The following is a 1,153,433-nucleotide window of genomic DNA, read 5'->3' as shown; positions in this document are numbered from 1 at the left end:
AGCTGCTAGGAGTAAAAGGGGAGGTTGATGGAGCTTAGGACTGCCCTCAGTCACTGGCGCAAAACCTGTGAGACCCACTTAGTAGAAGGTGGTTGGATCCAATTATGGGGTGATATGGCACCTGGAGTGAGAACAAGAACCGGATGTGGAAGTGGGTCCTGTCACCATCACTCCCAGGGACTCATGTGGGGGATTTGCATTTCCTATCCTTGCTACTTTAGGCTCTGCTGAACTGAAGTCCTGGTTCCCAGGGAATACAGCAAGGGTTCCCCTAAAATCACAGCCTTTGCCTGGTCACATTGGGCTCCTCTGTGCTCGTGGACCAGCCGCCAGAGAAAGGAGTTAAAATACTGGCAGGGGTAATGATGAGTTATCACAATGACTATCCCATGGAGGTAGAGTTGCTACACAGCTGGGGCAGGAAAGAGCAAGTCTAGAATTCAGGGGATACCCTGGGGCCTCTCTTGGTGCTTGCAATCCTGGAGATAGCCATGAACAAGCAGTGACAGGTATGGTACCAGGACGTGGTACCTGGAACTCAGACCCTTTAGGAATGGAATGGCAAGAGCCTGAATGAATAGAAGAACTGCCCAGGGGGATTCTAGAAGGGGTGGCAGAGGATTGTATTAGCTTTCTAGGGCTGCCGTAACAAATTACCATAGACCACGTGGCTTAAACAACAGATACAGTGTCTACAGTTCTGGAAGCTAGAAGTCCAAGATCAAGGTATTGGCAGGGTTGGTTTCTTCTAAAGGCTTGTCGATGGCCATCTTGTGTCTGTGTTTTCACATGGTCTTTCCTCTGTGCCCGTATGTGTCCAAAAGGACTATTCTTATAAAGATATTAGTCATATTGGATTAGGGACCAACCACCGTAATTGAGCTCATTTTATTTTGATCATTTCTTTCATGGCCCTGTCTCCAAATAGTCACATTCCGAGCTACTGGGGGTTAGGACTTCAACATACGCATTTTTTGGGGGATACACTATAGCCTATAACAAGGAGGTTGAATATATATATATGTGTATATATGTATATATGTATGTATATATGTATATATGTATGTGTATATATACACATATGTGTGTGTATATATGTGTATATATGTATAGATGTGTATATATGTATAGATGTGTATATATGTGTATATATGTATATATGTGTATATATGTATATATGTGTATATGTGTATATATGTGTATATGTGTATATATGTATATATGTGTATATATGTATATATGTGTATATATGTATATATGTGTATATATGTATATATGTGTATATATGTGTATATGTATATGTGTGTATATGTATATATGTGTATGTATATATGTGTATATATGTGTATATATGTATATATGTGTATATATGTATATATGTGTATATGTGTATATGTGTATATACGTGTATATGTGTATATATGTGTATATACGTGTATATGTGTATATATGTGTATATGTATATATGTGTATATATGTATATATGTGTGTATATGTGTATATATGTATATATGTGTATATGTGTATATATGTATATATGTGTATATATGTATATATGTGTATATACGTGTATATGTGTATATATGTGTATATGTATATATGTGTATATATGTGTATATGTATATATGTATATATTGTATATATGTGTATATATGTATATATGTGTATATGTGTATATATGTGTATATGTGTATATATGTGTATATGAGTATATATGTGTATATGTGTGTGTATGTGTGTATGTGTGTATATGTATGTATATGTGTGTATATGTATGTATATGTGTGTATATGTATGTATATGTGTGTATATGTATATATGTGTGTATATGTATATATGTGTATATGTATGTATATATGTGTATATGTATGTATATATGTGTATATGTATATATGTGTATATGTATATATGTGTATATGTATATATGTGTATATGTATATATGTGTATATGTATATATGTGTGTATATGTATATATGTGTATATATGTATATATGTGTGTATATATGTATTTATGTGTATATGTATATATGTATATATGTGTATATATATGTATTTATGTGTATATATGTGTGTATATATGTGTTTATATATGTGTTTATATGTGTGTATATATGTGTGTATATATGTGTATATATTTGTGTGTATGTATATATGTATATATATGTGTGTATGTATATATGTATTTGAGATGGAGTCCTACTCTGTCTCCCAGGCTGGAGTCCAGTGGCACAATCTGGGCTCACTGCAACCTCTGCCTCCTGAGTTCAAGCAATCCTCCTGCCTCAGCCTCCCGAGTAGCTGGGATTACAGGCGTCTGCCACCACGCCTGGCTAATTTTTGTATTTTAGTAGAGATGGGGTTTCACTATGTTGGCCAGGGTGGTTTTGAACTCTTGACCTCAGGTGATCCACCCACCTCGGCCTCCCACAGTGCTGGGATTACAGGTGTGAGCCACTGCGCTGGGCCAATGATGAATATTAATGATAACCTCAGTACCAACTGTCCCAGCAAGAACTGTTCTAAATTTGTTTGAATTATCATGGACTCCAGCCTGGGTGCCTCGCCTTTCTTTGCATAAAGAACCACACTGGGCCAGGTGTAGCAGCTCACACATGTAATCCTAACACTTGGGGAGGCTGAGGTAGCAGGATTACTTGAGCCTGGGAGTTCAAGACCAGCCTGGGCAACATAGTGAGACCCCGATAACAAAAAATAGTAAAAAAATATTGCTAGGCTCAGTGGCAGGTGCAGGCTGAGGTGGGAGGATTCCCACTGTTCTAAATTTCTTTGCTTATTTATGTATACAAGAAACTGTAACCTGTTATCACATTGAAAATCCAGTGACAGAAGAGAGTGAGCTGAATTTGGAGCATGGTTGGAGCTGAGTGGCACAAGGGCTGGGCTGTGGCAGCTGCTCCCAGTGCAGTGCCGGTCTTCCACTGGTGCTCATTGTTCGTATGCACGTAGATGGCTTCCAGCGGCAAGCACCTGTGACTTCCCTTCCCAGGGTCTTCTGGGGCTTGCTCAGCTGGTGCTCAGGGCAGGCAGGAAGTGCTGCAGAGTTGAGTGAGGCCCCTAGGAGCAGCCCTCAGCCAGCAAAGGATGAGAGTTAGCGAACAGATCATTAGCTTCCTCATCCTCAGCAAGGATGAAAGGGGGGCTCCACAGTGTCTTCCAGAGGTCACCAGAGGGATTGGGCCTAGGAGCCCAGAGTGTGTCCTACTTATTAATATTCCCTATGTGGGCTTTCTCTCCTTCCTGTCGACTTCCCCACTCCCCATCTGGGGTTTCTTGGGATCATTTCTTAAGTAAACAACTTGCATTTAAATCCTTGTGCCAAGATCTGCTTCTAGACAAGAAGAGGAATGGGCTGGGTACAGTGGCTCATGCCTGTAATCCCAGCACTTTGGGAGGCTGAGGTGGGAGGATTGCCTGAAGCCTGGAGTTCAAGACCAGCCTGGGAAACAAAGACCCCATCTCTACAAAAAATAAAAAAAAATCAGCTAGATGCTGTGGCATGTGCCTGTAACCCTAGCTTCTCAGGAGGCTGAGGCAGGAGGATTGCTAAGGCCAGGAGTTTGAGACCAGCCTGGGCAACATAGCGAGACCCTGTCTCTCCAGAAAAAGAAAAAAAAGACCCAACGAAATGAAACTGTATTTGAGTGCCTACTATTGGCAAAGATTTGTGCCAGGGTGTTCACATCCTCACTTCTTTAAATCCTGTGAGGATGACTTTGTCATTCCCATTTTACCACATCAGGAAACTAAGGCTAAACAGACTTGCTGTGGACCCAGCGTCCTGCCAGCAATTGATGGAGCCTGGATTTGTTTTGGATGATGGGCAATCCCTAGTTCCCTAAGGACAGGCTACTGATGTCCTGGACTATCAGTGCAAGTTTCAGGCTTAGCAGTTATGTGGACAAGTGGCTTCTCCTCTCTGGGCCTCAGTTTCCCTGTCTGTGAAATGCAAAGATAGAGCCATAACATGTCAGAAAGCCCTTCTGACTCTTGCAGTCAGGAGGAGAATCCATAGGTGATAGCACTCCTGGGCCCTGTCATCCCCTGCCACACAGCCAGGTCTCCCTGAATTCTTCCAGATAAAGTCTTGGAGGCCATCAGAGGGTTGGCCTCTCAGCTGATCTCCTGCTCAGGTTTATTGACAGATGTTTAAGGGTTAGATGGATTATCTCCCTGCAATAAGACAGAAAACATAATTTTCCAAATGTCAGTTGACTCTCTAGGAAAAGCACATATTTTGGCTGCTCTGAAATGTCATGGAGGGAAGTCAAAATTATTGGAATTCATTGATGAAACTGTAATCTTTCCCCATGTACTTTCCACAAACGCTGTATAACTCTTTCTAGGAGGCAGTTTCTATAGATTTAATGAAAAGAATGAGGCAGATAAGATGGAGGATGGCAGCAGATTAATGGTTGCTTGAAAGATTATGTGCAGATGGCAGTGGATGATGGATGGCAGGAAGTTGGCACAGATAGACCAAAGCTTTCTAGGCACCAGGCGCTACACTAGATACAAAACACATATGACTTGAAGGAATCATCTCTGTTTCTGAGATGAAGGGTTTTAGATTCAGAGAGGCTAAGCCATCAGAACAAGGTCACACAGCAAGGTGGTGACAGAGTCAGGAGTTAGACCCTGGTCCAGTCATGAGGAGCAAAGGCTTTGGAGCAACAGGACGTGGATTTGAATTTGCTGCCCACTGATGTGTCATTGTGGGATCCTTGGCATGTCCCTTGGCCTCTTTGAGTTTCTTCGTCTTAAATGTGGGATAACACCATTCTTGGTAGCCTGGGGTGTACAGCTGTTGATGCACCTTCAGGCATCAGTGCTGAGGATCTCACTGTGACATTATGCTGGCTACTAGAGAGCCTCTCCCCATTAGGGTCTGTCCACTCCTAACCTTCTCACCCCACTCCCCTGCCCTGTAGGAAGGTAATTTCTGGCTGGTGTTTCCCTGTGGGTTATTGACACCCGGAAGCTAACGCTCCACCTTATCCTTGCCTGTTAGTCTCCTGTGTCTTTGGCATTTGCCACTACAGAAGTATATGCAGGTAGCTCCCACCAGATTCTGGTTTTTCTTTGTCATTTTCCCAATTTTTTCCATCTTTTGGGCATCTTGCTTTTTTTCTGGAGTGGTCAGTGATGTCTGCTTGTCTCAGCACTTGAGGCTCCCGGATCTTCACTCCCACACAAGTTATCCAGCCTCACCACTCACATGGGACCTCCACTCTCTCTCTATTGAGGTTACTGCCTAGACCACACCCCATCCTCGCTCTGGCTTGGGGACCTGAGCTCTAGTTGAAGAGTGTTTGAAGGTTGCTGACAACCATCGCTTCATCTATCTGCCATGGTGCCTGAGATCACACCATTAGAAAGTCACTTGTTTGGTTAAAGGTAAGGTGTATTCTCTTAAAATGCAGCACTAGGTGGAAACGAAGTTCTGTGAGCCCTCCATACCCTAGCAAGAGATGCTGCTAAGTAACAGGCTATAGGGTGGGTAAGATGCTGGGTCATTCTGATATTCTCCTTAGTGAGTGAGGAACTCTCACCTGTTCTCATAGCCTCAATCCTGAAATTTTCCCATTGTTGCGGGCTGGGCTGATGCTGCCTTTAATGTCAGCCATCAAGACACTCTGAAGTAGACAAACTTGATTTTCCCCCACCTATCTGAGGTGAGATGAGGAGGAATTTTAGAATTTTATCAGAAGCTTCAAGCTGTGGACTTAGGCTGAGGGGGAAATCCAGAAAAACCCAATGAGAGTCTGTCAAAGGCCAGAAGGAACTAGTTTTTCTGAATGCTGATTCCTTAACCAACCTCTCATCTCTGATTGGTCTGGATGATATGACCAGATCGGGGGCTCTTTTGGATGCAAATATGGGGGCTTAGTGTCAGGAGCCATATGCATAGAGGATGCAGCTAAAGGGAAAAATAAAACCAAACCCAGCCCCAATCTCAGAAGACTCTAAGCCTCTCCCCACCCCACCCCCATTCTTTTGTAATAATGATAGCTAAAATTGTTGGGAACTTATCATATGCCAGGCAATGTTCTAAGTGATTTATGTATATTAACTTAATGGATCTGCAAAATAACAACGAAATAACTCTTATTTTCTGTCCATTCTGCAGATGAGAAAACTGAGGCACAGACAGAGCAGGTGTGTAATTTTCTCTCGAGGTCTGTTAGATTGCAGAGCCAGAGTTTGAACCTAGGTGTCCCTGCTCCACGGGCCGTGCACTTAACCATTGTATATTACTGCCTCTTACATGAGATAGATTTGCTTCCATGCTGACCCACAGGGACCTCCATGCTAAGCACTGATGTCCTGGTTTTCAGCTAGGGAAACATTTTCTCTGCAGCCTCTGGCTCCACCCTGCATACTGCCCTCACACAGGTGTCTGCCTACTGCAGTCTTTGGAGAATTACCTCTGGCTCTTGCGGGGCAATGCCACACACAGGAAGGCAGGGCCCTGGTGTTGGACAGATCTGGATGAATTTCCTAACTTTCAACAGCTTCATTTCTTTGGGAAAATTACCTCTGCTTCTCAAGCTCTCAGTTTCCTCAACTGTAAAATGATCACACACTTTTATAATGAGAAACTGAGAGTAGTGACGTGAAGGAAGGATACAAAGAGCTGTGACACATTACACCGAGGGTAATAATGTTGATATCTGGTATTAGGGTAGGGTAGATCAGGGATAGTGTTCCTGGAGAAGTGATGTATCAACCGAGATATAAATTTAAAAAAGTAGTGCTTCATCGTGAAAAACTCGAAGACTACAAAAATTCACACAGTAAAAAGTCAATGTTGACTGTGTGCAGTGGCTCATGCCTATGAGGCAAGAGGATGGCTTGAGGTCAGGAGTTTGAGACTAGCCTGGGCAACATAGCGAGACCCCGTCTCTACCAAAAAAAAAAAAATCGCTGGGCATGGTAGCTTGTACCTTTAGTTCTAGCTACTTGGAAGGCTGAGGTGGGAGGATTGCTTGAGCCCACAAGGCATTTGAGGTTGCAGTGAGCTGTGATTGTACCACTGCACTCCAACCTGGGTGACAGAGTGAGACCCTGTCTCTAAAAATAAATAAAGTTTTTAATTTTTTTTTTTTTTTTTTTTTTAAGACAGAGTCTCACTCTTGCCCAGGCTGGAGTGCAGATGTATGATCTTGGCTCACTGCAACCTCCGCCTCCTAGGTTCAAGTGATTCTCATGCCTTAGCCTCCCGAGTAGCTGGAATCGCAGGCATGCGCCACTATATCTGGCTAATTTTTGTATTTTTAGTAGAGATGAGGTTTCACCATGTTGGCCAGGCTGGTCTCAAACTCCTGACCTCAAGTAATCTGCCTGTCTTGGCCTCCCAAAGTGCTGGTATTACAGGTGTAAGCCACTGTGCCCAGCCGCTTTTTAAAAAAATATGAGTGTAGAAAGTCTACAGAAAAAAAACCATCAATGTCAGCAGCATAGTTTTTGAATGTCCTTAGATCCCTCAGAAACCAGATGAAGCAATTAGAGAACAAAACCAAAGGTACATAAAGAACATTTATAACAAAGTTAGCTACTAAGGTATCTTCACAAATCCCAAAACACGGTGGGGGGAAAAAAAAAAATCACTGACAGCCACGTGATCTGCACGGTATTAGCATCTGTGTGAGCAGAAGCAGCAGAAGAAATGGAGTCTTCGATAAACCTGAGTGCAGGGAAATCAAAAATTAGCCAATATTTATTGCAGATGGCAGACAAATTAGAGAATCCAGCCAATCCTGGGAGAGATTTTGCTCAAACCTATAGAGGGACCATGCAAGGGAAGCCCTAGTGGGCTCTTAAAACTGACGGCCCAAGATCCCCTTCTAGGCAAGGCTCCCACATGCATGAGAAACTGCTGACTGTGGAATCAAAACTGAGCCAGAAAAGGATGGTAGAGACAAAGATAAAGTCCAGATAAGAGTGGGAAGACAGGCTGGGTGTGGTGGCTCACGCCTGTAGTCCCAGCACTTTGGGAGGCCGAGTGGGGTGGATCACGAAGTCAGGAGTTTGAGACCAGCCTGGCCAACATGGTGAAACCCCATCTCTACTAAAAACACAAAAATTAGCCAGGCGTGGTGGCGGGCGCCTGTAATCCCCACTACCCGGGAGGCTGAGTCAGGAGAATCGTTTGAACCTGGGAGGTGGAGGTTGCAGTGAGCCGAGATCGTGGCACTACACTCCAACCTGGGCGACAGAGCGAGACTGTCTCAAAAGAGGGAGGAGAAAACAGGGCCAGGAAATCTCTGAGAGCAAGCCACATATTTTTGACCAGACAAAAACAACAGAAGAAGGAGTCCTGTGAAGTCTGTGTTTCTAACTTCTGAACAATGCCTCCTAGAAGTTCAGGAAAATTAGTTTTACATGAAAATAAGCCACAGGAAAGAATCAAGACCAAAGTCAATCCAAAGTTTTTGTAAGAGAGCAAAAGAATAAGGAGCAGAATAGCATTTCTGCAGACAAAGAGGCCGCAAAACAACAAAAGTATAACCTTCTGTTTCAAATGTATGAAATACATTATAATACAATGTTTGAAAGAAAGCCATAAATCAGAATGAGAAAAACTCAGAATCCAAGTGGCAGAACTCAAGAAAGAATCACATATTAAAAAAAATAAAGACTAAACTGGAAGGAACTGAAGAGAACGTCAACATTGTAAATGTCTTAATTGAAATAGAAGTGAAAAGGAAAAAAATTAAAAATGAAAGACAAATGAAAATAGAAAAAATTCAAGACAGAGAGGCAAATATTAAAGATAAGCAAAGAAAATCCAACATGTAGACATTAGGAGTCCCTGAAGAAGAAAACCAAAGCAAAAGAACAGAATAAATACCAAAACTATAAAATAAAACTTTCCTGAAATAAAATATGATTTAAAAACTCCATATTGAAAGACCATACTCTAGTCCCGAGATATGGAAATAAAACACCTCCAAGATGTATCCCAGTAAAATTACTGATCCATAAGAAAAAAAGTCCTGTAGGCATTTGGCCCAAAGAACCAGTGATTTTAAAGGGTAACAAAATGAGATTGTCATGACAGTTTTACAAAGTGATGCTTCATTACATAAGACAAAGGAGTAACATTAAATATACTGAAGAAAAAATGTGTAAGCCAAGGATTTTACGCCCATCAGCACTGACATTCAAGTGTAAAAGGGAACAGACTATTACCTGTATGCAAGAACTCAAGAAATACAGTTCTTTTGAGTCTTTAAAGAGAAATCCATTGGCAAATGAACTTCAGATGACCCAAACAACTAGAAAGATAACATAAGGACTAGTGGTAAGCATTAAACATATATTGAGATGGAATTTCGCTCTTGTTGCCCAGGCTGGAGTGCAATGGCGTGATCTTGGTTCACTGCAACCTCCGCCTACTGGGTTCAAGCGATTCTCCTGCCTCAGCCTCCTAAGTAGCCGGGATTTCAGGCATGTGCCACCATGCCTGGCTAATTTTTTATTTTTAGTAGAGACGGGGTTTCTCCATGTTGGTCAGGCTGGTCTTGAACTCCCGACCTCAGGTGGTCTGCCCGCCTTGGCCTCCCAGAGTGCTGGGAGTACAGGCGTGAGCCACTGCACCCTGCCAATTTTTTTTTTCTTAAAGGGACGGAGAATAGTCTGTAGTTGCTAAATGCTCTGACCATGTAAATATATAAAAATGGGAGGAGAATAAGAAGATCAAATGCAAAAACAATTTCTTTTTGACTTTCAGAAATCATATTGGTGGAGGTTGTATTAATGTTGTTATTCCGAAATTGTTATGTATGTAATGTGGGATGAAGCAAATGAATAATTATGAGATATGAAAATTCTATCATCTCTTGTGTCTTGAGAACTGTTATTCTTCGTGTAGAAGAAAGAAGATATGGATGCAATATAGAAGTGATTATACAGCAAGTCCATAGTCTTGAATTTAAATGGGAAGTGTCAGGCAGTATTCATATTATGGACATCTGTTCGTATCATTTTACTTAGATTTAACTCATTCTTTCTACTCACTGAAGAAAATTATGTAATTTTACACAATTGACTCAAGAAAAAAATATATTCTCCCCATTTTTACTATTTACAAATCATGTGGCATTGTATTTCTGAGTATAGGAGGGAATATTTTTGAATGAGAAAGTCTTAGAAATAAAATGCAGTGTCAAGGACTAAGTTTTTCAATAGATATTAGATAATTGCATTCCAAAAGGGTTGCATCAATTTCAACTTCCACTGTGAATGGACAAGAGGACCATGTTTCCACACCCTCACCAACCTGTTTTCAGTCCTGTAGGAAAAATATGGCTTTGGTATATATATTTTTAATTGCTAAAGAGATTGAGAATCTTTAAACAAACTGATAGGCTATTTCTTCTTTTGTGAGTTGCCTACTTGAAATTTGATCGTTTAAAGTTGAGTGCTTTTCTTCTCATTGTTTATTAGGCATTTTCAACATATTATAGCTATTTATCCTTTTCTGGTTGTAAATATATTGCCTTTATCTGGCATGTCTTTCAACATGGAGTAGGTTTAAGGATTTTTTTTTTTTTTTGACAGGGTTGCTGGAGTGCAGTGGTACAATCTTGGCTCGCTGCATACTCTGACTTTGGGATCAAGCAATCCTCCTACCTCAGCCTCCCGAGTAGCTGGGACTACAGGCGCGTGCAACCATGCCTGGTGAATTTTTGTATTTTTGGTGGAGATGGGGTTTTGCCATGTTGCCCAGGCTGGTAGAGGGTTTAAGTTTTTATGTAGCCAGATGTGTCAATTACTGTCCCCCTCTTAATAGCTTCTGGGTTTTCTGTGACATTTAAAAAAATATTTAAAGAAAGAAAAAGGCAAAAAAGGCCTTCTTTATCTCATGTCTTAATAATTCTACATTTCTTTGTAGTGATTTTACAGCTATATTTTTAAGCCACTGAAATTTTATTTTTATGTGCGGAGTGAGATAGTAATCTATAAATACGTATGTTTATATCAATCATCTCTTTCCAAAAAATCGCTGATTTTTTCAATACACTTTATTAAATAGTCTGTTTATTCCTGATTGATGTGAAAAGCCATTTTCTACTCACTGAATTTTCATATGTAACAGGTGTTTTTTGTACTTCCTTCTCTTACGCTGATTTATGTTTGTTTATTTGCTGGTACCATACTCTTTTGTTTTCCTTAAAGATGAGGGGCAAGAAATATTTGGGAATCCTTATATATATATTTCTTTCCCGTCACATATGTTAGTGGGCTGAGAGGCATCTGATAGCACTCAGCAAAGCAGACCTAGCAAGCAGCTGCCCTGTCAATTCCAGGTCCCCATCCGGCTGCTCCTTCTGACTTCCTGCTTGGCCTCCAGGGTTCCCTTGGTCTCCGTGTCTTAGTTATTTCTCTATCGGCTGTGAAATAGCCTGAAGGGTGTTGCTGTATCCTAACCCCATCCTTACTAAATCTTTTAAATTATTTTAGATTAATATACATTTCAGTATCTGAAACTTGCTCTCAAGTTCCCTTCTGTATTTTTTTTACATAGCATCTTCACTATTCTTGCACATTTGTTTTCCAAGTGACCTTAATGATCAATTTGTTCAGTTAAAATAACAACCATTGGAATTCCGACTGACATAACATCATACTCATGAATTAATTTGGGGAAGAGTAAAGAAATACACAGTGTGTGTCTTCACATCCAATAATATAATCTCTCATTTTAGGTCTTTTGAAAATGCCTTTTAGAACATTTTCATAGAAAGCACTTGTATTTGTCTTGTGAAACATATTTTTAGATGCGTTATAATTGCTGTGGATATTCTGAATGTGCTTCTGCTTTCCACTATATTTTTCCCCACATATTTTACAACTAGTTTTTGCATATATAAAATTAAGCAATCCTATTTAAAAATATTTACCCCCAGAAGGCAGGAGGGAGAGTCCATTCCTGTGGAGAGCTTGGGAGATGGGGCAGTTGAGGTGAGGGAGCAACTGCGTTGAAAAGGTCACAAGTGATTTTCTGCTGCTCTCTGGCATCTGAAGCCTGTCTCTGTGACAAGGCGAGCCTCGTTGCAAGATTCATTGTTACCTTGCTTGAGCCTTGGGTACCAGGAAGTCAGCATGTCGGCTCATGCAGTGACCTTCCAGAATCTCCAGGCACCTGTGAGATTTGCTTTAAAATGCCATAGCTCCCTTTCCAAAGCCCCCTCCCATTGGCTCAGAGATGGGTTATCTGGGGGATTGCTGGAGGCTCAGAACGATCAGCGTCTATACGCATCACACACATGCAACATTTAATGTGTACTATATAGTCTCTTTTGATAAAACTTCTAAATAGACTTTGTGGCAGGAGAGCTTAGATTGCTCCCATACCATTAGATATTTTCAGGGGTTCTTAGAGAATTTACTGATTATCTATACCATGTTGTTAATTCCCTGTGGAAGTTGGTGCAAAATTGCACTGACATGGGTGGGATAAGACTGTGGGTAAAAGAAGCCATGGGGTCAGGGTTTTTCAAGTGTATATGTGTTCTGCCTCTGGCTTTGGGGTAGACTCAGCACCCAGGGGGATTGAAGCCACATACAGAGCCTTCAAAATTAATATGAGAGACTGTCTAACAAGTTGTACAATTTGGTTTACTGATGAGTGACACATGGTTGTTTGTCGACTAAAAATATCTTGAAGACCTTTGAGCAAACCAAGGGAGACCTCTTTCATGTCACGTCTTGCAAGCAGCTGTGCCCTGCCTTGGGTACACATAATTGCTGAAACTGATTCAGCAGGGCTGGAAGTGTTGATGCTGTCGTATTAATTTGTTCCATAAATCAACACATGCACTTGACAACCTTTAAAAATCTTTATCATCATGCATTTATTCTTTGTATTGTGAGGGAGGCTTATTGGCCTTTGATCCAAAGCAACTTGTATTCATTAAACAAATATTTGGGGGTCAACAGGTACCGAAGATGTAGGGCCCAGGACCCGTCCTCAAGGAGCTCACGGTCTAATGGGGAAATAGACATATCAGCAAAAAAAGAAAAAGCAATTTCATGTGATCAGGGCATAGAGTTAGGCATTGATGTAGTGTTGCCACAAGGATAGATTCATTTATTCAAAAAAGACTAAAGCTGGGTACAGTGGCTCATGCCTGTAATCCCAGCATTTTGGGAGTTGAGATGGCAGGACTGCTTGAGCCTAGGAGTTCGAGACCATCCTCGTTAACATGGTGAGACCCTGTCTCTACGAAAAATAATCACACGCCAGGGCCCTGTTGGGGGGTGGGGGACAAAGGGAGGGAGAGCATTAGGACAAATACCTAATGCATGCGGGGCTTAAAACCTAGATGATGGGTTGATAGGTGCAGCAAACCACCATGGCACATATATAGCTATGCAACAAATCTGCACGTTCTGCACATGTATCCCAGAACTTTTTTTTTTTTTTTTTAAAAAAAAAAAAGCCATATGTGATGGCACATGCCCGTGATCTCAGCTACTTGGGAGGCTGAGGTGGGAGGATCACTTGAGCCCAGAAGGTCAAGGGTGCAGTGAGCCATGATCATGCCACTGCACTCCAGCCTGAAAGACAGAGTGAGACTCTGTCTCAGAAAGAAAAAATAAAAGACTAAGACCTCCTAAGATAGAGGTGTGACCTCTGCACATACAGATAAACAGGGCATGGTGACTGCTTCAGTGAACACAGTATAGGAGCCAGAAACAGACACAGAAACAGATTATAAATAGGTACAAATAGTGGTGGCAATCTGAGGGGGTATGGTGGGGCAGGCCAGAGCAGGGAGGGGTCATTTCAGGGGAGGGGTCAGGAAGGACTTTACCTATGAGGTCTTGAAAGATGGGCCAGTGTTTATATCCCAGATAAGTGGAGAAGAGTATTCAAAGTGGTAGGAATAGTGTGTGCAAAGGCCCTGGGGTAGGACAGGGAGACAGATTGTTCAGGACCAGGAAGCAGCATGGCATGGACTGAGCGTGGTGGGACGAGGCTGTGGTGAGAGGGAAGGCCAGAGAATCAGGTGGAGGTCATATAATGGATGGTTGTGAATGACCAGCCAAGAAGCCTGCTGTTATCCCAAAACCTCATTCACAGTCAAGTCGTGGTTTTTCTTTTCCTCTGCTTTCTCCCTTTAGAAATGCCAGCTGTGATTGTCTGCACACTATAAAACACAATGCAAAGACCCAAGCTTGAGAATGCTACACATATGAAATAATAAGACTTGAATTAAGCTTGATTGCCTGTTTTTGCATTTTTTGGCTTATGTGTCTGTTCACTTGTTTGTCATATTTTAGTGTAAGCAACATCTATTGAGCATGTAATGGTTAACAGAGCAGCAGTGACCAGTGGGAATGGAACAGAATTATGTCACTTACCCAAAAGAGACTCCTTGCTGCTCCTGGAACTTGGAGGTTTCCAAGAGGAAGACTAGTTACCTGCACCAGAAGACCTTTCTGTTAAATCTACCACTCTGGAAAAGAGGTGAGGATATAAAGTACCTCAAAGGTTCTTTCCAGAATTTGTTAACCTGAACTCTTACCCCACCAAAGGAGAGGGAGAGGCAATCAGGCCGAGGTTCACATTTGATCACAATTCAATGTCCCTACAGCCTCTCAGTACAGCCTCTCAAAGAGATGGGTTGCCAGCCCCATCTTATGTTTGGGTAAATTAAGCTATGTGCTCTAAAGTGTGGCCCATGGTCCATGGCCAGCAGTGTTAGCATCACATGGGAGCTTGTTGAAAATGCAGAATACCAGGCCCCACTTTAGTCCTAGGCAGTCAGAATCTGCACACTAACAAGACGCCCCACCCCTCCAGCCCCCCTGTGATTCTGTGCTTAATAAAGTCAGAGAAGCATTGGCTCCTGAAAGATCCAGGTCAATCTGACTTCAAAGTTTCTCTTCTTTCCATGACCCAATGTTAGCTCTACTTTTGGCTACTGTGTCTATTCCTAAATATGTGGAGCAATTTTGGCCAGGAATAATGTTTAAGTCCTCAGAGAGTGCATATTTCTACTTACAGTGTGAGTTCTGGGTTTTGTATGCTCATTATGCTTTGAGATTGATCAGCATGGAAATATAGCACATGAGAGTCCCAAATTTGTAAGGCTCTGAGAAAGCCTTCATGGAAAATGGAGTAGAAAATTCTTCATTCTAACAGGTTTTCAGGTGCTCTCTTATTAAAGAAAATTCTGATATTAAAACAGAAGCACCTCTATTTTACCAAGGCAATTTATTGGGCAATGTTTGCTAGCATTGCAAAGTATTTTCTACTTCAACTACTGGATGTGTTTATTCATTCATTAGTTCATTCATTTCACAAACATTTGTGCTGTGTCCTGAAGGAGTAAGACAGGGTCACCATCCTCAAGGATCTGGAAGAGGAGACAAATAAAAAATAATTACAACCCAAATTAACATGCGACCAATTACAACACTTCTGTGTCATGAACTTTATGCTGATCCCACTTCCAAGCATTTATTTCAGTACATGGATTATGTATCATGTGACTGTCACAACTTTTTGTTTGAAGGTGTTGTCACCTTAGTTATATTCTAGTTATCAACAAAGTGCTAGGGGATAGGGGCATAGTGCAGAGGAAGAGGTAGTTCTGTTGGGGGAAGGGGGTGACGGAGGAGATGATGTTCATTCATTCATTCATTCATCTGACAGATATTCATTGAGTCACTTGTGAAGCTCAGTTGTAGGAAGATGAGGACATTGGGAAATAGGAATGAATAAGACATCTTGGTTCCTGCTCTTGGTCTCCCAGGAAAGATGTTGTTAAACATAGTCACACAACAAATCAACTAATTTCAATTGTGCTACATGTTTGGAGAAGTGCAAGGTTCTGTGAGAGTATGTGATGGGAGAGGTGACCCAGCCGGAAGCATTAAGAAATGCTCCCTGGGGGCTCTGACTCATGAGCTGAAACTTGAAGGAAGAATACCGAAGGGAGGTATCTTCCAGGTAGCAGGAACAGCCAGTGCAAAGGCACGGGGGCACAAAGAAACTTAGTGCTTTCCTCCAAATGAAAACTCAATGTAGTTGGAAGAACAGGGGCCATTCTAGATGTTAGATGTTATCCTTGCTCAGCATTTGTTTAAATAATAAGGTTTTTCTTGACCTTATGAATGGGAGAGTCAAGACAAAATAGAATGATGCCTGGCCCAAGAGACCACTTGCCAATTATTTAATCACGGGGTTGGCCTCAGTTTCCCCATCAGCCCAGTGGAGATTCCTGTCCCTGCTGTTTATTTCCAAGACTTTATGGATGGAAAAGTGCTTAGAAACATAATAGAAATGCTACCATATCATATGGTTCCCCCAACCCCCTTACCTCAGGGGAACATCTGTGGGTGAAGTGAGGTAAAGTGAATATGCTTGCTTTTGGCTTCCATGTTGAGAGACGGTGGTTAATTAAAAAGACTCAAGTTTTTCTTCTTAGGCACACAATAGCTTTTGGGGAAATGGCTGACTGTCCACAGCTGCATGTAAATTGCCCAACCGGAAGCAGCAGACAAAAAACTGATTATGACAGAGAGGCACCAGGATTTTAGTGCTGAGCTGCCAGATGCTGTTAGCAAGTGGGAACAAAAGTGACATTGGCGAGTTGCCTGTAGAGAGGTCTCTTCCCACCTCATTGAAACCCATGGGCAGCACAATAGGGATGAGCTTGGATCGGGTGAGGTTCAGGGCTGGGAACGGGCTGTTCCAACCGCAGATCCAGACGATCTCCAGCATTGTGGAGCCATTGGGACAGCATTATTCTCAGAGCAGGGTTAGGTGGGAGCCAAAGGCAGGCAGTGTGTGAATCAAGGTTGAACTTGGAACATTAGCAGTTGAGGTGTGTGATGGGTTGAATTATGTCCCCCTAAAAAGATATGCTGAAGTTCTAACCCTCATACTTCAGATAGTGACCTTATTTGGAGTTAGGATCTTTACAGAGTAATCAAGTTAAAATGAGGTCATTGGGGTGGGCCCTAATCCAATATGACTGGTGTTCTTATAAAAGGAGTAATTTGAACACAGAGACAGACGTGTGCAAAGGTCATGTGAGTGATGCATCTACAAGCCAGGGACTACCAAATATTGCTGGCAAATGCTAGATTCTTCTTAGAGTTGTTAGGAAAAGCATGGCCCTGCCAGCACCTTGATTTTGGACTCCCAGCCTCCAGAATGGTGAGACCGTACATTTCTGTTGTCTGAAGCCACTTTGTTACAGCAGCCCTGGGCAATGAGTATAACCTCTCCAATAATACAAAACATCATGTTTTTGATACAGATGGGGTGAGGCGATTATCCTCCCAGTGCCCTTGCCAATCATTCACATATTTACTGTATGCTGATTACTCCAGTCTGCATGTGTGCCCACTCTGTCTGAGTCCTGCAAAAAGGAAATAGCCCAGAGGTGAGTAAAAGCAGATGCTTTGTAGTGTAACCTATACTACTTCCCCTAAGTTGGCTTCGGAATTTAAAAGTTACCTTCTTTATACCAGACCTTGCTCTTGTTAATTGGACCTGCAAGTGGCAAGTGACTGAACCTGCACTTCAGTTACACGAGTAAAGCAGACCCAGACTAGATCTCAGCTCTGCTCCTCAAAGCTGTGCAGTCCAGGGCACGCAACTTCCCCAAGTCTCAGAGTTCATATCTGTAAAATGAGGACTATAACACCTCCCTCCTGGGTTGTTGTGGAGATTGAGAATATTCATGTGAAGTAATTAGCACTGTTCAACTACAAGAAGTGCTAAAAATCTATGATCGGTGTTGATGATGGTGATGATCCTATCCAGCAGCTGTTTCCTTCGGATCCAGGCATTTCATAGCTTGAAGATCCTAAGTTGTGACACAGACTTTAACTCCCAGAACTGAAACTCTAGGGGGTGGAGAGTGGGCAAAGCTTGCCCTTAGCACACTCCCATTTTCCTCTTGCCTTGACCAAGAGACTGGTTGGCATTCGCTGACTCTAAGCTTTTCCTAATCTCTGTGAAAAAAAACCCAGAAAAAACAAAAACAAAAAAACCCACAAAAAACAACTTGGGACCCAAATTTACTTTATTAAAGGGGAAGTTAAGCTTGGGGACTGAGTCACCAATATTGTCTTCCTTTTGTTCTTAAACCCATAGTTATAATTTCACAATCCCATATCAGACTCATTTCCTCTACTCCCTCTTTTTATGTGTTTATCTTATATAAAATGTAGATTTACTAAGCAAGAGACAATGAGAAATTGACTTTTTCTTTTCCTCTACTCCTTTTCACATGTAAAATGTAGATTTATGGGTGGGGTGGGACGGGACGGGCGAGGGCTTAGCAGAGCCTCACAAAAATGTAACCATCTGCCTCACTGCCTATCCTCCCTCCCTTTGTTCCCCCTCCTGCCTGTCTTCCCCCTTTAAAAACTGAAGTTCCCAAAACCCCCTTTAGAAAAGAGATCACAGATGCTCCTGCGATTTGTGTTTGTTTTTCCAGGGTGTGTCCTTGGATAAATAAACTGTGAATCGATTGAGACCTGCTGCGGTCGCTTTTTGGTTTACACCTCTACACTCTGGACCCTGCTAGGGATCTCTTTCTCATAATTCCTATCTCCCTTGTCCCATCCGAACTCACAGTCTTTCATTATGGTTAATCTAAAAGGGGTGCCTAAGCTAGGAAAGCAATCTGATTTAAAAAACATATTCAAAGATAAGAATAAATGGTAGCTCATAATATTTTCTGGGGTTTTATCATTTTTTAAAAATTCTTAACTTTGAGGAAGCTCTATATGATGGGGTGAATGTGGGAAATATTTCTGTGATCTGGATTTGGGGGACAGTGCCCCTTCCTACTAAGTGGGCCCCAGAAAATAAACGCTAATATGTCAGCAATGTAATACTTTATTTTTGGAAGGTTGCCACTAGGGCCTCTCCCATGCCGAGCCACTGGCTTGGCATAGTTTTCCATCTTCTTTGCAGGGTAGGAGGACTGCTTGAATTAACCACATCAGCTTGGCTCGCTAACTCAATATTCCCAGAACTTGACTTACTTATTACCACTCCTGGGATGTTGTTCCATCTGCTTTTTCTTTCTTTTACCGTTACAGTTCTAACGTTAAGTCAACCCCAAACAGGACCTATGACTGGAAAATGTGGGAAACATTAGTTTAGTTATTGTCTCAAACCAGCAATAAAAGAGAATTCCTCCCAGGGTGAACTCTGGATTTGGTCCTGATCTTCCCAGACTCTCTGACTTTTCATCTGCGGTTCCCTCCACCTGGAATGTCCTTTCATGACCACCTCCTCCTCGTCAACTTCTACTTATCTTTTAGGGTCCTGCTCCCCCGAATCGTCCTCTCAGAAGCCCTCTGTGACACTCCGTGTCCCTACTGTGTCACCTTGTAGTGTTCACGTATCTGTCTCTCCCTGCAGATCATGAGATTCTTGGGAAAGGGGACCGAGCTAATCCAAAGGCTCTGGCACACAGTTGGAATTATTAATCACTGATGCACAAGTGGATAAATGGGTGGAAAGAGGCAGGAAGAGGTGGATGAATAATAGGTAAATTATTAAAGCATCTCTACCCTGCTTCAGTTGGGGCTGGAATTTACCTACAGGTTTGTGTTACCTTTTAATGTTCAACACCCGTGGGTACTGGGCTGTTCATAGTCAGCACGAATTACATAGATAGATAAATACATTAGATCAAGCTTGTCTTATCCGCAGGCCATATGTGGCCTAAGACAGCTTTGAATGTGGCCCAACAAAATTCATAAACTTTCTTAAAACATCGTGAGGTTTGTGATTATTTCTTTTTTAGCTCATCAGCTATCATTAGTGTTAGTGTATTCGATGTATGGCCCAAGACAATTCTTCTTCCTCCAATGTGGCCCAGGAAAGCCAAACGATTGGACACCCCTGCATTAGATAGACAGATAGAGAGGGAGGCAATGCAATTAAACAACTTCTACTACGGTATGAACAACTAATAGTCCACAACCTTCCCTGACCTGATGTATTCCATTAATTGAATTGATAAATTCCAAAGGAGATGGAATTGGGGGACAGGCCTCTGTGGGAACTATTTTTGAGGGCTACTTTGGTGGACAGTGTCCCTTGGTCCTGCCTCTGTCTGGAGTTCAGAGCTCGCTGCCCTGCACGTGTCCCTGCTCTGGGTCTGGATGGCTCACACCTCTGTGGTCCCCTCTCTCCTCCCTACCCTGTCCTCTTAGTTGGATATGACTCTTTTTCTGATTCAACCAGGATGAGTCTCTACAGGACCTCCTGGTTGGCAGGGGCTTGGACATGGCTGCAGCAGAGGATCGGAGAGCCCAGTGAACCATCCCCAGCTCACACAGGGCTGGAGAAAGGACATGGGCTCCTCCTAGTCAGATGCCCGGTCCTGGCCACTGGCTGGATGTTTGGAATGTGTTGCTCTGTTGCCACTTAGGGTGCGCAGCTTTCAAACTGAGTCTTCTGTGCAGTCTTCTTTATTTTATGTGTTTTCTTTTTTGGTCTCACTCTGTTGCCCAGGCTGGAGTGCTGTGGCGTGATCTCAGCTCACTGCAGCCTCAATCTCCCAGGTTCAAGCAATCCTCCTACCTCAGCATCTTGAGTTGCTGGGACTATAGGTGTGTGCTACCAGACCTGGTTAATTTTTTATTTTTTGTAGAAACAGGATCTCACTATGTTGCCCAGGCTGGTCTCACACTCCCGAGCTCAAGTAATCTTCCTGTCCTGGCCTCCCAAAGTGCTGGGATTACAGTTTTGAGCCACCGCACTCAGCCTTTGTGTTCTTACTTTCTTTATCCATTCAAGATGAGTTATGATTGAGGATGAAGAGTAAGGTGAATTTGCTCTATTGTCTGAGAAGAGAGCTGACCAGCAACAGGTTTTTGTAAAATCCACAGTTCTTAAAGGAGAGAGCTCTATGATTCAGAAGTCCTGAAGATCAATGCTATACAAAACATTCATCTGCCATTGTCTAAAGGAAAGGTGGAGGTGGTGGTGGCCTTTCTTTAGGGCTCATTACATTTGGAGACAGCCCCCACCTTTTATGTATAAAGAACCTCCACGGAAAACTGCAGGCTAGATTACTCTGACTCCCAGACTTGGAGGGATTTTCATTCACATTAGAGAAACAGGGACAAACTTCTAGGCATAAAAATACTTGGAAACTTGACAACCTTTGGTCAGGCCATCACTTCCCTTCTCCAGGACTCAGTTTTCTTATCTGTAGAATTGTTATACCGTTATACTTATCATGGAGCTATAAGGAGCCAATGAGTTCATAAAAATTGTAAAATGTTAAATGCTAAGGTTTGATGGTCATTACTATGAACATAGCACAAACTATTTATGTCAGAACACAGGAAATCTGCAAAGTGACCTGGGGAATTAATGGGGCCATTGACATTTATCCCCTGACATCTATCTCTCCACAGTTGTCTGTCTCGGAGTCTTTGGGATGACATCATAAGGAGGGGGGCAGGTAGTAGAACTGAAATTAGCTCCTATTGATGGTTTTAGCACTTCTGGCAGGGAGCATTCATGTGGGTTGTTCAGGGGTGTTGTTAGAATATGAAGCCCCTAAGTCTTGTGAGGAGGGCGTTCCTGGTGTTCAAGGCCTTACAGGATCTTCTCGGCAGTCCCCACCCTCCACTTCCCACCTTTATAGTGGCTTCTTTCTCTTCTCTAGAGTCACCCATCTGCTGCATTGAGGTTAAGTCTTCTTTCTTCCAGTAACCCGTCTACCTGGGTCCTGTCTCCACATCCTGGATCATACTTTGTTTCAGAGAGTAACAAGTTTTCCAAGTGTGAGGTTTTATAACAGTCAGAGGACCCAGAAAGTCCTGAATCCTGATCCCTAACAATCTTCTCTTCTATGATGTCTAGGGGAGAATTCTTTGCCCAGGACAATAAAAAATAAAGAGCAAAGCAGTATGTTGTTAATGGGAGATTCACCTCTAAAAACTAAAGCAGGCTGGGCGTGGTGGCTCCGCTTACAGCTTGTGATCCCAGCACTTTGGGAGGCCAAGGCAGGCAGATCACCTGAGGTTAGGAGTTAAAGACCAGCCTGGCCAGCATGGTGAAACTCCATCTCTACAAAAATACAAAAATTAGCTGGGCATGATGGTGGTTGCCTATAATCCCAGTTACTCAGGAGGCTGAGACGGGAGAATCGCTTGAACCTGGAAGGTGGAGATTGCAGTGAGCCGAGATGGCACCATTGCACTCCAGCCTGGGGCAACAGAGCGAGACTCCATCTCAAAAAAAAAAAAAAAAAACCCAAAAAACAAAACTAAAGCAGGTTTCCAGCGCACCAGACTAGACACTGTGAAGGACTCTGGATAATTTAAGTTGACCCCAGGGACCCCAGATTAGTCTGCTCCATCCGTGTGACTTAAGAGGAGACCCAGGTCTCAGCAGGGCCACCTTGTTGAAAAAAAGACTGCACCCAGGATCCCTGGAAGAGAAGGTGTGAGAGCCTCAGGACAGGAGAGAGGGCCCCATTCCTGGAGGGGGCTGTGCCAGGCTGCCTACCCCAGCTCTCTGTCTGGGGTGCACCTGAGTCTGCTACCTTGATGGAGAAGGCAGAATGAGGAAAAGAGACAGAAAGCCATGCCCTGCTCCAAGTCTTCCACTCTGGCCTCATGGATGAAAAGACAGGAGAGACCATATTCATATGGGTGTGATGCCACTTCCAGCCCAGCCAAACACTCTCCCTGCCCTCTGACAATTGTTTAGTTACAAAAGTGAGTTTTAAATTAAGAGTAAGAAGAGATCTAAGAAATCACTCATTTAAAAAAATGGATAAATATAATAAACATGATACAAATTCAGGAAAACAAGATAATTTTATTATTTTCTTGACACATCTCTCGTATTTTTCTCCTAGAGTCTTTGGTTTTATACTGTCATTGCCTCTTCATATGACAACAAATTTATAATGATTTTCCATAGAGAGAAGGATAATTCAGTTCTTCCTCTAGCATGATTGATTGAAATATATTTATGACGGATTTTTTAGAATGGTTTCTTTTAGCTTTGCTACTCTTTATTGGTTATATGCACATTTTTAGGAATGTTTTCAAATTTAGAAAAGCATCTGTCAAATTTCTCTCACATAGAATCTCTTGCAGTTTCAGGGCATTTTAAATTGCTTATGCAGTGCTAATCTTTTAAAAAATTTTTAAAAGATAAGATATAATTCACATACCATAAAATTCACCCTTTTAAAGTGTATAATTTACAAACTTGTGCAGCCATTACCACTATCTATTTCCAGAATGTTTTCATCACCCCAAAAAGAAACGCTGTATGCATTAGCAGTCACTTCCTGTTCCCCTGGCCCCAGTCCCTAGTAACTACAATTCCCTTTTGCATCTCTGTGGATTTGCCTATTCTGGACATTTTGTATAAATGGAATCATACAATGTGTGGTCTTTTGTGTCTGGTTTCTTTCACTTAGTGCAATGATTTCAAGGTTCATCCTTGTACAATTTCACTCATTCATATAAATGAAGAAATCAGTACTTCATTCATTTATGTGGCTAAGTGTGATTCCATTGCATTAATATACCATATTTTGTTGACCTATTCATAAGTTAATGGGCATTTGGGTTGTTACATATTTTGGCTATTATGCATAATGCTGCTATGAATATTTGTGTATCCCTTTTTTTTGTGTGTGGACATATGTTTTCATCTCCGCTGGGTATGTATGTAGGAGTGAAATTGCCGGACCATATGGTGGTAACTCAGTGTTTAACTTTTTGACCGTGAGCCTTTCTTAAACATGATGGGCAAGGATCCCTCTTTTCCTTGAAGGCAAGTTAAGGTTGGGGTTGGAGGTGTGGTGGGCTGGGGGAGGGAATGTTGCATACACAATAGAGGACTTCCAAAGCCCACTTCTTCCTTCTTTGATTGCCTAGATCAATGGAGGCCTGGCATTAGGGGCACATTAGGAAAAATAAACAGATTTATGGGTTGCATTTTAAAAGGTAGAAAATGAAAGTAATTCGATTTAGTCCCATGAGAAAAAATGCTTGCGATCATTTTAGTTACTTAGTATAGTGTAGTGCTGTCTGGATTGGCATCTCAGCTCCACTGCTAAGTAGCTGTGGGCCTTGCCTACATTACCTAACCGCTCTGTGTTTTGGTATCGTCTTCCAAATGGGAAATACTAACACTGGCACTTTCCCTGTGAAGCTGTTGTGAGGCCCAAACATGATAATGCATGTAACACACTCAACAGGGTCTCTGGCAAACACTTGGCCTGTGATAAACACTAGCAATTTAATTGGCCTTCTGTAGGAATGGAAACATGTCAATGAGGATATCTCCATAGTCTTTGGCCACTAAAGGGTTAATTTCTAGGTCATGTTTCAGAAGTAGCAGGCAAGACATGGCACACAAATGTATGAGCCTAACTCAATTTGCAGCCTAGACATCACAGAGCCTAGCCAGAGCTGGTAGACAGCAAGTGTGGCTTGGCATAAACCTCAATAAATATTTGAAGGTTCCTGGTCAATTTGTCCCTGAAATGCAGTGTGCAGGCTGTGAGGAGATTTTGTAAGGAAATGCTGGCTGCAGTTGTGAAATCCTCCCATGTATTTAGAAGCCTGGTTTTAGCTTCCTCTGAGGTCTTCTGTCTTCAGAAGTTTCCTCGTAAATTAAGATTTACCAAAGTAGATTGCATTCAGAGAAAAGAAATTGGGTTATCTATCATCTGTACCCAATTTCTTTTGCCGAAAATCCTACCAATTTTTACCTGAGACAAAAATAACATTTTTTTCCTTTCTAGAAAGTAGAATGTATGAGTCATTTGGAGGGCAGAGAAAGAGTAGCAAAGTCCCAGAAATTTGCTCTATCATCTGTCTGTCTGTCTGTCTGTCTGTCTATCTGTCTATCTATCTATCTATCTATCTATCTATCTATCTATCTATCATTTTTATCTTCTTATTCAATATATGGCCTCTTCTGTTTTCTATTCATTCATCCAACTAACATCTCCTCTACCCACTCTCCAATGTTTACCAACACCTATTGTATGCCAGGCATTGTTCAGGGAGATGGAATAAGATAAAGAGGAAATACTCAGGAGAACGAGAAATTGCAACATAATATCTAAGAAATACAAAACAGAACTCTGAAAAATGTGTGTGTGTGTGTTTTTTTTTTTTTTTCGAGATGGAGTTTCACTCTTCTTGCCCAGGCTGGAATGCAATGGTGTGATCTGAGCTCACTGCAACATCCATCTCCTGGGTTCAAGTGATTCTCCTGCCTCAGCCTCCTGGGTAGCTGGGATTACAGGCACCTGCCACTACACCCAGCTAATTTTTGTGTTTTTAGTAGAGTCAGGGTTTTACCATGTTGGTCGGCTGGTCTTGAACTCCTGACCTCAGGTGATCTGCCCACCTTGGCCTCCCAAAGTTATGGGATTACAAGCATGAGCCTGCCTGCCTTGTCTGAACTCTGAAAAATGTTGTAGAAAAATCTAGAGATGAGGTGATGTTTGGGTTTCAAGGATGAATAGAAGTTTAACAGTAGAAAATATGGAGAAGGTGACACCAGGTGGGGAAACTTGGTTTTTGGAGATACAGAGGCATCCTCCGGGAGGCTGGGCAGAGGGTGTGAGGTGGGGATTCCTGGAAGATGAGGTTGGCTCAGCAATGTCTTGAATTCTATGCTAAGACATTTGGATTTTACCCTATAATCTTGTTAAACTAGGGAAGTCATTTAAGCAGGTAAGTGATTACATTTCCAAAAGAGATGATAGGGCTGGTGAAGGGAAGAGATGGAGATTAAAAGTTTCTTTTAATCATTAAGCCTCTAATCAATAAGCAATCCACTGTGTTCCATGAGCCTTTAGTCAGATAATCTAGGCCATGACCCAGGATTGACGTCATGTAAAACACACAGGAGTATACCTTATTTGTTTATGCTGCCTGGTGAATTTTATTATATTTCCTTCCTATTGCACTCAAGGACCCTGGGCTGTTGATTTTTTTTTCTCTAGGGCCTCTTGCCCCATCATACACTCATTCAAACACTTGAAACACGTGTCATAGATACAGCCATTAGAATGTGACTTGATTTAATGTGGCTTCAAATACAAAAACAGGTAATACCATGTTTTATTTGCATTCTATGGTAAAAATGTAACTCTGTTCCTTGTGACTGCTAGGTCTAAGAGGTGAATGCTACTTATTTAGCAGTTACTCTGGTGAAAGGCCACAGGTCCCTGGCTGCGGAAATGATGAACAGAATACATTTTTGGTAGTGTATTGGGGTCCTTCTTCAAGGGGACCCAGGCTTCCCTTCATTCAAGGGGTTCTGGGTCTATAAACTGGCTCAAGTCTGGGAGCTGATTGAGGGACTATGATTCTCTGTTTTTATAATTCAAGTTAGACTTGTTCACTTAACCTGGAAGTTTCTGCTTCTATAGAACAAGGATTTAGCGGACTTCCTATTTCACATCTAGGAGCACTTCTAGAGTTATTCGGGTTGTTGCTTTGCCTCTGCTATTCGTTATGGTAATTACGCCCACCTGGCATAATTTTTTTTCCGCTTTTGTGTGTTGCCACTTGGCCTCTGCCACATCAGATGCCAATTACAGATCCTCCTCAACTGGAGTTATCTGGATGTAACCCCACTGTAAGATGAAGATCATACTGAATGCATATCACTTTTGTTCCATTGTAAAGTCCAAAAATCCTAAGCTGAACCATTGTAAGTTGGGGGCCATCTCTATTCCTATTGCATTTAAGTTTTCTAATTGATTGGCTGTGGTTCCCACCGAAAGGTCTGGCTTAGAGAGAGGAGGGGTCATGGAGCTCTTCAAGAATGCTGGGCTCCCCTTACAAGTTGATTTAACAAAGTGTTGGGGAAAGGTATGTCTTCTGGATCCTCCCAGTGTGGGTGAGTGTGTTTTAAGTAGGCCATCCCCCGTTAGAGGGGTCACTGTATGGAGAGGGATTTGGTCCTGTGAGGGAGCCCCAGGCAGGGGCATAAATCTATCTCTAAGGATGAAGCACGTGGGTCTCCATCAGTGGACGTGGCCCTCTCCCTGTCAATCCGGGGAGATAAGCACACAAGAGATGTGGACCTGGAAGCATTCATGAGCTTATTCATAGCTAGATCCAATATCTTCCAAGAGTAGCCATCATCTTTTGTTCAGATTCCACACATAACTTTCCGGTCACAAATTGGATTTCCTTGGTCCCTCGGTAGTCAGACCGAGGCTCTCGGGGGCAGGCATGAGTGTTCTGGTGGTGGGGAGAATCTGTTTCCTAGTGGAGTCAGTGTTGTAGGAGTTGGGCCCGTATGAAGGCCCTAATGGGATATGGTCACCTCGCACAGCTGCAGGTTCTTTCCCTGAACCCAGTAGCTGGTGGACCTCTCTGTACCTCTCATCCATCAGGCACCAGGTTATTGTCAATGGCCATCAGTTTAGTTGACTGCCTGAGCTGATATTTCTGTTCCCAAGGTAAGAGACGGCATTTACCCTTCAGATAAGAGCGTCATTAGGAGCCTTTAGTAAATCAGAACCAAACTTATATGTTTGATCCTGGTAAAGAGATAAAATGGGCTTGTTTATGCTCGCTTTTCCCAAATATCATAAATATAATCGTTGACTTGATTTAGGGCTTTTTTTTTTTAAAAAAAAAAAATAGCTGAAATCCACAATTGAGTTAATTTCATAAACTGAGAGTTGAAAACCTTCAAACTGACAATGCAGGTGCCTTCTACCGATTGGCAGTCCCTGATGGATGCGGGCCAGTGGGGGTCCCTAGGCTGCATCACCCAGGGTAGGGACTCTGTTTTTTATAATTCTGAATACCCCCACTTTCAGCCCAGAGCCTAGGTTCTTGGGCACAGTCAGTGCTCAGTCAGTGAAGGTGACTCCAGTGACTCACTTTCCCAACACTCCAGGTCACCTGCACACTGAGCCATTTGGTAGCCTCGGTTGCCAAGGTTTTCACCTGGGCACATGTCCCTCAAGAAGGGCACAGCTGCAGGAGCACCCTGGAAGGAGGAAGTCCACTGCTTGGGTGAGCATCCAACACAGTCGCTCGAGATGCTTCAAATGCTCAGAGCCACTCAGGACTGGGAAGAGATAGATGTGCATAATTTGCCATGGGGAAGCAAAAATCTTCCCAAGGGCGCCTATTGATTTCTTCCTCTATTCTGGAAGATTTGTGTGGCCTTCCAAGAATTCAATGTCATCAATAGGCCTGGCAGAAACTTAGCTTTTCCCTGAATTTTGGAAGGTTATGTCTGCCATCCACACCACACAACGCCACATTTAGGTCTCTGCAGCCCCCTAAACCTAGTTCCTTCATGTTAGTATGGCAAATTAACAGTGATGTTAGCTGATTTTGTTGAACACTTAATATGAGAGGAGTATTATTCTAATCACTGTATGTGCCCTATGAGACAGAAGGTGTTATTGTTCCCATTTTACAGATAAGGAAACGGACACCCAGAGAGATTAAGCAACTTGCCCAAATAATAATTGACACAGAGCACTTCCTGAGTATCAGATACTTTCCATTTTCCATGTACTGGATTCTTCACATTATTTAGTCTTTCATAATATAGGCACTATTTATGATTTTATTTATGAGGAAACTCAGGTGTAAACAGGTTAAGTAACTTGTTCAAGGTCACAGTGATGACATATGGCAGGTTTGGACAGTCCCTTGGGGTTGGCTATCTCAAAATCATTCTCTCCTGCTTCTCAGGATGTATTTTGCTAGGATAACTTGATTATTTGCAGGCTTAGATATGTTCCTGAGTTTTTCTCCTTCAAAGCCTAGATGAATTGCCTAAAATGATTCTTATGCTATGTTCATAATTTATTTCCATTTCTGAAGCCTGTCTGCAGAAACTTAAAATATGTCAGACTGAGCACTAAATGAGATTTCTACAACATTTTTGGAATGTAATCTGGAATATCTATTAAAACAAATAACATACTTGTCTTTGTTGTTCAGCAGTCTCTCTTTGGGACATTCTCCTACAGAAACACAAGCACTAGGAAGATTAGTTATATGATTAAGGAAGTTCTTGCAGCATTGTTTATAATGACAAAAAGTGGGGAGAGTCTGACAGCTTATCACCAATGTGTGTGTGTGTGTGTGTTGCAGACAAACAGATTGACAAATTGCAGTTGGAATATTGTGCAGCTATGACCTATATTTTCTGACCTGGAATATAAGTAGGTGACAGGAGCAAGTATCAGAAACACATGGATAAGAAACTCTCATTAAAAACAAACAGGCTGGGCATGGTGGCTCCTGCCTGTAATCCCAGCACTTTGGGAGGCAGAGGCAGGTGGATCACCTGAGGTCAGGAGTTTGAGACTAGCCTGGCCAACATGGTGAAACCCTGTCTCTACTAAAAATACAAAAAATTAGCCGAGTGTGGTGGCGGGTACATGTAATCCCAGCTACTCAGGAGGCTGAGGCAGGAGAATCGCTTGAACCCGGGAGGCGGAGTTGCAGGGAGCCAAGATGGTGTCACTGCACTCCAGCCTGGGCGATGGAGTGAGTCTCTGTCTCAGAAAACAAAACAAAAGAAAAAACAAACATGTACCATACCTGTGGATATGATTTATGACGCTCTGAGTCTTAGGAGCAAGTAGAGGAGTGTGGAAAGACACACACCAGGCTGTTAACCTTCATTATCTGGGAGGTGAGGGTAATACAAGGGGAAGAATGAGACTGGGGGACACTGTTAATTTTCTGTGTTGCTTTAAAGGTAGTGGTGAAACACATTTAAAACACATTTAAAAGGTAGTGGTGAAACACATTTACAAAACTAAAAAATGAAGTATAATTTACATAGTAAATGCTCAGTTCAGGATGAACATGCACAGTCATACCTTATCTGTATGGTTTGATCAGTCTTGACAAATGCTTACCCCCATGTAGTCCACGCCCCTATCAATATACAGGACGTGTCCATCATCTTGGAAAGCTGATTTGTGCCCCTGCCGGGCAATCCCTGCCACCTGCTCTCCCACAAAGAACCACTATTCTCACTTCTTTCACCATAGGTTAGCTTTTCCTGTTCTAGAAATTCCTAAAGATGGAACCATACGGTGTGTACTCTTCTGTGTGTAGCTTCTTCTGCCCAATACAATGTTTTTGATATTCATCCACATTGCTGATTTATCAGTAGTTTGTTCCTTTTTATTGCTGAGTAGTATTCTTTTGTATGACTATATCACAACTTGTTTTTCCATTCTTCTGTTAATGGACATTTGGTTTGTTTCCGGTTTTTGACTTATGTGGCTACTGGCCACAAGTGGATGGAGTACTTAGGGAAAATTTGCCGTGTTTACGATAGTGAGTTTTTCGGTCCATGAACATGAGATATTTCTCTATTTATGTCTTTAACTTCTTTCACTGAAGTTTCATTTACAGTTCTTGCACATATTTTGTTAAATTTATCCCTATTTCATGTTTTTTGGTATTATAATTTCTACTTTTTTTGTGGCTGGTGTGTGGGAATACAATGTATCATCGTGTATTGAGCCTTGCAGCTCTGCTAGGTTTTAGCTTTTTACTTTTCAGTTCTATTTTTTTGTAGCATCTTTAGGATTGTCTACATATGTTTATGTTACCTGAAAATAAAATAATTTGCTTCTATTTTCCCCCCAACCTGCGTACCTTTTATTTCTTTTTTCTGCTTGGATGCACTAGTTAGAGCATCCAGCAAAGTGCTGAAGTGGTGAGAGTAGGCATCCTGGCTGTGTTTTTGAGCTCAGGGAGAAAATATTCAGTCGCTCACCATTAAATATGACAATAACTGTAAGTTTTCTATTGATAACCTGTATTCAGTTGAAAAAAGTTCATTTCTGTTCTAAGTTTGCTGGAATTCTTTATCATAAATAAGTATTGGATTTTGTCAAACACTTTTTGTGTATCTATTGAGACATGTATAAGCTGTTTCTCTTTAATCTGTTAATATTCTGAATTATATTGACTGATATTTATAATCCTGGAATAAACTATTTGTCATGATATATTACCTTAAAAATTATATGTAAATTTTAAAGTATTCAATTTCCTAATATTTTATTAAATATTTTTGTGTCTGTGTCATGAGGGATATGGGTTGGGGTTTTCTTTTCTTCTAAAGCCTTTGGTATGATTTTGATATCATAGTAGCACTGGCCCCATAAAATGTGTTTGAAAGTGTTTTCTATTTTCCAAAAGAGTTTATGAATAATTGGCATTATTTTTTTCTTATGTGTTTTGCCCAATTCAACAGTGAAGCTATCTGGACCAAGAGGGCTTTTTTTTTTTATGTGTGTGTGGGGCAAAGTTTTTGATAATAAATTTAATTTTTAATTTAGATATATGGCTGTTTATATTTTCTATTTCTTCTTTTATAAGTTTTGGGAATTTGTATTTTTTCAAGAAATTTGTCAATTTCATTAAGTCATTAAATTTAGTAGTATACATTTGTTTAGAATACTTCTTGTCCTTTTAATGCTTGTCATGTATGTAGTAATGTCTTCTCTTTAATTCCTGGTATTGTTAAATTTATGTTGTTGCATGGTATACATTTTCTCATCCTTTTATTGTCATTTTTTCTTTATATTTAAAGTGAATCTTTCGTAAACATCATATAAGTGGATTTTACTTAAAAAATATCCAATCTGACAGTCTCTGCGTTTCCATTTAACGTAATTATTTGTATGATTGGGCTTAAACCCACCATCTTTCTATTTGTTTTCCATTTGTCACCTTTGTTGTTTGTTCACTTTTCTCACCCTTTCCTGTATGTATACTTTTTTGCTAGTATTATGTCACTTACAAAATAATCACTTGTTGAATGATTTAAGAACCTTCTAGTAGTATACTTCTGTAAAACTCTCTGATTCTTTATTCTACTTTTTAAGATGCATTTTGCTTTTACGTATGTTATATTCCCTGCAATAGAGGGTTAGTTTTTTTAAGCAGTAAATTGTCTTTTAGAGAAATTAAGAGATATGAAAAAGGTCTTTTATATTTAGCCACGTCATGATCATAATTCTTTCATGCAGATCTGAGAGTTCATCTGTGTCAGTTTCCTTCTGGTTAAATAACTTCCTAAAGAAATTGTTTTTCTTTCTAGAGCCAGGGCAATGTGGAGCTCACCTGTGGCTCCTTCTAGGTAATATCCATTGGACTGTCAATGAAAGTCCTGGGATTGTATTGGAAAGGGGGATTTTTATTATGTGTTTATTTTTAATTGACAAGTAAAAATTGTGTATATTGATGGTGTACTACATGACATCTTGATATATGTATGTATGTATACATGAGGAATGGTTAAATCAATCTCCTTAACATATGTGTTACCTCACATATTGATCAGTTATTGTGTTGAGAACACTTAAAATTTACTCTCAGTAATTTTCAAATATGAAATATATTGTTATTCTAGTCACCAAAATGTAAGGGCATCAAGCTCTCTTGAACTTATTTTTCCTGTCTAACTAAAATTTTGTGTCCTTTGATAACCATCTCCCTAATTTCCCCATCCCACAGTCCCTGGTAACCACTATTTTACTCTGTTTCTTTGAGGTTGACATTTTTGCACTCCACATATAAGTGAAATTGTGTGGTATTTGTCTTTCCATGACTGGCTTATTTTATTTAACATAATGTCCTCCAGGTTCATGCATGTTGTCACAAATGACAGGATTTACTTCTTTTTAATGGCTGTGTACTATTCCATTGTGTATATATACCACAATTTCTTCATTCATCCATTGATGGACACTTAGGTTGATTCTATACCTTGGTTATTGTGAACAGTGTTGCAATGAACGTGGTAGTGCAGATATCCCTTAAACATACTAATTTCATATGCTTTAGATATATACCCAGAAGACAGATTGCTGGGTCATACGGTAGTGCTGTTTTTAATTTTTTGAGAAAACTCAGTAGTGTTCTCCATAATGGCTGTACCATTCTACATTTCCACCAACAATGTACAGTGGTTCCTTTTTCCCAATCTCCTGCCAGTGCTTATTGTCTTTTGTCTTTTTGATAATAGCTATTTTAATAGGCATAAAGTGATATCTCAATGGAGTGCCAGTTTACATGGGAAAAGGGCTCTTGGAGCTTGAACCATCTTCATGCTACCCACATTTCTGGGTCCTAGGATGCTGGTGGGCGCCACTTCTGTAGGGGGCTGGCACCCTTAGCTTGGTGAAGAAAGAATTTCTTTGACCAGGAATCTCCCTGATGACTGATTATTTTGCCTCCTTCTCAACCACAGCTCTGAGGCTTCTGGGAAATTATTTTTAGGAAGCAAAAACTAGGCAGATGGGAGCCACCAGTTTGATCATTGGGAATGGCTTCCTCAAGTTCTTAGTTTAGAATATTGGGCAGTCACACACTAGAAATAGCTCTTGGAGATTTCCCATGCTGGGTCTCTGATTTTTAAAAATGGTACATGCAGTCCTTAAATTTGGGCTTGTAAGTTCAGCTGAACTCTTTCCAACACAATAGACTGCTTCTTGGCAGGGTTAAAAAAAAATAGGCCTCTATCAAAACAGAGGTTCTTTGTGGAAAACCTAGGGTGCAGTGATGAGAAACAATCGCGGCAGAATGACTTTATGCTGCAGAAATAGAAAAGAAGAACCACAATTAGACTGTGTTACCACCCACCCTGCAGCAGGCAACAGTGAATTTTGCCAGATGAGAAATCTCAAATGGGGTTTTGGGGATGTCCAAACTGTAGTGTCTCAACATGACATTTTGTTTGCTTGGAGAGATGGCTGTGGTGGTTTGGTAAGTTTTCAAGATAAAGCAACGCGTAGATGATCACATTCTCAAGTCATGACTAAGAAGATTCAGGCTGTCTAAATAAAGGGAATCAGTCCTATTAAGTGGCCTCCAAATGTAATTAAGTTGCCAAGTCAGTAATTTCCTATATGTGGACACCTCATGCATGACTAACACCTTTGTTCTCCAATCAAAACACGCTAAGAAAAGAAGAAAACAAACACAAAATGAAAGGGATATTTCAAAATGCACCCCTAAGAATTTAGCCTTGAACTCTGCATGCTTTATTACAAACTTGTACCTAAGTCAGATATTGCTGAGGAAGTCACCCATTTCATTTTACAAGGTTGGCCAAATGCTAATCTTGCAAAGGCAGCAGGCTGTGCCCACTCATGAACTGAGATGGGAGAGTCTAAGTAAAATGCCTGAAGAAGCAACTTGAGATGTAGAGGAACAAGGATTTGACCTTGGGCTGTCTGGCTTCGGGCCTGCACTGTTCTAGGCCCTGCCACTGGTAACAAGGTCTCTTGCCATAGGAACAGTTGGTGGATATTGATTTTCTTGCAGTCATGGAGCAGCAGCCAGAGCTGGGGAGTGGTGTGTGCCATGTTCCCTGCGCTGTTCAGCCCAAGGCAACCGGGAGGTGAAGCATGGGCGAAAGAAGCTATCCTGTGGCTGTAGCTCTGAGATAATGATAAACAGAGGTGAGAGGCAGCCCCAAGTCCAGTGGGCTCCAAGAGGCTAGAATAGGCTCTTCCCAGTGCCAGCCTCCCCCAGAAGACAGCCAAGCTGGTGGGTTTGATTTCGGCAGGAGGTGAAACTAAGGGCCAGGCTGTTTACTGAGCTAGTCTCATGAAAGGAGTTGGATATTGGCAGAAATTTCAAATTCTGACTGCAGGACTGAACTATTTATGTTGAAAACATTTGAATGACTTTCTTCCCCCCTCTTCTTCCACGATGTAAGATGGGCAGACTTCCAGGCTTGCCTCCGCACCCAGCCAGACTCCAAAAGCTGCCTGGTGTTCTCTCTGCCTAAACTGCAACGAGCCTGACTGAATAAATGCCCCGGCAGAACTCCCTGAGCGCTCAAGTTTAATATGCACTTGACCTCTTTGTCTTTCAGAAATGAAATTTATTGAGTTTGGATTCCAGCGCCCCTGGCCCCCACTAACATCTAATTAACCAGACCACACTTTGACATCAAAAGTGCAGGAGAAAATGAGGAGATGTATTATGATGTTCTCTCTGCAGGAGCCCCAGGGGAGGGGCTGGGGAGCTGAGCCAGGGGTGTTTTGAAGTATCTGAGTTGGTGGTCTGTGGTTCTGCCAGAATGCAAGATAAGCAGGTCCTCTGCCTTTGCTGCTTTCCTTTTATTCCCAACAAAGAGCGATTATCTTTCCTTTTGTTGTCACTTACTCTTCTTGGCCTGAATTTCCCAGGCTCTGAATCTGAGTTCTTCTGATGCACCAAGAGACAAGGGGGCAGCCAAATGTGGCACCGCCACCCACCCCAATATTCTCCTACGACCTTGCTACTTTGCCTAGATCCCAACCATGAAAACCACTCCTTTTTCATCAGGTACTGTGTCTGGAGAGCGCCATGAAAATACATCATCAGAGACAGGGTAATACATTAATAATCCATGAGAAGTGGAATCATGGCCCATTGAAATAGAGTTTGAGAACTACTTATTTAATCTAATTTCCTGATTTTAGGAGGAAGCTGCAAAGATAGAAGGATAGAGGAGATGAAGGCAAATTTTGACATTTGTCTAAAGCAACTAAGAATGACTACAGAAGCCTTCTTTTCTATTCTCCGACTCTTGGGTGGATGCTGATCACGGTTTAGCCTTGAGAAATGGGTTTTTTTTACTGGAATGGGGCAGAATGGGGCTTCTGGGACATGTTGGAAACTTCAGCTGCAGGAGATCATGGGGACAGTGCTGGGCAGGCCTGGGCAAGTCTTGGCTATGAAGCCTGAGCAAGCACTGCAGGACTAACTTAGGTAAAGGAGTGACAAGTTGACCAAATGCAGTGGCCAGAGGTTTGCGAGCACCTTGCATTTAATTTTAAGTTGTAGTGCTTCCCAAGAAGGCTCCATCTGGCAGGTAGAATAAAGCAGGAATGGGGTTTGGTATATGAACGTGAGGCCAGGATTGTTTTGGAGATTTAAATGGGATAATACCCACATGTCACTTAACCCAGTGGCTAGCATACTGTATGTGCTCAATAAAGGGTTTTGATTATCCTTGTTGTTATTATCAGATAATGTGGATGGGGCAAAAGGAGACATTTCAGAACCTGGGTCAGAGGAACAGAGAGAGGGAAGAATGGAGATGAAGGCAAAGCAAAGGGCAGCAAGGACTCAGAGAAGGCAGAGATGACCGTGGCAGAGTGCACCAAAGCATGCACTTATGGAGTCTCAAGGCCTGTCTGTCCTGGGAAGAAAGGGAAGAGGCATAGGGATGTGTGGCCTGTTGTTTGCCTCCAGCAAGCTCCATGTGGCCAGGGACCATTTCTGACTTGTTGATGGTTCTAGTGAGGGCATAGAGCACACTGTGGGACACACAGCAAGAGCTGGTATCCTGCACATATCCTCTAACACTCATCATTTTAAGGCCACTTGACCTGCTTTCCAATTGCTAGTTTCTACCTTTCTTTGCTTGACAAATTTCTCAGGTTGCTGAAGTCTATTAAATACTTTGACCCCCTGAGTGGAGGACCAGAAGTAGGAGAATTACACCACTGGGAAAGCAGTCTTCTACCATTGACTGAGTTTGTCAATACCCCAGCTCTGGAGGCATAAGTCTAAAGCCCTGGCTATACACTGCCTCTCAGACCACAGGCAGACTTGACATCACACTCCTTGTTGGCTGCCTTCTCTTCCTTGACTTTTCTTCTCCTCTCCAGGTGTTTTCTTTACCTCACAGATAAACTATTGGCACTTGAATTCTTACCTGAGGATCTCCTTCTGGGGGAACCCAAACTAAGTCCATGCTCCATAGCTGGTAGTTGAATGAATGAATGAATAAACGCATGAGGTGGGCCTACTCAATGTTTGCAGCTTTGCCCTTCTCACTTGTCACTTCATTCCAGAAGTTTCTGGTGCACAGGGTGGCAAATATGGCATCCACAGACTCAGACACCCCAATTTTGTCCCCAGACCTTGCTCTTTTTTGTGTGTTATTTCTTTTTTCCAGCATGATCAAAAGGAAAAGATTTTTTCTGCTGTAAAGCCCCCATTCTTGGGCATTCTGCTTAGCGATCCATACTTGCGTCAAGGAGGACCCTCCCTTCCCTCTTGTTTTTTCAGAGCCTGCTTCTCTTTATCACTCATTCTTAATGTTTCTTTAATAGAATCAGCCAAGAAACATACCAGACTGTTGTAGCTTTATCACCAAGAAAGGCTGAAAAGATGGGATAACAGAATCTGTTATTCAAAACAAAAAGAGCCACGTGCAGAGAGATGACCAAAGTGGACAGATAGAATCTGGGTGTCCAGGGAATCCAAGCTGCTGCTGAGGCCTCCCTCAGAGAAATTTGTTAAACAATCTCCAAGTCTTGTACAATTAGATGACAACATTTATTTGCAAATAGGAAGGGTGATGGTGACAGCCCTGTAATTTATGTCTTCAATAAGTGGCTCATGCCCAGCTTCAGAATGGATCCATTGCCGTTCAATCTTGCCCCCGGTTTTCACATTTTTGCATTTATACTGGGGACGTAAGTGACAAAACAGAGCATGTGACAGGCCAAGTTGTTGTTGGCTTCATTCTCAGATTGCCGATAGTGCTGCTTTTTGATAAGATAATTACTTCATTTTGTGCATGTTTCTTCTCTAATAGCAAATTGTGCAATATTGGGACTGTTTCTGGAGCATTTCTCCTCATGCATTTGCAGAGGGAAGGAGTAGGTAGTTATTGCTTTGTTACTTGAGGTTGGAAATTTCTCAGTTTGGCAGGGAAGATTCTAAAATCTCTTCACTGACAGAAACCTCTAAGTTCCTCTTATTCATTTCATATTCAAATGGTCAAATTATTTCCCTAGCATTGTCATCTAACATCACTTTTCTATTGGAGGTAACATACAATTTATTGTCCAAATGAGAATCTTTTTGAGGATGAGGGAACATTATTAATAATTACCCCAGGATGTGTAAACTCGCAAATTGGGACCTATAAGGATGCTACCTTCTGTGCTTGTAAACTCTTAGGGATGGGGAACTTCTTTAACCTGACAAAGTATATATGTCAAAAACCTATAATATCTCATGCTTAATGGGTAAAAACACATTTTTCTTAAAATTAAGAAGGTCATCTATTCTTAACTTTTCAATATGATATTGAAGGTCTTAGCCATGGTCTCATTCACAGTGACAAAATATGAAACAGGAGGTATAAGGATTGGAAAGAAGAAGCAAAATTGCCATTTTCATGGACAATTATGTTTACCCATATAGAAAACCTGAGAGATTCTAAAGATAATAATTAGCATTAATAATAGAGTTCATTGTTTGTTGGATATCAATATACAAAATAAGCTATATTCTGTACACAAGATATTGAAACACTACAATAGCAGCAAAAATCTAACGTGCTTACAGATAAATGTAATAAAAGCTGTGTATGACTTTTATGAAAGAAAATTATAACACTTGAAGAAAATCTAAATAGATATACCATGTTCAAGGATATGTTGATTCAATATCGAAAAGATGTTGCTCCTTACTAAGTTAGTTTATAAGCTCAATACAATTCCAATAAAAATTTTAACAAAGTATGTGTGGAACTTTATAGACTTATTCTAAATTGGATCTGGAATAACCAAGGGCTAAGAATATCGAGGGCACTTTTGAAGTAGTATAAGGTGGGGATTCACTCTGTCAGGCACCAAGACTTGTTATAGAGCTTCAATTGGCAAAAATTAAAAGTATAAAAATACCTAGTACTAAAGAAGATCTGGGTCCACAGTATCTCTGGCACATTGCCTTATTGGAGAAATGATCAATAATTTTACTAATGAATATTTATTTTCAACCTGTTACCAAAAGATATCATTGAAAGTGAAGCACCAATAAGACTGGGAGGAGAAACTTGGAATCACATTGCCAACAATGGATCCAGGCCAGAATATAGAAAAATCAGCCACAAACCAACTAGAAGAAGACAAACATCGTAGAAAAGTAGGCAAAAGATATGAACAGGAAAGAACACAAATGGCTAAGAAACAAATACTGCTCAAACTCGTGAGTAATCAGGAAAAATGAAAATAAAAACTATAGGAAGATTGTATTTCATGCTCACGAGACTAGCAAAAGAAAAAAAAAAGCAACAGTATCAAATATAATTGAGAATTTGGTACTACAGAGCTATCCTACATTGCTGTTGTAAGGGTACATTAATAAAAACCAATTGGGAGAAACATTTTCAAATTTCCAGAAAAATTGAACATGCATAAACATCTTTAGATATAAACCCTAGAGCAACTGTTACGTGAATTCAAAGACATGTCCACGAAGGTTCATGACCACAGTTTGTAATGGCCTCAAATTGAAACAACCTATATGCCCATCAATAGCAGAATGAATAAATTAGCTGAGTAATAGTCATAATGGAATACTCTAGAGCAGGGGTTGCCAAACCTTTTCCGTAAATATAATTATAAAGATTTTAGGCTTTGCAGGCCATACAATCTGCTGCAGCCACTCAACTCCACCATTGTAGCAGGGAAACAGCCATAGACTAAATACTTAAATGAATGTGTGTGGATGTATTCCAATAATTTTATTTACAAAAACAGGTGGCCAGTTGGATTTGGCCCAGGGGCCAACTTCCACTCTACAGAAATGAGAATGAATCCACTAGAGTGACTTATATCAACATTGACGAATCCCACCAGTAGGAAGTTGAGTGAAAAAATAAGTTGCAGATGAAATTATATGTATGATATTTGTTATGGACTGAATGTTTTCATTTTTCTCAAGTTTATATGTTGAAATATCACTCTGCCATGTGATGGTATGAGGAGGTGGGGCCTTTGGGAGGTAATCAGGAATAGATGAGATCGTGAGGGTAGAGTGCTTATGAATAGGCTTAGTGCCCTTCTAAGGGTCATGAGAGAGCATGCTTTTCTGCTGTTTTCCTACCATGTGAGGATACACATAGAAATCAGTAGTATGCAACCCAGAACAGGGACCTCACCAGAACCTGACCATGCTGGCATTCCGATTTTGGATTTCCAGGCTCCAGGACTGTGAGAAATAAATTTCTGTTATAAGCCGCCCAGTCTATGACAATACCATTTACATAAAGTTTTTAAAACATGCAAAAAATTACCAAATATTGCTTGAGGCATAAATGTATAAATAAAGTAAAATATAAAGAAATGTATTAGGATGATACACACTCAATTCAGGGATAGGAGTTACATCTTGGAGGTGAAGGCAAGGTTGAAAATACAACTGGGGAGGGGGACCTGGGGACTTCAACTATATTTCTAAAATGTTCTTCCTCCTTTCCTCCCTTTCTCTCTCTCCCTTACTTCCTTCTTTCTCCTTCCTCCTCCTTTCTCCTCCTTCCTCCTCCTTCCTCCTCCTTCCTCCTCCTTCCTCCTCCTTCCTCCTCCTTCCTCCTCCTTCCTCCTCCTTCCTCCTCCTCCTCTCTCCTTCCTTCCTTCCTTCCTTCCTTCCCCTTCCTTTCTCTCTGCCTTGCCTTGCCTGAGGCAGGGCTGTCACTCAGGCTGGAAAGCAGTGGCGTGATCATAGCTCACCGCAGCCTTGAACTCCCGGGCTCAAGCAATCTTCCTGTCTCAGCTTCCTGAGTAGCTGGGACTGCAGGTATACACCACTATGCCTGGCCAGGTTTGATTTCTTAAGCAGTAGAGTAGGTAGGTGTGAGTGATTGTTGTAGTATTTCCTTATGTTTTTTGTGTATCTTAAATATTGCATAATGTATTTAAAAATACACAAAATAAAAGAGACTCCTGTAGAGGAGATGGTTTCCATGTCATTTTATGGAATGAAATGTCCAAACTCCATGTGTCCATTAAATCCTTTCCCTGTCCAGACTCATGAAACCCAGCTCAGGGTTCTTAGGCAAGACAGTCTCGTCATCATATGATCCTTCTTTTTTTGTCTCCTTTGCTCTGAGAAGATCAGGAGGTAAGAAGCAGATGGAACTTTCTGTGAATGTTTTCTGTTATAACTTCCTGGGACCACATTCTCCCATTTGTTCACATGGGTGTCAGCTGGGTGTAGCAGTTTGGGAAGCCAGGATAGATTCCAGGATGACTGAAATGGTATGGACTCCAGCCTCTCTCAGGTGAAGGAGCTGCACCCCTAGAGGCTGTCCCCTGACTCAGCCACTCTCAGCACCACCATCGAGCAGACAGTGCGATGACTGGACATCCAAGTCCTTGCACTTCAGGCAAGTGGTTTGTCCTAAGGCCATGTTGTCATCTGAAAATCAGGAGTCATAGTTTCTGCTTCATGTTGCTCTTTGTGAACATGAAGACCTCGCCCATAAAGAACCCAGCAACCTTTCCCAACCCCAAATGTCTGAAGAGAGGAGGGTACAGCTTACATTTCCTTCAAAAATACACACTCCAATAACAAAGCACAGAGAAGATTAGTTCTTTTTTCCCTTTTAGATTACTGTAATATGCCACTGAATTACATTTAATATTCACCCTCTTTGGATTCCTTTGCTATTGATTCCAGAAATTGGTACTTGAAAAAGGCCATTGAAGGAAAGGGGGCATGGCAGGAAGCACAAAATTTAATCATATTTCTTTCAGAGCTTTCTGCATCGGAGAGGGTTTGCTCATTTCTGCTGCCATCACAGTTCTTTCCTTTATTTCCTCCATGGTAAATGAGATCTTTTCTTCTCTCTTCTAAATGTTTACACTTTTGTCAGAAGTCACTGCCCTCATGATTGGTCTGTATATCTAGACTTACAGAATCGCAGTGTCAGAGGAACCTTTAGAGGCCACCTCATGTTGGAAGAATCTTTCCTATAGCTGTTCTGAGAGCTGAGCCTTGGTCTCTGATTGCTTCTGGGGATGAGGACCTCACTACTTGTAGAAAAAGCAGGATTTTGAATTTATTTTTACAGACCCAGGGAGCCAGGAGTCCAACTCCATTACTGATTGCCTGGGCAACCTTGGCCAAAATTTGCCACTTTTCCGTGCCTCAGTTTTCTCATTTGCAAAATGGGCCTTTCGCATAATTGCATCTTCCTCATAGGATTGTTATTAGGGTTAAATGAAAATTTGGGCAAGTACTGAGTACAGTGCCTTATGCATAATGTGGGTCAATACAACTTAGCTATTGTGATGATCGTGAGTGAGTTATTTGTCCACAAACAAGTGGCAGAGCTGTACTGGAACCCAGGCCTCCAGATTTCTGGCTTATGGACACCACTTAGCCCCACCCCAGTGATAAGGATAGTTGTTTGCCCAGGAAGAATGAACATTGAAATAGCTGGTTATGGTTCCATAACGAAATGCTGGTAATTAAAAGCTACAGCACTCAGCTACAGCCCCCCACGATTACTGGGATTCTTTTAAGTATTCTTTTGCAGAGATGGATGGGATTGTCACGCTTCCACTTCACATATGGAATCTGATTACAGGTGTGCTCAAGAGCCTGAACTGTCTCCAGCAGTGGAGTGCAGGCTTTGATGAGGGTACAAATTAGGGGTGCAATTTCTTGGGGAGCTTAAAAATAACACACTTAGCCCATTGACAGGGCCTTAGGATACTATTCATTCTTAATTGCTGCTGCAAGGAGTAATGTCCGGCTTATGTTATACACACACACACACACACACACACATGCACACAAAAATGCACGCACACACACATCTCATCAAAATTTTTCTCTTTTTCTTGCTCAGTTTAAAAATAAAAACCATAATTATTTTGCTTATGGAAATGCTAGGGAAATTTGTTTATTATAACGGCTCAGTGCTGTATTTCTTTTGTCTGAAGGTAACCCCAGCTCCCAGAACATGGAAAACACCTGATTAAGTGTCCTTTGAATTGAGAAACCAAAGTGCTAAGTTAGGTACTAGGTCTCCCTCTGAGATCAGATGGGACTAGGAGCTTTCTCTGGGGAGGAACTTGCTTTTTTTTCTCTTATTTAAAATTAATTTTTTTCTTTATAGTAGTAAATGTGTTCATTGTAAAAAATATAGAAAATTCCTGAAAAGCATGGGTTAGAAACTGAAAATTGTCCTAAGTCTCACAACCAGAGATAACTCCTGTTCACAGTATAGGCTGCAAGAAATCTAGTTATCTTTATAAAAGAGGTCAAGGCAGGATAATAATACAGGTAATGCCATAAGGAAGCATGCATAGCAGCAGAAAACAAAACTTTTCCTATCCATTTTATGTATTTTGATCTCATTTAATTCTTACAACAACGCTGCTTATATTAGCTTCATTCTACAGATGAGGGGACTTGAACGCTGAAAGTTTAAATAACTTGCCAAAGTCACAATGGTAAGTGGCAGTATGCGCTCTTAATTACCATGTCAAATTGAATATGGAACTTTGAAGCCATCCTTTCAAAATGTCGTGCCCTATGTGTTCATAAAACAAACATTTATGAACAAGGTGTTAACAGGCTGTTGGGTTTTCTAATTGGCTGAACCCAACAGGCTGTTGAGTTCTGTAATTGACTGTGTGAATGGCATGCACATGGCTTATACTTTGTGAACTTCTTTCTATTCCATTGACTGTCTGCACCAACAATGTACTTAAATGATCTTGTTACTGAAATGCCAGGGTTTGGTCTAGGTTCTGTTGCTCACTGCACAGAAAGCCAATCACTGAGACAAGTATTGCCAGGAAAGAATGCTTTTTATTTGGGTGATGCCAACCAGGAGGATGGGAGATAAGTCTCAAATCTGTCTCCCCAACTGACTAAAATTAGGGGTTTATATAGCAGTGAAGAAATGTAACTACATGAAGGAAAACAGGAATTAGGTTAGGGTCAGGAAACAATCATATTGAATGAGGGGTCTGGTCCCTCTTTGTCCATATGTGGTGATCTGGTAAGTTTCAATTCCTTGATACTATCTGGGATGCCTGAAGATCAGTTTCCTGAGAAAGGAACTCAGATAAGACAAATGCAAGTTTGAAGCTTTAAGATCAGGAGGGTCAATTTCTATGTTTATCCAAAAATTATAAACCTTTATTCTATGAGTAAGTTGGGCTGGTCTTAATCCCCTGGTTTTGGATATGTAGGTATTTGATATTTTTTATTATCAAATCCCTGCAAGGTCTATATTTGCAGTTAAGGCTTTGTCTGCATTTGATCATTTCCCTAGGAAAGATTCACAGATGTGTTGTAGTCAAGTCTGAGTTTTTGGTGGTGTTAAGCCACCACCAGTGTGGGCATCTAACAGCCAGGCAGGTGAGTGTTCTGGAGATGTAGTGAAGTCATAGTCAAATGTACCCAAAGGTTGAAGTCTCCAGCCAGAGTGCTGGGGCTCAGACTCCCTAGGTGTTGCCCTTAGTTCTTCTGTGGGAAGGACCTTTTTCTCACATTGAGGCCTTTTGCACTCCCTGGGCAGACCTCACACAATGGACAACAGATGACTTCACTGTCATCTGCTATCTGCAATCCAGGCCTGTGCATCCTGGGTCATGGAGAACTTTGAGGCAGTTTGAGCACTGACTTTGTCATTTCACTAGGAGATGACTGGAAATAAATTCATCTGGACCTACACTTCCCAACATTTTTTGGCTTGAAGATTTTCCTTCATAGTAAGAAACTGTCTCAAAAAAAATACCCTTTTTGAATTTTCAAATGTCTTTAAAAAAAGTTTTCATGTGATAAAGGCTAAAAATGTGACTTTTAGGCAAGAAATGGTATTACATGATGTATTATTAGAACCTGAGTTTTTAAAACCATTTAAAATAAAATTATAAATCATATTCATAATATAGAAAAGGCAAATTTTGACCTTTTGTCAGTTAAGAAATGACCAGTGACACTTCATGAAGTATGAAAAAGCATGATTTGCTGGCAAATAGATTAAAAATTGACATTTGCCATCATGTTTGGGTTTGGGATCAAATATATACTTCATGTGACCCAAAATTTGACCATATATTACAGCTTCAGAAATAGGTACACGTTGTTTTTATGCCCTGACATTTGAGATGCCTAAAATTTTGCTTACAATTAAAACTGTTCTTTTAAGTAAATTTAGCATTTTGTTTCTAAATGACAGGAGAGAGGGTTTCAGGCTACTTTTGCAAGCCTGTCTTCACTAATAACATCCCACAGGCTGCAGCTGGTCTTTATTTTTAATAAATACAATGTCAATTGGACAGATAGTTACTCTATTTTCTCTTTAGAAAATGACTTTTGAAGTTGTGGAGACAGCTTGATGAGTTCCTTTAGCATTTTGTTCAGATGGATGCAATTTCTAATCCTGGTGGAGATGGTCTGGGGGTGAATTGGCATCACTTTTGTGTTCCTCATGTATTCCCACATCCTATGGGGAAAAACCTGATGTTTCAGACCCAGTGCCAGCTGACCTCTGCTGAACCCTTCACAGATGCCCTTGGCCAGCCCTGGAAGGCTCTCGAAACATTCCACTTTAAACGGAAAACATTTCCATTGATAATTGTGTTTATTGTTTTTTAAAGAATAAAATCGAAGCAGACAGTTTTATCACCATAATGACTGAAAACCCTCAGATGTGTTTGTGAGCCCTGGGGCATGGGGTTTTGAACCCCCAATTGAAAGCTGGTCATCTGGCTGGGTGCGGTGGCTCACGCTTGTAATCCCAGCAGTTTGGGAGGTCGAGGTGAGCCGATCATGAGGTCAAGAGATCAAGACCATCCTGGCCAACACGGTGAAACCCCATCTCTACTAAAAATACAAAAATTATCTGGGCATGGGTGGCGCACACCTGCAGTCCCAGCTACTTGGGAGGCTGAGGCAGGAGAATCACTTAAACTTGGGAGGCGGAGGTTGCAGTGGGCCGAGATTACACCACTGCACTTCAGCCTGGTGACAGAGCAAGACTCTGTCTCAAAAAAAAAAAAAAAAAAAAAAAAAAAGAAAGTCACCAGGGCAAATGCTCCCTCCAGCCCTTTGCTGGGCACTTGCTGCGTCACTTTGGACTCAGTGCTTCACACAGGATGCCATGGTTGGAGGCCAGATTTCTTTCATGGCACCCATTTAGAGCATTTTCTGAAGGGAAGGCATCAGGAATTCGGGGTTGGGCTTGGGGCCTGGGTGTTAGGAACCCCTGTTGATTCCTTTAGCACAGCTTCTCCTCTCTCTCTCTGGGCCTCAGTTTCCTCACCTGCAAAACAAAAGCACTGAATTATATGATGCTGAATCATAGGCTAGGATTTAGATTCTTTCTTAAGCACAAAATCCCTTTTCTTCCTATCCCATGACAGATCAATTTTAGGCACCAATCTGTTCCCTTGGAAAAAATTATTTGAAGGAAGCTCTCTCATGGGAGCCACAAACCTTGCTTGGAGAAGGGTTGAGAGAGGCCAGAGCACCATCCTTACTCTCATTCTCCCTTATGAATAGTGAGCTACTCTTGGGTTGTGACTTTAGTGGCACCGAGAGCTCCAGAAAATTCCCTTTACCTTGTTTTGAAACTGTTTTTTTTAATGGGTATTCCTTTTATTCCATAGGGAGGAGAGAGTGCTGTGAACTGAATTGTGTTCACAGCAATTCAGTTCATATGTTGAAGCCCTCATCGCCAGTGTGATGGTATTTGGAGACAGGGCCTTTGGAGGTAATTAGGTTTAGATGAGGCCATGAAGGTGGGGTCTTCATGGTAGGATTATTGCCGTTCTAAGAAGAGGCACAAGAGAGTTTGCTTGGTCTTTTTCCCCACATGAGGATACAGTGAGAAGGTGGTCTATACTGCAGGAAGAGGGCCCCCACTAGAAAGCAGACATACTGGCACCCTGGTCTTGGACTTCGAGCCTCCAGAACTGTGGGAAAATAAATTTCTGTTGTTTAAGCCATCCCATCTGTACTACTTGGTTATGACGGCCCAAGCAGATGAAGACAGAGAGACAGAGAGAGAACTATGAATTTTTTTTAGCAAGGATAAGTTGATGGAGGAGGCAAAAATCAAAATAGAACTCAGCTTTTGAGACCTGCTTCCTTAGGAACCGGAGCTGGGCCAGCCCTCTGGGGTGAAGGATTCCTTAGTCCTGGAATCTTCCAGACTCAGGAAAACTGGCAGCCTTCTCCATTGGTTTCTTACCTGCAGCTCCAGTTCTAGCTTCCAAATGGTGTGGCACCTAAATCCTGGAGCCCTGGGCCAGAGCCTGATGATTTGTAGGAAGTCCTGGAATTCTCTAATAGAATTCCTAGGAGCCAGAGTGAGGTCCTCTGCCTGAGTTCTCAGCTGAGGAAATTGAGATCTAGAGAAGAGAACGCATCCAGGGCTGCACAGAGACTTAGAGGCAGAGCCTGGGATGGAGCCCAAGTCACCTGGGTCCCAGTTTAGGCCTTTTGCACAGCCTGGGTGATGGTCACTGGGGAGGAGGTCTCCCCCAATCTGTTCACCTCCTTCATCCATCACTTCATCATGAAGTGTTTTGGTCTTTGTGTCATATCAAGGTAAGTAATTATATTCCCTTGGGGTGGGAGCTGCCAAGATTGAGACGTAGATGTCGGAGGGTCTTTTAGCCCAACTTCCCCGATTTTGAAAAATCTGGGATCCTGGATGATCTAGCACCTTCTGCTACAAAAGAAGGAGAGATGAATTTTGCCTGGCAGAGAAGTGGTCCAGGGAGGCTCCCGGAGGAGACGGTGCTTGAGCCGGAATCAAAGGATGAGCCTGCGTCAGTGCATTGTCATCAGGGGGCACAGAGGACAGCGGGGACAGGTATGGGGGCAGCCTGGTGGAAATGGGCACTGGGAGTGGGGTAGGTGGGGCAGCAGGTACAGGAGGGTGGCTGTGCCAGGGTGGGGACGGGCACTGCATCCCATAAGAAAGACGACACTTTCCTTCCAGGCAACCAGCAACTACAGAAGAGTGGCTTAGAAAGATGAGTTCCCTCTGTGTCTGCCCCAAAAGAATGTCCCTGCTGGCATTTGGAAAGCAATGGGTTAATAGCTTGAGGGCTGCCTCCCCACCCTCACAAACTTCTTCACGACAGGTTGGGCCATAATTCTCTCTAATAAAATAATATGAAGCTCAATTATGCTCCTGTTCCAATGTTCCTGGACTTCATTAAGCACAGAGGGATTAAAAACTTGTATAAATTAATCAATGTACCATAATCCTAAAAATTAGAAGATGAGTCCTTGAGGAAGTAATGTAATATGGGCTTTTTAATTAGCAGGGCCCTGGAGATTCATTGCTCTCCCCTGCAAGTCTCCTGTTTTTGAATTGTTTTATCCTTTGAAGAGGAAGGCCCCGCAGACGGCAGGCCTGTCATAAGGAAGTGGTAAAAGCTGCACTAATTCCCCAGGCTAATACCCTCCTCGGAGCCAGAGTAGAGTGACACAGCCAGCCTCCCTCTTCTCCCCCAGCAAGAGATAACTTTGCAAAGGAAACTTAAAGAGAAGGATCCAGAGGGGAAATAAGCTACTTTTATTCTTCTTACTAGGTACGTGGTATTAAGAGCATAGATTTTGGAGTCAGGTAGATCTGGGTTTGAATTTTGGTGTGGCTGCTCACTGGCTCTGTGAAGGCAGGCAGGTCATCTAGCCTCTTACAGTCTCTATTTCCTCATCTGTTCTAGGTCTTTGTGAGAATTGCCTCCTGGTATCAAATGAGAATGCCCTACAGACCCAGAAGGCTTCCCGAGCAATCTCCTCTTTCCCCCTTTCCAATATGGGACGAATGGCCTGCCAAGGACAAGTCTACTTGGGCTCACTGCCACATTCCTGCCTGCCTGGGCTTGGCAGTCTATTCCTTTCTTGACCCTTCCCTCTTCTTAGCTTATCCCCTGACTCCCAACAGCCTTGAGCTGTGCCCAGTCTTTCCATTCCAAAGAAATTGACATAGGATTTTTCTTCTTAGTCTCTTTGCAAGCTGGGATTCCTGGCTGGCGATGACCCACCCAGGCCTCACTTGGCCATGCTGGCGTGGCTCACCTGTGTTATAGCTTGTACCCATGTTTGGCAGTTCCTGAGCTCTTGCACTGCACCCAAGAAGAATAAGGATACACTGGACATTCAAGGATGAGGAGGGTGGAGAAGAATTTTATTGAGCGATGAAAACAGCTTTCAGCAGAAGGGGGACGCAGGGTTGGTCCCCCTACCCAAAGGTGGGAAATTTCCTCATGTGGCTGGGTCCAGGGCCTTTTATGGACTCAGAATGGGGAGTGCGTGCTGATCGGTTTGTGAGTATGCAAAAAAGGTTAAAGCGAAGACACCACTCAAAGGCGGGCATAGCAGTGTAGAAGACACAATTAGGAAAGAGTAGGTCTGTGTAAAACAGGTGAAGGATGGGGACCAATCTGAGGAAAACGTGCCAAACAGGAAGACAAGTCCTCAATCCAGTCTAAGGATTTAACTTGTAGCTTGGCTTTCAGGCTTTAAACTATCTTCGGCTTGGAGGTGGGGCTTCACTCGGGACCCACCCCTATCTGCCTAGGCATTTGGCTGCCTCCTGCTGCGCTGCCGCTCTCAAAACCAAATATAGCGTTTCTCAACCCCACTCCCCCTTCTAGCTACAACCTGTTGCCTCTCACTGCCTTTGCATCTTGCACTGGCCTCACCTACTCACCCTCAGTCCACTAGAAGTTCGCTGTTATCCTTAAGGTGACATGAGCATTTTCCTTATTAAGATCTCCAGTGTTTATCTCACTTGACCTCCTGGCACCAGTGGACTCAGATGAGCCTTCCCTCCTGGTCAGAAGCCCCTCTGGTTTCCTTCTGGCTCTTTGGACACTCCTCAGACTCATTATTATTTTTCGCTTTTAAAAAATTTATTATTATTGTTATTATTTTAGACAGAGTCTAGCTCTGTTGCTCAGGCTGGAGAGCAATGGCGCGATCTTGGCTCACCGCAACCTCCACCTCCACCTCCTGGGTTCAAGTGATTCTCCTGCCTCAGCCTCCTGAGTAGCTGGGATTACAGGCATGCGCCACCATGCCTGGCTAATTTTGTATTTTAGTAGAGACGGGGTTTCTCCATGTTGGTCAGGCTGGTCTTCAAGTCCCGACCTCAGGTGATTCACCCACCTCGGCCTCCCAAAGTGCTGGGATTACAAGCGTGAGACACCGTGCCCGGCTTTTTTCACCTTTTTATCCCACCAGTGTTGGTGTTTCTCTGGTTCATTCTCCACACTGCTCACAGGGGACGCTCATCTGCTCCATATGAGCTCCACCACCTAGGTTCCTGGCTCCCGGCTCCCACAGTCCTTTCTGGTTCAATGTTTTGCTCTGCTCTAGACTCCAAAATCAAAAGCCTCATTGACCAGTCTGCTTTGATGGCTTTCTAGCCATCAGGCTCAGGATGTCCATGAGAAAGCCCAACTTCTTCCCCATCCAAGGGTGTTTCTTCTTCTTCTTTTTTTTTTTGAGATGGAATCTTACTCTGTCACCAAGCTGGAGTGCAGTGGCATGATCTTGGCTCACTGCAACATCTGCCTCCCAGGTTCAAGCAATTCTCTAGCCTCAGCCTTCTGAGTAGCTGGGACTTCAGGAGCATACCACCACGTCCACAAGGGCAAGGGCTGGGTGTCTTGGTCCCACTATATGCCACAGGCCTAGCACAGATGCATAGTGTGGCAGACCCTTGGCAAACATTTAATGTATGGGTGGATGGCTCCATTTACTTCCTTTCCATGAGGGTTTGCTGGCTTGGTTAATGAAGGAGAGCGTACTTGCTTGGAGTCCATTTTGCCCAATGGTTTCTCCCAGGATTGAGGTGACACTGACCCTGATCCAGGTAGTAACCCCTCAGGACCTCTGTTTGGGAAAGACGCCGCATTCCACTGCTTGTTCTGTAGTATCTGATTTAACAAAGGGCCTCTAGACCAGAAATCAAAAAGGCCTGTGGGGCCCGCCCCTCCCAGCACAGGAGGAAAAGGAGACTGTGGTCTGCACTGGGGAATTATGAAATCCAAGCTGTGCTGTCTGATGTTAAGCCCCAGGTTGGGGGACGGACAGGTTTATTTGGTGATCAAGGGTGCAGCCAGTTCCGTTTTGCATCCACCTTGGCCCCACTCCTCTGTCTGATCAGTCCCTCCTGGAGACTGCTTTCCAAGAAGTAATCAGCAGCACAGTCACTCACACCTGCAGGAGGCAGCTCCACTCCCGTTCCTTTGCTGCAGTCTATTTTTACACTGGCTTGTTTACCCCATGTGTTTTGGAAAACACAGACACATACACATACAACAGTAGTGCTGCCAAAATTCACACCTCCTCTCCCTCATAGGATTTTCCTTTGAAGGTTGGTGCTCTTGGAGAGCCAGCGGCTGCCTCTGTATTGGGCTGAAGGCTGAGTGAGGAGCCAGGGCACGGTGCTCTTTGCTGATATGTTTCTTCAACATTAGGTATCAAGACAGTGAAATACGGGGACCCATCTTGCTCTGGCATCTCACTGCTGGTAGACTTCCTTCTTCAGTTCCTCTGTCTCCTGGGGGAGTCTTGTTCATAGGTGCCTGAACTAGAGAGGCAGACCTCACCTCAAAGACTTGGGGCTCCTTAAACCCATTGTTGCTTCCCTTCACCAAACTCTGGTAGCAGCATGGCCTGAGGCCTGTCGCCGCTTTTGGTCAGGCATAGAAGATGGAATGGGGCGCTGGATCAGGAGCCAGGAATAGTCAAATCTTATCTCTGCAAATGAACTGTGCGTGCCCTTGTTTCCCTAACAGCTCTTATTGCCATGAGGATCTTTCTTCCACTGAGACGTGTTTGATCTCTCCTTAACTTTCTAGGTGGCCCTAGTTCTGCCTTGGGGGCCTTCAAGGACAATGGATCAGGGACCCTTCCCATTTTTTCCCCAAACCAGAATTGGCTCTGTGAATTGTGAAAGCAAGTTCCTGGAATGTATAGGGCTGGAACTCAGGGAACAGCCTAGAAACATGCAGCAGTGGGGGGAATTCAAAAAAAGTATTAAAGTACTGACTTCATACAGACACCACTGTATATGTTTGCATACCTACACACACATGCACACACACACAGTATTAGAAATGTCTCCCAGTTTGCAAGTCCTCTGCACCTCGGGAGAGCCAAGCCATTATTGCCAAGCCCTGGTGTTCGGCACACAAATAACCACGTGACCATAAAACAGCCTGCAGAGCCCAGTACTGGGTTTGCAACAGTCTGCAGAGATGGCCTGATGGCCCAGCCTTCAACACTTAAAAAAAAAAAAAAAAAGTAAAAGTGGAAATTCACTTATAAAGCCCTAATGCCCAAGAGCCAGAAGAGCCAGAATGGCTTACTGTTTTACTTTGAAAATCTGAAATGATTTCCAACTATTTTTAAGGTAATGGAAACCAGTTTTGAAACAAAATCTCCTGTGGACACGCTCAATGTGTAAAATGCAGAAAAATGAAGGGAATGGGTCCAAGGCTGAGATGAGGGTTGTCAGCTCTGCCTTCCTTCAGCTTGTCTGGCAGGGTTAGGGGGGTACTTTAGGGAATCTCTGGAGCACAGTTGGAAAACCATTGACCTAAGAGAATGAAGCCAGCCCACTTTCCCTAGGGGTCCACCCCAAGGTCCTGAATCCTGAGCCATGTGACTTCGGTATCACAGAAGCCGATGAAGAAGTAACATTTAGCTCTGTTTCTGATGAAAGGGGAGACCTGGACCCAAATCCCTGAGTGGACCACAGATGCTGAGGGAGCACTGGCCTGCTGATGCTCACCCAGACAGAAACACGGAGAGCCCCGCCCAGCCTCTGCTCAAGGGTGGGGTTCTGACACCAGAGCCATTTCAGGACCCAGTGCCCTACCTCCCCTCCCTTTGTTCCCAGGGCAGGCACTGACCTGCTTCCTTGACAGGGAGAAGCCATCATCTCCTGTAGTCATTGCCTGAATCCCAAATTGTCTTAGAAACTTTGCAGCCAGATTTATGAGGACTTCTGGAATTTTGGTATTTGCCTTATTTTCTGATGCTGATCAAATAGAACCATTGTGTATCTTCCACTTGTGCCCGAGCCTTTTATAGGTAGACAATGTCTTTCTGGAGCCCTTGAGTTAGACACAGAAGAAAGAGGTTTGTGATGGGGCATAATGTTAGGAGAAAGGTTGGCCTCAGATGTTTGCATCAGTGTGAGAGATCTATTGTGGATGTCTCAATAAAGTTTATCCAAGGAAACCCTCCACTCATTGCAATATTTCGTAGTCCTGGCCCTGTTTTGGCCCTGCCCATCACCAGGGCAATCCAGAGCGTTTGCAGGATGGAAACTGTTTGTCACCATGACAGACCCACAGTTTTCTGATCCAGGCCTCCTCCTATTTCCTTATGGTAGAAAGTTGACATTTCAGGGACCCCTCGAAAGCCTCTAGGCTTTACCCAAAATCTTAGGGAAGTTTTTTTTTTTTTGTGGGGGATGGAATTTCTCCATATCCAGATTCAACAAACCAGAAATATACTCCAATTATGTAGACCCTACATGCCAACTTAGGGAACATGCCAACTAACAGAGCATAGGAGTGCGGTCAGGCCTTGCTTCTTAATACAACAGGAAGTGCATTTTCACAGAGAGGTGAGGCCTTTCCTTTTGGGAGAGGAAGGATGGAGAAGAGTTCATTAGAACGACTTTACTCCAGATTCCTAGTAATTATTCATTCAGAAAGCTCTGAGCAGCTTACCCTGCCCAGTAAAAGGCAACCTTCACAGATATCTGGGGATATCAAGCAGTGGGGACTTTTAGTTTATGAGTGGGCACTATGTGACCCAAGGTGCCAAGAACCAACAGAAGAAAACCAGGCCACCAGCTGGGAACACCAGCATGGTGTGAAGGCCACAAGGACGCGCTCTCTCCTCCCATGGCTCTTGCTGAACCCTGAACCTTGTTGAGGATGTGGGTTGCTATGGTGATGGGAGGGGAACTAGCCTGGGTGAAACTTACAGTACAGACAGAGACTTTTGACATCATGCAACCATTGTTCCAATTTCCTCCTTAGAGCCAGGCTTCAGGCCTTTACCCACACCATGTAGACCTCTGCCTTTACCGGTGCCCCTCCTCTTGGGAGGCAGGCACTGGGGGAGCCTTGGACATCTCCTAGATGCTGAAGAGTCATGTCAGCAGTGATGAGGATACTCATTCCCACTGGAATACTGATCAGGAGGTGAAAGATGCAGGAGTCATCTCCCTTCTTATCCACAAGCTCATATGCTTTTTTAAATTATAGGCATTCATTATTTGAATGTATCTATACATTTTCCTTCCTCCCTCTCTCCTTCCCCCCCCTCCTTCCTTCTCTCCCTTCCTCCCTCTCCTCCTCCTCCTCCTCTTCTTCTCCTTCTTCCTCTTCCTCCCCTTCTTTCCTTCCTTCCTTCCTCCCTTCCTTCTTTCTTTCTTTCCCTCTCTCTCTTTCTTTCTTTTTCTCTTTCTTTCTTCCTTCTTTCCCCACCTCTCTCTTTCCCTCCCTTCCTTCCTACTTCTCTTTCCCCTCCAAAAAATATTTGTTGAGGACCTACTAAGGGTAAGGCTTTATCTCAAGTCCCCAGGATGCAGTGATGAGTAAGTTTTGGACTCTGTTTGGAAGGAGTCTACGGTCTAGACTGGAGGACTCTAATCCCATGATGATAACCCACTTTGAATTCTGCAGAGGAATTCACATGCCACATGTGGCATGTGAGTGGAGAGGAAGGGACAGATAACTGGCCCTGGGGGAGTTAGGAGGGCCTCTGGGAGGAGCTGACCCTGAAGCTGCACCTTAAAGGAAGAGATTTCCAAGTAGAGATGTGGGGTAGGGGAGAGGATGCCTGGCAGAGGGCTTAGCATGTGCACAGAGGACAGACTGGATGAGTCCTGTCTGCTTTTCTGCCGTAGTCACCAGGGCTGACTGTGATGACAGACTTGGAGCCTCCCTGCCAGCCTCCTTTTCCTCCTCTGAGGATTTCCCTGTAATGGAGCCTCTGTAACCTGCCCTCTGCAGCGGGTCCCTTGCCTTTCAGGCCTGATGAATTGTCCATCTCCCTCATCTCATGTATAGGGCTTGTCTTCAGGGTCTAGAGTGAAAGTGGGTCCTGGAGCTTGTAAGGGCACGATGCCAGTGAGATAAACTTTCTCAAACAAAGATCCGTGGCTGGAATACAGCATTCCCAAGCAAGTAGAATGTTAAAAAGAACTTGGAGGAGGTGGAAAACTTCCAGATTTTTCTCTAACTTATTTTACCTCTGCAGGAGCTGATATCATCTTAGGGTGGGTGGGATCTTCCTTCCCGGCTAATCTTTTAAATTTTTTATTATTATTATTTTTTGAGACAGAGTCTCACTCTGCTGCCCAGGCTGGAGAGCAGTGGCATGATCTTGGCTCACTGCAACCTCTGCCTCCCAGGTTCAAGCGATTCTCCTGTCTCAGCTTCCTGAGTAGCTGGGATTACAGGTGTGCGCCACCACGCGTGGGTAATTTTTGTATTTTCGGTGGAGATGAGGTTTCACCATGTTGGCCAGGCTGGTCTCAAACTCCTGACCTCAAGCAATCCGCCTGCTTTGGCCTCCCAAAATGCTGAGATTACAGGCTTAGAGGCTCCCTAAGACAGCCGGTCTCAGGCCTTGGAGTCGTGAGCCCAGGAGCTGAGATTTAGATGAGGTTAAGGCTAAGGCTGAGGCTAACAGGCAAGGCAGGCCTGTTTGACTTTACATGTGAGTTGCATCCAGAATTCAGGATTCTTGAGGTTTGTTGCAGGCACCAAAGAGTCTGGCTGTGGCCTGCTTGGAACGTCAGAAGATGTGATAAGAACTGGCAGAATCAAGGGCAAGGTTGTCTCCCTTGATAAGATTTCCGACAATTTCCCTCCCCTCCTCTCAGCCTTCTCTCCAGAAGAGGGCAGTCACAGGGTTGGGTTGGGAGGCAGACGGACTTTGTGGGAAGGGACTGGGGAAGTTTTAAAGTTGGTGCTCCTAATGTTTCTGAAAATGTCTTTCCTGGGGTGAGGTTTGAATCAGGACCTGACTCCCGAGGTGTGGGCCATGCCACTTAGTGCAATTGCCCTTTTCTGAATCTGCAACTTCCCTGGATGTGGAGCCCTGGCAGGGGTGGGGCTGAATAGGGCCTGGGGCCTGGCTACTATCCCTCTGACTGCCCATATGATAGGACGCCCCGTCTAGGCTGATGCTTGCACCAAACTTCCTTCCCATTGTTGCCTCCTGCTTCCGCCCCATGAGCTCTCACACCCTCTGCTGTAGGAACCTGCCCTTCTGGGGTGCCCTGTGCCATCCTGTGTACAAGCTCCTCCTTCTACTAAGGGTGTCCTTCCCTCTTGTGGTCTGCTATGTGATTTCAGGGACCCACATGCTCCAGCTCGGATGTTGTTTCCATGAGAAAGCTTTCCCCTCTCCTTGGCTCCCCTTCATCAACCCTTTTGATAGAGACAGGAGACAGGAAAATACTAAGAAGAAGAGGTGGTTCCCAGGCAAGGACCCCACCCTCAAGCCTGGAAATCTATGGCCCTAAGTGAGAACAGGCATTCCTGTTACTGTGCTCAAAAAGTTGCCTTTTGGCTGGCCATGCCTCCCATCCTGTACCATATAAACCCCAAACCCCAGACTCCAGAAGGAGATGAGCAAACAAATGGCAGAATGGCATAGCAGAGAAAGAGAGAAGAATACGAGAGTCTGAACACCGAGAGGAGTTTGGCTGGGAATGATCAGAGAGGAGATTGGCCACCGGATGGCCAAACTCCAGGGGAAGATCATCTTCCTACTCCATCCCCCTTCCAGCTCCCCATTCATCCACTGAGAGCTACCTCCACCACTCAATAAAACCCCGGCATTCATCCTTCAAGTCCATGTGTGACCTGATTCCTCCTGGATGCCAGACAAGGACCCAGGGACCAAGGGGGCACTGAGTGGGTTAACACTTAAGCCATCTGTGGAGAGCAAAGCTAAAAGAGTGCACTGTGATATGCCCAATTGGGCTTCAGGAGTCGCAGACACCCACCCCTAGACACTACTGTGGGGCCGGAGCCCAAAGCCCTCATCCCAGCTCCCGCACCTGCTGGTCTGCACGCTCCCCATCTTGTAAGGGGTTTGAGCTCGCAGTGGCTGAACAGAGAGCCACACCCTTGTTGCACATCCTGCGAGGGGGGAGCCAGGGAACTCTCCCATTTCACAATCACGAAGGGTTCTTATCTGTTCAACTGCTGGACCTTGGGCTCCAGGAAGGCAGCGCTAACGTCCCCTCATCCAGCCTGTGCAGACATGATGACCCAGTGAGTGGCTGGGCAGAGAATCACCAGCTGGGCTGCAGGCCAGGCTGTAGCCTGTTCTTACTGTGCATGTTTTGGGATGAACCCTATTATGTCCAGAGACCTAGTAGGCCCTGTAATGTGTAATTCCAGAAACACTTCCTTCATTAAACATTAATGCTAGCACCCAGCCCAAGGGCAGGCATAGAGACCCACAAAGGGAGGCAGGAGACCCTCGAGGTTAACATCTTAGACTTTGGGGTCAAGACAGGTCTGGCTTTGAATCCCTGCTCTTAAAGGCCATGAGCTTTGGGGCAGGTCACTGTACCTTCCTGAGCCTGTTTCATTATCAGTAAAATGAGGACAATAATATCTGTTTTACTGGGAAGCTGTGAGGCTTGAATCAGATACTGTAAAGTGCTTAGCACAGCACCTGGTACACAATGGAAGCTCACTAAATGGTAGCTATTATTATTAATAATAAATATAGGCTGAGGGAACACAGAGATGAATGAATGTGCATGATTAATGCTTACTCCTCCCATCCTGGCCCAAATAAAATATACAAAGGGTTTAGGGAACTCCATTAGCCAACCTAACTTTCTTTCATAACAAGAAATCTCACAGCCATGACCAGGGCTCCTATGTGACCCGGGCATGCGGATGGATTAATAACACCCCAGTCTGCTTCTGGGCTCCAGAAACAAGCAACACTCCTCACTGTGCCCACAAACTCCTTCTGTGCTGGCTGTGTGTGCCCCATGGAAAAGGGAGGTGCACCTGTGTTAGTGATATGTGGAGAGGCATATTCCTCGCGGTTGCCTGGATGACTTTGTCTCAACACCTGCAAACAGCCTTCTTTTTTCCTCCTCTCCAAATCAAAGTGAGCCTTTAATTTCCTTGTGGGGAGGACAGGAGAGAGCTGAGCAATTAGACATCAGCTGGCCCCTCTTGGAGGCTGGAGCTGTTTTTAGCTTTGCCTCTCAGGCAGGCAAATCTGGCCCTGGAGTCTGGGCCCAGCCCAGTAAAATTAATCTAGCAGAAGATCATCAAGGTGCAGTGGCATGGTGAGAGGGGAGGACGCGCTCCCTCTGCATGGTTGAGTCAAGGTCCTATCTTACATTCTCTCTCATTCTGCTATAAATGACAGGGTTTTCCCCACAAACATGCATTGCCTTTGTCCAAACACTCTTTGTCAAATGACCCAGTGTAATCAAAACCAGTAAACTCCCTTTCCATATAGTTGTAGTAGAAAATAAAAACTTTTCTAATCTGAAACTGCATGCCTTTGTGAGAATTAAGAAAATGTGGACAATGCAGGGTTTCGGAGCAGTGCAGGAATCCCGAAACTTCCAGGATGAGAGAAAAGGTTTCTTAAGTGGTGTGTGCAAGTTGGGGCTGCTCCTGGGTGGCCTGGGATGGGCAGGAGATGGGGTGGTTTGGGTGCAGCGGATAAGTGTTGCTTTTTAAGCAAGAGGGTCTGTTTCTGGAGGCGATTGGGCTCCAGGCTGATACAATCTGTTGGCAAAAATAACTCTGGATTTGGATCTAACGAAGACTATAAAAGAGAAGCTCAGAGACTTGTTTTCCAGCCTTGTGGGAGTCGGGGTGTTTTAAATGAAGGGCAGATGTAGCCTGAGGCCAAAATCTGCCTCCCCCAGTCCTGCTGTAACCTTATTAAAGAATAAAAATAAAGGCAGGACTTTTATGGTAAGAAAGAAAAGGCATGACAAGGCTGCTTTCCCCAGCCAAGAGAGGGGTTCTCGGGACACACAGGGAGGTGCTGGGATCATGTCTGTCTGCAAGAGCCGTCAGGGAGGGGAGGAGGGTGGTGGGGCCCTGGGCAGGTACGGGGAACCTGATCTGACTATCAAGGCTGGGGTTGGATCGAGGCAGGAGTGGGGCTCCCAGCTAGTGTGGCATCATTGGTCAGGTCAGCCCCCTAAATCTGCCTTTGCCAGGCCAGTTCTCCCTCTTACAACGCTTGCTGGCCACACACAAAGCACATGGTGCTTTGTGACTGCGCGTGAAAAGGGACAAAAGTGGGAGCTTCAGCTTTCTAAGGAGTCACAGCATCTGGCACTTGGGAGGGGCTCAGATCATTAATGCTGGTGACCCCAAGAAAGAGTCCATGCTCTTTGCAGTGGAGTTCCTTGCCTAGAGGCATTCTAGTAAGTGGGAGCTTACTACACTCCTGATTTGGGGCAGTAGAAGTACCTACAACTGAGTTGGAACCTCACCTACACTTGTGACCAGCTCACCTCTTCTCTTGGCACCTTGAGTCCTCATTTGGGTAATGCCCTCCTTCCCCCTGCCCCATTTGAAGAGCTGTGAGGGGAGACAACACAAGCCAAGGGCCTGCACCTTAGCCTGAAATGCAGACATCAAAATGCCCCCTCAGCTGAAGGCGAGGGGCACAGCAAACCCAGGGGTATGGATGCAAATGAGGAAGGACTTGATTCCTATTTCTGGAAGGACCCAGCTCCTTGGACAGCAAGTGTGGTAAGAGCTTGACCAGGCATTAGGACCAGGCTTGGAGATAGGGGTCAGTGATGGGCTCTTGTACTACTTAGGAGCTGGAGTCTGGTCAGGGAAACTGAGGCAGGGCCCCAGGTGTAAAAATGGCATCACAAGTGGGCTGGCGCAGGGAAGGCTGCTGCTTGGTGGACCCAGAGTCAGCTTAGGGCTGCTGAGGTGGGCTCTGACCACAGAAGGGTGGGGCCAAGTTGGGGATATGGGAACCAGGAGGGAGGGGCTAGAAACATCTTCATTCAGGTACAGGGAGTGGATGATTGGGGAAGCGTTTCATCCTCTCTGGATTTAATTCTTCAAACATTCTCCTTCTCCCTCCCACGCTGGTCCTGTGGCTACAGTCTTTCTGGCTACAATCTGTTTCCCAGAAGGCAGCAGAGTGGTCTGTGTAAATCACCGATCTGACCCTACCACTCTCTCTCCCTCCAATTCCTCCCATGGCTCCCAAATACTTCTAGGAGAGAGTCCAGACTCCTTAATGCATTAAGCAAAGCCTTCTGGAATCTCTAATGTGCTTTCTCTTTTCTCACCTCCTCCATCCTCGGGTCTAGCTTGGAGTTCCCTGAGGGGATCACTCACTGCTCTGCGTATCTACCTATTGTCATAGCCACTGTCAACACCCCACCTGATTCTCATAGTTTATCCCAGGCACCTACATCTTTGATAGACAATTCCTGTATCTCAAATGGTTTCAGGCCTCAAAGAACCAGCACCTCTCTGCCTGAGGACTTTCTCTGGTCTCAGGAGGATGCTGTGCCCAGGTGGAGGTGGGAGATGCCTCAGGAGCCACCCTTAACCAACGAGGAAGAGAAATTGGAGACAAATATCTGGCTTCTGACAGCCTCAACAGGAGAATTCTGATGTATGTTCTGTACAGTTTTTCAGAGAGCCCCAATGGGGATTGTGTCCAGGACGCAATCCACGACCACCTATAGTGACCCACTCATTCATGCATTCATTCCTTTCCTCTCTTCCTCGTCTTGTTTCCCCAGTCCCTTGTCAGCTTCCTGGAATCGCTTCCCAAATATTCACTCACACCCAACTTCCTATCTCAGAGTCCCAAACCAGGGCACATATGCTCTTCCTTCTGCCTGGAATGCCAGCTTCTCCCAGTGTGCAAATTACTAGCTCAATCATTCCTGGGTAGTTGCCCTTCTCTGTGCTCCTAAGGCCAGCTGGCTCTGTCTTCTGTCCAACTTGCTTGTTGGCATAACCTGTCGACTTGTCTGTGTGGCCCATGAGGGCATGGGGTCCTCTTCACCCCAGGGACCTTGCATTCATGTCTTATATAGCTCTTGGCTGGCAAAATGCCTGGTGCACAGTAGTGATTTAACAGATACGTGTTCAGGATCCGACATGATGAGCCTTGCAAGTGTTAGCTCTCTGGGGTTGGAAACAGTAGCAAATAACATTTTCTATGTTTCACGGATGCTTCCTCTTTCAGCCAAAATATTTAAAAGTTTTTTTTTTTCATACCTTGCATTTGTGCAGTGTGAGGTCTTCTCAAGGTACTTTTATGTGAGGCTCGGTCTCACCTAAACTCTGCAGTGAGCAGACAGCATTGCCCTATTTTACAGATAAGGCCATTGAGGCATAGAGGCTAGTTGGCCAGTCTAAGATAATAACCCAGAGGTGGAGATTGAAGTCCAGAGAGGTTAGGTAAATGGCCCAGAGGCACACAGTCTTACCTAGTAATCTATGCTCAATGTGCAAAGAAGCCAATACAGTGGTACCAGCTTTTGAGAAAACAAAAGCTTTATTGTAAGTTGACTGGCAAGGAGACAGGAGGAAAAGCTCAAATTTGTCTCCTCAAGCTGGAGACTGTGGCAGGTTTTACAGGCACAGGGCAATGAGGTGTAATCTGATTGGATTTGCAATGAGGTGATGCCAGGAGGCATGGTCTGACTGGATCCCGCCATGGGGTGGCACCAGGGCTGGATCTGATTGGATCCCAGATCCTGCCATGTGACGTCCGCTTCTTAATTTAGTCCCCGCTCCTTGGTCTGAGCACTTAGGTTCCACCTGTGGCTGCACACTTGGTTCTTCTGGGCATGCTCAGAAGTTGAAGGTTACGTGACCTTCAACTCGAGGGGTCCATGGCAACTGAAAAACAACTCACAACCTTGTTACATAAAAGTTGAGGTGGATTGGTCTGGCATGATTATGGCAGCACAGAGCCAGCAGGAAAGAGCTCACCAGACCCCAGGCCCATGTGTCTCCAGAATCCACCTTCTTTTCCCCTTACCAACTACCCAGAGGGAGAGCCCACTGTTGCCGGGGAGTCTGAGTGCAGGCTTATCCCTCCAGTCCTCATTCCATTGCCACAAAGACCCTCTGAGCTGGGGCATGCAGCTCTGCCTTCCAGATAAGGACACTGAAGCTCTGAGGGGCTGCAGGGACAGAGCCAAGCTTTGCCTCCAGGTCAGTCTGGCTGGAGTCCAGTGCTCTTTCTCTACAACCAGCCCATTCCTTTTCTCTAAACTTTCCCATATTTTATGCCCTAAGGCAGACAGCACAGGGAGAGGAGTATTTCAGGGATATATCTGGTGAAGATTTAAAGGCAGGTGCTGATCATAAACCTCGAGCATTTGCGTTGGTGGGGCTGAGGGCTCCAAGCAGAGATGCAGAGGCTGGGCTGGATTAGCTGTGAGAGGCAGCTATTTGCTCCTGGCTGGGGCCATGTGAATATTTATGCCTCAAATTTACAAGGGTTTTGTTAGCAGGGTGAGAAGCAGGAAAGCAGGAAGGGAGGAGGAGTAGGAAGACGAGATGGTAGAGGAGGGTGACCAGGAGAAAGTGTTTCCCTTGAGGCTAGGTGTAAGGATCTCTCCCTTTTCTGGCCAGCCTGCACCAGACCAGCCCCTAGGATTCTTCTAGAAACAACTCCAAATATCTTCTTTCTCCTTTGGAGAGGTGGGGGTGCAGGTGGAGAAGGCTGGACATTGGCCCAGGTTGAGAAAGGCTTTTCCTCATTTTCAGCTCAATTGGCCTCAGCTGCCTCCATCCGCCATGTCCCACATCCCAGCAGCCACCAGGTCCTCAGTTCGAATTTGCAATAGAATCTGTTCCCTTCACTTCTTTTCACGTCACTCCTTAGTCCTGGCCCCCATCAACCCTTGCCCGGGCAACAGTAGGAGTCTCCTTGCTGTGTTCCTGTGTCCCCTCCTGTCCCAAACTGTCCATTCCCCACCACACTGGCCCAGGAGAGACCCCTTTGCAAGTGCAAAGCTGACCACATCCTCCAGCTGAAACCATTTCGTAGCTTCCTATAATGAATGCACACTTATCTACAGGTAACATTTTCAAATATTTAAAAATAGTTCTCCTTGAGTGGTGGGGGATGGCTCTAGCATACTGCAATGTTGCACTGCGCACGGCCTGGCACTATTGTAAGAATTTTATCTTTGCCCATGGTCTTCCCCTGCCCAGCATGCCTGCTCCTTTTGTCTAAATCTTCCCTATTTCCTGGTCCCACTTACAGTCTCACTTGCTCCAGGCTGCCTCCTCACCCTGACCCCTGTTGCTGTAGTTATTGGAAATACTCCTGTCAAGACCGATTTTTCTTCTCTTCTGAGCAGGACGTCAGGTTATCCCTTGGGGAGGGTGGTTCTTTTCAAAGGCCAAGCCACCATTTGTGAATTCCAGGTATTATTAACACTTGTCAGTAATCAGGCCATTCTAGTAACTATTGGTCGAGCACCAACAATGTAGGCAGTGTTGGTAAAGCTGCGGTGTTTTGGGGGAAACAGAAGTGCCAGCTGCACATTTGGTGTGTGGGTCCTTTGGGGAACCAGGGAGCTGGTTTTGGGGTTCACGGGCATCAGGAGATGGAAGCCACAAGTCAGCAGTGCCAGCCCTTGGTCGCGATGAGCATCTCTGTCTGGACCTGTTTCCCCTTCCAGTTGTGCTTTCCTCTCTACCACTCTGGGTGGAGCCATTTATCCTGATTAGCAGATAATGTGCCCATTAATGGGAAATCAAAAAGGATGACTCAAGGGGAATTTTCAAGGTCAGGACGTGGCCTTTCTATTGAGAGTTCAGCTCTGTAGAGAAGGAAAGGGAGAACCTACGGCCAGTTTTGTGCCTAGTCCCCAAGGGGGTAGGGTGTGCCCCCAGATCCTGCTTGAAACCTGTCAACCCCGCTCTAAAACTTCACCTCCTCCTGCTTCTCACCATGAGAAGACTGAGCCTGGTATTAAAGAACTCTTAACATTAAAACAAAACGGAATTTTTCCCAACCGATTGGCAAAATCAAAAAGATCAATAATACCCAGTGCTGTCAAGGGTGTTGAAAAATGGCATTTTTGTATGCTATCAATGGGAGAATAAATTGGCCCTATCTTTTTGGATAGTACTTTGCCGTTTCCCAGAAACAATTTTTACATATGAGGAATCTGTAAAATGCATTCAAATGCTAATGCGAGTGCATTAAAGATATAGATAGGAATAGATTTTTTTGTACCAGCAAAAAATTGGAAATAATCTAAACATTCATCCATAGGACATTGGTTGAATCAAGAACAATATACTTAAAAATGCCACACAGTTTTTCATTTTAAAAAGTATGATTCATCTGTAGGTGGTGTTTTGGAGGATGGTGTGTGGTGTATTGCTGTGTGGGGATAAAGTAAGTTGCAGGGCCTTCCTGATATCCCCGGAGCAGGGTCCACGTATCCTGTCCACACCAATATTCTCTGCACTTGGTACAGAAGCTGCCTGACCCCAGGAGGTGCTCTATAATTGTGACTTCTATTACTATTGTCAGCAGATCATAAATTAATGGTGTTTTTTGTTTTTGTTTTTGAGATGGAGTTTCACTCTGTCACCCAGGCTGGAGTGCAGTGGTGTGATCTTGGCTCACTGCAACCTCTGCCTCCTGGGTTCAAGCAGTTCTCCTGCCTCAGCCTCCCGAGTAGCTGGGATTACAGGCCCACGCCACCACAGCCAGCTAATTTTTTTATTTTTTTTTAAGTAGAAATGGGGTTTCACCATGTTGGCCAGGCTGATCTTGCACTCCTGATCTCAAGGGATCCACCTGCCTTGGCCTTCCAAAGTGCTGGGATTATAGGCATGAGTCACCATGCCCAGCCAATGTGTGTGTGTATTTATATACACACACACGTACACATATATATACATATATATACACACATATGTGTATATATGTATATATATGTGTACGTGTGTGTGTATATATATGTGTGTGTATTTATATATATTTATATATATATTTACATATATTTATATGTATTTATATATATTTATATATAATATAAAATATAAAATATATAATATATATTATATATAATAATTATATATAATATATAATATATATTATATTATATATAATATATATATATTATATATAATATATATTATATTATATATAATATATATTATATTATATATAATATATATATATTATATATAATATATAATAATATATAAATATATAAAATATAAAATATATAAAATATATATATATAAAGATAGGATCTTCCCCTGTTGCCCAGGCTGGAGTGCAATAGTGTGATCACAACTCATTACAGCCTCCACTTCCTGGGATCAAGTAATCCTCCTAACTCAGCCTCCTGAGTAGCTGGAACCACAGGTGCATGCCACTATGCCAAGCTAAAGTTTTTATTTTTTGTAGAGACCTGTTGCCCAGGCTGGAGTACAATAGTGTGATCACAATTCATTGCAGCCTCCACTTCCTGGGATCAAGTAATCCTCACTACCCAGCCTCCTGAGTAGCTGGAACCACAGGTGCATGCCACGATGCCCAACTAAAGTTTTTATTTTTTGTAGAGACAGGGTCTCAGTGTTGCCCAGGCTGGTGTTGAACTCCTGAATCCAAGTGATCCTCCCACCTTGGCCTTCCAAAGTGCTGGGATTACAGGCATGAACTACCACTCCTGGCAATAAATAAATGTTTGGTGAATGAATCCTACTTTGTAAAATTCTATGTGGAAACAGAAAAAATTTGGAAGAAGCCCATGAAAACGTTAATAGAGTTTACCATTGTTTGGAGGAGAATTGGCAGGGAGGGGATGGGAAGTTCACTTATATTTTGTTCATTTCTGTATTGTTTGAATTTGGTATGAATTTGTGCTATTTTTGTATTTGTAATAAAAATCAAACAGAAGTGGGAAAAGAAAACCTTACACTGTTGTTCCTCTGTATCCACGCTAGGATATCCACTGTGAATGTCCCAACACACATACTTGGGCTTTTGCAGGCCTGGAGACCAGTCCTGCCTCTATCACTTCCTCCCTCATGAACAGTGGTGACAAGAGCTCTTCTCCAGGGATGGTAGGGGGAATCGTATGCAGCAAGCGCTCAGCACTGCTCCCAGCACATAGAGATCACGCATCGCTTTTAAGTGCCATCCACCTTCCTGTGGGGTCTCATTTACTAACTCTTCCACTCACCTTTTTTTTTTTTTTTTTTTTTTTTTTTTGCCCCAAGGCCTTTGCTTGAATTCAGCAGAAAATCATTCATTTCTGAAACGTGGCCCGGGAAGAAACCCTCAGGAAGATCCAGCCCAACTCTGTCATTTTGTGGAAATCAGAGCTCAGAGGGGTTAAGTGACTCGCTCGAAGTCACACAGCATCCAAGTGCTTGAGATGATGATATCTGCACTGAGCCCCAAAGCCATGTGCTTTCATTGCATTGCCCTGTTTGGCAGCTTAATGAATTAATGTTTTGTCTCCCCAAGAGGTCTCCTAGAGGTCTTCCCATGAGGAAGAGTCTTTAGTGGGAGCTTTCCTTAATCTGTCAGAGGCCACCAGATGTAGGATCCACTCCATCTGACTCTGGGAAAGGAAAGGAAGGGGCCAATCTCAAGAAGTGTGTTCATATTTATCTGGGTTCAGGAACCCGTCACAGTCTCCCTCCCTGGCCATCCCTCTCCAGTTGTACACACACTGAGGCTGACTTCCCCATGAAAAAGTCTTCCTCGATCATTAAAATCCTCAGAGTCAGCCAGATCTGGATGGAAAATGCTGCTCTATTTAGTTGTGTGTCTCAAGTTACTCAACTGCAAAATGGAGAGAGTGATACCTACTTGTCAGGTGCATTTTGAGAATTAGGTAAGATAACAGTTACACTACTGGGTGCCATGGGCTTGCTGGTAGGATGATAGACAAATTTGAATCTGTTTGACCTGGAGGCCACCTGCTGAATACAATGGAGCTCTATGGCTTGGGGATAGGACAAGAAAGCAATGTTTCTCACTGTATAGAAGCGGGTGATAGGTGTTGAAAGTCATCGTCCTTGGAGCCTTAGAGTCCTGAGTATGAGTCCCAGATCCATTGTGTACCATTGACAAGACCTTGGGCAAGTCCCTTGAATTCAGGGCCTGTCTTTCCTCATCTGTAAAACTGGGCAAATAGTAACATCTATCTAGTAATGAGTGTTAAACAAAATAATGGATATAAGGCACTTAGCCCAATGCCTGGTATACGATAAATGCCAATTAAATGTTAGCTTCTTTTAATATTTGATCATTGTTACTGCTTTTACTATTATGGTGTGGTGGTCATTTGTGCTATTCACCAACTATTTCTTGTTTGCTTCTGGGCAAATGGAAGGATTGCATCTCTCTGCCCTATTGAAGTTAGTTTTGGCCTCTGACTTGCTTGGGGTCAATGAAACGTAAGGAGGATGTGTGTCCCTCTGCCTAGAGACTCTAGGGCCTAGCATGTGATTTGTTACCTTCCTTTCTCCTGCCACAGTGACTGTGATGGGAGAATTCCAGCTCTGAGCATACTGCACAAGTGATAGATAAATCCTTCGGTTGGGGTGAGCCACTGAGATCAGGGGTCAGCTGTTACAGCAGCACCACTTGGCCTATCCTGACAGATACATGTGGGTGACCCTGACATGGCAAGACAATGGGTGATAAATGGCCATCTTGTTTGTAATGTGAAGAAGGAGAAGAGCAGAAACAGAGGAGCTTATACAGTTCTTTATCTAGGAAGTTTTTGTCGAATGGCGTGATTGAAACTTGCAGGCACCCTCCTCCCCCAGAATGGAAGAGTTGGGATGTGGGTGGGTGGTTGCACAGATCGGAGACCAGACTGCAGCTGTGCATTTCCTCTTTGGAATCGGCTGGTCCTATGCCTGAACGTCCCCCCATCTATTTCTCTGCAAAGAGTAGGCTGTCTGTGCTTCTTGCTGTGTGAACTTCCAAGTGACTTCCAATGATCTCTGCCCAGGAGGATTTGAAAACTGCCCTTCCTGGAGGCAGCCCTGGTGAAAATTCCCCTCTGCTTGCTCTCAGCCAAATCCACTAGCAGCCTCCCTGTGCAGGGCCACCTGGGTGAAATCATAGAGAAGGGACCGTGCACTGAATAACCACCCCCTCAGTAATCTCTGGATCCCTTTACTAGAGAGAAAGAAGACTGGAAACCCAGGCACCGTTGAACGAGCTAATGTTTTGACTCACACTCACTTATATTAAGGTATAAGTGACAGATGTAAAGTTATTCAACCCTGCACTGAAAAACCCACTGCTTTGGTGGAGATGAACAGCAAGAAGAAAATGCCTAAAAGCCGAGAGAGAGAACTGAAAGGGGTAAAAGGGACACTGAAGAAGAACATTGGTGTAGGGAGGGGTAGGATGGGCACTAAGTCAAACTTCCTTTGGGAGGTGATGTGGGTGCTTTGAAGTCAGACTGCCTGGATTCAAAACCTGCTGCTGCCATTTGGCAGCTGTGTGATCTTCAGGGTAAAAGTTGGATCGTTCTGAGGCCAAGAGAGTGCAGTTGGCTCTGTTCATGAGATATTCAAATACCTGTGCAGGACCAGAAGTGGGGCTGTCTCCCCCCATCCGAATGCCTTCTCCTGTGGCCCCTAAAACTCATTAGCATCAATACCAGGAGTTATGTTTTCTTTGTTTTCCTGCAGGGGTATCATCGAGTAGAGCCCAGTTAAACATTTACTGAGTTCTTCCTATGCAAGGGCTCTGTACCAGGTATTGTACCTAGGGAAGAAAAGGGTGCCATTGGTGGAACTCTTCAGAGACTGCAGGGAGAGCTCTGGGTTAGAAAACACAGGGCATGCAGTCTGGGAAGGTCATTTCCCCTCCTTGGGATTCAGATCCATATATAATAGGGAGAAACCAATATCATCTCCTTCATCGCATACTGGGGGACTAACCAAAAGGGCAGGGGTGAAAGGGCGTGTAAAGGCCATCTGCAAACAATGAAGCTTTAATTATGATTGAACCATTGGTGTCCACTGAAGGTCATCTTTGATAGTGTTCCCTGTCCCCGTCAAAGCTCACTGGGGTTTCCACAGGATGACTTGATGGGAGACGTTTGACCAAACTTGGCTTGTCTTGGGGGACTGGGCAGCTCTCCAGCACAATTCCTTGGAAGAGAGGGGCCTGTTGCTATTGTCCATCAATGGATTCTCCACCTAGAGCCAGCCCTCTACATTCCCATTCTGCGGAACTGTATCCTGCCTGAAGAATTGCTAACCATCTGGCCCACACAGCCACATGCCAGAGGATTATCTTCAGTGTGCGAACAGCAGAGATTCAGAGGCTGGGAGGAAGCATTTTAATCTCGAAGAGGGAGGCGGTGCAAATGGTTAGATACCAGAAGACCTCAGTGCGTCCCTTGAGAATCTGGAAAGTATTCTTATTTTAAAAATATCACTGACTTTTGCGATTTCTGAGCCCAGATGCCCCTGTTGAGCTTCCTGATTATTTCTTCCTTGAGGGTTTTTTTTTTTTTTTATCATTATGGTCTTAACTTCAAAGATGACCTGATTAGCTGCCAACCACAAGCTTCCTGGCAGAGTGGGGAGCTTTCCCCCTTCTAGCCTGGAGCTTTCAAGGTGGCTGGGGCAGGGCATTCTATGTGCCATACATCCATGTGCATATATACACACATACCTACATGTGACTTTCCTCTCTGGGAAGATGGGAAGGCCTCAAGCTTGGCTTAAGAGTGCAAACCGGCCAGGCGTGCTGGCTCACGGCTGTAATCCCAGCACTTTGGGAGGCTGAGCGGGGTGGATTACCTGAGGTCAGGAGTTCGAGACCAGTTTGGCCAACATGGTAAAACTCTGTCTCTACTAAAAATAAAAAATTATCTGGGTGTGGTGGCACACGCCTATAATCCCAGCTACTTGGGAGGCTGAGGCAGGAGAATTGCTTGAACCCAGGAGATGGAGATTGTAATGAGCTGAAATGGTGCTACTGCACTCCAGCCTGGGCAACAGAGTCAGACTCTATCTCAAGAAAAAAAAAAAAAAAGAGTGCAAACCACATGAGCCAGTTACTTTCATGCAAAGGTATTAATGAGGGTCTACCTAGAGCAAGCATGGTGCTTGTTAATGGGGGGAACAAAGTCATTGCTAGTAGATGATGACCAAAGAGTGATGGGGAAAGAGGTAAATACATGGTTGATGACATAAGAATGCCAAAGAAATGTCCCCAAGCCTGCTTGGTGTGTGGCTGGAGGAGAGGCATTGGAGCAGATCCTTAAAACGGGTTGGAGGCTGTAGGTGTGGAAAGGGCACACGGACATTTCAGCAGGGGGTGCAGAGTGGATGAAGAGAGGCCTGATCTTGGTGAGAAGTTCTGGTGTGTACCGAAGAGGCCAGTGGTAAAGGAGTTTGTGTGTGAGGCTGGGGAAGGGGTAGAGGCCGGACTGGGAGGGCCTGAAGCACCAAGGAGGAAGCTGATGCTGTCAAGCCTGCATTTTGGAAAGACCTACTGTTTGAACACCTCTTGTGAGGGGAAGCTCAGTACCTCTGGGACAGCCCGTTCTACCTTCATCTGTGAGCAAGCCAGTGCCTATTCTTGGCCTTGGAGATGCCTGCAGGATAAACCTATGCCATACTTGGCCCTTCCATCCCTGTTTTAGACTTAACAGAATTCTGAGCATTTGTTTTTTTTAGATCAGCACTATAATTTCTTTTTACAGTGATCATTGTAATAGGCATGTGCACAGAACTTCTGGAACTTTCTATCAATGACCTAGGTTGGCCTACTATAGGCAAACATCATCCAAATTCATCTTCACAGTTTGCCTAGGGGCAAAGAGCTTGGGGTTTGGTGTTCGACAGTCCTGATTTTGAATCCTATCTCAGCTATTTTGTAGCTTCCTGGCACTGAACAAGTGACTTTCTTAGAGTCCAGCTTCCTCAGCCTGCCACAGGGGGTTACTGTGAAAGCCAATAACACAAATAACACATACAAATCACTCTGCTCTGGTTAAGGGGTCTCTCTCTTCCCAGGCAGTTGAGAGGGAGTTTTGGAAGATTCTTGGGCAGTGCTGTCATTGAGAAGATTCCAGAGCCCCTGACCTCTTTTCAATCCTCTTACTCCCCTCAAACCTGTTTATGTGTTTTCTGATGAAAACAGGCTGCTTGCGAAAGTCTTGCTCCTGTTTCTGTCAGCGTATTCATTTAAGGCCTGCACTTTTGGTTCAGTTTCTGGTGGTTCAGGATTTTGAGCTATGCATTTTGTGGGTTTGGTATGCATGCGAAATATGTATTTTGAAGGCTGCTTTGGTCTGTTTTTAGACAATTCAAATATTTGGATAGTGCATTCCTGTCTTGCCTCTCTTGCCTGTGTTTGGGGGGCCCTGGGATTTGCTCTCCCTGAGCTGTTGACTCTGGTTGTCTCAGCCCTGAATGCCTCCCAGGGTCAGCCTTGCTGGCCACAGGCCTGATTGGGAATCTAGAGCCACCCAATGTTAGAGAAAGGAGACTCCTTAAGGATCACCCAGTTCACACCCCTCCTGTCATAGATGGAGAGATGATGGCCCAGGGACCGGGGTGGGGGTGGGGCTTGTCTAAAGTCACAGGGCAAATGGGAAGCAGAGTGGGTGACACTCCCCTCTGCTGGCACCATGCAGGGCACTGGGGGTACAGGTATTGTTCCTCCCACTGCACTCACCCTCAGGCCTGCACATCTTTCTGTAGGTCCACAACCCCATCACTTATTAATACCCAGGCTGCCTGACCCGCAAATACCCAGAAACTCAAAGTCAGTCCAACAGACCATTGTTTTCTGAACTCCAGTCCTTCTGCCTGGGTTCTGGCTGAGGGGAGCGTTGTGCTGTGGTAATGCTCAGGAACCCTGCAAGGAAGGTGGTGAATTCCAGCTGCTCCCTCTCTCCTCTTGGCAGAACATGCATGTCTGGGACAGAGGAGGGAGCAAGAGAAGGATAAAGGGGCCCGTGGGCCAAAGCTTTTACTGGTGTCTAGGGTGATCCCCAAACAAGTTTCTTGTGGGGTGTGCTTTTTAAAAAACTTTTAAAAATTTTTATGTTTTAGAGACATGGTCTCACTCTGTTGCCCAAGCTGGAGTGATCATAGTTCACTGAAACCTCAAACTCCTGGGCTCAAGCAATCCTCCTGCTTATCCCAGCTTCCTGAGTAACTGGGACTACAGGTGCACACCACCACACCCAAATAATTTTTAAATATTTTTTACTGATGGAGTCTTGCTATGTTGCCCAGGCTGGCCTCAAACTCCTGGCCTCAAGCGATCCTCCTGCCTAGACTTCCCAAAGTATTGGGATTACAGGCATGAGCCACCATGCTGGACCCTGTGGGGTGTTCTAATTGGTGGGTTTGGGGCAAGCAAGCATGATTTCCGTGGGGTCATCCCTGTGCCATGCCATCTGCAAAGTTCACGCAGGGTGCGGGGGTCAGTGTGGCGAGGCAAGGAGGTTGTGTTTAGCTATCTTATAGGGAGGTGGTCACCAGGAGGTGGATGTATAGGGCAGGTATCTGGATCCACCCCTTTGAGGAACTGGGAGGAGGCAGAGAACTGGAAACTGTGTCCTGGGTGAATGAACCCTGCTTCTGGTCTGAGAAAGTTAAGCCTTTATGATACTACAGCAACATAAAATAAGAATTCATCCCAACTCTGGTGGCTTTGCTTCTCCCAGCCTTGGCTGCCTGGGCCACCTACTAACCAACAGGGCACACATGGAGGGTCCCCTTGCCCTTGCTCTGGAGCTTCCTGTGGGGTCCAGCTAGCCTCTGCTTGCGGTCCCACCCTTGCTGGGCCCCTTCCCTTCCCTGCCCTGTCCTTCTCTCACCGCTCCCTCCCAAGAGCGTTTCCTCACTGCCTCAGTGCATCCAAATCCTGCCCTGCGCTCTGCTTCCAGGGAATCCGCCCTAGGTCACTTTCCCTTCTGCCCTTTTTCCTTTTTCTTCCTCATTTTCTTTCTTGCCAGAAAATCAGGTGAATCAGGAGAGTTTAAATCAGGGGAGTGGCCAGCAGCACTAGATGCAGAAGGCAGAAACAATATCAAAACGAAAGCGTGTTTATTGGCTTTGGCCTTTAGAAAGTTTATTGGTAACTCCTAATAGTCTAATTGAATATCAAGGAACAGTTAAACTTCACCTTTCTCCTTTATTGCTGGGCATGTAAATCTTAAGGAAACAATCTTTAATGGTGGGAAAATGCCGGGCAAGTCAATTCCTTTGTCTTAGCCTTAGTTTTTCCACCTGCAAATTAAGGCTTTTGAGCTAGACGATCTATCCAAAATTCTGTGATTATACAAATGTATTCTTGCATAACCTTATGCAAGTGAGAACATTCCTGTTTACCAAGCTTTCAGTTTGTGGCCTAGCACAGTGCTGAGCAGGGTGGGGTGAAGTATCCATTTCACCTCTCACAGCCACCTTGTGAGACAGGAAGTGTGTTACTTGTAATTGCTGCTTCACTCATGTGTCAGTATGCCAAGGCCTCCCAGGTTTATGTCTCCAGCCTGGATCTTGTCCCTTGAACCAGCTGGAATTGGTCTGTTTCTTCCAACCATAAAATCCCTGACCATGAGAGCATTAAATAACCACAGTGGGGTTAAAACCAGCATGGGAACTCTAGTAGACATTGTAGAATATGCTTCAAGATTATCCCCAACAAGGGATGAGGGAACTGGGGTGTTTATCCACCAAGTCTTGTCCATTATTGGTAGAGAGCTGCTTCTGGGAGGTACCAACTCCCTGGCACTTCTGGTCTGCCCATGTGAGCTGAGCATGGTCCAGTGACCAGAAAAGGCCCTCAGGCAGAGTTGCACATGCTGTAGTGGAAGCTGTAGGGTCTGCATGCTCAGGAGTGGTAAGGACTGAGGGAATATGGGCATGGGTGTGATGCTGGCAATGGCTAGAAGGTCTGAGGGCTGAACCCTTTGACATGGGCAAATTAGAAGGGACAGTTTTGCTTGTGGTGCAGGTGGTTCAGATGGTGCAGAAGCATATTAGCAGCTGCATAGCAGGTTGTTAGAATGGGAAAGAGAAGGATCAGAACTGGAGTGAGAATGACTCCACAGTGACGAGAAGACAGGAGCAGGGAGAGGAGGGGAGCGTGGGGTCAAGAGAGAGTGTCCTCAGTTTAAGATGGGGGACTCAGGAGCAGGCACAATTGGGGGTGAGGGAGTTTTGGAGGAGGAAGGACAGGAAGCCATGAAGCCTCAAAGACAGAGGAGAAGTCTATGGAGCATGGGGTGGGATGGGGGCAAGTATGGTGCAAACATATGTGGAGTGGCTGGTTTATGGTCAAGACAGGGAAGAAGGGAAAGGTGGGACCAGTCGATGGTAGACATTTTTAGGGGCATACAGTTGACATCAAGATGAAGGAGTGAAGAAACAGGGTAGGAGGGCCATTGCCATCATGGCCCCATTTCTGTGGTCACTGGTGAATCGTGAAAACCCAGACCCAGAAGACCCACACGGTACCAAAACTTGGGTTGGGGTGGCAAATTTCTTTGCAAATTCTGGGACAAATAAAAACGTCCCCTTTCTAGCTAATTGCATGTTTATGGATCTAATTACCAAATTACAATGATGAAAGAGAGAATTCTTCAGACTTCAGGAAGTAACTTAGAGTGATAAATATCTACTCCTTTTCTCTCCTTACGTCTTAACTAAAAAAAAAAAAAATAGCAAGACAAGTTGCTTGTATCACGTAATGTTCTTCATTTGCTGCTCCGCTATGGTTTTCAAAAATGGCATGCTGAACAAGTGTATTAATTCGAGTTTGAAGTCCTTTTGTACTAAAATATTGAGTACAGGAACATATAAAATTACACATTTTTGTTGTCTGTGACATAAGTTATATACCCAGACTGTCCAACATGACAGGAGACAATTTCATTTTCCTGACAAGAAATAAAGATGCCTAAACAGCCTGATAGTTAACATTATGAGTTGCAGTTAGACATTGGAACACTAAATTTGGAGCATGATAATAACTTTTCCAAGTGCCCAACTTATCTCCCATGCCTGCCAGCACGTGTACTTCTACATAGTTTATGGTTTTAATATGATTCTGCAGGTTTGTCCAAATCGTATTACAATGAATTCCCTTTCAAAGAAGATCCAGCTGAGTAATGAAGAACAATGTTTGCATTAAACTTAATGATGGATTTCTTGGGCTGAAATGAAACACTTGGATCTCTTGCATTTTGTTAGGTAGGGATAGAGAAGCTAATCAATTTGGTCATGTACAACAGTTTATGACCTTTCGAACTCTGTACTTAACCACTGGAAGAAATGGAAATTTTCTATACTTTATTTTGGAAGAATAGAGTACCAATGACATGAAAGATTTTATTCCAGAGATAGGAAGAGCATTCCATACACAATCACACACATGACCGTCTCCTCTGTAATTGATGAAGTTATTCATTGCACACATGCACCTGGGTTCCCAAAGAGCTCTTGGAGATTCTGCACAGTTTATTTAGGATGTGAAATCCCAGGATGATAACTGGGGGCCAGGAGGTGGGAAAACCCAGATGTGAAGTGGCATTGGTCAGGTGGAAACGATCTAGCAGCCAAGAGAATGGGCTTCCTGTCCCGGCCCTGACATAATGCCTGCGTGGACTTAGGCAGTTTCCTCCTTTGGAAAAATGGGAAATCAGAGGGTTAGAAAGTGCATATCCCCAAGGTTCCTCCCGAATCAGATATGCTAGGATTCTACAACGCTAGATCTGATTTCTGCTGCTTCTTGGATTCTTCAGAAAGTGGGAGGGGGGCTTTTAATGAAAAATCCAATCACACACTTTAGCGAGGCTCACAGATGAGGCAAGGGGAGTCAAGGGGCAGAAGAAAATAGGAGCCCTTCTAGGTTTTTTATTGTACTTGGGAGTTTCAGTTGGAAAGGGGCCTTTTCTTTTAAAAGCAAATTATTTGTAATGGGAAAAACTTATAGTTTGGTTTTTAGGCAGATCTGATCATTGGCTAAATATGCAGGGTGGGGAGTGGGTGTAGGGTATTGGGAGGAGTGCCTTCTATACTTTAAAGAGCGTTTATTACTTTCTTAAATTGCACAGTGGTAGCATTGTTGTGATATGAAGCAAGCAGTTGTCAAGAAATTATTAAAAATTAGCAATGGGCTAAAAAATCCAAGGTGACAGATTGGTGCCCAGGGTGCTGGGGGAAAGAATAATTCACAGCCTCCAAGTGAAATCTCAGGTTGTTTGTTTCATTTCTAGAAGCATAATACAACATTTGCAGCAAGTGTTGGGTAAATTAACCTCTTGTTAATTTTGGAAGCTGCTGTCAGCCCCTTCGCTTCCCTTTCTCAGCTTCAGTGATGAGGCCGACTGGGTACAGGGGCATCCAGCACTGTCTCAGGGTGTCAGCCTTCTCCTGGGTCCCTACAGGGGCCCTGCTACATTGCCCTCTGGCATGGAAGCCCCATGAGAGCAGGGAGTGTGTCTGTTTTGCATTTCTGGTTGCCTGGCACACAGTAGGTGTTCAAGAAATATTTTTGAATGTGTGACTTGCTTCCAAATTGGCTTTTGTTTGTGGCTTTATCCAGCTCCTGGGAGCTATATCAGCATTAAGAGCAAGACAAGCTCTAGGAGATGAGGGGGTGAGGGATTGGGAGGTTTGTTACCCCTGATTCCCCTGCAACAGACTGCCCCTAAGACGCAGAAGAGAATGGAGCCAGTGCAGGCCATCTTTAGAGTTCCGCGTCTCCCATTTCTTCCTTAGCTTCCCTCAGTCCTGGAGGTCTGCCAGCTGGGTAGCTGGAGAAAGCCGACAGGATTGGCAGAAATGCACGTTTTATGTATGTCCCACATATGGAGTGGCAAGAACCACTCTCCCTTGGGGATTCCAGAATCTGTTCTGGAATTGGACTTCATCAAGGCCAACCTGGGGGCACCTGCGAGGGAAAGAAGCCACCATGGCCTGGCCTGGCCACAGCTTCCCAGAGGAAGCTCTGTTGTTTGGATGAGAAGTAATGTGTGTTTCTAGTCATACATTCTCATATGGACATTATTCGGCTTTTACTAATTGGCTTTACAATTTTCCCAGTAGTTAATATTCATCTGTCAAAAATGGAAGCATAAATAAATAACTTCGGTTCACGCGCACCTCTTATTAGGCCATACATCATGTTAGAAAGTTCGCATTCTTTAACCAGGAAGATGAAATTAGAAACATCTTGAAAAAGCCTTCTTGTTATCAATCATGTCATCTTGAACATGTTTCGAAGCTTGCTGCTGGCATCAAGAATAGATGTTTTATTCAAAAGAATGTATTTAAAGAAAATGACAGCACTTTTCGATTTCAGCTTTTTAAAAACAGGAAATCTTTCAAATCCTCCTGACTGTGAGCATTCCAGCGCCTTGGAAGATGTGTGGAGTGGCTCTAGCCTAGCTGCATAAGGGTGGAGAATTTCCCGAGCCTTTGCAACAGGTGTGGGACAGGAGCCGATCATGATTCAGCAGAAAGTCTTGGTTCTTGTGTGTCTTGAAAAGGTTACTTGCCCTCTCTGGATTTCAGTCTGCTTATTTGTAAAATGGAGAGGTTGTGCAAGATTAACGTCAGAGCTCAGGCTGCTATAACAAAAATACAGAATTGGGTAGTTTAGACAATAAATATTTATTTCCTGTAGTTCTGGAGGCTGGGAAGTTCAAGATCAAGGTGCCAACAGATCTGGTGTCTGGTCAGGGTCTGCCTCCTAGTCTGCAGATGGCTGCTTTCTCCTTGTGTCCTCCTATGGAGGAGAGCAGAGAGAAAGATCCCATGTCACCTTCTCTACCCTCATGACCTCATCTAACTGATTGCTTCCCAAAGACTCCGTCTCCAAATACTCTCATATTGAGGGTTAGGATTTCAACATATGAATTTGGGGGAGACACAAACTTTCAGTCCATAACAATTAATGTCCTCTCAGGATAGAGGAGGGTAGCACTGGGTTCTCAGAGCACCAGGAGAAGGAGGCAGTAGACAACTTCGTTCATCATTCAAGTAGATTCTGCACAATTTTCCCTGATATATGTTTGCTTAAAATAGAAAAGTTGACTGTAAGTTACCCACATTGAATCCACTGACCTTTGTAAAACCTGCCTTGCTCCCAGCATCTTTTCCTGCCCCGGCTCATGTGTATTCCTCCCAGGATGGGGAAGGCAGGATGAGACATTCTCCATTGTTCCTCCAGCTCAGACCTCTGACTTTAGGGGGCTTGCAAAGGTGCAGGTGGCTCCAGGTATCCAGCCATCCCCTTCCAAGAGGGGCAGGATTTATCCCCAACCCCAGCCACACTTCTGTAGTTGCCTCCACTAAGTTCCACAGCACAGTGTGTGTGGTAAGGTAATCCCTGATCCAGGAGAACAACCCCTGGTCCCAGCTCTACCCCACTATCCTTTACAACCTTGGGCAAGTCATTTCCCCTTGTGTGGGCCTCACTCTCCTCATCCATGAAAAGAGAAAGTTGGACAGATCAATCTCCAAGAACTCAGATTTAGGAATCACCCTGGGAGTTTAAAAGACTGTGAGGGCCGGCCGGGCGCGGTGGTTCACGCCTGTAATCCCAGCACTTCAGGAGGCTGAGGCGGGTGGATCATGAGGTCAGAAGATCGAGACCATCCTGGCTAACACGGTGAAATCTCGTCTCTACTAAAAATACAAAAAAATTAGCCGGGCATGGTGGCGGGCGCCTGTAGTCCCAGCTACTCGGGAGGCTGAGGCAGGAGAATGGCATCAACCCCAGAGGCAGGGCTCGCAGTGAGCAGAGATCTCGCCACTGCACTCCAGCCAGGGCGACAGAGCGAAACTCTGTCTCAAAAACAAACAAACAAGATTGTGAGGGCCTGGATGTGTTTCTACAAAGCAAATAGAACTCGATCTATTTCCCTAAAACCCAGATCTCATGGGAGCAGTGCTTTCCTTATCGCAGACAGTTTAGAATCTGTGCATCTGTCAAATGAATCCAGAAAACGGAGATGCAGTCCTTCAGGTCCAGGCCTCTGGCCACCACCCAAGGCCATTCCAGGGGCAAGAACATTCAAAACTTTTTCACCCTCCCATGGTCCTGAAGAATAAATACCAGAGTCCACAAATGCCACTCAATTGGCATTCAATGATCCTAGAGTATTGGACATAGAACAAACATCAAATACCTCCCCAGAGGGAGGAATTCACTGGCTGGTGGTCATCACAGGTGTTGCCAGCGGTGGGACTAACACCCAGGGATCCCAGCTCCCTCTCCAGGGTGCTCTCTACAACCTGAAATTTGCTTTTTGTTGAAGAACGTTAACACAATTCCCTGAAATGCACAACTTAATTTTGAATTCTTTCTCTTCTTGATGCATAAATATAAAGTCATAGTTTGTAAAAATACATAAACACCGAAACTACACTTCAAGCCATATGCTGCTAACCACACCCATCTGCCACCCCAAATTTCCAACATGACTGACTGTCAAAAACTCATCATGGGCAGCTTGCCAAACACTTCACAGCCAAACCTTGTTGACAATTAATAATGTTAAGGGTGTCTATGACATCCCATATTAGTCAAATGGATTGATTTATGACAAACCTGTCTCCTCCACCCTACCCTATTTAAAAACGGAAGGCATGGGATTGAGTTACTAAGAGTTGCAGCCAGGATAGAGATGATTAGGACAAATTCTTGCTCCTAAGAGCCCAGTCTGGCAGGACAGAGATGCCTTGCAAGCAAGATTTGATAATATCAGACAGACTAAGAAAATTCACAAAGTGCTCCTGGGCCTCAGCAGAGCACGAAGCACTGCTGGCAGGCAGATTGTGAGGAGGGGGGAGAGGCATCCGAACCAGCCACGGAAAAGAGGAAAGATTTAGGCCCAAGTAGGTGTATGACTTGAGGCCCAAAGGCGAGAATTCACAGTGGACATTCGAGGAACAGTGGGTGCAAGTGGACCTAAGATTGGAAATGGCTGATGGAAGTCCAACTTTAAGGGTCTTAAATGCCAGGGCAATGACTTTAGCCCTCACTGAAGAAGCAACCAAGGTACTATCATAATGGCAATTGACAAAGAGGGAAAAATATAGACTTTGGAGAAAGACAGTCTGAGGTTCAAATCTTGGGTATTCTGCTTTTCAGCTGGTGACTTTTGGCAAGTCACTTAACCTATTATCTCTATAATGGGGGCACAAATCTGTGTTTTACAGGATAGCTCCTCTAAGGTATGTATCACTTTTTTTCACTAGTGAGAGCTAATATGTATTGTTGTGTATATATCGTGCATTGTGCTAAACTTTACATGACTTACATCATTGACTCTTCAAAATGACTTTCTGTGGTAGATGCTACTATTATTGCATTTCACAGATAAGGACACTAGGACTGGGAACAGGGATCCCTGATTCATACTGCCCATGGTCATAGAGCTTTCCACCTATGCAAGGATGTCAGGGAGTTGCCCACAGCCAAATGCCATCACTCAGCACCCGTGCCATCTTAGGAAGAGCCAAGCATGGGCTAAGTGAGCATTTCACATGAAATAACTCCAAAATCTTTGCAGCTGCCCCAGGAGAGTGGCATATTGCCTCTCCCATTATATGGATGGGGAAGGTAAAGTCCAGGGAGGATGAGTACCTGTTCTTACCAGACAGCTTGGACCTGGGAGGCTACGGTCTGGTTCATTGACTTGCACTGCATTGCTTGCCCAGAGATTACAGTTTAATTGCTTAGGGTGGAGTCTGGCACTGGTATTTTTAAAGCTGCCTGGGTGATTCTGATGTGCAGCTGGGACTGAGAACCACCGGCCTGGTGGCAAAGCTCAGCTCTTGACCAAGACTTTAAAAAGGAAAAAATCCAAGCACTTCTCTACTCATGGGGTCCATGGATTCCCAAACCTAGATCTTTGTTCAGGAAACAGACTGGCTTCAAACAAAATAAAGTCTGAATCACACTGCTATACTAGTATTGTTTTGTTTGTTTGTTTTAAATAAAGGCAGAAGGAGAGATTTTTTTCAGTAATTTAGATATCCTGGTACATTAACAGGAGTGCCCAGGGCAAGAGAAGCTTTTACCCATCTGTCAAGTTTGTGTCATCACCTGCCTGCACAACAAATTTTATTTTCTAAAGATATTTAAAAGAATATGAAGTGTGGGGCTTCTGAAAACTAGAAAGTATAGGCTAGTATGAGAGAACAAAACAAGTTTTCAGCTTCATTTCTCCCCTTCGAGAAAAGAACTACTATCTGAGGGCTCTTGGATAAAACAGAAAAGAAGCTTTGATTTTTGAATCTTCAGAATTAAGGAGATCAGTCCTGAGGATGATTTGGGATGTATAGGTTCACCTGGCTCCTTTCTTCTGTTTTTTGGGGTAGTTGCTTTTCCAAGTTAATCAAGGAGTCTGTCTCCATGCGTTGCTGCCCCAGCCCTCTGTAGGACCTGCACATTGTGCAAGTTGATAAACTTCTTTCCTTCCCTAAGCCTGCTCTCCTGGCTTCTCTGTCCCCATGAACTCAGGACATGTTTGGGCACCATGTGAATAGACCTTTCTGTGCTTTTCAGAGGAGGTTGTGTTGTCACCTTATTGACACTTCCAGGAGGGGAGGCCATAAGGCTGCCTCCAGGATCAGGTGTGAGATGCTGAGATTCCTTCAAGTCATGAATTTCAAGAAACCGGTGAATTGTTTGGGTGCGTGGCATGAGTCAAGGCTCAAAGTGGATCCAGCTTTTGCCAACGAGGTCTGTCCATGCTGTTGGATAGTGTTCTGTGGTCTGTTCAGAGGTCAGGTTTGATGTCACCAAAGAGGCTTTGCCTGGGAAGGGGTAACTTCCAGCCTCCCCCTTGAAGGAGGGGTGCCTGCCTCAGTGTGAAGACGATAAAAAAACCTGATGGTAACAATATTAACTCTAATGATGATGATAATAATAACTGCAACTAGTTGTAAGTCTAGCACTGTGCTAAACACTTTGCAACTATTGTTTATTTTAACTCTCACCACAATCCTCTGAGGCAGGTTTAGTTTTATCCCCATTTAACAGATGAAAAAACTGAGGCTTAGCTTAGGCTATTCAAGTAGATGGTCTCAGTAAGTCACAGAGCCATTTGCAGCCTGAGTCTTTTCATTTCTAAGGCCTGCGACCTTTTGTCCCTCAGGACTACAGATGTAGAAAGTTGTTTTGTAAATTTAGTTGACAGCTGCCTCTTGAGAACTTCCTGAGATTGGCTCAGATTTTGTTCTGGAGAGAGAGGAGAGACACACTGCCTCTTCTGCATGACACCTCTTCGGAGGGAAGCGGATCATTCCCCTCCGCTCTCGTGTTCTCTCCTCTGTCAGTTAGATAACATTGCTTCCTTCAAAAATTTCCTGCTGGGCCCTTCACAATCTTATGCTGCAGTCCATCTGATCAATATTGCTCTTAAAACCTTACTAGTTCCAAATATAAAACTAAACACACAATCCCACTAGTGGCATTTTTTTAAAAGCAAGAAACTGCAAGGCATGAAATGTTTGAACTACATGGAATCTTAAAGACAATTTTATCCAAACTCCCCATTTTATACATGAGACAACTGAGGCCCGTAGAGGGGAGCAAACTGTCCAAGGTTGGGGAGCAAGTTAGTTGTAGATCAGCACCCCTACATATCAGCCTCAGTTTACTCATCTCTAAAGTGAGGCACATAGGGCTGCTGGGTGGATGAAATGCAGTTGTCCCATGACATCCTTAGCTCAGTACTCGTTACACAGAGGCGACTACATCCTGGGGAGAGAGAATGCAGGCAGGACCATCAGAGGGATGGGGAAGGATTCAAGAGAGAAAAGCAATGGGACCTGGGCTGTGGGAGGGAGAACCGCCAGGGCTGAATGACTCCCAAGTTTCTTCGTTTCAACTCCCATGAAATGAGTCTCAAAGGATGAATAGGAGTTTATCCAATGGGCAGGGTGGGGAGAGGCTCTGTGCCTGGACAGAGTGGCCTGTGGGCACCTGTAGAGCCGGATGTGTTGATACATGCTACGCACATCATCTCTTGGACTTTGGTTTCCCCAGTGGAGCACAGACAATCATGAAACAGGCATCTTAGAAGCAATAACAGCTACAAAAACACCAGGGAGAGAAAATGAAAATCAATGCTTGAAATAGTGTTCGAAAGACATTTCAATACCTTTGTTTGCTGACGTCTCATGAGCTCCATCCAGAGCCTCTGAGTTAATGAAGTTTAAGCAGCTGTCCTCTTCCTTGACATGGTTTGTCTCTGATGTCACCTAAGCTGTGGTCCTGATTGCTGTCCAGAGAGCAGTCCCCTAGCTCTCCTTCGGAGCTGCCTCTGTTATGGCTGTTATCATCTGATGCTGGATTGGAACTGGAGTTGGTGGGAGCAGTAAGACCTATTATCAGAGGCCCCAGAGGGTTTCCAACTATTCATTCGTTCCTCCTTCCAAATTACATTTTAATCAAAATTTACAAACATGTTAATTTCTGGCCAAACTGCAGCAGTATACAGAAATGCCATTTATTTTGGAGTGCTAAACCAAAGCCTCTTTTCTTTGTCCTGTTTTGTTCTTGTTTTTAAACTTTCACTTGTCCCAATTCCAGAGCTGATCCCAGGTGTTGAGATTCCAGGCCTAGGAGCTCCCTTCTGAAAAGGGTGTGTGTGTGGGACTCTGCACAGACTCTCCGCTCCCCAGTAGCAGAGCTGAGTTGGTAACTTGGAACCAGTCATGGCTGAAGCTTGCACACTGGCAAATCTGACTTTCTGCCCATGTCCCCAACAGGGATGCTGTAGATATGCAGGTCTGAGTGTCCCAGTCCTGCCTAGTCATCTCTCCATCACACCCTTCCCCACTGTACAGCAAACTATTGGCACATTGGAAACCATGGGAGTACTTCACCCAGAAATCTGGCCTCACACACTCCCTGGGACCAGAGAGTTTGACACCATGGGATCTCAAGGTGCCACGAGTGGTCTGTTTTCTCCATGTTGCCTTGAACTTGCCCAGGTGAAGAATTAATTCCCAGGTAGGATAGGCTGCACAGCATCAAATGTAAAGCCTGCCCTACACCTTAAATAAACTCTGCATGTGCAGTGTCATATCACTTCATCTTTCCTACATCCTTGGTGGCCCAGAAAGGTTCAGACATGTGCTCGCAGTCACACAGCCAATGAGGGATGGATCAGGATCAAGAAACAGGACAGTTGCCCGCAGAGGCAGTGGGTGAGCTTAACCTTGGTGTGACTACTGTTCTTGGGGAGTGGCTGTGGCATGTCTACACCATGTTAGTTACTGAAGAATTAGGACTCATTTTCTGAAATACTTGTGAGCTGCAGAAAGAGTGAGGGGGTCACCCTGCAAAGGCTGGGGCTGTCTTGAAAAGGGATGCAGGCAGCTAGTTGGGGAGGGGGGCTACCAGAGGAAAGAATCTCCAATGGGGAGGAGCCCCAACATCAGGCCCTGGAAGGAAACTCTCAAATGACTTGAGTTCACTAGCCTGGAGGACGGAGAGTAGAGAAATATCTGAACTGGTTTAAAGAATCCATGGAAAAGGAATTAGCTAGTTATGCATGTCCCAAGTATGGAGCCATTACATAGCAGCAAATTCTGTTTTGATATAAGGAAGGACCTTCAAGTGTTTGTGATACCCAAATGTGGAACTACCCGACTCAACTGGTAGTGAGTTTCCTGTCACTGGAGCATCCTATCAAAACTGAAACCACCTGCCTTACTTAATGAAAATTTGAGTACTCACTAAGTGCACTGGGGTTGGGAGCAATGACAGCCTTTTAAGTGTAACATAAAACTGAGCCAAGGTTTTAATTAATCCCAGGACTTTGGGAGGCTGAGGAGGACGGATCACTTGAGGTCAGGAGTTTGAGATCAGCCTGGCCAACGTGGTGAAACCCTTTCTCTACTAAAAATACAAATTAGCCAAATACAAATTAGCCAGGTCGTGGTGGCACATACTCATAATCCCAGCTACTAGGGAGGCTGAGGGGGGAGGGTCGCTTGAACCGGGGAGGCGGAGGTTGCAGTGAATGAGATAGCGTCACTGCACTCCAGCCTGGGCAAGAGAGCAAAACTCTGTCTCAAAAAAAAAAAAAAGGAAAATGCAGGATGCAAAAGTATGCATACATCATGACCCTAATTATGCACATACATTTATTTATTCCCTATTTGTCTCATAAGAAGTGTTGAAGACAACATGGATGAACACACCTGCATACGCGACCCATATGCCTAAACAAGTCTTTGAAAATGTGAATGGTTATTCCTGGGTTGTAGGATTGTGGGTATTTTCAGTTTTTTACTTTATTTTTTTTTTCCAGTATTTTACAAGTTTTAAAAAAAAGTCTCTATAACAAGGTGGGAGCCCCCAGAAGATCCGAAAGCAGTTGTTGGAATGCCTTAGGGACTCAGTGATGATTAGTTCCCTCTCCGCCTGCTTTCTCCCCATCTGCTTACCCCTACCAAATGAGCAGATCATGCAGGTCATTCTAGACAATGGGAAGTCAGTGCTCTCAGAGGGTCTCATGCCCTCTAGGGGTCCTGGGGCCAAGAAGCCGCTAGGGGTGCAGACCACCTGACCACTGATCACTCTCTTTTGACGCAAACAAACAAGCACCTTCCCCAGGTTGAGCCAGGATCTCACCAGGTGTGAACCTAAGGAAGTGCTTGTCTGTCACTCTGGAAACTGGCTCAGGAAATCCCAGGTCTCTGAGAATGACTTCCAAACTCAAAACGCCTTGTTAAACACAGTTGCTCTGAATTCATCAGCTCAAGCCAAGCCTTGTCATAATCTCCAGAATCACAATGACTGAAACAGGGGGTGCTGATACCTCCGGTGTGCACATCAGGTTTACTTATACTTTTATAAAGAGGTTATTTGCAAAAGTGCAGTTAATCCCATCATGCTTTATAATTTAAATGTCACTACAAATGATGGCTGACATGCAACTGATTAACAGCAGCCTTTAGTGCCAAATTAATCAGCATCTAATCCAGAGGATGTATTAAGATGGAATAAGATTTTAAAAAAACATTCCTCCTTCCCAGCCCTCTCTGCTGTTATTTCAATAGAATGCCCAACTTTCCTACGCAGTTTGGGAGTTTGACTAAAAGGTATGTTTGAGTACTTTTCTTACATAGAAAGGACGCACAAATGATAAATTGTCAAAACAGAAGTGTGATTATCCCCTTTGGGGGAACTGAATTCCCTCCTCTTCCTTTGATGTGGCTGGGACGACCTGTCAATCATTCTGCCCAAAGATGCCTGATGGGGGAGATGGGTGAAGCCACATCCATCTATCTCCCAACATTCTAGAAAGATAAGCCATGTGTTGACAGTCCCAGGAGTTCCGGTCCTTCTGAAGGTATAATACATTTTTGATTTTACCTTTGATTCTGTGAGTGACCCTGTGTCCTTGCAATAAACTCTTTTTTTTTAAAGAGTTAGCCAGTGCTTGTTTTTATTGTTTGACAAAAAAAGAGTCTTGATATAAATGTGTTGAGGGAAAATGATTCTAAAGTATTGAAAAGTTCTTTAAACAAACAAAAATTAAAGAGTTAAAAGAGCTCTCCTCCCCAGGATTTCTACTAAAAATAAACAATATTTTCAAGGAAAACATGCTGAAAGAGTGGAGGATTTTCTCATGAGTCAGCTGCCATCTAGGTGTAAGTGAATTTTTCTGCCTTCCTTATCAAAGAGTCTTAATGATATTCTTCGGTACTTCCTGATTCTTAAACAAGGCCCTGGGACTGGAGAACAGGCATCAGCCCTAAGTGTACATTTTAATTTCCTTCCTGAAGTTTTATCTTTGTTTTCCAGCATCTTTTGCCGTTCCTTACTCTGGGACCTTGGGATGTTACCTATTCCTGCAGGTGAGATCTCCTTCCTTACAGCCCAGGAGCGTAGGAGCCAGGGTGAAGTTCCGAGGGTGACTCTTACCTTCTAGTCTGGGAGAGACAAGATGAGACTGCTGACCTCCGTGGGCCTGATTGCCAGGCAACCCTCCGGCAAGGTCACCTTTCCTACCACCTCTGGCTATTCATATCTAAAAACCTTGTTCTCTTCTTTTAAATGTATTTCCAAAGGTTATAGTACATGAAACAGATGACTTAGCTCTCTGAGAGCTCAATTTTGACTTTGTAAAATTGAAAGCAATGGCTCCTATGTGGGAAAAAAAATGTCTCTTGAAACAAAATGAATAATTACATCATGCATTCAGTGATTATTACCAACATGTGTCAAAAGTGGAACTCACATGTCTTTACCATAATCCCCCATATTCAGTCTCCCACCTGCCGGAAGCTCAGTATTCTCAAAGAGGCAGCTTTCCCACTGGAAAGATGTGACTTCTGGGTCTTGAAGGCACAAATCTGTACCCAGAGGTGCTATATATCCAGGATGGTGGTTTTCAAACTTTATGTTTTTCTTTTTCTTTCTTTCTTTTTTTTTTTAAAGCAGCAGAACCTTAAATGATATATTATGCAAACACAGACCCTATTTACAGCTGGGGCAGACTAAACAATGATTTCCAACAAGTGAAGTTTAGCTGACCTAGATATTTGCATATCTTTAAATAATATTCCGATTCTTTATTACTTTCACTGTGGAAGGTGAAATGTTGATGTTGTGCTTCTCTGCCTTGATCGATCTCTCTCTTTTTTTGTTTTTTTTGAGATGGAATCTTGCTCTGTCACCAGGCCTGAGTGCAGTGGTGCGATCTTGGCTCACTGCAACCTCCGACTTCCTGGTTCAAGCGATTCTCCTGCTTCAGCCTCTTGAGTAGCTGAGATAACAGGCATGCGCCACCAGGCCTGGATGATTTTTGTATTTTTAGTAGAGACGGGGTTTCACCATGTTGGCCAGGATGGTCTCGATCTGTTGACCTCGTGATCCACCTGCCTCGGCCTCCCAAAGTGCTGGGATTACAGGCTGGAGCCACCGCACCCGCCCTGATCTCTTGATTTCATAGGTCAAGGTACAGTGGTTACCTGTGACTCAGATAAGCCCTCTATTCAAAGCCTACCTGCTGGGATCACAACAGACCATGACCCAGTCATCCTCATCTTCCTCTTTTTGACATAACCAAGTTTCACAGAAGTTCCTGGTGAAGTAATAATGATGCCCAAGTTGGATCGAGTGCTTGCTGGGTGCCAGACACAGCTGCATTTGCCATCTTATGCGGTGCTTACAACAGTCCTAGAAAGGAGGAATTATTTTACTATGGACATTTTACTGATAAGCAAACTGAAGTTCAGAGAGGTTGACTAACTCACACAAGATCACACAGCAAGTAAGGGGCACCCTGCGATCTGTACCCTGGTGGAGAACTTTAGAGCCACACTGGTAAGCACCACCACCTGGAGCTCCACAAACCCTAACTGGGTGCAGCAATAGCAAGTCCTCTTTCCCCTTTCCGCTTCCTTCCCTCGCGGTTCATCTCTGTTCTTCCCTTCTCTCCTTCTCCCTTGCTTGGAGATAGTCTGATCAATTTCTTCATCTTACTAGGAGCCCCAGGGGCTGCTAACACCCACTGTCTCTTTTGCTTAAATGGAAACATCACCAGGGCCAGGTCCTGGCATGCACTCTGGGAAAGATAAGGTGGAAAGTTTACACACCAGAGCTTCCAAGGAATGTGCAGAGAAAGCGATTTGTGATGTGTGATTTGAAACACCAAACTCCTTCTGGGCTCAGAGCTATGTCCTACCTCTGGGAGCTGCTGGATCTGTCTCCGCCCTCATGGCTGGGTCATGTGTGCCTATTTTAGGAGGAACTCTCCTTTTAAGGGGAATCCAGCTGGCGGATGTTCCTCTCCAGCTTCCTGCAGTCCCAGACACTGGGCTTCTGCCAATGTCAGCCTGAGGTGGAAGCCATGCTGGCAGATAGTTTGCCCAGGTCCTGATGCTTCCAAAATCCTGTTGGTCCACCAAATTCCTTCTTCCCATTGTGCCCCAAGGTTGCTTCCGCCCACTGCATCCCAATGTTTCCCCTCTTCCACTGTACCCCTTGGCTGCTATCATAGGCCTCCCATCTCCATCTAAATGTAGCCTGGTCAGATGGAAAAGGGGAGGCCCTGACAGCAGGAAACCTGCTCCCACATCCCTTCCTTTACCTCCAGTTCCGACACAGCACAGGGCAGGGCTGGTCCCAAGCTTAGGTTCAGCAGCAGGCTCAGGGGTGGCGCACTGGAGCTCTAGCAAGACCAGGTCTGGAGATGAGCCTGGGGGCAGCGAGCATACTGGTAGCGTCTGTAGCTTAGGCAGGGAGGTCACATGACAGGAACCAGGCAGCCCTGTGGACCTGGGCAGGCAGGAGAAGAGAACATGAATTTTTAGAATATAGGATGTGGGAGGCAGTCAGAGGTTTCCAACCAGCACTTCGTTTCATTTGTCATGACAGAATGGACCCTAGAATCTTTAATGTCCCTAGAATGACCCTAGAATGTCTCCTGATTCCAGTGGCTTTTACCTCTTAACCCTTTCCTTGCTCACTCAAAGTGAATTTCCCCATCCCTCTTCTCAGATGACATGTGGCTTATTCCAGCCATCCCAGTACGGTCCATCCTTTCTCCATAGTGAAGACTTAGGCATATTTCCTGTGCACTCCCTTTCTCCAGCTCAACTCACCATGGGTCATCAAGCTCTTTAATGGCGGGGGCTGGATCCCAGGCTTTTGGGAGCTGCACCCAGCAGTCTGGAGATCCTGGTGGGTATGGGTACCTGAGGAGAGTCAGCAGCATCACCAGATGGCAGAGAGCCTAGTGCCAGTGGCCAGAGGGCAGGAACAGAGTCAATGACTTGAGCCGCACAGTGGAAGCAGATATCGGAGGGATGCACATGGAAAGCCTCACTGTTGGTCAGAACTCTCCGGCAGCAAGTGGCAGAAACCCACCTTCATCTGGGTTAAGAGATAGAGGGGATTTGTTGGAAAGCACTGGGGTAGCCACAGATGGGAAGAAAGAGTTGCTTTCCATATATCCCTCATTGCTCCTGGGCCCCCTTCTCTCATCCCCTAGAAGCACTTGTCTGGAAGGGCCCTGGAAGTGATGCCTCCTAACACACCATGCACTGGGCATCTCACTCACTTCATCTTGTCCCAGCCCTGGCAGAAAGCCCCAGCCACACACCCCTAGTCCTCCAGCTCCAGCTGGAAACATCTCAGGGAAGGACCCTGTTGGCTTGAGTCACATGCACAGCTTGCGTCTCAGTTTGCCTCAGACTTAAGTGGCTGGTGGAAGTGAGAGATCTCTAAAGATTCACCCAATCCCATTGTTCTAAGGTAATAAATCCTATAATTGCTGTATCCTCAGAACCCAGCACGGGGCACTGCACACGGTAGATCTGCTTAACCATGTACCAAAATCATCCGCCTCTTCCCCAACATCCATTACTATTGTAACCCACCAAGAACTGAATTCCATGGTACTTCTCAGGATCCTTGAGGTCTGGACCAAGCCCTGGATTGAGAAAGACGTGTTTATGATGCAGACCAGTTGGGGAGATTTTTCTTGAAGGAGCAGCAGCTTGGGAACAGCTGACCTGGTGAGAGCATTCCTCTTCATCTTGGCTCTGTCTGCTGTAGTTGGGGGTGAGTAGGGGTTTCAGCAGTAGAGGAATGGGAGCCCAGAGAGATGGTGATGAATGAGAAGGAGACAAACAGCTCTAGCCTGTGTGCTCCTGTCTTGTTGAGGCTGAGGGCCTGCAGGGACATTCTGAGTGAAGAACGTGCCAGGCCCACCTGTGGACTCCAGTCGCTGGTGATGAAGGTAGCCAGATGTGGGTGTTGGTTAAAGGTGAGGGCTTGGGGGAGGTGGAAGAACAACCCACCGTCATCTCAGCCCCATTTCCCCTTTAGGAGGCTGAGAAGGGCTAATAAGAAATTTTGCCATCAGAGAGAGCAATGAGGCTTCCTACAATAGAGTCACAGTGTGAGCACCTGAGGTTGAATGTCCTTGGACCAGCTGAGCCTCAGCCTTACCCTCTGTAAGATGGACATGATAGCATAATCTACCTGATAAGGGTATCCCTGAATAGTAAGTGCACAAACATTAAGCTTAATTTCAGTCATTCTGTCATTTTTGATTGAGGCATTGCTTTGTGAAAAGTTCTATTGTAAATTCACGATTTCAAAACTGAGTGTGTGGAGCTCTGGACTCTTGGAGTGACTGCCAAGGCCAAGGTTGGGGGTGTAAAATGAGGAGGGCATCAGCGTGAGTCTGAGCTCTGTCTTCTGATTTCAGCCAGGCCAGCTCCACTCACACAGGTTTTCTGGGTTGGGGCTCCCTGTCAGATTTCATGTGCTGCTCTAAAGCCTATCCACAACTGACAGCAAAGTAGAAGGAACATGGGCTCTGCATCAGCCTGTTCAGGTTCTTCCCCAGCAGCTCCACTGTATATGGTTGTGTGGAGGATCAGGATGCTGATGTCCCAGGATCTGAGATGAGTGCTCCTCTAAGTGAGCCCAGTGACACCCATAGAAACTGTGGGAGGTGGGGTGGGCGCCTCCTGCCATCTGGATGCAGTAGCTAGAGCTCAGCTAGGGTGGGTAACTTATTTAGGGTCCCATGGGTAGTAAGTGTGGGGAATTGAGATTCAAGTCTGGAAAATTCTCAGTCCCCGGGACATATGCTACTGAGCAGCCTCTCACCTGACCTCAAGCCTGGTGTGGCTTTTTCTTTAGTTGACAAAGAGGCACTGAATCTCTTTGTTAATTTGGGGAAGGCACTGCATCTCTTTGTTAATTTCCCTGCTCTGGCTCTTCTCTATCCTGCCTTCCACTCCATTCCTCCTCCCTCAACTTCACTCCCATTTTCATCCGTTCTCTGCTCAGTTTTCTTTCTGCTTCATCCATGACCTCCTGGAGGCTCCTGGCTTATTATCTTGGAATGACCGAGGACAAAGAGGTCTGCTTCATAAAATTCAAGGGTCCCTGTTAGCACTGAACTTGACATTTGCACCCTATCTGTATCTGATGGGTTCTCTTCCCTCTGTGCCCTACTGTTCCACAGCTAAGCAAACCTCCCCAGGTCCAAAATTCATCTCTGTGTCCCATTTAGTGAATAAGACAATGCTTCTTTGGTGACCCATCCACACCAGGGTGGGTCCTGGTATTAATAATAAAAGATGTCCCAGGTTCCACTGAATCCATTAATGTTTCTAACTTAGCTGACTCATTGTGTAGAATATGCATGACTAATCCATCAAAAAAGAATTCTCACATTGCAAATTTTTGTATGTTTATAAGAAAGTTAGATTTTCTTGTGCTTTTCTCCCCACAGCACCTGTCATTCTGGATAAGGATAGCATGTTCATAAAAGGGAAATGAGTGGAGAAGGAGGGAAGGAGATGTGAGCAAAGCATTTAAAGTGTTGCCAGAATATAAGCAACAGTGCTTCATGTCGTGAAAAACTGAGAAAAGGAGTCTTTATGTATAGGAAGAACTCAGCAGCTGACCTCAAGAAGAAAGGAAAACATCCTCTCTTCACTTTTCTCCGGGATGCCTGTGCCCAGGGTCTTGAGTTTCCGACTGGGGCATAATGGATTTTTGGTGGCCTGTGACTTTATTATGGGTCTTTTCCCAAAGTGTTTTGAAATGGTATGAAAGAGTGTATTCAGTTAGAAACCTTGAGTTCTACTCCCAGGCTACTTACAGGTTGTTTTGCAACCTTGAACAAGTCAAGTAAACCTGACTTCAACTCTATGCAATGGATTATGCAACGGTTGAAGTTCTAAGCTTGGAAGTTTCCAATGAGAACAAATAGGGGTGGTGAGAGCTGCCCTGCCCCTTTCAGGGACATTAAGAGGGTCACCAGGCAGGTGAATGTGACAGTGCCCTAAAGTTATGAAGAAATCTGTGCAAAACTGTATGTTGTTATAGTTCTTCTTGGGGCTGATGCACCGTGACCCCTTCAACAGTTGATGAATCATGGGATAATTGTTGATGAGTCATGGGATAGGTGCTGCTTCAAGGGATGTGGATGTAGGTTGGACAGAGGCCGACCCCAACTCTCTACTCATTTGCACTGTGCATGGCAAATTTGTTCTGGGAGTTTCTGCTTTGCTCCTGTCTTAAGCCATCAGACCACGTGTTCAGTAGTCCAGCCCTGGCCACAGCCTCTCTGCCTGGCTGGGCCCAGGCTACTTCTAAACTCTCTGTTTTTTTTTAATTTTTTTTAATTTTTTTTTTATTTCAGATTTTATCCAACATGGATGTCTTGATCCAAGAGAAAAAAAGGGATCCCTTCAAAGTCCTTTCCCCAGTTTCCTGCTTAGTCCCACTCCTAGAGCCCTAGGGGGTTCTGTAGCTCCTCTATATTTCCAGGGAACTGAGCTGAAGCCAATACGAGATTTTAAAAGATACCCTATCCTTAAGCAAAGTGAGTGATGGTGCTCAGCATCCATGCCAACGGTCAAATTTTGGCTGTTTTATTCACATATCTATGTAATTTGTAGTTTTTTGGGGGGTGGGGTGGAGGTGGCTGGACCAACAACATACAAACAGCTAATCTAAATGAGACATTCCTGGAAAATGAGGCACATAAAGCTTTCTCTTTTCATATCCAAAATGGAATAAACAATTCCACCAGCGACCACAGGAATGCTGCTGGGGCACGAGGGCTTCAGCCTTCCTGATGGTCAGGCACTGACTTTAAGCTTAGACTCTAGAATTTGTTAATGAGAGGCCCTCCTGGACAGGAAGGAAGGAGGCTTGCTTAGGGTCTGATCTGTATAGCACACTGGTGGAAGCTGTTTACATGCAGCTACACAAGAGGCCTCTTCCTGAGTACCAGGCCACCCTCAGTAAGGCACTGAGTGAGCACCAGGCATCGCCGGGAATGAGGTCTCTGCCCCAGTCCTGGCCAAATGGAATAAGCAAACAGACTGAGGGTGTGTCAGTGGCTTTCCTGAGTTCCCGCACCTGGTAAATGATGGAGTTTAGACTTGAAAATTCTGCCTCCTGTCTCCAGGTCCAGGGATCTCTCTGGGACGTCAGATAAGTCAGTTAATCTCTGCCACTCCTTCCTACCTGGATGTTCAATGAAAAGCCTGTTGGGCTTTCTGAGGACTAGAAGGGGGACACTGCCGAGAATTCAGTGAGGCCAGCCCACACCCCCGCCCCTTCTAGGAGATTACCTTTAGATCCTCCAGCCCCAGTCTGCAGCCTCCTGGGCTGATGCTTGCTTTCTCTATTTACAGACTCTAATCATTTCCCATGCAATTGAACAACTTAATAAGCTGCGAAAATTTGATAAGACAATTTAATTGTCGGCTTTTACATATCTGCTCAATATAGTTGGGTTTCTAGGGAAGGTGAGTGGGGAATGTGAGCAGAGGCACTTAATTAAAGAACTAAAACAATGGGGCTAGATTAGAGAGAACTCTGGCAGACACCAACCCTGGACCTACGTCTCTTCTCTCCCCCTTTCACACGGGCCCTTTCTTTGAAATTTTATAAGCTCCATCCTCTGGGTAGTAGCAAAATAGAGATGCAGGCCCAGGCACTTGATGTGCAGTGTGGGGAGCTGACTTTGCATGGGGCGGCTCCCAACTGTTATCGGGGAGCTTTTTCTCGGGCCCAAAGTGGTTGGGTTTTAAGGGGAAGACCTAATTCTGCGTGTATGGTCGTAGCTCAAAGGGATAGTTCAAAATGGCCTCCTCATTGATGGGGAAGGATGGGGGCTGATTATAAAAAATTATAATCATTTATTTGGTCTTTTCCTCTATCTTTTTGGGGAATTTTATGGCCATTTGGGCAATGCTGCATCATGGAGTATTGATGCCAATTTTAAATCACACATCCTCATTTTATCTAATTGAATTCTCATGCTAACTCTGAAAGGAATAGGAATCATTATTTCTATTTCACAGGTGCAGATCCTGAGACTCAGAGAGGTTAAGAAACTCGCCCAACGCCACACAGCTAGATAAACACCTCAGGATTTAAATAGATTGCAGGGGACACCAACAAGGCTCTGCTCAGATCCCCTCAGATCCCTCTGGCCCATCTGTGCATGCAGTAACATCTGCTTCACCTTTGACTGCTTGAACCTGTGGATCCACTTCACCTGAGAGCACAGAGAGCTGAAAGGGCCTGGAATCCTGTTGCCTCCTGGGCAGCCTGCAGCCAATGAGTAACTGGTGCTGGAGAACAGAAGGCTGCTCCCTTGCTGGAGGTAGGACAAACACTGAGGTGTAATCTATGCTCCAGGGTCCCCCAGGGGATCAGGCTGAGGTTGGGACATTGCCTAAAATCCCACCCTTGCTTGGTTTCTTCCCTTTCCCTGTTTTTCCTTCTTCTCTCACTCTCTCATTTCTTTTCCTTCTTCCTTAAATAAATCTCCTGCACACAAATTCTCATCTCAAGGTGTGCCTCTGGGCAGCCTGATGTGAGATACAGATGTGTGTTTGACCTCAGCCTGCCCTTTCTGGAGTTCTGCAGCCTCGCCCCTTGTTTTGTGGGGTTATCAGATCTGCCTAGCTAGACACAGGGTACGGAATATATCCAGCTTGGAATTTCTGGGTGCTCGCGAGTTCTCAGTAGAACGCTGTTGGAATGAATTATTTAGTCTCTTTAGGCTGCAGTTTCATCACCTGTAAGACAGAAATAGTAATTGTATTGCTCTTAAAGGACTTTTACTTTGTGGAAAGCAAATGAGTCTGCATATGTAGAACACAGCAGCGAGCACATAGTAAGTGGTCGATAAATCTTCATGATTATGATTATCAGTATTCAAGTATTTGCCATCTCGTCAGACCTTGGCTTGTAGTTGGGAGTCAGAAATGAGGTCACTGTGCTGTGAGTTCTTGTTGGGCAGGAATCTGCCATGTGTTCCATGCACTTTAAGCACTTATTAAAACATTTCGGAGAGAAACATTTTCACAAAGGCTGCTCATTACTGTAGCCAGCATTTGCCTACGAATGTCAGGAAAACCATTTTATGATGTTGCTGTAATGTGCCGTGTTCACTGTCGCATTCTCTCTTTTGGTCTCCCTTTCACTGGTGAGACACGTTTGCCAAGCATTTCACAAATGCAGTGGGGGGAAAAGGGAAGAGAGGAAGAGATGGGAAAAGGATAGTGAAGGGAGGAGCAGGAGCAGGCAGCTCGGCGGCATTCCCCAGGCACCGCATTAAGGGCCTGATTAACTTAAAATATTTCCCAGCTTCTGAGGCACTTGATTAAAGTCAATTGGGGGGAAAGAAGATAAGCTCTTACAAGGGCTAATTTGAGGCTTAGAAAACTTGAATATGTCTAAATCTCAAATTGTCGGGTGTGTAGCGCTGGTGATTGTCGGGTCTGTGGGGAGAGCGTTTTAACATGCTGGCGGTGCATCCGCGGTACCGCCTGCCCCAGCTCCCTGGTCCCCACCCTTCCTCCAGGCAACTGCCTTGCGTCCCCTCCCATCTTCCCTTTTCTTCCGCTTGTGAGGGCTTAGACGATTTTGCCTTTTGAAGGCACGGAAATAGATGGCTTTACATTCAGAACACAGCCTCTGCCTCCTTCTTCCTCCCTCAGATGCCTGGAAAAATCAAAATCGGGGTTTAGCAATGCAGTCCCGTGGCACTCTCTTGATGTGTTAATGGGTCGTGCTTGCTGCACTGCCGTCCCAGCCGCCAGGGACACTGTGATATGGGCAGAGTTCCCCCTTCCCCATCAGTGCAGGTGGCAAGGAGCCAGGCAGGGAGCAATTGGTTTTCCTGTCATGAACCACACTGGGCTAACTTTTGATCTTTGACAGGGAATTTCCTGCAAAGATGCAGAGAGAGCAGGGCTGTAGTCCAGGCCGATCTGCTCAGCACAGTGAGGAATCAGGTCTGGGAGGCGTGTTTTGTTGCCACTGGATGCTGTATTAGTTTTCTACTGCTGCGTAACTAATCACCACAAATTTAATGGCTTAAAGCAACACCCATTTATTAGTATACAGTTTTGTAGGTCAGAAGTCCAGCATGGTATGGCTGAATTCTCTGCTCAGGGTATCATAGGACTGATATTAAGGTACTGGCTGGATTGAGTCCTCTACTGGGAGCTCTGGGGAGACATCTATTTCCAAGCTCACTCAAAGTATTGACAGAATTGGTTCCTTATGGGTGAAGGACTGGAGTCTGTTTCCTTGCTGGAGGTCAATCAGGAGCCTCTGTGAGCAACGTAAGGCCGCTCACATTCCTTTTCCTGGGGTCCCCCGCATCTTCAAACCAACAAAGACATAGCAAGTCCCCTTGTGCCTCAAATCTTTCTGATTCCTCTTCTGTCACCAGCTGGAGAAAATTCTGTTTTTAAATGGCTCATCTGATTGGGTCAGGCCCACCTAGATAACCGCTGCTTTTTAAGGTCTGTTGATTTGGGATTTTACAGCTACAAAATCCCTTTACCGCAGTACCTCGATTAGCATTGGAGTAACTAGGGGACCAGAGTGTTGGGAGTGGGGGGAGATTCTGCCCATCATGCGTGGCCTAAGACTGTGCCCTGGTTATGGCCAGAGGACCCCAGATAGCCTTGAACCATCTCTGCCATCTCTGTGAAGTCCCTTAGGGAGGGAGAGGGCACCCAGGGAACCATGGCAAATGGGAACAAAGCTATCAGCTTCTTATTCTCAGCAGGGTCTTAGTGGTAATGCAGGAAAGACCTCTGGGAACCCAGAGAAGTGACATAGTTTGAGCTCATGGGCTAAGGAAACTCTCCCTCTCCCAAGCTGCTTAGTAGCCATTATTCCTTCTTTCTGTCTTCCCCAGCTTCCTAAGACCAAGCAGGAGCTGTCAACAGCACCCACAGAGAAAAATTGCAGCCACTTATACTGAAAGACATTAGCATTTTATATTTACTTAATTTATTTACTAAAACAAGTAATTGGTGACTTCTAATTCCAGGTGGCACCTGGCAAGCAATTCTTAATACCTTCCAAGGCCCTTCAGATATAATTTTTTTTTTTTTTGAGATGGAGTCTTGCTCCGTTACCCAAGCTGGAGTGCAGTGGCAAGATCTTGGCTCACTGAAACCTCCGCCTCCTGGGTTCAAGCGATTCTCCTGCCTCAGCCTCCCAAGTAGCTGGGACTACAGGCAAGTGCCACCACGTCCGGCTAATTTTTGTATTTTAGTAGAGACAGGGTCTCACCATATTGGCCAGGCTGGTCTTGAACTCCTGCCCTCATCATCTGCCTACTTTGGCCTCCCAAAGTGCTGGGATTACAGGTGTGGGCCACCGTTCCTGGCCCAGATATACTTTTAAAGTAACAGAAAGGAGCAGAACAGGATATCATTGCCGGAAAACAAGACTGGTAGCTCATGATCCAGGTATCTAGGGCAGTTTCTACACGAAGCAGAATGGAGATTGCTGTTAAATGCCAAAGCATGTTTTGCCACTCCAGTCTGAATGAATGTATTAGCCAAAAGGGAAGAAGACAGGTCGAGGGGTTCTCCCTCTCTCCGGGCTTCTTGGGCCAGAGGGCTAGTGTCCTGTCTAACCTAAGAACTGAACATCCATCCCAATAGACAGTGGTCCTGCCTTTGAGGCCCTCAGAGCACATTTTATATCTTCCCTCTCCTAGCCACCATCCCAGGACATCCTCTGGCTGCTGTCTGGAGCCCGATGAAAGGACCATTCTGGCCAGAGTGGTTCATGAGCTCAGTGCAGTGGGCAGCAGAGGCACCAGTCAAGCCCTGGAGCAGTGGATTTTGGGAACTGTAGTTTCCAATGAGCGCCTTTGTTTCAAGGAAGCAGGCAGTCAAGGCATAAGATCTCCTTCCCAGCTCTTCCATTTCAGCATAGGTAGTGCGCTTGGTGTGGAATTAATTATCATATGAACACACCAGCCAACATGTATGAGATTCTTGCTGTTTATTTGAGACCTCTTTCTATTCTGGATTCAGAATTAGAACATTTTGATTAGCACCACACTCTAACCAACTGAGCTAACCGGTCGCTGTGTGAATTAGAACATATTGAAAAACGGAGCTCTTACCTTCAGGAAATTGAAATACAACATGAGACTAGTAATTACAATGGTTTAGCACAGGAGTAAGACTCAACCGACAGATGAATAGAATAGAATAGAATAGAATAGAATAGAATAGAATAGAATAGATAGTTCTGTGTGAACTAGAAGTTGGTATAGATTAAAACACCTTCAGAATGAGAACAATAAGGGCATATAGTTCAACAAATTATATCGTGAAAATTGATTATTTGGAAGAAAAATCAATCTAGATAGATCCTCACCTTTTAAAAAAATCCCCAAAATATTAAAAAATTTAACCCTCCCTCATTCAATATACTCTATACAATTAAAAGGCAAACAGCAAACTAGGTGAACATCATACGCATTTGGCAGAAAAAGGGTTAAAACCTTTGCTATACAAAAGGGCCTTCCACTCCAGGAGAAAAACTAGTAAAAGATGTCAACTACAGGTGAAGTCAAAAGGAACTATCTTTACAAGATAGCTTTACATTTTTCTTTTAGAAGAAAAATACAAAGGCGTTCGTTGTAATAACACTTACAAGAACCAAACATTACCCCAAATCCTTGACATGTATAATAATTAAAGAGTGGTTAAATAAATTATCAAAAATTTGTGTGGTGTAATATTGGGTAACTATTATAATTTTGCTTTAGAAAATACTTACTATCACAGGATCAAATATGAAATTTCGGCCAGGTGTGGTGGCTCAACCTGTAATCCCAACACTTTGGGAGACCAAGGTGGTTGGGTCAACTGAGGTCAGGAGTTTGAGACCAGCCTGGCCAACATGGGGAAACCCCATCTCTACTAAAAATACAAAAATTAGCTGTATGTGGTGGTGGGTGCCTGTAATCCCAGCTACTTGGGAGGCTGAGGCAGGAGAATTGCTTGAACCCGGGAGGCAGAGGTTGCAGTGAGCTGAGATTGTGCCACTGCACTACAGCCTGGGCGACAAGAGTCGCCCAAAAAAAAAAAAAAAAAAAAAAAAAAAAAGAAATTTCATTTTTAAACAGTGTGAAATGAAATATGCTACATAATAACCCATACAAGTGCCTGCATGTACAAGAATAAAAAAGACTCCTTGAACCAGTTAACCAATTGTTCTCTCTGCATGATATAATTATATAGGATTCTTAGTTGCTTCTGTATTTTCTTTTTTCTTTTGTGTTTCTGTTTTCCAAATTTCCACAAGTTTTTACAAGCAAGTTATATGAGTTATTTTAATAAACCAATAGCTGTTGAATTAATGTATAAAAAGCAAAAATCCACTATGGGAACAAGTAAAAATAGGTGGTGTATATTATTAGTAGAATATTATAATATTGTTAAAAACACAATATCTCTTTAATTTATTTATTAACACATTTTAGTTAAAACATGAAGAGGATTTCACTTTTGAAATTTGGCAAAAGGATTAGGAAATAACCTGGGAAAAAACAAGTGTGTAAAATTAGGATAATTCAGTAAAAAATAATAATAAAGGAAGGGTGGTGGTTGGAGATGTTAAAATATATCATGAAGATACAATAATCAAAACGTTTGGTTTCAGGTAACAAATGAACAGAATGGAGCCCCTAAATATACTAAATATCCAAGGGAAATTTAGGACAGTTAGTTGACCCTTGAACAACAGGGATTTGAACTGCAGGAATTAACTTACTTGTGAGTTTTCTTCCGCCTCTGCCACCCCTGAGGGAACAAGACCAACCCCTCCCCTTCCTCCCTCTCAACCTCCTCAACTGAATACAATGAGGATGAAGATCTTTATGATGATCCACTTCCACTTAATGAATAGTAAATATATTTTCTTTTCCTTATGATTTTCTTAACATTTTCTTTTCTCTAGCTTACTTTATCGTAAGATACTGTACATAATGCATATGACATACAAAATATATGTTAATTGACTATGTTATCAGTAAGGCTTCCAGTCAACAGTAATAGTAGCTAAATTTTGGGGGAGTTGAAAGTTACATGTGGATTTTTGACAGCGTGGGAGGTTGGTATTCCCAACCGCCAAGTTGTTTAAGGGCCACCAAAGCATGTTAAAAGAAGCACGTCAACTCAAATCTTGGGGAGGGAAAAATAGATTTATTTCATTTTATTTATTTATTTTGAGACAGAGTGTCTCTCTGTCACCCAGGCTGGAGTGCAGTGGCGCGATCTCAGCTCACTGCAATCTCCACCTCCTGGGTTCAGGGTTCAAGTGATTCTCCTGCCTCAGCCTCCGGAGTAACTGGGATGACAGGTGCCCACCTCCACACCCGGCTAATTTTTGTATTTTTAGTAAAGACGGGGTTTCACCATGTGAAAAGGCCGAGGCCAGGCTGGTCTCGAACTCCTGACCTCAAGTGATCTGCCTGCCTCAGCCTCCCAAAGTGCTGGGATTATAGGCGTGAGCCACTATGCCCGGCCAGGATGAATTATTTAATACATGAGACAACTGACCAGCAGTTTTGAGTAAAGACAAATTATGAGGCTAGGTCTCTCTTTTTTTCTTTCACTAAACTGACTTCTAAATGGATCACAGTGTGGTGCCCTCCCTGGTTTAGAGAGCGGCAGTGGCTGCTCCTTGCAGTTAGAATGGTGCCATACATGTCCCCGGAAGTCCCTGCCCACCTCTGTGGGGTGATCCCGCCTCTCATGACTGAGGAACTCCTCTGAGGCTGCCCCAGTATCTCTGTGCCCGGGACTCACCAAGCTCCTTCCTGCTCAGCAACTTGGCACCTGGTGTTCTCCTGCCTGGCACACTCGTCCCACGCTGCCTCTTTCTCATCTTGCTTATGTGTCCCCTCCTGAGAGACCACCCTGGGCACCCCCATCCTGCTTTATTTTCACATAATGACATTCATAATCCTGCTTTACTTCAAGTTTATTTTATTTAAATTTATTTTCACATTCACATAATCCTGCTTTATATTCTCCATAGCTCTTGTCATCTTTGAAAATCATTTATTTCTTTTCTCCATTTACCTTTTGTGATGGGCTCATGATGTCCACACTGGGATTAGAGTTTTTGGAGGGCCACTGTCTTGTTCACACAGTAATCCCAGTGCCTACAAACAGTGCCTGGAACAGAGAGGGCACTGAATGAAAAGGAATCTCAATGAATGACCTCGAACCTGAAAATGAAACAAGAGATCAATACCTTTCTAAACATCCCAGAAAAATGCAAAGCTGTGAAGGAAGGGGATGGGAATTCTAACTAGACATGAATTCATGCATTAAATAAGAACTGGGGAGGGACTACATGTTTCAGGCACTGGTAGAGATGCTGGGCTGCAATGGTGAATAAGACAGACAGGGTCCTGTCCTCAGGGAGCTTATATTCTGGAGGGGAAATGACAGAGGGAAGCAAACCATAAGTACCTGTACACTGTGGTAAGTGTAAGAAGACAGACATGGAATGGAGACAGAGGATAACCAAGGCAGGCCTCCTTTAAATGGGGGATACCACGAGCCTCTCTGAGAAGGTGACTCTGAAACCATGGCTGGAAGAATGGAAGTGCCGTCTTCTGCCCGCTATCTGTCGACAAGAGGAAAAAACATTCTAGATGGAAGTTAAACAAGGTACCAAGAACTGACACGAGCAGGAGCTCAGGCATGCGAGGTGCCCAGTGAGTGAAGGGGAGGCATGAGCTGGAGAGACAGGCAGCTTCTGGACCAGGAAGGGCCTTTAAGGTCATGGTAAATTTGCAGAATTTATTCTAAGAATGATGGAAAACAGCAGGAAGGTTTTACGCAAGGGAGCAACATGATCTGGCTTTCGTTTTTAAAAGATTACAGTTGTGGTAAGGGTGAAAATGAAAGGATCTGTTAGAAGGTTATTTTATACATTAAAAAAATCCATGGCCAAAAATATGATAAAGAAATAAATTAATAATAAACCGGGGGGTGGGGGTGGGGACAAAAGTGTGTACCATTTAACCAAAGGCTGCTTTCCTGAATGTATAAGAGGGTTATACAAAGTGATGTGGGAGAAAAAGTAGAAAAAATGGGCCGAGGCTATAAACAAGCATTTAATAAGGGAGCTTCTACTTCATCTCCCTCTCTCTCCTTCTCTCTCTCTCTCTCTCACACATACACACACAGACACACACACCTTCCTCTAAACAAAACAAAACAACACTGCACAATGCCAATCAACATATGAAAAGAAGTTCACTGGTAGTCATAATACAAGAGATACAAATCAAAATAGTAATAAAATTCCATTTTTCACTTTTCGGGTTGACAAATATTAAAAAGTTTTCTATTGTACTGGATTGACAAGAGTTTGGGAAAAAGAGACACTCCCATACACATTTAATGGGAGAAATGTATGTGTGTGTGTTGGAGGGACTGCTAGTGTAATGTCTGTCTGGACGACAGCTTAGCCACATCTTTCAAGACTTGAAATGCACATGGTGTTTGACCCAGTAACTTCCAGTCTTAAGAACATATGCTATGGTGATTCTCCACGCTTTGAAATGAATGTATGAGGTGCACATAGCATTTCTGTTGGAACGGAAAAAATCCCAACAAGACCACAAATGACCATCAACAGGAGTGTGGTTAAAAACTTTCTGGTTTATCCATTAATGGAACACTTTTTCCTCATTAAAGAAGAATGAAGTGAATCTATATCACTGCTGTGTAACCCTGTCTGAGGTATACTGTTACATGAGGAAAATAAAATTGCAAAGTGTAGAACAATGGAAAAGACACACATACACAAGCACATGCTATTTTATGCAGAAAGCATTTTCTGGAAGGATCTATAAGAAACTGTTATATTAACAGAGGCTGCCTTTGGGGAAAGGAGTGGGGGTTTGGGAGGCTGGAATAAAGACTGTGACTTTTCATTTTATATTCTCTGTAGTGTTTGAATTTTAAAATATACTTTATTAAGCAAACAAAATATGTTAAAAATGAGAAACAACTTAGTGATCATTATTCCAGGCACAACGAACAATAATAACTCCTAATAATGAATAATAAAGATTATTAATAACCCCTTTGCATTTGCAGGACTATGTACCATTTACTAACCTAATGTCTTCAGACATTACCTCATTTAATTCTCAGCAGGGCAGTCGCAATTATCCCCCCGTTACTGATCAGATATCAAGAACCATGTTGGGGGAACTCAGAGTCTACGTCTGATTCTCTGATTCTCTTCCCAGGCCTTTTCTCTACTCTAATCTGATGATAGAGACAAGGGGGCTAACTGTGAAGGCAACTGCCCTTCCCAGCACGTGCCAATAGAGGCAAAAGTTATGGGTTGCTCATCTATCCCCCCCGACCCTACCGTCTGCAGTGTGACCTTGAGCAAGTCGCTTGCACTCTGTGGATGATCTCAAATGCCTCTTCCAGCTCTAAATATCTTTGATTTATGCTGAATGTCTTGCGGAGGTAATTGAATTTTCAGGGTGGTGTGTCATAACTCATTCCTAAAAGTTTGAAACAGAAGTTCATGGACAACATCTAAAGAATTGGGGTCTTGAGCAACTCTGTAAATCACCTGTTCCACAAAGCACATTAGTCGTACCCTTGAGATGACTGTTGGGGAAGAGATGTGGGTGGTAGCCCCACCTTGCTCTGCTTCCAGCTCAGGCTGTACATCCTCCTGCAGGAGGTCTCTCGCTTTCCCCCTTCCAAAGGCCACGGGGCCCTCCTCTGGATCGGAACACTCACCCTGACACTGCTCTTCCACCATTTCATTATGTAGTTGACCCTTGAACAACAATGGGGTTGGGAGGTTAGAGATGCTGACCCCCTGTGCAGTCAAAAATCTGTGTGTAACTTTTGACTTCCCCAAAACTTAGCTACTAATAGCCTACTGTGGACCAGAAGGCTTATCAATAGCACAGTTTATTAACCTGTATTTTGTATGTCATGTATATTATATACTGTATTCTTAGAATAAAGTAAGCTAGAGAAAAGAAAATGTTCTTAAGAAAATCATAAGGAAGAGAAAATATATTTACTATCATTAAGAGAAAGTAGATCATCCTAAAGGTTTTCATCCTTGTCGCCTTCATGTTGAGCAGGCTGAGGAAGAGAAGGAAGAGAAGGGGTTGGTCTTGCTCTCTCAGGGGTGGCAGAAGTGAAGGAGGAAGAGAAGGGGTTGGTCTTGCTCTCTCAGGGGTGGCAGAAGTGAAGGAGGTAGAGGAGGAGGAAGGGGAGGCGGGAGAAATGGGCACACTCTGTGTAACTTTTACTGAAGAAAATCTTCCTTGTCAGTGGACCTGTGCAATTCAAACCCATGTTGTTCAAGGGTCGACTGTTCAGTTGGTATTATTCCCTCTTCTCAGGGCAGCATTCCCCTTGTGTATCCTTTGAGCCCAGTGCAGAATCTGGAACACCATATATACGTGGCAGATGTCTGTGAAACAGGTAAAGGAATAGCTAGCCTTGGCTAATTGTCTTGCCCCACTGTTTAAGACTTTGTTTCTTCGAGTGTTAGATTTTGGAGTTGAAGACGTCTAGAATCTTAGAAGCAAAGGACTATGTACTCAGGGAAATTCTAAGGATAAAGTCTTAGAAATCAAGTGGAGGCAGTGTGTGTGTTAAATGTATGAGTGACAGACAGATGCCCTGGATTTGAATCCTGTTTGAATCTCGCTTCTTCCTGGTTAGTACGGCAGACGCTGTGAGGACTCCACTCAGGACCCTCTGGCTGTTCAGTGTGTCCTCTCCACTGCCAGAATCTGCATCTGCATGCTCAAGGGGTTCCCCACCCCAGGACTTTGCAAAGCTGCTTTGCCATATAAGGTGGAATGGAAGGTCCCTGGAATCAATACCTTCCCTCTTCATCCTCCCAGCATCCCCCAACCAACCATCCTTCGAATTAATATTGTGGAATTTCATGAAATTTCCACTTCTATTGGTGAAAGATGAGTGGCAATTTCATGTGGTTGAATCTCATGTAAACACTGTGGCTCCTTTGTCCTGTAGGTGGGCTTATTTGATGGTGGATGGTCTGCCCACTTCCCAGAGTTGTCCCATTGGATTGATCCAGTCGCCACTGTGTAGCCAGTTTACCAGCCACCTTCTATGGCCTGCAATTCCTTCCCTGTGTCACTTCTCCACTTCCCTGCTGATATTTCCTAGGATCATCTCCCAAGCCAACTATATGCACATTGATTTTTGTCTTAGAATTTGCTTTTGGGGGAACCCCAACCTAAGCCATTCACTTTCCCATTTGGAGAATGGCCTCACTGTCAAGATCAAATGAGGAAATGCATATAAAGCTCTGAGCACACAGTGAGTACAAATCAGTATCAACTGCGACTGTTATCAAATACAACACATTCCTTTTAGAGACGTGATAACTGAAGCCCAGAGAGGGGAGAGGGCCTTCTCAGTGCTACTCGTGGGTTAGCTTGGGCTTCTCATTTCTGGCCAAGCACAGGAAGGTGGTGCCAAAACGCAGAGCACTGGCGGGCTTCTTCCTCATTCTCCTAGAACAGCTGCATGTTAGGTTGTGATGGGGTCACTAGCTGCCACTCCCTCTGTATACACATGCAGCAGTGCACCCGAGTGTTTACACGTGCTTGTGCACAAATATTGACATCCAGTGGGGGTATTGGCACATAGGATGGTGGGGCTTCTTTGAGCAGTGACCAGAGAGAGCACTGGGCAGGGAGTCAGGAGTAAGGGTCCTGGTGCCATATTTGCTGCCAAGACTCTACCCAGCTGGGCTGCCATCATCCAAATGGCAGGATTCTTGGGTGGAAGCCTTGTCAAAATGTCAGCTCAAAACAGACGGAGGGATGAGACAGATGAACATTTTGGATCGACCTCTGATCCATGAGAAATCTGAATGCAAGGTTGTAATGGAAAGCTGTTTTGTTGCTGACCACTCTGGGGCTTTGGATGTAAGTGTGAGGCCTTTCTGAGGATCTATTCTCTCTCTGCTCTGCCACCCAGCCCTGGCGTAGGTGGGCCAGGTGGGGAAGGGGACGTGGTGACAGAGGCGACCTCCAATGCAACTCCTTTTAAAGGGGTCTGGCTTGCTCTATTGGACAGCATCCTGGGCAAATACAGGGTGATTCTGGTCCTGTCTGTGCCATGAACTTGGTGGCAGATTCCCTACCTGAAGCCAGTTTTTTCCTGTTTGGGTGAAAATTCTAATGTGCCCCTGACACCATTCTGCAACCATCTTGCAGGAAGGATGCCTCAAGCTGATAGGAACCAAATTTAACCTGTCAGCCCCTCTCCTACCTCCTCCTTATTGCTGGGTGGGGGCCAGAGCCAGGATCCAAATTCTGGGGGGTATGACAAACTTGGGTCTTTTCTGGGCCAGTGCTGTTGTCTACGCAGCAACATTTCCCAAGTTTGTTCTAGAAAACACATTTTTGTGGGCTGTTATTAGGTATTCATTATTAAAAGTGTTCCGTGGTGATTAGGTTAGCATGCCAGTTACAAAAGAGATATTAACTCACTTTTAGGTCAATTAAATTAAAACCAATGTCAATCTACTAAACATTTATTGTGTTAAGCCCTGTGCTAGGCATGTGACTGCAGAAAGGAGTGATTGATGTGCCCTGGAATGGAAAGAGCTTAGCAACTAGATGGGGAGACAAACTGATAATCCCATCATTACCATAACACCATAAATATACAAGGGCAAGAGCAAATGTGTATATGGGTTATGGGGCTAATGTGGAGGAAGGAGTAACTCTGGATGAGGGCGGGAGAAAAGGTCTCATAAGTGTCAATTTTTTAAGGCTGGATATGTTTCCCTGGTGGCAAGATGACTCACAGGACTTTCCTTGTGAGTATGTCAAGCACTATGTATAAGGCACAAAGGCTTGAAGCAGCATGGGGTGTTTGGAAAACTACATGACATTTGGCAGGTTTAAATGGATAGTTCCTGAGAGCAGGGGTGTATCTCCTGATAAGGCTGTGTAGCCTCATCCTTCTCCTATATTATTATGAAAAATAGAGATTGGAGTGTGTGGCTCCGTTGACCTTTTGGAATCACTGTAATCAAATGTAGACAGCTGCCCAGATTGTCTGAGTCACCAAGGAGGAGATGCTACACAAACGTGGCAGCCAGGAGATAGCCAGGCTGATAGAGGTGACAGGCAGAGGAGATGCTGACAGTGATGGGAACCCTTCACTTTGGGGCTGTAATGATGGTTGGATTCACAAAGTGTGTCCTCTGCAGCAGTGCCTTGGAAACTTGAGTGTACATGCTTTTCACACGGAGGAGGAGTACGATGGGGCGGTGCGGGGTGGGTGTTGGTGGGCCGGATCTTATTGAAACCCGAGGGTCTCCCTTTCTAACAAGCTCTCAAGTGTTGCTGATACTGCTGTTTCTGGGACTGTGCTTTCAGTACTGAAGCTCTAGAGTAGGGGTTGGCAAACCAAGGCCCTTGACCCACCACTTGTTTTTGTAAATAAAGTTTTATTGAAACACAGTCCATTAATTTATATATTATCTACAGCTGGTTTCACCCTACAGTGGCAGATACCATATGCCATTGTAGCTGTGACAGATACCATATGGCTTGTAGAGCCCAAAATATTTACTATCTGGCCCTTTGCAGAAAAAGTTTGCTGACTTCTGCTCTAGATTCTTGAACATGGCTGTATTTTAGAATCACTGGGGAAGCTTTTAAAAATCCCAATGCACAGAATGCATTCAGACCACTTAAATCCTAATATCTGGAGGTGGGCTCCAGGCATCAGTACTTTTTTGGATCCCCAGGTGATTCTAATATGCAGCCAACACTAAGATGCATTGTTGGAGAGGCTGCCATGGTTCTGATTCATATTATGACTGCAATTCAGGAACAGGTCACTAAGAGGCAGTGGTGCTAGTTAGCAAACCCACAAGTGGCAAAACAGCGTTCCTTAGGCATGGATATCTGGGTAAGTCGACTCTAGCTATCAAGGTCTCCCAGCATTATGAGAACTTGCATTAAAACCATGTAATCACTCATGGGTGATCAGCTAATGTAAACCACTTATCCTATTGAGCTAAGGCAAGCCTGTGAATCTGTGGGCCTCAGAACTTTGTACAAAACTACCTGCTTTAGATCTTTTATAAGTAATTCTTTAATAGAAATTGCTTTTTACCTGGGCCTTATCTTTTCTAATCTTGGCTGGTGTCATCTGAATTTGGCCACTGGGCTCTTTGTCAGGTCTTCCATTTTATATGTGGTATACACTGTGGCTTAAATGAAACTAATCATAAGCATAACCAGCATCTGTGTGGCTCTCAACAGCTTATAAAGGACTTCACATCTACTGTACCATTTGGATCCTTGCAAAGTCTTGTGTGTCAAGTTTAGTCCCATTTTATAGGTAAGGAAACAAGTTCATAGAGTGGAAGTGAGCTTTTCTAGAACTAGTGAGTGGTAGAGGTGGGACTCCTACCCATATCTTTTGTCTATGACACCAGTGATGGCAATGGTTAATGTCCTGTCAATTTCAGAAACAGCGCCTTTTGGCCGACATTACAAAGCTGTCTCTCATTGCCCCTCGTTCCTCTCTCACTGCAGTCTGGTCTCCCCTGCCTCATTTCCTGGTCTCTCTTCCAACTCCTTTCAAATGAATAAAAGATTCTATAGCTTCTTTATAAATACTCTGCAGGTTTCAATCCAGCCTTTCTACAGATTCAAACAAAGTCCCCAAGGGGCTTGATTCCCTCTTCTTTTTCCTTTCTGTTCAATACGTTTGAACCATTTTAAACCTAACACATCAGAACTGTTTCTAAAGGCAGGTACCCAGTAATTGACTCACAGATGTGAGTTTGAGCCTTGCTACTTGTGATGCTATCACTTGAGACCACTACAGGTCACGGGGAAGACAAATAACCTCCAACTGGAATTCAATTTCATTTCCTCTGCCCAAGTGAAACTTTTTCACCTGTCAGCCTCACGCTCGTTGGGAACAAAGAACCAGCCTCCTTGAATCTGACCTGGGTGGGCTGTAGTGTTTGGGAGGTACTGAGAGATGGATGTTGGACCACTCCAGTCTGGCCCTTTGCCCTGGGACATGCTCGTTGATTAGATGCCGGCAATCCAATTGGTTTTCTGTCTTAAAGCCCTTACCTTTCACTTTAGGGAATGAAGTGTCTAAACCACAAAGGCGAAAGGGGGGAGAAGTCCAAATACTTGTAGTTGAATTTGTGTTTCATCCTCTACCTCCTGCTATCAGGGAATCAATTTCTGATGTGCTCCTCTGAACAGGGAGAATGCTAAACAAAGCAAACCATGATTAAATGTCCAATGGGAAACATCAATTTTTGAATGGACAATAAATATAAGTGAAGAATATTCAATGTTTATCAACTTTTGCAGATTTACTGCACCCAAATGGTCTGACCAGACAGAGAGGATGTAGGTTCTGACAACTTATCATGGATTATCTGGGACAGAGCTAATTTTATGTCATTTTAGTGTTTTTAATGAAGGTGGTTCATTACGTGTACAATGAACCTTGATTGTATCTTTATATCTGTTTTAGTCTTTAGAGATTAATGTTCCCTAAATCATAAAGAAACAAACTCTTTGTTAGATGTGGGTGGAGGAAATATGGGTAATTACAGAGCTCTAATGGGATGTGCTGAAGCTAAGATCAGTTACTGGTCACATTAGTCAGGGGACTAACAAATCACAGGCACCAAACTTGAACTGGTTTAAGCCAAAAATAAGATTTACTGGAAAGCGTCTAGAATTAAAGGACAAGAGAAATCAGGCCACAAAAAGCCAGGAACCAGGGCAAGTCCATGGAACCCAGGAACGGGAAATAGATCTTCAGACACCCCAAGGACTGTCCCTCCACTTCCCGTCTCTGTCTTTAGCCTCATTCTCTCCTTGTGAATTCCCTCTATAATTGCAAGGTCATCTGCAGCTTCAAAACTCACATCTCCACAGCTTCACCAATGGGAGGAAAAGGGAATCATCTCTCCAGTATCAGTTAAATGTCTCTGGAGAAACAACTCTGATTGGTTGGACTTGAGTCACATGTCCAAGCACTGGACCTATCACTATGGCTAGAGAGAAGGCATTTGACAGGGAGATAACAGTTCCTGTTTTCAGTGCAAGGCAGGGTTGCAGGGAGAGAAGCAGCTTTTAAAGAGTTGTGGACACAGGATTGGTCTTGGGGACAGTCTTTGAGAGGCAGCCACTCCAATTTGTGTCTGTACATTTATGACTTAGAAGAAAATACAGAAAACTATAGGGATCATTTATTAAAGACTTATGTATGTGACATGTCTTTAAATAGATTGTTCTACTGATTTCAAGCCACTGATATAGGCGCAGTATGGATATCCTCATTTTACTTATGAGAAACACAGGTCCAGAGAGGTTAAATAATGTACCCCGAGTGACACTACTGATAAGAGGAAGAGCTGGAGTTGGAACATTTGCTGGGTTTGACCCTCAAGCCACTGGCTATGCTCTTGTCCCCATAGCACAGAGCACACTGCAATCTTTTCCAAACACAAGTTTGCTCATGGCCTTTGCTTGCTTAGACCATCAGTGGTCTCCTCACTTTGCTTACAAGTTTAAGTTCAAATTCCTTGTCCTGGCCGACAGACCCCTATCATCATCTCTTCCTGGCTAGTCCCTCTCTCCCAGCAAGAGTTCTCATTCCGTGCCACACTCCCACTCCCAGTGCTTTGTCTGAACCATTGTTAATGGCCCCATCACATTCTGTAGTGGGTATTTACATAGCTGTCTGCTCTGCTGGGCAGCAAGGTTGGAAACATTGCCCTGTCCTTAATTGTGTCCCTGTCTGGTCCTTTGTTTTCCTTGAGAAGACCAACAGTCCATGAATAGACAGTCCTGGAATCCCCATGCTGGTCCATCCTCTCACCCACCATATGCACAACTCATCTTCTAGCACCTCCCTGTCTTAGCCCATTTATGTTGCTGTAACAAAATACCTGAGACTGGGTCATTTATAAAGAACAGAAATTTATTTCTCACAGTTTTGGGAAAGTTCGAGATCAAGGGGCTGGCAAATTTGGTGTCTGGTAAGGGCTGCTCTCTGCTTTTAAGATAGTGCCTTATTGGCCGGAAGCGGTGGCTCACGCCTGTAATCCCAGCATTTTAGGAGGCCGAGGCAGGTGGATCACCTGGGGTCAGGAGTTCAAGACCAGCCTGGCTGACATGGAGAAACCTTGTCTCTACTAAAAATACAAAAATTAGCAGGACGTGGTGGTGGGCAACTGTAATCCCAGCTACTCAGGAGGCTGAGGCAGGAGAATTGCTTGAATCCGGGAGGCGGAGGTTGCAGTGAACGGAGATCACGCCATTGCACTCCAGCCTGGGTGACAAGAGCGAAACTCCATCTCAAAAATAAAAAACAAAAGATGGTGCCTTATTGTTGCATCCTTTGGAGGGGACGAACACTGTGTTCTCACACGGCAGAATGGATGGAAGGGGCAAATTTACCCCCTCAAGCCCTTTTATAAGGGCAATCCATCCACAAGGGCAGAGCCCTCATGGCCTAATCACCTCCTAAAGCCCCGCCTCTTAATACTATTGTATTGGAGATTAAGTTTCCGCATGAATTTTTGAGGGGACACAAACAACCAAACAATAGCATTCCATCCCTGCCCTCTCCACCCACCAAATTCATGTCCTTCTCACATACAAAATATATTCATGCTATCCCAATATCCTCAAAAGTCTTAACTCATTCCAGCATCAACTCAAAAATCTAAAGCCTCAATTCTTATCTAAATATAATTTAAATTAGATATGGGTGAGATTCAAGGTATAATTCATCCTGAGACAAATGTTCCCTCCAGCTGTGATTCTGTGAAATCAAACAAATTATGTACTTCCAAAATACAGTGGTAGGACAGGCATAAAATGGACATTCCCATTCCAAAAGAAGGAAACAGAAAGCAGAAAGGGGTAAGTGCTCCCATCTAAGCCCAAAACCCAACAGGCCAAACAATATTAAATCTTGAGAATTATCTTTTTTGACTCCATGTACCACTTTCTAGACACACTGGTGCAGTGGTTGGGCTCTCAAGATTCTGTGGGACCCCAACCTCCATGGCTTTGCTGAGTGTGGTCCCCTCATGAGTTGGAGTTGAGTGACTGCAGCTCTCCTAGGCTAGTACTACATACTGGTGGCTCTATGGTTCTGGGGTCTCAGGGATGGCTCCACCTCCACGGCTCCACTAGGCATTGCCCAGGTGGGGACTTTCTGCTGTGGCAGTTCTCTGTCTGGGCCCTGAGGCTCTCTGAGGCATCCTTTCTAACCTAGGTGGAGGTAGCCATCCTTCCCACAGCTCATGTACTCTGTGAGCCTGCAGATTATTCACCACCTGGATGCTGCCGACGTTTACCACTTGTGCTTCCCACAGCAGTGGCCTGAAGCAGACCTGTGCCCACTGGAGCCATGGATGGGGGGGCTCAGGGGAGCACTGTGCCTAAAAGTGGGGAGCAGCAACTTGAAGTGGCCCTGAGCAGTGAGCCCTGAGGTCCCATGGGTGCTCTGGGTCCTTCCTTTGAAACTGTTCTGCCCTCAAGGCCCTCCTGTGATGGCGTGGCACCTTCGTGGTCATTCTTCCACTGTCCTGATGAGTAGCATCTGGCTTCCTTCTAGCCACACTGATCTCCTTATCAAGTGTTCCCTTGGCCATACCCATGGTGTTTTCTCCCAGACACGTTTTTGAATTTTTAATAATCTGGCCAGGCTAAGAATTTTCCAAATCCTTAAGCTCTACTTCCCTTTTAATTATAAATTTCATTTTAAATTCATTCTCTCTCCTCACATTTTGCCATAAGCCATCAAGAGAATGCATGCAGCACCCTCAACACTTTGCTTAGATATTTCTTCTTCCAGGTATCCTGGTTCCTTGCTCTTAAATTGTGTTTCTATAAAGCCCTAGGACATGGACACAATTCTGCCAAGTGCTTTGCCACTTTGTGACAAGGATAGCCTTTCCTCCAGTTTCCAATAAGATATTCCTCATGTTCATCTCAGACCTCATCAGAATCACTTTTACTGCCTGTATTTCTACCAACATTCTGATCACAACCACTTAAGTAATCTCCAGGAAGATTTAGGCTCTGCCTACGCTCTCCTCTTTTTCTGAGCCCTCATCAGAATAGTTTTTAATGCTCTGTTCATGGCATTGTGGGCTTTTTCTAGTCTGTGTCTCTGAACTTTTGAATCCTCTCCCCATTATTCAGTTTGAAAGCCACTTCCATGTTTTTCGGGTGTTTGTTATGACAACACTCCACCTCTCAGTACCAATTTCTGTTTTTGTCCATTTGTACTGTTATAACAAAATTCCTGAGACTGGGTCATTTATGAAGAACATAAATTTATTTCTCATGGTTCTGGAGGCTGGGAAGTACAGAGCCAAGGCGCCAGCAGGTTTGGTATCTGGTGAGGGCCTGGTCTCTGCTTCCAAGATGACTGCATCCCCTGAAGTGTTCTCCCATGGGTGCCCTGGGCCCCTTTATTGGGAGAAAAGGGTACATGGAGGGGATGGAAACTCTCTCCTCACATGGACAGAGTTTTCTCACCCTGCTTTTCCCTGTTTTGCTTAGTTCAGCCCTTCCCTCCTCCCTTCCTTCCCCCTTCCCTCCTCCCTTCCTTCCCTCTTCCCTCCTCCCTTCCTTCCCCCTTCCCTCCCTTCCCCTTCTCCCTTCTTCTCCCCTCCTTCCCTTCCTTTCCTTTCCTTCCACCTTCCCTTCCTTCCCCCTTCCCCCTTCCTTTCTTTCTCTGTTCTCCCCTTTCCCCTCCCCTCCCCTTCCTTCTTCCCTTCCTCATTAACTCCCCTTATCAGCTGGGTGTTGGAAGTTTGTTCTTGTTTTAAGAGAATCTCTACTGATCTTGCAGGAGGAAGAGGGTTCTCATTCAGAGGGCCAGGGGAGCCTGCCTATGACAGACTGTCCCATGTTTAAATAACCAGGCAGGGAAGTCCAAAGGTATCCCTAAGGTGTCCTGGCAAAATTCTAGAAAATGAAATGTTTTCTGAGTGGCTTCTTGTGAATGCACTGTCCCTCATTAATCTCTCATGGGTCTGGGACTCATTTGCTCCCCAAAGTGAGGTTGTTGGCCAGGCTGCTCAGAGGGCCTGGGCCCTGGGTGTGCCTGATGGAAATTAGTTATTCTGATCTTCACTGGATGAGATGAGATGCACCCGTGAGCCCATTCAAGGGGCAGGCTGGGGAGGGCCTGGCTGGGGACCCTGGAGAAGAGAGGGCATCTGTGGCAGACAGAGATGGGGAAGGTGGGTCTGAGGGATGGGTCAGAGCAGCACGTCTGGAAGCAGACACAATGAGCAAGCTGGTAAGAACTACCCAAGGTGGCCCATCCCCTGGTCCCAGAGAGAGTACTGGGCTGGGAGTCAGCAGGCCCGAGCTCTCTTTTCAGCTTTGCATTGACTCAATGTGAGTTTTCAGGCAAGCTCTGTGTAGCTAATTTAATGCTTGAGGACCATCTGGACCTAAATACAATTCCGGTCTGTAATAGTTCATTTTATATGTTTACATGATTGTGTTACAAGGTACCCAGATTTTTTTTTTTCATTATTCTGGGTGTATATATGAGGGTGTTTCTGGATATTGACATTTCAATCAGTAGACTGAGTAAGGTGGATTGCCTGCCCCAAAGTGGATGGGGCATATCCAACTCAATGAAGGCCCAAAGAGAAAAAAAAAGGCAGAGTAAGGGAGAAGAATTTGCTCTCTCTGCCTGACTTTATTCAAGCTGGGACATCAGCCTTCTTCTGTCTAAGGACTCAAACCCAAACTGGAGCTCTCCCATTGACTCTCCTGAGTCTCCAGCTTGCCAACTGCAGATTTGAGGCTTCTCTGCTTCCATAATCACACGAGCCAATTCCTTATAATAAATATCTTCCTGTATATTTTGTGTGTATATGTGTGTCTGTGTGTGTATGTGGTATTGGTTCTGTTTCTCTGGAAAACTCTGACTGATACATGGTTCCTTTGGAACACTGGGAATTGTATAGTTTATTCATGATGTCCCACCACTGACTTCCTTAAAGAAAATGCCCAATGCCTCTTAGAGACCTGCACAAAGATGCTCAATAAATATTTCTGGAATGGATGAATACACAAAGCCGACATTAGAAAACCTTAGAACATTTCTTCTTAATGAGTATGGTATACTGTCAAAAGGGCATGGACTTTGGACTCATACAGGTCTGAGTTCATATCATGACTCCACCATTCGCTGAGGAGCCATAGTTTGTAAAATGCAGTTGGCATTACCTTCTTTCCGTGGTTTTTGTGAGGACTAAGCAACATAACGCCTGAATTTCCCACAAGATAGTAGGTGTGCAGGAATTAGTGGAAGAGGCTTTGAAGAGCCAGGAGGGTCATGCGCTTGACTTTTGGATGGATTCTTGAGCCATCTCAGGCAGACTGGACTCTAAAGAACTGTAGTAATGGCCTCCTCTTCTGCTCATAGACATTGAAATGCTTGCTACAGTGATATTTGTCTTGTTTTAGGTTTGTGGAACTTGCAACAGAGAGGCAGTTTATCGCTTTTCTACTTGTGATTCATTGGTGTGTCACACAAAGTATGTGTGTGGGTGTCTGTGAAAAAGAAAGAATCCTCCTATGGGGTTAATGAACTCAGAAAAACATGTATTTCACAGTATTCCATCCAATTGAGTTTTTCAGTGAAAAAGCATGAATCTTAACCATTGTATTGGGTAAGGCCTTGATGGAGTCATTTAACTACTCTAGATTTTAGTTCACCTTTTTGCAAGATGTAAAGGACACATTCTCCTTGCAGTGGACACAGAGATGCACCACCTAGATCACCCTTCAAAGATGAGATGACCCAGCTGTAGGAATGCTGTCAGCGACTGTCTCCAGCCATCAGCTCTTTTATTTTTTTATTTTTTTGAGACAGAGTTTCGCTCTTGTTGCCCAGGCTGGAGTACAGTGGCGCAATCTGGGCTTACTTTAACATCTGCCTCCCGGGTTCAAGTGATTCTCCTGCCTCAGCCTCCCAAGTAGCTGGGATTACAGGTGCCCACCACCATGCCCAGCTAATTTTTTGTATTTAGTAGAGACAAGATTTCACCATGTTGGTCAGGCTGGTCTTGAACTCCTGACCTCAGGTTATCTGCCTGTCTTGGCCTCCCAAAGTGCTGGGATTATAGGCATGAACCACCAAGCCCGGTCCCAGCCATCAGCTCTTTTAGAGAATCCCTCAGGGCAGAGCTCTCCTTCTTGGAGGCTTGGGCCTCTGACAACTGCTGGAGGCAGGGCGAAAAGGCTCAGCCATTTAGTCCCAATGTGGCAGGGACTCCAACAGGCAGAGGGCTTCCTGGAATGCAGGGTATGATGGTCTGAATGTCTATGTCCCCCCAAAATTCATAGGTTGAAATCCTGACCCCTAAAGTGATGGTATTAGGAGGTGGGGCCTTGAAGAGGTGATTAAGTCATGAGGGTGGAGCCCTCATGAATGGGATTAGTGTCCTCATGAAAGAGGCCTGAGGGAGCTTGTTTGCCTCTTATCAGGCATGTGAGGTTATAGAAGACGGTCTTCACCAGACGTCAAATCGCTGAGGTGTTGATATTGGACTCCCAGGCTCCCGAGCTGTGAGACAAACATTTGTGTTGTTTATAAGCCAATCGGTCAATGGTGTTTTTTTTATAGCAGCCCAAGTGGACTGAGATACAGGGAAAGGATTTAACACAGGGAAAGGAAGCAGGTGCTGATACAGCTTCTGCAGGGAACCGGCATTCTATGAAGGAATAGGATGGAGATGTCTTCCACTCCAAATGCTGCAGGAAGCTTCCTGTGAGTTCTCTCTTCCTCTCCAGCTGCACTGCCTTCTTCCAGGCTGTTCCACCTCCTGCCTCTCACCCTCCCAGCCCACACCTCACACTGAGGCCAGGCTACCTCTCACCTCCCCATTCCTCTCACCCACTGGGCAACATTTAAACTTTATACCTAGCCTGAGGCCCTTCATGCCCCACGCTAGCCTCCCATGGTGGCCTTTTCCCCATGCCGCTTCTCGGATGTCCAGCCGCCCTGCCATTGCTCGTGTCCTTCGCTGTGTCTAGAACATCTTTCCTCATTTTGTCTCCCTGGCTGAATCCTATGTAATCAATGAGGCAGAACCCAACTGTTTCCTTGACACACCTGGGCATGAATTATAGCTCACTTCTCCATCCGTGCTTTTGCGGGCTCTCAACACACCTTTATCCTCCCAACACTATGCATTGTGATGTTGTTTAATCGTCCAGCTCCTCTGTCAGAAAGTGGTTCCCTGCAGGCAGTGACTGACTGTCAGACTCATTCCGATTCTCCAGGGTAGCACAGGGCCTGGCTCACGATGGAAACCTTGTGTAGGTTTCTGGAAAATAATCAAATGGCCTTGAACTCTACTTTCTTATGTCCACATGTTCCTTCTTTTCACCCAGGCCTTAAACACCTAGAGAGTAGGGGTGATTGATTACAGGTTCTTTTTACAATCTTCATTGCTTTCTGACTCCCCCGCAGCCACTCGTGCCAGCTTGGTCATGTTATTGCGTGTGATAAGTGGCTTTTGGATGAGAGAATGGGTGACATTCACTCTTTGAGCTCCAGAGCTCACCTCAGTGTCTTCTATCTCACATGGACACATTGTCAGAGAATATTTTTATCATCCTGTCATGCTTAGAAAGCCGGGTCCTTGATCCAGGTCATTTCTAAGTCAAAAGTGATACTGTCTCCAGATCCCTGTGCTCAGAGAAAATCCCTGGCAGAGCCTCCTGCTTTGGGAGACACGGCGTGTCCTTTTGTAGCACATCTCGCACACCTGTAGGGTGATGAAAGGTAATTTAACACCTGTCCAGGCCTCCCTTGTGGCTCTGCAAGTGGGTTAATGAGATGTTGGGTACAGTGTTAAGGGGAGAGTTGGAGCCCACCAGTGTTACAGAGAATGAGAACCTCAGGCAACGGGCTCTGCCCCCTACTCAGTTCCTATTCACAGGGGCAGCCCCTGCTGGTCTGCATTCCAAAGCCAGGCTTCCCTGGTAATAACACACCTTCTCTGTGGTTCTCTATGGGCTCCATTGTGTAGGGAAGTCCTCTAGGCCATGGTGCTGGACAGCCGTTTATTGAATCTGCCCACTGTGAGCACTAGAATTCAAGATGCAATTGTCACTGTTATCTCCCAGATCAACAGTACCCAAGATTCTGTAAAGCTTGCAAAACCATTCACTGAGAAAGATAACTTGAAATATGATATAAAACATATTGGATTGACCAAACAATTACTTTAATGGTTACTATCCTTTCAAGCAAAAAAATATACAGCCAGGGTATGATGTTAAGCTCCCATCTCTTCCCTTTTGGGAACTGGGAAAACCCGCTGAGCCAGAGTGGCTAGAGCTTACCAGTATTTCAGTAGGGGATATGGAGGCCTAGAAATACAACACAGTGAGGTAGCATATTATTCTTCATTAATGAATGCAAATCCAATGGGAGGAAGAGGAAGAGAGTAGGAAAGGAGAGAGAGCAACTTATGTGGTCTGGTGGTTATGCCTGCCATTCTCGATGAGCACATTTCCAGGAACAGGTGAGAGATGCTGATGATGCTGTTCTGCCATTGGTCTTGTGACCTGTGAGCCTCTTACAGGTTGAGCCCCTGGCTGTGATCCTGGTGCTCACAGAGGTGTGCTTCTTACCCACAGCCTCCTTTATTATATTCAGCCCATGACTGGTTCCATTACATGTAGTTACATCTTTTATTGAGCAGGGCTGTATAAACCAAGTGAAGAAAACTGTGATTTATGGATAATTTAAGGGATCCTTGGGAGGCAATTTGAACAGTTTTTTTTTTTTTTTTGCCTTATGTGTTGAACTTCAGACCCCAATCTCTGGGTCAGATGTAGCTCCACTGAAATGATTACAGGGATGATGAGGACAACATAAACAATAATGCTAGCCGTCATTCATTGGCTATCCACTCATCTTAGCCACCAGGACAGCTGCATCCCATGAACTATCTTCATTTCATCTTCGTAACAATTTTGCATATGAGACATCATGATGTTTTTGATGCCATCTTTTATATTGAGGTATCCATTTCCATTTCATAGAATATACTTTGCTGACCTTTTTCACATGTGCACACTCATGTAACCACCACCCTGATCGAGATACAGAACATTGCCATCTCATCAAAGAGTTTTCCACGCCGCTTCCTACTCAACACTGTCCCCAGCCCATGGGTCATTATTCTGACTTCTAAGACCATAGCCTATGGCCTCATGTTCTAGGACTTCATACAGTGGAATAATGCAATAGACACTTTTTAGTGTCCAGCTTCTTTAGCTCAACATAGTGTTTTTGTTGTGTTTATCAATAGCTCATCTTTTTATTGCTGTGAAATACTCCACTGTATAAGCATACTGCAATGCATGTATATTCAGGCATCAAATATTATTATTTCCATTTTATAAATGAAAAAATGGAGGCCTGGAGGGACAAGGTAAGTTATATAATGTCACACCAGTGGCACGTGGTACAGCATGGATTTGAACTGAGGTTCATCATACTCCAAAGGCTCTTGGGTCACGTTAGCTCCAGCTTTAGTCCTAGAAGAGAAGGCTGCACGGAGCAGATGAACATATACAGATTAAATACAAGTTTATTGACTATAGGATGCAATAAATATACCCATATCACTAGCCCATTACACGGCCTCTTCCCAGACAGTTTTCTGCAGATAGATTAAGCTTTGAAAATTCAGGCACTTCCCAGGATAGAAGGCTAGGCCATTGCTAAAGCTGGAGTCTCCATTCCTTTACTCAGAGTCCTGATTCTTGAATTTACAGAAGAGGTAGTACTTTGATGTTTGAATCGTGCCTTTGATCAAAAGCTTGCTGGCTCCCTTGTGTCTCTTAGAACAAGACAGTAGTTCTATTGTGCTGGCGTGTGTTGTAACATTTTGGACAGCAGAAATGACATTTACATGAAACAGCCATCCTTGGAATGCATGAGATAAGACAATTTCAACAGCTCATCGAAGAAGAGTCCCCAGCGTTGACTTTAAATCAAACAGAAGTAATAGCGTGTCATCCTGGCTTCCCCTTCTCTACCTGATGTTAATTAAAATCCTGATAACAGAACTCAGTCAACATCCATATGAGGAAGACCAAAGCACAGCTGAAAAATGTTCAGATGAAAGTACAGTTAATCAGAATTAAAACAAAAACACCCCCTACACAGTCTTCATTCTCGTTTGGCTTCTATTGGATGAGACGATTAATATGTGAAGGTAATTTCTAAGGACCCCCCTGTTGTACTTCCTGTACCGTTTGAAATAATTGAACAATTACTTTGTGCAATGTTATCAGAGTTTATTAAATTGTTCCCATCAGCTCTGTCCAATTACCAAATTCACTTGATTTGCATATTGCAAAGCAGAGTGGTGAAAAGGGTTCCCAGAGTAGAACCTCTTTATTTTTGAGCAGAGAGAAGTTGTGAAGTTCATTTGGTTCAAATCATGTTCTCTTATGGATTAGGCAGCTGGGTTCAGAGGTGGGAAATGACCTGCCCAAGATTCATAGAAAGACACAGACAGGGAATGGCTGTGCCCCCATTCCCCTAATCCCCATCTGCCTGCAAGGCTCCAAATGGGCAAACCCCATGTTTTCTCCAATGAGGCCAGTGTCTGCCTCCATGTTTCCGAAAGTCCCAATTAGTTCCAATTTAGACATGATGTTGAGCATACACTTAAAATGCAAATCTATTCTAAGAGGACAGGAAATAATAAAGGCAGATTATTCCAGTTCAATTTAGTAGCTCAAGGAACTTGAATATGTTGAAGTGACAGGCTCGATAGTCCTAAATGAAACATTATTCTTTCTTTGGGTGCAAAAAACTAGCTTTAAACACTTTCTACCTCCATTCTTGTCTCAGAATCCTCCTCTTCCATCTAATTTGGACAATTGCTTTTATTTTTTGACTTTTATTCTGGAAATTTGCCAACCTACTCACGAGCTAGAGAATCATATAATGCACCCCTCATATGACCACCATATAGTTTAACAGTTACCAAGATGTGGCTGGTCATATTGTCTATTCCCTCATACTTCCCCATTCACTGGATCATTTTAAAGCCAATCACAGGCATTAAAATATTTTTGTCCATCATTTCTTCAGTATGAACCTTATTTGTTTTAAGGTCACTGTAATTTATATAAAATGAATAGTGATATATGAAACTTCAGTAATGACTATTTTGCAGCTATTAAAATAATATTTCTAACATGGGAAAATAGTCCTCATAATTTAAGAAAACTTAAATACCAACAGAATGTAAAGTATGTTCTCATGCTGTAACACACACGTAGAATCTAAAAGGATGTGTATCAGATTGCAGGGTTTAAAATTCTTTTTGCTTTTTCTTTTCTTCCCTGTTTCTTTTTCAGTGAACACGCATTATTTGTGTAATAAACAGAAACAAAAATCTGGTTGTTTAAAGCCATCCATGAAGACCATGTGAGAGGGTGGAAAAGGGAGGCTGAATTCTACTAATTGGATTGGAGGAAGATGTAGCAAGGAAGAAGAAATGGGCCCTTGGCATGTGGCAGGGAGGGGACCTACTTAATCAAACTCAATGATAACAGGAGTAACGGTGATTAAACTTCTTTGATTCAACAAATGTTTAAGCAATCACTCTGGGCCAGGCATTAATGCTGCTTGTGGGATTGCAGTGATGAGACTAGAAACATTTTATAAACTTGCTCCTCTAAGTGTGGGGCATGGACCAGCAACATCAGCATCACCTGGGAGTGTGTATGGAATGCAGATTCTCAGGACCCCAGCCCAGGCTTCCTGAGTCAGAATCTGTTTGTAATGAGCTCCCTGGGGGATTTGAATGCTCCGTCAAGTCTGAGAGGCACGGGGCTGGACTGTGGCATCTGTGACTGCCGGGCGTGTGTCCCACTTGTTCCTGCTTCCTTACCTCGCTCAGGGCCTTTCCCAGGAGGGCATGCTGGGAATGTTCACGGTGTAAGCTGGCAGTAGAGGTGGGATCCTGGTGCACCTTGTTTGACCAAATGAATGGACGATTGTCTGCACATACTGCTTCTGTCCTGCTTGCAGCCTTTACCGACTGACCACTGCCAAGAACAGGTCTTCAGTCACCTTGGCCAAGCATGCAAGGCCGAGGGCAGATAAGGCCTGTGAGACATTGGTCTTTTCATTCTTGAGCATCCATCCACTTTCTCAACTCTCTGCCTTTTCCCCTGCCATAAGTACTCTAAAAAGGCAGATCTATACCTTCTCTGTACTTTAAAGCCCAGGTGCAGTGCCATTTCTTTCAGGGAGGCTTCCAGGGACACACCAGCCAGCGGAATCTCTTCTGCCTCTGCGCTGTGAAAAACCTTCAATCCCCGAAGCCTCCATTTCTTCATTTGTAAAATGGAGATAATAATTCCTTCTTCATGGGACTGCCTTGAGGGTAAAAATCACAAATGTATATAAATCACTTAGGGTGATGTCTGCCTAATACATTCCATGAACTGTTCCATGCTTAGCAATATTGGAAAAACGTTGAACTTCTATGAGGCGAGTACTAAATTCTCCTTATTTTATAGATGAGGAGACAGGGACACACACAGTTTCAGTGACTTGCCCAAGGTCACCACAGCAAGTGAAGGGAAACCAGATGTGAGCTCAGGCAGTCTAACTCAGATGTATACCCTCCTTATATTTGATTGTGGTAAGAACACTGAATATTAGATCTACTTTTTTTTTTTTTTTTTTGACAGAGTTTTGCTCTTGTTGCCCAGGCTGGAGTGCAATGGCTCAATCACGGCTCACTGCAACCTCTACCGGGTTCAAGCCATTCTTCAGCCTCAGCCTCCCAAGTAGCGGGGATTACAGGCACCCGCCACCATGCCCAGCTAATTTTGTATTTTTAGTAGAGACGGGGTTTCTCCCTGTTGGTCAGGCTGGTCTCAAACTCCCGACCTCAGGTGATCTGTCCGCCTTGGCCTCCCAAAGTGCTGGGATTACAGGCATGAGCCACCATGCCCAGTCAGATCTACCCTCTTAACAAATTTTTAAATGCACAATACACTATTGTTCACTGTAGGCACAAAGTTGTATAGCAGATCTCTAGAACTTTTTCATCTCACATAACTGAATCTTGTTGCCTATTGAATAGAAACTCCCCATTCTCCCTGACCCGAGGTCCCTTAGCCTGTGGTTACTCTCTGGTTCCATGAATTTGACTATTTTCAGTTGATCATATAAGTGGTATCATGTAGGATTTGTCCTTCTGTGTCTGGCTTATTTTACTTTGCATAATGTCCTTCAGGTTTATCCATGTTGTCACATATGGCAGGATTTCCCTCTTTTAAAAGGCTGAAAAATATTCCATTGTACATTTATAGAAATTGAAACTCTTGTGCACTGTTGGGAATGTAAAATGGTGTAGGCAGTATGGAGATTCCCCCCCCAAATTAAAACAGTATGGAGATTCCCCCCCAAATTAAAACAGTATGGAGATTCTCCCCCAAATTAAAAAGAAAACTACCATGTGATCCAGCCATCTTCCTTCCGGCTATGTTCCAAAAGAATTGAAATCAAGATCTCAAAGCGATATCTGCACTCCCAGAGTCATTGCAGCATTACTCAATAGCCAAGATGTGGAAACAGTCTAAGTGTCCACTGGCGGATGAATGAATGAAGTGCACACTCTTAGATGCTTGCAATGGGGTACTAAAGGTGGTATTTTGTCCCGCATCCCCATCCCCCAGTGCTAAGCTCAATTACAGCATTGCATAAATCAGTGCATGTTGATTATACATTTTCCCTGACAATATGCTCACCTTTAGGTGCCATGATTCCAGCTGGAATATAGCCACCCTCTCCATCCCCACTGGTTGGCTAAGGTGTCTTGGAACAAAGACACATGCAGGCTTTCTTAGAAGGAATTGCAGCCTTCCTCATGGCCTCCTTTAGTAGCAGACAGATGGCCTAGACAGCCTCCCATCTGCTCACAGCATTAGCAGTTCTTCCTGGTCATCTCACGTGGTTAGCTGATGGAATTAAGGAAAGAGCCCTGGATTTGGAGTTAGGAGACCGAAATCAGAGCTCCTGCTCTTGGATTTACATGTTGCATGCATGTTATTTAATCTCTCTGAGCCTCAGTTATCTTATTTATAAAAATGGGGACCATAGACCATACTATCAACCTCACAGCATTGTTCTGATAGCCAATGAAGCATGACCAGAAAGATCTTTCAGACTACTGATGTTTAAAAGCATAACCCACTAGAAGTGATGAATTTGAGTGCAGAAAGCAAATGCAGTTATTGAGTGTAACATTCTGTATTTTTTCTTTTACTTGAAATTAGATCCCAAAGATCCCAAAGATCTTAGTTCAAATGGCTAGTCTCCACGATTACTTTGAATAACTACATATTATATCCTTGGGTGGATGTATCTCAATTACCTGGACCTCTTATACTAGAAAATGATACACAGAACATCATTAAGCACTCTTGTTCTTTTTGACTTGTAACTTAGAATAAATTCCTAGGTTTATTATTGGTGGGAGGGGGGAGATTATGTGCACCATTCTGATTTTTTACTTGCATTTTCATATTATTTTCTTATAACATCAGGCAATTTTCACATAACATCAGGCAATTTTCACCACAAGTTCATCAGCATTGGGTTTTGACTTTTTTTTTTTTTTTTTTTTTTTTTTTTAACAAAAATACCAACTCTTGTGTTTGACAAATCACAGCTTGGGCATCACCCAGTCAGCTGAGTCTCTTTCACATACTCACAGTATTGCCATTATTATCTCAAATGACAAATAATTTATTTTTACATTTATTTCCCAGCACTCCCACCTAGCTGTGAGGTGCATGAAGACAGAGTCTATGGCGTCTTGCACAGCTGGAGGAGAGTAGGCTGACAATAATTCATTATCTGTTGAAATCATCTCTATTTTCTTGCTTAACACTAACAGTCACCTTATACATTTTTAAAATACAACTTAAATTTAGTTTTGCCCAGAGACGGTGGATGTTGGGTTAGAACCCAGGCTCTAGTGGACTCTGATGAGTTCTAGGGAAGAGTCTGTGAGTTTTATCAAAGCACAGCTGCACTGCTGCTGTGAGAAAACGCTGGCGAAGCCTCTCAGTCTCATATTTTGTAGAGGAAATTTGGGTGCACAATCCAGTAAACTGATTATAGATAAGATATTTTTCATCAAAGGCATGCTGACGTAGGCTGGGAGGTGTTGGCAACACACATATCACCTGATTTAGTCAGACGAAGTCCCCTGTCTGAAGAGACAATGGTTGAAAATTCAACCTGGATATTATTGCAGTGAGGGAGGCTATTTTCAAAAGAAGTTTTTTAGAAACTTATTTTAAGCTAAAAAGCAGACTGAGATAAGGGCTCGGTTGGTGAGGAGGCTGTGTGTAAAGCATGCATCTGCTGTGGTTTCAGGAGGGGCGATGGAGACGCTCCTGAAGCCGACGGGCAGGCGGAGGCTGGTGGGAGGATGAGTGATGTCAGTCAGGGCTGTGTTGGAGGATGCTTGGAAAGCACAAAGAAGTGCTTGACAAGTTACAGGGAAAGAAAAAAATACAGCTAGAGAAGACTGGCTGCCAGGCACCAGGAAGAAAGTGGGAGAAGAGAAAGGGACAGGGAAGGAAGGTGCTTGTGAGACATCTCCTATTTGGTCAGGAGTGGGGTACATCACCTCTGGGCTCACACCAAGGGTGGTGCAGAGGGGAAGAGGCAGCCTGTTGGAGGGTCCAGGGCAGTGCCTCTTGGTTCCAACCACCTGCCTCTGGACCCATTTCCTGACCACTCCCTGCCCTAGCCCTCCTCACCTTCACCTGTCCTGCAGCCCACAGCCCTAAACTGTTCATGTACCATCCAGACTTTTGCAAAAATCTCTTAAATGATTACCTTACTGCTTTGTCTCTTTCCAACACTCCATCTTCCAGCTGCTGCCCAGAGTGGGCTACCTTTCAAAGCAATCAATATGATCTCATCATTCCTCCACTGAAAAAGCTTCAATCCTCATCACCTCTGGGAAGTTTCTCTGGGGTGGCATTCAAGGCTGTTCACAAGCTGCTTCATGGGGACCTTTCTTTTCCTCATCTCCAACCACATTACCCCACCCTGTGCTTCTTTCCTTTCTGGCTTCTTTGGTGATTTTTTTTCCTCAGATCTATATGCTTCTGTATAAGTGATTCTATCTTCCTGGAATTTCCTTCACCCCCTTGTCCCCTTAAAAAATTCCCCCTTATCCATCAAAGCCCAGTTCAAGTACCCCCTACTTTATGGACATTTCCTTGTTCATATTTTATTTTCTTTTTTGATTCTAAAAAATTTATTATTTATTACTATCTTTCTTAGTGATGTGCTCTTGCTATGTTTGCTAGGCTGGCCTCAAACTTCTGCCCTCAAGTGATCCTCTCATCTCAGCCTCCCAAAGTGTTGGGATTACGTGTATGAGCCAACACACCTGGCTCCTGTTTCCATTTTAACAAGAGAAGTGGTTGTGTTAAAGGAATGAAGATCTAACCACACCCTGGGGCACAAGGTGAAGAGAAGTTTGTTGAAGGTGTAGGAAAGGAAGGAAACTGACATAGAGTACCTACAGTGTGCTGGGAATTAACAGACCTAATCACCTTTGGACATTTCAAGGAGTCTAAGAAGTAGAGAAAACTGAGCCCAGGGTGGTACAGTGGCTTGCCTGAGGTCTCCCAGCTAGTATGAGGCAGATCTGGGACTAGAACCCACGTCTTCTGGACTCCAGTGCCCATAGTATTAGGCAGTGTCCTCAGCAGCCCTGAAATTAGGGCATGGAGACACAGCTCATTCTTCCAGTGAGGATGGCCCTGTTTGTTGTCTGTAGCTGGAAATGAGGAATCCGAGGCCCAAAATTGTCCTGAATCACCCTTCAGTATTGCAAGACACCGTTAGTGTAGTTAAGAGACAGAGATAATTTAACAAAACTTTTTTACCTCTAGGGTTGGAAGATGACACATTTCTTGGTCAAATTCCAGGTGGCCAGAAGCTTCTGACATTTGAACCACCTGGTCACTGAGTACTCTGGGTAAAGATGGGCTCACGCACCTGCAGCTCAGGAATGAGATGGCTTGCCCCCTCTGTGGAGGCCTTCACACTATATTCCTCCTCTCCCCTTTTATCCTGGATGGCTCTCGCCTCTTTTTCAAGCATCAGTTTACACATCACTTTCTTGGGGATAACCTCCCTGAATTTAGATCCCCCTCATGCACTCTATTGTCTCCTCCATGGCACTTGTATCACTCAATTGGAGTTGCATTTGGAAGCAAACTAGAAGTGTTGTTTGCTTAATTGCTGCCTTCCCTGTTGCACTGTGAGGGTCATGAGGAGAGGAACTGTGCTATTGTTGCCATAATTTTTTGGCTCACTGCTATATCTTCAGCCCCTTCTTTGTGCCTGGCACATGACAGTCAACAAATCTTTGTGGACTGCAGTGAAGAGCACATATTAGATGCTCAATGCCTTCTTGTTGAATAAAAGAAGGACAGAGTGGGTGGTTCTGCTGAATCTCTGCCACTGGGGGGCAGAATCAAGAGAAGGCTCCTGAAAAACCCATTCCCAGGATGCTGAAGTCAAGGAGGGGCTCTTTTCTCTTGAGGAAGTCCTAAGATTTAAAAGGAGCAAACAGAGGAGGGGCACAGAAAAGGGGCTGTGAGGAAAAGAAACCTAGACCTAGGCTCTGGCCCCAACTCTAACATTCACTTTGACTTTTCATCCTTAGTCTCCTCATCTGGAAAATGGGCATTTGGGCAAAATGACCCTTAAGGTTCTTTCTAAGAACTGTAGCTGATGATCAAGTTGGCGGGATATGGTAAACATTGGCCTAAACTGAGGACCAGGGCTGGAGGTCTAGTTCTAAGTCTTCCAACTCATTCCCTGTGTGACTTTAGGTAAATTACTTGCTCTTTCTAAACTCCATTTGCCCATCTTATAGTGGGGTGTTTAGGTGAGACAACCTCCAAGGTACTATATATATATATATATATATATATATATATATACACACACACACACACACACACACATATAGTTATATATATAGTTATATATATATACACCAGAGGCCCCAGGAATCCTGACCTAACCCACTTGGTTTCTTCTGGTCTACATACAGCCAGGTAAGATCATCAGTTATTTCCTCTCTTCAAGTAAAATTCTTCAAATTTAGAATATAGGTGGATAGCTTAGTGTGGAAACATACACACCCCAGTGACAATTAGAAGGCCTATGTTTCTGTCTTGATTCTACCACAATTTGCTGTGTGACCTTGGGTTGGGTATTTTACCTCTCTGAGCCTTACAAGTTACATTTCCAGTGAAGAGGAAGTAGATAATCCAGAGAGGCCCTTTCAGCGAAACCATTATTTGACTTTACTTAAATGGCATGTAGAAATTCCACTACACAACCGAACATAAATAAGCCTTGCTAAGGCAGCCTTGGGAGAAGAGAGCCTCTTACCTGATTGTGCCAACTCTGGGCTCCTGGGTCTGAACCTCACAGGTTATTTGGGGTCTACCCAAACATGGCTTGGTCAGAGCATCTGGAGGGAGATCTTTTCTTCAGATTTAGTGAAGGCTTTGACATGATATGTTGGGGGTGCCACAATTTACACAGGTATGAGAACTGAATACCAACTTGTGTATGAAGAACTCAGTTGATTCTTCATACAATCTAATCTGGGATCCTTGCTCCTTCTCACCAAGGACTCAAGAGACCTCTAAATGTGTGCCTGGGATAGTGGGAGAAGTGATCATCCAGACAGCATTCCTCTTTTTTCAAGTTCTGCAGATTTTCTTCTTTATGTTCAATATAATACCTATCACGCTTATATCATTCATTCTACTAATATTAATTAAGGACTTACTGTGTGTGCCAAGCACTGTTTTAGGCATGAGTCTGTAGCAGAGAACAAAACAGACAGAGATCCCCGCCTTTTGGAGCTTACCTGCCTGTGAGAGGAGGCAGAAAATAAGCCGATAGGTAGATCTATCACGTGGTAGGTAGGGATAAGTGTCGGGGAGGACAATACATAAAGGAAGGGGAGCAGAAGGCCGGCAGGTGCTCTATCTGTGGGGTGGCCAGGAAGGTGAGGTGAGGTGAATGAAGGGAGAGAGTGAGCCAGGCAGGTATCTGGGAAAAAGATTTGTCTGTCTCTGCTTTTTTTTTTTTTTTTTTTTACTTTTGAGACAGGGTCTCATTCTGTCACCCAGGCTGGAGTGCAGTGATGCAGTCATAGCTCACTGCAGCCTCGACCTCCTGGGCTCAACTGATCCTCCCGCCTCAGTGTCCTGAGTAGCTGGAACCTTAGGCCTAAGACACCATGCCTGGCCTGCTTCTGCTTTTAAGTGGCCTCTACATTTAAAATGTACAGGAAGCCATTACATCTTTTTTGTTGCTCTAATATCCACCTCCCTAATATCCAAATGCAATGTAGTAACTTTCTGTATCTTTCTCCAATCTCATCCTCTAGTTTCTGTTTTCTTTGGAGACTAGTCCGTCTCTCTTTGCCTAGAGGGAATGGCCGTGTCTTGTGTATAGTCTGTGCTGAAGCAGATTCCCCCTTGGGCAGAAACATGGTCGCCGTGGGATCCTCCGTGCAACACCATTTTACTTCCCCTGGAAACAATGTTGCAGAACTTGATGGCTGATACCTTCATGCCCAATGTTGTGAGCATTTCAAAATGATCTTTCAGAATTGAATCATTAATGTTCATTAGATGTTGGGGGGAGATTCAATGCCTGACAAAATGGCCAGTGTGGAATTACTGAAGCAGGAGACTTTGGAATATAAATGAGGGCTTTTCTAGTCTGAACACCTGGTTGCTGAGAGAGGGGCACCCCAAATCATGGCGGGAATGCTCATCAGGAGAGACAGCAATCGCAAGTGCCAGATATTTGGCTCTTGTGTTTGTCAGTGATTCATGAAGTGATTATCAACATTCGAAACCACTTCATGAATCAACCAGGAGCTGGAAAAAATATTTAACCATAATGAGCTCATTTCCATAGAAATAGGACCAGACCCACTGGTAGGTCAAAGAGTTGCTGTGTCTTAGACTTCACACCCACTTCTCCTGCCACTTCCTTACATCTGACAGGCTCATTTTAGGCCTCATTATCTTTCATCCTCTCGGCCTCATCATTGCTTTGCTCTCTAACCAAAAGCTGTCACATCCAGGAATTTGGAAAATGATGAAATCAGATTCTTTGTTCAGCTTGGAGGTGGGCATCTCTCTTGGGGTCGGCTGTGGGCTGAACTGAGTCCCCGCCAAATTTATATGTTGAAGACATAACCTTCAGTAGCTCAGAATGTGACTTTATATGGCGATAGGATCTGTACAGAGATAACTAAGGTAAAATGAGGTCAAATGGGTGAGTCTTAATCCAATATGACTGTTGTCCTCATAAGAAGAAAAAATTTGGAAACTGACATGTATAGAGGGACAACAGGGTGAAGAAATAGAAAAGATGACCACCTACAAGCCACAGAGAGAGGTCTCAGAAGAAACCAACCCTGCTGATAGCTTGTTCTCATACTTCTAGCCTCTGAGACTAAGAAGATAAATTTCTCTCAGTCTGTGGTGCTTTGTTATGGTTGCCCCAGCAGACTAATACAGGGTCATCGAATGCCCATTTCTCTTGGGAAGCATTCATACACCCAAACTATACTGACGAGGTTGCATGGTCAAGGCATCTTCTCTGGAGGCCACCTAATTCCTTTCCTTACAGACGTATCAGCTTCCCCTCACAGTGCTGGAATTTGCTGTCCTTTGACTGCTGACACTTGTCATTTGAACACCTGAGGCTGTTGAGGGCCTCCATACCAACAGACTGGTTTCCCCACTGTCTTAGTTTGGGTCTCCCTAAATGCAGATCCTAAGATAAATACTGGGTATGGAAGGTTTACTTTGGAAGTGATCCCAAGAAATTCTATAGGGGAGTGGGAAGATGAGACAGGGAAGACAGCAAAGCTAATAGATGAGGTGTGAATGAATGACTTACTGGTGCAGGCAACTGGGCTCATTCTCCCTGGGAGCCCTCTGGGAGTGTATGGGACACACCTAGGATTATTCTACTGAGCGTCATGGAAACCAGGATATATATTCACAAACTCCCACCTCACATCGGTTGAGGGTCTCATTTGAGGCACCAAACTTTCCTGTACTTTAGCTTGTCTTTTTAAGTGGGCCAAGCCCACTCCTGCAGCCAGCAAAAGCCCTCAGGCAGAGAGATGGAAAAAGATGTTGGCATGCATTGGAATACTGGCAAATGACCCCCAGAGTGGGCTGAGGGGTTCTGGGGTAGCACCAATAGTGGCAGCCACATAAAGCCCCTTCCTCCCCGCACCTCTCCTTCTATGGGCTCCAGCATGTTCTGCACTGAGCCCACCCAAATGCAAAGCACTTTCCCTCTCTCTCTGTCTCTCTCTGGCTGAGTTTTCAACTCCTTTCCAAGAGGCATTTGCTCTGTTAACACTCAGCATCTGGTTCAGATGTGGCACTTCAATAGAGCCACTTCTGTTCCTCTGGACTCCCCCTCACCTAAATGAAAGGCAGAGTCTCACAGAAACCAGAATGAAAGGATTCCTCTGGCAGGTCTCTTTTCTGTTTTCAGATCTCTGCATCCTGTTGCTTTAGAGAATCCTGAGTTAGCTAGGCAGCACAGCAGCAGGGTGAAGAAGTATTTCTGGAGCAATAGCTGTCATTGCTCAATAGCCATGTTTGAAAGTGGAGCCCTTCTGGGTTCTATTTTACTGGCCCCTTTAAAAGGGATTGTGATATAATTTCAGGAGGATTGTGCTCTCTGAATACTTCAATAAGTGGTTCAATATGGCCTACAAAATTCTAGACTTGGAGGCTGGGTGAATGACATTTGTATCAAGTATGAAGTTTATTCCACTTTCCTCTCTGAGAAGAAAACATGTCAGAAATGATGGCCAAGTTTCTAACGTCGAGACCAAGCCTCCAGGGGCATTGTTTGGTAACCCCTGGAGGTGGGGGAAGACAGGCTTGTGGTTGAGAGTTTTCAGAGCTTGGGTCAAATGCCCGAAAAACCAAATAAAACAAATGTTGATCACAGGAGAGTTGAGCAGCCTCAACAAATGAAGTTGCCGTTAGCCTGTTAATTTGGGGTTCCCCCAAATCAGAGGTGGAGATGAGGATCTGGGTGCAGATAGTTTATTTGGGAGATGATCTTAGAAAGTACAATGAAGGACTGGCCAGGTGCAGTGGCTCACGTCTGTAATACCAGCACTTTGGGAGGCTGAGGCGGGCGGATCACCTAAGGTCAGGAGTTCGAGACTAGCCTGACCAACACGGAGAAACCCCATCTCTACTAAAAATACAAAATTAGCCAGGTGTGGTGGTGCATGCTTGTAATCCCAGCTACTCGGGAGGCTGAGGCAGGAGAATCGCTTGAACCTGGGAGGTGGAGGTTGCGGTGAGCTGAGATCCCGCTATTGCACTCCAGCCTGGGCAACAAGAGCGAAACTCTGTCTCAAAAATAAATAAATTAATAAATAAATAAAGTACAATGAAGGAGCAGAGAAAGCAAGACAGGAAAGGAAAGAAAACAAAAACAAAAAAGGTACATTAATGAGCTAATTATTGATGAGGTTGTTGGGTCTCAGTCCTACTTGTGACCTTATGAAGAACGATGTAGAACACACTCAGAATTGTCCCACAGAAGATGGGGAGGCAAGAGTTTCTCTATTCATCCCCATCCCTTAGTGGTTGAGATGTATTCATGGGCACATTGACTGTCCTGTACTTACCACTTCCTATAAGGTAGTTGAGTGGCCTTCTATGGGTTTCACTTGAAGAAAGACACTGGCGTCATCCAGGGAACTGTCTCTCACAGGTGTGCTGAAATCAGGGAGGCCGAGGGGATGGGGTGTGGTGCATCACAAGTCTCTGCCACAGACCTTTAGTTTGAAGAATGAAGCTTCTTTCATGGTTCCCATCCATTTCATTCCAATTTGAGCATCTTCTATACACCAGGGACTGTACTAAGAGTTGGACATAGAGTGGTGAGCTCTCATACTCTTGTCTCTTGGGAAGCTTATAGCTAGAGGGGAAGGCAAATAAATTATATAATCACAAAATTCTTAGAATTTCCAGCTCTCTCTTGGGGGAGGGGAATCAGGCCAGCTGAGATCTGACCACAGGGCCCTTCATTCTCCCCATACACACTTGCAAAATAGATCTAGAGATGGTCCTTCTGGAAGGGGCTCTGTTGTCCCATCTTGCTGAGGGAAGAATGGCACACGTGTGGACAAGAGGCTGGTTTTTCCACTCTCGTGAGATTATTTGCTCATTGGCAATCAGTTCCTCTACTCTAGCCCCATACAGAATGGACCGGCTGCTGATCAAGGAAGGGAGTTAGCTGTGAAGGAGGACTTCCTGACAGGTTGGGCTGTGCATCCTCACATATGCTCCCCAGGACATCCTGAGGGTAGGACAAGTGAAGAAGGGGGAACAGAGGTTGACACGATGAGCTGAACTTGGATGACTGGACAGGTGTTGTGTGCCGTCCACACAGCTGGGAAAGTCAGTAGAGGGGCTGGCTCTGAGGCAAGGAGGGGGAGCCCAGCTTTGACCTGTTGAGAATGAGGTGAGGGAGAGGCCAGGCTGATGGGTCCAGGTACGACTGCCCATCTTCCTTGTGCTCCATCTGGGCCCTGCCTGAGTTTCCTTTCTTGGTATCTTGGAATCATCTCTTCCAGATCCTGGCAGCTCTCTCCTCTGGATCTGGCATCATCTCTGACTTCCTGACTTGCCCTGATAATTCTTTCTGGTTCCCAGTGAGAACAGGTTGATGCAGTGGAAGGGGCATCCGACCTGGAGTCAGACAAAGCTTGGCTGTATCACTCAAGAGCACTTTTGGGGCCAGAGCATTCACTGGCCTCCAGTTTCCTCTGCTTTCCAGGTCTCTGCTCAAAAGTCAACTCCATGGAGAGGGCCTCTCTGACACCTTAACTAAAATAGACCTCATCCCACTACTCTCATGCTTACCTTGCTTTATTTTTCTCTGAGCCTGTTATTACCTTCTGACATTTAAATGTGTGTGTTTACTTGTTTATTGTGTGTATATGGCCCACCAGGGAGTAAGCCAACAGATACCTTGTTATTTTGTTGATTTGCTATACCGCTAGGTGCACAAAGCAGTTCTTGGCACATAGTAGGCTCTCAATAAATATCTGGTGAATGAATGAATGAAATAAATCAATTTCTCAAGATTGTAGATGTGAAGAGGCCCAGAGTGTACCCCAGGATATGGAAGGATTATTCCACTCCAAGGCTTAAGACCCATCCCATCAGAAATAATAACATGGAACCCCTTCCAGCTTTTATTTGAAACAGAAAAGGCCTGCATAAAACACACACCAAACATTCATTTGATCAGCTGGACTTACTACACCAGCATGTCTAGGTAATATTTCGCTGGATTTCACCCTGCATTTGAAAGCAAAACAATTCGCATTTGAAAATCTCATTACCAGCATCTTCCCTCCAAATCCATTAATGGCGTGAGTGTTTCTGGCAACTGAGATCACCTCGGATTATAGTATGAAATTCAGCTCTGGGGAAAACTGTATGTTTCAAGATGTTCATACCATTCAATTGTCAAATATTCACATGGTTATGATTCTCAAAGAAATCACACGATGTAGGGAAATTGGTAACAAAATAAAAGCTCTGGGATGTATTGAGACTTCGCGGCCAAAGGATTCCTCTCTGACATACCTAATCCCAAAGATGGGAAATTAAAAACCATGCCAGAATATCAATGCCTCACACAGGGCATGGCTTGCTTTTCTTGAGTATAATTCCAGGTCTCATCCTGCATAACAATCACAGATTTCTTCACTGGGCCTTCAAGTCTCCTTGTGACTACACTTTGTCCCATCTCACAAAAAAGGAGCTCCTCTTTTCCCGTCACTCTCCACACTAGCTAAAATAGGCCACTAGCTAATCTGAATCTACATGGTCATCTTTGCTTTGGTGTACTTGGATGAAGTCACAGACTGTTAGAGTTGAAGAGGCCCTGGAGATCATCCAGGGTAGTGTTTAGTGAGTTCCTTTTCTAGCTGAAATTAGTTTATAAGATAGACAGTGAAAAAAATAGATGGTGAAACCCTGTCTCTACCAAAAAATTTAAAAAATTAGACAGGCATGGTGGTGCATGCCTATAGTCCTAGCTACCTGCGGGGCTGAGGTAGGAGAATTGCTTGAGCCTGAGAGGTGGAGGTTGCAGTGAGCTAAGATCGCAGCACTGTACTCCCGCCTGGATGACAGAGCAAGACCCTGTCTAAAAAAAAAAAAAGAGAGTTGGGGTTCTGTAATGAAATGAGTTTGGGGACTACAGCATATTCTACCCTTCTCTTGGAGCTTTCTGGTTCACACAGCTGTGTTCATATCTGAGATATCCCATGGTCAAGAGGCTTGTGTATGTTTCTTTAACCTAGCATGGTCCAAAATTAACTGATCATGCACCCTTTATTTTGAACATATAAACTATTCAAATTCTATGGAAAACAAGTGTACAAGTTGGAATTCCATCATTTAAACAGACAGGAAAATGAAGGGAAAAAAAGCTACTCAAAGTTCATGGTCACTAGGCTGGTCAATGGCAGAGTCAGGAAGGATGGAACACCAGAGACCATGACACCCAGCCCAAGGATCATCTACTGCTTTCCCTCAATTAACTGCAATCTCATCCCACTCCATCCCACCCCACCACACCCCATCCCATTTAATTCCATCCCATCTAATTTCACCCAATTCCATTGCACCCCATAACACCCCATTCCATCCCCTCCCATCCCATCTTATCTCATCTCATCTCAATCCACTCCACCCCACTCACTCCATCCACTCCATCCCATCGCATCCCATCCCATCCCATCTCATCTCACTTCATCTTATCCCATCCCATACCATCCCACCCCATACCACTCTACCCCATCCCATCCCATTCCACCTCATCCCATCTTATCCCATCCCATCCCATCCCATTTCATTTTATCCCATCCCATCCCATTCCATCTCACCCCATCCCATCTCTTCCTATTCCATCTCATCTCATCCCACCCCATCCTATTCCATTCCATTTCATCCCACCCTACACACCCCATCCTATCCCATTCCATATCATCTCATGCCATCCCATAAATATTTCTTAAGCCTTTGCTATGGCCAGGTGCTATTCTGGGTGCTGGGGACACTGGTGAACAGACAGACTAAGACTGGATAATACAGAATACAACTTTGCCTTCACAGAGCTAGGAGTTTAGTTTATGCTTCTTACCATTTTCCACCCTTCTTTTCTCTATTCTCTCCCGCTCCCCCTTTCTTCCTTTTCTCCTTCACTCTGAACAAGATAAATGGTCCTCAAACTCTACTTACATTGCATCACTCCTTGGGTGAGGACTCTAATTGATTTCATTTTGTCTCCTACAACAGGTTTATTCTGTGGGACTGTGAGCTCTGATAGCAGGGCTGGGGCTGGCCTAATTCACTCTGTGTGTAGAATACCTGGCTCATAGCAGGTGCTCAGCTGATAATTGTCTCTTGGCTGGATGCTTGCCAATCTTGCAAGACATCCTCTTAAACTATTTTTTTTTTTTTTTTTGAGACGGAGTTTCGCTGTTGTTGCCCAAGCTGGAGTGCAATGGTGCTGTCTGGTCTCACTGCAACCTCTGCCTCCCAGATTCAAGCAATTCTCCTGCCTCAGCCTCCCGAGTAGCTGGGATTACAGGCATGTGCCACCACGCCTGGCTAATTTTGTACTTTTAGTAGAGACGGGGTTTCTCCACGTTGGTCAGGCTGGTCTCGAACTCCCGACCTCAGGTGATCCCGCCACCTTGGCCTCCCAAAGTGCTGGGATTACATGCGTGAGCCACTGCACCTGGCCGACCTTAAACTCTTAGGCTCCTTCTCAGCTCAGTCTGAAACCTTCCCTCCAAGCCTGGCAGTAGCCCTAATGGGCTCTCCACATAATCCCACATGCCTTTCCTTGTGATTTTTCTTGAACTGATTTCCCAGCAAGGGAAAGTGAGCCCTGTTCATTCAGTCCCTGCCCTGTTGATTCAAATCTCATATCCAGCTCAGACCTCATTGGAAAATTCACTGAAATCTTTTCTCCCCACTTCCTTCCCTTTCCCTTTCCAACTCACCTGGCCCGGCTCCACCCCACCTTGCCCTCCTTTTCTTTCCTTTCCTTCCTCCCTCTCTCCCTCCCTCCTCTAGTCCTCCTCCTCTCTCCTTCCCTCCATCCCTTCCTTTCTTGTATCCTGACTCCCAACTCTGTGAAGACAAAGCTGTATTCTGTATTGTCCTGTCTGTTCACCAGTGTGTCCCCAGCACCCAGAATCGAGCATTTATGCCAGGTCCGATGGATACAAATATGAATCATGAGTAACCTCTATCTTTGGGGATCTCATGGTCCACTGGGGAAGACAGACAAGTAAATAGTTGTAATGCAGTGTAATTTTCCACAACAGATGCCTGCACAAGCTGCCAGAGGCCTACAAATTGAGAGTCAGCTCACACGGGTTGAGAAAGGCTTCGAGAAGAAGGGGATAGGCAAGCTGGCACTTGAAGTTCAATAGGAAGTAAGACAGGAGAAAGCTTACTGGGATTGGTGGAGAGGAAGGGTGGAGAGGAAGTTTGAAGTAAGAGTTTCAAATCAGGGATATCACATCTTCTCAATTCCCCAGCGATTGGAGACCTTCTCATTTCTAAATGTTATTTGAAGTCAGAACTAAGATCAGGACCCAACTCTGTAATTTACTTTTTTAAGAAAAATTACTTAGCTTCATGAAGCTAAGTAACACTTACAAAACCAGAGTATTCTCTTTTTTTGACTTTATTTTTAGGTTCAGGGGTACCTGTGCATGTTTGTTATAGAGGTTAATTATGTGTCGTGGGGGTTTGGTGTGCAGATTATTTCATCACCCAGGCAATAAGCATAGTACCTGATAGGCGCTCTTTGATCCTTGCCCTCCTTCCAGTCTCCAACCTCAAGTAGGTGCTGGTGTCTGTTGTTTCTGTCCTCGTGTCCATGTGTACTCAATGTTTAGCTCCCACTTATAAAGTGAGAACATGAAGAATTTGGTTTTCTGTTCCTGCGTTAGCTCACTTAGGATTATGGCCTCCAGTTCCATCCATGTTGCTGCAAGGGACATAATCTCAATCTTTTTTACGGCTGTGTAGTATTCCATGGTGTATACATACCACATTTTCTTTATACAGTCTACTGTTGATTGGCATTTAGGTTGATTCCATGACTTTGATATTGTGAACAGTGCTGCAATAAACGTACACATGCATGTATCTTTATAATAGAATGATTTATATTGCTTTGGGTATATACCCAATAATAGGATTGCTGGGTGGAATGGTACTTCTGTTTTAAGTTATTTGAGAAATAGCCACACTGTTTTCCATAATGGTCAAATGAATTACGTTCCCATCAGCAGTGTTTAAGCATTCCCTTTTCTCTACAATCTCGCCAGCATCTGTTATTTTTTGACTTTTTAATAATAGCCATTCTGACTGGTGTGAGATAGTATCTCATTGTGGTTTTGATTTGCATTTCTCTAATGAATAGTGATGCTGAACATTTTTTCAATTGTTTGTTGGCCACATGTATGTCTTCTTTTGAAAAGTGTCTGTTCATGTCCTTTGGCCACTTTTTAAATGGGGTTTGTTTTTGAAATCAGAGTTTTCTTAGCATAGGGCCTGGTACTTAGCAGGTGCTCATTAAATGTATGTTGAACAAATGAATGAATATCTACCTAACAGTGTTTATTATTGCAAGTATATAAAGTAATGATGTTGCTTGTCATATGGTAATTCCCTGTGGTTTTAGTTGTTGTTGTTTTTGCCCTAAGAGAGGTACAGAGAGAACAGGGTGTTGGCTAAGACTTGAGAAAGTCTGTGGCTCATATCTTCCTCTCAAGAAGGTTCCCTAACTTCCATTAGCAACTCTTTCTTGGCCCAAAACTTCAGACTTGACCTTTCTATTTAAATCCTGATAATAAGATAAATGGAGCCTATTTTTCTCCTCCTCTACCCCCCAATTTTTCTGAGTAAAATGTCCATGCAGTGGCAGAAGAATTGGCAATGATCCCTTTTAAAGTTGCCAGGTGATTGTATTTTACTAAATCTGACTTTTTCTTCTGTCACTCTCCTGACCTTTTGCCCTGCATTAAAATGAAATCCTTCTGTGTCACTGTGCTGTCAGTGTCTGGCTACGGCTCCCTTTGCTATCATTTTCTACTCTAATGAGTTGCTCCAATGAGCTTCGCTGACCTTGCTGCCACCTAAGTGGAACCATATTTTAGGCATTCCCTTTGCCTCAGCAGAAACTGGGAGGGCACAGGTGACAAAGAACAACTGGCATTTGTCAAGTCGATAACTGTGCCAGTCACCCTGTTTATTGCCTCACCTTCAGTATTGCATTTAATCCTTACAGTGGCCGTGGTTGTTTTAGAAATTCAGAGTTCAGGCTTTACTCCAGGCTAATCAAATGAGAATCTCAAGGGTGGAGCCTGGACATTGGTATTTTTAAAATGTACTCCAGGCCATTCTACTAGGCAGGCCAAGTTTTAAATCATTGCTTTATACCAGGCTGCCTCTCAAAAAGCATGTTTCAGAGAATTTTAGGTGCTATCCATGTAAATACCAGTTTGAAAATGAAAAGGTACTTGGAATAAGGCCATTGGTTATGGTCATAATTTAGACAAGAACAAATAGGCCTTCTAGGGAATACTCTAGTCAATCAAAAATACAATTTAAGCCTTTTTCCCAAACATAAAGGAAGAGGAAATACAAACAGCTACAATACCTAGGGGACATTTCATAGAGTAACACAGGAAAAAAGTCTAGCATGAATAGCCTTCCTACATAACAAGGGGCAGTTTTTTACATAGCACACTTCCTAAGAGTTGTGTGCAGTGATGCCAGAAGTCAGCCTGGCCTGTTTAAATCCCCTACTGCAGAGGATCATAGAGAATTCAATCCAGACAGATATTGTGTGCATTTTGCAAATCCAACACCAAAATGTTTAATAAATGTTATTTATTGAGATTAATGGAAAGAGCTTCTAACAGAAAGTAACTAGTCTGCTATGCACTCCTCTGAGACATGGAATAGTCAGAGACATGGACATTTTGATAATTATTTCAGAATCATTTCCTTATGGTACATGTGCCTGATGGTTTCCCTAATTCTTTGGTGCGGAGAGATTTGAATTAATACCAGAAATGTACAATAGTAATCTGGCTATTTGTTGTTTGATGTGCAGTTGTTTATATAAATCATATAATAAATTGTTTTAATGCTTTCCATATTGTGGATTCATTCATTTCCTGTCATTATGTTATTAGTTCAAGCAACCTTTCCAGGTTTGTATATAAGAATAGTAAACCTAGCCGATAATGTACGCAAGTTCTCTAACCCTCAATGGGAAAACTAAGCAAGCACGCCATTTTACAGAATATAGGAGAAACATCTTTGGATTCTTTGGGAGAGAGCACTTAAAATAAGTGCAACCTCATCTTGTACCTTTTAGGGTAGAAAAATCAGTATGTTAAAGTCCATTATTAAATCACAGTAGAATTAACTGGCCGGACACACAAATGGATTCTCCCCAAATGTACAAAACATCTTTTGTTTCTCCTTGGAATCATTTAAACAATATACTATTGTTAAACAACATTATGGAGTGGCAAAGGCATGGAAAATTGAACTAGGTTTCTAGACTTTAAGTCACAGCTCTGCCACTTACCAGCTGTGTGACCTTGGGTAACTCACTTAACTTCTCTGAGCCCTATGTTTCTCTTCCTTGAAATGGAGACAAAACGGAGACAACAAAAATACCTACATAAGAAAATTGCCATGAGGGTTAAATCAGTTAATCAGTTAAATCAGTTAATATTTGTAAAACATGTGGAACAATAAATGTGTGTGTCCCACATGTTTTACAAATATTAACTGATTTAACCCTCATAGCAATCTATGTGTTTCTTATATAAAAGCAAATTAACTCCCACTAGTATTTCTCAGATTTCAATGTGCATATGAATGACATGGAGATTTTGTAGAAGTGCAGACTCTGTTTCTGTAGGTCTGGGGAGGGGTCTGAGATTCGGAATTGCTAACAAGCTCCAGGGCAGCGCTCATGCTGCTGACTCATGGCCACACTTCGGGTGGTGAGAGGTCTACATCCTTCAGGAGGATGGGAGTGGGAAGGATTCAGGTGTGACTCATCTGCTCTATTTAACTTGCCCCAGCTTTACATCAGGTGTAGGCGTTTGAAGTAAACTCTTGGGACCAACCTCTTGCATTTGCTAAGAGAAAACCCAGGCCTGAACACTCGCTTTATTCTGTCCTTAAGCAGGATGACTCTTATTTGTTACTTGGGCACCCAACCACTTCTAATCACGTGTGGTATTCAATCCAACGGCTGCACTCTGAGTAAGAAATGAGTGTAGACTAAGACTTCATACCCTTCCAAATACAGCATCTTAGAGACCAGTCAGCATCTCACCCTGCCAATATGGGCCTCCTCATGGTAAGTATCTAGGGAGTTACTATACAAAAATGATTTGTTTCATGTCTGAATTCAGCACCCTCAGCAGCTGATCTCTTTATTATCCTGTTTTGGTAATTTCCAGACCCAAGGAAGAGGGTGGGGGAAAGATGAGACCACTCCTCTCAACACCAAGAAAAATGGTTTACTCTACATTTAAGCTATCTGGCGTTCTGCTTATTTATTTTTGAATGCATGATCTACAATTAGGTTAAATTTGTCATCCCCACCGAGTAACTTGATGAAAGCTTCTTTAATATCTCTTGGTATATCATGTACATTTAAAGCATCTGAAAATGGTTTCAGGAAAACTAGAGCCCAATGTGTACAAAAGCCCCACTTGTTGGGATAAACACCAAAAAGGCTAAGGGGGAATTGAGAATGATCTATACTGTGATCACGTTCATTGTTTCATATCACATCTGGCAGCTCAGCATTCAGGTGCTGATATGGTTTGGCTGTATCCCCACCCCAAATCTCATCTTGAATTGTAATCCCCATAATCCCCACGTGTCAAGGGAAAGACCAGGTGGAGGTAATTGAATCATGGGGGCAGTTCCCTCATTCTGTTTTCATGATAGTGAGTGAATTCTCACGAGAGCTGTTGTTTGGTAGTTCCTCCTGCATTCATTCTTGCTCCTGTTGCCTCGGAAGAAGGCACTTGCCTCCCCTTTGCCTTCTGCCATGGTTGTAAGTTTCCTGAGGTCTCCCCAGCCATGTGGAACTGTGAGTCAATGAAACCTCTTTTCTTTATAAATTACCCAGTCTCGGGAAGTTCTTTATAGCAGTGTGAGAATGAACTGATACAGGTGCTTATTCTTGACTACCTGGGCCTCACGTAGGTGACAGTGCCATTTGGTAAGTGATAAAGACCAGATTACAGCTTTATGGTTTGACCAACCAACTGTATATACTTAAGGGCACCATTGTAAACTTACTAGAAAATTAGCATATTTCTCCATGTAAGTATGCTTCAACAGGAGGGGCAGGAGGAATTACTTACAGCAATCGTAGATAACACTGGAGAATGAATCATTTCAAAAAACAAATTTTCTTTCTTTTTTTTTTTTAAGATAGTCTCACTCAGTTGCCCCGGCTGAAGTGCAGTGGCACAATCATAGCTCACTGCAGCCATAAACTCCTGGGCTCAAGTAATCCTCCTACCTCAGCCTCTCAAGTAACTAGGACTATAGGCACATACCACCATTCCCAGATAATTTCATTTAATTTTTAGTTTCGTAGAGAAGATGTCTCGCTATTTTGCCCAGGCTGATCTGAAACTCCTGGCCTCAAGTGATCCTCCTAAGGCCTCCCAAAGTGCTAGGATTATAGGCATGAGCCACTGCAACCAGCCACAAATTTTTAAAGAATACAAATATTTCAACATGGTTTGGTGCCCTCCATTGATGCCTGCGTGCTATTAATCACTGCTTATCTGCCTCCCGATATTTTCTCAGGCTTTTGTACATGTTTTATTTTCCCCATTTCTCCTTTTGAAATGTTAGATCCTTGTTTTTTAATTGACATATAAATAATATGCAGTGAAATGCACAGATCTTAAGAGTCAAATTTAATGAGTTTTCACAAATGCATACAGCTACGTAACCCACATCCCTGTCAAGACACAAAACGCTTCCTTCATCCCTAAAATATTCCTCCTGCCTCATCTAATCCATTCTGTCCCCCATCCCCCTTGCCCTCAGGAAAATACTGCTCTAATTTCTTTCAATAGAAATTAATTTTGCCTGTTCTAGAACTCTACATAAATTGAATTGTACGGGATGTATTCTTTTGTATCTGGCTTTTTTCAACACAATGTCTTTGAGGTTCATTCCTGTTGTTGCATGTATAAATGTTTTATTCCTCTTTACTGAGCATTCCTTTATATGTTTATAACTCAGTTGTTTGTTGACTTGTTGAAGGACATTTGGGTTATTTCCAGTTTTTGGCTATTATGAATAAGGCTGCTATGAATATTCTTTCACAATTCATATTGTGCCCATATCTTTTCATTTCTCTTGGTTAAACACATAGGAGTGGAATTCCTGGGTCATAGCGTGGGTGAACGTTTAACTTTAGGGGAAACTGCTGGACAGATTTCCAAAGGGGCTACAGAGTTTTACACTCCTGACATTAACGTAGGAGAATTCCTATTGTTCCACATCCTTACCAACCGTTGGTGGTGTTAGTCTGTCAAATGTCAACCACTTCAGTGTGTCTAGATAGGATTATAATCTCATTTTTGTTTTAGTTTGCATTTCCCTGATAGTAGGGCTATTGAGTCCCTTTTTCACGTTCTTATTGGCCATTCATATACCTTCTTTTGTGAACTGCCTGTTCAAGTCTTTTTACTCATTTTAAAATTTGAGTTTTTCTGGATAGCCACATGTAGAAGAATGAAACTGGATTTCTATCTCTCACCATATACAAAAATCAACTCAAGATGGATTAAAGACTTAAATCTGAGACCTGAAACTGTAAAAATTGTAGAAGCAAACCTAGGAAAAACTGCTTGATGTTGGCTTAGGCAAAGAACTTATGACTAAGACCCTAAAGGCAGATGCAACAAAAACAGAAATAAATCAATGGGACCTAACTGAACTACGAAGCTTCTGCATGGCAGAAGAAATAATCAGAATAAACAGCCCACAGAATGGGAGAAAATATTGGCAAACTATTCATCTGATATAGGACTAACATCCAGAATCTACAAGAGACTTAAATCAGCAAGAAAAAACACCCCAACAAATAATCCCATCAAAAAGTGGGCAAATAACATGAATAGACACTTCTCAAAAGAAGATAGACAAATGGCCAAAAAACATATTTAAAGAAATGCTCTTATCACTAATTATCAGGGAAATGCATATAAAACCATAATGAGATGTCACCTTACCCCAGCCAGAATGGCCATTATTAAAAAGTCAAACAATAGATATCAGCATGGATGTGGTGAAAAGGGAATACTTTACACACTGCTGGTGGGAATGTAAATTAGTACAACCTCTATGAAAAACAGTATGGAGATTTCTCAGGTAACCCAAAGTAGACCTACCGTTCGATATGGCAATCCTACTACTGAGTATCTACCCAAAGGTAAAGAAGTCATATATACCTGCAGGTACATATTTATTGCAGCACGATTCACAACTGCAAAGATATGAAATCAACCTAAGTGCTCATCAACCGATGAGTGGATAGAGAAAATGTGGTATGTATACACCATGGACTACTACTCAGCCATAAAAAAGAAGGAAATAACATTGTTTACAGCAACTTGGATGGAAGTAGAGGTCTTTATTCTAAATGAATTAACTCAGGAATGAAAAACCAAATACCTTGTGTTGTGACTTATAAGTGGGAGCTAAGACATGGGTATGCAAAGGCATACAGAGTGGTAAAATGGACGTTGCAGACTCAGAAGAGGGGAGGACAAGAGGGGGTGAGGGATAAAAACTATCTATTGCATACAATGCACAGTACTTGGGATGACAGGTGCACTAAAATCTCAGGCTTCATCACTGTGCATTTCATCGATGTAACCAAAAACCACTTATATCCCAAAAGCTATTAAAACTTTTTTAAAAATCAGATTTCCCTAAAAAAATGAATTTTTAAAAATGATTGAGGTTTGAGGAATTCTTCACATATTTAGGTTTAAGGGCTTGTCAGATAAATATTTTGTGAATAGTTTCACATAGTTTGTCTTATCTATTCTGTTTCTTAATGTATTTTCATAAAGATTTTTAATTTTGATAAAAATCTAATTTATCAAAATTTCCTCTTATGATTAACATTTTCTCATTCCTGTCTAAAAATATATCTACCTCAAGTTTGCAAAGGTATTCTTCTGTGGTTTCTTCTGGCAGTTTTATTGTTTTAAGCTTTTATGCTAATAGGTATGATCCATGTTGAATTAATTTTTGAGACGTGTGGTAGTTTTTCCTTTTATAAATCGATATGAGTTCCAGTGCCATTTATTGCTAAAACAATTCTTTCCCCCATTGAATTGCTTAGTTTCCTTGGCCAGAAATCAATGGTTATAGAAGTATGGATCTCTCTGGACTGTATTCTCCTCTACAGATCTATGTATCTTTCATTACCAATACTACAGCTTCTTGATTACCATAGCTTTACGTAAGTTTTGAAATCTGGCAGTGAAAGTCCTTATCAATTTCACTCTTTAAGATTGCTTAGATTTTCTAGCTTCTCTGCATTTCTTTTTCCACTTTAAAATGACATCAGTTTCTACAAATAGAAGGTAAGATTTTGCAAAACTGTGGTTTAACTCAAATCCAGTGAAATACACAGATCTTAAGTGTATAGGTCAACCTGTTTGACAGGCATACATACTCATGTAAACAACACTCCTATCAAGGCATTTCACTAACCCAGAAGCTTCCTTGTGTGTCTTTCTAGTCATCCCTCCACCTCCACAAAAATATCAGTGATAGAAAAAATATCAGTGATAGAAATCAGAACAGTAGTTTAGTTTCCTGTTCTAGAAATTCCTGTAAAGGGCACCAAGAAGTGTGTACTCTTGTGGGAATGGCTTTTGCTTAGCATCATGTTTTTGTCTTGTCAGTGGTTTGTTCATTTTCATTGCTGAGTATTATTCCATTGTATGAATATTCCATAGTTTGTTTTTCCTTTCATCTCTGATGGGCACCTGGGCTGCTGCCAGTTTTTGGTTGTTGTGAATAAAGCTTCTATGGATATGTAATGCTTTTTTTGTGGATATTTGCTTTCATTTTTTGTAGGCGAATACCTTGGTGTGGAATTGCTGGTTGTGGACTAAATATATGTTAAACTTTTAAAGAAACTACCAGAACTTTTTCCTGAGTGGTTATGATATTTTACAATTACTAGCAAGGCACAAGAGTTTTGAGTGTTTCACATCTTCACAAATTTTGGGGGTTCATTTTAGCCATCCTATGGGTGTGTCATTGTAGTTTTAGTTTGCTATTCCTTGGTGACTAAAGTTGTTGAGCAAAGTTTTAAACATGTATGCTTTCTTTTGTAAATGTCTTTTCAAATCTTTTGCCTGTTCTTTATTAGCTTTATTGTATTTGTTTTTATTATTTGATTGCAGAAGATTATGTATGTATGTATATATGTATTATGTATCTATTACATATATATCGTGTAGAGGTATATATTAATATGGTTTGGCTCTGTGTCCCCACCCAAATCTCATATTGAATTGTAATCCCCACATGTCAGGGGGAGGCACCTGGTAGGAGGTGATTGGATCATGGGGGCGGATTTCCCCTATGCAGTTCTTGTGATAGTGAGGGATGTCTCTGAACATCTGATGGTTTAAAAGTGTGGCAGTCCCCCCCTCACTGTCTCTTGCTCACCACCTTGTTTAGAAGGTACTTGCTTCTCCTTTGCCTTCTGCCATGATTGTAAATTTCCCGAGGTCTCCCCAGCCATGTGGAACTGTGAGTCAATTAAACCTCTTCTTTATAAATTTCCCAGTCTCAGGTATTCTTTGCAGTGGTATGAAAATGGACTAATACACATATATACTTAGAAAATATCTGTCTTTTCCATATAATGTATATATGCATATATATGTAGAACATTACCTAACTTCTACATATCTTTTGTCAGGGGTGTGTTATGAATAGTTTTCCTTATCTATGGCTTACCTATTTTCTTAACAGTGTCTTTTGATAAGCATAAGCCATTAAAAAATTGATAAATTCAACTAATTTTTTATGGTTATGTCTTTCTGTATCATAAGCAACATTATTTAGGGCAGATTCACAAAAAATATTCAAAAAAAATTCTCCTAAAATATTTTAGTTTTTTTTCCCTAAAAGTTTTATAGTTTTAGCTTTTATAGTTAGGTCTATGTATTCTACAACACTGATACATTCACTTACTAGTGCTGCAGTTTGTTTTAGATTTATTAGAATTTGCTCTGTAGACTATGATGTTGTTGGCAAATAAAGGCAGTATCACTACTTTAAATTCATTCTCTGTGCACTTCATTTCTTTTTCTTTTCTTATTGAACTGCCTAGAGCCTCCAGTTCAATTCTAAATAGAAGTGGCAATAGAAGAGTAGACATCCCAGCCCTTTTCCCAGTCTAAGTAGGAAAGCATTAAGTAGAATATTAGTTGTACCTTTTTCATAGATAATATTTAGTAAGTGTAAGGAAGTTAACTCTCTTCCTAGTTTGTGCATTTCCCCCCCAAACCATGAATAGATGTTGAGTTTGTCAAATGCGTTTTCTCTACCTGTTGAGATTATCATAGTTCCCTTCCTCCTTCTATTAATGTGTCATATATCATTAATTAATATTTGAGTGTTGAACTAAACTGCATTCCTGGGATAAATCTACAAATAGAGTTTATAAAACTGAGGTTTAACTTAAATACAGCAAAATGCATAGATCTTCCTATCAAGACATTTTTAATTTAATTATTGATGTAGTTGGATTTATGACTTTGTTCTTTTTTCTTTTTCTGCCTCTTTTTGGATTAATTGAACATTTTCCAGCAATCTATTCATTGTATCTCCTCTATTGACGTAGCAGATAAATCTCTAGACTAAGTTTTACACGATACATCCTTAACTTACAACAATGTACCTTTAAGTAATATTATACCACTTCACATTTAATATAAGAAGCATATAGGCCGGGTGCAGTGGCTCATGCCTGTAATCCTAGCACTTTGGGAGGCTGAGGCGGGCAGATCATGAAGTCAGGAGTTCAAGACCAGCCTGGCCAACTTGGTGAAACCCCATTTCTACTAAAAATACAAAAATTAGCAGGGTGTGGTGGTGTGCACCTGTAGTCCCAGCTACTCGGGAGGCTGAGGTGGGAGAATCGCTTGAACCTGGGAGGCAGAGGTTGCAGTGAGCCAAGATCACGCCATTGCACTCCAGCCTGGGTGACAGAGCAAGACCCTGTCTTAAAAAAAAAAAAAAGGCATATAGCAGTATAGTGCTATTTTATTCTATGCCTTTGTGCTGTTATATTCTTGCATTTTACTTCTACAGATGTTATAATCCCAAAATATATTGTCACTATTTTGCTTTAAATATTTAATCATCTTTAAAAAAATGAAGAAATGACAGAAAAAGTCTTTTATGTTTACCCATCTGTTTTCTGTGTGTGGTATGCATCATCCCTTTGATACAAGATAGAAATTCAGATTTACACATTTTCCTATTCCCTGAAGAACTTCCTTCAACATTTTTTATAATGTTGGCTTTTTAGCTATAAATTTTTTTCAGGTTTGTCTAAGAATTTCTAAATTTGCCATCATTTTGAAGGGTATTTTTTTCTGGATACAGAATTTTAGAATAACAATCTTATTTTAGCCTTTTAGAGGTGTTCTAATATTTTTTGGATTGCATTATTTCTGGTGAAAAGTCAGTGGTGATTTTTTTTTTCACTTTTTTTTTTTTCTGTAGATGTCTTTTCTCTGACTGTATTTAAGATTTTAAACTTTGGTTTCTCAGAATTTTGTTATAAGTCTCAGTGTAGTTTTCTTTATTATTTTTGAGGTGTATAGAACTTCTTGAATCTGCAAGTTGATATTTGTTGGCAAATTTGGAAAATTTTCAGTCATCAGTGAATATTCTTTTTCTACCACAATCTTTGTCCCTTCATTTTGAGACTCTAATTTCATGTGTATTACGCTACTTGATACTGTGTCATAGTTGAGATTGTTCATTTTATTTAGCCTTTTTATCCCTCTGTGTTCCTATCCAGATGCTTTTTTTTGTATCTACAAAGCTACTGATTTCTTTTGTAAGGTCTAATCTGCAACTTAGCTCATTCAGTGGATTTTTAAGTGTCAGATAGTCTATTTTTCAGTTTTAGAAACTTCATTTGGCTCTTTTTAAATTAATAGATTTATTTTTAAAGCATTTTAAAATTAACAGAATTGCACAAAAAATGCAGAGTTCCCATATACCCTGTCTCATCTCTCTCTCATACAGTTTTCTCTACTGTATAGTTCGATGAGTTTTGACACATGCCTAATGTCATGTGTCCGTATTACAGTATCATATAGAATAGTTTCACTGGACCTAAAATCCACAGCCCCCTCATATTCATCCCTTCTTTTTTCCACTCCCTCAAACCCCTGGTAACCAGTGATATTTTTACTCTGTCTCTAGTTTTGCCTTTTCCAGAACATCATGTCATTGAAAACATACAGTATTTAGCCTTTTCAGACTGGCTTCTTTTCACTTAGAAATATACACTTAAGATTTCTTCATGTCTTTTTGTGGGTTAATAGCTGATTTCTTCTTAATTGCTAAGTAATATTCCATTGTGGGAATGTAGCATAGTTTGTTTATATATTGAAATATATCTTGGCTAAGTCCAATATTTGTCAATTATGAATAAAGCTTCTATAAACATGTGCAGGTTTTTGTGTGGGCATATGTTTTCATTTCATTTGAGAAAGTACTTAGGAGCATGATTGCTGGATGGTATGATAAGCCTATGTTCAGCTATGTAAGAAACCGTCCAACTATCTTCCAAAGTGACTGTACCATTTTGCATTCCCACCAGCAATGAATGAGAGTTCCTGCTGCTTCACATCCTGATCAATATTTGGTATTGCCATTGTTTTGAATTTTAGCCATTCTAATAAGTGTAGTTATTTTTATAGTCTTCATTTCTCAATTGAGAATTTCTATTTGTTCCCTCTTTATATTCTTATTTTCTTTAAGTCTTTGAAATACCAGCTGTTTTAAGTTCTTGTCTCTTAATTCTATCCTCTCTGACCCTTCTGAGTCTGTATCTATTGACTGATTTTTTTCAATAAATACAGATATGCATCTCATTTTATCTACTTTGCTTGTTGATATAGTTTGGATATTCGTCCCCACTCAAATCTCATGTTGAATTATAATCCCCAGTGCTGGAGGTGGGACCTGGTGGGAGGTGTTTGGATCATGACGGCAGATCCTTTATAAATGGCTTGGGCCATATCCTTGGTGGTAAGTGAGCTGTTGTTCTGAATTCACACAAGATTTGTTTGTTTAAAAGTGTGTAGCTTCTCCTCCCTCTTACCTTCTGTTGCTTCTGCTCTGGCCATGTGATGTGCCTGCTCTGTCTTTGCCTTGCACCATGATCTTAAGCTTCCTGAGGCCTCCCTAGAAGCCGAGCAGATGCCAGCACTGTGCTTCCTGTAAAGCTGGCAGAACTGTGAGCTCATTAAACCTCTTTTCCTTATAAATTACCCAGTGTCAGGTATTTCTTTACAGCAATGCAAGAATGGACTAACACACATGTCTAGTAAGGCTTTTGTTTTTGTTAAATTGTGTGCTGAACTTTGTGGATGCTCAGTTCTTACTTGTTGAGATTTTGATGTCTTCTTCGTTCCACAGTTTGGTTCTGTTTTGTTCCAGCAGAAAGTAACATTTACTTGTGGATCTCTTAATTCATTCAAGGATTTTTAAAATAGCTCTGTGTGGGTGGTTCTAGGACTAGCTTAGCTCTATGTCTAAGGCATGGCCCTTTTACTGTCTCTACCAGATGCCTGGGGTGTTGAACTATCCTTTGATTCTCACTAGCTGGAGCCTCTCAGCCTATGTGAGCACAGGCAATTCAGATCACAGTTCCTCAGTAGTTTCTTTCCCCTACTAGCTGTCCTTTGTCTCCTGGAGTCTTGCCTTGTGCATTCAGAGCTTAGAATTCAACAAAATATTCAAGAGAACTCCTATGTACATTTCTGGAGTTTCTCCCCTTAGACACCTTCTTTCTAGTACCATGCCCTACAAATTGCGGCCACCTCAACCTCTTTCAAGTCCAGTTTTTGTTGCCTCTTCCCATGGAGGTATCAGGCCATAATGAATCACCCAGGCAGAAAGTCAGAACCAACATGGGCCTCATCTCATAGCAGACTTGCACTGACTGTTCCCTACAACTGAAATCAGTTATCTCATGTATTTTGTCCAGTATTCTAGTTATTTAATATAGGAAGAAAACTCTGATATCAGTTATCCCTTCATGGCCAAAAGTAAACATCCCACTCATTCTTTGTGTCACATTTAACTTTCATTTCATGAATTTCGTGTTTCACAGCATCAATCTTATTTGGTATCTGAGGCTCTTGCCTTTTCCCCCTCTTTCTAGGAGACAAGTCTGATAATATCTTGGTATTTAGTAATGCTTCAGTTTAACAATACTAACTAGCATTTGTTAATTAGCATTAACTAGCACTACCCAGGGCTATTGCTGGCATCTTTATCCCAATGGAATAAAAATTACCATTATTCAACTATTCCAGACGAGGAAGGGAAGGTTCAGTTTGGAGAAGTAATTTGCTTAACACCTCTCAGCTGGTAGGTGATGGTTTTCTGACTCTAAAACCTCTGTACTTGTAGATTTTACCATAGTTTCTACTGTCCCTGTAAATTTTCAAACCAACTTCCCAGAGCCTCGGGCCTCAAAGAGTAAGAGAGAGAAATTGAGTGTATACTCTTATCCCAGCCCACCCTATATGCTGTTTGCACTAGAGCAAATATGCTTTTTAATGTTTAACTTATTAGAGTTCCATGCAAAATATATTAAAAGCCTTTCTGCAGCAAACAAAACAAATTTGTGGGACACTATTGTGCCACATGAGGCATTAATTTGCCCTTTTAAAATATTGGTTTTCTCCAAGAGGAGCAAGAAACTGCTAAGGAAGAGAAAAGTCTCTGTAGTTTCCTTTCCCTATTGTGTGATGCTGCAGAAAGCATATGGGTTCTTCAGTTAGGATCCCGGCTCTACCATAAAGCTATAAAGTTGTCTTTAGTTTACTCACACTTTCATGGACTCAGCTATACAGTCTGCACAATTAGGAAAAAAATCCTCTCTACAACATCTTGTTTTCAATAAACATATGTAAAAACCATTTAAAAAGGTCCTCAATGATCCCTGCCTTCCGCTGTTGGTACCCTTGTGCGACCCCCTCTTCCTAAGCCTGGACTGGACCTAGGGACTTGCCTCTAATGAGGATAATACAGCAATGGTGATGAGGTGTCACTTCCAGGATTAGGCTATGAAAAACTGTGGCTTCTATCTTGAGTGCCCTCTCTTGCTCTCTCCCTCACTTGCTCTGAAGGAAGCCAGCTGCTCTGTCAGGAGCTGCCCTCTGAAGAGGCTCATATGGCAAGGAAAGGATGTCTCCAGCCAACAGCCAGCAAGGACTGGAGGCCTGCCAATAGCCATGTTTGTGAACTTGGAAGCAGATCTTCCCCCAGTTGAGCCTTGCAATGCATTCAGCTCCTGCCAATATACCTTGATTGCAGCCTTGTGAGAGTCCTCGAGCCAGAGCACCCAGCTAGGCCATGCTTGGTTTCCTGACCTCAGAAGCTGAAAAATAAATGTTATCAAGCTGTTAAATTTTGGAATAATTTGTTATTTGCAAAGACAATGCGTACAAATAGTGTCTGGCACAGAGCTGATGCTCTGTTAATAATAATCTCTCCCTTCTCCCTGCTTTCCTCCTATTCCATCCCCAGGGAATGGTGACTTGCAGCACCCTGACTCTGCTCCTCTGCAGAGATGGTGCTCACTTTGGACTCTGACCCAACAGAAGAAGAATTCTCTGTTGCAAGTTCTCCAAGTTCTCCTTTCCTTTTTGGTAAGGATTGCATTTGGGTGTGGTGAGAAGTACAACTTATATCCTAATTGCTATCAGAGCCGAGAGTCATAACACATAATTAGATGTGCATACAGTTGGAGATACGGAAATTGCAGTTCCTCTCATAGGACACCTTTTATAAAAGCTCTAGATGTACTAGACACTTAAAGCAGGTACAACATGGCTCCACCACATGAAGATGATCTTACATCGTTTCCTGTGCAGGCACATTTGGAATGTGTGTGCTTTGTGAGGTTTCTTTCTTCCTTCCTTTTCCTTCTTTTTTACATTCTCTGGCTGACTAAAGTTAAGTCCCTTCCCATAGGATCATGTTGAACTTTTATCTCTTCTATAGGTTCTCAGCTTTCAGCTCCCGCATCCCTTTTTCCAAGTTAGGAATCGACAGCTTGAAAACTGAGAAGCCTGAAGTCTCCAGGGTATTGTTCATTTGATGAAATGTCCATCCCTCGGTGATGCAGATGCTTGTGGAATTTCTGGGGTTTGCCTGCTGCGATGAATTTCATTTGATCTCCCTGAGAATTGAAGAAAATCAAAGTCTTAGATCTAAAGGGAGATTACTGAGGACTGGTCCCCTACTTTGTTTTGAAACCTTGAAATTCCGGAAAAGGCCTCTCTTTCTCTCTCTCTTTTTTTTTTTTTTTGAATCTCAGATTTGGGGGGAAAATCTCTGTTAGGTATTTGTCAGCGCTTGGTATCTGTTTCAGAGTGGGCGAGGAGCAATTTGATTCTTTAAAAAATATTCTTGTCCAGGCGTTGTGGCTCACACTTGTAATCCCAGCACTTTGAGAGTCCAAGGGGGATGGATCACTGGAGGCTGGGAGTTTGAGACCAGCCTGACCAACATGGAAAAACCCTGTCTCTACTAAAAAGACAATATTAGCCGGGTGTGGTGGTGCATGCCTGGAATCCCAGCTACTTGGGAGGCTGAGGCAGGAAAATCGTTAGAACCCGGGAGGCAGAGGTTGCGGTGAGCCAAGATTATGCCATTGCACTCCAGCCTGGGCAATGAGAGTGAAACTCTGTCTTAAAATATCTATATCTATATCTATCTATCTATGTATATCTATATATTAATATATAATATATAAATATATATAATATATGTAATATATATTCGTTATATAACATGATCAAGGTTCAAGAATATATTACATTCTGGAAGGGAATTGCTTGAAGGTTATGGTCCATCCACCCATTCATTCCCCTAAGGCAGCACTCAGAAACCTGCAGAGGTCAGCCAGCTTTAGATGTGTAAGAAGCTTGGGGAAAGGCCACAGGGAGGGAACAGATTTTTGATATATTATATTATGTATATTTGTATGTATATATCACAGTGTATATATACTGACACATATTTGTATATATTTAAAAATTGAGTCTGCAAGCCACCCTTAGCCCAGTGACTTCTTTCTAGCACCTCACTCCAAACATCATTAGATCTAAAAGCTATACATCTGGGGAGTGACATTTACCCCTGTTGAATTAAGTTTAGCCTAAAGCTGCCTCCTTACATATTTTAAGTCAGGCCTAAAGATTTCTCCATACATAGGGAACTGTAACGTAAATCGATATGGAAACAGGCTGTAACCTACTCTTGGTACCTAGAGTACAAAACTCTTGAGTTTCGGCCAGTCAAAGGTGGCCAACTGTTCAAATCCTGTTCAGATAAAGCAAATGCCGGCTGTAACAAATCCAGCTGCTTGTTGACTGCACTTCCGTTTTCTGCAGTCACTTTCCTTTTTCTGTCAATCAGTCTTCTTTGACCATGCAGCGACACCAGTGTCTCTGAACCTATTCCTGTTTGGGGACCAGCTAGTTTGAATGCGTTTCCTAGGTGCGGGGTTTGATGTCATCTGACTGTATCACCATCCACCTTATGGGTGCAAGATCAATGCCTGTATTGTTTATCAATGTGTCCTGTATGCTTAGAACAGTACCTGGCTCACAGTAGGCCCTCAGTAGATATTTGTTAAATGTTGTATAAATTTTGCTGAACATGTTGAATAAATAAGGATGAGCCCTGTGAGAATTTTCAGAGACTTTGATCTAAAATGTTGCTGAATGTCACATTGCCTGTATATCATGGTATTCTCTCATGGTATTTTCAAGAAGAACTCTTGGGAGAATGAACTTTATTTTAGAATGAAGAATAATTGCGCCTCTCCTGGAAAAAGAAATCACTTAAATTATGTGGACATAGATTTCCTCTTCGGGCTGGCTACTAGGAAACTCAAAATATGTGTTTGATCAGCCTCTTTGAATTACATGAGACTCAGTGGGATCCTTTGTTTTCCCTTAGAAGCATACTTTTCTCATAGACTCCTGAGGTTTGGCGATCGTGCTGTATTGTAAGTGTTCTTGAAAGCAAGTTCCAGGGAGTGAATAAATGAAGACAATGCCATAGAAAGGGAGTAGGAATTAAAGAAGTGAATGGCAAGAGAATGAGGGTGGGGTGAAGAAAACAGAAGGAATTCACTGGAAAGGGAGGAAGACAATAGGACATGAGGGGTATGAGATTGAGCTGGGATCTCCTCCAGGTCTTAGGACATCTCAGGAGGTGGTCTTTGAGGGCCCATTAGGCTTTGATAATGCAGTGGGCATGTGGCTAGCCCCTCTGGGTCAACTTGTGGCTTGGAACTCTCTGAAGATGGAGAAGGAGGCAAAACCATGAGGATATTCTCTGGAGCCACGTTTACATCTCCACTTTGGCACTATGAGCTGCCACTTGCTTTTGTTGAGCCTCAGTTTTTTATCTGTAAAGCGGGGCTAATAATAGTGCCTTCTGCTAAGGTTCTCTTGGAGGCTCAATGAGCTAATGAATAAGAGGTAATGATAACATTTCCAGTGCTCAAATGGTAGTTATTGTTATTATTACATTGAGCTTTCTAGATTTCTGTCTCATCTTCTGTCATCTCATGGCTAGGCTAGAGTAGCATAGAAAAGAAGGAGAAAGTCTCAATTTCTCCACATTTACCATTAGGCCTTTCTTGAAAGTTTCCTTTAAAAAAAAAAATTGACCCCGATTTACTATGCCAAAACCTTGGAAGTTTTCTTCAAACCCAAACATAACTGGACCTCTTTCAGTCATCCCTGCATTTGCCCAGTACCTCCTGTCTGTAGGCAAATCTTATGAACTTGGCATTAGTAAAAATCACAAATATAATCCCAAATTTTTAATAAGGGATGGAAGTTTTAAAAAAATAATGGAAGACTTCTTCTCAGGGTGACCAGGGGAATACACTGAATTGCATGCTACAGAGCAAAACTATAAAAATCCATGTTAAACACCTGATTTTCCAAAGTTTCTCTTCATGCCACTGTCAAATCACTGCAGTCCTATTTCACTCTCTTTCCATCAAATATCTTCTTCTTTCCCTCTCAGGCTATCTTCTTTCAGCTTCCTCCCCTCTCTTGGGCTCTTCCAATTTCTGTAGACCTTTATTTAGAGAAGGGATCATCAAGCTTTTTCTGAAAATGGCCAGGTAGCAAATACTTTAGGCTTTTGGGGCTCTATGTTCTCTGTCACAGCTATTCAACTCTGCTCTTGTAACAAGAAAGCAGCTGTAGACAATAAGCAAATGAATGGGTGTGGCTGTGTTCTAATAAAACTATTTACAAAAACAAGAAATGGACAGGGTTTGGCCTTTGGGTTGTAATTTGTTGACTCCTGATTTGAAGCAACTTATGAATCTATCTTCACGTGATGAAACTTCAGTTGATAGTTTTTCTATCACCCTGCTCAGCAAAACTGAAGATTCTGTTGTGGATGTACCTATCTTGAGAGGCCCAGGAAAATAAGTGGGGTGTTTTAGATAACCATTAATATTTTCTCCATCCAATGTTGATGATACAGGTCAGAACAATTCTTTGCTTATGCTGCCTGTAAGACACTTGTGTCAGGTAGGACAAAGCCCAGGTACAACACAGCTCTGGGGCTTAGTGTGACAGGTTTCCCCAGGTGATGTGTGTGTGTGTGTGTGTGTGCACACGCACGTGTGTGTGTCATGTCTGGGACCAAAGTTCTCTTGGCCAATAATGGAAAAAGCTAAGCCTCTATTTTTTTTGGCTTCTTTCACTTTCTCATTTGATTCTGGGAAGATCCTCACATCAAATTGTATAATGGAAAAAGTACTGGACTAGAGCCAGGGGATCTGATTGCTATTTTGGTTGTCTTACTACTCTTGTGTTTGACCTTGCAAGTTTGTTCATTCCCGGGTTTAGGTCTGTCAAGTATTAAACTAGAATCTTTGGTCACCACATTTTTAGTGCTTGATACTTATTTAAATGAAATCTTACCTGGAGCTCAGAAATGTATGGGACGAAGTCGGGCTGGAGAATGACAGCTCTGTCCTGACACTCAATCTTACTCCTCCCCAAGGGGGACCCTAAAATATCTCTGCTGGAATTCGTGGGCTCTAGGCAGCATAGGGGAAAGATTGCTAAACAACGATTCTTTGGTTTCCTGTCCCATCTTTAGCCACCCACCTGGTATTCTAGAAACTCCCCAAATTTTTTATGTTCCTTCAAAATGGCAGAGACTTTGCATAAATTTGTTCTCATATACTCACTCATGCCCTTTCCTGATTGGTGTTCCACTCTTTTCAATCTTCATTCTTACCTCCAAGACTCCTACTTATCCTGTGCAACCCTATTCAAAGTATCCACTTCTGGGTTTATCTAGCTGATTGGTTTCTTATAGAAAACTTTGCAATAAACCATTGTTTCCAGAAGAATCTCAAGTCACAGCTTTCAGTTATCTTTGTTTCAATGAGCCATTCTTACATCTTAGATTTTAGGAGGATCCAAATTCCAACATTGTTCTGGCAGGGCTGTCTCTGGAGGAACCATATTTAGCTCATTTCCAGTGCCTGAAATATGTCTTGCACCTGTTGAACAGCTGAGCTTGCCCTTTGAGGAGGTGGCTACAATATTACTGAGCTCATTTTCCTAGGTTTCTTTTTCCCTGTTGTTACAGTTTCTGCCCCCCAACCCAGCCCCCCAACATCACCAGGTAAGAATGTTCTGGGGAAGAAAATAGAATTCAGTCTGTCAGTGGAAGGGAGTTTGGGGACAGAACAATTTGGATGTGGAAAGGTTTTCTGTGAGAAATCAGTGGGAGAATGTTATACAGTCAGACTTCTGAGTGTTGTATGTGAATATCTCAAATCCTTGCCACATATGAACTTCTTTTTTTAGGATTCTGTGTTAACAGGCTCTTCTTCAGTCTGGATGACTGACAGATTTAGCAGTCCCAACTGTAGCCAAATCCCACTGTTCCATTGTCCACCTGGATCCTTCTTGGCCTCAGAGGGAGATGGGCAGATGTTCCACAGAGCTGGGATGGAGCTTTGACTGAGCCAAACCTGACATAAATGGAGAAAGGGATTCAAAGACAAAAAAAGAAAATGATTTAGAGAGGAAACCAAAAGAAATTACAATTAGCTGCAGGTTGCTGAATCTCGATTAACCTCCCACTGTGCTGTTGTTCTGTAGCCAACTTAGATGATCCAAAGACAATGTTTAAAAGCCATTTTAACTAAATTAGCAACCACGTAAAACCTTCATTCAGAATATATGTTTATCTGCACTTTCTGCCCCCCCCAAACACTTTCTGTCAAGGAATGGCATGAAAAATTGAGGTCAAAAAGGATTGATGAAGAGCAAAGATGTCTCTAGCAAGACATCAAGCATTTGATGTGAGCTCTGTGTGAATGAATGATTTTTAATTGTTCCTTCTAGCTAGGGTGACTGTCCTGGTTTATAGCCGTGGTCATGGCATGATGCTTAGTCATATCATCCTTTAGTCTTAAAAGTGTCCAAATCTGGACAATAAAAGATATGATCACTCTACATCCATGCTGAGAGAATTCTAATTTCCCAGAAGATGCAGGAGATGATATTATAGACAAATCCCTTCCACATATGATGGTTCAATACTTAGTCTTTGAGACCTTGAATGATGGAACATTTCCTCAACGACAGAGATATTTATCACAATTTATATGTCTTGCTACATTAGAGTTTTAAATTTTCTTACCACCGTGTTAGGCATATTGTAGATCATTAAGAATTTCTCATTTTGAAGAATTACACCCGAGTTAATATATTTGCTATTTGGCACTTTTTGCCATGTTGGGGAATGGTTTCCTTGTATGTCTCTAATCCCGGTTCTGCCCTTCCCTTACACATCAGAGAGGCTGAAGTAAGTTTCTCAAGTTGGGCAAGGAGTTTGGCTACTGACTGTTAAGATCCCTCCCATACTCAGAGGCTGTGCTTGTATTAAAATCCACAGTTAACTTCAATATATATAATAGAGTATTGTAGTCATGTCAGTTACACCTTCCGTCTGTCAGGCTGTGCGGTTTGACCCTTGGCTCTGACCATTTGATAGTTACGTGGTCATAATCGAGTTATTTAAACTTTCTGAGCTTATTTTCCCATCTGTGAAAGACGAGCTACTAGTTTCTGAATCCTCCCCTAAAATGTTCAGGTGAGGCTCATGTCAGCGATGTCTGGAAGAGATGTGCCTCTCCATGCAAAAGACAATTTTGTCATCTGACTGTTGTATTGGAGAGCAATAATCAGGTAATTTCTGACAGCTCAACCATAGATCAGAATGAGATGAGGTGAGCATCTGACATTTGGGCCCCATTCTGGCGGTCATCTCCCCTCTCTTGGTAAAGAGTATCCTGATTTCCTTTTGAGGAATTACTTTTCTTCTCTTGTGAGCTTCGTTTTCTTCTATAAAATGAGTACATTTGTAGCACCTAAGATCACGTAGGATTGATAAAAACTGAATGTATAAAACTCTCAGGACAATGCCCGGCTCCTTGTTGGCTGTGCCTAAGACCAATGTGGCGAGTAGTCAAGGTGGGTGTGTTCCTAGAACCTTGTCTTGCCCAGTTTATGGCTCACACTTGGCCAGTTGGACTTTTTCTATCCTAGAACTTTAAATTGTACCACTATCTATTTTTACTAGAAAGGCAAAACTCTTTCTGCTCCCGAGTCATGGAACTAGGACAATCAAGCCAGGTCCCCTTTGACCTGTGAAGTTCAAATTAATTAATTCACTCATTGAGCAAGTGTTTATTGATGTCTTTCTGTCAGAAAATGTGTGCTAAGTCTTTCACATATTTTTCTCATTTAATCCTCAGTACATATCAGGTATTGGGTCTCACTGCTTGCTTTGCAAATGAAGAAATGGGACTTACGGAATTTAACCAACTTGCCCCAGGTTATATAGCCAGCATGTGGGTAGGCTGAGATTTGAACTTGGATCTCTCTGACTCCAATGCCGATGTTTTCTTTGCTGTGGGATTTGGCCTGCCTGCCAGAGGAAGAACAATTGAAAGCGTATTTTGCCTAAGACTAGAGAGTTATTGTTCCTTTCTTTTATCGAAGTGTCTGAAGTAGCAGTAATGGAAGTTTCCATTAGCATGGAAGATATGGGTAGGTGGGGATATTTATTGGTTTTATCTGTCTAGCATGCCTTTCTCCTCCCTCTCTTCCTGCTCCTCCTCCTCCTCCTAATAATAGTAATAATAATGATGATGATGATAATAATGGCAGACTCCTCCCTTTGGGAGGCACACGTTATTGACCCATTCCATGTAAGTCTTGTAGTATTGTCAGTTACGGAACAGCTCCTCTGGCCATAGAGGTTTACCTCTGATCCAAACCTGGCCAATCAGATCTTTCCCTGACCGCAACAGCTTAGTGGTCTAAGAGGTAGGCATATGACCTAAATCAGCCAATCAGTTTCTTCCCTAAGTCTAATCTACACTGAAGAAGGGAGAGACTTTATTTTCTACCTCTAGGATGTTAAATCAGCATACTGGTTGCAGCCATTCTGCCATCTGGACAGGTGGAATTGGGGGAAGCCAGAGAGAATGGGAATGACCTGCAGGGGGACACTGAGGAGTAAGACAGCTTAGAAATACCACTTTGAAAATACGACCTTTCAGTTAGGTGTGCCAAGAAATCACTCCCCATTCCTACCTTTTTTTTTTTTTTAATTTTGAGTCTTGTCTCTGTCATTTGTAATAGACTAATACAATATGCTTCCTAGCATATGTTTGCAGAAGCCCAGTGTCTAGGAAGTGATTTTCTTTCCCTGGGAGAGACTGACAGGGGAGGAGTCAGTGGTGTCAAAACTGGGGAATGATTATGGGTATGTGCTGTTGTTTTTGGCATGCTTTTTTCCCTAATGATAAATCATTTATTTGTTTATTCCCTTAGATGTTGACCCACGCAAGTAGCCCCTGAGCAGCATCTGCCATGGTCCAAGAACTGTGCAGGTGCTGGGGGTATGGTGGTGACCAGCAGACATGGTCCCTGCTCTTGTGAAGCTGGTTGTCCTGAGTTCTCTTTTCCTTGGGGCCTCTACAGCCCTCCTCTCAGCAGGCTGTTTGCCACTTAGAATCTACTACTTGGGGGTGCTAAATTATTTACAAACCCTTTTTACGAGAGCATCCAAAAGCTTGAAGACAGACTCCGTTTCTAAGCCCTGGGGTCAAAGCTCCTTTCAGAGAGACTTCCCTTTTCTTCTTTCTCTCATCTTTGCCCCCAGCCTACCACGAATTCAGAATAGATCTCTTGCCAAAATTATTCCTAGGGGAATGTTTGAGCTGAAACTGGAGTCTTTTTTGAATACATTGTCTCTGCTCACTGGCATTTAAACTCACTTGCAGGTCCTGATGATAGCTCCCGAGGAAGGCTGCACTCACTGATCACAGGCACGAGGGCCTTGATGCCTGCACAGAGCATGGCTATTGTGTCTGCTCACCTTCCTCAAGCTGCCAGCTGACCCCCACAGGAACTGCCTCCCACCCTCCTGCCATCACACATGGCTGGAGTTCCTCTATCCTGCCCTTCTTCCTGTTCCACTGCCTCCTTTTGCACCTGAGCCTCATGGCACCAGGTTGAACTTCTCCGTAAGCTCTTTCATTCCATGAAAGGGTTCCTTTGCTATTTTGATTTTTTTTTTTTTAGAGACGAAGTATTGCTCTGTCACCCAGGCTAGAATGCAGGGGTGCGATCATAGCTCACCGCAGCCTCGAACTCCTGGGCTCAAGCAATCCTCCCACCTCAGCCTCCTGCGTGGATAGGACTACAGGTGCACATTGCCACACCCGGCTAATTTTTATTTTTAGTAGAAATGGAGCCTCACTATGTTGCCCAGGCTGGTCCTCAACTCCTGGGCTCAAGCAGTCCTCCCGCCTTGGCCTCCCAAGGTGCTGGGATTACAGGTGTGAGCCACTGTACTCAGTTATGAATGAGTTCCTTTTGGTATTGTTCACCTCCAGCAACTCCTGGTGCCCATTAGCCTAGGACTATGCTCCTGGGAAAGGGTCTGGTATAGAGAACAGAAGGGCCTAGGTGGAGATGTTAGAGCATCAATCCTAGACAGGCACCAGAGAATCAAACTGGGGCAGTGGTGGTGGGAGTAGAGCAGCTAGAAGGATTGGGAGTTAGTAGGGTATAACAGAGAGGAAAGAGGTGTGTGTACCGGAACACTCAGCTAGAGACTGCCTGAGCTGGGCCCCCTGACCATTTGGTGGTGCTCAGTCAGCTTCCCTGACTTGTCTCCCAGCCACCAACCTCTCCTCAAATACTGCTTCCCCAGAGGAAGCCTTTTCCAATTCACCAGCTTAAAACAGGTTTCCCTGCTGTACGTTCTCACATGCCCTTCGCTAGACAGATGATAACCCGTAAATGCTGGTGTGATTATTTGCCTAATGTCTGCCTTTCCCTTGGAAGCCAGGCTGGTCTTGTTTACTATGGGGTCCCCAGTAAAATGCCTGGAACAAATTAGATTCTCAGAAATGTTTGTGGAATGGCTGAAGGAATAAATCCTCAGTCTGTGGATTTTTGTTCCTCTTTACAAGCTTTTGGCCCAAGATATTCATCTACCTATATTAGGACTTCCTGGCAAAGAGACAGACTGTGCAATCACTGCGATTCATACACATTTGATCACAAGCCAGTTTTATTTTACTCAACACAAAAATACAAATGAAAAATATTTATGTGAACTTCAAGGAAGATACAGGGGAAATGAAGAAGCCACTTAAAGCTGCAGCGAGTGATAGTGCATCTGCCATTAGAAGCCAATTTCATCTCAGCTTGAGTCCCCAGCCAGGCATGCGGAAGGCAGGGATGTGGGATCTCAGAGGAAAAGACCTGGTCTCCTTCCCCGGGCAGCTCCCCTGTCAATGGCTGCCTGGATTTCCACCATTAAAAATTATCGATATGTTTTAGTTGAGATTTTCTGATCCCAGTTAAATTTCCAGACTTACTCTGAGGGGGCTGTTTTCTACACTGTTGGGAGACCCTGAAATCTGAATAACTGGGGGGGCTGAGAACAGGTGAGTAGTGAACCAGGACAGGTGTACGAGGGTGGTGGGGTCCCTGAATGGGTAAGGAGAAGGCCCCATTAGGGAGAGATTAAAAAAGAGAGAGGGGACACAGTTGGGTTCTAAAGATACAAGCTGACCTTTTGGGAGGTCTTTTTCCATTAATGGAAGGAGCCCAGGGCTGGGAGATAGGTATCTTATTAAAATATGCTTACTGAGTGCCTGTTACATTCCAGGCACTGTGCTGGGCACTGGGGTTACAGCAGAAAATAGTACACAGTCCCTCTTGCATGGCCTCATGAAATTCTCCACCCAGTGGGGAGTTCTGATAAATGTGGAGACACCAGTCAGTGGAGGTCATGGAGGTGCTTGACATTGAGTAGCCAGGAAGGAGTTCTTTGAGGAGGTATGGCTTAAGAGCTGTAAGATGAGCTGTGCAGAGCGGGGAAGAGCACCCCTGGCAGAAGGGACTGCAAGTGCAAAGGTCCTGGAGCAGAAACGGACTTTGTGTACTTGGGAAGGAAGGTGGCAGAGCAAGCAGGGGGTTGTTAAGTGAGCAGGTAGGTTAGCAGGGGAAGCCATACTGGGTGAGCTTGCATGGTAGGCTTTGAGCAGAGAAATGATGTGGCCTGATTGAAGTTTTACAGAAATCATCCTCTTTCCCTGAGGACAAGAAATAGGATGAGAAGAGAGATTGGGAGGGGGCTGTGTGGAAATCCAGGAAGAGATGATCAGCTGGAGAAAGGAGGAGAAAGGAGGAAGGCAGTGGAGATGGGAAAAAAGGGACCAGTGTGGAGCTTCTAGTCCTTTTGTTGACTGGCCCTGGGCCCTGGTTCCCAGTTTCCCCATCTGTAAAGTGGGAGCAACCCTCCAAGGTCCTCCTAGCCCTGGGTGTCCTGGAGGGTCTGTTGACTCTGGCCCTGCAAGTTCTTCCAATGTCCGTGTTTTATTGCCTTTTCTTCAAGCCTGAGAAAGCTTCACTAGAAAGAATTTCAATGTTTGGTTTAAAGATAAATTTTCTAGCTTTCTAAAGTTGTTAATATTTTAAATGCATGACTATCTTGTGTCCTCCTTGGTGGGAAGTGGTGGGTCAGGGTGTCACATTAATAAAATATGAATACATTAAAACATTTATTTTAATATAACTTATGTGGGAAACATCTTTTGTGAAGCTTTTTGGCAAGTGGGTGAAAATGCGTGTTTGCCCCAAACTTTTGAATGTCCTTGATTGGGTTGGGGTCTTTGTTTCCAACAAAGCCCTTGACCCCTTGTGGTTTCCATTCTGTTTACTCTTGGCAAGTGTTTTGGGTTCAAAGGGAGAATCTTTAAAAGCTGCATTGGGAGCGTCTATAAAATCTTAACGCATCTTTGACATCAAATAGCTCTTTCAAAGCAGTGATTTGATGAAGTAAATAGGAATGCAGCACAAACCATATGGAACGCATTTTCCATAACTGCTCCACACTTGAATAACAGAGGAGAAAAGTTCTTGGCAAAGGGAGTTTGGGATTTTAATGACCCTTAAATATTTGGCTCGGTAGCCAGATGTGTTTTACCAGGCTGAAAACCCTGAGGATAGGCCTGCCTTTCTCTTTGGCAAAACATAAGCTAACGCGATGTTGCTGTTCGTGAAAAGATGTTTGTGCCTCATTGCAGAAAGCTTAATTCACCATGATTTCCTTAATTATCCACCCCTCCCCCAAACTGGCATAGCTCCCAGCATGCCTCGGAGCATCATTTCTGATCTGAGACACTAAGCTGTTTACGACGATGCCACAGAAACCTCCTTAATTATTTGAAATTGGGAATCAAAGGGTTGAAACATGGACTGGAGTGTATCGGGTCCATGGGATGGGGCCAGAGGGGCTTAGGCTTCCGGCGTGGATGGCTCTGCTCCTAACTGGCTGGGAGAGCTGAGCAAGACCCTTGATCTGGGATTAAGATAAAATGGGACAAACCATGTTTGAGCCATTATTGTCAAGTTCTGGTTCCGGTTATGAACAAACCTGTATTAGAAACACACATGCACGTCGGCAACCTCTCAAAGTCATCTTGAAAGTCCATGCCTGGTGGCTTTAGACAATGGCCCCTTACTTGAGACATTTGTGTGTGAACGTATGCAGAATGGTTCTCCTCAAGACAACCTCACAATTGGTTTATCTAACTTTTAGCACTGACTGGTGGATTGTTGCCCCCCCAACCCCCCCCCCCAAAAAAACAAAACTTCCCCAATAAAAGATATAAGGTTGCAATTTCAGATGGAAGAAGACTTCAAAGTGAAGTCCAGCATTCCCATTTCAAAGATGAGAAAACTGAGGCCCAGAGACTAGAATTGGCCTGTCTATGACCACACAGTTCTCAGCATCAGGACCAACACCAGAATCTGCCCAATTCATCAGCAGTGTGAGCCCCCACATGACTTTTGTTTACAAAAGTAAAATGTGTCTGCATAGTATGAAGATTTCCCAACACAGAAGATGTTCAAGAGCATGCCCTTCAGGAGGGGGTAAGCCAATGGAAAAGGGAACAAACCACACCCTGAGTTCTGAGCCAGCACTGCTCTTGGGCTGTGTTGCTTATTCTTCCATCACAAAAATGCAAAACATTTGAGAGAAGAAGCAACTGAGGATTAGAGATGTGACGTGGCTCCTGCACGTGGCCCAGCTGGTGGCTCTAAACCTTTGCTCATCCTGTGACGTGAATTTGGCCTGTGCTTAGCCACTGTGGTGTCTTTGTTCTGGCTGCTATAACAGAACGCAATAGACTGTATGGCTTATAAACAGCAGATACTGGAGACTGGAGAAACAGCAGATACTTATTTCTCACAGATCTGGAGGCTGGAGGTCCAAGATCAGAGTGGCAGCATGGTTGGGTTCTCGCAAGGGCTGCCTTCCTGGTTCATGACAGCAGATTTCTCACTGTGTCCTCACATGGTGGAAGGGGTGAGGGAGCTCTCTGGGCCCCCTTTCAAAAGGGCATGAATGCCATTCATGAGTGTTTCATCCTTATGATCTAATCACCCTGCAAAGACCCCTACCTCATGATACTATCGCCTTGGGGGTTAGAATTTCAATGTGTGAATTTTGGGGGTGACACAAACTTTGAGACCACAGCACATGAGTTTGGAGGTCCATGGGCCTCCTGTCTCTGCACTGGGGCCCTGTCTCTGGGCTGGGATCTGTCTCTGTGCTCAGATTCTCTGTCTCCGTGCTGGATCGAATGGTTGGATCACTGCCTTTCCCTCCTCTTGTCACCCTGGAAAAGACTTGACATGTTCCTCTCAGCCTGGCAGGAGCCCCCAGAAGGAATCCACTTTTCCATTCTTGTCAATAGATGGATATAGACGAAAGCCCCTATACTTTGTGGAACTAGGAGAAGGTACAGAGAAGCCCAGATTAAAGTCACACCAGGAACCGGGGTATAATTTCTCCTTTTAAAAATGTAAGTGGCATTCTGCTTAAAAACAAAGAAAAAGAACCAGCCCCTCTACCCTACCCCCTAAAAACCCCAAACAAATGCTGAATATGTTTCTCTACCTTATGATGTACAGAGCTGTGGGCAGGGCTGGTGACTGTCATTAAGGGGAAGGAAGTACAGCCTGCCTTGCTGGCTTTCACTGCTGCTTCCAGCTTTCCTTGCTTTTTTTCACTTCTCCCCACCACAACCTGGCCAGCTTTTGTAGTGATGTCCCCCTGGCTGATCACTGACCTCCTGTTTTCCAACCCATCAGACATACACAATGGGTAGCATGAACTTTCTGTCAAAGACAATACATCATTAAGAGAAAAAGGGTGGCTCATGCCTGTAATCCCAGCACTTTGGGAGGTTGAGGTGGGCAGATCACGAGGTCAGGAGGTGAAGACCATCCTGGCTAACACGGTGAAACTCCGTCTCTACTAAAAATACAAAAAATTCACCGGGCGTGGTGGTGCGTGCCTGTAGTCCCAGCTACTCGGCAGGCTGAGGCAGGAGAATTGCTTGAACCTGGGAGGTGGAGGTTGCAGTGAGCTGAGATCGAGCCACTGCACTCTAGCCTGGGCGACAGAGCGCGACTCCATCTCAAAAAAAGAGAAAAAGAGATCCAGCCAGAGTGATGGGGGCTGAATCAGAGATAGAGAAAGAACTGAGTGAGAAGAGCAAGGGGTCAGAGAGCCAGGACTGGTATCCAGCCAACCCTAGGGAAGGTCTTGTTGTTCCTGCCCTGTGTAGCACCTTCTTCCCTGGGAGAGGCAGGGGAGGGTCACTACATCAGGACAACCAGGAAATCACTCTGATTTTGGTTCATGCCAGCTCCTGAGCATGGTTTCCAGGTTTTTGTTTCTCAGTCCAGAGGCTAAGAAGTCCTGAGACCTTCCAGCAGCCCCAGATGTGGAGCAGGGAGAGGAAAGTTGTTTCTCCATCTGAGCCAGCCCTGATCCTGTATATGCTCTCGGAGCATTGAGCAGAGTGAGGGATGATGTGGACTCAAGAGAGAACTGGGTCGAAACTGAGCATCTTCGCACTGTTTCACGAATGTTAATTAAATGCGAGATTATATGCCCCAAATCTTCATAGAAAGTAGATTTATTGTACCTCATTACCAGATTTTATACACTCCACTTGGGTGAGACTGATGTTCTGTATTATAAAAGAATGCTGGATTTTATGGTCTAAAGCCTTCAGATATTAAGAGAGAAACATTCAGAAATGACAACAGTGAGACCCACGGTGGCACTTGGAGGCCCCTGTTGAGATGCTGAAGCAGACACGGCTCAAAATGTCCCAAGTGCTCTCCAGCCGTATCGTAGGCAAACACATTCAACTTCAGTGCAGTTTGGACCAAGTTAAGCTTTTGCATATCTAGCGACCTGTGGACTTCATTTTTACTTCTTCTGAAATTTGTCCCTCTGAATTTCACAGAACTCCTTCCTTGATTCTTTACTGCACTCAGCACTTTAACACAGCTGTGTACATACGTGTGTAGGTAAGTGTGTTTGTGTGTGTATAGATGGAACTCAGAATACGCTATCCCAAAATAGGGCACCTTAGCATCTGAGAAATTAGCAGAAGCAGAAATGTATCTCTGACACTCTCTCACCTAGAGAAAACCCTGAAGTGGGTCATAAAACCTAGAAAGAATTACCTGACCTTCTCCCTTGTCCTAAAGTAAGACTCTCATGTGGGGTGTACCCATCCTATACTCTATTCCCAGAGGAAAGGAATGTTCTTATCTCTAGCAACACAGGGACGCAGAGAATCTGAACAATCAGGCCTTGCTAAGTTTCACCAAGTTTATTACTGTAAACCCAGATCTGAATCAATTTAGAAAGTTTATTTTGCCAAGGTTAAGGACGCATCCCGTGACACAGTCTCAGGAAGTCCTGACGACCTGTGCCCAAGGTGACTGGGACAGAGCTTGGTTTTATACATTTTAGGAAGACATGAGACATCAATATGTATAAGATGTACATTGGTTTGGTCTAGAAAGGCGGGACAACTCAAAGAGGGGGTGGCTCTCAGGTCACAGGTAGATAAGGTTACATTCTTTTGGGTCTTTGATCAGACTTTCATTAAATGCACAATTTACACGTGAAAGGGGGTAGAAGAATAGTCACTTATGCCCTAGTCTGGCTCCGTGAATCTGCATTTTTACATAAACAATAGGTCAGAGGAAGCAATCAGCTATGCATTTGTCTCAGGTGAGCGGCAGGATGAGCACCTGTGAAGATCAGCTATCAATGTCCACTGCCACGGTGAAATTCAACAGAACTGTTTAGGGTAAATCTTGAGGCCCACAAGGAATTTCCTTGAGGGCAAATTGTGAGGGAGGTATATGTAGCTTTTTTTTTTTTTTCTTTAATATCTGTAGCTGTCTTATTTGGGAAGAAAATGGGAGGCAGGTTTGCCTGATGCAGTTCTCAGCTTGACTTTTCCCTTTGGCTCAGGGATTTTGGGGTCCTGAGACTTATTTTCCTTTCACATTACTATTAGATCACACATGCTTTGTCCAATCATTCTCCTCTGCACCTGTCCACTTGTTAAATTTAACAACACACAGGCTTCCCTGTTTCTCTGGGTCTTTGTTTCCGAAGGCTCAGGTATCACATAAAAAATAAATTTGGATGCTTTGTTGTTGTTGTTAATCTGGTTTTTGTTGTAGGGGCCTCAGCCATGAGAAAAGACTTCTTCACTCCCTACAGTGTGTATATATATACATGGTGTGTGTGTATCATATACGTAAGTGTGTGTGTGTATGTATATATGTAGTATGTGTCTATGTATGTAGCTAGGGGTGTGTGGGTGTGTGTGTAGGTAGGTAAATAGGTTTGTGTTTGTATGTTTAAACAGCTATGTGTGTGTGTGTCCATGTGTTTATGTAGATGTACGTATATAGGTAGGTAGGTTTGTATGTATTTGTAGATAAGTGTTATTTACGTAGATAGGTGTATGTGTGTGTGTATATTGGTATGTGTGTATGTAGGTAGGTATGTGTGTCTAAAACTTAAATATAATTTCAATTTTTATCAAAGGAACAGATTAAAATGTCAAGTAGTTCTAGTAGGATCATAATGAGAAACAGCAGACCCCTGATCAATTCCTTCTCACTCCTGATTTCTGTTCCCCAAAGGCAATAGCTTTCAACTCCTATTTCTTTTTTTATGTTCACCTTTATATCTCTAATGACATGTATACTGCTATTTTAATTTTTCCTGTATTAGACGTGATCTATTGTCTTCCTGCTGTGGAAGATGAGGGTATAGCTCTCTTCTACCAGCCCCTGCTCCCCAGTCCCCAAATATACATCCTTTCTCCCCCTCCTACAATTATTTCTCACCCATCTTGGTTAAATATATATTCAGTGCTTTTGTTATGACCATGTAAATATTGTTCACAGTTGAGACATGTAATGTCTCAAGATCACATGTTCTTTCTTATGCAACTGTTTATTGAGTCAAGAGCTAAAGTAATTGTTTTGCGTAGTCATTTGCTGGGTTACTTTGTGCCTATCCTGGATTCATTCACAGTCCCTCCATGCCTATCAATGAGATCAAAACCACAAGGTCATCCTGCAGCTCTTGCCGCCTGCTGCCCTATTGGCCCAGTCTACAGGGATTGTTCTATACGCTTGTTGCATGGTTCTAGAAATTCTTTTAAACATCAGCCCAGGAGTACTCACCAATCCACTGTATTGAATCTTCTGTTTCTTGAATCCCATCCTCTTCCTTTTCTCTGGTTTATTTCTCATTCGATGGGCCAAGTTTTAGGAATATCTTTTTTTCATACCTGAACACTGGATTGTGGGTATATGCTGAATACAGAATTCTAGACTGCAAATTTTTGTTGTTTAGAATTTTGAATTGGCTTCTAGGTTTCAACATTACTGTTGATGACACTTTAATTACCGAACTTTCATACATGACCTGTGTTTTCTTTCATGGAAGCTTTTAGTATATTTTTTATTTCTCTCCCTGGTGTTGTGATATTTTACAACGATACGTGTTTGTGTTGATCTTCGCCTTATCACTGAGCTAAACTCTCAATGAACTTTTTCAATCTGGAAATGCATGTCCTCTGGGGAATTCTTCTATTTCTTCATTTTTTTTTCCTCTTCTCTGTTTTTCTCTTTATTCTCTAGAGCTTCTGGCATTTGTCTATTGTTTTCCTCCATAGATCTTCTAATTTTCTTTCTTTTTCTCTTCTGTTTTTCCATCTTTTTGTTCTACTTCACAAATTCACAAATCTACTTGTTATTTATTTATTTTTAGCAAAGTAAAATTTCTGTTTTGTAGATAAAATATTTTCTTATCCTCTGTGATGGTTAATGCTGAGTGTCAACTTGATTGGATTGAAGGATACAAAGTATTGATCCTGGGTGTGTCTGTGAGGATGTTGCCAAAGGAGATTAACATTTGAGTCAGTGGGCTGGGCAAGGCAGACCCGCTATTAATCTGAGTGGGCACAATCTAATAGCTGCCAGTGTGGCTAGAGTATAAGCAGGCAGAAAAATGTGAAAAGAGAGACTGGCCTCGCCTCCCAGCCTACATCTTTCTCCTGTGCTGGATGCTTCCTGCCCTCCAAAGTTGGACTTCAAGTTCTTCAGTTTTGGAACTCGGACTGGCTCTCCTTGCTCCTCAGCCTGCTGAGGGACTATTGTGGGACCTTGTGATCATGGGAGTTAATACTCAATAAACTCTCCTTTATATATATAGCTATTCCATTTGTTCTGTCCCTCTAGAGAACCCTGACTAACATACTCTCTTTAAGATACTAAGATTGTGATTGTTTTTTCTTCTTGTATCTGTGTCTTAGTTCCTTTATTATTTCTATTTGCTTTGCTCTGAGAGACTCCTCAAATACTCAATGATTCTTGGCTGTCCACACATATGTTTGGGGGAAATGTCAAACTGATGATTGGGAATATTAGTGTGGTCAGGCAGAGCTTGTTAGCTGGGGGCTTTGTTGTCCAGAAATGGAGCCATGACCTGATAATTTCTCTGCCTCCCTCCCTCCAGCCCAAATGTTAGTATCAGTAGGTCTTTTCCCTTGGGTGGTTCAGTTTGCCCAAGGAGGAATTTTCTAATCTCCTGAGTGACAATTCAAGCTGGGCTGTGTGTGGTCCTAGCGTCTGCCTGTTCAACTTTTGCCAACTTTGCTTATTCCTCCTATTTTTAGTACCTTACCTCATCGCAGCCCCAAATTGTCTCTGTTGACTGTGAGTGTGGAGCTTCTCTAGTTCCCTGTCCCTAGAGAGCAACAATACCTGAGTCTTCTGCCAGGCTGGGGAAAGAGCTACCACCTAGATGCCTGATTGTATGTTCTGCCAGGCTGGGGAAAGAGCTGCCACCTAGATGCCTGATTGTATGGGGAGGGGGAAGCCAGAACCACAGCAACTCCTTGAGCAAATTTTCAAGGAATCATCCTGTTTCCATTCTCATCTGCACAGCCCATCATCAGGGCTTCTACCCTTGAGACTACCCAGGGTTCTGTGGTCACATCACATCAAATGTGCCTCCTCATGGTCTCACCTGTCTCTTGGACCCTTGGCCACTTAATCGACTCTAGCTACATGACAGCAACCTACCCCGTTGGTCCTGGGCAGTTCAGCCACCAGAGGTTGATCAGGGACAACCTCCTCCCATAACTTTGCCACATAAACGGGTTTCTGGTCCCCCCCAGCTGGCCTCATGGGGGATCTTCTTCCAGGAGAAAGAAATGAGTTTCAGTACACACAAAAATTACATTGATTTTCTCCAGACTTCATCTGCCTGGTTGTGTGAGTAGAAAATGAATCCACTGCAGAATGTCAGACGGGCAGCAAATTGAGGACACTCACGTCCAGGTCCTCCTCATGCCCCCAGTACTCCATCCTTTCTCTAGTTCTACAAGAAGTCCTTCCATCGTCATTCTTTCATTTGATATATCAGTGTAAACATTGGTGACTTAAGGATAATTTATTTATTTTAATTTCTCAGGAAATCATAAGGAAACTAGGAAGATCTGGAGAGAAAATACTCTGGATATCAATCTTGTTTTTGCGATTTAAAAACCACCTAGTACAGACATGCAGCTGATGGCCGTGAGTACCTTCAGTTTCCCTGAGCCACATTTCTCACCTCATTTTGACATTAGGACCAATGAACAGGACCTTTGCCAGAGGAAATGCCTGCCATTCTCCCATGTGGGCTCCCTCTCCTCTTCTCCCTTTTCCCACTTGGTGTAATAAAGGGCAAAGACCTTATCTTGCTTATCTCAGTGGCACCGGCACCCAGAGAAGTGCTTGGCATTGGTTAGGTGTCCAAAATATTTGTGGAATAGACAACTGGAAGCCTCTTAGACATCTACCGTCCATGCCACCCACCCCTCACCTGGGAATTTGTGTACCTGGAGGCATCAACCTTTGAAGCAAGCAGATGGAGGGTCTGTAAAAGCACACATTGCTCATCAATCTGAACTAGGTCATCCAGCTGTGAACCTGCACTTGCCCACTAGAGCAGGGAGTCTGTTTCCCTCGCAAAGGTGGTGCCAAGTTTTAGGGATGAATGCAAACTTAACTTCAGATATTCCTTCCAGCCCAGGAACAGTTCTTTCTCCTTAACCTCACACATTTGGGAATGTCTGTTTGCCTCAGTAAGATCCACTTGGCATGCAGGGCCTTCCAGCTATACTGTCAATTCTGAGGACAGCATCCTTTTCCCCTCCCAGCATCAAGTCTCATTCTTCCATGCAGAAACCAGACCTGTGCCAGCCCTAGTGAGTCAACCCCATCGTTAAAGACCATTTCTTAGCTGCAAAACCAAATATATAGTTATCTAAGTTGTTAAAAGTAGTAATGAAAGGATCACCCATGAGCTCAATACTTGATATAAAAAGATTACAAGACTATCACCATTGAAGTTTGCCTCTCTTCCACATACATAATTGTATATAGATTTTCTGGATTTTATATTCATCATTCACCTACTTTTCTTTGGAAAATTTCCTATATGTATATGCATATACCCCTAAACAAGATATTGGTAGGTATTTTTTGTTCAACTATATAAAAATGGTATCATGCTATGAGATTCTTATGCATACTCTGAATTTTCATGCAGCTTGCATGCAACTCTTATCATTAAGTTTGTGAAGTTCGTTCATGATGGTCTATGTATTGTACTATGTACTTCATTAATTTTCACTGTTGTATACTATTGTTTTGTGTAATTATACCACACTTTATTTCACTATTCTATTAATATTTGGATGGTTTCCAATCTTTTTCTAGAACAAGTATGCTACAAACATTATTTTAAACATGTCTGGGTGAACATGTAGCATCTACCTAAGATTAGGATTACTGGGCCATATGTAATACTCAAACCAAACTCTCCTAGCTAATGCCAAATTGCTTTTCAAAGTGCTTGAGTCAATTTATACTCTTCCCTGGTAGTGTACGTGATTTTTCATTAATGTACATCTTTGTCAGCACTTTATACTGTCAGATTCTTGAATTGGGTATATTATATATATTCTCCCTAGTTTTTAATTTACATTTTCTTCATTACATAATGAGGTATCTTTTTAAAAAATGTATCAGCTATTCTAGTTTTTATTGTTGAGAATACCTGTTCAAGTCTTTTCCATAGTTTTTATTTGGATTGTGTGTCTCCTTGATTTTTAGGAGTCAAATACATATTCTGGACTGAAATCGTTTGGTCTTTTATGTATTTGGCAAATTTCATTCTCAGTTTGAGCCATCTTCTCACTTTCTCTCAGGTATCTTGATGAACAGAAATTCTTAATTTCAGTATAGTTGAATTCATCAATCTTTTCTTCTTTTCTTGAATGGCTTTATTTTTCCATGTGGATAATCAATTTAATTGTTGCAGTACCAATTATTGATTAGTCTTACTGTCTCCCACTCACCTGAAAAATTAGCTCTGTCAAAAAAATTGATTGTGTACATATAATGGATCTGTTTTTCAGCTCTCTGCTCCATTAGCCAATTTGTCCATCCCTGCACCAATATCGTACTGTCCACTTAGTTAATATAGCTTTCTAATTATTCTTGATGACTGGTGGGGCAAGTTTCCCTACCATTAGCTTCTGTGGTGTCTTGACTATTTTTGTTTCCATGTGTGCACTTAAGAACCCTTAAAAATGTGCATTACACCGTTACCATGTCTAGAACTTAATAACTTCACATATCCAGTCAACAAAGCAAATTTCTCAAACTCTTTCATATTTAAAAAGCTGTTTGAATCAAGATCCAAGTAACATCCATCTCAAGAGTTGTTCATAGTCTGGATTGTACTATATCACCGTAGTGTTAACATGTTCCTCCATTCACTATATTTTTTGTAAATAAGATAGTTTGAGACTTGATCAGATTCAAGTTCATTTTTGGGAGGAGGATAGGCAAGACTACTTCACAGGTGGGAATGCATTTCCATCAGGAGGCACATGATATTTATCTGTCTCTCTTTTGTGTTAATAGCAGCCATTGGTCATCATAGCCTAGATCCATTAATTCATTAGGAATGCAAAAATGGCAGCATTCTAACACTCTTTCTCACTTGTTAGCTAGAATAATTTGTAAAGAGAAATTTCCTCTAATTAACTATTCGGTTACTTTGAGGTAGAATTTGTAGAGGAAAAGCAAGACAAATGCTTGATTCTTTTCCTTTTACTGGGTTTCAGGACAATGACTTGGGGCATCAGCATCCTCCAAAAGTAACAAATAGGTTTATTAAAATATTATGAATTCAAGGGCTAAATCTATTAGTTGTGTTTTAATCCATTATAGTCATTATCTTCATTGATGTCCAAATTTTCCCATCTATGGTGAGTGGGAACTTTAAGTTAGCACCTGAAATCTTTTTACATGACCCAGTAGTCTTTGTTACTTTTCTTGAAATCTGAAATTACAAGGTGTTCCAGGTTCGTATTGGACATTTCCTACCCCAGACTTAGAATCAGCCATTTGTCCAAGAAGTCCTGGTTCCTTTTTAGTTTGAAATTCTACTTAGAAAAACTACAATCTCGGCATTAAGAGGGCTTCTTGCTATTGCTTAGTAATTGTTTCTGGACCATTTCAGTGGATAGAGATAGGGAATATGTATATTGCACATCCATATTAAAGATATATCATGAGTTCTTATACTTCCAACTTAAATTTGTGATTACGTGGTTTCATTTAACTTCACCAATCTTACTTCTGTAAAATTTCCCCTATATGGCACTAATGCCATTTTGAGTTCTTACTAACTGTATAAAATTGCTTTTTAACCCATGTATTTTAAGGAAACTTTTGGATGAGAATTGGCATCTTAGTCTAGTTTCAATTTACATTTTTCTTATTTGAGCAGGCAGAACATGCATATACATATACATTTATTTATTTATAAATCAACTTGTCAAGTTCTACAGTTACTTTGTTGGGAATTTTTATTAGAATAATATAGAAAATGTATGTCAATTTTTCTCAAATTGATGTTTTTATGACATTGAGTTTTCCTGCCCATGAGGTAGGTCCATTTATTCATGTATTTTGGTCTTCTTCAGTGTCTTTCAACAAGTCTTTCCAATCTCTTCCATAAAGGTCTTTAGCATCTTTTGTTAGGCTAAGGATGAATCTTGTTGTTACCAAAAACTGTATATTATTAAACATTTTCATTTATATCCATTTGGTGGTGAAATAAATATTGATTTTTATACATTGCTTTTATGTCAAATAATTTTTTTTTTTTTTTTTTTACTAATTCTAGATTCATTTATTATTTTTTCTGGAGATGGGGTCTTGCTCTGTTGCCCAGGCTGGAGTGCAGTGGTGTGCAATCATGGCTCACCACAGGCTTGAACTCCCAGGCCCAAGCTATCTTCTCAACTCAGCCTCCTGGGTAGCTGGGACCACAGGTGCATGCAACCACCTCCTGCTAATTAAAAAAAAAAGAACAAAAAGTAGAGATGGGGGTCTGTCTATGTTGCCCAGGCTGATGTTGAAATCCTGGGCTCAAATGATCCTTCTGCCTCGGCCTCTCAAAGTGCTGGGATTACAGGCCAACCACTTTGGGAGGCTTTGACCCACTGCACTTGGCCTAATAATTCTAGATTTTTGGGTTTTTCATGAAGCCCATCTTCTAGAAGTAATGATGGTTCTATTTTTCTGTCCTAGTCTTCCTACATTTGATTTTTTGTGTCTTGGCCTGCTGTTGAGGACCTTTAGGATGACATTGGTTCTCATCAGAATCTTAGGTTATCTGCAGAAAACATTGTCAGGTGTCCCTCATCTGGCCTGGAAGCAAAACTTTTAAGAAAACTTTACTCTTCTCAACTTGCCCCAACCTCTCATCTCTGTTTGGGTTTGACTTTTGTGCAACGAAGACTTCAGCTGAAGTTTTCCAGCTCACTTGCAGCTGTGAAGCCTCTCATAGCCAGCTTTTAGTCAACCTGGATGGGCAGAGGAACATGAAATGTGGCTTCTTGGACCTCATGCGCTATGAGCAGGATGGACTGGGCTGGGACCCCAGGAAGTGAAGCAAGCCCTGGGATAGGAATCCCTGAGTCATAGCTGGGCAAGTGGGTGGGTTGAGTCTGAGGAACATGGAGTCTTATGTCCTGAAGTTATTGAGGGTCAAACATAAGAAGCCATTCCACAGTCAAGACAAAAGAGGCAGTAGACCATAAGGCAAAACCTAAGAATTAGGTGACCAGTGGGCAGAGGCAGGAAGCAGGAACAAGTGCTTGGATCCAGGCTGTGTTGTTTGGACATTATTTCATCAGCCTAAGTGCATACTTATATCTGTGGGTCAGTGTGGTTAGACTCAATTTTAGCACTGAATGCCATTATACATGCAAAGCCCCTAGCTCATGTCCTGGCATACAATATGAGCTCAATAATCAGCAGTTCCTGGCCAGAGCAGCACCTCTGTAGACCTTCAGTGCTACACCTGTCAAGACCTGCTGTTTATTGAGCTCCCGTTACATACTAGGACATGGGCTAGGTACTTTGCTATCTGTCTGCTGTGGGCTCTTCTGCCAACGCAGTCATCCTCCCCAGGCTTCATGTCCCTGGGGTGTTCACAGCAAGCCTATCATAGCACCCACTCTGGAAAACAGCTGTCTAGAGCCTACCCTTGTTTTCCTGGTCTGTGGATGTTCAGCTCTTTGTCCTGTCTTTGATCCCTACCTTATTAACATGCTCTCTAGTCCCTTTCCAGTTTCTGAGCAGTGCTCAGGCCGTGGGTCCCATCAACACGCTGGCGTCTGGCCCCCACAGGGGCTGGAGGAATCTGTGTAGCCAGGGCCAAAGCTGTTTCAGTCACAGGCTTGGTTAGTATACACTAGTTTTTATCTTGATCATCCAGGGAATAAAGGAAGAATGCAAATTCCTAGGATACACCCGATCTGGACCACAGGAAATCATGGTCATTTTGGATTGGGGTCTGTCATTTGCTGTATGACTTTAGGCACATCCTCTCCCATCTGTAGACCTCAGCTTTCCCAGTTCAATTGGTCCAGGATTCTCTGACCAAAGACTGGCTGTCCCCTCCCCAGCCTCTTCCGGGCAGGCTCCTGACTCCAGGCAATATCTTTCTACAGAAAAACTCAGCCAGGGAGGGGTTAGGAAATTCATTGCTCACGTATCTTGTACTATTATCATGACCAATCTCCTTTCATACAGTTTATCCTTCATTTTATGATAGCTATTAAAGACTGTTAGGAGCTCTCTTGGTTCCTTGAGGAATATTTATGCATTTTATGGGACTCTCATGAAGGAGAGAAGCCCTTATTAGGAGCAGGCAGGGAGATTCTGCATTAAGGGGGCATTAGGAGGCCTCACCCAGAGAATAATGATGCTTGGGGCTTCCTGTTTAACTGGCTAGTTTATGCACCTGTTTGAACTGTTTTCTTTTGGGGGGATTAAGGGATCTTTGAGAATTTCAAACAGTGCAGAGAGACTGCTCTCTCGTTAAGATCTTGCTTCTGTTTGCAATAACATCGGCACTGGCCAGAGAGGTGGAGAGAAATGGAGCCTGAACTTGTTGTTCTGATTTCCCAACCCATCTACCCCACCATACTTCACTCACTCATTAAGAAGTTGGCACCTGGCCAGTGGCTTGGGTTTACTCCTGCCATGTCCCTAATAGTTTTAGCCCCCTGCCTATGTTTCACCACTTAGACTCCCTAGTACTCCCCTATTTCATGGGACCTGAGGCAATCTCCAGCCCTGGTTTTTATTTTTTTTCAATAGACTTTATTTTTTTAAAGAGCAATTTTAGGTTCATAGCAAAATTGAGCAGAGAGTACAAAGTTCCCATATACCCACTGCCTGCACACAGGCACAGCCTCCCTGACTATCAGTATCCTCACCAGAGTGGTACATGTACCTACATCCACACATCATTATCCCCCAAAGACTATAATTTACATTAGAGTTTACCCTTGATGTTGTACATTCTATGGGTTTGGACAAATGTATCAAGATGGGTATCCACCATTACAGTATCAAACAAAGTAGTAGTTTCACTGCCCGAAAAATCCTCTGTGTCCACCTATTCATTCTTCCCTCCCCGCTAGCCTCAGGGAGCCACTGATCTTTTTACAGTCTCCATGATTGTGTCTTTTCCAGAATGTCATAAGTTGGATTCACACAGTATGTAACATCTTCAGATTTGCTTCTTTCACTTAGCAATATGTATTTACATTTCCTCATGTCCTTTCATAGCTTGATAGTTTCTTTTTAGCACTGAGTAATATTCCTTCCACCTGTGGATGTACCCCAGATTCTTTATTCACCTACTGAAGGACATCTTGGTTGTTTGCAAGTTTTGGCAATTATGACTCAAGCCACTGTAAACCTGTGTGCAGGTTTCTGTGTGTATGCTAGTTTCTGACCCTTTTGGGTAAATACCAAGGAGCACAATGGCTGGATCATATGGTGCAAGTGTGTTTAGTTTTTTGTAAAAAACTGCCAAACTGTCTTCCAAAGTGGTCCAGCCCTGTTTTGAGTCATGCTTCTTGGGAAGCAGGCTACCCAAGCCAGGAGCCTGAGAGATTTCAAAGACCACCCCTTTCTCCATCTCTCTGACCAACCTCATCTCCCAAATTTTGCTGATTTCTTCCCCTTAAAGATTTCTCCAAAAGGCCTCATCTTCTCTGGAGGGGCTGATGCAAGGGTCTTTTTGCTGTTTGTCTTCAGGTTTCCTGCAGTAATCCTAGGGATAAGCAATGCCTGTGGTCATTGCTGCTACCATGGTGACCAGGGGCACAGCATGATCTCTCTAGTCTAGTTCTTGCTTTGCAGAGTGTGGTCCCAGACCACCTGCACTGGATCCTGTGGATGGTTAGATGGGCAGATTCCCAGTCTTCCAGAGACCTAATGAATCAGAACCTGTGGATATGGGGGTCTAGACTGTTTAACCCCTTACCTTCATGCCCTTGAAGCTGATTCTGACCCTAACTGGGAACCCTTGACCCTTGGTCCATGACCACCAGTCCCCCAGATCTACAAAATGAAATCTTTAGCACCCCAGGATTCCTCTCTTTCCCAAGGGAGTCGTCTCCTTGGATTGAGGTCCTTCTGTTCTGCTCCCCAGTAAGCCTCTCTCCTCCCTGCCCTCTTTCTTTCCTGTTATCCTCTATTTCTTTGTGCCTTTTTCTCTATCTCATTTTAATTGATTCCAAAGTGTTAAGGCATTTAGTAAGTATGAATTTGTGTTTTGCCGAAATCAATCTCTTTCTGCAAGCTTGCTTCCCCCTTCTTTGAAGTCAGCTAAATGTTGCCTCCCCAAAATTAAATGGCTCCGGGCGGAACCAGCCTTGAGTTGGTTACCTAATGCTGTAGCAGCTCCAAGGCTGCTGATCTGACTTGACCTAATTTGACCCAAAAATGCTGTCCCACTCATGAGCGTAGTCCTCATTGCAGAAAATACAGGTGTGCTTTTAATCTGTCATTCGGAGGACAGAAGGCAGGGAGGAGAGGGAGGTTTGGGGGTGATGGGGCCATTTTGCTCAAATGAAAAAGGAGAGAAGCATCAGGACTTGGAGTGGGGATGTACTGGCAGGGGTGGTGGGGAAGGGGTTGTTACTGGCCTCTAAGGAAGACCCAAAGGAAAGTACAAAAATTCCTTTCTCAATTACTATTTAAAGCTCATTGTCCTCCCTGTGGGCCAGGAAATCTGGCGCCCTGCATTGTGAGGAGTCAGGAGGTGTCGTGAAAACAGACGGGTTTCTCCGTATGACCATGTGACTCCAAACCTGTTTCCTCATCAGCAGAACAATGAATATCATGTCAGGCACTCAATGATGACTTTGTTATTATTAAAGCTCTGCTGGACAGGTATTAACCTGCTCATTTATCAGTGCAGAAGTGGCCACTGGGTGCACCTTGGTGGCTTATCCAAGATCACACATCTGCCTCCACAGGAAGTGGCAGGGCAGGATCTGGATTCACTGCTGTATCCCCATCCACCAGGCCATTGTGTGCAATGTGGCTGGCAGAGGCCTGGGAGGTAGGGGGGGTCCTGGCTGGGCTGGATCTGTCACTCTGATTTCTCAGGGTGGTTGTGGCTTATTCTTCAGCTCTTGCTCATTCATTCCTTGGTCTGAGAAAGTGAGACATATTCAGACAACATGGGGGACCCCTCTCAGACCTGTCACCCATGCCTGTAGCTGCTGTGCTGAGAACAGAGCTTGAGCAATGAGCATTGGCGATCACACAAGTCCTATCAAAACCTGAGATGAAGGTGCTCATGACAGCCATGTCTTGGGTGGAACTAGTTCCCCCCACTGTGCCATCTTCCACCTTGGTTCCTTCAAATGTCAAGTGGGAGAGAATAATACCACCCCTCACTCCCGCAGGGCATTGTGATGAAGAATGAATGTGTTAATGGATGTGAGTAGATGTAGCACATTCCTTGGCACCTAGTAAGTGTTCAAAATGTTTGTTTAAAAATATCTGTACCTATAGAAACAAATAATGCAATACAAATCTGTTAAAACATTTGTTAAAATATCCATGAGAGCTACATGTTGGTTGATGAATGCAGGCAGGATAGGTTTTAAACCCTCTGCCTGCCCAGGGCAAGCGTTCAGCTCTGCAGCTTGGGGAACAGGACCTGACTCCACATCATAAGGATACCTATCTTAGTTAAAAGATATACAGAGGGTGATTAGGGGATGCACTGATTACATGCACATGAAAAAGTTCAGCCTCTGTCGGTTAGATCACCAATTCTTTCTCCTGGTTTCTTATCAAGCCAGGGTGTCTCCAATTATCTCAAGAAGGGTCAGGAACCACTCAAGATGTTATTAATTTTAATCCACTCTAATTAAATATATAAATGGGCCATGTACTACTTTGTGGAAGGAGAAGAGAAGGGGGAATAATATCTTAAAATCAAATATGTAATTCTTCAGTACCAGCAGCCAACTTCTCTTGGTTGAGAAGTTGGGCTTGGGCTGAGGCTGTTGAAGCTCAGCCTTGGGCTGAGGCTGTTTCTTCTTTCCCTTCTCTTTCTCCTCCCCTTTCTCTCATTTGGTGCCTTGCTGGGTGCTCTGATTGATATAGCCAAAGGTTGATTATATTTGGAGAGCCAGCAGCATGATAGGAAAAGTGAGGCCCAGGTTGTGGTGGTGTGTGCATGCAGAGACGCAGAGGCCTGAGCTCTTCTCCTAATTTTGCTTCTCACTGCTGTGAAATCTTGGTCCAGTCTGCTTTGAATGAGTCTTTGAGGAGGCTCTGTCCTTCCTGCCTCATAGGTCATGGTGAGCTTCAGGACCATAATGAATGGTCCAGTGCATAGTAACCAGGATGTCTATGCATTCATGCATTCCTTCACTGCATGTAACTAGCACTTTCTTGTGCCAGGCATGGGGCCACCTGGAGGGGAACAAAGATAAGCCAAAATTGATGGGGTCCCTGCTCCTGTGCTTCTCATAGTGGAAGGGGTTGAATTGGGATCCTGATAGTGCATGAAGAATGTTGCCCAGGGGAGAGAGCTGCTCTTGCCTTTGCATCAGGATATTGCTGGGCCTCCAGAGGCTACTTCCAGGGCCAGGAGGGAATGGTCCCTGTTCACAATGAGGACTAATGGGGGAGGAAAGGATCCTGGCCCCCAGGCTTCCATCTTTTCCTTCAGCAGTTCCCAAGGGTTTTACGTTCAGGCTCTCTTCCTCTGAAGCTCCATATAGGTTGGGTTAGAGGAGGCAGAGGAAAACCACAGCTCAGCCTGCACTGGTGGGGTGGGGAGGTGTGAAGGGGTGGACAGAACTTGTGAACTGACACCACTTGCAGTAGGAAGAGGGAATCCCATCACATAGAGAGGGCCAGGTTGCTGGAGAGATGCTTTGTCCTCCAAACTGCGACGTTTCCATATGTACCTCAGGCCTCCCTGCGTGCTGCCTGAGTGTCCCCACCATGAGGTCTGGGGTGAGCCAGTGGGATTCTTGGGGGGAGGAGGGAAGATGAGTTTCTCACTCAGGAATTTAAGAGACTAAGCCACTGGGTGAGCAGAGCCCAGAGTCTTGTGGGAAGTGGAGTCCATGGCTACTGAGGGGAGGTTGACCACGTGACCCAGATGGAGGGCCCTGAAGCAGGCCTGGCTTCATTGCTTTTGTTCTTAAATGCCCTGTGCCTCTGACCTTGGGATGTTGCATGTGCCACTCCCCTGCCTGCTGTGTGAATTTCTCTCTTCCCTTGCATTCTCTCTGCATCCTGGCTCACCTTTCAGATCTCATCGTCGATTTCCTTTCCTCCAGGAAGCCCCCTGATCTCCTTGGATGGGGGAGGGACTATCCCAGTGGGTCCTTCATTTCATGGCTATCAACCCCCTGAATCATAATGAGTGTTTTCACATCTGTGGCCACATTAGCATCTCCCCTGGCTCCGAGCACAGGGCATGGTACCTAGGAGGTGCTCAAGACGTGTTTCTGGAATGAATGATGGGCTGAGGTTGTGTATATGAAGCCATGGCAAGGGAGTTAGGGAGACCAGGGCCATGGCAGCAGGAAGCAGACATTCCTCCTTGCCATCGGGGCTCTGGAATTAGGCACTACTGGCCTGGGTCATAGATGCTCTTGAATGGTCCTTCTTTTCTTTGGAGCCCAGGCTACTCCCTCCTGGGGCTGAAGCTGCAGCTACATTCAAATTCTTTAAATGTCTTGGGTGATTTTTTCAAACGTTTTACCTCCAACGTGCTTTGCATACTGCCACACATTTTAAAACCCACATATAATTTAAGGAACATTTAATCAATAGAATCTTGATTCATTTTTTCCCTTAAATCATCAGTATTATTGTTGTGAAGAGCCCATTTGAAGTTCAGGAAGGCTCTTAAGCATTTTTAATAACCATTTTCTTCCCCTGTGTGCTATTTTTTTTAAACTGTATTTTTGATACTTTTTCAGTGGTTGAACAAGCTCAAAATGCCAGGTTCCCGATTGCTTAAATTGTGTCCAATATGCAGTTCTGTAAGGAAAACGGACTCTTCCTGAATACTTTCAAAAATTGTTTTTAACAGAAGTAGTTTTTGCTGGTGTTGTTTGAGTTATCTGAGAAGGGCTCTTGGCTCCCACTTGTGACTTGAGGAACTACTGCTGGGGCAAGGTAGACAGGTCTCAAGAACACTGCACCTTTTCACATCTTTGAAGCTCCAAACACACACACGGCAGCAACTATCTTCGTTTCCTTGGGTCTGATGCAATTCTCTGTCCCGGTGGTGGTTAGCTTATTTCATCTTACATTCATTGAGTGCTTAGTATATACTAGATTCCTTGCTAAAGTGTTCCAGTGCACCATCTCCTGAAGTTCTTATCCCATTTTACAGACAAGGAAACTGAGGCAGAGGACTCGTGTATAAGTTTCCTGTGGCTGCTGTGACAAATGACTTATTGGTTTAAAACAACAGAAATTGATTCTCTTACAATTCTGGAGACCAGAAGTATAAAATCAAGGTATTGGTGGGGCTGTACTCCTTCTGGGGGTTCTAGGGGAGAATCTGCTCCTTGCCTCTTCAAGCTTCTGGTGGCTCCAGGCACTCCTTGGCTTGTGGCCACATCAAATTCTCTAACCTCTGCCTGTGCAGTCGCATTGCTTCCTCCTTGTCCTGTGTGCTGCCTTCTCTTCTCTCTGTCTGTCTCATATGAAAACACTTGTCATTGGATTTAAGTCCTTTCCTTCAATGTCCTTAACTTAAGGACATCTTTTGCCCCATATGTGATGGTTAATATCGAGTGTCAACTTGAATGCATTACAGGATGCAAAGTTTTGTTCCTGGGTGTGCCTGTGGGGATGTAGCCAAAGGAGATACACATTTGAGTCAGTGGACTGGGAAAGGCAGACCCACCCTCAATCTGGGTGGGCAGTCTAATCAACTGACAGTGTGGCCAGAATAAAAAGTAGGCAGAAGAATGTGGAAAAACTAGAATGGCTAAGTTTTCTGGGCTCCATCTTTCTACCAAGCTGGATGCTTACTACCCTCAAACATCAAGACTCCAAGTTCTTCAGCTTTGGGACTCTTGGACCTTTGGCCACAGACTGAAGGCCGTACTGTCAGTTTCCCTACTTTTGAGATTTTGGGACTTGGACTGGCTTCCTAGCTCCTCAGCTTGCAGATGGCCTGTTGTGGGACCTCACTTTGTGATTGTGTGAGTCAATACTCCTTAATAAACTCCCCTTTATATATATATATGTATCTCCTATTTGTTCTGTTCCTCTAGAGAACCCTGACTAATACACCATACAAGGTAATACTCACAGGTTCAGGGAATTAGGATAAGAACATATCTTTTTGGAGGTAAGCATTCAACCCACTAAAGCTTGAAAGGAGTAAAATCAGGACTTAACCCAGTCAGTTTGTCTGTAGGTCTGGGGCTCCCTGCTCCACAGCTCAGGTGCTAGGACAATGGTGATGCCAGCTGCTGACAGGTGCCAGGCTCAGACAGCTTGGTTGGGATTTTAATTGGTCTGTTCCCCCAGAGTGTACTCATAGCTTTTCTGCCTTTTCCCCCGCTCCCTCTCCTATCTTGGCAAAAATACCTGGGTCTAACTCCATCACAGAAACTCCAGAGTTTACTTGGCTGGTGTTCTAAATTGTGGACAATTGTCTGTATTGCAGACAGTTATGTGTCTGCTGCTGGGGATGTGGGGTTATGTGTATATCTGATTGAAACACCTCCAAGTGCCATATTTTTGGTCAAGAAAGATTAAATATCAGCAATTTTATATGGTTCAATCTCATATTTACTTAAAATATGTTGCCCATCAGCGTTCCTCCTGTGTCCTCCAAGGGCCAAGAAAATGTTCCGGTTTCCTGCATGTGCCTTTGGCTTTAGCACACGGCTAATCTGACCCATGTCTGTTGCTTAGTTATTCCAGCACATCTTTGGCAAATTTGGTGCTCCGTCATGCCCCAGATCCCATCTTAATTTCAACTGTCTCCAAAGAAGCCACAAAGTAGTCAGCCCATCTTGAAGTCATCAGCTTCCATCAAGGGTTCAGGAACATCTGTTTGAAACCAACATGTTATTTTCCTTTCTGGCAAATCAGTAGCAGGATTGCATACTCTGCCCACGAACACAAAGTACTTACGGGTAGTGTCAGGTTGGGTCCAAGTCTAAAAATACTCTCCTTCAGCATCTCGTTTTTTTCTGTAAAGTGACTTGGCTCACAACTGGAACTTTGCCACTCTCTAAACATTTACACATTTAATGCATCCTGAAATATTAACCTATAGTATGCACGAGCAACAGTGTGAATGCTTCCTTTCCTGGCAAGGACTGTGTTATTGGAAATCATTTATTGAGATTTACATTCTAATAGAGATGAAGGGCTGTTTGCATTGTTAAGATTCCCAAAAGCCAAACTGGAAATTCTGGGGTTGGGGTTCCATAGAGATTTGGAGTCACTAGAAACCCCCTCCCAGGGATGGAGCTGTCAATCAACCCATAATATTTATCGCATGCATACCATGCATGTGTGCCTAGAAAATTACAGTCATACCTCACCAAGGTTGTGTGACCTTGGACAATTTCCTTTCTGTATCCTAGCTTCCTGTTTACAGGATGGGGTGACATCAATGACACATACTTCGCAGGGTTGCTGGAAGGGCTCATGGACTTGGTCCAGAGCCAAACCTACTGCCGTGTAATTCTAATTTTAGAAGCGCATTTTGTAGGTAGTGAGCTCTCAAATGCTGAAAGTGTTTTGGCAGAGATTGAGAGATCGATGGGCAGGAGCCTCACTGAGGGGATTCTACTACTAGAAGAGAGAAGGGGATTTGCCCACCTAGCCAGGAGAGCTAGAATTAAGTGCTACCCTGGACTGGGAAGAAAGACAATATACCTACACTGAAAGGTGAAAGGCAAGAGAAATGATCAGAGACTTTGGTCTCTGGTGGCCAGCACAAAGTCGACCACTCAGTAAGTGATTAATCATTGTATATTTGCTTAATAATAAATATTTACCGATTATCTGCCATGGTGCCAGCCCAGTACAGGGCGCTAGGAACACATAGATGTCTGTGCCTAAACATCTGACCTAAAGAAATTATGTCTCAAAATGTCTAATCCCATCATGAGAAGGACTTGTGGGAAAACAGTGCAGAGAAGAGAGTGAGCAAGCTGACGTGTCAAAGGCCCGCAGTGTACCAAGCATGGTACTTTGAAAACTGTGAGATACAGTTGTCCCCATTTTACACGTGCAGAAATTGAGTCTCAAGGAGGCTGTGATTTAGTCAGTGTCACTGTAGCAGTCAAGATGAGCTAGGTTATGCTATAGTAACAAATAACCCCAGAATCTTAGTGGCCGAAAGCAAAGACTTATTTCTGGATCATTCTATGTACCCATTGCAGGACAGCTATGCGTTTTTCTTCTCATTTTCCTTATTTAGGAACCCAGGATGATGGAGCAGACACAATCTGAGACTTTGCTGTTTGCCATGCCAAATGGAAAAAAAAATGCATTGGTCCTTAAAGTTCTCATTTCTTAGGTCAAAGCAAGTCTCATGGCCACACTCAGCTCCCAGGAGGTGGGAAGATCATTCTTACCACATGCCTGAGAGGACAGCGCTGGGATGTTGGCCAAAAGCCCTATTGATTACTGGTCTCTCAGCCAGTGGCAGAGACAGAATTTAAACTCAGGTCAGGCTCTCAAGTCCAAACTGTTTTCAGTAGACCGTGTGGCCTGGGAGGTGGCAGAAGGCCTGTGGACCCTGAGTCTGCTGGCTTCTGCAATGGGAAATGGTCCCACCTTGATGGCAGTGACACTGTGGTCTGGGACCAGCCCCCTCCACTGTTCCAGCTCTCAGCATCCTTAGTCCTAGGTAACATCGCTACTCTTCATGAGAGATTTGCCCATCGCTGCCGTAAGTGGCTAGGCCTGATAAAGGCTTCAGGCAGTCTCCTTCTCTGGGCTCCAGGAATAGGGACAGATCCCTGTGGCACATGCAGACTGGATGGTAGTAAAAGCCTCGTCATCAAGATGGAGTAAATAAGCTGGCCATGATATGAGGAAAACAAGGGGGCGAGAGGGCTGTAAAAGAACCCAGCAGGCAAAAAGAAATCCAGTCCTTGAAAGTGGCTGTATCAATTGGCTGTGGTTGCCATAACAAGATACCCCCACAGAGTGGCTTAAACAACAGATATTTATTTTCTCCGAGTTTTAGAGGCTGGAAGTCCAAATTCAAGTTGCTAGCAGGGTTGGTTTCTGGTGAGGTCTCCCTTCTTGGCTTGTTGATAGCCACCTTCTCACTGTGTTCTCATGTGGCCTTTCTTCTGTGTACGTGGAGAGACAGAGCACGCTGATGTCCCTTCCTCTTCTCATAGGGACTCCAGTCCTATGGGTTAGGGCCCCATCCTTATGATCGCATTAAACTATAATTGTCTCCTTAAAGACCCTATCTTCAAAAGCAGTCTTTTTGGGGATGAGGGCTTCAGGGGACACAGTTCAGTCCGTGACAGCAAATTAAAAATTCCATATTTGAGAGATGGTGGATGGAGGAGGCAGGAAAAGTGGGCTTGAGTCCCCAGTTCTAGAAGTTATGACCTCTGTGTCATCTGCTTCACCTCCATGGCTCAGTTCCTCCATCCACAGAATGAAGAAGGCTGAGTTCCGTGCACAGCATCAGGCATGTAGAGAACATACAGTTTTTTCCCCCTCCCTTCTAAGCCTCAGTTTCTCACTTGTCCAGTGGACATGGCCATTCTCACTTCACAGAACTGCTCCAACAACCAGAAGAGTGAGGTTTCCTGAACATTTAAAAAGCTAGAGTTGCCTCAGAGATGCTATCATCACTCTTCCCCTACCTCATGCCCAGCACAGAAGTTGGGACACAGTAGGAACAATAAATATGTGTTGAAGGAATGATGGAGCAATAAAGTTTTTTAGAGTTTTGCTCTGTTGCCCAGGCTGGAGTGCGATGGCATGATCTTGGCTCACTGCAATCTCTGCCTCCCAGGTTCAAGCGATTCTCCTGCCTCAGCCTCCCTAGTAGCTGGGATTACAGGTGCATACCATCACGCCTGGCTTATTTTTTGGATTTTTAGTAGAGATGGGGTTTTACCATCTTGGCCAGGCTGGTCTTGAACTCCTTACCTCAAGTGGTCTGCCTGCCTTGGCCTCCCTAAGTGCTGGGATTACAGGTGTGAGCCAACGTGCCTGGCCTAGAGCAATGAAGTTCTAACAAGAGAATGAATAAGGTGCTTGGTGCATTGGAGGCTCTCCACCCATGCTGAGCCAGAATAGGTTAGCCTTGACCACCAGGGACAAAGAATGATCAGGGAAAACAGCTGATGTGGGGCAGAAGACAGACAAGGAACACTGGGAACACATGCAGGATTCACATCTTGGCCCCCAACATTTCCTAGATGTGCCAGTTAGGGCAGGGTTTTATCCTCCCTGTGCCTCAGAGTCTAAGCCTCTAAAGTGGGCATGCTGGCCCCTTCTTTGTGTGAAGATGAGGAGCATGGTCCCAAAAATTAAACACGTGGGTGGAACTCAATACGCAGTGTCTGGTATGGGTGAGATACATATCAGCTCCTTGTGGCCACTGGGCATTCAGAGCAAATTCTTGTCCCTTTCAGTGCCTTTCCCTGGGGTGGAACTGTAGCCTGGTGGCCCCCTGATGATGGTGTAGCAGCTGTGCCCTCCTAAAATCAGCCATTCCACCTGAGCACCAACCTAAGCTCCTCCATCAGTGACCTTTCCTTGTGCCTCCCCTCCTCTGCTAGGTCTTAAGCTGTGGATGATGTAGAATCACAGTGCTTTATCCTCAACAAGATTCCTGATGGGAGGGTGTTTAAATTTGACCGATGGCTTAATATTTTGTCCTCAAGAGGAGGCAGTCTCCCTGAGGGATTCTCTGGCTATGAATCATCGTAATGGCCCCTCTCTGAAGTACCTGGAAGTCATCGGGAGAAAAACAGTCCCTTCTAACCTTGACTTCTGTGTGTGCCATTGGTTTCTGACAAGCCCTCCTGATTTCTGCGGGTGCGTTTCTCCAGGTCCTGTCTGAGGTTCCAGGGGCTCCCCATGGCTCCGGTAAATGTCCTGGTGGCTGCTTAGTTATTCCACCATCCTCTCTTTATTACTCTTCCTCCCTCATCATTATTCTTGCAGGACCATAGGCCGTGGGTGCATGAACTCCTTCTGGGCTGAGGCCCAGAGATGCCGCTGAATTGATGGATGTGCTTAATGGTGTTCACAGTCCAGATGGCTGGAGGCACCATCAGGATGCCCTCAGCCATCTGGGGGTCCTGGCTGGCCTTTTAGTTGTATTCAAACTAAGTTTTATTAAGCACCCACTGTTGGCTGTGGCTATCCTTGGCAGTGGGGCAGCACTTTAAAACTTACCACATCTACTCTTCATGTGCTTAATAAGCATTCCCCATTCATTTACTCATTCATTCCCCATTCATTCATTCATTCGTTCATCATGTTTATTGAGCATCTATTATACAGTGTGCAGTGCACAAGGGCTATATGATTCCTAGTGTTAATATAATATAAAATGGTCCCTGTCCTTTACAAGCCATGAGGGGAAAGAAACAGTCACAATATCTCATTCAATGAGTGAGAAAGGAAAGCATTTTGGGAGCCCATAAGGAAAGACATTTAGTTCAGGAGTTCATGTGTTGAGAGCACAAGGTGGGAGGTATTACAGTAGCCTTCCTAGAAGGGGTACTTCCCGTGCTGAGTCTTGGGGGATCCCTAGGACCTACGCAAGCCAAGAATGCCATCAGGAGGAAGTGGGGACAGCAGAGGTGACAGCACGGGCAAAGGCTTAGAGGCATGGTGCATTGTGCAGTAGGGCATTACAGGCCGTTTGGTTTTTCTCGGGGTAATGGGTCTGTTTAAGGGCTGATGGGAGAAGACAATGTGGGAGCTTCCCTTGGTAGAGCACTCCTTCCCTTATGTAACAGTAAGAATGCATTGCTGTGCAGAGAGCTGTGGCTGGGTTCTTGCCTATGAAAACCTAGAATACGGTTGTGGAATGAGGTGGCCTTTTCATCTCAGGGACAGAGCAGGGCAGTAAGTTGGCAAGGGCCCATACAGTGGTTCTTGTTTCAGCCCTTTTCCTTCCAAGCCCTGGTCCTGAGCTTTTGGTTAAGGATTTGGACTCTAGAGGGGCTGCCTTGGACTTTCCCTTCCCTGTTCTGCCTACCCTGTCTCCAGACACAGCACAAAGCTGGAAGGGCATCCATACTTGGCCTGGTGGAATGGGAACCACTGGCCTCAGTGTCAGGGCCTGGGTTCCAGCGTTGGCTCAGCCCCTGACTCCAGGTGAAACCTTGGGCAAATCACTTCTCAAATTCTTGGTGTGGGGTAGGAGGCTGTGAAACTGGATGAAATGTCTCCCCTAGATCTGCCCATCATGATTTTGTGCTTCTAAACATACAACTAGATCTTTGACATTGTGTTAGTTAATATGTTATTAACCATTCCTAGAAACCCAATTTTTTTTTTTTTGCCAAGTAACCCTAAACCAATAAAATATTTGGCTGCTCCAAAAACAAAATGGAGTGAGGCAGATAACGATTGTGTTATTCTGTTTTCTAAGATCACAAACTCTAGAGACTTGTATGTTATAGTTACATAAAGTTGGGCAAATTACTTTCTCTAATCCCCATTTTTCTTGTCTCTAAATTGATGCTACAAATAGTGTCTTCTTCATAAGGAGAGTGCTGAGTAGGGCTGCCATGTACAGTTGTGCCTGTCACACACTGCCTAAGAGAACCTGGCTGAGCAGCAAACGGGGGCTGAAATCCGGCCTACACTCTGCTCACCAAGCCATGTGTACTGTCCCAGGTCCCTTACAAATGGGCAAGTGTTGGCAGCTGCCCTGATCCTTGGCATAGCATCTGGCCCAGAAATAAATCCTCATTTTGTTTGCTTTTCTTATTAGAAAAATTAATATTTGAGGACCTACTTGAACCCAAAACCTCAGTATCCCCATCTGTAAAGTGTAGGAAGTAGGTTTGTTCATGTCTGCTATTCTCATGAACTTGGATCATCTGTGTGATTTTCAAATCTAGGAGATGAGGGCACAACCTTGAAATTGATTATGCATTTCTTCCCAAGCATATGCTCAAGCTGATTTGAGTCCTGAAGCCTGGCATGGGTGAGACTTCCTGGTTGCATGGGCCAGTTTAATGGATGGAAGCTTATTTCTCCACCCCAGGTTTGCCACCAGAGCCCCAAGTGAGGCACCTGGATGTGTCTTGGCAGCTAATGGAGACATAAGTCACTGCTTTGGTGAATTTCACCGAGGAAGCAAGGATGCTATTATGAAGGACCCTCTGCCAGGCTTTTCTAAAGAGTCATGGGTAGGGGTGGGTAGAAAGGAGGATGGTCTCCTGTGTAGTGCAGAAGAACCACATCCAGCAAGGATTCCACCCCTTCAAAGAACCACTCTGTGAACTTGTAAAAATTCTTTTCCAGTCACTATCTTTCCTTTCCTCCTTCCTCTCATCACATAACTTTTCTCCAGTGAAACCTAGGCTTGAAGTGAGTTGAGGCAGAGTTTTCAGAACCTAAGCGACTCAGGCTGGAGGTTTTCAGGCACTTTCAAGCAGAATCTGGTCTGGCTGGCTGCCCAGTGCTCAGCCTGCCTCCAAGGCCCTGGCCTGAAGGCTGCTGGACCCTCACTGGGCTTGGGATTGAGTCCTCTGTTTGGTGAGTCATCTGCCAAAGAAGCACAATTAGTGAGAACTGCCTCTGGTGGAGCCAGCTGCATTTGCCCACCAGGGCCTGTTCCTGGGCCTCCTCCTCATTAGCCTTGACTTGCTCTCTGGTAGTAAGAGGAGCTGGCTCTTTGACGTTTGACACCTGCCTCTGGCCGTGAGTCCCAGAACCACCAAGCGTGGCTGTTCTCCGCCTTTCAAAGGCTAGGGCATGCAACCTGCTCCACTCTCTCCAGTGCGTTTTCCACTGCGATCTCCTATTCTCTATTTAACAGTGGCAGGTGTGTTCTGGCTGAACGCAGAGACTGACATCAGTCCACTCTATTGCTTCTCCAACCTCCTTTCCCCCAGGGCCCGGCACAGTGACAAATCAATGACTTAAAAGACTGATCCATTATGAATACTGAATAGTACCATATCTTTACTCCCTTCTCATATAATAGTATTATATATCCATACCCCCTTGCCATATGACTTTGCAATATCTATAGGAAAGGTAGTGTACTTATCTCAGTCTCATTTCTCATTGACTTTGGACATGACCATGAAACTTGTTTTAGCCAAGAAAATGCTAGTAGGTGTGGCAAAAGCAGGTTTTGTTTCTTTCTTTTTTTTTTTTTTTTTGGAAACAGGGTCTCACTCTGTCACCCAGGCTGGAGTGCAGTGGCACCATCATGGCTCACTGCAGCCTTGACCTCCCAGGTTCAAATGATCTTCCCACCTTAGCCCCCCAAGTAGCTGGGACTACAGGTGTGAGCCACCACACCTGGCTAATTTTTGTATTGTTTTGTAGAGATGGGGTCTTGCTATGTTGCTCAGGCTGGTCTTGAACTCCTGGGCTCAAGAGATCCTCCCGCGTTGGCCTCCCAAAGTGCTGGAATTACAGGTTGAGCCACTGTGTCTGGCTTAATTGTATTTGTGGAGTTTTGCTCAGACTCTTGCAATTCTGCCATTTGCTATGAGAAGACAATGCCCCTATTTGCTGTTGGTCTTGGAGAGAGACATGGAGCAGACCCAAACCTGCCCCATTTCCCCAAAGCCAGAACGGTAAACCTACAGACTTAAAAGCAATAAATGATGTTGCACCACTGAGAGTCTGGACTTGTTACATGGCAGTATTGGAGAAAAACATCTGCCTGTCATAGGCATCATCTGGGAGCTAGGGCTGTGTCATCTTTGTTTCTGGCTGTCTCAGATCTTAGGCATGTAGTAGAAATGCCAAAAGCAATTTGCTGAATGGAAACAGGGACAGGGAGGGAGGGACTCAGGTGGACTTACTGTGTTTGGTTGACACTCTGCTCTCAGTCTGGGTCCAGACTCCCACATTCAATCCATCACCAAGCCCAGTGGAATCTGCTGCCAAGATATAGCCCAGATTTGTGTGTGCAATCTCACAATTGTAAGGTATTGAATCAAATTGTTACGCCACTCTACAAACAAAGTAAAAACACTTCTGTCCAGTCCATGGATCCTGAATGTGCCCTTCCTCTAAGCCCCTGACATTGGTTAAAACGTGAATGGGAGGATCCGGGAAGGCAGAATAGCAGTCAGCCTAATGGCATATCCTGTTTCTTGGAGAGTTCCTTTGGTCTGTTGAAATAGTTCAGATCTGACCAACAGAGCACTAGACTGAGAACTCAGGGTTTTGAGTTTGCATCCTGCTGCTAGTTTGACTTGCTCTGTGACACTGAGTAGATCACTTTCTCCCCCAGTCCTTAGTTTTCCCATCTGCATAGTGGCTTTATCACTTACAAGCTGAGAAGGTAAGAATCTGGGAACAATTCACTAAACCTGTCCAAGTGTTAGTATCCTCATCTATAAAATGAAATACTGGCCAGGTGTGGTGGCTGATACCTGTAATCCCAGCACTTTGGGAGGCTGAGGCGGGTGGATCACTTGAGGCAAGGAGTTCAAGACCAGCCTGGTCAACATGATGAAACCCTGTCCCTACTAAAAATAGGAAAATTAGCTGGGCGTGGTAGTATGTGCCTGGAGTCCCAGCTACGCGGGAGGCTAAGGCAGGAGAATCGCTTGAACCTGGCAGGGGGAGGTTGCGGTGAGACGAGATCACACCACTGCACTCCAGCCTGGGCAACAAAAGCAAAACTCTCTCTCTCAAAAAAAAAAAAAAAAAAAAAAACAAAGAAAAGAAAAGAAATACTGCTGCTCATCTCTCCAGGTTAAACAAGGATGGAATAAAATGACAAATGCAGCCAATAGTTCGCTGCCTGGATGCACAGTCCAGTGGATGCTGCTGATAGTTTTTTTTTGTTGTTGTTTATTTCTGAGGCAGGGTCTCCTCTGTCATCCAGGCTGGAGTATGGTGGCATAATCATAGCACACTGCAGTGCCCAACTCTTGGGCTCAAGCCATCCTCTCATCTCAGCCTTTTGGCTAGCTGGGACCACAGGCATGCATCACCAAACCTGGCTAATTAAAACATTTTTTTTTTGTAGAGATGAGGTCTCACTATGTTATCCAGGTTGGTCTTGAACTGCTACCTCAAGCAGTCCTCTTGCCTCAGTCTTCTAAAGTGCTGGGGTTACAGGTGTGAGCCACTGCCCGCTACTGATAATTACTAACAACAATAGTAAATGGAAAATGACCTATTTCAAAGCAATGCCATAGATTAGCAGACCGTCTCCAGTGAAATAAACTTGCTTATAACTATCTTGAAGAAAAACAGAATAATTGATTCACATAACTTGAAAGGTCAGGGGTTGAGCCAGGGCCTCATATACATTGTGATCTCTCTCACTTTCCTTCTCTATTTCCCTCTGCTTTCACCCCCAATCCCTTCTTGCCTTTGCCTGGAGGATGCCCTTCATACCTTTATAGAATGTGATTGGCATGAACCCAAACAGAAATAGGACAGCTTTCCTTCCAAGCAATGATTCTGATTGGCTGCCCTTGGACCCATCACTGTTGCTGGAGGATGAAGAGCCACATGTGGCTGTGGCTGGATGTGAGCCTTGCACTGTAGCAAGCGTGTGTAGGGTGTGCTGTCCCCAACATTCTCTCCAGAACCCAGCAGCATGAGGGAGGTGTGGCTCTCTAAAGGAGACAGGCTGGGCTGCCCCTGAATGCTCTGCCTGACCTGCCTGGGACAGTGTGCAAAATCCTCAAGCCACTTGGTTCTTGGTAGATTTCATTTGGCAATTCAAGGTGGGGGGATATGCCCATAGACCTCTTTGCTGTAGGATGACTAGTATAGACTGTCAGGGGGATAGGAGGACCAGGTGGATTCAGCAGCAGTGATGTCTTAGATGATGAAAGGATTACACAGCAATTTGCATAAAAGCAGAATTGTCTGACATACACGTGCAGAAAGCAGAGGCTGGATATTGTATAACATAATAAGCCAACTTGTGTTTACATGGCTGGGGAAGGCCTCATCCTTCTTTGTTTTTTATTGTGGTTGTTTTGTTTTGTTTTGTTTTAAGACAGAATGTCACTCTGTCGCATAGGCTAGAGTGCATTGGCATGATCTTGGCTCACTGCAACCTCTGCCTCCTGGGCTCAAGGGATTCTCCTGCCTCAGACTCCTGAGTAGCTGGGATTACAGGTGGCACACACCACCACACCTGGCTAATTCTTTTGTATTTTTAGTGGAGACAGGGTTTCACCATGTTGGCCAGGCTGGTCTTGAACCCCTGACCTCAGGTGATCCAGCTGCCTCAGCCTCTCAAAGTGCTGGAATTACAGGTGTGAACCACCATGCCCGGCCAGGGCTCATGCTTCTAAATGTAAACGGGTCAGCCAGCAGCCCATCCCTTGTCCCTGCTCTGTCTCCCATTGCCTTTCCCTATGAATCCTCTAGGTGGGGCCTCATCTCTGCCCCTTTAGACCTGGCTCTTTTTTTCTGTCATGCCACCTCTCTCTGCCTCCCTCCTGTCCATGTCCTATGGAGCTGCAGGTGCAGCTGTTACTGCGTTCCCCTGTTTACAAGCCTCTGCGGATTCTTATTACCCATCAGAATAAAGTCTCAGAAACTTCATTATTTTCATATAAAATCCTTACTTTGCCCTCTTCTCCAGACCAGAATAAGCACATGTTGGAATATGATTCACCTGGATTTGAGTCTTGCTGCTTCTTTCATATGATTTTGAATTGGACATTCATCCTCTCTGGAGCTCAGTTTCTTGTAAAATGCAGTTAAAATCTTTCTCTTCTCTCCCTCCTCTGTCTCTTTCCTCCTGCTCTCTTTTCATTCTCTTCCACTCTATCTCCCCCACTTTCCCTCTCTCTGCCATCTCCCTTATCTTCATTCCTTTCATTCTCCCCTCTCTTCTACTTTCTGTCACTTTCTCCACTTCTCTTTCTCCATTTCTCTCTCTCTCCTCCCTTCCTCTCTCCCTCCCCTGCACATATATTCTACAGTGATGTCTTGAGAATCAGGTGATAGCACAAATCAGAGCACCCAGAGAAGCAGAGGTGTAGATGGGAAACTCAGCATGTGCCTGTTGCCTAGTGTTCTCTGTCGCCTTGTACCTTTGTTGTGTAAAACAATATTTGTCTGGTCTTAGCCCTAGGTGCCTGGTACAGAGCTTGTAAAACTCTTGGATTCCTTCCTTCCTTCCTTCCTTCCTTCCTTCCTTCCTTCCTTCCTTCCTTCCTTCCTTCCTTCCTTCCTTTTTTCTTTCTTTCTTTCTTTCTTTCTTTCTTTCTTTCTTTCTTTCTTTCTTTCTTTCTTTCTTTCTTTCTTTCTTTCCTTCTTTCTTTTTTGAGACAGAGTCTTGCCTGTCGCCAGACTGGAGTGCAGTGGTGCAATCTCAGCTCACTGCAACCTCTGCCTCCCAGGTTCAAGTGATTCCCCTGCCTCAGCCTCCTGAGTAGCTGGGACTACAGGCACACACCACCATGCCTGGCTAATTTTTTTGTATTTTTTAGTAGAGACAGGGTTTCACCAAGTTGGCCAGGATGGTCTCAATATCCTGACCTCGTGATGGACCTGCCTCAGCCTACCAAAGTGCTGGGCCAACCAAAGAGCCACCGTGCCTGGCCAACTCTTGGATTTCTTTAGTGATAGGAGTATCTTTGTTACGCAGGATCCCCTTGGATCACACATGAGTTTATGCTGAGATGAGATGACTTGGGCTGGAGGCTGGTCACCAGGAAGACCAATCAGGTGGTTAGATTGGAGCTTGGAGCCAGCCTTACTTCCAGTAAGGTGAGGGAGGCTGGAGATTGAGTTATCAATCATGTCTATGTAATGAAACCCCAATAAAAACTGTAGACACTGAAGCTCAGTGGAGCTTCCTTGTTGGTGAATACACTGATGGGCCAGAGAGTGACAGGCCCTGATTCTACAGGGAGAAGGCACGGATGGATGGATGGATGGATGGAGGGATGGATGGAGGGATGGATGGAGGGATGGATGGAGGTATGGATACGTGGATGGATGGATGGATAGGTGGATGGATGGATGGATTGGTGAATAGATGCATGGATGGATGGAGGGATGGATGGATAGGTGGATGGATAGGTGGATAGATGGATGGATAGGTGGATGGATGGATGGATAGATGGATGGATAGGTGGATAGATGGATGGATAGGTGGATGGATGGATGGATAGGTGGATGGATGGATGGATGGATTGGTGAATAGATGCATGGATGGATGGATGGATGGATGAGTGAATAGATGCATGGATGGATGGATGGATGAGTGAATAGATGCATGGATGGATGGATGGATGGATAGGTGGGCAGATAGATGGATGAGTGGGTAGATGGACAGGGAGAGGGCACGAAAGCTCTATATTCAAGACCTTCCTGGGTCTCACCTTGTTGTTTGGCTGGTCCTGATTTGTATCCTTTATAATAAAATTGTAGTAATAAGTATAGTGCTTTCCTGAGTTCTGTGAGCTATTTTAGTGAATTATCAAATCTGAAGGGAATACTAGGAGCCTTCACATTTGTAGCCAGTTGGTCAGAAGGGCAGGTGATGTGGGACCCCACTTGAGCTGGTGTCTGAGGTAAAGACAGTCTTGTGGAGGACTGAGCCCTTAGCTTCTGGGGTCTGCACTATGGGTGGTTAGTACCAGAACTGAATCACACTTCACGATTTTAGGGTGAAATAGAATAATCTTCCACTAGACTGCCCAGCTCTGGGCTCTACTCTTGTGACATCTCTTTCTGTCTGGATTGTTCCTCTGCTCCTTATTTGACCAGAAACTCTTATTCACCCTGCAAAACTCAGCCCAGATGCCCAGCTCTTAGAGGTTTTCCTTCTCAACTTCTTATTACGGAAAATTTCAAACATATGCAATTAGGGAGAATAATACAACCAACTCTCATACACTCATTGCCAGCTTCAACAAGCACCAACTTCCTGTTGTTCTTGTTTCATAATTTGCCACCCCTGCCCCCGAACTTTCAGAGACTCCTCATGGTCTCTGTAATGAGAACCAAGGTGCCTTCTGGGGTCAAGGAAGTGAAGACTAGGCCAAGGTCATCCTTCAGGGAGTGTGGCAGACCTGGGGTTTAGCTGCCTTGCATCAGTGACTTGTATGCAGAGGAAAATGAAATGAGAAATGCACTTACATAAAATCTGAATTGGCATGACAAGCAGATTTACAGAGAGAACTGCGTGTCGTTTGAAATAATAAGACCAGCATTGTTTAGAAGGCAGCAGATGGGAAAGAGCACACATCTCGTCAGCCAGAACTCGGGTTTATCTAACAGCCCTGTGTTAGTTCAGTTCACCAAATATTTCTCCATGGGTGAGGGGATAGGATGGGCTTCACACCTACTCTGGAGGCTGGATATTAGCAAACAAGTGGTCATGAGCACGGGAGTGAGGAAGGGTGGGGAGGAAGGGTGGGAAGGAAGGGGCTTCCAGGGGTTGCTGACTTATCATCTCTCCTCTTAAAGATTTTTACTCTACCCTTTCTCTCTTCCTCCATCCCTTCCTCCCTCGGCTGCCTGTGGAGCTCTAGCCATGCCAAAGCCTGGGCTGGGAGGTGGTGATGGTGGTGGTTGTGATGATCATCATGATAAAGATGATAAGAATATGTAATAACAAGCACTTACATTGGCTTTAGCGCGTCGCAGGCACAGTTCCAAATGTTTCACATGTGCTCACTCATTTCATCTTACAAAAAACCTATCAAGGTCAATCGTTACATTATCTAACTTCCAGAGAAGAGACTGAGAAAGAGATGAAGTCACTTGCCCAGAGTAGCAGAGCTACTAGACATGCAGAGAGGAATAAGGCACATGGCTGCCAGCTTGCATGGGCTCCCACAGGCCAAATTTAGATCAATTTTTGAGTGTCAAACAGAACAATACTGTATTCATGAGTCTATGGTTGATAATAGACTAGGGGAGAGAGAAAGAGAAAGAGAAAAAGGGAGAGAGAGAAGGGATGGGGGAGGAGAGGAACTCTTCTTTACAGAAAAATGCCAACTAATCAATGTAGACAGAATGAGAAAATTATCATTTTTCAACCTCCAGTGCAATAATATCTTCAAGCAAGGAGCATAAAAGATGCTGAAACTGTCAGGTGAAAGGTGCTGGGGAACAGTATATCCTTATGGTTTCAAAGCATCACCCCGCATGTTAACTAGAAATTACAAGGAAAAAAATGGACCTTTACCAGTGGTGAGACCTGACATTCACCATCTTAACTAAATGATCAAATGTAGCATCACCAAAAGTCAGGACATCTGACATTATGAGCTTTCTTCTATGATACAGTAATAAGTTGAAGACATCATCTACACGGTTTTCTCACTAAAAATGTTGCTCTGAATCTAATCACAAGGAAACAAGTAGACAGATTCCCATGTGGGACATTCCATGAGACAACTGGCTCGGACTCTTCGAAAAAACAAAAAAAGCCACTGCCACAAGAAATAAAAAGGGTATAGATGTGTGTGTCGTGTGTGTAGGTTTATGTGTGTGTATATGTATGATGTGTGTAGGTATGTGCATGTGTATATATGTGTTTGTGTATATGTATGTGTATATATGTGTGTATATGTGTGTATGTATGTGTGTATATGCATGTATGTATGTATAGGTATGTGGGTATATGCATATGTTTGTGTATACATGTATGTGAGCATATGCATGTGTATGCATGTAGGTATGAGTGTATATGTATGTACGTGTATATATATGTATGTGTGTGTTTTTCAAGGAAGAGCTCTTACACTTTAAGATGTATACAAATTCCCTGGAGATCTTGTTAAAATGCAAACTCTGGTTCAGAAGGTCAGGGGGTGGACTGAGGTTGTGCCTTTCTAACAATATCGAAGCTGATACTGCTGCTGCTATTGTGACGACCACAGTTTGAGTACAGGGGTCTGGACTAAGAGAGGTTGGAGAGCATCACCATCAGATTCAATGCATGGACTTTCATTGGTCTTAGACTCAAATAAAACTGTGAAGGACACTGCTGGAGCAATGGGGAAATTTGAACATGGATGATATATTAGATGGAATTACCAATTTACTGTGAAATTTCTTATGTGATTATATAGGGGAATGCCCATATTATTAGGATGAAGGCCAAAATACTTTCAAATGCTTTGCCCAGCACACACATACACAAAGAAAATGTGTAGAACATTAATAGTGATCGAATGAAGAGGATATGGGAGTTGGTTGTACTTTTCTTCAGTTTTTCTGTTGGGCTGAATGTTTTCAAGAAAAGTCCTAGGGAAAATGAGGTTGGAGGTAAGGAATGCCTATTTGGACTGCTGAGAGGGGGGAGCAGATGTGCCTAGGAGTTCAGATGGTGAACTCAGGGGCGGGCAGGATGGGTGGAGGAGTGGCAGGCGCTGGACTGGTAGCTGAGGACAATCTTGAGGGTTGAGGGTTCTGAGTTCTGAGTTTATGGCAGGAGCTGACAGACTCTGGCTGGTTGTGCGTGGGCCTTCAGGCACACATCACTCTAACTCAACTCACAGGGCCCCAATAGGGTCTGCCCACAAATTAATCCACTGGGCAAATACTTGTTGAACACCAGGCTCCAGGGAAGGTATTGGGAAAGTGGAGTGGACAAGGCAGGTGTTGCTCCTGGCCTCAGGGAGCTCAGGTATAGTCTGGAAACATGACAGATCAAGTAAAGAGCTGTTACATAGTGTGGGGAGAGCCACCATGGGAGGGTAGGCAGAGCTGGGTGGGCTCACTGTGTGGCCTTTAACCATCCCAGGATAGCTGAAGTCTCCTAGAGGAAGCATGCCTTAAGGTGGGGGGGTGACACTCAGAAGCAGGGATGGGGCAAGAGGGAAGGGTCGATGTGTCTGGTCAATTGCACAAGAACAGGGTCAGATTCACCATTTACATGACTGGGGCTGCTTCTCTTCTCTATCAGCTGGTTTTTGCATCTGCTGTTGGGTACACTTAAGGAGGGGCCAGTCCCATGTCCTAGCAGTCATTCAGGGGGAAGGGAGATGCCCATGAGAGGGTGTGGGGTTCCCCAGGGAGGTCATGGGGTCATGGGTCCCTTCATCTTGTGAGTCCTGGGAGAGGTTAAGCAATGAGTCAGAACAGGTACAGATGACTCAGCCAGTGTGACCAGATGGAGGTGAAGGCTGGAGCCAGAAGGGCTAGGTTAAGGTCAGGAACCCAAAGGAGCAGGGACTAGAACTGAACAGTAGCCAGAATTGATGGTGTTCACTCTGGGTCCCCAACACCTAGAAGAGCACTTGACACAACCTGGGACTTGATACGCACTTACTGAACACATGAGTTAAGCATGTGAGCCTGCCAGCTGGTAAGTGTTGGGGCTGTTCCCATCATCTGCTCTTACCCGTGGCACTACTTTTATCGGTGATAACTTAATTAGATATATATTTTTCATAGTTATTCCTACACTTAAAGGGTTACATTGTTTTCCAAGATAGGTCATGAAAAACTACAACCCTCCACCTTTTCTTCATTTCTTCTTCCCCGGAACAATCACTTTCAACTCTTTTAGTTGATTCTTTTGGCATGCATCTCCATATCTCTAATCCCTTGCCCATATCATGTCTGTTGACTTCTCAGCTTTCAACATTATCAGATGCTGTCTCATCTGTGAATGATGTGGGTGTAGCTGTCTCTCACCCTCATGCATTCTTTCAGTGCCTCATCCTGTCAACATGATTATATCATAATGTCCATTGGATTGACCTTCACAGCTTGCATTCTTTTGACCATGCAAATGATATCCACAACTGAGCCATCATTATGGTCTGATTGTTTTCTCTTGCCTACAGTTTCAGGAGAGAATTATTTTAAAAGATGAAATGCTAGATATATCTGAGCACAGAAGGAGGAAATTTAGACAATTAGCAGGGATTTGGGGGTAGAATTAACAATTCACACCTAGAAACTAAGCACATGAAAAGAAAGCAATGATTAAATTGGGGGGTAAATAAAAAAAGTTGTGCAAATTAAAAAAAAGTAACCATAGCTCCTGTATTAGTCTGTTCTCACGCTATGAATAAAGACATACCTGAGACTGGGTAATTTCTAAAGGAAATAGGTTTAACTGACTCACAGTTCCACATGGTTGGGGAGGCCTCACAATCATGGTAGAAGGCAAAGGAGGAGCAAAGTCACATCGTGCATGGCAGCAGGCAAGAGAGCTTGTGCAGGGGAACTTTCCCGTGTAAAACCACCAGATCTCATGAGACTTACTCATTATCAGAAGAACCACATGGGAAAGACCTGCCCCCATGATTCAATTACCCCGCACAGGGTCCCTCCCATGACATGTGGGAATTATGGGAGCTAAAATTCAGGATGAGATTTGAGTGGGGACACAGCCAAACCATATCAGCTCCCCACTCCTGTGTGGGGGAACTAAAGGGAATCTGGAATTTTAGAATATTCACTGTGAGCCAGGAGCCAGGCTGTGATCTCCCACTACTTGGGGAGAGAAGTAGTGGACAGTCAACCAACATCTACAGAGCTCCATGCACTGGGTTAACGTGCTAAGTTGGACTTTATTCCACAAGCTGGGAGAACTAGTGAAGGATTCCAGAGGTTCCTGGTGCAGAGTCTTTTGGGAACCCCGTTATGTAAATGGATTTGCTTCTCAGCTCCCTGCAGACTTAGGAGGATGTTTCGGGGTCTAAGTCACTTACTCCTCATCCACTTGCTTCCCTGTATCCCATATTTTATTGTTATTGTCTCCTTGCTCACTCTCTTTATGTTTGCTGGTTTATTGCTGATTTCTTTTTAAAAATCCATTTATTTTCATTTCAATGAGATTTTGAGAGAGAGAAAAAGTACATGTGAATGTAAAATTCCTCTCCCCACCGCCCCCCCACCTTTTTTTTTTTTTTTTTTTCAAAGGCAGAGCCTATCTCTGTCACCCAGGCTGGAATGAAATGGTGTAATCATGGCTCATTGCAGCCTCAACCTTCCTGGTTCAAGGGATCCTCTCACCACAGCCTCCCAAAATGCTGGGATTACAGATGTGAGTGAACATGCTCAGCCTGAAGTTGCTCCTTTTTAAAACTTTTTCCAGCTGGGTGTGGTGGCTTACGCCTGTAATCCCAAAACTTTGGGAGGCCGAGGCGGGTGGATCATGAGTTCAAGAGATCGAGACCATCCTGGCCAACATGGTGAAACCCTGTCTCTACTAAAAATACAAAAATTAGCTGGGCGTGGTGGCATGCGCCTGTAGTCCCAGCTACTCTGGAGGCTGAGGCAAGAGAATCGCTTGAACCTGGGAGGGGGAGGTTGCAGTGAGCTGAGAATGTGCCATTGTACTCCAGCCTGGGCAACAGAGTGAGACTCCATCTCAAAAAAAAATTTTTTTTCCCTCCTTTCCTGGCCTTGTTGTAACCTCATTTGTACAGGAAAGTCTTGTCTTTTTAGGGCATTTGGCGACTCGGGAATGGGGACATAAATATATACCCTGGCTGATTTTGGATCCAGGAACAGGGCTTGGTGGGCTTCCCTGAACTGCAGAGAGAGGGTGAGCTCTGTCTCACACCTGGGGACATTCCTATTCCCTTACTTCCTTGTTGTTCCTTTTCCTCAGTGCTCAGAATGCAGCTTCAACCCTCCCCTTTGAACCTACATCATGATTCCTTTGTGTGCTTCAATGAATTCAACATTTGTGGGTTGTATTTCTGTTTTGAAATTAATTGGGATTAGACAAGAGGGTGAAACAAAACAAAGCCCTCCCCCACCAAAACAAAAAAACAAAAAAACAAGTGTGGAGTTGCAGCAGCCCTGGGCTGGTCACCCTGACTCGGGAGCTTCCAGCCCATTGCAGGCTGCAGAGGCTTTCCTCTTTTGAAGTGGGCTTTCCGCTCTGTGAAATATTTAACGAAGGCACGTTGCAGACAGGGCTTGAGAAGGTCTCTGAACCTACTGGCCTCCCTTCTAAAGTGTGCTGCCCTGATTCTGTAACAAAGAGCTCAGAAGCGCTGGGAGGGCTGGCTGGTGCTCGGCAGCCCTGGCGAGGTGTGTCCTCTCCTCTCGGTCAGGTTGGAGTTGATCCACCCGGCACCTGCTGCCCAGCGTTGGGCTGACCCTGATTGTGGGCATCCACATTACTTCTGCTGAAGCTGTCTCGGGGTTTGTGATGTCCAGAATGAAACATTCCTTCCTGCTGTCTGCTCTCGATTTGCCTGTCTCTGCTTTGGACTTGGGCGCCCTTTGTTCCATCATCCTCAGGGGGCAGAACTTAGATGCAGCCCTCCCTGTGATGTGATCTTTCCATTTACAGTTTTACCCAATTTCATTTCATTGCTTCTTACTCGATTTGGTTCTAAGATACATAAAGCTACCCCCTTCTCTACAAGCACCTTCATGTTGCTTCTCAGCTACTTTATCTTAAAGAAGGCATGCTTCACCATCTCCCCATGCTTCATGTTTGCCAGAAGACTGAGCCTTCTTCCCAGTCCAGCCTTGTCCTAAGTTAAAGAATGCCCTTCCTCAGGGCTGGATATGGTAGCTCATGCCTGTAATCCCAGCACTTTGAGAGGGCCAGGGTGGGAGGATCGTTTGAGACCAAGAATTTGAGACGAGCCTGGGCAGCATAGCAAGATCCCATCTCTAAAGAAAAATTAAGAAAAAAAAAAGGAATCTTCTTTCTCAAACAGAAATTCAGCCATATCATTTCCTAGCATACTTCGCTGCTTCTACCCAGGCAAATAGAATAAATATACTCCAACTTAACCTGTATGAGACATTCAGGAAACATTGGCTCACTGTAGGAATCCATGTCTCGTCCACTGCCTGCCTCTCCGGGTTTACAGCCCATGACTTTCCCAATCAGACATTGTATTTGAAAATGCCAGACTCTGTTTTGTTCTCCACTTATCTCCTGCTATTTTGTCCCTCTATTCACTTGATTGACATGCACTGGGTGTCTGCCGTGCACCAACTATTCATTCAGATCAGCATTGTCCAATAGATGTGCAAGCTGCTTATGTAATTTTAAATTTTCTGGTAGCCAGAAAAGAAAGGTTAAAAAATGGTGAAATAAATTTCAGGAATTTATTTTATTTAATCCAAATTTTCCAAAACATCAATATGTAACAATTCTTTTTTCTTTTTTATACTGGCTTTGAAATCACTGTGAATACTATACTTGAGTCACATGTCAAGTGCTCAATGACCACACGTGGCTACCATATTAGATGGTAGGGCTCTAGGTGATGGGATTCAGCAGTGAGCAGGGTATATGGAATTCCCCTCATGGACTTTACATTCTAGCTGGAGAGAGAGATTAGAACACAATGATATGGTCTATAATATTAAGTGGTCACCCTTTCTATGTCACTCTTCCCTGCTCCTGTAAAGCAAAGCCCCCTGAGGACTGCTTCTGTCTATGGTAGTGGTTAAAACCATCAAATGAAGGTTTCAGTCTCCCCTCTGCCCCTTACTACCTGTGCTGGGTGGGATCAGATCACTGGCCCCAGTGATGTCCATGTCCTAACCCCTGGGACCTGTGAATATGTTACCTTACATAGCATAAGGGGCTTTGAAGATGTGATTAAGGCTAAGGACCATGAGACGGGGGAGAGAATCCTGGACTATCCAGAGGGCCTGATCACATGGGTACTTAAAAGTCAAGCACTTTTCCTGGCTGCAGAGAACCAGAGAGACTGAAACATGAGAAGGGACAGCCTGTATTGCTGGCTTTGAAGATGAAGGAAGGGGCCATGAACCAAGGAATGGGGTGGCCTCTGGAAGCTGAAAAAAGCAAGGAAACAGATTCTCCTTTACAGCCTCCAGAAGGAACAAGCCCTACTAATACCTTGATCTTAGCCCAGAGAGAAGCGTGTTGGACTTCTGACCTGCAGAACTGTAAGATGATAAATGTATGTTTTAAGTCACTAAATTTGTGATGATTTGTTATGGCAGTTATAGAAAACTAACACACTAGCTTTGGGTCTAAGTGATGAATACTTCACCTTTCTGAGACTCAGACATTCATTTTATCTATCTTATGGGATTTTTCAGTGGATAAAAATGAGAGACCATCTGTAAAGCATTTAGCCCAGTGCCCAGCCCATTATAAATGCTCACCTACTGTCAGCTAAAACAATGTATGTTATGGTTTCTCAGAGTGGTCATCCTGGAGCAGGAAATTTGTAAATGTTTGTTGAATGAATGCTGAACAGACTGACCTCTGACCTTGCCTTCCATGACATGGTTGCTGGCTTCTTAGAGATCATCTGCTTCATTGTTTTCCAACTGTGGTACCCAAGGGGATTTGGATGGTACACAGTCAAACATGTTCTATTTGAGCAATTATGCATTTTAAAGTGCATTGGGAAGAGATGGCTGGCACATCAAATTCATTATTCACAGATAAAGGACAACAGAGAGAACATATTTTTAAAAAGTGTTATATAAACACTGGTTCCCATGGTGAGGGTGGCAGGTAAGGGACTGAAACCATGATCTAGGCAGCTCTCTTGTTCTACAGATGAGGAGATTGAGGCCAAGAGAAGGACGATGAGGGATGGGCCACACCCATTCCATGTGTGCCTGAGAGGTTGCATCTCTCAACTCTCTGGCTAGTGTTCTTCCTCAGATCCTGAGCTATTTTGAGTTAGGCAGCTTTTTGGATTCCTTAGAAACCAATGCCTAATCTTCAGGCATGGAAAACTTTTCAGCTGAATCTCCTTCCTGTTATAGAATGAAGAGGAATCATTGTAAAAGAGGCTCAGCTGATCCCAGTTTTACTTACCTGGTCTCCAACAAAGGACTAGGAAATGTGCACACAGGACCTCCGTATCCATCTGACCTCTTTTTGATTGTCAAAAACTAAAATATAACCACTACTGGCTTAGACAGAGAGGTATTTATTGGCTCATGGATTGAAAGGGAGAATTTATTGAAGAACTAAGCCCCAGAAAGAGAGGAGACCCAGCTGGACTTTGGGCACTGACCACACACGGATCTCAGACACTGCCATCCCTCTCTGCTCGTGTGTCATCTCCACTTTCTCCTGAGAATGGCTGCCCACTGCTCCTGGCCTTCATGTCAGTCTCACATCTTCTGCTGCTAGATATCAGAGAGGGTCTGGCTCTGATTTTTGGTTCCAATGTGAAAAATCCCAGAGAAGGATTCTGATTGATCAGGCTTGGGTTGAATGTCAAACGCTGAACCAATCAACTGTGTTTAGTGGGGGGCTGGGCAGGGCCAAAGCCAAGGAAGAACATGGCTGCTGTATTAGTCTGTTATCAGGCTGCTAATAAAGACATACCTGAGACTTGGTAATTTATAAAGGAAAGAAGTTTGATGGACTCACAGTTCCACATGGCTGGGGGTGTCTCACAATCAGGGAGGAAGATGAAGGAAGAGCAAAGGGACTTCTTACATGATGGTGGGCAAGAGAGAGCTTGTGCAGGGGAACTCCCATTTATAAAACCACCAGATCTCCTGAGACTTATTCACTTCCACGAGAACAGCACGGGAAAGACCCACCCTGATGACTCAATTACCTCCCACCAGGTCCCTCCCATGACACATGGGAATTATGGGAGCTGCACTTCAAGATGGGGCTTGGGTAGGGTCACAGCCAAACCATATCAGCTGCCTTCTCTCAAGCCACAGGATGCTGTTCTGCAGAGAAGGTGGTGGTGGGGCCTGGTGATCAGACCGATCCAGAGACCACCTCTGGGTAAGCTTGTGGAATTGCAAAGCTTGTTTGCACAGCTCAGACCTGTGCTTCTCTATTTACTAGCCATTTTACCTTGAAAACAATTCCAACTTCTCTAAGCTTCAGCTCCTCCATCTGTAAAGGTGGTAATAGAAATACTTATTTTGTAAGATGTTAGGAGGATTGTGGGCAATAACAGGTGAAAATATCTAGTGCAGAAGAAGGGATCAAGAAATCTTTGCTTCTGTCTTTCCCTAGTGGCCAATTTTTCTCCTGGATTTTTGCTTAAGAAGCAGATTTCTCAGCTTATGATTGAAATCCTTCTCTTATTATTTCTTCCTGTTGATTGGAAAGAAGCAAAACTAGTTCCCTGCTATAATTACTTCTAAGACTGGTTTTAAAACATACTGGGTTAATGATAATTGGAGAACACCTAGGACATCAAAAAATATGTAGGTCATGCTAATAGTGACTGCTGGAGTTCCTGAAATAAACACGATGGAAACTGTCTGGGGAAACCACATTATGCAAAATGCTAAAATGAATGGGGAGGTGATGGTAAAGGGAGGCGCTGGCTGCTTCTGAGTGAACTGCCTGGGGAGGGTGGCATCAGATCACGGGGCACAAGAACAGCAGGACTCAGCATGGCCCAGGGTGGACTCCCTTCAGAAGGGTCTCAGGACTTCTCTCTTGCAAAATATCTGGGTGATGGCCTTTGACACTTAACAGACTTCTGAGGACCAGCCCAACTGGGTGATAAGGATATAAAGAAAGGCTTTTCATAGTGGAGGAAACTCATTTCTCCGGGAGACAAGGAGAGCCTGGGAAACCTCTGAGTAACTGAGACGTTCTACCTACCGGGGAGAAACATCAGATTCTGTCCCAAGAGTAGTCTTGAAAAATGCAAAAGGGTAATGAATCTGGGGTGCTAAGAATAGAGAAGCGATCGTGAAGGAACAGGGAAAGAAGTGAAGTCCTGAGGAGAAACCTCACCCTTCCACCCACCCATGCACCACCCCTCTGTCAGCCATCCACTCATCCATCCTCTCTTCCATCCACTTTGCTGAATACATAATTCAGTTCTGTTGACCTAAGGTGGCAATAGGGTTAACTAGTCAGTGCTGGAGCAATGGAAATGAACCAAACAAGGCCTTTCCTACATTACAGACTTCACAACTTTATATGTTGCACACAGCACAGTGCAGAAAGGAAGCTTTTGTTCTGTACATGTAGCAACAAGACAATAAGGAAAAATATTTAAAATACATAGCGCACACCAGAAAACCTGATCTATCAACTCAATTATCCCTGCTTATTCTTTTTTTTCTTTTTTTCCGGAGCTTTGTTCTAGAATTTCTTTGGGGAAATTCGCCGGATTCAGCTTGAATTGGGGTGCACGGGACAATTAGTTTTCCTGAAGTACTGCTTCACTGCTACTTCCTACCCTTCAAAAAATATTGCATTCTGACCTGCTAGAGAAGACCAAGGCCCAGCTATCCGGGTTCCAGCTCACCCTTTTTGAGCAGCAATGTGGGTGAGTGGAAAGGATGCTCGCTTGGGAATTCAGAGCCTGGGTTTCTAGTCCTTGTCTTGTCCTGTTAAACAAGTCACTTCCCCACTCTTGGCTGGGCTGTATAATTTCTCAGGTTTGGACATCGCTAACATTCAAAGGCCCTCAGACCCTTCCACTTGGGGTCTCTGTGTGCCTTGGCCTGTGTGTCAATATCTGTGGGGCAACATTATCCACTCTCCTCACTCCATAATGGGGGATTTTGCTTGGTGGATATGTCAGTAAATGTTTGAATGAGCCACTTTATGCCAGTTTTTATTTATTTATTTTTTTGTTTAATTTTTTAAGACAGAGTCTCCCTCTGTAGCCCAGGCTGGAGTGCAGTGGTGTGATCTTGGCTCATTGCAACCTCTGCTTCCCGGGTCCTGGTTCAAACAATTCTCCTGCTTCAGCCTCCCAAGTAGCTGGGATTACAGGCATGCAGCACTATGCCCAGCTAATTTTTGTATCTTTAGTAGAGATGCGGTTTCACCACGTTGGCCAGGCTGGTCTTGAACTCCTGACCTCGTGATCCACTCGCCTTGGTTTCTCAAAGTTCTGAGATTACAAGTGTGAGCCACCCCACCCGACCTATGCCACTTCTTTAAAAAATTTTCTTTGTTGCCAACACAAAACACCAACAATGCCCAGGACTCATCTAAGGATAGAAGGGAAAGCCATGTGGCCCTTTAAAAATGTCTACATGGACCTCTACAGTGTGCCAAGCTCTGCATGTAGCCTGGGGCTCCACGGACATATGAAGACCTGGTCTTACCCTTGAGGAACTCACATTCTTTCAGGGAGGTTAGGCAATACACAAATGTTGATGCCATGAAAGAACCACCAGGAAAATGCATCTGAGTGTGGAGGTTGGAGTGGCCAAGGATTCCCAGATAAGGGAGCATTAAACCATGGTCTTGAGGCCTGAATAGGAACAAGATGGGTATGAGGAGATGGAGAAGAGAGAGCTCAGCATGAGAAGATGTGAGGGTGTGCAGCTGGGTGGCGGGTTTCAACTGTAGGTAAGGAGGTGCAGCTGGCATTCGGGGTTCACATGAGTAACAGTCAAGAAGGAAATTCATCCTCCAGCAACTGTCAATGCCTTCCTTCAGAAGAGTTGCTCAGAGTGTGCCATTCTTCCTGACGGTCTGATCTCTCCATGGGAGATGCTCTTCCTGGCTGCATCTAGTCAGCCATCTACCAAACCCCCACAACAGGAGATTCATCCATATGACATCACACATATACCCCCTGAACCTAAAATAAAATTTGGGAGAAAAAAAAGAAGCAAACTCTTAAGGGCCTTGAATATTAAGCTAATGAGCTTCAGGTTCAGGTTCATCTGAAACACAAAGATTTTGAGAGGTTTTAAGGGAGGGAATGAGATGGTGTCTTAGTCTGGGTTTCTCTGAAAGCAGAGACTAAGATGAGGATTTAAGTGCAAGTGGTTTAAGTGGAAGGTGATCCCAGGAAACAGAGGGAGCATGGGAAAGCAATGCAACAGTGTTATTGAGCTAGAAACTACCATGGGCCAGGCAGATCTTAATCTTGCTGGAGGTCCTTTAATGAACGATGTGGAACATGCCTCTGAATTGTCCTACAGAAGAATGGTAACTGGGGACATTGATGCACTGACTTCTATCCTTCATTGGCAGAAGGGCGCCCTCAGAAGCAGTAATTCCTTGCACATTGGGCTGCATCTACCCATGGATTAGCTGGCTTCTGGAACTTCAGAGAAAGCCTAGAGCTAGAAAAGCAGAGAGACATCTCAGTGCATCCTTGAGGTGGGATGCTGGGTATGTGGACAGGACTACCCATCACTGCTGCCTTCAACTTAGGTGGGCTTTGGAGATGTGGGGCATCTGTTCTGCATATGGTCAGATTTAGTTTTTAGAATGTCACTTTGGTCTTAGTAAGGAGTGTTAATTGGAGGGGGCAAGGCCAGTGGTAGGCAGACTGACTTTATGTGAGATATCCTCCGGTAGTTATTTCAAATCTCATAAAAGCTATTTGACTTGAATATTTACTGGTGTCAAGCCTGGTGCGTCTACAGGAAAATGTCCAGGGAAGTAGTGAGAATAAGTTTATCTAGGAGGAAGGTGGAGGGTGTGAAGGCAAAGTTAGCCTGGTCTGTGATAAAGGATGTTTTTCTCTCAACTCATTGGGTCTTGAGAATTTTCTCCTTGGCGGTGTTCAACGGCAAGAGAAGTGCAGTCAGACACCAAGAAGGCAAGTGGAATTTTGACCATTCCTCTTTTCCAGAACTTCTGGAAGACAGGTAAAAATTTATAGAGTTGGAAGAACTCCTAGTTTTAGGGTCAGAACTTCTACCTTATTGCTGTGGCACAATTCAGGCCCACACTTTGTTGGGGGGAAATTAAAGATTAAATCAGAGCTTTCAAATATCCTGTGGGGTATATTACTATAAATGTTGAGCATTCATATCAGATGCCTTTGGTCCAGAGAAAGAAAGGTTACATTTTTTTTCTAGTGGAGAAATAACATTTAGACCCTACAGAGCTTTGTCCTTGCGTTTCCAATGTTTACCATGTAATTGAGGTAATTCTTCTCTTTCTTTTACATTTTCTACCTGCTGCTTGGAGGAAATAGCTCTCCATTGCTTTGAAGCCATCTTTCTCTAGACTTTAGGACAAATCAATTCATTCCCATTCTCTGGCCATAAAAATGCTGGGAAACTCAGGAAAGAGCAGGGTCAGCAGAGCAATTACTAAATTTTTACTGGAAGTGCTGGGCCATGGCTGTGGAACTGAACTTTGTAGGAACTGGATAGAGAGTAATCCTATTTCCTATAGCTAGGTGGTAAAAGTGTCTGTAGTTACAGGTGTGTTGTGTGAGCCATTGCTTACATGTCAGTAACACCTGTCTGCACTCAAGCTCTGCCCTTACTATCCGCATCAGAACATCTCACACATGTGCACATGCAGAGTAGTTACCACTGATGACAGAGAACCATGCCTGACCTTCTTCCCTTTGCCTGAGCTCTGCCTCCAACGAGTTTTAGTCCATTCTTTCTCTGTGCATAGTCATTTAAATCTTTTAATCTGATCTCTCCATGGGAGATGCTCTTCCTGGCTGCATCTAGTTAGCCATCTACCAAACTCCCACAATCCCAACATAATAATTTGTATTGATGGGATAATGCACTCAAGCCCTCCTTTCAATGACATTTTCATGGGATTCTATGCCTCCTAGGCACTCAATGAACATTTGTTGAGTGAGCAAATGAATAGACCAATGAATGGGATGAAGCAAGATTCAAGGCATTGGAAAAGATAGCACTAAAATGTTAACAGTGATTAGGACCAGCTACTTAATTAGCAGAACCCAATGCAAAATAAAAATGCAGGACCTTCATTCAAAAAATTAAGAAATTCAAGATATGACAGCAGAGGCTTAAACCAAGCATAGGAACCTTCTGAGTGCAAAGTTTTTGTGACTGTACAGGTTAGATATCCACAAAGCTAGTCTTGGTGGTGTTATCTTTGAGGACTGGGATTATGGAATAAGTATTTCATATTTCAAAAATTCTGCATCAGGAACATGCTTTTAATCAGAAGAAAGCTATTTTTAAAATAAAACCTATATGGCCAGGCACAGTGGCTCATGCCTGTAATCCCATCACTTTGGGAGGCTGAGGTGGGTGGATTGCTTGAGGCCAGGAGTTCGAGACCAGTCTGGCCAACATAGTGAAACCCCATCTCTACTGAAAATACAAAAATTAGCTGGGCATGGTGGCGCATGCCTGTGATCCCAGCTACCTGGGAGGCTGAGGAAGGAGAATCACTTGAACCTGGGAGGCAGAGATTGCAGTGAGCTGAGATCATGCCACTGCACTCCAGCCTGGGTGACTGAGTGAGACTCCATCTCAAAAAAATAAAAATAATAAAACCTATAGAATATGAACGGCTGGCTGGGCATGGTGGCTAATGTCTGTAATCCCAGTGCTTCAGGAGGCCGAGGCGGGTGGATCACTTGAGGCCAGGAGTTTGAGAGCAGCCTGGCCAAAATGGCAAAATCCTGTCTTGACTAAAAATACAAAAATTAGCCAGGCATGGTGGCGCATGCCTGTAATCCCAGCTACTTGGGAGGCTGAGGCACAAGAATTGCTTGAACCTGGGAGGTAGAGGTTGAAGTGATGTGAGATCACGCCACTGCACTCCAGCCTGGGCAACAAAGCAAGACTCTATCTCAAGAAACAAAAGAATACAGCTGCACATGGACTGGATTATGAATTGGGAGATGATCTGGATTCTAATCTTGATTCTCTTTCCACTTCACCCTTGATGAGTCTTGTGCAATCTGTGTTTCTCAATCGCCTCCCCAGTAGCATTACTGGAAGGGCGAGGAAGAGGTCCGAGGCCACCTATGCCCTGTGAGTCTAGGATGCTAAGATAATCACTAAGAAAACTTACCCTAAGAGTTTCTTGGACATAAAGGTTAGAAAACCATGTGAGGGGAAGGTCTGACAAGATTTTCCTCCAAAGTGATTTTGGAAATATTCCTGGCTAGGCTGTTGGGGGCATAACCCTCTCCACAAAAATATCTTCTTGACAGAAGCTTCTGGTCTCCAGGGGGATGGATCTTTGTGTGGCTCTAAGTCAGCAAAGCAGAAGAGGATGAACCAGGCAGCTGCCTGTCATTTTAACCTGACACCTCGGCTCAGGGTAGGGGTTGGTGGGGAGGGGAGTGATCTGCGGCTCACAGTCCCCTGTTTTCTTACAGCAATTGCATGACGACTACAAATATTTGAGCTGATTGTACTCACTTACATGCAGCAATGAATCATCTTGTGATGAGAGGCCCAAAATATGCTGGGATGAAATTAATGTCAATTGAAACAGAAAATGGATTCTAGCTCCCACCACAATGAGCTTCAGAAGATGGGCGCAGAGCACAGGGAGTCTACTGCTGCTATTCTTAGTGGCAAAAAAATAAAAAAAAAATCCTATGCCACTGATATTACTTTTTCTATTTTTATTTTCTTATAAAGCTTCTTTTCAGCTCCTCCTATAGGGGCACCTTCTAATCAGGGACTTTGGTTCAGGCTCCTTCTTGAGTTCTCGGGTCTCTGAGGATTAAAAAAAAGAAAGAAAGAAGGAAAGAAAAAACTAGCATAGATCTTTCCTCACCTTTAAAGTATAAAGGAGAGGAAAAAAATGAGGAACTGTATCCCCCCAAAACAACTGGAGGTTTACACTTCCAAATGCTGGATGTATCAATGCTTAACAACCGAGGTAACATATTTCTTGGTGGAGGGGGGTGTGGTGGTGATACAATTTTGAAGACTTAACCGGTGTTCCTGCCATTTCCTTAGCTCCCCCTTACTCCTTTTCCAGTCATCATTTTGTTACTGGCTTTTGAGTTTTCAAAACGTAGGCCCTGCAGCAACTAGAGACAGATTGGAGAGAATTCATGGTGGATCTGAGCAAAGCTTCCCACCACAGCATCAGAAAAGGATTCCCTAGGCTGAGCAGAGCAGACTTAGAGGGAACACAGTGTGCGCTGAGATGCTGGAGTGTCTCTGGGAAAATCTTGGTCTCATGAGAGCCTTCCCAACCCTGGAGATCCCCAGCAGGGGCACTGACACCTGTTTGCTCCAGGCATTATTCCTGAGTTCTGGGCCCTGCTCCTCATGCCCTCCATGTCTAATGGCTGGCCACACCACTGTCTGAATAGTCCTGTCCATATGCTCCAGCCACCCCACCCATTTGAGCTCCTTGGGCGACCTAAGCCCAGAGTCAGCCCAAAACCTCTGGGCAAGGACTCGAGCTCTGTAGGGCAAACCGACCCAACAGGCCCTAGCACTTATCTTCTCTGAGCTTCGGTTTTCCCAAAAGTGAAATGGGAATAATGTACTCAACAGAGATGGAGACCATGTAAATTATAAAACTGATAAAGCTCTTGGCTCTGCATTCATCACGTGATTGCCAGCTCGTGGTTAGTGGCTTGTTGTCTGAGGCTATAAAAAGCATCGCAGCTGATCTCTCTCGCCTCTGGCCTGAGTGCTGGGCCAGGGGCTCGGCCTCACTCAAGCCTCTCTCTGGCTCCATCCAGTCCCCTGAGGCACCTGTATTTTGCTTGGGACAAAATCCCCTTAAGAAGCGAAGAGATCCAAGGCCAGAAACTTTTGGAGACCATAACAACACTGTATTGGTGATATAAGTTCTGAAGGTGTGAAGACCCACCTCTAAAAGGAGGGCAGACCTCAGCTAGTGCCATGTGGACTGGTTTAGTGTGGTGCTTAGGGGCTCAACTGACTGCGTTTGAGCCTAAATCTGACACACTCAAGAACTGTGTCAAATCACTCAAACTTTCAGTGACTCAGTTTCCTCATTAGTAAACTGATGATAATGATAGAAACTACCTCATAAGTGGTTGTGAGGATTGCATGAGTCAACACACTCAAAGTGCCTAGGAAAATGCTAGGCATCTCAGAAACGCTCAAGAAGGGCTAGCTAGTACTGTTGCTCTTTTAACATCATCTGCCTCCAACCCACCATTTTTTGCCTTGGTTTTGGCTTGCCTATGTAATTAGGTTCTCCAGGGGGTGCAAAGACCAGGACTTTTCTCTGGCCTTTGAAGAAGAGGGCTTTCTGTAAGGTATCTTGGACCTAGGCCTGCACCTGGAGAGCCACGTGGTGCTGAGGCTGCTTAGGGGAGGAACCCCCAGCCTCCCCTTACCCACTCTGGGCCTATGACTCCCTCACCCTTTCCTCTGCCTCTGCCACTCCTGCTTCCCCATGTCTCTCCATGACCTCGTCCTTCACCTTAGAGGGCTCCTTGAGATAGACTTCAGAAGCAGATCCTGATGTGAAGATTCAAATACAAGTGGTTATTTGGAAGATGAGTCTGGGAAATACCAGAAAGTGGGTGGGGAGCGAGAAAGGCAAGGAAAAGTGGGTGAGAGGGAGAAAAGGAAGCCAATGAAGGATGTTTTATTAAGCAAGTTACCATTCTGGGCAACTGGAGCCTAATCTTTCTTGAGGAACTCAAGACATCAGTGTAGAATATGTGCTCTTGAGATAGCCTACGTAAGGGACAAGAGAGCTTGGGTGATTTATATACCAAATGCAGTTAGTCCTCTTTCAGGGCTGCATTAACTCTTGCTTGTAGAGGCATTAATTCTTTGGCACTTCCCGCTTCCTCTGTATGTTGGCCAAATGTGCTCCTGCAGCCAGAGTTGCAGGTGTTTGCAGACAGCAGCTTTCAGCATATAAAGGTGGGGACCTAGAGGGCATGGGAGGGGGGACATTTAGAGTAATACTAGAATCCCCTCATTGCTGACTCAGAATTTGTCTCTCTCTTCTGCAATTCCAGATATGAGGTGTAGGAGAGGAAAGAAAGAAAGTGAGGAAGGAATAGAGAGCAAGAGAGGAAGGGATGGAAGAGAGTAGAGAAAGAGGGAGACAGAATAAATAAGAATGGGTATATGAATCTGGGAGACCCATGTCATCTCTGTTCCATCCTTGGTCTGATCAGCTATGGCCAGGAAGGAGGGATCATATGTTCCATGAAGGCCTATGGGAGGGGAAGGTCCATTTTGAGTGGTCAATCTTTTATATAATTTCCTGTGGGTTAGGGTGATGGAAGTCGGTTTGTTCTGACAGCTTGAGGAGAAGAGAGGTGAAACCCGAAAGTCTCAGCCTTGCTCCTACTTTTTCCTGGCATCTGCATCACAAGCTACACTGAATTTCATTCTGCTCAACAGCCAAGGCGATGAAAAGTCGCATAAAGCTGGATGAATCCCTGGGACAGTGGCCAGCTCAGAACAGTTATTTTACCTTAAAACAAGCCTCATCTTGGCTGTGTCATCATCATGAGAGAAGTCACACATGGCTGTGCTGTTTTCACTCTCATTAGCAAAGAAATTGAAGAGGAAATAACAGCTTCAACCCCCTGACATTTTTCTTGCTCCAGGGTAAATCTCTGCTAGGAATGGTAGAATATCTTGGTCCAACCATACTGGAAAAAAAAATGAATCAGGATTTAATACTCTGGAGGCAGAATCACTTGGAAGGATACTTGGAAAGGGTTCTTCTAGAATAGTGCTATTCAAATTTAAACTTGAGTGACATGGCGATCTTGCTTAGATGCAGATTCTAATTCAGTAGGTCTCAGATCGAACCAGGGAGTCTGAATTTTCTATTAAGTTCCAAGATGGTGCTGCTGATGCCCATCAAAGGACTTTGAGTGGTATAGGTCTTTAGACTTAACTGGATTCCAGTCCCAGGCCCTTAGACTTAGACTTAATTGGATTACCTTTAGACTTAGACATAACTAGATTCAATTCCCAGCTCTGCTGCTTCCTGGCTGTGGGAAGTTGGGCAAGTTACCTAACTTTTCTGAACTCCAGTTCTTTGATATTGAGACTGTAGAACAGAACTCAAGATTGTTGTGCAGATGTGATGGGGGAGTACCTGCCAATGCACAGTGATCTACACTAATTATGGAGTGGTTGGGATCGTTTCATCCCACCCTTGTCCTGCTCTTGGAGCATCCCTGGGCTCCCAACTAATTTCTGATTCTGTCCCTGGTCCCATACCTGCATGTCCACTCACTTGTTGAGTTTACAAGCACGTCTGAGCTTGAGTTGCAAGAGCTTCTTGTCCCCAGGTTGTTAGCCCAAGCAACAACTTTTTTCTTCCTGTCAATCCCCTCATTTTCTGAGCAATGAGCAGTTCCCTCTCTGTGTCTTGGTTTCCATATCTGTACAATGCTGAGTCTAGTTCAAGCCAGCTTTTCTAGGACAGTTTTTTCACTAGAGGGGCTCAGCTATAACAGTCCCAACATTTTTTTTTCTTCCTGAACTCCTTTCATTAATCTTCCATATTCATTATCACTGACCATTTGTTGCATATCCTACCCTACTTCCAGGCCCTATAGATGTAGGGCTGAAATATTCACATAAAATAGTGTCTCCTGGAATTGTGCAGTACACAGCTTGTACAACTGCACATTGGAACCTTGCATAGCCATACATTGGAGCCTGCATAGACCTATGCTTTGGACAACAGTACCCAATCTCTAGGTTCCAAACTCTTCCAATCCTATATTGACTCCTAGATTTTAAAACCCCAGTTTGAACCAGCCTTCTGGCTTTTCTTCAAGGGAATTGGAGCTCCAGAGTGAAGCTGGAGGAGGCTGGGCTAGCAGTCGAAGAAGTAAGGCATGAGTTGAATGTGCATGAAGCCAGATGACAAAACCAGCACTCAGTACTGTAAGCCTTTCCTGGGCCCTACACCTCACGCTTAATGACATGACTCAATGTTTAGTAAATATTAGGATTTAGTGCTCTTCAGAAAGCTGCTTGCTCAGCCTAGAAATAGCATCCTGAGTCCATTCATTTTGGACACTACATAACAAGCTCCAGTTGTTTAATAAGTGTTAGTCTCTGTGGCATCCATAGCAAGAAGGCAGATCCCAATTAGGCCTCCATCAGTTTCAGCACCTAACGCCAGTTCCCTGTGATGGACTTCAGTAGCTTTGTTTCAGTGTCGTTCATGTTTTGATGTTTGCGTGTCGGCACTCACATTTTAGTGCCAATGTTCTTGCCAGCAAGGAATCTGTGAGATCATCCATTTCATTTCATGCTAGAGATAAATTAAGCATATTAATATAAAACCCAGAAACATATGACACTTCTCCCATCAAAGGAATATCATGTGGACACATGGGTAAGGGAAAGAAGAGTTGCAGTCTGTGAATCGAAGACTGAAGCACACGCATACCATGGCTCCCACTGTCCAGAATTGGAGCTGAAAATATGCGGCAAGTATGCCAGGGTGTTCTGAGCCTGGCTCGTACCAGCTCATGAAGGCCAATCGTGTGCGTTTCTTCACAGCTCTTCCTTGTTATGCTGTGTTAGTGGCTTGGAACTGGCCATGGTGAGAGCATTGTCACCATAGAAATTGGCCAATGTCACAAATCAGGGCTTTTCTTCTTTTTAGAGAGTAGTTGTTAAATATTTACCACTGCAAATGGGTCACGATTTTCCCCTTCGCATCCACAGCAGACCTCATTAATGGATTCCAGCATATTTTCCCCACTTTTGATCACATATGAGGCTCAGGATCCTTTTCAGTACAATGAGTTGGTGTTAGCTCATGGAATAAAACTCGTTCAATAAAATTGGCTGAACTTGGTCCAATGTGTCCCACATAAGACCTCCAAATGGTACAGAAGAGTAGACCTCAAACTTTTAAATTTTATAAACCTTTAAAATGTTAAATATTTTTGGAGCACATTAGAATAACCAACTTTTTCCTTAGCTAAGTAAGGGCATAAAGCGAGGGGCCATAAAACAAGAAGAAATATCTTCCACCTTCTATTAGGAAGGACATTTTAACCACAACCCACTAGATATCAAGTATATAATCTCGGAATAAAGGAAACTCCATTAAAGTTAACGAATACCTTTTCATTTTCCTCATGTGCTGCATTTCAATGTAAAGCTTCTCTTGGAGCAGCTGCAAGTCTGTGTAGGAGTGTTTGGAGACAGCATGCTTTTAGGGTTCTGGGGATATTGCCGCGAAGCTATCCATACTCCTTACTGGTAGGGCTGCAGAGATGATTGACATTAGATGAAGCATGCAAAAATATTTTCCCGCTAGCGTAAAGAGCTTGACAAAATTTGACAGTCTTGCCATTTTGCAGCCACTTTTTCTTCAATGTTGCCAATTTCTCTCTAGCTAGACTAGCAAAATTAGAGTACTGTTCCATATTAGTAATGAAAGACAAATTTTGTAAAACTAAATCCTAATATTTTTACGGTTTGCTTAGCAGGACTTGGATCAGTGAGATGGGAATGTTTATATTATTGGGATATTTATAATATTAAGAATGAATTCACTGAATTACAAGAAAGGCAATGACTCATTCATTCATTCACCTGTTTATTTATTCAAAGAACATTTTTACAGCCCATGACCAGTCCTTCACTGCAACAACTTTCCCTCCTCTCACTTTTCCTCCTGTCGGGCTCCTGCCATGTGGCAGCACAGGATATCAAACTAAAAAACAAGTCTGCCCAGGTCACCCCTCTGCTTAAAGTCCCCAGTAACTCCACCTTGTTCCTTGTTCTCAAGGGGATGCTAACCTCCCCTTGTGACATACAAGCCCCATCATGACTTAGTCATCACCTACCCCTCTAGTCCAAATCCTCCCTATTTCCAGCATGCACTCTCTCCTGCAGATATAACCAGTTTATTTTTCCTCTCCTCGTTGTCTTGCTCATCTTTTTTCCTTAGCAAGCCTGCTCACTCCACTAGAATTACCCACAGCTTAGATGGGTTCGCTCCTATTCTCCTTTTAACGTTCAAATCAGGGATGGCGTTCTTTTGAAAGTCCTCTGAGCTCCCCCTGGGTCTGTATCCCCATAATAGCACACATCTCACTATCCCTTAATTGTCCATTTGCATGTCACTCCCACTTGTCTGAGAGCTCCTTGAGGAGGCATCATTGAATAACCTCACCTGTGTTATGGTAGCTGCTTAGACATTTGTTGAATGAGTGGGTGTACACTAAGAAGAGAAAGAGGACATTGCAGGAAAAGGGAATAGTCACAGTAAAGATGAGCTGGTTCAGAGGGGAATGTCATATTGTGAGAAGAGGGAAACAGCCAGTGTGTCTCAGAGGAAGGGCACATGTGGCTGGATCTGGACAGGTAAGGCTGGACAGGTGGCCTGGAGTCAGTTCCTGAAGGACCTGGAATGCCATGTCTAGGAGATTTGGCTTAATCCTGTGCATCAGAGAGGCTTTAGAGGAAAGGGGTGAGAAGACAGGTGTGCTTGTTATTCTGGAAACTGGCACAGAACATAGAATAATGGGATAGGATAACTGGAATCAGATTAACCAGTGACTCTGCTGTTGCCATGGTCCAGGCAGTGGATGGTGATGATCTAAAGCAAGGAATTGGCAACAGAGGTGGAAGGTGGGGGGCATTTAACCTAGTCTGTGCCTAGAGTGCAGGTATATTCCTGGAAGCGGCATCAAGACATTATGAACAGATGTTCCTTTGCAGGATGTGGCAGAGGAGGCAATCAGGTGTGCTGCACTAGGGAAGCCTGAGATATAAACTGGTAGCACTGTGCAGGTTAACATGTAGCTAATTTTACTGGGAACCAACAGCCGTGTTTATGTGGCGTGCATTCTTAGGGTTTGCTGAGTTGGAACATATTTTGATGTTTCCCTTTGCCCACTGCCCATTAGGAAAATGTAACTCTTATACAAGGTTGTTTTTGCTTAGAACATTTTTCATTAGAACAAATGTGTTTCAAAATTGACTGTAGATTATGTTGCATTTTGTTTGAAATAACTTCCTAAGTTAATATACGGAGCTGGATATGCAAGACTCAACATTAAACAGAAGTTAAATTACCTGCAATTATGGGCATGCTCTTCTCCATGTGAGCAGAGATGGAGTCACATAGGTAAAGAATTTTAGGGCTGCAAGTTGCTTTACAGATTACTTAGTGCAGAGATGGAAGCACAGAGAGGGAAAGGAAATTGCCCAAGGTCACATAGCAAGTTAATTGCAGAGTTGGGAATGGTTTAGGTATCCTGATGTAGCTTTTTGATGAGATTTAAAAAAATGCATGTTTCTGAATTTCCATTTCACTGGATATTCAATAGTTCTTTTTCTATGGACTAATGTTAAAATACTTTTGCATCACACAGATTCCAGAACAGAGCTAAGGACAAAATATGTTTGAAGATACCCAGTGCAGTGGCCAATTCACAACATGGAGAATCCTGGAAAGAGCAGCACAGCTACCATTTTTCAATGTTGTTCAGTCAAGTAGCCTTCCCCAGTCCTACTTTTTGACCAAATCTATTTTCATGAACCTGTTTCTTTGTTTTGTTTTGTTTTTGATATGGAGTCTCACTCTGTTGCCCAGGCTGGAGTGCAATGGCACCATCTCGGCTCACTGCAACCTCCACCTCCCGGGTTCAAGCAATTCTCCTGTCTCAGCCTCCTGAGTAGCTGGGATTACAGGCGCGTGCCACCATGCCTAGCTAATTTTTTTTTTTTTTTTTTTTTTTTTTAGTAGAGATGGGGTTTCAGCATGTTGGCCAGGCTGGTCTCAAACTCCTGACCCCATAATCTGCCCACATTGGCCTCCCAAAGTGCTGGGATTACAGACGTGAGCCACTGTGCCTGGCTGAAGCTGTTTTATTTGGCTTTGAATTACCTTGCATGAGTGAGCACTGGATGAACAGTAGGGCCAAACCCAACTCTATAGTCTTCCTTACCCACTCTAGACAATCCATTGCCAGTTCAGCTGATTTTGCCTCCTAGAATATGTCTCTGGGGTATATCCTCTCCACTCCATCTCCACTGCTGCTATCCTACTCCAAGCTGAATATCATCACTCTCACTGGGACCACTGTAATAGACTCCTATTCAATTTATTTCCCTCCCTCTTGACAAAACCTACAGGCCAGTCCCTGCACAGGAGCAAGATTTATTGTACTTATTTTTTTTTTTCAAAATTCAAATCTAATCATGTTGACCTGTTATTCCAGCCAAAACTCTCACCATGACCTGGTCTCTGTGTGGCCCATCCCAATCTCCACCTTCCTCATTTTCCAATTCCCATCCATTCTTGGTTCCAACTCACAGATTTCCTTCACTTCTTCTATTCACCAGGTTCCCTCTTGCAACAGAGCTTCCGCACACACTGGCCTCCCTTGTCCCCAGCCCTCTAACCTCACTTTGGCTATTTAATGCCAACTCATTCTTCAGACCTCAGAAATTATTTTCTTCCTCATATAAATCTTTTACTGATTTTCAAACTAGGTCAGTTTCCCATATTATTCACCAGCACAGTATGCTGTGTTTGGTCATAGTCCTTACCAAACTTATAACTTTACAGTTACTAGTGTATTGTTTGGTTAGTGCCATGCCTCTCCATCGAGATCATGAGTTCTATAAGCCGCAGGGGTCCCCAACCCTGAGGCTGTGGACTGGTGCTGGTGCATGGCCTGCTAGGAACCGGGCCACACAGCAGGAGGTAAGTGGCTGGTGAGCAAGCCAGTGAGGCTTCATCTGTATTTACAGCTGCTCCCCATCACTCACATTACCACCTGAGCTCCACCTCCTGTCGGATCAGCTGTGGCATTAGATTCTCACAGGAGCACGAACTCTATTGTGAACTGCACATTTGAGGGATCTAGGGTGGACGCTTCTTGTGAGAATCTAATGCCTGATGATCTGAGGTGGAACAGTTTCATCCCAAAACCATTCCTGCAGCCCGCCATCCATGGAAAAATTGTCTTCCATGAAACCAGTCCCTGGTGCCAAAAAGGCTGGGGACTGCTGCTATCAGGGATCACTCTTGTTCTGTGTTGTTGATTACCATCATATCTTCAGAATCTATCACAGTGCTGGGCACTCATAAATATTGTTGAATGAATGTCTTCATAAGATAAACCCTGGATTAAAAAGTTCTAATGACTTTGTTCTGCTGGTGATCAGAGCATATCTCAGAGTTCAAATCAGCTGATACTATTAGTTCCCATAAGATGTTATCAAAATGCGGGATTGTAGCTGGAGCAGTGTCTCATAAATGTACTCAGGACTCTGCAAGAATCTTTGAGATCTATGAACCTTGTGCTTTCTACTTTATAGGTGAGGTGGTACTACAATCTTTTAATAGAACCTCCTTATGTTGAGCCCCCATGTGTCTGTTCCTATGTTAGGGGCCAATGAGGTAGGCAATGGACTTGGGGAGAGGACTGTCCTGGGGTCTCATGATGAGTAATCTAGAGTGAGAGAAGCCAGAGGATGAATGCAAACCATGACTTAGGCTCAGAATGCTGATGGCTAAACAAGTCAGATGTATTCTCACCTCCAGGATGAGAATCACAGTGGAGTTGGAAACACAGCAAAAAAAGGACAAAACAAAGCCAAAAATGTTCAAAGCAAGGTAGACTCTAGAGAAGGGTTGGGGGGAACAGCAATGGCAGAAACAAGGCAGGCACATGAATGACACTGAGTGTGGTGAAGACTGTAGGCCAGAGATGGGCATTCTTTTGTGGCATCTATGGAGGGTGGTGAGTGGGTCAGTTTGGTTTAAAAGTAGGATATCCCAGTGGACAACCTTGAGTTTCCTTCTCCTCATCAGTATTTAATTCCCATCCAACCCATCTCATTTTATTCTGGCTCTGTTCCCCAATCAGTCTCTTCCTATTTAACTAATAATTGTTATTCTGAAGTCTCCTAAGCTTCTTATGAATATTATTGTTTATTAAACAATATATTGGTTCTTACCTCAAAGTACTCGCACTTCCTTTGTGGAGGTAAAGTAGTGCATAGAATAATTCTTTTAAAAAAATTTCTTTCCATACTGAGGAAAATGCCAAGCTAGTCATTCTTACTGCAAACTTGAAGACAAGAGGGTGAAATATTGAAATACAATCAAAAACCAAACTCCCTTAGTTACTTAAGCAGCCAATCATTTGCCAGTCTTGGAGGCATTCCACCGGTTATGAATGAGAAGGTAGAATTTTCAGAACAAAACTAGATGGCCATTCACTCTCTGCAAAGGTCAGATGTGAAGCCGTGTAAGAGGCTCCATCCTAAATCCATTTTGTGTGTAGGCATTGAGATGCAATGCCCTGTCCAGAGCACCCAGCAGCTATGGCAGTACCTTGAGTCTTCTTACCTGTGTCAGTTTCTCTCACGCCGTATCTGCTTTCAGATCCTTGCTTCCAGAATGCAGTGGTCAGGAAAAGCAGGAGATGGTGGTGACATTTTGTATCCCAGCATGGATGGTTCTTCAAAACAGGGTGGTGTAGGTGGGGAATAGCCACTTCCTGCTGGGATTTAGTCTAGTGGGCATGGACATAGATTAGAAGAGAAGCGCGTTAATGCTTTCTGCAAGTGTTCCCATGTAGAACAGCTGAGGATAAACCATACGCCTTAGCTACGTGAGGACCTACGTTCTCTGGTGGCTATAATTCTCCAATTACATTTTCCAATTATATTATATATATTCTCCAATTATATCCCCTATAGTGGTTGTAATTTTTTAAAAGACTCACAGTTTTATTCTATGCTACTTACAACCTTTGAAAACCTTTGCAATAGATAAATGCCTTCTAGACACTGAAAATCAGCCCAGTAGTTAAATACTTAAACATTTCTTCCAGCTTGAGATCCAAGAGAGATGACTTTTCTGGCATCCACTGAGGGGGCCAAGAGTAATTTAATTAACCCATTTGCTACCCACACCGGTCTGTCTGGTACATGACATGGCAGCCATTCGGAAAGTACTTAAGTGAATGTTTTAATGAATAAATGAACAAACAGAACTTCTCACAACAAAAGCTATACTTTCTATTTAATAATCCCTTTAAACATTGTTTCATTATTTTCTTTCTTTGCTAAGGAATCATTCTTATCAACATACACATGTGACCTAATATCTCCCATCTTAACAAAAAAAAGGGCAAAAGCAACCTTGACCCATTGACACCATCCACTTTCCTGTTCCTTTCATTCAAATTGTCTCAGAATTTGCCTCTGTGGTCTGAACTTTCCCACCTTCCGGTCTCTACTGAGCTTCCTCCAAGGGCGATTGGTCCCCTTCTGACCTGCTGAGACCACAGATTTTGAGGTCACCAAATAGCTCCATGTAACTAATTCCAACAAATCTCTCTTTCTGCTTCCTCTTGACCACTAAGTAGCATTTGGCAGAGTTGCCCACACTTTTATACTTGAAACCCTTTCTTTCCTTGGCCTCTGTGAATTCATGTGCCCATGACATCAACATTTTAATATCCAGATCTGCTATTTCTAAATATCTTTTCAACATTTTTGTTTGACTGATTTGCATTTGGAAGTTAACATGTTGAGAATAGAACTCTTGAGTATCCACTCCAGACCTCCAGATGCCCATCTTCCCCGTTTCAGTAAATGTTACCCCGGTGTTCAAGCTAAAAACACCCAGATTCCTCTCCTCCTTTTCTCCCATGTCCCATTCATTCTTTCAAGGATTTCTATTGTATTTGTAATAAAATACAAACTACTTGCTATGGATTAGATCAACAAGTAGACTATGGGGGCAGAGACACAAGTTTGGCAAATACGTGTCACTCTATTTCTAGATTTCTCCCTTGCCCATAGCAGGGATTTGTTGTCAATGTAGATTTCCCTCTAAAGCAAGATGAAACCACCCCAGCTTTTCTAACTTGATGCTCCAGGAAGCCAGTAAAATCAGGTAGGCTTGGCAGAGGAGAGACAGAACAATTAGGTGTGACTGACCGGATGAGCCCAAGGGAATATCTCAATCAGAGCTTGAGTGATAGGGTAGGTGGTGGTGGATCTAGAGGGGTCAGGGTCTTAACCGGCCCCATGGTTTTAAGGTCTGAGATTCAGATCACTGGGTACACAGTACTCTCCAGATCCCTATGTTGGGTTCTTAAGATGTTCCTGTTGCATTACCAGCAGACCTGGCTTTTGCTGTCTCTAAGACTGGGAGCATTAGAGTTTTTATCCCAGCAGGTAGAGTAGAAACTAGATGGGAGGGAAATGAAGTAGACACTCCCTGCCTTGGTCTGTTGGGCTGCTACAACCAAATACCATAGACTGGTTGGCTTATAACAACAGAAATTTATTTCTTATAGTTCTAGAGGCTGGGAAGTCAAAGATGAAGGCACTGGCAGATTCAATGTCGGTGAGGGCCTCTTCCCCAGAGACAGCTATCTTCTCACTCTAACTTCACGTAGCAGAAGGGGTGAGGGGTCTTTTTCAGTCTTCTTTTATAAGTTCACTAATTCCATTCATCAGTGTCCCACCCTCATGACCTAATCACCGCCCAAAGGCCCTACCTCTTAATACCATCACTTTGAGGGTAAGAATTTCAATATAGACATTTTAGGGGGACATAGACATTTAGACCACATCACTCCAAAATTCCATTCACCATTTACTCCGTGTACTCACCAATGCTTGATGCATAAAGGAGGTACCCTGGGGTTCTTGTAATTTGCTCTCTACATTTTTACTTCTGTGAAAGCCCTTGTGTGTTTAACTTGGCTCCGATGCTGAGCCCCGATCCCTCTGCAAATCACCACACATCAGCAACACATGCTCACTCTTGCTTTTGCAAGGAAGACTGACAAGGACTTGTCATAACTCGGTGTCCTCCTTCTGTTGTGGCCAATGCTCCCTGCTGGGAGCTTTGAACATCTTAGCAGTTGAAATAACAAAAAGAAATGGTGTAAATGAATGTGCTATTGCAAATGCCCCACTCCTTTAATTTAGGATTTGAGATCACATTTCACTCAATTCTGCCAAGTCACAGAGTGATTTGTGATAACACATTCTGGTGATGATTTAGCGGAACCAAAATGATATTTGAATAGAGCTGCAGAGACGTCAGAGCTGAAGGACTCCCACAGGGGGCTTTATGAAATAGAACCATTCATTTACTTATTACCCTTTGGAACAGTGGACCCGACCTCACCTTTGCTCTGTCCCTTTAAGGTTGACAGGCTGGTCCCTCCTTTTCTCCATTGCTTCAGGCCTCTCTGAAATAATCACAGTAATGATTACAGGGGTTTGCATTTATTGATTACATATACAGGGCAGGTCATATGCTTACATGCTTCATCTCATTTTAGATACTTAATACAACAACGCTAAATGGCTATAGTAGCTGTTAATTACTTTATAAAGGAAAAAACAGAATTTCTGAGAAGTTAATTGGCTTCCTTGAGGTTAGCTGTGGTGGTGGAGCTGGATTTAACCTTACATCTGTCAAATTCCCAGTGGTCATAGGAAGAGTTGTTGAGATGATGAGGAATATAGAAAGCGCCCTGTACAGAATGGGTAGAAGACTGAGGATTTTCACCTTGAGGGAGAGGCAGCATGAGCCTGGTCCAGGGGTGCTATGTTTCTGTGTGGGTCCATGGGACGGAAGGGCAGATCTCAGTTCAATAGAATGAAGGAGTTTTCTGATGAGATGGATGGATCCCTCTTACTGGAGCTGAACAAAACTGTGCCATCTGTGCCAAGGGTGCCAGGGAGGTTGGATTACACGGTAGACAGGATTGCTTCCAACTCTTAAATTCTATGATTTGGTTCCATGCCATAGTTCTATTCTTGAGGTCCAAAAATATCTGGATGCAACTGTACCATAATGTGGAAATTGATTTTTTCACATCTTATACATTGTTTCCGTCATGGTGAGATTATAATACTACTCTTGCTGCTGATGTTGCCAACAGGCACCCTTAATTGTGTTTGCAATGGTAGCTGAAAGGGATTGGATGATGAATTTAAAATCTTTAGGTCTTTCCCTAAGAACCCTGGTAACCATGGGTTTGTTCCCAAATTTGAGCTCCATCATTTTCTCCCTTTCTTTTAGCATAACAGTTAAGAGCTTGAACATTTGAATATGATGGAACTGGTTTAAGTCCTGGCTCTTGCCACTTACCAGCTTTGTGAATGCTGGCAAGTCATTTTGTTTCTCTGAACCTGTTTTCTTACCTATAAAATGAAGTTTGCAATACCTATTCCATGGGTTTTTCTACAGATAGAATTATACAATGCAAAGAAAGCATTTGACCTAGTGGCACATAGTACTTACAAAATGCTACTTATTATGATTTATTCTATGTCAGTCACTATGCAATACATGTTACATTATTATTCATGGTGCTTACAGCCACCTAAGTATTATCTATATTTAAATAAATGATCCATAGGCTAAGAGATGTTAAGCCAGTAGCCTAAGTTCACCCAGCTCAAAAAGTGGCTTTCAATCTCCATTACCTCAAGTTCAGTTCCCTTGTGTTGCCTGACAGAGTGTGCCTTTCCTGGCAATGCTGCCCATCTCAGGCTGGAGATCTCTCACACATGCCACATACAGAGGAGAGACCCAACAAATGTATTTTGACTGAATGGACAAGGACCAGAACCTTGTCATCTCCATCTCTGTTTTCTCTGTAGCAGATCAGGCATCCCTTCCCCTTCTCTGGGCCGCAGTCTCCTTGCATGTAGCAGAAGAGGGTTTGGACCAAAAAGATTCTCCTTTTGCCTAATTAACAGGTTCTAGAATAGCATGAAGCACATAGTAGGTATCCTACATATGACTCTTACTAGTAAGCCTGGGACTGGGGTGAGGCCAGCAATATGCCTAGGTTACAGATTTGAGAAGGCACGTGACCTGAGGGTGGTGTACGTGCAGGCTGGGGCTCTGAGAGCATGTCCTCCTTAAATCTTGTGCCCGAGGCACCTCTCCTCTCTCCATCATCTCAGCCCTGCTCCACGGGGGGGTGAAAGAATTAATGACTTAGTGGCCAAAAACAGATTTTTTTTTTCTCTTTTTAAACACTAGGGATGTGAGCAATGATATTTTTAATAAGAATTGGCTGATACTTTGAATAGCTCTGCTCAAAAATACATGCTTGAAAAAGGCTATTATTCATCTAGTTATATATTTTAGGCTTCTGGGGGAAAACAGTAGGGGTACCAGGGTTGTAAGAAATAGAAGAGATGTAAAAGGGAAAAGATGAAGTTACTGAACAACCATCGGGCTAGCCAAGGAAATAATTTCCAATGATATGGTCATTATTTGTACAAGCATTCCCTCCCCAAGAAGAGCAGATCAACAGAATTTTCACACTTACTTCTTTGGTTTAATTGTCTATTTGTTTCAAAATGAAAGCTAATTAAAAGATTATTTTCATATGCTTTAATCACACTACAGCTAACTGTTGGAAAATTTGCAATTAATTGATGCAACAGTTGACTTAAGAATGCGTTTTTAAAAAAGTAACATCACAATTTGAATATACAGAGTGAAGCAATTAGTCCTTCATTAGTTCTGAGTTATTTCAAATGCTTTGAAATACTAGTGTGTTTAATGTTTAATCAGCAAGGAAATATATCTGGCAATGGTGCCAGCTCCAGTATTATGAATTAAATATAGCCCCTTTGGGAGAGGGGAGGGTTCAGGAAGAAAAATGGCAGCCTCCCCAGGTCTGGCTGCAGGCACATTCCTCCTTCCACTGGGCTCCAGTACAGTGAAGCTGTTCTGAATGCATCCATGCTTGTCACTTCACAAGAATGGCTGTGCATGCTGCAGTGGGTTGTGGTGGGATAGAGCCCATAGGGAAGGACAGCCCCTGATTCTAGAGCCACCTACTGGAGAGGTGATGAGGAGGGGATGTCAGCAGCCACAGCAGAAGATGAGAGAGGGACTAGGGGTTGGCAGGTGGACTGCAGTACTAGTGGTGCCCAACACTCTAGTCAGAGGATGTTGCAAGAGCCTTTGGCAGGGGCATGGAGGTTAGGAGGAGAGCATCTTTCCAACAACAACAGAACTTGGCAAGGGGGCACCACCTGGCAATAAGGCTTCAGAAGTACATAGACATTAAGGCACTGATTGGCAGACAATGACCATGGCTTTAGTCCACAGCTAAATCAAAAGGACCTGCCCAAACTGGCAATAAGAGGCTCCTTCCCTGGAGTATCCATATGGCCATCAGGCACAGCACATGTCACGACCGTAGGTCACATTCCCCCTGGATCAAGGAAAACATACCAAAAGGCTGTAAGTTTTTATCTTCTGAAGATAGGCACATAATAAACAGACTTTTTTATCCAGGCTGCACACTGAGTTCTCTACATACATTTTCTAATTCAGTTCTTGTAGCAGCCCAGTGAAGTAAGCATGGATATAATCCCCACGCTATATGTAAGAAACTGAGGCACAGAGAGCTTAAGCAACCAGTTAAACTGGAGCTGTTATTAATACTAATGCTTACCTCCTTGGCTTGTAGGGGAAATAAAACTGTATTACCTATGGTCAAAAGGAAAGTGTGGCTTATAGAGGTTAGAATACCTGCCCAAAGGCACACACATACATTTGGTAAGTGGCTGAACCAATGTTTGAGCTCAAGTCTTTCTGACTCCAAATTCATGCAAGTCTCAGCACATGGGTATATGTGTTTGTGCGTGTGCCATGCATGTCCAAACACAAAGAAGCAGCCCTCTTGGGCACCCTGCTATCACAGGAGGCTCACTCCATGTCATCAATCAAGACAGCAGAATCGTGGAAACAAACGTAGCTTCCAGGAGGCCCCAGGTTATGTTCTCTCTTCTTAGCAAAACAAGGATTCTTCAACTTAGAAATTTAAAAATATCAAAGCCTGAGACTGGGTCAATGGCAGCAAAACAAATTCCAGACCTCCTGTCTGCGGACATATCCTAGGGTCAGACATGATGGTCCTGGGGAATGCAGGACTGGGGGAAGCTGGGAGTGACCCTGGCTCTGTCTCCATTTCTAAAACTTGTGTTGAAAGTGAGTAATAAAATATCTCTGGGTCTTTCCTTTTCCTTTCCTTCCTTCCTCTCTTTCTCTATTTCTCTCTCTCTCTCTCTTTCTTTCATTCTCTCTTTCTTTGTCTCTTTCTCCCTTTCTCTCTTTCTCTCTCTCTTTCTTTCTTTCTTTCTTTCTTTCCTTCTTTCTTTTTTTCTTTCTTTCTTTTTCTACAGGGTCTCAATCTAGTCAGAGGATGTTGCAAGAGCCTTTGGCAGGGGCATGGAGGTTAGGTGGAGAGCATGTTTCTAACAACAACAGAACTTGGCTAGAGTTCTCATAGGCTAGAGTGCAGTGGTGTGATCAAAGTTCACTGCAGCCTTGACCTCCTGGGCTCAAGGTATCCATCCTCCTGCCTCAGCCTACTGAGGAGCTGGGACTACAGGCATGTGCCACCATGCCCAGTTAATTTTTTCTATTTTTTTGTAGAGATGGGGTCTCACTACGTTGCCTAGGCTGGTCTTGAACTCCTGGGCTCAAGCGATCCTTCTACTTCAGCCTCCCAATGTGTTGGGATTACAGACTTGAGCCAGTGCGCCTGGCCCTGCCTGTCTTTCCTGACATGAGCCAAGGCCCTAGCTCCTCTGTGCCTGCCCTCTCTATGCTCCATCCCCAGTGTAGACTTGAATCTAAGGTGTGGTCCTTTCACCCGTAGGGAGCTGGGAGATTTGTCAGCAGGCAATGAGAAAAGCCACAGATCAGAATTAGAGTATGTCTGGGGTGGGGGTGGGGGACAAAAGCCCCACCAAATGAAGGAAGTTGCTTTCTTTTGCTTCAAGAGCCACCTACGCTTATTTATTTATATTCTCTCTCTTTTTTTTTAACAAATGAGTGATAATGCATATATTCTGAATTAACTCATACAAATAAATGCAATTGAAAAATAACAAAATATATTACTGAGGGAGCTGGGGCAGGGATTAGAATCTGTAAGAACACAAGTTCTGTACCATTGCAAGTTGCTGCCGAAATAGCACTGAGAGTCCCAGAGGCCAAGGCTAAGAGGGAAACAAGTTGAATTTCCCAGCCCATAGTGGATGCATGACACAACCAAACTGGAATCAACCTTTCCTGATACAGAAGAGGAAATGCTGCCATGGATTCACCAAAAGGAGCCCTTCAAGAGACATATCAGGAATTTCAACAGGCTGTTTCCTTTGGGGTCCCACAATGTGGGCTGATGGGATTCCACTGAAGCTTATTTTATTTCCAGAAATTCTAAGGGCAGCAGAGCAAAGTAACATGACCGAGGCTTGCAGAATTCTCACCATCTGACTTGATCGCAGAAAAAAAAATTTATGCAAAAGTGATGGCTTTTGTTTTTTCAAGGGATAAGCATCCTTTTTTAAAAAGCTGATTTCTTATATGCAACTCCAGTACCTACTACGCAACAGATCATACCTCCCATTCTCTGCGTTGGGGTAGAGATAGGGAATTGGTTTCTAGGGAACCTCAGGGATACCCTCGGGAATTCCAGGGCTCTGGGGAAGGTAATCTGAAAAACTGCTGATCTAAAGGAGTGATGGACAACATGTCCTTCAGGCAATACTCTATAAATATTGTTTCTCGCAGTTGGGGTTTCGACTGGGATTGGAAGTTAGCATGTTCTGGTGGAGATTTGCCAGGTGGATGTTTTGTGCTGCTGATTACAGGTGATTTAGAAAACACTGACAAGCAGTAAAGGGTCAAATTCTCCAGGCTTACATAGTCCCCAGTCCCAGGTCTCACAGGAGCCTGCCTTTGAGAATTCAAGGCCCTGAACATGGGCTCACGGGCTATATCACCCCCACATCGGCCCTGGCGGGAAGCATATTCAGTCTGACAAAAATCTCTCAGGACCATGTTGCACTAGATCTTTTAAATTGTTTCTTGACATGCCATTTAAGCTGTCACACTGAAATGTGATTCCCATCTCTATTTATCTAAAGTCACTGGAGGAGGCACTTGGAGAATTGTTACGACCAGGCATCAACTCGCAAACCCACTGTCTCCTCTCAGCGATCTCTCTCTACCTTCTGGAATGTCTCTGTAGCTGCTCAGCAACTGGCAAGGTCTTTAGCAGCAATTTTTGGAACCAGCCTTAGGGAAAGCAAGCAGCTGGCTGGTTGCCCATGATGCTTGATCCTTCTCCTGGAGATTCAGTTACACGTAGCCTTGCACCTCCTCTATGCCAGCCACTGAGATGGGTGGTGGGAGATGCTCATGGGAAGGAAGGGGGATGCATGCCCTTAGGGGGCTCACCATTAGGTAGGTGAGGCCAGCATACCCACATGTGTGATATCCCATGTAAAGAAGGGCCCAGCAAGTGTGATACAAGGGATATAGACTTTGTGACAGCGGAGCAATGGGAAGATCTACTCCCTACCATTTTCCTGTCTATTTTCTGCCCCAGAAGCTGAATTGTATGAATGATATCAATGGGTTCGTTTGCCTGCTGCTTCCAACTGGGTCCAGCCAATGTGGAGCCACACAAAGAGTTTGGAGGGAGGTCAGAGAATGCAAATCATCCATCTCACCATTGTCAATAAATTATGCTAACAAACTCGTGCAAACCAGTTCCAATTTCCTTGGGCTGATAGTTACAAAACAACATTATTAATCACTACATTTCATGGCTTGACTAAGGGTCAATGTCATCGTGGTACTTTATCAAAATAGCTTGGGTCAATTCTATATTTCAGGAATTAATTTTCATATCCAAGATGAAGTCAGAGTATTTATCCTCTAACAATCTCCCTGCAAAGTCCCCTCTTGGCCGGCCGTGTCCTTCGACTGAAGACCATGGCTCCTCCCGAGGAAGCTGACTCTCCATGCCTCTCATTCCCTGGTTCCTGGTAACTACTCCTGCCTCTTAGCCTTTTGGTCCTAGGGGTGGTAAAGTTCTGCTTCTACCAAGCCCCAGATATTTTCTTATCCCTTTAGTATCCTCTACCCACATTTTCCTACCCAGCCCTTCAGAAAGAAACTTTTTGAGTCACTCTATTTTCAGTGTGTGATTTCTTACTTTTTGAGATCTGGACTGATTCAAGGAGGAATAGGTGAATTCCAAAAATAAGGAAAGCAGTTTTCAAGGGTTGGGTCTTAACAGACAGTGGGATATAAGTAGGGGGAGACAGAGCCAATGCTCAGTGGTATTCTGGTTGGTATCACTTTAATTTACAGAATCCTACTGAACTCTCCCAATAGCCTCATGGAGAGGAGTGCTCCATAGGATAACAGCTAGGCTTGGGGAGGTCTTCTAAGAGTACACATTCTGTGTGGCAGAGAGGGATTCTAACTCTGTTCAGCCCATCTCCATGGGTAAACTCTCCCTTGCCCCATGTTTCCTCTTGTCAAATACCTAAGTCATAGCCCAAACAATAGGGTGGGATGAGGGGAGCAGGAAGACCTGAGAAGAAAGGAAGATGCTTTAGAGACACCTTGGATGGTAGAGGCGACCTTGGCAAGTTCTGTATCTTGGAAGCCCAGATCATGTTGGGGCTCAGAAACCAATACCCCAAAGTATAGCTCTTTGACATGCTGAAATGAAGAAGCCTCAAAGTCCCTCTTACCTTTCCAAAACCCTGCACCACTGTCTCTCCCAAAGCACAGGATGAAGTTGAAGTTCCTTTACCTGCCTAAGACCCAGACCCACCAAAAGGAACAATTGTTTTTTCTTCACCTCTCTGTAATGCCAAGAATGTAACCACACCTGAACAGACCCTTTCACGAAATAATATCTGTCTCTCGGGCTCATTCAAATTCTCAAGAAAACTGTTTACAAATTAATCCTGTTCCAGGATCCATTAATCTCCTTACTGATCCTTTATTGCCCCTTAACAGAATTCCTCTTTTCTCCCTCCCATAACCTCTTTTGCTAGGATGGTTTATAAGCTTCTGAACCCCATGGTGGGAGTGAGGGGAGGTGATGACCTGTGGTTCTGCCTGTATACATATTAATACATTTGTGTACCTGTAAATGAATTTTATAGTGGTAAAGTCTGAAATTTTAATGCACTCGTCACCTGAGTAGTATACATTGTACCCATATGTAGTTTTTAATCTTTTATCTCCCTCCCATCCTTTTCCCTTCTGAGTCTCCAATGCCAATTATACCAGCAGTCCCTAACCTTTTTGGCACCAGGGACCAGTGTCATGGAAGACAATTTTCCCACAGAACCAGGGCTGGGAATGGATGCTACCAGGATGAAACTGTTTCACCTCAGATCATCAGGCATTAGATTCTCATAGGAGCCCACAACCTAGATCCCTCGCATGCACAGTTCACAATAGGGTTTGGGCTCCTGTGAGAATCTGATGCTGCCACTGATCTGACAGGAGGCAGAGCCCAGGTGGTAATGCTCACTGGCTGCTCACCTCCTGCTGTATGGCCCAGTTCCTAACAGGCCACAGACTGGTACCAATCTGTGGCCAAAGGGTTGGGGATCCCTGCTTTATACCACTCTATATGCCTTTGCATACCCATAGTTTAGCTTCCACTTGTGAGAACATACAGTATTTGGTTTTCCATCCCTGAGTTACTTCATTTAGAATAATGGCCTCCAGTTCCATCCAAGTTGCTGCAAAATACATTATTTTGTTCTTTTTATGGCTGATTAGTATTCCGTGGTGGAGATATACCACATTTTCTTTATCTACTCGTTGGTTGCTGGACACTTAGGTTGGTTCCATGTTTTTGTAGTTGTGAATTGTGCTGTGATAAATGTGTGCATACAGGTGTCTTTCTGATATCATAACTTCTTTTTCTTTGAGAAGATACCCTGTAGTAGGATGGCTCGATAGAGTGTCAGATCTACTTTTAGCTCCTTGAGAAATGTCTTTTCTCTTATTAATCTGCCGTTTGTGAGTTGGTTTTTCAGTGAGACTTCAAGAGGGCAAAGGAAAAGTTTAGCTCCTACAGTCATAATTGTTGAGAGGCGGTACACAACGTGGATTCAGGACTTCAAGCCCCAGAAATGTTTTGTAAGTAAGAAGTCCTGCTACCTTTCATAGCCTGGGGTTCCTCAGCCCTCACCTGGGGATAACAATTGAGTGTGCCTCAGAGGGTTGTGGTGAGAATTAAATAAGAAAAGGTGTGTACAGCATTTGGCACAGTCTCTGATTCATATTTGTCATTCAATAAATACTGGTGATTATTACTGTTGACAAGCAAGAGGTAACAGGTGTGTGGCTGTTAAGACAGAGAGGAGAGATCATAGCAATAAGATTTTATGGCATGAGAAGTCTTAGACCAGAATGTGACTGACTGCCAGAGCTGGAAGGATACCTAATTGATCCTTTTCTCTAAATCTCTTCATGTTCTAATGAGTAAACTGAGGCCAGAGTGGAAAGGACGTTTGTTCGAGGTCATGGGTACCCTGATGGTAGGACCAGGACTTGAACTTGTGTTTCCCACTTTTCTGTCTTAGTCTCCTTTCTCTGGAGCCTCCCATAGAAATCTTTCCCTTGATTTCCTCACCTCAAGGGAAGTGATGACTCTCAAGGCTTGTTAATGTTATTTTGCAAAATATTTAAGGAAATGGTGTCAATTAATCATGCCAGTTTCATTCTTCGAGGGGAAAGAACAATTGTTGATTTTACACTGGTTTAGTAATAAACCCAGAGACACATAGCTCACAGAGGTAGAGGCAGGGCTAATTAAGACGTTGCCTTTTCTGATCTCCAAGTTTATATGCTCTGCTCTATATCATACTCTTTCAGCTGTTTCTCAGCTGAAATTAAGAAATGTGGCTTCAAACACAGACACTTGCTTCACACACTCCTACTTCCTTGCTCCAAGAAACCCTGTCTTTGTGACTAACTCATACAGTGTTGGTTGTTAAAAAATGCCAAGGGACAAGAAAACAGAGTCTGAAATGTTTCATCTGGAAAAACAAACTCACATATAGGCGAACAAGGGGACAATTAGTTTCTGTTTGGGCTGAAGCCAGAGGGGTATTTGTGTCATGTAAGTGGAAGTCTGTAGAATTTAATAGGATTATGGTAGAGTAAGAAAGTCCATTTGGAGGTGGGGAAAAACAATAAAAAACAGAGAAGCAAAACATGCCAATATACATTTTTTTATCAACACTAAAAATTTAAAAAAAAATAAAAAAATCTAATCTAGGAGTAACCTGGTAGGGGAAAGAACATTACTACCACCAATGACAATTGATTGTAATGTTAACAAACTACCATTAACTGTGTCTCATTTTAAGCATTCCACATACGTGATCTCATTTAATCCTTGCAGGGCTTCAAAGTCCATATTATTTAAATGGACTTTGTAAAAATATGGACTTTTTAAAGTATGGACTTTAAAAATATATAAAGTCCATATTTCTGCTTTGGTGGTTAAACATACTAGGGCTAAGAGGGGCTGAATATCTTATGCAAAGTCACAAAAGTAGAAAATGGTGGCGGTGGAATTTGAGCCTCTGTCTGACGCCTCTTTCTCATTTCTGCCTCTTTTGCAATGCCCTGGGAGCGAGGTAGGACCCAGAAACCCAGCTGATACATGAAGAGTGACATTTCCAGTGTGGGCATCTGAGCAGGTCAAAAGGCTAGGTCAAAGTCTGTGGTTAATCCAGGATCCAAAATCAAGTATGTCCATAAAATAAGACGGATGAGAAGACAGGACCCTGCCTACCCAGTGTAATTCTAATGGAAATAGGTTTCCTCTTCCCCTAAAAGTTGTAAACAGTGCTTTCTGAAGCGTGGCTTCCCTCAGGCAGCATCTGCAGGGTCATTTTTCTAATTCTTCTTCCTGCCCCAGATGACCAGCAAAAACTGGCCTCAATATGGACATGCTGATCTATTGACCGACTGATTGATTGATTAATTGGTATCTTTGTGCCTCTATGACTTGGGGCTCCCAGCTGTAGTTGGGAATTGATTTTAATCTTCACAGGTTAAAAACAAAAGCTATCAAATCCCTTACAGGAGATGGTGATGAGACACAATCTTATTAAAGAGAAAACTGACAATTTATCATCTCCCAACAGCCTGAGGCCCAATTTTTTGTGCATTCTTGCCAGGATCTCAGCATCTTGTTCAATATCTAATTTATTTGGAGTTTTATCGAGAGAGGAGCATCTTCTGCAATGCTTGTCTCCAATTTTCAAAGCGTAGTTAAGGCCCCCGCCCTCCAAAAAGGAGCTCACAGCAGAGGACTTGGTGGGCACACAGGGTTTAGTCTACGTAATGGGCTACATACTTGTTGTCTCTGAACCCGGGGCCGTGACAATTTTCTTCCAAACCCAGTTTCTTATGTTTATATTCTTTTTTTCTGACAAAACATTTCTTTGTTTCTGTGTTGTCACCTTGATTTTAAGGTTTTTCTCTTTTCCCTGCCAAGTACTGAAATTTTTTAAAGCAAAACTTATCATTTAAATGCATTTCACAAGCTAATTAAACCCTCAAGCAGCACATATAAATTAGACCTCCCGGCTAATGGAAATGCCCACCTCATCTGGACTGGCCAGGAGTTTGTCTCATTCAGCATTTAGCACATGACAGACAGTTCTCCAGGAAGGAGGCTACTGGGTACTCGGGTAAGTACATGGGATTGGTTATTACCTGGCCACCATGATTGGTTTTGGGGAGGGTGCAAGATCTAAGTGTGGGCTACCTATCAAAACCATCCTTGGGCTTGGTATATGAGCTCTGAGAGTGGTTTTTATTTCCACCAGACTTGCTAATGTGGGTGGGTAAGAGCAAGCCTTTCCCATCTTTCCAGGCACAGGGTGAGAGAGTGCTTAAGAAGGAAGAATGGGAAGGCAAGTCTCACAGATGGAGAGGTGGCCATGTCTGCAATGAAATTCCTCAGCCCCTCATTCATAAGACTCAGTGAATTCCTTTTTCACTCTAAGCTGGCTTAAGTTGTATTTCTGCCATTTACTGCCAAGAGCTTTGACCAATGCAGGTATGTTTATTTTCTCCTTTTTACAAGTAGCTACACTGAGACTCAGAGAGGTTAAGAGACTTGAGGATTAAACAAATGGTAATTGGCAAAGCAAGCTTCGAGCCAGCACCAAATGATCAGTCATGTCCCCTTGTCCCCTCCCAGGGTGAGTAGGAGATCTTCCTGTTTTCCATTATTCCCTCGACTTACTTTATAATCATACTTCCTTATTTTCTAATGTTTTCTAATTATAAAATTAATGCATGCACATTGTGGATGTTACAGAGAAGCATAAAGAAGACAATAAATTTACTCACAATCTTGCCACCTGGAGGAAAACAGTGTTAAAATGGTATGCTATTTTCTCTCCAGGCATAAGAAACCTAAATGTTCATTGAAGTCATCTGGTGCCTTAATGAATAGATAAAATTGGCTCCAACCACCATTCTGTGGCCTGCATGAAGTCCCGTGTCAGAGGATTGAGTCCCAGCTCTGTCCTATAAGAGATGCGTGATCTTGGGCAGGTTATTTAAGCTCCTCGAGTCATTTTGTTATCTGTCCACCGAAGTTAATGATCTCCTTCTAGCTTGAAGGGTTCATGTGAGAACCAAATGAAACAAATCAACAAATACTCTGAAATGTATAAAGTGTGGTGCAAATAAGTATAATAATAATGGTCTACAAACTTTTTTCTTTCTTTCTAGTCACAAAAACATTTTATTAAAAAAATCCTATTTGGAATCCTAGTACACAAAATAGATAAAGAGGGGCTTCTCTGATTAACTCAGAGCCATTCCTATCCCAGCTGGGCTGGGCTATGAATGCCTTCACTTAAAACCTAGGACTTGGAGGAGCTATTTGAAGACCCTGCCCTCTTATAGACAATTTCCAAAGTGCTTTAAGAAACCCAAGGGAAGATGGCCAATGTGACTATACAGGCCTAAAAATTGGGGGAGTAGGCTATGTGGTGGAGAAAATCCCAATACATTGATGGTTGTGAATCGTAAATGAACAATAACCCCACCCAGCACCCATCCTTTGAAGATGACACTGAGGAAGATGAAATTCTAATTCTGGAGATTCCTTGGCCATTGCTGTGTGCAATCAAGTTCTTCTCCTGTTACCTCCCTTCCTCTAACCACTTGCCTAGATGTGCTGGGACAAAGCCAAATACTAAGACTGCTAACCCTATGCACACACACGCTCAAAGACACTTCCCTGGACTCTGGGAGTTATCCAAACAATATTTATTGACGCTTGCTGTGTGCTAGGTACTTTGCTAGATGCTGGGAATATAGTGGTGGACAAAACCAGTCATAGTCCCATTCTCTCCCTATTCTCCGAAGGCCACCTAGGGAGTTAGACACACACCAAACAATCCTAAAAATTAATGTAAAATTGTAGTCTTTAGTCTTCTATGTGCCAGATGAACCCAGTCTGGGAGATCAGAAGGAATATGTTGTAGTTGTGCCACTTCAGCTATGATCTGAAATTAACAAGCATCCTAAACCAAATAAGAAAGACATGCAAAGGCCATGTAGGGGATGGGGATTAGAACACTCCAGGATCTGAAAGAAAGCTTGTGTGTGTCCTGAGTGAGAGAAAAGCCTGGGAAGGCAGACAAGGACCAGGACAAGCAAGTTCTTGTGGGTCATGCCAAGATTTTGCTCTCTATATTAGGAGTCATGGGAAGCCAGAAACTGTGGAACCTACTCATTTGAGAGATAATGGAAGGGAAGGAGGTGGGGAGATGGAGAAAAGTAGATGCATCTGGGAGTTATTGAGATAGCAAAATCAAAAGGACTGGTTAGGGTAGATTAGTAGGGTGTACTAGTTCCCTATTGCTGCTGTAACCAATTGCTACAGACTCATGGCTTAAACCAACAGCAATGTATTGTCTTACAGTTCTGGTTGCCAGAAGTCAGGAATGAGTCTTACAGGGCTGAAAATAAAAGTGTTGACAGGACTAGTTCCTTCTGGAAGCTCCAAGGGAGACTCCATCGCTTGCTTCTTCCAGCATCCAGTGGCTACTGACATTTTTTGGCTTGTCGCTGCACCGCTCTAATCTCTGCTTTTGCCACCACATGGCCTTCTCCTCTTCTGCCATCAAATCTTCCTCTGCCTGCCTCTCGTAAGGGATCCTGTGATTACATTTAGGATCTACCCTGATAATCTAGGATAATCTCTCCATCTCAAGAACCTTAAGTTAATCATGTCTTTAATGTTCTCTTCTGCCAATAGAGTAACATCACAGGTTCCCTGGATTAGGGCCTGGACATCTTTGGGGGCCATTATTCATTCTTCCTTATAAGACAAGAAGGGAAAGAGATCACAGATATTGCCTGGGATTCTGGTTTGCAACTTGGATGGATGGTGCTGAGATGGAGTTGGGGGTCACAAGATGAACTCAGTTTTGATTCTGCTAAGTTTGAGGTGCCTCTGAGGCACCTAAGAACAGTGGTCTATCAGGCAACTTGGAAATAGAGATCTAGAGTCCAGAAGAAGGGGCTAGAGATATAACTTTGAGAGTCACCATAGTAGAGTATAAGTAATGCTGTGGCATGGATGAGATTGCCCAGGAAAAGAAAACAAAACAAGAGAGAGAAGGGCCAATGACCAAGCCCTGAAGGACACTTACAAAAGAGGAGATTGATGAAGTCATAACAATTTTCAAAGAGGATCCAGAAAGGCAGGAGGAAAACCAGAAAAGTTCTGGCTCAGAAGTCAAGGAGGAGGTGATTTCAAGGAGAAGGAAGTAGCAATGCTGTCCAAAATGCCTGAAGGCTCAAGCTGAGGATTGAACACGTCCATAAAATTTATTGTATGAACTTCAATGACAGAATGATGGGAGCAGAAGCCAGGTTAGGTTGGAGCAGGTTAAGAGGGCAATGGACAGGAAGAAAACGGAGCAAGTACAGAACACTGTTCTATATTCATATAAATTATTTTCTCTTTACATATTACACATTTGCACTTATCTTTCAGATCACACTTCAACTGTTCTTCACCAGAGCTTTTCCTGATCACTTGACCCTCACTTTTATAAGTTCTTATAGCCCTATTTCTTTCTGCTATGTAGCTGTGATCAAAGACAATGGAAACATATTTATTTGTGTGATCATTTTATTTATGACATTCTCTCTCACTGTCTTTGTTCCTTGAAAGTGGGGTCTGGGTCAATTTTTGCTCAATATTGTATTCTCAGGACATAGCCCAAAGCTGGCACATAATGGGCACATGATCGACTTTATTGGATAAATGCATGATCAAATGAATGCTGTAGCTCTAAGTAGGGGAGGTGGAAGCATTTTTAATTTCTAGAAAGAAGCTTACTGTAATTAAAAGACTTTGAACTCAGACACCCAGAGTTTTGAATTCAGAAGCTTCTGTTTTCCAGTTATGTGGCTTTGGCAAAATCAGATTAGCTGACCTTTGGAGGCTTGGTTTTCACTGCTATAGAGTGAGATAATTACTTTTTTATAGATGATACCGTCTACCTGACTGAGTCTGATACATTTTCTTCCTACAGCAATTCTATCTTGTCAAGAGCTGACAATCAGACATACAAAACAAGTGATATGTATGAATTTTGCAAAAGTATTAGTTTGGGAAAACAGAAACCAAAACAAATTGAGAGAGAAGTGGGGGAACTAGGAGGCAGGGAGAGAGACATAGATATAGAAAGACAGGGAGAGAAGGGAGAAGAGCATGTACTGGCTGCTTCATAAATCCCATCCCTTGCTTGTGTTGGGTTTAATTTTGTCCTTAGCATGTTGTGGTTGGGCTGTTGTAGCTGCATGAGGAATGACTTCCTAATTAGAGAAGATGTCTTGGTGGAAGCTTGTACCTGCTGATGTAGACGAGGGCTCAACATGTCTGAGCAGAGAGGTGAGGCTAGGAGGGCCTAGTTCTCCTGCATGGAGGCCTCACATTCCCCTTTCCTGATGCCTTTCCAGCTGGGCACCTGGCAAAGGAAACCCAAGCATTTTCCCTTCTGTGCCCACACCTCTGAGATCACACATGAAGATGGGCTGCCTGCTGGAAATCTGGAGTAATTCCAGTTTATTAATTTGGGCCCGTGTAATTACACAGTCATATTAATTAGCATTTCTGCCTGTGTACCTTCTTTTTCATGTTAGAGCTGAGACTCCGAGTAATTATTTATATGATTTTTCGATTTGTTTTGGTTCTGTTTTCCCAAAGTGATACTTTTGCAAAATTCATATATAGCACTTGTTTTGCATGTCTGATTGTCAGCTCTTGACAAGGCAGAACTGCTTTGTGAACAAAATGAATCAAATGGTTTCTGTGTTCTGGGTAGTAGTAATTCAGAGAATCCATTCCTTATGAAGAATTTGCAAGGAACTTTGCAATATCCATGGGAAGAACACTTAGTAATTCTTGCATTGTTTCATTGTGTATATGTTTGTGTGTATTTTGTTGTACACATGGGAGCATTAAATTTTTTTCTCTCTAACTTTTAGGCTCAAGGGGTACACGTGCAGGTTTGTTACATGGATAAATTGCATGGGGGTTTGGTGTGCAGATTATTTCATCATCCAGGTAATTAGCATAATACTCCATAGGTGGTTTTCCAATCCTTACCCTCCTCCCACCCTCCACTCTCGAATAGACCCTAGTGTCTATTGTTCCTTCTTTGTGTCCATTTGTACATAATGTTTAGCTCCCACTTATAAGTGAGAACATGTGGGATTTGGTTTTCAGTTCCTGTATTAATTCACTTAGGATTATAGCCTCTCGTTCCGTCCATGTTGCTACAAAGGCGATGATCTTATTTTAAAAAATAGCTGTGGCTGGGCACAGTGGCTCATAACTGTAATCCCAGCACTTTGAGAGGCCAAGGAGGGCAGATCACCTGAGGTCAGGAGTTCAAAACCAGCCTGACCAACATGGGAAAACCCCGTCTCTACTAAAAATACAAAGAATTAGCTGGACATAGTGGCGTATGCCTGTAATCCCAGCTACTTGGGAGGCTGAGGCAGGAGAATCGCTTGAACACAGGAGGTGGAGGTTGCAGTGAGCTGAGATTGCACCACTGCACTCCAGCCTGGGCAACAAGAGCGAACCTCCATCTCAAAAAAAAAAAAAAAAAAAAGCTGTGTAGTATTCCACGGTGCATATGTGCCATGTGCCACATTTTCATTATCCAGTCCACTATTGCTGGGCATCTAGGTTGATTCCATGTCTTTGCTATTGTGAATAGTACAGCTTGGTTTGGGCACCATAACAATGAACCACCGTTTTGTCTTCTTACTATTGTGTTAGAATAATGGGTCCTTGCTGTGATACAACCTATAGCATGGAGAAAGATGGAGAGTTTTAGGGATTGGTTTGAGGGCCTTTCTTTTTGCCAGCAGTTCCCTTTCGTTGTTGATGGGAATGATTCCTTTCATGGGCATTTGTGGAACATGTCTAAGCAGCTACTGTCACTCAAGATGAGGAAGGCTCTGGTCCTTGTTGCTGAAGAATTTATTATATCCCTCCAGAGAGATGAGGTCAAACTAATGTATGAGTCCACACCAGACTCCCACCAAAAACACAAGAACAGGCAGGAGATGGAGCACAGTCCTGGTGGTGACATTCATAAGATGCAGAGGCAGGAAACTGGGAGGTAGAGAGTTGGGAGAGGAAAGAGGAAAAATGAAAGGAAAAGGTGGAAGGGAGGAAGGAAATGAGCATTTGTGGTATTCCTGATGACAGTTTCTTTTTTCACTTAGCAGCTTTGGTATCTAGACTGTCCCCCACCCCCTGTTTTACAGACATGAAAGCACAGGCTCCAGAAGGATTGAGTGACTTCACCCAGGACTACCCACTAGAAAGTATAGCCAAGACTTAAACTCTAGCCTGTCTGATTCCATAGCCTGTGTACCCTTCATTGTCCTATGTAGCTGCTCTTGACACTAATTAGCATGTTCTTTGGAAAACATTAGAGAATTCGCCAGCAATTCATGACTTGCTGACCATTATATGCCAAGCTTTTTGCTATGGGCATGAAAAATTATCTGCAATACCAGGGAGAGCATGGATTTGGAGTCAGAATGACTTAGCCAGAAACCTTTAAGATACCAACAAATAGTAGTTAACATTTATTGAGCATCAACTGTGGTAGGCTTGTGCAAAACATTCTGTATTCATGACCTCATCTGATCTTCATAGCTATTGCCTGAGATAGGTACCATTCTGATCCCATTTTATAGATGAAGAAATTGAGGAACAGAATGGTTAATGGAGAAATGGGAGAAATGGATATAAGTCAGTGCTGTCTTTCTAGGTCTGGCTGAGGAAGTCTTGTAGGGATTGGAGGTATCATGAGTAAATGGATGCTATTTCAGCTGGAAGCCAGGCAGATGGAGCTGTAGCATCCATGACAAGCTCTGAGACCTATTCTCAGCAGAACCGAGGCATGCTCAACAAGGTAAGTGAAGCCCAGATAGAAAGCATTGAGCTGTGGGTCCAGCAACAGCAGGGTGGCCAGTGGAGCTGAAAGGAAAGAGCATGGGCTTTGGAATCAAGTCAAACCTGGTTCAGATCTTGGTCCCATCTCTTAACTCAATATGTGATGTTGAGCAAGATAATTTCCCTGGGCCTAATTCCCTCTTCTATCAAATAGAAGCAAGAAGACTTGTCTTGCAGGATTGTAATGAAGATTACACAAGCTACCCTCTGTAAAGAGCCCAGAGCGATGCTTGACACATGGGGGCACTCTATGAATATTTGGGAATGGATGAAAGGAAAGATAGAATTCAAGTGAAGGAATCATGAAATACTTCAAGGAGGAGATAGCATTTGAATTGGGCCCTCAAAGTTGGGTAGGGTTTCTGTGAACGAAGGTCAGAGATGAGTCCAGGATGGGCCGTCTCTTGGAACCTTTTGAGGCAGGCACAGCTGCTCAGGATACTCCATGGCTTCTGAGATGCCTTGAGGAGATAAGAAGAAGCCTGCCCCAAGGGGTCTATACTATGGTTGGTGATCCAGTGAAAAGTATTTACTGAGAACCTACTATTGGCCAGACTCTGTGCCTGGGGGGTGCACATATTATTTCTTACCTACCTGTAAGAGAAACTCAGTTCTAGAAAGGTTAAGTGATTTGCTCAGGGCATGCTGCATTGTGCTGAGTCACGCAGGGTAATGCTGAGTCATGCAGGGTAATGCTGAGTCATGCAGGGTCATAATGAGACTGAGCGGCAAGGCAGATTTGCAGCCCAAGCCCTTTCATTCCGTTACACCCTGCATCTCGCAGATGAGCATTGTAAAGATGAGCCCTCAGAGCTTGTCTGCACTGCTAGACCCATTGCCCTGCTCTAACAAATAGGGGCTTGGGGCTTGACTGTCACGTGAAGCTGAGCTTGCCAATGAAGATGCGTGCATGGTTTACAGAGGCCATAATTTTTGACATGACACCTCCAGCATGAACCTTTCAAATTCTAATCGTGGAAATAATTTGGAAGAAGGAGATGAAGGTTATCATTTATTTAGGGGGCTTTATCAACAGAGAGCCTCTCTGGCTTTAATAAATGAGATGTGTTGAATAGAGTGGGATCACTGAGGCATGAGATACTGTGTCTGCCCATGAAGGGCTTTGAATAATTTACATCCTGAAAGGATATTTTATGACAGTGCTTATAATCTTCTTATTGGTTCAAAATCAACATTTACAGCACATGTCTTTGAACTGATGCGGCTGATAAGCTTATCTCTTTATTATGTGGCACGAATCAAGCCCTCTCAGGAAAGGGAGGTTTCATAGAAATTGATTCCTCTTTGGGTCTCAATATTTTATTCTCCAAAAACAGCCAATAAATAATAGAGGACAGCCATTAATATTTCATTTTACTTAATATATTAGTAGAGGGAACTCTTTTAATTTGAAGGGGCATGGAAAGGAGGCTTTGGAGTTTTGCAAAGATGCTTTATCTGGTGGCTCCATCTCCCATTAAACAGGTCTTGGGCTTTTCTCGATGGGAGACTTTTTTTATTGATTCAATCTCCTTACTCATTGGTCTGTTTAGATTTTCTATTTCTTCCTGATTCCGCCTTGGTAGGTTGCATGTTTCTACTCATTTCTTCTAGGTTATCCAATGTGTGCAGCAGCATTTTTTTTTTTTTTTTTTTTGAGACAGGGTCTTACTGTGTCACCCAGACTGGAGTGCAGTGGCATGATCATGGCTCACTGCAGACTTGACCTCCCAGGCTCAAGTGATCCTCCCATCTCAACCTCTGGAGTAGTTGGGACTACAGATGTGCACTATCACACCTTGCTAATTTTTTGTGTTTTTAATAGAGATGGGGTCTCATTCTGTTGCTCAGGCTGGTCTTGAACTTCTGGGCTCAAGCAATCCTCCTGCCTCGGCCTCCCAGAGTGCTGGGATGTGTTGGTGTATAGTTGTGCGTTGTAGTCTCTTATGAATCTCTTTCTGTGGTATCAGTTGTAATATCTTCTCTTTCTAATTTTGTTTACTTGAGTCTTCTTTTTTCTTTGTTAGTTTAGCTAAAGGTTTGTTGATTTTATCTTTTCAAAAAGCCAACTTTTAGTTTAGCTGATTTTTTGTTTTTCTAGTTTCTATTTTGTTTATTTCTGCTCTGATCTTTTTTATTTCCTTCCCTCTGCTAAGTTTGGCCTTTTTTGCTTTTTTTCTTGTTCCTTGAGTTGTAACATTAGGTTGCTTGTTTGAGATCTTTCTTTTTTTTTGATGTGGGCATTTATTGCTATAAACTTCCCTCTCAGGACTGCTTTTGTTGCATCTCACAAGTTCTGGTATGTTATGTTTCCATTTTTAAGATATTTTTAAATTTCCCTTTTAATTTCTTCTGATGATTTCACTGCTGAATTCTATGAAATATTTGAAGAAAAAACTAACAGCAATCCTTCTCAAACTCTTGCAAAACCTGGAAGAGGAGAAGTACTTCTTAACTCATTTTACCAGGCCAGCATTACCCTGATACTAAAGCCAGACAAGAACCCTCTAAGAAAAGAAAAGAAAATGACAGGGCAATATCCCTGATGAACACAGACATAAAAATCCTCAACAAAATACTTATAAGCTGAATTCAACAGCACATTAAAAAGATAATTCTCCACAATCAAGTGGAATTTATCCCAAGGATGCAAGGATGGTTTGGCATACATAAATCAATAGATGTGATACACCATAGTAACAAAATGAAGGAAAAAACCACGTGGTCATCTCAATAGATGGAGAAAAAGCACTTGAAAAAATTCAACATCTATTTATGATAAACACTCCCAGCAAAATAGATATAGAAAGAATGTACCTCAACACAATAAAGGCCATATGTCACAAACCCACAACTACCATTCTAAACAGTGAAAAGTTGAAAGCCCTTCTTCTAAGATCAGAAACAAGACAAGGATGCCCACTTTGCCACTTCTTTTCAACATAGTAGTGAAAGTCCTAGTCAGGGCAATTAGGCAAGAAAAAAAAAAGGTATACATATAGTAAAGGAAGAAGTGAAATTGTGTATATTTGCTGATTATATGACCTTATGTATAAAAAACCGTAAATAGTCCATCAAAAAACTGTTAGAGCTGACAAACTTATTAAAGTTGCAGGTTACAAAATCAACATTCAAAAATCAGTAGTGCTTCTATACATTAACAACAAACTCTCCTTGGGAAGCTGAGGCAGGAGAATCGCTTGAACTGGGAGATGGAGGTTGCAGTGAGCTGAGATCATGCCACTGTATTCCAGTCTGGCCAACAGAGTGAAACTCCATCTCAGAAACAAACAACCAAACAAACAAAAAATAAACTCTCTGAATAAGAAATTAAGAATACAATTCAGTTTACCATAGCATTCAAATACAATAAAATAACTGAAGAGGTAAAACATCTGTACACTGAGAACTATAAAACATTGATGAAAGAAATTGAAGAAGAAAAACAAATGGAAAGATATCTCATGTTCATGGATTGGAAGAATTAATATTGTTGAAATTTCCAAACTACCTGAAGAGATTTACAGATTCAGTGCAATCTCTATGAAAATTCCAATGTCATTTTTCACAGAAATAGAAAAAACAATTTAAGAATTTGCATGAAACAGAAAAGACCCCAAATAGTCAAAGGATCTTTTGAGGAAAAAGAACAAAGGTGGAGGTATCACACACTCTGATTTCAAAATATATTATAAAGCTATTGTAATCAAAAGAGCATGGTACTGGCATAAAAACAGACACATTGACCAATGGCACATGATAGAAAGCCCAGAAATAAACCCAAGTATTTACTATTGATAATTTAAAATTTTTTATTTCCATAGGTTTTTGGGGAACAGGTGGTATTTGGTTACATGAGTAAGTTCTTTAGTGGTGATTTCTGAGATTTTGGTGCACCTGTTACTTGAGCAGTATACACTGGACCCAGTTTGTAGTCTTTTATCCCTCACACCCCTCTCACCCTTTCCCCCGAGTCCCCAAAATCCATTGTATCATTCTTATGCCTTTGCATCCTCATAGCTTAGCTCCCACTTATGACTGAGAACATATGATGTTTGGTTTTCCATTCCTGAGTTCATCACTTAGAATAATAGTCCCCAGTTCCATCCAGATTGCTGCTAATTCCATTAATCCGTTCCTTTTTTGTGGCCAAGTTGTATTCCTTCATATATATATATGTGAAAATATATGTTTTTATATATATATATTTCATATATATGTGAAGTCCTATATGTTCATATAGATATGAAAAGATATATTTTTCATATATATTTCATATATATGACATATATTTCATGTATATATGTTTCATATATATGAAATATATATATTTTCATATATATATAATTTCTTTATGATATATATATATACACACACACACACACACACACACCCCCCACAATTTCTTTATCCACTTTTTGATTTGGGGACATTTGGGCTGACTTTTGACAAAGGTGCCAAGAACACACTATGGAGAAAGGACGATTTTTTAAATAAATGGTCTTGGGAAAACTGGATATCCACATGCACAAAATGAAATTGGATACTTACACCATGTACAAAAAGCAACTCAAAATAGATAAAAGACTTCACTACAAGACCCGAAACTGTAAGGCTACTAGAAGTAAAAGGAGAAAAGCTCCATGACATTGGCCTGGGCAACGATTTCATGGATAGGACTCCAAAAGCATGGGAACAAAAACAAAAATAGACAAGGAGATTGCATCAAATGAAAAAGCATCTGCATTACCATAGAAAAAATCCACAGAGTGATGGGTTATGCTATGCATTGGGGGAAAATATTAGCAAGCTACACATCTGATAAGCGGCTAATATCCAGAATATATAAGGAGCTCAAACAAATCAGCAGTGAGAAAACAAATAACCCAATTCAAAATAGGCAAGGGATCTAAGAGCAGGAACAAGACATTTCTCAAAAGAAGAGATATAAATGGTCAACAGATTTATGAAAAAATTTCTCAACATCTCTAATCATCATGGGAATGCAAATTGAAGCCACAATGAGATATCACCTGATACCTGTTAGAACGGCTGTTATCAAAAATACAAGTGATAACAAGTGTTGGTGTGGATGTGAAGAAAAGGGAACTCTTGTACCCTGCTAGCAAGACTGTAAATTGGTACAGCCATTTTGGAAAATAGTATGGAGGTTCTTCAAAAAACTAAAGACGGAACTCTCATATGATCCAGCAATCCCACTACTGGGTAGACATCCAAAGGAATTGAAATCGGTTTGCCGAAGGGATATCTGTACTCCCATGCTCATTTCAGCTTTATTCACAATAGGCAAGATGTGGAAACAACCTAAGTGTCCATCAAGGGATGAATGGATAAAGAAAATGTGGTATATATACACAATGGAATAATATACAGCCTTAACAAAGAAACAAATGCTGTCATTTGTGACAACTTGTATGGAACTGGGGGACGTTATGTTAAGTGAATAAGCCTGGCACAGAAAGACAAATACTCTATGATCTCACTTATTTGTAGAATCTAAAATTCAATCTCATAGAAATAGTAGATAGGTGGATACCAGAGATGGGGCAGGGGCGGGGGTAGGCGGAGGGATGGGCAAAGAGGAGATGTTCATCAAAGAGTACAAAGTTTCAGTTAGACTGGAGGAAGAAGTTTTGCTGCTCTGTTGCACTGCGTGGTGACTGCAGTGAATAATAATGCATATTTCAAAACTGCTAAAAGGCTAGATTTTTAATATCCTTGCCACAAAAAAATGTTAAGTGGGCAATGTGATAGATTCATTAATTACCTTGATTGCATCTTTCTACAGCATATACATAGGTCAAAACAGCACATTGTACCACACAAATGTACATAATTATTATTTGTCAATTAAAGATAAATTAATTAAATAACCTCAAAAATCCAGCCTCCAGAGATGTGTCTGCTGTTATCAGTCTCTACCCCTCAAGGAAAGGCCTAGAAATCAGTTGTCAGGGGCTGCAGCGGTTATAAGAGGGGGCTTTTCTAGGTGACTTTTTTTTTTTTTGTCTTGAGCCTGGACAGTCAAGACAAGAAAACCACATCAGTTCCTCTGCAAAATATGAAAAGAGCATTTTGCTCCCACCAGCTCTGTGATGTTTGGGGCTTGCAGAAGAAAGGGGCATGGAGGGAAATAAATGATATTTTCTAAAAGCCCAAAGGGCTATCTGTCTGGACGTATATATCTAACACCCCTGGGACAATCTTGGCCCATGCACTCCTGCAGGCAGCAGCCTGGGACAAGGGAAGGTGCCCAGGCTTTAGCATTCAGTACCAGTATTCAGACACTAGCTCTGCGTAATACTGGGAAAATTAGTCTACTTTTCTGAGCCTCCCTTTTCTCATCTATAGACTGGGATAATGAATGTTAATCTCACAAGTTTGTACTGAGAGTTAGATGTGATGATTTATGTAAACAGCATCGCACCATTCCAAACAGAGGTTACTCCTAATATTTTACAGTGAGAAACGCTGGTGCAATTGAGAGCCAAAACATCTTCTGGATAATTGGGGTTCCTCATGCCACTCAACCAACAAGCAAAGAAGAGTGCTACTGAATTGGTCCCAGGAAGGGGTCCCAATTACCAAGGCGAACTGGGGGAGTGGGCAAAGAGGATTATATTTGTAACTCCGGATATTTGCAGGAGTTTTAATACTCTTAATACTCCCTTTCCCAAAGTCCTAGTAAATCCAACTGTGGCAACCCAATAAAAACAAGGCTACTGAGGATTCACACCTCATAGAAATAAAGGCTTGGTTCTCCCCCAAGGTAAAGAAGCTCCCCCAAGCAGAGGCTAAGGGGAATGTGGAATGCACAGTGGAAGATGAAACTATGATTACAAACTAAAACCTTGTGATCAGAGGACTGGTGTGAGTACGATCAGACTGACATTCAGTGGCTGATGGGACATTACGTGTCGTCTTACACTTAAGATGTGGAATTTTCACCTAGACAAGGGTGGATGCCTCTGGCTTTTTGTCTTGGGATGCTGATCTTTCTGGCATCGCATCTGGCCCCCTTGCCCTCTGGCTTACTATTGGTTTTGGTCAATGGCGAGTACAGGAGTTCAAAGGTTAAAGTGGGGCCTGGGGAAGAGGGTGCTGGGGTGTGTATACCCTGTGATCCTTTCTTGGGGGTGCCCACGAGCTGGCTGCACCTATTGGCACAAAGCCACAGACCCCTCACCACACAGCCCTCTTAGTTCTGGTTCTGGCCATTATCTCCCCTTCCCTTTTCTGGGCTGCAGTGGTGATGGCTTCCTCCTGTCCCAAGCCTTGGGATCTCACCCTGAACAGTCCCAGTGGCTTTTCCTACCCACACATAGGTGAATAGGGACTTTATCAAACTCTCCTCAAATATCCTTTGGAGTGAGCCATCACCCTTTCCCACCAGGCCCTGACTAATGCAGCTGGCAGCCTCACAGACATAGGGTGGGATCTAGATGGGCAGAACCTGGGCAGGTGGGCAGATGACTCAATGGGAGTCAAGACGCTAAGATGTGAGTGCAAGCACCACTTATCTGTGGGTCCTTGGGCAAGTAGTTGAGTCTGTCTCCATCTCTGTAACTTCAACTGAAAATGGGAACAATAATAATATCTGGCCCCCAAAATGGAATGAAATTCAAGATAAAGTTCTTTCCTGTGGTAGGTTCTCAATGAAGCATTAGTTCTCTCCCCTGGCACATGCTATGCATTCAACTGATGTTACATAAATACACACATATGTACGTGTGTGTATGTATATGTGTGTGTATATATACATATATACACACACACACACATATATATATGACACATATATAAGAGAGAGAGAATACCCAGGGGTTGGAGGAGGGTTTTGCTAGAAAAGAGGTCTGTGGTCTGCCCACAAATGTCCCTGAATCTATGCAGAGATTTAAATTTGGAGAACATTCTGAAACACAGCTGGTTTGGGAGTGAGGGAATGAGGTTAGGGGAGGCCTCAAATACCAAGGTCAGCCTACAAGTCAAGGTCAGGGCATGGAGTGCTAGAGCAGAGGGAAGGAGTGCTTTGCAAAGGCTTAATTGTCTGCTTGGAGGCTGGGAGGTCAGAGAAGCAGCCAGGGAGGAAGCCAGGAAGAAGCAGGGTCGAGCCAGTGGAGGAAAAGGAGTGGACACTGCTGCCCTGTGTTTCCGTGTGAAGATCTGGGGTTCTGGCCCTCCACCCCCTGGGGCCTCCCTTGTAAGATCAGTGGCTGTTCAGACTTGACTCATCCCTCTTAAGCTAGCTGGGGGCTTGTTGGCATGGCCTGACCCCTTCTGAGTTGATCCATGACTCATTACAAGGTTTAGGGTCTTATAAGCACATTGAAATTTCGAGGTGAACTCAGTCTACAGATTTACATAAGGAATCTGGGAACAAGAGCAGAAATCTGGATGTGATGCTACAGACTCACACGTGAACCCATTGCCCAAAGCAGATGGACTGGTGCATCCTTTTCCCAATTCATTCAGCAGCTATTGGCTTTTCAACTGCTCTATGCTGGTCAGTGGGCAGGATGGGAGGGCTGGGGTAGAAGATTCAAACAGGCTTCTGTGGCTGTACTTGAGGAGGTGTTTGCTTCATGTAATTTAGGGAAAGTGGGTCGTTGAGAGCTCTTTGCCCACTTTCCAATCAAAAGCATTGCATTAGGCATGCTGTCTTTGAGACCCTTCAACAGCCTGCTGGACCATTGGCTCAAGATGTGCACTGACTGGAGCTACGGGGAAATTTCCTGCCCCAGCCAGTTGATGCTGACTCCCTTAGATGGAAAAGCAGCTCTGTTTCTTGTAGATGTCCCCAGTGGGAATTTGGGTGGTGATAGAAATGGCCAGAGGGCAGAGCTCATGGGCATGATGATCAGACAACCTGCAACACCAATGCAAGATCAGCACCAATTTGGGTCTCTCACTCACTCATGTTTATATTGAGCATCTATTCTGGGCTGAGTCCAGCTATGCCCCGAGGATTTATAGATAAATAGTACATGGTTTTGAGGTGCTCCAGTCAAGCTGGGGAGAACAAGAGGGAAGTAGGCCAGTGGAGTTCAGTTTGAGCCCACCCCACCACAAGAGAGAGGGAGATACTGGATCCATGGGAACAATACCATGAGCTCCATGAGAGCACAGACAAGGTCTCTTTATTCTCCACTGTGTCCTCAGATCCTTGCTCTGTGCTGAGCTAAAGGAATTCCTGAGATATTTATGAATTGGATGAATGAATGAATGAATGCAAAAGAGGCAGCACAAATGCCAAAGAGGTGTCAAGGAAGGCTTATGCAAAGGGTGGGTGACATTGAGTCTTGAAATTTGTGTGAAGTTGGCCTGGACTGGAGAGAAGGAGGATGTCAGTCCAGAGAGAGAAGCCATCAGAGGAAGAATGAAGGGTGATGAATTTGGCACAGATGGCACCAAGGTCCCCCGATACAGCTCCAGCTTTCATTTCTAGGCCACCTTTAGGACATAACTGGATCAGATTTGGAACTTACATGGAGCTTCCAAAATGCTGATAGTCCCTATAACTGTGACAGTATTTGATATCTGCCAATCCCCTGGATTTTTTGTTTGTTAGTTTGTTTTTTATTTTTTGAGATGGAATTTCACTCTGTTGCCCAGGCTGGAGTGCAATGGTGAGATCTCAGCTCACTGCAACCTCCGCCTCCCAGGATCAAGTGATTCTCCTGCCTCAGCCTCCCTAGTAGCTGGGATTATAGGCATGCGCCACCATGCCCTGCTAATTTTTTTTGTATTTAGTAGAGGTGGGGTTTCACCGTGTTGGTCAGGCTGGTCCCGAACTCCTGACCTCAGGTGATCCACCCACTTTGGCCTCCCAAAGTGCTGGGATTACAGGTGTGAACCACCATGTCCGGCCAATTTTTTTTTTTTTAAACCAAAGTAACCATTACGTCACCTAACCTGTTCTTCCAGAAGGTTGGTGTGCTTGTCTGGGGAGAAGTGGGTTGACAAGTTCAATGAGGCATATTCAGGTCACTCTCTTGTCTGTTTTTATTAACATGAAGAAAGGGATTCAGACGCAAGTGTGTCTTTACTCAACCAGCCAGCCAACAGTTTACCTGGGTTCTCATCATTCATTAACTTGGTGACGTGTGACAATTCACCCAACAGCTCTCAGGTTCAGCTCCCTCATCTCGAAAGTGGAACAGAATGGTTCACCTAATTTATCAGGATAATCCTGTCCAATTCTGTCGCTGTGAAACACCCCTAAATGAGGAGAGGGTGAACGCAGAGCTCCAGGAGTTTGACAATATCGCCCAAAGCACAAGTCTGTTGTTTTATCTTAAAAAATCACAGAGCTTTTGCATTCTACTTGTCGGTATAACTTGGTTTGCTTTATTTGTGCATATTTTAAATGACTTACTAGTGAGCCAGCCAGGAAAAAGGTGAGGAGAGTGAGGCCCTCACCTTAAGGATCCAAAAAAAAAAAAAAAAAAAAACACAAAAAACCTCAGTGATCAAGATAACATTTGGATGCAATATTTTAAAGACTCAAATTGGCAAACTGGCCACTCCTGTTTGTAAATAAAGCTTTATTGGAACCAGCACTGGGATTAGGGAGAAGCAAGTGAGGCAGCGTTGTGCAAATACAGGATGGAATGCCATTTTTACTTACAGTTTTGATGTTTTGTTCATAATGAATTTCGGGGCATTAATTTGGATTTTAAAAAAGTACTGCATTTAAATATAATTTATCTTGATTACTGAGTTTTTGGACATCTTTTAAGTTTTGCTCTGAGGCAGGGGCCTCCCTTGCCTCACCCTAGTGTACTTAACCCTTCTTCACCTTTCTCCCCCAAAACTTGGAAGACGATAGACCCTCAGGAAGATGCTGCGTGTTATTCCTGTGGCCCCCATGTGGTCACACCTGGCCGGGCACTTGCATTGAAGAGGCACCTAGATGCGTGAGGCATCTGACACAAGGCCAGGTGCCCTCGGGCTCTCTGTAAATGCTACACCCTGAAGGCAGTGGGTTAGATTGGTCTCCCTCCTCACAAACTCATCTTGCAGCTTTTGGGAAGTCCCTTACAAAATCTGGTTCTCCACTTCCCCATCAGCAGAATGAGGGGATGGGAACAGATCTTTAGGGGCTCTTCAGGCTCAATGTTCTGGGGATCCAGGAAGGCATCCCTCTGCAGGTAGTCAGGGGTAGAGGATAGGACAGGGGCATCCATGTGCCAGACCTTCCTATGAGTCATGGACTGAGAAAAGGTCAGCATAAAAGATCACTGGTGTTTAAAACAGAAATGCTAACGCGATGTCGCCAGAGTGGGAGTGAGGGAGGAAATGCTTATCGGTCTCTTAAAACTCCCCAGAGCACACAGGGCTTGTGCCGGGTGCTGAGTGGGGATGAAGAGGTGCTCGAGAGAGCCTGAGTTCCTTTTGAATGGTTGCGAGGGAGAGGTTGTGTTCATGGACCGAGGTCTGACAGTGAGAGGAAGAGGGCCAAATGGTAGGTGGAAAGTCAGCACAGAGATCTGCCTTATGGCTGAGCTGGGGATGGTTCTTGGAAAAAGTGGGCCTTGAGAATGTGCTTCCAATAACAGAGAACATTATGAACCTAGAAAGGAGCCTGGGGTATATATCGGGGTCCCAGAAGGAGACAGATGGTGCCCTCAAATGGGGGAATTGAGGAGAGGTCAATAAATAAACTATTTGTAACAGTCTGGGAAGGTGAAGGGAAAATCAGCAAGGGATGGTGAAGCACTTTTGGGGGTAGCAACACTGGGGGGCAATGACCATCCCTAGGCCTCAATAGTAGGGCAAGGAAGGGTTCCCAGAACCTGCCATGGACCTGCAGCTGGAAGGGTGAGCCCCAGAGTGAATACCTTGCTCCCTTTCCACCCTCTGATCTCTTGTCAGCGCCTCCCAGATGGACCCAAGTGACAGCTCCAGGGAAAGGAGCCTGCCAATGTCATTCATACAACCCAGCAGCCCAGGGCTCAGATCTGGAGGGGCGAATGAGGAGAGGCAGCACACTGAATAGGACAGGCACAGGAATTGAGAGAGACTGTGTCTGTGCAAACATCTGTGTGGTTAAAGAGAAGGGAAAATGAGCCTCTGGGCCAGGGGCAGTGGCTCACGCCTGTTACCCCAGCACTTTGGGAGTCTGAGGCGGGCACATCACTTGAGATCAGGAGTTTGAGACCAGCCTGACCAACAGGGTGAAACCCAGTCTCTACTAAAAATACAAAAATTAGCTGGGTGTGGTGGTGGGCACCTGTAATCCCAGCTACTTGGGAGGCTGAGACAGGAGAATTGCTTGAACCTGGGAGGTGGAGGTTAGAGTGAACTGAGATCATGCCACTGCACTCCTGCCTGGGCCACAGAGTGAGACTCCATCTCAAAAAAAAAAAAAAAAAAAAAAAAAAAACGGAAAATGAGCCTCTGTTTCTGGTGCTTCAAAGCAGGAACTGACTGACTTTTCACAATACCTGGCCCTGTAGACTTTGCTACTTGCATTTTGCAGGAGAGGAAATGGAGGCTAGAGAGACTGACAGCTGGACTTTCCAGTCAATCATCTCAGCCAGGTGCAGAGTCTGTGGGCATTTCCAGTGGGGAGAGGCTCCCCCAGACTCCTTCAATTTGATTCTGCCTTGTCCTGTGATTGAAAGCCTCCAGTGCAGTAAGAAGTAGCTCCTTGCTGACTTCTTAGTGGAAGAAGAACAGGGCTCCAGAAAGGGGAGGCAGAGGGAGAGGACTCCTGCACAGAGGAGATGAGAGTGTTAACTTGGGTCCTGCTAGCAGCAGGGGTTGCTAGCTGTGCTCTGACACTGGCCAGGCCATGATGGAACTTGGGGCCCCTGAGTGAGGAAGGCTGGGATTGACTCAGGACTGGGCCAGCTGGGGGGCCTCAGACTTTAGACTTGTGTTCCTGCATGCGTTCCTTCAACCAAGCACACTTTCTGAATGCCAGTCAGGTGCTAGTTCTGGCTGCATGTTGAGGCTTCACAGGTGAATGGAAACATCCTGACACCTCTCCCTCATGGTCCTCATTGGCCTTCTCATCACAACCACCATTTATTGAACTCTTGTTAGGTTTCAGGCTTTCTGTTATGTTCTGCAAGTCAATCAATGCATTTAATCCTTACAACACCACCACAGGGGTGGGTGTCCTCACTACTGTTTTACTCATAAGGACTTGGGCCACAGAAGGGCTTATTTCAGTGAGAGACAGTCACAAGAGAACAGGCAGGCACAATCGGGTGCGGGAGCAATGCCGCCATCACGGACTGTCCCCAGACATTCCGCCAGGGATTAAGCCCTGCCACCTACTGCTGCGTGTGCTTGGTCAGGTTTCTTTGAGCCCTGGGATCACCTCCTAGAAAGCCCCTCACTGGGCTGTTAGAGGAAGAATGAGATGGCCCTCAGGAAGCACGTGCACGGCACATAGAGGCCCTGGGCAGTTGTTACTCTTTTTGCTCTAACTATCATTGTCACACCAACTTTTTGTCTTCTTTCTTACTTTTCTTTCCTTCTCTGTCTCCTCTCTTTACTCCTTTTCCAGCCCAGGGGCTTTCATTATTGGCTTGGGGGTCCCCTAAGCACAATGTTTTGAAAAGACTCTCCAATCACACCAGGTTTGTTAGGTGTATGTCATGTTTATGTTCTTCCCAAGATCCCACACTGGACTCAGAAGGAGGTGTCAAGAGGGTAGAGAAATTTGTCTACTTTGTAATTTATCCCAGAGTATGGCCTCCCTCCCTCCCTGCCTCCCTCCCTCCCTCCCTTCTTCTCTCCCTCCCTCTCTCCTTCCCTCCCTCCCTCTCTCTCTCCCTCCTTTCCTCCCTCTCTCTCTCCCTCCTTTCCTCCCTCTCTCTCTCCCTCCTTTCCTCCCTCCCTCTTTCTCCCTTCCTCCCTCTCTCCCTCCTTTCTTCCCTCTCTCCCTCCCTTCCTTTCTCCCTCTCTCCCTCCCTGCCTCCCTCCCTCCCTGCCTCCCTCCCTCCCTCTCTCTCTCCCTCCTTTCCTCCCTCTCCCTCCCTCCTTTCCTCCCTCTTTGCCTCCCTCTCTCTTCCCCTTCCTTCCTTATGTAAGGGCCTAGGAAAGCAGCAACATAGCATCAGATATTTTCACAGATCACTGATGGTAGTTTCCTCTAGTTGTACAGATGTGCACATTACACCAAGATACAGAATGTGATTAGGTCATGCAGCTCACTGGAGGGGAGCGGGGACGGCAGCAAGTCTGTGGTGCTGAAACCCTGACCTCACTCCCCTCTCACGCAGTTGCCCTCACAGGTCAGTAAGCTGCTACTGTCTCCTCTTGTTGCCTTGATTTTCTGTTTGGTCTTTCTGAGGGGCCCTTTCCCTTCTCCCCTTTGTCCCTATTCCAAGTCCTTGAGCTGTCCTGAGGCTTCTGCCTGAGGCTGGGCAGGTAGGACATTGTCTCTTCATGGGGATTGGCCTTTGGAAAGTTCCAGATAGAGGCTGCATGGACATGAGGGTGAGGGAGCAAGACTGTGAGTAAAGAGAACAGGTGAAGCAGGCAGGACCCCAAGGACAAAGGAAGACCCCAGGAGAGCCAGCAGAAAATGGAGCCTTCATGGGATGTCCACTTGGTTCAGAACCTGGATGCAAGAGCACCCACTTGGGCACTAGCCTGCCCTCAGTGAGCAAGTGCTTAGGCTGAAAAGAGAGCACCCCAAACAATCGAGGTGCTCAACAGTGGGTAATAAAGCTCTCAACCATGTGGCACAGAGGTTTTTATTAGCTTGTGCATGTACAGATGTAGCAATTTTTAGAACAAGAGAATAGTGACATATACCCTGAGGCTACTGCAGCTTCTGCCTTCTTCAGCAGTAGATTCTGTATCTCAGGCTCCGAGCTGAAGGAAGGCATCACACCCCATCTTCCCATGCTGGGCCCAAAGCCACAAGAAACCAGTATCTGGCCTCCATTGCTATCATGCACACCAGACCCTCGTGGTACATGGCCAAAGCTCCCCAGTTTACTCCACTGTATCAGTCTACAAACACACCATCTCAGTGCCCCCATTCATCCAATAAGCTTCTGATTTGTTGATGGCAAGGTTGAGAATTACTGTCTTTGACCACAGCAGGGGGCAAAAATCCAGCAAAATAAACCTACAAAACAAATATAGTTCTTCTAATTCTTTTGTTTGATTCAACAAGTCAGATGGTAAATATTTACTGAGCATGCATTGTGTGCCAGGAATTGGGCTCAGCACTGGAGGAAGAAAAACGAAGCAGACCACAGACATCACCATAGTAAATTGCGGTGTGGGGGGGCAGTGTGTTGCGGGGGACATTGTTAGTTGCAGGAGATACTTTCAGAATTAAATGTCTAACATACCTGTATATATCATCACATAATTTGAGCTCATCCATTCTTAACGAACCCCTCTGCTGTTTGCATAGTGTCCTAGGGTCTTTCTGGGTCTGGCTGAACAGGAGCAATGCAACTAGTCTGCAGACAGGGAGTTGACACACTGTGAAAGCTGATCAGATGAACAACGCTTCTTCAAGATGGGAGAAACTCACCCCTTCTCCTGTACATATATAAACCTTGTATGTGGGTCATACTCTTATAGTTTCTACACTAAGTGCTTTGCTAAGGCCTGCTAGAAAGGAGAAAAAGACATTTGGGGTTTGTCATATGTGGAAATCCAGCCAGATCAGATGAAGGTTTCGTGACTTTTCCTAGATGACGCAACACAGTCATGTTGTCAACAGGAGGCCAAAATCACTAGGTAAAGACAAAGTCAAACTTCAAATCTTTATGTGGCTCAAATGAAATGTTGGATGTGCATATAATTTGGAAACTGCAAATCCTCTGTACTTTAGTTTTCATGTTTTTAAATTATTATTACTGCGTGAAATAAGATGGTCCTGTGAATTCAATCTTAGTCCAGGATCTCCAGTCCACGCAGCATGTGGACCCAGCCTAAGTCATAAGAGGTTCACGTGGTAGAATGCCTCCTTTGCAGGGCTTCTGGGAGGGCTGAAGATGGGTGAAACATCTGGCACTGTTCCTGGTGTGAAATTATTTCAACACAGGTCAGTGGCCATTTGTCCGCATTCCCTGACTGATGTCACTGACTGTCCCTGAGAAGTCAGCATGATAATAAAAAAATTGCTTTCTTGAGGGGAAATCTTGGCAAATGCAAACAAGATAAAGCAGAGTCAGATGAGATGACCTGGGATGTGAGCCTGGGGGACAGGAGCAGGAAATGCTGCCCTGAGGTGTATTTTGTATATGCATGGCCCTAGGTCCGCAGACAGGGGAGGGATTCAGCTGTCTGCCACTTGGCATATGGTTCCTGTAGATCAGTCAGTTGAAACAAACATGTTGGTTTTCAGAGTTTCCTTGGGTGCAGATTTCTCTACCCACACAGCACTATGAATATAGACTAATTACAAGCAAACTCCAAAAATGTGTGATTATGTGGTGGTTGATTTACAGCATTCTTCTTTATTTCATCTCTGCCTGTGGCTGGAGGATGAAAGAGCCAGTCTTTATCTGTTAGACTTCCATGAGCCCCTGGGTCCCTTTGCCTGCCTTGGGCAGAGCTAGAATTCTTGTGAATTGGATGAAGCTTTCCAGAGATTGCTCTTCCCAAAGCAGAAAGCATCCTTGGCACCCTAGCTGCAGGGGAAGATAGTGTCTCTTCTCCTAGGTTTTCTTTTCTTAGCAGTAAAAACTAGGCCAGGTGTGGTGGCTCATGCCTGTAATCCTAGTACTTTCGGAGGCTGAGGCAGGAAGATCACTTGAGCTCAGGAGTTCAAGACCAGCCTGGGCAACATGGGAAAACCCTGTCTCTACAAAAAATACAAAAATTGGCTGGGTGTATTAGTGCATGCCTGTAGTCCCAGGTACTCAGGAGGCTGAGGTGGGAGTATCACTTGAACCTAGGAGGTTGAGGCTGTAGTGAGCTGAGATCATACCACTGGCCTGGGCAACACAGCAAGAAGCTATCTCAAAAAACAAGGCAAAAAAAAAAAAACCACAAAAACCCAAAAAACAAGAAACTAATGATGACAAATGACATTCTTCATGTCTGTGTGTAAATCAAAGTAAAATTATAAGCCCCTCTGCCCCACAGCTGACCAAATGGACCCTCCTCTTGGCCAAGGGGATCCCAAAGAAAACTTAAAAAACTAGTTCAGGCCATAATATGATGGGAAAGGAGGTCAGATGTGCCTCATTGTACCTCCTCCCGCTGGAGTTTAGACACAGCTGACCAGCGTTATCATTAGACTAGAGCTCTTGACTGACAAAACAGACTCCTTGTAAGAAGATACCCAGTTACAACCTGACCCTGGAATAGCATTGCATGACAGATAGCAGGCCCTGGAGGAAATCAAAGTATTTTACCCCAAAATATATTTCTTTGACATACTTTGAAATGGTCCTGCAAAGCCTTTTTTTTTTTTGGTGGGGGGAGGAAGTTGCATTCTGTAGAGAATCTCCTTCTCTTACTGTCTTTTCTGGAGATTCTGACACCTTTTAAGGTCTAAGTTCTGATAAGAGACGTTTACCATCTTTCCTCTTTGAAGCCTGCTACTTAGAGGCTTCAATTACATAACAAGAATCTTGGCTTCCACAACCTCCCTCCATCTTAACTGAAGCATGTCTTTATGCTGACTTTAATTCTGCAGGCATTGCTTACCTCTTTCACCCAACTGCCAAGAAGCAACCTTTGAATCCTTGCCCTGCTTGAGATGTCTGGCCTTTTCTGGTAGAACCAATGTATACCTTGCATATATTGACTTATAAATGTCTTTTGCTGTAACTTCTGTCTCCCTAAAATGCACAACATCAAAAGATGTAACCAATCCACACTGGGCACATGTTCCCAGGACCTGCTCAGGCTGTGTCATGGGCTATGGCCACTCATATTTGGCTCAGAATAAACGTCATCAATCTATTTTACAGTTTGGCATGTTTTGTCAACTTGTGTATGTCTGTGTGCTTAAAAATAGACCAAAGCATTAGATGAATGGACCTTGTAAATCAAAAATAAAATTCGAAGCCCCCCGCCAACCATCTGAATGGACTTCCTCCTCAGCCAGGGCTCTTAAAATTTAACCTGAGAGACTGTTTCAAGCTATAATGCAAAGCGGGCGTGGAACATGTCTCATTATACCTCTCTGGCATTAGTCTGATAAGAAACATGGCCGGGTGCAGTGGCTCATGCCTGTAATCCCAACACTTTGGGAGGGTGAGGTGGGCGAATTGCTGAGCTCAGGAATTCGAGACCAGCCTGGGCAACATGGCGAAACCTCATCTCTACAAAAAAATGAAAATCAGCCGGGTATGGTGGCACATGCCTATAGTCCCAGCTACTTGGGGAACTGAGGCTGGCGAGCTGCCTGAGCCCAGAAGGTTGAGGCTGCACTGAGCTGTGTTTGCGCCAGTGTACTCCAGCTTGGGTGACAGAGCAACAGCCCATCTCTTATTTATTTCCTCAAGTCATTACTTTTACACATGGGATTCCTGAGGGTTAGAAAGAGGAGAACAGACTTGTCCTTCACCTCCACTATATATGGCATGAGCCCTGTTATTGGAGACATAAAGTCCTGGGTTCACATCCCATCTCCTCTACTTAATAATCATCAAGGTAGTATTTTTCTTTCCTCTGAGTCTTAATTTTCTTATTTATAGAACGGGAAAGATTGTAATGCCCACCTAGTAGTGTTATTATTGGGATTAAATGAGAACAATTGCCTCTAGCAATCTAGTCAGTAAACCCCTTGAAGGATGGATGAAGTACCGCCCCCCCCAACCACAGTTCACATTATTCATCTTTACTCTTTAGTTTTCAGCACAGTGCTAGGCGCACAATGAGCACTTGTTGATTACTGAACAAATAAACAATACCTGATTATGGGAAAGGGCTCTCCTGAAGTGGGATGCATAGAATGCACCTAGGAGTGACGCTTTCCCAAGGGACATGATCAGTGAACGGTGGAAGAAGAACCATCTTGTATTTCACTGAATGGTGCTTACCTGCTGCATGTGCTCATTTTCAAAGCCAGATTGTGCCCTTTCAGTTTTTCTGTGGCTTCCATATGCTTGTAAGTTAATTACTTTAGGTGGAGTTCTTTTACTTTTGTATTTTTTTAAAGAACACTACAGAGAAATGTCTCCCTTGGTTTTATTTCCTGCCAGTCACTTTAAGTTCAGCATTCTTGGGCACAAACGCTGGGTAAACACCAGGCTGGGAAACACTCATGACATTTTCAATCTCTTAACTCAATGGTGTTGGTGGCCTTGGCCCTGGCCTGGAGAGAGGCCAGAGGTACTACAGAGCATGGGTCATATACTGCTCTCTCTTTGCCCAAAGGCTTTCTCCTCTCAGGGTTGTGGACCTGAATTCAGAGAGTCCAAGTTAAAGTGGGTTGTGCGAGCTGGCCTGGGAACTCACCCACCAAATTCAGGAAGGGTTCTAGAAGAAACACACTTAAACCTGTCCTTTTCTCAATAAAGGGGACACTTCCTTTCTTATAGTTTGGTGAGCTGTGTACCTCTCCAGCTCTCTTTATGGTCAGTACTAGAAGAGCAACGGGTTGGGGGTTTATGCTTTCTCATCTGAAGCAGGATTCTAGCTATCAGGTGTGAACAACACTCACTTTCCAGGCACTGCACCAGCTGCTTACATATCTTTATAATTTAAACTTTATAACAACCTTGCCAAGTGTATTGTACTCACTTTAGAGATGATGAACCTAAACTTCAGAAAACATAAGTCCCTTGCTCAAGAACTTCTGGCTAGTATGCTACAAAGCTAGGATTTTGGGGGTTTCTAAGTCCATATTTTCCATGATCCCACATTGGGTATCTGCACCATTTACCTGCAGGATTTCACCCACAGCACTGTTGTGAGGATCAGAGGACCTCCCTGGGACCTGCACCCTTGGGGATGGCCTTCTACTGTCCAGTGAGATGACTGCTGTCCCCAATCCCTTGCTCCCTTAGACAAACAGTAACTCTCAGTTCTGAGTCCACTATTCGAGGTTCTCAGTTCCCAAGTCTGCTATTCAAGGTCCCAGTGACTTCTCCAACCTCATCTCCACCCCTCCTTTCACAGCATCCATAATGTACCTGTGCTTCTCCCTTTTCTTTCACCAACTCTGAATTCCTAACACAATTATCACACCACCTTTTGGGGGCAATCCTTCATTATCTTCCCATAGACTCTAATTTTAGTTTTATGTTTCTAACTAAATATTTCCGTGCATATTTGGATTCTCTGTTCTAGAGATTCTCAGTGATAGCATTCACTAGAATGATCTAGTTTCTAGTGGGATGGTTAAAACAGTTTGCCGTGCTCTACCCCTAGAGCCTCTGAATCAGTGCATCTGGAGTGGAGACTGAGAGCTTGTATTTCTAAGAGGTTCCCAGGTGATATGGTTGCACTGTGTCCCCACTCAATCTCATCTTGAATTGTAGCTCCCATAATTCCCTCATGTTGTGGGAGGGATCCGGTAGGAGATAATTGAATCGTGGAGGGGCAGTTTCCCCTATACTGTTTTCGTGATAGTGAATAAGTCTCATGAGATCTGACGGTTTTATAAAGGGAAATCCCTTTCGCTTGGCTTTCATTCTGTCTTGTCTATCGCCATGTAAGACATGCCTTTCGCCTTCTGCCATGATTGTGAGGCCTCCCCAGCCACGTGGAACTGTGAGTCCATTAAACCTCTTTCTTTTGTAAATTGCCCAGTTGTGGATATGTATTTATCAGAGGCAAGAAAATGGGCTAATACACCAGGTGATGCTGATGAGGATGGTTTTTTTTTTTTTTTTTTTTTAAGCATTGTTCTAGTCTTTCCCTCAATACACGCTTACTAAGAATCTCCTAAGATCTTGCTACTAACAGAATAGGGAATGGACACTACCTTTGAGAATCCCACAGTCTAGGTAATAATTCGCAAGCTCAGCTACATGTTATAGAATCATCTAGGGAGCTTTAAAAAATTATATGCCTGGTCCCATCCCAGAGCAATTGATTAAAATCTCTGAAGTGGAGCCTAGTATTGTTATCATTTGTTAGCTCCCCAGGGGATGCTAATGTGTAGCCATCCAAGATTGAGAACGACTGGTCCAGGGAAGAACAGTCTTATAAACAGAAAATCGCCTTTTAGAAGCAGCAGGATATTTCAAACAGCTTCCTCAGGGAAGTGGTTGGGCTGAGTTAGAGGGAAGGGATTGAACTGGGTGTCAGCAGCCCTGGGTTTTTGTTCCGTCTCTGCTTTGTGGCCTCAGGCAAATGTCTTAGCCTCTCTGATCTCAGTTTCCTCAGAGGCCCAGGGATATGGCAGGTCTGGAGGATTTCAGTGTCTCTCCCTCTTCTACAGTGATGACTCTAATGATGTGAGGATGAATTCCTGTCTCACTGCAGAGATTAATAAACTTAAGGGTTGGCATATTACTGCAAATGATGAAGGAAAAGTAAAAAAACAAAACAAAACAATGAACCTGGTTATTTGGAGGCATAACACCAGGTGACAACACAGGCTCGAGGGCCCATGAATTCCAACTCATCCATCTTGCCTTGGAGAAAGTAGCCAATGAAGCCAAAGTTTTGCCAATGAAGTTTTCTTTGCCTACAGTAGTGGTTCTCAAACTGTTGTACCTGGTTTGGCAACATCAACATTCCCTGGAGACTTTTTAGAAATGCAAATTCTTGAGCCCCACCCTAGACCCACCAAATCAGGAACTTTAGGGTTGGGGCCCAGCAATCAGGTGGTTGTAAGAGACCTTCAGTGTGAGAAGCTCTGTGCTGGAGAAATGCTGCTCCCTCCCGGGCAGGGAGCCCCTCCTCACCCTCACTCCCAATTGAGTACAAGGAGTTGACCTTAATTGCAAACTTTGTGTGTCTCTGTAGAATACCTTGTTGTCCAGTTTTGCTTTAAAAAAAAAAAAATGGAAGAGAGTTTGGCAGCCTGTGTTTGTTACATTCATTGGCAATTTTTGCCTTGCTCAAATTATATACATTTTCTTCTACTTGCTTTGGTTTTGAAATGAAATCGCATATCCTTTGCTTAACATAGATAAAGGGGAAGAGGCACTGTTACCATATAGGATGACTAAGACATTATATAATTTTCTCGAAATGTGTCAATGCTCAGGTTCACTCTTGTGATGATCCTATTGTTGCATGTTCTAGCGGTCTACTTAGATTATGATGGAGAAAAGTCATTATATGGGTGTGTTGTTCTGTGCAAAGAAAGTGCCAGAACATTGGGTGGGAATGTAAATCAGCAACTGGACTCTGATTCTGGCTGGTAAAAGGGTGGGTTTCAAAGGCTTTGGAGGAGAATGGTCATATTGTGTCAAAGCAGTTAAAAGGGAAGGTCTCCTTTACTTTCAGCACAAGAGGGCTGCCTATAAGGATTCCAGGTCTGCTTTTATGAATATGAGACCCTAAGAAGTGTTGCAATTGTAAGCCATGGGGGACAGTGTCACCTTGATCCACCAATTTACTGCTGCCAGCAGTCAAAAGAGCTAAACATCTTCACACGCTTCTCAGTCCACTTTCATTTGATCACCCAAAGAGGTGCCTGGGACAATAGTCCTGGGATGTGACATTGATGTGATATATATTTGCTTCAACTAAAAGGAGCAGGTGCCTTTGAAGAGCTTGAAACTAGGAGAGGATTCTGATTCCCCTCGAGCTCCCTGGCACCCTGAGGAAGTAAAAATAGTGTTTTGCATCAATCTGGCTCTTGCTTGACTGAAGTTTTCCCTAATGGCAATCATGTCTGCAAGCCCCAAATTCATCACTGCCTCCTAAACCATCACAAAATCCACCTGTTGTCAGGCAGACCCCCAAAACCTTCAGCAGTGCACCCTGCTTCAATGCCTACTCACTTGCAAAGGTTTTCTTTGGATTTTATCTCAAGACAATAGCAAAAACCCCAGACATTGGGTGATGGCATTTTGCTGCCTGCTCTATTTAATTGATGTCTGGCTGGTTTCTCCCCCACCCCTCTTCAATTTAGCTCTGGAAACATCTCTCTTTTTTATCCACCAATAGAATCTCAAAAGGGTAACAAACCTGTTAGATAAAATATCAAAGTTATGAATTCCGATTTAATAAATGTGCATTCAAGAGATGATTCATGGCATGTATGATGACTTTCAATTGCTTTCTCAAACAGTTCATGCTTCATTTCATTAAGCGCTTCAGTCAATGCCAACCGATTAATTATCACAGCACTAGTCATCTTTTGTTTAGAAAACACGTGCATGGGACCCGTCTGGGGCTTGGCCATATAGAAATTTTACTTAAAATGCAAATAAAAATGTTTTAAAATAGATACTTTTATAAATGTTTATAGAATCCCACTAAAATGATGTTGAAAATGATGTATTTCTTTGCTTAAGAAATGCCTACCCGGTACTTACAAGGGTGATAGGCACAATGAGACTCCAAGTGCCAGAACATTGGGTGGGAATGTAAATCAGCAACTGGACTCTGGCTTCATTACATTTGGCTTCAAACATCTTCACTGGTTTTCTCTGAATGCCCAGGAGTCAATATCTTGCCCTCAATGAACTTATTGTCTAATGGCTACCAACTCTGTTAGGGAATTGATTTCAGTCTGAGGAATTCTGAGTCCTGATGGTTCAAGGCTTATGAATTGGAGTCCCAGTTGGACCACAAAGTGGCTGTGTGACATTGAACAAGGTGTGTCAGCTCTCCAAGACTTGTTTTCTCCTGCTTCAAATGACATGGTTGGACTCTGCTGCCTTTTTATTTTTTTGAGACAGTTTCACTCTTGTTGCCCAGGTTGTAGTGCAATGGCATGATCTCGGCTCACTGCAACCTCTGCCTCTCACGTTCAAATGATTTTCCTGCCTCACTCTCTCAAGTAGCTGGGATTGTAGGTACCCACCACCACGCCTGGCTAATTTTTTGTATTTTTTAGTAGAGATGGGGTTTCGCCATGTTGGTCAGGCTGATCTCGAACTCCTGACCTCTCCTAGGTTTTTCTCATGTTGCAGGGTTTAAGAACTGAATTTCCAGATCCACCCACCCCAGCCTCCCAAAGTGCTGGGATTACAGGCGTGAGCCACTGTGCCCGGTCTCTACTGCCTTTTATGTCCCTAGTAGCACTAACATTATGTAATCTTAATACTCCATGTATATTGTTTGCCTCTCACTTCATTTCTAACAAAAGGGACCCATAGAATAAAAACACTGAGGTTTAGTGAAGACCCTCATACTACCATGTAGAATTTTTTTCATTTTGGCAGATTTATTCATCTTTTCTGTACACTTGGAATGCTTATACGATTGCCGTAATAGCAAAAGTCAAAGAGAAGATCTCATTTTAAGCAATTTAATAGGTGGAAATGGCTTTTTCATTTCATGTGTAGTGTCTTAAGGTTTTTAAAACATAATTTAATAAATAAGAACAATTTATTTTTAACCAAATAAATAATGAAGCTATGTCACCACTGGCTCCTGGGGACATGTGTGTTGGCTAGTCTTGGAAGAAGTGACCACCCACACAGCTGGTTTCCTTGGCCACAAGTGTGAATATGAGACTCTAAGAAGTGTTGCAATTGTAAGCTGTGGGGGACAATGTCGCCTTGATCCACCAATTTACTCCTTCCAGAAGTCAAAAGAACTAAACACCTTCATTGGCTTCATTACATTTGGCTTCAAACATCTTCATTGGTTTGGTCTGAATGATATTGTCCCAGGAGTCGTCAAAGCAAGCATGCCCTCTTGTAATTGCATTTTTCCATGTTTGGTTTCGCTGCTAAACGATAAATTCCATGAAAGCAGGGAACACGCCTGTCCCATTCTGAACTGATTTCCCAGCGCCTGGCATAGTGCTGGTGTTGGATACTTGTCTGATAGATGAAAAGATCTATCAGAACCCTAAACATGTAGGTCTTTGCTTTATGCCCATTTTCCAGGAAGGAAAGACTGAAGTTGAGCTCTGAGCCTCTCACTGTGTACTCAAACAGCTGAGTGGCTCTTGGCTTGAATCCAGCTCTGTGTTGTCTCATCCTGTCAGAAAATATGCCTTTTCCGAGCATACTAGGTTTTTCTCATTTTGCAGGGTTTAAGAACTGAATTTCCAGCTGCCAGCAAGTGTTTATTTGTGTCTCTGTCTGACAACAGGGAAGTTCGCCTTTGCTGTCCCTTCCTGCCTGACCTCATCCTTAATAATCCTACCACCACACTGCTCCTGCTCCCACCCCTTCATAACAGCCAGTGATACTTGCTTTTCTTTGCCAAGCCTGCCTTGGGTAGACAGCTGTTGTGGGAAATGACTGTTTTTCTGTCACCCTGAAGGGTTTTCAAATAAAGCTCCTTTATTGCAGTTTAAAGACACCTGACCATGTAGTACCAATGGTGTTACTTAACCAAAAATGGGATGCTGGGGTGCTAATCCATTCCACCCCTTTAGCTCATCTGATGAGATGGTTCTCCTTGTAGACCATGTAAATATTTCTGAGCAGTGCACAGAGACCTTCACCTTCTGCCTGTCTACCACTGTCTATGGCACATTGTGCACTGCTGGCTTCTTTTAGACCTGGGGTGGGGGGATAAAGTGCAATATTTCAGGAAACAAGCAGCCATGAAGAAAACAGACTTGACCTGAAATTCTACTGATCTCATTTCAAGATTGCAGCTTCTTTTCCTGCCCACTGTGTGGCCTTGGGAAAGTATCAGAACTTCCCTTGACCTCATCCGAAAACTAAGGTGAAGAGTCTGGAGAAATACAAAGGGCACCTTGAGCTGGGGAAGGACTGAGAAGTCCTTCCTATTGGGGAAAATTGCAGGGGAGGGGATACAGCACATGACTTCAGGAGACCTTGACTCCAGTCTGGGTTTTGCCACAAGCCTGACCTTGGAGTTGCGTCTGTCTTGCATGGCTCATAGCTGGGTCCCTTGGAGGGTGCCCAGCACAGAACAGGCCTGCAATAAACATAAGCTCAGTGTTTGCTCTCATTGGAAGAATCGATCTCTTGAAATCCCTTGGGCTCCAGTGTCCTTACCTAGAAAATGGAGATAATACCTTGTACATCTCAAGATGGTAGGGAAGGATCGAGGTGACGGATGATAAGTGGTGGCTCCAGAATCTGGCACCTGGTCAGTACTCAAGACTGAGTTACCATTTTCATTGCTTGATTCAGGCTGTCTGCTTCCATGAGAGAGCACTATCTGCTTTCTCATATTCTGGTTTTAGCACAGGATGGTAAGCAGAGCTCCACTCCAGTGTACCTGACTCCAAAGTGAGTGCTCTTTCCATGCTGCCACCTCACAGGACTGTGGCTGTTTGATTTACCTGTCATTCATTCATTCATTCAAGATGGAATCTTGCTCTGTCACCCAGGCTGGAGTACAGTGGTGCGATCTTGGCTCACTGCAACCTCCGCTTCCTGGGTTCCAACGATTCTCCCTCCTCAGCCTGTGGACCAGCTGGGATTACAGGCACCCACCACCACGCCCCGCTAATTTCTGTATTTTTCTTAGAGATGGGGTTTCACCATGTTAGCCAGGCTGGTCTCGAACTCCTGACCTCAAGTCATCCGCCTGCCTCAGCCTTCCAAAGTGCTGGGATTAGAGGTGTGAGCCACCGCACCCAGCCTTAATTTATCTGTCAAAGTCCATGCACTCACCTTGGCCCCAGAGACATCCTTGTCGTGACTAGGCTGTGACCAGGCTGTGACCCTTGGGCTTCCCTCATCCCAAACAGAGGTTTTTGCTGCCAGATTTGGCATCCCCCTGGCAGATGGTATGGATCAGGCTGATGGGTATTGGCAAAGAAATAACCACAGCATCATCACACCCTGTAACTGTGTTTGATCCAATGGGTAATGGCGTCATTAGCAAAGGAGAGTAATTTTAGGTGTGCCCTGCCGATGGTGGCCACCAGATCAATGGCTGTTTATCATCCTCTGGCTTCCCTGCCTGGGGTGCAGGCAATGACATCAGATTGGTACTGGCATCAATTTCTGGGAAGGTAAACACACTTTGTAACCATCCCTGGTGCTCGTCAATGCTCTCCAGGGCCTTCCTGTGGTGGGAGCCTGCGGCTGCCTAGTTGGTGTTCCTCTGCCCAGAAATGGGCCTTGGCATCACAGCATTCTCAGCATGTGACACGCCGGGCCCTGGGGGCAGATTGGAGATGGCACGTTTGGTCCCGAAGGCACCCAGCAAGCCTCCTTTTTGAAACAGCACCAGCTAGACAGAATCAATTTCCCATTGACTTTCAGCTCTGTCTCAGACACTGTAATTCTCATCTGAGGGTTTATAAAGGCCATTGACTGTCTTATAAAAGATTTAAACACTTACCTTTTGGCATGCAGGAGCTCTATCTGTCATGATGCCTTTTTTGACAATTTGTGAGGGTGGGATTTGTTGGGGGAGGAGGGCTGGTTGGTGTTCCCACGGCAGGTGTGGCTCAGACAGCTGGTGCCTGCCAGCCCTGCCTGCACAGAAAAGGGTTGGGATGCATTGAAAGATCTTCCTAATTTATCACCCAAGGGCTCTTTTCCGTGGAGAGTCAGGCTCTTCTTGCTCCATTTTGAGAACAAATTGCATGTGACACAAGATAAACTTTACCCCAGCATTGCCTCTGCTGGAACCAAGGACACATCACTGGGTTATAATTGGAACCAGAGGCATCAAGGATTTTATAATTTTTATAAACAGGCACAAGGGATTTTGTAATTAACAGCAATGAGAACAATAGTGATGATCTTCTGCACTTGGGCCCCCCCACCCCAAATCTATAAGGTATGCATATGGAATCGCTCTCTTTTTAGAGATAGGGTCTTGACTTGTTGCGCAGGCAAGAGTGCAGTGGTGCGATCACACCTCACTGCAGTTTCAAACTCCTGGGATCAAGTGATCTGATCCTCCCACATTTCAGCCTTCCTGGTAGCTGGGACTACAGGCACAAGGCTAATTTTATTTTTTATTTTTTACTTTTTATAGATTTGGGGTCTTGTTATGTTGGGTAAGCTGGTCTCAAACCCCTAACCCCCAGTGATTCTCCCTCATCAGCCTCCCCAAGGGCTGGGATTATAGATGTGAGCCACCAAGCCTGGCCCTAGTCTCTTTTTTGATGTACAGAATCACTCTGGAATGCAGGCAAAGCCAGGATTGCTATATTCATTTTACATATAGGGAAACTGAGATTCAAAGAGGTTCAGTGTCATATCTGGCCAAGATAATCTCAATTTTCAGGCAAAGCAGCATTTTTCAACTTAACCTCTACCTAACCTTCTACTGCCCATTCTCTTTCCATCCACTCATTCTTTAGCCAGCCAGGTGGTCCTTCCTAAGAAAAAAGAGAGGCATGAGATGATGGAATTTCTTTCCTGCAGGAGCTCTGTCCAGTGGGTAATATAGCCAGGGAGTGAGTGGGATAATTGCATTCAGTGCATTTAGTATATAATAACATTATGGTCAAGGAATATGGGAACATAGAGAATGCGATGGTCAGGGCTCTGGGCTGGGGAAGGGGATTGTGGTCAGACAACCATGGCATCAGGACATAGGCACAGGCTCTAAGGCATGAGGAAAGCCAATCTTTGGGGGAGTTGCAGCATTGACAAGTGTTAGAGAAAAGACACATGAGGGTCAGGCTGGGGAATGACAGAGGATCATGATGCGGCCCTTTCCCTCTCTCATGGCGTCTCCTTATCCTCTCCTTCTTGTTCACTTTGGCCACACTGGTTTCTATGCTGTTCCTCCAGTATCCCAGCTGAACTCTCACCTCAGGGCTTTTGCATTGGCTTTTCCAATGAAAACTGCCAGGAGTGATCTTTGCTTTGAGAACCTTGACACTAACAATCCCACTTCTTCCAAATCTACTCCAGTGTTATTTAGGCTGATTTGGACCACCTAGTTTTGCAACCCTCCCACCCCATCTCCAGAACTCTAGATCCTTTTTCCCCTGTCCTACTTCTTCCTTTTTCCATAGCACTTACCATCTTCTAACATACTTTGTAATATACCTCCTTATAGGGTTATTAATCATGGCTTTCTCCTTCAGCTGGAATGTAAGCTCCATAAAGGCAGGGATCATTGCCTCTGATTTATCCAAGTACCTAGAACAGCACTGGCATGGAGTAGATACTGAGTGCATATTCGTTGAGTAGATGAATTAATGAATGTTTGCCCTTCAATTATGAGCAAGCTGAAGAGTTGGACTTCATTGATGTGGCTGATGACATCAGCTTGGGATTTGTTGTTGTGGGCAATGGAATTGAAGGAAGTTAAGCAGAGGAATTACGTGGTCATATTTTGTTTCAGAGATGCTTGTCCAGTGGTTGTGTGGAAGGGAGAAGAGGATCAGGAAGACACAATCCAGGTGAGGGATGAGGAGGAGGTTCTAGGGCAAGGCAGGGAGTGTGGGGATTGGGGAGAGGGAGACATATCAATGGGATTAGATAGACTTGATGCTATGGGATGCCTAGAAAGGAGAACTGAAGCAGATCCCTCACTTTGAAGCTGAGCAACTGGGTGGAGAATCTGGTCATTAATTGACTCTGAGATTGTGGTTATGGAAAACATGTTATGAAAACGTGTGTGTGTGTGTGTGTGTGCGCATACACTAGCAAAGGAAGTGAATCCTTGCTGCATAGCAGGCTGTGTAGTAATGTCAATGGTGTTGTACATTTGGCTTGAATGGCAGGGCCATTCAGCATGGAGTTGGCCTGGCCACCAGAGGTCTGAAGTAATTTAGAATGGTTAACTGGCTCAGTAGAATGCTGATGGGAAGGAAACAAAGATTAAAGTGTGATTATCTGACTACCTTCTGCTTGGTATTCTAGGGCGAGGACCAAATGCACTGGTGAAATGATTTCTGACTCTGAGGCAACACAGTGCTTCCCCCAGTCAGAGCAGTGAGCACAGGGCTCTGTTTCCTGGTGTGGGCCAAAGTGGAGAGTTCAGCATGTCCTGCTTCCTCTCTGTCCTGGGATTCCTGGGGCTGGCACATCTCTTCCCTACTCTTTTTTTTGGATCCTCTTCTGTTGTCTCCTCTTCCATCCTGTCCTCCTCATCACATAACTGTATGGTTAACCAGGACTTTATATCTTTCACACCCTCTGTGCTAACACACATGGGGTCCCCAATCCTAAGGGGTTTCTCATATGGGACCTTGTGGACCCCAGGCTCCTGGGGGCAGACACCCCACCCCACAGTGGTGAAGAACCAGGCTTTGGTCCCAACTCTGCTATGGGCACTGTACATGAAACCTAAGGAAAATCCTTTTTTTTTTTTTTTAATTTCAAGGCTCTCATCTGGAAAGGAGGATAATAATGACTGTCCTGTATTTCTAAATCAGAATGCTGGAATTTGAGAGTTGAGCATTGGAACAAATTGTTGGTTATGCTGTGGGCAGAAGGAAAGAAGGACACTTTGATCCTGAACTTGCAAATACCACATGAGGTAACATCCAGATCATATGAAAATTGCCTCTTACAGCAACTTCTCTGTTGGGTGGCGCCCTCTGTGGTAGGAAGAACCGTCTCGAGTAATAACTACATAAAAATAATTCCTGAAAAAAGGATATTTCTGTTATGCCATAAAAATTTCAATTTGGGCCATATTTGATAAATTTTCTCTGAAATTTCTGAAAAACTTTTAATCTACTAAAAGCATTTTATGAAAGGGGGATATGCCTGTGGCTGAGGGGCAGTTATGTCCAGTTAGATTCTTAGTTTTCATACTTCAATTATTCCTTTTGGTGACATGTTCACTACCGCTAGGCCAACAAGGGTCTTCCTTGGCCACCATGCAGAGGAGAGTAGATTTTTGTCCTGCTATGCAGTGGGGACTATTTTAGAATGCTGAGCAAGGAGAATCACATTTCTATTTTCTTTCTTTGGCATGGAGTGGGGGCCCGACTTGGGGGTATTAAGTAGATGTCTGTGGATGAGCTTGGAAGGCCAGAACACATCACTGATTCATGGAGAGATGGAAAGGATTTAAAAGCTATTAAGCAGATAAAGTCTGGATTGATGGAACTTTTAATGATTGGACAGAAGTGAGGAAGAGAAGGGAGTCGAGTGCAACTCCACATTTGTTACTGACCTTAGAGCAATTTCATGGAAAGACAGACTGCAGGGCTAGTAGAGGGTGAGGGAGCAGAGAGGGAAGTATAGATAACTATTTGAAGAAGCTTGTCTGTGTGTTGGAGCCAGAGGGAGAGAGAAGGCCAAGGGGGATTTTTTGTTTTATTTTTGAGCTGTAGGAGCTCTGAACATATATTTTTTTATTTTTAGTTTTTTTGTTTAATTTTATTATTATTATTTTTTGAGATGGAGTCTCCCTCTGTCACCCAGTGGTGCAATCTTGGCTCACTGCAGCTTCTGCTGCCTGTGTTCAAGTGACTCTCCTGCCTCAGCCTCCCGAGTAGCTGGGATTACAGGTGTGCGCCACCACGTCCAGCTAATTTTTGTGTTTTTAGTAGAGATGAGGTCTCACCATGTTGGTCAGGCTGGTCTCAAACTCCTGACTTCAAGTGATCCACCCACCTTGGCCTCCCAAAGTGCTGGGATTATAGGCGTGAGCCACTGTGCCCAGCCTTCTGAGCACATTGATATGCTGAAGGGAAATGTTCTTCCTGGTGGAGGGAAGCCGGGCCATACAGAATGCAGAAGTGACAATTCATGAGCAAAAGTCCTGAGTGATGCCCAGGCACAGAGCAAGGTGGCAGCAGACACATCTTCCAGTGAGGAGAAGGCTATGGTAAGAAGAGATGTGGGGGCTCCTCAATGTGTGGGCAGTGAAGCAAAATGTTGGAGAAGTTTATACCCAACCCTTCTAATGATCACTTTAGGGTAGAAAGTGAGGCCGTCTGCTGTGAGCTGGGCATGGAGCTGGGGCTGGAGGCTTGAGGACAGTGGATGGAGCAAGTCTGCTTAGAACAATGGAGGGGATCTGCCTGGAGACCGAGGTGTGCCAATGTCACAGCTGGGGTGGGACCCAGGAGAGGGCATGGCTGGGTCATTTTCTCCAGCATGAGGAGGGGCCAGTGGGGCAGCAACAGGGGCAGATGGTTGGGTGCTCTTGGAAATTGCGGCAGAGGCGCTACAGAGCAAGAGCTCAGAGAATGACTGAGTGATGGATGATAGCAGCGGCATGAAGGGAGGATTAGGCTGGGAGCTGATGTATTTAGAGAACAACCTGGGGGACTAGACATCATGATAAAGTCAGACAAAGGATGCCTCATGATTAAAGGAGCTGAGAGGAAGTAGGCTGGAGTCAGGCATTAGATTTTAAGATTTTAGAGCCAGAAACTTCTGGGTGATCTTGAGGTCCAGGATGTTGGTGGTTGACAGCAGAGTAGAAGTGAAAATGACTATGAACGTGGTTCTAAGTACAACACTCAATGCTTTAGATGGATTCTCTCCTTAAATCTTATACCAATCCCTATTTTAAAGATGGGACACTGAGGCATAGAGGGAAGAAGCAACTTGCTCAGGGCACCATGATTAGTCATTGTTAACAGCTGGGATGTGAAACCAGGTGGTGTCTTCCACTCCCAATTGCTGCTCTTAGCACCCTAACAGCAGTTGGCTAGGTCTACTCTATGCATGTCCCTTAGGATAATGGCAGTGGTTAGGCTGGAGAGGAAGGGGATAAAACTGGGACCGAGTCTCATATGAAATGTTGACCTGTACCAAAATGATAGCCAAGCATCAATCTGCCCATGCTGGCCCCACCCCCTGTAGGCACTTCATAATGGCCAGTTCCACTCTGGGTTCCAAAGAGCCAACAAGTCACCTGCTGTACATGTCACTCACCCTCATGTGGGCACTGAGCTTCCTGAGGCTGTGACTATGTGTCTGGGGACTGGCGATTGGCCTTTGCACAGGATTCAAGTCACAAGCATCAGCGGTGCTATGCAGCAGGACTCAGCCTTGACACGGGCTGCTCCTTGTCAGGAGAGGGGAGTGTCTCCCACAGTGAAAGTCACGTCAAACAGGGCTGCCCGGTGACCAAGGAGGATGGTGGCTTCTGTGTTCTTCTCCACACTCCCTCATCAGACCACGATGTTAAGTCTCACTGGAGCCATATTTTCCATGAGGTGTCAGCGTCCTGGACACATTTCAAATGGTGTAGTTGCTTTCCTTGGATAATTCTCCAGGGACAGTCTGGGTCCAGGCAACTGATATTAGTAATACTCTGGTTGTTTCCAAACTTGGTTCAATTATTCCAATTATTTTTATTCTTTTTCTCATCCTAATGTAAATCCTTCCTCTTCCCCCTCTCCTCCCCTCCCCATCCCTCCCTTCCTCCTTTCCTCCTTTCCTTCCTTCCTTCCTTCCTTCCTGGGTCTTGCTCTGTCACCCAGGTTGGAGTGCGGTGGTATGATTATAGCTGACTGAAGCCTTGAACTCCTGGGCTCCAGTGATCCTCCCACCTCAGCCTCCAGAGTAGTTAGGACTACAGTTGTGTGCCACTGTGCCTATCAATTTTTAGGAATTTTTTTTTTTTTGGTAGGTACAGGATTTCTCTATGTTGCCCAGGCTCGTCTCAAACTCCTAGCCTCAAGCTGTCCTTCTGCCTTGGCCTCCCAAAGTCCTGAGATTACAGGTGTGAGCCACCATACCTGGCCTTTTCCTCCCTGTTTATCTCATCATTAAAAGGTAGCAGGGTGTGGTAGAAATATCTTGATTCACTTGTTTACTTGGAAACACTGGAACATGGATTTGGTGTGAGGTGGCCTTGGGTTTAATCCCAGCTGTGTGGGGTATGCATATAGGCAGGGGTCACATCATCGCATCCTGTGGATGTCACAAATGAGCAAAGCTTTTAACCTGCAAATGATAGGGGAGCTATGACCACAGGGGAATTTATTAAATTCTTGGGTCCTCAGTTTCTTTCTCTGCACAGCAGAGCTTTTGTATCAACTTGGCATAATGTTCATGAGAAGCCAGTAAGAAAATATTAGTAAGGGCCTAGCATGGTACCTGGCATATGGCTGCATCCAAACCTGTTGATTCCTCTTCCCTGAGGTTCCTGATGGAGAAACGTCATTTCCCTAAATGAACAGGCAAGCTAGTTGCAGCGCAGTGGCCAGTGGGAGTGTCTGTTTTGTATTTGCATCGTGGGCACTGAAGGCTGTTGGCAGCCATGGGTGGCTGTGTGTCCAATTGACCTGGCTGGGAGATGTGGAGATTTTGATTGGAGCAGGATAAGGGTTTGAAAGAGTTCATTTCAAAGCTTGTTCCTTTATTTCATATCAGCAAACCTCTAGCCTGCTTCCTTCCCTGGTTTTGCTGGTCTAGAATGTGCCTGGCTACAGGATGTGGTAGGATCTGCCTGATCCAGGCTTTGGACAATAATCCTTGATGCTGCGATTGAACCCAGTGTGAAACAGTCCATGATGCCTTACCATTTAGGGAATGGAAATTGCATTCTTCACACCAGATACATTTTTCAGATGATCCAGGCCTATTCTTCACTGGAAGCTTTTATTTTAGCATTTCTGGACCTGGAATAAGAGAGAGAGCCCATCCTTGCTTTGGCTTTGTGTCAAGTCTGTGTTATACCCTGGCCTTGCCTGGTGTTTCAGCTTGGTTATGATATTATCTGGCTTCATGTCATGTTTCATCTCACACATGTCGTGCCATTTGTTCAAACATAAGAAGTACAGTGATTCTGTGGAAAGAGCAGAGTTTTGAGTGAGGCTGCCTGAGGTTGTCTTCTGACTTGCAGCCTCTCTGAGTCTTTATGATACCAAGTCCTCAGGAGTTTTGTGAAGTCCAATAACATAATGCATGTGAAAATGTCATGCAAAATGCGAAGAGTTGTATAGATATTATTTACAGTTTTATTTATTACCTTCCAATCTATAGACCAAGACTCACATGTTAATGACAGGCTTCAAGAGTGTGACAATTTATTTTTGTTAAAATATAATTAATCTTTCAGGCTATTCATAGAGAATACGAATAAAAATCCCTCAATGTTTATGCACTTTTTATTAACCTTTAACGGCGTGTTTGGATGGTATTTGGATGGTTGGTCTGAGTTTTGAGAATCTATTTTCAGGATTTTTCTTTTTTTTTTTTAGTTTAAAAAGTCAGTGCACCATCCTCAATGACTTTAATGGAGATTAAGTGAATAAAGTTCACAATATTGTCAATGTTAATTAAAAAACTACATAAGATCTCTCAGACTCAAGGAGTTGGGAATGGTAAGAAAAGTTGATAGTCTGGCTTCCGGGATGTCACTGATAATTGGCTCAATGTTCTTTTTTGTCTCATCTTGCATTCTCTCCTCACTCTAACTCTCCTCTCCTCAAGAATCTGTCATGGCTCCCTATTGTCCAATGGGCTTTCCAAAGTCTGGCTGGTGTCCTCCTTCTTTGACATGATTCTCTTAGTCTCTCCTGCTGATGATCTGTGTTTGGGTCTTTGTGCACTGCATTCTCCTAGAGATTTACTGTCAACTTGCACATTAGTTTTTGTAAGATTAGCATCCCTGAGGTGCACCTCCAGTAGAGTGCTGCCATCGTGACATTCCATGCCTTTTCTCCTACAAGAAAGATCTTTCTATACTTTATTCAGTGCCAGTCTCACTTTCTGCAGGAATTTGTCCTACATAGAACAGAGAAGAGCACCATGCCCCTTAAGTTCGTACATACTCACAGCCAGTCAGAAAGTTCTCATAAGATGGGTTGCTTTTCAAAATGAAGAGATCCTGGTAACTATGTTCTAACAGATCTCTCTGTTAGGAACAATTGCCCCCTCTTGCTTGGCTGCTACCTACATACCTCATCTATCTTATAGGCTGAGCAAGTTGGGACATATTTGACTCTGTAAAATGACATAGCTTTTATCACAGTGTCCACATAGAATGCACTCTCAATAAAATTCACTAAATGCATTAAAATCATGGGTTCTCATAAATCTTTAGAGGCCCTGGCCGTTGAATCAGGAAACTCCCCAAATGCTGGTGAGCTCAGGTATCCCTCCCCGGCAAATATGAAATAGGATCAAAGCATGAGGACAGTGATTGGAAGGGATTTGTTTAGAATAGTGGCTATGTTTTCTATTTCTGTAACAGATGACCACACATTTAGCGACTTCAAACAACACAAATTTATTATCTTATAGTTCTGCAAGTTGGAAATCTGACATAGGTCTCACTAGGCCAATATCAAAGTATGAGGAGAGCTATGTTCCTTTCTAGAACCCTAGAGGAGAATCCATTTTCTTGACTTTTCCAGCTTCTAGAAACTTTCCATGTTCATGGCCTCTTCCTCCATCTTCAAAGCCAGTAATGTTGCCTCTCTCTGATCATTCTTCCATCATTATATCTCCCCCGACTCTCTCTTCCACTTCCTTCTTCTGCTTTTAAAGGCCTCTGTAATTACACTGGGTCCTTCTTGATAATCCAGGATACTGTCCCTATTTGAAGGTCAGCTTATTAGCAATATCAATTCCACCTGCAAGCTTAATTTGCCTTTGATCTGTAACCTAACATATTCACAGCTTCTAGGGATTAGGGCATGGACATATTTGGGAGAGCCATTATCATGCCTCCCAAAAATAGAGACTAAGGTATATGGCTCCTGAATCTACTTTTTCTTCACCCAGAGTGAAGGCATTCATATATGTAAGAGATATCCACATGGAGATCTCATCTATTGAGAGATTATGGGCCATGGCTATGATTGAACAGTTGATAAATCAGTCAACACAAAACCCATCAATCAACTGCCCAAACAGTACGCATTGACTGATACCTAGAGATTCTGAGGCAATTGCTGTCATCACGGGGTATGAGAGGGAAGGGCATAAAAGGACAAGACACTGTAATGAAGGCCTCTGAGAGGAGTGGACACATCCGCTGACTCTTGAAGGAGACATAGGTCATACAAAGTTTTTCACTGGACAGGTAAATTTGGGAGGGCATTTCTAGCAAAGGGCACAGAATGTGCAAGGTATAGAGGAGTAGACCAATACAGCATGTTCAAGAATCAGCCAGTAGTTCTCCTTCTGCCATTGTGGAACCTGTGGAGGCCTGCTGGGATCAGGATCTCTAAAATGCCAAATATGTCTGGAAGGATATGACCCGAGGTTGTTTTTGCTGGAAGCATCTTCCAAACCAAAGGGAACACACAGCTCTTCTTAAAATTGAAGGTGCCTGAGATGCCTGAGCTGAAACGGGATTTTAGTTAGGCAAGAGATATGTTCATGTGTACAAAGCAAAGGATAATACAGTGTATCCTGGCAGCAAACCAAAGCCTGAGTTATGTGGGAAAAGGTCACTTGCACCCATGGAAACAGTAGCATGGTTGGTCCCAAATCCTGAAGCACCTCTCTGTGAAGGCCATAGGACACAGAATCTGTGTTATGCTGTATCCCTTAAGGATTAAAAGCTATTATAAGTAAACAAAATTCTGGGGAGGAGGGGAAGGAATTAGACAGACTGTGCTCCTCAAAATTCACATGCTGGTCTTAACCCCCAATATCTCAGAATGTGACTGTGTTTGGAGCTAAGGCCTTTGAAAAGGTAAGTAAGGGTATGCCGTCCATGGTGGCTCATGCCTGTAATCACAGCACTTTGGGAGTCCGAGGTGGGTGGATCACTTGAGCCCAGGAGATTGAGACCAGCGTGGGCAACATGGTGAAACCCCGTCTCTACTAAAAACACAAAAATTAGCTGGGCATGGTGGCATGCACCTGTAATTCCAGCTACTTGGGAGACTGAGGCAGGAGAATCACTTGAACCCAGGAAATGGAGGTTGCAATGAGCTGAGATGGTGCCACTGCACCCCAGTCTGGGTGACAGTGCAAGATTCAGTCTCAAAAAAAAAAAAAAAAGGTAAAATGAGGTCATTAGGGTGGGCTCTAATCCAATAGAACTGGTGTCATCATAAGAAGAGGAGACAAGGACACAGATACACACAGAGGAAAGACCTTGTGAAGACACAAGAAGAAGATGGTCATTTACAAGCCAAGGAGAGAGACTTCAGAAGAAATCAACCCTGTCAACACCTTCATCTTGGACTTTTAAATTTCCATGGGTGTGAGAAGATAAATTTCTGTTGTTTAAGACACCCAGTCTGTGGTACTTTGTTATAGTATCCCTAGAAAATGAACACAGCAGGTCATAAAAAGCTATAAAAATGACAGAATACCATAGGTTCTGATTGTGCTGAGGTACCACTCAGATCTCCTTTCAGGACTGATGGCTTATTCCCCTAGCTGCTGGCAGACGGCTCTCAGCTGCTGGTTCTCTTCAGGACTTGTCTTGGATCAAGTATTGCCCTTTCCAAGGCTATGCCTCTATACCTATGGTAGCCTGAATCCGAGATTTGTTGCATGTGGGTATTAAGGCTTGGTCCTCCTGCCCAACTTGGGTCAACTCTGAAAGGTCATCCAGCATTAGAGCTTCCTTTGCAGTTGGCTGAGGCCTTCATCACAACCCAGTTTCTTCTCTTCAATCATACCTCTTTCTGACCCCTTTTCTTCCTCATGAATTGATAACAAGAGTGCTCCCTGATACATTCCTGCATGCTAATCTTTATCTCAGGGTCTATTTCTTGAAGAACTCAACTTGTGACATTATAATAAAGAAATCAGACTTTATTTGGACAACTTTGGGGAGCTATTGAAGCATCATATTCTGATGTGGTATGATTTGTAGTGTGGCTGCTTTGAAGGGCAAGTCAAAGAGGGTCAGACTGGATGCAGGTAGACCAGTTAGACATAGGGAGAGTAGGCAAAGGTAATGGAGGCCTCATTGTTAATAGTTATTGTTCACTCAAGGCTTCTCTTGAATTCTCTCTTCTCTGGGAAGCTCAAAGTCATTCCAATATAAGCAATGCATGGTCCTAGCTTGACTGGCATTTACTTCTTGTTCAGAGGTTTTGAAGGAAGTTCATGTCAGATCTGTTTTCCAAGATGGGAGAGCCGATCAAGACCACAGGTAAATGTATCATGGGTGAATGATGATGGCTTAATGCTCTCGTACATCTCCAGGGATCCAGAGAGAAATCAGAAAATAAGAGATGCACTTTCTCCTTCCAGCCTGCAAGTGTCACATGAACTTATTTCTGGCTGGATGCAAGATCTCACACACCAGCCCCAAATAGCTGTGGCTCTCCCTCCTAGCATGCCCTGGTCAGCCCCTGAGCATTTGCTCATGCCATTGCCTCTGACTGGACTGTATCTCCCTCTGCTCCATGACCTTCATTTAACTTATTCATCACTGAGCTATCTTTTCTGCACTCAATGCTTCCAGGAAACCTTTCCCAATGGCCTCCCTCAAGCCGGGTTAGGTATATTTTTACAATATCTTTTTTTCCTTTAACCACAAGACCATAAACTCCAGACCATGTTTTCTTAGAGATTTGGGCAAAATAAACACTCTTCTTCCCATTCAAGGTTCTGACCATTAAAGAATACGTATACAAAGAACTGATGGCCAAATGGGGATCCCTTTATTCTAACAATGGTTGCACAACACTTAGTGACCACCAAACCTGGAGACTCTAGTAAACTGTCTCCAAGCTTATGGCTTAGACCTGGGGATGAGAGGTATCTACTACTTGCCTTTCTATATTTAAACCTCAGGACACACAGACTTGTACAAACCACAAGAAATAGAGCATAGCTTGTAGAGTTCCAAATCCCTTAGCTATCCAACTTTGTAAAAAAGGACTGCAGTTATGCCCTCATCAACCAGAGGCATCAACAGGGAGCAGATTAGAGACAGAGGGAGAAGGGTGGGCTTTTCCCCTGAAACGGGGGAGCTCTGCCCTGCTGGGATGATAATAGGAAGGTGGGGAAGGGAAGGAGATGTGTGGCACCAGAGTCTGGATGGCAAAGGGAAGAGGGAGAGTCTTTGAGGCAGCGTCCCTGACCACTAGGAAAAAGGAGCTCATTAAATCTAAACTGACCAATTGGATTAGACGGAAGGAGGAATCTCCTTCTACAGGGAGTGGCGAGTGAGAAGGTGGAGAATCAGAGTTCCCACCATGACAGTTCCCTATATGAAGAAAATGGGTGGATAAAGGCAAAAGTTCCCACCTTTATGAGATGAAGTGGGAACATGGGGGAAAGAGCAGATGGGAATTTTCATCCAGGCCTCTTGGCCTTTGTGTCCCTAGCCACTGGCATGAGACTAGCCCAACATAGGTATCAGTTAGTGCTTGCTGACAGAATGGTTGAATGGACCGTGGAATACTACCCAGTCATGAAAAAGAATGAAATCATATTCTTTCCAGCAGCACGGATGGAACTGGAGGCCATTATCCTAACTGAAATAACTCAGAAAGTCAAATGCCACATGTTCTCACTTAAAAGTGGTAGCTAAACAAAGGGTACAGATGGACATAGACAGTAGAATAATAGACACTGGATACAACAAAAGGTGGGAGGGTGGGAGGAATGTGAGGGTTGAAAACTGCCTATTTGGTACAGTGTTCATTCTTCAGGTGATGGGTACACTAAGAGCCCAGACTTTACCACTACATGATATATGCATGGAAGGAACCTACACTTGTAACCCCCCAAATATATGAAAATACATTAATTTAAAAATCAAAATAAAAGGATAAAAATAAATAAATTACCATAGACTTATGATAACAGGAAAAAAAAGAATGGATGAATGAGTGAGGAGTGACAGTGGCTGATGAATTTGTGGTCATGCCCTTCTTTCCATTTCTCTCAGTTACTAATTAGTATCGCTGGGCTTTGTGGTATAAATGGAACTCATTCTCAACTTCACAATCCTGTCACTGAAAGCCCCTCAGAATCTTTTGCAACCTCACCTTTTGCTGCATCCATCATGAAGTTGTGTTGTCATCTAAGATGAGCTCCTGCTAGGTGGGCACTGGGAGGTGGACAGAAGGTAGGACCAAGAGCCTGACTGTGCCACTGCCCCAGGCCTCAGGGGCTCCTTGTTAACCTAATGAAGTGAGCTCTGTGTAGAGCTAAGCAGGCCTTGTTGTCTGACAAGGGACAACACAGTAGAGAAGTTGGATGCTGCGAGTGGGTGGGGATCTATGCTTCAACCACTTGTGGTGGAGTAGAAGCAGGGCGGATGCCTCAGTAAGGACTCATAAGGCTGACCGGGGGTTATGGTCCTCTGGAATCAGGGAGATATCAAAACCAACTGTAGTCTCAGCAGAGAACTAAAAAGCTGGGACAGGGAACTGGAGGCCAGCGCCCCATTGTAGGAGTTAGCCCACCCAGACAAGGATTACGAGGGGGCTCTCAGAAGGCAAGTCCCCTTCTCTGAATCCACGGATTCCAGCCCGGATACATGTTGGTTGCTCTTGGTTGGGCGTGAGGGGCATGTTGGTTTCCCACACTGGCGGAGATAGGCTTACTTCTTGCTGCACTGTGGTGGATGCTGTGATGTGCTGCTGAAGTCTCCCTTCAGTAAGGTCTGATGATCTCAGCTGTAGAGGGTAGTGTTGGCAGAGAAGCTTGAAGTCTGTCAACCTCTTTAAGGATGCTGTCAGAAACCACTCACCTAAGATCACATCCCTTCTTGTGGTGGCCTGTCCAATGAATAGTAGATATGGGAGTATAAAGTTTCTTGGCTCAACTTGAGACAAAGGTGAAAGGTCATTCTAATGCTGGAGCCCCCCATAGCGTCAGCTGAGTCAGCTATTGGGTATGCATCACGTTTGATTTTCTCCTTTTGTTAACCAATCTCCCTTCCCTTCCCTTCCCTTCCCTTCCCTTCCCTTCCCTTCCCTTCCCTTCCCTCCTCTTCCCTTCCCTTCCCTCCCTTCCCCTCCCCTCTTTCCCCCACTCCCCCGTCTCTCCCCTCCCCTCCCCTCCCTTCTGTATTAGTCCATTTTCACATTGCTGATAAAGACATACCTGAGACTGGGCAATTTACAAATGAAAGAGGTTTATCGGACTCACAGTTCCACGTGGCTGGGGAGGCCTCACAATCATGGCGGAAGGTGAAAGGCACGTCTCACATGGCGGCAGACAAGAGAAGAGAGCTTGTGCAGGGAAAGTCCCATTTTTAAAACCAACAGACCTCGTGACACTTATTCACTATCACGAGAACAGCACGGAAAAGACCCATCCCCATGATTCAGTTATCTTCCACTGGGTCTCTCCCACAACACGTGGGAATTATAGGAGCTACAAGATGAGATTTGGGTGGGGACACAGAGCCAAACCATATCACCTTCCCTTCCACAGGCTTTGATCTGAACAATACTCTTAATAAACATACTGCATGCTAGATACCTCCTGAGGAAGCCAACATGGACAAACTGAAAACTGTCAAATGTCTAAACAAATTCCAGTAAGGAGGAATGACTTTCTCTGAAGCTCAATGGTCCCATTCTGTGGTCATCTTGAATGTAGAAAATCCTCCACAACCAGACGCTTCCCATCAATTGGTTCCTATTCTTTCTCTCAGTGTTAGCAGAGTGAGCCAGAATTTGTGACACTTGAGGAGTGTTTTAGCTGAAATTAGTAATCTATAACATCTACGGTCGATAGGCACAGGGCAAAATAGTCACACGAAGGTGACCAACCCTAATTTAATGAGAGTGATTCATCACTTTAAGCAAAGTGCTATTGGCCCCAGAAATTGGAATTGGATCCTTTAGCAGGGATACTAGGAGAGCCTGGGGAAGGGGAAAGGAGGGCAGTGCATATGTAGGATCACAGGTCTGTTCGTTCTATTGATGCCCCTGCACACAAAAAATGGACCTTTCTGCAGCAAAGCTGTCACAGAGCAACATTTATAGGTTACATTTAGACGGGAAAATTATTAGCGTAAATATGTTTGGTGTCCCAAAACAAAAGTACTGATTAGCTAGTGAGGACAGCATTAGGAGACTCATTAAGAAATATGTTTTTGTCTTTGCCCTGGCCTGAGCATCACAATTACCATCCACACCCACATAAAATGCAAATATAGTTGTAAAACAAATTTTGAAAATTGAGTCCCTCAAGCTTCCTGGTTTCCATGCCAATCGTGTACATCTGATGTCAGTTGGATTCTGACTGCATGAAAAACATATGTTGTTCTAGCCCTTCCACAGCTTCCTAAAACATGTGGCTGACACTTTTTAGGGTGTGTGTAAAAATAAGGCTGTATTGTTAAAGCCCCTTTCCTGAGACATTTCACTATTTGGAGCTGAAAGCACCTGTGCTGTTCTTTCAATGACTTTTGCCTTTTGTGGGATCTCCCTTTCAGTAGAACTTTTCTTTCCTGCTGGTTTAAGTTTCAGCCTAAAAACCAACTACAACCCTTTTTCATCCCACTTTCTTTCAACCTACCACTTCTTTTCACTTCCAAACTTCTTTGTGTGTGTGTTCCAGTAAGACTTTATTCACAGACACTAAAATTTAAATTTCATATCATTTTTCACATGTCACAAAATATTCTTCCCCCATCAAACCCTTTATAAATGGGAAAACCATTCTTAGCTCACAGGCCATACAGTAACAGATTGTTGTTTGTTGCCCTCTGCACTGTAGTGACCAAGAGCACAGCTTCTGGAGCCAGATCGCTTGAGGTTGAATTGGTTCCGTTGTTTGCTAGCTGTGTGATCTTGGGCAAGTTACTTGATGTTTTTGCACCTCAGATCCCCATCTGTGAAATGGGGAAGTGGCACCATTCTGTATGATTTTTTTTGTTATTTATTTATTTATTTTTTTTGAGACAGAGTCTTGCCCTGTCACCCAGGCTGGAGTGCAGTGGTGCAATCTCGGCTCACTGCAACTGCTGCCTCCTGGCTTCAGGCGATTCTCCTGCCTCAGCCTCCTGAGTAGCTGGGATTACAGGTGCCCACCACCATGCCTGGCTAATTTTTTGTATTTTTAGTAGAGACGGGGTTTCACCATGTTAGCCAAGATGGTCTTGATCTCCTGACCTCGTTATCTGCCTGCCTCAGCCTCCCAAAGTGCTGGGATTACAGGTGTGAGCCACATTTTATATGATTTTTTTTTCTTCTTTTTAAATAATCCTTTAAGTTCTAGGGTACATGTGCACAATGTGCAGATTAGTTACATAGGTGTACATGTGCCATGTTGGTTTGCTGCACCCATCAACTCATCACTTACATTAGGTATTTCTCCTAATGCTATCACTCCCCCAGCCCCCCACCCCCTGACAGGCCCTGGTGTGGGATGTTCCCTGCCCTGTGTCCAAGTGTTCTCATTGTTCAATTCCCACCTATGAGTGAGAACATGTGGTGTTTGGTTTTCTGTCCTTGTGATAATTTGCTGAAAATGATGGTTTCCAGCTTCATGCATGTTCCTGCAAAGGACATGAACTCATCCTTTTTTATGGCTGCATAGTATTCCATGGTGTATATGTGCCACATTTTCTTAATCCAGTCTATCATTGATGGACATTTGGGTTGGTTCCAAGTCTTTGCTATTGTGAATAGTGCCACAATAAACATACATGTGCATGTGTCTTTATAGTAGCATGATTTATAATCCTTTGCGTATATACCCAGTAATGGGATCACTGAGTCAAATGGTATTTCTTGTTCTAGATCCTTGAGGAATTGCCACACTGTCTTCCAGAATGGTTAGACTAATTTACACTCCCACTAATAGTGTAAAAGCATTTCTATTTCTCCACATCCTCTCCAGCATCTGTTGTTCCCTGACTTTTGAATCATCATCATTCTAACTGGCGTGAGATGGTATCTCATTGTGGTTTTGATTTGCATTTCTCTGATGACAAGTGATGATGAGCATTTTTTCATGTGTCTGTTGGCTGCATAAATGTCTTCTTTTGAGAAGTATCTGTTCATGTCCTTTGCCCACTTTTTGATGAGGTTGTTTGTTTTTTTCTTGTAAATTTGTTTAAGTTTTTTGTAGATTCTGGTATTAGCCCTTTGTCAGATGGGTAGGTTGCAAAGATTTTCTCCCATTCTGTAGGTTGCCTGTTTACTCTGATGTTCATTTCTTTTGCCGTGCAGAAGCTCTTTAGTTTAATTAGATCCCATTTGTCAATTTTGGCTTTTGCTGCCATTGCTTTTGATGTTTTAGTCGCGAAGTCCTTGCCCATGCCCATGCCTCTGTCCTGAATGATATTGCCTAGGTTTTCTTCTAGGGATTTTATGGTTTTAGGTCTAACATTTAAATCTTTAATCCATCTTGAATTAATTTTTGTATAAGGTGTAAGCAAGGGATCCAATTTCAGCTTTCTATATATGGCTAACCAGTTCTCCCAGCACCATTTATTAAATAAGGAATCCTTTCCCTATTGCTTGTTTTTCTCAGGTTTGTCAAAGATCAGCTGGTTGTAGATGTGTGGTGTTATTTCTGAGGCCTCTGTTCTGTTCCATTGGTCTACATATCTTTTTTAGTACCAGTACCATGCAGTTTTGGTTACTGTAGCCTTGCAGTATAGTTTGAAGTCAGGTAGCGTGATGCCTCCAGCTTTGTTCTTTTGGCTTAGGATTGTCTTGGCAATGCAGGCTCTTTTTTGGTTCCATATGAACTTTAAAGTAGTTTTTTTTTCAATTCTGTGAAGAAAGTCATTGGTAGCTTGATGGGGATGGCATTGAATCTATAAATTACCTTGGGCAGTATGGCCATTTTCACCATATTGATTCTTCCTATCCATGAGCATGGAATGTTCTTCCATTTGTTTGTGTCCTCTTTTATTTCATTGAGCAGTGGTTTGTAGCTCTCCTTGAAGAGGTCCTTCACATCCCTTGTAAGTTGGATTCCTAGGTATTTTATTCTCTTTGTAGCAATTGTTAATGGGAGTTCACTCGTGATTTGGCTCTCTGTTTGTCTGTTATTGGTGTATAGGAATGCTTGTGATTTTTGCACATTATTTTGTATCCTGAGACTTTGCTGAAGTTGTTTATCAGCTTAAGGAGATTTTGGGCTGTGACTATGGGGTTTTCTAAATATACAATGATGTCATCTGCAGACAGGGACAATTTGACTTCCTCTTTTCCTAATTGAATACCCTTGATTTCTTTCTCCTGCCTGATTGCCCTGGTCAGATCTTCCAACACTATGTTGAATAGGAGTGTTGAGAGAGGGCATCCCTGTCTTTTTCCAGTTTTCAAAGGAAATGCTTCCAGTGTTTTCCCATTTAGTATGATATTGGTTGTGGGTTTGTCATAAATAGCTCTTATTATTTTGAGATACTTTCCATCAATAACTAGTTTATTAAGAGTTTTTAGCTTGAAGTGCTGTTGAATTTTGTTAAAGGCCTTTTCTGCATCTATTGAGATAATCACGTGGTTTTTGTTGTTGGTTCTGTTTACGTGATGAATTATGTTTATTGATTTGCATATATTGAACTAGCCTTGCATCCCAGGGGTGAAGCTGACTTGATCGTGGTGGATAAGCTTTTAGATATGCTGCTGGTTTCGGTTTGCCAGTATTTTATTGAGGATTTTCACATCGATGTTCATCAGGGATATTGGCCTAAAATTCTCTTTTCTTGTTGTGTCTCTGCCAGGCTTTGGTATCAGGATGACGCTGGCCTCATAGAAAGAGTTAGGGAGGATTCCCTCTTTTTCTGTTTATTGGAATCATTTCAGAAGGAATGGTTCTGGCTCCTCTTTGTACCTCTGGTAGAATTTGGCTGTGAATCCATCTGGTCCTGGACTTTTTTTGGTTGGTAGGCTATTAATTATTGCCTCAATTTCAGAGCCTGTTATTGGTCTATTCAGATATTCAACTTCTTCCTGGTTTAGTCTTGGGAGGGCATATATATCCAGGAATTTATCCATTTCTCCTAGATTTTCTAGTTTATTTGCATAGAGGTGTTTATAGTATTCTCTGACGGTAGTTTGTATTTCTGTGGGATCAGTGGTGATATCCCCTTTATCATTTTTTATTGCATCTATTTGATTCTTCTCTCTTTTCTTCTTCATTATTCTTGCTAGTGGTCTATCAGTTTTGTTGATTTTTTTCAAAAAACTTTCTCCTGGATTCTTTGATTTTTTGAATGGTTTTTTGTGTCTCTAGGAGACTTCAGTTCTGCTCTGATCTTAGTTATGTCTTGCCTTCTGCTAGCTTTTGAATTTGTTTGCTCTTGCTTCTCTAGTTCTTTTAATTGTGATGTTAGGGTGTCGATTTTAGATCTTTCTCTCTGGCTGTGCTTAACATTTTTTCCTTCATTTCACCCTTGGTGAATCTGACAATTATGTGTCTTGGGGTTGCTCTTCTTGAGGAGTATCTTTGTGGTGTTCTCTGTATTTCCTGAATTGGAATGTTGGCCTATCTTGCTAGGTTGAGGAAGTTCTCCTGGATAATATCCTGAAGAGTGTTTTCCAACTTGGTTGCATTCTCCCTGTCACTTTCAGGTATACCAATCAAACATAGATTTGGTCTTTTCACATAATCCCATACTTCTTGGAGGCATTGTTCATTTCTTTTTACTCTTTTTTCCCTAACCTTATCTTCTCGCTTTATTTCATTAATTTGATCTTCAATCACTGATACCCTTTCTTCCACTTGGTTGAATCGACTATTCAAGCTTGTGCATGTGTCACGAAGTTCTCATGCCATGGTTTTCAGTTCCATCGGTCATTTAAGGTCTCCTCTACTCTCTTTAATCTAGTTAGCCATTCTTCTAATCTTTTTTCAAGGTTTTTGCTTCCTTACAATGGGTTAGAACATGCTCCTTTAGCTCGGAGAAGTTTGTTATTACTGACCTTCTGAAGCCTACTTCTGTCAGCTTGTCAAAGTCATTCTCCGTCCAGTTTTGTTCTGTTGCTGGCAAGGAGCTGTGATCCTTTGGAGGAGAAGAGGTCCTCTGTTTTTTAGAATTTTCAGCTTTTCTTCTCTGGCTCCCCATCTTTGTGGTTTTATCTACCTTTGGTCTTTGATGTTGGTGACCTACTGATGGGGTTTTGGTGTGGATGTCCTTTTTGTTGATGTTGATGCTATTCCTTTCTGTTTGTTAGTTTTCCTCCTAACAGTCAGGTTCCTCAGCTGCAGGTCTGTTGGAATTTGCTGGAGGTCCACTCCAGATCCTGTTCGTCTGGGTGTCACCAGCGGAGGCTGCAGAACAGCAGATATTGCAGAATAGCAAATATTGCTGCCTGATCCTTCCTCTGGAAGCTTCGTCCCAGAGGGGCACCTGCCTGTATGAGGTGTCTGCCAGCCCCTACTGGGAGGTATCTCCCAGTTAGGCTACATGGGGGTCAGGGACCCACTGGAGGAGGCAGTCTGTCTGTTCTCAGAGCTCAAACGCCATGCTGGGAGAACCACTGGTCTCTTCAGAACTCAGTTGGAAATGCAGAAATCACTTGTCTTCTGCATTGATCACGCTGGGAGCTGCAGACCAGAGCTGTTCCTATTCGGCCATCTTGGAATGGAGCCACCACATTCTGTATGATTTTTAAGGGAGTGGCTTGATGAGTGAGGAATACCTAATAAGTATTTAATAAATATTAACTGTTGTGATATTGTCTTGTCTTATTTGCATGTAATTCTCATCGTGACTGTACAAGCCAAGGTACTAGTGTTTTAGTGGAGGATCCTTTCACCATGAGCCACAGAGATGAAGAGGTGGAGACACAGGCAAGATATGAATCTGTTTGTTTGTTTGTTTTTTGAGACGAAGTCTTGCTCTGTCACCCAGGCTGGAGTGCAGGGACGTGATCTTCTTGGCTTGCTGCAACCTCCACCTCCCAGGTTCAAGTGATTCTCCTGCCTCAGGCTCCTCAGTAGCTGGGACTACAGGTACATGCCACCATGCTTGGCTAATTTTTGTATTTTTAGTGGAGATGGGGTTTTTATGTGTATCACCTCTGTCCTCCCCCCACTGCAGTGCAGTAACTGTGCAGGCAAGGTTGTTTTCTTTGGTTCGCTGCTTAATCTCCAGCACCCAGAGCAGGGCCTGATGAGAATACAATACACATTTGCTGAACGGATACATTGAATTTGTCAAATAAATTCTCAACAGATTCAAATATAGAAATACATTCCAGCAGATGGTTAATTTCTGTTTAGTTGAGGTGTTCTATTTTAGCCCTTTGATCCTGGAATGTCACTCGAGTGAGCACCAGGAAAGAAGGGGCCAGTGGATTCTTCAACAACGAAGCCCTTGAATAGCCTCTGGCCAAATAATATTGGAAAAACCTCAAAATATGCATGTCCAGTATGAACAGCATGCAGCCACCATAAGGAACTTTGTTTATAAATCTGTGCTTATTCTTTTAGTGTCAAGAGAACATGAGAAAACTGCACACCCCATTGAGGGATGGGACAAGGAATTTGGAAAGATCTGTGGTTCTTTAGCACCTTGAAATCACTCCCAAATTGTCTTCTATTGCCAAAATTAAGTTTTTGTCTGTTTTGGAGGATAGTTTTTGAGAGAAACGTGTTAAGTCCAATGACACTGGGTTTTCTAGATGTTACCATTTTTGGTGACCAGGTGCACTGCTGCGACCACAGGTTGGCAGCTGGAAAGGCACTAACTGGCCCTTCAAGAAGTCCCTGCATAATGGAATGTTGCTGCAGACAGCAATGAGGGACCTTGGGTTTGGAATTCTTATGGAGCTCTCAGGGAGTGCTATCTTATTCTCCCCACTCAGCTCCTAGATCTACACAGAGCCAGCTTGGTTTTGTGCTTTATAGTATTCCCAAGGTTTTCCTTTACTTCGTGACAACACAGGGACTGGATAAGGTTGCCTGGATTCCACCAAGGCATGTTTTTTTTTTCTTTTTTTCTGAAACAGGGTTTTGCTCTGTCACCCAGGCTGCAATCTTGGCTTGGGTCACCGCAACCTCCACCTCCTGGGTTCAAACAATTCACGTACCTCAGCCTCCCAAGTAGCTGGGATTACAGGCACATGCCACCAAGTCCAGCTAATTTTTTATTTATTTTTTTGTATTTTTAATAGAGATGGGGTTTCACCATGTTGGCCAGGTTGGTCTTGAACTCCTGGCCTCAAGCAATCTCCTGCCTTGGCCTCACAAAGTGCTGGGATTACAGGCATGAACCACCACACCCGGCCCACCAACACATATTCTTGATTGGAACTCTCTGTTACTCTAATCCCACAATGATAGGTGGCCTTCAGAGTGGCTCTCATCTTTATTCTGATCCCTCTTCACAGGGCACTTGGTAAAACCTGCAGGCAGAAGTGGCTCTGAGAAATGTCAGTTCCATGATTGGTCACTTACCTAGATTGGAAGGTCCTCTTCTTTCATCATTCAAGCCTCTTCTCATTCCTGAGTTTTTTATTCCCCAGGTCTCATGTTGGAATATCACTTTCTTATCTTGGGTGATCCTCAGACTTTCTGCCTGCAGTTATACAAACAACAAAGCTCTCTCTTTACCGAAGACATCACTAAGTGGGTCAAATAAATAATTTCTAGGCTATTAATATACACCCCAAATTGCAGTATGTGCCCATCTATTTTTGACTCATCAATGAATAACTGTCTCATCACAGCCTTACCAGCTTTGAGTATTATTACTTTTTATTAGGCTTTGCCAAATTAAAAGACAAACCATGATAAAATTTCATTACTGGTTCAGTTTTATTCCTTTAATTATCCAAGAGATTGAGCAATTTCTCATATGTTGATTGGTCATTTGCATTTCTCCTTTTGGGATTTATCTTTAACCTCAATAAATTAATGTTTTTGCATTTTCTTCCACCCCCAGAAATGCAAATCTATTTTTTGGTTTTTCTTCTGGGTGAACTCACAAATCAAAGCAGCCAACACTCAGACTCATGCTAGTATATCTGTGCTGCATTGCAATTATGGAACATGCTGTTCTTGTTCACCATGTGCAGAATTAAACCCAGACTAAAAAATCAACAGAAGTTTTCAACTGGACTATCTTCTGTTATTTCATTCATATATTTGTGTGCCTGTGTGTATACACACACGTGTATATACATATTACATACACACATATATTCAATTATGTTTGTTTATATATATATATATGTCTATATATTCAACACAGATATACAGTTGACCCTTAAACTATATAGGGATTTGGGGAACCGACCCCCCACACGGTTAAAAATCCATGTATAACATTGACTCCTCCAAAAAAAAAAAACTACTAATAGCCTACTGTTGACTGAAAGCCTTATTGATAACATAAATGGCTGATAACACATATTTTGTATATGTATTATATATTGTATTCTCATAATAAAGTAAGCTAGAGAAAAGAAAATGTTACCAAGAAAATCATAAATAAGAGAAACATATTTACTATTCATTATGTGGAAGTAAATGATCCTAAAGATCTTCATCTTCCTCATCTTCACATTGAGTAAGCTCAAGAGGAGAAGGAAGAGGAGGAGAAAGAGGAGAGGTTGGTTTTGTTGTCTCAGGCGTGGCAGAGGCAGAAGACAATTCATGTATAAGTGGACAGTCATAGTTCAAGTCCATATTGTTCAAAGGTGAACTGCATATTCAATTTAAAGTATGTGTCAGACTTTAATGGAGAAGGTTGGCAGCTATAGGTTTAGTAAGAGTATTCTCAAATTCAGTCGAAATGAAAGCCTGTGAATCAAAATATAGTTTTGCAGTTCCTTTATAACTCCTGAGAATTAGCCTCTGGATTCAGCATAACAGAAAATGGACTGGTCTTTAAGGGTAGCCCCTGGTGTGCTTCTTGTCTCTATGTCCTCGGCAAGCTCCTTCTGCTGTCAGACGTAAGGGTAGAAACCAGTATTTTGGTGTTTAAGTGATGTGCTCCTGTGCGTTTCTTCAAAATCCGTAATGCTATATTGATGCCACTTCCTAAAGTGGTGGGTTTGCTCAGCTAAAATAGGAAGATGTGATGCATGCTTTTTTCCTCCACGGAAGTTTGTGTCTATTTCTAGGGTTTGCTCCAAGGGCTTGTTCTGGGCAGGGAGGGGGTTCTCAGGAAGCAACCAGGCTTTCAGGCAATAGTTCTCCTGGAAGAGCTCTCTGGGTTTCCAGTGAAGCCACCGGAACCTGTGGATTTATGAGGTGCATATTATGGTGGTGATGCTGCTGTGTTTATCAGGCCGCAGAACCGGGACACTGGGGGGAGGGAAATGCAAATCTATTTTATGGTAAGATGACTTATTCAATAAACCCAGTTTATTAAAGTGCTCACAAGGTTGATGTTTAATGTTTGAATATGCCATAGATCTTCTTCTTCTAGTCCAACTTATCTGCTGCCCTATTTTTTCTACTCTCACCCTTGTGTGCTCTCTCTCTTCCTCCTACTCTCCTCACTTGTTCTGTCTCTCCCCTGTCTTCATATTGAAGCACAGGTGGGTGGCTTCCACAGACCAAGCTCATATGCCTCTTACATCTGCAACCCTAACTGGCCACAACCAACAGATATAATCCATCAGAAGTCTGTCCCTGTCCCAATTATTGATTTGGGTTTTCCCTCCAACTTGCACACTTGAACTTTACCCCTTCCCTCTCTGTCCCAGCTCTTTGACCCTGTCCCCAACTCGCCCCATGAGGTCACCACCCCCTACTCCACCAAGGGGTTCTGGCATCAGCCTTCCTGCTAAGGACTCTGCCTTAAGCTGCCTCCAGGGGCCAGACACCCAGCCCTCTCTGGCTAGCAGACCTTGCTCTTGCACTCTTGCATCCTGGTTTTGCACACTCCTAGGTGAGAGATGCTCAAACGCTTGGTTTCTGTCCCATGGGACCCATTCCAGGTTGGTCTGTTGCTTGGCTTCCCCTGAAAGACAAAGACATTAGCAATCATATAACCTTTATAATAGAAGGAGGAAGGTAATATCCATTTAGGAAACATTCATTTAACCGTACTTTCTTGGATTTTTTTTTTTTTTCAGACTGGGTCTCACTTTGTCACCTAGGCTGGAGTGCAGTGGCAGAATTATAGCTTACTGCATCCTCAACCTCCCAGGCTCAAGCAGTCCTCCCACCTCAGCCTCCTGAGTAGCTGGGACCACAAGAGCATGCCACCATGCCCAGTTAAATTGTTTGTATTTTTTTTAGAGATGGGGTTTAGCAGTGTTACCCAGGCTGGTCTCAAACTGCTGAGCTTAAACAATGTGTCCACCTTAGCCTCCCAAAGTGTTGGGATTACAGGCATGAGACACTATGCCCAGCCTCTTCCTGGATATTTGCTGCACCCTGGTGCTGGGCTAGAGGCTGGAGTATCTCTCTAAACTGGTCAGACTGTGCGTGGAGTTGGGGCTCAGCTCCAGGGCCTGTACTTGTGGAGGGGAACCCAGAGTGGAGTAGTGGAGAGGAGAGCTGAGTCACTGCAGACACTTGTAAGCAGGGCCATTAGTTCTTCACTCCCTGGGCCCATCGTTTTCCAGCACTGTCCTCCTAGCATCCAGTGCGGGTCTGATCCAGCCGCACACATAATCGGTGCTTGCTGAGTTGGTAAGTGAATGAACCATGTCATAAGCATAACAGTTGAAGGACTGGTGTTGTGTAGCCAGTGAAAGAGGAAGACGGGGGAATCTAATGGGACACTTGCAGCCCTGTCACATCAAAGTGTTTCCTGTGATGCCAAAGGCATGAATTAGTATTAAACGGTGGCAGTTATGGAGACATAGATTTCAGCTTCCTATCAGGAACTTATTGTTTAATGAGGCAGTGGGCTAAATCCTGGGATGATGAGCTTCTTCACATTAGAGATATTCATGTAGAATAGGCCACATGACCTCCTCATTTTGATGCTGTGGGAGGGAATTTCTATGTGGTGTGATTGATGTAATAATTCTTAATAGGCTGCCTATTATCTGCAAGGGACTATATTGGCCTCTGGAAGGAAGAGACAATTAAGTCCTCTGTCCTCAAGAAGGGCTCTAGCGGTTCCTTGAGCTTGTGGTCCCTATTAAATAGAAGATATATACATGAGTCTCATCATGTAGGTGTGGAAACTGAGGTCAGGAGAGTGAAGAGTCTTTTTATATTGGCATCTGGCACGGAGTACCTATGGTACACCAGGTCCCATGGGAAGGGCTTCCTTACGTTTTCTCACTGAGTCTTCACGTCTGCCCTGGGATGAAGATAGGACTATTAGGGTTTTAATCCCGCAGCAACTCCACTCACCAGACTCCTGATCTACTGCTCTTCTCATTCTAGCAATTCACACAGGCACATTCTAGACATGCAGTCACAAAATGCTGGAGCCTCAGAAGCACAGGGCAGGGAATAAGCAGAGATTATAAACAGGTGAAGGGTGATGGGGAAGGAAATTAATGCCTTCTGAGCCTGTGGTGGGCCAGGCAGAGTTTTACCTACAACATCTGATTTTTTATGGATAAGATCCATGAGAGTTAGATATTTTTACTGCCATTTTACAAGTGATGAGCCTGAGGCTCAGGGAGGTTAAATGACTTGGTTAACCTCACAGAGGTAATACGATCTGGAGCTGGAATATTCCTATTATTACTACTGCTATTACTTTTATTGCTACCATCAGTACTCCTACTATTGCTACCATTACTACTAATACTACTTGCTTATACAATTGTTACTACTACTATAACTTTTAAAATTACTGCCATGGTTACCAGTCCTACTACTCTGACTAGTAGTTTTACAACTACTATTTATTCCTCTTTTTCCTTCTACTGATGACATGAAGTCTTGAGTTATTGAGTGCATACTCTGTGTGATGTCCTGGACTAAACCCTTTCCAGTTCTATTTGTGGGTGTTTTTTTTTTTTTTTTTTTTTTAGACCAGATCTCACTCTGTCACCAGGCTGGAGTGCAGTGGTGTGACCTCTGCCTCCTGAGCTCAAGTCATCCTCCCAACTCAGCCTCCCAAGTAGCTGGGACTACTGACACACACCACCATGCTCAGCTAATTTTTAAATTTTTTGTAGAGATGGGATCTTCCTGTATTTCCCAGGCTGGTGTTGAACTCCTAAACTGAAGCGATCCTCCCCAATAGGCCTCCCAAAGTGCTGGGATTACAGGCACGAGCCACCATGCCCAGCTCCAGCTCTATCTTATTTATTTTTTTAACAAAAACTCAGGAGATTTATGATGAGCCTTTTACCCAAAAGCTGATGGTTAATCCCACATTGTGGGGCTAAATAAAGGCGTCCCTAATCTACAGGAAAAAGACAGGAGGTGGGAACCAGTGTACTAGAAGCTCCTTTCCATGGATTATAAAACATACTCGTGTTTATCTTAAACTTGGGATTGAAAAAAAAAAAAAAACAGCCTATTTTCATTGGATATTTTGCTTAGATTAGTCTCTCCTGAATCCAAGTCAGGTAAGGTCTCCAATAGAAGAAAAAACTGTGTCACAAAGAGGATCGATGTTTATCACTGGGTGTTCATTGGAGCCAGTTTCCTGGCATACGGTCTGTGAATGCTGTCTCACTTAATTCTTGTGCTGCCCTGGGAGGTAGGTTCTATCGTGCCCATTTAACAGATCTGGAAGCTGAGGCTCTGCAAAGGGAATGAGCTCCTCGAGGAGGTCTCATCTCCGGGGAGACATGGGCCGGGTTATGAACGGGGTCCTTCCAATTAGATCTTCATCTCTGGCCCCTCCCACTCCAGCTTGGGGCTTCTGCAACCGAATTAAAATGTAAATCAAAACATAATTGGCTTTGTGTGCACAGTTTAGATAAGATTTACTTTTGAAGAATGACTTTGTGTTCTAACCCAGCAGGCCCAGCTCCACGCGGCACACTGGCACTTAATAACGGCCAGGGAGTGCGGCCATAAATATTGCAAACGATGCAGTTTGGACGAAACGCCCTATGAACCATAATAAAACCCCCCGTGATTAATTCCAGAACGCGCTCTGTTCATATTAGACCTGCAGTGGCTTCCCTGATGAGATCAATACAGCGTAGCGGAGTGATCCTAACAGAAGTGTTATTATCTTTTAATCTTCGGGAAAATGCCAACTTCTCGAATCCCTCACCATGCCGCCTGCTTTATTTTCTCAGTGCAACCTTGAAGGCAGTTGTTTTCCCTGAAATGAAGATACATTAGAGTATTTTCAAGGATTTATCAATAATAGGACCTGGGCCTGCTTTGCTGGGCCCCTCGCTAAAAGGCCTATTTGTATGCGGCGAGTCAGAGCTGGTCGCGGTGACCTTTGCTGTCAGCCGCTATTTTCCCAGCAGACAAATGCCTCTGGAGAGTGAGTGGTAAAGACAGATATTCACGGGAGGGAGACGGGGAGGCGAGAGTAGGGAGCGAAATACACCAACATCAAATAAGCCAGGGAGGGCTTTAGGAAGCCAGGCGTGTCCTTGTTTAGGACTCAGGCGACAGAAATGGTCTTCATGGCCCCTGCAGGCAGAGGCTGACTTTCCCGCCGCTTCTGCAGGTCTCCAGGGTCCGGAATGCAGGGGGACTGGCTGTGATTCTCCGTGGAAAATGAAATGTCACTGCCCTGTAACGAGTGTCCAGGAGGGGAGGGAGGATGACAAGTATCTCTAGCCTGGTGCCTGCAGGGGAGCTGCATCTCCCGGCTCACAGGAGGCAGGAGAGCCCGTGTTTGGAGGCTTTGGCGTCATCTTGGTGAGCTCCTCACCAGGGAGGTGGAGGTAAGTGGGGCATGCCTATTGGAGGTGAAAAATGAACTAACTCGTCAGGGACGATGCTGAGAAAGCCAGGGTAGGGTGCCAGCCGTGCTCCTGGGTGTATCCAAATCCCTCACCTGGCATGGTCTGCTGAGTTCTAATGGAAGCTGCACACAAGCCCCAGCAGACAGCCTCAAAGAAAGCCAGCCAGAGCCCATGGAAAGGAAGGAGGAGGAATCCTCAGCATCTTTCTTCTTCCTCTCCTGCTTAAAGGAGCATACACATCTCTGAATGGCAGCCTTGGAGGAGCCTTGGGCATCATCCAGTGCCACCTGTATCTTGTGCAGAAAGGGAAACTGAGGGCCAGAGTCAGGAAGTGACTGAACACTGGGTCTCACAGCAGGTTATCTGCAGGGCTGTGTCTCTTGGGCTTCTGGCGAGGGCTCTTTCTACATCAACGTGTTCCATGCCATAATTCAGGGACCCAGTCTCCTTTGGTCTGTTGGCTCTGCTGTTGACTGGGGCTCCTGAGCCCCACTTTATCATCTTCATCCAGCTTGCAATGGAACAGGGAGCTTGGAGGATCTTGTGGGGGAATATGAAGATCTGGGAGTGTGTGTGAGATCTATATACCCTTTTCCCAATTCCCCCAAACAAAACTCAATTATGTGGCCCCCTAAAAGCCAGGTATTGAAAAGTGTCACCTATCCAGTACGCCACAGAAAGAGAAAACATGGAATTAATGAGCAACCAGCTTGTTACTGCTGTAGCATCCTCATCTGCAGAACAAGAGTACAAACCACCCCCTTACTGGGCCACAGCAGAGGCTATAAAGGAATTAAACATATGAGTGCTTCTGACAAACAGTAAGTGCTAAATAAATGTTCATCCTACCACTTGTCTTTGGCAGTCTCTTCTCCCATGAATTGGACCCTTTAACCCAAGTCTGAGTCTCTGTGTCCTTTTGTAGAGATATGGACAAGGCACCTTCCACATTCTGATCTGGCATCGCAGGTGGTTTTGCTCTGCCCAGCTTGTGGGGGCTGCTGGAGAGACTCTCCACTTGTCCCCTGGCCCTTCCCTACTGCCCCTGCCTCCTTCTCTTTACTTGGCCCATTATTCTGAGATGGGCCTGTGATCTGAGCCCAACAGATTCCACTTTGCCACACGTGGTGTGTTCCAGGAGTCACACTGAGCTGCCTGATATTCCATGCCCCTAAACAAAAAGCATTGACGGCATTGAAGGGCTACCTTTGGCTCATTTGTTTATGACTTTGTGGCCTTGGGTAAGTGGCCTTTCCTCTTTGAGACTCACGTGGATTATATGAACTCTGTAAAAAGAACAACCAACATGTAAGCTGTTAGGAGAAAACAAAGTTGTGATTGTGAAATGGCTAAGCACAAAGCCAGGCTTGGAGCAATTTGGAGGAAGGATTTGTCTCAGAAAGTGGCAAGTCATGCTGATGTCCCTCAGGAGGCCATCCTGATTTTTGCTACTTTGCAGGTCAGGGTGCTTTTTGATAGCTGATTATAGTGGCAGAATTGATAAGGCAGGGTTGGGGGACAGTACCAGAGTGCACCTCTCTCTGGGGTAGTGCTGAAAGATGTGACATCCCAGGGCCTCTCAATCTCCCTTCCCAGATCTCAGCTGGATCATTGGTTCTTTGCACTAGTCCAATATTGAGGGATGCCTTAGCAGCGCCATTCTCAGCTAAGCACAGATCTGAGGGGAGCTTTTACTTTTCCAGGATGTTACTTCCAAAACCAATCCTCTGAACCCCACAGAGCTTTTAGCACCAAGCAGATGGGCTCTGAATAAACTCATCAGAGATCAAGGCAAACAGCACAGGTGAGAAGCAGTGGTGGAGTGGGGAAATGCAGATTCTTGCCTTGTGATGTAGCTCCTTTCTTATATACCTTGGGCGATCTGTTCTTCCTTTATCGAGGTACTTTCATGTTTATGGCACCTTGAGTTTAGGAGAGCACTCTCCGAGGAGGCCAGAGCTGTGCTGATAGGGGTTATCAAGCACATTTCCCAGGCTTTAGCTTTTGGGCACTTGCCTGCCTTGGTGCTTTGACTCTGCTGTTCATCAGGTCAGTCCTGGCTTGCTTATCCGGCTTTACTTTATCTTATCCATGGTCCTAAGGAAATGTCACACTTCTCAGGATGCCTCTGATGGTCTCTGAGTTGGGGGAGACTGTTTATTTCTCTCTCTACACACACACACACACACACACACACACGCGCACACACACACACACACACATACACATCTTCCTCCTGTCTACCTTGTGGCAGTTCTTACATTCCCTGGTAGATATGTGATACGGTTTGGCTGTGTCCCCACCCAAATGTCATCTTGAATTGTAGCACCTATAATTCCCATGTGTTGTGGGAGGGACCCGGTGGGAGATAATCGAATCATTGCCAGTATGGGGGGTGGTTTCCCGCGTACTGTTCTCATGGTAGTGAATAAGTCTTACGAGATATGATGGTTTTATAAGGGGTTTCCCCTTTCACTTAGCTCTCATTCTCTCTTGCCTGCCACCATGTAAGACATGCCTTTCACCTTCCACCATGATTGTGAGTCCTCCCTAGCCATGTGAAATTGTGAGTCCATTAAACCTCTTTTTCTTTATAAATTACCCAGTCTTAGGTATGTCTTTATCAGCATCCTGAAAACAGACTAATACAATATGTTAGTGTGCATCTTCACCCATAACCTAGCAATAGTAATAATTCTAATTGTAATATTAATAACAGCCAGTCTTTATTGACTGATCTCTAGGTGCCAGAAAATTTACTGATATCATCATAGTTAATACTCATAGTGACCCCTTGGAGCAGACACCATCAGAATCACTATGATATAGAAGAGGAAACTGAGAGAATAATAAATAGTGGCTCCAGGTTCATGCCTCCAAGTCCATGTTGTTGACCACTACAACTTATCTTCAGTTGAAATATAGAATTAATATCTTATAGATAACTGCTTTGGCCACAGCATCTAAAGTAGAACATACAGAAGAGAGAATGGGTTTTGGAGTCAGATTCAATTAGAATCACCCTCTTGGCTTGGGGATCTTGGGCAATCTCTTGAACTCTTGTTTTTCCATTTTTCTTCTATAAGATACAGAAAACTGTATGTACTTCAGGGGTGGATGTGGAGAGCTTTAACTGAAATCAGACATGTAAACCCACTCCAACAGTGTCCCATGGGTAACAGTATTAGCTAATATTTATTAAATACATGCCCTTTGCTACATGTTTTTCTGTATGATTCATATAGATTAGCTCATTTAACTTCTCATAAAAATCCAGTGGTTGGAATGGCTACATTAATATCAGACCAATTAGATTTTAACACGAAATGTTACTAGAGTTAAACTTTTAATAATGATACAAAGATCACTCCATCAGAAAGTTACAAGTATGAGTATGCATGCACCTAAACAACAGAACCACTAGATAAATGAAGCAAAGACTGACAGAATTGAGGGAAGAAACAGACAATTCAGAAACAAAAGTTGGAGATGTTCAATATCCCCACTAAGAAAAAAAAAATAAGACTCAAATTGCTAAAATCAGACATGAGAGAGTGGACATTACTACTGACCTTACAAAAATAGATAAGTGAAGTGTGAGGGAATACTGTGAACAACTGTGTGCCAACAAATTAGAAAGCTTAGATGAAACAGGAAACTTCCTATAAAGATATGAACTACCTAAAAGGACTCAAGGGGAAATAGAAAGGTCCAAATGAACTGTTAACAAGTAAAGACATTAAATTAGAATTTTAAAAATCCCATAGAGAATACCCAGGATCCGATGGCTTCACTGGTGAATTCTACCAGATATTTAGTTAATGAGAATTAATACCAATTATTCCCAAAATTCTCCAAAAAATAGAAGAGGATACCCCACTTTCCATTTATTCTATGAGGTCAGCATTACTCTGCTACCAAAACCAGATAAAGATATTGCCAGGAAGTAACACTACAGACCAATCTCTCTTATGATATAGATGTAAAAATCCTCAAAAAGATACTATCAAATAAAATCCAACAGTATCTTAAAAGGATTATATGGTGTGACCAAATGAGAATGCAAAGTTGGTTTAACATTAAAAAAGAGTAATGAATATAATATGGCACCTCAACAGAATAAAGAACAGAAACCACATGATCATCTCAAAAGTTGCAGAAAAAGCATTCAACAAAAATTAAACACGACTTAATAATAAAAATACTCAACAAACTAGAAATAGAAGATAACTGACTCAACCCCATAAATGGCATCTATCAAAACCCACAGCTAACTTACATCATACTTAATAGTGAAAGACTGAATGCTTTTCCCCTTAGAGCAGGGACAAAACAGGAATATCCACTCTCACCACTTCCATACAACATTGTATTTAAGCTAGCACCAAAAGAATAAAATACTGAAAAATAAATTTAAAAAATAAGTTCAATATGTATACTGTGGAAACTACAAAACATTTTTGAAAGAAATTAAAGAAGACTTAAACAAATGGCGAGATAGCTTGTTTACAAGGATTGGATGACTTAATATTGTTAAGGTCGCAATACTACCCAAAGTAATCTATAGATCCAATACAATCTCTGTCAAAATCTCAGCTGACTTGTCTGTGGAAATTTATAAATTGTCCTACAATTCATATGAAAATTCAAGGGACTCAGAATAGATGGAAGAATCTTTAAAAAGAATAAATATGGAGAAATCATACTTCCCAATTTTAAATCTTACTACAAAGTTGTGGTAATCAAAACAGTATGGAACTGGCACAATAATAGAGACATAGATCAATGGAACAGAATTGAAAATCCGGAATAAACCATAAAATTTATGGTCAAGTGGTTTTTGAAACAGGTTCAAGACTATTCAGTGGGGGAAATTATTGTCTTTTTAAAACGTGATTTAGGAAAAACGATATCCTTATGCAAAAGAATGAAGGTGGACACTCTACTTCACACCGTTTGCAAAAATTAATTCAAATACATCAAATATCTAAATGTGAGAGCTAAAACTATAAAATTCTTTGAAGAAAACACTGGTATAATTCTTTATAACCTTGTATTAGTTGATGGTTTCTTAGATATACTACTGAAGACACAGTAGTAAAATAAAAAAATATTTAAACTGGACTCAAGCAAAATTAAAAAGAACTTGTACCTAGAAAATATAAGGACCCTATTGCAACTCAGTAATTAAAAGACAACCCAGTTAAAAATGGGGAAAGGATCCGAATAGACCTTTCTCCAAATAAGAGATATAAATAACCAATAAGCCCATAAAAAGATGCCCAACATCATTAGCAATCATGGAAATGCAAATTAAAAATAGCATTAAATACCACTTTACACCCAGTAGGATAACTATAATAAAAAAGACAATAACAAGCGTTGGAGAGAATGGGGGTGATTGAAACTTCATATAGTGCAGATGGGAGGTTAAGATGTTATGGCCACTTTGAAAAACAATTCCTCAAATGGTTAAATGATAGAGTTACCATGTGATCCAGCAATTCCATTCCTAGGTATAAACTTAGGAGAAAGGAAAATGTACATTTACACAAAATTTTTATATGAATCTTTGTAGCAGCGTTATTCACAATAGCTCAAAAGTTGTAACAACCCAAATGCCCATCAAACAATAAATGGATAAACAACGTGGCACATCCATACAATGGAACATTGTTAAGAAAAAGGAATGAAGTACTGAAAAATGATACCACATGAATGAGCCTCATGAATACTATGCTCATTGATAATGAAATAAGCCAGTCACAAAGGACCACATGTTGTATAATTCCACTTACGTGAAATGCCCAGAATAGGCAAATCTATAGAGACAGTCGATTCATGGTTGACTAAGTTTAGGGACATGGTAAGAGGGTTGGGGGAGTGATTACTAAGAAGTATGGGGTTTCTTTTGGGGTCAATGAAAATATTCCAGAATTGATTGTGATGATGGATGCGCAATTTTGTAACTATACTAAAAGCCATTGAATTATACAGTTTGGATGAATTGTATGGTATGTGAATTATATCTCAAAAAACTTAAAAAACAGTGAGGTAGGACATTATCTCATTCTTTTTTGTGGCTGCATAGTATTCCATGGTGTGTATATGCCATATTTTCTTTATCCAGTCTAGGTACTATGGTTATATCAGAGGAGCAAACTAAGGTACAGAGAGATTGAGAAACACCATGGTCACATAGTACTGGGAAATAGTGGAACCAGGATCTGAGCAGTATTACTGCATTAGCTCAAGAAGCAGCACCTGTTGCTGTTGTTATAGATTCGTTCAACAAAGATTTATTGAGCACCTACTCTGTAAAAGCATGCTCTGACTCCATCTATGAGATGTTGATTCAATAACACAGGGTTTACATTTAGAGATCCACTTATACCCACTTGCTGGTGATTCTGCACCTCAGCCGTGATGGGAGAGCATGGTTGTGGAGAGGCATTTTAGACGTATGTGTTTGTTGAATTAAAGGATGAACAAGTGAGCCATTGAAATTCTACTGGGACTCAGGGTGAGTCTTCACGACCATGTCTTGATCGTGAATAATGCTGGCCAGCAAAGCTTGAGTCTTCACTGGCAGACTGAACTGATGTGTGATAGTAGAAAATGGCTGCTTAGGAGCCATGAGTAAGAAGAACATTTCTAGGGCCAACCCTTTGGATCAATGGTTGTTTGACTTTAGAAAGTCATGCCTGGACAGGAGTGCCAATATTAGTTGGTGTTCTGTGGTGGGAGGCAGTGACAAAAGTGTTTCAGTGGCAGTTGAATTATTTACAAGTCAACATTAGCTGAATTAACAGCATTAATCAGAGATTGGTTGCACCCTGGTGTGACAGGTGCAAAATACTCCTTCACATGCCCTGTGCACTGTGATCCTTATTAAAAGAAAGCAAAATCTCAACTAGGACTTGTCATGCCTAACATCTGTGATGCTATTAAGTTACTACAGTCTGCATTTCTTAATGATAGGAATATGTTCTGAGAAATGCGTCACTTGGCGATTTTGTCATGTGAATATCATCGGGTATATTTACACAGACCTAGATGGTATCGCCTACTGCACACCTAGGTTACATGTCTTGGGTTTCACTCCTAGGATACAATCTATACCGTAGGTTACTGTACTGCAGACTGTAGGCAGTCGTAACACAATTGTAAGTATTTGTTTATTGAAACATAGACAAGGTACAGTAAAATATCCTGTAAAATATTAAAATTGGTACAGCTGTGTAGGCAGTACCTGTATAGGGTATACCTATAAATACCATAGAGCACTTACCATGAATGGTGCTTATAGGAGAGGAAGTTGCTTTGGGTGAGTCAGGGAGTGAGTGGTGAGTGAATGTGAAAGGCCTAGGACATTATTGTATACTACTGTAAACTTTATAAACACTGTACACTTAGGCTACATTAAATGTATAGAAAGTTTTTTCTTTATTAATAAATTAAACTTAGTTTACTATAACTTACTTTAGAAACATTCTTTTTTTAAATTTTTGACTCATGTAATAACAATTAGCTTAAAACATGAACACGATGTACAGGCATACAAAAATATTATAATACAGAATATATCCTTATTCTATAAGCTTTTTTCTATTTTAAAAATTATTTATTTAACTTTCTAAACTTTTTAATTAAAAGCTGAGACACACAAACACACATTAGCGTAGGCCTACACGGGGTCAGGATCATTAAGATGACACTAAGTGATAGAAATTTTTCAGCACCATAATAATCTTATGTGACCACCATCCTATATGCAGTCCATCATTGACCAAAATGTCATTATGTGGTGCATGACTGGACTGTAAAATGCAGATCCAAAGGCCACTGAAGTTCCTCAGAGGCAACAATGGAGTGGTCTAGATTAGTGGAGGCAGTATGAATGTGGCTTAGGAACAATGGATCCAGAGTCAGAAGGGCTAGATTCAAATTTTAGCTTGAGAAAAAAGGGATGTAATCACTGGCAAACCATTTAATCCTAAGCTTTGATTACACTGTCTGTCAAGTAAAGGGTAATAAGAATACCTTTGACAATTATTTTGCAGATTAAATAAAATAACGCATGCTAAGTCCCCATGCTTGGAAGAACCAGTGTTTGAAAAATGTAAGCTGTTGTTATGAGCATGATGATAAAGCCTCATCCAGGTCACTGTCACTAGTATGGTCTGTGTCCATCAACAAGGATGCTCGGATGCAAAGGGCATTCTCCACACACATATATTTCCTTAGGATAGTATCAACCTCATTTGGTAGAGGAGGCAAATGGAGCTCGAAGAGATTAGACCACTTCTGCAGTGATCACACAGCAGAGCAGTTGTTTGAACATGGTCGTTGTGACCTTCTGCCCTCTTTCCACCCTGCCACCTTCACACCATAGGGAAGGAGCAAGGCATACTTGTGACAGCACAGGCTGACACTGGGAAGGACTTAATTAGTCAGTCTTCCACAGCAATTAACTGCCTGTTTCCCAGGTGCCTCTGTTCTCTGGGTGGAACTTCTCTCGTCTGTGGGTGAGCTAGGAGGAATCTCAGCCAAGTTGCTGGGTAATGGAATTCATAATTGCTTGCGGCTTACAATGTGGGTGGATAATTCTTCATTAGTTAACGTCATCCATCCTAATGGGGGTAAGGTGAGCTGGAAACGCCAACAGCCAGCACCGTTCTGGATGCCAACTTCTTTGGGCACAGCACAATGATCTTGGTTTTCTTCTGGTTTATTGGCCACCATGTGCAGGTTAGGGGGCTTTCGTTTTCAATCCCCATCATTGTCAAGCTGCTGCCACACTTAGTAGTTATGTCCTGATTCTTGAAAGAGAAGTTTTAACACCTGGCCCCACAATTTAGGCTTGGACAGCAGGGATGCACCCTGGAAATATCAAATCATCATTACTCATTTTTGCAAATGAACACACTGCTGCTTCAAGAAGTCACTTGAACTTGTTCAAGGTCACACGGTTAGTGGGAGGCAGGACTTGGTCGCAGCCCATCCTCCTAAGCGGCAATGCTACACGGCCTGGGAGAACAGGGGCTCTTTTGACAAACCTCCATCACCTCTGTCTTTGGGACTGGCTGTCAGCTCCCTTTCTTGGTTTGGGATGGGGTTGGGCACGCAGAAAGAGAGAGGAAGGGAGAGACTTTTCCCACATACTCTGGGGACTCAGACTTGGGGGCTGAAGAATGGATATTCCCCAAGGCATAGAGAGAAGAGCCCTCCAGGCAGAGTGAACAGCTCATTGGGATGACCGAAGGCATCACAGCATACTGTTCCAGCATGTTCTCCCCAGACACTTGGTCATGCCCACTCTGCATAATGGTCCTGGGGCTGAGACCTCAGAGACAAACAGGACCCAGTTTCTGCTCAGATCTGAGAGCCCAGGGACACCTGGACTTAGCTGAGCCCTGATCCTACCACAGTTTCTGCCTTTGATGTTGCCTCATGCTATTGACTTTGTGAACCACAGCTCCTCACGTGTTTTCAGCTCCTGAAAGGACCAAGAGAGACACGTGATGCCAATTGGCAGGAGTGCAGAGGAGGAGGTGCTAATGGGACATGAAAGAGTCCTAGAAAAGGAAGTGAATGTGAGGGGGCCTCTGGGGCTGCAGACAGGATGTAATTCTCACTGATGGCTGCTCATGGGTCTCTGATGTGATGAGCTATGGTATGTAGAAGACATTTGGGCAGATAGGTGTTTAATAAAAATTAGTGGAATCAATGAATTGGATAAATTAAGAAAATGGCAAGGGAAGGAAAGAAGATTATGTGAATGAATGAAAACCTCAAATAGTGGTAATAAGAGTCATTATTAGCTGGGCACTTACTATGTGTCCAGGACCTGACTTCTATTATTTCGTTTAACCTTCCCATCCATCCTGCAAGTGGGTATTTTAGAAATGTTTTCTAGGAGAAGAAAGCAAAGCCAGAGAGGTTAGGATACTTCTCCAGGGTCACAGAGCCAGGACATGAGAGAACCAGGATTCAGTCCTTTTATGTACCCCCAAAGCCTGTGTTCTTTATAGACAAGTTTTCTTTGCTCTCCATTATGACTCTGGTGAAAAGTCAATTTTCAGTGGTCGTGGTTGTTTGCTGAAAAGAGCAATTCCCTTTCCTCCATCTCCAATTTTCCTCCAACTAATTGCAAATTAGTGGTAATTTTCAGATGAAAAGAGGGATCCTGCATGCCATCCATTTGTGCTTACCCAGCAAGACCTTGGGCCTGTGACAGCTCTGTTGCCATGGCAACCCTGCATCCAGGCCTTCCTGGGATCCTTGGCAGCATTGTCCTGGGCTCCGGAGGTGGGGCCGCTCACCCTCTGGGTCAGCCTCTTCCTTTGCTCCAATGTCCCAGAATTTTAGGTTTAGCAAAGCTCCAGTCTTCCTACTTACTGCTCACTTTGATGCTCTCTACTTTGGGAGTTCAGAATGAAAATAATAATAATACAAATAAAAAGAAGGAAAGGAGAAAAGAACCAAAGAAATCTATCCATGTGAACTGGGGACGAAATGAGAAGCTGTCTCCTCTCTGCCACCTAAAACTCGGAGAGAGCATTATCCTTCTCAATTCAACTGCTGCAGCAGGTGGAAGAGGCTCCCTGCTCTGAGGCCCAGTAGATGCCAATGTCCTGCCTTCAATAGTGCTGGCAGTTCTGGTGGGTGGAAGAGTTGTGGTGGGAGAACATCATTTCAGCCCAACTCTGGCCCAGAGGGCCTCTCTGGCAAAGAGTCCCAGACCCAGAAGGTGGGGATCTTTGCAGCGCACTGCTTTATTTATTTATTTGAGGATAGGTACTTGCTCTCAGTCCATAACGGACACGTGTTGATTATTTACTGTGTAGTGAGCTCTGAGGATGAGACAGTAAAAGATTCCCATCCCCTGTTATTAACAGACTGTGACCAGTGAGGGAGACTGATGCTCAATGCAGTCCTGCCAAGGCTGCAACTTAGGAGTGGGGTCAGCACGATCTGCTGCGTTTGCAGACTGAGGGACATGAGCTGAGTCTTGAGAGGAATTAGCAAATTGTTGGAAAGATGAAGTAGGAAGAAACAAATCCCAGATAGAGAGAATAGTGGAGGATGTAAAAGTGTGGAGGTGAGACAGAGCTTAATATATTTTGATGACTCCCACTGGTAAGAATGGCTGGGATGCAGGTAACTGGGGGAGGGGTTTGGGAGTGGAGAACAATGTTTATTAAATAATTTTTTTTAATTATAAAAATAAATTGAGTGCTCAAGATCCTGGGCTAGAATGGATTGGGAGACAAGCCTCTATAAGGTTCTTAGATCACACAATTAACGATGGGGTACAGAGACAGACATCAACACCAAGTCATCTCAGAATGACCGGAAACCACACCCACCACCATTACCCAGAAGGGTGGAGTCAAGACCGTGAAGTTCTTGGTCATGTTGCTGCAGAAAAGATTGGTGGCTCACCTTGCCCCATCTTCAGCGTCAGTTTCAAGGGTGCTCCTCCCACGAAGATGGGCGTCAACTAACAGAGGGAGACACGGTGGATTTGCAGGGGATCCATGCGCTGGGTGTCTTTTGATGGGGGGTGCTCAGGATTTGCAGTTTTGGAGGAGGAAGTTCCCTTCAATTTCTTCCAAGGTGATGTGAGTTGAGGTAGGACCATACGGTAAAAGATGAGGGCACTGGTAAAGTAGCATGGTCCCTGAGAAACCCTCAAAGCTCAGACCATGCAAGTACGAGGAACGGATGGCTGAGAACACTGGCTCTGGCTCTCTCCACAAGCAGTGCTGCATGAGCCACAGCCACACACGGCCCCAGCCTCCGTACCCTGCACCACTGCCAATTGTTTCCTACCACCCTACCTCCCTTTCTACTCCACCCTTTTCTGCCTTGCATTTTTAAAAAAGGTATTATTAGTTGAGGTTAAAATTCATGTACAATATCACACAATACAACAGTTTTTGACGAATGTATCTTCATGTAACCAAACCCCAACAAGACAGAGAAGAACAATCACATCTCCCAGAAAGTTTTCCCAAGCCCTATAGACAATCATTGCTGATGTTTATCCTGATTTTGAAGAGGGACGGCAGGTCAGAGGACTTCAGGAAGCAGCACCTCTGAGACAGTCTGCAGAGCCCAGAGGCTCAGATTCTGGCCCAGGTCACCTCTCTGTGCCTCCTCTGTAGAATGCAGACCACAGGGTTGCACCTTCCTCTGGGAGCTATCATGAGATGAGGCTTGTAAAATTTGTAACAGGTGCCTGGTACTTAGGAAGGGCTCAGCCTTTGTTTTTAGTATAACAGGTTGAGGGAGCACAGAAATGGGTGCCAGGGGCTTAAGAGAAGATCTTGACAAACTGCAGAGGAGAACATATCAGCTATCTCCTCCCATTCCACAAGGACGGTGATCACGCTAGCTAACTTTTGTTGGGGGCTTAATAGACAATGGGCACTAAGTGCTCTTCATAAATATTTAAAGTCTCACAACTCTGACAATAAGTGATTGGAGCACAGAGAGGTAGCAACTTGTCAACCATCACGCAAGTATCCCGTAGCCCAGTCAGCTTCTATCCCAGGAAACCTGGCCTCACGAACCTGGCTTTTTGCCATTGGCCTATACTGGGGGACATTTCTTTAAAGTATGCCCCAAATCGGCCGGGTGCAGTGGCTCATGCCTGTAATCCCAGCACTTTGGGAGGCCGAGATGGACAAATCACCTGAGGTCAGGAGTTCGAGACCAGCCTGACTAACATGGAGAAACCCCATCTTTACTAAAAATACAAAATTAGCTGGGCATGGTGGTGCATGCCTGTAATCCCAGCTACTCGGGAGGCTGAGGCAGGAGAATCGCTTGAACCTGGGAGGTGGAGGTTGCAGTGAGCTGAGATTGCGCCGTTGCACTCCAGCCTGGGCAACAAGAGCAAAACTCTGTCTCAAAAAAAAGAAAAAAGAAAAAAGAAAAAAAAAAAAAAGATGTCCCAAATCTGAGTGGCTTGAAATAAGGTATGGGTTACCCGGGAAATGGATCAACATGTAAGAGAATAGATTCTCTGCTGCAAAATTTTCTTAACAATCAGAGGTCTGAACTTGGTTCTTTTAAGTAACAAGGGAGAGAAAGAAAATCAGGGATGAGATTTGTAGCCAAGCAATCAGCTGGAACAAATCTTTCTTCACAAATGGGGTTTATACTTAAGGAGAAGAATAGTACACATGCTGAATAGCCACATTTAGGATTAATCAGAGACAAAGTGTTCCTTGAGCGTGACATTCAGGGTACTCGTTTTACATTTGCATTAAAAAAAAAAACAGGATCAGGTTTTGCTAAGAGCAGATGACAATTGCTGTCTATACAGTCTTAGATGGGGCAGCTTTATTCCTGAATATTCTCATTCGTGATTTAGGATTTGGATGCACGGCTGCGGGGAGCAACAGGCAGGTGGTACTCTGGTGTTTCAAGTCTCTGTCCCATTCAAGGGGCCTCCCAAGGAGGTTGACAGGTGCCAGCTGTTTCCTGTTTTCTGAATGGGGATTTTGTTACCTGTGCTTGGGTAAGTGTTTTCACCCTAGATCTGGTCCCTGAGAATCTTTCTGCTGGACTCACACACCCCTTGGGACTTGCCATTAGACTTTGGGAGTCATGTGTCCCCACAGGTTCCCCCCAGATGTATTAGTTTATAATTAAAGGCCTTTTTTCCTCTTATTTATATTTGTTTGAGTTTAGTCTCTTGGACTGTCAATTGCATTGCCACTTCATGGAAATAACAATAGTGAACTCAGCAGAATGACTGCAGGGAGTAAGTGATGTGGCTTAAGTGCATCTCTAGCAAAGAGCCTGGTATGGGAGAGACCCTCAGCTCATGTCAATTCTTCCTCCTTAGTAATTCTGTTTGTATGAAGCAAGAGAGAAGCTTCCTTTGTTTCTTTTCCCCCCTTTGCTGAACAGCAATACCAGTCTCCTGGGGGTTTCCTACCTACTGGTAACTTTCTACCTTCTCCCAGTATCATATTTCTCTTCTGGTCCTCTAACTCCCTAAGCAATAAACTTGCTACAGGATAAAATTTGCAGGTAGTAAATTTCCATTAATCACCCTAATGCTAGTTATTATTGTGAATGACAAATCAAATATAATATGATAGTCACCGTTTATTTCATGTCTGCCCGATGCCTAGTACTATGTGAAATGCTAGATCTCTGGGATCTAGATGATAATTAATAAGCACCTATCCAATGAATGAAGTGACAGTTTACACTCACAACTACTGTGTATAGAAGCTCCACCCCACCCACCCAGTTTACAGATTAGGGAGACAGAGACTCATGAAGGATAAATGACTTCCAAGTGAAGAATATTGCAGAGTTAGCATTTAAAACCTGGCCCATGCACATTCAGGTCCTTTAAGGAAGTCAGACCACAAAACCCCCGATTTCCCCAGACCCTGGAAAAGGTCTGCTCTTGAAAGGGTTTGGCTTGACTTGTAATTTATTTGCAGATCTCAGTCTGTGGGTTTGATTCTGAATTTATGATGCATGCTCAGGTCTTTCGTGACTTGGGCTCCTCGAGTTTCATTAGGGCGACCTGTAATTGTTGTGGTAAATGTTTACACATCTATATATTATTATTAGGCAAGTGGGGCAAGGTCAACCTTTATCTTTTAAGGCGCTGGGAACAGACTTCGGAGATTTCCCAGCAGACAAAAGGGGTTGGGATCTGATTAATTACGGACTGCGTTGGGTTCATATTGACAACACTGTTACTGCTAATATTGAAGTCCCAAATGGGTCATCGTTTCTGAGCATGAAAAATTATCACCCTTTTACTGATTGTTTTGTAAGTGATTCAATTTTAAATCATTAATGACTATTGGTAGCTAATCTTTTTACTCAGGAAGCAAAGCCCAAGATACCTTTGGGGTCTCGGGCTGAACTTCATTTTACTGTATTTCCTGCTACCTGTTTAAACTAATACCTTTGTTGCCAACTCATGGCATTATATGCTAATTATTAGAAAATGGATTGCAATAGTAACATTAAAGAAATACTTATGAATGAAAAAGAATTAACATAACTACACATTCACTATGTGTTAGACACTTTTGTGTTACGTTATCTAATGCAACAAACACATGAGGTAGGTTTCATTACTATTTTTAAGTTATGAAACTGAGATTCAGAGTTTATGTTATTCTAGGATAATGTGAAGGATATGATGTCTAGGATAATGCAAAGTAAGGTTTATGAGGTTACAAATCTAGTTCTTTCTGCCACACATTTAGGATTAACACCATGAGTCCTCTTTCCAGGTTCTGAGAACTGGGTTGAAAGTTTGAAAAAGTAGTTGTATTTCTGTTGAGTTTGGGATCATACTGTTAGCTTATACAACACCCTTGGTGGTAGCAAAATTACCAGAAGTGATACAGCATGACCTCAATCTCAATACAACTTTCTTCTGTTTTGGGAACATAGGAAAGAGCCGTGTGAGCTTTATAACTTCTGGAAACACTCAAGGGTTATCCTCCCAATATTAGCCTGCTCAAATTTCCATTTTTTTTCGAACCCCTTTCTTATTTTCACTTCTAATCTGAAACTTTCTGTAGGTCAGGTACTATTTCTTTTTCATCTCTGAAGCCTTAGTAGATAGCATAATAGCTGAGATATAGTAGGTATATTAGGATTCTCCAAAGAAACAAAACTAATTGTTTGGATGAATAGAGAAACATCTTTTTAAAGGCAGGGTTTCACTCTGTCACTCATGTTGGAATGCAGTGACACGATTATAGTTCACTGCAGCCTTGAACTCTTGGGCTCAAGTGATCCTTTCACCTCAGCCTCCTGAGTAGCTTAGGTGCAGGCAACCACACCAAGATAATTTAAAAAAAAATTATTTGTAGAGATGTGGTCTTGCTATGTTGCCCAGGCTGGACTCAAACTCCTGGTTTCAAGTGATCCTCCTGCCTCGGCCTCCCAATGTGCTGGGATTACAGGCATGAGCCACCACAGTAGTCATGAAAGACTTTTTTTTTTTTTTTAATGAGGGATTGACAGACATGAATATGGAGGCTAGGAAGTCCCACAGTCTGGTGTCTTCAAGCTGGAGGCCCGGGAAGCTGGTGGTATGGCTCCGGTTAAAGCTCTAAGGCTTGAGGAACAGAGGAAGAATTTGTGTCAGTCCCAGCCTGAGTCTGCAGGCCCAGGAACCAGCAGCACTAATGTTCAAGGGCAGGAGAAGACGGATGTCCCAGCTCAAGCTGAGAGAGAGATGGAGAGAGAGAGAGAGAAAGAGAGAGTGAGAAAGAGAGCAAATTTGCCCTTCTTCACCTTTCTGTTCTGTGTAGACTCTCAACAGAATGGATAATAAGCACCCGAAATTGTGAGGGTGAGTGATCCTCTCTATTCAGCCTATTGATTCGAATGCTGATCCCTTCCAGAAACACCCTCACAGATGTACTCAGGGATAATATCGTACTAGCTTTCTGGACTCCCTTAGTCCAGTCAAGTTGACACATAAAATTGACCATTACAGTAGGTCCTTAACCAAATCTGCTGAAGGAATACATGAGTGCAAGAATCCCTATCTCCACTATGAAGAAGTTTATAAATACAGCCATACCAGAATGTAATATCCTGCATATGTGTGTGTGTGTATACATATATACACACACACATATATATATATGCACACACTCTTCCATGTTTCCAAATTATCTTTGTTTCCTTTTTAGATAATTTCATCACTGATAGGAGGAAAGAAGTAGGTAAGAGAATTGCTCTGCCCTATGGAAAACTAAATTGGAAGCCAGTATTTTCTGAAGTCCCAAAAAGAGTTAAATAGAACCTCTGACAAGTATAGCCTCAAAATCTGTAATTCAAACCCAAAGTGTCCCTCTGTACTTTGGAAAAGTCTGGGATATGCTCCCCTGGCTTCGTTAGTGAGACCGAGGACATTCAGTCTCCAGAGGATAATTACTGGCATTTAAGTTTTTCTCTCTGGAAGCACTGAGGCAAGCTCTTTCTACTGTTCTGCCTGCCTCATGGGGCTTCTCCCTTATTAGTGAGAGAATTTCAAAGTTGGGCTCATTATTCTGGCTTCCTTTTTCCTCTTCCTGTTTACCCCCTCTTTGTCCAGGTTACCTCTTATAGTATAAATGCCATTTATAGCCCAAAACTTAAGGACTCCATCAGCAAATGAATACTCAAGTTCAACTCCCAATGACGGATTACCCACTGTGTGCAGGACCATTTACTCTCCCAGCAAATAAATTTTACTCAACCCAGCTCCTACTGTGTGTCCATCCTTTTGTCAAATGGGATGACAGTGAGATTAGCAATGAATGAACGGCCTGGAACAGCTCTCAAGACCACGTAGTCTGATGGGGAAAGGGGTAGGCAGGATCTTTTAGGAATGGTGAAGGCCAAGAAGATATCACAAGACTGTAGAATGTCATTTAGTGTCTTCTTATATAATTTCCAGAATAAGCCAGGATCTTCATCTTTGAAGGTGTTGCAGTCTCAGTGTGTTGGTAAGAATTAACAACATTAAATTGCTTATAAAGACCTTTCTTCATCATCTTCTTTTTGCTGTATGTGAGAGCATCCCACTTGAAAACAGGAAAGACTCTATTTAGAATCCATCCTGGAACAGGTTGCTTGACTTGCAAACCCTGCTTACCAGCATTTTGACTTCAAATGTCCAAACTGTCTACCTTTCTCAGAAACACCTACAGATGCTCATTAATTAGGAACTTCTCAACACAATGCAAATATTAGTCGAGAGGATTCAATTTACTTTATGAAATTTTCCAATAAGCTTAAGCATATTTATCTGTCTGTCTGGTCAGTTTACTACAAACAGGTTGAAGGTGGGGCTGGTTTTTTGACCCTTGTCTTTGGACTCCAGGGTTTCCTTTAGGAGCAATGATAATGAGAACGTCCAGGTTCTGAGCTGTTTCATGACCTTATCCCATTACGTGGTTCTTCATTGTCTGTTGGTGCCTGACTGCAGCCTAACATTAATGGTGAGAAATAGAGTGGAGGAAGTTAAAACAAAAGCTAAAATGAGATTTGCATTTCTAATCCACAGGCTGCAAATGTGCAGATTCTCCTTAGTATCACGGGTGATTGAAAACCAAGTGTGCCATCACTTACAGGGCAAGCTATTGTTTTTTTCTTGGCCCCATTTCCTTAACTGTTCTACAGCAAACTCCATTCCTCAACTCTTTCCTCTGGACCTTAGAGCTCTCATCTCTAAAGTGTAAGGATAGGAGGTCTCTAAATATCCTGAGTTCTTAAATGCCATGGCATTTTGGAAGATTCAACCAACTCTACCTCAGGGATTGTCGCACCTGTTGAGAGGCATTTATACCTATCCTGTGAAGGTTTTAAAACATGGATGCAGATTCTTTAACATTTTTCCCATCTGGAGATAGGGCCTATGTCTTTGACCTTTGAATCTGGGTGAGTTTGTGACTACTTCAACCAACAGAATATGATGAAAGTGATACTATGTGCTCTCCAAAGTTAGATCATAAAGGCTTTGTTCTTTCACCTTCTTTCCTGGAATGTAATGTCTGAAGCTCTGAGACCACTATGCTGGATAAGCCATCTGTTCCTAGAGTCTGTCCTAGTGGAGCTCAGCCTTCCAGCCATCTCATCAAGGTGCAGACATGTGAACAAGGAAGCCTTCAGATGATTCCAACTCTCAGATATTCAAGTCACCCCTGGCCATTTGAGTCTTCCCAGCTGGGGTCCTAGGAATTTTGAAGCAGAAACATGCCATTCCCTCTGTGCCCTATCTGAATTCCTTACCCTCAAAATCTGTGTTCATGTTAAGCAGCTGTTGGTTATGCTGTTGGTTTGAAGTGGTTTATGACAACCCAATAGAATGAGAATGTCTGTTAAGCAATAGAAAAACAGATAGTCTTAGAGGGACACCTGGCTAGCCCTTTCAGATGAAGCTTAGAAGGGTTGTTGGCTGGGCTGGTGGCTCACAGCTGTAATCCCAGCACTTTGGGAGGCTGAGGTGGGCAGATCATGAGGTCAGGAGATCGAGACCATCCTGGCCAACACGGTGAAACCCCATCTCTACTAAAAATACAAAAAAAAAAAAAAAAATTAGCCAGGCGTGGTGGCAGGCACCTGTAGTCCCAGCTACTCAGGAGGCTGAGGCAGGAGAATGGCGTGAACCTGGGAGGCAGAGCTTGCAGTGAGCTGAGATGGCACCACTGCACTCCAGCCTGGGCAACAGAGCAAGACTCTGTCTCAAAAAAAAAAAAAAAAAAGAATTGTTGTTGGTAAAAATGGAAATTCTTGGCCTTTAACTTGTTTGTGTGTCTGCATGAAAGTGTGTTGGGAGTCTTTGCCTCTTCTTTCCTGAGAGGGTGAGTGTCGGAGGACACCTAGAAAGTCACCTTTTAAAAGAGAGTTGCACTCCTCTCCTGTGCTGACACCTTCTCTCTGCTGCATCCCTTCTTGTGCTTCTGCATCCACCCTGCTGTGCGAAGTGTTGCATGGGAGCAGACCCCATCATCCCTGCATATGGAATTCCTTAGAGCAGGGGTCCTCCATGCTTCCTATCAAAACTGTGTTCATCCTGAATGAAGAGTCGGCTTTCCATCAGAGAGACTATAGAAGGGACTGGAAACAATGAGAGGCAATGCTCAGCCGTTTTTGCTACACATGAGGTGCTATATTAAGAGCTTTCTTTACATGCTTCAACCCATTGACTCGTCATAGCCACTCTGTGAGAAAGGGAGGCAGGCATGAGTGTGGACCCATTTAAGAGATGTGAGAGGGGTGGCTTAGAGGAGTTGAGTCACTTGCCAGGATTTTGATTCTAACATGACTTTTACACTTAACCTCTCTGCTATCCTGCTTCTCAGAAAGACCCCAATCTGGAAGCCTGTTTCTAATGGTTAGGAATGAGACCTTGAGCAACTCATACCATCTAGACCTCCTCATATGTCACTTGGGGGTGAAACTTTCTGTCCTGCAAGATCAAAGCACTTTTGAGGGTTCTCATGATGCCCCATTTGTGCAAAAGCATTTATAACCTCTTGGGTTTTGTGCATTTCCAGGAAGCACTTTGCACTTCTCTTCCTTAGATGCCATTATATTTTGAGATGCATAGTTTTCACGTTTAAAAAAGAAGTTTAATACAATTTTGGTTCAATGCTAGGTACACTTCTTTCTTTTGTCTTTGACAAAAGCCTAAAGCAGTCAGTTTGCACGAATCTTAATCCCAAAGTAACCTCCACCTCCTCATTGCAATGAGTGCCTTGCATCTCAGAGGTCAGGCCAATCAGAACAATGAGCCCAAGATGTATTGAATTGCAGCTTGGTGATAATTATTTCTTCTTCTTTTTAGCAGATTTCTATTAGTCAATTTAAAGCTTGCATTTGCAGAGGGCTCTGTGCTCTGCATATAACTGAGCTCACCTCCTATGCCCCAGGTCCAATTCTGAATGCAGCCACCAAGTCCATCATTACAACCAGCTCCCTCTGTGTGCTTCCTTCCTCCCACCCCTGGCAACCAGTCACCAAGGGCTTTTCACTCTTTATATAATCTTGGTACTTCCTGCCTCCTTTGCCCCACTCCTCCAACTTTATCTTTGCTGTGTCTCTTTTTGTTTGGTGTCTCACCTGCTTTCACCTGCCATATTCTTTCACCATCCTTACTGGCTTGACAGCTGGCACCTCTTGTGCCCACACTAATCCATTGTCTACAGCACGGCCAGTGAGATATTTTACAAATGCAAATGCCCCACCTCCCACCTGGGAAGTAGCGGGGATTCTTTGAAGTGACAGAAGCAGTGGGGGAAAGGGGTCAGAGGTCACTGCCCTGTGATCATCTCCCAAGTTTGTGTCTCCCATAGAATGCAAGCTTCTTCAGGGCAGATATTCTATATTCTTCATCTTCATGCTCTCAACAACCCACACAGTGCCTGCTGCAGAGGTTTAATTCTGAATGAATGAGGAGCAGTTAGGTGTGGAAAGCTGTGAAGAGTAAGTCAGGGAAATCACAGGAGACGGAGAAAGATGCCACCTGCTCCTGGATCTGAACTCAAGGAAAGAAGCTAGACATACAGCTATCCCAGCCCAAGAGGTCAAGGAATAATGCAGGTTAATTAAAGTGGAGAATAGTTTGATGATTGTTTGATGGCAGAGATCTGTCGGACTTAGTGATGTGGCAGACAGGGAGAGAAGCAGATAAGAAGGCACTAGCAAGGGTCTCACTGAGGACTTACTTGAAGACCTGGGTCTGTGGGAGCCCTCCAACCTGGATTCCATTCATGTTCTTAATCCTCATAACTCTGTGACCTGGGAAGCTTGCTTAATCTTTACAACAGTCAGTTTCCCAATCTGGGAATTGAACCATATCAAGGAGGGAGAACCCTTCCTTCTCTGACAGGGTAGGAGTGGTCTAAGTGTGTGCTGTCTGGAATCAGATGGAGCATGCTTGAATCCCAGTTGTGCCCCTCTTGTGAGTACGTGGGCAAGTTACTTAACATCTAAAAGCTTCAGTTCCATGCTCCATAAAATGGGTAATACTGATTTCACATAGGTTTCAAGAAGACTAAATAAGATGAGTATTAAAAAGGTAGCACATGGTAAGTGGTCTCTGAAAAATAATTGCTTCCACTTTATCTGGGGCAAACCCAAGCTTGCCCCTTAGTGACCCCAATCCCCGTCTCCCACCCTGGGCTCTGCATTCATGGTACCCACCATTCCCCAAGCCCACTCTGCTTGCTGAAGATTCTTTTCCTTCTGGATCTCCCCTGGCATTGTGAACTACCCTCTCTCTTCTTTCCCTTGAAAAGTGATTTTACGTCCTTGGCTTTGTGTGGGCTCTTGACATACATTAATGTTTGGAATATCAGCCTAGAACAGAGCAGGAAGCCCTTCCAAACATAAGCCTGGAGGCAACACATAAATTACTTTGCAGAGATGGTTCTGTCTGTTGCAAGTTAAAACTGAATGAAGAAAACAATTCCCTTCTGTTGTGGGTGCCCCGGAAGCTGTGGGCATCCTTGCGTCTGGGTCAGGAGTCCACTTGTTCTGCAGCCAGGGATGGAATCATCATCAAAGTTATCTTGTACTGTGTGCCCGGCATTGTGCAAGACCCTTAACACACATATGACAGATGAGAAGCAGCCTGTTTAACAGGGTTCATTAACTTGTCCAAACTCACCTATAAAGTAAATAGTTGAAGTCAGATTTGGAAGCAGATCTGTAGATTCTAAAGTCTATGTGTTCACCACTAAACTTCATAGCTTCTTAGAATGTAAAAAGTAGAGGGCATCCCTTTTTTTGACAGAAAAAAGAGCATTTTGGAACGTTTCCTCTGGGTGCACCATGGATTGCTGATAGGAGTTAGTGAGACTAGAGACAGCAACCAGGTAAAAGGCCATGGTGACTGGTCATGTAGAGGTAGGTAGCCTGAGGATGCCTCATTAACCTCTGCAGGCTGTGGCTTATCAGGCACTCAGAGACCCAGGCCTTCTCCTAGGTGCACTAGAAGCAGGTCTCTGGCAGCAGAAGGACTAACCTCAGGCTCTGTCCAAGTCCACCGTAGGTTTCTGCCCTAGGTCATTCAGGATGGTCTCTGTGCCTTGTTGTCTCTAGCTCTAGCATAATGTGACACATTGTTTACAAAATTTGCTCTCAATCTTTTGCAGTGTGACTTTGTGTTTCTTCTGATTAAGTAATGTAGTCTCTTTCTCCATCCCTTGAATCTGGGTTTAGTTTAACCTAAGGAACATTACAGAATGTGATGTGAGCAAAGGCTTCAAAAGCACTCTTACAATGGGGCTCATCCTCTCTCTCTCTCATGGCTCTTTGGAGCACTGAGACTATCAAGTGAAGGAGCCTGAGCTAGCCTGCTGGAGGATGAGGCACCATATGGAGCCAAGAGGAGCAAATCCAGCTGAGACCTTCTTAGAACAGCCAGACTGCCAGCCACCAGCAATGTGAGCAATGTTGCCTAGATCACGCAGCATAGCTGAGATGCCAGCTGACCCTAGAAATCAACTGAGCCAGTCCAGCCCAGGAAACCTGCCTAGCTGACCCACAGAATGTAAGAAATAATAAATGTTTGCTGGTTTAAGCTACTAAGGTTTGGAGTTGTTTTTAAGCAAAAATAATAGATAATATCTGAGTCAATAGGCAGGAGAATTTTGAGGTGCCTCTTGTTTCTGAGCTCCCACAACTTTTAGTACCTCCAGTTCAGCACATATATGTTACACCTGCCTTGAATTAGAGCCTGACCTCCCTGGCTCCATATCCTAGTGAACTGGGATAATTCCCTGATACCCCTCGCAGGATGTGCAACAGCAGTGTGGCTCTCCTATTTGGTCACTGCTGCTGCTCAAACCCCCGAGGAAGGGTTAGCATGCACGTGGACAGGTGCAGGAGCCCAGGTGGGCATGTGTTACAGTGTGCCCTTTTAGCCTTGCTGTCTGTGGATGGCTTGAGTGTTAACCAGCTCAGTGGACCATCTGCCTTTCTGCAGGGCAGAGGGCCAGTGTGACAACTTTCCATATCCTGAGCTCTTGCCCAGCGTCCTGGAAGAATTGAGTCACACATGAACTCAAAGGATGAATGTGGGGGTTTTGAGTGGCGGAAGTGGCTCTCAGTGGGATGGATGGGGAGCTGGGGAGCTGAAAGTGGGGATGGACTGGGAAGATGATCTTCCTCTGGACCCTGGCTGTCCAGCAGCCGAATTCCTCTCTGACCACCCCCGGTCAAACTTCTCTTGGCATTCAGACATTCCTTTTCCTCTTTCTTCCTGTTGTGTCATTCCGCCGTTCATCTGTTTGTCTTCTTGTCTCCTCATCTGCTTGTCTGCTTCTGGAGCCCGGGGTTTGGGATTTATATGGGTACAGGATAGGGGCATGGCAGGCCAAAAGGCAACTATTTTGACATGAAAACAAAAATGCCTGTTCCCACTTAGGGCTGTTGGCTTCCAGGCTTGAGGGGCCTTTGCTGGGGAACTGCCCTCTTCTACCCAGTGTTTCCCTGTCTCCTCTCTGTATCACTAGGTCAGAGTTGAAGCTGAAGGTCACCACATCAACGTTGTTTATTCCCCAACTGAGATCTAGACTCTTGGGGCAAAAGGCAGATCATGGAGGGTATTATATCCCTGGCAAAGAGCCCAGACTACATGCTGAAGGTGTTTAGGAGCCTAAAAGTTTTGTTTGTTCATTTGCTTTAAAACCAGAATTGAAAGTGTTCTGTATTCTGTTCATGATGGTAGGTTACGCTGCCATATCCGTTTGTCAAAACTCACAGAACTGGACACCAAAAAGTATAAACTTTACTGTACGTATATTATACTTTAATACAATATTTAAAAATAAATAAATTTTAGTATGGAGACACGTGAGAATTTGAATGAAATCTGTGGATTTTCCAGTCCCATTATGAAGACCATACTGTTACTATGACTACATTTTGTCATACATAATTCATTAAGAAAAATTCTTTATAACTTTCATTCTTAATGCATGTTTCCGTTAAAGAAATTGTATCATGATAGAATTACAAAAATCAGCTTAGAAACAAATGCATATTCACTGTTGAAAACAGTGTGGTAATATTCTACTCATGGGGAAGGGAAGTAGATGTGCTTTTCCCTATTCCTTTTGCTAAGGACTGTTAAAAACTCTGGATATTATATGTGAAACAAACATAAGAAGACTCTGAAAGGTAGAAAAAGGCAGACCAACTAGGGCCATTGGGACCTGAGGAGCTACACAGAGGTATGTTCCTTGGATGATGATTTTTTTTGCCTCATCTATCCCAGGCTTGGAGCTGAAGGAAACAGCAACCTAGAAACACCAGCAGGTGCAGATTTTTTTTTTTTTAAGCCTGACCCAAGCATGTTCTCTTTAGCCAAAGGACCAGGTAAAGGGATAGCCTATTTTATAAACTTTTATACAATAACCACTCTAGATAAATACCACAGAAAACACAGTAGCTCTGCCCCAAGCCATTGCAGCAAAGACCAAGTTGGGTTCCTAGACTTTCACCTTCACCAGAATATGACAAGGGCACAACTAAATCCTTGCCAGGCAATGTCAGAAAAGTCCAAGTGGGGAACTGGGACTTTATCCCTGCTGGGTGGTAATAAGGAGGCTCCTCCGCATTACAGTGGCGATCACAGGGGGAACCTGGACCTCCACCCATCATGGGAATGATGAAGTGCTCCTCTTCCTCCTTGCTGGGAGGTGTCAGAGGAGGCCTCATGAAAAGTCAGCACTCTGACCCCTGCCCATTTATAACAAGGCCACACACTCCTATGGTATCACTGGAGGCCAACTGGGGAGGAGTAATGAGTCCCTTCCACCATCTCAGCCTGTGAGGTATCAATTGAGGTATATGAAGTGGAACTCTGGCCTCACCCAGCAGTAATGAGGAGACCCCTCACTTGGTGGTCAACAAAGGCCATGTGGGAAATTTGAAATTTCTACCCTCACCTGAAAGTAATGAGGTAGTGACTTCCCTTCCCCTGCCAGAGCAGTGTCAGAAAAAATCAGCTAAAACAGGTTAAAATAAGAGCCATAGAGTCATAAGTATACGTATACTTATAAGTATACGTATACTTATGACATAGTACCCATATATGTCCAGGTTTCAATAGGAAATCACTTATCACACAAATAACCAGAAGGACCTCAAACTGAATGAGAAAAGATGATTAATTGATGTCAATATTGAGATGACAGGGATGTTAGAATTATCTGGTAAAGATTTTAGGCTGGGAGTTTTAAAATTTCCATTTTTGGGCTGGCTGTGCACCTGTTATCCCAGCTACTCCACAGGCTGAAGTGGGAGGATCACTTAAGCCCAGGAGTTCTAGCCCAGCCTGGGCAACATAGCAAGACCCTATCTTTAAAAATGTAAGTAAAAAAATAATAAATAAATAAATAAATAAATAAATAAATAAGGCCAGGTGCGGTGGCTCACGCCTATAATCCCAGCACTTTGGGAGGCTGAGTGGGCAGATCACCTGAGGTCAGGGGTTTGAGACCAGCCTGGCCAACATGGGGAAACCCCATCTCTACAAAAAATATAAAAATTAGTTGGGCATAGTGGTGAGCACCTGTAATCCCAGCTACTCAGGAGGCTGAGGCATGAGAATTGCTTGAACCTGGGAGGCAGAGGTTGCAGTGAGCCAAGATCACACCACTGCACTCCAGCCTGGGTGACAGAGTGAGACTCTGTCTCAAAAAAAAAAAAAAAAAAAAAAAATCCATCTTCCTCTCCCCAGGGTTTGATTTGAAGTACTCTTTTAACATGTATTGTTGACCCTTGAACAACTTAGGAGTTGGGAATGGCAAACTCCTGTGCTGTCAAAAATCCATATGCAATTGTTGACTCCCCCCAAATTTAGCAGCTGTCATAAAAACGCTTCAACAAACAATTACTAAAATACTTGAAACAAATGAATAAATAGAAAGCCTCAGCAAAGGAACAGAAGATATAAAAAGAACCAAATGGAAATTTTATTAATTAATTAATTTATTTATTGACAGGGTTTTTCTCTGTCACCCAGACTGGAGTGTAGTGGTGCAAACTTGGCTCACTGCAGCCTCTGCCTCTTGGGCCTAAGAAATCCTCTCGCCTTAGCCCTCTGAGTATCTGGGAATATAGGCACACACCACCATGCCCAGCTAATTTTTGCACTTTTTTTTTGTAGAGATGGGGTCTCATTGTGTTGCCCAGGCTGGTCTCAAACTACTGGGCTCAAGTGATCAGCCTGCCTCAGTCCCTGGCAGTCCTGAGACTCCAGGCATGAGCCAGCATGCCTGGCCTTGTTTATTTATTATTTCTTTACTTATATTTTTAAAGACAGAGTCTTGCTATGTTGCCCAGGCTAGTCTTGAACTCCTGGGCTTAAGTGATCCTTCTGCCTCAGCCTCTGGAGTAGCTGGGATAACAGGTGCACAGCCAGCCCAAATGGAAGTTTTAAAACGGAAAAATTAAATAACTGAAATGAAAAGCTCAATGATGGGCTCAACAGCAGAATGGAAGTAACAGAGGAAGGAATCAGTGAACTTGAACATAGAAAAATGGCAATTTCCTAATATGAATAACAGAGAAAAAACAGGCTAGAAAACAAAATAACAGTGCTTCAGACGCCTGTGGAATTTTAGAAGAGATCACATATTTGTGTAGTTGAAGTCCTCAAAGGAGAGGAGGAGAAGGAGGGAGAGTCTGAAAAAATATTCAAAGAAATAATGGCTGGAAATTCCCCAAATTTGCCTAAAACGCACATAAGCCTAGAAAGTCATGAAGCTGAGTGAATCCCAAACAGGATAAACTCAAAGAAATCCCCACCAAGGCAGGTAATACTCACACTTCTGAAAACTGAAGGCAAATATAAAATCTTAAAAGCAGCAAGAGAAAAATGACATCTTACCTATAGGGAAACACAATTTGAATGACAAAGAACTTCTGAGAAATCAGGACGCCAATAAATAAGAACAAGATCATGTCCTTTGCAGCAATGTGGATAGAGCTGGAGGTCATCCTCAGCAAACTAACGTAGGAACAGAAAACCAAAAACCATGTTCTCACTTATAAGTGGGAGCTAAATGATGAGAACTCTGTGTGTTCCTGAGAACACATAGAGGGGAATGACACACACTGGGGCCTGTTTGAAGGTGGAGGGTGGGAGGAGGGAGAGGATCAGAAAAAATAACTACTGGGTTCTAGGCTTAGTACCTGGGTGATGAAATAATCTGTATAACAAACCCCTGTGACACGATTTTACCTGTAAACAAATCTACACATGTATCTCTGAACCTAAAATAAAATTAAAAAAAAAAAGGAAAGCAGGAGGCCAGAAGTAGTGGCACAACATTTTCAAGTGCTGAAAGAAAAGAACTGTCAAGATAAAATTCTATATCCAGCAAAAAACACCCTTCAGGAATCAAAAGAGAAATCAAGGCATTCTCAGATGATGGGAAAATAAGAAAATTGGCCACCAATAGACCTACTCTAAAATAATGGATAAAGAGAGTTCTATAAACAGAAATAAAATTAGGGGGAAAAAAAGAATCCTGGAACATCAGGTAAAAAGAAAGAAGACAGTAAGAAAAATATGGGTAGGTACATAACTTTTCTTCTTCTCTGAAGTTTTTCTAAATTTTTTAAAGGTTGGAGCAAAAATTATAACACTCTCTGATGTGGTTATAAATGCATATAGAGGAAGTATATGAAGACAATTATAAATGAGGCATGGTGAAGGGATATACAAGGAGCTGAGGTTTCTATACTTCATTCAAACTGGACAGCACAGCCTGGTGCAACATTGGGTCACATTTGTAAGTTTCACATGTAGATTCCGCCAATATTTTTTGAACAGTTTCTGTGTTAGTGGTTCTTAATCCTAACTGCAAGCCAGAACCACCCAAGTGGCTTTTATAGAATACTCCCGCCTAGGCCTCACTCACACTGATGGAATCAGATTCTCTGGAGATTGGCCCAAATATTAGTGCGTTTTAAAAGCTCCCTAGGTGATATTTATCAAAGCTTTCATGTTCTTTTGCATAATGTGTTAGGCCTCTTCCCACACATTATCTGGTTAATGTTCCCAGAAATTCCATGTGATTAGTATTTTTTTCTCCCCATTTTATGGATAAGGAGACTGAAGCTCAGAAAGGTTAAGAAAGCTTTCTGTATAGCCTGCAAAGAGCAGAGCCAGAATTTAAAGCTAGCGTGGACTCCAGTGCCTTTGCTCGAAATCTCTGCTCCCAAATGGGATAAAGATAAGGGGCTACATGAGGAGAGAGGGCTGGTGAGGTGAATGGAGATTTTTCAAGGGGGTTCAAACATTTTCCTGAAGCTAATAGAGAGCCACTGAAGGGTTTTAAGCTCTGGAGTGAACAGGTAATGTCTGCACTAAAGGAAAAACTCTCTGGTGGCAGCACTTTTGCGTATTTCTGAATCAGCTAGCCAACACAGTAAAAAGTAAGCTATACTCAAGGAATTAAATTAACCAGTTCCTAAGTTTCTAGAGGAATTAAGAATTGACAACGGTTCGGAGATAGTCGGGGAGTCCTGGCTCTGGCTCCGCCGTTACCTGCCGCCCTCCCCACGAGACGTGAGGCTGGTGAAGGCGGAAACAGTATCTTGCTCATCCTGTTGTCCCTCCTGCTCAGCACAGGACCTGGCAAGGAGCAGGAGACCAACAGGGGCTCATGAACTGAAATGCACAAAGTCCTCCTGCAGCTCCTTCCCAGCTGCAATTAGCAGATGGTCAAATTCCTCTCCAGGTGGTTCCTGACCTAACAGGTGCATATGTGGAAAGCCTCCCCCCTTGCAGAGCATTTCAGTGTCTGATTTATTATTAACAGGAAGTTCTGAGCCTGGATCAGATCCAGAAAACAGTCAGAGCCATGAGTAAAGAGGTAACAGCTCCTAGGAGGAAAGTGTAAAGTAAATACAGTCCCTTAGTCTGGGGCAGGAAAAACAGGTTGTAATGTATGATGTGTCAAACTTGTGAGGAGTCTTTGGGAAAAAGGCTCCCTCTCTCCTTCACTGGCGTCCTCCCTCCTTTCTGCCTGCCTGTAGCAAACATTGATCTAGGTCCTACCATGTGCTAGGCACTGTGTTAGGGGCTGGAAAGGCAGTGAGGTTTACAGTGAATATTCCATGTTTTCAAAACACTTACAATAGGGTTGGAGACAGAAAATGGATAGCTGTAATAAAACATCAAGATTAAGTGGTATGAGAGGTCAAAGGGAGGAAACAGAGATCACTTCTAGCTTGAATGTTTGAAGCAAGCTACATGAAGGTAGAGGTAAACTTGAATTCGAGGCAAGGTTTGAATCGAAGTAGCAAGAATCATTAAGAATGCAGACTTTATCCACGCAGACATGGTCTGAATCCTGATCCACAGACCACCAGCTGTGTGACCTTCGTGAACTCACTTCACCTCTCTGAATATTAGCCTCCTCCTCTGTAAAAGTGGGTAAAATATTCTCCTGTAATTGTCCTTTCTCCTGTATGATAGGTCCATCGCTCTCTACTTGGATATTTTCATCAGTGCACATACATGTTGTAATAATTCCCATGGAAAAAAACCTCTCTCCTTTGAAACCACTTCCCCATCAGCTACCATCTGTTTCACTGCCTTCCTTTAGAAGAAATTCCTCACACTAGTTGTACACACTTGTCTCTCCGTCCTCACTCCCCGTTCTCTCTTGCACCCACTCCAATCAGGCTGTTGCCTCTATCATCCCACGGCAACTTCTAGGTCAAGGTCACCAATGACCTACACGATGCAGAACCCAAAGGTCGTTACTTGTCCAAATCTCACTTGACTCAGCAGCAGCACTTGATGCAAATGACCATTTTTTCCTCCTTTATGTGGCTTCCAAGATGCCACACTGTATTGGTCTTCCTTGAAGCTCCAGGTTTTGCCTTCTGAGCCTCTGGCTGTTCCCTCTTCATTTCCCCAAGCTTTACTTAGTGCTGGACCAGCCGAGGCTCAGTTCTAGGAACTCTTCTCTGTCTACTTGCACACTTTTGGTGAACTCATTTAATAATGTCCTGACCTACAGGCCCTGGCTTACCAGGTGGTTTAAATGGCTGGAATAATGCCAACTTGCGTTTCTCTTCCAGACTCTCCCAGACTCAGACATCTGCGGCCTACTGGACACGTTCCCTTGGGTATGTCTCATCGGCATCTGACTCCCAATATGTGCAAAACCGAACTCTCCACCATCTCCACCCACTCAGACTCCTTCAAAAGCTCCTCTTATCTCAGTTATTGACAAGTCCATCGTGTGCATTGCTGAGAATAAAAACTTCGTGTCATCCTTGACTCTTCTTTCTTTCATATCCCATATGAAATCCACAGCCAATTTCATGGGCTCTACATCCAAAATACTTCCTGAATGTGACCATTTCTTATCACTTCCACTGTTCTTACCCTGGTCCAAACTACCATCTTCCTCACCGAGGTTGTGAACAGCCTCCTAAATGCTGTCTTGCTTCCACTGCTGACCAACAGCCAGAATGATCCTTTCATAATGTCTCAAATCATGTTATTCTTTTCCTCGCTGAGCCCTCCAGTGACTTCTCAATGCTCTCAGAGTGAAAGCTAAAGTCTCATTATGCCTATGAGGCCTCCATGATCTGCCCCCACCCCTGTCCCTCATCTCCCATTCCAACTGTATCGACTTTCGACTCCCCAGCTTTAACCTGTTCCAGCCATACTGGATTTTTAGGTGTTCCTCAAATCCACAATGCATGCCCCTACTGCAAAGTCTGTTTTTGCGACAGCCTGTCTTGTCCAGAAATCTGCAAGATTTAGTGGACAGTCAGGCAGCCATAGCAAAATACCATAGACTGGGTGGTTTAAACAAACAGAAATTCCTTTCTCCCAGTTCTGGAGGTGGGAAAGGCCAAGATCGAGGTCAGGTGGGGTTTGGTTTCTGATGTGGGCGCCCTTCCTTGCTTATAGACAGCTACCTTCTTGCTATGTCCTTCACATGGCCTTTCCTCTATGCATGTACATGAAGAGAAATCTCTCTCTTTCTCTTCTGATAAGGCCACCAGTCCTATCAGATTAGGGTCCCACCCTTATGACCTCATTTAATCTTAATTATCTACTCAAGGCAAGGCCCCATTTCCAAATATAGTCACTTTGGGGGTTAGGGCTTCGACATATACATTTTGGAGGGTGGAGGGAGAAACACAATTCAGTCCCACTATATATATAGTTTTTGTTTATTAACTGTCCCCTGCTCATCTTCCTCACTTAGAAAAGAGCTTATCTGCTTTATTCACTGCTACATCACCAGTATTTGGGCAAATGTCCCAACATGTTAGGTATTCGACATAATAGCAGTGGTTTATGTTTTTGTTTGATGTATGTAAGTACCATATTTGGTGGTACTTACGTATTTACGTACTTACTTACGTACTTAATGACAGTAAGTGCCGTTACTTAGTGCCTGGCATATGGAAGCATTCAATGATGTTCACATTATTAGAAGGTAGCGAGAGGAAAGAACTTTGTGTGGGGAGGGATCTCTAAAGCATGGACCAATTTGCAGAAGTGGGAACATATGGCTTACTTAACGGGAATAGCAAAGAGCAAAGGGTTTTTTGTTTGTTTGTGTTTTCAAGATGGGGGAGTACAATGGCACGATCCCGGCTCACCACAACATCTGCCTCCTTGGTTCAAGCAATTCTCCTGCCTCAGCCTCTTGAGTAGCTGGGATTACAGGCACGCACCACCACTCCTGGCTAAATTTGTATTTTTAGTAGATAGGGGGTTTCTCCATGTTGGTCAGGTGAATTCCCAACCTCTGGTGATCCACCTGCCTCAGCCTCTCAAAGTTCTGGGATTACAGGCGTAAGCCACTGTGCCCAGCGGGAATAACAAAGAGTTCTGTGGAGCTTGGGCAACACTTGCTCAGTTGTAGAAGGGTCTTCAGTGCCATCCTCAGGTGCTAGGAACTCAGTGGCAATTGGAAGCCATTTAATGCTTTCAAGCAGGAGAGTGGCATAGTTAGAGCTGCATTAATTCAATTCATAAAAGGATTCATTCAATTCATAGAGGACTGATTGGGGAAAAGTGAGACTTGGGGGCAGAAAACCCCAAGGAGAATTCCTCAAGTGAATCAATTAAACTCAGGAGTTCTCACTATTATACCATCTGCTACCCTCTGCCTCTGTCCTTTATATTTTATTTCAATAATGTGTTTTCACTTAAAAGTAATTATTTATTTATTAAGTATCATTATTATTATTTTAGATGGAGTCTCACTGTGTTTCCCAGGCTGGAGTGTAGTGACGTGATCTTGGCTCACTGCAACCTCCGCCTCTCTGGTTCAAGCGATTCTTGGGCCTCAGCCACCAGAGTAGCTGGGACTATAGGTGTGTGCCACCAAACACAGATAATTTTTGTATTTTTTGTAGAGACAGGGTTTTGCCATGTTGGCCAGGCTGGTCTTGAACTCCTGACCTCAAGTGATCCACCTGCCTCAACCTCCCAAAGTGCTGGGATTACAGGCATGAGCCACCGCACCCGGCCTAAAAGTAATACATTTTGATCTTTTTTCATATGAGCCACATAATTGCCAACCAATTTATTTAATATTTAAATTAGATGATTTATTGAATTCTCTCTCACTCTGTCTTTTAATATTGTCTGTAACATTGCTGTGATGCCTCAGAATGATTCTTCTCTTACAAACTACTAAATGTTCTCAGAAGTCCAGTGATTTCTCTTTTATTTCTCATTCTCTTGGAGAGAAGATCTATTTGCCCATTACTGGGAGAATAATGAGTCATGGTAGAGTTTGAATGGGTTCTTGTTCAAATACTTGGGTCCTAGAAAGATGGGAAATGCTGCATTACTTGAGGTTGATTTTAACTTGCTTGGGGACCTGGCTCCTGCGCAGGTGGTGGGATCAGTAACATCTAGCGGTGGCCATTGGAGTTGGTTGCTTTCTCAGGGGCAGTATTCTTCACCTCTATCCCTCATACTCTAGACAGAGTCCCTCCCTGGTCCCCAAATGTCTTCACTTAACTTGTAGCCCCCTCTGTGTCAGGGAAGGCTGAGGGTAAGCTGATCTCAGCCACCCATTTGCTGCCCATCCATTCATCTCTACTCTTTGTCTGTCTGATTTTCACTTACATCATGTCACTGCCACTTCCTCAGGTAGGCACTGAACCCCACCCCAAATTTTTCTTTCTTTATCTCACTGTTTTCCCAACTGCGATCTGAAGACCACTTGAGTCAGAATCATCTGGAGAGCTTGGTGTACATGCAGAGTTCCTGGCCTCCACCCTGGACCCTGAGCATGAAAACCTGCATTCTATTTTTTAACCCTGGCTGCAGGATTTCTTGCAGAACTAGCACATAATGTTTTGCTTCTCCATGGTACTGTTGTCTGTATTATTTAGGTATTATTTATGCTAAATGAAATATACATGTATTTGTATGTATATTCTAATTATATATATTCTAGTTATGTATTTACTGGTCATTTCAAAGGGAAAATTTGAAGCATGGGGAATGAAGTCTATTGAAACATTGAAACACTTGCCACCTATTTCATCACTTCATAGATGAAATAGGATTTTTATATTCTTTATAAGCTTTTATTAGGACAATAAAACCATATTGCAGAAAACTGGAAAAATAGGGAGAAAAACATAATTTCCCCAATTTGATGCAACGACTGTTTTCATGTTGGTATAGTCTCTTTGGGTCTCTGCACAGAAATATTCATAAATGTGTGCAGCATCATTGTTAGTGTTGGTGCCATTTGGTGTGATGTATAGTCAGAAAGAAGAGGCCAAGAACACTGAGTCTATTCTGGGCTTCCTCCTTCCAGGACATAGCCCACTGGACTCATGGAGAAACCCGCTTACAAGAGACCCATCACAGGGCACCCTGCAGGACCAGGTGCAGAATATCCTCAGAGCAGATCTCCAGCTTACCAATGTGTTCAGCATCCTGAGCTGGTGCCCATGGGGTTCTCCCATTCAGACTGTGTTTATTGTCACCTCCTATGTGCCAGTGAAATGAAGAAGACCCTGTTGCTTCCCTGGGGCTCCCAGGCTTATGGGGGAGACAGACACATAAACAGCAATTACTGCACAGTGACACACATATCACTCTGGAGGACGGTTACTTTGGGCCCTGGAGGACAGAGCACAGTCACCAACTGACCAGCCTCCATTCTATGCCCAGACTTGTTTCCAGTGGAGCCAAGGGGCTTTACAAAATGAAATACTGAAACTCCAAACTGTGTGAGTCATCACGTTAGGCAGCGTCATCACTGCAGGGAATGGCATATTCTCTCTTTTAAATTTTATTGCATTTTTATTGGAATTCTGAAATATTTACAGTATATAGAAATGGACAGAGGATGAATCAGACACACATATGTACATCAGACAGATTTCAACAAAGAGCTTATTTTACCACATTTGATTCATATTTTCTTTAAAGGAAATAAAACACCTCACTGTTGAAGTCACCTTTTCAATTCTTCTGGATCACACTTCCCTCCCTTCCTCTCTCCTTGCATAGAGGAAAACACTGTTTTGAAGCTGGTCTGTCTTCTCCCTGTAACTGTTTTTCTTTCATTACCTAGGTATGTGCTACATGTTTTAAGTATATATACGTTGTATCATACATGTGTTCTTCTGCAACTTACTTTTCTCCACCTCTCAATATTAAGTTCTTGAGATTTAGCCATGTGGATCATGTAAAACCTAGTTCCTTTGTTTCAACTGCTATAGAGTATATTCCAATATTTGATAATAACACAATTTATTTATCCATTGTCTCTGGGATGGACATTTGGATTCCTACAGACACTCTTAGGCTGGGGGTGCTGGTATATGCCTATAATCCCAGCACTTTGGGAGGCTGAGGCGGGAGGATCCCTTGGTTCCAGGAGTTCAGGACCAGAAAATACTCTTCCTTATGTCTCCTTATTGATACGTGTAAGAATGTCTCCAGTATGAGTTCCTAGAGGTAGATTACCTAGGTCTTCAGAAATGTGTATTTTCAGTTTCACTACATATTTCCAAATTGCTCTTCAAAGTGTTTGTACGCATTTTCACTCCTACCAGCAATATAACAGATCCCATTTTCTAACATTGACATTATTGCACATGGCAATTTTTGACAGTTTTATAGATTCAAAACAGTATCCCACTAAGTTTTTTTAACTTACATTTATCTGATTAATAGAGAAGATGATTATGTTTTCATATGTTCATATGTAGTTCTTTACGTATTCTGGATACCAACCCTTTTTTGCTTATATGCATTGAAAATGTTTTCTTCCAACCTCTGGCTATCTTTTCTTTTCTCTCTCTCTCTCTCTTTATTTATTTATTTATTTTTTGAGACAGGGTCTTGCTCTGTCACGCAGGCTGGAGGGCAGTGGTACAAACACTGTTCACTGCAGCCTTGACCTCCCTGGGCTCAGGTGATCCTCTCACCTCAGCCTCTCAAGTAGCTGGGACCACAGGTATATACCATCATGCCCAGCTTAGTTTTCTGTATTTTTTTGTAGAGACAGGGTTTCACCATGTTGCCCAGGCTGGTCTCAAATTCCTGGGCTCAAGCGATCCTCACACTTGGCATCCCCAAGTGCTGGGATTATAGGTGTGAGCTACCACCCCCAGCCTCTGGTTATCTTTTAATGCTGTCTTCAGCAACTTCGTTCTTACAGATATTTGTAAACTTTCCTTTGATGTAGTTGTGCATTGTACATTTTGTTTGAGGAATCCTCTCTGTCCTGAGACCATACATAGAGTCTCCAATAGTTTCTTCCAAAAAAGTGAAGGTTTTGTTTCTGCATTTAAATCCATAATGCAAGTGAACTGAAGTGGTCCTTTTTTAAAACTATGAAAAGTTCACAATATTAAAATGAATGGCTCCATTATTATAAAACAAACATAACTACAGTCTATGTCAAGACATAAAACCTCAGGGCCGGAGAAACCCTTCACGTGTCCACTGTCAATTATAACCCCTTCCTCTTGCCCAAATTAACCACTATCCTAACTATGATGCCAATTGTATTGTTGCTTTTCATTGTAGTTTTACTATGTATTTAAGCATCCTTAAGTAAACAACTCAAGACAGTATTTACTAATTATTGAAGTATCCTTATTGTTTAGTTCTGCTTGTATTTTAAAATTATGTATAAATGAAGTAATATAGCACATAAGCTTTCATGTCTGACTTCTTTTTCTTCAACATTCAGTCTGTGACATTAGTCCACGTGAGGTGCAGGATCATTTGTTCATTCCCATGATGCTATGTTGTGCCCTTGGACGAATACTGCACAGTGCATTTATCCAGTCTAGGACTGGATGTTTGGAATGGATTTATTCCCAGTCTGGGGATACAGAGGTCAGTTTAATTTCTTTCTGTGTCAAAACCAGTTCTTCCACAATCATCCATTGAAAAGCCTCTCTTTTCACTGCTACTTTGTGGAGGCATCTTTGTCATAAATCAAATGTCCCCTTTTTGCGTGGTCCCCTTTCTGGTGTCTGTTTTGTTACATTGGTCTGTTTGTCTATTCTTGCATCAGTACCACACTACCTTAATTAGTTAAGCTTATAATCAGTCTTGAGGCTCAGCGGAGTAAATTCTCTCCTTTATTCTTCTTCAAAGATATCTTCCATCTTCCTGGATCTTCATAATTCTAGTTTATAATTAACTTGTCAACACACACACACAAACACACATACACACACCCAGACTCACACCTTTTGGACTTTTAGTTGAAAACCATCTGATTTAATTTTGTGTGTGTTGTGAAGTTGAGATCTTATTTTATTCTATTGTCTATTCTATTGGGATGGCCAGTTGTCCCAACTTCATTTATTGGGTATTCATTGGTATATTAACATAGCTGCACCATTTTTCTTTTCACTAATACACTTGATCTTCATTATTCATGGGAATGTAATTACTTGCTAACATTTATCTGTAGCCCCAAAATAAATCCTCTTGGCACTACCATGGTCATTTATGGGCATGCGCAGCATTGACAAAATTGAGTCATCTGACGGGCACGCTCCCATCTGAAGTCAAACACGGGTACACTGTGCCTGCTTGTTTCAGCTCTCACATGTCAACAAGTGTCCTTTTCAAGGTCATTTTAATTCCATGGTTTTTGCATTTTGGTGCCATTTTTTCCTGGTGATTGTGCAGTTTAAAATGTTCCCTGGCCGGGTGCAGTGGCTCACGCCTCTAATCACAGCACTTTGGGAGGCCAAGGCGGGCAGATCACGAGGTCAAGAGTTCAAGTGAAACCTGGTCTCTACTAAAGATACAAAAAAATTAGCCGAGCATGGTGGTACACACCTGTAATCCCAGCTACTCGGGAGGCTGAGGCAGAGAATTGCTTGAACCCGGGAGGCAGAGGTTGCAGTGAGCTGAGATCGCACCACTGCACTCCAGCCTGGGCAACAGAGCAAGACTCCATCTCAAAAAAAGAAAAAAAAAAAAAAAAAAAGAAAAGGTTTCCCAAGCCAGTGTGAAGTGCTAGCTAGTGTTTCAGAGGCTGTGATGTTCTTTGTGGAGAAAATATGAATGTTACATAAGTCTTGTTCAGGCATGAGCTATAGTTCAATGTTAAGGAATCAAGACTATATATTAAGTGAGATATCTTTAAACAGACACACACATAAAACAAAACAATGTTACATATTGGTCAGTTGATGAAAATGTTGTGACCAGAAGCTTGTAGTAACCTAACCCTGTATTTCCCCTAGGAACAATGGTTCAGTATTTGCTAATTCAGTTTTCATGGTAAATTTATGAAACATAACTATCATGAGTAAAGAGAATTGACTTCATTTGGCTAAGATGCCTTTTTCTATAACTTTACTTTCAAATTTTCTGTGTGACTCTCATAAACAGCATACAGCTGGATTCTACCCCCTCCCCCCAATCTAATCTGAGAATGCCTGTCTTTTTAAAAGAATTAGTTTATTCATGAACACTAGTATATATTGGCTTATTTCTACCATTTGATTGTGTATGTTACATTTACCCTGTTTTTTGTGTATTTTTCTGTCTTTTTTCTGCTTTGTATTGTATTTCTCAAATTCTACGTATTTATGTATTTATATTTACCCTCCAGGTTTATAAATTATACATTCTATCTTAATTCTTTTGGTAGATACATTACCCTTAAATTGTTAACACGTGTGTTTAATCAACAAAGACTAAAGTTAAACTGTGTATCTTTTCTTCTTCCACACGTATAAGGATCTCAGAATATTTTTCCTTTAAAAGATTTAACTTACATTGTACATGTGATGATATTTCTTGGTCCCTAAATTTGAGTGCTCTTTCAGAGTTGAACAAGGTCTCAGTTTGCAGTTCTGAAGAATAAGGAAGAGGTCTAGTGTTCAGATTAGTCTGCCCCACCTGCCACTCTGGCTGAAAACATGGAGCTGGTGCTAACTGCAAAGCCCATTGCAGTATCTCAACAGGGAGATAAACAGGAAGTTATCCTCCCATGTCCCTGCTCCGAATTCAGGTTTGTGCATCAGCTTATGGCTTTGTTGGGGAGAGTTTGAACCTGGGACATGTTAAACAATTTTTTGAATGTGAAAGAGAAAAACAAAATAATGACCAACATACCTGGGGGTCACGTTGACCTTCACCTTCAGACTAATGTTACAATTTATAAATGATTGGATATTGCTACAAAATATGAGGCTCTTCTTTCCTTTTTATCTCTGTGGAATTTTGGTTAAATGGGCTCTTGAACTCCTGCTAGTTCCTCCTTAGAGCTTTATAGGTCAAAGGCCAGCTCCCTTCTTTTCTAGGTAGCTCCTATCAGTTGAATGTCTGTTTTGTGCCAGGCCTTGGGCTCACTGATTTTTTATCTGCAGACTCACTTAAGTCATGCACAGAATAGCCCTTTAGAGTAGGTACATTGGCTGCATTTGTAGATTAGGAAACAGAAGCCCATTGTGGGGTCCAAGGCCAGGAACTAGAAAGACGTTGACACATGTTTTAACCCAGAGGATCAGCTGCCCATCCTGTGCTCTTCTCTCTCTAGAACAGAGGCCTTACTCTATAGGGTATCTCAGAATCACGTGGGGAGCTGGTAAAACTGCACCTTCCCAGACACCACCCTCCATCCATGCATTCAATGGCTCCAAGGTGAGGCCCAGGAATCTGCCTGCTTATCCAACCCCCTAGATGACGTGGAAACACTGGTCTCAGGGTGCCAAGAACTCCAAAGGCAAGCCAAGAAAAGGTCAAGGTTCACCCCAGTCAGAATGTGACCCCCTAAATGGCTATCCCGGAATCTCCTGTCAATTTCTTCTCTCTGCTCTGGTTTCTCAGCCTCAGGACGTCATCTCTCTCTGGTTTCTCAGGATCTCATCTCCATGCCCTGGTTTTGCCTCTGGACCCTACGCCTTTCTCCTGACTCAGGAGCTACTCTGTTTCAGGCCCTTCCTGGAGAAAGACACTGCGCCTGGGGTTGAAGAACAAGCAGATCCAGGAGGAGAGAAAAGCATTCAGATCCAGGAAACGAGGGAGCAAAATGATCAGTCATGATGAGGCTGACAACTGTGACTTTCACTCTAAGAAGCTGGAGCTGAGAGCATTTGCAGGAAGTGTAATAAGACAAAAACTGAAGAGAGGCTTTGTTCTTCCCTCTCCCCTGGACCAGCAAGAGACAGAACCCACGTCCCTTATTTTGAACAGAGATTAATTTTCTCCCCATAACACTTTAGAAAGAAAGAGAAGTAGCCAGGCTGAGAGGTAGGCACGGAATGCGTAGACACAGGTGGGTTTGCAGGGAGCAGACATTTTACTCTAAGATCACTCTGATCCAACCGAAAATAGGTGCTTCCAGAGCCACCTGTCCCTTTCTGCCAGCAGCCACCTTACTTCTTTCTCACTCTTCATTTGCCCCCTCTCACATTCATGGGCAGCAGCCTGAAGGCCAATTCTGAATTCAGAATGACGTCACCTGGAAGGATGTTGGATTATTTTAGGTCCCCTTTCCATTGCTCAGAAGATCTTAAGGCTCCAGCTGTGCACAGGGCTTGCTCCTGGGACAAAGGCACAGACCCCTGACTGGCTGCCTCACCTGACTCCTAGTTCAAGCTTTCACTGGCCCAAGACTTAATGGAACCCTCATTTGTGTCTACCGTGGAAAAGGAGTGGAAAAATGTAGTTGAAATGGGGAGAGATTTGGGGAGGAAATAATTCAGTCTGGAATCCTGGGGGAGCTGCATGCCAGGTCCTGCTCCAGGTGCTGGGGAATCCCAGTGTGGTTTGGTTTTCCAAGGCAGACAGGAATTCCACCATGTCTCCTTTGCTTTAGAATTCACTGTTTTTTAGAGATTTAAAACCCATTAGGGAATGGCTTGGGAAATTAATAACGTGAAACCATTCTGGAGAATTACATTTGATGTTGTTTATAGCTATTTGGCTTATGAAAATAAATACATTAAGATTGGGAGCCAATTCTTATTCATGCTACTTATTGAAGGCAGATCATACAATAATAAATAAATGCCATTAATCTTAAACCCACACGGGGAGATTTTCATTTTCTAAAATTAATTGTACTCGTGGTATTGTTTTTAAACTAGAACCTAAAAAAAGTGCAATAATACATTAAACTTTGCATCTCTGGTACAGAATTCGATTTGTGTGGGAAAAACAAATTAACTGTGAAATGTAACCAGGAAAAGTAATGTTGATTACAAGGAGCACATAATTAGGGCAGCTCAGATATGCACTAGATTCCTCTACCAAGGCCCCTACCAAGCCTGAACTCTAGTGAACAGGTATTCAATTTGGCTTTAATTATCATGTTAGTGTCGGTCATAATTTCCATAAATGACTTTTAAGCCACAGGAATAGATACTAGAATTAGAAGACTTGTTCTTTCTTTTGAAGCATTTGAACATTTTATTTTTCCAAATACCAGGGCCCTCTGTGCAGGGAGAAAAAGTCACACAAAGATGGTCATTTCTCAATGCAATAGTTCCAGTCTTTTTCTGAACCATGTTATTTGCTTCATTTCATTGGCTACAGCTTATTCACTCACCATTAATTAGACGCACTACTTTAAATGTGAGTGTGCTAGGAACTTAGAAATTTGTCTTTTTCCTTGTATTGCAGTTTTGCAGAGGGGCTATACCTACATGAAAACTATGTTTTAAATAATTAAACTGTCTCAAGATATGTAACAATCATATATATTAAGGTTGATGATGATATGAGGTGACAGAAACACACAGAAGAGGGAGAATGAACCCTTCCAGGGATGACGGTATGGAAAGGGGATATTTGTGTCAGGTTTTGACAGATAAATAGGAGTTCACCAAGGGGAGAAGGGAGAAATGGCTTGAGTCAAGAAAGGGCAAGAGGCGTTCAGAAGAGAGAGTGAAGCTCGGGAGGCTGGAGAAATGGTTAGTAGGAGCATGGCACCGGAGAGGCAAAATGCTCATCAGCTCGTTCCCACACCTGACCACCTATTCCACTCCTCAGGGTCATCTTCCACCTCAACCAGAGCAGAAGCCCCAGCACCAGTCTCTGTGCTTCCACCCTTGCCCTTCTGTCATCTGTCTTCCACGTTGCAGCCAAAGGGATCTTCCTGAAACTCCAGTATTATGTCATCCCCCTTGGCCCCTGAGCTAAAGTCCAGACCTGTGTGATCCACAGAGAAGCTTTCTGAACTGGAGTCTGCTGACCTCTCAGACCTCACGTCCCGTCGGTCACCCTCCCTCCTCTGAGCCTTTGCACATGCTCTTCTTACTGCCTGTCAAAAGCACTGTTTCCTAAAATACACCTCTTCCTTTTCCCCTTTCCACTCTCTTCCCAGTTATTCTGAGTCCTTTATTTTCTTGTTTCATAGCCCATTATAGTCTGTAATTATTTCTTTCATTTGATATCCATGTGTGATTTGTCTGTCTTCCTGATTAGAATGCAAACTCCGTGTAAGGAGGGATGGTGTTGCTCCTGTTCACAGCTGTATACCCAACACTTGGCACTGGGACAGGCACCTCCTACATTCTGAAAAATTACTTGTTGAGAAAATGGATGAGGGCACCAGATTCCAGAGGGCCTTGAGTGCCAGGCAATAAGCTTTAGGTCTTAGTCTGTGAACAACAGGAAGCCAAGAGAGGTATTTAACCAGGCCTACAATGACTACAGTGTGAGTCTGCCTGACACAGAAAATTAAGTCTAAAATATTTTCAGTAATTTCGCTCATGCTATGACTTCACTGGCATCCCTCCATGGTGATGTGGCGATGAGAGCAAAAAGCGATTTTCATTTCTCAAGTAAAGCATAAAATCTATTCCTGCAGGGCCTCATGCATTCAGAATGAGAACTGCACTGACTGGCCCTGGTCAGACAGGCAAGAGAGCTGGTTAGCGGGAGGGGTGGTGGGTCACTGACAGCAGAGGGGCCTCTGGTTTGCAATTTTAAGGGACATAAAATACTGGCTGGCTTTCACAGAACACCGGGCTGAGCTGCAGAAAACTGTAAAATCTCCCCGTTGCAATATAAATATGGGATGAAAGTTGATTAACCAATTTTATGTTGTTATCTGAGCCTTCAATCCATTTGCACTTGAATTAAAAGGACAGAAATTGAATTTTGGCTGGACAGGCATTTTCCAACAGGCAACATTGGTAAAAGAAAAGAGGCTTAAATTTCTTTTTCATCTGAAATCTTTATCTGGCAGAGGGTTTTTTACCATGTCGCTCTACTTGATTGCTGTGGAATAAGTGCCAGGGTTTAACACAAGGGCTCAGAATGTACAGGCTACAGTGAGGAAGGGCATCGCCTGCATTTTCTGCCAGGGCATTCCTGCTGCCATGGATGCTTTGTTTCTTAACTGGATTATCACAGTAGCCTCCTCTCTGGATTCTTTGGGGGCAGCCCCAATGCATTTCTACCCAACTCCCATGACCTGTCAGCAAACAGCCGCAGGAATCCCCTTCCATTGCAAATCTGCAGATAAGACTCTCCTGCCTCCAAACTCCCCACTGATTCCTCATTAAGCACACAGCATAATTTTTTGGTGTTGACGACCAAGGCCTTTGGCAATCTGCCTACACATGACACATTTCTAAACTGCCTCCTTTCCATTTTGACCTGCCCAACTCTCTTCTGTTTTTCAGGCTGGTCTATCTATTGACTTAGGCCAGAAACCATCAGGTGCTTCCACATCACCTTGTCTTGTTCCTGCTGGGAAAACACCAGCCTTGCATGCCTCCATTCCCACCACCGTCACTTCTGGCTCAAGTTCTGCATATCCTTTGAAGCCCAGTCCAGAGACATGAACAGTCCATTTCCTAGGAATCAGCTCAGAAAGCACAGAATTCTCCAGCTTTCTTGGTGGTAAGACTCAGAGGGACAGATGCCAGGTCAGGAAGGGCCACATTTGCCAGGTGAAATAAAGAAATTTTACCCAGGGAGAGGTGTGCCCATCGATGGTCACAGTTCTAAGTGACACCAATGCCCACTCCAGCTTGGGTCCTATGGTCTTGAGCATCATGTCATAAAGAGGTCCTAGGAGGGTGTCTTCCACCTACATATTCACAAATACCTGAGGCCTGCTGGGGCTGAGAGGCTACACTGGGTTTCCATTCAGAGTTCTGCTTGGGTAGCTTAGACCACATCTCCATCTCTGCTTACCATACTATTTCCGTGTCCCTAGCCCCTTGATGGCTCAAATACCCCAGAAAGGCCTGTAAACAGCAGATAAACTACTCTTGGCTTATGAACATTCAGTCTATTCTGGAACTCTTGACCAGTTAGCCTGGCTTCATAACCCATAGCCAACAGCTAGTAAGAAGGGCGGATGATGCCTTCACCTCATTGATGGCTGATGTCCTGAGCTTTCATCTCAAGTCCCCTTTGTGGTCCACTTCTGCAATGGCTCTGCCCATCCTGTTCAGTTCTCCAGTTTTGTCTCTCATCTGTGGCCTCACCTCTATACTTCAGCCCTCAATCTTGATTTGAATCTTGGTTCTAACCTCTGGCTTTGGCTTTGACATGTAAGACCCACCAGAATAATCCTCCCTGCCTTCCCTGTCCTGAACACTGTCTTCTCATCAGGGAAAGCCCTAGGCTCTGGGCTCGCCTCAACCCCGGGAGGGGCCTCGCTCCATGTAAGTGTATGACTCCCGGTTGCTCCCGGCATCAACACAAAACCCGTTAGTTTGGCCTTCAAGGATCTTCATACCCTGATCTTCCTTGCTCCAGAGCCTTGCATTGCACCTTATGCCCAGTCCTTCTGGATCGGTTGCAGTTCTTGAGGCCACCATGAACTTGACTTCTCCTGGCCTGACAGTGGCATTCTGTTGTTCTGCAGTGGAGCCTCCATGGGGCTGTAAGAAGCCTTCAAATTCAGATTCCAAAATCAGAAGTGGGTTCAAAGCCTACCACTGCTAGCATAAGTGTGAAATTGGGCACACCATTTAACCCCACTAAGCCTTTATTTACTCATTTGAAAATCAGAATAATAACCCACACTTTCATGGGGGTGTCGTGAGGATACTGGGTGAAGTGATAACTGGCAAATTTCTACCCAGGTGGTGAGATAACCTCAGGGCCCCTTCCCTGTCTTTTCATAGACTTTGGTCATGGTTAGGAAGCCTGTCCCAGGTGCCTCGACTGAGGTGTAAGCATGGTGCCCTAGGGCGGATTCCCTGAGGGAGTCAATATGATGGTTAATATTGAGTGTCAACTTGATTGAGTTGAAGAATGCAAAATATTATTCCTGGGTGAGTCTGTGAGGGTGTTGCCAAAAGAGATTAATATTTGGGTCAGTGGACTGGGAGAGGCAGACCCACCCTCAATTTGGGTGGGCACCATCTAATCAGCTGCCAGCACAGCTAGAATAAAGCAGGTGGAAGAAGTTGGAAACAGCAGACTTGCTGAGTCTTCTGGCTTTCATCTTTCTCCCATGGTGAATGCATCCTGCCCTCAAACATCAGACTCCAAGTTCTTCAGCTTTTAGACTTACACCAGTGGTTTGCCAGGGTCTCTTGGGCCTTTGGCCACAGATTGAAGGCTCCACTGTTGGCTTCCCTACTTTTGAGGTTTGGGGACTCGGTTTCCCTACTTTTGAGGTTTGGGGATCCACCACTGGCTTCCTTGCCTCTCAGCTTATAGACAGCCTATCGTGGGACTTTACCTTGTGATTGTGTCAGTCAATTCTGTTTACTAATCTCCCGTTGATACATACATATATCCTATTCTGTCCCTCTAGAAAGCCCTGACTAATACAGTCAGTGAGTCTAAGGCTCAGAGGGTGGAAGCCCCTCTTTGACATAATTTCATGGGTCTCACTCCTTTGGAGACCACATGCGGCTTCTCTGTGAGCTGTTGATTCAGAGTTGACTTCTGACAGTCCTGGGGCTCCCACTGCACCCAGTCTTACTATCAGTTGTGATTCTGGCTTTCGAATTTCTAACAGGGCTCAGGGAATTGTCACTTAGCAAACCCCTGAGCTGAGACAATTTCACAGCACTGGGGAAGGGGGATCAGGAGTATCTGGAAAGCACATGGACTCTTCATACCCTTCCAAGGAGAATGTCTCTGGGCTTGGAGGCCACACTGGCTGCAGTGGACAGGGACCTCCACTGGTAATCAAGAGACCCGTTTCTAATTCCACGGCTGCTGCTGATTTTCAAAGTGACCAGTGGAGAAACTCTTCCTCTCCTCATGTGTCACTTTCCTTAATTGAAAAGTAAGGGCCCTAGATCAAGAGATCTCTAAGTTCCCTTGAAAGGCTTACACTGTGTGATTCTTATCAGTAAGTAGCCCAGAGGAACATTCTTCCTTATCTGCACACCTTGTCATGATGATGAAGTGAGATGCAGCACACAGAGTGAGTACCAGACACAACGAACTCAAAACAAGGCACTCTGTAACTGCCATGCCCCATAAATATTTGTGCATAGAAAAATAGGAAAATGGGAAGTATTAGGATGGCACAGTGGCTCACACCTGTAATCCCAACACTTTGGGAGGCCGAGGTAGGTGGATCACCTGAGGTCAGGAGTTCACAACCAGCCTGGCCAACATGGTGAAACCCTGTCTCTACTAAAGATACAAAAAAATTAGCCAAGTGTGGTGGCAGGCACCTGTAATCCCAGCTACTTGGGAGGCTGAGGCAGGAGAATTGCTTGAACCTGGGAGGCGGAGGTTGCAGTGAGCCGAGATCACGCCATTGCCCTCCAGCCTGGGTGACAAAATAAATGAATGAATGAATAAATAAATAAATAAATACATAAATAATATATTTGAGTATACTCTTGTTTTCGGTGCCTAGCCTGTATTGGGTGCTTTGCTTCAATTGTAGAATGAATTCTACCCTGCCTTAGTTTCCCAAACCAGACTCTGAGACAAGCATTGGGGTGCAAGTAGTTTACTGGGGGAATGGTAGCAGGAGGCACAGGGAGGGAGTGGGGAAGTGAGACAGAAAAGGGAGGAAAACCAAAAAAAGGTACATTAATGAGTAGGTGATTTCTGTGGGTACCTGGGCCGCAATCCCCACAGGGCTGTCTGAGAAACTGAGGAACACATTTCAAAAATGTACCATTGCACGTTTAGAGTGTGGGGCTGCATATTTATTCACCACCTTCCATGCCTGCATTGGTGGAGAGTCTCTTCTGGGCATTAATTCTCTGGCACTTTGGAGTGCCCCTGGTGTGGGCCCATCGTGCCGCTGCAGCCAGAGAACACCATTAGGCAGAGAGTCGCAGAAGGCTTTGGAACAGAAGGAAATGCCTGCCAGTGACCTCCAGGGTGGGCTGGAATCAGTGATGTGCTGGAGTCAGCTCACACGGGCTCCCAAGGGCTGATTGTCAGCTTTTCAACACTTTTTGCTAGCTGGTTGTTAAACATAGTCATTATTAAAAATTAGATTTTACAAGCTTGTAATTAAATAAATTATATGGAGGACAAAGGTAACAAATGCTCAAATCTCATGGAATTATTTTACTACCCTTTGTCATTCTGTATGGTCTTGAGGTCATTTTCATCTATCGTATTTATATGGTGAAAATACAGTATGTTGCCTGTGTACATCAGCCATCTGGGGAATATTTACACCATGGAAATGGGTATGTGCCATCAGGGACTTGTTTCCCCTTCAAAAACATGATGATTAAACATTTTCCAGCACCTCGGGATACGATGCGACTGATAGGACGCTGACAATGTCTGTTGCCTACTCCAGAACTGATGCCCCAGTAATTCTGCTGCCTCTGCCAGAGTCAGAAAACTGTGGATGTGGGAAGCTGCCCGTGGAGTCAGGAAGTCATCCCTACTGATGGAGCCTCTGCAGCCACCTTGGTCCTGCTCCACACCAGCAATGTTGATGCTGCCCTGCAGCCTGCCTATCCCCTGGCTTAATTCCAACTCCATGCATGTGATGAGCAGAAAAAAGAAAGTCACATCCGGACCTCCGGCGGCAAGGGAGTCTGAGAAAGATAGATCTGTGCATGGTCATCTTAACCCTCCTGTATCCTTAAAGCCCAGCACCAGGTCAAGTATGCAGTGGGCACTCAGTAGTTGCATGTTAAGTGAATCGATGATTCTAGAAAAGAAAATTTTGTTTACTGGCTCTTCACCTTTAGCAGGAAGTAAATTCTCAATGGGGCTTTGGCTCGGAAAGAATATGGACCTGAATGCTTTTCTCTTCCCCTTTCCTATCCCTCCCTCCTCACTTCTCCTTTCTCCTCTTCTCCTCTCCTCTTCTCTCCCTTCCTCTGTCCCTTTTTGTCCCTTTCCTCCTCCCTCCCTCCTTTCCCTCTCCCTCTGTGTCAGCTTCCACCACCAGGAAACCAGCTTCTCCTGAGAACACACAGGGGGACCCTTCAAACTCAGTGTACAACACAGCCTCTTGAATTCTGTGCATTGCCTCTTTTAATTAAACCCCTCCTTTCAGGAAGTCTCTCAAGGCTATAAGCTTATCAGATCCTGATGAACACGTCATCAAAGCTCCAATCTAGTATTAATGGGAAATGGCCTTTCCCTTTAGGGAGGGCCAAGCTTCTGTCCTTGGGAACCACTGCATTCTCCTTGCTGGGAGGACACATGGATTTCCCCTCAGTGCTCTCTAGGGTGCTGCAAGCTGGCAAAGTTCACCTGCCCTTTTCAAAATATGAAATACATGCCTAATTTCCAACATCATTGTGTTCCATTTTCCCTGATAACACCTTAACAGGGGCTTTAATAACTGCATTCTGTGGAAAGAGACACTGGCGCTGTGCTGTTGGCTCTAGGTTGTGAGCTGGGGCCCTGGCTGTGAGCCCTTGGAGGAATCCCTTTACCTCTCTATCCCAGGTTATTCATGTTTAAAATGAAGTTCCTTAACTGCTCTCAGTTCTTCCCAGAATTCATGTAATGAGTTCTAAGTGTCAGTTCTGCTAGGTCTAGGGAGAGGGATGAAGCCTCTACATGAGCCAGCCTGTGTTGGTTGGGGCAGAGCCTAGAGATCCCTGGTTCAGTCAGGCTCCTGCACTAGGGAAGGGACCTCTGAGCTCCTCTTCTCGTGCCAAGCCCATCTCCGCTCATCCCATGCTGACTGCAAGAATGGTGTTTGCTCAATGGTCAGGAAAGTGGTGCCCAAGAGCAGGAACCTGGCTTCACTCTGCCTCTCCTCTGGGCATCAAAGAGGCAGTACCTGCTAGGACCTTCTCTTCCTTTCTAAAATCAGGAAGTAACAAAGGGCAGGCTGGGATTGCCCATAGATACAGCTCCGTCTTTCTCTCTCTCTCCTTAAAGAGCCTGCAGACATTCCTGAGTTCTTGTGCTGAGATTAGGTTCATTGTCAAACCCAAACCCATTTGTTTTAAAGCCAGTTGTGCAAAAATACATTAAAAAGCAAACATGCGCAAACCAGAAGCCAGGGTCGGGGTTATTGAGTGTAGCTTCGATATTAATTACATGAAATAGAGTTCCCAGTCTCCCAATTTCCCATCTGAATGGAGCTCTTTCAAAGCCCAGGAAGGCAGATGGGATGCACAGGGCAGGATGGGCCCCTTCCAGGGTTTCTCAGTCCAATGCCATCACAGAGGAACTTGAATGTTATTTCTGGCAGTGTGGACTGGCTTCACACAGAGATGAGGTGGCAGACGATGGGGGACTTCCTGGCCATATTAATGTGTAGAATGCCTCTAAGCCACACAGGTACAAAGTGAGGGTGGAAACATTATTTCTAGCCCTTGGAACTGATAGAAAAATACTCCTGACAAAGAATATAGGGAATACTGCTGGTGGAACTCAGTATAAGGTCACTTTGCTGGAAAGTAACAGAGAATAAATAAAATTTATTGAGTGCCTATTATGTGCTTGAAATCACTTTACATGCTGGGGCCACAGCAGTTGTCAAAATTGTTGGAAATCTCTGCCCTCATGGAGCTCAGAGTCTAGGGGATTTTTAAAAATCACAGGCTGGGCAGATACTGAAGCTGGCTTTGGGGCCATTCGGAACTAAAGACTTGAATTCTAACAAGATTTCTGTGATTCAGTTTCTTGCTGTGTCTTGGAGTCATTTCCTCCAAGCACCTTCTGTCTCTACCTCCGTCAAGAAGAGGATAAAATAGCCGCCATCCACATTCTTGTCTCCAGACTGATGAAGAAGATGATAAAAGGGAGGCTTTAGTTGGTAAGCAGAAAGGCACCATGTAAGTGACAGGCTTACATCTTGTATGAAATCAAGTGGGCAAGAAAGCTTCTGCTCAGGTGGGTACAGCCCCAAGGAGGCTGATAGGTGAGCATTCTTAGGAACATGGGCTTGCAGACTTCCCAGTGAATGCTTCCTTGGGCTGTCATTTGAACCTAAGAGGAAAGCACAGTTCAAGAAAGATGAACACACGTAGCCAACCTGAACTGAAACCAAGAAGGAAAGGATGGCCTTGTGCACCATCAGTCAAATAGCTGTCTCCTCTGGGCTTGGCTGCCTGTCCTTGGAGATAATACTGGCACGTAGCAAGAACTTCCACCTGCAGCATCCACAGCACATCTCCATGGGCCTTAGCAAGATGCTATGCAACACGGCTCTTTTCCAGTATCCTAATTTTCTGTTCATAACATGTTGGGTCTTTGGGAATCACCATTATAATCATCATAATGTGTTGGGTCTTTGGGAATTACTGTCATCATCATCATCATCATCATCATCATCATCATCATCACCACCACCACCACCACCAACATCAGTTTGCCTGGTCTCATCTTCATGATCCTGTTTCATTTCTTACTACTTCAAACATTCTTCTTCCCTTCCCTATGCCTGGAACATCCTCTGCTCATTTCTAATCCCAGATCTTTGCTTCAGCTGTGGCTCCCTGCACTCCCTGCCTGGGGAATGCCCCATGTACCCCCTTTTTCTTGCTAAAATATTACACACCTTCAAGACCATCTCAAGCCCCGCCTTTCAGGAAGCTCTCCTCTATCTACTCATGCCCTCCGGTACCTGAGTATTTGCACAATATTAGAACTTAAACATTCATCATTTTAGTCTACATTCCAGCAACTCTGTAAGGTTGGAATCATTTCCTCCATTTTAACGATGAGATAACAGGTTCAGAGAGGCCGGGTATTGCCCCAGGAGGAAGGAACTGGAGCCCCCACAGCTGTGTCTATTCTACTCTGCCTTGGTGTGCTTGCTTTCCCAGGAGCACACCAGATGTTAAGAGCAGTAGTTCTCAAACTTCAGGGTGCATGTACATTACCAGGGACTGTTTGGCAGACGTTCTGGGGTGGGGAACAAACATCTGTGTGTGGTTCACCAACGGTCCCTGGTGACTATGGTTTTATGGCTGGTCCTGTAGCCATTTGAGAACCATTGCCTTCAGAGGTGCACGTAGTGCCATAACTGAAGATGTGGCTCCCTGAGGCTCCTGGGAAGCCAACCGCCTCCCCAGACCTACAGAATGGGAATGGAAATCTCCGGGTGTGGGGGTGGGGGCTGGAGGGGGTAGGCCTAGGAATCTCTAGCTAAGAGCCTCAGGGGTTTTTTATCATCTGGCAAGTTTGGGAAAGCTGACTGAGAGTCAGGCCCATCCAATTAGCACTTAATTGTATCCTGCTTTATCTTCTTCCCCAATTAGTTCTTCTGCATCAGTTAAGCTCCTTGGAGGCCCAGACAACAGCATTTAATTCAGCATTGCCCTGAGAGCTGGCATGGTGCTGGGTAGGTGACTGGCATTATGGAAAACTGACTGCATCTGCTTTAGGAAGAGAGACATATCCAGAGTGGAAATTCTGGAAGCTCCTTGCAAAACTAATACCTGGGCTTCTGCACCTCCCCAGCTTGATGTCTGCTCTTATCCCTCATCTCTGCAAAGCCAGGTGCTTCCTCTTGCTTAAAGACCAGCTCAAGGCTCTCTTATTCCAAGAACTGACTCCATTACCTCCAGCTGGATATAAGCCCATGGGTCTGTGGATCCTTCTGATGTGAATTTACCTGGATTTCTGTTTTTCACGGACAGAGGGCTTCAGGAAAGCTCCTGGCCTGACATGATGCTAGGCACATAGTATTGCTCTTTCCTTCCTACATCCTCTTCTAGGGAGGGCATCTTATCCACCTTGAACATTCCTACCATGGAAAACAGTGGCTTGCACATAGCACAAGATCAGTTAATATTTTGGATTCCTACGTAAGTCTCAGAGATGTTAATAGGAATTACCATCTTGTTGCAATGAATGTGAGCAAATATGTGTTGTGCACATAAATTATCCCACTCCCGCCAAAGGACTATGTTACTCTTTTTCAATTACCCAAGCAACTACTCCACTGCCTTATGCATGATTACCTTCTCTAAGTATTTTTTCTAAATTAATACAATTATTAACTTCTCAGGGTGTGAACTGTAAAGGGGAAAATGTGTACTTCTCTGTTTAAAACATTAGTATCTTTATTTTAAATCTACTCCAGACTTGCCCAGACTCCTTCACTACTCAGAGTCTCTGAGCATCGGCTTCCTTAACATTCAAAATGGAAATGATAATAACAACTTTGCACGTCTCTAAAAATCTCTGAAAAAAAAAATTTGTGACATTGAACACATAAAGCAAGCACTGGATAAATTGTAGCTGCATGGTATAGTACAGACAACTTGGGACATAGATGGAAGGCAGAGCCTATATTTTATTCCTGCCAAACAAAAACTAAAACAAAGGCATTATAAGAACCCAGTGTTGGTGACATTTGTGATGGAACAGGCACACTTATTTTGGAGGCCTGTTTAGCAATGCTTACCAGGAGTCATAAATATTTTCATATACTTTTACCACCGCACAGCAGTTCTAAGAATTACTACAGGAGAATGATTTTTAGAGAGGAACAAGTTAAATATCGGCATCAGTGTAATTTACAAAGGTGAAAACAAAAAGTAACCTGAATGCACATGAATGGAAGCAAGGTTACATAAATTACAGTGCAACAATGTAATGGAATATCTCACAGCAATTAAGAAGGCTAAAGACAAATCCCAGGTAGAAACATTTAGTGATTGAAAATAAGTGTAATGGTAAAACACCATTTTATGTAAACTTTGATTAAAATGATTCAAAATGATATATTTACTTACAGGCGTGAAGAAAAGAACAATGACATGAACATGTTTGCTTTGTTATATTAGTGAAATTAAATTTATTTTATACATACTATATATGTATGTATACATGCATGTGCGTATATATGTATACATTTATGTAAATATATACATGCATGAATACACATATGTATATGTAAATATGTATATGTACATAAATGTGTATGTACACTTATATATGTGTATATGCATGTACATATGTATGTGTATATGTATATGTGTATATCTACATATGTATATGTGTATATATACCTTTATGTACATATATAAATATTTTTTTATTTTAAATATTTTATATAAAATTTATTTACACACACATCTATATCTATAAAAGTAGATATATATGTATATATCTGTATGTAGATATATATGTATATATCTGTAGGTAGATATATATGTATATATCTGTAGGTAGATATATATGTATATATCTGTATACAGATATATATGTATACATATATACATATATACACAGATATATACATATATACATATCTGTATACAGATATATATACACATATATACATATCTGTATACAGATATATATACACATATATACATATCTGTATACAGATATATATGTATACATATATACGCATATACACATATATGTACATATATGCATATATATACATATATACACACATATGTATATATATGTCTACTTTTTAAAATCTTCCTAATAGTTCTGCAAGGCAGGTTTTAGTACCTTGAGGAAACCGGTGACAATATTTTACTAAATCACATATATAACAAAAGTTATAAGCCTTCAAATGAACCTTGGCCCACTGGCCCCAAATCTTTGCTTTTTAAAATTATTCACAAATTGTTTTCCAATGTGTGTACATTTGATGTTGGTTTCTTTTGATAATTCATTTCCAATAAGACCTTATTTTATATTACAACAATGAAGATAAATAAATACATCAAAATATTTATGTGTACTACATACATTTTATAATTAAAATGTGCTAGATTGTTACATTGTTAGCTCCAATCAACCACCTCCCAGTATTCGCAGTTTTGTGTAGTCCCATTTCACATAGGCACTAGACTTGGCTATGTGATGTGATGTGTTTTGGCCAATGGGTCATTGGCAAGCTTGAAATAAGAACTTCATAAGTACTTGTGAGTTAAGGTTTGTCCTGTTAGAAGCTAGTCACCATGCTATCAGGACACCCAAGCTAGCTGCATGGAGATGATGCAGGATTTTTCTTGATCCCTTTGCCAGCTGGGGACCTCCAGCCAGCAATGACCCTGCCCAGGCCTCACTTGAGCATGCTACCTGTTGCAGAAGGTGGCCTGCCCACCCAGCCCACCTGGGCTGCACCTGAATTGTGAACTGGTTCAGCCCGAAGCTGGGCTGGGCATGCTCTAGCTCACCTGTGTTATAGTTCATACCTGTGTTCAGTGGTTCCTGAGTTCTTGTCCTGCGTCCAAGAAGAATGAGGATATGCTGACAATTGAAGGGTGGGGAGAGCAGAGAAGAATTTTATTGAGTGATGGAACAGCTCTCAGCAGAGAGGGGATGTGGGGGTAGTCCCCCACCTGAAGTTGGGTGGTTTCTCTTCCAGTGTAGCTGAATCTGAGGCTTTTATGGACTCAGAATAGGGGAGTGCATGCTGATTGGTTTGTGAATATGCAAAAATGGTTAAAACAAAGGCACCACTCAAATGTGGGCATGACAGTGTAAATAAACCAATTAGGGAAGGGTAGGTATATGTAAAATAGGTGAAGGGTGAGGATCAATCAGAGGAAAGCACGCCCAACAGGAAGATAGATTCTCAGTCTGGTCTGTGGATTTGACCTGTAGTTAGGCTTAAACTGTCTTTGGCTTGGAGATGGGGTTTCACCAGGGACACGCCCCTAACTGCCTATGCATTTGTCTGCCTCCTGCCACTATCAGAGAGGCCACAGAGAAGAGAATTGAGGCTTCCCAGAAAAGAGCCCTGATGAGGTCCCAGCTCACAATATGGAGAGATCATTTAGGATTATCCAGCCCCTTTGAAGCCTCCAGAAAATCACAGCTCTGTTAGTAATTTTTGTGGACTCCATCCAAAGAAAAGAATCATCTAATGAGCCCAGTCAACCCATAGAATCATGAGAAATAATAAATCTTTGTAGTTTCAAAGCACTAAGTTTTGGGATGGTTTGTTAACCAGCAAGAGATGACCAATATATCAGACCTGAAAAATTTAAAGCACCAGGAAAATTTTAAAGTACCATCCTAGCACATAGTAGATGCTTAATTAAAATGTCTATGAAGAAGAAGGGGTCAATTCTGTCACTTGGCATTCAGATTCCCTTTTTGCTCACTATAGCCTTCCACTTTAAGAAGAGAACCAACATCCCTGTTGAACTGGATTCATCTGCAAACCAGGCCAGCAATCCTGGCTCAGGCAGGCCTTCCGGGAGGGCAAACTGTATAGTTCTATAGCAAAGGGGGCATTGTCCTTTCTGAAATGCCAGATCCTTTATGAGCTGGAGAGTTACAGTCACTGTTTGGTAATTGCCCTGCCCCTGCTAGTGCTTCCATTCTTGGCTCTTATAATAAAGTTCAGTCTCATGCTCATTTTTTATCTTCCTAAATGGAGCCTGCCATGGAGCAGCCATTTGTATTAAGATCTTAGGCAACCATGACTGTTCCCAGCCACAGCATCCCTAATGCCACTGCCTTAGTTCAGACCCGTATCATTTCTCCCCTGGATAATTACAACAGCCCCTAACAAGTCTCCTAGCATTTTGGCATACGCTCCTCTATTCCATTCTCTGTAGCAGGCAGTAGGCCATTTTTAAAGTACAAACTAAATCATTTCACCATGCTTTTTAAAACCCTCCAATAGGCTCCCCATTGCCTCAAAGCAAAATTTCTCGGACTGGATTAATGAGTGAGTGTTCCACAGGGTGTGGGCTAGGAATGAGAATATAGTTTAACACATTTGGGAAACCCTGGGTTAAACATGGTTAACCAGGTATTTTTGTGTGTTTGTTACAGGATTTCTCAGAGCCTTTAATATGCTGATGCAAATTGTGAGTCTTATCACAAGAGCGATATAAAATCGACATTTACTAAACTTGCTTTCTTGGCAGACTATCTTTGGTTCCACTGAGTTGCAGTTTAGAATTTTTCAAGTATTTCCAAGTCCCTTAGTCTGGTGGACAAGTTTCTTCATAATCTGACCCCTGCTTATTTCTTCAGCACAAGTCTCTACATTTCTCCCATGTCCTTGCTTCTTGACATTTTGGTTCCTATATACCTGCTTTCCTTTATCTAAAGTCAACCATCCTGTTCTTTCATAGCCCTGGTTAATTCTTATTCATCCTTTGAATCTCAGGTCAGCCTTCTCTCCTCTGGGAAATCTTATCCTATCCCCACCATACCTCATCCCACCCCACCCTCCCTTGGGCTGAGTTATACATTCACCCTATGACATCCCATGCTTTTTCCTATTATATTAACTTTCACACAACCTTAGAGTTTCCTGCTTGTCTCTTCTTGTAGATTGCATGTTCCTTTGGGCAGGGCTGTCGGCAGGGCACTTAGCGTGCATTCAGTAAGTGTTTCTTGAGTAAATGAGTACTGAGAAATAGAATGCATTTTGTGAAAACAGTTGTTGACTAAGAATTTTCTGAATGCAGTCACACTGATAGTAGATACCTTTTCAGGTGCCAATCCAACTATGGTGTAAACATGTCTCTTATACTGACCATACTCTACAGGTGTTCTCTGTGATACTATCTCCTGGGACCATTTAAATTCACAGGAAGAAAACTGAGCCGACCTGACTCATTCTCTGAGGATTCGAACTTAGGAATTGTTAGAAGTTTATTCAAACTGCAGAATCATAAACTGCAGAGCTCTGGTGGCCGTTTTGTGTATGAGTAAATGGGAGCAATGGAAGCAGTTCTGTAGAAAGAGAGGGAGAGAAGTGAAGGGCATTGGGCTACAGATGTTCCTCGATGTCCCAATAAACCCATCATAGAGTTTCATGATGTTGAAAATATTCTAAGTCAAAAATACATTTAATACACCTAACCAACTGAACATCATAACTTAGCTTAGCCTGCCTTCAGTGTGCTCAGAACACTTAGATTAGCTTACATTTGGGTAAAATCATCTATTTAACACAAAGCCTATTTTATAGTAAAATATTGAATAGCTCATGTAATTTATTGAAAACTATACTAAAAGTGAAAAACAGAATGGTTGCATGGGTACCTGAAATATGGTTTCTACCAAATGTGTATTGCCTTTGCAACCATCTTAAGTCAAACCATCATAAGCTGGGAACTGTCTGTATTTAGAAAAAAGCAAAGATGGAGAGGTATTCCTAACTCCCTGGGTTCCTGATTTCTCACAGATTTCTCATTTCAGCACTAGCTGAGGTCTGGCTATCAGCCTGTCACAGAGTTAGGAGTATGTCATCACAGTGATTTTTCTTTCCCCTCCTCCAGCCTATTTGAAGGAGGCCCTGTTATGTGTTACCAATAGGGTCTTTACTAAGCAATGTCTAGTTTTTTTCCTTGAAAAACTTGAAATGCGAATGGCTCTCTCAACATGCTTCTCTTTGTAACAGCCACATTGTGAATATTAATGGCAGTACTTAAGCAGGTCGATTGTGCACTGAGAATATGAAATATGCATGTCACTTAAAAACAAATGATTGTCCATACAGTGCTTGGGCTGAATTATTCTCCCTCAGGTTGTCACACCTGATGCAGAGGGAAGCTAAGGCAATGCATCTGTGCCAGACTTTATAGATCCCAAGGTCAGGATCAAAATGTGCAGATTCAGGAAGATGCTTTTTCACTAATGATTTGTTACCATTAACTTGATGCACTGGGTGGATTTATATAGAGAAAAATGTTAATAAAATGTTCTTCGAGCTACATTTCTGCTTTGCTGAGTTGTCATTCCATTAAGCAAATTTGAGGCAATGTAATTGCTATAAGATTCTACATATTTGCAAATGAACTTGTGAGTTTATTTGGGAAATGAATGGGTTTTAACTTGGCTTGTTGGACTAATTTTATTTTGCTGTTTCCAGGAGATGTCCTAGCGAGGGGTTTCTAAGAGCTAACAGGCATATGGAAGCAGTTTACTATTGACAAGGTTACAGACAGATGGGCCTGGCTTTAAATCTTGGCTCTGCCCTTTAGTGATGATGTGGCATGGCCCAATCACTTTCCTGAGTCTCATTTTCCTTATCTGTCAAATGGGCATGATGATAATGTTGAGTTCATAGGGTTGTTTAGGGATCAAATTTGATCATGTGTATTTAGAAAGCTGGCATTTGATAATTTATAGTAATTATTTCATGACATTTGATAATTTGTAGTAATTATTTCATTTAAACTGTCTTTTGATTGTTGCTATCATAGAAAAAAAATTTGCCATTCGCACCCATATTTACAAATTTAAATGTGTGGCTACAAATATGGGGTTGGGGTAGACATAGTTGAGGGGGAGGGCGGGTGGTGCAGTTGCCCAGTACCATATCTGCTGCAGGTGGCATCCAGGAGGGACAGCAGTGGGGACATACACATGGCACTCAGAGCAAAGCCCTCACCTTCATGATTGCAAAGTGCATGCGTGGGATGTGCAAGACCCAGGGAATTACTTTGGCCTCCACATGGATACCACAGTTGTTGATTGGCTGGTTGACCTGATATTTGAAACATTTGCATTTGTCAGGAGTTCTATAGGATTCTAATCTCTCCCTGAAAGTATATGAAAAGCTGAAAAGCTGCCATTTTTGAAGGCAGTATGCACGATGGGAACTACATGGAATTCGCAGTAAAACCTTCTGCAACTAGTCATTTTGACTTTTTCTATTTATTTTCCTTTGGGCACATCTTTGCACCACTTGGATCCATCTTCTGTATGTGTAAGATGGAGATAATAATGTCACCATGTGGCATTAATATCTGTCCACTCAACGAATGAAGTGCTGAGGGCTGGGGATCCGGCAGTGAACACAAAGGACAAACATTTAGTCCTCGTAGAGTTTACATTTTATTGGATGAGGAGGTGAGGTAGTTAAAATATCGGAAGAGTAAAATACAGATTGTTAGATAGTGATTGTGATTGTCAATACTGAGCATCAACTTAATTGGATTAAAGGATACAAAGTATTGATCCTGGGTGTGTCTGTGAGGGTGTTGCCAAAGGAAATTCACACTTGAGTCAGTGGGCTGAGGAAGGCAGACCCACCCTTAATCTGGTGGGCACAATCTAATCAGCTGCCAGAGAATATAAAGCAGGCAGAAAAACATGAAAAGCAGGGAGACTAGCCTAGTCTTCCAGCCTACATCTTTCTCTCGTGCTGGATCCTTCCCAACCTCAAACATTGGACACCAAGTTCTTCAGTTTTGGGACTCGGACTGGTTCTCCTTGCTCCTCAGCTTGCAGACGGCCTATTGTGGGACCTTGTGATTGTGTAAGTTAATACTTAATAAATTCCACATATATATATGTATATATGTGTATGTGTGTGTGTATATGTATACATATATATATATCCGATTAGTTCTGTCCCTCTAGAGAACCCTGACTAATACAGCGATACCTGATTGCCAAGAAGTGAAACAAATCAGAGAAGGAGGATTTTGAGTTCAGTACAAGGTGGGGGTCACCTATTTAAAGAAGAGTGGCCAGGAAAGACTGACCAAGAAGGTGACATTGGAGTGAAGATCTGGAGAAAATCACAGAGCAACTCATGGTGATGTTGGGGCGAGAGAGAGCAGGCAGGCAGGGAAGAGGAGGGGAAAAGGACTCGAGGTGCCAGTGGGCCTGGGGAGTCTGAGAAACCAGGACGGGGCCATGGTGGCTGGGCTGGGAGTCACTGATGGGGAGAGAGGCAGGAAATGAGAGAAGCGTGAGCAGGGGCAGATGTGAGAGGCACCCTGGGCCCTGGGGGGATTTTGGCTTTTACCTTGAATGTAAGGGGGAGTCAGTGGAGAATTATGAGCTCAGCACCCAAACAATCTGACTCAGGCCGAACAGCATCATCTAGACTCAAGCTACCCCATGAGAGAGCTATGGGTCCCTGAGAATGTGGCTAGTGAGACTGAGAGGCCAAATTTGCCACTGTATTTAATTGGAATTAACTTACATTTAAAAATTCTTACTTGATTCAGTTATTAGAAAACTTCTGCATTTGGAACGACTTGGATATGTGAATCTGCTTTTTCAACTATAAATTTATGAGGTCTTAATAAAGATGAGGTATTTACGATAAAGATTTGTCATCCAAATTGAGATGTTGTAATTCTAAAACATTTTCCAGATTTCAAAAATTTAGGATGAAAAAATTAAGATTAGGAAAGAACTCAATTATATTTTTATACTTATCACATATTGAAATAATATTTTGAATATATCAGGTTCAATAAAATAGTGACATTAATTGTACCTATTTCTTTTTACCTTTTTAAAAGTGTAACTAGCAGAAAATTTAACATTATAGACATGGCCCACATTCTACTCACATTGGAGGGTGGTGATATAGAAAATACTTCGGCTGTGTGTGGTGACTCACACCTGTAATTCTAGCACTTTGGGAGGATGAGGTGGGAGGATTGCTTGAGCCCAGGAGTTCGAGACCAGCCTGGGAAACATAGTGAGAATCTATCTCTACAAAAAATAAAAACAATTAAAAGTTAGCCAGGCATGGTGGCATGCACCTATGGTCCCAGCTACTGAGGAGGCTAAGGCGGGAGGATTGCTTGAGCTGGGGAGGTGTAGGCTGCAATGAGCCGTGATCATGCCATTGAACTCCATCCTGAGCAATAGCATGAGACCATGCCTCTAAAAAGATATTAAAAAATAGAAAAAGCCTTGCACCAAGCTTGGCACGTATTAATGAACTAATTCATTCATCTTTTATAAATGTACTGGGTGCTTTCTATGGATGCACACAGTGTTCATAGAGGAAAATACAGGCATGCCCTGACCTCATAAGATTCCAGTGGGAGAGACAGACAAAACAAGTGCACAGAAAAGATAATGCAAAAGCATGGTACTGCTGTGGGAGAGAAAAATAAGGGTCTGAGAAAAAACATATTGGAGAGGAGATGTTAGCCAGGTGGGGCTTCCTTGAGGAAGGCTCTCTGAGGAGGTGAGGAGTTACTATTGCCAGGGAGATTGTTATCAAAACTGACACACGGAAGTGCTTTTTAAACCTTCAAGTGCTATAAAAGTGAGTTGTTATTAATATCCATGTTCTCATGGGCAAGACACTTGGCTAGGATTCGGTCCCCTGGAGAATAGACACTGAGTCTCAGTTGTTTCCCATTGGGTCTTTGCTCCATGTCAGGCACGTCGGAGGCCTTGTTGAGAATCTGAGGTGTTGTAGGCCCCTTGGGAGATGGAAGCACTAAACAGGTCCTGATTTTCAGCACATTTAGTTGGAAAGGAAAAATTCAGTGATGAAGATAGGAGTCGAGTCATTGTCAGGGCTGAATAAGTGATCCATGCGGGAGAGCAGTGGGTGAAGACCAAGTGAATGAGGAGGATGCCTTAGAGGAAGAAACCATAGCACTTAGAGGCCAAGGACTTGTGAGCTTTGGGTAGGTGGCAGCGGTAGGAGGGTGCTCCTGGCAGGAGGCACAGGACAAGCAAAGGTTAAGAGGTGGGACTTGGTGGCCAAGACTAACAATGCTCCCGGGAAGGTGGGAGGACAGTCATTATTCCACTCTGTCCTCAGCATCCTCAACAGTGGGGTTGGTCTCCTGAGTTCTGGGAAGTCATTACATAAATGGGCTAGGAGGGAAATGAAATCTGAAGATAGATCAGGTATTCCCAATAAAAATTTACCACCTGAATTGAGATATTCTGTAATTGTAAAAGCACTTCTGGATTTTGAAAACTTAGAATGAAAAAAAGAAGACAGAAAAAAGTCTCATTTACATTTTTGATATGCATTATGTCTTGAAATCATAATATTTTTGATACATTGGGTTAACTAGGATATGTTAACATTGATTGCAATTAATTGCACTCATTCTTTTTTTTTACTTTAAAACATTTAACTACTGGAACATTTCTTTCTTTTTTTTTTTTTTTTTGAGACAGAGTCTCGCTTTGTCACCCAGGCTGGAGTGCAGTGGCACAATCTTGGCTCACTGCAACCTCCACCGCCTGGGTTCAAACGATTCTCCTGTCTCAGCCTCCTGAGTAGCTGGGATTATAGGCATGCACTACCACGCCCAGCTAATTTTTAGTAGAGACAGGGTTTCAACATGTTGGCCAGACTGGTGCTGAACTCCTGAGTTCAAGTGATCCATCTGCGTTGGCCTCCCAAAATGCTGGGATTACAGGTGTGAGCCAACTACTAGAACTTTTAAAATTCCAAACACAGCTCACCTTCTGTTTCTACTGGAGAGTGCTGCTCATAGCCCTGCTATGGCCAGGACACCAGCAGGGCCAGCCTGGCCACAGCTCAGCCCAGCCCAGCTCTCTATGTAAAAGTCTGCAGATGGGCCTGAAGGTCAAGGCTTCTGGAAACTTCTATAACTCATTACCACTGGACATAGATGTTGGACTCCAGTTAGGTGCACAGCCTAAGTGTATGTGTATAATGGGAATAGCTCAAGCCCTCTCCTAGGAAGGGAGAAAATGGTTGCATGTTCAGGTGTGGCCGCGTTTCTCTCCATCCAGAGCCCTTATTCAGTTTCACCATGTCACTCTGTGAAGTAGAACCTCTTGTCCTAATTTTGTAAGTTACATGTATGGAAAGTCAGGTCTCTGGCCTCAAGTCACATGAGGTAGTCAGGATTCAAACCTAGATCATGGGCAAATCCTCATTCCTTATGCTATGTTGAACCCTTGGTAATAATGCTAACAGAGACCTAGTTCTTCAGTACAACACCTCCTCCCTGTTTCTCAGATGGGACCCAGAGAGAGGCAGAGGCTTGTTGAAGGTCCTGTGGTCAACTGTTTTTATTACCAGCTGTTTCCTTGTAAATGGAATTTCATGGAGAGAAAGATAGTCTGAGTCCTCTGGGGCCAGGGGAGAATGGGCTACCCTTCTCTCTGCCCATTAATCAAACAATAAAACCAAGATTTATTGAGTGCTGACCTCGAACCAGGAAAAGGGCCACTGATGTGACTGTGACCGAGTTGGGAGTGAGTTTCTCATTCCAAACCCATCATCTGCCCCCATCGATGTCCCTTCCAATCAGCAGTGAGTTCTTGGAGGCAAGAGCTGGACATCTGGCTTTCCTCCTGCCAGGGAGACCAGCAGCTGCAGGTAAGAGCAGAGGCTGGTAGGGACCATGTTGGCTCTGGGCGACACACACAGGCACCAGCCACCGGTGATCTTGCCCAGCATGCAGGGCTGGGAGACGGGTGGGAGGAGATGAGGCCCACCCTAGTGACATGACCCCCACGCTGTTTATAACCACACCTCCCTGCCACCTGGTCCTGCTCCACACCTGGCCTCCTTACAAGGGAGCAAACCGTGCTAAACAAACTTCATTTTGAAGCATGGAGCCAGGGTGTTTAGGGCAGAAATGTGAGATGGAACAGAAGCTCAGCATGTTGTAGGACCTGAGAACTCAGAGAGCTCCAGGGAGGGAATTGGCCAGGCTCCACCACACCTGCAAAGGTCGCCTAGGGGCCTAGTCCTGGGGGTTATAGGAGGCTGTATCTGGAGCTTGTTGGGGAGGTATCCCAGCTCCACAGCCACATACCAGGGAATGGACGATCTTCAGGGTGAGTGCAGCTAGGGAGCAGAATGGGCTGCCCCTGCTACTCAGTGACACCTGTGGTCATAGCTCTTTGTTGACTGACAGCATTTCACATACCAAAACCACCCTACCTTCCTTCCTTCTTTCTTTCCTTCCTTCCTTCCTTCTTACCTTCCTTCCTTCCTCTCTCTTTCCTTCCTTCCTTCCTTCCTTTTCTTTCCTTTTCTTTTCTTTTCTTTGCTTTGCTTTCCTGAGAGAGAGGGTCTTGCTCTCTTGCCCAGGCTGCAGTGCAGTGCTGTGATCATAGCTCACTGCAACCTTGAACTCCTGGGCTCAAGCAATCCTCCTGCCTCAGCCTCCTGAATGGCTAGGAGTATAGGCATGCACAACCATGTCCAGCTAATTTTGTTTTCTTGTAGAGATGAGGTCTCGCTTTGTTGCCCAGGCTGGTCTTGAACCCCTGGGCTCAAGAAATCCTGCCTCCTCAGCCTCCTAAAGTGCTGGGTTTACAGATGTGAGCCACCACACCTGGCAAAGTTACATTCTTTATCTGAAAAGTAACACCCTGAAATGTTAGCAACAGTTAATGTCTTTGGGTGCTGAGTCTGTAGATGATTTTTCTATCTCTAATTTCCTTTTCTTTACACTGAACATTTTCTTCGACGAGCCTATATAACTTTATAACAATAATATTTGAACACAAAGTTTTTTTCCATTCAGATACAATATATGACTTCCCTGGAGCAGAAAGGCATTTCTGATTCTGCCTCAGACCCACACCTCAGACACTTCATCCTTTTTTTTGCCCTATCCTTATTTCTTCTTTCTCAGTAGAGAAAAAAATGCTCTTCTCTTGAACCCAGGGGCTTTACATAATTTACTTCATTTAATTATCAGAAATAAAGCAAGATATAAGATTGCAATAAAAAGGAGGAGGATAGCCTTTGGTTCTGGGTCTTTGGACCAGCAATACCAAGGCCCTTGGCCAATTTTTGTTCCACAGCCATATCTTCTTCCTCCCATGCCACATCCCATCCCCACCACTCCTCCACTCCCACCATGACCCCAGAGCCTCCACCAGACATTTTCATAACTGCTGTCTGTCCTCACCTCTCACAGACTGTGCTAGCCAGGGCTGTCATCCATGCAGCTCCTGAGGTGAGACATCAAGTCCCTCAGTTCAGCTTTTTCTCTCCTCTCTTTGTCCAGTGACGTTAGGAGCAACCAGCCAATCTCAAGATATTCATTAGTTTTCCAAAAATGTTACAGTGTCCTATACATAGTCACCCAGCTCTTTGCCTTTCAAATGGTTGATTAGGAGCATCTAATGGTGATATTTTCTGTATCTCTAGTGCCATGGCATGCCATGGACTATCAGTCCTCTCTTTACTACTGGAAATAGAGTCATTAGCATCTTTAATCAGATTGAAGAACCAATTCCAGTAACCCAAGAACAAACTCAGGAAACTCACATGTTTAAATTATGTTCCTCTAGAACTACTCTTGGTACCAAAATCTATATTAGTTAGGGTTCTGCAAGCTGGAGACCTGAAAGCCAGTGGTTTAGTTCCAGTCTGAGTGTGAAGGCCTAAGAACAGGGAGAGCCAACGGTGTAGGTTCCAGTCTGAAGGCAGGAGAAGACCAGTGCCCAGTTCAAGCAGTCAGGCAGGCAGAGTTCCCCGTCACTCAGCCTTTTGGTTGTATTCAGGTCTTCAGTGGAGTGAATGGGGCCCACCCACCTTAAGAAGGGCAATCTGCTTTACTCAGTGTACCCATGTACATGTTAATCTCATCCAGAAATCTCATCCCACACACAGCTCAGAAGAATGGCCAAATGTCTGTCACTCCATGTCCTAAACAAAATAAAGTATCCATCTGTATTAGTCTGTTCTCATGCTGCTAATAAAGACATACCTGAGACTGGGTAATTTATAAAGAAAAGAGGTTTAACAGACTCACAGTTCCACATGGCTGGTGAGGCTTCACATTCATGGCAGAAGGCGAAGGAAAAGCAAAGGCAAGTCTTACGTGGTGGCAGTTAAGGGAGATTTTGCAGGGGAACTCCTATTTATAAAACCATCAGATCTTGTGGGACTTATTCCCTACCACAAGAACAGTATGGGGTAAACTGCCCCCATGATTCAATTATCTTCACCTGGGCCTGCCCGTGACACATGGGGATTATTACAATTCAAGGTGAGATTTGGGTGGGGACACAGCCAAACCAGATCACCATCACACATATCTGACATAACAGAGAAGGGTGCTGAGCCCTCCAGGGTTCTTAATTGTAAACAATAGACACCATTCCCTGATGATTTAATCAGGGAAGTTTTTTTTTTTTTTTTAAAGATATTGGGCATGTTGAGGGATTGGGAAGTAAAAGCAAAACTTACATAATTGAAGTTAAAAGACATTCCGTAGTGTATTAAATGCTACCAACAAAAGACTTATAACCAGTATATATTTAAAATTTCTACAAATCAATAAGAAAAAAAGCTACAGAATGAGACCCTGTCTCAAAAAAAGAGCCCACAAATTGAGGTGGACTAACACTACACAAGTTTATTTCTTGTCTTGTGAAGTCCACTGTGAAATCCACTTTTCAGGACAATGAGTCCTTCTCAGAAGCTTAGAGATAGAGTTGCTTCCATGGGTCAGTAAGGAATGATTGAGTTGGAGGTTCTTACACTGACAATTAGATGCTTCGCTTCTACCTACAACCCATTAGTCAAAACTAGTCACAGAACCTTAGATTAGCTGTGCAGTGGGGTTGGAGCAGTGTAATCCTCACCTGTATCTGTGGGGAGAGGAGAACTGGGCATGGGAGAGCATAAGGAATCTGCACCATGGTAGGCAAAGGACATATGCAGGCAGTTCATGAAAGTAAATTCTAGGATTCAGGATAGGTTGATATGGTTTGGCTCTGTGTCCCCACCCAAATCTCATGTTGAATTGTAATTCCCAATATTGGAAGTGGGACCTGGTGGAAGGTGATTGGATCATGAGGATGGTTTCTAATGGTTTAGCATCGTCCCCCTAATGCCGTCTCGTGATAGAGTTCTCATGAGATCTGGTTGTTTGAAAGTGTGTAGCACCTCTCTCTTCACTTTTTTTCTCTCTCCTGCTGCCATGTGAAGACATGCTCACTTTCCCTTTGCCTTCCGCTATGATTGTAAGTTTCCTGAGGCCTCCCCAGCCATGGCTCCTGTACAGACTGTAGAACTGTGAGTCAATTAAAACCTATTTTCTTTATAAATTACCCAGTCTCAGGTATGTCTTTATAGCAGTGTGAGAACAGACTAATAAACACATGATAAGACACTCAACAGATATTGCACATCCATCAAATTGGCAAATAAAAATAATTATTGGTGCTAAAATCAAACATTGGCAAGGATGAAGACCTGCAATGGAAAACCTCTTGCACCGTTAGAGCATAAATTGGTGCAATCACATTTGAGAGCAATTTGGCCAAATTTAGAGGAGATTATACTTCAACTTTGCAATTCCACTTCTAGGTATGTGCACCATTGGAACAAGAATGGACATCACAGCATTGTTTATAGCAGCAAAAACTGGTGGCTACCTAAACAATATTCACCAAAAGGAAGATAGATAAGTAATTTATGGTCTACACACATGGTGGAAACCTGGTATATAACATCATAGATAAACTGTAACAAATACCATTTCATAACAACAAAAAAGCAAGTCACAGCAGATGTATGCAGTATAATTGATATGATAATTAAAATGTAGAAAATAGTGCTATAAATTTTTCTTATGTTTATATCCTATTATCCTTATTGCTTTCAGGTGTATAGATAGTGCTATCTACTCCCAATCCTTGAGTTTTAAATTTCAATGGTTATATTTTTTATTCCTAGAATTTCTATTTAGTTCACTTAAGCATCTGGGTGGTCATTTTTTATGGTCTTTTGTTATTTTCCAAGGTATTTTCAACTTCCCCTTTTCTATTCCTTTAAATATTAGATACATAGGCATGTATGCATATATGTATATATAAAATACAGTCTACATTTGATCATCTTAATATCTAAGGACTTTGGGGTAGAGAAGAGTTGTCTATTTCTGCTGTTTCTTTCAGTTTCTGCTGACTCTCTTTCATGGTATATTACTTCCTCACATTGCCGTTAGTTTTTATAGCTTTCTCTTGTTTGACTGATCTTAATTTTAGGACTAAGGGACCTCATTGGAATACACTTCTTCGGAAAGGTTTTGCGTTTTCTTCTGCTAGGTACTCAAAGGCAGTGTCAAACTAGGAACCCTAATTCCTCAGCTTCAAATTTTATGTACCACATAAGTAGAATACACTCAAACCCTACTCTTGCATTAGAATAAGGTAGTAGTTAAAATTCTTGGGGAAGATATATTTGAGGGAGAGAGTTTGTTTTAGGTGCCCCTCCCCTCACACCTGCAAGCCTAAATGGAGACAAATACATTATCATTTTCCTTTGCCAGAACAGGGATTTTTTCCCATCTAACCCAATCTTTCATTCCAGGTACAGCTCCTTAAGGTTCTTGACTTTACTACGCAGAGGCCTCAGTTTTCTATAGGCCCAAGGCCCTGGCTCCCTGCCTTGACCTTTTTCCCCTCTCTCCCTCCTCTTCTTTCTTTTTGTCGTCCTTTTTCTGTTTCCTCCTTTTCCTCCTTTTTCTTTGTAGCAAGTGCCCTCAAGGCAGCCTGGATTTTAGTTCTTCTCACCACTCTTGTTTGCTGCTTTCATTTTGCTCTTAACTCCTGTGGATTTCCCTTGTTCATGAGGTCACCTACTTATTGAAAACCTTCTTTGTTCTAAGTGTTTTATAATAGGTGGGAAGCAGTTTTAGAATATCTGCTTTCCAAATTATCTGGAGCAGAAGTCGTTCATGTATTTTGTGTGTATGTGTGTGCTTGTGTGTGTGTGCTTGTGTATGTGTATGTATATACATACATATATAAAATATTAAATTTTATATATTAAAAACATGTCTGTGCACAATTAATATCATATTCAGCATAGAAGTCACTTCTGGAAGGCAGAAAAGAAAAGAAAATTAAGGAGGGATACATAGCAGCTTCAAAATTATCTGTAATATTTTATTTCTTACTACAAATCTTAAGCAAATACAGAAAAATGCTAAGATTTTTATCAACATGGATTGTTGTGAACCTGGTATCTATTTTATTATCTCAGTACTTGATGGTATCTTGAAAATATTTTGTAAGTGGGAGAAGAAAGGGAGGATGAAAGGGAGAGAGGATGGGAGGGAGGGATAGGAGCAGGGGAGCCTGGGCAACACCCAGAGTAATGCCCAGAATGATGCTCCAAAGTCAGCCCATGACCTTGGGAGGACCCCCCTGCCACCACCTGACCCTGGGCCCTAGATACCCCCTTGGCCACCACTGTCCCCAGAAGCTCAATGCTGGCCCCAATACAATTGCCACCCATTGCCAGAGTAGAGCCTCCACAGTTCCAGAGTCCTTGTGTCCTCATCTCCCTACTGCATTCAGGTTCACCCATTGGCAGAACTCCAGTTACACCCACCACTCTAGACACAAGAGAGGCTGGGAAAGGGGGCACCTTGCATTTTTTATTGAGAGGCTGTTTCTGCCTCGTAAAAGTGGGGGATTTCTCAAGCAGGAGATCCTCAAGTGGAGGATTTCAAAAAACAGCCAGCCAAAAATTAAGAGCCAAATGCCAGTCATGGCTATAAAGACTGAACCCTTTCTGCAAGATCCTGAGTGTTGGTTAGACCCTGCACTAACCCCTTTGCATACAGCATCTCCTTCATTCTGCCCCCTCTGCCCAGCCCAACCCCTTGCTCCTGGAGGGGTCAATGTTCTCACTGTGACTGTATGAGTGACAAAGAGCTAGACTTGCTCCCTGCCACCAGATAAGCCAGAAGCCATGCAAAGATCAGAATTCAGATCTCCTTTACTCCAAGTTGTTATTTCTGAAAAATTTCCAGACAAAATCAAAGACAGCCATGTGCCATATATGCGTCCATCTCTTCTATTGGTTCGCCACCATCAACAGATGTGTCTCTTTCTAGTGCATGCTTCATCTTTGCTATGAGGAAAAGGTAAAGAAAAGGTGATCTTTTCCTTTGTTGTGTTGCAGCAAAATCATCTGATAGAGTATTTGGTTTTAATAAAGCCAACGAGGTAACCAACAGCCCCGGATATTGTATGGAATAGAGAGCTACATAGCAGTAGGCATTTTCCTAAAGCCAGCTCTCATGTGGGGGGTGGCTTCAGACACTGTGATGGTAAGGAAAAATGTCTTATTTGAGACTTTGAGGGCTCTTCAGATCATTCTGAGTAAACATCGACTGCAAAAGCACACAAATGAGATAGGCTAAAGGTCTGCTGTTCATGAGTATAAATATGAAAAAAGGCAGGGCCAGGGTGCGGATGCACCTACACAGAGCATGCGTTTTGATGCCATAGACATGGAGTGTAGGCTAAGCATTGAGCCTTCCTCAGACCATCTGGCTGACTGTGTCTGCAAGGCCCAGAAATTGGTCCCATTTTCTCAAAATTAAAATTCAATAACAGGCATCTTTCATTTCAATCTCCTGCCTTTGTGTAGCAGATACAATACTCTGGTGACAAATGCAGGTGAATTGAATTTTGTTTTTCCCATAATAGCTGCATCGAGCAGCAAACTAATGTATTAGTTATCAGAGATGAAAATAAGTGTAATGCCTGATCCTAAACTTGAAATTGCATAACTGCAGCAAAATGCCTTTCGACAGAATTGCACATTTGTTTTCCTTTTCTCTCTTTCCTTCCTTCTTGTTTCTGTTAAATCTTCATTCATCTATTATGATCACAGCTTATTAAGGGCTGCTTAGGATCACGCAAAAATGAGAGAGCTCTCATTTCATGCATCATGACGCTCACTCTCAGGCTCTTAAACACTCACCCTGAAGCCTTTGGTATTTGTCTCCTCCAAACCTGGACTCTAGCACATGTATTGGCCTAATTCATTGTTTAATGCACATATTCAGAGCCTATGTATCTAATCAGGAAAGTGGGAGCTTTTGTCTGGTGAGCAGGGCACAATACTGAAAATAGATACCATTTGACCCCTTACTATGTGCCTGGGATTTTATACATATTATCTCTCATCCTCATCTCATCTCAGGAATGGAGCTGTTAACCCAGTTTAACCTATTATGAAACAGGGTCTTAAGGAGTATGATAGAGTAGGTAGAATGGACAGAGAAAGAGTGATAAACATTAAATCCCGAGATTGGGCCCAAGAACATGGTGGGTGGCATTGTCATTTAGAACTGGGAGACCTAGGAGATAAGTGGGCTTAAGTGGGTGTAATGTGGGATCAAAGGGTTGGCTTGAGAATCTTTGGATTTGAGATGCCAAGTGGAAGAGTTGCTTACACAGTTTGTGAATTTAAGGTTGGAGCAGTTCGGAGAGAGATGAGCACTTTGGCTAGCCTTGGAATCAGCAGACATCAGTAACTCCCTCAGTATCAGCTTGCTGGCAAGTAGCTGGGCTGAGATTCTCCATTCTTTACATGCTGCCTCTCCAGACTGTCATGACTGCAAAGCACTGTTCTCTTCCTTATATCCTACTACTGAGCCCAGAGAGTACGAGTGATGTTCCATCACCCATGCCTGGACCTTCAGGATTGAAAATACTCTGGATTTTATAACCAAGTAAGATCTTACTACATTCATCAATGCAACACATACACTTTTGCATCTCCTTTTGCCCCCCCCAAATGCAACAGAAGATTGAAGTGAGAATTCCCATGTGAGAGAAAGTCGCTTTTCTTTACCTTAAATCAGAATTATCATAAAAATCACCATTGCATCACATCACGCAGAGCTCTGATTCTTCTCCTGGTTCCCAAGAGCATTCCTGGTCTTCTACCTACAGAGTCGGACTCTAAAATTTGGTGCTCAGAATGCTGTTTAATCTCCTTTCCTTTGATTTCTGTCCAAACCAGCTCAATTCGGAAAACGTTTATTGAAAACGTATACGTGTCCAGTCTGATGGGGAGAAACAGGAACGCATGATCATTATCTAAAACCAAGATCAAATGCATGATTTATCCAAGAACCTAACTTTGGGGTGATTTTATTGACATGACAATTCAAAGAGGGCTACATGAAATCACTTGTAGATACACATTAAATATACTACCTTCAGGGAAACTGACTACATGAGCCTGTAATTGTCAATAAATGTGGATTTTGGTCATATCTGTGGTTTCAGGATACCATGTGTGTATTTCGTGACCTGTAACAGTCAAGGCGACTTACTCTTAGGGGAGAAGCAAGATGTCTAACTGTGAGCCATTGTAGAAGGATAGAATTAAGAGTAGAAATGAAGTCAAAGCCTGAGAATGCAGCATTCAAAGAAGACCGTTTATTAAAACTCTGTTATGCAAAAGGCTGTGTTAATGAAGCAGGGACGATAAGGATGGCTTATTGTCCTCTAGCTATTCACAGACTAATAGTGGACTGATAACCTGTTCACCAGCAATTTTAATATAATTCAGTAATTTTAACGCACAATGACATGGTGGGGGTGTCCAATTCCACTGCTGACTGGGGAAATTGGGACAGACTTTGTGACAGGGGTGTCATTTGAACTAGGCCTAGGGTGGTAAAATTTGGATGTGAGAAAGTGGGTTTAGAGAGCCTTGCACGTAGAGAGAACAGCAATAGAAGTGCCTTGGAGATAAGAAACCAGGGCCAGGTCACAGGAAGAATAAGGAACATAATTTGACCCTACAGGACAGAGGTTCATGACCACTAAGATTAAAAATGAAGTATGAAAAACAGCCAAGGGGATGTAGGAATGTGAGGCAGTGGCGGAGGCTGGAATTTATCCTTTGGCAATAGAGAGCTATTTGAGGTTCCTTGAGCAGAGAGAGAAACTGTGTGACAGCTGTGTGTGGCACAGACTGCAGGGTGGGGCATTTTGGGCCACCATCCGGTCCAGAGAATACTTTTTCTTACAAAGGTGACAGGATATCACAAACATGTGGGTTCATATAAACATGTAAACAAAAACAAAAACAAAAACTCAGGGACTTAAACTTTGTAAAAATACTTGTTCCCCCTACCCATTCTCTGGAATTCTCTCTGTCTCCAGGCCAAATGACTCATCAGATTGTCAAAAGAATCCAGTCGTGTCATCCTTGGCTCTATTATCTTCAGTGGCTATTATCTGCCTTTAGAACAAAAGTTAAATTTAGTGTGAAATTTAAGGTTTGTGCCAATCTGGCCTCACCTTCCCCAACTCAGGGCTCCCACCAGACCACCCTAGCAGCTCCCGAGTCCACATGCCCTTGGCATTCCAGTCTCTGCTTATACTATTGGAGGCTTTTTGCTTCTGTGTCTGACTCAGAGCTCCTTCATCCTTCCAATGCACATGGGCCTCTATTGCATTTGCTCAGCAGGCCTCTTTCGGGCCCACAACAACTTGAGTTCTTATCTTTGCACTGCCAGGGACCAACACAGTGAAGAGATGATGTTCTCATATCCAGCACTGGCTTCCCTAGCAGGTGCATATGCAGGAGGCACAGCCTCCTCCAGGCCATCACAAGAGTATCCTAGACCTCTGGCTTCTCTCAGGACTCCTATTTAACTTGGCAGGAGCTGAGGTTGAACTCTAGGGCTTTTCAGCTGAGTGTCTATGAACAGGAAATCTAAAGGAAACTGACTTTCAATGGTTGAGATGACAAACAATTCTGGGTTATTTCTAATTGAGAAGGTGACAATTGGCCTCTCTTTCTCAGATCTTCCAGGGAAAAGGATTCATAAGCTTACACAATCTGGGTGCTGGGCTCATGTAACTGCGTAGGTAGAGGGAGCCTGCCAAGAGACACTAAGTGCATCCAACAAAATGCTAATCAGCCTCCAACCTGGGTTCCAGATCCGTCACTAAAAAGGTTTGGTAAGTGGAAACAGAACAGCTCAGCTCCTCTCCCTAAAAACACAGCCACATGCCAGTCTTCCATTTATTTTCATTTTCGCCCCATTTGTATAATTCACCTGCTCCATGCCAGACACCACCTAGGTGCTGTACTTCTGTTATCTCTTTGAATCCACTGAATGCACCAGTGAGTCCTGAATCTTCCCTGGTCATAACAGTTCCTCTCTGAAGACTTGAAATCTGACTCCATTCCTTCCCTGTAGAGAAAAGGCATGGAGAGCCATTGAGCATTGGCAATGCACAGAAAGGCGTAGAGGTTCAAATAACAGATGTGCAAAAATTATGGGTCAAATGCCCACTCTGCCTGTGAAGATTGAGTTCATTTTACAAAATCCTTAGATCAGCCAGGCCAGACCTGGGTCTGGATCCTTTCCCTATAATACCTCCTCCTTTTATCCCCAGCCATCCCTACCACCTTGCATACTTGCAGCAACTCTGAAAGGTTGATGCCACTGTGACCACTTTTAGAGCAAGAGGGATGGAAAGTCATAGAAATTTCCCCCAAAACACAAGTTTAATAAATTCCAGAGCTGTCATTCAACCCCAAATATGTGCAGTCAGATGCCAAGTCCAGCCATAATAAGAGGGAGATTTTGCAGGCTGGGAAAACATGGGCTTCCTTCCTCATTCTGTACCCTACTAATTATGTGACCCTGGATAAGCTCCTTTACCCCTGTGAGCCCCAAGTCTCAAATTCCAAATGCAGTGGCCTGCGGACAGGTTTGTTGAGAGGCTGAAAGGGACTAACACTTGGCTGGTGCGTTGCATGCCTCTAGGAGGCTTACCTGTTGTTTTTACTGCTTTTGTAATTTCATAATTTATTTTGACTTATTTACTTTTAGAGCCAAGGTCTCACTCTGTCACTCAGGCTGGAGTGCAGTGGCACGGTCACAGCTCACTGTAGCCTCTAACTCCTGGGCTTAAGTGATCTTCCTTTCTCAGCCTCCCGAGTACCTGGGACAATAGGTGCATGACATCATAGCTGGCTATTGCTTTTAACAGGACTGTTTAATTCCTCTTTGGGCCTTGCTGAGATTCTGGGGTGCAGGAGGCACAGGTGCAACTTTTTCCTCTCATCATAAGAAGATGGCTGTGATATTAGTTTTCTCACTTCATCATAAGTGTGGATGCCAAGACTGAAACTTGTTACCCACCATGCGCTGCTGCACAGCCAGCTGCTGGTGAGTCCCAGGCCTCCCAGCTGGCTTCGAGCAGGCTGGCAATCACCAAAACAGGGTCTATGCAGTCTCCTGGGCTTGTGCTTCCAGAAAGACTCCCAGCCCAGGGGCACCCACTGGGGCTTCTGCCTAACTTCCCATTGGCTGTTGAGTTGGGAGAAAGTTTCCATGTATTGGAAGGCAGCTCTAATGTTCCTCTCTGGGCTTTCTCTGCCTCCAATTGCTAATGCATGCTGTTCTCTGTGCACAGTTGTCTTGCTTCATCGAAATTTAATATTTAGGAAAAGGAATATCTTCTTTCTTTTGCTAAGTGTGAACTGAAAAAACTCATGTTGGATTTTGATCAATAACAGGATCTCAACAGTTTTCTCATCAGTTTCCTTTTCTTTGAGGCTGGTAAGTGGACACTGCCCCAAAGCCTTCCCTGGGAAGGGGGTCGGCGGGGGGGTGTGACATGATCCACACTGATGTCAGCAACATGGACCCTTGCAGGTTTGGAGTCAAAAAGAGCAGGATTCAATCCCAGGTTCAATTGATGTGTGGCTTTGGCAAATCACATACTTATGCCTCTCAGCTTCCACATCTGGAAATGGAAACAGCAATGCCTCCATTCATCCACGCATAAGTGCTAGCTACAGGGTGGCTGGGCTATAATTATTACCCCAGAAAAGTGCCTCACTTTATGTCTTCTTTTTTAATTGTTATAAAATATACATACACAAAACTTACCATTTCAGCCATTTTGAAGTGACCTTTTAAAATTTAGTGGTATTAAGTATATTCACAATGTTGTGTAGCTGTCACCACCATCCATCTCCAGGACGTTTTCATCTTCCCAAACTGAAACTCTGCACCCATTAAACATTAACTCTCCACTGTCCCTGGTAACCCCTGTTCTACTTTCTGTCTCTATGATTTTACTCTTCTAGGTACCTTCCATAAGTGGACTCATACAACATTTGTTTTGCTTAGCTTATTTCACTTAGCACAGCATCTTCCAGGTTCACCCATGTTGTTGCATGTGTCAGTATTTCATTCCTTTTTAAGGTTGAATAATATTCCATCGTATGGATATATTTTGAATATATGAATGGATAAACATTTTCTTTATTCATTCATCCATCAATGGATATTTGAGTTGTTTCCACCTTTTGGTTATTGTGAATAATACTGCTATGAACATGGCTGTAAAAATATCTGCTTGAGTCCCTGCTCTCAATTCTTTTTGATACATACCCAGAATTGGGATTGCTGTATCATATGGCAATTCTATGTTTAACTTTTTGGGGAATTGTCATACTGTTTTCCACATTGGTCGCACAATTTTACATTCCCACCAGCTGTGCACAAAAGTTCCAATTTCTCCACATCCTTGCAGACATTTATTTTCTTTTTTTTTAATAATAATCATCCTAATGGATGTGAAGTAGTATCTCATTGTGACTTTGATTTGCATTTCTCTAACAATTGGTGATGTTGAACATCTTTTCCTGTGCTTATTGACCATTTGTATACAGTCATGCATTGCTTGAGATGAGGATGCTTTCTGGGAAATGTGTTGTCGGGCAATTTTGTTGCTGTGCAAATATCACAGAATGCACTTACCCAAATCCAGATGATATTACCTACTACAGGGATAGGCTATGAGGTATAGCCTACTGCTCCTTGGCTATAAACCTTTACAGCTTCTTACTGTACTGAATGCTGTAGGCAATTACAACACAATGGTAAATATTTATGTATCTAAACATATCTAAACAAAGATACAATAAAAATATGGTACAAAAGATTAAAAATGGTACACCTGAATATAGAGCTGTTACCCTGAATGGAGCTTGCAGGACTGGAAGTTGCTCTGGCTGAGTCAGTGAGTGAGTGGTGAGTGAATGTTAATGCCTAGGACATTACTGTTTACTACTGTAGACTTTATAGAATTTCTATAGAAATTTATTTTTAAAATGAAGTAATTGCACTATGATATTACAATAGCTATGACATCACTAGCTGATAAGGTTTTTTTTAGCTCCTTTATAATCTTATGGGATCACTGTTATATACATGACCATCATTATCCAAAACATTATTATACAGTGCATGGCTGTATCTTCTTTGGAGAAAGGTCTATTCAACTTGTTTCACTCAGCTTCCCAAAGGAGAATGTGTACACCTCCCATAGCCATCATGGACTTCTAGATATCAGTGTTTCCCTGCTCCCAACATGGCACTGGTCCTTTGATGTATGAAGCAAGCCCCTCCTGAGTGTTTGCTCTGCTGCAGACCCTGAGTAGTGTGCTGGGGACATTGAGATGGGGAGAATGAGGTGCTTGCCCTTAGGACAGCAGGGAATGCAGGCAGAGAGAAGTCCTATGAGAAAGATATATGTGATTCTAAGGGGCACAGAAGAGGGACCAGCTGATTGTGTTGGGTGTTTAGAAAAAGTATCCAGGGAGGAGACACTAAGATTGAGAAACAGAAAATGAGAGGAAAGGGAGAGCAACCATTTGGGACAGGGGGACAGCACTGCAGAAGCATGAGGGCAAGGGAAGCACATTTACTGTGGGAATCCAAGCCCAGAGATGCAGTTACTTCCCACATGCATGAATGGCATTGTTTGACCTTGAAACCAGGACTCGTGCACCCTGGGTCAGAGTTGCACTGGACACAGAGTGGATTTCTATGCCACTAAATACTAATTAAGGGACTTATGTTCTGTGCCTAGCTATGCCCCCTTCAGCAGGACTGCTGCTATTGAGAGATCCCCAAGCAGAGGGCTCTCATCCCTTCTGGGCTGGAGGCTTATTCTGGAGACCAGAGGGTGAGGCACTATGTGCTCAGGTGTGCCCTGTTACTGAGAGTCATGTGATGGGGCCACAGAGGTGCCTGCAGCTTCTATCTCACGCATATCTTTGCTCTTCACGGTGGCATCGCTGTGAAATGGATTCAGCACAGAGGTGTAGCTGCAGATGCTTCTCACCATGGAAACCTGACTCTGGGGGAAGAAAGCTCAGATCGCATTCAGATTACCGCATCCGTCTATCTCACCCATCAACTCCTGGGATTCTAATACTTTGGGAAATCAAACAGATAAGTAGAAGTTCTGAAAGTACCCATGCATCTGATGTAGAATGGAACTCTAGCTCCTTCGGCTAAACTAATCAGGTCTCTGCTCTGAGCACAGGGTCAAGAGAGAATGGATGACTGAGGACTCCATCAAAGGCACCTGTTACAGCACCAGGGGAGCAGGTGTAAGCAGGAGATTGGGGTTGACAGCTTCCTGGTGAGCCTAGGCACTCCTTGACATAATTGAGGGGTAGGTTCTTGAAAAACCTGCACAACCTAAATTTTGTATGCCCATGCTGGGCCCTGATCCATCACCCAGACTCCTCCCTGCTGTAGGGATTTCCTTGGCTGAAGAGAGCTCCGTTATCAAGTCCCACCCTCTTTCTAGGGTGGCCACATTGTGGCTGATCACTGTGGGGGTCTAAAGGTCTATCCCTCTCACTCCAACTCAGATAGCTCTGATGCGTCATTCTGTCTCACGAATTCCCCATGGAGTTGGCTCAGGCTTCCATGGAGGCCACACTGCACCTCAGGTTCTCCCTCTGCCGTCTCCTGCCTCCTTGCCTTCCTTTATATGGGTGTTGACCCCAAGAGAACACCCTCATAAGCTTATTAATCTCTGTCTCAGATTCTGCTTCCCAGAGGCCCAACCTGTAACAACACCCAAAGCAATTTTGCCATAAAAAAGTCTTTGTAGGCCATTACCCTAAGTGAAATAATTCAGAAACAGGACTTCAAATACTGCATGTTTTCACTTACAGAAACAGGAAGTCAAATACTGCATGTTTTCACTTACAAGTGGGAGCTAAACAAAGGGTACATGTGGACATCCAGAGTGGAATAACAGACACTGGACACAGCAAAAGGTGGGAGGGGGTAAAGGGGATAAGGGTTGAAAAATTACCTATTGGGTGTAATGTTCACTATGTGGGCGATGGCTACACTAACAGCCCAGACTCCACCACTATGCAGTATATGCATGTGAGAAATCTGCACTTGAACTCCATAAATCTTTTTTGTTTGGAGACAGAGTCTCACTCTGTCACTCAGGCTGGAGTGCAGTGACACAATCTCAGCTCACTGCAACCTCTGCCTCCTGGGTTCAAGCGATTCTCCTGCCTTAGCCTCCTGAGTAGCTGGGATTACAGGTGCCCGCCACCACACCTGGCTAATTTTTGTATTTTTAGTAGAGATGGTGTTTTGCCATGTTCCCCAGGCTGGTCTCGAACTCCTGACTGCAGGTGATCCCCCTGCCTCAGCCTCCCAAAGTGCTGGGATTAAAGGAGTGAGCCACCGTGCTCAGCCCCCTAAATCATTTTTTTTTAAGTTATGGTAAATGAGAGGACCAAGGGGAGTCATTCTTAAGTGGTCTATGTCTATAGCTCTCCTGGTCACATTTAAACACGGGGTAACTGAGGGGAGAGAGGCAAAGGGTAACAGAGACACATGGTGAATTTGTGAATAGCCACAGGTGTGAGTAAGTGAAGTGACTTGGTGGTTCCCGCCAGCCTGTGTGCTCCCTGGGGGCTGAACCCGTTTGCAGGGCATAATGCGGATTTTATGCCAGGCCTTCCCTGAACCACCACTCATGGGGCAGAAGCTCCTTTATCTGGCAACAAGGGATTTCGTCTGTTTATCTGTTCCTTCTCTGCCTCTGTCTCCATCCAGTTCTGAGGATCTTCAAAGTTCCCCTCTGACTACGTTGGAGAAGCTCCTCCTTTTGAAGCTGTTGTCCTTCTACCAAGTCTCTCCACCTTTTCCCTTGCCACTTTGTCCCTTGTATTAATTTGCTGGAGCTGCCATAAAGGAGTCCCATAGACTCAGTGCCAGGTGGGGATCTTGAGGATCCGAGAGATCAGGGACTTGACCCACACAAAGAAGCATCTGGTAGAGGCATCAGGATTTGATGCTTGGCTCAGGAAAAGATGGTACAAGATGGTGGAGACACAGGGAGGGAGGAATCAGAGATGATGACAGTGCTGAACAGCTCAGCATCTCACCCCCACTCCTTCTGTCTCAGTCATTTCCAGGATAAAAGATTCCAGAGTTTGGTCCCGAAGTCAGAAACAAAGGAGGGAGCAGGAGATAAAATTATGACATCAAGGAAAAATAAACCGAACACTTCCTTCTGTTCTGTCGATGAGTGTGTGAATGATTAAACTTTCCTTGTTTTAAATTTGTGGAAATGACAAATTATCTGATCACTCAAATTAAGCCAGGAACCTACTGGAGATCGCCTGCAGGCCTCAGATCCAGCAGGGCAGTTACATGCACCAAGGATACAGCTATAGGATGCAGAACCCACTGGCTCTGCAGACTCCACCTGCCCCAAGCCTGCGTGATCTGCTTGTATCCTGTCAGCAGGTGGGCAGACAGACAGTGGCTCTGTGGTTTGAGTTCTGGCTTTTCTGTTACAAAGACCCCACCTTTTGCACAGATGTTTTCTGTTCTCCTTAACTGTATGGAAACCATGAGCCTTTATCCCTGGGTCTCTCCCTGTCATGGGGCTGAAATGCCGACCCTAAGGTAGGAAGATATGATTCAAATCCCAGTTCTTCCTTTCACAGCTGCAGGTCCTTTGAGCAGGAGTCTCACTTTCCATGTGCTGCCTTAGCTTCTTCTTAATAAAATGGCATTGATGATAACTACCTCCTACAGCTGACGTGGGAATGAATGCCATGAGCACTAAATTAAATCACGAAGCACAGTGCTAGGCATTTGGGAGGCAGTGGTGAATATTGGTTCTCCAGGAGCATCCAATCAGCCAAGAACAGCATGATCAGAGGAGACAGACTGGAAGCTCATTCTGTCACCTGATCACGGTTGTGCATACCTACTCAGGGCGGCTGTTATAATGCAATCTCCATCCCATCCTAAATTGCTCCATGGATTGCCAGTAGCAGCTGTTCAGAGGGCCTCCTAGGTGAAAAACACTGTGTGTGTGTGTGTGTGTGTGTGTGTGTGTGTTGGGAAGGCAAGTGTTAGGCATGGTGACATGAGCCTGGGTAGCACTTCATACTCGTTTCTCCTCTGTAGATTTTTAATGCATGTCAGCATCTCAACCTCTCTCAAGTCCCACGGCCACAAAGAAAGTTTTGCTCAGCCTTTTTCGAAGCATTTTGATCTCAGAGACTTGTAACTGGACCACGCGGCAGGACATTGGAGTCTCAGGATCTACTGGCCACAGTTTTGGAATACTGGGCCAAGGGTATTCCTGGTCACAGCCTTCTTGCTGGGCAACAGGTGCCATTTCTTGCGAAGGAACAGACAGCATTTTTATGCAAAGGCTGAGGCAACTCATCTTAGAAAATGTTGCACAACCCCAAACTCTATAAAAACCCATTCTCCACACCCCTAGAGTTTCCCTTTCTATAAGTAGATAAAAATAGCGTATGTTGCATAAAATTAGAAGGCCTTATGCGTCAGACTGATTGGCTGGCTCGGGTTTTCTCTACTTGCTGGGTGTTTTCTGGCCAGGTGTTGGTGAAACTCCCATTTGCCTGGGCTGTACTCATTGTTTTCTGGTTCTGCAAGCCTCCTCATCCTGGCCCTCTTTGCCTCCTAAGAGAAGCCCACAGCTGCTTTAGGCTTTGGAGTGCTCCTCCCCATGGCTGGTTGCAGAGAAGGCATAAATAACTGAGTTATTCAATTCCCAGCTGGTCTTGGAGATAAAGCCCCTTCCCGCTTTGGGTAGGATGCTGCTGTTTATCCTGGTTGGAAAATAAATGCACCCCTGAGTTGCTTGTTCCATCAGCAGAGAGTCTCCTCATTTACTACTGAAATGTCAGGGCTTGCACAGTTGACCAGTCTGTGCAACTTTGCCATTCTTCAACTAGGCTTGCCTTGACTCTCTTAAATGTTGCAATTCTACTATATTCACCCTCCAAGACCAAGACTGCATACTTCCATCTTCCTGAACTCTTCCTTTTTTGCCTATTTTTTTCTGTTGACCCTCCTATCTACCCTCCTATTTTACCCTCTTTGATGGTAATTTCTGCGTGTGAATTTTCCTTCCTACCAGGCTGCAAACTTCTCAACAGAAGAAATAATCTTGTTCCAAGGAAGTGTTTATTGAGGACCATCCATGTTCCAAGCAACTTACATAAGTATTTTGTTCTCCCATCACTCTGGAGTGTGGAAGAGAGGGTATTATTATCTTCACTTTATTAAAGAAGTTACTGGGATTAGGGACATTACAGGATTTGCCCAAGATAGTGATATTTAGAAGATGTCAGGACCTGAATTTTCACCTAGATCAAACTGCAAGCTTTGTATCATCATTCAAGCTTTATTCTAAGTTTCTCTCTCTTTTTTATTTTTGATACAAATTTGCTGTGCATTCCATCACCAGGTTTCCAAATCCGATTTCTTTGCAATAAGGAAAATCCAACTTCATCTCCCATTTAAATATCATTATCAGTTTTACTGAAATTTTTGTAGGTATAGGAGTTAAATAATGACAATTTGAACAAACTGAGAGATATTCTGGTAAACCTCTTAGACTGTGAGGTTATCCTTTTAATGTCAGGTTTTCGTTATGTTAATGAATACCTGTGCAACCAACCTGCTCAGCCATGATTTTTGACTGGAGGAAATTTCTAATCAGAAGCCTTCACAGCCCTGGGGATATGACATGCCTTTGACTTTTTTTTTTTTTTTTGTAAGGAAGATACCGACAACATGGAGCAGACCCTCCAGGTAAACCAGGGTTTGCAAGCATATCAGGAACTTAGCTGAGACATATGGGACCAGACAGAGCACCAGTCCTCAGGCCCACTGGTCCTATGGGACTTCAACAGATCCTGAACTCTACCTCAGATCTGGCACGTCATAGTCTTTGAGGTGGGCTGGGACATCTGTATTTGCAGACAACTCAGCAAGTTTTTTCTTTCTTTTCTTTTTTTTAGACAGGCTCTCACTCTGTTTCCCAGGCTGAGTGCAACAGTGCAACCATGGCTCACGGCAGCCTCGAACTCTCAGGCTCAAATGATCCTCCCACCTCAGCCCCCTGAGTAGCTGGGACTATAGGCACATACCATGCCTGGCTAATTAAAAAAAGTTGTATGTAGAGACGAGGGTGTCACTATGTTGCTCAGGCTGGTCTGGAACTCCTGGACTCAAGCAATCCTCCTGCCTCAGCCTCTCCTTGTGACGGGATTACAGGCATGAGCCACTGTGCCTGGCCTCGGCAAGCTTTGAAGGCAGCCAGAATAGGAAATCCCTGGACCCCAAGGAAGGAGGACCCAGAGTGTGGCCACCTTATCCTATGAAGAGCCCTGGAAGCAGGCAGGGATGCTTAGCCTCGAGTCCAAGAGAACCAGGCAGGAGGATGGCCCTGGGAGGATGAGGGTCCCAGAGAGAGGTTGACTTCTCAGCTCCTAATGCACTTTTGAAATTATGAAGTTGTAGGACTATGACAGGTTGTTTTCCCATTTATTCTCCACTCAATGTGGAAAAAAGACTTAAAAAAGTGAGGGTGACCTTTGCAAATAAGTTTAAGTATCTGCTATGCACCATGCACTGGTATAAGGCCTGCAACATTCATGATGTAAGGAACAAACTGTTCTGTATGATGCGGAATCATATTATCAATCCAGCAGGTGCAAACCCCTCAGCATTCACAGAGATTGGGAAAGGAAGCGGCACGACTCCTTTCCAGAGTCAGAGTAATACGTGTGACACTCTTGTCCTTCTCAGGGCTCTGGGGCTTTCGTTGTCTCAATTGATCAGTGGCCCCCAATTTCCTAGCACTCCTGTGGGCCAGGACTTCTGAGGCCTTAGCAAGTTCATGCCAATATGTTGGTCATTTCTGATTCACTTTCAAAATAAGTTGTGGATAGATCCTAGGATTCCCAGACTTGAACTCTGAAGCCCGGGGTTTCAGTCCCCAGCTCTGCCACTTATAAACTATGTCTCCTTGGGCCAAGTATTTAATCTTTCCAAATCCCAGTTTATTTTTATATAAAATGGTCACAGTGATCCCCAGGTCACCATGCTTGGGTAAGAATAAGATAATTTTAATTCATAGTTTGGCAAAAATTTTCTCAAAAAGGCTAGAGAGGAAATATTTTAGGCTTTGTGGGCTGTATGTGCTCAGCCTTAATTATTCAACTCTGCCATTGTAGTGCTAAAGCAGCCACAGCCAACACACACATGAATGGGTGTGGCTGTACCAATAACACTTTATACAGCCAGTGGCCTTCATTTTCTAATCCCTGAATTAATGCATGTAAAGCACTTAGCAGAGGGCCTGGCACAAGGTAAGTCATGAATAAATAGTGCCACCCCTGTCATTAGTTTTTTTGTTTGCTTGTTTTGTTTTGTTTTGAGACAGAGTCTCACTCTGTTGCCCAGGCTGGAGTGCAGTGGCTCCATCTTGGCTCACTGCAACCTCTGCCTCCCAGTTTCCAGCAATTCTCCTTCTTCAGCCTCTGATTAGTTGGGATTACAGGTACCCACCACCACGTCTGGCTAATTTTTGTATTTTTTATAGAGACGGGGTTTCACCGTGTTGGCCAAGCTGATCTCGAACTCCTGACCTCAAGTGATCCATCAGGCTCGGCCTTCCAAAGGGCTGGGATTGCAGGCATGACCCACCATGCCCGGCCTATCATTAGTGTTATTAGTAGTTTAGTAGTTTTACTACTATTTATCTTTGGGCATAATTAAGTTCAGCATCCAGGTCCCAGCTGTAAAGATGTGTGTGAGTTGTAGAATTCCAGGAGACCCTGGTGGGTCACACAAATACCAGCCCACAGCTATCCAGTGACCTTATAGAGAGCTCTGATCTTCTGGAATTACTGGGAAGATAAAAAGGGTGTCAGCAGAATAATACAAACCATTTGTCACCTAAATTCTCTACCTGGCAGGGAAAACCCATCACCATTAGAAGGGCCTTAATTGGAAGCAATACCCTAAGATAATGACCATTTTCTTGGTTTGAGCAGGACTAGAATCCTCCCTTTGACCTCTCAAAGTCACACCGCGGCGGGTGGAGGGAAGTGGGACTGCCTCTGTCACCGACCCATGGTGTAGTTCTTGCCCTCTGGTTCCCTCTTCTCCAACTTCCAGAACATTCTCTAGGACATTTTCTCCTTGGCTTTCAGAATCCCTGTCTGCCTTTTTATGCCAGAACAGGGACTGGAGGCTTCAATGTAGAGGGGCAAAAAAAAAAAAAAAAAAAAATTCCCACAAGATGCCAGCCTGATGGTATCATTAGCTGAGAATTAAAATGCTGCTGCCCTAGGTAAAAGTGAGGGTGCCTTGCTTGGGGGCCACAGTCAGGTTCTAAACAGAAGGTCTTAGAAGAAAAATAGCTAACCTTCTATCATGGCCCCACAGATGCTGATCTATATAGATAAAGCCTTGGGAAAGAACATTATCATCCAACAAGGACGCTGGAAAACTGCCCAGATAGCAATTCCTGGATGAGTAACCACAGATCCTGCAATAATGATGGACCCATTTTCTCAAAGATTCCAGAGCTCTTGGCTTGCTTACTTTTTCTTTCCTTCCTTCCTTCCCGCCTGCCTGCCTGCCTGCCTGCCTGCCTGCCTTCCTGCCTGCCTGCCTGCCTTCCTTCCTTCCTTCCTTCCTTCCTTCCTTCCTTCCTTCCTTCCTTCCTTCCTTCCTCCCTTCCTCCCTCCCTCCCTCCCTCCCTCTCTTTCTCTCTTTCTCTCGCTTTTCTTTTTTAACAGAGTCTCACTCTGTCTCCCAGGCTGGAGTGCAGTGGTGCAATCACAGCTCACTGCAGCCTTGACCTCCTGGACTCAAAGGACCCTCCCACCTCAGCCTCCTTAGTGGCTGGGACTACAGGTGCAGGCCAACATTCCCGGCTAATTTTTTTATTTTTGTAGAGGTGGGGTCTCCCTAGGTTTCCCAGGCTGGTCTTGCACTCTTGGGCTCAAGCCATCCTCCTGCCTCAGCCTCTCAAAGTGCTGGGATTAGGTGTGAGCCACTGTGTCTGGCCCCAGAACCACCCTCTTGCAACCTGAGAAAGACCCTGGCCCAGCCTTAATAGTGTGTCTGAAAAAGTGTCCCTGGACTCTGGCAAAAAAAAAAAAAAAAAAAAAAAAAAAATCCAAACAATTACTAATGGTATTCTCCTCCTCTTCCTTTTAATAAGTTAGGTAACTGAGGCTCAAAGCAGTTAAGGGAGTTACTGATAAGTGGCAAAGCTGGGATGGATTTTTGCTGATAAGCAGCGAAGCTGGGCTTCAAGTCCAATTTTGTCTGCAGAGCCCTGCTCTTTCCGCGGCACCTGCTGCATTCCTACCACCTTCCCTGAGCAGAGCATGGGGCAGTCATAGCTGCTTTTGCAGCAGTATACCCTCTGCATTTTTAAAGGATATTACTGCACTGGTATATTTCCTTATAATACTCTTTCTTTCTCTGTTCAGAGCAGTTAACTTTGCCTCATTATTATTTCATTGGGCTGAGCTTTAGTGAAACATAGCCTTTAATTTGTTTATTTAAGATTCCTGGTCTGCACTTGCTGATAGAGTATAACTGATTAATTAATTAATTGTAGCCTGTCACAGCTCATGCTGGATCATGACAATATTTCAGACACTAATGGGAACTCAGGCAGAGGCGGGTGGTAATGGACATGTGTCACCAAGCCCAGGCCTGACCATAAGGCAGGGGTAGGGGTAAGCTGACATCCCCCAGAGCTGTCCAGCAGAGGGTCTGAGGCTACTCAGGCCTGGCTGGTGCAGGAAGTAGGCTAGCAGCCTCAGCCACACAGAATCCAGAGTGAGTGTTACTGCCCAGTCCAGGCAACCGCTGAGCTTGGTAGAGGCTGTCAGTGGGGAAGCCAGCTTGTCCTGGCCTCTTCTGCCTGTGTTTGTACCACCTGCATGAGCCATGATGATTGATGAAATCATTGGTTATTGGTGAGCAACTCAATCTTTAGCTCCTTCTCTTTCCTCCCAGGAGGTTGAACGGGAGGGGTTGGAGCTGAAAATTCCAACCCTGTAATGACTTGGTTGGTTCCCCTGACAACCAGCCCTGAATCCTGAGAGTATCCAGGAGCCCCCAGCCACTGTCATGTCATTGGCATATAAAAAGACACCTATCACTTTGGAGATCTCAAGAAACTCAGGAGCTGTGTGCCAGGAAACAGGGGCAGAGACTAAATATATCCATTTCTCATGTCATCGTGAGCCATGGCGATGAAACACAAAGGCTTTGGAACTATCGGGACCTTATTTTGTGGCCTGGTTGTCTGAGCTCTGGGACCAGATAAAATTATAAACACCTCTTGACTTCAGTTTCCACATCTAGGAAAGTGGGAATGGTCACACCTGACTTTCAAAAGTTGTTTTGCCAAACAAAGAGCTAAGGTCGGTATTTGTGGCACAGGAGGCGAGTGACAAGGGCTGAAAACACAGCAATAATTCTTATTATTACTAAAGTCAAGGGGATGCTTAGGAAGCAGGTGATGAGCACGCCGTCCCTGGAGAAACTCAGCTGAGTGGATGCCCCTCCCTGTCCCTGCTTAACCAGGGGTTTTGGAGGCAGTGGAGGAGGGGGGATGTGATGACCCATAAGGTCCCAGCTTGCTTGGATGTTCTTGGGGTTGAGGGCCAAAATGGATGCCAACCTGAGTTAGTTGTCCCCCAACATGGTCATGTTGTTATTTTGAATTTATATATGTATCTATCTATTATTATTATTATTATTATTATTACCATTTAGAGGCAGAGTCTCACTCTGTCACCCTGACTGGAGTGCAGTGGCATGATCATAGCTCACTGTAACCTCAAACTTCTGTGCTCAAGGAATTCTTCTGCCTCAGCCTCTTGAGTAGTTGAGCATGCCTGGCCATGTTTACTTATTTATTTATTTATTTTTTTGATAATTCTGATCCTTAGGACTATATCTGGAAAAGAATTGGACCTTGATGAAAAAAACAAAGAAGAATAAGACCTTAATTTTTGGTCCACTCTGGACCAGAGTGACAAGTGAGGATGCTGGACTAGAAGTCAGGAGGTCTGAGCTCGCTCCTGGGTTTGCCTCCCATGCAGGAATGTTCTTGCCCAACAGATTCATTTAACCATTAAGTACCTACTATGTGCTTGTTACTCAGCTGGGCCCTATCATATAGCACTAAGTATTACCATCCGTGCCCTAAGAGAACTTGCCTTTTGTGAGTTTGTGAGTGTCCTCTTATAGACACAAGCCTGCAGCTGCAGGTGCACAGAGAAAGGAGATATGGACTTTGCCTGGAGAGATGGAGGACACTCCATGGGGAGGTGGCACAAAGTGATTTTAAAGGGTGAGCAGAAATTCTCTAGAAAACAAAAAAGGGGAAGGACATTTCTCAATGAAGGAATAACAAAAGCAAAGGCTCAAAGGGGCGAGCAGGGAGGAAGAGGTGGGGCTCAAGGAAAAGAGATCTCATAGAGAATCCTGCTCTTCGCTGCTGTGTAAGTTTTTTTGGCCATTTGTTAGCATGACAGCATTTTTAACTGTGTGTTCCAGGCCTGGTTTCTCCCTGTGTCTAAAATCATGTGTGGGTGGTTCTGATGCTTGCTGCGTCCCATGGGGACAAAACACAATATGGGGAAAGGAGGAAATCTTGTTTAGAATTGGGCAAGCTCACTCCTCACTGGGGATTCCTCCTCCTTTCTCTCTCAAAGGATACTGGTCCTCAAACTCCAGGACATCTCAAAGAATGTCCCAAACATCAGCGACCATAGTTCTCTCCTAGGCTGACCCACGACTTGTCCACCATCTATCTCTGTGCAACACTTTTAGTTGTATTCTGGGGCTTTGGGTATCACTGTCTTTCTGCAAAACTGGTCCAGAAGCTCCAGGAAAAGATTTCTAAATATGGGTATGTCTAAAATGGTCCTAGCCTGAGTGGGCTTGCCTAGGACAGGCAGGAGCTTTCAGGAGCTCCATCCTCTCATCCTAGCAAATGGTATAAACAAAGTGACCCACAGCTGGAACCCAGGTGCTTTCCTCCTGGTTGAGGTCGAGGCTCTGCCTTCCTCCAGGAATGGGATCTGAAGGGATAATGGCCTTTCTGTCATTGTCCATCCATGCATTGGCCCCAGACCCATGGTCACAGGATTCAGGTTTTGCCCACCATGCTTTCCACCACTGGCCCCCCTTGAACCATGACAGCAACCAATATTCATTTATTCCTGAATTCAACAAATGTTTATGAAAATTCCTGTTATGTTGCAGACCATCTTTTGGCATCGGGGACACAGTTGTTGCCCATGCCTTCATGAGGCTTATTCATATTCCATTCTCTCCTGGTTTCTCCCCCATGTACACACACTGCTTTCTTCTGTCTCTCTGCAAACTTCCCACAGTGTCTGGCCAGGCTGGTGGATCTTTTTTCTCATTTGTCTTAAAAAGTACCTGCTATGTGCCACATATGTCATTTCCTTTAGTTTTCACCCTAAGCCTGCAAGAAAGGAATTACTATTTGACTTTATGGAAAATGAAGTGTTTGAGAGGTGACCTAACCTCTGTAAAGCCAGAGAGTGTCAGGGTAAGTACTCGAACCCTAGAATTATACTCTAAGTCCCAGGTCCAGTCTACCCAACATGCCCAACTGATTTCTGGCCATCCCTGCTCTGGTCTAGTACTGCTGCCAAAGAAATGACTGTGAGCTAGTGTGCTCTGCTGGGTCATTTCTCAGGTTTGGGAGAAATGAAGGGTCTTGTTGCAAAATTGTATTTAGTGATCCTGTAATTACCTTCACCCTTGGAAAGAGAATAATGCCAAGATGAGACAGATTTTTCCAGGGCATGGGTTCCTCCTTGGACCCGGCCCCAGCTACGCAGTATGTTGTGTCTGGTTAGGACACACCAGGCCAGCTTCAGATCAAAGCCCAGCCCTGCGGGAACACTGGCTTCTGCTAGTGGCCTGCTTTGTTTATGGGCACAGTGCCTGGCACCAGATCATTCTATAATAAATATCTGTTGAGGAGTGAATAAAAATGAATGAATAAACTATTTAAATTTTTGTTTTATCACTTTTTACATGGAGGGGCCTTGGGCAAATAACTTTATTTCCTTGAGTCTGAGATTTGTCAGCTACAAACTGACATATGTACTACACAAAGTTGTTGTGAAGATTAAATGAAATGTAAAAGTACCCAGTTTGGTTCCTAGTATAATGTAGGTACTAGGTGCAGCTTCCCAAAGTCAGGTTCTTGTAGATCTGGACAAAGTCCTTTAGATTAGTTCTGTGCTTATCGGTTCACAGATGTCTGATCGTCTTTGTTGAGCTGTGCTGAAAATGGAGAAATGCAGATGCAACCAGGTGTTCCTGCCACCCCAGCAACTCTGGAAACATGTGTCTTGTCTGTTCTCAGTCTTTCCATCCACAAAATGGAGACATGGGCCTTTTATCTAGAGAGCTCCACAGGCAGCATGGTAACCCATGGCACCACTCAAGACCCTGGGAAGAATGAGCAAAGTTTGTTTTCAGTGTGCTGGGCAGGAGGAAGATGGAAGTGAGAAGGGATTAATTGTATTACCTGTTTATCTCTAAAATTTGACCTATGAATGTTTCTGTTCAAACAATGGTGTTTAGCCATGCTCAGCTAGGCATAAAACTCCATCTGCTCCTTGGGTTTTCAGTGCACAGAGCCTGGGGGGGAGGGGCAAATCACTTTTCAGCCTCACAAATGTGCTTTGCTTTTTTGCTACCTTGAGTGGTTCACCTTGCAGAAACACCAGTGATGGCTCAAGGACCAACTAATTTGTCTTCTGTTTTTTAATGGAAGAGTAGTGAGGCATTTCTTGCAAAATGTTTCTGGATAGAAACTTGAGTAGGGACAGAGTGGATCCTAAAGATGATAATAATTTTTAAAAATCATTGCTGTATTGGAGGAAAGGTAGCTGATTTGCTTTGGGGCTGCTGCACTAAGGTGAAATATGAAAAGGAACAAATTTTTAAAGTAGGATCAACTCAAAGCATCTAAGTAGCAAAGATTTAGCTCTGATCTACAGTGGGAAAGATATTCTAGAAGGAGTGGAAGTGGCAATGGGAAAGTAAAGGATAATTGAGATGGAATCATCCTTCAGGAGCTCAAGGTCAAGTGAGAGAGACCCATCATGGACAAAATAGAAATACCGGTTGACATGAAATGACCAAGACTGACCTGCACAAGAGGAAGGACAGGAAGTCAAATGGGCTCCTTGGGGAGGTGGGAGAGGTACTTCCTAGGGGCAGCATGGGTTTTGATAGAGAAAAAGATATAAACATTTGTAAGGGCATAAAAAGCTTGTTATGGCATGAAAGGCACTGATTCGGAGAGGGGTCTGGTCATGGGGACTGGTGGGTTCACAGTCGGACTTGCTCAGGGGTCAGCAGGGTAGAAAGTCCCAGACTCCAGTTTTCTGCTTTGTCAATTAGTAGCTGGGTCATCTGGGGCTAGTTGCTCTCCCTTTCAGGACTTCAGTGTCCTACTTAAAACCTGAATCTCACGTCTAATTAAAGACCTGCAGTGGTAAAGTGAATGTGAAGACTGGCCCTGGCTCAACAAATGCTCTCCTCCCTCTTTCTTCTGAAATGTCTGAAAATCAATTCCACCTGGCCGAAGGCCAATGAATAAGATGAGAAACTTTCCAGAGCCCTCAGATAGCCACTGTTACCTGCCTCCTTCCCCCAGAGGGATGCCTGGGAGTCTTCAGGAAAGGATGACAGCATGAGATGCTGTGGCCACAGCATCCTGTGCAAGCAGCATCCCGCCATACTGGAAAATGAGCTAAATGGGTCTTGTCTTCCTGTAACCTTTGAACTGAGATCTGACACCTTGCTGTGGAGTGAGGGACTTGCTGAAACTGCTCCTATTGTAAAAATGTTTTTATAAATGACGAACAAGCTTCTGCAGAAATATACAGTGGTAGGCAGAATAATGGCCCCCAAAGATGTCCACGTCTTAAACTCTGGAACTTGCAAATCCCTTACCTTTCATGGCAAAAGGAAGATAAAAATTATGGATGGAATTAAGGCTGCTAATCATCTGTCCTTAAGAAAGGGAAGTAATCCTGAATTTTTTGGGGGGCCCAGTATAATCTCAGGGTCCTTCAAAGGGGAAGAGACCACAGACACTGGGTAGTAAAGCAGCATGAGAAAGACTTGGCCTGACCTTGCTGCTGTGAAGATGGAGGAAGGGGTCATGAGCAGAGGAATGGAACGTGGGTGGCCTCTAGAAGCTGGAAAAGACGAGGAAACAAATTCTCCCTTACAGCCTCCAGAAAAAAACCCAGCCCTTCTGACACCTTAATTTTAGCCCAGTGAGACCCATGTTGAGCTTCTAACCTATTGAACTGTAAGATGATACATTTGTGTTATTCGAAGCTACCAAGTTTAGCGTAATTTGGTATAGTAGTAATAGAAAACCAATATCCCTACCCTTTACCCCTAATTCTCCTTGAATTCCAATAGGCCCAGTGGTTCATGCACTGACTCAGTCACTCATGCCTACATATATTTATTCATGTATTTTGTACCATAGGTTCCTAATTTTTAAATAGAAATTAATAATAGTAAAACAAAATTTCATAGGATTGAATTAAACAGAACGAATAAAGGCCTTAGTGTACTGACAGGCAATGTACAAGCCCATAAGTGTTCACTGTTTCTATTTTTATTTTTTGGGTTATTTAGGCAGCAAACATCTTCCTGGCACTAGGCTTGTGCCAGCTCCATCTGAGCTCAGCCATGGTTCTTGGATAGGAGAAGGAGAGGCAAGAAATGAAAGATGCTTTCTCCCAAACCCCACTCAGTACCTTCTGCTTATGTCTCATTGGCCACCCCTCTCTGCAAGGCAGGCTGGTAGACGTCATTGTTCAGCTTGGCTCATGGCAGCCTCCAAATTAAGTCAGGGTTCTGCTTCTAGGGAGAAAGGGGGCTGGTATTTTAGTAAGGTGTCACCCAGAGTTGGATAAGGCTTTGGAACCAAAAGAATGGAAGTTAGAGAGAAAGGGAAAGAACAATTTAGGAAGTACCATTATGTACCCTATTTGTATATTGTTCCATTTACCTTCCCAGCCACCATACGAGGTCAGTAGTCTTGTTCCCATTTCACTTTGATAAAACGGGGACCCAAGATCACACTTGGGTAGGATAGGAGGCAGAGGTGAAATTGAACCACCGGACACTGGATGATGAGTCCATGCCCCATCCTTCCACCGCTGCTTCATCTTGAATGTGTGGGGGGCTGCAGATCAACCCAGCAGATAGAAAATCCCACTTCTCCCTGTTTTTCTACTCTCCAGCTTGGCCGCAAGAAGTTGTGTTTAACCCGGCAGGACGTAGACTGTTTTCCTTTGACCTCTTCACCTCTTCCCTTTCAGAGCTGTGGGAACAATATTGCCCTCAGCCCTCACACTATCCTGGTACCTGGGCAAGTACACCCAACAGGAAGCATCTCGTGCAGAGCAAGTGAAAACACAGCAGGCTCTGCTGGAGCAAGTCTTTCAAAAGAAAAGCCCTCTCCATTTTTGGTTCTTAAGAAACCACATGCCTTGCTAACCTTTACTTTGCAGCTTCTCCAGGATACGGGGGAGCTACCCCCAGTGCTGCCTGGCATGACCCTATTTGCTTTTGCCAGAGCTTTCTTGCATCACTGATGTCCATTGAGCTTTTCTGTTCACACTTCAAGACAACCTTTTGCTTCCTGAGTGCTCCCTGGACAGCTGACCCCATCTTGCTTGAGCAAATTGTCATGGAAAAACCCTTCAGGTGGCTGAGACACAGGCAAAAGGATCCCCACTGGTGAGTCCGCCTGTCTGAGCCAAGATCTTTCATCAGTTGACCTAATTGAAATTGAGGCACATTAATAATTAGACAAACAATGGGCCAGCAAGTAAAATGGGGCCTTTAGCTATCGTTGAGATATAGCCAAATAAAAACTGGTTCAGTGATTAGGCTCCGTATCTGAGGCAAAATCTCTTACAGACAGTTGATGCCCAAGGGTGACTGATGACAGAGAAAAGCCACTGTGTGTATCTCTGGGACCACATAAGGAGGCACAGGCAAGAACTTTATAATGCCTTTTCCTTACTCGCTGCAGAAATGCAATTTGGGGCTGAACTGCAAGAACTTTAACCAAAGCACTGGCGATGCACCTCTGACTTTGCAACCATAAGAATCTTTCATCCAAACAGCTGTTTTACTAAACATGCCCATCAGAAATTTTACTCACAAGTAAAACTGGCATCCTAAACCATCCTCTCCAATCAGGCTGTGTTCACAACCACAGGATGGCCATGATGATTAGCTGAAATGGTTGTGTGTAGTATGCACTGCAGAAATGCAAAATTTCTCATGCCCTGATGTCCTTGCCCTGTCAACATTTTCTGTATGAGAATAGTTAGGTGGTCTGCAGTGTTTCCTGACACTTTCTCTGCAAGTTTATTTTCCGTGTAGCTGGAGTAGAACCCAAAAGAAGAGAATGGACAAAACAAAGTTGACTTGATTAAGTATTTACTATGAGGCAGGCATTGTGCAAAGGGGTTTGTAATCACGGTCTGATTACTTCCTTAAAGCAATGCCATTATATCAAATTTACAGATTAAAAAACTAAGGCTTGTGGAGATTAACAGCCAGCAGCTCATACATTTAGAACTAGGACTCAACCCAGATCTGCTTAACTATGAAGGAAATCGATGTCATTTTTACTAAATCAGTGAGAAACCTCCAATAATCCACATGTTCACCTGTATAAATCTTGAAAAATGGATGTTTCTTGTTATGCCTTGGAGGCAATACAGAAACCTACCATGTCTTACAAACTCTCCGATAAATATTGTTATGTTTGATTAAATTTTTTTTAAAAAAAAACCTGTTGCCATGTTTCAGTGTTGAAACCTATGCAATATGTGGTGCCTTCCAGTTAAATAGAACATTGAATTAATCAGGACATCAAGTTCCTGAGCATTCCGGATAAAAAAGTTTTCTTTACAAATGTGTAATAAATACAATACGGAGAAGAACTCACAGACTGTGTTTTGAGAAACTCTTTGGAAGTAGGGGACTATACCAAATAATGGATGACAATTGACTTCTTTGCTCTTTTCTGTCCAATTTCCATCACCTGTCTGGGAGATTGGGAGTGGAATGAGGGAGGATCACGGTCTCTGCTTCATTTTTGCCCTTTATGTGTCTGCTGCCTTGATGTGTGGGAGAGGAGGTGGCCCAAGATCCACAAGTCATGGTGGTAATAGAATGTGCTCCAGCCCTCTGGTACCTTTCACTCTTACACTCATTGTCCTGCCTGGCAAAGAGAAGACTTGAGTTAATTGGCCCATGACCTTCTCTTGGTTGTATCTATTATCTACTGCAGATCCCTCCTTTCTCAAGAGGGGACAGTGAAGGAACCAAATGCACATGCATTATTTCATTTCCTCAGCACAAATCCCACGGAGTAGGAGTCATTTCACCCAAGTTAAAGACACTGAGGCTCCAGAAATTTAAGTGATGCATCAACAGCAATATAGCCAGTGAGCAGCAGAGAGGAGCTTTAAATCCAGGCATTTCATGCTCCAACAGAAAATGGAGTCTCATAAGAGCCTACAGGAGGCTATAATAGGTAGCACTGGTGTGGACCTCCCTTGAAAGAACTGCCCTGGTGAGCAGGGGAGCGATGTCCTGGCTCCACCTATGATCTATGACCTCTGCATCTCTAATAGAAGGAGGCTGTTATTATATCATTCAGAACAGAACTTTATGTATTAAAAAAAAGTGTTCTTTCCCTCAAACTTGATAAATAAGGCAAAGAGGATTGAGTGATTGAATGTTAACAAAATAAACCCCTCAGAAATAAATGAACATTTCATATTGCGCTTCATTTCAGTTTCATGAGCTCCAAAATAGCACTTCAAGTGATTAATGTTTTCTTTATTAACCGTAACTAAGCCTGAGCAAAGCCTCTCTCTTTTCTCTAACACGTTTTTGCAGGAGATTGAGGGTAGTTCATTTCTAAAAGTAACCCTTTGGAACCTGCTGCAGGTGGCTCAATGTAGCAGGGGCAGTATAGATTTTGCTGTCAGGCAAACCTGGGCTCCAATCTTGGTCCTGTGACTTTCTGCATGGCCTTGAAAGAACGAGCCTTAGTTCAACGTTAGAATATGGGGATGTAATATTAACTTCATAGAACTATGGTAGTCTGCGACATTGGTGGCCCCAGTGAACTGTGCGTCCTGGTATTCCTGTGCTTTGAAACTGGGCTGTGTCTATGGCTTGCTTTAGTTAATAGGATGTGGTGGAACTTCTAAGAGTGCTGAAGTGCAAGTCTTTCTAAAGCCCTAATTCTCAATGGAGAATGATTTTTCCCCACAAGGGGACATTTGGCAGTGCTGAGAGACACATTTTTAATATCACAATTGGGGAAGTACTACTGGTATCCAGTGAATGAAGGCCAGGAATATTGCTAAATATTCTACAATGCACAACCTGGGTATCTACCACCTCCTCCCTCCAACAAATAAGTATGCAGCCGAAAATTTCAATATCATGGAGGTGAGAAACCCTGTTCTAAATATTAGGCTGGGTCCTGGTCCTAATTCTCCCTGTAGGAAAACAGTTAGTTTGCAGGAGAGATGGTGTGAAGGGGCTGCCTGTAGGTGACAAGGTCACGTTGAGAGAAAGAGGCCCTGAAACTCCTTGGAGAGAACAACAGAAGCCCAGCCATCCCACTGTCCCAGCTAAGCCCAGCCCACAGCTGTCTCACCAGATGAATGCAGCCAGTAAGTGATCAGCAGCAAGACCTGCAGAAGAACTATTCAGCTGAGCCCAGCCCAGTTTTCAGAAACGTGAACTGAATTTAAATGTTTGTTGTTGTCTTAAACCAACTTTGGAGTGGTTCATTACACATCAGTAGATAACTAAAAGAGCATACATTAAAGAAACTGTGAGATCTCAATAAACATTAGATTCCTTCTGCAGGGAATGCTGTGGTGTATCACTGAGATGCACTCTTCAGGACTGAGGCTCTCATCCCACCAGCAGCTGATAATATTAGCAGCTGACATTTCACAGCTGAGTGCCTTGCTAAGGTTTGCTTTTAGCTGAAGAGAGTTGCCTCACCTAAACTCACAGTCCTTTCCCTGGGGCAGCCACCTCCAATGACTGGTCCATGTAGTTGAGAAGAAAGGCCCTTGCCTCAAAACAGGACAATAATAAAGAGCCATCCCAGTTCTAGAGTTCCCCAGGGCCATTGGTGAGTTGGCAACTGTTAAACACCTCTCTCTTTCAGCTCCAGAGTTCTTCACCACCTCCGGGTCTTCATCTTGAGGGAACTGCCCCAAGAATCTCCTGTATGCAAATCTTATTTCCCAGGGAACCTGACTTGGAATGCTTTCTTCCTCCTTGTCTTCCATCTAGAAGTTTTGGTCTTAGGACCCTCAAGACACAAGGTAGTTTGGCCAAGAGCTCTGTCCTTGGATGCTCAATCAAGCTGCAGTCTCTTCTCCATCCCTAGCTTTCAGTCTTTGTCAGGTACCAGTTGCCTGGACAATAAAGAAAGAAGTAATAAGTCTTGCCCTAAGCTCAAAGAGAGATTCAGAAGTTTAACTGTATCTCTGGGAAACTTTTAAGTAGAAAAGAAACACAAGGAAACATATTAATCTTTACCAGAAATGCAAGAAGAGTGAATTAAATCCACCTTGAGATACCATTTTGCACTGACTAAATTAGCAGAACAAAGTAAAAATATATTCAAATACACATTGCTGGTGACATTATGGTGAATATTGGGCCCTCTTAATCTGCTGATTTAAATATAAATTTCTTAACATTAGGAGAAAGCAACATGGCAACACAGTGGAAGCCACAAATGTGTTCTTGCCCTTTGGTGTTATGAGAATCTATTTGAATAATTCTATCTGTCATTAATGGTGTTATGAGAATCTATCTGAATAAATTTGTTTAAGAGAAGATTCAGGATTTGAATTATGATATCTTAAATTCCACCAGGCTGAAAACCATGTACGTAGTCCCCATAAATACGTAGTGGATAACAAAACACTGGAGCATAGAACTGGAAGAATGAGAGCTACGTATTGCATTAGAAAAGCAGCTGGAATTGAACATTTCTACCGTAGTCTCCCTTGTCCTCGGTTTCACATTCTCTGGTTTCAGTTACCCATGGTCAACCTTGGTCTGGAAATATTAGGAAAATTCCAGAAATGAACAATTCATAAGTTTTAATTTGGACACCATTCTGAGTCGTGTGATGAGAACCACATGGGACCACATGAGAACCGTGCTGTCCTGCTCTGTCCTGCCTAAGATGTGCATCAGTCCTTTGTCCAGTATATCCACACTATGGACACCACTGTCCAGCATATCCATGCTATAGATGCCACCCACCTGTGGCACATAGGAGCCGTTGAAGTATTCGGGCCAACAGCCACCATATCACTTTTACTTAATATTGGCCCCAAAGGGCAAGAGTAGTGATGTTGGCATATTGTTATACATATTCGATTTTATTATGAGTTAGTGTTAATCTCTTATTGTGCCTAATTTCTAAATTACACTTTTTCCTAGGCCATGTATGTATAGAAAAAAAACATTGTGTAGATATGGTTCAGTACTACCTGTGGTTTCAAGCATCTACTGGGGGTCTTAGAATGTGTGCCCTGCTGCTAAGGGGGACTATTCTATCTCGATGCTTCTGAAAGCTTGGTCTTGTAACGACATCCAGATAGCCTGGGACATCATTAACAAGTGTAATCCTGACCCTGACCTCAAATCTCAAGAAATAGTTTGTGTGAGTTGGGCCTGGGAACCTGCATTTTAAATACATTCTCCAGGTGTCCTTGTGCTCCCAAGTGTGACTGCCCTATATTGAAACTGTTGCTTTACGCCTTTTTGAGGGGCATAGAATTAGTAGGGATATTATCTTTTCAAATTTGCTATAGTTATTTTGTTATAATGTTTTCACAATTGTTAGGAGGAAAAAAAGTCTAATTTTCCTTGAGCATTCCAAAGAAAAGTCATTTTAATTATAGACATCGTAACAGTCCCCCATTAAGGTGCATAGCTTAACCTCATCTACGTGGGTAGGTTAAGTATCAAGAGAGAAAAGTCTTGCACTAAGTAAAGGACACTCTTATCATTATTAATCTTCCTGGTAATAGATATTTATGATACATTTAAGGATCTTTTGTTATTAACCATTCCAAAGCCCCCTTGGTTCTGTTTCTAGCACTCTTCTGGCTCCTGCCTTGTGGAGGCTGGGATGCCTAATATACGGCTGGAACTCTGTCATTGGTTTTAGGGAGAGTTTTTCTGAAGGCTAAAGCAAAGACATTAAATCCCAAAGCTTAAAAATATTGTCCTCTTAATCTGGAGAGAGGAACACACATGTGAGACAAATGCCCACTTCAGGGTGGAACTGGGAAGACAGATGGAAACGTTAGATTTTGAGTAGCCCACGGCAGCCCCTCCTTGCCTGGTGGAGCCATTAGCACAATGAAAATAGCTGTAATAAAAGTAATGCATATCTCTGTCTTAAGAGTTTATTCCAATGACTATTTAACCATGTGCTAGCCTAGTAGACTTCCTGGTCTTTAAAGAAAAAAAAACTTCTGGCTTTAGCAAAAATATCTTTAACTCCAAATTCTGTATCAGAGGAATATTGGAAAGGGAGACTTTTCAAAGGTGAGCTCTTGATGCCAATTTGTGTTCACCTGATAACCAGCCCAATTACTGATTGGAAGAAGCAAGAGAGAGGATTAGAATGCAGGTATGTGTGCATATTTGTGCATGTGTGCATGCGTACACACACAGACACACATGCACACCCGAAAGCCTCAAATAGGCAAATAATTGATATAGTGAAGAAATATTACAGGGTTGTAGAAGGCACATGTTGATGCTAATGAAGCCAAATGACAGAGGTAGAAATTCCTCTTTTATTCCTTGTCATGACTGAAGAAGATGAAACAAAAATCTATCCTTGGTTTCATGTGAGCTGGGACCAGGTCATGGGGGAATTGAATGACTATAGTGGCTTTGACTTAAAATGAAATTGTACAAACCTTGGAGACCAGAGAAGTCTTAAACATTTTGGTTTTCTTAATGAAAGAAATATGTAAAGATTATGCAAGGACATTCCAATTAAGATTGATTCCTAAAATTGAGATTTCACCAAGTGGTTTAAGGTTAAAAAGAAATGGAAAAAGGTACTCAACTCAATCTCAGATTTTTTTCTTTAAATCTTGCCCTGTTTTATTAGTGTTTAAGTAGTACCTTTAAGTATTGACAGTTAAGATAATTATAACTAAATTTCATAACTGAAAATTACACTTTTACTTTTAAATTAAACCATGTGGTTGATTAAAAAACTCATGCTTATTTCTGAATATCTGGTAAAATGTGTGTTTTGCAATTTAGACTATGCATCTCATAAGTAAGACCTTGCTACTTATCTGAAAAATCAGAAACTGGAACACCAAAATCAAGTGAGGACAATCATGCTACAGTAGTGTTGAACTTTTCAGGTCATTTACATATATGCCTATGCATGTATGCATGTCTGTCTTTTCTTCCTTATTCTAAGAGAAATCAAGATTCTTTATAAATATGGATTCCTATGGTATAGTGTTTTGCAAACATACAATCTGACTGAATATTAATAATATCTGTTAAACCTAGAGGGCTATAAATATCATTCATTGAATTTGGTTCTGCATTTAGCTATATGTTTGAAACATTTTCCTACTAAAAGCAAATACAGAAGCAGCAACATTACATGGTCCAGGATATATATTAATATGTGGTAGGAGTATGTGTGTGTGTGTGTGTGTGTGTGTGTGTGTGTGTGTCTGTGTGTATCTCAGAGGTAGTAGATAGATTGTTCTTTTATAGAGATGAGCAAACATTTCTGTAAAGGGCCAGATAGTGGGTATGCTCAGCTTGGTGGGGCATAAGCTGGTCTCTGTTGCATCTACCCAACTCTGCCATTATGGCATGAAAGCAACCCTAGACAATATATTAAAGACTGGGTGTGGCTGTGTTCCAATAAAACTTTATTTACAAACACAGGTGGTGGGCCAGAGTTGGTCCTTAGTTTGCCAATCCCTGGTTTAGAGAGTAAGTCAGGTAGTGTATCATTAGAATTATTTTTTCACACTCAGCATTTTGCCTATGGAGATGTGAGACCCAGAAAGGTAAAGTGACTTGCCCCAAGACACACAGCAAAGCCAGGGCCAGAGTCCATATTTCCACGATGTCCCTTGATCCCCTTAACATAGAGTAGAAGCCAAAGTGACGGCTCACTCCTCAGGAAGAGGGAAGGGCACCACAAGAGAGAATGAAGACCGTCTCCTCCTGACAGTATTCAGGGTGTGCCTGTGTTTTGCCCATGGTTTCTTGTTTGGTTGGTTTTTAATGGCAGAAGAACCACCAAGCAGGGAGGCTCTTGGATCTGCCACTCCACTTAGCTCTGTAGCCTTGAAGCAAATCATTTCTCTACCCCGAGCTTCATTTTCTTTAATCTGTAAAATGAGGGCTTTAACTTGATAATCTGAATTCCATTTTGTTCTCAAATTTTATGATTTTTTTTAGTGTATTTCTTCCAGTTTAGCATTTTCCCTATCAATTCACATTGATTCACTGGTGGGCTAAAACTTAGCCAGGTCTTGGGTGCAGAGAGGCCTGAAGTTGGCGGCCCTGGATGCAGAGAGGCCTGAAGTTGGTAGCCCCACCTGAGTGCTGTACGCCAGCCAGGTCACAGATTTCTGTGCTTACCAGGACACCCACTACTACCACCTTTATGGAGCATCCCAGGAACTCTGATGGCCTCATTGTTTCTTAGGCCCAGAGTTGATTACCATAATAAAGATACCTACCTGCTCACAAAGCCTTTCTATTTTTGGCTCTGAACTGCTGAGCTGGGTGTTTTACCAACTTACTGGTCTTGCTCATAGATTTATCTGTCCCCTTAGAATCCCTACCTCTCACTGAACTTCTGCACAGTAAGCATTTTTATAGGAAACCATGCCCTGGTTTCAACATATGCAAGGCGAGGCGGGATAAGGCCCTCCTGTGGAGTTATTCTGGGTGAATGTATTATTGCCACCCATTGGTACATTTCTTCCAAGGGGACTTAATATTGTCCTTTCTCTACTCCAGGACCTCCTCCGTTTTAGTTCAATTTTATCCCTAGAAAATGTGGTGTAGGAAACAGAGCACTGGACTCAGTTGAGAGACCTGGATTCAAATCCTGATGGGCAGCCCTTTAACCTTTCTCCCAGCTTCCTAACTGAACTCTAGAGAAGGCAGCCTCTGCCTTATCTTCCACAGCCCATTGCAACAGATCTGAGCTCTGGTTTTACATGGGAATAACCAGAGATGTAAAAAAAATTCAGACTCCTGAGCTCCTCCCCAGATCCATTGAATCAGAGCCTCTGGGGTTGGTGCCCAGGCACTGACTCTTACTAAATGCTCCCCACGTAATTTTAGTGGGCCACGAGACTTAAGAGTCACAAGATGTAATAGACTAAATGATATCATCAATATGAATGCACCTTTAAAAAGGGCCATATCAATGTGTTGTCCTATTATTTTTGTTGGTATTTCTATTTAAAAGAAAAATATCAAAATTCTATACAAATAAATCCCAAGTAAAATAAAAAAACAAGAGAACAAAATCAGGCAGCCTATTCTCCAGCACATTTTGGTTCTTTGAGGTTTCCCTTGAGATATACAACCTTCCTACATTGAAATTAGGGTCCAGGCTGGACACAGTGGCTCATGCCTATAATCCCAGCACTTTGGGAGGCCAAGGTGAGAGGATTGCTTGAGTCCAGGAGTTCAAAACCAGCCTGTGCAACATAGTGAGACCTTGTCTCTACAAATAATAAACAAAATTAGCTGAGCATGGTGGTGCATGCCTATAGCCCCAGCTACTTGTGAGGCTGAGGAGGGAAGATCACTTGAGCCCAGGGAAGTTGAGGCTGCAGTGAGCCAAGATAAGAGCACTGCACTTCAGCCTGAGTGACAGAGCAAGACTCTGTCACAAAAAAAAAAAAAAAAAGGAAAAGAAATTAGGGTTTGGTAACACCTACCCAATAGCCCAAGGGACTGGATTCAACGTGCTGCCATTTATTTAATCCTGTGGAAACCCTGAGAAATGATGTTGGTGGCCCCATTTTGTAAGGGAAGCATCTAAAGCTTGGGGAGGCAAATCACTTTGCAGAAATTCCCATAACTAGGAAGTGGAAGTGGTGGGAACAAACATCAGAGTCAAGGGATCTTTGAATTAGATCTTAGCTGTTCCCTGATCCTACCAGACAAAGCTGAAATCACCATCACTTTAAGTCTCAGATGACAAGTGAATAATCCTAATGATGGCAGTAATATCACATTATCATCTTTCATGTTGTCACCTCTCCAAGATACTTTCTCATCTTTTGTATTTTAGAAGATCATCTTATTGAAATCACATACTCAGGTAGTGACTAAAAGGCTGTCCTCCATTTAAAGGTGGGTGGAATTTCAAATGTTTTAATAGGAAATCTCCCAAGTAACGAATGATGTAGACATGTAGCAGGTAGGTTCTTGCTATCCCATTATAACCCTGTCCAATGCTGAGGAGGAGGCTGGATCTGTGGCTGGTCAAGACCCCACCAGTGGAAACAAATTTACCAAGTGATCTAGCAATTCCACTCCTAGGTATCTACCCAAGATAAATAAAAACATTTGTTTATATGACTTTGCATCCTCACAGCTTAGCTCCCACTTATGAGTGAGAACGTACAACGTTTGGTTTTCCATTCCTGAGTGACTTCACATAGAATAATAGTCTTCTGTCCATTCAGGTTGCTGCAAATGTCATTAATTCATTCCTTTTTATGGCTGAGTATTATTCCATTGTATGTATATATGCCACAATTTCTTTATCCACTTGTTGATTGATGGACATTTGGGCTGATACAATGGACTTTGGGGACTTTGGGGAAAGGGTGGTAGGGGGGTGAGGGGTAAAAGACTACAAATTGTGTTCAGTGCATACTGCTCAGGTGATGCGTGCACCAAAATCTCACAAATCACCACTAGAGAACTTACTCATGTAACCAAATACCACCTGTCTCCAAAAAACTATGGAAATAAAAAATTAAAAAAGAAAAAAACCCAAAAACATATGTTCAAAATACTTGTACATTAAAGTTCATAGCAGCATTATTTACTATAGCCAAAAAGGGTAAACAACACAAATATCCTTCAACAAGTGAATGGGCAAATAAAATATGGTGTATTTGTACAATGGAATATTATTTGGGCATATAAAGAAATGAAGTACTGATGTATGTTACAACATGGATGAATCTCTAAAAACATTATGCTAACTGAGAAAAACCAGATGCAGAAGACTACCTAATATATCATTCCACTTATACAAAATGTTCAGAAAAGGCAAATCTATAGAGACAGAAAAGAGATTAGTGATTCTCTGCAACTTCCAGAGGATGGGAACAGACATTAATTACAAACGAGCACAATATCTTAAACTGAGAAATGTTCTAAGATGGAATTGTGATTATTTTTATTTTTTATTTTTTTATGAATTTTGAGGGTCCCTCTATAGGGGTATGACAGCAAGGTCATTATGATTCAGAGTTCGTCTTCTCCTTTTGTCACCAAGATATTTTGGCTGAACATTCAGAGAAGATCTAGCCCATGAGGGACTGCACCAGAAACCAGATTCAAGAGACTGAAATGTAAACCAAATTCCACCTCATAAATTGCTATAAAGAAACCTACCTTCCCAGGAACAAAAATGCTCATGCCATCCTACAAGGACCTCCACTTTCTGCACTGAGTATTTGGGAGATGGTTGTTCATCTGTGGCTCACTTTCTGGGTATGGAGGAAGAGCACAGAGTAAGGGATGTTTCACACCAGCCACACAAGAAGCCTGTGAACAAACCAGCCTTTTACCAGAGACGGCCCTTTATGGACCACTTAGCTGCTTCCCGGATTTAGTGAGTCTTGACAAGGACACTGCAGGTGAATGACTGCCAAGTCTGTTTCCTTCCCTCTTCACCATGCTCCATTCAGACAACCTGCCTTCTGTTTGAGCAGCTATTGCGGGATCTGGCCAGCAGCCTGCAATGCAACGGGGCTCTCTCTCTGCTCCTAGGCGGATCGGCAGGTTGAGAAATAATAGACACACACAAGACAGTGAAAGCTGGGTCCAGGTGGGTCACTGCCTTCTGGTCCCGCAGTGCCAACAATGCACTGGATATACCAGCATTTATTATTAAGTTTAGTGAGGGCGGAGGTAGGTTAGTGAGGGATTTAGGGTCATTTGATTATGAGGTGAGATGGTCACATGGGGATGAAGTAATTCTTTAACATAACATTTGTATGTAGAAGTACAGTATACAGAGATAAGAATTTACAATATAGTGTGTGCGTCAGTAATTTCTAACAGAGCCTTAGAACAGAAGCACAGTCTTTCCGTAACCTATGATTAGCAAGATATTAATCAGCAGTAACAATTGTAACAAAAGCTGGTTACAAACAATCCATGGAAACAGGACGTGAAGCTAGACAACTGGTTAGACCAGAAATTCTCAGAAGGGAGTATGCTTTAACCCTAAAGGGGCCTAGAAGAGCCGCGGCAAGATGAGGGTGTTTATAGCCCTATCTTATCCATATGGACAGGCGCTCCCCATGCATCCGTTTATAGGCTTTCCACAAGGGTCTCATTCCATTCCCAGAGCTATGAACATCTGCTTTTCTGGGATAGGAATCTTGGTGATGTGAAACCTCCCTGACTGCACGTCCATTCATAGGCTTTCTGCAGGGGGAAGCACATCACGCGCTGTTGGCTCGTTCTGGCAGTCCAACCTGGCATTGTCTTTACACAATCCTGCATGCAACTTTGTATTTACAGTAATCAGGAGCAGTTCATCTTTTATTCCGTAGCAATAGTTTCAGGGGGTCTCCCTACAAGCAGTCTTTCTCCAGCCAGGATACCACACGATGTTTTAAGTTTCTTTATTCTTATGTACTATGACATTACAGAACTGTCTTGAAATTTTGGTGTGATTTTGCTGACCTACCTTCTGAGAGTAAGATGCGACCAGACAGCTGACACTCCCAATACTGGTTCAAAGACCCTGTTCTCTTGCATTCTGAAGATGCTCGCCACTCCTGTGGATTGATGCAGGGTAGAGGCATTATCTTGAACCTCATAAACTTCCTATTCTCTTCAATACAAAGTGAACAAACGGCGTCGTTTCTCAAAATTTGTTCAGTACTAGAATGCACGCCATTCTCCCTTCACATGAAACTCAAATCATTCCAGTTTACTTCCGCTTCTTCCTCCGGGAAATGGATACAAACATGGGATGGAACTTGGTCATCGACGTGCTCCAGATGTCTCAGTTGCAAACGCCTGTTTAAGTGGGCAATTGTAGAGTGGGCCTTCCTCACTTGTAAATGCCACATGAATTCTGTCCCCTCATTGAACTGCAGGAACTTGGACTGGATGGTAACTGGGCTGTTTGCCTCTGTCCATACAATTGCTGGGCTTTGGTTGCCCTTTGGAAAAAAAGTCTACTGACAGGGTTGTCTCACAGCTCTACCCTTAATCCCCACCTTAGCCTGAACCATAGATCTATCATGAATCCTAGTCTTAGACTTGAATGAACACCAATCTACAATGCTATAAGAATACACAGCACTTAGCATGATGGCTGGCAGAGTTTCACTTCTAAGATTATTATTTCACCTTTAGCAACTTCCTTTATTTTATCCCAACCCTCATGGTATTAATCCTGTCTTTAGGTTTAATTTTAAAATCACTTCCATTTGTTGATGCCTAGCGTGTCTCATGTAAGAATTGTCTCTCGTCTACCTAGCAATCAACTAATGTCCATGATAAATACACACACACACACACACACACACACATACATATATGATGGAAGCATAAATATGATGGAGATATAAGACATAAATCATCAACTTCTCCATTTGCTATTTGTGTATCTTGTATCATCTACCTACCTATATCTAATCTAGAGTTTTTCAGTATCAGTGTCAGGTGTCAGTACTACTGGCATTTTGAACTGAATAATTCTAGGGGTGGGGGATACCGTCCTGTGTATTTTAGGGTATACAGCAGCATCCTGGGCCTCTATCTACTAGATTTTGGGAGCAATATTCCCCCCTTCCAAGTTGTGACAATCACAAATATCTCCAAACAATGCCAAATGTCCCTGTGAGGTGGGGAGGGACTGATCTAATTTATCATCTGTCTATTTATTTTTCCTGGATAAATGTAAAAATGTTCAGAATGCACAGAGTAGACACTATTATTCCCATCTTGCAGATGAAGAAACTGAGACTGAGAGTTTTGGTGACTGGCACATGGTTACATAAGTATTAAGAGATGGCACAGAATTGCAAAAGTAGATTTGCCTTATTAAAAAAAAATCCATGTTCTTTCTATGATACTGGGCTATTTTAAATAATGCTATATTTTATCCTCAATGCCATCATTCTCCTTTATTCTCAATTTAAAATCATCCTCACACTTAATTCTGACTCTCAAAAAACATATGTCTTCCAGCCAAAACATATGTAAATGTATTTAAACCCCAAACCTTCTTTGTAAAAAAATTTATTTTAGATTCAGAAGCACACATGCAGGTTACATGGATATATTGCACAATGGTGGAGTTTGAGCTTTAAGTATTCATCACTCAAATAGTGACTATTTTATAAAATTCTATCATCCACTCAAGACTTAACCCTATTTCCAGTCTCAATTCTTAGTGACACAATTGCTTTCTCAATTTTGTTTCCTATGATCCCAGACAATGAGGAGTTAGCTGAGAAGAGGGAGTCCTGAAATGCCAGTTAACCCAGCAGAAGTTGATAAGCTCACTCACAGCCAGGGACATGGTTTCCCAGGTATACAGTTCCATTGTAAAGGAGGCGATGGGTTTCTTCTCCTCTGCCGACCCACTGAGTAAGTATGCATATAGACACTGGCCTGCCACAAGCCCCCTGAAGTTGGGTTATCTGGAAATTCTAATAATAGAATGTATCTATTTGCACTTTCCCATGATGGGCTGGAACTTACTTCTGAGAAACCGAGTGCTATGGTCTGAGTGTGTCCCCCAAATTTTGTATATGGAAACTCAACTGCCAGTGTGGTAGCATTGAGAGGGGGGCCTTTAGGAGGCAGTGAAATCATGAGAGCAGAACTCCGAGGTAGGATTAGGGCCCTTATAAAGGAGACTGAAGGAGTGGGTTCATCTTCTTCTATTTCCTCTGTCACATGAGGACATGGTGCTCAAGGCCCCATCTCGGAAGCAGAGTCCTGGTCCTCACCAGACATGGAACCTGCCAGCACCTTGATCTTCAATTTAGTCATAGAAATAAATAAGACATTTCTATTATTCCATTTTTTTCTATTATTATTGTGTTAGAAAGCAGTCCTTTTAAATTATTATAAATTACCCAGTCTTGGGGTATTTTGTTACAGTGGCACATCCAGTTTAAGACACTCAACACATGAAAAAAGGGACTTTTAACTGATCCGCTGGCTTCTCAGAGTCTGACATTTTGGTTCAGCTTTTACACAGTAATTTTGATTTCTGCTCCAATACCCTGATGTCCATTAGATGGCTGACAGCTTCAGGTCTTCATGTCCAGAATTCAAACAGGGGGAGACACTGTTTTATAGCAATTAACAGTGATGCTTTGAAAGGATGGCAACAAGCTGAAAACAAAATTAATTGAAAATTTAACCTTTAAATAAAAATACTCAGACCTTAGGCTTCCATTTGTAAGCAGCTTATGCTGTCTGTGCACATTCTGCTGTATTATTTAAGTATTTTCTAGACCATTTCTGATTAATACAGCAGTGCTATTTTCCAGTCCAGTCTCCTTAATAAATACATGTGTCAAATATCTGTTTCCTCCCCTGAATGCAAAGACTTTTAATTCCCCTTGTTTGCATGTGCTAACTGGTTGCATAACGAGATTAACAGCTCTGTCTTTTTTTCCTGCTGCAGATTTTATAAGAAAAGCCAGTGGGCTCCCAGACAAAGTTAAAAAGGTACCTTCTTTAATTTTGCATATTGTTAGCTGCAATCCGGTTGCTAATGTTTGTTTTATTTCCATCTGTCAAAAGCAATGCCAAAATACGTTGTGTTTGCCTTGAGTTGGCTCAATTAATCCTCCGCTGGAAACAGTTCTGTCATTTCATATTTGGTTAAGGACCTGATTCAGTAGCTCCCAAACTGAGAGCTCATCTCTGCCAACGGCAGCCAGTGTATGTTTTACTACAAATTTATGGGGAATATCCACTTGACAAAGACAAAAGAGAAAGGTGGGGTGGAGCCCTTAGAGGAGTGTCGATTTGGGGCCAGCCCCATGTCTGGCTTGGGTACAGATAAGAACTTCCTGGGCTTGGCCCTGTTGACCTGCTCTTGCGGCACTAAAAGAACAGCTAGACTAGGCGAGGTGGCTCATGTCTGTAATCCCAGCACTTTGGGAGGCCGAGGTGGGCAGATCACCTGAGGTCAGGAGTTCAAGACCAGCCTGGCCAACATGGTGAAACCCTATCTGCACTAAAAATACAAAAATTAGCCAGGCGTGGTGGTGCATTCCTGTAACCCCAGCTACTCAGGAGGCTGAGGCAGGAGAATCGCTTGAACTGGGGAGGCGGAGGTTGCACTGAGCTGAGATCATGCCATTGCACTCCAGCCTGAGCAACAAGAGCGAAACTCTGTCTCAAAAAACAAACAAACAGACAAACAAACAAACAAACAACTAATGGGTTACCCTGGATGAGTGATTTTGAAGGGTCTCAGTGTGGGGCAGACTCCAAGAAGTGCAGCCCTGTGTAAGTCTAATGTTGGTGGATGAGTTTCTTAGGGCTGCAACAACAAAATACCACAGACTGGGTGGCTTAAACAACAGATTTATTTTCTCAAAGTACTGGAGGCAGGAAGTTTGAGATCAAGGCGTCGGCAGCGCTGTTTCTTCTGAGGCCTCTCCCCTTGGCGTGTAGATGGCTTCCTTCTCCCTGTGTCCTTACATGGTCTTCCTTCTGCACTATCCGTGTCCAAATTTCCTCTTCTTATAGAAACATCAGTCACATTGGATTAGGGCCCAGCCATATGGCCTCATTTTACCTTAATTACCTCTTTAAAGGCCTTATCTCCAAATACAGTTATACTCTGAGGTACTGGGGGTTAGGGCTTCAGCATAGGAATTTTGGGAGGACACAACTCAGCTCATAACAGATGGTAGCCAAAATAACATAATATAAAATAAATGCATAATGAGATATGAAGGGAAAGATCTCAGAACAAAAAACGTAAAAGCAGCCGCTCTGTAGTTTTCCCTATATATATAACCTCTGATTCTTCTTGCTTCTCCTCTTTTTCTCTTCGAATAAAAGCTCTATTGCCATCTTTATGGAGCTAGCGTATTTGGCAGAATATAGGCTTTTGAATTAGTATGTTCTGAGTTCAAATCCTGACTTGACCTTTCATTAGCTGTATGGCTAAGGGCAAGTCATTTAAATTCTGTCTCATGTTCCTCGTTCTTACAATGGCGTTAGTAACAACTACCCCAGCTGATTTTGTTTTGTAGGGATCAGGTACTATATATGGGAGCCAGTGGCATACGAGAGTTGGATAAATGGCAGGGGTCTGTCCTGAATGAAGGCCATAGTGGGTGTGTTGTCTACAGAGAAGGTGAAAGTAATAACACAACTGACTTTTACAATAATGTCAGTGATGAAATACTCCTTGTCAGAGCAGGTGGCTCTCACTGCCAGCACCTCCTCCCTTGCATGGAACTACAGAACACACCATATTGTGTTCTCTCTTTCTCTCTTTCTTTCTGTTTCCCTGTCTTTCTTTCTACCTCTGTCTGTCTCTCTCTCTCTGTCTTTCTTCCTCTCTCCTCCACTCTCTTTCTCTTCCTGTCTGCTTTCTTCCCCTCCATCTCTGTCGTGCACACACAGTCACACATACATCTGTATCTTGAATTTAGTCATTCTCAAAAAAGCCTAACCAGAGGTATTTCACATGGCTGCACATCTTTTTTCTTTATTCATTTTTTCCCAGAAATTGCCAAACTTCACATAAATCATATATGATTGAGAATAATCATCATTTATTGTTGTTTTGGAAAGAGGAGACCTAGTGGTCTCTGGTTAGAGCCTTCCTCTTCTATCCCAAATGTCCTCAATCTCTCCAGCCAACTCCTAGGGCAAAAAAGCATTCTTACTATGAGTTAGGAATCAAAATGTGCAACAGCTAGTAACAGGAAAAGCATGCTTGACTGGGCTTACAGTTTTTATTATTCCCCACTCCTTTCTGAAGTGGTACTCAATCCCTGGCATCTTTATATAAAGTAGCTGCCTATATAACTAAGTCGCTATAGTTTATAAGTAACTACTTTATATAAACAGAAGAACAGAAAGTTGGTTAGTTGTGCTAAAAACAAAAACAAGAAGAGCAACAAGAAACAGAACTCTGAATGGCACATTTCCTTTCTCATTGGGAAACATCTGTCTTTATGCATTATCAAAAAGTCTAAACCCTGGGCCTGAATCATTAAACTTTTCCAGAGAAATATTTCACCTTGGGATTTTGCAAAGTAACTTTCTCATTCTAGATCTCTGGTGATGGAAGAAATAGATGATGGTGTATGCATTGTGTGAGGTATCATACAGCTATTTAAATGATGGCTTATCGTGGCCATGTAATATGGAGATATTTGCAAGCTATATCACATTAAGTGAAAAAACAGATGCAAAATGTTATATGTTATAAACCTCATATTAATATGTTTAAAAAATAAAAAGGCACTCCTAATTATGTCTAATAATGTTTAAAATTTAGCACTCTCATCCCAGAATGCGTATGCAAAGAGGCCTCTTCTGTGAGGTGGGTGGTAGGTCTTTTATCTACTCTGGCCTTGTTGGGTCTCAGAATCCCATTGGTTTAGGCTTGATTCGGGTATCTGTAATTAACAGAACAGGTGGCATGTGAGCTGTGAGTGAAAGGTAGGATCTAATTTGGGATTTAATGAAGGTAATCAAAAGATGGGGTTAGTGTGGTTGAACGTAATCTGAAATGACAACCTTATAGAGATTTTTTTAAACAGTTGGCTTACCCATAATTTATGTAACCTTTGAATATTACAAAGCAGAACTATAATGAGAGCCTCCACTTTTTTCTAACTTGGACATAGTAAAATGTTCAGCTTATAGAGGATTGTTTGTTTGTTTTTACTTAGGTGGGTGTTTTTTTTTTTTTTGTCAACCAAGTTCTTTCTATACAATTCTGGATGCATATAGATTTGCCCAAGATAACAATTCCATGGGTCAGGCCCATGATTGTGAGCTGTAGGATTTTCTACGTTTCTGTTCCTAGAAATTGTTTAATTTTAAAAATGTGAATGATTGAGTTGTTACAAAGTCATGTTTAAAGGGCATTCTGCTTTCCCCCGACGTGTTCCACCGCACCTCTCTGGTTTGCTGTGAGCTGTTCATTCTTATTTCTGTCCCCTTGAATGGTTGGAATGTTTCTTTGATTGCCTTTGGGTGTGGTGTTGTGAAGGGTTTTTAGGAAGAAGTGATTATTTTTCAAAATGGGAAGTTAACAAAGAATAAAAGTAAAAAGTAATGTCTTAGTAGCAGAACTACAAATTCCACCCCTATTCCAAAGAAGAGGAAGAGGAAGAAGGAAGAAAGAAGAAGAAGAGGAGGAGGAGGAGAAGAAGAAGAAGAACAGAAGGAAGAAGAAGAGGAGGAGGAGGAGAAGAAGAGCAGCAGGAAGAGGAGGAGGAGAAAAAGGAGGAGGAAGAGGAGGAGGAGGAGGCAGTGGTGGCTAGGCGAGGTGGCTTATGCCTATAATCCCAGCACTTTGGGAGGCCAAGGCAGGAGGAAGAGCACAGGAGTTTGAGACCAGCCTGGACAACATGATGAGAACCCCATCTCTAGAAAAATAATTTTAAAAAATAGCTGTGTGTGGTGGTGTGCACCTGTAGTCCCAGCTACTTGGGAAGAGGCTTGAACCTGGGAGGTTGAGGTTGCAGTGAGTTGTGATTGTGCTACTGCACTCCAGTGCGAGTTAGAGTGAAATCCCATCTCAAAAAAAAAAAAAAAAAAAGGAAAGAAAGAAAGAAAAAAGAAAAACAATAGACGACAGAACAATATTTTTCACCCATGAGAGAATGTAGGATGAAAATGTGTTCCTCTCTTCATCTCATACCCATACATGCACACACATACACTGTCACACTGTCTCCATCTGTCCCACAGACTTGGGTTTTATACCAATCATAAAAGTAGTTAGTTATTTATTTAAAGCATCTCTTGTTCTTGAAAGGGGCAGTTGACTCCTGCGTCTTGTTCTATCTCACTGACATACACTCATAGGAAATAAAAGCATGCAGTGAGGGTGGGGAGAACCCCCTGTATCTCCAAGGCCAGAACTCATAACAGGGAGAGGGCTGTGTTGGGGCTGGGACAGGAAGGTCCCTGGAAACAGTGCATACAACAAAAGCTATTTCTATGTTAACATTGAGTCATTGGTTTAAAGTGTCAGAGAACCAAACAGATAGATTAGGAGATGATTCCCACCTTGCTCTAGCAGTGCCTGAGCAGAGGCATTTGTTACAACAATTTCATGTGTTATCACCTGGGAGTGTCTGTCAAAAAATAGAAGTCAATGGGGGTGACTGGGAAATACTATAGAACAAAAATAAAAAGAACATTACACTGAAAATGATTTATTGTATACATTGGGTGTGGGAAGAGCATGTAGAATGCTTGCTAAGATACCAAAAGTTGAGGCCCTAAAACACTGTTTAAAAGCCATTTTGAAAACAACAACCACAGCACAGATGGATATAAAAAAATAAATGGAGCTGCCTGGTACAAGAAAAGGTTGCACGAAACTTACTATTCGGCCATAGGAGGCAAAACGCTAACTGTCCATAGTTAAGACAGAAATGATCAGAAAGTTAAATCAAAGCTGAGTAGGATAAACTTGAAAACATGTCCCCAGATTCCTGCCTTCCTTCCTTCCTTCCTTCCTTTCTTCTTTCTCTCCATTCTTTTCTGTCGTACTAAAAGAAATATTTATTGAGCATCAGACATCAGAGGAATACAAAGTAAAAGATGATAAAAGGAATAGGGAGATGGAGAACTGATACAATATACATAAATTGTAGATGTTTCTAAAGATTAAAAGACAGCGAGTGAAAGAAAACAATCATCAAGGGTATAATTAGATACAATTTTCTGAAGCTGAAAAGATCTAAATATGGAGATCAAAAATTCCTACCGTATTTTAAGAAAAGATAAGGGAAAAAGGATTCACACCTAGAAGAAAGTAGTAAATGCCAGAAAATGGGTCAACTTGTACAGTATTTTCAGGGAAAAGTGTGCAACCCAAGAACATTGTCATCAGCAAAATGGCCACTTGTGGATAAAGGTTAAAAAAAAAAAAAGCAAATAAAGGACACGAAAACAAAATAAAACAAAAAAATACTTAAACTCTTATTTGTGGGAGAAAGAACTTGAATGTGGTCTACATACTACTAGGAGTGACTGGGATGAATGACTCAAGAATGGGGGAAACCGTGGTATTAAAAGTGATTTTGAGAAAACAATTGATCTTAAGTCAAAAACTGTAAATACCCTTCCAATTTGAATGCAAATGTCAATATAATTCTCAAGAGATAGTTCTCAATTATGCAGTGCTAATAGAATAGAGAATGGGTTTAGAGAGCGGCATGAAAAACATAAACACGGCATGAAAAACATAAACACAATAAATTGCTCATCTTATAAAGGGGATGAGAGTTGACATCAAATCTTGAAAACCAGAGAAAAAACGATTCAAAGATGTAAAATGAAGCCAAAGTAAAATTTTGAAAAGATTCCTTCCCAACTACTGGGAAAAAATGAGCAAAAGCAAAATGCAGACCAAAATAATAAATACAAATAATAAATAAACAATATATTTAAGAGAAGAAATAGCAAATCAGTATGCAAAGCAGATATGAAACAAGATGGTCAAGTCGGTAATAATGTTAGCTAACCCCTGCCTGTCAGCTACTGCATACCGAGAGATTTGCTCTAAGCACTTTATGCACACTCTGTTGCTTCATGTAGTCTTATTTTACAGATGAGGACATTGAGGTACAGAGATTTTAAGTACATGCAAAGAGCTTAGAGCAGATCTCTTCACATATAGCATTGATGCCTGACACCTCCCATGGCACTGTAGACAAGGTCCCTGTCTAAGTCTGCCTTGGCAGAGAGGATAACACCCAGAATCTATAATATGAGTTTCTCCAGTTTTCTGCAATTTTATTCCCCGTACAACACAACTCTGATATCAGTCTACTGTTATTTTGAGAGTACAGGAGAAAATGGCAGTGGGAATCTATCAGGTACACATGGAAAAGTACCTGATAATATCGCTACTGTAAACATCTAGATTTTACCTAGTAGTTACATCTTATTTACCTGTCTTGTTTTACTTGTATTCTGAGTACCAAAACTGACTCTCTAGCCTAGAGGCTTGGTTTAGCCAAGGCACATAGCCAGGAGTGAGATGAGGCCAGGGGCTGACAATTCACACCTCTGCCTCCCCGAGGAAGCCACACAGAGATGGTGCAGTGTCTGCCAACAAAAGGTTTCCACTGGGCACTTTTCAGATAATTTTTAAAGATTCTGTATAATTAATGATATTTCCCAACAATCAAAAAGGCCAAACTTTTCTTATTCTGTTCAACACTACATCTCTACCTCAATGTCATAAATGCCACACAAAACGAAAAGACAAAGTTGAAAAACTGGTTAAAAATATTAACGGGGAAATGAAAGCAGGGCTGGCAACGTTAGTTCAGACAAATTTTACTCCAGACCAAATACTATTAAAGGAGACAAAGAGTGCCACTTTACAATCCACAGTGAAGATAAAATGTCATGAAAATTTATTTGCTGAATAACATAACATCAAAATATATAAAGCTAAAAATGTTAGAAATAAAGTGGGAAATTTATAGAAACACATTTGCTTTGGGAGAAAGTAACACACCTCTCTTACCCTTGGCAGTTAAAATAGACTAAAATACATAAATGTATCATACATACATTTAAATAAAATAATTAATAAAAATATGAATATTTTAAAATATGTCCTTTAAGCTTTCATGAAAGATATAAAAATTTTTCCCTTATTCTAGGCCACAAAAATAAGCCCAATAAAGTTTTATTTTTTCTTCTTTTAAGTATATACTTTATTTTTAAATTTTTATTTTATTTTATTTCATTTCAAGTAGCTTTTGGGGAACAGGTAGTTTTTGGTTACATAGATAAGTTCTTTAGTGGTGATTTCTGAGATTTTGGCGTACAGGTCACCCGAGCAGTGTATACTGTACCCAACGTGTAGTCTTCTATCCCTCAGACCCTCCTACCCTTCCCCCCTTAGTACCCAAAATCCAGTACATAATTTTTATGTGTTTGCATTCTCATAGCTTAGCTTCTATTTATAATTGAGAATGTACAACATTTGGTTTTCCATTCCTGAATCACTTCATGTAGAATAATGATCTCCAGTTAAAAAAAAAAAAAAAAGAATGGTCTCCAACTCCACCTAAGTTGCTGCAAATACAATTATTTCATTCCTTTTTATGGCTGAGTAGTATTCCATGGTGTATATATACCACATTTTCTTTATCCATTCATTGATTGATGGGCATTTAGGTTGGTTTCATATTTTTGCAATTGCAAATTAGCACAATAAAGTTTTAAATCTTTTAAAATAAAGACTATAAGACAAACTCTTCAAATTTAATGTCAATTAAATACAAATTAAAAATCCAAGTAAAAACAAATAATAATGAAAATTAAAATTTCTAAATAATTAGAATGATAGGCTCTAAATTACTGATTATTTAGAAATAAACCTAAGAAAATTTCGTCATAAGCTTATGTTATACTGACAAAGCTATATTCCTAGGCAAGCACATAACAGTAAGTCAATTCTTAATTAAACAAGAAATAATAATAACATTAAATTATTCAATCCATTTAAGATACTAGACTGAGACTCCAAATGTGGGGAACTAGGTAAATGCAAATTATGAAGATAAGAACAGAAATAAATTAAAATAGAAAATAATTAGAAAATGGAATAGATAAATTATTCCAGGAAGTTATGTCCAAACTAATACCCTCCCCATGTCTCAAAAGTAGGTAAAGTAGATCAACTAGATCAACTTCTGGTAATCTAATGAAAAAAAAATACAGAATCACCATTTACCCTTAAGAAAAATGAGAAATAAGAGAGACCAAATAATTCCAGATATACAGATAATTTATAAAGAAGATAATATACTTACAATGGCCAACTCTAGGTTAATACATTGACAAAATCATTGATAAAGTTAATTATTTAAGGGAGAAATAGAAATAATTGAAATGGACTCAAAACAATGCCAAGCAAAACAACTAATTAATTGAACAGACCAGTAACCACAGAAGAAAATTAAAATGTACTGTCTCATATGGCAGGCAATTTCATTGAAAGTTTCTCTTAAGCTATTGAAAATCAGATACTTTCTATAATTAATACATTCTTCCAGGTATGTGAAATATGAATAAGTTAGTAATGCCACAGACTATTTATGTCTGATATGCCTTTGAAGATGCAAAAAGACAAACTAGGAAAACAGCATAAAGTTAAGAGAAGCGTGTAGGATCTCATGCTGCCAGGTTGATGGAATGGATTGAGAAGCATGTTCTCAAAACCAGACAGGCCATATAGCTTAGGAAACCTAGAGGAAAAACAGTCTCTGCATTTAACAAGCACCCTGTTTCTCTCTCTTTTCCGCATAGGGCTTCATGTGCTCATGCATATGTTCATGTGCATGAATATATACATTTTCATATTCTCTCTCTCTCCATCTTTCTCTCGTGTGCACATGCCTGTGCGTGCGTGCGTGTGCGCGCACACACACACACACACAACTTTGAGAAGTTCACCGTCTAACCTTAACTCGAAGTCCCCGTAGTTTCAGCTGATGAGAATAATAGGTAACCATCCACAAACACTGTGAGAAATTCATGAGAAACCCAACAGTTCCAGAGCCCTGCTCATTGCTTGGGTTTCAGTTAACTTCCTTATTACTACTTACTTCCAAAGGCATGCAAATAATAACCCAGAGAGATGCGGAAATAAAAGTAATGGCAAAAGGTGTTTTATTCTGGATTATTTTCTTGCATGAAAAGAAATGGCAGAGAATCCATTCATTGGAGCAGGAGAAGCTTAAACCCAAGCCCATCAGGTGAAAAACTGTGACCAGTGTTCCAGGGAAACTGGGTGATGACTGGGGACACTATTTATCCTGGCTCTTACAAAGCACAGAGCTTAGTTTTATTCCTTGTAATTTTGAATGAGTTAAATACATAAATCAATAGCACCAAAATGGGAATCTGTACTTAATAGAAAAACAAAACAAAACAAACCATTGCTCTGGAGATTTAAAGAAAAAGTTAAAGTTCTGGAAATTATATTTTCCAAATATAAGACTTCCCACTTGCATGTCAAAAACAGCCAGTTTGAAACAAAATCATGGGTGGTACAGGAGAGGCAAGAAACTAAGGTGAATGCAGAGATACAAAGAGAGCCTGTTGGGATAAGAACAGAAGATAAGAGTTTTCAAAAAGTCATGGTGAAATTTCAGATTTGCATTAGAGGTAACAAAGAATAGAACCAATATCACAGAAACTGGAATTGATATGGAGGGGAGGAATATGATAAAGACATATTGTAGTCTTCTATACTTTCTTACTAGAGGATCTGGAACATATTTATTTTATTCTTTTTTTTTGGTAATTTGGGATTCTCCTTTTAATTTCCAATTTTTCACTCTTCTCCAATGTATAGGAAAGCAATATGTTTCTTTGGAAATTTGGAACATATTTGTTTTATTTTATTTTTGATAATTTAGGATTCTTGTTTTAATTTCCCATTTTTTACCCTGCTCCAATATACAGGAAAGGAATATATTTCTTTAGAAACTTCTGAATATATGTAGACTTTTGCTTCTTCGCATAAGTGCTCCAGCCTGCTGCACAGTTTTTGAGTCATTCTTAAAAATTATCTTACCTACTCTCACCTACTCTCCTAACCCCCATAATTTCTTTCTGAGCTAGGTCTGTCCCTCTTTTTTTCCCTTCAGGCTTTACCCACTAAATGTACATCTTCTAGTCAGCTATGCACTAGAAAAGCAACCAACTAATTTTATTTGATGTACGTGAAAAATAATTGCCAACAGACACTGAATCTTTAAAATGATGCTGCATAAGGCCATGAAGAATTTTTCTTTGAGAGTCAGTTAAGAGACATTATGATCCTCATTTTAACTCCTCCCGATTTTTCTTGGTTTCTCCATCATGATGCCCTCTCCTTCTACACGGTAGATTGATTTAGTTATTTAGGTGTTCCTGTGTGTAAAATCATCTTAATGAGTATTGACTGAGGCACATGTTTGCTTGAGAGCTTTGCAGGTGTTCTGTGGAATACCAATATGGTAAGGCCATTGGGTTTCTTTTGAAATTGTTCACAAAGATAGGGCTGACTGTTGTTGTAACAGCCCTAGTAACTAATGTCTCAGTTTGTAGCAATAGTTGGAAGGACTAGATATTAAAGTAGTGACGTGGGAGTTTTCCCTTATCCTCCTCACAGGGCTTGGGACAGGGGTGTGGCTGGATTATTGGGTGCCCCGCTGCTCAAACTCCTAGGGGGAGCATGCAGATGGGCAGATCATGGGGAATGTGGGCTGCAACCCCACAGCAGTGTCTACAGTTAAGTGTTTACAGCTCCCAAAGCCCCACTGGGCGTGTGTTACAGTGTGCTCTTTCAGTTTTGCCGTCTGTAAGTGGTTTGTGTAAATCAGTTAAATTAGACCCTCTGCCTTATCGCAAGATCAGAGAGCTTTCTGTACCTGGGGTGCTTGCCCTGGCGTACTGGAAAAACCGGATCACATATGGGCATGGAGAATAAGTGCAGTGTTTCATTGAATGGTGGAAGTAGCTCTCAGCAGATGTATGGGGAGCCAGAAGGGGGATGGAATGGGAAGGTGGCCTTCCCCTGGAGTCAGGTGTCTCAGCAGCCAGACTCTCCTCTGACCATCTCCAGCCGAATTTACTTGGCATTCATGTTGTTCCATCATCGATGGCCAGCTGGCATGTCTGTGTGTTCTTCTGCTGGTGTGTTCCTCCCGATGCCCAGCCACTTGTGTGTGTCTACTTAAGGTCTTGGGCTTATATGGGCACAGGATGGGGGGTGTGGTGGGTCAAAAGGCAACTTTTTGGGTGCAAAAACAGAAATGCTCATCCTCATGTAGGTCCGTGGGCACAGGCCTGAGGGTGGAGCCCTCACCAAGGACCCCACCCTTCTCTACCCAGCACTTCCCTGCCCCCCTCCCATATCAGTAGGACATTTTAAAAAACATTCCTGGAAGCTGAAATGACCCCTCCAACCCAAGTCCTAATTGTTCTTGAATCCAGGGAAAACCTGGGCTTACCGCCTTCCAAGCTTCCTTTCCTTCAGCTAAAAGCAGTTTTAGGGATGCTAGTGGCACATCACTCTTCAGTTGTTACCATGCCTTGAAATGTAGTTTATACAGAATAGCCACAGTGGGAGGAGGAGTAGGAGGACTTCTGCAGAGGACATGTCAGTTACTGCAGTGGAACAGCCTCCTGAAGCCAGGCTGCTTGATTCTGTTTATGTGGGGGACTTCCCAACTGTGTTTCAATCAGCTTGCTCTCTAAAACTGCACAGTGTGGGCTGAGAATCTGCTTGTGGGACGATCACTTGCTCTCTGACAACCCAAGAATTGGCATGTCCCTTTATGGACAGTTTTTTTTTTGTAGCTCAAATTCAGATGCATGAGAGTTATACCTTTTAAATAAAATAGCCTGATCTATTGAATAGCAGGAGAGACTGAAGTTTCTCCTGGACTCATGCATTTTATTGCTTTGATTTAGTGGCTTATTGGGTAGTAGGGTATCATTGGGGTCATATCATTGACTTTCTTCGCACAATGAAGAAAGAGGAGAAGGAGGAGGAGGAGGAAAGAGAGGAGAAAAAGAAAGACGATGAGAAGGAGGGGAGACAGTGCAAGAGGAGGAGGAAAGGGAAGGGGTGGAGAAGTGGGAAGAGGAATAGGAGAGGGATAAGGAGGAGGAGAGGGAGCAGGAGGAGGAGGAGAGGGAGGGAGATGGGGGAAAATAAAAAGAACCAAAATACATGCATTACTTCTTTCTTGAGAGAAATTTGGATATAAGGATCCACCATGATTCAGTATCTGCCCTAAGTAAAAGAGAAAAAGCTTTTGTTTTCATGCCTCAGCCAAAGACTGAAGAGAAAATAAAACAAAACAGACAGACACATAAACATAACTAGTTAGTTTGTCTCTCTGGGGACTGAGAGATGGAAAGTCAACTTAACTCTGAGCCATGAATCCTGGCTCAAGGGATATCGTGCACAGAGTTTGGATTTTAAATTAGTGGGGAGTTTGGAGAGCTTTGCATTCAACTCCCAACTCCATGAGAAAGACACATCGAAGAAACCCTTTGACAAATAACTCACTCTTTGCACAAATTTGTCTCAATCTGATGCAGAGCAGGGAGTCAAAATTCACTGCCTCACTCAGGTCTACTTTGTTTTTCTCCACTCTCTCACCTGCCACATGAACAACGTGGGTTATGTTCTAGCTTCTCTTTCCCCTCGTTTGTAGTTCTCTTTCCCACTGCAGAGAGAAGGCTGGGACAATGACTTTAGATAATGCATCGGTCCTGAGTGCACTTGGGGAGTGGAAAGGCTTTTGAAGTGAAATTGCTTGCAAGGTGCTCCAAGACTAAGGCCAAGCAAACCCACTTGATAACATCAAGTTGAGAAAGACATGGGAAAACCAGTCTGGCCCTAGTGGGAAGTGGATGGCACACTCAAATTGCACACCTGGAGGAATGTTTATAAAACAGCGAGTAGGGTGTAGGGCACTCACAAGGGGCAGTGCCGCACCCAGATACTAGGAACAGTGGAGGAGGCATTATTATGTCTAGGCCAATAAGGGCAGAGAGAAGCAGGTCACAAGCACCTGGAAGGAGAGAATGGTGCTGGAAGGAGAGGGAAGCCAGCTCACAGAAACCTGCAGGGAAGAAGTTGAAGGCCAAGTACCCTGATCTCATTCTTCTTCCTCTCTAGAGTCTCCAGGTGGGGCTCTGCATTGGCCACATGCAAAGAGATATGATGAGCCAAGGGAGTCCTTTGATGCAGTCCATGCAGGTCAAGCTTCCAGAATAGAGGCAGGAGAGAGGAGAGCAAGGGGTGGACTTGGGCAGGGGCAAGAAGTGATGAACAGCTCTAAGGAAGAGGACTGTGAAAGTCTGGAGAAGCCCTGACTTTGACCCAACTGCTAGCTCTCTTGCATCATTGTGCCTACAAGTTACAGGGATGGTAAGGGGAAAGAGCGGGGAACAGAGAATTCCCTTTCCTATGTTACCCATTAGCCAAAGAGGGAAAACAAGGGTTGGCCCCAGTACCATGCAGCCTGCCCTGGGACAAGACACCAATCCCCAAGAGGAAGTACTGTCTGGGTACACACCAATCCACTGACTAACGGATGTGGCAGACTCAGTAAAGCACAGATGCACTTTTTACAGGACCACTGATAGCATGTTCCCCTCACTGGGGTAAAAGAGTAACAGCAACTTGTGAAACCCCATCTGGTTATGGTGCACATACCAGACAACATGGTTATCTCTTCCATCATTTTGTTTTAGTGGAGACTGTTTTCAAATGGAAGCAATCTGTCTTTCCCTTGTCTGGGAACAGTGGCTATTAACTATGGGGAAACTGTCTCCAACAGTAGGTCAATCAGTTACTGCATTTTAAAGCAGCTTCTTGAAAAACAACAATTTCCCTGCATTTCTGGGTGTGTCTTCTCCACGCCTTATCTATTTAAAATCACTGTTATTCTTGGCAGATATGGAGACTTTATTATTTCTGAGAGCTTTACAGGAGATCATATTCTGTTTTTTTTATGTATGCAGGGATAGAATTAGATTTTAATTATCACTGGCACCTTTTCACTAATAGATATAGACTTGAAAAGACAGAAAATGGGAAGAATTTATACTGAGAGTTGATAAATACTCAGAAAGATGACTTAGCCAAACACATCTTCAAGTCAAAATGCTATCTGATCAGAAAAAAAAAAAAGATAGGATCCAAATGCAAAATTGGCTATTTCTGTTTACTTCTTAATATTCTTCATACTTTCCTGATGTGATGGGCTGGGACTTCCATAAGCTTCTCCCTGGATGAGAAAAATCAAAGAGGCTGTTTTCAGCTGTTCCTTAACCTTCACATTGGCATCAGCTGCATTATCTTTTACTTGGTTGGACTCTGCTAGTTGGGCTCTCCTATTTGGTTTTCCAAGAAGCTACAGAAAAAGCTTGACCGACTTTTGTCCAAAGGGCAGTAAGCAATAATTTTTCTTTGTCATATATTATCTGGTTGTGGGAGCTAGCTAAATCTGGGTTCAGAGACAAAACAGAAGTCGGGCATTTTACACTGACCTTGCCAGCCCATCTTGAAAGTGTCTAATTTTAAGCAATTCTTATAGGTATTGACCAGGACTCCTCAACCTTGGCTGTTTTAACATTTGGGGCTGAATAACTCTTTGTTGTGAGGAGCTGTCTGGTGCATTGTAGAATGTTTAACAGCATCCCTGGCCTCTACCCACTAGATGCCAGTAGTACCCCTCTCTCTTCAGTTCTGATGTTTAAAAATGTCTCCAGATTTTGCTAAATGTCCCTTGGGGGGCAAAATCACCATTAATTAGGAACCAGTAGTATAAACACAACTGCTTATGATTATGAAATTAGATAGATGGATAGATGATAAATAGGTAGGTATGGTAAGTAGGTAGATAAGTTGTAGATATATACACATGGGCACCTATGCATAGCTCAACAATATGAGGGTTGTGGTTTTAGAAAGACCATGTGATGTACCGTCAAGCACATCTGGATTTCAGACTGGGCTCTGTCCAAAACAAGCTCTGGGATACTTCCTTATCTACAGAGCCTAGCAATGTTGACCTCATAAGATTGTGGTGAGGACTTGATGAGCAAATGTTTGCAAAGGGCTCTCCACTGAGCTTGGTGCAGAGCAGGTGCTCTAGGAAAGCCATTTTCTTTCCACATGCAGAAGCTGTTAGTGCTAAATAGATAGACTGATAGTGACACTATAAACAAAAGCCAGTTTTGCCGTCTGTAAGCGGTCTGTGTAAATCGTGGATCATCTGAGGTCAGGAGTTCGAGACCAGCCTGGACAACATGGTGAAACCCCGTCTGTATCAAAAATATAAAAAATTAGCCAGGTGTGGTGGTGGGTGCCCTCCTACCTACACGGGAGGCTGAGGCAGGAGAATCACTTGAACCTGGGAGACAGAGGTTGCAGTGAGCTGAGATCATGCTACAGCACTCCAGCCTGGGTGACAGAGTGAGACTCCATCGCAAAAAAAAAAAAAAAAAAAAGTTATTCCATACATTGACAGATGTTTCTACCCTCTTTGCTCTGTGTCAGCTGAAAGAGATGTCTTTGTTTCATACCATGTACTTGTTCATCATTTCACATAAAATTGCTTTTATTTAAAAATTAAGGGGCCAGGCCTGGCAGTTCACGCCTGTAATCCCAGCACTTTGGGAGACTGAGGCGTGTGGATCACCTGAGATCAGGAGTTCGAGACCAGCCTGGACAACATGGTGAAACCCCATCTCTACTAAAAATACAAAAATTAGCCAGGCATGGTGGCAGGTGCCTGTAATACCAGATACTCAGGAGGCTGAGGCAGGAGAATTGCTTGAACCCGGGAGGTGGAAGTTGCAGTGAGCTGAGATCGCACCATTGCACTCCAACCTGGGGGACAAGAGCAAAACTCTGTCTCCAAAAAAAAAAAAAAAAAAGAAAAAGAAAAAGAAAAGAAAAGAAAAAATTAAGTATGTAAGAAACATAAACACAGTCTCATTGTAAAACTTCAAACACTACAGATAAATCTTGGATCTGCCTTGATTGACATGGTTTGGCTCTGTGTCCCTACCCAAATCTCATCTCAAATTGTAATTCCCATAAATCCCCGTGTGTCAAGGAAGGGACCTGGTGGGAGGTGAATGAATCATGGGGGCAGTTTCCTCCATGCTGTTCTCATGATAGTGAGTGAGATCTGATGACTTTATAAGTGGCAGTTCCCCCTGCTTGCTCTGTCTTCCCTGCCACTTATGGCTTGTGAAGAAGGTACTTGCTTCTTCTTCACCTTCTGCCATGATTGTAAGTTTCCTGAGGCTTCCCCAGCCATGCAGAACTGTGAGTCAATTAAACGTCTTTCCGTTATAAATTACCCAGTCTCAAGTACTACTTTATAGGAGTGTGAAAATGGACTAATACATTGACCTTCTAACCCAAGTCTGCCCCTATCCCCAGAGGCACCTGCTGACATCAGTTTGAGGTATTTCCTCTCAGATCTTTCCTCTTGTTTTTATGTAATTATCATTTTGTGTGGATAAACATACATGTTTTGGCTTTATACATGATGATGTGTTACCTTTTTATGGCATATACTGTTAGTGCATACAGACCTAGATCATTGTTTTTTTGTTTTTGTTTTTGAGATAAAGTTTCACTTTTGTTGCCCAGGCAGGAGTGCAATGGCTCGATCTCGGCTCACTGCGACCTCTGCCTCCCGGGTTCAAGCAATTCTCCTGCCTCAGCCTCCTGAGTAGCTGGGATTACAGGTGCCCACCACCATACCCGGCTAGTTTTTGTATTTTTAGTAGAGATGGGGTTTCATGATGTTGGTCAGGCTGGTCTCGAACTCCTGACCTTAGGTGTTCCACCTGTCTTGGCCTCCCAAAGTGCTGAGATTACAGGTGTGAGCCACTGCACCCTGCCAGATCAATTTTTTTTTTTTTTTGAGACGGAGTCTCGCTCTGTTGCCCAGGCTTGAGTGCAGTGGCATGATCTCGGCTCACTGCAAGCTCAGCCTCCCAGGTTCACGCCATTCTCCTGACTCAGCCTCTTGAGTAGCTGGGACTACAGGCGCCTGCCACTATGCCCGGCTAATTTTTTGTATTTTTAGTAGAGACGGGGTCAGATCAATATTTTTAATGGCTACTTGGCATTGCGCAGTATGAGGACTTTGGTTATTTCAAAGTTGGGGTTATTGCAAACAATATTGCAGTGAACAGCTTTACATCTCACTGTGCATTTATCTGCAATAGATAGTAAGAAATGAAATTGCTGGAACAGAGGGTATGCACATTTTAAATTTTAGTAGAAAATACCAGGTTGCTCTCCAATGTGGCCAGAACATTTTACATTACTACAAAATTCAATAACATCAAATTTAAAATTTCTTGCAATCTGATGAAAAGCAAAAAAAAAAAACAAAAAAAAAACAGATATCTTGCTTTAATTTGCATTCTACTGAACTGTCAAGATGAGTATATTTTCTTATATTTATTGACCTTCTTTAATTTTCTTTTGAGATTTGCTAGTTCCTTTCTTATACCTGTTCCTGTATTGGGCGTTTGTCTTCCCCTTATTGATTTGTATGATTTTTAAATATGTTCTGCATATTAATTCTGTGCCAGTTTTACACATTGCATAAGAAGAGACTTGAAGATGCCACATAGTAAGCATTTCAAAGGGCATCAGGTTAAAAAGCTGCTGTCTGGGATAATTAGTGAGCTTTTCCAAGCTGTACTTCCTGTCTCCTTGTCTCTGCTTTCCCCATTAGAGAGCTGGGCATCTACTCCCAATTACACTTTTGACATTAGCTGAAGTTGTCTTCCTGTAAACTCCTGGGTCTCCAGCATTTCAGACAGGCCTCCTCCTCCCTGCCTCTAGGCTCAGAGGACATGGCCTATGGCTGCTCAAGAGAAGTACAACAGTGCCCTATTTCCTCATATTCCTATTGCCCCATAAAAGCCCCTCATTCCTCACAGCAGCATCCCCAAGTGTTCAATACAAAACACAGTTTCCATGGAATATTAATAAATTTTGTGTGCAAACCAGACTCATGACGTCAGTTAGCCAGACACTTGGTTGAACCAAATCTTTTCTCATTACAGCTTATTTCTTTTTATTTCAGAGATTTTGTTATGCCACCCTGCATGGTGACCTTCCAAGACAGGATTGAGTTAGCAGCATATTTCCAAACACATTTGATGAGACAAGACTTTTTCCCTAGAGCCTCTCTTTAGACCACCACACCATGGAAGATGGTGCATGCAACAGGGATGCAGTTTGTCAGCTGTCTCATGCTCTCCCTGGAATGGGTTTTTTTGGGGGACCACTCTGTGTCTTATTTCCCTTATGCTCTGGGCATATCCCCCACATATAGGGCATTAGGGCATTGCAAGTGGTAGAAGCTCCATGATAACTGCTAAATGGCGAATACTAACAGAATAAATGTGGGAAAGTGGTGCAGCCTCCCAGGAGAGTGCTGTTTGTAAGATTTCAGGCCTGGGTCTGATGGGTCTGGGTGTGACTCTGGACGACCAACATACTCATCCTCCGTAGGTGGTAGTGGACTGCCCACTCTACAGTGGAAATAATAATACCTGATTTTCAGGAACTTTGAGGAAAACTGAATGAGATGATGGATGTGCTAGCATAGATAAGATGCCTGCAATTTTAAAACAATATTAATTTATGGTTTGGGTCTTGGTACAGCGTAAAGTATCTGAGAAAACCAAAACTTCCTGTGTTTTCTGATGCTCAGATTCATTCTCTTGTTAGGGAGATAGGTAAGACTTGAGATGGGAATATTTTTGGAGGAAGAAGTACAGCAGCTCTCTTCCATTTAGTCGGCATGGCAGCTCACACCTGAAGTCCCAGCTACTCTAGAGGCTGAGGTCGGAGGATCACATTAGCCCAGGAGTTTAAGGCTGTGGTGAACAATGATTACACATGTAAATAGCCACTGTGCTTTAGCCCCAGTGACAGAGCAAAACCCTGTTTCTCTTTTAAAAAAAACAAAACAAAACAAAACAACAAACAAACAAACAAAACTAATAAATAAATGCACATATATAGTGGCAGCCTTCTTCCTTCATGATTGCTTTCTCTGGGCTTCTTGTCAGTTCTCAGTCCTGTGGGAGGACCTGTGGGTGGCACCCTGGCCTTGCTTCTCCCTGGCAGGAGCAGTTTCTTCATGCACAATTGATTGCACTTTGCAGTTTTTCCAACACTTGCAGAACTGGTCCCATCCCACCCCCTCCAGATGCCTGCTGGAGCTGGTGGGCATTTTTTCCTCAGAAGTCTGAGTCCCAGCTCCATGGGGCCATTCCCTGAGAGTGTCATAATTCCAACCTGTTCTCTTTGTTTTCCCAACCCTAGGAGCGGTAGCTGTTTCTTGCAGTTGATTGAACTATGATACCGCAGGGTTCTCTTCTTACCCTTTTCCAACTATCTAGTTATCAACTTTATTCCTAGTGAAAAATTCTTTATATTAAATTCTCCCTGTTCAAATAACTGGGTTGGTTTCTGTCTTCTGAGTGAACCCTGACTGATTAAGGAATGAAAGGAGAATGGATGTAAGAGAGGAAGGAGTGAATTAGAAGGGAGGACTGACATAGTTGATCTTCTAAATCCATGTCTGATATTCATTCCTGAAATTCAGCTGCCAGCCAGTTAAGGGCTCAGCTGACTTGCACCAGGTCTTTTGATAGAAATCTGAACATTCAGTGTGTGAGGCCTCCCCGCAAGCACAATAACCCATTTACCATAGATTAGTTTATTAATCATTATGTGTCTCTTTTGTTTTCTCATGGGATTGGCTGCTCAAGTGTGTTTTTCTTTAAGGTGATGGAAAGTTATCAGTAATTCATTAAAGTGTTCTGGTGATGTTGATTGCTGTTATAATGATTACTACATTGTTGTATTAGGTTATAGGTATTAACATTGTCTCTTTATGGGAAACCGTTAATGAGCTACACACACTTCCAGAAGACACCAAGCCCATGAGTTTGGTATTTGGGGCCTGCTTGTTTCGTGAGCTTAGATGGAGACAAAGGACTTTCCTAGTCTAGGGCTCAAGAGTGTGTGCTCTGAAATCAGACAGCTGCACTCCTGACCATTTGGCTGTTGTCCCACATGATCCTCATCCAAGTGCCTGCCAGTGGGTTTATGAAAGTCCTCATCCCAAACTGGAAGCATCATGAATGCAGGAATGTTTGGCCATTGCATTCACTAGAGTATCCCCAACACCTACAACCTAGCAGATAGGCAGCCATGTTTTCTCTCACTGGAAGGAAATTAATTCTGCTGGAAATGAAGGCCCCGATAATACCTGCAACCTGCCAAAGCTTGCATAGCCTGGAAATGGCAGAGCAGGAGCCCAGCTCCAGCTTACCTGGTTCTGCAACCTGATTTGTACACACTTATCCATGTGACTGGCCCAGCTCTCCAATCAGGGGCAGGCTGGGTGTCACTCAATGCCCTGAATGCACATGGACCTGGGTGCTGAGGGTCCACCCTTCTCTTCCTTTGCTCTTCTGTTCTCCTTCCTCCTCCTCTCTCTCTCAGACTTTTCCATCGCCTCATTAAAATGCAATTGCGTGATTCATCAACACTATTGGAGAAAGCTGTTAGATAAAATAAAGGGGGAGAAATTAGTATTTGCAAAGACAAGTAGTATTGAGCTTTCTACCTCATCAAAGGGCTAGATGCATGCATGTGAGCTGTATCACTCTGACTGCCAGAAATCCCCTGAGTGTTGGTTTGGTTTTTCTTTTTCTTTAATGTTTCCCTCTTCCTCTCCTCAGTCTCTTATATGATCCGTGATCTTTACATTTTGCCCACAGTCGTGAAAGCTAATGGCATCATTTTCATGCATGGACAGGGGCCTAACAGCTGACAGTGGTTAGCAATTCTTATTACAAATATATCTTCTAATTCCCGAGCTGGAATTGTAAAGCTTTTCTATAGTGACACTGAACCAAAATATCGAGATTGCTGAAGCCTTTAAAGAAAGCAGCGGCAAAAGGTTGCGGAATGCCTTTTAAGTAATGCCGCAGCGAGGCTCTCTGGAATACAGATGGGATGCCTGCCTGAGTCTTCCTGTCACCTCGGATCACCCGGGAACGTAGACTCCAAACTCCCAATGGCTTTAGCAGAAATTGAGCAGAGATAAAGAGAGAGAGGGGGTAAAAGAGAGGGAGAGAGGGGTCTCTTTTAAGAAGTAACTTCTGCATGGTTTTGATGGCTGCCACTATCTGAACACAGAGAAGCCTCTTTGCTTTGGAAATGGAAATGATAAACCAGAATATGTATGTCAGACACAACCTGTAGGCCTCTCTCAAAAGCATTCTCCTCCCATTCCCTAGCCCCATTCACTTTGGCTCATTCTTGAAGACACAGTTGAAGAGCTTGCTGCCTATATTCCTAGTGAGGGCAAACTTTCCCCTCATCCTTCCAGCCCTAGGCTGGGGAAGTTTACCTCCTTTGGGTTTCCACTGCCACCCATCCTGTACTTCTCTCTATCACAGAAAAGTAAGTGTGGAAAAGTGGGCAACATCCTAGCTTTGAAGTTGGTCTGGGCGTTCGTCTTGAGTACATGACTTATGATTTAGGACAAGACATTTCAGTTCTCAAAGGCTTAATTATTTCATCTGTCAAGTGGACTTAACCATACTCGCTTCATGGAATTGTGTTGTGGGTTAAATGAGGTAATGTCAGCATCAGAATGAAAGACAGGTGCTGTTTTTCTTTTTGCAGCTTTGCCGTGTGCAATTTTTGGTGGCTTTCTTCCCTAGAAGATGGCGCTCCTTGAGGAGCCAGCTGGATCCACAGCTCCAGTGTTGCTGCCAGGACTCTGTCTTTCTTCTGGGCTCCTGGCTCTGCCGGCCCCTGTGTGCTGGCTTTCTGCTTCAGGCAGGCTCTCTCTCAGTGGTTAGAAAGATAGAAGTTGGCAATTCAAAAGCAGAATCACATCCTCATAGCTTAGCATTCCAGTGGGAGCAGCTGGAAGGGGACTGAGGATTCTTCCTCCCCTGCTAAGGCTTCCTTGAGCCTTAGTCTCCAGGGAGGCTCGTTGGCATGCCTGGGTCACATTTCTATCTGTGGATCATGTAAGGGAGATGGTATAGTATTAATACATGCCAGAGCATCAACTTCCATTGCCTCTCATCCTAGCCTTCTGGAGTGAGGGTGGACAGTAGAGGTGCTTATTCTCCCAGGACCACATGAGATGGGGCAGGGACAGTTATCTGACGGAAAGAGACTGTTGGCACCAAGAGAAAAGGGAGGATCTGTGAGAAGTCAAAACCAAGAGATGTGTATTTCAAGTCCAGACACTTATTAATAAATAAATTAATCAGCAAACAAATGAAAGATAGTGGTTTTATGCAAAGAGCCTTGGCTTGGGAATTAGGAGAACTAAGTTCAAGTTGCAATGTCTCTATTCAGTTGGGTTACTTTGTTCTTGTCACCTTGCCTCTCTGGGCCTGGTGTCCTGGGCTATAGAATTTTCTGGTTGGATTAGAAGATCTCCAAGGTCCCATTCCAACTTTACATGTCTATTATCTCATGCTACTGCTCATTAAGAGAGAATTTTAAGTTAATTGAAACAGGGCTCTTTCGGCAGGCTCTGGAGAAACCATATAGATATCTATAGGTTAAACAGAAGGGAGGGTAATGGCAGGCTGTCCCTGGCTAAGGGAAAATGAAAAATAAATAAGACTGGTTGCCCTACTTGGGTCAGTGCTGTGCTTTCTTCAGGGAAGACTACAGACAGGAATGAACATTCTGCAAGCTGCCCACCAAGGGTCAGCTTGTCCAGCAGGAAGGACGAGCTGGGGCCATGTGGGTGGGGGTAGGTGGGGAAACCATCCCTACAGGGTTGACAAGAATTGCATGCCGGGTTCTGGACAGATATATAGTTATAATTAAGCATTCATCAGACTACTCTCTGGCCCGCTTCCTTGTTGCTAAAATTCAGGCAGCACCAGATACTGACCATTTCCATCCTCGTTTCTAGAGGCAGAATTTCTGACATTGAAATCATAAGTCTTCTGTTTAAGGATTGCTTGGGATGTTTTACAGACCCCAAATTCCAGCAACCAGTTTGAAGACCCCCATAGAGGAACAGGATGAGTATGAGAACACGGCTTCTTCCTCTCCATTTCATGACTTCACGCTTCACCCTGCACTCTTCAACCAATCGATAATCGCAACACTTTGGCCCACTCCAAAACCCTTAAAAACCCTAGCCCCAAACTCCTTGGGGAGATATATTTGAGGTTCCCTCCCATCTCCTTGTTCAGTGACCCTCTGATTAAACCTCTGACTCTGCTGCATCCCAGTGTCTCAGCATATTGACTCACTGTGTGCTTTGGGCAGTGGACTTACTACGCCTACACATTCATGACTGCTTTTACCATTAAACACCATTTGTTAGATGATTACTTAGTATTCCATTGTGTAACTGAGGAAGCAGAGGTTCAGAATAATGAAGGAGCTTGGCCCTGACACCCAGCCAGGGCTGGGGTTAAAAAGCCCACAGGATCCCTTCCTCAGGCCCCATGGAAAGGTCTGAGTGGTACCTGCCACTTGCTCTCCTTGGGCCAGTCATGGGTCAGTCGGGCTGCTTGACATTCAAAGGTCAGGCGGGAACAAGCCGAGGGGTCAGTAGCCCATCCTTATGGCACCTGATGTGCAGCTGCACACAGCCCTGGGGTCTCACCCCTCCTTCCTACATCTCACCTTCTTTTCATCGTCCTATCTTCCAACACACCCCACAGAGGACCTGGGATGTCACAGGGGAGCTAGATGTCTCAGAATTAGAACGGAATCGAGTTCAATACTAGATAGGCAGCTATTGATAGCCTGGAGGAGAGCAGGAGGACTGACAAGCTAAGACCCCAGGGGAGGGCTGGGCCATGTTCCCATAGGGGCTGGAGGCATTGCCTGGCTTTCCCAGACTGCCCTTCATGACTGCAGGTCATTTTCTCCTGCTTTTGTCTCCATTTCTCCCCTATTCTATGCCAGCCCCTCTGACATTTTTTCCTTTGGTCCATTTTTCCCTTGTGATTCCATTTGCTTTTGAGTTTCTTGTTCTCTTCCCTCCGCTCTACACATTGCCCATCCCACCTGACTCCCCTTCGTTGCTCCCCTCTCTGGCCATGCCTCTCTCCATCCTGGCTGTCTCTCCCTGATTCTCCCTGTTGCCCTCATTGGCCCCTTTCCACTCTGCTTCTGCCTTTACAGGCTTGGCTGGGTCCACTCAGCCTCTGTCAGAAGCCACCACCCTCCCTAGCTCGGGTCTGTCTTGCCTTGGATGTCTAAATCCCTGGGTGCTGCTGCCTGATGGCTCAGTCCCTGGCCCCAGTGAGGGCCTCTCCCTCCCTCTCTCAGCCAGGCCATTTGCCCCTGACCCCTCTAGGAGGAAATCTCAGCGTGGACATGCTGACGAAGTCCCCTCACCCCACAAGATGGGGGGCTCTCACTCTGAGAGTGGAGGGAGTCAAGGAGCAAGAAGCCAAGCTGTGTGAGCTTGACCTTGCCTCTGCCCTCGGCTGTCTATAGGCCTCCCTTCCAGAGGACTCCACCCGAATCCACCTACCTCCTGCATAGTGTGTGTGAGGAGCCTTGGGGGACCTGCCATCCACACAATGGGTCCTCCACAAATGCCATTCTTCTGTGTCCTCATCTTCTGTCCTGGGGGCAGCCCTTTATGGTCTCATCTGTTCACTCAGTCTGCATTCAGCAAGCATCCATGGAGCACCCATGAAGTGCCTGGCATCATGCCAGGTGCCATCCAACCCCTATAAAGTGTGGAACAAGCCGGGATGTCTCCTCTCATCGCAGGACTCCTGTTCTATGGGCAAAATCAGACAGACAGATGATAGCTGATGATGTTGGGGTGCAGGCTCTCTGATCATGGCATCTCCCTGCCAGGAAAGTATAAGGGGTGCAGGCTCTGGGGAGAGTGCACGAGACCCCTGAGAGCCTGGGTCAGTGGGAGGCACAGCCAAGTCAGCACAGCTTAGGAAAGCCTGCCCTGGGCACATGTTCTCTCAAGCTGTGATGCTGGAGGATGTATACTATTAGATTTTCCTGGTAAAGGGGTGGTGTATTTATTGTGGAGGCCGGGAGAGAGGAAGGAGAGTTGGAAATTGTCCAAGCAAAAGGAACAGTTGCTGTGAAACTTTAGAGGTCAAGGAGAACATTTCTCCTTGTTCCCCAGGAGAATATACCTTTATCCTTCCAGACTCAGCCCAGCCTTGAACCTCGGTCCTTCAAGTCCCTATAGCTCCTTTTCCGAGTCCTCCAGAAAGAGCCTCCATCACTGCCTCTCAGTGGGTCTAGGGTCTAGTCCCTTCAAGGAACAGGAGCCATCTCATCTCTGATATCCCAGAACCTGACACCAAACCTGGAACATAATCAACTCTCAGTCAGTAAGTTCTGATAGATAGAGATGCATGGGTGGAAGGATGAGTGGATGAATAAAAATAAATAAATAAATAAATAAAATAAAGGAGCTCCAGGCATAATCTGAACTCTGAGGCCACCAAAGCTTATCCCATCTTTCCCAGGTTCCTTCAGGACACACCAGTTCTTTCCAGTGTCCTGGGAATCTGGAAAATGCTAATCCATCATTATCTCAGGCTGCAAAGAACTCCTTTTTCTCCCAAGAAATCAAATGAACCCTCACATGTTGGGTGTGTTTGCACGTGTTTCCTGCAAGCTGAGGCATGGATTTCGAGAAGTAATCAATTCCAATTGATTGGCATTGTCTCGGCCAACTTTGGATGGGAAAGTTCATTAAAAGTGGGCCTCTGGCAAGCCCGACACCCCTCAGTGCTGCGGTAATCAGGGCTTCATTATGCCAAGCAGCAGGATCAGCCCTAAAGAGTCCCTGGCGCGGTTTTGTGGGGACTTGCCCATCTGCAGCAGCATTTTTTGTAAATGAGTAATTTGACCGTGATAAAAATCCACAAGGAGCTTTTCTCAGCTTGGCCAGTGAAGGGCTTGGAGAGAACTCAAGAGAGAGGATAGCGAGCTCTTTGCTGGTGGAGCAGACACCCCATCCCCTTCCTTCTCCCTGCCCCACCACACGCTCCCCTGGACAGAAAGAAATTTCTTGGCGTCACCATTGGGAAAGTGTTAAGTGCCCCTGGCAGACAAGGGGCCTCCTGTGGAGCCCCATGGTCCTTCTGAGGGGCAAGACAGGTCTCTTTCCAGTTGTTTGCTTTCAGAGGCTCCATCCAGGAAGGTGTAAATTTCTTTCTGAATTTGCACAGGGCAGCAACTTCTGGAAGTCATCAACTCTGGAAGCAACTGGCGCAGGGCTCCCTGAATGAGTGCACCAATCCCAGAGCAGGAGTCTGCTTCTAACCCATATTTATAGGTGTCTGTCATGTGCCAAACTCTGTGCTGGGCTTGTCAATGTGCATAGCCAGGCTCTCCTTCTTTACAGCAACCACCAGAGCTGGAGGTCATTGAAACTGATTTTAAAACAAAACTTAGTTATTCAAAAAAAAAAAAAAAAAAAAGGAAAATGCTCATGTGGAAGTACTGAAAGTTTATGCAAAACAAATGTTACGATTTTCTTAAGACATGGAGCTTGGGAGGAGGCTTTGAAATTTTACTCTACACTCTAAACATATCATTCGTAATTCTAAGGAGTGGTTACTGAAAATGCTTATTATAGAAATTTTGGAAAATAAAGGTGAAAAAGAAAAAAAATACCACTAGTTAGAGATGATAAACATTTCCATTTTCATCCAGTAAACTAAGTCTGAAATGTACCCATGTTAACCTAGATAAATGGTGAGCTAGGATTTGGCTCAGATTTTATAGTGATTTCTGCCCCACCAGGGTTTCTGAAGATGTTTTCTACATAATACTTGGTCCTAGGAAAATTTCTGTTAGAGGGAATAAAAAGATGCATGCTCAGATAAGACTGGAATATGGTGAGATCCATGTCTTATAATTGACAATTCACAGTTTGCTTGCAGTATTTATTTGCTTACTGAAGGCTATGAGAAGTCCTGCAAACTTACATGAAAAAAAAAAAAAAAGAAAAAACCCTCACTACCTCCAATTCCTATTAACCTACCTACATCCTGCCAAACTCATTTTGAAAAGTGCATGGTACCTCTTGCCCATGACCATCCAATCTCATCCTTCCTTCCACTTGAGTCTCTGAAGCCTTTGTGGGCAGGTAGGTGTTCCATGGTCAGGGGCAAGGGAGAAGTGCCCTCCAGAAAGTCACTGCTAGGAGGAACTGTGGGAATCTTATTGGCTGTTTCTTTTCTTTTCTTTCCTTTCCTTTTCTTTTCTTTCTTTTCTTTTCTCTTCTCTTCTCTTCTTTTGTTTTCTTTTTTTTTCTTTTCTTTTTAATAGAGAAGGAAACTAAGGAAGAGAAATGAGAGTGACTCACCCAGCATAACAGAAGAAGTAAAAGATAAGACTGGAATTTGAACCCAAGCCTCATGAGCAGGACCTGGGGTTCCTACCAGATGCAGCTTCCTGCTCAGGCCAAAGGCTCAGGTGACATTCTGACATGAGGTGACGCCTGGCTGGCCTGGCTAGGATCTCTCACTGGCTCTGGCATGTGTAGGTCTTCAGCAGAACCAGATCATGAACTCTAATGTTCAGCAGCAAAAATACACCAATCTGGCTGGCTGGTTTTGCTTTTTGTCACATAGTAGAAATATTTCTGGACCTGGAGGATGGATGGGGCTGCTTCTGCTCAGTTTCTACTAGCCCACACTTTTCCCCATGGCACATCAAGTTGGGTCACAGCAGAGACTGGCTTGTCCTGGGGCATCCTGTGTGCTGTGCTCAGGGTGAGGGGCTCCTGCCCTCATTCTGCTCCATGATTCAAGGGGTAGATAATCCCATCTCTTTAACACTCTGGAGAGGGGCTGCATTTTTGAGAGGCCCAGGCCCCAGAATCCATCCCCGTCTTCTATGAAATCCCATCTATAAACCATCACTGATCAATATCTTTGAATTCCCAACTCTTTTAGCTGCCTGCAGGGATTAGAGATCCCACAGCCATGAATTCACTAATTTGTTTTCCCCTCTTCCACTGAGCATGATCTAGAAGCCAGGAAGCATCTAGACGTAGAAATCCAAAAGCAATATAACATCTAGTTGGGGACAGGTGTATAAACAGCTCAGTGAGGTAGGGCCACTGACAGTGCAAAATTGGAGGTACTGGAAGGCTCAGTAGGACCCTCCAGGAAAGGAACAATGGGATGGATTTTGAAGGGTGAAGCAGGTTAATTTGAGGAAGACAAGAGGCTAGGCTTTCAGTGGAAACAGCTTAGCTAAAGGGGTAGAAGGGTCAAACAGCACATCTGGGGCCCAATAGTAGCTTGGATCTGGGGGAATGGGCTGGTTTTGGAGCAGAGGCAGTAGATGCATCCTGAGTGGTGGGAAGGGGTCAGATATTGAAAGAAGGGTGTGAATAAATACACGTGCAGAAAATCCTCTGCCTCTGCAGTGTAGGAGGATGGATTGGAGGGCCCCCCCCCAGGGAATGAGGGAGAACCAGACAGAAGATCCCTGCCCTAGACCAGGGGATGCCTGGGACAGTGACAGAGCAGAACTGAGACTGTTGTGGAAAGGGCCATGCACCTGAGGGGTAGAAGTGAGAGAGGGTGTGGCCAGATACGGGGAGTATTGTAGGGAAGGCCGAGGTCAACTTTAGTGCCTCCAGCCTGCTTGGCTGCAGAACGCAGACCATGGTCTCAATTTCACATAATTTTCTTCTTTCCACCAAGAATGAGCCACTAAATGCACAACTAAAAATGATTTGATAGCTACATCTTTGAAAGTCTTTTTCCATACCTTAAATAAGCAGTCAGGCTGGGTACGGTGGCTCACACCTGTAATCCCAGCACTTTGAAAGGCCAAGGCAGGTGAATCGCCTGAGGTCAGGAGTTGAAGACCAGCCTGGCCAACATGGTGAAAACCCATCTCTACTAAAAATACAAAAATTAGCCAGGCATGGTGGCAGGTGCCAGAAATCCCAGCTACCTGGGAGGCTGAGGAAGGAGAATCACTTGAACCCAGGACGTGGAGGTTGCAGTGAGCCGAGATGATGCTGCTGCACTCCAGCCTGGGTGATAAGAGCAAGACTCCATCTCAAAAAATAAAATAAAATAAAAATAAAATAAAATAAAATGAAATAAAATAAAATAGGCAGTCATATTTTTAAATACCAGGTCTCAAACGGCAGCATCACACAGGCAGGGTGGTGAGGATAGTGCACACTGGGTGTAGACCATAACGGAGAGTGGTGTCTGCAGAGCATTTAAACCCAGTAACACAACAGAATGCACTCTCTGCCAAAATGTCCTTGGTTTTTGGGTTTGAATATCCAGCTACCAAGCTTACTGACTATTTTAAGCTAATGCCATTTAGAAGGTCTCGTACTTTACTAGTCGAAGCCCTGGAAACACCCCCGTTTAGCAGGCTACAAAGTCTGGATTTGAGGGCTTTTATGCTATTTCCTCAAGAATATTTTTTAGATCCTCACTCCTCACTTGTACAGCCCTCTCCCACCCCACACCTGCCCCAGATCTTTAGACTCCAGAACAAATTGCCTTGCCAAGCGGGGCGAGCATAACAGCTTCTCACTAGCACATTTTCAGGCATATTATTGACCTGGCCTCTGGCCAGCAGGAGGCCCAGCCTCTCTCCATCTCAAGGGAGGCATTCCTAGGCCCTAAATAAACCTCGTAAGTCATGCAAATGCTCCCAGAAAGAGCCCAAAATGTTTGGCCTTTCTCTAGGGCAGCAAAAATGGTTCACGAGGAACATAGTAAATATCACCCCTGGTGGGTGTCGCGTCAAGGGCCTCTCGGTATCAAGGCTCTAAATAAAACTTCATGGAGAAGGGAGGGAGTCCAGGGGAGTAAATGAGGGTGGTTCTTCTAGAAAGCATTTTTAGGATACTTCCTGAGAAAGCAGAACCCGACAGCCGGCCCTGAGGAAGGCAGGGTTGAGGCTCTCCTCTGACAGGGCTCTAAGGCCTGGTTGTAAATTGCAGGAGAGCAGGGGAGTCTGAGGGAGCATCTAGCAGCATCCTCAGCCATCCTTGCAGCTGAGGGTCTCCTGCCTTTCTTCCTAAACCCTCATAAGAAGATTTTAGTGTGTTGATTTGGGGGTAGAGATGTCAGTGGAGTGAGGATAGGCCAGGGGCAACTGGATGCAGTGACTCAGCACCCACCAGGAACATTTTCTATGTTTCTCCTGAACTAAAGTCTAAGTTCCTACCTGGACTCTAGGCCCTGGTACTCTGGTTTGAGTCTGCAGTGACATCTGGGCCATGCCCATCTTTCAGGTGCCACGTAGGCCCAGATTAGAGGCTGAAAATTCAGCAATTGTTATCTGCAGATGTGGGATTTGTCTTTGATGGTTCAGGACAAATCACCCTCAGGTCAGCTTGCTCCTGCTGGCAGTTCTTCCAGCAGCTCAACTCATTCAAGTCATTCAAGGCTGGAGTCCCCTCACCCTCACCCTCACCCAAACTCCACATTTGCACACATTTGTTTAACCAGTGGCAACCCTGTGGGTGAAAATGACATCTTGTCATTGCTTCAATTTTTGTTTCCTGATTACCGTGAGGGCAAATATTCTTTAATATGCATGAGCTGTGTGTACTTCTGTTTCTGTGGATTGCCAATATAAATCCTCAGGTCATTATTCTGTTGGTTTATTTAGTCTTTTACTTATTTATTTGTAGACATTTTTATGCGTTCTCATCATTAATCTTTTGTCTGCTATATATTTTGAAAATATTTTTCACCCAATTTTGTAATCCAATGTTTTACTCTTTCTTTTCACAGCATTTGTGTTTGAAAAGCCCTGATTTACCACAATATTATAAGTATATTTATTTGGGTTTTCTTTTAATCATTTGATATTTTTACTTGTTCAATATTTGACACTTTAATAATTCTGAGACTTATTTTTGGAAATGATATTAGGTCGGGAGTAGATAGGCATCTATTTAGTTACTTATGTCAAATGAATAGCCAGTTGTTCTCACACCGTTTATTGAATTGCCCAACATTTCCAAATTGATTTGAAATGATTTCTTAGTCATGGAACATGTACCTATATGTGTTTTTAAAATGTGTATGTGTAGATATGCATTACACACACAGATATGTGTAATATCTGTCTATACAGATTATCTGCACATCATTTTAGTGGAAATATGGATAGATGGAAAAGGCTGTGGCTTTGGTGCCACTTTTGAGGTCTTTGCATTCATCAGCAGCATAACAAGCCTTTGCTAAGTCTATATTGCTTGTGCATATTTAATAAATGCGTATCTTGTGGTTGTTACCTGGAGTCTTTGCCTTTTGGGAAGTCTCATTGCCTAGTGAGTAGGCACACACGGGTAGGTTTTAAATTTAAGAGACTTAGAAATAATTGAATTAGCATCTAAAATCCTGGGTTGGATCCTGGAAGAGAAAAAGACATTAGTAAGAAAACTGATGATATCCAAATACAGCCTGTAGTTTACTTAATGGTATTGTACCAATGTTACAGTCTTAGTTTTGACAAATCTACCATGACTATTATAGGACCAGTAAGTTTGTACGCCTTCTGTACAGTAACATACCAATTATACTGAGACAGCAGAGTCTACAGCAGAGAAAGAGTTTAATGATTGCAAGGTGCTGAGTGAGGAGACGGGAGGAGATCCTGAAATCCTTCTCCCTGAGGAGTTCTGAGATGGAATTTTTGAGGGATAGTGGAGGATGAGGGACTGGAAAACTGGGATTGTTGATTTGTTGGGGCAAGGGGGATGAAATCATCAGGATGCAGAAATTGAGTTATTTGGTGAATAAGCTCCTGTGGGTCCTTCAGACCAGCTGACATCAGTAGTTTCACTGGTACACAGGACCTGAAAGAATGTCTAAAAGGGAAAACAATGTTTTATAATGTTCAAGTTATCTATAGAGCAGTTAAGGGGGACGATAACCTTGTTGCAGGGTCTATGTGATTCTAGGACAATAGACACCAAACAACTATTAGGAAGCAGGTCAGGGAGCAGGTTTAGGATTAATGCTGAGTAAGCTGCAAGCCTGGCTTATTTTCATTTCTCTCTCTCCCTTCTTCCCTGATTAATTTATTAATTGTATAGTTTATAGGGACAGTTTCATGACTATGGAAGGTGTTAACATTGGGGGAAGCTGGATAAAGAACCTATGGGAACTCCTCATACTATTTTTGGAAATTTCAGTTAATCTAACATTACTTAGGGATAAAAAGTTTATTTAAACTCAAAAAATTAACATGCAAAGTTAATGTTACAAAGAATATGCAATTATGAGTTCCTCTGGGACAACAGTGAATATGTCCCAGAAGAGAGGGGCCGTTTGAAGTGTGTGACTTCACCAAGTCTCCTCACCAATTTGGTTCTTGCTTCACAAAACAGAGGAACAAGTACAAGATGATCTCTGAAGCTCCTTCCACATTTTGGAGGTAGAGTTATTTGCTCTATTAGAAAGTCCTCTGACTCAAAATTTCTTGTGCATCTGTGAATTTTACACTCAGTAGATGCTTAATGAGTTTTGGCTCCAAGCAAGCATAAGTCATCAAGTTATAATGCTGAAAGAACCAGGAGTTTGGATCAGAAGAAAATAGTTTAATTGCAGGTCAACAAGCTGACCGGCTGCTGCCCTTTGGTGGGACACTTAGCCTCAGTTTGCTCACCTGTAAAATGGGGATTAAAAATGTTTTGCCTCCAGGGCTACTGTGACAGTTGAACATGGTAATGTGTATGAAAAACCTTCCTGTCAGTACCTGGCATGTTGTCCTTGCTCAAGAGACACAGTTCCTTTCTTTTCTTCCCCCACTCTTGCTGCATTTTAACTCCTATTCCGATTAATACAGCTGTGCAGTAACCCTGTTAACAGCCAAAATCTCATTTAGAGTTTCTCATCATCGTCTTCCAAACTGTCATATCACTCATTGCTTACATTTCTTTCCGGTTGCTGGGGACAATAAAGCAGGCAAGACGTTTTCACAGTAATTCAAAATGTGATTTTTCCAGGATCATATTGCATGGGGAGGCCATCTGAGTTGAAAGGAATTTTTAGTTGGTTCACTGTCACAAATAGAATAACGGGAAATAAAACAAATGAGACTCAGGCAGTACACCAGCAGTGTCAAATTTCTTAAAAACCAGCTAGTATGTCCTGGCAGAGGTTTAAATATCAGCCCCACTCTGGATGTAAAGTGAAGACGTAAAAGCATGAGATTTGGCAGGACCCCAACATCACACAGCCCCCAAGAGAAGGCACCAGTCCCATCGACTGCCTGCAAAAGGCGCCTCCTGGATTTGTGCAATGTACTGCAACTAGGGGGCATTAGGCAGTTTCAGGGATACATCCTGGCTCCATGGGGCACCAGTTGAGCGACTAAGTTACTGAATCCCTCTACATTTGACATTGCTATTTGTAAAATGGGGACAGGATTAAATGAACCAACAGGATCTATAGCACCCACTGCAAGAGAATTTTTTTCATGAGCTCTTGTTAAAATTAGTTACATAGAATATATTTCTAGGGGCCAAATTCTGAGAGAGAAGCCTTCAGGGGACCTTAGCACTTTAGTGACATTCTACTTCTCAGGCCAAGTGTTCTGCACATGGGTATGAGTTTTATGATTTTGCTTTATAACTTGTATATACCTAATATATACTTCATTGTATATAAAATATTACATAATTTAAAGAATCCCAAGGCAACCACTCTGAAAGCAAGTTTATGTTAAGAGGTTTATTGAATGGTAAAAAACAAAACAAAACAAAACAAAACAAATCCAAGACAGATACCGATCATCAGATGCAGAGACAGCAAAAAGACACAGAAATTCCGTGCACCATTAAGCTTCAAAACCCATTCCATTCGCACTGAGCAGGTGTGGTTTTCTTCCCTTCCTCCCCAGGTGTGGCGGGCCATGGGATTGGACTTCTGTGTCCACCTCTCCCATCTGTGCACAGCTTAGCACTCAGCTTGTTGCTCCCAGCAATGCTGGCCCTGGGGCAGGGGGAGTATGCGAATGAGGAGTGTTTTCCTTTGGCGGGAAGGTCATTATCTGTCTTTCCTTCTTCTTGCTTTTTTCGTCTAAGGAGGAAGAACAGCAAATCTCCTCAAAGGGTCTTTTAGCACGTGGAACTCCCAGGCCACCCCTCTCTCTGCTACCTGTTTCTATGTCATGTGGTCTTTATATCTATGTAACACCCCCAGCACAAGGCACTCAACAAGGACTCACAAGGATTCATTTCTTTTTCCCATTTTTGACAGGCTCACTCTCAGTTTCTCCAGCCCTGAAATGGGAGCCCCACCACCTACTTCAGAAGGACATTGTGACAATTCCAGAAAGCTAATGTGGTCACCCCCAGCATGGGAACTGGTACAGAGGAGACAATGCAGAGACAGATTCATTTCCCAGGCTACCCTAGCTCTCCCGCATGAGTGGGCCATTTTGCCCTTTGGGGGCCTCAGTATTCCCATCTGTCAAGTGGGCATACCCATTTCTGCCTATTTGTAGGCCTCAGAGCTAGAGATGGAAGGGGAAGTGCTGGGACAGGTGGAAAGCATCCTCCTGAAGTTCCAGTGGTGGGGTGTAAATGTCCCCAGAGTTTTGAAGCATCTGTCCATGCAGCTTTCTGATGGCCCACGTGTCCCTCCTAGGTTATGGAGTCATTGGTCATGATAGCAGCAGCTTCACAAGCCCCCCTCCCCATCAGCCCAGTCATCCTTTTTTGTTTGTTTGTTTTTTGAGATGGAGTCTTGCTCTGTCACCCAGGGTGGAGTGCATTGGTGTGATCTCAGCTCACTGCAACCTCTGCCACCTGGGTTCAAGCGATTCTCCTGCCTCAGCCTCCCGAGTAGCTGGGATTGCAGGTACTCACCACCACACTTGGCTAATTTTTTTTTGTATTTTTAATAGAGACAGGTTTTCACCATGTTGGCCAGGCTGGTCTGGAACTTCTGACCTCAAGTGATCCACCTGCCTCGGCCTCCCAAAGTGCTGGGATTATAAGCGTGAGCTGCCATGCCCGGCCCCAGTCATTCTTTTACCTTCACTTCTGCTCAGCTGCTTGGCTTCCAGGTGAAGGCTGAGCTCACAGGCGTGGAATCTGACAAGATGAAAGTGCTCTGGGGGAATCTGTCATTCGTGGGCCAAGGGTCACAAAGAGGTCATGGCCTCTTTCTCCGGCTTTGTCTCGGAGCCAAAGGCAGCTCCTCCGACTCCCATCGCCTGTCCCTGGTCGCCACAGCTGGGAGTTCTCCTTGCATCTTGGCTGTGACACTTGACACGATTTGCAACATCAGCCTCTGTCTGCCTGCAGAGTGGTTTTCAGTTTTCAGGCCTCAGAAGGTGTCGGAATGCAGACCAGTCTCTCTACTGCTCTAGAGAGCAGGCTGTGTTCACAACACAGGTCTCAAATAGCTTGTCAAAATTGGGAAATGGGGACAGCAGGGAGCCACCTGGGACTTGTGGCCTTAGGAAAGGGAAAATCCACAAGGTGTCTTCAGGGTGAGACAGAGGCAGGCACCTTTTCGACCCTCCTGTTACTGCCCGCAGGACACCTCGCTAATTAAGCTGCCTTCCCTGTGGCTGGTCACATTCCTTTGATCTGTTGGTCCCACCTGGGCCAAGTTTTAGCTGAATGACCTTGGCCAAGTGACCTAACTGCCCTGAACCACAATGTCGTCGTCTGTATAAAAGAAGGAAACCATGCCCTGCTGAGTTATTTTGAGATGAGAGTTAATGCATGCTGTAGGGGAGGAAAAATAATTCTCTTCTCTGCCCTTCATGAGTTCTCAGCTGGGACTCCTTGTACCAAAAGACATATTAGCAAGAGAAAACCAAACAGAAGTTTAATAGGAACATGTATACATCCTGTATCCATGGGAGTTAACAAAGTGAAGTGAATACACCTCTAGATTAGATCTCAAAGAGTTGTCTCAGACTTCAGGCTTAAATACTTTCTGAAACAAGGCCAGGCACGGTGGCTCATGCCTGTAATCCCAGCACTTTGGGAGGCCAAAGCAGGCAGATCATGAGGTCAGGAGCTTGAGACCAGCCTGGCCAGCATGGTGAAACCCCATCTCTACTAAAAATACAAAAAATTAACCGGGCATGATGGCGCGCGCCTGTAGTCCCAGCTACTTGGGAGGCCGAGGCAGGAGAATTGCTTGAGCCTGGCAGGCAGAGGTTGCAGTGAGCCGAGATCATGCCATTGCACTCCAGTCTGGGCGACAGACAGAGACTCCGTCTCAAAAAAAAAATAAATAAATAAAAATAAAACACTTTCTGAAACAAAGAAAGTTGTGGGAAAGGTAGAGGGAAGCCTGATTAAGACAAGGTGGCTAGGAATTCACCAAATCACGGTAAAACAAAGGTAAGGTTTGTTATGCAGATTTAAGTAAGTCATTGCCTTCTCCATTGATTAAGTCTTTAGTGATTAGTTTTCCCTCTCTCCCTGGTACAGAGAAGGAGACACCCTTACAAATGGAGATTTCCTTTCTAAATGTAAATTTCTCTGACAAAAGAGTTAACTTTCTGAGGGCTTCTCCTGTGTCTGCAGTTTCTCAAAGTAACAGGTCGAAATTATCCTTATACCAAAGAGGCATATTTTGAGGTGGCACGTGCTGGTCTCCTACAGTCATATTTTCAGATGGTGTGTCCTGAACCCCATCAATGTGGAATTCCTGGCAGCCGGCCAAAGACCCAGACTGTTGGAGTTACTGACATTGGTGCTTTGTAGAGTTGTCATATCTCCAGCACATATAGCTTGAATTTTGGGGGACATTGTGGGTATTTGATGACTGTTTGATTATTGCCTGTATAAATTCTGAAATCTGAAAATGGGAAGCTGGAAGAAATTTTGAACTGAACTCTCTTTGCTCTTTTTCAATTTGAGATACATTTTCTGATTTTTAAGACTCATGGTATTAAAGAAATTAATTTCCTACCTCTCTTATCATTGAAGTAATACCACATCTGTTTGCTGAGCAGCCTCTTGAAGGCTGCATCTCCTTTCTTTGTTCATCTCCTCATTGATGATTCACTGCAAACTCACCCACCTGCTCCTTAGACTTGGGTTCTTTGGACAAGTGCGATGCATATAACCTAATAACCACACATCATCAAGGCTGTGATCTTGCCTCTGGTAGATGAGGTCAGGCCATACTTTGCATATTTAAAACATGTTTTTCCTAACTTGCTACCTCATAACAAAGGAAGAGCCAAATCACACCCTCATTAGCTTCAAAGAGAAATACTGATTTTTTTTCTTTTTCTTGCATTGGCAAGAGATTTCGTTTTGCTTAAAGGAAACACAGATGACACTAATGAGACCGCAGTGTCTTAATTTGCATATTAGATGAGATAAATATTGAGCTAATTAACACCTCAGATGAATTTTCATTGCTTGGTACAATTGTTCTATGGTGATAGTAGTTCTCTGCTTCTTACCCAGGAGCAGAACAATTTGAAGGCAGAATCACTTCCCCACAAATAATTCAGGCCAATGAAGAATCCTCCCAGGAAATGCTCTCCAGGATTCTTATTTTAATTTATAGTCAATCTTGGAAGCACCACAATGTAGCAGTCTCTCATTGCCCAAGGTGGTACCTGGAGTCCTTTGTCTCATGACCAAGAAAGCTGAGGAGCATGGACACCAAGGGTAAGGTTGGAGGAAAAGTTTAATAAACAAAAGAAGAAAGTTCTCTGCTGTGGAGAGGTCACCTAGAGGAGAGTTGCCATTTTTACAGCTGAATGCAAAGGCTTTTATAAGAAACTGATGAGGGCTGGGTATCTCATTTGCATAAAGTGTGACTTTTTGGTAGCTCCACCTTGTCCTCCTAGTGCTTATGTGGGCCCTTAGCTTGAGTTACTGCATATTGCTTTGTTTCCCTTACTGCACATGTGTCAGGGTACAGAATTTTCCATTTTGAGCATGTCTGAGCAACTCACCTTTGTAGCCTTTCTTATCTGTGTGGCTGTGGGCATGTTTTATGCAAGCCTCCCTGTGCAAGTTCCCTTACCTGTGCCTTCAGGCTATTCTTTTGTTTGAAAGAATTCAACTGAGGACTTACCTTAACCGCCTGCCTGACTGGTTTCTTCCTTCCTCCTCTCTCAAAGTGATACCAACAGATCTGCTGGACAGACCAGAGAAAAACAGAACAGACAATGCAGGGCAGAGAGGGAGCTGTGGGAAAGGGAAGTTTTCCTTTCCAGGGTTCTGGAATAGGGTTTAGAAAGGATTTAACCTGGGTTGGACAATATTCTACAAGCAGGACTGGCTACATAATGTTAAAAAATAATTCGATACTTGTTAACTCTTGGTAAAGTAGACTTTACCCAGGATCATGTCAATAGGCGTAGGGACTACTGTAATGGGGTTTTGCAGTCAGGGAGAGAGATTAGATTCAACTCAAAACGTACATGGACAAGTCAAAATCTGTAGCCAAGGTGCAGGGTTGGGGCCAGCGGATGGAAAATTACTAAGAGGAAACATCAGAGATAAGGGGAAGGATTTCTGGCTAAACCAACCTAACAAGATTCTTGCTGAAGAAAGGCCAGGGTGATCAGACACCAGATGGGGAATGGTGGAGGGTGAGGAACCTGATTAGGTATAGAGGGTGATCAGATATCAAGAGTAGGGATTTCTGGCTAACCTGATTTTTCTGGGCTCCTTGCAAAATCTGCCAAGGGCACAGATGAGCCTAGGAGAAGGCTCAGGAGCCTGACCAAAGTTTGGACAAACAAAGAATCTTTGTCAGCAATTTATTGGGTCCAGTACAAGATGAAAATCTAGAGTTCCTTGTTCAAAAATTAATTTCAAGAGTCACCTCAAGAATGGCAAGCTTCATAAATGTGGAAAGGAGAGCTTCATTTCTCGTAAAGTATTGCCCCTGCAGGGTGGCCATTCTGACCGTCTGGAAAGCCTAGCCATCAGTCAGAAGCCAGAAACAAGTGCTTTGAGGGTGGGAAGAATTAGACTGGAATTCATGTGGTCAAACCCTTATCTGTGCCTGCAGGCTGTTCTTTTGTTTGAATGACCTCAACTGAGGACCCACCCTAACTGCCTGCCTGACCAGTTTCTTCCTTCCTCTTCTCTCAGTTTCAACACTGCAACCACCCAGTATTCCTTCCCACACTGCAACCACCCAGTATTCAACACTGCAACCACCAACAACAGAGTGGTTCTGGCCAAAGAATGGAGGATGTGCAGTGAGTGTTTTCATTTCCTCTGATTCTCTTTTTGACATCAGAGGGCCAAAAACTCCATCCTTGGATATACCAATGGAGTGGTCAAACACACATATTCAATAGGTTACAGGAGGATCTATGAATATTCATGAAAGGACAAAAATGCACATGGGAAATTGAGCTTTATTCTTCTTCATGAGTTCCATGTTCAAAAAATAGTGGAATAGTACGATCCAGGGATGGAGTTTTTGGCCCTCTGATGTCAAAAAGAGAATCAGAAGAAATGAAAACATTCACTGCACATCCTCCATTCACTGGCCAGAACCACTCTGTTGGTGGTGGTCTCTTATCAGGAAGAAATACTGGGTGGTTGCTGTGTTGAAACTGAGAGAGGAGGAAGGAAGAAACCAGTCAGGCAGGCAGTTAGGTCCTCAGTTGAGTTCTTTCAAACAAAAGAATAGCCTGCAGGCACAGATAAGGGAACTTGCACAGGGGAGGCTTGCATAAGATATGCCTACAGCTACACAGATAAGAAAGGCTACACAGGAGACTTGCCCAGACATGCTCGCAATGGAAAATTCTGTTGCCTGACACATGCACAGTAAGGGGAACATAGCAATATGGAGTAACTCAAGCTAAGGGCCCACATGCGTGCTAGGAGGAAGGGGTGGAGCTACCAGAAATTCACACCTTATGCAAATGAGATGCCCAGCCTGCATCAGTTTCTTATAAAAGCCTCTGTATTCAACTGTGAAATGCAACCCTTTTTTGGGACCCCTCTCTGTGGCAGAGAGCTTTCTCTCTTTCTTTCACTTATTAAACTTTTGCTCCTACCTCACCCTTGGTGCCCATGCTCCTTAACTTTCTCGGTTGTGAGACAAAGAACTTCAGGTGATACCTTGGGCTATGAGAGACTGCTATATTATGGTGCATTGGTGAGACCATAACAAAACCACAAAAGGGAGGGACAGTCACAAGGTTGGTTGAAATCAGAACTGGAACAAGTCTTTCCATAGGGGTGGTTTCTGGTTAGCCCTTAGGAAACAAAGCCTAATGGTGGTTAGCGAGGGAGAGGGCATAATGAGGCGTGTCCAACCTCCCAGCCCATATGGCCAGCAGTTCAGTTTTCAAGGTTTTTCTGGGGTCCCATTGGTTGAGAGGGGGTCCATTAAGTTGGTTGGGGAAGCTTAGGATTTTATTTTTACTTCTCTCAGAAGACAACAATAGAACATTAAACCCCGTGTGGAGCCCTTCTAAGTGTGGCTTCTGTTTTCCTGCACACATGCTCACGAAGCTGGCTCTGTCTAGTAGTGGAATGTGAGCCTTACAGAGAAAAAAGAAAGGAGAAAAAATTAGAAAAAAGAAATATTATTTCTTGTCTAGCTCATTTCAATGAACAAAATGAGTATAATTGAATTTAAATAAAATTAAATGAAAACACTGAATGCTTAGCACCAGGCCTGCTGGGGCTGTGCTGCCTGCTCTCTTTCTCCTCCAAGGCCAGGAAGGCTGTGTCTGTTGCACTTGTGATTTTACTGACTTCACTGAGTACAGACCTCAATCCTCTTTCCTCCTCCCACCTGGTCCAGAACTCATTCCACACCTTCCACAATGCTTGCTCAATTTTCAACTTTGGAGCGCTAAGCTTTGCTCTGCCTTTTGTATTTTAATTGCTTTCTCTCCTGCTTTTAATGAGCAATCAGGGCTATTTCTTTATTGAGGACCTGCTGGCAAATTTCAAGCAGTGTGTGTGTATGTGAAAGGAATAGGTGAAATCACATCCTCTGGCATGATTAGCCACAAGGAGGGGTTAAATAGACATCCATCTAAGGGAAAATGTCCACTTAATGTGCAGCCTTAATTCAAAGGAAATGTCAAGTACTCAACTAGATGCTTTGTGGCAACTGAAGAAAAGATTGGAAGGAGGGGTTGTGGAGATATCTGAGACCACAGCCAATGTGGGGAAATTAGCTTAGGTAGGTGTGTGCAACTGTGAGCTGGTGCACTTGTGTGTTTCGTGCCCCACATGCTCCATCAGAATTAACTAGGTAGGAAGTAGGCAGTAGGCAGGAAATAAAGGCCAAAGTATTGTGGGCTAAGTTAGGAGAGAACATAAGCTCGTCATTACAGAGTAAGGTACTGTGTTGGTGCAGGGAATATTACATTTTAGGATTCCCTGGAAGAAATGATCGCTTTTGCCCCACATCTTGTTATTTTGGGGAGGTGATTTGTAATAATGTTGCCAGTGGGGTATTTATTTCTTCAAATTTCTATATTTTCTACAACCACCCTGGTGCCCCACACTCAGTTGGCTGACAATACATGCAAGCTGATTGACAGGCAGAGATGAAGAAAGCCATGAAATGAGTTTCCTCCCTGAAGGAATGGAAACCTTGGGCCTTCAATTAGTCCCTTTCCTCCCGGCTGGAACTCTTCAGTATGACAAAGGCATCAGGTTACAAAGGGATGCAGGGAATTGTTGTAGCAGGACCACAGATGTCACACATGTCCCGAAATCTCAGAGACAGCTGAGCTCAGTGATAGCAAACGTGGCTCTGTGTCTGTGGTTTTTTTATGAGACTCCCCTGTGCCCTGAAGGACAAAGTTCATGGTTTAGAGCTACAACAGCCATTGCCTCAAATGGGCAATTTGACCACTTAGCTCAAAGTGAGCAAATATTTTCTATGATTAAAAAAATTTTTTTGTTAAACTAACCCAACAAAATGGCAAATGACAACATTTTAAAAAGGAAAGTTCTGCAATCCCACCATCCCAAAGCTATTGAAAAAGGATTTGCAGGCTGGGTGCGGTGGCTCATGCCTGCACTTTGGGAGGCCGAGGCTCCCAGTGCTTTGGGAGGCCAAGGCGGGCAGATCACCTGAGGTTGGGAGTTCGAAACCAGCCTGACCAACATGGAGAAACCCTGTCTGTACTAAAAATACAAAATTAGCCAGGCTTGGTGGCACATGCCTGTAATCCCAGCTACTGGGGAGGCTGAGGCAGGAGAATTGCTTGAACCTGTGAGGCGGAGGTTGTGGTGAGTTGAGATCACGCCATTGTACTCCAGCCTGGGCAACAAGAGCAAACCTCCATCTCAAAAAAAGATAAAAGAAAAAGGATTTGCTTCTTTCAAAAGAGAGGACTGGACATTTGGAAGTTCTGAGTATTCCATTATATCAACCACAAATGGGGTGAGTGAACATGTCATGTGTGTTTGTGTGTGTGCGTGTGTGGGCTTGGTCCTTTCCGGCCCTGTATACCCCTTGTCAGTCTGAGTGTGCCATATTTAAAGTTGTCTATGTCAGATGTAACTGTAGACTCTGTCTTAGTCAGCTCAGGCTGCCATCACAAAGGACTGTAGAGTAAGTGGCTTAAACAACAGACTTATTTTCTCATAGTCCTGTTACTGGAAAGGGGTACTGATCTAGACCCCATGAGAGGGTTCTTGGATCGCATGCAACAAAGAATTTGGGGCACGTCCATAAAGTGAAAGCAAGTTTATTAAAAAAGTAAAGAAATAAGCTGGGTGCGGTGGCTCATGCCTATAATCTCAGGACTTTGGGAGGCCAAGGCAGGTGGATCACCTGAGGTCAGGAGTTCAAGACCAGCCTAGCCAACATGGTGAAACCCCATCTCTACTCAAAATACAAAAATTAGCCGGGTGTGGTGGCAGTTGCCTGTAATCCCAGCTACTTGGGAGCTGAGGCAGGAGAATCGCTTGAGTCCGGGAGGCAGAGGTTGCAGTGAGCTAAGATCATGCTACTACACACTCCAGCCTTGGCAATGGAGTGAGACTCTGTCTCAAAAAAGAAAAAAAAAAAGTAAAGGAATAAAAGAATGGCTACTCTGGCAGGGTACGGAGGCTCAGGCCTGTAATCCCAGCACTTTGGGAGGCAGAGGCAGGCGGATCACCTGATGTTGGGAGTTCGAGACCAGACTGACCAACATGGAGAAACCCTGTCTCTACTAAAAATACAAAATTAGCCAGGTGTGGTGGTGCATGCCTGTAATCCCAGCTACTCGGGAGGCTGAGGCAGGAGAATCGCTTGAACCCAGGAGGCAGAGGTTGTGGTGAGCTGAGATAGTGCCATTGCACTCCAGCCTCGGTAACAAGAGCGAAACTCCGTCTCAAAAAAAAAAAAAAAAAAAACTGGGAGAGGAACATCACACACTGGAGCCTGTCGGGGGGTGGGGGGCTAGAGGAGGGATAGCATTAGGAGAAATACCTAATGTACATGATGGGTTGATGCGTGCAGCAAACCACCATGGCACGTGTATACCTATGTAACAAACCTGCACGTTCTGCACATGTATCCCAGAACTTAAAGTATAATAAAATAAATAAAAAGTAATGGCTACTCTCTAGGCAGACAAACAGCATGGGCTGCTGGTTGGCTCTTTTTATGGTTATTTCTTGATTGTATGCTAAATAAGGGATGGGTTATTCATGAGTTTTCCAGGAAAGGGGTGGGCAATTCCCAGACCTAAGGGTTCACCTCCCTTTTTAGACCATATAGGGTAACTTCCTGACATTGCTAAGGCATTTGTAAACTGTCATGGTGCTGGTGGGAGTGTCTTTTAGCATGCTAATGCATAATAATTACTATATAATCAGTGAGGACGACTAGAGGTCACTTTTATCGCCAACTTGGTTTTGGTGGGATTTCACCAGCTTCTTTACTGCATGCTGTTTTATCAGCAAGGTCTTTGTGACCTGTATTTTGTGCTGACCTCCTAGCTCATCCTGTGACTAAGAATGCCTAACCTCCTGGAAATGCAGCCCAGTAGGTCTCAGCCTCATTTTACCCAGGTCCTATTCAAGATGGAGTCACTCTGGTTCAAATGCCTCTGACAGTCCCTGGAGGCTGGAAATGTGAGATCAGGGTGTCAGTAGGGTGGGTTTCTTCTGAGGCTTCTCTTCTTGGTGGCAGGTGGCTGCCTTCTCCCTGTATCCTTACATGGTAGACTCTCAATCTGTGCGTGTCTATGTCCTGATCTCCTCTTCTTATAAGGATACCAGTCAGATTAGATTTGGGCCTACCCAAATGACTTTCATTTGACTTAATCACCTCTTTGAAGTCCCCATCTACAAGGGTCTTCAAGATCCATGTTCTGAGGTCCTGGGGATTAGAGCATCAATCCATTAATTTTGAGGACACAATTCAGCCCATAACAGTGATCAAGTAATTTCCCTTCACGTGACCAAGCGCAGGTTGCCCAAAGATGGAGAGTAATTGAAAGCATTTGAAGAGACTGGGGCAAAGATGCTCCAGGAGGAGAGGGATGGACACCTGGTTTTTCCTTTCCTACAGGCCTCAGGTCCCTTAACCCACTCTATGTACCCCTTTGGTGAGTGTCATTCCCACAGGGCCAGACATTAGAGGACACTCCCTGTACCAGCTCAGGCTTTCTCTGTTTCTCCTGGGAGCACAGAGGCTCACAAGACTGTCGGCTGCTGAACTTCACTCTATTGTTGATAATGTGTGCATCAAGATTTTATTAGTGACACCTGACAGAAACAATGAGGACGGAGGAGAAAAATAGAAGGGCTCTGGAGGAGGTTAGGGCTATTCAATGTTCTGTCTTGCAATTTTGATCCTCCATCCATCACTCCTTCTGCCTGGCTTTTGTCATGTCTCTTAAACGTGCAGCTCTTGTGAGTGGAAAGGACTTTGACCAGTACAGAAAGGCAGAAAGCAGCCGAACTTTAGCCTAGGCCTGGATTGCTCGCTTTGCTTAGCTCAGCACCGACTGTTGGTGGTGGGCAGGCAGTTTGTAATTCATAGACTCAGGCAAGAAGAGACAGCCAGGAACCACCACCCTCTGCGCCTCCCACCAGCTCTAGGGCCACACAGGGCCTCTCACAGCTTCTCTTTGCTGGAGAAGTTTGAGGTCTGCCCTGTTGGGTAACCCACTCCCCCAGTGACCGCAGACCAGGCGGTCTGGCATCTGTTTTCTGCCCAGTGTGAAGTGATACCCTTTGAAGATACTGAGATGCCCTTTGAAGTCAAAAATAATTGTTCTCAGTGGTGATTTTTCTCTTTGGCTCATTCTTCCACAGAGGGTGATGGTTCATGCTTGAAGAAGTCTTGCCTAAGAGAAAAAATGCCAGAAGAGGAAATGCAGGCAATGTGGCCCGCATTTGAGGGCATGTCCCCTCCCACTTTGCTTCAACGCTGCTCTCTCTTTAGGGTTCACGTGCCCCTCTTCCAAGGGGCCCTCCCTGACTACTTCAGGGCAGACCAATCTCTGAGCACCACAGGGCTCCTCACCAGCTCATCTGGGAAAGATCTACTTCCTCTGCAGACACTTTGGGTCAGAGCCTTAAACTTGACCTTTAGAAGCCAGCATGGGGTTGGACACACAGAGCTATTCAATAAGTATGTATCAGATGAGTAGGGTGCAGCTGAATATCTAGTAACGAAACTTCCCTGCCCTGACTACTCCGGCCTGGTCAGATGTGATCTCTTCAGGGAGGCCACCTCTAACCTGAACATTCACTCCTTCCTCTGTATAGCCTTGTACATTGGTCTTTCATGTGCATATTCCATGGTTTTTATATTTATTTGTTTACATCTCACTTTCCTCCCATCCCAGCAGAATATGACCTATTCCTTTTGATATTCCCCAAACCAACAGGTTTGACTCTGTGAAGACACATGCCATGACAATTGAACTGAATTACACCTAATTAGGAGGAGAAATAATCATGTTGCTTAAAGTATGCTAAATCTGGCTTTGGCTAATTTAGAAGCAATTACTTAATTTATTTTCTCATTACTTATGGAGCAGGTATTATGTCAAAGCATAGTTCTGGGCATTACAAATGAAATAAGTGTATATTTGTTGAGTTATTCCTATAGACTACCAACTTTCAAAGAGGCTACCTCTCTGCACCTCACCAGAATAGGATCAGGAATAGTGTCTGTTCTGCTCACTGCAGAATTCCCAGTGCCTATATCAGTGTCTGGAAAATAAGGCACTCCACAAATATTTATAGAATGAATGAATAGCTTATGAGACAAATTTTATTATACCATTTTGTGGAGAAGTTAAATCACTTGCTGAAGGCCATTCAGATGTTACCTGGTAGAGTCATGATTCCAGTCTGGTCTGTTTGACTCCAGTGGACATGGTATCTCCATGTATCCCCATCCTCTCCCAGCATTGGAAGATGGCAATGCCTCCATCATCATCAGTTGAGGACACAGATGCTGTCAGATGAAATGGGTGTGATCCAGAAAATGTTCTAGGTGGGACTGGAGGTAATGCCGGTTATTATAGTTACAACAATTATTATTAGCAATGATATAGGAGTTAAGAAAATCCTTAGGCAGATAGTGAGGAAATAGAAGTCCTTAGTAAGGTTTTCCTTTCAATGAAAACCAGCCCCCAAATCATTTTCTTTTCTAACAAAGAGCAGCCCGTAAAATTGGGCTGCAGACATGAACAGGTGAGCCGGATGGTTGCACAGGTGAATGCCAGCAGTCGTGCCCATCTTCTCTTTTTGCTAGCCACATGTACAGTAAGGAGCCAATAAGATGGCGCTGGCCAAGTGGAAAGCTCTTTTGCATAATAAGATTAGGGTGGGGTGACCAGCCTTCTCCACATGCTATGTAAATGTCACAGCTGGTCAAACCAATCTCTGAGCCCTAGGAAAATCAGACACTGCCTTCCCAAGCCTTCTTATAAAATCTGCAGCCATCAGCTGCCTTTCCCCTTTTCAGATGCCTCTCTCTGGCAAGGAGCTGCTCTTCCATCTCCTTTCTTCTGCCTATTAAACTTTCAGCTCCTTAACCCACCCACATGTGTCTGTGTCCTTAATTTTTGTGGTGCGAGGTGATGAACCCCAGGTATTTACCCCAGAGATGCTGCTTCAGCAAGTTATTCTGCAAAATATTAGGGGAGGACTCAAAGAGAAAGTGGTAATTAGCAGAGCCTGGTAGAATTAGAGATTTGTAACCTTCACATGATGGTAGCAAAGGAATGTTAATGGTGGATCCCAGGCCTGCAGGAGAGGTAGACATTGGTTTGACCACCACTTTTTTGTCCTAGGAAATTCATTAAGCAAACTTTTACCTGATACCTAGGCTGGGCCTGGATTCTGGAACAGATAAGTCCTGTACCCTCAAATAGCTAATGATCTAGTCAGAGAAACAGAGTCAGTCACACAACACAGCAGTGTGGTGGGATGATGGTCACAGTACAACCCTCTTGTGTGGGGGTCATTTAGCCATGTTATGGTGCTGTTCATTATCTGGATATGTCTCTGGGAGAGTCCCAGGTTTGAATGTATTTGTTAGCCAAGGTCTGTTGAATGGAGCCTTGTTTTTCAGCAAAGTAATCATCTCTAAAAGAGTGAGAACTTGGCACCTGCTGTCAACCCAAAGCTGAGGAGAAATTAAAGCTCTTGATCTGCAATTGATCAACTATTAAAGTCACAGCATGGGGTGTTTCTGTGCTTTGTCTGTTTTTGTTTTGTTTAATATTTACCTTATTGGTTGGAATGGCATTCCTTCATTTAAGACACATGGGAAGCGCATCTTGATGATTTATGCCACAGAGCGTCCAATTTGTGGCATAAATAACAGGTGCTCTTTTGGGAGCATTAAAATGACATTGTTGTGGAATATTTATAATGAATAGCTCAAGTGATCACTCCTGTGCTGATGGCTCAGGAGTCACTGTCTCTGCTTGAGGAGCAGGCTGTGATGTCGCCTCCTCTGTGTTGACAGTCCCTGACCCTTTTTGAAAAGACAACAGAGATGACAGACTCTTATTTATCTCTAGGAGTGGATCTGTTGTTTTCGATGTTTAAACACATTTATTTAATCCCACAGCCTGCTCTGCATGGAGCCATGACTATCCCCATTCTACGGATGAGGAAATGGGAGCTCAGAAGCTCAAGTGAGTTGCCTGAGGTCACACAGCTTGTCAGAGGCAGAGTTCAATTGCCAGTGTCTCGAAAATCAGTGTCTTTTTTTCTCTATAATACATTTTTTATTCTAGGCTTTCAAATTCCACTTACTGGTTTTCAAGATGTCTTGTTTTTGTGCGTTTTCTGTGACAGTCGGAGAGATAAAATATTGGGTCCAATCTCACATATAAGGTGATGTGGGCTCCTGGAATCCTCTCATCCCCGTTCTAGGCTGGCCTGATTTGTAGACTCCTCAGGAACCCCCAAATAACTGAAATAGGCCCCAGTCAATTTAGAAAGTTTATTTTTCCAAGGTTAAGGACATGCCCCTGACATAGCCTAGGGAGGTTCTGACAACATGTGCCCAAGGTGGTCGGGGTACAGCTCACTTTTGTATATTTCAGGGAGACATGAGACATCAATCATTACATGTAAGATTTACGTTGGTTTGATGGAGGGGAGACTTTCAGAACATAGGTGGATTTAAAAATTTTCGGATTGGCAATTGATTGAAAGAGTTCTTATTAGTAGAAAGGAATGTCTAGGTTTCCATAAGGGGTTGTGGAGGCCAAGGTTTTATCATGCAGACGAAGCCTCCAGGTAGCAGGCTTCAGAGAGAACAGATCGTAAATATTTCTTATAGGACTTAAGGTCTGTTTCTTATAGGACTTAACATCTGTGTTGACATTAATGCTGGAGGGGTATAAGGAGTCATGTCCAACCCCCTCTTCCATCACGATCTAAACTAGATTTTCAGGTTAACTCCAGAATGCCTTTGGCCAACAGGAGGGGTCCAGTCCATTCCGATGGTTGGGGGGCCTTAGAATTTTATTTTTGGTTTACAAGGGCATGGTAAATAAAGTGGGAGAAGTTATCGGGAACTAACCATTTTCCTATGTATCTATGTATCTTTTTTTTTTTTTTTTTTTGAGACAGAGTCCCTCTCTGTCTTCCAGGCTGCAGTGCAGTGGCACGATCTTGGTTCACTGCAACCTCTATCTCTCAGCTTCAAGCGATTCTTGTGCCTCAGCCTCCCAAGTAGCTGGGACTGCAGACACCCGCCACCATGTCCCGCTAATTTTTGTACTTTTAGTAGAGAGGAGGTTTCACCATGTTGGCCGGGCTGGTCCCCAACTCCTGACCTCAGGTGATCCTCCTGCCTTGGCCTCCCAAAGTGCTGGGATTACAGGTGTGAACCAACACACCCATCCTGTCCTATGTATCTTATATGAGCTAACTTTCTAAACCTGAAAAACAATACTATGTGGTTCTTTGCTATCCTATTGTTTCCATTCTACAGAAGATGAAGTGGAGTTATAAAGATGCTCAATGAATTACTGAAAGTCTTTAGACAATCAAGAGTTAGGGCTGGGATTTTTAAATCACTGCTATCATACTCCAAAGTCCACACTTTTTCTATTGGGTTACTGTGTCTCCTAGCTGGGGACAAATGGGAAAGTAAAGACACATTGTGATGGAATGTGAAGAAGTGAGGGTGATGGTAAATGAGTGCTTGTACTTGGGAGGAGACAGTATGTGAAGGTGACAAGCCTGTGTGAGGGGTGTCAGGGACACAGGAAATGGGCCTTCAGGAGGGCAGGGCTGGCCAATACTGGGGGAGGCTGAACTCCAGATCTGGACAGGAGGTTAGGTAAAGAGGCCTCTCACCCAGTAGAGAAGGTTGAGCTAAAAGTAATGACTGTCCTGTTTCCGAGATTCCCATGCACCCTGAACATTAAATAAAGATGGTGAAAAGACCGTTAAAGTTGCCCTGAATATTTTTCACTTTTCACATCCCCAGCCTCCCTTTCAATATTGTTTTTGTTTTGTTTTATGATTGCTTGCAGTAAAGCTAAGTCAGACTAAAAAGAGAAACATCCACTCTACTTTGAAAAGTGTTACTGAGGAAGCAAAAGAGTCTATTTTATATTCTGTTTTCACTGATATTTGGGACAAAGCAGTCACAGTCAAGATTGGAGTTAATGCTGGCTGGGGGATGTTTAATACTGTTACATCGGCTGGGTCATGGCTCTATTGGGAGGAATACAGTGTTACACAGTGTTACACAGGCTGGGTCACGGCTCTGTCAGGGGGAAGTTCAATAGTGTTACACAGGCTGGATCGTGGCTCTGTCAGGGGGAAATTCAAAAAATATTAAACAGTATCTGTCCTGGCTCTGCATTTTGGGCTTCTGATAGCAAACTGGAAATGATTCTTGCTATTAACAGCGGTTTAAAAATGCACAGGGCAAAGGCAAAAGCAAAGGTTTGTCCTAGAGTTCACATCCGAGCTATAAAATGCTGCTAATCTTGAGGTTAGCCTAAAAACATGAGAACTTAGAGGCTAGACATGGAAGAAGCTGACAACTTGTAAGCAAACTTTAAGACTTAGAAACATAGTTCCTGAAGCCAGGAGTGGACAGTCCAGTGCATATAGACCTTGGGGGACAAGAGTCTCAGGAATACCCATTTATTCACTCCAAACATATTTATTGAGGGGTTACTAGAGTAGAGATAAAGAAAAGCCATTACCTCATAGAGCCACATTCTAGGGGCTGAAATATGAGCTAGAAGTGACCTGTAGCCTCCCCTACCTGGGTCACAGATGATCAGCAATGCTTTCTGAATGGAGGTCTTGATAAAAATGCAGATTCTGATTCAGTAAGTCTGGGGTGGATCCCAAGAGTGCGCACTGCTGCAGAATCCCAGGTGAAGCTGAAGTTGGTGGTTCCTGTCTTCACTGTTAGCAGTGAAGCTTAGACTCAAAGCCCACTGCTATTCTCTATTTTGCTTATTTATTTCAGTTTGTGGAGTAACATGAATCAAATTCTCCTTCCAGAGCATGAACTTCAGCATACTCAATAAATGCACTCACCATCTTGAGAAAGGAGCTGGAGATAAAGATCCCCTCTTAGTGTAGATAGAGACCTCGATGAGGCACAGCAAGCTGAGTATTAGAGTCAAAACTCTTTTTCCTAGGGAGATCACAGGAATAGGCCTTCTCACAATTTGATATTCTTCTTTGGCCGGATTTTGGGGACCATTTCTAGTTGCACGGAACCTTGACTTTGGTCCACATTTATGACACTTTTATCACCTTGTATTTTCAGGAGCAGCCCCCAATCTGTGATTTGCTCCTTTTGTCTCAACAAAAACTCATATTTTTTCAGGCCTTGGGTGCCTGTATTATCACATGCATGTAAGCATATATATCCATCATAGTTACTGGATCATCTCAGTGATGTATGGACCATGTGTGGTCTCCGAACCTGCAAACTCCCAATTAGATACTAGAATTTAATCAATTTCTAACCCTCCAGCATACGGGGCAGAGGGCCTGGACTTGGCTTCACAGGAGTGCTCTGTTACTTTATCATAATAGACATGCAAAAGTTGTGAGGATATGTGCATGTGGAACTGAATAATGGCCTCTGAAAATTGGAAATCCACTTTAAGTGGGAGGCCATCTCATCTGCACCCTTGGGTATTAGGAGAAGGAGTTAAAACCTCTGAATGAGTGTGGAGAGAGACACAATGGGGTGCAACAGGCTATCAGGAAAAGGATATTGTGTTTGGAAATCAGGGCTGGGTGCAGGATGAGGAGCACAGAGTCCAAGCCTTGTTCATTTGGCCAGAGACCAGAAGCTTCTGCTCACCAAAGAGTTCCAGGAGAGATGAAATTTCATCGCGGAGAAGGGGATTGACACACAGCCAGAAGAGGCAGATGAGATTCCAAGACAAAATACGCAGTCTAGGGTAAATGCTACTTGATCTAAAATATAAACTACAAAGAGAGTAATTGTTTAGTCATTGGGGGACCTTTGAACAATTCCTTTTTTGCTACTCTCTTCATTTTAGCACCATTATCTCTGTGCTGCCCACCTGTTCCCCTGCCAAATGGGTGTGTAACCAAGTTAATGATGCTATTAGCTAAAGCTCACTGTAAAAAGAGGGCAAATTTAACCTAGGCCAAGGAGAAAAACAAAACAAAACCCTATTTTAAAAAATTACTGTTTTGTAAACTTTTTTATCCTCAAAAAGTTTGGAGAAAATGGACTTGGCCATAAGTGGCAGCAGAGTGCAAAGCACCATTTACTGATTTTTTTCTCCAACAAATACAATAACTGTAGTCCACATACTTATTAGAAACCACTAGACTGTTGATTAAAGGGTGTTGATCTTTAGATTTCCACATAATTAAGGAATAATAATTGCCACTCACTGTGCCACCAGTGCAAAGTGATATTTAACCTACCGTAGTCACATTTCTTCTAAAATTCACCCAACAGTTCCAGTTTCAGACTTTGCTTATACACATGTGGTTGCTGGAAACCATACAGGCAAAACCAGTTTTGCTCACTGTCTCTTTAATAACAAACCTAATAAAACCTCTAAAATGTTTCAGGATGTCTGAGTGATATTTTTAAGTCATTTGCAGATAGGAAAAGACTCCATAGCCCCAAGAAATGGAATAAATACTGGCCACCTTCATTAACCTGCTAAATTTCAGGAAGAGATAATGGTCTCTAAGAGAGGCATATGTTTGATTTTCAAGCCTGAGGACACTTTCATGATGATATATCCGTAGTGACTGGCGGGGGAGGTTTGCCACACAGTTTATTTCAAACACCGTGGAGTTTGGGCTTATTCATTTGTTTGGTCATTTGACAAACATAAAGACATGAACTGGGAGGCCATGGTAAGAAAACACAAAAATGACAGCTATAGCAAAGAGGATACAGCACCTGCCTGCACAGTGTTTACAGTCCTATGTCTGAGACAAACACTGAAGGACCGCAGGGAAAATTATAAGATGATAATCATAGTAAGTGTTTCAAAGGAGGGCACTGTGACAGTGTGAAATGGTGGGAACTGATGTCAGGAAGGACAGCAGCGGCTTCTAGAAGTAAGAACTTCCCTTCAGTGGTTAAGGGTTTATCTCATTTTTTTTTTTTTTTTTTTTTTGAGATGGACTCTTCGCTCTGTCACCCAGGCTGGAGTGCAGTGGCATAGTCTCAGCTCAGTGCAACCTCTGCCTCCTGCCTCGGCCTCCTGAGTAGCTGGGATTACAGGTGCCCGCCACCACGCCTGGCTATTTTTTTTGTATTTTTAGTAGAGACAGGGTTTCACCACGTTGGCCAGGCTGGTCTTGAACCCCTGACCTCGTGATCCACCCACCTTGGCCTCCCAAAGCTCTGGGATTACAGGCGTAAGCCACTGTGTCTGGTCTATCTCACTGTTTTTAGAATTCTTCCGTTTGCTGGACGCGAGCAGCCAGCCAAGTCAAGCCCGGTCTCTGGCGCTCCTGGCCTCTTGTGATGTCCCTGCTATCAATCAGCTTTGGGATAATGGTCTGTTATTGTTTGCATGTTTCTGGGTTATGTTTTACGTATTAAGTCTGATTAGTCTTTGCCGTGACTAGCCTCTCAGAAGTAGTTAAACTCTGAATCACTGAAATAAAATATTTTTCAGCTGCTCCTGTCAGCTGGCCTCCTCAAGTCGCCGTTCCTTGTGTCTATGGATAAATCTCAGCCACAGCCGTCTGCTTTTTCTACTAAATTGCTAGCTCACCTCTACTTGACTGCTTCCAGAGATGGAAACCTGGCTGCCTCCTGAGGCAGTCCTCTATCTTCGGACAGCTGCACACATTAGCAAGACTTTCTTTAGAGTAAGCGGATAAAGATCTGGCAGCGTCTTCTGTTTGGTCATATGTGTTTTGGAGTAAGGCTTAATGGAGATGAGATGGAAGGACATGGGTGTTCTGAGGGTCTCCTCTCCTGAGTTCCTTGGGGGTAGGGGGGATTTTAGACTGAAACCTAATGATGTAATAGAATAGGACATATGTAATCAGTTTGGAAACATGTGCTAGTAGTTGGGTTTCTTCAGCGAAAGGTTATCATATTCTCCATCTTAATCAGTTCAGGCTGCCATAACAAAAGCACCATAGACTTGGGTGGCTTAAATAACAAACATTCCTTTATCACAGTTCTAAAGGGTGGGAACTCCAAGATCAAGGTGCTGGCTGGCTCAGTTCCTGGCAAATGCCCGCTTCTTGGTTTGCAGAAGGACCTTTCTTGCTGAGTCCTCACATGGCAGAGAGAGAAAAGAGAGAAGCGAGTTTCTTTTTATAAGGACACTAATCCCATCATGAGGGCTCCATGCTTATGACATGGCACTACCCAAAGGTCCCACCTCCTAGTATTATCATGTTGGGAATTAGGGTTTCTGTTGTTGTTTTCTGTTTTTGTTTTTGTTTTTTTTGAGATGGAGTCTCACACTGTCGCCTGGGCTGGAGTGCAGCATCGCGATCTCGGCTCACTGCAACCTCTGCCTCCTGGGTTCAAGTGATTCTCCTGCTTCAGCCTCCCGAGTAGCTGGGATTACAGGTGCCCACCACCATGCCCGGCTAATTTTTATATTTTTAGTAGAGATGGAGTTTCACCATTTCGGCCAGGCTGGTCTCGAACTCCTGACCTCGTGATTCACTCACTTCGGCCTCCCAAAGTGTTGGGATTACAGGCGTGAGCCACCGCGCCTGGCCCAGGAATTAGGGTTTTAACATGAATTTGGCACTCCCCCACTGATATGGTTTGGCTATGTATCCCCACCCAAATCTCACCTTGAACTGTAATAATCCCCATGTGTCAAGGGTGGGACCAGGTGGAGATAATTAAATCATGGGGGCAGTTTCCCCCATACTGTTCTCATGATAGTGAGTTCTCACGAGATCTGGTGGTTTTATAAGACTCTGGGGTTCCACCTGCTACCTCTCATGCTCTTGTCTGCTGCCGTGTAAGATCCGCCTTTGCTTCTCCTTTGCCTTCTGCCATGATTGTGAGGCCTCCCCAGCCATGCTGAACTGTGAGTCCATTAAATCTCTCTCCTTTATACATGACCCAGTCTTGGGTATGTCTTTATTAGCAACGCAACGTGAGAACAGACTAATACATCCACTCTCCATCAAGACTAACACTACATGCAAAGAAACCCATGAGTGTCCACAGGTGGCCTGAGTCTATGCCCCTGTCTCTGCAGGACTAGCCAAAATAGCCTGGAGGTGAATCCTTTCTTGCCCACTCCTCTAAGTCACCATGATCCTTTATCGCTCTGCTTCTAGATTCACTAGGTGCTCACAAAATTACAACTGGGAGTATAAAGAGCCAGCCTGCTTGTTTTCTTGAGTTAGTTATTATTATAGATCCTCTCTGCCCTCATATGCACACCATTCTCAAGCAGCTATAGATAGAGTGCAGACCAGGCAATGGCAGTTTCCCCAGGTAGCCTGGCATGCATCACAGTGGTAGGTGGTAGATCCACACTTAGGAGGTATAATCAGATCAGAAGAGCTGAGGAATTCATGCTGTAAAACTACTACTGAAAGAACCCATTTAATTTTGCATAAGTAGAGTGATGAAACAGAAAAATCTCTGGAAGATAATGTTCTCTTCTAAACATACACCTTAAAGTCTGATGTCTTCCTATCCCACCTGGCAGTGTGCTTGGCTCTCAAGGAATTAAAAACCCTACTCTGCCAAAGAGAGCTTGATTTTGTATTTGATATATCAGAAGCTCTGCATGTGAATGTCGCATTTTATTGCCTACTGTATGCAACACATCACATACAGTGCCTCAAATATTCAAGCAGATCCTGATACATGGATTCGATTCTGCCCATTTTCCAGATGAGAAAAGCCAGACAATTAGGAAGAAACTACATAATTAGGACTCTAGATTTGTCTGCCTAGGAAGCTCTCTGCTTTTTCATCAATCAAGTTGTCCCTTTAGGAGGCGATGCTTTGTGACAAAGCATCGGACGGCTGGAGGAAGGGGCAATGTTGAAGGAGGAAGCCTCAGCTGCATTTGTGCTGGCATTTGCTCCTGTAGATATGTAGTGCAACAGAAGGAAGACCACTAACAGTGGAGAGAATGGGTGGAGGCGTTTCGGCGGATGCTGATGTGCAAAAAGGACCTTAATAATTAGAAGACAGGCAAGCCAGATGAGGTACATAGGGGGGCTGAGTCCTAGCAGAGGAGAATTCAGTAAGTATTCGGAAGAGGCTGTTGGACTTCTCACAGTTGCTTGCAGGTGGAGCTGGTCATGGAGAAGGGAGAGCTAGAGATGCTTCCTATACAACTGCAATTCTCTAACTCAGTATTTCTGGACCTCACAACTGTTGACGTTTTGGGCTGAGTATCATTCTTTGTGGAGGGCAGCTGTCTTGTGTATTGCAGGGGGATTAACAGCAACCCTAGGATCTCCCCAATTGTGACAACTAAAAATGGCTTCAGATGTTGTCCAGTGTCCTCTGAGGAACAAAATCACCCCCAGTTGAAACTCTGCTCTAACTCAATACTCATGGCAATATTAATGGCAGGTGGCTTCACTCTCCTTTATACAGTTATAGGAACTGAGGTTAATGGTTGCAAAATTTGTATCTCGGAATGTGGAGTTTTGAAACCACATTTGTTCTAATTTTATACAAGACGCTGCCTTCCTGCCAAGGGGTAAAAGGGACAGGGACCTCTTGGACTTGCTTGCTGGGAGCTTTGATCTGTTTCCAATGCTTTGTTCCTTGCCCGTGGCCTGGTTTGCTTATCCAAACAGGCAGGAGCACCCTATGCAGTGTGAGAACAAATTGTTGCATTTTAATCCCTTTAGGTACGCCTTATTAATGCTCTTGCATATCACACTGTGAACGCATTCCTTCATTCTCAAACATTTACTGAGCCCTGTCTATGTCCTAGGCATGATACTTAAGGCTGGGGATGGAAGGATGAACCAGTCACACCTGACTCCTTCTGTCATGGACTTTATATTACAGCTGGAGACAGATGGCAACAGCAAGACAATGACAACTGCAACAGCAGTAGCAAATCCAAACCTGGCACTCTGATGGGCAATACGGGATGGGAGACCCAGCCAGATAAATTGAGATCTGAAGGGTGAGACACTACCAGCTCTATGACTATGGAGGAAGATGGGGCACAAGACAGACACAGGGAACATCCAATGCAAAGAGCCTCAGGCAAGACAGAGCTTGGTCTGCTTTAGAAACTGGAAGAGAGTTTTGTGGGGCTGGGTTTGCAGTGAGATTCACCACCCTGACTCTGGTGCTGACCACTAGGAGTCCCAGCTAATCCCTCTGTGCACAGATTTTCTTTCTTTTGTTTTTTAGGCAGTGTCTCACTGTCACCCAGGCTGGAGCGCAGTGGTGCGATCTTGTCTCACTGCAACCTCTGCCTCCTGGGTTCAAGCGATTCTCCTGCCTCAGCCTCCCAAGTAGCTGGGATTACAGGCATGAACTGCCATGCCTGGCTAATTTTTTTTGTATTTTTAATAGAGACAGGGTTTCACCATGTTGGCCAGGCTGGTCTCAAACTCCTGATCTCAGGTGATCTACTCGCCTTGGCCTCCCAAAGTACTGGCATTACAGGTGTAAGCCATCAGGCCTGGCCCAGATTTTCAGAACCACAGTCTTTCGCATGAAAAAGGAGAGTGACTTGAATGCATTTGGAAGATGAACTCCTAGGCTGACAAACTCTCTGGAGACAAATCCCTGTCTCCATGTGTGTCTGCTTCCTTTTAGGACTTTCAAACCCACTTGGTTGTTCCCAGCTTAAGCAGGAGGCATGGGTCTTCAGTGGCTGCCTTGGGGACTTCATCTTCCTGAGTGCCCTCAAGCCAAAGCCCTGTCTCTTCTTCTCACTGCTTGGGCTTGGAGGCTCTGCCTTGGCCTCACCTGTGTAAGGTGACACACCTGTGTGTGTGTCTGTCTCTCCTTATGCCCTAGTTCTGCTCTCTGCTTTGCCCTCTCTCTAGGATTCTATGCTATGAACATGCACTGGCCTTAGGAGTCTTATGCCCATCCACACATTTTCCCAGGGGCAAGGCCATGGGCATCATTTCCCTTTCTTTGCTCTGCTTCCCTAACTGTCCCCCCTAATGGATTACTCTCCTGCCCTGATGCCTTGGGGTTTGCAAAGAGCCTGGCCCTCTCTGTTAGGAGGAATACGCTTATTGCCTATGTGTGAAGCCTGCATTGTGAGCTTGCCAGGAGCTATGTGAAACTTGGGCATCCAGGGAAAATTAAGCCACAATTCGTGCCTTCCAGAATGCATAGCCTCCTGGCTGAGGAGGGGCCAGAATCTCAGGGATGAGGAGGAAGCCCAGTGGCACCATGAGACAAGGCTGGAATTTAACATCGAGAAACCCGAGCTAGAATGCAGTGCAGAAAGGCAGGAGCTGTGGAAGCTCAGGCAAGTCCCTTCACATACGTGACAGCCAGGATGCCCCACAGCCCAGGCAGGAGAAGCTATGGGAGTGTGCCTAGCATGGGCATCTGCTCAGTGACACTGACTCCCAGCTTGTCTCTGCTGTGGGTTCCTCAGCATCTTTCTTTCTGAGATGCAGTGGCAGCTTCTGTATCTCTTCCCCCTTATGTCTCACAACCATTTCTCAGATGGATTGCAGATAGAGTGTGTTTCTCCTTGGCTTCCATTCTCCTGGCAGCCTAGGGTCATAGAAGAATGTAAAGTTGGTCATATAGATGAGGATCAAAAGCAGGCTTCATCATTCATTGGCTGTGTGATTTCAGACAAATGACTCAACCTTGCTGGGCCTGTTTCCTCATATGTAAAATGGAGGTAGAGAATGGCTCCTTTGCAGCAGTGCTTGAGAAACAAGGATGGGAGCCCTAGACAAGGGCTTCCTAAGCTGGGCACTTAGAGGTTTCACCAAACCTTAGTTTCTGCCTCCCTCCTTCTCTCCCTCTCTTCTCTCCTTCCCTCTTTCTCTCCTTCCCTCTTTCTCTCCCTCTCTTCTCTCCTTCCCTCCTTCTCTCCCTCCCTCCTTCACTTCTTCCTCTTCTCCCCCTTCCTCCCTCTCTTCCTTCCCTCCTCTCTTGTTCCGCTCTCCTGGATGAATTATGGCAAGATCACTTGAGGACGTATATTCTTTGTCTCCCTGTGAGAGCCCCCTCCCCACCTTCGTGTAATTGTCAGCAACAAAGTTGGAAAATACGGACGTCTGAAGCAGCTCTCAGCACGGCAACATCTGCACCAGACAAAACTCAAAAAGCCCTCAATCCCCAGTCATGAATGCACTATAAAAACAATGTGGCAGAAATGAAAATTGTTCCATCATAATATTTCACAGTTCTTTTTGACAAAAGCCAGGCTGCCCTCATGAATACACATTTCCCAGCATCTTATGCATTATGCATCAGCCTATAGCAGGGGACCGGGGAATTGCCAGTCCCTAGTAAAGGGCCTTTGAAAGTGCCTATTTTGTAAACAAATGGAGCCCAGGCCCAGCACTCAGAATCTTTAGGTAATTTAAGACCGACTCGACTCCAGCTGCCCTGAGTGGGGACTGGCTCTTCTCAGGGCTGCAAAAGGCCAAAGAGTCTCCAATGTTCACAGGGTGGAGAGGGGATGCGTCAATGTTCTGTATTCTAATCTCTAATTTCATAACATCCAAGACAGCCATTCAGAGGGTCCGGGACAATTCCTGCCAGAGCCAAATGTCACTGGAATGCCAGATGAGCCTGCTAAGGCTGGTTTTCTGGCCGTGCCGTCAGTAGTCAGGACTTCTGACTCCCAAATGCCGTGAACTGTATTGAACCTTGCAAGGAGGATGCTGATGAGTGCAGGTGACTGAGGAGGCCCAGGCAGGGCAGACACTGCCTGTCTCCGGCGGCTTGTAGGGGACATTTTTGTTTGTCCAGTGCCAACAAATTGGAAATAAGAATGAAGTGTGCCTTATTGCCCATGGGAAGGCCCTTGGAGTTCATTAACTAGCCCCTATGTTTCAAAGATGGGAGGACTGAGGCCAGATTTTTTAAGTAACATGTTCAAGGTCACATTTAGAGTGAGCAGCGGGTCGGGGACTGCTGGAAGCCAGTCATCTTTTCCCAGCACCTCCCACTGCCTCAATCATGGGTTGGCAGGGCCTGAAAAGACCAGGGGCAAAATGGTTACTGATTGCTATGATTTGAGTAAAGGGCAGACTGGGATCCTTAAAACAGCCCTGGAAAAGAGCATCATGCAAGGCTATTTTGTGTAATTTGCAATCTGTCCTCAATGGTACAGCTTTACACGGTGACTGATAGATGATAGATACTGACATCGTATCTGTTGCAATAACAAGATGGTGACTGATTCTTTGCTATGTGTATTTATTTCATAAAAATATTCAGCTCGCATTAGGGTGTCACAAAGGGATTTGAATTGAGAAGCAGAAATTTGGAGTTCCAGGGTTGGACATGCCCTATTCCTGCCTTCTTTGGACCTCGAATTCTCACCTGTTAAACGAGGGGTTTGGCAGGGATGGTCTCTGGGTTGCATCCCAGCTGAAACATCCCTCCTGTCTGTGGGTGAGCACTGGCACTGTGCAGAGGGCACAGTGAAGCTGGAGAGGAAAGGGGTCCACTGCATGCTGAACAGTGCGCCTGCATGGCTGGGCTCCCTGAGGAGGGGTGAGGGGAGGTGGGAGAGACCCCCGCTTAGGGAAAGTCGAGGGAAGTTCCTCATTACTACTCCTGGTGCCTGGAGCTCTCCAGCTGTAGGACCCGCTTGCTGATTGATGCAGTTTGACTAATGAAAACAACAACCGCTGAAGGCTGATTAAGATGAGGCAACTTGTTACTCCTCACAGACACCTGCAGGAATTTACTTAGGCGATGGCTGCTTCCCTAACCTCCGCTGACCTGGAGAACAAGCTGACGGTGGGTGACAGTTGGAAAGGAGAAAAATTGGAATCATCAAGCCACTGGTAATATAGAGAGCCTGCCTAGGACTCTTTTTTTTTTTTTTTTGAGACAGAGTCTCACATTGTCGCCCAGGCTGGAGTGTTGGAGTGGCGCAATCTCTGCTCATTGCAACTTCTGCCTCCCAGGTACAAGCGATTGTCCAACCTGTCTCCTGAGTAGCTGAGATTACAGGCATGCACCACCACATGCAGCTAATTTGGAGCCTTTTTTTTTTTTTTTGAGACAGGGTTTCACCATGTTGGCTAGGCTGGTCTTGAACTCCTGACCTCAAGCAATCTGCCCACCCAGCCTCCCAAAATGCTGGGAATTAAAGGTGTGAGCCACCGTGCCTGGACCTGCTTAGGACTCTTGAAGCCTAGAATACATGGTTCTTAAACCGTGTGTGTGTGTGTGTGTGTGTGTGTGTGTGTGTGTGTGTGTGTAGAGGGGAGATGTTTGTATTTGTAAGTCCCCAGGTGATACTGCTGGCCCAGGAATTGTACTTTAAGAAACACTGGTACAGAAAAAAGGCTATCTAAATATCCTCTATTTCCATGTCTCAGCAACTTCAAACTATTAAAAAAATCCCCAAATATCTGTAAAAAATAACTTCAACTTCTACAACTGGCACAGTGGTAAGTAAAAAGCATCTCTGAATACCACAAATGGCCATCTATTTGGTTTCAAACCAAGAAATAATTTCTCCTGAATTATGAAAGTAAAATAATTTGGAAGCTTTAGAAATACAGACAAGTATTACAATGAAAATAAAGTAAAATAGAAACACATCACATAAAGATAACAGCTATTTACAGATCAGGCTTCTTTTCTTTTTGCCCAGTGAATGTGTAAATATGTGTGTGTGGGCCTTGGCACTGGTCTTACGCAGTTTTCCTAAATTGGGATTCTTGAGGTGATTAGTAGTGTTATGAACAAAATAGCAAAAACAACAAAACAAACCCAGAAACAACAACGACAATGCAAAAGATGTGTAGTAGAGGCTGATTGGAGGTGAAAAATCCTTGAAAAACGCTGAGGTAACCAAAATTTAAAAAGCTGAATAGTCTTCAACCGGAGTGATTAAACCCCATGAACCCTCCATATGATACAGGCACTTGGAGAGGTGGTGTTCTCCTAAGTGGGCATCCTTATGGAATCCCTCCTCTTCCTCCAATCACCCCCATCTGCACCCCAAGCTTTGGAAGGGGTGAGGTTTATTGCAGTCCTAGTAAAAGTGCCAGAAGAGTTGTAAGAAATTCTCTCTGGCCAGGTGTGGTGGCTCACGCCTGTAATCCCAGCACTCTGGGAGGCCGAAGCGGGTGGATCACAAGGTCAGGAGTTCGAGACCAGCCTGACCAACATGGTGAAACCCCGTCTCTACTAAAAATACAAAAATTAGCTGGTTGTGGTAGCTTGCACCTGTAATCCCAGCTACTCAGGAGGCTGAGGAAGGAGAATCGCTTGAACCCGGGAGGCGGAGGTTGCAGTGAGCCGAGATCGCACCATTGCACTCCAGCCTGGGTGACAGAGCGAGACTCCATCTCCAAAAAAAAAAAAAAAAAAAAAAAAAAATCACTCTGGGTGTAAAATATCATCTAGTTTAAGCTTCACATCATATTCTCTTTGGTTGGTCATCTTGGGTTTTCTAAAAGAAACTGACTTATTTTGTTGAAAATTTAGTAAATAAGCAAGAAAGGGTCATTTCAGCTCCATTAACTATTACCACTCTAGAAAATCAACAGCCAGCATTTAAACCCCACATTTTGCATGGCCTTGGTCTGTGCTATAACACAAATCAAGTTTTCTAGGTGTCTGTCCGACTTGGCTTCAGATGGCGGCCTCTTTGAGCATAGGCTGGTTCCTCACAGATCCTTGTGGCTCCAAAGCCTAGCATCTCCTGCAGCAAGCGTGCACCAACACATGTCCACTGGATATGACAATAGGCTTTCTTATAAGTTCTCTTTCAGCAGAGGCAAAGAGTCAAATGTTAATTACATCTGAACTTGAGAAACCACAATAAACCAACTGCCATGGGGGCATAGGAGTAGGAGAAGATAATCCAAGCTCTTGGGAATGACTTAGATGTGAGTATGAATCCATCCCAGGGATGTCTGAAGGTGTTCTTTTCCACCTGATGATGGTTTTTCTTAGGATAGAAAGCCTTCTTGGATATTTGCAGTCTCCCATATTGATTGCATTAAGGTCACTTTGTTTATAAATGTTACATCCTGTGCTTCTACCCAAAGTCCACCTTACTTACATGTTTAAAACATTGTTTTTGTTCAAATCCGAGATGATCTGTGGGTCATGGGTACTCAGCACAGCATTCCTGGCTTTCTGCAATAGGCAGTGGCTACGTCTGTCTTGGGTTATTACCTGAACTGGTCTCTGCCAAGATCCCAGGCCTGCATTTGCCGGGAGTGTAGTGATCTAGGATCTAGATCAAGGATCTAGTTTCAAGAGCCAGTTTTGTTGATCAGCCTTGGGTTGTGCATGTTTTCTTTGACATTATGCTCTCTTTACATTCCAAACAGGATGTGCCTGACATTGCTTCCACTTCCCAGTGAGTAAGAACTGGAACTAGCTAATGATGGGTATTCTCTTATCATGGGAACTTGAGAACACTCACTTATTCCACTCCACTCATTTTCAGCAAATGGGATAATTAAAGCCACCAAAGCAAGCAGGCTTTCCCAGTGCTACTCTAATTCTATTAGTGCAGCCTAAATTCATGTTGGCAACCATAACATGCTATCGGTTTACATTGAGCTTGTGGTCCCCTAGTACCTTCAGCCATTTCTAAGTCTCTATTATATCAGCTGCTGCCATGTTACATGTCTCACTGTCATATGTTTTATTTTAAAAATAACCGTAGAATCTTAGAAACATCTGGTTATTCTAAGCCTATTGTTCTGGTTTGGTCAAGCTTTTTTGAATATTGGGTCTTAGATTATCTGCTTAAACTTTTCCTCCATGTTTTTTGTCACTTGAAGAAAATAAGTTCTTGTTCCCATGAACTTTCCCTTCAAGGTTTCAACCCAGGCTTTAACACTGTGGGACTTTGCACGTTCAGCACCCTCCCTGAGCTATTCTGTCTAAATGTAAAACGAGAGCAGTACCAGGTAGCTGGCTGGGCTATTGCCATAATTAGACATATTGTGTATGAAGTGCCCGGTATAGCATCTTGACACATAAAACGCACTTGGTGAATATTTTTGTCAGGTTATATATTTGCATCTAACAGTACTTTTCAAAAAACAAACAAAACAAACTAATTGCACTCTTTCTGGAATCTCAATAAGCCAAAGGGGTGGCATTTTGATTTGGCCAGCAAAGAGTTACAGCCCATAAAATCATCAGGGAACAGGGACTGCAGAGGCCACCAATAAATTACTGTGCAGTCTTGGGCAAGATTCTTAATCTCTTGAGCCTCAGTGCCCTCATCTCTAAGATAAGAAAACACAGGGAGAGTGTCTGGCATGTAGCCATCCGGTAGCAAATTGAAGGCCCTTTCCTCTTCCTATTCCCCATACCTCCTGCCTTGGGCACCTCCAAATGGCTCAGCTCCAGATATCACGGGTCACTGAGGTCTCTGTCCTTTGGGTTTGCAGGCCTAGTTCTCAAAGCTTCCTGAGATAGCAACTGTCTTAGCGTGGGCTGCTGTAATAAAACACCACAGTCTGGGTGGCTTAAGCAACAAACATTTATTTCTTACAGTTCCAGAGGCTGAAAAGTCCAAGATCAAGGTGCCAGCAGATGGGGTTCTTGGTGAGGGCTGCTGCTTGGCCCGTAGACAGTTTCCTCCTTGCTGTGTGCTCACAGGGCCTTTCCTTGGTGCATGCTCATGATCTGCCTTCTTCTTTTTTTATTTTTGAGATGCAGTCTTGCCCTATCACCTAGGCTGGAGTGCAGTGGTATGACCTTGGCTCACTGCAACCTCCACCTCCCAAGTTCAAATGATTCTCCTGCCTCAACCTCCCGAGTACCTGGGATTACAAGTGCATGCCACCATGCCCGGCTACTTTTTGTATTTTTAGTACAGACCAGGTTTTGCCATGTTGGCCACACTGGTCTTGAACTCCTGACCTCAAGTGATCTGCCTGTCTTGTCCTCCCAAAGCGCTGGAATTATAAGTGTGAGCCACTGCATTTGATCTGTCTTCCTTTTCTTATAAAGGCACTAATCCCATCATGAGGGTCCCACCCTCATGACCTTATCTCAATACCATCACCCTGGGGGCTAGGGCTTCAACATACGGATTTGGGAGGTTAGGGACATAAATATTTAGCCAATAACACAAGCTTTACTTCTGAGCAAACCAACTAACCTTGTCAAAACTGCTTGCATTTCTAAAAGAGGAACAGTGATGTCTGCGTGATTGATAGACAATCTCTATTTCAGCCATTGTGATGGGCTTGGTCCATGACATGCCTTGTTGTTGGCTGCTCCCTTGCCCAGTGCATACTATTTCCTCTGCCTGGAATCAGCCTGTTCTCCATGCACTTCCTATTCACCCATTCATCTCTTCCAGATCCAATGTTTTCTGCTGCAGGCAACCCAGCCCCACCTAAGCTCTTATCTCACTGTGCTGATCCATGTCTTTCTTCCACAGGCCTGTGAGGAGCTCCATGAGGACCCAGATCATATGTCCCATCTCACTTTTATTCTTCAGTGCCTAGCAGCCCACCTGGCACGTGGTAGATGCCTACTAGGTGTTTGGACCCATGAACATAATAATGTTCACTGCACAGAAAGACAGAAATACAGTGGATAGATTGCTATAACCATTGGTGGAAAAGACACACACCAGCAGAGAACATAAGAAAGTGATTGAAACAGGGATAGGATTGCTCACAAATGTTCAAACAAAAATTCTAGGCCACACATGGTGGCTCACCTGTGTAATCCCACCATTTTGGGAGGCTGAGGTGGGAGGATTGCTTGAGGTCAGGAGTTTGAGACTAGCCTGGTCAACATAACCAGAAACTGTCTCTAAAAAGAATAATAATTTTAAAAAATTAGCCAGGTGTGGTGGCATGTACCTGTAGTCACAGCTACTAGGGAGGGTGAGGTGGGAGGTTCACTTGAGCCCAAGAGTTCGAGGCTGCAGTGAACTGTGATCACAGCACTGCACTCCAGCCTGGGCAATAAAGCAAGACCTTGTCTCCAAAACAAAGTAAATTTCCTACCGCAATGGTGTAGCAGGGCCAAACAGAGAGAAAAGCACCCTATCTGGATGGTGAGTGCCAAGACTGGTACTCAGAAACCAGTCAGGTTTCCTCCAAGGGGCTTTCGTCTGTTTGAACATTCCACACACACAGGTTGATCCCAGCAGAGCAACTGTGATAGAAACAGAGTCTCTGCTTAACAAATCATGAAGCTGAGAGTGAGCATGAGCAGCTAATGATCATCTTCATTAACCCACAAAACTTTATGCATGGACAGTGTTCAGCCAACCTTTTGATCCTAGACAGAAATCTATTAAAGCCAGTTAAGAGAATGAAAAGACAAAATCTGATGAATGCTTTTACCTTGGTGGATATAAAAGTTGGCGGGCTCGATAACTCTGAGAGTGATCTATTTGCCAATAGCAATACTACATTAAGTTGGGGAAACATCATTCCCTTAAATGCAAGGTAAGTGAGTGGCCTGAATAATGGCTTACAATTACATGTGTCCAGGGCCTGTTGAGGCTGGAAAGGATAGAATTCGTATCACTGCTTTAGAAGAAACTCATTTTCTCCAAAGGAGTAGTTTCTAAGCTTGCCTCGAGTAGGGACTGGTTTGAGAATCTAATGGAAATTGTTCTGGCTCCTGGAATAATGCACATGGTATGTGCACAGAATACTGGATGTTTCTCAGGGGGTTCACATTCTTTGAGATGTTCATCTGTGAGCTTCAGTCCTGAATCCCTGCTCCTAGGAGGCTTGAGGGTCTGTAAAGATTTAAAACTGCAAATGTGAGGTGTCTTATTAGAATCATCTTTGAAACTTTTTTTTTTTTTTGAGATGGAGTTTTGCTCTTTTGCCCAGGCTGGAGTGAAATGGCACGATCTTGGCTCATTGCAACCTTCTCCCGAGCGATTCTGCTGCCTCAGCCTCCCGAGTAGCTGGGATTAGAGGCTCCTGCCACCACGCCCAGCTAATTTTTGTATTTTTAGTAGAGATGGGGTTTCACCATGTTAGGCTGGTCTTGAACTCCTGATCTCAGGTGATCCACCCGCCTCAGCCTCTGAAACTTTTCAAAATACACATTTCCCCCATGTGATATGAAAACAGATTATTGGAGCCTTCCAGGAGGAAAGAATTGTGGTGGTGTTTAAACTTAGCCATTTTGGAAAACACTGGAATATTTTCTTTTCTTTCTTTTTCTTTTTTTTTTTCTTGAGATGGAGTCTTACTCTATCACCCAGGCTGGAGTGAAGTGGCATGATCTCGGCTCACTGCAACCTCTGCCTCCCAAGTTCTAGTGATTCTCCTGGCTCAGCCTCCCAAGTAGCTGGGATTACAGGCGTACACTGCCATGCCTAGCTAAGTTTTTGTATTTTTTTGTAGAAACGGGGTTTCACCATGTTGGTCAGGCTGGTCTCGAACTCCTGACCTCAAGTGATCCGCCTGCCTCAGCCTCCCAAAGTGCTGGGATTACAGGCATGAGCCCTGAATATTTCTTGTCCCTTCTTCTGTACCCCCTCCATGAGCAGGACTGAATAGTTCAAGAGGAGAGACAGAGCAACGGGTTTGGTCCAGAGACCTGGACTCAAATCCCAGGTTCCTTACTAACTAGGCTTACGGCCTTGCTCAAGGAACTTATCCTTTCTCCACCTCCATTTCTTCATCTGCGAAGGTTTGTTGGAAAGACTGAGCTGAAGGGCACAGAGTTTGTAATGTCCAGCCTCAACTCTGCCCCATGCCTCCCGGCTCCTTTTTAAAGGAAAAATAAAAGTATAAATGAAGAGGTTCATTATAGGGTCTTCTCAAGAAGGAAATCCCTGCACTGGAAGTGTTGTGTCACATTTAATGCCTGGTAAAAAGGGTAGCTGATAATAGGAATTCTCCATGTTGTCCCTAAAGGTTTGAAGTGTTAGAAAGTGTTGCAATTCTAGAAACCTGCTGTAAGGGATTATATCACTTATAAAGGCCTCAAGGATGTTTTTCATACTGAAGGTTATAAACAAGTAAATATTGCTAGTCTAGAAGAGAATGTTTCACCATATGGTGGCTTTCCCTGGCTTGGCTTCCAGGGGCATCCTGAGTCATCAGAAAAGTGTACAAATCTGGATGATGCTATGAAAATCCCCTTTTTCTTGGTTGGAGTTGGAAGATGACTTGGGTGGGAAGGACTACAGGACTCCAAGGTCTGATGATAACAGGGGTTATTCTACTTGCCAATAGGTTTAGAAGTGAGTCTCTCAGCTAGTCAATTTCCCTGAGTCTCAATTTCCAGTCTCTACCATAGGAATCCTCCTTCTCTTACAGAACAGTTATGAGGATTCGATTAGCTAAACTATGCAAAGCCCCCACCCATCATGTATTAGATGCTCAATGAATGGTAGTTATCTCGGTGTCAGGGGTAGTAGTGGTATGAGTAGATTAGTAGTATTGGTCAAATAAGACTCAAGGGTTTTAACTGGACACACCAAATTAACAGCACACTGTGGTGCCTCAAGACCTAAAATGGGGGAACAGAGTCAGGGAAAGAAACATGGTGAAACTGGGAAGAAGCAGGAAGGAGCTCGGAGGTGGAGTGAAGCAAAAAGTCCAGGCTGGGCTCAGCCTCTCAAATTCTGCCTATTTCAGTCCTTCCCAGCTACAAAAGATGGTGTCTCCTGCCTACCGCAACCAATTCATCCCAGTTTATCTAGGATTTTCCTGGACAAAGTTCCTGTGCCTAGAGACCCCTCAGTTTCTGGAAAATCAGGATGGTTGGTCATCCTACTCCCACCGACATCCTCCAGCCCTGAGTTTCAGGCAAGCCTGGCCGGATGGCTGTGGAGTGATTCTTGCTGTCCCCTTATTTGGTATCCTCGATATCAGCCTTTCTTGCCCCTGCCACAATCTGTAGGGGACTCCAAAAGGACTTCAGCTTTAGATTTAGCTTAATACTTCAGTTTGGGCTGTGAATGTAGGGAGCATTGTCCAGGTCACTATAGCATGTAGAAAAACCCTGGCATCCTGGCTCACAGTAGATGCCTAGTGGTATGTGTTGAATTGATGAATGGAGATCTTTCCTGGAGTTCCAATATGCTTGGTTAGGGCCCTAAAGTATTGCTAAATCTAATTTGTTTTCTTTCCACAAAATTAAGTCACACCGCCAAGGTCCTATTCTAATCTGATTGGGTCATTCAGGACTGCATAATCCTCATGCTAATCTTGGCTACTTCCTTAAAACTCTTTCAGGTTGTTCATTCTGCTAGATTGATGCCTAGCACACCACATGAGAAATTTTCTCTTTCTCTTCCTCTTCCCTTTGGCAAGTTCAGCAAGCCTTGAATCAGAACCCATTTCCTGTTATGAGAGGAGCAATTGTCAATATGCCCATATCACGTTTTAAGTATTTTCTATAGTTGATGTAGGAAAGCAGACTTATAAGGAAAATATTCATTCTTTGTTGTGCCACGACAATAAACCACAATTCCTTCTTTGAACTACAAGGTCATGATGGCCCTGAGAGTTTTGGAACTATTGGGAGAGGACATGATGACACCATCCACTTTGCTTTGTTTTCCTATCTTTAGAAAGGGCTCTTACAGTTCATCCATGAAGGTAAGTTATGTTGAAAGTTGCAGGAAGAGGATGCAGCAAGTTGGGTGTGGCTGTGGTCTACTCAGAAATGAAAGGCAGCCATGTCCCCTGTGAACATTTACAGAGCCTGTCACCATGCGTAAATAGAATATTTTGACTTCGATGGACCCAGTTTAGCTCTCAGTCATAGAACTGATTAGATCTGTGAGTTTATTATTGTTGTTTTGTTATCGTCATCATTGTTATCACAGCAGGTGCAACTCAAAGGAGCGATATTGCCAGTTTAGTCAGGACACCTCTTCCTTGAGCAATGAGGGGCATTTTGCAACCTTACCCTCTACCAATAAAGGCCACTTTTGCTCCTCAATCATAATTATGACTCCAGATGGTCCACAGACATTTTTAAATGCCCTGTGGATGAGTACCGTCCCCAGTTGAAAACTCCTTGAGGTAATTCAGAGAGGAAAAATAATGGAAGGAAAGAACGTGACAGAAACTTGAGAATTCAGAGCTCTGGAGATAGAAATAGAAAAGAGTCCAGTCAAGAGGTGATCTTGTTCATCCTCTTTCATGTAAAAATACACTTGCCCTGATGTTTACAGCAACCTCACAGCTCGTTGGTTGGTGTTTAAGCTCTTAAAGACTCCATCTGTCTTACCCACTTTCCCTCTGGGCCAGACATGCATTTCCCTTATTGTAAATTTCCTGCACTGGCTCAAAATATTCTGTGCCTGGAATGTCTCATCTTCCTCCCTGCTCTTCCAAATTCAACTCCTCATTTAAGGTTCAGCACGTTAAGTCCCCTCTCCAGGGATCTCTTACTGTGTCCACTCTGTACAAATCAGGTAGTTTATCTTCCGTATATGTGTCATCTCTTTCTCCAGACTGTAAGATATTTGAGGACAGAGACTATATTACCCCCTTCTGATCCCCCTTTAGCACCAAGCCTAGAGTGATGTTTGCTTCTGACTTCTGCTGGTTTGGTAGCCAGAAAGATTCACTCCCTGGTGTGGGTGTACCTTGCCTTTCTACATAGTTTTGTTGAAATTTTTAGCACGTTTCAGATCCTAAGAAAAGGTACTTGTTTTATCACAGCTGCTGAATAGAGGTCATTGCTTTAGAGGAGGTTTCTTTTCTTTCTTTTTTAATGAACTTAATCATTTTTAATATCTTTTCCAAAGGCGAATACATTAAATGACCCTGACTTGGCAGAAAGCCCTCTCTTGAGTGCTTTGGGAGGATTAGTGGAAGTTCTTTTACAGCCTCTTAGCCTGACTGGCTGCCTTTTCCTTTCTTTGGGTTATCAGGGATTGAGATTTGATCCTAATTAACAAAGGAGGAGCCCTAAGCTGTGCAGTTTCTGCTCACAGGGAGGCAGGCAGGGGCTGGATTCTTTGGAGAAGTGAAGCTGGCCTTGTCAGCGATCTCAGCTCTTGTGCCTGAACATGGAGGCTGGCAGAGATATTGATAAAACAGCTTTGAGAAAGCACAGCAGGCCCCAGATAGAGGGAGGGAGCCTAAGGGACAGAGGAGGGCAGTATCATTGTAAGAAAGTCGACTCTAGCGGTGGGGACCATCTTCAGAACTGACGGAGCAGGATGTGTGCTGTAGTGTACAAATTAAAAGTCAGTGATGGCATTGTTTTTTATTGTGCAAAGATCATAAAAAGAAAACAAAAAATGGGACACATTAATCAGCAGTTTAATGAGAATGGAAAATAATCGTGCAAAATAAAGTTGTTGTCTACATTGCATTCAAATTCCTGGCTTGTTACTTTCTGTGGACTAATGTGTTTGAAGCAGGAGGAATTGGTTCACACTGGAGGGGGTCATGCAGAAAGAAGTTGCCGTTTCAGGTGGCCTCCACTGGGTTGTACGGAGATTCTTTTTGTCTTATATTTGCTCCCTGGTTATTTCTGCTTTAGGCCTGTAATATAATCTCTTCACTAAGAACAAAACATAAGAGGGAGCATACTCTTGTCTTCTTTCTCTCCATGGCACCTAATAAAGTGCTAGCCATTTGTTGCTGTCTTAGAACTTTAGACGAGGAAGCCCCAGCAGAGTCACCCCACTTAGTGTCAGTATTAATTGATTGAGTGCCTGAGGGTGATGGAGATTGGCCTGGAGTTGGCAATTGATAAATCATTTAACCTATGATATATAGACTCAGAAGTGAGAAGCAGACCTCCTGTTATTCTGTCTTTGGTCTCAATCAAGGAGAAGATGCCGTCGAGAAGCCTCAAAGCAGGAAGCAGAAAGGAGAATTTGTCCAAATATCACAGGCAAGTCTATTCTCACGGTTTGCCAATTGCATCTCTGGTTAAAACCTGCATCTTTCTCAGAACATGGCATTAAAATATTCCGCTCAGCTTCTGTGAGCTCCAGAAATACAATAAATAGCAGCACTATTTTTAAAGATCATTGGGCTTCATTAAGTAAAGAGAGGCTTCTCTTTAACATGGTTTTGAGGATTCACTGTCTAAACAACAGGCTCGGGTGTTAACATCCTGGAGGAAATTTTCCTAGTGTATATAAATAGACCTAGCTGTTTCTGGTGCTGCCACTCCCTTCTGGGGATCCTTAGACCAGTCATTTCAACCTCTTTGGGTTCTCACCTTCTTATCTGTATAATGGGGATAAAAAACTGTTTCCCTGTTTATTGTGAGGATGAAACACAATTTGACAGCTAAACAACCATGGCAAAGCTGGTCATCACTTCTTTCATTCATTAATTCACTGAGTACCTACCAAGGGCCAGGCCTTTAGAAACACTGCTGTTGGGATGCTTTGAATGGGTATTGCCATTGAATCTCTCTCTTGGTTTCTTGATGTCATTAGGATCTAACAAGAGGTTGAATCAGCAAATATCAATCAGCCTGAGGTTAAAGTGCTTTGGTTCATTTTCACCCACACGTGATCATAATTAATCAACTTTTGCCACAGATTAGGAAGTATATAAAGTTATCTTTCCATGGAGAGGAGGAAGAGGGTCTTGGTCAAAGGATAATTCTTGCAACTAAACAGGGAGATTCAAATTCCAGATCTGTTGCTTATTGGTTACATTTGGGTAAGTAACTTATTTGCCCAAGACCTTGATTCCACCATTTGTAAGGAGGGATAGTAAAACCCATCTTAGAAAGTTGTTGTGAAGATGAAATACAGTGATGCCCCAGCTCTGCCTTGCAGTGATCAGCATGTAGAGGATGTGTGTGTGTGCATAATGGGCACACCTTCAGCAGGAATAGATATGATTGGGGTGGTGGCTTCTGGTCTCCAACTTGTCTCTTGGTTTATTTCTTCTCCTAGGGCTCTCCCCATCTGCACTCTCATGACTGAGACCCAGTTCCCTACCTTTTATCATGCTAGCATCAAAACTGTCTCCTAGGAGGGGCATGGGTAGGCATTTTGTCCTTTCTAGGGAGTTGCACTGTGTGGGTGATATGGTTTGGCTGTGTCTCCACCCAAATCTCATCTTGAATTGTAGCTCCCACAATTCCATATCCTGGGAGGGACCCAGTGGGAGGTAATTGAATCATGTGGGTGGGTCTTTCCCATGCTGTTCTTGTGGTAGTGAATAAGTCTCACAAGATCTGATGGTTTTATCAAGGGGAGTTCCCCTGCACAAGCTCTGTCTTGCCTGCCACCATGCAAGATGTGACTTTGCTCCTCCTTTGTGTGAGGCCTTCCCAGCCATGTGGAACTGTGACTAAATTAGACCTCTTTTCCTTTATAAAATTATCCAGCCTCAGTTATGTCTTTATTAGCAGCATGAGATCAGATTAATATAGTGGGCTTCCTCTCCTCAGGTGGGACATGCCTTGCACCTTCTTCATGGGATCAGAGACTTTGTTCTTTGGGAAAGGAATTTTAAACCCTTGGAGTTCTTAAACTTTTAAAAATTGGAATATACAGAAAGGTGAATATGTTGTCAGACTTTAGCTTGTTGTATTTTTGCAAAATTAACAAATCTATGTCATTAACTCCCACAATAACAAGCAAAACATTGCCAGAGTTTCAGCAAACAATACCCCCTCTCCACTGTCCCCCTTCCTGTCACTGGTCTCCTGTCAGAGGAACCTCTATGGGATAGTTTTTCCTGCCTTTGTATTTTATATAAATGGAATCATACACCATGTCCTCTCTTCTGGCTTCTTTCACTTGCTGTTATGTTTGAAGAACCATCAATGTTGTGAGTAGTTACAGATTGTTTATTTGCGTTGCTGTATGCTATTCCATCGGGTAATGACACCACAAACCATGTGTTCATTTAATGTGGATGGACACTGAATTTGTGTCCTTGACAATCTAGTGGTGTCAATTTTCTGAGATGGTTGCCCAACTTTTGCCCTAAAAGCTTTTGTCCTAAAAGCTCCCTTCCCCAGAAGCTCAGTGTGGCTGTTGGGTGGAACTTGGGGCAATTACACAAGTCAGATTCTTTTGCTTGAACTTTAATTTAGGGCCTAACTCCTCCCATTGACAACCCTGTAAGGTAGGTAAGTGTCTCCCTATGATATGTTTGATCAAACAGTGGGAGAGGAAGTTGAGACTCTTGCTGTAGTCAACAGACCTAACAAATACCAAAACTGGGATTCTAGTCCAGCTTTTAGCTTCTCTAAGACTCTTCCTCTTTCAGAAATCCACCCTGTCTCTTTGTAATACTTGATAAAAGTCTCACTTTAACTTGGGGTTAAGGGCAAATATTTTTATTGCTAAGTGTCTGCGGGAGGCTTGGCCAGGTCACTTTTTCCTGAATTAGGCTCTATTTCCTTACCTTTGAGACTAGAGCACTAGAATTCATTGCCCACAGGGAGTAGAGGACAGTAGGTAAGAGTCAAGCCAGATTGTTAGGTTGGAATCTCAACCCCTTCACTCATTAGCTGTGTGACCTTGGGCAAATTGCTTGCCCTCTGTCTGCCTCAGTTTACTCATCCATAAAAGAGAGTAATAAAAGTTGCCACCTAAAACTGCTGTGAGGATTCAATGGAGAATATACATAAAGCGCTTTACATAGTACCTACCTATCGAGTATGGTGTTGGTATTTCTTGGGCACTTACTGTTTTAATAATATTCTAAGTGTTTGGCAGCTCTGACATCCCAGGAGCTGGGTTCTGTCATTTCAGCCAGCACTTTGAATCAAAGATCTTCACCAGCTCCTAAATAAACATTACATGGCTGCAACCATTGCTTCTCTTTTTTGGAGATGTCTATTAAAATTATGATTCAATTGTCAGAAATAAAATATTCTTAAGATGTCTTCAGCCATACCCTCAAATTATATGACAGTGTCTGGCTTTAATACCCATCTAAATAGTTATACTGTTGACAGGTTTCGAGAGCGGTGTTTGCTCTTCCATTCCTCTCATTAACTTATGTAGCAACATCATAACTCTCTGGAAGGATTAAAAAAAAAGGATGCTGGCATATTCCATCTGAATTCATTTCATATAGCGTCTGTCAGAGCATTTGCATATGAATGAGATGCCTTGATGTTGTTTGCTCATTAACATGGGAGCATTGCAGTGACACGTTTTGGAGCTCAGGTTCAAGAGTTTGAAGCAAGAGAGGGAAGAAAGGTTGAAGGCTCAGTCCATGTAAGATTTCACTGCAGTAAGCCTGGTATATAATCTTAATCCCAATCAGGCTGTGGTCTGGAAGGGCATCTCTACCCTTTAGGACTATAAGCCCAACCTTCCACTGACTATCCTCCCATATCCCCAGCGTTCTAGCCACACTGATGTTTTTTCATTAACACATTCAAGTGTGTGTGTATGTAAGCTGCTCCCTCTCTTTGATAGGGCATACTTCCCTCCATGTTTGGCAAGACTTAACAATTCCACTAAACATCAATGTCTTTCTGAATCCCTCCTCAATTCTTCTGGGTCAATTTAGCCACTGTCTCCCTGGGCCCCAACACCAGATCCTCATGACTGGAATGGCCTGTGCCCCACGTTGCAAGTTTCTTTTATGCACAGAGTAGAGCTACCTTCATTGTTCTAGCCCTGGTGTCCAGAAGAGAGTTGTAGATGCTTAATGAATATTTATGAAATGGATCAGTACAGAGAAGGCTAGAATAAAACATGGGGAGGCACATTGAGAGCTTCTGTCTCCAAGGGACTCAATGTGTTTAAACTGCTCCTGAATGTCGGTAACAGACTGCCTCACACTTCAACCAAAATTTCAGTTCCAATTGACAAGGCTCAGGCTCAGCCCTGGAGTTCCATCTGAGCTTCATCTCCATCAAATCACAAGCTTTGGAAGTGGGACAAGGATGTTTTCACAGCAGTGGGCAGCCCATGGCTTCTTAGGTGGTCTCATTATGGAACATACAGACTTGGAGGTGATTAGCATCAGCACTGAGCTATGGCTCCTGTTCATGTCTCCTGAATTGGGAGGACACGGGTCTCAGCCACTGAAGCCTGGGGGATGACAGGACCCGGTAAAGGCACACCAGGCAGGGGCAAGGGTCAGAGCTACCTCAGGATCCAAGGTACCTATAATGACTGTTACAGTCATTCTCATACACATTCAGTGTGGTGGTATGAGGCAGTTAAGTGGACAGACCCCTGGAGTCAGAATGCTTAGGCTCCAGTGCCAGCTTGACTGCCTGTGTGACCTTGATCAGCCAAGTAACCTTGCACACATTCCCCAAACTTTCTAGAACTCAGTTTTCTCATCTGTACAATGGGCATAATAAGAGTACCCCATGGCATAGGGCTATTGTGTGCTCAGTCATAGAGTCACCCTTATATGTGTCACATCCTTACATGTGACATAGAAAATTGGACTACATAGAGGTTAACCATTACTAGTTGTTTATAGGAAGAATTCACCTATAAAATTACAAATGATGAGAGCACATGGACCCATAGAGGGGAACAATATATACTGGGGCTGATTGGAAGGTAGAGGGTGGGAGGAGGGAGAGGATCAGGAAAAGTAACTAATGGGTACTAGGCTTAATATCTGGGTGTTGAAATAATCTGTACAATAAACCCCCAAGACACAGGCTTACCTGTGTAACAAACCTGCACATGTATCCCTGAACCTAAAAGTTTAAAAAAAAAAAAAAAAAGGCAAGCATTTGTGAGAATGTGGAAAAAAAATATATTTGATGCTTATCAAAATCATGTAAAGTTATTGTCATCTTTTCTAGAAAAAGTGAAAAATCCCTGCAGTTTAAAATAGAAATGTAGAGTCAAAAAGCTCATTAAGATCTTACACCCTGTGCCCTGAGTGATTAAATGTCACAGTCAAGGACATAGAACTCACATCTTTGGACACACCTTGGATGCCTGCCATACCTTAGACACACACAGAAAACCCAACACACCTCCACCCAGTCTCAACTCCTGTTGAAGTGACTTGGTGGTTGCCACACATGATTATTAGGTGTGGAAGACGAGTGAGTTGTGGGTGACTCACTGGGAAAGATGGTGTTAAAAGGAGAATATGGGAAGAGCCTATAGGGAACAGAGAAAAGGGCAGTTCAGTGAAGCAGAATTTTGGTAGTGCTCAGTTATATTAGTTTCCTGCGGCTGCTATAGCAAATTATTCCAAATTTGATACTTGAAAACAAAACATATTTATTTTCTCATGCTTCTGGAAGTTAGAAGTCCAAAATCAGTTTCACTGGGCCAAAATCAAGGTCCAAGACTGCACATCCTCTGAAGGCTCCAAGGGAGAATGTGATCGTCTGCCTTTTCTAACTTCTAGAGCTGCGTTTCTTGCCATCTTGGGCTCCCAGCCCCTTCCGCATCTTCAAGGCTAGCCCTGTAGCATCTTGCTGCAGTCATCTCATCACAAACTCCTGTCTGTGCAGTCAAATCTCTTTTTGCCTTTCTCTTATAAGAACACTTATGATTACATTTAGAGCCCACTTTGATAATTCAAAATAATCTATGCTTCTTGAGATCCTTAATATAATCACCACTGCAAAACCCCGTTTGCCATTTAAGGCATTTATGGATTCCAGGGATAAGAATGTGGATGTCTTTGGTACTGTTATTCAGTCTACCACACTATTTCAGCAACTATAACTGGAGGCTCAGGAGCTCTGGCCAACAAGTGTATTGGGCCTCTTTGTTGACTTTCATCTACTGTGGATCCTCAGCTTGGTCCAGGCTCTTATCTGAGACTCCTCAGGAGACCTTTTCCCTAGTGTATATGAAACATGGACAGAACAGACAGACCATGAAGAAGAAAGCACTGGCTTATGTAACAACTGAATTTCTGGAGAGGAATGAATAGATTGGCACTTTGCTTGACTATCTCAGTGAGTCTGAAATGTGGGAATCTGGCCCAGAGAGATAAGACTTCCATTTCCAGGTACGGGCAACACTGCCTTGTCCCAAACCCCAAAGTTAAGCACCCAAAAAAGTACTTGGTTGGATTCACCAAGGAAGAGTCACTTTGGTTGGTTGTAGACAGCTTAACTTGACTACATACATTCTCAAAAATAACATTTATTTTACTGGCACTTGAGAAAGTGATTTGAGAACTATTTGCACTAATGGGCATGTTCCACTACCCTGTGTACTGTTTTTTTGGTACAGTTTTCGCTCACAAGGCATAGTGTATCTATTAAACTCTCCAGTCTGTCCTGACATGAACAGCTCTTGTTCGATTCTCTGAGCAGTTGGGGACCACAGTCTGCCTTTTGTACCATGTCCATGATTATGTAGTGACTGTGAGCCCAGCTGGCAGCCTGTGGGAACTGTCTTGCCTCTCACAGTTGCTTCAGCTGTGTGACATCGAAGGTATCTGGTCATTGATTTGATTATTTTGAGACCATACAGAAAGTCTTAACTTGCTCACAGAGAACTTCAGAAAATTAGCCCATGGACAGAGAGTGCTTACAGCTAAACTGAAGCTGATATTCTTCCCTTTCAACACTTCCTTGAGCAGAGTCCTGGGGGAGTCAGTCTTGATGTATCTACTATCAAGGTTCACAAGATAAAAAAAAAATCACCATAATGTTTTTTGCTCTTTTTGTTTCAAGTAGAAAATGTGCAATGGTTCAAAAGGGTCTCCCAAGTTTCATGTGTTGAAAACTTAATCCCCAATGCAACAGTGTTGAGTGGTAGCACATTTTAGAGGTGACCAGAGCCCTTATGAATGGATTAATGCCATAACTTCAGGAGTAGGCTCCTGATAAAAGAGTGAGTTCACCCCCCTTTCTTCCCTAACTGTAGGTTATCAAGCATGTGCCTGCATGCTCTCTTGCCCTTCCACCTTGTGCTGTGGGACAATGTAGCAAGAAGACCTTCATTGGATGCTGAGTAGGTGTTGGTGCATGCCTTTGGACTTTACAGCCTCCAGAACTGTGAGCCAAATAAATTTCATTTCTTTACCCACTACCCAATCTTAGGCATTCTGTTATAGCAACACAAAATGGACAAAGGCAAAATGTTTGGGGATTTATTTGTTCTGAAAACTTGAGCTAACATTCTCTTCCTGGAGGTTGTCTTTAAAGAATCGCTCAGAAATTCCATAAGCTCCAGCTCGTATCTGCAAATGTAACGAGACCCTTTCCCCAGCAATGCTATGAAACAGGCATTGCCCTGGCAGTATGGGCTGGAATGTAAATGTCAGAAACCTGGGCATGGCCAAGTTAAACAGGAATGCCATGTGTTCTTGCTGCCAGGGGTGGGGGTGGGTAATGAGGTGCATATGTGAAATCTCGGTGCCCATGTCTCTGCTCAATGAGGTATCTATCAGCTGTTTGGGACTTTAGGTGAGAAGGCATTTATTTCACTCACTGATGTTGAAATCATCCTACCTACAGCCACAGGTAGCAGGCAGAAGCTAAGCCCATAAAAGGCAGAGAGTTTGATTGGAGGCAGGTTATGTAGTTTAAGTTGGTTTTTAAAACTATCGCTATCCACAGAGCCTGATATGAGGTTATATTTGGGTTATATTGTTTAGTCTTTCTAACAACCCTGTGATGGGAAGTTCATTTTGCTCCACAGTTTTCAAGGAGGGAGACAGAGGCTAACAGTCTAAGCATCTCGTCCATGATCACCCAGTTAGTAAGTGGGCTTGCAGGATCCAGGGAGTCTGCCTTAAAAATCTCCTCTCTCACCCACTCTGCTATGACAGGTTACTCTGCTTTTCACAGCATTATCCAGTAGATCTCTGTGGTTTATATTAAGAGTTTTAGAGTGGGACATGCATGTTTCCACCTCGACCAAACCATGCTGGTATGCACGTGAAAGGACCAAGATCTAACTTGGGCTATGACTGCTTACTCTGCTCAATGCTTATGGGATCTCCAGATCCTTGGGACAGGCAGCTGGAAGCTGAGATTGGAGACTATATTGGCTCTAAATTGTTTATTGTGTATGAACCTGGAGAGTTAATTGTTCAGAATACAGATTCTCAAAGGATTGTCCCTGAACCAGCAGCATCTGGGAGTTTGTTAGAAATGCAAATTCTGGAGCTCTACCTAGACCTACTGAATCAGAAACTCAGAGCCTGGGGCTTAGCAATCTTATTTTAACAAACCCTTGAGGTGATGCTGATTTACGCTAAACAGGTCTCCTAGAGTTTGTGCTCTGCCATTCTTAGCAAACACTTTTGTCATTCTCAGCACAGGCTGAGACTAAACAGCTACTTTCAGGTGCTGGGCATGGGAGGAACAGGGAGGACCCAGTGGAGCCTGCCTGATTCTCAGAGGGCAGGGGGCCTTCGGAGGGAGGGTATTCTTTTTATTATTATTATTATTATTATTATTATACTTTAAGTTTTAGGGTACATGTGCACAATGTGCAGGTTTGTTACATATGTATACATGTGCCTTGTTGGTGGGAGGGTATTTTTCCTGGGTGAGTTGCACCTATGCCTGTGAGTGCTTTGTATTCTACAAGGTGATTCCTGAACACTCCTGATTCCAGGTTTTGTTCTCATCTCCAGGCAATTCCAAACTCCTGATTCGTGGTTCCTAGTTCCCAGCTGCCATTCTCCTACCTTAAGCGCCTCCCCCTCCTGGAAGCCTTCTGACTTAGGAACACTTGTCCAGACCTCAGATGCATGTGATTCTGATCATTAGCACCTTGTAGTTGGGATCCTTGCCTTGTAAATCTCTTTGTTCTCTCAAAGTTCAGGGGAAGGGAGGGGCAGGAAGCCTGAAGGAGTTCTCCTTTCAGCCTGTTCATCTGCTCCAAGTAGAACAAAGCTACAGTGTGGGGAAGGCGCTTTGATCCCAGACAATGAGAGCGGCTGGATTAAGTGTTTGGAGAGACCAGACAGCTCTGGCACAAAACAGATCTGTTACTTTTCTTTCTTTTTTTTTTTCTTTTCTTTCTTTTCTTTTTCTTTTTCTTTTTTCTTTTTTTTTTTTGAGACCTAATTCATGTATTAGAAACAAAAAAGGCATAATGTTTTGAAGGGTGGTATTTCCACAGCTGTAAGTCTCAGGCATAAACTGAAACATCTGTGTACTGGGTGCCCTGCCCGGGCGAGGAGGTTCTACCCCTAGGGGGACACTACCCTGATGCATTGGGATGACACGGCATTCCCAAATGACCCCAAGGCCGCTGAATGGCAGCTGGGACTGGGAAATACTGGAGCTGGGAGGGACCTTGGGAAATTTGCTCACGTGCTTAAAACCCATTTATGCCTAGTGTTCCATCGTTGGAACACTAAGCATGAGGGAGTTATTTACTCTTACTGCTCAAGGTCATAGCCAAGGTCTGACTGCAAAAATTCAAAAAATTGCAGCCGCAGGCATAAATGGGTTAACACAGTTCCTAAGCATACAGAACTCTGAGTTTAAAAATAAACATCACAAAATAAACATTTCTGTATAGGACGCCTACTAGGTACATTACATACCACCCTCCACTAAAACCGCGGGGGCCTCTGTTTTCTCTTAGGATTCATGACCATTTCAATAATACTCATTATATGCGTGTTATTGCTATCCCCATATTTCAGAGGAGAAATACCAAAGCACAGAGAGGCTGGTAAGTTCCCCAAGTTCACACAGCTAAAGAAGTGGCAAAACCAGGATCCCAACCCAGGCAGTCTGGTTCGAGGTCAGTGCCCTTCATTATAGGATAAGGTCCCTGTCCATAATGAGTTCCAGTCCCTCTGAGGAAGTGACGGATGGTGCAGGGAAAACCCAGCACATCCAGAGTGCTCAGGACACAGTGTCTGTCCTTACCATTGCTGTTGTTACTTACACAGATAAATTTAGCAGAGTGTGACAATGGCTGAATGGATGGATGGAGTGTGATGAGGAAGCAGAAGAGGGAACCTGGAGTTCAAAACTGCCAGTTGGCCAGGAAGAGGGCAGCCTTCATTCACAAAAGAGATGATATTTGAATTAAGTTTCTAGAACCCCAGAGAAAGATAGAGAAAGGAGAAAGGTGTGTCAGTCAGGGAATCATAATATGCAAAGGCATCCGAATTAGACCAGAGTGACAAAAATTAGAGGGCTTTAAAGATGTTTTGCTTTCCAGAGTTTTAGCTCATGCCTCTCTATACCTCTCACCTTTATCAAAACCCCAAGGTTTCTGCTGTATCAAAATAATGGAGTTAGAAGTAGAAATTAACTGTACTGGAATGGACCTCAGTATGTGCATTGGATTAATGAGCAAACTTATATACAGAAAACAGAAGCCAATTACTATACTTTGACCATTTTTTTCCATTAAAGCCAAGCATACACCTTTAAGTCCGGGCAGCCTGAATGTCTAAGTATTCCCTTTGTTTGCACACAGCCCTGGTCTTCTATCCTCTTATGCTTGGTTCCTCCAAGCATGCTTGGAGAATGCTCCCTCCCATCCTTGACACCACTTCTCACCTACAATCAAAACTTGGTTCAGATGCCTCCTCCAGGAAGCATTCCATGCTCCTCCTAGCTGGGAATAATTCTTTCCTCCTTTTCATTCCCTTGTAGCAATGATGACTTCCTATCTTGCACTGTGTACATCTTACCTCCCTTGTTTGATGGTAAGCTCCTTGTAGGTGAGATCCCTGTTCAATTTGGAGTCCCCAGCACTCACAGAGGACCTAGCCCATGGTGATATGCAGTAACTTTGTGACATGCAATAACTTTGAAAATGTATTAATGAACATATTAGGAACCATTTGTCTGGGCTGCTATTCTGGCTTTTTTGTTAATTGGGCAATTGTGTTCAGGAGAATGAAACCCTGGGAATAAATCTCTCAGAATGCTCACAGAGGCTTTGACTCACAGGCAGGAGGCGACCTGATTTCTAAGGCATCAGCAATGGTCCACGGCAGGTTTCTCTGCCTCTGGCACGATGGATAGAGAAAAGATTTCTGAAACTTCTCTCAATTTGACAGTTCAGTATAATTTGACATAGTACTGATTGGGTACAGGAGATGCAACCCCATGTGTATTAGCATATAGAAATACACAGAATTCCTCTTTTCTTTGGGTCTTCATTTCCAAAGGTTCTTGTGTCACATAAAACTTGCATTAAATAAATTTGCATGCTTTTCTCTTGTTACTCTGTCTTTTGTTATACGGGTTTCAGCCGTGAACCTGAGATGGGAAGAAAAGCTATTTCTTCCCTTCCACAGTGTATTCCTCAGTATCTGATAAGGCAAAACTTAGAATATGGTCCTAAGACAACTAAAAAGGGCCTTGATTCAGCTGTACTCTTGAATTCCAAAGGCATGATATGCCTGTGATTTTTTTTCCTTGGTGCCAAATCAGCTCTGCTTATCGACTGCTATTTTAATGAAACCTCCTGGTACCAGCTCAGGAAGGATATTTTTATTAGATACGACTGGGCGGATTCTCATGTTGAAAGCATTTGGTGTAAAACATGAACGCATTCAGTCCTCAGATATCCTTCCAAATATTTCCTTTGAAATTGGAAAATTACCAAGGAACTTGTGATAAGAAGATGAAAAAAGGAATTAAAAAGCAGGGATGACATGCTTCTCTTCTCCCCACAATCCTGCATGGGTGGGGCTTTTGGGATTTGGAAATCAACAAAATTAGAAGGTTAGTTGGTGAGAGACCTGGAATTGGGCAACCCTGACCCTGGCTGTGCTCGGCGGGGGTGGGTCAGATGGTCAGTATTGTTGTCTTCTGCTTTTCTGTCTTCTCTAACTTCCCCTTTGGGGCAGGAGTCACACAGAAAAGATAAGAACAGGTCTGACTCACATAAAGTCAACCCTATTAATTCATCAAGCCCCTGGCATTATGGTGTGTAAATCTCAGCATCAAGGGAAGTGTTGCCACCAATATTTATAGAAATCAACCCTCCCTGTCCGATTTAAAAATCTCTTCCAAGATCATCTACTTCCCCCAACTCAGAATGCAGTAGAGGCAGAAGCTTACAAGTTGGGTTCTGGATCACCAGCCTGAGTTGAAATACTAGCTTTACCAACTTTATGTTTGGGTAACCTTGGGCAAGTTATTTCATCCTGCTGTACCTCAGTTGCCTTACTGTTAAAATGAAGATAAATGATATTACTCATTTCATAGGGTAGTTATAAAGAGACAATGCCTATACTTAACCATCCCCAATATAAATACTTAATAAATGGTAGCTATTATTGCCATTACCATAAAGACCCACACCTGTCTTGATAAGTAAAGAATGGAGACGATGGAGACTCAAATAACTTCCTGAGCTTTTCCCAAATAATCATACCTTCTAGGGACACACAGCAATCACCTGCAATCCCTGAACAGTTTTTTGTACGCATCTGGACTTTCCTGAACTGCTGACATTGCTGATATCATTGGGGTCTTTCCCAAGTGGGGCAGTATGCTGCTGATACCCAGCAAGATTTCATGAGGTAGACTCCTGTACTATCTTGAGATGAAGACAAAAGATTCAAAGCAAAAGAACATTCAGGTTATCTATGGGTGGCTTTGTTTTCTAGATACGGCTCTTTCAGAATTGAATTTCAGAGAACATCAAACAAGGGCCATGATACTGAGACATTTAACTCCAGAATTCTCACTGCTTAACCAGAGAGCCTAGGATGGCTTCCCTGATTCTTACTGAAATTCCCTCTTAAGGCTTGTCACCATCTCAATATTATTCTTGCCATTTGATAGATGAGAAGACTGAGGTTCAGAGAAGTCAACGGCCAGTGGGAGAACCTCAGGAGCATTTAAGAAAAGAGATGTTGGTGGTATATTTTAGAAGAAAAGGAAGCATCTCTACTCATGTTGAATTCATTCAACAGGACTTGGAGGGATTCGTGATTCATTCACACAAGCAGGAAGATCAAAGTAGCCTCAATCGCCTTGACTAGGAATAAATGTTTCCTTGTCCTTGGGATTCTCCTGGATAAAGTATAGGGTCTAGGGTATTCCTTGGAGATAAAAATTGTTTGGACAATGACAGCTGCTCTTTGAGTTCCGTGGGTCCCCACCCCTGGGACCAAGCTCTCATTCATGGGTGGTCCTGCCTGTGATCTCTTCTCAGTTTTCCAGACTCCCACCTTCCCCTGGTATCCCCTGCTCTGGGTCTCTTCCTCCTAACTGCCCTTCTTGGTCCAAGTCCTTTAAGATACAGGAAATGTTGGAAATTCCAAAGTTCCAGCCTGATCTACTGCCCCTGCCAGGCATTATCTGGGCTCAGTGTCCCATTTCAGCTCTCTATCCAAACTCCATTGTTTCTTCTTGACTGGGCCCATTACTTGGTGCTGCTGTCTGTTTGCCTTGCTTTCAGCTCTTTTCTGGGACATTGGCTCAGGTCATCCTTACCTCTCCAGACTCCAGGCTAAAGCTCTGACTTCTTTGGTCTGAACAAGTCTATCTGGTGCAACCTGGGAGGGCTCTCCCAGCTCAGGGACCCTCAGCATTTTTCTTTTCTCACTGGTAGGGACACTCAGAATCATGACCGTGGGTCAAGATACCAGAAAGTCTCCCTTTTACTGGTACATGTGAATAATAGAAATTTATTTGATCTCTCATGCAGCTCAGTGACAGACCAGCGATGTCTTTCCTGGCCACAGGGCAGAGTATGGTGGACTGTATGTCTATACTTTATGCCCCTTTTGTAAACTTTTCTCATCAGAGACAGAGTAAAAATTCTGTTTCCTTGCTACTGGGCTGGAGGGATTTGGTGCTTCATGGATGGAGCTAGAGACCATTTTCCTAAGTGAACTAACTCAGGAATAGAAAACTAAATACTGCATGTTCTCACTTATAAGTGGGAGCCAAATGTTGAGTACACATGGACACCAGGAAGGAAACAACAGACACCAGGACCCACTTGCGGGTGGAGGGAGAGTGGCAGCTGAGTACTATGTTTAATACCTGGGTGATGAAATAATCTGTACACCAAACCCCTGTGACATGTAATTTACCTATATAACAAACTTATACATGAATCCCTGAACCTAAAATAAAAGTTAAAAAAACTTGAAAAAGAAAATAGAAAACTTGGTGGTACTTCCCAAAAACAAAGATATTCTAGCACAGAAACAATGCTTCCAGAGAAGAAAGAAAGAGTTTCTTGAGCATCTACTGTATACCAGGCTCTGAGATAGTTTATTTACCATGTCATCTAGAGCAGAGGTCACCAGCCTTTTTGGCATCAGGGAGAGGTTTCGTGGAAAGACAGTTTTTCCATGGATGGGCAGGCGGGGTGTGGGGGATGGTTTTGGGATGAAACTGTTCCACCTGAGATCATGAGACATGAGTCAGATTCTCAAAAGGAGTGTACAACCTAGATCCCTTGCGTACTCAGTTCACAATAGTGTTCCCACTCCTGTGAGAATCTAATGCCGCTGCTGATGTGAGAGGCGGCAGAGCTCAGGCAGTAATGCTGGCTTGCCCTATGCTCACCCCCTACTTTTGGGCCTGATACCTAACAGGCCATGGACTGGTCCGGGGCCCAGGAGTTGGGAAACCCTGATCTAGAATCTTTCTAGATGCTGGAATTCTGGATGAAACGACCGTAATCACCTCCTCTACCGATGTCTTCTCGCAGTCCAAAGACTTCCTCAAGATTTTTGCGATGTTCAAAAAATCTTGGTTTTACGACAAAACAAAAGGATTCTTCTTTTTATTAGCAAACATGTATAAAAGGCAGTTGAGGGTTATAATATATGTTTTTTTCTTAAACACCAATACACTTTTGGTTCTAATTCTTAAACAACAGTGACAAAACCCTGAGGTAGATATTTTTAATTCCACTTTACAGATAAAAAAATTGAGTACGTATTAGGGATTTTTAATGATGTTTTGTTTTCTCATATAGCAAATAGCTGGTAGATTAATTATCGAAATCCAGATATGTATGACTTCAAACCCATGTCCTTTCCACAAATTTAAAGATTCAAAGACTGATTTAATTGTGTAACTGATGTAGGTTTTATAATGCATCTTTATATCACTATTATAGGTGAATTCCATTCTCCTGGGTGGTATTTTAATTTGTACAAAGTAATGAGAGTTTCCACCAATTTAGTCTAAATTTTGATCCTGAAATTCCTACGTTGCAGGAGTGATGGGACAAATCACTAATCAGTATATTAATGCTTTTTGCAAATCTTGGTCTGGAATGACCAACCTAAGCGGCCACGAGAAACTTCATCTCCTGGAAGTAGATGTTCTGGTACCTTAGTTGAAATGGCTAGATTTCACATCTTATTAGGAATCTGCTTGAAATTCTGTACTGTCTCAATTTTATCTTCAGAATTGAATTAATTAGCTAAGAAAACATTTGCATCATGTGTAATTTGTTTTTTTCTTCAGATGTACCGTGATAACAAGCTATTCTTTTACATCAAGATGGAAGCATATTATATTTTCATGCAAAGAAGAATCTGTTATTTTTGAAGTGTTTAATCCCCTTGTCTTTAAAATATTCAGAAAGTAAGTGTTTGTCAGGCAGTGGATGCCCTGGGTCTTTGGAAGTCAAACTTTCAGCTGATATGGCTGTGGATGGTTTCATCTGTAACACATGGAAGATGTTCCAGACGGAAGAATTTGCAGGAGTTACAGCTTCATTAAGGTGCTCACAGAAGGCCAGTTTCCTAATTAGAAATGGTGTTGGGTATAAGAATTGAAGGAAAAAAGGCTGGAAATTGTAACTGGCATTGGCCTTTATGGTGCCATTTAAAAACCAAAATTTTATAGTTGATTTCTGTCTTTCAACCTTGGAGGCTTGAGAACTCATAATCATTTTTGAAAACGTATCCACCTTGATTAACCTCATTGTCTATAAAGTTATAGTCCATGAAACTGCCTCTTCTGACACTTTTTATTAGAAGAGATTATTATGAAAGTACATTTTAAAGATGCTATTGATTTTAAAATGACAGAGGAAGTTTACCTAATTATCAAATATATATTCCCATTGTTTGATAAATATAAGGAAATATGATTTTATTGATGATTCCTGGGAAACTGGGTAAATTTCTCCCCTGGATTTACAGAGACACATAACACTGATTTTTATTTTAAACATCAAAAACAACCTAAAAAGGTATTTTACAGGAAGTCATTTTTCAACTGGTGAATTGTTTTTCTTATACAGCTCTGACTCAACTGTACTTATAATTTACTTTTTCTCCTCCATGTCAATTTAATGAAAAAAATAAAGCATGCCCACTTACTCTTTTCAGCTTTTTTTTTTTTAAGTCTAAAGTTACCATAATGGTGAGGGAGCTCAAAATCTTGGTGTCAGAAACCACAGGGGATTCAAAGAATGATCCGTGTTGGACAACCATCTCTTTCACAAGTGAAGTGTGGGGAAGTTACTTACATTCTCTGAGCCTCAGTTTTCTCTTCTATAAAGTGCAGGTAGTAATGAAAACCTCTTAAGGATATGAGATAGCATATAATGCTCCTAGTGGGCTGATCATGCACGGAAGTCATCTGTTAGTGGTGATTTTTGTGTTTAACTTGGAAACGATGGTCCTGAGGGTATATGCTAGCTGTCTGCATATTTTAATAAATTGTATGTAGAAAAGCAGTAGTTAGGTTTGTCCTATCTACCATCCTGCAGTCAGAATTGGAATTGATTGATATAAGTCACAGGGAAATCACCTGTTTGAGTTGGAGCTGCCCGGTGCTGTAGGAACTGGATTCCTGCTCTCTATTTATTATTATTATTATTTTTTTGAGACAGAGTCTCGCCTCTGTCACCCAGGCTGGAGTGCAGTGGCGCGATCCTGGCTCACTGCAAGCTCCACCTCCTGGGTTCACGCCATTCTCCTGCCTCAGCCTCCCGAGTAGCTGGGACTACAGGCACCCACCACCACACCTGGCTAATTTTAAAAAATATTTTTAGTAGAGACGGGGTTTCACCATGTTAGCTAGGATGGTCTCGATCTCTTGACCTCGTGATCCGCCCGCCTCGGCCTCCCAAAGTGCTGGGATTACAGGTGTGAGCCACCATGCCCAGCCGATTCCTGGTCTCTAAAGGTGATCAAGTGGCGTCTGTGGGGCCTGTGCATCCCCAGTGGTGGCCATCATGGAGTGTCAGTGAGGTAGAGGAGGCTGGACTCAACTCTGAAGGTGGGCTCAGACACCAGACCAAATTGAGGACTAGCTAAAACAGGGATGGGGCAAAAGCAGCTTTCTATAAGACATGCCCGACAGTGTGCCATGGCAATGGTAAACACCCAGGAGTTATTGCCCCTTTCCATGGCAATGACCCAACAACACAAAAGTTACTACCCCTTCCCTAGAAATTTCTGCATAAACCACCCCCACCTTGTAATCTACATACAGTTAAGCATAGGTATAAACATGACTGCAAAAGTGCCCTGAGCACTGCCTAGGGGGTATCCCTGCTCTGCAGGAGCAGTCATGGAACTGTAACACTGCCAAAGTTCTAACACTGCCCCTTCAATAAAGATGTTTTCTTTTACCCTACCACCAGCTCACCCTTGAAGTCCTTCTGGGTGAAGCCAAGAACACTCACAGGCTGAGCCCCACTTTGGGGCTCACCTGTCCTGCACCATCAGGATTAGATGAGGATCGGACCAAATGTCCCATAAATCCCCTCTGCACCTGATGTTCTGCAATTCTCTGATTAAACAGACCCTCTAATTGTGTAAAGATCTCACCTCAGATCAGATTCCCAGGGTCAGACATCACACTTCAGATGCCTTATAGACTTGGCCTCCATGGATGGGCATCTCTTCCACCTTCTTATTTGCTTTTAACATTTTGTTTTGCACATTTGGTCTTTTGTGGGTCTCCTATCTCTGACTGATACCCACAGGTCTCACAGTCCAGGAAACCTCCACTGAAAGTTTTGTTTCTTTATTTTAGTTTCCCTTCAGCTCTCCCCTCAACACCCTCATAGACCATGCCCCCTTCTCTCCCATCTTCAGACTTCCAACTGCAATGAAGACCACAAATATCTGCCTTTGGTTGGCTTCCGTTAACTCATATTTACTTCACTTCTAAGAAAAGCTAACCCTGAGAAAGCTTGAATACAATCCTTGGAGCCAGTTCTTAAAGTGACCTCTTCAGTTTGCTGGCTTCATTTAAGCAGTGGCACATGGGGAAAGAGTGGGCTTTGCATGCATACTGGGATTCAAGTCCTATCTGCATTATTTACTAAATGTGGAATCTTGGGTAAGTCTCTTCACATTTCTGGGTCTCTCTTTCCTCCTGTCACAAAATTACCTACCTTTTCAAGGGTGGTGCAGATTGGAGAAACTTTATGTAAACTTGAATGTTATGTAAATCCCAAGACACGTTCAGCAAATGGCTGCTTCTGGCATTACCACCTTCACTCGCCTTCCTCAGCATCACCATTTGGAATGGTTTACAGTCTTCAAAAGCATTTTTCACCCTTTCCCATTTCCCTCAGAATCTTTTAGAGAAATTTGCATGACCTGTGACGTGAAGAACTTACATCAAAATCTACCTCTTCCAGGAAACCGTCCCCTAAAGGAAGAAAGGTTCTACTTAAACTAATCTCCATTTCGGTTTCCTTTTTGCAAAACAGAAAATGGAACCCACTGTGGCAGGAAGGGTAAGGGAAGACATGTTCCTCAAATGCCTCACAAGCACACATACCGTTGCTGCTGCCTATAATTGCCTGCAGAAAGCCTTACAGGTTTTCAAGAAGGTGCCTTTTTGAGATGAAAATGCACGAGAGGCCACCTGAGCGAATTCTTCCTGTACGTGGTGGACACTGTGAATGGGTGTAGCAGTACTGTGGTAGGAAAGAACAGATGTTTGGAGTGAGACAGAACGAGGTCTTACAACACGCAGGTGATATGCTGTCTGTGACCACGACAATTTTCCTAAACGAGGGGTCAGTAAACTTCTTCTATAAAGGACCAAATAGTAAACATTTTTGGCTTTGTGTGCCACATGATTTTGGCTGTGGCCACTCAACTTTGCCATTGTGACTTGAAAGCAGCCATAAACAATACGTAAACGAGTGAGTTTGGTTGTGTTCCAAGGAAACTTTATTTACAAAATCAGAAGCTGAGCTTTATTTGGACTACATAGAGTGGTTTGCCAGCTTGTGTCTGACTTTCTCCAAGCTTCAATTTATTCATCTTCAACATGGGGATAATGGAGTTTCATAAAGATTAAATAGGTTAATACAAGTAAAACATCTGAGCACACAGCCTGACCTCTAAAAGATTTTTAAAAAGTGACTTCTTTCCTTCTCATCCTTTTTTTCCCAAGTGCTTCTGTACAGTGAGGAGTTGGGAAGAAATGTGGACAAAGGTCCCTCCTGGTCCTGTGATTTTATGAAATTACCCTTTGAAAAAGGAGCAAGCAAGCAAGAGCATGCCAGAGAGAGAAATTGTATGGGTATCCTTTTCTCTGCAAAATCTGACCACAAGAAGCATTAAATCAATCAGATGACAAAGCGGAATATAAAAAATTGAGTCGGTTTGGTCTAAAGTATGCAGGAGGTCTGTGCTGTTGGGATCAGAAGCAGAAAAAAAATAAGGGAAATATTTTCAACACATATGTGCATTGGCTATTCTACGACTCCCACATAATTCATCACAGGAAAACTTTGAGTGCAATAAACATTTCCCCTAGTTTCCTGGCTGCTCTGATCAAGAACAAAGCCATTAACATAAATGCAGATAAATACAAGGCAAATAACGATATTCCCAATTGCTTCTGTGTCAACCAGCTTAGTCCATCAATCTTGCCTGACTTGGTAAGAAGGAACTGAGAAAATTTATAACCGTAGATTTCTTTCTATTGCATTTCTACCTCACAGAGGGGAAGAAGAATGAATCATTCAGAAAGTCCTGGGAAACCAAATGAATGTTCTTCATCTCTAGAGCTTCCCATCTCAGCTACAATTTCAGTCATTGCCCCAACACCATACCTTTCTGGGGCTGGGGCTCTTTCAATGTGACATTTCTTTGGGCAAAGCTTATGGCTGTTTGTGTTATTCTCAGAGCCCTGCCTCTGCACTCCTCGAAGAAAGGTGTGTCCCAGGGACCTACTGGCAAGCCCATCCTGCCTGCTGCTGTGAGCTGGTGGTGGTGGGGTCAGGGGGGTTTAACTTGGCAGGATTGATGTGTCTTTACCCCCCATCACAGTGGGTGACAAGTTCAGTTGTAGTTTCTCAGTCTCCAGCTCTGTGTGCCTCTTCATAGTCACTTCATTGACTTCACATCCTTGGCCAATTTTAAACAGCACTATCCCTGGTCGTCTTACTCAACTCCCTTCTCACACTCTACTAACCCTCCCCCAATCATCTCATTTGCCTTCCTGGTAACAAGTACCACCTACATGCCAGTGAACCCCCATATCTTGACCTCCTGCCCAGGCTTCTCCTACAAAGTCCAGGGTCTTCTTTTTAACCCCTAGTTGTCATCACCTCCTGCATACCCGCTGGGCACGTCAATTTTAACATATCCACAGCACTGCCTTGTTCCCACTGAGTCTTTAGCACTATTCCCCACTCAGTAGCTCACATCAGAAACTGGACAATGCTAGATGCTGCCCTTTCTCTCAGCCCTAACATCTCATCAGTAGGCATGACCTATAGATAAAGACTTCCTAAAAATCTTTTGAAAACATTTCCTCCTGGTCTACTGGATCACAGTCCTGGTGAAGAGGCTCATTGCCTCGTACCAGAGAAATGCCTCATTTTGGTCTCCCTGCCTCTCCTTCCTTCCTCTCCTTCCCCTTGCCATTAATGATTTGGGGTTTCCTCTGTTCTATGATTGTAGAACATAAGTTGCATTTACAAACAATGCATATGCCCTCAGTGTGCAGAAGCTGCTATGGGAACAGAGTTAGGACTGGAAGCTGGAATACATGATTTACTATCTGATACAGAACTCAGGCTTGGGGAGAGAGAGAGAGAGATCAGCACTAAAGAGATATTTGTATTTTCAGTGTTTATGTAGTAGCCTAAATGACTTAGCATATGTAAATGAACTCTTCTAACACCCTTCAAGGAAAATATTATTTTCCCCAATATTATAAGAAATACCCTTGCAACTTGTTATTTTTGAGGATGTCTTAGTTAGGTTGTGACAAATCCAGGATTCAAATCTAAGGTGTCCTCTGTGTAAAAACCCCACCCTACATCTTCACTGCTCACTTCTTTGTGGAGGAAGGCAACAGGACTATTCTGATACAAACCTGGAGAAGAAACATGGTAATACTGGAGGTAAACAGAATAGATGGCCCTAGAATAGGAGCCCAAGGAGATCAGAGATTTTATTATCCATTTTGTTCACTGATCTATTCCTAGAACCTACAATAGTTCATTCCAAGGGAGCTACTCCTATAGATTTTTATTGAATAAATGAATTAAATCACAGAATCCTATAAACATGGTCTCAGAAGCTATGTCTCCCTAAAGAGAGCTTCGTCTTGTGACCTTGGCAATGTAGTTCTTCCTCTCATGGGCTTTTGTATCCACAGGGATGAGAGCAGTGGTCATCATTCAGTGACTGAGTCCCTTTCAAGGCTGGCACAGGGTATCAGAGTTTTCTCTGTATATAACCTATTTTTACCTTCCTGGTGATCTTTTGGAGTCTGCCCTGGGACCCTAGTTTTGTCAGAAACAATGACTTAAGCCTCAGCCTCCATCTCATAACCAACCTCATCATCTCTATCATGGAATTCTGGATGAAGTACAAGCTCCACACCAGAAATGACACTTCTTCTATCTCTTCTGGCTACCCCTGCATGCCACCTTATTTTTCCATCTGCCCCATGGATTCTTTCTCTTTCAGTTGCAGAATAGCAACAACAATAGTCAAGGAAACACTTAAAATTCTTCCAACTCTGTCTGTTTGTCTTGAAAAATAACCTACCTTGCATATATCTCTGTATGTCTCATTGTCAATGTCAGAGTGGAAGAAAGAACAAGACTTCCATGGATCAGGAAATGAAGATTTGATCTTGGTTCTATCTCATGGCCTGTATGAATGTTTAAAGACCGTTTAATTCATCAGAGCCCAAGGTTCTCTATCTATAAAATAGGGCTAAAAAACCCCTACTTAGAATTTTACCGACTTTTCAAAGGGATAGCATTATGCTGTTAGCAGAGAGCCTGGCACAAAGTAGGTGGTCTTTAAACATTAGTTTGCTTTCTCTGGGTTTCCACACCTTTTAAATCTAGAGGAACACAGATATACCTCCTGGTTAAGTGAACTGGCCACTCAGTGAAATTCAAACCACTGCTCAGGGTGACTGCATGGGATCGGCTGTCACCCCACCTATCTGAATGGCCCCAGTCAGGCTGCAAGGTGCTCTGGCCTTTGACCGGTGGCATTTGGACCTGTCTCCCTGAATGTCAGTCTGCTCACAGGTGCTGGCTCAGAGATGCCAATCACTGCTCCCTTTGGCTGATCGGCATGCTGTAATGTGTGTCTGCAGAGTTGCTCCAGACAGACGGGGAAGGATTGAGTTGACCCAACATCATCTGTCTGGCTGGACGCTCATTTTTCTTCTCCTGCCTGTCTTGTTCCTGCTCAATGCTTAAGACATGTCTCAGGGCGCTTTGCCCTGGTGTGCTCTTTCCACCCTCTCTGCCTCCTCCAGGCGGCTCTAAATGTCAGTCCCAGCTTAACTTCAGTCTCAGTGATGCACACACTCATTCACTCCATCGGTGCATCCAGCCATTCCTTGTTTTCTGTTTTTTCCTTCCGTAAAAAATTGCTGTGCACCTACCGTGTGCCTGGCTCTTGAGGATTTTTAGGCATGATTCTCCATAATCAGGATTGCCTTTCCGCCCCAGAAAGGGAATCTTAGAGACCGAGTGTGTTCACAGATTTCCACTCTGATCATCAATTGTGCAGCTGCTCCAGCTGTGGGGGTGGTGGAGAACCTAGGGCTGGGTGGGGTGGGAAGTTGGTTGTTGCTATGGTATTTGCCCTGACCTGTTGCCCAGTTTTGTTTTCAGGTTTAAAAACGTCCCTGCATCCTTTCCTTTCTTCCTTTGTAACAACTCAGATGTCTTTTCACTTCTGTAGTTCTTGCAACTTCTGTAGTCAGGCATCATCACCAGTGCTCTATCGGCTGTTGATCCAGACTTCTGTTCCTGGGATCTTGCTAGCACAGTTGCCTTTTGGCCAAGCCTGGAGGGTCCAGCCATTAAGAATGGCTCCAGAAGATCTCCTCGTCTTTCTCTGAAGCTAGACCTTCTCCAGTGAGTTCTTTGTCACTGGGCATGGGCAATGCTTTACCAGGTAGCTTTCAACAGCATTACATTCCAACTGCAGTTTGCATGTGTCTTTCTGCCTTTCATGTACCTCAGAGGGACTTGCCTTACTTCCTGGCTGTGCCACAAAGAAATAGCCGTTGTCTCCTCTTTGCCTAGTAGTTGTGATTCCCTGTGCAGAATGTTCCAGGGAGGCTTCTCAGGATTTCTCCCAGGAAATCCTAAGGATCCTTTAGCAGACGAGCCTCCACAGACCTTCCTGGATATCCCACGATTCCAGAGATGCTTATGCAAATGAGACCCCCTCTGTGACCTGTGATTTCTATACTACTGGGGAACTTCCCTTCACAGTAATCAACATCTCATCTTAATTGCTTTTGTTTATGGTTCAATAAGTGCATCGTTTTTGGCAACACCAGCTCACAGCAATATCTTAAATTACCCAAGGATGCCCACTTTCATTTATGAACTCTGGTTTGTGTCTGATGAGCACTTAGATTTTTAACCATTTATTTCTTCCATGTGACAGGGAATGAGGAACATAAAGCTGATGGGAACAGTAAAGTAGGGGGAACGGGGAGACTAGGGAACCATAAAAGTATTGTACAGTGTTCCAGGCCAATATAAAAGCAATGAGTTTTTAATATATGGTGGGCGTAATACATTCATATTCCTAATAAAGTCAATTATTTTTGAATCCGCTATTTCTCAATTTTCCACCTCAGCTCAGACAAAAACAAAATCTGCAGCTATTCAGAAGAAAAAAAATTATATTACAGTAATTGCAAATGCAGCAGCTGTCAAAAAAACTGTCTAATAAGTGCCTGTTTAACACATCTACCCTCCCAGAAACTGGGGGGAAATGTTGGGAACAGTGGTTACCATGAATATAATCTGAGACAAAACTGGATCTTTGCCTTCGATTTGAGCAATTATATTGCTTTTGGCTACTTTTCTTCTTCCTCCTCCTCCTTTTATATATGTATATATTTATTTATATATATCTTTATATATATATTTATGTATATATCTTTATATATATTTATGTATATGTCTTTATATATATTTATGTATATGTCTTTATATATATTTATATATCTTTATATATATTTATATATCTTTATATATTTATATATTTTATATATATTCATATATATTTATATATTTATATATATTTTTATATATGTAGAGAGAGAGAGAGAGGGTGTTGTCATTCTGCAGGCAGCAATGAAGTGGAAAATGGTAGGTCAGTGGGGATGTGTGTGCCTCAGTGACATTTCAGTTCTTAATTACTTGTGTGTAACTGCCCATGTGCCTAACTTCTCTGCGCCTTAGTTTCCTTATTTGTTTAATGAGGGACTTGTTCCCAACTGACTTTGTTCATCACAATAATTTGTCATCTTAAATTTACTTTTAATTCCAGAAAACCATTACTAATTGAAATGCTTACTACTGCTCTTTTTAATTATAGGAGAATATTAGTTAGCTATTGATACATGGCAATAGTATCATAAATTTAGTGGCTTAAAACAGCCTGATGTTTTTATATCAACTTCTGTGGGTCAAGGATTTGTGGGCAGCTTAACTGAGTCCTCTGCTTTTTGAGTGTCAGACAATATGAGAACACTAAGAGGTGGGGTTCCTGGGGCCACCTGGAGTCCACCCCCCACAAAAAGGAACACAGGAGAGTTGAAGCATAAGGTAACATTCTCTTTCTTTTCCTCTAATTTGGACCATTTCAATTTAAAGTTTTGGGTTGGTTGTTGTTTCAGTCTCCTAGAGCTGGGGTAGCTGATTACCCAAACTGGGTAACATGTAACAGTAGAAAATGATTTCTTCAGTTTTGCAGGCTAGGTGTCTGCAGGGCCATATGGCCTTTACTGCTCTGGGGAAGAATTTCCCCTCACCTCTTGCTAGATTCTGGTGGCTCCCAGCAATCCCTGACCCTTGGCCTGTAGCTGCATCACTTAGGTCTCTGCCGTGGTTGTCCCATGGGTCTTCCCCATTTGTTTATTTGTGTCTCCTCCTTTTCTTACAAGGACACCTGTATTAGTCCATTTTTATACTGCTGTGTAGAAATACCTGAGACTGGGCAATTTATAAAGAAAAAGAGGTTTAATGGACTCACAGTTCCACATGGCTGGGGAGGCCTCACAATCATGGCAGAAGGCGAAGGAGGAGCAAAGGCATGTTTTACATGGTGGCAGGCAAGAGAGAGTGTTCAGGGAAACTAACCTTTATAAAACCATCAGATCTCATGAGACTTATTCACTATCATGAGAACGGTGCAGGAAAAACCCACCGCATGATTTAATTACTTCCTACTGGGTCCCCTCCCACGACACATAGGGATTATGGGAACTACAATTCAGGATGAGATTTGGGTGGGGACACAGCCAAACCATATCAACAGCCATCACTGGGTTTTCCATAATCCAGTATGACATCATCTTAACTAATGATATCTGCAAAGATTGTATTTCAATGTAAGGTCACATTCTGAGGTTTTGAGTAGATGTGAACATTTTGAGGGACACTGTTTATCCCAATACAGTTGTTGTTTTTCCCTCCGGTATTGGCCACCCTGAAGCTAAATCCTATATCTAAACCATTCTTAGAAACTCCCCTCTCTGAGAGAGGAACACTGTTAGAGATAGTGGCCAAGAGGCACTTTTCTTTCACTAGTCAAGGGACCTGGGGAAGGACTTAGTTTCTCTGCCTCAAATACCTTATCAGTAAAATGGTTGCAATAATAATAATCATGCTTAACTTTTAGGGTTGTTAGAACATTAAATGAAATAATATATGTAGACCTCTTGGAACAGTGCCTGGCACATAGTAAGCACTCTACAGACGTCAGTACTCATTCTTAATTTGCCTTCTCTCTCCACCACCTGCTTTCTGTTACCGATAAATACCATGTTAAGTGCTGGTTTTACATTTAAAAATTACAGTTAAATATATTGATTATTATAAGCAATTATAAATATACAAACTTCATAAATATTTATATGTACATCAAATATATAAATACATTTATATTAATGAAAATTAATAAAATGAATTGTAATTATTAATGAAATTATTTGAAATTATATAGACAGACACAAAATCCTTTCTTGCTTGATTTATTCACTTCTCACAGTATCCAGTTACTTACACTTTAGATGAAGGAATGAGCAATCTCCCTCCTCACCAGCAGCCTCTCTGCTTCATTAGCTATGCCATTATTTTTCCCTTTCTGATTTTTATATTTCTTTTGTGTTATTTCATTCTGATTTAATCTTTCATTTTTTTTGTTAAGAGGGTAATTTTAATAATAGCTTTGCATGGGAAATCAACTATTATTTCTATATTTTGATTTTGTAATAATAATAGTAATAACACCAAATATTTGGGTACTTACCATTCTACGTGCATTCCATACATTAGCTCATTTAATCTCTGCAACAGTTCTATGAAGGAGATGACAATTTAGAGATGAGAAAATAGAGGCACAGGGAGGTGAACTAATTTGCCCAAGGTCACACAGCTAGCAAGTGGCAGAGGCAGTGTGCACGCAGTCCGTGACCTTGGAGCTCTTCTCAGAGCCCGTCAGCTCTGTGGCCTCCAGGGTCCACGTTACCCATGGCAGAGTCACGTGTCTGCCTGGACCCACAGAGGGACTGAAAAGCTGTTTCTCTTAACTCATGCCACTCAAAGGAATGTGGGTAAAACACGAAAAAAAAAAAAAACAAAAAGCAAAAAAAAAAAAACCCAAACTCTTTTCTTACTTATCCTTAATTAATTCCTCAAAAATACGCTGCATTTTAATTTTTCATATTCAACTCATGCCTTTCATGTGGATGTTTTTGTTTTTCCAAGGGCTTCCTTTATTTTTTCTGATAGAAAAAAATCTAAGCCTTCATCTTCCCATTAAGAAGTTGCAGCTTCTTCATCATACAAATTAAATGACAAAGTCTGCTTTCTCTTGAAGATGTTATTTCTGGCACAGGTCGATTTCCTGCCCCATTTGGACTGATTGCTTTCTGCTGCACACTCCTCATCTTGAGATTTCACTTGATTCCCCTCCTAGATTTAGTTTCCATTTTTCCTTGGATTTCCTGGACGCTTTTTCTATTTTTCTTGGATTTCTTTTTCAGTTGTCTGTAGTCTCAATTTTATTGTTGTTTTGCAGAAAATAGTCTTTGCAGACACATTAGTATACTTATATGTATGTTGGCTAGGTGTGTATAATTGAAATACATTTTTCCTCAAAGGATGAAAACTGATGTGAATCTGATTACTATCCCATTGAAGATAACACCTTTCTTCTCTATAAGCTTTTAGGGTTTTTCTCTTTATCTTTGCTATTTTGGACTCTCCCCAGGATGTTAGTGAGAGAGTTTTTGGGTTATTCATCCTCTGCAACACTCCAAGTAAGTCTATCATTCTGAAGATGCGAGTTCTTCTTTTATATCCTATGATTATTTTTTCAGGAAGTGTTATTTTTAGAATATAAACTCCTGGGTCCCATCCAGGTCTAGGGTCAATGGCATCCGTGGGTCGCTGGACAAGATGGGCCCTAGGATCATTTTCCTGCTGTAGCACGTTTACATGGTAGAGTGGCCAGGGTGTCCTTCTGTGATGTGGTCACACAGTGTTGTGCTCATACAGATTGTGATACTTTTATCAGCATGATGGAGCAGCGGTAAAAAGCCATGCCACCATGTCTAGCTCACAGCATTCTTGTGAAGGTCATGTGTGATATAATCTTATGTGTAAAACTGCTTTGAAAATGCTCCTAGACATCTATATGTTGGAAATTAACCCATCAGGGTGCTACAGACAGCACTTGGCTGGGGTTAGTGAGTTTCAGCAGAATGCATCTCTTGCAGTGACGTACTGGAGAAATTTTTGTCCTTGGGTTTTGTTTTTGCTGAATCTTTCCTTCATATTACCTGCTTCTTGGTCCCTGAAGGTAGATGTCTGCCCAAGGTAGAGCCATCTGTTTTAATTTCTCCCCTTGCCTTTTCCTCTTCCTATTACATTTGCTGACTTAAGTATCAAATCAGGCTTGTGTTCCTAGTCTCTAAATAGAAGTGCCTCCTCAAACTACTCTATAAATCATTATTATTAATAACAAGGATAATAATGATAATGCTAAATAGCACTCATGTAAAATCTTCCATTAGAAAATGCTTTCAGAAATAGTACCTCTGGGCTGCTGGTTTATATAGGAAACACAAAAACTGATTTTAAAAGATGACTGTTCTAGCCAAAATGTGTTTGCTTTTCTGGGTTAAATTCATTTGTTTGATTGAAAATTTTATAAAGAAGGTATGTATTGGAGAGGTCTGGGATTGTGGAAAGAAGCAGAGTGCTGAACCCATCAATAACTCAAATGTTTGGAAGTGCATGAGTGACAGATTCAGCTTATTCCAGAAAAGTAGGGCCATATAGACATAGCCAATGCAATGTCTAAAGTAGAATCATCACAGCCACATTTATTGGAACACTCCTGTGGAATCCTGAGTCAGTATAATGTAGGAGTTCCTGGGTTCTAATCCTGTTCTGTTCCCGAAGAGTGATGGTGGCTTTAGAGTACATTATTTAACATCTCAGTGCCCTCCTGTCCTTATCTATAAAATTAAGGTTTAAAATCTATCTCGCATCAGTAATCCCAGCACTTTGGGAGGCTGAGGCAGGAGGATTGCTGGAGTCCAGGAGTTCAAGATCAGTTTGGGCAACAAAGCGAGACCTCCATCACTAAAAAAAAAATTAACAAAAAAATAGCAGGGTATGGTGGCTCATGCCTGTGGTCCCCAGCTACTCAGAAGGCTGAAGGAGGGGGATCACTTGAGCCAGGGAGGTTGAGACTGCAGTGAACTATGATCATGCCACTGCACTCCAGCTTGGGCAACAGAGTGAGACCCTGTCTCAAAAAAAAAAAAAAAATCTATTGCACAAGGTTGCTGTCAGCACCTACCAGTTTCTAGCACATTCCAAAATGGGAGGCATTATTGTTATTACTATTAAAATTGCTTTAATGTTGCATAAGGGACACTATAAGGACAGTTTTCTTTTAAAAAGCTCAAGTATAATATATTTTGATAGAAGTGCCTATAAGTAATACATACACGGCTGGGTGGATTTCATATAGTGGGCACACTTGAGCAAGCAGAATTTGGAACCGGGTCATCAGAACCTATCCTAGAGGTGCTCCCTGTGTTCCCTGGATCACGGAACATAAATGGAATGATGCTATGTATACTTTTTTTGGTGGGTACATGGAACATTCTTGTTTCTTTCACTCAGCATCGTGCAATTCACCCAAGCTGATGCATTCTGCTGGAGATCCTTCTTCACGTAGCCATGTGGTATTTTGTTGTGTCATGGACACTGGGTAATTTTCAGGTGACCATTATGAAGAATATTGCTGTGAGTGTTCCAGTACATTCCTTAGGTGAACATAAAGGGATAACATTCTTAATTCTAACAATTAGGAGGCCAGGATGTTTCTCCATACCCTCTTGTTCTTCATCCAGTTGATCTCCAACACCCATACATCCACCTCCATGTTTGATGCCCGACTCTGCCATTCATTGTCTGAACTTTTGCAATCATTGTTTTTCCTTCCCCTGTTTCTCATTCTTCCAGTTAAGCCTCAGCACCACCTGAATTGTCTCCCTGAAACAAACATCAGAAATCACTTTCCTGTTCAAAACTTTCAGGATCCTCAATGTCAGTGGAAAAAAAGAAAACACACCTCTGAGTTCCTTATACAATCAGCATCTGCCTTGAACAATCCCCGTCAATAACTCCCACTTCATCACAGACTTTATCTCTTTGTCCGGGTGTCATATTGGATTAGCTCCTTTGTTGTTTGGGTGCTCTCTCAGCCTGGCATGACCTTTCTTCCTTTCTGCTAATATTGAATTTCTTCTCATGGTTGAAGACCAGCTGAGAGCCACAGTGTTCCAACACCACTTCCTGCTCCACTCTCCAAGAAGCTTAGCTCAATAACCTGGGGTGCATCATGTGGTTCACGCCATTCAGTCCATTGCTGACCTGTTGAGTGCTGGGTCTGAGAACTGGGCTTGCAGCTTTCTTCTTTGCTAAGTCCCTCTTGTGTCCTGTTCTGATCATGAGGCTGCTTTCAGGGTCCTCTGATAAATTGTCCTCTTCCTCATCAAAGAAGAGTGCACCCTGGAGCGGTCTCTTGTCAAACAATTTTCCTCTGCTATTGGGATAAGTGGACCTAATTTCTTGTTGATGCTAATTATTTGAGAATTGCTGTTGTGTGATAAGATAAAAGCAACCTTTATTTATGTAATTATCCCCCTCCCCCAGGCAGTGGAATGACTAAGATTTGCTTTGCTTTTCACGAGAAGCCCTTTCGTATTTAACGTGTCCCTAGAGTATCACCTGAGGTCTGACAGGTTCCCTGGCCTTGGATTTAGTTCAGGTTGCAGGGAATTTTCTGAAAGGGCTGGTGCAGTGCAAAACTAGAGATTCCCCATCCCAGTAATTTGGATGAGACAGATAATCTCTCTTCTGCGAACTCCTCTCTACTTCTCACCTTGGGGTTCCCCTGTCCCTTAGTCATTGTCTCTTCCTACCTGACTTGGAGCAATTATCTGCACATACAGGTGTCTCCCTCATTGGTCTGCTCTATCCTACAGGCTGTCCCACCTGGCTTCCCACTCCAAGAAACTAGCACACACCTGGCCCGTACGAGACCCTCAATACATGTTTACTGATTGAGTTAATATTTTGATTTCTGAATGGGAAACTAAAAGTCTTTTGCGCTTGGGAGATGACTTCAATGTTTATTTTTCTGCTTTGTAAAGTGAAGGGACAAAATTTAATTGACTCTTTCAAGGGATAATTATTGATGTTTAATGTCTAGCTACAGTCCTAAGGACATTCCAAGTAGCAGCACATTTGACGCTGACGGGGGCCTATACCCTACCCTTGCTTTGCATTCAGTTTCAAGGGTGATTTCTGACCACTTCCCTGGTGCCAGGGGTTATGGAGGATTCTCCACATTTCTTGCCTGCTTCCATCCTCACTCCTTTGTATACAGCTCAAGGAAGAGTCTAATCCTCAACAAACATACCCTCAAACAAACCAACCTTTCTCCCAAGACTGGTGGGAAGGTCAATTGCATGGACTGAGAAGAACATGAGGGGAAGTTTCAATATATGAACCATGGCAATATTAGCGGGGTTTTAATCAATAGCCTTTCATATTAAGATGACATTCAACCATCTTATCAAACATTCGCTTGACACCTGCATCTGGCACTGAGTACACAATGGTGAACAAATACCTACTTCCTTACTCTCATGGAACCCATGTGTCCCCTGGGGCAGCCAGACAAAACAGAAAAAAGGCAAGTGAACAAGCGAATGACTTAAAATGATTCCAAAATGTGATGGTAATAAGACCATATGTCATTGATTTTTAAGACACATTTCTTTTCACCTTTTAATATTGTTGAAATTGTGATGTCTTAAAATGGGAATTTGTATTTAATATATTGTTTTTCCCCCTGAGAAATTATTAAATTGATGCTTTGACTTCAGATCGATGCTGTCTCAGAATGGAGGAAATATGGTAATAATAAAAGCTCACATTTATCGAACGCTAACTATGAGTCAGGCTTTGAGCACTTTGTGTTGTAGCATTGTCTCTTTTATTCTGGATAACAACCACAGGCATCAGGTAGAAGAATCTCTACTTTATAGGGGAGGGAACTGCATCCCAGGGAGGTGAGGTCCCAGGTTTAATGTTCAGCACCTGGAGTAGCCAATATTTGAACCCTGGCAGATCTGACCCTGCCTCCCTGAGCCCTGGTGCCCTCTAGGGGTAACTGGTGCAAAGTAACCAATACTATGAAGATTTTTCAGATGCTCCTAGGGAAGCTACACAGTTTTCATACAACTAGGAGGTATTCACCAAGAACTAACAGATTGTGCATGAACTGCGTAGAAACACACAGCAAAAGCAGCACCCACAGAGCCTGTATCTTCCAATGAATCTTTATTTTTAAATTTTATTATTATATATATATTTTTGAGATGAAGTCTCACTCTGTTGCCCAAGCTGGAGTGCAATGGTGCCATCTCGGCTCAATGCAACGTTTGCCTCCCAGGTTCAAGTGATTCTCTTCTCTCAGCCTCCTGAGTAGCTAGGATTACAGGTGCGTGCCACCATGCCTGGCTAATTTTTGTATTTTTAATTTTTTAGTAAAGATAGGGTTTCACCATGTTGGCCAGGCTGGTCTCAAACTCTTGACCTCAAGTGATCCACTCGCCTCAGCCTCCCAAAGTGCTGGAATTACAGGCATGAGCCACCATGCCCAGCCTTATTTTTGTGCATACATAGTGGTTGTATATATTTACGGGGTACATGAGATATTTTGATACAGGCATGCGATGAGTAATAATCACATCAGGGTAAATGGAGTATCCATCATCTCAAGCACTTGTCCTTTGTGATGAACAATCCAATTATACTCTTTTAGGTATTTAAAAACGTATAAATGCATAATAAATTATTGTTGACGTCGTCACCCTGTCCTCCAGTGAACCTTGAAGTGAGAAATGGGGAACCCACCTCGGTCAGTTTATTAGTCAGTTCTCATGCTGCTAATAAAGACATACCAGAGACTAGGTAATTTATAAAGAAAAAGAGGTTTAATGGACTCACATTTCCACATGGCTGTGGAGGCCTCACAATCATGGCAGAAGGCAGAGGAGGAGAAAGGCACATAACACATGGTAGCAGGCAAGAGGGGGCTGGTGTAGGGGAACTCCCCTTCATAAAACCATCAGATTGGGCCGGGCGCAGTGGCTCACACCTGTAATCTCAGCACTTTGGGAGGCAGAGGCGGGTAGATCACAAGGTCAAGAGATCGAGACTATCCTGGCCAATATGGTGAAACCCTGTCTTTACTAAAAATACAAAAAAATCAGCTGGGTGTAGTGGTGTGCGCCTGTAGTCCCAGATACGCAGGAGGCTGAGGCAGGAGAATTGCTTGAACCCGGGAGGCGGAGATTGCAGTCAGCTGAGATTGCGCCACCGCACTCCAGCCTGGCGACAGAGTGAGACTCGGTCTCAAAAAAAAAAAAAAAAAAAAATCAAAAATAAACAAACCATCAGATCTTGTGAGACTTATTCACTATCACGAGAACAGCACTGGAAAGACCTGGGTTCATCCCTCTTGCCTGTGTTTTCTCCCTCCTTCCCCCCCCCCCCGCTTTCTTTTTCTTTTTTTCTTTACCTCCTCCCTCCTTTTCTTCTTCCCCCTTTTTCTCTCCCTTCATACCTCCCTCCATGCTTCCCTTTCTGTTCCCTTTATCTAAAGAAGAGCCTAGCAGATTGAAAAGTCATTAAATAATGTTGCTGGCAAAAACTGAAGAGTGTTAGCTGAAATGGAAAGTTCTGGAACTTGTGAAAGTATGATGAACCACTAAGATTAGTTTAGGATTGATTTATGTGGCTAAATAGTTAATACGCTCAAAGAGGCTTTAACATATGAGGCCTGTCATTAATATTTATAGATCCAAGTGATGAGAAATGACCAAAAAAGAAGCCTGTTGGGATGACATAAAGTTGAAAAATTCCCTGAGATAACACAGGTGAGAAGGGGGTAGGGGTGGTGCTAGCGAGTTCGAAGAGATGCACCTCAGCTGCTAATGCAGAAGGCATTCCAAACAGGAGCTCTGGGGAAGCCTGTGTACTGAATCAGAGGCATGAAGGACTTGGAGGCAATTTCCACGTTCATTGAATTCATCTCACACAGGCTGGGCTGATTTGGGTTACACTGAGCTGGTGAATTGATGAGAGCACAAAAATCCAGCACATGAACTAGTAACCTATTTAGAAAATTTGTGAATGACTCAGAGATGGTAGGCCCTTGAGTGTGGCAAGCTAGGCAGCTGAAAGGAACACAGAGGCAGAGACAGACTTCTGGAAAAATGGGTGCTTATCCGCTGTGCCTGGGGATCTGCCAGAGTCCACCCACTTGCTGTCCCGAGATAAGAAATGTGTGTGGCTGCAAACCTGTGCTTGGTAGGTTAGTATTCCTAGAGACCTCATCTTCCTTTGGTGCGAGCAATTTATACGTATTCAGTTAAACTGTATTTTTCTAACCAGAATATAGCACACTGTCTTGGAACTTTCTCATTGCTAAATGGATGTTTAAGAGCCTGTAATTAGTTTATAAACATAGATGCAGAAGGAGAAACTCGTTTTAATAAACTCTGGCATTTTGGCCTTAAGAAAATAAATGACAGCATGACTATTCACTTCACAAAAGGATTTTTTTTTTCATTTAAAACAAAGGCTTCAACATGAGCATCATTATAAAAACAAACAAATGAACTAAAAATAACAAAAACTGAGGCAGAACTTTTGTACTTTATATTTAAAAAATATACATAAGATATAAACCCAGGCTGCCCTGCCTATACCTGCACCATAAACCCCTCTCTACTCTTAGCTCGTTCATTCATTCAACAGCACAAGAGATGTTGGGGCAGATGCTATGAGAAAGACAAAGAAGAGTGTCTCAGTTTTCAAGTAGAAGAAATTCTTCCTTCCTGTGTTTTGTAATCTTTATGACATTTTATGAAAATAAAGTGTTTGATGTAGAAGATTTAGAAAATACAGGAAGGAGTCACAAGGAAGGAAGCGAATATGTTAGAATCTCCCTAACCAGAAATACTCACTGTGGAAATATTTATCCATCCTGCCATTTTTGGGAGGGTGCACAATTGTGCCTGTGCCTGTAGGGCTCAGAACAGGAATTGAGAGAAGGGGGGCTGAGAGATAGTGCTCTGAACATAAGCAGGGGCGACGGTTCTTCAGACTTGATAAATTTTGGATTTTTCCCTGGTGATAGGGTGCATGGATGAATTGAATTAATGGCAAGGAAGTGGTGCGTGTGAGTCCTTGGAACACTTCTTCTTCTGACTTATGTGAAAGAGGAGCTCTACTTAGTTGGCAGGGTACAAACAATAGTAACTGAAGACCTATTGATCATTTGGTATTGCTGGTCAGGCACTGTGCTAAGTAGTTGACATAGACTTTGTTTAATCTTCTAACAACTCTTTGGGCAAGGAATCCCATTATTCCCCTCTTGCAGATGATCTAGTTAGTGATGCTTAAGGAAAATAAATCAACACGCAGAAGATCACCCAGCTAGCTAATGAAGGATGGAATTAAGATTTAAACCCAAATCATCTGGCTCTGGAGCCCTGTGTTCGGTATGGGGAGGGGGGTAAACTAAAGTGATTTTCCTAGTCTCTCACTCAACAATCAACACTTCTGTGACCTCTCATCACCAAAACGTGTGGGAATTTCTCCCCACCAAGTAATCGTCCAGCAGATTCTGCAGTGGATATCAGCAAGGTGTCTTCTAGTGTGATTCAATTCTGACACCATCTATCTACCTGGACATAGCATCACATCCCACAGGTTGAGGGCTCAGTCCCATGAGACTGTCCTTCACTTCAGATACCAGTTGCAATGGGCTATAAATCGGGGTTCCCACAACCCTCTTTGGGTTCAACTAATTTGCTAGAGCAGCTCACAGAAATAGAAGTCAAGGAAATATTTACTTTTACTGGTTATTATAAAGAATATTACACAGGATATGGATGGAGAGATGCACAGCGTGAGATTCTGTTGGGAAAAGATGTGGAGTTTCCATGCCTTCCCTGGGTGCACCACCTTCCAGGAACCTCCATGTGTTCAGCTATTCAGAAGCTCTCTGAACCCGGTCCTTTTTTGATTTTATAGAAGCTTCAGTACACAGGCTTGATTGATTAAGCCATTGATCATTGGTGATAGACTTAACCCTTGGCTCCTCCCTGTTGGGAGGTAGGGCTGAATTTCAACCCTCTAATCATGCCTTGGTCTTTCAGGTGACCAGGGCCCACAGCCATCAACTCATAGCTTACAAAAAAATGCTCTTATCACTCAAGAGATTCCAAGGATTTTTAGGAGCTGTACCTCAGGAAACGGAGACAAAAACCAAATATGTATTTCACAATATCACAGTCCCATTGCAGTTACCTGCTGTTGTGTAACAAATCACTCTGAAATTTAGCAGCTTAACGCAACCCTCATTTGATTACTTGAAAGGATGTCGTGGGTTGGGAATTCAGGCAGAGCCCAGTTGGGAATTTCTTCTGTTCCTTGGGGCATTGGCTGAGGTCACTCAGTGGTATTCAGCTGGTGGCTGGGCTTGTCTCACAGGAGGGTGAGTGTCCAAGATGTTTTCATTCACTTCCTTAGTACTGGGTGGGGGATGGCTGGGAGGGTGGGCTGAGCTGGACTAGTGACTGGAGTGCCTTGGTGCGGCCTCTTCAGGGTGGTGGTCATCTCAAGGTAGTCAAACTATTTCCACGGCAAACTATTTCGGGGCTCCAGAGACATTTGCAAGAGGCTTGAGTAGAAGCTGCTGGTCTCCTAAAGCCTACACATGGAAAGTGGCACAGGCCACTTCTGACGTTTTTCTGTTGACCAAATGGCCACAGAATCCACCCAGAATCAAGGAAAGAGACATACGCTACCCCCACTCTAACTATTTGTGATCATCTTGAATCTATCCCATGTCTCAACACTTATTCACTAAGGAGACAGAGACTACCTTTGAACCCATTGATTGTTTCAATGATTGATTAATCGGTTTACCAAATAGATTCTAAACAACTGCATGTGGTGGACAGAAGGGTATAATGGTTAGCAAGACAGTACCTGGGGGTTCCAGCCCTTGGTACTCACACTCTAATGGGGGGGGACAATAATGAATGAGCAACTCGGGGAGAGGGTAATCAGAGCCTGGGTGCCAGGGAGAACATGAGTGAGCTGGTGAGACATAGGGTGTCAGGGAGGCCACAGTGGACAGGCTCATGAGGGAGGCAGTGATGAGGAAGTGGTCTTTCAGCTCCCCTTAAAGAGAAGGACAGAGGGGGAAGACACACCTTCCATAAAGGAGAGATAACAAGTCCCTAAACTCAGAAGTGGGATAGGACTTCACAAATTGATGGAACCAAGAAAACAATGTGCCAGGAGCATGGTGGGATGGGGGAGGGGGCAGGGGTGTGGCCCCAGCAAACTGAGCTGTGAGTGGGACCACATCACCCAAGCCCTGATAGGCCAGAGAACTGTCACTTCATCCTAATGATGAGCACAAACCAAAGTACACATTGAAGTAAATGAAAACCAACTGAAGCTGAGATGGGCAGAGGCAAAAGGAGAAAATTCAGCCCTAGGTTTTTACGGTTTGGGGCAGAAGTGTGGCACAATCTAAATATGTTTACCCCTTCAGTGGGTTAGCTGCTAAACACTAATCTGAACCAGGCATTAACCTCTCTAGGCCTATTTTCCACCATGGTAATGAAAGGGTTTGAAAGATTTGCAATGATTTTTTTCAGCTTTGGTGTTCTGTGATTCTACATGTCTCTTTTTTATGTTTAAAGAAGGGATTGGTTTCTTTTTTATATTTAAAGAAATGGCTGGCTGCTTTATTTTACCAGCAAATACAATACCCCTCCTACCCGCCTCTCCAACTCTGGTTTCATGAATGTATTTTCATGGACCCATGTGTCAACACAAGCCCTGACCAAGACATTTTATCCCACAAAGAGCGTTGTGTAGATTAAAGGAAGAAACAGAGATTAAAACAACGGGGCTTGCACATTCCGATGGCTCTTAACTTGATTTAAACTTTTGACCTCTAATGCTTCCCAGCTGTTTTGAAGTCACACATCCCGTGTTGATTAGACTCACCCCAAAAGTGATCCAAAAAGAGGGGGTTGCTTCAGTGAACCATCACCCTGCCTGACTCTGGGGTTTGCAGTTCCTGGCTGAAAGTGGTCACTGCTCCCCCAAGCCCTTTGCTCTGTAACTCAGCCCAGCAGGAAGAGCTCCCGCACTCTCTCCCTCTCTCTCTCTCTGCAGACAGAGGCCACCTTTTTAACAATTTGTTTTTACAATGTGAAAAAAGAGTGGGAGCAGGGGAAGAAGCAGTGTTCCTGTCCCCCTCAAAATAACATAACCCAGGTGGTGGGAGTTAACTGGGAATGTGGAGGGTTCTGATTCCAAAGTACACATTGAAATAAATGAAAACCAACTGAAGTTAAGATGGGCAGAGACAAAAGGAGAAAATTCAACCCTAGGTTTTTATGGTTTTCTTTTTTGTATAGAATCCTAATCATGGGGGTGAACTCAGAAAGCATGTGGTTTCTTCTTTTCTTTTTTCTTTTTTTTTTTTTTTTTTGAGACGGACTTTTGCTCTTGTTGCCCAGGCTGGAGTGCAATGGTGCGATCTCTGCTCACTGCAACCTCTGCCTCCTGGGTTCAAGCGACTCTCCTCCCTCAGCCTCCCGAGTATCTGGGATGACAGGCATGCGCCACCACGCCCGGCTAATTTTTGTATTTTGAGTAGAGACAGGGTTTCACCGTGTTGGGCAGGCTGGTCTCGAACTCCTGACCTCAGGTGATCCACCCCACTCGGCCTCCCAAAGTGCTGGGATTACAGGCATGAGCCACCGTGCCCGGCCACACGTGGTTTCTTTTTTTTTTTTTTTTTGAGACAGGCTTGCTCCGTTGCCCAGGCTGGAGTGCAGTGGCGCCATCTTGGCTCATTGCAAGCTCCGCCTCCCGGGTTCACGCCATTCTCCTGCCTCAGCCTCCTGAGTAGCTGGGACTACAGGCACCCGCCACCACGCCCGGCTAATTTTTTTTTGCATTTTTAGTAGAGACGGGGTTTCACTGAGTTAGCCAGGATGGTCTCGATCTCCTGACCTCGTGGTCCGCCCTCCTCCGCCTCCAAAAGTGCTGGGATTACAGGCATGAGCCACCGCGCCCGGCCACGTGGTTTCTTAAGATAAATTCTCTAACATGGAGGACAATGAACAGAATCTGGGAAGCAGCTGTCCCTATTGCTGGGGAATGGATTCTGCATGCCGGCCATGCCTGGTAAACTCTCAGTCCATCACCAGGCCTGGGGTCCAGGTGCCTGTGGCCTGCATGAGTCAGGGAGAGAGTTAGGAGCCCACGAGTTCCCCACAATTCGTCACCGAGGTGATGTTAGCAGGTGTAACTCTATTTTTTCTGCCATCATTTGTTTTTGTCATCATGCCTTCTGGGACTTCCTGACACATCCGATGCTGTCTTAGGTGTTCCTTTGTAAGCCAGAGTCTACCTGAAGAGGGAAATCCAGGGGACACAGTAGTGTTGGCGTCAGGCCCTGGTCCTCCAGGGAAAATCTCCAGCAAGGAGACCTGGCAGTTGCTTGAGGCTGTGGGTCTGCAACACTAATCAGCAGGCAGGAAGCCAAGGATTCAGCCAACACGTGCAGGGCATTTTGGACATCCAGCATTCACTCCATGGAAGGCATCTACTGCATTCCTAGGGTGAGTGGGAGGCTTCCCTCCCCACCCCCGCCCCACCCCCGAATGTGGTCCATCTTGTCAGCCAATTCTTATATGCCAGTGCATACAAATTAATTCTGTGGGTAATTTTGATAGAAAATTTGATGAGTTGGCCAGAGAAACTTCAGTAGAGAAATTAAAAGTAGTAATTCCAAGAGAGGAGAAAATAAAATGACAGCTTTGATTATTTCAGCCACTTCAGGCCCAGGGCATTGGATGGAGATGACATTTTAGTTTTCTAACCCATTTCCTCATTTTGATTCTTTTAAAAAAATTGCCATTGCACCCAGATAGAGAATTCTTGGTTCATCTTGGAACATGCATGAGCTGGAAGATGCTTCGCTGCCTGATCTGTTCACTAGATGGCATGGCTCAGACCCACTGAGTTGCACAGATTCAGCTGGGCTAAGAAAGTCCTGAGCAACTTGAGTCAAATACCCACTGCCTTTGTTAATTCATTTATGACAAACTGTGGGCCCCTAAGAGTAGAGAGAATCAGGAGATTCTCTGATTTGAAGCAGGAATTATTGCTGGAGGAAAAGTGTCTGCAACTGGATTAAGGAAAATTCACGGAGACAGAGGGCACCTTGTAGATCATCTTGTTCATCTTGTGGTTTGCAAACTTGTTTGAAGCGATAGAACACCTTCCTCAGCAAAAGCCAGTTATGCAGAGCTGAATAAGTCATGCAAGTAATGGCAGAACTATTGAAGTTGCTTTCTGAAACCCTTAGGAATTGGGAAATATTGACTGACTGATCGACCTCCCTTCCTTCCTTCCTTCCCTTTTCTTTCTCTGTCTTTCTTCTCTTCTCTCTCTCCTTCCTTTCTTTCTCCTTCCTTTTTTCTTTCTCTTTCTTCCTTTCTTTCTCTCTCTCCTTCCTCCCCTCCTTCTTTCTCTTTCCTCTTTTTTTTTTCCTTTTATTTTCCAGCATTAGAAACTGAGGACTAGATAGGGCAAGATGTCCATGGAAGATCTTGGTCCACAAGCAGTCCACTGAATGATTTTTCTGTAAAACCACTACTTTATTTATTTAAAACCCTCAAGTTCCCATAAAAGGAGTTTGCAGAGCAAATTGTTTTAAATTCCCTGGAGCAACATTGTGGATGGATACACACATTTGCCAAATGCACAGAATGTTTGTTTCATTAAGTGTGTTGACACTGATCATAAACTCAAGCAGGGCAAAGATGACAATGAGTGTGTGAACTCTGGGCCAGACAATAGACACACACTTTTATGCATCATTTTATTTTTCTTTACAAGAACCCTACGAGACTGGTATTTCTATCTGTAATTTATAGATGAGGGAAAGTGAATTTAGAGTTTAAGCTTTTTGTACCAATGAATATATTAAGTTATGGGTGAAGTCTTATAACAAAGAGACTCTAAGACACAATGGCTTGAATACAGTAAAAGTTTACTCCTTCAACTTCCATAGGAAGGTAGGAAGGTGATGTAGGACAGCCAAGAGTAGCTGGGTCTGTCACAACATGTGGCTTCCATCCCTCCATCCAGTGTGGCATATCCAGGTCATGCCATCTCCCAACCAGTCAAGAAGCCAAAGAACCAGTAAATGATGGGAATAATATTTGAACCAAGGCTTATGTAATTCTAAAGTCTGATGTTAACTAACCACAGAACTAAACCGCCACCATTACTCAACAGTAATAATACCACCATTTTAGGTGTTATCATTAGTTGTGGTAACTAGCCTTCAAGATGTCTCCCAGTGATTCTTACCTCCTGGTATTCTACCCTTGTTCCTTCCCACACTGAATATGGCTGACTTGTGTAGTAAATTGCACACTGCAGATACTGGGGATATGATAGAGAATGACTTTTGATGAGGCTAAGTCCCAAAAATCATTGCAGTTCCTGGTAAGCTCTTTCTTGAATCACTAGCTGCAGGGAAGCCAGCTGCCATGTTGTAAGGATAATCAAGCAATGCTATGGACAGTTCCACATGGGGTGGTACCGAGACCTCCCACCAGCAACCAGCACCAACTTGCAAGCCATACAAGTGAGCTACCTTGGAAGCAGATTCTCCAATCCAGTCAAGCCCCTAGAGAATTGTAGCCCAGACCCGAATCTTGATTGTAACTTTGTGAGAATCCATGAACCAGAACCAATTAGAAAAACTGCACCCAAAGAAACAATATGTGATAATAAATGTCTATTTCTATTTTATGCCACTAAGTTCCACAATACTTTATCATATAGCAATAGTTAAAATAAAATATTAGTATAATTGCTATGTCAAGAGGATGCACTTTTTTTGGACCAAACTCTAGCAACCTCTTCAGGAAGGCCTTAATGGCATCTATCAGGGAGGGAGTTGTTCCTTCTTCCTCTGTGTCCTGGCTCCTTTCTCCTACCATATGTCACTTAAAACTGAAGTTTGTATTTTTACAAGTCAGTTTCCTTCTTTAGACTGTACATTTCCCTGTAACAGGAAACAAGTCTTGTGTTTGGATTCATCTCCCCCATGCCTAATAGTGCTGAATTAAAGTTATGTTTAAATGAACAACTAAAACCTATTTATCCTTCAACTCATTTGCATTATAATATTATGTACATATTTTCTTTAGATGTAGGCTCTAAAAACATTGTGTTGCCTTTTACATGAAGCCTCTCAGTCACTTCTTTGTCTCAGTAACAGGCATTCAAAAATACTCTGTATAAATAAAAGATAAATCTCCTGAGGGCCAGAGATCATGCTGTTTTAGGATCTTTTACAAACAGTTGGCACCTCCTTATTCTTGAAAATCAGGCGCAAAATCTCTTCAAAACAAACATCCCCTGGAGACTCCCAGAGCTGAAGAGTATTTTTTTTTTCTTTTGTTACATTTTCTATTACCCCATTTCTAAGAGGAGAAAGGAAGTTCTGCCAGGAACCCTCCAAGCCCAGGGCTCTCCTGTTACTGGTCCAGGTGAGTTCACTTTCTGATGAACCCACTTTGTTTCTGAAGACACCACATCTCCAAGCATGCATCCAGCCTTGTAGGTAACCTCTTACAAATGTATGCAAAATGCATTTCATCTAAGTTTCCTCCATTGCACTTAATTTAAAACCACTTAAAAGGGGAATTGAAACAATTTCTTCATCCTTTTTAAGCCTACATGGTTCTCAATCTTTAGACTCAAGGAGATTTGGGGAATTTGTGTAAGTTACACAGAATTGAGTGTTGGTTCAACAAAGAAAAAGTTGAAATGTTTTCAGGCATGATTGTGGCTTTGTAAATGAGAAAATAGCATATTTTGTCATGGTCCCTGTTGTTCCATTGCCGAGAGAAACATTGATAGAGTTTCTTATTTGTATCCATGTTCCTATCTTGACTGAGCCATTGGTCACAGATTCCAGTCTGAGCTAATCTGCAACCTCTCTCCTTCAAAGACTGTAAAGGATTTGTTGCATGTTTAGATTAAGTAACAATAAGGAGAAGATTTCCTTTTTTGCATGGTTTTGATGGGGACATTAATGGACTCACATGGGACAGTGAGCATATAGCAAAAATCATGGTTATGAAACAGTCATGCATCAATGCATCATTCGAGAGAGAGAGGGGATATTAGTTTTACCCCCATTGCCTCCTCCCTAAACATTCCATAGAGTGCCTCCCAAATGGGAGGTATTAATATCTTGATTATAAACAATTTCCATGCTTACTCAGATTTAAGACTGTATTGATCCACACCATTGATTGAACAACACTATGGATTTTTGTTTTGGTTTGATTTATTTGTTTTCTTAGGAAAAATAATTAACTACATTAAATTTCTGCATTGATTACAAGATGCATCCAGATTTCCAAAACATCATAAAAATGGAAAACAAATGTTGTCATACATTTAAGAACGTTTGGTAAATTCTGTGGGACGCCAAGGCTCCTTGTTCCCGGAGTGATCAGGCAGACTGTGGATGGAGGTCAACACACTGGAAAAGGGCTTTGTGGGCTTGTGAACGTGTCTGCTTCCAACACAGACTGAAAGGTTCTCCTGGAAAGGGACGATGTCATGTCCATGCTGGCTTCCCAGCCACTGACTCAATGTCGAGTATCCAGAGTCACTGAATGATTATTTGTTGAATTAATTAAGAATTAGAGATCAGAGGGACCTCCCTGATCCCTTACAATTTCTATTCATGGCTTCATTATCTCTCCACCGTTGCAAGCACTGAATGAGATTATGGACATAAGAGTTCTGGTGCCAGGTAAGTTATCAGTAAACAAATGCTAGTTCCTTCAATTTTTTTCTTCTCATACTCCCCTCTCCTTCTGTATTCTTTACCTACTCAGGATCCTTCAATAGAAATTAAACTTTGCAGACAAACTCCCCAGGGCCTTCTAGATGACATATTCTTTCCGTGAAAAAGTGAATTTATTGACTTTTCTGCCTCTGAAGAGCACAAAGTACAGCTCTCTGTGCGGGGAGTGTGGGCACAACTTGAATTGGAGCTGGAAGAGAATGTGCTCTGTTGGGCTGGGTGGGGGCTGTAGCCGTTCCCACAGAAGGTCTTCTTCCAACTTCCTTCCCTCCAGATCTTGCTTCCCAGTGGAGTGAGAATGGGTTTCACTACCCTAGATGGTCTTGCATCACCTACCCACAAATGAAATTCAGGCTCCTAGGCATGGTACTCAAGGTCCTTTGGCCTTAGTTGCATATTTAGCTTGCCCTTACGCTGTCTCTGTCACATGCCTAGCGTGTGCAAGGTGCTTGATACATCCACATGGGAGGTGTAAAGAAAGAGTTTCCTCTTCCTGAGACCATATACCTTCATTTTCTCAAGGGTAGGTTTTGGAACCACGGTGCCTATGGTCTGAAGACCAGCTCTAGCTTTCTCTGAGCTCTCACGCTGTGCACCCTCACCTCTTTGCCATGATCATCTTCTTCCAGCTGGAATGGTCTCTATTCACATCTTTCATCATCATGTGTCAGCCTGGTGCAACTCACAATACGCCGTCTCCCTCCTGAAGCTGATAGATGGGCAATTTCAGAGTAAAAACATTGCAGTAGCTTTGGTCTGACTGTGAATATGCTGATCTTATCACGCTGTATATGTTGAGACATTACTATGTCCTCCATGAATATATACAATGATTATATATCAATTAAAAAGGAATAACTAAATGAATTCACTTAGATAGAGGTTAATCTTGTATGTTGTGCTGGGGTGAGGGTCATTTTCCCAAAGTGCAATAGGAGCCACAAAAGAATTTAAAGCCTGAGATGACAATATTGGACTTGCATGTTAGATCACTCAAGCAGTGTTCTAGTGGACAGATGGTGCAAGGTAGAAACAGAGGCAATGAAACAATTTAGGAGTGAATTGGGTTTGGATCTGTTGGCACTCAGGCCCATCCTTTGCTTTTTCTTTGATCTTTGCTCCAGAGCTTCAGGGAGAAGCCAGGGTACTTGTTTTATTTCTCTTTCTATTTTTTCACTCTTTCTTTCCCTCCTCCCCTTCCATTCCTCTCTAAATAGATCTACCATGGCTTTATCTTCCACTAGATGATTCCAGATCCTAGACTCTCGTAATGCCAACTCATCCCATTGCCTTTGAAATCTAAGGAGGTTCACAGCTTTCTGATGCTGTGAATCTCTATATTCTCTCACTTATTTGGATTCTCAGCTCTTCCTTCACTAGTGTAACCTAAATTCTGTATTCAATTCCTCCTGTGTAAATACTTAGAATCATTTCTATAATTCTACCTGGACATTGACTGAGAGAGCAGTCCATTGAAGTTGTACAGGTAAAAGATGTGAAAGCCACAGGATTAAAGAAGAGGAGAAGGCTTGGAGATATTCTTAATAAAAATCCTACTCAGAATTGCAAGGCCTTGTCCTCTTACCCCAAAATGTATTTTTTTTGTCATTATAACATTGCCACCTTTTGGAATAATGTCCACTAGGTCTCAAATATCATTGATCTTTTAACACCCCTTCTAGCATGTCATTCAGCCTACAGAGGATGATCCCAAGTCAGACATGAAGGCTTTACTTTATCACTGACATTCATGTTTCAATGAAATGAAACACATGGGAGATAAAAGAGCAAAACAGAATTGAGAAGAGAGAAAGAATGCTAACCTGCAAGTCAATTAACCATGTATTTTCATTTCTTTGTTTTGGCTCGGTTTCTAACAAGCTGTGTGATCTTGGGTGTATTACTTTCCTTCTGTGAGGCTTACTTTCTGCCACTTAAAGAGTATGATTCTAATGTACCTTGGAGTCCTGGCCAAAATTCACCACTATCTTTATTGTTCTGAGAGCCTATCAGCCAGATCCATCCCATTGACTCAATGAGTTCTTTCACTCCCATTGCCTGATACATGATATTAAAGCCTGCATAAATGTTAGTAACCTTGTTTCCCTTTGAAAAGCTTTGAGAGTACAGATGGATTTTCCAAGCCCCATCTGAGCTTTGCACCCAGCAAATCAAATATCATACATTAAATGTCCTTGGCACTCAGTGTAGAAAGAATCCTTAGCCAGACATCACAGGGAAGGTTGGTTTGTTCACCATCAAGCAGTTCAAAGTCAGCCCCTCTGTTTTTGAAATGAACGAACTTGCCTCTCACCGTCTGTTTTCTAGGACCTGGAATGATATACACTTTTATTTCCATTTGCAGCCTAATCTGTTCTGAGAAGTATGTATTGGAAACCAGGAAAGAAATGTCATCCTTTGGCTGGTTACCCTAAGATATCACTAACAACCTTTTTTATATTTTTAAGTTTTTTCTTTATTATAAATTATATATTCTCTTCTAAGAAATAGTTTCATTTAAATATATTCCTCTCTATGGGAGAATTAAAAAGTACACTTATTTCTAGGCTGACACTAGGATCCACACTAAAGATGGTGTCTACTATTTTATTCAGCAAAATTTCACTATGGCCTTTGTGGAATCCTCATTATGTAGATTTTATTGTGGCTTTTGTTTAGATATTGGTGACAACTTTCCAACTCCAAAAATAAATAGGCATTCTATGGAAGACAATTTGATTATTTTCAGGTTTTCTGAGATTCAGGATATGTGACTCCTTTTCTTGAGGATCCCAAATCTGACTGGAGAAACAGGATTGTGAACAAGCATTTATCACAATGATGCAATAAGTACTATAATATTGGTGTATTTACAGTTGTTGAATACCTCTGTGACTGTTTTCAGTCATCCTCCAAAGAGTGGCTACTGGTGGTCACTTACCGAATTGCAGGTATAAAAGCAATGAGAAGTTAGCTACAAGGATTTGGGACTAGAATTAGACCTTTACTTACCAAATTCTTGGCAAAAGGAGCTATTCCATTTAGTTTTCCAATGTGAGTGCTCATGTGCCTGCATTCTGAAACAGAGGCTCTCAATATTTTCAAAAAAATTTACGTTTCAACTTGAAGGCACGTCTCAAAAGTCATAAAAATGGAACATGCACTTCTGTCCCAGAAGTTTCTCTTGAAATAATTCACCTTAGTAAACCATAGATGCACTCAAAGTCATAATATACCAATAGTATAGTACTTATTGCATCATTGTGATAAATGCTTGTTCACAATTCTGTTTCTCCTATCAGATTTGAGATCCTCAAGAAAGATGTCCATTACAGTGTTTTTTAGAGTATTAATAGGAAAAAGTCATCTAATTGTAAGATAGGAATTATGGTAAATTGATATGATAGAATGCCATGGAGCAATGATATATAAAAGAACTTAATGACAGGAAAAGAAACTTGTGATACATAGTTTAATAAAATAACAGATGATGAAATTCTGTAGGCAATGAGACTGAACTTAAAATATTTGTGTTTGTGTACGCTATCTAGTGGTAGATATAGATGAATGCACACACATATATTGAAAAAATGTGAAGGAATATATGCTACTATTTAACACTGGTCATTTCTTGGTGGGGTTATTTCAGGTAAGTTTTGTGTGTATATATTCTGCATTTTAAGGACATTGCTTTTAAAATCAGAATATATATTGATTTAAAGCATGAGACTGACTTCTGTATATGCTGTAGGAATGTCAGTGGTGAAGATTTGGTTGGCAGAACCATGAAAGAGATGTTGAGGCTACAGGCTTCAGAAAGTCCCTGCAGAGGAAACCCTGACCTTGACATCATTTGGGGCCATTTAGAGATGGACATTTCAAGTGCATCTGTGTATGTAAAGCTGAGGCAGTTTGTGATAAAAAAAAGTCCCCTTGGATGACATGAGATACTCGGTTAGATTTTATGGACTAAGGACAGTCTTAACCAAATGGAGATTATGGGACAGAGGCTCATGTCAATGCTTCCGTCTACTTCATCTATTTTGGAAGGTACTGCTGTCCTGACAGGTGAGTCATCAGAATAACTTTGAAGCAACACCATAAGGAAATGCCTCTGACCCAGCCTTCAGACTTCAGTACTGCTTTTCTGAATTGGGATTAATGTGGGCCAGATCTCCACTCTTCATGATGGAGATTGCAAATTAGAGGCAGAATGATAGTGTACTTACTTCCTGAGACCAGCAAATGATGTGCCTTACACATCTCAAAACAGTGTTCCAGAAGACACTTTTTAGAGGAACAAATAGGGTAGTTCCTCTGCCAAGCTCAAACATGTTGTTCGAGCTTCTTTGTGGCCAACAGTAAGTATAGGTGGGAAGATGTCCCCTTAGCCCCCTCCCTCCATGCTTAATGCTTATCCCCTGTTCCCACCTTCCCACTCCATTTATTATTTATTTATTTATTGAGACAGAATTTCCCTCTGTCACCCAGGCTGCAGTGCAGTGGCACGATCTTGGCTCACTGGAACCACTGCCTCCCAAGATCCCTCCTGGGTTTAAGAGATTCCCCCACCTCAGCCTCCTGAGCAGCTGGGATTACAGGCACCTGCCACCATGCCTGGCTAATTTTTGTATTTTTAGTAGAGATGAAATTTCACCATTTTGGCCAGGCTGGTCTTGAACTCCTGACCACAAGTGATCCACCTGCCTCAGCCTCTCAAAGTGCTGGGATTCCAGGCATGAGCCACCACACCTGGCCCCACTCCTTTCTTTATTACCAATGAGGAGGAAGTAGTCATAAACTGGATGAGCCCAGGAGCATCACTGAAACATGTTTTGCTAGTGGGTATGGTGACTGTTTAAAGCTCATCACTCCCATATTCTATTCAGTCTCTTCAGTCACTTGCTATAAGCTAGAGCTGGGCCTATCCTTGGGGCCAGTTTTCTTTTTCCTTTTCTACCTTCCCTAAGCATACAGCTGTGTGGATGGAGCCAGAGAACCTGATTTAGCTCACTGTGCTACCAGTAGCAAGTCTCTATCCTTCTCTGGACTGAAGCTTCCGAATCTGTAAACTAGGGGCATGTACTTGGTCATCCAAACTTATCTTACCATCAGAATTTCTCAAGCTATTGACATTTGGGATTGGATAATTCTTTGTTGCGGGGGGCTCCCTGTATGTTGTAGGAAGTTTATCAGCATCTCTTGCCATCTCTTGCTACTCTTTGCCAACTAGATGCCAGTAGCACCCCCCTCTCTACTTGTGACAACCCAAACCATCCCCTGACATTGCCAAATGTCCCCAGAGGAGCAAAATTAGCCCCAGTTGAGACCCACAGCCTTTCACTTAGGAATTTCTAGGTGAATTTCCACCTTCTGTTTTGCAGTATTGGGCAGTAACATACATTTTTGATACAGGTGGGTGGATTTCTCCAGAAAGGCCACATCACTGAGATCTGGTTCAGTTCGGAATTCTCTTCTCAGCACACAGCCATGTTTACAGTCCTGGATCACCTCTGGCAGACTTCAGACACCCTTCAAGGGCAAAGTTTCCTCTTAGGTACCAGTAGACAACCTCAGATAATCAAAGCTGGCAGCTAGCCACCCCCAGAGGAGTCACGGCTCTAGGTTTTGTCCTGTTTCCTGGCCCCTGAGAGCCCATGGGGATTTTGGACTTGGCTCAGAGCCTACAGAGGGGAGAGGCCAATGTGGAGGCGAGAGCAGGACAGCAACTAGAGCATGCGGGAGTGGGTCAGGAATTTCCTTAGTTTCATTGGAAACAGATGCCTGGCAGAGGTAGAGGGCTGGGGCCCTGCTTCAGGTCAGCGTGCTTGGCAGCTTCTCCTCCCATATCTCTTAACCTCCCCTCTTCTCCTCCCTACCCCACAAACACCACCAGATTATTATTTAAGAGGAGTGCTCTGATTTAAGGGAAGCTAGGATTGTTGTGACATAGGAACAAAATCTGCTGTCCTGGGAACATGTACATGTGGGATGTGACATATACACACGTGATCACAGACCCATGGGATCAGAGAACCTCAGGGCAGGAAGGGCCTTTTGTGGTCCATGTTCAACACGTTTATTTTAAAGATGAAGAAAGTGAGGTCTGAAATTGAGAATGGAGTCTACGAGCCCTGGTTAGTTGATTCTTAGGGTTTTCCTCATCACTGCTCTGCCTCCAAGTCCTGTTTTTAAAATGTTAATTCAGCAAGATATAATTGAACACATCTGAGATTCCCAGCCTGCACCCATAGCAGACATCACTAATTGATCACAGAACTCTTTCCTGCTGGATCTTGATGCTGCCTAATGATCCTTTATCCAAACAGCACTCTGGGTAGGCAGAGCCAGTCAATCCAAGATGACATGCATTTGCCACACCTGCTGGAAACTTGGTCTGTCAGAGTCTTTCTAGAAATGGATGGAAGCAAGGGCCTGGGGGAATGTGGTTTCTTTTTTCTTTCTCTCTCTCTCTTTTTTTTTTTTTCAGACAGGGTCTCACTCTGTTTCCCAGGCTGGAGTGCGGTGGTGCAATCTCTACCCATGGCAGCCTCTACCTCCCAGGCTCAAGGGATCCTTCTCCCCACTCAGCCCCCCAAGTATCTGGGACTATAGGCCTGCACCACTATGCCTAGCTAATTTTCTTTTCTTTCTTTTTTTTTTTTTTTTTTGAGTTTTAGTAGAGACAGGGTCTCACTGTGTTGCCCAGGCTGATTTTGAACTGCTGAGCTCAGACGATCTTCCCTCCTTGGCCTCCCAAAGTGCTGGGATTATAGGCATGAGCCACTGCACCTGGCTAGAATGTGGTTTCTTGGGTGATAGTTAAGATGAGAAGAATGTTGGTGAGTATTTTGGAGCAGAATATGAGGCTACCAGTGGTCCCTGTTAATTTGAAACTGTCTTTAGAGAAAGGAACAAAGAAAGTATGTCAGGAATATAGGCTGTTTCTGGGCTTCTCAAACTTTAATGTGTACATGAATTGCCTTGGGGGGATCTTTCTAAAATGCAGTAGGTCTGGGAGGGACCTGAGATTCTGCGGTTTTAATAAGCTTCCAGGTGATGCCGATGTGGCTGGTCTCTAGACCATCCACTCTGTATCAAGATGCTCATCTGACTGGTTGTTTTACCATTTAGGAAACTATGGTTCCAAGAGGTCAAGGGAAAGAGAGTGAGGGCTGTTTCACCATCAGCTGTGCAAGTCGCTTGGAGTGAAGATTCTATTAACCTGGCTCATCTTTCTGCACATCTTTCTATAAATGTCTGTCGACTTCCTTGCTTTCGTGTTAGTCTTCCATCTACCAGGCTGATTAATCTTAGGCATCTCAGAACGGATGTCTACTCCAAATCTGGTGTGTTCAGGCTCTGACCACAAGAAAGAACTATTATTTGCTTTCACATGTCTGAGCCTTCTGTGACATCCTTAAAGATCCTGCTGGAGGTCACACCCCTCTGAGAACTGAACCTTAACCAAGGACAATAGAGTGAGCAGGTAAACACTTGAAAGGTCTATTTCCTTTGAGCAAACTTCATTTATTCACCAAAATCCTGCCATTGGGGATGGGCGGAGGAATCTAACAGTTATTAGACGGCCCTTCATGGCTTAAGAGAGAGACAGAGAGCTGTGGCCTCATTTTTTGTAAATGACCTCTGAGTTGAGAGAAAGTTTCAAAATGAGGCCAGGATAACAGAAAGGGGAGGAATGGTGAGGAGGGGGCTTCTCCTTTATTTTTCCTAAGTAGTTGAGACATTTCACCTTACTCTGACATAATTACATTGTCACATGGAAGATGCTTCAAGTGATTAGTAACATAATTAGTCAAGCTTTTCTGCTCCCCGTGCCCTCAACTAAAACACAGTCTTTATGTACAGTGCCCTTTGCAGTGCAGGACAAGCTATGACAAGGAACACTTTCTTCTTTTTTTTAATGGACAAAGAGACAAAAGGGAAACATGTACAAGATCTTCCAGGGCTGCCTCAGAAAGGCTGCTGATCTGGTATCAGTAACAAATAAAAAGCAGATTTGAGAAAATATAACATTAGGAAGCATATAACGTGGTTTTGGTCAAAGCAGTGGTTGCTGCTACCATTGTTGTTACTGGTATCATTAGTCATGGTAAAATTTGTTCAGACTTGGTTGTTCTTTCCACAAACTCATCTCTGTGGAAAGAACAACCAAGTCTGAAGAAATTCACAGTCTTTACAGTCTTCTTCAGACATGGGCGAGCCTTGGAAATTTCAGCTGATTTTGCAGAGTGCTTAAAAAAGTCTCCTACTGCACCAAGTTCTGCTAAGAGAAGTAGAAATGTAAATGAGATCAAATAGACTCTGATCTCCTCCTCCTTTTTATTTTTCCAGAAAGCACCCTTGGCCATGGTGAGCCCCCCATTCATGGTGACTCAATGAGTGGGAATGGGTATTTCTCCAGACAACATCAGCTTGGGGATAGAATGCATCAAACAAGGTACCGTTTACTGAACATTTAGCCAGGAACTTCGCTAAGGCCTATAAAGGACACGTTAGTAGTTCATCGAATGCTCAAAGCCTTCTGGTATTATCAGAATTTATTGAGAAGAAAACCAGGCTCAGTGATGGTATGTGGCTAGTACATTTTCGATCTCAGATCTAAACTTAAATCTTGTTGGCTCCAAAGGTCAATGTCTAATGATCATTCTGGTACGGTAGAGTGATGAGCATCATTTCCCAAGGTCAGCTCTCACCTTCAGTGTTAAGGGGACCGTTAGCTTCCCTCCACTTGCCAGATTTCTCTCTACTACTCTGGGACTCAGACGCTCTTGGATATCATTGTCTTGATGTGGCTTCCTTCTCCTCTCCTTCTTCTTTGATTTCCTGACTCTCTCTGCTATGGGGCCTAGTGGTAGTGGTGGGGAAGTGGAGGGCTGTGATACAATGAAGAGACAGTAGACTTTGGAACCAGATCTATCTAGGTTGGAATCTAAGCTCTACTTAACCTGAGACAAAATACCTTATATTCCTGATCCTCAGTTTTTCAGTCTGTTAAATGGCAATAAATGTATGGATGAATAGATTGATGCATGGATGAATGGAAAGAGAGATGGATGAATTAATTCAAATCAAATCATTAATGTGAAGGTGATAGGTGAGAGGCTAAGGCATGTTGGCATTAATGTGCATAAATGGGTAAGAGTAACAGTTGCTTTCAAGGGAATAAGGTGCTATATCTCATTTAGAATGAAAGGGCCCCGGAGTGCCAGGCAGCAGAGAAACAAGGCTGAGACTCAGCTGCCCTGGCTTTGTAGTAAATTTTGTCTCATGTCAACATTTACCAGGTTTGTGCCAAGGATCATGAGCTGGATGCTTCATTAAAAGAGAGTTCCATGGTCCAAAGGTGTTTGGGAAATGTAAACAGTTCTTGGAAATTCATATATACAAGAGGATATTAAAACCTTTGAGAAGTCTCACAGGCATATTAATACTATAGAATAATAATAATTTTATGATCTAAAATCCAGTGATTCTGAAAAGCTTTGTCCATAGAGCCTATCTGCTCCATATTGCTTAGTAACTTCAAGAACTACATTCTGTATGTCTGCATTTTCTGGACTGTGGTTGAGATGACATAACGGTCTCAATGCTGGGTCTATTTGTATGGGTTGGTGGTTGTTAGTACTCACACACATGCTGTGGATGTATCCTCCCAAATAATCATGTGACAGAATCAGGACTGGCATCACTCTCTCTATGTGACAGATGAATGCACGGGAATCAGCGGGGTAGAGTGAGGTGTCTGAGTGCACCATGGGCAAGTTGGACTCTGGCCTAGGTCATCCAGTGTCAAGTTGGTTCTCTCAGAACCACATGTGCTCCTGCCACTTGGCCACAGAGGTCTTCGTTGTCTGTTTGGCTCTCTCTTGATGCCAGATCTGTTCAAATAGGTCTGAGAAGCCGCATGCACTTCACTTTGTGTATGTAGAAATACCGAGTACACTTCATAGTCTGACGAGCAGCTCTCCAGCCAAGGATAATAGAGTAAGAGAGAATGATCACACTAACGAAGGCAATAATTACACCATCCAGGACTTGTAGAGCACTTTGCAGTTTTACGAGCACTTTCATGCATGGTATCCCTTCTGATCATCTCGGCAACCCAATTCACATGCCCGGCTGGCAATTTTTATCCTTATCTGACAAGGAAGGAAACCAAGGTGCAGGGAGGTTAAGGATAGAGTAGAAACTTACACAGCAAGCCAGTGAGTGAGCCAGTCATCCAATTCTGCCTCCTTTTTTGTGACTATTTCTAATATTTGAGTTGGCATTCACCAGAGAAGCATGGTGGAAACAAAACTTTACTTTGCCAGAGTCTACTCTCCCTTTCTCCTTCCAACTTCTGTTCTTCCCTCCTTTCATCCTTGAAAATGAAAATTTCAAAATATAGAAATATTCAAATATTTCTGTAATGACCTGTAATCCCACCATCCTGAGATAACTACTGTGTATTTGCTTCTAGTAATTGTTTTATGCACATTTGCCTGTTACTACATTTTCTTCAAAGCATAATATTAAATGTCTGCAAAGAATTACATTTTATCTTTCTTTACATCATCCATCTTTTGTTGTTGGGTATTTAGAATGCTTTAACATTTTCTGAAATTTAAATAACATGATATCATTATACAGAAATCTTTGTGCACTTTAAAATATCATCCTTGAGATAAGTTTCTTGAGTGAAATTTCAGAGTGAAAATGTTTCTACATATTTAAGATAGATATTCTGAACTGCCATCTAGAAAAGTTTTACTAATTTCAAAGTCTCCCCATCCCCATGAACAACTATGTTTTGACCTTTTAAAATTTCACATGCATTGTTTTAATTTCAATTTCTTTAATTTCCATTTAGGTTATCATCTTTTTGTAAATATTCATTTTTGGTTGGTCATTTTTGTTTCTACTTTTGTCCATTTCTTGATCATGACATTTGACTAATATTATTATTATTGTCATTTTAATTGGGCTATGTTTTTGATATTCATTTCTTAGAAGCATTTATGTATTAAGGAAACTAATACTTACATTGCAAGTAATGTTTTTTGCTAGGCTGAAATCATGAGTTGAAAACACCGTGAGTCATATTTTTAGTTGATGGTGGAGCTTATAGGAAGGAAGACTTCAGCCCATTGTTAAAAAGAAATTTCTAATAATGAGTGAAAGTTATATAAGGATGGGGTTGGTGGCCTTGTAAACAACCCAATTTCTTGGAAAGGTAAACCAAGACTCAGAGAGGTCCAATAACTTGCCATGGGTCACACAGCAAAAAGTGTCGGAAGTGAGATTTCAACCCATGTCCATCTATCTCCAACTTCTGTGTTCTTTCTACTGTGTGGCATCTTTGTGTCCCAGAGAAAGGCAATGATCAGACCAGTGCTGCTGAAATAAATCAGTTGCAGGTCACAGAAGACATCAGACAAGGAAAGAGACAGGAGAATGAAGAAAACAATTAGGAGACTGGGATTTGGAGTCCTCAAATTGAAAGAAATGAAGGTGAAGAAGTGAAAGCAAAGGCCTTCATTCATAAAAGGGCGATGGTGTTACAGGGTTGCACTAGTGAAATATTTTGGGTACCTCTATTGCCAGATCATGCCATGGACTATTTATGCTCTCTTTACTACTGGAAATAGAGCTCTTAGCATCTTGAAATTTAATTAGATTAGAGAACCAATTCTAGAAACCCCAGATCCAATTCAGAAAACTCACATGCTTAAAATTCTCTTCCTCTAAAACTACTCCTAGTACTAAAATATGTATTAGTCTGGGTTCTCTAGAGAGACAGAGCCAATAGGAGATCTTTCTCTCTCTTTCACAAAAAGATAGATATTCCAGAGAGAGAGAGAGAGAGAGATCTCCTAAATATAGATTTATTATAAGGAATTTGGCTCATGTGACTATGTAGACTGAGAAACCTAAGATCTACAGTCAGCAAGCTAGAAACCCAAGAGCGCTGATGGAAGAGTTCCAGTTTGAGTCCAAGTCTAAAGGCAGGAGGAGACAAATGTCCCAGCTTGAAGACATTCAGGCAGAGAGAGTGACTTCTCCCTTACTCAGCTTTTTGTTCCATTCCAGCCCACCCCCATTACAGAGGATAAACTGCTCTACTCAGTCTACCAATTCAAATGTTAATCTCATCCAGAAACACCCAGAATAATGTTTAACCAAATAAAACAAACCTTCACAAGGGTCAAGCTGCTTTCTTTTTTTTGTTTTTTGATTTTTTTGAGGCGGAGTTTTGCTCTTGTTGCCCAGGCTGGAGCACAATGGCACGATCTCAGCTCACTGCAACCTCGGCCTCCTGGGTTCAAGCGATTCTCTTGCCTCATCCGCCCAAGTAGCTGAGATTACAGGCACGCACCACCGCATCCAGCAATTTTGTATTTTTAGTAGAGATGGGGTTTTACCATGTTGGCCAGGCTGGTCTTGAACTCCTGATGTTAGGTGATCTGCCCGCCTTAGCCTCCCAAAGTGCTGGCATTATAGGCGTGAGCCACCATGCCTGGCCAGGCTGGTTTGTTTATCCTTACCTTTCCTCACCCACTCAGGGTCCAACCTCAGATGCTTTTAAAGCCACTTTCGAAAGGCTTTCTCTGGGCTAAGGATGCATTCTCTTAAGACAGACTTGGAATAACCTTTTGGGCAGTACCATTTCCAGTATTTCAGATTCCAGCTTTCATTTCCACCCCCACCCCTTGCGTTCCTGTTTCTTTTTATTTATTTTTCTTAAACTGCTGAGCCTGATAAATTAGGGCTATTAAGAGACTGTTTGTTATTCTGTCCTGGGTTACTATTTTGAGGGCTAAAACACTCATAAATATATGGATGCTCCGACTGTAAATGGATACATTTTAGCCAGTGAAAAATTCATTTTCTCTAATATATATTTTTAAAGTGTCCTACTGAAATCCTTTACAATATCTCACCATGATCTTTCACTGTTCCTCCCATTTTTATCTGATAAAAGCAGATCCATCATCAATGTGGTTCCTTTTCTCTGCACCATAAATAACAGCTGAGGAAGGGGAACATCTCCCACAACACAGTGGCATCGAACTTTAACCAATTTTGGAATATAGTGTTTGTTAAGCCTTCTTGGGATGGGAGCCAAGAGTACCTGCATGCCCATCATTTGTCTCATGGCCTTCCAGGTTTTGGACGAAGACACTCCAAGTCTAAGCATAGAGAAATTTGCATCTGATTTCAGTTGTACTTGCCAGATGGAAGATGGACTTTTGTAGGTTTTTATATATGGCTCATCTGGGTTGGCCCCAGTTTATGTCCCTGGTTCCAGTTAAATTATTAAAAGCAACTTCTTTTACTCTCAAAATTGTCCTGGTTTGGATAAGTTATGTGGTCACTGTAGATGTATACTGAGAAACACAGGGCTTCATATGACCTCTAGTTTTTTCCCATTCCCCATTAGATGCTCATTCTGTGTATTGGAACCCCCCTTCCCATCCATCAGCTACTCATTGTAGTCAGGAGACTTACTATCAGAGATAACATTTACAGGCTGGGAGAAAAGAAAAAGAAAAGAAAAACCGTAATTCTAGTTTCCACCATATGCAAGGTACTACCCTAGAGGCTTTTCAAGAAAGTCATGCTTTCATTCTAAGAACAATTCCATAAAGTACTACCATTCATCAATTTCAAGATGCACAGTTTTTCATTCATTAATATCTCAAAATTAGGCTGAGCCTTATAATTGATGTTGTCTTATAATTACTGTTGGCCATGCGGTGTTATGATGTACTCATCATTGTCTTTGCATGAACCCTGTCAAAACTCACAGAATGGGTGTCAGCAGCTTGGAAGAAAATCCTAGAAACAATAGCACAGTATTTTTTTTTTTTAGTCCCTAGGAATCAAACGATTGTGGAGAGAGGGTGTCAGAGGTTGTGAATCAGAAGTATTTCAAAATAGCAATATTCCAAAAGCAGACATCAATAGTAGACATGCACGACATAATTGCAAAGCCAGATTAATCACTCAGAAAACATGACTTTTTGGTTATTTTAAGGATTATTTTAAGAAGTGCTGCATCACCAATAATCTTGATGACACGGAAGGTTGTACTGTTTGGAACAATATTTGATTATTTGGCATTGAAAAGTGATTCTGAATATAAAGAAAGTAGGAATACTTCAAGCAATTTAATTCATTTATAAATTTTTAAAATACATGCCTAAGAGTAACCTGTGAGTAAAATCTGTGCCAATTAAGTCTAAAAGAGCTTTCAAAATTCCAAGAGGTTAAAAACATTGGGTCAAGGTTATTTGGAAGTATCTTTTTCTCTTGGTGGTATTTGAGTGGTCTATCAGATGACGACTGTCCTACAAGGCTAGGACAGGTAGCATCTCAGAGGAAGAGGCTCCCAAGCAATGTTGTCAAGAGTGAGAAGCGACTAGCAGTGAAGGGAAGGGAATATGGGAAGTAAGGGTGTTCTAGACAGCAGGAACAGCCAGTACAAATACCTGCTGCTTAAATATTATAGGTTCTAGTGAGCCCATTTTACAGGTGAAACTAGAAAGATATGTGGTTTGCTCTGCCTAGGGTCATGCAGTTAGCTAGTGGCAGTGCAGGAGTTAAATAGCATTGGAGTGAGTAATAAATGCATTGAAATAGCAGTCATGGAGTTGCTACAATGTGCCAGATCTCCCATGGGGGATCCGTCAGTGAAGGAAACAGGCATGGTCCCTGTCTTCAGAGTTTCCAGACCTAGGAGTGGTGGGGGGGGAGGATGGGGGACAGATAAACAGGTAGTTATGATACATCCTGACGGACCTAATGAGAGCAGGAGAATCAACCTTGTCTTGGGGGCTCTGGGGCAACATCCAAGAGGCAGCGGCTCCCAAGCTGTCTTATGAAGGGCCAGAAGGGATTATTAGTTATGCAAACAGAAGACAGGGAGGAAAAATCTTCCAGGAACTGGAACAGTGAGTATCAGCACCTGGTCATTTTGTGAGTATACTACTCTGTCTCCTTGAGACCATAGTGGCAACAATTGGTTTGGGCAGCTCCCCGTAGTAGACATCAGCCACTCTCCTGTGGAGAACGTGATTAACTTTTTGGGTCCTGATACTTTGGACCTTGTTTTTCCTAATCCCCATGGAATTAGGAGGTGGCATTAAAACTTCCACTTTAATGTAAGAAAAGACAAGTTTCAAAGTGCTCCCTTGCTGTGCCAAAGGTCATGCAGGTAGCAAATGATGATGGTGAGATATGAAGTCCAAAGGGTCTCACTCAAAGAGAAAGTTTGTGCCACTGTATCAAACTGGGTCCAGCACTTCCCAGATAAGAGGAGACTCAGGACCCATCTGATTTAATGACCCCCCAATTTCCCTACCCTTGGGTATTCTGGGGTGGGTAGGGGAGGGAAACACAGACCCAGCAGGTAGATGGTGACCTGTTCAGGTCACATAGCCAAGGACAAGTGAGGTACTGGACTGTCAGAGAGCAGCCTGCTCTCCACTCACTCATATCTTCATTACTTTTATCAACATGTATTTAAGGATCATCCAAGCAGAGCAAACCACAGCTTTAAAGCAATTACTTGCCGATGACCAGGAGGGGCCAAGGGGATTCTATTTGCTTATTTGTGTGAACCCAAAATGCCTGCTTCCTTAATTAAGCCTTCACTCTGAGTCTTGCCTCCAGCTTTTAAAGTTTTCTTTTCCCCCTCTTTAACAGATCTCAGTCTTCCACCACACTGCAGGCACTGGGCCCAGGAGGGCTTTGCCTCTGTTTGCTTTCTCTTCTCTAAGCAGCATCTGCTCCTGTACCACCACTGAGGATACCTCCTTTTCCTAAAATCCCCAATCCCCTGCTGCTTTTAATTTCATAATTATCAGCCATGAGCATTGTGATCCTTGGTGACTCAGGGGCAAACGATGCAGGTCTTGGCAGCTCCTTCCTCCTACCCAACTCCTCTCTGCAATGCTTATCTTTCTTGAAAACTTATCTCATGTCACCTGCTGGTGACAGCTTTCCCTGATTGACACCGAGTCTGTTCTGGTGCTCCCCATCTGCCTATCATGGACCCTGCGACCTTGTGTCTTTTGGCTTTATATCTCCAGCAACTGACAAAGTATCTGGCATGTAGGAGACACTTGACAAATGCTTCTTGAGAAAATAAATGCATGAAATAAAGAATGAACAAATAAATTAAGCTTTGTTGGCAATTGCCTTATCCCATAATTGATTTTCACATATTGAGATATTGATTGATGTTTAATGGCTGCATAGTTTTTGTTGGAATATCTATAAACCCAACCTCCTCAAGCTGGATATAATGTATGCATCTTCCTTCACAATGACCACAGAGAGTTATTTGGTGGGACTATTTTAGAAACTTGTTTCCTGTCCTTGGCTTAACTCTTACCATTAATTAGAATCCCTTTTAGTTGTCCCAGGTGATTTCATCTATCTGTTCATTTGGTCACTCACTTGGGAAATGTTTATTTAGCAATGACTGTGCTCCCTGATGAAGACACAATGCTAGGCAGACCAGCATGGTACTCTGCCCTCTGGGGACTTCCAAAGATAGTGGGAGAGAAAAGCTAGCAACCAGGCAAATTGAGATGGGAGAGGAATAGATTTCTATGGGCAACAAGAATGGCCTTGTGCCATCAGAAAAGGCTTTCCAAAGGAAATGACATCTCAGCCAAAAGATGCATAGGAGTTAGTTACCCAAAATTAGGGAGAAAAAGGGGTCAGGTGGTCTGTTACTACGTAACTAGCTGCCAAAACTTAGAAGTTTAAAACAACAATGATTTTGTTATTTCTTACAATTCTTTGGGCTAGGAGTTTGGATTGGGTTCAGCTTGGTGATTCTTCTGGTCTATGGGTGTCAATTGTCAATTGTGGTCATTTGGTCATATTGCCTTGGTGGGGACTGTTGAGAGGCTGGGCTCAGTGGGCCCCCTTTTTCTAAGTAGTCTCGGGGACTCTCTTCATATCCCCTCTTATCTCTTTAGCAAAGCAGTTAGGCTTCTTACATGGCAGCTCCAGGCAGAGACAGAGAGAGAGAGAGAAAGAGAAGATGGTAGCTACCAGTCTCTTAAGGCCCAAGGGCCACAAACCACCACAGTGTTATGTCCCCTGGACCCCACTGGTCACAGAGCCTGTCCAGATTCAAGGGGAGGGGACACATATTCCCACTTATTGATGGAGAAATGTCAATGAATTTGTGACCATCTCTAATCTGCCATTTTGGAGAGTTGGAAAGAGGGTTTCAGGCAGAGGAGCAGAAGTGAGGCCTCAGAGGCTGGAGCTTAGACAGCAGGTGCCATGGTAATGGGCAAAGCTTCAGAAGAGGCAGAAGTCAAGCAGACCAGACCTTATTGAGATATGTTATTGAGTCTGAAATTTATCCTGAGAGGACAGTGGGGACATACTGAAGGTATTTGAGCATGGATGTAACATGATCAGATTTGGGGTTTTGAAAAGTCACTCTAGTGGCTGTGTGGAGAAGGTGGGAAAAGGTTTGGAGCCACAGACACTGGTTTGAAGGAAGAGCTTGGTATACTCAGGTGAGAGATGCTGATGCCTTCACAAAGAAGGGTGGTGGGTGGCAAAAGCTGGGCCGATGGAACACTAGGGAGATGCATGCACAGGAGGGCTCTGTGGCCCCCTGTCTCCTGGTATCCAGCCTCAGCTCTTGTATGTCCTGGTCCTGTCCCCAAGGGCTCAAAGACCCCATCTGATGCCACCGTCACCAAGGCAGACATCTGGGCAGTTCTCTGGACTTCCGCCCCTGCACACACAGTTGCACAAGCAGCTGCGTTTTCAGCCCAGCACTTCCAATGAGCACCAGCCAGCTTCCCGTATGTGAAAAATGTGAACAAGAATATTAAATGTGACAAACATTTAACCATCTTTGAAGCTGTGATCTCGATAACAGCTGGGAGGAAATGATAAAGTGGCAACAAGGATGGAAATCAGATTTCCTGTTGAAGAAGTTGATAAAAACATTTCATTTTTCTAAACAAAGGGAGTTTGGGATTGACCTGATTTATTTCCAGCTTTCAAGGGCTCATTTTGGAATTTCCAGGTCCAGAATCTGAATCTGAATAACCCGAGGGTTCCTTTGTCCCAAAACTGGTCCCCTACTTTCCTAAGAGGCAAATGATGAGTTCCACAGAGCACTGAGGTTGCTTTAGATGTGCGTGGATTTGAAGCCTTCCCCTGCCCTCACCAGCTGAGCCGCTTCCCCTTCGGAACTTCAGTTTCCTTATTTTAAAAATGAGAATAACCGATTTCCACTTCACAGAGCTGGCATGAGCATTATGTGAGATACTGGGGATGAAAGTTTGGCCACCCCTACCTCTTTGACCCCCACAAACATTCTGTGTGTCCAGTTGGGACCCCCCCAGTTTAGATGTGAGGAAACAGGGGACCCAAGAGATACAGCAACCTATCCAAAGTCACCCCAGAAAAGAGATTTGAAGTTCTGTGGGGGATGACAAGGGTTAGACTCATTTTCTTTGACTCTGTAACGTGGCACTTGGACCAGTGGATGGACACTGCATGGAAGCGGGTTTGAACTCAGTTCAAAGAGGAACTTTGTTGCAAATGAAGTCACACAAGCATTTGTGTGTGCAGGAATGCTATGGCTCAGATATGGTTTGTTTGTCACCACCAAAACTCATGTAGAAATGTGATCCCTAGTGTGGTGGTGTTGGAAGGTGGGGCCTGGTGGGAGGTGTTTTGATCATGGGGTGTGGATTCCTCCTGAAGGGCTGAGTGCTGTTCTCATGGTATTGAGTTCATGCTGATGAGACTGGATTAGTTCTCTGGGAATGGACTAGCTCCCACGACAGTAGGTTATACAACGAGGATGCCCCTCAGATTTCTCCCCTTTTTGCGTGGGTTTATTCCCTTTTGATCCTCTCCACCATGTTGTGATGCAGCACGAAAGCCAGGAGCCACGGCCACGCCCTCGATCTTGTCAGCCTGCAGAACTATACGCTAAATGAACCTCTTTTCTTCGTAAATGATCCAGTCTCAAGTATTCTTTTATAGCCACACAAACAGATTAAGACAGGTAGTGAGCTCCTTATTATGAGGAGTATTCAAGTGGAGGCTGAAATCACCCGGTCAAAACCATGGTTGAGGCAACTGTTGTTGATAGTTGGGAGCATGGTGGGAACAGAGTGGATGACCTTTAACTTATAGCCTGGCTCTGGGAGCCTACAGGGTCAAAAAACAAAACCAACAAACAAAAAAACCCACGTATTTTAGGAATACTGAAATAACCACAAGTGGTTTTTGTAGTTATTGATGGCCAACTTCTTAACATTGGATCCTTCACTTGGTAGCCAGGTGTCAGAATGAACTGGATCTCTGAGGGACTTCTTGGCCACATGTCTGGACTCAGCTTGGGCCAGCTGCATTTCTCAGAACATCTTGGACTGAATAATCTGAATCCTACCATGTTACCTGCGAAGATGCTGGCTTCTGCCAATTATGACACATCTCTATATTGGAGGCCAAGATGGACTCTACATGGCTTTCTGGAATATATCTGTTTTTTCTGCCAACAGAGAAACCTAAGGAGGTCTAATCTACCATCTCTCTGTAAAGATGACTAACAAAAATAAGCTCTCCAGAATCTACAAGGAACTTAAACAACTCAACAACAAAACACAAATAACCTCATTAAAAAGTGGGCAAAAGACAGGAACAGACCTTTCTTCAAAAGAAGACATACAAGTCACCAACAAGCATATGAAAAAATGCTCGATATCACTAATAATCAGGGAAAAGCAAATTAAAACACAGTGAGATACCATCTTAAATCAGTCAGAATGGCTAGTATTAAGAAGTCAAAGAATAACAAATGTTGGTGAAGATGCAGAGAAAAGGAAACCCTTATACATTGTTGGTGGAAATGTAAATTAGCACAATTAGTAAAACTCTATGGAAAACAGTATCGAGATTTCTCAAACAGCTAAACATAGAACTATCGTTTGATTCAGCAACTCCACTACTGGGTGTCTACCCAAAGGAAAAGAAATCATTATATTAAAAAGATACTTGCACTCATGTTTATCACAGCACTATTCACAATAGCAAAGATGTGAAATCAGTCTAAGTGTCCATCAACAGATGATTGGATAAAGAAAATGTGGTACACACACACACACACAATGAAACACTATTCAGCCATAAAAGAATAAAATCATGTATTTTGCAATAACAGAGATGGACCTGGAGACCACTGTCTTAAGTGAAATAACTTAGGAAATCAAATACTACATGTTTTCACTTTAAACAATGTGTACACAGGAACATACACTGTGGAATAATGCACATTGGAGACTCAGAAGGGTGGGATGGGAATAAGGGATGAGAAATTACTTAATAGATACAATGTACACTATTTGGGTGATTGCTACACTAAAAGCCCAGACCTCACACTATTCAATATATCCATGTAAGAAACTGCAGTTTTACCCTCTAAATCTATACAAATTAAAACAAGCAAATAAACCAATGAACTCTCCTCAGAAATGAAGCCTCCCTGATAGCCAAGCTGAAAGTCAGTTGGCAGGGTGTTGAGGTTGAAAGCACCATGTGATGAAGTGTGTTTGATGAAGTGTGTTTGATTTCAGATTCAATGTGTTTCTCTTTCCTGTCTCTCTCCCTCTGACTCCTACCCCCACTCAATACAAGTTGGTCTCACCTTAACTGCTTGGTCATCTAGCCTCTTCTTAAAGGACTAGGTAGTAAATATTTCCAGCTTTGTAGGCAACACAGTCTCTGTCACAACCACTCGACCCTGTTATGACAGCAACAAAACAGCCAGAGACAATATGTAAATAGTAGGTGTGGCTGTGTTCTGATAAAATTTTATTTACAAAGTGAGGCAGCAGGCTGGATTTGGGCTGCAGGCTTTAGTTTGTTGGCCCTTCATTTCTACTGGTCCTCAAAAAACCAAGGAAAAACAAACATCCCTTATGCTAACATTAGGTGCTGCGGGAGTCACAGGCTTTCTTCTCCAAGTGTGGTCCACAGAGCAGCAGCAACAGCCTCACCATAGCAAGGCCCATGGCACCCGTCAGAAATGCAGCATCTCAGCACCCCTCGTCTACTCCCTAAATCTACCTCTCTTCATCAGAATCCCATTTTTAAAAATTCAGATGATTCACATATACATGGAAATTTGAGAAATACTGAATTATAACAGAAGAGTCTTGGGGGGCAGTGATTAATATTTGTGTTTAAATATCGTGTGTGTTTTTTCTTGTCGCTATTGCCAGTTGGACAGTAGAGAAAGTGCTACAGAGGTTAAGGCCCCACAAAGAGATGATCAGTGTAGAGAGGGTAATTGTAAAACTTTTTTTTTGGTAACTATTGTGATGATGGCTAATCGTTGCACAGGTTTAACAAAATCTCATGAGATTCTTACTGAGATTGGTCAAACCACTGTTCGACAGGTCAAACACTGTTCAGCTCCAGGGGTGCCTGGCACATGTGGCACCTCCAGGAGGACAGGTGCGGTGCACTGCTTGAGCAACTGTCCATGTTGGCCCTGCCTATAAGGCAGCGATCATTGCTACCTCAGGCTTTCTGATGTGGAAATGGAGGCCAGAAGCCACGAGCCTCCCTGACCTGCCATTCCTTTCCTCCCAGGTGTGCTGCTCACTGACTTTCTCCTATCAGGAAGGTTAGACTGGAAATGGCCTTCAGGTGCCCTAGGCTGGGGTCTTTGTGTCTCTCTGACCTGATAATCGCCATAGAGGTAGCTCTGTAGAGCACAGATGAGGCCCTGGGAGTTAGGCACAGCAAGTCTTGGCTTGCTTATCTCACAGTGGCCACTGAGGGGCCTAGTGACTCTGTGTGATGAACTTGCTTACAGATCTTAGCCTCTCCTTAGGGCCTCTTCTTGGAGGACAAAAGCATTGCTGATAAAAGCCCTCTGAACACTGTGGGTGTGTAAAGGGTGATGTATTTCTTTCTTTTAATTACCTGTGGCCGTGCTTGCTGTCTTGGGTCAGCTTTAGAAGGCAGCCCCTAACTCTTGTTTCTGTTCATCTCGATGTTAACAGCTTTACTATACCTGGAGTCTAGTAAATAGTCTAGTAAGGGCATTTCACGCCTTTTTATCTTCCTAGGATGAGGAGTAATCCTCCCAGATCGTACAAGGAATAAGCCAAGTCTCCTCTGCTCAACCCAGGGCTGGCTGGTCCTTCTGGGAGAATTCTGCTTACAGCTGAGGGAAAAACAACTGGTCTGACTCTCTGAGACCTGGGCTACAGGCCAGCCCACCTACGGTGAACTGTGTGGCTGGATGCCTCGCTGTTCTTCTTGAGCCGCAGCCCCAAGTGGCCAAGATGAGCAATAGCTGGGCACGGTAATAATGTTCTAGAGCTGCTTTAACCCAGCTCACCAGGTGCCTGGGCCTGTGTGGGCTCTATCACTCATACCTCCTTGACATTTACCATGAACCTAGAGTCATCCCACTTTACAGATTTCAAAACTGAGTTCCAGTGGTTCTGTCCTGAGCCCAAGGTCACACAGCAGCTAATGTATGAGCAGAGCTCCATGGGGCTCTCTGAGCCCAGGCCTGACCCTGTACTGACAGAAGAGGCCATTTAGCTGTGGGCTTTGCAGATGTGCTATGATCCTAAGAAACCAGGTGACTTTGGGAGAGGCAGATGCTTTGTTATTATGAGGCACCTGTTGAGCCGCTGCTGACTCACATTCCAAAGCTCACACCCAGCTCCCTGACTATTTGCTTAGGGTTTTGCTGTAGCTCTTGCCAAAGATGAGACCATAAAATCTCGAAGTGACAATGCCATTATTCAAGTATCCAAAGCCCTTCATGTTTCTTCAAATGCTCACTGGTGTTTGATGTCATTGAAATATATTGTTGATTAATATTTGAGCAGCTACGCATAGCTTGCATCTCACCCGGTCTCACATTTCTCATCCATTTGTGCTCCTGCAATGCCCAGATCTCCCTTCGGGTTTCTTTGTACCCTCCCTTCGTTCTTCCCCATCTAGTCTACATACCCCCAGTTAAAGCTGACCCAAAGAGCTCCATGCAGTCTATGTAAACATCACCAGCAGCCCATATGGACAAAGATAAACAACCCAGCTCAGTCCCCTCCCATCCTGGCCCACCACTGTCTCTGGCTGCACCCTGGAGGGGTCCTCTGTGAGAAAATCTTCCCCCAGGCCAACTTGCTACTTTCCTCTGGTTTGCATTCTGTCCACACGTGTTCTGTCAGGAAGACTCCTCACTATTTTATAAGGCAACTACTTGGCCAGCCCATGAGCTGGAGGCATCATTCCCAAATCTCTCATTAGGCTACATTACATTTTGGTCACAAGAGGCGGTAACTCAGCTCCAGAATCCCTCCCTAAGCAACCTTGGCAGGTCTCCTAACCTCACTCAAACTCTGGATTTTTGTCTGTAAAAGAGGGTTATAGTAATACCTACCTTTAGGGAGCTACTGTGAAGATTGAATATTATGATTTTTTTTTAAATAAAAAGTCTTCCCAAAGCTTGAGTGTAATTTTGATTTTTAATAATTTCAGAAGCACCCATGCTATACACTTAACAAAAACACATCATTTGAAAGTTGAGGTATTACCCTTTTCTGAAAATCTTTCGTTTTGTGCATTTATAAATCTTTCATTTTAATTTTTGTTTCACGCTGGGCACAGAGGCCCACGCCTGTAATCCCAGCGCTTTGGGAGGCTGAGGTGGGTGGGTCACCTGAGGTCAGGAGTTTGAGACCAGCCTGACCGACATGGTGAAACCCCATCTCTATTAAAAACACACACACACACACACACACACACACCGCCGGGTGTGGTGGCACGTGCCTGTAATGCCAACCACTTGGGAGACTGAGGCAGGAGAATAGCTTGAGCCCGGGAGGCAGAAGTTGCAGTGAGCCAAGTTTGTGCCATTGTACTTCAGCCTGAGTGACAAGAGCGAAAATCCACCTCAAAAAATAAAAAAGAATTCTTTTTGTTTCAGTCAATATTTGCTATGCTCAGTCAGAGAGGCTGAAAAAAATTTAAAGACTTGTTTTTTAAAATTCACAGAACCAAATCAATGTAAAAAAAAAAGAAATATAATTTCAAATACTGTTTTTGTTTATTTATAGCATTTATCTCTCTGAAGTTATCTCTCTAAAGCTACACTGAGCCTAAGCAAGTGCTATGTAAAGAAGTCTTCTCCTTTGATTATTTTTTATCACAGTAGCCATTATCTCATCATCATTTGATCAATGCAGTCATAAAGGAAGACCTTCAACAGATATTAACTGCTATAGATCAAGAAACTCTATCCTGTTCCTGTCATTCCTCCCCTGCGACTGCCTTCTGCCTACGCTCTGTCCCAAAGGGCCCTTCTTTAAGCTCTGGTGGTTGCTGTGCTATTATGGGATTGCATCCCTTGACAAGTGTCATTTTCGCATCCCCCTACTAGCTCACCCACTGAGATTTAGACTTTGGCAGGAAACCAGGGGTTGGGGATTGTTGGGGGAGGAGCAATACCACCGTGGCAGCACTATAGACACCTTGCACCCACATTCCACTTTGACCCTGGACTTCAATTTATCCCATCTACATCCTTCTCCACATCCCAGTCTGCCCTTGGCCCTACTCATCACCACCACCACTTAAAGGGCAAGTCTTCTTGGACCCACAGCTTTCACGTCCTTCCTGTGACCTAAACAACCCCATCCCCTCACACCCTTTTGTGTTCATTGTGCATTGTGGAACCTCCCCTCCAATACAGAGTTCCCTCCAAAACATTGCTTCTCCAAGGGCACCTTGACCTCATGATTGCCCTGATAGACTTTTCCTCTCTCGTCACCTCCACTCAGCAGGAAATCTCCAAGCCTCAGAATGTGTGGTCCTGTAGGATATCAGGGATGGAGGGAGAAGTTCAGGAGAAAGTTTCCTGTGGTGGCAACTAGGTTTATAGTTATTTCAGCTGCATGAGATGGGGTAAGAGATGATTGAGTTTGTTCTTGAATGTTGAATTTCAGGGATCTCTGTGAAATCCAGGAGGTAGTTGCATACATGGGTCTGAGTCATCAGGAAGAATTCCAAGTGGGTGTTAAACATGAGTACCCCCAGTCTGGAGGGGCTGGAGGGGTGGCCTGGGAACACCATGCCATATGAGTGGGGCAGGAAGAGGACTGAGCCCAGGAGAGACACAAGGAGTGCTTGCCTGGTAGTGATCTGGAAGGGCAACATCATGGATTACAGAAGCCAAAGGGGTCAGGGATTCAGTGCAGTTGCAAACAGGGGCTGATGCTGGAAAGATGCTAAGAAAAATAGGTGGATCTTAGAAGGCCAATAGTTACCCTGGGAAGGGAGTTTTAGGGGGATGTTGGCGATGGCAGGATTTTGAGGAGGGAGGAAGTAGGATGGTGACAATGACCAGCCATTTTAGCAAGAGGGGCCACAACAGGAAGGAGCAAAGGCTGTTGGTTGGAGAAGGAGAGATGTTAAGAATAGTTTCTGCTGAAGGGGAGGATTGAGAGAAGCAGTAGTTTGTAGCGTTTTTAGCTCTGCCTACCTCTGAACATCTGATGAAACTCTGAGGGATCTACTCCTCTGTAAATACAACTCCCACATAGATTTTGCATTTTGTGGTGCAGAGTTCACAGACCCTCTGAAGCCCACCCACGGACCCCAGCAGATTTTTTTTTTTTTTTTTTTTTTTTTTTTTTTTTTGAGATGGAGTCTCGCTCTATCTCCCAGGCTGGAGTGTAGTGTAGTGGTGCGATCTCCGCTCACTGCAACCTCCGCTTCCCGGGTTAAAGCAATTCTCCTACCTCAGCCTCTCGAGTAGCTGGGATTACCTGCGCATGCCACCATACCTGGCTAATTTTTGGATTTTCTTTTTGAGACGGAGTCTCGCTCTGTCGCCCAGGCTGGAGTGCAGTGGCACGATCTTGGGTCACTGCAAGCTCCACCTCCCGGGTTCACGCCATTCTCCTGCTTCAGCCTCCCGAGTAGCTGGGACCGCAGGCGCCCGCCACCACACCTGGCCGATTCTTTGCATTTTTTTAGTAGAGACAGGGTTTCACCGTTTTAGGATGGTCTCAATCTCCTGACCTCGTGATCCGCCCGCCTTGGCCTCCCGAAGTGCCGGGATTACAGGCGTGAGCCACTGCGCTCGGCCTGGATTGGGGTTTTGCCATGTTGGCCAGGCTGGTCTGGAACTCCTGACCTCAGGTGATCCGCCTGCCTCGGCCTCCCAAAGTGCTGGGATTACAGGCATGAGCCACTGTGCCTGGCACCTTTTCTGTCTTATTCAAGGTCCTTTACTTCCCTTACAAGGACTATCCCCATCTTAAGGTGGGGAAACTGAGGCAGAGGGGCAGGAATTTTGGGTAGCTTTGCTTAAGTTCCCTTCAGCAGAGGCAGACAGCCAACCGAGGCCTCCTGAGTCGCCTGGTCTAATTAGCCTCTAATTGAGTTCTCTCTCCTTCCTCTCAGGCGTCACAGTGACATTAAATTACAGGATTCAAACATATAATTTCCTAAACGTAAATGTGATTTATCTTAATAGGACTTTGTATCAGGTCACTTTATCATGCACAGTGTCGGGGAGCAGATCTGTTATTCACAGGGACTATTATTGAATCAGAGGATCTGGAGCCAGGGGAGACCTTGAGAGGTCAGCTGTGCTCAAGTCAACTGCCCCGGCTGCAGAAAGCCCCTTGCACCATGCTGGCTGCCTGTGGGTGAATGGAGCTGGAGCTGGGTTTAAATGGGAAGAGAAAAAGGAGAGGCTTAACATTCACAGACCTCACATTGCTCTTTGGGTCTAAAGTCCTGGTGCTTTAAATCACCCTCTCAATTAAAGAGAGATTGTGGGTATAATGTGAAACTTAGATGCTGGTCCTACTGCAGATGATTGGGGTTCTGGCTTGGCCAACAGAATGAACTCTGCTTTAGAAAAAATATTTTAGAGTCATAGTTTCTTAGAGCAGAAAAATGGCTCATTGTACTGTATCATTCATTCATTCATTCATCAGTTCATTTATTCGGTCAACTTAGTTGTTCATGGAACCCACATTTGCTTTCCAGACGGAGAAACAAAAGCCAAAAGAGGAGATGTGGCTTGCCGAAGGTCACATGGCAGGGTAGTAGCAGAGACTGGATTCAAACACAGGCCCCTCCCCAGTCTCAGTCCCAGGCCTCCTTGTCCTGCCACTAGCTGCCAACCCGCTGACATGTACTCTTTGATGGTGGCATTGGGGGAGTAGATAGCTGATGTTTATCTCCTTGATGAATGGAATTCCAGTTGGCAACTTGATCTCCCGCCTTTGCAACTTTGGGAAGAGAGAGGGTGATCAAAAGAAAATATTTTTTCTGCTGAAAGATGCCTTTGGAAATCCAATATACCACTCTGTCAGCCTCATGAGTCAAGGGAGGAGGGATGAAAAAGATCTGTTGTGAGTGAGCCCTGCCACTGACAAGTTGATCTAAGTGTGTACAGGCTGTGCAATCTCTCTGAGCTCCAACAGAATCCAAATACGTGCCGAAGAAATCCCAATGGAGAGAGGTGGGGGTGGTGTGGCAGTCCCGAACTCCAGCTCTGGACCTAGGCCACTGGAGCTCAAAGCCTGCAAGCCAGCTTGATGATCAAGCATTCTCGTGACCTGGCCAGGCAGAGACCTAAACTCTCATTGTCTGTTTCCTGCTCTGTAGATGAGAGCAATTGAACTTAGCTCATCAGGTTGTTGTGAGGCGTAAAAGAGATAAGGAATGTAGAACAATTAGCAGGGGGGCTTGGTAGATATTGCAAATCCAGCATGATGCTGGCTTTATGAAACATACTGTACCTCCTTTTCCCAAATCTAAAATGGCAGGAGATGGTTGCATTTGGACGCAATCAATTTGGGGCAGTATTTGCCTTGTTCTTTGATCCTAAAGAGAGTGAAGGGGTAGAAGTAAAGGCTATGGTACCTTCAGCCACAGCAAGCCTCTTCTTCTTGATAAAGTTACTAGCTCAGAAAAGCAGGAGAAGGAACCCCTTTTATTTTATTGTTCATTTCAGAGTGTGGTAAGTTTCCGTGTGTTGGGAGCTATGCAGATACCAGAGATATTAAGGGTGGTTTAGGCCCAGCTGAGATAGATGCTTATCTGTTCACTTGGGGACATACTTGGGGGCAAACTGCTACTGAGGCAAGGAGGAGATGTGAGGGGCATCAGGGGCCAAGGGGAGGGGCACAGGTAGGGGAGAAGAGTTCTGCAGGTCCTGGTAAGGGGAGGCTTCTGGGAAGAAGTGATATTTGAGCTGATTTTTGAAGGAGGCTGAGGAGGAGGCTTTAATTCTTTAATTCAGTTTGACAAAGGTGAGGATGTCCCGAGGGGCGTTGCATGGTCAGTGGCTCAGACAAGAGAAGGATCTTGGCAGGCTCAGGGAAGAGGGACTCATCAGTTTGGCAGAAGCCCCAGATGTGAGTGTGTATCAGGGAGCTTGGCTAATGCAGCAGGGGAGGATGCCTGGGTGAGGACGAGGCTGGAGAGAAAGGTGGCACTGAGCATGTGAAAGGCTTGGCATTTATTGCCTGGAATCAACATGTCACTGCAGAAAAGGCAGCTAATCCATACTGGGGATCGAGGGAGCTTCCTGGAGGGTGTGATGATGAAGCTCAGCACTGAAAGCCTGGGGAAGGACTGAGGCAGGCCCAGCGAATGGCAAGTGAGGTATCCTGGGGCTTCTGGAGGATGGAGAGAGGAGGACAGGATGCCACAATCCCTGAATTGGGACAAGAATGGAAGCGGGGTGGTAGGATCATGCACAGGCAGCAGCTGGTACCAGGTCATCCAGGGCCTTGCAAGCCATGTAGTCACTGGGATCCAGGGCAGGTCACAAGCAGGGTCTGACATGAGCAGGATTTCGGCTCTAAGTCCCCAGCTGACTCCAGCTGCCCGAGCTAATGGCCTGCGTTCTCCCCTCTACACAGGCCTAGCAGAATGTTGCCCAGGGTTGGTGCTATTTGGTTGATGGGCTCTTGCCTGTGAAATCTGTTTAGCTGGGCACAGAGGGTGCCAGTCATCCCTTAGATCTTTGAACGCTCGCTCGCAGAAAGCCCCCCTTGCTGGTCTAATGCAGATTTGTGGCCCGTTCTGTGGAATTCATTCTGCACTACAAGAGTATGATATTACCCAATGTTTATGGATGGCTGAGTCTAAAATATCCATTCTAAAGTCCACTGAAGGATGAAATTCCTTGTTACTTTCATAGATTCTCTTGTCTTATTTTTCCCCCCATGGAGGAACATAAAGCATTTGTATTTTTAGCTCAAAGCCTGGTCATTTTAAAAATCATACCTGAATAAGAAGGAAGGGCATTCTGCGGGGAGATGGGCGGTTTGAGGAAGACAGTCTCAGCCTGGGACGGGTTCCCTGAAGCAACCCCCTCCCCAGGGAAGGTCTCTATTTGTCATGTTTCAGCCACAGCAGGAAGCAGAGGGCTGCAGTTGTCTCAGAAACTGTCAATGATAACAATACTCATCAAAACTCAGGATTTAAACATTAGGCAGAGGTTACAGTGCAGCCAACCTAGACTCCCAACCAAGAAGGAAACAGGGCAGGGATGAAGTTTTGAGTCCATCCCTCTGTACTTTCTCCATGGTCAAGATGTTGGTGTTCTTGGGGCTTTGGTACAATGTGTGAATATGCTATAATTCTTGAACTGAACTGCGTTAAATTTCACTAACTGCTCCCCTGTCCCTCTTTTATAATGATTCTCCAATGTCCAGAAAGTCCCGCCTTATGTTTGTCAGACAAGCCTTTCCTGCTGGTTCCAGGTAGAAAGATCCACACTTTGCCTTTGAGTTCCCGGGGCACCCTGTCCCACCAGTGAATCACCTGCCACTTGTGGTATCATCTGGCACTTGTTGGATTTTTTGTGTGTATAGCAGTGCCTGGTGCCAAAAATGCACAAATGAATCAATTCAGAAGCATGTCCACAAACAGCTTATATCCTACAATACTGCAAAGAACTGCAGCTGGCCCACCTCCATCATCACTCCTTACCCATGTACACATCATCATGCAGTGTCCTAAGGATTTCACACATCATCTCCTTTAATGATGAAATCATTGGATACTGATATTAACAACACTGTATGGTAGCAAAACAGACACAGTCCTTCTCCTCTTGGAGCTTAGAGCCCGGGCAGAAGGCAGCCAATCAGATAGAGAGTAGGTCTGTAGGACAGGCAGAATGCAGGATGCTGTGAGAGCCCAGGACCAAGTAGCTCATCCACACTGGATATTCCAGTAAGGATTCAGGGAAGTGCATGTTACACAAGAGACCTGCAGTACAGGTAGGAACTGGCCAAACCAAAGGAAGTCGAGTGTTCCAGGCACAGGGAATGGAATGCAGGAAGGGCTGGAGACTTGGCTAGACCCTGGAAGAGGGCTGAGCTGGAATGTGCAGGCTTTTTGATCTGGATCATTCTGGCAGACCTAGCTGCATTGACATAACCTCCAGATGGCTTCCCTTGCTGTTGTCTGCTCCAAGCAGTGGGATGTGGTAATGAGGAACTGCCTGCAGGCCTGCTCATGAGTCTTCCGGGTTTGTCCTGGATGGGTGTCCTGACTTAGTGATTCAGCCCCATTTTCTCATTTCCTGTCTCCTTTGAAGGTTGTCCAGGCAGCAGCTCAGCCCACCTGTGAATTCCCAGTCCTCCTGCAGCACCCCCGGTATGCTGGCAAAAAGAGGTGCTCAGGAGGCATAAACATGTGGCTGCACATCCCTTGCTATTGATGCAGATTTCAATCTGTCACTTAACCTCTCTGAGCCTTTCAGTCGTCTCCCTTAGAATGGCAATAATGGCTGGGTGTGGTGGTTCACGCCTATAATCCCAGCACTTTGGGAGGCTGATGCAGGAGGATCACGAGGTCAGGAGTTCGAGACCAGCCTGGCCAACATGGTGAAACCCCGTCTTTACTAAAAATACAAAAAATTAGCCAGGTGTGGTGGCATGTGCCTGTAATCCCAGCTACTCGGGAGGTGGAGGCAGGAGAATCGCTTGAACCCGCGAGGTGGAGGTTGCCGTGAGCTGAGATCACGCCACTGCACTCCAGCCTGGGAGACAGAGCAAGTCTCCATCTCAGGAGGGAAAAAAAGAATGGCAATAATGTACCCACATCTTTGGCTTGTTTTGAGGATTAAATACAACAGCATATGTAAAAGTAGCCCAGAGTAGGTGCTTTCTCTTGCCATTGCCTTCCATCTCTTTCCATTACAGAACACCCCAGAGCTCATGTACTGCTCATTCAACTCCAGCTAATTTTAATGTTGCTCAGCATTGTGGAATGTCAGCACCATGCCATTCACTTTGCCGCATTGCTGTCTCTCATAATGTTATAATGGCCATTTTACAGATGAAGAAATAGAGGCTCAAAAGAGATAAAGTTACTTGCCCAGAGTCCCAAACTAGTAAGCTGGAAATCGAGCCCCAGCAGTCAGACCTCAGAGCCTGAATTTTTCCACTTCACCCTGCACTTCGTCTTAGCCCCTTTTCAGTGGGCAGGGGCTGGTGGAGGCCTCTGCTGTCCTTCCTTCCAGTTCTTTCTTAATAGGATGCTATTAGCAGCTGACAAGCAGCACTGGGAGAAACACACAGTTGTAAATAACCCATTGTAGGAGAGCAGGAGGGCAGTTCTTGACCCCACATCCTGATAAAAGTCATTTGCTCCCCAGGCTCCCATTTAATTTGGAGGAACATATGCACGTTGTCGGAAGTGAGCCTATGTGTCGGGATTCAGCTCACAGGCATAGGCAATTGTTGATTACATCAAACACATCCCCAGGCCTGTGAAGGAGGCAGATTCGGGTGTGTTGCCGGCATGTGTGGTTCCCTTTGGGGAAAGCATCTGAAGTCTTTTCCTGGGGAAATCCCTGGGGTGATCTTGGATCAAAGCCAGGTGGCCCTGCCTACTTTTCCAGAAGACAGGACAGGCACGAGTACGGGGTTCTTTTCAATGCCTAAAAGTGCCAGGTTTGTTTCCTATGTCATCTCATTTCATTTTCCCACGAAACCCACAGGGGAGGCTTTATAGAGGAACAAACGGAGGCTCCAGGGGGTTAAGTGATTTTGCTCTAAGTCACACAGATAATAAGCGAGCTTAGATTCAAACTCAAGTCTGTCTGGACTCAAATCTAGGCTCGTCTGCCTGTCTCCAGCTGGGCAATGTCTTAGGGGCACATTGTGTGCTCCAGGATTGAAGTGGGAGCTGGGGGTGAGGGATACACGGCTGCCAAATCTGCCCTCAACAAGAGCAAAACACCAGCAACAACAATGGTCCCCACCATGGACATGTGTGGGCATTGAGGCATCACTCTACCTCTCCATCTCACCGCAGCCTCCCAGCCACCCTGTGGACACGACCACTGAGGTACCTGAGGAATTAGGAAGCCTGGTCCTGGGTAGTGGGGCTCAGGTGAGCAGTCAGCTTCAGGAGGCCCCCTCGGTGTTAGGGTGGTGTCAGGGCAGGTTGTCAGGCAAGGAGACTGCAGGAGGAGACTGCTGTCTGTGACTTGGACTGGGGAGCTGAGGCAGCAGGAACAGGGACTCCTGAATAGGGCCCATGAGTAGGGGTGGGATGCATTTCCTACACAGGGGACAGTGAAGGCAAGGGGGACAAAGGGCTTTATCTCTAGGTCGGCAGATGTCTAGGGACTCAGTTTTCTAGGACATAGGCTGCAGCTGTCATTGACATGAGGAAGAAACTGAGTTCTCAGGAGGAGGCTTGGGATCAGGGTCAATGACAATGGTGAAGTTCTAGGTTGACAAGTAGGAAGTCATGCCCTCTGGGAGGGGCCAGCTTTTCTTCCAGGGGCTGGGCTGAACCTCTTGGTTGGGTCCATCAGTCCCAGCTGCACGGATGGGAGGCAGGTGGCTGCAGCCAGCAGCCAGAGTGTACCACCCACTGTCTCTCTAGTTGAGGGTTCGATTTCTCCCCTGTCTCCTGCAGAGCAGGTGGCTGCTGACTTCTTTGAAGAATGGAGCCTCGCTTCACAGCTGGACACTGCCTGAACTTAAGAACCATTAGTGCTTCCAGGAACGTACCCCCTGGGGGACAAGGGAAGGGGAGGGGATAAAGAGATGGCCCTCCCTGTGCCTGGCCAAGCGCTGCTCAGCTACCCCTGCTGTGGGGAAGAAAGGTTCTGCCTGCCTTTTTATTAAGGATTGTGGATTTTTCCAGCACATTACAGAATGACCCAGTGTCTCTGTCCTTAAGAGGAGAAATGCACAAGAAATGTGAGAGTTTGAAATTAAACGGGAAGGAGAGAGGCAAGGAAGGAGACTCAGAGAGTGGCAGACATAGCTGGGGCTGGAGCGTCTGCTGCCCCCGCTGGAGTGAACTGGCTCAACACACCCAGGCCTCCAAAGAGGAGTTCACGCAGAAGTTGTTTCTGAGCCATGCACAGCATCATCTCTCAGTTCTTATTCTCTACAAATAATTGCTCTACACTCACCCTGCACATGGCTCTGCAACAGTAAGAAAGGGGATTGGCATTAGGCGAGCTGAGGTCTAGATGGAGAGCTCTATGAAAGAAGGAGAATTGAGCCTGGTGCACTTTTTCTATGTAAAAGCGTTTTTCTTCTATTCGGTGTGTTCCTGGTTCTGGTTTTCACCCATCACCACCCTAGGAATCTTCCCTCCTCTGACCACATTTTTAATTCCTGAGTCTTGAATATATCCTCATTCTCATTCTCTCTTTCTCTTCCTCTCTCTTGCTCTCTCTCAAAATTACTCCATTTACAAAAGTCTCTTTCAACAACAGATGCCACAAGAAGCACCTCCAAACGTTGGATCCACTCATCTCCCTTTGAAACTACTCTTCTTTGAGATGCCTCATTCATTTCCGGGTCAATTGTCTTAAGAGAACTAGCCACATTTATTTGCTTCATTGTACTGCATTCTACTCATGTGTCACTATCACTTTCACCACCCTGAGTCTAAGGCAGTGATTTTCTAAAATCCAAGGAACCTCCCAAGCATCACATCTGAAGGACTCATTACTCCTCATCTTACTTGGCAACATTAGATGTTGTTGCTCATCATTTTCTCTCCAAACTCTTGTACTTTGAATTTGGTAATTCCCTCCTCTCTCTTCTGGTCCTTCTATTTCTCTGCCCACTTCTTTGGGTTCTGGGGACCTTCAAGGCTCCTTCCTCACCCCTCCTGTGGTCTTAGTATCTATATTCTTGAGCAGTCATCTACTGATCATGATGACATCCAAATCTCTTCCCCCTAACCTGTCCATGGAACTCCACAAAAATGTGTGGCTGCAACAGAGCAGGAGTAATAATTTTGGTGAGACAGGATAAGGGATGACCAGGGTGGGTGTTTCGAAACATAGATTAATACAGGAATTAAAGGAGTTGTTGAAGATGTGGGAAAAACAATAGCCTTTTGATTCAGTTTGGTTAGGAAACAGAATTAAATTAGAAACTCATGGCCATGTAGTTTTATGTGCCTGTTTCCTTGCCTACCGTAGGAGCTTAATAAATGTCAGCAGAATCTAACGTTGATTACTTAGTTGTGCACGCATGTCTTTTTTTCCCCAGACTTTGAAATTGGATGAAGAAATGAAAGTATCTCTCTTATTGTTCCAAGATTTTAAAAAAGGTCGATAAGCAAAATATTATTTATTAAATGACTAGAAAAAGAAATGGACAAGATAATTAACTCATAGAAAGGAAGGCAGATCTTCTTTCCAGCTCTTCATTTGGTGTTACCTTCTTGAAAGTCATTCATGCCACAGTGCCTCAGTTCTGTTTTGTGCTTACCCTGACAGGCACCCTTAATTTTTTTTTTTTTTTTTAATGGAGTTTTGCTCCTTTTGCCCAGGCTGGAGTGCAATGGCGCTACCTCAGCTCACTGCAACCTCTGCCTCCCAGGTTCAAGTGATTCTCCTGCCTCAGCCTCCTGAATAGCTGGGATTACAGGCGCCCACCACCATGCCCCAATAATTTTTGTATTTTTAGTAGAGACAGGGTTTCACCACACTGGCCAGGCTGGTCTCAAACTCCTGACCTCAGGTGATCCACCTGCCTTGGCCTCCCAAAGTGCTAGGATTATAGGCATGAGCCACCATGCCTGGCTAATTCTTAATTTGAATGACAAACACTCACTGGAGTAGTGAGTTTGATTGTTTAAACCTAAAAGTTAGTTGAAAAAAATCAGTTTAAATCATTTAATATAGAATCTCATTTGTCTCTAACAAGGTCGAGAAAATAACTTGTAGTTTAGATCCCTATTGGTGGGATCTGAAGATTCCATCAATGAAGGCAATGGAACCAGGCTGAAAAGTCGAAATCATTGTTGAAATACACTCAACATTTTCAATTAAAAAATTAATTGTGGTAAAATACATATAGGATAAAATTTACAATCTTAGCCACTTTTTCAGTGTTAAGATGGTTAACCCATAATTGTTTTAAAGTGACTTCAGTGAAACTGTACCTATTCAATAGTAATTCCCAATTTCTCCCTCTCCCCCAGCCCCTAGCAGCCATCATTCTCCTCTCTGTCTCTATGAATTTGACTGCTCTAAGTACCTCATTTAAGTGGAATCATACACTATTTGTTTTTTTTCTGAGTGCATTATTTTTACTCAGCATAATGTCCTCAAGGTTCATCCATGTTGTAGAATATATCAGAATTTCCTTCCTTTTTTAAGGCTGAATAATATTCCATGGTATGTATACATTATGCATCCAAGCTTTAACTGATGAGCTTCAAGTTGGAACTTGGCATAAGGTCTTCTTTTGTGTCACTGCTTAAAGGAGTTTCACAAGAGAGAAACATGCAGGTAAAAACAGATTCCCTTTCCCCCCAAACCCATGCTCACTTTAATGGCCTTTATGTTCACTGAGTTTATGTTCCATTCTTCATCTTTTAGGGTTCAATAAAGTCTTCTGGAAAAGAGAGCCTCTCTTAACTATATGAAAAGGAACAAAGGAAGAGATGAATGCCTGGACAGAGATCTTAAATAGAAAACAAGACACCACAGCCTAGAGTCTGTTGTAATGGTGTCAATGGGAAGCAAATTGGGTTGCCCCAAAGGGAAAATAAAAAGCTAGAGTCAGAGCATGGGGTCACTGAGTTCTGACATGCCAGCCACCCACAGGGACGACTCTTGGAGTTTTGGTCTTAGTCTTCCTTGCACATTCAGAGTGCTGGCAATTCTGTGCTGGGTTTTTATATTTTCTCAGATCATAGCATGCAGGTGGGAAGGCAATACTCAAACCATGCCTAACCTTAGGAGCCTCTCCCCTCGTGGGATGAGAACCAAGCCTTTGATATATTGCTGTTTGGAAAAGAATGCGTTGTGTCCCAATTTCTATTTTATGGTGTCCCTTTGTTCTTACAGTGCTGCTGTTCTACAAAGGAGTGTTTCTAGAAATGCTGGATGCAACAGGAAGCTTTGAAATTGGAAAAAGTGAAGATTCCATAAGCTTATTTGGAAACTAAGATTCTACCTAGAAGTTAAATTTATTTTGGAAGGGCATATATTGATGTTTTCCTGCCCCTCCCATAATCTCTCTTCTGTCTCTCTCATCTCTCTCTCTTTCTTTCTCACACTCACGTACATACCACATGGGGAAATGACTCTTGACTCTTGCCCTTGTCCATTGAAAGCATGGCCCGTGCCTGCTGGCTCTCTGGACACCTTTCAGGCTTGCCTCCAGCAGCCCCTGTGAATAGCTGAATTACTATTCCTCACCCTAACCTCAAAGAGAGGTTGTTAACAAAGCCTAAGGATCACGGAGCCAAGAAAGCCAGTTCAGAGGCAGGTAGAGCCATGAGGATTGCAGCAGGAATATAAATGGCTATTTCTTTCTTCTCTAAAGAAGGATTTTAAAGGTTATCAAGTTATTCCCTTTCACATAGAAAGCAGAAATACCAGAGACTAGAGTTGTTGAAGGAAAGTTGACCAAAAGTTTCAAATGGTCAGGAGGTTTAAGAGAGGGAGCTATTCGCAGCAAACTGAAAGGGAAGAATCTGAACTCAGCCAGAAAAATGGGGTTCCTGGTTCAAGTTGCAACCCCTCCAGGGTCTGGTGAACTTGAGAAAATAAGTTACTTTTTCTAGGTTTCCATGGAAAGATGCTCCATTTGGTTTCAGGGAAACCTGGACTTACTGAGGTGCAATCAAGCTCTAGCTGTGTAACCCTAGGTACGATGTCTTGCCATCTTTCTCAGTTTCCTGACCTCAATGTGGAGATTATAAAGCCCCTTCACTTGGGAATGCTTTTTCAAAGAAAGCTCTTAGCTTGCTCAAGGCAGGTGAATGTCATTCCCAGACCCTGCCAATGATGATGACAATGATAACTAAATGGCACTTGCTAAAAATCAGAATGCCCCCCTCCCTCCAATGTAGGCACTTTTTGCACTGTGCCATGGTCATTTTTGAAAGAAAGCTCCTAACTAAACCTAAGCTCACCTACATATGGCTCCATATTTTGGCTTGTTTTATTGTAGATGTGAAGCGAATGAAACCTTGTCCACTCTGGTTTCTTTGAGAGCATGCTTGTATTTACCCAACATGTGTTCTATTTTCTTGTAGCGTACGTCCTTCCCCTGCATTTCAAGGTAGAAGAGTCATTACACCTAATGAGAGTTTCTTTCTAGCTCGTGTGCCACTTAGGATGTTCAAGAGTGTGCTCCAATTTTCACCTTTCAATGTGTCTTTGTAATGGCACGTCACCCTTAAAAAATGAGATGTCAGCTTCCCATGGGAAGGAATGGACACTGATTTTCAACCTGAAAACCACCACTTGTCCTTCTAGGCACCTCATTTAGGTTGACGATGTTATAAAACACTGTGAGATGGAAAGGCAGGGTGAATGCTGCTTGTGGAACTTGGCCATTCTGCTGGGATCCACACTGTGAATGAATTAAGTGCGTATGGGTTGACACATTCTCATTGTGTTTAAGCACTGTTCTAGGATACTGAGTCACATCACTATGAAATGCATCGCTGGCAATGCTATTTGTTAAGAAGCTTCAGTATCACCTAAGTGAATTAATGCTGCCAGCAAAGGCATTTTAAGAATTAATGTATTAAAAATAATTGTCTTGTAGTGTGCACAAAACTCGCTGGATGCATCCTGCTCTTTTTTGTTGTTGTTGTTTTCTTTTTTTGTTTTTGTTTTTGTTTTTGTTTTAAGACAGAGTTTTGCTCTTGTCCTCCAGGCTGCAGTGCATGGCACAATCTTGGCTCACTGCAACCTCCGCCTCCTGGGTTCAAGTGATTCTCCTGCCTCAGCCTCCTGAGTAGCTGGGATTACAGGCCTGCACCACCACACCCTGCTAATTTTTGTATTTTTAGTAGAGATGGGGTTTTACCATGTTGGCCAGGCTGGTCTTGAACTCCTCACCTCAGGTGATCTGCCCACATTGGCCTCCCAAAGTGCTGGGATTACAGACATGAGCCACTGTGCTCAGCCCATCCTGTTCTTTTGTCCCTATGGTTAGGCAAGTAGGCCCTTTACCTCTCTTCATTATCAGAACCTTCTTTCTGTCCACGTGGAACCTCCCTTTGCTATCCTAACACACCAGGCTCTTCGCTGACTGGTGAAACCCTGCTCATCTTTAAAGACCCAGCTCAGGAATCACCTCCTCTCTGACTTCCTCCCGGGTTCCTTGGGACAGAGAAATTTGCTACCTCCTTTTTCAGAGATCCTCCAGTACGTTCTCTATAATTCTACAATGGCATGCCCCACACTGAGTGGTACTTGGCTGTTTGTATGTCTATCACTTCTCTTGGACTGTGTGCTCAGCACACTTTGTGCATCTTTTATCAGCAATGCCTACCAAACAGTGCCCAGGATATATTTGACATTTTTTAGAATTTTGATTTAAAATATCAAAAAAATGAGAGGCTCCTAAGCAATGTCAAAGCTCGATTCAGGTGGGAAGAGCCAGGACGTGACTCTGCTAAAAGATAGCCAGAGTGAAAAGAGACTTTAAGTTCTTTACAATGAACACTCCCTTTTGCAGGGGAGTTGAGAGAGGACTTGAAAGCCAAGCTTGCTTGCCCATGGGTATATGTGATCCAGAGCTGAATCCACCACTCAGAGAATAATGTCTTCTGACTCCTGCAGAGCAGCTCTCCTTCCACAGCAGGACCATTGAGGCATCATCCTGAAAAACATGAAGGATGTGAAGCAGTCATTGCTGAAGGACATGCCAAGAAGTAAAGAGAAATGCAGCCTGGCAGTCATCCCACTTCATGTATCCAACTCCCTCCATAGCAAGGTCAGACCAAGAACTAAGATACGTGGGCTGGAAAGGAGGGTGTCAGCTCTGGAGCCCCTGTAATAATGATGGTAATGGGGCTGATTGCATTTCCGACTCCCATTTCCCCTTCTATGTCTCCTAAGCCCTTCATTTTAACTCATGTCCGTGTTCTCCAGGAGGCCCAAAGGGATGATCCATAGTGATCCAAGTCACTATGCAGGCTCCACCCCCTTGCTGAAGGTTGGAGCCAGCATGGACATGGGTCTCAGTTCTGATCAATGACACAGGAGCACCCGTCTTCTGGTAGAGCATCCTCACTGTCAAAAATATACCTATGTAGGGTTGCCAGATTTAGAACATAAAAATGCAGGATACTAGGTTACATTGTAATTTCAGATAAATGAAAAATAATTTTTTAGTATAAGTATATTCCATGCAATATTTGGATGCCCCACGCCACCTTGAGGAGATATCTTCCTCCCATGTTAGCCACACTCTCCAGGTGTTTGTCTATGAAATGCTCGGTCCAGGAGCAGAGTCACACACAGCATTAAAACTTCTCACGTTAAAAGGCTCAGACACTTTGAATAATGACAGATTCATATCCATGAAATATATCTACTTGAGTTTCCCTTTTGTTTTGAAGAACTGCTTGGTCCTAAAAAACTGAATTTTTTTTTGTCTGTTTTTCCTAATACCAGCCTCTTCTTTCCTCAGCCTCCAGTAACGTTGGCCTTGTAAATAGATATCATGTTTTCTATTGTGCCTGGAAGTAGGGCTTTGAGAAAGTCTTCTTGAGCTAGGTAGAGACATCTTTAGACATCTAGGATGGCTAGTTGGCTGAATGGTGTTGCGTGGTCAAGCCACTGATTTGCTGCCTGCCGTAGAAAATTCACTGCCATTATTTCCTCATCTGAAAAATTATTACCTGCCTCACAATGTTCTTGCGAGAATTTTAAAAAGGTAAAATAACAGAGTGATGAGCAGAGTGATGGGACAGGGTAAGTTTTTTTTTTTTTTTTTTTCGAGACAGCGTCTTGCTCTGTGGCCCAGGCTGTAGTGCAGAGGCGCCATCTTGGCTCCCTGCAAACTCCGCCTCCCAGGTTCAAGTGATTCGTGCTTCAGCCTCCCAAGTAGCTGGGATTACAGGCGTGAGCCACCATGCTGGGCTGATTTTTGTATTTTTTTAGTAGAGATGGGGTTTTGCCATGTTGGCCAGACTGGTCTCGAACTCCTAGCCTCAAGTGATCTGTCAGCCTCAGCCTCCCAAAGTGCTGGGATTATAGGCATCAGCCACCGCCCCGGCCATGGGACAGGGTAATTGTTTTCTGAGTGATAACTTTCTTCCCACAAGTTACTTGGGGCCATGGCCTGACTGTGTGATCCTAGAATCCTCTCTGTGCTCTTGCTATGTTGACCGCTGCAGGCCTCTATCAGGCTAATGGTTAAAATGTTATGAGGGAACATGAACAGACTTGGAGCCAGGAGGCCTGGATTTCTGCCCAGCCTCCCACTGCTAACTAGATAATGAAGATTGGGGAAACAAATTAAATCCAGGAAACACAGCTACTGAAATGAAGTGAGTGATGATGATGATGATGATGTTGACGATGGTAACAAACACTTGTATAATTTTCATCAGTTCACAAGCTTCTTGGGGGAGATCTATATTCAATAATGAGACATGAGTCTGTTGATTTCATTCAATCAATAAGCCTATTTGGAGCACCCACGTTGTGCAGAACCCCTTGCTGGGTATAGGGTGTGCAGATGTAAATAAGACTCGGTACTTGACCTTACGGAATACCAGGCTAGTAGGGCAGATGGCTGATAAACTTACAATGGCAATGCCATATAGTAAGAATTAACCAGGTGTCATACAGAAAAGTTTGGGGGCACAGGTGAGAATCATGTACTTGAGGCTAGCTGGGGGGAGTTCAAGCAGGGGTTTCCACAGGCCTGGCTCCTTCCATGAGAGCAGAGTGTGATAGGAGGGAGGTAAGCAAATAAGAAGAGGAAAAAGAAATGGATGTAGCTATCTTCAGGGTTTTTCTAGGCCCTTGATAATTGTTAATTTTACTCTAGCAATCAGAGCAGGCTGCTGATTCACTAGCAAGATTTTGTTAAGTTTAACTGCTCTGGGTCAGGATCTGGGGCCTATGTAGTTGCTACATCCTCAGGCTACTCTGACAGATCAAATCAAAAATTGGTACATTTCAGTGGCTTCCTAATGAAGTTCTGGAAGCATTTTTAAAATATAATGCACTTTGAAAACATATTTGCATCCAACCCAGAGTCAAAAATTAAGTCTTTAATAATTCAGCATACTTTGAGCCAATCTCAAAAGTGAATCAATACATGATAGAGGGGTGTTAGCCACGTGAACCACACTAATCAGATTTACAATCCAGGAGATATCACATGGCATCATTAAACATGAAAACAGAGGGCACATTTGTGCAGATCTGTCTCTTTTCCTTGTCTGAAGTTTATGTAAGAAAGGAATGTATCAACTTAGACATCTCAACAACTTAGAGTATGCAAAAAGCTCTACTCAAGAGTTTTCAAGATAGTTGGAAGAAGCTGTCCTACCATGAGAAGTTTCCTGGGTGAGAAAATGGGGGCAGTTTAAAAGCCTGTATTCAAGTAAATAAGGGATATATTCAAGGAACTGTGACAAGGCCAGCTCCCAATGCATGCATTTAAAGAGTTAGGTAATTATCTTTCTTTACGAGTGACTCTTTCACCTTAAAATTACACATAGTTTCTAGAATATTTCAGGTGTTCTTCATTTTTTTTTTTTTTAAGAAACAAACCATCCTAAATCTTAGTGGCTTAAGAAAACAACCTTTTATTGTTCTCATAATTCTGCGGGTTGGCTGGTTCTTCTAGTCTGGGACAACTCAGCTGATCTCTCTGGAGCCTATGCACGCATCTGTCATTAGCTGGTTGGCTGGCTGGTGACTGGCTGACAGAATGGTCTCACTCAAACATCTTGCAGTTGGCAGGATGTCCTTCTGGGTGCCTTGGTTTTCTTCTGCATGGCCTACCATCCTTCAAGCGGGCCAGCTTGGACATATTTACATGGAGGTCTCTGTGGGGATAAGTAGATTTGGGTGAGGGTGGAGGGGCTGATATAAAACAAAGAGTTTGACTTTGAACATCTTAAGATTGGGATGCCTGTTTGACCTTGAAGTGAGGATGTAGAATAGGCAGTTAGATATTAGAGTTTAGAGTTCAGGGGAGAAGTCTGGGTTAAAGGTATATATTTGGAGGTCATCTGCAAAGATACATTTAAAGTCATGAGACTGGGTGAGCTCAGCATGGGAGTGTGAATAGAAAAGGGGTCTGGGAATGAGTCCTGTGGCTCACTATAGTCTAGATGTTGGGGGAGGTTTGGGGGAGGGAGATGTTTGGTCTCCCTAGGAGGGAGACCAAGGCAGAATGACCTCCCAGAAGTTGAGTGCGGTTGAGTGGAGGAGAAGGAAGTAACCACCTGTGTCAAATGCCTGCCCATGTATCAGTATGAGGCTTGGGAGAGTGGCCACTGCATTAGCAACACAAAAGTCACTGGAGACTTTGACAAGAAATGGGGATGAAAGACATATTGGAGTAGTTTCTAGAGAGAATAGAAAGAAAAGGGTGAGAGGAAATAGAGACAGCTTTTGCCCCAATATTTGACTTAGAAAAATTTCAAACACACAGAAAGCTTGAAAGAAAGAAGTACACAGTGGATACCCACATACACACTATTTAGATTCTATCATTAACCTTTTAATAGATTTGTTTTCTCACATATCTATCTATCTAATCCTCTATCCATACAGAGACCCACCTTTTGTATATTACAGGAATAGGCAAGTAGGGCAGAACTGGAGGAAGATGGGGGTCAGAAGAAGGTTCACCCACTCTGTGTGTATGTGTGTGTGTGTGTGTGTGTGTGTGTGTGATTGTAAATATAGCAGCATGTTTATATGCTGATGGAGATGATCAAATAGCGAAGGTGCAATGGATGATGCTGGGAGAGTTAATATTTGGGGCGTTGTGTATGGATAAGTGAAGGAGTATGGACTTTGGGTGCAGCAGTGGAGAAATTGGCCTTGGGTAGGCTCTTCTGCAATAAGGAGAGAGGGAACAGAAAATAAAGACAGATGCATGCAAGTGTTCTTTACAAGGCCTTTGACACTTTGGGCAGGGGACTGGACCCAATGGCCTGACATCCAGCACCTCCCTGTACCTGTCTTCTGTCTACGGCTCTCCTGTCGACCTGCTTCTGTGAAACTTTGGGGGAGTTGCATAACCAATCGCTCAGGTCTTCTGGGACCTCAGCAGCAAAATGAGTGTAATTATGAATATCATACTTACACTACAGGGAGCTTTGGAAATTATACACTGGGGATGTAGATTTTGTTGTTATTTTTATTATCCACACTTAACCAGAAGAGCTTTGCAGGCTGTTGCAGCTGTGTCTCCTGCCCCATGCAACATGTTCTCCCAGTCCAGAAACTCAAATACTGAATGAACAACCCAGGACTTTACAGACTTTGTCTGTCCCTCTTTAAGATCCTTTCGTGTTTAGCTGCTGGATCAATATCACACTGGAGGGCAAGTAGCTTAAAGGATGTGCCAGAGAACTGGAGTCCATTTATGCCTTGGGGTGGTGTCTTTTTCCTGCACCTAAGGGCAATGCTATTGGATGACAACTGTCTTTTATTCCTTCTGTTTATCCTCTTTCTGGTCTTGGGACCCTAGAGCACACTCTGAGGCCTGGAACGCATTATTGACTTTAGCTGCTGTTTATTCTAACAAATGTGCCATCTTTATGTCAAAGTTCCTTTGTTCTTTCTGTAGCATTCTACCCCTCCCTCCACTGCCTGGCTTTATTTAGGTCTACAGAGAAGATAAGTAGGTGACCTGTCACGAGCAACCATACACCACAAAGAGCATCTTACTGTAAAAATATGCTAGATATATTTAGCGCCTCTTAATTAGAATTAGCTAATTCATTGAATTCATTTCCCTTTCTTTATGATGAGGTTTTAAATAAAAACTCAAACACTCTATGTTTGTATTTATTACACGGCTTGAATTAGGATGAAATCTGGATTCTCTCACCTTGAGCAAGATGTGTTACTACTCAGCCTCAGTTTTCTCATCTGTAATCTCAAGAAAATAATGTTTTCCTCACAGGGATGCTGGAAGGATTGAGAGAGATGATATATGTAAAAAACTTTAGCACAGTGCCTAGAAAACAGAAAGGTTCACTAGATATTGGTGTAATGAATCCGTTAATGAGGACACCACTGGCAATAATGAAATTAAGTAAACAACCATATTGATACTGAGTGCTTTTTACATACTAGACTTGGCGTTCTGTGATCTTCATGGATTAACCATGACAGACAAAGAGGTTGGGAAGATACTGTTCTCATCTTTGAAAGTTAGCTCTTCTCAAAAATTAACATGTCTAATTAACATTCAGTAAAACTTAGGCCTACAATCTCTATATTAATAAAATCTGCATTTTATTCTATTTCACTTTAAAATTATTGAATGATTCCCAAAATAAAATATGTCCAACCAGTTTTGAATTTCAGATAAACAAAGGATAATTTTTTAGTATACATATGTCTCATATATTCAGACATATAATTTTTTTAGTGTAAGTACGTCTCATATATTAAGACATACTTATACTAAAAATTTGTTTATCTGAAATTCAAATTTAATTGGAAATCCTGCATTTTTATTTGCTAAATCCAGTGACCCCAGACTCTAGGAAATGCAACATGTACGTGTGTGTATGTTTGTGTCCCAAAGGAAACAAAATCTTGAGCATAACGTTCAAGGTAGTCAGTGTGACAACAGGTCAGAATGACCTCCTGAGAGATAGGATTTCCCAAACTCTGATATCTAATTCGGGGCTGGATAGCACCTACCCATCCCTTCTCTCAGTTCTGTATCATCTCCCTCATGGTGGCCTTTTCCTTTCTTCCATATCCTTCAGCCAAGCAATAGTATAGTCTTAGTTATTACTTCTCCCATTAGATGGTCGGGAACTATATCTGTTCCATTCATCTCTGTATCTTTCTGCCTAGCAGAGGGTCTGGAAGATAGTAGGTGGTCAATAAATTTGAGCTCCTGTCTATAAAGCCTGTCTCTATAACTTGTTGTGTTGGTACCATATTATAGCCTGCTCTTTATTCGTTCCACAAAATTTCATTGACCATGTACTATTGCCAGACTCTCTGCCAGGCAGAGGGATACAGGAATGAACAAAACAGTATAGTTTCCAACCATGAAATGGAGAATCAATAGCTAAGAATGCATGATTACTTAGCTAAGGGCTAAGGATGAACATGGGGGTTTTAGGTTTGTCTTGCTCTGTGCCTGTTTGCACACCTATTAATGAGATGATTGCATCTACCTCAAATGATTATATTGAGGGGAAAATGTATATCCACATCTATGTCTGTGTCTCTGTCTAGATCTTTCTATATCTGTAGTGTGTGAGTGTGTAGGTGTGTGTGGCTTTTGTGCCAGTAAAAGCAAGTGGTAAGCATTAGATTTGCTAAATTAATATCCGTTTCTTTCCATTTCTTTTATATTAGAAGACTACAGCTATCTGTGCTTTGTTTTCAATTTTTCCTGTTTTGTCAGGTGAGGGATAATACCTTGACCAGAAAGGGTAGTGAAGGCCAGAATTATTAGCACATAAACTTTTAAAATTATTTTTTAGAATAAACTTTAGAGAATACATGCTCTTGGCTGCTGAGGGACTTGATCACAGACTCAGGCAAATATTGCCACTTGCACCTTTTAGAGGGCCTCTGAAAATAGGGTGCTAATGATTTGACAAATTCTCTCTCTACTTTTCCCTTGTAGTCCCCAGAGTTTCAGATGGTTTAGGGGGCAGATGGTGATGAGATCGTGCAGATGACTGTTGTCTTTCATGAGACACATGATGTGTGAGTCTGGAGTCAGTTAAAACTCTGAAACTAAATGTCAAGATCCAGGGAATTTGTACCAATATTAGACTCCCTGCTCCTTAGGAGGATGGAGTCTGACACTCTGAAAGATGGCTAGGGAGTTAATAATAACATCTTCTAACACATTGCTTTTGTTATTTGGAGCTCATTGCTTTTTTAAGGAGTTCAAAGTCATTTACCAGTTCAGTATGAGACTAGGTATTAAATGCAAACCCTAGGGTGACATAATGGTTTGGTTGAGAACGTAAATACCCAAAAGTCATAGAATTCCAAAAATGAAGCCATGTGGGTGCTCTCCCTGGCTCATATGCACTGCATGCCCCTGGGAAGTGCTAGTTCAATTATTAAGTGTATGAGTGTGGATGCATTAAACTTGCTATGGAAACATAGCCTTTTTTGTTTTGTTAGAGTGTATTGAAGTCTACAGCCCAACTATCTTCGTGTCTTTACAATCCTTCCAGTATCCTTGTGAGGAAAACATTATTTTCTTGAGATTGCAGATAAGAAAACTGAGGCTGAGTAGTAACACATCTTGCTCAAGGTGAGAGAATCCAGATTTCAACCTAATTCAAGCCCTGCAATAAATACAAACATAGAGTGTTTGGGTTTTTATTTAAAACCTCATCATAAAGAAAGGGAAATGAATTCAAGATAGCTAATTCTAATTAAGCAGCACTAAATATATCTAGCATATTTTGACAGTAAGGTGCTCTTTCCGGTGTATGGTTGCTCGTGACAGGTCATCCACTTATCTTCTCTGTAGACCTAAATAAAGCCAGGCAGTGGAGGGAGGGGTAGAATGCTACAGAAAGAACAAAGGAACTTTGACATAAAGATGGCACATTTGTTAGAATAAACAGGAGCTAAAGTCAACACTGCACTCTCTTTACAAGTTAATGAAACCTCACCACTATAGATTTGTCATTCACGTTTCTCAGAGGTTTGTATACGTATGACCAGTTGTACCTTGACTTCAAAGGTTTGAAAGGGAGGAGTCTTTGAATGGTCAGCACAGAAGAACATGGTCAGAAATTCATCCAGATCTACAGTTTCCCTGCCTTCCCTTGCTCTATCCGAGGACTTAAAACCATGAATTGCCCAGGCCTTTCACAACCTTGCATAGTGTAAACTAGATGCATTAAATTATACACATTCGTTTCAGACCTACTCATCTCAGATAACAGCTCAGTTTAGTATAACTTTTCCATTTAATGAGAATGCCTTTTAGAGCTCAGTTTGGCAGCCCTTAATAAACACAGCCTGAATAAGTAGAGATCCAAGGTATTAAAAATTGGTTTGTTGAAACAAGAAACACCAGCACATGAATTGGATAGCAGAATGGACCCAGCAATAATTCAAACACATAATGGAAAGCAAATTCATAGAATTTAACAATCCAATAAGTTACTAGGTTGAAAAATATTCTTTCATGTCATGTAGAAAAGAATAAATGGATAATTAAATCCATGCAAGACACTATGTGATAAAATCTTAAGTCACTAAAGAAAATTCTGAAAGCTTCTGGAGTGAGGTATGGTGGAGTAGGTGGACAAATTACTTATAAAGTGAGTGAATCAGGTTGACAACAGACTTCTCAGCAGCAGCGATGAATACAGCAGATAATGGAGCAATATTTTCAAATGTCAGGGAGATAATTAATGTTGAATCTGGATCACTATACCCAGTAAAAGCATGATTTAAGTTTGAGAGTAAAATCAACAGATTTTCTGATATGCAAAGATTTGGAAAATTTACCATGAACAGATCTCCTTGAAACTAATTAACAACAAGGGGAAAAAATAAACCTAAGAGAAAGAAGTCAGATAAAGGAAACAATGGTGAACAAACAAACCAGAAAAAAATTCTTAATTTTAAATGTCTTGAGTTTTTAAAAATTAATTTTCTGACTAAAGTATCTCTGCTGATTTCAATATACAATAAGTTGGGGATGGGTAAAGGAGGCAGATGGAATTTATAGCATGCTAAGATTTGTTTTGTTATGTGGAGAATATAGATGCTGATCATCTCTAAAATTGTTCAGATTTGCCTACGTTTAAGTATTTTTATTACAATACGTAAGGTTAAAAATTAGAAAAACAGATCAAGACTACAAACCCCCAGACCACTAAAGACCTAGGCCTAAGGAAGAAAAGCAGAGGAACCCCAGGCAATAGAACTTAAGGAAGGAGCAAAGATAAGAAAATGACCAGAAAGAGTGGCAAATAGAGAATGTTGGTTTCAGTAAGTCAAAGTACTTATACTATGAATGAGTTACTTTCACTTAGAAGACAGCGATTCTCAACTTTAGAGATAAAACCCAATCCTGCTGTAAGGCATTTGCCACAGAAACATAAAACCAAAATAGCAAAAGAAGGTTGATGGTAAAGGGGTGTACATATTTCCATACGTCAGAGGCTAGAGTACATTTGGGGAGGGGGCAGAGAGTAGGACCAGGTTCAGATTATGCAGGGGTCTTTAGGGAGTGTAAGAAGCCTGGATTTATCCTGAAGGGAAATGGGCAATGTAAAGGGAAATGGGTGATATAAATATAAACATTTTAGTGAGGCCAGGTGTGGTGGCTCACGCCTGTAATTTCGGCACTATGAGAGGCCAAGGCAGGTGGATCACTTGAGGTCAGGAGTTCGAGACCAACCTGGCCAACATGGTGGAATCTCATCTCTACTAAAAATATGAAAACTAGTCAGGTGTGGTGGCGGGCACCTGTAATCCCAGCTACTTGGGAGGCTGAGGCAGGAGACTCGCTTGAAGCTGGGAGGTGGATGTTGCACTGAGCTGAGATTGTGCCACTACACTCCAGCCTGGGTGACAGAGTGAGACTCTGTCTCAAAACAAAAAAAAAAAAAAAAGATTTTAGTGGCTTAGATTTACATTGGAGAAAGTTTATTATGACAACTGGGAAAGATTGGGAGGAGCAGATAAAGCTTATCATGGGAGAATGCTTTGGAAAATCTAGTCAAGGAATTTATGCATAAAGTGTTAAGGAGTTGGACCATGTTGTAGCAGTGAGGGTAGACAAAATGTGGTAGGTACAGTATTATTGATCTTAAGAAGATGTATCCAAGAAAACTGGGGATGATGTGAGGGAGAGCTGTAAAATGGCATGCTGGTTGTTGAAGAAAAGGACTGGATGGCAATCTTTAACAATATAAGAGACACAGGGAGGAAGATATGGGAGGGGAGAGATGATAAGACTGGGCCTTGCTGCATTGTGAAGTTCAGTGATAATTGAATTTTAGGATGTGGAGTTTGGTTGTGTACAAGTGGTAAGGGGGTGATTACTTTCCTTCCCATAATAAAAAGTCATAGCTGAAACTCTGATAACAAAAGGCAGGTCAACAAGAGAAAAACATAACATTTGTTACATATACACATGTGCATGGGAGTCATACAAAATATGAAAACTCCAGAAAAAAACTAGATGGTTGACACTTAAACATGCTATCCATTGGGAAGAGGAAAGTAGGGGGCATAGGAGTACATGATTTTCAGGGGAAGTGAATAAACGCACAGACAGAAATTTAATTGTAAATGTTTCCCTTTGGAATTTGAATGATCCTGAGGAGCGCACATTTTCTTGTGAGAAAGTCCACCTAGGTGTGGTTGCAGCTCTCTGTCTTCTTTTCTGTGATAGATATTGAAATTTCTGGGGGAAGATGGAAGACAGCTGTCTTCCTCTTTGAGGGTCTGGTTTCCAGGTGGGTAAGGGAACTTCAGAGAAAAGCCTCATTCTGTGCTTTGTGAGAGACAAGTCTTGGGTCTTTCCTTTTACATTCAGTAGAGAGAACAGGCTAGTGAAAATAATCACATCTTCCTACATCCAATTAGGATCTGTGAAAGCTTGACTAAGCAGACATGAGTGTCTTCCTTCATTCTGCATCTGAATTCTTGAGCCCGTGTGGTCACGTGAATGGTGTAGATGAGAAGGGAAATGGGATTTTTCTTGATGTCTTCTGGCATTAAATGAAGCACTAATAGTGAATGATTACAAAAATTAAGAAAAGGAGTGTTTATAAAAATTGAGAAGCTCCTTGTTGCTCTCTGAAGAAAAGCAGCCCCTGGCTAAAATGGTTGGTAGTTATTCTCATCTTGAGTGACTAGCTGAATGTCATAATGACTTGATAGGCCACAAATGACCAAGCTTTCTGAGTTTTCCCTGGCAAAGAACCCCCGACTACCACTTACAGTAGAAGTGGAGGAGCATCAGAATGTGGTCTGCCTGTAAATTTCCAAGACCATCGAAACTCCCAAAGAGTTGGGGAGTTTCTTGTTTATATTTGTTATGCTGTTGAAGGGTTTCCTAGATTCTTCTTCCTCATGCTCAAGGCAACTGTGTTTCCAAATCTGTCAAGAAGAAATTCAGATGAAATTCAGTGACCCTGTTCCCAGTCTCTGGAATTTACTGTACTTTTCTAAAACTTTAAATTGTTAATGGGAAAGGCTTCCCAGTGAAGGTGATTCATGAGCCACAACTTGAAAGAGGAAGACATTTTCTAAGAGTAGAATGACTTGGAGTTATTCTTCCTTCAGGAGGACTTGATCTCACCCTTCCCCGTGCTTTTTCCACACCATGCAAATACTTCCATTCTGATTCTGGGATCTGCACTGAATTTATTTGCACAACTGCCTCTATCCTTTACTCCTAGAAAATTGCCTGGTATATAAGGCCATGGTAGATTCTTATGGCATAAAGGAATGCAAAGACTGCAGTAGAATGGATAGAAACATCAGCTTTTATCCAACATATCTAACAGAGTTGGAATATTACTTTTTCTTATGAAGTTTCTGTTTTAAAACATTACGATATAATTCTAAAAGAACTCAGAACTTAGAATCTCCTGGGTAGAGTTAAACAATCTATTTGAATAATGAGCTAATAAGTATGGATGAAAGAATGGATATTCTCGCCTATGGTAATTAACTACAATAGGGAAATTAGGAAGGGAGAAAGAGCTGGTCAGTAGAGCAGTGGCCCCAATTCTGTCTCTATTTTCTTTGAGAAGACAAGGTTTCCCCAGTGGATTCCAGTGTCTGGAGGGCCAGAGGGATGGGTCATCTTGAAAGTCTTCCCTAGAAAGATTAGAGCCTCAAAGTAAGAGAGTTGGGCACATTCGTCTCCTTCAATGTGAGCAGCGCTGAGTTTATGTGGCTGATGTTGGGTCCTTTCTCTGGTCTGAATGAGAGGGTTATCTTAGTTTCTGAGAAACATGAGGGGAGCCCAGGGCTACTTAACCCTGTGTATGTCCCCCAACCCCCTGCCCAAACCGATCCTTTAATCTTCCACTGCAGCAAGAAGTGGAGATGCTCAACATGAGCAACTTCAGACCAGGGAGAGCAGCTGATGAGGAGGAAGATGGGGCCTAACATATTGAGCTTTTATTCTGTACTAGTTACTACTGAGCATTTTATATGCCTAAGACATGACCGACATTGAACCTATAAAACATCCCATGGAGGGAGGCATGCTTACTGCCCCTTTGACAGGTAAGGAAACACAGGTTTACCAAGCTTCACTAGTGGGCTTAGGTGGAAAAAGTATCCCTTAGCTGTGGTATGTGAGCCTGGGAGTACCATTTCAAAATTTTATTTAGCAAAGTTTGCAGTTCAGTGGAAGAAGCTTTTCCGAATAGCTTATCAGACCAAGGGGCCTGAGATGAGAACTGGCGAACATGTGCAGGAGCTGAGGTGGGGTAGTAGTGGTGGGGGACAGTCAGCATCACAGTGAAGCCGAGAGTAAGAGCTCCCTTAGTCAAATGGGCTCCAGACCAATACTGAAACCTGGGGACCGATAGCATAGCTTTCTTGACAATACTCTTAGGAGTGTGTTTCTAGAAAGTTTAAACGTCCATTAAAAGGAATGGAATGGATGATTTTATTTTGAGGACAAGGAAAGTACACGTCAGATGGAGGATGCTGCTTGTTATATTTCAGTGAGGCAATTCTGGGCTAGAATGAGGGCTTTTGAGGCAACAAGGAAAAGTGTGTTGTATAATGGACTAAATATGATCTTTAATCAGGAAGACTCTGAACCCTGTATCCTAACTTAACCTGATACTAGCAGTTTGACCTTGGGTGAGTAATTATCCTTGCTGGACATTTCTTGGCTTGTTTTTACAATGGAGACCATGATATTGACATTACATGGCAGGGAGGATTCTGTGGGATAACGTAGGTGAAATGTGCAAAGTGTGTGCCTCCCTTCTTCAATTTCTCTCCTCCTGGAAACATCACGTTGGCTCACAGAGCATGAGAAGAGGTTCATGGTGCATACCCCAATGGAGCAAAGGCAACTCTTTGCAGGGACCCATGATTGACAGCCTCAGCTCCTCCCAGGACTGTCTGTGGGGAAAAAGGGCAGGATGCTGAGATTTGTGCAATTTTAAGTTGGTGCACAATGAGCAGAATTCCCTTTCTTAAGGGTTACTGTGGACTTATTATCCACATGCCCAGGCTGGCATGACCTGGTACCCCCAGGCTCTATTTCAATTGGAAAATAAAATACAGGGAAGGATATGAAACATTTACCTGTTAAACAATTAAGCCCTTTCACTCTGGAAAGGGAGTTAGTTGCACATTGAGACCAGTTCCAAGGAAATAGAAGGGGAAATCTGTTGGCCCTTTCCTGGGTCAGAGCCCAGGCTCGCTGAGTGCCTCACAGCTGCTGCCACTGGGAGAAGCAATTTGTCAACTTTATACCTTTCTGCTTTATGATCTGGTGACTTAATAGGATTCGACCTTCCCTGCATTCCATTTCAGTTGGGTCAGACACTGCACTTCAAATTAAAACTTGGGCTCTGAGACAGGTGATGAGGAGCTGGTGAGGTGTGTGGCACATGTTGAGAGGGGGCTGTAGCTTCAGGTGCCCTCTAAGATGGCATGATCAACCCTGTGTTCATTAACACCACCCAGCCTGAGACCGTGACTTCTCATAATGCCATGACCATCTTGCCTTCCTCCAGGCACTGCCGTGACCCTGAGAGTGCAGGGAGTCTAGCCACCTTTCTACCCGTTGAGAGAATGCTTCGATTTTCATGCAACAATGGAGCAAAATTCAAAAATGGGAAGGGACAGTGTCACTGCAAAGGGTTCCTAATATGACCTGGTTCATTCAGCCAACATGCATTTGGTACCACTATATGTCAGTCCTCGTGGCAGACACCAAAGGGGACAGAGGGATTTCATCCATGCTGCCAAGAAACATGCAGTCTGAATGACAGAAGGTCAAGGGCACGCATGACTATAATGTAAGGCAGAAAGTGATAAGTCCAAGGGAGTGGGCTGCTATAGAGCCAAGCAGGGAGAGAGAAGGCTCCAGGGGGAACACAGGGTAGGTGGGAATACTAGAAGGCTTGATGAGAGGGCACCCTTTGAACTGAGCCTTTGTAGAAGAGAAGGATTTGGGCAAGCAGGCATAGGATTTGAGGAAGGTCAGCCTGGAAAAGGGAGCAGCATAGGCAAAGGTGAAGAGGTTTGGCATCACGCCATGTGCAGGGGACAGAGATGGCCCAGCCTGTCTCAGGCTAGAGCACTGCAGGGAGGCTGGGCCTGATAAAAATGGGTGTGTGGCCACCAATAAAAGAGCTAAGGCTTCCTGGGAGATTGCTGTAAGCCACTTCTTTAAGCACCTTATATGTATAAAATATATATATGTGTATATAATATTTATTATATAATATATAATTATAATTATATAATACAGTATATGTTTATAATATAATATGTTTTATATTAATGTTAATAGAATAATAGGTAATATAGAATTATAATTATATAATTACATTAAAAATTGTGTTATATTAATGACTATTATATACTATAACATAATAAACTAATATAATATTATATAATATAATAGTATTCCATATTAATGTTATTATCATTAATATATAGTATTATATATTTTATGGACATGTGCAGACACATATATGGGCACCAGTTTGGGGAGAAAGAAATTATATTTATTTAAAAGTCACATCCCTATGAAGTATTACCATTATTCCCATTTTATTGATGATGAAACTTTGATCAAAAGATCAAAATGTAAGTCACTTGTTTGATGATGCAGCTGGTAGGGAAAAGAGCTAGGATCTGAGCCTGGCAGTTTGGTTCCGAGTCTGTGCTTGAGACTTGCCTGCTATTCTGATTCCCATAGCAGGTATAGTATGATCCCTTGCAGCTTGCTCAGAGGGATGACTTGTCAAGGAGGCAGGCAGTGAGGAGGTGGAGAAGGAAGGGTGATAGCTCCCAGAAGTGACTTGGTGAATGCGGTCCACAGGAAGCCAGTTTCTGGGCAGTCTGGTTGTGCAATGCAGTGGTCCCCCTGGAGGATGAGTGGGCGGTGGCTGCCCTTGCTCTCCTGTCAGCTCTGTTCAGCTCTGAACCCTTATCAAGTGACTTTTGTGCTCACAGCAGCATCTGAGCCACACACTCTTTCTGTGCCCTGTCTTCCTCCTTCCCTCATTACTATTATGTGGTGAGGTTTTGGGGCTTTTCTCTAAATGCAGGCATCACCAAAAGCCCCAGATCAGGAGGGATCATCATGGGGTATGAGTTAAAGGCAGGACAGGGATGGCTGGGGAGGAGTGTCCTGTGGGGGACCTGGCGGCCCACCATCTGCCTGCTGCATTCAGAGAGGCATCCCGAGGGCTGACTTCAAAAGGGCAGAGGTCATTTTGCTGTCTTTGTTTAAAATAATGGGCACCAGCATTCAGCATCTGTCCTACCTACTTCAGGTAGGTTTTCATTTCACCCAAGAACTACAAATAGCAAATAGCATGAGTTTCTCATGAGAAATGGACTAGGTCAACTTTTGAAATACTCTACTTCAGGAATAAAATAAAAGGATTTTGTTATACATGTTGCAGTATTCCATGTATTAAACCATCAAAAAATAAAAATAAAAACTCTGGCAATAACTAGAATTACATCAATAGGGAATAATTGAATAAATTGTGGTATTTTGGGGCATCTGCCCTGTAGTACATCATGCAGCTACTTAAATAAATGAGAAAGGTCAATGTGCATAAATCTGGAAAGATGTTCAGATAAACATAAAGATTGCAGTCAATGAAATCAAAAGAACTTGCAGAACAATGTATGTATGATGTTACTATTAGGTGTGTGTGTGTGTGTGTGTGAAAATGGGAAGAAAAGAAAGAAAAAAAGAAGCCTATATATGTATGTGCATCTGTAAACATAGCTAGTAAGATAAACAGAATGATAAAAATGTTGTATGTTTATTGTATTAGGGGACTGATTTAAAGAAAAATTATTTTATCCTGTATACTCTTGTCTAATTTCATAACAATATCAAGTATCTCTTTTGTAATTAAAAACCCAATAAACTAAGCATTGTTTATGAATAAAATTGAATAAGCAAACAAAAGTAGAATTAAATTATGGAGTTCATTGAATGCCAGAAATTAGATTTTATGTTTTATATTCTACAGCAGAATTTTCAGATGCAGATTCCATGTGACATGAGTCCTCTAAAATACTGCTAAAATAGTTTTTGATAAAAGAATTTTTGGAATGCTGCCTAATATATTACACGTGTGGAACTTCACAATACACGTTACCTATCAATATCTTATCAAAGGCACTGAAAAGTCCTTCAGCAAAAAAATAAAAATAAAAATCTCAAGAGTGTTAATCTAATTACCCTGATTTTTTTTTTTTTCATAGAACCTCTTTCTGCATTACACTTAGCCTGTGGAATGCTTGATAAAACCCTTGGGAATAAAATCTTTGATTTTATGGCAACGGGAAGCTTCTAGAATTTTCGAAGTAGCAGAGGGATAAAACCTGAGCTGATCTTCATGGAAATATTCAGCAAGTTCCAGGTGGTTGAAAAAGAAGATACAGGGCCCAAAGGGAGCAGCTAGGAGAATGTTCTAGCAGTTGGTGAAGAGGCGACAGTGGTGTGAAGGAGGGCAAACTATGATGGAGAGTAGGGATGGCTGTGATATTGCAAGGATAATGTCACCAAGACTTGATAAATAAGGGGGCAAGGCAAGCTTGAACAAAAGGATAGAGCAAGCTTATATATTTGGCACCTGAGTGTTCAGTGGTGCTTTGAAATGGGGAATGCTAGAGGAGGAGCAGGTGTGGGGTCCAGGAGGAGGGTGATCAGGGGTTGAGTTTAAGGAGTTAGTGGAAGAGCCAATAAGCAGCTGGATGTGCAAAACTGTAACACACAATTCTTCTGAAACCGAATGAACCCATCACTTGTTAGGAAGGGGGCTATTGGCCTTATTGGGCTAAATCTTGATCTGATCATCATGTTGACACCATAAAGGGATGAGATAGGATTGGAGTCTCACTTACAGGAGACAGGCACCACAGTGGAAGATTCTATCCCTCAGAGAGAAAATTGCATCTTGCTAAATGAGCACTTGACAGAGCACAGGAAGGGAATTCTTGTGTTTCTGAAATTCATTCTCTTCTCTCTGGACTTCCGAGAGCACAAACATTGAGTTGTGGGCTCTTGGGCAGTGTGATTTCAAAGGTGCTCAGCTCACAGGGGCACATCCAGTGCTGGTGTGGAGGCACCCTGTAAACTCCAGACATCAAGTCCTCGCTTCTAAGTCAGGCGATCTGATTTTCGACTTCTACATGATCCTCTGACTTTATTTCTCTTTTGCTATTCCTAAGTCTTTAATCAATCTGAGTTGAAGGTTCCAGCTCTATTTCCATTGTGCCACAAAATTAAGAGGAGGGTCCTTTGTCCACATTCCAGCCAGCGAGTTTATGGGGTGAGAGCCTCCCCTGAGGCCAGTGCACAGTTGGCAGCGGGAATTGGTGAGCAGCCTCTTCAAGGAGGGTAGGTATCAGTGTCACCCTGTGAGGTCCAGTCACTTCTTCTACCATGGGCGTTCCTTCTCTTTTCACCCTTGGAAGTTGTAGGATTTTATTAAGGAAGAATCTGATGTTCCTTACGAATGCATGGTTCTATTCCTCTGGTCATTAACCATCTTTACGTTGTAATCGATCGACATCTCTAGGTGAGGAGAAAAGACCCTAAGGGTTTCTCCCATCCTGTTCACAAAACCACTAAGATGCCCTTGTCTTGCCTGCTTCATGAGACAAACGATATGCACTGGGAGGATGGATGATTGAGGTTTTCATTCATACCCGGTGTAAAGCTGTTTTGTGGCAGGAAGAAAGGTTACTGTCACACCATTAAAACAGAGAGAGACAAACCTTCACGGCCAAGCCGTGCCTCACATGCCCTCAGTCGCTGCATAAAGATGAAGATGCAGCCACGCAAGATGGCAGGAAACCCTGGGAAGCACCGCTAAGCTACAGTCTGAGGGGAAGTGGCTTTGTTACAATGCAAGATCAATGGGATTGATCTGAAGATGAGCTATCAGGTTGCCAGTGGGCCCTGTTCTTAGGATCAGAAGAATCTGGCTGAGCCTTTGGGGCTTTCTGGTAACTCTGAGTCTAAATCCAGTTGCATCTTTCCAGAGCTTTTCATCCCCTTCCTCCCTCCCCGCCATGAAAATACACAGTGGAATACATAGTTCATTCGAATCATATTGCTGTTAGTAACCCCTGAAAGCATCTACTCCCTAGTGCTCTATTTTATCAAGAAAAAATTTGTCTGAGACTGGGAACTGGTTTTGGTGAGAACATACATGTTGTTTGTGGCAGAGCCAGGTGTCCCGGCTTCCTGGTGAGTGTTAATCATGACATATGTCCCTCCTCAATTGAATATAAGCACAGGGATTGAATGTCTACCAAATGCCGGGGAGCATAGTGTGCCCTGGTGAAACAAACATGGAAATTAAATGTTTGCTAGAGGCACAAACACTGCACTGGAGAAACTGGGTGTTTTAACCGGGCCTTACATGATAGGACAGTCCCTGCTCCAGAACATAAAATCTCATGAAGGAAGGGGTTTCGCAGTTTTGATCCACTGTTGCATCCTCAGGACCTGACACAGGGCCCGGTACATAGTAATTGATGCATAAATATGTTGTGAATGAATGACGATTAGAGGCTTGTACAGGATTGGCAGGGCGCGGTGGCTCATGCCTGTAATCCTAGCACTTTGGGAGGCTAAGGCGGGCGGATCACCTGAAGTCAGGAGTTTGAGACCGGCCTGGCCAACATGGTGAAACCCCGACTCTACTAAAAACACAAAAATTAGCCAGGTGTGGTGGTGTGCACCTGTAATCCCAGCTATTCAGGAGGCTGAGACAGGAGAATCGCTTGAACCTGGGAGGCGGAGGTTGCAGTGAGCCAAGATCACGCTATTGCACTCCAGCCTGGGTGACAAGAGTGAAACTCCAACTCAAAAAAAGATGCTATATTCTCATCACATTCAAAGTGATTCATTTTGCCACCAAAGTCACATAGATTCAGAGAAAGTTCAAGAGAGTGTTGTCATGAGATGGGTTTTGGAAGATAAGAAGTTCTCAAAGAAACACAGAGGGAAGTAGATTTTAGGTAAAGGTAAACAGCACCACCTGAGGTATGGAGGCTTGAATGCATGCCAAGGACCTGAAAAGGAGGTGGTCTCAGCCCTGTGTATAATCAGAGCCCACCCCTGTGTAGTCTGACACGGTAGAGGAAGAGACCAGAGCTGTAGGAAGATACTAGGGGCCCAATCATGAAGATTGTCCCAGCCTCACAAAGGAAATTTTATTTTTTTGGCAATGGGAAACCCAGAAGGAGACTTCTTGCTATAGTTAACCACTTCTGACCTGTGGAGAAGGAGAGAAACAAAAATACATCCTTGCTGGTGGCTATGACGTTTGCTGTCTCTGAGACTGTGAATGTTCCAGATGAGATCTTCAAACGAGTGAAGACTAAAATGTCTCAGCGCACTCGTGGCAGATGTAGTCTGCTCTGGTGCCTCTGGTCCAATCTGGTCCCTTGGAATCCAAATAGTCCCATATTCCTGTAGTGTTTGCAGGAAGCTTAGCAAGCTCACTTCCATTAAACGCCAGATTTCAGGGAAGGGCTGGGGGAAAGGTGTGAGATGTGGGTTCCAATGATCTTTGCAGTAAGTAGGGAGAAGAGTGTGTTGCAGAAAAGAAAGGGAAATGAATATTCTTAAAAAGTTAAGTAGCTCTGTTTGGAGCAGCCTTATATGGGGGAGGTATCAGTGTTGGAGTTAAATGAGCATGGATTTAAATTTAGACTTTGTCACTTAATACCTAGATGATTAGGGTTTTTGCTTAATCTCTCTGAACTCAAATTCCTCATCTAAAAATGTGGATAGTAGAACCTATCATATAGGGTCATTGTGAAAAAGAAATGAGATGCTTGTGGAAATGCTGGCTAGTAGGTATTGCTCTTCTTCCAATAACAGGGTTGATTCTGCAGAGAATTCACAGAGGGAAAGCTAGCATTCTTGACTCTCAAAGGGACGAATTTTCAAGACGGGAAGGAATTGACCATAGGGTGAGGCTGTCAATAGCCGAGGAGTGAGGAAGGACTAGAGGCGGGTCAGTGGGTAATCAGGAGAGGGTGTGCACACCTTCCCATTGGTGCAGAGGAAGGATGGGTTGGGGCTGGAAGACCTAGGGGCCTGGGAGTGTGCTAAGAATTTTGACATTGGGAGCTGCAAACAAAAAATGAGGAAGGGAGTTTTTGAGTGAAGGGTATTCTAGTTTGACTACAGTGTAAAGTATGTTGGGGGTGAAGTGGGTTGAGGAAGAGAGGCAGAGTAGTAAGTTATAAAACTTTAGAGAAATTAGGGATAATTTTGGAAACCCTAGGGTCTTGAGACAAGAGATACAGACTTTACAGAAGTCTAGAAAACTCCCAGCCAAGAAGAAAGAGGAATGGCACCTCCACCCACTCTTCTTTTTTTCCTTCCTCCAGGATTGAGACTTTTCAACCTTCCTGGTACCTAGGGTTCAAGTCCTCACCAGAGGATCCCTGTGAGACTTCAGCATTGGGTCTTCCCTGGATGAAGGAGGCTGACTGTGGGGCAGGGAGTGTGGAGAGCACATTCTCCCTCTACCACTTTCTCTATCATGACAATGGACAGATCTCCCCCTGTTCCCTGCCAGTTCCCTCCCCTCAGTTACGCATGCACACTTCCCTGGGCTGGACCACCTGTGCCCCAGCATCAGCGTGTTGGGAGTGGGCACCCTGCCATCTCCTTGTGTCCCTTGAAAGCAATTTCTCTTGTGCCCCATTCTGAGGGTCTGGCCTGTGTCGTCAACCAGATCTTGCCTTGCAGAAGGCTGGGCCAGATTCCCAGTGAAAAACCAATGCTGACATTTAATTTAAAAGCCAAGATGCTACTTAGTAAAAGTTTGTAAAGTTACATCTCAGCTGTTCTTGCAGATAGAACCTACTTCCAAAAAGGAATGGGGTTCTATGAGTTTGAAATACCTTTCTGATGACATTTTAACAGCGGGGGGACACATAAATATTGAGATGCCATTCTACCTGAGTCAAAGTGTGTTAAGATAGAAGTCCCAATGGTTCTATTACAGATGGGGGTACAAGGATCAAATAAAGGGACAGAATCATTTATTCAGCAAATATTAAGTGCATTGAAAGTGAATGCTGGGGGTTCAAAGATTAATAAGACACAGGAGTAAAGACTGCACATGAAAAATACTGCACCATTTCTCTGCTTAAGATCCTTTACGACCTCCTGCTATATTTCAAATAATCTCCTAAATATAGTTGGTAAGACCCTGTATGATCTGGCCCCTGTTTGTGGCTCCATATTTAACTCATATTTATTGTGCTTCTTCACTACCCAGTTCCTATAAGAAGTTCAAACATGACAAGCTCTTTCTGGCCTCAGGGCCTTCTCACAAGCTGCTCTTTCTTATTGAAACCCCCTTCCTTCATGCAACTGGATGCTACTTATCCCTCAGATCCTAGTTTAAAAAGTTACCTCCCTAAAAGACCTCCTAGAATGATTCTTGCTACTATCCATCATCATTATTCTTTATTGGAGCACCTAGTTTGTTCCTTCTGTAGCACAGATAATACTTTAAAATCATCTATTTATTTATTGACTTGTACAACACCTTCCCCTCTCCTGGGTTGAAAGCCCCCTGAGAACAGGCACCATGCAAGTTTTTTCTGTTGATGCATGTGGACCCTACACCTCATACATGCTATACACAGAGATGTTGAGTACATATTTATTGAATGAATTCATGCATACATGAACACATTTGTCAATGGAGGCTCAGACAATCCTCCCACTCCCCATATGACTACTGGGGAGCCCGGCATTCCAGTATTGAAGCCATTCCTGATAACACATTATAATACCGTAACAGTTTCAGCTGAGCAGAGCCCGGAGCACTCTGGTCCTGACCAGGGAGGGACTATTTCAGAAATTAGACAAAGCTCTTCATGAAAGCTTCAATTTGATCTGGTTTTGGAGGATGAGGAGTTTTCCAGGACTCTGTAGAAAAGGGCATTTCAGGATGTGGTGGCTCATGCTTGTAATCCCAGCACTTTGGGAGGCCGAGGTGGGTGCATCACGAGGTCAGGAGATCGAGACCATCCTGGGTAACACAGTGAAACCCTGTCTCTACTAAAAATACAAAAAAATTAGCTGGGTGTGGTGGCATGTGCCTGTGGTCCCAGCTACTTGGGAGGCTCAGGCAGGAGAATCGCTTGAACCCAGGAGGCGGAGGTTGCAGTGAACCAAGATCATGCCATTGCATTCCAGCTTGGCGACAGAGCGAGACTGCATCTCAAAAAAAAAAAAAAAAAAAAAAAAACACAACGCAACACAAAACAAACCAACAAAAAAACAGGGCATTTCAGGCAGCAGAAGTAAACAACATGCCAGATTAGATAACACACAAATGCTATTTTAGTATAAGTATGTCCCATGCAGTTTTTACGTCACACTTATGCTAAGCTGTACTTGTTGTTTGTCTCAAATTCCATATTTAACTGAGCACTGTATTTATTTGGTAACATTACATGTATACCAGTGTGAACCAGCAACAGCACAGCATGCTTTGGCTTTGGGAAAGTTCAGGGGTGTATGGAATTCACAGCGCCTTGGGGAGCATCAGATGTCAAATTCCAAGTCTGGAGAATATTATCATGTGTAAGTCCCTAAGCACTGCACCATGGAGCATGACTTTCCTTCTGTGAGCAACGGTTTCTAAGCAGGAGAGTAACCAGATCAGATATTCTCAAACCTCTGAGCACAAACACCTACCTTCTTCCACCTCAGAGAAAGCATCCCTTCTAGATTGGCACTGGTGATGTAAACTCCATGGTAGGCAGGGGACATGCCTTGTCTTTGGTCTGACTGTATTATTTGTGGGAATAGATTTGTGTTTAAATTCTGTGTGATCTGGGTAAGTTGCTTCCCCTCACTGGGTGTTGGCCGTCCCACCTCTAAAATGAAAGGGTTGCCCAGATGTCTTCAAGGTTCTGTTGCATTTAAACAGCTTTGAGGTCTTGCCTGGAGATCCTATAAAATATTCTAGGGAACTGTCAGGAGGCAAGGACTCTTGTGCCCACTCTGGATGATTTTTGCCCATGTAGCATTTCTGCCTCCTTCCTTAGACACTGTCTTAGGATGGGTTCTTTAAAAGCAGAGCCTGAGGCAGGGATGGTTCCTTTGCAAGTGATTTATTGTGAGAGTGTTTTATTATTTATTTATTTATTTTTAATGGAGTTTCACTCTTGTTGCCCATGCTGGAGTGCAATGGCGTGATCTCAGCTCACCACAACCTCCACCTCCCGGGTTCAAGTGATTCTCCTGCCTCAGCCTCCTGAATAGCCGGGATTACAGGCATGCACCACCACGCCCGGCTAATTTTGTATTTTTAGTAGAGACGAGGTTTCTCCATGTTGGTCAGGCTGGTCTCGAACTCCCGACCTCAGGTGATCCACCTGCCTTGGCCTCCCAAAGTGCTGGGATTACAGGCATAAGCCACCGTGCCCAGCCTTTTTTTTTTTTTTCCTTATAAAAAAAAAAGAGAGAGAGAGACTAAAGGGAGTAGAATACAGCAAAAGAAAATAAGCTACGGCAGGATGTTCTCTCAGCTGGAGACTTGTGTTAATCTGATCTCATAGGGAGCTCTAGACTAGGAAGGATGCCAGAGTTGCTCCAGCATGAAGCAGGGGGCTCGAGGTTTTGTACCCACATGTCAGTCACTCATGGGCTGCCTCCTTCCCTGGAAGCATTGTACCTGGCTGAACCTCATCTGTAGAATGGACCAGCACAGGTTCCAGGGTATAGAGGTGCAGACAATGTCTTGCTGTCCTGGTGAAGGTGGGATTGGCAAGGCTCAGTATTGTCAGAGCTCATGATGGGCTCCATTGAAGCTGGAGGGATCAATAGAGAAGGCATGAAATTGGGGTCCCCTCTGTAGGAGGAAGGAGGGGGACTAGGCCTTGGAGGCTCACTCTAGGCATAGTGAGCTCTGGCCTTGAAAAAATAACCCACTCAGTGGTAATAATGGCACACACTCTGCATGATTAGTTACTATGAAGATTAATGGGAGAATGTATGTAAGGTGCTGAACATACATTCTCCTGATCTTCTTTCTAACATCAGTCACTCACACCTTAGTAAGAAGTTTAGAGCACATTGTCCTAATATCTTAACAGACTCTATTTTTTTCTGATCGAGAAATGAAGGTATATTTTCTTATTAAATGAAGCAGAGATATCTGCAATCAGCCTGGGGTATTTAGAAGAGGGATTGAAGGTCTTCCCAGGGCTTACAAAATTTACCCCAAAAGCACTCGCCATTGCTCTAACTCTAGTGATTTCTATGCTTCTTCAGACAGTGTTATGGAAGGCTTAAGGGAGTGGGGCAGACCTGGGTGGAACTTGTTCTCGGCATATTGCCTGAGGAAAACCACATGCAGATGGGCTTGTGCTGATTTGAGGAAACAGAAGGAAAATAATTCATGGTTTCAAAACTTGACATTTTTTAGCTTCCCACCAGATATGTCATGTGTACTATATTTGCTGCACTTCTTGGCCTGACTTTCCTAGCTTAAGATTCAGGAATTATACTTGCCATTTCCTCCCAACATGGGTGAGAGAAGCAGGCAAGGAGGGAGGGCACTGTGGGCTGGAGACAGAGGAGAAAGAGGGTGGGCTTTGGAGCCATTCAGGCCAAGGTCCAAATGCTGGCCCCGGAGTCGAGTCGTGCATTATTGAATCATGCAGTATTGCATGATTGTGCTCAGGGCTCCATTCTCTGAGCCTGACTCCCCCATCTGTGAGATGGGAATACTTCCTAGTTCCCAGGCATGATGCAAGGATCAAAGGGGCATCAAATCTACATAGTGCTCATATCTGGCTGCACACACAGCAGGTCATCCTGTACCATGATAACAACATATCTATTTCTACAGCTCTCATGGAGTTATTATCTTCCCTACAATACCTGTTAGAATCTCACAACAGTAAACATTAGAGGCAGAATTCTGACTCATCAGCTGTTTCACTCTGAAGTGGGGGGCACTTACCACTCTACTCTTCTGCCTCCTGAATCTGTTCGCTTCTTCTCTCCCCAACAAGCTTTGTGGAGCAGTCTCTCATGAATTGACTTCCTATGGAGAGAAGTCCCAGGGTGAGAGATGGAGGTGGTCTCTGAAAACGGTCTCATGGAAAGTGAATTTGACCTCTGGTCAGCCCTGCCAGGTCAATATTTCTATCAGTGATGATGAGAAGGACCCAGAAGGTGCAAGCTTTGCCTACGAGTGGCCCATCTGGACAGTACAATGGCATACCACATGCTAGAACCATGTGCTAGAGAGAGAAGGAGGACAGATGTGGGCCATCCACACCTGTGTGACACTGCAGAGTCTGGTGGGGAGAGGGAGGAAAGGAGGCTTAGTTGGGACAAGGGCTTGGCTATGACTGGGTGCCAGGTTTGGGTCCCAAGGCAGAAAATCTGCTGTGCATGGGAGAGAGTGGCTATATCCAGCCAGCATCCATACACAGAGGGGATTAGCGCCAGGGCATTTGAGACAGTGTCATCATGGCTTCAGGTGAACCTTGGCATTACTACCCCATCGCGGTTCCTAGACCAGACAGTTCCAGGACATTGGGGTGCAGAGAACGTCTTGCTCTCAATCAGGGAGGTGGGATTCACAGGCTTAGTGTTGTCAGAGCTCATGATGGGTGCCATCGAAGCTTGAGAGATCAACAGAGAAGGCATGAGATTGGGGGCCCCATTATAGGAGGAGGGAGAGGGCTAGAGCTCGGAGGTTCACTCCAGGTACAGTGAGCTCTGGCCTTAAAGAAATAATGCACTCAGTTGTTCATGGGAGATGAAATCTGTCTGCTCTACACTCTGGTTTCTGCAATCGTCTACATTTCGCTCAGAAGGGCTCAGGGTGACTGGGCTGCTGCTGTGCCTCTGAGACCTGTCCTGCCTCCTCAGCTCTTTCCTTGTTCTCTTTTTGTAGTATTCTTCTATTCCCTCAAGAACAGGCCCACCTCAGGTGCACACTGGGCTCCCTGGCTGTCTTTCCGGAGCTTTCCCAGGTGAAGAGGAGGCTGCATCCCGTCTCCCTCTCCACGACCTTCTGCTACTACCACCATCTTTACCGCATCCCTGAGGGAATGACCCTCATGGGGAGAATCCCCCTTCCCCAGCCCTCCCCAGGACCTCACCTCCTCCTCCAGTCCTCCCTTGTCACACATTGCCTGTATCTACATCTGGGGACAGTGCTAGTGACCCAGAACTGTCAGCTCCTTCTTTCATGCTCACTTAGAGGGCATTACAGGCATCTTGTGCAGAGAGGTTCCACTTAGAGAAATCATCTGAGCAGTATCCAGTCTGGGCCCTCCTGCCTTTCATTGACGCAGAGAAAAGGGTATCTGGGTGTCTGTCTTTAGTGTCTATGCAAGGGATTTTGTGTGCGGTTTGTCTCTCTTTCTGAGAAGGGGCCAGTGATGCTCGTCTCAGTGACCTACTGCCCAATACAGGGCTTAGCAGAGACTAAAACAGAGCCTTGGACTCTGAGTGTGCACTGGGCTAAGCCCCAGAAGCAACTGCAGGCTCTGCCCAGGACTACTGGAGCTGGTCTCAGACCCTCTCTCCTATTCAGAATTCTGGTCACCCAATGTCCTTGTGACCACCAGGCCCCAGAGTAGCCTGGGTCTGCAAGAAAAGCCTCCATCTCTTGCTCCACATGCCTCTGTGGGCTGTTTCTCATGAGCCCTTCAGCTCTTTGAAAACTGGAACAAAAATATTCTTCCACCCTGGAAGTGCCCCTCAGAACCATATGCTGCACCCCCCACCCCCATCTATCTGGCTGCCTTTCCTGAGCCCGCGTGGCTCTGTTTGGATCTCCAGCCCTCTGTGACTACTTGCTTAGGGTGTGTGTATAGAAGGGAGGTAGGGTCCTATTACATCAGAATACCGGAAACAGCCCCACATTTCTCTCCTGTGGGACTTAGTTCCCCTCACGTGCCATCACCACATCACTGCCTTCCATGGCTGAGTGAGCCCCTTCCTGAGACTGCTCTACCCTCTCTCACTCCCCTCCTCCCTTTCTTCCACATCCACCCTCCCTCCCTCGGGGATGACTGGTGTGCAGCCTGGGAACTGACCTGGGATCTCCCTCTGCTCTCCCTACCATGCCTTTGCCCATGCCGTGCTCTCTCTGCTGCGATGCTGTCTCCACCCTCCTTTCCTTGCCTAATTCCTGCTCATTTTTCAGCCACTGATCTCAGGTATTTATTATCTTTTGCAGGGAGCCTATTCAGACTCTACTCCACCTCTATTATTCTCAGCTTGAGCCCCTCCTCCGTGTCCCTGTAACACTCTGTGGTTACCTCTGTATGGTAGGATGACCAGAGCATGGACGACTCTGGCTATACTTAAGCAAAGTCCATAAACATCTCCAAGCCTCGGTTTCTTCATTTGCAAAATGGAGATGACAGCAGAGCCTGCCTCATAGGCTGGGGTGAGGTCTTGGCTAGGTGAGGCCCATGAATGATGTAGGAAATTGTCATGGTGCCCAGCTCCCAGTGAGTGGGGCTATCTCCACCTGGTATTTTTAGTGTCTATGCAAGGGAGTTTGTGTGCAGTTTGTCTCTCTTTCTGAGAAGGGGCCAGTGATGCTCATCTCAATCACCCTACTGCCCAGTACAGGGCTTAGCAGATACTAAAACAAAGAGAGTAAAGGACAGAGTAAGGAGAGGCACAGCAGCTCCAGCCATCACTACAAATTAGAGCTCATGATTCATTGGAAGTGGTGAGACAAACAGGTTTATCGTTTGTGATTATGTGGCAGTGTTTGGAATAGTAGCTTAAGGGCCCTTCCTTCTTAGTCTGATTCTTAAGCAGATGGATTGATTTATCTTATGGATGTGAGTATGTGAACATGTGTGTGTGTGTTGGGGGTTCCCTGGACTCATAGCACTGATAGAAAACCCCTGTCTTCCCAGCATGCGACAGAGACATATCCCAGAGGGGTTCGTTTAGCCCTGGGTCAGCTGTGGTGGGGACCTGAGCATCTGCCACAATTCTCATCCAAGTGACTGCGGCTTGAGAGTAAATGCCAGGGCTGCTGCTGGGGTCCCAGGGTATCTCCAACCTGGAGATTGATGATGGGTTTCATTATATTTCTGAATAATTAAAGGGCAAGTTCCATTTGTGAGGACTTGCTCTGAGCTATCACAATGTATTAGTGGTCAAATAAGCTGCATGTATGTGATTTTAAAGAGAGAACAAGCAACCTGCAGCTGAGAAGACAGAATTTAGTGTTATAAATAATCATGTTCCACGTGTGGTGGCTGTATCATAAGAAATGCCGTATATTGAAGAACCACTGCCTTTCAGGTCCATTTGCATATACACACCAGTTCTTCAGCACCGTCAGTCTGGAAAGATCTGGAATGGGGGTGAGCAGAAGGAGGCTGATGTACTTCTTGGGATCAGACATTTTCTCAGCCATAGAATCATTCAGACCAGAGCTCTCAGTAGACACTGAAAGGGTGACCCCATGGGCAGACAAGTCCTCTCTTCCTCTGTCTCTCTCACTCTCCGAGTCTCAAACTTTTATTGTTTTTGTTTGTTTTTCCATAAAATGGAGTTCAATGTGTCAGACTTGCCCATATTATGGGGTTGTAATGGTGGTCAGAATTGGCAATGCATATACTGTAAAAATATTTTGGTTGAGATAAGGAGGTGATACGGTTTGGCTCTGTGTCCCCACCCAAATATCATGTCAAATTGTAACCCCCATGTGTTGGGGAAGAGACGTGGTGGGAGGTGACTGGATCTTGGGGGTGGTTTCTAATGGTTTAGCACCATCCTTCGAGTTCTGGCTCATGATTGAATTCTCACGAGATCTGACTGTTTAAAAGCATGTAGCATGTTTCTCTTCACTCTCTTTCTCTCCTGTCACCATGTGAAAAAAGGTGCTTGCTTTCCCTTCACCTTTTCCATGATCGTAAGTTTCCTGAAGCCCCCCAAGTCATGCTTCCTGTTAAGCCTACAGAACTGTGAGTCAATCAAACTTCTTTTCTTCATAAGTTACTCAGTCTCAGGTAGTTCTTTACAGCAGTGTGAGAACAGACCAATACAAGAGGTATCACTTGTATTAGGAGATGTGACTTCTCCCCTCTTTTAATTTGTGGGGTTTGCCTCTGTGTGATCCTATGCATTTCCTCCCTTATAACTTGGTGAACTTGGCAATAGGTAGTTTCCTGTAAACCTACCTTATAAAAGGATGATTTTTAAGAGCTGGAGTAAATCAGAGCCAGAGGCCTGTAGGGTGATTGCTGGGGCTTCTGAGAACCAAACTAGAACGTCTCCTTTTGCTGCTCCCAAAATATGTAAAGGCAGGCAGGAACTAGAAGTCACTGACGACTCAGAAGTAGTGTTTATTTACAGAGAAAAGATAATAAATTATGCCTAGCAAACTATCTTTGGAATATAATTACAGGTAATCCAAAAGAACAAAACTAGCCCAACCTCAAGGGAATGAATAATCCCTAATGCCATGACAGAGAGAGACAGATGTTAGTCATCGTTTACAGAACTTGCATGGAAAATTATTACAATAGATAAAAGTCATATACTGAGGATATCTGAATTTGCTCAAATGAATATTCTTTGGTTTCAAACAGTCACTGTTAGATAGATAGATAAGGATCGAATGAACTGGTTTTTCTTAGCTGTCGATTTTTCTTTTGATCAAAGAAATGTTCATATATTTTTTAAAAACATAGGAAGGGCCTTGTATTCAGAATTGAAGGGTTTGTGATAGAATTCCAGTGGATCAATTCCTTCAAGCACCTTGAAGCCTCTGGGTATGTGTGTGTGTCTGCCTACACACTGTGTGTATTTCTTGTAAAATAAAGGATTCGGTCCAGATTCATGCATAATGCCTATCCCAGCTTCAACAGCCTAAAGCCTATTCATAACAGAGAAGTTTAGCTGGAAAATTCTCAATGTCTGGACCAGTGTCATGAAGTGGCTAACGGAGCAGCCATCATACATTTTAATTGTAGCAAGAAAGCAACTTTTTGATCAAATGAGTGAGTGCAAACATTTGGCAACTTCCTGCATGAGTGCAAATGAAAAGCGATTATATTAGAGCTGTTATTTTTTCCTCAAGAATGACTTCCTTTCTGTGGCAATAGGAAGCTTTCAGGAAATTATTCTTTCTGGCACTGCTGGTGTTTAAGCACCAGAATGAACCTGCATTCAATAATTTAAAGTAACGTTGTTTTCCAAGTTAATTAATTGAATGATTCTTGATGTTTGACAATGAAATACAACATGGGAACAGCATGAGGCAGTTTCTCCCTTTCATTTTAAAAAAAGAGTCTTGTCTACTCCATTTCAAATTAGGGCCACCATCATTATCCAGAATGAAGGGTGAGTGGGGAGAGGCTTGATGAGTCAGACTCTTTACACAGACATAAAATAATCCAGACCAGTATTTCTCAAATTTTTGCATGCTTGTAAAGACTCTAGGGCTCTTTGTACAATGCAGAATATGATCCAGTAGGTCTGGTATCGAATCTGAGATCTCTCAGGTAAAACCTATGATGCTAGTCCATAAACCCCACTTTAAGATCTCTATCGCTGTCTCTGTATCTATAGCTGTACAGCTGGGGCTGGGATAAGATATCCGCCTGGACCCTCTGCCCTGTGCTTTAATTAAGGTGGAGGTTCTCAGAGTAAATAGATCTGTCCACCACAGCTGTGGCTGAAATCAGAGGCAGGTCAGGAGGATGTGACACAAGTACCAAAAGTATCAGCTGCACTACAGCATAGAGGAGCATAAGAAGATTATATCTGGCACCTACAGTGGCCAGACACAGATGTTAGCTGCCGGATGCACCAGAAACCCATAGCTCCAATTCAGAGCTAGCCCTGAAACAGACCCAGCTCCTGAAGTTAGACCCAGGAACAGATGTTGAGAAGTAGGCACCATGAGAGCTAGGTACAGACGTTTCAAAAATTTTAGCCCAGTGAAGGTTCTCAGATCAGCACCTGGGTATCAATTTGGCGTCTGCACCCTAGCTGTCACTGAGCTTCTCAGATGTGCACTAGCTTCTACATGTGAGGTCAACCTGATCAGTCTGGGAGCTGCAGATGGATCCTGGGCATGAGTGGGGTGGACTCCGCATACTCACACATCCTCACGGAATTGGGTTGCAATAACCCTCACTCCTATACACTGAGCTAACTGGCCAGGCTTTCAAGAACAACCCCAGCTTCACGGCTGCCTTTCTGTTCTCTTAGGCTTTTAAGAGAGCACTCTAAATACATTTTTTTCATTACTCACTTATGAACAGCTGTTGGCTAAAGGTGTTCCTTTTGGGATCACAGAAGTTAAAGACAAGAAGGGAAGTGGGGTTGTGGAACATTCTTTGACATTCCAAACATAATAAATACCAGAGAACATCCAAATCAGGAAGAGGAGGATTCCCCTGACACAAGGCTGCAGGGCTCACAAGCACTGACAATTCACTCATCAGTTTCAGGACCCATGAAGACAGAGCCACAGATTCCCCTGGTAAGGCTATTTTGTTTATAGTTGTGCAACTATAGGGGCTTGGATGATAAAACATCTCTAATAAGCCTAATAGAAGACAATGGCAGCTGTTATTTACCTGAGGCCAGCTAGGGTAAAAAATGTGTGTGGGCTGGGGATCATTTATGCAACATTTAACTGGGGTCGGGGATGGGAGGGAACCAGAGTTTGAACCTCAGCGAAGCCTTTCATGTGGGAATGTCATTTTCCAATCATACATAGGATAGCTGTGTTGTTCAGTCCGGGGTAAGCCACATAGTGCAGGAGGAGAGGAAACCAGCACTTATGGAACACTTACCATATGCTAAGAGCTAATTCCTTCACTTCCACCTATCATTTTTTTTTCTAATGTGATACAACAAGCTCAAAAATAGCCATTTTTTATAATCTCCATTTTATATAAGAAAATGAATGCTTAGTTACTTGAAGAATTCTTCTTTCAAAGCCAGAAGTGTGGAACTTTCAAATCTAGGTCTGGCGGGAAATAAGACAAAAAACTTCCTACTGAAGATAATTTTAAAAATAGTTAATATTATACCATTAAGTTTGTGGATGAAAGATGAAAGTCATTATTTATAAAACTTGTGCCACTATATTTACACTAAATGGGAATTAATTTTGTCTTTATGCTTCCTGGAAAGCGTCTTAGATTGGGGTCCCACAACAAATACTATAGACTAGGGGGCTTAAACAATAGAAATATATTTTCTCACTATTCTGGGAACTGGAAAGTCCAAGATCAATGCATGGCAGGGTTTGGATTCCGGCAAAGGGCTCTCTTCCTGGCTTGGAGATGTGTGCATTCACACTGTATTTGTGCCAATATAGCGCAAGTTATAAGTACAGAGAAAGAGAGAGCTCTGGTGTCTCTTCCTCTTGTTATAAGGACATGATGCCCAATTCTTATGAGGTTATTATTAATCTTAATAACCTCCTAAAAGTCCTGTCTTGAAATATAGTCCACATTGGGGGTTGGGGCTTGAACATAAGAATTTGGAGGGAACACAATTCAGTTCATAGCAGAAGTCAAGGACAGAGATGAGAAGTGAAAATATTTGGCCTAACTAATGAGGTCCATAAACTCTGGAAGATGTTTGACATTTGTCTGGTACTGTCATCTTCAGATTCATGCATCTAGCTTTTCAATAAAACATGTAGGCAAAATTATAGGGTCCCCTTGCCTGTATCCTCTTATTATAGCCCTTCATTTAAGGGCTTAAACTCTTCATTTAAGGCCTGCCTGAAGTTCTGCCTCTTTCAAGATCCTTCCTGAACTGCTCCAGTCCTTGGGATATCCCCTGTGTTCTACTCTCCAGTCCAAATCCATGCAGCTATCATTGCTTTCTTTGTCTCTTGAGTCTTCTCTCTTTCCTCCTGCTGTTTTCCTTCCTATGTGGCTGGGGGTTTTCTGATGGCAGAGAAAACATCTCATCCATCTTATGTCTCCATTATGGGGTTCAGTGAAGAGGGATGTCTCACTCACTGTTGGCAAGTTCTACTTTCTTTCCCCAGTGAAGAAATTGGTATCAGCAAGCAAGTGTAACTTTTGTGTGCATAAAGTGTGAATTAAGTTCTTGATGGAATTTTAATCTTCCAAAGAATCCTATAAGGAAAGCTTGATGAATAAACAAGCCAAGAGGAAAAAAAAGTTCCATTCTCCAAATCACACAGCCAACAGAGTGTGGATCTAGGAGGTGGAGAGGGAAATCTATCCCCTGGACTCTTCATCCTACTTGGAGTGTGGCGAGCCCACCCTGAATCTGGGCACTTATGTTTGCTTTTCCTTCTGCCCTGAATCTATCCCTCCTGTCCTTTGCTGTACTCACCAACTCACTCATGAAGTCTTTGCTCAATGCAATTCCTTCTTAGAGCTCATCCCTGACCACTTGATCTACAATGGTATTTCCTAGCCACCCACTGTCTCGCCACTCAGTATATATTAATATACCTCTCATAAAAACTTTAAATGATCTGTAATTTTCATTTCAGTTATTTAGTTGTTTTCTTGTTTATTGTCTGGACCTTTTCTAGGATTTAAGTTCCATGAAGTCAGGGATTGTATCTCCTTATTAACTGCAATATCCTCTGTGTTTCAATATATTATTATGTCCTCATAAAATATCACTGGGAGAAAAAAAGATTTGGGGATGATGTTAAATGTGCTTTAGAGAGCAGTGTATCTGAAAATGTGATCTCTGTGTGATATCATCCTCACTTGGGATCGCCAGCATCACATCACTGTTAGAAAAGCAAATTTTCATCTCAATAGATGCAGAAAATGCATTTAATAAAATCCAACATCCCTTCATGATAAAAACCCTCAGCAGACTAGGCATTGAAGGAGAATGCCTCAAAATAACAAGAGCCATTCATGACAAACTCATCCCAACATCATACTGAATGGGCAAAACTTGGAACCATACCTCTTGAGAGCTGGAATAGACAAAGATGCCCACTCTCACCACTCCTATTCAACACAGTACTGGAAGTCCTAGCCAGAGCAATCAGGCAAGAGAAAGAAATAAAAGGCATCCAAGTAGGAAAAGAAGCAATAAAACTATTTTTCTTTGCTTTCGATTTGATTTTATACTTAGAAAATCCTAAAGACTCTGCCAAAAGGCTACTAGAACTAATAAATGATTTTACCAAGGTTTAAGGATACAAAATTAATGTACAAAAATCAGTAGCATTTCTATACACCAATGCATCCAGGCTGAGAATCAAAGTCAGAACACAACCCCATTTACCAAAGCCACAAAGAAAATGAAATACCTAGGAATACAGCTAACCAAGGAGATGAAAGATCTCCACAAGGAGAATTAGAAAACGCTACTGAAAGAAACTGGAGATGACACAAATAAATGGAAAAAAACATTCCATGCTCATGGACTGGAAGACTCAATATTATTAAAATGGCCATATTGCCTAAATCAATTTACTGATTCAACATCATTCCTTTCAAACTGCCAACATCACTCTTAACAGATTTAGAAAAAACTACTCTAAAATTTGTATGAAACAGAAAGAGAGCCCAAATAGCCAAACAATCCTAAGCAAAAGAACAAAGCCAGAGATATCACACGCCCTGACTTCAGACTACACTATAAGGTACAGTAACTAAAACAGCATGGTACTGTTAGAAAAACGGACTCATAGACCAATGGAACAGAATAGAAAACTCGGAAATAAAGCCACACACCTACAACCATCTGATTTTAGACAAGGCCAAGAAAAATAAGCAATGGGTAAAGGACTCCCTATTTAATGAATGGTGCTGGGATAGTTGGCTAGCCATATGCAGAAGAATGAAACTAGACCATTACCTTTCACCTTATACAAAAATTAACTCACAATTGATTAATGATTTAAACAGAAGACCTCAAACTATACAAATCCTAAAAGAAAACCTAGGAAATACCCTTCTCAATATTGGCCTTGGCAAATAATTTTTGGCGAAGTCCCCAAAAGCATTTGTAAGAAAAACAACAATTGACAAGTGGGACCTAATTAAACTAAATAGCTTCTGCATAGCAAAAGAAACTAACAGAATAAACAGAAAACCTATGGAATGGGAGAAAATATTTGTAAACTATGCACCCAACAAAGGCCTAATATCCAGAATATATAAGGAACTTAAACAAATCAACAAGCAAAAACAAATAACCCCATTATAAAATGTGCAAAAGACATGAACAGACACTTCTCAAAAGCAGATATACAAATGGACAAAAACATATGGAAAAATGCTTATCATCACTAATCATCAGAGAAATGCAAATTCAAACCACAATGAGATACCATCTCACACCAGTTAGAATGGTTACTATTAAAATGTCAAAAACAATAGATGCTGGTGAATCTACAGAGAAAATGGAACACATACACGGTTGGTGGGAATGTAAATTAGTTCAGCTACTGTGGAAAGCAGTTTGGAGATTTCTTAAAGAACTCGGAACTACCATTCAAACTTCAACCTGGCAATCCCTTTACTGAGCATATACCCAAAGGAAAACAGATCATCATACCAAAAAGACACATGCACTTGTATGTTTATTGCCAAGTTATTCACATTAGCAAAGACATAGAATCAACCCAGGTGCCCATCAATGGTGGATTGGATAAAGAAAATGTGGTACATATATACCATGGAAACATGGAACACTACACAGCCATAAAAAGAATGGAATCATGTCCTTTGCTGCAACATGGATGGAGATGGAGGTCATAATCCTAAACAAATTAATGCAGGAACATAAAACCAAACACCATATGTTCTCACTTATAAGCGGGAGCTAAACATTGAGGACATGTGGACATAAACATGGTAATAATAGACACTGTGGACCACTAAAGGGCGAAGGAATGAAGAGGGCGTGGGTTGAAAGACTATCTATTGGGTATTATGTTCACCACCTAGATGCAATATGCTCATGTAGCAAGCCTGGACATGTACCCCTGTATCTAAAATAAAAGTTGAAATTATAATTAAAGAGCAAATTCTCAAGCCTTACTCTAGACCTTGTGATTTAATAACTCTGGGGATGGGACCCAGCAATCTGCATTTTAGCAGGCTCTGTAGGTGGTATTCTGATGCATGCATGAGCTTGAGAACCCTGGTTGGGCTGTGCTTCTTAATCTTTAATACACAAATAAGTCACCTGGGGCAACCTGTTAAAATATAGATTCCCTTTCAGTAGGTCTAAAGTGGGGTCAGCAGTTCTGCACATCTAACAAGCTCCAGGTTATGCACATACTGCCGGCCACTAACTTGCCACTCAACTAGTCTTTGCAGTCACCTGGGGAGCTTCAAGAATCACTGATGCTGATCCCACCCTCAAACATTCTGATTTAATTGGTCTGGAGTACAGCTTAACTGGGTCTTTTTAAAAGCTCCACAGGCAATTCTAATGTGCAGTCAAGGCTGAGAACCTGCTACCTTGGAGGGTTTTCAGGTAGATGTATCCTTAGAATGGCACTGCTGTGTGGATAGGTGGGTGCGTTATAGCTCATGGGCTGGGAGTGTCTTGGGGCCAGGTTATGCAGGGAGTTTAGACACCATGGTCACATTGCTGTACAGGTGGGTATACCTAGAAGAGACCTGAGTGTTCCATGAGAAAACCTAAAGAATGATGTAGAAACTAGGGGCAGATGAAGAAACTCACTCCCCCAGCCTTCTTATCAACCTAGATGTGCAAACCTCCATGGCATACAAGGATTTGATGATGATCCATCAATGTAGACCCAATGAATGTGAAAAAGCCAATGATGATTTGCTCCTGAAGATAACACTTCTGCAGATGAACAAATGTTCCAGGGATTACATTAGTAGGCCAGGTTAATTAAATATGACTCCAATAATTAGTTTTGTGCATTCAGTTTCTGTTGTTAGTGCAGACTCTTTTCATGGAAGAGACAAAGGCCCCTAAATGAAGCTTCTGCTGACTTCCCTGTGCCTCCTTTGAATTTGTGTCCTAAAAAACACATCATGCATTCAGAGAGTTCTCTAGATTAAAATAAATGATCTGTTCATCTTCTTGGGCCTGGATGGATTGGGTCACACCTTGAGATGAAGATACATAATAGTGGTTTGTTTTTATTTTTCCTGTTAATAGGCTCAATGCAGCTCGTTAAAGAGGAGTGAGATTTATTAGGATGTTTCAAGAAGGCTGCTCAAGATGAACAATAAGAAAATAAATAAAAATATCCTTCCAATAAATTACATTTTAAAAAGAGGAATGTGGAAGAAGACATTATGAATGTACCAGACAAGACACAGGAAGTGGATTGAAGCCCTAGGTCTACCACTCTCTTGTTCCACAATCTTGGGCAGAACTTTTCTTTACTTCTATTGTCCACTTTATCATCTCAGGCTATTGTTGAGAGTCATGAGAGTTGAACGGGGAAGTCCTGGGAGGCATTACACAGACACAAGATAGAATTGTTGAGACACCGACTTTGATGAGTCTAGGAGGTAACATGACTGTACTCCCATACCCTTCTCACAGAAGAATCCCTTATATCACCTGCCTCAGTGAAGGATGCCCAGCCAGGCCTGTGTTAAATGATTTCGTCCTCCTTGATCATAGTGGATTGTTCCAGAATGCAGACACAGATCTCAACCTGGCTTATCATATTCTCTCTACTGTAAATTAGAAAGCTGAAATAATGTGACAGAGCATGGGAGTCCAGGATAGAGGCACTTTAATGGTATCAGTGGAGAGAAGTGCTCTACAATAGAACTTTCTGCAATGATGGAAAATGATTTCTAACCTGCACTACCCAACATGGTGACTATTGTGCACTTGAAAGGTGCTTAGCATGCTGGAGAAACTGTATTTCAAATTTTATTTCCATTAACTTCCATTACATTACATTTAACATTTTTTTTTGAGATGGAGTTTTACTCTGTAGCCCAAGCTGGAGTGCAGTGATGTGATCTCCGCTCACTGTAACCTCCGCCTCCTGGGCTGAAGCGATTCTCTTGCCTCAGCTCCCGAGTAGCTGGGACTACAGGCGTGCACCACCATGCCCAGCTAATTTTTTGTATTTTAGTAGAGACAGGGTTTCACCATGTTGCCCAGCATGGTCTTGAACTTCTGAGCTCAGGCAATCTGCCTGCCTTGGCCTCCCAAAGTGCAGGGATTACAGGTGTGAGCCACATTACATTTAATTTTAATTTTGCATTTAAACTTAACAGCCAGCGGCTACTGTACTGGACAGCACGACTCCAGAGTCAAGTTTTATGGCCTTCTGCTCCTACTAAGGGAGTCTCCAGAGCTTCTGTGGGTCTCTTCCTTGCCAAGTTTCAGCCTAACCATTGCATCAACTTCATGGACTACCCAGGAGCTTTTGAATAAATCCCCCAATTTATTTCAGCCTGCCAAATAAGCCTTAATTAAGACAGTGTATCAATTAGATAAGAGCTTAGATACTGTTCTTTCATGGAACAATGTTTGCCCATCACATTAAAACCATAGAGTTGTGAAGATGCTGGGCCTCTTATTGCTCATGGGTGTTCCACCAATGTAGAAATTGAGGAAAGTCAAATAACCCGGGAAGGCCTAATACACTGAGCAAACTATCTTATCAAGTCCCAAGGAAATCCTATATGAAATATGAAAGAATGAGTGGTATGATGAAGATGATTTATTTGTGTCAGAGAGTCAGTTGGAACCAAGAGCACCAGCCAGGGGATCTGGACAACTTTAGCTCCCATTCCGTCTTTCCCCATTCTCCCAGGTGAGATGCGAGAAGCTATGTAGCCACTCCGAGCCTCAATAGCCTCATGATTTTAAGAAAGCTTTAAAACTAGAGTATTGGTAAGTTCCTTCTACTTCTACAGATTATAATGAACTATAAACATGGCAGCCTTGCAACTGCTTATTTGGTGTTGTATCTTCACACTGCCAGTGTAGTATACACTGTTATTGGAAAAAAAAAAAAAAAGTATAGAAGATCAAGTGAACATGCTTTTCTTAGACCTGGTCTGGAAGGCATACGGGTGTTTTGTCCTGAAGCTGGACCAGAGCTGGGGCAAAGGCTAACAAACCCAGAGGTGTATAAGTGGTCATTCCATTAGAAGTGTCCCACTATGGGCAGGGTGCAGTGGCTCACGCCTGTAATCCCAGCACTTTGGGAGGCCGAGGTGGGCGGATCACGAGGTCAGGAGATCCAGACCATCCTGGCTAACACGGTGAAACCCCGTCTCTACTAAAAATACAAAAAATTAGCCGGGCGTGGTGGCGGGCGCCTGTAGTCCCAGCTACTCGGGAGGCTGAGGCAGGAGAATGGGGTGAACCCGGGAGGCGGAGCTTGTAGTGAGTCAAGATGGCGCCACTGCACTCCAGCCTGGGCAACAGAGCGATACTCTGTCTCAAAAAAAAAAAAAAAAAAAAAGTGTTCCACTATGACATTCATGAGCACAGGTTGATTGTGTGACCTTTAGTCACTTCTGCAATCCATGAGCTTTTGTTCCCAAATCATAAATAATAAGATAAACAGGAAATTGTATTGTTTAAACATTGCAACCGTTATCACATCGTAGCTCCTAAAAGTCCCCTAACAAGCTTGTGAGGTAGACGTCCTGTTTCCATCATTGTCGCTATTGTCATTGCACCCGCCTACCATCATATCATTGTTATTCCATTGCAGATAGGAACACCAAGGCTCAGAGAGATGAAGCCAGTTGATTCAGATTCCAGTGCTAACAAGTGGGGGAGGCAGTATTCACAACCAGGTCTTTTGACTCTAAATCCAACATTTAGCCGAGAAGAACATCTGTATCTGCTTTAAAATTTTATGGAGACAGATGAAATACCATATGTTTAATACTTTGGAGGAAAAATGTGAAGCAAATAAAGTTTGCATTTTAAGAGATGAGAAGGGCAAGAGTGTCACTCTTTTTCGGGTCTGGATTTCGAGGTGTGTTGCTGAGTGTTTGGTGCTTGGATGATACCTACAGCCTGAAAAGAGTCTAAACTATGGAAAGAGAGGGTCATTGGGTCCTGGAGAAGCTTGAAGGGCTGGCCTCACATGTAAGCCAGATGACTCTTGTTCTATACAGTGTTTAGTAATAGATAATTATCCTAGCATATAGCTTATTCTATTGTTCCCACTGAATTCTTACAACAGCTCAATGTGATAGTACTACAATTCTTAGTTTTCATGTGAAGTTTGTCAAAGAAAGGTTGACTTGCCCAAGATCACAGAAATAGAAGTTGGCCAAGCCAAAATTCACACCCGAAATCCGCCTGACTACACAGCTTAAGTTTTAAGCTATGATGATTTGGTTTTCTTGTTTCCTTCTTGTTAATTATGGATCTTTAATAAAATTTTGCCTCAACAATTCATCTTTCTTTTACTGGCATCACATGAAGAGAAGAAGCCAGTGTCTATGCTGCAGGCATCACAGGACTTACTGGGGACAATTTGATGGTGGTAGAAGCATTGGCATGAGAAATCCCAAGGCAAAGTGAGCCTCAAGAATACCAGGGCCTTCTAGACATTTCCTCTCTGAGATTTACATAGGAGTGCCATGGCTTTTCTTAAACAGGGGCCTGCATAACTGTGCTCACAGGCTTCTTAGATCATATCTCTTAAAAAGAACCTTTTTCATCTTGGTACTACATAACCAAGCTCAGAGCCAGACAGAGTAGAATCTGTTGGAGGCATGAATCATTTTGACTCCTAATATGGTTAATAGGTAAGCACACACAGACCCTTCTCCAGCCTTTGTCTTATTTTAATCTCCTGTAAAACAGTTTTTGTCTTCCATGTGCAGAATGCAAGAAGACAAGCATGAGGCTGAAAAGTATTACATTTTCCTGTTAAAGGCTACAGTCACCTGTTACAGGAATACAGGGATGTGATGTTGGAAGAGCCCTGTATTTGTACTCTTCCAGACGAATCAGCTATATCAAAGACCCTATGGGGAAGCTTTGAAAATTCTGAGATTTTTTAGAATAAGCTAAGCCAGGTGAGCATATGTGAAAATTTGAGGATGAATGTTGCGAGACTTCAAGGCTCAGGTCAAGGACACCTCAAGATGCTCCACTCAGTAACAGGCTATCTTGCAGACAGATGGCCACCCACCAAGAGATTTCAGGGTTTCCAGGTTAATGGTGACTTTGTTGATACCACAGAGAATTACTGAGAATTCCTATCTTCTGGCTTTCTCCCAAAGCCAGATCAGTAATCATTGAGAATTACTGATCTGGCTTTGGTTCTAATTCACCTACCCTATTGTGTGATCATTGGATTGGAGAGTTTCTATTGATATCATGGGCTGATATTAATAGAACTCAAGGGCTGAGTTCCCTTTATTTTGTTTATGGCTCAGATACTGCAAAGAGAGAGAGGCAACTAAAGACTGGAGGTGACCGGGGGTATAGAAGAACTCAGACAATGGTGTATTCACAAGAATTGGATCTCTGTGATGGTTACCAAGAAAGATGCTGATGGAGAAGGAAAGGATTGTTTTTCAAATTCCTGTAGGGATGATTATTCAATGATAATCAAAATGTTCATTTAGATTCAAGACTTAATAGGGAGATTCCATAGAGTGAGATTTTACCTAGACTGAAAGTGCCTTGAGGACAAGGCACTGCGCCTTTGCCATAATCTTGGTAAATGACATTATGTCAACCACACTGTCCAACATCAACAGCTGTTTGCTGACACAGACTGGGTGAAGCAACTGAACTTACTAGACAAGGAACTTTATAGGAATCAGAATTGTCTGAACATTACAAAGGCTTCCTAGATATTTATTATCAGAGTCTGTCTAGTCACCTACTAGGTGATCTGTCCATGTGAGAAACGCCTAGATGGGTCCTTTTCTGAGATGCTCCAAAGCTGTGTACATTAGTAGCTAATGGCCACAACATAGTATAAATCACTAATCACATCTCAGTGCTTGGAGCTGACTGTATTAATGAAGGGGTTTGGGGATCTGAATAGTCAAGACCTTGAAGTTCGAGGGAAAACATTAGCTAGTGAAGAAGACATGTGGGAGAGTCCAGGTCCTTGATTAAAAGCATCACTTTATACCGGTTAGTTCTAGTGTTGCCCACAAACCTACAGTCTTTCCCATAGCACCTGCTTGGCTGCTCTGCCACCAATATCTCAGTGGGTTATCTTTTGCTGAATCTGGTTGGGGCTAGAGAGGAACTTCCAACTCTACCAACTAGACACAGAGGTGTCATCTTCCTGCTCATCAGGGTGTTTTATTTATTCTCTCTTCAGAGGAAGGCATCCTCTTCTCCTTGAGTCAAGAGTTTGACAGATATTCCCTTAGAATGCATGCATGTGTGTATCCATCCATCCATCCCTCCGCCTTTTCCTCTTGCACTCCCTCCCTCATTTCTGGAAAGTGCACTGTAGTGGGTTCCAGATAATCTGCCATGAACTTCATGTGACTGTGGCTAGGTCACTTACCCTTGGTAAATTAAGGAGTCTGCTTAGTTTCCTCTTAGAATTGTTCCTTTTCTTATGCATCATTATCTGGCATTCCCCATAGTCACAGTACAGGATAAAGAATTGAATTGAAGGGAAATTTGGATTTAGTTGTGGAGAGGTGATAAGGCAACAGTGAAAGCCATGTGACTGGGCAGAATATTGTTGTGTTGAAATAAGAGAGGAAGCCGTGTTCTGCTAACGATGCGGAAAGGGAGAAATCCCAGGGAAAACTTCCTAGAAAAATTATGTAGAAATCTAAGTTTTTATTAATAAGGAGGAATTAAACTGATGGAAAGAAGTAAGGCAGAGGGGCTTACCAGAAATTGTGGAGGCAGCTTATTGTACATAAAATCAAGAAGGTAAAGCACAAACTCAGTGTTTTTTTGTGTGTTTTAGGTGGCTTCTTTGTGAGGCCAGATATCAGGCATGTTTAAATGCCAGGCTAAGGATGTAGGGCCTTCCAATCAAGGTAATTGGGGGCCTTTGAAGGTAGAGTAGGGCAATATCTTATAAACCACTTTTTGGGAAGAACAGTTTGGCAGCGTGGAGGAATGTGGACTGATTGAATGGGCCTGAGTTAGAAGGCAGAGAGACTAGACAGAAATGTCTTATTCCAAGTTGGCTATTTATTCTGCTGGAAAAAAAAAATCCTTAGCTTCCAATGAACTGCCTTTTGTTATGACACAAAAGCCATAAAAGTAGTGATGTATATAAAAGCAGTGCAGGATGTTTTTAGTGTCTTTATGAAATAAAAACAGCAGTAGATAGTTAAAATTGGAATGCCCTGCATCAGGTTATAACTGTCTGAGTTTGAGAACTTGCTGCAGCAATGTAATGATATTTTTATAGCTCTAATTTGGTCTTTTCACTCAGATAACTGAACTCTGGGTGGATGAGAAGGGAAAACTCAGCAAATCAGTGCCATTAAATAGCAAGGGATGAGACTCTTTGAATTTCAATGGCCACAGTAGTTACCGGTTTGATAAAAACATTATTATTTTCCCAAATCAGAAATATGTGTGCTATGAATAAAGATAAAATTGACACTTGGGAAATCGTGCCCTTACAAAATAATATGATTAGTTTGGGAAATTGTGCTCTTATAAAATAATATGATTAGTAGGAATTAGACATACCAGGTGCTTTGACATCTGTGACTTCATTTCGAGCCCATACCAATTTGAAGGACAACTTTCACAAACTCATAGATGTGGACATGAAGGTTCAGGGGAGTTGAGAAGCTTGCCCACAGTCAAACAGTTATCACATGGTATCCTTGGATGTATCCTGAGATGGATTCTACATCACATGTCTTATCTACCAATGCCATGTGAAATTTTCCATAAACTTTGATTTTCTCTTGGTTGGTCTGTGAAGATTTAATATCTTTTTGAAGCTGTCACTGTGGGTCCCAGACTGGAGTGTTTCATTTCATTTGTTCATCTATAGACAAGACATATTCCACTCAGGGGTTTTAGAAAGGGTTCCTTCCTATTCATTAACAAAGTTATCTCTCTGAGGTCTTTGACAGGCTGGAGGTGGAGGCAGACATCTCTAGTGACTACACAGTCATCGGAAGGGTGGTTTGCTCAAGATCAGTGATTTGCTGGGTGCAATGTGCTCCGAGGGCCACCTGGGATGCGGGCATTGATGGGTGCTACATTGCATGGTCCACATCCATAAAGATGTGCTTTGATTTTTATCCCCAACACCTGCCCCAACCTGGGGTTAGTTAAATAATATTTTAACTTTTTAAGATGTATTATTTTAAAGAATAAAAGAAATAAAAGATTGATATTTTTATGGTTCAAGAAGGAATCTGAGACCTGGAGCTGTGACGTCATTGTGCGACAAAGGTAGCTCTCAGGTTGTAGATTAGGCTGGCTAACCTGTAAGCCCATATTTGACTGCTCTTATTAACCCCCTGCTGTTCAATTTCATCTCCTTGCTCATATACACAAAGAAGGCTTTGATTTGGGAGCATTTGATTCTGGGGAGGCAAAAATGTTTATGTCTCTTTATGTGTTGATAGAGAAAATATGTAGTTCAAGTCAGCCATGATTTTGAAGCACCTTCAAGAATCTATAAGAGAGTGAGAGAGAAATATGAGAGAACAGAAGAGCTGAGATTGAAAGTATAGGCTCCATGTTCAGATGAGTTTTGCCTCTTCACTGTGATTTACTAACTGTGTGAATGGCAGTTGTGTCTGCCTTCGGGGTTGTTGTGAGAATAGAATGACGTGATGCATGTGAGCTGTTCAGCTCCGTGCTGAACACCTATGAAAAGTTCAAATCATGATAGATCTCACCATTAGTAATAGTAATAACATAAAATGAATGATACATTTCCTGTGTGCCAAGCACTGTCCTAAGTGACTTATGAACATTAATTCAATCCATCCTTACAACAACCCCTTAAGGTAGGTGTTATTATTATCTGTATCTAAAGACAAGGAAACCAAGACATGTAGTGCTATGTAATTTATCCAAGCCTTCACAGTTAGTGGTGGAGCCATGGACTGTGTTCTTAGCCACTGTGCTATGTGGCTATGTACCACTCTGTAGGAGTGGTAGCAGGCATTGTGCACACAATGGGAGATGAAGTGCCCAGTTCCTGCAGTAAGAGGTCAAATCTGAAGGCCATTGGAAGCCAAGCCAGAGAGTGATTTGAGGTGTAGAGGAGGGGTTCATGTATTATGGAAAGCATCAATGGTCCAAAAATTTTCAGAAATGTCAGAGAGGGATGACATGGGCCTTGAGTGATGAGTCAAAAAAGGTGCAGATGAGTAGACCGGAGACTATTCAGGTAGAATGACTGTAGAAGGAACAATTTAAACTGTGTTACTTGGGACACTCAATATATACCTACAAAATCTCAGGCATCAGACTGTGGCTCCCTGGCTTTCCATGAACCATATATATGACGCTGCATATAGATAGGGTTCAAACAGACCTGCGTCAAAGTCAGCTCTACCAGTAATGAGCTATGGCCTTGACTTCTCCATCCCAATCTCTCACTCAGTAAATGAGGTGATCACACGCACCTCACAGCAATGCCAGGAGACAGAATGAGATGCCATAAAGTGCAGTACGGTGCTGCCCTACAGGTGGGTTTCAGTAAACACCAGCTTCTAGGTCAGCAACTTGCTATGGCTTCCAAGTGAGACCTGTGAGAATTCAGGGTGAAATTGGCTTAGTGACCCTGAGTTTACCCAGTCGAGGTTGTCTGCCTGCTGTCAATTTTGATTTGGATATCTCACTCTGCACACCTAGACCCATATCATATTCATGTAGAAAACACATCCTAAATCATCTCTGGAGCTTTCCTTTGCCTATATTTCTCTAAAAATCTTTCAATAGTAAAGAGAATGCTTACATTTATGAATGGCACATTTCCACGAGCACCACCTCAGGTGTCTCTGGAAAAGCCCTGACATACCACCTCTTACGTGCTCATGTGACACGAACTTCCTAAGAAGGGTTGTCAGATAAAATGCAAGACGGCTAGTTAAATTAACATTTAAGATAGATAGATATTTTAAAAGTATAAGTGATATTTGGGCTATACTTATGCTAAAAATATACGGGGAGTACTTATAGTAAAATTATTTGTTGCTTATCTGAAATGCAAATTTTACTGGGTATTATGCATTTTTATTTACTATCTCTGATAACCATACTTCTAAGGCTAAGGGAGTCCTTTGGGGGTAGAATATCAATTTTGAAATCAACCAGATCTTGGGGTTCAAATCCTCATTCAGTGATTTTATTGGCTGTGTGACCTCATCACTTAAACTCTCTGTGGTTAAAATTCCCCATACATAAAACAAGGATAATGATAGATGCCACCACTCCTCTTCAAGTTACTAAAAAGTTAAAGTGGAATTCCATAGGCCAATACAACTGGTATACCTCGAGGCCAAGTGCTACACCTGTTAAAGTCACTTTCTGTGCTGTTTGTTAAAGCACTTTGTAAACAGCGCAACTCTCTAAAACTGTACCAACACACTATTGCTATTATTTCCCAATAATAGCAATATTCCAGTGGGTAGATGGTACATTTGAAATTGTAACTAAACTACTACTCCAGGGCTCTCCCTGATGTCCCACTCTCTCTGGAAGCCTTTCTTGCATGAGTGGTTGTTGTCTTCAGACAACTGGTGGAAGACTCAAAATGAAATTTATTCCCCAAATTTGCACTGTGGCCCATTGCCATGGTGTGCTTCAAAGCAGGGACTCTAAGAACAGGCTTCCTCAGGAATGCCCTGTTTTCTCTTATTATTTTGCTTCCAAAGATGGAAAAATCAATTATAGGGGAAGGAATGAGGGACATAGGGGTAGTGGTGGTGGTGATGGGGCCAGGATCACTCTCACACATATGATCTACAACACATGATCTACATATGACATGAACATATGATCACCCATGTAACCTACAACATATGATCTACAACAGCACTGACTATTGAACATGAATGATGAAGATGTTCTCATGGTTGCCATTAAATGTATGAACTGCAGAAATCATATCAAATCTTCAAGGTATGTGTTACAGCCAGTTAATGAAAGAGGAAATTGAGGCTCAGTGAAGTTACATGATATTTCCTCAAATCGCACCACTTATAAGTGGCAGAGCTAGGATTCCAACCCAAGCCTGGCTCTCACCAAAGGTATTTTTCCCCTTACTACCCTGATTCTGTTTGTTTCCCTCAGTTTTTCTGAGCAATGATAAAGAAAGCATCTGGTTCATGAACCAAAAACATGCTTCTTCTGGCTCCTACCCCACCCCCAAGAATCCCTGAAAGAGAAGAAATAAACAGCATGTTGTGAAATTTTTGTGGTCCCCTTAGGGACTGTAGCCAAGAATGCTTGCCATGGTGGACATAGAATGTCTGAAGTGCTCAGCGTTTCACCTTCCACTTTTCTTCAACCACAAGAGCCATTCATTTGCACTGAGACCCTAGTATAACTGGTTCCTTGTTCCAAGCCCGAGGAACCCCTCGGAATCTTGCTTTGTTGGTTATGTCAGGTCCTGGAGGTACTAGTTATTGAGAGCAGCAGCCATGTCTGAGACAGGCCTGTCTCATTTATTTCCATTCCGAGACAGGCCTGTCTCATTTATTTCCATGTGGTGGTCTGGAGAAGGAAAGGTGGTCATTCTGATGATCGATGACTCACCTGTCCAGCTAATGGCTAGCCTGTCATGCCATGACCTGACCCACACTCAGAGCAGAGGGTACCCTAATGTGGCCACAGCAAAGTAAGAAAGTACACTTCTCTCTTGAGGTTCTTGGTTGGTCTGCCATTGGAGGGTGCCCAAATTACAACATTGTAATTGTTGTAGTGGCTATTGTCATCAGTAATCAATTATTCATTTTATGCTAAGTTCCAGGCAGTAGGGAACTGTTTTAAGATGAATAAGACACAATCTTCTCCATCATTAACCCCCAAAGTCTGCTGAGAGATACAGACTGACATAGTATGAGAGGTGCTGAGATGGAGCACAGAGACCACAGAGAGAAGGCTGGCCATGTGGAACAGACCTCAGAGAAGCTGCTTACAGGAGGCAACATCTAAGTTAATTTTGAAGAATTAGAAACAGTTTTCCAGATGGAGAGACTGGAAAACACATGCTACAGAGAAAGAATGTGCTCAAAGATCCAGGATTGCAAGAAACACTTAAAACCTCTTCATCTTGAAGCCCCATCTCATTTTAAACCAAATATAAATACATACATAGCACATCTCACATTAAAATTTTAAGTTTCAATTGTGTCAAAACAATTTATATTATTTAATGTTTATTATATTTATGTAGCATCATGAGTTGAATTACAGTTGACTAGTTAGAGCGTATTGTTTTGTGACTGTTTAATGAAATGTTTATTCATTTTGATTTCACAGTTTTCTTTTCAAATATATTATCCAATACATCTGTGTTTTCCGGCCTTAAATACTTCAGTTAGTTCTTGATGATGTCATTGGCCCTGCACTCTATCTGTACTGCTGAGGGAATGAATCAGCTTGGAAAAGGAGTAGGACATTTTCAGGGAATGGCATGGGGCTTGGTTTACCTGCAGTTCAGGCAGTAAGTGGGAGTGAGAAGGGAAGCACTTCTTGAGAGATGAAGGGAGGTAGGCATGGGCATTCAGGTGCTTGTACAGCTAACTGAAGACTTTAGCTCAAAAGAAATGGTGAGCTACTGAAAGTTTTTAAACAAGAGAGTGACAGTCACAGTTGCAGTTTAGAAAAATAATATGACTTGGTGGTTTGGAGGATGCCCTGGAGATAAGAGGTAGAGAGGAGGGTGCTTCAAATCTCCAATCCAGGGAGCCAGAGAGAGACTTAAACAGAACACAAAGGTGAGGATGGAGAGGAGCTGATGGAAAGCAGATGGAGTGGCTACAGGCTGAAGAGAAGCAGGTCTGGATCTTGGGTCAGGCTGACTGGGGGACTGTTGGTGGAAATGACTGACCATGTGATGTGTGGGAACCTTTGCAAAAACCAGGTTGCTGGGGCAGCTCATTCATCCCAGGGTGTAACCAGAGGCCAAAGATATCCGTTAGCACCATGGGGCTTTCTTTTCCTTTTGGAGAAAGGCAAATGTGAAAGCCAGGAATCTGACCTTTGGCCCTGGCTGGTCAAAGGCCTGTCAAATGTGCTTGTTAAAATGTCAGCAGCCTTTTCTTCCATGGGAAACATCTTTCTTTCTCAACCCCTGGCATGTGTGTACCCCAGGAGGGAGTCAAGGGGTCATGGGTGATGCCAGAGTCCTCATTTCCCGCTGTTCTTGGGCCTGAAATGTGGAGGCTGGAAACTCTAGAATTGATGGTGGACATAACAGCACCCAATGGGCTCAGCAGATGCATGAGAAGAGGACTGCTGTTATGCTCAGAGAAGAGGACTGCCGTTGTGTCAAGTTGCAGAAATACCATGAGGATGATGTTGATGCCAGTTAACGTTGATTGTGTGCCCAGCTCATTGGGTATCTGGCTCTGTGCTAAGCACTTTACATGGGGCCTCTTATTTAATCCTCTAGGCTTTATGGAGTAGATTTGAAGCTTTAGGGAGGATGGGTATTAAGCCCAAAGTCACAGAGTTAGTAAGAGGCAAAGATGGGATTCCTACCCAGCTGCCGACTCTTGAGCCAACTCTCACTTAGTGTTTCTGCAATTCTTGTGTTTTTGAATTATCTAGTTCAGTAACTCTCAAATGGGGATGAATTCTCCCCCTTCCCCTGGCTCCCCATCTCACCCCCAGCACACAGTGGACATTTGGCAAGATCTGACACATATTTGATTGTCATAGCTGGGGGTGGGGTGTTGGTACTGGCATCTAGTGGTAGAGGCAGAGATGCTATTAAACACCCCACAATGCATAGGAAAGACCCTCCCTACACAAATAATTATCTGATCCAAACTGTTAACAGTTGAAAAATCCTAACCTCGTGCCTGGGACAAGGTGAACATCAAACCAGTATTTGCACAGTTTAGGGTTGAACACTTTCCTCCACCCCCTTTCCTTCTTCTCCATGTATTGTTTATTCATTTGTTCCTTCATTCAAGAAATTGCAGCCCTCCCCTGAAGGTTTTAGTACCTTCCTTGATATAAACAGGTGGCTTGTCTTGGCTCAGTGTATCTTTTAATTGGAAAGGAAATCACACCCTGATGTTTTCACCTGGACGATTGCTAGAGTTGGGTAGAGAAAATGTTCTTTCTTAGAATGATTGCATATATTTTGGTACTTCTTAAAAATCACAGTTTGGGGTTTTAGCTGGAAAGTCTACGGGCAGTGTTGATCTCGAGGCACTGTGTGTACGTGGTGGATGGCCTAAGGAAATCAGTCTGATCCCAGAGAAAACAATTAGAACCATGTGGTTTTTCATTCACCACTGTTTTTAGAAGCCCTGCCAAAACATTTGAAATGAAGACAAAGGGGTCATTCATGCCCTGCAACCCACAGTGGGGGAAAGTGGAGTCCCCTGGATAGGGAAAGGCAGGCAGTCTGTCAGCTCCCACCACTAGGGCTTTATTAGCGGGGCAAACACAATTTAGGAACTCAATGAGGAGGTCAAACACCGCTGCTAGTCAGAGAAGAATCCTCCAATGTAGCCAGCCCCCACCCCAACCCTAGGCCTGGGGAGCTTGGCATGGAAGGGGTCCCCACCTAATTAGTGTCCTTCTGAATGTGCACAGGCAGAAGCCCATAAGGAATTTCCGTGACTATTTAATTGTGGTTGAGTCTCTTTTGTCTGAATCCAGACTAGGAACTGCCAGTCAAATGCAGTACCAGCGGGAAGCTTTACAAAGTTGTCTAATGAGTTGTCCTTCCATGTTTCTGTCATGCTCTGTTGGGGAGAGAATCGTCCATTTGCCCCGGAAAACTGACCAGTGGATATAGCAACCTACTGAACTTCAGGAACCCCTAGAAGTAATGAGATTCTTATCAATAGATCAATTCAAACCTAAGTACAAGAGTCTCCTGGCATGGAAATAGAGAATTCAAGAATGAAACTGTGAAAGAAGAGGGAAGAGAGATTCAACAGGATGTACAATGCTCCCCACATCTGTGATTTTGAGATTATAAATAAGTAAGTCCTATATAAAAAAAAATGCCTGCCTGGTACAGTGTAGGAGCTTAATGTTTACTAAATGATTAATTGAATGGACAAACAAAAGAATAATTTTGTTGCCTTTAGGCCCAGGGGATATTGAAATATTTTAACATAAATCACCCGTTCTAATGCAAATATTCTTCCATGAATTTAAGTTATGATCAAATTTTTATTTAAATTTTTTTATTATTATGGAAAGAGTCCTTGACTTCATAGGGCCAATGGCTTTCTTTCCATTTTATATACTCTTGTTTTATACACTCTGAACTTCAGGGAAGATATTTGCAAAACAGTAATTTTGAGATCTTAGAACAAATATAAGCCAAATAAATTATTGCTATTTTTTCCCTTGGAGAAGGTTACTGGGTAAGTGCTGAGTTGTAACAACTTGTATAGAAAGCAGAATATAAAATCCTAAACAAAGGGCAGTCAAGCCCAAGGAAACATCTAATTCCAAGGAAATTTCCTTGACTTTTTATTTAAAGCAAAATAGCTCAACAGGATGTGTGGAAAGTGAAGTTTAATGATGAGAGGTTCAGGGGTTTGCCTATGGGCACCTGTTCTGCCAATGATTTGCAAGGTGCCCTTGAGGAATCACTTCCTCTCTGGATCTCCAATTCTTCTTCTATAGTATGATAAGAGTAATACTTTTACTTACACTCAGTATAGTGTTCTGGGTATCTTGGGATATCAGATGAAATATTGCACATGAATGCCATTTAAAAATTGTGTAACTTTATAACAAACTATTTTGTTGTCATTTTTATGATCATCTTATTTTAACATCTGTATTAGTCTGTTCTCACACTGCTAATAAAGACATACACGAGACTAGGTAATTTAGAAAAAAAAGAGATTTAATTGACTCACAGTTCCACATGGCTGAGGAGGTCTCACAATCATGGTGGAAGGCAAAGGAGGTGCAAAGTCATGTCTTAGATGGCAGCAGGCAAGAGAGCTTGTGTAGGGGAACTCCCCTTTACAAAATCATCCGATCTCGTGAGACTTATTCACTATTATGAGAACAGTATTGGAAAAACCCACCCCCAAGATGCAGTTACCTCCCACAGGTACAGTGTAGGAGCTTAATATTTACTAAATGATTAATTGAACGGACAAACAAAAGAATAACACATGGAAATTATGGGAGCTACATTTCAAGATGAGATTTGGGTGGCCAAATCTCATAGCCAAAGCATATCAACATCCAGATGCAAACACCAGTTTCTGAGCTTGTCAATACCTCTACAATAGCTACTAACTATAGAAATTCTATTACTTCTGTATTAGTCTGTTTTCATGCTGCTGATAAAGACTGTGCAATTTACAAAAGGAAGGTTTGTTAGACTTACAGTTCCACGGGGGAGACCTCGCAATCATGGCAGATGGTGAAAGGCACGTCTCACATGGTGGCAGACAAGAGAAGAGAGCTTGTGTAGGGAAACTCCCATTTTTAAAACCATCAGATCTCACAAGGCCTATTCACTATCACAAGAACAGCATGGGAAAGACGTGGCCCCATGATTCAATCACCTCCCACCAGGTTCCTCCCATAATGCATGGGAATTCAAGATGAGATTTGGTTGGGGACACAGCCAAACCATATAAATTTCCATATTAAATATTCTTATTGAACTTGAAGAAAATAATGTGAGAATATTATTTTCATTAACTATTAAAAAACCCACATAGCCACTTGTTTTTTATCTTACTTATTGATATTTGCAGAAATGACCATGAAGTGGGAGGAAGAACTCTGGATCAAGTGATAGTGAACATGAGAGTCAGTCTATTTTTTACTTCCTATTTTCCTTTCTCTCCTTCTTTCCTTTATTCTTCCCCCAACCCACTCCCTGCATTTATGTGACAGGCATTTATGTGATATAATATATTAATATTATATCCTGTGATATAAAGTTAAGAACACGAATTTCCTGATCTCAATGACTTCAAAATTTACTATTGGTGAAGGTCAAGTCAACAGTGAATCAAAACAAAGTATCAAATATGTCCTAACCAGGATAGATGGGATAAGATGTCAAGGGAAGCTTCTTGGAAAAGAAAATGCCTGGTATGGATTTTGAAGAGTGAGTAGGAGTTTGGAGGGAAACAAAGGGTGGGCTGAGGAAACTTCATGTAATTCCATAGAATTAAAGGGAAAGGTGTTTATGAGCATGTTCCAGGAAATAAGACAAAAAAGGCAGAGACACATCTGATCAGGAAGGGCGTTCTCAGCCAAGAGATGTTTGATTTCATCTGAGGGTTACAGTGAACCATGGAAGAGATTAAAATTAGGATGGTGATGTGACCCAAATGGTATTTTGAAAAATCATTTTGTCATTTATCGGAAACACGATGGGAGGTGGGAAGAGACCAGAGGCAGGAAGACCAGTATGGGGCTGTTGTAATGTCCTAAGTGAAAGAAATGGCCAAGATGCAGGCAAGGAAGTGGAGAAAGAGAAGAGCGCACTGAGGACAGGTATGGTGGCACCTCAGATGGGACCAGGTGGATGGCTACATGCAGGGTCAAAGGAGAGCAGAGGGCTTCCTTCTTCTGCCCTACCTCAAGCTATTGGCCAGGTGAACTATTTTGCCTTTTTTAAGGTTATTTTTCTAATACGTAAAACAGCAAGTTTATATAGTTCACTTTTAGAAATCAATGTATCTTTAGGAACCATGTCTCCATCATCTGTTGGAGAACATTCCAGGTAAAGGGACAGTTTGTTTGTTGATTTGTTTTTATAGATGAGACAACATTGTTAAGAGGATGAAGAAGTTGGACATCTTTTGTTTCTAGTTTTCTATGTTCAGAAGCAAGCAACTCCATCATCTTGTGTAAATCTTTGTAGGTCAAGTAAGGAACAGGCTTTAATGGGTCAGTCAGCTTGAAAATTTGTAAACTTTCTGTGATAAACATGTTTGTCATTCTTTATTGGACGATTTACATAATAGGCATAACACTTTGGTTGTAACTTACAATATTATGATGAGGCTCTTCCCAATTCACCAGAATTGATACCTTAAATTTATTCTAAATTGATACCTTAAATTTCATCTAAATGTCATCACAAGAATTAATATGAATTACTAGATACATGCATTTAGATAGATGTGATGCTTTCTTTTGAAAAGATGTAAAACCTGAAAAGCAATTCTGAAGAACAATTATCAATGTATAAGCAAGTAAATATCAGGTAACATATACATTAATGAAGCAAGAATTTACATTATGTTCCAAAGACCATTTGGTAGGCAAGTTAGTAAACAGAAACTCTATATTGAATTTAGAATAAAGTTGAAGAATATTGTATAAATTTAAGGTATCAATTCTGGTGAATTGGGAAGAGACTCATCAATCTTTTCTTTCCTAGTGTTGTACACTCACCCACGTGAGCTCATCCACTCCTGCGATGTTGTTTTATCCCCTACAATTCAGACAGGTTAGAAGCAGCTGCAATCCATTGGGATATATTTGCAGCTTCCTCTGTGTCTTGTTTTCCAGAAATTATCTTTATTGTGAATGTATTTCTTATCTATTTGAAGATAACTCCTCCCCAGCCCTCTGCCTCCACCATAGTCATTCTCATCTGACCTCAACCAGGAGCCCAATCTTAGGGATGTTATGGACAAAGCAAGCCCTAAGATAAATTAGTAAGGGAAGGGAGCTTTCGAAGCCTGTGGAAAGCCCAAAGTTGCCCTTTGGAGAAAACATTATTTCCAGCATCAAACACAAAGACTTGTCTTTCCTTAGAAACATGGATTACTGTCTCATTCACCTCTTTCCGCTCTAACTTACTGTGTGACTTGGGGCATGTTAGTTATGACTAAACCTCAAATTCCTCACTTGTAAAATGAAAATAATAAGGTCTGTCTTATAGAGATGCTTTGTACTTTCAATCTCTAACACAGGGTTTGGTCGGCATGTCTACCAGTCACAATAGGTTAGATTATCAGACAGTAACAACCAAATGGAGCTTCTCAGGGACATAAAACAACAAATAATTATTTCTTGTGCATGCTACATGGCCAGTCAAGTTTGAGAGGGTCCTCTGTTCTCTGTAGTCCTGCAAGGATCCAATCTGATGGAGGCGCCACTAACTTATGATATCAACATCTCAATATCAGGCTTCAGGGTGACTTGGACATTTAGTTACATTTCATTAGATAAAATAAGTTGCATGGCCACATTGTACTTCTTTTTCTTTTTCTTTTTTCTTTTTCTTTTTTTTTTTTTGAGATGGAGTCTTGCTCTATCGCCCACGCTGGAGTGCAGTGGCACGATCTCGGCTCACTGCAAGCTCCACCTCCTGGGTTCACACCATTGTCCTGCCTCAGCCTCCCGAGTAGCTGGGACTACAGGCGCCCGCCACCACACCTGGCTAATTTTTTTGTATTTTTAGTAGAGACGGGGTTTCACCTTGTCAGCCAGGATGGTCTCGATCTCTTGACCTCGTGATCCACCTGCCTCGGCCTCCCAAAGTGCTGGGATTACAGGCGTGAGCCACCGTGCCCGGCCCACATTGTACTTCGAAGGTGCAGGGAAGTACAATCTTTCCATGTCCTTGGATTGACTGGAGAACTAGACCCATTTTTGTGCACAGAAATATCTGAGTATCTAGATAGTTTAGCCATGTTTCGTTTTCCAAAATTCATCAGTATTCCAGTATTCACGATACTAGAGAAAAAATGTTTTAATTCAAACACACGTGTTAATGAAAATAGTATTTGATGTGTGAGTGACTGTGTGTCTGTGTTGAGGGGGCATGTACTGTGTACATGTGTACTGTGTGTGGCTGAATAGGTGAGGAGAGTGTAAGCGATATATTGACAAAAGTTATTGACTTTGGGTTTTGTTAATGATATGCCAATTTTCTAGAAATTTCTAGAGGTTAATGAAGTAAATAATTAATGATGTATTTTGGATATATATCAAAGTATGCCCAACATAAGCTTCCTAATCCCTGAAAGGAACTCATCAACTCCCCAGAAGAGCTAAAATTCTTATGGAGAGAAAGGAAAAAGAAAAAATCAAGCCCTAATTTTCCTCACGGTCCTCCTCTTTGGTTATCAGCAAACAGACAGTAAAACAACATCTTGGTATTAGAAGGAGTTATCTAGCTTCACTGTTAGCTGTGTGATATTGGACAAATCACATCACCGCTCTGATAATTATTTTCCTTAAATGTAAAACAACAACAATATCCTGTTTGACTTTGCAGTCTTGTGCTTAATGCATCAATCCCCTTGAACATTATTTAGGTTCCCAGTGATAGGGAGCCTATTACATTAATGGTGAGACTCATTTTATTTCTGCGTAGTGCTGTTAAGAAAGCTATTTCTTATATTAAGCTGGAATCTGTTCTCCATTGGCCATTCAAGACAGGGATACTTTTTCTGTACTATGCCGATTCTTCCAGAAGGCAGTATATCCCCTTAACTCTGTGCATATCCTCTGAACTTTTCCATTTTATTTATTCTGCCTTGGTATACATGGTGAAACTATTTAAGAACATTTTTCTTTAAATATAACAAGTGAACTGGATACCACATGTGCTCTGAACCACTGCTAATATGCCTTATAAAATAATAAAAAGGATGAAGAGAAGTGAAATAAAAAGCTCTGTATGTGTGCACATGTGCACATGTGCATGTATGCATGTATTTCAGTCTTTACTTCTGTAGCTGCTCATTAGGCCATGGTTGCTATTTATAACTACTTTCCTTTACAGTTGGATCCATGTTCACTTTCCCCTTATCCATGATCTCCACTAATCAATGTTCTTTACCAGGTAGGCAGCCCCAATCTTCATTCCTATATGGTGTAAATCCTTGGTTGTTTTGCTTTCTATCTTGGTTGCTGCAACTTCCCATTCACTGTTACTATTGCACATGGGAATGCTAAAATTTCCCCAAGAGAATCCTCCAGGTTCCAAATCTAGTCCTTCCTGACTTATTTCCTATTGAGGAGAACTCAAATTTCCTATTGATGATCAAGATCAATCATCTAGCTAGGATGGTAACTTGTCTCCTCCCAAGGGTTTAGTGATGTGACAAGCCTGAAATGGCCTATGCAAATGTCAATTCAGTGGGACAATCATTGTGTCCCCTGTTGAAAATATTTCTCCATTGACAACTTAAACTTTCAAATCAGAACAGTTCCAAGTTGTAGAGACAGGGAACAAATACTCTGTGAATGGGTACAATAGTAAAGATTTGTTCCCAGACCCATATATCCTGTGGGAGAAACAGCACCATGTATTAGTTGCTTATTTAAAGCATATACTGCACATTTTAAAATATAACCTCAAACTTTCCAGAATGTTTTTTCCTAATAGGCCCTATCACTGAGTCCTCAGTAAGCCATTCTATCAGTCTAGGATGCTAGATACTTTTAGGGATGGGCTGCATTGTAAGGTCATTGAATTCCAGAGTAAAAGCCAACTGCCACATTTCTTTTGCCATAAAATGAGTTTCCTATGTTCAGAAGTAATGTTGCATGTTATTCCATGGTGGCGAATAAAACATTCTGTCAGTCCATAGATGGTGGTTCTGACAATAAATTGTGGGGGCAGGAAAGACAAATCTATATCCAGAATATGCATCTGTTGCAGTGAAGATAAATCACTGTCCCTTCTATGATGAAAATAACCCAACATCACTAGCCTGATATAAGGCCATTGCCCCAAAGAAATGATGTAACTATGATGTTAAAATAGACGTATCCATTTATTGCCATAAAAATCTTAATAAGATTATATACCTTAACCCATTAAATTATGTGCTGGGAATTTATTCTCAAGAAACAATCAAATATAAATAAAGTTCTTTATGCCCAAAGGAATGACATGTTATTAGAAAAACCTGGAGAACAACCTTAGCATCCTACAGTGAGAGGCTGGGAATTAAATTATGGGCATAAGTTCAAGAAATTATTACACAGCATTTAATAACAGTAAGTAATACCAAATAAACTCTTATTGTTGAGTCAAAAAAAAGCAGGGTAAAATATTTGTGTATAGAGGGTCACATTATTAAGATAAAGAAAAACTTATGCATAAGAAAAAAATAAAAGCCTGGAAAGCACCCCATGTCCAATCAATCACCACTTGCTCTCCCTAAATGTCTCCTTTATCTGTGGACTCCTCTCCTTCTCCATCACTCCCATCAGTGTCCTGTTGCTGCCTCACATCTGGATGACAGCAGCAGCTTCCTAATAGCCTGTCCCCAGGAGCCCCTGCCTCATTCAGATAACGTTCTCTACACTACAGTGAGAGGGATTTTTAAATACGAATTTGGTTATAGAATTTTTCCTGTTTAAACCCTTCAGTGTCTTTTCATTTCTTTTTTGTTGTTGTTGTTTTGCAGAGTCTCACTCTGTCACCCAGGCTGGAGTGCAGTGGCGGGATCTCGGCTCACGGCAACCTCTGCTGCCCAGGGTCAAGCGATTCTCTTGCCTCAGCCTCCCGAGTAGCTGGGATTACAGGCACTCGCCACCACGCTCAGCTAATTTTTGTAATTTTAGTAGAGATGGGGTCTCACCATCATGGCCAGGCTGGTCTTGAACTCCTGACCTCAGCCTCAGCCTCGACCTCCCAAAGTGATCTGTCCGCCTCAGCCTCCCAAAGTGCTGGGATTACAGGCGTGAGCCACCATGCCCAGCCCCACTTTTCATTTCTTTAAGAGTAAATTCTAAAATATTTAACGTGCCTAAAAAGGCTATCCGTGATTTTGGCCACAGGAGACCTCCTCAGCCTCATGATTTCTTGCCCATATACCCCAGCCACTGTCGGTTCACATTCAGTCCTGCTTTCTGTCCAGATGCACCTGCTCATGGGCACTAAGCTCTAACCTTGAATGTTATCGGTGGTGAACTTTAGGCACTAGGTTATGCAAATTTCTATGTCTTTCCTCCCATTGTCCTGTTTCATTTTTAAAAATATTCTTCATGGAATAAGAACCTCTGTTAAGTAAAATTTAATTAATACTAAAATAATAAATGCATTCAGGTTGATAATTTTTATTTTCCACTAGACTAGGAAGATCTACCATAGGCAAATTATTTCAAGAGATGACTAATCAGACTACAAATTTCAGGCAGAATGTCTACCGCTGAATAGAAAGAAAAAGGGGGACTAAGGATCTGTGTCATCCATATATAATTATTTCATAATTACAGAATAAGTGGAGAAAACATTACCATCAGACTGACAGGACTCAGAATAAACCTTCATAAAAGAACGTTACTATAACAAGAGTAAAGGAGGGGTGCCCTCTCCCTTTTCATGGTTTAAAGTGGAAGTGCTCTTCCCCACCCCAAGATTCACCCAGTAGCCCCCTCCCTTCCACCCCCAGGGGATCTCCACATGAATCCCTCCCTGGTGGTGAATTCCCCAGGCTCCCAGAGAGGAAAAAAATCTGGGATTTCTCTCTCTCACACAGCTCTGTTGCCTTCAACAGAATTTTTAACCCATAAAGAAACTTTTCTTTTTAAAAATCCTTTTCTATTTTTTAAAAATAATTCAGTAGAAAGGCAGTTCTTAGAACCTGTGTCTTCCATGACATTTAAGTCCATTCACAATTTTTCAAAAATGCTGGGGTGGCCAGATGCTCTTGCAGCTGTCCCTGCACTGGATTGGTGTGTCTGGTTGTTCCTCCTTTCTCCCTTCTGACTCCCATGACAGTGCCCCTAATTCATGGACTCTACTATAGAGAATGCTTTACCAGACAGCTGATATATCCAGGATGAATCCTTGCATCACAGTATCTAGCATATCACTGGACTTCTGCTAGGACAGACATAAACCATCCATGGTTAACTGGTCATCTGATTTCAAGGTGATGGTCATGGTCTCAGGAAAGGGTTCTCAGCTTCTAGAACCACATGAAAACTTCCTGGGTGGTAACAGCAGCTTTAGATGGTGGTTCCATTAAGACTTCCTCAGGGATATCTTCCTGGATCTTTTTGATCAGTTCAAATTGCCCTGTTATAGGCTCTCATAACCACATGCTCTCATTATACATGTATTTATGTGATTTCGTTGTGTGTGTGTCTTTCATTATACTGTAAGTTCCACAAAGATGGGAATTATCACTTTCTTTCTTTATTCTTTCTCTCTCTCCCTTTGTATTTTTATTCACCACTACATCTCCAACGTCTAACCAAGCTCTAGGCGTGCGGTAGGGGCTCAGTACACTCTTCTTGAATGAATATAGATAAAGCTTACTCAAGGAGTTCTAATTTAAGTAATAGTGCAGCTTGCATTGGACTAATCATCCTAGAGCAAACAATAAAAATTATGGATACAATATAAGAAAAAACAACAGGAGCAACCAAAGAGTAACAAAGAGAGGACATAAACCAGTAAGGAATTGATCCTTGAAAAAAGGGAGCCATACTGGGTGAGATGTACATTTATTTTTCTCTTGAGGACACTCTAATAGTTACACAGTATAGCAGCTAGAACTCAGGCCACCCTCTTTTGGGTCTGAGGGGTCAGAATTTCCAGAGATTCTGGAATGTTGATAAGGAAAATTCTAAGAAAGAGTACAGCCAGAAAGACTACAGCCAAAAGTCCATATACAGTCATTCCTCTGTATCTGTAGGAGATTGGTTCTAGGACCTCCCCTGACAGATGCCAAAATCTGTGGATACTCAAGTTGCTTGCATAAAATGATGTGGTATTTGCTTGTAACCTACACATATTCTCCAATATACTTGAAATCATCTTTACAATGTAAATAATACAATGTAAATAATTGTTATACAGTATTGGTTTTTTAATTTGTATTTTTTTGGGGTATTGTTATTAACTTCTTGATTTTATTTTTTTGAGATGGGGTCTCACTCTGTTGCCCAGGCTAGAGTGCAGTGCTGTGATCTCGGCTCACTGCAAGCTCTGCCTCCTGGGCTCAAGTGATCCTCCTGCCTCAGCTTCCCAAATAGCTGGAATTACAGGCCAATGCCACCAGGCTAAGCTATTTTTTGTATTTTTTTGGTAGAGATGGAGTTTCTCTATGTTGCCTAGGCCGGTCTAGAACTCCTGGGTTCAAGTGATCCGCTTGCCTCTGCCTCTCAAAGCACTGGGATTACAGGCGCGAGCCACCGTGCCCCATAATTTTTTGAATATTTTTGATTTGCAGATGGTTGAATCAGTGAATGGGAAACCATGATACGTAGGACTGAATTATTCTCTGATCTTCATCTGACTCCCAAACTATGCATGTGTGGATGAAACTCTGGATCTAAAAGGCAATATGAAGAGCTTGAAGGATGAATAAACTAAGCAGAGTTGTAATCTGCTGCTCACCATAGAGAAGTAAGAGTTTGGAGTTAGAATACCTCTGTGTGAGAGGGGTTTGTTAAATACCTTTGGTTTTTCACTGGACTTCTAGAAAGGCCATACTTTAGAAGTAAAGACTACTTCTGAGAACTAAGACATTTGCAAAAGCAGCATACTCAAACAAAGGCTAAAACTAAGTGCTTGAGGATCAAGGTGCTCTGTGAATAATATATTTAACGTCTAGAACAAATAAGCAACGCTGTTCCAAATACATTAACAAAAGAGTCTCTACAATGTATGAAAAACAATACTTAAATCACAATTTAAAAAATCATCTGTGGGAGGCCGAGGTGGGCAGATCACCTGAGGTTGGGAGTTCGAGACCAGCTGACCAACATGGAGAAACCCCGACTCTACTAAAAATACAAAATTAGCCAGGTGTGGTGGCACATGCCTGTAATCCCAGCTACTTGGGAGGCTAAGGCAGGAGAATCACTTGAACCCAGGAGGCGGAGGTTGCAGTGAGCCGAGATCATGCCATTGCAATCCAGCCTGGACAACAAGAACAAAACTCCATCTCAAAAAAAAAAAAAAAGAAAAAAAATCATGTGTAAAAAAAAAAGACAATGTGACTCATCTTCATGAAGAAACAAATCAATAAAAAACAGACCCACAGATGATCAGAGATTGTATATTGCAGGTAATTACTTTAACCAACATAAAAAGTGTTAAAGAAAGAGATATAATAAATAATGGAGAATTTTAGAAGAAATATAGAAACTTAAAAAGGAATCAAATACATATCTTAAAGAAATAAGATAGCTAAAATAAAAAAATTAATTGGATGAGGTTAACAGCAGATTGGGTTCAACAAAAGAAAGTATTCATAAATTTAAAGATACATTATTAGAACTTATCCTGAATAAGAACAGAGAGAGAGAGAAAGAAAAACTGAAATGCAAAGGAAAACAAAACAAAAACCTGTAATGTAGTCCCAGAGGGAGAGGAGAATAAGAATTACACACACACAAAAATTGAAGAAATACTGACCGAACTATTACAAAGTTTGATAAAACAAAAACGTCAACTTACAGACTCAAGAAGCCCAGGAAACTCCAGGAAGAACAAATACAAAGAAAATCACACCTAAACACATTGTAGTCAAAGTGTAATCAACCAAAGCAAAAGAAAAAGCATTAAAAGTATTCAGAGCAGGGTAAAGACATATACAGGAGAATCTGGAGAAGACTAACAGCATACCAGCATATTTATTATTAAAAAGAAAGAAAAAAGAAAACAATGAAAATTAGAAGATAATGGAATGACATTTTAAAGTGTCAGGGCAGGGGATGAGGCATGGGAAGACACTATCACATAGATTGTTTCATCAAATGAAAGTATGTTTTTAAAAATGAAGAAAAAATAAAGATAGTTGCCAGATAAGCTGTAGACAGAAGCTAAGAAAATGTATTCAGACTCACACTACCAGAAATGCTCAAGAAAGCTCTTCAGGATGAATGTAAATGATATCAAATGAATATTTGAATCCAAAAGAAAGGAGGGAAGAGCACTATGAATAGTATATATGAAAAGCTATATTTTCATTTCTCAAATGTTATAAAATGTAATGGACTGTTTAGAGCACAAATAATAACAAAATGATGGTTTCTAACAAAGGAAAAGTAAAACATGTGATGATTGCAGAAATAGAGGATGAGAAGATGCTATTTACAGCTCTTAACATGGTATATGAAGCGATATAATGTCAATTCAGTATCGATATAGACAAGTTAAGTAAGGATGCTTATTGTTATTATTAGAGCAACCATTGAAAAAGAGGAATAAAAGCAAAACAGCCATTGAAGAGATAAGTTGAATAACTAAACAAAAAAACCAACAGCATGATTATCCCAAGAGAAGACAGGAAACGTGGAATAAAAATACTAAGAACTAAAAGCACAGATAAACAACAAATAGCAAGCTGCTATATTTAATCCAAATTACATTAATACTTACATTAAATGTTAATGAACTAAACATTCCAATCGAAAAGCAGGGGTTGTCACACTGGATATAAATAAAGAATTAAGTACTTTTTTTTAAAAAGAGATATACATTATCTATAAAGCCAAAAGTGAATTAAATGCAAAAAGGTTAAAAAAAAATCCTGAGCAGAACCTCATGACCTGTATGAAAATAAATATGAAAGAGCTCATATTGCATATTAGGCAAAGTAGATTTCAAGGCAGGGAGTATTACCATTGATAAAGGGCATTATTTCATGATGATTAAATGGTCAATTACTGAAGAATACCTGGAAATTCTAAATGTATGCAATAAATAACAATACTCCAAAATACATAAAGAAAAAGTTGACAAAAGTAAAGGGATAAATAGAAAAATGCACAAACATAGTGATTTTAATACCATTCATTTAGAGTTGATATAACAAATAGATAACATGGCCGGCTGCAGTGGCTCACACCAATAATCACAGCACTTTGGGAGGCCGAGGCAGGTGGACTGCTTGAGCTCAGGAGTTTGAGACCAGCCTGGTTTATATGGCAAGACCCTGTCTCTACCAAAAATATAAAAAGTAGCTGGGCATGGTGGCTCATGCCTGTGGTCCCAGCTTCTTAGGGTGCTGAGGTGAGTCAAGATCCTGCCACTGCACTCCAGCCTGGGTGACAGAGTGAGACCCTGTCTCAAAACAAACAAACAACAAACAAAAACCAAAACCAAAACAAAAACAAAAACCAAGTAGATAAAAATACAGAAAGAATGCAGAAGATTTGAAAATAGTGTTAACCAACTTGATCATACAACATTTGTAGAACATATACCCAACAATTGCAGGATGCATGTCCTCTTTAAGTGCATATGGGACTTTTATAATCATGGGCCTTTTGCTGATTCTTAAAACAAGTCTCAATAAATGTCAGCTGGTTAGAATCATACAGAGTATTTCTCTGACAGGAGTAGAACAATATTTGAAATTAATAACAATAAGATATTCAGAAAAGCCCAAAATATTTGGAAATTGAAGAAATAACACAGGAGGTTAAAAGATTTTGAAATGGATGATAATGAAAACAAAACATACAAAAATTTGTGAGAGGTAAATAAAGAAATGCTTAGAAATATATGTATGACTTTAAATGCTTATATTAGAAAAATGATAAGTTTCAAATCAGTGATCTACACCTCTACCATATGAAGCAAGTAAAAGAACAAATTAATCTCAAAATAAGTAAAAATGGGAAAAATAAAGAACAGAAATTATTAAAATAGACTAATAGAAACAGAACTAACAGAAAATATAGAAAATAAACTAATAATGATAAATGTTGGCCAACAGAGGAAGTCAACAAGGTCAAAGTATTTTCTTTAAAAACATTTCTAGACCAACTAAGAAAAGAAGAGAGAAAATATCAATTACTAATAACAGTATGATAGAAAAATAACTTCTGTGTTGGTAATCTCCAGGCTCTTCCTAGGGTTGAAAATTTGCTAGGAGGACTCCCAGAACTCAGCACACTACCCCTGGCTAAGATTTTTTACAACATGCTATGGATTGAAGAAGTTCCCTCTAAAATTCAGGTGTTGAAACTTAATGGCCAATGTGATGGTACTGAGGGAACACCTTTAAGAGGTAATTATGTTATTAGGGGTCCTTCTCTTATGAGTGGAATTAGGTGCCCTTATAAAGGGGCTTGAGGGAGGGAGTTTGTCTCTCTTACCTTTCTACCTTCTGCCATGGGAGGGCACAGTGTTTCTTGCCTCCAGAAGATGCAGCAACAAGGTGCCTTCTTGAAAGCATACAGCAGCCCTCACCAGACAGCTGAACCTGCTGATGCCTTGATTGTGAACTTCTCAACCTCCAGAATTGTGAGAAATAAATATCTGTTTCTTATAAATTACCCAGTCTGTGGTATTCTGGGTATTCTGTTATAGCAGCACAAAACGGACTAAGACACGATCAAAGGAAACAAAGCAAAATCAGAGAAGGAAAAAGTACATGGAGCAGAGCCCAGAGGAAACCAGATGCAAGGTTTCAAACGTGCTTTCTCCGTGGAACCACACAGGATATGCTTAGTTCCCCCACAGTGACTGGTGACAACATGTATGAAGTGTCTAATGACCTTATCAGAGATCTGTGTCCAGGATTTTTACTGGGAACACATTGGCAGCCTCTGTCCACCATATACCAAAATTGCAGACTCCCAGAAGGAAAGTAGGTATTCAGCATAAACCATATTTCTTGTGCAGTAGTTAGCGCATTACTCTTATCAGATTGGGTGGCAAGGACCCTTCCAAAATCAAAGTTTTCAGATGCCAGCCAAGGGCCACATTTGAAATGATAGCAAATGATAGCAGTCAGAACTTTGATGTTAACCCTTCTGCACCACTATATGCCCTACAGATATTGCAAAACTAACAGCTTTATGCCAATATCAGAATGATAGAGGACAAATGACTTCAGATCCTATAAATATTACAAAACTATGACTTGGTGTCCATATATTTGTCAGCTGAAACAAAATGGCAAATTTCTTGAACATGACAACATACTAAAACTAACACAAGAAAAAATATGAATAGTAATATATCCTTGAAATAAATTGATTCAGGAAAAAAACCTACTGACAAGAAAACTCCAGACTCATATGGTCTCTCTGAAAAGTTCTATAAAACGCTTAAAGAAGAAATAACACAAGCTTCACAAACTGCTCCAGAAAATAGAGGACTAAGGAAAACTTATGACCGATTTTATGGGGTTAATATTACTCTGATACCAAAACTTGCCAAGGAGACAATAAATTACATTCAAAAATCCTTCATGATTATCAATGCAAAAGTTCTTAAAAATATGTTGAATAATTAATCCAGAAGTATATAGAAGGAATTTATCCCAGGTATGCAAGGTGGGGTTAGCATGCCTAAATCAATGAATGTAATTAACTGCAATATATATAGGAAAAAATACCTTTTCCTTTACTCTCATGGTACTTTCAATACTTCCCTTATGACACCAGAAATGTGAAGGTTTTTTTTTTTTTTTTTTCTACAGCAGTCAATTCTCAAATTTTCTTGGGATACCAACGAGGTGTCTTACAATTCAATTTCCACACTGTCTACCTGGAATTAGCATAGATCCCATTAGTTAAGGGCTCAGTCCCATAAGACTGTTCCCCTACTTCAGATACCAATTGCAAGTGGTAAGTCTTTATGTGACCCACAATTTCTCTCTGACGTGGCTACAAAATTGGTGGTTTCCTGGAGCTTCTTTTCATGTTCAGTCATTTGCTAGAACAGCCACAGAACTCAGGAAAATGCTTCCTTATGCTTACTGGTTTATTATAAAATAAAGCATACCATAAAGGCTGCAGATGACCAGCCAGGTAAAGAGACACACAGGATGAGGTCCATAAGGGCTCACAGTGCAGGTGCTTCTGTCTCATAGAGTTGAGGTACATCGCCCCTCCTGGTACATGGATGTGTTTACCAACCTGGAAGCTCTCTAAGTCCCTTACTTTAGGGATTTTTATGGAGGCTTCATTATGTAGACATGATTGGTTATTAACTCAGTCTTTAGCTTCTCCTCCTTCCCTGAAGGGATGGGGGCTGAGGCTGAAAGTTTAATGCTTCTATGCATGACTTGGTTTTCTAGTAACTAGCCCCCATCTGGGAGCCCATCAAGAGTCATCTCATTAGAACAAAAGATGTTCCTATCATGAGGAATTCCAAGGAGTTTAGGAGCTCTGTGTCAGAAACCAAGGCCAAAGACCAAATATGAGAACAAAAGATATCCTTAGAAGCCCTATCACAGAATGGAGAGTCTGCAAATACACATTTATATGTTCAACCAGTTTCAATAAAGGTGCCAAGGTAACTAAACAGAAAAAGAAAAGTCTTCAAGAAAAGTATTGGACAAGCTAAATGTCTATATGGAAAAAAGGGGTACCTCAATCCTCACCTCACATCATTCACAAAAAATAATTTGAGCTACATCATAGACCCAGGCATACAAATGAAAACTATAAAACTTCTAGAAGAAATATACAATAATATCTTCATGCTGTAAGGTAGGTGAAAATTTCTTAGGACTAAAGGGGTACTAATAAAAAAAATCTTAAATTGGGCCTTAGCAAAATTAAAATCTGCTCTTGGAAAAAAAGAAACACCATTGATAAAGTCACAGACAGGGAAAAATATTTGCAAAGGGTTAATATTCAGGGTATTCAAAGAACTCCTAAAGTTCAATAATAAAAAACAACTCAATAGGAAAAAGGACAGATTACCTGCAAAAGGAGGCATATAATTAGCCAACAAATATAAGAAAAGATGCATCTTACAATTAGTCTTCAGGGAAGTGCAAATCAAAATCCTATGAGATATTACTTTACAGACATCAGAATGGCTAAAATTAAGGAGACTGGCAATACCAAGGGTTGGTGAGGATGTAGATTATTCTGGAACTTTCTTACATTGCTGATGGGAATGTAAAATAGTTCAGCTATAGTGAGAAACAGTTTGGTAGCTTCTTATAAAGCCAAAAATATATCTACCCTATGATTCAGAAATACTACTTTTAGATATTTACCCAGGTAAAATGCAGGTATATTTCTACCATAAGATTTATAAAAGAATGTTCTTAATAGCTTTATTCATAATAGCCAGAAACTCTTACCAACCTCAATGTGTATCTACAGGTAAATGGGTAAACGAAGTATAATATATTTTTCTTTTTGTTGTTTTTTTGAGGCAAAGTCTCGTTGTCACCCTGGCTGAAGTGCAGTGGCGAGAACATAACTCACTGCAGCCTTGAACAACTGGGCTCAAGCAATCCTCCCACCTCAGCTAGGACTGTAGAAGGATGACACCATGCCCAGCTAATTTTTTATTTTTTGTAGGGACATGGTCTCACTATGTTGCCCAGGCTGGTCTCAAACTTCTGACCTCAAGTGATCCTTCTGCCTCAGCCTCCCAAAGTGCTGGGATTACAGGCATGAGCCACTACACCTGGCCTGATATATTTACATAATGTAAAACGAAGCCAACTTTTACTATACACAACAGAAGAGACAAAGTTTTAAAGCATTCTGTTGGGTGAAGGAAGCTGGACATAAAATAGTATACACTGTATGATTTAATTTATTTGAAGTTTTAGAATAAGAAAAACTTACCTTGTGGTGAGAGAATCCAGAACAGTGATTGACTCTGGAAGATAAGTAGGGTCAGGTGGGTACTGAGTGATAAGGGTGGAGGGAACTTTCTAGGGTGATGAAAATAGTCTATATTTTTACTGGGATGGTGGTTACGTGGCAAATACATTTGTCAAACCTCCATGAGCCGCACACTTAAAATTGGAAAATTTTGTTGCCTGTAAATAATGATTTGGTTATAGAAACAAAAAACCAAAAAACATTTATCCTGCTGGGGTAAGGGTGGTGAAAACAAGTTGGATTGGGTTCTTCAAGCTAGGATTCCTGGTTCTAAACCCCACACGCTTTCTTTTTCCTCTGCCACCTCCTGAGCAAAGTCCTCACTTTGAGAAGGGGCAGCTGTCAGCTTTGAATTCATGTCTTCTCAGCCCCCTGTCTTACCATGGAGCTCCAGAAGTCCACCCCACTGATGCCCATGGAGGGCCTTTCTCTACTTCTAACTCCACATCATGTTCTTTGATAAAAGGCTCCCTGCTGGAACAATTGCCTTCATTATGCCCATGTGCTTGTGCAAATCTGTGGCTGATTTCTCCCAGGGGAACAATCTCCACTTAAATTCAAAGCCATCGAGGGGCTCCTCTAATCTCAAAAGCATTTGTAGAGCTGAATGCTGTGTTTTTACTCCCAAGGTGATGTTCCGGGAAATCACCAAGCCTCCCTAGTGCGCGCACTCAAACCAACACCACTTTGGTCAAGTATTTCTGTACCTATTAGGAGATCCTGAACCCCAGCTCACAAGATAATGTGTTGTCCTGAGTTCCTTGCTCTCTAAGGGATAGAGGCAGCATGCTCTTGCTTCCTGAATACCCATCAGCTGCTGGTGGGGTTGAGGGTTTTATATCCTGATCACTGTCCCCTTAGGCAGACAGTCACCTCCCTTCCCAACCACCCTGTGAATGTTTTCTCCTTCACAAACAATCGCTAATGATGTTTTCTCTCTGGACTGACACCTGCCTTATTAGGAGCCTGCTCCACTCAGCAGCAGCACCTGAGCAGGGCCCTGGGCCTCCAGCCTGCCTGAGGCAAGCTGAGCCCAATAGGGGAATGACTTACAGAGGCAGTTCAGAAAATCAGAATTGAGATTCAGAGACTTCTGAATGGTTATGTCCCGGAGGGATACATGATGGTGATCTGCGGATATTTTCAGAGTCACTCCATTTGATTTTATTTTTGGGTTTTGCTGGCCTTCCTATAATGGAATACAACAAGCTTTCTTTCTTTAGGTACACGTGGTTTGCATTTCAGAGAGCTCCCTCCTACAGGCAGATGCATTCATGGGCTGGGGGAGTTTGTAAGTCTAAAAACAAAGTGGAGAGAATGTCCACCTGCTTTCCTTTTGTCAGCTCTTTGCAGATGAATGTAGAAGGGCAGGGATTCTATGGCTGCCTATATCTGAGGCAAGAGCTGCGAGGACAGGAAATGCCACGTGGAGTTTGCATGAGAAGAACACCGGGCAGGGGGAGTTGAAAGACATCTTGCTATAATGAGAGAAACAGTCGAGCACACAGAAGTGCCTCCCCAGCCCCGACATCCTGCTACTGGGAAAACTCAAAACATTCTGGGAACCTGACATCCTTTAACATTTCCCAGGCTGGCAGCTCCAGGGGGTCTGGCCTGTGGATATGGGAGGACATTAAGTGCATGGTTCAGGCAGAAAGCACACAAATGTCCAGTTCTGACCCTAAAGTGGGTTTCCAAATGCTGTGCTGATCTGGAGCCCTCGTGCCCAATGCTAGGGACCAGCATGTGCCACAGATCTCTCTGCTGCCTGCTCCCAGCTTGTGGCTTCTGTTGTCCTTGCCAGCTGGCCACAGGCTTGGCCACAGTTGGCTGGCTGTGACCAGACAGAAGAACAGAATGATAGATGTCACTGGAAGAGCAGGTTTTCCATCTTTAGAAAATGAGGCAGGGGGACACAGTGACCAGGCCTGGGCAATATAAAGCAGATCGAAGATCAAGCCCAGACTCTAGGAATAGACAGTTGTGTATTTGAATCCCAGCTTTGCCCCTTGCTAGCTGTGTGGCTTTGGGAAACATCACCTGCCTTTTTTGAGCCTGTTGTTACTTCCTCTGTGGACTGGGGAAAATATATCTTACATGGTTATTGTGAGAATCCAAACACACAAAGAACTGAGTAATAAAGTACTTAGCTCTGGGCTTGGCACATAGCCGCCATGACATAAGTGGTGATCTTTGATTTAGTAAGTTTAATTTTCAGTCATAAACCTGAGTTTGAGACCAGCTTTGGTCATTTAAGAGATATGCTGCTTTGGGCTACCCATCCAGTCTTTCAAATATCATTTTCCTTACTTATAAGACAAAGTAACACCCAACTCACGGAAGTGTTACACTTCCAAGAAGCCTTCTCTGATCCCCTGTCATGTGGAGTGTGGCATTTCAGGCTTCATGTGCTCTTGATAAAACACAGATCCTACTTCTATAGCTGTGGCAGGGCCTGGGCTACTGCATTTTGAATAAGCATCCGGGTGATGCTGATGCTTCAGGTCCGTGGACCATGCTTTGAGTAGCAAGGATGTAGAATTTGTTATTCCTTTTTTTTGTGTATCTCCATTATCATAATGGTAGTCATAAGCATGTTTGGAGATGTGTTTGCGTGTGTGTGTGTGTGTCGGGGGGTGTTTTCTCACGTCTCCCTTGTAACTGGGCACACCTATAGGACAGGGACAATGTCTCCTCTCTCTCTCTCCATTCTTCACAAATGAGTCTTCCATTGACCAGAGCTCAAGACAGCTTTCACAGGCAGGAGGGTAGCAGCTGCTTCCTCTGTCCACCTTCTGATGCTTTGAATCAAGTCGGCCACTGTGATCTAGGATGGGGAAGCCTAGCTACGTTTACTGAGTAACTCTGTTGTTCCATCTTAGGGACCCTCCACTGCCATTTATTCTCAGAATCCAGTGTCCCTAGGGCCACTTTGCTCATGAACAGAGCTTTCTCTTCACCTCCACCCCCTGCTATGTTGGCTTCTAGAATTCGGTCCTGGGCTTTGAGCCCAGGGTCCAGTGTCCCTTCAGTCTGATGCCTGCTAGTTTCTACTTATGGACCTATAGGCTGACGCCCTGGATGGAGAGTCATTGACCACTCACCTGAAGCCTCAGGCTTGGCACTCTTTGTCCCCATTCCTGGATCTGTGACCTCAGTGCTGGAAATCTGAGTTAGCTCTCAGTGCCCTGGGGAAGCTGGGCCTGACCCCTGAACTGAACCAACAGAGGGTGTTCACTGCTTTCCCGCTCACCAAACCCCACTCCCTCTGCTCAGCTCATATCACATTTGGTCTGGTTGGAGCCCCCTCCAAAATGACCTCATGCTTCTCAGTGTGCAGAGTCATGAACCAGGGAATCACCAAATTGTTGACGAAATGGTTGAAATATGGGAAGAAATAATGCTTTTCAGGTAAGAGAGAAAGAATAAAGAACACAATCTCCTCTTCAGGCTTATCAAGGTGCTCTGAGTATCTAGGGGTAGACATGAGTGTATGAATCAAAAGTCAGAGGAAGCTTTTTTTTTGAGACAGAGTCTTGCTCTGTCACCCAGGCCTTAGTGCAGTGGTGCTATCTCGGCTCACTGCAAACTCAGCCTCCCAGGTTCAAGCAATTCTCCTGCCTCAGCCTCCTGAGTAGCTGGGATTACAGGCACCTGACACCACGCCCAGCTAATTTTTGTATTTTTAGTAGAGACGGGGTTTCACCATATTGGCCAGACTGGTCTGGAACTCCTGACCTCAGGTGATCCGCCCGCCTGGGCCCCGCAAAGTGCTGGGATTACAGGCGTGAGCCACGGCGCCCAGCCAGAGGAAGCTTTTAAATCCTGTGCATTGTCTAAGGCTCCTTCTAGCACCAATAGCGCCCCCTCATGCACAAACACACGCACATGCACACATTCACACTCACCTCCCTCCAGACCCCTGCCACAACGTTGGGCTCAGCCTGTTGTATAGACGCCACTCATGTCAGTTTCATTTAGTTTCTGTCTCACTCTGGGTTTCTCTTTCTCTTTTCATCCCTCATTGCCTATCTCTCTCTCTTCCCTTCTATTATCCTCTCCCTCTGTGCCTCTCTCCCTCTGTTTCTCTGTTCCCTACCATTCTGGGCCTCTGTCTTGTTCCTTTATCCCTTCCTCACTCTCTCACTCCTGGTGCTGTATTTGTTTCTCCCCTACACTTGTCTCTCAGCTCCATCTGCTTTCTCTGGTTCTTCCTCCCTTGGACCTTGGTATGGTTTGGCTCTGTGTCTCCACCCAAAACTCATCTCAAGTTGTAATCCTCACCTGTCGAGGGAGGCACCTGGTGGGAGGTGATTGTAATATGGAAGTGGTTTCCGCCACGCTGTTCTCGTGATAGTGAATGAGTTCTCACGAGAACTGATGGTTTAAAAATGTGGCACTTCCCCTTCGATCCCTTGCTCGCTGCTGCTGCCACGTAAGAAGTGTGTTGCTTCCCCTTCGTCTTCCACCATGAATGTAAGTTTCCTGAGGCTTTCCAAGCCATGCGGAACAGTGAGTCAGTTAAACCTCCTTTCTTTATAAATTACCCAGTCTCAGGTGGTATCTTTATAGCAGTGTGAAAACAGATTAATACAGGCTGTTTCTCATCTGATTCCATCTCCTAGCGTCTGTGAAGTTCTCTATCTTTCTGTCTCTGTCAGGTCATGAGCATAATTTCCATCTTCACACATACCCCAAAAAAACCAGAGAAGGAGAGCAGGGAATGGGCTGGCTCTTCTCTTCTTCCAAAGCCTGAAAATCTGGCTTGAAGGGCTGGAGCTGGCCAAGCTTTGTGCTGACCAGTAGGCCGCCTTGCTTTTTGGCAGGAGAGTTGCTGGGAGGCCCCACCCAGCGCATGAGGATTAGACAACATCCATGAGGGATGCTGACTGCTAAGACGGACATACACTATTCTCAGATACTAGTTTTCAAACCTCTTGGAAACACATCCTTCCACCCCTCCTAGTGTCCCTCTCTGAGAAAGAAAAATTCTTTTTCTCTGTGGCTTCACCTTCATTCTCTGCACTGCAGGGCTCTCTGGAGGGTTGGGTTCACTTCTGTTTTCTTCCCTCTTTCCAGATAACTTACAATAGACATGAATTGTCTTTGTAACAAGAATAAAAAATCATGAAATAAATTAAATGAACGTGTTGGGCTAGGCCATCTTTAGGACCCACCTTTTTGGCGCCCATGTGCTATGATAGCTCCTGACTTTGCCAACACAGAGACAAAAAAGAAACAGCATGCATGGGAAAATTTAGGTTTCTACAGGAAGGAAAGCAATTTTTTTTTTTTTTTTTTTTTAGATGGAGTCTCACTCTGTCGCCCAGGCTGGAGTGCAGTGGCGCGGTCTCGGCTCACTGCAGGCTCCGCCCCCCGGGTTCACGCCATTCTCCTGCCTCAGCCTCCCGACTAACTGGGACTACAGGCGCCCGCCACCTTGCCCAGCTAATTTTTTGTATTTTTAGTAGAGACGGGGTTTCACCTTGTTAGCCAGGATGGTCTGGATCTCCTGACCTCGTGATCCGCCTGCCTCGGCCTCCCAAAGTGCTGGGATTATAGGCGTGAGCCACCATGCCTGGCCAGGAAAGCAATTCTATACAGAAAAGGCCTCTGCTGCTTTGAGGGTCTTTGGGCTTAGAAAGAAGAATCTAAGGTTTATGATCAATATTTTTGAAATACTTTAAAGTGAGCACAGCCAATTAGCAGGTGATTGTCACCTGCCCAAGCAATCATTTGGCTGCTCTAAGCTTCTGTCCCAAGGAACCAAAAAACTGGGACATCAGGGATGACAGAGCATTTACGTGGTCTAGCTGTGCCCAGAAAAATCACCTAAGTCCTGTGGATTTTGCAGGTGACATCAAGAATACCAAAGATGCTCTGTATACAAGAATCTTTACTTTTATTTCCTGAGTCATTTTAGGAAGACTGGGGCTATGTCTATGATATTTGCTGACATGACACTCTCTCTTATATCCTCTTCATAGCATCACAAAAACAAATGCTCAGTCTAATTCTATATGTGTGCCTTGGCTGTATATTACATTATCCCACAATTAGCACAATGATGGGTGATCAGGGCGAGCAGAATGATATTGCTGTGAGTGACCTATTATTATCCACAGATTACACTTTACATGGAAATTAAATGAATTCTGTCAGAGCTCTGCAGCCAGGGAGAGAAGAAAATGCCTCATTGTTCGGTTCCCTGAGCTGGAGAGACTGCACGTGGCGATAAAGAGACCTGTGTTTGTGCAAAAACAAGGCGTGGGCTTCCAGTTTGAAAGATGCATTTGTTACACCAAAGCTCGAAATAGGAAATGCGCGTGTGGGCAGAAACAACGGAGATGAAAGGGGAGAAAACTAATTATTACTACCACCATTTGCGTATTGGGGTATTTATATAATGTGTTAAATTTCTTCTGTTGGGAAAATGTTTGTCATATCGGTGAGAATGAAACTTTACCCTTAGAGGGGGTATTCTTAGGCTTGAACACTTTTAGCTCAGTGAAATTTTTTTTTCCTTGAAATTATCTCCTGCATTCTTTTCTCTGCTCATCTTTCAATGGGCATCATCTTTAAAACATCTTTTCCACCTCTCTGTCTCTTTCATGATCTTGCATGTGCCTTTATTGTCTCAATAAGTGTCCCTTTAGATTTCTTTCTCAGGCATATTGCAGATATCAATACTAAATAAAAAAGAGAGGCAAAATTCTACTGCCTTAGAGGCAGAGTGATTTGGGGAAAGGACATTACAACTGATAAATTTATAAAGAATCAGGAACTTAGAGTTCTTATCTTGGACATAGCTTCAACTAAATGCTCTGAAATGTGAAGACAATGGGAGTGACCTTGCCCTATTGGGAAGGGATTTGAATTCTGGCCAATGATCCCAGTGATGTTTTCTCAATTGTAAAAAGAGATGGAGAGGTTTGAATTGCATCTCTCAGTGGTCTCTTGCAGTTCTGATATTCAGACATCAAATGATCAGTATCTTGACTCACTCATCTAGTAAATATTTCTGAAAGAACTCACCATTAACAAGGCATTGTGCTGGGTAGAGGAGAAGATTAAATTTGGGGCTGACATATACAACTAGTTAGCTAAATCCTAAACAAAGCCTTTCTACCAAGCACCTAAGAAAACCCTTCCCATTTTTGAAGGGCCTTATTCTCAAGAGTATGAAGAGTGGCAACATCTCTTTATGCCCGTGGATCTTATGTCTAAATAGGCCTGTGATTGGGAACCCAAATTCTAGGCATTAGTGAGAGGGTTTAGTAACTAAGTACCAAGGCTGCAGCTTAGCCATATGAGATGTTGGAGAGTGGGCATAGGAGTCCTATATATATGTTTGAATAAAGACTAGTAAAAACCAGATTCCCAAGCTCATCTTTTTAGTCAAGTGGTGCCTCCGACACAGAGTTATTTGTTAATAGTGGTGGTGTTTTTTTTTTCCTGTTGGGATTTTCTAATATATCATGCAATGTGAAGAATATAACGAATGGATTTTGGAAAAAGAAGTATATGAAAACCATCCCCCATCCACTGTGAAAATGAAAGGCCATTTGGAGGTTTCAGCTTGTTAGAAAATTTGTGAAACACTGTACTGATGCTCAAGGAAGAAGAAAGTGGTGTTTTTCCAATTTCTGTGTGTCAGAATCACAGATTACTTCAGAAAATTGTGAAACTATTAAGATTCGGAGAACAACTGATTCAGTTGATCCTAGCTGGGGCCAGAAAATCTGTGTGTTTGACAGACTCTCCAGGTGATCTTACAGGTGGTCTTTGGCCAGGCTGAGCAAAACACTGTTGCAAGCGTGAAGTGCTTAAACTCTGTCCATATTAGCTGAGTCATTTTATGTAAGGTTCTAAAGTATTTAAGCCTGAAATCTTATGGGAGAGAACGGCCATGAAGATTGGAAGTTAATCTATATAAAGCATCTACATCAGTCTCCATGTACACTTTGTGCTTAGTAATAATTACTCTTATTACCTCCACCCCAGTGAGAAGGTCAGGGCTGGCCCAGAGGATTCTGAGGTATAGATATCTCTCAATGACAGTTTCCAGGCTTAACATATCACTGCAGAAACCTATGGGATCTGGAGTCCCTGATCAAAACATTCACCCAAGTGGCCGAGGCATGAAACTGGAATAGGACTTCTAACTTAGAAAGGCTGAGAAAGAGGATCAGGACATACTGATAGGAGATGGTGTGGAGAAAGTGCAGAAGATAGACACTCTGGTGGCTTCTTATGAGTTCCCAGTGCATCTTGGGCAAGCCTGTAAGGGTCACTTAAAGTGGCCAGAAGAGGATGACATTATGTTATGTAGTAACTGCAAAGATTCCAGGAAACTCCACACAGACTATCATGAACTCCAGAAGTATCTCACTTGTGAATCAGCCCTAGTATATGTGCTTTCATTTTTCAGTTGTTAGTCATACTTGTTAGTTAATTTCCCAGAACATTTATAGAAAAAGAATCTTGATGCATTAAGTTTGAGTCAATAATTTGTTCCCAAATTAAAAATAATGGTAAAAGATCACATTCAACACTGAGTAACATTTATTTTTGTAACTAGCACATTCTGGAAATTACTAACTTAGGTATCAAGTTTGCAAATGGCATAAGTACATTTTTACATTAACTTCTAATTTCTAAAATTTCAAATTTCTAAAGTTTCAAATTTTAAATTTCTAAGATTTCAAAACATGCTTTCTAGCTGTTTCTAGCTATCAGTTTGTAAATAGACATACCATTTACAATGAGATATTTCCTTATATTCTAGAACAGAACGGCAATTTTCATGTGGTGTTAATTTCCGTGGAAGAAGAAAAGGCTCGACTCTCTGTCCTACTTTTCATGAATACTGGAAGTAGGGAATAAATCTGGAGTCTCACGGGTGAAAAGAGACATTTCCATATTACCAGACCACAAACGTGGGTGAGTCTGATTTACCTTCAGAATTTCGACCCATTCTTTCGTGTTTTTTGAACTGCTTTCTTTAATTATAATTTACATGCTATGCCTCTTTCCCGTACAAAGTGCACAAATGGTTTTGAGAATACTTCTAGAACTGTGTTAAAATTACCACAATTTAATTTTGGACATATTTGCCATTCAAAAAAGAAATCCGTTTTCTTTTTATGTCTTTGGGCAACCATTAATATACTTTTTGTCTGTAGAGTTACCTATTCCAGACATTGCGTATAAGTTGAATCATATAATATTTGGTGTTTTCTGACTTAGACTTAATGTTTTCAACATTCATTTAGGTTGTGGCATGTATCAGAACTTCATTTTGTTATATAGCTTTTATCATGAGTATACCACACTTGTCCATTGATTTGTTGCTGAAATTTGGTTGTTTCCATTTTTTTGGCTAGTATAAAAACTGCTGGTAGTTTACAAAATGTTTACATTGTGTACAAGTCTTTATGTTGACATATATTTTCATTCCTCTTAAGTACATTCCTAGAAGTGGAACTGTGGGGTCATATGGTAACTCTGTTTAACAGTTTTGAGGAAGATCTTTCTTTTTACCTGCCATCGTTTTACATTACCACCAGCATTGCATGAGGATTCCAATTTCTCTATATCTTTGCCAGCACTTGCTATTGTGTTTCTTTTTTATGATAACCATTCTACTGGGTATGAAGTGGGGTCTAATTGTGGTTTAATTTGCATTTTTCAGTGACTAATGATGTTGAGGATCTTTTCAAGTGCTTATTGACCATTTATATATCTTCTTTGGAGAGATGTGTATTTAATATTTTGCTTATTTTTAATTGTGTTATTGTCATTTATTTAATTGTAAGAGTTCTTTACATATTTTGGATATAGTTATATTTATCAAATATATGATTTGCAAATATTTTCTCTCATTCTGTATCTTTTTTTGATAATGTCCTTTGATGTACAAAAGTTTTTAATTTTGATGAAATCTTCAATGAAAAGACTCTTCTTGCCCCATTTTATTGTCTTGACATGTTTGTAGAAAATCAATTGATCATAGATATCAGGGTTTATTTCTGGACTCTCAATTCTGTTCCTTATATGGCTATCATTATAGTAAATGTACTCTGTCTCAGTTCCTGTATATTTATAGTTAGTTTTGAAATTAGAACGTCTGTGTGCCTGTAAATTTTTTTTCCTCAAGATTGTTTTGATTATTCTGGATCCTTTGAATCTTCATGTGAATTTTAGGATCAGCTTGCCAAGTTCTTCAATGAAAAAAAAGCTCAAATTTTGGTAGAGATTCTGTTGACCTTGTGGAACAATTTGAGGAGTATTGCCATCTGGACGCTATCAAGCCTTTTGATTCATAGTCATGGGATAATTCTCTATTTACTTAGATTTTTTTCCATTTCTATAATTTTTTCTAGTTTCAGTGTATAAGTCTTGCACTTCTTATGTTAGATGTATTTTTAAGTATTTTATTTTTTGATGCCACTATAATTGTTTTTATTAATTTCATTTTCAGATTTTTATTGCTAGTGTACAGAAATACAAAAATATTAGTATATAGAAATACAAAAAGTGGAAACAACACAAATGTTGGACAAAAAATCTTTTATATATTACTCATATCCTGTAGCCTTGCTAAACTCATTTATTAGTTCAAATAACTTTTTTCTTTTAATTTGTGAACCTTCAGGATTTTCTATGTATAAGATAATCTTATCTTCAAATAGAGATCATTTTACTTTTTTCTTTCTAATTCTGCTGCCTTTATTTCTTTTTTCTTATCTAATTGCCCTAGCTAGCACCTCCAATACAATGTTGAGTAGAAGTAATTAAAATAGACATCCTTTTCTTCTTTTTGATCTTAGGGGAAAGCACTCTGTCTTTCACCACTAAGTGTGATGTTAGCTGTGAGCTTTTTGTAGGTATTCCACATCAGGTGGAGGAAGTTATCTACTATTCCTAGTGTGTTGAATGTGGTTTTTTTGTCATTGTTGTTGTTGGTCATGAGTGTTAGATTTTGTCAAATGCTTTTTCTGGATCTACTGAGGTGAACATATGGTTTTTGTCCTGCATTCCATTAATAAGTTGAATTGCATTAACTGAGTTTTCAGATGTTAAACCAAACTTGCATTTTTGCGAGAAATCCCACTTGGTCATGCTGTAAAATTTTGTGTCTATGTATGTTACTAGCTTTGGTTTGCTGGTATTTGTTTAAGATTTTGCATTTATATTCATAAGAGATATTAGTCTATAATTTTTTTATGTTTTATTTGGTTTTAGTAACAAGGTAATACTGGCCTCATAGGATGAGTTATAAAACATTCCCTCCCGTCCAATTTTTTGAAGAGTTGGTAAAGGTTGATATGAATTCTTTGAGTGTTTGGTAAAATTCGTTAGTGAAACTGTCTGAGTCTGGGGAAATGTTGGGTCAATTTATTAGGCTCCTACATCAAAAAATAACCTGAAGAATTAACTAGAATTAGTTAGAGGTACACCCTTTAATTTGCTGAGATATCCATCAGGTACTGTTAAATCAGCAAAGCAATATGCAGACAACTGTACTGTCTCATTGCCTTCTGGAGACAATTATATAATGTTAATATGTCTATATGCCTCCATGTAAGTCTCTATGTGGGTGTGTTATCTATTCACTTTTATTCCAAATGTATTAATATAAAGTAATATTCAAAAATATGATCACATATATATCATCCCTCATTGGAGACTCTTTTAATTGTTTAATTGCATTTTTATTGGTACATAATAATTATGCATATTTACAAGGTACATGTGATATTTGGATACACAGGTACAATATATAGTGAGAAAATCAGGATAACTAGAATATCCATCTCCTTCCTCAAACACTTATTATTTCTATGGAATAGATCCAGGATCAGTATTGCTGGGTTGAAGAGTATGTGTATTTCTAGGCTTAATACATTTTGCTAGGTTGTTCATAATAGAAATTAACAATTCTGATTTTTACAAGTAATATGCGAGAGTACCCATTTTCTTGTATCCCTGCGAAAAATGGCTTTTAAAAAATTTTTAAATTTAAATTTTTATTTTTTTTAGAGAGAGTTTCACTGTGTCACCTAGGCCAAAGTGCCCTGGCACGATCATAGTTCACTGTAACCTTTAACTCTTAGGCTCAAGGACTCCTTTAGCCTCAGCCTCCCAAGTAGCTAGGACTGCAGGTGCATGTCACCACACAGGTTTTTACTTTTTTAATTTTTTGAGACGGAGTCTTACTCTGTTGCCCATGCTGGAGTGCAGTGATGTGATCTCAGCTCATTGCAACCTCCACCTCCTGGGTTCAAGCAATTCTTGTGCCTTAGCCCCTCAAGTAGCTGGGATTACAGGCACCCGCCACTACACCTGGCTAATTTTTATATTTTTAGTAGAGACGGGGTTTTCCCATGTTCACCAGGCTGGTCTCGAACTCCTGACCTCAAGTCATCTGCTCACCTCAGCCTCCCAGAGTGCTGGGATTACAGGCATGAGCCACTGCACCCAGCTTATTTTTTTATTTTTAATATTTTGGAGAGATAAGGTCTTGCTATATTGCCCATGCTAGTTTCAAACTCCTGGCCTCAAGCAGTCCTCCTGCCTTGACCTCCCAAAGTACTGGGATTTCAGGTGTGAGCCACTGTGCCTGGCTAACAATGGCTGGTTTTAAATTTTAAAAAATTACCATAGGTGTAAATTATTATTTCACTATTATTTTGCATGCCTCTGGTTCTGAATGTGGACATATATAAATGTTTGTGAGCCCTTTTGATTTGTTCTCCTGTGTGTTATTCATAACTTTGCTCATTTTTCCATTGGGGCCTCTTTTTTCTCATTATGTCAGTTTACTTTAAGTATTATAATATAAGCCCAGTGTCATCTGCATTGCAAAGTCATTAAGTCATTTGGGAAATATTATTTTTATATTAACTTTCGGTATACTATATTGTGCTGTAAAATATTTTACCTGAACAAATGTGTTTACATTTTATTTCAACATTTCTCGGTTCTCAGGTTTGATCAAGACATGTTCCCTGCAGGACCCTATATTTTGTGTGTGTATTCCTGTATATATATATATATATATATATATGTTTTTACATTGCAGATGTGAGTGTATTTATAAGTATTTTGTATATAGTCTTAAACATTTATTTCTTTTCTTCCAGATGGATAGCCAGTTGTGCCAAAACTATTTTGAATTAATCTATTTTTCCCCCAATGAATTGAAATAAGCCTTTGCCACTTTTGCAGTTTCTCACATATGTTTGTCTTTAGTATATCACTAGTTCAATTAGTCAACATTTGATTTGATATTTGTGCTTATATTCTCATAAGTGAAAGTGCTCTGCATTTTTATACTATCTTCATCAGATATTGGTATTTTGCTGGCTGCATATAAAACTAGCTAGTTTTCCATTTTTTCTATGGCCTGAACTAGCTTATATAACATTTGAATCATCCATTTTGTAAATGTCATGTGAATGAAAGTCAACTTTGACCTAGTCTGTTTTGTTGCCTTTTTTAATGATAAATTTTAAGTTACCTTTCCAAATTACCTAAGCTGATTTAGCAATAACTATTCTATTTTTTATCTTCCTGGGTTAATTTTGGTAATTTATATTCTTCTGGGAAGTCATACATCTCCTTTAAGTTTTCAAATCAATTCCATAAAGTTGTATATATGATTCCCTTAATTCTTTAGTCTTCTTTCTGACTATAGTGTATCTTTTTTCTCATAATTTTGCCTCTCTCTCTCCTCTCTCTTCCTCTTCCCTCTAAAACTCCTAATTTGTCTATTTTATTGGTCTTTTCAAGGAAATAATTCTTGGATTTCATTGTCATTGCTACCTTCAAAACTTTATTAACTGTAGACTTTATTGAGTTCTCTTTTGTTTTATTTTGTTTCATTATTTTCTAATTTATTTATTTATTTAATTTGATTTTTTTGAGGCAGAGTCTCACTTTGTTGCCCAGGCTGGAGTGCAATGGCACGATCGTGGCTCACTGCAACCTCTGCCTCCTGGATTCAAGTGATTCTCCCACCTCAGCCTCCCAAGTTGCTGGGATTACAGGCACCTGCCATCATATCCAGCTGATTTTTGTATTTTTGTAGAAACATGGTTTCACCATGTTGGCCAGGCTGATCTTGAACTCTTGACCTCAGGTGATCCACCCGCCTTGGCCTCCCAAAGTGCTGGGATTACAGGCATGAGCCACTGTGCCTGGCCTATTTTCTCATCTATTAAGATGAATATTACTTTTCTTAATTTTTCCTTGTCCCGTAATTCTGAAATCAATACATTTTTAATCTCTGTATTAATTTGCTGGCAATAAGTTTTCCCCTGAATTCAGCTGTCAGTTAAGTTCCATCAGTTTTGCTATGTGAGTGTTTACCTCTTCATTGCTTCCTGGGTTTATAATTCAGTTATTTAAGAATATGTTTCCTGATTTTCAAGTAATTTTGACTTTTGCTTTTTCTTTGTAATGATTCTAACTTATTGCATTATGACTAGGGAATGTGACCTATATAATTTCTTTGCTTTACATTTCATTAAATTTTTTGAGGTCATGCACAAAATTTGATACATTGTTGGTGGTGATAAACTGGCATAGTGATGGGAGAACAATTTGTCAATATCGAATATTGCTGTATATGTACATATTTTATGACACAGCTATTCTACTTACAGATGTATGTGAAAGTCACACATAGATATGTATACGTGCACGAGAGTGTTTACAAGTGTATGTAAACATGTATGTACATATATGTATGTGTATACATACATATGTATTTGTAAAATTGCAATTTCAAAAAAATCGGAATCAGTCTAATTAACCTACAGGTAAGTGGTCTTACTTATAATGGGATTGAGTAAATAGACTGTGGGCAACTCACACAGTGGATTGCTATGCAACAATTAAAATGAATTAGTATGTGTATCAACATAGATAAATCTCTGTAATGTGAAGTACAAACAGTAAGGTGTAAAATGGTATGCACAGCATGGAAGCATTTATTTACATTTTAAATGTTCAAAACAATCCTACATATTATTTGTGGAGACATCCATATGTACACAAATGGAAAAACTCTCACAAAAAGTTCCATATCCACTTCCAGGTATTAGGTCATCTCTGGGGAGGGATAGAGAAGCAAAGGAATATTGTGGTAGGGTTTTAGCCATACTGTGCTGTTTATTCCTTAAAAGAAAATTGAAGCAAATGAGCAAAACAATAACATCTGTTTAATCTGGGAGGAACATACCCAGGTATCTGCTTATTGCCGGCTCCCTCTTTTGCTGTATTAGCCAGAAAAGTTATTTGGCTTGTTCTCCACTGTTTCCTCCATGTGAATCCAAGAGATGTGGATAATACTCAGAGTTAAATGATAAGTTCAGAAACAAAGTTGGAGTCAAGTCACACCAGATCCAACTGAAAGACATGTCTTTTTTTAGCCTAGAAAATAAAAATCTTGACAAGACGAGGATCACTCTCTTTATGTAATTCCAGGTATTTTTCCTTATGAAAGGAGGTAGACTTCTTCTATGTGACTAGGGGGCAAATGTAGAAATAGTGTCTTGGAACTGGGAAGATGCAGATTCTAGTCTAAGTCATGGCAGATCAACCCAACAGCCAGAGTGGTCTAGAATTGCAATAGAGGGTTCCAGGAGAAAATGATCCCCTTGTCAGATGTTTGAACAATGACAAAAGTACTATTTTTAAGGCATGTTTAGTAAGGATTCCAGTGATACCATTAATGGATATTAATGGATATCATTTATTAAGGCCTTACTATTATATGTTTAAAACATTTTATGTTTATTAATTTACTCAACTTCCATGATGACACTATATGGCTGTGACTGTTTGAAACTGTTATGATGCTTACAAAGCACCTGCCACACATTATCTGGCACCTAATTATCTCTCAGGGAATTAGGTAGCTAATCGTTTGATTAATATTAACTGCTTTGTTAGGTTCCCATTTCTTGCAAAAAAATGTTGCTAGTCAACTGAAAGGTTATTGCCCATAGAACAGACACAGAGTCATAACATTTCTACTCACAGTCTTTTATTTAATACAGATCACTCCTGCAAGAGACAGAGGTAGAATAAAGCACTCCCATGTTTATTGCAGCACTACTCACAATAGCAAAGAGAAGGAATCAACCTGAGTGTCCATCAGTGGATGCATGGATTAAAAAATGTGGTATATACATAAAATGGAATACCATATGGCTATAAAAAAGAATGAAATCCTTTGTAAAGACACATGCACACGTATGTTTATTACAGCAGTATTTACAATACCAAAGACTTGGAAACAACCCAAATGCCCATCAATGATAGACTGGATAAAGAAAATATGGCACATATATACTATGGAATACTATGCAGCCATAAAACAGAATGAGTTCATGACCTTTGCAGGGTCATGGATGAAGCTGGAAGCCATCATTCTCAGCAAACTAACACAGGAACAGAAAACCAAACACCAAATGTTCTCACTCACAAGTGGGAGTTGAACAATGAGAACAAATGGACACAGGGAGGGGAATATCACACAACGGGGCCTGCCGGGGGGTGGAGGGCAAGAAAAGGGAGAGCATTAGGACAAATACCTAATTCATGAGGGGCTTAAAATCTAGATGATTGGTTGATAGGTGCAGCAAACCACCATGGCTCATGTATACCTACATAACAGACCTGCACATTCTGCACATGTATCCGAGAACTTAAAGTAAAATTAAAAAAAAAAAAGAATGAAATCAAGTCATTTGTAGCAGCATGAATGGAACTGGAGGTCATTATCTTAAGTGAAATAAGCCAGGCATGCCCATATAAAAATATTGCATGTTCTCATTTATATGTAGGAGCTACAAACCCTAATCACATGGAGGTAGAGAGTAGAAAGGTAGATAAAATAGAGTGGAAAGGGTGATGAGGGTGAGGAGGGAGGATGAAGAGAAGTGGGTTAAAGGGCACAAACACTGTATACAGTAAGATAGAAGGAATAAATTCAATGTTTGATAGCAGAGTAGAATGATTATACTTAACAAAAATGTATTACACTTGGGTGAAGGACACTCTGAATACCCTGATTTGATTACTACGCATTTTAGGTGTGTAACAAAATTTCACATGTGCCCTATACATTTGTACAAATAAAGGAAAAAAAATAAAACTGAGAGGCTGAGCGTGGAGGCTCACACCTGTAATCACAGCACTTTGGGAGGCTGAGGCGGTGGTGGGGGATAAACTGAGGTCAGGAGTTCGAGACCAGCCTAGCCAGTGTGGTGAAACCCCTTCTCTACTAAAAATACAAAAATTAGCCAGGCATGGTGGCAGGCACCTGTAATCCCAGCTACTCGGGAGGCTTAGGCAGGAGAACCACTTGAGCCTGGGAGGCAGAGGTTGCAGTGAGCCTAGATCACACCATTGCACTCCAGCCTGGGCAACAAGAGCAAAACTCTGTCTCAAAAAATAAAATAAAATAAAACTGAGAATGGAATGCAAGTGATTGGACTAAGATCACACATCAAGTGAATGGTAAAGGAAAATTTGGATGTTGGAGAAAGGGCCCCAAAATTAGAAACATGTAAGCTTGAACTAGAAGTATCTCATCTTTTACCAGGGGCTTTGTGTCCCAGAGATAGCATCTTGGTGTCTTGAGCTTGTGTCTACCTATTCTAGGTCCTCTTTGTCTCCAAATTGTAGGATTCTTAGTTCCCATGTAGGGTTCATGTGGGTGAGTTCTCGGAAAGTAGGTGACCCAAACATGTACAAGGGAGATAGGAGTTCATTCCTTAACTGGAACCTTGTTCAAAGGGCATTCCATTGTGTTAACCCTCAGACCTGTTTGCAGATTGTATCCCGTGTGGCTGCCTCTTCATAATGATAGACATGAGGAGCTTTTCAAATCCGGGGAATGATCTGGGTAGATAATGTCAGCTGATTATGAATTTCTGGTGTGTGGCCCACAGCTATTGGTAATGAATCAGGCTGCTACACAAGGGGACTTTTGATCAAGGCACATTTCTACATAATGAAAAGTAAAGTAGTGCAGATTAATGGTGTCAGCCTTTTAATGGACCTGGGGAAATGGCTGGGTGACAGATCCTTTTTCCTAAGAGCAGCTCAGCCTTCTGCCTCTCGGACTTACATCAAGGGGAGCCCAAGGGAAGCCACTGAAAGGTCATTGAGTCTCTCTTTGACGGGTGTTGGCACAAGAGTTTCCTAGTTGTTCTCATCTCCTCTTTGTTGCTGACCTTTTCCCCATTGAATGTGACACTCAGAGCAAGAGACATGGAAAACTCTCCAGGGTCAGGGATATCGGAAGCACCATCATTAAATAACTTATAAAGGGAATGTATTATCATTAGATAGTGTTGGACTTTGCTTAAGACTTATGAATGGTGGCCCATCTTTGTGTTAGGGTGGCAGTAGCACACCTGACCTGTCCTCTACCTGAGCTTTGTTGCGTTAGCCAAACCTAGACAAGAAAGACTAGTCAGTATTTATACACATAGATCACTTGTAAATAGTAGGTCAGGGCCAAGGTCAAGGTCAAGGCATTCCATGAAGTTTAGGCTATTGCTATTAATACCCGATAGTATTTACTGAGCATCTATAGGATGCCTATCAGACACACGTATTTTGCATTTCTCATTCTCGTTAATAATCTCCTTATAATGTAGGTATTAGTATTCCCATTTTATGGATGATGACCTTGAAGCTCTGGGAGTTTAGCTGCATCTCTTGGAATGACATAGCTAGCAATAGTAGCAGTAGTAAAAATCATATAACTGCCGACATTTATGTAGCTCTCGCTATGAGCCGTGCATGTTTCTAAGAGCTTTTTATGTATGAGTTTGTTTGAGGATCACAATAATGCAACAAGTTTGGGTATTGTATTTTCACATTTTACAAATAAAGAAGTTGAGGCACAGTAAGGTTATGTGACTTGTCCAGATTCACAGAGTTAGTAAGGAACAGAGGTATGATTTGAACCACTATGCTTTAGATGCCGGCATTAAAATGCCAACCTACTGTGAGAATGGGACTTTCCTCTGTCCTCACTACTTCCTCGCCTACCCTCACCTCTGCCTTTGAATCACTTAAGGTTGCACTTTCATAAAGATCTCTTTAAATGTCATGGACCCTTAAACTGAGTTAGGTCTCTTTCTGCTGTATGTTTGCACATTTTCCTCCTCTTCCTCTATTTTAACACTCTTCACACTTTCTTATGATTACTTGCATGACATATTGTCTTCCCTTATAGATATTAAGCTACAGGAAGGCAGATGCTGGTGGTGGCTGGGCCTTCTTTGCTTAACATTATGTTCTCAAGGTCTATTATGGTGTCCACATAAATAAAGTTAAATTTCTGATTGTTTCTTACCATATTTCACAAACACTGTTGGATGAAATACTGGCCATTTGGAAGGCATAGCCTAAGATAAAATATAAACTATTTGCCAAAGCCAAAATTCCTACTGGGTGGCTCCAGGGGGCACCATAAAAAATAGACAACTACAGTCTAGAGTTGAAGGCAGATCCAACAAGAGCCCTGTGCCAGCCACATGGAGGAGAAAAAGCTCTTCATACTACGTGCTATGAAAACAGCAAACAAATTGAGATTCCAAATACAAGCTCTAAATCAAAAGACTGTATACTTTGACTTGCCATCAAATTTACTCATCTTGGCAACTTCATAAAGCATGCTTGGTGGGAAGTAGAAAGTATGATGTATTATTGATGATAGTTACTGGGTTTTCAAAACTAAGTAATGAAACGAACATTTGCTGATTAAGGAATGCATGCGTGATTGAATAAACGAATGAGTATAACAATCAGGTTTGCTTCATGTTTACCTGAGTGAACACCAATGTTTTTCTGCTATGACATGATGCCTCTATTTTCAATGACCCTTTATGTGGGTATACTGTCTATAGGACAGCTCTATGACCTACGGAGGGTGAACATTATTATCTGCATTTTACAAAGAGGGAAGGGCAGTTCACAGAGGTGAAGAGTTTTTTTTGAAAATAATGCATTATTTTTGTTGTTGCTGCAGTTGTGTTTCTTGTTATAATCATTATTATTATCTCACATATACCTTTTTTTTTTTTTTTGAGACAGTCTCACACACTCTGTCACCCAGGCTGGAGTGCAGTGGTGTGATCTCAGCTCCCTGCAACCTCTGCCTCTCAGGTTCAAGAGACTCTCCTGCCTTAGCTTCCCCAGTAGCTTGGATTACAGGCACCCACCACCACTCCCAGCTAATTCTTGTAATTTTAGTACAGATGGGGTTTCACAATGTTAGCCAGGCTGGTCTCGAACTCCTGACCTCAAGTGATCTGCCCACCTCGGCCTCCCAACGTGCTGGGATTACAGGTGTGAGCCTCTGCGCCCAGCCTCACATAAACCTTTGAGCATCTGGTATAAGGACCCAGAGGCCAGGACCTGCTAAAGAAGTGCAAGCTGGATTAGAGAAATAAGCGGGGAGCTCAGTTACTGAGCCTAGGAACCCACATTGAGAGCAACTCTAGAATGTCCTAAGATCTTCAGTGCTGACCTAATTTTTGCCTTGCATCCTTCTGTGACAGGTTTTCCCACTCACACTATCCATGACACTTTATGATGTTTATAAACCCGATGTCAGTCCCACTGCTCATAACTTGCCTTTGATATAAAAAAAAGTTTCATTAGACATGGCTTTGTTTATTCAAACTTTATTCCTCCTTTACATCTTTTTAATGACTTTTAAGCTCAGTCTATTAATCTTCTTACCCGAGTTAAGCCTTTTTCTCAATATATTCTTTTAAAGATATTTCCAAACGCTGAAGCTTACATTCTTTGCCCTATGTGGGCTTTTATGGGGACAATAATTAGCTGGAAAGCCTTGTCAGAAATACAGAAGAATGTGTTCCAGTATTAGGTGGGATTGTGGACTGAAAGCCTTCTAGAATATTGTCCACATTGAATGTTGCTGTATCAAACAATTCGATTCAATTCACTTTGGAAAAAGCATTGAGTTTCTCTTTGCATCGGCCACGATGTGAGCCCAGGGAATAAGGTGTATGGGAGTTACTACAATGTAGAGGGCACAGTGATAGAGTAGAACTACAAATAGATGCACACCATGGTAAAAGTTTGCAAAAGAATTTTGGGGGACTGGGTGTGGAGGCTCATGCCTGTAATCCCAGCACTGTGGGAGGCCGAGGCTGGTAGATACTTGAGCCCAGGAGTTTGAGACCAGCCTGGGCAACATGGTGAAGCTCCATCTCTACAAACAACAACAACAACAACAAAATAGCTGGGTGTGGTGGCACATAACTGTAGTCCCAGATACCTAGAGGTTGAAGTGGGAGCATCACTGGAGCCTATGAGATCAAGGCTTCGGTGAACTGAGTTCACACCACTGCACTGTAGCCTGGGTGAGAGCAAGACCCTGTCACCCTGTCACAAACACAAAAAACGAGTCATGGTGGTAGATGTTCCAACAGGGGAGATGTTGGTAAAACTCTCAGAATATAAATAAATGTTGAATTAAGCATGTAATAGATTGAGAAGAAGGAGAACAGCATTTAAGACCAAGGGAACAGCAAGAGTGAAAAAATGGAGATGAATGAAATTGTACGTGTGTTGGGTTAGGATAACTCTTTCCCTTCTGCCGGTGTTCTGGCTTCTTTCATTTTCTTTAATCCAGTATGTTCCTTCTGAACATTGGGTCTTCTTAAACACCCTTCCCACTGCCTACAAAGTGTCCTCAACCCAACACTGCTCACTTGCCTGGCTGCTACTGATTCCTTTAATTCTCAGCTCAAATGTCATGTTCTCAAGTTGACCTGTCCTGGTACACTAGACTCCAGTTATTTTATGTATGCTCCTAAAATAGTCTTAAAGCCCTCTTTGTTAACTTGCATCAAACTCAAAGTACTTTCTTAATTCTTGCCTTCCTCAATCAAGTATAAACCCCTGAGGGCTGCGACTATATTTGTGTTATTCTCTGTGTGTTCTCAGGATCTTCCTCAAGATCTGATGCCTGGTTACCACCCCTCTGTGTATACCTTTGTGCAATGGTGGGCTGGGGCATTTAGGGCATGGTAGGAAGTGGTGAGAAAAGAGGAAGGAAAATTGACAGAGGGGGATAAAATTATAGAGGGCTTTGAACAATGTCTCACTTAAACCGGCTTCTGGGCACCTTTACTGTGAAAGACCAAACTAAATGTAAAAGAAACACAAACACAGCAGCTTTTCTTCAAGTTTTGAAGAATAAAAGATGTGTAGTTGAAAATCATGCATACACTGACAGTTATTTCTTTTTTAAAAATAGTCTTCTAAGAAATAGTGGTGGTAGAAAGTGGTCTTAAATAAATGGCAGCCTCTTAATACTCCTGAGAGCATGGAAAAATTTATCAATGTGAATACCCCAACCGCAGAAAGGAAAAGTATTTTAAACACTCGGGTTTTATTAATGTCTATGGTACCTGCAAGTGGACATAGTTGTATGGATGAAAATATCTGGTCATTCACACCTGAGGGATGTAGGACCCTGGCTGTGGTGGGTTGGTTGGTACATTCATTCATGGAATGGATGTTCATGGAGCACTTATTTACTCAATGTCATGCCAAGCATTACACAAGACAGTCCTTGACTTTACAGAAGTCACCATCCAACAGGGGAGAAAGACATTCAGTAAATAATTAAACCAGCAATTTACTTGCCGCAGTGGCAAGGAATGCTAAAAGGAAAGGCACAGGTTTGAGGGGAGCCTTGAGGACATGTCATGTCCATCAGAAGACATCTGAGGAATTTCATGCATTGGCAACCTCAGAGGTAAGTTAGATTCTGGCCCTACTTAGGTCTTAAGGCACTGAGGTATGCCATATCGCTGAGGCCTGTGTATGAATATTTACTGTGGTGCTGGCATAATTGCATGACCCTCTCAATCTGAAGTGTTCCTACCAGCACCTACCAGCACCCAACAACTCAAGTGCTTTTGGTTTTTATTCTCATCCTGTCAAGAGTGATTCTTATTAAAGGTCTAGTGGGGTCACTCACTTCAATTTTTTAGCTATGTTTTACTGAATTCTGTGGGGGTAGATGACATTCTCTTTGGGGCATTCATGAAAAAGATGAATTTTTAAAGGAAATACCCTTTACCTGAGTGAAGACCTTACACCATAAACTTCCACCTCTGTCTTCACAAATATAACTGCTTCTTAGGCAAGTAGAGAAAGCAGGGCCTGAATACACTAACTAGAGGGCTGGAAAAGCCCAGTATGAATGTTTACTCCTAACCCAAGGGGGTAGTCTTCCTCTTAGGTGAGCTGACATTAAGGCCAAAATGGGTGTAAAAGAATATGAGACAGTGGCATATTATTTTTTAGAATAAGATAATATATTTTAGTTTTAACTCCTTGACTTTTTAAATTATTTTTAAAGTTTTATTATTATTATACTTTAAGTTTTAGGGTACATGTGCACAATGTGCAGGTTAGTTACATATGTATACAGGTGCCATGCTGGTGTGCTGCACCCATTAACTCAACACTTAGCATTAGGTATATCTCCTAAAGCTATCCCTCCCCCCTCCCCCCACCCCACAACAGTCCCCAGAGTGTGATGTTCCCCTTCCTGTGTCCATGTGTTCTCATTGTTCAATTCCCACCTATAAGTGAGAATATGTGGTGTTTGGTTTTTTGTTCTTGTGATAGTTTACTGAGAATGATGATTTCCAATTTCATCCATGTCCCTACAAAGGACATGAACTCATCATTTTTTATGGCTGCATAGTATTCCATGCTGTATATGTGCCACATTTTCTTAATCCAGTCTATCATTGTTGGACATTTGGCTTGGTTCCAAGTCTTTGCTATTGTGAATAGTGCTGCAATAAACATACGTGTGCATGTGTCTTCATAGCAGCATGATTTATAGTCCTTTGGGTATATACCCAGTAATGGGATGGCTGGGTCAAATGGTATTTCTAGTTCTAGATCCCTGAGGAATCGCCACACTGACTTCCACAATGGTTGAACTAGTTTACAGTCCCACCAACAGTGTAAAAGTGTTCCTATTTCTCCACATCCTCTCCAGCACCTGTTGTTTCCTGACTTTTTAATGATTGCCATTCTAACTGGTGTGAGATGGTATCTCATTGTGGTTTTGATTTGCATTTCTCTGATGGCCAGTGATGGTGAGCATTTTTTCATGTGTTTTTTGGCTGCATTAATGTCTTCTTTTGAGAAGTGTCTGTTCATGTCCTTTGCCCACCTTTTGATGGGGTTGTTTGTTTTTTTCTTGTAAATTTGTTTGAGTTCATTGTAAATTCTGGATATTAGCCCTTTGTCAGATGAATAGATTGCAAAAATTTTCTCCCATTTTGTAGGTTGCCTGTTCACTCTGATGGTAGTTTCTTTTGCTGTGCAGAAGCTCTTGAGTTTAATTAGATCCCATTTGTCAATTTTGGCTGTGGTTGCCATTGCTTTTGGTGTTTTAGACATGAAGTCCTTGCCCATGCCTATGTCCTGAATGGTAATGCCTAGGTTTTCTTCTAGGGTTTTTATGGTTTTAGGTCTAACATTTAAGTCTTTAATCCATCTTGAATTAATTTTTGTATAAGGTGTAAGGAAGGGATCCAGTTTCAGCTTTCTACATATGGCTAGCCAGTTTTCCCAGCACCATTTATTAAATAGGGAATCCTTTCCCCATTGCTTGTTTTTCTCAGGTTTGTCAAAGATCAGATAGTTGTAGATATGTGGCATTATTTCTGAGGGCTCTGTTCTGTTCCATTGATCTATATCTCTGTTTTGGTACCAGTACCATGCTGTTTTGGTTACTGTAGCCTTGTAGTATAGTTTGAAGTCAGGTAGTGTGATGCCTCCAGCTTTGTTCTTTTGGCTTAGGATTGACTTGGTGATGCAGGCTCTTTTTTGGTTCCATATGAACTTGAAAGTAGTTTTTTCCAATTCTGTGAAGAAAGTCATTGGTAGCTTGATGGGGATGGCATTGACTCTATAAATTACCTTGGGCAGTATGGCCATTTTCACGACATTGATTCTTCCTACCCATGAGCATGGAATGTTCTTCCATTTGTTTGTATCCTCTTTAATTTCATTGAGCAGTGGTTTGTAGTTCTCCTTGAAGAGGTCCTTCACATCCCTTGTAAGTTGGATTCCTAGGTATTTTATTCTCTTTGAAGCAATTGTGAATGGGAGTTCACTCATGATTTGGCTCTCTGTTTGTCTGTTGTTGGTGTATAAGAATGCTTGTGATTTTTGTACATTAATTTTGTATCCTGAGACTTTGCTGAAGTTGCTTATCAGCTTAAGGAGATTTTGGGCTGAGACAATGGGGTTTTCTAGATATACAATCATGTCATCTGCAAACAGGGACAATTTGACTTCCTCTTTTCCTAATTGAATACCCTTTATTTCCTTCTCCTGCCTAAGTGCCCTGGCCAGAACTTCCAACACTATGTTGAATAGGAGTGGTGAGAGAGGGCATCCCTGTCTTGTGCCAGTTTTCAAAGGGAATGCTTCCAGTTTTTGCCCATTCAGTATGAAATTGGTTGTGGGTTTGTCATAGATAGCTCTTATTATTTTGAGATATGTCCCATCAATACCTAATTTATTGAGAGTTTTTAGCATGAAGGGTTGTTGAATTTTGTCAAAGGCCTTTTCTGCATCTATTGAGATAATCATGTGGTTTTTGTCTTTGGTTCCGTTTATATGCTGGATTATATTTGATTTGCGTATATTGAACCAGCCTTGCATCCCAGGGATGCAGCCCACTTGATCATGGTGGATAAGCTTTTTGATGTGCTGCTGGATTCGGTTTGCCAGTATTTTATTGAGGATTTTTGCATCAATGTTCATCAAGGATATTGGTCTAAAATTCTCTTTTTTGGTTGTGTCTCTGCCCAGCTTTGGTATCAGGATGATGCTGGCCTCATAAAATGAGTTAGGGAGGATTCCCTCCTTTTCTATTGGTTGGAATAGTTTCAGAAGGAATGGTACCATTTCCTCCTTGTACCTCTGGTAGAATTCAGCTGTGAATCCATCTGGTCCTGGACTCTTTTTTGTTGGTAAGCTATTGATTATTGCCTCAATTTCAGAGCCTTTTATTGGTCTATTCAGAGATTCAACTTCTTCCTGGTTTAGTCTTGGGAGGGTGTATGTGTTGAGGAATTTATCCATTTCTTCTAGATTTTCTAGTTTATTTGCATAGAGGTGTTTGTAGTATTCTCTGATGGTAGTTTGTATTTCTGTGGGATTGGTGGTGATATCCCCTTTATCATTTTTTATTGCATCTATTTGATTCTTTTTTCTTCTTTATTAGTCTTGCTAGCAGTCTATCAATTTTGTGGATCCTTTCAAAAAACCAGCTCCTAGATTCATTAATTTTTTGAAGGGTTTTTTGTGTCTCTATTTCCTTCAGTTCTGCTCTGATTTTAGTTATTTCTTGCCTTCTGCTAGCTTTTGAATGTGTTTGCTCTTGCTTTTCTAGTTCTTTTAATTGTGATGTTAGGGTGTCAATTTTGGATCTTTCCTGCTTTCTCTTGTGGGCATTTAGTGCTATAAATTTCCCTCTACACACTGCTTTGAATGTGTCCCAGAGATTCTAGTATGTTGTGTCTTTGTTCTCGTTGGTTTCAAAGAACATCTTTATTTCTGCCTTCATTTCATTATGTACCCAGTACTCATTCAGGAGCAGGTTGTTCACTTTCCTTGTAGTTGCGCGGTTTTGAGTGAGTTTCTTAATCCTGAGTTCTAATTTGATTGCACTGTGGTCTGAGAGACAGCTTGTTATAATTTCTGATCTTTTACATTTGCTGAGGAGAGCTTTACTTCCAAGTATGTGGTCAATTTTGGAATAGGTGTGGTGTGGTGCTGAAAAAAATGTATATTCTGTTGATTTGGGGTGGAGAGTTCTGTAGATGTCTATTAGGTCTGCTTGGTGCAGAGCTGAGTTCAATTCCTGGATATCCTTGTTAACTTTCTGTCTTATGTTGACAGTGGGGTGTTAAAGTCTCCCATTATTATTATGTGGGAGTCTAAGTCTCTTTGTAGGTCACTCAGGACTTGCTTTATGAATATGGGTGCTCCTGTATTGGGTGCATATATATTTAGGAGAGTTAGCTCTTCTTGTTGAATTGATCCCTTTACCATTATGTAATGGCCTTCTTTGTCTCTTTTGATCTTTGTTGGTTTCAAGTCTGTTTTATCAGAGACTAGGATTGCAACCCCTGCCTTTTTTTGTTTTCCATTTGCTTGGTAGATCTTCCTCCATCCTTTTATTTTGAGCCGATGTGTGTCTCTGCACATGAGATGGGTTTCCTGAATACAGCACACTGATGGGTCTTGACTCTTTATCCAATTTGCTAGTCTGTGCCTTTTAATTGGAGCATTTAGTCCATTTACATTTAAAGTTAATATTGTTATGTGTGAATTTGATCCTGTCATTATGATGTTAGCTGGTGATTTTGCTCATTAGTTGATGCAGTTTCTTCCTAGCCTCAATGGTCTTTACAATTTGGCATGTTTTTGCAGTGGCTGGTACCGGTTGTTCCTTGCCATGTTTAATGCTTCCTTCAGGATCTCTTTTAGGGCAGGCCTGGTGGTGGCAAAATCTCTCAGCATTTGCTTGTCTGTAAAGTATTTTATTTCTCCTTCACTTATGAAGCTTAGTTTGGCTGGATATGAAATTCTAGGTTGAAAATTCTTTTCTTTAAGAATGTTGAATATTGGTCCCCACTCTCTTCTGGCTTGTAGAGTTTCTGCCGAGAGATCCGCTGTTAGTCTGATGGGCTTCCCTTTGTGGGTAACCCGACGTTTCTCTCTGGCTGCCCTTAACATTTTTTCCTTCATTTCCACTTTGGTGAATCTGACAATTATGTGTCTCGGAGTTGCTCTTCTCGAGGAGTATCTTTGTGGCGTTCTCTGTATTTCCTGAATCTGAACGTTGGCCTGCCTTGCTAGATTGGGGAAGTTCTCCTGGATAATATCTTGCAGAGTGTTTTCCAACTTGGTTCCATTCTCCCTGTCACTTTCAGGTACACCAATCAGACGTAGATTTGGGCTTTTCACATAGTCCCATATTTCTTGGAGGCTTTGTTTGTTTCTTTTTATTCTTTTTTCTCTAAACTTCCCTTCTCACTTCATTTCATTCATTTCATCTTCCATCACTGATACCCTTTCTTCCAGTTGATCGCTTCGGCTCCTGAGGCTTCTGCATTCTTCACGTAGTTCTCAAGCCTTGGCTTTCAGCTCCATCAGCTCCTTTAAGCACTTCTCTATATTGGTTATTCTAGTTATCCATTTGTCTAAATTTTTTTCAAAGTTTTAAACTTCTTTGCTTTTGGTTTGAATTTTCTCCTGTAGCTCGGAGTAGTTTGACTGTCTGAAGCCTTCTTCTCTCAACTCGTCAAAGTCATTCTCCACCCAGCTTTGTTCTGTTGCTGGTGAGGAGCTGCGTTCCTTTGGAGGAGGAGAGGCGCTCTGCTTTTTAGAGTTTCCAGTTTTCCTGCTCTGTTTTTTCCCCATCTTTGTGGTTTTATCTACTTTTGGTCTTTGATGATGGTGATGTACAGATGGGTTTTAGGTGTGGATGTCCTTTCTGTTTCTTAGTTTTCCTTCTAACAGACAAGACTCTCAGCTGCAGGTCTGTTGGAGTTTGCTAGAGGTCCACTTCAGACCCTGTTTGCCTGGGTACCCGCAGCGGTGGCTGCAGAACAGCGGATTTTCGTGAACTGCGAATGCTGCTGTGTGATCGTTCCTCTGGAAGTTTTTTCTCAGAGGAGTACCTGGCCGTGTGAGGTGTCAGTCTGCCCCTACTTGGGGGTGCCTCCCAGTTAGGCTGCTCGGGGGTCAGGGGTCAGGGACCCACTTGAGGAAGCAGTCTGCCTGTTCTCAGATCTCCAGCTGCATGCTGGGAGAACCACTGCTCTCTTCAAAGCTGTCAGACAGGGCCATTTAAGTCTGCAGAGGTTACTGCTGTCTTTTTGTTTGTCTGTGCCCTGCCCCCAGAGGTGCAGCCTACAGAGGCAGGCAGGCCTCCTTGAGCTGTGGTGGGCTTCACCCAGTTCGAGTTCCTGGCTGCTTTGTTTACCTAAGCAGGCCTGGGCAATGGCGGGCGCCCTTCCCCCAGCCTTGCTGCCACCTTGCAGTTTGACCTCAGACTGCTGTGCTAGCAATCAGCGAGACTGCGTGGGCATAGGACCCTCTGAGCCATGTGCGGGATATAATCTCCTGGTGTGCCATTTTTAAGCCTGTCAGAAAAGCGCAGTATTGGGGGGGGAGTGACCCGATTTTCCAGGTGCTGTCTGTCACCCCTTTCTTTGAGTAGGAAAGGGAACTCCCTGACTCCTTGCGCTTCCCGAATGAGGCAATGCCTCGCCCTGCTTCCACTTGCGCATGGTGTGCTGTACCCACTGTCCTGCGCCCACTGTCTGGCACTCCCTAGTGAGATGAACCCGGTACCTCAGATGGAAATGCAGAAATCACCCATCTTCTGCATCGCTCACTCTGGGAGCTGTAGACTGGAGCTGTTCCTATTCGGCCATCTTGGCTCCAGCGACTTTTTTTTTTGAATTTGTGTCTCCCTAAAATGTTTTTCTCTTTTGTTATCTCTTGGTTTAAAATAAAGAAGGAATATAAAAACCCACAATTGGGGGAAGGAGGGTGGTGGGGGGAGGGAGTGCATCAGGAAAAATCGCTATATATGTATTTGTTATCTCATATGTTTTGTTTTGCTTTTTAATTTTTTTTTGAAACAAGGTCATGAGACTAAATAATTTTTGTATTTTTGGTGGAGATGAGGATTTGCCATGTTGCCCAGGTAGTCTTGAACTCTTGGCTTTAAGCTATCCACCCCCCTCAGCCTCCCAAAGTGCTGGGATTACAGGTGTGAGCCACCACACCTGGCTGCTGCTTCTTAATTTCTAATTTTGTTGTATAGTGGCAAAACAAGAAGTTTTGTGTAACTTATGCTTTTTGAAATGCATTGGAATTCTCCTCGTGGTCAAATACATGACCACATCAGAAAAAAATAGCTAATAGAAAGGAAAGAAAGGAGGAAGGAAGGAAGGAAGGAAGAAAGGGAGAGAGGGAGGGAGGGAAGAAGGAAGGAAGAAAGGAAGGAAGGAAGATTCATTTACACCAGACAACCCACTAAAAGTTTTGAGTTATTGTAATCAATAAAATACAGGAAGGAAGAAAGGAAGGAAGGGAGGAAGGGAGGGAGGAAAGGACAGAGGGAGGGAGAAAGGAAGGAAGGAAGGAAGAAGGTTCATTTACACTAGACAACCCACTAGAAGTTTTCATTTTAATAACTGTAACACCATCAACCATGCTTTGAAAGCACATCTGTTGGCTTCCAGAGTTTCTTCATCACTGTTAGACTTGGAAGTGTTTAACAAGCTCAAAAAGACACACAAATATGAAGCACCTACTCTGTGCCTGGCATCAGATCTATATTTAATTCACTTTGGGTATTTTCTGAAAGAAAGATGATTTTCCTTAACCAATTCCCAAACCAAGAACATGCATGCATCTGTGTCCAGCAGACTGGAAGTAATGAACATGAATGCCACCTTTGTTAAATTCTGAAATGGACCTAATTGCACCCAAATTCTATATAAACTCATATTGCTAAGCTTTGATTCATACCTAATTTCCTCAAATGGGAAGGGTGGAGGATTAGTTGAATGAAGGGCTGCTGTAGAAAGAGCAACACATATGTCTTCTTGGCGAATGTCTGCTTTTTTTCCAGTTATTAGAGTTAATGCCAGCACAGGAAGGGAGCAACAGGGGCCAGAGTTGTTTTTCCCCTTAGAGCAACAGGGAGAATGTATCAGAGATAAGAGTCACCCGGGTGTTTGGCTTTTGGAAATGAAAATAGAATTGCTGTATACATGTCAGCTTGATCTGGGAAGGCTGAAAATAGGGGCGGGGGTGCAGGTAGATGTAGAATGGCCTGAGTTAAACCCTAGTTAGGGAAGAAAAGACAAAAATTTGAAGATGGCGACTTTATCCCTAGCACACAGGGTCTCCCAGGCTGGAGGACATCCCCACTTGGTGTATGTCACTGGTCAGTGCTGCCCACTGTCTGAGGTCCAAGGGAGGATGATAGGGACCCCAGACTCCTGGAGGAATAGGCCTCTAGTGGGTGTGTTGGTGGGGACTGCAAGTGGGGCAGGGGACTGGGAATCTTTGAGTTAGGTGGGGGGTCATTATTCTCTCTAGTGTGTAGGAAATTCAGTTATCTGAAATGGTTTTGAGTACAATAAAATGCATGGTCCTGTATTAATCTCAATCTTTTGCCAGTTATATATTCCACAATATATAGACTTTTGTCTTGCTTTACACACTGTTGTAATACCTTCTATGATGGTAAGTTTTATGTGTCAACTTGGTTAGGCTATGGTGCCTGCTCGTTTGGTCAAATGCTAGTCTAAATTTTTCTGTGAAGGTATTTTAACAGTGTGATCGACATTTAAATCAGTAGACTTTAAGAGATGTGGGTGGGCCTCATCCAATCAGTTAAAGACTTAAAAGCAAAGACAGAAGTTCCCTGATGAATGAATTCTCAAGACTGCAAAATTAAAAACCCTGCCTAAGTTTCCATCTTGCTGCCCTGTGGAATTTGGACTCAAGACTGCAACATCCACTCTGACCTGAATGTGCTGGCCTGGCTTATAAATTTCAGACCTGCTGTCCCCTGTAGCCTCAGGAGCCAATTTTTAAAAAATTTCTTGATAGTATTGATACATAGGTAGATAGCTAGATAGATAGAATAGACATGCTTTTCTGTTTCTCTGGAGAACCCTGTCTAAAACACCTTCTTTTCAGGAAACTTGTTTTGTTTTGATGTAAAATCATGCGAGTCCAGGATGCAGTGCTGGAAGAAGCCTTAGTCCATTTGGCCAATGGTAGCAAATCTGTGGCTCAATTGGAAGAATGCCCTGGGGCAGACCAGAACAGCCCTTTTTGCTGAGTGACAGTCAGATTCTCCTGGACTTCCTTACAGCAGGAGAGACACCCCTTGCTGGTATCCCCAGCCCCCTGCAGGCAGCAGATGCTGCTGTCTCACAGGCAGCCTGGCCTTTCTCCCTGCATTGTCTGACCCACCACTCCAGCAAAAATTACGAATTCTGAGTAGAAGGAGAAGTAAGGTTCTTCCCGGTTCTGCAGTTGTAAAACTTTAACTTTGTTGAATGTTGGAATTAAAATGGCAAAACCTCTACCCCAGGCCTCTGCAGGTTGCCCCATGGCTTGGCTGTAGAAGAGAGCCTGGCGAGAGGTAATTAACCACAGATCACTAAAAGCTCAGTGGAAAGGCCTGTGTCCAGGAATTCCTTTTGCCAGAGGTCCTGGGAGCGTTTGCTGCAGAGAAACGAGTTTGCAAATAAGCACTTTTCTTTGTGAAGTCTCCTTTCCCAAGCTCTGTTAGCTCCCAGCTCTGTTTTCAGCTATGAGGGCTGTCTTTTCATCTTGAACTTTACATATTCTTCTAGCTTAGCCCAGTCACACAGAGCTCTTTGGCAAGCTACTCTCTCTCCCACTGCGAATTGTTGGGTACCAAGGCAGGGTATAAAGTTCAGAGTCGGCCAACTTTTCCCCCACAACCCTCTTACTCCGCCTCTCTTTGTGCTCAACAATGGATTTCAAAAATCTTTGGTTTTCTTTGTCATCGGAAAAGATGTTGGAGTCAAACAAAGAGGAGAGCAAAAATTCCAGACGTGCTGAGAAAATGAAAGTGTGTGTGTGTGTGTGTGTGCTGGTGCAGTCTCACTGCCACCCCCAACACCACTGGTTAGCATTGTAACCCTCAGGAATGTATATCATTTGGGGTTGGGTTAGTGGTTTGAGCAATGCTCCTTCCAACTTCCTGCTGGAAAATTTAACCTCTCTTTAGTCTTTAGAGAGGCAAAGAAACTGAACACATTTCTACTTGTTCTACCTGTAACACGTCTCTTGATTCCATTCCCAACTGCCCACTTCTATAGTTCTGGCCTTTTTTTCCTTTCCCTGGGTTGTCATAGAATGTACTGACTTTTCTTGACATCTTTTGCCACCTCCACAACCTTGTTGCCCCTGCAGCCAGAGTGACCTTTCTAAAATGTAGCTCTGACTACCTTGTTGCCTGTCACCTGTAGAAATCAAGTCTAAGTTTGTGCAGAGGCAGCCAGAGTGCTCCTGGGGCTCGGGCCCTGCTTACCCCTCCCAGCCCTCTCTGAAACAATTCTCTGAGTGTTTCTCTCCGCAATGCATGTATGTATATACATGTGTATGTATGTGTGTGTATGTATGTATGTATTTCAGCAGCTGTGTTCTCTTCTTGAAATGAGCTTCAGTTGTATAAATTCTGCCACCCTCCCTAAATTCCTCTGAGTTCTGATCTACTCTGTTTCCCCTAGAGTGAGAAGTTTATGTGGTTTTCACTGCCTTTCTCCATCCTCAGTGTATCAACTGTATTCACTTACCTTTCTGGCCAGCCTAAGAGTCCTGTGGGGTGGAAACCCTCTATCCATGATAGCTAGGCCAGCACAGTGCAGGCCATCTTGAATATCCTCAGTTAAAGCTTCTGAATTAACAAGATACATATCTAGGGTTTATGAGCTTTGGTTCTGCAGTTGAATTCTTCTGTACTTGAATCCTGGCATTCTTGCTTAAGCCTCCTTTTTCTCCCCTGTGAAATGGGTGGAATCATATCAATATCAGAGTGCCAATGGTCAAAATTAATGGAAATAATGCATGCAACATGCTCCACGCATCCCTAACATGCAGCAAAACCTCAATAGTCACCCTCATTTGAAATAACTGCTTGCCCTGCTTGCATGCTCCAGCCCTCTTCCGTGTCACCCTCTTTGTTTGCAGATCCCCTCCACCTCATTTCTATTATTAACAACGTGGGGAAGAAAGAGTTAAGCCTGACTCTGTTCACCACAAATCCACAGGCACTAAATAAGGCTCCAGCATTCAGGCTTTAAGTATGGGCTGCAGTTAACTATAAACAGCTGTTGCAAGATAATAGCCTTCTCCTGGTAAAATAAGGCCAGTTCCCCCCAACCCTCCCCTCACAATGAAACCTTTCTTGCACATAACATTCAGAACTGATAGATGGATCTCAGTCTGGCAGTAATCAGAATTAAGAGATGGGGGCAGGGAGAAGAATTGTCAGGCTTCCCAGATCCAGTTGACATGTATACAGCAATTCTAATTCCATTTCCAAAAGCCAAACACTCGGGTGACTCTTATCTGCAGTACATTCTCCCTGTTGCTCTAAGGGGAAAAACAACTCTGGCCCCTGCTGCTCCCTTCCTGTGCTGGCATTAACTCTAATAACTGGAAAAAAAGCAGACATTCGCCAAGAAGATATGTGTTGCTCTTTCTACAGCAGCCCTTCATTCAACTAATCCTCCACCCTTCCCATTTGAGGAAATTAGGTATGAATCAAAGCTTAGCAATATGACTTTATATAGAATTCGGGCACCTTTAGGTCCATTTCAGAATTTAACAAAGGTGGCATTCATGTTCATTACTTCCACTCTGCTGGACACAGATGCATGCATGTTCTTGGTTTGGGAATTGGTTATGGAAAATCATCTTTGTTTCAGAAAATACCCAAAGTGTATTAAATATAGATCTGATGCCAGTCACAGAGTAGGTGCTTGATATTCGTGTGTCTTTTTGAGCTTGTTAAACCCCTTCCAAGTCTAAGAGTGATGAAGAAACTCTGGAAGCCAACAGATATGCTTTCAAAGAATGGTTGATGTTGTTACAGTTATTAAAATGAAAACTTTTAGTGGGTTGTCTGGTGTAAATCAATGCTTCCCTCCCTCCGTCCCTGCCTTCCTTCCTTCGTTTCTCTCCTCAGAAAAATTTGATGAGATCCAGAGAAATTTACTGGTTTATAGAGTCAATAAGAAAGTTAGCAGCACAGATGGGGGATGCACCAACCTCTCTGACTCCAAGACCAGTGATTTCAATCAGCTCACATTGAAAATCATGACTGAAGTAATGGTCTCTGAAACTTGGGCAAACAAAATTGAGGAGAAACGTTTGGAGGGAACAGCACTCAGGAGTTTAATTTTGTTTATGGCTGTGGTCTCAGGAGAAGTAGAAAGGCCTGTTGATGTCTGTCTCCAGCTAAATCATAAATCTTAGACCCTGACAAGGCACAATAAATGCTATCAAATTAGTGAATAACGTATGGACTTGCTCCCTGCTCTGAAGGCATCCTCTGCAGCCATAACAAGGCAGTAATAATTAATGCTTTTGGTTATCCTCATTGAATATCATGAAACAAGTAGCCTGTGAGGTGGGTGCTGCGGTCATTCCCATTTGTAGATAAGGAAACTGAGGTTTGGAAAGATTATGACATTTGCTCATTGTCACCCAGCTAGGAAGTTCCAGAGCCAAGTTTCAAAGCCTTGTTTTCTAACCTACAGCTTGATCTCTTCACCTCTTTATGATGCCTTATTAAAAAATAATAACGAAACTAAAAAATCACTACTTTCTTGTGAATCATGCAGCACCTTTTTTTTTTTTTTTTTTGTATTTTTCCCTTGTAAAAGTTAACATCCTTGGTGTTCTGGGAGGTAACTTCATCATTCCTACTACACATAGGTTAGATCTTAGGCTCCCATGAAGCACATGACTTGTCCAAGGTCAGCCAATCTCGTTAGTAAGATACGGAGATTTCTAAAACAAAGTCCAGTGCTTTTTTTTCATGACAATGTTTCTGTCTCTCTGGATATTTTATATCCACAAAGCATTATCAATATGGTGGTTTCAGCAAACACAGGTTAAAATCACCTTTCAAAAAGTGATAAAGCATTACTAAAATCTAGACAATTAAACCAACGAAAAAAGAATATGAAAGAAGGTTCAAGACTGTGTTGGGCAAGGATGGGAAATATGGTCCAACTTACGGTCCAATTTTAACCAATGACTCTACTCTGCCTGGAGGGCCTGCTGAGAAGGATCATGAGACCACTTCTGATGCTAATGGGAAAATGTCCTTTGATCCTGAGCAAAGTGGACTCCATGTTGGAATGGATCAATGTGGCAGGAATGAACATGTTCTATTTGCCTCTCCAGACGTGCTCTGTTTTCACTCTGCTCTGTGCCTGACCTCTACCATCTGCACCAGGGGATTTCTTTACCCTCCAGCTTCCAGTTTGGTCTGGCCAATGGGATACCCATCAGGGGATTGAAGGGAGGCGATAAGAGACTGAGATTGTGTTATTGATTGCCCTGGTTTTCTCCCTATGGGTAGCCTGGGGCTGACTTCTCATCTAAGGAAAGTTGTACCCTCTATCAGGAGACCCTCTACTCTCAGCTTTCTCTCTCTCTCCAGATCTAATTATGGCTCCTCTCCCCTTGTTCCCTTAGTAGCCCTGGGATACTGCATGCTGTACCATGGCTTGTGATTTTCCTACATGGTGCTGTTCCTTTAGTAAACATTCTCTTTATTAAACTCTCCGCAAGTTACCCAATTAGAGCGTGCCATAACCCTGACTTATAGAGTGGCCATGTAACATGGGGATGTACTAGAAACCCAGTCATGGGTGATTGAGGAGTTACCCACTGGCTTCCCTTGAAAGAGAGTCCTAAGGGTGGGGACGAGAATGCTTTTCCTATCCTTTTTCAGTTTTCCCCTTTCCTTCTTTCCTTCCTTCCTTCCTTCCTCCCTCCCTCCTTCCTTCTTTCCTTCCTTCCTTCTTTCCTTCCTTCCTTTCTTCTTTCCTTCCTTCTGAAAAATTTGATGAGACCCAGAAAAATTTACTGGTTTATAAAGTCAATCAGAAAGTTAGTAGCAGAGATGGGGGATGTACCAACTTCTCTGACTCCAAGACCTACCTTCCTTCCTCCCTTCCTTCCCTCCTTCCTTCCTTCCTTCCTTCCTTCCTTCCTTCCTTCCTTCCTTCCTCCTTCCTTGTTTTCTTCCTTCCTTCCTTCTTTCCTTAATATATGAATCCTGTTTCTTCTTCTCAAACTTCAAGGCTTTGATTCAGTGGTGCTCACCTCTGGGAGTCCTAAGACTCATAGAACAGGAAGGATTTAACCATCATCCTTTTATACCATAAAAATCTCAGCAATCCAGATCCCTGGGGACATATTCTCAAATTACATGTTGAGCTTCCTGAAGACAGGGATCAATATTATTTATTTCTCCATCCGCGGTTCCTGATGTACAATTTTTACACAGTAAATGTTTATTGAGTTAATGAGTTATACTGGGTAATCTTACTTTCCATAGCTCCAAGGCTTCTGCGCTTTAAATACTGAAACAATTACTTATTTTATTTTGACCGTTTTGAATGAAAAATATTTTAAAAGCAAGCAAACAAGCACACAAACAGAAAAAACTATTGCCACTATTTCAAGTGCAGTATACACAACATTATTTGGATTTAAAAAATAATTTGGAAATATCTTTATGAGCACAGATTATGCTGCTCTGCTTAAATAAACTAAAGCTGTTAGGGGAAACTGAGGTGCACAAAGACACTTTGCCCCTGAACTAAATGTTTCTAGATGGTTTCGTGTTTTAAATCCTTGTGGCTAATTGTTCGTGTACCCACTCTTCTCTCTTTCCAGTTACTGTTTCTAATATGCTGTGGGTTTGAATATCAGGTAATTATAGACATTTGAGTTCTGTGTAAAATAAGAGTGAAAAACCTGAATAAGTATGTGCAAATAAAGAGGGAACAGAATGAACATTGCCTTCTCTGACTGTGCAGAAGCTTTTATCCTTTGTTTCTTAGTTTCTAGGTAATTTAAGAATGACATTAAATATGAGATGGCTGGGAGCTCACACCTGTAATCCCAGCACTTTGGGAGGCTGAGGCAGGTGGATCACTTGAGCTCAGGAGTTTGAGACCAGCCTGGGCAACATGGTGAAACCTGTCTCTACAGAAAATATGAAAATTAGCTGGGCATGGTGGCATATGCCTGTGGTCCCAGTTACTCAGGAGGCTGAGGCAGGAGGATCGCTTGAGCCTGGGAAACGGAGGTTGCAGTGATCTAAGATCATGCTACTGCACTCCAGCCTGGGCAACAGAGCAAGACCCTGTCTCAAAAAAAAAAAAAAAAAAAGATATGTGAAAACACTGATACCTAAGAATGACTTGGGAAAGCAAAACAAAACATCTGCTTTACTTTTTCCAGAGAAGGCCACAGGCCACTTTGCAGCACTTTGAAATGACATTGGAAATGACACTTTTGCAGAATTTTAAAGTCCATGTTGGAATCTCAGGTCCTTTAATATGGATTCTCAGTGGAGTCAGAAATGAATTTCAAATGCATAACTTCTGATTGCCACCTGAGATTACTTGTATTTTGGATACTGTCCTCAAAGTAGTCAAGGAGTGGCAGTGGCATGAGCTGCTCTGGGAGAAGAGGGGAGAGGAATCCAGATTCTAGAATTGAGTTGCTTGTCTTTATTGTGTGTCTCCAGAAAATCAAGCCCTCTCTGACCCTCAGCTTGCTCATCTATAAAATCAGAATGACCATATACTTGACAACAGACTCCTCAGGTGGACATGAGAATGAAAAGAAGAAGAAAATACAAGAGCATTTTGTAAATGTAAATGTAGCATAAATGTTTAAGTGTTCCTCATGATGATGGTAAGGATGAAGGCTTATTCCCAAAGCTGGCAAGCTGGCAGTGAATCCCTGTACTGTCCTGGACTTCTGGGAGAGAATTTCTGGAACAACCACAGGAAATTTGAAATGCAACTTTCTATGGACTTAAGGGTCAAGCCTGAACACGTTCTCCCTAGAAGTCTGCAGGTTCAGCCAAAGTCAGTCTTACTTAGTCCCATCTTACCTTCCTCCCTTATAACTGCCACTTAGTGTTTAGGTCCAGAATAGGAACTATTTGTTCTAGGATGCTGCTATGCTTCTTTCCATCAGTTTGGCAGCCAAGGGACTCTGAGCTAACCTCAATTCTTTACTGCAGTAATTGTCTCATGCTAAGCTCTGATATGGTTACCTTTCCCTTCCTCTCTGTAGACTCTGATCTTTCTGTTTGACTTTACATGCTATGTTAGGGTCATTTTCTAAATGTCAGTTAACTTAACTTCTGTGTATGTGTGTGTGAAATAGGAGTGTTATAAACAATAAATGAATGGAGAATAAATAGATGATGAAAAATGAATGAATAATAGAACCGTACCACACAAAGAATTAACCTTAATGTATGCACATAAAAAATCATTTAGGAAATCAGGGGAATCCCAGGAAGGAAGGCAGATGGTGACAAGCAAATATAACTGTATTACAAATGTATAAACCAATCTCACTGAAGAGGGTGGAAGGAAAAGGTGCTGACCTAAGTGACTTTGGAGATCAGTAGAGTCTGTAAGATTAAGGGCAAAATAAACTGCATATAAGCACTGTACTAATATTGATAAAGTTGTTTTTCATAGGGGAATAGGTTAAGAATTCTAGTATTGCTATGCATGCATACTGGAGTTGAATAATTAAGTAAATAGATGGCAGATGGTGGGAGCTAGGTTTCTTGCTGTTGGAATGGAAATTTACAGATAAGCAAGGGTAGGAGGCTAGAATGATCCATGTGATAATGGATTAGAGTTGGAGACATCAGCTACTCATGTTTAGTTTAATACACATACAGACAATTACAGGTTGAAATATTTATAGGTATGTATATATGTATATGCAGGAATTACAACACATACCTACATATATACATACACACATATACATATATTTTTGTTTGTTTTGTTCAGTCAAGCAAGTCTTCAAAACAAAAGCCCTCCAATAACAATGGGCACAGCTGGCACTAGATCTTGGTTTCTAATACCATTCTCCAATAAAACAAACCAGGACTTGTGGAAGTGGCTAACTCTAGGACCAGGGCAGGAAATACGCAAGATGAGCCTGGAGCAGAAAGTCAGGAAGTGATCATATTAAAAAAAGCTCACATGGATGGGATTATGTCAAAGGAGTACAGGAGCCAACTGAAAGAGCTCCCAGGGGCCAATGCTGGAACAGTTTGAGCAATAAAATTAACTAGTGTTGGATGAAAACACAAAGAATAAAATAAATGTCCATGAGTTCATACTTATCTAAATACATGATTGAATACATTAAAAAATGGAGGAGAGGAGACAAATCTCCCATGTAGAAGAATTCCAAATAATTTATCTACATACTCTACCCTCAAGGAGGGGAAGCATCACTGTCTTCCAAGGTCTACAATATGAGAAAAGGGAAAATGTATGTTTTGGTGGAAAAACCTGACAAGTACCACCTCAGCCAGGTGATCAAGGCCAACATCAATGGTCATAACTTGATGAAATGGTACTTCACCATTTGGGTCTTCTCACCAAGACCCATAACCCTACTCCAGTCATGAGAAAAACATCAAATCACTATAGTGGATCATGCAAAATGCCCAACTATTCTTCCCCACAACTGTCAAGGTCATCAAAAGCAAGCAAAGTCTGACAAAATTTCACATCCCAAAAGAGCCTAAGAAGGCGTCAAAATAAGTGTACATTGATATCCTATGTTAGATCCTGCAGCAGAAAAGGAATATCAGGCAAAAACTGAGAAAATCTGAACAAATTATTGAGTTTAGTTACTAATAATGTATAAATGGTGGTTCATTAATTGTTACAAAGATGTGATGCTAATGTGGGATAGGCATAGGGAACAATGGGTGCAGGGTACATGGGGACTTCCTGTATTATCTTCTCAACTTTTTTGTGTGAATTTAAAACTACTCTAAAAATAAAGCCCATGTTTTTTAAAAAAGAACTGAACAAATAGTTACTAACTTAGCTTTACAAATTGTTAAGCAACAAATTATTGCAATGCTTACTATGTGCCAGTCACTGCTATACTTGGATAGTTTGTGCCTTTATTTGTGTGTGTGTTAACTTATTTAATGTCAGATCTCATAGAACTATCACAGTTATTAAATGTGATAATACATGTACAGTGATTAGAACAGTGGCTGGAACTTAGTAGGCTCTCAATGATTCTTTGAAGTGGTGGTGGTGATTAATGATGATGATGAGTGGATTTTGCTTTTTAAAAAATTCATGGTTTATGGCACACTCTGATAGAATTAGGCATAAAGGTGGCTCCCCTATTCTCATCTGACGCTGGTCTAGCAAGTGTTTTTGGGTAGGGTGAGTCCTTAAGGGTGAGTAACAGTTTGTGGGGTGAAGACAGGGTGAAGGCAGATACAGCATTCTTGAAAAGGGACCTAGGAGGCCTAGAAGCATCACCAAGAGAGGTAATTTTTTTTTATGAGACAGTTGCCCAAGTAGCTGGGTCTACAGGCAAGTGCCAATATGCCTGGCTAATTTGAAAAAAAAAACAAAGTGTTTTTTTTGTTTGTTTTGTTTTTGTTGTTTTTTGTAGAGAGTGGGCTGGCAGAGTGGTCTTTAATGCGGACTTCAGCTACATGTGACTTGCTTTTGCCCAAGCACATCATAGAAGGCCAAAAGGTGGGAAGAAAAATAAAGCTAGAATGGTTAACCATGACCAAACCCCAAAAGGTGTTGTCTGCAAGACTAGGGAGCATGAGGATTCTTCTGCAGATGACAGGGAGCCATTGAGAATGTTGGGCCCTGGAGAGATGCAATCATATTTACATTTTGGAAAGACTCACTCTGGCTGCAGAGTGGAGAGGGGTTGGAGTGTGACCAGATGGGATGCTGCAAGGCCAGTTGGATTGAAGCTGTTTGAAAGGCATGACATTTTCTTGGGGGCAGTTATAATCTTCTGACTTCCTAAGCTAACCACACATTTGTGAAGTGCCTGTCTAAATCTTCTCTTTTTATGTGTATTAACTATAGAGGTAGGAGCTAACTTTGGCACAGAAATGCATTTGTGAGGCAGAGTGAAACATTTCCTTTATGACTGATTCTTGTTCCAGCCAGCCTTGCCAGAAGAAAAGAATGCAAGCTAGAAATGAAAAATCAGTAAAACTTTAGGAGTTGCCATTTTAAAGCCTCTCTCTTCTTAGTCATGAAACCGTAGTACATTGCAGAACCTGAGTTTTTTGCTCATCTTCTCACATGTGTTTACCATGGCCAACTAAAAACTAAACTTTAGAAACTACCTAATATTCTAGTTATTCCTTGGTGGAATGGACAGGAAGCTGAAGTTATAGTCTGGCCACCTGACTTCTTGCCCCAGTTTGGTAAGAACTTACCAACAATGGAACTTTCTATGGTCTCTCCATGTTTTGGAGTCCGTTTAAAAAATGTCTTAAGTAGAAGATATATCGCAACACCACCACCATCAGTACCACCATCACCATCACCACTACACTCATCATCACCAGCATCAACATCAACAGCTTCCCACATTGACTTCTATGTAACAGGTTTTCGTGAGTATTACACGTAACCATGCAGAGCAAAACATCTTGAACTTGGCTTCAAAAGATAATGGCATATGAATAATCTCTAAAGTGTCAATGTGGAAACTTTGATCAAATTCAGTTCCTGGCACACAGTAGGCACTCAGAGGATATTTGATGAATGCAAGGATGGCAATTTATTATGGCCTCCCCCTCCCCACACTATGTGAATGCATACTCTGTGATTTGGAACAAGGTATACATGTGGATTCCTGGCTTTCTACACATAGAATAGCTTAATGAAACATAACAGACTTACACCATAAGCACTGGATCAACTTTGGTTCTGTTATTAATAGAAATTTTAACTATGTCCTGAAACATATTCATGATTTTTGTAGAGTGAGCTTGCTCATTCATTATTGAATCCATTGGGAGACAAGCAGATTCTTTCACGGAACCTTTATCTGTCTATTTTTCTGTGTGTCTATGTATGTATGTATGTATCTATCTATCTCTTCATTCAGCCATCATCCATCCATAATATCTCCTTCTTTCTCTCTCTATCTGTCATCATAAATATCATTATTTTTTCGCCAGCTATAGGTTCTATGTTGCCCTTTGTGCCCAGGGCCAAACTCTCTTCATCACAGACTTCGTGTTTTGCTCGCATTACGCTAAATTTCTAGGTGTTACCACTTCCTTCTTTCCATGCCAAACTGCCTGAGTCTCAGACTTGAGCAGGCTTTCATTCTCACAGGAAAGCCAGTTGCCTTTTCAGTAAGAATGTTTTCTTACAAACAAAACAAAACAAAAAGAATACAAACAAAAATTCCTAATAAATAGACTTCTAAACACAACTCTGAAAAAAAAAATGTTATCCACAGAATATTTCCTTGGGCTTCTCTCAAGCCATGAGGGCTACATATTAACCTCTTTGTGGCAGAAACTTATTGGCTTTCTTGGCCGCAGCATGTAACACAAGGTTTGGTATAGATAATAAATATTTGTCAAGTAAATATTCCCTCTCTTAGAATCTCAGGACTAGACTGGGATGCAGGAATACCTTAGTGCTTTGCTACTGGAAGGATAATCCATGGATCAGCAGCATTGATAAAACCTAGGAGCTTGTTAGCAATGCAGAATTCCATGCCCCATCTGTAACCTATTACATCACCATCTTTATTTTAGCTAGATTGAGGTGATTCATTTGAGAATAACTGATCGTGTTAACTGGTTATGAACCTTAGCTAAAGACTGGAATCATCTAAAGACATTTTTTAAAATATTGATACCCAGAGTCCCATAGCCAGAGATTCAGATTTATTCTATCTGGTGGTGTTGCCTGTATATTGAGCTTTTAAAAAGCTTCCCATGTCATTTAAATAATAAGCCAAGGTTAGGAACTATTGATCTAGTCCAACTTTCTCAGAAAACAAGTCATTATATGAAAAAGATACTTGCAGACACATGTTTATAGCAGCACAATTAACAATTGCAAAATTGTGGAACCAACTGAAATACCCATCAATCAATGAGTGGATTTTAAAAACTGTGATATATATATATATATACACACATATATATACACACACACATATACACACATATATACACACATATATACACATATATATACACATATATATACACATATACACATATACATGCACATACATACACATACATACACATATATACACATATACATATATACACATACATATACACACATATATACATATATACACACATATATATACATATATATACATATATATGTGTATATATATATATATGATGGAATACTACTCAGCCATAAAAAGGAATGAATTAACAGCATTTGCACAACCTGGATGAGATTGGAGACTATTATTCTAAGTGAAGTAACTCAGGAATGGAACCAAACATCGCATGTTGTCACTGATATGTGGGAACTAAGCTATGAGGATGCAAAGGCATAAGAATGATACAATGGATTCTGGGGACTTGGGGGGAAGAGTGGGAGAGGGATGAGGGATAAGGGACTAAAAATAGGGTGCAATGTATACTGCTCAGGTGATGGGTGCCCCCAAATCTCACAAATCACCACTAAAGAAACTACTCATGTAACCAAATACCACCTGTACCCAAATAACTTATGGAAAAAAAGAGAAATGACAAAGAAGAAAAAAATAGATAAAATTGTTACTTCTCCAAAGCCAGATGTATACCTCTGTGCCTTCAACACTACTTTATAGAGAGCAGGAACTGAGCAACATTTAGTCAACTACTGAAGGTGCACCTCTTGTCTTTTCCTCTCTCCTAAAATTATCAACCTGTTCTTTCAACTTAGTCTTTCTACCTTATAACCATGATGCACAAGATTCCCCTAATAGCCATTTTTATGCTCTATGGCTCTATCCACCTGCTGATTAGAGCGAGTGTAGCCTCACGCTGGAAGAATCAGATTCTATTTTCTAAGTATTGATGGTCTTGAGTTCTGACTGGTCCTCTAACAGGTGAAGACAGGAGTTGTGGGGCCATATATTCTACCATGAGAATTGGGAGCAGAGAAATGCTGTTAGGAAACAGAGAAGAAACGATGAATCAAGAAAAAGCAGGAGTATAAATTGCAGACAGCCATTTATCAGGTTTACTTATGACTTTCTGTCCTGGTTTCCAGGCCCTTCCCTAGGCTCAGTTGCAATTTTCATCCCATCATTCTATGAAGATTCACTATTTCTAATATATCACCTGCATTTTTTCTTAAGCCAGCTCAAGTTGGGTATAGCCTTAACTGGAAAATAAAGTCCTAACTAATTCTGTCACTTTATTTTTCCCACCTCTTATTAGTACATATGGCAGAACATCAGTGAAACTCATAGTTAAGGGACAAGCTTGTAGGCTATCCCACCTCTAAAAATGACATAAGGTAATTCTTTTTTCCAGTAACGTTGAGGGCACTGTGGAAATTGTCTATGATTGAGCCTCTGAGCTGGACCTTTCCACAAATGCTACTGTTTAATTCTCCCAACATTATCAACATGTTGTAGAGAGGGAAACTGGGGCTCAGTATGTTTGGCTCACTTTCTCTAAGTTGCATGGCTAGAATGTGGCAGAATTTGGACTCAAGTCAGTCTTTTTCCCTTTAAATCTATCTGGGGAAACTGCACGGTCAGAAGGGCATACTTGCTTGTTATCGATCAGGAAACTGATCATGGAGCAGGTTAATTAGAGCATCTTAAAGACCTTCTTTCCCAGCTTCCTTTAAAGGAGGTGTTGGCTTGGGAATGTTTTGGGGTCAACTTGAAGACTATATCTGCTGCTTTTATTCCATGACAGTGGACCATATTGTGGACTCACTATGGCCCTTGTCTGAAACCAACTGCAAACTGTAACAACAAAACATCACCTTTCTGATATGAAGTGTTCCAATGCATCTTGGAAATATTTGAAGAGCAGCCTAGCTCAGTGCACTCTGTCCCTTGAAACAACCAGTATTGCACTCTGTCCCTTGAAACAACCAGTATCAAATGTCCCCTAGAGTTCAGATTCATGTTTTCCTTTCTTCTACCATTTGAGCAAAAAGCTTGCAAGATTGAAATGTTTCAACTGAAAGGCTTTGTGTGTTTACATGGTTTCAATTGATGGTATTAACAGACTTTCTGAGCTGGCAATGGGAGCTAAAGTGATGTCCACTGGTTGTCCCCCAGGGAATGAAATCTTGGTAGAAGGAAGTGGCTATGACCAATTTGCACTCAGAATCCTGGGGCTTGCGCCAAGGGTGTAGATGTTGCAGGCAAGGGCAAGGTCTATCTGAAAGTTTTTTCTATATTTATATTCCAACCTGGTGATTTTAGAGGTATAAGAGGGCAAATCTTGCCTTTGATTATGTGAATTCATCAAAAATGTACTAAGCTATTCACGAACCTAAAATCTCACGTTAGGATGTGGCAGGCCTGTCTGAAGAGATTCTTGGTCTTTAGTTGGATCAAAGAGAGCCTAAGACACTAGCTTTCTCTGTGTCATACACCCCTCGAGGGCCAAGACTGTATTCAACTAACACTAACGCTCTGTGAGTGCCCATCTTATATTAGGTGCTGTGTTAGGTGCTACCAAGCCTCTGGGCTCTTGTACATGCTGGTTTTTCTCTCTGAAATGCCTTTCCCTCTTAATCATCCTGTGATTCCTACTCACTTTGCAAAACACATCCACTCCTTTCACCTGAAGCCTTTCCTGATCCCTTCTACCCACCTCACTCCCTTTTTGTGCAATCTTTTATCTCCCTGCATTACTCTATTACTGTGCCTACAGTACATCTGTTTGCCGGGATACACAAGGAACTCTGGGTCCCTTGAGGACCAGGGTTCCTTGTGTGTGGGGAGCACACTTTAACTGATTCTAGATCCTCAGCTTCTTGCTTCCTGCTATGAACATATGACTCAGTATGCCAACATTGTTTGCTTGCTTTCTCACCCTCATTTTAAAGTTGAAGACCACAAACTCCATGGGGAAAACATCATTTGCCTGTAGGTCCCATCAGGATTTTTGGCAGCCCCAGGCTTAGAAACAAAAGTAGCCTTCCCCAAAATGTGTATTTAACTTTGAATTTTTCAACTCTGAATATACTCACAGATATATGTCAGATATATGCAAGATATCCCTTGCTGCACTTCTTAGATTAGCTAGTACCTGAAAACAATTGGTACATCAACGGTAGACTGGATAAAGCAAATATGGTCCATATATACCATAGAATATTATGAGGCCAGAAAAAGGAATGAGATTATGTCCTTAGCAGCAGCATGGATGAAGCTGGAGGCCATTATCCTAAGCAAATTAATACAGGAACTGAAAACCAAATACCACATGTTCTCACTTACAAGTGGGAGCTAAAAATTGAGTATATATGGGCATCAAAGAAGGGAAAAACAGACACCAGACTCTACTTGAGGGTGGAGAGTGGGAGGAGGGTGAGGATCAAAAAACTGCTTATCAGGTACTATGCTTATTACATGAGTGATGAAATAATCTGTACACCAAACCCATGACATGCGCTTTATCTATAACAAACTTGTACATGTATGCCTGAACTGCAAATAAAAGATAAAAATAAAAAATAAAACAATATAAAGAATAAACAATTAGTGTGGTCACTTAACAGAAGACTAGCATGTCTTCCAGAAAATACATCTAAACTATGATTTCATGTTAAGCACAAAGACTAAATAGATCTGTATGTAAATATATGAAAAATTATTGTGAACATAGTACTGAAGTGTTTATAAAATTATCCTTTTGTTAACTAACATGAAAAATCATAAATGGTAGTTGGATACATATTTACAGGCTGGTATATGCTAAATAGCAAAATTACATGGTTCTTAATATGCAGAGCCTTTTTACCATTTTAATTCATTTAATTCTCACAACTCTCTTATTAGCCCCATTTTATGGAAAAATAAAATAAAAATAAAAATAAAAAAACAAGGCAAAATGAGGCTGAGTAACTTGTTCAAAATCACACAGCTGGGAAGAAAGCAGGGATTTAGCGTGACCTGAAAAACTCCCTACCAGACAAGCTGAATCAGAATCTCTGAGGCAGATGCCAGGCCACCTTCCGTTTAGCAAATCCAGGTGACTTTCATGTCCCCTCATATCTGAGAGCCACAGCTCTCAGCCCTGATGTTCCACTGTTAGAATGTTTCTAAAGGAACCACAAAACTCTATTAGTTGTTAAGAGATTGGACTTGGAAAAGGAAGTGGAAGATATTTACTTTAACTTTGTTACTTACTGAACTCTGAATTGTCTAGACCTACCTATATTGTATTACTTTCATTTTGATTGGTTTTAAAGGTCAACAGAAATCACTGGGTAGGGGGATTACGGGCCATTTTTATATGTTTAGTTTTTTTTTTCTTCTCTATACTTCTCTGTATTAAGACAATAAAAAAGCAAGCTTAACCAACACATGCTATTTTTTTAAAATTGTGCTCAGAATGGGTCGCTTACAAAAGGATGCCAGGAGCACTTCCCTGTCAGAGCCACACTCTGTGTCTGCCACAGGAAAGCTTCTCTTGGCAAAACAAATGATTCTTTGACCACATGAAGAGCTGCCCCTCCTCTCTCTAAATTGGTAGCATCCATCACCGTCGGCTCAGACATGGTAGCTTTTCAATCCTGAGCCCCGGTGTGATAATTGGCATAATTTCCCTGAGATAATGTGGAGGTTAATGAGGTTCAGAGAGCTTTAGGCCATCCACTTTCATTTTCAGCTCAGGACGGAAACAGGGAATACAGGCTCTAATGAGAGTGGGAAAATCAACCAAAAACAAAAATGAAAGTGTCGCAGGAACATGGTGGGTGCAGATCTGAGATCTGCGGGAGAGAAGAATCATCCTAGCTAGCCAGTGATGGCATCTCCAGCTCCAGAGGGAAGCCCCTACACCTCTTAACCTTGAGGGAGGCCTCTTTGTCCAGGAGGGGCCACGGTGCACCCCAGCATACTCTAACTATGTTTGGTATTTCTTGAGATCTTTCAAATAAAGTTTTAAAAAGTGTTCTTGATTAATAAAAGAATTCTGCATACCTGGATGACCACCTGTCTTCCAAAAAGTCTAAAAGCAAATTGGAATATTTAAAGCTCTGTTCACAGAGCTTTTCCAGCAGGAAGGAAACATCTTTAGTGTTGGTTAATCTAGAGTTGTCCAGGGTAATTTGACTATGGAATCTTTTTCTTTCTTTAAAAAATTGTTTCACTTTCTGATCTCTTCTGACAGAGCCATAGTGCTGTATTGCATTTATTGCAGTGTAACCTGGAAAATTCTAGTATAAACAAAGGGGATGTCTCTAGTCTAGATTGTTGAAGCTATGAATGCATTCATTTACTCAACTGACATTGACTGGTTGTGAGTGTCAGGCTCCAGGGCAGGTATTGGGCTTGGGATACAGAAATGAAATAAACATCGTATCTTCCCTGAAAGCCCTCATAGTCTAGAAGGGAGAGAGGAATGTAAACAAACAGTAAAGATGCTGAGAGCAAAGGACTGTGGTGGAGGCAAGTCCCTCACATTCTGAGAGCACAGGGCAGAGTTCCTGACAGAGGAGTAAATGAGAGAACTAGACCTTCAACCCGAGGACGAGGAAGCCCCCCAGAGAACAGGGGTTATGTGTGGGCCGTAGAATCAGATGACTGGGTTCTGTCACCTACAAGGTGTATAACCTTGGGCACTTTATCCCTGATTTCATTACGTGTAAACGAAGGCAATAATAACAATACCTAGCTTATGGGATTGGTGTGAGGATTAAATGTACATAACCCACTTGATACGATGCTCCTGATATAGAAGAGAATGCAGATTTCTCAAATATTTTGAAAGTAAGGAACTGACAAGGTGCAGGTGACCGACAGATTGGATGAGAGGTAGGGTGGAAGGAAGGCTGAGGAGCCAACCAGGCATCTGGCTGAGTGACAGGACAATGGGGGGATGTGAGAGGAGAAGAGAAAAAACAAGTTTCTTTGCCTTTTTTTTTTCGTTTTTGAGGAGAGGGGTTTGAATATGATTGACTTTCCACTAAACCAGAGTGTGGCAGGTTGAGTTGTGTCTCCTAGAAAGATATGTTCAAATTCTAAGACCAGTACCTATGAAGGTGATCTTATTTGGAAATAGGTTCTCTGCCTTGTAGTTAGTTAAGATGAGTTTATTAGGGTGGGACCTAAACTCCGTGACTAATAACTTATAAGAAGAGGAGGCTTTGCACAGAGACGAATGGGGAAGGCAGTCATGTGAAGGCAGAGGCAGTGATTGGAGCGATGCAGCTGTGAGCCAAGGAATGCCAAAGATGGCTGATGTGGTTTGGCTGTGTCCTCACCCAAATCTCACCTTGAATTGTAATAATCCCCAAGTGTCAAGGGTGGAGCCAGGTGGAGATAATCAAATCATGGGGGTGGTTTCCCCTTTACTGTTCTACTGATAGTGGGTCAGTCTCATGAAATCTGAAGGTTTTATAAAGGGGAATTCCCCTGCACATGCTGTCTTGCCTGCTGCCATGTAAGATGTGACTTTTCTCCTCATTTGCCTTCAGCCATGATTGTGAGGCCTCCTCAGCCATGTGGAACTGTGAGTCCATTAAACCTCTTTCCTTTATAAATTACCCAGTCTCACGTATGTCTTTACTAGCAGCATAAGAATGGACCAATACAATTGCCAACAAACAGCAGAAGCCAGCAGAGAGCTGTGGAATAGATTCTGCTTCACAGGGTTTAGAAGGAACCAACCCTGACAACACACTGATTTTGGATTTCTGGCTTCTAGAACTTTGAGGGGATAAAGTTCTGTTGTTTTAAGACACCCGGTTTCTGGTGTTTTGTTACGCAGCTCTAGGGAACAAATACACAGAATTTTATAACCTCAGCATGATTTGGGCGAGATAATTCCTTGCTGGGAGGATGGCAGGAAGGACTGTTTGGTGCACTGTAGGAAGTTTAGCAGCATCCATGACCTCTATCCACTAGAAGCCAGTAGCACTACCACCACCTCTCCCAGTTCTGACAAACTAAAACGTTTTACGACATTGCCAAGTACACAGCGGGGCAAAATCTCCCCTGGTAGAGAGCCACTACACTAAGCAATTGTTTGTTGTCCATTCATTTATTTATTCATCGATTCACTTATTTATTCATTCATGCATTTATTTATTTGGTAACTGTTGTTAAAGGAAAAATCTTAGACAAATTAAATTTAACAGAGTTTAATTGAGCAAAGAACAATTCATGGATTAGGCAGCCCCAGAACCTGAATACATTCAGAGAAACTCCAGCCCCACTATGTGGTGGAAGAACATTTATGGGCAGGAGAAGGAAAGCAATGTGCAGAAAATGAGAGTGAGGTACAGAAATAGCTGGGTCAGTCATGGCTTGGTGTTTGCCTTATTTGACCCTAGTTTGAACAGTTGGCTACCTTTGATTGACCGAAACTCAGTGATTGGTATAAGAGTAGGTTACAACTGTTTATGTTACAATTCACCATGTAAGAAGAGATCTGCAGACTGAACTTAAAATATGTAAAGATGCAGCTTTAGGCTAAATTTAATTTAACACTATTTTCTTAGAACTGAATATGGACTAGACATCTTCTCAGGCTCTGAGCATGCAATGGAAGCACATTCTTTGTGTTCATGAAGATTGCAGGGGAGTTAGGGTGGGGTACAGATTCTAATCAAATAATTACACAAACCCTGTCAAACTGAGGTAAGTGCTCAGAAGAAAATAAATATAGTTCTAGGAAAATATAACTAAAGAGTCTGACTTAGATGGTGGGAGGCAGGGCTGACTGGGGTCTGAGAACATTAGGGCTTACCTAGGCACACATGGCAGGGAGAGTGGCAGCATGCAAAGGCCCTGTGGTAGAGGGGAGCCCAGAGAGCCAGGGAAGACAGGCAGGAAGATGGGCACTGAGCAGGGGCTGAGGGCAGAACCCAGGTAGGCCTTTTTTAGGATTTGTTCTGCATCCCAGGATTTGACCTGGTAACAGGGCACAAGGAAAGAGATGGTAGAGCAGAACAGACAGACAGGGCGCCCACGGTTGCATTGAGAGCACTGGCCATTGATTCCTTTCTTTTTTCCAACAAACAAAGGGAGGCCCTTCCTGCCATGTGGCTGTAGGCTCTCAGCTGTATCTGGGACACAGGTGGATGTGCAGTTTCTGGAAAGGGCTGTCTGACTCTTTATGGCTTTGTAAAGAGGTGTCCAGAGGCCATCATGTTGGTTCATAAAAAATGTTCAGAAATCTAAATTTATGCCTTGTAGCTCTCTGGTGAAAATAGCTTATTGTCCTACAAGATGGATGCAGCCAACCCCTTCTAGGGAGTAAGATTTTTTCTGGAAGCCACTTTTGGGGATGGATGTGCTGGATCACTGCCCACTGACCTGGGCCCTGGGGAACAGTCCTGGTCAGCTGGCATCAGATCTGGAGCAAATTGCACCCCAGTCCCTATTGCTTCCTGTTCCCACTGCTCTCATCTTGCATTTGTATATTGACACAGTTCAGATTGAAATCCTAAGCAAAGGACTGTAAGCATGGAACATTGATGTTCTTCATCCCAGGTCTGCAGCTCCCCAGATGCAGTGCCTTGGGGAAGACCCCTGCATTTCTTGAACCCTCAGCTTTCTGTTCTCCAAAATTGGGTGAGGGGCCTCTGACCTGGATTCTCCAAAATTCTCAGGTCAAATGAGAGCCCTGAGTGTGCACTACTCTAGAAATCATGAAACTCTTTGCAATAGCAAGCTACGCAGACCAGAGTGAAAGCACAGGCTTTGAGGTCAATCGATTTGGGGTTAAATCTTGATTCCCCCAGTTGCCTGTTCTGAGACCATTTCAATATAAGCCTCAATTTTCTCACTTGTAAAAAGGGAATTATCCTATCATATGAATTATTGAAATTATTAAAAATTTTCATAGGAATAGTACTTAGCATATAATATCATATAATTTAATGCATAGCTCTAATAACTAATTTAACTGTGAGCTTTGGGTACTTGTAAAGGAGGAAAAGTCATGCAGACAACTCTCCTGGGAGCTGAGGAAGCTGGTTTCTGGGGCAGGTGGGCCTAGTGCCTTTGACATGTACTTGGGCCAGCTCCCAGCTTGAAGCCTCTGTGCCCTCTTTCATCCCCAGCACACATAGCACTGCTGCTGGCCTGGTCTTCCTGGGTCCTCCCTGTAGTGTCCTCACATCTGTCCCTTCCTCTTCATTTTTCTTCAGGGTCCCCACTCCTTTCTTACAACTTCTTGCCACTTTCTTTTAACATTTCTGACCTGTGCTACAGCTTCCCCAGCACTTGCTATATCCTCCTGCTTGGCCTGAGTGTTTGGTCGGGGCTGGGTCTGCGTGTGGGGTCTCTCTGCTTCCCTCTCAGGGCCCAGAGCATCACTCCTCACTTCTTCCACAGAGATCATTTCAGTGCCCCACATACAAAGCACTGTTCTGGGGGCTGCATTCAGAGGTGGCCAGACTGGCAGGCCCCTGCTCTCATGGAGCTCCCATTCCCTGGGGAACATAGTCACTATAAAAAAAGTCAAATACATAACATAATTACAGATCGTGACAGGCCCATGCAGAAAAATAGAGCAGAATATTCCAATAGAGCGCACTGGGAGAAGCTATTTAGAGAAGGAAGATCAGGGCCCAGGGCCTGTCTGAAGGTTTGGCATGGTGTGGTTACAGGCGTTCTGGGTGTGGAGTAGAAGTCTATCTTTCCCTTTCCTGTATCCTTAGATCTTCCCCTTTCGCTGGGAAATTAATCCAAAGCAACCCAGGCCACTTTGGTAAGAGTATTAGCATCTTAGAGCTGCTATAATCAATTACTACAAACTTGATGACTTCAAACAAAAGTAATTTATTCTCTCCCTGTTTTAGAGGCCAGAAGTCTGAGATCAAGGTGTCAGCAGAGGGGGATTCTCCTCCCCAAGGCTCTAGGAGGGGATTCATCCTTGCCTCTTCCAGCTTTTGGTGACTCCAGGCATTCCTTGGCTTGTGGCTACATCACACCAGTCTCTGCCTCTGTCTGCATACAGCCTTCTCCTTTGTTTCTGTGTCTTCTCTTCCGTCTCTTACAAATGTCTTATAAAAACACTTGTCATTGGATTTAGGGTCTGTCCAGATAACCCGGGAATGAGCTCATCTTGAGATTCTTAACTTAATTACATCTGCAAAGCCTATTTTCCCAAATATAGTCATGTTTGTAGGTTAGGAGTGTTAAGGCACAGACATATCCTTCTGGGGGTCACCGTTCCACACATTACAGCCAGTGAAGGAAAAGACAGTCCCCCAAATTAGCATCTATTCACTCAAAAGATTCCAGCTTCTATGCAGGGATTATATCAGCATTTTACTTGAAATTAAATTTATTTCTGGTTTTACTTTAAAGCATTTAAAACTTCAGTGCTATGCCACACCAAGCTCCTCATTAGGCACTATCAGCTCCTCCCCTTTCTGAAGACGTGTTCAGTCCCTCTTCACAACTTTCCAAACATGCCCACCTCTGTGCCCACGCATAAAAACAGCAAAAGCTGTCGCAGGGGTGGGGGTGGTGAAACTGTTCTCCCCTGAACCAGGTCTGTTGACTTTGAGCTGGATATGGGCTTTGCCCAGTATTTAGGGCAAGAAAATGAAATTATTCCCACCTAGAAAAACAACCATGTCTGCTGGGCTGTCCTAGAACACAGAGGAAGAAGCTCAAAGCTCCGGGTCTGGCCAGCCTTTGTTTTGTGTGTGTGTGTGTGTGTGTGTGTGTGTGTGTGTGTGTATTTTAACTCAAATTCATTTTATTTCTGTTGTTGAATTGCACATACATACACACACACGCACGCACACACATACACATTGTAATCATACAAAGAATGTAGATGAATATACAATAAAGTGGAAAGATGAAATACAGTATAAAGTAAGATGGAAAGCCCCCTTTTCCCTTTTCTTTTGCCTAATTCCACTCCTGTAGGTACTCAATGTATTTTTCTCTAGAAAATATATACATATCCAAAAAGGACATGCACATTTGTATGCATAGTTAGGATCTGTTTTTGTTTTCTTTTACATTTTATATATGTACATATTTATATTTAATGCTTTTCTGTATGAAAAAAGGTCCATATTTTACTTTCTTATGGCCCTACACATTGCTTTTCCTCCTAGTGGTCTGTCTTGGAAAGGTTTTCCTTGCTGAGATGTACTGATATATCCCATTTTTCACAGCTACAAAAAACTCCATTCGATGGATGTACCGTAATTTATCTGACCACTCCAACTGGCTTCTGATGGAGCAAGTTAACACACAAGGTTTAGCTTCCTGAGTCTCATTCTGTTGTGCTTTCCACTGTAGTTATTCATACAGCAAATATAAATATAATAAGCATGGAATATTACTTATACATGTAATAATACATATTATGTACAAATTATGTAACAACATATATAACAATTTATATGTGTATCATCATTTAATTATCACAACTCTGGGTGAATATAATCCTTAACTTTATCAATAAAGGCAGCTGAATTTTTAATCTTCGATATGAAAATAAGGAGACTGAGGTTCATGGAGGTGAGGAGTCTTATTTAAGGTCAAGGAGAGTCAGTTCCATGCCCTTTATTTCTTATGTTGTACCACAGTCCCCATTGTTTTACCTTTTCTTTGACAATTTGGACAAACCTCAACCTTTTGGGCTCCAGCCCTAACATCTTTCCTGGCCACGTTTTTCTTTTCCGAGTCCATTCTCTGTTCTCTAAGACCAGTGGGAATGTAAACCTCCTTATGTCTGAGTAAGTGCGGAGGGATGACGCGTCAAGCCTGGCTGGTTTCTTGATGGACTGTGAACCCCACACTCTCGGGGCCCACATGTGTCTGCATTACTTCCTGTGCAGTCTGCTTCTCCAGCTATCACACTCCAAGGGAAAAGAAAAATAAACTTGGCCCAGATCTCTCCTGTCTTGATTCCTGGGTGGGCCCCATAGCTGTGTGGCTCAAGTCACTCGGCTCATAGCATTAGTTGCAACTTCCTACTTTTTACAACTAGCATGTGAAGGGACTATATTTGATGAGCTTTGTGGCTGCAGAAAATGCCAACTGATTTGAGTCAGGATGCCCAAATGTCTGTCTGCTCCTTAAAGCCTGGAATGCCCACCCATCCATGAGGTTAGACAGTCCCAGGCCTCTCTCAAGGTAGCTGATCTGAAGGCACAGCAGAGACCTACATGGAGCCCATGGGGATAATATGAGCTTGTTGTGGAGGAATTCATACAGGGAGCTGCTGTTGAAAAGAAAGAGTATCTGCACATTGAGTCCTTTTATACTGACCTGTGTTGTGTCACCTGGAAATTCTTGCATCTGTGTAAAAGCTTTGATAAAGGACTAGGGTGCACTTACTTTTCCTCTATGGAAGTTCTTTTCCTCTAATTGTGGTATAGTACATTCATTCTCTGGGAGGTTCTTGGGGGAGGAAAACACCCTGTTGCCAAAGAGTATGTTAATTATAATATATCATATTTATCTTTTTCACAGTCATGACGTACATTAGCCTCTAAAAGACTCAGAAATTCTATGTTAAAAAACTTGCTTAACTTTGTTTATTCCAGAAATTCCCCAAATTATTTAACTAAGGAATGTTCTTTTGTTTTATTTTGTTCTAATCTAATTTATTAGCAGACCGCAGAAACAATGTTTCCCAGAGATAAGTTTGGGAAACACTTTCCTGGGAGAAGTAATCTCCTCATTCAATGAATGAATGAAACAGTGGGCTCATAGAAAGGCCCATTTCAATACACACACAAACACGCACACAAATACATTCTTAGGTATAAGTGTTCTTAATTTCTGTACAGTGTGTACCCCCTCAGAAAGCCTAAACTGACCAGAAAAAAGCAAGTTTTCCTATGACTGGTGTCAAATGCATTTACCAGACCACCGTTAATCAGGGCAAGAGGTCCCAAGGAAGCCGGAAGAGTCAGACCCACATGTTTCTCCTGACAGTGCAGTCAGTGCTAATGGGATCAACGTGACAAGTGTGAGCCATCATGAGAAAGTTGGTGCTTCGTGCATGCTATTCTGCAGTCCAGGAAAATTGGGAATATTTGATTTAGGACACCAGTGAATAGGTACCAGCTATTTGTTTATTTCAGCGGTAATTAATTGGTTCATATTCAAAGAAGATGAGTTCCAGGATGCCCTGTGGTCTCTGCAACATGAAAACCAGGCAGGATTGGAACGTCTCTGTGGGGCCAGGTGCCTCAGAAAGCTGTTGCCTCCTGTGCTCTTTGAGACCTTTCTCCCTGCAAAGCTTCAGGATCAGGGACTCCTGAGCACAATGCCTCTCTCTGTTCCTCTCTCCATGATCACAAAAGCCTGAGTGTGGAGCCATATGTGTCATAAAAACAACAGCCACAACAATCTGTGTGTGTGCTTATGTGTGTGTGTGCGTGTGTGTGTGTGCATGCACACTAGTCTGTTTATGCAGGTGTTCAACAAATATTTGCAAATATTGAACAAATATGTGTCAAGCACTGGGGATACAGAGGGCACAATTCGGACAGCCCTCTTGTCTTGAAGGAGAAGCATCTTAGCATAACAGTAAGAGCACTGCTTTTGAAACCAGATAGGCATGGCTTCCATTGTCAGCCCTGCTTATTTATCTCAGCTGAGTGACTTCCATCCTTTACTCCCCATGCCTTGCTTTTCTTAAAAAATGAGGGTAGATTTCAGGGTTTTGTAAATACTGGTGATAATGTAAGCAGGTTCCCAAACCATAGCAGGCACTTATTCAAGAGTGTGTATTTATCATTAGAATATCAATTGTTATTTAGCGTTAGCAGGATTGGGAACTTCTGAAAGACCTCCTATATAGCAAACAGCAACATTTTCTTTTAAAATGATGAACTAGCTATCAGAAAAGGTAATGTTAGACAGTGTCATCAAGGTGGTGTGTATATATGTTTGTGAGTGCACATGCCTGTGTTATGTTTTAAAGCATAAAGCTTTAAAGATAATTAAAGAAAAAAAGAGTTGCAAATAGCACCTACAAGTGACTCTGACTAAAAATAGGCAACATGATGTGTGGAATTAAATAGAAAAATCTTCCCAATTGCTGTATGCTACATTCTTTCAGGTTACATTATCTTGAACTGCCTTAAGTGAAATATTCCATTGGGAAAGAAGGAGAAAAAGAAATAAAAGAATCTTCTAAGAAAAGGATGGAAACTAATTTTCAACTCCCTCAAAATACAATGTGTGGGTCACAAAACTGGGTGACCACTGGGTGAAAATGTCATTGTGGCTTTCACACATGCACACAAGCGCTCACACACTCACACCTGCTCACTAAACATGCTGCAGGCAGTTCCCAAAGGTCTTCATGTGGATCACCTCATTTAACACTCAAATCAGCGCAATAATTTTCTGTTAATATGCCCATTTTACAGATCAGGAAAACTGAGGTTTATGAAATGTCAATAACTTGGGCAGTCGGGGTTCTAACCCACCCGAGCAGTCTGACAGTTAAGCTTGGATTCATAGCTCCTGATTCCACTGGCTCAGTGGACGCTGACAAACTTTATAACCCACCAAGGAGGCAGAAGAGAACTCTGAGGAAAAGATGACCCTAGGGTTGAAGAGCGTGGCTTCCATTCTGGCAGTGCCCTACCAGCTGTGTGACTCCCAGGGAGTCCAGGGTTTTACCTGACCCAGGGGCCAGTTCTATCCCCAGGGTAATAATAAGAACTGAAAGTGGGGCTGTACTTTGAGCTACACAGCCAGATCCAGAGTGGGGGATGGTTTCTTTTCTATCCTTTCTTTTCCTCTGACCAAAGCACCCCATCCTTGAACATGAGGTCCTGGTTTTACTTTCTTTGGCTTAAGAGCAGCGTTTGAGAGAAGTCAACAATCCGGAGACACGGGAGACAGCCAGGCGGAGGAAGACAAACAGAACTGACACAGAGCAAAAATGCAAAGGTATTCAAAGTGTGGGCTCTCATTTCCACTCCCCTGCCTGAAGCCTACCAGACACTGGGCTTCGAGAAAGAAAAAAAATCTGATTTGTACTGAAAGGGGCCAAAAATAACCTTGCTTTCTCCTGCAGAAGAAAACAGAAAACTCTGCGGTTTTCTCCCTTTTGGATTTCCTTTTTCCTTGGCTGTGGTTGGCAGGGTGAGCCTGGGCTCTGGGCTCAGGCCTGGATGGAAACAATAGGCCAAAACAGTGAGGGGTGACAAGGGGGATGGAAGGGACAAGACTGAGGTGGGGCCGACGCTGATTTAAAGCCCCGTGTTTGACGAGGGGCAGGCCGGCTCCAGGAAGAGACAGCCACGGGGAAAAGAAGACTTCACTTGCATATGCTAATTGCAAATCATTTCTAATCAGGAATAGGCCTGTTTTCCTGTCCCTCTAAAATATCTTGCATCCCCACTGCCCTGATGTGTTTCTTACTATTTTGCCAAATTCTCCTCCCTGGACTTCTGGCTTCTAGGCTATTTCTATCTTTTTCACGTTTTCTAAAATACAACTCTAATGTCCCTCCCTGTTCAAAAGCTTCTGGTGAGGCTCCATCAGCCACAGATAACTGTCCATATTACATCTCAAGCTGCATATTTTTCTCTCTCCCTGAAATCTCACTCATCTTCCTGAATTTGCAAACCTTTCTCCAGCCTCTTGCTTTGGTCAGTAATCACTCACCTCTCCTCTCGGCATCCCAGCCCCCCATCCATCCTTCATGGCAGAGCTCTTATCTCTTCTCCTCCACAATGTCCTCCTCAGCTCCAGGTGGTTCCTCTACTCTAAAGGAAGGGCTCTTTTTACAAATGCTTTCTCACGGAGTTGTCACATTGGCCCTAAAGACTGACTGCAAGTTCCCCCAGCTTGCGGATGAGAAACCCAGGGTTCAGAGAGGAGAGAGAACCTGCTCAATGTCACAGACCTCATAGGTGTTGGAGCTGATGCGCCCTTGACTCCTGGACTGGATACCTTTGTGATTGGCAGCTGCCAAAACCACACTGGAGTTTCTCTCACATTCCAGAAACCCCTAAATTTCATGCCATGCTATTTCTCTGAAATAATTAAGCACAATTTTAGGGAGTCACTAGTGCTAGAAAGAGACAGTCAATGTTGTTGCCTTGGATGTTTTTGGCCTCAAGTTTCTCCACAATGGGGAGAATGTATTTTTAGCTCAGAAATCCAGCAGCGTGTGATAATTCCTGCCTTTTTTTTTTCTTCAAATGCATACCCTATTGTTAAGCACAGAAGAAAACCCTGATCAGGCCAAGGAGGACTCAAACATTGACATGCACAACCCAGGAGAGAGAAAGAGGCTCCACAGTGAGTGTGTCTTAGTTTTCAGGAGGGAGCTGGACCTATGTTGAAAATGCTTTGATGGTGAAGATTGTGGAGTGACTGTGACCATTTCCAATGCTGAGTCTCTGCTGGGTGAACATTTGTGTAAATTACAACCCTCACCCCACAGAGGAGGAGCCCCTGCTTCCAGACTCTTCTGCTAACCTCTTTGGTCACAGTTCTCCCCAGACCCACTCATGAGGAAGGGCTGTCCCTGAGAGCTGCAACAGCCCCTAGACTTGATGTCCATTCAGAGATCCAGCAAATTGTAGTTGATCTCCTTTCAGAGACAGATTTGGACTTAGTGGTTCCCAGTAATCCCTAAGAAGTCTTTGTGAATTCTTGAGATAAACTCCAGGACATGTTATAGAGCAGTGGTTTTGAAAATGTCAGGCTACCAGCATGAGCTTCACCTGAGAACTTGTTATATATGCAAATTCTCAGTCCCCATCCTGGACCTGGTGAGTCAGAAATGGGAAGAGGGGTACAATCTGTGTTTCGACAAACTTTGCAGCTGATTCTGATGCAATTTTGAGAACCACTGTTATGGACAGACATGAATAGGGCAGGAGGCACTCCCAGTAGGAGTCCACATTATATTCCATTTCTACTTCCAAAGGCAATACCAAGTAGGCAGTGACCCACATCCCCTTCCACAGCACTATTTTAAGAGGTTCATCTAATCGCTGATGTGCTGCAGTCTCAGCTTCTATAGCAGCTTCAACATCCTCAGCCTAGGCTGGTGGCCTCTCCCATCAAAGCTGTGCTGTAGAAGACTGAACAGGTCCTTGTCAACTGGACAGTGAGTGCCTTGTGTGGGCCATGCATTGTGTTAACCTCTAGAGACATTGAGTAAAACAAGAATAACAGTGTCTGTCTTTGTGGAACTGAGAGGCTGGCAAAAATAATATACATTACACAAACTGTGATGTGTGAGGTTGGTGCCCCAGTAGAGACAGAGAGGGAGAACTGTCAGTCCATAGCAGAAAGACCCACCTGACTCAGTTCACCATTATAAAGAGAAGGGGAGAGGAGAAGAAAGGGTGAGAGAGAGGGAGGGAGAAAGGAAGGAAAGAAGAAAGGGAAGAAAGGAAGGAAAGAAAAAGGAAGGAGGGAGTGAGGAAGGGAGGAAGAAGGAAGAAAGAAAAGGAGGTAGAAAGGAGGGAGGAAGGAAAGAAGAAAAGGAAGAAAGGAAGGAAGGAACAAAGGGAGGAGGGAATGGAGAAGAGAGGAAGAAGGAAGAAAGAAAAGGCGGTAGAAAGGAAGAAAAGGAGAGAAATTATCTGGTTAAATTTTGATCCCTACAAACAATCTGTATCTAAGTGTTTTACACTTGCCTTAGATAAATGCCTTAGAAAAGGTTTTGAAATAGAATAACTTGGCGATTTATTCTTCTTTCTGCCCAGTGAACTCCTCTGAGATGAAAAAGCCATCCTCCTCCTGCCATGTAGCAACGGTTCCCAAAATACAACAGGAATTCCTATGATTTGAGGACGCTTTTGTAATCACTCCCTTGCTAGCACAAAACCCAGAACCTTGGAGGCTTGTGCATAGAAAGAGGATTTTCTCAAAAAGCAGTGTGGCCAAAAGGAAACTCTACCTGACATGTAAGCTCCCCATGGAATAGTTGTTTCCCCATGCCTGGTTATCCCACACTTCGTTTTGCCCATGCCTAACTATGGGAGACTGGGGAGCCACACCCTTCTTCCTTGCCAACATGACCCAAGTGTTGGTCATTGTCTGGCACCCTGTGCCCCAGGAGTGGCTGTACTCATCTTAGGCCCAGCAGGTGAATCTAAATTAGTCTTGGCCAGTGCTTGTCTGTCCAGATTGCACATAAGAATCATCCAGAGGGCTTTAAAATATATCCCCACTGGGATGACTTTTTCGGGATTCACTTCTGTTCAATGAGATATGAAGGTAGTTGTACTAAAAGGCCTTTCTTATTTTTAATAAGAGACCCATGGAGGAAAGAAAAAATGACTGATTTCTGCCTCAAGACTTCACCCTCTGCTTTTAATGCCTGGGATTGCAGCAGCCATTATGGGACAGGCTAACCCACTGGGGAGGGTGAAGCAGAAAGGTGGAAAGAGCTTAGGTCGTTGAGGATGTAAGTGAGCCTCAAAGTTAACCAACTCTGAACCCCATACTTCTGTATTTAGCAGTCATGTGGCTTTGGAAATACCAACCAAGCTCTGTTTTCTTTATTTGGAAAATGAGGATAAAAACACTCATCTCATATTGAGGTTGTGCAGATTGATCAGATTAGGAATCAATACATCTGAAATGCTTGGCAGAGTGCCTGATTCTAAAAAGAATGGTAAATGATGATAATAAGTTGGTTAATATTAAAAGTAATACTACTGATGATTGTTGCTTATCCTAAGAAGAGTAGAGTGCGGTCATTACCTCCCATATCCATGCTTTAGATAATCTGCTTTTCTTAATGTAACTTTGAGATTATGTTAGGGCTTAGCTTGTTTTTTGATTCATCTTCTAAAATTTTAAAAATTATTGTCATAATCTAAATATATATATATTTTTTCTAATGGATGATATCATGATTTATTCCTGGGGTAGAGTCAAGATAGGTTTTTATCACGTAGACTTCTTTTGAACCAGCTCTACTTTCTGCTTTCTCAGTGAATTTGCAAACAGCGTCAGGACTGGACACCACGTGCTAGTGGTCCAGACTGAATGGATTGGGTTGGGCACCATAATGAACATTGACCCCCGGAGGTTGGCAGCCTCATCCCTTCCCATGTCACATTAACCAGACACACCAGTGTTCATTTATCATATGCACAGCAATTAGAGATGAACCTCAATGGGACAGTCTCAGGACAACTTCCCATCAGAGCTATTTTCGATTTCTTCTGGCCCCTTCTCTGTGATGGACTCAGCCAGCTAGGCTGGGGTGTTAGTGCTCCCTCTTTTCTATGTGCTCTGGGACATCTCAGGGCAGACTTTTCAGCATGGCCTCAAAGGTGAGAGATAACCTGGCATTGTGGTTTCCAAAGGAGATTCCAGAGTCAAATTGTCTGGGTTGAGTTTGTCCATCTATGTTTGTGTGATCTTAGGTGAGCTACTTACCAACCCAAGGGTTATTTGTTTCTGCACTTTTAAAATGAAGCAGTTGGACTTCTCAGCTGCAAGATTCTCAGATTAAAAAACTATCAGAGAAATCTATTTCTCATGCAGGCATATATTAATTTATTTATTTTTACAGAAAGCAGTTTCTCTCAGGGTGAAGGTTCTTAGTGCTTGAATAAAATAAGTTCTCTTCAAGTGTGCCGCATGTTTTTATAATATTCAATTGTCTTCTCGTCTGGATGAAAAGACCCCAAATTTTACGCAGTAAAGTTCGCATCAATCTTTTATTTCCACCAGATAGCTCAAGGTTATGATGTTCTCTTGTCTTTGAAAGAAAACAAGGCCAGACAGAGCAGAATATATGAATTAGGCTCAGCTTTCCCCTTGGAGGAACAGGAGGGCGATGCTGCTGCTCCTTTTTTTGTTGTTCAAAATTTATTATTATAGAGAGTTATAAAGGGCCTTTTCTTAAGCACTTCACAAAGCAGATTGGAACAGAAAAGCAATGTAGTTAAACCTACTAAATTGCTGATATAAGGGAAAAGTTGAGTTGGGTTTAAGGAACCCAATGTGACCAATAATATTATTCCTAGAGGCAATTACTAAGACTCTGTTCCCTGGGGTACCTTATGCTTCTACTCTGAGCACCAGGAACAGGAATAGGGGAGAAGGGTGGGTCTCTCTGAACCCTCCATCCTGTTCAATTGCTGCCTTTTTAAGGATTCTTTAAATGGGAGCATCTCAATGCCAGCCTCTATTGGCTTTGCTAACTTTCTAGAGCATTCTCCCCAACTCATTTTAGACTCTTCCAATGCCATTATCTTCATATTGTACTCTTTCTAGAAAGCCTCCTTTGACCAGCCTTGTCTCAGAGGTTAGGAGCCCTTCTTCTTAGGCATCCCCACAGTGTTCTGAACTTGACCTAATGGCTCCTGTAGGAATCATTTATTGACTTGTTTGAATCTCTCACTAGCTTGGGACCTCTGGGCAGGGGAAAGCCACATCTCCCCTTGCTCATTACCTTATAATCAGCATTTGTGTAAGATTGGCTTGCCATGCTTTGCAGATGCTGAATAAATAGCTCTCAACTGAACCAGTGGAGTCCTGAATTCACACCTTCACCCCGCTAAGGATTCAGACTACACTGGCTTTTCTCCACATGTGAACTTAAGTCTGCATTTTCCACGAGATGCTCACTCCGTTCACGTACAGCCCTTACTAGCTCTACCTCATGCTGAGCTCCCCCTTCTCTGAAGTCATAACTGTGCACTCCACAGTGTAGGGTTCAAGATTATGGATTTTAGAGTGAAACTTTCTGAGTTCAAGTGTAGGATCCCCCCAAACACTACTTGTGGGATCTTGGGCAAATGACTGAAATGCTGAAATCTTGCCGCCTCATTTGTCAAATGGAAATGCTAGAATTTATTCCTCCATATGATTGTGAGAATTGATTATATGAATAAATATTTGCAAAGCCCTTGGCATAGTGCCTGAGCCAATTCAAATGTTTACCAAAAAGAAATAAAATACCAACACCTTCAGTATAATTTGGAGTTTCTAGAATGTTCAAGCCCTGCTGCTGAGGAGGATCTGGGGCTCTCTGGAAGCATCAGAGAGCATACGGCTTTCTCAAATACCAGATATCTGGACCACCATCCTGGAGGCAGTCTTGCCAATATCCTGCCATACACAGCCATTAAGCCTTTGCTGACTTACAGTGTATGGTGTTAGGAGGTCTTTCTCTCCACTAGGGCAAAAGTTCTTCCAAACCAGGAATCATGACATTTTATTTGTGTGTCCCAACATTTCACATAGTATTTGGTTGAAAGCCAGTGCCCCATAGATGTTTGTTGAATGAGTCAATGAGAATGGTAGACACACAACCCACTGAAGATTGGTACCCGTTGCCCCTTGAGTGAGCTCTGATCATCATGTACCTTCCCCTATTCTAAGACACTTCCTTTTAACTCTAGAACCATCCACACAACTGGCTTATCCTTAGGAGTCTGCCTCAGGTCCCCAACCATGTGCCATATCCAAGCCCACAAAACTGATACACTCTTTGTGCCCTGACATTGACTGCATCTTCTCTCCATCCACAGTTTGGCAAATGTTTCTACAGATCTAGTGTTATAGAGTCTGTCCTGGGCACTATGGAGATAACCAAGAATGAAAAAGGGCTTTGTCCTGGTTGAGCTCACACTCTATTATGGGTTATGTCCTGCCATAGTTGGGAAGACCGTATGCTCTTATCCCTGCCTCCTGCCTGAGACAGGCTTCAAGCCACTCTGGCACTAGCTGCATCTCAAGTGTAACCATTCCCTGAATTCCACTGTCATGAGAATAGCCCTTGGATATTTACATTAGGATAAGACTAAATTTGAGTGTCGCATGCCCCCATAACACAGACATCTTCCAAAGGTGAGTTCCCTAAACTGGACCCAGCCCAGTTCCATCTCCCTTCGCCTTCATCTGACAGCCAACATTCATCATGTTCTGGACCCCGAGTCTCCTATCATCTCTCAGGAAATAAAACAAAGAAGCATTCAAGTTAGGCTTCCAAATTCTTCCACTTACATGGTGCTTGTCACATACTTGGCTAAAGGGAATTTCTAGATTTAAACATCTTTCACTCCCCATACTGCCTTAAAATAATTTTCTCTTAAATTCAAACAGTGCAATGTGATAACTATAGCCATCCCCCCAACAACAAAAAAAAGATTAATATGGTCCAACCGGTTATAAATTTTGCACTCATTTCCTCCATATTTACGAACATTCATAAAAAATTGAGAAATCTCATGAGCTATATGGATGGGTCACTGTATAATTGCCTACAAAGAGAGAAAAAAGGATTGAGGATATAGAAGTGAAAGAATAATGTATAATTCATAATATGAAGATGAAAGGTGGGTGAAGTTGAAGCAGCTCTTCCCTTGAAAATGTTTAATCATTTTTTTAATATCAACACACCTTATTATAAAGACAACATGGCTTATCCAAATACAATCAGTAAAGTACTACCGTCTTTAATCAAAATATTATGGAATTCTCAAATAGTTCCTAGAATAGAGCATTTTATGAATATGGTTCAAATATCAGTTAAATACAGATTTCTTAATAGTTGAGCCATTATGTAATTAAATAATATTTATATAATGACAATTGCATACTCCGTAAGTGAAAATTAGATTTAATGAGACATTTATTGGCTCAAATGATTAATAATAAAGCTCTCTGTGCTGAAGGTAATTTATACACACACGATATGACCAAGAAAAAAAACTCATCTTAATGCTTACCTTGTGTTCAATGTTGGTTATCTCCTATCCAATTCAAATCAATTCCTGGTTTAAAAACATCAGCCCAAGACTTAAGGGCAATCATCATTAGGAGCGAAACAAAGAACAAAGGTTCCTTTTTAAACCTGTGGAGGTTACAGAAAATTTTTGCAAAGATTTACATTTTATTTTACTAGTAAATTGATCTTTTTTTTCTAATAATTTATGGAAATGTCTCAGGAACCAGAAAAATAAAATAATTTATTTCTCTCTCCCCTCCATCCTCCCTCCCTCCTTTCTTTCTTTCTCTTTCTTTCTTTCTTTCTTTCTTTCTTTCTTTCTTTCTTTCTTTCTTTCCTTCTCTTTCTTCTTTCTCTTTCCTCCTTTCTACTTGACACGTAGGTAATTTGGTAATCATGGGGTCGATAAGTGCAAGGATATATGATTTATACTGAGTACCTGTCAAATGCCAAGCACAGATTGAGACTTTAATGCACAATTTCAGAGGCAGAGAAAACATAGGCTTTTCGTGGACTTATAAATGGAAGAAAATCCTGACAGGTGACTGTCATCATGATCCTCCATGCAAGTGGTATAACCCTTATGATAGGAAAGTAATATTGGTTAGGATGATCTTAGAGTACTCTAGGATATGTCTAAATGACCACTTGTAACTCCTTACAATGCCTTTGTCTACATTATAAATCACAAACTTATGTTTGAGTCCTGGATTTACTACTGTCTTCATCTATTTTGTGCTGCTTGTGGAGGAAAAGTTAAATATTAAATGTGAACTCAATTGAACATGGACACGAACAATGGTCACCAAGTCTCAGAACAAGTAGTGTGGGCCCCTTGAGGTGTTCATCCATTGCTGTGTCGGAGTAATCTCTATTTCAATCTATTCCTATATATTAGTTATTGAAAACAACAGACAATTACAAAAACAAGTTGACCTTTTTGTGTTCCTTGAGCCCAGTCGTGAGGGACCCTCATGACTGGGCCTCATGTCAAACAACTTGTTACAAAAAGACCTAGGGTCCTAGACTGCACTGAAGCTTCATGAGACCTCTCCTCATCTGTGCACAGACGATTGGCCGACTCTGGTGCCCAGGCTGTTGCTTCCCAGTCTGGTGGTGAATCCTCCATACTCTGGTGAGTGTAAATATCTTTTTCCTTCTCCCCTTCCCATCACAATTTGCTTATTATATCAATCTGCTTATTATATCAATCTACTTGCTATATCATTTGCTTATTATATCAGCATTGCTATTTATATGGGATAAAGATTGTTTACCCTTAGAGGTATTGTGTGTGTCTTTTCTTCTCCCCTCGCGTGTTTCCCACACAGAACACTGCTGTAACAAAGTACCTGAGACAGGTAATTTATAAAGAACAGAAACTTCTTTCTCATCATTCTGGAGTCTGGAAAGTCCAAGATTAGGACACCAGTGGTTTGGTTGTCTGCTGAGAGCTGCTGTCTGCTTCCAAGATGGTGCCTGTATCTGCATCCTCTGGGTGCAGAAGGTGAAAAGGGGAGACAGCTGAAGGCTGTATGAAGCATCTTTTATAAGGGCCTACATTCCATTCATGATGGTGGATCCTTCATGGCCTAATCACCTCTTAAAGGTCCCCCTTCCTCTTAATGCGATCACATTGGCCAGTAAGTTTCAGCACCTTGATTTTGGAGGAGACACACTCAAACCATAACAACTAGTTTCTACCTTTGCTTTGCCCTCAGTAAGACACTTAATGCCTTACAGCCTCAGTTTCCTTCTTGGTAAAATGGTGATATTGATGTGCCCCTTTTACCTCCCATGCCTAAGAGGAACAAATACAACATTAACAACCAAGGACTGTGTTCCCATTGCTCATTTCCCAGATTCCAGATGGAAGGTACATCATGAGATACGATTTTATCTGTGTCTCATCCTTCATGCCTGTCATGGTACTTTGTGCAAAAAACACATCAGTTAAGATTGGAGGCATTCATGGACGTATGTATTGAACTCTATCTAAAGTGCTTCTCAATGATCTCTGTGGCAAGTCAGGAAGAAGAGGTGTCACAATGTTTGGAGACAGTGCTCAGAGCATCCAGTTTGCTGTGACATTGGTCTCTTCCAGAGAACTGCCACATCACTAGCACATTCTTATTGGCCACACTACTGGTTCTGAAGTTGGTCTATTATAAGCAGCAGCAGCTCTGATTTTGTAGTTGCCAAAATTGTTATTTTGGAGTGAAAAATAGACTTTCCAATAAAAACAAAGTCTGGACTTACCCTGAGGTTGGTTTGGCTTCTGTAAGTCCAAGGTTAGAGAAGATATTGAGGGTTATTCAGAAGCAGAAAGGACTGGCCAGAGTTAGTAATTTTGTAAGAAAACTTTCTGAAGATGAGGTATGGGGAATGGAATGGTTAAAAAGTAATAAATATTATTTGTTCCAATTTTTGCTAAAATTTCAACCATAGTTGTGGTTGGGTAAAGGACTATTGATTTTCATTTATTCTGCTTTATTCTAAATTTTCAGGCAGTAATATATAATGTTTACAAGTGAGTTACATGCATTTTAGAAAGCAATATTTTTCCTGCAATACAAATTCCTCGAAGATGCTTGGGAAAGTATACTGTTAAGTCTGGCTCCCATATTGGATTTTTGGGGTTTCAGTCCTATCTCTACCACTTAGTCGCTATATAACTTAGGGGAAAATCCCTAATGCCTCTCAGTGTTGGTTTACTCACCTTTAAAATGGAGATGATTATAATAACAACCCAATATGGTTCCTGAGCTCAGAATTTCAACTCTGTTCTTAATAAAGAGAAAATAAATTCAGCTCCTGTAACTCTAATCTAGGGCTATTCTAGGACATAGATAATGGGGATGAGTTCTCATTTGCTATGCCTCGACATCACCTCTTCCAAAGCCTTTTGGATACACACACACACACACACACACACACACACACACACACACACACACACACACAGTATACCTCAAATTAAGTAATTTTTCCAAGAACTAAAGTTACTTATTTGCCTAGTAGGAAGCCCATTTCTTGAACATCACTGATTTTTGGACCTTATATTTCCTGAAGTAAAAAGGTGATCTGGATACATATTATCCAGGAAGTCCAAACATCAACACTTGTGGAATTCCAGGTCACTAGGTCCAACAGACCCAGCTCCTTTGTGTCAGTTGAAAAGTGGAAAAGATGATCTCATCGAGACAGATAAGGGCGGGCTGCATTCCATGCACCAGATAGGGAATGCCATCTGCGGTTACCTTCCCATGGCCCCATCCTTTCTAAACATGTCTTGAAAAGTATGGGAGAGACCTCTCAGTCTTTACAAGAAGACCCTGTTTCCTTTTCTGCCTGGGAACACAGCCGGACCTTGTTTCTCAGGCTCTTCTGCGTGTAAATGGGGCTTGGAGCTGAGTTATGACTAATGCATGTGAGCGAAACCAGCAAACCTCCCAGACCCAGCCTGAACGACCTCCTTTGCCACCTAAGAGCCTCTTCCCATCTGCTGGAAGGAGGCACAGCATCCAACAAGGACTCTGAGACCCAAGAGCACTGAGGAGCCACCAGACTGAAAAGGTCTTTGTCTCTGAATCAGAGCTGTGGAAGGCCCCATGTCAAACATCCAATTCCACTTTACATGAGCCAGAAATAATATACTTTTAGTATGTTAAGCCACTGAGGTTCTGGGGTTATTGGTTACAGCACTCAGCTCCACCATAAGACAAAAGACAAACTTGGATTCCACTAAATGATGACAGGTGATAGACAATTTGGCAAATTCCTTCCAGCGTTAAGTACATTTACAAATGAAAACAGAGTTCACTGAGAATTGTAGGTACAAGTCTTGAAAGACAGAAGCAGAGTTCAGAACTCACAGGCTCTGTGAGGCAGCCACTCCTGAACAAGACTCCTCGGCCCCCCTGGGGGCTGCCAAAGCCTTGGCAGACAGGAAACTTCCTGGGCCAAGCCCCCTGCTGCCCTAATCACTGCTTCTGGAAAATGAGAGCACCTCCGCAAAGAGTATTTTTAGATCAGCCTAATTTTTAGAACAAACCACATCTGAGTGCTCACACTCCATGTGTACACTGTTACTGATGCATCTGCTATTTAATTTCCATTATTAATATTTACTACAATATGATTAGTCTGGTTCTGAGCCTCTGAGTTAGAGGTGTTGTTATAACTTTCTCAAGTATCAAGCCCATACAGCAAATACATTTATTCTACTTTCTCTCAACAGTTCTACGGAATCTTGGTGTGGAAGCCTTCTTCTCTTGGGGTGTGTGCCTTTTGGGATGAGGCTTTGGGATCTCTTCCCTTACTGATCTCCTTTTAGGTGGGCGAAGTACTTTTTCCTCAGATCTCATAAAATCCAATGCTAATGAGTGACATTAATTTCAATGAGAGTATACTATGAATATTTCAATTTGCTTCTCCTACAATACAAGCCTCTTAAGGGCGGTGTTTAAATCATAATAGTTTTATTTCTAGTGCTGGAGACACAGCTTGATGTATCATTTTATTTGTATTGGAGAAAGATTCATTGAGCACCTGCTATGTGCTGGGTATTGAGGTGGGCACCAGGAAATCGATGAAGAACAAAAAATAGCCAGGAACCTTGTTCTCATGAAACTAATAGCCTAAAGAGAAAGGCAGACAGTTATCAAAGATTTGCAGTAATAAACACGTAATCACGGATGGATTTAGTGATCTGGAAGAAGTGAGCCTTTTCTGTGAAAATGTCTTACTTTATCTTTCCCCTAATAGGCCCTTAGACAAGGGTGTGAGTACAAATGTTTATTTGGGAGGTGATTTCAGGGAGCACAATGAGGGAGTGGAGAAGTGAGACAAGGAATTGAGGAAAGCCAGTGAAAGTTATGTTATAGAGATAATTAATGCTGTGGGCAACAGAGACTCAGCCCTGCTGGGTTCCTAAGACTATATGGGACACGCCTGAGAATTGCCTCACTGTGGGCAAGGCCCAGCCCTCATGGCTCATTGGTTGAGAAGTGCTTCGGTTTATTGACTCCCTAACACTCCCAGCCTGTCCTATGTGTGTCAAGCATTTCCCCACAGCCAGAGAGACATCAGGGAGAGAGATGTAGTGGGGGCTGGCTATGAGCTGCCTCTGGGCTAGTTTATGGGGATATGGACTATTGACAGCATCTTCTAGGTGGACAAAACAAACGCACTCCCTGGTCCCCAGATGAGGAAATCAGGGAAGAATGTCCTGATGAAAGACATGCTGAGAGCTAATGAAGGAGAAAAGGGCCAGGAATGGTGGCTCACACCTGTAATCCCAGTACTTTGGGAGGCCAAGGTGGGAGCCCAGGAGTTCAGGACCAGCCTGGGCAACACAGCAAGGCAAGGCTTTGTCTCTACAAATAATAAAAAATAGTCAGGTGTGGTGGTACATATCTTTGGTCCCAGCTGCTTGGGAGGCTGAGGTGGGAGGATCACTTGAGCCTGGGAAGTTGAGGCTGCATTGAGCCAAAATCTTGCCACTTCACTCCAGCCTGGTGACAGAGTGAGACCCTGTCTCCAAAAAAAAAAAGGGGGTGGGGGAGAAAAGATGAATGTACTTGGTCTATGGGGGGTGGCATGGCAGAGCTTTTTTTTAGCAAGAGGAAATATATTTGTTAGCATGAGTATGGTTGGTGTGATGGGAACATGCAGGGCTAGGCAGGGAGGGTAGGGACAAAAAGAGATGAGGGAGATACTCTGGGCCAGCTCATGTCAGCCTTGTAGCCTTTACCTCACCCTCAAGAGCAATGGGAGGGAAGCCACAAAAAGTTCTCAAGCAGAAGGTGGGTCACCTGGTGAGATCTGTGTTTGAAAACAACGTTGTTAAGACAGATTTGGAGCAGCCCAGGCACATGCAATTTAATAAACATTGTCCAGGTGAAAGATGATGGGAGTTGGACTACAGTGATGATGCTAGGATGGGAAAAATATTGAAGTTGTAAAATATGATGGATTGGTGGTTGTGAAGGAAGGTGGAAGGCAAGACTGATCCCTATGTTTTTGGTGTAGAAACAGAGTCATTGGTAAGTGAACAAATCCTGGAAGAGAATGAATTGGACTGACGATCAAGGGTTCATCTTAGCCATTCTGAGAAATCCAATTTTGAATTAGCAAGTAGGAAATATGTCAAGGTAGGCAGTTTCGATGAACTGTGTGGAGTGCACCAAACAGGTCTGGCCTGGAGAAATATGTATGTGAGATCATTGCATCCAGATGTCAGCTGATGTGATAAGGAGGCCTAGCCAGGCATGTGGAATCCTGACATACAGTGAGTGAGTAGACAAGGAGGAACCTTTTCCATTCTTCTTGGCTGTCTGCTTTACTTCTCATTTGATATGGACCCTCAGTGCTAGGCTATGAATTCTCAGATTCCCCATCCCTGTAGATCCCGGGGTAGCTAAGTTGGGTCTTAAGAAAAGGTCAGATGCCTAGAAATGCAAATTGGTGGATGGATGGATGGGTGAATGGATGATGGATGGATGGATGAATGGATCCTGAATGCCAGGGTCTAACTGAAGGACTGAAGAAGGCAATGAATAAGAAAATAAAGATTGAAGGAAGAATGAATCATTGATGGATGCATGACAGAATTCAGTGGCCTCAGCAAGTGATGTTTTATTGTTGCCCAGGCAATGTGACTACCTTGGGAACTGCATGGGAATATAAATGTATTAATTGCATATAGAGGGATGTGTAGACTTTGGCTGAGCTTTCTTATGTATGCAGATGGACCTTTGAAGAAATTTCAAGTTTATTCAAAACCAACTGCATTCAGTTTAATGGTGCTGTGTCCCATATACCTGCAATGGTCTGGAAATGGGATCTGTGGTTGTAACACAACTTTCCTAGAAGTCCTTTATTCATCCTAGAGGTGCAAACATGGTCTGTAGGTAGAGGCATATTGGCAAGTGAAGAAAGGAACACAGTCAACCTCATGGGGCTGTCTGGATAGAGCAGAAGAATGAGCTGTTGACAAGTATGTGAACATTTAAATATTTACTTTATACTCTGGAATTGCTCATATACATATATTAAACAACCATGCGTTTATTTTTATTCACTCATATATTTGCCCACTTAATACATATTTATTGAGCACATATTATGTACTAGATGCTGGGAACCCCGTGATAAGCAAGAGACACCATCATTCCTTCTGAGATTTTCCTAGTGGAGGCTACAGATGTTCAGTATATACATAGAATTATTATACACAAAGAAGGGAATAGTACAGAATGCCATAAGATGACACATATGGGTGCTTACTTGACACTGGAAAGAAAGAGAAAGCCTCATTGAAGAAGGGGTGGATGACCACAGAGTAGCAAGTAAAAATGAAGTCAGACGAGAAGTGTCTAACCAGGGGGAAAGGTCCATGCCAAGATCACCATGAAAGAGGTGAAAGATTAAGTTCTGTTCCAAGATGAGGCAAGATCCTGGGGAGGAAGGAGCACAGGAAGGAAGTGAGAACAGGGAAGGAGGCCAGGCTGGAGAAATGAGTAGGGGACAGATACATAGTGTTTCCTCTACGTGGTGTTTTTCATTTTTCAAAACATACTTATGGGCAGTTGATTAAGTAGATTTTATAAATTAAATACCTGAGAACTCTTGCATGGGAGTAGAAGGCACCTTGAGGAATTTCCTAGCCTCTGCATTTAGTTACTTTGGCGGCACATAGTCATGGAGTATCTAGGAATGTGTTCGGTCATGGGTGGGTACTGGGGTGAGAAGAGGAGGGATGGGTAGATGAATGCTAGGGTCCAGTGGCAGGGCACAGAAGCTCCTGCATCTCAGCCTGAGCATTCACAGGGCCCTGAAGATCAGAGCAGCCATCACACTCCTCCTCATAACCCTTTGGTCTGCATAGGAGCCAGCATGGAATTTTGAGTGAGACCCACCTTGACTGTCACCCCATTACACACCATCAGTGTGGCCTCTGTCCTAAACCACTGAGCCTCGCTAATCTCCACCTAATAAAATCTATATGTGGGAGAGTGGGTTGAGGAGGGCAGTGGCCCAATCGCAGGTGCTTGGTAAGTGTTAATTAGTGTAACTATAGAAAATGGGTTTTTCTATGAGACTGCAGAGCACATAAAAAGGACTGGACTCTACAAGCTACAGAAAAGTCTCTTGATATGACACAAGAAGACTGTTCTCAAGAGTCACACTTGTGTGAGAGTGGTATTGGCTGCTTTTAAGACTATGGAGACTTCTAGACCTGCAAATATTCAAGCAGAAATTGAATCCAAGCCACTCAGTGGGCTTGGAAGGATAGGAGGCTTATGAGCATTTTACAAATGTTCTTTATATGTAAGTCAAGAAAACTTTTGTCCTAAGGACTTGGCTTGCAATATCCTAATATAAAAAAAGAGAAAAACACAGTGCTTCTCGTCAATGGGGAAGGGTGCCAGACCCCCGTGTGTCCCTCAACATTTCCCCCACCACCGCTACCTCTGCAGCCTTCGTATCTCCTCACTTCAGCCATAATGGACATTCTAGAAAACCTCTGGATCCGCGATCTGAAGTTTTCACTTCAGATTCCAAGACCTGGAATTCTTGGATCTTCAAATACCCCCGTCCTACTCACCTAAGTCTAGGCCACAAGTAGCCTGTACCAGCTGTGGTGGGTCGGGCATGGGTGGTTCCCTGCAGTGGTTCCAGCTACAGCCTCAGGCAGGGATCTAGCTCCTGTGAAGCAGACCTTCCTGCTGTGCTGAGGACACAGGTCCATTTTCCTCACACCCTCTTTATCCCCAGGCTCTGCTTCCAATGCTGTGGAGCACAAACTCTGATGCCTCTGACCATCAGGGTATCTCAGCCCAGCGGAGGACCTGGAAGTGGGGCCCTTTCTCCCATAGTGAGGTTTCCTGGATGGCAGCCATGTAGATCTCAGAACATTTTGCATTCTGCAGGGAATTTCAGGTTAGACTGTTTCCCTGGGTATTTTTCTGCTTTAAAATCTGTCAGGTTTATCCAGGCATGATGGAGTTGATGAAAATGGTGTCTGTCTCTCTCTTTCCTCTCTTCTAAGAGGGTGTGGAGCTCCCCTGCCAGGGCAGAGAGCCCAAAGCACTCTCAGGAGTGGCTGCTGCCCCCATGCCTGCCTTGCTAACCTCTTGCCAGGTTTCTCAGAGGGAGGCATCTTAGCAGCATTTACGTCTTCAAATGTTCATCTGATAGATGTTGCCCCCCAGAAATGACAGAGCTGTGGCAACAAAAGCCACTGGTTTGGGGACATTTTCTTTAGGAGTAGTTGGCAGTAGCAGATGTGAGAAGGTGAAGGCTGTTACTGTATGCATTTTCTCAGGTAACTCAAGAGTGGAAAACCAAATATCTTAGGTTCTCACTTATAAGTGGGAGCTAAGCTATGAGGATGCAAAGGCATAAGAATGATACAATGGACTTTGGAGGCTTGGGGGGTGAGGGATAGAAGACTACATATTGTGTACAGTGTACACTGCTCTGGTGACAGGTGCACCAAAATCTCAGAAATTATCACTCTAGAACTTGTTCATGTAGCCAAAACCCACTTGTACCCACACAACTATTGACATAAAAATACAAAAAAGAAGAAAAATTAAAATAAAAAATAAAAATACCTTTTAATTTTTTTTTCTTTATTCTGAGAGCAATACATACTCCTTGTAGAAAATTTGGAAAATATAGGCCGGGCGCAGTGGCTCACGCTCGTAATCCCAGCACTTTGGGAGGCTGAGACAGGTGGATCATGAGATCAGGAGATTGAGACCATCCTGGCTAACACAGTGAAACCCCATCTCTACTAAAAATACAAAAAATTAGCAGGGTGTGGTGGCGGGCTCCTGTAATCCCAGCTAGTCGGGAGGCTGAGGCAGGAGAATCGCTTGAACCAGGGAGGCAGAGGTTGCAGTGAGCCGAGATTGTGCCAATGCACTCCACTCCAGCCTGGGTGACAGAGTGAGACTCCATTTCAAAAACAAAAACAAAAAAAAAAAAGATAAAATTTGGAAAATATAAAAATGTTAATGAAATAACATTTTTTAAAAGAGGGGGGCCTTGGAAATGTTAAAATATTTGGGGTGTTTTCTTGCATTTGAATTAAAATTTCAGCTTAGATGAAACTATTAATACCTGTGTTAGTGTTAATCACTTTGGTCTTCTGTTTCTTCAACTGTAAAATAGGAATGATATTTTAGCTCCTAGCATGAAGGAGAAATAAATAAAAACAACTTGTTCAAAATATTTGATGCATGATTAGTCACTCCATAAAATGTAAACTTCCTTCCTATTCTTTTACCTTTTGCTTGAATTTAGAATGTGTGCAGATCTGTTTTGACGGTTCCTTCATTCATTCATCAAACGTCATTTTATAGCTCCAAGATACTGAACCCTCACGCTGAGAACAAGAAGTGGAAAGGCAGCTTGCTGGCCCTGCCCTGGGCCTCAAGTCTACCGTATACCTGAGCATTTGGTGATGAATAAAGTCTCAGGTGTCAGGCAAAGTTCAGAGACTTTATTTCCTCTCGTAGCTTTATGACTTTCAGACTATTCCCTCAAAATTGTGCTTAATTTTAACTTCATTAACTTCCTGCTCTGTCACAACAGTTGAACAAGAATTTCTCCATGAGCAGTATTCAAATCAGCTTTTAATGAGCTATTTAATTAAAGGCTAATTGAGGTGAATTCATTAAAGATTTCTAAATTATGCTTATCAGGGTAGCTATGTTTTAAGATGAGTTTTAAATATTTATTTTATATTGCATTGTTTGATCATAAAAGTATGTATAAAATCACTTTTAAAAATAACTAATTAGAATGTGGGTGCATTTTTCTTAATACTTGAGTGGGACAGTTAGTAATCAACTTAATATATGGTTAATGTTGGGCTGAGACAATAAAAGTTTACCAGAGACTATGACTGAGGTTGTGTTTGGTCCATAAAAAATTTCCAGGTCTCTTGAGTTATTGTGGAACTATCTTGCATCTGGTATTTTAACCACATAGTAAATCATAATGGCATAGATGCAGGGTTTTTACCAAGCGTTGATGACTTTTAGGTTTCAGGTTGACTCTGGAGAAAGGGTTGTATCTTCACTGTGCACAACATCACTCGGGAAAGGAATACATGAAACATGATTTGGCCTCCCCAAATATACCAGTGCAGCCTCGTCGGTGAGATAAAAGTTTAGCTCAACAAACATGCACTGATGGTCTCCTGCATTCTACATAAAGTCCTGGACAATGAGGATTAACCTGGGTTTATGGTTTCAGCAGGGAGAGACATGGGTCACCAGACAGGTACCCTATGTCATGATGTATTTGTCTGTCAAGGCAGGGACACAGCCTCATGAGAGCCTGGTGGAGAAGAGTGGTGTGTTAGGTTGACTTGGGCACCCCTGAGCCCCATGAGATGTGACTGTAAACCTTAACAGACAAGTAGGTGTCACCCCAGCAAAGAAGTAGGGAAGGTTGTGACTGGCTGAAGCATCAGCATGAACAAGTCAGATGAAAGGAAGAATATGATGAGGTTGAGGATGAATACGAGATTCCAAAAAATGCAGTCCCTGGGGAGGGACAGGAGATGGGATGAGAGAGAGAATCAGGGGATAGCTCATGAAGGTCAGAAGAAAAATGTGAAGTTTGACATTGGGCTTTAGGTGTTTCAGAGCTACTGAAAACCTTTCCCCTTTCTCCCCCAGCACACTACACATTGAAAGGCTTTAGGGAAGGGAAGTCAGGGCAAATTCATATTCCACAATTGGCAGTTTTTGGGACAGTGTTAGAGGTAACTGTCAGGGCAAATGTAAAAGGGCTGGATACAAAGGTTATATTTTACTTGGAGATTTTTGTACTCTTTAGTCGAGAGAAAGGGCAGCTAATAGATTGTTGTAAATGGGAGTAAAGAAGAAGAAGAAAGGCAACAGAAAACTAAGGGATAAATCCCACAATGTTGTGTGACTTGGATGTAGAAGGAGAAGGAAAAAGAACATCGGACCAGATTCTGGTTTTGGGTGTCAGTGTGGGTGGACAGGTTCTTGGTCACTCCATGCCTGATGCCGTCTATTCAATATTCACACTTCATTTTAAGAAAGACAATGGCCAACTTGGACCCTCAGGGAGAGACACATCCAGGCTGGTAATGTGCTGATATCATCTCCCATGTGCGTCTACTCAAGGCTGTGGAGCTATTTAACAGGAAGCTACCAGCCTGTGAATGGCAGCCACACAGAAAGAAGAGGAGAGCCTTGTGAGTATGGGAAGACCAACTTAATTTTTTTCTTTGTATCTAACCTGATCATTTAAATGGATTAGCAGTGAGACAGAGGAGAATGCTGTGAAGTGGTGGGCAACTTGTTCCACAGAAGGTACAGGAGGAAGTTGAGGCACTTTTCTAACAAATATTCGTGTCATGGTTGAAGGTGGTTGGTGGACTCAAATGCCACGAAGGCTCCATCAGCACTGCAATCGAATGGCTCCGTGAATTCCTGATTGTACTAATTAATCAATCTTGTGGACCTCTCTGGCAAGAAATGCCCCCCTTGTCCTGGTTCTGTGTGTGAATGTGTGAGGTGAATGAAGAAAATTTACATTACAAATACTGTGGAGAATGGTGCTTGGCTAATGTCAGAAACCCAACCAAAAAGTAAAACTACTTTTGTTTTAAAAAGTGACTTTGCATTTTGCATGTTGAAATATGCTCAAAGACAGGAGTTTGTCTAAGATGTAGAGGGACTGATGAGTTAGAAACACCAGTGTCCCCAGGAAGACAAAGCAAGGTAAACACAGGCCCTTTTCTTGCCTCCTTATCATTCAAAGCGTGCACTCAGAATGCCTACTCTGTGACTGTGAGAGGGGAACAGAGTACTGATCTCCTTATATGCAGAATAAGAGGCTCCCTGACAGAAATACACCCACATGTTACATAGAGAAGTCTCTTCTACAGGGGAGAGAGATGAGAGGCTCACTTCATAGACTATAGGCAGAGCTTCTCACAGTGAGTACCAGGAATAGTTTATTCATTCAGTGGATTTCATTAACCTATGTGTGCACGCATCCATTCATTCACCCTTTTTCTTGTTCAGGAAATGGGATTCCATCTCCAGACTCCATCTTGACACTTGCTCCTCCTTCACCTCACTTCCACCATTCTCTCTTGGCCAGACAACTGTGACAGCTCCTAACTGGTCTCTCTCTGAGATCTATTTTTGCTCCACCCTAATCTCTTCCTCATGCTTCTCTCAAAGCAGTGGCTTTAAACAAACTTGGCCCTGTGAGTAGTTTATGATCCATCAATGACTCTTTTACACTTAGACTGAAGGATTTAACCCCATCAGCCTTCACTGAGTCTTATGGACTCAGTTGTGTGCCCTCAAAACCCATAGGTTGCAGTTCTTATCCCAACAGCTTCAGAATGTGACTGTATTTGGATATATAGGGTCTTTGAAGAGGTAATTAAGTTAAGATGAGGTCATTTATTTGGGTTCACCCTAATCCCATATGACTGATGTCATACAAAAAGAGGAAACTTTGACATGGGTACCAAGGAAAGGTCCTGTGAAGGCACAGAAGGAATATAGACATCTGCAAGTCAAGAAGAGAGGCCTCAGGAAAAACAAACAAACAATCTTGCTGACACCTTGATCTGGGCCTCCTAACATCCACAATGGTGAGAAAATAAACTTCTGTTGTTTGAGCCACCCAGTCTGTGGTACTATGTTATGACAGCCCCAGCAAACTAACACATTAAGCTTCCCAAAATATATGAAGTTCTGACACGGCAGGGTGCTGGGAGTGCTCTCCCTTCATGCTTTGTGTGTCTGGGTTCTTCTTACTCCTCCAGTCCCGTTGGGGATCTCACCTTTTCAGAAATGCCTTTGCTGACTCAAACGTGAATGGTATTCCCTCTTCTGATTAGCCTTCTCTGTGCCTCTTCCTTTTCTTTCTTATGCTCTCCATAATTATCTGCTAATTTAAGACTCCTCCCAAAACTGTAAGCTCTGTAAAGCCAACAGCCATGTCTGTTTTGTTTATTGTTGCAGTCCAAGGGTTTAGCACAGGGCCTGGCTCATAGTTGGCCCTCAGTCGATTTGTTGAATAAATAAAGGAATGAAATGCTGATTAAGAAGCTCTCCTATGCCAGTCATTAACCTGGTATGTGGAAAAGGGAGGTGAACAGGTCAGATGTGCTCTCTACCAGTGTGGTGATACATTCCTGCAGATAAGACTGACATCAAACATGTAAATAGAAGAAAGCATAATGAATGTTGACTTGGAAGAAGTACCCTAAGCTTCACAAGCTAAGATATCTTTGTCTTCATATGCCAGTGAGTTCCTGCAGTTGGTCGGAGAAGGGGACACCCTTATTGAATTATTTCTGATGAGTTGAAATTAAATGAAATATCATGGCTCTTAATAAGATGCTTCTTCACTGAGAAACCATTCAATTTAAGGTTGGTGGGATTGTATTTGGGCACCCCGCCCTTTCTTAGTGGCGAATCTCTAAGATTCTAATTCCCAGAGGTGTCACAAATGGAGCCTGCAAAAGGCAGAGCATCTGTCTTGTTCTAGCTGGAGCAGCATTAAGGAAAGAGGAGGCCAGGGAGAATTTACTACCTCCAGAGGCAGATTGATTAGTAAGAACTGCCAGGCAATTTCCATTTGCATTTTGCCTGGGTAGGACTGGGGAAAGGGAGATGTTTCTAAATGAGAACAGCCCAATCATTTTCTCCTAAAACTTGCTCCAATTTGTCTCCCTGCTCACAGAAGTTACTACCTTGCATAATCCAGGAAGGGAGATAATCAGCACTTTGAGTTACATTGGTTTTGCCTGCTCCCTTGATAAAATGGCAAAATTCGCCGATGAAATCTCGGAGTTCATTATGGCGTCGTTTTCTCTCCCCTTAAATCAAAGCCATTTTATCTCCTTCAGTCTAACCAGACTCCAAGAAATGGCATCTATGCTTCCTCTTGCTTTCAATTATTTATACTCCTAGGCAGACAAAAGCCCAGGCAGTGCAATCCTTGGGTGACTTTTAGCTCAGACTCTACCAACAGCTCACCAGAGCTGGGCAGGAATTGCCATTATTCACCACCAAATGGAAGGCAGCGACTCAAGCAAGAGCCATGGATGGTGAAAACGCAATTTTATTGGGGATGCATACGGACACAAACTCTCACGCATGCAGACCTTAATTGAAAACTAAAACAATTAGCTTTTAATACTTGTGAAATAACGGACTGAAGCACATTTACAGGATGACTGGGAAGCAACAGTCATAGGCTGTTTCTTTTTTAATAACATTGAGTTGTGTTCACAGTTAAGCTCATTAACAACACGAAAGCGGAACAGAGCAGGACACTGGAATGCCATTTCATTGATTATTTGTGAACAGTCCTTGCTGCTTATTCTATGCTCAAAACCAAAACAAAACAAAACTGCAAACTAGGCTGGAAGCGGTGGCTCACGCCTGTAATCCCAGCACTTTGGGAGGCCAAGGCGGGCAGATCACCTGAGGTCAAGGGTTCGAGACCAGTCTGGCAAACATGGGGAAGCTCCCTCTTTAGTAAAAATGCTAAAAAAAAAAAAAAAAAGGAAAAAGAAAATATAGCCCAGCATGGTGGCACACATTTGTAATCCCAGCTACTCGGAAGGCAGGAGAATCACTTGAACCCGGGAGGCGGAGGTTGCAATGAGCTGAGATTGTGCCATTGCACTCCAGTCTGGACGACAGAGCCAGACTCTGTCTCAAAACAAAACAAAACAATACACAAACTGGAGAACAAACTTCCTGGAAATAGGTGCTTGTGTGTGTTTTACTGTTTAATGACCAGATGTTGGTAACACAAGGTTGTGCCCTGAGAGGCTTTTGAGATCCACCAGGAAAGCACAGGGATTTGGCCACAGTCTGCAAGTTGGTCAATCTGTCTGTGAGGTGGTTTGTTGATGTCGGTATGGCTCCTCATCCCCAAAGTGCTCCAAACCAGATCTTTGAGCCCTCAGCTAGCCAGCCCGTTCCCACAATGGCTCCTTATGTTGAAATTTTCCCTCCACACCCATGAACGGCAGTGTGAGGGATGGGGACCCTTGTTGGAACTCTATGCATGGTCCTTGCACTGCCCTACTCAAAATGCATCCAGGGTTCCTCCAACTCCTCAGCATGGAGTCTAAAGCCCTCCAAGAAAATGGCCCCCAGCACCTTCCTAGTTTCATTTTTAGCCACTCTCTCCCGCCAGTCACACCCAGCCACACTCGTCTGCCTGTGTTGGTTTCGTGACTCCTCTGCACAAAGGTTCCCCTATGTTGAATTCTCTTTTTCCTCTTCTGGCAAGTTCCTACTCTGTGAAGTCCCCAGCTAAGAGGATTTGCCCCCTCCCTGGTTGCCTGTAGTCCTCTGATGGTTTCTCGCTACATCTATTATAGTCTCTGTGTGGGAACTTTTCACTTCACTAGAATATCTTGAGAGCAGAGCAAATCTCAGCTCAGACATCTGCCATGTCGTAGGTGCCCAACAATCTCTGCTGAATGAAATATAAACCAACAAGACAGACCGGTGCACCCAACTGTGGGGAGAGTGCCGTCACTGCATAAGCAAAAGAGATGCTGGCGCAGGAACAAGGAATTCTGTGAGTGGTTTCATTATTATTCTCATCCAGCCTGCAGAGTTCAGTAGACAATATGACCAAGGGACAACATGGGAAAGTTCATTTTATTACCATCTGAGTTTTCAAAAATGATATTGGTAAAAATGCTAATCATCTAAAGAATATTTTATTTTATTTTATTTTATTTTGAGACAGGGTCTTGCTCTTTCACCCAGGCTGGAGTGCAGTGGCATGATCTCTGATCTCTGATCTCAGCTCACTGCAACCTCCGCCTCCCAGGTTCAAGCGATTTTCCTGCCTCAGACTCCCAAGTAGCTGGGATTATAGGTGCAAGGCACCACGCCCGACTAGGTTTTTTTTGTTGTTGTTGTTCTGGGATATGTGTACAGAATGTGCAGGTTTTTTACATAGGTATATATGTGCCATAGTGGTTTGCTGCACCTATCAACCCATCATCTAGGTTTTAAGCCCTGCATGCATTAGGTATTTGTCTTAATGCCCTCCACTACCTGTCAGGCTCCAGTGTGTAATGTTCTCTTCCCTGTGTCCATGTGTTCTCATTGTTCAACTCCCACTTATGAGTGAGAACATGTGGTATTTGGTTTTCTATTCCTGTGTTAGTTTGCTGAGAATGATGGTTTCCAGCTTCATCTATGACTCTGCAAAGGACATGATTTCATTCTTTTTTATGGCTGTATATCAATGATAGACTGGATAAAGTTTTTGTATTTTTATTAGGGACAGGGTTTTGCCATGTTGGCCAGGCTGGTCTCGAACTCCTGACTTCAAGTGATCCACCGGCCTTGGCCTCCCAGGGTGCTGGGATTACAGGCATGAACCACTGCACCCAGCCATGAAGAATATTTTAAATCTAAAAGTAAAGAGTTCCAAGTCTCATTACTTAGAAATCAATGGTTTTATCTTTCCAATGGGTGTCCATATGTACACATACTTTTGCATGTATGCAGTCACAAGTCACATATAATCAGACATTTAGCTCTTCTCATTTTTTAAATCATTTGTTTTTTTTTTTACATTTAGTTTTTCAAAGTGTTTAAAGCAAATATTTGCATTCTCTTTTCCATTGTACAATTAAGTGTCCATGTTTACTATATATTTTCACACTTGTCTTCCTGTACAAATGTAGGTTTTGGTGTCCAACTACCTGTGTTAAAATCCCAGCTCCATCTTTCCAGGTCAGTGCCATTGGAGAAGTTGCTTAACCTCTTGAAACCTCAGTTTTCTATTCTGTAAAATGAACATAATAGTAATATTTACCAAATATTATCATTATTAAAATTTAAAAAATTGAGAAACAGTCTAAACATGATGCTCAGAACATACTAATTAATGAGTCTTAATTATTTTATTACTACTGTTATCATTAGAAAAAATGGCAATTTAAAACAGAATCTCATATTTATCATTCTAAAATAGGGTTAACGCCTATTTAATGTGATTTTGAGTTGTTATTTTTGTCTTCAGGGAGATTAAGAGATGACATAGTGTAGTGCCTATGTTTCTGAAGAAGTTGAACAAATGCCTGGTCATTCAATTAGAGGTCGATGTGTGGGTGGAATCTGAGAAAAATTTACACTAATTTTTTAACCACTGCATGACATTGCCTAAATATATGTCTGATGATGAAGGCTAAGGAGCAGTGGTGACATGAATTCAGAGACTATTGCTGTTCTAGTCGAATAGAAAAAAATTTCTAAATATGGTTTGCTCTCTGATGGTGGGCAGATCATAGCCCCATCTGAGCTTTGGTTTTCTCACCTAAACATCACTATGACAGACCAGCCTATCTTCAGAGCCAATTACAACTTTAAGACTCTTTTTCTTTTTCCCAAAATCTGCCATTGACACATGGATAGATTTTCAATGACAATTTGTTTTTTCTTTTACTTGACCCTCCTAACTTCTATACCCCAGTGAATATAAATTATTAGAGAGTACTGCCATTATGAAAGTATTTAATGTTCTGCTGAGTTCCCATATTGAAAAAATGTGTAGTTAAATAGGAAAGGGCGGACCACTTTGGGAAATAATGTGCTTACATTTCTTCAAAATATTCCACTGGGCATTATGTTGCCTTTGAGTTATTGTACAGATGCCTAATGTATCCTATTAGAGACTGGACTTGATAACCCTAGAGGATACTTTTGCAACCTCAGAGTTCATGAAAATGCACCTTTCTTATTCTGGAAAGAAGTGCTGCATGAGCAATTGCAACAATTAGCTTTTAATTGCACTTAATCATCTCCGTTTTTAAGCCAAAGGAGAGGTACATCTTACTGCTTCTCCCATGAAGTTGAAGCACAGACGTGGGAGCACAGACACTGCTAGCTTGTGTCTTGGCAAAAATGCAGGATATGCATTGTTCATAGATGGGAGCCATCCATTGGCTGCTCAATCCACCGCTCTCTGGGATTTATGTGCCAGCCACCTGCATGTAGACAACAGTGGGCCATTATGATGCTAAAGTTCAGCCCCTCTTAAAGCCAAAGTAAAGAAAAGTAACTGTGTTTATTTTAAATATATAATCAATCATAACCCTGTGAATAGCCACTTTTCTATAAATGCCTTCATATATCATCTAAAGCCCTCTTACTTCTACATAATTCTCTTTTGTTTGGTTCCCGGTCTTTGACTTTACAGTTTTACTCAGGGGATAATATAGAACTAAAGCTCCAAACAAGTCTTTCCTCTATATTCTCTCCTTGGGGCCAGTGTTTGCAAGTGAAACATTTTCTATAAATAGGGCAGATGGGGAATGGACTCATAAACACCTCAGCTACAAGAGCTGCGTGGAGTGGAAGAATAATCCAATGACTTTGGGGGAGTGAGCCCAGGGTTTGAGAGCTGACTTTTAGTATTTGCTTATTTAGTCTTTAGTATTTGCTGACTTTTAGTATTTAGCTGTCATTTAGTACTTGTGTGGCTGTAGGCCAATCATTACCTTTCTGTATTTCAGTTTCCTTAACTGTAAAACAGGAACCATGCAGGGCTGCTTGTGAAGACCCAAGAGTAGTTGAACACATAGTGATTCTTGAGCAATGTGCGCATAGGAAACTCTGCTGTTATCACTTCTCATTCACTTTGAGTCAGATCACATTTTCTTTTAAGAGGGTCATTGGCTGACTGACATCCACAGGCAGGTAAACAACAGGGTGAAGAGGCTAAAACTTATATCAGCGTCTTATAACAAACAGTTAAAGAAAAGTGGGTGATGAGTTTTGAGAGAAGAGGGCTTAGGAAAGGAGTAAACACAACCATCTTCCAATATAGAAAATTGAGGTCATTTGCTTTTTTTTTTACTTCTGACAAGCCCAGTAAAGGGTGAGCCATTATTTGAAGGCATATGTTAAGAGCTAACTACTCAGTCTACTCACAGAACAGGCTGCCTTGTAGACTGAGCTTACTCTTGCTGAAGATAGATAAACATAAGCAGTGCAGTTGGGGGGTCCCAGCAGGAGTTAGAGAGAGAGCTGAATGGTATCAAAAGATGTTTCTTACTCTCAAAAGCTAAGTCTTTCTCATGAGAGATGTCAATTCCTTTTTCATAATGTTGACCATCATAAAAATTTATCCTTATCTACATTATCTAGACTCCTGTAGAAAGGGAAGAAGGCTCTACCACTTACTGAATATACTATTCTACATACCAGGCACTGAATATTTGTGTTATTTCATCTTCATATACCTAATCTAGGACCAGGTACATAGGAAACAATCGTCGAATATCTGTCACAAAAATAAAGGAAGGAATGAATGACCTAAATGCATTATTATGTACATTTTGCAAATGAGAAGAATGGCTTATAACAAGAGGTGACCATTTAGATTGGTCTTAAAAAACATGCCTATAATTTTAAAACATCTTTGAAGAGGAGTTTTTACCAGCAAGATTCAGAAGTCAAATTTTCTTTCTTCTGAATGGAGAGTCAGAGCTGCAAAATCAGCAATTTAGAGAATCCTGCTGTTTATCAAAAGTTAGAATGTCAGCCATCAGCAGACAGGACAAGTGCACTAATGAAAATGTATGGCTTTTCATTATTAGGCCAATTTACACAATGCAATTGGAATTGAGTAAGTTGTAGCAGCTACAAGATCTGTTTAAAACACGAGGGTTGATTTTAATGTTACAATTACCATAAATCTTTAACATTTTATGTTTACAAATAGACCTCAGAAAAAGGAAGCCTCTAGTAGGTATATTGCTAATGTCTCTGTAAGTAATTAAGAAAAAAGACACCTAGACCAGATGCTAAACAAAATCCGTAAGTTGATTTTCAATTTCCCAGAACTAGGAGAAAGTTTATTAAGCTCCAGTTGGTCTCCTCCATCATGCCAAAGAACAGGGCCCCTACCAGACTGATCCTTTAAGCTGCTGCTTTCAGAAGGGTCTCTATTTTTAGAAGTCTACTCCGGTGATGATTCCAGGAATTACTCTCCAACAAACTTCAGGTTAAAACTCCTGAGGCCTGTAGCCAGATTAGAAACAGATGCACCCTTCCTTTGTCCCAAGTTTAGCCACGCAGGAGTGAACATGGTCCCACATGTATGACATTGTTCAAGCAGGAGACTGTTAACTTACCCCCAAACCATTTTCTTTCTTCAAGGCCAGTTAATTTTGCATATACCATACCAATGGAGAGTGAGGAGGGTGTTAAAAAAAAAAAAAAAAAAAGAAAAAGAAAAAGAACAAAGAAAGTAGAAGGCAGTTGATGATGAAAATGAACTTTCATTTTTTATTTATTTATTTATTTATTTATTTATTTATTTATTTATTGAGATGGAGTCTCTCTCTGTCGCCCAGGCTGAGTGCAGTGGCGCCATCTCAGCTCACTGCAAGCTCCACCTCCCGGGTTCACGCCATTCTCCTGACTCAGCCTCCCAAGTAGCTGGGACTACAGGCGCCCCCCACCGCGCCCGGCTAATTTTTTGTATTTTTAGTAGAGGCAGGGTTTCACCTTGTTAGCCAGGATGGTTTCGATCTCCTGACCTCATGATCCACCCGCCTCAGCCTCCCAGAGTGCTGGGATTACAGGCGTGAGCCATCGCACCCAGCCCAACTTTCATTGTTTTTTTAGTGAATGTGTGTGCAGCAATTTGGACATTAGATTGGAAAGTTGAAAGTGAATTGGAAAAAAGCTTTGTTTTTTTTTTTTTAAATCATTTATTAATTTACTGAGTTGTGCAAATGTGCCGTTTCTAATTGGTATGTTGAGTGCCTTTCAAAAGTCAGTGGTAAAGTTGGGAGTAAAACCCCGGTGACTCTCTGTCTTGTTGAATTTCGCCAGTCTGATAATCCACCACAAAAGTTTGCATTTTTCTTGAACATCCCAAAAAGGCATTTTGTACATTTGACTGCTGTCTTCATTGACCTAGGAATTCCTAGCAGGAAATTAAAGAAGATTAAGGAATTAAGAAAGGGTTGTTGTTTTGTGTGTGTGTGTGTGTGTGTGTGTGTGTGTGGTGTGGCAGGAGGGGCTCCATTGGTTTGTATTGTTTAATCCTTAACAGGAAATTAAAGAGGATTAAAGGTTTTCTGCCTGCCTGCATGGGAGGGAGGGGTGGAAGAGTCTATTTACATTGTTTTTCTCATTTATTTTTTCAAAAATATTCATGAGCACACTTGCCCTGGAAGTGTGTCCCATGCCCTGGAATTAAACCCTAAGAATATAAAAATGAATAAGACAAGTATGTTTTCTTTTTGAAGGAAGTTAGAATCTCTTTGAGGATATAGACCATACATACAAGTCACCATGAATGTACATAACATGATTATACATTGCAATTATGACTTGTCCTATACAGTATATGAAATGAGTAGTCAATGAATTGTCTTTTTTTTTTTTTTTTTTTTTTTTTGATGAGATCTCATGATTCTCCTGTCTCAGCCTCCCAAGTAGCTGGGATTACAGGTCACCATACCTGGCACAAACTGTCATTTCTTGATATTAAAGAAGTACTTTGCATTTACCTAAGTATTAATATGTGTGAGAAGACCCTGTGTGATGAAATTGACAGCTTGAAATACAACCCTATGAACAAAAGTCTAGGGAAGAAAGCTGATAGTGCTGTGCAAATGCGGATGAAGGAATGTTCAATTCTTGCGGACAGAATTTAAGGCACTTTCTGGAGGAGGTGGCATTGGATTGAATCTTGAAAGATTGGCAGGTGCTAGCCAAATGTGAGTGCAAATATGACTAGAGGCAATTCTTGGCAGAGCGGGTGGCATGGGCAGAAATGTAGTGTTAGGAAAGGAGAGTGAAATATTAGGAAACCCAGAGAAATTTGGTCTGATGGTGTCAGTATCAAGGGGTGCTGGAGCATGGCGATGGGGTGAGATGACCCTGCCTTGGCTCACAAACAGGGTGAGTTGGAGCCATTTAATTAAAAACTTAGGAGTATGAACTTTATATTCTAGGTGATGGGGCTCCCAAATGTTCATACGTAGCCAAGCCCCCCATTTATCAGAAATAAAGGACATGGGGTGACTCTTCAGGTTCCAGATTCAGAATTGGAGTGAACTGTAAAGGTGATTAGAAGTTGTTATCAAAAATCTTCATAACTTGGTCCTGGTTGCCTTGATAGCCCAATTCCTCACTATTATGTCCCTTGCTACCAGATAAAAATGACACCAGATTTTCTTCACTGCATTATCATTGCTCCCTGGATCTTTGTGTATTCTGGAACACGTGCCTGGGACACACTTTTGCCTCTATATCTGGCTCTTCATTCATCCTTCAGGTTTCAGTTGAGACGATCCTTCTTCCACACAGTGTTATTTTATTCAGCAAATCTGAGTTAAGATCCCTTTTTCGGGCTCCTCCAGCCCTTGGTGTTTCTCCAGTGAGGACATGTGTCACACTCCGTGGCATTGCTTGTTTAGTATCTGCAGTCTTTTCCATCATATACACAAATAAGTTGGCTGCAAACTCCTAAGCACATTGACCCCGTGAATAAATAAATGGGACATTCTAGTTGGCTAATGTTCCAAGAGTCACAGAATATGGTTAAAAATAGACTTAGTTGTATTTTTAAAAATTACTTGCGTATTGATTAGGGTGAAAGACATGAGCAGTCTTGTTAAGACACTTACACATGAGACAGACATGTGAGGTCTGTCTTTGGTGACAGAGGTATGGCAGTGTGGCCGTCTTTTTTTAAAACTTCACCTGCTTTCTTATGCCAAGATGGTAACAGCTGTAGGACCACGTGTCCCCTAGTCTCTGCCCACCCTTGCAGTTTCTTGCATTCCTGCCATTACGATAGAATTTATAAGGACCCTTTTCAAAAGAGAGGGATCAGGAAGAGATTTGACAGAGATATAAAAATAGCATCACGGTTGAGTGAATAGAAGCTTCCAGACTGAGCTGCTGTTGAAATATAAGACAGAGAAGGGCACTGGTGCCAGTGAAATTCGCTGGTACCTCCGTACCTACAGCTAGCTGCAAATTCATTGGCACAGTCCTTGCCCCAGCGAGATTTTAGTGGCTGTGGGTTTAAAAGCCAGTATGGGTTAATTGGCACTTTTGGGCACTTTGGAGACAGCAGTGGATTTCTCCATTGAAATGTCCATTCAAATTTCACATAGCCAGGTGTGGAGAATACATGGCGGACCAAGCCTGCAGGGGTTAAAAGCAGGAAATGAAGCGGAGGTATGGAGCGGAGACTTTGGGACCAGCTTGCTGGTGAATGGTTAGGCCTGAAGCTAGGGTGTGGAGGAGCGGGGAGTGTCATCTCGTGCTGTTTCATAGGAAACTTATTATTATGGGTTTGCTTGTCTGGACCCATCTTTCCTGGGTAGTATGTGCCAACCAAGACCATATGGCCTGAATTATTTTGCTTACTTGCCTTGTCTTACATCAGTGACACAACACAGACACACACACACACACACACACACCCCTACCTATCTTATCTTCTAGGCTCACGCTGCCTAGGTCACTGTCAGGTCAAGGTTGATCACCATCAAGGCTGATCTTTACGGAACAGGAAGCTCTTCCGTAGTCACATTTTATTGCAATCATTAGCCAGGTGCCCAGGAAAAGCAATCAATAGTGATAGAGTAATCAGAGGAAGGCTGCAGGGGGCCCAGAGCATCCAGGAACACATGTCCGGCCTGGGTATGACTCAGAGATTGCTCCTGCCTCACATGCTTTCCACACAGAATTTAAGAAGATGAGAGTGGTGGACATTATATGTCGCCAAACCCAGCAGACGTAGGACATTCTTCACGAAGAAGGCATTGGAAACATTCTATAAAGATCCTTCCTGTTGCAAAAGGAAATCTCGGCACCTAAACAGCCTAGATGTGATATAACTAGAAACTCTCATCTACTCTGCATATCTTTACTTTAAATTTAATTCCATCATATTTTGTGGTGATACATATTTATGATGTTGAGACATTTGATTATATATAAAGAGCTCCTCAGTCATAACTAAGCATTAAATGAAGCATTCATATTTCCCTATTCCTCAAATATGTTGTTACATGTTTCTGGGATCACTCCTTCCTCTCTCTTCTCTGCGGTCACTAAAGAAGGAACCTAGAAAGGAGAATGTGAGCCATCCTACTTAATTTGGGAGATTTATACCTTTATGAAAATAAAGCAGTTTTCTGATGGTTTGTTTTAAACATGACTTACTAACTCTAATGCCAGGTGTAAATGCACAAGTCATAAGATTTTTCCCAGCCCAGACTTTTCCTGAATGTCTGCGTTTTCTCTAGTGCCAAGGGCATCGAATCCTTCTATTCTAAATGACCTTCCTCTTTTGCTTAGGGGTGGGAGATGGAGCCTTTGCTCGAGGGCCAGTCAAGGGGCAGCTGTGGTGGTGCAGAGGAAAGGACAGGTGGGAGGAGGGGTCGTCCAGTGAATAATGCTAGAATGAAACTAGGAATGCTCCCCTGGGAAATGGGAGACTCTGGAGGCAGAGGACAAAGGCAATATTGCATAGTAAAGTCAAGACACAAATTCCAGATAGAAAACATATATGAAGAATGTCTAATCCAGTGTCAGGTATAAACAGAGGCAAGGCGTTAAAGGGACTAAGAGTGCCCATAGTCTCAACGTCAGTTGTCCTGACATCATCCCCTCATCCGATACTTACTGAACACATGTTTTGAAATAAGTCCTGTGCTGGATGAGGAGGTTATAGCAAGAATAGAAATGACTTCTCACCTCCCGAGTGATATTTATGTTCCAACAACAGTACATAAAGAGACAGGATAAAGTTGGGGTTTAGTGCACTAGACTTGGAGTGGCAGAACTAGGTTCAAGCCTTGTTTTGCCACTCACTGGCCACGTGCCTTTGAGCAAGTTACTTAATCTCTTTGAATCTGCTTTCTCACCCATACACTAGGAGAACTATGTGAGGCATAAACTATGCATGCTGAGTACACGGTACTGGTAGATGCTAGGCTCACAGAACATGACAGCTTATGGATATGTCTTTGGGCTCCTGGGGCCATGTTGCCCAGTGTGGGTGAGCCTCAGGTCTTGGGTAAACACTATGGTTCAGAGCTAATGACCTTAGCATGATCATTCTTTGGTAGCACGTTAGCACACAGTGCTAGTCATTAAGACTTTTCCATTCTTCACCTGCCGTAGTTACAGGGAAGTCAAACTCCAGGTCACAGAGGTTTATTTGGGGCCCCTGACATCCACAAAACCTTTCTTTTCTACCACTTGAAAACCGATAACATTTACTGGACAAGAATTTAACCGAGTCATTTTCAGTAACTGCTGTTAAATTTACCGGCAGTAACCAAGTGTCTTCTACCTTCTGATAAACTGATACCTACCCTTTGTGGCTGAAGGGGAGATGATGTCTACAGGAGATGTGGGTAGAACCATATAAAGCAAAGCTTCTGGGTCTGTAAATTGCAGGTTGATGAGGCTGAATTCTCCTGGAGCAATTTCTTAAGAAAACATGAAGATACCCATCTTTACTTGGCTGCTTGTTTTTCCAGTGGTGATGACTCCATTTCCCTTGATGAAATACTAAGGGATTTATATGCATTGAGATGCCTATGGGGTGATAGATATTTATTGGCCCAAGGTTATTTCCTTGGGTCAATTTTCTACTCTTTTCATATGGGAAGAAGGTGTCATGAACTCATAATATCCAGCATATTCACATTAAGCATTAGGGTAGGATGCTTCCATTCTCCTTACTGTCAGCTGGCATTGTTCTTTCTCCATAGCTTCCTGTCCCTTCAGCATTTTGTCACGTTAATGACATGACAAAAGGAAGTGGAAAAGTGACTCTTGCGTTTGATCCAGGTAGACATGTTTTGATCTGGAGGTACCACTAGGAATGTGGGAGTCAGCATCAGAATGTCTTGCCTGATTCGTTGCTGAACTTTCAATTGTTATTTTCATGTGCCTCATAGGCCTTCATCTGGATGCGATCTTTACTGTAAGTGTTTGTCTTTGAATTCCCCAACTGAAAGAATGAACTTCTCAATTCAAGAGTAAACCGTAGCATATACATTTTTTTTTTTTCTTTTTTTGAGACGGAGTCTCACTCCGTCACCCAGGCTGAAGTGCTGGAGTGCAGTGGCGCGATCTCAGCTCACTGCAAGCTCCGCCTCCCGGGTTCACGCCGTTCTCCTGCCTCAGCCTCTCCCAGTAGCTGGGATTACAGGCGCCCGCCACCACGCCCGGCTAATCTTTTATATTTTTAGTAGAGATGGGGTTTCACCGTGGTCTCGATCTCCTGACCTCGTGATCCACCTGCCTCGGCCTCCCAAAGTGCTGGGATTACAAGCGTGAGCCACCGCGCCCAGCCGCGTATACATTTTTAACAAACATTTTCTCCCTTAATTAGACTTGTCGCTATTGTTTTGAAAACCTCCTATGTGTCAGATACTGTTTTAGACATGCTAAAACATGTTATATCAAAACATCACAGCAACCCTATAGAAGAAGATGACATGATGGCTACTATCTGATGAAAGAAAGAAGGCCCAGACATTGCTCTACAGCAAATCAACAGTAAATAGATCCAAAAGAGGCAACCGTGGAATGCACTTTAATCTAAGTCAATGCAACACCTCTTGTCTTTATGCTTCAGGTTTCTGCATACAGATTACTCGGGGCCTGCCAAGGAGTTTCATCAGTCTCTCCTGTGCTTTGGGTTTCTAATATGCTCTAAGTCAACACTGGGATTGTGTTGATCTGTGTTAGAAGCTAAGAGCTTGAGCAAGCTGGAGTCCCCATTGCAGTAAATGATGGGAACAACCTTCGAACTTGCCATTAATAAACTGAACTGTTCATGTTTCTGTGGCATAGCTTGACATTTAGGCCGAGAGTTTGTAATGCCAATAAACAGCTCAGGATGTGGTGTGTGTGTGTGTGTGTGTGTGTGTTTGGCTGTCACACAATTAAAAGCTTAACTGAGAAGGCTAAAGCTTTCATTAAAAGCCATCCACTTTCATTTATTTAGTGTTTTGGGGACCTGGAGAGAGTACAAATCAAGAATAGGCCTCCAGGGGACATCTTTTTAGACATGAGCCAATGATACTAGTCTAACTATTGGAGTGCAGGCAGCCTTATTTTTAGGTTAAGAAAAAAAAAAAAAAAAAAACGAATGAACAAATGTGGTCATTTGAAGAAATCAGACATGTGATTATTTTTCCTTCGCTACAAAAGTACCCGAGAGATCTACCAGCCCCTTCTTTGATTAATACTGCTTGCGGTGGTTGTACACTGCTCAACTTGGCATTGCATTTATCAAAATTTGCCAGAGCAGACAGGCATCTCCACGTGAAAAGAATGACTGTAATGGGCCCCTGAGCCTTGCAGGGAGTATCTGGTCTCCATGAATGGAAAAGGTGGACATGCTAGGGTGGTGGGCTCACGGCCTGGACTCTGTGCTTTCTTCTACAAACTGTTAAGTCCTCTAAGCAGCTCTTAAGAAGTTTTTACCCTCGATCTTCCACATGAGATGACCTGCATTGTATATAATCTTTAGGGTTCCCTGTTGCCTTTTATTTTCCTCTTGGTCCTGCCAAAGGCCAGAACACAGAGAAAGGCTTCTGGAAGAGCTTTCTCAATCATTTGTTTCCAAATGCTGACCCAAACTGTCCACTTTTGACTCATCTGGGGAGTGAATTCTTTTTTTTTAAATACACATTTCTAGGCACTACCCTCAGTGTTTTTGATTCAGTGTGACAAAAAAAAGTGATTCTGATGATCCATAAGTTTTGTAAAACACTGATTTCTAAACATCACGCTGACCTTGCCTCTAGACACTCAATCTTTGTCCAGGTGGACCCCTGAGCTAACCAAAGGATCATTCCCTGGAAACCTAAATGCAATAGAGGCCTTTGCAGGACTCTTATTACAAACCTGAAATATATCATCCTAGTCCTCCTCCAATTGCCATTGCTGAATTGAATGGCAGCCAACATCTCTACTTTAATTGAAGGTCACTCTTAAACCTCAAAGAATGAATTCAACTTCTGCATTTGCAGTAAATTTTGGCAGGTAATACCTTCATATTTCCCTGTGACCCTTTCATAATGGACCAGAAAAGAAATTTCACTCAAAAATCAAGCTTCTTCTTTGACTCAGTTATAGAATTGGTAGGATTTCTCATCTCATGTGAAATAAACCATGTTTCCTTCTTTATGTTGGATGCCAGGGAGCTCAGAACCCTACTTTATTCTTAATAGCAGAAACATTTTAACCCTTACACTTGCCATATCCATTTTTTCTTTCTTTTTTTTTTTTTACTATCAATTATTTCCCCTTTAAAATTCCTACTCAATATCACTTTAATAAACCATTTGGAAACATTTGGGGAAAAAAATTTAAATCTGAGGACTTGGTGAGTGCAGCATGACATTTGTGGGAAGAGGCATACAGGCCTTCCAGCATCCCGCTAGAGGCAAATAAGAATATTTTAGATGATTTCATTCATTCTTTTTTTCTTTTGTCCACTATAGTATCTTCCCTGCCTTAGATTCCTGCTCATGACCTTTAAGAAACTGATCACACTATTGGGCAAGTCCTTCCCCAGCACACAGGTCACATCATAGATCTTCTTACATTGCGAATATTGTTCATCAGGATGAGCTACATTTCTAATATTTCCAGGTTCACATACATAAAACTTTAAAACTATATAGGTCTATAGATTTCTCTTATTACTTTATATATTCAAATCCATTAATATGAAAAATTTCAAAGCCATTTTAGATTGGAAGTAATTCGGCCAGATACGATTTGAATATGAAGTCTGATTTCGGTTGGTTGAGACATATCGAGAGGGGGCTGCACATGGCTGTTCCTATTTCAAAAGCCTGGATAAACTCACAGCCATAAAATTTGCCTTTTACAGAACTACCTCTCTCTATGAATCTGCAGTGCCCACTTAGGCCAGAGTTGAACATGAGAGCCGAAATCCTTCTGAACTTTTCCCAAGTAACCCTGCAAGGGAAATTTTAAAAAATGAATGAATAAAGTAAAAAAAAAAAAAAGTGCAAGCTAAAAATAAACTCTGGCAGTGAAATTTATAATTTTTAAAAGGAAGAACTCAGGAAGCATATTTCACAGAATGTAAACATGCCCAACTCCTAATAAGTAGAGATAAATTCCAATTAATTATTGTCAATATTCCAAAAGTTAGGGAAAAACAAACCGACTATACCGAAACGTTTTATTGTAGTGATATTTATAACATCAAAGTTTTTGAAAAATCTCCATATTCAGTGACTAGTAGTGGTTACCAAATTTAGCATATGCCCATTGACTGATGCTTAAAGATAACAATTTTATTTAATAGGACAGGGTGTCATGAGTGAGCAATTTTATATTCAGTTTGATAGTCATTAATATTAATGTTGTTTGAACAGAGAAGGACATTTTGATTTAAATAACATTCATCCAGAATAAAAATTCAGATGTGTCTATAGCTCAGAAATTCAGATTCTTCTTTAATTCTATTAAATTTGAGGAAATAATTTTATTATGTCCCAATGAATCCCATTTGGTGTGAGAAAAAGAGAAATGAACATTTTTTAAGTACTTGTTAACCCACAGTTTGTTACATCCATTTTGCAAGGAACTTTTCACGAAACATATTAAAATCGTATGTTTTAGTTGTCACCAGCCTGAGGATCAAAACAGGGTCACAGTAACTTTTAAAAAATGGCATGTTTTCTCTATGCACACTAACTCACTGTGTAGGAAGGTCAGGGTGTTCCAAGCTCTCCCTAAATATTTCCAGGGAATGTCTAACTGAGGGGTGTCTACACATGTGTGCTCCACCATGTGACACATTCAGCTCCTGTAGCATCTCCTGGTGTCCTGGCTTCTGTGGCCCACAGTGCTGCTCGTCCTGCTGCTGACCACTGCAAAACCCCTGATGCGTGGTACAGAGGGTGCTGGTCCCTAGCACTGGGTGCCATTATCCTTGTCTGCTGAAGCCACGGGTTTTGAATCTTCTCAGTGCCTCAGGGAGACTTTAGGAAGCCAGTGCTTTAGACTTAAGTAAACCTCTTTTTTTTTTTTTTTTTTTTTTGATGGAGTCTTGCTCTTATTGCCTAGGCTGAAGTGCAATGGCATGGTCTTGCCTCACTGTAACCTCTGCCTGCCAGGTTCAAGCGATTCTCCTGCCTTAGCCTCCCGAGTAGCTGGGATTACAGGCGCCTGCCACCACACCTGGCTGATTTTTGTATTTTTTGTAGAGACGAGGTTTTGCCATGTTGGCCAGGCTGGTCTCGAACTCCTGACCTCGTGATCTGCCCGCCTCAGCCTTCCAAAGTGCTGGGATTACAGGGGTAAGTCATCGAGCCCAGCCAAGTAAACCTCTTTTGAAAAACAAATGAAGCATGTGCGCAGAAAAGTGCAGGAATCATAAGTTTAGAGCCCAAATAAGTTTCATAAAATAAAACACCTGTGTAAACACCATATCAAGAAGTAGAACCTTCCAACACCGTTTTGTCACTTGCCTGACAAGGTAACCACTATTTTTACATTGATCCCCATCAGTTAGTTTGGTTTATTTTTGGACTTTGTGTAAATGAAATTGTGTACCATACTAATCACTCTGCTGATGGACAGGTAGATATTTCCAGTTTGGGCCCATGATGAGTCAAGTTGGTATAAACATTCTTTCACTTGCAGTAAGTTTTCTTGAAGTAAGTTTTTACTCACCGTAGTGAAGTGGTTTCCAACTCTTAGTGAGTGGTTTCCAGCCTCACCTCTCGTACCCAACATGAACCTGTAAGTCATCACTCGAACTATTGTAATCACGGCTTTACAGTGCAATGAGTCTCAAATGTGGGAGGATGCTTTGGCAGGCTTGTCCTTTGAGAGAGTCTCCTGGGCAAGCACCCCACTTGCTGTGCAGAGGCACAGACAGTGGGTCAAAACTCAAGGGAGTCAGGCTGGGAGGGGGCCCTGAATAGTGGGTGCTGAGTTTCTTTCCAGATCCCCCTCCTCTTCTTCCATGGTGACCTATGGGTAGGCCCCATTTCTCTCTCCTGTGGGTGGTGCCCCTTCTCAAGAACTCAAGGAGGTCCTCTACCTGTTAGACAAAGAATAAATAACTCAAGCCAGGACTCCTGGTCAATAATGAATGTGGGTTCTGGTGAGGGAAATTTGAGAATGAAATATATTACTCACTTCTGGTTTTTGACATGCATTTCTCTCATCCTGGATAAGATCAGAAGAGCAGTGGAATTCCCTGCTTTTGCATAAGACAATGATTCCAACAATAACAGTTAAAAGTTATTGAACATTTATATTTGCAGGCACTGAGCTATGTATTTAACATCCATACATCATATACTCCCTGGTAGCTTCATGAAGTAGATACTGTGATGTCCATTTTTCAGATAAGGAACCTGGGGCTTTAAGAGTCTAAGTAACCTTCCTGAGGTCGCTCTACTAGAAAGTGGTGGAGTCAATTGTTACATATGGATTTGTGTGACTTAAGAGACAATAGTCTTATCCTCCTTGCTACATTGCTTTCTATGGAGGGATGCCTAATAAAATAATTTTTTTTCATGTAATAAAATGTGAAGGGCCAGGCACGGTGGCTCTTGCCTGTAATCCCAGGATTTTGGGAGGCCGAGGCAGGTGGATCACTTGAGATCAGGAGTTTGAGACCAGCCTGGCCAACATGGTGAAACCCCATCTCTACTAAAAATACAAAAATTAGCTGGGTGTGGTGGTGGACACCTATAATCCCAGCTACTCCAGAGGCTGAGACAGGAAAATCACTTGACCCTGGGAGGTGGAGGTTGCAGTGAGCCGAGATCATGCCACTGCACTCCAACCTGCGCCACAGAGTGAAACTCTTCTCAAAAAAAAAAAAAAAGAAAAAGAAAAAACATGTGATAATGCCCAGCACCAGATGTCACTATAACTGGCACAGGCATGCAAGGCCATATTATATGAGAAGACAACGCAGTGAATGATGCTTGCACAAGTCTGCTATGTTTATTTGAGAGGACAATGCAGTGAATGATGCTTGTACAAGCCTGCCGTGTTTATTTTTGGTGGTTCTGAGCTTTGCCTCTTGTCCCTGATCTTTGCTGCAAGGTGGATGACAGAATGCTTATTCGTGTTAGGGTTGAAAGAGGTAGAGTTCATATTAATGGGATCAGAGCACTTTCTCTGCAGAGTCACACCAACAGGCCTGGCCTGTGCTGACCCTGCAACATAAAAAGTCAGGCTTCTAACAGGAAACACAGGGCAATTTCTGACTTGCTTTTAAGTCCACTGTCATCCGATGTCAGGAATGATACTCATTACCATCTCAGAAACAGAGCTACCAGGTTGCAACTCTTTCTCCCTCCTGCTGATACAGGAGGTAGCATGAAAGTCTTTCTTCTCTGGGATTGATGACTGCAATTTGTCTTTCTGGGGCTTCCACTGCTGCTTGGACAGGCAGCAGCTGGACCTGAGAAGCCCTCCTGATGCTTTCAAGTCAGCAGATTGCTTCTGGGCTGGCCACGCTTCAGTGCCTTCCCGTTAAATACTGTATTGATTTTAGGACTTTCTTACTTCCATGCAGCTCAGGACCCATAGTTGGCTGGGATAGGAAAGTGGGGAGGAAAGGTATAATGAGGAGAGTTGCTCAGCAGGTTTGCACACACAGCCGTAAGCTATCTGATGCTACTGATTTATTTTATTTATTTAACAAATGTAATAAGACATGGCCTCTGGTTTGACAGAGGACTCAGTGGGAGGAGAGACCTCAGGGTGAATCTGTGGATATGAGGGTTAAATTTACGGAAAACACACAAAGAAGTTGCATTAAGAAGGAACAACAAGGGATTAAATTTATAGGAAACAAAAAAATAGGTTGCATTAAGAAGGAACAAGGCATCAACCAGATGAAATTCCCTTCTCCTCTGCAGGACACCACTGCCTCCCTGCTATTTCATCAGCTCCCACCTAGAGGACTGAAGTCATCTTCATGCATCCCTCCCTATGGCCCTGTATTTCCCCTCCTACCTCTATTTCTTCAGGCAATTGCCAGGCATCCTTTTAAAAAATTGTAGTAAAATACATGTACTATAAAATGTACCATTTCAACCATTTTAAAGTGTACCATTCAGTGGCATTAAATATATTCTAAACATTTTGTGACCATCACTACTAATTTCATAACTTAGAACTCTAATTCATCACCCCAAAAGGAAGCCTTGCACCCATTAAGCAGTTACTCCCCATACTTCCCCTTCCCTGTTCCTGAAAACCACTAATCTGCTTTCTGTCTCTGTAGATTTGCCTGTTCCAGACATTTCATATAAATGGAATTATACAGTATGTGGTCTTTTGAGTCTGACTTTTTCACTTAGCATAACGTGTTTAGTGTTCATCCATATTGTAGCATGTAAAGGATATGGAGAAATTAGAACCCCCATACATTGATGATAGGAATGTAAAATGGTTCAGTCACTGTGGGAATGTTTGGAAATTCCTTAATAAGTCAAACATCTAATTACCGTATGACCCTGCAATTCTACTATTAGTTATATACTCAAAAGAATTGAAATCAGATAGCAAAATAAGTGTACACAAATGTTCATGGCAGCACTATTCATCATAGCTAAAAGGTGGAAAAAACCCACATATCTATCAATTGATGAATGGATGAAAAAAATGTAGCCTATCCAGGGATTCCTTTGAACAAATCATATCACTTTCCTGCTCAAACTCTTCAGTGGCTTTCCCTTCCATTTTATGTTAAATAGGATTGGACCATCCATGGCTACAAGGTCTCAGGTCAGGTAGCCCACTCAACCTTTCCAATGTGCTCTCACACTATTCCTCCCTTTTCTCATTATCCTCTCACCTTGATACTCAATTTCTTAAAACTTTCAAACCCTGTCCTGACTCAGGGTCTTTGGCGATGGTGTGTCCTCAGTTTTCTTATTACTCACATGCATCTAAACTATCACCTCTGTTATTTTTCTATTTCCATGCTCTGTGAATGTCCCTTCAAAACACTTCATATTGTTAATCACTTGTTTATTTTTTCAATTTTTCAATGACTGTTTTCCCAAGCTCTCTGTGAATGGAAAACTATGTCTGTGTTTCCATTACAGAAGACACAGTGCCTGGAGCAGAGCTGGGTACCTAGTAGTTGCTCAATAAATACTTGTCACATGCATGAATAATTACTTTTTAAATATTCTAAGGTTAATTTATTTCTTATTTGTATTTGTATTTTATTTTACTTTAAGTTCTGGAATACATGTGCAGAAAGTGCAGGTTTGTTACATAGGTATACATGTGCCATGGTGGTTTACTGCACCTATCAACCCATCATCAAGGTTTTAAGCCCTCCATGCATTAGGTATTTGTCCTAATGCTCTCCTTCCCTTTGGCCCCAGGCATTGGAGCACAATTTACAATAGCAAAGACTTGGAATAATTACTTTTGATTAGTTTTCGGCAGATGGTGGATTAGTCAGGCAATAGCTTCTATGCAATATGTGGAAATCAGGAGGTTAAAAATCAAGAGGTTGAGTCTGGTTAATTTGCTAGAGAGGCAGGATCAGTGTCTATGTGGAGGAGCAATGATAGTTTAGTGGAGAAAAATATTTTTGAAAATTGTGGCACTTTTAAGACTCAGCATGGCTGTGGATTCTAAAGATGCATCAGGGGTATGAACATCAAATTGGGCACTGGCCTTGGGTGACCACTCAGGAAGATAAATGAAGCACTATGGGGTAGGAGGAAGGGCCCAGGTTTTACCAGCTCTGGCCTCAGAATCTCAGAAACATCTTGAACGTGATGTTTCAAGTCACGTTTTTGGATGGTGAGTGTTTTTTGTTGTTCATTAAACCTCTTATTATAATTTTGAGCCAAGCATGTTTATCCTTCATTTCAGTTCCTGGGGTCTCAATAAAGTGAATTTTCTCAGCCAGTGATGCTCATGCAAGTGTATAGGGTGGTTATAAAATATTGTCCATGTGGAGGGGCTAACATTTATTTGCTTTATTTCTATGACATCTGTGTGTATGTTTGCATGCATTTCTTAGCAAGTATGCCTTGCCTTCCTGCTGCAGCTCAGATCACATGAAATGAAATCACTTTGGCAACTTTTTAACCATTTTAGTTCCTGACATGACCAAGGCCCCCATATGAGAATCTATGGCCTATATGGGTATGAGGCCTGTGCTCTGTGTTTTCCACCAGTCCCCTGGTGGTTTTCATGCATGGCAGAGTTTGAGCATCACAGCCCTCCTGTGTGCATGATCCTAGGCAAGGGGGAACAGCCTCTGCTCTCCAACATCAGACACTTCTTCTAGAGAACCTGTTGTCCTCTGCAGAGTAGGTTTTGGTGTTCTCTCTGTGTACTCCCTGTCTGCTGCACCCCTTCGACTATGGGCTGAGAGTACATTTGTCTATACATTTCCTTCAGTGTACTGTGAGCTCCCTGGGGAAATTTCCTTTGCCTCCCATTACATCCCTGCCCTGCATTCTTCTTTGTGCTCAGCATCTCAGCCCAAGCTTGGCATTGCAGTATGAACTTGAGAGACGTTTGAAGAATAATGAATGAATCAACCAGTTGATAAGTGATCAATAACCAAATAAAGTAGTATAAATGTAAAGAGGAAGGAAGAAAGAAATGTCATATATAATGGGGAGGGAGGGCAATGACGGAGCAGAGGTGGTTAAGAAATTGGGCAGAGAATAAGAAAGGAGGCAGAGAGAGCCAATATTGCAAACTTGGCCACTGGAAGTTGAGTTCATCATCTTATCACTTGACTGAAGATTTTCCCCGTTCTGGAATAGAGCCAATGCCAAGGGCTTTTCTTAAATTATTCCCCAGTGAACAGCCCATCACAGTGGGTGGAAGAAAGAGCTCAGGATGAGGACAGTCTGATTCTGAATCCTGGTTGCCTTGCTGAGTAGTTGAATGATCTAGACAAGTTTTTGGCATCTGAGTCCATTTGCTCATCTCGTCTGTAAAATGAGGGTAGTGATGACACCTACTCCGCAGAGCTGGGTGGGAACTCAATGAGATGTTGCACATAAAATGCACACCACACACCCAGTTTGCATTCACCCTGCAAGAACTGTTAGTCACTATTGCTATTACGATGGTGTCTATTCAGAGCCCTATGAGGAATTCAACACCCTTGGATTCTGCCTCTGTGGTACCTCCCATGTTTTTTTCCAACTTTTATTTTAATAGCAAGAAGTTCTCTATGTATTTCTTTTTATTTGCTGCCACGAGAGACTTGCTGATAGTCATCCATTTGTATTTATGCCTAAGGCTTACTGCTTTAATTTGGTCTTTACCTCATTTTCAAGTTCATTGTAATTATGTTCTCAGCTCCAGAATTGTTTTTTTCTTTTTATTCCCCAAAGCCCCTTGTGAAGAGTACATGGAGTGAAAGAATGAATCACTTGCTCCTCTTTTCCTGCAAATAATAGTAACAAGGACATAGGAGTATCTCCTGTTTATTTCCAATAGCAGCTCAAGCTCTTTTGTCTTTTTGAGACTTGTGTCCAGTAAGGTTTGCTTTCGTCATTAATTTTTTAAACCAGGTGATCTCACATTTGAAAGAACCCAGTTGGACAGCATACCAGATGGTGGTTTTGTGTGCATCCTCCAAGTTTGCATGCAGTGGAGAAGAGTGCTAGACCAGGAATTAAGATGCGATGGAGACAGACCAGCCCAACGACCTGTCAGAAAGGAGAGAGGATCCATTCAAAGGTCACAGGATGACTTAGTAGCCAAATCAGGTTTCAAACCTCTTAGTTCAATATTCTTGGTACTGTGAGAAGCTTGGTGATTTCTAGTCTAGTTCATACAAAATACCAAGGAAGAACAAAAAGAGCTGGAAAGATGTGTGTTCCAATGACAGCTCTGTCCATTCTTGACTCTTAACTTAATCAAGCCATTAAACTTTCTGACCCTGGGTATTTTTATCTATAAAGAGAAAGTAATAGTTCCTACTTGGTAGAGTTGTAATGAGAATTAAATGACTTATTGTGATATTTAAATAAGACTATGGGCTGGGCGCAGTGACTCACACCATAATCCCAGCACTTTGGGAGGCTGAGGTGAGCAGATTGCTTGAGCCCAGGGGTTTAAGACCAGTCTGGGAAACATAGTAAAACCCCGTCTCTACTAAAAATATGAAAGTTAGCTGGAAGTGGTGGCACATGCTTGTGGTCCCAGCTACTCAGGAGGCTGAGGTGAGAGGATTGCTTGAGCCTGGAAGGCAGAGGTTGCAGTGAGCTGAGATCATGCCACTGCACTCCATCTTGTGTGATAGAGTGAGACCCTGTCTCAGAAAAACAAAAAACAAATAAAAAATAGAAAAATAAATAACATCGTGTGTGTAATGCACTGACAGTGTTGTCATTTACCTAACATTTGTTAAGTGTAAATAATAATAATAGTAAGCTATTACTATTATTATTATTATTATTAGTGCCCATAGAGGCTTCTTAAATATATTGTATGTTATGAATTGTGTTCTACTTGGTGTTAATCCCAGCTCTGCTACTCAGTAACTAAGGGATTATAGGCAAGTTGCGTGGCCCCTCTTCTCACAAATGGAAACAAGAACTCTCTGGCTTTGTTCTTAGAATTATAATTATAAAAAAACTGTTGTTATTAAATTACCCCCTGCTCCTCCAAACATTCTTTTAAAACAAATGCTAGCTAGGTAAATACTGGTATTTAACTCTCAGCGATGACTGTGTAGACTCAGCCTTCTCTGATACTGATATTGGATGAGATTGTTTTATTGTGGGTTGCAAAAGAGCAAGGGCCGGTCCGGCTGTGCATGTTATGCTAACAAAATATTATCCACAGGCTTATTGCCATTGTCAGAAACAATGGAGAGGAAGAAATATGTTAACAGCACCCCCCCATAATAACTCTCCCCAAAGAGTTGACAAAGGGGACTTACTGTTAACATTGGTGTTATTGCTTCTGCTGGCAGAGGGCTTTCCTGTCCCTCTGTGTCTCCTCCAGGGCATGCTATGGGCTGAATTTCATCCCAGCTCATGGCCTTCCATTATTACTAATGGTGAGAACTGACTGGAGTAGGTGAGCCACCATTTGATTATTCCATTTTTTAAGAAAGTGTCTCCCACAATCAGATCAAGTGCCACGTTTTCCCATGGGGGCCCCTTCCATTTGTTTTTTAATGAAATACTTGGGTTGAGAAATTGCTTCTCTGTACAGTCCTTTTTCCTTCTCCAACATGGTGAACTAAATAGTTTAGGGTCTGGAGGCATAATTTACTGACTTCATTTAAATTGGACTGGAGGTGATGCTATTTGCACAGCTGTTTTTTTGTGCTGTGCCTACTTGCCTACTCCTTGCCACATCGCGTAAGGTAAACTCCGAGTCACCAAGTCCCAGGTCCTTTATTAGGAACAGCATGTCTCTTCTAACCTTGTGGGTTTAAACAGGTGTGAATAGAGTGAAAGCAGATATGGTCAGTTAGATTGAGCCGGAAAAAATCAATGACCCTGGACTCAGAACACTGGAGTTCAAGTCCTGAATACGATTTACAGGACTGAAGATTAATCACTGGACTTTTGGAGTTCATTCATTTTCCTTCATTCATTTATTCAAGCCATATTTATTGAACCAGACTTTTTTTCCAGATCCTGGGGACATAGAATAGAAAGAGCGAGGCATCTGTTCTCTGGATCCTCCATTAAAGTGGAGCAAGATCAGAAACACACAAGTCAATAAATACAAAATCAAGGCTGTCAAACATGCTTCCAAAGAGATAAACCAGATGGTAAGTGAGAATGACATTGAGCATGACTTTAGATGAAGCGGCCAACATAGTGCTTTTAGAATAGGAGGCATTTGGACTGAGACGTGAAGGATGCTAAAGAGTCAGCCACGGGAAAAGCTGCTGGCTCTAGCATCCTGGTAAGAGAAACAGCAGAGGCAAAGGCCTTGGGGATGAGGAGGCTGCTGAGGTGCAGTTGAGAAACAGAAATAGGCCAGGATCTTGAGTTCTGGGAGTTTTGAGCAAGTATGCAGGGGCTGGAGCATGTAGGCATTTATAGACCATGCTAAGCAGACTGAAGTGTCTGGATCAGTGATTCTCAAACATGGCTGTGTATGGAACAATCCAGGATCTTTGCAAAATACCACATTATTTCTTCAGGGATTCGGATTTAATTGATCTGGGTTAGAGTGTAAGCATTAGAATTTTAATGTGTTCTAATGTGCAACCAAGGTTAAGAATCAGTGTTTTAGACACATAGAAATTAACTGAAAGTTTGAAGCAGGAGAGTGACTGTGGTCATATTCACATCAGAAATATCATTGAATTTTCCTCCTTTTATAATCGTGCATAGTAGATGCTCATCAAAAGATGAGTAGATGCTCATTGATGAGTAGATGCTCATCAAAAGATGAGTAGATGCTCATTGATGAGTAGATGCTCATCAATTCTGAAAAAATTTTATGGCACTTTACAATTTTAAAAACACTTCGTGGCTCAGCCTGTAATCCCAGCACTTTGGGAGGCCGAGGCATGTGGATCACGAGGTCAGGAGATCCAGACCATCCTGGCCAAGAGGGTGAAATCCCGTCTCTACTAAAAATACAAAAAATTAGCTGGACGTGGTGGCAGGTGCCTGTAGTCCCAGCTACTCGGGAGGCTGAGGCAGGAGAATCGCTTGAACTCGGGAGACATAGGTTGCAGTGAGCAGAGATGGTGCCACTGCACTCCAGCCTGGGTGACAAAGCGAGACTCCATCTCAAAAACAACAACAACAACAACAGCAACAACAAACTATTTACCAGTTTGAATTTTTTTTTCCCCCCTGAGGCGGAGTCTCACTCTGTCCCCCAGGCTGGAGTGCAGTGGCGCGATCTCACCTCACTGCAAGCTCCGCCTCCCAGTTCACGCCTCAGCTTCCGGAGTAGCTGGGACTACAGGCTCCCGCCACCACGCCTGGCCTTTTTTTTTTTTTTTTTTTTTTTTTTTTGTATTTTTTAGTAGAGACGGGGTTTCACCGTGTTAGCCAGGATGGTCTCGATCTTCTGACCTCGTGATTCACCCGCCTTGGCCTCCCAAAGTGCTGGGATTACAGGCGTGAGCCACCGCGCCTGGCTTGAAGATTTTTTTCTTTTTTTTGATGGGGGCAACATGTATCTCTAATGGATCAAAAGTCTACTTGGACACCCAAATTATTTTCCTAGCCGAAGTCAAGTGGATTGGTCTGAATGTATCTTCCCCCATCAGTTAGTTCGTACATGGCATCAGTACATGTCTGTTGCCTTGTCTCACTGTGGAGGTGAAAAGCTCTTTTGATCCTCCTGGTTGAGGCTCTCACAGGGACATAGGGTGAGAATAGGGTAGGAGATTCTCCATACTCAAAGAAAGTGGGTTGGCTATAAAGCTAGTCCATCTGAATTTATGTCAGATAATCACATCCCCTTTAAGCCTCAGTATCCTCAAAGATGCAGTGGGGAAAAAACAAGACAGATTCAAGGTTTCCAAAAGAAACACTGAGAAAATAGATCTGTGAGGGCTTTGCACATTCTGAGATCAGTGGTTCTCAGACTCAGATGTGCATTTGAATCCCCTGGAAGGCATGTTAAAATGAATTGTAGGGCTCCACCCCCAGAGTTTCTGATTCAGTGGGGCTGGTGTGGACCGTGAATTTGCAGTTCTAACAGGTTCCCAGGTGATGCTGATGCTGCTGATCCTCAGAACAGACTTTGAGAACCACAGCTTTAAAGTACAGATAATGATAAAGAACACTTGTTAAATCAGAGGAGGCCACAGGTGAGAGAGTGGATAAATTTATTTCTCTCTTCTCAGGATTCTAATCAGTATCATATTTTTCAAATGAAGTTGTCAAGGCAAGCTCTGGTCCCAGTGACCACGGCTTCCGAGCACCCTCAGTTTTATGAGCCAACAAGGCAGAGGAGCACACAGTGGAACCCTGCCAGTCATCCTCCGCCTGCAGCTTACCCTGTTTTGGCCTCAGGAAGTCACACACAAGTCTTTTGGAAATATCTTCACTTGATTTCTCTGGTCCAGGAGCTATTAGAATAGAGATCATGATCTTGCAATTCTTAAAACTAGGTTGACATCATGTATCTGATATGGGCAGGCTGCGTGTCCTTGAAGAGTCGTCACTTTTCCAAACCTCAGTTTTATTATCTCTAAAATGGGAACAAAGTTAGCTGTAGACCTCATGATGTTATGGTGAGGAGAAGTCCAAATATAGTTTGGAAATGTGGAGAATGTTAAAAAATTCATATTCTCTTTTTTGTCTCTCTCTCCCTCTCTGTCTCTTACTCTTAGTAAAGATATCTAGGAGATAAAACTATGAAATCCCCAGAAACAAGCAGAAATATACCAATATCGTGCAGAATTGAGGAGGTTTTCCTGTCTCCTGGCATTCTTTCATGAATTCCAGAATAGAAACAGCTGCCTCCCTGGATCATCTCTCCTTCTTACTTTCTACCTTTTGTCTCTCTTTCTCATTTCCTCCAGCACTGGGCTTTGTTCAGTTATTCTAAACTGTGATGCGCTGGGAATGAACATGTGATAAAGGCCTTGATGAACAGAATTTTGCTAAGTGGACCTAAGCAGGGGAGAGAGAGTCTTTCATTTAGATCAAGCAGCATGTGTAAAGAAACAAAGTTGAGTGAGGACCTGCATGGTTAGAAAATGGGAAGACATCAAGTGTCTCTTAGAAGAAATGAGGGTGCCTGAGACAGAGAGGTGAAAGCTGAAGCCAGACGTACATAATGGAATGAGACTGTCAAGAGACCTAAATCATCCTACCCTAGTCTAAAGCCTAAGGGTCAGGAGTTAAAAACTCAAATGCCTTCAGAGAAAGGGCACAGAAGGTGAGAAAAAAAAAAAGAGAGAAACAGGACTAAAATAAAACAGATGGAATTGGGCTAGTAAATGCAGTATAAAAATACTCATTTGGAATGCATGGACTAATCGGGGGGAACGATATGCACTGGGGCTTGTCGGGGGTGGCAGGGGAGGAAGAGCATCAGGAAGACTAGCTAATGAATGCTGATTGAATACCTAGGTGATGGGTTGATCTGTGTAGCAAACCACCATGGCACACATTTGCCTATGTAAAAAAGCTGCACATCCTGCACGTCACCCAGAACTTAAAATGAAAGTTGAAGGGAAAAAAAGAATTTAATGGGGCTAAAAGCTGTTTGAAGCTGGCTTCATGGCTCTATGAAAATGTAATGAAACTGTCTAAACTCTAGGAAATTTTCCAAATAATGGCCACCAGAAATTGTATGAATTTTAAAATTAAAATGGCTACAGACTTTAACTTCCTTCAAAGATACAATTTATTATTAGGCACCATTCTCCTTAAAACTAAAAGTGCAAAAAACTGCTTGGACTTGCAAAAATTAAAGAAAAATTTATAAAAGTAAAAAAAATACTCATTTGACCATTTATTGAAACTGAATTTGGTCAGGGGTAGTGGGATGCTTTAGATCAGGTCCCTAGAAGTTGATCCTGAGAGGGGGAGTCACATACAAGTAGCTTATTAAGAAGATGGTCCTAGGAGATGCCAGCATAAGAACGGGGAAAGCAGGAAATAGATGGGGAAGAACCCAAGCCGGGGTGTGATTTCAGGCCAAGGCCCATGGACGGAAGGTTCAGGCTGTCACTGCGCTGCAGGGGAGTTCTGGAGTGGAAGTGATGCTTCAGGGTTTTCTCCCTTTATTCGTGGGTTGAAAACCCCTCAGCACTTTGTGCTCCTTGTGCCAGCAGATGAAGAGGTGGCAGGTAGCAAAAGCCAAGAGAAGCTCAAGCAGAAATTATGAAAAAATATTCAAAAAAAATCTGCAAGAAGTCCCATCAACATCTTCTATGTGCACCCTGCTTACAACCTGTCCTTCAGATACTGGAAACTGTTGAAGATGTTTAAACCAGACATGTCAGGCCAAGACTCAATTTTAACACTTTGATTCTGGACAGTGTAGAGAATCACCTGGAAATGAACAAGGAAGGAGACAAGGAGACTCAGAGGAAGGCTGCCCAACATTTCTAGGGTAGAGATAAAGAGGTGACAACCAAAGCAGCCAGGTTGTGTGGGCACAAGGGCACATACTGAGGCAGAGTCAGCAGCACATTGTCAGGAAAAGTTGTGGGGAAGAGGAAGAAAGTCACTCCATAGTTCCTCCTCTCTTTATTAAAGTATTTGTTTTGGGGAAGTAGAAGGGAGATACAAAATGTGAATCAATAAAGAAAACACAAACAAGTAAACACGCTAATTGAGAGCATCCCAATGAAGGGATGAGTCAAGGAGCATCCCAATTGAGTCATCCCAATTACTGAGTTCAGGAAGAGAGCAGAAGACACCAACTCGGTGGACAGAGCATTTCTCAACTGCTAAACCCTCCCAGGGCCCCTGCCTGCTGTACGGCCTTGAGTTCCAACTTTCACACTTGACTGTGAAAATAATGTGGTCCTAACCCTGCCAGGCTATGAAGAAATCTTCTATTGGTTTTTGGTCACCCTTGCAAATAGGCAGGAAATACTTAGCAGCCTGGGTGTAGTTCACAGTAGTATAACAGAAGTCACTGTCCTGAAATTAACAGTGAAATTATCACGAGACCCAGATATGGACACCAGGGCTATATTGAAGTTGTCATAACATATTCTTGGTCGTGTTGCCACTCTTTATCAGCACCATTTTGTATAGAACTTATATAATTCTTACAGGTCTAGCGTTCTTTTGTTTTTACATTTAAAGTAATATGTGTTTAGCATTGCCTCCACGCTAAGCACTCTATGAGACCATTTCAAAAACCTCTTATTTCCTTTCTTCTTGACAACCATCACTAGCTGAGACAACCCTGCTCCTTAAGAGTTAGATAAATTGGGATCTAACTCCAATCCATGACTTGAGGACACCCAATAGACTCTTCGTGATTTTTATAGATTCCTTGAAGGCTCATTCTTGTCAGCAACTTTGACTTGGAGCAATGACATTATACCTCTTCTGAGCATAAATTCCTTGCTACATAAAATGTCATCACTTATCTTGTTTTTTTACAAAACAAAACTTGAAGAAAATAATTATTTGTCTCTATAGAAGATTTTGATGAGAAGAGGAGTAACATATGAAATCAACCAAAGCCAACAGGTTGTAATTGAATATTATAGATCTCTGTTACTAAAGTCCCTTAGCCTGCTTCTTATAGATTCTTCACTGGCTACAGCATCCTAGTAGTTTTAAGACCTTTCCTTATATTATTGACTTGTTTTTCAACCACTACTATCCATCTAGCAGTGGTAGTCAATTGAATTGCTAGCCATGTACTTCTGACTCTGCCTTCTGAGCACATGGAAGGATTACTCCTCCTGCCTCCCTCCTTATGTTGGGTGGGGCCGGGAGCAAGATCAATGGGTTATAAAGGCAAATCTCTTGTGACACTTCCAGACTTGAAAATTTAATTGCCTGTGCAAGGGGCTCCTGAACTCTCTTTCTGAGTGGTATCTGCTCCATCAGCCTGGCTATAAGGAAAGCCTTTCTGTTAACTCACAATGATTATGTAGAATGAGCAAGAAATAAACTCTTGTTTTAAACCATTGAGATTATAGGACTGTTAATCACCACAACATAACCTAGCCTGCCCAGATAGACCCCCTCATTCTTGACCTACCAGACTGCTGTTTCCCTACTTTGGACATAAATGAAATCATGCAGTATGTACTCATCTATGTCTAGTTTATTTTGTTCAGCATAACGTTTCAAAAAATCATCTATCTTGTTGAGTATATCAGTAGTGTGCTCTTTGTGATGGTTGAATAAGAAATAGAACACTGTCTTAATTATTGCAGTTTTATAGGTCATCTTCATATTCAAAAGAGTAATTTTTCTAATTTGTTCTTTTTAAATATGACATTGGCTATTCCAGATACTTCGCATTTCCATATTAAACTTTAGAAATGTATTGTTGTTTCTATAAAACGTCTGCCAGATTTTGAATGAAATTAAATTAAATATTTAGCAATTTGGGGAGAAATTATATTTTTAATATCATGTTGTCCTATCCTTGAATATGGTATCTCTTTTCATTTACCTATGACTCAAATTTTTTCAGTTAATTTGGAGTGTTTAATTTTCAAATTTTTGCCTCCATATATTTAGAAATGGTTTGTGTTTATCTTTTGACCTTGTATCCTGTGACTTTTTCTAAATTCACTTATTTAACTCTAGTAGCTTATTTGTTGAGATCTTTGGTTTTCCTCAAATTGCATGTCTTTTATTTATTTTTCTTGTCCTATTTTCTTTGGCTGGAGCCTCCTGAACCATGTTGACTAGATAAGGTATGAGTGGATGTATGTATGTTGTTTCTACATGTAGAGGGTAAAACATTCAATATTTTACTATCAAATATTATGTTAGTGGTGGTTTGTTTAATGCCGTCTATCAAGTTGAGGAGTTTACCTGTATTCCTAATTTTTTGGGCTCTTTAAGTTTCTCCCTTATTGTTAATGGATATTGACTTTAACAGAAACTTTTTCAGCATTAATTGAAATGTTCATATTTTTGTCCCTCTGCTGTTCTGTTTAAGTGGTGAATGTCATTTGTTGAACACATGGTAACTGACCAGTTTATTATAATTGTTTCTTATAATACCCCTAAATTATAGGATAGAGAAAATTACAAAAACCAGAAATCAGATATTGCTATGCCTATTACCAGATTATTAAACTCTTAATATTCTGTCATGTTTCTTTTTTTTGAAAAGAAGTAAAATATACAGATACAGCTAAAGACCCACCCACCCTCATTTCATCCTCCTTTCCTGGTACTAAAATTGATGAGAATCCTTCATTAAATTTTATACTTTCTACCTAAATTGTCCTTGCAACTGGACATAGGATTGTTTCTCATGTTTTTGACGTGAGCATAAGTGGTATCTAATTGTCTTTGACATTTTGCACTGTTAGAAGTTACTTTTGTGAATCTAATGTGAGATAAGTATCTAAATGCATGTGATTTTGTATATGAATGACAATCTTCACCACTCCCCCGCCCCCGCCTCCACTCAATACCATCAATTCAATTGCCTATCCATTACTCACTCATTAGAAAGCCAATTCTGAAATATAGCAAGTACTCATTTACGTGCTCACATGTTTTGGGATTCTAATTATAATACTGTATAATATTGGTGCATAAAAGATTTGACTTATTTTCCCATCTCTGTACCAATATCATTCTGAAATAATTATTAAAGTTCACCTTAAATATTGTTAATGTTAGTGTGACCCTCACCTTTTTTTCCTCTGTCCTTTACTCATTCATATTAACTTTAAAGGTTATCTAGTTTCCAAAAGCAACACTTCGGAATTTTAATAATATTCAATGGAGTAAAGGGTGTATTTTACTATAAGTAAAGACTTACATGAGATTAATTTAAGGAAAATCGGTATATTTTACATAGTAAATCTTCCCATCCTTAAAATGTTATACAAATATGAATATATAATTATATATATACACACACACACACACACACACACACACACACACACTCTTAGGTCTTACTTTCTTCAATATTTCCTTTTATAAATATCTCATTGTGTTTTATATTTTAGTTTCTGTTGTGAATATTTAAAAATCATATTTCCTAATCTGTTTCTATTAGACACCATTGACCTTTTAAAAAATTGTGTATTTTGACACTGAACTATTACCTAACAATACTGATAAACACTTTCATTCGTTCCAATAAATTTCCTGTAGATATTTTAATATTTTCAACAGACCATATTATTTGTGAACACTTTTGATTATTTTCTTTCAATTGCTACATTTTCCTTTCTTTCTCCTTCCCTCTCTCCTTGACTCCATTTTTCTTTCCTTCTTTCATTCTTTCTTTTCCTCCTTCCTTAATTTACTGGCAAAGACCTCCAGAAAAGGGTTGAATAAAAGATGTAATAATGGGAATTCGCATCTTGAACCCCAGTTTAATGGAAATGTTTTTAAAACATCACTATTTATGAGGTAACTTTTGTCAGGTTATGGTAATTCCCTTCCATTCCTCATTTCCTTAAAGTTTATTTATTAAAAGATCTTAAATTTTATTAATTTTTTTTCTGTATCTTCTGAAAAGTCATCTAATTTTTATTGTTGAATCATTGAAATTTCCAGTATTTAACCGTTGTTTCATTCTTCAGTAAGTCCTAGGTGGTCATAACAGTCTTGGGTTCCTTTTGTTAATGTAATAGGTAGAATTTTTACATCTATATTTTTAAGTAAGATTGTTTTATGATTTCCTATTCAATTAAATCATTAGAAATGGAAATGTCTTTTAAATCATTACAAACATGAAACAACATATATGTTGCATAGTGAGGTGTCCTGTGTTGACCTAACTACAACATCTTTAAAATTATGGTGGTGAAGATGGAGTCAGATTCGAATATAAAAATCAGTGCTAGTATTTTTAATGAGTTCCTTTGTTACTGTTCAGAGGTTGGTCTGACACTGGAATTTCTTTTTCCAAGGGCTTCAGGGAAATGTGGGTATAGATTCTGAGGGGAGTGTGGGTCTGAGGGTATGAGGGCAACTGGAATTTGCATCCACTTGGGATTTCTACTCAGAGGCTGAGAAGAAAGATGGCAAGGAGGTGTCCTCCTGCAGAAGCCTGTGAACTGAAGAGTCCAGGGCTCACAGGCTAGCTTTGAGACTTAGTATACCTTTATTATAGTATCTGCTTTAATTTTTTAGATGCTAGGCTCATTTTCAAACATCATGGGTTCAGCTGTGCTTTAGGGGATTAAGAAAGAGTCTAATGTCTACTCCATGGACTCGGGGGAATCAGCAGATTAGCAGCAGCACACAGAAGCCGTGAGAAGAGGCAACAGGTGATCTGTGAGGCCAGCAGCAGCTGTGTAGAGGGTAGCCAGGCAAAGAGCAAGACCAGGGGCTGCAACGTGGCTGTTGACCCAGGTCTGAGCAGAAAACAACGTGTCCATTAGGCCTCTGACAGGAAATCTCCTTCAAAGATTCTTAAGCAGAAAAAGGAGTTTATTATCTCACATACTTGCAAACTCCATGTATAACATGCAGGGCCAGTGTCATAATTGGCAGGGCCCAGTGAAAAACAAAGAAGTGGGACCTTTTGGAGGATGGGAAATCAATCTCTCTTTTCCATGGGGCTCACTGCTGCAATTCAAGGTATTGCAGCCTCCACTCCAGGACACACTTGGATCCTGCCTAGTGGACCAACTGCTGAACACATCTTGGTGCTCCCAGTGTGGGACAAAGATGGTCACCATCTAGCTCTTCCCCAAGCTGCTGCATGACACAGGTCTTCCCCTGTTGATGTTAGCCAGCCATCAAGCCTGGCAAAGAGAAGCACCTATTGCAGATCAGCTATAGGGCACAGGGAGCAGGAGGCCACGTGGAGTCCACAGCTCTTGGGAGCAGAGAGCAAGGTGTGGAGGAATTGTCCCAGGGAGGCAGGAGAGTAGCAGGAGGCAGAACCATTCATGAGCCATAGCTCCAAGCTCCTGGTTGACACTCCATTGTCCCATTGAATTTCACTTACTAAATACAATTCTGAAGATACATTTACTAGTAATTTTAAGACAATGGCTGTAGGGCATTAAACCTCAACCATAGGGTCACGTGTGATTGCAGTCACTACATGCCCATAAAGCCATCCCTGGTAATACGATGCAGAGGCAATATTCCCAGGAGCTCATTATCACCAGGGCAGCCACCCTTCATCTCTCAATTCTGCTTTCCTCCGAGTTGGATTAATCCTCACAAGATACATGGTAGCAGGGTGGCTGTCAGCACCTGGAGGCTCACATCTTTTCATGTTCCAGTTCAAAAGGAAAGAGCGCACCTCACCTACTAAAATGTGAAAACATTCCTGGGATTGTATAGGATTACATGCCCATTCTTGAACCAATCACTGGGGTTGTATAGGATTACATGCCCATTCTTGAACCAATCACTGTGGCCAAGGATATTGACTAGGCTGATCCTCTAAACTTGAGTTCCTGCCTGACCTGGAGCTGAGATGGAGACAATTTCAACAAAAGCACACACACTTTGGCTTTTAACATGAAGGGATAGGTGGATGGTATCAAAGGGGAATTCACCCTTTAAAGCTGGGCATGTAGACATTTGGATGTTAAAGTAGTTTCATTGTGAAAAATGTAAAATAAAGTCAACAAATTATGCAAGTTTAGACGACCAATTGTAAAGAGGTGGGGGTGTCAAATGGTTTAAACAAAAAGCCTAAAATAACTAAAATCCTACAACAATTGAAGGCTGAGAAAAAAAAATTGTGTTTGCGAGTGACAGAGGGTGTCTTGTGATTCTTGAGATGAAGAATTTAAAGATCACTCAGGGAAGACGTACCAGATTGAAAAGGTTGTTGAGTGATAACAAACTATCACTGCTCCACATTTGGTTGAATTCCTGGGGGCCATTCCAGTATGAAAATAATTCCATCAACGGCATGGGTTTCATCCACCAAGGTCAGTGGTGTCTATAGGTCTATTCATAGACACAAACTGAAAATGACATTTCACCACTGGGACTGTGAGGAGAAAAATAAGGTCCAGCCAAGCCAGCATAAATTACAGGCTGTAGAAATAAGACTGTTCCTTTGAGAATAAAGTCCTTAAAAACATGTAAAGCAATTGTATTCTTCCTGTGTACAAATGTATTGCCTCTAGACAGAAGTTTAGCTTTTTTTCAGAATATTTTATTCAAGGTCTTAAGATTCTAATGTGTTTCAGAAGTGGGTTATTAGGAAGAAAAAACATTTTAAAAAGTCAAGTGATTTTTTTAGTAAGCAACTCAATTATTTGTGTTTCCTTTTTTAATTTTACTTTTCCATATGTTATTGGGGTACAGGTGGTATTTGGTTATATGAGCCAGTTCTTCAGTGGTGATTTGTGAGATTTTGGTGCACCCATCACCCGAGAAGCATACACTGCACCATATTTATAGTCTTTTATCTCTCGCCCCCCTCATACTCTTTCCCCCAAGTCCCCAAAGTCCATTGTATCATTTCTATGCCTTTGCGTCCTCATAGCTTAGCTCCCACATATCAGTGAGAACATAGGATATTTGGTTTTCCATTCCTGAGTTACATCACTTAGAATAATAGTCTCCAATCTCATTCAGTGATTGACTATCATTGTTTCTTAATAAACTTTGTTTACCTTTCTTTTTAAATTTCTCTCTCTCTGTCTCTTTTTCTCTCTTCCTGCCTCTCCCTCTGTGTATAGTATGCATTTTCTTCCTTCTGTAAGGATAAAATCAAGATTCCACACTTGGGATCTGGAGAAAGCCTGTGGAATTTTAGCTAGCTACTTGGTATCTCTGTGACTTTGCGCAATTGGCTTAAGGGCCACTAAAATCTTGGTTTCCCCACCTGTAAAGTGGAGATCTTAAGCTCCCTGCCTTTATTGGTTGTTTTGAACGTTCGACTAGATTTTATTTATATAGTTCTTAGCACACTGCCTCTCACATAAGAACTGAATTCATATATATTATTGTGCATGTACTCACTCTCAGTCTGTTTTTCAAAAATTGTTTTGACCACCATCTTTCTCAATAAACATTGTCTTTTGCTGTCAGCTTTGAATTATTGAAGTATCTCACTTTATGGCTAAGGGAGGGATCTGTGTGGGGCCAGAGTTTGGTCAGCACTTCTACAGTGAAACTCCATGGAGTAAAAGAGGCCATCTCTATTGTTGATGGGGAATGGTAGCGCAAATGGCTCTAGAGATAACACTGTTTTGCGTGAGAGAAAATAATTCAGACATGCTTTGATTCATCTGTTTGTAGTGTCATTTTTCTTCTTTGGAAAACTTCAAAAGTTGCTGAACTGGCTTCGAGATCAGGAAAACAGATGTGGAGACAGTCATTTATGAGGAACCTACTATGTGCTAGAAAATACCCAGGACATTTTTTTCTTTTCTTCCTTTCCTTTTATTTTGTTTCATAATACATTTCCCCCACAACCTTATGAGTTGTTTATAACCCTATGAATTATGTATAATTAACTTCCTTTTCTATGCATGAAATTGTCACTTAAAGGGATTCATACCAAAGGTTACTGAATCAGAAGGAGATGCCAGGAATTTGAGTCTTGGGCTACCTGACCATGGAATCTCTGCTCTCTGTACCTCAATTGTTGTAGGGGGTATTGTTGCTGTCATTGTTGCTAGTACTAGTATTATCATTATTATAATATTTTGTTATTGTTATTGTTGCAGGCAGTGAATATTCATGCTGGTACAATGCCTATGACTTCTTTTTTTCACCACTATGTTGATAGACATCTCTTCAAGAAATTAAATGTTGCCATACCCACCAATTCAATTGATAAGAAAAATATGCTCTCATGTCAATGTAAATAGTGTTTCAAAAATCCACAAAGTAGAGGCGGAAGAAGAAGCAGTTTTTAGTTTATCAAGTTATTATGTAAAAGACATAATAATTTTGTCTTTTATCATAAAAATATAAAAAGAGGGAAGCATATTTGCAAAACATTTATCCTCCAAAAAAGCAGATAAATTGTCCCAATGTCCCTTCAATGTCATTTAATTTTCTCATCAATTTTTTTTTTGAGAAATATGTAAATGGTCTTTCCCTGCTGGCTCTCAGCTATGCCAACCTTGTGCTTTGAAACCTGACCAACCCACCTATATCCTGGTTCAGCAGCTAATGCCATGGAACTTTAGACCCTCAAGGACTCATTTGTGCATAGGCAGGACAGATGCATTTGATTCACTTCCTTCCCCAACTCTCTTTGCCCTCACTCATTCCTACAGCCCAGAGACTCCCAACTCCTTGTTTTGTTTCCTTTCTTCATCACTTGCTGTATAACTGCCATGCCCCAGAACCAAAGTCTATATTGGATTCTCTGGTTGGATACCAGTTTTTAAATCCTTCTGGCCATGCCAAATTTATAAAAGTTAATCCAGTCCTGGACCCTAGAACAGCATCTTGTCATGCTGTGTGTATGGGTAGTGGATGACCTCGTCAGGGTTAGGCTTGACTCCCCATTCTGCCCTCAACTCCCAGACTCCTAAGTGAGAATCTGATAGCCATCTCCATTAAGGAAATGTGTGTGAACAGCCTAAGGTTAAGTGCCAATATCTCTAATAGTGTTTTCATATTAATTAATCACAGCAGGTAGCTGGGTTGTAGTGAAGCACTGTGAGCACTGTGTGTGTGTGTGCACATGTGTGTGTGTTCTGCCTCAGACAATTTTTATTCCTTGAAAAACCAAAGAGTGAATGAGCCTCTTCAAAACATCATTATAGTTTGACTCTTTTGTACAATCGCATATCAATTATAAGGTTTTTTTTTTTTTTTTTGGTTGCAAACATCCTCTCCTCTTTATCTTTGTTCAGGACACAGGGTCTGAAAAAATGCCGACTTTTTATAAATGAAAGAGGATTCACGTTTTCTTTCCATTTTTCATTTACTGTCTGTCATATTTCTCAGTCTCCAAAGTCTGTGTCTGTTGAAATATAGTTTGTCATACTCAACAGGTAGAAGCCAGATAAATCACAGGTACAAGGCAAGAGTCTTATGATTGGAAATAAAGTTATCCTGCACCCACTTTGAAAAACCGGGTTTTTGCTCCTTTTCTATGTACAGCTGTTTCAAAATGAAGTTTTGGACATTGACTCTGCAGCTGATGATCTTAAAATAGGGATTCTTAAATGGACGATCAAAATCTGCAGGATAATTATCAAATTTGTTGTTTTCTCATATCTCAGGAAGGGGGCTTGAACCATTTTTATTTGAGAAACTAATAGAAAAGTTGACCCTTGAGCCTTGAGCATGTGATGACCTCTGTAAGCTGTACAATGAAATTGTAAATAAACGGTGAAATGAGAAGATACCTTAAGACATAGAAGCTCAGGCAGTACCGAGCTTCAATGGGGAGACTAATGAGTGAGTGATATCTAAGAGTTCAGCAAGTTACAGGAAAAATGATGCTTAAGAAGAGACCATTTGTTTTGGTGAGCCAAGGGTCCTTTGTGATATTTGAAAAAGGAATTTCAAGGTTGTGGTGGGGACAGATAAGCAACTGCAAGTGGTTGCAGAATGAGTGCATGTCATTCTTACTTACAGCTTTGCTGAACTCTTGGTAGGATATTACAGTACAAGAAATAACGGCATTTGTAGGGATACTTTGAATGCCAAGGCCAGTGGTATAGACAGATTTATTTACAAACCTAAACAGAAAACATCCCATAGAAATGGAAAGGGCATCATAGTCAACCATGCCATCATAACTTTGCAATTAAGAATCTTATTTTGAACTTAAAAGCTCTAAACAACATTAATATGGAGTCTTATAGATTGTACACACACACACACACACACACACACACACACACGTCTTGTCCTTGAGCAGAAGTACAGCCTTTTCTCAGGGATATTTTATTCAAGTGCTCAACATTTCAAGGTGCTTTGAATAGGTATTGAAAACAATGAGCCTTAAAGTCAGGGCAAGAATGTCTAAGTATTTAAACGGTTCAAGAAATAATGTTCCTCTCCTGCTTTCTGCATCTGCCTTTTCCCTCACCTCATTTCTTGCTGTATCTCTCTCTATGTGTCTGTTAGCAGAGTATGGTGCTGAGGCTTCAAGGCTCTGGTGAAAGCCTGTGTAACTCTGAACACCAAATTCACTGTTTCCTAGCTAGGTGACCTTGGGCCAGGTTCTTAACATCTAAGCCTCAGTTTTTCTGCACCTGTAAAATGAAATAGCAATTGTCCTTACCTAACAGAGTGTTGTGAGTTCTTAAATGAGATAATCTATGTAAAATGCAAAATGCGTATCAGGGTGCCTGATATATATTTAGCACCCAGCAACAGTCCCTTGAATTGCATAAAAATCCAAAGTGAATTCACATCTGAATGACAAATGTAGCTGGTCAAGTAGGAACCACTGTAACATTAGGCTATTTTGTAATTTTCAGAATTGTGTTCAGTCATTTAGGAAGGTGAGGACAGACCTGGAATCCTAGAATTTTGTGTTGGATTTATTTTTATTCACTAATACATCCATATATAGATGATGAATCAGGGAACTGTACATACACACACACACACACACACACATATACTGTGCCTCTGTGACAAGCATTAACTAAACTTAGTACACAGAGTCCCTTCATGAGCTCACTGCCAAGCTGAGTGCCACATAGATGACTTTTTGGTCCCTCAATTTCTTCTGTAAACTAAGGATAATAATAGTAACTTCTTCTTAGAACTGTTGGGAGGATTAAATGTTTAATACACGTGAAGTGATTGGCAAATTAGTCACTGTATTTGTTTAATAAGATCTATTTATTGATGTGGCTATTATTTTAAATAACTAACGTAAAACATAGCAAGAGCTAATGAGTACATATGCATAAAGTATTAAGCAAATAAGTAGAAACAATTAATTCAGGCTCAGACACTTGAGAAATATCTCAAGTGATGGTACCTTTGAACTGTGATTTTAACAATGGGAAGGAACTTTTCCAGTATTGAGGAGTATTCTAGGATTAGTAGTAGCAAGGGCAAAAGCATGAAGGATGGAAGAGCATGGCAGATCTGGAAGATGAGAGATATTTGATTAGACATAATTCTATCATCTTATAAATCACGGTGCCTAGTGCAATGTCTGACATATGACTTTTGGATGGATGGATGAAGGGCAGGAGTGGGAGGGAGAGGAAGGGTGAAATCAATGAATAGATGGATAGATAAAGGGATGTAGGGAAGAAGGGAGGGATAAATGGATGAATTATACCATGACCCCAACCCTCTTTCAATTGTGGCTATTGGGCACAAGTTTGAGATGATGATTTTGTACCTGATACTGGCTTAAACATCCCCCTCGAACATCACACACCGGGGCCTGTTGTGGGGTGGGGGGAGGGGGGAGGGATAGCATTAGGAGATATACCTAATGTTAAATGACAAGTTAATGGGTTCAGCACACCAATATGGCACATGTATACATATGTAACTAACCTGCACGTTGTGCACATGTACCTAAAACTTAAAGTATAATTAAAAAAAATAAAAATGAAGAAAAATGCACATTAAAACAACAATAAGATACTACTCTTAGGTTAGTGCAAACATAATTGCAGTTTTTGCATTGTTAAAATTTGCTGTTCATATTGGAATACATTCTTAAATAAATGTAGTTATGTTATACACCAAAAAAAAAAAAAAAAAAATCCCCCTCAACGTTTCCTGCACTCGGCTCAGACAGGCTAAATCTAATCGATGAGCAAACTTGATCCTGCAACCTCAAAAGGCAACTGTGTGAACAGTGCCTTTGAATTTGTGGTAATATTGCAGACCTCAAGATTCCCATAATGAATCTGGCTGTCAAATTTTAGAGGTTGCCAGAACTAATAGCAGAAGAGAATCCTTACTTGGAAGGAATCTCACCTAAGTTTGTTTTCTGCTTTCCACAAGTCAGCCAAGCACTGGCCTGGCTGTATAAAACAATGAACTTGCTTTCCTCTTTTTGCTGTTGCTTATGGCCTTAAGCTGTCACCTTCATTTTAAAAGACCATCAAGGAAAGAGCCCTGGTTTTGTTACATCTTGAAGCGTACGCACTTGGAAATGCCTACCACAGTGGACATTGCTAAATGCTGCAGTAGACTGCATATTTTTCCCTTCTTGTTTCTTTCCCCCTTTGATTTTTTTAAACTGCCTTTTGGATGTTTGGTGCCAACTTTTTTTTAAAAATCAATAAGCCCAAACATTATGGCAGCAAGTTTAATATAGCTCACCTTCCCGGAACAGGCCTCAGGGAAAGCGAGAAGTCTCACGTTAAAACGGTGCTGAGCTCGTATCTCGAAAGATGTTTGGGGTAGAAGGCACTTGCTCAGCAAGATTTTGATACCTTCAGATGCAAGTGAGATGGTCCCTGCAGGACCAGGCTTGGCATGGGACCATATTGAGATATTTGTAGGGAAATGATGCTCCAATAAGCTCTGACGACTATATTGGGAGCACAAAGGCAGCTCAGAATGCTGGAAGACCACAACTGCACAATTACTGGAGTTCTGTCAGAAGGCTGAAGGTAGAACCTGAGGCCAGGGTCCTGTGGGGACTTGCCCTGCTGTGGGGAACAAACTGCCACAATTTTTAACACGCAATGGTTCATTTCATAAGCAACAAACCATGATTTGAGTTCTGGTTTTCTTTTCATCTTTTGAAGAACACAGGATTGGAGGGCCAACTATGTTAGGCAATTTTAGTAACAAATAAGGCTAGTGTCTTCATTCATCCATTCGTCGGTTAAGCACATATTCACTGGAGGCCAAGGTTGCAATCATCCTAGTGTGTTCTGGGATACCAGGTGAGCAAAGCTAGATTTGCTCACCACGGTATCCCAGTCCTGCCTTCGTGGAGCTTCTGATCTGGTTGGGAAAGAAAGACAGATTATCACCCAAATCAATGGGAAATTTTAATTGTGATGAATGCCACACAGGAGATGGAGCTTGGCCAACATGTATTCAGTGTTTACTCCACTGGGTCCTTCACATGCAGTATCTTCTTTAAATCTCATAACAGTACTTCCATTTTATGTGTTAAATCAAACTATAAATCAGTACATACAGTATTCATTGTAGCCAACTTTAGAAGATAGGGAATTTTGAATGTAAACTGAGATGGTTTAATTTCATGGATTCTACCACCTTCTCAGCTCTGTGCTCCTTACAGTAACTGTCTTCATCTCTGTAACAGGTAGTCATTCACTAGTTGCCGACTATGTGCAAAGAGCTGAAGGTGCAGCAGTGAAGAATACAGGCATGGTCCCTGCCCTCTTGCCTCTTCTAGGCTAATGGAAGTGGTGCTTAGAGTTCAGCGAAGGAAGTTGAGAAAAATCAAGCAAACTCTTTTTCTTTGTTATTCTATCTGACTCTGAGTCTCTGTTAAATAAAAATAAAATTACTGTGAATACAATGCCAGCACTAGAATATTAAAATAATCCAATTACTTTAGTCCATAATTGATTATTAATTTTTATGAAAAAGATATGTAGACATCTTATTTACTCCACAAGAAGATATTTACTTAGCTCAAAAGAAGAGACATTTTGTAAATAGGAGGCTTCATCACTACATGATTAGTTGTCCCAGCACCCTGTGCAATCGGCATTTAATAAATCATATATAAATCATCTTCTGAAATGTTAATTAAGTGGTAAAACATTTGCTGAAAGTTAAAAGTTGCCAAGGATTTAATTATAACCTTGTGGACACCACTTCCAGTTAATTATATACCCTTCTTATATACTTGATAAACCACAAAATGCACCCCATTAATGATCAATTGGTATTAAATTAGCTGGAATTAGTTTTTATTAAATCTAAATTAGATTTTTATTTGTGGTACAATAAAATAGTGCACCCAGCTCTTGCCACTATGATTTGGGATATTTCTGTAGAGAGTGATTACCAGATGTCTAATTGGGCAATTAATAGATACAGTTTCTGAATTAACATAATTGGGGAACCTAAAAAAGAAAACAGAATGATTATGCAGCCAGCAGACCATCTTTTTTTTATCCTACCATTCAGTCAGGGTTGTCAACCAACCCTTCATTCTTCTGGAAAACCGCGCTTCTCTGGGCTGGATTCCCACCAGAAAAGGTCATTGTGAACATAAAGCAAATGGTGGTGATGTGCTCCATTGTGGAGATAGTAACTTTCAAGGCCACCTAGGAGGACAGCTCTCTTCCAGGCTATGCTGGGCCAGTGGGCAGGTACAGTGAGCCTTCACAGTGTTTAGAGAACCTCGATGATAACCTGCTAGATAATAGTGTGTTTACACAGCTGACAAGAGTCCAAATGCACAAACCCATCTCTTTCCAAAAACAATTTGCCAGATGAGTTTAGTTTGATGTTCCAAAGCTTTTTTATTTTGCCATTTAATACACCACAGAAGGGATTGAGACTTAACCTCTCTGTTTCTGCCACGGTCTTAAATCCCTTTATAATTACTTTCCCCACATGTTGGGTGCATCATCCTGCAGTGTCTCCTCTGCCATCTGTGTTCTCTTAAGGGATAATCTGCCCCCGACATGTAAACAGGCTCTTTTTAGACCAATCTGGAAAGGTAGATCTTGCCTGCTTTATTCATTGTGGGCACCAGCCTCACTGTCTGATCCTTTTTGGTCCAATAGTCTTCTTAAGTTTCAGAATATTGTGCCCACAAACAGACAAAAATTGGTGAGAATTACTGAAAATTTAAAGCATAAGCTTATATATATATTTAACACAGAGAGAATTCACACTAATGAATTACATAACGTTAGTAAAACGGTTTGGCATACATCATCTTCCATTTGTACTTGAAGTCCTTATAATGATGCTCTGCTCTTCATGCCTTCCATGTGAGTTGATGAAACAGTCTGGTCAGATGGGCTGTTGCAGTTTAGTGCTAGTTTTATTATTGCTTTCTCATTTAAAAAAAAAAAACTGCCTTCTAGCTCCATGCTGGTCCATCCCATCCACTACTCATTCAATAAACCTGTGTTGTCCATCACTTCTTTCTTTAGGAGCTCATTCGTTCATATAGCAAATGGACGTGAACTGCCTGTTCTTAATGCACAGCTTATAAGAGCTCATTCATTCATATAGCAAATGGACGTGAACAGCTCTACACCTAACACATTGGGATGCAACAGTAGACAATACTGATAATAGTCCCTGTTCTCATGAGGTGTCAGGTGGGAGAAACAGACTGATAGATAAATATATAACTAATAACAAATTATCATAAGTGCTGTACAAAGCAAAAATAAAAGTGAACTCTACGGAAGATAACAAGGAAGTCTTCTTTAAATATTTGGACAAGAAAGGTGTCTTTGAAGACAGATTATTTAAGCTGAAACCTGAGTGGAAGAAAGTGCATTCTGGGCAGTGGGAACATTTAAATGGGCTTGAGGTGGGAAGGAGGTTGGAAATTGAGTAAACTGGGGGAACTGAAAGCAGAAGGATGTGATCGCAGCATGATGATGAGTTGAGAGTTCGGAGGAAATAGGAAGTGGCAGTTACAGCTGTGACTGAGGACCACGATCAGGAGTGGGAACAGTTGGAAACTTTGAAGCCAAGTGGCAGAGTGACATGATTTGATCGGGCTTTGAGATCAGATCTGGCTGGTTGGTGGACAATGCCTAGGAAGAGGACTAGAGAAAGAAAAGCTGAGGGGAGGCTGTTAAAAGTTTTCCAGAAAAGAGAGAGCATGGCCTGGAGTGAGGAATGGGCAGTGGAAGGGGCCGAAGCGGACAACTGGGGATGCATTTTAAGAAGGAACCGAAAGGACGGCTTGGTCATGGGGTCAAGGCTATAGAAAACTGAAGAAGTCTCCTAGGTTTCTGGCTGAAGCAACTGAGTTTATTTATTCATTCACCACATCTCTGTCTCTCTCTCTCATTATCTCTCTATCCCTCCCTCCCTCCCTCCCCTATCTCCCTCCCTCCCTCCCCATCCTTCCTTCCTTCCTTCCTCCCTCCCTCCCTTCCTTCCTTCCATCCTCCCTCTCTTACTTCCTTCTTTCCATCCTCCCTCCTTCCTTCCCTCCCTCTTTTTCTCTCTCTCTCTTTCTTCCTTTCTTTCTGTCTGCCTGTCTTTCACAAGGTCTAGCTCTGTCACTGAGGCTGGAGTGCAGTGGCACAGTCAAACTCCTGGACCCAAGCAACCTTCTGTCTCAGCTTCCTGAGTAGCTGGGACTACAGGTGCAGGCCACCACACCTGGCTAATTTTTGTATTTATTTTTGTAGAGATAGGGTCTTGCTATGTTGCCCAGGTTGGTTTTAAACTCCTGGGCTCAAGTGATCCTCCCAGCTTTGTCTCCCAAAGTGCTGATTATAGGCACGATCCACCTCACCCAGCCCACCACATATTTCTTGAGCCCTTTGTACATGCCAGAGATCAGATATTACAAATGTCATCCAGACAGGAAAGGTCTGTGCTCTCATGGAGTTAACATACCTTGAGAGGAGTTGATAGGCTAATTGCAGAAAATTCCTTCTGTCTTCATTTGTTCAAAATTTGGTTTGAGGCGTATCGGACTTTCATCACCTGTAATTCTGACACAGTTTGCTTTGGCAATGATTGTAATTTACTCTCATCCAATCTGAACTTATTCTCCTCTAAAATGACTTTGCTTCCCTCCTGGTGGGACAGGAGGGATTTCAGAGACCTCCTTAGTGCTGTCAGATTATAAATGCCTAACGGGTCTAGGGTTACGTCTTTGGGTGGGAGTCGAGTGGCACGACTAAATGTCCTTAAATTTCAGACCAACTACTTAAGCCATAGGTTTTTTTGTTGTTGTTGTTCATTTGTTTGTTTGTTTGATTTCAGGGGGTGGTAGGGGGTGAGGGTGTTCTTTAGTGATTTTTCATATAGGAACTTCACAATTTATTCCAAGTTTTTGTTTTAAATAAAATTTCCTCCTGATTATTATAGTACAATAGATCCCCTTTGTAAAATTTCAAAAATAAAAAAGTAAAAAAGAAGCATAATCACTCATAATTCCACTTGTTTTATAAAGTAGTTGCATAATTCTCATACTTTCTTTGTATGCATATTTCAATGAAGTTTTTCATTATAAAATTATATCTTGAATTTGACAATGACAAAAATTGGTTTTTAAAACACTCTTCATAGATACAACTTGAATTATTTGGATGTAGAAGTTATTTTCAATGTATCACAATCATAAATATAATTTTAATGAAGTACTTTTTACGTCAACTTTCTGTGTTATTCAGGATTATTTCATTTTTGGTTGTATCCTGGAAGTAAAATTAACAGGTCAAAAGGTCGGAATGTCTTAAAGACCCATGACACACATTGCTCAATTGTTCCTAAAAGGGTTGTGTTAATTAATACTTCCCAGAGCAATGCAAGAAAGTAAGTTAAGCCAAACTCTTTCAAACATCATTTTCTCCTGTCTCCTGCCTTTTAAATTTTTAATGTGTGTTAATTAAATGGGTGAAAAAGTGCCTTTCGTTTTTTTCAGTTGCCTTCTTTTTTATTTTTATTAGATAGTTTGAAAATCTTCCTTACCCCATGTATGTGTTAGTCATTTCTAACTCCTGTTTCACGGATTATTTTTTTCATGTCCATTACTTGCCTATTTGGGTGCTAGTTTTTGTTTTGTTTTCTTTCTTTGTTTGTATGAAATCTTTATATATGTGGCACCCAGGGTTATCTTCTGTTTAACTGGCTTTGTTCCTTCCTACCTTCACCCCTGGTAAACAGGAGTGTCTTAAGTGTCCTGACACATAGGTTTTTATAAAAATGACCAATGTGAGCAAGAGAAAGTGTTTTAAATTAATTATTCCATTCTGGAAAAAAAAAAAAGAAGAAGAAACAAAAGTCAGAAGTCTGTACCACAGAGACCTGTAGAAAAACACGTGCAGTAAGATGCCCCATTATTATGGATTCACTCTGCCTTCCCAGGATGGGATCCAACAGGACACAGTACTGCTTCAGGGGTCAATGCTTTCCAGCATTGATCATGGGAGGACACCAGTGGAGTTTAAGTTGGGGCTCAGAATAGAACTCAAAGTAGAAAAGGAGGAAAAACTGTGGCCTTGGGAGGTACACCTCTCCAAAACCAATGATAAAAAATGAGAGAGCAAGCAAACACCATCAACAAAATACATGCACAGATAAGCTAAGAGCACTTTGCACTGTCTTCTAATCTCTGTCATTTCATGATTGGCTACTGGCAATTGGTGTTGTTCAAGCAATGAATGAGGACAGAATGTCCTTCCAACCATGGTGCCTATAGCCATTCCTTTTTGTGCAAAATCCAGCAAAGTGCAGCAATTATTGATTGCTATTATTTTCTTTCTTACTCCAAGAATTTTAGCTTTGTTCAGTTTGGAAAATGGGTGATCTTAGTTGAAAGGATGCCTCTGATTATCTCTATCAGTTTATCTGTCTATCTATGATGGTTAATTTTATGTGTTAACTTGACTGGGCCATGGGTGCCCAGATATTTGGTTAAACATCATTCTGGGTGAGTCCATGAGTGTGTTTCTGAAGGAGATTGATATTAGAATTGGTAGACTGAGTAAAGTAGATGGCCCTCCCCAGTGTGGGTGACACTCATCCAATCCATTAAACGCTGAGTAAGGGAGAAATGTGCTTTCCTTGTTTGACTGTCTGTAAGCTGGGACATTGGTCTTTCTATGCCCTGGAACTCTAACTTGCACCATTGGCCTTTTTGGGTTTTCAGCTTGCCTACTGGACTTAATGGGATGTGTCAGCTTCCATAATTGTGTGAACAAATTCCATGTTTTCTTTCTCTCTATCTATCTATCTATCTATCTATCTATCTATCTATCTATCTATCTATTGATCTATCTACCTGCCTACCTATCATTTATTTTTGCCACTATTCGGTATCTACAACCACTTTTAATCAGCTCTTGAGATCTTTTTTTTTTTTTTTTAGATGGAGTCTAGTCACCCAGGCTAGAGTGCAATGGCAAGATCTTGGCTCACTGCAAACTCTGCCTCCTGGGTTCAAGGGATTCACCTGCCTCAGCCTCTTGAGTAGCTGGGATTACAGGGGCCCGCCACTGTGCCTGGCTAAGTTTTGTATTTTATTTTTTAGTAGAGATGGTGTTTCACCATGTTGGCCAGGCTGGTCTCAAATTCCTGACCTCATGATCCACCCGCCTCAGCCTCCCAAAGTGTTGGGATTATAGGAGTGAGCCACTGCACCTGGCCTCAGCTGTTGATATCTTGGTGCAACCTTCTCAACCCTGCTTATTGGAAGGTTATTCTGTTTTGGTGATGATGGTATGTGCCTGAGTATTTATGCTCCAGATGTGGTATCACTCAGGTGAAAGCAGATGCCATCTGTACAGCAGCTCCAAGGAGTAAACTGACTCCTATGAGAATAAGTGGCTGCTGCAGTGTGGCAGGCCTGGGGTCACTGCTTCACTGGACACACTCACCTAAATTTAGGTCCCAACTGCTTGGCCTTCCTGAGTCAGATGATTCCTGCTGAGCCCACCATACAACTTCAAATGTAGGCTTCTTCCTATAAGATGTATTAGTTTTCTGTTGCTGCTATAACAAATTGCCACAAACCTGATGGCTTAAAACAACACAAATTTATTGTCTTAACATTTTGAAGGTTAGAGGTCCCAAACAGGATGAACTGGGCTAAAAGCAAGTTGTCGGCAAGGTTGCATTCCTTCTGGAGGCATTTGGGGAGAATCTATGTCCTTGTTTTTTCCTGTATCTAGGGGCTGCTAACATTTTTTGGCTCACAGTTCATTTTTTTCCCTATCTTCAAAGTCAGCAACATTGCATCCCTCTGACCCTTCTTCCATGGTCACATTTCCTTCTAACCACAACCAGGAAACATCTTCCACTTTTAAGAACCCATGTAACCAGATTGGGTCCAACAGGATAATTTATTCATGTCAAGGCCCTTAATTGCATATGCAAAGTTCCTTTTTCCATGCAAGGTGACAAATTCAGTTTTGAATTAAGATGGTGGGCATCTTGGAGAAAGGGGTGGTGTGTTCTGTGCATTATCCTGCCTTCAAGAAGTAAGCCCCATTTTTAAAAAAATTGCTTTCTGTGTTTAGGGTAAATTCTTGTTAGAAACTCACCAGTTTCTGATCCTGAAAATAACTTTTGGTCTCCTAAGAGCTCATGTACTAAAGTCTTAAATAAGATACAGAAGAAGTATCAACTGATTTAAATGCTCAGCCTGGAATGTGTGCCTTAGGGGAATGTCACCACTTCCATGAGCTTCCAGTCTTCTCTTTGGTGTGGGAGAACAAGCCTGGTTACCTAAGTTCCCTAGTGCAGTGAGAGTCTTGAAAATATGAAGCAGCTCCCCTATGCCCCTACAAGCTTCCATTCTCCTCGGAGCTCTTCTGGACTCTATGCTGGGATGCTCTGCCTTTACTACATGCATGTGTATGTCCTTCCTAATTTCCTAGAGAAGAGAGAGCCTTGAGGACTTGGGTTATCCTAAGTTAATGACTAAAATTTATATGTACTCCAAAATTCAGATCTATTTATGTTTCTGCTTATCAAATCTCTCAAATCCACCTCAAAATTGCCATGTCCAAAATCAAATTTGTTGTCTTCCCCACACTAAATTTCAAAATCTGGTCTCTTTTTTGGGTTCTCTATTAGAGCAAATGGCACTAGTAATCACTTCTAACTTTCATGAGCCATCGATCTCCTAAGGAATTGTGGAATTCTTTCACTTCAACAACTGTCTGGTCTGAGCAGCAACCATTGCCTCTTACCTTTAGTGGCCACCTAACTGGTGTATCTGTACAACCTCTTGCTCTTTACAATCAATTTTCTAGAAAAAAAATTCCAGAATGAGCATTTCAAATAACCATCTGGTAGTATCCTCCTCTCTGCTTGAAACAATTCAATACTTCTTCACCACAGTTGGCCATGCTTGATCTGGCCTGGCTCTGTTGCTGTCTTCAGCAAGCATTCCTCCACTCAATGCTTTCAGCCACCCGGAACTTGGTATAGCATTCACAAAATGTTCTGTGTTCCCCACTAAGAGAAGGCTTTTCTTCAGGCTCCCCACTGTGCCTGGTATCCTCCTCCACTACCCTCATCCTCTGCAAACCCTTTTCATCAAATAAGCACAAGTCTGATCATCAGGCCTCGAGTCACACATTCAGCTCTTATTGAAACCTTTTTAGCAACCCCCTATGCTGGATCAGACCTCATTGCTCTCATCACAGCTTGTAATTGCATTCTCATGCAGATAAGGTATCTGTCTGTCTGCTTAGGATTGTATTTTCAGCACATAGTCCAGGCACCTGCCTTATTTTAGTTTCACATATAGCATCACAACAGCTCAATGATCAGCTTCCCTCTCCCCAGGTTTCCCTTTCCCTCTCTCTGCCTACACTGCCACTAGAATGAGTTCTCAAAAGTGTAAATCTGAGGATGCCAGTCCTCTGCTTCTGATTTATTTTTAGAATGGGGATGCTTTCATATTGCCTACTGAAAGTAGTCTAACATCCCTTAGCTTTATTGATAGCACTGCAGAACTTAGGCACCTGCTCCCTGATTCCCCTTTCTTCTCCTCCCTATACCCAATGGTTCCCACCACTCAGAGCTGCTCACTGTTGCTGGGACTCACTGCTCTACTTTCGTTTTTGCCTTTCCCTCTGTTGCCTGAACCACCCTTCCCTCAACTTCTGCATGCTCCAGGCTTTCCCACAGCCCACACCCACAAGCTGGCTCCTCTAGCAGCCTATTTTCATCCTTTCCAGCTGGCCATCCTCTCTTCATCCCCCACATGCTCACAGGTTTATCCCATGTTGAAAACACAGAGCAGCAAGACTAGAGTTGTGCGTGCATAGATGTCTCCTTTCAACCACATAATAAGCGAACTATTTGTTGAGCTTCCATTATATGCCAGGTATTATGGACACAAGAATGAGTAACACACAATTCCTGCCTTCAAGGAGCTTACACTCTAGTGAGAGCGATAAACAAGCAAGTGGATGACGGAATACAGTCATCTAAGTATATGCTCACCTTAAATAGTCTATAAACTCCCAAAGAAAAGAGCCATATCCTTATATCCCTTTTACTCACATATGTTTTAATAAAGAAATATTGTCCAAACATTAATCAAACCCTCAGAGTTTTATGGTAGAAATTGTGACTTCTTGTATCTAACTGCAAGAAGATATAACAAAGACCACTGCATTTTTAAAGTCCTGTATTTTAAAAGTATTTCTAGATCAGGAATGGAGCCAGATCTGGTCCCTGCAGACACATTCCATGTCTGTCATTAAAAGCCAAATGACTACATCTTTACTCAGAATAATGAGCAGCAAAGCCAATTGCCGTTTTAACATACAACAGCCAAAACCCTTCAGAGAGGCACAGTGAGAATACAATTCTAATGCAATGTTGTCTTTATCAAATACTTCTTTATCAGTAACTTATGGTTAAAATTTTTTTATTTGTTTGCCTTACTGCCCCTAAGGAGAGGTGTTAGCTGTGGCAATTTTATTACACTTTTGTTCAGGTCAACCATGATGACCCAGACCCTGTTGGGACGATTTTTAAAGAAATAAAAACAACCCAAAAGTCTAGTCAACGAATTTGATTATATACATGCATTGAAAAATTATTAAATAGTTTTCAAAGTAAAAAAGATGAGAAATGCCACTTGCAGCACATGTCAGAAATTAAGACAGTAAGTGTCTTAATTTCTTGTATTTTCTAAGCATATGCCTCCTGTCTTTGATTCTCCTTTTCCATCAACCTGGAATGCCCTCTCCATGCTGTTCTCCAGACAGGCACATGGCATCCTTAGCTGGTGCTTCCCTGATGACAACACCACTACTCTTGGGCTTGTTAAATCTTGTACTCCACTAGCTTGTGAACTCAAAGAAAGCAAAAGTCAAGTCTCATCCTCTGTAGCTCTGCAACATACTATGAGTATCTGTCTAATGAAAGAGAGTTCATTCCAATTCAGTTAGGAAACTCATAACTAATTAGTAAAAATAGATGATATAAACATCCCCCACAATAGAAAACACAATTTTGCAGTAAATGCTGGAAATAAAATATTTAAAAATCACAAGAACACATGGACACAGGGAGGAAAACATCACACACCAGGGCCTGTCGGGGGATCAGGGGCAAGGGGAGGGAGAGCATTAGGACAAGTACTAATGCATGCGGGGCTTAAAATCTACATGATGGGTTGATAGGTGCAGCAAGCTACCATGGTGTGTGTATACCTATATAACAAAACTGCACATTCTGCACATGTATCCCAGAACTTAAAGTAAAATTAAAAAATAAAAAATAAAGGCATCACCACTAAATAAGACGATCTTAAAATGATAATGCCAAATGCTGTAGAACTTACAGTAACATAGGGATAGATAATCTGCAGCAGTAGTGCAATAATTTGCATGTTTTATTTATGGCAAGAAAACAATATGGAAATGAAATAGTTAATAATGGCATGTTAATCTGCTATGGTTTGAATATATACCCAAAGTTCATGAGTTGAAAACTTAATCCCCAGTGCAACAGAGTTGAGAAGCGTGACCTTTAAGACATGATTAGGTCATATGGACTTTGTTCCTATGAATGAATCGATGCTGTGGTCACAGGAATGGTTCCTCATGATGGGAATGGGTCCCTGATGAAAGGATGAGTTCATCCTCCAGCCCTTTTTACTCTCTCTTGCCTTCTCTTTGCCCTTCCACTATAGGATAATACAGTAAGAAGGCCCTAGCCAGATATGGCCCCTCAATGTTGGAATTCCCAGCCTCCAGAAATATGAGAAATAAGTCTCTGTTCTTTATAAATTACTCAGTCTCAGATATTCTGTTATAGCAGCACAAAATGAACTAAGCTACAATGGAATAAAACATTCCACGACAATTAAAAATGATAGTTACAAATACTCTGACATTATGCCTTATGAAACTGTGTATTTCATAATACACAAGAGCTGCAAATAAAACACACGGTTTGACTTCAGATGGCACACTCTGGGTGAACCTTTAATATGTTTTATTTTTATTTTTACTAGTGTGCTCTACGATTCAACAGCATAGAAATCATAAACTTCTTTTTCGGACTATGAAGTTCCATATTAAAAAATGATGTGATTTCTAGTAACTTCATATTTGTACCATACCATGACTCAACACAATTTCTAAATATTTTGAAAATATTCCTTTTCCCTCCCTACACATACACTGCATATATGTATTTGGGGATGTGTGAGTGTGACTATTTTATTGTATTTATGTAAAAAAAAGTTACAGGTAAATTCCAGGTAAATATGTTAGATTGAATATACAAATACTACATATTTTCTTTTCCTCTCAAAATCCCATTGAAATGACAATATTGGGCTTCTGTAAAGGGCATCAGCTGGGTACAGTGGCTCATGCCTTTAATAGCCCAGTGATTTGGGAGACAGAGGTGGGAGGATCACTTGAACCCGAGACTTTGATATCAAGCCTGAGCATATGTGCCAGACCCCATCTCTAAGGAAAAAAAAGAATTAGCTGGATGTGGTTCACAGGCTTGTAGCCTGGGACAGTGAGGTGGGAGTATTGCTTGAGCCCAGGAGTTTGAGGCTGTAGTGAGCTATGATTGCATCACTGTACTCTAGCCCAGGCAATAGAGCAAAACCTTGAAGAACTAGGAGAAGAACTACCATTTGATACAGCAATCCCATTACTGGGTATCGACCCAGAGGAAAAGAAGTCATTATACGCAAAAGATACTTGCACATGCATGTTTATAGCAGCACAATTCACAATTGCAAAAATATGGAACCAGCCCAAATGCCCATCAATCAACAAGTGGATAAAGAAAATAATGGCAATCGCAGCAACCAGGTTGGAATTGGAGACCATTACTGTAAGTGAAGTAACTCAGGAATGTAAAACCAAACATTGTATGTTCTCACTCATCAGTGGGAGAAAAGCTATGAGGATGCAAAGGCATAAGAATGGTACAATGGAATTTAGGGACTTGGGGAAAAGGTAGGAAGTGGATGAGGAATAAAAGACTACACATGGGTGCAGTGTACACTGTTCAGGTGATGAGTACACCAAAATCTCAGAAATCACCACTAAAGAACTTATTCATGTAACCAAGCACCACCTGTTACCCAAAAACCTATTGAAATAATAAGAAAAAGGCATAAATAAGAAGAAAAAAGGGAACAAGCACATGCACAAAATTTTGGAAGCTGGAAAGCAAAAGGATGAAGAATAGTGACTTAGTAGTACTGAGAAAAATGAAGCATAAGCTGGTCATGAGGAAAGTTGAGAGGCAATCCATTTTAGACCCCAGAATCCCCCAGATGGCTCAGGATAACACTGCGTACCTCTGAAAGTGAGAGTAAAGATGGTACATTTCAGAAGCAGGCTCCCTGTTGAATGCGCATCTGAGAAGTAGTTTGATTTCCAGATTACTTCCCCACTCTGCTGAGCAACTTTTTCTCTGCCATCCCAGCATGAGAACGAAGTTTTCTTCTCCGTAGATGATAAAGCAAAAGTTCTGCTTTGTAAAATAAGAAACGTCATAAAAGAAATGTGTGTATTTGCCTTTTAGAACTATCACTCACGTGCCTGGAGTGAAGAGTTTGAAAGGTGAGATGGAGTCAGAAGATAGGGAAACCAGTTAGCAGACAGTGAAAGCTAGGAAGAGATCATCTGGAGTGGGAATCCCTGGAGAAATATTTTCTAGAAAGTAGAAATCACAGCCCTTAGTAAGTGACTGGATGTAAAGGAGGGGCCAGAGAGGGATAAATTAAGGATGATTCCCAGATTTCTGTTTCGGGTGACCAGATATTCACTTTCTCTTTCTGTCTTTTTCTCTCTCTTCCACCTTCAGTATTTTAATTGTTCCGATATTTCCGTGATAAATCCCGGTATCTCAAATATTTTTGGAAAGGAAGGAAAAACACACTCTAGTCATAATTTCTCCAACATCTATCTACTTCAAGCTTCATAGCAGCAGTAGGTTTCAAGAAGGAGACTGGGGAGAGAGAGTAGACATACCATTTAGGTGAGATGCTTATAAACCAGGTGGTAGGAACTTGAGGTTTCATATATTGAATATATAAAGTTGAGTGATGCCCTTTTCTATGCAAATTAGCCATCCCTACTATGTGCCATCTGGAGAAATGATTCAATTTGTCTTTGTTATTTTCATCATTTGGGGAGTTACAATTCACCCTGGTGTCAAGTCTGTCCCCAGTACATTTTTCCAAGCAAATTGTTGATACTTTTTTTTTTTTTGATACTGTTACTATAAAATGAGACATGGGGAAATGGAAAGATCAAGTGAATGTTTGCTTTGCTTTGTCTGGGCAACACTTCTTCTAAGTGGTATTTACTGGTATTTTTCAGTAGAATAAAGCACACTTTAATGTCATGCAACCTTTCTAAAAACAATATCTTCTATTTACGTATCTCTCTGTAATTGTAGAAGGAATCACAAAATAAAAAGTGACCTTGACAATGCCTGAATATGGCATCTTGACACAGCTTATCCATTACAAAGTTAACATGTCTCCTTACTGGTCATTGTTAGTAACAGCTTGGTATCTGTGACCACTTCCTGGAAGACATATGCAGTTGAGTCTTAAAACATTTTTTTCATTATGGCCAGGGAACAACTGCAGAATATCTGCGTGGCTAATGCTGCCATATCTTTTTTAGGCAAACAGCTGGTAGCTCAATGACTTTCTTTCTAAAAAAAAAAAAAAAAAAAACTGCTTCTTGCTCTGAAGTTTCAGCAGGGAGCTGCTGCTTCATCATCAAGTCATGTCACATATTTTATAGTGCTAAACTTTGCTGTAGGAGTTAAGAAACAAAAATGAAAGAAAATTGATGCACTCTATGAATTGGTGGCAGTGAACAGAAAATAATAGGTGGACATAAAACTCAGCATCTAGTGAGGATGAGGGTAGCACAGTCCCCATTGACACTGGGAACTTGAACGTTAGAGCCATTTCAGATGCCTGGAGGAACAATAGTGCTCAGCAGAGGGTTTACAGTGGTGGTGTGATCTGATCATGGGTTCTTAGTGCAATTTCAGGGGGATGGAGTGTGTAAGAGAATGAACTCAGATGAAAAGACTTTAGCTCAGAAAGGAGATCAGAAATGATAGATTGCTTAAAAATGAGAAACAAGAGTCGGGTATGATATTTTCCACGTGGGCAAAGGCATGAATGCAACAAAATGCACCTGCCCTTAACACGTAAGAGGAGAAATAATTCTGCTCCATGGTTTTAAAAGGGAAACAGTACATGAGAGTAATTAACAAAAAAGGATGAATGACATTTATATATAAAGTGTTTATAAATAATTAAGAGAGAATTTTATAATGATACATAAAGAAATGCGTCCCATGAATAAACATTTACAAGGTTTAGTCTGAGTAACAAAGAGTGCTAAGTAGAATAACCATGAAGTACCATCTTGCATCTCTTATTTCAATGGAAAATGATAACATAAAAGTTGCAGTGGTTTTTTGTCCTTGCAGTAGTTTGCTGAGAATGATGGTTTCCAGCTTCATCCATGTCCCTACAAAGGAAAACTTAAAGTATAATAATAATAATAATAATAATAATAATAATAATAATAATAAAAGAATTTCTGCCCCATCTAAAAAAAAAGTTGCAGTGGAATGGTTGCACATTTACATTGCTGATGGCAGTAAGTTTTTATAAATCTTTTCTAGGAAGCATGTTGTCAAATGGTGTAAATATATTCCTATTTAGTAATAGGCATTCTGGGAGTCTTTCCTGCATTTGACAATTCTAAATATAGAAAAAGATGCATAAATTGAGAGATTAATTTGTGGGGGGGGGGGGTGTGTAATTAGAGCTTAATATCAGAAAAAGCCAGCACAGGATAAGTTAAATAAATGATGACATACCCATTGCCTAGATGAATTAGCTAAACATTTTAATTATGACAGCTATGTAGCAACTTCAAAAGCATGTATAATATCCAACTAGGTGTAAAAGAAATAAGCAGGATATTTAATGGGAAATGCACTAGGATTATAACTGTGTAAAAAGTAATAGCTACCATTTATAGAGAAGTCTTTCTCATCAGCCACTTTGTTAAGTACTTTGCATTGACTATCCTATTGAATCTTTGTAATAGCCCCGTGAGGTTAGCATCCCATTTACAAATGAGCAAACTTTGACTTGGGAGGATAAAGTTTATTGCCTTAAGTGACAGAGTTAGCGAGTAGTCTTGAGTATTCCGGGCTCAGCTCTGGAATTTCTAACCACTACTCTATTATCCTTTCTGTGAGAACAGAGCAGAAGACCTGGACAGGAAAATGAAAAAGATTTGAAAGGTATATTCAGAATGAGATTGTTGTTATTTTTATCCTCTGGTTTTAGAAGATGTTCTTCTATATGAGGGATATTACAGTGTCTGTGTGATCTAAGTTGCAAATGTTTTCTTTTTGTTATTTGATCTGTGACTACCTTTTAAAACTGAAATCTATACATATTTGCAATGTCCAAGCCAGGTTTACATGATAGATTCCATACTGATCTGGAATTGAAAAGGTACAAAGTAATCTTAAATCTTTGAGAATTAAGTTTCCCCATGCAAGTTATTGAAGCACATAGAGCCAGATAAGTTATTTAAAGCATCGTTTGAGTTTTCTACCACTTGTAAGGTATTTATAAGACAAAATACATAGAAAAGGCAGAATTGTATCACTCCCCAGTGACAATTTTGCATTTGCACCATAAAAATATAGTGATTTACAATTTATACATTATTTTCATGTCTTTTAAAACATTAACATTTAAACACCTGGAAACTGACTTTTGGTGATTAACCTTTAAAAAATGAATAGTCTATTTAGCCCTGTGTTTCAAAGGTCTTGACATATCACAATAGCTCCAAAAATGTTTAAAGTTAGAGCATAAAGGGGAAAAAAGAGATGAATGGAAGAAAGAATAAATCAATGGAGAGTGGACAGGAACTGAGGAGTCAGACAAATTTTCTCATGTAACATGACATTTTCCACCAAGATGCCTTTAGCAAAAAATTTTATTTTCTAACTCTGAATTCTTTCCCTAAGAGAACAGCATCAAAAGGAGTCCATTTTCAGGACATCCCTAAGAAGACACGATATATAAAAGTAAATGATATTTGTTTTATGCCTGTAGTGCCCAGAAGTGCAGTACATAGAGAAGAATTACTGCTTTTTCCACTAGAGTGGATATGGATTTGAGATTGGGCACAGCTAGCTCTGTTAGAGAAAGTTTGACTTCCTTTGTATGTCAAGGACTCTAGCAGTGGTTTAATTATGGGAAGGACCTTGCCAAACTTGGGAAGGTGGAAAAGAGGACAACCAATGAATCATGGAAGCATTGCTCATGTGAGTTATGGAAGAATATTATGCAAGTTGAACCGTTGTAAGTGGAGGGAAATAGGTGGATTTTAAAGTGCAACACATTTGAAAGAGATAGACTTAACAAATTCTGTTTTAAATAGAAATCTGCAAACACACACACAAATGTTTGTATGTCTAGAGCTATATCTACACCTCTATCTATATGAATATATACATAGTATGCAGATAAATACATAGATATGGTGTTTCTCTTTAAAAATCCAGCAGAAAGTAACAATATTAAACCCAAAAGCTAGAGAGAGTAATAAATAATATTTATTGGATGCTACCATATGTTAAATATTTTACATACCTGATCTTATTTCAGTCTTTCCAATGATCCTATTAGGATTACCCTGTTTCACAGCTGAGGAAACAAAGGCTCCGTGCAGTTAAATGATTTTCCAAAGTTTACTCACAAGAAGTTAGGAGGCTAGAACCCAAGGCTGAGTTGGCAGCCTTTTATTTTCTTCCACTATACCCGCTGACTTTAAAATATATTGATGGCTTCCCACACTGCTACCATGGATTTGTGTCTCAAATCCGTTTGTTCTCAACAAAGAGCCAGAAGACACTGAGAAGCTGGACCAAGTTTTATTTTTCATTAAGTGGAGTTATGAGAATAAACAAGAAATATTGCTAACATAAAATACAATGCCCCTTTCTGCTCAAGAATGAGTTAGAAATCCAAGGAAAAACCAAACCAAGCCACAACTAATAACTAGATGTTTTTTCGGCTGAAGTAACGATATAAGGATTACTTACTATTGATGCTCTAGTCATTGGGTCAAGGAAAAGCTTGGCAAACTCTTGGATCTTTTATTGGAACAGTAATTATCCAATACCAGATACAGAAAGATCTCATTTGTTTGTAAGACAAACTACTTGGGTTACTTTATCATGAGCCTATAAGGATCTCTGAAGTGTAATCTTAATATAATTGTGAAATGAAGATGTAATTTGAGGATCTCCATTATGTTGTAGAGTTTCCTTCTACATTACTTAAAGTATTTTATGAACAGTAAGCAAGTTATTTAATAAAATTAACGAAATCCAGTCGCTATTTCGTCTTTGACAAATTACCTTATCAAATTAAAAAAAAATCTTTGGACATAGATTAAACTGATAAAAATATTTTGAACAGAAAAACTGAGAACTCCCTTTGTAAATATCAGAAATGAGGTATAATTTTTGGATGGGATGAGGATAATTTTGGATGGGACATATTTTAGGTCTAATTCTGGACTTTACAAGGTATTTACTTAACCTCTTCAATCTAATGTCTTCGTTTTCTTTCTTTCATTCTAAAATTCCTGCTTTCCAACATTACTTTGTCCCTCATTAATTTTTCCAAAATACTTACATCTTCATGAGGGTCTCAACTGCATCTGTATTATATCTGATTTTGTAAAAGCCACTGGCACAATTCTGATCTTCAAAAATAAGAAAAGCATTCCCAGATGTTTGGGGATAAGGATAATGTTTGGCGTTTGGACCCAGGACATCTATGTGGGAGTCCCAGGCCTACCACTAACTCACTGACTGAGTAGCTTGGACGAGTCACTTCACTTTCCTGAACATCAGTACCTTCACCTGCAGAGTCATACCAACTGCACACATTAGTGTGGGTTAAATAAAATCTCTGAGGTAATAAAATCAGTTCCACTAATGTGGATGCTTAGTAACTGTTGGTGAGAAGATGCATTTGCCCAGAAATCTTTCTGCAAACTATTTTTTTGAAAAATAAATGACTTAACTCTAAGCTTTACATAAGTAACTTGGTTTAAAGCTTCATGAAAGTGGACACTGTTTCTTTATGTTCACCCTGGAAATTGCAGGCTGTACCACACTAGTTGGTGTAAACTAGGATCTTGAAGTCATAGCTGTTGAATACAAAGAAATATTAATGATTCAGCCAATCAGTAAATCAATCAGCAGGCATCCATTGAATGCTTACAATGCCTATGTGTGAAGCAGATGGGAAATCTATGGCTGCCTTATTACTCTTTTGTAAGCTCTATGAAAACAGCGACTTGATCCAAATGGCTCAGCTGTATCACTGTAGTTCTATAGTAGCTGAAATAGTTGCTGGTCTAATATAAATGATTGACAAATGTGAGCAGAGTGAATGATTGTTTCTATCAAGTGTATATAGTAGTAGTGGGGAGAGAGTGGATGCACACTAAACTTTGAAAACCACTAATTTCTTATCTGTGGGCAGAATGGAGATTCAGACATGGGCAAAGCTTTCAGAGGAGAAGGGCTTCATAGAGGAGGTGAGAACCAGCTACGATGATAGCATGGGTAGGCGTTTTGGAAGTGGAGAAGAATCATAATGGCCTCTTAGAGAGGGACAGCAGGTGCACACAGAGACATGGATGCAAGATGGTGGGGAAGGAGAGAGGTGTAGAGAGACAGGGCCACTCTACAGCATTCCTTGCAGGGGGCTTTTTTTGGTCACCGATGAGGATCTTACTCTGTTCTGTCATGGATTGATAGATGGGATGAGCCATTTAGATTCTCTCAATCTCAGCAATTCTGAGATGTCCTAGCAGTGGCACTCATCACAGAGGGCCCTGGATAAGACAGTGTCTCTAAGATTTTTGAAACATGAAAATTGCCATTTCAAACCCTTAAATTGTTTTCTGTCTCACAGACTTAAATTTGCATTTATCATTGTAGCAATGTCTCTTTTTCTAGGGAGATCACTTCACGGGGCTCTTAGATACCAGAACTTTACACCTCACCCAAGTTCCTGGAGAAAATGAAAATCTTGACCTACTTGCATGTAGGTGATTTAGGCAGATAGCAGGTTCTACAAAGATGTATAGCTGGTCATTCTGTAACTTTGGGGGAAAATTATGTTTTCATTATGTATATGTCAATTTCTGTTAGAGTTATGAGCGTTCTTCTTTGGACGTGTATTGGCAGCCATGTGGAATATTGTAGCAGGCGCATGCAGGCACAGGCCTAACTGATTATATTGAAATCCTGGGAGAAAAACTTAAATACTGGGTTTGGCATGGTTCAACATAGATATAGCCTTTTGAGATGCAAAATATGACATTATTTAACACCAAATAAAGTACTGAGGCTGTATAATGTTTTTATTATTATTATTATTATACTTTAAGTTTTAGGGTACATGTGCACAACGTGCAGGTTTGTTACATATGTGTACATGTGCCATGTTGGTGTGCTGCCTCAGGGATCTAGAACTAGAAATACCATTTGACCCAGCCATCCCATTACTGGGTATATACCCAAAGGATTATAAATCATGCTGCTATAAAGACAAATGCACACGTATGTTTATTGCGGCACTATTCACAATAGCAAAGACTTGGAACCAACCCAAATGTCCAACAATAATAGACTGGATTAAGAAAATGTGGCACATATACACCATTGAATACTATGCAGCCATAAAAAATGATGAGTTCATGTCCTTTGTAGGGACATGGATGAAGCTGGAAACTATCATTCTCAGCAAACCATCGCAAGGACAAAAAAACCAAACACCACATGTTCTCACTCATAGGTGGGAATTGAACAATGAGAACACACGACACAGGAAGGGGAATACCACACACCGGGGACTGTTGTGGGGTGGGGGGAGGGGGGAGGGATAGCATTAGGAGATATACCTAACGCTAAATGATGAGGTTGTATGATGTTTTAATTGCTGGGAGGAATTGGCTTTCCCTGGAAGACATGGACATTACTATTGTCATCTCCCTGAAAGGAGGCTGAATGTATGACAGGAACCAGTGAGAATTCAGAAGGTGACCCTAAGCTCCATGAGGAAAGGCATTCGGCTGGAGTGAAGGAAAAAATGTCTTTCCGGTCCTTACTAGAGATGCTCAGGTCCCTGTCTGTGAAGGGAGGTGAGCTGTCCTGTTCCATCCTCTCCTGGTAGCCTGGAACTGAGCAGGACTGGACACAAGCTGGGCTGGGCAAGTGCTCCATCTTGACTAGTGCAACTGGTTGTCACCATGCACTGTAATTAACACCATGGTCTCTGAAATCAGAAGGCATGAATTCAATCTGATCTGATTCTTTGATCAGATAGTTGGGCAAGTTACTTTACCTCTCTGTGCTTCAATTTCTGCATGTATAAAATCGAGGTAATAATAAAAGCATCTGTCTATACAATAATGGCCATTGAGGTAATACATGTAAGTCTTCCTTACTGTGATCTATTCGTTTTTCTTTGTTACAGCACATGTCATCTTACAATATCAAATGTATTATGCTTATTTTTTATTGCATCTTTCTCTCCAGGAGAATGCAAATTTCACAAGTGCAGGAATTTTTGTCTAGCGCTTAACAGAGGGGTTTTTAAAAGTAGATACTTAGTAAATGTTTTTTGACTGAATAAAGCACTTAGAAGGATGCTCAAAGAATGTAAGCATCCTTACATGAGGATGTATAAGAGGAGAGCTTTATTCCTTCTTCTTTTTTATTACCCACAGTGTCTAGTAGAATCTTGTTGTACATTCTAACCTGGCCTCTGGTGTGTGCAGGGCAATTTGGAGCAGCCCATTTCATGGCCGAGACACAATGTCCCTGGTGCCTCCACTGTGGCACTGTCCTGCCTGCACCATGGGTGAATCATCAGAAGTCACAGGAGCCCCATTAATAGAATTTGGTTCTGGTTTACAAGCCAGCAGAGTCCAGTCATTGGTCTCCTATAAGGTAAGAGAGGAAAAAGAAAGAAAGAAAAAAGCAAATTCTTTATTTTCTGCATCCTGGATGTAGACCTTATCCCAATAGCATTATGAAGAGATAAAATCTACAATGATTTATTGTCTGTTGGCGACAGGCATTTTTGTTTCACTTTTGGGATAACAAGATAATAAAATAATGATCATATTACTAACAAAAAAACGTAGTTGGTATTTATTGAGTACTCTTCTAAGCCCATTGCATGCATTATTTCATTTAATCAAAAAAGTTGAAATTATGGAGGGATGCTGTGGCCATTTTAAGATGAAGATACTGAGACTCAGGGAGGTGCAGTGATGTGGTCAGTGCTGTTCAGAGGCAGCTGCAGGGCAAAGAACCACACCACGTGTGTCTGCAGGTCATAAGCTATAATTTATACTGAGGAAAGTATTATTCTAACTAAATCTATGTGTGGTTCCAGCTTTTGAAGATGGGTGACTGATGGGGCAAAGGCATTGTATTAGTCTGTTCTCATGCTGCTAATAAAGACTTAAGAGACTAGGTAATTTGTAAAGGCAAGAGGTTTAATGGACTCACAGTTCCACACGGCTGGGGAGGCCTCACAATCATGGTGGATGGCAAAGGAGAAACAAAGGCACATCTTGCATAGTGGCAGGCAAGAGATCTTGTGCAGGGGAGCTGCCCTTTATGAAACCATCAGATCCTGTGAGACTTATTCACTATCACAAGAACAGTACAGGAAAGACCTGTCCCCATGATTCAATTACTTCCCACCGGGTCCCTCTCACAACATGTGGGATTATGGGAGCTACAATTCAAGGTGAGATTTGGGTGGGAACACAGTCAAACCATATCAGGCAGGTAGATTAATATTCACAGAACACTGCTTCACGAGGTAGGTAAGGTGCTGCGAATGGTGATAACTGAACATGTCTAGGAAACCAAGGGGTTTTGTGGGAGCAGTGACATTTCCAAGACAGCAGGAGGGAAGTGGCAGGATATTATGGGCCCAGTGCATGTGGCACACAAGCAAGGCAAGGAGGGCCCACAGGGAACAATAGCCTGTGCAGGGAGAGAGACGTGAAGGATGCTGCTGCTTCCAGGGGACCTAGACAAATTGTCTGGCTCAGATTTTAATGTTGAAATCAACAACTGGCCTTTATTTAAGTCTGAGGTGCCTATGGTAGTGTGCATAGAAATCACCTTTGAAGCCACTGGAGAGAAAAAGCAGCTTACTGGTGTTCATTAGGTTTCAGACAGAGCTCAGGAGTTTGCATGTTAGCATGCAGTCCAAGAGCTTCTGATGATGTCCTGGGGATCACACTTGGAGGAAAGTGGCTATTTATGATGGAAACCCATTGACAACTTTATAGAAGTGATACACTAAAGAATGTGGGTACATCCATGCTTTACAAAAGCCCTCTCATGAGGCTTTAAGTCTGACCTAAAAGGGAAGAACTAAGGCAGGGAAGGTCTTAGAAGGCTGACCCAATAATACAGCTCAGCCAGAACTGGGCTAGGGTGGCGCAGGCTTTCATGGAAGCAGGTTCCAAGCCATGGGCAGCTTCCATTGTCTGGGATTCTTCATTCACTAGAGTCATGACCCACTGGCTGGAGCAATGGTAGCATGAAGATCAGCACCTGCTGAGAAAAACTCTCCATCAACAACAGGAAAGAAACCTACCCTGGCACAAAACAAGCCTGACGTACAAGCAGAGTATTGGTTTGAAATATTTTGAGAAGTGGAGTTGTTCAGCTTCTATGACGTTTTGGCTTTTACATTACAGTTTGGAGCATCTTGTAGCCATAGGTATCCTTGATGAATTGAGCAGTTGCATCACCATTTAAAGGGATGAAGTGGGTTGTATTCTTTTACTCATCACTTATAAACAACCTACTATGGTAGGTAGGAACAGTGGCAAGGGCACAAACGACCTGGCCACAGGATGCTCTTTGAGGTGAGAGTGACAGAATACAGTAACACAGTGAGTGATGCAACCAGGTTCCAGGTGAGTTCTAGGGAAAAGCCTACAAGCATTCAGAGGTAGGACCAACGACTTCTAGCTGGGATAATCCAAGAGGCAGTAGGATTTGGAAGAGCAAGAGGATTGTGCATACAGAGAGTACATGGGGAAGAGATTTCAGGCTTTGGAAATAGCCTGTGGTAATGACTAGAGACAGCCAATTGGGGATTGAGAACAGAGGACATAGGAGCTCACATAAACTGAAGTTTAGAGTTCATACATGGATATAAGGATTGGAAACAACCACCAATAAAGCAAACTACATTTACTGAGCATTTGTCATGTACTAGGACTACTCTAAGTGCCTTGAATATTTTGACTCTAAACGTTGCAGCAACCCTATAGGGTGGCTCCCTGTCCTGCCAGACAGAAAGGCCTTGACTATCAGGCTAATGAGCTGAAATTTATTCCTCTGGCCATAAGTGATCAAAGTGTGATCTCACAGTGCTCTGCACTGCCCCAGTGTTCTGTGAAGATGCCCCAGAGGGGCGCTGCGGTGTGAGACAGGGAATGCAGAGGGCAAAAACCCCTCAACGAAAGTCAAAACTAAAGATAATCTGCTCTCATCTGTTTTATTATCTAGGCTTTTAATTATTACTTTCTTAATTTTTCTTAAGTCTAGAAATTATTTGGAGTAGTGAAGTGTCATGGTAAAATAGAATATGTAAACATAGGACTAATCTGGGTGTTTGTGTAGGATTACATAAAGAGGAAAGCTTATATTGGTTAAATAGTCCAGACAAGCGATAATGGAGCCAAGTGCAGGGGCAGTGACAGAAGCTATGGTGGGGACAATGAAAAGGTATGGGTGGATCCTAGAGCTAAGGAATAGGTGGGCTTCAGCTGACTTGGGAACTGGGCAGGGAGTGCACAGGAGCAGGGAGGTGGACAGGATGGCGCTAATGTGAGCAGAGCAAGCCGGCCTATGAGATGAGGGGGCGGAGCTCAGGTCTGGCTGTAACCAGGTTTTATCTTGTCATACTTGCCATCTTCTCTGTGCAGAGAAGCTGGCTTTCCCACTGGGAAGGACTCTGAAGTCACTCTACACCCAGCACAGCATCTCCAATGAAGTAAGACCTTGATGAATCTGTACTGATCTAATTTGACTATCCCCATGACATCATCTCAAGTTCAAGTTTTAGACAAGGTGGAGACAGAATGTGCTTTTGCTTTGACTTTAAATAGATGAAGGGAATGAGACAAGCTTTCAGACAGCTCTTGGGGCATAAATTCATCAGGCAGAGTGATGCAGCAGAGAAAGCAATGGTTTTTGTAGTGAGAATGACCCAGGTTCTAATCTTGCCTTGTCCATTTCTACACTTGCCTCCTTGGAAAATGTTAACTGTTCAGCATCTGTTTTTGCATTTGTACAACAAGGGAAATAATATGTGTCTTTCTGAAATGCTGTGATCATACATTGTCATAATTTATGTCATGCTACAGCATGCTGTTTGGGTATTTAGTAAGTGTTATGCAAATGTTAGCACCTCTAACCCCTAGACCATGTAAAAGAAATAATTCTCTCTTAAACCCCTATCTGTATCTGATGTCCTACAGCTTAATATCTTTAAGGTGTTTTGTGCATATCAAAGGCTATTAGGTAAATTAATGATAACATCCATGATATTGTCTAATGTGGATGTGAAAGTGATTAAATCAACTAGGCTAGGCTGCGAGTGAGGGTTGAATTCAGCATAGTGGTGGGAAAAGGTAAAACCATTCCATTAGAAATGAGAGACCTCCACCAAGGACATGACATTTTTTTGTAGGTGTCACGGGGGAGGTCAGAAAGCAACAGAGAGCTGAAGTCACTTCACAAAGCATTTTGTCTTTTACTTCATATGTGTTTAGAATCATTAATGCCTTTCAGATGTGATTATTTTCCTTTTGTTTTTCTGGAAGGGAAATATATACATATATAGCTTGATTTTCTAAAAAAAAAAAATTCCAGGTTCTTCATTTGAAAACAGTAATTGTGGAGCACTTGGAGGTGAAGTCAAATACCAAGGATTTAATACCAATGCCATTTGTAATTTGCATAGTCTACAAAAATAATCAATCTTGCATTGTTTTAACTTCAATGAGTACACAGCAGTTGATGACTTTGCCTGGGATAATCCTTTTTAAATGTTATTTTCAATTCAAAAGTGCCTGCTGAATAATACTGAATTTCCCTAGTAAAACAATGGCATGCTGCCCACGGAGGGCGGAGGGTAGCTCTGCTGTGGAGCTGAAAGGAATAATGCGGAGCAGGGAGCACCTGGGATAGCACCAGGTGTTCCTCGTGAATGGCCGAGGGGGCAGGTATCTACTGAGAGGCTTACATTTTGGGTTTCTCCTGGCATGGTCAAGGATTGGCACTAACCCAGAGGCAAAACCAACATGTTTCTGTTGTGGTTTGATGACGCTGGCTTTCATTGGCTTCCAAGATCCGATTGTTACATATTCAGAATTTGGGGGAGCTAATTTTTGATGTGTCGGTTGTTTGAAACAGGCCATGTTGGGAGTATTTACACCATGAAAGAGGCAAACACTCTCTACCACCCCCTACTGGAACTGGTTTGCTGGCATACCATTGCCAGTGGCACTTAGAATGGTTTTATCTTTCCTACCGCTAAGTTGTAGTCAAAGGTGCCTTATGCAATTACTTTGTCTAAAGTTCAAATCTAAGATTCTATCATGGCTTAATCCAGCTTATTTGGTAAACATTTTGAGTCCCTAATCAGTTCCAGGCATTACATATCAAGCTATACAATCTTCATCTTTTTAAAGCCCTGAAATAGCCCTATGCAGTAGACTTTGTTATTCAAAATTTACAGGTGAGGAAACTGGGTCTGCAATAGCTTAAGAAACTTGCCCATGGCTTAATGGGCCACACGTGGCTGAGGAAGAACTGAAACCCAGTTCTGCTTAAGCACATACCCTCCAGGACCAGAGATAACCTTTAGGAATGTTTGTTTTCAGTGAGATGTCTCTGAATGAGCAAAGGAGTCCAGGAGCACTCTGAACTTGCACATTCCTGAACTTTAAATTTCTCATGACACTTGAAAACAGAAAAGAAACAGCCCTTCTTCCTTCAGCATCTCACTTAGGGGCAATGAAACCCGCAGCATCAGAGTCTGCTTCCTTAAGAAGTGCAGCTAGATTCTGCAATGGCCATTTTGATGAGTTATTTCTACATTTTGACAGATTTTCTCAGAATATGATCTACCTCTGAAGAACAATAACATCCCAGATGGCATCTTCAATGAGGTATTTGAATGGCCGATAATTCCGAATCAATATGATTACTCAAAGTGAGTTGTGTGTTTGTAGAGTGCATCTGTGGGTGTTCCCAACAGCAAGCTTGCACTATTTAGAGAGGGGAGATTCAGGGATTCTTTGAGAAAGCAGCTGCAGGGTGGAAAAACAGCAGGATGGAAAGGGTAGAATGGCACAGGTGGCTTATTTTGTCCTGCCTGGTACCCACTTAATCCCAAGGGAGAAACTGAGGAACCATTATTTATTCATTCATTTGCTTATTCTATTTTTTAAATTTTTTTGTCCAACACATATTTTTAAGTATGAATGGCACCATGTCATGTGCTGAAGATAGTTCTGAAAAAAAAAAATATGGGTTGTCCTTGCCCTTAGGGAGTTGCCAGATGGGGAAGACAGTTCTCAAACTCATTATTACACACATAGTTATTTAATTTCAATTGTAATGCGTTCTCCTATAGAGAAACATGGGTTGCAACAAGAGCAAATAACAGGGGATCCCACCTAAACCCAGGTGATCAGGTAGGTCTTCCTTGATAAAATGATATTTAGCTCTGATTTGAAAGAGGAGGAGTTGAGCAGATGAAGAGAGAAAAGTAAACGTCTCCAATAAGAGGAGAGCATGGCTGGGGTCATGACTGTAACCCTAGCACTTTGGGAGATGGAGGCGGGAGGATTGCTTGAGTCCAGGAGTTTGAGATCAGCCTGGGCAACATAGTGAGACCCCATTTCTACAAAAAAAATTTTTTTAAATAGTGGGGCATGCTGGCACACACCTCTAGTCCCAGCTACTTGGGAGGCTGTCGTGGGAGGATCACTTGAGCCTGGAGGTCCGGAGGCTGAGGCTGCGGTAAGCCATGGTCACACCATTGCATTCCACCCTGAGCAACAGAGTGAGACCCTGTCTCAATGAATGAATAAATAAAGTAAAAGGGATGTGCCAGAAAGACCTAGGAATGTTCAGGAAGTGGGGAGAGCTGATGTGGCTGGTGCGTAACAAGGGAAGAAGATTAAGTAGGGAGAAGAAGCCAGAATAATAGGCAGGGGTCAGTCCCGCAATACCTGGCAGATATTTTCTGATGGGATATTTGTCCAAAGTTCAAACAATTAGGAGCTACATGCTAAGGGTTTTTCTTTTAAAATATATTTTGGGCTACTGGGGACTTTAAAGAAAAACAGGAAAGAAATATGTGAAGACCCTGGATTCTTGAACTCACATCAGCCACCAAGTCCTAACCGTTCCTTAATGTCTCTGTAGCATGCTCCCACTTTGCCATGCCAAAACATTCTAGAAGAGAGTGATGCCCCAAAATGTAGGCACTGCCCAACAATAGGGAGATATAACATTTTGGGAATAGAGCTTTCAATGGTTTGTCAATATCTGATTTCTTTTTTTCTCTAAGCTACATGTCATGTAGAAGCTCATGTTAATTGCCTTCTACGAACTGCCCCCTACCTAGTTTCTATTATGTGTTTTGGGGGATTAGTTATGAAACTTTTTAGTAAAGAAACCTAGAACTTCCTTCTTCCTTATGTAGCCTCCACTTAAAAGATTTCAACTACAGCTATTATTTTAGGCGATAAAGAGACTCTGATCATGGAGGGAGACATCGTGAATCTTCACAGTCCACACAATGACAATGCATGCATTTATTCAACGGTCCTGTATTAGTGCCATGTATGCCCCAGGATCTGTGCCAGCCTTGAGGATCTAAAGATGAAAAGAGTATTCCTGTCCTCAGTGAGATGCAATGACATAAATGCAATGGTAATGGGAAATACTGAGGTCCTGGGGGAGCAGCGAGGAGGAAGTCAGTAATTCAGCCTAGGAGACTTTCTGGATGAACTGATAACTGAGCTGAAGCTAAATTCATGAGCAGGAGTTGAACATGGAAAAAGTGGCCAGAGATTGGGGAAGGAAACCACATCAACCATATGCAAAAGAGTGGAAGCAATAGACCTCTGGTGTCCAGATTTCTATTGAAGCAGCCAATCAAATGCTATGAATCTTTATATTTATCTTTCTCCCAAAAGTGTCAGTTTCAGAAGAGCACAACATTTCATCATGGTTGTACCTCAAGGCAGTGTGTCATGACAGAAAGAAGGCAATTTGTAGATCATACAAAATTTGATTTGATTCCCACCGCCTTCCCTAGCTGTGTGACCTTGGACAAAGCACTTAATCTTTAACTTCTAGAGCTTGATTTTCCTCATCTGTGAAATTGGGCAATAGGGTTTGTGAGTGTTTTGTTATTTGAGCTATTCTAGGCAAGGTACCTACCACCAGAAGACACTCAATGGATGTTGAGGTCATTTGCTGATTCATTATTTAGCTGATATTTTTGTTCTCCTATTTTTCTTTCATGTTTTTCATTATGTAACCACTAGTCTTAGGTTGAAGACAATCTTTTAAGTCATTTGAGCATCAGAACCAACCTTCAGGCAGTTGCTTCACCTGTAAATGGAAAAGCTCTGGGTGTCTTTCCACCTTTGAAACTTGAAGACTCTCATTCATTTTTTAAAATTATTTCTTCTTCTTCTTATTTTTTGAGACAAAGTTTTGCTCTTGTCGTCCAGGCTGGAGTGCAATGGCACGATCTTGGCTCACTGCAACCTCCCTCTCCTGGGTTCAAGTGATTCTCCTACCTCAGCCTCCCAAGTAGCTGGGATTACAGGCACATGCCAACACGCCTGGCTACTTTTTGTATTTTTAGTAGAGACAGGGTTTCACCATGTTGGCCAGTCTGGTCTTGAACTCCTGACCTCAGGTGATCCACCTGCCTCGGCCTCCCAAAGTATTGGGATTACAGGCATGAGCCACTGCACCTGGCCAAAGATTCTGATTCAAAGGCAATTCTAGTTAGTGAAACCACCGACTGCTTCTTCCAGCAGAGGCGTGAATGTGGTCAGAGGACAATAGAGATGCATCCACCAAATTATTATTAACTTTTCATTGGAGTTTTCTATGAAACATGGGTTATCTCCACTTTTGCCCTGTACCATTTAAATTTCTATTTTCAAAAGAAATGGAAATTTTTTAAATTATCTTTCTAATTAGACAGTAATTGTCTGCAGAAAACATTTGTAAGTCACCCCTTTTACCTGGTTTTGCATAACTGATTGGGGATGTGTTTTATAAACTTGAATTCTAGCCCTTGAACCCATAACACAACTTATTTCATTGTATCTTATAAATTTTAAGGTGTGACATTATTATATGTACAACTAAAAAAGGAAATTGTTGCCAATTAAACTATGACATAATGATTCTTATCATTTTGAGTTTTTAAAACTCACTAGACTTATTTAGACATCAATTTGACTTTAGACTTATACAGACATCAATTTTGTCATCTATAATTCATGCATTAGTTTTAAAACTGAAATAAATTGGCTAAAGTATTAATGCAACTTCTTCATCTTCAGAGTTGAAACTTTCAGTGTCACTTTTCAACTCAGAGCTGTTGATAACCGGTTTTTCCCATACCAAGACCACTAGTTAAATAGCATTTCTCAAGACAGTGTCCCATTATTGTAATGGGGATTTTTTGCCCCCGCCCAAGCAACTAATCATTCTGCAACTCTCACGCATATATACATGTGATGACAACTACATTAAGGTTTCTGTCTGCCAAGTCAATAGCATTCTGATTTCAAAAATGCTAAAATGTGAAAGGAAAAATAAACAATGTCAGATATGTCTCAGTATTGATAAAACACATTAAAAATATGGTTTAGATTGCACCCAAGATTCATCAACTGTTCTGGGGCTTCTTTTGATCACTAGAAACCTGGATAATTGTACAGTGATGATCTTGGAGCCACATTTTCAACTTCAGGGTCAATATTTCACTTTCTGAAGTTAGAAAAGCTCCATGGCTGCTATTTTATTATTCCTGTTAAAATTCCATTCTGGACCCCAAACTCAACAGCATCACTTAATGCTGATCAAATTGCAGCTCGGTGACATTCCAGTACTATATGACTCTTCCGAAAAAATGGGAACATTCACTTGGCAATAACAGTAACTGCAAGAGTCCACACAATATGAAGGAAAACTTTTTTCCTCTTTGATTTTATATTTTATCTCACCCATTTCCCCTTCTATTTCACTTTGAAAATTGCTGCACAAATCTCCAGTGGAACTCTGCCTGTTGAAAGGCTTTTTACTTACCTTCAGCTCCTACCATTTGTACTTCCCGTTATGCACCTGACAGGCCAGGTAACTGAAATGACCTGCAGAGGTGGGCCTCTGGGAACAGCATAAGCCTCATGCGGTGACCCCTAAAACTATAACAGCTGTATCCTATGTCTCTCTGGTGAGCTATCCATAGGTTTCTTACTAACAAGCTACCTATATGTGTTATAGCTTACTCTTCTATTCTTCCATATATTCCACAAATAGTCATGGACCAAATTCTACACAGTTACCTGGAATACAATGACATCAAGGAAATATCCCTGACTTCTAAAAGTTCAGAATCTAGCAATAGGACATTGGAGATAATCAAAGATGTCAAAACAGTGTTTTAAGTACCAAAATCAAGGTGCCTATGATATTTTGAGATTGGAGAAGGGGATTGGGCCAGTCAAATCAAAATGGGGTTGGGGGCAGGGAAGCAGATCAGTCTTCAGAGGGTAAAAGTAACATCAAAGTCAATATGAGATTGACAAATTTTGGTGAAGTTGAACACAGCTTTAATTTTGCTTGACTGGTAAACTAGGACTTTGGACCAAGTCAGGATTCTCAACATTGCTATTCTGTGTTCTTAAGGCTTCCCAGGGTTCCTTAAGCCTCATAAAGATGACTAAATATATTTATGCCTGTTAATTTGACTCTATGTTCCACGTATGAGAAAGTCCAACATTAAATGATTGAAAATATAGGAGACTTTTTAGAGCAAATAACTTGAAAGTTCAGAGGTTATGAGCTTCAGGTTAAGTTTGATCCAGCAGTTTAAACAATTCACCAAACACATTTTTTTACTCCCATGTCTCTGCTCTGCCTTTGTGGTTTTAGTTTGAAATTAATGTTGGCTCATCCTGATTACAAAATATTTTCTGAGTTCTTGAAGCCACGCATTTCTTCTCTCCACAAACAAAAGACTAAATTTCCCCCCTACCAAGAAACAGAATTTCAAGTCTCATGTGAATTATCCCAGGTCATAAGTTTGCCAGGAAAACAATTATTGTTGTTTATCACTTACCACTGTCTGGTAAATGGGCTGTGCTTGCGTAGTGTACCAGCAGGGACCAACCCTGGAGGTCAGAGTGAGTGAGCCTGTGGGCTTCCAGGAATTGGTGAATGCTTGATGAAAAAATGGGGCACTGTTAGGAAGAGAAAGGAGGGATATGTCTGCTGATTGAGAACTATAGATGTCTGCAGCAGTGGTCTTGACTAAGCAGTCTCTTCAAGTCAAGCAAGCTGCTTTGTTTATGTAGGGCGTGTCAACAAAGAAAACTGTTAATAGACTTAGGTGTTTTTTTGAGTGGATTGGGGTTTCACTTCAAGTCACCTTTTCTGGAGCATTCCAGATAAACTCATTCTCAATCTCTGTGATGCTCCTAAGAGTACCGAGTAGTCATAGTACCAACTCTAGGAGAATCCTGTGCCTGAAATGTCCCCTTCTCACACTATAAAAATCTTTCCCAATTTCAGAGACAGTTGCAGGCCAGATCTTCCCAAGCCACCTTCCCTGAGCACCTATGTCCACTGGGGTCACTTTTCTCCCATGAGTTCCTTCTGTCCACATCACTTTCTTGGATCATCATAGCCCAGACCACTTGGGGCTGTCACTCTGGCATGCGTAGGTAAAGAACCACAGATCGGAGCTGGCAGGCACCTCAGGGACTTTGCAAAAGAGAGAACAGCCTCTCAGTGAGGTTTAGCAAACAGGGTCAAGGTCTTATAGATAGTCAGAAGTGGAGCATAGGCTAGAATCAAAATCCTTGAGTTACGTTCCTACTTTTCTTCCACTTTCTCACATGATGCACTTTTCAGAATATTCTGTTGTCTTCCACATTTAGCTACATTAAATGCTAAGAAATAGCCTTATACCTCATTTTGCCTTCCAGGACGCATGTCATAATTTCAACACACGGTACGTACTCATCAAATATTCATTGAAACTAGCTTGTGATTGTGGAAAAGACACTGGATTCCTCTCCAAGGAGCCAGAGTTGGACATTTATTGATTGTACGATCTCCATCCATGAAGTCTCTGTTTATATATTGCTCTGACAATGCTGTCCTCACAGAATTATCCTGGAGATTAAATAAAATAACAGGGGGTAGCTGCCCACTGGGATGTCTGGCACACATTGGTCACTCAATATATGTAAAGGGGGAAGAAAATAAATCATGCCACATGTGTGCGATCTTCTGGAGGTGAGGAGCACCCTACTTCATTGAGTGAAGTGACCTCACTGAAGACATCTGTCAAGACTTTTATGTTGAATGCATTATAGACTCACGAGAAGTTGCAAAAATAGTACAGAGAGATCCCATGTATACATCACCTAGTTTCCCTCTTTGGTGGCATCTTATGTAACTGTTGCGGATGATACAAACCAGGAAATTGATATTGGTCCAATATAATTACCAGCCTACAGATTGTCTTTGACATCACCAGTTATTGCAAGTACTCATTTTTGTCTCTGTTCGTAATGATTGCATTTTAAATCTGAGAGTTTTAAGTGTAGCCATTTGTAGAGCCTGTGAGAAGGAAAAAAGTTCAGAATTCAAGCTAAAATTTCCTTACAGGGCCAATGTCCTTGTTGGTTTTCTTCTTGTGTCCATTGCGGTGGAGGTGACCTTACTTCAAAGGGTGGCATTTGGACAGGAGATGGACAAATAAAGAGCATCAATCCCAGCCTCCATGCAATCTGAGCAGTGTGCCATAGTCGGGAAATGAGCCAGCTGTTGAGAGTTGCTGATGGCATTCAGCATCATTTGTTTCATAATATGTCACTGGTGTCAGCTGACATTGGATTTGTATTTGAATTGTGATGAAAATATTAGTGTGGTACAGCAGAAAAATGCTTGGGCCTTGAGGTCAGACAAACTAGGATCTGAATCCTAACTCTCTCCTTTACTAGCTCTGTAACTATTGAGTTAATCATCTTCTCTGAGTTTCAGTATGCTCATCCGTGAAACGGGTATGCAAATGGCACCCTCCTGGGAGGAGGGGAGGCTTTTGGCCCAATACCAGGCAAATATAGGTGCTCAATGATTGGGTAGTGTGATTCTATTTATCATTAACATTCTACAGTGACTTTCACAATCTACATGCCAATATTTACTTAAAAAAATTATAGACAGCCTGACAGGTTGCAAAAATGCTTGCACACATATTTCTGATTTGCTCGTCTCCATAACCTTGTGAGACTCCCAGGTTGAATCGCCTGAAGTCACACAGGTAGCAAGTGGCTGGCCAGATCTAATCTCTGTCTAATGATTTCAAATTCCATGTTCTCCATACATACCCAGCCATCTTCCAGGTGCCGAGGGAGTTGTCAAGATTGCTCTCAGGAAGAGAGATGAAATAGCTCTGGATAATTTAGGGGTAAAGGAAAGAAAGCTTTCAAGTATATAACACAGCCAAACATGGAGTGCGAGTTTGTCTCCTTCAGGGAGGCACCCAGGAGTGTTTGACAGTGATACTGAGTTTTGTTTTTGTTTATGTGTTTCCTGTGGCTTAGAGAGGATCTTTCTGTCCCTTTCCCTGTTCTGTGCCAAGTCGTCTGTTTGGTTGCCTATTAACTGAGGATATATATTGTGTTTCTGTTTTCTACTCTAAGCCAGAGTGTTAGGATGAAATGGTACCTAGATAACAGATAACTTTTTAGTTTCTTTTGAGAACCTGTTGTTCTGGGGTAACTAGCAAACAGCTTGGCAAATGTTGTTGGGCAGAGAAAAAACAGGGAACACACATAATTAGTTCTCCTAGTTAGAGACCAGAAACTACTTATGTCCCTTTGGGAAGGGACTATAAAACATCTACAGCAAATACATCTTGTTGAGTAGCCGTTCTTTACCAAGGAAAACGTCTCCGTATCTCCTGGCACAGAGACACTGAGAAATCATAGCTGATCTATCTTCATTATTAGCCTCCAACTTGCCCTATCTTCACTCATAAAAGTGTGGTCTGTGCCCCATGGAGCTGATTTGAATTGGACCCTGGTATGGAATGCACTCTGTTGTGAGGGACAGCCTCTGATGTGGGCTTGGGACAGGTTGGTTGAAGTGGAATCCTGAATATTCTAGTGTGTCCATGTGAACATGGGCAGGCTTTTGTTATCCTTGAGGTTTCTTCATACTTTTATTTATGAAATATGAGTTCTAATATATTTTTTAAAAGTGTTCATGTGAGGATTCAATAAGACGATGGATGTTAAATGCCTAAAATAATTGTCTGGCATATAGTAGGTGCTCCGTAATTGCCTCCCTCAACCCTTGCTTCCTGTGATGTTTCTGTTCATTTCCTACAGACATGTAGTAAATATATATAGATATAGATAGATAGATAGATAGATAGATAGATAGATAGATAGATGTATATAGATATAGCTTTTAAGAGCCAATGCAATCTTGCCTGATTATCCCCACTTCGCCCATTTGGGTGCTTCTCCTGCCCTGGCTGCCTTGGCCATAGGGCTCAGACTGCCTACTGAGACCACAGACACCATGTTGGGAGGGCCCTTGAAGCCTCTGTCTGGTTCCTGTGCCCTAAGCACTTGCCCCCACCTACCACAGGACGGATGGGAGCAATTCTCCAGCTAATTTGCCGGTTACATGGAAGATTGCTTCCCAAATCACAAGGCTGTTGAGATTAAACTGGTAATTACCTCATGCAGATTTCCCAAAGTGTTCACTTGTCTTCATCCAACACTGAGTGGCTGAGATTTTGAGTGGCCTCTGAGCCAGGTTTAAATTGTGGCTGATGTGGATAAACACCGGACTGCAGAGAAGTTATGGGACTCAGCAGCCGGGTGTGGGAAATGCAGTCAGGGATGCAGCTCCTCTCTTTCTCTGGCTGAAACCCATCACCTTTTCATACCCAGCCCAATTGCCTCCCTGGCAAAGCCTTCCTGAATTCCCTTTCCCCAACCCAAGCTGGATGAGTTGCTGTAGATCTGCACATGGACAGCATCCACAGGAGCATCCGTATCCTGTGACAGTTCTTGATGTATGTTTGAGTTGTCTGCCTCCACCCACTGGGGATTGATTTGAGATCAAGATTCATTATCCTCAGTGCCTGTCTCACTAACTATCACATAGCAGATGGTCAAAGATACTTGGGAAGGAAGGAAAGGGGAAGGAAAAGGACCTCTATTAAATCCCCTATAATTTCTCTCTTAAAAGCAGGTCATATTTTTCCTGCTTTTAAGAAGGTGGTGCAAGAAACTGTACCATCTTTGAATCCTGCCTGCCTATGTGCCCTATACAGACTGCTCCCCATGACCCCCTATGAGGAAAGCTGCCTGACTCTTCCAGAGGGAGAGTGGAGCAGGAGCTTCACTTCCAATCCCCTTCTTCTCCTTGGGACCTCTCTCATGTATCTCAGAATTCGACTTGGCTGTGTGCAAAAGGGAAACATGACAACGACAGCTTAACCCAAGGTAGAACCTTATCTGGCTCCTTAGTGAAAGAAGTGTTAACACTGGCAGTGTAAGGTCCTGGAGTCTCCTTTCCTTGGGTCTACAGAGACCCAGGGTCCTATATTTTTGTTCCATCACATCTTCAAGGTCACTTTATGATCTATGATTGTGACTGGCACTGTAGTCCACAAGGACACATTTCAGGCTGAGAGAACGAGCAAAGGCAAGAGAGCAAGATGGCGGCATCCCCCAGCCAAGGTGGCTCCCTCTAGGCAGGAATTGATCTGTGTCATTTCCATGTACACCTCTTTGGACAGAATGTAAGCACACAGCAATGCTTGGCTAAAAGGGAGTTTGAAAAATCTAGTGGTTTTTTTTGTTTGTTTTTTGTTTTGTTTTTTTATAAGGGAGTACAATGTTTTGAATGTTTGCTCCCTTCCAAAATTTGTTATATTGAAGTCCTAAACCCCAAGGTAAATGTATTAGGAAGTGAGACTTTTGAGAGCTTAGACCATAAAGGGCAGAGCCCACTTGAATGAGATTAGTGCCCTTATAAAAAAAAAAAAAAAGAGGCCCTAGAGAGCTCATTTGCCCCTTCCACTTTGTGGAGACATTGTGAGAAGGCTCTCTCTGTGAGGAAGCAGACGCCCACCAGACATGGAATCTGCTGGAGCCTTGATCTTGGACTTCTCAGCTTTCAGAAATGTGAGATAAGTTTCTGTTGTTTATAAGCTACCCAGTCTATGGTCTTTTGTTGTGGCGTCCAGAAGGGACTAAGACAGAAGGCAATGATTCTCTCCGACCACAAATCGGAGTTCTGATATTAAGGAGTTCAGGGAGAATGGGCATTGAGATGACGACTAACAGACACTGCTTTCCGGAAAATAAATAGGAAAACAAATGAAAGTGAAAGGAGTTGGATTTCTCTCTTCTATAAAGACTCTAGCCCCCAAGTACCATTTTTCCTGGTAACTACATTTCAGATATCTATCTCAGAAAGACAGAAAGAAAGGAGGGAATGATGCTTCCCTCTCTGTTTCATGGAAGCAGCCTAAAGAAATGAAACAGCAGGAAAGAAGCAAATATGTATTAATTTCCTATTTGCCCCAGGCAGAGGCACGCATTTTATCTTATTTAATTCTCACAACATCCCCAGGAGGAAACTGTTACTACTTCCATTTTGTATTCAGAGACTTGAGTTCAGAGAGGTTAAGTGACTTGCCCAAGATTGCAGAGTTAGTAAGGGATAAGCTGGAAATCCAAACTAAATCCCATCAAAAACTAGCTGCTGCTCTTTAATGCTAACTCTAGACACAACAGTAGAAGAGGGAGGAAGATGCATGACAGCATCTCTGATTCAAAGGACAAAATGCCCTTGAATTTTGGTTTCAGCATTTGGTGTAGAATATTAAATGTTCATAGTTCCTTTAATGTGCAAGCATTTGTCTGACAGACAACATTTTCTGAATACATGAATTTTGAAAATATTCTAAATCTCCACCAAGAGTTCTATATTGGTGGTGGAGGGGAGAGAGGAGAGTTGAATGCAAAACCTCAAAGGCTGAATGAGAGTAATCCTCCGGCCATCTAATTCACTTAGATTTCTCTTGTGTTAGAGAAACGCTAATGTTTATTTGTGTGAAAGCTGGTCTGTGCTGGGCTTCTAGAAGACACAGACCATTAAAGAACACAGCACTGGACCTGCAGAAAGGAGCTGTCAATGCAATTCCTTAGGGACCAAAAGGAACTCAGAGGTCCCTGTGGATACCCTCCTAATTCCCTGAAGAACAACCATCCAGCTTTTGGAAGAAAACTTTAAGATAGGGACTTGCTATTTTCCAAGGCAAGCATTCCATTGATGGACGTCTGCTTTTAAAATAAAGCAAAACCCTGATCCCCTGAGACTCTGACTTTACCAGTGAGTAAATATTGAGAGTCCCCCATACGATATTCTTTTACGCAAGTTAACTTCAATAATTCTAGCATTGCGCCTAGGCCTATGAAGATAGTAGATATTATCTGCTTTCTTTTGCAATTGTGTAAAGAGACTTGGAGCTTAGGACTTTCCAGAAATCACAGGGCTCAAGAGATGATTAACCTTGTCATCTGACTTCAGAGTGGGTATTTTCTCCTTACATAGTCACTGAATCTTTGTACTGAATCTTGGCTCTTATTCTTACACTTTGGTCCACACTTCCCTGGTTCTGGCTGGCTGGATGTTAGTGGTACCATTATCTCTTCTATGTAGGACACAACGTTTAGACCATCATCATTTGATTGACCTTCCTGGAATACAGGTCAACTTTTTCAAAGTTTTTTTTGTTTGTTTGATCGTGGCTCCAAGAACCGAGAATAATATGCTGGCTATGATGAGGATGAGATGGGATTTGCAAACCTTGCATTTGAAGATCCACATGTACCTTCTGCTGAGCTTCTTCTTCAGTTGACCTGTGGACTCAATTGAAAGATCCAAGTTAAATGCCCAGACTCTGTTCTCCTAGAGCTCAACCTCATGCAGTTGATACTGAACACTTTCACGTGTACTCCTACCAATGTGAACCGTATTCTCTGCCCATGCCTCTAAAGGGTTGCCACTCCTTTCCAGGAGACAATATACAGACATGGAAGTAGTGTAAATATAGAGCTACCTACGCTGCATAGCTAACCATACCAAAACTTAGTGGCTTAAAATAGCAACGGTTATTCATTCTACTCTTGGATCTACCATTTGGGCAGGGCTCAAGAACAATATTTTATCTCTGTTTCATTTGTATTCAGCAGGACAGATTCGCTTAGGGAGTGGGAGATCCACTTTCAAAGTAGCTCATTCACATGGCTGGCCAGTTGGTTCTGTTAGCTAAGAGCGTGGATGGGACTGTGGGTCAGGGCCATGGGCTCTGGTTTCTCTCAACATGAGTCTCTCCATGGGCTTTTGTGGCTTCTTCACAGCATGATGTCTGGGTACCAAGGGCAAGTGCCCCAGAGGAACTAGAGAGAAGCTGTGTGACCTTCCCTAACTTCACCTAAGAAGTTACACAGTGTCACTTCTACCACACTTCATTGATCCACCTTGGTCACTAAGCTCAACCCACACTCAAGTGACAGGGACATACACCCCATGTAATAATATGACGTGTATCAAAGGATTTATGACCATATTTTAAAACTACCCCATAGGCCAGGTGTCATGGCTCATGCTTGTAATTCCAGCAATTTGGGAGGTGGAGATGAGAGGATTGCTTGAGCCCAGGAGTTCAAGACCAGCCTGGACAACATAGTAAGGTCCTATCTCTAAAAATAAATAAATACAAAATAAAATAAAAAAGAAGAAATAAAATTGCCCCACAGACATACTTGAGAAGGTGGCCAGCTTTAATATGTACTTCAGTGCCACCTGGAGCCAACTACTTAACTACCCTAAACCCACATTTCCCCTTTCTGTAGCAAGAAACTAGAATTTGTGGAAAGGTGTACTGTACTGCCTGCCACCATCCCTACTCAGAAATATAAGTTGGCTTTCTCCTGTCTGCTCAGTTTCTTGTTATTATTCAATTCATGTTATCTGAATAAATTAGTCCATCTGAAAGAATCACTTCATCTTCTCCAGCTCCTTCCAAGTTTTTAATAAAACTTTCAAGCAGGTCACAGTGCTGGGGCATACCAAGTGGGGCTGCTCTTCAGCCTGATCCGCCACTCTCCATCAGGTGAAGTGACTCATTCCACCAGGAATCCTTGTTAACCTCCTGGAGTTCATGTGGTTTCCTTAATCTTTCTCTTCCAAATGTGCGGTACTTAAAAAAGTAATGATGAATGAATGAACAAATAAATGGAACCTACATAGAAAACTAAACCCCATACTAATTTTATGACAATGCGTTCAAATCGTAATTTCTAGATGTGGGCTAAGAATTTATTTTCTTATTAGGGAACAAACTCGGGAACAAACATGACCTAGTAGATACTTACTCTAAGAATGGAAAGTTACTCCATCGTATTTAGGATCATTTGATATATATACTTTTTATTACCAAACTGATTCTTTCTGTGTGTATGTTATTGTAATTAGGTGAGTTAAGGTAGGATAATTTTCCAGAGAAAAAGCTACAAAAGAAAACTTTTCTTGAAAAATTGTGTTAGATTTGTTTTTTCAGCAGACCAAAGTCTGCTTTGTGCCAAGTCAACTTCACAACAGGCCATCTGTCTTACTCCAGTGAAAGTGATCACCAAGAACTCTCTCCATAAAATAATTGCAAAAAAAATCAGTTTCTTTTGTCTGTTGATATCTAGACATCATATCATTTGATTCCTGCAGTACTTAAAGTGGTTAGAAATCTTCAAGGAATTATTTTATATATTTGAATAAAACTGTTAATTATTGCTTTCTGTTGTGAAGGCATGAACCAGGGAAAAGATAAAAGCATCTTTCAAATTTAATGTCCCAATTAATTAATTTTTACTTATAAAATTGGAGGCTTTGCCAAGGCTTCTGGAAGCATTATAAAAGATTGATGTCATAAAGATAAGAATTTAACTGGGTCAAGCCCGACCATCAGATTATTCTTAATTAGGACTGAATCTCTCTATAATTTCTATAAAATTGGCTGAATAACGGATGACACACTGAATTACTAATGTAATTCAAGGGGGTATGTGATTTAAAAATGGGCTGCTCCTTTTTTCGCCTGTTTCATCGATGGTGCTCTCTGCCCTGATTCAGTCTGCACGTTGTTGTTTATTTTCCAAGTTCAGAAAAATGTCATCTTTAATTATAGATGGTGGCCAGGACACGCCTCCCCCCTCATGCCTACTCTCAGTATTGAATGTAAAATATTGGCCTGGATAGAAAAACATGTGCTTGTGTCAGAGGAGGCATCATTTCCCAAAGGTCACATTTGAAACTTGCTGGGTGAGTCAGCCTGGAACTTGTGGGCTGTGTGCTGTGGTTTTCAAGAATCAGAAAGGTCAGTCCCTCTAGGCAATTCTAGATACTGCAGAGGAAGGTAGCTTTCATCAGGGAAAAGACAGAAAGCTTGTTTGAGAGATTTAATGTATATTATGTCAAAACATCATAAATGACACTCAGAAATGTAATGTTGAGAACACCTGCGTACCTGGGAATACATACCGCTTTATTCCATTTATATTGAGTTCAATAACAGGAAAAACTAGGCTATGATGATACATGTTAAAAACAGTGGTTAATTAAGGGGGATGATATTAACTGGGAAGAGGCATAAGGAAACTTTCTGGAGCCATGGAAATGATTTATGCCTTGATTTGACATGTACATAATTTGATATGTGTATCTAAACATTAAGTTTCTGTAACTTGATCTATGTGAATTTCACATCACTACAATGACATACACACAGAAAGAATCAGTTTGGTAATAAAAAGTATATATGTCAAATGATCCTAAATACGATAGTGTAACTTTCCAATCTTAGAGCAAGTATCTACTAGGTCATGTTTGTTCCTAGACTTCTGCATCAGACTCAGCTGGAGTATTTGTTAAAAATACAGATTCCTGGACTAACTCTAGCCTAACTGACACAAAAGGGCTTTGAGAAATCTCCCTTTTCAGTAAACTTCCTATGTAATTCTCCTATCTCCTTATTAAAATGTATTTTGAAGAGGTGATCCATGAACCTAGCAATTCAGCATTTTCTGTTTGCACAGATGGGTTCATCAGAATTATTAAGGGGATACCAGGAAACCAAAATTTGGAACCAATTTGCAAAGGAGTTACGGTATTTGCCATGAGTCTTTGTGTTATCTTTTTTGATTTTCACAACTCTAATGTGAGACTTCATATTATCCCATATCCAAGAGGTGTTGGGGTTAAGTTGGATAAGTCAGGCACCCCCAAGTCACACCCTGTAATGGAGGAGTCACCAAGATATGGATGACTACATAGCCTAGACTTTTAGCTACTGTGCCTCTTTAAACAATCTTATGGTGTCCTAGTCAAAAAACTAAATATGAGCTATATTGAGAGAGTACGCTGAAGTGGAATCTGCCTGTGCAGTGGAATCAGACAGAACAAGGTCGCCAACTCTATAAGACTGGACAAGACCATGCTCCATCTGCACCTCATTTTTAATCTCTGAGAGGTGAACCTCCTAGCTCACAGGGATTGAACACCTTTATCTGAGTAAATAGCTGTATTAACACACAACCCCTGCCTACAGAGCTCACAGCTCATCCTCAGCAGAATATATATTAGTAATTGGCATTTCAACTGGTATTTGTTGAGTACTACTGTGCCTGGTGCTCTGTGACTCACACCCATAGTGTTACACAGATGGGGTGCTGCAGTTAGGGTTTCCCACCAGGCTGTGGAAGCAGCACCAAGGATGATGTGGGCTGGGAAGGACCAGGGCAAGAAAGGTTTCAGAATACAGAGGACCCATTCTGAGTCTTGCAGGAAGGGTAGGGTTGAGTTAGTTAAAGAGGAGCCAAGATAGACACTGAGGTGGGAAAGGCAATGGAATAGACACTCATCAAGGAATGCCACAAGAGACAAGCTTCAGGCATGATTGGGTAAGTGCTGGATTTTAACCATAAGGAATGAATAGTAAATGTAAACGGGGAGGCTGAGACAGACTGGTGAGGGTCTTGAATGCCAAGTTACCAGGTTGGTCTATCCCAACCTGGTAACTGTATGTTATAGGGAAATAATGAAGGTTACTGAGTAGGAGACCGAAAAGATGACAACAGATACTTAGGGATATCAGTCTGAGGCCTGCACTAAGAATGAATTATTGGCTAGGCACAGTGGCTCATGCCTGTAATCCCAGCACTTTGGGAGGCCGAGGTGGGTGGATCACCTGAGGTCAGGAGTTTGTGACTAGCCTGACCCACATGGAAAAACCCCATCTCTACTAAAAATACAAAATTAGCCAGGTGTGGTGATGCATGCCTGTAATCCCAGCTACTCGGGAGGCTGAGGCAGGAGAATCACTTGAACCCGGGAGGCGGAGGTTGTGATGAGCTGTGATTGCGCCACTACACTCCAGCCTGGGCGACAAGAGCAAAACTCCATATAAAAAAAAAAAAGAAAAAAAAAAGGATTATTGAGTCATTGCTCATGGACATTCTTACCTTTTCTTTGACTATACTGGCTGATCATCTAGTGGGGTCTTCTCTCCCTTTATCCCTCCCTCCCTCCCTCCCTCCCTCCCTCCCTTCCTTCCTACCTTTCTTCCTTCCCTTCCTCCCTCCCTCCTTCCCTCCCTCCTTCCCTCCCTCCTTCCCTCCCTCCTTTCCTCCTTCCTTCCTTCATTTCTCTCCTTTCTATCTTCCTTTCTTTCTTTTTTCTTCTTAAGGAAGGGGTCTTGTTCTGTTGCCCAGTCTGGAGTGCAGTGGCATGGCACATGCGTAGTTCACTGCAGCCTCAAACTCAGTCCCCCTTTTTCTTAATCTCTCTCTTTTCTTCTCAACTTCTGGGCTAGGCCATCTTTCAATAATATGGTTAGCCTAATCTTTTGAGAGCAAAAGTTTGTACTGCTTGAATAAATCCGACTTTACAGAAAGCACATTCAGCCATTCAAGTACGGATTGAATTGATGTATGTGTATCGCATACAATTTGATTCCATACATTTCTATTTATATCACTTACCTTTTTGTTGCCTACTGTTAAAGCTATCTATTATTATGTTTGGATATGTAGGCGGGTGAGGTTAGCCAATTTTGAGATACATAAATTAGTTTCATTATTCATATGTTCATTTCCCCATAAAATCACAAATATCTGAAAGGAGCAATGGAAAACTTGCTTTGATTTTTAGTTAGCTAGGGCACATTTAATTTTGTCAAGGCTTAGGTCAAATTTAGAATCTCTTACATTGCTGAATTGTAATGTTGCACCCAAAGAGTGTGACAGGCCACAGAGAGCTAGGGTAAAAGAGAGAGCATGTCTCAGAAAGAATTATCCCCCATGAGAAAGAAGCGACCTATGCAAAAATTTGTAATTGTAAAATTTGACCTTATGAGTCTCATAGCATAATGGCCACTGGGAACATGAACTCTTGCTTATGCCTGTCTCTGTCCAGATAACTTTCTTTTTTTCATTTTTTTTCTAACTCTTTCTCAGTGTAATACATTTCAGCTTTGTCTGTACTAGTTTTCTGTTCTTAAGTGCAATGGGCTTTTCTTCTGAGTGCAGTTTGACTTCAGCAGGTACACATTTCTACTTTTCTCTGTTTTCACAGGAATCTCTTCATTACTGAAAATCACCTTTATAAACCACACATAAAAAAACTACACAACGAAGCATGACCCAAATGTTTATTTCCCATTGCCACATTTCTCTAGGCTGAAGTAAGGCTATCTGCAGCTCTTGTCCAAGCAGAACAGGCTTTGGAGCCCACTATGAGTCACAAGGTTTGTAGCAAGAGAGTAAATAAGTATCTCTTGAATACCCTGCTGGATACGCTACACACACTTTTAATGTAATCGCCCTGTATCTTTTGGTTATTTCTATTTTAAAATGGAAGAAACTGGGGCTCAGACACTTGAAGTGCCTTGGGGAAGGACATAGGGATGGTCCAAGTAAGGTGAAGAACAGGAAAGGGGAATCAGGTGCTGGCTAAGAACTGAGATGAAAATGAATGAAAACCACAAAGTCAGCTGCAAGATCTGACAGATAAATGCAAACACCCAAGAAGGTAGAGTGGAATGAAGCTACCATGACAGAAAAAAATATTAGTTCATTATAGAAAACTGAATATGGAAAATAGCAACAACTTTATTAATAACCTTAACCATTACCTCTAGGACACTCCTGCCAGATGCCAACCAAGGAATCAAAGTCTGGGGCATGACAAGGGACAAAGCACATAAACTACCCTGGTAGAGTTCACAGCCTAGAGGGAACCAATGCTGAGACATGTCTGTCAGTGAATTTTAAATTCTTAGTGGTGCCTTTATGACAGCCCCAAAGGAAACCAGAGCTACTGGCAACAAGACTGATTGCAAAAACTCTGTGAGTGGGTCCAGGGCAGGGTCCACTCCCTTTCTTTTCCTTGTTTTGCCTCAACCCAACTTTGACTTGTCTAGATCTCATATTAGTCCCCCATTCTTACACAGAAAATTTTACTTCTAGGTGGCTATTAGGCATCTATCCCTGTATGTGCACTACCTTTGATGTTTGTTTTCTGCTCTTTAAAACTAACTCTTGCCAGTCTCTGCGCTCAATCTGAAGATGCTCAGTTTCACAGCTGGTGGGTAGCTAAGCTGGGATTCCTATTCATCCATGTTCATTCTGTTGCCTTCCCCAGGGCATGGAGCAGGAAGTAAATTTACACCTACACTTCTGTCTCAGTTCCAGATCCTTTACTGAAGATGTGGCTTTTTCCCATCCAAGTGTCCACCTCACTAGTTTTGTACTTGTATTTGTTTTAATAAATAAATGAATAAATAAATTAACAAAACTGAAAAGATCACATTCATGGAAACATTTTTGCATCTTACAAAAGTAACTGACTTGGGTGAACTTGGCCCCAAGTGTTGGAAATGAGTAGATTCTCAACTACAATTTAGCCTTCCTGGAAGGGAAGTTTGGCTTTTGAGTCAGGAGAGTAATTTAGCTTTGGGAGTTTCCCAAAGTGCTTTATACCAACATTACAGCATTAGTCATTTCCATAAGATCTTCACATAGTACCTGCAAATCTTGCTGTGCTATTTGAAATTGAAGGCTCAAGAGGTTTTAAGTGGAAATAGGTGTTTATACTATCATGCATGCTCCTAGAGCTTCGATTAGTTGTTGCATTATATCAATATGGACTTTAGGAATAAAGGGAGCCACTTGCACAGCTGGACGGGAAGTTGGCAGATTTGTGAGGACAGGTTTGGGCTACAGTTCTTTGGGTAGAAATAATTACCTCAAGTATCAAAAAGATCATGATAGACTTTGATTGCAAAATGACCTTAGTTCAAATCTCTGCACTGAACATTACTAGCTGTGTGGTATTAGACAAGCAACTGGATGTCTCCAAGTCTCACATGATGTAAAATGCAGATAATAATGCAGACACCGATATTATGTGTGTTAATTTATTAGAGTTAGAATACAGAAACACGTGTTAAGGAAGTGATTACATATCCCGACTTTTTCAGGATTAATTCTGATGTTAGTACTAATTCCTCCTATCCTCAAATTCCTGTATCCCTAAAGCTAGTACATTGACTGGTTTATAGCAGGCATGGAAATATTGAGTGGGTGGGTTCTTTTTCTTAAAAAAATTTTTTCAGAAACTTTTAGCATTTTCTCAATAAGTATTTTAGGTGAGCATGCAAAAAACATGTCAAAAGTGAACACTTGGTAAGGAATTAAGAGATTTAATTTCAAAGCCCAGCTCAGGCATTTTGTGCATAATTTAGGCTAAGACACTGGACCACATGGGTCTCAGTTTCATGAAAACAAAAATGATGGCAGTGGGAGGTGTAGGGTGTGAACAAGAGAAACTTTCAAGTTTTATTGGGTTTTACCTTTCAATAATTAAAAGAACACAGCCCTCATCTATTTATTTCTTCAAGAGGCTGATTGTCAGGAAATATATGGATCCAACAAAAAAAATGTTTTATATATATATATATATAAAATCCCCAACAGATGCACAATATGCTATTTTTCTTAAAGAATAAATTGGTATATTGGCATAGCAGGGTGTTTTCTGTTCCTTTTATGAAAGAATGGTTTTAAGGAGCATAAGTATATGGTCTTTGTCAAACATGTATGTCTGCATTTTCATTTAAATGTAAATGCTGCTTTGAGTCTCAGGAAAGACACACACTGGATTCACAGCCTTTGCAGAAAAATACCAGAAATAGTGAGCTTTGGAAATTGAAATTCCTTCTTAAATTAATTTTTATGTGTCTCAAGATCGTCTTGATAATTAATTTTTTAATATATTTTAAACATCTTTTTCTTTCCTTGCAAAGAGGAAGAAATAAACAACATTGGTGAAAGAACTCCGATTGTCAAGACAATACAATGCGTTGCTAGCTGGGGAGACATTTGTGCAACTTACAGAGATATATAAATATATTAGTTTGGGGATTGCTACTTTCAGAGCAAATATTGCATTGTCACAAATATCATACCCTCAAGCCCAGGTATGTATTAATGGCTTCATTATTAAAATTTGGTTACTGTTTCAGAACTGTAAATCCATCAGTTATGATAATTTTATAAAATGAAACCACAAATATTAATAAAAGTTTTCAGTTCAATAGAGCATCAACAATAACCAGATATTATAATCCTGGGAAAGTTAGCAAATGGTATTTTTAAAGTATCAGAAAATATTCTCTCATTCAAAATTTTGACTGGAGTTTTCAAGTACCAGCCATGACAATAAATTTCTCCTACTGCCCTCTCTACCAAAATGCATCATTTCTCACGGTCTAGAGGAGACAGCCCATGTTTTCCTAGCTTGGCATGCAAGAGCCTTACCATCTTCATTTATATTAGCTTTCCACACTGCATCCTTAAATGCAGGTACATCCTCAATGCCTGCCTCTATTATGACATTACGTTGCCTTCTGATCTGTGCCCTGGTTACTTATCTCCTTGCCCCATGTGCCCACATTGCAAATTTCTATATGTCTTCAGGGTCAATACATAGGTGGCTTGGAATAGATGGCATTGAATATCTGCTGAACAAACACTATCTCTTCTTTGCTTAAAGCAGCCCTCAATGGGCATGCTTCCCTTTAAACTATTTTTCTAAAATTGCCAAATTAAATTTTGGTTGGATTTTAAGCTCTTTAGTTTCTTGTACAGAATAGATTCTTAATAGCATATCAATGACAAAAGAATGAACAAAACACATTTGTTTCTGGTTTCTATTCAAGAGCCATAGAGTTTATATCTCTAAGGTAGGCAAAAAGGGTTTTAAAAAGAAAAGAATATTAAAGCTCACTAGGAAAATTTCGCCAAAAGAAAATGTGGAGAACAAGCAGGGTGGCTTTATGCCAATTAATTATGTTTCTTTTTAATCAAGTGTACAGCTATTTATGCAGTTATTAAATAGCCAGATTTTTTAGAAGGAGTTGGCTGGTATCCTTTAGGTTAAAGGCCCTTGCTTGTAATACATGCATCACAGATTGAGCAAGATTGAACTAGACATACAGAAGGAAACGGCAACCTATTTTCTTTTCTAAATTGCAGAGGAGTCAGACTTTCCACATGTTATCTCCATTCTCTCTCCAGTCATTCTCTTCTTAGTCTCATTTGCCGAAATTACACACAGAACTGCAGCAATACTGCGCACCAAATATGCCCTGGCTTCATTATAAGTATTTCAAAGTACACTATTAAGGCAAAAAGAAAATCGAATCTTATTAACAGGATTAAGTTCTGAACAAGTCTCAAAATCCATTAGAAATAGAAGTGACGGTGTCAGCAATAAGGATCTGCGAAATCATTTAATTAAAACTCTTATATTTTAAAAAGCAGATTACTTATGTGTTCTGGTGGCTCTAAGCATTAAAACGTGGCAGAATCGATATTCCACAGAGGACCACAATCCCTTATGGTTTGTTTGTTGAGGATTATTTCTTAAAGTCGCATACACGACACTCGTCTGTCTCACCCGAGCAAGTTGATTTATCTTCTGAAGAAAACGCACATAAGGGCCATGCATATAACAGGAGGAAATTAATACCATAAACCTGTCATGAAACATTTCAAGTCAAAATAAGATCTGGTGAGACTCGAGTCCTTTATGGTGTGTGAAGGAAACTGTATAGCCCACAGTTACAAAACCAAGTCATCCAGCTTCGGCTTCTGCAAAATAAAAGGCCTATATCTTTCTGAGAAAGGGACACTTTCTTTCTTTTTTGTTTCCCATGAATTCCACCCTTCCTACTGACTTTAAGGTAATTCATTGGTTTATTCATTTATTTTTTGCTTAACAAATGTCTGACACATGGAAGGACCGGGAGGAGGTGCCCATGAACAAGGCAAAGCCCCAGGAATAGAAGTCTTCTTTACAGACAGCTGAGTCCAATTTTACAGCCATTTGTCAGAACAAGGACATCTGGTTGGTGTCTGGTGTGGGCATGGGAAGGCTGGTGACGTGAAGTTTTGCAATTATTAAGGAACTGACAACCTCACTGCTGTAAATATGTTAATGAGGTCAGAGAGCCCAATAGTTCTGGTTTCTTACAATTGGGATTCCCAGAGTTTCACTTTGTGAGGTGCCAATTTTGTGAAAAATGTTGGTTATCTGGTGCATAGGCTCAAGTTCAGAGAGAAACCAGTGAAGTGTTTCCAAACCAATTCTAGTGCTTGTGGTGGATTTGCATCAGGGATGTTCTGATCATCTAAGAGAGGTGCTGAAATGCAGCCCACCACCTCTTCAGCAAAGGCTGGGGTTTTGAACTCAATGACAAACATAGGATAAGTTCAACACAGTCATGGGCTTCTTCTGTCATAAACAAGATGAGCTTCTGGGTATGAGGTATTGGGACATAGCTTACTTCCTCTTCTGTTGATTTCTAGACCTTATTTGAAGAAGAAAACAGTTCCAACTAGCTTAAGACCTAGTATAATTTTCAAGTCTTTTGTATTACAATTCTCAATAACCCATTCCTGAATTCTGTGAGAATAAACTTAAAAAATTTCTCCAAGTATCTATATTGCTTTTCATATTATATTGGCATCTGACCTTCAACTATGGGCTATTTGCATATTCATTTGGTGACAGTATGTATATTGTAACAGATTTTACCTACATATATTTTTTCTGATCCTACAGTTAGAAGGTCTCTTATTTAGAGCATAATTCCACAACCTTTGATAGTATCTTGTAAATATAATATACAAAGAAATCTATTTAATGATGAATTGTGTTTCAGATGTGTTTCAATAAATTTTTATTTTTTTTTTGCTTGTGAAAAAATATTTCCAATTTAGCTTTAAAGTAGTATATGAGAGGAATATTTATCTATATATGTAATCTCTCTCTCATCCATTAATAAGTATCCATCAAGTGCCACCTATATTTAAGAAAAGTTATTTGCATAGAGGTTATAGTTGAATCCTAACATCAATAGGCAAATTCTTATTACCTGATTGGATGGCACTCGTTCAAGGGTATGGCTGCCTGTGTTAAGAATGTGTATCTCTCTGATGTCCATAGTGTTCTTTCTTTTAAAGTCATGAGGTGAGAGCAGCAAGTTGACCCAGGGTCTTTTTCTCTCATTCTCCTGTCTTCTCAGGGGTCTGAATGCAGGATGAGAAGTTTCAAAAGCTGGGTTGGGACTTGGTGGAATAGGCAGCTTTTTGGCATTCATTATTGACCCTGAACCGCAACCCAACTCACCAGAACTTTTTGTACTGAGATGTGGGACTCAAGCCCAGCTGACAATGAGGACACTTCCACTTTTGTTTGCTCCTATTTCCCATTTGTTTGTCTTCCTTGGAGAGGTTGGGGGAAAATGAGAGGGTCTAGGGAATAAGCCCCCAAATCCTGGGTCCAAATGCCATCTTAACACCATCAGAAAGACTCTGAATCTTCACATTGTCTTTCACAGCTGCTGCTTCTCTCTCTAAACCAACGACTGCAGGTTCTCCTGAACGAGAAGTAACCCTCAAATTGGGCATCGAGCTGGGATCACAGCATGGCTGGTATCAATTCCAGTGTGAGGTTTTCTCTGGATGCTGTTCATAGCAGCACCTGTGTTCTTAGCAGGCCCAGTGGAGTCAGCTTTGGAAAGTAAGAAGTCAGAGTGCAAGAGGTGAAATGGCTTTGGGCCATGAGTAGAAATTAGCTTCATGTAGAAAAGTGATTCTGACCTCATAAAATGGTTTGGGTGCCAACCATTGCTCTCTTTTGAGCTTTTCCCTTGAATTTGATCTTGCTTATTGGGTTTTGTGATGAAAGGCTTTTATTGATTACTACTAAGCACTTGAAAGTTAAGTGGCTCTGTGGAAAATAGGGAATTAGATGATCATTATTTTTTATCTTTTCTGAAAAGTGCAATTTCTAGTTAGACATTTGACTAAATAAAACCCAGGGCGCCTTTATACCAGAAACGAAGTGAAGAAGTAAAAAGTGGAATCTCAAATGCAGCATTTCAGTATGATTGGATTTAATTAAATACTTCAGATGAGGCTGTGGGGAGGAAGCCAGTTCTCACCAGAAGTTAGGTGGCATTTCCTTTTATGAACCAGTGTAGGAGGGAATAGGCAGGCCCTGTTAGCCATCAAGGTTCCCTTTCCTCATGCCCTATCAAATCCCAGCAGGGCCTTGGACTAATGCCTAGTATCAGTCTGTTTTTGCTTCAAGGCACTCTGTGGAGGTATTAAGGAACTAAAGCAAGCCTGGCCTCACCTAGTCTCCAAGTCAATCTTAAGAAAAGCCTACTGAGAACTACAAGCAGGTGAATTGGTACACTCCAGGATGGGAGTCCTGATCCTGCCATGCTTGGTTAACTTCCTTTATCTTTATCCCAGTCACTGGTTGATGTTCTTATGCCTGCTTACCAAATGCCTTTGCTGCTAACAATGGCCATGACAATGTCATTTTTAGAGTTGTGAAGATTGTGTACAGCAGAGGCATTTCACCTGAACTCCAGGATGGGTAAATGGGCCAATGTTGTGGATGAAATTATCTTTTTGTGTTTCCGTGCACAAGACAGGCAAGTCCCTGACTACCTGGAGCTTACACTTAAATTGGAAGAAGCAAACCATGAACTAAAGAGATTAATATACTAGGTAAGTTCAGGTTGTGATAAATTCTACAACAAAAAACCTACAGGGCCTTTTGACAGAATTTTACATGAGGTTTTCAAGGCAGGTGAGCAACATGAGGATTCCTCAAAATTCTTCACGCCTCTTGGAGAGTAAATGAAAAGTCTTAGCCTGGGAAATCTGGCAGAACAGCCCCAAATGGTCCACTGAAATGACCAAATTTCTTTAACACTTCTTGTTTTAAAATGATGTTTCATGCAAATTCTGTTACTGCTCCTTTTTATATTCCTGTTGGTTTTAATATGGAATATATTTTACAAGTGGTCAAGAAAAGTCAGGAACAAAAGGATATTTGCTGTACTGTCCCCATCACTTTATGTCTCCAGGCATATAATCTGCTCTAACTGGAGAAGCAATTTGGGACTAGTACTGTGCCAGCTTCTCCCACAAAGGATTTTTGGACATCGGCAATAATTGATTCCCACTCAAGGTTGTCCCATTCCCATGGACACTGTGACCTGGGTTGCTGGACTCCTCTTACTGATGTTATTGCCTGGATAGTCTTCCCATCCTGCCTTCTCCACTGGATCCCTTATCTTGACCCATATACCACTGAGGTTCCCACTGTGCTACGACTGGACTCAAGCAGGTTATAATCCTCAGAGTCCTGGGTCATTCTCTTTTAACCTCACTTAGAAAAGTCATTAATGACATGGACTTATAGGGGATTTGGGGAATATAAGTGCCATTCAGTTCCTCTCTAATTTTTGTAGGCTACACCTGAGTGGCAGAGTGTCTGGATCCATAGGCAGCTGGATATACATGAGGCCTTGCTTTTGTTGGAATTCTTGCAGCATGGAGAAAAGATTAGTGCTGAGCTTTCTCTGCTTGGAACTAGCAATAAGTCCAGGGCATGAATAAGAAATCAACAGGAACCGACAGGAGCTGGTACTTAGTGCTCTGAGGATCTCAGGGAGAAGAGCTGACATCAACCCAATTGAATGCAACTGGTAACCCCCAAGTCCTTGAGTGCTATGAGCTAAATGAGTGGCTTAAGTCTTCCCTGCCTCCAAGGTTGGATATAATTGAGAGTCAGAAAGGAGGTGATTTCCCACACATGCTTTGAGAATGAAACCAAAAATAGATCAATAAATAACAAATATGCTACAGACGGATATAAATAAATGTAAAGTAGGTAGATAAATAGATTAGATAGATAGATAGATAAACACATCACTCTGAAAATAGAGAATATACATTGCTCTTCATCACGGGAACTTTTTTTTTTTTTTTTTTTTTTTTTGACAGAGTTTCACTCTTCTTGCCCAGGCTGGAGTGCAGTGGTGCGATCTCAGCTCACCGCAACCTCCACTTCCCGGGTTCAAATGATTCTCCTGCCTCAGGCTCACAAAGTAGCTGGGATTACAGGCATGCACCACCATGAATGGCTAATTTTGTATTTTTAGTAAAGACGGTGTTTCTCCATGTTGGTTAGGCTGGTCTCGAACTCCCGACCTCAGGTGATCGACCTACCTTGGCCTCCCAAAGTGCTGGGATTACAGGTGTGAGCCACCATGCTTGGCCCATCATAGGGATATTTATAAGCAGCATTTCTTAAAGTTAAAAAAAGGTCATATTCTCTGTTTCTTATCCTAAGATGAAGAAATCAATCAATATTCAAAATGTTAGCTTCTTGGAAATTAAATGATACCCTCCTTGATGATACTAAAATCAGAGAAGATATAAAAAAAACGCAGATTATCTGGATAACAACGAAAAAAATACTTTATAATGAAAATTATAGGGCACAGTAAAAGCTTTCTCACCAAACTTAATTAATTATTAGTGGAAAAAAACACCAAAGGAGACTAAGTAATAACTGTTAAACAAAAATTATGGGAGGACTTTTTTTTTTTGAGACAGAGTCTCACTCTGTCACTCAGATTGGAGTGCAGTGGCGTGATCTCTGCTCACTGCAACTTCTGCCTCCTGGGTTCAAGCAAATCTCGTGCCTCAGCTTCCCAAGAAGCTAGGACTACAGGCATGTGCCAGCATGCCTGGCTAATTTTTGTATTTTTAATAACAACAGGGTTTCGCCATGTTGCCTAGGCTGGTCTTGAACTCCTGGCCTCACGTGATCCTCCCGCCTCAGCCTCCCAGAGTGCTGGGATTACAGGTGTGAGCCACCGTGCCTGGCCAGGAGGCCATTGTTTTGAAAGGAGGTCTTGCATTTGACCCCAACAGAGCAGACCAAACCGAAGTCACTCATGCTAAATGCCACATAATAAAACTGAAACTTGAAAGAAAAGATAGATCCCCAAACAGATCAGTGTTCCCCGAAAACAACAGATTTTAGTCTGCCTGAGGCACTATAATAAGAAAGTGTCCTCAGCTTTATTCCTTACCTAAAAGTAACCTAAAGTAACTTGATGCTAACCAATCAACTTTTTTTTCTATTGTTTTGTATCCTTGCTCCCACTTTATAAAATCCACTGTTTTGCCATTTCCCAGAGGGTGTTCTCATTCTACTTTGTAGAATAGAGGCTGCCCTGATTTGTGAATCACAAATAAAAGCCAATTAAATCTATGACTAAATATCTTGTAATTTTGTCTTTTGACATAACCTCAATAACTAATAAAAGAACAAAAAAATTAAAAGGTAGAAATGAGAAAGTTAACATACATATACACACAGTCACACACACAAGATAGCCATCCCAGGAACACATAGAAGAAATTGGGAAGGTGAATATAATTCAAAAATGTACCAAGATTAAAGGGCTTTGAAGAACAGAAAATTTTTATGTTATTTAAATAAACTCAGGCTATAAAAGAAGATGGAAAGTTTGTCAGTTTGCTTTATGGAGCAAGCATAACTTTAACTTTAAAACTAACAAGGATAGTTCAAATAATTAAAAAGATAGATAGAAATATATTAGATATAATATATCATTAATAGTCTGTTGTCATAATCAAATATATTAGTAAGTTTAGCAAGATCTATTATATCATATCCCCACATTTTGAAAATATATTTTCTAAATTCAGTGGAATAAGAAAAATAAATCAGCTATATGTGATAAATAATGTTTACTAAAAATGGTAGCAAATACATCCCAAAGAGAAAAATATTCAGACAACTTCAAAATCAAATCATGAACTTCACGGCGATATATGTCATCACCATTATTACCTTTTCTCTCTTGAATGTTTTAGCATATGCAATATGACAAGAAAATTAAGTGCTATTATAAATATCGAAGAATGAGAGGTATAACATAACTTTCATTGAAAAGTAGTTTAAAATACAAGAGAATAAAAAACAGAATTATTGAACAGGTTTTATAATGTGAAAAATGAAAGGAAAGAATAGCTTCTGCTGTTTTAGAAAACAGTATATATAAATTAAAATGGGAAAAATAATTCATTTTTAATATTGTAAACAAATGTAGGAATACCTTGTACAAGATAGCAGAGAAACTGTCAAGAAAGTGCTTATATCTTATTGAAAGAAAATGCAATTGAAACTAATGGAAATAAATAACTTGCTCTTTAATTTAAAAATGTAAGCATTACAATTAATTTTTCCAAGATTTATTAAATAAAACTATTGGTCAAGTTAGATATATTTCAGGAATTCCAAGATGGTATAATATTACCAATCTATTATCATAATCATTTGTATCACAAATTAAGAGAAAAAATGATATGTATTATCCAGTTGTGCTGAAAATATATTTGTAAAATTCAGTAGGTATATTTAGTCTAGTTTCTATGATTAATTTCTAAATCTTAAATTTTATCCCAAAGAATACATGTCTGAAATTATCCAAAAAATATGACAAAGAAGGACCATGTAAGAAGATTTGACTAAAGAGTTATATTTAAAACAACAACAAAAAAGCAATAAGAATTTTGCCAGAAAGTACAGGAAACTACATTTACAATCTAGAAGGTAGCACATTCTTAATCAATAATGAAAATACAGAAGTTAAAAGGTAAAGTCTACGTATGTCAATAAAAACCAAAAAGCAGAAACAAAGCCAATAAACATTAATAGAGATGGAAAAATCAAATTGCAACATTGATAATAAATCGTAATGTCTGTAGTATACAAATACTTCTATATGTTGGCAAGAAAAAAACGAAGAGTACAACAGAAAGACTGGACAAAAAATATGATTTACAGAAGTGCAAATCAAAATGGCTAACAAATATATTTTAAAAGTGCTCCATTCACTAGTCATGATGGAATGAAAATTCAGGTAACAATGAAATACTACTTTACCTCCATCAGACTGAAATAGCCATTTCGGCTGCTTGATATGGGGAAAGTTTATTTCAAGTATTGCTGGTGGAAATTCAAAGAACTTCTGCCTTTGGAAAACAATCTAGCAGTAGCAATTTAACTTTAAAAACATTTATTCTTTGAGGTAATAATCTCATTTCTGGGAATCAAGAGCCTGGAAATCAAAGCACCTATATATAATGCTCATGATGGGAGTAGGGGATGGGAAAGAGAATACCCACTGATCAGTGAACAGGTATATAAACTGTGGCATATTCACAATATGAAAAAAATAATTATTCAAATGAATGAGTATGGTGAAGTTTAACAACATGTGTATAATAGCCATTATTGTAAAACAAATTACAACTAAGGAAAAGCACACCATCAGGTTAGCCTATACAGCACTTTTAAGAGCACAGAGAAAAATATGGAAAGATATAGATTGATGCATACGTTATCTTGTTGGTGGTGGCAAGTCTTACATACCGATTTATGTAAAACCAATTGTGGGGATGTATATAGAAAAGATTGAGGAAGAGAATAACAAGTGTGTTGAGGCATTTAGAGTTCCAAAGGTAGGATGCTCACCAAGTGTTAATATGTATCACAAGGGACCTAATATTCCCACTGACTTGGATGGGACTTAGATAGAAAAAAAAAAAAACTTCAGAATTAATCCTCTGCTAGGGATGGAGAACCATCTCCTCAGTCACAACATCCGTGAATAACCAAGTATTTACATATATCTTTTTTCCCATTATTCCGTTTCATTCTGGGTAATCACTTTTGAAAACCTCCTCCAAAGACTGAGAGCTACTTTCCTTGGGATCAGATATATTCTGTAGGAATGTAAGGTTCAGAAAAGGTGAGTAGTGTAATCTGTGTTTCTTACTGTGGTTCATATAATAGAATGACAAGATTTTTGAGGAATTGCATGGGGCACAGAAGAGTCCAGCGTGGCTTACTGGTCGAGGTTGTGAATGAGTAGCTACAGGAAGGGACACTAGTCCTAGGCAAGGTGACTGTCAGAATCTCTGTGAACCATCAGAGTGATGGAAGGGTAAAACTGGGAGGAGACTGGATGAAATATTGGGAATTAACTTTTTTTTTTTTTTTCTGAGACAGAGTCTCACTCTGTCGCCCAGGCTGGAGGGCAGTGGTGCAATCTTGGCTCACTGTAACCTCCGCCTCCCGGGTTCAAGCGATTCTTCTGCCTCAGCCTCCCCAGTAGCTGGGATTACAGGTGGGCTGTAATTACAAAATGCCCGGCTAATTTTTGTATTTTTAGTAGAGTCAGGGTTTCACCATGTTCGTCAGGCTGGTCTCGAACTCCTGACCTCGTGATCCGATACACTCGGCCTCCCAAAGTGCTGGGATTACAGGAGTGAGCCACCACGCCTGGCTGGGAATTAACTTTTAAAGCTTCCCATTCTGATGAAGACATGAACTAGAGCATAGCTTGATTCCCTGAATGGGAGGAAAACAAAACACCCAAAATGGTATCTTGCATTTTAGCAAAAACAAAAATAAGTAAAAATACAGTCATGGCATTTAGGGGAAGAGATCTGGGTTCAGATCTCAGCCCTTCCATGAACTTGCGCTAATTGCTCGGTTTCTTTGACCCTCACTCTCATCTGTACATAAATGGGCACAGAAATCCTTGTCCTGTGGAGCTTTTGTGAACAGTAAATGGGATCTTGGCACTTGGCACTCAGGGATCAATGTCTGGCACTCAGGGATCAGTGTCTAGTATTATGTTTTTGCATGAAATAAAATATCTGGGGGAGAAAATGTGCTGGCCCCATATGCCAAGAGTGAACGAGAAAGCTTCAGTGCACAATCAAGTCTTCTAGGAGTATGTTTGAAAAGGTTCCAATGGAAACGGACACTAAGTGGCAAACAAAACACTTTGTCAGCCTTAACCAGGAAGATGCTGGTAAGGAAGTTATTAGTTAATCACCAACCAGCCATAAGGTGTTATGGAGCCTGCTAAGTTTAAATATGCTTTATTATCCGACATCCAACATATGGCACATGGTTATGAGGTGGATGACACTAGTTTTAAAGGTCATCGTTACCCAAATGAGCGGATCTGAAATGGAGAAATTAGTTAATGCTTTCATCTGCTGATTTAGTGTGAACACATCCAAGAGAGCCGAGACACTCCAGATGGCAGGCAGCAAAAAGAGCTAAGAAAGATGATGTGTGTTAACTGTTTCTTAATGACACCAGTGGTTCACCAGGGGAGGAAGGGTGAGGAAGAAAGAAGGAATCCTTCGCCAAGTACTGATTGAACTTATGGGTGAAATGAAGATCTCTTTACCTGGTTCTCAGGAGATTAAATTCCACCTGTAACAAATGGAAAAACTGCCCTTCCATCCATATTATTGATATTGCTACTGAGGATGATGATGATTTGTTGTTTCAGCTACATTTAATAAGCACGTCCATGTGCCTGGCACTGTTTTGTGTTTAACGTTCATCTTTTTAGTTATTTCTCTCAACAACATACTGAGGCAGTTATGGTTAAGAATGGTGGCTGACAGGCACAGTGGCTCACGCCTGTGATCCCAGCACTTTGGGAGGCCGAGGCAGGTGGATCACAAGGTCAAGAATCAAGACCATCCTGGCCAAGATGGTGAAACCTTGTCTCTACTAAAAATACAAGAAATTAGTTGGGCGTGGTGGCGCACGCCTGTAGCCCCAGCTACTCGGGAGGCTGAAGCAGGAGAATGGCATGAACCCGGGAGGCGGAGCTTGCAGTGAGCCGAGATCTCACCACTGCACTCCAGCCTGGGTGACAGAGCCAGACTCCATCTAAAAAAAAAAAAAGAATGGTGGCCGAGGAGCCAGATTTCCTGGATTCCAATCTTATTTGTGTGGCTTTCAACAAGTTACTTCTCTGTGGCAGTTTGTTTGTGAGGTCCAGATTATGTTACTATCTATCTCACAGGTAACTGTAGGCTCACATGAGAGAACACATATAAAGCACTGAGAAGAAGAAATGTTTGGGACATAGTAAATGCTCAGTAAATATTAGTGCTACCTCCTCCACCCCGCACCCAGGTGATTTTCTCCTTTTTTGCATAAAAGGAGAAGGAAAGTTTCAGATGTTAAAGAGCATGCCCAAGCTCACCTGACCAAATGTGCAGACAGATTCAAGTCTGCCTTCTAAACTTGTGTTGCACTGTCCCAGGCAGCAAACCTTTCTCCCAAATGCACGCAAGTCACATTTTCAGGATAGCTGCAGAGAAACAAGAAAGGTACTTGCCAGTCTTCAGAACACCACCGTTATCACAAGCAGGAAAATTCAGGAGCCTCATCAAGGCCAGACCCAAGTTACTTTCGTTCTATTAAAAAACAAACAAAACTGTTCAGACTTTGGGTGGGATGGTGAGGAAATACACTGGAAAAGTAATCTAAAATCATTAAATCATAATAATGACAAGTAGCATTTAGCAAGTCCTTATACTGCGTGCCAGGTGTTGGATTAAATGTCTTATATGCATTTATATTTTCCATCCCTCTGGCAACTCAACGTTTGTCCTGTCATTATCCACATTTTACACATAAGAGGATTATGGCAGAGGAAGGATAAATACCATTCCCAGAGTTGTATAGTTAAAAACTGAAAGATCTGGGATTTCAACTCAGGGATTCAAGAGGCAGGACACATGGACTCTACGATTGCACTCTCCTGGCCTGGCTTGATGGATTAGGGGCAGGGATCCTCTCTCAAACCTGAGCATGCATTAGAGTCACCTGGAGGGCTGAAATCCACTGCCAGAGTTTCTGATTCAGTAGATCTGAGCTAGGGCCCAAGAATGTGCATTTCTCACTTCCACTTCCCATGTGATGCTGCCTGTGTGAGGGCCACACTTTAACAGCCAGTGGATAATTAGACTTTAGAGCCTAGATTAGAGTCACAGAAGACTTCCCAGGGCCACCACTTGGTAGTTGTGCAACACTGAGCAAGTCCTATTAACTCCTCGGAGCTTCAGTTTCCTTATCTGCTCAGTAGGAGTATAAGTCATTATAGTCTTATTGACTATATAAATAGTCATTAAAAGGATGCAGTTAATAAAATCTATCTCCTAGAGCTGTTATGGAGATTAAATAAAATACCATGTATAAAGTACCTAGTAAGTATCCTGGAACACAATAATAGCTCTCACATGGTGGTAAATAAATACACTTGTCACAAAATTATTAAGTCCTCTCTGTGTACAGAGCACATGGAGAGAGAGAGATGAAGTCACATTTCCTATCTGGAACAAGTAGATTTAACAACTAAAAAGATCCAAGAAGAAACATAGATGCACACCCAGACCCCAGGACACACACACACGTGCACACCCAAACACCAAGAAACAAAAATACAAAGCAAAATGTGACTGTGTCTGTCTGGGGTCCTGCAAAGCGCTAAGAAAACCAGAGAATGAGCACAGACGTTCAAGTGGAGAAATTACCAGAGGTTTATGGAGAGAGGACCATCTGAGCTGACTCTGAAAGTAGCTAGGCAGACATATAATTATTGTTCTTTTTATTTTGAAAGATTGAGTGCTGACTACGTATGAGACACTGTGTTTGGCATTTTGTGCTTAATTCTTGTAGCCCCCAGCTGGCTAGAGGCTGGGCATTGCTATTCTCATTTGACAGAGGAACAAACAGGTCTGAAAATATGAAGCAATTTGCCTTAAGTCACACCCTGTGCATGTGGCGCGTGGGCCTTGGGAGTGGGAGTGGCGCAGGCAGGAAGCCTTGTTTCTTTGTACTTAAGCCCCAAGCAGTGATCTTGTCATTCTGCCCCGTGATTTCCTCTGGTGGAGTATTGGCAAGCTGAGCTCTGTAACTTCACATTCTCATCCTCTTTACTTAAAGCTGGTCCCCCGAGGAAGGCAGCGGAAATGTAACTGCATATACAAAACTGAGCTTGGAACATCTGAGGCAAAGCTGGGGGAGTTCCAGGGAATCCTGATGAGAAGCTGTTTGGAGCCCCAGGACAGCTGTGCCATTTGATGACTCCCATTCCAGTTGGGCATAAACCTACCTCTGCAACTACCTGCCATACCCCCACTTCCTTCTTCTGAACGCAGGAAGCTCATCTGAGCAATAATGTGTAGGAAAGGTTGTGGCTCTCTCCAAATCCATAACAAATACACCCTCGGAAAGAGAAACTTCAGGTCTTTGTCTCTCTTTTGCACATAGTATGTTGTTTGGGAGCAGGGTGATGATGTTTCTCACTGGAACATGGGAACAATTCATTTGAGTTCCCAGTCTGTTCACAAAACACGTCCACCAGTCATTGTAGAGATGCAGAGCCTGGGATTCATAGGATACTTGGTGTCTTTTTATGAACAATGATGCCCCACTTACCTAGAGGCCAGACTTCTAGCAACTTTACCAAAATGTATTCCTGAAATTAGAAATAAGAGGGAAGGGCTTGCAATAGGCAGAGATGGTTTTCAAAAAGCCCTTTAAACACACGCACAGACGCACACACACACACGCACACACATATACACACACATACACACTATGGGAGGAGCCTTTAGAACTTCAGTCAGTACACACAGGCTCTAACTCTATACATATTTCTAATAAATCTTTTTATTTGGTTTCCAACTCATAGAAGACAATTAGGGAGGTGACTTCTACTGCTTGGGTCACTGACAGTAGGAAGGTTAGATAAAGCAGGTTACTTGCCAGCTTAGAGAAAGATCCAGATACAGAGACCTAGGAATCTCTGTCCTCCAAAATAGTCACACAGGTTGAGCAATAATAACGAAATAAGCAAGTGGCAGCGTGGAGTTGGGGAACTCTACAATTAGTGTCAGTATTGGCAAAAGAGAGAAATGGCAGTCAAGGGGTGAGGATATAAGTTGGCGGGGCCAATAGCCCTAGGACTTGGAATGCATCTCTGACTCAGAGTCAGATCCATTTCCTGGGAGGTTGTGGTTTGGCATGGAATTATCACGAGAGTAGGTGAGTCCCGAAGGAGCGGAAGTGCAGATTGTCCTCCAGGCACAATAAAGCTTTTAGCCTTTGACTAGGTGGGCTTCCCAAAGGGCCAGTTAATGCTTTCCTTGGCAAAAGAATGCAAATCAATCCAAACCTCCATGTCCATGATCCTTGGAGAGTATCGTTTGTGCTTGGACTGATATGAGTTGTTTAGTTTTGCCTGAAAACAGCAGCCTGAGTGCGGCCAGGGCTTCCTTGGGGTTACTCAGGTCTCCGAATTCCTGGGGCCTCTTGTGTGTCGGAGCACTGCTTGGAGTGTCTCCTTCTGCGCAAGTTCCTGAGTCCAGGATGTGGACATCTGTTCCCTGCTGTGGGCAAAGGACACAGGTCGTTTCGTTTGTTTATTTTTGCTGTGGTTTGCAACAAGGATAGATCTGATTCCTGGCAAAAGCAGGCTGCCAAGACCCCACTGTGATCAAGTAGAGGACTGAGAGGTGAGGAGAAACAATTGTATGTCCATGCTCAGCATAAAGAATGCAATTCTAAGCCATGTTTGGGGCCAGAGCTAATTAGAATACCACATTCTGATTTCACTCACGTATTCTATGGTTCCCTAACTCAGGAACCACCAGGTGAGAGAGATCTCTGGTATGAATGCAAGGAAAAACTGAGCTTCCCTTGAAATACCAGCTCTTCTTTTCTACTCTCCCCCAAGCCCCTCTTTCCTGTTGTGTTACAGAAATCAAGAATCATGTAAACAATTGTATTTCCTGCATTTTTTTGGACACTGGGAAGCTTAAATGAAAATCTGGGCCAATATTTAGGCTTCCATGAGGCCATGTAGAATGCTTATATAGTGGCTATTGCTTTTCTCTGAGGGTCGTTCCTTTCCCTGATCAGGAAACAGGTTCACTCATTTACTCAACTACAGGGATGACATTGGAACGAGACTGGCTCCATCATAATAAACATCCTCCTAGCCAGAGTGAATTGTCCAGAGATGTCCATGGGACCCAAGCTGTGCCAAGTGGGGTCCTACTCAAAGAACTGGTAGAGAAATGCAGATGTTCCAGTAAGTCGGACCATCTCCTTGCCTTTAAATAATGGAAAAGTGAGGACTCGGTGCATAGAGTAACAGAGATGAGAAACGTACAGAGAGAGTCCTGACAGTGTTCAGAAGCTATTTCTGGTCAACCTCAAGGCCATTTCTGCCATTGTTTACTACTGCAGTATTTTATATGCAGCAATTAATTCTTCATTGGTCCTCAGGCAATTTCAAGCTGGATTTCCATCACTTGCAGCCAGCGTGCTAAGTCAGGATCCTGGCTCACTAATATTTTTCCTGGCTTTTGTATTTGCTTTCCTGTATTTTCTCCTCATCTTGATCCCTTCACTTATTTGTCATTTTTCTTCTGTATTACATATAATTTTGTAAGCTGACCTCAAATTCTTTGTGAAGAGAAGCAGAGTGTAAACATGCACGTAGTATCAAGTAACTTCAAATCCAGCACTTTTTCTCTCTGCCACAGCTATTGATAATGGCAGACTGTGACATCAAGAAAAGGTTAGCTTGGTTTCTGTATTTTCTGTTTCAAAAAGCCAAGAGGTATGTGATACATTAAATTACAGTTTCTTTTAAAAATAGTTAATATAAGCAATTACCACTGGGATCAATACTAAGTCTTAGTTATCTGGAAAATTCGTTCATGTGAAAAAGTATACTCACTAATTTGGCCAAACCCACACAATATCACCGTTCAGTAGTCGCCCCTTATCTGTAGGGAATATGTTCCAAGATCCCTATAGGCTGCCTGAAACTGCAGATAGTACTAAACCCTATATACACTTTTTATTCCTATACATACATATCTATAATAATGTTTAATTTATAAATTAGGCACAGTAAGAGATTAGCAACAATAACTAGTAATAAAAAAGAATAATTATAAAAATATAGTGTCATAAAAGTTATATAAATGTGCTCTATCTCTCTCAAAATATCTCATTCTATATTCACCTATTTTTGGACTGTGGTTAATTGTAGGTAACTGAAACTGCAGAAAGCAAAACCACCACAGAAAAGGAATGACTATTGTATTTAAAATATATATATATATATATATATATATATATATATATATATATATATATATAATGAAGTCAATTTACAAGACAACCAAAAGCGACTTAGTGGCTGTTATTTTAGATTTGGTATATTTTTCAGAAACAGTTCTCTAGACTACAGAGACTTCCTAAAGCATATTTTAGCCCAGGCCCTAATTTCTTGGAGAATATTGTACATGATGATTTTGTGTGCATGTCTCTGTATACGTTGTCTAGTCAAATAAATACTTCTGGCCAGGCATGGTGGCTCATGCCTGTAATCCCAGCACTTTGGGAGATTGAAGCTGGCAGATCACTTGAGGCCAAGAGTTTGAGACCAGCCTGGCTAGCATGGTGAAACCCCATCTCTACTAAAACTACAAAAAAATTGGCTGGGTGAGGTGGCGCATGCCTGTAATCCCAGCTACCCGAGAGGCTGAGGCACAAGAATCACTTGAACCATGGAGGCAGAGGTTGCAGTGAGTTGAGATTGGACCACTGCAATCCAGCCTGGGTAACAGAGTGAAACTCTGCCTCAAAAAACAAAAACAAAAGCAAATAAATACTTCTGTGTAATTATGTCTAATTTGATAGAGCAAATCAAATGATAATAGGACCAGTTTCTTTGGTGATCCATGGCTTTAAACACAGAAACCTTCTGGATTTTTATTTTAAATTACATTATTTTATAAATAAGTCATCTTGGAGTGGTACTTATCCCGAATGTGAATGATACAACTGACCCAACCCACTAATGGAAATACAGAGATTATGTTGTCACACCCTGAGGTAGTGCTGAGCCTGTTGACAGGTGATACTTAATGGGGCTGAAGAGGGTTATTGAGGACTGTCTTTATCTAATGGATAATCTATTTTTGCCATAAACCCCCAGTTGGAATTAACTCTTTCCTCAGAAAAGCATGTAAAACACTTGTCCATAAACCACAGTGGTCAAATGACTGCCACCCCTAAATACAGACACCACCAACACTACCACCGCTGCAGAGAGAGCAGGGGCAGAATTCAGCATTCAGGTTGGCAAAACAAGAGAGCTCCTCTGAATACTCAAATAAGCACAGATATCAATAGGAAGCATGTTGGAAGGAAGCAGAAATAAATGGAGGTATACCCTTACTGATGTATACACTTAACTGAGAGATAAGGGATCTGGACTGGTTCAGGATTCATGGCAGAAAGTGGGGTCACACACACATAGACACCCACAATATGGCTTTTTCCAGTTGTGTGTCCATCAGACACAGTTGTCAAGCATTTCTACCAGCACTTCTGGGAAGAGGAATGAGAGGTCAACATCAGAACTGGATCGAACAGCCCTCTCTATAATTGCACTTATCTTATTTCAGATGATAGTTAAAAATGCCTTTCTCTGCATGGCACACTTCACAAAGTTTTCAATACAGAATATAGGCTCACTCATGCTTCACAATACAAGGTATCCAACAAAGCATGGTGAGGCATACATGACCTTTGCATTTGGGCCACCCAGTTCTGTCTTATGCCACCTCTGTGACCTTGACAAGTGCCTTAGCCTTTACAGGTTTCAAGCTCTTCATGTTTAAATAGCGATAGTAATAGTACCAATTAGAGTTGTGAGGATTTATAATAAGTGTTAGCTATGATAATTTTATTATCATCATAATTAGTATTATTACCAGGATTATCATGTTCATAAATCCTTTAAGGGACTTCATCTTTCTTTTAGTTATTAAAGTACAAAGGATGGAAAAAGAAAGATGATAGAGAAGGACCAAAGAGTAAAGAAGGTAGAGAGGGATGGTAGAGAAGGAAAAAGAAAGAAAACAGGACAGAAAGAGGAAAGAAGGAAGGAAGGAATGGAGGGAGAAAGGAGGGAAGGAAGGAAGGAAGGGAAAAATAAGGAAGAAACTATGATCTTATTAGGATTGGGAAATACTGTGTATTTATTTCAGTTAAGATTCAGATGACCAGAACAGGACAAAGCATAAAACATGTCTGTTTTGTAGATGTCTGCCTTGAGTTATTTCTGCTTGGGGATATTAAGCATTAGAATAGCTCTTGTAGATGCAGCTTTCAGAAGGCATGCCAAGATCTGAGTGGCTAGTTACAATAGGAAGAGGATGAAGACCTGTCTAGATTCCCGAGTGGATATTCAACAGTAGCTGGACCCTCAGTCTGCCAAGAGGCAACACATTGAATTCAGACTTAGCTGGGATAACTGTTTGAGCATGTGGAAGTGATGGGAGAGTAATGGAGAAGAGATTTCTAGATAGCCATCATTACCAGCATCAGAGGGAAAAAGGGGTAGCCAAGTAGCAGCCCAGACAGTAAACAGAAACCCTGTGGTGAGGATGGATTCTTGACTCCAGAGAAGAAGTGCAGAAGCTCCCTTATGGGAAAGTTTCCTACAAAACAATGTTTGGAGGGAAGTCCCAATCCTGAGTGTTGAGCAAGAGTCTATATAAATAAGATCAAGTTTCATCTCCACTTGCAACCCTTCAAAAACTTTCCACTTCCTGTAAAATTCTAACTTCTTGTTAGGGTTGGCAGGTGTCTAAATGATATGGTTTGGCTGTGCACCACAACCCCCCCACCAAATCTCATCTAGAATTGTAGCTCCCACAATTCCCATGTTTCATGGTAGAGACTCAGTGGGAGGTAATTGAATCACAGGGGTGAGTCTTTCCCATGCTGTTCTCATGATAGTGAGTAAGTCTCACAAGATCTGATGGTTTTATGAAAAGGAGTTTCCCTGCACAAGTTCTCTCTCTGCCGCCATGTAAGATGTGACTTGGTCCTGCTTGCCTTCCACCATGAGTGTGAGGCCTTCCCAGCCATGTGGAACTGTGAGTCAATTAAATCTGTTTTTTTTATGAATGACCCTGTCTTGGGTATGTCTTTATCAGCAGCATGAAAATGGACTAATACACTAAGTGATCTGGATCCTGCCCAGTCTCCTGGACTCCTCTTTTGCTACCTGCTCCATTTCCTTGAACATACCAAGCTCTTCTCATTGTGGGCCCTCTGCACTTCCTTTTTCTTTTTATTGTAATGTATTTCTGCCCATCTCCACATGATGAGCTTTGTCTCATCACTCTGGTCTCAACTCCAAAGCCATCTCCTTATAGAAGTCCTCCTCTGCAGAGTAGACTTATTGTATACGGTACCACCATGTTTATTCCCATTAGAGCATGTATCACAGTCAATAATCACTTTGTTTCTTTTTTTTACTCTTATTATCTCTCTCCCACTGTCTCCAAGGGCCATGCTCATCTCGTTACATTCCACACTGCTATATCCTCAGCACCAAGCACAAGATCTGACAGTGGACAGATACTCCAGAAATACTTGTTGATTAGGTGGGTGAAAACTCTTAGGGCTGAATACGATGCTCCACAGCTCATGTGCTATTAACTGTGCAAGGTTAACATGGTAACCTGGTCAGGAGTTCCTGCCTCAATAGGGCTCACTAGAATCAGCCAGGTAAGCTATGAAATCTGTTTGAGTCACAGTATGTGTATTCCCCATTTGGCTACATGTTGTAACTTAAGAACAGATACTTGGTGGAAGAAAGAAGCAGAGGATCACATTAGTGTTTCTCAAGGACAATAGGTATGAGCAGTAATGGTATTAGTGGAGGGTGTATTATGCAGTGCACAGGAGAAAGAATGCAGCTTCTCTTCCATCTCTAGCAAAGAAAAGGAAGAACCTCTTTTCCCATGTCACTACTGAGGGCTTCTTTGTAGAATTCTAAGAGTGGAAGGAAGAACTCCACTACCTCCTCACTTACAGACCATGTCAAAAGAGAATTAGAGATTTTTATTCTATGAACACTGCATCGTTTGACATAAAAGAGAACATTTTTAAAAAAGTTTAGAAACATTTTGATGCTGTTTGATATTGCCATCCTGAACTTTTTGGATATCCCATAATATTCACAAAAGAAACTTTTAAAACCCAATTTTAATGCTTTAGTGCCAGTTTGCAAACCAGGTACAATTCTCATCTGATTCAAGATTTAAATAAAAAGACAAAGAAACAAAAAACATTTTATGAGAATTCAGTATTTGAGAAAGATGGTTTCCAGTCATTCAGAAGAGCTGTAGAGATGGAAAACATGTGGTGTGAATAATATATGCCATAGACAAGGCAAAATATGTGAAAAACTTATATTTGTACTTTTGTTTTTGCTACACAGTTTACACAAATCACTGCCTAAGCATTAATATTTATACTCCTAAGCGTTTTTTTCTACCATGCCCATCAAACTGTCGCATAATCACGGTAGTCAGTATATCACATCACACAGGGGAGAACAACTTACCGGCCTCAGTTCCTGTAAATATTTTTCTTTTGTGCTGGATTAAGGTTATCCTCATGGGAGGGGTCCTTGTGGAAGTAAAGTATGCCAACATATTTTATAATTTTAAAAAATATGGACACTTCATGACTCTACAAAAAGTTGGTGTTTATGTTCTGCATGGAAGATATGTTTCTGACCTAGCCCCTGAAGTTTTTGAGGTTTATTCATCCTGAATTTATTTTTAAGCTAAAGAGAGGGCCCTTTTCTGCAGAGAGATATTTTGCTTGGCAGAAAACACAAATACCGAATTCATTCTTGGGTTATGGCATGTTTGAAAGTGTTCCTGCTACCCCTACGCCGCCTAAAGAAAGTAAGCACTTTTGTACTACCTTTGCTAAAATAATTGTAGGACTGCTTACTATCTTCAAAACATAAGCAGGTAAAGCTCTTTGCCCTGGTGTCCAAAAGCATGTAGATTTGACCTCAATCTTCCTTTATCATGGTATTGATTTTTCAGTGCTTCCCTTTTGTGTGAGAGAGGATAGGATGGCACAACAAGTGTGTGAGTTTAGGGTAAGGCAGACCTGACTTTGCATCTTGTTTCTGCTTCTTAATATGTGCCTGATTTTACTTATTCCAAATATAACTGCAACATTTGGATCATATGGATAGGCAGTATCAGCAAGTGGTTAAGCCTTCTGGCTCTAGAAAAAGGACAATCTGAATTAAAATACTAGCTACACGTGACCTAGTACAAGTGCCTTCGTTCTCTAAAACTTTAGTTATTTCACCTTTAAAATGGGGATGTGTAACAGTACCTATTTCACAGTTGGTTGTGAGCAGTATATGTATATCAGCTAGCTGTTGCTGCATAACAAACTAACAATGCTCAATGGCTTAAAACAACGTTTATTATGGCTCACGAGTCTACCAGTGATTTGGGCAGCTCTTCTGTTTTACCTGGGCTCATTTTTGCTTGTATGTTCAGCTGCAAGATGGGTAGGTGGCTTTGCTGATCCTGAGTTCTTTCACGTGTTTGGGAGTTGGCTAGCTCAAGATTCTAGAATGGTCTTGCTGGAAAAACTGAGTTTTCTTTCTCCAGTAGGCTACTCTGGACTTGTTCTCATGGTGGTTGGACAAAGTTCTGGGGGAGAGAGAGGGTGGGGAGAGAGAGAGAGAGATTGAAAGAGACAAAAGGAGAGAGAGTGAGTGAGTGAGAGAGAGAAGGAGATGGAGACAGAGAGAAAGAGAGATTCAAAACCTATTGAGGCTTGGGCTCAGATCTAGTATAACAACATCTTTGCCACAAAACAAGTCCAAAATCAGAAGGCAGTTACAAAGTTGCAGCAATGTCCACAGCTACAGGGAAGTCAATTATTTTGGCCAAAAATACCACAAAATTCAAAATGCTTAGCATAAAGGGTGATCATATTGTAACTGCTTAATAAAAAGTTTTCTGTCATGACAGATTGGATATTGAACAATAGAATTATGCTGAGGATTAAAAGCTCATAGAGACAACCCTAACGAAAGTAACAGCATATACGATGAAATAGGTTATCACAAAATAGTGTCAGTGATGCCCCCTGTGGCCTAGACCAAAAACACCGTATCTCCTCTTCTTTTTAGATGTCTTTGCTACGGATGTTTACCCACCCTAGGATGCTGTGATAGTTAATTTTATGTTTCAACTTGACTGGGCTAAGGGATGCCCAGAAAGCTGGTAAAACTTGGGGCTATGTCTGTGAGAATGTTTTTAGAGGAAATTAGTATTTGACTTGGTAGACTGAGTAGAGTAGATTTCTCTTCCCCATGTATTTTATAAATTGTATTTTCCTTTTTAGCTTAAGAAATATTGGCCAATCAGATAATGTGTGAGTAGAAGCCAACCAATCCTTTGAAGACCTGAACAGAACAAAAATGTGGAAGGGTGAATTTGCTCTTTCTGCTTTAGCTGGAATATCCACTTTCTGTTGCCTTCGGATGTCAGTGCTCCTGGTTCTCAGGCCTTCAGACTGGGGAGTGGGACTTACATCATTGACTCTTTTGGTTATCAGGCCTTTGGGTTTGGACTGGAACCAGCTTTCCTGGGCCTCCAGCTAACGTATGGCAAGTTTTGGGTCTTCTCAGCCTTCACAGTTATGTAAGCCAATTCCTCATAATAAATCTTTATCTATATATCCTATTGGTTCTGTTTCTCTGGATGCCCTTTCTCTATCTCCACAGGTCACAAAATCTTCTCCAAGGTCTTACTTCTGATTGTTACTATCCCTTATGAGGTCATCCTCGCACTAATCCTACAGAGACCTTATCTGCACATTGTGTCATCCAGCTACTTCCTTCCTAGATTTTGGTTATGTTGACGTTTTTATCTCCTTGTTGATTCTACTCACTTTAAACAGAGACTGTTTAAAAATCATATGTTTTATTTCCTTCTGCACATGATAACTACTTAACAAATATAGGTATTTGGGAATTAGTGTGTAAAAGAGAGAATCAGGGAGAAAAATAAATTGTATTTTCCTTCTTAGCTTGAGAAATATTGGCCAATCTGATATTAAATTATTCTTTCACCGCATACTGCATGGTTAACTTGAAGAAATAGAAAGACCTATAATTAGGTTCAATATCTTATTTTCTCTCTGTTTACTTTTATGTTTAAAATTTTACCATTAGAGATGTGTTTCTTATGTCTAAGACATTGTTACCCCTTAGAATGTCTCCTCTATAAATTACTTTTATGGTAATTGATGCAGTGTTTCTGTATTAGTCTGTTCTCATGCTGTTAATAAAGACACACCCAAGACTGGGTAATTTATAAAGGAAAGAGGTTTCAAGGACTCACAGTTCCACATGGCTGGGGAAGCTTCAGAATCATGGCGGAAAGCAAAGGAGAAGTAAAGTCATGTTTTATATGGCAGCAGGCAAGAGAACTTGGAGGAGTTCAAGAGCTCCCATTTATAAAACCATCAGATCCCATGATACTTATTCACTACCAAGAGAACAGTATAGGGAAAACTGCCCCCATGATCACATTATCTCAACCTGGCCCTGCCCTTGACATATGGGGATTATTACCATTCAAGGTAAGATTTGGGTGGGGACACAGCCAAACCATTTCAGTTTCAAATGAGGTGTTTACCTATATTAATTTATACCTAACAACTCGCTTATCCAGATGCCAGCCTGTTCTCTTGACCTTGTTGGTCCCTTAGTCTTGACCTGGAGTCCACTGATATGTATTCGAATTGGCAACTGTTTACATTCCCCAGAAATAATCACTTTGTGTCCAAAGACTTAGAAAATAATTTTGATTTTGCTTTATATCCCTGACAAGTGAGGGATGTGAACTTGCCCATGTTTTTTATACATTTTACTGCTCTACGTTTCTCCAGAGTCAAAATTAAACCAACACCCACCCTGAGGGTAGGAGTTACAACTAGTCACAGGTGACATATGACTTTCTTGTCATCCTACAGGCCAAATTTTTTATGCTTTGCAAAACCATTCATTTCCAGGTTGTCAGAGAGCCTTATATTGTGCTTTCTGAGTTTTTTTTTTTGAAGGGGTGTGTCAAACTGGTTTTAATTTAGGGGTTTATTTTTTAATATCAATGTTAGATTTACTTTACTCTGCCAACATTTCCAAAAGAAAGGCAGTGGATAAATACAAAGCATCATTATTAAGTATTATTACATTGATGTATAAAACACCACTATTATTACTGTCAGTTTGGTCGGCTGGAATTATATGACACTTAAATATTTTAGGCCAGTTATCAATACCTGTGATTTTCGCCCATGCGTTTGATGTTTTCATCCTTTAGAACCATAGTTCACTAAGCAGGCAAACTATTTTACTGAGGCAGAGCACAGAGGGATGGAAACTGCATGGGCTTATGGAGATCAAGTTTTAAATTCTACTCTCTAAGCACCGGATGGGGAAGCCCTACCTAAATGGCAGTCCCTGCAGAAAAATGGGCTGCATTGGTTGACCTCATGCTCACAATGACCAGCAGCATAAAATAGCTGCTGGAAAAAGCAATCATGAACTTACTCTAATAAAAATCAATGACAAAGAGAAGAGATAAGTAAACCATCTTTTTTTATAAAGACTGCAGCTATGGTCACATGCTGCATTGGGGTATTGCATTTGAACAGGGTGTTGAGAAAGTGTGACATCTCCCCCACCTGCAGGAGAGTTGAGGCTGTTAAGATATTTAGGCTGGAGAAGAGATCTAAGCAGAATGATGATAATAGAAAAATGACTGGGTTCAATCATGTGATTGGTAGATACATAAGAAAGATGTTAGAATTGTTCTTCTTTTCCAAAAGGCAGAGCAAAGCCAAAGAAAGTGTTGTTTCAGAGAAGTTAATTTTGGCTCTATGAAAAATCCTACAGGTAAGGATAATTCAATAGGAAGTACAGCTACCTAAAAATGTAGAGATCATTTTGTCACTGAACGTAGAGTGGGGATAGTATTATTCATTACCTTGGAGGTGGGCAATGAAATTACTCAACTGGGATAAGTGTGCCCACAGATGATCTAGCTATCTTTAAGATTCCATGGCCTAGTTGGGGAATATTAGGAGAGAGTTGAGTTCAGAGCTGGGGCTTACCTGAAGCTTAGAAATTTCATAGGTAGAGCTCATGTGAGATGGGAGAAACAGCAAAAGCAAAGGTTATGAGTAAGTATGAGTTTTCCTGTGAACATGAGGAGAATGATGAAAAGCGCTTATGTGGAGTGCAAGATTCATGGAGAGGGAGGAAGATAAGTCTCGATGTACAGAACATGAGCCTAGAACATCAAGGATACCCCAAGGATTTAGTCTCAATTATATAGGTAACTTGACAAGTTAGTAGGTTAAAAGAGGTTGGAGAAAACATATTTGGATCAGTATTTAAGGGAGATGACCCAAGTTCCAGAATGAACTGAAATGTGAAGTGTGGCAGAGAAGGAGAGAAAATATTAAATTAAGTGAAATAAGCCATCTCTAAATTCACATCTCCATCCCATGAGGAGAGAAGGTCACTATTCTTTGCACTATATTGTATTAACCAATTTTTCATGTCTGTCTCTCACACCATGAGCTTGAAGTTAACAGAGTCTCTGTCCCAATGACCACTTTATGTGACTTAATAAGTGCTTAATTTGTAATTATTGAATAAGCATTTCAGTTGCAGTGAAAAATGAGGAGATCTTGGGCATGTGACAAAGACAAAAGCAAACAAAATCATAATTTTTGGAATTATGGAAGTAGATCATTTGAAGAGTCTATGATGGTGGGTGGTTTGGGTCTGGAAGTGGAACCTACCCTGAATCTTTGATCAATATTTATTTATTTTTGAGCCCTTCTCCTTTTGTTGTTGTTTTATTTTTTGTTTTGTTTTGTTTTTACAATAAAAAAGATATATATTCCTAAAATGGAATAGAAATAGAATATAACAACTAATGAGGATGCCAAAATGCCCCCCACCCCATATTTTAAAGATTAATCTCCCCAGTTGTGTTGCAAAGGTAGGTTGTGGTCATAGTTGTTTGTTTAGGTGAAGTCATAAATTTTCCCTCGCAGGAAATCATAGCCAGAAAAGTGGAACCGTAGTCAAATAGGAAATGGAAAATTTGTATAGCAGGTGTATGGCTAACAAGCCAAATTCTCAAGGCAGGTGGAGTGGTTGGTGATGAAATATTCTGTATTCTGTTCTACTCCTGAGAATGGAAATAGATCTGTACATGAGTCTAATGATTGCCGGTCCTCCTCTCCCTGATCACCTTCAAGTTCAGGGGATCTTTGGTCAACTGAGACCTCTGTCCAATAGACTGACCATGTACACCCATGGGCTTGGTTCTCCTGTGGTCCAGAAAAGCACCTCTGGACCTAGACAGACACCCTGTTAGCAGATTGGATCATACACTGAGCTTCCTTTGGACTCAACTTCATGTTCAAAGTTGAATATATTTGATTTATAGTAAAATATTTCAGATGACCCTAGGTAAAGGAATATTGTAGAAGGAACATGAATTAGGAACCAGACACTACTGAGTTTGATTTGCAACTTCATCACTGTATGAGTATGGAAGCTCTTTACATGTCTGGGACCCTTAACATCTCATCCATTTAAGAGGAATAATTTTAATACTTACAGTATGTAAGAGCCCTAGTACAGAAGCCAATTTTAGTAGAATTCTTCAAATTATTGAGTATTTATAATTTAACATATTTATATTGTGTGTGTGTGTGTGTGTGTTTAAATAGTGCACCCATTCTTTACTTATCTTAGAAATGACATCGTACGACTTGGGGGAATTGTCAAAGGTCATGCAACCAGTCAAAGGCAGAATGAAAACAAATACCTCAAGTTTCTTGATTTGCAGGCTTGTACTATTTCTACCCCACTACTCTTCTCCAGAAGATGTTAAGTGACAGCCAGGCCCATAAGAATTTAGATGCTGGCTCTTCATATTTTCTTCACTGAAAGAATTAGCTTCACAGAAATTGTCCTTGAAGGGTCTAAAGTGGATAAAAGTAAGCTTCATCCTAAATGAGGAGACATCTAACAAATTGTCAAACTTTCTGGAACTGTATCTCTTATAGCATTATTAAGAGAACTGATATATTTCATCATTTGTAAAGTGAATGACTTCATTGTCACAAAGGTAGCACAAACCACCAGAGAGCAGATGTTTGGGTTAATATGGATATTTTATAATAGGTGGAATCATAGTACAGTATGAAGAGTCAAATCATTGTGGGTTTGAATCTATACTTTGGAACCTAAATGAATTGTATGAATTTGCCAAAATTACTTAACTCACCTGAGTCTCAGTTTCCTAGTCAGCAAAATGGGTATATTATCCCTAATTTAAAATTAATGCAATATGAAATAATGAGCATTATATATCAGACAACAAGTAACTACTACATAAAAATAAAAACATTTTATTATCCTTCTGCCTTTGAAAGATGTTGCTTTAACCTCTATTGCTGACAACCTTTTCTGCAAAAGAAACTCAGTGGCTGTGAAGTCTTCTTAAGCCTATACTAGGAAATCAAATCCAGTTGCCGATTTTACATAGACGTTGAAAGTAAAGCCCCAATGACAAAGCCGGGCAACTCAATATCTTTGGCATTTCTGGTGTCAAGACCTAGCCAGAGCTGTTATGGATGATGTGGGTGAAAAGTCTCCCATTGTATTTTTTATTTTTCAAATCAAGGTCACAAGGGACAAACACATAAATTAATAAAAGAATGCCCTGGACACCCTAAGAAGCCCACGAGGTTGAGAATACCCCAAGCCCTAAGGCCAGGGATACAGAAGGACAGTACCACTCATGAGCTCACATTTGGGCTGGCTCAATGAATGCAGCACTGTTTTTCTGCATCGCTGAAATCACAGCAGGTTTTGACAAATCCCTTTATATCCCCCACTGAAAGTGAATTCATAAACATTTCCCCTTTTGAAGGGAATTTGAAGATCGTTCTATTTTGTGATCACACGTCAAAGTAGGGATGACATTTCTCTTGTTCTTAAGTGAACTGTTATTAGCCTACAAACTAAATCTGTGGAGGGTCTTAAGGGGGGAATTAACATTTCATTTTCAGAAGGTAAAAAAAAAAAATGACAGCTTTGGCGGTCATATAGGTTTACTGCCTGGAAGGTAAATGCACCTTGGATCTCTTTTATTGCTGTGCCTGCCAGGGCTGCACAAAACTAATTTTAAGTTGATATTGGAGGAATCTAGAAGACTTTGCCCTTCTTCTAAGGGAGTCGAGCACTAAAATTACAGTAGCTGTTCTTCTGCTTGAGATTCTGACTGCCTCATAAAGAGAACATGAAACATCTAGACATGATGGGATAAAATATGGGTATTAGCATAGCGTCATGCTACGACCAGGATAGTCCCGTTCTCTTAGCTATTTGACCTGAGGCAAGTAGCTTCACCCCGTTGAGTCTTACTTTTCCTCTCTATAAAATGGGAATGTAAGCACAATGTGATGCCACCATACTCCCACAAGAATGCCAATAATAAAAAAAAATAGATATTGCCATGGATATGGTGAAAAGGGAACACTTTGACACTGCTGGTGGGAATGTAAACTATATATGTACAATGGAATGCCACCCAGCCATAAAAAGGAATGAATTAATGGCATTCGCAGCAACCTGGATGAGATTAGACACTATTTTTCTAAGTGAAGTAATGCAGGGATGGAAAACTAAACATCGTATGTTCTCACTTATAAGTGGGAGCTAAGCCATGAGGGTGCAAAGGCATAAGAATAACACAATGGACTTTGGGGACTCGGGGAGAAAGGGTGGGGAGGGAGTGAGGGATAAAAGGCTACAAATTGGGTTCAGTGTATACTGCTCAGGTGATGGGTATATCAAAATCTCACAAAACACCACTGAAGAACTTACTTATGTAACGAAATACCACCTGTTCCCAAAAAACCTATGGAATTGTTTTTAAAGGGAATGTTGATGCCATCTTTATAATACCTTGGAGGATATATATAGCATTCTGATAAGGTCTAATTTCTCATGCCAGTGAGAAGGTGTTATGGATCAATTTGTGCCCCCCACCCCAAATTCCATATGTTGATGTCCTAAGCTCCATACCTCAGAATGTGACCTTATTGGGGCATAGGGTCTTTACAGAGGTAATCAAGTTAGAATGATGTCATTAGGGTGATCCCTAATCCAATATGACTGGTGTCCTTATGAAAAGGGAAGATTTGAGCTGGGCATGGTGGCTCACGCCTGTAATCCCACTACTTTGGGAGGCCGAGGTCGGCAGATTGCCTGAGCTCAAGAGTTCAAAACCAGCCTGGGTAACACGGCGAAACCCCCATCCACTAAAAATATAAAAAATTAGCTGGGTGTGGTGGTGGGCGCCTGTAATCTCAGCTATTCTGGAGGTTGAGGCACAAGAATCGCTTGAACCTGGGAGGTGGAGGTTGCAGTGAGCCAAGATGCAGCCTGGATCACTGCACTCCAGCCTGGGTGACAGCAAGACTCTGTCTCAAAAAAAAAAAAAAAAAAAAAAAAAAAAAAGAAAAGGAAGATTTGGATAGAGATACCCATAGAGGAAAGGTGTATGAGGTTACACAGAGAACACCATGTGAAACGAGAAGACAGCCGTCCACAAACCAAGGAGAGAGGCCTGGAACAGATTCTCCTTCACAGCCCTCAGAGGGACCCAACCCTGCCAACACCTTGATTTTGGACTTCAAAGCTCCAGGACTGTGACACAATAAGTTTCTGTTGTTGAAATCACCTAGTTTGTGGTGCTTTGTTACAGTAGGGCTAGCAAACTAATATAGAAGGGGTGATAGATTTGGGACCTCCTTCTGAGAGGACTGACTATAAAATGCAGGGCCCAGAGTTGAATAGGACTCTCCTTCTCCAACCAAACAAAGCCCTCTCCAGAAATGACTGGCCCTTCAGAATACTCAGATTGGGATTTAATTGTCTTAGAAACACAGTTGTCATGACAACTGGATATAAAGTTTAGTTCCAGAACTTAAACCTAAATATGTTAAAATCTCCACAAGACATTTTCTTTGACTGAGAGTGAATTAAGCAAAGCATGTGCATGCACACACAGACACAATCTCTTAAAAACATTAAAAAGGGACTATGTCCTCTGACTCACACATCAGTGTTCTGGAATAGGAGACATTCATTACCATCACCCTTCTATTCACTCAACTGACATTTATTCATTTAATTGGCATTTACTGAGCAACTACAATGTGCCAAGCACAGAAGGAAAATTCGTGGCAGATTAACTGCTTACATCAGAAAGCTTGAGATTGTTTGAATATCTGGATTGAAAAGTGGCATATTTACTTGTGACAGGTTAGGGAGCACCATGAGCTTCACGAGAAAGGGGGGCTGTGGCTTGCTCATTCATTTCTTCTTCCCCAGGGATGTAATGCAGTTCCATGTACCTTATAGCTGCCTAGCAGATATTTACTGAACAAATGAATGAATGGTTGAACAAAAGAAAATTCAAAGACAGCACTGAAACCAGTCTGGGATTCTCGAAGCATTAAAATGTCTAGTTGTGGATGTAACATTAATGTTAGCCAATATTTATTGAGCACTGACTATGTTCCTGGCTCCAAGCACTCCACAGATGATGGTACAGGTTTTGCGTAATATTTGCAAAGCTCTTTGCTGAAGTGAGGCATAGCCTCATTTTATACATGAAGTGAATGAGGCTTTTAGAGCTATCATGAATTGCCTTTGGCTATACAGAAACGCACAGACCTGCATTTGAGCCCAGGTCTGTCCAAATTCAATGCTTGTGCTCCCTAATGTAGCTGCTCACCTCCCTCTTTCTTTAGACTCTGTTGCCTCCTCTCTCCGGAGAAAAGGAAGAGTGAGTGAGAGTCGATTTCTAAATCTATTAGTTGCTCATTTACACCCTCTTAAATGGTTTTCATTAATTTTCATAAATGACAGCACTAAGCAGAAATCTGAAGAATCTCGATGTGTGTTTTGTCTTCTTCACTGTCTCAGGAAACCAGCCAGTGATTCTTTTTTTCAATCTTACAAACAAAAACCCCAAAAAACTAAAATATGATCCATCTACAATACTTTCCTACAGGATCATAATGTAGCTCCCAATGATGCCCCCGCTTGGCAGGATTTTAACACCAATTCCAAAAATGTCAAGGAATGTCATTGGTTTGAATTTACATAATTGATAGAGTAGGGTATTGATTCAGGTTAGTAAACCCGAAGCCTTGAACCTGAGATGTGAGTTAATTGGGGTTAAATGGTGTCATCTCTTGACGGAGAAAAATGTTTTAGCCTGGTTCTGTTGGATTCTGCAAATTATTGCCGCCTTCCCAGTCCCCATTCGAATAAGAGAGACTTCTCTTCTGGAATTGCTGAGTGTGGAGTCAAACTGAATGTAACATAACAGGCTCTTTAATTAAAAAAGTGAGAGTAAAGCAACTTGACCTTCAACTTTAAAGGTGAGTTTTCCGGAATAAAGTACAAATACTAGATAAAGTTGCTGTGAAATTAAAGGTGTGTCTTTAGGGAGGGGAAGAGGAAAGAGTGACTAGTGTATGATAAAGGCTGACTTATTTTTAACGCACAGTATAAACATTCCAGTGAGTGACTCTCCATGTGTCATGATGCTTGAATTCTGTTCAACATTGCCTATCTGCTGAGCCTGACACTGTGCTGGGCAACTGGCACAGAAGCTGACAATGCTGAGCTAGACCTCTATGATTACTTGAAGGGTTCCAAGACTAATAAAATACGGAGATGTAAAGGAAGCAATCACAGTAGGGCAGCATGCTATGGGGGCACAGCTGCAGTTATGGCCCACTCTGCTTGGGCAGGTGGAGTTAGACTGCTCGCATGGGAAGGAGCCCAATCCGGGGACCTTTGAATGTGGAAGATTGAAGTTACCCAGAATTTGAGGAGCCTAGGATACCATGTCAGAGGTGTTTGCATGGGTGAGCACAGCTAGTGTTGGAACTCACCAGAGATTCAGCATGACTGGAATAGAGAGAAACGCGATCTCACAGCACCTTGTCCTTTTACTTCCTAGCCTTTGTCAAAGTTGCAACTCGTTCATTCATCATGATTTTTTGTTTGTTTGTTTGTTTGTTAGATGGAGTTTCACTCTTATGGCCCAGGCTGGAGTGCAATGGCGTGATCTCAGCTCACCATAACCTCTGCCTCCCGGGTTCAAGTGATTCTCCTACCTCAGCCTCCTGAGTAGCTGCGATTACAGGCATGTGCCACTATGCCCAGCTAATTTTGTATTTTTAGTAGAGATGGAGTTTCTCCGTCTCTAACTCCTGACCTCAGGTAATATGCCTGCCTCGGCCTCCCAAAGTGCTAGGACTACAGTCATGAGCCACCACACCTGGCTCATTGTGATTGTCTTTAACAACACCCTCATTAGGCTGAAAGCTCCATGAGGACTGGAATTCTAATAGGCTTGTCCACTACTTCTTCTCAGTAGCTCAAACAGTGACTGGCAGATTTTAAACAGCCAGTATCAGTGGATCGAATAAGTAAATGAATGTGTATACAGGCATGTCACGACACGAGATCAGAATCAGGCCATTATCATATCATAGAGAGCCTTGAATGCCACTATATAGGTGCTCAAGAGATAGTTATTGAATAAATGAACAAATGAATGAATGAAAATCTAAAAGAACACTAAAACTGCTCTGGAAACCATGAAATCTACAGTGAGAGGGAGATTTTGAAGGATCCTACAGAGGGCATTGACATGGTTTATTTTAGCAAAGAATCACTTATTAGGTGCTTGTGATGTCGGTTATTTGAGGACAAATGAAATATAACCCTATTTGATGAAGATTATAATCCAGGAAGTAAAGGGATTTACTTTATACCTTTAAATATTTTGGACACTTCTCTACATGGAAATATCTAGATATTTTTTCATTCAATGCAATGAAAAACAGGATTTGTACTGAAAATAATTATTTTTACCATCATATGTATATTTTCTAATGGTACAAACCATAGTGAGAAACAGCTACAATTCCTCTATATTAGGGACCAGAAACTATGGCAGGAGGGGCAAATCCAGCCCACTGCTCATTCGTGTATAACTGAGCTAAAAATATTTTTCATATTTAAAAATTATTTTTCAAAATCAAAAAAAGAATAAGATTTTATGTCATGTGAAAAGCATGTAAAATTCAAATTTCAGTGTCCACAAATAAAGTTTTATTGGAACACAGCTATGCCTGTTCCTTTTTGTATTATCTGTGGCTGCTTTCTTGTTATGGAGCAGAGTTGCTAGTAACTACAATTTGGCCCACAAAGCCTACAGTAATTACCATCTGGCCCTTTACAGAAAAAGTTTGCTGACCCCTGCTCTAGATTCACAGTAATTTTTAGTGGCACGATTTGTGCCAGTATACATTTTGGTGACCTTCCCTTAAAGGAGTTCCTTTTCCTGAATCAGTGGTTCCCTGCAAATTAGAATGTAACCACATTTGGGGAATTTCATTTCCTACTTCTCAAAATGAATGCCTTGCAAATGATGATTGATTACACCTTTGATTAGGAAGTAAGGGGACATACTGCTTAGTATGAAATGCAAAGCTATTTAGGTCAGGGCAGCATAGTTGAAATAACAGCAGCTAGGATCAGGAAGCCCATAGTTCACCCTGCAAGCTTGCGCAGCTCACATCCGTATCAGGACCAAAGCCCCCTTATTTGTCCAACTACAGGGCCGAGAAAGCAGTCTTTAAGATTTTTTTTTTCCCCTGGGGCTAAAAGTCTGTACTTCAGAAAAGTCACTGTGCTCAGAGCTCTACCTACTCCTAGTAGATATACATTTTACAAAGAAAACACTCATTGACCACTAGATACCTTTGATTATTTACCCATGTGTGGAGTTAATAAGAACTGCATGGGAATGAAGCACAGGCTGGAATTTCAAATCTTCAGGAAGCACGGGAACAATTAGAATTCTGTAGTTCATCTCGTAGCTTTGGGAGGCATTTTGTCTTTTTATCTGGAGGTGGCTGGGGAAAGAAACGTACTTACAACATTGTGGAAGGAAACAGTCAATTTTAAAAGAGGAAGTATGGTTGCAACCTGTAGTTACAACATCTTCACCCCATGCCAATTTCTCTATGCTTTAAAAATTGCAATCTCTTTCCTGCTTAGTCCCATGATTATTCTACCTTAGAGTTTCCTGGCAGAATACTGGCAGCTGATAACCAGGGCAGGATTCAAACAGCAAAAGTGACCAGTGAGCACTCCTATGTGGTTTATCTGGGCCCCTAAGTGATCGCTCATTGTTCTCCCTTTTTAGGCCAGATTGTGGGTGGGAACATTAGAAAGGAGCTTGCAAAATATCAATGCTTAAGTGACTGTTCCAGTTGTTAAATCATAATACAGCGTGATTTCACTGAAATGAAGTAATTACAGGAGGAAAGAAGAAAAGTCAAATGATATAAAAACAGGTCTTTTTGGATTGTCTAAGTACTAATGCGCTCTCTGATGCATATGCATTTCTCATTTCTGAAGCACTCACCGCACAAAAGGTTCCACTCTGTTAAGAGTGGAGGTTCGTGTTATTTTGGCTCAAGCTCTTATCCCCAAATTTGGGCAAAGATAGCTGCACTTACAAGCCCTCAAACATTTCTCGAAGAGGCTGTAATTATTCTAAATCAACACATCTCCTGTTTTAATATTTTCATCTGAAATATACAATTCAATCTCCCTGCCCTCCAGCCTTTACATTTAGCAAACAGCATCCTTGTTCAAATCTTGGCCCTCCTCTGTCCCAACTGTGTGATCTTGAACAAATTGCTTCAAGTTTTCAATCCTCAGTTTCTGCATCTTTTTAAAGAAGGATAATAATAGAATACACTTCATATGGCTTTTGTTACCTTAAATATAGATGAAAAGCACTTCCTAGTGCCTGGCACACAGTAAGCACTTACCAGATATGAGCTATTATTCTCTGCCCTTTGGGTTCCGATGTTACTAGTCTGGGAATCTGTCCTTGCTTCCTGAGGGCTGGTAAGGAGGCTTACCCTATTACCCTCTCCAGGCTTTTCTTTCTCCTACCATTATTTTCACTGTTGCATCATTATCTAGCTACTTCCCTCTTTTCTAAACACTGGGTTTCTCCAGGGTTGTAAACCTGTCTGATTCATTTCTCCATCTCTGGCTTCCTTCTCACACAGATACATAGCTTTGGCCAAGAAGTGTGGTTTTGAAGAGGTAAGTATATAAAAGCAGTATGCATTTTGAAGCAACACAATCATGGAAATTACTTGTCTATGGAAACCTGCTGCTCTAAGAATAATAAAGAGAAAAATCCAAAACCTTAGCAAGGAATCTGTATAGCTCCTCCCTTGACTTTCAGCCTCTTCTTAGAACATGTCTACTCTCTGTATTCCCAGCCACAACAGAAATTTTTCGGGACCCCTGGCCACAGGATCTTTGCAAGTGCTGCTCCTGCTGTTTGGGTCTACCACACTTACCTTTCAGTTCACAGCTCAAGTCTTGCTTCCTTGGAGAGCCTTATCTCACCCCTCAGTCTAAGTAATGTCTGCTTGCTACATGCTCTCATAGAAATATGTTTCTTCCTATTTGAGCTCTAATTTCAGTTTTAATTAATTATTTAGTTTTGTGATTATTTTATTAATGTCTATCATTCCTCAAGAGATTGAAAATTCCATGGAAGCAGGAATTATGTCTGTTTTTTGCTGTTTCACATCCTCAGGGTTATGAATAATGCCTAACACGTAGTATGCACTCAGTAAATATTTGTTAAAAATTAATGAATGAAGAGCCAGCATCTTGTATTTCAGAAATGGATATGAAACAATTTTAGTTGCTTGACAAGGCATTAAAATTTTTTATTCAGTTAGTCTAACCAATGGCAGGCTTTCTACATGTTTACCAAGAGACAGGGCTTCACCTGCCTCACCATGCCAGGCTTATTTAAGAAGCTGTATTGCACCGTTCCTGCCAATACTGGGTGAGACATAAACTGACAATGATCAAAGATGGATTAAACTCCCCTAGGTGAGAAGTATAGGCTAATGGAGGACTGGTTCTTAAGCTGCCCACATGGCCCTATGCTTACTTTATCATTTTTTAAAAGCTTTTGACCACTTTTTTGTGGGCTCCCCTGACATGTCTGGGGTATCAGTTTAACTCCATTTGTGTCTTTCTGGTCATAGCCATGATTCCTCCACAGACGATTCTGTTCTGTTTTCCCTCCCATACCCACTCCACTCTTTAGCCCAAACTGTATCTGTTACCTGATTTCAAAGAATATTCCACCTAGGAGAGACCCAGCTCCTGCAGACTTCCTCTGGACACTTTTGGCAGTCATTGTTCCCAGCTGATTCTGCAACAGATGAAGGACGGAGGATAGAATCATGAATAGCAACATCTTAATTGCTGATTGGGTAAGGAACTCAAGGTTTCAGGTGATGGTGGGAGAGGAGAAGCAAGATGTGCTCTCATGCCTTCTTCACCAGTTTACCTGATGTGGTTGAAAGACACCTACACCAATAATCCTTAAAGATCACTCTTCTAAGCTCAGGTATATGATCTGGAAGCTAATTACAGGTATGAGTCCTGCTGTGATTCATTGGATGATCTGAATATTGGTGTCCCCTCAAAAGTCATACATTGAAAGCCTAACCCCTTAGGTGATGATATTAGGAGGTGGGACATTTGGATGGTGATTATATGATGAGGGTGGTGCCTGAATGACTTGATTACTGTCTTTATAAAAGAGGCCGAAGAGAGTCCTCATTTTCCCTTCTACCATGTGAGAATGCAGCTGGGAGTCTCTGTCTATGCACCAGGCAGTGGGCCCTCACCAGATACTAAATCTGCCAGTGCCTTAATCTTGAACTCCCCAGTCTCCACAACTGTAAGAAATAAATCTCTGTTGTTTATAAGCTACTCAGTTTATAGCATTTTGTTATCTAGCAGCCAAAACAGTCTAGACTTGCAGCCCAGGTCATCTTCCTACATCCCCTCACTCACAGCATACAGTGTCTCAATTTGCAATAGTCTTTTTATCTTTGGTTTCAACATACCCATTTTAAATGAACTGGTCTACGTTCTTAGCTTTTTTGAAATTATGTAACTTTTAACTCATTTCATAAAAAAAGTTCCTTCCATCCCTACTCAGCCATTCCTGATTCTTCCACACTCTTACTTTCATGTTCAATTTATGTGCATTTTATTTATCCCTAGAAAGCTTTTGATACCTTCAATGACCTGATCTATTTTTCTTCATTCCATTCCACAGTCTTGGTTCAAACTGTCATCATTTTATTCGCTGCAAAAAAATAGTTAATTAGTAGGCATTTTTTCCCATTCTACCACCCAAGAGGCTGACAGTGTCATCTTAAAACAGAACAAAACAAAGACTATACTTATTAAATTGTAATTTCAAGCAATGGGCATCTTCCAATTTCTCTCTCTTCACCTGCCTCATCCCGTGCCCTGAACCTACATAAAACTTTCCACCAATACCTTCTACAACTCCAGACCTTTGAAAGTACTGCTAACTCCTGATGAGATCCAGCAGCCTTTGGTCTAGTAGAAAATATCCTTTTACCTGCCCTTTAAGAATCAGATTGGCCAAATGCAGCGGCTCACACTTGTAATCCCAGCACTTTGGGAGGCTGAGGCGGATGGATCGCTTGAGCCCAGGAGTTCAAGACAAGCCTAGGCGACATGGCAAAACCTCATCTCTACTAAAAATACTAAAAATTAGCCATGAGTGATGGCACATGCCTATAGTTCCGGCTCCTCAGGGGGCTAAGATGGGAGAGTCACCTGAGCCTAAAAAGTTGAGGCTGCAGTGAGCCATGATTATGCCACTGCACTCCAGCCTGGGTGACTGGAGTGAGACCCTGTCTAAAAATAATAATAATAAGATTTTAAAAATCATATTTTCTCTGAAGCCATTTTTAACTTTCCAGAAAGAACCAGTTATCACACCTTCTGCAAAACCATAACTCTATACGTAAAGCAGAAATAAATACTTTAAAACACAATGGGATTTCAAAAAGTTCATGGAAAAATGGAATTAAAAGTTACAAAATAAAGACATAAACTTTATTTCTCAACATAAGCTCCACTAGGTGTAAGACACTTTTATAAGCCACAATAATAGCCATTCGGAGCATCCCTAAAAAAATTGAGAGCCCTGGGAATTTAACCACCTCAATGCAATCTTTTTTATATTATTAACTGAAGAAAAATTGACACCCTTTACAGATTTTCTTAGAATTAGGAAACAAAAAAAAAAAAAAACAAAGTCAGAAAGAGTCAGATCAGGACTGTAAAGTGGATGCCCAATGATTTTCTACAGAAACTATTGATAAATTTCCCTGGTTTGATGAGAGAATGAGCAAGAGCATTGCCATGGTTGTGAAGGATGCTTTGGTGAAGATTTCCTGGGCATTTTTCTGCTAAAGCTTTGGCTAATTTTCTCAAAACACACTCATAAGAAACCCTTTGGCCCTCTGGAAAGTCACCAAGCAAAATGTCTTGAGCATCCCCAAAACTGTTGACACAATCTTTGTTCTTGGCTGGTCCATTTTTGCTTTGACTGGACAACTTCCACCTCTTGGTAGCTGTATTATTCCATTTTCATACTGCTATGAAGAAATACTGAGAAATAGAAAAAGAGGTTTAATGGACTCACAGTTCCACATGGCTGGGGAGGCCACATAATCATGGTGGAAGGTGAAGGAGGAGCAAAGGCATGTCTTACATGGTTGCAGGCAAGAGAACATGTGCAGGGGAACTGCACTTTCTAAAACCATCAGATCTCATGAGACTTATTCACGATTACGAGAACAAGACAGGAAAAACCCACCCCTATGATTCAGTTACCTCCCACTGGGTCTCCCCCCATGACACATGTGAATTATGGGAGCTACAATTCAAGGTGAGATTTGAGTGGGGACACAGGCAAACCATATCAGTAGCCTTTGCTTTAATCGTGCCTTGTCTTCAGTTATTGTACTGGTAAAGCCATGCTTCATCTTCTATTACATTTATTTGAAGAAATGCTTCAGGCTCTTAATCCCACTTGTTAAAAATTTCCACCGAAAGCTGAGCTCTTTTCTGTAGCTGATCTGGGTATAACACTTTTGCCACCTATTGATAGAGTGAAAAGTTTGTTTAACTTTGATTTTTCATTCAGAATTGTGTAAGCTGAACTAATTGAGATGTCTAGGTATTGGCTATTTTTTATACTGTAATTGCCAGTCCTCTTCAATTAGAGCATAAACAAGATGAAGTTTTTCCTCCAAAATTGATGTGGCTGGTCTGCCACTGTGGGCTTCATCTTCAACATCATCTTTTACTCTTGTACCCATTTGCAAACTGCTTATTTCTTTGGGGCACTGTCTCCCATAATTTTTTTTTTTTTTTTTTTTTTTTTTTTTTTTTTTTTTTTGAGACCGAGTCTTACTCTGTCAACCCGGCTGTAGTGCAGTGGTGTGATCTCCGCTTACTGCAAGCTCCGCCTCCTGGGTTCATGCCATTCTCCTGCCTCAGGCTCCCGAGTAGCTGGGACCACAGGCACCTGCCACCAGGCCCGGCTAATTTTTTGTATTTTTCGTAGAGACAGGGTTTCACCGTGGTAGCCAAGACAGTCTTGACCTCCTAACCTCGTGATCCACCCACCTCGTCCTCCCAAAGTGCTAGGATTACAGGCATGAGCCACCGCATGCGGCCTCCATAAACTTTTTTTAAACATCAATGATTTGACCATTGTTCCACTCAAACTTTACCATAAATTTGATGTTCATTCTTGCTTCAATTTTAGCAGAATTCATGTTACTGAGAGAGGTGCTCCTTTCAAACTGATGTCTTGCCCTTCTTAGTGCCTCAAACTAGATGCCCTTCAGACATGTTATAACAAGTTAGTATGAGTTTTTTTTGGTGCAAACATCTTTTAAATCAATGCATAGTTTTTTTGTAATATGCATTTTCTATGAAATTTTTGAGGTCCCCTCATAATTATCTCATGGCATCTTTCTATCTTAATGAACTAGGAGGTTTGTGAGTGTGAGACCTATGACTTACAGTCCAAATGTTCCCTTTGTGATTAGTACAACACCTGGCACATTATAAGCATTATAATATTTTCAGAGAATAAAGAGTTTAGCTTAAAAATATATCTTTTTTCCTTTGATAACAAGCATTTACTCCAAAAAAGAAATGTGTTCCCTCCTGACATTGAAATGGTGTTTTGTTGAAGCAGCAGCCAGTTGAGAAGTACGAAAAGTAGGTAACATCTTCATTTTGATGTGTGTATGTCTGTAGTAAATTGTCATTTATGATGATCAGAAAGAAAGGGAGGATAAGGATATTTTAAGACAGACTACAAAAATAACCTAGATTGTGATTCTGCCATTTTAATTTTATCTCAGTTCTGATAAATATTTCTCCTTAACATGCTTGCCCTCCTAAAGAGTGCTGATAAGCCCTCCAAACAGATCCCCCCCACTCCTTGCATTTCTAAGCCTTTGATTTAGGTTCTTAGTAAATGCTAAATGATAAGAATAATCCTCAATGATGTTTGTGAGTTTTTGGAAATACTCTTTTCATCTAATTTTCCTTTTCATAGGCTTAATCTATATTAGCATTCCAGTGCTTCTCTTTAAGTATGATCTTTATTTATTTCAAGAATTCAAGTCATTCCAATTTTCTGTGAACATTTTTTGAGTGCCTACTGTACCCCAGGCTTTAAATTGAGTGCTAGTTATTCTGTAATACATAAGACAGTGTGTCTAAGCTTAAGAGGTTCCAAGTCTGAGCCAAAGATTTAAAGGAATAAGGTCTTAGTAACAGTTGTATTAAAGCAAATATGTTTAACCTAAGGGAACGATTAGACTGACTGTTGGGAAAGTGGATGGCAGAGTTGACTTCAAAAAGTGATGGCTTTTGAGCTGGGCTTTGAGGGCTGAATAGGAGTTTGCCATTACACAGAATAAGAAGCAAATAAAAAGATTTAATAATGTGTTTATAAACTAATATCACAATTGATTTTAATCAAGTCCAGAGAATGGATATTACAGAGTAGGGAGGAGAGATAGGGGGATGATGTGATTTGAAAAAACTTTCCCCTTTTGACATCTTTGCTGTGATTTCATTGTCTTTGAGGCCACGGGAAATGATACTTTGTGAGGGCTGCTTTGATGTGTATGAATTATTCATCATTAAGAAGCCAGGCAGCTGACACTACTCTTTTTTAACGCTATTGAGTGTATTATGGCCCCCCTGGAAAAGCAGCGTGTTTTTTTACTCCTCTCTACCCTGTGTGAGGGTTATCCGCATGTGTAGGAAGGTCTTGGTCAGCTTCTTTCTGATTGGTGCAAATGAGAGGACATTTTGAGCCTTCCTGTCCTGTTGTTTTTTTTCTCCAGTCTTTTTTTAGGATGAAAACTGTTTATCATTGGAGACACAGGCACACATACACACACCCAAGCTGCCTGAGTGTGTGGGTTGCTTGCTTTATTAAAAACCCAGAGTCTAGTCAGACGGAAAGACACGACCACCTAGTCCATTAGTGTTCTTGCTCTGACACAGGCAGCATGACCTGGGAGCAGCAGAGCTAACGGGATGTCTCATTAAAACAGCTTTCGTCAGAGTGTTTTCCCCACCGTTTAACATTCTCCTGTGCATTGTGCAGGTTGTAGTGTGAGGAGCCAGCTGTCTCTTCTCAGGACACAACAATGTAGGCAATAGAAAGACTTCAATGAGCGCTGAGGACCTACTGTGTGACAGAATTACCCAGCTCTCTCAATATTGCCACTAAAGCCACCATGAATTGTTATTTTGCACACATGCTAATAGTATGAGTCAAAGCTAACATTTGTACTTGTTGACTGGGTCTCATTGTTCTATAAATGCTTATATAGGTAGATTATATCATTTACCCTAAAAATTCTATGATATATGCATTATTACTATTCCCATATCACAAATGAAAAAAGCAAGACTAAAACAGATTATGTTACTTGCTCAAAGTTAAGAACAAGTTTACTTGATAAAACCATACTCAGTGTGTTTGCTCTTTGTACAATATCATTATACTTCTAATCTGGTGTTTTATCCCTACAGTAGGCTAAGCAGCAGAGAATAAACTCAACAACAGGAAAAATGCTTGGGTTGGTGGTTGTGATTGTCATTGTTATGATTAAAACCAGCAATTGCTGAGGTCTTGCTATATGCCATGCCTTGAACTAATTAGTTAATTTACATATCTCATTTAATTCTGTTTTCAGCCCCATGAAGTAGGTTCTCTATCTGTTCCTATTTCACAGATGTAGAAATAGAGGCTTAAACTAGTTAAATACGAATGTCAGCCTACTTTGATTCCAAATCTGTATGACTTTAAATCAGAAGGAAGAAATGATGGTGGCTTGGGCTAGGGTAATACACTGACAGAAATGAACAATTTTGAAAGATGTCTGTGATTTATGATTGATAAAACTTGGCTACTTATTGTTGAAATGTAATTCAATTTAATAGCTTTATATTGGGTAAACCTACTGGTATGAGATATTATGCTAAGCTCTAAGTATATCCAGGTAATTATCGCACAATCTCTATCTTATGATTCTAATTAACAAGAAGATCAATGAACATGTGAATTTTATTATACATGCGTCTACCTATATGTAAATATGATACATGAACAAAAACAGTTATCCACTGATTTATTTTAATTCATGAAATATGCAAATAAGAAGAAGAACAAACACTTGGCATTTGCTTGTGTGATACCTATGCATTCGTTTTTAAAATCTTCTTAGAAGTTTGATGTGATAGGTGTTACTATCATTCCCATATTACAGATAATGGAAACAGAGACATAGGGAAGATGAGTAACTTCTGTGAGTTCCTAGAGCTAGCCATAGTCTCTGAAAACAAAATGAGGAAACAATTACTTCCACCTGGCTGGGGAAGTGTGAGTTATGGTCTGGAATAAATCCTACAGAGAAATAAAATTTGAAACAGGGGAAAGTAGAAACAATCTCCAAGGAAAAATCAGATAAGTACTGAAAACAATTGATAATTTACACAATAAAAGTGCAAGTTGTCTCTCAGCATATGGCAAACTCTTGGACTCATGCAAGTTAACATTGTCTTGTTTTGAATTCTAATTGCACAACTTACTGAGCCTTCATTTCATGTGAAAAAGTGTGTTTGAATACCTATCTGATAGGGTTGTGATGAGACTTAGAAGTGATAAAGCAGGTAGCAGCCCCAGCATAGCCTGTTTGGGACATAGTAAATGCTCAATAAGTGTGCAATCAGTTAATCAATCAATCAATCAATGTGGAAGATACTGTAATGGGCCACCCTTTTGTGAAGTTGTGGTGGTCTCAGCAACTAGGAGTGCCATCTGCAAATGACTTTCAACTCTCGCCCCTGCAGGGATTCTCTCATGTTGTGGGTCTCAAGATCGTGATCCTTACTGGGACAACCCACAGTCAAGAATTGATCACTGTAGGGGTATAAGGTTTTGGCCATTGACTCTGGTTCAGAACAACTCTGATGTACCATTCTAACTGCATGATTCTCTTTGGGGTCAGCCAAGTCTGTCTTGCCTGCATCACATCTTGAATTTTTTGAAATCTTACTTACTTTCTCTTACTTCCACAGGTGTTGATTCTAAGGATACCCCCAATAAACATCTTTCGTGCTAAAGCCCATTCCAGAATTTACTTCCCAGCTATCTTTGATGTTCATATTGTCAGAGGTGGTGGCCACTGAAATAGGCAAAGACATGGAGCATATCTTGGGTCCAGGTTAGTGTCTTAGGATGTGTGACAAGTGCCAGCTTGCTGAGAGACAGCTTTAATATGATGTTGTTTTAAAAGGGGCTTGCATTTTTCCTATGCCAGCCAACAGGACCCTTCACTTAAAATGATAATTGTTAATAAAATCGCTACTCATCCATTTTATAGGTAAAGGAGGTGGGTGCACACAAGTGAAAAGATGTTGCTGAAGTCACGTGGCTTCAAGCAGTAGAGCTGACTGTCCTCTAGTCCAGTTGTCCCTACAGGATGAAAGCTTCTCTCCATTACAGAGCATGTATATATTTTTTTCTTTGTCTGAAGTTATCTAGAGCTGCATCAGATTTGCCACCTCTTCGCACAAAAATAATGGTGTCTACCTTACAGGACCTTGGGAGTCCAGAGGAAGGTCTTTTTACCATCAGCATTCTCTACTGTGTTCAAGGACTGTCAGCCAAAGATGGCCAGGTAAGTGATGGAGCTTTAAAAGGTTAATTACCATTAATCGTTGTGAAAAGCTGGCTTATTATCCATTCATAAATTCAGAATAAATTTATTTTCCTGACAAGCAAAATGTCCCATTTGCCCTGTGGGCCTGGTTCCCATTTTGAAAAATATATATATTTTTTTTAGATTATGGTCTTTCTATGAACTGCTGTCTTTTCCAACACACCATGTGGGGAAAAGCTTAATTAAATTCATAAAGTTGGTTAAGTTATTCCACATTTATCAAAAACCTTTAGGATTACACATATATGAGTATCTGTGCAGACTCAGATGTATAGTTACATATCTATGAATAGAGACACACAGAGGTTGTTAACCAACACCTTTAAAGTGTGTTCTACAGGTGACTCACAGGTGAATCTTACTTTAAAACTTCTACAAGACGTTTCGTGTAGTATATATTTTTTAATTTAATTTTTTAAAGTCTTTTTTTAAAAATTTATTATTATTATACTTTAAGTTTTAGGGTACATGTGCACAATGTGCAGGTTAGTTACATATGTATACATGTGCCATGCTGGTGCACTGCACCCACTAACTCGTCATCTAGCATTAGGTATATCTCCCAATGCTATCCCTCCCCCCACCCCACAACAGTCCCCAGAGTGCGATGTTCCCCTTCCTGTGTCCATGTGATCTCATTGTTCAGTTCCCACCTGTGAGTGAGAGTATGCAGTGTTTGGTTTTTTGTTCTTGCGATAGTTTGCTGAGAATGATGATTTCCAATTTCATCCATGTCCCTACAAAGGACATGAACTCATCATTTTTTATGGCTGCATAGTATTCCATGGTGTATATGTGCCACGTTTTCTTAATCCAGCCTATCATTGTTGGACATTTGGGTTGGTTCCAAGTCTTTGCTATTGTGAATAATGCCGCAATAAACATACGTGTGCATGTGTCTTTATAGCAGCATGATTTATAGTCCTTTGGGTATATACCCAGTAATGGGATGGCTGGGTCCAATGGTATTTCTAGTTCTAGATCCCTGAGGAATCGCCACACTGACTTCCACAATGGTTGAACTAGTTTACAGTCCCACCAACAGTGTAAAAGTGTTCCTATTTCTCCACATCCTCTCCAGCACCTGTTGTTTCCTGACTTTTTAATGATTGCCATTCTAACTGGTGTGAGATGGTATCTCATTGTGGTTTTGATTTGCATTTCTCTGATGGCCAGTGATGGTGAGCATTTTTTCATGTGTTTTTTGGCTGCATTAATGTCTTCTTTTGAGAAGTGTCTGTTCATGTCCTTTGCCCACTTTTTGATGGGGTTGTTTGTTTTTTTCTTGTAAATTTGTTTGAGTTCATTGTAGATTCTGGATATTAGCCCTTTGTCAGATGAGTAGGTTGTGAAAATTTTCTCCCATTTTGTAGGTTGCCTGTTCACTCTGATGGTAGTTTCTTTTGCTGTGCAGAAGCTCTTGAGTTTAATTAGATCCCATTTGTCAATTTTGGCTTTGGTTGCCATTGCTTTTGGTGTTTTAGACATGAAGTCCTTGCCCATGCCTATGTCCTGAATGGTAATGCCTAGGTTTTCTTCTAGGGTTTTTATGGTTTTAGGTCTAACATTTAAGTCTTTAATCCATCTTGAATTGATTTTTGTATAAGGTGTAAGAAAGGGATCCAGTTTCAGCTTTCTACATATGGCTAGCCAGTTTTCCCAGCACCATTTATTAAATAGGGAATCCTTTCCCCATTGCTTGTTTTTCTCAGGTTTGTCAAAGATAAGATAGTTGTAGATATACAGTGTTATTTCTGAGGGCTCTGTTCTGTTCCATTGATCTATATCTCTGTTTTGGTAACAGTACCATGCTGTTTTGGTTACTGTAGCCTTGTAGTATAGTTTGAAGTCAGGTAGTGTGATGCCTCCAGCTTTGTTCTTTTGGTTTAGGATTGACTTGGCGATGCGGGCTCTTTTTTGGTTCCATATGAACTTGAAAGTAGTTTTTTCCAATTCTGTGAAGAAAGTCATTGGTAGCTTGATGGGGATGGCAATGAATCTGTACATTACCTTGGGCAGTATGGCCATTTTCACGACATTGATTCTTCCTACCCATGAGCATGGAATGTTCTTCCATTTGTTTGTATCCTCTTTTATTTCATTGAGCAGTGTTTTGTAGTTCTCCTTGAAGAGGTCCTTCACATCCCTTGTAAGTTGGATTCCTAGGTATTTTATTCTCTTTGAAGCAATTGTGAATGGGAGTTCACTCATGATTTGGCTCTCTGTTTGTCTGTTGTTGGTGTATAAGAATGCTTGTGATTTTTGTACATTGGTTTTGTATCCTGAGACTTTGCTGAAGTTGCTTATCAGCTTAAGGAGATTTTGGGCTGAGACACTGGGGTTTTCTAGATATACAATCATGTCATCTGCAAATAGGGACAATTTGACTTCCTCTTTTCCTAATTGAATACCCTTTATTTCCTTCTCCTGCCTAAGTGCCCTGGCCAGAACTTCCAACACTATGTTGAATAGGAGTGGTGAGAGAGGGCATCCCTGTCTTGTGCCAGTTTTCAAAGGGAATGCTTCCAGTTTTTGCTCATTCAGTATGATATTGGCTGTGGGTTTGTCATAGATAGCTCTTATTATTTTGAGATACGTCCCATCAATACCTAATTTATTGAGAGTTTTTAGCATGAAGGGTTGTTGAATTTTGTCAAAGGCCATTTCTGCATCTATTGAGATAGTCATGTGGTTTTTGTCTTTGGTTCTGTTTATATGCTGGATTACATTTATTGATTTGCGTATATTGAACCAGCCTTGCATCCCAGGGATGAAGCCCACTTGATCATGGTGGATAAGCTTTTTGATGTGCTGCTGGATTCGGTTTGCTAGTATTTTATTGAGGATTTTTGCATCAGTGTTCATCAAGGAAGGATATTGGCCTAAAATTCTCTTTTTTGGTTGTGTCTCTGCCCAGCTTTGGTATCAGAATGATGCTGGCCTCATAAAATGAGTTAGGGAGGATGCCCTCTTTTTCTATTGATTGGAATAGTTTCAGGAGGAATGGTACCAGTTCCTCCTTGTACCTCTGGTAGAATTCGGCTGTGAATCCATCTGGTCCTGGACTCTTTTTGGTTGGTAAGCTATTGATTATTGCCACAATTTCAGCTCCTGTTATTGGTCTATTCAGACATTCAAATTCTGCCTGGTTTAGTCTTGGGAGAGTGTATGTGTCGAGGAATTTATCCATTTCTTCTAGATTTTCTAGTTTATTTGCATAGAGGTGTTTGTAGTATTCTCTGATGGTAGTTTGTATTTCTGTGGGATCGGTGGTGATATCCCCTTTATCATTTTTTATTGCGTCTATTTGATTCTTCTCTCTTTTTTCTTTATTAGTCTTGCTAGCAGTCTATCAATTTTGTTGATCCTTTCAAAAAACCAGCTCCTGGATTCATTAATTTTTTGAAGGGTTTTTTGTGTCTCTATTTCCTTCAGTTCTGCTCTGATTTTAGTTATTTCTTGCCTTCTGCTAGCTTTTGAATGTGTTTGCTCTTGCTTTTCTAGTTCTTTTAATTATGTTAGGGTGTCAATTTTGGATCTTTCCTGCTTTCTCTTGTGGGCATTTAGTGCTATAAATTTCCCTCTACACACTGCTTTGAATGTGTCCCAGAGATTCTGGTATGTTGTGTCTTTGTTCTCGTTGGTTTCAAAGAACATCTTATTTCTGCCTTCATTTCGTTATGTACCCAGTAGTCATTCAGGAGCAGGTTGTTCAGTTTCCATGTAGTTGAGCAGTTTTGAGTGAGATTCTTAATCCTGAGTTCTAGTTTGATTGCACTGTGGTCTGAGAGATAGTTTGTTATAATTTCTGATCTTTTACATTTGCTGAGGAGAGCTTTACTTCCAAGTATGTGGTCAATTTTGGAATTGGTGTGGTGTAGTGCTGAAAAAAATGTATACTCTGTTGATTTGGGGTGGCGAGTTCTGTAGATGTCTATTAGGTCTGCTTGGTGCAGAGCTGAGTTCAATTCCTGGATATCCTTGTTAACTTTCTGTCTTATGTTGACAGTGGGGTGTTAAAGTCTCCCATTATTAATGTGTGGGAGTCTAAGTCTCTTTGTAGGTCACTCAGGACTTGCTTTATGAATCTGGGTGCTCCTGTATTGGGTGCATATATATTTAGGATAGTTAGCTCTTCTTGTTGAATTGATCCCTTTACCATTATGTAATGGCCTTCTTTGTCTCTTTGATCTTTGTTGGTTTAAAGTCTGTTTTATCAGAGACTAGGATTGCAACCCCTGCCTTTTTTTGTTTTCCATTTGCTTGGTAGATCTTCCTCCATCCTTTTATTTTGAGCCTATGTGTGTCTCTGCACGTGAGACAGTTTTGCTGAATACAGCACACTGATGGGTCTTGACTCTTTATCCAATTTGCCAGTCTGTGCCTTTTAATTGGAGCATTTAGTCCATTTACATTTAAAGTTAGTTAATATTGTTATGTGTGAATTTGATCCTGTCATTATGATGTTAGCTGGTGATTTTGCTCGTTAGTTGATGCAGTTTCTTCCTAGTCTCGATGGTCTTTACATTTTGGCATGATTTTGCAGCGGCTGGTATTGGTTGTTCCTTTCCATGTTTAGCGCTTCCTTCAGGAGCTCTTTTAGGGCAGGCCTGGTGGTGACAAAATCTCTCAGCATTTGCTTGTCTGTAAAGTATTTTATTTCTCCTTCACTTATGAAGCTTAGTTTGGCTGGATATGAAATTCTAGGTTGAAAATTCTTTTCTTTAAGAATGTTGAATATTGGTCCCCACTCTCTTCTGGCTTGTAGAGTTTCTGCCGAGAGATCCGCTGTTAGTCTGATGGGCTTCCCTTTGTGGGTAACCCGACGTTTCTCTCTGGCTGCCCTTAACATTTTTTCCTTCATTTCCACTTTGGTGAATCTGACAATTATGTGTCTCGGAGTTGCTCTTCTCGAGGAGTATCTTTGTGGCGTTCTCTGTATTTCCTGAATCTGAACGTTGGCCTGCCTTGCTAGATTGGGGAAGTTCTCCTGGATAATATCCTGCAGAGTGTTTTCCAACTTGGTTCCATTCTCCCCATCACTTTCAGGTACACCAATCAGATGTAGATTTGGTCTTTTCACATAGTCCCATATTTCTTGGAGGCTTTGCTCATTTCTTTTTATTCTTTTTTCTCTAAACTTCCCTTCTCGCTTCCTTTCATTCACTTCATCTTCCATCACTGATACCCTTTCTTCCAGTTGATTGCATCGGCTCCTGAGGCTTCTGCATTCTTCACATAGTTCTCGAGCCTTGGTTTTCAGCTCCATCAGCTCCTTTAAGCACTTCTCTGTATTGGTTATTCTAGTTATACAGTCTTCTAAACTTTTTTCAAAGTTTTCAACTTCCTTGACTTTGGTTTGAATTTCCTCCCGTAGTTCGGAGTAATTTGATCATCTGAAGACTTCTTCTCTCAGCTCATCAAAGTAAGTCATTCTCCAGCCAGCTTTGTTCCGTTGCTAGTGAGGAACTGCATTCCTTTGGAGGAGGAGAGACGCTCTGCGTTTTAGAGTTTCCAGTTTTTCTGCTCTGTTTTTTCCCCATCGTTGTGGTTTTATCTACTTTTGGTCTTTGATGATGGTGATGTACAGATGGGTTTTTGGTGTGGATGTCCTTTCTGTTTGTTAGTTTTCCTTCTAACAGACAGGACCCTCAGCTGCAGGTCTGTTGGAGTACCTGGCCATGTGAGGTGTCAGTCTGCCCCTGCTAGGGGGTGCCTCCCAGTTAGGCTGCTCAGGGGTCAGGGACCCACTTGAGGAGGCAGTCTGCCCATTCTCAGATCTCCAGCTGCGTGCTGGGAGAACCACTGCTCTCTTCAAAGCTGTCAGACAGGGACATTTAAGTCTGCAGAGGTTACTGCTGTCTTTTTGTTTGTCTGTGCCCTGCCCCCAGAGGTGGAGCCTACAGAGGCAGGCAGGCCTCCTTGAGCTGTGGTGGGCTCCACCCAGTTCGAGCTTCCTGGCTGCTTTGTTTACCTAAGCAAGCCTGGGCAATGGTGGGCGCCCCTCCCCCAGCCTCACTGCCCCCTTGCAGTTTGATCTCAGATTGCTGTGCTAGCAATCAGCGAGACTCTGTGGGCATAGGACCCTCCAAGCCAGGTGCGGGATATAATCTCCTGGTGCGCCATTTTTAAGCCCGTCGGAAAAGCGCAGTATTCGGGTGGGAGTGACCCAATTTTCCAGGTGCTGTCTGTCACCCCTATCTTTGACTAGGAAAGGGAACTCCCTGACCCCTTGTGCTTCCCGAGTGAGGCAATGCCTCGCCCTGCTTCGGCGTGCACACCCACTGACCTGCGCCCACTGTCTGGCACTCCCTAGTGAGATGAACCCGGTACCTCAGATGGAAATGCAGAAATCACCCATCTTCTGAGTCGCTCACTCTGGGAGCTGTAGACTGGAGCTCTTCCTATTCGGCCATCTTTGTGTATTATATTTTAATAAACACAAAGCTTAAGCATTCAAGGTTGCAACCTGCAAAACTCAATCTAGCCCAACTCTAGGTTGCAGTTCAGGTATTATTAAAGCTATCTCTATCCTTCATTATCCTTTAGAATGTATTTATTAATTGCTTGCATTTTCATGAATGAAACTATGAGGCAAAATAAGGTGATCTAAAATATTAAAAGTAATAAGAATAAATAATATCTGCCATTTTACCATTCTATTTATGTGTCAGGTTCTCTACTGTGATGGTGAATTTTATGTGTCAATTTGACTGGACCATGGGATGCCCAGGTACTTGGTAAAACATTTCTCTGAGGATGTCTCTGGGTGAGATTAACATTTAAATTGGTAGACTGAGTAAAGCATATTGCCCTCCCTAATGTGAGTGGACTTCATCCAATCTATTTGAGGCCTGAAGAGAGCAGCTGATTCCTTATAATTAATCTATTTTTATATATGTATACATTCCAGTGATTTTGTCTCTTTGGTGAATCCTGACTACTACTATTTATAGTACTCAATAGTATACTGGTATGATATAATGAGATTTATAGCTACCTTCTTTCACTACCCATTCTGTATTTCCTTTGCCTTCAGTAAGTACCTTAGTTGATTGTGGTTCTTTGCCTGGTGGGGTGATCCAAACCTTCATTCCTGATGAGTCTGAGTCATTAGTAGGATTGAATTGTTGTAGTTTTTCATTGACCTTAATCACAGGGCATGACCTTAATCACCCTAAAGGATTTCTTGTATTCCAGACATATTCTTCCTACCTCCATTGGGCAGAAGTGCTTCCATTTCTCCTTGGTGGTCATAAACAGTCACCCCAGTCAGCACAGCACAGGGGAGCCCAAACTGACCTGGTGGCTGCCTTAACTTCCTGTTTAATGGAATCATTGTTGGGTCCTGGTGGAAGCACTCCTCCCTTTGGAACTAAGACCTTTAGGCCAGTAGAGCGTAAGGTCACAGGGAACAGAAAGCAAGGTTTGAAGTGGAAAGATAAAGAGTATGCTTTAGCTGCACTCATCTACTTGAAAGTATCAGCATACCGTCTACCCTGTGTCTAGCTTCCTGCCCTGGTAATTAAAGGGCAGGTAAACAGGTCACCTAAGGCTTCAATATGGAGGCATTTTTGGTGGTCTGCCCAGTATTTATGGACAATTTTCTTGGCCCCACCCCATCTTCTTTTCTGTGGCCCAAGGAGAAGACCCTCTCCCTTCCTCCACAAAAAGGGATAGAATAACATCTTTCTGAGAACACTGAACTTCCCCCAAACCTGAATTCTATCTTCTTGTTTAATCAAGGAGGACAGGGTTGGTATTAGGGTAAGCTCCCCAGATTGCTTCCTTTCAGTAATCCCTGCAGAAAAATGACCACAAGAACTAGCATTCTTCTGCACATATAATTGACATATTTATTAGCATTATCAGCATTTAAGTATGTATTCTTTTTCACTTATTTCCCCCATTCATTTCTCTTTTGTTATTTGCTTTTTCTAAACTATCCTTCTCTCTTTCTCTAACTTTGCCCCATTCTGTCTCTTTCTTGGTTGCTCAGAAATTAATTTTAATAAAAAAGCAAAATTATTGCTCTGATGTTCCTTCTACTTGTACCATCTAGGAATAAAAAAATCTTAGTCTTCGCCTGTCCCAAACATCTGGGTGAAATGAGTTCTCCCCACCCCTGCCCAAGTTCAACCCTCTGCTATATCTTCCCTGGTTCCATAGCACCAATAGGATGGAATGCTTTCCCTTCAACTGCTTACTTAATTTTAAGGATGCAGTGGAAACACACACACACAAACACACACACACATATATGGCAAAGGTTATAAGATTGCTAAGTATGTTCCTTTCTTGAACATTATAATAAGGGCACTTTGGTATGGAGCATGTGAGAATTGTGGGGAGGGAGTGTCCCAGAACATGATATCATTGGCAGTCTTTCTTATGTTGGCATCTGAAATTTTTGAAGCCCATTCTTCCAGGTGTTCTCAGCACATTACCCTGATTTGGTTTGGCAGAAGACCTTGTTTAAACCTGAAATAACAACAGGTGTTCTTTCCTATATTGGCTCACCATCTAGTCCTATCTTTATTTCCTGTGGGGGCACAGGTGCTGATTTCATAAGCAATCCCTCTCAAAGGATGGACCAGAACATCATCCTTCTGGAAGGAAAATGCTTTCCAGAGGAAGGATAAGGAGCTGGGAAGATCACTGGGGTCTCAGTTCCAGTCCTCCCTTCATTGTTCATTGACACTGTAACCCTAGAAAAAAATCTTTCTTCTCTCAGAGAGTATTTACATATCTCTAAATGAGACGAGGTGGCTGAACATGAGCTTCTAAATTACTTTTAGTTTTAACATTCTATAATGTCATATACTCTTCTTCCAAATTAAATTCCAACTCAATTTTCTTACACCTTTCCTTCAGAAAGAAATGCATTCAAAGAACCTACATTCACAACATAAAGAAATAAAGGTAACTATATAATAAAATTGACTTGCCCTTTAAAATGTTTATTAATATTTTTATCAATGTGGAAGATGGGTATCAGTGAGTATGAACAAGAACAGGACAATGTAAGTGCCATGGGTAGTATGATACTTTATAGGTGAAAAAATATGATAAATTCAAGAAAGAAAGACAGAATTTATGAAACTATGAACAGCTACTTCTGAGGGGTGAGATTATGTGTGCTTTATGTTTTCTTTACTTTTTGCCGCTATTCCCAAATTTCTCAAAGTGATTGTGCACTCTCATCAGGAGAAAAAAAAACGTGCATTTTTTCAAATAAGTTATTTTTCATGTGAATTGGATGTGATTTTGAATCAAGAAGCTTACCATTTTAGCTTTTCTATGTCATTCCTTTGAGATCAAGTTCATGTAAAAAATGTATTCTAACTTTTAAAAAAAAGCAGTGTGTGCCCATCATATGCATGTATCTGTATGCATTTAGGTATCTATTTTAAAGTTGGCAATGGAGTTGAATTCCAGATGTTCAGTGAGCCTATGTATGAAATCTCATGGAGCTAATAAGATGATCTAGCATGAGGCTATAATTTTAATTAGATTGTTTTTATTCTCTCTAATGGAAGAGAAATGCAAAAACATCAATGACCGCAATTTTAAAAATTCATTCCTCAAAACATATTTCTGCATGTAATTATATTAAAAATCACCTTCTCCTCAAATTCTTCTACTCTTTGAAAACTATTGGTAACTGGTGGTCTGACACCCAAAATTCCTCATAGTAATCATTCATTTGCTCATTATATACTATGAAAATGCCCACACCTCCATTCCTGCCTTTGGCCATGACTCCAATCTCAGCCTGTTTCCAGAGAAGGTGAATCATGTCTGATAAGGGTGTATGTGTGCAGGAGGGAATCTAAGGGAGATATTAGGGTCAAAGCAGAATCTTGCTTTGCAAGCCCATTTTTTAGAAATTTAATATATTCCTTTAAATTTATTCCTTGTGCTGGGAAAAAAAGATTTATTCGGAAGAAGCTGCTAAGGTAATAAGAAAATATAAATCTTTTGGCTGATTGTGGAGATTTTTAAACGATTCAGGGAGAGAAGCTGAGCTTGTGTTGCCAGGTAAGCTAGGAATGAGGATGCACTATAAACTCCCACCCCCTACTTCCTCTGCAGAAGCATCACGTTTTTCTAAGCCTCATTTTGCCCATCTGTAAAGGAAGCAAGATGTTTCTCTATTACAAGATATAAGAAAGCTTAATGAAATCATGGTCTTAAAGAACTTCTGACAAAAGCCCTATCCTGATATAATGTGGTTTCAGGACTAAGATCAATTATCCTGCCTGAAACCTAGAAGCAATGTCCTTCTTAGGCAGGTGTGGACAGAATGATGCAGTGAGTCTTATTCACCTTTGCATATCTAGACTGAATCCTTTTCAAAGTGGTTTTCAGCAGACCTGAGCTCTCAGATACGTGAAGTATCTACCTCCAGGAGAACAATGGCAGATTATAGGCTCATCTCCGTGGCTGCCTTTTCTCTCTGAGGGTCTAAATTTCACCTTTCAGGTAAATCTCATGCATACCTAAGTACAGGCACCCTCTGAAATGGGCAGATGGGCTTATTTCCCCATCCCCTTCAGGAGGCAAAAACATCTGGCATTGAGTTCCCTAGAACCCACCTATTGTGGCCCAATTCTAATACCTGGGAGGTGATTTTCACCAACCTGCATCTCCTTATTAAAATCATTAAATTCTCATTGTCTACCACTTTTCACTTTGCTCAGGATGGCTGAAAATGAAGTCAAGAAAGAAAAGGTCTTTCCACTTAAATGTAGTCACTCAGATGCAAACCTCCCTGAAGCTCATTCTCTTTCCCGTCAATTTCAACACCCACTGAACAATCCACAAATGTTGACTCATTGACTAAACACCTATAAGGTTAATGAGCTATAAGGGAATGTGTTCAGAAAGGAAACACACTGTAGATTTGGTCTTGATGGGCAGGGGAGATTTGAACAGTCAGAGAAGTGTGAGAGAGAGGAAGAAGACATGACAATGACCAGATGTACGTTGGGAATAGAGAAGCTTCCATCTGTCTTTCTAGAACAAGCCTTCCACTCACGCATTCATTCACTTTGTATTCCTTAATTCAATAAACATTCACTGTCTCCATCCAGCAGGTCAAATACTCTTCTAAGCTTGGGGGAAGTGATGCTCCAGCCAGTAAAGACTGGCTTAAATTTTGCCCTTAAAATTCTCCCAAACACATAGACTCAGCCACACCCAAACACAAATCTGCAAGTTGAGTTGATGGTAAGGTGAGCTCAGGGCATAAAAGAGCAAAAACATATCTCTGTTGCACTGGGTTTAGAAAATCTCAACATACGAGGTGATTGTTGCAGTGCTCTTTAGGTGTGCACTCATGGTTGTACACAGGGGCCAATAGAACATACAAGGAAAGTGGAGAAATGATGTTGGTAGATTTGATAATGCACCAGGAAAGCAGGGTAAGCATCATTGGTTTTCAAGCAAAGCAGTGATATAGTGGAGGTGGGAGGGTTAGGAATGGAGATGCATTTGCAGAAATAAAATATTCTTCAAAGGGATTTTCAAGGGTGGAAATTTCAGGTGAGTCCCCAGTTTTGAAGGAAGTCTTGACTCTCGCTCTCCCCAAGATCAGAGTGTTGCTCTGGGCAAGATAATAAAAGATCCAGGGGACACTGAAGTTTCCTAAGAGAGAATGTGCATTCTTTGAGCCTTGCTAGGCATAGGATATCTTGGTATAATACAGGCAGTATGACAGGAAGGTCACCTCACTGTGTAACCCCCTGTTTTAAAATATTATTTAGAAGCATCCCTAAGGATCTGAGTGTAATTTTGTTCAACCTTTATTTAAAAATCCACCTCTATGACGACCAATTTTTACTGGCCCCTTAGGTGATAACTTAAGACAGATTTCTCTTTAATAGTTTTATAACAATTTAAATCTCAGGCTCATTCATCTCATTTTATTTCCCACATCCATAAAAAGAGCCTGGGTTCTCACTAGGGAAGAAAGAGGAAATCAGGTACCTGGAAGGAAGGGGCAAGTCTCAAGCCTCCCTGATTGGTTGTGGCTTTGCCTAGAGTTCTACTTCTCCCAGGCCTCTGAGCTTCACTTAGCATCCTGGACATGTGGCTAGTCAATCCTAGGTGCAGAACCTAATTCTCCAATTTAAAGACTGTATGACCTGAGAAGTCATTAAAACTCTCCAACAATCAGTTTGCTAATCTGAAAAATGGAGGTAAATGTCACCCATACGTTGTGTAACTCAAATGAAGCAACCTGCAAATGTGCCCAAGGTAGGTGGGTAACTAAAAAACATAAACCATTGTCATGGTTATCTAACCAGAAGGACCATGGTTATTTGCATTTCCTATTGTACTCTCCTTTCTAGTTCACTGTTTCTCCTTCTTCTACTTTTTATAGTCATAAGAAAAAACTAGTTACTATATGTTCCAATCCCAAAATTTTCCAAAGCAGCTAGATTCAAGGGAGACCAGCTTACACAGAGTTGAGGGCACATGCAATTTCCAGTCCAGGACTGCCCCGTAAATACACTAACTTTAGTGTTTATTTGTAGAAATTAATCTATGTGTTCTATAAATGTATGTCAATAAACTCTGAATTCATTACCATCATGAAGTCTCTAAGGAAACATACCCCCATATGCAAGAAAGCCAAAGGACCAAGAAAAAGAAAAAAAAAAAAATTCTACATCTTTGTGTGATTTCCCATTAGCAGAAGAAATGCTTCTTTTCATCGTCGATCAAGACACAGTCATTGTTCTGAGCTGCACACAAATGAGTGTCCTTGTATCGTCAACTGGGGACACATCATCAGTTAAAAAAAAAAAAAAAACCCCAACAGACTGGAGCCAAATACTGAGAATTTTAGAACCTAGAAAGGTAGAAAGTAAATGCAAGACACTGATTCTTCAGCCAGTAAATGTAGCTCAAGGCTGAATTTTCAAACTCTTTGGATCCTAGCTAAATATAACTCAGAGGTTTGAATTACTATAAATTCATATTACATTTATCCACAGGATGAGGGTCACATACTAAGTGCTTTTCCAAACATAAAAAAGGTCCCAGACCATGAATTCATTCTCTTTTCAGCATATTTTGCCAATGTTTCTTTAGTTGTAAATAGCAGTGATATTTCTATTAAATTCATTTTCTCCCTTGGTGGCATATCTACTCCAAATACGATCTCATTATCTGCAAGGAGGCAGATTCCCGCTGGACCCTTCCAAATTAGGCCATCAGACTCCCTTGTTTATGCCTTTTAAACTCATTCATACGCGGGCAATGCTATCTCATCCTTCAGAGAGCAGAAACTCACCAGTCCTCTCTGCAGAAGATAAAGAAAAATGAAGCTAATATTTCTCTTTGCTATGCCCATATTTACTGCTTCAACACGACGTAGCTCTTTGCTACCCTCTCTGATGGACACTAATGCAGAGCCAGTGCATTTTGTTCCAAGTGCGGCTTAATGTGCCCACAGATAAATCTTCTGCCCTGCTCTGTATCAAAAACATCTTGGAAATCTATGTAAATTATACACCACTGCTCCGGTTTTGTCTACTAATTTTTTAATGTACATGAAATATTCAAGGTGATTTGTGAGGCATGAAATACCTCTTATGAATCCATCCTGACACCTCCCTTGCTGAGAATACATTTCTAAAGGCTGCCCACGTCCATCTGGGGCTGAAGTTTTCAAACTAGATTAAAGATCCACTGGCTGAACTGATAGAAAGACAGAGCCTAAGCATCCCCTCAGGCATGCTACTAGTTCTTTGCTTCCCTCCTTTGCTGCCAGTGGCTTTTGGAGTCTGTAATTTCTCCTTGCGTCTCCTGCTCCATGGCATATTTACTGGGATGGAGGGCTGGAGAAACGAGCTGGAGTAATTTTTGAACTTCATGAACTCCTAAGACATCCCATGTCTTGAGGGTCTTTTCTCTACCCTATGGATTGGAGGTGAAAACAAAACTGTAAAAGCAAATTCTTTGAATATGATAGAGAACCCAAGACTCTAAATGGTAAGAATAAGGTCCTAGCTTTCAGGCATCTGAACTGGGCAAATTAAGATGGCCCACGTATTTTAATCGACTGGTGTAATGCAAAAACTGGGCTTTGATTTCCAGATTTATCAATCATTAGTGGCAAGACCCAAGACATTTAATTTAAGCCTTCTGTACCTCCATTTGGGGGAAATTAGTGTCACTCTCATAGGGTTGTTGTGAGGATTGAAAGAATTAATGTGTGTATGTGCCCAGAACACTGCCAGGGCTCAGTCAAGGTTAATTTCCTTCCCTCCCTCCTAGTTCATTTCTGTAATAGCTCTTTCCACGATGCCACCCTACTTTGAAATTGGAATAGCTTCCATGTAGGGAGCTGTTTGGCAGGTCATTTACACACATTTTTTATATCTGATGCTCATAACAGTACCGTACAGCTGGTATTAGTATTTCCACACAACAAAGAAAATACTGAGGATATAAAGGTTAGGAAAATTGGCAAAGGGCACACTTTGTTTCATAATTTTTATATCCTAATGCCCAATGGTATGATCCCAAAATTCATCTATGCTCTTTTAACTATGCCTGCTCACTCTTCTTCACATCATTTGACATTCATCCTGTAAGAAGAAAAAAAAAAATCCCTGGAATCTGGAATACAACATCTCTCTTCTTCTTTTTCTACTATATGATGGCAATATCTCAGGTTGCTTTAAATGTCTGTCTAATCCCTGCCTTTGGGGCTACCCTATTGTCACTCTAATTTCATCAGGGTTTTATGAGCTACATGCTTTTCACCAATTAGAGATTTCTTACAAGGTTTTGAAACATTACTTATCCTCATTTTTGCCAGATGCATTTCATTCTTGCCTTTTTATTTTTTACACATCCATTCCTGCATTTTTATATCTTTGATGACAGCTTAGGATTTTAGTGTCTTGCATTACTGGCCATTTATTCTTTGCTTTATTTATTCATTTATTCTCTTCTACTTCTACTTCGATTTATCATTGAACAGTGCTCCCACTTTTCCAGATGCATTAAGTTATTAACTCCATCCATTTCTTTCCTGTCTTCACCTACAATATTACTCCACGCATTCATTCCTCTTCAACTTTGTCTACCAGAGATCCAATATCTGTGGCTTATGTTTTCCCTTAGCTGCCATATGCTCTTATTTTTAGCCTAATTATGAGCATAATAAAGTTTTGATTGTGATTTTTCCAGGTTTCCCCTTCAATGACTTGAGTCATAACCTCTCTAGTTGCCAACTCTAGTACTTTCACCTATTAGAAGTATAAATAAAATATTAAATTAGAAAACTATCCTGCCCTATATCGCAAATAGTCAGCCACTGTCACCCCCTGCTTTATTCTGTGCAATCTTAGCTACATTGGGTAATTAGAAATGACCCAATTTGAGGACCCTTGTCTTTTTGTTCAGCTGTGGAAAGGGACTGACACTGTGGTTAGGTTTCTAAGTGTGCAGGCTATGTTCAGTGTCAAGCCCAGTGCGGTAAAATTAGAGAACATGAGCCCTGGAAGGGCCTTTAAGTGTCATTTTTAAAAAGTGACATAAAATTGTGAAGTTAAAAAAAAAAAAGAAGGACCTGGAAAGGATCACTTACAAGGATGTGGGAAGGATCACTTACCAGGTATGCCATTTTAAATAAGTCCCTTAACTTTGCTAAGCCTCACTTTCCTCCCTTGCAAGACAGGATTACAAAAGCATGTATTTACCTTATGAAGCTGTGTTGTGGCATATATGAGTCAGCATTTGTGAAATAGTCCAGCACAATTCTAGGCACACAGTATCTTTTTAAATAAATGCCAGTTAAATATGAAGCTAGTACCAGCACGAGGCTGATCCCTGATGGTTCTTGAATATCAGCACCTTGCGGCCAGCCAGTCTATATTTGAGCAATTCCAGTGGCAGAAACCTCACAATCTTCCAGGTTCGTCCATTCCACTCCCACAAAATAGTGGCTTCTAGAATGTTCTTTCAGTATGGGGCAAGGCCTATATCACAGTTCAGGACGTTTAGTCAAAACTGTTCTCCAAACAGAAAGCCATCATTTGTCTCCATTCAAAATCCACCCATGGGCCCTTGTCTCTTTCTTCTAGGCCATATGGACACTCTGATTACAAGCATGAGAGTTATTCATATTTTTGAATAGAGTTCTCAGGTACTGCTCCAGCTCCTTCAACAATGCCTCATAGTTTTCATGATTTTCAATCCCCTTCGGCATCTGTTTCTCTCACTTCTGGACTGTTCAAATATATAAGTTCCCAGAATCCCAAACCTGAATGAAGTATTTCAGGAGCAGCCTACACAGTGCAGAGTAGAAGAGAAGTGCCACATTTGTTGTTCTGAATAATCTACTTCTCTTTACAAAGCCCAAGATTAAAATCACTTTTTAAGCAATGATAACCAGCAGTATTTCATTTTAATTAAGCTTATAGTCAAGCAAGAATTCTCTGTTTATTTATATATATATATGTGTGTGTGTATATATACATATGTATTTTTTTTTCCTCCATGTATTCTCAGAAAATTGATCTTTGGGATTCAGGCTCAGAACTTTATATTTACTTGGGCCCATCTGATTCATCAGGACAATCCATTGTGATTATAAGAAATCAAAGATCACCCATGAAAATCATTTATCCATTTTATATGTGCCTTTTGATTACTCAGTTTCAGATGCCTTTTCAGGCTCTGAGGATACATTGGTTATCAGAATACATGAATACATCTTTTCCTTTTTGTTTGTTTGTTTGCTTCTCTTTTTTTTTTTGACACAGAGTCTCACTCTGTCGCCCAGGCTGGAGTACAGTGACATGATCTCGGCTCACCACAACCTCTGTTTCCTGGGCCCAAGTGATTCTCCTGCCACAACCTCCCTGTGGCTAGGAATACAGGTGTGTGCCACCACACCCAGCTAATTTTGTATTTTTTTGTAGAGACAGGGTTTCACCATGTTGGTCAGGTTGGTCTTGAACTCCTGACCTCAAGTGATCTGCCTGCCTCGGCCTCCCAAAGTGCTGGGATTATAGGCGTGAGCCATGGCACCTGGCCAGCATACATCTTTTCTTAAATTAATGGAACTTACAATTCTAGCAGAATAGTTAGTTATTAAACAACTAATTTCAACAATCATGATAAAAACGGTATCAGGGAAGCATAACAGGAACCTGACTTAGTCTAGGAGGTGTGGGAAAGCTTCTTTTGTAGACTTTTATTTCTAGGTAACGGGAAAATTGCATTTTAAGGAACAAATAAGGGAAAGGCATGTAGGAAGGAAGGCCTTGAAGACAGAAGAAGCGTGGCAAATCCAGGGATCTACAAGAAAAACAAATACTAATGTCGTGAGAAGAAAAAATATTGTTCTAGTATTATTAGACAAATTTACAGTGATAAATCAGGGTCTTATTATAAGGGAATATGTAGTTTCATTAAGGATTTCTTAAGAACAATGAGAAACTGCTAAGCAATGGGGCAGGATGGAGGGCATGATTAGATTTACATTTTTAAAAGGATAATGTGGGCAGCTGTAGGTGAAACAGTGAATTCAACTGGGAACAAAAGGGACATGTACTAACCCAAGATCAAGGCAACCATTCAGAGCAATAGTACCTTGGACATGGATGGCGGTGGTGGAGAGAGGGAAAAGTGATAGATTTTAAGGACAATTCAGGAACTGGACTATATAGAAGATAGACATTAATTGGAAAAGAAGGGAGAGGGAAAATAGGTATAAAGGATGACACCCATGTTTTTGATTTGCAGGTGTAGATGAATGTTAGTACTATTTACCAAATTTGGGAAAACAAAAAATGGAGAGAGTTGCCATAGAGAGCATGAGTTAAGTTTAAGAGGTATTGAGTTTGAAGTGCTCACTACCTAGCCAAGTGAAGACTTAGGATTGGATATTCATTACTTTTTCTTGTTTCCTTGTATCTACAAATATACGACTACTTTGTGTCTCTTCCTAGATCTTGATATTCAATGACTAGTTATGCTAGCAAAGCTAAAATAGCTCTGTTGATGGTGTGTACTCACATGTGTGTGTAGCAAGAGAGCAAAAGTGAGTGGGAGAGAGAGAAAAAAAAGGGAAAGGGGGAGGAGAGAGAATTTAAGTTAATTTGCTTCCATCTTGTTTTTATCTTGGTTCATAGCATAACAGAAGAAACTGTTTTTCCTGAATTAGCTCTGACCTAAAAAATTCTTATTCAATAAGTTTATGCTCAAAACCATCTCCCAGACTCTCCCCTGCCCAGCTGATTTCACGTCAAGTGTCCTGATAAAGTAACTGCCCAATTACCAGATTTTTATAATTGCTACATCGAGGCATTAAGCCTGAAGAATATGCATGTTCACGACCTCTATGCCACCTATATTTTTCATCCCTCCATTTTGAGTTTGAAAAATTGGCATGAAAATTGTTTTCTGACACTTCTTTTGAACCCTTAAATTATGTATCTATGACTAATAGCAATGTCTCAGGATGTTCTCTCAGAGAGGAAATCTAGTTTGAAAATCTGTCTTTTGTTTTTCATTCTCCAATTTCCTAAAAAGATCAGTGCAGGGATGTTCTTTGCCCCCCATCCCCCAACAAGCGCCCTCCCTACAGCACACAAAGCCTACTCCCCCCCACTGCTAAAAGGCACTTTCTTCATATTATCCAGCAGCTTGTTTTTGTCCAGCATTTTCATGTGTTTAAAATCAAAGCAGCAACAGGAAAATGGAGAGGGGCTTACACATTGAAAGAATTCACAATGGGGTTTAAAGTCAAACCAGGGTGCATGAAGCCAAATCTCAGCCATGGGTGCTATGAATAGACGAGGTACACTATACACTCCCTGCAGGTGAAGATGAGTCTGTCCTGTCCACTCTTGTGGCAGTCACATCTACCATATGACCTTGAATAAGTAGCTACTCACCAAATTTTGAATTCAGAGGAGTCCTAAATACTCTTTCCAGTCTTTGATTCATCTGGGCTCTGTCTAGGTTCATCTACATTTTTTTTGTTTGTTTGAAACAGTGTGTGGTTCTATTACTCAGGCTGGAGTGCAGTGGTGTGATCACAGCTCACAGCAGCCTCAACATCCTGGACTCAAATGACCTCCCACCTCAGCCACCCTAGTAGCTGGGACTACAAGAATGCACCACCATGCCTGGCTAATTTATTTTTTTATTTTTTTAATTTTTTTTTTTTAGATACGGGGTCTCGCTGTGGTGCTCAGGTTGGTCTCAAACCCTTGGGCTCAAGCAGTCCTCCTTCCTCAGCCTCCCAAAGTGTTGGAATTAAAGGTGCTAGCCACCATGCCTGGCCTCATCTACTTCTTTGAAATTCTCCACCTTATCTCTGTAGACATGACTCATAAAACCAGCTCCAAAGACTCTCACACTTTATGGCCTTTCTCCTGAGCCTTTCCGTTTACCAGCCCTGGACTTGTAATCTCAACCTGTGATCAATCTGAAATCATAGACCCTAACCTCCACCTGTGGCTTTGGGTGGAGGTTGATTCAACCAGGCTCTAAATCGTAACACTTAGCCCTACTACTTCAGTACTTCACTTTCCAGCATTTGCATATGAATCCCAGTGATGTGGATGCTGACTTCTGCTCAGAATGACACTCCTGCTACGCGTACACAACCCTTCCCTGTAAACTGAGATTTCCACAAGTTTCCCCAGCTCCAGGTGGTCTCTGGCCACCTGGACACAACCCCTGCACTCACCCAGCATGTACCCTGCCTTCTCCAGGTCTGACTCCTGCTACCTGCAAGAACTGAATTCCTGTTTGTACACTACCCTGTCTCAGTCCATCCTGTTCCCCTGTCCCCACTGGCCTGATTAGTACTTTTATTTGGGCAAACAATGTATTCCCTGTTGGTCTACATTATCAGACAGAGACTGGGCAAACTGTGACAGGAATCTCATAGAAGTGATTCAAGCATTAACAGAAGGGTCAAATTAAATTGTCTTTGATGCCTCTTTCAATCCTGAACTTCTGACTCTATGAAATATACCACATAAAATATGTAGAAGTCAAAGTTTGCCTCAGCCATGCTATTTTATGCAATATGACTCAAAATTCTACCAAAGGATCTGAGATTTCATGCAGACGTTATATAGGAAGATTTTATCCTTTACTGAAGGGAGGGACTAAATCATGCTGTCTAGAGTGCAGATTTCAGTAAGGATGGCTGCATGTTAGAAAGATGCCCAAGGGACCCTTTCTGACTATTCCACAATGTTTCTATATCTCATAAGATGCTTTACCTAACTGCAGAGTCTCTTCCATGGAGATGCTTGGGTTGTCCTTTACGTAATGTGCATTCATCTTTGTCTTGCTGAAGTCCTTCTGTGGCTTTCTGTTCCCCATGGGAAGTCATAGACATGACCTTTGAAGCCCACAAGGACCGGGAGCCTTCTTGCCCAGTAGTTTCAGTTCACACAATGTCCTCTTGGGGGCATGGACTTTAGCACTCCAGGCTAACTGCACTCGGAAGTATGCATAGCTACCTCACACCTCCTTGCCTTCTTGACGTTGCCCTAAAAATTTCCTCTGTTTGAGGGTTTCCTCTGTTTGGGATTCTCCTTGCCCACCATCTCCCCGTCAAAGTCTTAGCCTTCTTCAACATGTAACTTGAACACCACCTCCTGTGGACATCCTCTTTTAATTCTTCCCCTATTAAGATGACTCATTTCACTGGCTATTCTCCCAACATGGTCTTCTCCTGGAACCCATTTCACTAAGCTAGTATGACTTTTACATCTCTTTCCCTCAGCGAGCTCCATGCAGCAGATGTCCAGGGCTCATTCATCTTTGTGTCTTCTTTGTTCATCCCAATTCTAGGTATTAGGAAATCCATGATAGATATAAATTGAATGAATATATGTTAATTTATTAAGTAAATTAGATGAACATAGTTCTACTGACATAAACCAACTTTCTAAATGATTTTCTAACCATTATAATTATGCATAAAGATGTTCAAAAGTACAGATTTCTTGACTGTTTAAGATGACTCCATTCTAAATATTCAAAGATAACTCTTTCATCACTTTTCGAAATTATTTGAACGCAGGGTCCTTAGAGGCTTTTCTTAATCCACTTGAAATCATCTTCAATTCCAAACTTATGTCACTAAAACATCATATTCTCATCACCACTCTTCTATTGCTTCAAAGTTAATTAAACTCTTGTAATCTCTCTCACCTTTACTGATAGTGTTTCACAAAAGTCTAAGTTATAGCCCACAAACTCCTAGAGAAATAATACGACTATTTGAGGCCATTGAGTTGGGAGTATAGAGAAATTTCTACCATTTTGTGCATATACCTGATGGACAAAATCCTGGCACGTGAAATAATATTTTAATCTGTATTAATCACTCTGAGCTTTACTGGCTAATGTGACATGTCATTTGCCAAGTTGTGACAGATTCCCAATATTTTGCAGACTTCTGCCAAACAGAGCCGCAGCAGCATCCCCTGAGGCCCCATTTGGTTGTCACACGTGATCCAGCTGCCCCACGTCTCATTCATGTTCTTGCTCTGTGACTTTCTTCTAATTTTCTTTCTACCTTTCTTTTTTTCCTCTTCTTTCTCTTCAAGTGCCTATGACTGGTCATTTATTCCAGACTGGGAGGATTAAGAACAAGTTCTTAATGATAAGTAACAACCCAGTGGTTGCTAAGAACAGGTTCTTCTCAAGGAGATAATTCTGGGTTTATTTTCTACTTTTCCAGTTCTGGCTGTGTGATCTCAGACATGTCACGTATTTCTAGTAAACGTAGTTGTCTCATAGGAAATGCCCACTTCATGGCATTGCTGTGATGCTTAAATGAGGCACTGCAGACTTTACATGGGGCATATGGTAAGTGCTCATTTACAGTGAGATCTCCTTTATCGGCTTCCCAAAATGTCTGTCCAGAGGGCTGTCTAAAACAGAGGCCGGGCTTTCATTTGAAAAAATATATAAGATTCTGCAAAGCAGGAAGCATCTTATTCATTATTATATTTCCAGTCTTTTAGAGATTTCATAGAATAGAGTGGAGCGAAGAAAGGAACTAAGGTGAATTTTTTTTTTTTTTTTGAGATGGAATCTTGCTCTGTCACCCAGGCTGGAGTGCAGTGGCGCGATCTTGGCTTACTGCAAGCTCCACCTCCCGGGTTCACGCCATACTCCTGCCTCAGCCTCCGGAGCAGCTGGGACTACAGGTGCAAGCCACCACGCCCGGCTAATTTTTTGTATTTTTAGTAGAGACAGGGTTTCACCTTGTTAGCCAGGATGGTCTCCATCTCCTGGCCTCGTGATCCGCCCGCCTCGGCCTCCCAAAGTGCTGGGATTACAGGCGTGAGCCACCGCGCCCGGCTGCTAAGGTGAATTTAAACCTACTACGTGCCAGCTGCTTTCCTAATCATTTGGCATACATATTCTCACTTGAACCTTACAGTAATATTGCAAGGTAGCTATTATTATCTTTATTTTTCCAAAAGGTGAAAGTAAGGCTCTGAGAGCTGAAGTAGCTTATGATGTGAGATTGCAATGCGTGTAAGTTCCAGACAGAAGCCCAGACATGTCTGTCTGCAAACTTATGTTTTATTTTTCCAGTGAAAATCTGATATTAGGTATAGGCTAAGGCTCTCTTTCCTGAAGTATGTTCTACAAGATGTTGAAAGAGGTTACAAGGTGAAGATAGTTTCTGTAATTAACTTGGTTTGGGAAACATTAGACTACACAAACAAGCAAAATACATCCCTTTGCAGGACTTCTTCAGAACCTTGAATGAGTGAATACAGTTAACTCTAAATCTCCTAGACTGTAGGGAGCTACATTTGCTCATCTTTCATAGAACATTCAGGAAAACCCTGATCTAGGAAAATGATCTGTAAATAAGTGTCCACCTGTTCTACCGAAGGATCCAGTATTTCAATATATTCTACTTTATTTAACGAAATAAGCAAGATCAAATTTGTTCTTTGGATGCCTATAAAATGCTCATTATTAAATCTTGTGAGACACCTGGGGGTTCTCAGCAAATATCACTGTGGTGTTTAATGAGGGCAGATCTACACAAAACATGCCTTTTCCAGTAGCATTTTCTACTATTTATTGTGCCGTGATGGCTCCTAGGTACCAGAACCCCTGACACCCAGCTGCTGTAAATCTCCCAAGAAAGGTGATCATTAAATAGATTAAAATGCATAGAAATGACCTAAATGTGGACCATTAGATTAAATGAAGCAGCTACAGTATAATGCCCTGATGTTTCCAGCAACTCTATTCAGATTATAACTGTACCGGTGTTGTGCGACTCCCATGATTAAAAAGAATATTACAAATCTTAAACCCCATCCCCCCCACTGAAGGTTTGCAATTGAAATTTCTCCAAGGCTTAGTAAAGAGTTACCTCCAAGAAGGCACTATGAAACTGACTTTCTAGACCAATCTGCATTTCGATGTGGTTCAGAGCAAAACCTTATCTCTGTGTGGCATGTTTGCAGGAATAACAATGTTTAAATAATGTCTGAAATGGAGCATAAAAATCCTTTGTAACTCAAATGGACATATTGAGAAATCTTAAGCTTCAGCTCACATTACCTTTTTGATATTTCTTTCAAAGACTGACAGTAAGACATCATCACTTCCAGAAAGTATCTCTCCAAAAGCCCTGTGCATATTTTTGATGTAGTTTTCTCTTGCAACCTCTCCTCATAACTCTAATAAATGCCAATTTGGGGAGCAGGAGTGGTTAGAGTTCTAAATTTTTCATCAAATTCTATGCGAAATTGAAGTAGTCTGTCTATTTCTTTCTGTCTAAACTGATCACTGCAAAAAGAGGGGGGAAAAACCCTGTACGTGTGTGTCTTCAAAAAATACCTCTTAATTGGAGTCATTTAAGAAGCTCTGGATAAGATCTTTTTGGCAGAGGAAATATCAGCCAAGGTGGTTTTTTTCTCTGTCGTGTCAAGGGGATTTTTGTTCCCTTATTAGATCATTTTATTTTATTGAGGCTGAAAGCATGGAAGGCAAGGAAAGAGAAGGGAGCTCATATTAGTGGTGTCTTCAGTGGCTAGTACTGTGCTTGGTGTTTTCCATCTTACCACAGTTCACAATGTCTGATCCTCATAACAACCTTCCCAGGCAGACATTACTGACGCATTTATTGATTAATAAAACTGAAGCTTGAAAGGATTAGTTCATAAGCCATCACGGAAGAAACACATTTTGGACCTATTTCTATCTTGAACAAGTCCATGCTCTTCTCAATATATTCTGCTGCTCGGTTAAGTGTTATCATGTGTGAACACCAAGCATCAACAATAAACAAAGCCATTAAACATGGTGACTGCTATTCAGGTGGGAGCCGTGTTTGCAGGTGTTAGGAAGTGGCAGACATGACTAAGCCTGGATCCCTTTTGCAAAATGGAAGAATGAAAAAAAAGGCAACAATTAACAAGGTACTTAGGTGTACCAGGCTCTCTGCTAAGCATTTAAGTACGCTGTTTAATCCTCATGGCAATCCCAGGCCATGGGCACTGTTATTTCTACTTTAAGAGGGAAAAAAACTGAGGCTCAGAAGGTATGCTACCAAAAGTCGTAGAGGTAGTGAGTGAGAGAACTGTGATTAGAAGTAATTTGCATGAATCTAGATCCCACTCTGGGAGTATAGTGTAGTGTTTAAATGCTACATAGTAAAAGAACATGGGTTTTCTACTTGTTTGTTTGACTGTTAACCTGTATTTTTAAAGCAGCTTAATTGAGGTAATCCACTTGCCATACACAAATCAAGTTCAATATGTAATATTTTTAGTAAATACACTGGGTTGTGCAACCGTAACCATAACCTAATCCTAGAATATTTATATCTCTCTGAAAAGAAGTCCCACATCCCTAACAGTCACTCCCCATCCCCAGTCCTACGCAACCACTAAATCCACTTTTTGTTTCTGTTGATTGGCCTCTTCTGGACATTTCAGGTAAATGGGATCATAGGATACGTGGTCATCTGTGACTGGTTCTTATACTTCTGATAATGTCTCAGGATTTATCCCCATGTGTTAGCATGTATCAGAACTTCACTTGTATTGCTGAATAATAGTCTATTGTATGGTTATATCACATTGTATTTATCTTAACATCAGTTGATGGATATATGAGTTGTTTCCACCTTTTGACTATTATGAATAATGCTGCTATGCATTGTTTATGTACCAGTTTTTGTGCAGGTGTACATTCTCAGTTATCATAGATATATATCTAAGGCTGCAATTGCTGGGTCACAGGATAAATCTATGTTTAACATTTTGAGGAACTTTCAAACTGTTTTCCAAAGTGACTGTTCCATTTTACATTTCCACCAGCATTGTAGGAAACTTCCAATTTTCCCACATGCTCACCCACACTTGTTGTCTATCCATTTGATTTTAGCTATCCTAATGAGTATAAAGTGATACTCATTATAATTTTGATTTGCATTTTTTTTTTTTTTAAATTTGAGACTAAGTCTTGCTCTGCCGCCCAGGCTGGAGTGCAGTGGCGTGATCTCAGCTCACTGCAACATCCGCCTCCCGGGTTCAAGTGATTCTCCTGCCTCAGCCTCCTGAGTAGCTAGGATTACAGGTACCTGCAACCACGCCTGGTTAGTTTTTGTATTTATTTTCAGTAGAGACAGGGTTTCACCATATTGGCCAGGCTGGTCTCGACCTCTTGACCTCATGATCCATCTGCCTCCGCCTCCCAAAGTGCTGGGATTACAGGCGTGGGCCACCACACCTGGCCTGCATTTCTTTAATGACTAAGAATGTTGAGCATCTTTTTATGTATGTATTAACCATTGTATACCTTTTGGGAGAAACATCAATTTTTTTCCTATGTTTTCATTGGGTTGTCTCTATATTATTGAATAGTAAGTTGTCTTTTCATTTATAATATATTTTACAGCACGAGAGTATTTAATTTTGATGTTATTCAATTTATCTATTTTTTTTCCTGTTTTCACTTGTGCTTTTAGTGTCTTATCCAGGAAACCATTGTTTATCCATTAGAGAGGGGCAGCTCTTGTTTTGTTCTCTACATAATTTCTGTTACTTTGATCAGAATCTGTCATATATTGGACATCTAATAAATGGATAATTGAATTACTGGCCAGCTGACTATGTTAGGCAATATAACCTTCAGTATACAGCTATTTACTGGTAAACTTGGAAAGCAATCACAGGTCCTATTATCTCTAAGACCATTGTTCTTACTACTGAGAAATTAGTTTTTATTTATCCACACATTAAAATATTGAGAATTTTTTTTAACTTTTAAGTTAAGGGGTTCATATGTAGGTTTGTTACATAGGTAAACTTGTGTCACGGCAGTTTGAGTTTTAGCTCTTACATTTAATTCTAAGATCCATTTTGAGTTAATTTTTGTGTATGGTGTGGAGCTAGGATCCAAATTCATTCTTTTGCATATGGATATCCAGCTGTCCCTGAATCTTTGTTGAAAACAGCATTATTTTTGATGAGGCAGTCCTTTTTATTGATTTTTATTCTTCCCCTTAGTAGCAATGGAAGCTTGAGTTACTCAACCTCAGTTTCCTCATCTGTGAGGCTACTGCTAAACCTACATCTCAATGCCGATGTCAAGAAGAGATAAGTATCTCTGTAATGAGACCTTACCACTTTTTTTAGAATGCCATTATTCAATAGACATCCAACATTCCACACCTCTGAAACATCTTGCTGAAATTAAATGATTAATTCCAACACTATGAGTTTAAATAAATAGGAAATAATTTCATGAATTTGATCTCCCCAGCCCCCACAGGGAGACCATTAGTCATTGTACATTCTTCAGCTGTTCCTCCTAGGGCATAAATATGGAGAAGTTACTGTATGTCAGATATTTGAGAAGGAAGACATTTTCAGTAAGTAGCTCCCCATGTGATACCATGTGATAGGCAGCATGGTTACTCCTTTTTGCACATGAAGCAGTCCATCTTTCCACCATATATGTACCCGTCAGACTCTCTGTCTATTCAGAAAGGAGAGATTGGGACGAATTCCATTTCCATTTCTTTTTCCTTTCTTTTTTTTTTTTTTTTTTTTTTTTCCAGTTACAGTGTCTCCCTTTGTTGCCCAGGCTGGAAGGCAGTGATTATTCACAGGCATGATCATAGTGCACAACAGCCTTGGACTCCTGGGCTCAAGTGCTCCTCCTGCCTCAGCCTACCCAGTAGCTCTGACTACAGGAGTACATCACTGTGCTTGGCTTAGAGAATTCCATTTATTTAGCAGCATTTAGATTCTAGTCTCTATATTGTATTTCCTCTCCAGAATCTAACGATTCTGAGTATATGGTTTTCTGTTATGTTTCTTTTTTTTCTGGAAGGGTTTCAAGTTTTGCTTCTAAAAAATAAGTTGTATCTTTTCACTTTGCTTCCAAAGTGGCTGATTCCCTTGGTTATCAAAATTAATAAACCCATTCCATTCTTAGATAAGGTTCTCAGGTCAGTATTATTTAGCACCAAAAGCAGAGAATAGCAAGCTTGTTGATTCTTCCAGACCTTGGTATGGTGTTGGATGCAGCCTCATGTCTTTTCCTGGGGCCAGGAGACATCTTGTTCACATTGAGAAAGCATGCTTTGGACTGATTTATATGTGAGGAAAAAAATATCCTTTCTTAGTAACTGTCCCATAACCCTGGGCCCTTTCTCAGATTCGAACAGGTATTTCATGCATACCACCCATTCCCCGTCCCCCATGATGAGGTTTACTATTATAGCCCACTTGGCTTTCTTTCTCTATAGCTGCCTTAACCTACTCTGATGCCCTGGGGAAGTTTGCACCCCTGCCTGTGTGGTAGTTTCCCAGTTCCTCTTTGTTTTGCTTCTCTTGAAAAAAAATGCCCAAAGACCCATATTCCTTTTAAAGTTTCACTGATAACTAACTATTTTGACGGAACGAGAAGAGATTAACATGTATGGGAAAGTATCAGAAGTTCTGGTGTTTGACACTTTGCTATCTTTATCCTTTGTTAACTTCACACATGGAACTAGAAGCTGCATTGAACTCTTGTCCTCCCTGCTAGCTAACGATGGAGTTCACCAAACTCCATTTTTTCTGCTTTCTTTGGGGAAATCCTGCTGTCTGATGGCTTTCTGCAGATCTGCACTTCATTACTTGATTATACAAAAACTGTACTTTATCGATACCAAAGTACTTGGATTATTTTGTAACACACCAGACATTTCTCACTTCCGTGCCTTGCAAATGTGGCTCCTGCTTCCTGGAGTTCCATACCTTCCCCCTTGTTTAAAATGCAAACCCATTTCATTCTCCTCTTCAAAACTCACTCAAATCTTAAGCATTTAAAAAAGACTTTCCTGAGCAATCTCATCACCATATACAACCAGTTTATCTTGTTTCTGTGCCTATCCATTTCTTAGAATGATACTCATCACTTTGCATGATGATGTCTTTGTTGTCTGTCTTTCATCCTAGACTATGTTTCCTGAGAGCACATCCTACCTCATTTACTTCCTTTGTAGCTGCAACTGCTACCTGTCACAGAGTAGTAACTAATTAATATTTAGTAAATTGACTTAAATTGAAAGAAATCAGGAGTTTGTAACTCCATTTTCCCTGCTCTAGAAGGTTACTTACACAACGTACATCTGTTCAGCTCACCAACTCACCAACAGCTTACAAACACCATTCATTGGGAAGGCCTTCAATAAATTAACATTCCCACCTCTACTGACTCCTCTGGCAAGAACAACAAGTTCACAAGTTAGTGGGAATAAAGAAGAGGGGAGGAGGAATATAGGAAGAGAGGAGGAGAGAGGAAGACATTTCATAATTTAACATCATGTGAGCCCTGGCACCTCATTTATTTTACAAAAAGTACTGCTGATGCTCATATTTTTATGGGTTGTAACTCAAAACAGGCTTTCTGCTTTTCCTTCACCAGACACAAGCCTTGCAGCCTGTAGACTTGTTTATTCACCAGTTGGTTCTCTGGGATCATCTTTTTTCCTTTCTTAAGCCATCAGCTGGGGCTTCTTCATTCCCAATGGCTGCTGTGATCGTGCTAAATGTATCTTTCCTCACAGAGCATGAAGTCCCATCCTCCTTCATCGATACTGAGCACAAAATCAATGAAATGGCAGTGTGCATCTGCACACTTCCCTTGAAGCTGATCAACCATTTAGAATGAATTAACATCTAATTGGCAAGCCATCATGCCTAATAATTTTTAGATTTGTTTATTCTTCAGCGTCACATCTCTCAAAACACTGTCAATAGAACAATTATATAGAATCTTCTCGCTGGAAGTCAGTAGAGAAGCATCTTGTTATGTTCTTCTAATTATTACTCAAGGCAAGTTCTTCTAGCTCAGCTTCCTTCAATAATAATAATAATAGTGACAATAAATAAGATAAAATTATATTGGATATCTCAGCAAAATTGGAGAAACAAGATTTTTCAGCCAAGTCTATAGAATGTGCCTATCTTCCAGGAGTTTGTGTTTTTTTTTCCCCTGCCAAATTCTAATCAGTTTTATATCACCTCTCCACCTCTTTCCTCCCAGTTTTTGTCCTCAAGGACAAGAGCAGGAGAAGTTTCAAAACAATCCTTGGACCTCTACGTCCTTTCCAGAAACCCCGTCAGGTCTTTCCTTATGATGTCAGCCATCTGTTTCATTTTTCAAACAATATTTTTTTTATATTGAGTCTGGAGCCAAAAAAGACAGAACAGAGGAAAATGTCACATGGAAAAAGATTAGGCCAGATCAACCTAGGCTTGGAAAAATAAACTGGAGGTTTTGAGAATTTTTTTTTAATACTGTTCTTGTTCGAAATACCTTTACACGCTATGAGGCATTCTGTTTTAGTTATTCTATGCAGGGAACAGTGATACAGAGTTGATCCTTTTTTCCCCCAGAAAACAGCAACATCAAGGATATGCCTGTATTTTATAGCAGGGCTACAAATGGAAGTTTGTACCATCTCTGCACAAAGACAAATCAGAGGAGCTTCAAGGGTGTTATGCTCTGTCTCTTGTTCTAGAGGAAGCTTGAGAACCTGAAACATTTTATTTGGCTGAATTTAAATACATCCTATATCTGCCACCCATTCCACTCTTGTTCTCCCTGCCTAGAGTGGTGCCAGCCACCTGACAACATGAATGGACGTTGCCATACCAGGGGCTTCTGATGCCTGCCTTGTGCAGCCAGGGTTTCTAATGCCTTCTTTGGCTGTCTTTGCAGAGTCTCTTTCCTCCTTACTCTTGGAGGAGTAAGAAAGTCCCACCAACAAGTGAGAGTGTTCCTTCAGATGTCTTGCTCACTACTCCTAAGATATTTACATAGATTACTCTGGGTCTTCACTGAAAGTCAATTGAGTCCCAAGTCACTGACACAGAGCCAGGGACCTTGACAAGATTTCACTCTGTGCTGCAGAGTGACTCTCAGGATCTCAGAATACTTTTACCAAACTGAAGCTCTTCTGCCTCTTTATTATCTGAAGCTCTAAAGTTTAGATTCCAAATATTAGGTTGAAAAGCTTCTTCAGCATTTCCTCAAGAAGACCTAAGTAGTTCCTCATGAAATGTGGACTTCTTTTGGACCACTCTGGTATGTTACAGTCTCCAATGTGGGTATGGAAATCAAAGCCCACCCCTTAAATCCTCACTAGGGTGTGTGTGTATGTGCATGTGTGTGTGTGCTTGTGTGTGTGTTTGAGAGTGATGCATGAAGAAGGAAAAGGAAGAGGAGAAAAAAATATGTACTACATTTTCTTTATCCAGTCTACCACCGATGGGCATTTAGGTTGATTCCATGTCTTTGCTATTGTGAATAGTACCATAATGACCATATGCATGCATGTGTCTTTATATTAGAATGATTTATATTCCTTTCAGTATAAGCCCAGTAATGAGATTGCTGGGTTGAATGATATTTCTCTTTTTAGGTCTTTGAGGAATCACTACACTGTCTCCCACAGTGGTTGAACTGATTTACACTCTCACCAAGAGTGAATAAACTTTCCTTTTTCTCTACAACCTTGCCAGCAGCTGTTATTTTTTGACTTTTTATTAATAACCATTCTGACTGGTGTGAGATGGTGTCTAATTGCATTTTTTATTATGTCGAGCTTTCTTTCCTGTGATTATTGGCTGCATGTATGTCTTTTTTTGAAAAGTGTCTGTTCACGTCCTCTGCCCACTTTTTTAATACACCATAGAATACTACATAGCCATAAAAAAGAACAAGATCATATTCTTTGCAGGAACATGGATGGAGCTGAAGGACATTATCCTTAGCAAACTAATGCAGGAACAGAAAACCAAATACCACGTGTTCTCACTTATAAGTGAGAGCTAAATGATGAGAACACATGAACACATAGAGGGGAACAACACACACTGGGATCTATTGGAGGGTGGAGGGTCAGAGGAGGGAGAGGATCAGGAGAAATAACTAATGGATACTGGGCTTAATACCTGCGTGACAAAAATAATCTGTACAGCAAACCCCCACATTACAAGTTTACCTATATAGCAAACCTGCACTTGTGCCCCTGAACTGAAAATAAAAGTTAAAAAAAGAAGATGAAAAATGAAAGACAGAAGAAGAGAAATAAATGAAGAAGCAAGACGAGGAAGAGAATGAGGAGGAGGATGTAGAGGAAAAGGAGAAACCATACTCTGCCAAAGTATTTGTGAGTTTAGCTTAAAATCCATTGTCTCATTTTTCTTTTTCTGGCTACATAATATCAACAAACAGTTTGTCTAATTTTTCTTGGCACTGAAATGAGTGCTACATCTTTTAGGATTGAATTTTCCAACAGTTTTGTCCTTGTGTAAAAATGAAGACACTGTTCCCCACCCCTACCCATTTAAACATCACTTCAGCAAAATTCTCCAAGGAAGCAAAAATATTTCATGGGCTCCTTTCTATAGTTCCTCGCAAGCATGCACCACGTCTTTTTGATTCTGACCACTGCCCGGGCGGTGGATGTCTGGATGTCCTAGCCCTCAAGCGAGTTGCTTCAGAGAGCATTGCTTTCTCCTAAAATACTCATCTTGTGAAGATCACCATATTCTTCTTACCTCTAAGGAAAAGCATATGGTACTGAGTCAGTGTTAAGATTCCTGCTAACCTCCTCCACCCAACAAAGATTTCTGTTTCTTCCTCCTCCCTTCCTCTTTTCCTCCCTCCCTCCCTCCTTTCTTCCTTCCTGCCCACTTGCCTGAGAGTTATTAATACTTTGCCCAAGTAATTCAATCTTCCTGGCCTTCATTTTCCTGGGGTAAAAATGCTATGTGTGAGGGTTTAAGGTGCCAAAATATTTAGTTTTTTACAACCATAACTTTCTGTCTTTAGTTCAGATTCCTCACTCTGTGACCAACCTCTTTATCTCTTTAATGTAGTATTTAATTGAGTATTTTAGTAACTATTTGCTTCAACCCCTTCCTTTTATCTTGGTTTTCATGAGTTTCAGTGTGATGTGTCTGGGCAGCGTTTTATTGAGTTTATTATGTTTAGAGTTTCCTGAACTTCTTGAACCTGTAAATATATGTCTTTCACCAAATTTGGGAGAAAATAATTATTACTTCAAATTTTTTTCTAACCCAATCTATTTCTCACTTCCTCTCGGACTCCAGTGACAAGAATAGTGGACCTTTTTGTATTGTCTCGAGTTTCTGAAGCAGTGTTCTTTCTCCTTCACCCCCACTCATTTTTTTCTTTATATTCTTCAGTTTGAATAATTTAACTGATGTATCTGTAAGCTTACTTTTTCTTCTCTTATCTCCATTCTGTTATTGATTCTATCTAGTGAATATCTTTGCTTAAGACACTGCATTTTTCAATTCTAAAATTTCAATTTGGTTCTGTTTTTAGAGTTGTTTTTTGAGAACCTCTATCTTTCTACACACTAATCCTTATCTCATTGAATGTGACTATAATATCTGCATTAAAGTCTTTGTCTGGTAATTCCAACATCTAGGTCATCTCAAGCATGGATATTTATTGGGATTCTGTTTTTCTGTGGTGAGGATCGGCACACTTTTTCTGTCAAGGGTCAGATAGTAATTGTTTTTAGCTGTGTGGGACATATCGTCTCTGCGGCAACTTCTCAACTCTGACATTGCAGCATGAAAACTGCAGCAGACAACACATGAATGAATGAGTGTAGTTGTATTCCGGTAAAACATTAGACATAGATACTGAAATTTGAATGACATAAAATATTCACGTTTTACAAATAGTTTTCTGATTTTTTCAATCATTAAGAAATGTACAAATTATTCTTATCTTCAGAGCCATACTAATCCTGGTGCTAGTACAAATTTGCTGCATGGACTATAGTGCACCAAGGCCTACCCCTAAGAATTCTTCACAATTTTCTGGTTCCTTTTATGTCAATTCATCTTGGACTGTATTATGGATGGTTAAATATTGTATTGTGAGACTCTAACTCCTGTTAAAATCATCTGGAGGACACTGATGTGTTTTGTTTTGACAGTTTTGGTTAGGTACAGATCACAACAAGCTCTGCCTTGCCTTTGGAGGGTCCAACCTAAGTTCTGTTTCCAGTCTTGGCAATGACCCTGTCCTGCATCCCTCAGGAGTTCGTTTGACTGTGTAAACTGTCACCAACCTTGGGTGATGGTTGATATTCTAACTCAGTTCTTGGAAACTTTGCTGTGCTTCTTAGATCTGTTCTGTGCATGTGCACCTCAGGCATGAACTTGAGATTTCTGGTGGTTAATACACACAAGTTTTCCAGCTCTCAACAATCTTTTCCCTTGTTTTGTTTTTCTAACCAGAAAGCAATGTTCTTCAGAGGGTTTATCTGCTGCTGGCCATCCCCACATATCTGAGGCTGACCTCGGGGCAATACAATCAGAGAAAAATAGAGAAAAAACAATATGGCTTCTGGCCTCCCCCCACTAACAAACACACTCTTCGAAGCACAGACTACCTGACCTCAGAGATGGCTTCTTCTTTTGGGGCTTTACTTTTCAACCCTCTGCATTGCTGCCACCATCACACAGCAATTCAAGCTGGCCTCTGGGCATAACTGGGAGAGAAAAAAAAATTGTGTGTCTCTTGTTCATAGGGATCCCATGCTTTGGTACACAGGAACCCCTTTTCTGGCTAGAGTTTCTCTCAAAGGTTTTGCTCTCCACATCTGCTGTGCAGTTTTGTTCTTGGATCAAAACTGGGAGACAAAGGAGAAAAAAAGAATACCTCTGCGATATTGGTCATTCTTCAAATTCTGACTTCTTTTCTCGATCAACCTGTATCCTTCTCAGAGATTGTAGGTATTTGCTTGTTGCATTCTATCCATAGGTTTTAGTTATAGTCAGTAGGAGAGACAGGATATTGTGAGCCTACTCCATCTTGGCTGGAACTGGAAGTCCCCACCAGAAACTAATGTTCCAAGAAGGAAAGTGACTTGTACAAAGTCACAAAAAAAGGTAGTGAAAGAGGTAGAACCAGAACCTGTCACATCTGGTTCTTTTTGGTTGCCCTCTTTTGAGAGTCAATGTGGCATATTTTTATGGAGGAGAGTGAAAGGACAAGTGGAGTCCAATGAATATTGGACTCCCTTCCCCAAAGGTGCTCTGTGATGCTCACCACCCGGATGCCCATATCTCGGTACTCACTGGGGATTCTGACAGTACCACATCAGCTTGTCTTACCCATGGGTGAGGCCTGCTAAAAGTATGTGAGAAAGTTATATAAAACTCCTGCAGTCACTCAATAATGGCAATGATGGTGATGATGGAAATGTCTGTATTTGTGAAGGAGGGTGTGTATTTTTATATGTGTACCTGGGTGAATGCTTATGCATGGTTATTCATGCATATGTGTCAGTGTTTCTTTATAAGTGTGTATGTGCCATATGTGTATGTTAAGACCCTGAGTCTAATTTAAGAAATTAAGTTGCCTAATACAAATTTGGCAGATGAAAAAGCACTATGACTCTGACAATTTAAATAATTACTTTCTAGTGGGTCAAAATTTGAATACCATTTTTCTTAATATGTCATGAGACATAACCAATTACATTCAATCTGTCTATTTGAAGACATTAATACATAATAGAATGATAGAGAAAAAACATTAGAGGTAAGTTAGTGATGAGCCTCAGTCTTAAATGCTAGTACAAAACCATAACTAAACCCAGACTCTTTCTGCATAACTTTCCTCTCACCAGAAAGAACAGAGTGTTGAGTCTCTGTCCCTATCTCCCAGTCACATGTACTCTTCTGCAATGCTGGATTTTCTCATGCTATGCCTATATATCTTTGTTTTCAAGACACATATTTTCTCACATAAAATCTACACATTAAAGCACAACCTTGCCTTCAGAATTATTTCTAGGAGATGGGAAATGAGGAAGAGAGGCTGAGTTTGGCTTCAGATATCTGGAATAAAATGCTTTGATGGTTCCATTTAGAAATGGCACTAGAAGGCCTGTCAAAATGTCCCAGATAGCAATCAGGTGGCACACCTCTGGGGTCACATTTTTTGTGGATGAGACAGTGGTTCATATTCCATTCCTGCTGCATTGAATAAGCTTAATTTGCAAACTTCTTTATTGCAATTGGACTCTGATTTATCTAACAGCATGTTTGGGAAAGGAAGGAACATTTTAGTGATTGTGTTTTAGGAAATGGCTTAGGATAAGGTCTGAGCCACTTCAGCATTCCAGCTCTGGGTGGGACACTTGATAAGCATGATTTCATTGGCATGGTGGCTTACACCTGTAACCCCAGCACTTTGGGAGCCAAGGCAGGTGGATGACTTGAGGTTAGGAGTTCGAGACCAGCCTGACCATCACGGAGAAACCCTGTCTTTACTAAAAATACAAAAAAATTTAGCCAGGCATGGTGGCACATGCCTGTAATTCCAGCTACTTGGGAGGCTGAAGCTGGAGAATTGCTTGAACCTGGGAGGCAGAGATTGCAGTGAACCGAGATGGTGCCATTGCACTCCATCCTGGGCAACAAGAGCGAAACTCCATCTCAAGAAAAAAAAAAAAGAGTAGGTAGGTATTATTATTCCTATGCAATAGATGGACAACTGAAGTTCAGGGAGCTAAAGTAATAAACTGAAATTACAAAAACTAGTATTCCTTATCCACATAGCTTTGAAGTCCACTTCTGGAACTAGGTCTTAAGTCTGTTAACTTTTTCAATATAATAAACTAACAATATATTGAATTATAAGCAACAATTTATTTGCACACTCATTTTTGGACTGGGCTCAGCTAAGTAGCTCTTCTGCTAAATTCTCCTTGAGTCAAGTATGTGTGCATAGTTATTAGATGGTGAGTGAGGCTATTTATTGCAAGATGGCTGCATTCGCGTGCCTAATGAACTGGGATTTCAGCTGAGATGTTTGTCTTTTTTCTCATGTCCTTTCCAGCAGGATAGCACTAGTGTTCTTACAGAGTGGTCACAGAATTCCAAGACTTCAAGTTTGTGTGCAAGTGCTTATCAAGCCTCTCTGTGTCAAGTTAGCTTACATCTTGTTAGCCAAAGAAATTTACATTATCAAGCCTACAGTCAATCTGCTGGTCGGGGGGCAGCGGGGGAGAGTGATTTTCATAACATATTTTAGGAAGCATAATTTATTGATGGCCATTACTGTAATAATCTCCTATAGTGGTTTTCAAATCTAGGTCTGTTTGATTTCAATGAAAGCTACTTTACCCATCAAATAAAGCTGATATCATATTGCTTCAGGGTTTCTTATATGATTTCTCTGTCTATCCCATTATCAACATCAGTAAGATGATAAATTGAAACCCATACACATCCACAGGCAAAATTTCCACACACATTTCACAAATGAACTGACAGGTATGCACAAAAAACAGCCCAATTTAAAAAGCAAGAGACCCAATGTCAAAAGGACACAAGAGCCAATTAAAAGAGTTTCCAATGGCCAAATCTGGAACAATCTATGCAACTAAGTAAAGGAGTATTAGATTGTAGCCCAAAGTACACAATAAATATCCATGAATTCATACTGCTATAGATAAAAAATTAAGAAAGAAAGAAAAGATAAATCTCCAATGCAGAAAAATCCCCCAAAAAAGGTATATAGATCCTCCATCCTTTAGAAGGTCGCATATAACCTCCAACATCTTAGTGTGGTCTGCGCATAGTGACTTTCTCCCGAAGATCACAGTATGGAAAGGAATAGAGGGATAGTAACTTTGCAGGAGAGAGATTTGATTTGAAAAGCATTACTTTAGCCAGGTGATCAAGTCAACATTGACAGTGATAAGTTGAGTCGTGTTAATGGTCTGTATCCTTGTTATGATATAATGACTGTGTTCTTCCTCTCCAAAACCCCAGTCAGACCCACTGAGCAATGTATTAAAAATTGTCTGGGCGGGGCATGGTGGCTCATGCCTGTAATCCCAGCACTTTGGGAGGCCGAGGTGGGAGGATCACGAGGTCAGGAGTTGGAGACCAGCCTCAACATAGTGAAATTCCGTTTCTACTAAAAATACCAGGGCGTGGTGGCGTTCGCCTGTAATCTCAGCTACTCAGGAGGCTGAGGCAGGAGAATCGCTTGAACCCAGGAAGAGGAGGTTGCAGTGGGCCGAGATCGTGCCATTGCACTACAGCCTGGGTGACAGAGCAAGACTTGTCTCAAAAAAAAAAAAAAAATTGTCTGACCAATACTCCTCAGAACTCTTAAGGTCATCAGAATCAAGGAAAGTCTGAGAAAACTGTCACAGCCAAAGGAGCATAAGATAAGACAACATTACAAATAAATGTAATGTTATAACCTGGATGGGATTCCAGAAGAGAAAAAGGATATTAGGTAACAAATACAGGGCTCTGAATAAAGTATGGACTTTAATTAGTAGTAATATATCAATATTGATTCATTAATTGTAAAAAATATGCCATCTTACTGTAAGATATTAACTGGTTGAGGGCTATTTGGGAACTGTGCACCATGTTTGCCATTTATCTGTAAACCCAAAACTGCAGTGAGAAATAAAGGTAATTAAAAATAAAAGCAAAAAATCAGACTAGAAATATATTCTCAATGTAGATAGTAGACAAAGAGCTGATTTTTTTAGCATACAAAAATATTAACTAAGCTAATAAAAAACCATAGGACCTCAGTACACAATGAACAAGGGACACACACCAATCATTTATAGTTAAAGATAAGCATAAATAGGCACATGGAAAACAAAGTTCAATAACTAGTAATGAAAAATAATGAAATATGAATTACTTTAACTGTTTTAAACCTAGAACCATTTAAAAAATAATAATCTGTTTTGATTAAGAAGCTGGACAGGCGTGGTGGCTCACGCCTATAATCCCAGCACTTTGGGAGGCTGAGATGGGCAGATCTTTTGATGACGGGAGTTCCAGAGCAGCTTGGCTAACATAGCGAAACCCTGTCTCTACCGAAAATACAAAAAAAGTAGCGGGGTGTGGTGGTACACATCTGTAATCCCAGCTACTCAATTACAGGGAGGCTGAGGCGGGTGAATCACATGAACCTGGAAGTTGGAGACTGCAGTGAGCTAATGTTGTGCCACTGCACTCCAGCCTGGGGGATAGAGCAAGACTCTCTCTCAAAAAAAAAACAAAAAAAGAGAAAAACAAACCATGCAAGAGATGATAAACCAGTAAACCACAGTTAAAATTTAATTTAAAAATCACTCAATATGTTAATTATTTTCTTCATAGTAATGCCATTTCTGTTATTTTTTTGGAAAGTAATATATATGTAGCATATTTTCCATAGAAATACAATAATCATAGAACTGTTTATAAATATGTAAACTTAGAAATGACTTACATCCTCAGCAATAGAGGAGTAAATTATCCTTTGTTCACCCACTTGATAAAACCATATTAAACAACTAAAATGATATACTTATTCTTTTTTTAAATTTTTATTTCCATAGGTTTTTGGGAAACAGGTGGTATTTGGTGATATGAGTAAGTTCCTTAGTGGTGATTTGTGAAATTTTAGTGCACACATCACCCAAGCAGTATACACTGAATCCAATTTGTAGTCTTTTATCCCTCACCCGCCTCCCATCCTTCTGTCCAAGTCCCTAAAGTTCACTGTATCATTCTTATGCCTTTGCATCCTTATAGCTTAGCTCCAACTTACGAGTGAGAACAGATGACGTTTCTTTTTCCATTCCTGAGTTACTGCACTTAGAACACTAGTCTCCAGTTCCATCTAGGTTGCTGTGAATGCCATTAATGTGTTCCTTTTTATGGCTGAGTAGTATTCCATTGTGTGTGTGTGTGTGTATATATTATTGTCTATATATACTATGTACATACACTATATATAAATATATACAATGTATATATAATGTACTATATATTTATATATAAAGACAATGTAAAAAATACACAATAATATACACTATATACAGTATATACAATATATACCATATATACTATATATACTATATACTATATTATACATAGTATATACTATATATAGTATATATAGTATATATAGTCTATATAGTATATTTTATATACTCTAATATATATCTTGTATTATATATTATCTAATTATATATATTATTTAAGAATATTACATATAATATATTGTATATAATATACATTATATATCTAATATATAATCTATTATATATAATATATAATAATATTATATATTATATCTACTATATAATATATACTAGATATAATATATTGTATATAATATATATTATATAAAATATATATAAAATATCAATTATATAATGTATATATAATGTATATTATTTAAAATATATATTAAATATCAATTATATAATGTATATATAATATATATTATATAAAATATATATAAAATATCAATTATATAATGTATATATAATATATATTATTTAAAATATATATAAAATATCAATTATATAATGTATATATAATATATATTATTTAAAATATATATAAAATATCAATTATATAATGTATATATAATATATATTATTTAAAATATATATAAAATATCAATTATATAATGTATATATAATATATATTATATAAAATATATATAAAATATCAATTATATAATGTATATATAATATATATTATATAACATATATATAAAATACCAATTATATAATGTATATATAATATATATTATATAACATATATATAAAATATCAATTATATAATCTATATATAATATATATTATATAAAATATATATAATCAATTATATAATGTATATATAATATATATTATATAACATATATATAAAATACCAATTATATAATGTATATATAATATATAAAATATCAATTATATAATGTATATATAATATATAATATATGTAATTATATATATTATATAATTATATGTAATTATATATATTATATATAATTATATATAATATTTATATATATAAATGTATATACATGTATATATTATGTAATTATATATTAGATAATATTGTATAATGTATAATATAGTATAGTATATATAGTACATATAGTATATATAACATAGTATATATAGTACATATAATATAGTATATATAGTATAGTATATATTATATATAATATGGTATATATAGTATATATAATATGGTATATATAGAATGGTATATATATAGTATACATAATATGGTATATATTGTATATATAATATGGTATATATAGTATATATAATATGGTATATATAGAATGGTATATATATAGTATACATAATATGGTATATATTGTATATATAATATGGTATATATAGTATATATAATATGGTATATATAGTATATATAATATGGTATATATAGTATATATAATATGGTATATAGTATATATAGTATATATAGTATATATGTATACTATATATAATATATACTATATATACTATATATATACAATATATACTACATTGTATATATTGTATATACTATATACAATACACAATATACTGTATATTGTATATACTATATACAATACACAATATATTGTGTATTGTATAAACTGTATACAAAAAACAGTATATTGTGTATTGTATTATTATATGAAATACACAATATATTGTATATTGTATATACTATATACAATATATACTATATATACTATATTTTAGTATGTATATTATGTATACTATATATACTATATATACTATATTTTATATACTATCTATACTGTATTATACTATTATACTATACTATATTATACAGTATATAATATATACACTACAAACGTATATATACGTATATACAAATATATGTACATATACACACAAACATATATATACAAAAATATATATATACAAGCATATGTATACAAATATATATTTCTACAAACATGTAGAAATAAAACATGGAGCAAATAACATAGTATATTATATATACTATATATACCATATTATATATACTATATATACCATATTATATATATTATATATACTATACTATATGTACTATATTGTATGTACTATATATACTATATTATATATACTATATGTACTATATAGATAACATAGTATATTATATATACTATATATACCATATTATATATACTATATATACCATATTATATATATTATATATACTATACTATATGTACTATATTGTATGTACTATATATACTATATTATATACACTATATGTACTATATAGTATAGTATAGTATACAGTATATAATATATATTATCTATCTAATATATAATTACATAATATATATTTATATACATTTATATATCATATGTAATTATATATGATATATATAATTATATATCATATATTATCAATTATATATTATATATTATATATACATTATATAACTTATATTTTATATATATTATATATAATTATATTAATATATATTATATATAATATATAATGTAATATATTATATATCTAATATACATATATTATACATAATTAGATAATATATAATACAATATAATATATAATATTATAGTATATTGTATAAAATATACTACAATATAATATATATTATATTTTATTATATAAAATATACAATATAATATACAATATTATATTATATTGTATAAAATACAATATAATATATAATATATTATATAAAATATAATACAATATAATATGTAACATATTATATTATATAAAAATAATACAATATAATATGTAATATATTATATAAAATATAATACAATGTATTATATATTATATAAAATATAATACAATATATTACATAATATATTGTATTATATGAAATATAGTACAATATATTATGTAATACATTGTATTATATAAAATATAATACAATATATCATATAATATCTTATATAAATACATTATATTATATAAAATATAATATGTTATATTACATATTATATAAAATATAATACAATATATTATATATTATATAAAATATAATACAATATATTATATATTATATTATATAAAATATAATACAATATATTATATATTATATTATATAAAATATAATACAATACATAATATATTATATTATATAAAATATAATATAATATATATTATATATATATAAATAAACTCAAATACTTACAGCCAACTGATCCTCAGCAAAGCAAACAAAAACGTAAAGTGGGGAAAGGACACCCTATTCAATAAATCGTGCTGAAATAATTAGCAAGCCACATGTAGGCGATTGAAACTGGATGCTCATCTCCCACTTTATACAGAAATCAACTCAAGATGGACCATGGCCTTAAATATAAGACATGAAACTATAAAAATGCTAGAAATAACATCAGAAAAACCCTTCTAGTCATTGTCTTAAGCAAAGACTTCTTGACCAAGAATCCAAAAGCAAATGCAACAAAAACAAAGATAAATAGGTGGGACTTAATTAAACTAAAGAGCTTCTGTACAGCAAAAGGAACAATCAGCAGAGTAAACAGACAACCCACAGAGTGGGAGAAAATTTTCATAATCTGTACATCTGACAAAGGACTAATATCTAAAAAGATATTTTTAATAATATTATAACAACATAGAAAAGTGTCAGTGTAATAAAACTTGATAAGTGGCCAAAGGTAAAAGTTATCTATATACCATTTTAATGCTTACATTAACAAATGCATAGATTTAAGAGACTGAAAAAATATATTACCTCTGTAAATAGCTTTATTTGCATTTTCATCTAGTTGCACCTTTTGTTCTTAAACTCTTTTCCGAATTTTGATTTATGAACAAGCATTCTATTTGAACAACAATCAATAAAAGTTCAAAAAGTATGATGAAGAAAAAAAATTGCAATTTTCCAGAATAGCAAAATCTGTTGTATTTGTCAGGTAGGGCTTTAAAATTTTTGTTTCAACTTATCCCAGACTATTTTTGCCCTATAATTGAATATATATAAATGTTATTAATAAAAGTAAACACCCAAATAACTTATATGTTTTATGTGTCCCCCTAGACTTAATTTGTACAAAAAGAAAAATTTATAGAATTGAAGTGATGACCATCTATATAAATCAGTTTGAGATCCCGTGGGCTTATCTGCATATCTGTGTGTGTACGCACAACAAACAGAGGTCTTGTGTAAAACACTGAAAAAAAAAAGTTATTTCTTTAAAATTGTCTTTTTAGAATTGCTTAGATTGTTTTGTAATTTACTGTTTGCAGTTCATATTTTTTCTAATTATTGTTAAGTGGAACAGTATAAATTGATTTCATTTTCCCTTGCAAGAATGTTTGCCTTGCTATCCAGGAAATGGTATTTTTCTGTTGAACCTAAGTATTACCTTACAACTGGATCCTGAACGTCTTAACAGGTACCCATACGTTGATGGATAGGTTGATTGATTCGGTCTGCTCTAGTCTGAAGGCAAAGGGCTGGACCAGATGCTCCTGGGAGGGCCCTGCAGCTCAAAGGTTGAGATTACTGCCAGTCTTGCTGCTGTCAGTGAGTATCCCCAACCAACGTTATCCCTTTGTAAGACATCAGCTGTCACTGGAGCCCAGGCAGCAGTAGACAAAAGCAGCTGATAAGCATCCCACAATCCTGATAAGGTTTTCTAGACACCCAGAAACTTCTCCTCACATACTGAAGTACTTTCTCTAGACAGATGAGAAAGCTGTTTTAAAGGTCCACAGTCTGACCTGTAGCTCAAATTATTTGAGCCCAGATTTAAACCATTTTAGGAATGCGTGAGACATTTGGACCCACAGGCTTCCCGGGACAATAGCCTGAAGCAAAATTAGCAGTAGCATAGAGTCCAGGTAAAGGGATTCCGCTTTATTGTGGGGATGGAGTGAGTCTGTTAAGACACTCGTTTGTCAAATAAGAATAATCACATTTCCTGCATAGGGTTGCTATAAGAATTTCATTTTAAAAAAATTAAAAGGGAAACATCTATACAAATTTCTTTTATATATATATATATATACATATTATAAGTTCTAGGGTACATGTGTACAATAAAACATGTAGCAAATAATAAGTGTTCCAGAAATATGAGCCATTATTTAGGCAGAAGCACAACTTTGGCCTTGCTGAGAATAGATCTACCTTTTCAGAATGTCAGAAAATTTCCATGGAGTAATGACTAAACTCAGAGAGATAACACCCACATTCTAGTTTTTTTTTTTAATAGGTATTTATTTTCTTATCTTGCTTATAGAGTGGTAATGAACAAGAAATAAGTGAAGAATGTATTGGATAAAAATTCTTCATAGTTAGAATTATTTTAAAAATAAATAAATTGAGAAATGTCACTTTTCTGCAGAAAATTCTTCAAACACCAAAAATCCTTAACAGAGAGCCTATAGGGCCTTCACCCCTGCCTACCCCTCTAACTGCTGGAGAAACTCCAGCCACATTAAACAGACTTTCTGACCTTCCATTGAGCTCTACTCTTTCCTGCCTCCAGGCCTTTATTCAGGCTCTTCACACCCTGGAGAGCCCTTTCTTGTGGATTTGACTGCTTGATTCTTATTCATTCTGCAGATTTCCTTTAAATATCACTGGGTCAACAGGCCATCCTGACCCTGCAGTCTAAGTTATGTCTTGTTCTGTCATTCTCTCTTATAAGACATTGTGATTTCCCTCCTTTACCCTTAGCACTTATAAGGAGTTTTAATTATGTAATTATCTGTGTGTCTGTGTGTTAAAAGTCCAACTCCAGCACTGGGTTGTCAGCATGGTATGAGGCAGGACCATGTCTGCTGTGCTCATTAGCTCAAGCCAGCATGTGGGGAAATGCCTGGCACACCACAGGCTTTGCATAAATTGTGGCAAATAAACCACCAAATGAGTAAATGAATGAATGGTATGAACAGCAATATTATTATGACTGCAATTTTAATAACAAAGCTGAGGGCACTGATGAAAGGTTCCCTCTTGGCAGGGTGAGTTTTCTGGGTTTTTTGTTTGTTTGTTTTTCCTCTACTCTGCATTCTCTTGGGCTCCTCCTTTTGGAGTTTCTAAGTTCAAATCTTTCCTGTAGCTCCTTCACCTTCCCCTGCTGGGCTTCCAGAGGAGAAGTATCTGGAGCTCTCGCTTCACTTTCCTCCCAGTGACACACAAATCACGCTCCGTTCTGGGTCCTTTCTCCCTCCTGCCAGAAACCTCCTCTCCAGCTGCCTGCTGAGTAGGATCCCATCAGCTACACTGGCTATGATTTCAATTACTGATTGGGGCCTCATGTCGACCTCTCCTGCATGCATCTGCCTGCTAATCCGTGCATCAACACACATGCGGACTCGCTAATGGAATTCCTGGCATCAGGAGAAGATCGGGGAAGGGATATTCCAAGGATGAGGGCAGGGAGTGCCTACAAAGCCTTTCTTGTCCTCCACAAATCACCTTTCAAAGACTCAAAGAACCATACCAGTAAGATGAGACATATGGTCAAATGGGTTTAGAAACAAATCAACAAATTAAAAAAAAAAAAGACTGCTTAATAATATGAACAGTGTGATCTTATTATAGTAACAAAGAAAGTATATGTAAGCATAGTTAATGCCTGTCAGGATATATCCCTGGGAGTTTAATCAGGCTTATCTGTTTGTGGTAGAATTAGGGTTTTGATATGTATTATATATCTATATAATTACATTTTAGTATGTATTCTACTGTCAAAAAAACTCACCGTACTTTTGCAAAAGAAAAAAACTAATAATTTAAAAGCAAATTGAAGGCTGGGCATGGTGGCTCATGCATGTAATCCCAGCACTTTGGGAGGCCGAGGTGGACAGATCACCTGAGGTCAGGAGTTCAAGACCAGCCTAGCCAACATGGTGAAACCCAGTCTCTACTAAAAATACAAAAAATTAGCTGGGCACAGTGGCGGGCACCTGTAATGCCAGCTACTTGGGAGGCTGAGGCAGGAGAATCGCTTGAACCTGGGAGGTGGAGGGTGCAGTGAGCCAAGATCACGCCACTGCACTCTAGCCTGGATGACAGAGATGTCTAAAAATAAAAAAATAAAAAAATCAATCAAGAACAAAAAAAAGCGAACTGAAAGAATGAAGGAAAGCAGGTTAGTCTTGTAGACTCTTCTTCAGTGGGAAGTTTGGTTCTTTCTCTCCCTGCAGAAATGCTCTCAAAGTACCGACAGCACCATCTTGCAAGATTCCCATACTCCATTGCTCTTATGCATCCTTTTGATGACCACACTCAAATGGAGACATTAAAAAGACTGAGGGAAGAATGGACAGGAGTGTAGAAAACGTGGTTATTTCCCTGGGTCTGCTGTTTATTCACGTTGAGCTGGGCCTCTCCTCTCATCTGTTAGCTGAGCATTCTGGCTTAGATTGTCTCATAAGCACCTTTTAAAAGCTCCAAACTTTTATGTCTCCTATGGGCCAGCAAAGTGTTTATTCCAGAAACTTTTAAAGAATCTGTTGGACTGAAACTTTTGGCTGTTTTCCTGGCCTGGTTTCACTTGGGTCTCCGAAAAAATAGTGTAGCTCTAAGTCCTCGAAGAAACCCTGTGAATTTTGGGGAGGGTAGGCATATAACTGATCATCCAAACCAGCACACCAGCCAGTAGTAATTATGCTTGAAGATCAGGCATCAACGGAGACTGTCCTCACTACAACAGGGCACTGGGAGGAGTCCAGACTTCCTGGTCCAGCTGTTCACATGTGATCTCAGCCACTAGACTAGCAGCTTTGTAAAGGAAGGAAAGGGATTGTTTTATTCCTTAATGGCGGCTTCCCTGAATAAGTGCCACTAAAATATATCTCAAAATAATGAGTAAATGAAGGAGCTATGGTGTTTGTCAAGTGGAAAATTGGGCTAATGACATATTGTCTTGAGTTTCGTGTGGCGTCTGGCACATAGTCACGGAAGTACTAATTTCGGTTATGCTTCTTCCTTTTCACCCAATCTTATAGATAAAAATTCCAAGTCTTAAACTAGCCAAGTGACTCATCTAAGAAATAATGTAAGCTCCACAAGGGCTGTGATTTTTGTCTAGTTCTTCTTTTCTTTTCTTTTCTGTAAATTCCCTTCTTAAATTTTAACTTAATTTTGCTTAACGTTGTGAGCATATCTTCATATTTAATTTATAACAAAATGCTACCCATTGTTAGTTAGATTTAAACTAGAAACCTTGGCTGTTGATGTCCATGCCAGGAGTTTCACAATTACACTTCCTGCCCTATTTCTTTCCTATCCCAAAGACCCTTCCTGCACTTTTAACCTTGGTGGGACAGAAAATACCTCATCATTTTTCCTCAGGAAATATGGCTCGAGTAACTCCTTCTTGCCTATCACCACACGAGTACAAGCATACCTTGACTGTGCTGTGCAAACTATCTTTAATGAATATTGCTTTTGGCTCTAAAATTAGGTCCATATTCCTGTGGCGGGGGCAGGGTGGAGAACCGAGGCTGGAGCAGTGGCTCATGCCTATAATCCCAGCACTTTAGGAAGTCAAGGTGGGCAGATCATCTGAGATCAGGAGTTTGAGACCAGCCTGGCCAAAGTGGTGAAACTCTGTCTCTACTAAAAATACAAAAATTAGCCAGGTGTAGCTGTGGTCACCTGTAATCCTAGCTACTCGGGAGGCTGAGGCAGGAGAATCGCTTGAACTGGGAGGTGGAGGTTGCAGTGAGCCAAGATCACACCACTGAACTCTAGCCTGGGTGACAGAGACTGTGTCCCAAAACAAAACAAACAACAACAACAAAATACTGAATAATATCTCCTGCAAAATTAATGTTAGTGTTTTGCTAAATGACATTTCCATTGTCTGAGACATGTGGCTTTAATGGAAGTATTATATCAGAAAAATGTAGAGAGGAAAGCATAAGGTAACTCAAATTTCTTTCTGGCTGGAAAAACTCTCGAGTCACTGAAGACAGTTTTGCCAAAAAGGATTGGCAAGAAGCAGTGATATTTGCAAATTGTTCAGTGAAACTGCTTTTATTTAGTCAATTTCATCCAGGTGTCCAACGGGTTCTCTGCACAGGGATATGTTTCTTAGACAATGACAAGTTTTAAACCAAATTATGAGCTATAGCTGAAAATATAGTCACAGAATGTCATTCCTGATTTGTTTTTGAAGCTGAAGCTACGTGGCTAGAAATATCAAAGGGGTGATCCATGAGAGTCTAAATGCTCAGTTTGAGGAGTGGGAAGACTTGAAATGACTGTGGAAATGGGCATCAAAGCAGAGAAGCATGGCCAGACATAACACTGCTTGCTCCAGGAAAGGGAGGAGAGATGGTGCCCTGAGCCAGCTGGCGTCAGACCAATGGACTCTCCACCAATCCCCAGCAGCGTCATTCCCTCATACATGGATCCAACTTTGCAACCAAACTCTGCATCAGAGATCCAAGAGAGAATACCTCCCAGAGGGCTAAACTAAGCTCTTCAGAGTTTATGCTCAACTTGTGGGGGGAGAGCCATTCTTCGCTGGCTTAACTCCAAGAAGATCTGAATGCTAAAAGGAACCAGTCAGGAAGGAACAGTGTTAGAATAAGACTGGCTTTGGAGTCCAGAGAGGCAGGTTTATAATTTCAGATTTAGCTTTGAACCATGGGGAAAGCATAATCTTCTTTAATCCTCAATTTGCTCGTCTGTAAAATGGGGAGAATTTTTGTCTTATTAAGTTGTTCTGGGATGTGTTTAAGCATAAGGAGATAATAAATTCCAGCATTCTCCTCCCTCTGGTTTGGAGAGTAGAAATATTTTCTTAATGATGTCTGTCACTGGAATGCAAAGTCTGCCTACTCAGAGGGACCTAGAGGCTGCCTGGTGCTGGAACATACTTGAGGATAAAAGGACATCGTACTATTTAATCAGAATCATAAGATCATCATGTGGGTCACTTGGGTGACACAAAGAATCAGAGCTTCGGTCTTTGTCTTACTGACCTATCTTCTAAAATGGTTTCAGGTTCTCTAGGACCTCACTGTCTATAGAGACTCACTGAAGAAAACACCTTCATTTAACCAAGTCTCTTGGTTTTGTATGTGCTGCAACTTGGTTTGACTCTAAGGTTGTGTCTGACTGAACATATGACTGATATTGGATCACATTGCCTCAGGATGGTGACCTTCCTTTCATGTGGGCTAGCACTAGATAGATAAGTGTTCTTCAGCGTGGGCTGGAGAGGCAGTCTGGTCAGTTAAGAAGGGAATAGTTTGGCATCAGATACATACAGGCTTATGAAAAGGTTGTCCTTGAGCAAGCTATTCAGCCTCACTAAACCTCAGTTTGCTCATCTGTAAAGTAGAGATATTATTCTATCACATATATTTATTAGAAGTAATGTACACAAAATGTTTAACACACATAATAAGCCCTCAGTACACCACTATTGCAAATATTTCAATGTTAAATATTCCAACTTGAGAACTCGCCAACATTCCTTGCCATGTACTCAATTTAACTCCACACATGGACATGCACACACACACCATTTTAAAACTGATTTCATATTTAAAAGTTGTGTTGGGGAAATAAATATTTTTATTATTATTTTATGAAAATGTCAACATTTATTTTAGATATAGGGGGTACAGGTGCGGATGTGTTGCATTGGAATATTGCTTGATGCTGAGGTTTGGAGTATGGATCCCATCACCCTGGTAGTGAGCATAGTAGATTTTATTTTAGAGATATAAAACAATGTCCTAGAAATCTGCATGTTTCAAAGACCTCCTTTAATCACATACCTATTGTTTTCAGAGGAAAAAAGGAGGTGAAAAGAAGAAAAGTGTCCTGTCTATGTCAAGGAGAAAACTAGCGACTATTTCCAGAAATACTCAATTACTCTTTTTGCTAAATGAAACAACTTTACAAGGATTATACTATTGCTCTGGTGTCTTATGTGGGTGTGCTCCCATTAGTCCACTTTGCAACTGTCCCAGAAGTACAGTCCAATTAGTCAGTATAGTGTTGACTGAGCCATTTGTGTGTTGATTGAAATCTCACCATTTTATTGCATGAAGATGGAAAATTGCCCCAACTGGCCAAACTTGTGCTATTCTCACTCAAGTTTTAGAAAAAAAGTCTCCCTTTAAGACCATTATATATGATGAGATATTGTGTGGGTTATAGTTAGTAGGTCATTAAAGGGATTGTCTGAAAGATCTGGCCACACAATGGAAGACCGGTTCAGCTTCCTCCATCTGTGTGACCTTCATAGGCATGGACACTTCTGTTCTTATTCCTGCTCTGCTCATTGCCTGTTTTGTAGGAACCCTAGGAACATTACTTAACCTTTCTGCACCTTATCATCCTCACTAATAAAGCTCGAGAGAGTAATCCCTCCCTGAAAGAGTTGCCATGATAGTCAAATAAGGCAACATGTACAAAGAGCTTAAGAAAGTGCCTGGAGCATAAAGGGGTTCCGCAAATGACAGCCATGATTATTAGCATTATGAATTCCTCAAGATGTGTTCAGTTCCTTCGTGATTCTTAAGCGCTTTTGGGAATAAATGACAGAATAAAGTGAAATCATTTGGTAAATTCTGCATCTAGGAAACCACTTAATGGCAGGCAAATTGGCCTACAGTTGGTGACTGTTTGAAACATGATTCATTTTCAAAACTTTGAACTATTTTGAGAAGTTAACTATATCATGCATTTTTTAAACAATTATGGTAACATAGCTTTTGCCAAAAATGACATAATTTGACCTTCCTTGGGTAAAGGATGAGGACATAAAGATAATGAAGAAGAGAGGAATAGAAGAGCTTTATACCAAAGGGACCAAACAAAAAAATGTTCAATTTTTTTAAAGTTCAAATTCTTTTAAGAATTTGGTAAATTTCATAATTCTCAGCTTTTATAATTTTTTTCTACTTCATCTCTATTTCCCCAAGCATGTGAGTAATCATGTCTAAAAAAGCTTAACTTCTTACTGGCTGTGTAATATTAGATAAGTCATTTAATCTTCTGATACCTCAGTTTCTTTATCCATAACTTGGAGATAAAATAATATTTACATATAGTGTTGTTAGGAACATTCAATAAAATAATTCAGAAAAAGGACTTAGCAATGAATCTGTTTTAAAGTCATATTTGAAAAAAAATTAAGACCAATAAATAATAGTTAACTTTCTTCTTCCTCCAGACTTCTAGTTTTAAAAACAAACAAATGAAGAGTTCAATGAGCTTAACCAGGAGAATCAGAAAAATTTTCAAATGGCAGCAGATTCAGCCACGAGAAACTGGGAAATGTGGGAGGTGGCAGTTTCAAAGTGGAAATGACTCAGGGCTGGTTCTCTGGATCTGCAAGAAGGAAGCAGGGAGAATGAGAAAGCTTCCTTCAGACAGAGATGAGATCCTTAAGTGTGACCCTCAACTCTGTTGCAAGATAACACAAGGCCTTAAATGTCCCCCTCACAGTGATACAAGTTCTTCAGATAAAGGCACTAGGTCACTGTCTCCTCAGAATGACCATCATCAAAACCACCAAAGGAGGCTGGGCACGGTATCTCATGCCTGTAATCCTAGCACTTTGGGAGGACGAGGTGGGCAGATCACCTGAGGTCGGGAGTTCGAGACCAGCCTGACCAACATAGGGAAACCCCATCTCTACTAAAAATACAAAATTAGTGGGGAGTGGTGGTGCACGCCAGCTACGCAGAAGGCTGAGGCAGGAGAATCACTTGAACCCGGGAGGTGGAGGTCGTGGTGAGCTGAGACTGTGCCATTGCACTCCAGCCTGGGCGACAAGAGCGTGTAACTCTGTCTCAAAAACAACAAAACAAACAAACACCAAAGGATATTTTAAACAAAGTCCTTATGAACTTCATTGTCTATATTAAATATTCAACACATCTTTCTAACAGGACATTCCACCTGTTAAGGGTAAACATATGATGGAAGTATTGCCTCCTGAGAAAGCACAGTGTTCTGATGAACAGACTAAGTAGAGGCATGTCTTAGAAACATGCCCCAGATGGAACAGTAATGGCCTGTGAATCTGTGCTTCCACAGCCTGCACCTACAGATCTACACACATGCCCATGCACATGCAGGAAGTGTTCATCAAAGACCGGACCTTTTAGAAGAAAGCTGGCATACATTCGTGAAGGCATGGGCTTCCAGGCATGTCATCTTCACTCACGAAGGTGAGTACCTCCGTAGATAGATAAGAAATGTTCTCAGCCATCATAACCTAGCTACAACCAAATTATAAGCTTTAAAAGCTTCTGCCTTAGATTAATGTCTCACAAAGGGCGATATCCCTCCTATCATGTTGTTGAAGATGTCAACATTTTAAGTAATATCCACACTTTGCATGTCCCTCGCCTCCTGACTATTCCTAGGATAAACCCTAACATTCCCCATATAGGTAATGGGCTTCATGAGTAAAGAGTAATTCATTTTGGTAGCTCTTATAATGCTGAGATCAAGTCCACAAAAAGTGAATGTTTGAAAGTAGGAGGGAGAGAAAGATGAAAGAAGGAGAGAACAATTAGGGGAGGTAGTAGCCTGAATGCATTGATCCTAATAGTTGCAAATGTACAACCAGGCACATCTTCCCAATAAACTCACTTCTATTAATACCTGCTACAAAGCCAAGCCTAGTCTTGGCTACTGACATTCAACTCTTCAAGGCAAACAGAAATCATCCTTTACTGGGACCATCTCAAAAAGTAATAAACTCTTTACCATGATAACAAATTCTCAGATCACTGAAAAATTAAAAACAAAAACCAAAAAAACAGAATCCTAGAGTCTGGTCAGAGCGGAACCAGCAGTAGAATTCAAAGTTCTAAAATAGAGGGACAGTGTTGTATTCCACTTCATACATATCCCAGCACAGAGATATCACTAGGCATTTGGTGGTTGCCCTATAAATAGTAGATGAGTGAGTCACAAAAATAAAATTAACTCAGCCTGGCCAACATGGTGAAACCCCGTCTCTACTAAAAATACAAAAAAAAAAAAAAAAATTAGCTGGGCATGGTGGCGGGCACCTGTAATCCCAGCTACTGGATAGCTGAGGCAGGAGAATTGCTTGAACCCAAGAGGCAGAGGTTGCAGTGAGCCAAGAACGTACCATTGCACTACAGCCTGGGCGACAAGAGTGAAACTCCATCTCAAAAAAAAAAAAAAAATTAACTTTTAGATTGGGGGAAACTATTGTTATTAAATGTTTTACTTGTGAAAAAAAAGTTTAAAGAGTTTAGGTATATTCTCCATGATTACAGTAAGAATGCAACTAGCTGGTCTCCAAGTGCAGTGTTATGTCTACAGCATTAGTCTGTCCCATTGTAAATGAATGAAAGGTGTCACACCTGCAATTGATGTTGCAAGAATCAGAGAGTAAGTAAAGAAAAATTAGTGTCGAATGGGAGAGCAATGTGTCCTTGCTTACACTCCCAAGATCAGATATACTTTGCACCTTCATAAAATCAGATCTTGGACCAGCTCTAATAAATATGAGTGCATGCATGGTGTTGAACCCAAAGCTCTTATCCTTTCTCTAGCCTCTAATTTCCAATGCAACCTTTGGCACAACCCTTCACCACTTCCCACCTGTAAGATAGGAAGAGTGGGGATCAACAATCTCTTCAATCTCTAATCCCTCCAGTCACTTTAAAAAGTTGTTAATTCTACAGCATAACTCCATGTTTTTGTGTTCTGAAATCACCACTGACTGAGCTGCTGCAGAGACAACCAATCTTTACTCAGGACAAATATTTTGTCACATTGCACAGAAAAGACAGTAGGTAGTGATGTACTGTGAGTCTCTAAACTTTATCATAAAGCAACCAGAAAGAAGGGGATATTTTGCAAATCTTGTCAGTGTAGTGTCTATGCCAGCAAGAACTTCTAAACAGAGTGCTGTGAATTCAAGGCAAAAGATTTATGATGTTGATGGAGTGGGAGGTGGGAGAGATCCTTCTAGTAATCCAAGCAAGGCAACATGGACTATAATTGGCATCTGAAGTTTTTTGTTCTTTTTTCCCTTGGAGCTTTCTGCTCGGGCTTGATGCTGTTGTTTTCCCTGAGAGAGAATGCAGCTGTCGCTGTATGTCTGGGGGGTAGATATCCATCACCCGGAACGTATCACAAACTATTAATAATGCATCACTGCAAATCTACCTTGTCTCCATAAACACCCTGTCTCCAAGTACAGATAAAAGGTCCAACAAGCAGATGTTGAGATTTATTATCCCCACATTTCCCATTTCTCTAAGGATGGTGCCCAGTATCTGAGTTCTCCTGTGGGTAGTGTAGGAATGGGAAACGAATATTTACTGAGTGACTTCTGTGTGTCAGTCGCTTATGTGAAATCATATTAGCAGCCCTGAGAAACAGGTTTTATTAACCCCATTTTGCAGATGAGGAAGCTGAGGCTTAGAGAGAAGTGACTTGCCTAACAATACTCAGCTTGCAACCCGTCTCCCAGAGTCTTACTCTAGAGATCTTTCTTAATCCTCTGTAGCAGATGACCATTAGATGGTTTGGGACTTTGCATTTTTATCTTTCCTACTGTACCTACCATACCCTTGTATACAGTAGGTACTAAGATAAGCTTCGCCAAATTCAATTTTTAAAAGGTGGACCCCAGAAAAAGGCCTACAGAGCTGCTATCTGGAAATAAATTCCTACACGTGAAGCAGGAGTAAGAACCTACAGGGCACAGAGCAATTTCCCTAAGAGCTGGTTGCTTCCTGAGACCACTTCGCCCTTGTTCTTCCTGATTGTTTGTCATATACATAGTGTCTGTGACTGGGTTGATAAAGAGTCAGCCCTTTTCTAACCCTTGATTACACAATATAGCCGGTTGCACTCATACTTGTCTGTTTTGATCTATATACATCTGCCCTGCTTGGTCAGGGTGGGGCTGTTTCATGTAGTCCCTTGACCTTGTATGTCAGCCTTGTATATGGGCAGTGGGAAAAAAAAACAGACCAACACTGTTAACCCTCTGTGCTCTGTGCTTCTGCCCCTCCCCACCTACCACATGATTAACTCCTTTTCAGGAGCAAACAGTGGAGCTGCTGAACATTCAATGGGCCACGATTCCCTAATGGATGGCACACACTGTGCTAAAAAGTAATGAGCTTCTAGTTATCAGTGCACTCTTCAGACCAGCCTGCCTCATCCATGCAGCTGATCTGGGAAGAGGACCATTCAGGCCCAACTACTGGAGATTTAAAGAGGAGAGATGAGGAAGACAGCCACAGCTCCACCAGTCTCTTTAGTGCTATAAAGGAAGTTATGGAGTCATGCCTGAACTAAGAATATAATTGATACTATGTTTCCCCATAATTATAGCTTCAGTGTGCCTGTAGCCCCTTAAGTCCACAAATCCACAATGGAGGAGGGGATTTAGGCACCAAAATCCCACACAAATTTCTAGCTGCTCTCACTAAATTGTGCTTTTTGTGAAGGCCAGGAAACTCAACATTTGTACCAGAGCTATGTAGAGTGAGCTGGTAATTATCATTCTCAAATCATCCCAATTAGGTCACATTTTAATCTCTATTATATCAATGAGGAAACTGAGGCTTGCAAATATTTCAGGTAGCTTACCCAAGCTGTACAGCTGGTCAAAGGCAAAATTGAGATTTAACAATGGCCTAGAGAAAAATGCACTTTTTGGCATTGAGCTTCAGCTCTGGCTGTTTGGGAGAAAGCAACATATATCCTTAGCCCTCAAGGAAATAAAAAAAAAATGGAAACTTAAATTCCCCAGGTACCCAGGTGCCCTTGAAGGAAATCATTCATCCATTTCCCTTTGAAACAGTTTTCAGAGATAGCCCGAATGTTGTGCAAGGGAGTTCTCGTAAAAATAGGCATTGCTCACCGGGGTCCATTTCTGCAGCCACAGGAGGATGAAAAACCCCAAGTAGTCATAAGAAAAATGAACAATTTTACTGACAAATTAAAGGTTTGAGAGGCAGCAGGAGAAACTGGTCAGCTGCAACTTCAGAGAAAGCTGCACTGAACATTTCAAAGCCTCGACTTTAATTATGAAGGGAGAAGCTGTGGTCTGGGAAGTGGTCCCCGATGGGTGTGCGCCTGGCATTAAATATGCCTTCTTGTACTCAGCAGGGTTTGAAGTTTTTTAAGGAGGGACTGAATAGCAGGAGACAGAGCAAGAGACAGAGGAGGGAGATGTTTGATCTGCCAGCAGTCTTGCCCTGTTCATCAAATTGTACACCCTAAGAATGGGATTTTAGAGATTGCCAATTGCAAAGTGAAGACCAGAGTTGGTGAGTAACTGGCCCAGGCTCCTCATCTTGGCAATAAAGACTGGCATTCATTGAATAAATGAATAAGAAATTTTGATGAAGCACCTTAATATAAGTATAATATGTACTATAATGTCTATAATCATCATAGTCCGTATTCTGTTATCCACATTTTATAGAAAAACAAGACTGAAGCTCAGAAAGTTTAAGCATGCTATTCTACATTTTATAAACGGCAGAGCAATTGCTATCTTTTCCTATGTCCTCTGAACTCTTCAGAAGCCTCTAAGATATATATGCCTCCAGGAAGTCTTCCTCATTACCTTGGGTCAGAGTTAAGTGCCACTGCCTGTGAGTTTCTAAGCCATCCTAGTACTTGAGACTTGTATTGTAATGGCCCATTTACATTCCTCTATCCCTGACTAGACCTTGAGCTCCCTAATCCAGGCACCTTGCTAGCTTTATCTGTGGTCTCACCCCAGCCCTGAACATAGTTCAGCTGATTCTATGAAAGTGAGATCTTGAACACTCTTGAATCTTCTTTTCCATCCTCCAGGAGAGTAGTCGCTACTCAGATCTCCTTTCTCACACAAAGTCCAAGTTCTCAATCTTGATCTTCACCCTCTTTCTTCCTCTTCATCATCCTCCCTCTCTCATTCCTCATAAAACTCTGCCGTCAGCTCCACTCAAGAGGAAAATTACTCAATACATGACATCACTCCAAGGCATAAGTAATAGAAAAGTACCATTCATTTTTTATCCCAGAGATGTCTGTAGTTTCAGCAACAGAATGTCATCTATTGAGATGCAAATGATAACAGCAGTGATGACAATAATAGCTGATATCCACTAAGAATTTACTATGTGCCCTCCTTTTGCAAGGATTTCCTCATTTAATTCTCACAACAATCATGAAATGCATGAAGTATTCTCATCCCTGTGTTATAAATTAAGGAACTAAGGCTCATAGATGCCAAGTCCTCACTCAAGAACACACAGTCATAATTGGAATGTAGCTATGTCTAATTTCAAAGGCAATCAAGTTTCTTACATCAGCAGACTTTAAAAAAATGTTAAATATAAGGAACAGCAGAAATGGTCATATATTGACTGTCTATTATGCACAGGCACTATTATGCACTCCATATATATTAAGTCATTTACTGAGTTAATGCACCCAGAAATAAAGTTAGTACCTTTTAGTGGATTGATACAAATGGGACTTATGGAGCTAAATTGATTTAGAGAGGTTAGGACAAGCAGCTGGACCAAATGACCTCTTGAGTTTCATTCCATGATTCACAGACACTATTCCAAAGATATATGAGGCCACATGACAAACCAGCAAGGAAAATATACAGGTCTTTAAGCATCATTTTATCACATAGTGAAGGCAAGGACTCCTCTATCTTTGCCTTGGGGTTGTTCCCATAGGGCTCCATGGTGTGACAAATTGGGTACGTGGCACCTCCTGTAGGAAGGCCCTGCTCCCAATGGCTGCTGGGCCACGTCTTAACACAATCTCTGGCTTCAGGGTGGAATGGCAATTATTTAAAATTGGCTCAGGTCTGCATACTCCACTGGATTCTTTTTTATCCCACTTTAAGTCTTTCCCTTGGGACAGCTTAAACAGCTCTATCTTTTTAATGACAAAATGCCCATCGATAGGACTGGAAGTGAAATCAAGCTTTTGCTTAGCAACCAGTCCGTTTATTTATTTTCCAAGTTCATGAGTTTATATGCATGCTGCTCTTAATGGGCAGTGCATAAAAATGCCTCTTTTTATTTTCTTTTCATTTACATTGTTGCCGATAATGGCTATTATCAAGCCATTAGAAGCAAGAAAGTACTGCTTTTGCCTCCCAAGATGGGCTGCAATTGTGTATGCGCTCTCTATGCAGATTGGCCAATATGTTAAACTTTCTTTTTCCATCTTCATCTGATACAGATAGCTTTATGTCAGCAATATAATTTTCCTCTTGATGCATAGAAGTACATAAATATGTATAGACATGAAAGTATATATGAACATACACTTACACATATAAACACAAAGTAAATACCGACATCATATATGTATATACACAGATGCACAGACACAGACACACACACACACACACACACACACAGAGAGAGAAAGAAATCTCCTTTTTCAATTAAAATGAAATTCTATGGCAGAAATGTAAAATAAATTCTAATCCACATCAGGTTCTAAGACATTGTTACGTAAATCTATGACACCATGGTCTGTTTTAAACAAAAGAAAGGATGGACTCAGTCCACATATAGCCCATTGAAGCTTTCATAGTTAACGAAAGTCATTTTTAGGTTGTGTCTGAGAGGCACAGTCATATGGATTAAAAACTAAGGAGCGTCATTCTTTATTCAGATGTTTCCAAATGTCTACTTAATGTACACTGGCAAAATCATCAAATTCAGGAATTGACATTTTTTAAAAATACATCCATTCTTTCAGAGTGTCTGTGGGTGATTAGGTTATTTCACTAGGGGAGAAGAGGGGGCTCAGTTTTGTTTACTGTAGCATTTTAGGTGAGATGGGCAAAGTAAAGATAAACAGCATTTGTTGAGTATCATTATACTCTTGGTCTTTTAGTAAACATTATTTGACATTGTTATCTATGAGGAAGGTCGTGCTTTAAAATTCACATTACTTCTGCAAAGTATTATCTACATTTTATTGTTGATGGAGCTGGGACAGAGATCGCTGGCAGCTAGAAAAGGTCAGATTGACAAAAACACAGTGAAGCAAGGCCTAGGTATTTGGTAGTTACAGAAACATTAAGCCTGGTTCTGTGATTGATATCAAGACCTGGAGTGATGGCATGTAGTAAAGCAATGGTTCTCCACTGGGGGGATTTTGCCCCCCAGGGGACAATCATTATGTCTGGAGACATTTTTGGTTGTCACATTAAAGGTGGAGGTGCTATTGGCGTACAGTAGGTAGAAGTGGGGCTGCTGCGAAACATTCTGAATGTACAGGACTGCTTCCCACAATAAAGAAATATGAGGTCTAAAATGTCAGTATTGCAGAGGTGGAGGAAGCCCCCCTCTTCCATCTAGGACTCCAAGTGTTCTTCTGTATTTTATAGTCCTGGCCACTTTTATGTATCGGCATTCTAACCAAGATCTGGAAAACAAATGTGACATTAGCATGTGTCTTGGGACAAAGCGCAAGGTAGAGGAACTAAATGCCAACCCTGACTCTACTACCTATAACGTGCATCTGGCAGGAGTGACTTACCCTCTTGGTGACTCAGTTTCTTCATCTGCAAGTTTAAGAAAATACTAGTACACACCTAATCAGGCTGATGCAAGAATTAGATGAGATAATGCATATAAAGAGTTAATGAGACAGGGTGCAGAGTAAATGTTTAACCACTTAGTTGTTATTTTTATTTTAATTGCTGTTATTTTAACTTTTTGGTATTTGCTATGTCTGTTTTCTGGAGAGCACTCAGTTTTTAATACTATATTTTCCTTTTTGAATTAGCAAATGTTATTTTTATAGACCAGTTTTAGGTTCACAGCAAAATTGAGTGAAAAGTATATGGAGTTCCTATACTACTCTTGTCCCCCACAAATGCACAACCTCCCCCACTATTGACATCCTGCACCACAATGGCATGTTTTTTTTTTTTTTTTTTACAATTGATGAACCTATATTAACACATTATTATCACCCAAAGTCCATAGCACACTCTTGGTGGGGTACATTCTATGGCTTTGAACAGATCTACAGTGACATGTATTATCATGTAGTATTATATATAACAGTATCATACAGAATAGTTTCATTGCACTACAAATCCTCTGTGCTCTATTCCACCCAAATCTCACCTTGAACTGTAGCTCCCATAATCCCCACCTGTCATGAGGGGAACCCAGTGGGAGGTAATTGAACCATAGGGGCAGGTTTTTCCTGTGCTGTTCTTGTGGTAGTGAATATGTCGCATTAGATCTGATGGTATTATAAAGGACAGTTCCCCTGCACATGCTCTCTTGCTTGCCACCATGCAAGATGTGCCTTTGCTCCTCCTTCACCTTCCAACACGATTGTGAGGCCTCCCCAGCCATGTGGAATTGTGAGTCCATTAAACCTCTTTTTCTTTACAAATTACCCAGTCTCAGGTATTTCTTCATAGCAGTGTGAAAATAGACTAATATACCCTTCCTTCCCTGCTAATCCCTGGCAACCACTGAACTTTTTACTGTCTCCACAGTTTTGCCTTTTATAGAATGTCATATACTTGGAATCATGTGGTATGTAGCCTTTTCAGATTAGCTTCTTTCATTTAGTAATATGCATTTAAGTTTCCTCCCTGTTTTCTTATGACTTGATAGCTCATTTCTCTTTAGTGCAAATATTTAATTGTTTGTGTATACCTTGGTTTATTTATCTATTCATCCACTGAAGGATATCTTGGTTGCTTCCATGTTTTGGGTGTTGTCAATATGCCATAAGGTTTCACAGGTAGGGATTCAACCAACCTTGGATTGAAACCTGCAGATACAGAGAGCCAACTGTACTACATCATTTTATATAAGGCATATGAGCATCTTTGGATTTTGGTATCTGTGGATGGCCCTGAAACTAATCCTTTATGCATATCTATTTTGTTTGATTGATATCTAAGCATATAATTTTGAGGGGCACTAATATAAATGGCAATGTGTTTTTAATTTCAAATTTCACTTGTTTGTTGCAGAAGTATGGGAAAGCAATTGAATTTCTCTATCAATCTTGTATTCTGCAAATTTTCCATAATTGTTTATTAGTTCCAAGAGGTTTTTTTGTTGATTTTTTGGATTTTCTATTTAGACAATCATGTCATCTGTGAACAAAGGCAGTTTTATTTCTTCCTTCCTGATATTAATAACCTTTTATTTCCTTTTCTTTTCTCATCGGATTTGCTAGCACTTCTGGTACAGTGTTGAAAAGGAGTGGTAAGAGGAAACATCCTTGTCTTGTTCCTGATTTTAGCAGGAAAGCTGGAAGTTTCTTAATGTTAAGCGTAATGTTAGTGTAATGTTTTACTAATGTTCTTTATTAAGTTTAAAAAGTTCCCTTCTATCCTTATTTAGCATACATATAAAATATATATTTTTATATATTATTATGTATTTTATATTATATATAGATATTATCATGACTGGGTGTTGAATTCTGTCAAATGCTTTTTCTGCATCTATTGATATGATTATGTGATTTTTCTTCTTTATCTTGTTTATATGAAAGATTACATTTATTAATTTTCAAATGTAAAACCACCCTTGCATATCTGGAATAAATCCCCTTGGTTATGATGTAAAATTCTCTTTTTAAAAACCATTGTTGGGTTTGATTTGTTACTATTTTAATGAGAATTTTTTATCTATGTTGATGATAAACATTGGTCTGTAGTTTTCTTTTCTTGTAGTGTCTGGTGCTGACCCCATTAAATAAGTTAAGAAGTATTACCTCTGCTTTAATCTTCTGAAAGAGATTGTAGAGAATTTGTATAATTTCTTCCTTCCATGTTTGGCAGAATTCACCAGTGAACCCATCTATAGCTGGTGCTTTCTGCTTTGGAAAGTTATTAATTATTGATTCAATCTCTTTAGTAGATATAAGCCTATTTATATATTTATTCTTTTTACATGAGTTTTGGCAGATTGCGTGTTTTAAGAAACTGGTCCATTTCATCCAGGTTATAAAATTTGTGGGCACAAAGTTGTTTATAATATTCTTTTATTATCCTTTTCAATTTCATGGGCTTTATAGTATGTATCTTCTCTCCTTTCTAATATTAGTGATTTGTTTCTTGTCCCTTTTTTTCATAGCCTGGTTAGAGGCTTCCCAATTTTATTGAATGTTTTTTAAAAAGGTCTTTTTCAGTTTTGTTGATTTACTCTATTAATTTCCCATTTTCAGTTAAGTTAATTTCTTTTGTACTTCTTTCTTTTCTTCTGTTTACTTAGGATATAATTTCCTCTTCTTCTAGTTTTTTAAGATGGATGCTTAGATTATTGATTTTGAAACTTCCGTATTTTCTAATATATACATTCAGCACTATAAATTTCACTCTAAGTACTATTTTTGCTGAATCTACAAATTTTGATAAGTTGTATTTTCACTTATATTTAATTCAAAATATTCTAACATTTCTCTTGAGATTTTTTTCTTTCACCCATTTGTTATCTAAAAGTGTGTTGTTTAATCTCCAAGTACTTTGGTATTTTCCAGCTGTCTTTTCATTATTGATTTCTAGTTTAATTCCATTGTGGCTTGAGAGCAGATATTGCATGGTAGTTATTCTTTTACATTTATTAAGACATGTTTTATGGGACAGAATTCAGTCTATGTTGGCGAATGCTCTATATAAGCGTGAAAAGAACGTGTAACAGGCTGTTGTTGGATGAAGTAGTCTATGGATGTCAATTATAGTCAGTTGATTGATACTGCTGTTGAAAATACTTACTGATTTTCTACCAGCTGGATCTGTCCATTTCTAATAGAGGAGTGTTAAAGTCTCTTGCTATAATAGTGGATTCGTCTATTTCTCCTTGAGTCCTATCAGTTTTTGCCTCACATATTTTGATATTGGTTGTTAGGCACATATATAATAAGGATTATTATATCTTCTTGGAATATTGGCCTCTTTATTATTGTGTAATATTAATTTTTATCCCTGATAACTATTCATGCTCTGAAGTTTTCTCTGTCTGAAATTGGCATAGCTATTTCCATTTTCTTTAGGTTAGTGTTATTAACAGCATGGCTTACCTTTCTTCCATCTTTAACTTTTAACCTGTATGTCTTTTGTATTTAAAGTAGATTCTTTCAGACAAATATAGGTTGGGTTTTTATTTTTTAACCACTCTGGCAATATCTATCTTGTAACTGATGCATTTAAAGCATTGATGTTTAACTTGATTATTGATATAGTTGGATTAATATCTACCATATCTGTTACTGTTTTACATTTGTTGCCCTGTTCTTTTTTTTTTTTTTTTTTTTTTTTAGTCTCCCACACTTTAACTGCTATTTATGGTTTCAACTGAGCATTTTATAATTCATTTTTTTCTCCTTTTTAGCATATCAATTGTGCTACTCTTCTCACTTTTTAAAGTGATTTCCCTAGAGTTTGAAACATACATTTAGAACGAATTCATGTGCACTTTCAAATAACACTATACTACTTCACAGATTGTGCAAGTACCATATAATTATAAAATGTCCCTAATATTTCCCTTGTGTTCCTTGTGTCATCGCTGTCACTCACTTTACTTATATGTAAGCGTAAATAAATGTTTATATATTTAATATATATTTGAATACACTGTTGTGATTATTTTGAAAAACTGTTATCTGTCACATCAATTAAGGATGTGCTTTTTTTCCTTGAAATTTATTTATTTATTTATTTTAATTTTTAAACTTTTATTTTAGGTTCAAGGATACATGTACAGATTTGTTATATAGATAAACTCATGTCATGGGAGTTTGTTGTTCAGATTATTTTGCTACCCAGATACCAAGCCTAGTACCCAATATTTACTTTTTCTGATTCTCTCCCTCCTCCCACCATCTACCATCGGGTAGGCTCATGTGTCTGTTGTTCTCCTCTATGTTTCCATGTGTCCTCATCATTTAGCTCCCAATTATACATGAGAATATGGGGTATTTGGTTTTCTATTCATGCATTAGTTTACTGAGGATAGTGGCTTCCAGCTCTATCCATGTTTCCACAGAAGATATGATCTCATTATTTTTTATGTCTGCATAGTATTCCATAGTGTGTATGTACCACACTTTCTTTACCCAATTTGTCCTTGATGGGTATTTAGGTTGATCGTATGTATTTATTATGGTGAATAGTGCTGCACTGACCATTCACATGCATGTGTCTTTATGGTAGAATGATTTATATTCGTTTGGTATATACACAGTATGGGATTGCTGGGTCAAATGGTAGTTCTGCCTTTAACTCTTCAATGAATCACCACACTGCTTTCCACAATCATTGAACTAATTTACACTCCCACCAACTGTGTGTAAGCATTCCCTTTTCTCTGCAACCACCAACTGTGTGTAAGCATTCCCTTTTCTCTGCAACCTCGCTAGCATCTGTTATTTTTTGGCTTTTAGTAATAGCCATTCTGACTGGTGTGAGATGCTATCTCACTGTGGTTTTGATCTGCATTTGTCTAATGATCAGGGATATTGAGGTTTTTTTCATATGCTTGTTGACAGGATGTATGTCTTTTTTTTTTTAAAAAAAGTCTGCTCATTTCCTTTGCCCACTTTTTAAGGGGTTGTTTTTATCTTGTAAGTTTAAGTTCTTTATAGATGCTGTATATTAGACCTTTGTTAGATGCATAGTTTGCAAATATTTTCTCCCATGGAATAAGAATGGTTTTTATCTTACCTTCACTTAATCATTCTCTGATGCTCTTTTTTCCTTTATGTAAGTGTGAGTTTCTGACCCAAATCATTTTTCTTCTCTCTGAAAAACTTTTAATATTTCCTGCAAGGCATGACTACTGGCAACAAATCTCCTCCATTCTTGTTTATCTGAGAACGTCCTTATTGCTTCTTCACTTTTGAAGAATAATTTCATAGGGTGGAGAATTCTTACTTGCTTTTTATTTCCTCTTGATGCTGCAAGTATTCTACTCTATTTTTGTTTGCATAATTTCTGAGAAGAAATTTAATATAATTCTTATCTTTTCTTCTCTATAGAGAATGTTTTTTTCTCAATTTTTTCAAGTTTTTTTTAATCTTCGATCTTCTGATGCTTGAATATGATGTACCCAAGTGTAGTTTTTTTTGGTATTTATCCTGATTGATGTTCTCTGAGCTTTCATCTGTGGTTTGATTTCTGATATTAATTTGAGAAAATTCTTAGTAATTATTGGTTCAAATATTGCTTTTGTTCCTTTCTCTTCTCCTTTTGGCATTCTTATTATGTATGTGTTGCTCTTTTGGAGTTGTCCCACAGATTTTAGAATATTGTTCCATTTTTTTCAAGCCTTTTGTCTTTTTTCTTCTCAGTTTGGAAATTTCTATTGTCATCTCCTCAAGCTCAGATTCTTTCCTCAGCCATGGCCAGTCTACTAATGAGCCCTCCAAAGTCATTCTGTGTGTGTATGTCTAGCAAGTCTCTTAAATTTTTTCTTAGAGTTTCCATCTCTATGTTTCCATGTTCTTGCTTGGGATCTACTTTTCCACTAGATCCCTAAGAGAATTATTTTAAACTCCTGGTCTGATAATTCTAACATCTCTGCCATGTCTGACTCTACTCCTATGCTTGTCCAGTCTCTTCGAACTGTGTTTTTTGTATGCTTTAAAATTTTTTGTTGATAGCTGTATTTGATGTACTGGGTAAAAAGAAGCTGCTGTAATTAGGCCCTTTTAATGTTGTGGTATGATATGGAGGGAGAGACAACATTCCATAGTCTTATTATTAGGTCTCAGCATTTTAGCAAGCCTGGACCTCTGGGCTGTGAACCTGAAAATGTTTCTTACTGTTTTTCTCTCCCTGGGACAGGATGACTAGAGTGAACTGGAGTTGGGTATTTTCCTTCCCCCATGGAAGTTAGGATCTGATAAAACTACAGCAGATTAGGCTCTGGTTAAGTAGTTTTTCCCAAGGACAGACCTTGTGAAGTAGAACAGAATGTTCTGGCACATTTTAAGATGTCTTCCTTGCCTTTCTGGCAGCATGGAGGGATTTTTTTTTTTTTTTTTTTCTATCTTCACTCTGAGGACTTGGTAGAGCTCTTGGAAGTAAAACTGAGAAAAGTGTGAAGACCTTTCTATGACTTGGTAACCCTGGAGTTTTTGACCTTTGGACTCAGGCACACTGAGCCTTCAGCAATTCATCAACTACACTGTAGGTTTTCCTAGACTGGCACTGGCTACTCCAGAGATTTCTGCTCATAAGTTTCTGTTCCTGTAAGTTGTGATTCTCTGTATCCACCTGCATCTTCAATTTTGGGGGCAGCAGTTTGCCCTGTGACCTCACTTCTTTGATGGGTATAAGAGGAGTTGTTGATTTTTTAGTTTCTTCAGCTTTTTACCTGTTGTGAGGACAGAGCAGAAACTTCTAAGCTCCTTGCATGCCGTACTGGAAACCAGCTATCTTTTCTTTTTTAAGAAAGCTTTTATCTCAAGGCTAGGTAGACTTGCTTTCACTCACATTTGATTATAGACTGCAGCAGAATCAGAATGAGGGGGACAGGGCAGATTTGCAGAATGGAGCTGTGGGCTATTTTTAAGCAACATGCTTTTCTATGAACACTTCCACAGCTTCTTTCAGTATGATATCCTCTGTTTTACCTACATCTCTAGAGCGCCTTGAAAGTTCCAGTTCCCTCTACACAGAAGAGCAGCATCTCCACAGCTAGGCCTCATCGAGCATGTGGGATCAGAGCTTTGCCTTTCTCCCAGACCTGTTCTTACTCAGCTACAGAGAGCATCAGGCAGCCCAGGGAGCTCACTGCAAAAGTCTCAGGTGTCTTGAAATCACTGTCTTTCAACATGAGAAAGACTGGATCAGAGAGGAAAGGAGTGGGAATGGAGGAAGGGAGACAAAAAGCAAGAAATAGGTATTATTAAACTTAGCTGGTTCCAGAAAACTGCCTAAGGCCACACTGCCAATCTGTGAGGAAGCCAACATTCAAACTCCAGAAATCTCTTTCTCTCAAGCACCCTGCTTTTCTTTCTCAGAGTAAAAGGAATCCCCTAACTAGAGAAGCTATAAACAGGACCCTGAACCCAGGTACTTAAAAGAAAGGCAGAGAGAGGCAATCTTGTTATTGATAAGACATTGTAAAGAATGAAATGCAATGTGCTTTTTACTGCTTCCCAGAGAAAACCAGGAAATAAGAAATCTCCACCAAACTCAGCCCCTAGAAAACAAACTTTCTGTTGAAAGACGAGAGAAATTTCTTGTGTTGGAAATCCTTCTGACAGTTGTCTGCCTTCTGCCTATAATTGGCTGGCAACACCTCTGAGTAGGCATGGTCCATAGCCTCCTTTGTCATTTGGGAGATGCCACTCTGTCTTTTGGGCACTCATGAATCACTGAACAATCCCTTAGGCAAATTGTCATTCTAATCAGTGTACATCAGTCCTACAAAAACTAAATATTATCAACCCTGAGGCCAGGTGCGGTGGCTTACGCCTGTAATCCCAGTACTTTGGGAGGCAGAGCCGAGCAGATCATGAGGTCAGGAGTTCGAGACCAGCCTGACCAACATGGTGAAACACCGTCTCTACTAAAAATACAAAAATTAACTGAGCGTGGTGGCAGGAGCCTGTAATCCCAGCTACTTGGAAGGCTGAGGCAGGAGAATGGCTTGAACCCGGGAGGCGGAGTTTGCAGTGAGCCAAGATCGCACCACTGCATTCCAGCCTGAGTGATAGTGCGAGACTCTGTCTCAAAGAAAAATCCTGAAGGATGATCGAAGGTTATGGATGATATCCATAGAAGTGGTACAATTCTTCATCATCATTGTCTCATCAGCACCATGACGATTGCAATCATTATCCTTATACTCTTCATCACAACCAACATCACTACCAACATCACCACCACCACCATCACCATTTTCATCGCCACCACCATCACCGCCATTACTACCATTATCATCACCATTACCACCATTATCATCACCATTACCGTCACCAACATCATTATCATCACCACCACCATCACCACCACCATCAGCATTTTCATCACCACCACCCAGGATTATCATCACCACTACCACCACCATTATCACTATGCATTAGAGCCTGGTTTTATGTTAAATATTTCATTTAGTTTCTACTGCATGAGGCAGATAGGTGTTATTAAATAATGTTCCTTTCTTCATTGTTGAGAAAATTCAGGCTCAACTGGGTGAAATAGCTTATAGAGGATCATACTTGGCAGGACTTTCTTCAGTACACAACCCTTGTTGATAACTTGCCCATTCTTTAGGCCTAATGCAAATGTTCAGTTTTTCACTAAGCACCCTAAATCCTCACTATTGGTGCATCTCTTGTGACAGCTTATTCTAAATTGCATTGTGCCTGTTGGTATGAGTTAATTGGATATCACATCTAACCAAGAAATGAGAGAGTAGTAGAGACTCTTATTTTTCAGCACACAGTCAGCACATAATATATTAAATAGTTGCAGTATCCTTCGCCTTGGGATAAGTTTTACAAGATTGTCTATCTTTTTCTGGATCCAAATTAAAGCAGTAAAATATACATTTATCTATCTAATAAGTTTGTAATTGAAATACTCTCAGCTTGAAAAACACAAGATAAGGAGGAAAAAAAATATGTTTAACTCCAAGGCTGACCAAATTAGATGTTTTCTGGAAAGAAAAAAAAAAAACAAACTCCCCAGTAGAGATAGAACTTTTGATTTAGCCTTCATAGGAGCCTTGGGCATAGGGCCAGACCACTCTGGCCTACCCCTCACCATGAGCTATCAGTCCCTTGCAAGGTTAGAGCTCTCACAAGGTTATGGCTAATTCACTTGTTTACGGGGCAGTCAGTGAGCTCTTCAATAGCAGAGACATTTACTCATTTACATCTCTGATTCCCTATCCAAGCACAAAGCCTAGCATACAATCAGCACTTGGTACAAATTTTTGGGTGAATGAATGAATTTATTTTCTTTATCAGTTTTACAAACTGTAACATTTGAGGAGGCATGCTAGGTGAGCCCTCAGAGAACACTAGTTCTCACATGGTAAAAGGTTATGGGAGTATTAGGTCTGGTTTATTGCAGTGATGGCTGAGGTGGGCTTTTTTCCTTTGCAGTTTCAGAGAAGATAAAAAAGACTTAATCAGGTAGACAGAGCCATTAATTTGGCATTATCTCTGCAAGTGAAATGCATGACTACTACAAGTGAAATGCACGACTACTGGTTAGGAAAAAGCCCAGCGGATGCTCCACTCTCCCTTTCCGTTTTCTGAACTTCTGAGGTTACAGATCAAGGTTAATGGCACAAATCACCGCTTCAACACCCACCCACCTGCCCCCCTTCCCCCATTGCATTCCTGCAGCAGAGAAGGAGGAGGAAGAGAAAGAGGAGGAGGAAAGCTTCCATGGGCATTAGGTCTGAGTGTGAGAGCAGTCAAGACAAAGCAGGGGAAGATTGGAGATGAAGACACCCTTGCCCTCTACTGAAGGCACAGACAAGACAGAGAATTAGGTCACCATGGGTCTCCAGAGAGTAACTAATTCAACCAGACCCTCAGGGTAGTCAAAAATGTGAGCCTCTTAAGATCAGGTCATCACTGGCTTCACGAGGAAAGGCTCAGCCACAAACAATGGGATATTAGATTGGTGAAGAAAGATCTTGCAGCATCCAAAAGACCATTGATCTGAACAAACATAGATCAGAAAATACCAGCACACCTTTTCTCCACACTCACTGCCTTTGAACGACACGGGAGAATTGTGTAGAACTAAATTACGGCAATATTCTTTGGGGGAAATTTCTCAGTACTTTATGGTCCAAATCAGAGGACTGAACTTTCTCTTTTTTTATGTAGAGAAGCCAAGATAGAAGGCCCAGGAGTTTATAGAATATTCAGATACATTGTTACTGTCTCTCACCTGACTACTTAATCACTTCATAACTGGACTTCCAGCCTCCATTCTTACCTCCTTCCAACTTATTCTCTTCACATCCAACAGAGAGGCTTTAGAAATGCAAGACTGACTATATTATTCTTCAGCTAAACCCCTTCAGTGCCTTTGTAGTGCTTTTAGAGTAAGTAACAAAATATCAATACTTTTAGCTGGATCCTGCGCGACCTGACCATTGCCCAGGTCTACATGCTGTTGTGCGACTCTATCTCCATCTGTGTGTCCTAGTGATGTCAGCCTCCCTTTAACTGCTCACAAATTCCATGGAAACCTATCCCTTTATCTACCTACTCTTGACATATATCTCATCTCTCCCTTAGCTCTCAGATCTGCCTTCATATCTCTAGGAACCCTTCCTCTGAGGAACCAGCCTAGATCAAGACTCTCTATAATAGATTCTCAAAGCACTGTGCCATTTTCCTTCATATCACTGGAACTCAGATTAGTAAATAGAATATTTTGTGTGTATGTATATATACACACCTATATATATATATATACATACACACATATATGGAGATACAAAGTAAATATATATAGGTTGCATATACATATATATGCAAGGAAAACCCAAACCTATCTGTAGTTTGGGTTCTCCTTGGGCACATCTAATTGCCTGCAACACAATAAGTACACAATGAATATTTTTTTAATGAAAGCTGTGGAATGTTATCTCAAAAACAAAAACAAAAAAATACCTGGCATGGTAGCTCATGCCTATAATCCCAGTACTTTGCGAGGCCAAGGTAGGAAGCTCCCTTAAGGCCGGGAGTTTGAGACCAGCATGGACAACATAGCAAGACCAAATATTTACTTTTTTTTTTTTAATTAGCTGGGCATAGTGGTGCTGTAATCCCAGCTACTTTGGAGACTGAGGCAGAAGTATCCCTTGAGCCCAGGAGTTCAAGGCTGCAGTGAGCTATGATCTTGCCACTGTACTCCAGCCTAGGTGAGAGTGAAGTGGCAAGAGTGAGACTCTGTCTCTAAAAACAAAACAAAACAAAATAGGAATTAAGGTAAACAGTGAGGCTAATTGAAGAATTAGCATGTTAATGGCCGAAGTTGGTCAACTAAGAAAAAAATTTTGATTTCTATTTCTATACATGTGTATGTGCATGTGTATACACACATATACCCTTCTGATTCTGTCTTGGTAGTCAAGTATAATATATCCAAAGCAACTATGAAAATTGTATTAATCCCAACTTAAATAAATGGGAAGAGCCCTATATTTGAAATCAAGAGACAGGGATTTAGATTCTGGCTCCAAAGTAATTACTTGTGTTACCTAAGTTTATTATCTCAACTCTCTGAATTCCCTTTTTTCATGTATGATTAATGATATATTTATTCATTCAATAACATTAGGAAGTCCTACTGTGTGCAAAGCTGGCCTAGATATTTAGTGAACACAGAAAGCAAGAGCTCCATCTCAGCACTTAGGAATCTTCCAGTTTAACAGGAGACAGGTGTATAAATAAATCTTTACAGTAACAAGGTAAATGCCATTTTCAAGACTTGGACAAAGATTACAGGAGCAAGGGAAGGAAAGAACTTCAGGATGCTGTTTAGAGGTGTCAGGGATAGCTCTCCTGAGAAGACTGTTGTGAGAATTAAGTTAAAGAATGAACTCACCTACCACATAAAGAACAGTAATGGGCACCAGCCCTGGGACCAGAAAGTACTTAGTGGAAATCCTATTCCACCACTCATGCACTGAGTGCCAGATTTCTACCCAACCCCTCTAGGGCCATTTTCCTCATCCACAAAATAGAAGTAAAAACCTCTCCCTTGCCATTTTGGGATGGAATTAGAGATATATGCAAAGTGCTTCTTACCAGAAGATTCAACTCACAGTAGGCACTCAGAAATTGGTAGCTGGAAGGATTATTTTTCCAATGTTTCTTACTATTTCTTTTTTTCTTTTTCTTTTTTTTAAACAGAATTTTGCTGTTGTTGCCCAAGTTGGAGTTCAGTGGTGTGATCTTGGCTCACTGCAACCTCTGCCTCCCAGGTTCAAGCGATTCTCTTGCCTCAGCCTCCTGAGTTGCTGGGATTACAGGTGCCCGCCACCACACCTGGCTAATTTTTGTACTTTTAGTAGAGATGGGGTTTCTCCATGTTGGTCAGGCTGGTCTCGAACTCCTGACTTCAAGTGATCCACCATCCTCAGCCTCCCAAAGTGCTGGGATTACAGGTGTGAGCCACTGCGCCTGGCCTGTTTCTTACTATTTCTAAGTGACCTCATGAGGTGTGGATTTGGTCTGGCAGATGCTCCTATATTAAAAACTTCAACAATCTATCAATTTTCACTCCTTGTTCAAGGCTCACCTCAGACATCTGTCCCTTTAAGACACTTTCTCTCATCCCTCATGTCGGATTAGACCCTTTCAATTCTGTAATGTTTCTGTGTCATTTGTAACCATCACATCAAATGAGAAAAAAACTCATAGAGTGGACTACCTTCATCTCTCATGTCTCCAAAGCTGGCCCTGTAGTGCAAGGTCTTTCCCTGCTGCTGGACAAATATGGCAAGTACCTGAACCTTATGCCTCACTCTCAGCACCTGTGAACAGTTCTCAGGTCAATTCACAAAAAGTAATCTCTCTTCAGAAAGTATAATATCCAATCCCATGGAAAGGCCAAACTTCAATATTCTTTTTAATTTGAGATTTCTCTCCCTCACCAGTTGTGCCCCAGTGCAGACATGAAAACTGCAGTTTCAGGAGGAGAGCCTGTGTGTGGACAGCTTCTTCTCTTCCTTCTCCCTCAGTGCTTTGACATCTTTTTATTTCATTTACTGAGGTTCTGAGTCTCATCAGCATGGGATTATGAGAAGAAGCACAGGGAAGTTGTTATGTGGCTGGTAGTCACGTAGCAGTGTGGCATAGGTGATTTGTTATTTAGAACTGACTTTCTCCAAAGCATTTGTTTGTTTGGTTCTTTAAAGACCCACCAGCCTACTCTTACCCACTCTTCTTTTGCCAAGAAGAAGGTATCTCTGTTTTCATTGGACAAGGACTTGTTCTTCAGTTGCCAGATATCTAGATTCTCTGCTGGGACCTGTTCAACCCTCCAGGTAGCCCTGTTTGGAAGCAGTCCAATAAGATGCCGTGCCGGATCTCTTTTCCTCTTCTTGTGTGTGTGTGGTGGTGCAGAGGAGCAGTATCGCTCTTCTAAATCATGGTAAGCACTCATACACCATTTGCAGGGTCAACTTTTGGAGTGTAGGCCACGCAACATGCCATTCTCACCTTTGCTCCACTATAAAAGTTTCTAGCACTTATTTTTCTTGTTGTTATGTTTGTTGTTGAGGCAGGTGCCAGACACCAGGCTGCTGTGCCACCAAAATTTCAAGAGACATACATTGAATTTTCAGAGTAGTACTGCCAAGGCCACTTGTGGAAGTTTGAAAGAAGGAATTACCTTCTTCCCCTCTCCATTGTGGAGAGTCAGGGACACTCAGTCTACCAACATCTCCCTAAAATCTGCCCCCTTTAATTTCCCATTTTTTTCATGTGATGCAGTCATTTAATAACTAACATCTTAAGTCTCCAACTCTAGAATGTCTCTTGTCTTGAGCAAAGCTTCCCCTTTTAACATTCCACTTTCCCATTATTATTGGTTATCAGGAATTGCTCCACAGCCATAGGGATCTATTAGAAGGAACCATGGCATATGACTTTGCACTTGGTAAACTGTTTCCTTATTTACCACACTGGAGAATACACAGTGATTTAACTCCTTTGCGGGGAAATGATATTAAAGAAGAAAGAAGAATGAAGAAGAAACCCATGAAAGTGGGATTTGAAATAAATGAAACTGTGCAAAGAAGTTTTAAAAAATAGTCCTAGAAACTTGTTAAATATATTTTACAACATGTTCTAATTATTCTATAGCTCTTAGAACCTAATTGGCCAGTATGGTAGTCAACTGTGTTTCATATAATCAAAGTGACATAGATGTTTGGCTGATGGATGAGGCACACTCTTTAATCCTCTTAATAAGCATATTAGCAACAAAGCAAAATAAATTTAAAAGCATCTCGGTAACATTGTTTGGAAATAATTGTAAGTGAAAAATAAATGTCCAGTTAAATTATTGAAATGAGACTATAGTATTAATACCACCTTTATTGAGTTCTCAATCTTAAATATGAACTTCCACAAATGAAACACTGTTAATTAAATGATTGTCATGTTCCTCAAGCATGAACAATGGGGATTTCAGAAACGTGACATTCATTCTTGGGAACAGAATTCTAGCCTTCTCTGTTTTTTTTCTCACTAAACTGGCTACTGACATTTCTGGAGCCCCAGGGCCTGAACAAAATATGTACTTAATAAAAATTTACCAAATAAATGATAAATTAAAGAATGAAAGAGTGAATGGATCTCTATGCTGAGCACAGAATGATACTTGTCTTAGCCAGTTCAGGCTGCTATTACAGAACACCATAAACTGGGTGGCTTAAGCAACAAACACTTATTGCGTATAGTCTGGAGGCTGAAAGTTGAGATCAGGATGCCACCAAGGTCAGGTTATTGGCAAGGCCCACCCTCCTGGCATATAGACAGCTGGCTTCTCACTGCATCTTCACAAGGTGGAGAGAGAGTTCTGGTCTAGTCATCCCGTTACATAATGGTACTAATCCCATCAGGGAGACCCACTCTTATGATCTCGCCTAAACCTAATTACCTCCCAAAGGCTCCACCTTCAAATATCACCATATTGAGACTTAGGGATTCCACAAATGAATTTGGGGAGAGAGAAACATTCATTCCATCCATATTACCTACAGATACTGCATTCAAGAAACTGAAGTCTAAAGGAGAAGAGAAGTAAATGTTTTCATGCAAAGACAAGACACACAAAGTTGGGGCCTCACAAATGGAGCTTGCAGACTTGTAAAGCAATCTTTCCCCTTTCAGCTAGAGTTGGTTCCTGAGATTAAATTCTGGCCCTCGAACCAGGGCTTCAGTGTAGAAGGAGTGGATGAAGAGCGCTACAGTACTTAGCTGTGGAAGAACTGACTCGGTACCTCCTGCAGGGCCTAGCTTGAGAATGGTGAAGGGATGCTGAAAGAATGGTCTGAAATCCAGCTGTCAGCACATCAAAGGGAAAAATACATGGACAGTAGGGCAAGCAGCTCAAACATGAGGACAGATAAAAATTCATCATCCACCCATTCATCCAACAAACATTAATTGATCATTTACTATCTGCCAAACTCAGTTCTAAACTCGAGGGGTACAGAGTGAATGAAAATAGTCATGGCCTTGCATTTAGGCACTTTTGGGTCTAACAGAGGAGAAAAGCACTCCGTAAATAAGTGCAAAAAGAAATGTAAAATTGCAACTGAGATAAATGCCCTAGAACAAATTTTCAGAGTGCTAAGAGAATGTCTAACTGGGTGACTTTGAATTAGCTAGGGATGTCAAGCAGTGGAGGGAGATCAATTTTCTGACCCCCAAGTCTCAACTATTTCTAAGGCTCAATTTAGCAAAAGTGATGCAGTTGGTTTCATAGCCCCTATTTGATTTCCTTCTTTTTTAAAATATATATTCTTCCATCCACATTCACATATCTGTCTTCTGTTTCTGTGTAAACATTTTTTTTGTGTGTGACTTGTGCCAACTGTTGTGATGGTTGATCTTATTTCACAGAAAAGCCATAAGGGATTAAAAAGAATGGAAGAATCAAGACAGGCTTTCATTTGAATCCTAGCTCTGTCTCTTACCTCCTGTGTGCCTTTGAGGAAGTTGCTAAAAGTTTCTGAATCCATTTCCTTATTGAGAATCACTTTTTATAAAATAATTTTACTGCATAAGCCATAGAAGATGAACTTCAGATACAATTTTGGAAAACAGAAAGGAAATCTACAATCTCATTGCTTTAATGTGTGAATTTTTATCCTTACCTTTTTGCTTTCCATCTTTGCAGGTGTAGAATACACCTGTATATAATTGGTGTATAATCTCAATGTGCTTGGCATTTTGAATTCAATATCCAATGTTTCTGTATAATTTGCCCAATGGACATGGACCTTAGCCCCTGTGACTTTTGAATCTTGCTAAAATTCACATATTGGTTAGAGGAGAAACAATTTCAAAATCTGAAAAGCAGGTGCCTGGAATACTGAGACAGTGACCAGGGATTTGCCTGCATTGTTGGAGGGTATGAGAAGTGAGGTCAGTGGAGGGGCCTCTGGGTGAGGTTTTAGTTCTCCAGGAAGGACAGGGACAGGGAGGGTCAGCTATTTCAGTTCCTAATCGACTTGGGATTCTTCCCTGATTATGCCCCTGCCTTCTCAACAGGAAAAGGGAGGGGTAAAGGTGAAGGGCGGGATACACAGGGCTGGTGTAATTCCCTGGGATAACTGGGGCCTCATTTGTCTAATTCAGGTCTTTCCCCAATTGAGAATTGTGTTATGCAATTGAAAGCAATTGCTTATTTAACATTTCAGGCTTAGCAATAATATAACTAGTACGTTTATTAACATGTAATATGAAGATTAGAAATTAGAGTTTTGAATAACTTTGAAAAATAGTTATTCTCTATTTCAAAAGTAATGTATTATTATTACGAATAACATGGAAATGACTAGGAAAGGTGTGGGGGAAGTGAGTGAAGAGAGGTTGGTTAATGGGTATAAACATACAGTCAGATAGAATGAATACATTCTAATGTTCCATAGTAGAGTATGGTGACCATAGTTAACAACAATGTGTTGTATATTTCAAAATAGCTAGAAGAGAGGGCTTGAAATGTTCCCAAAACAGAAATAATAAATACTTAAAGTGATGGATACTTCCAATATGTTGACTTGATCGCTACACATACTATACATGTAACGAAATATCACATGTGCCCATATATATGTACAATTATTACATATCAACAAAAATTTAAAGAACAAAAAATGTCAAAAAAAGCATTGATAGAAAAATGAATTACATATACATACATATATGTAAAATTTGCAAATATATAGTACCTATCATATGTTATGGGGGACCGGTAATTTTACTTCTGTGTTTGTACACTTGAAATAGTTATTGCATATAAATGTGCTTTTATTTGAAAACTGAGAAAATGCCATCTATATAGCTTTTTTCTTTTTTTCCTTTGAAATTACATTGACAGCATTTTCCCCTGACATTAAATCCTCTTAGAGCATAATATCTGTGATTGATGAATTTCAATGCATTATTCTTTATGGAAATGTTTTTAGAATTTTCCTCTGTTGTCAGGGATTTGGTTATTACCAACAGTTCTCTACTATAAGCAACAACATCATGTTGAACTATCTTATACATGCAACTCTACCTGCAATTCATTCTTTGGATAGATTCCAAATAGTTAGTCAATTTTTAAAAATCGATATTTTAAGGCTCTTGATGCTTGATGCTAAATTATTTTTTGTAAGAATCTCTATTTTCACCAGGAATGTATGAGTGTCATCTCATGGGACCCTTGCCCACTCTGAGAATGTGTGTGTGTGTATAATCATCACCAATTTGACTTCTAAAGTCACCTCTCCATCTAAAGTCACCTCTCTCATCAATGGGCTGATTCCCAATTGTTCTTAGAAGTGTTTTTACCATTTGTACATTTTTTTTTACTTTTGTGAGAACTTCATTTTAATGCTGTATCCTTATTTGTGAAATATTCTCATCTACTTTCTTTTTCTATCTGAATCACTTATATTCTACGTACTTTCAAAAGGATTTTAAGTCCCCGACAGAAAAAAAAAATGCAATCAAAACACTAAAATCAGGCTAAACAAACCATGCCTCACACATGGAATATTGTAGCTTAATAGACACTTTCACATGAATCCTTCCATTTCATCTTCACAAGATGTCTGGCAGGTCTGGGTAATTACAACCCTCCTTATATAGATGTAGAAACTGAGGCTCCTGGAAGGGAGGTGTTGGTGCTGGAGCAGATAGCTGTTCTCTGTCAGCACCAGAACTGCCACTGCCATCTGTTTCATCTCAAACCCACGCTGTCACCAGCTCCAGTCCACTCATTCAATAAATATTTATTCAGGACCTGATTGTATATGCCAGGCACCGTTCCTGGCATTAAAGATCCAGCAGAGAACAAAAAAGATAAAGCACTGCCTTAAATGTTAGAATGGAGGGAGGACAGGTGAGGATCTATATCGTGCTAAGGAAAGGAGAGGTAGGAAGAGAAATAAAAGGGAGTGGGGGGATAGAGGGTGAGGGGGCCAGGTTGGGGAGTGCAGGCATTACTGTTTATTTTGTGTTCTTTTCTTTCTCTCTAGTACACACAAGACCGCCAAGCATTAAGATTCTCCTGTGGAGCCAGGCAACAATCCTTTAAATGAAGACAGACAGCTAGGTGGCTGCAGCCCAGCGCTACACCTCACCCCTCCCTCAGTGTCATGCAGAAAAAATGTATTCAGAAGTCAGAAGTGAAGTTGTGCAAATCCATCATTGACACTAGCTTCAGGGTTACCTCGGGGGAGCTGAATGTACCCCTGCCAGAGAGCTGGATGGATGATGATGGGGACAGAAATTCTGGGGGAGTTGTAAATGGCAGCCACTGCCTCTATAGGAAACCCAAAGGGAACACAGCAGAAGAGGAGGTGGTGGAGGAGCCACTGCCCTCTCGAAGGGTTCGATGTCATTCTGCAGACACAACCAAATAACTTTTTCTTCCCTGCTGCTCCTCCATTTGAAATGACAGCCCCGAGCTCGCTTTTTCCTTGATTGTGTAACTCTGATTACAGACAAGGCCAAGGCAATCCCAGGGCTTTACTACAAAGCTAAGGGGTCCCCAAAGAACTAAAGAGTCAGCTCCACAAAAATCCCAATTCCTAGCATGAAACTGAAATATGAAACCAAACGGGCGTAGAAAAGGTATGTGCATTCGAATCACATAGCAGTGACTGGAGTCCTGAGCTGTGTCTGAAGACTGTGAGATCACGTTTGGAGCTGCTGATTGGTTTTCAGTGATGGCCCCATTGCACAGTGCCGTGAGACTTAGCTCCGTGGCCAAAGACGATGGTATCCCCTAGGAGCCCTGTGAGGTTGCTGCTGTTCTCTTAAGACACCAGGTAGCCATCTGATCTTCCCTGAGCAAACTAACTGGGCAGACAGGTTTATTAAACCTCTGTTGGTCCGACTTACATGAAACAAGAGAGTTATTTTGTTGTTGTTGTTTTGTTTTGTTTTAAATTAAACCTGTCTTTGGAGCCTCCTGCTCTTAGTTTACAAGTCTTCTTTGCACACTCTAATATTTTAAGCAGCAGCAAACATTAACTGAGGGTCTATTGCATGCCATACATTGTACACTGAGATCAGAAATGCACACGACTGGCTACAGAGGAAAACAGCTTCAGTGAGAGCATCATAATAGCTACCCCCAAGGTCATGATTACTAAGCTCAAAAGTCCCTAAGTGCATACAGACACACACAGACAAAGAACAAACAAAGTTGGGGCCCTGAGTTTCCATGCTTCTTAGCAAGCCAGAAAGAATAAGTGACCTATGGACCATTGGAATCCCTCAGCCAGTCTTGTCCCATACAATGGCATCACCTTCCCTGCCTCTCTACAGCCAGGAACTCTCAAGACTCTGATTAGTCAGGGCTCCTAAATTCAGTTAGAGCTTTTCTACTGGTATATTCACTTATTCACTTGGGTACCAAACTATCTATCTTGCCAGACTGTACTGCACTGGTGATACAATGTCAAACATATCAGATACAATTCCCACCTTTGTGAAATGTTCACCAAATTGAGAAAACCAAGATTATATGAGTCCTTGAAAAATAATATCTGTTGTGCACTAGAGAAGTATGTGTGGTTCTGCAGGAATAGGAATGGATAACAGAAATTCTTGGGAAGCATTTAGGGCCCCAAAAAGGATCTTGGAATATGTGTATGTGTGTGTGTGTGTGTGTGTATGAGAGAGAGAGAGAGAGAGAGAGAAAGGGGGAGAGAGAGAGAGAGACAGAAAGCAGGGACAGAGTTTGAAGAGGAAACCCACAGTCTTCCACTTAATGGCTTCCTGAGTGAAGTCAGAACACAGCCCCTATTTCCAATGCAGACTCCGGGCCATGGGCTGGCTCAGTGTTGTACTCAGCATAGGAAAGAACCAGGCCCCTTCACCAGGTGCTGCTGACCTCAATCTGGTCTCCTCCACATGGCTAAGAATGTTCTCCGACACAGGCAGGGGCCTGGAGTCTAAATCTCACCACTTTAAAACATTTGGCTGCTCCAGGCAGATTTTTATCTACATCAAAGAGAAGGAAAAGCTGAAAATGGAACCTGGAGGGGGTGAAAAGGGTGAATGTGGGTGGTGAATGAACACAGATGGTCAGTGTGGAGTTTCACTACAGAAGGGTTTTGTTTGTTTGTGGAAAGAGATAGGGTCTGGGCCACTGCTGCCAGGCACCCCTGCTCAGCACCAGACAAGCCTGGCCCCAACTGCATCCTCTGTCAGTGAAGTTCCACTCTCCTGGTCTCTGTTGGGCTTTTGTTCCTCCCATTCCAACTTATTTTTTTAACCAGGAAAACATAATGAACTATAGTATCATGTGCCAAGCTAAACATGTTACATGCATTTTCTGTTTTAATCCTCACAACATTCCTAGTTTGGTGACATTATCACTATACTTATTTCACATAGGAGGAAAATCAGAGTTAGTAAGGTAATCATCTTACCCCAAATCCCAAACCCTGTGAAGATCAGAACCAGGATTCAACCCCAAGGTTAAGACCATACGCTACACAACTTAGAAATGCCAAGGTTTATAAGGAAACAATAATCCAGAGATTTACCTTTCAGCACAGTGATCCATTAATTTCCGGTTTTTTTCTTTTTGCATGATTTTCTTTTATACATAGTTGATATCTGTTTGTTTACGAATGAGTATAACTTTATATCTTGCTTTTTAAAAAATACACTATTATGGACATATGATCATCAGAAACTCTTGGTAACCATAGTTATGAATGATGTAATAGTCCACATAGTATTGGTACAAAGTATGAATGTGTATATCATAATTTATTCACACCAGTAAACTCTGAGTGTATGTTTCAGCTATTTCCCTTATTGCTTTAATTGCCCTGGGACTATAAATGATGCTGTAATAAGTATCTTTCTATATGCAACATAGTGCACTTATCAGCGTCCAAGAGTAGTAATATGTTAAGAGTTCTTGAGGTAGCTTCCAAGGAAGGCTTGATTCCCTTCTTAATAATAATCATATCTTAGCAATTATTCCCTCAAGTTAAAATAATGGTACCTAGCTTATGTGCTTTATAACTGTTGGTGTTTCGGTGTGCCTGTGCGCACACACACGTGCATGCATGTGTGGAAAAGAAAAGATAGACATTTACAATGAGTAAACAGCTTTATGCACAGACTGTATTAGATACTCAAGCCAGCTTCTTGAGTCCTCCCCAGTACCTTGCAAGGAAGAGTTTTGCAAGAAGATGAAGCTAAAAATGAAGTAACTACTCCAAGATTTTTTACAGCCAGGGCAATACTGGGCATCTTGAGGATTCAGAACATTTCAGAAGCACAGCCTCCTTCTACCACATCATACCACCCTCCTGAGGGGTCCCTCATAACCTTTAATGTCTGAGTTGCATGTATGAACCCAAAGTGTATGCAATATAAATACATTTTTCACTCTCTTTGTGACAAGTCTGACATAATTTTTTTCTGCATCAATTTTCCCAAATATGTTCATCACGTGTCAAAGATGTTTCCTCTTAGCTACCTGCATTTTTGGCTTGCAGAGACTTGGGATGGCCCCGCCCCCACTTCACACTTCACTTTTCCTTTGTAGAGAGACATGTAGGAAGGGGGTCTGCAGCCTGCTGTGCTTGGCTGCAGTTTATGGGCAGGGAGGTTAAGCAGAGAGGCGCCAGGCACTGCTTCAATTACACTTTGCTTGTTCTGAGGGCTTTAATCATGACCTCTTTCTCAATAGATCCTTTCAGAAAGGCCAGGGGGAGAATAGGCAATTGGAAACCCTGGTAGTAATCAGGGTCCCAGACCTCCAATTCCTTGAGAAACAAGGCTGGGACATAAGACTCATTAAAGTGGGTGGGGGGAGCTAAAAGAGACTAACCTTTCCTGAAGGAATCCATGTGTTTTGGGGGTGAGGTGGGAGTACACGGAAATCATAAACAATAAGTGGAAAGAGTAGGTGATAATAATTAGTTGGTGGTTTTAATTAGGAGATCTCTTAGGCCAGATGTTCATTGAAAAAGAATGACGACCCCTCCTGAGATATGTAATGAAACTTCAACCCCCACGGCTGGGGAAGGGGGTGGAGATGCAGAGTATGGATGCATGAGAGGCATATAGGCCTTTAGCCTGAAGCTTCCTGTGCTGGGGGAAAGGAAGGGGAGGGTGTATGTGTGTTTTTGGTGGAGCCCACCTTCTATCCCTGAGACTTAGGCATTTGTATTCTCTTTTGAGTAGCCAGTTCAGCAGAGCGTGCCTGCTTCTGATTAACCTAAGGAGGACGGCCGGGAGACCTGACTCTTTGCCTGGACTGGGCGGTCTCAGGAATCTGGGCCTCTGTGCACTGTCCGGGACTCATTGTTCTGGGGAGAGAATGGGCAGAGGCATCCTGCGAGTCCTCCCTGGCACTTGCAGACAGCACGCTTTTGTACCTATTCCTGCTCTAAGGGGGGTGTAACACATGGTTGGCTGGAAATCTGGTGTGAATAAATTCTGATGTACATATTCATACTTTGTACTGATACTATGCAGACTATTAAGTCATTTACAGTTATGGTTACCAAGAGTTTCTGATGATAATACATCTGTAATAGTGTATTTTTAAAAAGCAAGATATAAAGTTATACTCATTCATAAACAAACAGATATCAACTATGTATAAAAGAAAATCATGCAAAAAGAAAGAAAAAACTGGAAATAAATGGATCACTGTGCTGAAAGGTAAATCTCTGGATTATTGTTTCCTTATGAACTTTGGCATTTCTAGGTGGTGTAGAGGACGGCCTTAACCTTGGGGTTGAATCCTGGTTCTGATCTTCACAGGGTTTGGGATTTGGGGTAAGATGCTTACCTTCCTAACTCTGATTTTCCTCCTGTGTGAAATACAGTGATATTGTCACCAAAGTAGGAATGTTGTGAGGATTAAAACAGATATCTCTTTTTCCTATAATGTGTTTACTCTGGGCCAGACCATGTATTAACCATGAGCTACCAGGTATTAAGTGTCAAACTCCTTAGTTAAGAAACATGGAGATGGAAACTTGCCCAGAGTGATTAATTAAGAAAATAAAATCAATATTTGATAGCAGAGTAGGGTGACTATAGTTAAGACAAATGCAGTGTGCACTGGTGATGAACACCCTAAGTTCCCTGACTTGTTACTATGCATTATATACATATAAGAAAATTTCACATATACTCCATTAATTTGTGCAAATAAAAATAACTTTTTTAAAAAAAGAAAAGAACAGTCATCGTAATAGTAGCTAACATCCCCTGGACACTTTCTAAGCAGCTTCCATGGAATATACCTTTGAAGTCACAGAAAAACACTATGGCATACATCTGTCTAATGTTATTTTCTAGAGATCACTAAAGCTTAGGAAATTAATGGGACTTTCCAAGGCTCACACCATTTGTGAGTGGCAGAGCTGGGATTTGATCCCAGGGAGAATATGTTCAAAGATTGGTCTCTAAGTTTTCATAAAAGGAAGGGGAACAATACCAAGGAAAGGCAAGAACTGTGCAAAACAGCATGGGAGTTGAAGGCAGAAATAAATAACTTCCCTTTGGGCCAGGAGTCAGCCAACTTTTCTGTAAAGAGTCAGATAGTGAATATTTTATGCTTTCCAGGTCATTCACTTTCTGTTGCAACTCCTCAACTCTACCATTGTAGTGCAAAAGCAGCCATGTATGCCAATGAATGAGTGTGGGTGTGTTCAAATAAACCTTTATTTACAAAAATGGGTGGAGTTGACTGATGGGATATTGTTTGCCAACTCCTGCATAAGACCCTCATCAGAATTTGAGATTGGGAGTGGCTTTGAAAGAGGATATTGCTGAAAATCCTCATTTCAGATTAACTGAGGTTCCTAGAATCCAGGGATTGGATTCCCAGAACTAGTACTTTGTTTATCCATTGATTAACTGGCCTAGTATCACACAGTTGACAAAAGGCAGATTCTGGACCTGAATCCACATCAGTTTAACTATGGAACCCAGCTAAATTCTGCAACTCTGTTAATACAACTGATCGAAATGAATGCCTGGATGGGCTCTTCTCCAGCATGTTCCAGTGTTGGACAGAGTTAACAATGGTGAACAACACTCTCTTGCATTTCCTACTGACCTGTGACCTTGAACAAGAGATCAGCTTCTCTGAGAGTCAGCCTTATGCTGCCTTTACCAGATATGTCAGCAAGATCAGGGACTTCACATCCAGAGAGATTTTGTTCTGACCATAGGCTTTGGGATCTATAGTGGTGAGATCTTAGGCAACTGTAAGACTCTCTCAGAAATAAGGACTGTTGCTTCCTACTCATATCTTTCTAAGAAAACTCCACCACTATCCCTGCCACCACAACCTGCACATGTTGCAAACCAAGGCATCCACGTGAATCACTTTGCAAGCTCATACCCTCATCGTAGTTTATTGGACCTGACCCAAGGCAAACTGGTGTCAGGCCTTTGAGCCCAAGCCAAGCCGTCGCATCCCCTGTGACTTGCACATATACGCCCAGATGGCCTGAAGTATACATTTTATTACCCAATCTGCTCCCGACATTAAATAAAACTCCAAAAATTGGAATCTGGCCCTCAAACCCCACAACAAGACTTAATTAACCTCACCTTCAAGGTGTACAATAACAGAAAAAAGTTACAATTCCTTGCCTCCACTGTGAGACAAACCCCAGCCACATCTCCAGCACACAAGAACTTCCAAACGCCTGAACCGCAGCGGCCAGGCGTTCCTCCAGAACCTCCTTCCCCAGGAGCTTGCTACACGTGCCGGAAATCTGGCCACTGGGCCAAGGAATGCCCGCTGCCCGGGATTCCTCCTAAGCCACGTCCCATCTGTGTGGGACCCCAATGAAAATTGGACTGTTCAACTCACCTGGCAGCCACTCCCAGAGCCCCTGGAACTCTGGCCCAAGGCTCTCTGACTGACTCCTTCCCAGATCTTCTCGGCTTAGCGGCTGAAGACTGACACTGCCCGATCCCCTCGGAAGCCCCCTAGACCATCACGAACGCCGAGCTTCCGGTAACTCTCACAGTGGAAGGTAAGCCCGTCCCCTTCTTAATCAATACGGAGGCTACCCACTCCACATTACTTTCTTTTCAAGGGCCTGTTTCCCTTGCCTCCATAACTGTTGTGGGTATTGACGGCCAGGTTTCTAAACCTCTTAAAACTCCCCAACTTTAGTGCCAACTTAGACAATACTCCTTTAAGCACTCCTTTTAGTTATCCCCACCTGCCCAGTTCCCTTATTAGGCGAGACACTTTAACTAAATTATCTGCTCCCCTGACTATTCCTGGACTACAGCCACATCTCATTGCCGCCCTTCTTCCCAACCCAAAGCCTCCTTCGCGTCTTCCTCTCATATCCCCCTACCTTAACCCACAAGTATGGGACATCTCTACTCCTTCCCTGGCAACCGATCACATGCTCATTACCATCCCATTAAAACCTAATCACCCTTACCCCACTCAATGCCAATATCCCATCCCGCAGCACGCTTTAAAAGGATTAAAGCCTGTTATCACTCGCCTGCTACAGCATGGGCTTCTAAAACCTATAAACTCTCCTTACCATTCCCCCATTTTACCTGTCCTAAAACCAGACAAGCCTTACAAGTTAGTTCAGAATCTGTGCCTTATCAACCAAATTGTTTTGCCTATCCACCCTGTGGTGCCAAACCCGTATCCTCTCCTATCCTGAATACCTCCCTCTACTACCCATTCTGTTCTGGATCTCAAACATGCTTTCTTTACTATTCCTTTGCACCCTTCATCCCAGCCTCTCTTTGCCTTCACTTAGACTGACCCTGACACCCATTAGGCTCAGCAAATTACCTGGGCTGTACTGCCGCAAGGCTTCACAGACAGCCCTCATTACTTCAGTCAAGCCCAAATTTCATCCTCATCTGTTACCTATCTCGGCATAATTCTCATAAAAACACACGTGCTCTCCCTGCTGATCATGTCCAATTAATCTCCCAAACCTCAATCCCTTATAAAAGAACAACTCCTTTCCTTCCTAGGCATGGTTAGTGTGGTCAGAATTCTTACACAAGAGCCAGGACCGCACCCTGTAGCCTTTCTGTCCAAACAACTTGACCTTACTATTTTAGCCTAGCCCTCACGTCTGTGTGCAGCGGCTACCACTGCTTTAATACTGTTAGAGGCCCTAAAAATCACAAACTATGCTCAACTCACTCTCTACAGTTCTCATAACTTCCAAAATCTATTTTCTTCCTCATACCTGATGCACATACTTTCTTCTCCCTGGCTCCTTCAGCTGTACTCACTCTTTAAGTCCCACAATTACCATTGTTCCTGACCCGGACTTCAATCCAGCCTCCCACATTATTCCTGATACCACACGTGACCCCCATGACTGTATCTCTCTGATCCACCTGATATTCACCCCATTTCCCCATATTTCCTTCTTTCCTGTTCCTCACCCTGATCACGCTTGATTTATTGGTGGCAGTTCCACCAGGCCTAATCACCACACACCAGCAAAGGCAGGTTATGCTATAGTACAAGCCACTAGCCCGCCTCTTAGGACCTCTCATTTCCTTTCCATGGTGGAAATCTATCCTCAACGAAATAACTTCTCAGTGTTCCATCTGCTATTCTCAGGGATTATTCAGGACCCCTCCCTTCCCTACACATCAAGCTCAAGGATTTGCCCCCACCCAGGACTGGCAAATTAGCTTTACTCAACATGTCCCGAGTCAGGAAACTAAACTATTAGACCTCTTAGTCTAAATAGACACTTTCACTGAATAAGTAAAGGCCTTTCCTACAGGGTCTGAGAAGGCCACCACAGTCATTTCTTCCCTTCTGTCAAACATAATTCCTCAGTTTAGCCTTCCCACCTCTATACAGTCTGATAACAGAACAGCCTTTATTGGTCAAATCAGCCGAGCAGTTTTTCAGGCTCTTAGTATTCAGTGAAACCTTTATATCCCTTACAGTCCTCCATCTTCAAGAAAAGTAGAATGGACTAAAGGTCTTTTAAAAACACACCTCACCAAGCTCAGCCACCAACTTAAAAAGGACTGGACAATACTTTTACCACTTTTGCTTCTCAGAATTCAGGCCTGTCCTCAGAATGCTACAAGGTGTACAGGAGCCCATTTAAGCTCCTGTATAGATGCTTCTTTTTATTAGGCCCCAGTCTCATTCGACACCAGAGCAACTTAGACTGTGCCCCCCAAAAAACTTGTCATCCCTACTATCTTTTGTCTAGTCATACTCCTATTCATCGTTCTCAACTACTCATACATGCCCTGCTCTTGTTTACACTGCCGGTTTACACTGTTTCTCCAAGCCATCACAGCTGATATCTCCTGGTGCTATCCCCAAACTGCCACTCTAAACTCTTGAAGTAAATAAATAATCTTTGCTGGCAGGGCTATGCTGAATCTCCTTAGGCACTCTCTAATCAGATGTCCTGGGTCCTCCCAATTCTTAGACCTTTTATACCTGTTTTTCTCCTTCTCTTATTCCATTTAGTTTTTCAATTCATACAAAACCGTATCCAGGCCATCACCAATCATTCTATACGACAAATGTTTCTTCTAACAACCCCACAATATCACCCCTTACCACAAGACCTCCCTTCAGCTTAATCTCTCCCACTCTAGGTTCCCACGCCGCCCCTAATCCCACTTGAAGCAGCCCTGAGAAACATCGCCCATTCTCTCTCCATACCACCCCCAAAAATTGTCGCCGCCCCAACACTTCAACACTATTTTGTGTTATTTTTCTTATTAATATAAGAAGGCAGGAATGTCAGGCCTCTGAGCCCAAGCCAAGCCATCGCATCCCCTGTGACTTGCAGGTATATGCCCAGACGGGCTGAAGTAACTGAAGAATCACAAAAGAAGTGAAAAGGCCCTGCCCCGCCTTAACTGATGACATTCCACCATTGTGATTTGTTCCTGCCCCACCTTAACTGAGTGATTAACCCTGTGAATTTCCTACTCCTGGCTCAGAAGCGCCCCCACTGAGCACCTTGTGACCCCCGCCCCTGCCCACCAGAGAACAACCCCCTTTGACTGTAATTTTCCATTACCTTCCCAAATCCTATAAAACGGCCCCACCCCTATCTCCCTTTGCTGACTCTCCTTTCGGACTCAGCCCGCCTGCACCCAGGTGAAATAAACAGCCATGTTGCTCACACAAAGCCTGTTTGGTGGTCTCTTCACACGGACACACATGAAAACTGGTCCACTGGCTGAACTAAACCAATAAGATTCTTCTGAAAAACAATTTGCAGAAGGAGGCATCTCAAGAGTTGTGGTAGGTGAGTCTTACTGATGGGGGATAGACATGTAAACATCCAGCAACTCTTGATGCTGAAGTCTCTGAAGCCTCACTGGCTCTTGTCCGTGGTAAGGACTTCTGTAGTTCAGCTACTCTCCAGTTTTGAGTCTTTTGAATTTTGGATCAGTTTGGTCATTGTCCTACTTTTTAGGGGCAAATGTGTCTTAAGACACCCGTCTGCAATACAAACATAATGGATAGGTGTTTCATAAAGTTTGTCCTGAGAATAGAGATAATGTAAAGGAGCCAAAAGGATAGATCTGGCAAGCAAAAGGCATGAAAAACATGTTTGTTCCATTCTTGCCATTTACTTTCTGAAACGATGATTCAGGAAAGGAAGTATGATAGCTATACTGGAACCACAGACCCGTGCACACTTATGAGTAGGAAGACACTGTAAAAGCTATCCTGAGCAAACAGTGACTCCACCAGAAAGCCTCCTGGCAGCCTTACTGACAGACACCCTCTCCGTTCATACTTGAACAACTCCAAAAGGAAAGAGCTCATCCCCAGCATAGTGTCTGACTCCAGTGTTACATGGCTCTGATTATGCAGACCCTCTTATTTGTAATGCACTGAACATGTGGACCTTCTTATTTGTAATGCAATACACATGGCCCCCTTGGAATTTTCATCACTGGTCCTTGGATTGCATTTTTGAAGCCATAGAGAATGAAGTACTGGAAGTTCTAAGAGGCAATATGCAAAATATAGAAATAGGCCATGTGTTGGGATAGTGAAACCATGAGGAATTGTGTTACCTATTTACAGATACTATCAAACATGGCCAAAGTTTTTCTTAAAATTTTTAATGATGGACATACGTTAAGATTGAAGCATTTGAAGAGAAGGGATTTTGCCCCTCATTCTTCTTAAGTTATTTGTTATCCAGTCAAAACATCTCCAAGTCCTTCCATTGCCTCTCATGAGGTATAATTTCCTTCTCTGTATTTCATCCAGCTTATCAACATCTCGTGAAAACATGGAACTCAGAATAAACACAATAGGCAACCCTGGTCTGGGAGCTGACCAGGGTTATCACATTCATTTATTTTTCTACCTGCTTTGCACTAACCCCAGAGCATATGGGGGAATGTAGTTCCTCCATCCCGACCCCTTCATCCTGTTATTCCAGTGGTTCCTATCAGTAGATAAAGAACGACTTATAAAAATAGTCAACATCTTTTATTTTAACAATCACCCCAGGAAGCCTGTGCCTATGGAACAACCATAACTCAATCTCCTGGGATTATACCCATAGGGCCAATGGCCCTTATGGTATATCTTCCTTAAATCATCTCCCTGAATATCAGCCTGTGCAATGACTCCGTAACTTTTATTTCCTCACAGGATTTGGTACTGACCATTGTTTGGATACCAGCTAGTACCCAGGGAATGCTTGAGATATTTTAACTCAAATTTTTACTTTCCTAATTCAATGCCTTTTTTGCAACACTCTGGAAGAGATTTTAGCCTTTTTAACATTCAATTTGCCATGTTTGGTTATAAAAACTGCCAACTCCCATGTTCTAGAGTTGGCATTTTAATGAAGGCCTGAAACAACTGTAGGAAAATAAATGAACAATGTGAACACCACCTGGCCTAAGCAGGGCCTATCACAGTGGTAGGAATGACCCAGACCATTGGTCAATTAGTGTTAATTCATTAATTATAGTCCAGGAGGGAGAGCATGCGTTTGGATTATGAAAGATTATTGGAGGGTTTATTTCTTTGTGATCCAAGCCCCAGGACCATTCACCATTATATCTGCTGAGAAGCCAGCATGCACATTGTACCAAGTGTGTCAGGAACTAAGGAAGTCAGGAGGGAATTTCGGTTGCCTCAAAGCAATTTGCCATGTTCCATTCCCTTGCCTCTTTGCATCTCACCACCTGCAGCCACTGAACCAGAGTAAGCTGGGCTGAGCCATGTGCAAAGTTATTCCACTGTGATTTGCTTTCACTGAAGACAGCCAAATCTCACAGTGTCCTACCCAGAACTCTTGAAGAGCTGTTTCTCTGTTCCTGAAAACTAGAGCCTTAATCCAAATGGACTAGAAGAGACTAGAAACATACAGAGACTAATGTTAGGGGCTTCCTCAGAGGGCAGTAGCATGGTGGAAAACTGTGGTTCCCAAACGTTAGTGCAAATCCAAATCACTTGGAGTGTTTGTTAAAACGCACATCTCTGACTGTTTAGCAAGTCTGGGGTGAGGCCTGGGAATTTGCATTTGTCATGAATTTTTAGGTGATGCTGATTCAGCTGGTCCAAGGACTATCCTGAGGAGCACAGATGTAAAGGGCGAAGGTTCAGAGTTAAGAACACAAGAACACACAGGCTCAAGTTCCACCTTTGAGTCTTATAACCGGGTGGCTTTGGCCAAGCCACTGTACCCCTTTGAGCTCTAGGGTATTATTATTGTCATTGTTGTTGCTGCTGCTGCTTATAAAATGTTAAAATAATCCCCAGGTCAAAATGTTGTCCTGAGTCACAGTGTCCCTGAGCCTATGGCAGGAATTAACATATCTAAGCCTCAGCTTCTCCAGTTTGGAGATTTCTGAAAGAAATAAAAGTAGAATTACCACTCTACTGTGTGTTAAAGTACAGTTATTCACACAGTGGAGCCTCAATCAGTGTCAGGTCCCTTCGGTTGCTTGGGGTCCCTCTCTACCTGCACAGGTGAGCCTCTAGGAAATGATGCTTTTATTTTCTTTTGCAACTACTTCCTGTGACTTTTTAACTTAACAGGCCTTCCTAACATGCCCTTCATCTTATGCCGGAAAAAGCCCACATTGTCCACCACACCAAAGAGTACTCAAACCCACTGACCAGGCCAATAGAGACAGGATGTCCCTGTTGTCTCCACATCTGGCCTCTCCAGCACAAGCCTCTAATTTTCTGTGGCTCTCACTTGGCCTCCCTTCAATGTGGGAGGGTAGTGTGGATAATGAGCCCCATCTGTGGGGCAGCTGGGTTCTGAGGCCCCCCTTCTCCATGCCTTTGAAGAGTACATCCATGTTCTGCCTGGAGGTCTCCTGTTGTGACCAGCATTTCTGTTTCCCATTAGCAGGGGGAGAGCATCGAAATGGTAAAAGGAGGAAGCAAATTAATGCCCTATTCTGGGATGTGCTGAAATTTACCAGTATGGGGGATGTTGCTGCAGATGAGAGTGTCTTAGACACAGGTATTAATGGCAATGATTTCCCTTCCATAATAGCAAAGCATCTTGGTGTGGTGGCTGAAAAACTATGTGATTTAGAGTCAATATATTAGGGTTTGAGTTCAAGCTATTCCATGTGAAAGTCACAGTGACCCTAAGTTTAGGGCAGGTGAAGTTACAGAGAGGTCTACAGGGGACTTTGAGTAAGATCCCTCCTCCAAATTACCTTCACATTTTTTTCTAAAGCAGAAAGTAATAATTAAGAAAACTTGAGTGTACTTCAAGATATTAAAACCAACTGACCATTCTAGACATATGGACTCAAGCTTTTCAAATATAAAGTCCACAAGTTAATTTCTTTTTCTAAACTTTACATTCATCTGTGAAATGACCACCTCCAAAATCCCAAATAAGGTGAGCCTGAAATCCTCTCTGAGCCTGTATTTATGGGATCTTTAGTTATCCCTAATTGTTTCTCGCTGAATGGTCTGGATGGATTTTGTGTGAACTCAAGGATGTTTGGTTTTATTCTACACCTTTGACATTTGCTAAATGGAGCAAAAACATAAATGGTGCTGAGCTTTCAGACCGTCACTGAGCAGCAGCCTTTTGTCACTTACCAGTTCTGTGAGTCTGGCCAATGTGCTTAATCTTGCAGAGCCTCAGTTTCCTCATATGTAAAATGAAAGCTAAAACCTATCTTTTAAAGCTGTAGTGAGGATTGCTTAAGAAAACATATTCCTGGTACATAGAAAATGCTCAAAACTGGTTAAAAACCCTTCCCCTGCCTATACTCACCCTTTCTTTCAGTATAAGTCCCCCCACCCCACCAAGTACTGGACGTAGGTGAGCTCTTTAAAGTTGGATAATCTAACCTTGTGTTTTTTTAAAAATGTATTTTGCTCATAGTTATTTTAACTTAGAGAGGGTTAGTTATGCCAAGACTCTATTCAGAAAGTGTTCACAGCAATGGTGTGCTGGTAAATGTTTGACAATGGGCTGTCTGGAAAAGGTGGGGAGGGCAAGCTGCAGTTTGTCACCTTTGCTGAATTCCATACTGGCTGATTTCAAGCTACCAAGGAGACATCGCTGGTCACAAAGTTTGGAAGAAATGAGCATACTTGGCTTATCTAAGCTGGTAAAGAGCTGGCTCCACTGTAGCTAGGGGTCACAGGATGAGGAATTGACCATTTCAGTATAGTTATAGAATACGGCAAGAAGGAGAGAGAAGGGCAGAGATGGAGCACAAAACAACAAACAAAAATGAAATAAAATAAAAAATGAAGGGAAAAACAAAAAGGAAATAAAAAAAGAAAGAAACAGCGACCTTAGATATCATCTCTTCCAATTATTCTATTTTGCAGGCAAAACAACGAGGGACCAGAGAGAAGAAATAAGCTTCCTACAGTCACCCCTCACATCAGTGGTGGACTTGGCATACCAAGCCGAGGGCTTAAATATGTGAGAGACCAAGCATTCTCAAGAGAAGCTAGAATTAATGAGTGAAACTGAGCAAATAACACAATAGTTTGAACCAAATAAAGCATTGCCCCACAGTTAAATCTACAATGAAGTAATGACTTCTCTGGACAAACCCCAACACTCAAACTCAACTAGCCAAAAAGACTTAAGACTAGTCTTGAGGAATGGGCTGTATGGGTGGAAAATGGAAGGGATGCCTTTGTGTTAGGGGCCTCTCCAGCCCCAAATGTCAGTAATTCTGTGATTGAAGGGCCTGCCATTTGGCACTTAGCTGCCACATAGGAACTGGCAGTATTAACCTGCAGCTAGAAGCAATTAACATGCACAGTCTTGTGAGACTTGTTGCAAAATTTGGTGGAATTACTCTGTGATTTCTCCCTCTAGCATTTGTTTTGCAAAGGGAATAATTTCTGTTGTGTTTCAGGTTTTATGCCTTGTGATGTCAATATGTATTTAGACCAGATGGTCCAACCATCTTAGGAAATTCAGAGCTGCAGATCCTTCTTCCCCAAATTGAAAAGCTCAGCATCCCAGTTAATGACACAGACTCCTGTCTGTCAAGATGGTGTGTAATTATTTTGAGAATGAAAGAAAAACTTAGGTTTAGGGATTCCCCACGGGTCAGACACACTGGTTAGCCTTGGCCATCCCAGTCCAATTCAAGACAGACACTCACTAGCTAATCCTTTAAACTTAATTCTTCAAACATCCCCACCAATTTGCAAAATGATGGTATTGAATTCATTGCATCAGAGTTTAAAGAATTACAAAGCAGGAATATGAAAGTTTGCATTATTGCACTGCCACGTAATAGCACAGTAACCATACATCATCTCTAACCTTAACATCTCTAAGTCTCACCTTCTCCAGTTTAGAGATTTCTCAAAGAACTAAAGATAGAACTACCATTTGACCCAATGATCCCATTGCTGGGTATATACCCAAAGGAAAATAAATTATTCTACCAAAAAGACACCAGCACTCGTATGTTTATTACAGCACTATTCACAATAGCAAAGACATGGAATCAAACCAGGTCCTCCACAATGGTCGATTGGATAAAGACAATGTGATATATACCATGGAATACAATGCAACCATAAAAAGAACAAAACCATGTCCAGTGCAGCAACATGGATGCAGCTAGAGGCCATTATCATAAGTGAATTGACACAGAAACAGCAAAGCAAATACTGCGTGTTCTCACTTATAAGTGGGAGCTAAAATTTGGTACACGTGGACATAAAGATGGGACCAATGGACACTGGAGACTGCTGGAGGGAAGAGTGAGGGAGGGAATAAGGGTTGAAAACTACCTATTGGGTACTATATCCAGTATTTGAGTGACAGGATCAGTAGAAGCTCAAACCTCAGCATCATACCATATACTCATGTAACAAACCTGCATGTGCACCCCCTGAATCTAAAATAGATAAAATAAAACAAATCTCAGCTTTTCATATAAAAAAGGATAAAGGTAATATAAAAGAGGTTTTAGTGAAGACTAAATTAGAGTACATGTTATGTACTTGGTGTTGTGATTGGCACAGAGCAAACACTTAGTAAATGTTAGCTTTAAAATTATATCGATATTTTCATAACAGAATTAAGAATTTGTGACCCCATTAAATACATAAGGTTACTAATACTCAAAAGGAAGTTGCTTTTTTCAAAGACAGATAGCTAAGATTCAAGCCAAGGTCTGTATGACTCCGAATGCTATTAATATATTGTTCATGATAACATGATTTACAAGATTTCCCTTATAGGTAATAGGGGAGCAAGTACTCTTAATAATTATTGGAATTGCTATTTTTTCCCATATGCTTATGATTGGCAGCCTCTGAATAAGGTGAAAAGTCCTGTATGTAGCTGGGCAAAAGCAACCTTGCAAGTTCTGGGACAAGTCTCTTAAACATTCTCCAGGCAGTAGAATTGCAGGAAGCTGGGGGCCAGTCTTATCATTGTTATTTCTGCCTCTCTGAAAGGGATGGGTAATAGACATGGAATGGGGAGAATTCTCAAGCATAAATGAGTTCCCAGTCTTCAAATGACCAGCCACATGTTATGGACAACTATAGAAAATGGCAACAATCACTTTGGGAACCACACTATGCTAGGTCTTCCACGGTTTATGATCATTCTTGAACTGGTCTAAGCCATTTATTTATAGGGGAGAAAAATTTTTCTGACGAGAATCATTTTCTAGTTTGACAATTTTATTTTAGTGTTACTTGATCTACTTTGAAGCCTCCTGGGAAATCTATGTTACATTTGACTTCTCTCCACATCAGCCTGTTAGCTATTAGATGGCTAATTCGCTTTACAAGATATGCTGATATGAGAGGCACTCGGCTCCTATTAGGAGTAGAATTTCGCCACTCAATGGTCAGGTCATTTATGATTAAGACAGAAGAGAAATCCAAACACAGCAGCCAATGAGAATGCTCTCCAATCACCTGTAATCACTGCTATTGGGTTTCTAATGGAAGTGGTTTCTCTTGGTGGCTATCAAACAGCTAGGATTTCTCCTAAAAATAATAATATGCTTTGGTTTGGAAGTAGAGATTATAGGAAGCCTCTCTCTCTCTCTCTCTCTCTCTCCTTGTGTGTGTGTGTGTTTCCCTTTTCCCCATATTTTTTTTCCTATATTTTCTTTATGGAGCAAAATGAAGAAAAAAATTAAGATAAACTATGAAAATAGCAATACATGAAAACTAAAATAACTTTTTCTAAGGTAGTTCAGTGAAACACTTCAGCTTTGGGATAAAATAATCCTAGATTCTAAAGTCATCATTTGTTATTTATAAGCCACACAGCTCTGAAGTAGTTAATAAATTTTCCCAAGCCTTTGTGTCCTTATGTGTCAAATGTAGATAATCCAGTATTTTTTTTCAAGGAACAATTGGAAACTGAATGAATAGCACTACAAACATGATGGCAACTGTTAGAGAATTCTTGAGGAAATATATTGTTGTCACTCTTCTGTAGTTAAGTAGAATGAATTGGCACCAGCACAAGATGAATCTTAACTAAAATAAAGTTTATTTCCAGATAGTGAGATCTATGGAAGTTGAACATGTGCTGTAGAACTTCTTATGCCTTAAGAATCTGCATTGTCAAGGGTAGGACGAACCTCAAGTTCACAATCATAAAACACTCTTGCAGTGTCTGAAATAGGGGAGAATTTCCATGTGTGTATGCCTTGAGTCTACAGAGAAAGTGCTTGGACAGCTGACAACGCACTCTATACTTGCCCCAGAACATAGGTTGCCTATGAAGAAGATAAAAAAGAAATAAAAAAAGATAATCCTAGTGTTCTGAAATTACACATTTTTTAATAGGACCTTAGATGAATTGTCTAACTTTAGTTGTCCTCAGGTAGTCATTTCATAAAATAAGAACACCGTTGTGTCCTTCCCAAGTGTCCAACCATCTACTTTAGTTATCCAGAAATAAAGTGAGAAGAAAGTACAGAAAGGAGTTATGAATCTTGAATAGTGTTCAAAGCAAACTTCACAAAGTCCCTGGTAGACAATCCAAGAAGGCAAATAGAATGTTCTATACCATTCACACCTTTTTTTTTTTTTTTTTGAAACAGTGTCTCTGTCACCCAGGCTGGAGTGTAGTGGCATTATCTCGGCTCACTGCAACCTCTGCCTCCAGGTTCAAATGATTCTCCTGCCTCAGCTTTCCTAATAGCTGGGACTAGAGGTGCCTGCCACCGTGCCTGGCTAATTTTTGTATTTTTAGTAGAGACGGGGTTTCACCATGTTGACCAGGCTGGCCTCAAACTCCTGACCTCAGATGATCCACCCGCCTCGCCCTTCCCAAAATGCTGGCATTACAGGTCAGCACACTCATGTCTTTACCATTACTCTCCCAAGATTTGTGTGGAGATGCTCTTTGGGGAGGAACAATAAAATGGCAGAGACTTTGTTAGGATAAAAACAATGGAAATTAATTATAAGAGTCCATTTCCATGAAAAGGAGAAAGGTGAGTTTTTCTTGCAGCTATTCTTGTCTGGGGTTTCTGAAAGACTTACACCTTAAGGATAAGTCAGTATCCTGGGATACAAACAGAGGCATAGGATAAGGCTTAGAGTAATAATGGCAGAGGAAAAGAGGGAAAAATAAGATAAAGAAAAAGAACTTGGACTATTTATCTGAGCTGGATCTGTATGGACTGAGAAGACAACTTATGAAAAATGTGAAAGAGCATATTTTGTAGACATTTTTAGATTCTTTGTGGATGAAAAATGCATTTCAGTTACTAATAAGACTTTTGTTCTTCTAATTAAATATATGTGCAATGTCCATCCAAATGTATGGGCATCATGAAATGATTCTTCAGAGTTTATCACCACAGTTTTGGGCTTGGCCACCAGGCAGGCCCTGGGCAGCCAGGGGAATACAGAGGCCAGATAAAGTGATCAGTTGAATAAAATTAAAATAATGGCAGTGAGGAAAGGCCCTGTACTCTGACTGGAGAACCCCCTGCAAAGCTGTACTTGTATTCATAAGTTAAGATACTTCACCAGCCATCATTTGCAAAGAATCTGGGTAGGATGGCATTCAGGCAATCATCCATGAAATCACTTATTCAGCTTTTGAATGAATGAAAGAAAGTGTCTACAATTAGCCAGATGTGAGATGGATAGAAAAGGTGGTCTTTAGTACCCAACAAGTCAGGACTTGGTAAATGCTGAGAAGTTAGAATGCCAACCAAGTAGACCTTTGTTCATGGAGAAGAGATAAGATGAGATTGGAAGATGCAGAAAAGAAACCAGCTGTTTGTGAAAGAGTGAATATTAATGAGTCAGGACTGTGCCCTATATACACACTCTAGGGTAGCAAGACGAATTCCAGACTCCACTGAAGGTGGCAATCAGTCTTGTGAGCTATTCTTAAGCTTGAGTGGCACTGGTCCCCAAAGTGGGCAAAGTAAGCCCCTGTGGTGAAAATCTTTAGCTGCTGAAACTAGGCTAGGCTAGATTAGGTTAAGAAGTCACTGGCAAAATGATATACATTGAAGCACAAGCTCAATAGATATGTCCTCATGCCTCAAATAACTACCAGAGAAGAGAAAGACAAACAAACAAACAAACAAACAAAAGAGCAATGTGTTTACAAGGAGAAGCTGTGCAATTAACCATGCTTGCACTTCATTTGCATGGCCTTCTGCTTTGGGGAAAAAACGGCTGTGAGTCTAGAGATGGCTAGGGGTAGAAGTGTCTGTGCCTAATTGAGGAGAAGTTCCAAAGAAGCTGTGAGGCAAAGTGTAGTGACAGCGTCCACCCGACTCTGAGTAGTGAAGCTCTCAGGAGGAGAATAAATACATTAGTGTCATTTTAGAGGTGTTCATTCTCTCCATTCAGCTGCATAATGCAATTATTTAGTAGTTCAGGATTCTTTTAATTCTGTTTGAAGAACTTAAGAGGTTAAGGGCTTGAAATGATAAATGCATTATTAATATTGCCTCACAGAAACATCCAAGATTATAATTTTTGAGGCAGAGAAAAGAAAAAAAAAGACTAATAGGTTTTTACTCATTTGTTCCCCCTAGTAAATTAACCTACCCAACCTGTGAGAAATGTATAAATTAGACATTATTAGAGAAAGTAATAATGGACCAAAAGCCATCATCTGAAGGTTTACTGATTAGCAAGACTCATGTGTACAACTTTAGTTTTTGGGTTTCTTCTTGTCCTAAATTCTGCACAACTGGAAAGAAAGGGGTTAACAGCAAGGGAAGCAGAAATTGTGGCTGGGTTCGTACTAGTAAGGGTGCATTCTTCTATATGGTCTGATGTGATCCCAATCAGTCTATGTAACAGTCACAGAAGGCAAAGTGTATGGTGATAAAGAACATGGGCTTTGGAATCCAGTAGATCTGGGTTCAAATACTAGTTCCACCAACCATGAATTATGTCACCTAGGCAAAACTATGTTTTATTTTTCTCATCTACAAAAAGAGGTGAAATAATATCTATAGCGTTTTATGAGAATTAACAGAGATCATACATTTAAATTAAGCATGTGCCCAGAAATTGTAAGCATGTAATAAATTAAAGCTATTAGTGTTAACTATTAGCATTATAATTAAAATTGGTATTAAAATTACTATTAGTATAGTATTAATATTATTGTTTTAGAATATGTCCTACAATACCCATTTGACAGCTGAAATTTAGATGACTGAAGTGACTTACCTAAGATCATAGAGTTAGTTTGAGCCATAACCAGAAACATCTTACTTACATTTTTAAACGAATTAATCTTCTGTAGAGTTCAGCTACTTCAATCTGCAAACCTAAATTTCTTCTCAAGTTCTTATTCTAACTCTTCTTTTGGACAATAGTCACATACTGCTCACAGGGATTTTCACAGATGTTATTCAAGTATTTCAGAGAAATTGGCAAACCTTGCACAGTTACTATTTTTGTTAATGGATGCAGTCTTTCTCTGGCCATAATAGTGTATCAGGTGCTAGGTTTGTCATCCCATGGTAAACAACCATAAAACTAGACAAAATAATGGAGGAAATATGTTCAGGTGTTAGAAAATAGATAGAGTAAGACTGTGATCCTTCAGAGAAGATAGACATGTGAGGTTAGCCCATGTTAACCTTGGATTGTTTCCTTGGGATTTACCAAACCATGCCAGGGAGAAGTAGAAGCTAAACAGAAAAGTTAGTTTTGCTGAACAAAGAAAAGAGAATCAGAGTTTAGGGACCTGAAGTAACTAGAATTTTTGCTACAGGCTGTCAGAGGACAGAGCTGTGCTGTAGACAAGGGTTCACCACCGATCCTTGTCCATGAACTGGCTGCACTCATCCTGGGTGAAATTCCAAGGCCCAGTAGATAATAGCTGCTCTAGAACTGGCTGAATGAAGACCTCAGAGGCTGCACTGACTTTGCTGATGCTCAGGCTTTTAGTTCAGAGCCCATAAATGCCATTCTTTAGGCTGAGGCCCTTGCCTTAAGTAAGAGCCATACTGTATGACTAAAGAGAAACCACAATATATCTATCCTCCCTAATAAAGAATAAAATCAACCTGTTGTATCAGAAGGATCCACCAAAAATTTAACTCTGTATGAGAATAAAATTAAGCATCCTTTAAGCTTTAATCAAGATAGATAACATAATCCAGACACCTAGTTTCATCTGCAATGTCCAGTATATTATAGCAAATTACTAGACATTGGAAGCAAAAAAGCAACCATCAAGCAAATATGTAAATATTAAAATTTGTCCTTCAGATGATCTAGATATTGAAATTAAAATTATTATGTATGTGTTCAATGACGTGAGGGAAAGATTATTGTAAAGAGTGCACAAATAGGAAGTAGTAGCAGGAAAGAACAAAAAAAGTATAGAAAATAACTAAATGGATATTCTAGAACTTAAAATACAGTACCTGAAATTTAAAAAAAGGTACTGTATAGGCTAACAGTAGATTGGAGATTACAAAAGAAAGGGTTAGTAAACTTGAAGGCAAAGCAATAGAATTCATGTGTAGACCCTTAGAAATCATTTAAAATTAATAAATAGGTACAAAATAATTAAATAGGGAAAGAATTTTTTTCAATAAATGGTGCTGGGACATGTGGATATCCACATGCAAAAGAATCAATCTCTACCTCACACCATATACAAAAATTTACTCAAAATGGATAATTGAACTTAACTGTAAGAACTAAAATTAAAGATTACTTAGGAGGAAACATAATAAGAATAAGACTTCTTATTATTATTTTTTGATACAGGGTCTCACTCTGTTGTCCAGGCTGGAGTAGAGTTGCATGATCCAGGCAAATTGCAGCCTCAACCTCCTCAGCTTAAGCGATCCTCTCACCTCAGCTTCCAAAGTAGCTGGGACTACAGGTGTGTGTGCTACCATGCCTGGCTAAATTTTTTTTTTTTTTTTTTTTTTTTTTTTTTAGAAATAGTGGTTCGATATGTTGCTGAGGCTGGTCTCAAGCTCCTGGGTTCAAGTGATTATCTTGTCTTAGCCTCCCAATATACTAGGATTACAAGTGTGAGCCACCACACCTGGCCTCTCAGAGTAAATCTTTATAAATTTGGATTGAGTGATGGTTTCCGAAGTCAATACCAAAAGCAAAATCAACAAAAGAAAAAAATTGATAAATTGAACTATATCGAAATTTAAAACTTCTGTGCTTCAAAGAACACCATAAAGAAATTGAAAAGCCAACAAAAAGAATAAGATAAATAGTATAGAAAGTATTTATCTAATAAGGGAATTGTGTCTAGAATATACACAATCTCTACTACTCAACAATAAAAGATAACACAAATTTTAAAATGGTTCATGAATTTGAAAAGATATTTCTCCAAAGAAGATGTTCAAATGACTAGTAAACACATGAAAACATACTCAACATATTTAGCTTTTAGAAAAGCATAAATCAAAGCCACAGAGAAATATCACTTCAAACTCACTAGAAGGAATATAATAAAAACAGACAATGACAAGTGCTGGTGAGGATGTGAAGAAATTGGAGCCTTCATTTATTGCTGCTGGGAATGTAAAATTGTGCATCCACTTTGAGAAACACTTTGGTAGTTCCTAAAAATGTTAAACGTATCTTTACTATATGTCCTGGAAATTATTTTCCTAAGTATTATACTCCAAGAGAAATAAAAACATTCATCCACATATAAACTAATACACAAATTTATATACATATTATTTATAAATAGATAAAAATTAGAAACAACCCAAATATATTTCAACTAATGAATGGATACACAAAATGGAGTATCTCCATAAAATGGAATATTATTTGAAAATTAAAAATGAATTACGAGTGTTAAAGCTCTATTATAATTTTTTTGGTTTTTACTGAACCCCATCCTCCCTCAAAAATGAAATACTGATACATGCTATGACATGGAAAAAACCTGAAAACATTTTTCTACATGAAAAGAGTCAGTTACAAAAGACCACATATTAAATGACACTTACATAAAACGTCCAAAAAAGACAAATCCATAGAGACAGTTAATGTAAATCTATAAAAACAGATTACATTAATCTATAGAGACAAATAAGTAGATTAATGATTGTTAGGCCCAGGGGGAATGGTAAGGAGGATAGGCAGTGGTTGCTCATGAGCACAGCATTTATTTTGGAGTTGATGAAAATGTTCTAAAATTAGAGAGTGGTTTTGGTTTCAAAAACCTGCATATAGACTAAAAATTACCAAATTGTATAATTTGGAAGAGTAAATTTTATAATATGCAAATTATAACTCAATATTTTATATAACAGAGTTCCAGTGAACTACGACACAATATCAAGTAGTTTAATATGTGTGTAATTGAAGTACCAGAAATAGACAGATAATAAACAGAGAAATTATTTGAAGAAATAAAGGCCAAAATTTCCCCAAAGATGGTGGAAATTAACTTACATATCCAAGTTCTTGGAACCCAAGCAGGATAAATACAAAAAGAAACATAGTTAGAAATTTCAGTCTATCTGATGAAATACAAATATGAAAAGGAACATCTGAAACATAGCCAGAGGAAAAATATTTAGTATATAAAGGAGATCCATACTATAAATGATATCTGGCTTCTCATCAGAAAGAATGGAAGCCAGGAAACAATGAAGCAGGATTGTTAAAATTCTCCAAAAGCAACTGTCAACACATATTTCTATATTCAGAAAAAAAAGTACCTTAGAAATGAGGATTGGATAAAAAAATTTTCCGAAAAACACAAGCTGAGAGTATTTGTCACAAGCAAACCTGCACCACAAAAATTGCTTAAGAATTTTTTTCTGGCTGAAGCAGAAATGGCATCAGATAGAATTTTAGAACTTCAAAGGAATGACAAGCACTGGAAATAGTAAAAATTTGGATAAATGTAAGAGATTATCTTTTATTGCTTTCCTTAATTTTTTAAGGACAACTGAAGACATAAATTTTAAAAAATAACTACATTTGAAGGGATTTATGACATATGCACATATGAAATATTGAACAATATTAGCACCAAAATGAGCCGATAAAATTATACTGTTGTAAATTTCTTACATTTTACATGAAGTCATATAAAATTATTCATAGACTTGAATGAAATAAAGATGTCTATTGTAATTTTTAGAGCAACCACAAAAAAGTAAAGAAATAGCTAAAAAGCAATACAGCAATTAAAAATAATGGGAAAAGTAGATTTATTCTAGGAAGACAAGAATGGAGGAACAGGAGGCAGCAGGAACAAATAAAAAACAAAAACATGACATTAGACTCAAATTCAACCCTACTAATAATTATGTTAAATGTAAATGAACTAATAACATGAATTAAAAAGCAGAGATTGTCCAACTACATACAAAACCCAGCTATATGTTGTCTACAAGAGATGCCTTTTAAATATATAGACCCAGTTAGGTTGAAAGTAAAAGGTTGGAAGAAGAAAAGATATGTGAAAGAAACATCATAAGAAATCTGGACTGGCTGTGTTAATATCAGTCAAAGTAGATTTCAAGATGAGGGATATTACTAGAGATAAAAATGTGTGGAAACCTCTTTTCAAGGTCCTTGTATTTCTATCAGTATTACAACCTCAAAGTTATTTCACATTCCAGATCATCCTACGTCTATAAAAAACCTTTACCACTTCTCATTCCTAATATAAAATACTCTGAGTGTAATTGCTCATGGTGCAAGATTTGTGGCTGAGGATCTTCTGTGTGTATCTTCTCTCAGCTTCCTCCAGGTAGGTGGACAGAGACATCTCTGATGTGCTAAAGGAGTTTCTCAACATGAGAGACTGCTTTGATATAGTCATGGGTCCTATAAACCATCTATTCAGAGTCCTTAATTATTTTATTTCACAAAAATGCTTCGAGCACTGTCTGTGTACTAGATAGTGAGGTAGGTTCTATGTATATAGAGGCAAGTTTGGTCAGAATCATGGTCTTCAAGAAACTTACAATCTGCACAATAAGACTACACTGAAACATGATGTTTTACATTAATATTCTGGGCAAATTTGGGGAGAGATTACACTTTAGCTACTATTAAAATAAAACCTCCTTCAAAACAGTGTGGAGACTGATACTGCTTTTAAATTGGCAAAGCCTGAGTGTGAATCAAACTGTTTCAAACTTTATCTAGTGTTCTGGTTTGAGTCACATTTGCAAGACAATTCCCACTTACTACTACCAGCCAACATAATTCATAGTCACATCAATCACATTTGTGTCCCTGTCTCTCTGTTCTTGTTCAACAAAGAGTAAATCCATCCTGTATCTCCTCTCTCTATGTCCATCACATTCCCATAGCCTACCAAGGCATAAGGCAATTGTCACTGTTTAACTCTAACTTTAAATGATACTGTTCATATTCTGCCTGCATCCCCTCAACACTCTCCTTCTTCATGTGGTTGCTTCCAATTGCTTGCACCTACAACTCTTTGCCCAAAGGTTCTTTCTAGTCACTAGAGCCACTAGTACCTGTTCTACTAACCAGAAGTACTGCAGAATTAACTGTGAAGGGAGCAATTCTCAATCAATGGCTGACAGGGCTTAGTGGAAAAATATCCCAGCTTTCTTGTCTTTCAAGATCACACAGAAGATTGTTTTACACTGTATCTGGACTTCTTCAGGGAGAATTTATCCCAACTTCCCTCAGTAATAAGCTGGTGAATTACATGTTCTTTATTGTCTTCCCTTTCTTGAGTTACTTCCCCTTTCCTCCATCAGTGCTTCCTGAATTATCTACCAAATTGGCCACTTGGGGAGAGACAGGGTAAGGCCATGTTTGACTGCCAGCAAAGTTAAAAGTATGATCAGAAGCTGGCAACTACAAAACAATGAAAGTGAGAGCTGGCACTTCCAAATATCTCACCCAAGAATGCAGAGGAGATTTTCAGAGCTTCTAAGACCTCCATATTAAAATCTCCAGAAGCCAAGTTCTGGGAGTCATTCAGGAGCTCCAACACCCCAGTGAGGCCTAGAGGGTATCTTGGGTATACCCTCTGTGTTATGCACAGATATACATATACATATACATATATATATATCTTAGATGATCCTGTGCATGGCAGTGGTAACCAAGGTGCCCAGGGCATTCATAATTTGGAAGATCTCATAGAGAAAGGACTGCATGTTTATAAGCATTTGTTAAACATGTTTTCTACCTCAAACTGTACCCAGATCTTTATATCATAGTTTGTTTCTGGAGTAACCTAACCTAAAATAATCCACATAGAGAGGCAGAAGCGATTGTTCTTTGCTTGTAGTTTAGATAAAAAAGCTTGAGTCTCTTTTTAGATCAACTGTCAACACAGATATCTATATTCAGAAAAAACATACTTCAGAAATGAGGATTGGATAACAACAATCCTCAAATCCAAACAAATTTAGGCAAGTACTCCACTCTAACTCTTACTATCTGTGTGGCCTTGGACAAATTAATGAATTCATGACTCTGTTTCTGTAATCACCTATATCTCCTGCAAATGACTGCCATACAACACAAACTATTTTCAGCCAGAAAGGGAATTTTTTTATTCACATACCCCAAAAGTCAAGAAGCTTTGTATACTGTCATATGTGGCTTGATGTAGCCACTCAAATAATGTTATTTCTTATTCATCTCTGGGTTCTGATATCCCCTTGCCAGCTCTATTTCCATTTGATTTTTATTTATAAGTAGACAAGATGGTACATGGCAGGTCCAGACTTAACTATTCTTTAAGTGCCTAGCCTCTCTAGAAGAGAGAGAGCCTCTTCACCAATAGTTTTAGCAAAGCTTTGAGTTATAAAAGGAAACCCTGGGTAAAATATTCAATCCAGGTAGATGTTCTACATTTTAGGCCATGCTTGAATTAGGTCTCTACACCTGAAGCCTACAGTAGTGTCAGCCCCACAGAAATCATATGGGTTAAGAATGAGAGAAAAGAATTTCCCAAAGCAAGGATCTCTTTTATGAGGTCAAAAGGAGAGAACAGATGCTGGCAAGGAGAAATGGATGGGTTTTGCTAGTACAATGACCTCAAAAGGCGGTGTGAGAGTTAAGTAAGATAATCCTTTTAAGCTCCCAGTACAGGCATAAGCTAGGTGCTCAATCTTTGATCACTGTCATTATTATCAATCATATTGAACAGAGCATAATTTTCTCATTTATTAAGTACATAGAAAAAGACACACCCCAAAAGATTGCTGGGAAGATTTTAAATGATATCTGAAAATCTACGTTAAGTTTTAGTGTTTTTTCCTCCTCATTACTTTCTCAAAGCTGGACCTCTCACTCCCCACTGCTATGATAAACATTTGTTAAATGAATATATGAATAAATGAACACATGAATAAATTAATGCATATAATCTCAAAATGCAGGGTGACTTTCACACACCTCAAATCTCATTGCTCGGGGGTTATCTTTCACGTAGACTATACCTCATCTTAGAAAAGTCACCTCTCCTGTGGTTGTCTCCAATTTGAGGCTCTATTTCAGGGTATACTCTGCACAGGAAAGTAGTTCTGAGCCCATGTTACAGAATCTTCTTTTTTGGATTAGTTTCCTATAAAGGAAAATATCCTTCAAGATGCTGGATACAGGAAATGCTGGAGCGAGAGACCCTGAGTACAATGCACAGAGGCTTGGCTTATCAGCAGTGATTCAAGGCATCATTGCCCACCCCAACCTCCATCCCCATTCACTCAGCATTAGTACCTGGGATTCAGTTGTCCCCTGGACAGAAGAAAGACAGAGGAAGGTTTTGATGCTTCCTTTAAAAATAAGATACATTAGTTAGGCATTTTATTTTCATTACATGAAGTGAGCGTACTTGTCTCAGAGAACTCAAAAAATCACCTACAGCCAACAAGAAGGGAAGGCATGATTTGTGGTTTGCAGAATGCATTTTCTATCTTGTACTGGTCATAGATTAATTTCACTCTGGCACAGCAAGTGCCACGATGACAAAATCATTTAGCCTTAGTGCTTAATGCAAAGAAGGGTAAAATAGAGGAGCACATGAGGCTGAGGGCATATGGACGATGCTCTTGCTGATGTCTCCTTTAGTGTCTGATTTCAATGCTATATCATTCTGACCACATGGTAATGTTTTACAAGCTTCTCCAGTTAGAGAAGCACAAATATTGTAAAATGATTATAGACAAAAATGAGCCCCAAATTCCTACCACCGTGACTTAGTAAAATGTAAAATAATGAAACAGTAGCTGCTATGAGCTGAATTATATCTGCCCCCTCCCCATCAAAAATTTATATGTTGAAGTCCTAAACTCCAGTACCTTGGAATGTGACTGTACTTAGAGACAGGGCCTTCAAAGGAGTACGTAAGTTAGAATGAAGCCATTTATTTGGGTGTGTTCTACTCCAATCTGACTGGTGTTCTTATGAGAAATTTTGGACACAGAAAGGTTCACTGAGGATGTGCACGCAGAGGGAAGACCATGTGAAGCACAGCAAGAAAGTGGCCATTTGCAAGCCAACAGAGAGGCCTCAGAAGAGACCAAATCTTCCAACATCTTGATCTTGGACTTTTAGCCTCCAGACCTGTGAGAAAATACATTTCTATAATTTAAACCACCCAGCCTGGGATAATTGTTTTTTATGACAGGTCTAGAAAACTAATACGGTAGCTACCAATGATTGAGCACTTACAGGATTCTAGTTATGATACTAAATGCTTTTATAGAGATATCATTTAAATCCAACAGTAGTCTTGAGAGGTATTATAGGTTTACATATTTTCTAGATGAAGAAACTGAGTTTGTGAAAGAATAAGCAATTTACTCAAGGTCATGCTAAAAGTACATGGTTCTAACCAGATTATCTAACTCTCTCCTTGGAATCTTCCCTTGAACATCTGAACATGGCTAAAACCAAGATCAAAGTCCATTCACCAAACTCAGTATTTTCCTCCAGTGTTCTCTCCACCAAAGCACCAGATTTATAAGGCAGAATTATTTTATTGCTGAAACCTGACATCCTTCAACTCGAATCCATCGTGATATCTTGTTTATTCGACTTTATCTTCTCACACAGTGGCTAACACAATAGATAATAAGATATTACTAACTTTGTAGAGGCAGAACTGATATGCTTAGCAATGAAATTAATGGGCATTGGGGATACATTACAGGGAGGATCAAAGATTATACCAAGATTTTAATTCAAGGGTCAAAAAGAATTTTGGAGAAGTTCACTGAGATCAGCCCTAAAGGAACTCATCAACCCACAAAATGCTTCTTCCTCTGTTCCCACCCAGAGGATGAGATCTCCATGTCCAAGAAAACAGCCCTGGTTTGGACCATCAGGTCTCATATGGGTTAGCACGATGTCTCTCTGGCCTCTCCTCACCTTCTCTAATGCACTCTCCACTCTAGCCAGAATAATCAGCTACCAATTCCCTTTCAAGTCCTTCATGGACTCTCCCCACTGGATAAAAGTCAGATATATGGCCCACATAATCATATTGACTTCTCACTCAAGCTTTAAATAATGTCCAGACAGAGACACTGGGCAAAGAACTTGATTAATTTGATGAAGGCTTCAACTCCAATCATGGCACAGTTGCAAATCCACAGGTTGCTCTTTTTCTGTTACACTAAGTCAATTTCCAGGAAGCCTGGTTTAATATGACAGTGATATCCAGAATTTACTTATTTTCACTGGGGCATGGAAGAAATCATTTTAGGTAGGACTCCCAGAGACCATATTTTGCCTCTTCTACTATGAGTTTGAAGACAAGCCAGGTCTCCATAACTTGGTTGTTTCCTCTGTAAAATGTAGTGTTTGGGATACTGATCTCTGTGAGTCTTCCATGCTCCATAAAGAAATTACAACATCACTTGCCACGTTGTTGAAAGGAAACAAGAAGATCTCAGGATGAGCTAGAGAACGAAGGAAACAGAGTCAGGCAGTGAACAATTTGAGAGAAACACGAGTACTGAAAAAAGAATGTGTGCATGCACTGCCTCAGAAACCAGGGACAAAACACACTTGGGCTTTTCACCACCCTCTGAGTTTTTTCTACACTTGCCCAAGGAAGGCCAAAAATAAGAGCTAATTTTTTTCCCAGAAAAAAAGGGATAGAAACCAGGCCTCAGACACACCTCTTCCCATCCGGACTGAGCCCAGATCCACCCAAGTGGGTGTGGTCATGAGGACTAGGCAGTTAAAGCCAGATGTCCACCCTTTCCATCAGCATGGATGCCCTTTGAAATCACACTAGGCACTAGGCACAGCTGTTTTTTGTTTTTTTTTTTTTTCTTTTTAAAGAACTCCCTAAAAAACTAGAATCAGATTCTGTAAGCAACAAGTTATCTTGGAAAGCAGCTGGAAGCATACACCCATTTCTCCAGTGAGAAAATGAGGGCACAGGAAAGTTGGATGACACATGGAGAATACCAGGATCTCTTGTCCCAGTGTATGTATGAGTTATTGTTAGGGTAGACACCCAGTCTCACACACTGTTCTGGTTCTTCCATCGGGAAATTGGGGCTCAGGATTAATCATCTCCTACTTTTGAATAGCTATTTTCATATTTTATAGCAGGCATTGGTCACATCCGTAGTCAGGCATTTAGTGGACAGCAGAAAAAATAACCAGGGAATAAAACATAGAAAATAATAATTTGAGTAATTGTGTGCATAACTTCTGCTTATCCTATCTTTTCTCTGGGTATCACTTCTGGGGAAATGTGATTAAATAATCTCTAAGAATCATTCCAGCTCTATCTGTCTAAGACAGAGAACAGGAAAGCAAGATCCCTCATGGCAGTCAGGGAAGCAGCCCAGCCAGGAACCCAGGTGGCCGTGGACCCTGGGCAGCTCCAGGAATGAGGGGCCTGGCTACTGCATTTCTGGAGCATACCCCTCTCCTCATTTTCCAAGCCCTGTGCCTTCTCTCTAGCCAAACAAACACAGCTGAGAGTTCTGGAACTGAGCTGCAAAGAAAATCAGCTCCTGACATCTTGCCCAACAAGCAAACAATGGTGAAAAAGTTTCTTATTGTCGCTTGGTATTAATAACCTATTGATGAATCAACCCACTTTCCCCGTCTAATCTTGTGGGCCTTGCCACCATTAATTATCAAATATGAGTTATAAAATTTCAGCTTTCTGTACTATATAAAAAATTAGGCTTAATAACTGTTAATAGCTTAATAAACAACACAACTTCACAATCATTAATAGCTCAATGATCATAACAATAGCTGTCATTTATAATGCAGTTTCTAGATTCCAGACACATTGCCAAGTGCTTTTACACGTATTGCTTTATTTAATTCATTTTAATATTAGGAATTAGATTATTCTATGATTTCCATTTAACATATGGGGAAACTGAGACTTAGAGAAGTTAAGTAAACAGCCCACAGTCTCACAACTAAGAAGTGTTAGAATCAAGATTCAAACTCAAATTGACCTGTCTTCGAAGACTACTGTCTAAACTGCACTGACTTGTAAGCTAAAGTTGTATGCCTTCAGAATTCAAAGGCATTTTTCTGTTTGTTGTGCCTATGCTTGTTAGAATGAAATTATCTATTGCGTCTTTCCACTTGCTTTGGTCAAGTTCACAGATCAACACACATTTCCTGATCTGTGATTTTGCACATCCATCTCTTCTACCAGTAATCAAGCAACAGAAGCACCTGACGAGTTATTCTCTTAAAGGATGGGGTCAGATCACACCAGCCTGCAACTCCAGCAGCTGGAGAGACAGAAGCTCAGATGTTCAAGATACTGAGGCTGAGTTCCCTTGGAGAGGCAAGGAGGATCCCAAAGGCAGGAGGAACAATCCTGGAAAGCTCCAGGTGACATCTTGCATCAAAATCCTGTAGACTTAAATTTATTTTTGGCTATAATACTGCACAATCTACAGAGTTTAGTGGGGCAGCTGAGCCAGGAACCCAGGTGGCTGTGCACCCTGGGCAGCTCCAGGAATGAAGGGCCTGGCTACTGCATTTCTGGAGCATTCCCCCTCCTCCTTTACTCAAGTCCTATGCCTTCTCTTCAGCCAAATGGACACAGCTGAGAGTTCTAGAACTGAGCGGAAGATGAAATTGTGGGAGAGGAAGGGCGAAACATTTCCCACAACTCATCATCCAGAACTGTGTTATGTGGACATCCCTACTTCCAGTGGAGCCCAAGAAATATCTATATGGCAGATGAAGTCAATGTGGAGAAGGGGACCAGTAGTATTATCAACCCTTGTATGGGTTCTGCTCCTCTTTTTGACAGAAACCTCAATAAAATCCTCAAATAATGAGCGATGTCATCCATGTGACATGTAAACATGCCCAACCCAAGAGAAAGTCAGAAAATGAGAGCCTGCAGGAATGTGGGAAGGTATGAGTTTATCAGGATGAACAGGGTATCTGAGAATGACCTAACTGTGTTGACCTATCTAAAATCTAAACACAAGCCACAGGGTGATCCATCACTGGAAACAGATACTTAACTCAGTCACACAGTGAGAAAAGGTGGGAAACATGGACCTTGTTTATTCCATATTGCACTGAATATACAAAGTTCCCATATCCTGCAACAGAGAAAACGTGGTCCCGAGCAGAAAATGGAAACTAATGGCAGTTTTATATAATGGGTCTCTTCTGTGGAAGTGCCACTGACCTGGAGGATGTACCATATTCCATACTCTGAGAGGTGTCCTCTGATGTGGTGGAGGATTTCATCTACCTCTTACAGTCTAGGAGAAACAGGTCTCAAAATTATCTCATTAAGCTACCAGCTGAAGTTCCGGTTGATTTTCCACATGCCTAGAATAGGTACATATTGGTCATGGAGAAAGAAGTTTCTACAGTTCAAATGACTAAATTATGATCAAGTTTATACATTGGTATCCTGTAAACTTGGTTGATATAAATTAATTTCCTAGGTATGGCCAGCTGTGGATGTCATCACAAGGCCAAAGACAAGACAATCCCTTGGACTTTGCTGACTCCATCAGATGACATTGCCGCTTACACACACACACACACACACACACACACACACACACACACACACACACACACACAGGTTTTGTCTGTATGGCCAATTAACCTCCCTAGATGAAACATATCTCTGCCTGGCACTTCTTCTAATTGTAGCATGAGACAGACTCAGGCTTAATAATAGAAGGAAAGACTCTAACACAGTTACAGTTGCCCAAACTTGAAACACATTGTCTGGGGAGGCCCTGGGTTCTCTTTCCCTTGACATGGACATGTATTGTTGAATATTGTGGAGAGCTTCCCAGCACCGTAAGAGAATGAACGTGAAATTCCTCTTGCCTCTGAGGTGTTAAGGTGTCTGGAAATTTTTTACTTACATCCTCTCTGAGCCTATTGCAAACCTTAGGAGCAATTAGATGGGTGTGTTCATTCATTCATTGACTCATTCAGTCATTATTTTATTGATTCGACTAATAAATATGTGCATAGTAAATATGTGCACATAACTCAGCATGGGTTATGCTATGTGACAGGGGCTGAGAAAACAGGAAACAAGAACTCCCCTTCTTTTAAGGGGGTTATTCAGATCCTTGATGGTGCTATGTAATGGATTCTCTGATGGGGTCGCCCACATATATGCATGCTGCCGAATTGAGGGAAGAGTTGTTAGTGTGAAAGCTTTCAAAAAAAATTTAGAAGGGTCATTTTTTATTTAATCCAAACCCTCTGGATACTTAATAAGAGACATTGAAACTGTATTTTTATGTGGAACCTCACAGGACAGTCATCTAGATGAAGAGTGGTGTATATGCAGCCTTCAGTTGTGTTCTAGGGACCACAGGTTATCAGAACTAAAAATGCTCATAGATAATTCATCAAATCTACTCCTGTCATGTATTATGAAGGGAAACAGAGGCAAGAGGAAGTCTAATACCTTGTCCAAACTCCCACTGTAATTTTTTGGCAGCCAAAACAAAAATCAGGTATTTGCTTCTATTGAACTTGTGGTATGTCAAATTGATTACATTTTATTTTGGATTACTATTATCATTATCATTATTATTAACATGTATTATGTGCTTGCCATGTGCCAGACAGCTCCCAGGGTGCTTTAAGTGCTTGCCTCTTTGAATCTCCAAACTAAGCTGAGAAGGCAGGTGTTAACAGTCCTCATTTTACACATAAGGAAATTATGGACCAAAGAATGTCATTAATTTGTAAAGACACAGAGCTAAGAAATAGCAGAGGCAGGATATGAACCCAGGTCTGTGGGACTCTACAAGCCCGTAACGAGGCATTATATCTCAAGGCTTTGTAGTTTGCTCTGGTTGGCTACCTGTCAATTCATCCTCCACATCTAGGATCATGAAAAATAAAACACCACTCTTAGAGCTCAGCTGAAAGCAGGCTAATGTCTGTTCATGAAGCCTTACTGGGGGAGGAGGTGGTTTGCTGACGATCAGTAGCATTTCCACCCTCTTCTGCCTGTCATGAGAGCACCCTCCGGCCAACTGAAACAACACTGAGAAGTGGAGCAGAGAAAACCAGTCCAAGGGCCTGGCCTGCCCCAATGGAGACATTCACAGCGTTGCTATAACAAGAGCAGGAGCTGTGATAAGGAGCTGGGAAAATCTGTAACAGTGAAGGCGACGCCCACATCAGGCTGTGGACATAGACCAGAGTCAGCCCTGGGACTCGCCCAGCGTGGGAGAGAGGGCATGGATCCCAGGATGCAAATTGTGTTTTCCTTCCTTTCCAAAGTGCTGCTGATTCCTGACTGAGGCTTGGTCTTTGTCAAGCCAGCTACTCAGGGTCAGGAGGAGCCAGGATCCCTTTTGGATTTGGTGCCTGCTTAACTCTCTTACTTTAACTCCTGTTCCTCCAACACCTTCATCCTATGCGCTAGCACACAGAACTGTATTAATCTGTCCCAGAATGCTCTGTGCTACTGAAGATACTTCCTTATGCCACTTTCCTTCCCATTCTTTTTTTTTTTAACTTGAGAATATCTTTTCATTCTCCAAGATTTGGCTGAGTGTGGGGGCTCACACCTGTTATCTCAGCACTTTGGTAGGCCGAGGTGGGCAGATCACTTGAGGCCAGGAATTCAAGACCAGCCTGGCCAACATGGTGAAATTCCATGTCTACTAAAAGTATAAAAATTAGCCAGACATGGTAGCACATGCCTGTAATCCCAGCTACACAGGAGGCTGAGGCAGGAGGATCACTTGAACCCGGGAGACAAAGGTTACAGTGAGCTGAGATCACACCACCGCATTCCAGCCTGGGAAACAGAGTGAGACTCCGTCTCAAAAAAAAAAAAAAAAAGTTCGAGATTTATTCAATGTGGCACTTTACCTGGAAAGGTCTCATTAGTCTATAATCCATAACACTCCACTTGTTCAGATGAGAATGGCTTTGGTTCCTCCCTCAAGGGCAGTCACTATACCTTGGGAGAATCTCTGTTGGGACACTCCCAGTACTATAGTAGAGCTCAGCTTAAAGCAGGCTAATGTCTGTTCATGGAGCCTTACTAGAAGAAGGAGGTTTGCTGATGATTGGTAGCATTTCTACCCTTTTCTACCTGTGATGACAGCACCCTCCGACCAATTGAAACAACACAGAAATGGAGCATAGAAAACCAGTCCACGGACATGGCCCGCCCCACTGGAGACATTCACAGCGCAGCTGTAACAAGAGCAGGAGCTGCTCTTTCATTAAAATTGTGGGTTCATGTTTTTGTCTTCCTCAATATATTTCTGTCATTTTGAAAGCTGAGACAATGCAGTATTCCTCTTTGTATTTACAAGATGTAGTGAAATAAACATTACATTGCAGATTCTCAATAAATACTGGGTGAATTAGTATATGAATGAACAAATAAACAGACTGATGAGCTCAAATTAATTTCATAAAAGAAGCCCTGGCCCAGTAGATGGAGCCAGAAATAATTTATCTTTCATCCCCTTTTCATGGGCCTGATCCAGAGTACCAGGTATAGAAAGAACAGCTCTTGAATAACTATAGTGCAGCAGCTGGAGGGAGAGTCCACAGAGATGGTCCACATTGCACATATGGGAAACTGTCATTCAGGGAGGTTGGGTGACCCCCCACTCACTATCCTCCCAGGGCTGGAAGGCTTTCAAGTGGGCACTGGACCCAGCTCTTTTCCATCAATCAGGCAGGTAGTATTGCCACCACTTTACAGATGAAGCAAACATATTAGTTCACCAAATGGTTACTGAGCATTTATAATAGGCCTGTCCCTGTGTTAAGACTTGGGTAGGAGGGGAGATAGATGAATAAACAGAAGTACAGAAGGTATGGAGGAGTGTTCCTGAACATGCAGCTGGAGACTAAATTTTCTTGGAGGGAGAGTAAGGCTAGAATCTGGAAAATTCTCAACTTAGACCAATGTGACACCTCCTGAATTTAGGAATGGTCACCTCTTTTTATTATCTATTCAACCTACCCATTTTGCTATAGACCCACTAACTTCCAGTCCAGTACAGAGTGTTTTACATACTTTGCCTTTTTAAATCTCCCAGTTACTCCTAAAATTAAGTTTAATTATCTCTGTTTAACAGATGAGGAGACTGAGGTTCCAAGTAGATAAATAACCATAAAGTCTCCCAGCTTGTAAGGGGTAGAGTCAGAGTACACACCCAGATCTGTCTTTGTCTAACTCTGCACCTCCCAGTGAGCCATGGCTCACTTGGAATACGTATTGTGTCCCTGATGTACAGGTGTTCGAAAAAGCATGTACCAGACTTCTATGAAATGCATGCCTTTCCAACAGTTTATGAGCATCTACTAAATGCAGACATTAGTGCTGGGCTCTAGAAATGTATACAAGGAAGACCAAGAAGGGTTCTAATTACTAAAGGGTCAAGAGTCCCTTGTGGGATGGGGGAAGAAACAGAGCAATTAAAAGGCAGAAGTGCCAAGACAGATACCCCAAAGCCCTGCAGGAAACAAAAGAAAGTAACTCTCTCTTCCTAGGAAAGCCAGAGAGGTCAAGCATCATGCTTATTTATTGATGGCCAGCTTCTAGAGATTTAATTTAGAATATAGTCAAGTCCATTTGGTGAGCTCATAGCCAAGAAGTACAAAACTGGATGCAACGGGTAAGTTTTAACAAGTCTGAGATGTTGGCAGCCTCTGCATTTTCAAGTTCTCTCTCCCCACCTCTGAGTCGCTAAACTGTATTCAAGAACTGGGCTAACCACTTTCAACCGATTAGCAGTTGATTCATGATTTGGGTGAACTGATCACTTAGTAGCTTGGTGATTGATAGTGATTTCAAATCCACATACATATTAGAAAACCGTGGGGAGCTTTAAAAAATACCAATGCTCAGGCCACACTTCAGAACATTTAAAACAGAATTTTGAGAGAAGGGTCACAGGTTGGTAGCTTGAAGGAGGACACACACACCCCTTATTGTAATTTTATTTTGCAGCCAGTTGGAACCTACTGCTATGAGGAAAAACTCCCAGTTTTGGCAGCCCTAAAGCTACAGACAGGACTAAAGAAAAATTAAATTCCTAAGATAAATAAGGTAGGCAATGGCTGTTTATCTGCTCCTCTCTCCACAGGGCCTTTGCATAGCCCATTCCTTCTGCTTGGATCTTCAGTCCCCACGTCAACCCACCCTTCCACATTCAATTAAGTTCTCATTCTCCTAGCTCTCATCTCAAGGTCTCTTTCCCTATGGAGGCCACCAAGTCAGGACCCTCTGTTATCTGTCCTCATGATACTTGCTTCCTTACTTCACAGCCCTTTCCTCAGCCTGCAATCATATAAACGAGAGAGTAAGTTTCTGACTGAAGTCCATCTCATGCACTAGACTGAAAACCTCCCAAAACTAGGACCAAAATAATTGTGATTTCCTCTGTCTGTAACTAGGACCTAAATTGGGGACTGTCACAGAGGGAGCACTCAATAGACATTTTTTTGAATGAATGAATAGGTAAATGATGAACGGAAAATATGAACAAATTAGTAAAGATAAAAATTCACCTATACTCTAGGCGACAAAACAAAATCGAATCAGATCTAATATTTTTTTCTAGCCTTCAGGCTTTTGTGTTTGCTGGTTTGCTTGGTATTTCAACCTTAAATGATCTTTCCTGTAGGTCTACATTTCAAAATCCCTCTCATCCTTCAAAGCCTCATTCCAAAACCTCATCCTGCATCATGCCTTTTCAAAACATCCTGCAGGAAGTGAATTTTCTCTTCTATACAAAAGTTGGAAGCTTAATTGTTATGTGCTACTCTATGTTGCCTTGGGAACATATTATCATTTTTAAGAGATTATAAGCAATTTGAAGGCGGTACTCACCTAATTCATTTCTGCCCTTTCCCCCGTGGTACCTAGTAAAGTGCCTGCCATATAGTAGATACCCTGTAATTATTGTTTTAATGCCTACATGAATAGTATATATCATGGGTAAGTGGTCAATAGACTTCTGGACTCATTTCTCAAATGCAAGCAAAGGGACAGTCACACAGATTTATAAACTCATATGTATTCTAAGGATTTAGGTTAGGAAAAAGTTACAAATCAGTCTCCTTTTCTCTTTCCCTTTGTAGATCACACTCTAATATTTTTCCGCTGGCAGAGAGAATGAAGATATGACAGTGGTTCTGCATGAGTTTGGATAATTATATTTTTCACATTGCTTGGCAGTTAAGATTGACAACTACTGATTATTTAAGGTACTGTGTATTCTTCAAAAATAATTCAAAACACAAAAGTAATAATTGGATATAATTGCAAAACCAATTGATGTGGTCCCAGCACATGCTTGAGTTTATGGGCCTCAGTTTCCCATCCATAAAATAAAGGGGGTGGAATAAATCAGTGTTTTTCAGTGTCTATTGACCCAAGATACACATTGTAGCTCATTCAGAGTGCATTTATTCATTTGGTAAATATTTAATGAGCACCTACTATAGTAAATCAAAAACATCTTCTTCTAGTAGAGAAACAGACACCTGTCAACAATTGTATAAATGTATGTACTATTTCTATGCCTGGGTTATAAAGGTATTTTGACAGAGTATAGCATGAAGATTTTAGCTGGTCAGGGAGGTCAGGAATAACTACCATAATAGGAAAACCACTTTCTGGGATATGGGCAAGTATTAATTAGAATTCCTCAAATAAACAGAACCAATATGATGTGTGAGATAGATTTTTACTTTAAGGAATTGGCTCATACAATTGTATGAGATGTCAAGTCCAAAATCTGCAAGGTAGGCTGGCAGGCTGGAGACATGGGAGAGGGTTGATGTTGTAGTTTGAGTCCAAAGGCAGTCTGGAGGCAGAATTCCCTCTTCTTTAGAGGACTCAGGTCTCTTATTTATAAAAGCCTTCAACTGATTGGATAAGATCCAACCACATTAGGGTAATCTGCTTTATTCAAAGGTCAATTTATTTAAATGTTAATCTCATCTAAAAATACTTTTGCAGCAACATCAAGATTGGTATTTAACCAATTATCTAAGTACCATGGCTTAGCCAAGTTGACACATAAAATGAATGATCACAGGGTAAATACGAAGGACAAAAGGAAGCCAAGGGGGTGTGGGGAATGACTAGGAGAAGGATGGTGGGAGAGGAGACCTAGGGCAGGCAGGGGAATGGCCACACAGTGCCATGTAATTGATGTGTCTCTTTTCTACAAGCAGTAAGTTTTTCAAGGATTTGAATCAGAGAATAGACATAATCAGACATGCTTTCCAAAACTAGCATTGTGGTGAAGGACTAAGATAGTGATGGGGCCGATGGGGAGGTGTGGATGGATAGGAACATGCTACATATGTAAAGTGTGAAGCACCAGATGATGGATTTGACAGGTTGGAAGACCAACCAACAGTCCCAGTTCCAGCACTGAAAGTCCTATGTCCTGGCAAACCCCTCAGTCCCAGCAAATAGGGATGGTTGGTCACCCTAAAAAGAAATTCCAGTGATACTATTTAAGTTTCTGAGTACCTAAGGGTCACCCTGAATACTCTTCAATTTGCTAAGTTCGGTGTTGTCTATAGTAAAGTGTGTGTGATGAACTCACAGTGGATGGATAAAACTTGCTGGAAAACATGTCCTGCAAGTCCCCTTTTAGCCTTCTATTCTGGATCTTCTAAACCCAGAGCAATGTGTGCAAAGGCAGCATCTTCCAGAAAGCCAACATCAAGAATTTCGAAGAACAAAGCTCTTCCATTGAGGTACAATTTTCAAATCCTCCTGATTTCATTTCATTCTCCAATGGCTACCTTAACCCAGTAACTTGCTAGTATCACAAGCACTTAATTCATTAATTTCACACATAGTTAGAGTTAGGGTTAAGGTTGGGTTAGGGTTAGGGTTAGAGTTAGGTTGTTTGTTCAAGCAAACATGGAAACATGTTGGGAAAGTGTCAAGGATGATAGATCTTTGCCTTTACTCAATGAAGAAAAACTCAATGAAAGATTTTCTTTACCTTATTTCGTCCCATTGGTGTTTCCTTTCCCTTATGTTATTTGAGAGAGAACATTTTACCAACCATAACCATCTCATTTGTTTATCGTTTATTTGTTAATTTCAAGAGAGTTGGCTTTTTTCATTATGAAGTGAATTATGCTTACAAAAGAATGAAAGAATAGAGATGGAAAAGAAACATGAACTTTCTACTGGAGCCCAAGAGCAGCTCAATTCCATTATTTTAAATAAATATTTTAATACCTCTATATAAATCATTAGATTGCACAATCCTGTACACATACAAAATTGCATAAATTGTTTATCTAACCTCATATCTGGATTTTGTCTTTCAACATTAAAATGCTAACATTCCCTGTGTTGGGTCACATTCTTTATTTAAAACAGAGTGCTTGATGATTGTATTACAGCTCAACAAATGTGTGCTCCACAATTTACCTAACCATTGGCTATTGATGAACATTCACATTTTCATTTTATTATACCAATGGGACAATTAACATATTTATGCATAAAGCTGTTCTGTATGTTTGGTGATTTTTCTTAGGCTACATTCCCCAAAGTGGAATTTCTGAGTTAAAGGGCTTTGGTAGTTTAATGCTATTGATACATATTGTGAAATTATCTTCCAAAAGGGCTGTAGCTATTTTTATGCATGCCAGAAAGTGCGGAAATGCCTGTGGAATATGTGAAAACCTAGACTGGAGGGCACCTCGGTTAGATGGGTTTATGTGAGGGGCTCCTTCCTGGCCTTGGCTCAAGCAGAACATGAGAATTTGCCTTTTCCAGCCAGGTGAGTTATCAGCAGGTCAAGCATGATTTGAGAACAATTCCTAAAGGAAGTATCTTCTAAAAGTAACCGGGATCCATGGGCAAGTTTTATGGCGTCTCTTAATTTTTTGATTACTTATGTAACCTTTGTTTTTGATTTTGTTTTTTTGTTAGTACATTTGTTTATTGCCTGGGAAGATGTACCCTTTCTTCAGATTCCCAGGAATTTCAGTGGTTAAACCTTTGTTGTTTCTTCTGACTACGATTCTCTTTTCTTCTGATAAAAAAAAGTGCCCAGAATTTTCTTTGGGAAATAGTCATTCCCCACACTCAGCCCATTGGTTTGAAGGGAGTTCACCACTCCTCCAGGGGAGGACACTGATTGGCCTAAGGTGATTTCCATTTATCTATACCCAGTGATTGGATGAGACTGACCACATGACCCAATTCAGGACAATGAGATTCATGTCTGCAGAGTATGTTTCCAGCTGTTGAGAGTGAGAAACCTTTTTTTCATAGATGAAAGCTCAGAACCTTGTGTGCTTATCTGCCCATCCTGTGGGATTTAGAACAGAAAACTATACACCCCAAGGAAAGACTAACAGATGGGTGTAAGTCCCTGGCCTCTGATGACATCATCTTTGATCCCAGGACCACCTATGCCTGAATCTACATTCCCTAGATCTATGCCTGGACTCCTCAGTTCACTGAAGAGTTTATGATTTATGTTTCTCTTAAAGCATTTTGGGTTGGGATTTCTGTCACTCATCGTCAAAAGAGCCCTAAATAATCTAAGATACATAAAGGAAATAAGGTTGTTAAGACACATTGGACAGGGTGCAGTGGCTAACGCCTGTAATCACAGGACTTTGGGAGGCCAAGGCAGGCAGATTACTTGAGGTCAAGGGTTCGAGACCAGCCTGGCCAACATGATGAAACCCCATCTCTAATAAAAATACAAAAAAAAGTTTAGCTGGGTGTGGTGGTGCACCCCTGTAATCCCAGCTACTTGAGAGGCTGAGGCAGGCAAATGAATCGCTTGAACCCGGGAGACGGAGATTGCAGTGAGCCAGATTGTGCCACTGCACTCTAGCCTGGGTGATGAAGTGAGACTTTGTCAAAAAAAAAAAAAAAAAAAAAAGACACATTGAATTGAATTTCAATTTTTTTTTTTTTTCACATCTGGGATTTGCAGGCCAGACAGGGACATTGACTTAACCAAAGGTAACTTAGAAAAGGCACTAAGATGCAAAATCTCCCTTGCTGTATAAGGCTCTTATCAAATACCTACTTTCCCTTCCATTTCACAGAAAGATCGATAGTTGTACAAGTCTTTTCTAATTATTTCTGTGTTATCTCCAATGCACTGCTGAAGACTGCACATCTAGAAAATAATTGGAAATACCATATTTGAGGGTTTTTTTCAGTGTCCCTTTATAATCAGAAAGTTTTCTTTAAAACAAAACAAAAAATAGAATCCTGGGTGCAATTGCTCACACCTCTAATCCCAGCATTTTGGGAGACTGAAGTGCACAGATCATTTGAGCCCAGGAGATCAAGACCACCCTGGGCAACATGGTGAAACCCCGTATCTACTAAAAATACAAAAAAAAAAAAAAAAATTAGCCAGGCATGGTGGTGGGTACTCGTAGTCCCAGCTACTTGGGAGGCTGAGGCAGGAGGATTGATTGATCCCGGGAGATGGAGGTTGAGTGAGCTGTGATCCCGCCACCGTCTGGGTGGCAGAGTGAGACCCTGACTTAAAAAAAAGAAAAAGAAAAGAATATTATTTCTTTCAATTGCTCAGAGCCCAATTCAGAGTGGTTACTTTTGGGTCCTATATTTTGAGTTGACGAAACATTTGTAAAGGAAAAGCCCATTGTTTCTTATATCTTTGGCAAGAGCCAGGCATTTTTAGGCAGTTGGCTCAGTTATAAATGGAGACAGTTCCTGGAGAACTCCAGGTCCATCTCTGGGACACCCTTCAACCTGGTTCTTTTGGAGTAGCTTCTAGCACAGGATTCAAGTCTCAGTAGCCTCCCAGTTTTTGGTGTCATGACTGAGTGCTGACAATGGGTATTTGAACTTTCAATGTAATCTGGAAAACCTCATTAGTTATGTAACTCAGAATAACTCATTGGTAGATGTTCCAAGGACAGGAAACCTGACTGCACTTATCAACAAAGCACAGCTTACATTGTTGCAAACTGATAGAATGTTAGAGTTGGAAGGGCTGAGATAACTCATTAACATAGCCTTCTCATTTTCCAGAGGTAGAAACTCAGGTTTCAGAATAGCAAAGTGAGTTCCTTAAAGGCACACAGTAAGTCAGGGGTGGAGCTAGGGTGAGTTCATCTTTTTGTCTTACAGTCTTTTTAGGGAACTGGAAAGGCTACCACTTCTTCATCCTTAGTGATATTGGTAAAAAGATCACCATTGAGTTCTGAAGATGCAGAAACACAGTTAACTATCACAACCCCTTGGTTTATTGGTTTGAGGATATGATCACTGCTGATCACAACCCATTGAAGTAAGATTTAGCTATTAAAAATTGGAACCAATTTCCAACACTCTATTCTTAAGTCTGTGTGAGCACCATTTTGTAGCCCCAGCAGCCCAACAGGATTCTCATTAACCAACCCCTAGGGGAGACTTTTGCCAGCCTACATAACTAGTCTGCTGTGATTCATCAGACTGGTATATAGCACGGCTAGTGCTTGAAGCTAGTGCTCACCCACACTAAAGAGCCCCTTTTGGGATAGTCTCCACTGCTGTTCCTGACTAAAATTCTCCATTCTCTCTTGCTGCTGCCTTAAATGCCTGGGTTGCAAATTCTGGTCATACATCTTAAATGCTGTAACTATGGTTCTTCCTTTATTTGCCTAGTTATGTTTGAGATTGGTTAAAAACACATACATACAGTAAGCGGAGTTGCAGGTGATGATTTGAACAGGCAAATTCTATTTATTTAACACTAAAGTAACTTTGCCTAGCGATGCCCTTCTGGAGAACTGATTCTCAAATTACCGGGGCTCCAGTAGCCCTGAGTTCCAGGGAAACGAATAGACTGGTGCCTGAGCCTCTTCTTTCCTCTTAACCCCTTCAATCACCTCTGACAATTGCTATGAGCATGGTTTTCACAACTTTAAGCAGCTCCTTCCAGATACTCTTTGCAGGAGTGTTGATAAGAAACTTAAACACGGATGTCAGGGAGAAACAGATTAGAATGACTTTTGAAATCCTCTGCTGGGTGTGTAGAGGGAAATTTATAGCACTAAATGCCCACAAGAGAAAGCAGGAAAGATCCAGAATTGACACCCTAACTTCACAATTAAAAGAACTAGAAAAGCAAGAGCAAACACATTCAAAAGCTAGCAGAAGGCAAGAAATAACTAAAATCAGAGCAGAACTGAAGGAAATAGAGACACAAAAAACCCTTCAAAAAATTAATGAATCCAGGAGCTGGTTTTTTGAAAGGATCAACAAAATTGATAGACTGCTAGCAAGACTAATAAAGAAAAAAAGAAGAATCAAATAGACACAATAAAAAATGATAAAAGGGATATCACCACCGATCCCACAGAAATACAAACTACCATTAGAGAATACTACAAACACCTCTATGCAAATAAACTAGAAAATCTAGCAGAAATGGATAAATTCCTCGACACATACACTCTCCCAAGACTAAACCAGGAAGAAGTTGAATCTCTGAATAGACCAATAACAGGAGCTGAATTTGTGGCAATAATCAATAGTTTACCAACCAAAAAGAGTCCAGGACCAGATGGATTCACAGCCGAATTCTACCAGAGGTACAAGGAGGAACTGGTACCATTCCTTCTGAAACTATTCCAATCAATGGAAAAAGAGGGAATCCTCCCTAACTCATTTTATGAGGCCAGCATCATTCTGATACCAAAGCCGGGCAGAGACACAACCAAAAAAGAGAATTTTAGACCAATATCCTCGATGAACATTGATGCAAAAATCCTCAATAAAATACTGGCAAAACGAATCCAGCAGCACATCAAAAAGCTTATCCACCATGATCAAGTGGGCTTCATCCCTGGGATGCAAGGCTGGTTCAATATATGCAAATCAATAAATGTAATCCAGCATATAAACAGAGCCAAAGACAAAAACCACATGATTATCTCAATAGATGCAGAAAAAGCCTTTGACAAAATTCAACAACCCTTCATGCTAAAAACTCTCAATAAATTAGGTATTGATGGGACGTATTTCAAAGTAATAAGAGCTATCTATGACAAACCCACAGCCAATATCATACTGAATGGGCAAAAACTGGAAGCATTCCCTTTGAAAACTGGCACAAGACAGGGATGCTCTCTCTCACCACTCCTATTCAACATAGTGTTGGAAGTTCTGGCCAGGGCAATTAGGCAGGAGAAGGAAATAAAGGGTATTCAATTAGGAAAAGAGGAAGTCAAATTGTCCCTGTTTGCAGACGACATGATTGTATATCTAGAAAACCCCAGTGTCTCAGCCCAAAATCTCCTTAAGCAGATAAGCAACTTCAGCAAAGTCTCAGGATACAAAATCAATGTACAAAAATCACAAGCATTCTTATACACCAACAACACACAAACAGAGAGCCAAATCATGAGTGAACTCCCATTCACAATTGCTTCAAAGAGAATAAAATACCTAGGAATCCAACTTAAAAGGGATGTGAAGGACCTCTTCAAGGAGAACTACAAACCACTTCTCAAGGAAATAAAAGAAGATACAAACAAATGGAAGAACATTCCATGCTCATGGGTAGGAAGAATCAATGTCGTGAAAATGGCCATACTGCCCAAGGTAATGTACAGATTCAATGCCATCCCCATCAAGCTACCAATGACTTTCTTCACAGAATTGGAAAAAACTACTTTAAAGTTCATATGGAACCAAAAAAGAGCCCTCATCACCAAGTCAATCCTAAGCCAAAAGAACAAAGCTGGAGGCATCACACTACCTGACTTCAAACTATACTACAAGGCTACAGTAACCAAAACAGCATGGTACTGGTACCAAAACAGAGATATAGATGAATGGAACAGAATAGAGCCCTCAGAAATAACGCCACATATCTACAACTATCTGATCTTTGACAAACCTGAGAAAAACAAGCAATGGGGAAAGGATTCCCTATTTAATAAATGGTGCTGGGAAAACTGGCTAGCCATATGTAGAAAGCTGAAACTGGATCCCTTCCTTACACCTTATACAAAAATCAATTCAAGATGGATTAAAGACTTAAACCTTAGACCTAAAACCATAAAAACCCTAGAAGAAAACCTAGGCATTACCATTCAGGACATAGGCATGGGCAAGGACTTCATGTCCAAAACACCAAAAGCAATGGCAACAAAAGACAAAATTGACAAATGGGATCTAATTAAACTCAAGAGCTTCTGCACAGCAAAAGAAACTACCATCAGAGTGAACAGGCAACCTACAAAATGGGAGAAAATTTTCACAACCTACTCATCTGAGAAAGGGCTAATATCCAGAATCTACAATGAACTCAAACAGATTTACAAGAAAAAAACAACCCCATCAAAAAGTGGGCAAAGGACATGAACAGACACTTCTCAAAAGAAGACATTTATGCAGCCAAAAAAACACATGAAAAAATGCTCATCGTCACTGGCCATCAGAGAAATGCAAATCAAAACCACAATGAGATACCATCTCACACCCGTTAGAATGGCAATCATTAAAAAGTCAGGAAACAACAGGTGCTGGAGAGGATGTGGAGAAATAGGAACACTTTTACACTGTTGGTGGGACTGTAAACTAGTTCAACCATTGTGGAAGTCAGTGTGGCGATTGCTCAGGGATCTAGAACTAGAAATACCATTGGACCCAGCCATCCCATTACTGGGTATATACCCAAAGGACTATAAATCATGCTGCTATAAAGACACATGCACACGTATGTTTATTGCGGCATTATTCACAATAGCAAAGACTTGGAACCAACCCAAATGCCCAACAATGATAGACTGGATTAAGAAAATGTGGCACATATACACCATGGAATACTATGCAGCCATAAAAAATGATGAGTTCATGTCCTTTGTAGGGACATGGATGAAATTGGAAATCATCATTCTCAGTAAACTATCACAAGAACAAAAAACCAAACACCGCATATTCTCATTCATAGGTGGGAATTGAACAATGAGATCACATGGACACAGGAAGGGGAATATCACACTCTGAGGACTGTGGTGGGGTGGGGGCAGGGGGGAGGGATAGCATTGGGAGATATAACCAATGCTAGATGACAAGTTAGTGGGTGCAGCACACCAGCATGGCACACGTATACATATGTAACTAACCTGCACAATGTGCACATGTACCCTAAAACTTAAATAAAAAAAAAAGAAAAAGAAAGCCTCTGCTGGGTGCCAAAGGTCTCAATCAAGGGATGGAGGCTTCCTGGTCTAGTCACCACCCACTCAACCTTGAAGATATGGCTTCAGGCCTCCAGCCCCTTCAGCAAAAATTGGTCTTTTCCCAGATCCCAACATTGGGTTTGGGCTCATTTCTGTCACATCTTTTCAGATACAGCCCTACTGAGTAGTTCTATGAGGCTTATACTGGCAGAGAAAACCTCTCTTCTGCAATGGTGGGAGATAAAAAGGATCCAGAGGTTAGGCCCAGTTGTGAAGTCAGAATCAAATAAGCCAAAGACCCAACTAATACATGGATTATCACACCCAAAAGAAGCTAAAATCAAGTGTGAATCTCCAAGATCAAGAGCAGTGATCTTGGATGTCCAGTGTGGGCAGAATGGGCACACCAATTCCATGCCTGTAGAGAGCAGCTTTCAACACATTCTTGTGTTGAAATCTGTGGATATTGTTTCTGTCCTTGTCACAATGTACCAGGTGTAGGGGGGACAGTGAGTTCCCAGCTGGTGGGACCATCTGGGAAAGTCAAGAACTAGAACCTGGATAACTCCTTAAGAGATGTGATCAAGGAGAACCAGAGAAAAAAATCAATAGCAACTGACTCGAAGGGAAGCATTTGAGAGGGCAGGAAGAGATGGTGTGTGCATTAACATGGTGTTGGTGAGTGATGGCTATAGGAGAGTAAATTTGTTCTCCAAAACTTCCCATTTGCTCAATTCCAAGTCCCATTCATGGCCACGTGGCTACTGTGCAATTCCATCCCACTCTAGAGGAAACCCAGGCTTCAACCCCTCTCTGCTGGGTGCCCAACACCCCTCCTGAGCCAGCAAGCCCAGCTCTTCAGGGCTTGATTGCCCTGTGATTAAGGAGGTTTGTTGGGGCCTGACACACAGAGAAAGGGGTGGAGAGGAGGCAACAAATATTTAACGAGAATTTTGCTTCTGGGCCTTCCTCTTACAGGGGGATATGGAAATCAAAAGTCTTCACTGGAACCCCTGTTGTCGGAGGACAAAGAAATGTTCTCTCACTGCTGTGAAAATGAGCCGCTGGCTCCTCAGCAAGAGGCAGCTTGGAGAGGGGGAGTCTTTAATGAATCACAGAGCAAAAAGCCCTTTCCTGGAAAGAATTATCCCCAGTGCTTTCTCTAATAACACTCCCAGGCCTCAGCCTGATGGATGTGGAGTTATGGCCTTGGAGTAGAGGCTCTTGGGTTATGAGGTGGAGATTTATGCCGCATTCCCCACCAGTGCTCCCCACCCTGTTCTGAGAACAGAGCCATCAAAGTGGGTCCTGCAGCTCGCTGGGCCACGCGAAGTTGCTGGTCGGGGCTTCAAATAATGTGATGAAGGACTAGAGGACAAAACTTTCTGAAACAAAGCCTTAGACATTGTGAGGAGTTGGATTTGTGGCTTTAGACAAGTCAATGTGACTCTCTGTATCTTTAAATTTCCAAACTTGTAATACAGAGATAGTAATAATGGTACCAACCACATAGGATTGTTTCTGAGAATTTAGTGAGACGAATGTCGGCCTCTGAGCCCAAGCAAAGCCATCGCATCCCCTGTGACTTGCACGTATACGCCCAGATGGCCTGAAGTAACTGAAGAATCACAAAAGAAGTGAATATGCCCTGCCCCACCTTAACTGATGACATTCCACCACAAAAGAAGTGTAAATGGCCGGTCCTTGCTACAAGTGATGACATTACCTTGTGAAAGTCCTTTTCCTGGCTCATCCTGGCTCAAAAAGCACCCCCACTGAGCACCTTGCGACCCCCACTCCTGCCCGCCAGAGAACAAACCCCCTTTGACTGTAATTTTCCATTACCTTCCCAAATCCGATAAAACGGCGCCACCCTTATCTCCCTTTGCTGACTCTCTTTTCGGACTCAGCCCGCCTGCACCCGGGTGAAATAAACAGCCATGTTGCTCACACAAAGCCTGTTTGGTGGTCTCTTCACACAGACGCGCATGAAATTTGGTAATCGGGTAAGCGGCCTCTTCTTACTCTCTTCTCCAACCTCTCTCACTGTCCCTCAACCACTTTCTCCTTTCCACTCTTCAGTCTCTCCCTTCTCTTAATTTCGATTCCTTTCATTTTCTGGGAGAGACAAAGGAGACACGTTTTATCTGTGGACCCAAAACTCCGGCGCCGGTCATGGACTGGGAAGGCAGCCTTCCCTTGGTGTTTAATCATTGCTGGGACACTTCTCTGATTATTCACCCACGTTTCAAAGGTGTCAGACCATGCAGAGACGCCTGCCTTGGTCCTTCACCCTTAGTGGCAAGTCCTGCTTTCCTGGGGCAGGGGCAAGTACCCCTCAACCCCTTCTCCTTCACCCTTAGCGGCAAGTCCCGCTTTCCTAGGGGGCAAGAACCCCCCAGTCACTTATTTCTGCACCCCAACCTCTTATCTCTGTGCCCCAATCCCTTATTTCTGTACCCTGACCTCTTATCTCTGTGCCCCAATCCCTTATTTCCGTGCCCCAACCCCTTCTCTGCTTTTCTGGAGGGCAAGAACCCTCCACCCCTTCTCCGTGTCTCTACTCTTTTCTCTGGACTTGCCTCCTTCGCTATGGGTAAGCTTCCACCTTCCATTCCTCCTTCTTCTCCCTTAGCCTGTGTTTTCAAAAACTTAAAACCTCTTCAACTCACACCTGACCTAAAACCTAAATGCCTCTTCTTCTGCAATGCCACTTGACCCCAATACAAACTCGACAGTAGTTCCAAATAGCCAGAAAATGGCACTTTGAATTTTTCCATCCTGCAAAATCTAAATAATTCTTGTTGTAAAATAGGCAAACAGTCTGAGGTGCCTGACATCCAGGCATTCTTTTACACATCAGTCCCTTCCTAGTCTCTGTGCCCAGTGCAACTCGTCCCAAATCTTCCTTCTTTCCCTCCTGCCTGTCCCCTCAGTACCAACTCCAAGCGTCGCTGAGTCTTTCTAATCTTCCTTTTCTACAGACCCATCTGACCTCTCCCTTCCTCCCCAGGCTGCTCCTCGCCAGGCCAAGCTAGGTCCCAATTCTTCCTCAGCCTCCGCTCCTCCACCCTATAATCTTTGTATCACCTCCCCTCCTCACACCTGGTCCGGCTTACAGTTTCGTTCCGTGACTAGCCCTCCCCCACCTGCCCAGCAATTTACTCTTAAAAAGGTGGCTGGAGCCAAAGGCATCGTCAAGGTTAATGCTCCTTTTTCTTTATCCCAAATCAGATAGCGTTTAGGCTCTTTTTCATCAAATATAAAAATCCAGCCCAGTTCATGACTTGTTTGGCAGCAACCCTGAGACAGTTTACAGCCCTAGACCCTAAAAAGTCAAAAGGCCGTCTTATTCTCAAAATACATTTTATTACCCAATCTGCTCCCGACATTAAATAAAACTCCAAAAATTAAATTCCGGCCCTCAAACCCCACAACAGGATTTAATTAACCTCGCCTTCAAGGTGTAGAATAATAGAAAAAAGTTGCAATTCCTTACCTTCACTGTGAGACAAATCCCAGCCACATCTCCAGCACACGAGAACTTCCAAACGCCTGAACCGCAGCGGCCAGGCGTTCCTCCAGAACCTCCTTCCCCAGGAGCTTGCTACACGTGCCGGAAATCTGGCCACTGGGCCAAGGAATGCCCGCTGCCCTGGATTCCTCCTAAGCCGCGTCCCATCTCTGTGGGACCCCACTGAAAATCAGACTGTTCAACTCACCTAGCAGCCACTCCCAGAGCCCCTGGAACTCTGGCCCAAGGCTCTCTGACTGACTCCTTCCCAGATCTTCTCGGCTTAGCGGCTGAAGACTGACACTGCCCAATCGCCTCGGAAGCCCCCTAGACCATCACGAACGCCGAGCTTCGGGTAACTCTCACAGTGAAAGGTAAGCCCGTCCCCTTCTTAATCAATACGGAGGCTACCCACTCCACATTACCTTCTTTTCAAGGGCCTGTTTCCCTTGCCTCCATAACTGTTGTGGGTATTGACGGCCAGGCTGCTAAACCTCTTAAAACTCCCCAACTCTAGTGCCAACTTAGAAAATACTCTTTTAAGCACTCCTTTTTAGTTATCCCCACCTGCCCAGTTCCCTTATTAGACTGAGACACTTTAACTAAATTATCTGCTTCCCTGACTATTCCTGGACTACAGCTGTATCTCATTGCCGCCCTTCTTCCCAATCCAAAGCCTCCTTTGCGTCCTCCTCTTGTATCCCCCCACCTTAACCCACAAGTATAAGATACCTCTACTCCCTCCTTGGCGACTGATCATGCACCCCTTACCATCTCATTAAAACCTAATCACCCTTACCCCACTCAACTCCAATATCCCATCCCACAGCACGCTTTAAAAAGATTAAAGCCTGTTATCACTCGCCTGCTACAGCATGGCCTTTTAAAGCCTATAAACTCTCCTTACAATTCTCCCATTTTACCTGTCCTAAAACCAGACAAGCCTTACAAGTTAGTTCAGGATCTGCACCTTATCAACCAAATTGTTTTGCCTATTCACCCCGTGGTGCCAAACCCATAGCCTCTCCTATCCTCAATACCTGCCTCTCTAACCCATTATTCTGTTCTAGATCTCAAACATGCTTTCTTTACTATTCCTTTGCACCCTTAATCCCAGCCTCTCTCCACTTTCACTTGGACTGACCCTGACACCCATCAAGCTCAGCAAATTACCTAGGCTGTACTGCTGCAAAGCTTCACAGACAGCCCCCATTACTTCCATCAAGCCCAAATTTCTTCCTCATCTGTTACCTATCTCGGCATAATTCTCATAAAAACACACGTGCTCTCCCTGCCAATCATGTCCAACTGATCTCTCAAACCCCAGCACCTTCTACAAAACAACAACTCCTTTCCTTCCTAAACATGGTTAGTGTGGTCAGAACTCTTACACAAGAGCCAGGACCACACCCTGTAGCCTTTCTGTCCAAACAACTTGACCTTACTGTTTTAGCCTAGCCCTCATGTCTGCGTGCAGTGGCTGCCACTGCTTTAATACTGTTAGAGGCCCTAAAAATCACAAACTATGCTCAACTCACTCTCTACAGTTCTCATAACTTCCAAAATCTATTTTCTTCCTCATACCTGACGCATATACTTTCTGCTTCCCGGCTCCTTCAGCTATACTCACTCTTTGTTGAGTCTCCCACAATTACCGTTGTTCCTGGCCCAGACTTCAATCCGGCCTCCCACATTATTCCTGATACCGCACCTGACCCCCATGACTGTATCTCTCTGATCCACCTGACATTCATCCCATTTCCCCAGATTTCCTTCTTTCCTGTTCCTCACCCTGATCACGCTTGATTTATTGATGGCGGTTCCACCAGGCCTAATCACCACACACCAGCAAAGGCAGGTTATGCTATAGTACAAGCCACTAGCCCGCCTCTTAGAACCTCTCATTTCTTTTCCATCGTGGAAATCTATCCTCAAGGAAATAACTTCTCAGTGTTCCATCTGCTATTCTACTACTCCTCAGGGATTATTCAGGCCCCCTCCCTTCCCTACACATCAAGCTCGAGGATTTGCCCCCACCCAGGACTGGCAAATTAGCTTCAATCAACATGCCCGAGTCAGGAAACTAAAATACCTGTTAGTCTAAATAGACACTTTCACTGAATAAGTAAAGGCCTTTCCTACAGGGTCTGAGAAGGCCACCACAGTCATTTCTTCCCTTCTGTCAAACATAATTCCTCAGTTTAGCCTTCCCACCTCTATACAGTCTGATAACAGACGAGCCTTTATTAGTCAAATCAGCCAAGCAGTTTTTCAGGCTCTTAGTATTCAGTGAAACCTTTATATCCCTTATGGTCCTCCGCCTTCAAGAAAAGTAGAGTGGACTAAAGGTCTTTTAAAAACACACCTCACCAAGCTCAGCCACCAACTTAAAAAGGACTGGACAATACTTTTACCACTTTTCCTTCTCAGAATTCAGGCCTGTCCTCGGAATGCTACAGGGTACAGCCCATTTAAGCTCCTGTATAGACGCTCCTTTTTATTAGGCCCCAGTCTCATTCCAGGCACCAGACCAAATTAGACTGTGCCTCAAAAAAAAAAAAACTTGTCATCCCTACTATTTTCTGTCTAGTCATACTCCTATTCACCGTTCTCAACTACTCATACATGCCCTGCTCTTGTTTACACTGCTGGTTTACACTGTTTTTCCAAGCCATCACAGCTGATATCTCCTGGTGCTATCCCCAAACTGCCACTCTTAACTCTTGAAGTAAATAAATAATCTTTGCTGGCAGGACTATGCTGAATCTCCTGAGGCACTCTCTAATCAGATATCCTGAGTCGTCCCAATTCTTAGACCTTTTATACCTATTTTTCTCCTTCTCTTATTCCATTTAGTTTCTCAATTCATCCAAAACCGTATCCAGGCCATCACCAATCATTCTATATGACAAATGTTTCTTCTGACATCCCCACAATATCACCCCTTACCACAAGACCTCCCTTCAGCTTAATCTCTCCCACTCTAGGTTCCCACGCCGCCCCTAATCCCACTTGAAGCAGCCCTGAGAAACATCGCCCATTCTCTCTCCATATCACCCCCCAAAAATTTTCGCCGCCCCAACACTTCAACACCATTTTGTTTTATTTTTCTTATTAATATAAGAAGGCAGGAATGTCAGGCCTCTGAGCCCAAGCCAAGCCATCGCATCCCCTGTGACTTGCAGGTATATGCCCAGATGGCCTGAAGTAACTGAAGAATCACAAAAGAAGTGAATATGCCCTGCCCCGCCTTAACTGATGACATTCCACCATAAAAGAAGTGTAAATGGTCGGTCCTTGCTTTAAGTGATGACGTTACCTTGTGAAAGTCCTTTACCTGGCTCATCCTGGCTCAAAAAGCACCCCCACTGAGCACCTTGCGACCCCCCACTCCTGCCCGCCAGAGAACAAACCCCCTTTGACTGTAATTTTCCTTTACCTACCCAAATCCTGTAAAACGGCCCCACACTTATCTCCCTTTGCTGACTCTCTTTTCGGACTCAGCCCGCCTGCCCCCAGGTGAAATAAACAGCCATGTTGCTCACACAAAGCCTGTTTGGTGGTCTCTTCACATGGACGAGCATGAAAACAATATTGTTAAAAAACACTTGGAATGATGTACATATAATAATTACCCTATATGTGTTAGTTTCTTTCTTTCTTTCTTTCTTTCTTTCTTTCTTTCTTTTTAATTACTGTTATTGTGCTGGTGGTGGTGGTGGTTATTCTGGAGGAAGTAGGGACTTAGAACCAAAGTGTCAGGCAACAGCTGTCATGCGAAGAGATAGGAATGTGGTTGATCCAGGGAAAATTCCATGTCTTCTTAGCAATAAGAACTGACCTAGGTTGATTGCTCACTATGCTCAAAGGATGTGTTATTCATTATCTCACTTACCCTCAATGTACTCATCAACATCATCATCATCAGTATCACTACCATCATCGTCATCACCATCGTCATCATCATTATCAGAGATAGAAATAAAATCCAGGTCTGATGGACTTCGAAGCCTGTATTTATTCTTTCTCCCACAGTCATCTCTCTGGCCCTCTGCAATCCTTTCATTTATTGCAACATTGGAAGGCCAGGGAGTTATGATTTCAGCCTCTTAGGCTGTTCTGCCCCCCTACTATGCCCATGCTAAATCCCCTCAGCTGCCACTACTGATGATGTTGACCTGAAGCCTCAATTCTGCTCTCCCCCTGAGATAATCCTGACCAGACATTTTGTCTGTCACAGCCACAAGAGTAGGTGTCTTACTGCCATAGCCCCCAGCCTTCCAAGGCTTTGGGAAAACTCTGGCCATCAAATCCACTCTCGTTCTTCCCCTTGCTCCTCAGAGCTGACTCCATTTCTGGCCTTCTGCCTCAGTTTTCCTCTTTAGCATTTCTATTTCTATTTACACCTCTACTAAATCTTATTCTCTTACAGAGAGCCTAGGTATCTGGATCTGAATATCAAAGCCAACTTTCTCCCTGGGGTCTGATTCCCAATTGTCTGAAATTATGGCACCATTACCTGCCTTGCCACTTGCTATAGACCCTGCACTGGAGCCCCCTGCATGGCAAAATGACCTGATAAAGCCTGAGAAAACCGTGCATCACAGGCCACTATGAATGAGGTTGCTTTGAATAGTAATGGTGATTACTCTCCTCTCTACTGCTTCAGATATTAAACCCAGTTCAACTCTAAATAAAGCAATGGAGGAGTTCACTTACTTCCTCTCCACTTTATTCAGATTCAGATGAAGAGAATGTCATGTTTACTAGCAGAGAATGAACCCCTTTTTGGAACCTTATTTTCCTCCATCAGGTCCTTTTCTGACTTCCTTTTTCCAGTTTCAAGAGGTCTCCTTGTGTTCTGTGTTCATGTTCTCTCACCCATCCTGATTTTCCAAGATTTCCCTACACCTGGATGCCTTATCTTTCTCACGTTAAGGGGAATAACCAACTGCTCCGGACCGAAGCATCCTGCTTGGCCCCTACTCAATTCCTTCATGCTGTGTCTTTGCTACTTCCCATGACCTCATCTCTCAAATTCTGGGATGTCCTTTGCTCTCCTTCCATGTTCAAATGTTGATTTTATATGGAAAGATAAATGTGGTAAGTGTCCTCAAGGTTCTAGTCTCTTTTGCCTCCCTCCAGACAGCTCTGAGTAGTGTTTGTTAGATTGACCTGTTTGAAGACGGGATATTGATGGACTCATCATTGTGTGTCTGGCACCAAGGACAGTGTTCATCACATATAGGAGTCCTGGCTCCCCGCTCTTTCCTGGGCCCATCAACCTCTTGGGGAAGGGTGGTGCTGACCTGATGGCTCATTCCTAAGAGGACTGAGATTATTAAAAAATTGTGTCCCTTTTGTTGCTATCTGACTATTCACAGGTGATCTTCAACATTAGAAGCTCTAATGGGTTCTGCCCTGGTGATGGCCCTTCCCCAGTCTGGACAACACACTTCAAGAGTAAAACTTTGCTGTAAATAAATGAATCAACAAACAAATGAATAACAAGTGAACACATGTGTACAGCAAATGTTGAAACAGCCCTTTCAACTTCAAAGGTACCCCTGAAGGTCATCTTCAGGGAGGAGTAACAGAATGAGGGGTTCACAAATGAACAGATGGGAGATTTTGGGGAAATAGATACAAGGCCAGAAAGGTCACAGTTAAATGTTCAAAGCCTCTTGGCTGCTGGTGGTATTCAGGGTGCCTGAAATTATACTCCCTTGCCAAGGATGCTGCAAGGCAACAGGGTGCATATCTGAACCTCCCTCCAATTTTCCCCCAACACTTGATTCCAATATTCTGAAGGGCGAGCTGGGCCTAGTCCAGGTGAGCCAGGACTCTGTATTATACTCACCTTTCTTTCCACTACAACAGCTGGCTGATCTGTGTTGAAGGGGTTTATGATGACCCTGTTAATTGATGCACAAAACAATCCTTCAAAAGGTAAACTGATCCCACTGCTCCCTGAGGCAGCAGGAAACCTTAGTCTTTGCAGCCTGCCTTCTGTTGCTTGTTCCATACCTGAGATAATAATGCTTCCCCAGTAAACACCAGCGGGGAAACAGTTAAGCATTTTGTGGTGTATTTCACTCCAGGAGGGCAGTTCAGTGTGTGATTGAACATTCCATCATCATTCGCCATCTTCAAATTGTCCATAAGAAACCCCAACATCTAGATGCAGTGTTAGAACAAAGAGGGCTGGTTACTTTGCATTGTAGGCAGTAGGCAGAAAAATTTGAGCAAAGGCATTAGGATAAATGCAATGATCAGAAAGATGATAAGATATTTTTTCATAGATTGCTTTTGTTGGTGATTTTTCTTTTTAATGTAGAAAGGCCATATTTTATGAAGAGGTTCAGGGGGGTTTGGGGAGAGAGCAAAAAGTCAAGCAATGTTGTTTTGAATCCCAATTTCCTTTGACGAATAGAGTATTCCACCCTAGAACCTTCTCGTATGTATGTGAAAATGTGTAATACATACATATACCAAGAAATGATCTTTCCTCTTCTGAGGAAGCTGCATTCAAATCTTATGTTTAGGGGAGAAGTAAAGAATTTCCATTTTTTTGTTTGTTTTTTTTATGCACATGCATGATCCATTGCTATGGATTTTATAGCCATTAGCTCATTTAATCCTAGCAAATAATTCCCAAAATAAATATTGTAATGCTCATTTTATAAATGAGAAAACTGAGGCTCAGAATCTAAAATTGCTCACATTGGTTCCTAGGGTCAGTTCATTTTGGAACTGGGCTTCTAGGCAAGGCTGATTTAACTTAAAGGCTTGATGAGGCAGAATAAGAGAGTGGCCAAGGGTACAGGATGCCTGACCAGGCTGAATCTTGCTACTACTGCGTACCAGCTCATTGATGTTAGGGCATTTATACAACCTCTCCGAGGTTTTAGTTCTCTTATCTGTAAAACCAAGCAACTCTTTAATGAGGTAATGCATGCAGTGCACTAAATGAATGGCCCAGCATAGGGTAAATGCTTCCTAACTGGTAGTTACCATTGTTCCCATCACACTATCAAGATGTCTGGTTTGTTGGAAGAACCCTGTTCTCAATGGATCTTTATTAGAGAATAATACAATAGATGCCCAGGCAGGAGGCTATGTCAGTTTTCCCTGAGAGACAGGATAGGGCTAAAGTGGTAAGAAAAGAGAGAAATAAATGGCATCCAAGGAAACTCAAGTGGGAAATGGATACGATTCATGGCCTTCTACATTGGGCAATGTATGAGAAAGGGAAGAGTCAAGAATGACTCCAAGGTTGCTGGCTGGATCAAGCCATTGGCTGATTCACCATTAACCAACATGGCAAAAACAGCTGGAGGAGGAAGTAATAATGACATGTCTATAGGGATCTCTTATCTAGAAGGGCATATATCCAAGATCCATTATTTTGTGGAAATATTAATCAATAACTCTAGCCTTAACTGAATTTATATTTTATTATAAATAGAGAACAATTAGAATCTGGCATCCAGAAAGAGCATAGATTGCTCTCGTAATTAGACACTAAGGAGAAAACAGTTGTGGCTCAAAGAGTTTACTTCTTTACCCTGTCTTAATTCCCGGGCTCATGTTCCTTATTTAATACAAACCAAAATTCACCATAAAGTTCTTAGGTGCCAGCTTGCAAAAGCCCCCATGTGATTAAATTAGATTTGCTTTTGCCCTGCAAATTAAAGTCAGTACAAGGCCAGGGTGTGAAGCGAGCCCAATCAGAGCAGGCTGCTAATGAAAGCAACAACTGACTGTGTCACTGCCTCCTTTGTGTAGTGGTGAACGTGAACCAAAGTCCTTTTTTACAATTTGAAAGTTAAAAATGAGACCAAAGTTTGAGCAGCCCAGAGGAATAGATGACCAAGCAAGAGGCCATTTTTTCTTTTTTTTTTTTTTTTCAAATCATGAGTTTCCCAAGTGAGGGTTTTAATAAGAGCCCCTGTTTTTGGCCATTGTTCCATAAAGGCATTTGATTTGCATCCTTAGGGCAAATGTGCTGGACTTTGAAATTCTTTGTTTTCTTCGAGCAGCAAAAATATTACAGAAGTCAGCACACTGAGGACCACTGAGCTTCAAAGCAGTACAGTTCTGCAGAAGGGTGGCAGGCTATCAGGCAAGGAGACACCAATCATGTGCCAAGAAAGACAACAGGTGCTGGGATCAGAGATTCATTTATTCAGCACCTATGTATTGAGCCTTTACAACTGCCAAACATTGTTATTGGTGCTGGGGACACAGCTACCTGCTCTTATGGAACTCACATTCCTTGGGGGGAAACATACTAGTCATGAAAATGCACCCTTGCCTTCATTGAGCTCAAATCTTTGAGAGATGTTTGTGATTTCTGGCAAAAACAATGAGAGACAACAACCATTTTGATTGAGAACACAGGCTTTGGAATTACAAAGCCATGGTGTGAGTTTTTGATCTGCCATTTATTTGTTAACGTGGTCTTGGGCTATTTACCTCAATTATCTGAGTCTCAGACCTTTCATCTATGAAACGGGTATCCTAATGCTCATCACAAAAGATTATGAGATGCCCATGAGATGACATAGAAAAAAGAAAGAAAAAGACTACACCTCAGAGAGGGACAGAGAAACAGAGTCAGTAACGGAAAAACACAATTACAGAGTCACAAACACAGAGACTGAGGTACAGACAAGAAGGCTGAGCAAAGGACAAAGAAGGAAAGGTACCCAGATAAAGAGACACAGGAAGCTGCAAGGAGGAACAGGTAGCTACAGGGAGAGAAATACACACTGAGAGACACCAGAGACAGAGGGAGACCCCAGATGACCCCACAGTCACTGCAGAAACCAGTGCTGACAAGAAGTCTTTTGGGTCAAAAGGAGACTGAAGTTCAAAAAGGGTAAGTAACTAGCCGGAGGCCACGGGGCTAATAATAATGACATCTCTAATATATACAATAGTAATAATAATATGCAATAGTAATAATACTGCGTATATTAGATATGCAATATATTGCATATATTGCAATAGTATCTAATATTGCAATGTTGCATACATGTGTGGCATATTACTATTGCATATGTTAGAGATGTCATTGTTAACACCATGGCCTCCAGCTAGTTACTTATCCTTTTTGAACCACAGTCTCCTTCTCTGTGAAATGGGGACAATAATACCTCTGCCAATATTGCAGGAAAGATTAAATTTGATACTTTCTGCGAAGTGCCGGGCACAGGACTAAAATTTAATAAGTGGTAAATATGTATTGTACGTATTAAAGGAAACACAAAATTATGTGAGCTAAATGCTCCCAAGTCAGTGTTACTTTCTCCTTCTAGGGACTGCAGAGAGTTTAGGAGGGGATTGTTTTTTATTTTTATTTCTTTAACTGATAACTGGAGAGACAGAGGAGGGGATATTTAAAAATCTTCACACTGGAAAGTTCTTTTGAAAATCACCTCCTAGGGTGTTGTTAAAGACATATTTTGATGAGGACATAAACAATTCACAGGGCAAAAAATTGCATTTCCCTTGCGGTAAGTGTTATCCAAAAATCTAATGGGAAAAGAATTGCTACAGACATTCAAAACACATCCACTCAGAGTAGCGAGTTGTAATAATAAAAGGAAAAAAAAATCATCTGAGGTAGAAAATGGCTGGCGTTTTCTTTTAGATGCTGGAAAGGGCCATTTTTTGACACATATACCTGTTTCTCAGAAAAGCAATATCGAGTAACTCCCACTGCCATTTCCAAGAAAGCAAAAGAGGCCCTTTTAGCAGATACCATTTATGAGTTGGAGTTTTTTCATTAAAGGGATCCTGTTATTGCAAACCCACATGGGCCATTCCCAGCCAGAGCAGAAGCTGGGACCAACTCAGGGTCTCATCAGCTGCACACCCCAAAAACACGTTGTCAGCACTGGTTTCTGCAGTTGCTGTGGGGTCTTCCGGGGTCTTTCTGTCTCTGGTATCTTTCGGTGTGTATCTCTCTCCCTGTAGCTCCCTGTTCCTCCTTGCAGCTTCCTCTGTCTATTTGGGTGTCTTTTCTTCATTGCCTCTTGCGCAGCCTTCCTGTCTGTACCTCAGTCTCTACGTTTGTAGCTCTGTAATTGTGTTTCTCTGTTGCTGACTCTGTTTCTCCTTCTCTCTCTAGGCTGTAGTCTTTTTTCTTTCTTTTTTCTCCTGTTCTCTTTCCTCTTTGTTTTCTCCACCTCTTTTCTCTCCATTTCCCTCTCTGATTCTCAGCTTTTCTCCACCTCTTTTCTCTCCATTTCCCTCTCTGACTCTCAGCTTTTCTCCTTTTCCTTAACTGAATTTTTCAGGAATGTTTTCCCATCTATCTGTTTTCTTTCTCTTTCTGTCTGTCTCTCCTTTAATGTCTTACTCACTTTCTCTGACTTCATCATTTGGTCTGGCTATTTTTGTCTGTGTTTCAGACTTATTTCTATTTTTCTATCTTTTCCTCTATCCCACTCTTTCCCTTGCTCACTGTAATTTTCTTTTTGTCACTGCACCTCTTTTCTCTGTGGTTCCTCATGTTTCTAACAATTCCTCCCTGTCTCATTGTCTCTCTGCTCTCAAAATGCACACACTCACTCTCTCTCCCTTCCTGCATCCTAATCTGGTAGACCACTCCGCAGGGGGCAGGCTATACATTTAAAGGGACTCCATAACACCATTGGGTGTTGTTTGGTTTATGGCGCCTCTGCGAAATCACAGACACATAATTCATTCCAGCAGCAACTTCTTTCTGGTTGAGTCAGCATTGCGCTCAGCACCCAGACATCTACACCATAGCCACCCCCGACACCACCACCAGATTTCCAAGACCCCAGACCCAGCACCCCGAAGGGTCTCTGATTCTGCACTGGAGCAGTTTCTTCTCCCAGGCCCCACTCCTGAATGAAGCCCAGCTCAGAGGGCTTTAGGACAGCCTAGACTTAGTCAACTTAAATTCAGGTTGACATAGACAAAAAGTAGAAATAAAAATAAGATTTTATTTTAAAAAGGTGCTGGGGGGTGTGGATAGTGATGGGGAGGATCTACTCCAAGAAGGTGAGTTGCCTTGAGGGATTGCAATCCCTGGGAGAGGGCACTTGGAGAACTGCAGCCCCGGTGTCAGGATAACTCGGGTGGGGTCCAGTCTCCCCACCTCCTTTGCTTTGTGACTCCACATTTGTCAATCTGTGTGACACTTTCCCAGGCCACTGACACTGGTGGTGATGTCAGTGGGATTTGACTGTAGAAGGAGGGGGTGGGAAACTTTTCTCCTCCTCCTCCATGAATTATTAAGCCTGGGTAATTCTCATAGTCAATTCTGAGTCTAAGCTTGATTGATTGGAAAGTAAATTTCAGATTCAGTTATTATTATTCAGATTATTTAGCAGAACTTTGTGTCAGAAGGGGTGCTAGGGACTGGCAGATGTATCCTATGTAGGGTCATTCTCCCCTCCAGACTGGCAGGCCAGCTAGCATCCTCCAGCATTTCCCTAGCAGGCTCTATTTCCCTCTTCAAGTCTCAGTTGCAATATCGCCACTCATGCAGGGAGATCTTAGCAGAATAGATTGTCTTCTCCCTTAATCTAAATCATAGCAATCTGCTTATTATCATTTGAGTACTTCACTAATTTATAACTCTAGATTTATACATTTGTTTACTTATTTATGGCCCATCTGTCCTAGCTAGACTTTAAGCTTCATGTAGGAAGAAGCCATGTCCATTTCATGCTCCATTATATACCCAGTGCCTAGGGTAGTGACGGGGAAACTAAGACATAAGAAGTTGAATTAATCCATCTTGAAAGTGGAAGCACCAGGATTTGGACACACATCAGTCTGTCTCCAATATCCAAACTCTATCCTCTATCCAAATACTGATAATTGTCATCTAGGATCCATATCAGGAACATATGAGGTATTTATGCCAATGGCTTAGGACACTATGAAGCTTTGGAAAAAATGTTATTCTCTGTAAATCAAGAAGGTTAAGGCAGACTATCTCTCAACACCTATGATTTTTTGAAACAGGAAAAAGTATTTTGAATCTCAAGCGAAAGTAGGCACAGAGGACTGATTCTTGTCTGTATGGAGGTGAAACAGGGCCAATTAAATATGTTTACCCTAGAGATAGATGAGAGTTAAGACTCTGCTGTGGCTCTATAGATGCTCACAAAGCCCTGTCCCACTCAGTGAGCTCAGAGGAGCCTTGAACTCTCTGAAACTGCTGAAGGATTTCCTGTGGCCCAGGAGCTTGCTACATACATCTGGCCCTGCAGCCAGATGACAGAGGTCCTCGCGATCCTTGAGAATGTGGCATCTATGCTCCCATTTTAATTTTGTGGTACTAGACATAATAAAATAGGTGGTGTCCAAATCCCATACTAGATGTGTGTCCAAATCCCATCTGGTACTAGAATTATGGAAAATTCCTTTGGCTTCCATCCTCAGTAGGTTACCATTATTTGATTGCAGGAATTTAACAGACACAGCAACTGCCCTCCAGGTTTTTACCCAATTCTCTTTGACATCCAATGGGCTCCAGGTATCTGTCTTTATCTCCTTTTCTGGGTGCCTCAAGAGATTCCTCCTGCTTCTACATTTTGGTTATTGGGGCTGGAATTGTCTGAGTAAGCATACTGTCTGGTTAATGAAGGACAACTTCAAAGCCTCTTGTTTCAAACTGTCAGAAACAAAACTAACAGCTACTATATTCCTTATGCATTATACCTAATAATAACAGATTAGCCATAGTTACATTAGATATAATATGGTATTTTAAGGATCTGTAGCATTATAAATGCTAATATTTATTGTGCTAAATAATTTGAGGTATTTCCTAAGGCTCTCAACATCCCCATGTTTTTATATATATGTGTATATTGTTGTTGATATATGGTTGTTGTTTTTGTTAATCCCATTTTAGAAATAAGAAATTGGAAGCTTATGGAGATATACTGACTCACCCAAGGCTATATGGCTGGTAAGAAACAGAGCTGGAACTTAAGCTTTAGCTGACGCTAAGAAGAGCCTGTTTTATACCTACCTCCAGTAAGGACAGGACCTATCCAAAGTAGGTTAAAATATATTTTTTTTTATTGACTATGTGCTAGACTAGTACTGAGGTCAGCCTGGTTCACTCTACATGAGTTATCTGTTTCAACCCTTGCAAGAGGGATAGAGATTGCCCTTACCTTATAGACAGTGAAAATGAGGTTCTTCCTGGAGTACTAAGACTGCATTTTCCTCTAGAGGTCAGATCACCATAGGTCTTGCAGCTGTGTGGTCTGGGTCAACTAGGGAACAACTTGCCTCCCCTTTGATGTCCTCTCTAGTTCACTGTAGGGCTTCATCTGTGCAACTGATGAAGACTTAGACTTGCGCGTACTGAGTGGCATGGCTTTGGGCTATCCCTTTCTCTTGTCTGCTTGAGGGGAGGTCACATGTGCACACTTCCCTTCTGCTCCAGCTAACATTTCTCATTGTTTATCCAAACTCTCCAGTTGGGCACACTGTTGTTCTACGTGTGCCCAGTACTGAGAGTGTCTTTACACATGTTGTTGCACCTAAACACTGCAAAAATTTTGCAAGGCAAATATTACTGGGAAACTTTATATATTTGGAAACTGAGGCTCAGAAAAAAGTGAATTGTTCAAGTTCACATAGTTTGTGCCAAATGCAACCTGCTTCAAACCTGGACATGCTGACACCTGAGACTTTTCTTTCCAAGGCCTCTGTCGGGCGTCTCTTTCCCTCCTGCCCCTGCTGCCTTGTGGAAATAACACACAAATTGGCCCTGCAAAATCCTAACAGAGGTTTTAGTCATTGACTAAGGTAAGCAGATCTCTGAAGGCTTGCCTTCAAGACTGAGTCTTGCCACTACTGGAATGTGAGATTTTGATGAAGGTTGGTTTCTTTGGGTTCAGATTCTATTGGGCATATAATTTAATAGCTACTACATATTAGAAAAAAGGTCCCCATTTAATCATTACAATACTTTTGTGAAATAGAAATTTCTACTCTTATTTTATAAATCAAATCAAATAAAAATAACTGGGGCACATTTATCTGAGTAAGGACACCTCCTTCTCATCACTGCTATTTCCATTTATGAGACAGTATACAGTGATGTGTTTTACACATGGAATTGTCAGTGCAGATATTGCTATTATATAGAACTTGTCATTGAAAGAGTAGACGTTGTGACCTTGATTTGGGCTTTTGGTGTCTTAATTAGAATTTTACAACTGTGGCATTCTTTGAAACATCACTATGCTGAGACACAAGTTGGACCTGTGTGTTCAAGCCCAGGGCATGTCGATGTGTGTAGGCATAGGTTCTAGAAAAGTCATTCGAAGGGACAGGGCATGGACTTCAGTCACCTCTGAACTAAGCCAGTTGTCCTCCTCAACAACAAGGCAGAGACAGTGCGGGTCTGAGCTGGGACCTCGTCCCCTTCTACCCAGCTCCAGCTTGGGCAGGAATCAAAGCGGCAGTTTCTGAAGCTCTCCAGAAACCTCTTAGCTCTCACTTATGCACAGGAAACCAATGAGCCTTTATGGTGTGTTTTTCTAGCAGATTTCCAAGCCTGGCTATTGGTTTTCTGTCACTGCTTTCAGGCCTGATTAACACCGCATAAAACTGAGGGGTTTTCAGCTATTCTTCAAAGCAGAGAAATCAGTTTGCTTCACTCTCATTCTGAAATAAGCAATTGCATTGCCTCCATATGAATGGAGGCTGAGGAGGCAAGGTGATGGGATCAATATGCAGAAGGAGGGCAGGAGCTGAAACAGCAGTGATGGAGGCGGTGCACTACTCAGGCTAAGTCCTCTAATCAAGGGAAGCTCAGAGGGGCCAATGATTGGTTTCTCTGCCTGCTGGTATGAGGAAAAGTGGAGACCCAGGCCCTGGTGGAGGGGGATTGTGGTAAGGGTGTGGTCGACATCTACTGGTCAATTACTGCATGCTGTGCTGAGTGTTCAACTTGATTATCTCTTAATCCTCATGAAAACCTTATTTAATAGGTACTATTATTGTTCCACTTCACAGATGATAGAAACGGAGGCTCAGAGGGGTGAGTGAGTGGCCAGGGGCAGCACAGCTGGTGAATTAGGGAGCTATATTACATCCTAGACAACCTGAAGTCAGAGCTCCTCCCCTGACCAACACACTTGAAAGCACTCAGAGCTGAAGCAAGAAAAGCTTTCTAACTGGGACTATAATCTCAGGGTATCATTCTCAGAGATAGGTGGAGGAAATCTCAGAGACCCAATAAAAGTGGCTTCCTTGGGGGCCAAGAAGGAGTCTCTCTTGCTGATAGAAGTCTAAATTCAGAAGTTCCCGCAGGGGTTAGCATGGAAGAGAAGAAACAGCACAGAAAGATAGAGAACTCAATTTGATTCCCTGCTCCATTCACTGCCTTGGGACTGGTGAGCCAATAACTTGATCTCTCAGAGGCCAAATTTCCTGACCCATGAAATGAGGATGGTGTTACCTATCTTTTAACAAAGTGCCTGGCCTGTGATAGGTGATTAATATATGTTGCCTACCTTATTTCTTTCTGGGGACCTAGGGGTCTCTGAATATGCCTGTGTGTCTATCCTCCACTTTTCACTTTTTGAAAAGCTTGGCAGAAGTCATCACTCAGGTTAATACCTGTGCGAGAACACACTCAAAGTTGAGTTTCTTTGCTTTGGGTTGGAATTGTATCAGTGATGATATCCTTCTGCAAAGAAACTCTACGTAGCAGATAGACCCATAATTAAATAATTTGGTGGGAAAATACATTTATGTTGTGATAAAAGTATTTCAACATCAAATTTATAGGGTATACAGTTGAAAAACAATCCTGTTGAACAGTTTTGTGAACTACTGCACGGATCGTGGATTAATATCCTTCTGGTCTTCTCATTTCCCCCAGGGCTCCCATCTCGTCTACCCTTCTGGAGAACACCCAGGTTAGACACACAATGGCTACATAACCTCTTTCTTAAACTGGTGTAGCATCCTTCCTCCTTAGAACAGACAACTAAGAAAGCCCACCTGTTAAGTAAATAACTGGAAACCTTATCATTTCCGTGATTTAAACATTGGTAAATTGACCAGGGAGACTAAATTATCAAAATGGTGGAATGAGAACACGTGAAATAAAATCTGCCTATTGATTGATTCATCTTTTGTGGAGGCTGGCAAGGCAAGGTCTCCACACATCAAAGTTGCCCCTCACTGTAATGCCTACATCTATAGAAGTGGTTCTTAGCACTGATGGCACATTAGGATCACCTGGGTGGCTTTGAAAACTCCCAATCCCAGATCAAACAAAGCATATTCTCTAGGAGTGGGACTCAGGCATCAGATTTTTTGATTGTTTGTTTGTTAACTCTCCAGGTGACATCAATGTGCAGCCAAAGTTGAGAACCTCTGTTTTGTGAATAAAGGACTAAAATACTTCAGAGGGAGAGTGTTTGTCCTTAAGCCCACCACTCACCTGTTCCCACGGCTCTACAATTAAAATATCTGCCAACATCAACTCCCCTAAGAACCTGATTGAATTTCCTGTGGCTTCATCTCTGAGGCCCTGAGCATTTCAGGCTGCGAGCTGGCAAGCCATTGATGTGTGTGCTCACTGACGGCAATTCAATAGCTTCTGTTGGCATATTTGAGCTCAAAAAGCTGAAAGATAAAGACTTCACATTAAGCTGAGGGGTCTTGCTCTCTCTCCTCCAGTCTCCCCAGGCTGATAAATAATGGATAATGAAGAACAGTGCTATTATATGCATAAAGCACTTGGCATTCACCTCCAACACAGCACTTCCCATCAAAATCTGAGGTTCAGTTCAGCAAAAAATCTGTTTGGTGGTAAGGCCCAGTCCTTTTGGGGGACTCCTTGATGCTACCTAGTTATTTAATGAAAAAAGGAAAAAAATTCAACTCTAGAATCAATCTTAGTGTCAGTTTCCAAAAGGCTAAAGGGCTGGGTTAGCATGGTTGAAGTTTCTTTCTCTTTTTGAGCATTGCATCCCTACATCTATCTGTCTTTGATGAGCAGAACAGCAAACTCCTCAGAGACGCCCATCTGAAACTGAGCTCCTTAGAAATCTTCTATTGTGTTTTTCTCTTTGTAACATCACAATCACCAAAGCTTATATTGTATTTACTTAGTGTGTTTTTCTTTGTCTCCTCTGCTGGAGTTTACACTTTCCATCAAAGACACCATGTCCGTTTTGCAGCCCCTGTGCCTAATGTATTACCTGACACCTAGAAAGTTCTCAAGAAATATTGGTTGAATGGATGTTGAAAGTGCAGCCTGTAACATCTGCTTGACACAGACTTTCAGGATGTGTTTTGGTTTATTAGTTATAAAATTTTTATAACTTTGGGGGAAATTCAGATCTTTCCAAAGGTGGAGAGGTGGCATGGAGGTTGGAGGCAGTACTTGCTCTGCATTAGAAATGCAAACTGGGGAATAGCCTGGGCATGTGGCAGTGCAGCCTTGGAGATGTCATATCCTCAGTTTTGTGGACAAAAGGGGGATTCCATCCTGACCCGTCTGGGCACATTGATATTTTAGTTAGACACTGTGCCAGAGAAGACAGACCCATCATTGAGTCTGGCATGTAATGTGCATTCTTTATGTGGTGGCATAATCAATGTGAAGAGCTGAAAGCTCAAATGCAAAAACTTTAAGTGCAGTGTGGACTTTTAGGTCAATTATTAACCTATGAATGTCTTATTTTCCTCATTTATAAAGTACTCATGTTTACTCCGACATTTTATTAGGACTCTTATAAATACAGTGTTTCACAAAGATTTTCACAAAGAACTAATATCTCCAAATGCCTTGAAGATAAGGTGTTTTATTTTTAAATAAATTTAGAAACAGTACACTCTATGCATACTTATTGATATAGTCAAGATTCAGCAACAAATATTTATTGGGCACCTACTATGTGCCACATACTGAATACATGAGTGAACAGAATAGACAGAAACACCTGCCCTCATGAAGCTTACATGTTAAGATGGACAAAAAAACAAAATAAATAAAATCATACATAGTGCGCAGGATGATGTCAAATGCTAAGAGAAAAAATATAGCAAGAAAAGGGATTGGAGAGGGTGGGGGTGAAGGAAACGGAATGTTTCTTCTCTCATCATTTCTATAGAATCCCAGGGAAGGCTCTGATTGGCCTATATGATTCATATGCCTGGCCATTGGACCAATTACTGTTGAAGAAATTATATGGAATCTGTGATTGACCAGGCATGGTCATGTGCTCACTCCTAAGATCAGGAGACAGGATTGGCTTCCAGAAGAAGAAAGACAAAATTTACAGTAAAGATGTCAACTGCTATTACAGGGCACTGGACTCCTCCCGGAAGACCAAAAATAAATAAATAAATAAATAAATAATCCAAAAAGAAAATAACTATTGGGTACTAGGCTTAGTGCTTGGGTAGCAAAATTATTTGTACATCACACCCCCATGACGTGAGTTTACCTATATAACAAACCTTCATAGGTACCCCTGAGCATAAAAGTTAAAAAAAAAAGAATCCTGACAAATCCTGCAGTAAATAAATGTGTATTACTCTGCTTACCCTAGTAGTTCCCCAACGCATTTGGCCACATATTTTTCTTTGTGTAATAGATTTTTAACGCTAATCAGGGCACATTTTGATAAACACCTTGCTATACGTTCATATAATGTCATCAATGCTCCATCTATAGTTAATTGAGTCTCATTACTAGTAAATCCGTTTGGGTAAATTTTTAAATTTTTAAAGGGCTTTCTAGATTTGAATAAATTTATCCCTCCCCTCTTTTTCCCTTTAATTAAAAATATGTCTTGGCACAAGTAAGTGTCTTTCCTCAAATGTAATGAGAAGTTGAAAGGAATTGGCTTCTAAAGCAGAGTGGCCCCATGGTATGGCAAAGGCTCGTCAGAGGATAAAGGCATGAATCAGTCACCAGAAGACCTAGTTGTGATGCAAGAACAAACTTTCCAAACCACCAGTTGTCCCAGTCAAATTAGTCTAGTTTAATAAGAAACTTTAATAATGTTTTATAGACATGTTTGCAAAATCACAGCCCTGTAAAATGTCATGTCATACTCCTTGTGACTTTGGAAAATGTCATGAAGTAAGCTATACCAGTAGGGTTCTTAATGCTTCCAATAAAAGCCTCTCATGGAGAGGGAAGCAGTTATTTACAATGGCTGTTGAGCCACAAGTCACAAAACATAAAGCAGCCAGTTGAACGACAGAAGTGGAAGACCCCAAACCATTCACAGCAGCTTTCAGCATTCCTGGGTAGAGTCCAGAACTGACCTCATTACTAAGTCACTGTTGTACCCTAGCAAGTTATTTCACCCTCTGAGGAATCTGGATTCTCTCTCAGTGGATGCTGGGATAATAGCAATGAACTCCTATGGTTTAGGAAAAAAGGTCAGTGATTTTGACAACTAAGACACTTTATAGCATTCTGTATCTTCTACAAAGTTTTTTTTTTTAATGACTCTCGTTTTCTTTTATTTTAAAATACAATGCCTAGCCACTTAAAAATAATAAAGTATATGAAGAAGATACTCATAATTCCTCAGCTTGGAAATAACCACTACTAAACTTTTGGGAAAACATTAACTTTTATGTGGCTCTTTTGTGTTCCCTTCGTGTAAAAATGCAAATAAGTATCTGGTGTGTATTGTGTGTGGGGATATATGCAGTTCTTCATATGAATTTACCTTATATTATAAACATTTCCCCACAGCATCAGAAAGTCTTCATATGTAAAATTATAATGGCTATCTAACATTTCATCTATTAAATGCCCTGTGATTTATTAATTGTTCTACTCTATTTGGAGATATATATTGCAACCACATTCTCATGTTTTTGTCACTGCAAATAAAATGATAAAAAAATTTTGCACATAAAGTGTTGAAGAAAGCAACTGGTAGTATTCATCTATTAACAATCTTAAAAGCCCTCTAAGAACAGATAATTGACTAACTAAAGAGGTGACAAGAGTAATCTATCCCAAAACACTGGGCTTTTTTTGCATGTTTGATTTGTTTTTCCAATAATGCTAAGAATATACTATACAATTGAATGATAATGGAGCCTGAGTGATACTTACCAGAATGTAATTATTCCTATGTGTATAAATGTATGCACACACACTCATATTTTCCTCTAAGTCTTATTTCCCCTCAATAAACTTCTAATAAGCCTTTAGTAATAAGAGGAGTACAGTTCTTTTGTCTACTATGCAAGTGTATCAACTGGGCCAACCCTGCTGCCGACATGTGCTTGTTTCAAAGGTCAAGCCAGGCTAAGTTGATATTCCTGAACAAGTGCACCAAGGAAACTCGTAAGGAAGTTGCATGCTGATAAGACTTCTGAAATCATTAAGTTGTTTTGTCAGGCAGATGGGACCTGTTCAGTTAGCTATTTTGTTCCCTGGTACATCCCATATCTTTCCATAGAACCAATGGCCTTTTCAACCTCTGCATTTTTTAATCTATACCACACATTTCCTCAGCCTAGTCTGCGTCATTCGCCTGGTGCTTCCAAAGATTATCATTGTAAAAAATGCGGCACCAAACTTAAACAAACTGTGTTAGGATCACTCACCCACTGCCCAGTTTCCAATTTAGTGGGAGTGAAATCTGTTAATTATCTTGGAAGAACAATTCCAAGACTTTTTTTCCTGCAAGAATACTTTTATTTCCCTCCTCCAGCCCCAGTGAGGGTGATTTTGATGGGTGGTGGAACATTTTAGTGACCACTAAAATCTAATTTTGTTCCCCACTGTTGGGGTAACGTAAGCTCCATTTTCTTGCACTGAGGATGGAAGGCGTCAGAGTGGCGACCTGGCCAATTTCCCATTGATCCCATCCTCTGCTATGGGATGGAGTGACGAGGGAGAATTCACCTATGGAAACCTCTGGCTCAGTGCCTTCAGAAGTCAGGGTGTCAGTTTTCAGGCTCTGCCAGACACTGTGGCCAAGGCCAAGGGTGCTCCGTCAAATCTCTCCATTTCAATTAAAGGCTAGAGAGTTGGGAAGTAAAATAATCAATTTTGCAGGCTAAACTCCATCATCCTGTCGACACTTTATCTTTGCTCCGGATATACTTGTGCAGGATATGTTTAATAAGACTCTGATGGCATTATTCACTGATGACACTTCTGGTTAGAGATTGATCGAAGCTACTTTGTAAAAGTTATCAAGCTAAGGGAAAATGGCAAAAGATATATATATGTATATGTAAATGTATATATATGTAATGTATGTGTGTGCAGTGTACAAAACTTCTTTATACTAAAGCATTTCTTATTTGCCATTCAAATAACTCCATGACCAAATGCTAAGCTCTAATGCCAAATCAGCTAAATTATGTATTATATTATATTTAATGCTCCAATTTAATATGCTGATCATCATGATTCCCAAGTATCTCACATTTTACAACCACACAGATATGGAGTTTTACTAATGCCCTGTCTTTTAACAGTGAAACTTTCAACCATTTACTAATTCTTAATGCAATGTGTCGTCATTTATTGAGCAATTATGGTGTGCCAGGCAGTGCATTTGGAGATGTGCATACATTATCTAATTTGATCCTTAATTCTTTGGAATAAATATAAATTCTAATAGATAACTGTGCTCAACACATTTATTTATCTTTCTCTATTGTCATTACTTTTTGCATTGTACTCCTGGAATGGCAACAAATTCATGAAGGCAATGACTGAGTGTGTATCACCACCCTCTCTTTAGCATCCAGAGTGTGTGTGGACTTGAGAAAGCATACAATATTGAGTGTGCTAGTGAGTTGTAATATTATTATTATCCCCTCATGTAAATTAATTACCTGATGTTTAGTAAGTTCAAGTAATTTGATCAAAAGTGACACAATTTGTAAGTGAGAACTGGGAGTTGAACCTGGCTTTGTCTGACTGTCTCCTCTGCTTAAGCTCATCACTGACACATCTCCATGACTGGTTTATACCAAACATGACCCAAACTTTGGCCAAGAATTGATTTCTGCACTTCTGGGTAGTTGACTTAAGATAGTGGACTCTCAAACGAAAGTGAGGTTCTTCCAGTAACAAAGAATGAAGGCAGAGATACAGCTGTTGGATAGACAGCCAATAATGCCTTCCACCAAAAATGAATAGTGAAATAATTCATGGGAGCCACAGGGTGAAGGATGAAGTTGAGTAGCATCAATTTCTACTTTAATACTAAAAATCCTGATAATTTATTTCTAATTAGGGCCTCTATCCTTATCCCTGTACTTGACTATTTAATGGATCAGCCATACTTGAGTAATCTGCAGGCACTTCAGCTCAACAAGCTCAAATTGAATTGACCATCCTGTCCTCAGTATTTGTTTCCTATCCTACAGTTCCTTTTCTCTCAGCTCTCTGGCACTACATCTATCGGTTAATCTAAGGCTTAAAACTAGACAGATTCTTAAAATCTCTCTCCACTTTAATAGCTACCCCTACACAAGCACATGTATTATGACAATGAGTTTTGTCAGCTCTGAGATGCAAATATCTCTTGCAATTTCCACTCAACTCTGTGGTCACCACACTGTCCAAGCTCATACAGGATGAGTATCTTGTATCTGAAATGCTTGGGTCCAGAAGTGTTTGAGATTTTGGATATTGAAGTATTTGCATTATAGATCATGTTGGTGCTCATAAAGTTTTGGATTTGGGAGCATTTTGGATTTCAGATTTTCAAATTTGGGATTTTCAACCTGTATTCTCATAGTGTCTTATCTGGCCTATTGCCAGATCCTCTTGTTGGTTTCTATCTCTGTCTTCACCATGCTCAATCTAGGCTTGACTATATCACTAGGCAATGTTTCTTAATTACAAATCTGTGCACAACTCATGAAAACTTCCTAGTTATCATCGTGATAAAAAGGTGCTTGCTATATGACTTCTGTTCAGCCATCCGTACTTAACTTTTGTTTCTCTACTCTTTTAATTTTCCTAGTAAGGAATCCTGATCTACATGAATTCCAGTAACACATCAAAGATAACTTGTGCTTCCAGCATACTGTTAGTTAAACAACAAGACAAAATATATTAAACAATGGTTTTCAGACATTGGACAAAGACAGCTCAAATAAGTTATTTATGAAAAAAGTAAAGCAAATTAGGCAAGCCCCACAATTACTTGGAACTAACTGCCTGGGGGGTTTCCAGGACACAGTGAAGAGAGTGGGAGCCCAAATGGACTCTTGACCTCCCTAAATGGAGAAGATGGAGTTGAGAGTTTAGTGTAGGGGGAAAAGATGATTAGAATTCACAGCGATGAGAAAGAAGATGGACATAGAATGAGGAGAGATCTGTACAAAAAGAGAGCTGCGGAGACATGCAGAAGGTCGCCATCTGAGTACGGATCAATACATACATGTAAAGAACCTGGGGAAAGAACCACCTGAAGGAATAATTCAAACAATCCCTGGTGCTCACACAGGGCTGGAAATAGTTTGTGCTTCCATGAACAAGAGTGAAAATAAATTAGTACATAAATAAATAAACCTCTGAGAATACATAGTGCGTCAGATAACACAGAAAGGATATTGCCTCAATAGTTTGGTAAAATTAGCCCTAGCCTAAAGGCTGCTTCAAACTTGCCACAGAAAGCTGAGAAACAATGAAAAAAAAAAAGCTGAGAAAGGATGAAACTGTTTTCAACTAAATTATCTGCATCCTGGAAAAAAAGCTTTGGTATATTTTAGGGAATACAAAATATCCAACTTAACAAGGTGAATTTTACAATATCCTTTTTTTCCAATAAGAAATTATCATACATGAAAAGAATTGAAATATTTTATATGCTCAAGAAGTAAAGTATGAACATATTAAGAAAATATGTGGAAGATTTAAAAAGAAGACCCAAATTGAGCATCTACTGGGAAAAAAATAGTATTTAAGATTAAAAATATGCCAAGTGGGATTAACAGCAGATTGGATACTGAAGAAGAGACCAGTAAAATTGAAGATAGCAATAAATACTATCCAAAATAGAATGCAAAGGGGAAAATAACACTGAAACACCACCACCAACAAAAAGAGATCTGTGGGAAAGCATTAAGTTGTATAATATACAAGTAATTGGAGTCCCTGAAAAGCGGGAAGGGTCCTATTTCAAGAAATAATAGCTAAATATATATATTTTTTCAAATTTGGTAAATATTATCCAACTACATATTTAAGAAGCTCAACAAATAATGAATAATAATTATGAAGAACATTATACTACTGCACATCATTACACTAATGAAGAACATTACACTAATGCAATCAAATTGCTTAAAAATAAAAAAAAATCTTAAAACATCCAGAGAGCAATAGAAAACAGTGTACATCCAGAGGAACAAAGATAAGAATAAGGCAAAGATCAGGAACATGGGTAAAGGATAAATACTGGAGAAGCTTTTGTGCATAGTGAACTAAATTCAACTTTATTCTCAACTTTATCTTTTAGTGCAAGCTAGAAGACAGTGGCACAACATTGCCAAATTACTTGTGGTAGCGAGTATGAGAAAGTGACAACCAAGAATGTTACACCCAGTGAATGTACCTTTGAAAAATGAAGAATAAAAAAACAAAACAAAACAAAAAAAAACAAAGACTCTTTTAGATACACCAAATCTGAAATAACCCATCAACAATGGATCTGCTCTACATGAAATGTTAAAGTAATTGTTTCAAACAGAAGCAATATGAAACCACATGGAAATGGGAATCTACACAAGGAATGAAAGAGCCCAGTAATGGCTAACAAATAAGTATATAATAAAAGTTTTTTTTTTAATTTTTAGAAATCCATTTTTAAGACACTTGACCTTTGAAAGCAAAACTAAAAGAAATTATTACGTGGTTTATAAATATATAGAAGTAGAATATATGACAATGACACAAAGGCAAGAAAGGGTAAAGGGAAGAATACTTTTGTAAGGTAAAATACTACCATAAATACTAAAACAATCACTATAAAAGGAAAAGAAAAAGTGGTGTTGCCAATAAGCAAACAAAAGAGATCATTTGAAACTTAAAAAAAATACTCAGTCCAACAACAAGCTATGTTCTCCTCGTTCCTGTGCCTATTAATATATGTTGTCTCTGACTACTTCTGCTTCAGAATATCTGGCAAACTCTGACCCATCTTTCAAGCATCAGCTCAACTAATGCCTTCTCTGGGGAGCCCCCTATGATGCTCACAGTCATGCATATTCTCAGAAAAATAATTATGCTATGGTCTTATTATTGTTTGTTTTCATGACTGACTCCTCATTAGACTTCAGGTTCTTGAGAACATAGGTGATGCACTTTTATCTCTCTGTCTTTGGCAAATAACATAACCCTACCCCATAGTAGGACCTTAGTAAATATCTATTGAATAAATAAAGTCTATATTCAATGATTTTATTAACTGTAATTTCTCTCGGGGTTTTGCCACATAAATCATATTTACCTTGCTAGCACTTGGTGACCTCCTTTATTCTAAAACAATCACTGGGAGACTAACAACCTAGGTTAAATAATACTAATGTTATTACTCCCGAGATCATGAAGTCCAAATATTTCAATAGCAAAGTAGTAAGACTAGCCCCAAGAAAAGTTCATGGTATTATTATTTCAAGAAAAATCCAAGATAGCTTTGAGGATTTCTACTATTAACATATCTCTAAAATTCCTGTCAAAATTCTGCAAGTTTTCACTCAAATGATCCCTTTTCATAAAGTTTTTCCAGTATACCCAAATATAAATACTCTTTTACCTCTTCTGAACTCCCCTGGCCCTTTGCATGTCAATTTGGACATCAGGTATAGTAATTGTGGATATAAACTAATTCATGGTGCTTCTCATCTCTCTTCCTGGAATATAAAATCCTTTTATCTGATTCATTTGTTTATCCCTCCCTGGAGCATATTGCCAAATTTAGTATAAGTTCAATTACCCTCTTAAAGAAATGAATAAAGAATTCAGAATTTAATTTGCTCAATTTTGATAATTTTTTCCACAACTATATGGAATGGTTGGCTGCTATTGCACCAAGATTTACACAGGGAGAAACTAAGGCTTAGATAACAACAACAAATGTCTTCATAAAATATTTTTAAATTAATCATCTATAATTTCAATCTACATTATGAAATTCTACATGTGTATTTTTTACTTGAGACGTCTCAATAAGAAGCCAGAATTTTGTTTTTACTTTTTTTGTTTTCTTCTTGAAACATATTTTTAAAAATCTTATTGGAAATCCTTAAACTTTATCAATCCACAAGTTATTTATTTACTCATCTATTTTACTCATTTATTTTTTTCAATAAGTATTTGTAGCAGGCTATCCGTGTGCAAGGCATGGTGCTACCAAAGGGTGGAGATACAGCGGTGGGTAAAATCACAATCCCTGCTCTAAATGGGCTCCCAGTGATGAGAAAGACAAAATATAAACAAAATATTAAGTGGTACATAATAACTAAAAGAGTCATGCTCAGAAAAACAAAAACAAAAAAAGTTTATCCAGAAAAGTGAGTGGGCAGAAGGAGAACCTTGGATGATATGCTACCTAAAACAAAACCTGTAAATAGAGAATACCAAGATTAAGTGAGGAGAGAGCATTGAGCAGAGTACAGCCTGTATGGTGGTAGAATCAGTACAATAGGAGACCACTAAGAGATACACCTGCAAACACGGTTAAAGGATAAATACTGGAGAACCTTTTGTGCATAGTAACAAAATTCAGCTTTATTCTGACGATGGTAGAGAATCATTGAAGTATTGTAAGTGAATAAAATCTGTATATTTGCATTAAAGAAAATCAGTGGTTTGTAAAGAGGATGTGTTAGAGAGCGGAAGACTCCAATGAAAAAGCTAATCAACTTGTATTAGGATTAATTTTCCTTATCTAGAGAATGACAGCAAAAAAATAGATGATTCCCAATGTTAATAATTTATGGTTTTAAAATATGATACCTCTTTGACACTCTGAGGGGTTTCAAGTAAGACACTTTCCTTCTTACAGCTTCTAAATTTCACTCTCTCTAAAATAAGGAATTTGGGCAAGGCCATCTCTGAGGTCTCCTTTCACATACACTACCCATGGTCCAAACACCATTTTATTTCTCTCAGGTAATAACAAAGGTGTCAGAGTGTGTTAAGCAATGTTCAATAATTTTACAATTAAAAAATACAAGAATATTGCACTCAGATGTCTACTCATTTCTAGCGATTAGAAAATAATTATACTGCAAGTTTGTAAAAAGTCTCCTCAAACTCAATGGCTCAGCAAAAATTATTAATTGAAACTAAAAATAAACGTGTGACCCTCTTTGTGTTCCCTTCTCTTTTACTCTTGTGTGATAACCACAGTGAGTCCCTCCCCATCCAGCAAGTGAGAAAATACGCAATGGCCTTTCCATTATTGATTCTTTATTAGAATCATGAGTCTTGTTTGAACAGCCAGCTCTGTGGGTGACTGAGGGCTCCCGCTGCCCATTGGGTAATTAAGCCTGGGATTATGAAAGTTGGAATTGCTTACTTCTGCCCTGGAACCCTTAGAAGACCACTGCAGCTGACCCAGTGCTGTAGTCACCATATTTTCCTAAATGTAAATGGTATATACATCATTTGCCAATGGGACAGAATATATAAATTGGAATTTTCAAAAGTGTACTCTCTGGAGCCAGATTACTTGGATTTGAATCCAGCTTCAACTCTTACAAGGAGTGTAATCATGGCATAACCCACATATGTGTAAAATTCAGTTCATTACTCTTAAAAACTAAAATAATAATGATGATGCCCACATTATTTGGTGAATACAAAATAAGATAATCACCTCCTTATTTAATACTGCAGCCCACCTCCTGCTGCAATTTGACACCTTTCACCTTGCTCATTGTAAATAATTTTCTACTACAGATCTTATCACATTCTAACATACTGCACAATGCACTTATTATTTTTATGCTTTATTTCTCCACCATCGTATAGAATAAGAAATCTACAAAGGTACATTTGCTTTCTCCAAAAATTTATCCCAAATGCCCAGAACATTTCCTGGCATGTAGTAGGCACTCAATGAATAGTTACCAAATTAAAAAAATAGCGAATTTGAAATTGGCTATTAGCATCTAATGAATGTTAGATTAAATTACTGTCATTGACATCAGTATCATCAGGAAATTCCAGGTAATTTGATGTCTTTTGTATCTATCAAGAATTGTCTTATTGACTCTTATTTTATTTTTTCACCATTGATAGCATTCAAGATTACATTTGTAAGAGATGATAAAGCAAGAATTTGGTTTTGTCTCTACTGGACACAGTCTGGTTGATTGCCTGCTGTGCCAGGCACTCTGCCACAAGCTGAGAAAACAAAGAAAAGGTAATCTAAGTCTCAGTCTTAGAAGCTCACACATGGTAGTGATTATTATCTTGCAATTAATGAACTGAATCTGAAGTCTCTAATGAATTTATTTGTTATCTAATTTTATCACCTGTGATTCTCACACACACAGATAAATGGTTGTTTTCTCTCTTCCTTCCCCCATCTCCAAGTCAAGAACTTCAAGGAGACCTTGAACAATGCCCATTACCTAGGACGATGCCCATGGCTTGGAAAGCAGCAATATACAAGGGCCATGAGAATCACCTGGGGAACATTTTTAAATAGGGAAGGGACTGGCCCAAGAAATTCTGACTCAGTAGATCTGAGGTGGAGCCCAGAGCTCTGCATATTAACAAACATCCCAGGTGATGCTCTCCCAGGTAGACTGCAGCCTACCCATGGAGAAACACTGATTTAGGAGGTGTATTTCATCTGAGAAAGTTATAAGAGCATATGATGGTTCTTATAACAGGGATTCTGTCTATAATGCTAGGATTCATGAGCAGTGTTTGCCAAAGGACAGCAAGGTTAAAATATGAGTCATTGCTATCAGTGAAAGGGAAGAAAGTGACAGAGAAAAAAATAGGGAGAACCCAAGAGGATGTGGCGCAAGAAAGGTGAAGAAAAACCAAACGGACATTACAGTGGTCTGGATGGCAGAGTGGAAATACTCAAATTTTTTTCTCTTTAGTCTTTTCCTTCTGTTTCCAGCCCTAGCTTTTTCCACCGTCCTTTACATGTACAGTATTCTACAATTCCGTCCTTCACCTCTTCATTTCCATGTACCACCTCATCCATTCCAACAATTTTGACATCCATTTAAAAAATTTCTCATGAGCCTCTCTGAGCTCTTCATTTTTCCTGTTGCATAGGCCCATCCATCTGGCAGAGAAAGGGATGCTCAGGACACAGAACAACCATGCTACGTTAAGAAGACTTCCATGAGCACCAACTTTGGATGCAGTCTACTCTCTACAGAGGTCTCTGGCAACCTCACAACCTGCAGTTCCTTGCCCTCATGCAGCACTTCCTGAGAGGCAGAGACGTGGACTAGGAGAAACCTGAGGCACCATCTTGGTCAGTGAAATGGTTTCTGTTTGATTTTGTTTTTGGCATCTCTTTTATTTTTCTTTCTGTCAATCTATTTGTTTGAGGAGCTGTGGGCAGAAATGAACCTTTCTGAAATAGACATTGATGAGAATTAGGTAAACATTCCTTCAAAGAAAACCTCATATGAAAATAACATATATAAAGAGATATTTCCTGAAAGCATGGGCTACAGAGGCCCCAATATACACATGAGGAAACTAAGGCCAGGGAGATGAAGAGACGTTGACTTTTTCTATTAGATGATCTTAGAGCTTTGTCTCCTAACGAGTTCGTTAAGTTTTTGTCTTCATCTCCCAGTCACAAATAAGGGGAAAGCATGTAAATGTTATATTTAGAATGTGGAAATATTAGTTACAAGCTAGTAAGTTATCAATAATTTTTATCCTTTCAAATGTGAAAAGATTCAGATTTCAACATGGACTTGCAGTTTTCCCAAAATAACGTGGCCTTGAAAAGAAGCTCATGTGGCTTCATAAAATGTATCTGTGCCAGCTAAGGAGCAAAGCTCCCATTCCAACCAGCAAAAGGCTGCTACGGCCAAATTTATTTTTAATTATCAAAATTAATAATACCATTTCTAAAATGCAGATGTAAATATCGAATGAATCATAAAATAGGCAAGGACAGTGATAAAATATTTAAATCATCTGTGTGGCCACCATACAAAAATACTTAAATTCATTCATTTATTGTTTGTTAAATACTTGCTCATTCCCTATTATGTGCCACTACTAATTGCAAACTCTAGGGATACAATCTTGAACAAGAAAGATAAATCTTGCCTTCAAGGGACCTTCATTCTAGTGGATGGATAATAAATAAGTAAGCAAATGAGTAGCATAGCACCAGGTGATAGTGATAATGAGGGCAAAGAAAACCAATCAAGTAGGGCAGGGAATTAGAGCATGATTAGGCGCTGTTTAGAGTAGAATTAAGGAAGTTCTCGGAGAAGCCAGTTGTCAGCAGAGTCGACTGCAGGGAGGCAAGAATGGACAGGAGACTAGTTAGGCAACTATTGTAGCAGTCCACGTGAGATGGTGATGGCTTGGAATAAGGTGGTAGAAGGTATGGACAGACAAAAATGGGATATATTTTGGGAAGCAGAGCTTACAGGGCTGGCCCACAAGAGGATGGAATAGAGGACTCAAGAATGACTCACACTGTGGAATGATTAAATCATACTAATTAGCATATCCATGACTCACATGGTTATCATTTTGGGGATGAGAACATTTAAAAGCTACTCTCGTAGCAATGTTCAAGTATACAATATATTATTCTTAATTATAGTCACCATGATGTAAGAGAGATCTCCAGAACGTTTCTTCCCATCTAACTGACTAATGGAAGCACTGTACCCTTTATCCAACATCTCCCCACTCCCCTGGTAAGCACCCTTCTACTCGGCTTCTATAAAGTCTATATTTTTAGATTCTGTGTGTAAGTGAGATCTTGTAGTATGTGTGTTACTTAGCTGAAGAATTTGGGGAGGGAGATTCAAAAATTGTATTTTAGATGTAGTCACTTTGACGCTTACACTGTGATTTGACTATGATCAAGTAAGTTACACACATGTAGAAAAGCACACACACAGTTTCTGCCTGTGCAATTCATAGCCAGTTCCCTTTTTACCTAATTATTGTTTGCATATCTGCTTTTGTACTAGTTTGTACGCTGTTATCTCCAAATTTGAGTCTAAAGATTTTAGGAACTCTAGAATCTCAATATTGTTACCTGATATTTTTAAAAAGGGTGAGAAATATATGAGAGAAAGTGATTCTTGCAATCATTAAATACGATAAGGAAAGCACAAAAAAACGAGCCAGGAGCGCAGTGCCCACTAGTTGGAGAAGGATGAAGAACTTATTGAAAAAGAGCAAGACTTTTTTGTTGGGCACCAAGCAGAAAAACTCTGAACCAGAAGCCCTGAGCTTGGAGTCTCTATTTCCTTTCTCCAAAACTAAATCTGCTGTTAGCATACTGTACTGTCTTGAGGGACGTCTAACCACATAATCCTATCAGAGTCTTGATCTCATCTTCACAGGCGGGATCCTGGAGTTCACCATGGAACTGCGTCAAGCTTATGTGATTGTAGTGTTGAGCTAACGTGCAAAGAAACAGTGTGTCTTGAGATTTCTCCCTGTGACATATTGAACAGAGAAAACTCCGGGTGTTCACGTAAAGTTCAAATGTTTCATGTCTGAAAAGCTCTGTCAAACTCTTCACAGCCTGCCAGAATCGGAGCTCCGTCACAGCTGCTGGGTGGTTTCATTTTACTGTCTTTCACTCTCTACTCCCCTCTCCAACCCACCACAGGCCATCACCAAAGGTTTCTTGCCCTACTTTCCTTTGGGCACAAATTACAAAACCCAAGGGGCCAAATGCCAGTTCAGAACCACGTTGCCTTTCCTCAAGAGAAAAAGTGAAGGCTGGGCACGGTGGCTCATGCCTGTAATCCCAGCAGTTTGGGAGGCCGAGGCAGGCGGATCACCTGAGGTCAGGAGTTTGAGACCAGTCTGGCCAACATGGTGAAACCCCATCCGTACTAAAAATACAAAAATTAGCTGGGCGTGGTGGCACATGCCTGTAATCCCAGCTACTTGGGAGGCTGAGGCAAGAGAATGGCTTGAACCCAGGAGGCAGAGGTTGCAGTGAGCCGAGATCGCACCACTGCACTCCAGGCTGGGCGACAGAGTGAAACTCTGTCTCAAAAAAAAAAAAAAGAGAGAGAGAGAAAATGAAAGGAGTGATATTCCCATGTGTAGTGGTAAGTGTTCAGTCAGACCTGAATTGTGGTGATTGTGCAATGGATCGGTTACTTTTCCGGCATTTCCTATGTGACATCACAGCAGCTGGAAATTCTTATTTACTTCTTGCTGTGATTCTGTGGCATAGATGATTTTTTGTGGAGGCAGACTTATCAAGGGGGAGCATTTAGTGAAATTAGTACAAACTACATTGGGCTCTCACCTGTCTGAGGCAAGGTCACAGACTAATGTGTGGGGACCAGTATTTCTTTCTCCCATTGACATTCAGGGTGGGATCTGGTATAACTGTTTTATTTCTTCAATTTCCTGATTGGTAAAAGGACCACCAGTGATCATTACTTTTCTCTTAGAATAGTTTGCTTTCCCTTTGCCCAGTTTGAGAGGTAGGAATTATACAACGGAAATAGTCATTTGTTCAATGGATGCTAACCAGTTGGAAGCTCACAGAACAATAGGGATCAAGCATTGTCCTTGGGGTCAAGGTATCAGGAAGGCCTGAATTTATCTGAAAGTATTTCAGTGCTAACAGGTCAGGGCTTGCACTATGAGTCACAAGACTCTGTGGATTAATTACTCCACAATAGGAAAATAAGATCACTGAGGACGAAGGTCTCCAAATTATGAATGGAAGCTGTGCCTTTTCTGCTCATCTCAGAAATCGTCCAACTTCTTGGCACAAAATAGGAATTTCTATGTATTGGAAGACAGCCCAAATCAGAGAAATGTTATGCAAATCTTGCATTTGGGACAAAAGATTTTGGACTTCAGAATAGCGCATTCCTTTGAGCCAGGGTTCTGGTACTACGTGGACTGCTTCCATGTTGTCAATGGGCATCCATGAAGCTGATAAATAGGCCTGAGACTCTATGAGCCAAAAGCATCCCCATGCCAAAACCAAAGATATGTTTAATTATTGTTGTGGATGCTTTTATATAGTTTTCAGAAGTACTATGGCTAAAATTTTTAAAAACCTACTAGAGTGATAAATTATCATATGATCCCAAATAATATACCTCTTATGCAGCAGACTTTTGATTACTATAAATTTGAGTCTCACCATAAATGGGAGTCATTTTACTACTTCATGACACTGGGGCATAAGCTACTGTGGGGAAACAGAGTAACACAGAAACCTGGCTGCTAGACTTGTCATTCATCTCTGATAACTGGGGGACTCATGGGAAGGTTGTCATTAATAATCAAGAGAGCAAACAGCATCAACTCTATCTGTCCCTCAGAGAAGATAATCAAATATCACAATTTCCAGGTAAGAATATTTGCATTTGTTAAGTGTGTTAGTCTGTTCTCACACTGCTAATAAAGACATACCCAAGACTGCATACTTTATTAAGAAAAAGGTTTAATGGACTCGCAGTTACACATCACTGTCGAGGCCTCACAATCATGGCGGAAGGTGAAGGAGGAGCAAAGTCATGTCTTACATGGTAGCAAACAAGAGATCGTGTGTGCATGGGAACTCCCCTTTATAAAACCATCAGATCTCATGAGACTTATTCACTATCATGAGAACAGCACAGGAAAGACCTGCCCTCATGATTCAATTACCTCCCACTGGGTCCCTCCCATGACACAAGGGAATTATGAGGGCTACAATTAAAGATGAGATTTGGGTGGGGACACAGCCAAACCATATCAGTAAGACAACAATAAAATGTAAAAATAATGTGATATTTTGTGGAGTAGCCGTAGTCATTGAGACTGAATCAATTCTCTCACTGTTGGACATACATAAATCTAACAGAATCAAATTAACTTTATTTTTAGTTAGGATTAATAAAGCTGTAAGAATATAGAAGTTGGCTCAGTTAAAGGAACGTTTCATTGAGGTGGTGGCTGATTGAGGAAAAAAAAATGTTGCAGATAAGAAAATGGTCTTTTATCTATGAAACTGGTCACCTCCTCCCCCAGGACTCATGCCATATCTGATTTGTAGTTTTAAACCAGAAAATAGATAGGATGAGTCTTTGTAAATGAAACCTCTATGCAAATTTGAGATAGTTATAATGATGTTTGTGGTAGCAAAAGTAGTAATAGCAGCAAGAGTAAGTAGTACCAGTAGCAGCATTATCGGTACTAGTAACACCAATAAGGGTAGCAGCAGTGGTAATATTAATAGTAATAATAGTAATAATAGGAGTGGTGCTGAGAATAGAAGTAGCAGCTTATATTATAGAACCATGGCTGGAAAAATTAAGATGATCCCTTAGGGAATCTTCCAATTTCCACTTTCTAACTATAAATTAGGAGACTAAGGTTAGGGGAGAACAAAGGTTTCATGTAACATCTTATGATAAGTAACAGGATATCCAGGAGCAGAATTCAGATTTTGTCATTCTTAGTCTTATAAAATAGAACATAAATCTGTAAATCTATGATTCTCAAACCTGTTCTAGAGATAGAAAACCTAGAACTCACGTCAGTCTTTGCAGAACATTGAGACATATTATCATGGTTACATTCTCACATAAGCTAAGAATATTCTCAGCAGAAAACCCAACTGTACTCTTTGCCTGAAAAATAAATTTAATATAAGCACACACATTTATTAAAAAGAGGAAAAAAACTGCTAGAGTAAGCCTCATTAACAGCTTTTGAATCTTTATGTTAATATTTGCTTCTTTAATGAGCATTTTTGGTAGTTTTTACAGGGCCTGTAGAACAATGGGTTGTGGAACATTTAAACAGGAATATCTTGAGAGGTGGCAGTTGGAAGAGTTATTTAAATGTCAAATGAAGTGTCATGTCTATATATGTGTCTAATGGAAGATTCATTTTCAGCTTGGACCCAATCTTAAAATTCTAGTTTAAGTCAAAGTTTTGGAAACACCTCTGGAAGAGCCCAGGGTCCTGAATCCACATTTCTGTATTTGAAAAATAAATACTCAAGACTCAAAGAAGAGAGAACAGACTTTCCCTAAGATGACTGGATGATGGCAGTCATCTGCAAAGCATACTGGATGGAAACAAGACTCCTTAGCAGTATAATTGCCAAGAAGGTATGTTAAATGAGCCTCACACAGGGCTTAAATACAAGAGTTGATTGAAAAAGTCAACCCTAGCAGCACCAACTAACATGGGCTGAAATCTACCTGGAACATACAGAAGGGAATTTTCAGTAGATGGGCAAGCTGAGAAGATCAATTTTCAGACAACTGTTGAACGAATTCTCTGGTGAAGAGGAGTTAGAAATTAGTATTAGAAACCCTCAGGATGCCTTCTATAGAGTGTTGTATGGAGTTATGCCTCAGTTAAGTATATTAAATTATGTCTGATCCTCATTCCAGAGTGCAATTCAATCATTTTCAGTTAATCCTATTGTCTCTATGAAGTCTTAAATTAAAGAATTCCTCCAGAGATTATCATAGACAGGGAGTTATGCTAAGTGGACCTTAACTGACCATCAAAGTCAAGATTCATATGTGCTGACTGGTAAGCCCTGCCACTGACAAAATATTAGGCAGCCTTTTCTTAAATGAGTGGCAACACCATAAAACTTACCAGTAGATCAGCAACAGCAAATGCACATGTTTAAGTAAAAATAAAGAAGAAAACAAGAAAAATAAATTCATTATTTGTCTCCGTAATATTTCCAGGAGAAAAAGAACACTATTACTTATTAGCACTCAGGTTACAAGACTTGAGAGTTATGTGACAAGATCATTTGGAGACAACTTTCCAAGTTATCAAAATAAATTTCTCCTCCCCTCTCTACTGCTCCACTACCTTCTACTCAATTTCCACTTCTCTTTCCACTCACTCCACAACCCATTGCCTTGGAGACTGGCGTGCTCATCTAAGGACAATGGTCCAGGTGCCCACCATGAGTCAGACTGTACTAGAACAAGGTTGCTCTCATGCTTCTGAAAAAAGCACCAGGGTATTTACCACCTTTAAAGATAAGTCCTGTATGCAAACACTTGAATACAGATTTCTTTTGCAGCCTTGGCAAGTGAGGAGAGGTCACTCTGTGCTTTGCTTTAATGAGTAGGACAGACAGAGAAGAAAGAGCGGGTCCACCATTATAAAGTGCTGGAACTGACTACAAAGACTCCATCAGTGACCTTTTATAGCTGGCCAACAATCATAACTGAAGCCATTTCGGGTACTATAATTCCGCCCCAGGCTCTACAGGAGACTGCAGTAGAAACCTCATGCTAGAGCACCAGCTAACACCACTATTTGGCCTCAGGAAAAGTTTCCCAGCCAAGTTTAAATCCCTGGAGACCAAGAGTGTATAATTTAAGCACTAATATAAGCTAAGAGCGAAAGCAACAATACTAGTGCTCCCATAATGGAAAGATCATTATTTTTAGTTTGTATAGAAAGCAGAGCTGGCAGCTGTGAGGGAAAATGTACCCTTTGAAAAGAACCTACCATTGTTATATTTAAGCTGTAGGGATACAGCCTGTGACTCAGAGGCAATTGTCATATGCTCAGAATTACCCCACGAACAGTAACAGGCTTAATGATTTTGAAAGTAGCAATATACAAACAAAGGAAGGTGAGGGGCAATGGCTGAGAAGTGTTTTATGACCCATTATTTCTTTTGCCTGCTGAAGAATTTGTAACCATACACAGAGCTAATGGAAGAATGATAATGCCACCTTTTCTTCTCTTTCTTTTTGTTCATAAATATTTACCTGTCTTTCCTTAGGCAGGATGACAGACAGGTTAAGTACTTGGTCAAACAGACTTCATTTAAAATACTAGGTCTCCTATTTGCTAACAGTGTGGCCATGGTTAAGTTTCTAACCACTCTCAGTTTCCAGTTGTTTATCTAATTGATGTAAAATGGAGATAATAACAGCATCTGTCTCCGAGGGATGATGTATAATGTTTCATTCATTCCATACATATTTCTTGGCAGCTGCTCTGTGTCTGGCAATGTGTTGGGTACTGGGCATACAACAGAGAATAAGACACACAAGATTCCTGCCCTGTTAGAACCATGCAGTCTAGCGGATCAGATGAGATATTGCATGTATGCCCCTGAGTGCAGTGCCAGCCAAAAAGTAGGTACTTTAAAAATGTTAGCTTTTATTCAATGGTAACATCCCACTGTAAAGACCACTGGGCTTGGGGGTTAAGTTGGCCAGGTTTCAGCTCACTTCTATCTTATGTGCATGATTTGAGTTTGTTTCCTTTCTGTAATTTGGAAACAGTAATAATGCCTATCTTCTAGGGTTCATCATCTCCTTGAGTTCATGAACCCTAGGCAACAGGCATTATTACTGCCCCAAATTACAGGTGAGGAAACAAGGATGAAATGGGATAATGCACAGTTCCTGGCACTCAGGAGAAGTTTGTAAATCAGAAACCCCTCAGGCTGAAATGTTGACAAATTGAAAAGGGCAAGAGACTAAAATACTGAAAGTCTGGAACCCAATGAAAACAGCTGGCCCATCTGGCCTCAGCATCACTTGACTACTCTTAATTAGCATCTACTGTATTCTATGTATCATGCTCAGGGCTGTGGGGAGGAAGAAGTGAAAAGCACACTTCCCTAGACCTGGAGGGCAGGCAGTCTCATGAGGAAAACAAATAGGTAAGCAACTAACTCTCAGAGTGGGAAAATCCAGTGAGCGCTGTGAGACAGATACAAGCGAAGCACCCTGGGGCTGAATAGGGAGAGGGGATGGCATCTATAGGGAGTCCAGTTGGGGCCAGACACTGGGCCAGGTGCATTAAACATCATCTCATTTGATCCTTCCAACAATCCTGGGAAGGAGATGCTATTATGTTCCATTTTATAGGTGAGGAAACAGGGGATGAAATTCACTTGGGCAAGATCGTTCGATCAGAAAAAGACATTGCAATGTATATATCACCAGATCTGATTGATTCTAATATTCTTTTTCCTACTATACCATAATACTTCTCACAGCCAACTGATTATTGACAAAGACACAAAGAATATACATTATTGAAAGGACATCATCTTTAATAAATGGTCTTGGAAAATTAAATATTCATATGTAGAAGAATGAAAATGGACCCCTATCTCTCACCATGTATAAAAATCAACTCAAAATGGATTAAAAACTTAAATGCAAGACATTAAATTATAAAACTATTAATACCAGAAGAAAACATAGGGAAAACATTTTAGGATATTGGTCTAGGTAAAGATTTCATGGCTCAGATCTCAAAAGCACAGACAACTAAAATAAAAATAGACAAACGGGACTAGGTTAAACCTAAAAGCTTTTGTACAGCCCAGGAAATAATCAACAGAGTAAAGAGACAACTTGTTGAATGGGAGAAAATATTTGCAAACTTTTCATCTGACATGGGAGTAATACCAGGAATATACAAGGAAGTTAACTTAACAATTAAAAAAAAATCCTGTTAAGAAGTGGGTGAGTGGCTGCTGGCAAGATGACAGAATAGGAACAGCTCTGGTCTTCAGCTCCCAGCCAGACCAATGCAGAAGGCGGGTGATTTCTGCATTTCCAACTGAGGTACCCTGTTCATTTCACTGGGACTGGTTAGGCAGTGGGTGCAGTACACGGAGGGCGAGCAGAAGAAGGGTGGGGCATCTCCTCACCCAAGAAGTCCAAGGCACGGGCGAGGGAGTCTCCCTTTCCAAGCCAAGAGAAGTTGTAATCTACAAGGAACTTAAACAAATTTTCAAGAAAAAAACAAACAACCCCATCAAAAAGTGGGTGAAGGATATGAACAGAACTTCTCAAAAGAAGACATTTATGCAGCCAACAGACATATGAAAAAAAGCTCATCATCACTGGTCATTAGAGACATGCAAATCAAAACCACAATGAGATACCACCTCATGCCAGTTAGAATGGCAATCATTAAAAAGTCTGGAAACAACAGATGCTGGAGAGGATGCAGAGAAATCGGAATGCTTTTACACTGTTGGTGGGAGTGTAAATTAGTTCAACCATTATGGAAGACAGTGTGGCGATTCCTCAAGAATATAGAACCAGAAATACCATTTGATCCAGCAATCCCATTACTTGGTATATATCCAAAGGATTATAAATCATTCCACTATAAAGACACATGCACACATATGTTTATTGCAGCACTATTTACGATAGCAAAGACTTGGAACCAACCCAAAGGCCCATCAATGATAGACTGAATAAAGAAAAATTCCACATACACCATGGGATACTATGCAGCCATAAAAAAGAACGAGTTCTTTTCCTTTGCAGGGACATGGATGAAGCTGGAAACCATCATCCTCAGCAAGCTAACACAAGAACAGAAAACCAAACACCTCATGTTCTCACTCATAAGTGGAAGCTGAACAATGAGAACACATGGAAACAGGGAGGAGAACATCACACACTGGGGCCTGTCTGGGAGTGAGGGGCAAGGGGAGAGAGAGCATTAAGACAAATACCTAATGCATGCAGAGCTTAAAACCTAGATGACAGGTTGATAGGTGCAGCAAACCACCATGGCACATGTATACCTATGTAACAAACCTGCACATTCAGCACATGTATCCCAGAACTTAAAGCAAATAAAAATAAAAAAATGTGGGCGAAGGAAATAAATAGATTATTCTCAAAATAAGACATAGAAATGGCCAACAGGGCTATGAAAAAATGCCCAAAATTCATAATCATTAGGGAAATATAAATAAAAAACACAATGAGGTGTCATTTTATCCCAGTTAGGATGCCTATTATTAAAAATACACAAAATAACAGATGCTGGCAAAGATATGTGAAAGAGGGAATTCTTATATCCTGTTGTTGGGAACGTAAATTAGTATGGCCACTGTGGAAAACAGTGTGGAGATTTAAAAATAAAAATAGAACTACAAGCAATCCCACTACTGGGTATCTATCCAAAGGAAAACAAATCAATATATTATGGGGATACCAGCACTTGCATATTTATTGCAGTGCTATTTATAATAACAAAGATATGGAATCAAACTAAGTGTTCATTAGTGGACAAATGAATAAAGAAAATATGGTATGTATACACAACGGGACACTATTTGGACATAAAAACAATGAAATATCATTGAAGCAACGTGGATGGAACTGGAGGTCAGTATGTTAAGTGAAATAAGCCAGGCACAGAAAGATAATATTGCATGTTCTCACTCATAAGTTGGAGCTAAAAAAAGAGTTGATCTCACAAAGATAGAGAGTAGAATGATAGATACTAGTGGCTGAGAAGGGTGGGTGGGAGGAAGTATGAAGACAGATAGGTTGATGGGCACAAACACAGTTGGGTGAAAGGTAAAAGTTCATTGTTCAACAGCAAAATAGAGTGACAACAGTGTACTGCATATTTCAAAGTAGTTAGACAAGAGGACTTAAATTGTTCTCAACACATAGAAATGATAAGTACTCAAAGTGATGGACATTTCAAATACACTGACTTGATCATTTTGCATCCTATGCATTTAGTGAAGTAGTGCATGTACCACAATATGTATAAAAATTATGTATCAATTAAGAATAATAAATTTAAAAAATACTGCAGAGATGGGAAAAAGATCAATTGTTGCCAAGGGTTTGAGTGAGAGGGATAGGGTCAAATAGGTGAAAAACAAGGGATGTTTCAGGGTGATGAAATCCTTTTTCATGATACTGTAAAGATGAATATATGACACTATGCATTTGTCAAAACCAGTAGAACTTTACAGCATAGAGAGAGGCTTAACATATGGAATTTAAAAAATTATTTATGGGTTTAGGAGGTCACAAAATGGAATGAATAATATGATCAAAGAATTGAACCATTTTATAAATATGTGAAATAACTTCACTGAAGAGTTGGAGGGAAAGGATAATGACCTAAGTAATTCTGAAAATGAGTGAAGTCTGTAAGACTAAAGGCAGAAGGAGCAGTACATAAGCACTGTTCTCTAGCGAACAAATTAGTTTTCCATGGGGAATGGGTTATTAATTCTGATACCACTATACAAGTGTATTGGAATTGAACAATTAAGTAAATGGTGGTGTATGGTGGCTGCCAGGTTTCCCAATACTACAGAGAAGCAAGGAGATGATACAGAGAAGCAAGGAGAGGAGGTTGAAATGATCCATGTGGTAGTGGATTACAGTTGAAAATAGTAAGAAATTACATTTAGCTTAATATAGATACAAATGGTTATATACGAAAATATTTGACATACGTGTATATCCGTGGCTTTAGTATACCCACATATATTTCCTGGCTCTGCCAGCTGAGAGGGCCTAGAAGCAAGAAGCAATGACATAACAGTAGCAGTAAACACATCTAATGTCCTTAACTTTGTTTCTAATACTATCCTCCAGTAAAAAAGATGGGGCGTATTAGGGAAACAAATTATTCCAGGATTGGGATAGAATACAGGATGAGCATGTTGTATGGCCACAAAGTAAGTGCTAAAAGTAAGTAAATAATGAAAGTTTGTCAAAGGGACTCAGGAGCTGATGGAAATAATTCCCAATGGCCAAGGCTGGAACAATTTGAGCCAGAAAATAAAGTAGTATTGAATTAAAACTCTGACTATAAAGTAAATACTCATGAGTCCATACTGATACAAATAAGCCCTTGAATAAATAAATCAATGTGGAGGAACAGGCAAATTTCTACGCGGAAGAATTCTATGTAGTTTATGTAGATACTCCACCCTTCAAGAAAATGGAGCTTAGCTTCCCGCTCCTTTAGTATAGGCTGTGCATCATGACTAGGCAGTCATGATGCCATCCAAAGACAACAGTATAAAAAAAGAGGGAATAAAGAATAACTTTTTAGTAGAAAAACCTGACAAACATGACCTCAGCCAGGTGGCCAAAGTTAACATCAACAGTGATAAGTTATCTTGAGAACATATTCTCTTTTTGATGTTATTGAAATTATTATTATTTTTTTTAATTTTAGAGACACGGTCTCGCTCTACACCTCAGGCTGGAGTGCAGTGGCACAAACACAGCTCAGTGTAATCTTGAACTCCTGGGCTCAAGAGATCTTCCTGCCTTAGCCTCCGGAGTAGCCAGGACTACAGGTATGCACCACCACATCCAGCTGAGAATATGCAGTCCTGCTAGGATGTAATGAAAATGGTACTTTATCTTGGTGGTATTCCTCCAAAAAACATACAACTCCAGGCTAACCATGAGAAAAACATCAAAAAATTTTCAATTGAAAAACATTTTAGAAAGCACCTGAACAGTAATTTTCAAAAATATTAAGATCATCAAAAGCAAGACAATTCTGAGAAATTGTCACAGCCAAAGGAACCTAAACAGAAACCGTGACTAGATTCAATATAGTATACTTTATAAGATCCTGGGACCCATAAAAGACATCAGGTAAAACTAGGGAGATATGAATAAAGTATGGATTTTAGTTGATAATAATATATCAATATTGCTTTATTAACTGTAACAAATGTATCATACTCATGTAAGATGCTAATATTAGAGGAAGCTTGGTGTGGGGTATATGAGAATGCTCAATACTATCTTTACAAATTACTGGTAAATTAAAAACTGTTCTAATATGAAAAGTATATGGTAAAAAAAGAACAATAGCTAAAATCATTTCATATTTCCCTCAAGTATTTTTCTCTACTTATTTTATATACACTTACCTTTTATTTTATATGTTCTTATATATTTTTGATTATTTAGAAATATATGCACCATCGTTATGAAAAACACTTTCTTTAAATAATTACAATGGTAGTAAATGTTGTGTTTGGAGGTACCAAAATATCCTCCTTCATTTAAAGTGTTTCATGAGCATCTCTATCTATAAAACATCTTCCTCATAGTAGAGTACTTCTTAAAGATTCAATATACAGGAATTTTTTCCCACTTACTTCCAAGGATAAGTATGAGCGATGTGGTCATTTGAAGGACAGAGGGGAGGAAGCAGTAGTATATACTAAGTGCAGTGCTTCTCACATATTTACATACATAAAACAAACCTGTGGCTATTGTTAATTAAAATGTATGTAGATTTCAATTCAGTGTATCTGGGATGGGACCTGAGAGTCTGCCGTTCCAACAAGCTCCAAGGTGATGCTAATACTAATTCTTCAGAACCACGGACCCTACTTTGGATAGTCTGGCAGTAAAAAACACGTTGCCTGGATTCACGTGAGCTGGATTGTCTGATTTATCATTTCTGTCTCATGTGCAACTTTCAAAAATCACATGCCATCTGGGAAACACATGCCCTATCTTGTTCTACTTTCAACCTTGACCTTTGTGAATTAAGTCATGAATCTAGAAGTTCTCTGTATGTTTGCGTGCTCTTTTTCTTCCTCTCTCTCATTGGAAAGTTTGCTGCGGTAAAGCCTCCCACGTTGCACATTTCACCTTTTGCAAAAATGTCTCAGTCACAAAAATGGCAACATTAGCCACTAGGACATGCAAGAAATGGCTGCGGTACCACTAAGGTTCTTACAGTCCTCGTTGCCAGGAGTCAGACCGTTTAATCCTCATTAGGACCAATATCATTAACAGAAAGAGTTAGGAGACATAAGTGGCAATAAAACCTAAGCCTTGTTTTCAAGGAAATTGACATTCTTAGTAGAGCTGGGCAGGGTATGGGTCGTTAGGAATGGTGGAATCATCATTAAGCAAGAGCAAGTCAATCACGCTGAGGATGGAAGGCAAACCTTGTGTTTTCCTAGAAACGGATGCTCTCAGCAGCATGCTCCAATCAGGAGCCCATGACAATATTGTCGCCAAAATGAACAGGCATGTTGGAGTTTGCATTTCTGTCCCTGAGATATGATCATTGAGTTGTCAAGTAACATGAGATCTAAGAGTCATAGATTCAACTCAGACCGATCCAGCATAAACTCGCAATAAGAAAAACAGACTTTATTTCATTTATTTAATTGACTGGAAGTTAATCAAGTATATTATTTTATTATAAAGGTTTCTCCAGCGCTGATAAATGGGTGGATGGATATACATATGGATAGATTAATGGGTTAAAATGTGAAATAAATAAGTGAACAAATTAAGGTGTGAATGAATAAGGATTTGATAGACTCAAGCAGTTGGGATTTTGTGAATAATGTGATTATATTTCTAACATGCCAGAAACTCCATTAAACCTAAGCTTCTAACTAGCACATGCAGAATGATAAAGCTAAAGAAAAGCAGGTAAACCAAATTTACCTACATGTGGATTTAGAAATTGGAAAAGGAGGAGGAAAATGGCAAAAGACTAGATTGAAAAATCTATAAGGGCAGAAACCAAGTCTATCTTATATATGACTATAAATCTAGCACAAATTATACTTTTAGGCACACAATAGACACTTAATAAATATTGTTGAGTGAATGAATTAGCAGGTAATTATTATAATAGTATCAATACGTCTATAAAGTTATACAAGAATAATTTATGAAGTACATGCGGGGGCTCCATTTTCAAAAATTTTGATCCTGAAAGTTTGGGATGAGTCCATGATATTACTTCCTCAATGAATATCCCTGGATGACTTGGATGCAGGTAAGCATCATAGAGAGGAATCTCTATCAATTCTTTCTAAGAGGTTCTTTCCAGGTGGTTCCAAAGGGCCACTTTCATGACATTGTGATGCAGGCTGTTTTAAAGCTCAATATTGAAAACAGATCTTTGGCTTTTTTTTTTTTTTTTTTTTTTTGAGATGGAGTTTCGCTTTTGTTGCCCAGGCTGGAGTCCGATGGCATGATCTCGGCTCACCGCAACCACTGCCTCCAGGTTCAAGTAATTCTCCTGCCTCAGCCTCCTGAGTATCTGGGATTATAGTTATGCACCACCACACCCGGATAATTTTGTATTTTTAGTAGAGACAGGCTTTCTCCACGTTGGTCAGGCTGGTCTCGAACTCCCGACCTCAGGTGATCTGCCCGCCTCAGCCTCACAAAGTGCTGGGATTACAGGCGTAAGCCACCGCACCGGACCAGATCTTTGGTTTTAAGTTCAGGACTTTCCTTCTGAAATAATAAATTTTCCAGGCCATTGCTTGAGTAAAAATTTTTGAAAACAAGTTAAAACTACACTATGTTCAGAAGATTTTATGCCCCACCCTTTTCTATGTCTGTAACTATGGCTGTTCTCAACTCTGGATCAATATTGATGGAGGGGTTTTAAATAGAATGATGCTCAAAGCATACCACAAGTCACCTAAATTACAAACCTAGAGATTGGCTAAGGTGTTGGTTAGAACAGGTGTCCTCAATACAACCAACGTGAAGGACCTGCCTCCTCTGCACTTGCAACATTTTGAATTAATTTTCAAATATCCCTTGATATCTGCTTTTCCTCCATTGGTTGTTTATTTTCTAAAACCTGCCAGATTCCAAAAAAATGTATATCATAAATTCTAGTTAAAAACAAAGAAAAAGCCCACTGCATTAAAAATGAACCAGAGCAGAAATAAACTGGGAAAGAATCCATTTTCAAAATTGTAGTTTCATGCCATTTACTTTTATTTAAGAATTTAGTTTGGCAAGACCACAGCATGTTCCATTGTCATGCAACTTGGATTTGGGAGAGGGGAAAAGTTTTGCAAATGTTTTTATGCAGAAGAGACTGCTGTCTTACTAACCTGCCCTTGAAGTGGCACCACTGCCTGTACTAGTATTCTCAGATAGGTAAGGAGCATTCACAAATGCATAATCTCCATTTGCTAATTAAAAAGTGTAGGCCGGGCACTGGAGCTCACGCCTATAATCCCAGGACTTTGCAAGGCCGAGGTGGGTGGATCACTTGAGGTCAGGAGTTCGAGACCAGCCTGGCCAACATGGCGAAAAATCATCTCTACTGAAAGTACAAAAATTAGGCAGGCAAGGTGGCATAGGCCTGTAGTCCGAGCTACTCGGGAGGCTGAGACAGGAGAATCGCTTGAACCTGGGAGGCAGAGGTTGCAGTGAGCAGAGATGGCGCTACTGCACTTCAGCCTGGGTGACAGAGCATACTTCTCAAAAAAATTTTAAAAAAAAATTAAATAAAAAATACATGTGCTTTCTATATCTCCTACCTGCTCCAAAACAGGTTTAAGAAATATTTAAATATAACTCAATATGTACATCTATCCATGTACATGTGTATATAAACGTACATTGGAAGTAGATAAAGACGACAAGTCAAAGGGAAAACAAGGACAGACACAAAATGAACCCAGACATCAGTCCACATCACTATTCACCCTCCTCTCTACAGGCCTTCCTGAGGCTCCCAAGTCCTCTCCAATCTGCCAACTTCTATCAGCCTTAGTCGTCGTCTGAGGATGCTGACTGCACACCATGTTGACTCCACCCAGACACACTGGACCTTGTTCTCTATCTAACACTCTCTGCCATGACTCTCCAACTTTGGCAGGCACCAGGATCTGTTAGAGAACTTGCTTGTAAAGACTCAGATTGCTGAGCTCCTCCAGCAGAAGATTTGACTCAGTAGGTCTGGGGTGGGGCCTCAGAAGATAATGTTTCTCCAGACTTACAAGAAGACCATGTACTGGCTTCCACCATCTTTAGGCCCAATTACTAGCATTCACTCTGTAGCCTCCAAGTTCTTACTGCAGTGACTTTTGCCAGGTTCCTCAATGAGCCATACTCTGTTCTGCTACAAGCCCTTTGCCAACCTACAGTTCCCTCTCACCACGAAACATATGACATACAACCCCTGCCCCACCATTTCCAATGCCCTATTTGTCCAGTTAAATCCTGTGCCATTTCCACAGGGAAGCCCTTCCTTTAAATCAGGACTCTTTGTTTTAACCTGGACTATATTCCTTTCCTTTACAGTGCTTATCTCAATAGGTTATTGTACATTCATGAGTGTAATATGTGGGTTAATGTGCCTCTCCTCCCCTAGACTCCAAGCACTATGAAAGTGAGAGCTATATTTGTTTTTGTTCCTTGATTTCCTTAGGTCCTAGAACATGACTTGGGGCAGAGGGAACCCATTTACTTTGAATGGAATAAGGTCACATACACTTGCTAAGGTTGGATTTCACACTTAGCTGGAAGTTTCTAGCCACAATTTTAAAAGGCAGGCAGGCAAAGAAAGAAAAGAAAGGAGGAAGAAAGAGAAAGAAAAGAAAAGAAAGAAGTAAGGAAGGAGAGAGAGAGAGAAAGAAAGAAAGAGAAAGAAGGAAAGAAAGAAAGGGAGGGATGAAGGAAGGAAGAAAGAAAGGACAGAGGAAAGGAAGGAAGGAAAGAAAGAAGAAAGGTAGAAAGGAAGAAAGGAAAATAAAGAAAGAATCAACTATGTGATTCAGTCTTCCTATTACACATAAATTGCAAGAAAATTAATTGTTCAGAATTGCTAAAACTAGCTCTGATTTTTAATGCAATGAGAGTCTCATGTGATTCAAACATGCTCATCAGCCAAAAGTAACAAAACATGCATTGATGTCATCCCAACTGAAAACCCAGTAATCAGGTTCTTGGCATGGCTCCTGACCTTGTCTCAGCTCCCAGTAAAGGCCAGGAGAAGACTTCCAGAGCACAATGTAGTGGGTATGGGTGGACAGAATGTGATCATCTTCAGGTACAGTGCTGATGGCTGATGCTCTGGTTTAATCCGGAGTTGACTTAGAGTCCTCAGAGGAATAGATGGACTCAATATACTCCAGGCCATATTCCAAGAATGTTGTCTCTCTCAGCCAAAACCTTCAAAAGACATTGGACATCCCACTGTGCTTAAGATTTTACTCCCTGGCAAGTCACCGAAGGGCATTTTGGGTGTGTTCCATTAAAGAGTGAAGCTATGTGCTTTAAGAGCTAGCCTGGATGAGATACCTGAACCTCAGACAAGCTGCCTAGGGCCCCCTGGGTTGCCCAGGGTTTCATCTATGATAATGTTAATACTCATATTCTGGCCTCTCTTATCTCCTAGCTTAAATCTTTCAGGTTCCAAATTTGTTACAGAAAGCTTCAGAGGAGGCACAAAGACTAACATAGTTGGGAGAAGGTGGGCTGAGCATGGATCACAGTGACCTGGCTTCAGATCCTGCCTCTGTATACCCTAGAGTAAATTATATAAACTGGCAAGCTGTATACTCTCGATTAAATTATGTAAACCATCTGAACACTCATTTCCTCAACTGGAAATGTTACCTATTTTTTTTTAATTAAGAATAAGTAAAACAACGTATGCGATGTATTCAGTTTATGAAATATAATAAATGCTGTTTTTGTTGTCATTCATCGCTCAAGATTTTAATCAGCTATTATTTTGAGAAAGCCAAAGCTTGACATACTACTACAAAATGATAGAACAGGAATTTTTATTTGTGAAACAAAGTAGACTTGAGGCCAAGCTAAGCATTGCTACTGGCCTTTGTTCTTGTTCCCTTTTATGCCTTGGGAAAGACCCAGTGGATGCTTTTGAAAAACTAAAATAGGAAAAAAGTGATTCCCCAGAGCCTGGAGGTTGATGGAGTCTAAAAGAACCAGGTTGCCCGTTGCTCACAGTCAGGTGGTGGCAGGGCAGGCACCTGAAGCCCACCTCAGAGACTTTTGTTCACAGCTGAGTCCTGCAACTGAGGGTGCTCACAAACTCCTTGTAATTCAGGTATTAACCTGGCTTGCTAAGCTGCCAGATCCTCTCCCCAGTGGTTTCTGTAGAGTTTTAAGTTTGTCAGCTCATTTTTCACTTGCAGCATCTATCTCTGGAAATGGCAAATGGTCTTGGGCTGCCCCCAACTCTGATGAGCATTCAGAGCATTTTTTAACAGAATCTTCCATTTTTAATTTTGCTTGGAGCACCATAGTCCAACAGCAGTCACTGGGCATTGGGAGACATAGTTTCTACCTGATTCTGACCCTCAAAGGGCATTCATTCAGGAGAGGGAATGGAATGTGCAAAGTGAAAGAGGCAACCACAGGGTCTGGGCTGTGTAGAAAGTGTTAGGAAATTCAGCAGAGCTGGAGTCTTTGGAGTACAAGGGGTGGTGATGGGGAATAAGGTCAGGTGAGGATGTTGAGAATGACATTAAAAGGCTCTTGTTGCTCCAGAGTTTTTCTTACTCTCCTAAGACACAAGAAATCAGCATGTGTGAAATGGACATGGAGATGCTGGAACAATCAGATGATATTTAAGAAATCATTCTTACTCTGGAAGCCTTTGTGAAGGATGAAGAGAAGTTATTATAGACAGGAGTAAACAAAACACCAGTTAAGAAGTTGTTATAGTAGTCCAGATTTTTAAATTATATATATATATAAAATCTATATATACTTATATAATACACGTACAATTTAAAAATATATATGTGTATGTGTTTGTGTGTATATATATACACAATATATGTATGTATGTATATATCTATATATATACACACATACAAAAACCTATGCGTGTGTGTGTATATATATATACACAAGGCACACATATGATGTTTAAACAGAGAAATCAGAGTGAGGATGGAGAGTAATCATTAAACTGAGAATGGAATCCCATAGGAAGGCAATCCTATGGGAAAAAAATCAATTGACTGTGGGAAAAAATAGAAAAGCAGGTTTTTAATTTTCTGACTTGTATATCTGGGCAGGTGAATAAATGGTCATGAGGGATACTTTAAACAAATGCCTTTTCCTCCAGGATCTTGGTTTGATTGTTAGTACGATTAGAATATTGGAAGACAGGACTTTATAGGGATAGAGGGAGAATGTGTGACCTCTTGCAACCACAATTATTGTCAAAGTGGTCTTCTAGTCACCAAGCAGCAGCTATATTTTTAGCTGAGAGCTGGTGATTTGAACCTGCAGCATGAAGCTCTACATAGAAATATTTGAAAACCAGGGTTAATGCTTCAGGGCATGTTGCATCTTTGAATACTATAATGAAAATGTATGCTAAATTAAATAGTTCCTACCTTGGCTTCTCAGTGTGCTTGAGCTATTTAATAGTACTTAAACAAAGACAATCACTTCCCAAAATGGTGAGATCTCTGCAACATGGATCCATGAGCTAGTCCTATGTCCTTGGGCAATTTGCAAAAATTATCTCAGTCTTCATTTCCCTAGCTCCAAAATCGGGTTACTAATACCGATCTATTCAGATTTTAGTGAGATACAATAAGGGAAGACAAATAAAATGACAACTATGGAGTTTGACACACAGAAGTATTTACTTGAAGTTATTCCTTCTATTCTTCTTGTTAGAGGATGCAGTCTCAAGTGATGGAATATTTGATGATTTGAAGTCAAATACTGGAGTCTGTCTGGTGAATCTGAGTAATTCGTGTTCTAGGAACCTCGATTTTTTCAACCATAAAATGGAGCAATGTGTGGCTATTTTACATGGTTGACAAAGTATCGGTCTTCATTTGCTAGTGTTCATTGGATGGATCATGTTACATTTTTGTTGTTGTTGTTGTTGTTATTGTTTTCTCTTTGAAATGGAGTCTCACTGTTGTCACCCAGGCTGGAGTGCAGTTGCACGATCTCGGCTCACTGCAGCCTCCATCTCCCAGGTTCACGCGATTCTCCTGCCTCAGTCTCCCAAGTAGCTGGGACTACAGGCTCCTGCCACCATGCCCAGCTAACTTTTTTATTTTTAGAGGAGATGGGTTTTTGCCATGTTGCCCAGGCTAGTCTCAAACTCCTGACTTCAAGTGATCCGCCCACCTTAGCTTCCCAGCATGCTGGGATTACAGGTGTGAGCCACCACACCTGGCGATTATGATACATTGTACCACCTTTTATAAAATGAGCTTCAACGAAAAACAAGGCATGGTTATAAGAGGTTTGCTCAGAATACAACAACCAATCCAGGGAAGGAGGAACTAGAACGGTCTCTTCTTGACTAATTAATTGGTGATGAATACAAGGGAGAGAGGGCATCCTAAACTCTAAAGAACTGGGAAAGAAGCCAAGTGTAAATATTTTCTTTTCTGAATAATTTATTGTCTAACATGATTATACTAATTCAATTAACAGCAAACAATATATTTGAAAATCGACTGAATTCTATGTGTCAGGCACAGTACTAGGTCTTAAAAGAAATGGAAGAAGACAAGATAAGAAAACACAATCTCTTACCTGATGGTTTCCAGTGTAAGCAACCCACAAGCAAATAAGAGTGGGGAGTTAAATCGGTCATTCAAGTAACAGTAAACATACTGATGCTGATGCACGAGAAGCTATTTCTTGGCTTCACCTCTTTTCCTTAGGTGGCCAATACCTGCCTTTTGCAAGGAGTTAATTCCTCAGTTAGGAACCCAACAATTTTGACAGTTTGAAAAAGAACTAAATCACAGAGGTAAGAGAAGATTGTGCTTCCCAAGAGAGGCTCACACAGGGACACAAAAAGACCTTGAACATCTATAAAACATGGGCCCCCACTGGGGAAGGCAGAATGCATTTTATATTTCTAAACAAACTAATATTTTTCATCTGGAGTTATTTCTATACTATCAGCAGAAAAAAAAAAAAAGGCAACCTCTGCATGTGGTTGTGTATTCATGAGTGAGTTTTATCTGTAAACAGATTTGTAACTAAAAACAGAAATATCTTTTTATGGGAGACAGCTGGTTGAGAGATTAAGATACACAAGGAGAGAGGGGCTCAAATTAACAAACATTCCTAGACGTAGAATGTCTGTGAGTATTAGGAATCTTCTAACTTGTGACCTAAAAAACATCTAATCCCCACTGGTTTTCCAGCATAGGTTTCAGCCTTCTTGGCATTTAGAAGAGAAAAAAAAACAAAAACAAAAGTTGGAAAGCCTAGTGCAGAGCTATAATGCTTCAAAATCTCAAGGAATCATAAATAACTATAAATACTATGTGAGCAAAAAATTCCTAAATATGTAGTTTCATTTGCGCAATTCAGAAAAAAAAATATTCAAATTAGGCCAATTCTGCGTTTGCTCCCCCGCTTGTGGAGTACAATAACGTGTGTCTGCAATTTGGATTTGATTCCTAAGTTTCTAGCATCTGCCACATGTTTGTGCTGAGAGCGTGCTGTATTGGAATAAAACTATTCTTGGGTTTATTTTTCAAAGGACGCTAGCAAGCATGAATTTACAAAACTTTTTATTGAGGTTGGGCGTGACTCTTTGAATCTAGTAAACCAATCCCCAAATAGGATTTGGTACACCAATAATCAAAACATCTTCAGTTATTTTCTTTCTACTCCAGGAATGGATTTTTAAATAAAAGGCCAGAGCTCAGGATGGCTTCTTTGCTGTGGTCACGGTCATGGGAACTTTGATGGGAGAGGGTTTGAGGGCAATCACTTTCCTGTGGTGAGCTCTATGCTCCAACTCGAGTCATTCGTGCTTTAAGTTGATTTAATTTCTAGAACCACCTGAACAAGACCAAGGCCTAGAGTTGGTTCTACTCAATGATTTTCCTGCTAAAACCAAAGTTGCATTGATTAGGATTGGCTGATCCTGGAAAAATTAGGCAAGGTTAATTTCCTACATTTTCCCTCTTAGGCTAGCTGGATATTTCCGAAAATTCCATTATTAAAATTAATTTACATTTTAAATTTTTTTCATAAAGGAAATGCATACGTCTCTCATAAGTGAAAAACCATTATCAATCACAAGTAAAATGTCATACAACAAACATCTTATATACAATTGTATATATAATATATAATACAATGTGAAATACATTTTAAAATACATACAATGAACAGAAAACAAAGCAAGAAATTACTGCTTCTGAAAGACTCTTAAGCCTGATGCTTACTCTTTTGTGACTGTTGTTGTTTAAAGGGAGGTTGGAAGGTTTCAGATAGATGTTAAAGACAGATTACCAATAAATTCATTAACTGGACTGATTACTAAAAACATTACATGTTTACATCATCTAATATTTAACGTCATGTGCTCATACTACCGTGAACACTCTTCTTTAATACTGTCGGTATTTTGTATTCCAGGCTTTGAAAAATCCTTCTTTAGTAGACAGCTGTTACTATTTATATTGAAGCCATATCACTTGATAAGGCTGAACATTTTAAGAGCTTATCAGTCATCAGCACCTAGGGGGTGCAGGTTAGATTCCTTTTTTTAAATTAAATTTTATTTATTTATTTATTTTTGAGATGGAGTTTTGCTCTTGTTGCCTAGGCTGGAGTGCAATGGCGTGAGCTCGGCTCACTGCAGCCTCTGCCTCCTGGGTTCAAGCAATTCTTGTGCCTCAGCCTCTCAAGTAGCTGGGGTTACAGGTGCCCACCACTATGCCCGGCTAATTTTTTGTACTTTTAGTAGACAAGGTGTTTCAACATGTTGGCCAGGCTGGTCTCGAACTCCTGACCTCAGGTGATACGCCTGCCTCGGCCTCCCAAAGTGCTGGGATTACAGGCATGAGTCACTGCACCCGGCCAGCTTAGATTCTATTCTGATCCCTTTCCTGCCGATCAACCCCGCCTTGCCTCATCTTTCTCATTCTAGGACTGAAACACAGAGTGACACCTGTACTCTCTTATACCTCCACACTTTTATATACATTGTTTCTACAGTCTATAAAATTATCCCCTCAAGAGAGTTCTTCCTTTCACAAACATGTCTTGGTCCTTCTAGACAACCCCCATTCACCCACCAAGACTCAAAGAATATTTAGAGGACAACTCGAAGATAGATATTTAATGCACTACACTTCGAAGAATTTATTAATCAAAAATATTTATGTAAAGGTATAAAGACAATGGGTGCAAGAGTGATTATTTTAGCATTGTTTGAAAGGACAAAAATGGAAGTTATGATAATATGCTTACATATGGGATTGGCTAAATAACCATGTTTCATCCATAAAATATAATATTCTAGAGTTGTTAAAAATAATGGTCTCATCTATATTCTCATGTGGGAAGATAGCCGTTGTGTCTATACCATTTACCGAGCCCCTCCTCTTTCTTTACTTGGATTGTTTAATCCATTTATTAAATCTTCATAAAATTGCTAAAGAGTAGCAGAGCAGTATCACCCCATATTACACATGAGGAAATCAGGACATAGAGTTATTTGACCAAACTCACCCTGTTAGTGGCAGAGCAAAGATTGAACCCTAGGAATGCTGGAGCCTTAGATAGTGCTTTTAAATTTCAGACTGGATTGTAGATCATGTGGTTTGGTTCTGTGTCCCCACCCAAATCCCACCTTGAATTGTAATAATGCCCACATGTCATGGGAGGGACCCAGTGGGAGGTGATTGAATCATGGGGGCAGGTTTTTCCTGTGCTGTTCTCGTGATAGTGAATAAGTCTCACAAGATCTGATGGTTCCCCTGCACATGCTGTTTCCTGTCTGCTGCCAACTAAGATGTCCCTTTGCTCTTCATTCATCTTCCACCATGATTGTGAGGCCTCCCCAGCCATGTGGAACTGTGAGCCCATTAAACCTCTTTCCTTTATAAATTGTCCAGGCTTGGGTATGTCTTTATTAACAGCATGAAAACAGACTAATACAGTAGGTCTTGAGGAACATACATCAAATTGTTAACTCTGTTTATCTTGGAAGGAAGTAGCAAGTGCTATAAGGCATATTTCTGTGTCCCTGTCAGGGCACATGGTGCTTGATTCCCTGATGACCTGCACTCATTACCTAATCGATTCCATTAAGCACTAATTAGGGAGTGGAGACATGCAAGGGGACAGTTCTATTTATGATCTGGGTCCAATACCAGGTTGCTAGTGTTACGCTGAGAGCCCCAATGTCAGGCGTAAAGACCTTTCAAAAGAACTCATCCCTGCAGGACTGTATTTTCACAGCCACATTCCTGCTGATCTCATTTTAGGTCACTGGCTCCCAGTCATGATTCCTCATCATTTCCTGCCTTCTTGACCTTCTCAGTTGGGCAGTTCTTGTACTGAACTCACCTCAGTTCTGTTTGATTTTTATGTCTTCTAAGATTTAGAGTCTTTCCTAAGGCTTCCTGCGTATCAAAGCTCAACTTACCCTTTCTTTTGTGGTAGGGGGATTTTTATTTCCATGATAATGCTGAGCCTGAACAATCGTTCCCAAGTTAGGATTGGTAAGACTGAAGGTGATTTTATCCTGTGGTTTTAATCTTTGGATCACACCTGTCTTTTCAAGGTGAAGCACAGAAATATATTCTAGGGAGCTGTTGATGAAATCACTGAGGCTGGAGCTGGCTAGTTTTTAAGTAAATTATAATAACTATTGGCAATTATTCTGATAATCTCTCTTTGAAAACAAAAGCTCTGGGCAGCATGACAAGTATCTTGGAGTACCATCCTACTGACAACAACATAATTATTATTATAGCTGTTATCATTCCCCAGAAGTTTATTTGCAAACTTTAAATGGCAGGTAGTTTTAATCTGGTTTGCTGCCAGATACCGGGTGTCCCTCCCTCTGTCTTGGTTAACAATGCCTATAAACATCAGCTGGAAATAAGTCTGCCTTGCTTGGACCATTTCTGTGATACAAAGTGGTAAAAGATGATGAAACATCAGGGGATTTAACTATATCAACATGATTGGCATTGCTGCTGCTGCTATTATTACCAGGAATAGAGGGTCTTATATGGGAAAGACACTATAAGCTCATCGCATTAAGACAAAACTTCTTGTCTTCCCAAGGAAACAGCAAGGCAAACCATTTCAGAGATTATGACATTGAGGACCTGAGAGGTCATGTGATTTGATGAAGGTCATCAGTAAGTGGTGGAACCATGATTTTTTTTTTTTTTTTTTTTTTGAGACAGGATCTTGCTCTGTCACTCAGGCTGGAGTGGAGTGGCATGATCACAGCTCACTGCAACCTCTAACAGCTGAGCTCAAGTCAGCTCCCTCCTCAGCCTCCTGAGAAGCTAGGACTACAGGCATGTACCAGCACACTTGGCTAAGATTTTTATTTCGTGTAGAGATGGGGGTCTCAATATGTTGCCCAGGCTGGTGGAACCATGATTCTGATGTGCACTTTCCTGACCCAGAACCCCAACACATTATCCAACTCAGGCTTCCATGGAGTAACCACAAACTTGCTCTTGGTGTCATCCCATCTTTGAAAGGAATTCAATCGAATCTGAAATGCTGAGGGCATTCAGCATCTGACAAATCCGAGTGTTAAGGAAAGGTGTATCTAATTCCTGGTTTGGAGCCACCATGAAGCTGTGGGGACCTATGAACCGGCGTCTTCTCTTCTTCTTCCTAACCACAACTATGCATATTGGAAGCTCCAATACCTCCACACTGTGCTGCCTCAGCACACAGCTGTGGGATGTCTTCCAGAGAAGAGGTTTATTTTGACTGACCCATCCTCTCCCACGCTTTAGTTTTATTTTTTTTTTAATGGGTCAAAGTGTGAACAATCATCATCCACATGAAATCTTCCAGCTGCTTCTGGAGCTGTTTGGAGACCAACGTCTGAAAGCCAACTCTTCAATCATTTCTCAGAGGGAAGAGCCCTGGGGACAAGGGCAGGGCTAAGAGGGACGAGAGAGCCAGGAAAGTCCAGGCCAAGGGTGCCTCTTGAACCTTGTGGCTGAGGGGAGCAGGCTGTTGGGATGATCAGCAGACATGGAAAGTCCTTCCAGCTCTACCCCTGTGTATTTCCCAGCGAATGCTCTCGGATTTTAGGACTTACCTCCTAAAATTTTCACTTGGTCTAAAGCAAAAGGCCCCAGGCTTTCTGCCAGGAGCTGCAACTTTTCATCTGATGAGGAGGTAATGAGATTTGCTGAATTCTGGCTATGGGGTTCTGTGTTAAATACTTTTTAAAATCTTTTCTTTTTTTTTTTTTTTGAGACAAACTTCACATAACCTAAAATTCGCCATTTTAATTATTTTGAAGAGTACAATGTGGTGGTTTCCAGACCACAATGTGCAACCATCATCACTATCCATGTTCAGAATATTTCCAGCACATCATCTCACAGAATCCCATCAACACTAGTATGAGGTAAGAATTCTTGTTTGCATTTTACAGATGAAGAGATGGTGCATCAGAGAAAAGTGACAAAGGTGGCAAAGGTGTGGAGTGGTGCAACTGGCATTTCCATTCCAGAGTGCATCACTTCAAACCTTGCATTCCTGAGGCTGTTCATCGAAGGCTTCTCACAGTCAGCTTTCTTGATATGTGGAGGGGCTTAGGTGCAACAAGAGGCTGTGCTTTACTTCTCCGAAGGAACACAGAAAAGCAGATGGGGGAGAAACAGTTGGTGGCATCAAGCTTTTAAACCTACCAAGAAAAAATGAGAAAGCTACCAGGAGATTGCAATCTGTAAATTAGGAAGCGTTGTGTTGTGGGGTGGGTGGTAGCAGGTGGAGGTTTATGACTTTGATGCAAATGGAGCAGTGGGTATAAATAAAAAAACAAACAAAAAAAGAGTGTGAGTTTCCACCAGAAAGCCTACATGTACATCCATAAGTGGATCAGTATCTCACCAGTCCTATTTCAGGCATTTCTCTGCAGAACTCTTGTCATTTCTCTGATGGATGAAGGTATACTATGCTCTCAGCCAGTTATCAGCAGGTGAGCTAAGCAGCTCGTGTAATGCAGGGCCAGGGTTAGTATAGGTGGGAACTGTTAGTGAGGAAGAATGGGTACAAGAGTGAGGAGAGTCATTCTGGACAGGTGATCACACAGCGTTAGAGGACATGAACTCAGGTGGTAAAGGCAGGCAGCAGGTGCCTTTGGGCAAAACCCAAAGATGGAGAGTTGTGATCTCTTGCATTAGAGATGGATTCAGGCAGAATACTGGAAGGGAAGCGAGACTGGGAAGCCCCTGAGGCCACACCTACAGCTTTTATTCTTGGAGCAGCAAGCAGCAGGCTTTCCTAATTCATTTTTTCTCTCTCTCTCTTGCAGTCTAAACTGCAGTTCATTTATTGCAGAGCCCTGTTCACATGGGTTCTCAGAGATGTTTTCATTCTGGCTTCTCACCACGCTGGAGATGAGAACTAGATGTGGTTTTCTAGATACAGTCTACATTTCCCTTTGAATCTGGAAGTCCGGCTTCAAGGTCAAGTATAGCTTCTTTCTTCTCATTGTTGGTCAGTGAGTTCCCTGGGATTCTCTTCCTTTCAGTTTATGTTGATCTGAGTGTTTGGAGTTTGCAGTTGAGCCCCTCCACCTGAACCCTCAAGCCTTCCCTGTCGGTTTCCTCAGTGACGCACTTCAATTAAACATACCCCCTTTGAATCGCTCACTTTCTATAACTGCTGAAGTCTCTTCATAAAACAAAATATTTTAAAACATTTCCTTGAAGAATCAACAGAATACAAAGTTGATTCTCCCCCAAATTAATCTGTAGGTTTAATACAATTCCTATTAAAATCTCAGCAAGGTTTTTTGTAGACATAGACAAGTTTATTCTAAAATCCATATGGAAAGTCAAAAGACATAGAACAGATAAAGCAACTGTGGAAAAAAAAGGGTAAAGGAGTCACCCTGTCTGGTGTTAAGGCTATTCTATGGCAATAATAATCAAGGCAGACTGGTATTGGCAGAGAGAAGGGCACAGGCCAGTAGCACAGAATGGGGAACCCAGATATAAACCTATACAAATACACCCAACTGATTTTTGACAAAAGCACAAAAGGGTAGCCTTGCCTAAAAATGGTCCGAATGGGCCAGGTGCGGTGGCTCACACCTGTAATCCCAGCATTTTGGGAGCCCGAGGTGGGTGGATCACCTGAGGTCAGGAGTTCGAGACCAGCCTGACCAATATGGTGAAACCCCTTCTCAAAAAACAAGCAAACAAACAAAAATAGCCAGGTGTGGTGGTGAGCACCTGTAATCCCAGCAACTTGGGAGGCTGAGACAGAGGAATCGCTTAAACCTGGGAGGCGGAGGTTGCTGTGAGCTGAGATCATGCCACTGCACTCCAGCCTGGGTGACAGAGCGAGTTTCCGTCTGAAAAAAAGAAAAGAGTCCAAATGTCACATTTGGACATCCACAGGCAAAACAATAACAACATCAACTAAATCTGGACTTTAAACTCACAACTTGTGCAATTATCAATTTAAAATAGATCACAAACTTAAATAAAATATGTAAACCTATAAAACTTTTGAAAAAAAGGAAAAACAAGATAAAATCATTAAAATCTGGAGTTAGACAAAAATGTTTTAGACTTGATACTAAAGACAAAAGCCATAAAAGAAAAATAGGATAAATTGGCTGTTGTCAAAATTTTAAAAATTTGCTCTTTGAAATACCTTATCAAGAGGATGAAAAAACAAGCTACACACTGGGAGAAAGTATTGGCAAACCATGTATCTGGAAAAGGATTAGCATCTAGAATATATAAAAATCTCTTGAAACTCAAGAGAACAAAAAACTAATAAAACGTTCAAATTAAAAAATGGACAAAATACATTTAGAGCCATTTCACCAAAGATATAAGCAAATAATGGCAGATAAGCACACGAAAAGATGTTCCTCGCTAGCTGTTATAGAAACTCAAATTAAAACCACGATGAGATATCATTACATACCTATTAGAATGGCAATAATAAAAATAGAGAAAACACCAAATGCTGAAAATTTGGAGAAGCAACTGAATCACTCATTCATTGTTAGTGGGCATGTGAGATGGTACCACCACTCTGGGTAACAGTTTGGCAGTTTCCCATAAAACTAGATATACAACTACTTTATAACTATGGCATTTATCCTAGAAAAATGAAAACTTAAGTTTATATAAAAACCTGTACATAAATGTTCATAGTAGCTTTATTCATAATAGGGAAAACCTATAAACAACCTAAATGTTTTTCAACAGGTGAATAATTCAACAGACTGTGGTACATCTATACCATTAATTACTACGCAGCAGTAAAAACAGAGTGGACTACGACTACACACAGAAGCTTGGGTTGATCTCAGGGGAATTATGCTGAATGAAAAAAAGCCAGTCTCAAAATATTACATGCTGTATGATTCCATTTATATAACATTTTTGAAATAAAAAAACATTATGGAGATGGAGATTAGTCATTGCCAGACCTTTGGGTTGGTGTAGGGGATTGGTGGGATAATATAAAGGATGAAAAGAATAAGACAAATAAGTAGTCTGTGGCAATGAAAACATTCTGTGTCTTGAATTGAATGTGGTGGTGGTGGTGGTTACCCAAATCCACGCATGTGATAAAACTGTATATAACTATACACACACACACACACACACACATAAGTTCATATAAAACTGGTGAAACCTGAATAAGCCTTGTGATTTATATCAATGTCAATTTTCTGATGTTTTTGTTGTACCATAGTTATGTGAGATGTCATCATTGGGGAAAAGTTGGTGAAGGCCATATAGGACCTCTTGGTACATATTTTGGCAACTTCCTGTGAGTCTATGATTATTTCAAAATAAAAAGAAAAAAATAATAAAAATTCCCTTAAGCATAGTACTCCTACAAATGATGACCATTATTTTATTCCATGAAATAAAGCCTACACTTACCTCCCATTTTTCTCTCAGGCATTAATTCTATCACTTATAATCTCATTTCCCTTCTACCAATTCATTCCAATTATTTTCCTTGAGGCCTGTGACTCTTTGGCCCCTTCTAGAGGAATTTGATCATATGGTGAATATTCACTGCACTCTGTCCTGAATAATTCTAATTTGATGAAAGATGTTTGAGTAGGAAAATGAGAAGCAATTTCTAAAACACTGATGCATTAGTTTGTTTTCATGCTGCTAATAAAGACATACCCAAGACTAGGTAATTTATAAAGGAACGAGGTGTAATTGACCCACAGTTCAGCATGGCTGGAGAGGCCTCCAGAAACTTGCAATTCTGGTGAAAGGGAAAGCAAGTACATCCTTCTTCACATGGTGGCAGCCAGGAGAAGTACAGAGTGAAGGTGGGGAAAAGCCCCTTATAAAACCATCAGATCGCATGAGAACTCACTCACTATCACAAGAACAGCATGGAGATAACTGCCCCCATGATTCAATTCCCTCCCACTGGGTTCCTCCCACAACACGTGGGGATTATGGGAACTACAATTCAAGATGAGATTTGGGTGGACTCAGCCAAACCGTATCACTTGATTTAAGCAAATTGCTTTACTGCTAAATTTCTGAGATTCTTTAAGAAGGTGTTTTACTCTAGGAATCTCTGAGACTGTCAGAGCTTAAAGCAATACCCAAAGTTTCCTTCTACTTTCTTTCATGGAGCTAATTCATGGGACTGGTGTTCCGTAGAGACCAGTTTTAGAAATTTTGTTATGGAGTATACGATGACTACACCCCTATGCACCCACGCATGCTTACATATCATTCTGTTTTTGCATTCTTTCTTTCACCTCTGTGTTTCTTCATAATCCATGTTGTTGGTTCTATTGATATCTTTCTAAAGGCTCTCTCACTGTGTGTGTGTGTGTTTGTGTGTGTGTGTGTGTGTGTGTGTGTGTGTGTATAACCTTCCATCCCATTTCCCAAACTGCAATCCTTATTGTTTCACAAGATTTAGACTTAAGGATTCACATCGTTTATTCTGCCAGTCACTACTTGGTGTCCATTTTTATTTATCTCTATGAGTCATTGCCCAAATCTGTCTCTTCAGCCAGATGATGCTTCTCTAATTCATACTCATATATCCAATCAATACCTGGGCATCTCCAACTGGTGTTGTGAAAGTACCTCCAAACCAACTGCTTCAAAATTGAATTGAAACCTCCCCAATCCTTCTTCCCAGTTTATTATTATTATTATTTCAGGAAAATCCATCTTCACCAATCCATTCATCTAAGTGAGATACCTGGGGGTCATTCTGGATCCCCTACCTGCCCTCTCTCAAAATCATAGTATTAGAACCAGCATTTGTAGGGTATCAATACTTTCCACGTGAAGTAAGCTTTATATACCCACTTTATTAGGGAAAATGAGGTTTAGATGTTTATACCAAAACAAATGTGGTGGACGTATGTTGCAAATCCATGCCTTAGTAATGCCAAATTCCAGAGTCTTTTCACTTAACCACTCTACTTCTTTTAGAATCAATCTTTCAAACACATCTAACATTCATTCTCTCCTTCTAATTTTATCTGCAAATCCCCATAGCTTCATTCCTAAACTTGCAACGGTCTCCCTAGCTCACTTTCCACATCCAAACTTTCTCTTCTCCAATAAATCATACAGCCAACAGATTCTCATGATCTTCAAAACACTTATTGGCTCCCATTGAACACTCGATTAACTTTCCAATTTTTAGCCTTGCATTAAAAATAATTTACAATATGTCCCCCCTTTTATACCTGTATATGTAAAACTGCACTATTTTCTTTTACTAATCAAACCCTCCCCTTTCTAACTTCTTATTTTTACCTGTGCCTTTGGTTTCTACATCAATTTACTGGAATCAAAATTTCAGGACTGGAAGTTCTGGGTCCTAGTTCCAGATCAGGTTTCCTTGCTAAATATCTTTGAACAAATATCATTAAATAATATAAAGAACTGTCAGTAACACATGTGGTGAGGAAAGCAGGGGAAAAAGGGTGTAGTAACAAGAAAATATTGATGTGAATCCAAAAGATTGCCCACAATCATATCTAGAAAGAGTTGTAAAAGAATGGGTGGAAATATAGATGTGTTGATAGAAGCCCACATGGGGGAATAGTTACCAGATTACAGTGTGTCTCACAGAATAAGATTTGAAAAATCTTATTAGCTAACTTATTAGCTAACTTCCTACATGACCTGACCTGAGATACTAAACAGTTTCCTTTGGTGAGCTCCTACTCATGATGGCGTGAAGACTCAAGTGATACTCAAGCCCTAATTATTATAGTCCCCCTTGTTCCTGACATCCTAAGAGTAACAATTTTCTAGTTAGTACACATAAAATAGGAAGACATATTGAGGGATCATAAAACTAATGGCAGAATTCCTTGTTCTGCCCCATCAGTGATTTCCTATGGACTTTCATTTCCTCATAGTAAATTAAAGACATTGGATTAATTAATGTGGTATGATCACCCTTGTCTTGGAGTGTTGATTCTCTGAGCCTCCTGCTTATAAGGTAGTTTTGAATGAAGCTGTTTTGTTAGTGTGGCTTTCACTAGGCTGATCTCAGAGAACTATGAATTACTTTCTGCATAGACAGGATGTGACTACGGGGCCTCAGTAGATCATCTGCATCTGTCTGAGCCTCCCTTGGAAAGCTCCCCTATAGGTCTTCGTTTCTACTGCAGGTTTGATTCCCTGAGATGGAGATGAATGCTGCAGTTACTTTATTATAGAGTACTCTTGGAATCAACACCTACAAAAGGATAGGGAAGGAAAAATTAGATAGATGGAGTGATGAAGATGCAAGGTAGTTTTAACAAAGGATTCGAGTGATGTCATGAGGACATCTGAAGCTGGGATGGCCTTTTAGAGTTGGAGTGAAGAAACAGGTCTTCACACTCCTGTGTCAACCAGACATTGGATGCACGCTGCACCAGTTGGGCAAGGCAGTACTCTTCCGCCAAGGCTCTTCCCAAAGATAACTGGTTGCTGAAAGGTATTTTCCAGCAGCATTTTCAGTAGCTGAATAAATAGGCTCTTTACTCATATGTGGGTCTGTGTAGCCCATTATAATGGTGGATTATTTTTCCAAGTAAATTTTTGTGACTGAACATCAGTAATATTTGAGAGAGACATCAGAAGGCTTTGGGCTGGCAGAGGTGTCTTAAGGAGTGGTTAGACTCTTTGTGCTCTCTCACTGCATGAAGAATGATCTGGCACTAGTTATAGCTATTTGCAAATTCCTCAATACATTAATTGTTATTGATATTGGTAGAGTGATTTATTGCCTGGTGACTGTACCTCTTTCTGCCAACCCTTTGTTGTCTAGCTAATTTAACTCTTCAATTCATTTTCCAGCCAGAAGACATCATTTTTACTCCTTTTTGAATTAGATATCCATTGTTCTTTTGGATGAGACTAGGTTTACTTGTACAAGTTTGACTTGATAGGTAGATAACTGGATGAGATAAATGGGAAAAATGAATGGATTTATGGATGAGTGGATGAGTGTGTCTGATGGAAAACAGTACCTTCTGACCAGTTATCTTGAATTCCTTCCTCTTCCCCTTCTGTTCAATGTCAAAGAGAAAGAAGGAGGCTAAAACTGAAATTCTGGCGTGAAAGAGGGAATAAAGTAAAATAAGTTGCATCAGTGCCAAAAGGGAACATTCCTGCTGATCTCAAATGAACCATGTTTACGTACATCCCTATTCCCTTGCATGTGCAGTTATAGCCATCTTTGATTTCTTAGCCCCTACTCTGGCTCTCCACCCATCCTTCCTTATCCCCCAAAAAAAAACTCCCCCTGACTACTCCCTCTTCAATAATATACGTTGTTCTCTGAACTAATTTAATATTCACTGCCTGAGTAATATATATCAGCATAAGAAAGATTTACCGATCACATACTTATATTCTGCACCAGGGATGGTGGTAACACTTCAAGATTAAAAATAAATAGGCCGGGCACAGTGGCTAACGCCTGTAATCCCAGCACATTGGGAGGCCAAGGCGGCTGGATCACCTGTGGTCAGGAGTTCAAGACTAGCCTGACCAACATGGAGAAACCCCGTCTCTACTAAAAATACAAAATTAGCTCGGTGTGGTGGCACATGCCTGTAATCCCAACTACTCGGGAGGTTGAGGCAGGAGAATCGCCTGAACCCGGGGGGTGGAGGTTGCAGTGAGCCGAGATTGTGCCATTGCACTCCAGCCTGGGCGATAGAGCGAGACTCTGTCTCTAAATAAATAAATAAATAAATAACCAAAGCTCATTTTCTCCCTCAATTTTTTTTTAAATTTTTACATATTATATAGCAGTACAATACAGTAGTCATTATCACAGAAGTGCAAATCACTCAGGATAGATGGATAAAATAATGATGCAGGTAGAGAATGTTGTCTGACGTGAGATCCTAAACCAGGAGTAGTACAGAGAAGTCAGAGAGTTAATTGGAGAGTCAGAAAAATAGTGTCCTCTTTAGGGAAACACACACACACAGCCCCTCTTATGCATCTGTCATCAGAGCATATTGGGTCAATGAATGAATGATGACAAGGTTTGCACCATGTCATGTTCATAGTCATAAATCCACAAATTTAAGAAAAAGTTTTCTTTTTTTCATTTTTTTTTTTTTTACTATTTTAAGGCTTTGAGTCTTAATATTTCTCCTTATTTTCCAGTTTGCGGCAAACTCATTTATAGTTTGATTTAAATAATGAAGCATTTTTCATAGTGATCTTTTCACACTTTAGAATACTCACTTGGTTGTTTTCCCCAAACATTTATATTAAGACATTTGGGAGCAAATGTGTAGTCAATTTTCAAACATTTCAAACAAATTTCAAAAGTCAGAAATCAAACATGCATTAAATCTAAATTTTAGCAGTTTATCAATGAAATAAAACAGGCTAAAATCTGAGTTGTCAGTTTGTCATTTTGGTTCAAGAAGGAACAGCTGAAGAAGTGCAGGCTTTCTCATAAGCTCAGTGCTATAGTATGAAGCACTTCATTTATTGCCAACTTTTTAATACATGTTGTTTTGAATTTCGAATTTTTAAAATAATTACGTCTCTTACTCACCACCCTCCTACACATGCATACTCTCATTAGGCTCAGGCTACAAAAGACAATGCATTTTGCCCTAAACACACCATATTTTCTCATTCTTTTCAATTTTGTTCATGGGTTTATTCAGTGATAAATGCTTTTTGTAACATCTCTCTCTCTCTCTGTTGCTTAACTCCCTGACTTCCAACATGAGAATTAGCCACTGTCTCCTCTGTCTAGCATACATCATATTAATGTGTGTCATTATAAATGTTTGGCACATGGGATGTGTTTAATAACATCTATTGAATTAAATAAATGCATAGACTACAAGAGAAAATGAAAGACCAAGAAATAAATGCTTTTGTAAAATCTCAATGAATGGAAACTGGATTTTTGCATTTTGTTATGTATAAATCTTGACATGAAAGAAAAATATTGTAAATAAATAATCAACTCTAGTTAATAATGTGCACACTGAAGTAGTTAGGGAAAGTGTACAGGTATCTGAGATTTACTTTGAAATGTGTTACAAGTGAATTGATGGATGGACAGAGGGATAGATAGATGCGTGATTTTAAAAATGAGTATAGTAAAATGCTTATGGTAGAAAGTAGGTGGAAGAGATGATTGCTCACTGTAAAATGCTCTCAACTTTGCCATATTTGTGAAAAAGTTTATAATAAAATGTTTAGGAGAAAAAAGTAAGGTAAAAAGTAAAGATTGATCGCAGAATGTCTAAATGTAAACAAAGGAATCAGTATGATCTCCCTGGACTCTGATATTCAGCATTAACTCATTTTTTTCTTTTACTTAACTTTTAAACATCTACTACAGTTCATATAACAATGTTGTGAACTCTTTGTATGCACCCACACCCAAATATTTTTGAATCAATCTGAGATAGTAACACAACTCATAAGCCGAGAGATTAATGACGGCTTATGTGTGGTTTTGAGGTGTGGGCAGGGACGTTTTATGGCAACACCAATCCAAAATTTGTCGCAGGATCACAGGGAGCTCTGGCCCGAAGCCATTACATCATTCATATACAATATTTTATTTATTTGGATTTCAAGGCAATAAATTAAAGATCTATTTGAGGGATGAGCATGAAACTTTGGAAATCACATATATCTTTCTTCAGACTTCAGCGTTCAGAGCAGACTCATAAATCTAGGGCTGGAGCTTGTTGGTTAGATCTAAGGAGAATAATGACTGCTTAGCTGGATAGAGCCCAGGATTAAGGCAAGAGTCAGCTACTCCCCAGGAAAGAGCACCAAATTCACAGGCTCATTCACTCAATTTATGACGTTAAGTATGCTAAAAATTCTCTTTACCTCAGTTGCCTTATCTGTGAAATGGGACAATAATCACCTGGAAATGCTGTTATGGATTTCCAGCTAAAAATGGGTGAAGGAATATCTGGGTTTGTCACTGATCCCTCCCAACTTTTCACTAAAATGACAAGAAAAGCCCGAAAGAGGCAAAAGCCTAAAAAGTCAAAGAGAACAAGACAGAAAATCAAAGTAGAAAAGTGATGAAAACACAGATTTAGAAGATAGAAAACTGATGAAAGAGTGAAAACTGACTTCCTAAAATGGAAGCAGCTGGGGAATCCAGGAAGCGCAAGCCCCTTTGTGTCTGAGAACTTAAGAAAGCCCCTGAAGTTAGACACTCCAGTTGTCTCAGAAGGCAGAATGAGTTGCAGAATCAAACTCAGAGGAGTTTTTCATATGACTTTATGTAAAGTCGCTCAGATCCTCAAGTCACGTCTACCATTTAGGGAGACCAGGTAACCAACACTTACCAACTTCAGTGGAAGACTGTAAGTTTGATACCTAGAGAAAATGAACCAGAAACTCCAGCCTTGGGCTACCAGGCACAGACAAGGATATAAATGAGGCATCATACCAAAAAGGAGGAGAGTAAGTGAATCTCTACAGTCTAGAGAGGTGAGACGCCACCTCCAACCCCCTTTCCTCACTTGGCTCCTATAATTTTGATGAGCAATCTTAGAATTCTTGGAGATATGAGGTGGGTTTTTTTGGTTGTTGTTTGTTTATTTGTTTTGTTGTTGTTGTTGTTTTGTGACAGAGTCTCATTCTGTCACCCAGGCTGGAGGGCAATGGCATGATCTTGTCTCACTGCAACCTCCACCTCCCGGGTTCAAGTGATTCTCATGTCTCAGCCTCCAGAGTAGCTGGGACTACAGGCACAGGCCTCCACACCCGGCTAATTTTTTGTATTTTTTGTAGAGACAGGGTTTCACCATGTTAGCCAGGGTGGTCTCAAACTCTTGACCTCAGGTGATGCACCTGCCTCGGCCTCCCAAACTATTGGGATTACAGGTGTGAGTCACTGCACCTGGCTGAGTTTATTTTTTGACTAGAAAACCTGACCAGCTCAAGAGAAATAGAAAAAAAGTAAATAAATAGATGGATAGATGAGTGAATAGATGGATAGATAGGATAGGATACAATCCAATCCTATACAATACAATACAGTACAACACAACACAACACAATAAAAATAGATTTTGACTATTGAAATCCTCTCAACAAAACAGCTGTATTTCTACCTTATCACCCATACAATGGCTTTCATAAATTAATCTCCCCCCAGTACGTGAAACTTTTAATCAGCCCTCTGGTTCTCATTTTAAGATGTGAATGACTGTCAGTGAACATCACCACTTTAGTGACATCACTAACAAGAATGACAGACACCAGATAAATAGACATATGTAGGGGGAAAATAGTGCACTTGAAGCAAACAGAAAAATGCTGTGAGTGAAGAATTCCTTATTTATATCATCAGGGAGATCAGAGCAGATAATGAATTCATGAAATAAATGTTACAGAAAAGGAATATACATAAATGGGAAAAATATCTTGTATTAAAAATACCACATCAGAAGTAAAATTAGAAGGACTGGAAGAGTTAAGGATCCCTCAGAGGAAAGGGGGAGAAAAGACACAAATAGAGGTTCTTTTCCACAGTTTAATATTTAATGTGTAGATGTTTTACAAAGAATTAATAGTAAAAATGAAATGGAAAAATTATTAAAGAAATTATTAAGAAAATGTTTCATGACTAACTGACTTATTTCCGATCTAAAGCTATATTGAGTGCCCAGCATATTTAATGGGAAATGAATACAAGAGATGTCATCCTGAGATTTCATAATATGAGGCTAAAGAAATAATCCCAAAAGATTACAGAGAGGGGGAAAAGGAGCACAGAAGGAATTTGGAATAATAACTCAGCAGCAGCTAAATCTTTAAGACCAGAAGAAATACTTTCACAACTTTAAGGTAAAATTATTTTCAACCTAATATCCTATATCCAAGCAAACCAGCAACCAAGTGTGAGAGAGTTTTAAGATGATATTTTTAGACATGCAATCTTAAAATATTAGATGTACCATGCACCATCTCATGAAGCCTCTGGAAGAGATATACCACCAGCATGAAAGAGTGAGTCAAGAAAGATGAAGACTTGACCTAGAGGAGATGACAGACACTTAACAGGAGAGAGGCAAAGGGAATATCCAGTCTGAAGGTGAAGACATGTCTCAAACCACAGTTGTATAGAGAACTTTGAGAGCAACCGGTCCATATTGGAGCAGGATGGAGGCTTCAGTGAGGCTGTCTTCCAGAAAAGAAAATGGAACTGATGGTCTAGACCATGTCAAGAGGAGATTTTGCCATTTTGTCAGAGATTCAGGAGATGTATCATTGATAAAGAGGCAAAAAATTAAATGACAATTCCCTCAAAATTTTACCAGGCAACTATTACTTCCAGGGGGGAGAGTATTTTTCAAGAAAGGAAGTACATTTATCATATATTGTGATAGTTATAAACACTGTGTATATGCATTCAAAAGTAAACATAATAAACACTGAATGTTGACTTACACAAAATATTATATTTTTAGGAAATCAGAGAAAGAGAGAAAGGAGAGGGCTCGGGAAGAGGGAAGAGAAAGAAGAGAGAAAGAGAGAATGTTTGACAAGGGACAGTGAGTATGAAAGAACTGAACCTCATCTTCATGCTAGAAAATTGATAGATGATATCTAAAGATAAAAAAAGAAAATAAGTATTAGCATATTATTTAGAAATAGAAAGGTGAATAGAATAATTGAAAACAATTAAGAGATTTGTGAACAGTTGTTTCTGGGAGAAAAATGCCAGATTGGGGAAGGTTTACTGAATTTTGTTACTCATAGACCTATGTGATTTCTTTTAAAAAAACTATGCACACATTTTGCACAATTAGGGTTTATCCTAATTGATAAATAGAAGGCAATGAGTCCTAGTGGTTAAGATGTAAACTCTCAGTTGTGTTATCTGGATTCATAGTCTGGCTGTACCTTCAATGAGCTGTGTGACCATGAGCAACTTATATTTTATTTTATTAATTTATTTTTGAGACGGAGTCTCGCTCTGTCACCAGGCCGGAGTGCAGCGGTGCGATCTCGACTCACTGCAACCTCCACCTCCTGGGTTCAATTGATTCTCCTGCCTCAGCCTCCCGAGTAGCTGGGACTACAGGCGAACGACACCATGCCTGGCTAATTTTTGTATTATTAGTAGAGACGGGTTTTCACCATATTGGCTAGGTGGGACTGGAACTCATGACCACGTGATCCGCCCATCTCAGCCTCCCAAATGAGCAACTTATTGATACTTTCATGGCTTTAATTCTTCCATCTGTAAAATGAAGCTAATTTCATAATAAAATGAAAAACCTATTTCACAGCTTTGTCTTAGGGATTGAAAAATTAGCAAATTTCAGCCTCTTAGAATAGTTTCTAGCAAGTAGGAAGTGCTTAATAAGTATAGTGTCTTTATTATGTATAGTCATTTTAAAAATGATGCGAACATGTAGAAATGCTTATTAATTATATGTTAATTAGCTAGATTTAGTCTTTCTACAATGTCTGTAAACTTCAAAACAATATGTTGTACACAGTAAATGCATACAATCTTCACTGTGTCCATTTAAAAACATAAATAAAAGGAAGTTATTATAGAACCAAAATAAATAATTAAATTAATACAAGGTTACTAAGATCTGTTTTGAGAAATCTGTTACATTAAAAAAAAAAAAGGAAATCACCTGGACATATAGTAATCTATAAGCAACAATTTTCTCTTTTTGTGAAGTTTTCTGTACTTTCCAAAGTTTATATAGTGAACATCTCATTTTTATGTTCAGAAATAAAACCTTGGTTTTAAAATGCAAATGAATTTTGGAAGATAAATCTGGCTGTCATAGGGAGAAATGATGTCAAGATTAAATGAGAAACGGCAACATCTAGCACACCCACACAAGATACAGGGTTTGTCCAAAGGTAACATTCTGAAAGCAAGGTGACTTAACTAGTTTTGTTCAATCTGGGCTCCAGTTGTCAGCTAAACTCCTCAAAATACATATGCCCATCTCCAACAATATCTGGAGAGATTGCTTTATTCAGATATGTGCAGCAACAGTAAAATATTCAGTCAAAAACTACTTAATCCATTACTCAGAAGCACTGCTCTTAATATATACTAGTGTTTAACAGGCAGTAAACAATTTTAAAATATTTGTTGATTGAGTAGATAAAGACTATCGGGGTGAGAACTACATACAGTTTACTGTATCATTATCTCAAGTGTAATTATGTAAAGCAACCCATAAGAGATCCTGATTATATTCTTGATACAAACTTCTAACTCCCTATTCATCAGAAAACTATTCAACCCCATCAGCAAGCACTGTCAGGGACAATTGTATCCACTGAAGTTTCTTTTGAACTTACCTTTTCTTGTGTTGCCTGAGTTCTGCTGATTTGCTTCTATTTGTTCCTCTCCACATTGGTCTGCATTCAGCTGGTGAGTCCCTCATATCAAAGCCCTTGTCACTCTCTGCATAAAATCCCTCATTTTTGCTGATACTGTCATTAATGTTCAATTCATGTAACTTAGCATTGAGAAGGAAACTCGCTTTCCTCCAAAATGAATGGCAAATGTTTTCATTTATTCATTCATTTTGTCAACATATTGAGAACACAAGGAGTTCCTGATGTTCCCTTATCAGTAAGACGTTGTTCTTGACCTCAGGGAGCTTGAAGTCTAGGAGAGGCAATGGGTGTTTAACCTTACATCCACAAACAATAGATGCATGCATGTGCTAAAGGACCTTGTCACTCAGATAAGGTGGGTGAGGGTGGACTTGCAAGGGCCCTACACTTACAGTATCTCAGGGGGTTTCCGTGTAACTTTGTCTCATCCCATTACTCTGATGAAAATTTTGAGTTCCATGAGCACTTAAAAGCAAGTCTGTCTTGTTTAATGTTTGTTTGTTTGTTTTTGAGATGGAATCTCACTGTGTCACCCAGGCTGGAGTGCAACAGTGTGATCTCTGCTCCCTGCAACTTCTGCCTCCCGGGTTCAAGCGAGTCTCCCGCCTCAGCCTCCCGAGTAGCTAGGATTACAGGAACCCGCCATCATGCCCGGCTAATTTTTGTATTTTTGTAGAGACAAGGTTTCACCACGTTGGCCAGGCTGGTCTTGAACTCCTGACCTGAGGTGATCTGCACATCTCGGCCTCCCAAAGTCCTGGGATTACAGGCGTGAGCCACAGTGCCTGGCCTTGTTTAATATTTTAACCCCTGTTTAGCACTGTGTCTCATATAGTAGGTGTTCCGTGAATATTGGTTGAGCAAATAAAATAAATGAATGGGCTATAGAAGATACACATTGAATGTCTGTTAATTCATCTTTAAATGGATTTAATTCATCTTTTAAATGAAAGAGATCAAGCAGATGATTGCCAAGTCCTGTTTCAGCTCAGATGCTTTAGTTATGTGTCAAGTGGATCTTTTCATAAGAGTGTTGGCCTCTGTGGGATTTCCTTCACCTTGCCTTTAACTGCTTCAAAGAAAAAGCATCGAGCAATACATCACATAGGGCCTTAGAATCAAATGCATAACGACTGAAGGTGTGAAAGGATGGACATGGGCCCTGGAGTCAAACCTGAGTTCTGATTCTGATGCTGCCTGTTACTGAATGAGAAGCCTAGGGTAACTCAGACCCAGTCTCCAGGCTTCAGTTTGTATCATCTCCAAAAAAGCAATAGCAATGTGTGCATGCCATAAAGAGGGCATTTAGTCCGTATTTGTTGAAGAATAAACTCAACAAAGGATAAAAAGAAATTATCTATATCATGTGACATAGTGTGCAGGTGTTCACTTCCACCTTCCACACAGTTGACAGATACCACGATGATTCCTCTGATTTTGCAAGAAAGTGTGCATCATGTCAAATTTTTAAAGAAATAAAACTGCACAACTTTTCTTCTTTCTTGCAGAATTTAAATAGAAATGAACAAGTGAAATGAGACAAGCAATTTATTAATCCATTTCACAATGGGCTCATATTACATTATCTTTAAGGTCCTTTAACAAACAAAAATTAATGCCTAGACCCATAAGTTGTTGGCACATTGATAGACTCCTTAATTACAGGGTCTTTGGTTTAGAAAATAATGATTGATTATTTCAGGCTGTATTTCACTTAGTTATGGATGAGCCCCTGAATATTTGCACAGAGAAATTATTTCAAAGTTATTATGATTAATAAGTGTTATAGACAGGATGTCTGAGTTATTGCAGAATCTAAGACAATGGAAATAATTTTTTAGAGTATCTGAAAGGGTTGTTCTGAGGCAGATGACAGGAAATGAGGAAAATGAGTTGTGCTTCTGTTGATTTATTCCACAAATATTTATTTGATACTTTCTAAATACCAGACCCTGTGTTGGACACTAAAGATACAAATTAAGATGAGGCATGATGCCAAGAAAACCACAGTATAATGGAGGAAACCAAATCTTGTACAAATCAATTCAATGTGATGGTAGAGGTGCCATGTTAGAGTACATGGAAAGGTTACAAGTGTGCCATTTTATCTGATGTTTTATATATATATCTCACCTCACAAAGGAGATGGCATGAGCTGAAAGCTGGAGACAAGTAGGGACCTCCTCGCTAGATAAAGCAGGGAAGCTATGCCAGGTTGCTGCAATAGCAAGAGCATAGGCTGGCAAGTAGAAGTCAGCATTGTGCTGAGAGGCTACTTTCAGGGACTTGGTCTTGGGGTGGAGGGTACCAATGGGTGAATGACAAGGATAAGGCTGGGGAGGTGAACTATCCACTTGGAGTTTGCAAAAAACAAAGAAAATAATCATATTCAAAACAAATTTATTGATATATAATAATTATACATTTGTATGGGGTACATGTGATATTTTGATACATGCGTACAATGTGTAATGATCAAATCAGGAAGTTTAGAGCATCTATCACCTTGAATGTTTATCATTTATTGGTGTTGGGGACATTTTAAATCTTCACATCTAGCTATTTTTAAATATATAACATAACATTGTTAACTAGAGTCACCGTACAGTGCCATCAAACACTAGAACTTATTCCTTTTATTTAACTCTATGTTTGTACTCATTAACCTACCTCTCTTCATCCCTCCACCCATTTGCAGACTTTGGAAAGTATCATTCTACAGATATATTTTTAAGGACACCATTCTGGTGACAACATGGCAACTTGAAGATGACTAGAACAATATGTCAAGTAAGGGTCTTAAAGTGTGTGGCTCCTTGAGGCTCCTTGAGGCTGTTTGAAAAATAATAAGGATAAATAGTGAGGGGAGGAGGGTGCTGAGGTCCCCCTCCCCTCACCATTTATCCTTATTGTTGAATATATTTGCTATATGCTGGATACAGTAAAGGTAAGGTGACTCTTAGAATTCTAAGGGCACTGGGTGTGAGGCAGAGCAAGGTTACTCATGGAAAGATGCAACTCAGTGAAAGAGGTAAGTTTGATGGGCTGGATAGTTTGCTAATTCAATATTATCACAGCAGCCAAAATTACTTTCATTAATTAGGGAAGTATTCTTTTTTGTTTGTTTCTTTGTTTGAGATGGAGTCTTGCTCTGTCACCCAGGCTGGAGTGCAGTGGCACGATCTCGGCTTATTGCAACCTCCGCCTCCCAGGTTCAAGCCATTCCCCTGCCTAGGCCTCCTGAGTAGCTGGGATTACAGGCATGCACCACCATACCTGGCTAATTTTTGTATTGTTAGAAGAGACAGGGTTTCACTATGTTGGCCAGGCTGGTCACGAACCCCTGACCTCAAGTGATCCAGCCGGCTCGGCCTCCCCAAGTTTTGAGATTACAGGCGTGAGCCACTGTGCCCAGCCAGGGAAGTATTCTTAACTAGATGTAAAAAAGTACTTGACCTAGATAAGTCTTGATTTTCAAAGCAGGGATCCAGGCTTCCTAGGCCTTCTTGTTGTTATAACTCTAAGCAAGGTATAGAGCTTTGCACTTTAGCCTTGCCAACAGAACATAAAAGGAAGCACAGTTCACAGTTAATTTCTGTGGTTGTTGTTCCTGCTTTGGGATTCATTGCATGTTGTAAAAAGGGAGAGAGACTCCTGGTTGATTCACAAGGTAAGGTGATCAGGAGACGGTTTGGCCAGAGGTGTGAAAAAATATATAAAAATTCAAGGCTTCTCTTAAGTGGGGTTCCTAACCTATATTTGTGTGTCTATGTCCATAGGAATAAAAAATATAGGAGAATGAAATGTAAGTCCAAGATGATCTGATGTGACTTCCATCTTCTTCCCATGGGCAATTCTTGAGATGTGATTCTGTTTGTATTTTGGCTGTCTCTTGTTATGTTCCATCTGCATGGATGGAAAGCTCCATCTGCTTGGATGAAAAGTTTAAGGACACAGCAGTGATAATGAAGGTAAGATGTCACTGGATGACCAGCTAAGGGTGCACCAGGACAAATAAAAGGAAAAGAAGTTGAGCATAAGTTAAACTATTATACTATGTGCATAGACAGGGTGAATTAAGGATTGTTCAAGGAATAATAAAAAAGCAAAAATTTAGAGAAGAAAATTTCATGACGTGGGCAGGCAGAAGTCTTCCTCTTTTCACTTCCAACCTTTTGGTGCAACATTTCTTGTCAAAATCCCTAGAGAGACAGCATTGTGTACAGTGGCGCCCAAAATTGTTTGGAACTTTGGCTCAGTCACATGCTATCTATAGACCTGAGGACAGATTATTAAATCTTTCTGTTCTCGATTCCCTTATACATTCATTCATTCATGAAAGCTGGCTGACATGATCATCATTAATTTGGCAGTGATCAAATGAAAAAGTGAAGTCACATTTTACACGTGGGGAAACTGATGTTACAGGGGTTTTATAGAAGAATCTTGACTTGACCCCAAGTTTCTTGATATTTACCACAAGCGTTTTCCATAGGAGATGGCAAAGGAGGGCTTTATTCTGCTTCAGAGGGGAATGGGACTATGAACTTGATTTGGGTTCTGTGGAATCATATCAGTATATTTCCTCTGTCCTCAGATCTGTTTAGAGTTGTGAAGCTTCAAGGGTAACTTGGGCAAAAATATTTGAGTAATTTATCAACCCTCCACTTTGCTTATGCTGTTCAGTTCTGGCCTAAGGGAGTCAAACTAGGGGCCTCCCTCACCAATAAAGCCCATCAATCATTCAATCCACCCTGGTCCCCAGCCCACACAGAAGAGCTGGTAAAGATAAAGGGACATTTGCTATCATTTAGGGAACAGCCAGCACATAAATATGGTCATTCCAGATGCATGTCTTTTAAGAAAGAAATTGTTTTGCAATAAAGAAAAGTAATGATTATCAGGGCAAGAACCATGAAATAGCAGATTGGAAATAAAATATGCTTTTATTAAGTCCCCATTTCTCTGTGGCAGAAAGGGAAATAAATAACAGAATGCAGAGCTGGGAGCAGAGAAAATATTGCCAAAGGTGGAATCTAATGACTTGACTATGAAACAAAGACTCAGCTTTGGAGAGAGTTAAATATGTTGGTGAAATCAGAACAAATTTTCAAGTTCTCCACTGACCTGACATGCAATGCTTCTTTATTTCCTGACTTTTAAGCTCAAGATGGACGCTTTAATTTTTTTTGTATTCTAATCTCCCTCAATTTTATTCTATGAAGTACTTAGCCATTATTAGGCTCAAATAAATCCTCTGATTCATTAGGATTCATTGAGATTTTATAAGATGGTGTTTTAAATAACACTCCAATTAACATTCTTTGTACTATATGTTTTTATTCTCTGGTAATCTCTCTTTTGTCTCACCTCTGTGTGTTTCCTTGAAGCTATCATAGTCAATTTCATAGAATGAACACATACATATGCACACACACACACACGCACGCACACACACACACACACACACAATTTTTCCTGGTAGGTTGTCTAGGCTGGATCCTGACTGCTTTTATTTTGTAGGTCACTGCAATGTCAAATTTATATTGATGTCTTTAGTAAATTGTGCTTTGTGCTAGGAAAAAAAAGTAGAAAATTGTTCATTTTTTTTCTCTCCCATTCTGAAAAAAAGTCTAATTTTAGCATCTTGATAAATTTATAAATCAGGTTTTAAGGTTTTTTTTTTTCAAGTTTCAGGTAACAGTAAGTTAAAATCTTATTGACAGATGCTTCATTAATTTTGTTATAAATAAATGTAACTACGTTTCTTGATACATTTGGATGTATCCCATAAATATATATATAAATAATGAATTCTCAGCAAGAAATGTAGCACATTGTTTAACCAAGTGACTTGCATGGTGAATGAAACACGAGCTGAAAGGACATAAGCGCGTTTCAGCAGAAACTTCATCATCGTGTAGTCCCAAGGTACATGGACCCTCAGGCATAAGCATGACAATATTCCCAACAGAAACTTCTCCCTCAGCTTGAGTTCTAGCATAAAAATAGCATGATACAGGCCACATCCAACACATGAGAGTCATGTAAACTGGATGACAATAATCCTTGGCCATCACAAACTATTGAGATTTGGGGGCATTTTCTTAGCAGAACATAATGTAACCTACCTAATACAGGCTTCAAAGAAGTTACCTCCTCCATCCTGTCTCTGGAGGGAAGAAAAAGTTTAATGTTATTTAAAAATCAATATAGTAAAAAATAGATATTTAACGTATTCTATTATGACTTTATGTTGGCATTTAATTTATGATGTGCTTTACTATATTAATACAAATAGATTATATGCTCGTGTGTGATAAAACTAAAATCTATTGAACATCTATTATGTTTGTAAGCACTTTATACTTCATTATCTCCAACTGTCACATCAACCTTGAGATGTGATGTGGTAGGTTATACAAATAGTGATGAATTCTTCTCTATTCTGCACCATGCCTTGGCAATGGAAGATGGCAGGTCCTCCATATCATATAAGAGCTAGGAAATTCTTTTTTTTTAAAAGTTTCCTTCTTTTAAAAATGTGAAAATTAAATTTCAATGAAGAGAGATGTATCTAAAATTATTTAAGATTCGAGAGAGAGCTAACATCAGAATGCAGGTACTCTCTACCTCAGTGTTAGCATAATAGACTACTTCAGAAGAAATAATTTTCTAGGCAAGTAAGTGTTGGGTTTGTGTTATTGCCTGCTCATCTATAACACCATTTATCTGATATTTCCCTGGGTCTACAATGTTGAATTGCTTCCACTTTGCACAAAAAATATTTTGAGCCAGTTTTATAATTGGTATCATCAGGGATTCAGCTGGAGGCGCATTTTATAATATGCAGACAAGAAGGGGTTCTATGTCACGAGGAAAGTGTGGAGTGGGAAAGTTAGAGTATTCGAGTGAATTCTCGGTTATAAGGGTTTCGAAGATGAGTATCTACGTGTGGAGTTATTAGGGTGAAAACAACTCTACCAGACCAGAGATCATAGGGAGAAGGTAAAATCTAGTGGAGTTCTTTCAGGGCCAAAAAGGGTCAGCATAGTACATTTTATTTTAAAGGTCTTCATCTGTGAATGTAGGCACACAAGGAGCTGTTCTGGGTACTGACCTGGCCTGGCCATCCAGAGGTGGGAGATGTGTGACCTTCAGCTCTGCAGGGGCAAAGGGAATGCTGGAGGCTGTAGATTTGTAGTGGCATCAATTAAGAGATCACTACAGAGGATGACCTCATGCTGTGGAAATGCCCCAGATGAGGCTGCTCAATCAACCAAGAACTGAATGTGAGACTTAGCAACTAGAGAAAAGGCTGGAGGGAAGGAGGGGTGTCTATCCTCACATCTTACAGAGGGGAAAACAGTGCTTGTGAAAAATATAAGAGAATAGCAAAGACAGCCTGAAATCAACTACATGTATTGGACAACATATAAAACTGTTAACATTTTTTGGCATTGGTATAAAACTTACAATATTTGCATGACAGTGAAAAGAAGACAACAAAGAAACCTGTAACAACTAGGTGAGAAAAAGGTAGAGGTTTAGGGGAAAATATAAATGCCTTAAGTTTAAGAACAACATGGATAAGCACGTGTGTACATTGACATACAGGTGATCAAGAATGCTTGTGAGGGTGCAGTTGGCCAGAGGGGTGGGAAAGGATTTCACAGTTAGGCCTGTGCTCCCTTAATTATTACCACTTACTTCTGCACCCTGTGTTGCTAAAATCACAGTTCATTCTAAATAAGCCACTAGGGGAGATCTGTGATATGATACAATGAAGAAAAAGGCATTTGCAGGAATCCTTTCTGCCCCCTGTGGTTCCACACTCTAATGAAGCTCACCCACATTCCCCAAGTAGAATCCTAATGAGTGAGGCTTTTTGACTCTCTCTTTGAACATTTTAAGGCTTTTCTGAAGTGTTTGAAAATTCATTATACTTTATTTGACTTCCCTTTATTGTACAGAAATAAGGAGTCCCTGATGGAATACTGGAATCAACATGTTTCAGAAATTGTACCCAGCAAGTGGGGGAGCACCTGTACAAAAAAATGATGCTCCCTGGAAGTCAGTTAAGCATGTATGTACACATTTATGTTCACACATGTGCAAACAAGTGCATTCACACACTCACATGTGTTTCACTCATGACATGGTTACACATTTCCAGTTAAGCCAAGCCCATCACACCATAAAAATGAAGTCTACCCATTTTAAAATAAAGTATGCATGCAGCAAATTACATAGGGAAAAGAAAAAAAACAAAAAAAAAAATCAAAAAGAAAGCAATTCAGAAGGGCAACAGAACAGAAAGTTGTAGTTAATTATGATTTATAAACTTATTAACTTGCTAAGCATTGTAACGAACCAAAGAACAAATTTAATTTTAAATAACATTAAAGTAGCAGTGTTGCCTAGATGAAAACACGAGCCAAGGAAATGTATTTAAAGACTGAGAAATCACATTTTTTAGGAAATAGCCCAAATGTCACCTTTTAATTCAGCTTTATTCATTTAACATGAATGCAAGTAGAACTAATACAGAATAATAACAACTCAACATTTCCTAGATAATTGTTATTTAGTGAAATACTGTGTGTATTTTTTCCTCCTTTGACACAAGTTGTATATTATTTGCAAAAACAAATTGCCATGTCAGTTTATAGTTTTGAACCCTAATGTTCTCTGTGCACCTACTCTGTGCAAATTATAGTCTAATAATTTACATATTATGTATGTACAATTAGGCAGAAGAAGGCATCATATTCTCTAATTCGAAAGCAAAAGAAATTAAAATTATATAGACATGTTGGTATTTTGGAAATTATATGAAATAGGATGACAAAACTGTTATACTTAATTATATAATATATTTGAGTTGAATTATATATTTGAACTTCCCTGGTTTTGCTCAATAGCCTGTGAAACAAGAGAGATACTGTAGTAGGAAATAAGTCAACATGTATTTCATCAGGCACCTCCGGCTTGTCAGCGTTTTAGCACCCAGGTACTGATTTCGTTCCGACACCAATCTCTTCAATTTTAATATGGACTGATGATCAGAGACAAAGGAGAACAATGGTGTGCCTCTCTATAGGTAAAAGTTTTAAGGAACTAAAACATTCACAACCCCCACTCTTTTGTCAATTATCAATAAGTTTCCACAGAGCACCTGGGTTTCAGGCTTATCTTATCTTTGTTTTCCTGAATTCCCCAGGCAGAGCTCATCTGTGCCTTTATCAAATCTCGCCCTTTTTTATATATAATAAAATTGTACATTTACAGTAGACCCTTGAACAACACAACGGGTTGGGGCGCCGAGCCCCACACAGTTGAAAATCCATGTATAACTTTTGACTTTCCCAAAATGTAACTGCTAATAGCCTACTATTGACTGGAAGCCTTACCAATAACATAAAAAGTCAATTAACAAATATTTTGTATGTTATATATATTATATACATATAGCAATATAGCAAGCTAGAGAAATAAAGCAAGCTAGAGAATAAAGCAAGCTAGAGAAAATAAAATATTATTAAGAAAATCAGAAGGAAGATAAAATATACTTACTATTCATTAAGTGGAAGTGAATGATCATGAAGATCTTCATGCTCATTATGTTCACATTGAGTAGGCTGAGGAGGAGGAGGAGGAGGAGGATTATGAGGAGATGATCTTGCTGTCTCAGAGGTGGTAGAGACAGAAGAAAATCCACGTCTAACTGGATTCTCACAGTTCAAACCCTATGTTGTTCAAGGGTCAAATGAGCACTTTAAATGTCTGCCGCAGTGTAAAGTGTTTTCCAGAGATTATTTAATCTCTCAAAACCATCAATTGAGATAGTATTAAGTCTACCTCACTGATGAAGAAATAGAGGAGTAGATAATTTACCACTATTCTCTATACAAGCACAGTGGCTCAGGCCTGTACTCCCAGCACTTTGGGAGGCCAAGGTGTGTGGATCACCTGAGGTTGGGAGTTCTAGACCAGCCTGGCCAACATGGTGAAAATCCATCTCTACTAAAAGTACAAAAATTAGCTGGGCGTGCTGGTGTGTGCCTGTAATCCTAGCTACTTGAGAGGCTGAGGCAGGAAAATCGCTTAAATACAGGAGGCGGAGGTTGCAGTGAAGCCAAGCCAAGATCTCACTGCTGCACTCCAGCCTGGACCACAGAGCAAAACTCTGTCAAAAAAAAAAAAAAAAGCCTTTCTAAACTCATCAGGCCTAGTGAGTGGATCTAGGCATGGATCTCAGGCTTTCTGACTCTGTTGGGTGTTGTTGTCAAGTCTCATGCTGAGTACCATGAAACCCATTTGGTGGGTGGTCAGATGGCTATTGTGTGGGTTGGTTGGGTTGTTGGTTGTTGGGTTTGCATTACTTTTCCAATAAGTTGGAAGCCTCTTGAATGCAGGAATTACAATGTTTGTTTATTCTGGAAGCACTGATTGCCTACTAAATGCTAGCCATTGTTCTGAGTAATTGGACTATTGCAAGGAAAAAAATAGAAAAAAAAATACTGTGGTCTCTTGGAGCTTACTGTCTGGTAGAGGGAAAAAGACAAATACAGATTTACAAATAAATATATAATGTGCCTGGTGCTATTAAGTGCTGTGGGGAAAAATAACCCAGGAAGTGGAAAAGGAAGTCTTAAAGGTTAGGAGGCAGGGTAGCTATTTCATAAATGGTGGGTCAAGAAAGACATCAAAATAAAGTGATACTAATCCCAGACAAAGGAGCAGTGATTGCCAAAGACATGAAGCATGAGTGTATGATGTCCCTTGTGAAAGCAACACCAACAAGAGCAGAGCTGCTGAAGCCAGATATGAGTGAGCACAGTTGTAGCAGGTGAGGTCAGAGAAGTAGCAGAACAGGGGGGTTTCCCATCAGGTAGAGCCTGAAGGCTATTTTAAGACCTTTGGTTTATGAATACAATACCTGGTATGGTTCCCATTCAGTAGATTTTTTATTTCATGTTTTTTTAAAAGAGAGACATGACTTTGACTTCTAACAGGTCATGCTTTGTCCTATTGATGTGGAATTATCATTAGGTAAATTATAGGGCAGGTGATGGATTCCTTAACTTCTGCAAAGCTGATTTAAAGTTTCATAAGTAAATTCATAACATTATAGAATATATTTCTTAATGACTTGATAAAACAATTAATTTTCAACCCAGATCAATAAAGTCCTTAACAAGTGTTGACCCCAGACAAATCCTATAGTATAGGAACATCATCCTGGACTATACTCAGGACTATAATTTTTAAATATAGCTTTTTACGGGATAATTTAAGCTGTTGTATGAGAATCAAACTTTACCTAATTAGCATTAGCTACTAGCGTACTCATGAAAAAGTGAATCTCAGAGAGAGTGAGAGAGAGAAAGAAGGGGGAGAAGAGAGAGACAAAAAGGAGGAGAAGGATGTAGATAAAAAATCTAGCTGAGTCTACAGTTGGGATCAGGGAGAGATTTTGGGAAGGTTTTCCTTGATTTTAAAGAGACACAAAACAGAAATGTTCCCTTGATTCAGCCTCCAAAGAGTGTCAGTGGCATCTGTCAGGCTGCCTTATTTGGACAAGCTACGATTTTAGGGTGGCAAAATGTGAAGCTGGTGAAACAGCCCTTTGGGATGGTGTTGAGTCATTGAATTAAACTGTCTTGAACTTGAAACAGCAGGATTACAATTTAAACCATTTTAGATGGGTTCTCCCTTTGTTGCAACTGAAAACTGGCTAGGTAATAAAAATTCATGTAATTTAAGCTGCTGTATGAGGAAGATAAGTGATCTACCAAAAACTCAGTGAACCATGCTAGCAGTGGAGGGTACAAAGATGACCAAGTTCCTTAATTTACTTATTTGTAAAATTGTACTGCTAATAATGATTTTGTAATCTTGATATGGATATTGCTATTATTATTAACTTTGGGCTTTGGAAACAAAAAAATCAGCAAAGGGATTTCTATTGTGGAAAAGTTCTACGTGGAAAAGTTCAATGATGCCTCTGGCCAATAGAGTAGTTCCAATATAAGATTTGCTAAATGGAGGGTGAGCCCTCTCTTAAGAATATTAACACTTAATGTGGATTTCTACAATTTAGATGAATTTTAAGTTTTTACCCTGACAGAGGCTAGGCTAGACCATTGTGCTGTCATGGAAAGAACAGACTTTGGAATCTGGAATCCAGAGGGCTCTGTGATTTATTTCTATGCAACTTGGGAAGAGAACATAATTCCTCTTAATTCACTGAGAAAATAGAAGCTATACCAAAAGTTCCACCTGCATCTATCACCAAATACAGCAAAGTTTCTGCATGCATGTCCACAAGCTGTGTCTTTTCCTCTCTTAGGATGAATGAACCCACATTGCTTCAAAGGCCCACTTCTGCAATGTGCCCTGGGCCCTCTCTCATCTAACCAAGGACATCTCTTTTGCTATCTTCTCTCTTTCCTGCATTATCAAGTTTCCCCTACTTACTTATTATTCCCATTATTATTCAAGGACATTGTAGGTGGGTGTGGTGGCTCATGCCTATCCCAAGTACACAGTGAGACATGATGGCATCACTGCACTCCAGCCTGGGTGACACAGCAAGACCCTGTTTCAAAAGAAATTGCAATATTTCCTACCTCCTATCTTATCAAAAGCTCTCTCTTTATTCCATAACTTCTTTAAACTATTGCCCAATATCTCTGTTTCCCTTTTCAGCAAAATTCCTTGATGTCTTCACTTCTCCCCTTTCTATTCTCTCTTGTACCAATTCCAATTAGCCTTTCAGTCTGATCTCTCCACTGAAACTACCCTCCCAGTTACCTGTGTTACCAAATACGGTGGTCACTATTTAGTTCTCATTGCAGATATTATTGTATCAGCAACAATTGACATAAACTCCCTTCATCTTTATATACTTGGCTTAGGGGACAACACTCAGTTTTCTTCCTACATCAATAGCCATCACTTTTCATTTTCCTTTTCTGGTTCCTCCTCGTCCTGTCAGCTCAAAATAGTGACATGCCCAGGACTGACTCTTGGACCTTTTATCAACTACGTTTAATCCTTACGTTATTTCATTCAGCCCTCTGAATGTGGAACTCATATGTTTATCTGCTTATTTGACTAAACATCTTACAATTAATCCATCCCAAACCAAACTCCGGATTTCTTCCCATCCCACCCCTAAATCATTTCTTCTGCATTCTTCTCTCAGTAAATGGCAACTTCATCATCAGTTTCTCAGTGCACAAACTTGTGAATCGTGATTGAGTTTTCTTTTCATACGGCCTCTCTAATTTATAAGCAAATCCTTTCAGATTCATCTGTGAACTATTAAAAATCCAAACATCTCTTATTATTTTGCTGTTTTTTTCCCAAGTCTAAGTAAGCTACTGATATTTCTCACTTGTTTCTGATGTGCTTATCGTGTTCCCAGTCTCTTTCCCCCAGCAGCCAGAATGGCCTTTGTAAGATAGACCATGCCACACCTTGGCTCAGAATCCTCCAGTAGTTTGTATCTCTTTCAGTAAAAAAGCCAGAGTCCTGGAAATTGTCTTCAAGTCTCACATGATTGTGCCACCACCAACCACCACTCCTCTGACCCCTTCTACTACTTCCTTCCCCTTCCTCCTTTCATTCAAGCCACATTTGCTTCTGTTGTTCCTTGAAGCATGCAACCACCCAGGGCCTTTGCATCTGGTTCCTCTCTGCCTGAATGCTTCTCCCCACTAACCTGCCTTGCCAGCTCTCCCAATTCCTTCAGGCCTCTACTCAAATATCCTCTTTTCAGAGAAGCCTTCCTTGACCAACATGTACAAAATAACTCCTCCTCCACGGCACTGTATTCCCTTATCCTATTTAGTTTTCTCCAAAGGAGTTTAAACCAAGTAACATGTTTATTTGTTTCTCATAGGTCCTTCTCCATCATATTATAAGCAGCACAAGAAAGTGGTTTGCTTGGTTTTATTCACTGCCACGCTTAGAACTGCATCTGCCGTGTCATAGCCTTTCCATAAATATCTACTACATACATAAATAAATAAACAATGAATGTAATAATCATCTATAGTTATACGGACTATAACCACCAATGCTACATATGGTGGATTTCATATTCATTTCTATTTCCTTATCTTTTTCTACATAAACAAATACATTGTTTGATTTTTCTGTTCATTTGTCCTACAGAGTGGAGACCTTATAATATATTCCATTTCATATTCTAATTATTTAATTGAACACGAAAGCCAAACCACACTCACACATTATCTTGAACTATTCACAAACGAGTCTTTTAACAGTGGGGTAGCCTTTCTTCAAACAGATGAGTCAGACTTTCCTTACACATTTGCCCATTTTTTGAACAGTTAGTCTCTTTCCATTTTTAATTCACTCTTCTCATTAACAGCATGATAAGCTTATGTGCCAAATAATGCCTTACTATTTCAAATAATATTTGGAAGATAGGGTAAAACAATGGGGCTGAGGCGGGTGGTGAGTTCTCTGAGTGAGAGTTTTAAAATTGTTTATATATCTTCTAGAAAAATTAAACCTGCTTGTATTGCAACACTGGGTTTCTTAGCCAGCTTTTGCCTTTGATATGTATGCATTGCCTTGGTAAACTCTTTTCTTGTATTATTCATGAACTTATTTTTATTAATTCTTCACTCCCAGCCATTTCTAGAAATACTCGCTTTCGTCCTATTTGGGATGCTCCAGAAATAGTGATTTTAAAAAAAGTTTTTATTGAAGGAGTTTTATAACCTATATATGACGGTCAGTGAGACTCATGTCCTCTTTAATGTGGAAAATGCGTGAGGTGGGGTAAACAACCTAGCCTTTCCAGCCCATTCTGCTTCAGAAGAACATAACTGTTCTATCAATCTTTACATGCTGTGCTTGTTATCTACCTAATCAATTAACATGGACGTTCATACTGGGTATCACCATTGAAAAAATGGGTTGCATAATAGGTGATTTAAGCCTCACTTTGTCCTCATGTGATTGTAAGAGTCACCATGTTGTCTTGGGATGAACATGACCTTTGAGTTAATTGAGCATTAATTTAAATACCAGCTTTAACATAATAACTCTATGACCTTAGGCAGGTTACTGAGGGTGATGGTTAATATTGAGTGTGAACTTGATTGGATTGAAGAACACAAAGTATTGTTCCTGGGGTGTGTCTGTGAGGGTGTTGCCAAAGGAGATTAACATTTGAGTCAGTGGACTGGGAGAAGAGGACCCAGCCTAAGTCTGGGTGGGCACCATCTAATCAGCTGCCAGCATAAAAGCAGGCATGGAAAGAGCAGACTGGTTGAGTCTTCTGGCCTCCATCTTTCTCCCATGCTGAATGCTTCCTGCCCTCAAACATCAGATTCCAAGTTGTTCAGCTTTTGGACTCTTGGGCTTACAGCAGTGATTTGCCACGGGCTCTTGGGCCTTCAGCCACAGACTGAAGGCTGCACTATCGGCTTCCCTACTTTTGAGGTTTTGGAACTCAGACTGGCTTCTTGGCTCCTCCGCTTGCAGATGGCCTATTGTGGAACTTCACCTTCTAATCATGTGAGTCAATTCTCCTAATAAACTCCCCTTGATTTATTCATCTGTCCTACTAGTTCTGTCCCTCTAGAGAACCCTGACTGATAACACTGCATCAGCTTGAACTTACCTTGTTCATCCCTAAGAAAAACAGAAAGAAGAGTAATGAATTTTATAGGGTTGTGGTCAAGACTAAGTGACAACTGACCAAGAACAGTATACAATGTTCCTGGAAAATTGTGGCAATAGTAGCTCTCTTTCCCTTCTTCAACCACCTGTACATTAGAGTCCTCTTTGCTAACTATTCCAGTTCATTTTTATTATTGTTTCACAGAACCTCCCTGAAGAAAGATTATACAGATGTACCTTGTTGAACTCAAGGGGCTATTTCATTTGCCAATGAAATGTGGGCCAAGTGGTGTGTCACTTCTGAGCAGAAGCAGCCTGGTCCATCACACATCTTTGTAATCTTGGTCATGACAACCAGAGGACAGGCACTCTATTAGCATGAGTCCCAGAGTGAAGATGACAGAACACACTGCTATAGCTGTGCAGCAGATGTGTAACATGAGAGAGCAATAACACTCAATTTTTTCAGTCACTAGGATTTGCAGGATGTTTATTATCACTGCTTAATCCAGCCTATCCTGATTGATATTCACTATCCACTTCTCTCCCACCACCAAGAAAACAGTATCCAGTGTGTCCCAGTGAAAGAAAACATTAAAAGAAATCTTCCCTAGAACTAATTATGGCCAAGTATCTTTGTGAGTTGTTAAAATTATTCATGGATGCTATCTGCCCTTAAAGAGATCATATTTATTATTTCAGCATATGTTGACATATATTATCTCTGTTCCACTCACACAAGATATTCTGTGACCCAGAAACATGAAGGAGATGTCACAAAGTGTCCTTCTGCAAAAAGGGTGTGGAGAGAAGAGAGAGTTTTCTCATTGTAACCACATCATATTCTACATATGTCCCAAAGTGATGGGCTTGCTGCAGCATCTGTTATTGTAGAAGGACAAAAAGCAATTCCACAAGCTATTTTAGTTTTCCTAATGGAAAAACTAGATGCTGCAGATGAAAGAGTTATTAGAAAAATAATCTTAGCTTTTCTATAAAAGCATCCAAAATGTGCTGCAGGTCGTGGGCAGCCCGTCAGCACTGTGAAGCTGTACATTAACAGACAGGATTTCTAACCAAAATATATCTTACATTTAAAGATCTTTCCCCCAGAAAGTCTCCAAAGGAGAAGAAGAGCCAGAAAAGACACCTGAAGTTGAGTGAACATATTTCAGCCTCCTTTTCAATGCAGCCTGTTCCAAGGACAGGTAGAAGCCTGGAGACCAGAGTTCACCCAGGTTACTCCTCCAACCTGTGTTTTCTCCCCTCCCTTTCCTGGCCTTCTGCTTCTTTGGCACCCTTCTCCAATTCTGCTTTTGATGATGTGCATCTCTGTCCTTGACTCTTGCCACTTCTCCTTTTTCTCAAATTTTAATTTAAAAAATTAATGGTGATAAAATACACGTAACAGAACATTTACCATCTTAACCACTTTGAAGTGTATATATCAGTAGTATTTAGTATGTTCGTATCATTGTGAAAACTGAAACTCTATACCCTTTAAACAACAAGTCCCTCTTTCTCTTTCTTCCAGTCCCTGGCAACTACCATGCTTATTTGTCATTTCTATGAGTTTCATTATACTTGATACTTCATATAAATGAATTCATACAGTATTTGTCTTTTTAGTGACTAGCTTATTTCATTTTGCATAATGTCTTCAAGGTTCATCCATGTTGTAGCACGTGTCACAATTTCCTTCCTTTTTAAGGCTGAACAATATGCCATTGTGTGTACACACCACATTGTGTATATTCATTCATCTGTGGATAGACATTTGGGTTGCTCCCACCTTTTAACTATTGTGAATAGGGCTGCTATGAACATGGTTGTGCCATTTCCTCCCAATACTATGCTGACTTTGTGCAGAACTCAGCCCTAGATAAAATGAGTTTGCTCTTCCATCCCCAGTTACATTTGAACAGGGATCAAGTAGCAAATCTGGAACTGGAGGGAGGTGATGAGGTGCTCGCTCAGTCATAACATTGAAGGGGCCCCAAAACACTCAGAAATCAAGGCAAGTGATATTTCAACGCACCATTTTATTTTAACATATCAAAACCTAATGCAAAAATTCATGATGAACAAAATATCAAGATTTTAAAATAAGGGAAGAGTAACAGTATTGTTCAGAACCATATGGGAGCAAAAAAAAATCAGCAATACTCATCTTGCCTTTATTTAAAATTTGCTGTTTTGTTCATCATGGCATTTGGCATTTTTATTTTTAAAATAGTTTTATTTTCCTTATCTTAAAATATTGCATTAAAATATGATTTATCTTGTTTACTGAGCTTTTTGCTGCCTCCTTAAATAGTGCAACTCCTACAAGTGCTTCACTTTGCTCTCCTCAGTTCCAGTGCTGTCAAACAAATTAGAGTTTTGTGCTTATGGTGGCCATTGGCTTTATACAATCAGATCAGACCAAGACATTGTTTCTTTGTTATTATCTTTCTAAACCTAAGAAGCAAGGAGACTTCCATAGCTTAAGCTTTCTCATCAATTCTGCACAGGATTTGCCAAATATATCATTCTTTGGAACACACTTTTTTGTGTGAAAATAAGTTTTTCATGGCCAAATTAGTTTTGTAGGTAATCAGTAGAACGGAGTTAAACAGACATTACTTTAGGATGTCTAAAAACATATTCTGGATGTGCTAATGTATAGTGAAGTGCCAATATATGTTGTCAGTGTCTAAGATAGGTAGAGCCTGAAGTATATTCATATTTGAGCAAGAAAGTATCTTTTCAAGGGCAATATACCTTAAATAATTATTCCAGACTAGCATTCCATGCAAGACATCCTGAGAAATGCCTAGACAGTGTTGGAAAAGAGATCTCAATAAACGTTCTTGGAGAAGATGCACACAGCTTGTGAAGAGGTAAATTAATAATAGGTGTGCTGACACAACCTAAAAAAATGGTGTCACAACAGAAAGTTGAAAATAGCTCACTTGCCACTCTGGGGGAAGAAAGTTTACGTTTCATGATTTAACATACTCCTGTTGTTAGATAACACACAGCTTCATGTAGTATAGAGTAGGAGAGATGTGAGTTATTGTTCACCAGTCTTTTAAAGCTTCTATGCTTTCATTGACAGAAAAATACCATTTTGCTAATTTCATTTTGACTTTCATAAAATCATCATTTAGAGTTGAAAGATACGGTCAAAACTGGCTTTACAAGAAGGTGGGGAAATGAATTGAAACTGATTGATTTGAAGGCATAGAAAAAGCCTTCTGTCTCAGCATATACTGGTGAAATCCATTACTCTGGGAGAGGTGAGGCAGAGGAGCTTCTTTTTATTAGTTATTGGCAGGTCAGCAGACTTAAAGTCATCCCTTTGTAAAAAGCAGACAAAGTTTATTGGTTGCTCTCCATATGTAAGACCCTGTGGTAAGCACTTAATGTAGATTATCATTTTTAATACTTATGACAGTCCCATGAGGTAGAAGATATAATTACTCCCATTTTGCTCAAGAGGAGATTAGTTCAGTGAGGTTAAGTCACTTACCAACTCACATACCTAGTAAATGACGAAGCTTGGCTCTAAGACCAAGCAATCTGACTCCATAGTCAACTCATAACCACTAGAGGCTAGAAGCTTAAAACATTTGCCTTCTAATGTACCAGTAGGTGTTATGGCGGCATCCAATTGACAGTAAATTCGGTGGAAATGCAAAGCATTCTGGCTAGGGCTAACTTACAGTATGTTAACTCAAGGGAATTAAAGAACAACCAACAGAAGGGGTAGCAGGACCATCAGATCCTCATCAATATAATAGTTTCATGCTTTTCATGGAAATATTACATCATGCTAGTCAAAGAGAAAACAAAGAAAAGCATTTCACCGTGATTTGGAGATGTCGAGTGGTATTACTTTCTACAAAACCAGAAAATGTAAATCTATCTGTATCACAGGTGATCCACAAACATCCGAGAAGGAAAGAAACTTAGAGGTAAATGATTCAATGATTCTTAAAACCGGACTGTGGCATTCTTCTCCAAATACCTCTGTTCTCCTCCATATTTCTCAGCCCCTTTGAAGAGGCAGGCCCATGGGATGAATTCTGACCAATGGATTTGGCTAAGATTTAAGAGCCAGTGCACCATCCTTCAGCTAACTCTTCTCTCCACCTGCTGCAAGGACATAAACATTTCAATGGCACAAAGATAGAGCATCTTGAATTGTTACTGCAAAGAAGACATCTTTTCTGGAGAGTCACCCAAGCAGTGGATTTGTGAATAAATAAATCTTGTGTTAAGGTTCTGATATTTTGTGGTTAATTTGTGACCATAATACTACATAGCCTATTCTAATGAATATGTAGTGACTATCAGAATCACTAGAGAACATACAAACATAATTCATATTATAGGTCAAAACTTCAGTCTACTAGCTTAAAATTTTAAGCATGGAAAGGATATCTCTATTCTTACAAAGCTAAGATAGTCTAATAATTAGCAAATATGAAAAACACTGTTAGATGTCAGCTAGTTCCACTTAGCCTTTCAATCTGTTCCAAACTCTACTTTTATACATATAAAAATCAAAAGAAAGCCAATAGATGTGGAAGCTAAGCCTTGGGAATCCTAATATAGCATGATGAGGATTGTGAGTTTGACAATTAGCTGTGCTATTTATTACTGGTGTACCTTTGGGCAAATTATTTAACCTTTCTTAGTCCATTGTTATGTATTGGGAAATTAGAGCTATAAATAGCGTCTACTTCTAGGTAATGGGACTGTTCTCTGTCTTGATTAGATATCAGATACACAAATGTATACATTTGCAGAAATTTATGAAATTATATAGATAGAATATGTGTGTCTCACTGAATATAAGTTTAACTCAATAATGATTATAATAATAGCTAATAATAAAATATTACCTACTTTGCAAAGGTCTTGTAAGGATTGAATCAGTAACCATGGAGAACATTTGTATGATGTCTGACACAAAGACAGCCCTTAGAAAATAGTAGCTATTATTATATTTATATTATGTACTATGTATTATTTATTATATATAATTATCAGAATATCTTCCAAGGTTACATATAAGTAAATCCATAGTAGATTTGGAAAGCTGGGAAGAGAACTCAAATTATTTTAGATTGTGAGTTGTGTTTTCGAGATGTGTTTCTTTATGTTTGGAGTGCATAAATTCTCTTTAGTCAAAGAACTTCAAAGAACAAATTTCATACTTACTCTGAGTTTCTTACAGAATGTTGTGGATTCATACCCCAGCTTGCCCATGATTCATAATTTTACAAAATGTTGCATGCTCTAACACACAGTATATACTTTGTTATGCTTTTGCTATGATTAATCAAGCAAAAAATGAGTATTATATTTCCTAATGACAACTTTGTGCCTGCAAAGAAAAACCTTGCCAAAATGTTAATATATCTATATGGTCGTCTGCATCGCAATGCACAATACTTAATTCTAATTTCAAGCTTTAATTGCTATAGGCCATAGTAATAAAGAATTTTTCTTTTCTAAAAAAAAGACACTTTCAGTAGGTTTTCTCTGTAAGAAATACAACATAGTATAATGATATATGACACACAAAGCACAACTGAATAAAGAAAACAAAGCATTACAGATGTGTTTAGAGAGAGACAGATTAAGTTGCTACAAATTTTAATTCACTGGAACCCAAGAAGAGGCATGCAACAATAATAGACTTTAAGAACAGGGCAAAAGCTTTTGTCATTAAAAAAAAAATGCATGAAGTGTTCATATAGATTCTTTCATCAAAAGGACCCCAGGAAATATTCAAGTGTTTATTTAGCTTCTATTTTGTCCCTTGTTTTGTGACTGAAATTATAGGAATACAAACAATGAGAAAAGCAAGATATTTTTTCTAGTAAATTTACACTTTGTGTTGGCTATGTTGTCTATAACTGGGGTTTTAATAAGTTGCTGGTCTCTTGACTCCAGAACTCAGAGCGACAACAATAAGAAGAAGCAGCTCTGAGATTAAAAACCATAAAATAAAATAAAATAAAATAAAAAAATAAAACAAGTGATAAATACATAAAATCATCTAAAAGATAAATGACTTCTTGGCAACAGCAAGATTTAGCTAGAGCAATGCCGCTTGCATTAATATATTTGAAGAAAAGTGTGGCTATCAAAAGAGAGGAGCAGATGATGAGAGAAACAGATTTACAAGTGTCCTAGCAAGGTATGGGGGAAAGGAGAGGCTAGACGTGCTCTATGGCCCTCTCTCCTGTGACAGGCCTAGACCTATCGTAGGAATAATACAGAGGTCATCAGGCTTAGAGCCTTGACCATCTGAATTACTGCTGAGCTCTCCTTCTTTGTTTGTGAGATTCCCCCAAAACTGCCATGCTCTCTTCATGCAATTCCCAACACACACACACACACACACACACACACACACACACCCCTCATTGTTACCAACTTGATTATCTTGTTTAGTTTCTTATGAGTAGTCCGTATCACTCGGCTTTCCTGTAAGAAGATAGTAAACACACGTCGAGCTTCTACAATTTCCATACAGTTTATAATTTCTTTTTGTTTAATTATCTTAACAACCCCCCCAAAGTAGACATCAGTATCCCATAATCATATGAAACCCAAATATTCTCTTTTCTTTCAGCTGGTAAGCTGCAGGAAAAGTACTTGCATTCACCTATGGTAACTCAGATTCATAACTCAGCCCTTTTTTAACATTCTATCACCCAAAATCAATCCAATGTCACAAAAGAATTATCAAACATGATAAAATTACTGAAAGCGTATGCCAGAAAAATAGAGATCTTATATTACCTCATAGAGATAGGTACCATTAGACATTCCCCTTTTCCACAATTGCTTCCTGGCTTTAATGCCAGTGACGGCACCTGGAGTTGTGCACTGTAACAGCCTAATACAGTTTAGCTCTACCTTGACTCTGACTTCCAATTTTATTTTATTATTATTTTTTTTTGAGATGGAGTCTCACTCTGTCGCCCAGGCTGGAGTGCAGTGGTGCGATCTCTGCTCACTGCAAGCTCTGCCTCCCAGGTTCACACCATTCTCCTGCCTCAGCCTCCTGAGTAGCTGGGACTACAGGTGCCCGCCGCCAGCACGCCCGGCTAATTTTTTGTATTTTTAGTAGAAACAGGGTTTCACCGTGTTAGCCAGAATGGTCTCGATCTCCTGACCTCATGATCCGCCTGCCTCGGCCTCCCAAAGTGCTGGGATTACAGGAGTGAGCCACCATGCCCGGTCCCAATTTTTCATCTTCTGGCCCAGCAAAGTACTCAGTCAAACAAAACATTCTCCTGGAGCTCTGGTTTCCTTGAGAAAGAAATCGGGGAGCCATCTTTTTCCGCTGAAGTTTTTTCTTGATGGTCACCATCCATTCTGCGTAGTATTTATTTCTTCCAAACACTCTCAGGGTTCCTCTTAGGAGGGATTCTGTTGAGTGATTGCCCTCATTGCCTTACAAGTAGGTGGAGCAGAAAGCTTCTGTTTTGTCCAGATTGTCTCCACTTAACATTGAGACAACTCAAACGTTAGGAAAATATAATTAATGTTCGAATCAATAATCATTTCTAGGACTCAGACAATAGTGAATTCTTGGTCTTGCAAAGATGAAGATTAGATATTGGAATTCACTATGCTCTTCAAAGTTATGTTAGTCTGTAATAGGCCTGAAGAACCCTCAGTTGGCATTTCCCTAGATACTGCAACCCATGTGCATTTCTGTCCACCTACACAGGAAAGAAAAGCAGGCACAGAAAAACAAAAAATCCAGTAGTATTGACAGCACATGATTCAGGATCTAATGTTGTGATGCAGAGGATAGCTTCTACAGAAGCCTGAGAGGAAACCTCAGGAACCAGAGAATTGAGTAAAGGCTTCATAGTGGCGGTAGGTCTTAAAGAAAGAAAGAGGGAGAATGTATGTCATGTAAAGAAAGCGTCTTATATAAAAAAATCTAGGTGCATCTTATTAAAAAAACTATGCTTTCCATACATTTTTATTTACTACTGAGGCTGGCATGTTTATGTAAATCATCTCATCCAACTTGGATTTTTAAATCCCTTAGGGGAAAGAGACTATCTCTATCAAAATTGCTTAGAATCATTTGCTTTCAGATACATGTTTAATTTCATTATTCTTGATGTCCTGATGATATCCCAAAATCACCTCACCATTTTTGATTTTCCAATTCCTTTTCATGTTCTTCAACTTACCATACCTAAGTCCCTCTTGATTTCTCCTTTTGAGATGTGTATGAGCCATACATATCAATTGATCTCTTCTCATGCAATTGTGAAGTAGTAGCTCTTCCTATGAAGGATGAAACAACCTCAGGAAGAATGAGATCAACAAAGAAAGAATCAAACTAGTGAATCTGTCATCAATAATTGCAACCTATATAATCAGTAATGTATAGCTTGATATATAAAAAATTAGAATATTTCAGTAACTGAGTCTCATATTTTCCCAAAATAAATCTGGCTTAAGCCTAGGATTATCTATTATATGTCCTCTCCTCTCATCTCCTCTCCTCTCCTCTCCTCTCTTCCTACCCTCTCTTCCTACGGCTCTGTAAAACAGAAAGAGAACTGATTTTGTGGCCAGACACACATAGATCTGAGTGTTACTATCTGGCTAACCATGAGTAGATGGCTTCACCTCCTAGAGCCTCAGTTCCCTGAAACTGCAAAAAGAGATCGATGACACCAACCACTCAGAATTGCTGTGCAGGTTAAATGACATGGTATATGCAAAATGCAAACTAGCAGAGGGAATATGTACCTAGTATACAGTAGCTGCCCTGCAAACATTATTTATCATATGACCATTAATAGTAATTGTAGTAGCATTGGCAGTGATAGTCATAGTAGTTTTAACATTAGTAGAAATAAACTTTTTTTCCAAGGCATATGTCATTTTAACTAGACTTGTTACAATTTCCACTAAAATGTATACATAAAAGAGATCATGGTGGTCCTGTAATACCCTCTCTTACTCAAAGCAGAAGTATCCTGTGAAATATGATACTACCTATTAAATGGACATATAATCTGAGTTTCCATGCTGGAAGGGAGCCAAAGCTTTCTATTCCCAGGAGCACAAGCTCTAGCGGCATAGACCTTTCTTGCCAGAAATCCTTCCTTGGACTGAGCAACGTTCTCCCTCCCTGAAGCTCTCATCCATTAGTCTCAGTTTTGCACCTCCTGGGTCAAGCAAAATGAATCTAATCGCTCTTGTTCATGACAGCTGTTTAGATATTTGAACAAAGGGTATTCTCTTCTGCAAACTGTCCATCCTCAAATTGTCTCATCATGTGGCTCACATTCCAGGACCTTAAATGTCTTGAATGTCAATATGACACCAGACTAAAAACTCTTGCATAGACCATGACAGGGCACAGAGAGCATAGAGCCACCTATGATCTGCATTGTGTGTTTATCAATGCAGCTACATAAGTGTCCAATTTATTAGTGTTGAAAGTTATTAAGTATATGAATCAATAAAGTATCTAGATCCATGATGTATATTTGTGTTTATACATATAAGTTCTATATGTATATGTGTTTATGTAGATATTTCTTTATCTCTCTTTCCTCTGCAAAAAAAGATCCTTGTCAATAGTTTCTTTTTTTTTTTTTTTTCAGATGGAGTTTCTCTCTATCACCCAGGCTGGAGTGCAGTGGGGCGATCTCGGCTCACTGCAATCTCCCCCTCCCGGGTTCGAATGATTCTTCCACCTCAGCCTCCCAAGTAGCTGGGATTACAGGCACCCGCCTTCATGCCTGGCTAATTTTTGTATTTTTGTAGAGATGGGGGTTTCACCATCATGGCCAGGCTGGTCTTGAATTCTTGACCTCAGGTGATCCACCTGTCTCGGCCTCCCAAACTGCTGGTATTACAGGCGAGAGCCACCATTCCAGGCCAATAGTTTCTATCCAACATGTGTATTATGAGAATTAAATAAGTCTACATGTAAACTGCTTAGAATGATGCCTGTCCCATGTAGGCACTAAAAAAATGTTAGTAATTATTCTTATTTTATTCTTACGTGCACTAACAGTCTATTTGCTAAGGGATGTGATAATGTATTAGGGTTCTCTAGAGCGACAGGACTAACAGGGTCATGTATATATGAAAGGGAGTTTATTAAGGAGTATTGACTCACATGACCACAAGACGAAGTCCCACAAAAGGCTGTCTGCAAACTGAGGAGCCAGGAAGCAAGTCCGAGTCCCAAAACCTCAAAAGTAGGGAGGAAGCTGATAGTGCAGCCTTTAGTTTGTGGACAAAGACCAAGAGGCCTGGGCAAATCACTGGTGTTAAGTCTAAGAGTCGAAAAGCTAAAGAGCTTGGAGTCTGATGTTCAAGGGCAAGAAGCATCCAGCATGGGGGAAAGATGCAGGCCAGAAGACTTAGCCAGTTTAGGCTTTCCGCATTCTTCTGCCTGCTTTTATTCTGACTGAACTGGCAGCTGATTAGATTGTGCCCACCCAGATTGAGGGTGTGTCTGCCTTTCGCAGTCCACTGACTGAAATGCTCATCTTCTTTGGCAACACCCTCACAGACACACCCAGGATCAATATTTTGTATCTTTCAATTCAATCAACTTGATACTCAATATTAACTATCACAGATAGGTTCTGCGGATTTAATGACGTATAAAATATGTCTTCCACCCTTAAAGAAATAAGAGTCTTTGAGAAAAAAAATTGAAGATGGGTCAAGTACGCTCTCAGAATTGGACACAGAGTGCACAGGACACAAAGCAAGGATATTAATTCCCTACTGGTGATGAGGGGAGGGAGAAACAAGGAGTGCTAGGAAAATATGTCTGGAGGATAGGACACGTGAGCATGGAGTTTTTTTCTTTTTTAGCTGTTGCCTATCTGTATTTATATTTCCATGTATGACTAAATACATACATATGAAGTTATATTAATAAATCCCTTACTACAAGTTACTATATGAATAATGTACAAAAGAAGTAAAATTAGATTTTTAAAAATTTTTATTTTTGTTATTATACTTTAATTTCTGGGGTACATGTGTAGAACGTGAAGGTTTGTTACATAGGTATACATGTGCCATGGTGGTTTGCGGCACCCATCAACCTGTCATCCACATTAGGCATTTCACCTAAGAGCATGGCATTTTTGAAAAATAAACTGGAAATAGCCAGAACATGAAGGAGGAAGCTTGTTTTAAGCAGGGAGAAGAGTGTATGCGAAGATGGTGATGCTCCAGCATGTGGACATTTGGAGACAGGCAGTTTGATAGATTTTCATACAATTGGCTTCAGGAAATAGATAAATTATAAGACATTAAACATCTATTTTATGGGATGTCATCATTTCATCAGATTGGATGCTTGTCAGTTTACATTTGGGAAATGCCAGAGCACACTGAAATGAGAAAGCTCCGTCTGGACACCTAAACTTCATAATGTCCAAGATGTGTGAACGTGGCCATACAGCTTCTCAGCTAGCATAGGAATTTCTCCACTTGCAAAATTGGCGTAATGATACGGACCGTCACATGTGGGGAGGCACCTCCCTTCTAGTAACTGATCAGCATGCTGCTAATCCTACTGCTACTGATGTTTTCTATTTATGACATGATATTTAAAGCAGATATTGGCCAAATACAATATTCAAGTGTTCTAGAAACCACATTGTTAATAAAATAAAAATTAAAGGTGTTTATCATGAAAAATCATTACTGGGTGCTGGGCATGAGGATGAGGAATAGGGTTAGGAGTTAAGGGATGGAGAGAACTGACTGCTATTTTCAGCTGCCTTTCTGCTTTGAAACCACATCTCCTTTTAAGTGATGGTCTGGCTAAATTTCTCTATTCTACCAGAATCTTCTGTAAATATGCAAACTTTTAGCTTAAAAAATAGTCCCACTTTATTTTATACAACTGCTACATCCAAAACAGTTTTATCTGATGATTGATTATTTTGTAGCACATCTTCCAATGCTTGCTTCTGTGACTCATCTGACTTAAAGAAATTAGACTGTCTGGGTGCATTTTCCCCCTTTCATTGATGTAAGCAAAGCTAAAGGAGCCGAGCCATTCAGACTGTAAATACACATGGTAAATTTTGCTTCTTTTGCTAAACACTTCTAGTCAATCAAGAATTGCTTATACTAAAGACTGAACGATGGCTGTGTATCCCAGAGTAGAGAACTAGTAATGCAATTTGGGCCACTTAATGGTTTCTTCTTTTACTCTATTTTTCCTTTACATTCTAAAATAATATCTTTTTTGAGGAGCTGGCATGACATATGGGATTTTTCCTTCTTCTGTGCCTCTGTCTTCCTTACCTCTTCCAGCATTCTTCCTTTCAACATGCCCTTTGGCAGTAAAGGCTAGCAGAAATTTATTGAATACCTGCTGTATGCCGTTTGCTTGAGACACATTAATGAAGTGTCTATAATGATTGGCCTCTAGATGTCTCTTGCAGAGATGGGGTGAGACGACAGCATAGGGAAGAATACACTAAGGCAAGATAAAATTACAGACATGATTCTCTGGGAAGGGACAAGGGCAGGAGATATTTTTCTGAAGTGTGTGATCCCTTAGCTCAACTTTGAGAGATGAAAGATAACAAGGGGTAGCAGGGAGAACACAGGGAGGAGGAGAAAATAATTCACTTAGTATATTTACTATCTTCTGGGCACTGTGAATTATCATCTTCCTAACCCACCACAATTATCTGAAGCAGGTACCGACACTGTGGCCATTCTACAGATGTGGAAACTGGAAGCTCACAGAGGGAAATGAGTTGCTCACACCAAGTAAGGGATATAAGCAGGACTTAAACTTGTGAAGCTCAATTTCTAAGCCCATGGTCTCTGCCATGGAATTCTGCTCCCTTCTCTGATAGGACCAGAAAGGAAAAGTTGGAGAAGAGCGATGGTGTAGACATTTTAGGTAGAAAAGAGAGCAGGTGATAATCCTGGGATGTGAAAACAGCAATCAATCACTGACAAATGGTCCTGAGTGGCAACATGAGAGGACGGAGCTGACCTCTGCACTGAGCTCTGGGTAACCTGAGTGACCCTGTGTGTCTGCTGGTCATTATCACTGCCCTGCGTCCTGCTTCACCTGTGTCTCAGGACGAGACTCCAACGGACACAGAATCAATATAAATGTAATCGTTGGACATAGTTTTGAAAAACTGTCCCTGCAGTGGTCATAATCAGTAATCACAGGCTTTTAGAGGGAAATCGGCACATAGAAGTGTTTTGGGCCAACTCCTCACTTTGGACAAGAATAAATGGCTCAGAGAAAAATAAAGAGAAGCCCAAAGTCCAAGTCCAGAACCCAAGTTTCCTGACTCAAACATGAGTGCTTTCTCTTTTAAGTCACTAAATATCAGGTGACACTGCCTCCCTGACCCTGGGAAATATCTGTGAGTGCAGGGAAGCAGAGCACCCAAATGCCCCAAATGGTTTGATAAAGCTGCAGGTTTGGAAAGCTTACGCCCCTTACCCTCCCATACTCACACATCTGATCAACCTCCAGATTTCTCTGAGTCAGTAACACGCACCTATATCTGCCAGATTGCTTGGGCAGTTACATGAGAATTATCCTTGACATCCTTCTCTCTCTTAGCCACCACAACAGAAAGGCCTGATTTCATTTCAAACCACACCCAGGACTTGTCCCCTTCTTTGCTGTCACTGCTTCTGCCCAGCTGTGGATTCTCTCTCCTGGTTAAGTGTAACAGTCTCGAGGAATCCGTTTCAGCTGCCATCCAACCTCAGCCATAGTGCTCTTGGTCAACCAATACGATCTGATCATTCCTGCTTAAAACAACAACAATAACAAGACAACAGCAGTAACAACAACAAACTCTCATTCAAAACTGCCCATTGCATTTGGGATACAATTGGGGTTCTTTTTGTGTTCTATGAACTTGGATTGTCTGTCTTTGAATACTTTCCCAAAACTTATTGAACACTAGCTCTACAGATTCCTTTTTAGGTTCTCAAGCTCTCCAAAGCCAATCTTGCCTCAAAGCCCTAAAACAGCCCTATTCCTTGTATGTGAAATGTTCTATCACTTCACTTATCCTAATGCCTCTGCATACTTCTCTTTACCATCTCCACTACATAAATTAGAATCCCAGTTTTTTTCCCTTTAAAACTCTGAGCAGTAAAATGACATGTATTTATTAGCAAACTGTTTGACTTTAAATATGATGTTGAATTCTCTGAGCTTTCCCATTCTCACCTATAAAATAGGCATAATAGTGTTCTGTAGAATAGTTGTAAGGATTTCAATGAAAGCCCTTAATAGGCATTCAATGAATATCTATTAAAAATATTATTCTTTAACTCTATCCATAACCCAGAACAATATTCTGTACAACGGGGAAGCAATCATGGATTAAGATCCAGAGCTAAAATGACTGTCAACCAGAACACAATGGCTTTTCTGGAATACCGTTTCCAAGAAGAAAGCTCTTGAGCCGCCTGTGTATAAAAATACATTGGGTTTGACTTACCTCATGTTGTAGAGAAACTGTCACAGTTCTTAGCTATGAAAGAGGTGAGTGAATAAGGAGAGGGAAACATATACAACAACTAAATAAAGCACTGAAATACCAATAGCCTACGCTGGGCAAATGGACTATCATAAGCTGGGGACATTGAAGAAGGAAAAATTTTAAAAATGGCTTCTCCATTGAGTAGGAATGATTTCTGCCTTCCTCTTCCCAGTACTGACAGTTAATGGACATGAAAATTGGAACACAGACCTGGAGCTTTCTTAACTCCTGTTGTCCAAATTGTAGACTATTTGCAAAGCAAGCCAGTATGAATCTTGAATACATTTGCAGTGGTTCTCCTGGAGAGCCAACACATGTAAATGCACCTATTCGCAAGTTTATAAAAGATGTAAATGTCCACACATAAGAACATTGAAATAGCCTTCTGTGAAGTGTTTTAATAAGCCAATCTCTTAGTCCATACAGCAAACAAACTGGAATCAGAGATCAGAAGCAGAATTGTCATTAGGCAAAGCTGAATACTTCATTTTTAGGAAATTCATATAGTCTAGAAAAGTTGCCCATATACCATCATTTTGTAAATTGGATTGTATTTTTTAAAGCACTAAAGGAACGAGTTATTTTAACTAGCTTCCAAGTGAAATCTTTGGTAAACTGAAGAATTATTTTTGTATTGTGAATAATTGGCATCACTAAGTTCACTTTGTAAACAGGAACACTTGCATCATGTTTAGATTCAAGCAGAGGATCCATCTGCTTCTGGTTTTGGGAGTCATTCATTCACTTAGCATTATTAATGCATTTATTCTTCATGTATTCAATCTATAAATATTTACTGAATGCCCACCAAATGCCTGGTACTGTGTTAGATGCTTGAGATCCAGGAAGGTATGAGAGAGATCTTATGCTTTGCTCTCTTGAGGCTTGTATTCTACTCGGGTGAGGCAACCAAAAAATAAGTAAATAAAAATATACAATACAATTTGAAGTGTATGTGTTATGAACAAGAATAACACAGTTTACAGGGATAGGCTGAAGATGATCGGAAGGGGATTGGAGTGCCGAGTGGGTGTTTCTGTTCATGAGACACCCTGGGACATCCCCTTTAAACAGGCAAAATGAAGAAGCAAGCCATAGGAATGAACAGGGAAAGGGTATTCCAGACAATAGGAAGAGCAAGTGCAAAGGTCTCCAACGTGGAAACTTGTCTGAAAAGCAAGAAAGCTTGAGTGATCAAGGGGCAAAATTTACTTAAATTTTCTGATTTGTTATAAAGGATATTACTAGGGATACAGATGAAGAGATGCATAAGGTGAGGTATGGGAAACAGGGTACAGAGCTTCTATGTCCCTTCCAGGTGTCCCATGCTTCAGGAACCTCCACAAGTTCACCTATCTGGAAGCTCCCCAAATTCTGTCCTCTTGGACCTTTTATTGAGACTTCATTGGATACGCATGATTGACAACCATATAGAGATGTGAATTGACCAAAAGGATATGATCTAAACCCAGTAAGGCCTGTCCAGATTCTTCTTGGCTTTTCTATGCAGTATTCCTTTCTCCAGAGTATGGGTCAGGACTCCCTCTGGTATGAGGGTGTTATGACCCATAGTCAGATTAGAGTCCAGCCTTGGGCAGATGAAAGGAGACAGGGGAAGGTTAGAGGGAGAGACTCTTGTTTTCTGAGGCCTGATTCTTAGGCCTAAAAAGCCCCAACATTATAACAAGGGCTAAGCCAGTTATGAGCCATAAACTGTAGCTAAACACCTCTGTATACTATATAGGTTTTATATATTCTATAGGTCACCATATATAAAATTATATATATAATATATTATCATATATATTATATTACATATTATAAATAATTATATATAGTTATAAATAATTATATATAATATAATTATATATAGAATTATATATAGTATAATTATATAACATATAAAATTATTGTGTATAAAATATGTAATATATAATTATTTTATATATTATATAAAAATATGTAATATATAATTATTTTATATATTATATAACAATATGTGATATATAATTATTTTATATATTATATAAAAATATGTGATATATAATTATTTTATATATTGTATAAGAATATATAATATCTAATTATTTTATATATTGTATAAGAATATATAATATCTAATTATTTTATATATTGCATAAGAATATATAATATCTAATTATTTCATATATTGTATAAGAATCTGTAATATCTAATTATTTTATATATTGTATAACAATGTGTAATATCTAATTATTTTATATATTGTATAAGAATATGTAATATCTATTTTATATATTGTATAAGAATATGTAATATCTAATTATTTTATATATTGTATAAGAATATGTAATATCTAATTATTTTATGTATTGTATAAGAATATGTAATATCTAATTATTTTATATACTATATAATATGTAATATCTAATTATTTTATATACTGTATAAGAATATATAATATCTAGTTATTTTATATATTGTATAATATATAATATATAGTTATTTTATATATTGTATAAGAATATATAATATATAGTTATTTTATATATTGTATAAGAATATATAATATGTAGTTATTTTATATATTGTATAAGAATATATAATATGTAGTTATTTTATATATTGTATCAGAATATATAATAGGTAGTTATTTATATATTGTATCAGACTATATAATAGGTAGTTATTTTATATATTGTATATGAATATATAACAGTTATTTTATATATTGTATAACACTATATAATATGTAGTTATTTTATATATTGTATGACACTATATAACATGTAGTTATTATATGTTGCATAACACTATATAACATGTAGTTATTTTATATATTGCGTAAAACTATATAATGTGTAGTTATTTTATATATTGCGTAAAACTATATAATGTGTAGTTATTTTATATATTGCGTAAAACTATATAATGTGTAGTTATTTTATATATTGCGTAAAACTATATAATGTGTAGTTATTTTATATATTGCGTAAAACTATATAATGTGTAGTTATTTTATATATTGCGTAAAACTATATAATGGGTAGTTATTTTATATATTGCATAACACTATATAATGTGTAGTTATTTTATATATTGCGTAACACTATATAATGTGTAGTTATTTTATATATTGCATAACACCATATAATGTGTAGTTATTTTATATATTGCGTGAAACTATATAATGTGCAGTTATTTTATATATTGCGTGAAACTATATAATGTGCAGTTATTTTATATATTGCGTAAAACTATATAATGTGTAGTTATTTTATATATTGGGTAAAACTGTATATTGTGTAGTTATTTTATATATTGTGTAAAACTATATAATGTGTACTTATTTTATATATTGCATAAAACTATGTAATGTGTAGTTATTTTACATATTGCATAAAACTATATAATGTGTAGTTATTTTATATATTGCGTAACACTATATAATATGTAGTTATTTTATATATTGCATAACACTATACAATATGTAGTTATTTTATATATTGCGTAACACTATATAATATGTAGTTATTTTATATATTGTACAAGACTATATAATATGTAGTTATTTTATATATTGTACATGACTATATAATATGTAGTCATTTTATATATTGTACATGACTATATAATATGTAGTTATTTTATATATTGTACATGACTATATAATATGTAGTTATTTTATATATTGTACATGACTATATAATATGTAATTATTTTATATATTGTACATAACTATATAATATATTGGTATTTTATATATTGTACATAACTATATAATATGTATGTATTTTATATATTATATATAACTATATAATATGTAGTTATTTTGTATATTATATAACTATATGATATAGAATCATTTTATATTTATATATAACTATATGATATAGAATCATTTTATATTTATATATAATATATAATCACTTCTATATCGTATATAATATATAATCACTTCTATATCATATATAATACATAATCACTTCTATATCATATATAATACATAATCACTTCTATATCACATATGACATAGAATCACTTCTATATCATATATGACATAGAATCACTTCTATATCATATATGACATAGAATCACTTCTATATCATATATGACATAGAATCACTTCTATATCATATATGACATAGAATCACTTCTATATCATATATGACATAGAATCACTTCTATATCATATATGACATAGAATCACTTCTATATCATATATGACATAGAATCACTTCTATATCATATATGACATAGAATCACTTCTATATCATATATGACATAGAATCACTTCTATATCATATATGACATAGAATCACTTCTATATCATATATGACATAGAATCACTTCTATATCATATATGACATAGAATCACTTCTATATCATATATGACATAGAATCACTTCTATATCATATATGACATAGAATCACTTCTATATCATATATGACATAGAATCACTTCTATATCATATATGACAGAATCACTTCTATATCATATATGATATTGAATCACTTCTATATCATATATGATATAGAATCACTTCTATATCATATATGATATAGAATCACTTCTATATCATATATGATATAGAATCATTTCTATATCATATATGATATAGAATCATTTTATATCATATATGATATAGAATCATTTCTATACCATATATGATATAGAATCATTTCTATACCATATATGATATAGAATCATTTCTATACTATATGATACAGAATCATTTCTATACTACATATAATATAGAATTATTTCTATATTATATATAAATATATAAAATATAGAATTATTTCTATATTATATAAATATATAAAATATACAATTATTTCTATATTATATATAAATATATAAAATATATAATTATTTCTATATTATATATAAATATATAAAATATATAATTATTTCTATATTATATAAATATATTAAATATATAATTATTTCTACATTATATATAAATATATAAAAGATATAACTATTTATATATATAAGTATATAAAATATACAATTATTGATATATTGTATAAATATATTAATATATAATTATTTATATATTATATACAACTATATAATATATAATTATTACATAGTTATATATTATATATGTAACATAATGTATTATATATAATATATTATATTATATATTATATATTGCATTATATATTAAATATTATATTATATATAATATATCATATTATATATTATATATGTTATATATTATATCATAATATATATATTATATATTATATATCATATTAAATATTATATATATTATTTATTATATATCATATTATATGTTATATATTATATATTATATATCATGTATCATATATAATATATGATATATAATATATCATATATTACATATCATACATGATATATAATATATTATATATTACATATTATATATAATATATTATATATTACATATTATATATAATATATTATATATTACATATTATATCATATATGATATATTATCTTATATTTTATATATTTTATATATTTATATATTTTATATTATATATAATTTAATATATCATATATAAACATATAAAATATAATTTAATATATCACATATAAACATATAATACATAGTTTTGTGTATCATATATAAACATAGAGTTTTATGTATCATATATAAACATATAACACATAGTTTTATGTATCATATATAAACATATAATATATAGTTTTATGTATCATATAAACATATAATACATAGTTTTATATATCATATATAAACATATAATATATAATACATATAATATATACATATGTAATACATATATAATATAATATTTTATACATATAACATATAATACATATAATATATAATGCATAGTTTTATATATCATATATAAACATATAATACATAGTTTTATATCATATATAAACATAATACGTAGTTTTATATATCATATATAAACATATAATACGTAGTTTTATATATCATATATAAACATATAATGCGTAGTTTTATATATCATATATAAACATATAATACGTAGTTTTATGTATCATATATAAACATATAATACGTAGTTTTATATATCATATATAAACATATAATGCGTAGTTTTATATATCATATATAAACATATAATACGTAGTTTTATATATCATATATAAACATATAATACGTAGTTTTATATATCATATATAAACATATAATACGTAGTTTTATATATCATATATAAACATATAATACGTAGTTTTATATATCATATATAAACATATAATACGTAGTTTTATATATCATATATAAACATATAATACGTAGTTTTATACATCACATATAAACATATAATATACAGTTTTATACATCACATATAAATATATAATATACAGTTTTCTATATCATATATAAACATATAATATACAGTTTTCTATATCATATATAAACATATAATGTACAGTTTTCTATATCATATATAAACATATAATACACAGTTTTCTATATCATATATACATATAATACAGTTTTCTATATCATATATAAACATATAATACAGTTTTCTATATCATATATAAACATATAATACACAGTTTTCTATATCATATATAAACATATAATACACAGTTTTATATATAATATATAAACATATAATACACAGTTTTATATATCATATATAAACATAATACACAGTTTTATATATCATATATAAACATATAATACACAGTTTTATATATCATATATAAACATATAAGATACAGTTTTATATATCATATATAAACATAATATAGTTTTATATATCATATATAAATATAATATATAGTTTTATGTATCATATATAAACATATAATACATAGTTTTATGTATCATATATAAACATATAATATATAGTTTTATGTATCATATATAAACATAATATATAGTTTTATGTATCATATATAAACATATAATATATAGTTTTATATATCATATATAAACATACAATATATAGTTTTATATATCATATATAAACATATAATATATAGTTTTATATATCATACATAAACATATAATATATAGTTTTATATATCATATATACACATATAATATATAGTTTTGTATATCATATATACACATATAATATATAGTTTTATATATCATATATACACATATAACATATTTATATATCATATATACATATAGAAGATATAGTTTTATATATCATATATACATATATAAGATATAGTTTTATATATCATATATACATATATAAGATATAGTTTTATATATCATATATACATATATAAGATATAGTTTTATATATCATATATACATATATAAGATATAGTTTTATATATCATATATACATATATAAGATATAGTTTTATATATCATATATACATATATAAGATATAGTTTTATATATCATATATACATATATAATATATAGTTTTATATATCATATATACATATATAATATATAGTTTTATATATTATACATACTATATAATTTTATATAGTATGTATAATATATAATATATAATTATGATATATAATATATAAATATATAATACATAATTATTTTATATATAAATATATAATACATAATTATTTATATATAATATATAATAATTATTTATATATAATATATAATATATAATTATTTTATATATTATATATAAATAGATAATATATTATTATTTTATGTATTATATATAAATATGTAATACATAATTATTTTATATATTATATATGAATATGTAATATATAATTATTTTATATATTATATAGTATACTCTCTATATATATATTCTCTGTACCTATGTATGTGGAGAGATGTATATAGAGAGAGAAAGAGTATACTATATAATATATAAAATAATTATATATACTATATAATATATAATATGATATATTATACTAGAGAGAGTATATATATACTAGAGAGAGTATACTATATAATATATAAAATGACTATATAATATATATATGTGTAGAGAGAGAGAGGGTATTCTAGAAAAGCCATTGTGTTCTGGTTGACAGTCATTTTACTTCTGGGTCTTAAGCCATGATTGCTTCCTCATTGTACAAAATATTGTTCTATGTTATGGATATATACATGTATATACATATAGAGAGAAAGAGAGAGAGGGAGAGAGAATATATAGGGCACTATAGTGTGTGTGTGTGTGTGTGTGTGTGTTTGTGTAGTCAGAATGACTATAGGATATAACCTAGGGGACCTGAAGATCCAAGATGGTCTGGAGTAAATGATGATGAAAACCTGTTTCTGCCTGTGTGATACTGCATTAGTGGCCCAACACTTCACCCTTTCCTGTAACCCTACTCTTTGTCAGGCAACTAAAGTTTCTCCCCCTATAAAAGCAGATCATATTTCTCCACTCCTTAACTTTCCATCTGATCATGCCGCTTTGGCCAACAGATTAAAGTAGAAGAGATAGCTTCCATTCCTGAGCCTAGGCCTCAAGGGGTCATGCATATTTCTGCTTCACCTCTTGTGCAGTTTTTATCACCATGAGACTATGTCCAGGAGATTCCCAGGCGGAGGAGGAGACATGCAGAAAACCAAGCTGAGTCGCCCCAGCCCAGCCTAGTTTAGACCAGGCAACCCCAGCTAAATCATAGATCTATGATAGTAAATGCGTGCTCTTCTAAGCGAGGAGTGCTAGGATCATTCGCAACATAGTATTATTATGATGATATTTGATCAATATATTGGTTTTAATTCACCCAAATACATTAATTCATTCAAAAATGCATATTGTATGTCTATGCTTGATGTCATGTTAGGCACCATGCTAGATGTTAGGGATGCATAAATAAATCAGAAAAGTGTCACCCCTGCCCTTGGCGAACTTTAAGTGAAGGAGAAAGACAGATGTTATTGATAGAGTTGAAAAGGGTATGTTTGAGAGACGGGCTGCCTGGAGTCAGACCTTAGCCTGAGATGATTGGCTGATTGCTCCTAGTGTTGGAAAGGAGAATTGCATCTCTGAGATGTTCTGATTTTTTCAAATCAATACATAGAAATTGGACATATTTATAGGGTACAATGTGATGTCTCAATACATGAAATGATGAGTAGCACTTAAAAAGCCCAGGATTTAAACTCTGGAAAAAACCTTCTTCAGAGCTCATTTCAGGTAAGCTCTTATTTGCAGTTAGGGAAACTGAGGTTCAGAGAAAGGAAATGACTTTCCCAAGGTGACTCAATGAATTTGTGGCAGATCTAGGATATGAACTCAGAGCCTCAGCCCCCAAGCCTGGCACATCTCATTCTACCTGAGCTCAATCAAGCCTTATTTAGACAATTTACAGTGTCAGAAATTTTGAACTGCCATAATATTCTTGGCCAGTTTTATAACCAGTTCTATCTAAGATAAGATTAATCTCTATAATTATTATAATTCACAATTGTAGCATGTCTCTTTTCTTGCTCAGGTCATTTAAAATGTGTTAATAATCAGTCCTCATAATTAATAATTGTAATTAATAACTTTCACTTATGAAGCCTATGCTCCAAGCTTAGTGCTTTTGGCTCTAGGTATGTGAGCATGTTGAATCCCCACCACAATCTAGGCACAGATAGTAATGCCCATTGTATAGATTTGGAAAGCATATCTCAAGGAGATAAAGTCTTTAGCCAAAGTTATGGCGCTAACAAGTGGCAGAGCCAGGAATCAGACAGATCAAAGGCCTGTGGTCCTCCCACCTTGCTCCAAAGATCCAACTGTGGGAATATCTTCCTGAAGTGTCTGATTCAGAAATGGTATTCCCATTCCATCTTTCTTAACTTCCTCCTCTGCCTGGGGAAGGCGTGGTTGGAGCCCACTGCAATGTGATGAAACTAACGCCCCGCTTGGATCTTGCATCACTCTTTACACCATTTACCAAAGGATGCCTCTAGAGCAGGAAGCTTTGAGAAGACCTGGGGAGCCTGGAACTTCTAAGTCTAAACAAGGAACTGACTCAGCAGGGTCTGGCTATCTTCAGAGTCTGAGGAGAGGCGCATCAAAGGAATGACAGCCTGGTACCTTTGATGAGGGAACTGACAGGAAATTAACAGCCTCGTGCAGGCAAGGACAAAGACAAGAAAAGGCCCATTTGGGCCTCATATCTGTCTGGATTGGAACCCGCAGGAAGCAGAAGGGGCTGTTTAATCCTGGCTCCAGAGCAACCGTGAAGGCTGGCTTCCTCCCTTGAAGAAGAACAAGGTGAAGGAAAGGTGAGGCAAGTTAAGATAAACACCCAAACTTCTGGCTGGCTGGCTGAACTGAATCTTTCGATTTAAGCTGTCAGTGGGTTTTTTTTTTTTCTATTCTTTTACTTTTCTAAATCTAAACTGTAATCACACAATACTCCACCCAAGTGCTTGATAAGGATTTCTAAGACAGATCCTAACATAGTCATAAAAAAATCCCCTCTGAAATGTGCACTTTGTACTGTGTCTATGAGTAGGTGTGTTTAAAATGTCACGAACTGGAATGCCTAACTCTAGTTCCCAGGAATTAATCACTTAGAAGAGTGAAAGGGGGGGAATTAACTTTCTTTAAAACTTATAAGGTTCTCCAAAGCAGCAGCCAAAATAGAACTTGCTGAATAGAAATATGGTTATCTTTCCATAAGAACTAAAAATCTTTTTTTAACATATTTTTCTCTGAAACTGCTTTGCCAAGTTTCCTCTTGTGGATTAGCTGCAGGTCACAGATATTCTGGGAATAAAGATATGAAAGGATTTTTTTTTCTTTCTTGGTTACAATTCAATGATTTTAGTAAATTTATAGATTTGTGCAATCATCACAACTATCTAGTTTTAGAGCATTTTGATTGCCCAACAGAATTCCCTCAAGTTCTATTTGCAGTCAATTCCTGTTCAAATCCTCAGCCCTGGGCAACCACGGCTTTATGTTTCTATAAGTTTGCCTTTCCAGTTCATATAAATGGCCATTTCATATAAATGAAAATCATACAATATGTTGTTTTTCATTTGGCTTTCAGCATATGTTTTTGAAGTTCATTCGTGATGTAGCAAACATCAGTATTTCTTCCCCTTTTATTGCTGAACAATATTCCATGGTATGGATACACCCTGTTTTCTTTATCTACTCACCAGCTGATGGGTATTTATGTTGTTTCTTTTGTTTATCTGCTCACCAGTTGATGGGTATTTGTGTTGTTTCCAGATTTTGGCTATTATAAATAATGCTGCTATGAACATTCTGGTGTGTGTTTTTGTGTGAACATGTTTCCTGTTCTCTTGAGTAGAATCCTAACTTGCTGGGTTGTGCAAAGGGTTATTGACTGCTGCTATACATTAGGTTCCATCTGATTCAGGTGTGTAGTGTCAGTGGAAACTTATCAAGCAGTTTTTAACTTACTTTTTAAAATCGGCTGATGCACCCATTACTAAAGGGATGGTCTATAAAAACAACTGTTGTGATTCGATAAATGCTGAACAGAGAGGAGGGGTCAAAGTCCAGCTAATGTCAGCTGACATGTGGCCAGGTTCATCTTTGGACACGCTTCCAAAAGGGAGTTTATGAAACTTGCTTCATGGATCAAGAGATGTCCTAATCATTACAGATCCCGGGCATCTTTGTATAATATATGTATGATCAGATTGATCGTGACTTCACACTCCCTCTAGGACCACGTGGAAGGGTTGAGAAAATCCAGGCAATAGTTTGTAGCCAAACAAGAGCAAAACTCGAGTACCTCTGAGGGAAAGCCGGACCCCTTTTCCATCCTCTCCTGTGTAAGTAACTTCATTTATAAGCTGAAATGGCGCCACCAGATCATCCTATTACCATCACCATGCCTCATTAGAGTGGGGACTTTCGGCGGTGGCTTGGGAAGTACCCAAAGTTTTAGGGGTTACAGCAGAGGCCAAAAAGGCAGACAGAGGAAGCAGGGTAGAGCTCTGAAAAGGTTCAGGGCCAGGGACCCACAGGGGGAGGCAGGAGTGGCAGGCACCACGATCTGCTCTCTGGCGCTCTACAGGAAAGCACCGGGAGTCAATGTCCTCGCGCGTCCCTTGCGCAGAGTGTGGTGCGAGGTTGGGGGGTTACTGGGGACCCAGGGGGCTATCACCTTGGACACCTATGGTGGGCGGAAGGCTGAGGAGTAAGATAACTGGGCAGCTGGAAACTTACAGCTCTTCCCCCGCAGTGGAGGGATGAGGAGTTCAAAGGTCACGTCCACACAGAGGGTGACAGAGGCATCCTCTCCGCGCAGGACGCGGACTGGGGGCAGGCACGCAGCGCCACCCGGATCCTGGAGTCGTCAAGAAAAACGCGGGCGGGCAGGCCGAAGAGGGTAGGTCCCGGGGCAGCCTCGCCGGCACCCGCCCCCGCGGGCGTCTCCCCAAGCCGTGTGGAAACCCGGGCGGCTGCGGGCGCTCGGGACCCGCGGGCTGGTGACCAGGAGCTGGAGGGCAGGGTTCGGCCGCCCTTGCCTTAGCCCCGCACTGGGGTTCCTTCCCCACGCGCTCAGGATCCCAAGCTTTCTCTTCCGTTTTCGGCCTCTTTTTCCGTTAACTCCTGGGCCCGTCTCCTCCCCTCTAGCCCTTTCAGACTGCTTGGCTGTGGCGCCCAGCTTTCCCTCCGCAGCCTCCTTCCCCGTCTTTTTCGCGGGTCCATCTCTTCTCCTTTCCCAGCCTCATCCCCGTCCCCCTAGGCGGTTCCTTTTTAGCCTTCACCCACTGGCGTCTCCACCTTCCTCCGCCTCCTCTCTTGCCTCCACCTCCCACCCTGCAAACTTGTTCAAGCCAGGGGTCCCCACACAGGCATGGTTGTTCCCTGCTGGGTGTGCGGGTCCCCACGCCGTTCCCGGTACCGCGAGCGCCCCGCCCAGTCCTTGGCGTGATTCCTAAGCCCCGGCCCTGCCAGCCCTTTCTCCCGGCGACTCGGGGAGGGAGGGCAGGAAGCAGGCCCGGGGAACCCTCACGGTAGCGAGTCCTCAGTGAGGGGAACAGCGGAGGAAGGAGCTAGGACTCCGGCGCTGCGCCCCATTAGGCCCTTTCTCCCGTAGAAACGCACACTCCACCGGGCCCTGGCGGGTCTGTAGCGAGGGGGTGGCAACAAGTGACACTACCGGCGGGGGCCACTGATACCTGGCTGGGGTAGGGGCCAAGGCACCCTCCCAAAAGCTGGAGCGAGGCCGACCCCGGCGAAGCGCTCCCCGCGCACCCCTCTCCGAGGCGTTGCGTGGGGGGCACTAGATGAGAGGAGAGCTGAGAGAGAACGGAGACTGGGCTCTTCCCAAGTCCTAAGTCTCCCTCCCCGCCCGACTTCACCACCAGAGCCACCAGAAGAGTTTGCAAGGGATGGGAGATTGAGAGGGGTGGGGGCTGGGCAGGAGCCGCCAACGTTGAGGGATTTTTGGAAGGTGGGGTGGTGGAATGAGAAAGAATAGAACGCGCTCCCGAATTCCCAATTGCTTCCCTCACTTGGACGATACCTTCCCCAACCACCATCCCGGCCCGCCAGGCAAGAGCCCAGCCTGACCAGCTGGAGCGGATTTGGGGGAAGGAGGAAAATGGGGGCTCCCAACCCCTCTCCAGCTTCCCTCCGCCGCCCTCCCTGATTGGCTGTGCGTCCCTGGAGCCCAACTTCAGTCGCTCCAGACTCCATCTGAGCCCTGAGGGAGTCGGAGCGCCGCGCCACGCGGCGGGAGGGGCGGCCACGAATCCGGGGGTTAGCATCTCTGGGCCCCTGGGGGGAGGCGCGCGGACGGGGTCGGCCCCCGCAGCCTCTGCGAGGCCCATCTCGCTGCCTCTCGCAGCCTCGGCTTCTCTCAGCCCCCGCCCTTTCCTTCCCTCACAGCGGCAGCCTCCCTCCTCCCGCCCCCCACGCCCCGCACCCGCCTGCCCGCCCGCCACCTCCCCCCGGTTTCTCATTCCTGCCACTAGCGCGCTCGGCGGCTCATTCCGCGGCCGCCGCCAGCTGAGGGGAGCGTCGCGGGCCGAGGAGCAGATGCCGCGGGGGCCGCTCGCAGCCGCCGCTGACTTGTGAATGGGACCGGGACTGGGGCCGGGACTGACACCGCAGCGCTTACCCTGCGCCAGGGACTGGCGGCTCGGAGTTTGCGTCCACCCTCAAGGGCCCCAGGTGAGGTGCGCCGCCAGTCCCTTCCTCTCGCCTGGTTGGGGCTTCTTGGAGTGGGGGGCAGGATTTTCTCAGGAAGAGAATGTCTTGGCGGGGCGGGGTGGTGGGGGGGACGGTGGTATCTGAGTCGAGAAGGCTTCACTAACGCAAAGCAAAAGGGAGGGAGAGATTTGTTTAAAAATCAGAAAGGGAGAAGGGAGCCAGCTGTGGGCGCGGGCAAAGCAGGGGACGGAGGCTTCAGATGTGCGCTCCACGACTCTCCCTGGCTCCGGCCTCCTCTGGGGTCTGCGCCGAGGCCACAGCAGAGGGGGTTTGTACCTGGCTGGGGCAAGAGACTGCAGAGCAGACCTCCGGACACGCCGACTGTCCCCGGTCATATCTCTGGGGAAAGTCGCCCACGGCGCGGTGCCCGCCAGCCCTGCGCCGCTTCCCCAAAGCGGCGACATGACCGCGCTCTGCGGGGTTCTTACTCCATCCTCCCGGATCCCTGCCGAAAGCTCCCCGGGGCTTAGTCCCTGCAGTCGAGACTGCCGGGTAAGCCCGGGAAAACGGAAAGACCCCAGCTCCGGAAGGAGATTGCCCGCACTTTAATAGCGTGGGTTTGGGGCCGCCGACTGTGGTTCTGGGGCAGCAGGCTGCGGTGCGCTACAGCCCTCCAGCCCGAGTCTCTGCGGGAGCTCTGGCGCCCGTTTGTAAGCTCCCACCAGCGCAGGAGTAGGTCCATGAGCGGCCCAGACTCGGGCTCGCCTCTGGCTTGGGATTGGCGAAAGCTGCCAGGGTCAACGTTAACTTTGAGAACCAAACCTTCCCGAAACCTGCGCCGCTCCTCGGAGCGCGCCAAGCCTCTCTAGCCCCCGGCACGCACGGCCTCCCTCCCTGCGCTCTGCCCCGGAACGCGAGCCGGGAGGTGGGAAGCACTGAGAAGCCGGCCGGATGGGGAGGACGGCGAGGAGAGCTCCCTTCTCCCCCCTCCCCAACCTGGAGGAACTGTAGGAGGGCCCGCCTCACGCTGTGAAGCGGAGTCCCCAGAGAAAGTGGGGTTGGGGGAGGCTTGCGGGTCCGGCTTCCTTGTCCGTTTTTTTGCCGAGGCCCTGCTTTCGCCCGGGGCTCCCCGCGCCTGCCTCTCCCGGGTGAAAGGTTTTCTAGGTGCTAGAAGAAGCCCTGTTGCTTTTGCTGATAATGCAGTAGGAATTTCATGGGCCATCACACTGCTATTAAGAAATCGCATCTTTTAATTATTTAATACCATCCCTGCATGACGACGGGTTATCCCTAAGGGATGGGAGTGGGGGGTTGTTCTTGAAACCCGGCTGTATGAGGGTATAGATTTCACTAAAGTCTTCCCCCTTCGTCTCCCCCTAAAGAAATCGTGCTACGATCGCTCTGAAATCTTTTCTTATTTTCTTCTTCTAATCATGGCTATCGGTTTAATATGAGGCAGTAAGTTTTCGTTTTAATCACAGGGAAGCTACCATAATTAATCTGGCTAGAGGACGGATCAATTTCCTCATCACTTGGGCTTGCAGCAGACGTCGATGGTTTTGCGGGGTGTCTGGATTTCCTGGGGATGGGGATGCAGATGTGTTCTCAGGAGCGAGGATCCTGTAGCATCTCATGAGCACATTTGCCAGGCTGGGCTCTGAGCGCTAGAGCCTAATATGTTGGCAGAGAAGAGAAGGACTGACCTTCTTTTCGTTAATCCTGGAATTGTTTTTCCTACAAATACGTAGGTGCAGACACCAGAACAGAAATATTAACTGCCCAACCCTAGCTGCAGGGAGCCTGGTCTTCTTCCAATAGGACAAAGGAAAAAAAGTTACAAAACAAAGGGACAGAGTTGTGGCCAATACGAGAAGCACTCTGAGGCTCCAGCTACTGAAGTTCCTTAAATGTAATCTCTGATTCCAAGTTTTAGAGTTGGCCAGTGGGCTCTGGAATTCGAACCTCTGTGAAAAACTGAAATCCAGCCTAGTACAAAAGGAATGTGAGTGCTTTTCAGTAGAGACCAGGGAAAGGCATCTGAAAGGCCAGGAAACTTTGCTTGAGTAAGGATTATCTTTACATCTTACTTTTGAAACATTGTAAATTAAGACATTAAAATGTCTTGCAGGCATGCACTATTATTAATAAAAATTATTACTATCATTTTAGTTGTTACTTCAGAGTCTGCATAAACTGGGCATTTTATGACATTGTTTGAAAGAATAAACCACCCTCCTCACCCCTGGGAAAGGGGGAATGAAGGCAGGCCTTGGAAGGATTGAGACTGGATAATCTGGCGAGCCCCAGACATGTAGATTTATTCAAATGGCTGCTTATTGCTGCCTAGGAAAATAAGCTTTTAAAATAGTTCTCACTGAAGCAGTGGACCATCTTGATAGCACTTCAGAACTTTCATTACGTTCAGCATTCTTATCAGAACACCAGACAGTAAAATTACTAGAAACCTAAATTCTATTTTCAATTAAGATGCAATCTTTTGTTAATTTGAAAATTAAAAAAATATTTATGGCGCAATTTTTTTTATGTCTTAGAACTCATGTTCCCTCTGTAGAGTGGTGGCTGTGGACGTGCATGTTTGATTGTTTATTTGTGGGAGGAGGGGGCAGGGGACAGACTTGGAGAGCCACGCCATGATTTGGGGGAATACGGATCAATTTCATGCTCTTTTAATGCACTTGTCTTCATAATTCATGGTTTTTCTTCTCCTTTGAATAGAATTACATGGCTGCTTTGTAAAGATTCTGGTTTGGGGACCCTCATATGGGAAACGCCATGACATTGACCTCGTGGTCTGATTTACAATGCCAGTACTGCGCTCCCAGGAGCATAGCGTGTCCTGGAACCTTGCCTGTGAATGCCTGTGACTTATGAAGTGGTAACTTATGAAGTTGGTAAACTTTGATCTCTTATATTCAAATCTGTTTTCAGAACCATCTAAACAAGATCTTCAAATCTGATTTTAGTCTTCCTTCATTCTCAATACATGTATATAGGTAGATGTTGGAGAAACAACAATTTCATTGGAATTTACTTTCAATATTGATGTTTTCACTTTGATCACAGGCATACTTACTCATTCAATAATAATAAAACAGTGGAATATATAGAGTTTGAAAGTAGGTATCAAACTTTTTTTCTTGAATTGTCAAATTTGAAGAATGACTATGAACTTTCAAGTTTTTTTTCCTAGAAAATTTGAGCACTGTATAAATTCACTAGCCAATGATTTAAGGGATTGAAATGTGTTTGGGATGATTTTCTCCCTTATGGAATTGGCTGCTGTTTCATAAAAAGTTACCTAATTTGTCAAGAATCCCTATTCTGCACTTACCAAGAATTGTGAGTTTTCAGCCTTTTTAATTTAAAGTTATTGCCTCTGAAATATATAAAAGTAGTTGGTCTATATAAATTTGTGATTTAATTGATTAGGGGGAAAAACATCAACAGGTCTGCTAAAGAAAAAGAAAAATAAAGTTGGAGAAAATTGGACACATCCTGGTGCACTGGTAGGAGTTAAAAATGAGCTGTTCCATCAGGATTCCTGTGATAGCCATCCACAGCCTCCCCTATGAGCAGGAAGGACTAAAGAAAACACTCGAGGAGCATAATTAGACATCTTTCTGCTATAATTTTACCCTGACATTGAGAGCCTTGTACAACTCTGGAAATGGACTCCTTCGCGGAAGATTGCACTTCTGGCCACTAGAGGGCAATGGCACCCTTCTCCAACTGTCTGCATGGAGCCCATCTGCTTTTGAGGGCATCATGAAAAGCGGTTTTGTTACTTACCAGCCTTGTCTGGCCCTCTCAGGAGAGACCGAATTCAATCTAGCTGTGGTTCAAGCTACTGCTCGAGCAGTTGGTCAGGATTAGCATCTCTCTAGTGGGTGGATCCTGTTACCTTCAGCCTCTTCTTCCCACCTTGGAGTTTACTAGAAAGTTGGGAAATCCTGTAACTTGACATTGAGCAGCAGCCGGGGTGGGGGCTGGGCTGCAGGATAAACAAGGTCAGCTCTCACTGAGACAGTGATCTGGGAGGATTTTCTGGATTTTTTTCTGGCAAAAAGAGCATCATTTCTGACTCCAAGTGGAAGGGAATGGATAAAGAAGAAAAATACCAGTGAGACTACTGTGACACCATTGCCCGTTCTTTCATGAGGTTTTGAAGATGTCTGCAAGACACTTCTAATTTGCAAAAAGGAATAGCAGTTTGATCTTCGGTAAACACTTTAGGGCATGGAATTTTAATATGGCAGTAAATGTTTTACTGTTTCTTTTAAACCATTCTTGATATTGCTGTGAAAAACCTAACTTTAGCAGAGAGTAAAATTTAATTCAAGATTGTTCCTCGTGCACTGGAGTATAATCATTTGATTTTTTTTCTTCTCAGCGATATGGAAATTATGGCTTATGATTAAATTGCATATTCCAGGCTACACAAATTTATATTTGCTCCTGTTTGATAGTGTCATGAAAGTTCAGGAGGAGAATGCAAAAAGAAACTAATGCTATATTATAATTAAGAGGAAAACTCCATTAAAGAAATAAGTACTGTTTTAAGTGGATACTTATTTGTGTTTTTTGTCTTAAGTGAGTACAGTTGCCTCCCTGGTGATTCAGCAATGAAGTTCTTTGCAGCTCTGAGCTGTGTTGGAATGCGTAGACAGTTGATGAAGAAGGAATCAATGCAAATGGATTATGGGAGGGAGTATTAAGTAACTCAGTGGAAAGTAAGACAAAGTGTTTTGTAAACTGACGTTCACTTACCATTGGACAGTTTATTTAACTTAAAAAAGGGCAATTTTAAATTCTAAGCTCTTGTGAATAATGCACATTGTTTGAATTGGAGGCAAAATTTCATTGTTATTTGGTTTAATTAGTCATGAGACGGTTGCAGAGTTCAGGGATTCTTATTGAGACAGAGCATTTCTCTCACAGTCTCTATGGTCGAGGTTTCTGCTCAATCAGAAAATCTGGTACATCGGGATATTAAGTGAGAGGAATGTGAGAGAGAAGAGAGGGAAAGGAGGAAGAAACTCGAAAGTATGAGAGAGACTAATGATGCTATTTCTTATGGAGGCCAATTTCTGATCTTCATACCTCTCTCTCTCTCTCTCTATCCTTATTAAGCCACTTGAAGAGCTGAATCTAGGAAGTTGATATAAACAGCTTTAAACAGCTTTAAAGACTGCAGTAGACAGTAGCCAAGGTCTTATTCTGTGTTTTCTGGCACCAAGTGTCCCTCAAACAATATTTGTGAATGAGCAGGGGTTTATTCTCAAAATTTCCTGGTTGCTGCAGGTGAAAAAAAGCTTTCACTTCCTAAACTCCACACCCCTTATTTGCCAGAAATCCTCCTAACATGGTCCTCTGCACTGGAATGATTTTCACAAATTAAAGTTAGCTCTCCACATTCAGCTCTCTTGAAGAAAATGGCCTGGAGCCCGGCTTTGTCCTCACTATGATGATCACCTCGCATGGCAACCAGTGTGGTAGGGGAGGCTCCTCCCTGGTCTTAGTTTAAGACACATAGAGATCTCATTTCAGCCTCCATTAGGCTCCATCAGTGAGAGCAAACAGTGAGAATTTAGGGTAGAGTCCCTGCTATCAATGCATCTTTATTCTTCTCAGTAAGAGCAAGGGTGGAGGAAGCAAGGATAGGCATAGCAGCTCAAATTGCTTCATACCTACCCTGCCTCGGATTGCTGGCAATGTTTTACCCATAAACTCATTCTGGAAAGTTCAGTTTTCATCATGCTAGAGGCTTGGACCAGTTATTCATTCTTGGAAGCAATAGTGCCCAGCAGCGGGGCCAGGATGAGGGTGAAGAGAGTAAGTCCAAGGCCTGTAAGTGCACGGCTGGATTCTGTCTTGATTGAAAATTTTGACTTTTGCTCATCATAGATTTTTTCCCCACTAATCTTCATTATTTATTTACTTTTTTAGGGACAGAGTCTCACTCTGGAGTGCAGTGTTGTGATCGCAGCTCATGGCTGGTCTCAAACTCCTGGCCTCAAGCAATCTTCCTGCCTTGGCCTCCCAAAGTGCTGGGATTACAGATGTGAGCCACTGTACCTGGCCAACTAATCTTGATTTTTAAAATACTGCATTAAAGTATTACTTATTTTGATTACTGAGGTTTTTTTTTTTGTTTTTTGTTTTTTGTTTTTTTTGGTGTAGCCTTATATTTTGTGAGTGAGGAGTTTTGCCTCCATTACTTACAAAGTATGTGACCAAGAATAAGCTATATAAGCTCCCCAAGACTCAGGTGTCTTCTTGGTAATGATAGACCTAATAATAATATCTATATCCTAGGATTCTTGTAAAGATAAAATGAGAATTTAGTGCAAGGCCTAGCTCACGATGAGCCTTCAGTGTGTGCTGGGGTTGCTTGCCCTGTGTGAAATAGACTTGGGATTCAGTTTTATGGACTAATGAGAACAGGTAGCAGTTCTTTCTTATCATTATAAGGCCAGAAATCTTACATTGAACATTTGTTTTAGATTGAGGCCTCTCCCAATTAGCAATGAATTGTTTATTAGTGCCTGCCTTTTTTGAATGATTTCGTAAATTTAAGTGATCCATCCCTCTTCCACTTAAAATATTCAAGAGGCAGTTGGGATTTGAGATTTGAGAGATAATTACTGCTTTTGAACACTGCCTGCCTCCTTCCTACCTTTGCATTTTTTCCCTCTGTTCATTCTGCGTATGGGTTGCTGTGGTAAGTTACCCTGCAGTAATACCTTACTGGGAAAGTTTGCTAAGCATGCCATATTGAGATATTCATCACAGGTTTGCTTTCGTTTAAAAGGGGCTCATTACTATTCCAGACTAGCTCAAAAGATAATTAGTCTCTTGATAAATCGTCTCCATTTCAAGCCTGTTCCTGTTTGTTTTTCAGGTAAATGTAGTTTGGGATTGTAAGGGGTTTGAGCAGTGACAGTTTTAACTCATAAATAGACTGTGGCTGAAAAAGTCCTGTACCTGCCTTGTGGGTTTCTGTCTTTTGCAGGCCCAGGCAAAAGCACAGTGATTTGGCATCATGCTAAAAATAACGGAGTCCTCACCCTCTCTTAAGCCCTGAATGGTTTCCAACTGTTTCTCACCCAAAATCACAGCCAGGCTGGGCTTTCCAAGGCTCCGGGACCTTCCAGGTTGTCCTGCAGTTTCCCATCTGCGGCTTGCCGGTGTCATCTGTTCTTGCCCCAGGCTGGCGTTCCCTCCTGCCTGCACTTTGCAATGAAAGGGAATATCTGTCTGTGTTTGCCGGGGAAAAGGAAGGAGAGAGAGACAACTTTTTGAGATCCTACTGTGTGCCGGACGCTCTACTAGGTACCTCATCTAGTCTGTACAAGCCCCCGAGAGGAAGGTACTTTCATCTCTATTTACAAATAGGAAAATGACTCTCAGAGGGAATTTAAGACACTTATCTAAGCTCGTGAGTCTGGGGAGAAGGAAAGCTGGCTTCCCAAACCTGCTCTGACTCTAAATCCTCAGTTTTCCACTGTGTTTGGTGCGTGTCTCAAGCCTGGGCCTCCTTCACTCTCTGGAGAAGGACACAGAAGAGCTGGTGTGACTGCTCAATCCTCAGCTCCTACAAAATCTCAAATTTTACTTGTAATGGGAGCTTCTGAGATCCTCTGATCCAACTCCCTTATCAGTAGGTTTTTTGTTTTCCCAATAATCCTACAGCTTCTTAAATGTCCTGATGACAGCCTGCTAACTACCTCTCAGGAAACCCAGGAGGTGAACAGGTGATTCATTAACTCTAGTCATTAAAAGCACTCCATTTTAATGAAGAAGGAGCTGAAATAACCTTTTTGGTAACTTTCTCCCGGTAGTTACATTTTGACCCCCCTTCACTTTTTCCTTTTCTTGAAGGCTCTGCAATTGTTTGGAACCTGGTATTTGATAATAGTTAAAACCGTGCATTTATTGAACACTATGTTAGTTTCACGCACTGTACTAAGAACATTCTGTATAATATGAGATTTACTCACAATGCCCTCATGAGCTACTTAAGATTGTCGCCAGTATCTTATGGGGGGTGGGCAGAGGGGTGCGGTGGAAATCACGCATTCTAGTGTTCCACAGCTGGTAATTGTTAAAGCTGGGATTGTAACCCAAGCATCAGATGCTGAAGCTTAGTCACCATATCAGGCTGCTCCCACCATTCAGAGTGTCAGCTAATCTGATGAGATACAGTTTCCAGACCTCTCACCATCCTCATCACTCCCATCTGCTTCCACTCCATGTTGTCACTGCCCGCTTTACCACGTGGCATCTTAAATCATGTTCCCTATTGCAGACAGTCTAACCACTTCGAACCACTACTTTCTCTAAGGAGGGCTGAGGAATCCATTTTACCAAGTAGAATTCTCAGGAATCAGATGTATGAAGTCATTAACTGAATCATTAGCTATTCCAGTCAACCTTCATTTAGAGATGAGGGTTCAGGAACCCAGAGAGGAACCAGGACTTGCCCAAGATCCCACGGTAATTTAGGGTTTAATGGAACAGAACTGTGCTCTTGAGGCTCTTAACCCAATCTCTTTTCACTATCTATAAACAAAAGTCTTTTTTTTTTTTTATATGGAATCTTGCTCTGTTGCCCAGGCTGGAGTGCAATGGCAAGGTCATGGCTCACTGCAACCTCCATCTCCCAGGTTCAAGTGATTCCCCTGCCTCAGCTTCCAGAGTGGCTGAGACTATAGGCACGTGCCACCACCCCGGGCTAATTTTTGTATTTTTAGTAGAGATGGGGTTTCACTATGTTGGTCAAGCTTATCTCGAAATCCTGACCTCATGATCTGCCGGCCTCAGCTTCCCAAAGTGCTGGGATTACAGGCGTGAGCCAGCGTGCCTGGCCAAAAGTCATTTTTTAATTGATTATTTTAATAGTTGTACCTGTGGTCTGATTTCTTTGTAAACATATCATTAGTTCATTTGTTTATGTAAAGCTGCGCCCTCGGATATCCTTGGGCAGTTAAGTTGTGAGCCCTAAACACAAGGCTTTACATGAATCTCTTATTTGGAAGTTCGTGATCAGTCCAGTGTCATTTCATACGCTGTTTGATAATACTTTGCAAAATGCAACACTTGGCCCTGGCCTTAAGCTCTGTCCTACTTTATAGTCACCTCCTATTACTAACCTCCATTCCAAGGTTCTGTAAAGAACAGAGTAAGAATGATGTCCTTACCTTGCCACTGCCAAGCCTATAGAGGACACTTTGGCAGGGTTTGATTTGAAATTCATTTCAAACCCATTTCTTTGTCATTAATGCAAGGTCCTGGGTTGGGCAAACAGAAGTGGTCAAATCATGAGGGCTTCCCTTCAGAGAGCTGACAATATTAACAGCACAGAGAATACTAGGTCTGTTGATTAAAACTCAAGGCTTCATACTGTAAGGGCCCCAAAGGAAGCATTAAATTGGGCCATAGGAAGGACAAGTCACATCCAGTTTAGTGATCAATGGTGGTTTGGGAAAGAAATAACAGAATTCTACCCCTGCATGATAGGGAGAGACTACAGAGGCCACCTAGACCAACAAACTCTGCCATCAGGTCCTTGAATCATTGCTACCATGTCCTGGTGGTGGTTGTAGCATTGCTAGTGATATGGAACTCATTACCTACTTATGCAAACCACTGAGACATTGGGAACCTTCACTGTTGGAAATGCTTCCTTTAGTTGAGCCAAACTATCTCCCCAAAGGTTATGTTCTTTGATATAGCCTATGATGCTATGCAGGATAGATGCAATTCTTCCTCCACATTGCACTTTTTTTTTTTTTCTTTTTTTGAGACAGAGTCTCCCTCTGTTGCCCAGGCTGGAGTGCAGTGGCGCAATCTTGGCTCATTGCAACCTCCACTTCCCGGGTTCAAGTGATTATCCTGCCTCAGCCTCCTGAGTAGCTGGGATTACAGGAGTGCGCCACCACACCCGGCTAATTTTTGTATTTTTAGTAGAGACGGGGTTTCACCATGTTGGTCAGGCTGGTCTTGAACTCCTGACCTTGTGATCCACCTGCCTTGGCCTCCCAAAGTGCTGAGATTACAGGCGTGAGCCACTGCGCCCTGTTGCAATTATTCATTTTTTAAGTTGTCTTCCAGGATGCCCTCTCCCCATTCTTAAAATCTCCAGATTGAACTCCCCATTTGTGTGTGTGTGTGTGTGTGTGTGTGTGTGTGTGTGTGTGTGTGTGTGTGTTTCTAGCTTTCCTCAGAGGAAAGGACTGAAGCCAGAAATCTAGGCAGCTAGACTCTAGATTATCAACTCCCTTCTACACACTTCTTTTATTGCAGCCTGAGGCTACATTACATTAGCTTTTATTGCCAGCCACATCACCCAGAGGACTTACGCTCCACAGTTTATTTGTTTATTTCTTTTTCCTTACGTGCTGCTGTTAAGCCGCATTTCCCCACCTGTCCCTGTGCACATAAGAAATGATAAGTCACCTTCAGTGGTGTTAGCACAGGCTCTGGAGTCAGGCTTCCCTGCTTCCAGGCGTGACCATGTCACTAACCAGCTGTGCAAGTCTCTTTATCTGCTTCTCAATTTCCCCATCGCACTGGGGTGAATGTCAGTATCTGCCTTCTAGAGTAGCTCTGATATTAAATGATATTAATCTATAAAATTGTTTAAAACAGCTCATGGCATGGAGTTGCTGTTATTCTTGTTGCTGTTACTTTTCATATTGCTGAGTTTGGTCAATTGATCCAGTCTACTGAAATATTTTAAAATTTAAATCTTTAGTCTGTTATTCAGCATATCTGTCATCCCTCCTAGTCTCATGCTATGGGTTGGCTTCCTCAGTTCCAACCTTGCCTTATAAAAACAGAACAAAGCAATGGCAATGAAAATACCCTGATGTGAGCAGGGACAGAGTCTTGTTAAACCATATGATATATATACACACTTCTATTTAAGTGATTCAAAACCATGGAAGACAACATTCCATGTGTTACTCATTCCATTTAGCACATGCTTGTCATTTTGTTTGCTTGTTCAATTGTTTGGCTGCGTGGCCTCAGAACCACCTTCCTATGTTTAGGAAATAACCCCAATAAGCATCTTTATAGGAGGAAGAGAGTTCCTTCTACTCCAGGGGCTTAAAGGGCCAGAGAGTTGATTCCCTAACTTTCCTGGAAGCTAGAATGCCAACTCAGCACCAAATCCCCTGTGTTTTAAATTTGGATTCCGTATCTTACACACACACACACACACACACACACACACACACACACACACACACACACACATCATTGGCCATGGAGAACTCATTCTGGTCACTGTAGCAGTGGCTGTACAGCATCTGATTTCCAGGGGACACAGAGGTGGTAAAATAACCCATAGCCACCCATGTCCAGCGGGGACAACTGTGGTGCCTTCACTCTTCTCGTATGGCAGAGTCTGGCCTGGGCTTCTAACTGCCCAGCCTTCCTAGGTATCTGGGGTTTTTCTGAGCCTCTTTCTCCAGTTTTCCTGCAAAGACTGTGCTGCCCAGAGTCTATTTCTGTTGCTTTCAACTAAGAAACCCGAAAGTTTTCATTTCCCCACATATCCTTGTGGGACTGTTATGAGGAACAATATCTGCTGCATTATTGAATGAGATATCTGGCTTTTGAGTTCTTCTCAAAGGCCATATAGAATGTGGAGAGTCAGATAGGGTGTAAGGTTGGAGCAGAAGGAGGTTTTAGTAAACATTGAATAGGCTGGATGCAATGACTCATGCCTATAATCTCAACATTTTGGGAGGTTGAGACAGGTAGATTGCTTGAGCCCGGGAGTTTGAGACCAGCTTGGGCAATACGATGAAACCTCATCTTTACAAAAAAATACAAAAATTAGCTGAGCACGGTGTCACGTGCCTGTAGTCCCCAGCTACTCGGGAGGTATTGCTTGAGCCGGAGAGGTCGAGGCTGCAGTAAGCTGGGATTGCGCCACTGCATTCCAGCTTGGGTGTCAGATCCAGACCCTATCTTAAAACAAACAAACAAACAAACAAACAAACATTGAATAGTCCAATTTGTGTTGAGCAAATATTGGGCAGGTGTCAGGACCTGGGTAGAAGTCCAGTAATATAGCTCAGTGGATGAGGTGGCATTTCCAAGGGCAGCTATGGCAGGCAGCATAATAGCTTGGCATGTGGATGGAAAATGGTGTCTTGTAAGGGACACATCCAGTTCTGTGGGAAAGTTTTCTATGGACTCTAGCCAAGGAGCCAATGCAAAAATCTCAAAAGCTGGAATACATAGGAACTCTCGGCATTGATGGGTGCATGAAAGGGGACCACCCCATGAGAATGGACAAGTGGCCTCAAGTTGCATCTTAGCTTCTGGAGGGGACAGTCTGCACACCTTCTTAACTGTATAGCCTCTGTGTTGGCCCAATTATTGGGTAAACAGTGGAAGTTGTCAGTGCATACAGTTGGGCGAGTTTGGGCAGCAAGGACACACAGTTAAAAACTTTCTCTGGAGTTAGTCTCATACCATCCCACAACAACTTTTCTGATACACCTTTGAAAGGAATTTGCTTTACTCTTTCAGGGAGTGAAGTCTGCAGGGGAAGCCCAAGGTCTCAGAGCATCTGAGACATGGTAGCCTGTCTAATGGGTCAGAGAGTACAACCTCATAAGGGCTTTGATTTTGTAGCTGAGACAGGTCCTTGCCCAAATTTAACCCAGTTATCACTGAACTGAACAGAACTCTTGGAGCCATTCATTTCAATTTCTTTTTTTTTCAAAACAGAGTCTCACTCTATCACCCAGGCTGGAGTAGAGTGGTGCTATCTCGGCTCACTACAACCTCTGCCTCCCATGTTCAAGCGATTCTCTTGCCTCAACCTCCCAAGTAGCTGGGTCTACAGGCATGCGCCACCACACCCAGCTAATTTTTGTATTTTTAATAGAGGCAGGGTTTTACCATGTTGGCCAGGCTGGTCTCGAACTCTTGACCTCAAGTGCTCTGTCTGCCTCAGCCTCCCAAAGTGCTGGGATTATAGGTGTGAGCCACTGCGCCCAGCTCATTTCAATTTCTATGTGGTAATCCCTGCCTGGTCACTGTGAACGCAAATCCAGATCACTACCCAAAGAGGACTAACCAAACATAGGTGAGGCTATATAGGTAGCTTAGTAAAATATCAGTAGTAATCAACTTTCAATTGTCTACTCATTAAAGCCACATGTTTAAAAGTTTTTTTTTTTAAATATTGATTTGATAGCGGCAGCAAAACTACATTTAAATCCAAAGCCAAATTGAAAATCAGGGTGAAGTGCTTCATTTATGCAAACAATTCTAAATCTCAATACTTTGCCAAAATATTCCAGTAGTAAAGGGAGATCTATCTTGAACAACTTCACTGCACCTTCTTCTTCATAGACACTGCTATATAGTATAAGATATAATTTTCATTTTTATTATTATTTGGGGGAGCTTACAAAGCACTTTCTAAATGGAGTGTCACTATTAGTATTATTATCTTAGAGTAAAAATTGCAATTTAGCAGTTAGAGCTGGGGACGCTTGCCTTCCAACTAATGCTTTGGTGATTCTTGTGTTTTATTCATCACCATTCCTGCTGCAATCATTGCAGGGAATCTTCAACTTCAGCAAATCTCAGCAGTGCATTTGGGAGCATTAATCAGGAGACTAACGCAGCCTGAGAAGTCACATCTTTGAAGTGAGGAACGGATCAGATCCTGAGGCATCGTTGTACCTGCCCCCTTTCTATCACCCCCACTCCTCCTGTGCCCTGTATTGCAAGCCAGAGAAGCAACAGTTTTCACTTACAGAGAGACGTGCCTAGTGTCCTTTTCTTATTGGGTGCATAACTTCTGTCTCATTTCTTGTGACTGGGGAAAGATCACCTGTCAGCAAGTTTGTGGTCAATTGCTGACAAATTTTCTCTAATAGGCTGCCCTGTGATTCCCTTCCTCTAGGCAGATCAGCCCTTGCAATGCTGGCATTGCTGATAAATAGCTGTGTGGCCTTGAGAAAGCCAATTAACCTCAGTTTCCTCATCTGTAAAGTGGCGTTTTGGGTCCTTTCCAGCTCGAAAATGGCCTGGCTCTCAAATCTTCCTCCACAAATCACTTGGCATGGCACTTTCTAACCATCACTTCTCAGCATTCTGGAGAAGGAATCATGGAGACAAGCACACCTGGATGTGAATGCAAAGGTTTGCTTTGCCCGTGCAGAGTTTATAAGCAGAGGGTGATAGTGAGACATCATTCTGAAACCCTTTATGGGATGCTTTCAATACCAAATTTAGAGCTTTGGACTTTATTCCCTAGGTCCCAAGGAAGTTTTACAGGATTTGAAGCATGCTTTATTAAATGATTTCTGGACCACATTGAAAGGAACTGATAGAAGAGACAGAAAGTTTAAACAGGGAAATTCACAGGGAGAGTACTCCTGTGAGTACCCTCTGGCACTCACCTCACTGGTAGAGAGGATGAAGCCAGCATGAGGGTGGAAGCATTGTTATAATAGCTGATGTGGACTGAGCATTTACTGTATGCACACACTGTGTTCAGCACGTCCCATGAATTATCTCAGTCAATCTTCAGGACAGTCTCAATGAGGTAGAAGCTATAATTATCCATTTATAAAATATGCAAATCAAGACCTAGGATAATTCAACAACTTTTCCCAATATTATGCAGCTAATAAGTGGATGAGCAGGGCTTTGAGCCAAGAGATCCCGTGTTCTTCATTGCTCTGTTATAGGGAGACAGACTTAAGGTGCTTTCAAGGGTAGGTCTGTGAGACTTACCACTGATCATCGGGAGGTGCTTACTGATGGCCTGGGACTGGGCCTTTCACAGGTTATCTCATTTCATCTTTCCAATTCCATAAATGGGAGCCTGAGATCACATGGTAGACAGCTGCAAATGATTTAAATTCAGGACCCGAAAGATCCAGAAACCTTTTCCCATGACTTTTCTCAGGCATACAAGATTGATGGATTCTTGGCACTCTCCCCACCCAGAATTATTTAAGGATGACACCAAGTGTTATGTTTTCTGTGATGTGCTCATGAAACTTAAATATTTAAAAAGATGTGTTAGGCAGAAAGAAGTTGTGTTTCCCAGATCCATGTTCTCTCCTGAGAGTTTGGCTCCTGTCCAGCCCTGGCATACATGAAGGGAAGATGCTACCAAGAGTGTCATGTCAGAACATTTATCTTGCACCCAGGATTTACAGTTTGTTTTGAAGGGTTGTTGAAAGAAGATGTATACATTCAGTTTTTGTCCATCAATAGGTACTATCCATTCTCTGTTATGCAGCATTAAGATCTTGTATGTTGCACGTCAAAAAGGGAGTCCCATTGCAGCTTCTCTAATGCATATTAATAAGAAACAAGATTTATAAGAGATAAAGAATAATCTACACCGAATTTGAGGATGACATTAAGAGACATGAAATTTGGCACTCTAAGGCAGGTCTTCAGAATAGATGTGATAGCAAAGACCAAGATGGCAAAGTTTTGTTCAAAGAGACACAGTCCACTAAGGTTTCTATGTTTTGTATTGATCAACTCTTATATTCGTGTAACATTTTCATCTGTAGACCACCAGGTCAAACCCTTTACCCGTCCCACTCACTGTTAACAGAAGGAACTCACTCCTCTTGTGTGGACTCAAGTTTCCTCTTTGGTAGAATAAGAGTATTAGAATGGAACATTACCTCCCTACAGGAGGGATTGGGAAAAACAGTTGAGCTCTGTTAAAAAAGTCCAAGAAGAAGTTTCGGTCACACTGACTTGACCCAGAGAATATGTGTATTATTCTCCTAACACAGCTCCTGGGTTCAAAATTTTATTTGGGCAATGAAAATCAAGTTGATAGTAGGCTCATGGAAACTCAGAACATAGTTCTCAGTTCTGGCAAAGAGGCCCCCAAACCTGTCCTCCAAGAAACAGTTGTGAAAACAAAGCATGTAAGAAAAGCATTGTGGGTAAGACTGAATTGATGAAATTCATGGTAATAGCATCACTCTTCAAGAATTGCCTGTCTTTGCTTAACGTTGAAAAATATTGATACTGTCTATAGTATTGTTTCCCCTGTTTTTACATTTGCATGGGAAACAATTCGATTAACATTTCTTTCTGAAGATGGTCTGCTTCTAAGAGAGTGACATTGATTGTGTCAGCTTGGCCCACTAAGCATGCTTTCACCTTGCAGGGCTGATTTGGATGCAAAGCAGAGAGATCTTGAAAATATCAACTCTACCTGCATTGTTGCACCTCCTTTCAAAGCTCATTTGGGTTTACTATAAGGCAACATTGAAAATGCTATTCATGCACATGCTCTCAAATGTGAGAAATTGTGCTAATCCAACTTTCATTTTCATATCAAATTGAACAAGAAATGAGTTTGTCAGAAACAATCATGTCTGTTGCAGAGGTGTCAGGTTGGATAGTCAGAGGGATGTGACTGTTGCCCTGGGAGGTATCTTGTGTGGTGGGAATGTGTTGATGGAGGTTATCCAGTAGGCTAGATCCAAGTGCTCCCCCTGGGAAACTCACAGGGATTATAGCTGGCAGCTGGTTTGTCCCAGCTGGGAATATTTCCCAGTCTCCCTCTATATTCGGTTCAGCCTTTTCCTAATTCTCAGTGCTTTCTGGGCCCCTCACAAAAACACAAACACTAAAACCTCTTCCAAAAACAAATAAACAAACAACAACAACAAAAAGAAAACCCAGCCTTCATATAGATAGTTCAATCTTTATGAAGTGTATGCTTTATGTTAAAAAAATATTGTAACTTGATGCTGGTGCTGCAAACGTGGACGGAGAGATTCAAATCATTTCGGGAAGAACTGGGAGGACCTCAGATATTTATTTATTTTACTGGCCCTGCAGGAACTGATTTTAAAGCTTTTAAGTTATCTGTGAGGCCAGAATTCTTTTGGCTTTATATTTCATAAATTAACTTTTGAATGTATTTCCCCCAAATATTTAATTCTTATGAAATTGAGAATACTACCAAGACAACAGAATTTGCAAAGTCAGCTTACATACTTCGTTGTCTTTTGGGGTCTTTCTTTTGAATGAACAAATGGGGCACAGAGTGATTTAAATCTTACATCCTCTCCTTAATTCGCTATGCCTTCACAACAGCAATATAAATGGGGACCATTATTTGATGATCTTGGTATATGCTTCACATTCATTGTCTGCTTCCATTCCCAGGATAGCCATAAAAGACTAATCTGAATAGAGAGCAGTGATTAAAAGCACAGTGCCAAAGGGGTTTATACCAAAACAGATTCCACTGCCCCCTGTCTTTTGTTGTGTCCATGTGTATATTACATGCTTCTGTTTTTTGTTTTTTTGTTTTTTTGCTTTAATTTCCTTCTCTCTACCTTGGGATGACAGTGGCACCTATCTACAAAAAGCCAAGTGAATAATGGGACTTAATAAATGCTAGCTATCACCTTGTAAGTTAGAAGTATATTAGTATTTCTGCTCTATAGAGAGAAAGAGATTCAATGAGTTTATGCATCTTACTCTGGGTTCTATGGCTAGTGAGGGACAATGTGGAATTTGTCTCCAAGTTCAGTGTTTCCAAACCCATATGTTTCTTTCCATTCCCTTTACTAAAATTGATTAATCTATTGCTGCTCTTCCAAACCTAACTTTCACCTGGGTATAAGGAAGAGAATCTTTCCTCTGCTTATGAAGGTGTCATGCTTCACTTTTAAAGGAAATTGGCATAGATAATACTTTCCTTCCCAGCAGGAATCATATTTGCATACCTCTGAAAATAAGAACTCAATTTTCTCCACCAAATCCTTTGTTTTTGAGCTTTTATATGTTTATAATTGTAATTTCATGATAACTCTTTAACCCAGTGCTGTCTAATAAAAATATAATACAAACCACAAACGTCATTCACATATTTAGTTTAAAATGTTCTAGCAGTCAAATTAAAAAAGTAAAAGGGAAATAGGGAATATTTATTTTAATAATTTATTTTATTTAAGCTAATATATCAAAACTATAACACAATACAACATATTATAACATAATATAAATTATTGGTTTATAATCAATGTAACATTATTAATGTGACATTTCATATCTTTTTTATACTGTCTTTAAAATGTGGAGTGTGTTTTATACTAATGCATCTCAGTTGAGACTAGGCACATTTTAAGTGCTCAGTAGCTGCATGCAGCTAGTGGATACCTTACAGATAGTGCAGGTCTCAACTTTTGAAGAATATATTTATACACAATTTTTAAAAACCACTATTGGTGAGGAAGACACTGTTGGGCATATTGTCATGTTATCTAATTCATCTTCAAAATAATCCTATACTACCATCCCTATTTTTCAGACAAAAAAGTTAGAATCGGATTACATAACATGCTTACCATCATATAAGCTAGTAAAATGCAGAGCTTGAATTCAGATTTAACATATTTTATTTCCTCATGTAGGCATCTTTCCATAATACTGTAACACCTTAATAATGATGGCGATTATTACAACAACGATGAAAAAATAATACCATTAATATAACAATTCTGTTACCACCTGGCATCAGTGAATTTATAACATTTTCTCTTACATTGTCTCATGCTTATTCTCATTTCATACACAATTGTTTAAAACATATATTTATATACTAAATAAGCATCTAGCAGGTTGCAAGATCCAAAGCTAACCGAGAATATGTGATAACTCAACAAACCAAGCTGCTTTCAACACCCAGGTTATCCAGGAAATCAGATTCCTGTGAAGTTTAGAGTTTCAATGGAACGCAAAAAATATGAGCACCCAGGAGGTGTGCCATGGTGCTTGGGCCATGTGGTAGGCACCTGCATGAATGTGCATGTGTAGGCACTGGGTGGAGAGTGACAAGAGGAGGGCACAGAGAGACGGGCTGGCTCCAGGTTGCAGTTGTTGTGGGTGAATTGATAGACAGCAGTAGAGAACCAAAATACCTTGACAGATAATGCTCAGTTTCAGTGTTTTTGCTGCATCTCAGCCCCCACACTTTTAAACCATCTTCCTGCATTTTTTGCTCCATTGCTCCTGTCCTGAGTCTCCACCCCAAAGTTGTGTTCAACAGAAGGATCCATATTAAGAGGATGGCCAAGAATAGGGTATTTCTTATCTGTAACCAGGGATAATCATGACTTTCAGAGGGTGGGTGAGCTATCATTGACACAAGCTTCAGTGTCTCTAACACATGGCCCCTTCATGGGGCTACTTGACTTACAGCATGGTGGTTGGCTTTGGAAAGGATAAATCTCAAGAGCATATGTTTCAAAAGGACAAAAATCACAGCATGCAAGGGTGCTTATGGTTCTGTTTGCATCATGCTTGTCTATATCCCTTTGGCTACAGGCCAGGGTCATATGGGCAAGTCCAGAGTTAATGTATTACAGTCATGAGTAAAGGAAGGGTGATTTATTGGGATTCTCCAAAGTAAGTTTCCTCCACAGGTTTCCCAAGAGGGAGGTAAGTGATTTTTTTTAGGAGAGTGGGTATATGGTGATGTTGCAAGAGACATGATCCCATTAGAAATATTTCCTCATACTCTCTTCAACTGTTGACTCAATGAGACAAATTGGCCGTAAGATTTTGGGTCTATAGCTACACAGAAATCTAAACAGTGCAGACATGGATTTTCAACATGAATTTTTTAAAACTTAGACTTTTAGAGTTGTTTTAATTCAAACATTATCTTTGGTTCTTAGAGTCAGAAGTTTCCTTAAAAGTCGTATTAGCTGTTGTCTGCAGGCATTTTTTGGAGGTGTGAACTTGCAATCATTGGGCAAAACAAAGAATCTGGCACTTTTAATTCTACTATGCAACCTGAGAATAATTTTACTTTTAAGAATACATGTCTATATTGTATGAATGCAATATGTCATCATAACTGTGAGTAAAGATGTCTCTGAAACAAACAACAACAAAAAACCCATCAGACTAAGGATATGTCATCCGCCCATCCACCCATTTATCAGAATATCCATCCATTCATTCATTTAGCGAAAGTCATTCACACTGAAAATCAGCTAGGCTGTGGATATAAGGGTTGACAAGGTAGACACAGTATCTATTCTTATGGATCTTATATTTAGTTTGTGGGAGTGGACCATAGAAAGCAAACAAGTAAAAAAAATAATTTTTAGTAGTGATAAATGTGATCAATAGTACACGGCAATGTGATGTATTGGGAAGTGGCCTTGACACTTGAGGAAGATAGTCATCATCTTGGCTGAGGAGCACTGCTCATGGGAAGATGGTAGTGATGGTCTTGGTATTTACCATAATGGGGGGGCCTACAAAGTGGTGAGTAGGGAGGGAAGAGAAGAAGGGAGGAAGAAGGAAAATAGAAAAAATAAAAATGAGGAAGAAAGAATGAATAAATGGAGATAGGAAAGTAGGGCAAGATATTAGTATCACAATTCATATTTTCCCAAACTGATGACCTGGAATCCCCACAATTGCCTTGGGAGTGGGGTCCCCTAATGTTGAAGGAGAGCTCCAAAGAGGAAAGGGAGTTTGACTAGCATCACAGGTGAGGTCAGGGCTATGCCCAGAGAAGAACCTGTGCCTTTGGCTGTGGTGCTCTGCTTGTGCATGCCTGTCTCTCCTCATGATTGGTTGGTGTCTTCTTGGCAAGGAAGGTTTGTCTCAGCAGTGATGGATTAGGAGAGTGGTATGCATCTCTTGGAGTTCTGAGAGGCCAAGAAATGTGGAGAACAAGTTTGTGTAAGTGGTTGGAATGGAAATGTTATTAGAACATAGTTCCTCTAAGTAATGGATAAAAGCTTTGAGGTGCTATGCCTGGAAGAATATAGCCTACACATATTTGAGGAATTACTTTAAGGAAGAAAGTTACCAGATTTTTCACCTTTGACAATATTAGAAAAGCAATTAAATGTGTATCTTAGGATGAAAAATTTAAATTTTAATCAGAACTCCTCCCTTGATAAGAGGTGTTAGCTATAGAGGGCACGGAATTGTTTTTTCAGAGATCATTACACATAGTGGTTGTCTACTCATTGTAGATACCACCAGTGAATTGCCATTCTGGTAGGGGATGCCCCTGGCTGCCCCCTTACTCCAGTTTCCTCAAATTCACTATCTTTTGGTTTTTCTTTTTCTTTCTTTTTTTTTTTTTTTTTTTTTTTTTTTGAGACAGAGTCTCGCTTTGTCACCCGGGCTGGAGTGCAGTGGCGCGATCTCAGCTCACTGTAACCTCCACCTCCTGGGTTCACGTCATTCTCCTGCCTCAGCCTCCCAAGTAGCTGGGATCACAGGCGCCCGCCACCACGCCCGGCTAATTTTTTGGATTTTTAGTAGAGACAGAGTTTCACCATGTCAGCCAGGATGGTCTCGATTTCCTGACCTCGTGATCTGCCTGCCTCGGCCTTCTAAAGTGCTGGGATTACAGGCGTGAGCCACCATGTCCAGCCAGTTTTTCTTAAGATACTTTTGTTTTTCTGAAAGAGGAATTTTTTTTTTCAATTTTCCTGGTTGGTCACTCATCTCAGCCTTTCCAGTCAAATACTGCTTTCTTCCTTAGTATTTTCTTCCAGTCTTCTTCTCCTATTACATTTGTTGCCTCAGATGATCCATGAAATTTCATGGCAGTATCCAACATCCTGTCACTAACTAATCCTCAAGCTGCATCCCAAACTTCACTTAGCAAACTCTTAAATATGATAATTTCCCTATATTCTATATTTCTGTGATGTCAGCACTATCCACCCACTTTTCCAACCAGCGGTAAATGATCACACATTAACTTTGGAGGATCCATCTTTAAGACCTCACACCCAGTCCATTGCCAGTTACTACTGATTTCATTTCTGATATTTCTTTCATAATGTCTATTTTTCTAATTCTTTTGCCATTGTCGAAGTTTTCTGCCCTTACCATTTCTCTTCTGAGATGCGTCCTTAATCTCCTAACTGCCCTCTTTGCCTCCTTCCTTTGTGCAGAACACTCTGACCTTCAGCTCTCACTTTTACTCTACCTCTTCCACATAACTGTGAACTCCATGAAGAGTTCATTGTTATGAGGGCAATGAACTTGGCAGCTCATATTACCCCTGCTTGGAGGCAAGTCATTGCCATGAGGACAAGTTATGACTTGCCCTCATGGAGTCGTCTAGCTTCTGTCAAGACTGGATGAAGGACTTAAATAATCTTGTGAATTTTATATTTCTACATTTCCATTTACATGGGCACATCTCCATCTACTCTTTTCTGGGTCTAATCAAGTGTTGAACTCATATTTTATTGATGCTGAGATATTTTTCCTAGGTGACAGTAACAAAGACACAATGACCACTGGAAGTCTCAGAACATAGCTTTTGTGTCTTAAGATCATTAAAATCAGGAGAGAATGATCTTTCTGCCACTCTATCAGGAAACTGCAAAGAACTGAGACTACCTTCTTTGAGTTACAGTCCATCTCTGAGGCCATTTGCTATGTCCTGTGAATATTCTGAAGGACACAGCTGGGGTCCTGTGTTTATCCTTGTGATTGACAGTGCACTTGAGACAAGGAAAAACAACATGTACCACATAGGTCCTCAAAATTGTTGGATGACATGAATAGATGAGTGGATGAATGAATTAATATTTGGCTTCCCTAGACCTTCCCTGTTTTTTAAAATATTCCATGTTTTCACTTGTATTGTCTACTCTCCTTGGGAGATCATGGCACCCTGTAATATAAAATTTATTATCGTACAGCTGTCTATGTGCTGTTCCCAGTAACAATGGATTCCATAAGACTTAGATAGGCATTCCATTTCACAAGTCATCATACCCAGTTTTATTGGATGGGTGAATTAAAGGGTTAGTAAGTGACTGAAATTATGAATGAATGCATGACTAAGAAAATAGATGGTTATAAAAGCACATCTGTAATTTCAGGTTCTCTGCTCAATATATCAAATATAATAGAGATCTGAAAGTGACCTCAAAGGTCATTTTATTCTTACCTTTTTAAAACAGATTTAGGTGCTGATATTTAGAAAAATTTAAAAGATTACACGCCCCACCCCACACACACACACCAAATCACATGGCATACTAGTGGCAGAGACAAGAACAGGACTTCAGCAGTTTAATTTCTAGTGAGGTTCACCCTTCATTACACAATTTCTTATCTTAAGTAATAGGCATTTGATAAGCACCTATGATATTCCAGACCCAGTAGGAGATGCTACGGGGGATACTAAAAATGAAGACAGAGGCAGGGCATGGTATCTCATGCCTGTAATCCAGCCAACTTGTGAGGCCAAGGTGGGAGGATTGCTTGAGCCCAGGAGTTTGAGATCAGCTTGGGCAACATAGTGAGACCCTGTCTCTAAAACACACACACACACACACATACACACACATGCACACACACACTTGAAGACACAGTTGCAATCTGCAATTCTCCAGCATCTCATAGACGAATGAGAGTAATTTGATAAATTCCCAACAGCACATGTATTACATACCCAGAGAAGGAGGGTCAGTCTGGCCAGCTGCTCCCATATTTCCTTGCTGCTAGAGTAGTATTTGAATATATCGTGTAACTAGACTACTAGGTTTATCTTACAGTAGTATCTGATGCTGTTAACTCTATCATGTTGTTCTGTCATCCCTTAGTATCCAAGGAACTTAAGGATTAACAGGGAGAGGGATGTGGTAGCAATATGAGATTCAATAGTAAATATTGAACCTCTCATTACCCCTGTTCTTTCCCTGAAGATACCCATTGGTCAGTTGGTTCTTCCAGTTGCTGCCCTACCCAGTTTCATGGCCTTCTCTTCCACAGTTGATCTATTTTGATAATTGATTTTCTCCACTGTGTTGAGCAAGCTGAGTCTTCTGGTAGGAAGGAAGAATCAGTAAGGGTTGCCATCCTTGTGTTACGCCAATAATCTAAGCAATCCTAGGCTGAGTTTGAGTGGCTCACCTGCTCTTTTTTGGTGGTTTCTGGTTAGATTTTCATTCTAGCAGAGCTTAGTTATTGGGCAAAATCACAGAGAAAACCAATTTACAGACTCAATTGCTGAATTTCCTCTTATTTTAAAAAAATTTTTATCTTAACTTTTCTGATCAAAAGTCCCCAGTAGTGGACTGGAAGTAGAGAATGTGAAAGGATCCCATGTGTTGTGGGGGAGATGTTACTTTTCTATTCTTTGTTATAGGACTGATTACAGGGGTGTGTTTCCAAATTCATAGAGCTGTGCTCTTCTTTGTGTATATTATACTTAACATTTTTAGAAAAGTAAAAAGCGACTACTACTGATAATAATAATAATTTCACCCCTAGAACAGTGGTGATTTTGCCCCCAGAGGACATTTGGCAAGATCTAGAGACATTTGTTTTGCCACAGCTTGGGAGAGAATGCTGCTGGCATCAAGTGGATAGGGGCCAGGGAAGCCACTAGATGTCCTGCAGTGCACAGGACAGCCCTCTGCAAAAAACAGTCATCCGACCCAAAGTGCCAATAGTGCTGAGGCTGACAAGCCCTACCCTAGAGAATGAGGGTCAATCAAAAGATTCATTATTGAACAGTCATGACAATTACCATTTATAGAGACTTATGAAGTAAATTGGCTATATCTTCATTTTGCATTTGAGGAAATTGAGGCTAACAGAAGCTAATTTGTCCAGCATGACCCAGTTGGGAATCCAGGTCCCCATGCAGTCCCAACCTTGTTCTTTACAACACGTATATTATTTTGCTTATTATCACTTCTCTATCAATTTTGAAAACTTACAAATATGTTTTTCCCAATAGCTGAAATGAGTTTGTGTGTGTTTGTCTGTGTGTATGTAAAACAACCAGATAAAAGGTAATAACGAGAAGAGGCTTTAAAAGATATTATCCACATAGTCTTCTGCAATGATGCCTTTATCAAAACATAATAATAGACTACTGTGAACTGCTTTTGCCAAGAACTTGTCAAAAAAAAATCAAACTGAAAGCATAGTCTTCTAGTTATTGAACGAATTGAAATTTGACTTTTGGATACAGGTAAGAATACAACTGTCATTCAAGGGAGTTAAAACGTGTTTCTGGCTATTGTCAGGAGACTGAATAGCCTCTTCCAGTTCCTTGAGTCAGGAATTTTCTGAAGCTTCCATTTGTAAATATTAATATATACATAAGGTATTAGTCAAAGTTCAACCAGGGGAACAGAACCAACAGGATACACACACACACCCCAAATATATACATATATATTTGTATATATCAAACTGTATATATTTGCTATATATACATGTAATACATATGCCAAATCTATATAGTTGGTGTGTATACGTGTATTATATATGTTATGTATATAATATGTATAATATATATGTGTGTATATATATTTGGCATGTGTTTGTGTATATATACATATATGTACAAATATGCATATATACACACATATAAACATATATGTACAAATAGGTATATATACACACATATATAAACATATATATATATACACACATATATAAACATATATATATATATATATATACACACACACACACACACCCCGAAAGATTTATGGTAAGAGATTGACTTAAGCAATTTCAGCATATAGTAGTCTGTTTGGCCGGTTTTAACAAAATACCTTAGGCTGGATCGTTTATAAAGAACAGAAATTTATTGTTTACAGTTCTGGAGGCTGGAAAGTCCAAGATCAAGGCACTAGCAGATTCTGTGTCTGATGAGGGAGAGACAAGAATACTTGTAATACTTCACTGGAAGTATTACAAAGAAGTTGTAGCTACATGGACGTATGCTTGCGATAAAATGTTAAGAGGTACAAGATAGGTCATCGAATTATGTATTCAATCTGACTTCAACTTACTACACACATACTTCTGCATTTATGTATATATTAGAGCATGTAGAGAAATTATGGCAAAATGCCAGCAGCAATTGCATATGGCTGGAATTTAAGTTTAAATTTTAAATTGTATTCATTTTCAATTTGTAATTACTGAATATTCCTCATAGATGGCACCATCTCAAGGCCTTCTCACATAGTGGAAGAGGCAGGGAGTTCTTTTGATTCACTTTTATAAGGGCATTGATCCCTTGGCCTAATCACCTTTAAAAAGCCCAACCTTTTAGTATCATCACATTACAGATTATTTCAACATATGAACTTGAGGGAGATATTTTAAGACCTTAGCACAGAGGTTGGCTGGGAAAATTCAAAATCCACAGGGCAGGTAGGCAGGAAGGGCAGACTAGACTTCTCAGATGAGAGCTGACATTGCAGTCCACAGATGGGATTGTAGGTTCATCAGGGAAGTCTCAGTTCTTCTCTTAATACCTTTCAACTGGTTGAATCAGGCCCTTCCAGATAATCTAGGAGGATTTTTCCCACTTAAAGTAAACTGATAACAGACTTGAATTACATCCACTGAATACCTTCACAATAACACCTAGATTGCTTAGATTATTGCTTAATTGTATAACTGCAGACTATAACCTAGCCAAATTAAGACATAAAACTGATCATTACATGTAGTAAACTATATATTTTTCCTAATTTAGAAGTTACTTTAGATGGTGGAGTAGGTTTATCAAAAGCCGCAAGTGTTAAGTAACGTAAAGCACATTGTTTCTCTCAACAGTGCGAGGATGTGGTTGGTTGGCCATACCCACCTATCCAGCTGTTCTCCCAGATTAGAGATATCTTTGTATGCCACCAATACTTGTAATTCTGTCTTGAAACTCACTGTGATGTCATTCAGAGACACAATGTTGCAGACTGGAAAGAATGAGGAGTGAGGCAGACCTGGACCCAAACCCCGGGTCTGCTATTTAGGAGCTATGTGAATATGCCTATGACCTACCTACATTAGACGTAGTAACACACAACTTCACAGGTTCTGGTGAGATTTACCTGAAACATGCTTGTGCAGTGTATGGCAATATAGATGCATACCTGTATAGAGATATATATGTCTTAATTTCTTTGTGCTGCTACAATAAAACGCCATATCCTGGGTAATTTATAACCAAGAGAATGGTTTTTTTTCTCACAGTTCTGCAAGCTGGAAAGTCTCGGGATCAAGCAAGTGTCTAGCAAGGGCCTGTTCCTCATAGATGATGCCTTCTGAGTGTCCTCAGATGACAGAAGAGATGGAAGGGGTGAAAACAGGTGTATTTCCTCCTTTAAGTCCCTTGATAAGGGCATTATTCCTATTCTTTTATAGTCCTCTGTTTGTAGTCAGTATCATCGTGTCTCTTTCTGGGAGGAGATTATGAAACCATGTTAAAGAAACACAGAGAGGTGTACAAAGGAGAGGCTGAGACTAAGACAGGATTTTATAAATTCCATGGAAGAGTCACTGGCTGAGATTGTGGTTATTGAACTGGACTGCTATGCTTGGGTCCCCGTTTGAATTAAGCAACCCTAGAGATGTGTCTATATATACACCTGCATATTTACATATAAATACATATCTACTGTGTGTGTGTGTGTGTATGTGTGTGTGTGTAGTTTTCTGTTTATTTTGGGGTTATTGTTTAAGGTATTGATTTCTTTATTAGACTCTGTGGGAGAAATTCTACTGACATCGAGTATCAAGAAATGTTTTGTTTCACCTGGACAAGAATGCATTTTTATTTTGTTTAGTTTTATAACTATTGGTGTTTCTCCAGTTGCTTTGGCTTGCTAGGAAAGAACACTATGTGTCATAAATTATGGTGTGCTTTAGAATGAAGTACTTTGCTCCATCTTAACAACCTTACTTTTGCTTTCCCTTCATCCTACTTTCTTTAAAACTTCCCTTTGTTTAAATCTTAGTGCATTGCTGGTATTTATGAAGGCCATTCGACTTCTCTTAAGAAGAGGAGAGGCCTTAAATAAATGGGTTAGTAAATGGGCCTTAGTATTTGAGCTCTTCACAAGGCCAATCATTGGGAGTCCATCTTTCTCCTGGAGGCTTGCTTAGAGCTTTAGTTAAACCCTATCAAATAGTAATTTCTTATTAAGGCAGAGTTGGTCCTAATATTCATCCAAGGAACATATATTCAAATGATAGACTTCTCACTAATTAATTTTGCTTTCATATTTTGACATTCAGTGAGGCCTTTTTAGTGTTTTTAATGTGTGCATTATAGTACGTATAAGAACATACTGAAATTACCAATTTAATCATTTCCTTCTCCAGATTATTAGCATTTTGACGGTAGGGACTATAATGATTTTATCTCTGAATACCTAGTATCTACCACTGTGAATATCACATAGTAGATTATTTTGTTGGATGAATGGATGCTTGCTAAAATGACTGCTGTGTACGCGTGTGTATATTTGTACCTGTATACACACTGCTATGGTTTGAAGGATCATGTCTCTTTCAAAATTCATGTCGAAAAATAATCCCTAATTAAATAGTATTAAGAGGTGTGGGTTTTGGGAAGTGTACCAGAGCTGCTGATTGTTCTAGAACCACCCCACTATTCCAAGTTTATTAGGCTCAGAGCCACTGAGAGCCTTGAGTTCTGGGCACTTCTGTCACCCATCTCCTTTTGCAGCACCAGACAAAGAATTTTCCTTTTTAGCCTCATTGTTTGCATGCCTAGGAGTCGGTCACTGTGCTCCTCGTAGTCTTTGGGTCTCAGAAATAGTGAACAGGTACAGCATCCAGGGTGGAATTTTTGCCTTTAGTACCCTCCCTTGAACTCTTAAAAAAAAAAAAAAAGGAACCCAACACTGGGAGGCCAAGGCAGGCAGGTCACTTGAGGCCAGGAGTTCAAGACCAGCCTGGCCAACATGGTGAAACCCCATCTCTACTAAAAATAGATAAAATTAGCTGAGTGTGGTGGCACATGCCTGTAAACCCTGCTACTCAGGAGGCTGAGGCAGGAGAATTGCTTGAACTTGGGAGGCGGAGGTTGCAGTGGGCCAAGATCACGCCACTGCACTCCAGCCTGGACAACAAACTTATAGTTTTGTAAATACTGTAAGCTGAATGAATTTGTTAAAAAGTACATCACATCACTACATAAGTGACTTGACTTCAGGGTTCTTTTTATTTATTATTTATTTTTCCTTTAAGGAAAGGTCAAGGCACTTTTTTTTTTTTTTTTGGAAAATGTCCCTCAAGATGAGGAGGAACCTCAGTGTCCCATGAACAGATGATGGATCTGTTCATGGGTGAGACAAGGAACCTGTGATTTGAGCTGAGTTGCAAGAGACACAGGAGACATCTGGGGACTAGGTGAATGGACACCTGACACTTGGTCTGGGCTTGGCCACTTGGCTATGGCCATGTTCCTCAGCTCCTTTGTGTCTCAGGCATCCCCACCAATAAGCAGAAGATAGTAATAGCCACCCCATCTCTGTTAAGCTTGGTGTGCAAGTGGTACTAAGGCATGGGTTAGATAGTGCCTCTAACAGCCAAGAATAGAGGTTTCTATCAGTTTGGCCCAAAGCACTTTGGTCTCCCTCGGCTGAATGGGATTGAGGTCATCTTTCTGTCTTCTGCTCTGGGCTGTGAGGTTGCCGTCACTGGAAAGCTGTGGAAGGAACATTGGCCTGGGAGTCCAGAATTTTTAATTCTCATCTAGATTCTGTCATTTTTAGTTAAAACTTGGGTAACTAATTTTTCCACTTGGGACATCTTTGTATATATTTTTTAAATAATGGAGCTAAGTTTGGTGACCTCTAAGAGACTTTTCAGCTTTGAGGGGCTGCAGTGTAGCAATCACTGTGCTGTAGGATGGAGATAAGTAAGTGATGACGACAGACCCTGCCATCTATGACTATGGCATTCTATGGGAAGAGGCACAACATCTATGACAGGACAATCTCACATTGTGGTATTTGTCCAAAAGGAAATGAACAGAGTCGTGTAATAAAATGAGAGGTGAAATGAGTTCAGGTAGATCCAGAGAGACTTCTCTGGGGAGGTGACATTATTTATTATCCCTGGGAAAAGGAGGGAGCTTGATAAATAATTTTAAAGATACACTAGCCAATTGAGTGAATGTTTATTGAGCACCTACTCTGTGCCTGACTTTAAATAGGGAACTGAGGCTAGGGTATTTAAGAAATCTTTCTTAAGAAAGGCCTAATCTCGGGTGGATCACGAGGTCAGGAGATCGAGACCATCCTGGTTAACACAGTGAAACGCTGTCTCTACTAAAAATACAAAAAATTAGCCGGGCGTGGTGGTGGGCGCCTGTAGTCTCAGCTACTCGGGAGGCTGAGGCAGGAGAATGGCGTGAACCCAGGAGGCGGAGCTTGCAGTGAGCCAAGATTGCACCACTGCACTCCAGCCCGGGCCACAGAGTGAGACTCAGTCTTAAAAAAAAAAAAAAAAAAAAAAAAGAAAGGCCTAATCTATAGAGGAAAGAGACACACAGAAATAAATCTTTCTTCTATTGTAACAACAGTAGTCAGAAGAGATATGTGGGATTCAGGGACATTGATGTGCTGAGGTATGATCAACAGCATTCATAGAAAATGACTGTTCAAATGGAAAAGAAACCGCCAACATTATTTTTAAGTAATTATGTTTCTTCTGCTGAGATTTTACAATAATCATCTCACTTTTCTGGAATTAATACTAAATAAATAGGTGGAAATATTTAAAAATTAGATGCACAAAAATATCTATCATGGCAAAAATCAAAACTTAAATATCTAATAAGAGGAGATTTCTTAAATAAATTATGGTATATTTTTATGGTGGACTAAATTCAGTCACTAGAAGTATTACAAAGGAGTTGTAGCTACATGGACGTATGCTTAGGATAAAATGTTAAGAGGTACAAGGTAGGCCATTGAATTATGTATTCAGTCTGACTTCAACTTACTACACTCATACTTACGCACTTATGCATATATCAGAGCATGTAGAGAAATTATGGCAAAATGCCAGCAGCAGTTGCATAGGGCTGGAATTTAAGTTTAAATTTTAAATTTTATTCATTTTCAATTTTTAATTACTATATATTATTACTCAAGTAGGAAACACACTTAAAATATCTCCAAACCTGGAGTGTTTGGAAAAGAATGGAATAGCGGTTCCCTCTAGTTTCCATCTGTTTCTGATGAATTAGTCATCACACCTTTGGAACAAAAGCAGAACTTTGGATTTAAAAATAAACTTTACATTTTGTTTTTAATTTGGAGCCTTTAGGATATTGTAATTCATTTCTACTATCCACATTTTTCGCTACAAATTAAATGAAGTAAGAATAGAAAGCATACGTGAGTTGGGAAAACCTTATTTTATTGTGTGTTTCTGTTGGACCCCAGGAATGGCTGGCGGGAGGGAAGAACTGTTGTAAATAAAAAGGACCGCAGTATAATTATTTCATAACTGAGGGTTCTAAGGCTTAGAGATGGGGAGTTGTTTGCCCATGGTCACATGGCTGATTTATAGGGACATTAGGCATCATCAAGATGCAGATGGGGAGAATAAGGCTTAAGAAAGGATTGGACCAAGACTTGTTATTTTCTTGCTGTTGGTGGTGGTGATAGTGGTATCTGTGGTAATGGTGATAAGGGGCAGAATGAAGTATCCAGCATAATCAACTGAGAGACACAATATTGTTAGTTGTAAGATGACATTCTTCTGTATACATTCTTTTCAAAGCAGGAACACAATGTTGGAAAGGAAATTATAAACCCAATACTACATCAGGTGACACTTAAGGTCTAGATTTCAGCGTTGCTATTAAGCAAAAACTTAGAACATGTCAGTTTTCAGAATAGAAATGTTTATTTCCATATCTGAATTTTAAAATGCATTGTGCATATGTTCTGCCACTTAAAAGTAACAATCTTTTCCATTTTTCTCATTTTATTACAAATTGCAATCACACCATGTCATCAAAAAGTTATTTAGTGACAACTTAGGGGGAGCCAAAAAGTTTCCTGTAATTTGCATATATTTTCCACATTCGGAATGTTAGTGATTAAATTTTTTGTATGTTCACTTAAATAATATATTATTATTGAAAATAAATACAATAATAAATGCAAAATGTTGGCTCTAATGGCATATGCTAAACATTTTCACAGTGCAACACAGCATATGCTTAGTTCTTCATTAAGAGATTTTAAAATAACTCGTATTTAGCAAGAATACATTATCTTTTATTCAGAATTAATTATATGCTGTTTTGTGTATGGTAATTTAAAGTGCTACCCACTTCTAATATGTAACACGCAAAAGAAACTATGGTTACAATTCATTAGAATTGGCTTCTTTCCTTTGCAATTTAGTGGCATAATTAATACATAGAACTGGAATGCTATTTGTTACTTGAATCAAAAGTTATATAAAGTGCTGATAACTAACAGTTACACATCCTTTTTTTTTTTTTAAGCACTGCAAGACTTAGAAGAATGGGATAAGTCATGAGAGTAAGTCACACATAATTAGTTATTTTACCATTCTTTCATAGTTTTAAGAGCAAGTTTTCACAAGGGCGATTTGAATTAGAGGGTAGAATAATATTTTAAAAATCGTTTTCTATTATTCAAATATAGAATGTTATTAAATTTTTTGGTATTGCTGGTTAAGTGCCTAGAACTTGATCATCTTCTATTTCTTTTTCCTTTTTGCTATGAGAAAAATAATGCTCAGAGAAGTTTAAATCCTTGTCTAGGGTAATGTAGTTTGTGACGAGGAACCCAGAGTTGGAGGCTTCTTGGTTTAGGTGAGGCTGCTGTTTGAGTTGCAGGAAAGTTACTCATATTGCCAATTTCTACCTTGGTTATTATAACAGGTTCAATAAGGGCAATATATTTGAACAGCATATTACCCCAACTAAACAAGAAGCTGACAAGAAGATGACCTCAACTAAAAAAGAAGGAAGAAAATGACAAAAACACTCAAAGTGCATCGAAAGTGAAAAACAAAATTCCCAAATGCACTTTCCATTTCTTTGAAGACATATGTTGATGTCTTGACTTTTTCCCTAAAAGTGAAAGCATCTTGAATAATAATACTATTCATTCTGACCTGGGTGGAATGAGATGAGCACTCTAATACTCTGCTGACGAAAGTATAAATCAATAGTAGAAGGCATTTGGCAAAGTTTGTCTTGAACCTAAACATGTATCAGGCCCTTTGTCTTACTTGGTTAATTTCTGATATCTAGCCTTAGGAAACACTGAAACACGCAAGATAGAAGCTCATAAAAATGTGTTCATCCAGGTGATTTCTACAGTACGTAAATTTTACCTTAATATAGCTGATAAAAAATGCTCAACACATTTTTATTTATAGGAGGCAAAAGTGAAAACGTGCTAAATGATTACCCCTTAGAGGAATTCTTTGAATAGTAACAGTTCATTCATACAATTGAAAAGTTTAAGATGTTTTTAATAATGAATATATTTTTAATAATGTAGAGAATTACTTGTGGTATAGTATTTATCACAGATGCATGATGAAAATTGTATGTAAATCACAATCTATATTTTAAAAACAATAAGCATGGTTAAAATTATTAGAAGGTAGTGAGCATTTTAGCATGACAACTAAAATGAGTTATCACTGGGTGACAGGATTATCCATTCATTATTCAGTTGTCTTATTTCCTTTGGACTGCTATTAAAAAATACCTTAGAGTGGGAAATTTATAAACAACAGAAAATGTATTATTGACAGTTCTGGAGGATAGGAACTTCAAGATCAAGGTGCCAGCTGATTCGGTGTCTGGTGAGGGCCCGTTCCGAATAGATGGCACCTTCTGTGTCTTCATGTGGCTGAAGGGGCAAGGGAGCTCCCTGAAGCTTCGTTTGTAAGGACGCTGATGCCATTCACGAGCTTGGAGCCCTCATGACTTAACCACTTCCCTATAGACTCCATCTCTTAATACCATCATATTGGGTACTAGGTTTCAACATAAATAAATTTTGAGGAGATATCAACATTCAGATCATATCACCAGTCATTTGTATATTTATTTTGCCAACTTAATTTATTTTGCACCTCTACATTTCCACGATATTCTTCCATGATGATTAATTACTGTTAAAAAGAAGGAAAAAGACAACAATAAAGGTCAAAGTGAGGAGTCCTGCTATACGGCCATGTTGTATTAAATGTGCCTGTGTCACAGGATGACCACAGATGTGGCCCACTTTTTTGTAGATTCAGCTACAGTTTGATAATAGCCCTTACCTGGTCAAGAGGACCCAAGTTAATAGCATTGATAAAATTCATTAACATTTCATTTTCTCAGTCATAGTAATTCTCGATCAGCCCCGAGAATATCATTCTGAGCAGCTTGTGTTGCAAACAATTTACCTAATGCAGTTGATTTACATAAATCTCCTTCTCCACATTTATCCAACAGTAGGGTTTTTAATTTCCATTATTTTTATCAACTCCGATAAAAATATTAAGAGCAAGGAATTTGCTCCCTGCAGCAGGATGTGATGTATGATTTGCATTAGAGTCCACCTAGTACTTATTGCTTGATACCTTCCCATGGTCAGACTCTCAGTTCCAGTCCAGGAAGTAAACATGTTTCCTACAAATTAACTCAATTACATAGTCCCCTGAATTGCAGCAAACATTTCTTATACTGAGCCACTTGCATATTCTCTGTGGTAGCTGACACTTCATAATTCCTAAGGGAAGGCATGAAGAATTAGACTAAATTCCCTGGATTCAGAAAGAAAGGGAAAGGGATTAAGATGTTGAAATTGCTCAGGCTCTGCTGCTGTCATTGTTGGAGGAAGCAATACCTGTGTCAGGTGCAAAATGTAATAGTTCTGATTACCTACTACCTATCATCTGGGACATTTCCAATTCACACCTAACTCGGAAGTCTGCTCTGTATCGAAAGATTCTAGGGCATGCTGGCCTAGGGCTTTCTTTCATCTCAAATGATATCACTTTTCTTCTCATTTAAAATTCACTCTGAAGGCCCTAAAGTCGAATATTTGACTTAGATGTTTCCATGAAAGCAATTTTAAAATACACTTTCTTTTACTGTCTGTTCTGGAATATCTAAGAGTCTATAATTTGTATAATGTCCAATCTCTATACCATACCCTGGCCTTCAGAGTGAGGGCTGTAGGACCTATTGCCTTTTGTGCTCTGGGACTAGTGTTTGTTTTATGAGAGTTTTATAAAAGGTAGTCTGCAGATCATCTGCTTCAACATTACCTGGGAAACTCGTTTCAAAGGAAGTTTCTAGAGCCCTAACCCTGGCCTTCTGTAACTGGGGGTGAACTCTGAGATGCTGCATTTGTAACCAGCTTCCAGGTGACTGTGAAGCTACCTAAAGCTTGAGAAGTGCCAGATTAACTATTTTCTGTTTTCGGAGAGCTTTCACCCATGCTATCTCATTCTGTACATCATAAAAGCTTTCTTTACAGGAAGGTGCCTTCATAATCACAAAGGGTGAATAAACATTCTAACATCACAGAGACAACAGAGGCGGATCTAGATGTAGCTTTCACAGTGTGCTTTCTGGGCCAGCAGTTTCAGTATCATCTGAGGATATGTTAAGAATGCATTTTCTTGAGCTCACCCTCACACTTTCTGAATCAGGAACCCTTGAGGTGGCTTTAAAGAGCCATGCAAGTGACTCTGATGATCTATAAAGTTTGAGAACCATTGGTATACCTAGTGTATGGTTTTACAGCATCCTGGTACTAGCTGCATGCCACTATGTATTTAAATTATCTACGTTACCAATTTCTGTAAAGGGCTAGACAGTTGTTAGCTTCAGATCCCAATTTCTTTTAGAGAATATCAAGGACTGAAAGCTCCAGAAGATATTTTTGAATCAATGCCATTGGCAAATGATGCCTTTGAAACAGGGAATGGTTCTACCAGGAAGGTAATGGTCTGGACTCTTAAAAGCAGCATCAAAATAGCACCACAAGACCCATCAAGTTTTAAATTAGATAACAGACTTCTAAGTTAAAGCTAGTTGAGTTGAATCTTGGTTTTGACATTTACCAGCTGTGAAGCTTTTTGAAAAGCTAAAGAATATCTGGGAGAATTACTTTTCATACCTGAAAAAGAGTATAAGGATAGTACCTTCCTTTCACATGGCGATTTTGAGCATTGCATGAGGCAATGAATGAAAGCGCTTTGCTGAGGATCTGGTAATAAGAAAATGCCCAAAGAATGTTATAAGGCACGTAACCACACATATGAATTGCAGTTTCCTCACTCTTAGTTCCCTTATTTTAAATTTTGAGTAATTATAGTGTCTAAATGTAGTGAGTTTCAGTAAAAAGCAGAACCGAGTGGATCTCTGTAGCAATAGAATCTACAGTCTATCCTATGAAAGATGAAAGAATCCAGACCAATCAATCTACCTACATCTCCAGCCTCTAGGACTAATTTTGGCACATGTTAAGTACTTGATGAATAGATGTGTGAATAATTAATCAATAGCTGTGTTTTACAAAAGGGGTGCTTTTCAGAGTTCAGTTATATACATTATTTGGCTAATATTCCCAGTGATTCCACGAGGTAGGTATAATTACTGATTTCATTTTACAGAGGAGGAACCCCAAGCTTGTGGAGATGACTAAGGTGGAATGGGGCAGCAACCCAGGTTATCTGACTCAGGGATCCTGTTCTTAATTACTTTTCTATCGTGCTTTAACCACTATGCAGCTTTGGCTGGTAATCTCTAGCAATAAGCAGCAGGGGCAAGAAAGGTTAGAAATAATTTTTTAAGGCCAGGTGTGGTGGCTCATGCCTGTAATCCCAGCACTTTGGGAGGCCGAGGCGGATGGATAACCTGAGGTCAGGAGTTCGAGACCACACTGCCCAATGTGGTGAAACCCTGTCTCTACTAAAATTACAAAAAATTAGCCAGGCATGGTGGCAGGTGCCTGTAATCCCAACTACTCGGGAGGCTGAGGCAGGAGAATTGCTTGAACCTGGGAGGTGGAGGTTGCTGTGAGTTGAGGTGGTGCCACTGAACTCCAGCCTGGACAACGAGAGTGAAGCTCCATCTCAAAAAATAAAAATAATCATAATTTTTAAGCACCTGTGGATAGGACAGAAAAAGAAATTATGCATTAGGTTGAATCAGCAATATATTTTTGTGAATTCAGTAGCTAGAAGCTAATTAACTCCTAGCCAAATTGGGAAGAGAAGGCTTTTTATTTTGTGATTAATATTTTAAACTATGTTCTTGTAAGATATTATACAAAAACACATGTAAAGCACTTGTGTAGCTGAATGCATTATTGCAAGGTAAATACTTTTAAACCGCCTCTGTGAGGATCTTAAACCTCATCAGATACTCAGGATGCTTCCCCAAAGCCATCACTCTGCACAAAAATGACGACTATTCTCACTTATATGATTCCCTCCTTGTTGTTAATGTGTGTGTGCATTCCGAAACACTATAGCTTAATTTTGCCATTTAAACATTTTTTTTAATCTTTAGATAGGCTTCTTCTTCTTCTTCTTTTTCTTTTTGACAGAATCTTGCTCTGTCACCCAGGCTTCTGAAGTGCAATGGTTCAATTTTGGCTCACTTCAACCTCCACCTCCTGGGCTCAAGCAGTCCTCCCACCTCAGCCTCCCAAGTAGCTAGGACTACAGGCATGTACCCCCATGTGCAACTAATGTTTGCCCAGGCAGGTCTCCAACTCCTGGGCTCAAGCAATCCTCCCACCGCGGCCTCCCAAAGTGCTGGGATTAGAGATGTGAGCCATCACACGTGGCCTTAGACCTTTTACGTTTATTTTCATCTGTAAATTATCCTATCATCCTATGTCATTGAATAAATGAAATAATTTATTTCATAATACAAGGTTTCTCAACTTCAGCACTTATTGGCATTTTGAACAGGACAATTCTTGACTGTGGGGGACTGTCGTGTACATTGTAGGATGTTTAGGAGCATCCCTGGTATCTACTCATCAGATGCCAGTAGCACCTCCTCTTCAGTCGTGACAAGGGAAATCCTCTCCAGAACTTACCAAATGTCTCCTGGAAAATAAAATTGCTCTGATTGAAGAGCTCTGCTGTGTTTTCCCTCTGTCTTGTTAATTTTCTGAAAATTGCATCTTGGATGAGTCTTAGTCTGATTCAGATTCAATTTTTAAATTTATTTTATTTATTGCTAAGACTACTTCCTAGGTGGCATGGGGACTTCCCTCTGGAGGCACATAATGTTGGTAATTTCTCTTGTGATGTCAGCCACCCCTGATGTCTGATGATTAGATCCTTTATAAGGGAGTTGCAAAATGCTGACATTCCAATTCTCTCATCCCTTGATCACTGATTTGTCAGAATATTTGTGTCAAGATATGTCTTGCCTCAGCAATGATTTGTTTGCCAGGATGGCTAGAATGGGAAAGGTCCCATGTAAGTTGGCCCATTGTTTTTCCAGGCTGTCTTTTACCTAGTAGCCAGTCTTCCCCATTTTTGCTATTTGGACACACCCTTCTCAGCTTTGAAGAAGCAGCTTATCAAATGAGACAGGACCAGTGTGGCCCTCCTGGCCCATTTCTGCCTGGAGTCAATCACTCCTATGCTGTCCCACTTACCATGTCAGGCATAATAATGTGCTATCACGTCCTTCTTTCCCGTTAGTCAGTGAGTAAAGCAAGGCTGTCTCACTCTTCTTTGCATCCCCACTGCATAGATTGCAACCAGGCAGCCTGATACCTGGGGAAGAGTGCAGGCTTTGCAGGGAGACAAACGTGGATCCAAATTCCAAATCTGAAAAGGAGCTGGTGGCTAATTCAAGTGAGGCACTCAAACTTTCTGTGTTTCAGTGTGTTCATTGTCAAAATAGAAAAAAAGTCATTTCTCTCAGTTACTTTTAAGGGTCAAGTCATTTGGAAACAGTGTTCATGGGATTCCTACTCAATATACACTTAAGGTATTCTTTCCTATTGTAATAGTAGCTTCTATTTACCCACTCACCATGTGCCAAGCCCTACTACATAAAACCCTTGTGTGCCTTCTCGTGTGATCCCCCTGCAGTGCCCACAGCCTATTACAGGTAAAGCATCAATGTCATAGGCAAATGATGCCTTTCAAACAGGTAATGGTCCTACCAGGAAGGTAATGGTTTGGGCTGTTAAAAGCAACATCAAAATAGGTAAAGAAAATGAGGCTTACTGAAGTTAAATATCTTTTCCTAAATTTCCAAGCTGATGTGAGTTGACTCTGCACTTAAACTCAGACCTTACTGATGGCAAAATTCACTATATATCCTGCCTTTAGTTGGGTGTTACACCTTGAATAAATGAATGAATGACTAAATTAATAGAAGAAGATGATACTAGGAGTTTATTAGCAAATAATTATTTCCTCCCAGACTGTTCTTTTTTTCTGGGAAGTCAGTTGAATCTGGAGCTTACATTTTACACGTGGATTGAGGCTACAATGACCAGTCAGAGAGAGCCCTGACTTCAGTGTGGACTTCTGAGGGAAGAGGAATACCAGGTGCCCAGTCTGACTTCTGCTACTGGTTGGTGGTGTGGTTTGTATAAGCCTCACGTATGCTCAGACACTACCTGGCACTTGTTTCTAACCAGCTGTTCACCTTCCTATGGTGAGGGGCTCACTGGGCCACCCAGTCCAATGGTGAGCACAGTTTCCTGGATCCCAGCCTTTTCATCTGTCCTCTGCTATTACCTGTTAGAGTGTGAGCTTTCTATTTGACACCTGGGCAGACCAAGCTCAGCTGAGCCCCGACCTGGCTAGATGTCAGGGTGCTACTGGCAGGAATTTAAACTGCCTCAACCCAGGGAGCCAGACTTTTCTGGAAAAGAATGTAGGTGGGCAAGCAGTTTTGTGGTTCACTCCAGGGTTTGGGAATCTCCTGTCCATGGCCTCTGGGAAGGAATTCATTCAGATGGGAAGATGAGAGCCTGTTAGGCAGCTCCTGGAAAGGGAAGCCATAGCACTGGGGAAGCAGTGGCCCTGTGCAGGGTCTGGAGGACACAGTCCTCAGCACCTTCTCTCCCCTCTGCTTCCCTTCCCCCAAGGACATGTGATGTGACTTCGCATAACATTTTCTTGAATTCATTCTGTGTTCACACTACAAATCACATCTATGTCTGCAACAAAAATTAATTCAGGAGAATTATAGGTACAATATAGCTGTTTGAAATTAGTACATTTTATTTTGGAATGTATTCAGAATGAAAGTTTCTGAGTAATGTGATCACTTTATGGTTTGGAAGATAAAACAAAACAAAAACAAAACTCAGGTTCTCTTGGGGGTGTTCAAGCCATTGATCCTGACAGATAACATTATACTTTGATAGACAACCAAAGTAGACCCCCATTTTGATAGGGCTGTATTACATGGTAGATGCTTTTTTTTTTTTTTTTTTTGAGACAGAGTTTCGTTCAGTCGCCCAGGCTGGAGTGCAGTGGCCCAATCTTGGCTCACTGCAAGCTCCGCCTCCCGGGTTCACGCCATTCTCCTGCCTCAGCCTCCCGCATAGCTGGGACTACAGGCGCCCGCCACCATGCCCGGCTAATTTTTTTGTATTTTTGGTAGAGAGGGAGTTTCACCATGTTAGCCAGGATGGTCTCGATCTCCTGACCTCGTGATCTGCCCACCTTGGCCTTCCAAATTGCTGGGATTACAGGCGTGAGCCCCAGCGCCCGGCCCTGTAGATGCTCCTTACCTTCCCTGTGCAGGTCATTGTTTGATTGCCATTGCACTGAATGGCTTATCTGTGGAATATGTTTATCTATTTCATACTGATATATAGAACATGTAAATTGATAGATCAATTTAGGTATTTAAGAGAAATATTGAGGTATAGAATTTAGACAGACATATGCATATAGTATTAACGATTATTGTATATTCAACATATATAAATTATTAAAATGTGAATTTTGATATATGAAAGCAAATGATTTGAGAGATAGCTTTTACTGGTATGATACAATAAAATACAATACAATTTGGCAAGGATTTATTGAATGATGATGATATTTCGGGCACTACCATTGCATCAATATGCTAGAGATACAAAGATGAATAAAGAAAGAAACCTTTCTTAATGAAGATCTTGATGCATCAATAATCTAAGAATGTGAAGAAACAACCATAAAGGGAAATAATAGCAGGGAAAAGAATGGACAAATTACCAACTCAAAAATATCATGAGCAAAATGATGACTAAAGAACAAATCTGTGAAAACTCAAAACAAATGAAGAGGTATTTTAATATTTTAATACGGAGCTCTTGCAAATGAATTAGAAATATCATTGCTCCCATAGAAAAGAGGGGAAGCAGCTAACAATACAATTAACCAAAATTGTATGTGTGACTATACCCACATACACATACATGTACACGTGCTCACATGAAGAATTCAACTTGTTACTAATCAAAGAAAGATATTCAAGCAGTGCATTTATCCCTTTAAAAATTTTGTTATTGTTATTGTGATGGGATGGGGGATTATAACGAGCATTTTAAAAATCATACTGGTGTGTTTGTTAATTAAAACATCTCTTCTGGAAAATAATCTGAAATATGTACATAGATGTTTAAAAGTCTTACCTCTTTTGACCCAGTGATTTCACTTCTAAGCACCCATTCTAAAGGAATAAGCAAGAATGAAGACAGAGATTAATGCACAGGTTTTTTTTTTTTTTGCATTTGTACTTATAATAGGAAAATGTTAAAATACCGAGTAGCCCAGTAGTATGGGTTGAATGGTTGTATAGTTTACTGTACATCGGACAAGCAATTATGCAGCTGTTAGAGGCAGAGCTCCCAGAGACTTCTCAGTAGAAATGCATGAAAATATTCAGGGTTTATATTAAGTCAGGTACGACAGAAGAAGAAAAATCTCAATTGCATTTAAAAATAGAAAAAAAAATAGTGTAAGGCAATGTTTATTTTCTCATTTATACATTTTATTTTCTAAAATTTTGAAACTAAGTCTGCATTATCTGATAATTAGAAAAATATCAAGAAGTAAAACTTAAAAATTGTATGGATAATTATAATGCAATTTGAGCTGAGAACTGTGCAAAGAAAAGAGATGTTTCCAGGAGATGGATCAGTTGATTTCACTTGATGAAACAGTCAGAGAAAGCTAGAGAAAAGAGATGAATTTTTAAGGATGAAGGCATAATTTGCCCGGTTAGACAAGAAAGCAAGGTGGTTTCAAGAGCATAGGTTATGCAAATGACAGAAGCATAAACATACCTGGCATGTTCAAGGAGTGAAATTGATCTGGTGTGACTGGGGCACACACTCTGCAGGCAGTCCAGAGGGGTCAACTGAATCAAGAAAGGTAGAGAGGAACAAGGCTGTGAGAAGCTTTTCATTCTCAGGCCATGCTAAAGAGTTTAAGCATTAAAACCTAATCCTAGAGAATTGGAGACACAGCAGAATGCTGATTGGAACACGCACACACACAAACACACACACGCACATACACACGCACATGCATACACAATAGTGTGAGGTAAATTTTATCACAAGAATCAAAGTAAAAGCATACATTTAAATGTGTGTACAAATACTTTTTAGAAAACATCTTGAGAAAAAACATTAATTTTTTTCATAATAAAATGCAAAGCAAACCATGATAGAAAAAAATGCATTTAAAAATAATATTTCCCCTCAACTCCTTTTTGTGCTTCAAGGCTTTCTGCCCTTAAATAGATCTGTCATAGAGGTTTTCTTGGTCAGCCGCCCTGTAGCAAGTGTTCCGTCCCATCTGTCTACTAGTAGTCACTACTTAGATTGCAAACTTTGTGCAGAGAGGAGCTCTGTTGTATATGCCATTGTGTCCCTCACACCTGGTTCATAGGACATGCTCATCAATAGTTTCTTCCTGAATGGGTTTTGCAATGCCTTGCATATGAAAGGCTTTGTCAAAATTCATGAGGTGGACCTTGCTAATGATTCAGGCCACTTTTAGCTTCGGAATCAACACAGGCATATTAGGCCGGGGTAATTTCACTTTTCACATCCAAATTGGTGTTTATTTTTAAATTATTGTTAAACTTGGAGACAAAAACAGCTGGATTATACATTGCTTACAGCCAGGCAGTCAGCAGCCCCAGGTTCTGGTTGAGATTCTGCCAAGTACCCCAAATGGCATTAGTTGCACATGGTTCCCTCAGTTTTTCTCCCCTGTGAAATGAGGATCTGGAGTCTGTCTAGGTTCCTGATTCCAGGAGCCTCCCACAGGAATCTCTATTGCTTACCTGCCTTGTGATTTCTAGTGCCTCATTCAGCAGAAAACAGCACCTGATAAATGCTTGATGACTTATTGATCAAAAAAATGTCTATTAGACTAGAATTCTTTATATTTTGAGATGGGTTACACTGTCCTGTGAAGTTTCTGGAAAGTTCTGGAAAAAAATATCAGCTTCTTGCAGTGTGATGGGGATTGTATTCAATGATATATTTAGTGGGGGAAACGATGGTTTTCTTTGGGGGCTCTCTATACTGCTATTGGGGGAATGATATAATACGAAGTAGTGTCTTCGCTGATGCTAATTCTAAAGCTTTCCTGTCACTACGGGGATATCACATATGCCTGATGCCACCAGAAGCACGAATGTATCACATGTCTCAAGCAAAAGGCAGAACGTTTGAGCTCGGTAAACACAGTCACATTCATTCACTAGCAGGGATTTGTAAACTGTTTTTCTACACATGGAAACAGCAGCGTGAGGGCAAAATACTGTAAAGTCTTATAGCCAGACATCATCACAGATTGAGCTCTTGAAATTTCACTTTCAGTGTCAGGGAGGTTTCTTTGACTTTTCCATATTGTCAAAATATATGAAAGAAATATCCTGCAAAATTAACAGAGGATGCGATTATTTGCTTTCAGTGGCAATGCACCTTGGCATAGTAGGGGAGGGTAAGGATTGCTAGAGCAAGTGATCATAGTTTACAAATCAGAGGATCAACCTAATTGCCACCCTCTGCTTCAGAAACACTTAACCGTCTCTGTATTTCCACTTCTGTGAATGAAGTCAATTCTGGTGTTAAGACACAGAGAGCCTACAAATGCATTTCTGGGTAACATTAATTGAAGGGAAAATATTTGAGAAGAGTCTTCTTTATCTTTGATGTGAAAAAGTAAGCTGCAGCAAAGTCTTAGAGATGAACAGAATAGCAAAATATAGGATGTTTAATTTGTTTTATATGTTCCACCAAATATTTGCGAAACTTGATACTTCTGAGTCCTATAGCTGCATAATGACGTAACATTTAATTTAAAAGGATTTCCCTTGTGAAGCATATTGTGTTGATTGTAAAACCTGTATGTTTCCTTATAAGGTACCTATAGTTCACCTTTTCACTGTCTTGACTACAGGGAACATGGTAAGATATTGTGCAGGTGAGATGTGATGCAGCACTTGTTAACTTCTTTCTCTTTTCTCAGTTGCCATTGCATTTTTGCATTTGAGTTCACATTTATAGTTAGACTAGGCAATACACTCATCTCCATGGTTATTAGTTATTCTCTTTACATCACAATTTCACTCTTCTGCACATGTGTCTCACAATAAGATTTGTTTTTACGCAGCTGTGAAAAGAAGCTACACACAATTGAGGAGCTTCTACCTCATGCCAGGCTCAGAGCACTATTATCTCATTTTATCCACATATAATCATCAGTAAAGATGCTTATACTCACTTTTTTTTTCTCCAATAAGGAAACTGACATCTAGAGAGATCAAGTGATTTTCTGGTGTTCATATGTTAGCATGGCAGAGCCAGAAGTTAGACATGCAGGTATCTTTACTATTTTGTGACCTTTGCAAAAGCACTGAAAGCTAATAGGATTTTTCTTTTTCTCTCTTGGAAATAACAAGATGCAGTGGAAAGTGTATGGGATGCCCAGTCAGGCCAGTCTGGGTGTCTTTTATACTCCTGATATGCCCTCAATGGGTTTTAGGAAGTTATCTAAGTCTCTTGGGCCTCAGTTGCCCCTGAGAAAAATGGGGTTGATCAAAGCTCCCTGCTTCGGTGTCTCAGATTAGAAACACCATGTGCTAAGAAAATGTGGCACATATACACCGTGGAATACTAGGCAGCCATAAAAAAGGATGAGTTCTTGTCTCTTGCAGGGACATGGGTTAAGCTGGAAACCATCATTCTCAGCAAATTAACACAGGAACAGAAAACCAAGCACCGCATTTTCTCACTCATAAGTGGGAGTTTAACAATGAGAACATATGGACACAGGGAGGGGAACATCACACACTGGGGCTTGTTGGGGGGTGGGGGGCTAGGGGAGGAATAGGATTAGGAGAAATACCTAGTGTAGATGACAGGTTGATGGGTGCAGCAAACCACCATGGCACGTGTATACCTATGTAAGAAACCTGCATGTTCTGCACGTGTATCCCAGGACTTAAAGTATTGAAAAAATACCATGTGCTGCCAGGATGGGCTGGATCAAAGGGAGCCCACACTTGTTTCCACCTTTTTCTCCACCCAGTCTCCTTTTCTTCAGGCCATGAGACATCTATGAGGTTATTGATGGACGCTGCTGGTGGAGGAGCAGCTCAGTGAGCCTGAGGGAGGGAGGTTTTTTGTGGTTTTTTTTTTTTGGTTTGTCAGCATCACCCTGTAAAAGAAAAGAACAACCAAAGAAGCAAAGGCAGTTATGCCTTTCAAGCTTAGATGCAGGAATTGGAAGAGGAGTTTGTGGGAGATAAATCAAAGAAAATTGACTAGAATAGATACAAATGAAATTTGAGTTTAACAAGTGCCAGAGTGGTGAGGCAGGATTTGGGATCCTCTTGCTGAAACACAATTACTGCACCTCAAGGGAGCTGGCTTGTTGGCAAACTCTCAAGGCACAGGTGCACTCATCTCATTCTATGGGGACTGCAGCTCACAGCTCACAGCCTCCCACAGGAAGAGCTCTAGGTAGTCAGTGAGTGCTGCCTTCTTCTTCCTACACATGCTCACATCCTTTTTCAAAAAGAATAGGTACTGTGTATTAGACTCTGCCCATAAATCAGGTGTAAGATATATCAGGCATTTGATTCCATTCAACATCTTAATCTTGATGACAGCCCTAAGAAGAAAACACAATCATTTATATGTTATGGATGAGATAACTTGGTAAGAGAGGTTTAACTACTTCCCTGGGGTCACACAGCTATTTGGGAGAGAGTTGGTGTATCCAATACCATGTTGTCTACGCTGGCTGTGCAATAGCACATTGTCTAGGGATGGCATCTTGGGAGCATTAGGATTTGCCTGCTTCATCAGAGGAGATAAATCTTCAGGGCTGTATTGCTTGTTAGCAATAGAGTCTCCTGAAATACGCTTTGGCTGTCCTGTGAATGCCAGTGATTCAAAGATCCTTGCCAAAGGATCATCATAAATCCTGCTTAGACAGAGAAATCCCTAATGGAAGAAGGGTTCTTTGCAGTGTCCCACAGCCTTGAGCATTAGTGTGGAGAAGAGGACAATTTGCAACAATGCTTGAGTGAGAGTCAAGAGGCCTATTTACATGGTCAGGGACACAGATGGTCCCGTAAGTAGGATTTGATGAAGAGAGCCCCCTCATCCCACATGGAGACAGGGAAACGGGCTTTAGGACAGTGTTGTCTGAAAGGCCACTGCCACATGCAGAGTCCTCTAATCCTCTGCCTGAGTGGCTCTGTTTCTTTCAGAGACAAGAAAGCTTGTCTGACATTCTGTCCCCCAGCATGGTGACAATTAAAGGCACGACTGAGAGCCATTCCTTTCAGGCCTACTTTCCCCCCATTTTTCCCTATCCAAGTCTAGCTGACAGACCAGGCTGGCAGTGCACACCCACAAATGGTGGACTGATGAGCAGACGACCAGCCATGCAAGCCTTTCCTTCCATGAATTCAGCCTGCTTATGTTTGCCAGGGTGTACTATGTGTAGGACACAGTGCCATGTTCTAGAGAGTGTAAGATTTGAGACAGGAGGAGGAACTAGTGTGTGTGTGTATGTGCGCATGTGTGTGCCTGTGTGTTTGGTAATTTCCAAGTATATACACTTTAATAGAGAATATTAACCATTTCTTCCACCTAAGGATGTAAGATGATTTAATATTTCTTTTACAATGTTTGCATTGTTCTGTATAATAATTAGGAACAAGTTAAAGAGGAAAATACTATTTTGAATGTGGGTCTTTATCACTACTCAAACTCTTTCTTTTTCTTTCAGTTAAGTTGTTTTTATTTATTATTATTCTCTCTCCCCTCCTCTTCTCTATCTCTGTCTGTCTGTTTGTCTCTCTCTGTGCACACACACATATTCTGGGGGAAGATATGGGCTTGGAAATAGGGAAAATTACACACAAGGGTACATCCATAGGAACTTGTCATAAATGTTCCAATTCTTGGGTGCTTTCTTGGGACTTTGGAAAAAGTCATGCCATTGTTCACATATTGTGTGTGTGTATATATATACGAATTATCTTACAGCAACAATCCTATAAGGCAGGCACTACTAGGATCACATTCTATGTAGAGAAACTGAGGTTCAGAGAAGTTAAGCCGGGGGGTTGCACAGCTACCAAATGACGGAGGCTGGGTGTGAACCCTGAGTTTTAAAATCCAAAACTCTGAACTCTTGCTATTTCCTGCAGTTTTACTGAAGGGCAGTGACAGACAGTTAATTTGGGTATATCGAGCTGGCACTGTTTTATTACTTTCAGCAGCAATGTGTCCCCTTTGGAGTCTGGGTGTTTTGCACAGCTCTGTTCTCTGTGGCATTCCTAGCCCTGCTTCTGTAGCCATTCAAAAGAATAAGGGAATGAAAGTTAAATGAACTCCCCAAAGGGCAGTCACCAGGAGTCAATAGGTATTTGCTTTATTCTATTTGTTTGATTTAGAACAAAACAAAACAACAAATGTTCCCCGCCTCTGGGTCCAAGGACTTAGCCACAGCTTTAACAACAGCCATGAATAATGAAAGAGTTTCCAAGTTATCTGAAAACAACCATGACATCAAAAAGACAACCAAATGAAACTCAGGTGTTTGCTCCCCTTCTCCATTCTCCAAGCATCTACTTTCTGCAAGGCCTTGCTTCTCCTGATGCTGTCTGTGGACCAGTGGTGGCCTCACCATCACCTGGGCACTTGTTAGGCAGGACCTGGACCTCATCCCTTTTCCCAGACCTGCTGGAGCAGAATCTGCATTTTAATAAGGTCCCCAAGTGACTTGTACATTACAGTGACAGAAGCACACTCTGAAGAAAGAGGAGGACTTACCTCCCACCCAGAGCTAGGTCTAGTTTGGGATGAGTGAGTCACTGGCCCAGGGTCCAAAATTTAAGAGGGTACCCAAAAAAGCAGTAATCAACAAAAGCAATATATTAAAAAGGAAGGCCAAGTGTGGCGGCTCACGCCTATAACATCCCAGCACTTTGAGAGGCCAAGGCAGGTGGATCACTTGAGGCCAGGAGTTTGAAACCAGCCTGGCCAACATGGTGAAACCCCATCTCTACTAAAATTATACAAAGTTAGCTGGATGTGTTGGCTCATACATGTAATCCCAGCTACTCGGGAGGCTGAGGCATGAGAATCACATGCAGAGGCAAAGGTTGTAGTGAACCAAGATCATGCCATTTTACTCCAGCCTGGGTGAAAGAGGGAGACTCTGTCTCAAGTAAAAAAATAAACTAATTAATTAATTAAATAAAAATGGAACTGGACAATTGCCGTCTTCTCCCTTCTGGATTTTTGGGGGAGAGGGCAGGGAAAGCTTATGGGGTCTAGGTTTCTTGTTTTCTCTAAATATTCTGAATTTTCAGCAAGTGAAATTACATTGAGTTGTTTCCATTTTGGTCCACATACTTATATATTATTGGATTTTCAATAACTGTGGTTAGACACAAAAAAATGTAGCATTGTAACCTAAGCATTTATTCTGCAAGGTCAGTTCAAATGGCCAACATAGATCACACTAATGATGATGATAATGATCAAGGTAGGTAGCCTTTATTAAGAGCTTGCTCTGTGCTAAGTGCATTGCATGAATTAACTTATTTAATTTTTATAGGAAACCCCACATGGGAGGCACGCCCTAATCTCCATTTTAGCAGTGAGGTGATGGAGGTATGCAGAGGTTGAGTAGCTGGTTTAAGGCTATCCAGCTAGTGACTAGAACAAGTTGGATCAGGCAACTTGCCCAGAGCCCACTCTTTACTACTTTACAATATACAATACAATAGTGTAAAATAAATTTAAATTGTATTTAAAGTTCTAAAGCAATTTCATGCATCCTTTTCTTCAATATACAAGTATTTCACTGCCAAGTGTGTTTCCATTCTGAAAAATCTACCCCTTTAGGTTTTTAAGTTAAAAATGCTCCCTAAAACAATAAGAGTAATAGATAGATGATGTCATTTACTTTTTTAAAATATCCATAAAATTTTGGCTGCCAATTAAAAAAAAAAATTGGACAAGAAGATGCTGTTAGTTCAAGGGAAGACAAATAGTTCGAGGTCCTCCCTTTTGGATTGGGACCCTGCCGTGGGCTGGGGGTACCATGAGCCTGGTGGGCACAATGTGATCCTGCCTCTGCCGGACTTGGCTTCTTCTCTGCCTGTTTTGTAGCAACCACTGCACTTGTCTTTCTTGCTTGTGTCTGTGTGGGTCTCATTAGCAGTGGGTGTGTGTCTTACCACAGTGGCTCATTCACAGGGCTGCTGGCAGTGCCAGGGATCAGGAGCCGCCTCTCCGTCTGTCCAGAACAAAGCTGGGCTGAGCCCTCTCACGGTCCTGTGGCCCTTGGTCTCCCCACATGAGGTGTCCCGAGATTGAAGAGAGAAAGTGCCTCCTGGCGATGGCATTGCCAAGGCTGGAATCTGCCTGTCAAGGAAGTCCCTCGGCGGCCAGCTGCTGCACCATGACCTTCGTGATGGTGGAGTGAGTAGGCACTGGAATCAATAAGCCTGGCCTCTCCATCTGCCAGCCTGAATGCAGGTGCCAGTTACTACTGCCCAGCAGGGACGAGGGACGGGAACGGTGGCGCATAGATCCCAGCAAAGGGGATTGGCTTTTGTGGACACAAGCTTGAGGCTGGCAGTGCCGTTTTATTTATGTCCTGTCCCTGCTGTAACAGCTGCCGCCTCTGTATGCCTTTGCTCTTTCTGTACTTTCGGCTCGGGTCATGATCTTCCTTTGATTCAGAGTTTGTTTTTATTCCAGCCTGGTTGCTGCTGCCAGAGCCATGGCTCAACGGCTTGGCCTGGACTGTTGATCCGCATGTCAGGAGTTTCCAAAAGTTTGTTCCGGTCTATCTTTGAGAGAAATAGCATGGACTGGATCCCATCGCCAGATTGTGGTGTCTGGGGACACGCGCTTGGGGCACTATTTCCATCCTGTCTTTGTCTGGTCTCCTCCTCATTAAATCTTCCTGGGTCTGTGGAGCTGACTACCAATTGGTGCCTGACCTAGTTACAGAGAGCCACTACGTAACCCCTTACTCATCACCATAAATGGATCATAACCGTTTGTTCACTGTGATTCAAAGTGGACTCTGCTATTTTAGAGTTGTTTCTCCCTTTTTGGAGTTTGCGCATGGGGGTGTATGTGCATATATTTATGCATGCGTGTGTGTTGTGCAGCTGCCTAAATTAAGCTGGCATTTTCCGTTGCTATGTGGGGACTCTGCTTTTGGAAAACACTTCTGTGGCATTGTATGGAATCGTTAACGGGCTTGCTGGTTTCCCTGCCTTGACCTCCTTTCATTTTCCACTGGGACCACTTTCTCTTGAGCATAGGTTCTCACATTTTCTGCTCGAGGTGTCAGCTCTGTGGCCACTCTTCTGCCAAAGGACACCAGGGAGTTCCTCAAAGGACCTTTTGAACTGTTTGTTCAATGAATGAAGAGTTCAGTCGGACAGTGACGAGGACAGCACATACCTCTGATTGGTCCCTGCCTCAGAATTGCTGGGCGTGACTCATGCATTTGGCTCTTGCCTCTGCTGATCTCACAAGCCATGTGGGAGGTTGGTTTTTTTCAGCGTCTCCCAGAGTCTGTGACCTTTTCATCACCATTTTGCCTTGCATTTTGAAAAATACTCTCCCTGAACAAATTGTGTTTATAAAGTAACAAGCAATTCCTTTTCCTATTTTTAGTTATTCATTTGTACCTATTTTCCAATCAGAGTTTCTAATCAGTATGAGTTAATCAGAGTTAACATTTATTTATTTACTGAGCACCTTCTGTGTGTCTGACCTATACCAAGTGCTGGCACTAGGAAAGTGAACAAGATTCAGTCTTAGCAGGGGTTTCCAATGCATATTAATATTTCTGTTAATTCACATTAATTTGGGTAAAATTTATTGCTCACCCATGGCATGTGTGGGGTGGTGCCAAGTGCCTTATGTATACCCCTTCTTTAATCTTCAGGGCAATGCTGTGAGTTTGTCATTAGAGATACCACTTTACAGATGTGGAGACTGAAACTTGTACAGTTGAGTCGAGTCATTCACTCAAAGTCACACATTCAATTACAGGGTAGAGGCAGGATTTGAACCCTGGATTGTCAGACTCCAAAACTTCCCCCATGGAGATTATAGTCACCAGCTCCCTGCATTCCTTCCTTCACTCTCCTACTGGATAGGTGTTTGCTTTTGTGGACATGAGGAGTGTCCTATGTTCTCTCCATGTTCCATGGCTTTTGGTTTAGTGTGAGGTGTCTGAATATCCTGGGGACAAATGAATTTGTTGCCCCATAAAATAACGGAGCTTCTAGCTTTCTAAGATATTAAACTTACTTACCTCTTGATTGTTTAGATGGGGAAAGTGAGGCTCTGAGTGCAAAGGGATTTGCCACAATCGTACAGTGGCAGGGTCTGGACTTATACTCAGCAACTGTGATCTACAGGCTGATGGGGTTATTGGCTAATTTATACTGAGTCAGATGGCAAATCTCAAGAGTTCTCCTGGGAAATTCTATCCAGGTTTGAGGTCAGAGCAGCCAAAATTAGATACAATGCAAGCTCATGAGGGGCAAGGTTCTAATCTTGTTCATCACCGTTTCCCTGGTCCCCAGCACAGTCCTGTGGTGCAATTGGTGGTCAACTGATGTGTGTTGGAGGAATAAACTGGGTGAAATGAAAGGGGCTTCCAGGGAGAACCTTCTAAGGTTTGTGCTATGGGATTGGTAGTTGCTTACCTTTCTTCCCGGGTTCTGTTAACCCAAGAAAGTATTTTAGACTCAAATTGATGGTATCAATATTTAATTTGACACTTCGATGATTCAGTCATTTGGTATCGTAAAACTATTTTTCCGTTTCTATCTTGGAATAAATTGGCTTGTTC

General features: G+C 41.6%; 4 long non-coding RNA genes across 4 annotated transcripts; 3 read left to right on the top strand and 1 right to left on the bottom strand.

The window, feature by feature from the left end:
• Nucleotides 1-208,625: 208,625 nt before the first annotated feature.
• Nucleotides 208,626-217,804, top strand: LOC134808820 (uncharacterized). Its single transcript, XR_010152637.1, has 3 exons — nt 208,626-210,143; nt 211,463-211,656; nt 216,415-217,804. It is a non-coding gene; the product is annotated as an uncharacterized LOC134808820 (long non-coding RNA).
• Nucleotides 217,805-412,678: 194,874 nt separating this feature from the next.
• LOC129137353 (uncharacterized) lies at nt 412,679-854,156 on the top strand. The gene is made up of 4 exons (XR_008539825.1): nt 412,679-412,828; nt 413,880-413,923; nt 647,005-647,159; nt 854,016-854,156. It is a non-coding gene; the product is annotated as an uncharacterized LOC129137353 (long non-coding RNA).
• Nucleotides 844,281-987,183, bottom strand: LOC107968869 (uncharacterized). The gene is made up of 3 exons (XR_001710389.3): nt 985,294-987,183; nt 846,623-846,711; nt 844,281-844,363 (listed from the first exon to the last, which is right to left on the bottom strand). It is a non-coding gene; the product is annotated as an uncharacterized LOC107968869 (long non-coding RNA).
• A 54,810-nt stretch (nt 987,184-1,041,993) lies between these two features.
• Nucleotides 1,041,994-1,076,839, top strand: LOC129137498 (uncharacterized). The gene is made up of 4 exons (XR_008540097.1): nt 1,041,994-1,042,200; nt 1,042,463-1,042,595; nt 1,043,345-1,043,498; nt 1,076,496-1,076,839. It is a non-coding gene; the product is annotated as an uncharacterized LOC129137498 (long non-coding RNA).
• Nucleotides 1,076,840-1,153,433: the final 76,594 nt, after the last annotated feature.

Source organism: Pan troglodytes, chromosome 18 (assembly GCF_028858775.2).
Source record: "Pan troglodytes isolate AG18354 chromosome 18, NHGRI_mPanTro3-v2.0_pri, whole genome shotgun sequence".
Taxonomy (NCBI): Eukaryota; Metazoa; Chordata; class Mammalia; order Primates; family Hominidae; genus Pan; species Pan troglodytes.
This window is presented reverse-complemented; position numbering and strand designations above follow the sequence as displayed.